The sequence below is a fragment of the Ursus americanus genome, chromosome 21, assembly GCF_024610735.1.
Source record: "Ursus americanus isolate L20-20 chromosome 21, mUrsAme1.1.p, whole genome shotgun sequence".
NCBI classification, from domain to species: Eukaryota; Metazoa; Chordata; class Mammalia; order Carnivora; family Ursidae; genus Ursus; species Ursus americanus.
Window position 1 is genome coordinate 26,833,864 of NC_142147.1, and position 1,088,942 is coordinate 27,922,805.

The 1,088,942-nt window shown below is 45.9% G+C and overlaps 20 protein-coding genes, 8 non-coding genes and 4 pseudogenes across 70 annotated transcripts; 14 read left to right on the forward strand and 18 right to left on the reverse strand.

The window, feature by feature from the left end:
• Positions 1 to 24,600: 24,600 nt before the first annotated feature.
• On the reverse strand, positions 24,601 to 26,744 carry CHST4 (carbohydrate sulfotransferase 4). Its single transcript, XM_045810236.2, has one exon. It carries the CDS (start codon positions 26,727 to 26,729, stop codon positions 25,578 to 25,580), a length of 1,152 nt encoding a protein of 383 aa, XP_045666192.1. The 5' UTR covers positions 26,730 to 26,744; the 3' UTR covers positions 24,601 to 25,577.
• A 20,616-nt stretch (positions 26,745 to 47,360) lies between these two features.
• LOC123800509 (ragulator complex protein LAMTOR5 pseudogene) lies at positions 47,361 to 47,647 on the reverse strand (annotated as a pseudogene).
• A 20,143-nt stretch (positions 47,648 to 67,790) lies between these two features.
• ZNF19 (zinc finger protein 19) lies at positions 67,791 to 100,857 on the forward strand. Of its 15 annotated transcripts, none has more exons than XM_087870583.1 (11): positions 67,791 to 67,860; positions 68,628 to 68,741; positions 70,897 to 71,057; positions 71,429 to 71,493; positions 75,350 to 75,463; positions 76,354 to 76,549; positions 86,790 to 86,960; positions 89,235 to 89,299; positions 92,585 to 92,711; positions 93,240 to 93,353; positions 96,803 to 100,856. In XM_087870583.1, exons 8-11 carry the CDS (start codon positions 89,267 to 89,269, stop codon positions 97,906 to 97,908), a joined length of 1,380 nt encoding a protein of 459 aa, XP_087726709.1. In that variant the 5' UTR covers positions 67,791 to 67,860; positions 68,628 to 68,741; positions 70,897 to 71,057; positions 71,429 to 71,493; positions 75,350 to 75,463; positions 76,354 to 76,549; positions 86,790 to 86,960; positions 89,235 to 89,266; the 3' UTR covers positions 97,909 to 100,856. The 15 variants fall into 15 exon arrangements, with proteins under 15 accessions (XP_087726709.1, XP_045666204.1, XP_045666207.1 ...); XM_087870585.1 differs by lacking the exon at positions 67,791 to 67,860 and adding an exon at positions 67,870 to 68,145; XM_045810248.2 differs by lacking the exon at positions 70,897 to 71,057.
• Positions 81,517 to 81,588, reverse strand: TRNAR-CCU (transfer RNA arginine (anticodon CCU)). Its single transcript has one exon. It is a non-coding gene; the product is annotated as a tRNA-Arg (tRNA).
• Positions 100,858 to 113,648: 12,791 nt separating the features above from the next.
• Positions 113,649 to 129,519, forward strand: ZNF23 (zinc finger protein 23). Of its 11 annotated transcripts, XM_087870576.1 has the most exons (7): positions 114,554 to 115,032; positions 119,094 to 119,161; positions 119,699 to 119,763; positions 120,319 to 120,405; positions 122,020 to 122,146; positions 122,736 to 122,849; positions 127,253 to 129,519. In XM_087870576.1, exons 3-7 carry the CDS (start codon positions 119,731 to 119,733, stop codon positions 129,040 to 129,042), a joined length of 2,151 nt encoding a protein of 716 aa, XP_087726702.1. In that variant the 5' UTR covers positions 114,554 to 115,032; positions 119,094 to 119,161; positions 119,699 to 119,730; the 3' UTR covers positions 129,043 to 129,519. The 11 variants fall into 11 exon arrangements, with proteins under 11 accessions (XP_087726703.1, XP_045666196.1, XP_045666197.1 ...); XM_087870577.1 differs by lacking the exons at positions 114,554 to 115,032; positions 119,094 to 119,161 and adding an exon at positions 113,649 to 114,526; XM_087870578.1 differs by lacking the exon at positions 119,094 to 119,161 and having other exon boundaries at positions 114,553 to 115,032; positions 122,736 to 122,783.
• A 9,842-nt stretch (positions 129,520 to 139,361) lies between these two features.
• On the forward strand, positions 139,362 to 143,055 carry TLE7 (TLE family member 7). Its single transcript, XM_087871063.1, has 9 exons — positions 139,362 to 139,754; positions 139,874 to 139,896; positions 140,072 to 140,130; positions 140,488 to 140,700; positions 140,808 to 141,049; positions 141,246 to 141,387; positions 141,518 to 141,671; positions 142,219 to 142,292; positions 142,610 to 143,055. The coding sequence occupies exons 1-9, from the start codon at positions 139,444 to 139,446 to the stop codon at positions 142,712 to 142,714; spliced, it is 1,323 nt and encodes a 440-aa protein (XP_087727189.1). The 5' UTR covers positions 139,362 to 139,443; the 3' UTR covers positions 142,715 to 143,055.
• A 3,842-nt stretch (positions 143,056 to 146,897) lies between these two features.
• TRNAM-CAU (transfer RNA methionine (anticodon CAU)) lies at positions 146,898 to 146,970 on the reverse strand. Its single transcript has one exon. It is a non-coding gene; the product is annotated as a tRNA-Met (tRNA).
• A 20,938-nt stretch (positions 146,971 to 167,908) lies between these two features.
• On the reverse strand, positions 167,909 to 194,508 carry CALB2 (calbindin 2). The gene is made up of 11 exons (XM_045810274.2): positions 194,356 to 194,508; positions 183,308 to 183,384; positions 180,717 to 180,806; positions 178,091 to 178,171; positions 174,554 to 174,610; positions 173,888 to 173,965; positions 173,351 to 173,406; positions 173,006 to 173,045; positions 172,600 to 172,653; positions 171,941 to 172,012; positions 167,909 to 168,153 (listed from the first exon to the last, which is right to left on the reverse strand). The coding sequence occupies exons 1-11, from the start codon at positions 194,447 to 194,449 to the stop codon at positions 168,037 to 168,039; spliced, it is 816 nt and encodes a 271-aa protein (XP_045666230.1). The 5' UTR covers positions 194,450 to 194,508; the 3' UTR covers positions 167,909 to 168,036.
• Positions 194,509 to 203,985: 9,477 nt separating this feature from the next.
• Positions 203,986 to 247,810, reverse strand: LOC148108238 (peptidyl-prolyl cis-trans isomerase A pseudogene; annotated as a pseudogene).
• Positions 245,057 to 252,642, forward strand: CMTR2 (cap methyltransferase 2). 2 transcript variants are annotated; one of them, XM_045810281.2, is made up of 2 exons: positions 245,057 to 245,188; positions 249,017 to 252,642. In XM_045810281.2, the coding sequence occupies exon 2, from the start codon at positions 249,036 to 249,038 to the stop codon at positions 251,349 to 251,351; it is 2,316 nt and encodes a 771-aa protein (XP_045666237.1). In that variant the 5' UTR covers positions 245,057 to 245,188; positions 249,017 to 249,035; the 3' UTR covers positions 251,352 to 252,642. The 2 variants fall into 2 exon arrangements, with proteins under 2 accessions (XP_045666237.1, XP_045666236.1); XM_045810280.2 differs by lacking the exon at positions 245,057 to 245,188 and adding an exon at positions 245,256 to 245,396 and having other exon boundaries at positions 249,017 to 252,641.
• Positions 245,284 to 621,773, forward strand: HYDIN (HYDIN axonemal central pair apparatus protein). Its single transcript, XM_087870593.1, has 87 exons — positions 245,284 to 245,396; positions 265,818 to 265,941; positions 327,483 to 327,640; positions 329,432 to 329,557; positions 333,477 to 333,596; positions 337,124 to 337,258; positions 346,399 to 346,598; positions 355,554 to 355,678; positions 368,379 to 368,580; positions 374,592 to 374,775; positions 388,379 to 388,478; positions 404,957 to 405,075; positions 409,689 to 409,912; positions 413,393 to 413,460; positions 419,090 to 419,325; positions 421,997 to 422,097; positions 424,270 to 424,405; positions 427,087 to 427,251; positions 428,943 to 429,095; positions 452,710 to 452,948; positions 455,922 to 456,195; positions 457,989 to 458,132; positions 464,319 to 464,462; positions 469,393 to 469,706; positions 485,154 to 485,291; positions 486,005 to 486,086; positions 488,836 to 488,964; positions 489,236 to 489,445; positions 491,620 to 491,757; positions 493,107 to 493,284; positions 494,998 to 495,122; positions 498,524 to 498,651; positions 499,079 to 499,215; positions 499,449 to 499,576; positions 499,727 to 499,918; positions 500,253 to 500,402; positions 503,497 to 503,736; positions 508,316 to 508,484; positions 511,168 to 511,347; positions 511,818 to 511,991; positions 514,582 to 514,755; positions 516,647 to 516,861; positions 521,570 to 521,707; positions 523,703 to 523,886; positions 526,345 to 526,486; positions 528,536 to 528,695; positions 530,357 to 530,986; positions 533,351 to 533,572; positions 535,381 to 535,589; positions 535,802 to 535,984; positions 537,247 to 537,366; positions 540,170 to 540,329; positions 540,432 to 540,604; positions 541,417 to 541,615; positions 545,017 to 545,116; positions 546,584 to 546,683; positions 548,371 to 548,539; positions 549,006 to 549,244; positions 551,109 to 551,226; positions 556,932 to 557,136; positions 557,839 to 558,074; positions 559,484 to 559,635; positions 559,731 to 559,920; positions 563,733 to 563,835; positions 564,069 to 564,347; positions 565,866 to 566,008; positions 568,441 to 568,659; positions 571,401 to 571,561; positions 573,878 to 573,975; positions 578,720 to 578,927; positions 580,093 to 580,305; positions 580,777 to 580,915; positions 581,989 to 582,154; positions 585,102 to 585,249; positions 585,687 to 585,894; positions 586,441 to 586,662; positions 590,306 to 590,475; positions 592,708 to 592,906; positions 594,680 to 594,838; positions 596,653 to 596,930; positions 600,260 to 600,479; positions 602,109 to 602,321; positions 603,269 to 603,432; positions 604,273 to 604,423; positions 611,808 to 612,038; positions 618,070 to 618,294; positions 620,168 to 621,773. The coding sequence occupies exons 3-87, from the start codon at positions 327,506 to 327,508 to the stop codon at positions 620,648 to 620,650; spliced, it is 15,360 nt and encodes a 5,119-aa protein (XP_087726719.1). The 5' UTR covers positions 245,284 to 245,396; positions 265,818 to 265,941; positions 327,483 to 327,505; the 3' UTR covers positions 620,651 to 621,773.
• Positions 535,995 to 536,094, forward strand: LOC123800556 (U6 spliceosomal RNA; annotated as a pseudogene).
• Positions 621,774 to 626,913: 5,140 nt separating the features above from the next.
• VAC14 (VAC14 component of PIKFYVE complex) lies at positions 626,914 to 728,244 on the forward strand. The gene is made up of 19 exons (XM_045810292.2): positions 626,914 to 627,309; positions 638,713 to 638,863; positions 639,160 to 639,327; positions 640,368 to 640,430; positions 641,183 to 641,290; positions 641,815 to 641,924; positions 642,212 to 642,318; positions 643,259 to 643,393; positions 643,893 to 644,045; positions 650,910 to 650,973; positions 658,061 to 658,205; positions 658,477 to 658,542; positions 676,402 to 676,558; positions 688,642 to 688,774; positions 717,982 to 718,156; positions 719,608 to 719,726; positions 720,953 to 721,032; positions 722,904 to 723,054; positions 727,637 to 728,244. Exons 1-19 carry the CDS (start codon positions 627,206 to 627,208, stop codon positions 727,797 to 727,799), a joined length of 2,352 nt encoding a protein of 783 aa, XP_045666248.1. The 5' UTR covers positions 626,914 to 627,205; the 3' UTR covers positions 727,800 to 728,244.
• TRNAG-GCC (transfer RNA glycine (anticodon GCC)) lies at positions 636,024 to 636,094 on the reverse strand. The gene has a single exon. It is a non-coding gene; the product is annotated as a tRNA-Gly (tRNA).
• TRNAG-GCC (transfer RNA glycine (anticodon GCC)) lies at positions 636,680 to 636,750 on the reverse strand. The gene has a single exon. It is a non-coding gene; the product is annotated as a tRNA-Gly (tRNA).
• TRNAG-GCC (transfer RNA glycine (anticodon GCC)) lies at positions 645,355 to 645,425 on the forward strand. Its single transcript has one exon. It is a non-coding gene; the product is annotated as a tRNA-Gly (tRNA).
• Positions 728,245 to 729,658: 1,414 nt separating the features above from the next.
• On the forward strand, positions 729,659 to 749,872 carry MTSS2 (MTSS I-BAR domain containing 2). 4 transcript variants are annotated; one of them, XM_045810228.2, is made up of 14 exons: positions 729,663 to 729,948; positions 734,823 to 734,884; positions 734,976 to 735,049; positions 735,858 to 735,942; positions 736,030 to 736,121; positions 736,208 to 736,282; positions 737,535 to 737,692; positions 738,123 to 738,230; positions 739,124 to 739,221; positions 740,738 to 740,960; positions 745,628 to 745,702; positions 746,035 to 746,211; positions 746,393 to 746,558; positions 746,636 to 749,872. In XM_045810228.2, exons 1-14 carry the CDS (start codon positions 729,880 to 729,882, stop codon positions 747,388 to 747,390), a joined length of 2,217 nt encoding a protein of 738 aa, XP_045666184.2. In that variant the 5' UTR covers positions 729,663 to 729,879; the 3' UTR covers positions 747,391 to 749,872. The 4 variants fall into 4 exon arrangements, with proteins under 4 accessions (XP_045666189.2, XP_045666184.2, XP_045666187.2 ...); XM_045810231.2 differs by having other exon boundaries at positions 729,664 to 729,948; positions 740,834 to 740,960; XM_045810233.2 differs by lacking the exon at positions 745,628 to 745,702 and having other exon boundaries at positions 729,659 to 729,948.
• A 436-nt stretch (positions 749,873 to 750,308) lies between these two features.
• Positions 750,309 to 760,179, reverse strand: IL34 (interleukin 34). 2 transcript variants are annotated; one of them, XM_045810235.2, is made up of 6 exons: positions 760,040 to 760,179; positions 754,668 to 754,801; positions 753,818 to 753,895; positions 753,373 to 753,531; positions 751,162 to 751,297; positions 750,309 to 750,931 (listed from the first exon to the last, which is right to left on the reverse strand). In XM_045810235.2, exons 1-6 carry the CDS (start codon positions 760,065 to 760,067, stop codon positions 750,759 to 750,761), a joined length of 708 nt encoding a protein of 235 aa, XP_045666191.2. In that variant the 5' UTR covers positions 760,068 to 760,179; the 3' UTR covers positions 750,309 to 750,758. The 2 variants fall into 2 exon arrangements, with proteins under 2 accessions (XP_045666191.2, XP_045666190.2); XM_045810234.2 differs by having other exon boundaries at positions 753,373 to 753,534.
• A 2,840-nt stretch (positions 760,180 to 763,019) lies between these two features.
• LOC123800513 (dnaJ homolog subfamily C member 7 pseudogene) lies at positions 763,020 to 764,483 on the reverse strand (annotated as a pseudogene).
• A 47,509-nt stretch (positions 764,484 to 811,992) lies between these two features.
• Positions 811,993 to 853,169, reverse strand: SF3B3 (splicing factor 3b subunit 3). The gene is made up of 26 exons (XM_045810288.2): positions 853,016 to 853,169; positions 849,606 to 849,742; positions 847,833 to 848,159; positions 846,935 to 847,107; positions 846,251 to 846,392; positions 843,645 to 843,757; positions 841,809 to 841,946; positions 840,936 to 841,039; positions 837,920 to 838,085; positions 835,196 to 835,291; positions 832,639 to 832,711; positions 827,290 to 827,441; positions 826,837 to 826,992; positions 825,912 to 826,067; positions 825,257 to 825,400; positions 822,379 to 822,501; positions 821,297 to 821,451; positions 818,924 to 819,098; positions 817,937 to 818,142; positions 817,684 to 817,840; positions 816,578 to 816,703; positions 815,951 to 816,163; positions 815,133 to 815,231; positions 814,281 to 814,424; positions 813,009 to 813,113; positions 811,993 to 812,615 (listed from the first exon to the last, which is right to left on the reverse strand). Exons 2-26 carry the CDS (start codon positions 849,673 to 849,675, stop codon positions 812,475 to 812,477), a joined length of 3,654 nt encoding a protein of 1,217 aa, XP_045666244.1. The 5' UTR covers positions 849,676 to 849,742; positions 853,016 to 853,169; the 3' UTR covers positions 811,993 to 812,474.
• On the reverse strand, positions 847,451 to 847,530 carry LOC123800554 (small nucleolar RNA SNORD111). Its single transcript, XR_006781944.1, has one exon. It is a non-coding gene; the product is annotated as a small nucleolar RNA SNORD111 (small nucleolar RNA).
• A 222-nt stretch (positions 853,170 to 853,391) lies between the features above and the next one.
• COG4 (component of oligomeric golgi complex 4) lies at positions 853,392 to 879,480 on the forward strand. Of its 2 annotated transcripts, XM_045810290.2 has the most exons (19): positions 853,392 to 853,577; positions 855,189 to 855,271; positions 855,969 to 856,083; positions 858,159 to 858,333; positions 859,135 to 859,328; positions 860,935 to 861,040; positions 861,571 to 861,728; positions 862,669 to 862,727; positions 865,537 to 865,670; positions 868,019 to 868,137; positions 868,667 to 868,833; positions 869,645 to 869,810; positions 873,678 to 873,740; positions 876,631 to 876,747; positions 877,331 to 877,423; positions 877,991 to 878,074; positions 878,262 to 878,363; positions 878,578 to 878,706; positions 878,911 to 879,480. In XM_045810290.2, exons 1-19 carry the CDS (start codon positions 853,410 to 853,412, stop codon positions 879,043 to 879,045), a joined length of 2,367 nt encoding a protein of 788 aa, XP_045666246.2. In that variant the 5' UTR covers positions 853,392 to 853,409; the 3' UTR covers positions 879,046 to 879,480. The 2 variants fall into 2 exon arrangements, with proteins under 2 accessions (XP_045666246.2, XP_045666247.2); XM_045810291.2 differs by lacking the exons at positions 868,667 to 868,833; positions 869,645 to 869,810.
• Positions 879,481 to 879,782: 302 nt separating this feature from the next.
• On the reverse strand, positions 879,783 to 899,588 carry FCSK (fucose kinase). Of its 2 annotated transcripts, XM_045810289.2 has the most exons (24): positions 899,405 to 899,585; positions 894,909 to 895,013; positions 894,222 to 894,373; positions 893,381 to 893,431; positions 891,189 to 891,314; positions 890,776 to 890,848; positions 890,275 to 890,372; positions 889,799 to 889,879; positions 889,049 to 889,168; positions 888,699 to 888,870; positions 888,194 to 888,306; positions 887,424 to 887,525; positions 887,138 to 887,308; positions 886,600 to 886,664; positions 885,851 to 886,221; positions 885,013 to 885,223; positions 884,687 to 884,853; positions 884,371 to 884,592; positions 883,874 to 884,017; positions 883,592 to 883,711; positions 881,693 to 881,880; positions 881,506 to 881,605; positions 880,748 to 880,971; positions 879,783 to 880,569 (listed from the first exon to the last, which is right to left on the reverse strand). In XM_045810289.2, the coding sequence occupies exons 2-24, from the start codon at positions 894,988 to 894,990 to the stop codon at positions 880,483 to 880,485; spliced, it is 3,240 nt and encodes a 1,079-aa protein (XP_045666245.2). In that variant the 5' UTR covers positions 894,991 to 895,013; positions 899,405 to 899,585; the 3' UTR covers positions 879,783 to 880,482. The 2 variants fall into 2 exon arrangements, with proteins under 2 accessions (XP_045666245.2, XP_087726720.1); XM_087870594.1 differs by lacking the exon at positions 884,371 to 884,592 and having other exon boundaries at positions 899,405 to 899,588.
• On the reverse strand, positions 894,562 to 894,668 carry LOC123800555 (U6 spliceosomal RNA). Its single transcript, XR_006781945.1, has one exon. It is a non-coding gene; the product is annotated as a U6 spliceosomal RNA (small nuclear RNA).
• Positions 899,589 to 910,909: 11,321 nt separating the features above from the next.
• ST3GAL2 (ST3 beta-galactoside alpha-2,3-sialyltransferase 2) lies at positions 910,910 to 962,955 on the forward strand. 7 transcript variants are annotated; one of them, XR_015728071.1, is made up of 9 exons: positions 910,910 to 911,129; positions 941,830 to 943,227; positions 946,091 to 946,284; positions 950,827 to 951,006; positions 953,414 to 953,459; positions 953,762 to 953,881; positions 954,686 to 955,249; positions 958,130 to 958,238; positions 958,973 to 962,955. XR_015728071.1 is itself a non-coding variant. In XM_087870602.1 (8 exons), the coding sequence occupies exons 3-8, from the start codon at positions 942,889 to 942,891 to the stop codon at positions 954,857 to 954,859; spliced, it is 1,053 nt and encodes a 350-aa protein (XP_087726728.1). In that variant the 5' UTR covers positions 910,910 to 911,166; positions 939,399 to 939,542; positions 941,830 to 942,888; the 3' UTR covers positions 954,860 to 957,199. The 7 variants fall into 7 exon arrangements, 4 of the variants coding, with proteins under 4 accessions (XP_087726728.1, XP_045666212.1, XP_045666210.1 ...); XR_015728070.1 differs by having other exon boundaries at positions 958,977 to 962,955; XR_015728069.1 differs by having other exon boundaries at positions 958,130 to 962,955.
• A 4,226-nt stretch (positions 962,956 to 967,181) lies between these two features.
• Positions 967,182 to 987,869, reverse strand: DDX19A (DEAD-box helicase 19A). 2 transcript variants are annotated; one of them, XM_045810222.2, is made up of 12 exons: positions 987,703 to 987,869; positions 982,866 to 982,914; positions 980,236 to 980,286; positions 979,080 to 979,215; positions 976,424 to 976,516; positions 974,762 to 974,864; positions 974,265 to 974,379; positions 970,770 to 970,947; positions 970,174 to 970,411; positions 969,456 to 969,618; positions 968,779 to 968,970; positions 967,182 to 968,356 (listed from the first exon to the last, which is right to left on the reverse strand). In XM_045810222.2, the coding sequence occupies exons 1-12, from the start codon at positions 987,757 to 987,759 to the stop codon at positions 968,295 to 968,297; spliced, it is 1,437 nt and encodes a 478-aa protein (XP_045666178.1). In that variant the 5' UTR covers positions 987,760 to 987,869; the 3' UTR covers positions 967,182 to 968,294. The 2 variants fall into 2 exon arrangements, with proteins under 2 accessions (XP_045666178.1, XP_087726727.1); XM_087870601.1 differs by lacking the exons at positions 980,236 to 980,286; positions 982,866 to 982,914; positions 987,703 to 987,869 and adding an exon at positions 978,713 to 978,773 and having other exon boundaries at positions 979,080 to 979,211.
• A 7,692-nt stretch (positions 987,870 to 995,561) lies between these two features.
• LOC123800506 (ATP-dependent RNA helicase DDX19B) lies at positions 995,562 to 1,017,549 on the reverse strand. 4 transcript variants are annotated; one of them, XM_087870598.1, is made up of 14 exons: positions 1,017,494 to 1,017,549; positions 1,017,208 to 1,017,292; positions 1,012,753 to 1,012,937; positions 1,006,500 to 1,006,548; positions 1,005,608 to 1,005,661; positions 1,004,708 to 1,004,843; positions 1,004,310 to 1,004,402; positions 1,001,423 to 1,001,525; positions 1,000,783 to 1,000,966; positions 998,284 to 998,461; positions 997,691 to 997,928; positions 996,973 to 997,135; positions 996,293 to 996,484; positions 995,562 to 995,869 (listed from the first exon to the last, which is right to left on the reverse strand). In XM_087870598.1, coding segments are annotated over exons 2-14 (1,638 nt in total). In that variant the 5' UTR covers positions 1,017,209 to 1,017,292; positions 1,017,494 to 1,017,549; the 3' UTR covers positions 995,562 to 995,807. The 4 variants fall into 4 exon arrangements, with proteins under 4 accessions (XP_087726724.1, XP_045666172.1, XP_087726725.1 ...); XM_045810216.2 differs by having other exon boundaries at positions 1,000,783 to 1,000,897; positions 1,017,494 to 1,017,546; XM_087870599.1 differs by lacking the exon at positions 1,012,753 to 1,012,937 and having other exon boundaries at positions 1,000,783 to 1,000,897; positions 1,017,494 to 1,017,539.
• Positions 1,017,550 to 1,017,662: 113 nt separating this feature from the next.
• AARS1 (alanyl-tRNA synthetase 1) lies at positions 1,017,663 to 1,040,597 on the forward strand. The gene is made up of 21 exons (XM_045810260.2): positions 1,017,663 to 1,017,730; positions 1,020,790 to 1,020,954; positions 1,024,418 to 1,024,606; positions 1,024,835 to 1,024,980; positions 1,026,433 to 1,026,624; positions 1,027,794 to 1,027,938; positions 1,028,295 to 1,028,440; positions 1,029,028 to 1,029,136; positions 1,029,291 to 1,029,441; positions 1,030,469 to 1,030,593; positions 1,031,001 to 1,031,145; positions 1,032,039 to 1,032,217; positions 1,033,860 to 1,033,973; positions 1,035,156 to 1,035,362; positions 1,035,871 to 1,036,055; positions 1,037,304 to 1,037,412; positions 1,038,102 to 1,038,215; positions 1,038,795 to 1,038,914; positions 1,039,031 to 1,039,117; positions 1,039,542 to 1,039,655; positions 1,040,051 to 1,040,597. The coding sequence occupies exons 2-21, from the start codon at positions 1,020,811 to 1,020,813 to the stop codon at positions 1,040,234 to 1,040,236; spliced, it is 2,907 nt and encodes a 968-aa protein (XP_045666216.1). The 5' UTR covers positions 1,017,663 to 1,017,730; positions 1,020,790 to 1,020,810; the 3' UTR covers positions 1,040,237 to 1,040,597.
• Positions 1,040,598 to 1,041,698: 1,101 nt separating this feature from the next.
• EXOSC6 (exosome component 6) lies at positions 1,041,699 to 1,043,187 on the forward strand. The gene has a single exon (XM_045810261.2). It carries the CDS (start codon positions 1,041,911 to 1,041,913, stop codon positions 1,042,727 to 1,042,729), a length of 819 nt encoding a protein of 272 aa, XP_045666217.2. The 5' UTR covers positions 1,041,699 to 1,041,910; the 3' UTR covers positions 1,042,730 to 1,043,187.
• Positions 1,043,188 to 1,044,156: 969 nt separating this feature from the next.
• LOC123800536 (RNA-binding Raly-like protein) lies at positions 1,044,157 to 1,050,119 on the reverse strand. The gene is made up of 6 exons (XM_087870596.1): positions 1,049,961 to 1,050,119; positions 1,046,820 to 1,046,873; positions 1,046,592 to 1,046,740; positions 1,046,297 to 1,046,449; positions 1,045,800 to 1,045,942; positions 1,044,157 to 1,044,800 (listed from the first exon to the last, which is right to left on the reverse strand). Exons 1-6 carry the CDS (start codon positions 1,050,029 to 1,050,031, stop codon positions 1,044,744 to 1,044,746), a joined length of 627 nt encoding a protein of 208 aa, XP_087726722.1. The 5' UTR covers positions 1,050,032 to 1,050,119; the 3' UTR covers positions 1,044,157 to 1,044,743.
• Positions 1,048,187 to 1,048,257, forward strand: TRNAG-GCC (transfer RNA glycine (anticodon GCC)). The gene has a single exon. It is a non-coding gene; the product is annotated as a tRNA-Gly (tRNA).
• A 7,643-nt stretch (positions 1,050,120 to 1,057,762) lies between the features above and the next one.
• LOC123800534 (C-type lectin domain family 18 member A) lies at positions 1,057,763 to 1,076,805 on the reverse strand. 2 transcript variants are annotated; one of them, XM_045810278.2, is made up of 12 exons: positions 1,076,389 to 1,076,804; positions 1,075,767 to 1,075,858; positions 1,073,573 to 1,073,812; positions 1,062,720 to 1,062,817; positions 1,062,193 to 1,062,314; positions 1,061,895 to 1,062,002; positions 1,061,235 to 1,061,327; positions 1,060,737 to 1,060,843; positions 1,060,005 to 1,060,134; positions 1,059,611 to 1,059,707; positions 1,058,643 to 1,058,734; positions 1,057,763 to 1,058,166 (listed from the first exon to the last, which is right to left on the reverse strand). In XM_045810278.2, the coding sequence occupies exons 1-12, from the start codon at positions 1,076,525 to 1,076,527 to the stop codon at positions 1,058,129 to 1,058,131; spliced, it is 1,356 nt and encodes a 451-aa protein (XP_045666234.1). In that variant the 5' UTR covers positions 1,076,528 to 1,076,804; the 3' UTR covers positions 1,057,763 to 1,058,128. The 2 variants fall into 2 exon arrangements, with proteins under 2 accessions (XP_045666234.1, XP_045666232.2); XM_045810276.2 differs by lacking the exon at positions 1,060,005 to 1,060,134 and having other exon boundaries at positions 1,076,389 to 1,076,805.
• Positions 1,076,806 to 1,088,942: the final 12,137 nt, after the last annotated feature.

Consider the following 1,088,942-nt stretch of genomic DNA (forward strand, 5'->3'; position numbering starts at 1 on the left):
TTACCTTTTAATTTTCTTTGGCAAATCCAAAGGGAACATACAACAATTGAAATGATAAAGATTTGTTTCCTGTATGCCACCAATGCCAATAATTTTCCAAAAGTGCCTGGTGCCTCTTTTCCTGTACCCCCCTGGCCCCAACCCCCAAAAGATCTCTGTCCAGAACTATACAGGAAGACTTGGTGGTTTACACAAGACGTTTTATCTTAACATGTGCATATAATTCTGTCCAGCTTACTGAATTCTACTCAGACTTCTTAAACTTCAGAATTTCGTGTCTACATTTTGATAAAGGAGTCAAAGAAATACTCAAACATTAAAAAAAATAATACATGCACACTGGGCAAATTTCAAAGGATGCAAACGAACAAAAACCAAAAACATTCTTCATGCCCATCCTTCAGCCCCTCAAGTCTCTTATCCCTTGAGGTAATCGGTTAGCAGTTGCAGGTCCATTCTTCGAGATTATTCTGTGCATATGTAAACGTGTATGTGTGTGTGTGTTTTCCTTTGTCCTTTCCTTTCTTCAAAGTAACTATTACTCAACTTTATAATTCAGCTTCCTATGGAAGACAAATAAGGGATATTTCTGAGGTGTCCATCACCTCCTGGGTGTTTCTAGATAAAAAGAACCCCTGGGCGGGGCTGCTTCCAAACAAGATTAAAATCCCCCCAGGGATAGCTTCCAGATGCTTCGCGGACCGCAGAGGCAGGAGAGAGGCTGGTGTCTGAGCGACTCAGAAAAAAACAATGCGTTAAATAAATCTGTGAATTCACTTTTCTTTCTAGGCCAGAGCACCGCCTATCGGATAACTAGCAAGGACCACACAGCTAAAGGCCACAAAGCATCCCATCCCAGTCCCTAAGAACCAACAACGCCCTGACGGCGGGGGGGCCGGGGGAGGGGGAGTGGAGTCGGTGAGGAGAAACTACGGCTGCGCAGGCGCTGATGCGAGTGCCGGGCGCCGTGCAGCTCAGGGAGCATGCGCCGTGACGGGCGCCGAAGCGCCACTCAGGGCGCAGGCGCAGAACTTGAGCAGTCCGTCGCTTCAACGGGTGCTGCCTCTTTCTCAGTTGAGGGCTTCGATTTTGTTTCCTCCTCCAGCTTCTCTCTCGGACCCGTGCCGTGTGGAGAGATTCTCTACCTCGTTTGCCTCCTGTCTGGGCCACATCCGACAGGAGGCTTCCGGAAGTTGACACATCCCTAGGTATTGTAAACACCTGTTACTTAAGTGAACTGTACATTTTTCTTTTCCTCACCCGGGGCCAGTCCGAGGAGTTGTGAAACAGAAGCAGAAATTCCCCGTAGCTGTTGTTAGCTGACAACAATTGTGTGGTCCCTGGGACTTTTCTCCAAAGAATTGTGTCCTTCATGGTCCCGAGTACCTAGCGTTTACGTTCGGATCTCTACTCAAGCAGAAAAAAAAAAAAAAAAGAATCCACTGCTGTGCTCCACTTTACTACCAGGAGGGGCTGTGTTTTAAGTACCCTAGAGGTTGAATTACTGAATCCGTAGAACTGAATCCCCGGTACATCTTATTCATACTCTTATTTATTTTAAACAGTTTGGGTATATTTACAAGCAAGTTTCATACGAGTTTCCTAGAACCTGTAAATCCGGATGATTTCTGTGGGTCAAGTTGTTACAGAGCACCTTCCAAAGAAGCAGTCACTTTGCGACATTACAATCGAGGTATTATTATGTAGGAGGCGATGATGCCATTTCTGCAAGGAAACAATGAGATGAACTAGCAAGTGTGTTTTCATTTTTGTCAATGTTTCAAGCATGGAAAAGAATTCTTGCTCTTTAAGACATTTACTCATTTGGTAATTGAAATGCAAAGTGCATTATGGAATTCAAAGTACGTTATGCCCCGTTTAAAAAATAAAGCCCCGGGAGTTCGTACTTTGGCAGCACATATACTAAAATTGGAACAATACAGAAAAGATAAGCATGGTACTAGTAGTCCAAATTGAACAGCACATTAAAAGGATTATACCCCATATCCAAGTGGGCTTTATTCCAGGAATCCAAGAGTGATTCAACATATGAAAACCAATCAATGTAATACACAACCACAACATCATGAAGGGTGAAACATGATCATCTCTATCGTTGCAGACAAAGCATTTGACAAGATTCTACACTCTGGCATGATAAAAACACTCAAGCCAGAAATAGAAGGAAATAACATCAGCATAATAAAGACCATCCATGGAAATCCCATAGCTAACATCATAATAATGAAAGGCTAAAAGCTTTTCCAAGGATGCCCGCTCTTGCCAGTTCTACAGTTCTATTCAACATTATGTTGAAAGTCCTAGTCAGAGCAAATAGGCAAGAAAAAGAAAGAAAAGGCATCCAAATTAGAAAGGAAGCAGTAATACTATCCCTATTATTAGATGACACGATCTATAGGTAGAAAACCCTAAATATTCCATAAGAAAACTACTAGAAAAAAAAGAAAACTATTAGAACATATCAACTATACTTCAATAAAAAATTAAAATTAAAAAAAGCAAAAATCAAAGAATACCTGTTAGAACTAACAACTGAATTCAGCAAAGTTGCAGGATATAAAATCAATGCACAAAAATCAGTTGTGTTTCTATACACTAATAACAATCTGAAAAGGACATTAAGAAACTAATTTCATTTACAATAGCATCAAAAAGAATAAAATACCTGGGAATAAACCTAACCAAGGAAATGAAAGGTGATTACTAATCAGAGAAATGCAAAACAAAACCACAATGAGATACCACCTCATGCCCATTAGGATGATTACAAAGAAAAAAGAAAGGGAGGGAGGATGGGAAGGAAGGAAGGAAAGGAGAAAGAAAGGAAAAGAAAAAAAAGAAGTGATGGAAAGGATGTGAAGAAATTGGAACCGTTGTTCACTGTTGTTGACAATGTAAAATGGTGCATCCACAATGAAAAACATGGCAGTTTCTCAAAAAATTAAAAATTGAACTACCATATGATCCAGCAGTACTACTTGTGGGAATATATCCAAAAGAACTGAAAGCAGGGTGTCAAAGAAATATTTGTAAATCTATGTTGATAGCAGCATCATCAAGAGTCGAGGAGTGGAAGCCATCTAGATGTTCACTGATGAATGAATGGATAAACAAAATGTGATATATACATACAGCAGAATACTATTCAGCCTTAAAAAGGAAGGAAATGCTATAACATGGATAATTCTTGAGAATACTGTGTTAAATGAAATAAGCCGGTCACAAAATGACAAATAATGTATGATTCCACTTCCATGAGGTATCTAAAGTAGTCAATTTCATAGAAATAAAGTAGAATAGTGGTTACCAAGCATTGGGGGAGGGGGAAAAGATTTCTTGTTTAGTGGGTATAGAGTTTCCTACTTGCATAGTGAAAAAGTTCTGGAGATTTGTTTTACAACAATGTGAATATACTGAACATTACTGAATTGTACACTTACACTTAGAAATGGTTAAGATGGTAAATTTTATGCCATGTGTCCTTTCTAACAACAAAAAAAGTAAATCTTAAGAGTTCTCATCACAAGGAAAAAAATTTTTTTTCTTTTTTGGTGTGTCTATATAAGATGATGGATGTTAACTAAACTTATTGTACAAATCATTTCACAATATAGGTAAGTCAAATTGTTATGATGTACTCCTTAAACTTATATAGTGATGTATGTCAGTCATATCTCAATGAAACTGGAACAAAATTGAAAGCCACAAAAATGTAAGCTTCACGAAGGCAAGGACTCTTTTGTCTTTTATTTTCTTGTATATGCTCAGTGTCCAGAACAGCCTCTGAAACGTTGTAGGTTCTCAAACGATATTGGATGAATGAATGAATGGGAAAATATGAAGACTAATATATTGCCGTTACTTTTTATCTTCTTGTTAAGTGAGCTACAGCAAGGAGATATTAAATTTAACTGAGGATATTACTAGTGTAGAAGGAAGACCCAGAGACAAAGATATTTAGAAAGTTTACTTTCAAAGAGGTGCAAGGAAATGGCCAATAAGCACTTGAAAAGTTGCTCAACATCATTAGCCATTAGGAAAATGCAAATCCAAATCACCGTGGGATATCACTTCACACTCACTATGAGGGCTATTTACTTTTTTTTTTTTTCCTTTTTTTTCCTTTTAAGTAATTTCTATGCCCAAGGTGGGGCTGAACTCATGACCATGAGATTAAGAGTTGCTTGCTCAACCAGTTGAGCCAGCCAGGCACCCCTGATGATGGCTATAATTAAGAAAACAGACAAGTGTGGATAAGGATGTGGAGAAATCAGAATGTTTATCCACTGCTGGTAGGAATAGAAAATGTTCAGCCACTTTGGGAAGCAGTTTGGTAGTTTCTCAAAAGGTTAAACATGTAGTTACCATATGACCCATCACTTCCACTCCTAGAACAAAGAACACAAGAGAAATGAAAATTATATCCACATAAAACTTCTATAGCAATGTCCATAACAGCATTATTCATAATAGCTAAAAGAGAGCAATAACACAAATAGCCATCAGCTGATGAATGGGCAAATGAAGTGTGATATATCTGTACTGTGGAATATTATTTGGCAGTAAAAAGGAATGAAATACTGATGCATGCTACAATGAACTTTGAAAATAATTGTGCTAAGTGAAAGAATCCAGTCAAAAAGACTACATATTTTGTGTGATTCCACATATGTCAAATGTCCAGAATAGCCAAATTCATAGAGACAGAAAACAAATTAATGATTGCCTGGTGTTGAGGGTGAGGGTGTATTTGAGGGGTGGAAGGTGAGGGGGACTGCTTACAGGTACAGGGTTTTTTGGGGGAGGTGATGAAAATATTTTCAAATTAATTGTGTTGATGGTTGCACAACTTTGAATATACTAAAAACCATTACATTTTACATGTAAGTGGGTGAATTTTATAGTACGTGAATTATATTTCAGTATGCTGTTTTTCTTTTTTAAAGGTGCAAAGGAGTCAGATTTCAGGAAGATCAATTCAAATATGTATTTGGCATTTAAAGGAATCTCAGGTTTTTTTTTTTTTTAAAGATTTTATTTATTTATTCGACAGAGATAGAGACAGCCAGCGAGAGAGGGAACACAAGCAGGGGGAGTGGGAGAGGAAGAAGCAGGCTCATAGCAGAGGAGCCTGACGTGGGGCTCGATCCCAGAACTCCGGGACCACGCCCTGAGCCGAAGGCAGACGCTTAACCGCTGTGCCACCCAGGCGCCCCAAGGAATCTCAGGTTTTTAAAAGAAAGGTAAGCCCCTGAAAATACCAGTTTTATTGATCTGTTCATGGTGGGAAAATTGTAACTTTATCTCATGTCAGCCATATTCATAAAGATTGTGATATTATTTTAGACATTAGTATTCTAAAAGGGATAACACCATTTTTTTATTAGGGAGTCCACACTAGAAATTACTTAGTTTAAAATTTTTTCTTGGGAACTAGAACTAGTGAGGTGACTTCATCATTGCTGGTTCATCTCAGGGTACAGACTGTTTTTCCTGATTCTGGCATTTTATAATAGAAGCAGGGCAAAGCATCAGTTGGGCTTCCACACTGGGAAGAATAAGAAATTTCCAGTGTAACTTACACGCTACACTAGTGCTCTTTAAGCATTTTTGTTCATGTGTTCTCTAATAATTTTGAATTCTGACCTAGAAAATTTTAAACATATATAAAGTAGAAACAAAGGTATAATTAACACCCGTATACCCATCATCCATTATCAAGACTGCTGTATTTTTTTCTTTCCTGCTTGTTTTCTTCGTTGCAGGATTATTAAGTAAATCCTAGGTATGTGTGGTTTTTCCTCATACACCCAGTATACATGTCTAAAAACCCGACTACTTAATCACAGTGCCACATTGCACCAGATAATCAGATCTCTTCAATTTTATTCAAAATGTCTTTTGTAGTTGGTTCATTCAAATTAGGATCCAAACAAGGTTCAAATATTACTTTTACTCTTATTTTTTATTTTTTAATTATTTTTTTTTTTTAGATTTTATTTATTTATTTGAGAGAGAGAGAGAGGAGAAAGCAGGAGCGGTGGGGGTGGGGGCAGAGGAATAAGGAGAAGCAGGCTCCCCGCTGAGGAGGGAGCCTGATGTGGAACTCCATCACAAGACCCCGGGATCATGACCTGAGCCAAAGGCAGATTTAACCAGCTGAGCCACCCAGGCGCTCCTTACTTTAAGTTTTAGGTCTCTTAAATCTCTCTTAATCTTTTCATGCCATTGGCTTGTTGCAGAAATAGTTGTCCTGTGAAATGTCCCACACTCTAAGTGTGTTTGTTTGCTTCCCTATGGTATCGTTTAACTGGTTCCTCTAAACGCCAAATCTCCATTAAATGGAATTTAGCTCTAAGACATGCATTTGCGACAGGGGTGATATTAGACATTTTACATTATTCCTTTTCTCTCTTGATCTTGTATTTTGAGTCTGTGTTTCCCCTAATTTTGTGTTAATGTAATCCTTTATTATCCTTGGAAGTGTTGTGTTGATCTTACTTCCCTTCAACAAAAAGATAGACTGAAGTGGCAGACTGCTAGGTATTCTAACACCCATTCTCTCCCTCTTTTCCACTATTAAGTGCCTGGACAGGAACCCCTTTACATGTCAATTTCTTAACTTGGGGTCCCAGACTATTCAGATAGAATACATTTGAACACCAAACCCATGTGAAAGAACACCCATGGTTACAGATTCTCAGGGGGAAAGTTAGGGTTTTGTTTTTTTTTTTTTCCTTCCAGAAGGCAGACCAAGCAAGATTTTTCTTTTAATCCATCTTTTTAGCATTTGGAGGGTCCTGACTTTGTGCAGAGTCTGAATTTTAACTCCCTGCTTTACATGGGCCTAAGGCCTCCCCTCCTAGTGTTAAAATCCAAAGCCATGGATTGCTGAGCTAGTACCAGCATGAGCATACTCTTATTGTCCTAGTTTTCAGTCCCTCTTTACTTGTGTTCCTTGGAAGATTCCCTTATTGTCTTGCAAGTTTAACTCTAAATCTGAAAAGGTTTGTTAGATTTGATCCAGCATATCTAGGTGTTTTGAAGGCCAAACATTTTCACGTTATCTAGTTTCTGATATGGCGATAGAAATTCCCATGCTTGTAGCTCCCTCCAATCTGATGCTTCCTCCTTCCATTCTTTCCCCCAGGAATCCTTGTTCCAATGGAGATAAAATTCCCTGTCATTCGCAAATTCTTTAGAATGTTCCTTTACCTCTTTGCCTTAACTGTAACTTGGCTGGTCCCTCCGAGATACTGCCATGCCTAGAGCCAGTTTGAACTCTCTCTGAGAGAGTCCTGTGATCACCATCCTTCTTTAAAATATAGGCTACATTACTTTATACCCTTTCTGTGCACTGTCCTTTGTTTACTTAGGACCTTGATATGTGGGACATTTCAACATTTCTGTGGATGACCTAACTAACCAGCACTCTAACCCCAAGGCTTCCTGCCTGTCCTAAACCGAGCTGCTATAAATCCTACCCACTTTTGGCCACCCACTCCCATAGCCGCACCTTTGTTTTTTCATCATGCTGAACTAGACCATTTTAGGAATCTTAAACCTTAATGCATTGTATACTCCTCTCAACCTGCTTGCCCTCCAACTCTCTCACAAGTTTATACCTTGGCTTTGTTCAGCCCTCTGCTCTCTCCATACCTTTCCCCTGGTCCCTTCACTCTCTTGCACTGTTACTCTTCTGTTTCTTTCCCTGTATACCTGTGGTGCAGCGGTCACCCACGTTCTTGCCAGCCACGTCAGCTTCTCCGCTGCCTTATCTTTCTATAGCGCTTACCACACAAAGTCTCTACCTGGGATTAATCTGTGAGCCTTCTCCATCTCTATACTTAAAATAAAAATAAGGTAAATTGGAGCCATTGGTGCGTGGTCTCCGGCCTCACTGGGCCCTCAGCACTGCATCAGCAACCCTTTTACAAATACTGGACCAGTGACTCCTTAGAAGCCTTGAGTTGAAGATGGCAGAGCACATGTAAAAGGAGCTTGAGTGTCTCCTTTGCTGCTTGAGAAAGCCATTTACTGAACATGTTGGACTTCATGAAGCTTCAGATGTGTTTGAGCCATCAAACATTTGGGGATTCATTTGTTATAGCAGCTACTGTTACCTTAATTAATGAAATAAGATACCATTTTGAAATTTTTTATTAAAGATTTTATTTATTTATTTGAGAGAGAGCAAGCGAGCACATGAGTAGGGGGAAGGGCAGAGGGAGAGAGACTCTCAAGCAGGCCCCATGCTCAGTGTGGAGCCTGACACGGGGCTCAATCTCCTTACCCCAAGATCACAACCTGAGCTGAAATCAAGTTTCTGATGCTTAACCAGCTGAGTCACCCAGGTGCCCTCCATTTTGATATTTTAATTTTCATTAGTAATAAGAGAAAATTCTATTCAGAAACAGTAATATAAAATTTAATCCCTTTGTTTTAAAATACATCATTAATGATACAATTAAAAATCATACACCCTTGGGGCTTCTGGCATGTGACTCTTGATCTTAGGGTTGTGAGTTTGAGCCCCACTTTGGGTGTAGGGATTACTTAAAAATAAAATCTTGAAAAAAAATCATAACACCCTTGAATAGACATTTCTCAAAAAAAAATATGCAGTGAATAACAAGCTTATAAAAAGATGTTTGACATCATCATTGGTCATTAAGGAAATACAAATCAAAACCACAGTGTAATATCACTTCTCATCCACTGAGGTGCCTCTAACAAAAACAAACAATAAAGTAAGTGTTGGCAAGGCCATGGAGAAATAGGAACTCTTGTATGTTGGTGGGAATGTAAAATGGTAGAGTTGCTGTGGAAAAGTTTGTTAATTCCTTGAAAAGATAAACATACAACTACTAGCAATTCTACTTCGAGGTTTGGACATATCCAAAATAATTGCAAAAAGGAATGTAAATAAAACCTTGTTCATAAGTATTCTTGGCAGCACTATTTACAATAGCCAAAAGGTTGACACAACTAAAATGTCCATCAACAGATGAATAGAGAAACAAATTGTAGTATATACATAGAATGAAATATTATTTGGTATAAAAAGGAATGAAGTACTGATACATGATACAACTTGGATGAGCCTTGAAAATATGCTAAATAAAAGAAGCCAGACACAAAAGGTCACATATTGTATGATTCCTTCTGTGTGGAATATCCAGGATAGGCAAATCCCTAGAGACAAAAAGCAGATTAGAGATTGTTGGAGGGTGGGGGGGATAGGGAATGATAACTTAATGGGTATGGGGTATTCTTCTGGGGCAACGAAACAGTTTGAAACTAAGGAGAGGTGGTTGCACAACATTGTAAATACAAAAAATGCCAGCGAATTGTACAGTTTTAAATGGTTAGTTGTATGCTATGTGAATTTCACCTCAAAAAAAAAAAAAGATAGAAAGAAAAGAAAAGAAAAGAACACAACTATAAAACTATAAAGGAAAAAATAAAAAGTTAAACCACCTATAATCCTCATGCCTAGAGATGATCACTATTCCTATTTGGCTGTGCTGGATTTCCTTCTAGACTTTTTTTAAACTGTGGAATTATACTAGATACATTGATTTGTAAAATATGTTATTTCATTTAATGAATCATGCATCTTCAGTATTTTTATATGGGTGGAAATTGTCTGTGTCTTGACTATATTAATGTTAATATCCTGGTTGTGATATTATATTACAGCTTTGCAAGATGTTACCATTGTAGGGGGACACCAGGTGAAAAGTATATTGGATCTTTCTGTATTATTTCTCTGAACCGCCTGTGAATCTACAATTATCTTAAAAAATTAATTGTAAAAATATCACACCAGCCAAAATCAATTTCATTAAAAAATATAGAATATGGAACTCCTGAAACTTATATTGGGAAATGGCCTTTTTCCAGGCTTTTAAATTTAATTTTTAAATAGGTGATATAGTCATAAGGGTCAGAAAATTTTAAGTATAAAGAGTCATGTAGTAAAAGTCCTCTTTTCATCCTTATTCCTCATCTCCAGTCCAACCTGCCTTATTCCCTATGGGGTCATTGTTTTTGGTGTCTCCTGTATCCTTCCATGGAATATAGGTATATATAAATAAATTTGAATACAGATTTATATATTCTCCCGTTAATATAAAAGATAGCATGAATCAGGGTCTTATAATTTGTCTTTTTTCTTTAAATATACAGATATGAGTATGTGTGTGTGTATATGTGTGTGTATGTATAATATATATAATTATGTGTATGTATATATAATATATATATATATATATGAATTGGGGAGCTTTCCATATATGCACACAGAGAAATTTCTCTCTCTCTCTCTTTCTCCTGCTACATAGTATTCCATAGTATGGTTATACCATAATTGTTGCCCATCAGTTTTGCCCATTGCTAAAGGATTAGTTAATAAATAAGTTAATTGCTTATTTGGAGGACACCAGGAGAGGAGCCCAGGGATAGAGCAACTTTCCCACTGAAGCAACATCAGCAGATGTGGAGGCTGCCAGCAGAGGCTTATCTGGAGGGTGAATGGGAGAGCCCACCAGGTGGAGAAGAACGTCAGCCATCCTCCAGCACTAGTGAAAATAATGCCATTGCTGGCAGAATGCAGCACTTCTAGAAGTTGTGAGAATGACACGAAGGCTCTTCCCCAGACCACCACTTCTCCCTCAGGCTCTTCACTCAGTCCTCCCCCCCTTCCACAGCTCCCTTCCAATATTTCTGCCTCAGCTGCCTTCTCTTTAAGAACCACCCAATCCCAGGGGGTTCCCATCAACTAACTTCTCCCTTTCTGAGGCCATCTTATCCATATTTCAGTAACCATAAGTTGGTGACTCCCAAATGTACATTTCTAGTCTAGACTTCTGAACTTCAGGCTTGCACGTCCAACTGCCTTCTCCCATCTAAAAAGTACCACCAATTCCTCATTTCCACTCATGTCTTCCCAAATCTGGCCTTCTTCCACTGTTCCCTCTCAAAAAATGGCATCTCCATCCAACTGCACAAGCTAGAAACCTAAGAGTCACCTTCAACACCTCCTTCACTTGCATTTCCACGTATACTCCCAAATATCCCTTAGATCTGGCCACTTCCATCTCTATGGACGGCTTACTGTAATCCAGATTACCCCTGGCTACTACAGTCTCTTAACTGGTCTAATAACATCTATTCTGCTCTGCCATCCTCTCAACATTGCAGCTGAAGTGTTGTTTTTAACTTGAAATCTGATTTTGTCACCTGCTTAAATAATAACTTTCCACTGCTTTTAAAATCAAACAGAGTCCCTAGCGTGTCCTTTGGGGTCCTGCGTTGTCTGGCTCTGCCTGCTTTCCTCCATTTTCACCTTGCACCAGGCACCTGCTTTGGGGCTTTCCTACTACAAAGTCCTTGCCATCATTTTTTGCTCATTCTTCCCTCTGTCTGTATCATTAACTTTGATTCATTTTTCAAAGCACAACTCGTAGAAGTCTTCCGTAAAGTCCCAGTTTTGGTCAGCTTTCTTTTCTTCATTGTTCTTACCTTCTTTTGTTATTTTATATTTCCTTGAGTGGTTCCAGCATTTGATTAACATTTGTCTCCTTCCTTAGGCTGTAAGCATCCTGAGTCTAGGGACTGGCCTGTTTTCGCTTATCATTATCACACAGCAATTAAATTCTGAATAAATGAATTACTGCCAGTGCCATGACAAGAGTGAGGGGCCTCTTTACCACCTTTAGCTGCTACCATACCCTGGGAGATAATGTAGATCACAGTCCTATCTCTTACTTCCTGGGGTGCTGCAGAGGAGGAAGTATCCACCAGCCAAGAGCTTATGCTCTGTAGCAGGGAGATCTGGGCCTTTTTGGGTGCTGCCATTTGCCAGCTGTGGATTCTTAGACAAGCCCCTGTATTTCTCTGAACCTATAGCTTCCCAGTCTCTAAAAGAGGGTTACCACCTACTTCAAAAGGTTATTATTTTTTTTTGTCACACTCACTACATTTAATATTTTTTCAAAAATATTATCTAATACATTGCCCATTTTGAAAGTTTTTTTATTATCCCCATAATGTCTTTTGTCAGCCTTTCTTTGTTGAATCTAAGATCCAATCAAAGTTCACCCATTGCATTTTGATGTCCTGTGTCTTTAGTCTTCTTTAAATTAATACACTTGTCTTAAAAAAAATGTTTGTCTTTTATGATATTGACAGTTTTGAAGTGTCTGGGCCCATTGTCTGGTAAGAATATCACTTGACTTCTGCCTCATGATTAGATTCAGGGTCAAACATTTTTTGGCAAAGAGGGCCACTTCAATGATGATTTGTACTTCCCCATACACTCCAGCAGGAGGCATGCGATACCAGTTTGTCCCGTGATAAGTGGTGCTAAATTCAGTCACACAGTTAAGGTGGCATTAATCTAACAGAGTTGTGATGGGGGATTAAAATGAAGGAATGTACCCAAAGGGTCTGGCCCACAAACCTTACTTCTTGCCCATTCCCGTTCAACTTTCACTTTGGGGCAAATACTCAATATTCCTGACTATACTTTCCCATCACAAGTGCCTTTGAGGGGGACTGGTAGTTATCACTAATTTGAGACTATTTTTAAAAGGATATTTTATTATGAAACTTTCAAACATACAGAAAAGTGGAGAGGGTAGTATAATGAATCTCTTATTCACCAACCAGTTCCCTGAATTGTCACCATTTTGCCAGTTTGTTTACCCCTTTTCTTTTCAGGTGCATTTTAATGCAAATCCAAGATACATAAATTCATCCATAAATGCTTTAGTATGGTACATCCTTAACAGAGACTCTGTATGTATGCATGTATTTATATTTATACATACATATATTTATGCATACGACACAACCACGATAACATTGTGACATCTAACAAAATTAAAACTAATCTCTTAATGTTATCTAAAAATGAAACCGTATTCAGAGCTTTGGAATTACTTTTGAGTTTTATTTTTTGAGCCTCTCTTTTTCTTAACACAGAGGTCCCCAAGTAGAAGCACTGCACAGACTGTTACATAGACTTCGATCTTACCTTTTTAACATACATTTGTTACTCTGGGCAAGACAGATGTGTCGTTAAAAGCACAGATGAACCAGTCTGTGGGGGTGCAGCCCCAAAATTCATAACTTTGATAAGCACTCAGGTGTTGGAGACTCAGCCCATAGCTGCCTTAGAAGTTAGTTATAGTACTGAGAAATGAGAGGCGTGGTTAGAAAGTCTCAAGCAGTTTGCTCGTGCTTTCATCCTGGATTTATCATGTTGATGTGGAATTTGTCCAGTCAGCCATCAGATATGTATTGAGCATCTGCTATGTGGACAAACAAGGTGGAAACATCCTGTCAGAGGGTGGACGATGGAAAATAAACATGCAAGTAACTAAGACGACTTTACGTGCTGAGAAGCATTATAAAGAATTATGAAAGAATTAAAACAAACCCTGGTTTGCCTTGTTTTAATCTTTACCTCCTTTCCTTCTTCTTTCCCTCTCTCTCCTCTCCTTCCCCCTGTTTTCCCCTTTCTACCTCCCCTTCCCTTGGACCTTAACTAGCATGACTTACAGGGCTTACAAAGATAGCTCTCAAAAGAACTGTTTCAACAGCTACCAAAGTAAGATTGCACCAACAATCATGAGAAAGAGGCATGAAAGCCCCAACATAACCCATCCAGTCCAGCTGCAAAGCTTTGCAGCAATTACAGGTAAAGAAAATTGCAACTGGGACAATATCCTAACCATCGGCCCTCTCTTCCCCCAGGCCCCTCTGTGCCCTATATATAAAAACTCCAATCCTGCTTTAGCTCAGGGAGTTAACGTCATTTTGAGGAACTGCCTGATACACATCAGCTAAATACCTGAGTCACTTTGACCTCTGAGTCACTTCAACTAATTTTTGTTCCTTGACAGAATAAAGAAGACATCATTTGAAGGGAGAGAGACTTGTGGGAACATGTCTCTGAGGAGGATTTGTTTGAATTGAGACTAAATAATGAGAAGGAGATAAGCTTGAGATATTTTGGGGTAGAATGTTCTAAGTAGAAACCACAGGTGCAAAGGCCAGAAAATTGGTAGAAAGAAGAGAGCATGGATAGAAGTGAGTGAATGAAGAGAGAAGGACTGTGTGGGCTGGGAAACCCCTGAAGGTTTCTCTTCTCTCTGTTTTAATGGCTTTCTTGAGATGTAATTCCTGTACAGTTCATCTCTTTAAAGTATACAATTCAGGAGCTCCTGGGTGGCCAGCCCGTTAAGCATCTGCCTGGCTCGGATCATGATCTCAGGATCCTAGGACTGGCCTGCTCAGCGGGGAGTATGTTTTTCCCTCTCCCTGACTCCCCCTGCCCCCACTCATGTGCACACTCTCTCTCTCTCCCAAATAAATAAAGTCCGTAAAAAATATATACAATTCAGTCATTTTTAGTATATTCACAGCATTGTGCAACCATTACCACCATCCATTTTAGAACACTCTTTTATCACCCCCAAAAGAAATCCCATACCCATTAATATTCACATTTTACCTCTATACCCCATTGTCAGCCCCAGTCCGAGGCAACCACTAATCTCTTTTCTGTCTGTATGAATTTTCCTATTCTGGACATTTCATGTAAATGAAATCATACAATATATGGTCTTTTACGGTGTTTTTTCATGTCTGTAGTATAATGTTTTCAAGGTTCATGTTGTAGCACATATCAGTACTTCATTCTCTTTAATGGTAGAATATTACACTATATAAATATACTACTTTTGTATCTCCATTCATTGGTTGATGACTATCTGGGTTGTTTCCACTTTTTGGACATTATCAATAATGTTGCTATAAAAATTCAGGTACAAATTTTTGTGGGGTATATGTTTTCATTTTTCTTGAGCATATTCCTACAAGTGGAACTGCTTGGTCATGTGATGACTGTATGTTTAACCTTTGAGGAACTGCAAAACATTTATTATAGGGGCGCCTGGGTGGCACAGCGGTTAAGCGTCTGCCTTCGGCTCAGGGCGTGATCCCGGCGTTGTGGGATCGAGCCCCACGTCAGGCTCCTCCGCTACGAGCCTGCTTCTTCCTCTCCTACTCCCCCTGCTTGTGTTCCCTCTCTCGCTGGCTGTCTTTATCTCTGTCAAATAAATAAATAAAATCTTTTAAAAAAAAAATTTATTGTTTGCCTTGTTGATGTCAGCCATCATAGTAGGTATCTAATTGTGGTTTTGGTTTGTGCTTCCCTAATGACTAATGATTTTGAGCATCTTTTCATGTGTGTATTGGCCATTTGTATATCTTCTTTGGAGAAATGTCCGTTCGCATCCTTTTTTTAATTGGATCAGTTTTCTTTTTATTGTTGAAGTATAACAGTTTTTTGTATATTCCAGATACAAGTTCCTTATCAGATGCATGATTTGCAAATATTTTCTCCCATTCTGTGGGTTATCTTTTCACTTTCTTGATGGTGTCCTTTGAGGCACAGAAGTTTTTAATTTTGATGAAGTCCAACTAATCTTTTTTTCCTTTAGTTGCTTGTGCTTTTGATATCATATCTAAGAAATCATTGCCTAACCAAAGATCATGAAGATTTACTTTTATGTTTTCTTCTAAGGGTTTTATAGTCTTAACACTTACACATAGGCCTGTGATTCATCTGAGTTAATTTTTGTATATGGTGTGAGGTAGGAGTCCAACTTCATTCTTTTACATATGGATATCTAATTGTCCCAGTGCCATTTGTTGAAAAGACTATTCTTTCCCCACTGGGTGTTCTTAGCACCCTTGTCAAAGATTATTTGACAATATATGCAAAAGTTCATTTTTGGACTCTCTGTTCTATTCCATTGATTTATTTGTCTATCTTTATATCAGTATTATATTATCTTTTTTAAAAGATTTTGTTATCTATCTATTTATTTATTTTTGAGAGAGAGTGAGAAAATGCACATGTGTGCGAGTGGGGTGGGGAGGGGGGCAGAGGTAGGGAAAGAGAGAGAGAGAGAGAGAATCTTAAGCAGGCTCCATGCCCAGTGCAGAGCCCGACACGGGACTTGATGACCCTGAGATCATGACTTGAGCCAAAATTGGGAGTTGGTTGCTTAACCAACTGAGCCACCAAGGCGTCCCTAAGATTTTATTTTAAATAATCTCTGCACCCAACGTAGGGCTCAAACTCACAACCCTGAGATCAAGAACATATGTTCTTTAGTTTCAGGTACCAAAATACATTCCTACCCAGTACAGTGTTCTGCAACTGCTGTCTTGAATAAGATTGAATAATGCAAGATTTGAATAATGGTGATCTTTGTCTCAATTTTTAAATAAAATAAATTTCAGTAAATAGAATTCTCTCCACTTTAAATATGTCTCCTGCAATGTTCTCATAAACCATTTGCCCTGATTCTTGTTTCTTTGCAGGGAGTATTAAAACAGAATAAAAGATAATAATTAGTAACAAATAAATTCTGAACAACTAAAAATAGTTCAGCATAGCCTGGACACTTTTTTATCTCCTTTAATAAACACATTGGGTCATAGAGAATTGCCATTTTTTAATATGTTCAAATGGTAAAATATCATTTCGTATACAATTTCATATGGTTCAATTTAATACATAGTAAAATTATAATAAGTTTTCTAGTTATTTCTAATTCATACACGGAATTACAGTGAACCATTAGTTAAGTTTAAGAATCACTGTTTTTATGTATATTAATTGACTCCTCAGTTTTCATTGAGATTTTGATAAATCGGCTTTATGAGAGCTTAGGTTTAAAAGTTTCGAGGTGTTTCCTTCTATACATAATTTTTTTTTGGAAAATTCACAAATTTCCGGGTTTTCTTAAGAAGCATATTTAAATGTAACAAGGTTTAAGTCTTGATATATTCTTATTCATTTCCACTTTCTTTAGATACATGTTCAGCTTGATTTTCTTAAATTTTTATTTGCACATCCCTTTCAGGAAAATCTTTGAAAGAACTTTTTTTTTTTCTTTTTCTAAGGAAATCCCCTAAATAAAGGATGTAAGACTTAAACACAAAAGGAACCATGACCACCTGTGGGACTCAATCGGGATTCAACTGCCATGCCTAGGGGTTAGCATGACTCTTAGGATTTTTTGCTTCTTATTCAAATAGATAGATATCAGAATGTCGATTTATTTGTTTCTGATGAAGAACTGAATTGCCACTGATTGGAAATAGTAATGCAAGTGTAATCTAGCATTTATTCTTTTTCAGAAGTCAAGCTGCACGAGAAATCAAACCACAATAGGTGGTAGATTTTAAGATACTGATTCAATTTCTTTCATAGTTACAAGTTACAAGCCCACTTATATTTTCTGTTTCTTCCATAGTCAGTTTAATAAATTACATCTTTCTTTAAAATATCCATTTTCTCAGAGCGACTGGGTGGCTGGCTCAGAAGTTTAAGCGTCCAACTCTTGATTTTGGCCCAGGTCATGATGCCAGGGTTGAGAGCCTGTGTGGGGCTCTCTCTGTGCTGGGCGTGGAGCCTGCTTAAGGTTCTTTCTCTCCTGTTCCCTCTGCCCCTCCCCACCTAAATAAACTAAGATGTCCATTTTCTCTAAATTTTCACATATCATAAAATTGTTTAGGATAGATACCTATTTTTCAAGTCTCTGATTTTCTATAATTGTGTCCCTTTTTCGTTTCTTTTTTTTTCATTCTGTCATAGTTTATTTTTTCGATTTTAGTAATTTTAGTCTTCTTTTTTTATTATTCCATCTAGCTTAATATTGGTAAATTTTTCTCTTGGAGATTTGGCTAAAAGCCAGTTAGAGGGCAGTCACTAAGCAAGTATTTACCATATGCTTCCAGGTGGCACTTGATTCATTCATATGCTACACCGTGTGAACACATGCTGCTCTTCAGAAACCAGCGTAATTTGCAGCTCCTCCTGCCACAGTAATATCACCATTAGAAATACATGTCAAGTTAATTTCTGAATCTCTGCTTTATCCCCTACCTCCCATCTGCCACCCCACTTGACCTAGCACTTCTGAGCTGTTGGCTTTGAGATTCAACTTCCCTTATTTCTTTCAAACAGGAAACTTTTAAATGTTGGTTTTTTCTTATCTGAATATATTTTTTTTAAGATTTAATGTATTTGACAGAGAGAGAGAGCGCACAAGTAGGCAGAGTGGCAGGCAGAGGGAGAAGGAGAAGCAGGTTCCCCACAGCAGAGAGCCCAGTATGGGGCTCAGTCCCAGGACCCTGGGATCGTGACCTAAGCTGATGGCAGACACTTAACCGACTGAGCCACCCAGGTGCCCCTTATCTGAATCTTTCAACATGTCACTGTGTTTCTCAAAATAGAAAGTTCTGTGATTAGTTGTTTTTTCTAAGTATTATATAAAGAATGAGCTCTTTACATATAATAAAGATCAAGGTTTCATTTATTAAACATTTAATGAGTGCCAGGAACTGTGCTAGGCATCGGTTATAACACAGTGAACAAGATAGTTTCTGCCTTCAAAGAGCTCAAAGACACATACATTGGATGGTTTTATTATATTGTAATAAATGCTGTGATAGTAGAAAGCCAGTACAATGACACTGGACAGAGGTCTAAAGGTCAAGCTGGGAAAAGCTCCCAGAGGAGATGTTTTAGTTGAGAAGGAATTTTAAAAATGAGCCAGAGAAGTTAGGGTTGGGCAGAATAGCATATTTTAGGTAGAAGAGATAGAATGATCTAAGATCCAAACATGTATGTGGTACATTGGTAGAACTACTAATTTGAGATGGTGGGAAAGTACAGCCTCAGAGGGAGTGACAAGGGAAGGAGCCAGACCATGAAGGGCTATCTAAACTGTATTAAGAAATTTGGAGTTTCTGTATTTTCAATACAATGTAGATTGTATTGAAGTGGTAAGCTTGGAGGCAGGAAGACCAGTCAGTGCTTCAGGAGAGAGATGGTGATGGCATGAACAAAACAGTGTGAGGATTTGGAGGCACAAGGAAAAGGGAAGAAAATGAACTTAAGAAATGTTGATGAGGTAGAATCGACAGTTGGTGGTGATTGATTGGTGGGAGAAGTCAAGAGCAAAGTCCAGTTTTGTGATTTTTTTTTTTTTTTGGCAACGTGTTGAAAAGGTGGGGAAGAGACCCAGAAGGGTTGAAGACGTTTGTCATGGTCTAGGGTGGAGGAGGGGAAAATCATGACTGTGATGTTTGGACATACTGAGTCTGAGGTATCTTTTGAGATGTTCAAGGGACATTGATCAGTGAGTGGATTTACAGATCTGGAGCTCAGAGAAAATATGTGTCAAAGATATATATTTATATATATGTGTGTGTGTGTCTATCATCTATACATAGGTGGTTTTTAAAAACTATGTGGGCATAAATGAGATAGTCTAGAGAGAAAGCATAGAGTGGGAAAAGAAGAGGATCTATGTTGTGCCTTAAAGTAACTCCAACATTTAATAGGTAGGTGGAAGATACTTTGGTTTCTCTTCAGATCGTATAAATCTTTCGCCTTTTACTAATAGGTAGGTAGAAGAGACTAATTCTACAAAAAATTGAGAAGTGCTAGAGAAATAGGAGGAAAACGAGGATACAGTGTCTCAAGAAGGAGGAAGTTCTTGATCAAATTTGTTGCTGAGAGTTCAGATGAAATGAGAAATGGGAAATGTCCATTGAGTGAATGAATAACATGGAATTTTGTTATCTAGAGCAGCTTAGAGAAGGGGGCAAAATCCAGATTGAAGTGAGTGGAAGAGGAAGTAGAAGGTGAGAAAATAAAAAGCTAATAACTATGGACAATTCTTAAGAGCAGTTTGGCTGTAAGGTGAGGAGAGGCTAGTAAAAATGGTCCCCGACTTCCAACGATTCAGCCTAACAATTTTTGACTTTATGATGGTGTGAAAACAATATGCATACAGTAGAAACCATATATCAAAGTTTGAATTTTTATCTTTTCCCACTCCAGTGATAGATACGTGGTCCAGTTCTGTCATGGGCCTGGACGGGGCGGCGAGCTGCAGCTCCCAGTCAGCCACACCATCATGAGGGTAAAGAGCTGATACACTGACAAGCATTCTGTACGCATACAGCTGTTTAGTTTTTCACTTTCAATACAGTATTCAATGAGTTACAGGAGATATTCAGGGTTTTTTTACAAAATGGGTTTTGTGGGAGATGATTTTGTCCAACTGTAGGCTAATGTAAATGTTCTGAGAATGTTTAAGGTAGGCGAGGCTAAGCTATGATGTTCAGTTAAAGGTATTACGTGCATTTTTGACTTATGATATTTTTGACCTAGGATGGGTTTAACCTCATCGTAAGTGGAAGATCTGTAGTTGGATAAGGATATGGGAACAAGAGAGAATTTTTTTCAGGATGGGAGTATATACTGAGTTAAAAAGCCAAAGAGAAGGATTCAGTTGAAGAGAAGTTGAGTCAAGAGGGAATGAATATTAAAAATATACAGTTCTTGAAAAGGTGAGGGGATAGAATCCAAAGCTCTGAAAGTGGGGAGGCTGGCCTTCAACAGGAGACAGAACAGTCTCTGTCTTTTAACACAGTATAAGGAGGAAGACAGAATGCTAGGGGAGCTTCGGACGTTTGCAGTGAGGAATGGAGAAGTCCAGTATCAGGTGGCTTTTCTTTTCTCTGGGAGGAGGGGAAGGTATGCGGCCGGAAGCTGACTAGGGAAAGCTCTTATGCTAAGGGAGAAAGAGTTGTAGGTGTTGAAGTAACCACAAATTGATGTGGGCGATCATAAAGCCCCTGTGAATTAACTGCCTGCGTACAATCTCCTCCATTCAGCATTTCTGGCCTGGGCTCAGGAGGAGGCAAAAAGAAACCAGAGTGTTGAGGTCATCAGGGTTAGGATTGCTGACGACCACTCAGCATCTCTCAGACTGGCCTTTCTCGAAACATTCTCTTGACAGATTTTATTTTTTTTTTATTTTTTATTTTTATTATTTTTTTAAGATTTTATTTATTTATTAGACAGAGATAGAAACAGCCAGCGAGAGAGGGAACACAAGCAGGGGGAGCGGGAGAGGAAGAAGCAGGCTCCTAGCGGAGGAGCCTGATGTGGGGCTCGATCCTGTAACACCGGGATCACGCCCTGAGCCGAAGGCAGATGCTTAACCGCTGTGCCACCCAGGCGCCCCTCTCTTGACAGATTTTAAGAGGTATATCGAGAGTAAAAAAAAAAAAACTTCCTTGGTCAGAGAAGTTTGGGAGAACCACTGTCTGCTCTTTTCCTTTCTTAATATGCACATGAACATATTCAAAGTTCTGAGGGTCTTGCATTTGAAAACCTGGTTAAATGTAGTTTTGTCAACTTTTTCAAGCTTATTTGCTTCCAGAATGCTGTGCTGTGTGTGTGTGTGTGTGTGTGTGTGTGTACACGTACTGCATCTGTTCAAGTCTCACCGTTAGGTTTATCTCATCATTTCATCACGTAATCAGGAGTTCACCTCACCCCTACCTAAAAGGCAGGATCCTTTATCCCTCTCCTCCACCATGTTTACATTATCTGTAAACCACTTAAATCCGTATTGATTTAGGTTGGAACAATAGCTTTCTTTTTTGAAACACACCTCATTCTTTATGAAGAGCAATGCTATGTGCCTGTTCCACTTGTTCTCAATTCTTGTCATAAACTTAAAAAACAAACAGTATGTTCTTCCAGGACCACAAGAAGCCATCTTGAAATGTGGCGAGGCAAGCAGGGCCAGCGGCCATCCCAAATAGTTAAGATTAGTGCTGGCAGGGAGGGTGGCAATGAGAGTTGCCTGTATTATTATTATTATTATTATCAACATTTTCGTAGGTCTTTACAGTGTACAAGTTGCTCTCATGTGTATTATTTTGCATAATCACATTTAATTATGGTTGAGCAATGTACAAGGAACATAGTCTGGGGGGCCAACAAAAGACATGTTGAGGAAAATAGGAGCTGGGGATGGAGCTAAGTGTTAGGGACAGTGGTCTAGATCATGCATTCTCAGTGGAACCGCTGTTGCCACCAATGGGGTGAAAAATGTTTTGTGGGTATTACAATGATTTATGGCCCTTTGGAGGGCCATTAAAACTGCATAAAAATATGCAGTATATTTGTGGTATTAACATTTCATAATAGAGGGCGATTAGAACAAAAATACCTACCATAGGCTTGCTGAAGGGGGGAGGTGATAACGGAAAAAAGATTGGGGAGCCATGGTTTATTTATTTATTTTTAAAGATTTTATTTATTTATTTGACAGAGAGAGAGGCAGCGAGAGAGGGAACACAAGCAGGGGGAGTGGGAGAGGGAGAAGCAGGTTTCCTGCTGAGCAGGGACCCCGATGCGGGGCTCGATCCCAGGACCCTGAGATGATGACCTGAGCTGAAGGCAGACACTTAACGACTGAGCCACCCAGGCGCCCCTAGGGAGCCATGGTTTAAATCCTGTCGTGCCTGTGGAATGTTTTGACATTCATGAGTGACTTTTGTTCCCAGACATGTTAGCTCGTTCGTCTAGCACAGTGTCTGCTTTTAGCTTCATTTGTCCCGTCCATCTTCCCCAAGGCCCTAAATGACTATGTTTTGCCCCTGTTAAGCTCTTCTGGCCACAGCTGACTGAATTAGGGTGGATGTAAGCCAAGACCAATTATGGCCAGTGCATGACTGGTCCCAGGAAGCCTGGCTTTGCTCACTTCCTCTCATCAGACCCCTGTGATGCTGCTCTGTATTTCTGTAATGTCTGCTGTACTACTTACTCCCTTCGAGATGACTTGAGTGGGTGCCAGAAGAGCCCTAGGACATTGTGACATCTCCCCAGTCAGGATGCTTGGCCAGGGGGTGTACTGTTTGAGTAAGACTGAATGCGACTGAATGAGGAGAGAAGAGAAATCTTTCGGAATCATCTGCTCTTCATCCTGCATGTATTCAGCATCTGATGAATGCAGAGTAGGGTTTCTTAACAGCTATGCTAGTGACATTTTGGACCAGAGAATTTTTGGTGGGGCTGGGGGGTGGGGGCTTTCCTGTACCTTGTCTGAGGTTTAGCAGCAATCCAGGCCGCTCCCCAGTGGGTGCCAGTAACACGCACTCCACTGGTGGTGACAACCAAAAATGTCTCTAGACATTGACCAATGTCCCCTGGGGAACAAAATCACCTTGGGTTAAGAACAACTGATGTAGATAAAATAGAATATCAGACAGCTATAAATCTGATTGTATCAGTTTGATCAGAAATGCCAGAAGGGCTTGTGATCTGCTGTTGAGCATCACCTTAATGAGGATGTTACCAGAAATGATGGAAGACGGTCCTTGAGAGCTAAAACCAGTCATGTTACCAACATAGTCACAGCTATCACTTAATGAGTGCTTGCTTACGTGCCAGATGCTTGCTACACATGTTCTATTTATTAACTCATCAGCCTTCCCAGTAACTCCAAGAAGTCAGTGCCACCATTAATCTACCCACCCTACAGTTGAGGGAATGGAGACATGGAGATGTTAAGGGACTTGCCGGAGGTCACCCAGCTGGTAATAGTAGTGTCACCCACGCAGCATGGTTCCAGAGCCCATGCGCTCATGAGCACATAACGACTCCTTTGGAGAAGGAGAAGCAAGCAGCTCTGTACTCCAGCATGCCGCAGAGATGGTTCCTAAGGAAGTTGCTAACATTAAGAAAACTCAGGGGGAGGCTGGAATTTCAAAGGGGAAATCAGAGCTGATTGAGTTTATCACTGTCTGTCCACCCACTGGTCTTCTTCACTCTCTTTGCACCATCACCTACTGCCCTGGCCTTATTTTCAATATTGGGGAAACTCTTCACAGTTTTGGAAGGTTTGTAGAGGCAAGAAGCATTTGCTCAGGAGATCCTAGCTAGGCTCTTGAGGTGTGTCTAGAGTGGCTTAGGTTTATATGTTAGAATAAATTCACTCCTTTAGAGCCACAAATAAATGAACTTTGCTGGAGCCAGCTGGCAAAGGTAGCTACTCATGAACCTCAGGTAGTACCAGAGACCAAGAGCTCCTTGGCAGACTCAAGCTTGAGAATTCCCATCTGCCATCGGGGTACTTTCTGAGGTGAGACCCTCATCCAAAGTGGGAGTTGGAACAAAAGGGAAAATGAAGTGATGGTATCTTTCAGGTTTGGACAAAGTGAAGTATTAAGCAAGTCAGGACTCAAAGGTCCCTGAAGTTCCAGACACATATAGACCTTCTTCCTATTCCTTCCAACCCAAGGACAGCACCAGTGTCAAGAGTCAGCAGCGTGGATACCTGGCATGTGCTGAAAAGGCAAAAGGTGCTGCTCCCTGGTGGAGGGTGTGGTATTGCCAGGCTGGCCAGGAAAGGATCACCAGGATTGCTTGATCAACATGCAGAATCCCAGCTCCCATGGTGGCAGATTCCAATTCCAGCAGATCTGAGGTGGGGCATGGCAAAATAAATTTCTAACAGTGGATTCTGATACTTCACTAGACCCAGGGAGTGCTGCAAAGACTGGAAGCAACAACCTCTATCATGTGGAGAGGCGACCCAGAAGAGCTGAACAGCGCCAGCTCTACTAGACCTGAGGTCCTCTGGCCGAGGATCACATTAAAAGAACCCTTTGCCCGGACCCTAGGGTGATATATACAATATTATCACAACTCACACCTCACACAAGAAAGAAAGGGCTTAGTTGTTAGTTGCCTACAGATTCTTAAGAGCACAATGTGATGGTCAGTATTGATCAGTGTAGACTCAGTTCATCATCTAACACCAAATATTGTCTTAGCAATTTTTTTTATGTGTGGGTAATAGATAATAGTAAAAGTATTAAAAAATCTTTAAAGATCCTTATGCCATCAGGTTAGGATCCTATAAGAATTAGCATCTACTACTAAGTAATTAGAAAGCATAACAGGGGAAACTCCTAACAGAATCCTATTTGGAATTTTAGTGTTAATGGATGGCAGCTTCACAAGTCAAAAATCTTCTGTGTGACAGGAAAATACTGAGGGGAAATGATGTCCGCATCAGGCCTAGCCGCCCCCATGAATTTAAGAGCTTGCTCTGTTGTGCAGAGATCTTATTTTGTTTTTGTGATAAGTAATAGCTGTGACGGCCAAGCTCACCATAAGCATCCAATCCTGTTCTCTGTTGCCTTTTTGAATCCACCAGGAGTTCCATGGGCTCAGAGTTCGTATCCCTGTGGAATGTGCTGGTGCGCTCTTTGGCGGAAGACCTATTTCCCTAGTTTTCCTGTTTCTTCCCTTTCCCACTGGGCAATGTGGACAGAGAAGTTTATGGATTTACTCCACTGATACTGTGTGGTGCCAAACAGGACCCCAGGCCACAATGTCTTTGAGGTATACACGGATAGGAAGGCCAAGAAGGAAGAAAGGCAGTACTCCTTTTTCAGTGGTGGAATATCCTGCTGAATCTCTTCTATGCATGAGTAGAGACATGAAATTTTCTCAGCCTGAGCATGTGTGGGCACAACTCATGCTCACATGTACACCAACAGAGATGTAATTAAGGCTCGGAAGCTTTCAGTTAATGTGGCCAAGGCTGGTGCCAACCGGGAACAGAGCTCCTTCCACCCTCTTGATGGACTTACTTGGAGGGAGTCCATGTAGACAGAAGATCCAGTGACAGGTTTTTCTGCTCTTGCTCAGATCTGACAAGGTGGTAGCCCAGCAAAGTCATGGTATCATTGCAGACTTTTTGAAGTCGAGAAACCTTTTCGTAAGGCAAGGTCCAGCGCCAGGCCTGGGAGACGTTGAGGGCATTCCTGGCATTAGTGTGGAAGGCGTGATTACCCATGCCCTTGCCTCGAGTGATGTTGTACACCCAGGTCTGGAGCTGGGGCAAGAATTTCAGTCCCACATATTTATACATTTGGGCAGTCTGAGCAATGGGGTCCCGGACCAGGTCCTCATAGCGTATGAGCATGTAGCGTTGCCTCAGGGCTTTGGGCAAGGACTGCACAGCCTTATAGATCTGCAGCTGGCTTTGGCAGATGACCTGCATCACATAGTAAGGCTGTTCCTCCTCCTTGAGTTTCTCCCCATGCTGCCCCATCACAATGCGGCTATCAATCATGAGATCCCCTGTGGTGCGTTCTCGGGAACGAAACACCGCCCGGGGGTCCCGCACCAGGTGCACAATGTGCAGATTGAGGGAAGGGTCTCTCAGCAGTGGGTAGAGCACCTGCAGGTTGAAGAAGCGCACCTCCTTGAGTACCACATGGCTGTAGGAGCGACAGGCCTTCTCTACCACCTCAAAGGGCTGTTGATAGCACAGAAGCTTGCAGTGAGCCTGCGGTATGATCATATCCCGGGAGAAGATGTTGCAGGCAGGTGGTGAACACAGGGCCCGGCTGTTCTCCCACTGGAAGAGGCTGGACTGTCTTCGAGGACCGGGTTTCATGTAGGCATCAAAGACACTCATGTCACACAGAAAAATGGCACGGATCAGGTCCCTCACTGCCATGTGCAGCCTCCAGGCAGTGCTCTGCGTGAAGGTCATCCAGATGTGCCAGGCGGGCTCCATCAGGTAGAAGACATCCGGGTGCTGCCCAAAAAGCTGTCCCACAAAAGAAGAGCCAGAGCGCCAGGAAGACAGGACCAGCACATGCATGGGCTTGGGCTCCTCCTTCGTGGGTAGGGAGTTGAAGTTGTGGCCATACAGATGGAAGAATAGAGCAAAGATGGCCATCTGGGAAACCAGAAACAGCAGTGGCCTCATTTTTTTGGGCAGTATCATCGTGCCAAAGTGGAAGTGGAAGACCTTTAAGGAACAAACAGAAGGGCTATGTTGGGGTTCTGTCTTGGTGTCTGCCTTCCATCCCCTTTCTTGCCAAAGCCATTTCTTCCCTGACCCCCAGCAAGAAGCAACGTATAGTTCTGGAAACTTCTGGCAACCAACTCCATAAATCCTTCTCTAAATCAATTCCCGTCCCTTGCAGTCAGTGTGTCAATAAGTTCTACTTATTTTAGGCTCTTTACTTCCTCCCTCCTGGTCTTTGTTGTCCAGTGAGCTGCAAAAATTCCTGAACGTAGGCATATTTCATTGACTAGGAGGAATAGCTCTACCCTGCCACCTTGGTGACATGCATGTCTCCACACAGGCCACTTAGGCAAAGCGTAGCCACAGTCTGACCAAATTTTGGTTGAATACTCTGTGATTCCTTCCTAAACTAAGGGAGATAAACTGACTTGGGAGGAACTACCTCAAGGCCATTGTTCACCCACCTCTCCTATCTTGAGGGAGATTGCCATCGGCCATTTCTCATTACCTTCCTTCATCTCAAGCAAGCACAGGCCTTTCAATCCCCTGAAGGATATGGTTGCAGGTTATAAAACTGTGTGGCTTGAGTTTGGAGTTGTCTCCTCAGTGACAGAACCAAGTGCCCATGGCACCTGTCATCTGGTCCCCTCTGATTTGGCGTCATCCTGTGGGACTAGGGACATGAGGAACTGACCCAATAGTGACCTTACATCTGTGTAGCTAAGAAACTGTCTGAATCTATTTGGCTTGAATTGTCTCCTTAACAGCTGACTCTATGGAAGTGTGGCGAGCCACGCTAAGAGCTGCAGTACTGATACTTGCGGCCTATTAGCTGCTGTGCTGCTGCTTGGGGGAATGCTTAACTGTTTGACATAACCCAATCAGGGCAGCTCAGTACAGATGGCCAGGTTGTGTACTGCACAACCCTAGGGAATGCCATCTCATCAAAATTTTAAGATATTTCTTATTAAAAAATGTTCTTGTAGGTGACAGTAAAGTATTTTGGTCCAACAGAGTAAGAACATTAGGATGATTTTCTAGTTGTTAGATGTTAAATATCTAGAGAGGGGCGCCTGGGTGGCTCAGTCAGTTAAGTAGCCAACTCTTGATTTTGGCTCAGGTCATGATCTCAGGGTCCTGGGATTGAGCCCCAGTTGGGCTCCATGCTCAGTGGGGAATCTTCTTGGGATTCTCTCTCTCCCTCTCCCTCTGCCCCTCCCCCCACTTATGCTCTCTAAATAAATAAATAAATGAATAAAATCTTTTAAAAAATATCTAGAGAAATGAATTCCACTTCGTAATTCACACTAAGGCTCATACAGACCGGTGGCAACCCTCAGCTTTCTCCCTTTATAATAAAGGCTCACTTTGTATGAAAAGACTATGGTTCCCAGTGCCATACTAAAATATTATTCTGAGGGTTTTTTTAAGGGTTTAAGGTTAAGGGTTCTTTAAGGGTTAGGATGAATCTGGATCACTTTGGGTGACTTCCTAACATAAACAACTATTGAGAGATAGAATAACTGTTTTACACATAGTGTAAAACATTAATAGTAGTAAGGTGACAATTTTTTTAAACATTTTATTTTTAAGTAATCTGTACACCCAACATGGGGCTTGAACTCACAATCCTGAGATCAAGAGTCCCATGCTCCACCGACTGAGCCAGCCAGGCACCCACAAGGTGCTAATTTGCATATCATTGTATACCCAAGATATTCTTCCTTCCAGCTTTAACAAAGAAAATATATTTCTAGGAGGTGCCTGGGTGGCTCAGTCGGTTAAGCATCTGCGTTGGGCTCAGGTCATAATCTCTGGGTCCTGGGATCAAGCCCCACATCAGGCTTCCTGCTCAGCAGAGAGCCTGCTTCTCCCTTTCCCTCTGCTGCTATCCCTACTTTGCTCTTTCTCTCTGTCACATAAATAAATAAAATATTTTTTTTTGAAGATTTTATTTATTTGAGAGAGAGAGAGCCAGAGTGTGGAGAGCATGAACAGGGGGAGGGGCAGAGGGAGAGGCAGACTCGCTGCTCAGCAGGAAGCCCAAAGTGGAGCTCATCACAGGACCCTGGGATCATGACCTGAGCCAAAGTCAGACACTTAACCAACTGAGTCACACAGGCGCCCCAAGAAATAAAATCTTAAAAAAAATTTTTTTAAGGATAAAAAGAAAATATATTTCTAGACAGTAATTGGAGCTGGATTTAAGGTTTGTTATTTTCCTGGTGACAGATCTTATCACTTATTTTTAAGAAGTTTTTAATGAGTAATAGTTACACGGTTCAAATTGTTTTAAAAAGTATCATTATCATGGACATTAAGTCCACAGACTTAGAATTTAAAAGAAGGCTTCCTCGGGTGCCTGGGTGGCTCAGTTGTTACGTGTTTGCCTTGGACTTGACTGCCGGTCATGATCACAAGATCCTGGAATTGAGCCCCGCATAGGCACATCGGGCTCCCTGCTCAGTGAGCCTGCTTCTCCCTCTCCCTCTGCCTGCCGCTCCCCCTGCTTGCTCTCTCTCTGTCAAATAAATAAATAAAATCTTTAAATAAATAAATAAATAAATAAATAAAAGAAGGCTTCCTACAATTCTGCATGCAGGGCATAAGGGAAGTGCTTACCAGCCTGAGTCTAGCCTGTCACACTGCAAGTCTTTAACAGGCAGGGGGAAATACAATGATAAGCAGTTATGTCTGTGGATGAAGACTATAGTCATAAGTTAGAAAACTTCTAGAGCTCTTTGTAAACAGGGTTAATGACATACCTTAGCGACAGGTCACAGTATTTTTCTGGGGGAAAGAACACCTAAGAATTTCACCAGCTGCTGAATCAGTTACTTCTTCTGTACTCACAGCTAGGATGAATCCGCCAGCTGGTATTTGGTCATTACTGTACAGCGAAAGTCTACTTCAGTACAGGTGCCCTATCTGCCCATTTCCCACCTTGCCCCCAGGTAGCAACTGGGTTCATTTTTTTATGTGTCTTTTCAGTTGCTTTCTGCACACCCAAGAAAATTCAAATGTATACGTAGTGTTAATTTTTCCACCTCTTTATAACAGAAAAAGTAGCAAGTTACACACACCTTGCTTTTTTAACTTTACAGTATGTCTTGGTGAGGTTTCCATGGTAGCACATAAAGCATTTCCTCACTCCATTTTACCACTGCATAGAATTCTATTATACAGATATACCACAATTTATTTAACTAGTTTCCTCATAGCTAGGCATTTGGCTTATTTCCAGCTCTTTTGCCATTTCAAAAACTTCAGTAATGACCTGATGTTTATATATCACTACACGTGTATGTAAGCTAAATCCTCAGAAGGGGAATTGCAGGGTCAAAAAATACGTGTGTGTGTGTGTGTGTGTGTGTGTGTGTGTGTGTGTGTAGCTTATCTATCACCCAGATGGCCTTCATACTGGTCATAAACCATTCACTATATCCAGAACTGCAGACATTCTAGGGAGTAGATTTTCGAGGAGGAACTGGGCAGCCACAGATGTGACTCTTGGAGTTTATAGCTTGCTTCCTGAAGAGGTAGAGCAGGCTTTGCCAGCTCATGGGCTTCCCTTGGAAGTCCCCTGAACCTTCTGGGAAGTGTGTACTGACCCAAGCCAAACCTTGTGCAGTGGCATAGAGACGCTTCTCTTCCATTCATTACAACAATGCATTTCCTCCTTATGTGCCGAAAGGATCCAGTGAGAATCATCTCTCCTTCGTGGCCAAGATTACTTTGGTATATGCTGGGGAAATGTCAGTGAGTGGTAATTCCTTTCTTTCCCCTGAACGTTAGAACAGGACCAGCTAAGATGTGCTCTTAGGTCTTTCAAACTCAAGCCCAAGAGGAAGTGATTAGAAACTAGGACATTATTAATAATAGCCCAGGATTGCCCTCCTCAACCCCCAGCTCCCAAAGACTGAGGAAATGACTTTAGCAAGAGACCCTCTCCCAAAGGTAATATAAGTATATGGAAAAATTTGGAACAAAGATAGGAAACAACAGAGCAAAAGACAGAGAAAAGTAAAGAAGGGAAGAACTTGACCTTTGCACATTTATAAGGAAACTGTGATAGAATTTTATATGCAGGGCCTGTAATCAACTCAAAAAGAAGCTAATATTTCTTAAGGATTAGGAATGTGGACCTTTCAAAGTTATACTGTCTCTCCCCAATCCTGGCTGTGGGCCAACTCAGTGTCCTGAGCAGGATCAATGGCTCCAAGTCCTTCTTGCCTACCAGTATCTCCTGGCCTCATGCCCATTATGTCTCAGAGCTGGAGTCAGGCCTTCCAACTCCGTCCCCAGTTGTCCTCAGGCTTCAGTTGTTCACGGTTCTCAGGAATTCCCATGGAAACCCTTCGATTTCTTTCTCTGCTTTTTCTTACCATGAGCACTCACCCTGCCCAGAAAGAAAATACGTTTTTGTAAAGTGAGTCCCATCTCTTGTCACTGGGATCTAGGTACTTCCTGGATCGAGGCAACCCTAGCCAGAACAGCCAGGGAATACCATAGGCAAAGCTCCTGTCTGCAGAGATTGTAATCAGCAGTAGAGATGGATACTCTTGAGGGGCTGGGAGAAGTGAGCAGATGTGGCTCCATGAAAAATGGGCAAGTCAGGTTTTCTATGGCAATCTCCTCTAATCTAACCACCACCTCTCCCCCTGTCCTGCACTAACCTCATCTGTAGTCGTTGGAGTCGGTAAGCATTTGTGAGAAGTGTGTGACACGACTCCATTTCAGAGTCCCAAGTCCACCTTCCCAAGTGTTCTTCCGTGGCTGTTCAGTTGTAAACTTGAATCCTGCCCTCCCTGTTGTCAGAATCCCCAGTCTGCTCATCTCTGGCCTGGCCTTTGATAGTAAGTAGCCTCTCTCTTCTGTCTCTCTTTTCTAAAGCACAAGTCAATCAGTCCCCTCCTTGAAATCCTTCAGTAACTTTCCAGCACATATAGGATTAAATCAAAATCCCCAAGTCTTGTACCCAGGGGTCTTCATGGTCTGATCTTTGATCCCCCTCCCAGTCCTGTGCTTTACTTTCAGTTCTTTCCTGTAATTTAGAAGCCCTTACTCCGAAGATTTAGTTGTTCTCTAAACTTTTCAGTAGCATCCATCTCTTACTCTATAGTAAATAGCTGTAGAAGAATGTTTCTACCACTGAGCTGCGGAAACTTAAGGGTAAATGCTATGTCTTATTTTGTTTACAGGTATATGAAACTTGTAAGTGATTAAGGCTCTTTAAACACACCCGTTGAATAAATCAGTAGTTGAATATGGGAAGAGGAATAATCACAGCTGGAAAGCAGATAACTGAATGAGATCCATCGAGAAACAGAAACTTGGCCTTTTCTGTGCACATGGGCGTCTCTGTAGTATCAGTTACTAAAATTTAGGTGATTCTGTTGAGTATTAAGCACAGAACCAAAACTATCTCAATACATGGAGCAAAATATTAATAAAGTTAGAGGCATAGGTTTGATGGTATGGCACAGTTAACCTTACTCCAAAAAAAAAAGAAAAAAAAGGAGTTTCTACACTGAGTATGTATTAATGAAAACTAGAAAGAAAAAAAAAACCATGACCGTTATTTTTTTTTTTTTTTAATTAATAAGAAATAAAAGCAGAACATCTAGGTGGCTCAGTTGGTTGAGCATCTGACTCTTGATTTCGGCTCAGGTCATGATCTTCGGGTTGTGAGATCAGCCCCGCTCAGCGGGGAGTCTGCTTCTCTCCTTTCTCTCCCTCTCCCTAAATAAATAAATAAATCTTAAAAAATAACTAAATCTTAAAAAAAAAAAAAAAAGAAGAAGAAAGAAAGAAAAGTTGTATTGCAGGGCACAAGACCACTCAGACTACTTCTCTTTTCTAACTAGCTCAGAAAAAGAAAAAACAGAGAAAACCCTCAGCACATCTTGTCATCACTGGTCCCCCAAATAATTTAAAAACAGGTTGCACCAATGAGGGGTGAGTGGTATTGTTCTTAAAAACATCACCATCATCAACATGACCTCATCCAGCAGCCTGATGACTGAGGGCTGAATTATGCATGACCCCCAAATGGGTACTGTGTAGCCTTTTAGAAACAAAATGAGCGGGGGCGCCTAGGTGGCTCAGTTAGTTAAGTGTCTGCTTTCAGCTCAGGTCATGATCCTGGAGTCCTGGGACTGAGCCCTGCCTTGAGTCGTGTCAGGCTCCCTGCTCCGTCCGGAGTCTGCCTCTCCCTCTGCCTGCCCTCCCCCTGCTTGTGCTCTCTCTTTCTCTGTCAAATAAATAAATAAAATCTTAAAAAAAAAAAAAAAAAGAAACAAAATGAGGAATTCTGAGGGAAAAAAATAACAGGCAGCAATTTAAGAGCCCTGGATTCCAGCCCCTGGCACATTCCTAATTTAGATTTCCCAGTGAGATTATGCTCCCGTAACCCAAAATTGGAGATGGAAGAAGATAGTTTCACAAACCAAGAGATCAGAGTTGGATTGGGGAAACTGAAATCCACACATATACCTCTAGACCCAGGAAGACAACAGGGAGAAGCACCTGGGCAAAGGTGACCGTATAGTAACAAACACTAACTGGACTGAAAGTGCCAGGAGGGTTGGACCTGGGTCCTCACCACTGCTCTATCTCCAGTGTGCCAGCAACACTGCCGGCAACATTTACCAAATGATGACCTGATGACATCATTTGTAGAGCAGTTTTCAGTGCTTGAGGTGCCCTCCTTGATGCAGGTAAGGAAGGTAGGACAAGATAGTCTTATTTTGCCCATATAAACGTATTTCAATTCCAACTAGAAGTTTTAGACAGAAGTCTCTTCTATTTAGGCTCATGTGCCGGCCTCCTAACTTAATCTTCTTTTACATCTGAATAGCATTCCACAGCTCTGAAGCCACAATCACGACAGCCGTCCAGTTAGATACACAGCACACTGATAATCCACACACCCGTTTTTCAGAATAAGTAAACTGAATTGTAACTAATTGACTCAATGGTGGAAAAGCCCTACCTGAATCAGAACCCAGGTCTGTTGAGTCTCAGGGCTGAGAGCATTCAGTAATCACAGGACACCTTGCCTGAGCTAGAGAAAACCTACAGCTCCCTCCACCTCCTATCTGCCACTCTCCAGCGTCTGAGCAGAGAAGCTACAAGATGTATAGAAACTTGAACTCAGAAGCCAGGATCTGAGTAAGTTAGATGCATCAGGGGACCACGCACAAAACATGTATCAGGACAGCCCCACTAGCATTCCAGGCTTTCTCAGATCCTTTTGGAGATGGAGAGGGGTGAGGATGAGGGAGGTGCTGCCAAGCAGCTTGTGCTTTTTCAGGGAGATTCTCCAGGTGATTCTCATTTAGCCCCCGCCACAACCCCCTCCTCTGCCATTGCCCTTAAAATCCTTAGCTTAGCTGCGAAAGGTTTTCTGATTCTCCGCCGCAGGAGCCCCGGGACAATGGCCCCACTGTGGAGGTGCAGACAGAGAAAACTCTCTTCTTACCTTGAGAATAGCTTAGGCTTCTCCACTGCTTTAGAGAGGCTCACTGCCAGCCAAGTCGTGTTTTCCTCTCTGACTCACCAACTCCTCTGTCGGCTTCCTCTTCCTCCTTGCATTTTGCATAACCATCCCTACTCAGAACAAATTCCACTGCCCTCTCCCTTCTGCCAGAATAGTGACCCACCTTCCAAGACGGTGTTGAGAAAGCGCTCACTCCCAAGTAGCCTTGGTATCAGCAGCTTTAACCCTGAGAGAGAGACTCAGGCTCTGGGAGAGTCTGCTCGAGGTAGACCGGGAGAACCAAAAGAGGAAGTATTCTCTCCCACGACTGGGAGTTAGAAAGTAGGAAAGTAGGCTCCTTGAAGGCAGCTGAAAAGGTTAACTCCCTTAGGACAGGGTAGAAAAAGAAAAAGGAGACCTGGGAGATGAGGTCGATAGGGAGATCAGCGAAAATACCCCCAAGATCTTAACTTGCTCTTACACCTTAATCTTATCTCTGTTGCAAAAAAAGAGGAGAAAACCTGAATGCTATTTCTGGATCGTACCTGCCTGCTCACTCCACTGGATTTAGGGAAGATAACATTTTTTTTGGCCTCTGTGTCATGTTCAACATCTAAAACCCTTCTTACAGGAGATTCTAATTAGATAATTACCTAGATGTAATAACTGAATGTATGGGAGGACTTAGATATATTGGCATTTAGTTGGGGTACAGGAAAAATATTACCCCCACAGGAAAAAAAGAAACAAGTTGTTAAAAATTATAGCTCCTTACTAGCTGTGTTCCTTGGGCAAGTCACACAACTGCTCTGAGCTACCTCACATGATTGTTGTGAGTGTAAACAATAGATGAGAATACTCAAGTAAATGTAAATTGTGGCCAAGTGTAAAAGCCGCTGTCTTTGCAGTCAGACATCTGGGTAAGTCCTTCCTACCACTCAGCCCTGCAATATCACTGTAAAATATATACCTACTTTATAGAATTCTTGTGAATGGTAGGGCAGGATTAATGCATATAACAGCCCTGATACAATATTATGACAATAATGAGTTAAAAAGAGGTGGTTAAGGGGTTCCCCGGGAGGAGCAGTTGGTTAGACATCCGGCTCTTGGTTTCAGCTCAGGTCTGATCTCAGGGTCAGATGAGTCCCAAGTCTGGCTCCCCGCTCAGTGGGCAGTCAGCCTGAGTTTCTCTCTCCTTCTTCCTCTGCTGCTCCTCCCTGCGCTCTCTCACTGAAATAAAAAAAATATTTTTTAAAAAGTAGTTAATCATAATACCTCTTTCTTCTTGCTCAGTTGCTGGCTCATTTTCTAGGCTTTGAAAGAGGGAGCAGACTGAGTTGTAGGAGTTCTAGGATAACCTAGGAAGTGTCTGCTGGTTTCCTTCAGCTGAGCCTCCCAAGGCCTTATCATTGGCACAAATGACCGGACCTGCGGTGGTGGGATTTCAATTCCCTCTTTCCCAATTTCTCCCCAGCAGGGAGAAGAGACATTTCTCTTCCTCAAAGTGACTTCATGCTGGGATGTACATTGAAGAGCCAGAACTGAGCAGTTGGTGGTTCTGCTTTTCTTATTATAAAAATGAATACTTGTTCATTACTAAAAAATTTGAAAACTACAAAATGTGTAAGAAAGACTATATAAATCCCTTTACATTTTGCTGCCCAGAGAAAACCACTCTTGATCTTTTTTCCCAGGCATGCAGAAATCTGTATAATTGAGATCACCCTGGAAAATATAGATTCGTACTTGTTTTCCCTTTCTCTTTATTTTAAAACATTTTAAATTACGGAATTAGAATAAGGTCAGGAAGGTACAATTCAACAAGTAACATAAAGGAACTACCACTTAAAAAAGAAACCAGGACATGGTCAAGGCTGTTTCACAGTATCCCTTTCCTCCCACAACCTCCTCCCGCCATTGTTACTCAGAGGTGATCACTATCATGGTAAGCGGTTCCTTACTTCTCCTTATACTTTGTCATCTTTTTTTTTTTTTTTAAGATTTTGTTTTTAAGTAATCTCTGCACCCACCGTGGTGTTTGATGGTGTTTGATATCCAAACTCACAACCCCTAGAGTTACACTCACCACCGACTGAGCCATCCAGGTGCCTCCTACAGTTTACCATCTTAAGCAAGACAATTAAATTTTCCCCAATTTGAGCTTTATGTAAATAGAATCATACCACATGCATTCTTTTGAGCTTTGCTTTTTTCATTTCATATTATCCTTGTAAAATTCATCACATTGTTGCGTGCAGTTATAGGCGTTTTTAAATTTGTTTTTGTTATCCTTGTAACATTCCATATGTGAATATACCACAATTTGTCCATGATCTTGTTAATCGACATCGGAAGTGTTTATAGTGTGGAGGTGTGGCTAAATATTCTTGACATGTCTCCGGGCACACATTTACACAAGTATCTCTGGGGGATGCTGGATCATGGGGGTGTTTGGCTCTGATTTTTTCACCTCACACTAAGTAATAAGCATTTATCCATGTAAACAAATATTTATGGAAAACATTACTTCACAGGACTTGTCATTTGCCAACATTCCAGTGTTCGGTTGTCAGACATTTTGATTGTTCTCAGTTTCCCTATGACATATAACACTGTTATAAATATGGTGACCTTAATGATTAATGAAACACTCAGCGTAATTCTCGGTACAAGTAGCTGCCCCACCTCTTTCCTTATAGGTAGTACCACAGATCTTGGACTCTTTAATTTGTGACTAATATATCAGTTAGGAATAATTTTCAGAAAGGTTGGGCTGGAAACGGCCATTAAGAAATAGATATTCACGGGGCGCCTGGGTGGCTCAGCGGTTAGGCGTCTGCCTTCGGCTCAGGGCGTGATCCCGGCGTTATGGGATCGAGCCCCACGTCAGGCTCCTCCACTATGAGCCTGCTTCTTCCTCTCCCACTCCCCCTGCTCGTGTTCCCTCTCTCGCTGGCTGTCTCTATCCTGTCGAATAAATAAATAAAAAAAATCTTAAAAAAAAAAAAAAAGAAATAGATATTCACAGTAATAAAAAACCCAGGGTATCCCAAACAGAGGGCATTCCCAGGAAGGAATTAGGAGGCATGAAGACTATGAAAGAAGAGAATGATATGATAGTTCCGGCTTGTTTGGAGCTGGAGACAAGCCAAGCACTGCACTACACGTTTATTGGGGTCATTGTATTGTCCTCTTTGAGATTGCCTTAGGAAGTAATTTCATATTTTCCGGATGATAGAATAGAGGCTGGGAGAAGCTAAACAATGTATCCACATTTATGTGGCTTATAGTGGAAATATGGACCCAATCTCCGGTCTGAGATCGAAGTCCAGCCTTACTCATTGGCAGTGCTACCTCTCTCTGTGATCATGGACAGGATGATTGAGTCTATTCCCTTTTGCTGTCCTCTTAAGAGTAGTTGATAGTTCATTCAGGGCAGAACTCTTTCTACAGTTATAGGAATAGAAATTTAACATTCATGAAGAAGAAAGAGCTGCCCCAGTTCCCTGTATCACCATGTAATCCTCAGTCCTTGCAGACCTCACGAGGGATTCTACTAGCCTCATGTAAAAAGAAAAAAAGAGAGAAACTAGGTCTTTGTCGGTCATTGACCGAACACCAATAATTTTAACCCAGCTCTTTCTGCTGTTCTTTTCATGCTTTTCCAAAGCCTTCCCAAATATAATGAGGTCACTCAAATGTACCAAAACCCCTAAATAATTCATATCACCTACCATCTTTTCCTTGATAGGAATTTGTGCTGGTAGAATGCCAAGCAGCTAAAGAAAAGCCTCCTTTGGTCACTAGCCTCTGGTGGTAGTCAGCACGTTCAGATATACGGCTTCTAAGAGTCTACAGTATTCCACAGCAGCAGGAAGAAATTTGAATCCTGGTGTTTGATATCCAAGCCTTCTTGTAGAACATTCACAGGGAAAACACCATTTCTTTAAGTCAGCACCATCCGTAGCACTTTCCTGTGATGAAGAAGTGTTATGCAGCTGCATTGTCTAATACAGCAGCCACCGCTACATGAGGCTACTGGACACTTGAAATGTGGCTAAGGTACCAGATTAGAAAGCTCAGTTAAGGCTGTACGGATCCAGTCTCTCCTTGAGTCTCAGAAAACCTGATGAAAGATAAAGACCGTCTCTCTACGAAAATGTGCATTTGATCATCATACAAACACAAAATCATATCCAATTGCAAGGGGTCCCTACTTAAGAATCCTGACAAAGGGCTGTATGTCCTTTGGTGCTTTTCAAAGCATGATTTCAAGAGAGTTGACTCCCAGGGACCACTGTTCAGCAGAGCTTTGTGCTCCATCCCACCCACTTGGACTTTTGCCATCTTTAGAGTCTGGAGACCCACCGACATGGTAGAGTCCGCCACTGAGCCAGAGTCTAATTTTCTTAGGGGGCAAGAAGAATCTTTTTGCTGGTTATACTACCCACTCCTGCCTTTACCCAGACCATTGCTCCCTGTGTACTAGGATTAGAGTTTCTTCACTGCTACACTTGGCCACGTGTCTTTCCTGTTCACTGACATTAAAAGAACAGTCAGGGGCACCTGGGTGGCTCAGTCGGTTAAGCGTTCCACTCTTGATTTTAGCTCAGGTCATGATCTCAGGGTCGTGAGATCAAGCCCCATGTCAGGCTCTGCACTGACCATGGAGTCTGCTTAAGTTCTCTTTCTCCCTCTCCCTCTCCCACTCCCTGCCCTCTAAAAAAAAAAAAAAGAAAAGAAAAAAATGTCAGGCTTTTCTTGAGTTCCTTTTCACATGGGGGCTCCAGCGTACTACACTTTAATCAGTGTGGAACAGCCTGCAATGTGAATGTCAAGACATGAAATCTGAGTGACATTACCCTCCCTACATTGGTCACCAGCCCTGTGTTACTTACCAAAGCCTGGTGTTAGGCTTGAGGAGGGTACAGGCTAGGTTTAGAGAATGGATTCTGGAGGACTAGAGCTTTCTACTTTGGTTAAGCATCTGCAGGCTGCAGAGAGGTTGGACCTCAGCATCCTAGAGAGCGAGCACCTTCTGAAGAAGTGAGCCAGGAAGGGAATTTTGGTTGCTATAAATGCTATTATCAAGCGGACAATTGCCTTCAGTAGAACCTGCTTCCTTGAGCTGGGCCCTGGGGGCGGACACCTGATTGGGGATCCCCTGGCTCTTATCTCTGGGTTAAAAGTATTTGTTTCAATAGTGGGAGAACAAGTTGGATTAGGGTAGGTCAGGATGAAGGGAAAGGTAAACATGGTATTAAGTTTCTTGTTCGTTACTTTCTTGAGGCCCCTTATAGGACAGAGAGGGGGAGAAAATGGGGAATAAAGAGACAGGAAGAGTTGAAGGATTGTTGGCAGAAATCCGAGGAGGAAAAATTGAGAGCCTGAGCAAAGACACTGTGAACAAAAAGAAAAGAACTCAAATTTGAGTTATATAGGGGTGACCAAAGTGATACATGGGGGTAGAGCCCACCAGAAGACACTTCTTTTACTCTCCCCAGATTTCACCCTCAGAAACTCCTTGACTAGGCCATCATGGATCACCTGTATCAATCTCTGGAGATCTTTAGAAAGCCTAGAGGCAGAATTCTCATCCCAGATCATATCTTGGCCCAATTCCAGGTAAGGCATCCGTTATCCAATAATGTCCAACTCCTGAACCACCAACGACATACAAGATTATTTATTGGTGTATGATTAGCACCTAGCACAGTGCCTGGCACATAGAAAGTGCTCAGTGGGGCGCCTGGGTGGCACAGAGGTTAAAGCGTCTGCCTTCGGCTCAGGGCGTGATCCCGGTGTTCTGGGATCGAGTCCCGCATCAGGCTCCTCTGCTATGAGCCTGTTTCTTCCTCTCCCACTCCTCCTGCTTGTGTTCCCTCTCTCGCTGGCTGTCTCTATATCTGTCAAATAAATAAATAAAATCTTAAAAAAAAAAAAAAAAAAAAGAAAGTGCTCAGTGAAACTTGTGAAAGGAATGAATGAGTGAACCTCTGTTCAAGCTTTAAAAAGGAACTTGCTGCACAACAGGTGCAAAATTCCCCCTAACTAAACAATGTGAACAAATGAACTCCCCACAGAAAACCTGACTCAACAAGGTACATGAAACTACAATAAAAAATAAGCTCTCATCCCAGATTCTACCTCAGGTACAGTGGTCATGCTTTAAACATACACTGGGTTTTGTAGTTTATTATGTTGTGTAGGCAGTTTAAAGATAATCCAAATCCCATAAATACACTTTGAGGAGTAGAGTGTAAGTGAATATGACTCAGTCTACATATCCTTCCTATTATCTTAAGTAGATAATAACAAATCATTGTAATTACTGACATTTCTTAATAATGTCAAGAAACTGGCACTCCTTTAAAAAGATAATACTATTTGGATTAACATTTAAAAAAAAAGAGAATTTCAACTAGGGGTCTGCAGAGGAAAATATACCTAGTAGCCTAGTCATGTATGGGGGTGGGAAGGTGAGAATATCATTCTTTTATTTTAATTCTGGTATTGTTAACATACAGTGTTACATCAGTTTCAAATGTGCAATATAGTAATTCAACAATTCTATACATTACTCAGTGCTCATCACGATAAACTCACTCTTAATCCCCTTCACCTATTTCACCCATCCCCCCCCACCTCCCCTCTGGTAACCATCGGTTTGTTCTCTGTAGTTTGTTAATAGCCCATTTTTTGTTTGTTTGTTTCTTTCTTTTTTCTTTGTTCATTTGTTTGTTTCTTAAATTCCACATATGAGTGAAATCATGGTGTTTGTCTTTTTCTGACTTATTTCACTTCACATTATACCCTCTAGATCCAACCCTGTTGTTGCAAGTGGCAAATTTCATTTTTTTTATGGATGAGTAATATTTGTGTGTGTGTGACCTCTTCTTTACCCATTCACCTATCAGTGGACACTGGGCTTGCTTCCATAATTTGGCTATTGTAAAAACGCTGCAATAAACAAGTTCGTGTCTTCATGTTCTTTGGATAAATAGGAAGTTTTTGAAATAAAATAAAATAGAATTGAAATTAAAGTTTATTCAGTAGAACTGAAATTTAAAAATTCAGGAGAACTGAAATTTAAAAACAGTAGAATTACTGGGTCATATGGTAGCTCTGTTTTTAATTTTTTGAGGAACCTCCGTACACTTTTGCACAGTGGCCGCGCCAGTTTGAATTTCCACCAACAGTCCTCGAGGGTTCCTTTTCCTCCATATCCTCACCCACACTTGTTTCTTGTATTTTTTATTGTAGCCAAAGAATATCGTTTTTGTGAAAGGTCTGCAATCGCCTGGTATGGCATGTTTTGGGGACTTAGAAAGTAATTTTACCAAAGAAGAAAGATTCTGCAGAGAAATAGTAAACAAGACTGGGAGTAACTAATATAATGTTAGATGTCAATTATGATGTACGTTTTTTATAAAAGGCTGGAAGTGGCAGGACAGAATGGATTCCAATTGTGGAAGTCCTTGAATATAAGGTTAGGAACATTTTAACATTATCCCTTACTCAGGAGAGGATAGTTAAGCAGCTCTTAAGCAAAGGAGCTACATAATGAAGGGTTGGGTCAATCTTAACTGCTAGATCCTAGCAGTATTGTGTGTGATGGTTTTCACAGGAACACATGTAATAGTCATATTAGATTTTTTATGATTTATGCTCGATGGAAATGACCAAGGAATTATTTTGAAATCATAAGATATGCTATTCTCTTCCTGATAGTCATTTAGCCTGTTGTCCGTTAGGACTCCATGAATTACTATTTTGCCCCCTCTGGCTATTGCGCTGTCTCATTTTCCTCTATCCTTCTTTTAATACACTCCCCTGTCTCTGCTTGTCCAGTTCTATAAAAAATTGTTACAGCCAGGGATAAACTTTTCTAAGCGCCTTTTCCAAGGACACATCTCACCTGAGTTTTAGTAGTATTTGCCTTTTGAGTGGGAGGGTGTCATTGTGTTCTTGAAAAATGTTTCCTAACCCACTAATTGTATTTGCTACATGGGTGTCACTATTTCTTTCTTTTTTTTTTTTTTTTAAGATTTATTTATTTATTTATTTGACAGAGAGAGAGACAGCCAGCGAGAGAGGGAACACAAGCAGGGGGAGTGGGAGAGGAAGAAGCAGGCTCATAGTGGAGGAGCCTGACGTGGGGCTCGATCCCATAACGCCAGGATCACGCCCTGAGCCGAAGGCAGACGCTTAACCGCTGTGCCACCCAGGTGCCCCGACACTATTTCTTTTTATCCAAGTGGAACTTAGGAAGGTAAATATCTTACCCAAAATCTTCTGTCATGTTAGTGATAGAAGCATGTCTTTTCAGACTCCATTCCTTTACACCTGTTTTGTTGGGTTTTTTTTAAGGATGTTCTCCTCTCCACCTTACTCCCAATTTCACCTTACAAACTCCCATTGAGTTTTCTAAACCCTGTTCAGAAATGCCTTATCTGTGCAACCTTTCCTTATCCCCATGCCCAGTTCTGTCTCCTCTCATCCCCCACCTTCCCCGACAGAAATGATCATTCTGTGGGTTGTACGAACGTCTCTCATTATGCATATTCCTTTATGTGTCTCTTCCCTGTTGGACTGTAGGAGCCTTGAGGTTTCTTCCTTTTGTGTCCCCAGCACCAGGCTGGGTACACAGTGGAGTTCCGTTAATGTTGAGAATCCAAAAGGAGAGAATCAAAAAGCAAAAAGGAAAATTCTAATCTCCTAATAATCTAAGCAGAAGATTAAAGGACAACACCAAAAACCATCTCCACTGAGATTCATGTTTTTCTTCTTTAAAATGTTTGGGAATGGAGGTTTCCCAGCCTTCCTATAGCCATCAAGGAAAGGTCAATGCTGCCCCTCGGGTTCCCCCGTGGACTCCTGCACTTGTGTGCTGAGCTCTTTCCATGACACCTTGACCCCTTCTAAGGTCCCCGCCAGGTGTGGTTACTTTTTCTGCCTCGCTGAGTCTTCAGTGTGGATGCTCACTCTGCCCACTTTGTGCTGGTTTTCTCACGTTTTCTCCACCAAGAACTTTGTTTTCTTCCTCTTGAGGAGATCCGTCCCCACCGCATCCTCCTCCACCCACTGGAGAGCAGGCAGGAGGAGGCATTGTCTGGGCCCCCTTGTGTGTTTTTTTACTTAATGTACATTCCTTCCAGTTTTAAAAATCTGTAATCAGATAGGCATGAAGTGTAATCAGTAGGCAGCGAGGACTGAATGAACATGAGCACAATTTATTTAGGGGGCAAGAAAGAAGCCTACATGGGCAGACCAGCTCTTCCAGCTTCTTCTAGCTTCCTACAGTTACAGCCACTGGTACCACTGGCTTAGGGTTGAATCTGGCACGTGGGTCTGGGGAAAGCCAAGTCACAAAGCTTCACACACAGCCCTGTTCTCAGGGTGCCAAAAGAACCAGGGAAGGAGCAAGCAAGTTTCAAGGGCTGGGTGGGGGACCAGTTAGGAGAGGTTGAGGGTGGACAGTGGGACAAAATTGTGCTGTTAACCCCTTTCAACTCCTCAAATGTATAACAAAGAACGGCCCAGGTGACCTCAAAAAAGACCTAGCTTTAGGGTCTTTATCCAAGTATTTTTCCCCAGTGACACTGTCAGGTCATTGCTCAACCATGCGCCCCCCCCCACCCCCAACCCCTGCATTTCATTGAGGGAAAAATTCAGGTTAGAGTCAACCCAGGCTAGAAATTGTTGGAAATAGAGAGTTTGGCCTATGAGAGGAGAATGGAGCAGGGTTGACCAGTCCCTTGTGGAGAGGAAGTAGCAAAGAGATAGGAAGCATGAATGGTGTTTTTTGCTTGTATTTTTCTCTAGCAAATCTCCACAAGTAGGAAATTTTAAGCTAGTATAGTGACAGTTTTCCTAAACACATAATATAATCACATAAAACAATTATAATATCATCTTCATGGTGTCTTGAAATTAACAAATATTTTTTTTTAATGCAAATATCTTAGACCTGAAATGTTGACAATGGTTGTAACAGTCAAGGCTGCCATAAGAGGCAGCAGGCAGTTTAGCAGGGAATTTCTTCTAAAGGGTCAACTTGTAGAAGTGTAAGCAGCATTAAGGGAATCAACAAGAAAATGTAAAGTACCCAGAGTCTGGCAAAAGCAGGAAGCCCTTAGTACCTACAGACCTGAAGGAGGAAAGGGAGCTCTGTGAAAGCTGAAGGTGTGGGAGAGGGGCCCCTGGACGGGAGCTGTTTCTGTGGCAGAAGCAGCCACTGCCTGAACTTAGGTGATGAGAAGGGAGGGAGTGGGAAAGAAACACCCATCCTCTGGTTTCCTGCAGGTGCTTCCCATTGGCGGAACCCAGCTGGAAGCCAGAAGGCAAAGAAGCCCATTGGTGCCACCCTCAGGGATCAGCCTTCCAGGGCCCAGAGAAAGGCAGAGGAAGGCAGAGAATGGATCTGGGGGAGAGGGGACATGCAGGGAATGACCAAGCCCAGTCAGTGCCAGATGACGGTAAGGAGAGGGAGACTGAGCAAGGCAAGTGCAGGGTGGGATCCTGCCTTTATTAAAATTTAGGTATTGTGTCATTCTGGATTTTTTGCAATAATTCTGTTTTTTAAAAACTATTACATTAAAAATATCATTTATCTTGATTACTGAATTTTTTAGCATTGCCCGCCCTCCACACTCCCTTAAATTTTGTACCATTGACCTCACTCTAATCCTGTCCCCTTCTCTGGATAGGGGAATTGTGGGTAGTTTTTATTTTCTCATTTTTGCTTACCTGTATGTTCTAATTTTTCAAGTGAGTGTGTATTCCTTATATAATAAGAACAAATGCAAAATTTTCTTCTTTGAAAGTAGGGATCCTGGGGCGCCTGGGTAGCTCAGTCGGTTAAGCGGTTAAGCTTCTGCCTTCAACTCAGGTCCTGATCCTGGGAGTCCGCTTGCCCCACTCCTTCTGCCCCTCCCCCCCCCCCAGCTCATGATCTCTCTCTCTCTGAAATAAATAAATAAAATCTTTAAAAAAAAAAAAACTTAAAGACAAAAGTAGGGACTCTTATTCGTGCAACATGGAGCAGACTCAACAAGAAAATCAAATGTTTGTTGAATGAGTGAATTAAAAAACGTGTGTATCAACTCTATTTCCAAATCCTACCTCTTCTCAGGTTCTAATTCAAATGCCACTTTCTCATGAAACATTTCCTTATATCCCCAATCACATTGGCCTACAAAGGCCTATGCAATGTGTGCACGGGCCACCCCTGTCTCTTTGTGGCCCCCCCTTCCCTCCTGCCAGCTGCCCTCTCCCTCACTTGGTTCCTCTACATCAGCCCCCTCCTGGCTATCGCTCCTGGCACATGGGGAGCAATTGATTAGTATTTGGTAAGTGAATGAACGAATGAATGAATGTAGCCTCTCCCTTTTTTTTGTATCATTCTTGACATAATCTGTTTTGTTCTATATAGGTGTGTATTTATCTTACCTCCACTATTCTTAAGCAACGCAGGCCATCATCCTACTCACTTTGATGTGATCCTTGGTGCCTGGCACATTGCTTGGAACGTAGTTAATGACAACTATTAACAACAATAGTAGGGAGAGTAATTTTTTGAGTGACTACTATGAGCCAAGCCCTGTGTTAAACATTTATAGGTGTCCTTCCCCTCACTTACATATCTAAATGTACTTTACAGCTAAGGAAGGTGAGGCGTAGAGAAGTTGAGTCACATTCCAGAGATCACATTGCTTAATAAGTGGCATGACAGGAAAGTGCAGTCCCAAATTATACCAGATCAGTAGTTCTTAACGTGTAGTCCAGGAAACACTGGGGTTCCCAAGGCCTTTCAATGGGTCCGTATGCTGAAAACCACTCTTATGTGCCTACAGTGATTTTCTCAAGGCTATATACCATGTGCTATCAAACACCTTAAATGCAGAAGTAGGGATAAGAATTCCACTGTCATCTGTTAAGCCAAACACTAAAGAGATTTTCAAAAATGTAAAAGAGTGCCGATTTTTTCACTTTATTTTTTTATGTTTTTTAAAATATGGTTGTTTTTCATAAAACATGTTACTTATGTTAACATGTCATGTGTTTATTATTGTTATTGTAAAATAAATTAACAAATATTTAAAAATTTTATTAGTGCTAATTTCTAATATGGTAAACCTCAATAGATATGGCCCACATTTTTTTTTTTTAAAGATTTTACCTATTCATTTGACAGAGAGAGAGGCAGCCAGTGAGAGAGGGAACACAAGCAGGGGGAGTGGGAGAGGAAGAAGCAGGCTCCCAGCAGAGGAGTCCGATGTGGGGCTCGATCCCAGGACTCTGGGATCACGCCCCGAGCCGAAGGCAGACGTTTAACGACTGAGCCACCCAGGCGCCCCTATATGGCCCACATTTAAACAAAAACTCTTTGGGATCCTCGATGTCTTCAAGAGTATTATGGAGCCCAGGGACCAAATCACTTGAGAATTAGATGTATTAGGTAATATTTAAGTTTCTTCTCAGCTCTAAAATTTTAGGGTTCTCCACTCATGAAGCAGCTTAGGTCAGACATAACTTTTGGAAGACAGGGGCAGGGGCAGGGGCTCCAGGTCATGAGGCAGTCTCCGGGGCAGCTCAGAGAAGAGGGGCCATCTTTGACTGGATTCTGTGTCTAGGTTCCACTTTGTTTCGCTGGTCTTGGGCACCTGGATTTATTCTGCTCTTAACTGCTCTGTGGACTCCTGGAAACTCCTGTTCCCATTTTGGACTCACCCATAACTCCAAGTTCTGATACAGTTTTCCCAGACTTACTATTTTACTCTTTATCCCTCATCTTCTTTTGTGCTTATATGATGTGTGTCAGTGTTTACCTTGACCCTTGACTAGACCCTGCTGCCAACTTTTATTTTATCCTCCAACCAGATTTATTGAACATACCAAAATTCTGTGTACAAAGTGACGTGGACCTGCTGCTTCAAAGCATGATCCTTTCTTACTAATAGTTTGATAAGTCAGTCCATCGAGTGTCCAAAAGGAGCTTACTCTAAAATTAATAGAAAAATGCCCAATGCACACTGAAAAAATGGCCTCACTATTGGAACTTCAATAGTTCTACAAGATCATTGAGCGCCTATGACAGGCTGCTGGAGAACTGATATGAGATGTCAAGAGGTCATTTTGTGCACTGTCCCTGTGATGCCATCATGTTCCTGGATCATGATGTTCCCATTATCTGATTCTAGACACACCACAGGAATATCAGGTCTGAGGTTAGCTTAGCTGCTTGCTGGGCTAGAACAGCTATCACCCCAGCATGCTCATCTGACAGCGTCCCACGGTAGCCCAGATTAAGTCCTTGTGAATCTGTGCCTAGGACTCCAACAATGGCTGGATTCTTCATTGTGTCCTCCAAGTGCCCTCCAAGGTCGTCTCCATCCTGCCTGCTGTCCATCTAGTCCCTGCCCTGCTGCCAACTTTCTATACTTAGTCTTCCATTAACGAAGGTCTTACAATGTCCAAACACTTCCTGGACGATGGATTAGCCCCAAATATCTTATTTCATGTTGCCGGAGGCACGTACAGGGTTACAACAGATTTCATGATTTAAATTCTTTCTCATTGATTACCTCTGGGGAGGTAAAGAGGTGGAAGGGAAATTTACTCTTTAGTAATATAGCCAAAAAATAAACTAAAACTTTGTTTCAAATGAAGCAAAAGAATAATAATCTATCCTGAAATAACTTCCTTGTTTGGCTGACATCATTTTACCCTGGGAAGGATCATTTTGCAGGGTGGTTACGGAAGTCAAAGTGCATCACAGATCACTGGACAGTGAAGAATGAATGTGCATTTTGGAATGGAAACTGCTTTGGGGAGCTTTATGTTTTTGGTTGTTTTTTTTTTTCTTTTCTTCAGTTAACTGAGTCACAGTTTGATGGAGCAGCCTAAGAATATTCATTGGCCTCTGTTACCTTATGAAAATGATATTTTAAAAAAATCCAGATGCACTATAAACTTAGATGTACTATATATTGTATATAGTGTACATTCTGGATATGCTTCATACTTTATGTTAATCTGCTGGTTTTGATGTAAATGGTGATTTTTTTCCTGCTTTGCTGATGTGGGAGAAAGAAGGTGCTCTTCCCAACCAAGCCATTTATTTGCTGTGAGATCTTTGGCCAAGTCTTGCCCTGGATCTCCATGACCCACATCTATCACATAAGGGGAAGACTTGCCTTTGAGGGACAGTTGGGAGGAAAACATAAGATCCAGACAACAAAGTCTTTTGGAAAGTTAAAAGTACTATTAGAAACCAAGTAGTAATAGTAACTATTTCTCATGCTTAATTCTCAGAACACTATGGAAGGAAACCGGAAACTAGACATTGGTTCAACCTGCCAAATTAGAACAAGAAGGCGAAAGAATGTTCCCTGAATTCCAAAGCAAGTCAGTGGTGGAGCCTGCCATATCTGCCTTTTCCCAGCCCAAGGAAATATCCTCAAAGCTGGAGGTCAGTGGTCAGTGGTCTTCAAAGTGTGAATAGCAACATCTATTTCCAGATCCTCAGCTTCGTGTGGAAGCAGGGCTGCTTGCACACTTGGGTTCTCCTTCCCAAAACCGTTTTCCTAATCTGCCCTTCTGCTTTATAAAAAGAATGCATACTCTTAACCTGCCCTGAACTGCCCTAGGGAGTTGAAACTTCTGGGGCACCAAACAAAGAGACACTTTGAAATACAGATTTCTGAAAAGGCTCCTTTAATAATTAATCAAAGGGAAAAAAAACCCGCCTAGCTTTTGTCTTCCATCGTCTTGTACGTTTTTTTACTGGGGGGGAATTGGCCTGCATTATGACAGTCTGAATTCAGATATTGTGTACTGGCATAGTGGGGTGCAGATGACTTCATCTCCTCCATCTCCAGTTTATTGTTGAAAAAAACTTTGCTCCTAGCAACAACCCCGTGAAATCAAAGCAAACATCAAATCCTCAAAACACCTGCACCCCCCACCCCCCATTTAAGATAAACCGTTCCATTCAGTACATTTCATTCAGTTCTCACCCCAGGACGTCTTTTGTAGAAAGAAAAGGTACCTCTAAAGGGGTACAAGTTAATAATGCTGATTCCTTTCAAGGAAACTTCATTTGGGACTATCAAATTATTCAAGATACACTCGATAAATTTGCCAACAAAAGTTCCATGTGATTTCTTTCAGATTTTCTGTGCATTAATTAATATGGTAGTTAATAAGGTAGTTTTATCAAAACATATCCTGAAATTTTCATTCCAATAGTGGTCAATCCTCATATTATTTTGCTTATAAAATGTTTAATGATGCAAGTGTTGGGCTAATTCTTGCAATATGCCTTTCTCTTTCATTGGAAAGTTCAATCATGATGTCAAGCAAAAGTAGTAAAGTTAATTCTGATTTTTTTTTAAAGATTTTATTTATTTATTTGACAGAGAGAGAGACAGCCAGCGAGAGAGGGAACACAAGCATGGGGAGTGGGAGAGGAAGAAGCAGGCTCCCAGCAGAGGAGCCTGATGTGGGGCTCAATCCCAGAACGCCGGGATCACGCCCTGAGCTGAAGGCAGACGCCCAACGACTGAGCCACCCAGGCGCCCCTAATTCTGATTTTTATACATCATTTTATTTTCAAAAGCTGGACACCTGATATTTATATATACACATGCACACATCAAAGAACTATATTTTCCTCATATTTCTTGCTTTGTAAATAACAATGTTAGTTGAATATTATATTGGAACATTATAATTAAGTGAGGGCAAATAGCATAATTATCTTATTTTTATAAATTATTCTAAATGTGAATAAATTAATTATACAAGAGCTGCATTATTTGAATCTTCTCTGCTTTTAGTCACGTGTTTTACAAGATGTGTTCCATAACTTATTCCTCAGTATTTGTTATAATATTCCTCAAAAATGCCTATTAACACATTTACTTGAATTTTAAAAGTCAGGCAGAAATTAACTCTTATTTAGTTTATTGGTTTGAAAATGAGGATCAGAGTTGACAATTCAGTAATATGGTGAATGTTTTTCATAATTGGAATGAGGCATATCTCCAAGACTTTTTTTAAAAAGTGTATTTGAAATGTGGGATGAGGAAATTATTTTTATTGAAAAAATATTGAATTGGCTATGGTGCATTAGAATTAATATTTTGTTTTTTCCAATATTTTCTGAGTATATAGATTAAACAAGGTGTCTCTTACATGAAAGAGTAACAAGCAGGGGCACCTGGGTGGCTTAGTCGGTTGAGCGTCCAACTCTTGGTTTCAGCTCAGGGCCTGATCTTGTGGGTCATGGGGTCGAGCCCACCTCAGGCTCTGCACTCAGTGGGGGAGTCTGTTTGAAGATTCTCTCCCTCCACCCATCCCCCAACCCCCACACACACCCTCTCTCTCTCTCTAATAAATAAATCTTGAAAAGAGTAACAGGTAAAACTATAATTATATAATTCTCAATATTAATAATTATGAAATCTGATAATTCTTGAAGTTATTTGAGTATACTACTTTTCAGAAATTAAGAAAGTTAATGACTCTAATTAGAGGACAATTTTTTTTCCGGTTTCCAATTATTTATTTTCATTAAAATTGGAGGAAGAACATGTAAAGAAATGATGGATGTAAGCAGTGATCATTAATGGCTGCTAAACCATCAGATGAAAAACTGTTGGGGACTTTGGAAATGGATGGATACAGCTAATAACACTGAACCTACTGATACAGCCTATCACACACACACACACACACACACACACACACACACACACACACACACAAGACACCGACTTTAGGTACCTCCAATGAAATAAAAAGTACACACACACCAGCTATGAAGAATTCTTGCCGAAGTATCAAATCTGAATCTAATCAGTTCTCGAGATCTAAACATCAATTTTCAGGAAATACAGAAGCTAAGGAGATGTAATCAGCAAAATCCAGAACATGGAAAACATAGCTACAGGACAAAGGACCCAATTTTTCAACAAATCAATTGCAAGGCGAAAGAAAAACAAGGAGAAAGAATCTATTGATTAAAAAAAAAAAAAAAAGACTTAAGGGCACCTTGGTGGCTTAGTCAGTTAAGCGTCTGCCTTCAGCTGGCGTCCTGGTCTCCGGGTCCTAGGATGAAGCCCCACGTTGGGCTCCCTGCTTAGTGAAGAGTCTACTTCTCCCTCTCCCTATGCCCCTCACCCTCACTTGTGCTCTCTATGTCTCTCTCAAATAAATAAAATGTTTTTAAAAATTAGGGGCGCCTGGGTGGCTCAGTCGTTAAGCGGCTGCCTTTGGCTCAGGGCTCAGAGTCCTGGGATCGAGCCCGGCTTCGGGCTCCTCCGCTGGGACCCTGCTTCTTCCTTTCCCACTCCCCCTGCTTGTGTTCCCTCTCTCGCTGGCTTTCTCTCTCTCTCTCTCTGTCAAATAAATAAATAAAATCTTTAAAAAAAATTAAAATAAAAAAAAGACTTAAGAGGGGCACCTGGGCCTCAGAGGGGAGGGGGGTGGGGGAATGGGATAGACTGGTGATGGGTAGTAAGGAGGGCACGTATTGCATGGTGCACTGGGTGTTATACGCAACTAATGAATCATCGAGCTTTACATCGGAAACCGGGGATGTACTGTATGGTGACTAACATAATATAATAAAAAATCATTAAAAAGAAAAAAAAGAGGGGCGTCTGGGTGGCTCAGTCGGCTAAGCAGCCGACTCTTGACTCTTGATCTCAGCTCAGGTCTTGATCTCAGGGTTGTGAGTTCAAGCCCCATGTTGGGCTCCATGCTGGGCGTGGAGCCTACTTAAAAAAAAAAAAAGACAAGAGAAATATCAGCCAAATGTAATTTGTGGGCATTGTTAGAATCTTGAGTTGAAAAACCAACACTAAAATCCAAACCAAATCAAAACAAAAGCATGTATGATATAATTCAGGGAAATTTAGACAATGGCTGGATATCGGATGATTTACATTTCTTAGGTGTACTGGTTTGTCTTAAAAGTTTCCTTATTTTTAAGAGATATTTATAGAGGTATTCTCTCTGTTCTCATCCTAAGAATCATCTTCAAAGTGATCCAACAGTAGTGAAGGGGTGGGAGTGGAGGACACACAGTGGGAAAGGATTCAAATGAAAGAAGATTGGCTATGGGTTGGTGAAATTATCAAAGCTGGATGGTGGTCACACGGAGATTCATTTTATTATTTTTCTACATTTGGACAATTTGAACTTTTCAATAATAAACATTAAAAGAGGGGCACCTGGGTGGCTCATTCATTAAGCTTCTGCCTTCGGCTTGGGTCATGATCCTGGGATCGAGCCCCCCGTCAAGCTCCTTGTTCAGCAGGAAGCCTGCTTCACCCTCTCCCACTCCCCCTGCTTGTGTTCCGTCTCTCTCTCTGTCACATAAATAAATAAAATCTTTTTTAAAAAAAGAACGATGTAACAGTTTTATTTTGAAATGTTATTTATGATATACTGGGGAGCCGCCCTCTGCACACCCAGCAGTGCATCAATATCATATGATGTACTGGAAATTACATCCTTTGCAATTCTTTATGCTTATGTCCAAAAATGTTAAATATTAACTAAAAATACACAAGGAGACTATTTGTTTTTTTTCTTTTATGGATTTTTTATTGAGTAAAATTCACGTAACATAAAATTAACCATTAACCTTAAAGCATACAATTCCGTAGCATGTGGTATATATAATAACTGCAACCGCCACCTCTATTTCGAGACATTTGCATCATCTCAAAAGGAAACCCTGTACTCATTAAGCAATAACTCCCATCCCTCCCTGCCTGTTTCCTGGCAACCACTAATCTGTTTTCTGTCTCTATGGATTTACCTATTCTGATGTTTTCAATAAATGGAGTCATGCAATATTTGACCTTTTGTGTCTGGTTTCTTTTACTTAGCATAATGTTTTTGAGGTGTATCCAAGTTGTAGCATGTACCAGCACTTCATTCCCTTTTATGGCTGAAAAATATTCCGTTGTCTGTATGTACCCCATTGTGCTTATTTGTTCATCAGCTGATGGACATTTGTCTCATTTCCACTTTTTGGCTAATATGAATTGCGTTGCTACAAACATGAGTGTACAAATATTTGTTTGAATATTTGTTTCCAATTCTTTTGGGTCTCTACCTAGGAGCAAAATTGCTGATAATTCTGTTTAACTTTTTGAGGAACTGCCAAACTTCCACAGCCACTGTGCAATGTATTTCCAGCAACCTTGGGTTCCAATTTCTCTGCCTCTCTGATAACTCTTATTATTTTCCATTTATTTATTTATTTATTTATTTATTTATTTATTTATTTATTTATTTATGATTTTATTTATTTGGCAGAGCACAAGTAGGCAGAGTGGCAGGCAGAGAGGGAGAGGCAGGCTCCCCGCAGAGCAGGAAGCCCGATGTGGGACTCAATCGGAGGACCCTGGAATCATGACCTGAGCCAAAGGCAGATGCTTAACCGACTGAGCCACCCAGGCAGCCTGTTATTTTCCATTTAAAGAACTGTGACTAACCTAGTAGGTATAGAGTGGTATCTTACTGTGGTTTTGATTTGCATTTCCCTAATGATGTTGAGCATCTATTCATGTTCTTGTTGGCCATTACTACCTAGTTTTTACAAAGTTATTTTAGGGGATGTGCAAACAAAAATGTTACGGTGCACAGCTGTAAACGACGTAAGCCACTGTGTTTCTGAAGATCTTGTCTAGTACCCTTCTGTTCCCCGGCAGCATCATGCTATCGCCTCAAGGCTTTGTGACAGTTTGTTTGAGTGACCCGTCTCCCATCTAGAGGTGCAGAACTAAAAACAAAAAAACAAAAAAACCAACCTTCCTTCTCAGTGGGATGGCTTGAGAGTCTGCAGACTGAAACCACAATTTATAATACCAAATCTTCTTTCTCTGCTACCTGCTAAACAAGCCCTCCTATGTTTTGAAGACATTCAATTTGAATGCCAAAGTTAGCTGGCCCCTTGCACATTGTGAGCTTTTTACATGCTTATTTGTTGGTTTGACATGAAGTCAGAAGGAACCTTTGGTTGTGCAAACTGAGAAGGAGTGCTCTGGGAAGGACATTTCTTTGTCAGGCTGGAGGAGAGTGAGGAAATGAGGGCACATCTGCACAAAGTTGTGCCTGGGTAGGGGGCTATGAAAGTAACAGGAGAGTCTTGGGACCTGCATGGCTGCCCCAGGACAGCAGGGAGTTTTATGACTGGCAGTCTCCTCTGGATACATTGCTAGTTCATTGAAGACAAGAACAGCATCTTATTCCTATATCTGTATATGTTCCTAACCCAGAACCTGGAGTACAGTAGGTACATACAGGATGTTTACTGGGTTGGGTTGTGCACTGGTGATACTCTGTCCCCCGATGACTGTCGAGCCCCCTTGCCTTCCTGATAAGAATTAGGAAGAAGACATCCTGGTTGCTGCTCCTGATTCTCACTCATTCTGGTCCATCTCAGATTGACATTCTCCAACAGCTCCCCATTACCTCCACATCTTAGGATTCCCAGTTTTAACATAAAATATCCCCTATATCCTTGATCATTATTTCTAGAGGATTCCCTCTGCTTCCATTTTATTTCAATTACATTCAAGCTACCCATAGGCATGGCCATGTTTGGGACCTTAGATTCACATCCAATCTTTTAGGGTAACGAAAAATTCAAGGGACTTCCAAATTTTTTGTTGATATACTCTGAGATGTCTGTTGATTGGGATTATTTATTGCTGATTGTCTCTAAAGAAGGCTATCCTAGGCTCCAGTGCAAAGTATATAAACCTGGTTGCCAGTGTTTGAGAGCCAGGTGGGAGAATGGGGCAGGGGGCAGTGTTGAGGCATTGTGGTGTTTCTCTGTTGAGTATGCAGACTTTATTCATTTCCTTGTTTTAAATCCACTGCTTTAATCTAACCCTTTGCTTCCCCCCCCCCCCCAGAGAATAAGCATATTGTTGTAGGGTTTGGGAGGAGTCTCTGGGCTGTGTACATGGAGGCAGAACCTGCAGGTCCAATTTTTCCTTGTACATCTGTCCAGTGGTTCATCTCCATCTTGCAAAGTATCTGACACCTGACACCTGATTCGTGAGCCTTTGCATGGGGGGAATCAGCTTGCCCCGTGGGATTACCCACGTGTCCTAGCCACCCTCCTCCCCACTCCGTTGCATACAAGCCTTCCAGTTTTCTCTGGTTACCACTTCTCTCTCCCTTTCCATCTTCCCAGACTGTGTTGGCATCTCTCATCTGTTTTCATCTCCTGTCTCATTCTCGTGTCCTTGTAGATTCCCATCCTTTTTGTACTTTTAGGGTCATGTTATGGGGTTCAGGAAATGCCTGTGTTCAGTCTGCCTGTGTCTATTCTTTATGGTCATCAGTTCCACGCAGTGTAATACTCTGCAGCTCTTAAATGGAATAATGTATCTATACGTCTGGACAGGTGGAATGGACAATATAGAAAGTTAAATGAAAAACAAGTTGCATGTTTGGTCTATATAATATGAAACTTGTTTCATTTAAAACATTTTTGTGTTATATATACACACCTACAAATATACACATATTCTGTGTATATATGTATGTGTGTATGTATATATGTATATATTATATATGTATATATATAATATAATACAATATATTCTCCTTAGCATTATCTGAGAAAATATAAATATCAGAATAAATACATGGAGCTAGTTGGATATTTTCATTTGACACAAATATTTAAAAGCGTCTGATTTAACGGTCTAGGCAATCTGGTGAGTGTAAAAGTTTCCTTTGGGGACCTTGGAGCCAGGGAGCACCATTCACTCTGTGTTCTATGTGTACAGCGCCTCCTGGAGTTGCACAACCGTGGTGGCACTTCTTGGATGCTCCCCGCAAGAAGCTGCTGTCATCCTCCAGAGAGCAGCAGCTCACAAAGCTTGCAAAGGAGTGACCTCTCCCATGTGTAACTCCTACTGGCCTGTTCCCAGGATGTGATTGTTTGGCCGTAGTTAATGATCCTCCTGAGCTATACCAGAGAGGCCAACTCCCAAGTGAGGTGAATAATAAGCAGCAAAATTTGCAATGTCCATTCCATCGTGTTGTGGGAAACCTGCAATTCCTCACAAAAGCAACTAACTCTTCCTCCTTCCATCCACCTTCAGCCCCCAACTCACAATCAAATGGGAAGATATGGAAACTTTCCAGTTAATATTCAGTGATAAAGAGTTGAAAGGAATTTAACCACATATTCAAATATTGTCTGGCAACAGGTCTCCAGACTTTTCCTGTCAAACTTTGATGCATATTAGAATCACCTGGGAAGATTTTAAAACTCCCATGCCCAGGCAGAACCTATTACCTAGACAGTTGAATCTTTAACAAGGTTTCTCAGCATTGGCCCTACTGACATTTGGAGCCGGGTAATTTTTTGCTTTGGGAGGCTTTCCTGTGCATTGTGGGATGTTTAACACCATCCCTGGGCTCTATGCACTAAAAGCCTACGGACCCTCCCCCATTGTAACAACAAAAAGACATTTGCAAATGACCCAGTTGAGCATCACTGCTGTAGGGGGTGGGACCCAAGCATCCTATTTTTTTTTTTAAGATTTTATTTCTTTATTTCAGAGAGAGAGCATGAGTCGGGGGAGAGGTAGAGAGAAGCAGACTTCCCACTGAGCAGGAAGCCCGACATGGGGCTCAATCCCAGGACCCCAGGATCATGACCTGAACCAAGGCAGTTGCCTAACTGACTGTGCCACCTGGTCACCCCCAGCATCCTATTTTTAAAAATCTTCCCAGGTGATTCCAGTGTACAGCCAAGTTTGAGAACCAGTGCTCTGATGGAGTTTCCTTTGGGAAGTGTACTCTGGTGGAAAGTCCTGGGGCTTTTGGAATAGGTTTTTATAAACTGTTATTTAATACCGATGAAATAAGAGTGGATATATTCCAAGCGAGATGAGCAGTTCCACTCCTCCTCTGTAGTAAGCACCTGTTTCTTTCTATCAAGAGAACTTTGGATAACAAAGAGTCTGTGAACATCTCAAGAGGCTCACAAAGCCAGCTGAACCCGTAACTTACAGAGAATCTCTACAGAGTGCTAATGAAAGGGACCTGACCTAATGAAAGGTCTAAGCAATACTCGAGGACCCACAGCGTGTACCTTCCTGGTGCCAAGATAATATCTACCATTGATTGGAGGTCCCCTATGGGCCATGGTCTTGTGCTAGGGGATCTATTTACATGTCATCAAATAAAAAGACATCTAGGTTACTGTAATAGTACTACTAATAAATAGGGCTGGCTTAAGGAATAGGCATGTCAAATACTTCCAAAACATGTTTTAAACCTGAGTGGTGTACATAATATTTGCACATTGTGAGTATGCTCCTCAGTCCCATGCGGCAAGAACTGTGGATTGGCTCATACAACATCCTTTCCATCCTCTTTCTACCATGGAAGCCAGAAAGCAAAAAAACTTCTAGATTCTCTGCTGTTTGGAGTAGCTATGTGATATAATTTTGGCCACTAAGAATGTAAGCTCAATGAGAACAGGGATTTTTGTCTATTTTGTTCTCTACTGGTCAAAACTCACCAAATTGTATACTCTAAAAATATCCAAAAAATAAAAAAATAAATATCCAGTTTGGGTGGGGGATTAGGAACATTGTGGGAGTGGGAGGACATGACTTACTAGAACTCAACATAGACCATGGCATGGCCACTGAAATGGGTTATTCATGCATTACATGGCCACCCAACTACCATGAGTCACACTGTGCTGAAATCAAGGACGAATAATGACCAGTCCTGGTGTTTGAAGAGGTCAGACTTCAAAACAAAACGGAACGTCTAAAGAAATTCTTTAAAGAGGATAAGATAAGATGTTGCTCATGGGTACAAACTTGCAACCAGTAGTAAATAAGTCCTAGAGACCTAATGTACAATATAGTGAATAGAAACAACAATATTGTATTATAGTCATCAAATTTCCTAAGAGACCAGAACTTCATTATTCTAACCCCTAAAAATAAATTATAATTATGTAACACGATAGAGGTGCTGGTTGTCACTATAATGGCAATCATATTACAATATGTAAATGTATAAAATTAACATGTTGTACACCTTAAATTTACACCATGTTGTATGTTAAATATATTTCAATTTAAAAAACATCCAGGGATGCCTGGGTGGCTCAGTCGGTTAAGCGTCCGACTCTTGATTTCAGCTCAGGTAATGATCTCAGGGCTGTGAGATCAATCCCCATCTCAGTGTGGAGACTACTTAACATTCTCTCTCTCTCTCTGTGCCCCTTCTCTGCTCCCATGCGCTCTCTTTCTCTCTCAAAAAAAAAAAAAAAAAAAGCCATCCAGTTTGTTGTATAATTTTATTTCACTAATGTGAAAAATAAGGGAGATTGTTAAGAAAATTAAAAGGCAAGTTAAAAACTGGGTTAAAAAAAAAACAATGACAAATTTCCTGGCCCTTCAGGAATCCTGAGAGAAAGGGAGGAACCAAGAAATCTATTTCTCTAATCTCAAGTAAATTGCAGAGCTAGCCGATATTTATCCAACCAACACTAGATGTCACCATCGTGCTGTGCAGATGTAGCTGGCCCTCAGGAGTGCTATTTAATAGGACAGGGTCAGGCTTTTCAAGTGTTTGAAGGTTGTTCATTTTTTCACCCCCGTTTGATGCCAGAATATGATTACTGTGGTTTTCCGGAAACTCCCTGAACCTTGATCTTCTCTTGTTTATGACTCATTCTACGTTTCTTGTGCTTGGTACTGCTTGGGGCCACCTTCTAAGGAACACACCAAAGTGGGGGTACCGGCCTCAGTGCTTCCTGGGAAGGACGGCCATGTGCAGGTATCCTGTGTGTCTCTGCCTCGGACCTGTGCTTGCTTCTCCCCGGAGGCCTCACAGGTGCAAACTCCACTACTAGAGCTGGAAAGAGAGTGACCCAGGGATGGGGAGCACGAGGGGAGTGTGTGCAGGTGGCACTGCCCAGGCGTGAGAAAGGGAGAGACAAGGACCCCACCTCCTCAGGGGCTAGACACACATTTAACATGGGGAGACTTCCTGGTCCTGGGAAACTGAACAGCCTCCTGGGTTCTGTCACCAAAGCTAGAGCTTTAACTAAGGCTGTTGTAGTACCCAGTTGTTTGGGAGCATCCAAAACTACCAGTTTGGTACAAGAAATCATATGTAACACACAGAACTTATTGTCCCCAGTCTTTAATGATTCCTGGACTTTGGCAAGAAAAAGCAAGAAAGAGTGTATTGTACATGAACTATAAGAGGGTGATTAGTGAGAAGAGAGCTCACTTATTTAATTTGTTGCATTAGTTGTTAGTAATTTAGGAATTTCTGTTTAGGATAGTGTACTTCATGGGCACATGGGATCTTGTCCTGAGTGAAAAGAGGAAGGGCTCTCCAGATATTAGAAACACAAGGTTTCCCATTTGTGAGGCTATCTAGGTAAAGGCAATCACCCTATTCACAGGCTTATTTACCTTCGTACTTACAGAAAATAACCCAGTCACCTAACCAGAGTATGTCTCATCCATTTGCTGTATTGATGCTTTTAAGAATATTTTAACCTATTTACATTCATTGGGATAAAATTTGGTCTGACGTCTGTCATCTTAAATGCTTTTAATTTTTGATGATTATTGCTGTCCTATTTAGTCCGTTTTGCTATGTGGACTTGCCTTTCTTTGCTCTTTTATCATCCTTTGCTGTTCTGGAAGATATTTCTCCTGTTTTATTCTACTAGTGGTACTGTTGAGATTTTAAAACATTCTTAGAAATGTTTTAGGTGTAAAAAAAAAAGAGTATAATAAACTTCTATGTACCTCCCCTTAGCTTTATCATATGTGAACATTTTGTTATGGCTGTTTCGCATGTTTCTAAGAACTAAAGCAGCACAGATGTAGTTGAAGTCCCCTGTATTAAATTGCATTTCCCTCTGTGGCTCCAGAGGCAGTTTACCATCTGAATATGGTGTTAGTTGTGCCCATCGATGCTTTTAAACTTGTTATATAAGGTTATTTCCATAAACAACATAACATTATTTTGCATATTTTGAATCACATAAATGGTATATCTTTCTGCAGCTTACTTTTTATTTTTTTTATTTATTTTTTATTTTTAAAGATTTTATTTATTTATTTGACAGAGAGAGACAGCCAGCGAGGGAGGGAACACAAGCAGGGGGAGTGGGAGAGAAAGAAGCAGGCTCCTGGTGGAGAAGCCTGATGTGGGGTTCGATCCCACAATGCTGGGATCACGTCTGGGATCCTGCCCTGAGCCGAAGGCAGCCGCTTAATGACTGTGCCACCCAGGCGCCCCCTGCAGCTTACTTTTTAAATTCAACATTGTGTGATTGAGATTTTTTTTAAAGATTTTATTTATTTATTTGATATATATATATAGAGAGAGAGAGAGCATAAGTAGGGGGAGGGGCACGGGGAGAGAGAGAATCTCAAGCAGGTTCTGTGCCCAGTGCAGAGCCTAACAAGGGGCCCGACGCAAGGCTGATCCCACAACCCTGATATCATGACTCGAACCGAAATCAAGAGTCAGACGCTCATGCAGCTGAGCCACCCAGGTGCCCCTCAGGAGCAATTCTTTTTTTTTTTTAATAATATTTTTTTATTATATTATGTTAGTCACCATACATACATCCCTGGTTTTTGATGTAAAGTTCCATGATTCATTAGTTGCGTAAAACACCCAGTGCACTATGCAATACGTGCCCTCCTTACTACCCATCACGAGCCTATCCCATTCCCCCACCCCCCTCCCCTCTGAAGCCCTCAGTTGGTTTCTCAGAGTCCATAGTCTCTCATGCTTCATTCCCCCTTCTGATTACCCCCCCTTTATTTATCCCTTTCTTCTACCGATCTTCCTAGTTCTTATGTTCCATAGATGAGAGAAACCATATGATAATTGTCTTTCTCTGCTTGACTTATTTCACTTAGCATTATCTCCTCCAGTGCCGTCCATGTTGCAGCAAATGTTGAGAACTCGTTCTTTCTGATAGCTGAGTAATATTCCATTGTATATATGGACCACATCTTCTTAACCCAGTCATCTGTTGAAGGGCATCTCGGCTCCTTCCACGATTTAGCTATTGTGGACAATGCTGCTATGAACATTGGGGTGCATATGGCCCTTCTCTTCACTACATCTGTATCTTTGGGGTAAATACCCAGTAGTGCAATTGCTGGATCATAGGGTAGCTCAATTTTTAACATTTTAAGGGACCTCCACTCTGTTTTCCAGAGTGGCTGTTCCAACTTGCATTCCCACCAACAATGTAGGAGGGATCCCCTTTCTCTACATCCTCTCCAACAATTGTTGTTTCTTGCCTTGTCAATTTTTGCCATTCTAACTGGCGTAAGGTGGTATCTCAGTGTGGTTTTGATTTGAATTTCCCTGATGGCTAATGATTTTGAACATTTTTTCATGTGTCTGTTAGCCATTTGTATGTCTACATTGGAAAAGTGTCTATTCATATCTTCTGCCCATTTTATGATTTGTTTGTTTCTTGTGTATTGAGTTTGAGAAGTTCTTTGTAGATCTTGGATACCAGTCTTTTATCTGTAGCATCATTTGCAAATATATTCTCCCATTCCGTGGGCTGCCTCTTAGTTTTTTTGACTGTTTCCTTGGCTGTGCAGAAGCTTTTTATCTTGGTGAAGTCCCACAAGTTCATTTTATCTTTTGTTTCACTTGCCTTTGGAGATGTGTCATGAAAAAGGTTGCTTTGGCCGATGTCGTAGAGGTTGCTGCCTATGTTCTCCTCTAGGATTTTGATGGATTCCTGTCTCACATCGAGGTCTTTCATCCATTTGGAGTTTATCTTTGTGTATGGTGTGAGAGAGTGGTCAAGTTTCATTCTTTTGCATGTGGCTGTCCAATTTTCCCAGCACCATTTATTGAAGAGACTGTCTTTTTTCCACCAGATGTTTTTTCCTGCTTTATCAAAGATTAGTTGCCCAAAGAGCCGAGGGTCCATTTCTGGGCTCTCTATTCTGTTCCATTGGTCTATGTGTCTGTTTTTGTGCCAGTAGCATGCTGTCTTTGTGATCACAGCTTTGTAGTACAGCTTGAAATCCGGCATTGTGATGCCCCCAGCTTTATTTTTCCTTTTCAACAATTCCTTGGCGATTCAGGGCCTTTTCTGGTTCCACACAAATTTAAGGGCTGTTTGTTCCAGTTCTTTGAAAAATGTCATTGGTATTTTGATCAGGATAGCATTGAAAGTGTAGATTGCTCTGGGTAGCATGGACATTTTAACTATGTTAATTCTTCCGATCCATGAGCATGGAATATTTTTCCATCTTTTTGTGTCTTCTTCAACGTCTTTCAAGAGTGATTTGTAGTTTCTAGAATATAGATCCTTTACGTCTCCCCTCAGGAGCAATTCTTAAGTGTAATATTGTTTTTCATTTCTAAATATAGATGATGTAACCAAGACTGCAAATGAATTCATAACAACAAAAGATAGAGCAAAGGAGGAGATTGTGCTCTCTAGTAAACTCCAGAGAAACCTTTTCCAAGGAACTACCTTTCTAGAAGACTATGAACTGAAGAGACAATAGGAAATATCCATGGTGGGGGAAGAGGAGGGGAATAGAAGTTTTTTTTCCAGCAGGAGTGGAGAGGATTAGAGTCTCCACTGGAGAGATTATTTTAATCAATGTACAGACAGTTTATCAGTTTCAAAGCATTCCCAATAGGAAGAGGTCCTGTGAAATGTCAGGTATGTGGGAAAGATATCAGCTTTAATTCAAAACTGATCCAGCACTGAAGAATCTACATGGGGATGAGACCCTTCAAATATATAGAATGTAAGAAAACCTTCAGGTGTAACTCCCAACTTAGCATTAGAAAAGTCCACAGAAGAGTTTTCAAACTATCTCAATGTAAGGAATGTGGGAAAACCTTCAATAGGAGTGCAAAACTAACTTGACATTAAGCCATACTGTGGAGAAACCCTTCAAATATATAGAACGTGGAAAAGATTTCAAGTATAGTTGTTACTATAGTAGACATCAAAGAATCGAACTGTAGAGAAGCCTTATGAATGTAATGAATGTGGGGAAAGCTTTCAATGTCAATGCAAATCCAATCAGACATCAAAGAAATCATAATGAGGATAAACCTTATTTGTGTATGCAATATGGGGATGGTTTCAGCCGCAATTCTATCTTCAACATCAAGAGAATCCACCTTGGGAAGAGACTATGAGTATAATGAGTGTGGGAGAGCCTTCAGATGTAGCTCCTAAAGTAGAAAGCATCAGCTTATTCATACTGGAGAGAAGCTCTTTCAATGTAAAGAGCGTGGAAAAGGCTTCAGCAGAAAACTAATTCAGCATCAAAAAATCCACAGCGGGGAGAAGCCATGGATATATTAGGTGTGAGAAAGCTCTTAAACGCATAACTTCAGACTTTGTTGGCATCAGAAAATCCACACTGGGGAGACACCTTATGAGTGAAGTGATTGCAGGAAAGCCTTCAGGTGTATCTCCCAAGTGAGTTAATATCAGAATACTTACTTTAGAGAAGAGCCCCCACATTGTTAATGCAAAATTAATTGGGCATTCAGGCCTGCCGTGGGAAGAAACTAAACAAATGCATGTTGTGTGAGAAGGGCTTTAACTGTGGTTCTGAAAGTACCTCCCAATTTGATATGCATCAGAGTATCTACACTGGAGAAAAACTCTAGCAGTGTAAGTACTATGGGAAAGTTTTTCATATTGTTAAAGCAAAATTAAGTGGGCATGATGATAGGAAGAAACTTTGTATGTATGAAGTGTGAGAAAGCTTTCAGCTATAGTTCTAATGGTATTATGTATTACAGAGTTGAGAAATCCAGGGACTGTAAAGCAGGAGTTACTCCCAATTTAGACAGCCTAGGGTCTACCCTGTGGAAACAAGTTCTAATAACACATCTGGAAGGCTTCAGTGTTAAAACAGAACTAATATATCACCTGACAGTCCATTCCAGGGTAAAAGTCTAATAATATAATGAATGTGATAAAAGCATAATTTTCTACTTTTAAATCTTTATTTTTAATGTGAAGTAACTGATATAGAAAAGTATAAAAGTAATCAATTCTCATGTACCCCCCATCTAGGTTAAGCAAATACTGGGATTTTGCCAACATTTCAAAAATATTTCACAGCTAAAGTCCTGCTTCCCCTATCCCTCCTCCTTGTATCTCCTTGCCTTCCTCCTCCTGCCAGTGTAAACACCTATGCTGGGGTTACTGTGTATCATTGAATTATGCATGTTTTTCTTTTTGGGCTTTTACTCTATGTGTAAGTTCTAGAAATTATCCATAAATATTATATATATTTATAATTTACATATATTTTAAACGTAAAAACATTTTGCATTGTGTCCTTTTGTCACAGGCATTTTTTAAAAAAACTCAGCATGATTTTTATGAGATTTACGTGTTGAAGCTTGTAGCTCTAGTTCGTTTTAACTAATAAATAGAATTCTCTACAGCCTATTTATCTACTCTTAATATTTCAAGGAGTGCCATAGTGAATATCCTCGTATGTATTAAAGAAACAAACTCAAAGAGGTCTATAGGGAGAAAGCCAAAGCAAAGGGGTCTTCATGTTTAATAGTTGGTAAGTTCATGCTACTTACATAGTAAGGGTTACAGAGTGAAGGTAATGACTCACAGATATTAAGAAATCAGTAGGGGTAATATGCTCATTACATATTAAGTGAATAAGCTCAATTTCCTACAACAAGCATATACTAAACAGTGTTTTTTTTTTCACCAAGTAGAGCATGCCAAAACAATTTCCCAAAATAAATATGTAAAAAAGTTTGCAGTAATCATAATCTTGCCATTTAGAGTACGTCCCCTAGGAGGCAAATATAAAACTTTTGTAGTCAGTGATAGTGTTTTCTCTTTTTTAATGGATGCATTAGACAGAAACTCAAATTCATTATTATAAGACACATTGTGTATTTGTCAGAGTTTAGTTTAAATAAACCAGATTTTATTACAAGGTTTTAGAAATTTATAAAATCGGGGCACCTGGGTGGCTCAGTTGGTTGAGCCTCTGCTTGCGGCTCAGGTCATGATCTCAGGTCATGATCTCAGATTGACCCCTGAGTTGGGCTCCCTGCTCAGCAGGGAGTCTGCTTCTCCCTACTCCTCTTCCCTTGCCCCTCCCCCCTGCTCAAGCTCACGCTCTGTGTCTCTGTCTCAAATAAATAAATAAATCTTTAATTTATAAAATCAATGGGAAGGTTGAAGATGCAGATTCTGGCTAAATTTCTGGGAATGACTCCCACAGCAACCCTGCAGGCCTGTACGATCAAAGGGATTCTAATTCACGCAATAGATTTGAAACTGCCTTCTAGATTACAGCTGGGGAGCTTCTGAACAATGCTGCCTCTTTGGTGAGCTGTGCCACTTGAATCACATAAGTTAGTCTTGCCATGAATATATCTATCCGTGGAGCCCACTCAGAAGCCCACCCACAGGGAATATGGGACATTTGGTGTTTAGCTTTCCATCTTGCAGTACAGAAAGGCACACCGGAAGAAGGCTGGAAAAGATGTTGAGTGAGCCACTCCACAGTATCTAGTACCTGGAGTATGCATTGATTGGACACAAGACTAGTCTGGTGTCCCATCTGGCTTATGCTCCTCTTTTTAATGACTTTAGGTAACTGGTATGTAATATTTTAAAATACTTCTTTAAAGGTATTGATTTCTTAAAAGCATGTATAAGAATATTCATCCCTTTCAAAAATACCATTGTTACTTGTGACTTATGGTATTAAAAAAGTTTTAGGGCTTATAATTTTTTTTATTTATACAAAATGACTCCCTGTGCATGTATGCAAGAGTTTTTTAGGTTCTAGGAATATAACCTATAGGGTCATAGTGCATATGGTTTTTCAATTTTATATTGCCCAGTTGCGCTCCAAAGCATCTGTATATTCACATTCTCAAGAACAAAATATGAGTACCCATTTCCCTGTATCTTTTTTTTTTAAGATTTTATTTATTTATGTGACAGAGAGACAGCCAGTGAGAGAGGGAACACAGCAGGGGGAGTGGGAGAGGAAGAAGCAGGCTCATAGCGGAGGAGCCCGATGTGGGACTCGATGTGGGACTCGATGTGGGACTCGATGTGGGACTCGATGTGGGACTCGATGTGGGACTCGATCCCGGTACGTCGGGATCACGCTCTGAGCCGAAGGCAGACGCTTTAATGACTGCGCTACCCAGGCGCCCCAACCCATTTCCCTATATCTTTATCACTTGTTCTCATACTTGCTATTCTCTTCCTTTGGATCTTTATTAGCTGTATAATAGATATTCTCATTTTATTCTTCATATTTTTTAACCTCTTTTGTATTTTCCACCTCCATCAAACTGTGCTATAGTGTCTGTATTGTTTCACTAAAAGTTTCATCAACTCCATCTCCTGAGCCTCTAAGAACATGAGTAGTTATCCCCAAATACTAGAATCCCCAAATACTAGAACATGAGCAGCCGAAGTGCCACAACCCCTGTCCAGCCAGAAGCACCGCCCCCTCCCCTCAAGAAGAGACTGTCTGGTTGTATCAGAACAATAGGCTAGGCAGAAGAATTCTGCCTAGAGTTGAAGTTCCCTTTGTATTATTCCTACCTAGGTGAATTTGAACTGAATTACAGTCCAACCTCATCAGGACCTGCTATTTATCTGTCTATGGAGATGTAGGACTGGAAGTGTTTGCAGATCCCCAAGTGATGATCAGGCCCTCAGTGAGTTGAGGCAATGAGAACAGAGATAAAAGCCAGGGTCATAATGCAAAGATGGCCAAGAAGCCTCCTACATACTGTGAGAGCTCTGATGTTTCATCTTTCTAGGATTCAGTTCCGTCAATGGAATAATAGATCTTGAGGTGAAGAAGGCGCATCTCCAACATTGTGCTGTCAAGCCAAAGGCACTGAAGACAGACTAAACGGTGATTTCGGAGCAGTTTGGATGCTGATTATGTATAATGGGTAAGTAAGAATACTTAAAGATTAATTTCTAGAGAGGTACCATCCGGAAGGCTGAATAAATGTGTACATATAAATATGCTTGTGTGTATCTATAGTTACAGCTGATTCCCGTTATAGAATAGCTTGTGAGAGATGCTAATGGTAAAGAGTTCTAAATAGTACTGCCACCATCCAGCTCTTAATTGTTGTGACGGGGACTTTTAATAGCCTTCTAACTGTTCTCTTGACTTAAATGCATTTTTCACACTGCAGTTACAACTCATAAATCTACAACGAAATCAGTCCAATGAACAGAACCAGCCTGAATACAGCCACGTAAGACAATCCCCAAATACTAGCGCTCATTCGGGATAGCCTTTGGCTTCCTCTGTCCCTTGCGAAGGTTTAAAGTCTGTGCCACCGCAAGCCCTTCGGAGAGAAGGTCGCCTCCTCCCCGCAGGGGCCGGCCCGCGCGGAGAAGCCCGGAAAAATCCGAGGAAGACCCAGCATCCTAAAGCCGAGGAAGCGCGAGTCTGGGAGACGCGCCGGCGGTTACGCACTTCCGGCGCGCCTCCTGCCGTCCACCGGCAGCCCACCGCCCGCCGCTCACGGCCGGAGGTGAGTGTGGTCTGAGAGGCTTCCGTCAGGGGTCCCAGCCTGGCGGTTCCGTGATTCCCGAGGCCTCTGGGAGGCTGACCCGGCAGGGAGTCGGGCGACGGCTTCGCTACCGAGGAGAGCTTCCCCCGCACTCCTTCACTCGTCGCAGCGGCCGCTTCGGGAAATGGGGGCTGAGGGTGTGGGCTGCCGGTGGAAGATGTGACTGACGCGCCGCAGTTCAGTCCGTTACCCTACTGAGCGCATGTTAAGTGCAGCGTAGTTCCGGTTCCGGCGATGCAGCAATGAGTAAGACAGCCATAGGGAACTTTCAGGCTAACGGAGAAGTGGATATAAATTCTGGTCATACCTCTGCCCCTGGTCATAATAACCCCATTGATTTTAGGGAGAAGAACCTTCTGAATGTTCACGGGCCCCGCTTGGCCTGGTGTCTCTCAGCTTCCTCCTCGTCTTGCAGCACACTCCCGTTGCCCCTGCTACAGGCTTCTTGGCCTTGTTAAAACATGCCCCCTTTGGCCTAGTTAAGTCCACTTCTCAAGTCTTCTAAGAGTAGGACAATACCCCTGCTTTCATTGGCACTGTTGACCTCATCATGGGTTTTCAGACCACCACATACCTAGCACATAACAAAGTTATAACCTCACACTTAAATTTTAGTGCAAGTTACACGAGAACAAGTTGTTGGAATCCCTAGTGCCAACCATATCGCGGTGCACAGAGTATACCTCAATAAATACTGACTAAAAGGGCAGATATATTTGTCGTTGCAGTGTAAGATGCTTGATATAAGAAAAGAATACATGCCCAGCAGATCTGGCTTAGTTTGGATCTTCGAGGATATAACTTTCAAATTGAGGCCTGAAGCTCTGAAAAGAAGTTAACAGGTGAAAAGGGGGGCAAATTGGGAAAGGCTATTAGAGGCCGGGGGAAATAGCAGTTGCTGGGACCGAGTTGGGATCCAGTCAAACATGTAATACTTGAGCTATGACATTTCCTTTAATTCGAAAAGTAGTCTATTTCTAGTAAGAAAATTGGGGAAATAATTGAAATGGCACAAAGAAAAAAAATAAGACTACCATTCAGGGATACTGTTTTAAAATTTATATCCATTGAGTGGTTTTGTAGATATTTGTAAGTACATACGATTTACACCATTGAAGGTTGAAATATGAAAATTTCTCATGGCATTTGAATATTTTCCCATGTTGTGAAATATCCTACAGCATGATGGCTGTAATGGCTACTCTTTTTTTTCTGATTTGTACCAAATTGTTGGATATTTAATTCTGCATATTTTTCATGTTAGAAATAACTGTGATGAATGTTTATGAGCAGACACATCTTTGGACACATCTCAGATAAATTCCTCAAATTGGAATTTTTAAAAATTGGTTTTAAAATTTAACTACCTAAGCAAATTTAAACAGTACTACATGCATGTGGTAAGAAAAAGTATTACTTAAGGTTGTATGGGGAAAAAAGAAATCTCCCTCGCAGGTCCATTTTCCAGAGGTAACCACTACTAACAATTTTCTAAATGTGAGCAAATCACACACAACTGAATTTGACATTTTATACTTAACAGTATAGATAGGAATACTTAACAGTATAGATACTTAACAGTATAGATAGGAATATTCTTAAGTAGGTATTTGTCTTGAGAAAAAGATGTAACAATTTACATTCCTACCAGCAGATACTGGTTTCCTGTATTTTCTCCAGTATAAAGCATTATCTTCTTTTTTTTTTTTTGAAGTTCCCAATTGGATAGATAGAAAAATTACATTTTATTGTTTTAATTTGCTGTCTTTATACAGTAGAGGGTAAACAGCTTTTTGCCTGTTTACTGGCCACTTATAGGTGAATTGCCTGTTCATGATATTTTCTAGGATGTTTGACTTTTGCTTATTGGTTTTGTAAGAACCTGCAGTATTAATATTTTTTGCATATGTCGTAGAGTTAGTTTCCTAGTTTGCTTTTGAGTTTTCCTTAGTCATTTAGCCAGAAGTTTTAAAGTAGTTTAATTTGTCATTTTAAGAGTTTTCTCTTTGTTTCTTTGTCATTTGGCTCGTGACCCTACCACTGTGCTGGAACTGCTCATGCTAGATATCTCTGCGCCCTGGGATATAGATTTACCTTTATTTTCTTTTACTGTTTCTTTGGTTTTGTTTTTCACACTCAAAATTTTAGTGTGTATGTAATTTAGTTCAGTGTATGGTAAAAGATAATTTAATTACACATTTTTTCTGAAGTAGTTAACCAATTTTCCCAGTGTTGTTCACTGAATAATCCATCCCTTTTCCCCCACTGATTTGGAATGCCATCTTTCTGATTTACTTTTATGCTTTAGTCTTTCCTGGGTCTTAGATTCCGTCTTATTGTTCCAGCAGTATGTTCTTGTACCAGCCTACCTTACTTGTTACACATTTAGCACCTGGTATTGCACGTTTTTTCTTTCCTATTTTCCCTTTTTATTTAAATTTTAGTGGCTATTTTGACTGTTCTGCATCAACCTTGGAATCACTTTATCAGATTTCTAAATAAATTCTGTTCATAATTTGCTTGAAAGTAATATTGGTTAGCTGCTTACAAGTATGGCTCTTGGAATCTGGCAAACTTGGCATGAAATCCAAGTTTGTCTTAAAATCCAGGTTTGACCATCTGTTCTTTGTGTGAACTTGGTGAAGTCTCTTAATCTCTTAGCTTCTGTTTATTCATCTGTTTGGGAGGGGGAACCCAAAACCTAAATCTTTTTTAAAGGAATGTTGTGAGGAGTAAATGAGAAGATGTGTATAAAGCATTTCAGCATGGTGCTGAGTGTGAACAAGCTCTTCATAAAAGGAAGTTATTACTAAATTTAGAGATTAGTTTGGAGAAAAGTCAGCATTTATAGTAAGTTTAATATTGATTGTTTCAATCCAGGAAAATGTTTGCTTTTTCATTTATGTTTGTCAATAATATTTTATGTAATTTTCTTTACATAAATTTGTTATGTTTCTTATTAAGCTTATTTCCGGGTTCCTTTTTTTTTTTTTTTAGACTTTTAAACAAGCTGTTATATTTAAAAATGTATTAAGGTACATGCTAAAAATTTGAACAGTTCAAAAGGCATGGAGTGAAAAGAAAGTCTGTCTTCTGTCCTGGATTCCAATTTCCCACTCTTCCTGCACCAAAAGCATCTTCTGTTACCGGTTTCTCATGTAGGTTCCCTGGGTTCTTTTTTTAATGTTTGGTTTGTTTTGCTTTTGTTTATTTATATTTTTGCCCTGCTGTATTGTTTTTACCTAGGAGAGATAGCACTACCTAGTGGTTATGAATATAGCTCTTGTGGCCTAAAATAATTACTTAAACTTTCTAAATCTCGTTTCCTTGTTTCGGTAAAATGAGGACAATAGTTTTACATATCTGCTAGTATTATAATGAATGTGGAGTGCTGAGTTCTGTAGCTGGCACATTGCAAGCCTAGAGTGAATGTCAGTTGTTATTAGCAGCTAATACAGGTATGCATGTTTAAAGGTAAGTCACTGACTGGGCCAGGCTCACTCTTGGTTCTCTTTGCTTCTTCCCTCAGCCCCTGCCCTTCACTGAGAGGGAGCCCAGGTGATGGCAGCCATGCCCCTGAACGCCTGGCACCAGGTGAGCTGTGACTCCCTCAGATCCTTCAAGAAATCTTATTTGAAGAAAATGGGAAATAAGAGCAGTGATTCAGGCAAAAGTGTTAGAGCCAAAGCAGCAGGAGGGCCCCACTTCATCCCCACAGTGGGACTGGATGATGGGAGAGAGCCGACGATGACACTGAGCAGCCAGAGACTCCAGGGCCCAGGAAGCAATGGCTGGAGACGGCTGGAGAGAGTGAGGAATCAGATGTATAGCCTCCTGCACCCTGAGGATCTCTGCTGAGCTGGAGAGCTCCCAGGTTCAGTAGGGACCCCCACAGAGGGATCCATGAGATAAGGGACTCATGCTGGTGGTGGAGGTATCCAGTGTTCGGTAGGAGTGTTCCAGATCAACAAGGTGACGAGACTCTTGGGAGGTGGGAACAGAGGGATGGTAGGAGGAAGAAGAGAAAAAGGGGGCCTTTACCATTTGTCCTCCAGAAAGAGCAAAGTTGGGGATTCAGGATCAGTGAGGAAAAAATTGGTTCAGGAACGGTGCATGAATGTCTGTCTTGAGAATCAGTACTTCTGGTTGAGGGAAGCAGCATGCTGCAATATGAAACATAGTAGATGACAGGAAATTTAATTTCACAGGAGATCCCCATCAGCCCTCAGGGGCATTGATGGGGCACCTCTTTGAGCTAGTCACCTAACCTCTTTGTGCTTCAGCTGACCTCATCTGTCAGATGGCAACAATGCTGCTCATTCCAGGTTAGGAGAAAGATTCTGCCAGGTGCCTTTCAGCTCTGCAGTGTGCTAGATTGTTGTGTGCTGCTCGATGGGCTCAGTCTTCTTCAGGCTTCATTATGTCGCATCTCATCATCCATGATCTTATCCCAAGTACCAGTCCCAGATCTTCCATTGTCTGGGTTCCTTTCCATTAGTATGGCCTTGCCTGGAAGCCTAATCTCGACACATCAGAGACACAGTTCATTGTACCCCTTGCACCTCCCACTCATCTTGCACTTCCTGCTAATTGCTAGTATCTCCATGCCACCATCCCTGGTCACTGTTTTCAGATTTTTAGTCATTATTGACTCTTCACTCTCCTTTGTCACCTTGTTTATTCAATCCAAGTTCTGTTGTTCTTGTCTCAGCAGCCATTTGTCCCTTCTTTATATGGCTTTCCTGGTTTTTTTCCCTAAATTTTATTTATTTATTTGAGCGAGAGAGAGAGAAAGTGTGAGTGGGGGGAGGGGCAGAAAGAGAGAGAGAGAGGAATAAACAGACTACCTGCTGAGTGGGGAGCCCAACGCAGGGGTCTGTCCCAGAACCCTGAGATCATGACCTGAGCTGAAGTCCAATGCTTAACTGATTGAACCACCCAGGATCCCCTAGCTTTCCTGATTTTATCATACCTTTCCTGGATATTGTTAGCAGAACCTCTCAACAATTTCCTTTGTCTCCAGTCTTGGGCCATCCTGTCATCTAACATTTATTGCCTATGGAACTCAGGCCCAGGTTCTTGAATTTGAGTTTGTTGTTGTATGGTGATCCATCTAAGTGCATTAGCTCTCAGAGTTGAGGTCAGATTGGCATTTTATAAGGATCTTTCTATGTGCTGGACAGAGGTGGACTTGGAGGATAAGCCTGAAATTAGGGACCGTTGCCATGGTCCAAAGGACAGTTGCTGAGGACTTGAGTTATATGGTGACTAATGATGTTGCATAAGAGTCAGATCCAAGAAATATTTAGGAGATAGAACTGGCAGGATTTGATTGCTGACTGCTTGCCAGAACTAAGCAGTGACTAGGGGGATAGTTGAGAATGATTCTCAGGTTCCCATCCAAGGAGACCAGGCTGAGAGTGGTGCTACTGGCTGAGACAGGGAATCAAAACAATGACCAGCATCTGATGTGAGCACTTAACCATTTGTTTCTCCTTGTACTGAGCAGGATTAGAAGCATTTAAGGGAGGGGCGCCTGGGTGGCACAGCGGTTAATCGTCTGCCTTCGGCTCAGGGCGTGATCCCGGTGTTACTGGATCGAGTCCCACATCAGGCTCTTCCGCTATGAGCCTGCTTCTTCCTCTCCCACTCCCCCTGCTTGTGTTCCCTCTCTCGCTGGCTGTCTCCCTCTGTCGAATAAATAAATAAAATCTTTAAAAAAAAAAAAAAAAAAGAAGCATTTAAGGGAGGGTGACGGGTTCAGAATTGGACATGTCAGAAACATAACTGGTGTGTGGGTCACTGGGCATCTGAGGCAGGCATGTGACTGACGCCAGGACCACATGAGGCCTTGGAGTGAGGATCATGTCCACACGGGGAAGTCACCAAGAAGACAAGAAGGACCACATCATTATGCTGTCTGGGAAGGAAGAGTTTGGGCAGGCAGGCGGTTTCTTGGCAGAGGACAGCTTATCTGAGAGGTATAAAGAGAGACAGCCAGAGAGCCACATAGCAGCAATTAGAATCAGGAAACACTTTATCCTAGGAAGACTGCCTGGAGTTGGAGTTGAGGCTCTTCCAACACAGAGTGCTTTCTGTTGGAGGGGCTCAAGCAGAGGCAGCATCGCCCCCTTTTGTTGAGGGTGGAGGGGTGGGTGGCACAGCAGGGTTCTGTGAGGGCTTCAGGGAATGGGGCCCGTTTGGACAAACCATGACTGTTCTCAGTAGGTGGCTGTGAGAATTGGGATAGGGCAGGCAGATGTGGACAGAGAACAGGGCTCAGTGTAAGTGCAGGGAGCAGGATGGATAGGCTGGACTCTGATCAGTAAAGTGGGGCAGGAGGGACATCCCTGGGATGTCACCTGTGAGATGTACAGTCGGAGGCCAATTGTCTGTTTATACAGTGTCTGAAAGACCAGAAGGGCATGTGTAAAAATGAAGAGGGTTTACTTCAGGGAGGCAGATTTGTGAAGATTTTCTCAGTTCCAGCTTTCTATAATGTGACATTGCCTCTTGTAGTAAGTCTCATGTGCAATTAGAAGCTGCTCTGACGGTAAAGGGAGCCTCAGAGCTGCTGGTTGTAGGTGTGGTCGTTCATTAGCACTCAGGGCCATGTCCTTTTACTCTTCATTTCCCATCCATCATGAGACTGTCCCTCAGAACCTCACACTGTCCCCTGTGTTCCACACTCTGGCTCTGAGCCAGAGGATTGGCTGTGGGGCAGCAGGAACCTCTTGTTTTAGGAGGTGGTGACCTTCGAGGATTTGGCTGTCTACTTCACCTGGACAGAATGGGCTGGCCTTTCTCCTTCACAGAGAGCCCTGTGCAGGGAGGTGATGCTGACAAATTACGGGAACTTGACTTCCCTGGGTAAAGCCACTTTGCCTTTGGGACTCAGATTCATAGGACAAGGGTAGGGTGGATTGTGGTGTGAATCTCATAACCTTTTACGTATTTACAGGGGCAAAAACTCAACCTAAACCCTCACTCAGCCCCAGAAGACGTCAGGCAGGGATGGAGGGAGAAGTCTGAGGTCAGTTTGGGTCTAATGTGGTTTTGACCATTCTCTGGTGAGAACATTTCCCACCATAGGAGTTCTGTGCAGGGCACTATGGGAAAGAAGTATCTTCTGTTGAAGGTAGTGCCTTCAGCTCTCCCAGTGGTCTAAGGAAGACTTCCTTCAGTGCTTTTCTGTGCTTGCATGTGTCTCACAGGATTTCACTGACAAACTCTAAGTGATTTTTTTACGAAGAGGTCACAGATGCTCAGTTTCCTCTTGATCAAAAATCTCCTTGGTCTTCCCCACTTTCCAGCCCACTTCTGTGGGCCTTATCCTTACTGAGCTGCTTTGGGGTTTCCTCATCTGACTGCAGACACAGGGTTATGTGGTACCTCAAGAACACTAACACGAGAGACTCCCCCGCAGTGCCATTTTCTGCCTCCTTTTCAGGGTACCCAGTTTGCAGACTTGCCCTGATCTCACTTCTGGAAGGAGGGGATTTGCCTTGAGGCCTGGTGCCACAGGCCAATCCACCTGCAGAGAGTACCAGTGATGTCTCTAAAGGTAGGTGAGGCAGGTTTGGAACCATCAACCAGAGTCCTTTGTTAGATGCATGTTTTGCCAGTGTTTGAGCGCTTGCTGTGTGCCAAAATGGCACTTCTTTGAGAAGTTCTGGAGGATACTAATTATGGAGACAGTTAGAGAGCTAAAAAAGAGAGAATGTGTTAAGTGCTGTTGGTATATTGTTAGTATATACGCAGCAGCCTGTGGGTCACAGCAGGAGGAATTACAGAAATTCAGGTGACACTCTGTCAGTGGCAGGTCACATGTTCTGCATTCAGCAGGTAAGAACGCATTGCAGATGGGGTTGGTGGGGGAAGATAATCTGGCTGGAGGAAAGGAATAATAAAAGATCTAATATAATTCCTGGCATAATATAATATCTGGAAAAGGACTAGTATCTGGAATATATAAACGACTCTTAAAACTCAGGAACAAAAACAAATAAACAACCCAGTTAGGAAATGTGTGAAAGGTGTGAACAGACATTTCACCAAAGGGAACACACAAATGAAAAAGATGCCTGACATCATTACCCGTTAGGGAAATGCAATTTAAAACCACAATGATATGTTACTATACCTTGATCATGTATGTCACCATATAATTGTGAAGAGCTTCATGGTTTGATGAACAGGAGAATTACCTGGGGAGTGTATTTTAAAATGGACATTTCTGGGGCCCACCTGTGAGCATTCATTGTTCTGTCTTTTTAAGTAAACATTCAGGAACATAGGCTTAGGACTGAAAGCCTAAGCAGGACTTCCTTTTGTCTACTTTTGTGCTGTTAATATGGTGGCCAGTAGCTGTGTGTGCTTATTAAACTCTTGCACTTGAAGGGGGGCTAATTCCTTTTTTTTTTTTTTAAGATTTTTTATTTATTCATTTGACAGAGAGAGAGACAGCCAGCGAGAGAGGAAACATAAGCAGGGGGAGTGGGAGAGGAAGAAGCAGGCTCCCAGCAGAAGAGCCTGATGTGGGGCTTGATCCCAGAACACTGGGATCACGCCCTGAGCCGAAGGCAGACACTTAACGACTGAGCCACCCAGGCACCCCATGAAGGGGGGCTAATTCAAATTGAAATGTCCTGTAAGTATAAAATACCAGATTTTGAAGACTTATTTAAAAAATAGTGTAAATGATCTCATTTGTAATTTTTATGTTGACTTCATGTTGAAATGATAATATTTTAGATTTGCTGGGTTAAGTAAAATATAAAAATTAATTTTACCATTTTTCTTTTTATTTTTTTTAATGTGGCTTCCATAAAAAAATTACATATGTAGCTTGTGTTTATGGCGTATATTATATTTTTTTTGAACAGCCCTGCTCTACTACAGAGCATATCCTTAAGCCCTCTTATTTAGCCAACCATGCATAAACATCGTTGGTGTGTATAGAAAACCTAGAACACAGAGATTAAGGCAGACCTGAAGATTTCTGTCCTAGGGAACTTACTGCATGGGAATAGGAAATGAAAAAGCTGGCAAAACAACATGGAGCAGGAGTGGGGACCCCTGCCACAGTGACCTTGCCACTAGCGGCATACAACATAAGCCCATGATTGCCATGTTTTAAAAATATTAACTGGACATCATATGTAATTTGATTGGACTGTGGGGGAAATTAGGGCGTAAAACCTTCCTACATTTTTACTATATTGCAGTCGATAACTTTGGAGGCCTGCACAAGGATAGGGACAAGGTTGTGCAGAGATAGAAAGGATTATAGAAGGGTAGCACTGATAAAGCTTAGCAGTAAATATAATGAGTCATGATATAAAAATAGCTTTTATGGTGACTTATCCCATGAAGTTTGAGTTTCTCTGGAACATACAGCTCCCTGGGTGTAGCAGGCTCTTGAGAATGCAACTCTGTGATGTTGACACAAGGTCAAGGCTGGGATTATACACGGTGTCAAAGTCTGGAAACCTAGGCAGGCATATGTAATGGTGTCAAAGACATCTTCAGTCTATTAAAAAATGTATGTGCTTCCAGACTTTATGATCACCCTCTATATGTGGGAGTCTGGCATGTCAGTGGTTCTCACCAGGGGCCAGCCACTTTTGTTCCCCCAGGGGACATTTGGTAATGTCTGGAGACATTTGTGTTTGTGCAGACTGGGGAAGGGGCTAAACATTCTCCACTGTACAGGACAACCCTGCACAACAGAATTATCTGGCTGCAAATGTCAGTAGTGCTGAGATTGAGACACCTTGCTCTGTATAAAGGACACCATGTAGCTGAAATGTCCCTAAATAAAGAAGGGGGTGGGGAGAATCTTAAAGATTTTTGGGGGTTGAAGAGAGAGGGAGGAGGAAGTAGAGATAAAGACTAGAAGGATCATGAAGAGAGAAGAGTGAAATTGAAGCTAAGGGTGGGAGGATTTCCAAGGAAGCTGGTGGGCAATGGAGTAGAAGCCCATGGAGAGGTAAGTGCCATGTGAACATGTTGAGGAAACACTTACCATCTTTCGTGAGGTTTTGGAATGAAAGGAAGACTGTAAATAGTAGCTTTAAGGCAATGTTTTGCATTTTTTTTACTGTGACCTACGGTAAGAAATACAACTTAAGTCACAACCCAGTATATACGCTTCTACAAATAACTGAAGCCAAAGTTTCTGATTCACAGCTTACCTTTCCTGTCTGCTCTGACACCTGGTATTCTCTATTAATTCTCTATTCAAATCTAGTCTGATGTCTTTCACGTCTTAAAAAGTTTCTGCCTGCAATTTGCTACATTTATTTCATGATCTACTAGTGGTTCTCAAACAGTTGGGAAAAAAAAAAAACTAGTCTAGGAAAGATGATTACCCTCAAGTGCACCTGAATAGCTAAAGTCAGAAAAGGTGAAAGGGGAACAGGGAGAGGATGTATATGATGAGCTTCGTTGAGGAGAGGGGGAGCTCTAAAGGGAAGGTGGGAGATGGGCGCCACCCTGTGGGGGTGGACAGTGAGGGGTTTGAGGAGCACCTTTGAGGCAGTCTTGGTTTTCCCACCAGGAAGAGGTGATACTGACGGGAGAGTTAAGTGAGGGGCCAGTTGGAGGTTTAGGGAAAGTGGTGATTGCTTGGAAGAACCACTGCCACTGTGGGGAAGCTGATCAGTCCAAATGGTAGGGTTCTAAGGTATCAGGGAAGGAGGGGGTTTCTCTGTCATCTGTTATTCTAGTCTGGATTGTGTGACACTTACTTTCTGTCAAACAGCAAGGGAAAAGACATATGAGATTGACTTCCAGGCTCCACATTATTCTGGTCACTGTTTTTCAGATTATTTCCCTGTTTGTTCAGAGTTTCAGCTGTTTCCTTGCTCCTGTTTCCCAGCACGTCCCTTCTGAAGAAGCCCCCTTCTCCAAATTCACATGCACATAGGCATGTGTTGAGAACTGGATAGATAACCCCCACTCCCTACTAAAATAGAACTTATCAGCCATTATGTTACAACATGGATCCAGTTATTTTCAAGCCATAATAATTTTATTATTGTAGTACATAGTTGTATGCCTTTTTTTTTTTTTGAGAGAGAGAGAATGGGCGAGTGGGGGTGGGAGTGGGGGAGGCACAGAGGGGCAGAGAGAGAGGGAGAGAGAGGATCTTAAGCAGGCTCTACGTCCAGTGTGGAGCCTGACTCAGGGCTCCATCTCACGACCCTGAGGTCATGACCTCAGCAAAAATCAAGAGTGGGATGCTTAACTGACTGAGCCACCCAGGCACCCCTGTTTGCCTATTTATACAGATAACAAATAATTAATCGTTTATTTTATCACATTTATTTAGTATCTACTTTGTGTCAAGAATTGCTCAAGACACCTAGGATACAGCAAGAAAGAAAACAAAGCCCTTGCTTTTGTGGAGCTTATGTTCTAGTGGTTTAAGATCGGGGGCAGCTAATTTGTTTTAAAAAAAAACCCAAAAGATAAACAGACATTCTGCACATAGTTTTATTTTGCAAATGGCATAAAAAATGCTAATATATGCTTTTAGCTACAAATGTTTAACAAGAATACAAATTGATAAAGATCAACACTTGAGTGTGAAATTTAACTCAAGGTTTTAGAAAAAATGGATTGAATTTCAACAAACTTAATGAAAATGTCCTCCGATCTTTGGAAATACAGATGCCACTAGACAGCCTGTTTCTGTTGTCTGTTTCTCACCTGAGGCTTTCCTGTTCCTCAGTATACAAAGGGGGGCACTGTGCAGTCTCCTGACCTCAAAGCAAAGTATGTTCTCCCCTTTATAAGTAGTTGAGAAGACACGTTTTGAGTCCCAAACAGCACATACTCAGCCATTTCTAACAGTTAGATGGCATACGCTCAACTCTTGTAGCCCACCAGGTGTTGCCTCTTGCTTTTAGATTCTGTCCTTCCTCCTCCATGAGCATTTTCAAGCATTTAAGTACTATGAAGTCACAAGTTATTGGGGACATACAGGTCCGGAGAAGCTTAGGAAGCAGTCTTTTGTGTTAGAAAGTGTAGTGACCTGGGTTCAAAATCTCATTTCCTATTCCACAGCTACTACCTTCTGCCTCTGTCATATTTGGCTCTTCTGGTTTAATAGGTTTATATTTCTGGCAGGCTACATGGAGGTTGGAATAGTAATTTTCACAGGCTCTATAATTTCAGTGCTCTGTTGTTTCCAGTATAATTCTCAGGTGGCATGTGTCTTCCATTTTTCATGTCAGATGCTGAGACCAACATTGACAGTGAGTCCACATCAACTCAGGAAATTTCTGAAGAGATGTGATGATATCACATGGGTTGCCACAGAATGTTTCTTAGGAAAGTGACTTTCCAGAAACATGTGAACTGGAGAACCACCAGGAAATCCCCACAGTGAAAAATACTAAAAGAAAGGATGACAGAATCCTCTGTGCAAGAAAACCCTTCAGATGTGAGGAGTGTGGGAGATGCTTCAGCTTTTTTCTTACTATGTTAGACACCAGAGAATCCACACTGGGAAGAAACCCTATCAGTGTGAGGAATGTGGGGGAGCCTTTAATAATAGTGCAAATCTGATCAGGCATCAGAGAATCCACGGTGGGGACAGGCCTTATGTCTACAAGGAGTGTGGAAATGGCTTCCCCAGTAGTTCTGAGTTGGTGATACACCAGAGAATCCACACTGGGGAGAAACCTTATGAGTGTAATGAGTGTGGAAAAGCTTTTGCTGTTAAGCCAACATTAAGTCGGCATCAGAGAATCCACAGTGGAGAGAAACTATGAGTGTTTTCAAATGTGGGAAAACCTTTAGGACTTCCTCCCAGCTACATCATCATGCTATGCTCACCCTAGAGAGAGGCCTGTCCTGGACCTTGGTTCCTTTGGCCTCCCAGCATTTTTTACCCCCTTTTCATGGCAATTACTGCCCTGCTTTTTTTGGAAAGCCACTCAGCCCTCAACAGTTGATGTGGTATATAGGTGGGACTCTCTTCCTCACGGCAAGGGTGGAACTTGGGGTCTAGTCTAGCCCATCTATACTGTTCCTTCCCCCTGCCACAGTGATGGGTTCAGGTGACCAGGTTCATCCAATCAGGTGCAGAACCTACCAGGAAGCAGCATATTATTCTGCTGGGCTCAGATGTTAGCCTTGATCTGTCAGGAAGGGTGAAAAGAGGCCAGCCCTGCAGATAAGAGAGAAATGGAGAGAACCAAATCTACCGCTGAGTTTTTCAGTGACATGAATCAATAAATTTCAGTGTTTGCATAAGTAGTTTTGAGTTGGGTTTTCTTTCCTTGCTGATACTGAGCCATCTCTATGTCTTACATATTTCAGAACCTTCGGAGTTAACATAAACTTGATTTGGCATCCCTGAGTCCATGATATGAATAAACCTTTCATATGTGTGATATGTTGGAAATGCTATAGGTGTGATTCTGATGGTTTGTGCAGAGGCAAACAAGTAATATGAATGTGGGAAAGCCATTAACCCTCAGTTAAGCCAGGTTAACATTCGGGTATCCCAAAGGGATGGAAGTTGCAGCAATTTAAGCGCTGTAATGAAAATTTCAAGTTACTATAGGTACTTTGCTTTGTTTGCTTTATTTTTAATAGGCTCCGTGCCTAACGTGGGACTCAAACTCACGACCTGAGATCAGGAGTCACATGTTCTACCAACTGAGCCAGCCAGGCGTTCCCTCAAGTTACTATAAAACTAAATCTCTGTCAACGAATATTCTGTAGGGAAGATGCATGTATTAAATGGAAAGCCTTGTTTACTTCCTGCTCAGTTTCTGACAGAAGTGGATGCTGAATTTTTAATCTTCTTTTAAATCTTAAAGGATGTTTCCTTTTGACCTATATATAGTTAATTATACTAATGTTTTCCTAATATTTAGTCATATTCTCATAATCTTAGTTGGATATGGTAGTACACATTTCTTTAGATCTTGGTGGGTAGTATTTGTTAATATATTTAGGATACTGTCATCTATATTCATATGTGTGTTTGTCCTGTAATTTTTTTCCATCTCTGTCAAGATTTGGGAATTAAGTTATATGAGATTGCTAAAAATATCTAGAAGGCTGTTCCTTTTCTGTACTTCAGAACAATTTCAAAAGCGTAGAAGCTATCTGTTCCTTGGAAATTTGGGGAAAAGTCCACTTATTAAAGCTGGCTGGGCCAGTTGCTTTTGTTGGGGGTAGTGAGGAGGAAAAGAGATCTTTGATTACTTTGTCAGTTCCTTCTATGGCATTGATCGAATTACACTATTTCTTCTTGAACCAATGTTGGTAATTTAAAATTTCTTACTGATATTTACAAATCATTAACCCAGACTATGTATCCTATTTAAAAAAATACTTTCAATATATGTTCCTTGGCATTCCTAAATTTGTTGGTCGACAAAATCTATATGAAGAGTTTCTATTACTCATATATTTGGATGCAAAGGCTTGACATTCATCCTTATAGTGCCTAAAATAGCATGGCTGCCATGACCTTTGATTTGGTTAGGGGACTCTTAATAACCAAGGAAATGGCCTTGGTTATCCATCTAAAGCAGGGTTTCTCAAACTTGACACTGTCCACATTTGGGAACTGATAATTTTTTGTTGGTGCTGTCCTCTGCATTATAGGATGTTTAGCTTACCCACTGACCTCTACCCTCTAGATACTATTTTTAACACTCTGCCTGACTCCAGTCATGAAAATCAAAATTGTCTCCACTGATCTAGAGAGATCCTAAAGGTGTGTTTTTTTAAAAAATAAGGAGCAAATCCTCCTCTTTGCATGCATGTCAGTCTGTGCCTTGTTATGTCCCATGCCTCCTTGTACTGTCATCTACTTCTCTCAATTCCTGTCTGAAATCTTGCCCTGAGAAGACAGCTTTACCATCTCCTTATTGGACAGCAACCTGCCCAGTAGGGAAGACACTGGAAGGTCATCTTTTAGTAATAGACTTAAAATTGTGCGGACATACCAAAGTGATTCAGGCAAAGAAATGATTGAAGTCACTCGAGTCAAGGTTGGTTTGTTTCAGTTGTTGCCTCCCCAACAGAATATTAGCCTTTTATTTGTGATAGCTGTTCTTAACACTAATAACCAGTAATGTTATGTGTGCTTTCCTATGCTAGGTAATCCCCCTTACCTGGATCCTCCCAGCAGCCTCTGAAGTAGATACTTTTATCTTGTTCCAGTTAGGAAATTGAAGAACAGAGAGGTTAAGTAGGTTTCCCAAAGATACAGCTAATAGGTGCAAGAGCAGAGACTCAAACCCCAGGTGGTCTGAGTTCAGAGCCCTTGCGCTAACCATTGCACAGTATTGCCCCCCTGTCTCCAGTGTTGTTGTTTTTTTTAGCTTTATTGTATGATTGACATACGATTGAATCATTTTGTTGACATCTACAAAAGGTCTTGCTGGGATTTTGATTGGATTGCTTTGAATGTATAACTCAGTTGGGGAAAATTGACAACAATATTTCAGTCAATGAACACCATCTCTCTCTGTTTATTAGGTATTCTTTCATTTGTCCTTATTTTGTAGTTTTCAGCATGCATATCTTGGAGGTATTTTGTTAGATTTATACCTAAATATTTTATAATTTTTTGTGCTATTATTAAATACTATTTTGAAAATTTATTAAAATTGTATTGTATCATAGGAAATTTTATTATCAGAAATTTCAGTTTCCAACAATTGATTTTTTTCTTTTTTGTACCATGACTTTAGTTCCATGACCTTGCTAAACTAACTTGTAGGTTCTAGGAGATTTTGTAGATTCTTTGGGATTTTCTTTTCTTTCTTTTTAAAAAAATTTTATTTATTTATTTGACAAAAAGAGAGAGAGAGAGAGCACAAGCAGGGGGAGCTGCAGGCAGAGGGAGAGGGAGAAGCAGGCTTCCTGCTGAGCAGGGAGCCCCACATGGGGCTCGATCCCAGGATGCTGGGATCATGACCTGAGCCAAAGGCAGACGCTTAACCGACTGAACCAACCAGGCGCCCTGGGATTTTCTATGTAGATAGTTATGTCCTCTTGCAAATAGTAACGGTTTTATTCTTCCTTTCCAATCTGTATGCTCTTTATTTCTTTTTCTGGCCTTCTTGTACTTGTTAGGACTCCCAGTACGGTGTTGAATAGTAGTGTAAGAACAGACATACCTGCCTTGTACCCAATATTGGAAGGAAGGCATTCTTTCTGTCACTATTCAGTATCTTTCCAGCTGCAAGGAAACAATCCACATCAAATCCTATGTCATTGTAGCCACTGCAGCAAAACATTGAGTTTAACTCTACCTTTTTGGGCAGGCAGGTTTTGTGCGTGAAACTCAAGTTCCACTATAACTTCAGTCCATTTGTGGCTAGGCTTTTCAGAGAGCTGGGAGAGAAGTTGATATTTTCCCCCACCACTTTAAAGTCAGGAATAACAGCAAATGGGCCATGATTATATGCTATCTTCTGGGTCCCCCGACTTAAAGTGCTCTTAGTCTAAATTAAAGATAGACAACATAGAAGTTAGAGGGAGAGCCGGGTATTCAGGCCGTGAGGCGACCAGGAGAGAAGGTGGCTCCCAGTGGAATCTGAGGAGTGGCGGAGGTTTTAAGATAATTATGTTTGATGGTAGATACCACAGTAGACCTGGGTATGAGTATACATTTTCTTGTAAGTAATACAATGGAACAGCACCAATTAGCTACTTATTAATCCGGAAGACTCACTGGAATATTGTGTGGACAACTGGGAGTGGAAATTACTCACCATTTAAGCAAAAAGGATTTCAGGATGGCTAGCTTTTCCCCATTCTAAAGGTCCTAAGGACATTGGATTAGAGTCTCGGTCAGGGAAACCCAGATAGCAGAATCCTACTGAATTTCTCTCTAAATATGAAGGGTAGTATGCACTCTGATTCATAAAATGTGACTATGCAGGAAATAAGTAACACTGTTTAACTTCTAATTCTTCCCTATGAGTCAGTTGTAACAGTAATTGTTCACCCACCATTCACCTGTGACAATAATCTTGCTATATTTGCTAAATGATTTGAAGGGAAAAAAAAGACTTTATAAAAATCAATAAAATATCATGGAGAAACAGGGCACCTAAAAGTTCAAGCCTTGGTAGGGGGCACTTGCTAATGCTCATGGCCGGGGTTGAAAGGTGGCACAGTATGTAGTTTGTCTAAAGCATTTCAAAATACAACTCAAATCACACTGCTTCTCTGCTGGGAGTGGTCATTTACCACCGATAGTTGAAACATTTCTCCTCATTGGGGTAGTCTTTATTTTTGTTGAGGGTTTGTGCAGGTTAAAAGTATAGCAACCCCCTTCCCCAAGCAAAAAATCAAGCTCTTCCCAAAGTCTTGGCCACTGAACAAACACATAAGTTTCCATTATTCTAAAGACAATAAAATTACCAAGAATAAGGACTTTTTGTTTCATGTCCAGATTTAATGGATATTATATGATGTAAATGCCCAGAATAGGCAAGTCTGTACAGTCAGAAAGTAGATCAGTAGTTGTCTGGGAATGAAGGAAAGCTTCACATGGAGGTTGTATTAATTTTCTGTTCCTGCTGTAACAAATCACCACAAACAGTGACTTAACACACATTTATTCTATTTATTTATTATCTTACAGTTCTAGAAGTCAGAAGTCCAGAATGGGTTTCACTGGGCTAAATTCAAAGTGTTGGCTAACGAGAGACTTTATTTTCTTGCCTTTTCCATTTTCTAGAGACCACTTTTCTTGATTCGTGGCTCTTTTCCTTCAGCTTCAAAGCCAGCAATGTTGGGACAAGTTTCGCTCAATCTGTCACCTCTGTGGTTCTCTCTTCCAGTGAACTCTTCCACTTTTAAGGACTCTTATGATTACATTGGTCCCATCTAGATAATCCAGGATAATCTTATTTTCAAATTAGCTGATAAGCAACTTAATTCCAGCTGCAACCTTAATGTTTCTTTGTTATGTAACCTAACATACAAGTTCCAGACATCTTTGAGGGAAACATTATTCTGCCTATCATGGGGAAGATGGAAAGTGAGTGGTAGTGCTGATAGTTAGGGGGTTTCTTCTTAGAAATGATGAAATGTTCTAAAATAGATTGTGGTGATGGTTGTGCAATTGTGTGAATATAGCAAAAACTACTAAGTTATGTACTTTAGATGGATGAATTGTATGGGATGTGAATTACATTTTAATAAAGTGTGTCCGTATTCAGTATTTCTAAAACCAAATTCTGTAATCTTCCTGCCTGAAACCAGCTCCTCTTCCTGAGTTTCTTAATTAACTGAATCTTAGTTAATGACACCTTCATCTATCAGGTCACCCAAACTTTATGGCTAGAATAGATTGCTCCCTCTCCTCATATCTGTTATTAAGTCTTTTAAAAAATCTCCACTGTTTTCACTTCCTACATAGTTCTAAAATAGTATCCCTTCACAATCCTGGTCTTTCTGAATGTGACTGGATCTTTACCCCTAAGGAGGACAGTTTTTTTTTTTTTTGTTTTTTGTTTTTTGCCTAACTAGCTTTTTGGCATTGTGATGACATCTGTGGACCACTCTGAAACTGGTTCTATTAGAGTTAAATGGTTTAAAAAATAGATCCGTGATACATTAATATTAGTGTGTCTTTACCACTGTGGTGAAATGAAATGACAAGATCTAACGGTGAGCCCTGATAACGATGATTATTTCAAATTAGGGATGAGAATAGCTTGTATTTTGAGATACCTGCATCAGCTGTGATGTGATATGAAAATGTGTTTTCTATTGGTGACAAAATCACAGGTACTGCTGATAGTACTGTGGCTTGTTGCCAACACATAATTGAAGGAAATGCTAAATTTCAGTTAGAGATCAGCGAAAACAGCAGTCAACTTTTTCTGCCATTCAAGGTCTCCGAGGACCTCAGGTTAAGAAGCCCCGCCCGCCCACCTGGGGCAAGAAGCCAGGGACCACCGAGCTGCGCGCTCTGACGTCCTAGAGAGGAAGCACGTGAGGCTTGGGCGACGCGGCCCGCGCGGTGACGCGCTTCCGGTCCCGCTGCTCATTGCTCCTTTTCTGAGGTGAGTGGTGGGCGTTGTGGCCGGGTTGTCTCCGCTAGAGGTGCACCCTTCGCCTGTGGAGGACGCCGCTCTCTGCGTCCCTGAAGCGGCGGTGGAGGGAGGCGGAGGCTGCCTGCCGGCCAGTCCCGTCCTCCCTCGGGTGCCTTCGCTCGTCCCAGCCCGCGGCGGCCGCTTTGGGGCAAGGAGGCTGTGGACGGAAAGGAGACGCCCTGTGTGCCCGACACAGCTGCAGAGCCCTGCCGGTTGGGCCAGCCACTACTTACGGCCGCTGAACGGCACCTGCTGCTCCAAGTTCCCGGGATGCGGCTGTGAAGGAGCCGAGAGTGGGCCCCGCCCTCAGGGAGCTTTCAGTTTACTGGGAAAGTCTCGTAGTAGTCAAACCTGGTGGGTTCACTCGACCTGTTTGTAACCCAGTAGCTGCGTCCTGTTGCATTGCGGCCGAAGACCGACTCCTTAGCGTGTGCACAGGTCCCTGCATGGCTTCATCTTCTGCAACTTCTGCATCCTAGTTTTGCAGCACACTCTCCTCGGCTCTGCTACAGCCTTCTTGGCTTTTCACCTCCTGAACGTGCGTTTTTAACCTAGTTCCCATCAAGGATGGATTCCTCCGGCACTAATCACAATTGTGATCTTGAAGTTATTTATGAGAATCTTTGATTACTCTATGTCTTTCCTTTAGTCTAGACAAAGCTCCATGACAGAAGGTCACACCCGTTTTTCCTCTTTCCACAGTATCTCACACTTGGCCTGGAATGAATGAAGTATATGATAAATGTTTGTTGAGTGAAAATAGCACAAATTAGTGCAAGTGTATAATCTCAAACTGGGAGACGTGGTATAAAGTGAACACAGTATAAGTGGAGTCTTTAACATGGGAAGCTGACCCGGTTTGTAGAGCAGGATCTAAAGGATGATTTAGTATTACTTAGGTGAGGAAGGGTCAGGCTGCTGGAGAGTGTTGTAGGCAGACAGTATCAGTTACAAAGGTCCTAAGGTTGAAGAAGAGTAGTTCATACAGCGGCAACAGCAGGTACAAAGGCCCTGAGGTAGCACAGGAGAGAGAATGGAAGGAAGGCCAGAGTGGCTAAACAAAGGAGGAGGGTGGCACAAGATGAAGCGAGCAGGAAATTACAGCATGCAGTGAGGTTAGGGAAGATGCTGGCTTTTGGGCAGAATATGACTGCTTAGCAATAATACAAAGTGTCTGTAGGGGATGATATAATTAAAGTAATAACCCAGCATTTTGGCATGTTGAGGTGGCATTTTAGGGTCCTTTCCTAATCAGTTTTGGTCATCACTGGGTGATGAATGGAGTGGTGAACAAAAAGATGCCTACCCCAAGATCTAAGAAAAGGAAGACTTTCTCTGAATTTTCTTGGTGACTGTATCGTATTAACCTCCAAATCACTTTATCAAGTTCTAAAATAGATCCTTTTGGGATTATGACTGGAAGTGATCTAGTGTAGTTAACTGGAAATGTGGCCTTTGGAATCTGGCACTTCTGGTTGGAATCCAAGTTAATCTCCCACCTTGTGACCTTGGTAAAGAAAATTATTCTCATAGCCTTGTTTTCTCATTTAGGAAAAAGAAAATTCGGAGGATTAAAGTGGAGACTGAATGAAGGGATATGTATTTTACATCCAAGAACCTTTTCCTCCTCCTCCTCCTCCTTTTTTTTTTTACTTTTTAAGTTTCTCAGTAAACGTTATTAAATTTAATTTAACTTACTTATGTTTTTGACAGAGCGCAAGAGTGCCAGCAGGGGGAGGAGCAGAGGGAGAGGGACAGACACACTCTGCACCGAGAGGGGAACCTAAAGTGGGACTGGATCCCACAACCTGAGCTGAAATCAAGTGCCATATGCTTAACCGATTGAGCCACCCAGGCACCCCAGAGTTTTTTGTTAAAAATAAAGGTCTGGTTTCTTCTTGTCAGGTTTTGCTTTTGTTTTGGTTTGGTTTTTGGTTTTTGCTTGTTTTACTTTGTGTACTCCTATTCCCCCTGTGCTTACGTCTTACCCAGGACAGGCAGCATGGCTTGATGGTGGTACAGGCTCTGGTGCCCAAGGGCAAGTTACTTACCCTTTCAAAATCTGTTTTCTCTGAATTCAAACTTCACTGTGTGGTGTGGGTTGAAAGAAGAAAGATATGCCACTTATCTAAGGGGCATTGGGTAAATGATGGCTATTTTTTTTCTGGTCACAGGTTTGTTGGTTTAAGGAGAGCCTTTGACTGGGCCAAGCTCACTCATGGTTCTCTTTGCTTCTTCCCTCAGCCCCTGCCCTTCGCTGAGAGGAAGCCCAGGTGATGGCAACCATGCCCCTGAACGCCTGGCACCAGGTGAGCTGTGACTCCCTCAGGTTAGCCTTCAGAGATATAATTTGAAGGAAATGGAGCATGAGAGGGATAATTCTGTCAAGACTCTTAGAACCAAAGCAGCAGGAAGGCATCTCTTGATTCTCTCCGGTAGGATTGGGTGTTGGGGAAAAAGCTGATGGTGAGCTACTAAGCAGCAGGAAGCCCTGCAAACATTGGCTGGAGAGAATGTCTGGGAACTCAGAAGTACAGTCTCCTGTTCTCCAAGGATCTCTGCTGAGCTAGAGAGCCCCCAGGTTCAGTAGGGACTCCCATGGAGGGATCTCTGAGAGTGAGAGACTCGGGTTGGTGGTAGAAGTATCCGGTGTTCAGTGGGAGTGATCGAGATCAGTGAGGTTGCAAGGTTCTTGGGAGGTGGGGCAGAGGGCCAGTAGGAGAAAGACAAGAAAAGGGGATCTCTAGCCTTTGTCCTCTTAAAAGAGTTTGGGCTTCATAATCAGGGAAAATATATCGTCCTTCAGGTCAGTGCTGCTGGCTAAGACGAGGCACCAACAGACTATACTGGAGAAAATCTGCACTAGGATAGGACACCTGAATTTAGGGATCCCATCAGGCCTCTGTGGTCTTGAGCCAATCACTTGAACTCTGTATTTTAATGGTCTTCATCTGTAAAGTGAACATACAGTACCTTACATTCGTGGGAGTGGGAAATTGAGTTCTTGAGTTGTAGCTCACTTTTTGACTGGGGAGTTGCTAGGTGTTGATTACCATTTCCTCTTCCTGGGACTTATTTACCCAATAACTTAGCATCCATGAACCGTATCCCAAGTCCCTGTCCTGGATTGCTGACATCTGGCAGGTCCTTCTCCCCGACTTTAATTGATGCAGTATCTTCCCTATAGCTTCCACCCTCTTCTGATCTTCTGTAAGTATAGTGAGTCACTGGTACCACCATATCGCAGTTCTGACCACTCAGTTTCCAGATTGCTGAGCAGTTGTTGACTCATTCTCCCTCGACAGCACTTCTAGAGAGGCACCAAGTCCAACTCCCACCTGCTATCTCTTCCATTTGTCCCATATTTGATATTGCCATCATTCAGGGGTTGTCATTCCTTCTCTGGGATTTTGTTGGCAGAGCACTCCAGCTAGTTTCTCCATGTACAGTCTCATGCCTCCCTCTCACTACTTACCACCTGAGGTAGCTCAGTTTCCTGAACTTTGATTTTATCCTCTAGTCCAGGGTTCTCAAACTTTAGTGTGCTCCAGAATCACCTGGAATGCTCATTAAAGCATAAATTGCTGGGGCGCCTGGGTGGCACAGCGGTTAAGCGCCTGCCTTCAGCTCAGGGCATGATCCCGGCGTTATGGGATCGAGCCCCACATCAGGTTCTTCAGCTATGAGCCTGCTTCTTCCTCTCCCGCTCCCCCTGCTTATGTTCCCTCTCTCGCTGGCTGTCTCTATGTCTGTCAAATAAATAAATAAAATCTTAAAAAAAAAAAAAGCATAAATTGCTCTCAGGTGGGGCCTACCAGGTTGCTTTCCAAAAAGTTCTCAGGTGATGTTGCTGCTGCTCCTGCTGCAGCTGCTGCTGCTCCTCCTGCTCCTCCTGCTTGTCCTCCTCTTCCTCTTCTTGCTCCTCTTGCTGCTGCTGCTTCTGCTCTTGGGACCACACTTTAAGAACCACTGTTGTAGTTAATGCTGAGTCATTAAGTCATTGAGTTTACTGGGTCACATTGTCATTTTAAATAGATCATGGTATGTGCTGGCACAGGATGGATTCGGTATAGGACAGCCTGGAATTGGGGCTGTTTAAGTGTCCCCAGCTGTTGAACTTGTATACTGATTGTATGATGGTGAGGAAGAGTCAGATTCCAGAAATACTGAGACAATGAAACTGGCAGGATCTGATTACCAACTGCACGTGAGAAATGAGCAGTGACTGGAGTGAGTTAGTCGAGGGTGAATTTCAAGTTCTAGTGTAAGAGTCCGGGCTGAAAATGGTACTATTAACTGAGAGGGAAACAAAATTGTCGCTCATTGTGCCAGTTAGTTTATATGAGTTAGAAAAGCCAGTTTTGGTTGGAAGATAAATTTGGTGTAGTTGGTGGGTGAGACATGTTAGGTCACCAGGGAGTCTGAGGCAGTGCTGGAACTAGTGGGAGATGGGATCTGCAGAATCATTTGAGGCATTAGAAGGTGGGAGGATATTCATTGCATGTTCAGGTAACCAGTTTGATACCAAAGTCTGAGGAGTAGATAGAGGGTCTAAACCAGGTACTAGCACTTTCTGGGAAGGTAGAACTGGGGCCATTGGAGAAGGGAAAGGAGGGACCGGTGAAAAATCTTGAGACTTGGTTGGTAGAAGCTGTTACAGATTGTCTCGGAGATATAAAGAAAAGCAGCTAAAAGAGCTACCCAGCAGCAATTGATTCCAAAAGCAAATTCTCCCTGGAAGACCCATCAGGAAGTCTGTCAGAATAGACTGCTCCAGGCGGCAATAAGCTCTCTCTGCTAGACGTTTTTAAGTATAGGCAGTATAGCTTTTCAAGCACAGATGGGGTTGGATGAGACAGGCTCATCAGAGCCAACCATGATGCTCTTCTTGTTAAGGTGGGCTTGAGGTTTGGGGCAGAGTGAGCACTTGTGCGGTACAGATGGATTACCTGGGCACTGAGGCAATGAAGGGGGAACAGGTAGGTCCTGACATGCTGCCTGTGAGTGGGAGTCTAGACCGGTTGAAGCTAATGTCCATTTGTAGGTGTAACAACAAAAGATTAAAAGTATTGACAAAACCAGGGGCGCCTGGGTGGCTCAGTCATTAAGCGTCTGCCTTCGGCTCAGGGCGTGATCCCAGAGTCCTGGGATCGAGCCCCACATCAGGCTTCTCCGCTGGGAGTCTGCTTCTTCCTCTCCCATTCCCCGTGCCTGTGTTCCCTCTCTCGCTGGCTGTCTCTCTCTGTCAAATAAATAAATAAATAAATAAATAAAATCTTTAAAAAAAAAAAAGTATTGACAAAACCAAAGAATTTGCTTTAGGAAGTTTAATTAATGGGAGATTTTCCAAGGTTTTTGAAATGTTACCATGTTTTAGAATAGTACATTTCATGTCCTAATGGAAGCTCTTCTGTTAGAGAAGTTTCAGATTTTTGATTGTAGAAATAGTCATTTAATGGTCTAACATCCAGTTCCTTCACTTTTTCTCATTAGCCATCCGTTAGGTCCCCTCCCTCATACTGTCTCCTGTGCACTGCATTCTTGGCCCTGAGTCAGTGAATTGGCTCTGGGACAGAAGGAACCTCTTCTTTTAGGATTTGGTGACCTTTAAGGACGTGGCTGTCTACTTCACCCAGACAGAATGGGCTGGTCTTTCTCCTGCACAGAAGGCCCTGTACAGAAGTGTGATGCTGGAGAATTATGGGAACTTGACATCCCTGGGTAAGGCTGCTTTCCTCCTGGGATTCAGATCTGTGCTTTCCACTTCCTTCCTTATTCTCTTCTAATAGGCTGGGTATGCAGTGTGGAGAGGGAGTGATTTTCTCTGGTATCCTCCACTCTGTGGCTCTAGGGCTGAAACCAAATGACCCACTTCAAAGGTCGGTGGGTAGGGAGAGATCTTGGGTCAGTTTGGTTGCAATGTATGGAATTGTGCCCTAGTAAGAGTGCATCCCGTCCTCCAAGGGACTCTGCACAGTAAGGAATACATAGTTTCCACTGCCAGAGCTAAGTTCTTAACTTGCCTATGGAAGGGTGTGACCCCTTCCCTGTGTTTGCATGTGTCTTGGAGGATCTCACTAACTTACATACTCTTAAGTAGGAAGGGATCACAGATGCTCAGTTTCTTTATCATATCTTGGCTTTCCCCAATCCTGAGCCTTCTTCTGTGGATCTTACTCTTACGGAGGCTCTTGGGGTTTTCCTTCTTTTGACACAGCTGAAAGATGCCATTTTTCTCCCCCTTTTCAGGATATCCAGTTCCCAAACCTGCCCTGATCTCACTTCTGGAGGGAGGGAATTTGCCTTGGGGCTTGGAGGCACAGGATAACCCATCTGCAGAGAGGACCAAAGACATCTGTAAAGGTAAGTGAGGAGGGTTTAGAACTGGCAGCTATGAAGCTTTATAGAGCCATGTATTTTAAAATGAACCATGCTGGGAAGGATTTAAATTAAATGGATGATTTCTCCTAGTAAGTAAAATATGAAATCTCTCCCGTTAATTTTAACTCTTACGAGATAACAAGTTCCCCTTAATAAATTTCATGTGGTTTTTTAATCCATTACCCCTTTCTGAGTTTTGGCATTTCCTGTCTCAGTGGTCCTCCTTCTTTGGACAGGATGGCTTTGTTCACAGGTGGTTTTCAGTACTTACCACGTGCCAAGCTTTGTTTAAGAAGCTCTGGAGGATACATGCTATGGAGACAAATGTAAAGAGCTTAAAAAAAAAAGTGTGTTAAGTGCTGTTGTTGGTATATAGGTAGTGGGCTGTGGGAGCACCCCAGAAGAAGTTGGAGAAATTACCATTTAGAAGCTTAAGTAAGCTGCTTCAGTGGCGGACTGTATGTTCCAAATTTGACTTATGACAATGGATCCCACGTGAGAAAAGAGAAGGTAGATCATCTGGCTTAAGAAAAGGAGTAGAGGGTCCAATAAATTGTTGGGAAGAATTTTGCAGTTTAATGTTCAGAGACAGTCACCTGGGCAGCATATTTTAAAATAAATGTTTCTGGAGCACCTGTAAGTATTTGTCTTTTCTAGTAAGCAGTGGAAGAGCATGAAGCTTAGGACTCAAAGCCTAAGTAAGACTTTCTAGAATCTGGGGCTGGTAGAGTCTACAGTATACCCTGACCTCCTTTACTCAGCCAGTGGTGTAGATGAATGAGTTGGTGTGTCTTACCCACCCAGCCTTGTATGGAAAATCTAGAATGCAGAGTTTGTGGTGGACATGAGGGCTCTATCCTAACGAACTTAGGGCATGGGAACAGGAAATGACAGAGTGGGTAAAAACAAACAAGGAGCAGGAGCATTGACCCCTGCCACAGTGACCTTGCCTCTAGTGACATAAGCCCATATTTGGTTGTATTTGTGAAATATTAACATAGTATGTGCTTTGGATTGGCCTGAAGGAAATCGAAGGCATAGAATCTTGTTAAACTGTTACTTTATGTCAGGTGTTAACTTTTGAGTGAGTGAATTGGATAGGAGATAGTGGCAGTGCAAACATGGAAGAGGAAAGAGCAGGTGGAGCTAACATTGACCAGATCTTATCAAAACTTGGCCATCAAAGAGTTGAGTCAGGTAACACTGGGAAGTTGTGACATAAAAGAAACTTTTAAATTCATGTGAATTCAGATCTGAGCACAGAGTCTGAGGTTCCTTTAGAATATGTATAAATGGATGGCCAGAGCAGGCCACAGAGAAGGCAGGTATAGAGTCTGAGATAAACACCAGGTCTACAGGAGTAGATGCCAGTGTAGTCTACCAGAGTTTTAATTGAAATGACAGCCAGAGAGCAAAAAGGGCTGAATCTTAAATATTAAGGGATATTTAATTTTATTGAGACAGGGAAGAGAAAGTAGGCAGAGGAGCATCCCCAAGAGGTAACATGGTACTGAAGCCAAGGGTAGGAGTTTCAGGGTAGATACTTTGTAGAGAAGGAGTAATCACATTTTGTATCACCACCCTGTATACTCATTATGTACTTTGAGACTGGAGTATTAAGAGACAAAATTTACCTTGGCATTGCAATATATGTGAATTCTGTTCTAGGTTAGGCTAGTGTATTTCATTTTAAAAAGTGTTTGATAGTTACATACTGTGTCAATTTCACAACTAATGGGTAGGCAGTTTGAAAAACACTACTGTAAGAAAGAGTTGGATGTGAATGGGGTGTTGGTTACGCCCAGGTGGATTTGAGGATCTGCAGAAGGAGGTTGGTGATGAAGAGGAGGGATGATACATCTGGTAGAGCAGTGTAGCAGGGGAAAGGAGGAGATGGCATCAGGGGTGATTGGGAAGCATGAGAATTAAGAGGGCAGTGGATGGCTTGGAATGAGTGGGTTTAGAAATGGAAGGCAAAGATGTTGAGGGCACTGCATCTGGGCAGCTTTGTTCTTTCAGCAGGAAGGTGGGGGTAATGGCTAGAGACCTAGGAAGGTGGTGGCTTGGAAGAACTGCTGTGGGGATCTAGATGATGGCAGATTATGGGGCAGCAGGAAAATAAAGAGTATTTTGGTCATTGATTTCCCAGTCCTGGTTTTATAACTGAGCACCCAAGTAGCAAGAAGGAGGCAGGGTGTGAGAGCAGACCACCAGGTCTCAGTTGTTGTGATCAATCTCTTCCATACTGCTCCTTAACCTGTTTACTTCACTCTCCAGTGTCTCTTCTCCCGTTGCCTTTCTCCAAGGGCTCTTACTCATTTAACTCGTGCTTGAAGGATGAACTTGATTAATGAGCAGATGAGTCCCAGATAACCTAGATTAACATTAAAACAAAATTAGTCCAACATTTTATGTAAAATAGATTGGAGCACCTGGGTGGCTCAGTTAAGCACCTGCCTTTGGCTTGGGTCATGATCCCAGGGTCCTGGGACTGAGCCCAGCATTGGGCTCCTTGCTCAGCAGGGAGCCTGCTTCTCCATCTGTCTGCCGCTCCCCCTGCTTGTGCGCGCACGCTCTCTCTCTCTCTGACACATAAATAAATAAAATCTTTTAAAAAAATAGATTGACTTTAACTGAGGTAAAATGGTATCCAGTCTTGGGGTACAAATGCCATTTTATAGGTGGCTGTTTGTCTTCTTTTTGCTAAAATGAGAAGAACCACTTTGCAGTCTTGGTGTATCTAAGTAAACTGTATTCTTCCCTTTCCAAATAGAGTCTCTGCGTGTTTGAGACTCAGACTTTTGTGAGAGTCTGATAACAAGACAGGAATTGCCAGCAATTTTAGGGAGTTCACTATCCTGTTTGGACTTGCAGTTAACAACCTTTGGGGAATGTCCTGCAGTTAAGAACCTCTGAGTGTGATTTTCTTCTCTCTCTGTCTTGCCACAGCCTAGTGTCTTTAATACTTAGTGTCTCTGGGCTTTGGGGGTATTTACAGGGTATGAATTTTTTAAAAGAAACTTTTTCCTTCATCACCTTCATGTTCTGGCTCTGTTCTGTTGTACTCCCTGAGTCTTGAGTCTTGCTAGCCCCAGTGTCACCACTTGCTCTTAGGGGCTGTGCCTCTGATATTTTGTAGGCCTATGAGTATGATATGGTTAGAAAATACTAGAATGTACCAGAGAGAAGTTATTCAAAAAATAAGAAGTCTGGAAAAGCTTAGTAAGCAGTCTGATGTGTGCTGTGTATACCAGTACCCTGTTTCTCCTCGACTGTTCTCTGTTTGATATTTGGCCCTTTCATTTTAGTAGCCTGGTCTCGCAGTCCAATGTGGAGGTTGTAGTAGTAATCTCTAAAGGCCCTATACTTTTTGATGCTGTTTTGTTTCTAGCATAATTCTCAGGTGGCATTTGTGTTTTCTGTTACATTAGATACTGAGACCAACGTTGGCAGTGAGTCCACATCAGCACAGGGAATTTCTGAAGAAAGAGATGCGATAGTGTCACATTGTTTGCAGAAGAGTGTTGTTCAGGGAGCCAACTTTCTAGAAACCTGTGAACTGGAAAAACACCGGGAAATCCCCACAGTGAAAAGTGTTAAAGGAAAGGTTCCAGGAATCCACTGTGCAAGAAAACCCTTCGGATGTGAGGAGTGTGGGAAATGCTTCACTTATTTTTCTTACTATGTTAGACACCAGAGAATCCACACCGGGGAGAAACCCTTTGAGTGTAATGAGTGTGGAAAAGCCTTTAATGGAAATTCTTCATTAATTCGGCACCAGAGAATCCACACTGGAGAGAAACCCTATCAATGTGAAGAGTGTGGGAGAGCCTTTAATGATAATGCAAATCTGATCAGGCATCAGAGAATCCACAGTGGGGACAGGCCCTATTTCTGTGGAGAGTGTGGAAATAGTTTTACCAGTAGTTCTGAGTTTGTTATACATCAGAGAATCCACACTGGGGAGAAACCTTATGAGTGTAATGAGTGTGGAAAAGCTTTTGTTGGTAATTCACCACTACTTCGACATCAGAAAATCCACACTGGAGAGAAACCCTATGAATGTAATGAGTGTGGCAAAAGCTTTGGAAGGACTTCCCATCTTAGCCAACATCAGCGTATTCACACAGGGGAAAAGCCTTATTCTTGTAAAATATGTGGGCAGGCCTTCAATTTTCATACAAAACTAACTCGGCACCAGAGAGTCCACAGCGAAGAGAAACCCTTTGACTGTGTAGATTGTGGAAAAGCCTTTAGTGCTCAGGAACAATTAAAAAGGCATCTAAGGATCCATATTCAGGAGTCTTCCTATTTATGTGATGCGTGTGGAAAAATCTTCACTAGCAAAAGAACTCTTCTTCAGCATCAAAGAAGCCATACTGCAGAGAAACGCCATGAGTGTGTCAAGTATGAAAAAACCTTTAGGACTTCTTCCAGGCTAGGTCATCATGAGCATATACACCCCGGAGAGAAACCTGTCGTCCTGGACATTTGTCATTTTGGCCTCCCAGATTTTTTCATCCCCTTTTACTGGTAATAGTACACTAAATTTCCCTTTGGATTTCATCTTCCACTCGGGAGCAGGATGTGTGACACAGGCCTGGCTCAGCTGCACATTCCTTCCCCTAAGCCATAGCTGTTGGTTCAGATATCACTAGTTTACCCATCATGGTCCAGTTATAGCCCCGGGACTTGGCAAGAGCTAATAGAAAGAAATACTCTTCTTTTCCCCCTTAGTCTTAAAGCTGAGAGGAACTCTTAGATCCTTGTGGAGGCTGAGGAGAAAGTTAAGACAGCAAAAGAGAAATCAGAATTGAAGAGCAATCACCCTTGAAGCTTCTGTTTGAACAACTACATTAAACCATATCTGAAGCCAGAAATACAGCTGGGTTTTTGAGTTCCAGTAGCCAACACGTTTAACTTTTTTTTGTTTTTTTGTCTTTTTGTTCAACCAAGTTTAGGGTAGGTTTTCTTTCCTTGCAAGAGAGCTTTATCACTGTAACAAAAATCTTCAGGGAAAACAAACCTGATGGAGAAATGTTTTTATGTGTATGATGTGTGGGAAAGTCTTTAGCTATAGTTCAGCAGGCCCTGTGATTGTAACAAGAATGGAAAACCCATTGTAATGCAGGAGCCTGGGCGACATCAGGGTACCAGTATATAGAAGTTCTAGCTATTTACGCTCTGTGACACGAGTTTCAGTTGTTGCTGCAAAACTGTCTGCATCAAGGAGTCCATTCTCAAGATAAGTCCTAACTATGAAACCAGTAGCTTCCGCTCTTTAAGCTTTCATTTTGTTTACTCAGTTTTTACTTGGAATGGATGCTATTCTAGGGATTAAACTGGTAAATGCCAGGTTGTTGTAGCATTTACAGCGTGCCACTTACCAGTTTGTCTAGAATAGCATGCCCACCTTGCCCTTTGATTTGGTCAGTGGGGCAAAGAAATGCTCCGGTTCTAAGAGGGAGTGCTGAGGTGTCTCAGTAGTAAGGCAAAGAGCTGGCCCTTTTCCTTCGATGATGAATGTAGTCTGCACCCTCCTTTTCTACTCTGCCCTTTTGCTGCCAACCATTGTGACAGTCACCCTGCCACATTCCAGATTTCACCTGCTCCCTGAAGTCTGGCACCTGGTGGCTTCACCACCTCTTCTTTATTTGCCAGCAGTTGAATGAGCAGTCGTGTCACATGCTTGGACTGACCAATGAGTGATAGGCTGGGGGAATCACTTAACTTAAAAATTGAAGTATAATACACGAAAATGCACAACCTGAAATATTACCAAGAACATAGACTTATAATCACTGAGATCAGGAAAAAGTACATACCAGTACCCGATGTCTCCTTGTGCCTGGTCCTAGTCATTACTTCTCTCTCACAGTAACCTCTGTTCTGACTTCCACCACACAAATGTTTACCTGAATGGAATCGTCAGTATAGATTCATTCTCATTGCCACATGGTATTCTGTTACATGAATATACCACAGTTATTGCCTGCTGTTGGTAGACATGTAGGTTGCTTCAGGGGGATCATTTATTTTTTTTTAAATCATTTTTTATTTTAATGTTTTTTTATTATGTTAGTCACCATACAGTACATCCCTGGTTTCTGATGTAAAGTTCGACGATTCATTAGTTGCGTATAAAACCCAGTGCACCATGCAATACGTGCCCTCCTTACTACCCATCACCAGTTTATCCCATTCCCCCAACCCCCTCCCCTCTGAAGCCCTCAGTTGGTTTCTCAGAGTCCATAGTCTCTCATGCTTCATTCCCCCTTCTAATTACCCCCCTTTCTTTATCCCTTTCTTCCCCTACCGATCTTCCTAGTTCTTATGTTCCATAGATGAGAGAAATCATATGATAATTGTCTTTCTCTGCTTGACTTATTTCACTTAGCATTACCTCCTCCAGTGCCGTCCATGTTGCAGCAAATGTTGAGAACTCATTCTTTCTGATAGCTGAGTAATATTCCATTGTATATATGGACCACAACTTCTTAATCCAGTCATCTGTTGAAGGGCATCTCGGTTCCTTCCATGATTTGGCTATTGTGGACAATGCTGCTATGAACATTGGGGTGCATATGGCCCTTCTCTTCACTACATCTGTATCTTTGGGGTAAATACCCAGTAGTGCAATTGCTGGATCATCGGGTAGCTCAATTTTTAACTTTTTAAGGGACCTCCACTCTGTTTTCCAGAGTGGCTGTACCAACTTGCATTCCCACCAACAATGTAGGAGAGATCCCCTTTCTCTGCATCCTCTCCAACAATTGCTGTTTCCTGCCTTGTTAATTTTTGCCATTCTAACTGGCGTAAGGTGGTATCTCAGTGTGGTTTTGATTTGAATTTCCCTGATGGCTAATGATTTTGAACATTTTTTCATGTGTCTGTTAGTCATTTGTATGTCATCATTGTAAAAGTGTATGTTCATATCTTCTGCCCATTTTATGATTTGTTTATTTGTTTCTCGTGTATTGAGTTTGAGAAGTTCTTTGTAGATCTTGGATACCAGCCTTTTATCTGTAGCATCATTTGAAAATGTATTCTCCCATTCCGTGGGCTGCCTCTTAGTTTTTTTGACTGTTTCCTTGGTTGTGCGGAAGCTTTTTATCTTGATGAAGTCCCATAAGTTCATTTTATCTTTTGTTTCTCTTGCCTTTGGAGATGTGTCATGAAAAAGGTTGCTTTGGCCGATGTCGTAGAGGTTGCTGCCTATGTTCTCCTCTAGGATTTTGATGGATTCCTGTCTCACATCGAGGTCTTTCATCCATTTGGAGTTTATCTTTGTGTATGGTGTGAGAGAGTGGTCAAGTTTCATTCTTTTGCATGTGGCTGTCCAATTTTCCCAGCACCATTTATTGAAGAGACTGTCTTTTTTCCACCAGATGTTTTTTGCTGCTTTATCAAAAATTAGTTGCCCAAAGAGCCGAGGATCCATTTCTGGGTTCTCTGTTCTGTTCCATTGGTCTATGTGTCTGTTTTTGTGCCAGTAGCATGCTGTCTTTGTGATCACTGCTTTGTAGTACAGCTCGAAATCCGGCATTGTGATGCCCCCAGCTTTGTTTTTCCTTTTTAACAGTTCCTTGGCGATTCAGGGCCTTTTCTGGTTCCATACAAATTTAAGGACTATTTGTTCCAGTTCTTCGAAAAATGTCATTGGTATTTTGATCGGGATAGCATTGAAAGTGTAGATTGCTCTGGGTAGCATGGACATTTTAACTATGTTAATTCTTCTGATCCATGAGCATGGAATATTTTTCCATCTTTTTGTGTCTTCCTCAATGTCTTTCAAGAGTGATTTATAGTTTCTAGAATATAGGTCCTTTACGACTCTGGTTAAGTTAATTCCAAGGTAACGTATGGTTTTTGGTGCTATTGTAAATGGGATGGATTCCCTAATTTCTCTTTCTTCAGTCTCATTATTCGTGTATAGAAATGCAACTGATTTCTGAGCATTGATTTTGTATCCCGCCACATTACTGAATTGCTCTATAACTTCTAATAGTTTGGGCGTGGATTCTTTTGGGTTTTCCATATAGAGTATCATGTCATCTGCAAAGAGAGACATTTTGACTTCTTCTTTGCTGATTTGGATACCTTTTATCCCTTTTTGTTGTCCAATTGCTGTTTCAAGGACTTCTAGTACTATGTTGAATAATAGTGGCGAGAGTGAGCATCCTTGTCGTGTTCCTGATCTTAAGGGAAAGGCTTCCAGCTTTTCCCCATTGAGAATGATATTTGCTGTAGGCTTTTCATAGATGGTTTTATGAGATTGAGGAATGTACCCTCTATCCCTACACTCTGAAGGGTTTTAATCAGGAAAGGATGCTGTATTTTGTCAAATGCTTTTTCTGCATCAACTGAGAGGATCATATGGTTCCTGAGTCTTTTCTTGTTGATACGATGTATCACGCTGATCGATCTGCGAATGTTGAACCACGCTTGCATCCCAGGGATGAATCCCACTGGGTCATGATGGATAATCCTTTTGATGTACTGTTGGATTCTATTAGCCAGGATCTTGTTGAGGATTTTGGCGTCCATATTCATTAGGGAAATTGGTCTGTAATTCTCCTTTTTGATGGGGTCTTTGCCTGGTTTGGGGATCAAGGTAATATTGGCCTCATAGAATGAGTTTGGTAGCTTTCCTTCTGTTTCCATTTTTTGAAATAGCTTTAGGAGAATAGGTATTATTTCTTCTTTGAATGTTTGGTAGAATTCCCCAGAAAAACCATCCGGGCCTGGAGTTTTGTTATTTGGAAGGTTGTTTATCACTGACTCAATCTCTTCATAATTAATTGGCCTGTTTAAAAAATCAGTTTCTTCCTGTTTCAGTCTTGGTAGTTTATAGGTTTCCAGGAAGGCCTCCATCTCTTCCGGATTGCTTAATTTATTGGCATATAGCTGTTGATAAAAGTTTCTAATAATCCTTCCAATTTCATAGGTGTTGGTTGTGACCTCTCCTTTTTCATTCATAATTTTATTAATTTGGGTCCTTTCTCTATTCTTTTGGATAAGTCTTGCCAGCGGTTTGTCAATTTTATTGATTCTCTCAAAGAACCAGCTTCTAGTCCTGTTGATCTGCTCTACTGTACTCCCGGTTTCTAATTCATTGATTTGTGCTCTAATCTCGGTCAACTGCTTCCTCGTGCGTGGATTAGGCCTGTCCCTCGTTGCTGTTCCAGCTTCTTGAGGTGAGAATATAAAAACTGCATTTTAGATTTTTCTATTTTGAGTGAGGCTTGGATGGCTATGTATTTCCCCCTTAGGACTGCCTTTGCAGTATCCCATAGGTTTTGGACCATTGTGTTTTCATTCTCGTTGGTCTCCATAAATTGTTTAAATTGATTTTTGATTTCCTGGTTTATCGAGTCATTCCTGAGCAGGATGGTTCTTAGTCTCCAAGTGTTTGAGTTTCTTCCAAATTTTTCCTTGTGGTTGACTTCCAATTTCAGAGCGTTGTGGTTTGAGAATATGCAGGGAATAATTTCAGTCTTTTGGTGTTGGTTGAGACCTGTTTCGTGACCCAGAACATGGTCTATTCTTGAGAATGTTCCATGGGCATTAGAATAGAATGAGTATTCTTTGGTTCTGGGGTGTAGTGTTCTATATATATCTATGAGGTCCAACTCGTCGAGTATGGCATTCAAAGCTCTTGTTTCTTTGCTGATTTCTTGCTTAGATGATGTGTCTATTGCTGATAGTGGAGTGTTGAGGTCTCCTACTATTAGTGTATTTTTATCTATATGTCTATTGTGGTTAAGAGTTGGCTTGTGTATCTTGCTGCTCCCCTGTTGGGGGCATATATATTTATAATTGTCATATCCACTTGTTGGATACATCCTTTAAGAATAATATAGTGCCCTTCTATGTCTCTAACTATAGTCTTTAGTTTAAAATGCAATCTGTCTGATATGAGAATTGCTACCCCAGCTTTCTTTTGAGGTCCATTGGCGTGAAAGATGGTATTCCATCCCTTTACTTTCAGTCTGACTGTATCTTTAGGTTCAAATGAGTCTCTTGTAGACAGCAAATGGATGGGTCATGTCTTTTTATCCAATCTGCAACCCTGTGGTATTTATGGGAGCATTTAGGCCATTTACATTGAGACTGATTATTGAGAGATATGATTTTAATGATGCCATTTTGCCAGTAAAGTCTTTGTTTCTATAGATTGTGACTTTCTGTTCTTTATCACTCTGGGGGCCTTTTTACTTTTCTAGAACCCCCCTTAATATCTCCTGTAGGGCTGGTTTCGTGGTTACAAGATTGGTCAGTGACTGGCGATTCTGGAAGGTCTTTATTTCTCCATCAATTCTGAATGACAGCCTTGCTGGATAAAGGATCCTTGGCTGCATGTTTTTCTCTGAAAGAGCTTTAAAAATGCCCCCACCCAACCATTTCTCTCATTCCAGGTCTGTGTAGACAGGTCTGGCGTAATTCTGATACCTTCGCCTTGGTATGTGAGAAATTTCTTTGCCCTGGCCGCTTTCAGTATTGTATCCTTGGATCTAATATTTGCGAATTGCACTATGACGTGATGTGGTGTAGGTTTGTCGTGGTTGAGCTTGGGAGGGGTCCTCTCTGCCTCTTGGACACAAATGTTTGTTTCCCATGCTAGATTAGGGAAGTTTTCAGCTATAATTTGTTCAAATATCTCTTCTAGACCTCTGTTTTTCTCCACCCCCTCGGGGATGCCGATGATTCTGACATTGGAACGTTTCATTGAGTCAGTAATCTCCTGTAACCTACATTCCTGAGCGTGGATCTTTTTGAGTCCAGATTCTATTTTAGCTTTTTCTTCTACTAACCCATCCTCCAATTCGCTGATACGTTCTTCTGCCTCATTCACCCTGGCCGTCAGAGCCTCTACTTTTGACTGCATTTGGCTCATAGAATTTTTAATTTCTGCCAGATTCGCTCTTATTTCCGCCCTTAGAGATTCTATATTCTCATTAACATTTCGTTAATACTTTTTCACATCTACACATCATCTTGACCGTTGTTACTCTGAATTCCATTTCTGATAATTTGGTTATATCCATATCCATTAGTTCTGTGGCAGAGGCCACAGACTCATTGTCTTTTCTTTGCTGGGGTGGGGGGATTTCTCCTTCTCCTCATTCTCATGAGGAGAGGTTGCAGGGTTGTCCAGAGCCCAAATTACTGACCGGGACCCAGGCCGTGTGCCCTTGTTTTATAGGGATCTTAGGGATATGGGCTTCTTGATTTTTCAGCCTGCCTTCTGGGGGAGGGGCCTGCCGTGCTGATACTCAGGCAACCCTGTTTGGGTAGAGTCTCCGTGTCCCCTGCAACGGGGGATGGGGATGGGCACACTGTGAGCCGGTATTTCCAGGCTTTTGTTCTCTGGTGGCTTTCCCTGGTGGTTTGCTGTGCCTCTTCTGAGAGTCAGAGCAGCAGTGGCCAAATCTCAGCCTCTGTCTCAGAACAGAGGGATCGCGGACCGTTCTCCACTGATGTTCTGGCCACTTTTTAACTCTGTTACTGTTGGTGCTGCTCAACCCTGCAGCGTCCCGGGATGTGTGCCCCACACCCGGAGTCCCAGCCCTCACTTCCAGGGCCGGCGCGTCTCTGTCCTTTGTGTTTCTAATACCGTCAGCCGCCCCTGTGCACTCCGAAGCTCCGGCCCTCAGTCTGGTCGCGCGCGTTCCCGGCTCACGGTCTCAGTCTGCTCTCTCGCGGGTGCCAGTCCTCGAGTCCGCCCACTCCCTGTGCAGGTGGCTACCGCTTCCTGGCACCTGAACATGGCAGCTCCCTCCCCCTTCCATTTATCTTCCGATATCTGTGCGAGGTTTCACAGCTCCCCGCTTCCTACCTCAATACTCAACGCTGGAGATGTTCATTTGTAGAGATCCAGATGTATCTTCCTGCGTCTCAGGCTGATTCCGTGGATGTTCAGGCTGGTCTGGTACCTATCCAGCTCGACTCAGGGGACCGGCTGAAAAAGGGGCCCCCTACTCCTCCGCCATCTTAACTCTTTTTTTCAGATCATTTCTTTTTTAAGATTTTATTTATTTGACACACAGCACAAGCAGGGTAAGCAGCAGGCAGAGGCAGAGAGAAGCAGACTCCCCACTGAGCAGGGAGCCCAACTCAGGGCTCAATCCCAAGACCCTGGGATCATGACCTGAGCTGAAGGCAGATGCTCAACCGACTAAGCCACCCAGGTGCCCCAGGGGGATCATTTTGAGGGCAGATCATCTGAAAGTCACTCAGAATAAAACTGGTGAGAGTAACAGGCTCCGGGACTTAGTTTCACATATTGCCACATCAGCCACAGCTGCCCTTCAATAAATGATGTTACAGCATTAGTATGCTTCTGATGCTCACCCTATGCTAGGCACTTTCCTAATCACTGCACACACTTAAACAATTGTATGAAGTAGTTGTAATTAACTCCATGTTACAGTTGAAGCAAAGATTAATTAGGCCACCCAAGGACACAGAAGTAGCAGAGCAGGGGTTCAAACACAGGCAGCCTGGTGTCAGAACCCACCAGTGTTCTGGCCATCCTAGTATTGCCCTGTTGAGATCAGAGGGGAGGTCAGTAACAGAAGAGAGGTTGTTGGAGGAGACAGTCTCCTTAGAGGTGGAGAATATCAGCAACAAGTCAAAACTGTACCTGACTTCAGATGGAGGTAGGTGAGGGTGTAGGCAACAGTGAGGGATAAGCATAGATTGAGCTAAAACACATGTCTCCTACAGATGGTGTCTTAATTTGGCATACCCATGAGGCAGAGGACTTGGGTCTTAGGTCCCTTCACCCTCAGAAACACCATTTGAAAATGGGTATTTTCTATCGTGTACCTGAACCGGAGAGCTGGCTCCTCCGAGGCATTTCAGCTTTGAGATGTGGTGATAGCCCGAGTGATGTTTAATTTTTTTCATCTTTGTGGACTTCTTCATTGAGTAATTAGCATCCATGGTCCCTGACCCCAGTGCCACTGTCAGGAACCCCTCCAACTGAGTAACCATCTTTGAATTAGTCATGTTTAGTATATTAGTATATTGTGGATCTGTGACAAATTACCACAAATTTAACGGCATAAAACAAAAGACATTTATTCTCTCAGTTCTGAAGGCCAGAAGTCAAATCCGTTTTCTTGGGCTGAAATCATGGTGTTGGGAGGGCTGCACTCCCTGGGGCGGTTCTAAGGTAGAATCTGTGCCTTTTCTCTTCCAACGTTTGGTGGCTGCCAGCATTCTTTATCTTGTAGCCACATCACTCCTCAGCCTCTGCTTTTGTCCACATCACCCCCTCTCTGTGTCTGATCTCCATTTGCTTCTCTCATTACACCAGCAAAAACTGCCATTCAAAGCAACATTTACCAGGTTGCAGAAATCAGGACCTGGTATCTTTGGTTGGGTGTTACTCAGATGCATAAATAACGTGGAAGAGGAATGAAGTTAACATGAATTGAGCAATGCCTGAATCCCAGGCCATACCTTATGCACTTTAAGTGAAACAACATACAGCATTTACAACAACTATGTGCTCTTACCCCATTTTTCAGAAAAATGAATGGAGTTTCAGAAAAATGAAGTGATTGCCCAATGTCTCATAGCTAGTCAGTGAAGGAGCCAGGACTGTTCTGTATGATTCCTACTAGGTCACACTGCCTCGAAAGCCGGCTGCTAAGGTTTTTGCACTTATTGACCTGACAAGTGTTAAGTTAGTGCACTTGATAACACATAACAAACTTACCTGTTCGTTTCTTTTTCATTTCCTGCCCACCATCTGTATTGCATTTTCACATGACCAGAAGATACAAAGAACATCGGGGTGTTAGCAGCTTGCTGTTATCTAATGTGGTTTGTAATAACGTGGTTAACTACCTTCAGGAACCAGAATTACTTGGTTTGGCTGTTGATGTAAGTCTCTGCTTTTTTATCATCATCATCATCATCATCATCATCATCATCAATGTGATATCTTGTTTTTTAATTGGAATATTTAATCACTTGTATTTGATAAACTTATTAGGTTTAAGTCTGTCAGCTTGCTATTTGTTTTCTGTTTGTCCCATAGTTTTCCCCCATCCCAACCCCATTTCCTCCCCTTTTTTGGATCAATTAAATTTTTGTGATTTCATTTTGTTTCCTTTTCTGGCTATTCAGCTATAACAGTTTTTGTTTTAGGATTTAGACTATATATCTTAAACTTAGCACACTCTACTTTTAAGTAATATTATACCGCTTCATGTAAGGCATAAAAACCTTTTAAGAATGTATTTCCATTTCTCCTCTCCTAACCTTTTAAGGCTGCTTACAGTTGTCCCACAGCTCATAAATGATCTATTCATGTATTATTTAATTAGACTTTTAATTTTGAGATGATTGTAGATTGGCATGCGTTGTAAGAAATAATATGGAGAGTTTCCATGTATCCTTTACGCAGGTCCTCCAAAGGTAACATCTTGCAAAACTAAAGTACAATACAATAATCAAGTCAACATACCACACACTTCCATATTCACAGGGATCCCTCAGGTTGCCCTTCTAGAGCCACAGACAACCCTTTCCTTCACTCCCGGAAGCCACTAACCTGTTCTCTATTTCCTTTTAAAAATCATTTTAAGAATATTATGTAAATAGTACCAGACAGTATATAACATTTTGGGATCGGCCTTTTCACTCAGTGTAATTCTCTGGAGATTGAATGAGATTGTATCAATAATCTGTTCCTTTTGATTTCTGAGTTTATTCTGTAGTATAGATAACCCACAGTTTGTTTAACTGCTTACCTATTGAAGGACATTGGAGTCATTTCTAGTTTTGGGCTGTTATGAATAGAGCTGCTGTAGGCGTTTGTGTACAGGTTTTTGTATGAAAGTTTTTGTTTGTCCTGAGTAAATGCCCAGAAGTGCTGGGTCATGTGATAATTGCATGTTTGGTTTCCTAAGAAACGGACAGACTGTTTTCCGATGTGACCGCACCATTTATTTTACATTTCCACCAGTAACATGTGATCCAGCTGCTGTGCATCCTCGACAGCAGTTGGTGTTGTCACTATTGTTTTGTTCGTCATTCTGATAGATATTTAGGTTAATGGTATTGTGGTTTAATTGCATTTTCCTAATGGCTAATGATGTTGAACATCTTTTGTCATCTATCTTCTTCAGTGAAGTGTTTCTTCATATATTTTACCCATTTTCTAATTGAATGTTTTTTGTTTGTTTTTTTTTTTTTCTGTTGGGTTTTGAGTGTTCTTTATATATTCCAGAAATACAGCAAGAAGTATGTGCTAGTACTTGTTGGATATGTGGTTGCATGTACTCCTACTCCATAGCTGGTCTTTTCATCCTCTTAACAGGATCTTTTGTAGAGAACATTTTTTTAATTTTGATGAAGTCTAATGTATCCATTTTTCCTCTTATGACTAATGCACTTTGTGTTAGGTCTAAGAACGCTTTGCCTAGCCCTAAGTCCTAAGGATTTTCTCTTTCATTTGTTTCTAAACATTTTACATTTACAGTTTTACATTTTGCATAATTTCATTTTACATTTATGTCTGTAATCAATTTTGGGTTTATAGGTTGTGATACCTAGGTTGAGATTCATTTTTTTTCCCTGTGGATGTCCAGTTGCTCCACCACTGTCTTTTGAAAAAGCCATCTTAACTCTGTTGAATTGCTTGTGTACTTTTGTAAAAGAGATAAGTTGAGCATATTTGTATGGGTCTATTTCTGGGTTCTTCATTCTGTTCCATTGATCTGTGTATATTCCTCTGCCAATAATACAGAGTCTTGATTGTTGTAACTACATGAGAAGACTTGAAATTGGGTAGACCTATTCCTTTCATGTTATTCTCCTTTTCCAAGCTGGTTTACTTATTCTAGATCCCTTGCCTTCTCATACAAATTTTAAAATAATCTTGTCTATATCTTCTGCTGCAATTTTAGTATGAATTGCATTAAACCTATATATCAATTTGGGAAGACCTGACATCTTTCTTATGCTGAATCTTCCTTTTTTTTTTAAGATTTTATTTATTTATTTATCAGAGAGAGGCAGCCAGCGAGAGAGGGAACACAAGCAGGGGGAGTGGGCGAAGAAGAAGCAGGCTCCTAGCGGAGGAGCCTGATGTGGGGCTCGATCCCAGAACGCCGGGATCACGCCCTGAGCCGAAGGCAGACACCCAACGACTGCGCCACCTAGGCGCCCCATTACGCTGAATCTTCCAATCCATGAATCTGGTGTTTATTCCCATTAGTTTAGATCTGATTTGATTTCTTTCATCAGCATTTTTTGGTTTTCAACATGCAAATCCTGTACACGTTTTGTTAGCGTTCATTTATTTTTAATTTTCTTTTCTCTGTGTAGTTTCTTTCTGGATAGTTTTTACTGCTGTGACTTCAAGTTCACTACATTTTTTAAAAAGGTATTTTTTTCAATATCTACTCTTAATTCTGTCCAATGTATTTTTAATTGTACATTACAGTTTTCATCTCTGAAAGTTTGATTTAGGTCATTTCTATATTTTCCATAGTTTTTGAATCCATGGGACGCAGTTATAATAACTTTTAAATGCCGTTGTCTTCAAATTCTGTAGTGACTATTTCATTAATTTGCTAGGATTCGTTTTTAATTTAATTTCTTAGATTATGAGTTACTAGTTCAAGTAGTTAGTATTAATTTTAAACTATGTACTCAGTAATACAGACTGTGATGATAATTTCTTAGGGGATGATTATAATTTCTTAGGGGACATCCCCACTATCACTCCAAAACCTAGGCAAGAACTATAACCTTCTTTGTTATCTCTCTTTGCTAGTGGGAAGATTTTTTTCTAATTTATCCTTTCATAGGTCCCGGCATTTGGTTGGGCGTATGTGTGTGTGAGAAGCCCCCGTTCCTACTTCTTGTTTCACGTGGCCTCCTGAATATTATAATATAGCCTCTGGAGATACAAAGATCTTAAAATCTCCACTATTTCCAGTCGTGTCAGCCAAATCAGTCAGGGCAGCTAACCTATGGTTTAGTTTCTTGTTCAGTTTTGGTACCTGGGTATGTTTTCCTGCGAGCTAAGTATAAAATGATGTTATAAATTATAGCTTATCCTAAATTTCTAGATACTAGTTTATATCATTCACAATATTTCCTTAAATGGAATCCTGCCTAGTGATATTTTTGTCTCAAAGTCATTGCTATATTAACATAGTTAATGCCATTATTCCTTTAGCTTAACACTTGTTTGGTATATCCATTCTTTAACTTTTAATCCTTTCACATTTTTATGTTTTAGTAGTACCTTATAAATATATAACATTGTTTCTCTAGATGAACCTTAGAATCATTTCATAGGTTCCAAAAGAAATCTTGTTGTGGTTTTATTTGGGTAGGGCAATTCCTCCCATCTTGTTCTTTTTTCCCCAAAAATTATTTGAAATTGGACTTGCAGATTAAATCAAGATGAATGCCCTGTCTTTGAAAAATTACCTATGCCTTTCCATATACAAGATTTTATTGTTGGTAATGCTGGTAGTGGTATTTACATTTTTCTTCATCTATGTCTTAAATATTTATTGTTAAATTTATTCTTTTTTTTGTTGTTGCTTTGTTGCTTTTGTGAATAAGACCTCTCCCTGCTCTATTTCTCCACATAATAGATTGAGTGATTTGTTAATTTAATTCACAATATCAGTAAGTAATAGAAATTTTTATACTTTTGAAACATTCTTGAATTCTTGGAATGAACCCCAAACAGATTTTTGTTGTTTTCCCATAATTTTCAAGAGGAAAAATAGGCAGAACAACCTTTACCATGTCATCTTAAAACTGGAAACACCAAAACCAGATATTTTAACAGGGGAAAGATCTGTCCGTTTCTGCTGGTGGGCAGGGAGGAGGGGTTTTTGGGAGGCTCTGGGACTGTAGGGACAGAGGGCACTTAGAGCTGAGCAGGAGGATACTGGCTGCAGGCCCAGCATAGAGATGGACCTACTGACCAGTGAAATATGAGAACCAGCCTATATTTTTAAGTATGTTTTTATTTTAAGTATGTGCATATGATTTTTCCATCATTCCTCATTCCTAGAGGTATTCTATAAGGCTATGGTAGTGGGTACTGATTTGAAGAACCCAAATCAGTGCGGTTAAGCATGATGAAAGCTTATTTCTCGCTCATATATCATCTGAATGAAAGCAGTCCAGGGCTGGTACTCTATGGTATCTCCTAGCATCTCTGTCATCCCCAGGGACCACATCCTCATTCACATGGTTTACCCACTTGTCAGATGCTTACCCCCTGGTCAGCATTCCACCTAACTGATGGGGATATTGGGCCAGGAAGGGCACGTTCCTTTTCTTTAAGGGCATGGCATCACTTTTTCTTACAGCATGTTTGCCAAAAATTAGTCACATAGTCACTTTAAAGAGGGCCAGATGTGTTAGCAGACATGGAAACAAAATTAGGGGCGCCTGCATGGCTCAGTTGGTTAAGTGTCTGCTTTTGGTGCAGGTCATGATCTTAGGGTCCTGGGATGGAGCCCTGAGTCAGGCTTTCTGCTCAGTGGAAGCCTGCTTCTCCCTCTCCTGCTTCTTTCTCTCAAATAAGTAAATAAAATCTTAAAAAGAAAATTTAAAGAGGGCCAGAAAGTGTGTTATTTTTTCTGGATGGTCTTTGGCTTGCTAGAGATTCTGTTAATATATAAGGGAAGAACAGAGATTAACAGACAAGTGGTCTCTCCTTCTGTAGGCCTTTTGTAACTTGGAATGTGCCTGTCCTAGTACTCTCTACTCTCAGGAGTAGGAGCCTCATATATACTTAGGAGGCCTTATTCTCTTATCTGTAAAATTAGTGACTGGTTTATGATCCAACATTTGGACCCAGCATTTCTGTGACACTGTGATCTCCTAATTCCTTCCTCTTTCTTTAGACAAGCCCTTAGTCCTAGCTAAAGTTCTGCTAAAAGAAAGAAAAAAAAAACTTATTGCCAGGAGCTATTAGTCTGCCAAATCCTGGGGCCATTTTCCTATCTGAACAAGAGAAGCTGTGTCAAGTGCTCATTTTAGGAAATAGTGGTGATCGGGGACAAGGCAAAACAGAGAAGGGCTCATGATGGTGGTCAGTGTCATGATTCCAGGCATAAGATATATTCTACCTCCAGGGGCGAAATAAAGAAGGGTCCTACTCTGGAGTTGGGGTTGGAGACTTTGGATAATGTCAACAGGAGATAGTTGTTAAATGCCTCCTTTGTGCCAGGCCTTGTGCTTTAGCTGAGGATAATGATGTTGAACAAGATAGATACAGTCCCTGCTTCCTGCAGTGAGCAAAGACAGACACTTAAATAAACTGAGAAATACAGAGTGCTGTGATGGCATGTAATTGGGGGCCTGCCTTATTCTGGGTGGTCAGAAAAGGCTTGCTTTCTTAGGGGAATGGATTTGAGCCTTGACTTCAAGTAATAGTAAAGATGGAGGGTGGGAATGAGAAAGGAAGGGCAGTCTAGGTTTAGAGAACAGTATGTTCAGCTAGTGGGGCTGAAGTTGAGAGAGGAGGAAGAATGAGAGTGCTAAGAAGCTGGAGAGACAGGTAGGGCTGGCTGCCAACCACATTCCAGTGCTGTAGCGTAACAGGGATCAGAGCCAGAAGAAAGTCCTGCATTATCAAGGTTGGGAGGTATTATCTAAGGATGGTCTAATTCTGTGGCTTTTAGTGCTGTTCCCCTTCCCCAGGGCTCATTTTGAAATTTTATGGGAGTATTTTTGTTGCAATGTTTGGTGGTATTAGATGGGAGCCAGGAGTGCCACAAATCCTGAAAGGCATAGAAGGGTTCCACCTGTTTGGAAAAGTTTTCACAGAATTTCAGGTCTTTCTGGACATTCATGTAGGTAGAAACTGTTTATAAGTGACCTGAATCTAGAACATGTTTTTCAGCTAAATGAATTTTTACACAGTTGTAACATATGTTGATTCTCCAGGAATATAACTACTGTAAAATCAAAAGGAGATTGTACTGTTTCACTTAAACCTTACCAAGAAGTGTTCACCATTTTGGATCACAGCTTGTGATTTTTGAAACATCAATAAAAGACAGCATTGTGGCTGTGGCGTTCAGTCACATTTCATGTGAAAAGGCAAATATCCGACCTTTAGGTCTATAGCAGTCATGACCAGACATTTACATATTGAAATGTGTATTTTTACAAATTATTTTCCTTTTATATCTCCTCTTTTAAAGCATAATATTAGGGTTTGGTGTTGTTTTGTTGTGGTGGTTTTTTTTTTTTTTTTTTGGTAGTTTCAAGTTTTTATTTAAATTCTAGTTAGTCAACATATAGTGTAATATTAGTTTCAGGAGTAGAATTTAGTGATTCATCACTTATGTACAACACCCAGTGCTCATCACAAGTGCCCTCCTTTACAACCATCACCCATCCAGCCCATCCCCTGCCCACCTCCCTCTAGTAACCCTCAATTTTTTCTCTGTCCTTAAGAGTTTATGGTTTACCCCTTCTCTCTTTATCCTCAAAGCTCATGTTTTGTTTTTTAAATTCCACATATGAGTGAGATCATATGGTATTTGTCTTTATCTGGCTGAATTATTTCACTTAGCATAATACCCTCTAGCTCAATCTACATCAGTTCAAATGGCCAAGATTTCATTCTTTTTGATAACAGTAATATTCCATTCATCTGTCTACCTGTCTCACCACTTCCTTATCCATTCATCAGTTTTTAAAATGTGGGTTGTTTATATTACCTATGATCTTCTAAGTCAGGATCTAGGAGTTTCATGACAGGTGAATAAATCGATCACTAGGAAATAGTTGTTACAGAAAGGTGGCCTGAGGTGTAACAGCCTGTGTTAGATCCACAGGCCCAGTCCGTTAACTCCCAAATTTGGTCGCACTTGCAGCTTTACGAAAATACAGATCCCCGGCGCCACCCCTGGGGGTGAACCAGCGCTGCCCTCTGGTGCTTTCCCATGCCACCTCGAGGAATAATGGCCCTGTGGCCGGGGCCCGCAAGAGCGGGGCGCGGGGGACAGAAGTCCCCATGACTGAGACTCGGGCTGCAGGGTGGGGGCCAGAGCACCACCAAGAGGGAGCAGCGCTGCTCCTAGAGAGGCTCGGCCGCGGCCTGGTGACGCACTTCCGTCTGCGCCGTGGTGCCGCCGGCGGCGGAGGTGAGTGTGGGGCTGCGGCCGGCGGGGGCGGTGCCCTGTTCGGTAGCTGCGGGTGTGGTGGGGATGAGCCTCCGGCTCCTGGAGGAGGGGGTAGGGCGGTGGCCTGCGGTCCTCCTACGCCCGTCCTAGGTTCCCGCTTTGGACCTGGTGACCGAATTGGAAGGCGAAGCGTGGATTACTGTCACAACCACGAAGCCCCTCACTCTGTTCAGGGAAGATGCCAGTGACCTTTCGGGAAGATGTGTCGGAGCAGCCAGGGGGTGGACTATTTGCAGGGGTGAAGTGGATTGTGATATTGCGAGTCTTTTGACATGTTGAAGTTGTACAGGGGCTCTCACCTATATGCATTTCAAGTATGGACTCAATGCCCCCTGACTCCTAACATAGGGTCGTGAATCAGGGTTCAGTGAGAGCACAGAAAAAGCAGAGCCCCTCCCAGTCACCCGGGAGTAGAAGCAGCCCAGCTTTTGGAGAGCACTGACTTCTGGAACTGGCAGTTTCAAAAGGTAACTTGGCCCTCGTCTCGGGCTGGTGGAATGACAATGACTTGGGGATGATTTCTACATTATAATCACTTATTTGTTCGATTCTAGAATACACATAAAATAGTTCCAGAATTGCTCATTCATACCGTCATGAAAATTATACGAAAATTATACTATACTAAAATTATAAAATAGTAATTAAAACTGAGATATTAAAAAAAAACCCTCTCTGGAATGTGGCTAATCGTGTATTCAGAGGAAAATTTACAGCCTTACAGATTTTAATTGCCAAATAGGAAAGAATGAAAAAATAAATCGTGCATCCTCAAGAAGCATTTGGGTAGAGGTCTTTTTAACCTTATAGTACCTAATTAAAACACCGCTTCCCAAAGTTATTTGGTTCTTTTCTTTCTCATCACTTCAGTGTGGTTATATTATTCAGTTGTAGTATAGTTAGGCTCATTTGATGTTTGTATTCCTTTTTGGGTTGTCACCCCCTTCTCATCCTGGTTGGTTGATTTAATTAATTAATTTACTTATTTATTTATTTATTTGGATATGTGAAACATTACTATGGTTATGAAAGAACAAAAAGGCAAACTCAGAATCATCACTACCCTCCTCATCTCTTCTACCCTGTTTCCTTTCATCCTCTTTTCCATCCCAGGCTTTCATTTCATACCCATATTTGAGGCAACCATTCTCCTAAGTTTCTGATTTATCCTCCTATTTCTTTTTTGTACAAATGACCAGATACACATATATTTTCTTATATTCCGGGTTTTTTGTTTGTTTGTTTGTTTTTTGGGGTTTTTTTGTACACAAGAGGTAGCACACTGCGTTTTGCACTTTGCTTGTTTCATATGACAGTATATTCTGGATGCCACTCCATATCATAGAGGTAAGTATGTTTTTTTAAATGTTATTCATGCATACTAAAGTCTGCATCTGTCATGGCATTTAAGAAACATAGTAGTAGGGACGCCTAGGTGGCACAGCGGTTAAGTGTCTGCCTTCGGCGTGATCCCTGTGATATGGGATCGAGCCCCACATCAGGCTCCTCCGCTATGAGCCTGCTTCTTCCTCTCCCACTCCCCCTGCTTGTGTTCCCTCTCTCGCTGGCTGTCTCTATCTCTGTCGAATAAATAAATAAAATCTTTTAAAAAAAAAAAAGAAGCATAGTAGTAAAATGAGTACCCATGAACACACCACCCCACTAAGGAGGAGAACATTTCCAGTACTGCTTCTCAACCCAGCTCCCAGCTTCCCACCTCTTTAGAGGTAACAGCTGTGTTGAATTTTGTGTTAATCATAGTCTTACCTATTTATAAAAATAATTTTATCTCATAAAATACGTCTGTAAACAATATATTTAATTTCATTTTTGAGGTTTATGCAAATGGCCTTGTAGTGTCTATAGTCATCTGGGACTTTTATGACTCAATATTATGTTCCTAAAGTCATTTGTGTTGTTGTGTGTAATTGTGAGCCATTCATTTTTGCTGCTGGATAATAGTCCTTTTTAAAAGTGATAGGACAATTTATTTATGTATCATCAGTGGATATGTGGGTTGTTTCCAGTTTTTTGGTATTCAAAAACTGATAATAATTTTGTATATATTTTCTACATATGACGGTTTCTCTAAGGCATAAATTTTAAAACGTAAGCATGAGTATTGAATTTTATCAAATGCCTTTGGCATCTGTAGGGAAGGAGAGTGTTTTTCTTTGATTTATTCATGTGGAAAAGTATGCTACTCTGTATTCTAATATTAAGCTTTACTTGCTTTCGTGGGATGATCCCTTTTAGTCATGGTATGTCACCTTAGTGAACTACTGAAGTCTATTCCTTTATATTGGGGGGTTTTCTGTCAACATTCATAAATGAGGCTGGTCTGTGGTTTTTGTATCAGTGTTGTGCTGGCATCATCAAAAGGACCAGAAACTTATTTTGCTCTTCTCTCCTACAGTTTCAGTAGTGTTAGAAATACTCATTTCTTAACGACTTGAAAGATTTGTCTGTGATACATACAGGCTCAGTGTTTTCTGAGAGTTTCCTCTTTACTGGCTATCTCAGTTTAATTAGGTAAAAGTAATCATGGATTCCAGAGGAATATCTACGTAATAAAATTAGTAGAATTGATTTATTAGATTCAAATAGAATTATATGTTCTTCTATCATAGAATAAGTTTTCTTTGTAAGTATTCACACTTAAGCCAACAACAAAAAAAAAAAACCCTCAGAATCTGTATAGCAGAAGTAAATAGATCAGGTTATTTAAACACCAAGCAATAAAGCCAGAAATTATGAACAGAGAAGAAATGAGCAACAAACTACCTTAAGCAATTCTGTGGTCAGAAACAAAACACAGTTGCTGACAGGCTATAAAATGTAATTAATATAATTAAAACATGAAATATTAAAAAAAAAACTCTGGCATGTGGCAAATAGGTATACAGAGGAAAAATTTATGGCCTTAAGATTTTAATTGCTAAATAAGAAAGAATGAAAATAAATGAGTAAATCATGCAACCTCAAGAAGGTAGAAAAAAGGGGTGCCTGGGTGGCTCAGTCGGTTAAGCGTCTGCCTTCATCTCGGGTCATGGTCCCGGAGTCCGGGATCGAGTTCCGTGTCGGGCTCCCTGTTTAGTGGGGAGCCTGCTTCTCCCTCTGCCTGCTGCTCTCCTTGCTTGTGCTCTTTCCCTCTTTCTCACTCTCGCTCTATCTCAAATAAATAAATAAAAAAGAAGGTAGAAAAAAGCCTTTTGTAGCCTAGTTTCCCCCAAAGTAGAACACAGGACAGAGGTTTGTGTGCAGGCAGTTTACTTGGGAATGTATTGCAAGGGCAGAGTGTAAGACAAGGGGAGTGAAACAGAAGGGAGAGCCAATACAAGGAAGCGTTTTCAGGCTGTCTTGTCTACAGGTGACTGGTGCTTAGTCTTGCAGGATCTTTGAGGAGCCTTGGAATCTCATGTAGGAGACGTAAGGGGAAAATATCCATCGACCTCTGTCCCCTGTTGGTCATTGGTGGCCTCGCAGGCATTAATTCCTCTCTGCCTTTCAGGACCTAGCAGGTGTCCATAGATATCTGCAGATGGCCCCCACAGGACACCAGAGAAGCCCCAGGGCAGGAATCAGCCATATGTGGTATAGATCCTTGAGGATGCATTGGTAGGTTATACCTGCGCAAAGCTGGTGAAAGTCTCTGGCCCTGGACTGAGACCAGAGGATTTGGAGGGGAACCGAAGGTGTACCTCTCACAGAGGTGTAGCTTTTACAGACCTAAAGAAACAAAGAAAGCAGAACTTAATGAACTAAAAGGAAATAGAAAAGAGTGGTGTTCTAAATAAATAGAAAAATTTGTTCTTTAAAAATAAAAGAAAACAACATTCAAATAGACAAATCATTGTTCAACTTAACTTTATTAGTCTGCTCAGGCCACCATAACAGAATACCATAGACTGCATGGCTCAAAGAACAGAAATTTATTTCTCACAGTTCTGGAGGTTGAAAGCCCAAGTTTAAGGTACCAGACAGTTTGTTCTTGGTGAGGGCTCTCTTTGGGTTGCAGATGGCTGTCTTCTCACTGTGTCTGCATGTGGTAGTCAAAGAACTCTGGTGTCTCTTCCTCCTTTTTGTGAGCGCGCCAGCCTTCTCAGAGTAGGGCCCCACCCACATTTATGGCTTTGTTTAACCTTATTACCTCCTCACAGGTCCTATATCCAAACATAGTCACATTGGGGGATAGGACTTCAACATATGAATCTTAGGGGGGACACGTTCCATCCATAACATTAACAAAGGGGAAAGGGTCTAGAAAGCACACATATTCAAAAGAGGGAAAAACAAAGTAGCTCCAGATATGGAGGAAATGGAAAGAATCATGAACCAGTGTTTTCCACAACTCTGCACTCAAGTTGAAATCCTAGAAGACATAGATGATATTTTAAAAACACATATTTTCAAGACTGACTTTGGGAGCAGTAAAAACCCGAAAATAAGCAGTCCATATATTTTGAATAGAGTGAACAATGGGTCTGGGTCACGGGACCCTAGATGATATAGTCATCCCCTCTCTCAGGGAGCTGAGGCTCTGACTTCACTATCAGAGGGCTGGAGAACATGAGGAGGCAGCCTGGGTCCTCAAAGGTAAGCCTGAGCCACGTGGGAGGCTGGCTTCCCAAGATCTCTAACAGAGATAGTGGGGCTCTTGAAGACACTCAACTGTGTGAGGGAGCAGGCAGGATGTAGGGGAACAGCTGTCTCCTCCAGCTCCCAGGGGCCTGACTCAGGCTTCTCTTGCAGTGTAATCGAGGGTAATGCTTGTTTAGAGAAAAATAAGTCCAAGATCTTCGTAGTATTCTGTTTCTTAAGCTGAGTTGTTGCTATGTGGGTCTTTGTTTTATTATGCTTTAGGCTCTGAGTACATTTTGTGTCTGCTCTTGTGTGTGTGATATGTGTCAGAATTGTGAAATCCTAGGGTTCCTGGCAATGAGCATCAGTGTCATGGCTGGGAGGGCTCCTGGGCACTGAGTCAGTGAACGGATCACCCCCTTCTTCCTGTGGCAGCTCCCGCTGCACTCCTATCTGGACGCTGGCTGTCTTCGTCTCACATCTGTGAGGGGCTGTGTTGTTCCTCCTGGGATGGGGCTCTCCTCACACTTGTCTCTCTCTGTTTTTCCTCAGCTCCAGCCCTTCTCTGAGAGGGAGAGCAGGTGATGGCAGCCATGCTCCTGACAGCCTGGCCCCAGGTGAGCTGTGGGTCCTTCAGCTCTTCCTCTGAACAGTTTCAAATTGAAGAAAACTGAGAAGGGAAGCTGGTGAGCTTTGTGGTGGAAGCTGGAAGGGCCCTCCTGGCTTCCGCCTGGAACTTGCGGGAAGAGCGGTGATGTGAAGGGATGGAAGCAGCAGGAGTGAAGGGTTCTGCACACTGAGGTTCTTTGCTCTTCTGGTGAATAGGGGACATGGCAGCTGCCCATGGAGGATGCTCCATGCATGGATGTGAATGGAGGAGGTAGCAGAAGATTAAGGGTGCCCAGGGACCGGGCTGTAGAGGAAGAGGAGTAGTAGGACCAGATCATCACAAAGGGTGGCTGTGCCTCTCATTTGGTGGGGGCGGGGAGACGAGAGGAGTGGGGTCTGGAGAGGGAGAAAGGAAGTCTGATGGGACAGGATGTCTCATTGTATTCTGGAGAGGCTTTCAGGGCTTGGGTGCAGGGGCTCCAACTTTAGGTCTCTGGTAAGAGCTGTGAACCCTCCCCCTCCCCCTCAGAAAAATAAGCATGCAAACCAAATTCTCCATGCAGTTTCAGGGACTTCATGGACCCCCTGAAGCACATCCATGGACCTCCATGGACGACAGGCTAGGAATAATCCCAGTGCCAGTAACTCCGGTAACATTGTTTGAGGCTTGCTGCGCTGCAGGCACCATACTAAGCACTAGCATGGATCACTCAGTCCTGACACCCACCCTCTGAGACAGGTGCTGTGTTGTGCTCATTCTGTCACAAAAGACATGAAGGAGAAGGGGAGTAGAGTGCTGGGCCCAAGGGCATATTGCCAGCGTCTGATTCTTAACTGCTTATGCCTGTGACGTGTGTGCAACCTGTGAGGTTAACGTGGTCAGAGTTGTGATGGCTTCATAGGAAATAATTTTTAGGGGTGATTGAAAATGAAGGTGACCACTTCAGACAGAATTCCATTGGTCCAGGTGTGATGTGGACTTCATCAAGGAGAGTAGTTGTTAAGGAAAAAGAATCCAATTCAAGTAATGCTTAACATAAAAATCTTAAGGATGTTGAGAGTCAAAGGACTGGGGTATTGTAAGGGAGAGGGAGGAGTCAGGAACAATCCCCAGGGTTCTGGCTGAGGTTTCCTGCACAGATAGGGATGTTTGAGTTCAGGAGGAGGCGCCAACTTACTAGGGTAGAGGGTGGTGGTGGCAGCAGTGAAGGCATTTCGTATTGTTCAGAGAAGTTCCTGCACCCATCCAATGTCACAGATGAGACCCACATGCAGACTCACCCAGAGGTTGGACTAGAATTGTTGATGGGTGGAGGTCAGTAGAAGGAAGTAAGACAGATCCTGGCAGAGAGAAATTGAGGGCATATCCCTGCCAGGGTGTCTCCAAGGTCATTACAGAAGACTGACGGAGGCAGAGAGAGAGAGAGAGAGAGAGTGACCGGAGGCTGCATCTGCCCAAAAGGGAGGCATTAGCCCTGACGCAGAGCCGGTGCTGAGCGCATGGTGTAGTGATGCAAACAGGAGCAGCTGGAAGGGTGGCCGAGTCTAGCTGGAAGGGTGGCCGAGTCTAGCTGGCCAGTAGCTCCCCTCTTTCCCAAACCTTCTTGGAGAAAACAGTGAGTTCTTGGGTAAAATTGGAAAGGATGAGAGTCATGAATGGGAGAGGGTAACAGAAAATGTTGGATTTTCAGCAAGACGCCTCTGGAAGCAGAATGGGCTCTCGCCCCCACCTTAGCCAGTCAGGGCAGTGCCAAGCTGCTGGAGGTGCTCAAGCAGCCACACAGCCCTTTGTAGCAGGGGCAGTGACGGGAGTCAGGCGACAGACGGGGCTGGATGAGATGGAGGCCATAGCTGTTCTCTGGGGTGGCTGGAGGTTTACAGGTGAGGGGAACAGGATGAAGAAGCCAAGATCTCAAGTGGGAATGCTGGGGGTTGGTCCTGAGCTGCACCTGCCACTGAGGACCGGGCCTAACTGAAACAGTGGAGTTGCTTTGGGGGAACTTGATTATGGGAATGTTTTTTCTGTCATCCCAACTTATATCTTTTATAAGCATAAAGTATGGCATGAGGTTCCCTGACATGAGAGAAGTCAGATAATTCTCCATTGTTTACTTTCCAGGTGCTATTTCTCAAACCTTTCCCCTTGTTACTAATTCTGTGCTCTTCACAAGCTCCCTCCCCAAGCCCTTATACTGCCCTCTGCCCCTCACTTAGGGCCTGAGCCATGGAATTGGCCCTAGGGCAGCAGGAACCTGTTGTTTCAGAAGTCGGTGACCTTCGAGGACGTGGCTGTGTACTTCACCCAGACGGAATGGGATGGCCTGTCCCCTGCACAGAGGGCCCTGTACAGGGATGTGATGCTGGAGAATTATGGGAATGTGGCCTCCCTGGGTAAGGCCTCTCTCTCCCTGGGTCCCGGACTCTGCCTGTTGGGGTTTCCTGGCTTATTGCCCCCTAACAGGTTGCAGGTGGGGTCTCTGGTAATCCTTTACTGAGTGGGAACCCCAGGGGCTGAGATTCCTAATCCCCCTTGAGTCAGGGGTTGCTGGGAAGGGTGAGCCTCAAGCCCTTTTTGGGCCAATACAGGACTTTGCCGGGACTGGTGTGCACTCGTTATCCACCCTCTAGAAGTTGTGGTTTGGACACAGTGTGGATAAAAGAAACTTACTATTTCACACAGCATTATCTGCAGGTTCACCTTCACCTGACCTGCAATCTTGAGGTCTTCTGGGCCCAAGTCTGGGTCAATCTCAACTCCTCCCACACCTTCTCAGGCACCCCCCAACACACATAATACCTTCCAAGCCCCCCATCTTTCTACTTGTCCCCCTACCCCCCACTTTCCCATAGTCTTTAGGCATGGGATCCCCTAGTGCTCTTATTTTGCCTTCCTTTTGCCAAGACAGTCTGAGGAGATGCTTAAGAACTCATCTGTGGGAGATTTTTCACCTGCCTCTCCTATTTCTTTTCCCCTAAACAGGGTTTTCGCTTCTCAAACCTGCTGTGATCTCACAACTGGAGGGAGCAGGTGAGCTGGAGGGCCCATCTCCACTGGTGGCTGGAACAGAAATAGGCCCCCAGGGCCTCTGGACTGGTAAGGGACACACAGGTTGCCTATTCTGAGAGAAAACTTAACTCTTTAAGAAGGAGGTCAACTTAAGCAGCATATAAGCATGCCACCTTTATGAGCCATCTGTACAGAGTAAAATTTAAATAAATGATGATTTATAGAGAAAGGTACAGTTGAGACCTATTTGCAGTTTGCTATTTCTTCCTGATTCCAAGAACAGATATTTTTTCAAATGCCTCATTCTAATTCTTTTCAGTCCTAATTTTAGAATTCTGACTTTCTCAGATGAAATTAATGGATGGTGTTTTGGGGTCCTTGCTACTTCCTAAGCATTGTACACTTAATGTGATGGATGGAGAATTAACAGTCTTTTTATGCAGAAAGACAGAATAGCCTGGTAGTTAAAAGTACAGTCTTTGGAGTAGACTTCCCTGAGGTCCCATCCCAATTGCTATTCCTAGTTATATGACTTCCTAGTTGTGCCTTTTTGTAAGTTATTTGAGTTCTCTAAGCTTCCGTGTGTTTGTCTCTGAAAACGGAATAATAAAGTGAGAGAATAGTGCTGGTCTTATGGGTTGAGGATTACATGAGATAACACATTAAGTACCTAACTTATAGTGTGTGCTCAGTGAAGTATTAGTTTTTATTAATTTTTTTTGGGGGGGGAGGAGACAGCTGTATATAGTAAGCTGTGGGAAATAAGGTGGAAGGGAGAAAGTGCTCTCAATTCAGTGCTTCTCAAATGATGTGCAAATGAATCATCTGGGTGTCTTGCAAATATGCATATTGTCGTTTAGTAAGTCTGGCATAGGGCCAAGATTTTGCATTTCTGTTAATTCTCAGGTTCTGCCAGTGTTTCTGGTTCCTAGACCATACTTGAAGTAGCAGGTTTCTCGTGGGCTTAAGCAGAGTAGTTGCCAGATGATTTCCCATTTCTTGTGATTTCCCATTTACTTACTGCATTTGTGGTCCATAGATTCTCTTGTATCCTTTCAGTGAATCCCCCTTTCTAAAAAGATAGTTTCAGGGCGCCTGGGTAGCTGGCTGCCTTCGGCTCAGGTCATAATCTCAGCGGGGTGCTTGCTTCTCCCTCTCCCTCTGCCTGCTGCTCCCCTTGCTTGTGCTATCTCTCTGTCAAATAAATAAATAAATAAATAAATAAATAAATAAATAAAATATTTTTTAAAAATTTTTTTAAAAAATAAAGTTTCAGTCGATTTTTATTCCTTATGGTCATTCAACCAGATGATCCCTGACCAAGGAAGACATGTTTTGCAAAAGAGTTTAAAGCGCATTGCATATAGAAGGGAAAAGCAATGATGTTGTGGAGCTCCTCAAAAGAGTCTGGATTTCATTCTGTAGTCAGACAATCCTGAAGTATTTGAAGTTTTCGAATAACCATCATGATCTAAGCTGAGAATGGAAACATTAATTAGGGTGTGTAGGTTAACTGGAACAAGGAATCAAATGGCTTTTAGGCAGACAGAAGGGGAAGATAGGTACAGGGCACAAGGTCCCCCATCAGCAGAGTTGACTGTCTTTTAAAAAACTTTCAGAAGGCCCATCCGGTGACTTCTGTTTAAATCTCATTTGCTGGAGCTGTCTTATGGGCCCCCCTACCGCAAGAGAGTGTGGAAAATACAGTTTTTAGCTGTAGTTTCTGTTGCTACCTCAAAAAAATTGGAGAACATGTTAGTAAGGAAGAAAGGGAGAATGGATATTGGTTAAGTAACCAGTAGCATCTGCCACACTGTAGGATTTGGTAAATAGAAGGTCACTAGTATAGAAAAATTGGCAAAGAATATAAGTGTTTGATTCACATAAGAAGTACAAATTTTAGTCAATGTGAAAAATCTTCAGCCTCGGTAGAAACCAATGAAATACAAATTAAAACAGACGTGTTTTCCTAACACACTTGACATAGGTAGGCTGGGTCCAAGGACCCAGGGAGGTCCTGCAGGACCAACCAAGAGGGTCTTTGGCTTTGAGCAGGATATAAATCAAATGTAGCCAGGAGGAAGTGAGAGCAGAGTTTATTGAATAGCATAAGTGATAGAGTATAGTAGATGGAGTGTCTGGGAGACTCAGAAAGGAAAAGAGAGTAGGTCTGTCCTTTGCTTGGGCCCTGGGGTTTTTATTGAGGGGTTTGGTGTACATGTTCTCTTCAGACACCCAGGAACTGGTCAGAACAAAGACAAGTGTCCAGGTGTCCTCCCTGAAACACTTATTGCCTGGAGCCAGGGGGTTTTGGCATCAAGAGGTTTAGAGTCAGTGGTCTAGAAAATGTGTATGACGGCCCTGCTTGGTCATTCCTTAGATGTTATCACCTGTGCTGGCTGACCAAAAAATCATTAACTCCTTGACCCTTATAAGAAGGACATACATTATTTGTACTATAAGGCATGTACAAGGTGGGGGTACAGGTCCTAGCAAGAATAGAAGCCGGAAAATAAGCAAAAAGCAGTTTTTCATGGAGTTCCTTCAGTTTCCCTAGCTCATATAGAGAACAATTATATTGATGAAGAGAATACACCAAACTGGAATAGACTTTTGGAGGTGAATGTGAATTAGTAGTCTTTCTAGAAAGTACTTTAGCAGTACATATCAGGAACCTTTTAAAAGTTTGTCCTTGATAGTTTGGCTATTCGCTCCTAGAATATTCTAATAAAGTAATCAGAGATACAGACAAAGATGTGCATGCACAAAAGTTCACCATAATTTTATATAATAAAATGTTGGAAATAACCAAAACGTTCAGTATAGAGAGAACTGGTTAAATTAAGATACCTCTGCAAGATGGAATGCTATTTAGCAATTTAAAAAATATTTTTACAGAATATCTAAAGATACTGGAAAATTGTCATTATTAGTGTTAAGGAAGGAAAATATTTTCAGTTTTGAATAAAAACATTTTTAGAAAATGATTGGAAGGAAGATCTTTGAGGGAGGAGATACATCAGAAGATTAGATGTAGTTGTTAGGTGGTTTCAAGTAACTTGAATTTTTTTTGCACATTTCTGATATTACGGATATATACTTTTTTTATAATTGGGAAAAGACCAACAGTGTTTTGAAAATGCTTGCTAGGGAAGTCCAGGTCACTTGGGTCTCTTGAGGGAGATTAGAATGAAGTACTGGGGCAGGAGGCTTATTACATGCGGTTGAGGAGAGATGGGAGATGAAAAATAGAGGCAGCATTTTGAGGTCAGTTTTGAGAAATTTGGGAACAAAGACAGATCCCTAGCTCTATTGGGACTGTAGGCATTCCAGAAAGAATATTAGGGACACGGGCTCCTGGGTGGCTCAGTCCCCCTGCCTTCCTTCAGCTCAGGTGATGATCTTGGGGTCCTGGGATTGAGGCTCATGTCAGGCTCCCTGCTCAGCAGGAAGCCTGCTTCTCCCTCTCCCTCTCCCCCTGCTTGTTTGCTTTCTCTCTGTGTCAAATGAATGGATAAAATATTAAAAAAAAAAAAAAGTAGAAGAAGAAGAAGATTAGGGACTGACCAATTTCAGGGTTGAGGGAAGAGGAAGAAGGAAAGGCAAGGAGAATTCAACAGTGTTCCGGAGGGAATGGGAAGAGATGGATCAAAGAGATCAAGTGGGCCTAAAGACTGCTTCTCTAAGCAGAGAAAAAAGAGGGTGAAGGAGGAATTTTGGAAGGCCATAAGTTTAAGTTCCAAGAAAAGAAACGAAGTTCTTTCCCTTTTGCCTCCTGGTGCTGCAGACTCTTGCCATCCTCAGTGTTGCTACATGTTGTTGGATCCTGTGCCTTTTCCTTCTTAAGTGGTTTCCATTTTTATCAACAACAGACTTAAGGACACAGGATAGCTGAGAAAAAACTGCAGAGTAAAGTGTGGTGTGATGGAAAGAATGCTTGTCTGGTGGATAAAACCTAGGATTTTGTTTCATTGCTATCACATTTAACTTTTATGTTGTTGGTTATTTGCGTAGAGGTTGGTGATCTTTTTAAATCGTTCATGCTCAAAACTGTACAGAAAGTGTATAAAGCATACTGGAGAACAAAGTCTCCCAAACTTCCTGGACCAGGTTGCTCAGTTTCTTGTATATTCTTCCAGGAGTTTTCTAGTCCTGCACATACAAATATATAAGTGTATATTGACCCATTTTATTTTTCTTTTATACAAATGGAATCTGCCTTACATCCATTTGCCAGCTTGTTTTTCCATTTAACAGTGTATCTTGGACATCTTTTCAAATCAGCATGTATGGATTTGTTTCATTTTATTATTTTTTTTACAGGCTACATATTATTCCACCTTATGAATGAACCTTAGATTCTTTGACCTAGTTTGGTGATTTTCAAGAGACCCTTGATTAACTATGATTCTTAATTCCTTTTACCACAGTTCTTTTCTTTTCTCTAACATGGTTCTTACATGATATTTTATGGGTTTTTTTTTTAATAGATACTGATATTCAGACTGACAATAATTTGACAAAGGAAATGTATGAAGAAAAACATAATACATCATTTGAACTTCAGAGGGACTTTTCCGAGGAAACAGACTTTTCAGAAGCCTGTATTCTAGAGAAACAACAGGAAGTCCATTTGGTAGGAAGCATGAAGAAAGAAAAAAGCAGCGTCATTGATAGAACAGTGAAAGACGACAGCAGCCCTGTGGAGGAGTGTTTCTTTAGTCAGAGTCCAAACTTGGGTCCATGTCACACCATCAGCACTGGAGAGAAGTCCCCTGAACGTATAGGATTGGAGAGAGCCTTCAGCTTTGACTCAAAACTTATTCAGCATGAAATAATTAATTCTGGGGAAAGACCTTTTAAATGTGAAGAATTAATGGAAACCTTCAGGTGTAACTCTCAGCATCAAGATGGCTACACTGGGGAGAAGGCTTATCAGTGTAAGGAGTGTGGCAAAGCCTTTAGCATTAATGCAAAACTAATTTGGCATCAGAGACTTCATAGTGGGGAGAAACCCTTCAAATGTGTGGAGTGCGGGAAAAGCTTCAGTTACAGTTCCCATTATATCACACATCAGACAATCCACAGTGGGGAGAAGCCCTACCAGTGTAAGGTGTGTGGGAAAGCCTTCAGCGTTAACGGGAGTCTAAGTCGGCATCAGAGAATCCATACAGGAGAGAAGCCCTATCAGTGCAAAGAGTGTGGAAATGGCTTCAGCTGCAGTTCTGCATACATCACACACCAGAGAGTCCACACTGGAGAGAAGCCTTACGAGTGCAATGACTGTGGGAAAGCTTTCAATGTTAATGCAAAATTAATTCAACATCAGAGAATCCACACTGGAGAGAAACCTTATGAGTGTCATGAGTGTGGGAAGGGCTTCAGGTGCAGCTCCCAGCTGCGGCAGCATCAGAGCATCCACACCGGGGAGAAGCCCTATCAGTGTAAGGAGTGTGGGAAGGCCTTCAGTAATAATGCAAAACTCATTCAGCATCAAAGAATCCACACAGGTGAGAAACCCTATGAGTGTACTGAATGTGGAAAGGCCTTTAGTGTCAAAGGGAAGTTAATCCAGCACCAGAGAATCCACACGGGTGAGAAGCCCTATGGGTGTAACGAATGTGGGAAAGCCTTCAGGTGTAACTCCCAGCTGCGGCAGCATCTGCGAATCCACACTGGCGAGAAGCCCTATGAGTGTAATGAGTGTGGAAAGGCCTTCAATGTTAATGCAAAACTAATGCAGCATCAGAGAATTCACACTGGGGAGAAACCCTTTGAATGTAGTGAGTGTGGGAAATGCTTTACTTCTAAAAGAAACCTACTTGATCATCTCCGAATCCATACTGGAGAAAAGCCTTATCAATGTAAGGAATGTGGGAAAGCCTTCAGTATCAATGCCAAACTAACCAGGCATCAGAGAATCCACACTGGAGAGAAACCTTTCAAATGTATGGAATGTGAGAAAGCATTTAGCTGTAGTTCTGACTATATTGTACATCAGAGGATCCATACTGGAGAGAAACCCTTTCAGTGTAAGGAGTGTGGAAAAGCCTTCCATGTTAATGCCCATTTAATTCGGCATCAGAGGAGCCACACTGGGGAGAAACCCTTTAGATGTGTGGAGTGTGGCAAAGGGTTCAGCTATAGTTCTGACTGCATTATACATCAGACTGTCCATACTTGGAAGAAACCCTACGTGTGTAATGTATGTGGGAAAGCCTTCAGGTTTAGCTTCCAACTTAGTCAGCATCAAAGTGTCCATAGTGAAGGAAAAGCCTAATGAGAAGGATGTAGAGAACTCTCAAAGTTAATGAAATGAATCAACAAGTATCCTCTGATTCACTGTGCTGGAAAACCTTGAGAGAAATGAATATGGCATCTTCCCATGGAAACACATCTTTTCCATCTTACTTTTAAAATCAGGAATGATGACTGGTTAAAAAGTAACATCCAAAAATAAATAGCTTGTCTTACACCAACAGCCAATTAGAAAATATGATGAAAGAAAAGATCCCATTCCCAACAGCATCAAGAAAAGTGGATCTCCTAGGAATAAACAGGATCTATATGGAGAAAGAAGTCTCCACTGAGGGCCACAAAAGGAAAAATAAATGGGGAGAGAGAGAAACCTTGTTCTTGGATAGGAAGACTCGAAGATATTCACTCTACCTAAATTTACTTCCCTTTCATTTTTGACACCAAGCATGCATCACTTTTGTAAAGAGGATAAACAATAAAGATTTCCTTAGAAAGAAAAGATGAGTAAATTTTTTATTTTCATGGAAGGGAGAACACCTTTCCTAAGCATCATATGAAAGCTAAAAGCCAACCCTAAGGGAAAATATCAATACACTTAACTTTTCAAAATTAAATATTTTTGTTTTTAATAATCCCAAATAAAGTTAAAAGATAAACCACAAAAAGCAGAAATACCTTTGTAAAATTTATGATATAAATGTTTATAAAGATAGGTTTTATAATCGAGAAAAGTAATCTAATAAAACCCAGAAAAATGACATTAGCAGGCAGTTTTTTAAAAAAATATCAAAATGACTAATAAAGAGAATGTTCAGTTGCAGTCCTCTAAGGGGTGAAAATGAAACATGCACACAGTCATACACAGGGAGCCCTCACACCCTCCCATAGCCACACATGGTCACACACAATGTAACCTATGTACATAGAGACTACACCCCCATAGGCCATGGACACCTGCTCCTGCATGTTCTGTAGCTCAAGCAACCAGTGTTGGCTAGGGATGCTAGCTTGAGTATTTCAAAGGAACCATTCCCGTTAGAAAGCAAATGATGTGGCACAGGACTTCAGCAGAGTGTCCAGGGGATGCCATTGTAAGGCCCACTGCTCTTCCCCCAGACTCCTGGAGCCCCCAGAACATAGGAAGGAGCATGGCCTTTCTTCCCCCTATCTGACCCTGCTCCTCTCGGCAGTTCCAGATGACACACTGAGACCCAAAAGTGCCCCAGGCCATGGTGTCCACGTCCTTCATTTACTTAGATATAGGCCCAAAGATGGATGGCACTACCCCTTACCCAGGCCAGAAGGCCACAGCACTCCCCAAATCATCCTGGTTCATGAGCAGCCACTAGTTGGGTCTCTACAGTCCTGGCTCCCAGCAGGGTCTGGCAGTTTCTCTGCTGTGGCAAGACCAAGGTTGGGATCCTGGGAGGGTCAAGAACCTTACTAAGGACAGAACCCACTGTCTGGGATCTGCTACCAGTGTCCTATGTGACCGTGGTCTCTCTTGGGGTCTCAGGCTCTTGTCAGTGCAGGGTGAAGGCTGGTCCCAGAACTCAAGGCCCTTCCCACCCAGATTGTCCCTGGGTGTTTTCGCCCTCTCTGTAGGTTTGTTACTGTCCAGGACAGATCCTCTGTTCAGATCCTAAGGACAAGAGTAGGAAGAAAGTTAGACATGTGCAGAGCCTCATGAAGTCAGGGCTCCATCACCTGGTAGTCCTGCCATCTTGTATCCTCAGTGTTCATGACTCCAGCCCAGAGCTGCTTGGGTCCAATGAAAGCCTTACTAGTAACAAAGGAACCATGGCACTGGAGACCTCTGTCCCCTCACAAAAGCTCTTCTTTCTTTCTGAACTGGAGCTGTGGGTGTGGAATGGCCAGGATTAAATAAAGCCTTTCTCCCTTAGTCCCAGTCAGTGTGTTCTGTTCCTACAGCACAGCCTTGCTGCTTGGCCTGTCACACTGGAAGGGCCCTCAGAGAACATCTGGTCCTTCCCTGTCCAGGTCAGGAGCGTAAATTGCTGTGTCCAGATCAGAGGAAAATGTGGCCACCCACGGGCACCCACCAGGTCAGGGGACAGCCTGGGGAGAAAGGCCAAATTAGGACAAGGTTCCAGTGTCATCTGGGGGACCAAGAGGCCCAGCACAGCTACTCCTGGGCTGGCATCCCTCTCCTGGCACTGGGGCTGGGGGTTGTGAGAAGAGGGTTCTGGACCTCTGCTTCTGAGGTCCCCACTCTCCCCCCCCACCACAACCCCATTCTGTGTGCTACCCTGTCTCTTGATAGGGAACTGAGGACACCCTTCCCCTTCCACAGGCCAAGGCTGACCAGTGCTGGGGAACCGGAGATGAGGCGAACCTCAGCCTTCTCCCCGAGTCTCCAGTCTACGGGCTGGGAGAGCTCCCTGCAGTCCCTTCCCCCAGCTCTCAGGCCCGGGTGCCGCACGGACCACGTGGTCCCCAGCAAATCCAACCCGTCCCAGGGCTCCCGGGGCTCTAGCCCTAGGTCTGAGACCGCTCTGCTGGGTCCTGGCTCGGCGGCCTGTGCTCGGACTAACGGCACCCAAGCCTCCCTTCTGTTCCAGCTCTCCCTGCCACTGCTTTGCCAGGCCCGGGTGGCTCCGGTGATCCTGCAGTGTGACCCCCACCCCCTGCCGGCCACCGAAATCCCACCCGAGCTCAGCCGAAGCCCAGCCTCCAGCAGAAGTCGCGTTGCTCGGCCGACTTCCTCCAGCCAGCCTCGGTAAGGAGCAGTTAGGCCACCCGTTCCGCGTGTCAGCCACCCGCCTTTGGCCTGCGAGTCCTTGGCCCACGTGCTCCCAGGGTGGGGACCCGAGGCTCTGGGTCCCAGCTGCCCTGGGCCACCGCGCGCGGCGTAGGGAGCCAGGTGGCGGCCTTCTGCGGCCGCTTCACTCCCCAGCCGGCTTGGGCGTGCGCCTTCCCGCCCTGGCACTGTTTTGGCCTCTGTGCGAGAAGGGGCAGGGGCGTCGGGCCTGCGCGCGTCCAGGGCCCTGCGACCTGCACTTGGGCGCGAGAAGCCATTGGTAGCCAGTGGCCGCCAGCCCTCGGCCCCCTGCTGCCCCCGGTGGCCGGTTCGCTCCCTGCAGGGCGCGAGACGCCCGGGGCGCTCTCCCTGAGCGGCGGGAAGCCCAGACCCGCCACTGTGAGGCTGCCCGGCCCCTTAGCTGCGGGACGGCTCCTCCCTGCCCTGATCCCGGGGGTGTCCCTGGAGCAGAGTCCTGAGGCAGCCGGGTCCGAGCTTTTGGTGAAAAACTGTCCTGGGGATCCGCCGAGGGTGGGGGTGGGGTGGACATGACCTTAGACGCCACGTAGGGCGGGGTCCGAAGTACCCTTAGAACGCTTAGGACAGCGCGTTGCAAACTCTTCCAGAAGTAAATCCCCCGACCCATCCCACCCCCTCCCCCCGCCCGGGAAATCTTAGAGGCGCATATTGTAAACTCCAAAGTAGAGCCGCTGTGGAAGACTGTGAGGCCCGAGAGTCAGGGACCGTCTTGGAAGGTAAGGGGGGGATCCAGGACGGAAATTGGAATGCGTTCCACAGGGTCCAAGCGTTCCACGCAGGGCCACGGCTGTGAGGTGGGTAGGAAGGACAAGAGATGAGGGAGTTGGGAGCCACAACCGGGCTCTGCTGGGAAGGGCACACAGTAAAGAATGGTGAGTTGCCCCCCGCCCACGGCAGTGGGGGAGGAGTTAGCGCAGGGACCAGGTAAACAGCGAGCAGGCGCTTAGCCATGCTTTGCCGTGTCCCTTCTGTCCAGAACGCTCTCCCTGCCCTCAGACTGAGCTGAGCCAAACACCACATCCCCCTTGGTGGCCTCCCTGGTCTCCTTAGCCAGCATTGGGTGCCCTGTGCTGTGTCCTCCACCAGCTCTCTGAGACCTCTACCTGAAGTGACTGTTTTACGACCTTACCCTGTGGACCACGAAGTCACTGGGGGTAGGGGATGGGAGTGGGGGCAGCTCGTTGGGCCAGGCAGGACCTTGCTAGTTGAATCGTTTCAGCTGAGCAGAAAAGGTTAGTGAGTCAGTAAGGGAAGGAGTGTTTCGCGCCTGTGTTTATATGGCTTATACATCTTCATCAACAACGTATGTCCAGGTGAATTTCCGGGGAGGCTCTAGTGCTGAAAGAGAAATAAATTCCCGGGGTTGGGGATCCATCCGATGAGCACAACCAGCAAGCGCACTGGCTTAGGAGGGCAAACGTCTTAGAATTGGGTTTCTCTCCAGTTGCCCACCAGAGGGCGCTCCACCGCCCAAATAAAGATCTGGAGGCTGAAGCTCTGATGGTGATTCAAGCTCGGGGCTCAGTGTTTGCCCACCGGGTGCTGCTGCGCACCCCGCCCCCAGCTGCCGTTTGACTATAGCTGGCCACGGTGTCTGGGGGCAGGGATACCTGCAACCGGCTGGCTCTAGTCCTCAGGGAGCAAAGGTTAAGAAAACCACCACTAAACTGCCTGGTGTTTGCTCCATGAAGGAGGAGGATAAATGCTGTGGGAAATTGCAAGGCCTTCAGCTCATGACACAATGACAGTTTTTATTTCTTTATTGTGGTAAAACGCACATAACATAAAATTTGCCATTTTAACTATTTCAAAGTGTCTAATTCAGTGGCGTTACGTGTGTTCACAGTGTTGTGTACTCATCAGCACTATCTCGTTTCAGATCTTTTTCATCACCCCAAAAGGAACCCCCTATTAAGAAATCACTCCCCCATCCCCGCCCCTGGCAAGCACTAGTCTGCTCTCCGTCTCTATGGGTTTGCCTGGATAGTTCATGTTACGGAATCAGACAATATGTGGCCTTTGTGTCTGGCTTCTTTCACTTCGTGTCATGTTTTCAAGGTTCATTCATGTTGTAGCATGAACCGGCACTTCATTCCCTGTTACTGTCTGGATATACCACATTTCGCTTATCCATCCATCTGTTGACGGACACTTGGGTTGTTTGCACCTTTTGGCTGTTGTGAATCGTGCTGCTGTGAACATTGGTGTAAAAAATATCCGTTTGAGCCTCTGTTTTCAATTCTCTCAGGTATATACCTAGGTGTGGAATTGCTAGGTTATATGGTAATTCTGCGTTTAACTTTTTGAGGAACTGCCAGACTGTTTTCCACAGGGGCTGGACACGTTCCCACCAACAGTGCCCAGGCATTTCAGTTTCTCCACATACTCACCAACATTTATTAGTGGCTGTAATTTTTGTTGTTGTTATATCCATCCTAGTGGGTGTGAAGTGGTATCTCGTCATGGATTTGATTTCTATTTCCCTGATGACTACTAATGTGGGGCAGCTTTTAACTGGTGTCCAGACTCCAGTCTTGCCCCCTTCTATCCAGTCAAGAGCAGGCCAAGTCCTTTCAAAACCCAAGTCTGATCCTGTCTTCCCCAGCTCAGAACCTCTCAGGGCTCCCTAGACTGGAACATACATCCCTACCCTCCCTACCCCCCCCAACACACTCTCCGTGCTCCAGCCCCTAGAAAATTCTCCCAGTTGTTAAAATACACTTCTCCAAACCTTTGCACCTGCTATTCTCTCTACCTAGAGTATTCTCCTGTGCTGTCCTCCATCCCACTTCCCCCACAAATGCCTCTCATTCTTCATGTCGCAGACCTCACTGACCCTTCATGACCTTTCGCATATGGTGTATCCCCCTTCTCTGTGCTCGCCTGTCACACCCTCCCTAACTCTATCATGTCACTTTCCACTCTGATTTGTAATTCACAATTCAACTGCCGGTTTCACCCCAAAGATTGAAATCCACAAGGGTCAAGGCCAGATTTGTAGGCTCAGCCCTGTGTCCTCAGAGCCCAGGGCAGCAGGGGTGCAATCAAACTGTGCTCACTGGCCACTTGGAGGGAAAAATGATGGGTGAGTGGGTGGGTGCACAGGTGCATTTGATTGAGGTTCTGGACCCAGTTTGTCTCCTCCACCTGGGAGCTCCAGCCCCACCTGTGGTTCACACATTTTTGGTCCCACCTGTGGGCCACCAACCCTGGGACAGCCTGGGCTCAAGATGGGTGCCTCCATCCAAGGGCTCTGCTGAGGGACAATAGGGCGAAACTGCCCTTTCCCCATCTAGGTTATAAATTCCTTTTGTGGTCATTTCCCCTTTCCATCTTTTTTTTTTTTTTTAAAGATTTTATTTATTTATTTGACAGAGATAGAGACAGCCAGTGAGAGAGGGAACACAAGCAGGGGGAGTGGGAGAGGAAGAAGCAGGCTCATAGTGGAGGAGCCTGATGTGGGGCTCGATCCCATAACGCTGGGATCACGCCCTGAGCCGAAGGCAGAGGCTCAACCGCTGTGCCACCCAAGCGCCCCTCCCCTTTCCATCTTAAACTAAACTTCTGTGCCCTTGACCTCAACCATTCCCAAGACCACAGGGGTCTTCCTTTGTCACTTCTGTCCCTCCCTCCCCAGCCTCTTGAATATCTCCCACCTGCTTCCCTCTACCCTCTCACAAACACTATGGTCCTGTTTCCCTTCTCTGCAAAACCCTCTCCTTGAGTGTTCTCCAACCTTAGCTCACGTTGTAATCCCAGGGGGAGCTCTGAACCGTCCTGACGCCCAGTCCGCAGCCCTGCTGCTAGGAATGGGGAGGGCAAAGATACCAGAGCGCAGGTAAGCACCCGGGGGACTTTAACTTGCCTTTGAGCTTGAGAACAGCTCTTCTTGACACCGTACCTCTCAGAGGCTGCCCCATTTCTTTTGTTCAAATGTCTCAGTTGAGTACTCTGTACCCCCACTTGTGTTCTTCTCAATGTCTGACAACTCAAATCTTAGCATTCCAGAGTCTGGCTGAAGAAAGCACAGAAGCCACCCCCTCCAGGCTGCTGAAGCCAACCGGCCCCCTGTTCCTGGCACCCACCTTCTCCCTGCAGCCCGCAAGAGCACCGTGTGGGGTTGTGTGAACCTGGTCTCAAACCCTAACTCTAGCCCTTCGTTGCTGTGTGATCTTGAGCAAGTTATTTAAGCTCTCTGAACCTCGTTTTCTTTAAACATAACTTCCCTCCTGGGGCAGCTGAAAATAGACAGCAATAACCTAGAAATGTGTGCCCAGTGCCCTGCAATACAGCTTATTAGGATCCAGACCCTGTGCCCCTTCTGGCAACTCTCTCCCCCATCGGCTGCCTCCCTGCACAGGGGTCCTTCCGCCAGGTCTCTCTCACCTCTTTTTCTTTCCTTTTCCTCAGACCCCTAAGAATTGCTCACCCTTCCTGGGCATTTACTTGAAACCTGGCCTCGTCAGAGCCCTATTAACCTCCAGGTCTGACCCCAGCTTTAGGAAGGATGTCATCTTGTCTGCTACATTTTACGGAGGAGAAAACTGAGGCACTGGCTGGCAACTTGTCAGAGCTCACGCTGCCTGGGAAGTGGCAGGCCTGGGCTTCAAATCAGGACAGTTTGATGGAAGGGTTGGACTCCTCACTGCTGGGCTGGCTGCCCCTGAGAGGCCCAGGCTTGTGTCCTGGACCATCTGTGTTCCTTGCAGCCCTTTCGAGACATTGCTAAGTTCCTAAACTTCACAGTCTGGGTCCCCGCCCCACGCCTACAGAATCAGGGTCTCCGGGGTGGGCCCTGCACTCCAGGGTATTCTGATGAGTGCTCAAATGTGAGAACAGCCCGATGAGACAGCCACTGAGAAGAAAGGCCTCCCTAGTCTTCCCTTTCAGAGACACCGGTGAAAGAGGAACGGTCACAGAGCCAGGCTCATTCTGGGCGATGAAGGTGGCCCCCCTCTCCTCCCATCATAGCCTATAGTGGCCTCAGCCCACACCAGCCTTCAGCCTAAGGGGACGCACCGAGAGAAGAGACTGTGCAGTGGCTTTTGGGGACAGCTCGGCCAGCTCCCCGCCTCTGCACAAACACTGGCTCTTGGGCAGCCTGAACCTGATCCAAAGGCTTACTCTCTAAAGCTTTCTCACTCCATCTTGCTCCTGCCGGTGACTTTCCCTGGCAGACCCCCATCCCCTCCCTATCCCAAAGCCACGGGGGCTAATTGGAAAAGGCAGGTGATGGCCACACCCGGGAAGACACCTGACCCAGGTTCTGACCCGGGGCTTGATTATCAATTAGGCTAAAGTTTAAAAATAGCAGCCCTGCAGGGGAGGGGGCAGTGCTTGGGTGTGGGAGGGAGGGTTCCTGCCCCGGTTAGGTCTCAGTTTTGCGGCTTTCTCTTCTCTGGGCTTTGACCTTCTGCCTTCAGGGGTGAGTTTGCTGCCGTGGGGGGGATTGGTGAGGGCCTGCCTTGCGGGCAGGATGGACCCCCCCCCCCAGCACTAGCATTTTGTATGGAAGCTTGCACAAGAATTGCCTGGTAAGGGGAGGGGTCTCTGCATTTCCATCTCTGGGGAGAGAGCAGAGGGGATTCATTGATACTGACTCTTCCTTCTGGCTCTCTCTAGAAGGCCTTGTTGTATTGTTAGGGTGAAGTCCTCTTCATCTGTGAGATCCTGGCTAAATGGCTTCACTGCTTTACCCGAGGGTAGCTTGCCCGTCCCTCCCTGCCCAACCTCATCATCCTGGGGTGTGTGTGTGTGTGTGTGTGTGTCTGTCTCTGGGCGTCCCCCCTCCCCTAACAGGGCTGGGCCAGCCCAGGTGGCCCATTTAAAGTAGCCTGATGCGTGTCAAGGTGAATTTGTTAAATTATCTAAGCAAATAACTAAGCATCATGAGGACCCCAAATTATCCTATGGGGGAAGATGAGAAAGAAGGATTTGGTCCAAAAAGACTCAGGGTTTAGCAATTTCAAATTAAGGTTCAAACAACCACACCTGTGCAGAAACTATCCCAAGGTCAGCGGGGCAGAACTTCCCTCCTCCTTGCAGGCGTGGCCATCTGCATTCCCAAAGGCAGCCACTCCTCTTAGGTTGTTAATGTGCATACAAACATATGCAAAGATGGTTCTAATTGCCATCCTCCTCTTACACCAAAGCTGCGTGTTCACTTTGTTCTGAACCTTGGATCCCACCCTTCCCTCGTTCACACACCTTGGAATTTTCCTGATCCTCCATGTGTCCTTGTTCTAACAGCTGCGTCCTATTCCAGGTGATGCGCCTCCTGTAACGTCTCCCCAGGCCCTTCCTGTGGCCTCGGGATTTGTCCAATCATCTGCTGTCACACATGGCACTTTGGCTGGAACATCATGTTGGCTGTATTTAAGTGTTAGGTCAGAGGGCAACCGAATTTGTACCCACAGTGGGTGTTGGGCTTCCTTCTCACGGGGAGGTTGGAAAGGAGACTGTTCAGAGCCAGACCTGAGCAGGGCGGGTGGGAAGGGGGGGAGATTTGAACCTTTCCCCTGTGCTTTCTAGTTATTTCCTCCCCTGAGCTTCGGTTTTTAAAATCTGTAAAATGGGGGTCAGAGTTGGGAGGGTGCAGTGGGATCAGCTAACCAAACCAAGTGTTTGGTTCAAGGCCAAATGTAGAGCGAGAGCTCAAGGTGTCGGAGTAGTGGGGTCTGGCCGTACAGCTGCCCTCGCATCGTCTCTGGAGCAGGTGGGGAGGGTGGGGGTCTTGGAGCCAAGGATTGAGCTTGGTCATCAAGGCATTGGTTCCATAGGGAAGATCCCCTCCCCAGCCCCACCCGTCGTTGTGTCCCTGAGCTTCTGTGCTCCATTGTGGAACGCTGGGTCTCCCCCAGGCCCTTTCTGGGGCTCCCTATTGGGCGGCCTGGAGGAAAAAGGCGCGTGGTCTGCCTTACATCCTCAAAGCTCTGGTCCCTCGCACAGTCCACAGATGGATGCACTCGCTGCCGTTAGAGGAGGGGTGCCACCAGCCTTCCATAATGCTGTGTATTCTACACGCCTGATTCCATTCAGTTCTCGGAATTACCCCGTAGGGTGGGAGAGACGAATATCCCCACCAGCCAACCTCTCCATCATGGCGGGAACTTGCTCCATCCAAACAGAACCTCATGTTTGCATGACACCTCCGGGTTTTTCCATGCTGCCTCCTCAAGGCAGGGAAAGAGCCTGTGATGTGAGTGGGGTTTCCTGTTGCCCCATGTTTACGCCGGGGATGAGCTCCCAGTGGAGAGGTATGCTGCCAGACTCAAGGGTGACTTTGATTTTGTAGGGACTGGAAATGCCATCTGTATGTCTGGAAGGAAAAACATAACACCTACTACTAACGTCTCAAAATGTCTGTGACACTTTCACCCTTAACACATCACTGTCAACATTTAGGATAAAACACTGGTCAGCAACGAATCTTCTGAATCCTCTTGCTAACAGGTGTTCTCAGAGCCTTGTAAATGGACCCCAGACAGTGCGCATCTGTGTATCTGCATGTGTTCTCTCTTGCTGCAGGGGCTCAGGACGAATTGGTCGCCCAGGCGCTGTTTGATGGGCTCCTTTCTCCAGCCCCAGAAGCGGGTGGCTCAGGGACTTCACTGATCTGAGAACATGAGTAGAGAGAATGAAGAGGCGTTGTTTAGTATACTCAGTATTTATGATGAAGCAGAGGAGAGGAGGAATGTGCCAGAAAGGTCTGGCATTTCCTCCCAGCATGAGCACCAAGCAGAATCCCACCTGGAGGGGGTGTATGGGATGCCCCAGCAGCCCCCCAGTTCCCTGACGCAGCATGGCCTGGTTTATCAGGAGATGACCACTGGGACCCCGCAGCACTGGGTCCCCCAGACTCCAGGCACATCTGAGCTCCAGGCCACTTGGCTCCCCCAGGCGGGGCCAGAAGCAGCAGCAGAGCTGGACCCCAGGTAGGTCTTGCTTGAACCAGACTGGGGGTGGGAGGGGGCAGTTGTCCCGGGGAGAGAGGGTCCTAGCACAGAGCTCTCCAGATCACACTGTGTCCCTCCGCCCCGTCCATGTGTCATAGCTTCCTGCCAGGACCTGAGTTTGGTAAGTCCCAGCTGGGATGCGTGGGCAGGGAAGGTGGCAGCCCGAGGCGGGCCTCTGATGGGGGTCCAGGTGCCAGGCCTGGTGTTGGGAAAGTAGCCGTCTCCTTGAATCCTGCGGTTCTCTCGCTGTGGGCCTCCCTCTCTGTGAGCGGGTGGGTGGTGATATTTCCCTGCAGGCCGGCCTTGCCCTTCGCCTCTGCCCAGTGAAGAAGTCTGGTCATTCCTCAGGGCATTTGTAAGTGTCTTATTTTTTCTACACTTGGGATCTTTGCCTTCCCTGCTACCCCAGACAGGACGCTAGTAAGGAAAGGGGAGGGCATGTGATGTGTCCTCGTTCTCTCTGCCATAGCTGGGGGGTGTCCTGCAGCTCCCCGCTTCCCTGGAACTCTGCTGCCCCGCTCTCACCAGCACTGTTTAGGGCCTTTAGGGCTCTGAGCCGGGCCCTGCTCTTACTGCCGGCGCACAGCATTGTGTCAGAACATTTGGTGAACAGGCAGGAGTTCAGTCAGAGGGCCGGGTAGGCGCTCGCCCATGGATGACGGTAGGCCCGGGCTGTGCCCTTGGATGGGCACCCGCTTTCTCCTCTCCCCAGCCTCCCGTTCCAGATGAAGCGGTGGTCAGGCAGAGGGTCCCCCGGAGGTGCTGGAAGGTTGGCAGGCTCCGCCACGGAAAGAAAGTCTACGCCGTTGCCATCAGCGGCTCGACTCACCATGTGTACACGTGTGGCCATGGCTACATTAAGGTCTGGGACGAGAGCGCCCTGCATGCCCGCAACAAGGCCCCGCAGGCCCAGCTGGACTTGGAGGTGAGGGGTGTTCGGGAAGGGCTGGGGGAACCCAGACTGACCACTGCCATGAGACTGGGAGCCTGGGTCTCGAGGAGGTGACGTGAGGGCGGGAACTGTCCCTGCAGGAGCATCAGAACTGTGTCCTCGCCTGCAAGCTATTCCCGGACGAGCAGCGCCTGATCACTGGGGGTCTGTCCCAGAACCTGACTCTGTGGGATCTGGCCCCCACACCCCGTGTCAGGGCCCAGCTGGCCTCCACGGGCCCCATGTGCTATTCCCTAGCGCTCTCCTCCAATGCCCAGCTCTGCTTGGCTTGTTTCAAAGGATTTGTCGAGATCTGGGATTTGCAGAACCAAATCTTGATCAGGTACGACCCAGGGGAGGGCTGGAGTGCAGTCTTGGGGAAGGCTTGTGTCCCTTTCTGGACGTCCCTTGCCCTTCTGTGCAGCAGGACTAGGTGAACCCGAGTGGGGAATAGATCGGGGGACTCCTGGGGGCTTCCTGGTCCTGACACGTCCCAGTGTTTAGCCAGTGCGTGAACCTCTGAGTTCTCTTCCCGCCAGGAAGCACGAGGTCCCTGAATACGGCTCCCGCTGTGTGGACATCGCAGGCAATAAGTTCTGGACGGGGGGTGAAGACACCAGACTCTATTCCTGGGACCTGAGGAGCTACCAGAGGTTGCAGCAGCACGATTTACGGCATGAGGTGTCTGGGCAGCCATCGGTGGGCTGAGGGCGGTCCCCGTGGCTGGGAGTCGGGGGCTGCGTTTCACGAGGGGGCGTGAATGTGGATGTGGGCAGCTTGAAGTGCAGACTCTGGCCCTGCCTCCAAACAGATCCTTAGCATTACCCACGACCCCAGCGAGGAGTGGGTGCTAGTAGGCCTGAGGACAAGCGATATCATAATTCTCCACACGCACCGGAGGGAGAAGTTTAAGGCAGTCCTTCATAAATATGTCAACCACCACAGCCTCAAGTTTGCCTCCTGTGGTGAGTGGAAGCCAGGCGACCCCTCTAGGGTCCTGTCCCACCCCAGGATGCTTGCTCCTCTGCAGAGTCTGGGCCCAGCCTTGTTTCAGGCTCTGTTCCTCCCTCTCTCACCCCCAAGCCCGGCCAAGTAGAGACCCAGGTGTCCGTTTCCCTGCCGCTCTCACCTCTGCACCCACATCCCCCTTCCCCACCGCTGCCTCTCCCTCGGTGGCCTGGTGCCCTGCCTGCCTTCTGTCCCCATCCCTCTTCTCTGTCGCTCTGTAACCGCGTCTTCCTACACAGAAGAGCAGCCTGGAGACACATGCAGGCAGAAGAGGCACGGGGCCGCATCTGATGGTCCTTCTGTGCAGTGGTACTGAGCACCACCCTGTGTGTGGCAGGAGGGTAGGGCCAGAGGAGGGAATGGTTTGGCTCTCATCTCCGGTCTTTATAGATGGCAAACTGAGCCAGAGAGAGAGCTGTTCTTTCCATAGTCACCTTGCGGATGGAGCTGGGACCGGAATGCAAGCTTGGTCTCTGGCCTCTCCACCTGCCTTTCCTTCACCAGGGAGCTATTTTGTGACCGCACTGGACGAGGCGATCCACTGCATAGCTGCACCTTCTCTACAAAGGTTGTTTCAGGTATTGGGAGGAGGGATGTGCAAACCCAAGCTCTCAGAGCTCACAGATCCAGATCCCAGGGGGGGTCAGGTCCCAAGGATAGTGCCGGAAAATACCTCTGGGGTGGTATCTGGCACCATTTACTAGATCCAGGGGAGTGAGGACTCAAGGTTCTGTGACCTCATGAGCTCCACCGTCAGCCCTGACACCTGCCCCGTTGTCTCCAGACCGAGCCTCGGGTCTGTCCTTGGCCTTGAAACAGCCCCAAGTGAGGCCTTCATCTGTGGCCCACGCCTGGCCCCTGCCTCTGGTCACTCTACTGGCCTCCTTCCCTGTAGGTAGAGGAGCCTACAGACGTCCTGTGTTGTGATGTGTCTTCCGACAACCAGTATCTGGTCACGGGCTCCAAGAACAGTGCCACGGTTTACCAGCTCTTGTACTGACATTTGTGTGCCGTGTTCCTGCTGGTGAAGACCCAAAGGAGGCCGGCAGGCTGAAGGGATGGCGGCCTCCATGCTCCCATAACTCCATCTGACCCTCGATGGTCAGGCCTCTGTCCATTCTCTCCCCCCAGGACACACCTTGCTGTGCTCACAGGTTTTTATGATGCGGCGTAGGGGTTTTTCCTTTGTTCTTATTCTTACCACTGATTTCTGGGTTTGGGTGGGGAAACCTGCCTTTATAATTAACCAAATAGAAAAGCAAAAACCAAAATGGCCTGATAATGTGGTCAGTGTTTTCAAAGAACCAGCTCCTTCTGATGGATTGCTTAGACCTCACTCAGCAACTTCCAGGGTGGGGAAAGAATTTTACACCTGACTTAGTTTTGTTTGTAACTTTTCTGGCGGGTCAGAGAATTCTTGGAACCTTCAGAAAGCTCAAGAAGAAAGGTATGTACCTGTACAAACCTTCAGACTGTATCAGGGAGTCGGTAGACAACACTCCACTCCTGACCCAGGTTAAGACTCCATGAGCTGGTCTAACCACAACCTAAGGAAGGGCTGGTGCTTGTACGCCCTCTCTCTCACTCACTCTCTGCTTTAGCTCCTGCTTGAGGATACCTAGCTTTATCTGAGTCTTCAGAAGGCCTAATTTTTCTTCTGCCATTCTGTAATATTTTGCCTGGCCTTCTCCAGGTAGAAAAAGCCCAGCTCCTGAAACCAAGCCATAGAGGCCTGCTTCCTTGTCCTTGTCCATTCTGCTACCTCTTTGCTTGCCTGGTGTAGGCACGGCTGAGACAGCTAAAGTTTGTAGCTTAAGGTTGTCACCGGGAGGAGGCGCAAAGCCAGGAGCCAAGCGTGCCAACCTTTGCACCGAGATACAGTCAGGTACCTCGTTCTTGCCAATGGATCATGAGTGAGGAATGAGTCTCGTTCCTGGACCAAGGCTAAAGGAGTAGGGGCATCCCCTCCAGGTTCTCAGTCCCCTTCTACCAGCACAAGGCGAGGATGTGGAGGCCCTCGGGGATTGCAGGGCCATGAGATGGAAGCATCCACTGGGCAAGACACAAATTTGTAACAAGTGTCCACCGATAGCTGAATGGACAAGCAAAATGTGGTATCTGTAATATGCAAGGGATGTATGATTCAGCCGTTGAAAGGGAGGAAATTCTGACACCTGCTACAATGTGGATGAGCCTTGAAGACCTTGTGGGAAGTGAAATGAGCCAGTCACAAAAGGACAAATAACTGGGATTTACTCCTATGGGGTCCTTCGATCATTCATAGAGACAGACAGCGGAAGGGTGGTGACGGGGCTGAGGGAGAGCGAGAAGTGGGAGGTTAGTGTTTAGGGACAGAGTTTTGCTTTTGCAAGGTGATGAGGATTCTGGAGATGGATGGTGGTGACGGAGGCACAGCAGTGTAGCTGTGCTCAATGCCACTGACCTGTAAGCCTCAGGGTGTGAAGATGGTATAAGTTCTGTTAGGTGTATTTCACACAATTAAACCAACAGCTAGGGAATTACAAAGATCAAGTTCAGAATAGTGGTAACCCCTGGGAAGGCAGGGAGAAAAAATGGGTCACAAAGTGACAAAAAGCTTCAGCTCCCTCTGCAGCGTCTATTTCTTCAAAAGTAATGTTTGTCAGAATAAATGAGTGCCTCAGGGAGACCATCAAGAAAGGGGACAGACAACCCACAAAAGGGGAGAGAATATTTACAAATCCTATTTCTGGTAAGGGACTTTATCCAAAATATATAAAGAATTCTTAATAACTCAACAATAAAAAGACAAACCTGTTGTCAAAAGGGCAAAGGATTTGAATAGACGTGTTTCCAGAGAAGGTATACAAGATGGCCAGTAAGTGCAGGAAAGGATGCTCACCGTTACTGGGAAAATGGAAATCAAACCCATAATGAAATACCACTTCACACCTGCTAGGATGGCTAGAACGAAACACACAACAAGTGTTGGTAAGGATGTGGAGAAATTGGAACCCCAACTGGTGCGCCTGCTTTGAAAAACAGTTTGGTAGCTCAGACTGCCCAACGTAGAGTCACCACGTGACCCACCAGTCCCACTCCTGATGCGGGGCTCCATCCTAGGACCCTGGGATCAAGACCTCAGCCAAAGGCAGACATTTAACCGACTGAGCCACCCAGGTGCCCCTTAACCAACTAGAATTTAAATAAAAACTTGAAACAAAAAAAGCGCAACAGAACAAAAAGGGAAACTTTATTAAAATGGTAGCTTTAAATCCAAACATATCAGTAATTATATTAAATGTAACCAGTAAATGTTCCTGTTAACCTGTAGAGGTTATACGACTGAGTTAAAAATATCTCAAATATATGTGTTTAAAAGAGACATATATATTTTTAAAGATTTTATTTATCAGAGAACACAGGCAGGAGGAGTGGCAGGCAGAGGGTGAGGGAGAACAGGGAGTCCAATGTGGGGCTTGATCCGAGAACCCTGGGATCATGACCTGAGCCAAAGGCAGATGCTTCATCAACTGAGCCATCCAGACATCCCTAAAGATGTATTAAAACAAGGATACATATAGTATGAAACTCACAGAAAAAGATGCTTCCTCACACTAAATCAAAGCAAACTGATACTATATTACTATTAGACCACATGTAGTCTAAAAAAGCATTATTTGCAATAAAGGTGAACGTGTAAGTGTTTGATTCAGGTTCAATTCACAAGATAATTCTGTACTTTATGCATTTATTAATGTAGCCTCAAAATATATACAAATTGACAAAACAGACAAATCTATCAATAACCAATAACTAGTTCAAACAGACAAAACAAAAAAAAACAATATAGAAGACGAAAATGAGTAGGAAACTCAATACAGTGCATACAACCAGTACAGAATACGTTTTCTTTTCCCACATACACTAAAAGCATTTACAAAACAGGATCGTGCACTGAGCTGTAAGTTTCAGAGGATTTAATTCTTATAGAATATATTCTATGACTGGGGTGTCTGGTTGGCTCAGTTGGTATGAGCACCTGATTCTGAATCTCAGGGTGGCGAGTTCAAGCCCCTCAGTGGGTGTACAGCTTCCTTTAAAAATTAAAAGTAAAAAGAATATATAAAATAATATGTAATATACAAATATTGATGTGAAGAACAAAGGCAGAATGTCGATAAAAATTAAATTTCCTTATAACTTGCAGCCCATTGACAAATACTTGAGGCACTGTCTCCCTGTTAACGCCTTGCTAGAGGGAAAAACCACCTTGGTTTGATAATCCCTAGGCCTTCAGGATCCTGTAAATCTTTAACATATGAAAATCCTTTTGGAAACTTCGTCTTTACCTCCCCCAATTCCAAAGCACATCCTCAATTGCTCCTCACAATCCCAGTGCAGGTTTTTCTGCCCAGGGGTCCTGCCCCGGGGCTATAATAAAACCACCTTTTTGCACCACAAACCTCTCAAGAATTTTTTCGTGACCGTTGTCTGGGGAACCCCACTTCAAACCACATCACTATGACCACAAGACAACCAATTAAGATAGAAATGAATAATAAAAACTAGAAATTTTCCCATTTTGGAAAATAAGAAATATACCTCCAGATAATTGATAGAGACGAAATCACAAAGTAATTGGAAGCTATTGTAAACCGAATAATCAAAACTTGCAGGGTTCAGCTGGAGCTGTGGGTAGAGCGTGGTCTGGCCTGGGCCGCCGGGGCAGCGCCGCACCTCGCTGTCCTGGGCCACGTGGGGGGCCCCGCGCTGACAGCCCAGGTTGCCCCCCACTCCTCGGCCGGCTCTTGAAAGCCGGGTCTGGGATGGAGCGAGGGTACAGTCTCTGGAGAACATGGAGACACCGTCTTGCTCCGAGTATAGTTGGGGCAAAGAGAAGTGTCTAGGAGACGCATTTTCCCAGATGCTGCAAAAGCGAGCGCACCACTCGGCACCGTTCGGTCCATTTGCGCGCAGTCGTGCCAAAACGGCGGCACGTTTTCTCACTTACGGCTTTTTCTTCTCAGGAGGGGGCCGTGGTCCTTCCTTCCGCCCGCGGCTGGTGTTCCTGCTGAGGGAGGCCCCCTACTGTTGGGGACACCCGTTCCTCAGCCGGGGGCGTCCCGCTCCTTGTAGGGCTTCTAAGCACCCTCGCTGCAATCTTTCAACGCACACCGCATTAGGGCCCAGCAAAATAGCCGTGCCCTCTCTGAGGCTCGAACTCAGGACCTTCAGATTATGAGACTGACGCGCTGCCCACTGCGCCAAGAGGGCCGCTGGAAAAGCGGTCTTCTTTACTACTGAAGGGAAGTGCCTACGGCCCCTTCTGTCGCCTGAGCCGCCTCCGCGCGTCCGTCTGTCCTTGCAGCGACCCGGGGGTCCCCACCCCGCAGCGGGCCCCACGCCGTTGGCATATGCGGACACGCAGGGACATTTGGGGACACGCGGGGAAGGAGGGTCGCTCTTGGGAGAGGAGCGGTCTCGGCGGAGAGAACACGCGCCGAGCCCCCCAGCCCCGGGCGGAGCCCCCCAGCCCCGCGCGGACTCGGCGCGGATCAGCGGCGCGCCCGGCAGGTGCACAGGCTCCGAGGGTGACCCCGCCGACGCGTTCGGGCACTCGGAGCGCGCGCGCCTGGCTTGGGCGCAGGGCAGGTGAGAGGGCCCCTCCGAGCCCCGGTGTCAGTCCTGATGGCGCGGGGGCGGGTGGTCGGACCTCAGGCTCGCGGTGCTGACCAGCTGGACAGAGGCTGGAGGGGGCGACACCGGCTGCGGGTGGGCGGCAGGGGGCGCCCCTGAGTAAGAGGGTGGGTAGGGCCCCTGTAGCCGCCCGGGGACTGAGCGGGATAACGGGGAAAGAGAGGGGCTGAGAGCTGTTTGGGGCGTGAGGTCTCCAGGCCTTGGTGCTGGGAGTGAGGTAGGGGAAGGGACAGAAGATTCCAGAAGACTCTTGGGATGTGAACTCAGTAGGAAACAGGGAAGAAACTATGGTTACTTTGGACTTGCCAGTTTATTAGAGTCTCTGTTTTTGTATTTCTTCCCCAATAATTTGATCCCTGGGGCATGTCACCTTGAAGGGCAGAAGACTGGCTCCATTCCTCCCAGCAGGGTTTTAAGTTTCATTGTAATAAGAGTGCAGGGTGGATAAATGGGTGGGTGGGCAGAACCATCCCTAGGAAGGCATTCCTTCCTTACTCCTTGTTTTTTTCCTCTCTTCCTTACTCCTGCAGGGAAATTTCTGTTGCGGATGCCCAGAGGGATGGCTCCCAAGGAATCGTTCGTTACCTGTCGCATTTACCCAGCGATTATTAAGGGTAAGAGGACTATGTTGCACTTGTCAGCTTATTCACTCCCCAGCTCTTGTGGAATTCTTGCTTTCGCCAGAGTAACAGTGTATTTTCGTATCTGGTAGGACTAGCCCCTTCCCCCTCCTTGCGCCTTTAGGGTTGTGGTGCTCCATTGGAAACGGGCTTCAGGTCATTTCTTGCACCACAGTTCACACTGAATCCCTCTTACTTCTCTGATTTCCTATCCTGTGCTTCCAGATTGTTCTCAGTTGTTCGCTATGTGTCAGTCCTGCCTCCTCTATTAACTGGGTGTTCTGTGATCCAGGGACAGGATCTGAGCCACCCCTAAGTACACCACATTCAGAAGGATGAGTTTTGGGGGCTCTGGGCCCCACCCCAAGCCACCCTCTGCTGCCATCTCCTGCCCAGAGTCAGAGCTGGTGGGAGAGCGTGCCCTGAGCAAGGAGCACTGCATGGAGAGTCAGCGGCTTGGGTTTGGTTTTCTCTCAGCTGCTTTGTGGCTTCCCCTCCCTTTCATCCTGGGGTGGCACAACTTCTGCCCCAAGAATAGAAAGCAGAACCTGACAGCAGGAGGGGTTCTCCAGCGCTGTCAGAGCTGTGAAGGCAGAGCTCCCGCTACCTCTCCCACCTTGAGAAACTGCAGAGGGGAGGACACGGTTTGTTCTTGGAATCTCTCTAAACAGACTTTGCAAGGTGTCCCTGCGCCCAACTTTGAGTCGTTTCTCACTGTCCTTTAGGGGAGATAGCCATCAGGGCCCTGCAGTGATAAGGTGGACCCTCAGCCTCCCAGCCAGATGAGACAGACTGCCCTGCAGAACCATCCGGGGCCTTCCTGCCTTCCTCCCATCTGCCTGCTCATCCTAATCTGATTCCTGGGCTCCTGCACAGCGGCCTGGAACTAACAGAGATGTTTCTCTCTCTCCGTCACTTCTTCGCAACCTTTGCTGTTCCCCCGAGATGATTTCTCTATCTTTGGGGCAGAAGTTGGTTTGGAATTTTCTGGACCCCTCGCAGCAGGTACATAAGAGCTAGTTTTAGCTTATTGATAAGCCTGAGAGGGGAGGGCCTGAGAAGAGAGGCAGGTGCAGCAGGGGTTGGGGACTTATTGTGAGGAGTCAATGTTGGAGACCACCCCCCCCCCCAGGACTTGGGTGGGCAGGGAGTGAGGAGCTGAGGGGAAAAGCAGTCATCAAGGAGTGTGAGGGGAGGCTCTGCCTTCTCTCTTTCCCTGGGACTTTCTTACTGGCTTCTTCATTACTGAAATCATTTCTTCTTTACACTTAGCTTGGGAATGTTGCCTGCCACGAGCCCCTCCCTCGATTCTTTGGTGGGTATTTGGTCATCCCCTCTGTTGCACTCCAGCTCTCTGGGCATGACAGATTGTGTTTGAGACACCCAACACGTTATCAGCTCTGAGGAGACTGAAAGGTTTATCTTCTCAGATTCTGTCTCCACTGCATCCATCGCAGTTCCTTTTCCGTGAGTGAAAAGCCATTCTCTCTAGGTTGTTCCTGGAGTCTGTGATTTCAGGGACTCAGTGAGGAAAAACTGCTTTGTGTGTACTGGGCCCCTGATAGGACTACATCGACAGGGTCCTGGGGGCTTGTGGGGGGGCACTAGCAAAGAAAGTAGAACTCCCCCCACCCAGGGAGGGTCAGGTCATGAAATCCACCAGCATGCAAAGTGAAGCCTTCAGGTTCCCAGGATGGGATGCCTGCAGTTTTCTGGCCCTTCCACCAGGGGGCAGCCTTGCATTGCCTCTAACACCCAAATGCTTTGCAGTGGATGCCAGGAGCCTTGCCTATGAGACCTGGGCTCTGGTCTCTGCTTTCACTGGCTGCATGATCTGAAGAAAGTCTCTTCACTTTCTAGGTTTGTTTCTCTTCTATAAGGAACAGGGTCAATCCCGTCTTGCTTATTCTATGATACCAGCATCCCATAAATTCCCTGGGCTGTGACCATGCATCTGGGGAGAGGGGACAAAGTCCTCTGCCTTCTACTTTTCTCATAATGCCCTTAGAAAACCAGGTCTTGGAGACAACTGTGCGTGGCTGCTGGAGTGAGGTGCCACTTTTCATCTCCAGGTCGGCCATGATTGGTTGTCTTAACCTCTCTGTTCCCATGAAGTGGTGATCACACCCGAATCTGCCTCGCTGGGCTGTGGCATCCGACCTAGCGTGGAGGGGCAGCTGTGGTGACTGTTGCTCATTACTGATCGCTGGAGCACTGTGAGCCCGAGGATCTTTCCTGGCTTTGCTGAGCTCCCCAACTCACTGCCTGGTGTGGAGGGTCCAGCTGTTCTCAAGGGCGCCTGCTAGGGAGCAGGAGTGGCCCCCAGAGCTGCCGCAGCCCAGTCCCCTCAGTTCTGTTCCCCTGGTTTCCAAACCTAGCTGCACATCAGAATAACTGGGAAATGCTTGCTATTCACCCACAAAAAAAGTACCGATTTACAGAGTTAAATTCATCATGAATTTCTAAGTTACTCCTACTAGCTGGTAGGAACTAAACTAAGAAGGTCATTCTGTAGGAGGAAAGCATTTAGGCAGTGGTCTTTGTAGTGGTCAGACAGTTTCTGAAAACCCCAAACCTCAGATTGTTGTCTGCATGCACCTTCTTGGGCAGAAAGACGTTCTTAACTTGGGGAAGGTGCAGATTTCATCTTCTCAGTAGGTCTCAGGGAACTGTGTGCAGAATCCTGGCCTGGGCGAGGGGGGCACAGGAGGTCCTCCTGGGCAGCGCTGTGGTGCAGCTCCCTGGTGGAGTGGGCCTCTTTGTTTTGGGGTGATCATGGAAATCGGAGAGATGACAGGTGGACTGTGACATCCACTCTTTAGAGAAGAAGGATTTCTCGTATCTATTGGTGGGACCCCAGCTGGGTGAGCGAGGAGGCCTGCCATGCATGTGACACCCCAGATGACTCCTAGGAACTGGTCTTGGGGCTTCCGGCCCACGTGAAGCACCGTCAGCAGGAAGAATAAGGCTCCACAAGTTCGCTTCTTGTTGGTGCTGGGAGCCAGATTTCATCTGTGTTGGTGGTTGGGCCAATTGAGGCCATTGAAGGTGTCTTTTAGGAAGTTTCTGGTGACTTCTTACTTCCTGGAGCTGTTTCGAAGGGCGTGGTTTGTTGATAGTAAGGTTCATATGAAAAATAAACCTGCTAGAATATCCAGGGAAACATTGAAATGTTGAAAATGGGGAGGGTCTTTTAGTGTTTGTTCAACAGACATTAAAATGAACCGTAAAGTCTCTGTAATTAAAACAGTGCAGCCGTGGCACATGAATAGACAGACCAGTGGAATAGACGGAAAGTGCAGAAATAAACCTAAGTACAAATGGAAATTTAGTGTATGATAAAGGTGGCATCTCGAATCTCAGAGGCAATGATAGACTTTTTAGTAAATGGTGCTGGGAAACTGGGCAGTCATTTCAAAAGAGAGAATTAAATTCGTAGCTCACATTGTATAGAGGAATACACTCAAATGGATCATGAATTTAGGTGTAAAAAATGAAACCATATAAGTACTAGTGGGGAAAAAAAAACGCATGGGAAAATTCCACTTAAGCTCCATGTAAGGAAAGGATTTCAAACCGTTGACTCTGAATCCAGAGGCAACTGAATGAATCATTGGTAAATTGGACGTGGCAAAAAACACCATACAGTCAAAAGACAATTAAAAAATTGGGAGAAAATACTCGCAATACCCAACACTAAGGGCTTCGCTACAAAGATGAAGAGCTTCAGATCCCTAAGACGTAGAGAACTCGTGAAAATTGAGGGACAGAGGATGAAATCTCCAAAAGAAAAACGGGAAAAGACTTGAACAGACAATTTGCACACACGCCCAAAGACAGCGGTCCTCAAACATTTGAAAACGTGTACAAGCACGTTTGTAGCCAGAGGTCTGTCAGGTCAAACAGCGGAGCGCCTGGTGGTGACCTGGATTGGCTCCCGGAACGTGGAAAGGACATTAATGAGCAATTGGCACAACGTGAGTGAAGTCTGTGGCTTAGTTTCTCCACATTCATTTCCTGGTTTTGATCCTGGCGTTAACTGTTACCTAAGTGTTAACATTTGGAGAAGCTGGGTGAAGGGTATGTGGGAGCTTGATTATTAGGTCTGAAAATTAAAAGGTTTAAAAATTAAAAACAAATGGATAAAAGTGAAAGTCCTCTGGCCTTCCTCCAGAGGTTCTGACTCTGTGACTCTTAGAAAGGGGGCTAGGTGTTGTTTTTAACCAACTTCCTGGGCACTTCTGGTAATTCAGGTGCAGATCCCTCGGACCAGGTGAGCTTCAACAGTGGTTTCTCATTGGCTCAAGAAATGTTTGAGGGACAAACAGAATAAATAGATCAAGAAAACACCGCAGGTGTGATGGCGCACGAGGAAGAGCATAGACCTGGCCTGTGGGTGTACCAGGCAATTGCATGTTTCTCTGTCAGAAAATACATATAATACTAAAAAAAAAAAAAAAAAAAGTTAATTAAAAAAAAAATCAAATGCTCCTCATGAATCAGACACTTTCTGCTTTAAATCCCCAAATTCATTTACTCAAGAGATATCAATGGTTTTGGGTGCCAGGCCGATCAGTTTCATGGGGATGAAAAATGGAGGAAGAGCCAGTTTCTGTCCCCAAGGAGTTTATGGTTCACTAATAGACACCAGAATGTGGTCAAGACTCAAGGGGGCTTGGAGTTGACCTGAACCTGCTGGGGCGCTGCAGGTGAGCGGTTGGTCAGTTGGAATGTGGGGAAAGGGAGCAATCTGAGAGGCAGTTGGGGGGGGGGGCGGTTCCAAGCAGAGAGGACCGTTGGGAAAATGAGAAGGCTGCTGGAGAGGGATGGGTCAAGGGGACAGCGTCGTCGGGGCTCGGAGGACTGGATGGAAGGTAGTGCTGTGAGCCAAAATAGGGGAGCTGGGAGGGCTCCCTGGTTGGAGATAGGTGAGTCCTCCATTTACTGTGCACAGGTCTGTGAGTGGCTCCGGAGGACACGTTGCTGCTCTCCAGGACCCCACATCAGGGGCAGGAGACCAGCACAGCCACGCTGAGCTAGCACGGGAGAGAGTGAACCCCGTGCTCTTGGGGAGGTGCCTGAGGCTGAGGCTGGAGAAAGGGTCAGGTGCTTGGACCTGATCGGGCTTCAGGGGAAGGGAGACATCTGTGTGCATATAATCCACTGGCCTTTGGAAATGTGGGTCCGTTGATCAAAGGAAAAGATGGGGGCTCAAAACCAAGTGACATTGGCCCCCACAGCTGCCAGGGGAGGGGTTATGGAAAGAGAAGGTGTGGCTCCAGGGTCCTGGATGGGGCCCTGTGCACACGGGCTTAGGAGAGGGGTGTTTGATCCAGTAACCCTTGTTCAGACCCCTATTGTGTGCATGTGGGAGCTCTGTCCTTGAGTTTTCTCACCTTTAAATCGGGAAGGAACAGAGCCTATCTTGAAAGTACTGTGGTAGGATCAAATGGCTCATATATGTAAAGTGATTTCAGGTATGTGCAGTACTCACAAATGCCACTGTTTAATTAGGGGGCAAGAGGAGACTGAAGGAGCAAGTCAAGGGGCTGCAGAGGCTTCCCAAGCCCTGGGAAGAGCGGGTTTTAAGAAGTAGAATGGAGTCGTCATGATTTCAAGCAGCCGCTAGATGCCAGGTAGGGAAGCTGTATTAGCACAGACAGTCCTCACTATAACCTTATGAGGGATTTTTAATCATCGTCTCCAGTCTATGTTGGAACAGGCTTAAGGTACAAGAGCATGACTTAAATTTTCTGTTCTGATCTGGACCTTGAGTATTAAATGGCCCTTGGGTTGAAGGCTGGCATCATATGGAGATGGTCGTTTGCAGGACGCCTTCAGGGGCTAAGGGTCTGCTAAACGCCGGTGACCTCAAGCTGTCCCCACCCTCCCCGGCTGGAGTGCAGGTTGATCATAGCCTCTGCAGAGAGACTGGCCCCCCTTTGTCCTGGGAATCTCTAGATGCACACTTTTAATTATGTTCCTTTTCTGCTTCTAACCTTCCAGACGCCTCCTGGGAAGTACTCCTTTCGACGTCCTATGGACTCATCCTGAGCCTTCCTGCTCCAAGTCTTTGCTACTAACTCTGCCTCTCCTTCTCCGTCCCACTCATGCAAATCCTGCCACCGTTGCCCATAGGGACCATATCCCTTCCTTCCCACTTCCTCTGGCCTTAGAACTTGATCCTTCCTCTGAGCTTGTAGAGAATCTTCCCTCAGCATGACTCCTTTATACCTTTCCTGCTTCCCTGGGATGATTTCTCTTTCTTGGGGGCAAAGGCTGGTTTAGACTTTGCTGAATCCCCTGTGTAAGAAATATCTCCCAGCTATTGAATTCTCAAGTGCCCAGATTGTGGACAGGTTTGTGCAGGATTCAGGAAACTCAAGTGTTCATCAGCAGGGCTGAGGTAACAGGGACGGATCTCACCAGACATGGACCTGGCCAGAGAGGCCAGCCGGGAGAGGTGGGTGGATTCTTGAGGTGGGCAGCCACTGTGACCCATGGTAAGTTAGGAGGGAGAGCAGGAGGGAGGAAGAGGAAGCAGTTGGGACAAGGGATGAGTGAGGAGGGGTGTTGGCTATGTCTTTTCCTGCCCCCATAAATGCCTTTCCATGTTCTGTCTCCCTCAGTTTTCCTCTTGAAAGCTCACCGTGTCTGCCACTAGAGGCTCTCTGGTCCTCCTGCTTGGTACTTGGTTCCCCCATCCCGCTGCACTCACCTCATCAAATCTTTGCTTCACTGTTTCCTTGGTTATCTGCCTCACTCCGGAAACTCCACGGGGGGTGGAACAGTGGATCGTCATTTCTGGTTCTTAACGTACCCGACCCCGTGGCTGGGCTGCAGAAAGCCAATATGTGCTGCCGACCGGACACACTGAGGGATGCAGCAAGGCAGGGGGAGTGGGGGAAGAAAATGATGGCGGGCATGAGTTTCCCATTAACAGGGATCCTGGCCATTCCTCCGGGGCTGTCTAGAGCGAAAGGAGAAACTACCTAGGAGGGGAAGGGCCCTGAACTGGACCCTCAGCTTTCCTGGGCAGGGACCCTAAGAAATCTGAGAGGCCGACCTGAGGTTTGGGTTGCTTAGCAGTTAGACAGAGGGGGCGCTCTGGCCCCACCTAGATCCCTGCCTCTGACGTCCCAGTCCTCTCCCTCTTGACCAGAAATGCTGACCCCAGGGGCAGGATGCCCACAAGTGACATTGCAGCAGCTCCGAGCTTACGGCACTTGGCTGGCTCCTCTTCGTTGGGCCGAGTGTGGAGGAAGGAGACCCTCGTCTTCACAGCCCATTCTCTGGGATGAAAAGTAGGAAGGTTCCGATGATGTCACCAGCTCACGAATACACTAAGGCCTGGGGCCCAGAGTGCAGGTCTGGTCCCTACCCTGACACTGACTGTGTGATCTTGACACAGTCACTTCCCTTCTCTGGGCCTCTTTCTTCTTCTCCATCAAATGGCAGGGTTCATATCTTCCAGCCTGTTCTAGGGTGCAGAGCATCCCCCACATTGTCCTGGGCTGTGGTGTTTGCACCATCCATGCTGTGTGGCCTCAGACATTGCCCTTAGGGGACTGGAGTCCAGAAAATCTGCCTCCTCTTGCTGTGGGGACTGGTCCAACGCTGGGCATTTCCCCTTCCCTTCCCAAAAGCCACCCAGGCGTAACTAGGGGGATGAGCTAGCCAGTCAAGGAAAGGCACTGGGGCCTCTTCAGAGAGGAGCCCCAGGCAGGGCCAGATGTGGGCAGTACTACACGTATGGCAGATGGGTAACTGTCAAATCGGGTTGGCTGTTGTTTTCTGAAACAAAAATTTTCTATTTGAATACGCGTATTTGCAAATTATCAGAAAAATGTGCCTGTGAAGACAGTTTGCTCGAATGCAGTCTCCTGCTTGTCACAGGCCTCCAGGGATGCGAAGGTGCCACGCTGGGTGGCTTTTCAACAGGAAGCTGCTTGTGAGACTGAGGAGTCATTGGCCGGAAATGAAGACAGAGGAGGAGTCCTGGGGCCTGGGTGTCTGAGCCCAGGGCATCGGTTTCAGCTGGAGGAGGAGAGTCTGCCAGGTTTTTGCACCACAGCTAGCCCACTGGCCACCTCTTGCCATGGAACAAAAGCACACAGACAGACTCAGGGGACCAAGGAGAGGTTTAATGGAGGAAGAATGAGGACTCCTCGGGGACTCGTCGTTACTCATCATTTTCCAGATGCTGGCTGCGGGGAGGCCTCTGAGGAGGTCAGGAGGGGCCTGGAGGAAGCCTAGGTGGGCAGCTTTGGTGACCACAGAGGCACAGGTGATGTGCCTGGGAGATGACTCGCTAGCTCCGTGAATCAGCCACCGGTGGGCAGGTGGCGTTCACAGGTGAGCACGGACGGAGATGAGAAGGCGCTGACCCAGACCTCGGCTCCCTCCCTGGCCCAAGCCCAGGGCGGGGACCCTGCCCAGTCCTGCCAAATGGGGGAGGCGGCGCAGGGTCCCTCTCCCCGCAGACCGGCTGCCTGGGGAGGGCACTGCCTCCACTCCAGGCCGGGTGTCCATGCTGGGAGCCTCGGGAGCCACTGGCCCCACAGAGGGCGGTGTCACATGGAAGGCCACAAGTCTTTGATGACTTATCTCCCAGCAAGGAGGGTGGCCAAGGAATGTGAACCCCATGGAAAGCCAAATTGGAGTTAGAGTGCCCTGTATTTCCTAGGATCGTGAACCTGGAGTGCCCGGGCCTCGCCTGTGGTTCTGCCACTCGCCGGTTGAGTCACCTTGGAAAAGTTCTCTAACCCTCTCTGTCCCACAGTGTCCTTCTCTGTCACATGGTGATCATAACAGTCCTGACCTGGTTATCTGGCTATGAGGTCTAAACGAGGTAATGTTCGATGACCACGGGTATTTTTTGAGCAGGATTTCTTTTACTTAGAAGGATTAAAAAAAAAAAATTGGAATACTCCCTAGGAAGAGTACCTGACCTTAATATCTTTGGGTGCCTGAAGGGGGAGTGTGGAAGGGCCACAGGGGTTGAATGGCTTCAGGGACTGGTGAACCACCCCCTCCAAGACCGCAAAGCCTTGTGTCTGTGTATATGTGTGTACGTCACTTCACCCCCACAAGCAGAGGGTCCAAATACTAAGATGCTGTGGGGAAGGGGTTGTGACTCCAGATTGGATGCCTCGGGGATTTCAAGTGTCTTTATTCGAGACCAGTGTTTCTCAGCCTCGGTGCTATTGACATTTGGGGCTGGATGACTCTTTGCCGTGGGGGGCCGTCCTGTGCATTGTAGGATGGTTAGCAGCGTCTGTAGCTCTTCGCCGCGAGATGTTAGTTGTGACAATCAAAAATATCTCCAGATGTTGCTAAGTGTCCTCAGGGAGGGGAGAGGGGGACAGACTGCCTCTGGTGGAGAGCTCCTGCTTTGTACAGTTTTCTATGCAGCGAGCCCTCCATAAGTGGCCATGTATCATTTACTTTTCTGAGCCTCCGTTTGTCTGCCTCCTCCTGTGCACGGTCTGGAGGGTGCAGTGAAATCCAGGCAAAGGGTTTTTCAAAGTTGGTGGACCATAGGCTTTCCAAACCCCAGCCCTGTTTGATATAAATGACTGGTTACTTAACCTGGCTGGGCAGCTGGATCAATTGGAACTAGGTTTTCATTGTATTTCTTTTTCCCTCAAACCTAAAGGGTTTTTAGAGCATTAAATGCAACACAAATCACTCAGTCTTTTACTATTAAAACCTGAACTACAATGAAAATTAAATAATTACTTCTGTGGAGAACAAGATCTTGAGGTAATCTTCTTTTGTGGTGAATACATTTTTTTTTTTTTTTAAACCACAGACCTCACGTTGGTAGTTCTTCATTCAGGGGAAAGGCCAGAGAAGGATTTTAAGGAGAAGACCCAGCAGGAAACAGATGTGGAAGAAGAATTGGAAGCATTGAAGGTCCCCACTGTTTAGGAGGTGGTCTAAGGGTTCCCGGCAGTGGGCGCCCTCGTGTGGGGCATCCTGCCTACGATGAGGGTCTTTGACTCCCCGCCTTTCAAGTGACTGATCCTCCTCCGGGGATGTGTAAGGTTCACTGTCCTCTTGCTTAACTCCTTGTGGGTCTGCTCTCTAACATGTCCCCAAGGGATTCCTGGGTCCCTGCCCAGGAGTGCAGTGTGTTCCTCCAGACTCTGGAAGCTGCTTTTTCTGAATGCCCGTGGAACTTGCTTTTGGGCAGTCCTTCAGTTGTGGGTTTGCCAGCACGACGGCCCCCAGTCGTTGGGACTGGGACGCCTGGGAGCAGGCAGCAGAAGCAGGCTTTGGAAATGCTGGGGTTGCAGCCAGGAGCACCTCTGGGTGACGGATTGCCTTAAACTAAGCAGCTGGTGTTTGCCTTGGGGATGCAGGGGTCTTGTCAGTCACGCCGGGCGTCCGAAGCAGTGTGGTGTCCACCTTGTGGAGGCGCGTGTCAGTTGCACTGAATGTGGTCATTTGAGTTCCCTTTGTGTTCGATGACCTGGACTGCCATCTGCATAGCTGGCCCCGTGGGCTCGATGATTTGGATTCCAGCTAGCACCTGTGACACCATGACTGATGTAACCTACACCGAGACGTCTGGGGTCCGGTAAGGTGTGTGCACCCCGGCCAGGATGCTGGCTGTTTGAAAGGCATCCAGCCGGAGCCGGCTCTCTGCAGAGCGAACGTGGCTGTTATCCCGGGGTTTCTCAAGAACATGCCTGGATGCAGCACTGTGTGGACCGAGTTGATGTTGTGGGTCATCCTAGACCTGAGCTATTGGAGATTCTGTTTCCCACATGGGCGTGGCAGCCACAGGGTGGGGAGATCAGGGTTGAAGCATTGTGGCGCACGTTGTCCTAACAGCGTGGAGTCCTCTCGCTTGCGGTATAACAGTAGAGCCGATGCTAGAGGGTGTCCAGTCTCACTGGTGGGGCCGCAGTGTCCTCACTCTCATTTAGAAGAGCCAGGGAGGATTGGACGGGGCGGTGAGGACTGGGTTGGCCCTGGATCGGCTGTCCTTGCGGGCACCGAGTTGGGTCTCTCTGTTGGACACTGTGACACGGTGGTTCTCCCGCACTTGACTGCCTGCTGAAGGGTTTCAGCAAAGCGCAGGTCCGAGGTCAGGAACTGAGACGTCAGACGTGGACAAGCTGTGGGGGCTCCCTCCGCAGGCACGGAGTCTGGTGGAGGCTAAGCTGCTCCACTGAACCATGAGGGGGATCTTACAGTTTGGCTCATTGTTGGCGCTGGGAGGAGAGCCTTTGAGCGATGGTCTTTACAGTGGTCAGACAGTTTTTTAAACCCCCAAACCTCAGATTGTTGTCTGCATGCACCCTCTTGGGCAAAAGGAAGTTCTTATTAGGGGAAGGTGCACATTGTGTTTTCTCAGTAGGTCTATGGAGAACCATAGGTGGAAGGACAAGAAGTCCTTCTGGGTGGGGCGGTGATCTCCCCAGCCGGCTGGGCATCTCCGTCTTGGCAATCGTGGAAATGATGGAAACGACAGGTGGCCTGTGACATCCAGCTCTTTAGAGGAGAAGGATTTCTTGCCTCTATTGGTGGGACCCCAGCTGGGCCACTGAGGAGGCCTGCCATGCACTCGGGGCCTCAGATGACCCCTAGGAATTGGTGTTGGGGCTCCCAGTCCAGGTCACACTCCTTCAGCAAGAAGAGAAAGACCCCACGGGATGGCGTATTACTGATGCCGGGAGCCAGATCCCACCTGTGATGGTGGCTCAGCCAGAGGTGCTCTCTGGTCGTTGAGGGCGCCTTCCAGGAAGTTTTCAGTGACTGCTTCTTGGAGCTGTTTTGAGGGACACTCTTTGTTGAAGCTCTCTTTCTATCTTGGTGTGTTTGTCCTAAAACATATCTCAGATTGGCAGGAGACCCCCCCCCCCCCATCTCTGTAGCAAGAGCTCTTCTAACATCCTGTGCTGTGAACGAGAGTTTGTGGCTTTCCTGTTTAAAATACAACTATAAATTTTATAGGACCTTTCTTGTTGGTTTTTTTTTTTTTTCTTTTTTTTAGTTCTTTCTCCAGGGCCTGGATTTCCTGCGGGTTCCTTTTTCCTTCCTCACGCAGCTTCTGCTCTTTTCCCTTCCTGCTTGGCTGTCTGTGCATGAACCTGATGTGTTGCCCATGGTCTTCTCAGGGCCTGCGTGGTGCTGCCTTCGTGCCCCAGGTGGGCATCAACCCAGGGCAGGGAGCACCCCCTCCTTCGTTGCTTCGCGCCCTCTTCCAGTTCTGCCCTGTGGGACGCACGCTCCTGCGCGGGACCGGAAGGCCGCATCTTTTTCAAACCACTCTCTTTCTTCCCGACTCTGTGTTGCAGAGCCACGACCTGCTGCCAGTGGCCTCCTGAAGGCTTGTGTGATGTTCTTCTCGATTTTTGGGTAGTGTTTGAGCCATACGCTTTCCTTGTTCTTCCTGCTACGGCCTAGTGATACGTTCTCCCCTCTCCTGGTGGAAGAGAAGGAGGCAGCTCCTTTCAAGCCCGTGTGGACAGTATTTTTGTCTTGGGATGATCATGATCTGACACGATCTTCAAATTTTGTATTTTCTCATCTTGGCGTTGCACTGCTTTCTGACTTGTGGCGCACTGGATGCTGGCGGTGGGGGTGAGCCGTGGTAAATGGCCCGAGGAAGTGGGTGTGTTTACACCAGCGGACTCCTGTCCAGTCTCCCTGGTGGAGGGATGTGGTGCAGGTCTCAACTCTCCAGAGCTTTTGGAGCCTCCTTACCTTTTGGGGCCAATTTCTTTTGCCTGTGGCTCTTCAGCTCCTTACCGTTTAATCCAGCTGTGGCTTCAGCTGCGTCGTCTTTGATGAAATATCCTGTCTTCTGAGGAGTGTCTCCTGACTTTAGTGATTTTTCACGAAACCAGAGGCCAAGAAAAAGTGACCCCCCCCCCCGAAAGGGAGTCCCGAGCAGCAGCCCCCCTTCTAGGGACAGAGGCCACCGTTAGAGTGGGGCAAAGACTCTGTCCTCGAGGCTGTGCACCCCTTCAGCCTCTCCTTTCTGTGCGCTGACAGTAACCCCTGGGGGGCCCCAAAGCCAGGGTGCAGCTGCTTGGGCTTTTGTGATTTAGAGTGTGGTTTTGTTGTGGGGAAGAGGAACTCTTCAAAACTTCACTTTGGTTTTTAAAATTACCATGGAAACCTTGCTTTTCCTTTAACCGTTTAGGTTCTGTTTGCAGTTTCTGCTCTAACAAGTTTTAGTGATCCCTTTGAAGGGGGAGTTGGTGAGATTCTGGGTCCTGTTTGGAGCGGTTAGTGGTGAGAGCCCATCCCCTGCTCATGGAAGGACAGGCTGACGGGTCACTGACCCACTGACCAGGCCTGGGCGTTGCAGGCCAGCCTGTCCTGTTGGGTCTTGGGCTGGTGGTTAGCAGCTCATTAGTCTCTCCATGTCCCAGAGAGGTGGGGGTAGGGTGGGATGGGGCTGGCTTCAGGAACTTGCAACCTCTGCTTGGTTTAATGCTCTGCTGTCATTGTCTTGAAATTCTTCTTAATTTCTGGGAGAAGGAGGCCATGTGTTTTCTTTTAGCACTGGGCCCCACAAATCACTGACCTGGTTAGTCCTGAAGAGGGGCAGTCACAGACTGGAGTGTGTCCCTGGAATATTGGTGAGGGCAGCGGGGAAGAAGGGACAGCTCACTGAGGGAGGTTTGGAGAGAGGCTGGGTTGAGGAGCGGGGTAGAGACTGGGTGCGGATGGGAAGGGAAGGAGCCATCTTAAAATCACTGGGATGGGGAGGATGAGATTAGGCATTTTGTATGGGACTCAAGGCAAGAACATCCTGTGATTATTGGCCATATCATCAGACTGGGAGCCCCGGGCAGGTGGGGATGGATGTGCTTGGCTTCTTCGCTCTGTGACCCCCAGCATGGGTGCAACACAACTCAGAGCCTGTAGTTAACCCTCCAAAGAATAGTTGTCAGACAATGACAGACTTCGTAACTCATTTTAATGACAGTGGAATGTGCTTCTTTGGTAAGTGGCAAGTTTCCTCCTGGTCAGGGCACTGTTTAAGCAGAAACCAGCTCCTCATCTGATGTTGATCATTGATGGTTTTCTTGTTGGTTTAACGTGATGGAGCATGCACGCACCCTTTGGTACATACCTCCCGGTGGCCCTGAACTTGTGGACCACTCTGTGCCTTTTGAGGAACTTTATTCTCTCAGCATCTGGCCCTCCAGTCAGGATTCTTTGTGTCTCTGCTGGGTTCCTTTTTCCTAACCCTCACTGCCTCCTCGGATGGCCACCATGGCACTCTAACTCATGCACCTTAAAAATGTCCACTTAATAGGATGACGGAGCCTTCCTGCACGTGTATCCCACCCAGCCAGCACTCCCGCCCTCATCCCTGCAACTGAACAAACCATTTGGTCACCAGTGAGGTGGTCTGAACATAAGAAAAGATGCTCACGTGGCCTCTGAGCTCTCTACCTACGCCGACCTGCCTTCCCTGTCCTGCAAGGAGCTCCCTCCCAGGCCATGGGTGCAGATGCTCCCCTGTTCCTTACTGTGCCTGGATTTGCTGGAAAAAATCCTCCGGTTGAGAGGTCTCCAGGAAGGAGATGATGCTGGGAGCCTATGAGAGGGTTTGTGTGTGGTCTCCGCTCTGTCCTGGGCAGCTGCAGCTGGGTGGGGGAGCCCACAGGTACTTTCTTTTGGGTGGGGGGAGGCTTGGGGACTTCCCTCCCCTGTGCAGAGGGTGAGTTTAAACACACTTCTCAGTTCCTGGCAGGTCATTATCAGTGATCTATGCGGGGTCCCTCTCTTGGTGTTGTAATCCCTTTGGATGAGATTTCCCATGGCCATTCCTCTCCCTCAGAGACAATCATTTGGGATGCTCAATGGGTGTCTTTTTTTTTTCTTTTTTTAATGCTCTAATGAAACACCATTGCTGTCTTGTGTATAAGCACTTTTAATTCACATAGATGGTGTTGTTATGCCAGTTCTTACTCTGTTTCCTTCCTCCTGCACTGTGTTTTTAGATGGGGTCTTCCCCTCTCCATTCTTAAAACCTATTGAGATCACCCAAAGAGCTTTTGTTTATGTGGGTTAAAACTATTGATTCTCGCCACATTAGAAATCAAAACAGACGTTTACAAATATGTATTGATTCATTTGCAAATAGAAATGGTGAACACATTGCAAGTTAAGATAAATAATATTTTAGCATTATTATGAAAATAGTTTTGACCCTGCAGACTCCCTGTCCTGGTGTCAGTTTGTTCCAGAATGCAAAAGGATACTGTGAAGGATAAAGTTTGGAAAGTGAATTTTATTTGTATTGCTTTATAAAACCTGCATCTGAGGAGAAACTGTGAAATATATTGTATTTTAGCAAAGTTTGCTCAGGTTTGATGGGCTTGCCTCCTTGGCTTACTGATCATTGCCTGCAGTATGGAAGGTTATTCTAGATAGCAGAGACTCTGTGTCTTACCAGAACACTTTTTGGTGCTTTATGTTGAATTTGTCCTATCCTAGAATAGGTGATTTTAAAACACAAAGAACAAATACTCATCACTTATGAACATGCCATATGTTTATATGTGTATGTATATAAACAGGCATTTCCTGTTTATTTTACTTATCTTATAATCCATACCTGCATAGGCTTTTTCTTTTTTTAAGAAAATGAAGATGATATGCACCTACAGGTCAGTGGTTTTTAGTATATTATTAGGTTGTGCAACCGTCCCCACTATCTAATTCTGCCTGATTCCAGATAGAATTAATTCCTAATTAAGGACTTCCTCATTGGTAAGGCCCTAATTAATCCCCCGTTCCTAATTTGAAAATGAAACCGGGCGCCCACTAGCGGTCGCTCCCCGTTACTGTACCCCAACCCCCGCCCCCCGCCCCCGCCCCTGGCAACCATTACTCTACTTCCGGTCTCAATGAATTTGTCTGTCGTGGCCATTCGGTAAACTTGGAGTCACCCAAGCTGTGGCCTTGTTTTGTCTGGCCTCTTTTACGTAGCGTCATGTTTTTGAGGTTCATCTATGTTGTAGCACGTGTCAGCACTTCATTGCAATTTGTGGGCGACTAATCCCATTGTAGGGATGTATTTTGTTAACCCATCGGTTGATGGACATTAGACTTGCTTCCACTCTTTGGCTATTATGAATAATGCTGCTGTGAACACTGTGTGCAAGTTTTTATGGGGACGAATGTCTTCTAAATACTCCCGGCTCCATTTACTTTTAACAGTTGGCACTTCACGCTCCGGGTTGTTTCTCAGGCACCTGTGATCATATGTTAATCAAGTGTCCAGATCTCTTCTGACGACTCTTTAGATGTTTGCCTTCCCAAATAATTTAATAAATGTAGGGGGGAAAACATGAAAGGGAACTTTTTAGGATATCTTTTACACCTATGGTGACCTTAGAGATGTCCCAGAGGAGCCCTGGAAAATCACCAAGATTTGGTTTTGCTCCTTATTAAAAGAGAGCCGTTAGAAATAATTAGGTTGGTGATGTGTTGCTGTTGTAAGATTTGCACAAGAGGACTTGTCAGATGAGAAGACATGTTCCGCTTTCCTGAAGTTAAGCTTATACGGATGAAATGTGAGTGTAAGTATTTTAGGAAAACCGTGTGTGGGTGTGTGTGTGTGAGTATGTGTGAGTAATGGGAAGTCCCTGGAGATTTGTCAGTGCCCTCACTGCCAACCTGTGTGTACCCTCAGGGGAAGCACCCACCTAAAGTTTTAGGAAATAGTTTTGTACTGTCCCCAGATAGAGACATGTCCTCTCCTCCATTCTGGCGATACTGGTGAGAGTAATGGACAAACCACAGCTACGCAGGCTTCATCATCCTACAGGTGTTTTGTGTCAAGCTTCCTTGGGAGGCTCTGCTGTAAGCCCCAGGCTGCAGTTTGTGTGTCTGTGACAAAGGACGGTCCTACAGCCTCATGAAGAATGACTGTACCAGGTACTTCCAACCATCCTGCCTTTAAAGAATAGACTCTTGGGTGTGGGCTTTGGAGCAGACGTCACTTGAGCACCTCTCAGTCTAGCCCTGTGGGCTGCGTCAGGATTTCCAGGACACTGTTCGTTCCAGAAGCAAGACAGCGTCATGAAAGCCAACTGCTGATCCACGATCCAGGGGAACAAGAAGGAATTACGGAGGACTGCATGAAATGATGTGGGAATTTTATTGTGGTCCTGTGTTTAAACTCCTGGTAATGTTTTATTGCTCTATTTTCTGGTTTTACGGGGAAGCCTTTTCTCTTCCTTGGGCTCCCTGTAATCCACACAGTTTAGTAGAATCTGCTTTTGGAAACAGAAATAAGGCATTTAAAAATGATACTTGGTTTCCACTGGTGTGTGAGGGTATCTCATTTCACTAATGGCTAATGACGTCAATCTTTTATGTGTGCGTTCAATGTTCATAAACGCTTTTCAGTGTCTTCCCTGCCTCTGCCAGGGGGTCAGTGTGGACTGCTCAGCTCCTCAGCCATGGCAGACAGAGTTGTCCCCTTGAGGTGTCTGCCCGGTTTGGAGGCCTCCCATCCCTGCATGAGGGGGCAGTGCACCAGGTGGGCACCTTCTCTGAGAGCTGAGTAGGTCTTTCCAAGTTTGGAACCAGCTGAGTCCCTGAGAGTCCCGGGGCAGCCACGGAACTCCCAGTTGGGAAGTTAGAGGAAGCCGCTGGCACTGTGGCCCTGGCAACCGTGGTAACTATGATCCCACCGCTGTCATTTGGTGACACTGTGGTGCCGGGCAGTGTGCTGAGTGTGTGCGGCTAGGATTATCCCCGGCCTCCCAGAAACACTCAGGAGGATAGGATCTTACCCACATTTTCTTTTTTTTTTTTTTAAAGATTTTTTTATTTTTATTTATTTGACAGAGATAGAGACAGCCAGCGAGAGAGAGGGAACACAAGCAGGGGGAGTGGAAGAGGAAGAAGCAGGCTCATAGCGGAGGAGCCTGATGTGGGGCTCGATCCCAGAACGCAGGGATCACGCCCTGAGCCGAAGGCAGACGCTTAACCGCTGTGCCACCCAGGCGCCCCTTACCCACATTTTCTTGTGTGAGTGGGTGGCCCGTGTCTCTGCCGGTGTATTCATCTGCTATTGCTGCTGTAACCAGGTATCACAGACTTGGTGCCTTAAAACAGCACACACCTACTATCTTACAGCTCTGGAGGCCAGAAGTCCAACATGGACTAACATCAAAGTATCAGGGGCTTCTGCAGGCTCTAAGGGAGAATGTTTTCATGCTTTGCCGAGTTTCTAGCTGCGTCCTGCTTCCACCTTCAAAGCCAGCGGTGGCTGGCCGAGCCTTTTTCATGGTGCATTACTTGGGGCACCGGGGTAATCTCCCTAAAGTCAGCTGATTAGCAACCTTAACTCCTTCTAGGACCTTAATTCCCCTTTGCCAGGTAAGAGAACGTGTTGACTATGTCCTGACATCTTTGGGGGCCCATAATGCTGGGGAGTGTTGGGGCACTGGGTAGGGAAGCTGGGAGGAATGGGGGGTGTGGGTGGAGCAGGCATGGGCAGGACCTGTGCAGGGGAGCTTGCCACCCTCGGGGACTCCCGCTCTGGCTGGGGGAGCGGCCAGAACCCAGGTCAGGTGCTCATGGTGCCACAGGTGAAAATGCTGCCAGGGAGGAGCTATGGGGTGATGGGGTGCAATGGGCTACAGTTTAATCAGGGTGGGCCTCACTGAGGAGGTTCTTCAGCTGAAAGTAGGATCCATCACATAGGATTGCTGCAGCAGGAAATGAGGTAATGTCAAAAACGCATCCTGTAGACAGTGAATGATCTCATTAAAAAAAAATTAGCTATCTATTCTAGGATCTCAGCTCTGGGGACCCATGGGCCAGGCTGGTCCTCTGCCACAGGGCATCTGATGAGTGGTGGGGTTAATTCGATTTTGAGGAGGAGAGGTTACATTTGTGGTGATGGTCTAGACCTCCTGGTTGGAGGGGCCCTCTGCTTGGAGGACATCAATTGGTCCCACTGTTGCCACACCCAGCTGGTGTCCCTACTAGAGCGAATGTCGATCCAGTCTGTAGGATCCATGCGCTGGTTTTGCCCCACACTGGCCCTGAGACGTGGGGCTCTCCCTTAACCTCTGCAATCTTGAGTTTCCTTGTCTGTGCAGTGGAGGCGGTCACAGCACCTCTCCGAGGAGTGAGGGATATCTCGGGTCAACTGTGTAGCGTAATACCTGGCACTCAGTCAGCCTCAGTGAAGGGATCGCTGCTGTCATTATCTCGTAGGCAGAGAAACACACGTGGAGCAAAGAAGGGACAGGCTGATGAAGAGACAGGCTGGGAATGGCGAGGGAAAGCCCAGAGTACTGGGGTCCTACGCCCCTGCTTTTTGTGGTTACTCCCCAGCCGGGTGGTCCCAACACCCCCCGCCCATTGAACAGGCTCTTTCCTTGTCAAGAAGAGCTAAGTGCAGAGAGAAGTCGACCACTTGACCAGAACTGGGTGAGCTTCCACGCAGAACGTTTCCACTTTATTGTCTGTAAACTCTTCTTTGGTAAACAAGGAGACAAGGAACCCACAGAGCAAAGGAGCACGCTGAGTCCAGAAGACAAAGGGCCAGCACCCTACACGAACAGGGGCTCTTGAGAAGACAGCTACGCCATTAGCAAGGTGGTGGGTGGAACTCAGGAGTTTGGGTGGGAGGTGGCATGGGAGAGAGGGGAGGCGAGTGGGAAGGAAGAGTCAGGCTTGGTGGGACAGAGAAGCCTAGATCATACAGCAGAGGAGCTCATGTAGCACAGCGAAGAGGGGCAGGGAAGCTCCGCCCATGCCCCGCCCACCGCCCACGCGGGTGGTGCCCTTCTGCGGGCAGAGCGGCGTGCCGGTCAGGTCAGGTCCGGGGAGCTGGGACCGGGCTCCCGGAGGCCCGTCAGCAACCCACCCTCCATCCCTTCTTTCCTGCTCTGCAGGCTGGTGTGTGCAGGTGGCAGGGGCGGAGGAGGGGCGCTCACGATCTCGGGGTCCGGGGAGAAGTGGCAGGGCAGCGGGGGCAGGGTTTGGGGGAGACGGAGAAACGGCCCCTGGCCCCCCTTTACATGGGGGGCTCGCTGCAGAGGACGATCTCCAGGTCTTTGCGGTAGAGCTTTCCCGCCTCAGCCAAGGACATGACGCTCTTTCTGTAGTTGGTGAGCTGTTGGATATTCATTTCCTAGGAGACACAGGGAGAGAGTTAGAGCCCCTCACTGGATGGCTCCCGCAGAGCGTCCCATCTGCTCATTGACAAACAGGTCCGCCAGAACCTTTCTCTTCTCCCACCCCAGCAAACATGGGCTTTGGAGTCAGAAAGCCCTGCGTGAAACCCTCTCTCTCTTACTGGCTGCATTGCTTTGGGGGAAATATTCAACCTTTCAGAGTCTCATCTCAGCTGCCTCATCTGTAAAATGGGTACACGAACAGGATCTTCCTCATTGAGGTGTTAGGAGGGTTAGCTGAGGGAATGAATGCGAACACGGCGTAGCACAGCCCCTGACACATAGCATGCACTCCAAAATCGGCTAGTCCCTATCTCTGCATGACTTGTATCAACTCCCCACCTCCCTGGGCCTCCGGTAGTCGGTGTGGGTCTTTGCAGGTGAGGAAGAGAATGTTTGGGAAGCTCCCTGGTCTTGTCTGTGGGCCCCAGGGACCATACTTCCCTAAACCTCACCCATTTAAACAAGGAATCCTAACTCCTGCCTCCTCCAGCGGCAAAGCTCACCTGCCTACTTCTTGTTCAGTGGCTTCTGTGGCCCTTCAGAGGCCACAAAGACAGGTGACCCACGGACATAGGGCCACCATCTCATGTAAAATGGAGGCCAACATTAAACAGAACTTCGATACCTAATATGCTTTGTGTTGAATACATGCTTTACAGTAATTGTTTTGGATACAAATAATAGGTCTGAAATACAGCGAAGCCATCGATCACTTGTACTATCTTTTTGTCTCCTTTCCTTCCTCTCTCCCTCCCTTGCACACTCCCTCCCCTGCCCCTTCCCTCTTGTCTTCTTGTCTTGAAAATGTTGGCAGATCTTTCTTTCTCCTTCCTTCCTCCCTTTTTCTTTTTTTCACCTCCCCTTTCAGGCTAATGGTCTTTATCTCCGTTCAGCTAATGAAAAAACTGAAGCAAAAACTATGGTATTTGCCAGAGGACTGGACCAACTCTGCAGCCACAAGTACCCTTAGTCTCCCGAGTCCTGAAGTCTGTCTAATTCTTTGCCTGGCTCACCTGTCCTTAGTCACCTCTTTTTTTGGTGCGCAAAGGTCAGTCCTTTTTTGTGTCTCAGGACATCCCCTCACGTTACTGATGCCTGGTTTTGTGCCAGCACCCACCCCGAGGGCACTCTGCAAGCATCACTAGCTTTGGGGAGCATCTTCCCTAAAGTTGTGAAGTCCCTGGAAATATCACCCAGTTCGTAATACCATTCTAATTAGGAGCCAAGGAAGGGACCCCATCGATCATCCTGGAGCTGGAGAACCACCGCGGCCCCCACCCTGATTCAATGTGGCATCAAGAATCTTAGCAGCATGAAGGGAGAGGGCTGCTCACTTTCTACGTCTCGAAGTTCTGCTCGAAGCTGAGGAACGCTTTAGTGAGCTGCAGTGCCCTCAGGAGTGGCGAGAAATACTGAGGTTTGATCTCCCCAGCCTGTCCCTCAGGAGCCTCTAACATGAATCTGCTCAGAATCCGTATCACAGAGCTCGCACCATCCAAATGGAATGCGCGTCTGCCATGTGCATCCGCTAAAAACAGCCGCTCCCTTCCCAGCACACGTGCTGCTGTTTCCAGTCCTTGGCTTGCTCTAGTGGTTCATGCTCTCCATCCCCAGGGGCCTCATCCTGAGCTCAGTACAGGTGGAAGACTCCCAGGTAAACGACTGTATTAATATCCTTGTTCTCCAGCCTTCGGAGTTGCTTCCTAGCCCCAACACCTGACTGTTTCTGTCTCCACATCTGAGGGAACCTGTGCGGCCATAGCAGTTGTATTTTGTGGTAACTAAGAAAGAACCTGGGGGCTCCTGGATGGCTCAGTCAGTTAAGCGTCTGCCTTCGACTCAGGTCATGATCCCGAGGCCCTGGGATGAAGCCCCGTGTCGGGCTCCCTGCTTGGCGAAGAGTCTGCTTCTCCCTCTCTTTCTCCCTCTGCTCGTCCCCCCACCCCTCTGCTTGTGCTCTCTCTCACAAATAAATTAATAAAATCTTAAAAAAAGAAAGAAAGAAAGAAAGAAAGAAAGAAAGAAAGAAAGAAAGAAAGAAAGAAAGCCTAGTTAGGTGATAAGCAGAAAATTCAGGTCACTCTCCAGATTTATGCTTGCCTTCAGGGTCGATCAGCCTCGGGTGCAGAGCAGGGCCATATGGAGAATAATGATGCCTCATTAATACAATTACAGTTAAAGATATTTTCCACTAGAATGCCCAACATTCCCTGGACACATAAGGGTGCATAGATAACTTTCTCCTAGTTTGGTGCCAGGAAAGAGCCTATCAAGTTCAAATACCTGGTGAAGACATCCTTCTTTCTAAGAAGTATGTGCTTACTTACAATTTATTTTCTGCCTCTTTCAAAAAGCACTTGTAGGTAACAAAAAAAAATGTGGGATGAAAGAAATGAAGAATGATATTCAGGACAAAGATGAAGTGGTCAGAAAGCAGCTGGAAGGGCAGACAGAGGCTGCAGTGAATTCTTTCCCCTGAAATTGAGCAGTAAATTTAGCTTTTGCCTGGCAGCCAAAGTGGTTAGGCAACTCGAGGAAGTATGGAGCATTCATCATCTAATTAAAGAAAACAGCAAAACCATTTGCTCAGAAAAAGGCATTTTCCAGGAGGTGAAGGAAGGCGGCTGCAAAGACAACTGCGGGCTCCTGGTCCTCCTGCGGGCCCCCCGCCCCGACCCCATGCACCCAGACGGACGAGCCTGCTGCCGCCCGAGGTCTATCTGGGAAGAAATGCCACCAGGCAAAGTAATAGTTCCGTTCACCACCTTTTGCCTTTTCTTTGAGGGAAACAAATGCTTCCGTGGCTCTTAGCCTCTTGCCCACCTCCAGACTCTGCATTTATTATTTTTTTTTTTAAGATTTTATCTATTCATTTGAGAGAGTGAGTGAGCGTGCATGCACAGGTGGGGGGAGAGGCAGAGGGAGAAATAGCTTCACCTCCCACCGGCCCCTTCTTTCCCAAAACTTTTTTTTTCCCAAAATTTAAATTCCGTTAATATATAATATTACTTGTTTCAGAGGTTCTCCCAAATCTCTCCTTGCCGGAGAAATCTTTTCTGATGGCAGTCAGGCTGCCAGTGCCTCGTCATCGCATCACTCCAGAGAGCCAAAATGTGGGAGCACCCCGAGTGGCTGTTGATGGATGAACAGATAAAAGGTGGTGGACACAAACACTGGAATATCACTCGGCCTTAAAAAGGAAGGACATCAGCATTGCTACAGCATGGACGAACCCAGAGGACGTTATGCTCAGTGAGGTAGGCCAGTCACAGAAAGACAAGTCCTGAAGGCCGCTGTTTCTAGGAGGTATCTAGAGAAGTCAAATTTGAGACAAAGTAGAATGGTGGGGACCAGGGGGCCGGGGGAGGGAGGAGTGGAGGGTGGTTGTTTACTGGGCACAGAGTTTCCGTTTTGCAAGAGGAAGAGAGTTCTGGACGTGGTGGTGGTGGTGGCTGCCCAGCAGTGTGGATGTATTCAGTACTGCTCAAGGTTCACTCAAAAATGGTGAAGATGCTCAACTTTGTATCGTGTGTATTTTACTACAATTAAAAGAAACCAACCAACCCACCAGTCATCCAGCCAGAAACAAAACAACAGCCCCCAAACTGCCATTGCCTAGTTCTGAGTGATCAGGGGAGAGCAAAATGCACCCCTCCATTCCTTTCCAGCTCCCCCCTCCCTCAGGAGCCTCTCTCCTGCCCTAGGGCCACCTGCCTAGGTCTGCGGGCTCAGTTAGCTTACCTTCTTGTTTTTCTCATACAGGTCCTTCAGAAGGGCGTCCAGCTCATTCTCATCAATGTAACCACTCCCGTCCTGGGGGGGGGGGGCAGAGGCAGCACAGAGCTCTAGCATCAGGCCCCACCACCCCTGACCTGGCCTCCTGAGTCCCCCAACTCTTCTCAGGGAGCCTGCAGGGGCTGACCTTCCCCCTCCTCTGTGCAGAAGGCGTTCATACCGTGCGTGTCAAAGTAACACCTCACTGCTGACTTCCCCAGCCAAGGCAGGAATGGTGCGCACGCACGTCAGGGCAAATTTGCATTCCGGGGTTTTTCATTTGCATTGAAACTATGAGGTTCCAGAAGCATTTAGCTAACTCCCTAAGATGTCAGGATGAACACAGGGGCTATGTAAAGCTTAGTCCCCACGCTTTGGTTATAAGGAAGACTATCGGAGTCACACAGGTGGGGGCAGCAAAGGAAGGGGTGATGGGCGGTAAGGAGGTCCTCTCCCTCCCAACTTCCTAGCAAAACAGTTGGCTCCAAAGCACATTTATGAGCTGGCAGCGAGGGAGCAGTCCTGAACCCCTCCTTACTCTGAAAGACAAAGCGAAGCCATGTGGCTGGGGGCACCCCTGCTGAGGGGGCCCCTGCCTTTCCCTCCCACGCTGTTCTCGCTCTTACCTTGTCATAAAATGTGAAGATCGCATTGAACTCCTCTGAAGTCAGCTTCATGCCCTGTAAGGCCCGAGGTATTAAAGAGAGAAGCAAAAGAGAGAAAGAGTGTGTGTGTGCGCGCGTGCAAGTGTGCGTAGCGAGTGAGTGCATGTGCTTGTGTGTGCATGAATGAGCGCATGTGTGTGTGCACGTGAGTGAGCGCATATGTGCGTGCATGTGTGAGTGTGTGCACATGTATGTGCGTGTGTGCATGCATGTACAGGCGAGTACATGTGGCTGCATGTGTGTGAGTGAGCGTGTGTGTCTGCGTGTGTGCACGTGTGTGCTGGAGGGTGGACGGGAGGGTGGCAGAGTGAAGTGCGTGGGGATGAGGGAAGGAAGGAATTGAAGAAAAGCAGAGTGGCTCTTTTACCTGAAATTTAAGCAGGAAGTTTTCCTGTACAGGCAAGAGTCTGGAAAGGAAGTGTTAGAGCAGAGCTTAGGAGACAGAGTAGAGGCAAGAACAACGGGGAAGTGGGGGGATGTGGAAGCCTGTAGTTCTGGAAACCGTCTCTGAGCACTGAGGAATTAGTGGCAAGTTCTACAAGGAGGGAGGCAGACACGGAGGTGCAGAGATTCTATCTAGCTTCGTCCTGAGCTTCGTGACACCTGACCTGTCACTTTCCCCACCGACTGGTCTTCAAGCCAGGGAGGGTGGCACGGAATGGTCTGCAGAGGTCCTGGGCAAAGTGACCCTGGGGTGGGCTCGGGCACTTACCGGGACATCTCCGAGAGGCCCAGTTTGCCATCCCCGTTCAAGTCGAACATCCGTAGCTGTTGGGGACAGACAGAGGTGCCTGGGTGATTGGCTTTGACCTCTCATGTGGGACCTTGACCCGCCATCCCCTTGGACTGGAGAGGAAGGGAGATGGGTGGGTGTGCTCTGCCCCCTCTGAGGTCACCTGGAGGCCAGAGACCAGCATGGTCTAAATTTGTCCCTGCCCCTCCCTCCCCTTCTCAGGGCCGGGGCCCCAGAAGCCTGGCAGGCCAACACCCGTCTCCAAGCCCATCCTCTCCCAGAGCTGGGGAGGTTGTCATGGAAACAGATGCTCCGTCTCTTCCTCACTCCATGAGGATCTCAGACAGAGGGTGTGTGGGGCCAGGGACCGGCAAGCCTTTTGCCAGTCGCCACTGGGAGTCACTTCACCGGGGCCTGAAGAATCAGCCAACAACAGACCCTGAACCCCGAATCCCTCTGGCTGGGGGCCCCAGTCCTGTGCCTCTGGAGGGGGGAGGGACCCTTCTGCCCACTCACAATGGTTTGGGTGTATTCTTGCAGCTTGGGTTCATCATAGGGCCGGTTCGCCTTCCTCAGCAGGTCAGACAGAAATCCCTAGAACACAAAAGGCCCCTTCAGAGCTCCTGACTCAGTCAGTCAGCCCCTCCCTCATTACTTGTTCCTTCAATCAGTCAACATTGTTTTCGGAGGCCTACCATTTGTATGGCTTACGTCCCTTATAATTCCCTAATCCCTGAGGCTTGTGGAATGACCATGAAGGCCTGGAGGTAGCACCTGGATGCAACAGGTAGAAACTGGCTCTGGGGCCTCAGAGAGCCCCCAGGACACAGGGCTACGCAGTGCCTGGGGATCGCTAGCTCCCGAGGAGTGATGGGGTAGATTGTACAAGCCAGGAGGCCCATCTGCTGCAGTTGCCTTGAAGGTGCCTATCCCGGGCACTGAGGTGCGAAGGGGTGCAGTCTGGTCAGTCTCCATGGCCCTGCGGCTCCTCGCTACTGATTCACATGGCCGTCCTGAACACGTCCACAGAGTCGGAGCCGGGCTTCAGTGTTCCTGAGCAGACCACAAACCCATGTCCCTCACCCAACATCTCCTCCCTTCCCAGGTTCCCTAAACCTACCACCACTCTGGCCTCAGTCCCATTCTCCGTGCCTTCTATACCCTTCCCAAGGCCCATCCTACCTTGAGCTCATTGGCTTCAATGTAGCCACTTCTGTCTGTGTCATACTTCCGCCAAGCCTGCAACGGGAACGCCAACCTATTTGCAAAGACCTGTCGACATCTATGAGCCTCCTTGCAATTCCCTTTAATGGACCAGGTTGGGTCTTGATGTTCAAGAGTATTACCGGGGGATGGGGACATGGAGATGGTCTAGCCCATTCCCTTCTGTGTCACAGATGAAGAAATGGGGGAAAGTGTCTTGGCCAAGGTCACACAGAAAAGGAATGTCTCCCTACTCTAACTGGCCTGGGTCTCTTTTTGAATCATTTTGTAACTAGGGTTATGGTTTTCTTTTGTTTTTTTGGACAGGGTTCTGGCTTTCTACGGTGCTAACCAACCTAGCACTAGGCTCTGGTGGATCTGATTTTTGCTGTGGGTATACAGCATGTTCCTCTACTGCTCTGGAAGCTTCTCATTCTCTGGGTGGGGCCTGGGGCAAGAGTAAGAACCTTCTGGAAGGGGCAGACTTAGGCTTTGGTTCATTGTCACTGTGCTCCCTCATCCATCCCTCCATCATGGGGCACGCAGCATCCACGTCTCGGGGGGATAATTGGTAGTGTCCTCAGCTTGTTTAGACTATCCCAAGGCTACTCCCCATCTGGTGGTAAAAAGCATTCCTTTCTCTGTTTTCTAAGGAAACCAGCCCTCTGTCTACTCAATCCAGAGGGCCCCATTTCCCCGAATCTTTGAGCTATGTTGGTCAGCCTGATCAAATTTCTTCTATTTTCTTTCAAGACTTCTTCCCTTGACTTTTTCTCTCCTCTCCCTTGGCTCCAAAATGCACAACGCACGCAGGTGTCACCTGGTTTACTAAGAATCAGCAAGCACTCATTGTTTTGCCAAATTTGGATCCCTGCGTCCCTTCCCTTCTCCATGTCATGTCTCCCTTTTATTGTCCGGAGGGTGAGTTTATAGATATCCGAGGATCTTTCTTCCATACCAGCAAGCAAGGCTGTGTAATTCTCATGAGATAGTGGTGGCTCAGGAAATTTGGTAGTTTTTTTTTTTTTTTTGGATCCTGATTTTATAAAAAAGTTATAAGACATGAGCAAATCCCAACAAAAGGGTAGACTTATACCACAGACAACTTGGATAGATGGTATTTGATCAGGGGAGTGTCTTTTCTCTGGGGGAAAAATGCTTTGGTTCCATCCAAATATTCCTTCCTGTGCCCAGAAAGCCTAACCCTGAGAAAGTACTAATACGTGCAGATTTACAAATATGACTTTACCAACCATCTGCATGTACTTAGTGCCTTAGAATTTAGTTCATCTGAGTCTTGACTGGGAAAAAAGGCAGATACTCCCTAAGTTGCCTAAAAGGGGGGTAACCTGGGGCGCCTGGGTGGCTCCATAGAGTGTCTGCCTTCGGCTCAAGTCATGATCCCAGGGTCCTGGGATCCATCCCCGCACTGGGCTCCTTGCTTAGCTGGAAGTCTGCTTCTCCCTCTGCCTGCTGTACCCCTGCTTGTGCTCTCTCTTTCTGACAAATAAATAAAATATATATTTTTTTTTAAAGGAGGGTAACCTGAAGGGACCCCAGTCCTCACTCAGAGCAAAGCATCACTTTGCTTTTTGCTTTTTTTGGGGGGCAGAGATCCTCCCAGCCGGTCTGACCTCCCGCCTTCCCTGGCCCCGCCCCCACCCCAGGCTCTCGTCGCTCACTTCTCTTCCCTCCAGCACTTTGTGCTCCTGCATCAGTGGGTCATTCTCTTCCCATTCAAGGAAAAGAGTTCAAGGGACCTGGGCTTTGTGAAATCTCAAAGAAATCCTGAGGCGTCACTAAAATTAGAAATTACAATGTTGTGCTTAGCAGTGGGATGGAGCTATCTGCCCGCACTAGCCTTCTAGGGCGGCAGAGGGACCAATTCATGTTTCCAGCTCATAAAAATGGAACAAATGGCCAACCCCAGGAGGGTGGTGCTGTGGGATGGTGGGGTCCCGGGAAACTCAGATGGGGGTGTTGGCCCAGCAGTTATACTGTGGATTAAAGGATAAAGACAGATAAGAATGTGGAATCATGCCAACAACGCAGAGAGAAACCACTAATGACTTGGAGAGAGGGGGACAGAGACAGAGAAAGGTATTTTTTGCTTCTCTTTAAGCATTTCCAGCTGCCTCACCCCCACAAACTATCGTCATCCCTATTTTCCAGATCAGAGGTGGAAGAGCGGCCAATCTTTGGCTGCCTCCGTCCCCATCACGGTGGGGACCATCAGGCATAACGCTCCCTTTTCTACAGACAGAAAAATCAAGGCTCACAAAAGCGGCAGTCTGACAAGGAGATGCAGACTTCCCCGAGACAGGCAAGAGAAGGAGTAAGAACAGAATCCAGAATGTCGATGACCAGCTTGTGGAATCTTGCCATCTGGGAAAAACTGGAGAAAATCCTTTAAAGCATCATAAAATTAAATCCATATCTGATGCTTAGGCAAGCTGCCACTTAAAAAATGACTTTTCTGCCCTGAGAATCGGTTTTCTAACCAACTTTCTACCCATGTGGGGAACTCCAAGCCGTGTGGGGTTCTGGGCTAACTCTCCATTCGTTTTAGGCAGTAAATCACGGGGAAGGGATTACCGGTGTCTCGACATGGATTTAACAGGAGGACAGGCAACTCGAGTCAAGTTGAAGGCCAGTCATTATCATAGCAGGCAGTGTGTGGCGGGTATGGGTTGAGTTTCACTCTGAGGGACACATAATATTGACCAGCTAGGGTGCAGAGTCCAGAAAAATACCAAGAAATAATTTAGTTTGCTGGGCATCAGGATTAGTAATGTATTTGGTTGAACCATATGGAATTTCCAACTTTTGTAAATCAAAAATTGTCAGATATCAATAATTTCACATGGTTTCATCTATCGGTTGAATATTACTCAAAAAAAGAAACGTGAGTTTGGATGGTCTCCTTCACTTGAAGATTTCAAAGAATTTCTGTTGCAAAGATCTATTTTAAAGGGGGGGCAACTGACATGTAGACCACAGTCAAGAATCTGCAAACTTGAAGTCCCCCCACCCACCCCAGGCTTTTCCAGTTTTGGGATGGCACATAAATCCACGCTCCCCACACATGCTCCTTGCAACCCTGACTTCAGGGGACACCAATGTTATTGAGAACAAAGTATGTGAGATCTGGAAGCCAAATGACATGAAACAGGTCTCTTCGCTGCAGGATTTCTCAGAGAACGTAAGATGTAATGCCCATGACCAATTCCCAAAGGGGAGATAAGCGTGTACTTGCCCATACTTACTTCTCACCGTATCCTGGACAATCTCACATGCACGTATCGTTTGGAGATCTTGCTGACGTGTAGATTGTGCGTCAGGGGGTCAGGGACTTTTTGTTTCTCACACGCACTCAGGGACCACACTGAGTAGTGGAGCTCTAAGGGGTTTAGCATCGCCCAGGGGACCACTCCCAGGCATTTGCGGGGGGTGGGGGGGGTGGGAGGGGATGGACCTGGCTCCGAATACGGGAGAAAGGCAGCGCCTTGGCCTCACCTCCATAAACTCGGTGCTGGAGCCCACATGCTGCCTAAAGCACAGAAGGAAGTTTTCCTCAGTCGGCAGGATCTGCGCCAGCTGTGGGGGCCAGAGAGTGACAGAGACGTTACAGACGGCCCACCTGGGAGCGGGGCAGACTTGCCTAGAGGGAGGGTGGTGAATGGCCAGCGGCAAGGCAGCGTGGGAGCTGCATTTTGCTTTTCTTCCTCGGAACAGCCCTTCAAAAGGGGAGAAGGATGTTCTGAGAAGGGCATCTGGGTCGCCCCACATCTTAGGTGTGAGCCGCTGGAGGGACAGACAGTGATGCCCCTTTAAAAATACAAGTACCCAGTCTTCAAAAGAATACTTAACAGGTGATTCCATTTATATAAAATTCTAAAAAATGCAAACTAATCTGAGATGAGTGGTTGCCGGGGATTCCTAACGGTGATAGAAATGCTGTATCTCGATCGTGGTGGTAATTACATGGCTGTGCACAACATCTAATCTCACAGAACTCTGCTCTTCCAATCAACGCGGCTTGCTGTATGTAAATTACACCTCAACAAATCTGATTTTTAGAAAATGCAAAAATACCCTTGTTCAGCAAACACTGCTGGCTGTCCCCCACTTCTTTTGCTCCCTCCCGCTTCCTTGGGTCACAGGCAAATCCTGATTGGTCTGAGTCAGCCAAATGTGCTAATTCCATTTCCCTTGCCCAGGACTGGCTTACGAGCACACATGTGATCGAGTTCTGGCTACTGAGATGTGAGGGGAGGTCTGCTCAAAGTACTCCAGGTTTCCTTGCTCCCAGGAGGGGCCAAATGCTGTGCATCCTTTCTGCATCAGGACATGGGTGTATCCAGATGTGATGGAGGGAACAGTAGACCAGCCCGAGGATGAAGCTGTTTTGGGGCGGCGGGGTGGGGTGGGGTGTGGGTGGGTAGAGAACTCCAGAGAAGCAGGGCTGGGGACCTGGCCTCCTTCATCTGGAACCATCCCTTCCCATGGCTTGTCTCATTAGGAGCCTCTCATGGATTAAGCCAGGAGTAGGTAAACAATGGCCCATGAGCCAAATCTGGCCCAGTGCCTGTTTCTATAAATGAACTTGTCTTGGAACATGGCCATGCCCATTCATTCACATACCGTTTGTGGCTGCTTTTGTGCCACCGTGGTAGAGTTGAAAGAATTGTGACAGAAACTATATGGCCTACAAATCCTAGAACATTTACCATAATCGGGATCTTTCCAGAAAAAAGTCTGGTGACCCCTGGTTTAAGCCCATTTGAGTCAGGATTTTCTGAGATTTGCAGCTTAGACATCTATGCTCTTGGTGCCCTTCCCAGATGCCCCTTAGCTAGGCTGGTGGGCCATCCCTGACGCTGTGAAGGATGTCTGCTAATGGCTCAGAGCTGCCCTCCAACAAACCCCCGCTGCCCCAGTCCCCCACCTCCACCTCCCCGACCTGGAGGGGGCAGCCTGTGTCCAATGACTGAACTGGGGGTACAAAGGACCACCCCATCCCTTGCCCCAAGGTGAGACCAACTGTGGCACAATTCACACCCCAGAGCTCCTGGTGAGATCAGGACAAGACCCGGCTCCAGCTGAGACCACATCCTTCCTTTAGCTCCTTCCTCTGCCTTTTCCTGCTGCGCTCTTCTCTTTCTCTGAGAGTTCTCTTTCAAGAGACCCCATCCACTTGAATCTCTGTCTCAGTCTCTGCTTCCGGGGCACTGACCTAAGGCAGCATCCCACCCTGGGAGGGGCTATGCCCTCATTCCTGGGCTGCTATTGTTATTTGTGAGCCCTGGACCACACACCACACACCGATGGCCAGAGGCATTTGGTTAGGCTGGCACACACGTGTATGTACTGTGTACGTATGAATGTATGTGTGTGTATGTGTATATACATAAGTTGTTTAATTAAACCAGGAAGCCATTAAACAGAGGTGGCCCTAATACCTTAGTAGCCTATGTGAACAAACCCAAGCTGAAGCGGTCAGAACAGCCAACGAGGCGTTCCCACATAACGCAACCGCTTGAACTATAGCCAATCAAATAATCTCCTTGCTCTGCTCCCGCCTCTTCTCTGTAAGAGTCTTTCCCCAGCTACTGTTGGCGGGGTGTTCCTAACTGCTTCTGGTTTGGCACTGCCCCATTTGAATCAATTTTTGCTCAGATACACTCTTTACATTTTTAATATGTCTCAATTTCTGTCTTAGCAATGTGTATTTATGCAAATATAAGTGTATGAGTATGTGTATATATATTTCATATAAATGATACATGCTATACATGTAAATTACACGTTTAAACATTAAGCAGGTAAGTAAAACTGTTGCCTTTGGAATGCCTTTCGGGGGGCATGAAAACTCTTGTTCTCCAGCCTCGCAGTAGCTGCTGGGACCCTGAGAGCACGTAAGGTCTCCATCCTTGTCTTAGGCCAGTGTTTGTCGCTTCTTTCCTTGTGGGACAAAGAGAAAGTCCCACCTGTTCCCGTCGGTCAGCCTCAGTGCTGGAGGTGGGGTGGGGCTTCCAGACCACCCCCCATTTAGAGGCCTAGAAGGACACTTGTGCTTGGTGGAGTAGACACGACAGATACCCCCCCCCCCCAAGAGCTCTTGGCCGGGACGGGGGCTCACCTCCGCCATCTCGATTTTGCCGTCCGAGTTCTCATCATACTTCTGCATGAACTCCTTCATCTTCTCCCCAAAGTTGTCACTCTTTGACATCTGGGGAAAGACAGAGGGGGGCTGACTGTGCTGCCGGGCCCCACGGGAGCCACAGATCCCTCACCCACTCGGTGCGCCAGTGGCTCGAATCATTCTGCACCCCAAATCTGCTGCCACAGAACCGGGCCGCCGACGCTTGGAGTGGTCAGGGCTGCTCTCTTCTCCTTCCCAAGATCCCTCCAAGTCCAAGCGATCTCTCCTTTGAGGCTCGGTCACATGAGGACATATCCCCCCTTCCCATGTAATTCATGCGTTTAAACTGCCCCTCTGCCTTTGAGATGGGATAAACCAGAGCTCTTATCAGAACGGCAAGGACTTATCCCCATCACTCAGATGCGAGAATTGAGGCCCCAACATTTTACCAAGGCAGCTTCTCATACAACCTGACTTATTCCAGGACCCCCCAGTAGGTTCTAGCACTGCCCCCGAGCAAGGTAAATCGCACATTTTCTTCTTTCAGGTCTAAAGGCAGTTCGTGACATTTTTCACTCTGATTTTATGCCGGGAGGAAGGTGAGGAGAAAGTGTTCGTATAGCTGAGGGTAATTTAAATGATCTGTTAGATTATTGTGACTACTCCAAAGGCAGAGAAGTTCAAGAGTTCCTTTAGCCCATCACTGCCTACCTTAAATCTAAGGCTCTCTGAAATTCTCCAATCTTGGCCTGTTTGGGGGGTTGCTAAATGACTCTGTGCATTAATGCGCTCTTCCTCATCCCTAAGCGACGGTCAGCCTGCTCGAGCCACTGATGCCTCTTCTTGCCTTCTCTGATGGCTTCTGGGTGGGCTGGACGCTTCCTCGGACTGGGCCCAGGGCAATTCTACCAAGTCTTCAGGTTAGGAGTCTTTTCTGTATACCTTCTATTGCTTTCTACCTGGGAACCGGTTTCAGTTTGCCAGGATTGATTCATCAGTATTTATTGCCTGACATTAACAAGTGCGCACGGAACGATCCTAGGCCCCTATCACCAATGGGGTCAGCCGATGTAGCTTTCACAACAGCCCCCGTGAGGTGTGTGGCCTGTCCATTCTACACACCAGTGCAGGCTGAGGTGAAGTGTCTTCTCCCGAGGTCACCCGCTGGTGTAGCTAGAACTGGAACTCGTGGCTCGGCTTCCAAGGCCAATATTCCTTCTGCCCTATAACAGCTGCTCTGAACACCCATCCTGGATGGTGTCAGTTGAGATTGTTGTTGACAGACTTGAGAATCACCCCTGATGCCGTCTGAGGAAGGGAGTGACTAAAATTTCAGACTAGAAGCACTTCATAAAAACACATTCCTCCGCCTACCCCCTGATCCCAGAATCAGTTTTGAAGCCTGTGTTTTCTGTGATGCAGGCTTCATTACCCTAGTAATGAGGGGTGATGGGGGCACAGTTGATAAACAAACCCATGAATCACCACCATCGCCTAAGCCCATGGTTGGACCTCCTGCTCGCTGGGGCGCTCTGCGGGGCTCTGGACCAGGAGCTCGCCAGTGGATTTGTGACTCATCTCCCAAACTGCCCCACGAGGACTTGCTAAGAAGCAGTGGATTGGCCAAGATACACACGGCAGGGGAGAGTGGGGAGACCCCCAGAGGACCAGCGGGAGCTGGAGGAAGATAATGGGTGACTGTCTGTATCTGAGAACCAGACGTGGGAATCCCAGTAAACTGGCTCCAATTACCTCAGCTTTTCAGTATTTCAGACAGTCCTCCCCAGGCTTTAGTGAACTTAATAGTGCCAGCTTGTGACTACAGGCCCCACAGGGACCCTGCCATCAAGGGGCTGGGACGTGATTTGGAGTTGCTTCAGGCAGGCTAAGAAAGGCAGTCTGACACCCCCATGAATGAGGCCAGTCCGTGCCATCTGGTTCAGATGTTGGTTTGGAGCAATCCTGTTTTCCTCTGGGTCCTCGCTAAGGATTCCAGACTCAGTTGGTCTAGAACAGTGGTTCTCTGATGGGGATTATTCTGTGCCCCCCCACAGGAGATGTTTGGTAATTTCTCGAGACATTTAGCCAGTGGTGTTGGTATGCATCCTATAACGTGCAGGACAGCCCCGCAGCAACAAAGAATTATCCAGCCCTGTCAAAAGTGCCAAGGCTGAGAAACTTTGGTCTAGGGTAAAGACACTTCAAACCCCTGAGGCATCCAATTGAGTCATGACCCCCTGAGAATCTTAGATAGGCTCTGGACTATTCCTTAGGGAAAAAAAAAAAAAGCTTTTATATGCATATACACAGACACAAAGCTTTGTAGTTTGGGGGGGTTCAGTCACCCCTGGTATCCATTCGTGAACTCCTCTCAATCCCAGACACCCAAAGATATTGCAGGAAGGTTCTCTTTTTAAGGGATTAGTCCAACTAAAAAAATCCTTACAAGTAAAAGAAAAACTTTGAAGGTCAAGACCAGAGATGTCAGGCTAGCTTAGGAGACGCACAGCTTGGGACAGACAATGTTGACGAAAGCCATGATCAGGATGATAGAAAAAGCAAACAATGGGACAGAGTACTGGGCTTACCATGCCAGAGCCTTTTCTTGCCTTCTCCAGCTCTTGGAAAAAGTTTTCTAGCTCTTTACCTTCAATATACCCATTTCCTGTGAAGAAAGCAAAGCAAAAAAAACAAAAAACAAAAAACCAATTGACCTCAGAGCTGAATAGTAAGACTGATTGGGGAGGAGGGGACGGGGAAGTCAGGGGCTTTATGGAGAACTTCTCCTCACTGGTCAACAAGCAGGTGTGTGGGTTGGCCTCAGACCGTGCAGCGTTAGGGATGTGGGTCCTGCTGTCAGGGTGTTTGCAACTGTATAGCTGCGAGATTAGTAACCGCATGTCTTTGGGGTATGCTTTCAGTAGTCAGAACACTGGGAGGGACCAGCATCTGGGCCAAGCTGGTAGAAGTGGGCAGAGCCGGAACTGTCCGCAACTGGCTGGGCAAGGAGCAGGAGCTGAAATGCAACAGGGGGCAACACGTCATCAGCATCCGGGCTTGCCAGCAGGTGGCAGGCCCTGATCACAGGAGCGAATGAGGCCCGAGACAGAATTTGGGTCTCTGGAGTGGGAGGGTATATTGAGTTAAGAGTGTCCCCCCGGCTCCCCTGTCCATGTCCACCTAGAACCTCAGGATGTGACCTCACTTGGAAATAGAGTAATTAGTTAAGATGAGGCCATATGAGATTAGGGAAGGCCCTAATCCAATGACTTGTGTCCTTGTAAGAAGGCCACGTGGAGACACAGAGAGACACATAGGGGAGAAGACGATGTAAAGAGAAAGATTGGAGTGATGTATCTCCAAGCTAAGGAATGCCATGCACTGCTGGCAACCGCTAGGAGCTAGCAGAGAGACCCGGAAGGACTGTCCCCGAGAGCCTCCGGAAGGAAGCAATGCTACCTTAGTTTTGGACTTCCAGCCTCCAGAACAGTAAGAGAAAAACCTCTGTTGTTCTAAGCTACCCGGTCTGTGGCACTTAGAGCAGCTCTGGGAAACTAACAGAAGGGAAGAGTGGGAAGATAAAGGCAGGGTGTCTGTCCTTCGGTCTGGGGGCACCTGCGAGTGTCGGTCACGGGATTATGAGGAAGGGAGGTGACCTGCTTCGTGGCCATGAACGGAGGAGGCTGCGAGGTCTGTGAATGCAGAGTAAAACCCTGTTCTGCTCACTCACCGCCTGTAGGACTTTGGGAAAGTCATTTAACCTGTGTCAGCTGCAAAATGAGTTATGACACTTAAATGGGACTTCGTATGTAAAGCTCACCACGTCGCGCCCATTATGAGTGGACCGTAAATCTGGCTGTTGTTTCCAGTTCATTGACCAGAACCTGTGTAGAAGATGGAATGAATCCGGATGAAAACTGCAATGATCAGGACCGGGCCCCAAGGCCAGTGCCTGACTTTGAAGATCACATAAGTGGTGAGAGGGCCTTTACGTTCTCAAGTCTTGAACCCAGAAGGCCTAGAGACTGGGTGAGCTGAGCCCATGGCCAAGGTCACTGGTCCCTGCTGTGATTGAGAGGAGGCATTTGTGGGTGGGAAATCAGACAGGCCGAAGGCAGTGCTCCCCCAAACTAGAATCTCCTGGGATCTTAAAAAAAAAAAAAAAAAAAAAGATGGATGTCTGGCTCCCACCCCCAGACACGCTGATGTAATTGGTTTGGGGTGTGAACTAAACGTCATGATTTTTTTTTTTTAATCTCCCCAGGTGATTTCCATGTGCAGCCTGTTTGGAAACCACTGGCCTAAAGTCAAGTTTCAAATCTGATTTAAAATGATTGAGCAAGGCTGCTGTAGAGACTAGTCAACTGGTAGCTTCCTTCAAGGGCAAATGGAATTACAAACGAAACAAAGAAAATAAAAAAGGCGCATTTATCGGGGCCTTTGAGGGTGGTATGGGGTGGGGGTTTTTCCCACCCTCTCCCCCAGCACCCCCTGAGAATTTAGATTCCCAATAAACAACCGCACAGGCGCCCCCTAGTGGAGAAGATGCGACAATAAACATTGCATGGCGAGCCGCCCGTGAGATAAATGATGTATTTTTGTCTGCAGGTAAAAGATGTGCTTATATTTAGGGGACGGGGAAAGGGGACTTGAGCTCCCCTTTTTCCCTGGCATAGGGTGGTCACCATTCTTGGGATCGTTGGAATTTCACGAGCGTGTGTCTAATGGCCTGTGAGGTCAGCTGGAGAGGGGGCGTGAGGGGAAGCGCCAAGGGCTTTCTAGGCAGAAGGCAGTCTAGTTGATGATGCCTCTGAGTTGAAGGAACAAGTGCTTTTTCTCTTCCTCGTCACTCCCTGCAGTGATCTGGGAGGATGGGTTCGAGGGAGCAGGCCAGCACTCAGCTCTGACCGTCCCCGCTCCCCACCCTCAGAGCCGGCCCTGCTCTGCCACTTCCCCACCAGCTCCGGCACCTGCTATGGAGGGGGGTGGGGGCGGGCTACCCACAGTTCTTGCAGAGGCACCCACACCCAGTTCCTCTCCTGCCTCTATTACTCACTGCTTCGCTCTGGGATGTCACCTCTCTGGAACTGTTTCCTCACCTATGAAACAGGGATAATGAGGGTGCCTTCCTCCTATGGTTGGCAGTGAAGACTCCATGGGGGTAAGAACACATGGACTGTGCTGGCCCACGGTGAGCCTCCAAAATGCCAGCGGTCATTACCACCATGGCTGGTGTTTCTGCCGGCTGCCCAGGCCGGGGAACACCTTGGCCTTGAGCTGCTTGCCTTAGGCCGGGAAGATGTGGGGTGCAGAAGGAGGCCAAAGCAGGTGAGGCCAGCACTGAGCCATGCCCCAGCAATATGAACAGGAAGAGGAAAAGGAGAAAAGTACAGACCTGTATGACCCAACTTTTCCTTGGGGTTTCTCTGAAACTTACAAAGAATAAACGTATTTATGTTTATTCTTGTTCTAGAAGGGTTTTAAGGTGGTTTAATAACCTCCCAAACCAGACAATCAGCCAGCGCCTTGCCCAGCAGGAGAGCATGGACACTTGTGAACATCAGTAGCGGCTCACAGATACAACACTTTCAATTTTTCAAAGCATATTTGCTTCTTTCTTTGTTTCAGGCGATAATTTGAAAGCTATGTGTCAGGCCCTGTGTAGGTTGCCACGGAGGGGGGATATGACAACGTACAAGATCGAGCTCCCGTCTTCCAAGTTGTCACAATCCTTCCAGACACACAGGATCACAACAGGGCAGAGGAGAATCCTCTTCTTGTGACAAAGAAACTTGAGGCACAGAGAAGGTAAGCAATGGATTCAGGAACACACAGCAAGGCAGGACCAGAATTGGAGTATCCTAATTCCTGATGTAGGTTTCATTCATTCATTCGTTTATTCACTCAACATTTCTTGAGCATCCACTTTGCTCTGTGCTATGCTAGGCACCAGGGGTGTAAAAGTGAGCTAGACAAGGTCTGCCAGGATGGGGCTTATGTTCTAATTGGGTGGGGATGGGGTGGGCAGGGAAGGCCTCTCTGAGAAGCCCCAGCTACTGGGCAGAGGAGCAGAAAGGGAGGAATGAATAGCAGGGGGGCGGGGGGAGGGGAGGAGCAAGGAGGGTGCCACGGTAGAAAGAGTTCCCCTCCCTGAACCCACCTGGCACAGCCTAGACAGTGGGAGCATCCCAGAGGCAGGCAAGCCCCTCGCACCCTGCTAGGAATCCCACCACCACTTCCTCTCCGTGCTCCCAACAAAGAGACAAAAGGTGGCTCAATTCAACAGACCTATACTGTTGGAAGTAAACAACAGTTCGACTCTGTGCCCGGTGCTCGGGGAGCGATAGACAAGTCCTAGATGTGGGCTTATTCCCCAGGAGCATTTCATGGTCTAGTGGGGCACAGCAGCCTAACAAGAATTACCGGGAGCTACCGGCTGAAGGCAGAGGGAGAGGGGCAGAGATCGGATAGGGAGCCAGGGGCTGTGGGGCCCAGAAAAGGCATTCTCCATCACTGGGGGGAAAGGCCGTTGCTACTTGGTCTCCCTCAGAGCCACCCCATCCATCCCCCAGGCAGTAGCTGCTATCCCTGTCTGGGGTGGAGGATGGGTTGACCTACATCCTTCCAGAGCGGACTTCAGCACTAGACAAATGGATTGCTTTTTCTCTGACCCTTGTATCAGGGCGTGGGGTGACTGGCCACCAAGCAAATCTCCTGTGGACGGGCACTGATAAGAATGTGGTTACCATAGCAACCACCACTCCTTACCTTCCTATCAAACCACATCCTGAGAACATTAGGAAGAGGGGGCTGGGTGGGAGTCAGGGACCCTGTGTCTTTCCTTATTGTACTCTTGCTACCATTCTTCACCACCACTGTGCCTCAGTTTCCCCCAGTTGAAACTGAGACAACACTTCTTGCGGGTGCCCAGGTGGCTCAGTTGGTTAAGTGTTTGATTTTGGCTCAGGTCAGGATCTTAGGGTCCTGGAATTGAGCCCTTTGTCTGTCTTCTTTGTGCAAGCTTAGCGGGAAGTCTGCTGATCACAGGCACCTGGAAAGCCTTGATCGAAGGATGCTCTGCCCCCCACCCCCACCCCCGCTGGAGACACTGAGATTCGTGTGTACAGATTTTCTGACAATTGAGCAGGTAAGAGAAACCTGAGTAAGAGGTATAATTCTGCTAGCAAGTCAATCTCTCTGAGCCTCTATTTCTTGACCTCTAAAATGGGAAAACCGTTTATGCCCTTTCTACTTTATGGAGCTGTTGTGAGAGCCACACGAGGTAATGTTGTAAGAACATTCTGGAAAATGTAGAACTCACATGAATGGAAAGCATCATTTTAACCTCTGTCCTCTGACCCAGTCCGTGGCTGTAAACTCTTCAGCTCAAAGAGTAGAGAGCACTGGTGTTCAGCCCAGCCTGTCTACGAGGGGCACCTGGAAGCTTTTAGAACACCATTGCCTGGGCCCCACCCTTAGAACTTCTGATTTAATTGATGGGGTGGGGACTTCTTGTGGGCCTGTTTTCAAAGCTCTCTAGGTGATTCTAACGTGCAGTCAGGGTTAAGGACCGTTTTATGGTGAGTCTCAAGTGTTAAGGTGTCCAAGAATTACCTGGGGATCTTATTAAAGTGGAGAGTCTAATTTAGTAGGTCTGGAGGATAAGGGCTTGCTGTTTCAAGCGTGGTCTGTGGAACAGCAGCATTGGAATTACCTGGGAGCTTGCTAGAAATGCAGAATCCCAGCCCTTACCCAAGAACTCCCGAGGCAGAAGCGCTGGGAGTGAGACCCTGAAGTCTGTGTTTTCAGAAGGCCTCCTACACGTTCAAGTTTGAGAACTATGGGCCTCGCCGCAGTAGCACACAGCAGTCCGTGTTTCCCCGCGATGCACAGGTTAGAGAAATCCAGGACAGGAGTTGCCAGGTTTCAGACTTCTCGTTAAGAAAGTGTTCCTGAGACCAAGCCACCTAGTTGTCTATCCGAGTTCAAATGTATGGAAAGGTGAATAGCCCTCTACCCCCCAAGGCTGAGCGCTGTTCTGGACAGTCAAACCCCACCCTCTGGGGCAAGAAATTGGCTTCCTCAGATTGCCGCCCTGATATTCATATTACTTTCCGGGGTACGCACCGTTTACAAGGAGCGTCCCCTCCCCACCCCATCTGGTCTCCAGTAAGCAGACCGGTGAGGATGCTGGAGAGGAGGAGTTTGAGGGGAAAAGAGATTAGGCACAGCCCACAGCCTGGTGTCCTGTTCATCCCATGGCTGACCTCTGCCCACACCTGCATTTGTCGTGGCTCTCTTTGTCAGTCATATGAACACACACACACACACACACGCTCCTGCACACTCTTCTCCCAGTGGCTTCCAGGGCTGAAAAAACACAGAATGTTCAAACCTGACTTTTAGTCTGTGTTTCTGGGCCATGCTGCTTCAGACACAGTGGTTGTGGCCCTGGGCCTGTGGACATCTGGCAGCCCAACGCTGGGCCGGTTCCCAGGCTTGGGGGAGGCCAGAAGGCTGGGGCAGATTGGACAGCAGAGAGCCCAGGAGGAGCGGGGGAGGGCCAAGCAAGGCCAGAGGCCCCAGATGGGCCCGGCTGGGCCAAGGCGGGCATGGGATGCCACGGGCCAGGAGAGCTGCCAGGAGAGGCACTATTTTTGAAGAGCCTCACGCCTGCTCTAGTAATCCGGGCTCCCCAGGTGTTGGAAGAGATTTCCCTGAGGGGTCTTCCTAGCCTTGGAAACCTCCCTCCGGAGTTCAGCCAGGACAGCCGCTCATGTCTGGAGGGGAACAAACAAGGTGAGAGGGGAGGGAGGTCGGCTCCCTGGGCTGGTGGCTGCCCTGGTGAGGCGGGCATACGCGTCTTGTTTGTGAAAACTGGTCCCAGGGCTGCCTCCCTGGGGAGCCCCAGCTCCTCACAGACACAGCGCCTCCCTGGCTGGTGCAATCCCCCCAGAGGCAGGCTGCGGGGCCCAGGGCGCACACGCAGGCTACCGGCGCAGGGCCACCCAGCACGCTGCAGACACACCACACCAAAGGGCACCATTAGCAAAGCATCTGGGGGTTTAGGGGTGAACACGGAGTGGAGGGACTGATTCCTAGGGCTCACCCTGGGTGGGGCAGGAGGCTTCTCCCCAAGAACCCCACATCCTGCCATCACGACCCCCAAGCCCATCCCTTGCTGTCCCAGATGAGACACACAGACCGCACAGAGACTCACTGACAACGTTAAAAGACAGCTCTGACCTCGACTACCCGCACCGGACCCCTCGGACTTTCTTGTGCCAAGAAGTGATTGTTTTTAGGAGTCCTATAATCATCTTAGGGACTAGCACAGTGATAGTGCATTGTGCATGTTGTAGTGTTTGTGTAAATACTTAATATACGCCAGGTATTCTGTGACCCTGTTTGGGCAAGTCTTTTTTCCTGTTCCAAGAGCCTTCACATAGGATCCCAGTGCAAGCTGCCCTGATGTCTCTCCACCTTGGAGAGGCCCTATGGCTTTGCTCTCCTCCCCTCTCCCTGCAGGCACACGGACTTAGCAGTGAGGCCCTGGCAGGCCTGCCTGGGTGCTCAGGTCTGGCAGGTGTTCATCGTGCGAGGGTTGGGGGGATGCTTCTGTTACTACCATCGGGTGTAGGAGGACAGACGAGGGAAGACAGGGCGGGGCCTTCTTCTCACTAACTTTCAAAGGTCTCGAGGCCCGCTATGGATAGGGAAAGAGGCTCACTCCCTGCAAGAGGCTTTGAGAACCCCCCACGTCACCAGGGCCATCTGGAGGCAGGTAAATGCCCAGAAGAGTCTGTGCAGATTCCCACACCTGGAGATATACATCTTTTCACATCTTTACTGTTTTGCAGATTCACCCAAGAAACATAAGCTCTTATAAAATTTTCAAACACTCCAGGAATTAACTTAGTCAAAGCAAATACCTTTTAATTTTTACCTCATCCCCTCTGTAGAGAGAACCACCATTGTCTATTCCCTATAACATGTGGTATTCTTTCAAATATCTTCCAGCGTACGCTCTTTGTGAATAATGAAAATGGGTTCGTACGGTAATAGTGTGCTGGTACCATTTAAAAAAATATCTTAATAGTACATCTTGGATATTTTCCCACATTAGTGGAAAAGCTCCACCTCACTCTGCTTGGTTGTGTAATATTCCCCTGGAGAGATTGGTACAATTCATTTTTCTCCTGCCTGGTGAAGCATGTTTCCCTTCAAATATTCAGTATTCCCAAGAACTCGGTAATAGACGCCCTTGTTCATCTAACTTTTTGTACACGTAAGGGCATACGTATGTCAGATAGATTCTGGGGGTGAGTGGCATTCCCTGTTTGGATCCAGAATGTCTGCTGGCCTCTGGGAGAGAACCCATCTTATACCTGTGATTTCAGTGGCTTCTAAAGGCTAAGGTGTTTTTTTCCCTTTTGAGCCACACCTTGGCTCTCCACGGAAATTCCTACTGGTCGTCAGTGGGACAGGAGCCTGGTGGCCCGTCTGATCAGAACCACACGGACAGGCCAGTGTGGGCTCTGAGCTGGGCATCCCTCAGCTGCTCAGGTCTTGCAGAGTGAGGACATTCCTGAGACAGAAGTGACCAGGCAACACTGGACAGCAGACTCAGACATGGAGAGCCATGCAAGGGTCACTCCGAGCATGGAGGTGGTACGTGGGTCATAGCATGGGCTTGGCTGCTGTCTTCCCTACCTCTGCCTTTGAGAGATGACATCTGAACCCTCCCAGATGTGTGACCTCCGCTCACTGCTGAGGGAGAGTCCAGGGATGGAACAGGGCACTAGGAGATAGGATTCCTGGGTGCCCCCCCTCCCATTTTGCTGTGTGATCTTGTCAAAAGAACTTTGCCTCTCTGAGTCGCAGTTTCTCTCTCTCCAAACCCCCACTTTTTCCTTTCTCCACAAGACTGATGAGGATTTTTGAAAAGAATCTAACTCTTAGGGCAAAGTCACCGGGATGACTCTTCCTCCTGGTTAGGAACAGGCTGAACGAGGATCAGAGCCCCCCACCCCCACCCCGGTCCCATCTTCACTCTCTTTGGCATCCAGCTTCTCCTAAGGTTGCCTTGTCTTTATTTCCTAGAGTGTCCAGGAGGAGTGGGGCAGTGGCTCCCTCCCCAGGGGGCTGTGCCTAACTGGGCTCCAGGGACCTGGAGGGCTGCAAAGGAGAGTCCTCCCAGAGCTCTTTAAATTTGTAGGCGGCAGGGGGCCTCTGTATCTGGAAGAAATCCCCCAGATGAACACAGAAGCCAGAGTTAGTAAGGGGGAGGCCCAGTAGGGCAGGGAGTGCCTCAGGGGAGAGGGGTGAGCTCCCCAGCAGCCTTTGGGTGTGTGGGAGGGGTTGGGTAAGGAACGTACAGAGCAAGACAGTCCACAGCCTAATTCCGGGTCCTTCAATCGAGTTCCAGTTTGTCTGTATCCTCATTTTCCTAAATCGCCTCTGTGCCATCTCTGGCATCGTTAAGCCCCTTTGTCTTCTTTCTCTGTTAGGTCTTAGGACCTTAGGACCTCCTTGAGGCATTGGCCAGAGAGGGCAACGGGGTATCTGGTAGACAAGGAACCAAGGAGCAAGCATTCAGCTCCTCTTTCACATGAGAGCAGGAGGGAGCCAGGGGCACAATGGCTTCAGGGGTGCTTTTTGGACTCTTGAGTCTAGTGCTAGCTTAGCTGTGCTCCAGCCAACACAAGGACCCCTTTCTGAGATTAAAGGAACGGCTCATCACCTCCGATGCTGGGGCTGGTAGAGGCTCTTCTGTGGGCAAGTGGGAAGGAAAATGGTACCAATCATCACGGAAAAACCCCTCTTCCAACCCAAACGTATGTCTCCAAACCAGGGAATAAACACTGGCCAGGAACCAGCTCCACTACTACCGTGCTCTGCAGCCTCAGAGAACTCGCCGCTTGGGCCTCTGTCCTCATCTGCGCAAGGAGCAGCTGGCCTGCCCAGCAGCCTCACAGGGACTCTAGAAGGTGTGATTGTGTTTGGAACAGCATGTGGTCTCAGATAAATGTAAGGATTTGCATGATTATTGAGAGTGCTCTTGGTTGTCCCCACGAGGACAGGGGGAAAGCAGAAACTATGGAGTCCTCTGTTTATTATAGCTGACTCATCTGGCAGGAGGCCGGTGGTATAACCTTGGCCACTTGGTAACTTTCCTTGAATCCTGCAAGTCTCTGGTGCAGATAAACGGGCAGAAGCATCCTTAGGGAATGTGCACGTCATCTGGAATGCTAAGAGGCTGCACCTTACGGCCCTTTTCACCAAGGCAGTTTCATGGCACAAGCTGGGGATCGGCAGTACAACCCCTCCTTAGCCCCATTTTACAGATTTAACAACCTACCCACCTCCTTCAGTAATTCACAGGCAGATCACTGTCCCAGCCCGGGGGTTACCTGCCCAGTCCTCTGCCTGGCTCCCAACCCAGCTTTCTCAGGTGGCTCCAAGGGAACAAAACTTGACTCATTAACTTTACTGGACATTAACCCTTGCCTCTCCAAGCACTCTGGGCAGAGGGCCTCTGTTTAGCCACTTGCATGCCCTGAGGAGGTGAGGAAAGGAGGAGAGAAGAATTAAGTGAGCCACCCCTGATGCTCCCTCTGGTTCCCATCCCCCTCACTGTCAATCCCAGGATAAACACCCGAAGCCATCACCCTGCCAGTGGTCTGAGATGCCCGAACATTTGAGATGCCCATCCCAGCCAGGACCTCAGAGAAGGGAATCAGAGCACTTTGTTTTTTTTGGAGGGGTGGGGAAAACGTCTCGAACGATATCAGAAGCTCCTAAAGGGGGGCCTCCCTTTATGCCTGATTCAGACCATCGTAGACTCTTGGAATGCCAGTATTGGGAGACACCTCCTAAGGTCACTCAGTCCGACCCTCGATTTTTGGGTGAGTCAGTGTCTCAGTAGGCATTTAAGATTGCGCCTCCCTCCACCCAGAGATGTCACCCAAAGCACCCAGGACTATCACTGTGAGGGAATATGTCAGGCTGGTCCCCCAACCCTGCCCCCACCACACCCACCGCTGCTGTGTATGGGACCCATTTACCTAGGAAGGATGGGAAATGGGCGAAGGAAGCCCAAGGGGTGTTCAGGGCCCCGGGGTCACACTCCACTCCCGCTCCCAGCCAATTCATCTGGGGAGGCCCAGGCTTTCCCTTCAGTATCCCCCAGCTTGCCCCAAACTCCAGGACAGTGGAGGGGGGGGGCTAAGCTGGTTTTAAACAAAAGGAGAACCCCAAGAAAGAAGACCTGTGGCTGCTGCAGCTGAAAGCAGGCCACTACCTTGAAGAGAAAGGTGGGGAAGGTAAGATGGCAGGGGGAATCATGGGGAGCCTTGCCCGCCCAGGCCTCCTCTCTGGGAAAGCTCCAACTTGCCCAGAATGAGGCTGCAAAAGCTGGCGGGCTTCTGCCGTCTATGTCAGAGAAGAAAAGTTGCTGACAGTTGTCACCTGAGCAGCCGGGTGTCTCCCAAACTCCAGACCCCGACCTCGCCAGGCTTTGTGACCCCAACACCCCCTGGGGCAAACGTACACCTGCCTATCAGCGCTGTCCCCTTCCCCTCCACCGCAGGTTCCCTAGGGGCGAACAGGCACAGAAGTTGAGAGATCTACTGACCGTCTGCGTCAAAGTGCTTCCAGATTTCCAGGAACTGGGACGCCGTCAGCTCGGCCAGGTGCAGGTAAGGGGGCTGCTGCTGTGAGCTAGCCATGGCGAGCGGCTCGAGGACCTCAGGCGCACAGCGTTGTCCCTGCGCCCAGCTCGGCTCCCGCACTCGGCCAGGTCCTGCGCGCCACGCTGCCTTTATATACGGTCCGGAGGCTGCGCCGGCGCCCAGCCGCCGGCAGGGGGCGCGCGCGCTCAGGGAATCAGCCCGGGTCTCGGCTGGGCGGCGGCGGCCGCGCGGGCTTTCGACCAGGGGGCGCCGGGGAGGGGGGGCACACATGGGCACGGAGACCGCTTGGCGCGTGGGCAGGGAAGCAGACGCCCCTGGGTGCGGAGATGGCGGGAGGCTGCTCTTGCCTCTCTCTGACCTTCGTGAGTGCAGCCACCCGGTATTGTTACTAGCAGGGGCAGTAGTAATAACACTAGTAACGGCAACGCCAGGAATAGTAGTAATAATACGAGCTTGATAGGTAGTTAGCACCTGTACTTCGTGGTTCACTAGGTCCCTCTCAGGCCTCCTCTCGTCTGAGCCTTCCACAGCAGGAAGAGCAGGGACCACTTTTCTGAGGAGGGGACTTGAGATTTCAAATGATGACTTGACTAGCCCAGCAAAGAGGGGCAGAGCTAGGATTTGAACCCAGCTCTTCCCCATGCTCTCATGGTCCCTCAGTGCAGCCCATACTTGGGGAGAAGCCAAGAGTTCTCCAGGCTTTGTTGGGGGGTGGGTGCGGCTGGTATCAGAGACACCCGGGGAGGGTCCAGATGGAGTGGAGGAGGGGCTTCCACGGTCCCCTTGGGTCTTGGTTGTTGCCCTCCCCTGACTATGTCCCTCTGTGGTCTCGTTACCTGCCTCCCCCTGGTTGGGCTCTGGGGGCTTTTAGACAGTTGTTCAAGGAGTGCCTGAACTACCTCCCCTACCCGGGCTTAACCGCACCCACTGAAGAACATCATGGGAATCTGTTTCCGCCAGTGGTCAGAGAACATCCACCGCTGACCTAGGAATGTTCGGTGGTGGTCTCAGAGAAAACAGAAGTAGCCACTGAGGGCACAGTCCTGAGGACAGCAGACTGCCCTCCCCAAGCTGGGCTCTGGGCTCCCTCCCCATTCTCTCCAGGAGCTCCAGGCCATGTGCACCCATTACCCCAGGAGCAGCCCTCCTTTCTCCCCTCCTTTCTCCCCTCCTTTCTCCCCTGCGGAGCGGCTGAGAAACGAATTGATGCTCATTAACACGTGCTAATGAGTGTTAGCTGAACTGCCTTCTGAAGGGAGAGCGAAAGGGAAGAAGGTAAGTGAGAATCAAAAGAAGGTCGCTGGGGCAGAAGAGCCGGCAGGAGACAGAGGGGGAAGGTTGTCCCTCAGAGGGAGGGACGAGCCTAGAGTGAGACTCAAAGGGGCAGTACAGAGCGAAGGCTCCAAAACCACTTGATTTTGCTTAGAGCAAATGTGTTTAGAGGTTCTGGCAGGAACACACTAGGGGAGAGAAGGAATCCTAAAAAGCCAGAAGCCCGAATTCATTCCCCTCCCCCTTGTGCCAGAGGAGAGCCCTGGGCTGGGAAATTCACCAGAGCTGGAGCTGCCGGGTTTCTCTTGCACTGCCTCTGGGGGAGCAGAATGCATTGCTCAGTGGTTAAGGGTGGACAGTCAAGAATCAGGTTTGAATCCCAGAATAAGCTGTGTGACCTTGGGCAGATTATATAACCTATCTGTGTCTCCAATGTTCTCTTCTGCAAAATGGGAACATGGGTATTTATCTCTTACGATTGTTCTGAGGTTTAAATGAATTGATGTTCCCACTGCCCTTCATGGAGCCAGAGATCAGCAGTGATTAGCTTGGCAAGTGATTCCTTGGCCAGCCTCCATCCCCCCGGGGTAGCGATGGCTCCCGAAGGGGCCCATCCCAGAGGGAGGCCAAAGGGAAGTCTAAACACAAGCTCTTCACCGAAGTGCTGCGGAGCCCCTCAGGGGCCAGGCTCAGCCCCTTCCAGCTCTGACACTGTCATCTGGGCTCCTCTGTCTCACCTCCTGCCCCTCCCCTGGCCCAGATCTGTGGGGCCACTGAGCTCATCCCTGGTTCTCCAAGGACCGAAGCCAGTACCTCCTTGCTGCTTTGGTTTTCCTAGTGAGGAAGAGAGAGTCAAGCTGCTGCTTCCTACTTTCCAGAGCTGCTGAGATGGGGGTTGGATGTGTGTGGGGGGAGATGTTGGCTTGCCTGGGGGAGGTCCTGGGTATGATTGCAGTGTGGCCACAGTGACCTCCAACTCTGCCTTCGGACAACCTTGCAGCGTTCGTTTTAGATGCGCGATTGGGGTCTTTCTGGGAGGCCCGACCCTGGGCCCGTCTCAGACACAGAGGGCCGCAGAGCCCGAGCACATCCCTTTGTCCTTTATCCCCAAGCCGAACGCTGCAGAAGCAGGCGTGTTCAGGAGTTACAAACTCTGCTCAGGGGTCGGAAAACTGCAGGTTCAAAACCCACGTAGTAGTTTTGAGGCCGTGAGCAGCCTCTTTAACCTCTTTGACCCGTAGGAAAAAATAGAGGTAATAGAAGTCATATTGGTCACACAAAGTCAGTGTAAGGACCAAACATAACGTAGTTCAGGAGTTAGCCAGCAAGAATCCTGGCAGTAGTATGTGCTTAATTAAAACGTAGTTTGTTGGTTTTTTTTTTTTTTTTAAGATTGTATTTATTTATTTGACAGAAAGGGCACAAGTAGGGGGAGCAGCAGGCAGAGGGAGAGGGAGAAGCAGGCTCTCCACTGAGCAAGGAGCCCGATGCGGGGCTTGATCTCAAGACCCTGGGATCATGACCCGAGCTGAAGGCAGCCGCTAATGACTGAGCCACTCAGCCGCCCCTAAAATGTCATTATTATACGAACATAAGATGTTAGGGGGAGTTTTTCTTGTTCTGCAAAGGGGCCAAGTACCTCACTTGTAAAGCTGCTCCACAGAAGCCGGGCACCTCCTGTCTGCGGGCTCACGAAGCCTGCCCTTCGCTTCCAACCAAGGCCATGGCTGGATAGAGAGAAGGCTGTGGGGTGGGGGTGGGGGTATATGGAGGGAGAGTTAGCCTTTGGGGAGTGCAGCTCCTCTGAAGCCAAATTTTGTTGAGGTGTCTCCAGAAGACCTTTGCAGGTCATGAGGGAATGCCTGCCGTGAGGGGACTCTGACCAGCCCAGCCAGTCCGGCAGCAGAATTCTGGAGTCTTGGCCCCATGTGAAGACAGAAGTGGTGCTGTTTTGGACTTAGAGTTGTCTGAAGGCCCACACTGTCCCACCCGGCGCCTAGAAAGGTATATGGAGTTTAAGGTGGGGAGCAGAAGCCAGAACTGCTGGTCAGCCTTTGCTGTTGAAGGAAGTCAGGGTGGGAGCTGAAAACTGCTCTAGGAAAAGCTTCACTCCGCTGTACTGGACCCCCTGACTCCCCACAGACCAGCTCTTCCAGCCCATGGCACCAGATAGGTGAGAGGAGCTCCTCCTCCCCTTCCTCTCCCGGGGAGGGGGTGTCTCAGAGCCAGCTCCCCACCTCCCCGTCACGCTTAGCCCAGGCAGGAGCTGAGGCCCTTGTCTGGCTGCAGTGGGGGGAATGGGAAGCATTGAATCAGAGAAAAGACTGGAGTTTTAGGCTGGACTGGACCAAGTTTAAATAACTAAACATGAGGAGAAACCCGTGGACTCAGTACAGGAAATCGCTAAGGGGTGGGAAAGAGATTTGAGGAGCGTATTTGAAAGCAGTGATGCTGCCTGTATCTCCACGCGTGGAGATTCTTGTCATTCATTCAGATGTCTGAGATTTTGCTACTCTCCCAGGACCTCCCTCTCACATTTTATAACACTAATAAGGATGATGACCCTGAGGATACCCATAAATGCTTTTACAGAAGGCTTTGATGTGTCTTGTTTCTTTTAGGCCTCACAACTAGCCTATCGGCTGAGCAATGCCCATTTTAAAGATAAGGCTACCAAAGCTCAGAGAGATTAACACCCAACCCAAGCAAAGACCCAGCAGGGGTGGGATACCAACAACACTCTGGCTCCCGTGGTTTCCAGTTCCCAGGGTATATGGAGTCCTTGGGGACCAGGTGCTAAGCCTCCCACCCCCCCAAGTGTGTGCAACGCAGGAGTGATGCCATGTCCACTGTTTCCAGGATGCCTATGAGTTCAAGCTGCTGGCTGGCTCCCCCCTTCCCCAGGAGGGGGAAATTGGGTGCCATTCTCCTTTTTGCTCCCCCAGCCCACCAGCTGCACCCCGAGTGCTGCAACCCGATGCCAAGGATCGGCAAGGAGGCTTGCCCGACTTGCCCTCTGCCTCGGAGCCCAGAGTCGCTTCCCGAAGGGAGGGGGGCCTGCTGCCGGTGAGGTGGTGAGAGGCTGGAGAGCAGATGACAACTTTGCAGCCAGCACCCACTGGGCCCGGATAATTGGCAGGGCTCCTCAGAGCACCTGGTGTTAGTTTGGAGCACATCAAAGAGAAAACCAGAAGCCCTATCCGGTTCCTCCCTCTGCCTGGAACTATTTCTTCCAGATATTGCTTCTTTAGTCTTTATAATGGTCAGGCCTGGCTACCCGGGTGCCAGAAAGCTGGCCTTACTTCCTGGGATGGAGGCTAAAAGGGATGCAGGAGCCCAGCAGTTTCCATGGAAACGGATCAGGTGGAGGAGAATAGAGTTGAGAGGAACCCAGAGGTGGGAGCAGGACTTTTGAGTAAACTCGGTCTGAAGCCTGAGAATCTATGGACAAAATAGTTGCCTCTGAGGAAGGGATTTGGGTCACCAGGATAGCAATGGGATGTGGAATGACAATAGCTGGGGCTGGTGAGTGATGCCCTCCCCCTACAGGGAGGGCAGGGGGCTGAGAGCTTAGGCTCCGGAATCCCATAGGTCCCTTTCAGCTTTTGCTTCTGCTGCTAATCAGCAGTTCTGCCAAGTGATGGCTGTGTGACCCTGGGCAAGGTGTCTACCCTCTCTGAGCTTTCATTTTCTCATTGGTAAAATGAGGATAATTCTAGTAACTTCCTTGTATGGCTTTTGTGAGGGTTAAACATGGTAACACATGTAAAGGGTGAGGTAGGTCCTGGAACATCATAAGCACTCAAATGTTATTATAGATGGGAAAACTGATGGCAGTTGATAAGTCTTATCCAATCCGTGTAGTCCATCCCCCTGGCCAACACGATGGGTTCAGGGATAGGTAATGAGAGATTGTATTTCAGAATGTGAAGGAGCTACAGAAAGGGCTCCTCTCCACTTGCAGATGTTCTAGAATGAAGCTGTGAGGTCTGGCATTGCTGCAGCCATCTTGACACCATGAGTGAAGACTCTAGAGTGGCCTAAGATGGGGAAGGGCACAGAGTAGACACTGAGGATGAAGCCCATATTGCAAAAGGTGGGGCAGAGAGACTGTAAGAAATTGGGTTGATGTGATATTGGGGTCCCGGAGCAATAGTCAAGAAAGAATTCTTAAGACATTTTTGGTACAAAAAAGGTGGTTTTATTATAGCACAGGGACAGGAGTCATGGACAAGAAGAGCTGTACTGGGATGTGAGGAGTGACTAATTATGTAATTTTTAGTTATTGGGGATTAGGGTAAGCGTAAGTCTCTAAGGAATTTGGAGCAAGGCTTCCAGGACCTTGAGGGGCTAGCCACTGTTAAATAAGATTCATGAGACCCTTCAGATGTATATCTGTGGGCCATGTGTTTGAAGGATGATTGCTAACATATATCTTGGGGGGGGTAGAGATAAGGGAAATTTCCAAAGGGATATTTATTTATTAATTAATTTATTTATTTTTATTTTATTTTATTTTTTTTTTTTTAAGGCTTTTTGGTTTTATTTTTTTTTTTTTTTTTTAATTAATAATGATTTTTTATTATATTATGTTAGTCACCATACAGTACATCCCCGGTTATTTATTTTTATTTTAAATTTTTTTTAGGGAGAAGGAGAGAGAGAATCTCAAGCAGACTCCCTGCTGAGTGTGGAGCCCAATACTGGGCTCGTTCTCAGACCCTGAGATCATGACCTGAGCCAAAATCAAGAGTCAGATGGCTAACCGACTGAGCCACCCAGGTGCCCCTCTAAAGGGATTTTCAAAGAAGACTTACAGGATCCTGGAGGTCAGGCTAATGTCAAGGTAAGGCTGCTTTTTGCATCTAGCAAAGTATTAATATTAAGGCAGTTGAGTTCCTTGAGGGAGGTCACTCTGCCTGTCGGAAGTACCTGTCAATGGGCTGCAAGTTGTAAGGAGATTTTAATTAATATTTTTAAATTTCTCTGGCCTTTGACATCATTTGAGCTGTTGGATCAAGCCAAGCCTGAAGTACCTTTGGACTTCTCTGTTATATGAATCAATATATACCCATTAGTGTTTAAGTCTGTTTATGTTGGATTTTGTTTCATTGGCAACCAAAATTCTAACTCCTAGCCCAAGAAGAGGGCAGTTGTTCTAATGGAAGCTGGACTTGGGAAACCTTTTGGAATCAAGGCTGCTCTCTTTCCTGTTTTCTTGGGGTAGCATGGCCCCTCTTTCATAGATTCTGTCTCCATCTGGATCCTTCATCCATTTTCTTCTCTTACACAGCAAGTGTCCTCAAACCCTGCCTTTTCCTCCCTACCCATAGCCACCCAGCGTCATTTTGTCCTCCAGAGTCATAGCTTCCATTTCTCCCCACAGCCTTGGCCTCTCTGTTCCCCTATTTCAAATTCCCAAGGGAAGAATGTGATTGGTGTAGATCATCTTTTTGTGTCGGGCCATTCGGATCCTAGGTTGCTGTCCTGCTGTGCGTGGCACCCACCCCATGATCCAGTCAGCTGTGGCTGGGGGCAGGGAGCCAGGACAGGGCAGGGAGGTCTCTGTCTCAACTACTCAACTCTGCCATTGTAGCACGAAAGCAGCTACAGACAATATGCAAACAAATGAACATCACTCTGTTTCAATAAAACTTTATTTACAGAAACATGTGGTGAGCTGGATTTGGCCAATGAGACATAGTTTACTGATGTCTGATCTAGTAGAAAGAGTTCTAGGCTCTCTCTAACCTCTCCAAGTCTCAGTTTCTTCTACGAACTAGGGACCGTAGTAGAACCTGTGTAGAAGGACCATTGTAACACATCAGTAAAATGACATATGGAAATTATTTAGCCCAGTGTTTGGCAGAGAGTGATAGATAGGGCTGCTTTCATTCTCTTTATCGTGGGCTGGGATTGCAGAATAACTGGATTGTAGATCCACCAGTTTGCTCTGTGAATCTAGAAGAGTCCCTTCTTATTCTCTGGGCCGAGCTAGGAGCTGGTCATCTCCTCTTTTCAGAAGGTGGAACGAGATTACTAAAGAAAGGGTGGGAGGAACTGGAGAAAGGCAAGACTCAGGCAAGGAGGGCAAGAGCAAGTATGGCTGCGATGAATCCAGATCTGTGTGGCCTCCATGAGAGGCTGGCTTGGCCTCTGCTCAGGAAACTGGCAGGGAGCCCTGGGCTCCATTTGCAAACAAACCTGCTCTGTTTCCTGCCAGCGTGGGACTTCCTGGTGGCCAGGGCTTTGGAACGTTTCACCAAGGCTGGGAAAAGGGTCCCTGAAGGAGCAGTGTCCCACTTCCAGGATTTCCCAGGATGCTGCAGAGATGTTGGAATGAAGTGTTCAAAGATAAGGGCTGCATTCCATTCATGAATGAGTTCATTTCAATTTAACTCATCCACACCGAGGTGGGACCCGTGGCCAGGGAAGGGGATGGGGGTGTCCAGCGATAGTTGCTGCCCCGCAGAGATGACCGGAAGCACCTGAGCGGTCCAGGTGGGAAGAGGCAAGGCCAGTCATCGTGGGCCAGTGGCCAGTGGGGGGGACCCAGTGTTTCTCCAGGTGACCTCCACCCCCCACTCCACCACTAGTTATCTGGTAGTCCCTGCCCTCCCTCACCCTCAGACACTGTCCTGGAGATAGAGGCAAGAAAAAGATGGAAGAGACAGCATTTATCCCAAAGAAACTAGCTCCTCCAAAAGTTTCCTTCTAAGCAAAATGGCATGGTGGTGCCAGAAATGGGCAGGTTTAAATTGTGTTCTGCCACTCCTGACCCTGCTTCCCAGCAGGGCGGGAGCAACTGGAGGGTGATTACATCAAGTGTGGGAAACAAAAAACCTGCATATTCCTTGTGCATCTGTCTGACTGATCTGGGACCCTGCTACACTCAGTTCTTTGTCACCCCCACTGAAATGGAAGTAGGGAGCCGTCTGTTTTGTTCCTATTTTCCCAGCTCTCATAGGCACTCAGTAAATAATTGTGGAATGAATGAATGAATGAATGAATGAATGAATGAATGAATGAGGGGCAGCAGAGTGGAAGAAACACAGAGTGTTTCTGTGTATAGAATCAGGACCCTCTGGAGGCTCTAGAAATGACCCCAGGCACTGACCTGGCCAGTTCCACTCCTGGCAATCAAGGGCCAGGGCAGCTGCTCGCCCTGCTGGGGGCTGCAGCACCGGCTGGTGGGGAGGAGCGGGCTGGCTCTCAGCCTCTCCCCTCATTCACTAATCCCCAGGCCTGGCTCAGGGCTCTTGCCCTGCCCTCCCTTCCTGATCACATCACTGGGAATCCCCTCAGAGGCAGGCCACAGGATGGGGCTTGTGGGGAGCAGGTCTAGGCTGGAAGAGACCACAGTGGGACACTTCCTGGAACCTTCAGCTCCGGCTGGGATTGCCAATGATCTGAGACAGGTGCCAGAAGCCCAGGCCAAGCCCAGCCCAGCTGGGGCTGGAGGGTGACAAAGGAAGAGGTCCAGAAGGAAGAGAGGAAGAGAGGGAGAAGGTTAGAGAAGGGTATGTGGTTTTCCAGAAGTTGCAGAGCCAGTTAGTGAGGTCTGGGCCTCCAGGGTCACCCGCTTATAGTAGATGCCAATGGCGCCCTGCCAAGGTCCTTCTAACAACGGGACAGCATTCTCCAGCAGCTGTGAGTGTTGACTGCTAGGGCATCGTCCTCTGGAGAATTGCCACCTCGTCCAGAGATGCTCCCCACAACCCCGCATGAGACGAGCCACAGCCCATGACTGATGGCATCATGGGCTGGCCCCTTGCCTCTAGGTGAGAGAACACTGAGGTACCATTCATGCTCCAGAACTCCCTGTGGGATCTGGCCAAGACCAGACCCGCTGAACCTGCACCATTGCCTGGCTTTTCCCCTTGTCCCGTCCTTCCTCCTTGCTCCTTCCAGGTTCCTCCTGGGCCCTGTCCCCCCTCCCTCAATAACTCACCTGCATAAGAATCCCAGTCTCGGGCTCTGCTCTCAGATCGAACCTAAGACATAGTCTCAGACTAAAATCTCTCTTCCATTTGCTGGGAAGCCCAGCTCCGCCGTCAGGACCCCAGTTTCTGACAGTGTCTAGAAATGTGCGTTTTCACGTGAGGGCAAGGTGGTTTCCAGAATCTCGGTGTGTCATTGGTTCTAACACAGAGCTCTAGCACCACCACTCATTAGCTGCTTGAACTTGGACCAAGACCTTATCTCCTCAGAGTGTGGCACGTGGGACCCTTGGGGCCTGATGCATGGGGTGTGGGCTGGGAAGGATAGGTGGATAGAACCCCTCCTGGCTGACTTCTCAGTCAGCCCACGAACCCCGAGGCCATGGTTCTGCATGCCAGCCCATTCATCACCCCGTCATCTCCTCCACACTTGAGAGCAAATTCCCGGGGATTGTGGGCCGAGCACGCAGAACAAGGAGCCACTTTCTTCTCTAGGTCTGGAGAAGGAGAAGCAAGGATGGCGAATAGCAAAGGGTGACCAAGGGCTTGTTCTTGCAGAGAGGACGGTTTGGTGGGAAAGGTGCTAGTTCTGCCTCTCACGAGGAGCGGGGGTCCGCGAAGGGTGGCTTTCAGGCGCATCCAGCCACCTCCTGTGTCTGCAAGGCCTGCAAGCCAACGGTGGCCTTTTTCATTCGTAAGGGCTTGGAAACAGTGCAAAGAAAAATAATATTTTTATGAAAATTATGTGAAGTTCCCATTTCATTGTCCATAGTAGCTTCACAGTAGTTTTCATCGCTGTCTGTGGCTGCTTACGTGCGGCGATGGTACAGTGCAGCGCTCCCACAGAGCCCCTGTGGCCTGCAAAGCCGAAAACGCTTGCTGTCGGGCCCTTCCCAGGACAAGCTGGCTGGGCCCTGACTTAGAGCACCAGGCTGATCCCGAAAGGTCAGAAAGTAAGAGAAGCGGAAAGTACGCTGCTTCTCCCCTGCTCACATTTGATTTTCCTTTGCTTCCTCTCTTCAGTAACCTTTCCCTTCCAATGCTCGTGCTTTCCTAACGCCTGGCTGATGCAGAGCGAAGGAACTGACTAACTCACACTAAGGTGTTGGTGACTTAATGCCTTGCACCCTTCCTTTCCCAGGAGATTGGACTAAAGGAATACATGTTGGTGTGGTGGAATTTTGGGAACTGTGGGCTGCGTGTGTGTGTGTGTGTGTGTGTGTGTGTGTGTGTGCGCGCGTGCGAGAGATAGAGAGGGAAAGAGAGATGTATAATCACAGAGGGTAGAAGCCGCTGAGTCCTGGCCCAAAGGAAATGGCCAAAGAGATTCTTTGGGAATGAACCTCCTGGGAACGAGCAGGAGGAGCTCACGTTAGCAGCTCCGGGACCCTCGGAGGCCAGGTTAGAGCAGGTGCGGCCTCTTCTGATGTGAGCTCTAAACCTGCCTAGTTCAAGGCTCCTTTGAAGGCCAGAGGAGCTGGGAGGACGTGGAATCTGAGAACAAGTTGGGACAATGGGGTTATCACCTATCCCCCCAGGCTTTGCCCAGGAATTCAACCCCCGATGGCTTGGCCAGGGGACAGGTGAGAGCTGGCTTTGTGCCTTTGTTGGCCTCCACACTTGCTCTGCAGGCCTTTGGTGTGCCTTTGTGCGGCACTTCTCTTCTCCTCGTGGCCTGGATCTGAAGGGCAGTCCCAGTGCGAGAGGGCGGGTCAGCTGGCCTACTGCTGCTCGGCCATCCCACCGACTGCGGCCTGAGCCTCCTGACTGCAGGCTCTCATTGGCTGGATGGCTGCAGTGGGGTTCTGCCTGGCCTGCCTCCCCTGCTGTGCATTCTCCAACTTGCCCTCCCTTACCAGAACCAGGGCGAGGTTTCTGAAATGCCAGCTGTTGTGGGCTGGATTGTGTCCCCCACAAGCTCATATGTTGAAGTCAGGTATGACTGTGTTTGGGGATAGGTCCTTTAAAGATGTCATTAAGTGACAATGAGGCTGTTGGGGTGAGCCCTAATCCAATCTGGTGTCCTGAGGAGTGGAAACCCCTAGAGAGATACCGGGGTGTACACATGGAGTGAGAGGGTCCCCACTTGCAAGCCTGAGAGAGGTGTCAGAGGGAAACCAACCCTGCTGACACCTTGATCTTGGACTTCCAGCCTCTGGATTGTGTGAAAGTAAATTTCTGTTGTTGAAGCAATATAGCTTATGGCAGCCCCAGAAGACAGACACCAGCTTACCTCTCCGTCTAAAATCCTTGACTCTCTATCATATGCTGTGCCTTGTGTTGGAAAGCTCTTTCCCCAACTGGGCAAATCCCTCCCTCCTTCAAGATTCCTTCCCGGTGCACCTCCTCTTCCGGCCTCCCCGAGGGGAATGCCAGGTGGGGCTCTGATGGATGTTCCAGGGCCGGATTCCCCAGCGGCCAGTCCAGGTGCTCCTGGAGGACAAAATCTGCTCCTCATGGATCTCAGTGGCCCTGGAACTCACACGCGGCCAGACCCGTGATATGCGTGGCTCCTCTTGGTGAGTGGGTTGTCGGAGCTCAGTGCTGGGCTGAGTCTTCATCTGCATGATCTCATTTACCTTCCAACTGTAAAGCGGGCATCCTGCACTTTCCAGCTTATAATTCTGCAGCGAGTAGTAAATATTATAATGTACCTGAAGTGCGGGCACAGTGATGTGGGCCTGGATCGAAGGGCAGTCCCAGTGGGAGAGGGGCGGTTCATCCCTTTCTACAGGCTTTGCTTCTCCCAGCTCACACCTGCTCCCTTCTTCAGGGTCCCCTGAGCTGCTACACCTGCAAGGGAACAGGAAGTGCTCATATAGGGTCAGGCAGAGGCCAAGACTTTACTTGATGTCACACCCTGGCTTGGCCTCCTTCCCCTCTGTCCTGCTCCCTCTGCCCCTTTCCTTGTTCCTCCTGTGGCAGCATTTCCTTGGTAAATCATGTGCCCCCAAATCCTTGTCTCAAGTTCTGCTTCTGGGAGAGTCTGATGTAAGACGGGGTTGGCAAACTTTTCCTGCAAAGGGCCAGATAATAAACATTTCATAAATATTTCAGGCTTCGTGGGCCAGATAGTCTCTGTCCTAAGTACTCAACTCTGCCATTGTAACAGGAAAGCAGCCATAGACAATATGTAAATGAATAGGCATGGCTGTGTTCCAATAAAACTTTATTGACAGCAAGAGGAGGGGGGCCAAATTTAGTCTGGGGACCATGGTTTGCTCAGCTCTGGCTAAAGACAACAGCCCTAGAAGCTTAGTCCTCTGTCTCATCCTTGCAGATGAGAAAATTGAGGTACAGAGAAGCTAAGTAGCCTGTCCAGTGTCGCGTGCGGGTCACACAGAGGCAGGGCCTATGGAGCTGGTCCCTGCAGCCGAGGTCTAGTAAGCGAACGGCTCCAGGAGTCTAACAGGGAGGTAAGAAAAAGGAGTGGCAGGGGAGAAAGTTCTCGTTGGCTTCACTCCCTTCCACCTCCCGAAGAAAGACTGGCAAATGTGTGCTTGGGGCGGGGTTGCAGGGACGCACCCCCCCCTAAAGTTCTGGCCGCTGAATTATCAGTCTGTGCATTTGCCTTCCTCAAGCACTGGTGCACTGAGAAGGACTCCTGGAATCCTTTGCGAAACCTACGTGTTGGAAAGATTTTAAAAATAGCACCAGGCCCTTTGACAGGATGAGCGTTAATTACCCCGATGCTCTGGCACCCCTGCGGCGTGCGGCGTGGCCGAGGCTTGGGGCCCTCCCCCCAGCCCCGAATCCCTGAGGTCTTTGTGGGGAAGTGAGGCGGAGGCTGTCAGTAGGCCCCGAATTTTCTGGCGCAGGCCAGGGAGCTGCTTCCTTTATAAGGGTCTCCAACCCGCACGTGATTCTAGCAGCCAGGAAGCCTTCTGGGCTTGTGTGTGTGTGTGTGTGTGTGTGTGTGTGTGTGTGTGTGTGTGTAAACTTTCTCTTCATAAAAATAATTTATATTCACTGTAGTAAATGTTGCTAAACAAAAAGAAGAAAACCCACCCACATTCCCCCCCCCCCGGGTTAGCGATTTATTAACATTTGGTTTAATTCCTCCCAGTCTTTTGTCTGTGCTTCTATCTATATATTATTTATTTATTACACAAATGGGATCCTTCTGTGCACATGGCTTAGTGTCAGTGGCATATTTTGACCATGGCATCGTATCCTCGTCTACAATGTCTTTTGAAATGGCCACTCATGATAATACTGTTTGCACGCATGGACCCTAACTTCTTTACTTACCAGTTCCCTGTTATTAGGGAAAAGACATCAATTCCAGTCATTTTACTGTTATTTATTTATTTTTTAAAGATTTTATTCATCCATCTGAGAGACAGAGAGGGAGAGAGAGAGAGAGAGAGAGAGAGAGAGAGAATGAGCAGGGGGAGGGGCAGAGGGAGAGAGAGAAGCAGCCTCCCCACTGAGCAGGGAGCTCCATGGGGGCTCCATCCCAGGAGCCTGGGACCCCGCGATCACGACATGAGCAGAAGACAGACACTTAGTTGACTGCTCCACCCAGGCGCCCTTAGTCATTTTATTGTTATAAACAAAGTAGCTAAGTCTTTGTTTGAGTCCTTGATGATCTCCTTACGTTTTTAGGTGTGGAATGGCTGAGGCTTGGGGTAACACTTGGGGAGGTCGAAATCTCATCGATCTTTGATAAATTATCTACAGCTTCTTGACAAGACACTCTAAGGGAGCAATTAAGGGCACATGTTCTAAAGCTCGAGCAGCTGGGTTTGAATCCCAGTTCTGTCTAAAAAGGGTTTGGGACCCTGGGCATATGACTTAACTTCAGTTTCTTTATCTGTAATGTTGGAACAATACTATCCAACTTTGTGCTACTGGAATAACGATCTGACTCTGCCATGCTCTGGCAGGGTCCTCTCCTGCTTTTGGCCTGGTTCTGCTCCCCTACCCTCACTGAGGAAACACATGAGTGGCAAGTTCACCACAGGGCCTTTGCACTTGCTGTCCTTTCAGTATGATACATTCTTCCTCCACATTTCTACATGGTTCACTTCCTCACTTCCCTCAGGTCTTAACTCAGATGATCCCTTTCTGACCATTCTCTTTCCATCATTCTTTGTCATTTCACTGGGTTCTTTTTTTCTTAGACCATCATAACCTCCTGATGTATAACATGTCTTTTTGCTTTTGTCCATTCCCCCCCACCCTGAGAATATAAGTTCCTTGAGGGCAGGGAGTTTTTTATCTGAATTATATTGCCCGTTGCATAGATGGTGCTCGAACGTAATTTTGGGCATGGCTGAAATTTTGCCTGTGAAGCACTGAGCATGGTGCCAAGCCCAGGCTGGTGCTCAATAAACTGTTATTCACCTACTAGAAGAGCTGAATGGAATGGTTGGAATGTTGAGATGGTGTTTTTCAGGTGGTCTGAGCAGCAGTGTCACTGAGGGGATAAGCGGTGGGAGGTGAGAGGGATGTCCTATTTGACTACTTGTCCAGCTCTTGGTTGAATGGGGTTTGGGGCTGGGGTGTTGAGCACTGGAGAGATGTGGCCACAGTGCCCCCTGCTCTTGCCTCTCTGCTCCCTTCTCAGGGCTGCTGCCCCTCCTCCCCCAAACACAGAGCCTCCTCTTAGTGAATCCCTCCTTGGGCTGTTTGATTTTGAAGGGGAGCCAGGCGGCTGGAAGCCCAGAAAAGAACCGAGGGCCCTTCCTCATTCTGAGCTCGCTCTCTTCTGGGGCTGCATTTCCCTTCTCACTTATGCTCATTCTCTGCTGCAGCGGCCTGGAATTGCTTGCTGCCCTGAGTGCTCTCCCTCACTCCAGGGCTTTTAATATGCTGTTCTCTCTGCAGGGAGGACCTTTCCATCCACCCCCCACCCCATGGCATCCCACTACCTCTTGCCCATCCTTTCAGGGCTCAGCTCAGGTCTCCCCTGAGAAGTGCCCCTAACCCCCTTCACCCCAGTCCGGTACCTCTGCAGCCCCCCCCCCCACTTCTGTCCATATTGCTTTCTTCACACTGTGTTTTCTTCCTGGCCTCCCCAACTCAGCTGTCCAGGTGAACACAGGGACTCTGTGACATTCACTGTGTGTCCTCAGAGCCTTGCCCGACACAGAGAAGATGCTCACATTGTTGGGTGAATGAATTAATAATGATGAAATAGGCACCGAAAGTGTTGAGGGCTGGGGGGCCGTCTTCTGGGCGGGACACCTGCTCGTGGTCGCGTAGTGACTTGGTGCCAGGGCCTGGAGTCTCGGGGTCTGTCCCAGGCTAGGCACTTCCGCAGTGTTTTGGAGAAAGCATCCTTATGTGTTTGGGGGAGTGACATGCTCTGCTTGGTGTCCCAGCCCTGTCGGACTCAAATGCTTCAGCCAGTTTCTATAAATGTGAACATTTCAATTGGGCAGCAGCTGCCATGGTAACGGGCTGAATTTTAGAACTTGGGGACTGGGAACAGACCGGAGACCAGGTAACTTTCAAGAGGCCCTTTTTGAATTGTGCTGGTGTGTGGAAGCTCACCCAGGAGAACTCACTTTGCCCAGGCCCTTCCCGATGCCCGCACTCAGTGCTTCCCTCTCTGGGAAGGGATCTCCAGGGGTTTCACGGGCCATATTTGTGCTATCTTCAGCTTATTCTCTTGGATCCCAGGTTGTTTGGGGCTCAGAGGAGGCAGGCTGAGATTTTTCTTGCTGTACTGAGGTGATAGGCCTGGGGAGGGGCATAGTAAAGCAGGGAGAGGTAAGTCACCTTCACCTTTAATATTCTGCTCAGGTCAAACTTGCAAGTAGCAATCCAGGCTCAGGGGCATGTCCTCTTCCTGGAGCTTTCTCAAACAGTAGGACAATGTTTTTGAAACATTAACTGATACTATTTTCTCCATGGCATTTTTTTCTTCCCATTCAGACTGTATTGCTTTGTGGTCATTATTTTGCAACACACACAGCTGTGCATATGCATACAGCTGTTCAGGTTGTGCACTGTGTAAGTCCATCCAGGCTGTGTGCATTATGCTCCCCAAATTGTGTAGTGTGCTAGCCCTGAGAAGGGAGGTAACAAAAGAAAAGGGAGGCACTTCAGGGGTTTTGCATTCAGTGCTTGGCCTTGGGGCATGAAATGAACTCTGAGTATAGATGAAAGGATGAGAGAATGGTGGATAACCAAGAATAAGGATTCTTCAGCCCCAGTCTAAATAAAGAATCCTTGAGGTATCAGAGGGAGAAGAGAGGTAGTGGCTCATTGAGAAGAGAACCCTGAACTCCGCAACATGGGCCAAGTCCGGGTCAGGCCAGGGGGTGTGTGGCAAAACCCCCATCAGTTTGCTGCATCCAGGAGTCTCAGAGACCTGTGCCCCATTTCCCAGATGGTGCTCCAGAGAAGAAAGTGTGCATGGTAGATCTAGGCCTCAAAAGGCGAGGGACGGTGGGATGATTTCAGTGCCACGGCATAGCATCCGAGCCTGCCGGGTTGCTGCTGAAAATGAACGATCCCGTGGCCAGGATGGGCCGTGACTGAGCAACCTTCTGTGTGGACCAGTGTTCAGGGAGGATGGGGTGGTGGCTGAATCAGGAGGCTCAGGTGGATTGGGATTGCAGGAATCGGACCTCCCTCCACCTCCACTCCTCAATGGGCCTGGACACCTCGGTGCAAGTGTGTGGGGACATGGGAACGGGGATCCTCAATTTGTCCTGGATTTAGTGTCTATTCTCGGGTGGGATGAGGAGTGAGAATAGAGGTTGAGTTGCATTAAAGACAAATAAGGTGATGTTTCTTCTAGTCAGTCCTGAGTCTTGGATGCAAGATTTATTCCTGCAGCACGTTGCTCTGCGATTCTCAAAAAGGAGGCTTGACTGGCTGTGGTTATCCAGCTGGGCTGCTGTTAGCCCTGGGGAGCTTGTGAAAACACACGCACATGCGCTTAGACTTAAGAATCAGAATATCTCGGGCGGGGCGGGCCTGTGGACTCCGCCGCTGGAACAGCACCTACACGGAAGCGGTGAGACGCTTTCTTTGCTGAATTCGCTGTGTGCCTTGGAGAAGTTTCTTCCTTTTTTTTCCTGTTTCTTTATTTATAAAAATGAGTAAATCCCCTTTCTGCGAGTGACTCCGAACCCTCAGAAATTCTCAGATGACAGATCTTAAAAGAAACATATAGCAATGCTGGTCATTAAAAAGCATTCCATGATTATTGTTTAAAAAGGGAGTCTTTGGGGCGCCTGGGTGGCTCCGTCCAACTCTTGATCTCAGCTCATGTCTTGATCTCAGGGTTGTGAGTTCAAACCCCTCCCTGAGTACTATGATAGGTGTGGAGTCTACTTAAAAATAAATATATAGATAATTAAATAAAATAAAAAAGGAGACTTTGTCACTTAGAAATTCATTCTTTAATATTAACAGATGAAATAATAATAATAATAATAATAATAATAATAATACCCTAGTTACCTATAGGAGGAGAGAGAACAGGTGGAGGGGACAAGGACCAAAACTGAATTTAGTAGAATGTAACCTTTTCTGTAGATTTGACTTTGAAACGGTGTAAATGTTTTCTGTGATTACAAAACAAAAGTAACTCAAAAGTGGAAATAGCAATCTTTGGGTTTGTTTTGTTTTGTTTTTTTAAAGATTTTTTATTTTTATTTATTTGAAGACATAGAGACAGCCAGCAAGAGAGGGAGCGCAAGCAGGGGGAGTGGGAGAGGAAGAAGCAGGCTCCTAGCGGAGGAGCCTGATGTGGGGCTCGATCCCGTAACGCCAGGATCACGCACTCCGCCGAAGGCAGCCGCTTAACGATTGCACCACCCAGGTGCCCCAAGGAAATAGCAATCTTTGAACAAGCAAAGAAACACAGATGATGTGAGCCTAATTGCATGTTAGGTTGGAGGCACACAAAAAGGAAATATGTTATCTGACTTGTAAAACACAGTATTTTAACTGTGTACACTTAGTGAAATATATCCCAAGGGCATAAGAACTGAAAAATAGATCTTAAAGTGTTTTCAGTAAAAGTATCATTAGAAATCACGTGGATATTATTGTTCAAAACTATTCCATACACACACATAGTAAAATAAAGCAAATAAGTAATGATGTCTTTAGAAAGTAAGATTTTTCAACATGAGAGAGGAGAGGGAAATATCAAATTAAGGGCTTTAGGAAAAATTCTGTAATTTAACATTTGAATTGAGAATATCAGTTTAAATGTGATGCACTTTCTTTTTTGAGATACACACACGTTTGTATTTCCTATATCTGTGAACCCCAGAAGCCTAGACCAATGACCACCCAACTCCACAGCAGTGAAAAGCCCAGGGCCCAGTTCATGGTCTCCCAAACCATTCCCCACCAGAAGGGGACTATTTCTTTTTCTTCCTTTCTTTCTTTCTTTCTTTCTTTCTTTCTTTCTTTCTTTCTTTCTTTCTTTCTTTCTTTCGATTTTATTTATTTATCTGACAGAGAGCACGCAAGCAGGGGGAATGGCAGGCAGAGGGAGAGGGTCAAGCAGGCTCCCCGCTGAACAACGAACCCCCATGCTGGACTCCATCCCAGGACCCTGGGAATCATGACCTGAGCCGAAGGCAGATGCTTAACTGATGGAGCCACCCAGGTGCCCTGGGGGACAGGGGTATTTCAACAAAACACATTATATAGAACCTGGTTAGATCCTGATTTGAACAGAATAACTGTAAAGAAGCATTTATGGGGGCGCCTGGGTGGCTCAGTCGTTAAGTGTCTGCCTTCAGCTCAGGTCATGATCCCAGCGTTCTGGGATCCAGCCTGCATGGGCTCCCTGCTCAGCGGGAAGCCTGCTTCTCCCTCTCCCATTCCCCCTGCTTGTGCTGCCTCCCTCTCTGTCAAATAAATAAATAAAATCTTAAAAAAAAGGAAGCATTTATGAAATGATCAGGAAGATGATTGGGAAATGTTTAATGGAATGAAAGAATTATGGTGATTGTATTTTGGTTGTGTTTTTAAAAAGATATATACTGAAGTATTCACAGATGACAACTCTTGGTTTTGCTTCAAAATAATCCAGTAGGAATGGGGGGGAAAGTGGGTGGAGACTAGAAGAAAAAAAGATGGGCAAATACCAGTCATCAGTGATATGGGGGTTGGTTGTACTTTTCTCTGTACTTCTGTGTGTGTTTGAAAATTTCCATAGAATTTTTTTTTCTTAAGTAGGAGGAAAAGAAGAAGCAGAAGGAGGAGGAGAATGAAGAGTAGGGGGTATTCTGTAGGTGTCCCAAGTTAAAGGAATCTTAGGTTGTCCTCAAAGAGAGAAGTCCTGGCCTCCAGGGAGTTTAGCCATTTCTCTCTGCCCCAAGGGTCACAGTGCCTACTGGGCAGAGAGACACATGACTGGTGACCTAGACAGAGGTTCAGAAATCACAGCAGTGAATTGGATAATCCATTTAGAGGCAGCTGGCTGAGCTGGCCTGGTGGAAGGGCAGCCGGGAGCCTGGCATAGGCAGAGAGACCTGGGGAACCAGGAGCTATGTGCCCCAGGCTCGGAAAGGGAACAAATTCCACTTTTTAAGGTGGCGTAGTCCTCCTTCGAAGGGATCACCGGGAAGGTATCAACTGAGGCTGTGAGGCCCTTGTCTGAATTTTTTTCAGATTATGAAAATAACAGTCTTAATGAGATGTTATTAAAGAACATGACGAAAAATCGTAATGTGTGAAAGGAGCTAATACAGAATACAAACTATAGTATTTCATTTAAATCAAACTTAAAAAGAACAGAATTAAACTATGTTGTTTAGAGATACAAGATTAGGTGGTGATTTTAGGGAAAACGAGAGATGTGAAGAGAATGGTTATCTCTATGGAGGGAAGGAGGGCACTAGGGTCAGAGAGGACACAGGTGGGGCTTCTGGGTCCGATACGGGTGGTGGTTACGTGGGTGTTTGCCCTCCAATTTATGAAGCTGCGAATTTATGTTTTATGCTCGGCCCTCTAAATGTGTCTTGTTTCACAGTATGAATCTAGAAACAATATACTTTGCCTGTAGAAAGTTAGGAAAATAGGAAAAAGTACAAAGTAGAAAAAGAAAAGTCACCTGTGATCACTCTGCCTAGAAGCTGGCATTTTGGCGTGAACCCTTTTGGAAGGAGTGGAGCTTGGTATTTAAGGAATACGCCTTGGAGTCCAACTGGCCCAGCAGGGTTCAGATCTTGGCCTTGCCCCGTACTAAATGTGAGACCTTGGACAAGTGATGGAAGTTCTCAACTGCCAAGTAAGGGATCCTGACAACACCTGTCTAGGAGGGTTGTCATGGGGACCGAATTAAATAGTGCACGAGGAACACCAAGAATGTAATAAACGTTCAATCAGTGTTAGCTATTTCTAGTTCATTCCACTCTTTTTTTAAAGCATGTGTATACGTATATTTAATTTGTATATCATATGCATATGTATGTAATCTATATGTTTTTTGAAATTATGATCACAGTTCTTAGTAGTTCTGACTTGAGACAATTAAAAAAAAAAAGCAGTGATCCCTTATGGAAGTCCTTAGGGGGACAATTTGATACAATAAAGCCTGAATACTCTGGTATGACATCCAAAGCTGTCTGTAACCTACACTACTCCGTCGTTCTCCAAAGACGGCGTACGGGCCCATGCCTTTCCTTACACCGCTCCCTTTGTCTGACACCCCTTCTCCTTTTCTGCTGGTTGAAATTGGACTCATTCTTTGGGACCCAGCGCAAGTGCTTTGCATGAAATTCTCGTTGATCCTATGAATTGGGGTGAAGACAGTAGTCCTCTACCTGGACACATCTTGTGCTACGGAGGGCGTGGGACGGAGAAGCCCACACTATCTCCTACCTCCAAGGAGCGGGTGGAGCCTACGTCAGTCAGTGTTTACCTACAGGGGTGATGAACAGGTCCCCAAATTGCTACCTGCCGATTTGAAAGTCACAGGAAAGAAGTCTCAGGTCAGGGTTCAGGATGGGAATAACCTACCCAGAGGCTAGGGCCTTGCACAGAATTTTAAACAGTTCAAGCTACTGTGACTCCTTCCCATCGTCTAAAAGCTGAAAAAGATTGCAGACTCAAACATAGAAGAGACTTTTTCTCATGTCGAAAAAAATCCAGAGGTGGGTGGCTGGGCCTCATCCTAGAGGTTGCACAGTGCCTTGAGGCCAGCTGTCCTCTCTCTGCTTTGCCATCTCCGGGGCACAGCCATCCTTAAGTCACCTCAGGGCCTAAAATGACTGCCAGTGCACCAGCCATTAGATATCCAGGCCAGGCCATAGGGCCAGAAGGTAAAGGGACATAAAAGGGGGCGTGTCTTCCTTTTAAAAGAGTCCTTCCAAAAGTCCCATCTGACCCTTCCATTTACGTCTCACTGGCCAGAACTTAGTCACAAGGGAGTCTGGGAAGTACTGCGGTCCAAACACTAGTGGCATCCTGTTATAAAGAAGGAAGGTGAGGACGGTTTGTCAGAAGAAACACCCAGCAGCGCCTGTGTCTGCTGGAGGCTCTCCCGACAGACAGGGTTAGCTACGTGGCTCTCGGATGTGAGGGGAGCTAGCACGGAACAGGTGTTTCTGGGGAGGACAGTGGGCTAAGGGGGGCACATTAGTGTCCCAATCACATCAAAAGGCCCTGCAGTCCTAGAAAGTCACCTGCCCTGCACGGCACTGGTTCCCTGGGGCCTTCTACAGCTTCTGGCCCTGCTGTGTCCTTCTTTTGACCCCTCCTTGAAGGACATCCTCCCAAACCCCAGCTCTGAGGTGTGCTGGCGTGATTTCCAGAAACTTCCAGAGTTGGTTGGTTGGTTTTTAGTATACTGTACTTGTCAAAGTCTTTCACACACATGGCTCTACTTTATTCTCACCAAAGCCTCGTTTGGTAGTAATAGGTGCTGTTTGTGGGTCTTGCCATGGACCACGGAAATGCCAAACACTTTATATGTTTCATTCTCAACGATGACCGAGGGGCCAGAGCTGCTGGAAGCCCATTTCTCAGATGAAGACATGGAGGCTCTGAGAGGTGAACTGGCTCGTCTGAGGTCACAGAGGATGTGGTTGGGTTTGAACCTGGTTCTGTCTGATTCTGAAATCCCTGCTCCTTAACATAAGGGTAGGTTAGCTCTTACTCTTGATAGTTAGGGAAAAGTGGCTTGTAAAAGCTTGTGAATGAAGCGGGTGGTGATGCCAACGCCAGGACCCAGGCTCCTAGCCCTCTTACCATGGAGCTGCATGGTCCCATTGCTCAGAACCACAGAGCACCGCCCAGGCCAAGCAGACTGATATGGCCCAGAATTATCCCTAGGATCCCTGCCCCTTCCTCACCATTTCCAACACAGGCAAGAATCCAGGCCAAAGGGGTATTTGTGAAGTGTCTGGGAGAGGCTGCAGACATAGCAGGAGGGAGCGATAAGCATCTTCTGAATTGTGAGCTGAACCTCTTTGATGTGAAAATCAATAGGAGTAAATTGGTTAGAACCACCAAAGCCTCTCCCTGCCATGCCCTGCGTGAGGTAGCCCCTGCACTTGCTGCGTCGCAGCGTTGTGACGCCCTCAGGACAGCCCCTGCAGCTGCCCCTGTGCAAAAGCAGGTATCCGATGGAGCTATCCTTCTGCTAGCACCAAACAGGAGGGGTTTTTTGTTGTTGTTTGTTTGTTTTGCTGGTTCCAGCCCATGCTGTGACTTTGACATGTCTTTCCCACTGTTTGGCAAGCACTGTCCTCAGAGTCTGTAAGACAGCCCAGATTTAAGAGACCTTTATAGAAAATGCCAGCTGGACCCTAGCACAGCATCCTGGAGATCCCACAGGGAACACCTTGGGGCTATTTCACGATTTCCCAGTATCGTGCAAGGGCTGAGCACTGTGGCTAGCCAGGCATTTGGGGTGCATGCACTGCTGGTTTGTCCTGTTAATCGCTCTGAGGTTTTCTTTGGCCCTCTGAACAGTTTCAGGAGCACCCAAGATCGGCGTACCCAAAGCTGGAAAGGAATGCCATGGTCATCTTGTCCACTCCTGGCTCTCCAGGCTGAACCAGACCTCCTGGGAATATTTGCCAGTTGAAAATAATTCAGCATAATAATTCCTGCCTTAGTGCCTGACACATCCTAGGTACTCGGTGAATAAATACTGAATGAATGAATATAGGAATAAATTGCCCCTGTAACTAATAACTTTTGAGCCGGGAAGTTCTGCTGGGAATGCTGAGAACTCTTGTTTACTCATTAGCTGTTCGGCAGTCAAGACAAGTGTGAGCTCAAGCAACTAGCATCTCGGTAAAAAGAGGGGACAATAACAATAATTATATATTAAGATCTTACTGTTTCCTAAATGCTTTACATGAATCATCTTTTTAAATATGCACAAAAACCCTACAAGCTAAATATTATCCTCCTTTTATTTTTATTTATTTTTTATTTTTTTTTAAGATTTTATTTATTCATTCGACAGAGAGAGAGACAGCCAGAGAGAGAGGGAACACAAGCAGGGGGAGTGGGAGAGGAAGAAGCAGGCTCCCAGCGGAAGAGCCTGACGTGGGGTTCGATCCCAGAACGCCGGGATCACGCCCTGAGCTGAAGGCAGACGCTTAACAACTGAGCCACCCAGGCCCCAATCCTCCTTTTAAATATTATGAAGCTGAGGGCCAGGGAGGTCAAGCAACTTAGCCAAGGTCAAACACCTAGTGAGTGGCAGATCCAAGATTCAGATCAGGATCTTCTGATACTAAAGTCCATGGTCTTAGCCAATGTACTTAAGAAAAAAAATCTTTGGGCTCTGAAACTAATAATAACCAAAATATTTGGGGAGTTCTCTCTTCTCTTTCCTTCATTTGCTTCTTTCCTCTTCAGAGAAAGTCTTTCAAGAAATAACTGGAGTGTGGGCTGATAACCCTTTCTCTGGTTGGACAATGCAGCCACCATATTTCTCCTGAACTACATTAACAAGGCAAAAGTCTCTGATGACTTTGAGGTGCTCCATTTATTTCTCTTCTCAAATGGGGCCTAAGATCTTTCCATCCATCCATCCATCCATCCATCCATCCATCCATCCATCCCAGAAATATACTGATGCTCTGAATACGTTCCATGCTAGGGATACAATAGAAAATAAAATGGACATAGTGAATGCCTACTCTCATGAAACTTACCATCTCCTCTCTGAGTACCTTTGGGCAGAGAAGGCCAATTCTATGATGGGCAGTGAGAGTGACCTGATACTATCCTCTGGTCTCAGTAGGTAATAAAAGGGAGGCAAAATAGTTGGGTATGGTACAGTAAGATAAGTGGCGGATTCTGGTTAACTAGAAAGTTCATGGCCCACCTAAAGGCGACAGCCAGTCCTGAGTTCCAGCCAAATGTAGTCCTGAGGCCCAGTGTGGTTAGATATTTGTATTTTGTCAAAAGAAGGTGGATATTTACATATTTACATATGTGAGAGCTCCCAATTTTAAGATGTGGTCAGTTCGTTCTAGTACATCTTCACCTGTCCCCCCACCCTCCTCCGTACATATTCTCTGCCCCACTCTCCCCAACAAGTCTGATCAATCCATGGGATGTTGGTTTGCAATTTTTGCTTTATAGACACCGAGTAGATTACATAAGAGTGGCAGTCCGCATTAAATAGATGCTATTTCCTCTTTGCTACTCTTTGATCTTTTTAAAAATTCAGGGTTGGCACTTTAGCTCTGCAACTATTACCTGTTAAGAATAACTTCTCTGAAATATGCCTTCTGGCTCGTAAGATTAGGGAGGTGTCCCTAGAGGAGGCGGCGTAAACATACGTTTCGCTGTGTGGGTATTACTGATGGGTAAAGCCACCTTATTTAAGGTGGTTGAAGGAAAACTCTTCGGTCTTTCAGAGCCCGCTTCGATACGAAGAGTAAGACCAGAGGGACAGGACAATTCAGCTGAGAACCTAGAACTGGGACACAGACAGTCTTTCATGTCTAGGTCACTGAATTGCATCCAGCCCGAGGCAAAACTGTCTAAAACGTGTAAGCGTCAACAGCTGCTTAGCGGAGCGTATGTGAGGGACTCAGGAGCTCAGTTTGCTATGACATTTGGGTTTTCTCTCCCATTTGGTGGCGGTGCTTAGGTGCCACCCTCCAGAACGGACACGTGCACACGGCCAGCACTGTCGTTCCCAGCTCAGTGGCTGTAGAGACCGAGGTGAGGGGGGATGGGCTGCTGTGTTTAGCGAGCCCAAGACGAAGCCACGCTTCCAGGGGCGATCTTGACTTTAGATTATTTGCCTGCTGCGTGCAATAGAGTGTTTCCTAAATGTCAGGCATTCTTACGTTGCCATGATGATTCTTACCAAATCTTTGTACGCCCTCTGCTCTTGTTGACACAGTTTAAAGCAGTTGACCCATATTTTTTGCTTAAATAATTTCTTCTATAAGAAAAATTTATCTCACCACCATTAGGCCAAAGCCATTATTGCTTGCCGTAAATAGAAGGTAATAATGAGGTCTGCTGCATTACTCCAGTTTTATGAAGGTTTATCTGCGTGTTATACATCTCGCATGCCGTTTGTGGAATGTGTTAGGTCTAAATCCTTCTGTGTGGAAAGGAGTGTTACGCCGAGCTGTGGGTTATTCATAGGTAACAGGCTCGGCCCACCATTCTCCTCTATCTCTTTCTGGGAAGCTGTTAGTTCATTAATTCATTCACTGGCTTGACGTTCCTTAGATCTCTGTTCCCATCCCCATGATCCGTCTTCAGTAAGATTATTTCTGGGGGTCATGACTGCCAGGGTGTTTTGTCCTGGGTTTTCGTTGGGCTTCTTTGGCTGCAAACTGGGCTGCTCGTTAGCCAGCACACACCAGAACAGTCATCCGCACTGTTTATGGCTGATGCCTGCTCCGACTGCTCAGTGCCTTGCCTTTGGTTCAGGTGGGTTGGTTGTGAAATATTTTGAATATCACTCTTAGTGGCAAGCGACAGAAACTGATTCAAAATCACCAAGGGGGCATTCATTGGAAGGAACTGAGTTATCAGAGAACTTGCTTGGAGGCTGAAGAACCAGGCTGGGGATGGGGCAGAACCAAGGTCAGTCTGGAGTGGTGTGATGCAGGAGACACCGCACGGTCAGGACCCAGTGCTGGTGAGGACGGACCCCACAGGGCTCAGTCTGTCTGGGTTTCTGATCATGACTAAGATCCAGAGACGGAGAGTCTGACTGCTGTAGGCTTTGCTTAACCAGACACAACTTGAGTGGCAAAGGGCAAGGCCCGGATTATTGTACCCCAAAGAGGTGAATTCTCAAAAGGAAACAGAGGTGCTGGGTGGTCAGAAGGCGACATGTGTGGGGCACCTGGGTGGCTTAGTGTGTTAGGCGTCTGAATCTTCATATCAGCTCGGGTCCTGATCTCAGGGTCATGAGTTCAGGCCCCATGTTGGGCTCCATGCTCAGCATGGATATATTATATTATATTATATTATATTATATTATATTATATTATATTATATATAAATAAATAGGCAACATGTATCCAATATATTGCTGGTCAGATCTGGGGGAGAAAAACTTAGGTCCCTTGCTCATTAGTGGAATAATTGTGGGATGGGAAGAAGATGAGTTTTGCTGTAAACAATAAGATTGGAAAATAATGACAATATTTACCCTCTAACCATTTATGGGAAAGAAGTGCCTTTTTTTCTTTCTCAGAGATTTTATATTTCCACACTACATGATTGTACTAACCAAACTTGTGTATTTAATGAGAAAAATCATTGTAGCTGGAGTGAAAGGGTCTTATTTTGCTTAATCTAGGTAAAACTCTGAGCTTAATATGTGTAAAACAACGACAATGAAACCCCACAGATGTGGGATTTAATGAGTATATGAATAGAGTGTTTGTCTTTGAGCCCCAGTTCCTTTCACTGAGTAATTTGTGAGAAGAGTTCTTTGGCAAAATGCTTTCTAGGAAACTTTTCTGTGGCCTGAGGCCAAGACAAACCTCCCAGTATCTCTCCTGGGTTGATACCCAGATTGGAATTCTGAGGCAGGTGCGGCAGTGGAGGCCTCCCTAATTCAGAAGCACTTTTGCTGGTGCCTCAAAATGAACCCTCTTGTGGGTGGTACACCCCAGTTTATCAACCTTGTGTGGGAGGAAGTAGTAGTTAACTATTGGCATCAAGTAGATCAAACCCCAAATGTCTGACTAAAGACTTTATGTATTTATTTGAGAGAGAGGGATAGCTAGCAAGAGAGAGCACGAGTGGGAGGGTCAGGGAGAGGGAGAAGCAGACTCCTCGTGCAGCAGGGAGCCCAACATGGGGCTCGATCCCAGGACCCTGAGATCATGACCTGAGCCGAAGGCAGACACTTAACTGACTAGGCCACCCCGGTGCCTCGTCAATATTTTGAGTCAATATTTTTGATATTTAGGGTGCTACCTTAAGTTCCCCGTGAGCGGGGTTGCTTTGCTGGGCCATTGGGACTGCTTTATTCAACGTGGCTATACCAGGAGAAATGGCATGCGTAACTTTACTCAAAGGGAGACGCCACCAGGCAGTCAAGCCAGAAATAGTTTGAGAGTAGATTTTTTTGGAGAAAAGTGATCTAATGGATCAGCGGTTTTCCAACTTCTGACACGTGCATGTGTATTTTTAAAATTTCCGTACGTACACCCACGGAGAAGCACAAAGTTTATGAAACAATACTTAGCCTGACTATGTCTAAGTCTACCGTGTACTGTTTATTTCATTCTTTTCTTTTCAAAACGCTGGTCACAACCCTCTAGTATGGATTTCGCACAGTTCCACAGTTTCAAAAACACTGATGTAGATGGTCCAAGTTCAAAGCCAACAACTTCTGCCCTACTTGTGGGACCGGCGGAGCTGTCCGCACGGTTGATTTCCGCCTACTGGATGGACTTGTCAGATAGGAAAAAGTACCCTAAAACCTCTTGAGTTAGCCAACCAAAGAGGCACTTTTATGCTCAGTTTGTCCTCTTTCCCACCCTGAAAAGATATTCTCTGGCCACAGGGCTGGATGTATCAATGCAGAACAGTGTGTAATGAAAACAGCCCTTGCTAGCAGTCGGCCACTGTTCTGAGCGCTTCGCACATGTCCTCTCTCTTAATCCTTGTAATAACCCCATTCGTAAGAAGTAGACCTAATTCTTATCACCCTTTTCAAATAAGTGGATTCTCAAGGAGATTTTATAAGTTGCTCAAGGGCACACAGTTATGGAGAGGTGGGGTGGAGATTTCAGTCCAGACCCCTCTGACTTCAAAGATTTTTCATAAAATTTCTCCTGGAGATGTGTAGGTAGGGGAGCTGAATAATTCAGATCAATGCCACAGCCTAGTATTTACTTTTTCACAGAAGGTCCGAATAACAGCGTTCACCCCGGGGCCCTGGGCTGTGGCGGATAGTCGCAGTGCACAACTATGCGTGATGCTTAGCGCGGGTGACTGGCCAACACGGATGACTAAGCGTCACCGACGGCCCAAACCGCATTCCTCCGAGCTCCAAGCAGCCTGCCATCTGGAGAAAGCCTTCTTTTATGAGGAACTGCTAAACCCAGGAGGCCCTCCTGCAACAAAACATACCTTCCACGTGCCTGGATGTTGGCTTCCCACAAGTCCAGCCAAGGGAACGCAGCCAACTCGAGAGGGCAGGGAGGGAGCGTACATTTTCAAAATACATCTATTTGCAATCCGCATAAATACACTCCCTAGCTCAAACCAGAGAGTTGAATATATCTAGGTAAATGGCCAATATTATACCAGTGCGAGCTTCCCCAAGGTCACCTGGGCGTTGCAATATTTTGCAGTCCAGACGTCTGACATGAACCAGATGGCTCCCTTCTTTTTTCATAATAACGTGTTTACTTCTGCTCATCCTCTGTCTGACATTTATGGAGTACCTGGTCAGAGGAGCAAAGAAAAATAAGACAAGGCTCATCGGCTAGTGAAGTGTTGCTGTCTCCTCCCTCCCACAACTGCCTGTTTCGGGGCATTGTACCTTGCCCGAGGCGTCATCTGTCTCTTTCAGTTCTTCTGTTCTGTTTTTGCAAACTCCTCCCTCCTTTCCCCAGAGATGAACACAAATTAATGTGTGCCCTGGAGACCAGCACATGGTGACATCAGGATTTTAAGAAAGCCAGTTTTCCCTGTTGCAGACGTAATAGGCTCTTTTCCCCATGGTTCCTTAACTTCTAATCAACTATGCTAATTTGAGCCCCATAAATGAGCAAAGACTCAGAAGAGGTGGCTTCAAAGAGGCCAAGTGCGGAAGGCTGTTCTGAACTCTGCTGATGTTGGGGCTAATATTTCCGATCCTTTGTTCTTCATCCATAAGTATTGTTCTGCTCTCAACCTGCATTCTCTCACGTACTGTAAGGATTCCTATGAATATTTTGCCATCATTTTTATCATTGTTAACAAGTAGTGCATACATAATTTTGGTGTTTGATCGATTGATACTCCATAAGAGTAGGTACAGGCATCTTTTCTGATCTCCTTTTGACTGCATATGGTAGGTCTGAGTACATGTTTGTTGAATTAATTAGAAAGTGATATGAACCAGTATCCATGTAATGATGGTCTTCGTGCCAAGAAGTTGCATAAAGCCCAGGTCCATCTAGAAATGGTTTTCATTGTTCCTGGTGGTATAATATGGAACATTCTCAAGAGAAAATACTTCTAAAGTGAAAACCCTGGGAGTCAACAAACATCTCTGGATTGGAGGCAAAGGCCGTAGCAGCCAACTTCAACCACCATCTTTTCTGATGGTGCCCTTTTGATTGTCATGTGATGTGACTACAGGCATATTGAAGATAAGAAAGCTAAACCTAGGAGTGGGCCATTAGGTATTGCCATGAGAGAAGTTTTGGGGACATTTGCACAAAATGGAAACATGATTAAAACCTATCCCCATAGCTGGGCAAACATCAGTTATCTATAACATCTCCTAGAATTCCACAATCCAGACAGACCTCTCTCTCTTCTCTATATTGGCTCAGGACCCCAAGATGCCCCGAAGGTTTTGGAATTTTAAGCCGGATATCATCAAATCCAAATGACTTTGTTCCATAACTGTCTCGGGCTAATTGAAGTCCTTCATTTACTCATTGATTCAACCTCCGTGTCTTGAAGGTCTACCAGATGCTAGCACTGAGCTCGTGTTACTACAGGGGCATAGTAGTAAAAAATCGGGAAAGTTCAAACTACACTCTTTGCTCTTGTATCATTTACGTTCCAATGACGCAGAGAGAAAAGCAGTTGAAGAAGTAAATGAGCAAGATGGTTTCAGATAGCAGTGAACCCCGGGAGGGAGATAAAGCAAGGTGACGAGACTGTGATTGGGAGAGGGGCTGGGTCAGAGAATGAGGGAACATGCCTCTACAATGAATATTTGAATTGGGATCTACATGACAAGAAGGAGTCAGCCTTGCAAAGTTCCATGTGAAGAATTTGCAGCTGCTTCCCTGGCAAATACCACAAGATGAGAATAAGTCGTGAGATTCAAGAACAGAAAGACCAGTGTGACGGGATCACAGTTGACGGAGGGGGAGGCGAGAGATGGGCGGCCGTCATCTCACACACGGCTTTGCAAGTCATGGCAAGTGGTTTGGATTTCAGTCTTGGTGCAGTGGGAAACCATGGCAAAGCTTTAAGCAGGGAAGCAAAGTGATTTGATACTGTTTTTTTAAAGGGCTACTCTAGCTGTTTAAGGAAAATAGTCCTTTGGAGCTGGAAACGGAGAAGCGTGATCCAAATACGTGATACCGCCTTAATCACACAGTGCCTTAATGGCAGAGCCAGGGGTAAAAATACTAGGTTTCTTTCAACAACAAATGGATTCAGTTCAGTTAAAAAAAATGTAAAAATAAAAGAGTAGTTACCATTTATTAAATGCTTAGTGTTGCTAAGCTCTGTGCTTTATATGCAACATTGTATCTAATAGTTGTCCTGTGGGTCTCATTCTTCTTCTGTTTTTATGAATGAAGAAACTGAAGCTTCAAGAATTTCAGTATAGTGCCAAGTTCGCACAGAGAGCAAATGACAGAGAGGCGGAGTGAGGATTAAAACCCAAGCTAACTACCATAGAGCCCGTATGCCACAAAGATCAGTCTCATTATTTGCAGCGAGGGGCACTTTAGCCTGGTGTTTAGGCAGGTGGGTGTTGGAACACCTGTTCTTGTTCACATTCTAGCTCTCTTGCCTCCTAACTCTGTGACCTCGGGCAAGTCACGTCATTGTTTGTAACGTGGTTGAAATTTTTGCTCTATTGCATCCCTCTCCCCACCACTTCCCATGGTGGTTAGTAATAAACTTCTGGAAAGAAATATGACCCTTGTGCTTTGTCTTTGCAAAGACTGGGGAAGCTGGGAAGACTAGGTCCCATGTTACAGCTACGGCTTACAGAGTGGATGGTACCGGTGCCTCAGGGAAAGGAACAGATGCCCATTCTCTGGATTCCCAAGAAAAAGGAAAAGTGGAGGATTCTGAATTAGTCCTAATAAGCAGTCTTGGAGCTGGAAAGGCAGAAAGGCCTCATGGGTTCCTTGGTACATGTGTGGGCTGGCGGTCTCTGAAACCCGAGTTCACGGTTGTCACGAACTGTTCGGAGTCTGTGCTCTTCCACGTGATGGTCAGCAGGGGGCAGTGTAGCCAATGTATTACTTGTGAGTGAGGGGTTGTCTGCTTTTAGCTCGGGGGTCTGGGGAGGAGTTTATGCAGCCTGAAACTGCACGTGTCTGGGCAGGTTCTGGGCAGAGAACGCCACCTTCTTTCTCCTCCAGGACCCTATTCTTCCCTCTTTCTTCTCGTCTCCTGTTCTAGTCTATATCCTGCGCTCTGCCTTACATCCTCACGTCTCACCTTTTATCTTTGTAAAGCATGCTCATACCCATTGCCTCCTGGCATCTTCCCAAATATTCTTTGAGAGAGGCAGGGCCAGGTTGGCTATTTATCCCTTACAGATGAAGAAGCAGAGGCCTAGGGAGGTGCCTGGTCCCTAGTCCCTGTTCTATCCAGTATACCTACAGGCCCTGAAAGCCAATGGTCAAGGCTTATCTTGTTTATCATTCTAGAGAAGGCAGTTCTATCACCAGTGCTCCACATTCACCTTGGAATTAGAGCAAAAGCTGCCAAAGCTATAAACCGAGAAGGGGCTCGCTCAGAGTTGTGGGCCGTGAGGAACTGTCCGTTTCATGAGGGCCTCCGCTGAAAGGATCACAAGCCGAAGGGCGAAACCCTTTGGATACACACTCAGGCCAAATGGGTATAGATCGTCTTTGTGCTTTTTAAGAAAGGAAGCTGCCGGAGTCCCTGGCTCAGGACCCAGCTGGTTGGACTGAGCCGCTGAAAGCTAAGACGATGTCCTTTGTGCAGAAACATTGGACTGTAAGCACATGTCTTCATCTCTTTAAACCACGTTTCTCCTCACAGAAGGGGCCATCGTAATGCGACAGTCATGACAGAGTCTACACACACTCTGCTTTCAACCAATATGACTGTTGGTGTCGAACAGGGGCTTTACTATTTTCATAGCCACTCATTGTGCAAGATTGATAACACTGATGGCTCTAATTACTGACTCCCTGTATCCATATCCTTTGCCATGATAATTTCTAGACCTGCCCTCTCTGGCTTCAAGCTGGCCTGTGTCTTGCTTTGGCCCGTAGGATGTGGCATCTGTTAGTTTCAAGCCCGGGCCTCCAGGAGCCTTGCCCTCTTCTGCAATCTCTTGCTTGCTGTTGAAACCCTGTCGTGACTCGATGAGGAGGCCCACCTAGCCTGCTGGAGGACGAGAACCACACAACACGGCTCAGTTGTCGTAGCAGGAGACATCAGACCGGGCTATAGCCCGTAGACCCCCAGTCACATGAGAGAGCCCAACCAAGATCAGCAGGACCGGCCGCTGCACTCACACTTGACCTCAGGTACGTGCTTAACTTTGGCTGGAACCCGGAGAACTGCTCACCTGACCTGTGTGTCAAGAGCAATAACAAGTATTTATCATTTAATGTTGCTTAATTTGGAGAGAATTTATTATGCAGCCATAGCTGACTGATACACTACAAATTTTACATAGGCTAACTGTAGGAGGGTAATGCTGAGGCGACACTATTTGGAAGGTTACAAACTATCTTACTGAACACTTAAAGCAGTGTGATATGTTAGAGTCTCAAGTTCAGAGATAGTGCATGGTGGTTCAGCGTAAACACTGGAATAAAACACACCTGGTTCCAAATCCCTGCTCTACCACTTGCTAAATGTGTACCTTTGGTCACATTTCTCTATGACTCAGTTTCCTCTTCTGTAACATGGGGATAATAATAGTTACTGGAAAGGTCGTGAGGATAAACTGGGATAATATATGTATTTAGTAGGGTGTGTGGCAGGTAGCCAGTGCTGAATAAACGGTAAGCATCCTTACTGGTGGTATATTTAACCTCCAAATGACATTGCTACACATAGTCACACAGTTGCTGCAGGTCCCACTGGTAACCCAGGACAGGATCTTGCAGTGAAGTCTTCCACAGCTTTGATAAAAGAAGAATTGCGATTGCATATATATTTTTCCTTCTTTCTTTAATTATAGAAGTAACCTATATTGTATACCTTAATCAAAATCTCTTCTAGGGCAAAGTTCCTGAGTCAAAGAAAATCTGTATTGTGAGCTATGACTTCTAATTGTGAATATTGAACCCTACTTCAGTGCATCATGGTAGACCTTATTTTCGTAGAAAGGAAATGTGCACACCATGCTCAATTGTGAGGCAGGGCATAAATCTCTCTTTGCTGCAAGTTGCAACAACCCACCTCCTATTTTGTTGAACAAGGAAACAGAGCAATTATCCACAATATTGAAGGTGGAAAAAAAAATCATCTGACTCTATAGCACTCATGTAAAGGCCTAACCTGACAGGAGATCTGAAAAGGAAATCAGATGTAGGTTTAATGTTCAGGGCAAAACTTCCTTTGGTGATCAATTCCTCTCCGGCTTTGAGATACACTAGTTGATGTCTACTCTTAGTGGAGAAGGACAGTTGTGAGGGAGATGGGGAGTCGGGGTGGAAATTCTTCCCAGAATAGAGAGGAAAGCTCTGTCAACTTTTTGGTCCTGAGCAGAATTATTAGGCTGGGTGAGCATTCACTGATTTTGTTGACTCTCGGTGGATTTAATTTTAAAAATAATTGAAAAAAAAAAAAAAACTTGACCTTTTCCCTGAACACTGGCTTTTAGCTTTGTTTTGTTTTGTTTTGTTTTGTTTTGTTTTGTCTTGGTCATGTCACTGGGGTATCTGATGTTAGCTGTATACCTATGAACACCCAACACTCTGGGTGTACAGTCAAGGGGCTCACAGTCCCTCAAGTTCATCAGGGAGCTCCATGGTTCTGTTTTAAAGGGAATGGCAAGTGCCCCAAGCCCCATTACCCAGTGATGGATCTTTCCAGCCCCTTCTCACACAGATCGGATGGAGGCATTTCATCCCTGTATGTTCTTCCAGGGATCACAGTGAACGCACTTGACATTATCACAAAAACTCATCTGTGAGTTGTCTGGCAGAGTCACTGACTCCCCAGTGGGCTGCAGAGGAAATCTGTGATCACACTGAGGTTTCTGTGCTGGGCTGCCACTGGACTCCCACTCAAATGATCCTGAGGTTCTTGGGTCAGACCTCCCCCCAGCTTAGCTCCCCGAGGGCGGCACAGTGGTCAAGGTGAGCAGGTGCGATATTTCAGCATGGCAGACAGCTGCTGGGCACCCAGCGCCCAGAAATGGGGCTGCACCAGATGTTTACAGTAAGTTCCCTTTGGAGTGTTTGATGCTTGGGCCTTATTGGTTATTGAATATTATGACTATCACGCCTGGATGCAAGTGACAGAAACCTACAGTTTTTATCGTACCTCTCCAAATCCAGGGGAGGAAGCATAGTGCCTTTCTCTCTTTCCTTATATCTGGCTCTCTCCTTATCTTTGAGCAGAGCAGAAGATAGCTGACCCATAGTTCCTAATTAATATCCTTTCATTTCAAGCCTCTAGCAGAAACTAATCAGAGTCTCTGGGTCACAGTTCAGAATTCTTGGGGGGAAGGAATCTAACTGGTCAGGTTTGGGTCAGGTGTCTGTCTCCAGTCAGCTGTGGCTAGGGGGTCACTGTCACGTGATACCATTTAGCCTGCCCATGTGAGTGGTGAGGAGAGGGGCAGTTACCTGAGAAGGGCACTGTGGTAGGCAGCTTCTGAAATGGCTCCCAAGGATTACTGCGTCTTGGGATTCATACCTCTGTGCAATTTCCTCCCCTTGAGTGTGGGCTGGACCTCGTGACCCTTGATTCGAATGAGTAGTAGACTACCCCAAAATTAGGTTACAGAAGACTGGGACTTGCATCTTGCTCAAGCTCTTTCTCTCTGGTTCTTCTTGTGTCCTTCCGCTGATAAAGCAAGCGGCCATATTGTGCCCTACAGAGAGGTCCATGGGGTAAGGAATGGAGGGCGGTGCTGGGCAAGCGCCAGAAAGGAACTAAATCCTGCCAACAATCATGGGAGTGAGTTTGGAAGTGGATCCTTCCCCAGCTGAGCCTTGAGATGACTGTGCCCTGGCTGACATTCTGAATGTGGCCTTGGAGACACCCAGAGCCAGAGGCACCCAGCTAAGCTGTGCCATGATTCCCACCCACAGAAACTCTGAGATAACACATGTTGTTTTCAGCCTTACTAAGGTTTGCTCTACCATTCCAGAAGTCCCACCCCTAAGCTACTAAATTTTGGGGTAGTTCGTTGTGTAACAACAGGTAATGAATCCAGGCACCTGGTGGGTGAAGAGGCTCTGAGGTCACGTGACCTGTGTCTTGTCCTAACTGCACCATGTACCAGCTGTATGGTCTTGTGTAAGTTATCCCACTGATTCAAGTCACATTCTCTTCCGTAAAAGAGGGATAATAGTCCTAATATGGTTGTTATGGGGACTGAATGAGTAAACCCAGTGCCTGCATGTAGTTTAGTTATGCTAATATTAATAATTAACTCATTAATTAATATTAGTGATATTAGTGAAGTTTTGCTGCTGTTACTGAGCTTTCACGGCTCTGGTAACCCTATACACTGGGGTTCCTGGTGCCTCAGTTTCTTCTTCAAAGAAGTCTAAAGAACTCTGTGCCCCTTACAGAAATGCTATAGAGAGGGACATAAAATATCCAAAAATCTCTTCGAAGCAAATGGCTACTTAACTACTAAATACGAAAAACAATTTCCATTCCACTCATTCTGGTTTTTATAATGAAGAACAATTTCAATATCACGGAGAAGTCGAATGACGGAATTCATGCTCTCAGATCCAAAATACCAAAAACTATCTGAGCTGACGGAATGGAATTTATTTGCACAGTTTTCCCCTGACACAAAGGCATCCGACAACTACCTGCCACCAATTGCTTGGTGTGTGGAAATGCCAGGGCGCGACGCAGGCGGCCGTGTGTCACAGAGACGAAACCGAAGAGGAAGAGCACAGGGGTAATCAGTGGTGGTTAAAAGGTTTCTGCCTTCTGAGGCCAAAGCCCACGCTGTCAAAGGTTTGATGGGATTTGCTCATTAATTCCAAGCTTGAATGCTTAGTGAGGCTGTTTTCATTTCTCCTCAGGGATGCTGTTTTTCTCCCACTGGGAGCTTGGGGGGCTTGGGGGGGGTGGCGGGAGGTGTTGGATTTGCAGATTTCCCACCTGAGTAGGGCGTGCCACCACCATGAGACTGGGGTCTGCTGGGGTGTGCTGGGGTCATCACATTTCATCTTTTTTTCCCCATCCCGCCCTGCCCCTGAGGATGGGAGGGTAAAAGTGCCAGTCTCCTCACAATGATAAAACAACAACACTTTTTGGCTTCCAGAATCACCATCCCCCGTCATTTAATGAAATAAACCAGGTAAAAATAATTGCTACCAACCACCAAACAATGAAAGAGGTTATCCTCATGCTATAAACTGAAAAGTGCCCGACAAGAAGAAAAACAGAAGGTTTTAGTGTGACTTCAGTGCAGCTCCTAAATCACCCTTTCCCCTAGAAGCGATACAAGGGAAGGAAATGACTTGTAAAACTTTGAGAATTCTGGCCAGTACCCCCTGATTTGGATAGAAGATGATGAAGTTGGGGTAGGGAGCTTAGAGAAAAGTCAAAGAAATCTCTTCCAAGAGCAGAGGTTCCCATGTATGATCTCAGTATCACAGCTGAGTCAGGAGAAGTCCCCGGGTGTCATCGTCTGCTAAGATTCCATACTGAGTCAGGGGATTGAGTTGGAGCCTAAGGATATCACCCCTGTGGGAAGAAGGGCTACCTCAATCTGGTCTTTGGTAGAAACTTAGAAGAGAAGGGAAGTCCAGTCCAATACCAAAGGCTGCAGGAAATTTGCGAAGTTCTTTCCACGTTCCTGCCCCCAGGCTTTAAGAAAGTGGGTGGGTTGCAATTCCCAGGCCTCAAAATGTTGCTGGAAGGGAAAAAGGTTCCGGATAAGGTTCAGAAGTTGTCAATGAGAATCCATCTATCAAAGCAAAAGGAAGAACTGGGGTGAACTCTCCATTTGAAGCCTAAGTAAGATGAAAAGAAGCAACATGGTAACTAAGCAAGCATTCTGCAGGCGAATAAAATGAAGGGAAGACGTAAATGAGCACAGCAAGCATAAAACAGATGAGAGACTGCAAGAGAAATAAAAAACAACAAAAAGTAAACAAAAAGCACCAAAGAACGTAGGAGAAGTCCCCTGCAATTGCTTTGAGCTACAGAGGAAATTAATAAGAACATGAATTCGATAAAACAAGAGTAAAAAAGAAAACAAAACAAAAACCTCATTTCAGGGATGAAATGTAACAAACCAAAAGATGAATGGAGAGGTCAAGAAAAGAAGGACCAATGCAATGCTCGTTGCAGTTGATCATGGAATAAATTCTGCAGACTTATCAGAGAAAGAAAGTGTAAATGTCCTCTGAGGATAAAGGCCATGTGAGACATTTTTAAACTTGCTCAAACTTGGCACTTAGAAGCCCTCTTGAAAAAAAGTTCTCAAAACCATGGTAAAAAATGACATAATTGGAGAAACAATGGTGAAAGGACTCCAGATGAATCAGCATAGATGTGATGGCACCAAGGAATGAGTTGCCATCTATTGACATGTGGGAAGCTGTGTCCAGAGAGGTCTTTGGGACTAAAACTTGGTTTCAGTTCAGTTTGGGAGGCCTGTGATGCATGAGATGTTGAGTAGGCAGTGGTATGTAAGAGACTAGAGGTTGAAAGAGAGGTCTGGGATGAAGAGATACAATTGGAAATCACAGATGTTAGAGATGACATATGAGGCTTGAGATTGGGTGAGAATGAATGTAGAGAAGGGGGCTGAGGAATGAGACTTGGCTTACCCCAATGTATAGAATCAGGGAGAAAGGAGAAACGAGCAAAGATGGAGCAGGAAGGTCAGTGAGGTAGGAGGGAAACCAGAAGAGGGTGGTATCTGGAAAGCCAAGGAAAGATGGGTGTCAATGAGAAGTAGGTGGCCAGCTGTGTCAAATGCTGCTTGTGGAAAGATCAAAGTAAAGTGGGACTTGAGAATTGTCACTTGCCTTTATCATGGGTGACTTTGACAAGAGCTGTTTCAGTGGAGTTGTATAGTTGAGAGCCTGATTAGAGGGGGTTTTAAAGACATTTCAGGAACTTTTGCTGCAAATGGGGCAAAGAAAAAGGGTAGTAGCTGGCTGGGATGATGGGTCATCCTGATTCCAGCAATTCCAAATATATATATATTCCAAATATATATATTCCAAATATATATATAATATATAATATATATTATATATATTATAATATATATTCCAAATATATATATATATATAATGGAACTGGATGTTGTGAATAAAGAAGAGTGATGATTTCTAATTCTATTAGGCAATTGACTGGCTGGCTCTAGCCTCAGTAGTGAGCTCTGGGTTGGAGAAGTAAATTTGGGAACCATCAACATATTTAAGATTGTCTGGAAATTAGCTGAGATAACCTAGGGAAGCATGTAGCCTGAGAAGAGTAGAGAGCCTAGCAGAGGACTCTGAGGACACCAATATTTAATAATTAGGCAGAGGTATGGGATTCTACAGATAAGACTAAGGATGAATGACCATAGGAGGAAGACCAGGAGATCATGTTGTCACCAAAGCCATGAGAAGAGACTGTTTCAAGAAGGAAAACCACAAGGTTAAATGGTGCCAGGAATTCGGTAAAGGTAAGGGCAAAAAATTATAGGTTGGAGGTAGCAACAAAGGACGTTATTTGAGGTCTTTTAATGAAAGACCTTCAGGGGTGTAATGCAGGAGAAACAAATTTTACATGAGTTGAAAACTTACCAGGAGACGATGAAGTGGAAACCATAAGGACACAACTCTCTTAAGAACTCTGGCTGCAGAGGAGGTAGGAGAGAGATAGGGTAATAATTGGAGGAAGAGACAGATTTCAGAAACATTTTCAAGATAGTAGAGACATGCATGTCTAAATGTTGTTGGAAAGTTTCTCAGGGTAGGGAGAATCTCCTCTGTGCCTTTGGGATGCAGTTGGGGGAGGTACAGAAGGGAGAGTGATAAATATAGGAGAAAGAGAGAGGGAATTGCTGGAATCAGGTTCCCTGAGAAGGTAGAAGGACCTGGAACACAGAGAACAGAAAGGATTAGTCTTAGACACCTATTCCATTATGAGAGGAAGGATAAGAGAATGGGTATAGATGCAGATAAATTAGTGGTGAGTGGCAGAATTCTGAATGAGTTCTCTTGTGAGGACTTCTATTTCCTTTCTGAAGGAGGAGGTGAGGTCATCTCCTGAAAAGGAATGAGAAGACGATAGGGTAGGAAATATGAGGAAGTGGAAGAATTTTAAAATAGTCTCTGGGAAAGAAAAGAGACTAGTCACTTGGAAACACAGAAAAGGGAGTGGAAAGAATGTAAGAGAGTTATTTGTTCCTCTTTCTCCTTTGTCCACTGCACCCAAGAAATGGACCTCTTTTCTTGTTAAAATGTTGAGTGTTCAAAATAGATGCTCAAGGAGGATGTGGGTAAGTTGGGCTTGAATTCCTCTAGGTATCTTTTTAAAATTTTATTTTATTGCGTGGCAGGGGGAGGGGCAGAGAGAGAGAGAGAGGGAGGGAGAGGGAGAGAGAGAATCTTAAGCAGGCTACACGTTCAGCACAGAGCCCAACACAGGGCTCAATCTCATGACCCTGAGATTGTGACCTGAGCCAAAGTCAAGAGTCGGACACTTAACCGACTGAGCCACCAGGTGTCCCTCCTCTAGGTCTTTTAAAGGTCATTGTCAACAAACTCTTTTCGTCCCTTCTGGTCTCAGCTTTGCAGCCAGTTCTTTAGTGAGCCTACCTCAGTTCCTTGGCTTGGAGATATGAGGGGATGTCGATCTAACTCCAGCAGGCACTGTGGAAACATTGGAATCGGACCCTAGAATTTGGGTTGAGGCAGAGAGGATGTTCAATGAAGGAACTAGACGTGTGGGAGTGTCTGTTTACCATCTTCTACAGCAAGGTCACAAGCTTTGGCCCATGGGCCATGGTGTAAAGTTCTATTGCAATGCAGCCGTGTCTCTGTTTGCTTTTCAGCTACAACTTCAGAGTGGAGTGGTTGTGACAGAGACCTTCTGGACCACAAAATGAAAATATTGACCCCCTGGTCCTTTTACAGAAAGTGTTTGTCAATCTCTGTTCTAGAGGAAAGATGGGAAGGTTTCAGAGGAGGTATAACCTTGAGAAAAATCCCAACTCTGCATCTATTTCCTTTTCTGCAAAATAAGGACACCATTCATTAAATCATTCTTTCATTTAACAAACATTTATTGATTGCTTACTATGTGCCAGAAGCTGGGAGTGCAGAGATCAATACGATCCAGTCTTGTCTTTTCAAAGCCCACAGCAGTGATAGATGGGTCAACAAATAGTTGGAATACCTAGAGATAAATGCTATGTGAGTGCCATAGGGATGAAGGGGAGGTGTCTCACCTGGCCCAGATGCGGCTGGGAAGGCTTCAGAGAAAAACAGAAAAGGAGGGACTCAACAGCCTGTAGAGTTGCTAAGGATGAGAATGAAACCAGCCAGAGATTAGTATAGTGTGAGTAAAGATATGGGGCGCCTGGGTGGCTCAGGGGGTTGAGCGCTGGCTCTCGATTTTGGCTCAGGTTATGATCTCAGGGTCCTGGGATCAAGCCCCACATGGGGCTCCATGCTCAGTGGGGAGTGTGCTTGAGGATTTCTCTCCCTCTCCCTCTCCCTCTCCCTCTGTCTCTCCCACTGCTCATGCTCTCTCACTCACTCTCTCTCTAAAATAAATAAATAAATCTTTAAAAAAAAGATAAAGGAGAGTTAGGGAGGGGGGATTCTAGAAGCACCAAGTTAGAAGGGGTAAGTGATGGGAGCTGGAGATGGAGCGGTGAGACATGGAAGGAGAGTCAGGAAAGTGTCAGGAACATTACTGGGACACATCAGGAACCATCCCTCACCCTGCTCTTGACACAGCTCCCTCCCTGATCAGGGCCCTTCCTGTGGAGCCCAGACATGCTTTTTTCAGCTGTCTCAGCAGAGCACTCTGGCCAGCCACCATCAGTCAGTTGAAGTTTGTCCCTGGCACGAAATCAGCAGGGGGTCTTGAGGTATACACAAGCAATTCGTTTATCACAAAACACCCCAAAACGTAATGTGGTGTGAAAGAAATTAAAATCTGGTAATATGGTAATATGCGTGGTTCAACCCAGATAGCAGAATTTGAAATATATTTTGGCAATGTAAACCTAACACAAAACAGAACCCGTTTTTAATAGATTGATTATACTTTTCTCTAATTGAATCTGAGAAGCATACTCATTCCTGAAAATCGTGCATACAAAGTGATTTAGCTGAACAGATGGATTTCTAAAGTGCATGGGAGTTGGAATGGATTTAGAAATGAGGCCAATGGTCTTCTTTTTCCATTTAGAATTTTTAGGAAATATTTCAAACATTCAGAAAAGAGAATAATAAAACACCCATGTGTCCACTACCTAGATTTTAAAAGTGCCAATATTTTTCCATAGCTTCGGAGCTTAGTCAAAAGAATAAAAACATGACAGATACAGTGGATGCCCCTTTTGGGTCTCTTCGCCATCTCCGCCGCCTTCCTGGAGGTCACTGCTCTCTGGAAGTGAGTGTGTCTTTAAAGTCTGTGTTTTTATATTTTCACTATGTTTGTATTGACAAACATTAAACAGAATCGTTTCACGTGTTTTCAAACATTACATGAATGACAGACAACGCAAGACTATTCTGCAACTTGACTTTTTCATTCCACATTACATTTTGAAATGCATCCATGTTGATTCATGTGTTCATTCATTTTATAGCCAGTCTTCTTTCTGCTCTTTGAAACCTGCCCAAATTGTTGAAAACAGAAGCAGATACGTCTGAGAGCTTCTCAGTGGCAGATAGGACTTAATTTGGTCTCAACTGCCTTCTCTTGCTTCCCTTTCTTCTCCTTTGTCTCCCTGCCTCTTTTGCTCTTTTGCTCTATTAAGGATTTTGAATATAAGAAGACACAGCAACAGGAGAACCTTGTAAGGAGGGTCTGAGTTGAGTACCCCATCTTCCAGAAAAGAACAGACATTTTTCAGGAGCGGCTGACATCTCTCAGATGCTGGCTAAGTGCAGGAACCCACGCTAAGCATTTTGCATTTGTTTGGTAATCCTCAGTGTGACCCTTGCAGGTCTTCCTTGCCCAAGGTCTGTAGCTAGCTAGTAGGTGCAGAGTTTAACCCCGCATTCAGAAGCCAGCGCCGTCAGCTGAGCCGTTCTGAAAGGGAAGCCTTATTGATCCCAAGGAGGGCCAGTACTAGGTGAGCTTTTAACAGTAAGGAGTCCCCCAAGGCTGGTGCTTTAACAACTTTTGGTATTGATTCCACTTCTAAATTAAGTATCATAATCATTGTTAATAATAAATAATAATAAAGCAGGTACTGAAAAATTCACAGGGTTGAATGTCACTTTAGTTTTCTTGCCTGAAGTTCAGCCACCTGTTGATTTCCAACTCCCTCCTGGATCTTTCTGCTTGACCATTCCATGATGCTCCCTAACTCTCTGTGAGCCAAACAGAGTCATTTCTTTCCCTCTTGACCATTGCCTGTTGCAGCAGATTCTGGAAGCTTGTCTGGCTTCCATGCTCCTCTATACTCTGGCTCTTCAGTTCCTGCTATGGACTGAATAGTGCCCACAAAATTCATATGTCGAGGTCCTAGTCCCCAGTGTGATGGTATTTGGAGATGCAGCCAGATTGGGAGGTAATTAGGTTTAGATGATCTCCTGAGGGGACGGTCCCCATGATAGGATGAGTGTCCTTATAAGAGGAGACCAGAGAGCTTGCTCTCTCTCTGCCACGAGGGAACACAGTAGAGAGGGGCCACGTGCAAGCCAGGAAGAGAGTCCTCGCCAGGAACCAAATCCGCCAGCACCTTAATCTTGGACTTCCAGCCTCCAGAGCTGTGAGAAATATGTCTTTCTTTCTTTCTTTCTTTCTTTCTTTCTTTCTTTCTTTCTTTCTTTCTTTCTTTCTTTCTTTTTCTTTCTTTCTTTCCCTCTCTCTTTCTTCCTTCCTTCCTTCCTTCCTTTCTTTCTTTCTTTCTTTCTTTCTTTCTTTCTTTCTTTCTTTCTTTCTTTCTTTCTTTTCTTTTCTTTTCTTTTCTTTTCTTTTCTTTCAAGATTTTATTTATTTGTCAGAGAGAGAGAATGCACAAACAGGGGGAGCAGCAGAGGCAGAGGGAGACACAGCCTCCCCACTGAGCAGGGAGCCCAATGCAGGACTTGATCCCAGGACCCTGGGATCGTGACCTGAGCCAAAGGCAGACGCTTACTGACTGAGCCACCCAGGCATCCTGAGAAATACATTTCTGTTCTTTAAGTCCCCCAGTCTATGGTATTTTCTTACAGCAGCCTGAACTGACTGAGACAACTACCTTCATAGCATTTCAGTCTTATTAAACTTCCATCCCTTTTCTGCAATTGCCCTTCTTCTTGCCTGTTTTTTCACCCATGTTATTTTCCTGAGCTAGGCTGGTACTCCCTCTCCCCAAATAACAGCAGCCGTTTAAGACAAAAATTGAAGCCTCTTTTCCCCATCTTTTTCCTACTAGTTCCCCCTTCCTTAGACTCCTGCAATACTCAATCTGTACCGTATAAGAAAGCACTTATTTGTATAATGTTATTTATTTTTAAACATCTTGCATCTACAGTAAAATGATTAATGCTTCAAGGGTGGGCCACGTCTTCTGTTCTATCCCATATGCCAGTGTTTCCCAACCTTTTTTTTTTTTTTTTTTTTTAACTGCGCCCATCTCACAATAATATATGTTGCTTCCTAAGCCCTTAAGAATTTTTGAAAAAGTCATTTTGGTCATTTTTACATGGAAGAGAATAAAGACATGATTTTAAGTAAATAAGTATTTTAGGTCAGCATAGTATTAATGACTGTATTATGAATCTTATTTTAAAGTTCGTCTAAAAAATAATCTTTAATGATATTTGTAACATAAAAACACATTTTTGGCTTTTCGCCATTTAGTGACTCGATCCATTAACTTTATGTAAGGAAATAAATGATTTGCTAAAATTTAAGTTTTGAGAAAGACATTTCATACTGCCTCTTAGTTCTCAATGTTTATTAAAATGCAGAATGAGCTTTAACTATGTGTTATAGCACCCAAACCAGACAGAAACTGCTTTCATAACCTGCCGTTTACATTTTTTTGTATTTATACCTAAAAATTAATTGATTTTGTTTTAATGATTTTTGTTTATTTCCTAAACAGTAAGAAAGAAGAGATTTCAGGCTGCTGTTTTCAAGCACTTTCCCACAAGTACTACCATTCAGATGCTCTACCTAACGGTTGGATAGACAAATTGGTTATAATTTTTACTCTGTGTTCTCTTTTTAACATTGTATTTTAACAGCATAGGGTGCTGTGTAAGAATTTTGATCAGAATGCCATTTAAAGATCTAGTGAGGATCACCATGAGGGAAATTGGAACAATACTAACAAGTGTATAACCTTTTCTGACTTCCGGAATTTCAGTGTCCACGTTCCCTTCCTTGGTTTGCTGTCTTTACACGATGGTCCATTCCATGTGGCAAGAAGAGAGGAAGTGGACCACTGGGCGACAAAGGATGGGAACAATTTAAGATTGTGTAATGGTCAAAACCAACGCTGAATGGTGCTCACCAAGTCAAATAAATGGATCGAATGACTGAGCCGTAAGAACACAGGCCTGGATTTGGCTCCAAATCCAACGCTGTTCACTTAAAGCTCATTCAGCGGCTCTGTTTCCTGTGTTGATGGGAATGCGAGATACTCATTGTATGTATGTATGTATGTATTTTTTTTTAATAGGAAGAAATGCCATTCCTGCCTCTTATGATGGGAATCTGTTTATTTCCCCCACTATTTTATTATGAAAAAATTTCAACAGAGAAAAGCTTAAAGAACGAGTGCACTGCCATAGAATCCACCACCTAGGGTCTATCATTGTGAACATCACACTACACTCACTTCTCCGTTAATCCACTCCTCTCGCCATTTATCAGTCCGTCTCATGTGTGGTACATTTCAAAGTAAGATGCCCATGGCAGTACATGTCTCTCCAACCTCTTCAGCACGCATACGGGTAACTTGAGTTCAATATTTGAATATTTGTTTACGGCTCTTTTTTTTTTTCACGGTAACATTTATGTTTATTGAAATGCTCAAATCTTAATTATACCATTTGATGAATTTAGACAGATACCTATACTTCTAAACTTAACCCCCCTATCAAGCTATAGGACATTTCCGTCATCCCAGACAACTCCCTCTGGGATTTTGGATCCATGATTTATACATGGTCGCTCCACAGAATCTGTCTGAAGATGTAGTTAGAGACTCAGCAAGTTGATTGGTGGTAAATGACCACAGAAGCAGTTTTGTTTCTGTTTGCTTTGACAGAGAAATATAATCAGAGCAGTGGCTGGAGAGCTGGTTGTTTTAATTCTTGTATGCTGCTTGTATTCTCGTTGTCATGACAGTTGAGTATAAAGAACACTCTGGAACTGGAAGAGAGTAATTAATTGTAGCTAGCTTCCACTCAGATACTTAATGTATGTTTGTTAAAGTACATATTTAAAAGTTGATACCAAATGCAGTCACATTAACTGTGCATTTTTATCCAACTTTGCAAATACATCAGTGTATTTTCCTTCAACTTTTTAAACTTTCAGATACCAATTTTATTCATTCATAACATTTCATCTATACCCCAAATTTTGTAAACCCTCCTGCTCTTAGGACAAAATAAATGAAACTCATCATTTTTAATAAAACTACTGGCCTCATAGGAGCATTTCTTGCCACGAATGTGGACTATAAAGTGGTTTTTAAATTACTAGAGGCAATTTCTAGGACTTCTCTGCAGAACAGATTGGCCTTAGAATGAGGCAGAACTAGGTTGAAACCCTGACTCCTACTTACTGACTCCATGACCTTTACTAAATCGCTTAATCATGTTGATTCTTGATTTCTCTGTTTATAAAAGGGGGAAATGCATGTATCTACTTCATGGAGTTGTTGAGAGGATTAAATGAATAAAAAAAGGGCAGTTTTCAATGTTTGGCACATATTATGTACTCAAAAATGTTAGTTAATGTTGTGATTATTTTAGTAAAGCCTGGCTCAGTATATGCTTTGTTGTTTGAAATACTCCTGATAATATTTATAAACCTCAGGGAACATAGTAATTGTATTTAGGGGATCATATAGCCCTCCTCTAGCATCTAGTTCCATAAAAGAACAATATACAAAGCTTTTCATTTTTAATTAATATTTATTAAGAATCAGAGGTAAAAAGCAACCAACTTCCACCAATAGCTAAAATGAAAGGTTTACGACACCAAAAGTTGGTGAGGATGTGAAGCAACCAGAATTCTTTGTTGCTGTTGTTTAGTTTTTATAATCCTAAACTTAACTCTGCAATCTAACTTGACTTGGAGGGGGATAAGGAAAATATGGAACCCATCGATCTGCCCCAGGGAACACAAAGATTATAGGATAGTTTCTGCAGATGGGGCGACGGGGTCCTCTCCTGAGCTACAGAAGGAAGAGTCTGGTGCTTAAGATTACGACACAAGCCAAATTTATAAGATTTGTCCACATCAGCGATGGTGATCTTCTTGCTGGTCTTGCCATCCCTGGATCCACGGTGTTCCGTGGCTGCTACAATATTCCTGGCCTCTCTCCCCTTGCCAGAGACCACATGCATGCCATCCAATCACTCAGTTTTGGCAGTGCAGATGAAAAACTGGGAACCATTTGTGTGGGGTCCAGCATTTGCCAAGGACAAGATGCCAGGACCCATATGCTCCAGGATGAAATTCTCATCAAATTTCTCCCCCTAGATGGACTTGCTGCCAGGGTCATTATGGTGTATGAAGTCACCACCCTGGCACATAAATCCTGAATACTGTCAAAGCAGGAAACTTTATAACCAAATCCTTTCTCCCCAGTGCTCAGAGTACACAAGTTTTCTGCTGTCTTTGGAACTTGGTCTGCAAACAGCTCAAAGGAGACGCGGTCCAAGGGCTCACCGTCCCTGGCAATGTCCAAGAACAAGGTGGGGTCGACCGTGGCTGGGCGGCATCTACAAGGGCCAGAATTCTTAGGTATTGTGGGTAGGGATGTAAAATTGTTCAAGTACTCTGGGAAAACTGTTTGGAGGTTTCTTCAAAGTGACATATAGATCTATTTACCCAAGAGTAAAGAAAACATATGCTTACAGAAATGTCTTGTACTAGAATGTTCATAGCAGTTTTATTCACAATTGCCTCAAACTGGAAACAGAACTCGGATGTGCATCAACAAAAGAACAGATAACTAAATTATGGTCCATCCATACAATGGCATACTAATTAGCAATAAAAAGGAACGAACCTCAAATGCATAAAATGACATGGGTGAATATTAACAGGGTGCAGAACATGCTGCCCCCAAATATGGTGACTGGCATATTAAATATTTTAAGCTAACAGAATTTGAGAAACGGCAGGTGCAGGAAGGACCCTCTGACCTTGCCCTGAAGCAGGTCACAAGATCCTCATGTGAGATATGCCCTCCCTATAACTGGAGGAAAGGAACATCCTTACTTCTGAAGATGGAGGGAATTCAAGAGGAATCTGGATGAACACACCTTGCTAAATTTCCCCCACTGTACTACTCTTAGCTCATACCCATTTGTCACAAGGAGGCTCCCATGTCACATAAAACATGTTAGTAAATTTACATGCTTTTCCGTTGTTAATCTATGTTTTGTTACGGAGCCCCAGCTGAGAATTTAGAAGGGTAGAAGGAAAAGATTTTTTTCTCCCCTACAATAAAAAAAAAAAAAAAAAAAGATTACTGAGTGGAAATGGACTGCAAACAAACTGATTGACTGAATTTATATAAAATTCTAAAACAGGTAAAACGAAACTATGATGATATAAAACAGATCAGTGGTTGCTTCGTGGGAGTGAGATTGCTTGGGAAAGGGGTTAAGGGAACTTTCTGGAATATTTAATAGGTTTTTGGCAAAAGTGGTTGAATAGTACATGTAGGATTTCAGCATTTGACTGTATATAATATAAAAAAATTTTTTTTAAAAAAAGGGCAACCAACCTGTGAATTTGGAAGATTCTGGGAGATCTTTTCCTTCCAAACAGCCTTCCATTGATTGATCTTCATGCTATCTAACACTTATATTTTGTCTTTTTTGTTTTAACCAGTATAATGTGTAATTGTAACTCATTAAGATGTTTGTTTACATTTCCCCAAAGACTAATGAAGTTGAGCATCTTTTCATATGTTTATTGGACTTTTGGATATCATCTTTTGTTCTGTTTTTTTTTTGCCCATTTTTTTCCACTAGGGCATCTTTTCTTATTTTATTTGTTGGAGTTATGTATTTTGGATACAAGGTCTTTGTCATACATATGTATTGTAAAGATCTTCTCCCACTCTGTAGGTTGTCTTTTCACTCTCAGTGGTGTCTTATGGTGAATAGACATTCTTAATTTTAATACGGTTCAATTTATATATTTTCCCTTTATGATTAGTGCTTTTCCTGCTTTGTTGTAAACTTTTTGCCTACTTCAGGTTCACAAAGATGTTTTCTGCTAAAAGAGTTGTTTGCCTTTTAAATATAGATTGGCAACCCAAATGAAATGTATTTTTATGATGGAGGTAAGAGTCCAAATATGGTTTTTTCCATATGAATATCCAAATGACCTAGCACCATTTTCTTGAAAAGACAGTTGTTTCCCCTCAATTGATGCACATCCTGGAGGACTTGTAAAATGTATTTTATGTACATATATAATATACATAAATGGTTCAAACTCTACACACAGCTCTATATATTCCTATTTTTATACGATACTGTTGACACATATAACCTATTAGTGGCTGAATAGTATCCCATTATATGGATGTACCATGAAGAATTTAATTAATTCCCTTAAAGTAGACATTTAGAGTTTCCAGTTTTTGTTATTGTTGTTATTAAGGTGCTGAAACGAACATTTTGTCCAAAGGAGTGCCAGTTTGTTTCCTAAGAATAGATTGCTAGGTGTGGGAATCGCCCGGCTAAGGTGCAAGGCCTTTTTAAAGTTTGCCTTCTGTAAGGATTATACCAATTTTTATGCCCACCCACAGCATATAAATCTATTTCTCCATATTCTCACCAACAGTGGTCATTATTGATCTTTTTAATCTTTGCTGAATTGGGTGAAAAGGAAATTTATTGTTTTCATTTCCAACTCTTTTTTTTTTAATAGGTTAAAAATTTTTGTATATATTTACTGGCTGTTTTACTTGTTTTGGATGACCTGTTCAAATTTTCGCCCAATTTTCCTTTGAGATTGTCTTTTCCTTCCTGGTTTATAAACATATATTTGTTATAATAACAGAGTGTTATCTCGCAGTTTGCCTAGTTTGGCTTTTAACCTCATATTGTCTTTCAAGCACCAGCATTAACTCCACCTGTTACAAACCAACTTCTGCCTAACAGCGTTAGAAAGCCTTCCCCGCCCGAAGGCCGGGTGGGCGGAGCCAGCGTGTCCTGGACAGGTTTGCCCCGCCCCATCCTGTAAAAACCAGGGATGTACTGTATGGTGACTAACATAATATAATAAAAATATTATTATAATAAAAAAATAAATTGGTAACAATTTAACTTCAAAAAAAAAAAAAAAGCAAGGGTTCCCCGCCCGAAGGCCGGGTGGGCGGAGCCAGCGTGTCCTGGACAGGTTTGCCCCGCCCCATCCTGCCCTCCCGACCTCCCCACCGAGGGGCGGGGCCAAAGGACGCCCCGCCTCCGCGAGAACCTTCCGTTGCCATAGAAGCCGTGGGCGCGGAGGCTGGCGCTTCCCAGCTCCAATACCCAGCGGAGAAACGAAACCTAGGGAGCGAGGGCTTCGGCGCTGTCCGTCGCCGGCGTGCGTAACGTTGACGCGTGACGCCAGCCCGGCCTTGAAGCGCGTGCGCAATGTGGCTTTCAGGGCCCTCGGGCCGCGGTCTGTCGACGTTCCGCGGCAGCGCGGCCTGGAGGTGGGTTCCCGCTTCTGGTGTTGCGAGGGCGGGCCAGGGCCTTTTTCCCGGCCTTTCGGCGCGCCACCTAGGCGCCTCAGACCTTTAGGAGCGACCGTTCCGGGAAGCAGCCCTGGGAGCGGAAGTGGAGGATGGTTCCCTCGAGTGAGGAGAGAGAGTGAAGCGCCGCCTCTCTAGACCCGGGGGGCCGAGGTGGGCGTGAGCGAAGGTAATCAGACCCGGCTTCTAAGGCCTGGTCCTCCTCGACTTTGCAAAGGGTGAGGCGGGGCTGGGACTAAGGTTCTTCCAGGTCAGGAGGGAATCGGACCGCTCGAATGGAGCTTGGGACACACTTCAGGTGAAACGAGGTCTTGGGTGCCCCTGGCCCAAAGTAAAGGGGTGGATAGACTCTAGCTATTATTTTCACCGTTGCTGGGACGAGGAGTTGCCAGAAACACTTCTAGGATGTCAGGGTGGGTTTCATAGAGAAATTACACGTGAGTAAATATTTGAAGGAGGTGAGGGAGTTAGCTGTGCAGGTAATCTGAAGGAAGAGAGTTCCAGGTAGAGGGATTGATAAAGACTTGCAGGTTGCAATGCACTTGGTGTTTAAGTGAACAACAATAAAACTCCTTTGTATTACAGCGTTAATTGGAGAGAGCGCTGTTGATGAGATATTGGGGGTTTTGTGCCCAGCCCACGACTTTTGCAGGTATTTCCTTTGGGGCTTTGGGCAGGGGGTTACATGACTTTTCCACTCGAATCTGCGAAACAAGAATGGTAATACCCTCCTAGCAGAATTGTGATGCCACAGAGCTCTATGAAGTGCTTAATGAAGGAGACAGAGGAACATACTGGAAACTTTTTTCTTCTGTAAACCACGTGTTTTGTTGTTTTTTAAATTTTTGGTCATGCATTGAAGTGCTGGAGTGAAGTGAAGAGCTTTAATATGACTCCTATTCAGAACCTAATCAGAGGAGTGCCGTTTGTGCTAAGTATGATATACATTCATTTATTCAATAAATGCTCACTGAGTGTTTACTATATACTAAGCACTGTTGTAACCTCGGGGTGATAATTGAGTCAACAGAACAAAGATCCTTGCCTTGTGGAGCTTAGATTCTAGTTTGGGGAAGACAATAATGAACATAATAAGCAAATCATATGTTAGAAGGAAAAGAGAGTCATGGAAAAAAAGTACAACTAGGTCCATACCTTTACCATTGGTGGTAGTGCAAGATGCGATTAGGATGTCAGGGTGGGTTTCATAGAGAAATTACACATGAGTAAATATTTGAAGGAGGTGAGGGAGTTAGCTGTGCAGGTAATCTGAAGGAAGAGAGTTCCAGGTAGAGGGATTGATAAAGACTTGCAGGTTGCAATGCACTTGGTGTTTAAGTGAACAACAATAAAACTTGTGTGGCTGGAGCAGAATGAATAAGGGGAATTATAGACAGGTTAGAGATAGGTTGGGGCTGGAGGGCAGAAATCTTCAAGGTCCTTGTGGGCTACTGTAAGGACTGTGGCATTTACTTTGAGTGAAATGGGGAGCCAAAGGAGGCAAAGATAGAAGAGACCAGTTCAGTTAGAAGGCTATGGCAGTAATCGAGCGGAGAATTGACCATGTCTATAATCAGGAGGCTGGTAGCTGGAGGTGGGTGGATTCTGGGAATCGATTGGAGGAAATAAAGGTTGGATTATAGACCTGAGCATTATTTTATTTATATATATATTTAACATCTATAATTTTTTTGTAAATATATAAGATATAATCTTGATTTGTGTACCACAGGTATAGCCAGGAAGAACAATGGAGTGTTTGAATCACTTTAGTTTTTCTCGTGTGAATGTAATTATCTATTAAGTTAGGTAAGATTTCAGAGGTCACCTACAGCCATTAAGTAGTCTGTGAAATTAGACTAAAATCAGACTTTTTCCAAAATAGAATATAGTTGCGATCTAAACATTGTAGTTTCCAGTAAGCCCAGTGGGAAGTAAGACAGAATAACTCGTAATAAACTTTCCTGTGCTTTTATTTAGTATTTTAATGAATGTGGCAATGCCTCATTTTTGCCTTCTTTCAGAAATCTGTCTGAGGGGCGCCTGCGTGGCTCAGTTAAGCATCTGCCTCCGGCTCAGGGCGTGATCCTGGCGTTCTGGGATCGAGCCCCACATCAGGCTCCTCCGCTGGGAGCCTGCTTCTTCCACTCCCACTCCCCCTGCTTGTGTTCCCTCTCTCGCTGGCTGTCTCTTTCTCTGTCAAATAAATAAATAAAATCTTAAAAAAAAAATCTGAGCATAGCTTCTAACAGTTAAAAAAAAAAAAAGATAAGAAAAAGGTATTGATGGGCAAGTGTGACTATTAAGTATACTCTATGTGTATTGTAAATATACTGTGGCAAACAAATGACTAAGAAGATACTTGTTACTTCAAGAAGCTTACAAACTAGTGGAGTATACAGGGTTGTAAATAATTTAAACAAAATATAAGCAGATGAAAAAAGTATGCCAAAAGAACAGTACAAAATAAGTGCTCATAGAATACAGTCTTTTGGATATTATTGTATTTATTGTGGCATTAGCTCACCTTTGTTTCCCATTTTTATCATCAAACACTGGCTTTTTGCAGGATGGTGGTTTCATTGTCAGTCTTTTGTGTTTGACAGATTTAGATTCTGTTTAAAAAACTGGTGTAGAATGCATTGAATATGCTAAGTAAATGCAGAGCTTATGAACCAAAGGACCTATTAATTAACATTGAGCCAACAAGTACTGTGTAATACTTACAGCTCTATCTGCTGGGATATATGACTTAGGCCGACACTAGGCCATTAAGCCATGCTTCTTTCCCTTAGAGCTCTTTCCCTCTCCAGTAGACGGATGTTTTTGATTTCTTAGGCGGCGTTAGAACACAGAATGTGGGGGGGACTGTTTATAATTTGTATATTCGGTGAGGATATTTCTTCAATTTAAAGATCCTCTATCAAAGTGTGTTATGCTTTAGTGCAAGAAGATACAGTATTTTATAGTGGAGGCACGGCGCTGTCTGAGCAGATGAGACAGGAATCTAGTTTAGAGACATGCCAGGTTGAACTCTAGTTCAGTTTCAGCATTGAGCTGAATAGAGGCTAAGCAGTCAGGTACACCACAGTTACCAAGCAGTATGGTGATAAGTGTTAGTTGGTGGCCTGTAAAGGTGATTTGGTACCCCCGAAGTGCATGTCTTAGCAAGAGTGTGAGATCTGGATGGAAGGTGTATTTGGCAGTCCTTGTGGGTGGATAAGTGTGTGGTGGCGGAGAGGCTTGGTAGCAACACCAGTAATGGGTTCAGGTGTAGGATCTTCTCCTGGAAGGAGGTGAGATTTGGAGGGAACTAAAAAAAGCTAAAAGTTACTTGTTAAAATTTGATCAAAGGTCAAGGGATGACTCTTACTAGTCTGAGAGTGTGTTTGGGGCCATGTGGGTGGTGTCTCAGCCATGGGTAGAGGAAAATTTTGGGAAGGAGCTAGATGGATTACTGTGTTACTACTATGAGTTGCCATCACTGATGAATATTCGTTTATATACTTTTTATGTGCTGGCGTGTTTTATCCTCATCTTTTAAATAAGAGACTCAAAGATGTAGTTTGCCCAAGGCCACTTTTTAGCTGTGGATTTGAGCTCAGGTCTGTTGGATGTAAAAGCCTTTACTCTTTCCTTATTCCAAATTGCCTCATTATGTAACAGAATATGCTGACATTAGCCGTCTCATTTTATGTGGTTTGTCATGAGTATGGTCTGATTTGCTGTGGATGAGATTTCACTCACTAATAAATTTGATTCATTTAATTATGTGTTTTCTTTTCCTAGATTTTAATTTAATTTGAAAATGAGTAAGTGCAGAAAGCCATCACTGGGTTCAAGTCCTGAGACATTCAGCCCAGAGACATTCAGCCCAGATGTTCTTGCTGACATTTTTGAACTCTTTGCCAAGAACTTTTCTTATGGCAAGCCACTTAATAATGAGTGGCAGTTACCAGATCCCAGTGAGATTTTCACTTGTGACCACACGGAATTTAATACATTGCTTGATTTGAAGAACTCCCTAAATGAAGTAAAAAACCTACTGAGTGATAAGAAATTGGATGAGTGGCATGAACACACTGCTTTCACTAATAAAGCTGGAAAAATAATTTCTCATGTGAAAAAATCTGTGAACGCTGAACTTTGTACTCAAGCATGGTGTAAGTTTCATGAAATTTTGTGCAGCTTTCCACTTATTCCACAGGAGGCTTTTCAGAATGGAAAACTGAATTCTCTCCACCTTTGTGAAGCTCCTGGAGCTTTTATAGCTAGTCTCAATCACTACTTAAAATCCCATCGATTCCCCTGTGATTGGAGTTGGGTAGCTAATACTTTAAATCCATACCATGAAGCAAATGACAATCTTATGATGATTATGGATGACCGACTTATTGCGAATACCTTGCAGTGGTGGTACTTTGGTCCAGATAACACTGGTGATATCATGACCTTGAAATACCTGACTGGACTTCAGAATTTCGTAAGCAACATGGCTACCATTCACTTGATCACTGCAGATGGGAGTTTTGATTGCCAAGGAAACCCAGGTGAACAAGAAGCTTTAGTCTCTTCTTTGCATTACTGTGAGGTTGTCACTGCTCTGACGACTCTTGGAAATGGTGGCTCTTTTGTTCTGAAGATGTTTACTTTGTTTGAACATTGTTCCATAAACCTGATGTACCTGCTAAACTGTTCCTTTGACCAAGTCCACGTTTTTAAACCTGCTACTAGCAAGGCAGGGAACTCAGAAGTCTATGTGGTTTGTCTCCACTATAAGGGAAGAGAGGCAATCCATCCTCTGTTATCTAAGATGGTGCTGAATTTTGGGACGGAAATGACCCAGAAAGCTCTCTTTCCCCATCATGTGATTCCCGAATCTTTTCTTAAAAGGCATGAAGAATGTTGTATGTTCTTTCATAAATACCAGCTAGAGACTATTTCTGAGAACATTCGTCTGTTTCAGTGTATGGGAAAAGGGGAACAAACAAAGCTGAATAATTTAAGGGACTGTGCTGTTCAATATTTCATGCAAAAGTTTCAGTTGAAGCCTCTTTCCAGAAATAATTGGCTAGTGAAAAAATCTAATATTGGTTGTAGTACAAATACAAAATGGTTTGGGCAGAGGAACAGATATTTTAAAACCTATAATGAAAGGAAAATGCTGGAAACCCTTTCGTGGAAAGATAAGGTGGCCAAAGGATACTTTAATAGTTGGGCGGAAGAACATGCTGTGTATCATTCTGGGCAAAGTTCTGTCTTAGAAGGGACAGCTTCCAATCTTGAGTGGCACTTATGGCATATCTTAGAGGGAAAGAAACTGCCAAAGGTAAAGTGTTCTCCTTTCTGTGATGGTGAAATTTTAAAGACTCTTAATGAAGCAATTGAAAAGTCATTAGGAGGACCCTTGAATTTGGATTCCAAGTTCTGGCCCAAAAAGCAGTATTACTGTTCTTGTCACATTTTTACTGAAGAACTGATATTTTCTGAGTTGTTCAGCCTTACCAAGTGCCTTCAGGATGAGCAGGTGGTAGAACCAAGCAACCAAATAAAGTGCCTGCTTGTGGGCCTTCCAACCCTCCGTGATACCAGAACGCATATACCACTGGACGTTCACCTCCTGGAATCAGCTGAACTCATGACTTTCAGCTGCTCGTTGCTTCATGATGGAGACCCGACTTACCAGCAGCTGTTTCTGGACTGCCTTCTACATTCGCTGCAGCAGCTTCATACAGGAGATGTTATGATTTTGCCTGTACTTTCTTGTTTTACCAGATTTATGGCTGGTTTGATCTTTGTACTCCACAGCTGTTTTAGATTCATCACATTTTCTTGTCCCACTGCTTCTGAGCCCCTGAAGACCTGTGCAGTCCTACTGTGTGTTGGTTATCAGGACCTTCCAAATCCCGTTTTCCAGTATCTGCAGAACGTGAATGAATTGTTGAGCTCTTTGCTGAAATCTGACGCACCCCAGCAGGTTTTACAGTTTGTGCCCATGGAGGTGCTCCTAAAGGGGGCACTACTTGACTTTCTGTGGGATTTGAATGCTGCCATTGCTAAAAGGCATTTGCATGTAATTATTCAAGGAGAGAGAGAAGAAATCATCGGCAGCCTTCAGCTGTGATGTTGAACTTGCCCTTTCTGAGATTTAACTTTATGGCTTCCTACAGTTTCCATTGTTATTTCAGCCCTTTGCTATTTAAAACCTTTCAATTGGGGGAAAGGCTAACTTTTGTATCATTGAAAGTCTCAGTATTTCGGGAAAACTACCAGCTAATTCTGATCTCATATATATGCCTCTAGGCATAGAGTTTTCCATGTGGTGCAATCTATACAGTGATCACATTCAACCTGAAACATGAGATGCACATATACAGTTGGGATGGACACACACATACTTATTTAAGCAGTTCACTTGATCTTATCCATCTGTTTCAAGATTTGCACCCATGTGCCTTCATCCGGATTAGATTTTTTTCCAACTAGTTTCCTCAGTGGCTAATGCTATTAATAAATTGAGAGAGGTCTTCGATGAAAGGAGGTGAACCACTCTCAGCAGCACTGGTTTTCTTTAATACCACATCAGTTGTGGATTCAGGGAACTCCTCTTTCAGGATGCTCTGAATGTGCCATTTCTTGCCTTTAGGCCATTGACCCAATTTACTCGCGCGGTTCAAATGAAGCTATGTGCTGTTTTATGAATATTTTAATGACCACAGCCATCCAGCCAGAAAGGATATCAGGACAGCTTCAAACCAAAGATCATGTTTAAAACAATTAAAAATCACTGTGTCTAGTACATACCTGTATCATGAAAAGCTTCATTTAGCAATGGTTTAGTAATCTTTAACTTCCAGGAAATAATCTGTGCGCTAACGGATTTTTTTAGATTGTAAAATAGTGTGTATGGACTCATATTGGGGACATATGAATGTAATGAACATAGAGAATCCTGAAGAAAAATTTTTACACTTCCAGAATGATGGTTCAGCATGTAAATTTTTTAAATCTTATTTCTTTGAAAGTAGCACTTTACCAAAAGATTAACCATGAGATGGTTATTTTATCAGTTGTGTCTGATTTCTTTTGAAATATATGTATTTGACAGTATAAATGAGCTTTTCTGGCAAACTGTATTAAGCAGATCTTCATTACTTTGAAATTCCACAAAGTGGAGAATGTTTATATTCTCACATGTGCATTTTAGACATTTTTGTTAGTGATATAAAAAATAGATGTATTCTCTGATATATTTGGTTGATAAATATTAATCTGAATTTTTTTCATGTTCTTTGCTATTTTTGAGTTCCATTATAGATTTATGAATAAAGTCATTAGCAGAGAGATTTTGTGTTCGTCTTTTTTAAAGAGACTCATGGGGGAAGTTAAAAATATAACTTGGAAACATTTTTTTTAAGGAAGGTTTGAATGGGAGTTAATGTTCCTTCATTTCCTCTGATTTGTATTCATTAAAATTTAGTCCTTAATATTGTAATATTTATGGAATTTCTACTTCAGGAAAGAAACTGAATACTTAAGGGAGGGAGGATAAGGGGGTAGATTGAGTTCTTGCCAGGGAGGGTGTGGAGGCCTGGAGGTAGATTTCCAGAAGAATTGTGATTTCTTACTGGTCACTGTGGAAGCAGTTCCAGTTGTATAATGACAGAAGTCTGACAGAAAATTGGTTACCAGGAGAGACTTAAAAACCACTCTTGGAAAAACGTTTTGCACCTAAGAGTCTTTATGCCTTGGTGGGTTTGGTCCAATACAATGATGCAGTTTAGTTTTGCTTATTTTAACTAGTTCATTCGAATGAAGTTGAGAGCCTAGGTCAGGGTTACTGGTATTAAAACTTTCTTTTAAGCACCTCAAATAACCATTGAATGCTTAGGGTTTTTTTTTTGTTTTGTTTTTTTAACACTAATCCATCTCTGTTGGAATATATGGCATACTGGTGTATATTAGAATATATTTTGGTATCTAACTTGTCTTTCGAATCAGTTGCTGTTCATCTGATTTTTTGGATTCATATTTGCTCTGTAGGTGAGATAGGACTTGAAGGTTCAGATTGAACTGGATGTGGAGGACAGGTACCAATGACTTATAGGAACTTCTCTGAGAAAAAGGGGAGGAAAAGTGCTGTCCAAAAAATGAATGACAAGAAGACTGTAAGGTGAGACGTGATTTGTATATCAAGATTGTTACTTTTATTTTAAAAAACTTTTTATTTGTAGATCTTGAGATTTTTTACTTAATCGTGGTGCTTTTTGAAAAGAAAATGTAAACTTCACAAATGTGTTTTCTAGAAAACTTAGATGAGAAATAGGTCTTATAAATTTAATTTCTTCGATGTTAATTTTTGTTCTCCCTAAGAAGAAGTTTTATATTTTAGTGGAGGCCTTTATATATTATCCTAATGTTACTTAAATATTTAAATTCATTGAAAATATCTTTTCTGGAATAAATTAAAGGTCGAATTTGTGGATTTACTCCATCTTTAAAATAGTTATTTTGTTTAAAAAGATTTGTATTAAATTTTTTTTCTACAGCAGAGATCTTGGAGTGGAATGAAAGAAGCATTTAAAAAATTAGGGAGAGTTGGGAAAAAAAGTTGGTTGATGCTTTTGTTATCTTACTTATTTTTTATGAGACTATATCTGGTCTTTAAAAATAGTAAACTTTATTTTTCACTTCCAGTTGAACTCATTATAGTTATACTACTGTGGCATGGGTAAATGAAATCAGTTAATTCCTTACATTCTCATATTTTTAGAAACGAAAATGTTGATTATCAACCCAACCAAAATCTTATTTTCCATGTTTAAATACTTTTCCATATTTAAATTGATTTGCAAATAAAAGGGCAACACTGAAATTTCATTTAGTGTATTTTTGCTTTCTAGATGAAAGTAAGAAATAGGACATTTTTAGTTTCACTTTTTTAATTGTTTTAAACATTAATGATTATCATTTTTATAAAAGTAGTATATGCTTACAAAGATTTTAAAGCATGAGGGTTTTTTGCTAATTTTTATGTTCTAAAAAATAAAAACATTAATTAAACTCATATAGTTAGGCCTTATTTAAATGTCCTTTGTTACCTGTTTAATACATTTTGAACAAAACTTAGATTTAATGTAAATGTTATCCTCTATTAAAATGATGAAAAATTACCATATGTAGATGGTACAGATACGCAAGGCCTGACTGAAAATTTACTCCATAGTTACTATTGAAAATAGAGACTGTATTATTTGATAATAGGCCTCCTCACCTTTTTATTTTATTTTATTTTTACTGGATTAAACTCATTTCAGGCTGATTTTAGGAGCAGAACTAATCATAAAACAAAAATTTTAGTATTCCCTAATGAATTTCTATTTGAATGGTAAACATATTTTAGAGCTGGCCTAATGGCCAAGTAGCAAGTAAACTAAGAGCATACAACACACAGTAACTCATAATATGTAGGTATGTTTTCGGGCATGTAATTAAAGCAATAATCCTCAAAATTTATAGTGAGTTCTTGATTGTTATTTTGTACTTCTAATCAGTGCATTCTTTAGTTTATATAAAGTAGCAATCTTCGAATAAGGAGGTCTGCCCCCCACCCCCACCAATCCGCTACTTTCGTTTTCTTAGTTTGAACCAATACAGAAGATCAACATAACTTATCTTTGGATAAGTACAAGTTTATACTAGAATGTTTCGGGAAGAGGTGAAGCTGCTTTATAACCACAGATGTGGTGAAGATACCCGCTGTTTTATATTAGTAAAAATATTTAGAAATTACCTGTCATTGAGCATAGGTTAGCATTTAATCTTATTCAAATGAAAATTTTATTTATAAGTCTTATGTGCTTGTGGTCACATACAGGTTGTATACTTATTGACAAGTTGTATCCAGAGTAATATTTTTTCTAATTTTCTTGGGACTTTATTCTTGCTGTCTTTCCAGAGTATCTTTATAGACCAGCTAGGTGGAATTCTGTGTTTATTGTGTGCCCAGTGTAGCAGCATCAGTGTAGCCTGTTACCAGACTTTTAGTATTATTTATTATTTAAAATCGCAGCCGCCTTGTTGATTTGTGGGTTAAATTTGTCATAATACAATTAAGGAAAACATTTGTAGAGGTTATTCTTTTTCTCTAAACTATTTGTGTACATTCTGCCGGAAAGTTATTTTTGCTAAAATGATTCTATAGACCTTTGTGGATAAACATATTTTATTTACATGTATATCTGCCTCTTTTTGCTATTTAAGCTTGTGCTTCAACACCAAATTATTTTACTGGGCAAGACAGATGTGCTTTTACTGTCTCGGCTTTTGAGAATTTCTGTTGTTTCCAGTGCATTTCAGGATTGAAAAATTAGTCTGCATACTAGACTGGTTGAGAAATTTCAAAAGAAGCACAAACATATCCTAGTGATTTTTTTTTTAGAGTAAACATCATTCCTGTAACTATTTGATAACTCCGGTAATACGAATCTTTTCCTGGAGCTGTTGCACTTACTGCTTCAGTCATTCAATCTGAGCATTACCTTAAATTAATCAATATTCCATTGTTCTATCTTTTTTCTCCATTCTTTCATTTTCTTTCCAGAATTATGAATTCAAGGGCAGGGTGCTATGGCATATACTTATATTTCATATGGTCAAATACAGGTGTCTTCAGAATACTATTTAATTTTTTTATTATAGAAAATTTACAAACATACACAAAATTAAAATCATGTTAACAACCCCTCATGTACCCTCGGCCAGGTTCCATTAACTACCGACATTTTGCTTAACTTGCTTTATCTTCCTACCCTCCCCCCTTTTTATGGAGTATTTTAAAACAAATTCATGAAATCTGTCTTAACAGATAAGGACTTTATCACATGTGACAAAATTAATATCACCCAATACTTAGTCTATGTTCAAATTTTCCAGGTTGTCTCAAAAGTGCCTTTTTATAGGTGGTTCAAATAAGGATCCGAATAAGGTTGGCCCATTGTATTTGCTTAATGTGCAATTAGAAGTCCCTCACCCCATTCTGTAGCCCAACATTTTCTTTTCTAAGCCATGTTAACTGTCCTGTACTTTTCCACATGCTGAATTTGGCTGATTGTCTTTTGATTTGTATCTCCATGCCACATATTTCCTATGAATTGGTACTTAGATACAGAGGATTGATTACCTTTGGAAGAAAACTTCATAAGTGATATTGTGTACTTTCTTTTTTGTCAGATCATGAAGCACAAAATGGCTAGTTGCCCCCTCTCAGTGACATTAAGGTCAGTCAGATTCAGATGTCAACCTTATTTATACACTACATTTTTCTATCGATCTTTCATTTAATCATTTTAGCATTTAATGGGTATTGATACTTAGCTCTATTAGAGTTTGCAAATTAATGATTAACCACATTTCTTCAGTATTAATTGGACTTTATAACACATATTAGAGTCACCCACTTATTTTTGGGGGGGAATAGTTTGTTCAGGAAAAACATGGGAGGAGTGCTTCATTTTTTAAAACACTTAAGTTTTCAGAAAAATAAGGTGATGTTTTAGCAACCCTCAAAGGTGACTAATGAAAATTTTTTTTTTTTTTTTTTTTTGACAGAGATAGAGACAGCCAGAGAGAGAGGGAACACAAGCAGGGGGAGTGGGAGAGGAAGAAATAGGCTCCCATTGGAAGAGCCTGATGTAGGGCTCGATCCCAGAACGCTGGGATCACGCCCTGAGCCAAAGGCTGACGCTTAACGACTGAGCCACCCAGGCGCCCCAATGAAATTTTTTGTGTGTGTTTTTTTAACTATCTTTAGGTGCTCATGGATTGTTATGTATTTGACGTATTTTAATCAGTTACAAATACTGTTCTCATTTGATGCTCAAATTACTCTATTTTGACTTGGGTGAGTGGGGGAAGGGCTCCTTCAAGTTGATACCCACGTCATTTTTTACATAATTCAAACAGTCTGTGATAGCTTGTATACTTTCTGGCACAACATATGCCCTTGTCATCTTGTATATTTCTGCCCATACCTGACATCTTCCTGACCTTAATGGGAATGTCTACAGTGCAGTTGTTCTCAAGCTTTTTGGTCTCAAGACTCAGTAAACTCTCTTAAAAATTACTGAAGATGGGGCGCCTGGGTGGCTCAGTCATTAAGCGTCTGCCTTCGGCTCAGGGCGTGATCCCGGCGTACCGGGATCGAGCCCCACATCAGGCTCCTCCACTATGAGCCTGCTTCTTCCTCTCCCACTCCCCCTGCTTGTGTTCCCTCTCTCGCTGGCTGTCTCTCTCTGTCAAAATAAATAAATAAAATCTTAAAAAAAAAAAAAATTACTGAAGAATCCGAAGAACTTTTGTTCACTGGAGTTATATCTGTTGAGATGTTCCGTGTCAGAAGCTAAACTGTTAAAAATTTTAAGTTTCATTAATTAATTGAGAAATAACTGATAAAACTATTGTGTTAACATAAATACATTTTACAAAAAATAACTTTCAAAACAAAAGTGAGAAGCATGGCAGTGTTTACATTTTTGCAGATCTTTTTTGTCTTCATAATGGAAGACAGATTCTCATATCTGTTTTATATTCAGTCTGTTGCGTTACATTGTTTTAGTTGAAGTAGTTAAGAAAATCTGGAAAAGGAAGGAGTATTTTAATAACCTTTTTGGGTAATTATGATGTTCTTTGATGCTGCTCCAAAACTTGACAGGTGATAGTTTCTTAAAAGTTGGTTGCAAAGAAGAATCTGAACATATTAATGAACTTTTTGTACTCTGTTAAAATGCATCGGTCTGTCTTGCACTTTGAAGGGATCGCTTACTCACACGTGGTTTGGTAACCCCACGAATTGGTCATTTGGAAAATGAGTTCATTGAGTTATGCAGATCTTGCAAATGTCTGACGCATTTGATTTATATGGTACCAAAAAAAATAGCATTTTTAAACATCACTGCTGATCTCATCAGAAAAAAATCTAAGTATTGAGAAGCTGTCAAACTCAGGGTGGTGGACAAAAATTTTCTAAAATTTTAATTTTTGCTTGAATGCTTGAATTCTCTCTTAGCGACAGATACTATCTGTTGTTTTCCTTGAAATGAGAGCTCCCCTTATTAATTATTGAGGAAGTATCTGGCAAATACCCAAGTCTATAACTATAAACTATAACTACCAACTATATAGTAGCTATGGTTTGTCTCCCAGTTGTTCTTCCAAGTAAATATGATGTTCCATGAAAAATACACAACTTCAGTTTGCAGCTCACTTGCACAAATGCTTTTCCTGGTGACAGCCATCCTACGAAGTGCTTTCTACGTACTTCCTATTTCTTCATCTGGGATATTAAAGGCATGGACTCAAGAGTTGAAACTTAATAAATTTAATTATTTTTACTACTTCATCCAGGACATTCTTAAGTAAAAAAATCGCTCTTTTTTCCACCACTATGAACATGTGTGTTGAAGAATACAGTGACTCCTGAGAGGAGTTTAGTGCCACTCTCTTGATTTGTGCTAAGTTACCAGCAGTTCTGCCCACCACGGCTTTTGCAGCATCAGTAAAACTATTGCCATAGCATAGAAATAAATAAGGTCTTGGTTTGGAGCCACAGACTGTGGTTGGAGAACTGTTGTCCTGGTCTGTTCCCATTATATCAGCTGCTGATTTTTTTAAGTTTATTTTCTTATTTTTATTTATATATATATTTTGAGGCTTTTAAAAAACATAAATGTTGTTTTTCCATTGCTAAAATCTGTGGAGATGAGTATATTTTTCTCTTTAGTTCTGTTAAAATGATTAATTAATAGATTTCCAAATACTGAACCCCTCTTACATTTCTGGAATAAATACTACTTGATCATGATGGATTTTTGGATTCTGTTTGCTAATATTTTATTTACAATTTTTGCATTAATATTAATAAATGAGATTGGTTTATAGTTGTCTTTTATTATGCAGTGTTTGGTTTTGGAATCGATGTTAAATTTGCATTATAAAAATAATTTGAATATTTTTTCTTTGAATGCTCTGAAATAATTTAAGTAGCATTAACATCATCTGATCTTTACAGGTTTGGTAGACTTTGTGAAATCAGCTGAGCCTAGCGTCTTTTTGGTAGCGGAGCTCTTTTATGACTTTCTACTTCTATATTTCTTTTTACATAATTCACTTGTTTAGGATGTTGTTTATTTCATATAGTTGTACAAAATAGTCTCATGATTTACAAAAATCCTGTTTTGACCTTGTTTCTTTTGTGTGCTTGTGCTTTCTCATCTTTTAAAAGTCAGCAGTTTCTGTGTTGTTGATTAGTTTTCAAAAAACCAGCTATTTTGGTTTACTTACTGTTTTTTCTAGCTCCTCGATTTCTGCTTTATTTTTATTTTTATTTTATTTTTATTTATTTTTTTTGTTTTTTAAAGATTTTATTTATTTATTCAACAGAGAGAGAGACAGCCAGAGAGAGAGGGAACACAAGCAGGGGGGGTGGGGGAGGAAGAAGCAGGCTCATAGCGGAGGAGCCTGATGTGGGGCTCGATCCCATAACGCCGGGATCACGCCCTGAGCCGAAGGCAGACGCTCAACCGCTGTGCCACCCAGGCGCCCCTCTGCTTTATTTTTAAAAATTGAGATATAATTGACATATAACATGACATTAGTTTCAGGTGTATAACATGATTCAATATATATATATGAAATTATCATAATAAGTTTAGTTAATATTCATCACTGTACAGTTATAATATTTTTCTTATGATGTGAAAGATCTGCTTTCTTAGCAACTTTCAATATAACACAGTGTTATTAACCATGTATATGTATATATATAAAACCCCCGCCACTGGGGCACCTGGGTGGCTCAGTCAGTTAAGTGTCTGCCTTCGGCTCAGATCATGATCCCAGGGTCCTGGGATGCAGCCCTGAGTCCAGCCACCTCTCCTCCCTGCTCCAGCTCTTTCTCGCTAGCTCTGTCTCTTTCTCTCAAATAAATAAAAAATCTTAAAAAAAAAAAAAGAAACAGACCAAAAAACCCTGCCGCTGGCAAACACCAATCTGTTCTCTGTATTCATGAGCTTGTTAAAAAAATTTTTTTTAATATTGTGCATATAAATGAGATCATATGGTATTTATCTTTTTCCATCTGACTTACTTCACTTAGCATAAAGCCCTTAAGGTCCATCATGTTGCAAATGGCAGGATGTCCCTATTTTTTAAAATGACTGAATAATATTTTATCTTCTTTATCCATTCATCCATCAGTGGACACTTAGGCTGTTTCCATGTTCTGGCTATTGTGACTAATGCTGCAAGGAACATGGGAGTGCAGGTATCTTTTTGAGTTAGTGTTTTCATTTCTTTCAGATTAAAAACTCAAGTGGAATTGCTGGATCATATGGTAGCTCTATTTTTAATGTTTTGAGGGACTTCCATACTGTTTCAGTGGAGTAAAACATAGAGGCTGCACCAATTTACATCCCCACCAGCAGTGCATGAGGGTTCCTTTAATCCACATCCTCACCAACACTTATTTCTTGTTTTTTTGATAATAGCCATTCTAACAGGTGTGAGGAAATATCTCATTGTGGTTTTGACTTGCATTTTCCCAATGATAGATAATGTTGAGCATCTTTTCATGTACCTGTTGGCCATCTGTAGGTTTTCTTTGGAAAAATGTCTATTCGGATCCTCTGCCCATTTTTTAATTGGGTTGTTGTTGTTGTTTTGCTATTGAGTTGTATGAGTTCTTTATGTATTTTGGATATTAACCCCTTACCAGATAAATCATTTGCAAATATTTTCTCCCAATCTGTGAACACGGAATATCTTTCCATTTGTTTGTGTCTTTAATTCTTTCATCATTGTTTTACAGTTTTCAGTGTATAGGTCTTTTACCTCTTTGGTTAAATTTATTGATAGGTATTTTATTTTATTTTTTGATGCAGTTGAAAATTGGATTGTTTTCTTAATTTTTCTTGTGATAGTTTTTTATTAGTGTATAGAAACATAATAGGTTTTTGTATATTCATTTGGTATCCCGCAACTTCATTGAATTTTTTTATTAACTCTTAACAGTTTTTTGGTAGAGTCTTCATATTTTCTGTATATAATATGTCATCTGCAAATAGTGACAGTTTTACTTCTTTCTTTCCAATTTGGATGACTTTATTTTTTATTATTTTTTTAATGTTTTTTTATTATGTTATGTTAGTCACCATACAGTACATCCCTGGCTATTGATGTAAAGTTCGATGATTCATTAGTTGTGTATACACCCAGTGCACCATGCAATATGTGCCCTCCTTACTACCCATCACCAGCCTATCCCATTCCCCCACCCCGCTCCCCTCTGAAGCCCTCAGTTTGTTTCTCAGAGTCCATAGTCTCTCATGCTTCATTCCCCCTTCTGATTACCCCCCTTTCTTTATCCCTTTCTTCCCCTACCGATCTTCCTAGTTCTTATGTTCCATAGATGAGAGAAATCATATGATAATTGTCTTTCTCTGCTTGACTTATTTCACTTAGCATTACCTCCTCCAGTGCCGTCCATGTTGCAGCAAATGTTGAGAAATCGTTCTTTTTGATAGCTGAGTAATATTCCATTGTATATGGATGACTTTAAAAAAACATTTTTATTAGAGGGAGAGAGAGAGTGTGTGTGCACGCGCGCGCGCACTCCCAAGCAGGGGAGGGGCAAAGGGAGAGGGAAAAGCAGACTCCCCACTGAGCAGGGGGAGCCCAACACTGCCACATCCCAGGACCCTGGGATCATGACCTGAGCAGAAGGCAGATACTTAACTGATTGAGCCACCCAGGCGCCCCATGGATGATTTTTATTTCTTTTTCTTGCCAAGTGCTCTGGCTAGGACTTATGTTGAATAAAAGTGGTGGGAATCGGCATCCTTGTCTTATTCCTGATCTTAGAGAAAAGATTTCAGTTTTTCACCATTGAATATGATGTTAGCTGTGGACTTGTCATTTATAGCCCTTATGTTGAGGTATGTTCTCTCTATACCCAACTTCTTGAGAGTTTTGATCATAAATCGATGTTGAATTTTGTGAAATGTTTTTTCTACATCTATTGAGATGATCATATGATTTTTTACCCTCATTTTGTTAATGTAGTGTAAAACATTAATTGATTTGCATATGTAGAACCATCCTTGCAGCTCTGTAATAAAGCCCGTTTGATCATAGTGTGTAATTTCTTTCGTATATTGTTGAATTTGGTATGCTAATATTTTATTGGGGATTTTTGCATCTATGTTCATGACAGATATTGGCCTGTAGTTTTCTTGTGTCATTCTTGTCTGGTTTTGTTATCAAGGTAATGCTGACCTTGTAAAATGAGTCTGGAAGTGTTCCTTCCTCTTCAGTTTTTTCGGAAGAGTTTGGGAAGACTTGGTATTAATTCTTCTTTAAGTATTTTGTAGAATTTACCAGTGAAGCTGTCTGGTCCTGGACTTTTGTTTGTTTGGTGGTTTTTATTACTAATTCAGTCTTCTTACTAGTAATCTGTTCAGATGTTCTCTTTTTATGATTAGGTCTAGGTAGGTTGTATGTTTCTGGGATTTATCCATTTCTTCTAGGTTGTCCAATTTGTTGGTATGTAATTATTCATAATAGTCTCTTATGATCTTTTATATTTCTCTGGTATCAGTTGTGATGTCTCCTCTTTCATTTCTGATTTTATTTGAGCCACCTCTCTTTTTTTCTCGGTGAATGTAGCTAAACTTTTGTCAATTTAGTTTATTTTTTAAGAAAAACAACTCTTAGTTTCACTGATCTTTTCTGTCATCCTTTTAGTCTACTTCATTTATTTCCACTCTGAGCTTTGTTTCTTCCTTCCTTCTACTAACTTTGGGCTTCATTTGTTCTGTTTCTAGTTCCTTGAGGCTTAAGATTAAGTGGTTTATTTGAGATTTTGAGATTTGTTTCTCGAGGTAGGCATTTATTGCTATGAACTTCCTCTTAGAACTGCTTTTGCTTTATTCCACATGTTTTGGTGTGTTGTATTTCCATTTTTCTTTGTCTCAAGGTATATTTTGATTTCTCTTTTGATTTCTTCTTTGATCCATTGGTTGTCTAATAGCATGTTGTTTAATTTCCACAATTTTGGAATTTTCCAGTTTTCTTTTTGTAATTGATTTCCAGTTTCATACCACTGTGGTTTGAAAAGATGCTTGATCTGATTTCAGTCTTCTTAAATTTATTTATTTATTTTATTGTTTTGTGGCCTAACATGATCTGTCCTGGAGAATGTTCCATGTGTGCTTGAGAAGAATGTGTATTTTGTTGCTTGTGGATGGAATGATCTGTATATATGTATTAAGTCCATGTCATTTAATGTGTTATTTAAAGCCAGTGTTTCCTTATTGATTTTCTGTGTGGATGATCTATCCATTGATGAAAATAGAGTATTAAAGTCCCCTGCTGCTATTGTATTGCTGTCTGTGTCTCCCTTTATGACTGTTAATATTTGCTTTATCTATTCAGGCGCTTCTATGTTGGGCCGCCTGTGGCAGTGTAGACAGTTACTGGAGTCAGGGCCATCTCTGAGTCTACAAGCAATTCTGGGGGCCTTAACTGTCCACATGTGCTTGTGTGGCTGCAGTAGCTGGATGTGGGTACATGCATAGCCTTGGGGAGTGGCTGTGGGGCCCTAGGCTGCCATCTTGCACGCACATAGCTGTTGAGGCTGAGGCTAGCAGTGTAGATCCTGGGTTTTGGTGGGGAGGGAGCATGGAGGGACTCAGGTAGCTGGTATCTGTGAGCATGAAAACCTGTGGGGTGAAAATCTCATGGCAAAATCTGCAGGAGGTCTGCAGTGGCCGTGCTAGCCGTTGGATTCCTCAGCAACAGAAAAGCTGCTGGGGTCCTCTGTGAAGCAGTCTGCTGCGGTCTGTAATGAGATTCTCATTGATGAAAGCCAGGGCCGGGGTCTGTAGCATCTGCAAGGGCTCTTGAGGTCTTTAGAACTGAAGATTTTTGTGGTCCTCTGCAGAGCAGGCCACTAGGAACCACGGTTGCTCACACTGCATGGTTGACACCGGTAGCCCCTGCCCTTGTTCTCTGTTCCTAGCCATTTCTAGAGGTCTTAGCTTTGCTGGTTTCTGGGTAGGGTGAAACTGAAGTGGTTTCTTTGTGCAGTGCTCTGAAGGGCTGGTGAAACTTGTTGCTCACCCTACTTTCCTTTTACCAGCATTAGGGCCTCTCTTGGGCTGGGGAGTTCCCTCTTGGCACAGAACAGTGCCAGCCTGGGGGATGGGATGATGCAGGCAAAATGAAACTTCTTCCTGCCCTTTTAGTATGGTTATTCTAGGACTTTTTTGCTCTATTGTGCTGCTAAAGCTGCTTCTTCATCATCTTTTTTAAAGATTTATTTGTTTATTTGATGGGTGGAGGGGTAGAGGGAGGAGAGAGAGAATCTCAAGCATACTCCCCGCTGAGCAGGGGCCTGATGCAGGGCTCGATCCCATAACCCTGTGATCATGACCTGAGCCAAAATCAAGAGTTGGATGCTTAACCAACTGCACCACACAGATACCTCTGTTGCTGAGGCTTCTTAGGTGGACTTCTGAACTCTCCCAGAGCTATTTTTTGTTCATGGATAAGTATCTAATTGTTTTTTTGTGGGGGAATGGAGGCTGGAAGCTCCTACTCCATCTTGATGACGCCACTCTCTCATTCAGTCCTCAAAAAATGTCACTCTAGTGTCTTCTAGCTTGCATGTTTCTAACATGATGGCTATTTTAATTCTTATGTTTATTTCTCTTTCATAATTTTGCCCTTCGCCTTCAAGATTTTCTCTTCGTTTTGTGTTTTCAGAAGTTGGATATGATATGTCTGTGTTTGGCTTGGATATTTATCTTGGTTGGTGGTTTCATCTGTAGTTTAATAGATGCCATTACTTTTGAAAATTCTTAGCCATTATCCCTTTAAATATTTATTCTACCCAATTCTCTTTTTTTCTTTCTGGAATTCTAATTGCGTATCTGTCAGATGGTTTGATATTGTCCTATATTTCCTAGATGCTAAATTCTCTTTTTATTTTTTACTCTTTTGTCTTTTACTCTTTTCAGTTTGGATATTTTCGAGTCACTAATTCTTCCCTAAGTTCTGTTAAGTCTACTGATGAACCCGCCAGTGACCATCTGGATCTCTAACACTGTGTTTTTTATTTCCAGCATCTTCATTTGATTTTTTCTTAGTTACCGTCTCTGCTGAAATTACTCATCTGACAATGAGGGTTGTTCACTTTTTCTATTAGAGTCTTTGACATATTTTCGTAGTTATTTTACTTTTTAAAAAAATTTTTATAAGATTTTATTTTTAAGTAATCTCTACACCCAATGTGGAGCTCGAACCCACAATCCTGAGATCGAGAGTTGCACGCTCCACTGACTGAGCCAGCCAGGCACCCCTGTAGTTATTTTAAATTAAATGTTGATAGCTCCAACATCTGTGTTATATATGGGTTTGGTTCTGTTGGTTGTTTTGACTCTTGGTATTATGAAGTTATTTCCCTTGAATTTTTTTTTTTATACCACATCACCAGTGATTTTTTTTGTTTGTGTTTGTGTTTTTGTTTTTATAGGGGAGATGGAGAAGAAGAATCTGGGCTGGGCTCCATGGCCATCCTGCAGCAGCTGCTCTTCCTCACCCTTAAGCCTGCAACATGCATGAGGGATGCCTTCTCAGGACTCTTGCCATCATTTTTTGTGAGTGCCCATTGGTATCTGCAGAGAGAGAAGCCTGCAAGTGGCGTTAACTCCGCTTATATCTGTAGCCTTTAGGGCTTCATGTTGTGCCAACAGCCAATACTTAGCCTCCACTATTTTGTTAATAATTCTAGGTGAATTCTTCTGCCCAGTGTTCACCTGCCCCAAGTAAACAAGTGCTTGCACTCAGTGTCTCTCTGTAGGCACTTGTCTCAACCCAGATTTGGGACTAGTTGGCATTTCCTCAACTTTAACCTTGATGGATCTAGGAAAAGTTACTTATTTGCATTTTGTTCAACTTTTTTTTCCCTCTCTTTAATTGTCAGTTTGGGAGGGACATTCTTCCTAGCTCTTTTCCAACTCTCTCTACCCAAGTAGAAACCAGAAACTGGATCTTCCCTTTCATTCCTGATATTGCTACTGGTACAGTGACTATTTGTCTTAGTTTACACCACTATCATTATTAATGGCATCCCCCTTTCACTCAAGAGTTTCTTCGTTTGAATGATAAATGATCACCCTGTCCCCAGAAACATTACATACATGAGGTTTCACCAGGAGCATATGTTAAGTTTGAATGGATTTGTTTATCCTGGGTAAAACTCAAATATTGATCATTTTGGTGATATTCAAAAGGACTTAGGGAGAAAGACACATGAACCAAACCCAGTATGTAGACTTTGGGCCTTGTTTCACTCCAAAAGGACTTTTGTTAGTCAATCAGAACATGGGCTAGATATTAGAAGTGTTAAAGACTTATTGTGAGTTTGTTAAGTATTAAAATGATATTATATATATGTTTTTAAAAAATCTTATTTGTCAGAGATAAATTCTGTTGCATTTCGAGGTGAAATGGTATGATAGTGGGAATTTATTTTAAAATACTCAAAAACAAAAACAGTGAAGAGGAGAGAAATGTGATAGATAAAGACAAGAATGACAGAATGATTATTTCTGAAGTTAGGTGATGTGTATGTGGGGGTTCATTATTTCATTATCTCATCTTTTTCTTATTTTTATCAATGTCATAATAAAAACTTTAGAAAGAGACAAGGATATTATCAGGAACCTAGTTCTTAGGAAAAAACAAACAAAACAAAAACAGTAATTATCCTACAGTTTAAACTGGTAAATGTGAATTTTTTCTTATGGCTAATCGGAGGCCAGGTAGGAATGTCTAAAGTTCTTTTGAAAACTTTCTGTGCTTCTGTGATTATTTAGTAAACCAGTAATTGGTGCTATGCTTGGTACAGGGAGAACAAAAAGAGGTGAAATACCATGGTTTCCATGCAGTTCAGTCCTGCAGGCCACATTGGACCAGAAGCGGGGGGTGTGATGTCTTAATGCTGATTCCATTTAATGTCTACTTTGTGCAAACTTATGTTAGAAGGGATGCACTCATTTTCCTGGTGCAAACTTCTGTTGGAAGTGATTTGTGCAAATTTACATTAGAAGGGGTGGAGGGTAACAAGGCTATGAACTCCATGAGGGCAAGGACTATTCACTGTTTTTAATAGTGAATGGTATACCTAGGATGTGAAATAAATATTGGATGAAAAAATGAATGAATAAAGTCACATCTGCTTCTTGCCACATAAAAGGAACCTAGTAAATATTGTATCTGTTGAATTGAATTGCAAGTGACAGAATTGAAAAGAGAGTTTTAGAGTTTATATATCCATTTAGTGCTGGACCTCTTCAAAGTCTCTGAAAGATGCTCAGATGAACAGTCAGCCAATGTGCCATCTGTGAACAGGCAAGGGAAGCCATAATGAAGCGCAATGTCATTGAAAACTGAAAGAACAATAATTACATACATGCCACCTTTCTTTCGAATATATTCATGGAAATGATTAGGAGAGGACTGTGATTCTCGTCTCGCCTCTAAAAGTCCTCGTGCTATATATTGCTCTGCGAGGAAATCAGGAGACTTTGTAATATCCTGTCCACAAAAAGCTGAAACGACAGGTATCCTTAAAGATATAGGTGTAATTAATCATGGTCTGCTTGTTTTGATGAGCACGCAAGAGTGACAAGTTAATAATAAATCTGCAGCTCATCCAGGGAAGGTGGCTAAGGAGGTGCTATGGTTTAATTTACATCTTTGGAAGCACCTAAGATTTAATAATCTCCCTGCCTCATACATCAAGCTAACACCCCCGAGGCAGAAAAGCAAAACATTTTTAACTGTTAATCTGAGAAGCAATAAAATCCTGTCTCGGGTCACAAATAAATTGAGTTTCTGGTGGTTTCAATGGACGCCTAATGTGCGTGATTTATTCAGATTCCAAAGCTATTCAGGACTCCTGGGAACCTTGGCTGCAAAACCAGCAAGCTGGGAATGCCGTGGGAATTGCCAGTCTAATCAGGTCTAGACCAAGGGCAGTGACTGATTTTACCTTAGGTCTACCCAATTTATGTCAACTACACGTAGATTATGGAATACAAGCATATGTGAATTTGAAATTCGGTTGTAAATGATTGCTTTTAGTTGGGATTGTAAACGTCTTTATGCTTATGTAGTGCTTGTTCTCAAAAGATCAAAAGCTGTTTGGAAGTTTTTGCTTTCAAAGTGTAGGATTTTAACGTGGCTAGAGAAACTGGGATGCGGGGTGGGGGGGTGTAACGCTTCATGGCATGGGAGCCATTTGCGAAATCTAAGCAATGTGCAGATTTCCAGCTCTTCATTTCTTAAGCAGCTAAGCTGTGAGGTATATTGAATTTATTAATTCGGAAAACTGTTTCCTTACTGATATCGTCTTCCTTGTTTAAAGAAAGGGCCGTGAGGATCTCAGAGAAAGAGGAAGGTAGAGTTTGTGCATTTGCAGTGTGCATGTGTGTTTTTGTTTCTCCAGTTTGTCATGAAATAATTTAAGGAATTAGATTATAAAATATGATCTCAGCTCATCTTTTTACTGATGCTGCTTATATAATTTCAATTGAATCATTTGTGATATTTAATGTACCATTATAGGACATGGAAAAAAGAGCCTAAATTGGTGGCCTAAAAATAGCTAATTCCCCTCCTCCTCTATGTCCCTCCAGCCCCCCCCTCCATGGCTCTAAATCACAGCTGTAAATTAGAGTTGCATTTTGTCTTGTATTCCAAGGGCACACTTACGGACATAGAATGAGCTTCAGATTATTACTAGCACCATCCATTCAATTTAGCAATTAGGAAAACATACCAGCCCAGATACACCAGGGCTGCTTCTGCCTCCTTCTTTCTGAGGAAGGCTAGATTCTTCCTGTTAGAAGTTCAGGTAGGGCCAGGTGGGAGACATCCTGGAGGAGAATCTCTTCCTCCTTCAGTAATTAGCAAATATCTATTGACCACCTTAGGTCCTGGGGATGTAAAGGCCATATGAGGACAGAGGCAAAGAGCATTGTGTCAGTTTCTCATTGCTGTCATTAACAAATGACCACAAATTTAGTGACTTAAAACAACACAGATTTCTTGTCTTCCTGTTCTGAAGTTCAGAAGTCTAAAATCAAGGTATTGGCAGGTCTGGGTTCCTTCTCGAGACTCTAGGGGAAAATCTGTTTCCTCAGCTTTTCCAGCTTCTAGAGGCTTCCTGCATTCCTTGGCCCATGGCCCCTTCCTTAAATCACATCAACTACTCCTTCTGTTGTCACATCGGCTGCTCTTCAGTATGATCTCCTGCCTCCCTCTTACAGGGATTCTTGTGATTACATTGAGCCCATCTGGAAAACCCAACATAATCACCCCACTTCAAAACCCTTAATTTAATCTCATCTGCAAAGTCCCATTTTCCATATATGGTAACATTCACAGGTTCCAGGAATTAGGATGTGAACATCTTTGTAGGGGCTTTTATTCAGCACAGAATTTGGCATTGGCCAGCTCTGCCACTCTCTAACTTAACATGGGCATTAAGTAAGTTTCTTAACCTTTCTGAATCTCAGTCTTTTTATCTGGGAAGTGGCATAAATAATACCCATCTCATAGGATTGTGTGAAGATTAAATGCCTAAAAACTGTGCCATGTCTGACACATATGATTCGTTGAGTAAATGAGAAGTGAATGAATTACTGTTCTTATAACTCAGTGATGCAAGGGCACAGTCTCACCTTATTCAGGACTTCTGAGTCTAGTGGAAAAGATAAACGGGTAAACAAATAATTGTAACAGTGTGAGGCAGTGTGACATAGGCTATATTTGTCTCAGGCTCCAAGAATCTTCCATGCATGACTTCAATCAGTCTTTTATAGATGGCCACCTAACCTTGAGTTTTGAGGTGAAAGAAGGCAAAATACAGAAAGTCATCTGAAGCTCTGGCTGATGTGAAATGTCAGGTCCTGGAAGGTTGTGTGGTTTTTTGTTTGTTTGTTTTTGTTTTTGTTTTTGTTTTTTTGAGATCATTTTTTTTCTAAGAAAAAGCTAGTGCCTGGTGTTAAGATATTATATTAACTCTCTTGGCCTTAGAGCTTATGCCTTTTAACAAGCTGGAGCCTTGGAGATCTTAAGACTGTAGTGTATGGTAGAAGGAAAGAAATTGTGCAGGTCTGTAAGGAAAGTTAAAGTCCTTCTGTTCTTTTCTCTTCTGCTCTCCTCTTCTTGCTACTGACCTTCACTCCTTCCATCTCCCAGGCAAAAGAGTGCTGATCTGATTGGAAACATTCCAGGATTCTCATTGGGCCAAGTTGGCTAGAGACTCTAGAATCCCTGTGTGTGAAAATATGGGTGCTCTGGTTGGGTACCATTCATGTGCCTCCCCCATCCAAGCTGCTTGAGTGGTGAAGACCAGGGTCCACTCTTTTCCTTCTGTGTATATCCTTTCTCTGTGTATCAGCTGCGTTGAACATGCATGCTTTCCCTATTCTGTTTTGTTTCCCAATTCTTTCCTCATCTTACTTGACCTTTCAGCAGCATGGGACACAGACTCTTCATTTGGCTTCTAGAACATTGCTTTCTTCTCTTTTTTCTTCCTATTCATGTCCACTCATTCTCAGTCATCTCTGCTGGGTCTTCCTCATTTTCCTGACTTAATATTTAAATTTGCCAAAGCTCAGTCCGGCTTCTTCTCTTTTCTGCCACCAATATCCCACCCTAGTGGATTTAAATACTATAGATATGTTGATGATGTTTGCATTAGTTTTCCATTGCTACTGTAACAAATGACCACAAATTTAGTGGCTTCAAGTAACACTGATTTATTATCTTATAGTTCTTTAGGTTAGAAGTTTGCCATGCAAAAATAGACAAGGCAAGAAACAACAATTGTTGGAGAGGATGTGGAGAAAGGGGATCCCTCCTACATTGTTGGTGGGAATGCAAGTTGGTACAGCCACTCTGGAAAACCGTGTGGAGGTCCCTTAAAAAGTTAAAAATTGAGCTACCCTATGATCCAGCCATTGCACTACTGGGTGTTTACCCCAAAGATACAGACGTAGTGAAGAGAAGGGCCATATGCACCCCAATGTTCATAGCAGCAATGTCCACAATAGCTAAATCGTGGAAGGAGCCGAGATGCCCTGCAACAGATGACTGGATTAAGAAGTTGTGGTCCATATATACAATGGAATATTACTCAGCAATCAGAAAGAATGAGTTCTCAACATTTGCTACAACATGGACGGCACTGGAGGAGATAATGCTAAGTGAAATAAGTCAAGCAGAGAAAGACAACTATCATATGATTTCTCTCATCTATGGAACATAAGAACTAGAATGATCAGTAGGGGAAGAAAGGGATAAAGAAAGGGGGGGTAATCAGAAGGGGGAATGAAACATGAGAGACTATGGACTATGAGAAACAAACTGAGGGCTACAGAGGGGAGGGGGGTGGGGGAATGGGATAGACCGGTGATGGGTAGTAAGGAGGGCACATATTGCATGGTGCACTGGGTGTTATACACAACTAATGAATCATCGAGCCTTACATCGAAAACCGGGGATATACTGTATGGTGACTAACATAATATAATAAAAAATCATTATTAATAAAAAAAAAAAAAAAAGTTTGCCATGGTCTCTCTGGGCTAAAATAACCTGTCACCAGGGCTGTATCCTTTCTGGACCCTCAAGTAGACAATGCATTTCTTTGCCTTTTGCAGCTTCTAGTGGCTTTCTACATGCCTTAGCTGGTGGTTTCCTTCCTGTGTCTTCAAAGCCATTGAAGTCTTATCTCTTGGATCCTCTTCTTTCATCAGCTCTCTCTCTTTCACCATAGCCAAGAAAGTTCTCTGCTTTTAAGGACCTCTCTGATTTGATTGGGCTCAGTCATTTAATCCAGGATAATCGCTCCATCTCAAAGTCCATACCCTTAATCACATCTGTGAAGTCTTGTTTTTCCCCCACCATGGAAGGTAATATATTCAAAGGTTCTGAGGATTAGGTCATGGACGTCTTTGGGGAAACTTTGTTCTGCCTACCACAATGCCCAAATATATGTCTTCAGCCTAGACCATTCTCCAAACTCCAGAACCACGTATTCACTTGATTTCTCCATTTGGATGTTTAATAGACACCTACTTTGTCCAAAACTGTGAGCTCCTGAGCAGCTTCCCGCAAACTGGCTTCTCTCATAGTCTCCATCATAGCAGTTGATGGAGCTACCCTTTTAGCTGCTTAGGTCGAAACCTAAGGATGATTTTTGACCTCTCTCTGTCTTCTCTCACCTATCTCTGGGCCTTTAGGCAAATCTTGGTGACTCTACTTTTAAAGCTATCCATAGTGTGGCCACTTTTGCCACCCTTCCTGCTATCACCCTTGTGTTAGCCACCATCATCTCCCCTCTAGGTCATTATAGTAGCTTCCTAACTGTTCTCTCTGGGTCTGCGCTTTCTCCCCCTCATTCTGTACTCAACACAGCAGCCAGAGCCATCTTGTTAAAATGCCAGTTGGATAAAGTCATTCCTCTTTCCAGAAAATCACTGATGACTTCCCACATGATTTAGGGTAAAAGCCCAAGTCTTTAAAATGGCCTGCAATGGTGCTCTGTCCCTTCTTTTTTATGGCTGAATAATACTCCATTGTATACATACACCACATCTTTATCCATTCATTGTGAATCAATCAATGTGATACACCAAATTAATAAAATAAAGGATAAGAACCATATGATCCTCTAAATAGATGCAGAAAAAGTATTTTTTAATTGTATAATTTTTTTCTTACTTTGAAATAATCTCAAATTTACTAAAAATGTCAAGGAGAGTATACAAACTACTTTTCCCCCCAAGCCATTTGAGAGGAAATTACCAACCTGATGTCCCATCACTCCTGAAAACAAAATACCTGAAATACTTTGCATTTCCCATAAATAAGGACACTCTCTTAGGGTGTCATCAAATTTAAGAAATTAACATTGAGGGGCGCCTGGGTGGCTCGGTCGTTAAGCATCTGCCTTTGGCTCAGGGCATGATCCCGGAGTTCTGGGATTGAGCCCCACATTGGGCTCCTCTGCTGGGAGCCTGCTTCTTCTTTTCCCACTCCCCCTGCTTGTGTTCCCTCTCTCGCTGGTTGTCTCTCTCTCTCTGTTGAATAAATAAAATCTTTAGGGGCGCCTGGGTGGCACAGCGGTTAAGCGTCTGCCTTCGGCTCAGGGCGTGATCCCGGCGTAATGGGATCGAGCCCCACATCAGGCTCTTCCGCTATGAGCCTGCTTCTTCCTCTCCCACTCTCTCTGCTTGTGTTCCCTCTCTCGCTGGCTGTCTCTATCTCTGTCGAATAAATAAATAAAATCTTTAAAAATAAAATAAAATAAAATAAAATCTTAAAAAAAAAAGAAATTAACATTGATGTCCAGTTGTACTAATAACATCCTTTGTAGCAGGAGTCCTTCCTTTTGTATCTTTATGTCAAGTGGTATCTGATTTTGATTTGTCCCATTACTAATAATGTTCATTTTGATTAGTTGATTATGGTGGAGTCTATCAGACTTCTTCACTGTGAAGTTAGCCTTTTCTCTTTGTAATTAAGAAGTATTTAATGAGGAGGTGCTTTAGAAATATTTAAATATCCTGTTCTTCATCAAACATTTATTTTATTCATTTATTTATATCAGCAAATTAATGGATTCTCATTTTATTTAACGGGTTATAATTTTTTACAGTCATTATTTATTTTGATGCTCAGATTTCTCAGATTAGAAATGCAGGAGCCCCACCAATCTGGCCTTTGTGTCTGTCCCGTCATACTTTGAGTACTTCCTCATTTACCAGCACAAGATGTCCCAAGTGCAAGTACTTTCCTTGCTCTAACTCTTGGGTTAGCAATTTCTCTGGTTCGTTTTAGCAGAGAATAGTTCTTAGAGACCAAGATCAGGTGTTACTGCTGTTGGGTGTCACTGTCCCCAGCCCCTCTCACCCTCCTAGCAGGTAGGGCTAGGGGAGTGTGTGTGTGCGTGCGTGCGTGTGTGTGTGTGTGTGTGTGTGTGTGTGTGTCAAGCAATGTGTGGACCTTGTTTGTATTTAGATTCAAATGAACTAATTGTAGAATAACATTTTCCTAAAATAAAGTTCATTTAAAAAAAAAATTCTTTATCTGAGAGAGGCAACTGACATACTTACAAGTGAACTCTGTCTTCCAAGTGGTTAAATGAGATAATAATATAGGTAGAAAGGACTATGTAAATAATTTATTTTTCCATATATCGTGTATGTATATACTCATGTATACATACACTGTATACCTATACATACATACATGTACAGACACACACGTATATAAAATAACTTGGTATATAGGTGTCTGGAATCTCGGCCCTCTATATCCGATGTCTAGAACTCATGTAATCCAAAAGCTCCCTGTTAAACTTAAGTCGTATCACAAGCCCTGTTTGTTTTATGAGACCTAGGAAGGTTTTGACTGTGTCTAGAGGAAAAGACTTGTTTCCTGACCCTGAGTTTGGTGTATTGTATACATCTTATTCCAAAGACAGAACTGATAATTGGAGGCATCATAATGTATTCTTGGCTTTGGTTCAGATTTTGCGACGTTAAACAGTTATTTTAGGACCAAATGCAAAACCTGTCTTTTGTCATCTTGTCTTTGAACTGTCGTGGGTATGACAGGAAGGATTGAGACAGACATAAGTTCTTCTGTCCTTCATTGGGTAGGGGAGCTGGCCTCTCCCCCCCACAGCTGTTCCCTGCAGGAATGGTCATAGCTCCTGGGTGCTCTCTGACCTCCTCAGCAGCTGTAACAGCAAGCAATTTAGTGCAAAAGAATCCATCAATTAATCTCTTTGTTATTGGACATTTCAGACACTGTAAATGAGGTGGGAAGTGGCATGACTCTTGATGGTCACAGGCATTTCCCATGATGGTTGTCTTGCTTACTCAACCAGTGACCCATGGGGGGCTCCAGAGCCCGGAGAAGAAGAGCGACAGTGTTAGGAGGTGGTGAGGCACAGTCTGTGGATTAGACACAACTTCCTCCCCACTGGAAGTGATGCTACCCTTTATCTCCCACTCCAGGAAGCATATCAACATGAATGAGAGGACTAACCTCAAGTCTTATTTAACTATGAAATTAAGTAAATTATTCAAAAACTTAAATCCTTGGAACATTGCTAACAAATAGTGTCAGGATATCATGGTCTCGAGCTGACTGCCCTAATGAAATAATTTTAGTTAAAAAAAAGGAAATAAGGGCACCTGGGTGGCTCAGTCAGGTAAGCATCTGCCTTCGGCTCAGGTCATGATCCCAGGGTCCTGCTGCTCCCTCCGCCCCTCCACCCACTCATGCTATCTCTCACTCTCTCTCTCTCTCTCAAATAAATAAATAAAATCTTTGAAAATAAAAAAAAGAAATGTAAAGCAATGTCTACACACTTAGGCAGAATTGCCCAGAGGCCTGACTCTTGCCAAAGCTGAAAAATCCCTTGGAAATCTTCAGCTTCGCACTTAATTACCACCTCCTTTGGCTGTTTCTCTTCTACTGCTTTTCTCTCCTCTTCCTGTGATTTTCCTTCTTGCTGCCAAACACACTTTGTCTTCCAGATATCATCTGTTTTCAGAATACATTTGCATTTCCTTTTTCCTTCCCAACGTGTCCCTACTTTGGGGCCTGTGTTTCCCCCTCAGTGGACTGCTTCTGTGTTACCACGTGGACTGGTGGGAGGGAAAGCCGTGGCTTGTAGAACTGAAATATACCCAGGAACCCAACAGAGACATTTTTTCTGGACTTGGATGTATGCTCTATGTTCCTGGTGCACCCACTCTCTTAAAGACCTTGGGGCATAGGGATTAGTTTGGAGTATGTCTTTAAAATATCTTTTGTTTGTTATAGAACTTCAAAGTCTTCAACGTGTAAAAAGGAGAAAGTGAAAGCCATTCTCTCCAACATCAGTCACGTTCCTCAGAGGGACATGAACTCCTCAGCCACACATAGTGACCGCTATCAACAGTTCTAGTCTTTATGCCATGTGTGTATCAAAATGTGAAATATGAATATATGAAATTTAAAACAAATTGGATCATACTCTATATGTTATTTGCAGTTTATTATTTTACGTAAATATCATGGGCATCTTTTCATATCAATGCACATAAAATTTCTCATTACATTTAACAACTGGCATTCCAAAGCATGAATGTACCCTGATTTGTTTACCTGATCTGTTACTGATACACATTTTTTTCAAATTTCTCATTATTACCAGTGTCCAACACGTTTATCTTTATGCTTGTGCAGCTCTCTTTTTAGGATAGTTGGAATTGCTTCATCAAAGGGTATGTACATTTTAAACACTGGCAGATACTGTCCTAAACTTTCTATGTAATCACTAACAGAAGCACAACATTTTCTCCCCTTGCTTATCAGAGATTGTAACGAGGTGAATGATAATGATTTGTAAAGGATAAGGTATTTTACAAGTTATTTTTATTCTACTTATTTTAACACTCACAGATACGGTAGAGGGAGGTGGTGATCTCCAATTTACAGATGAAGAAATGGGGGTTCATTGAGTTTAAGTGATTTGCCCAAGGTAATACACTTGGAAGTGGCCGAGCTGAGCCCAAGGCCCTCTTACCTACAAGCCTGAAATTTCTACACTTTGTCCTAAACCACTTTGGCTTCCCGTGGAGGAGCACAGAAACTTCCTCTGTGACGGATGGACTGAGTGTAGGTGGGGGAGAGGGAATGTGGTGGCCGGTCAACTTCATGCTAGTGTGGTACACCCGTGGACATACAGACATTCCTCTCCCTGCCATCACTCCTTTAGTAATCTCATCCTGTCACAGCTTTAAATACCATGTGTACTTCAGGGACTCCAAACTTCTATTTCAGTGTAGAACTCTCTCCTCAATGTACACTGTACCCAGCTCTGGCGCTTTCTCCCTCAGCCTGCTCTCCCTGCTGCCTGCACCAACTTGGTTGTAACTTCTGCCCCCTTTTCGTTTTTCGAGCCCAGATCCCTGATTCCTCCTTCACACCCTCATTCACAGGGACTGGGACCAAAGGCCTTAGTATGACTCCTGACCAGGTTTGGAATTAAAATCCAGGCATGTCTTGTTCTAAAACACACCTAGATTATACTGCTTTATTCTAAGCCTATTAGCCTGAAAGGCGATTCTGATCTGACTCTTGGAATTTGCACTCTAATTTAGGAGACCGTGAACCAAGTGAATGTTTGGAGATGAGATCATATTCTCAATAAATTTATTTCTACTGTTTTTAAGACTACAAGAATAGAAAGTCCAAGTTGAATTTATTGAAAACATAATTTAGTCTTAGCTGAGGAGCTCAGTGGGCCCAGACTTTGCAAGCGCACACGTCCTCCCTTGATCAATTCTTCCACATTGCGTGCACATCGGTGGGGAGGCCGAAAATGGGGGCGAGTGGAGTCCCAGAAGTGAGCCTTTTGCTCTGCTGCTTTTCCTCTCCCTTGCAAAAGTACAGGATCAGAATGAAAATCTTCGAGTGGAAAGGCAGCTAATTTCGAGGGCTTACACAGGAGCCGGGGCGAAGCTGTATATCTTCCTCAATGCACAAAGGAAGGCAAGCTCTTAAGTAAACTATGGTGAAGAACTTAAATTATTGATCAGGAGGGGGATCGAACTTGTCAGGAGGCATTTTTATTAGTTTTAGCATATCCTGTTGGTACTTGTGTGTCTGTGTCTGTGTTTGTGTGTTGGAAGTTGTCACACTCAGAAACGAAAGGTTGAATAGTTAGTGTATGTGCTCTTTTAATTATAATTCACTTGTCAACTGGGACCTCCCTAGCCTTAGGAAGTTTAGGGAAACTTGATTCAAATCCTGCCTTTTCCAGCCTGTCTAGAGTTGGCCTGGCCCAGAGGGCGTCCTTGGAATGCTCACATTGGAAAGGTTCTGCACAAACCGCTCCAAGTTGGTCATCCCAAGTTTGACGGAGTCAGGAGCCCTCTCCAGGTGTCAGGCTGTCTCCAGGCTGCTTGTTTCTTCTGCGCCCCCCGCACCCCTTGTGGCTTCTGTATTCAGGCTTTTCCAATCCCATCCCTGGTTGACCTGCACAAGGAGCTCAGTTCCTTGGTGGATTTCCACAAAAGATTCACCTCGCGCTGTGCATTTAATGGAGGAAGCAGCTTTCCTGAAGATGTAAGGGGTCACGCATGCCCCCGCCAAACAGCTGTAAACCATGTCTTTGGCTGCTTAGTGTCCCTCTTTCTTTCTTTTCCCTGCAACCTCTGTTGCAGTCAGCAACTTTGATTTCTTTGTCACATCCAGAGTATTTCTGCCTCTCAAGGTCCTTGGTGGCAGGGGTCCCACATTTTATTTCATGGGGGTATACCATGAAATTTCTTAACAAAGGTGGGTCACATCTAAGAGAAAGTCTTAATCCAGCTATGTAGAGAATAAAATTGTGTCTATTACATTACATAATATTTTATACAAACATGGATGAAAATTTTTTACCTGGTTTGGGAAGTATTAAGCCGTCTCTTTTCTTTCTCTCTCCCAAGATCTTGTAAGATATAAGTCCGCCGCCAAGTACCCATTTTTTGTTCTTTTCTCCTGGAGTTTATCAGGAATGGCTAAAATAAGGATAGATCTTAACTGTCTTCTTGTTTTAGGGACACATGGAATTTTACTCAGAGGTACGTGGCTTGATGCATTAGCAAACCCCTCAGGATACTGGCTTTGGAAGGGGAATTGTGTCTGCATCTTAAAAATCAAGTGATGCATTTTTCCTAATGGGAAGCATTAAAGATTCAAGTCTGATTTGGACCAGACACCATAATAATGAGAAAGTTGTCAAAGCCATTTATCAAGAAAGAGCTAGAGGGCGGTCAGGTCAGATGGATGAGACTCTGAATGACCTAGAGCCTCGAGTGAGGATCCTTTCTGTTCCTCTTGGATTGGGCACATATGCACAAGGGTGGGAGCCTGTTTGGGGTGGAGGTCAGAAGTCTCACCTGGCTTTCATTTCTTCTTACTCAACATATCTGGATGCAGGGAGAGTCAAGGAATGTTATTTATAGGGAAGTAGCCAGGAGAAGAGGGAGGCATGGGGAGATGGAAGGTAGACCAAGAGAGTGTAAAATGTTTAGAAGCGTCCAGAAATCTGTCTGTGCCCCCACTTGAAAAGTTGTGCTTTGGTCACCAGAGAAGAAGAATAATGATATTGGCTAATATCTATTGCATGCTTACTCTATACCAGACATGGCGTTTAATGTATACATGAAAAGGTGTTCAGCTTTATTAAGTCACCAGAGAAATACAGATTGAAGCTACAAGGTGATCATGCTACAAACCCATTAGAATAGTGAAAATGAAAACATCAAAAAATGCCAAGTGTTGGTGAGGGTGTGGAGCAACTGAACTCTCATACACCGCTAGCAAGAGTTTAAATTGGAACGACCACTTTGGAAAACTGGTTGGTGGTATCTGCTAAAGCTGATACTCTCTGACTGAGGAATTCTACTTGACCCAGAAACTGTCCGCATATTTTTACATATATTTGTGGCATACATATTTTCCATATATTTCTGTATGAGAAATTTCAGAGGAGGACTACTTGTCAAAGCCCCAAACTGGAAACAAGTGAAATCTCCATCAAGAGTAGAACGGATAAATAAAGCACAGGATATTCACCAGATGTACCGCTGTGTAGCAATTGGGGAGAATAAACCCCAGCTACGTGCAACACTGGGTGAATCTCATTTCCTCAGCAGTAGCTCCATGAGGTAGCTCTTCCTTTTACTCTCATTTCGCGGAGGAGGGAAGTGAGCGCAGAGAGGGTAGGTTACTGTGGGAGCCCACAAAACTAGGTAGTGAAGGAGTTGGGATTCAAATGCTGGCATTTGAATCCCATCCTTTCACCACCGTGTCCCGCTACCCCGAGCTTCTGGCCACACACACGGCAGGCATTTCGTTCGGTGTAACACACCCAGAGGCACAGGGTGGAGCTGGTACGGCTGGTCCTGCGAAAGGCATCTACCAGCTAAGTTTGATCACACCACCTGTATACAGGTGCTTCACCTAGAATATAATGTTTAATCCTCACACCAGCCCTTTGTAGCGGGTACCGTTGCACCTGTTTTTACAAGGGGAGAAACAGGGAGCGGTTAAGTAATTGACTCGGGTCTTATCACTAGTATGTGATGGAGCCAGGATTCAAAGCCAAGCCCGTGTGCTGCAGAGTCCGTGCCCTTTACCATCCCACACATGCCTCTCTGTACCAACCAGCGCAGCAAAGCCGCGGGGCCAGAGTCCAGCGGGAACTACTGCTCCTGGTCACAGAACTTGAATTCTTTGAGCTCTATCAGTTGACAAAAGCGATGAGAATTTGAGACCAAACCCCTGAGGGTTCATGAGGTCAGCTGGTTTCTGAGCAAAGTATCTGCTCTAGATTGTCTTCACCCACTTTCAAGGGAAGAAGAGGTCTGCATCTCCACAGACTTGACCACATGTTTCTGGAAACAAATAAGATAGTTGGTAATCTCTGCAGTGTTTGAAGCAATGCCAACGTGCTCCCAGGCAGGCTGTGAGCTTGGCCCCCTTCTAACAGCCAGAGTTGAGAGGGCTTGTACTAGGGAGAAGGAGAGTTTCTTAGCAGTTGGCGGAGCTGTGCATGGAATTCCTCAGTGAAGTCTGAAATGAGCACGGGCCTGTACCCCAGGGTTCTCCAATGAGAGGAGGCCTGGACACTGACACCCTCTAGCCACTGGCTGCTCAAGAAACAGATGAGAGGCCTTACTGCATTGCCAAGAGCAGAAGACTCTGGGGACTCAAGGTTCTTTTGTTTGACTGTATTGGAGGAATGAGAAGACAGGAGAGTTAAGGCATTTTAAAATACGTCCTCCTGACTGGGGAGTATTGTCATCTCCAGCCTGAATCATTACACTGGCCTCATACCTGGTGTCCCTAACTCCAGCCTTTCTCCTTCCTGGTTGACCCAAGTCCGTACCCAAAGCTCTGGCTGCCACTTCCCCAAGCACACCGTACTGTTGACTATTACCATGTCTTTGCAAATGCTGAATACTCCCTCTTCACCTGGCGGGAGACAACTGATCCTTGATGGCCCAATTAGAAGCTGTCTCCTTGGCCTTGCCCTCCCTGACCACCTATCCAAAGGGGAATTGTTTCCTCCTCAGCATGCCTGAAACCTTTTTTCCCTCTTTGATCTGCTCTAACAGATACTGTGATTATTTGCAGTCCTATCTCTAGAGTAGACTGTGAGCTTCCTGTGTGCTGGAGCTGTGGTGAATTCATCACATCCCTGCAGCTAACAGTACTCAGCTTGTCTGCGTGCTGAAGATACATTTGTTGGATGAAATCCAAAAGCACAGAGGTTTAAGGTATAAGATCATAATTTCTTTGTGACCCCAGTGTAGCACTGACCAAAAAAATGCTTTTCTTAGGCCAGCTTTCCTCTGTTGTCACATTGCTTTCTCATATGTGCCCCTTCTTGTCATTTCAACGTTAGTACCAGAAACTCTAGCTTTTAAGGTCAGGTAGTGAGTCGCTTTCCTCCACCCCAGCGTTCTCATTTGACTGGGTGGCAGGATGGTGATGGCCTTCCAGTCATGTGATGTAGCATGTAATGGAGTATTTGTGCGTGGGGAACAAGAACTTACTTGTTTTCTGTGCTCTGCCCTTCCCAGCTCCCATGGTGGGTTAGCAGGTATCAAAAGCTTTAATAAGCATTTTTTTTAAAAATTAGATTTTACTTTTCAGAACAGTTGAGTAAATTTATCCTTTATTCAGATTTCCTTAGCTTTTACCTAGTGTCCTTTTCTGTTCTGGGATCCTATCCAGGATAAGACATTGCATTTAGTTATCATATAAAATCGGGTTTCTCTCTGCTGTGACAGTTTCTCAGACTTTCCCTGTTTTGGATCACCTTGACAGTTTTGAGAAGTCCCGGTCATATATACTGTAAGATGCCCCTCTACTAGAATCTCTGTGATGTTTCCTCATGATTAGACTGGGGTTACAGTTTTGGGGGAGGAAGATCACAGGTAAGGTGTCATTTTCATCATGTCATATCAAGAGTATAAGCAAACTTTAAAAAATGTCAATGTATAATAACTCTTCCCTCTCCTCAAATTTGTGTTATCTCATCCGTATTTTGTATCTCAGTTAATGGCATCATCACACAGTCACGAAGGCTACAAACTGGATTTGCTCTTCCTTCTCCATCTTCCATCCAATTAGCCATATTTATCAATTATGAAGATACGAGTGCCCCGTTGCTTTGTATTTTTCCTGTCTCTCATTCACTCTGTCTCTGGTTAACTCTGTTATTTTTTCCATAAACCGTTACCCTAGCCCCCTACCTGGTCTCTCTGATTCCATTTCCTTCCTCTTCATGTCATTCCTCCTCCTTCTGTTGCTTAATTATGGTCTAATGTCAACTCTGCCTTCCTTAATCTCAGAATGGTTCCCCATCCCATACAGAATAGTAGTTAAATTTGTTAGTGTGGAACTCAGGCTCTTCTGCTGGCTCCAAATAACCTCATTTGCCATGGTTCATACTAGTTCCCTTACTCTTACGGTGGATGGTTTCTGGGAAATTATTTATCTCAAAAATAAATACATGTTTTCTAAAAGTAGATTTCCCCCCATTAGAGTAAATGAAATGGGGTGTGTGTGTGTGTGTGTGATGTGTGTGTGTGACGTGTGTACCACACTGGCGATGTGTACCTCTCCAGGCCAGTTTTCTCTGGGAAAAAGAGCTTAAGGTCTGGTATGAATAGGATGAGTCCACTTGCTGCATAGTTTATATCAAGTTAGAAAAGACGAGAGGGAAAAATAAGGCGTAAGGAAGAAATACAGTTGCCCGGAGGTGTGTGTGCGCGCGCGTGCGAGAGCTCAACAAAACCTCAGCTCGTTTTCCTTCCTCAGAGGCTAGAACTACAACCTCTGTTCTCCCACACGCTCTGTGGGTCAGGAGTCCTGGCCCAGCTTGGCTGACTCCTCTGGCTCCGGGTTTCCCACAGGGCCACACTTTCTAAAATTCACTGGCTAAAACTCACCTACTTCAAATTTCTGTAACTCAGAGAGCTTTTGTCACACTCCAGGAATGGTGTTTAAATGAACATTAAATTCCTTCATTGTGCTTGAGTGTATAATATGGCTGTCCAAAATTTTAATGAGCAAAAGAAATTGGCTTTCAAATTCCATCTGCCAATTATTCATGTAAGTCCACGATCTTCATTATTAAAGTTTAGAAGTGCACGAGGAATTTGTGAAAGTCTCTTAGGTGCATGCTGAGGAATGCATAAGCAGTCTAGACCAGGGATCATTTTTTATGCCCAGCACTAGACGAATAGAAAGGCTAACAGGGGTGGGAAGCAAGAGTGGAGAGAGCGGGAACCACGGGTCCAGGAGTGCTCACGGGCAAGATTTTGGATAAGTCATTGAATTAATTAATCAGGAAGATTAATGCTCTCTTTGCGTGCTTATAAATATTGATCTGTTAGCAGCGCAGTGAAGCTGTGTTATGGGAAAAGGCAGAAACCGGGCCGAAATAGTCCCACCAATTCAGAAGCTATTTTCATTTTCTGAGCTCCTAAATGATGAAACTATTTTCTGAGAGTGGAATAAGAGCTGTTACTCTGGGATGGGAAACGTCCACAGATCATCTGATAAAAGCAGCAACTGTAACCAAGCCACTGATGTTTTCACACTCTTTGGGAATCCCATTTATCCACAGTGTAGAATGCTTCCATCTTACATGACTCTGGGTAACTCTGTGTTGCCTGCAGCAGAAATAAAGACTGTTTATTAAGGGCTTAAGTAGCAAGGTACAGACATAGACAGACCAAGACATTTGGTCAGAAATAGGAAGAACACATGGACGGACCGTGTCATGTAATTCCACCATATCCCTGTGGACTTAGAATCATACACACTCACCATCCACCCATGTATATGTCAGCCGTGTTCCTCCACTAGGCTCCCAATTTTCCCTCATTAATGCTAACAGTATTTTGAAATGCCCACTTTGGGTGTATTATCCATGTTGTGTATACATTTATTAGTGCAGATAGGCAATACTTGATTTAATAAATGGTTGGCGATGTTGTTGCTACCCGATTTTAATTGTTATTTCTCCTCCCCTCCCCCATTCCTATAGGGGGGATTATTTTTCTTAAATCCTAACATAATTTTAGATTTTACCTTGTGCTTCATTGCCTACCAAAATTCATTGTCCTCAGATTTCAAAGTCATAACCATCTCTGTAGGGTCAGCAACTAGGACCAAATCAGATCAGGGTCATTCCTGGCTGTCATTAATTCCTCTGATATGTCCATCTGCTCTTCTAATGAGGCCAGGGGCCTTGAGGACTCTCCAGAGCCTCAGGGTTGGTCTAATGGGAAGATGAGGGCAACGGACAGCTTTTAAATTTGCTTTCTTACTTACTTCTAATGTTCAGTCTGGGCAGCTTATGAAAGACCACTAGCTCGGTGCCTGCCTCCTTCTGGCCCCTTCCCATGGCATTATTGTAGAGGCTCTACCTTTTATGGTTAGTGTGGCTAGAAAATAAACAACTGAAAAATTTCCTCCCTTTGTCCCTGGTATCTGACACAGCTGATACAGTCTTGGATATCTAGGTATCTGAGAAATACGTGTTTAAATGAGTGAATGGGTGAGTTCTTATATATTTGTCTCCTTTCCCGTAACATGATATGATCATCAGAGCAAAATTTTTATATGGGCTCAAATCAAACATTTTCTTTTGGGGAGGGGGTAAAGCAGGCAGAGGGAGAATCTTAAGCAGGCTCCACACCCAGTGTGGAGCCCGACCTGGGGCTCCATCCCACAACCCTGAGATCATGACCTGAGCTGAAATCAAGAGGTGGATGCTTAACCGACTGAGCCACCCAGGCACCCCCAGACTTTTCTTCTCTTCTAGGTCACCTAGGCATTTCACATGTCCTTCCTCATTTTGCTAGAAGGAGAATCTGAGACTTGTCTCACCTTCCCTCTAAAGTCCAAGCAACAGCTCACCCCCATTTTCTCCTCTGTGCAGTTCCTGGCTTTCTCACTCTCCAGTCTTTCATCCCCAAGAACCTAAGATTACATTTTATCTCAGAAATTGCCATCTTTACCATCGCTAAGCCCTGATGAGCTGTTGTATGCAGCCCCGCATCTGGAAGCCTCATCCCTGCTTTCCCTCTGCTCTCTAGGCCTGTTTGTTCCCAGGGACATCCCCAGTGCCTGGCATAGAGTAAGCCCTCATGAATAGCTGTTGGATATGTTAAAGTTTCAGTGCTCCCCCCCCCCCCCGCCTGCCCGGTGAGTGGCGTTATTTGCTCTAAAGCAAAGACTCTGTACACTATTTGAGGAATCCATCAAAGCACATTAATAAGTGAGTCAAAATTTTACTGGTCCTTCAATGGCCACTTCAAGTTCAACCTCATCAGAAGCTTTCTTGACAACTCCAGCCAACTGGTCTTTCCCTTCTTAACCACTCTTGTATTAGTGAATCTTTTTATAGATTATTACTGTGCTATTTATTTTGTGATGTCTTGCATATTAATTTTTGTGTTTATGTGCCCCACCTCCCCTTGACTGCAAGCTTCATCCAGGAGCTACTTTTTGTGGGGTTTGAAGCTTATACAATTTTGGAAGCCCTTTAGTACAAATACAAACTTGATACAAAAGTGAATTTTTTTTTTGGATGAGTTGTAACAAATTATAACTTTAAAAAACTGAAGAGTACCACACACATCACAAAATAAAAAAATAAGATTTTTATTCATTAGCTGCCTGCCACATTTTTATGATGATTTTCTTCTATACTCTTGTCTGCCTTATCTTTGATTGCTTCTTCACGTAACAATGATTTTGTAGTATCATTTTCTAGAGAAAATAGATAGTTCAGTCTTTTCTCTAGGATGGTTGGTATAAATTGGTGTTTTTAATTATTGCTAGTTTTATGTATATCGTTGTGTGTTACCTCGCACACAGACCTACTAAGTCTTTGTAGTTCTGCTACACCTGTGGGCCCTACAAGCACAGAAACTCTATTTTGTGAGATTTTCATCAAAAAGAGAAAGAAAACTTTAAGTGCATCTGTAATTGTATACACTGCGTTATCAAGTATTTTCCTAACAGGAGATGGTTTTGATTTTGAGTGCATATTAACAGGAACGAAAGCCTCTGCTTAAAACCATACATACCTGATGATTGGCAGAATTTTTTGCAGATGAGCTCTCGGTCCGTCCTGTTGAAACTCTAGGTCTTCTGTACCACATGCTTTTGGTTCCAAATGACACTTTCGTATCGTGAATCGCTCCCTGATCCCGAGTGTTCACATCCACTACCATTTAAATTATGACTCATAGCTGCCAGACACAACAAGTGTCTGGTGTCTCCTCATGACAAGTGTCTCTCTTGGGGTCTCCTCTTAACAGTTAATCACAGGCAGTGCAGTCCTGTTGGCAGTTCTCGGATTTGCATTTTTAGGAAGTCCAAAACAGAATCAAGTCTGCTTTTAAATTCTCTTTCCACTCAGACATAGTCTATATTGACTAAGCCTCAGGACTTGAAGCAAGATATATTTCCCCCCTCCAAGCAAGACAGTGGGTAATTAAACATGGTGCTGACAGTTCTTATTCCTAGGCCCTGTAAGAACATTATAATTAGTCTTCTAATTGTTGATCTGAGTCTGATGTCCTAGCTGGAGAAGTCCAGCTCCTCAAATTGAATAAATAGAAATCACTCTTAGCAGGCACAGAAGATGGAGTGTGTATAGGAATAGATGAGGAAACAGGGTGACATCATCTTGGTGAAGGCCTTAGACTCAGGCCAGACACGCCTAAGTCCTGCCACTTACTGCCCTGGTGATTTGGGGCAGGTCACTTGTGCTTTCGGAGCCTTAGTATCTCATCTGTGAAATGAAGAGAATAACCCCATGGGCTTGTGAGGATTCGTGTGTGTAAAGCACTCTGTATGGAAGCAAAGGGTAAGGACTTCAGAAAAGTTAGGTACCATTTCTTCTAGCATTTTTTTCTCTTCTAGGTCTTTCTAGATGTCTAGCTATCTGTTATCTTTGGTTATTTAAGCCTTTTTCCAGAACCTAGCCTCTTCAGCTTTTTTTCAAAAACAACTTTTTTTTTCACAACAGAATTCAGAGCTAAGTCATTTTCTGCCTGTAGTGCCTAAAAGCAGCGTTTTGTAAATAATAATCCCCCCATTCATTTAACAATGTACTGTTTGTCAAGTGTTTTTCTTTGCTGTATTACTCAGTTTTCAAAATGACCATCTCTCTAATGGTGGTGTCACCGAGCTCACCACGCTCCGCCCTTCTCTTGCCCCTCTCCAGGCTGGTGCTCAGCAAGGCCGCCACGCTAACGGCTCCTCCTTTGTGAATGCCTGGCTGCCCCGGGGGTCATTCAGATCTCACCCCTGGGGTCACCTTTTGCAGGGATCTCTGGCTCAGCCCCTCAGCCATTCTCCATCATAGCATCCTACCTTACTATTTCATAGCACTTTGCACATCTGATATTTTGTTTGTTTTTTATCCAAATTCTAATGCTAAAACATGGGCCTTGTGAAAGCAGAAATGTTTTCCTCTGTTTCCTTAGGGCGTGTGTTCTCAATAGGGGTGATATCATCCCCAAGGGGCAAAAACTGGTTCTTGAGGGGGCAAAAAAAAATCTCAAATCTCACTTTTTAATGTATAGAACACAGATTTATATATCGTGTATAGACCGATATACAGTATATATATGATATTAAAATTTGGGAGGCGTAATTAGAACACATGTATCTAAAAAGCCTCCTTATGGGAGCAGTAATGAAAAAAGAAGTTTAAGAACACTGCTTTACAGAATAGAACACTTCCGAGCACAGAGTAGGCTCATAAATAATATTTTTCGAATGTCAGAATCGTGCCTTTTAGTAGCTGCAGAAACTGAGGTTGGGAGAGGTGGAGTAGCTAGCCTCAGGACCAAAAGGTGACAGATGGTAGAACTGAGCCTCATGCCTAGGTTTACCGACTCTTGTGCTTTTTATTCCAAACCAACCAGTAAATGCCCAATATATGCTTTTTGAGTTGACTTGAACATACTAGACATTTTCACAAGAGGAAGCAAAACGAGTTTATATTTTCTAAGAGACACAATCAATGATCTCAGACATTCTATTCAGAAAAGTCACGCTAGTCGTCTTCTCTGGGGGTATTCGTGATGCGTTCTACATGGCTCATCTTTGAAATGGGACTCACTACCATCTCCTGCTCTTGGTAAAGTAAGAATAAAAAGGTGGACAGTATTTGTAGTGTCTTAGTAATTGTTTCACAGCATCTGTTTTGGGCCAAAAGAAATAGCTAACTATTCCATTTATCAAGTAATCAGGTTCCAGATAGCTTAATAAGTATGTAAACAATGCAGTGCCTGTCGATTGCGGCACACCTTTGCAAACCTTGGAAGCATGTCGCACACCACCATCCTCATTTCTGTGCCACATTAATTTTCAAGTGCTGCTTGTTTTCATCGTAGCAGTTATTGGAAACCTCGCTTTGACATGATTTGGTCCTTGGAAACAGTATAATAATCTAGTGTTGAAACTGTGGACTATCTCAGGCTACTAGTTTCCCACAGATATTGCTGTGATTCCTGTGAAAATTTAAAATATCCAGAGACACCCCTGTGAATTCACTGTGGTACCCTGAGGTGCCTCAGGACACACTTTGAGAACTGTGGCACTAGGACCACAGCAAGATATGAAGCCCGCTTGAGGTAGATTAGTGGCCAGAGAATTGGAAAGAAGTGGGAAAATTTGAATATATGTAGAAGTGAAAAATTGAACGCAGGGAAAACTGGTCAAAAAAAATGAAGGAACAGGGTGTGGGGATGGAGGAAAGAGGTTTGGAAAATGAAATTTGGGGCCTGGATGATTGGAGAACTCCCATGTAGTAGATGGTCATTTCTTGAGAATGACCCCAGGCCTCCATACAGGAGCGGCCCTGGCCGCCATACCATTCAGTGTGACTCACCTCTAGCAGATTATTGAACTGGAGGAGTATGTCGCCCTCGAGTCAGCCTAAACCAGTCGGATTTTCTCTTCCAAGAATTGCGAATTAAAACTTAGCGTGTTCATTTCCTATGACTGCAGCAACAAATTACCACTAACTTGGTGGCTTCAAACAACAGAGATTTATTCTTTCACAGTTCCAGAGGCCAGAAGTCTGAAATCAAGGCACAGGGAGGCCTGTACTCGACCGGGAGGTTTTGGGGAGAAGCCTTCCTTGGCTCTTCCGGTTTCTGGTGGCTGTTGGTGGTCCTTGGCTTCCTTGGCCGTACCACTCCAATCTCTGCCACTGTGGTCACATTCCTGCCTCCTCTTTGTGTGTCTGTGGCTTCTCCCATTCTGTCTCTTACAGAGTCAGTAGATTTAGGGTTCATCTGGATCATTTGGGATAATCTTATATCTCAAGACCATTAATTACATCTGCAAAGACCTTTTTTCCAAATAAGATAACATTCACAGGGTATGGGTATTAGGATGTGAACATACCTTTTTCAAAGCCACCATTTAATCCACTAAACTTGGAGACTCAGGGATGCTAGGGCACTGAGAGGATGGGTATGTGGAGTGCTTGGATGACTGTTTTGTAAGATTTGGTAGAGGATAGGGAGAGACCGGTCTAAGGTGAAGGGGAAAAAATGACACAGGTAGCGATAGAGAAGTAGGGGCAGTTTGGGCCCAGGGAAAGATAGGCAGACAGAAGGACCAGCCCTGCTTTGGTTCTGTTTAATTTTCCACTTCTTGGTTCCTGTCCCCCAGGAAGCCGAGCTGCCCTCAGGATCTATGATTTAGGTGAATTCTTCAGTTAATTAAGATTTAGGTCAGTTCTCCAATTGGCTTAAACTAATTGGAGTGGGTTTCTCTAATTTACAACCAAGAGCCTTGATGAAGGCAAAACAGCAGAAGGGTAGGGAGATGGGTCTCAATTTTGGCAAACCTTCAGTCTTCTTAAGGCTGTGATTTATGCTACCCAAGCATCAACAGGAAATTTTGGCAGTGGCTGCTCACAAAATGAGGCTGATTAGATTTTTTAAAAAATATAAAACAGGCAAAGGTAGTTCATTTACCTCACTGTCTTAAAATATGAGGAATTAAAATTTTTCCCCACAATAATCCCATTCTACATACTCCTCAGAGCACTTGAGAGAACTGTGTTTCATTCTGAGCTCTAGTAAAGGAGAGCACTCTGGGATTTGCCCAGCATGGTCAGGGTACAGAGGGACTGACTGGAACTCATGCCCTGTGAGAAACTGTTGGAGAGACTCAAGCAGTTTAATCTGAAAAATGGAGGACTTGGAAAGCCACGATGGATGGTTTTTAAACTGGAAAAATTGTCACATAAAAGAGATACAGGAGTCACATTCTGTGTTATTTCAGAAGTTTTCAAAAATTTTCACTGTTCAAAACTGGAGTATCATGCTGCTTGATCTTAGGTCTGGGAAAGGGTGAAAAGTAGGCATCCTAAACAAAAGACTGAGCCCCTTGAGAGCAGGGACAGCATCTTACTGGCTGCGTATACTCGGCCTAACATAAGCTCAGTGCTTAGTGGGTTCTCAGTCAAAGCTTGGGGAAGAATGAAGAGCAAGAGTTTAAACACAGGCTAGGTATCTTAGTTGGTTTGGGTTGCTATGACAAAAATACACTATACTGGGTGGGTTAAACAATCGACATTTATTCCTTACAGTGCTGGAAGCTGGGAAGTCTAAGATCAAGGTGTCAGCAGATTCAGGGTCTGCGGAGATCCCGCTTCCTGGTTCGTAGACGCTATTGTTTCACTGTAACCTTACATGGTGGACTGGCTCTAGGGAGCTCTCTGGGGTCTATTTTATAAGGGCACTAATCTCATTCGTGAGGGCTCCACCCTCCTGATTGAATCACCCAAAGGCCCCCACTTCTTTTTTTTTTTTTAAGATTTTACTTATTCAATAGAGATAGAGACAGCCAGGGAGACAGGGAACACAAGCAGGGGGAGTATGAGAGGAAGAAGCAGGCTCATAGCAGAGGAGCCCAATGCGGGGCTCGATCCAAGAACGCCGGGATCACACCCTGAGCCGAAGGCAGACGCTTAACCGCTGTGCCACCCAGGCGCCCCCAAAGGCCCCCACTTCTTAATACCATCACACTAGGGTGAGTGTATTTTGAATTTTGAATAATGACACAAACATTTAGTCTTTAGCACTGAGCAACTGTCTGGAGGTGATGTCGAAGAGATAGAAAACCGGGCTGAAGGATGGTGACAATATTAATAAGAATGAAAGCTTTCCTTTCTTTTTTTTTTTTTTAATTTAATGATTTTTTGTTATATTATGTTAGTCACCATACAGTACATCCCCGGTTGATAGCTTTCCTTTCTTAAGCTTGGTTTATGTTATTATCTTATGTCATCCTCACCGATCCTATGCTGTAGTTGCCCCTATTGTACAGATGTGGTAACTTAACCACAGAGAGGTTACCTAGCGAACTCCACACAGGGAGTAAGTTCAGAACTGGAGTCACGTCATAATAGTAAGAAAAATCACTGCTCACGTATTGTTCTCAAAGTTTTCTGGTTTTCTTTTTTTAAGATTTTATTTATTTATTTGACAGATACAGCCAGCGAGAGAGGGAACACAAGCAGGGGGAGTGGGAGAGGAAGAAGCAGGCTCCCAGCAGAGGAGCCTGATGTGGGGCTCGATCCCAGAACGCCGGGATCACGCCCTGAGCCGAAGGCAGACGCTTAACGACTGCACCACCCAGGCGCCCCTGTTCTCAAAGTTTTATACACATTGATCTCTACAGCTCTTTACAATGGTGAATCCATGATTTCTGGGTATTTGCCCTCTAAGTTCTTGACCATGGCCCTCCTTGCATGGGTCCCCTTTACCAGGATTGCTGAAGTAGCCTGGGTGGCTTGAGGCCCCAGGGTAACAGGCCTACTTAACCACTCTGAAGTCAAAGGAAGGCTCAGTCTTCACTGCCCATTGACCCAATTACCTGCTCACACCTTAGAAAGAACAGGCCCTCGCTTCATCTCTTATCCGACACAAGTGTGAGGTTCCGTAGGGGTCAAGCAGATCTAGGATAGAGACAGTCTTCATCCTTCCTGTTGAAGGCAAATAAATGTAAGTTAACAAAGATCCCCAAATTTGATCGACTTATGAATACCTTAGTTTTCAGTGGGATATCCACTTCTAGATGCATGGGTTTTTTTTTTGTTTTGTTTTTGCATTTGTTTTTCCCTGTGTTGCCTGCGCACCTGTCTATCTGGCACTGAGAACAAGGCAGGCTTTCATCACTGTGCAGCAGCTGCAGATGGATCCTGAGGGGCAGCAGCTCTCAGAAGCCCCAGCAAGGCCTCTGGGGGCTGGGGATTAAATGCTAGTCTTAGGTCTGGCTCCGAGGTGCTCTGTGTCTTTGGATAATCTGTTTTTCTCCCTGTAATAATACGCACTTTAATCCTTAACTTTATACATCTTCTACTGCTCTGTACACTTCAAGAATAACACATGTTCTTGCTTATATTTATAGCCCGTCTCATATTTCTTCTGTAACCCTTCACTCAGACAAGCATGACTTGTGGGCTGCAGTCATAAAACAACTTGATTTTTGTCTTCTAGTTTCTCTTTAAAATGTCTCCATGGAATGCGTTGTTTCCCTGCCCGTGGCTGAACTCAGGTGCCAAGACTTTTGTGGACCCTCTTGGGTGTCAAAAACCAATCTCAGTGCAGTTGTTAAAATGTTCTGTCCAAAGTGATAATCAAAACTTTGAAATTTGTGGCTTCCCTCCTTTTTGAGCTTGGGCTGCTGCAAGTAGGAGCCCTACAACTGGGGAATGAAAGCAGGGTCATCTTCTTCTTTCCTGTTGTCTTCTACTTGGGCTCGTTGTCAGCCTCCACACCTGTGTCCCAAGTTGGGCAACTGTTTTCTGGCCCCACTGGGATTAGAGCATGAAGAGGAAGGAAAGAAAAAGGCAGTAAGAAAATTGTTACTTGATACTGCCGTGATTAAGATGATACTTCCACTTGGGGGGCACTTTCTAGAGTCTTTCAGAAAACTTACCCTCATCACCAGGCATCTGTTTGCTGTGGTTCTCTTAATGGAGTCAAATGCATCTCTGGTTTGCTTGGTTCTTTGCTTTTCCTTGGCCCCTAGGAACCTTTGCTGAAGTCTCTTTGTCCCACCAGATTTTCCTCTTAGGAAGGACCCAAAATAACCCTACACATCTTTTTTGAATGGCCCGTATGTGCTCTATAGAAAAGCCTCATGCATTCTTTACCACAATACATCCTGGGGGAAGGTGACAGGTTGTCCCCAACCAACCAATTCTTGCGTTGCTCTGCTGCCTGCTGACTAGTTCGCCCATCTTTTGCCCTCTAGAACTTCCAGGTAGGATTCAGACGTAAGGCCCCTGTGCCCCCTGATAGGTTAAACTCACTGGTGGTCCCTGCAAATCCTCCTTTTTTTGACTGAAGGTTAGGAGATAGGGCTCACAGCTCAGTTCTCTTTGAAGAAATCCTCCCCAATCACCTACTCCTGACCCTTTTCTATACTCGTGTGTGGAAGGCTTAAGAGTTGTCTGACCTATTTTCTTTGTGAATTCTTTATCTAGTTCCTCTATTTGAAGTTTGCTATCTATCCTGCCTCAGTTGAAATGTCTATTTTATTTTTTAAAAAGTTATTTATTTATTTTAAGTGATCTCTACACCCAACATGGGGCTCAAATTCATGATCCAGAGTCACATGCTCTTTTAGCTGAGCCAGCTACACCCCCCTGAAATGTCCGTTTTAATATTTGTAATAAGATGTCACTTGTTTATTCAGCTAGCGTTAAGCTCCCACTAGACCAGTGCTGTCTAATATAAATAAAACGCAAGCCACATACATAATTTAACATTTTCTAGCAATTAGATTAAAAACAAGAAACAAGTGAAAATAATTTTTAATAATAATCTTGTTTAACCCAATATATCCACAATGTTATTTCATTATGAAATCAATATTAAAAATTATTAATGAGATATTTTATAGTCTTGTTTTGTACTAGGTCTTTGAAATCTGGAGTTTATACTTGCTTCACATTCCAGTTTGGAGCAGCCACAAACCGAGTTCTCAGTGGTCACATGTGTCTGGTGGCTACTGTAATAGACAGCTTGGCGGTAGACTGTGAGCTCTATAGGCAAGACTGGTGTTCTTCTTGGTCATGATTACATACCATAGGCTAAGCACTGGATATTTGTGAAATTGAACTGAGATATAATAGAATGAAGAAATTATCCAGGGAGTTGTTCCATGGCTTTCCACAGCACGTATAGTCTAAATCACTCAATTCTGCACACATTTAGTTAGCCCACGTGGTTTGTAATTCATTTATTCCGCAAGCATTTATGCTTCATAAAGGCAGAGATGTCTTTGTCTTGTCCTCACGATCCACTGTAGTTTCTAGTTTTGTGATATGGTGGTTCATGTGGTCAACAAATACTTAGTGTCCATGCCCAGCCAGCTATTTTAGGTGCTGGGGATCCTGTGTTGAGTAATGTCTGTCCTCAGGGAGCTCAATGACAATGCAAAGTCACAAGTGCTATGAAGAAAAGAAAGGGTGATGAGATAGGGTGTGACTGGGGATGGGTGGGTAAGGGAGGAGGGAGAAGTTGCCAGTCCTTTGAAGAGCTAGGAGAAGGGCAATCTGATGGTCTCTTCCCGTAGTCCCACAGGCTGTCTCCTTTTCAGCTGTTTTAGCCTTCCATTTTCCCTAATATTCGAATTCATTTCTTTTAACTTTCTGTTTCATTTGCCTGTGTTGCTGTCTTCCTTGCTCTTCTCTAGCTGGTGTCTTCTCACATCTTGGCTCAAATGCCGTCTCCTCAGTGTGAACCTCTCTGACCGCTGTGTGGGTAGGGCATGTTACCTTAGACACTTCCTGTCATATCACCACATTTTTATTTCATCTGTTGTTATTTCATCACCACATTTATTTATTCATCTGTTGTTTCCCACACCACAAGGAAAACTCTAAGAAATTAGGGACTTTGTCTTCACAATTGCTATACTCCAATGGCTAGAAAGGCGCTTCTCTGACAAATACATGACTCATAATTAGTGATCAATAGATATTTATTGAACGAGTGAATGAAAGTTACGAGTTAGTTAAAAAGTCTTTGGGAGATGTCTCAAGGGAGGATTTGAATGAGGCCACAGTCTAAATGAAGTCTGGGAAGAACCACACTTTTTAATCTGTGGTCTCTGAGAAGGAAGATGGGGTTAATGCATATAGAAATTATTCTTTTGGACTGTCTTGGGTTCCGGTTCTGGCTCCTTTGAGAATCTATAGTTATGGACCATCCTACTGGGTAAGTGGATGTAGACTTTTTTTTTTTTTTTTTAAGATTTTATTTATTTGACAGAGAGAGATACAGCCAGCGAGAGAGGGAACACAAGCAGGGGGAGTGGGAGAGGAAGAAGCAGGCTCCCAGCAGAGGAGCCTGATGTGGGGCTCGATCCCATAACGCTGGGATCACGCCCTGAGCCGAAGGCAGACGCTTAACCGCTGTGCCACCCAGGCGCCCCGTGGACGTAGACTTTTACATATAACGTAAGGGGGTTCGTGGACATTTTACCTGAAGAGGTAAAATCGGTTCCAAGTTAAAAATTTCTGTGGAAACGAGAACCCTCACAGTAACAAGGAGAGACAAATGTTTCATGAGATAATGCATGAAGCACCTTTCAAGAGCTAGGACGGGTGCCTGCTGGAGGGTGCCTTTAGGGAGAGAGGGTGTCCGAAGAATTCCTGAAAACCAAGTTCATTTCCACCAAATAGCTTGGCCCGGCAGTTGCTATGGATGCTTGCCTTCTCCAATCACGCTGTGGCTTGCTAGGTTGCGGGGTGCTCAGTGGTTGCTGGGGCAACGGATGGCAACAGCTCCGTCCCGGAAGCTGGTGGTGAGCGGGCGGGCGGCTTGGAGCCGGCTGCGGAGCTCCTTGGCTGCGGACGGAGCCTGTGAGTTGGACGCAGGGTCTCGGTGGGGAGCAGGGCACAGATCTGACAGGCAGTCACGGGTGTACCGGGGTCGGAGTGCGCAGGGCTTAGGGACTGGCCGGGGCATCTTCTCCTCGTGTTCCCACCCTTCATCTCAGGGGTTCCCCAAGCTTTCCAGACCCCGCTCTTCCTCAGCCTTCCCTGGCCCCTTCTTCTTATTCCTATTAAAATAGCAGAACCTCCAACCTTGGTGTTCACTTTACTCCTAACTTCTATTTAGCCGTGAGGTGTTGGGCCAATCATTTTCCGTATTTTCTCGCCTACTTGGGGTGCCACGCCCCCACCCCGTCAGTCCCTCCCCCTTTACTTCCCAGGAAGACTGTGAGGATCAATGGCTGACCGATACACCCCCAGATGTACTTCACCTCTGTGGTCACATTTCATAGTCACAGTCCTGTGAAGTGATCGTAATGATTAGTGGGCCTTTACTGTGGAGCAGTCTGAGCTCGGAGAGTGCGGCATGGTGAGGGCTAGTGAGTGGCCGTTGCCATGACTCTAGGTCACCACCTCTGCTGGATACCAGGTGTATTGTCTGTGTGTGGCTCACGTGTTTACCTTGGATTTGATTCTTGCTCCTTTCCTCCATTGGGTCTTGTCCTTTTCCTTTCAGAATATTTCAAATACTATGTATTTTTTTTTTAAGATTTTATTTATTTATTCGACAGAGATAGAGACAGCCAGCGAGAGAGGGAACACAAGCAGGGGGAGTGGGAGAGGATCTGTGTGCCCTTGATGAGGTTATATGGTGGAGTCACATTTTACTTTATTAGGTTCAGAAGTCAGTGCTAAGGTCAAAGTTGGATGCAGTTAAAAATATCCCTGGACAATCCCTTTAAATCACCTCCAGCAACCCAATTCAGAAATCATCAAAAAGCTTTCATTCTGAGAATATTTAAAATTCTAATTTATAGACTTTTCCTGTATGTCTCCATAAATTAGTGGAAGAATAAATTTATCAGTTCCATTATGTCTTTATTCTAAATGTTCCTGTGGCCCTCATTTCATACTTGAGTTTTTTTCCTGATAATGTTGAGGAGGCTGGCACCTTTTGAAGGGCTACCTGGACATCACTCCTTGCTTGTTGGGCTGGTAAATTTAGTATCATTCATGTGTACCTTCCGTGGTGTACCCAGTGTGCACTGGATTGACAGACTGTTCCGACAGTGATGACACCAACGCTAGCATTTTCAGGACTGTCTCACCTCATCCTATAACCCACTGACTGGAACAGCAAAGACAACCACCCAACTATTTATTTTATTTATTTATTTATTTTACCACCCAACTATTTTAAGGATTATTTTTCTGTCTTTTGATTTAGCTAAGTATGAATATAGTTGAAATTCCATCATCCCCATTGATGTAACTCTCTTGGGGTCTTATTGTAGAGATTGTATTTGCTCTGCATAGGTATCAACATTTGATATTTCCAGTGTTTGAAGAGTTTGCCTTTCTGATGGGAAAATAATGGTTATCACTTTGTTATAATTTACATTTGCCAGATTACTAGTGAAATCAAGTGGTTTATGTCTATTAAGTCTTGATCATTGGTCTTCTGGGGATTGCCTTGTCTTTATCTTTCCCCAATTTAATTTTGACTGTGCTTTTTGTATTGATTTATAGGATTACTGTACATACCCTGGATATTGATACTTTGTATGCTATGCTGAGATATAAATTAAATTAATATTTTCTCCTAGTATGTTCTTAGTTATTTTTTAAAGTCAGGTTGATCATGTGTAATTTATATACTATAAAATTCACCTCTTTTAGGTGTGCAATTCCATGTTTTTTGAAAAATATATAGTCATGTAACCACATTAATACATAGAATGTTTCATTAACTCAAAACATTCCCTTGTACCAACTACTGATAGTCAATTCCCTTTCCCTACCTCCAGCCCCTGGCAACCAATGGTCTGATTTCTGCTTCTGTGTTTTCCAGAATACCGTGTAAATGGAATCATAAGATACATAGCATTTTTTTGTCTGGCTTGTTTTATGTAACGCATTGATTTTGAGATTTATCCACGCTGTCGCATGTAACAGTAGTTCATTCCTTATTGCTGAGTACTATTCACCTGAATGTATGTACCACTGGTCGATGGACTTGGGCTTGCCTCCAGTATTTGGTAACTATGAATAAATAAAGCATCTGTAAACACATACAGGTCTTTGTATCAACATATGTTATTTTATTTTGGATAAATACCCAGTGTGGGACTGCTAGGTTCTGTGGTAAGTGTGTGTTTAATTTTGTAAGAAACTGCCAAACTGTTTTCCAAGTGACTGTCCCATTTTGCACTTCTGCCAGCATAGTGTGAGAGTTCTGCTTGCTCTACAACCTTGCCAGCAGGTGACAGTTCTGTTAATTTTAGTTATTCTTGTAAGTATATAGTGGTGTCTCATTCTGTTTTTGATTTGCATTTCCTTGATGGCTAATGGTGTTGAGCGACGTGTGCTTATTTGTTACTCTCTTTTGTCTTCGGTGAAGTTTCTGTTCATGTCATTTGTCCCTGTCCTATTTGGTTGTCTTTTTTTGAAGTCAAAAAAAAAAAAAAAAAAATATATATATATATATATATATATATATATATATATATATATATATATATATATTTTAATTTTGAGGAAGTCCAATTTATCACTGTTTTCTTCCATGAATTATGCTACCTAAAACTCTTTGCCTAACCCAAGGTAACGTCGATTTTCTTCTCAAAGTTTTATATATTTACGTTTTACATTTTATTTCATTTTCATTGTTTTAAAGTTGTTTCGTTTTAATATTTTTATTGTTTTGTTATTTCATTTTATTTTATTTGTATATGAGCAAACAGATTTATTTGGGGGAGGACACAATACCTCTGACTTGTGTGTGAGAATTATTATTTGTTATTAATTAGTGGCATAGTTTCACAAACTTCAAAATAGTTTTGAGAATGTACGTTAGCAGCAAAAACATGTAGAACCTGAAAACTCTGATCAAGTTTGAAAGAAACCCGCAGAGCTTGTGAGTACTGCAGTCAGGTTTTCACTGATACACTTTGGGATCCGTGTCAAGTAGAGATTCTTGACCCTGCTATGTGATCTTTAGATTTTATGTTCTTCTTTTGGGGGACAGTGTTCTGAGCTTTTATCTGATTCCTAGAGGGTCTGAGACCTCAAAGGTCAAAGATTACTGGTTTAGAATGAGCACATGTGAGAGCACAGGGGATAGGAATACACTCAATCATGGCTGCTCACATTGAAAGTGAAGAAACAACCGTTTCCTGCAGGCAGTCTCTTCTCAAATGGTTCCTTCCAAGATCTGTTCCCTCATTAACACTGCAGAGGCACTTAGCATTTGGCTGCTCTTCATATAAAATGTCCTGCAAGGGTAATGAGGGCTTGAAATAAGGCAAAAATGATTGTTGGATCATGGCTGGGAGGATTTCAGGTTGGGCAGAGAAGGATAAGTGAGAAGTTGACAAATCACCAGATGCCTGCACCGTGATTTAATTTGAAAAACTGTGCAGTCTTTTTATTTCTTTGAGGATTTAAAGTGCTTAAGTTCCGGGGTGCCTGGGTGGCACAGCGGTTGGGCGCCTGCCTTCGGCTCAGGGCATGATCCCAGCGTTATGGTATCGAGCCCCACGTCAGGCTCCTCTGCTGGGAGCCTGCTTCTTCCTCTCCCACTCCCCCTGCTTATGTTCCCTCTCTCGCTGGCTGTCTCTATCTCTGTCGAATAAATAAATTAAAAAAATTTTAAAATTAAAAAAAATTTTTTTTAATTTTTTAATTTTTTAATTATTAAAAAAAAAATAAAGTGCTTAAGTTCCGATCTTTTTTTTAAAGAGTTACCCCTTGTGGTGGTAGGGAAGAAGAGTGGTCCTTTAAAAAATGTTCTTGGCTTAAAAAAAATAATGTTCTTTGCTTGATTGCAAGGCTTGTCAGAAAGTATATGATCTTGTCGAAGTAGTGATCTTCATCTTGAAATGAATACCACAGAATCAACCTGGTTGACTTTAAAGAAAAATTTGTGTGAAATGACGAAGAAGAAATCTCTTGTAATTTCTTGGCAGTTCATAAATCTGCTGCATTTTATTTGGCATCTTCTTGCTGTAGTAGGCTATCCAAAATGTCCTGAATATAAGGTTGCTCTAATAACATTATGATCTGACTGTGTCTGTGTCTGTTTTTATTTCTTTAAACCACTATTGTAAGCCCAAGTTAAATAACTTTGCCTAATTCTATGTTCTGTACAACTATGTTGTTGATGCTTATTTTTATTATAAACAATCCACCCAAGTTTGCAGCCGTGGCTTTGAAAAATCCCTAATTAAAATAAATTTCAAGGTTAAGCTATTTTTATTCATGCCTGAAAACAATTACCAATACTTGTGGCTCTTAAAATAATAACAGTGTTATAAGCATATTTCAAAACCAGGAAGGCAGAAATGTGTGTTTATGAAAGCCAAAAAATTAGTCTTGTAATACTTTGGAATGTCCCTGGAAATTAATTATAGGTGATGTGTATTATATGGAACCTCAAAGATTTTAGCAGGAGGTGGAAAAAAGGGGGCCTGATATATTTCATTTCTGATATAATTCTTGTCACTCTCAGAGGGAATTAAAGTTTAATAAAAAGGAATAACAGAGGGATATAATCTAAGAATAGTAATTAATAACTTTAGCTTTACCAGAATGAGATTCCATAATAAATCGTAGGCTGTCGTTTGCTAAATCATGAAATATTGCAGAGGGAAAAGGCAACATACTCTTTCATGATATGGCTCATCATGTTAGAACTGTTAGTGGTAGGGGAGTTTTGTACTTGTTAAGCATTTGTGTTTTTACATCGCTGCTTGTAATTATAATTAAACAGATGGTTCCTGAAAAGATAGTGTGTTCTTAGCAATTAAAACCATGGCAAGCAGCTTTTCCTCTTCCCCAACATACAATTAAACTGAATGGAATCACACACCCTGTGGGTTCTTCAGAGGAAAGGTTCTGTGCAGATTCAAGTAGATTAGTATTCTGTTCCCCAGCCCTGTCATCTTGCCCCTGCAAACTGAGAGCTTTGCAGCTGCGGAGGACTTCCAAACATGGGTTTTAGGAAGTAGTTCCCCCTTCTCTGCTTTCTCCCCGAATCCTACTCTTGCTATAGGGAGATTATGTTTTTATTTTTAATTTTTTAAATTATTTTTTAAAAAGATTTATTTATTTATTTATTTATTTGAGAGAGAGAGAGGGAGAAAGCATGAGTGGGAGGGGCAGAGGGAGAGAGAATCTCAAGTAGACACCACACTAAGTGCGGAGCCAGATGCTGGGCTCAGTCCCAGGACCCTGAGATAGTGACCTGAGCCGAAACCAAGAGTCAGACGCTCACCTGACTCTGCCACCCAGGTGCCCCTGATAGATTATGTTTTTACATGGGATCTTTGGAACAGTCTCTAACAACCATGGGATGTGTTGTATCTTACATGGCTTTCTAAATTTTGGTCCCTCAGCTAGCCCATGAAATTCCTCAAGGGCACAGGAAAATTAGACTTTTTTTTTCTTCTTAAGACCATGAATGTCGACATGTTTGCTTGTGAAAAAATTCTTTCGTTTCAGGATTTTTATCTAAAGAATATAGAATTTACATTGGATTCTAGGCAAACTAAATTCTGTTTCATTTACGATTCCTATTAAAACAAGGAAACTTTAGGTGATTTTTTTCAACAAGGATTCAGCACCCTGTGAAATATTTCGCCATTTGAAATATAGCTTTGTGGCCAGTGGTCCCTCCCTTGAGCCAGCCCCCGGCGGTGTTAATGGGTCTCCCCCAGAGCAGTGCAGCGTGAGCGTGTGGAAGAAGTGTTTTGTTTGCACGAGCACAAATAGGCCCAAATATACTTTCAATGATTTTAGGTACAGGCTTTTGTGCCCACAAGTAAGCAGTTATTTGCTGGGGTAATTAACCATCTGCACCTTATTATGGGAGTGCAGCTGGCTAATTATGCCCAGTGCCATAGGGCAGGTTCAACTTCTCATCTGCATAAGAAGCGGATTTGCAGCAAAGGACACTGACCTTTACAAATGAGTCCCTAAATTTAACCAGTTCAGTTGGAGGTCACCACTCATGGATCTGTGTTTTGTTTTGTTTTGTTCAGAAGTGAAATTTATATACGGGGAATGATATTTCTGTTTGTAAAGCAGTTAATACAGAACCACAGGACGGCCATATTATTATGAGCCAGGGACAGTGAGATCCCTGCTGAGTTCAAATTGTTTTGGTTCCTCATTTTGAAAAAGTGGAACATCAGTGTGGATGTATGCATCTTCGTGAGCTTGTACGGAGACTTCAGATGAGGTAAATTGGCATATGAACCATTTCAGAATCATTTTCAGCAATGGTCATACATTATTCTTGTATCCATCCGATAGCTGTACATTACTGGATGGTTTGTTTGAGGAAACAGCAGAATGCTGGAGAGCAGAATCTTACACTCCACGGCAGTTTAAGTTCATGGGCAGAGCTAACTAAGTGTGAAGGAGGTCTGCTAGGGTGAACTTGCCATATTTGTCTGTCTGAAATTGTCCTTCATTTGCCCTTACTCTTGGAAGATATTTTTGCTGGTTATAGAATTAAAAAATGGCAGTTTTTTCTTCTAGCACATTTGAATTCATCATTCTGCCATCTTCTGGCTTCCACTGTATTGATAAATTAGCTCTCAATGTAACCACAGCTCCGTGGAAAATAATCTTTTTTATTGGCTCTTTTAATAATTTTTCTCTTTATTTTTGGTTTTCTTCACCCTCTAAAAGATGAGCCCAGGTATGGATTTTTTTTTTTCTCCATCTAGGTAGCTTGGGATTTGATGAGGTTTTTGAACTTGTATATTGGTCTTTTCCAACATTGCAGTAGATTTCCCAGCTATTAGTTTTCAGTTACTGCCTCTGACTCGCCTCCTGTCACTCAAGGCTCCCATGATATCAGGTCTCTGTCCTTCGTGTCTCTGACCTCCCTTGTGTGTTTTCTGTTCCTTTGTCACTCCATGTACTGACCCCGATCCATTTTCTAGTTTAGTCATGTTCTCTTCAGCTATTTAAAATATGCTTTTTACTTTTTCAAGAAATTTCTAAATTTAGTCACTGTATCTTTCATTGCTGGATGTTCTATTTGAATATTTTTTCAAATTGCCATACAACTTCCCCCGATAGCATTTTGTTTTTAAAAATTTCCAAGCCTAAAGAAAACTTGAAGTGATCATACTAAATACTCTTTACTTGGAGCCATCAGTTGTTGTTACCATTCTCACATTTGCTTTCGCTGTCTCTTTCTTTCTCTTTTGAACCATTTGAAAGCAATACACGACTTGGAGATGTCATGACACTGCTTCTTTATATAGTTAGCAGGTACTTGCTAAGATGAAGAACATTCTTTTATGTGACCTAATGCTGTTATCACAATCTATAAACTTAAAATTGATACAGTATTGTCTGATATACACTCCATGTTCCTATTTCCCCATTTTTGAAAAGATTTTACTTATTTATTTGAGAGAGAGAGAACACAAGCAGGGTGACGGGTAGAGGGAGAGGGAGCTCGATCCCAGGACCCTGAGATCAGGACCTGAGCCGAAGGCAGATGCTTAACCAACTGAGCCACCCAGGCGCCCCTCCCCAGTTTTTCAATAATGTTCTTTATAGTCGTTTTAAAAAATGAAATCCAGGATCCAGTCAAAGATTGTATGCTACATTGAGCTATGAAGCTTTTTAGATCCATTTAATGTAGAACAGTTCCTTTGACGTTTGGTGGTGGTGGGGTGTTAGTTGGGTTTTGTTTTTCAGGACATTGGCATTTTTGGAGTCCAGTTGTTTTACAGAATTGCTGTAATTAAAAAAAAAAATGGATTCATGTACCCTGAAGGTAACTTCAGGTTTATCTGTTAGTTCTTCATACAGTAAAAACACAGTTGTTTATGGTCTGTATCTAATAAGTTCTCTATAATGAAACTTTTGATGGTCTTTCTGACATTTTTAGTTTCTGCTAATTTTATTTATGGTGTGTAGTTTTCTTGTGTGTTTGCTTATTTCTGTTCCTTATTGTCCTTAAAATATTATTTGTAGGGATTTGTAGTTTTTGAGATCTGGTATTGATGGTGCCTTCCTTGATAGAAGAATGATATTTGCTTCTGCAGGCACCTCAGGATCTGTTAATCTGGAACTACCCTAGACCTAGCTCATGGCTTGAAGTTCTCTGGCTAATTTCATGGATGGACTTGGGCTGCAATTTTGAGTCCCAAGTGACCCCAACTTTTGGGATATTTTTTCCCTTTCTTTTTCTTCTCTTTCTCTGCTTAGCACCATGACAAGTTCTACTGTGGTTTTCTGGGGATGGTGATGGAGTGGCCAGTTTTAATTTTGGGTCCCAGCCTAGGGTGAAAAGATTTCTCATTATACTTCCCATCTTGAGCAGACTCTAATCATTGACTTCTGTCTCATTGCCCAGCAAGGCCACCAGTTTTCCAAGATTAGCAAATGCCCTAGGGCAGAAGCGGCTATGGAGTCGTAGTGCTTCACTTACTTCCCTGGTGTTTGATTGCATTTAGATTTTGGTCTGGTAATTGCTCACTATATTGATAGCCTTTTGATGCTTGCAGGGAGATTAACATTACTTTGCCTAAAGTTTTTAGTAGTGTTCACATAAATGGTTAGTTCAACTAGCTGTTATCTGCCATTACTAGAAATGGAAGTCTTCTTTAATTTTCAGAGAAAGATTTATTTTTGTCCTTATTAGAAATGTAGGCTGGATACAGGTGTTTTTCATACCTAATGGAAATCGATCTGGCCAAGCTCTGTGACACCAACACACTAAGAATTTCCCAGTCGGTATTTACCAATGTGATAATGAAAGAAGAAAAATGACCCTGTGATACGCCAGACAGCTCAGGTACAGTTTTATAGTATGCAGCCAATTTCTGTCATTGGTTTTCATTATTGAATTTGTTATGACAGCCATCCAGTATGAATTAAAAGAATTACATTTGACGTTTTAATAAAAGATAGTAGCTGCTGGTGAGGATGTATGAGCCAGTGATTAGTGTTGACAGCACTCAGTTTGAGCAGGGTCAAGCTAACTTGCTGTTCATTTGTTCCTGGGAGTTACGACGTCCCTAATGGCTGGCAGAGATTGATGAAAGCCCCGGTCCCTTTCTTCACTGATGTTAGTCGGAGCCCTGGAAGGGTCAATGAGTAAATCCAGGTTTGCTCTAATATATATGGCTGGCTTTCTTAAAGGGATTCTAAATATTTTCTGTGAAAGAAAATTTGATTCCCAGGCATTATTTTTATCAGAGGGATTTGGTTAACAAATAAGATCACTTTTATTTTTTTTATTTTTTATTTTTTTTTAAAGATTTTATTTATTTATTCGACAGGATAGAGACAGCCAGCGAGAGAGGGAACACAAGCAGGGGGAGTGGGAGAGGAAGAAGCAGGCTCATAGCGGAGGAGCCTGATGTGGGGCTCGATCCCATAACGCTGGGGTCACGCCCTGAGCCGAAGGCAGACGCTTAACCGCTGTGCCACCCAGGCGCCCCAGATCACTTTTAAATAATGTTTGCAAAGAACCCCACTTTGTTAGTACTTGGAGGAAATGCACATAAAATGTACCAGTTTTCTCTAAAGAATTTTCTCTGTAACACTCTATAGGGTTATATACTTCATTAAAGTATGAAAATAAAGTATTTCTAGTTATCTCTTCTGGACCCAGATGACCCAGAATTTTTAATCCATGTGAACTTCTGCAGACCTTGCTATATGCTAGTTTTATTCACATACGGACTTGGGAAGAGCAGAATTATTTGTGTATGGTATTACCTGTCCTGCGTTACCTAATCCAAATATCTAATGACTTTTCATGATTTCCAGAATTTTAGGCATCCTAGATTGTACGTCCTGTACGGTACCCTGATGGTTCAAATGAATTAGTCTATGCATTATATAGAAGTGCAAAACATATGAGCTTATTCTCTTCTATTCTAATAGAAGTGAGGCATTTTCAACTGGCTTTGGAAGTAGCAACTCACACCATCACATACTACTTATTTGCATGTCTTCCTAATAAACTCCATGAGTAAATTTTAAGTAACTATGATTCCTAAAAAATATCACAATTATCCTTAGAGAGTGCTAGGTTTCAAGTAATAGAAACTTAGTTCAATCTTCAATACAGCTTAATGAGAATAAGGAATATATTAGTCCATTTAGTCAAGACATTAGGTTGGCTGATAAGATCAAAAGATGAACCAATTGTATCAGGCCCTCAGCGTTTAGAACTGTCGTCGTCGTCTTCTTCTTCTTCTTCTTCTTCTTCTTTTAAAGATTTTATTTATTCATTTGTCAGAGAGAGAGAGAGCACAAGCAGGGCAAGTGGCAGGCAGAGGGAGAAGCAGGCTCCCCGCTGAGTAAGGAGCCCAATGCAGGACTTGATCCCAGGACCCTGGGATCATGACCTGAGCCAAAGGCAGATGCTTAACCAACTGAGCCACCCAGGCACACCTAGAACTGCCTTCAGTAGCAGTATAATTCACTCATATTCATCATTCTTTCCTCGTATCATCTATCCGTCCTGCTCAGATTTCTGCTTTTATCTCTTTGGCTTTTTTGCAAAAAAGCTTTTTCCTTGTGGTGGGGAAGATGGCTGCCAATAGCTTTAAATTCATTTTCACCCCAGCAAACCCAGAAAAAAAAAATTGTCTTTCCCAGTGTCCAGCTATCATTAAAGGGAAGGATTCTGATTGACATTATTAGATCCCATGCTCATACACAAGACCAATCAGAGCATAGGAGAATTGGATACTATGATTGGCCAGGTCTCTACTTTTTCTGAACAGGACCGTGGGTTCTTACAGGAAGAAGGAGAACTAGCGGGGTGGGGGAGAATTATACTAGACAGCCAAAAGAAATCCTTTATAAAAGCAGCTTGTTAAAAGGAGTTAAAAGCTGTTGAAGAGTCTTCCTAATTGAGTATGCATTTCTTGAATCCAAGTAAGATAAATAGATTTGAGAAAATGAATTACCCATTGTGGCATATGAGAAGATATTTTCTCATGTTAGAAAATTCCCCAATTAGAATAATTGATATGGCACAGTGGAGGAAAGCACAGTTGAATTAGGGATTGTTGTGTTAGGAAAAGAAATTAACATATCCAGTATTTTCCTTTGCTTATATTTCTTCCACAAAAGAGGGAGAAATGGTAGACTGCAGCTTTTTCAAAAAAATTATTTTTAATTTTTGCTAAACCAGCAGGAGGGGGCCATTACATCTGTTGTTGATATTAAAATATGAGTAAGCCCTCATTGATTTGATGGTTAAATCCAAAATGAGGAATTTTAGTTATCAATGAATGGTAATTTCAGTATCTCTTCTTCATTGCAACAATTCATAAACAAATACATATGTATTTATTTCATACAATGAAAATAATATGAATTTCCTAGCATTCATAAGAAGCTTATAAAATAGTTCAGCTTGAGTGATGTGTGTATGGTATGAATTGAAGCAAATTCTCCAAATGAACATTCGTCATGTGTAACAGCTGTAGAAGTCAGAGGCATTCTGTTATTATTTCTGCAAGCCAACTGGTCTCTAGAATCTGGTGGTAACAGAAAAGAAGGTATATAAAATAGAAGTTATTATATTTTAATAAAGCAAACATGGATTTAAAATAGCTTGCCTGTTATGTTTATATTAGCATATTTGACAAAATGAACAAGACCATCAAAAACCGCTTTTGCACATTTTGATCTAAATGGTTCCCAAGTTATTCCTGCTATGGTTACACATTACAAATAATAGATAGACTGCAATTATTTATAATGAATTCACTTTGTCAAGAGATTGTGGCCACAGAGTACAGCTCAGATGACACTCGTGTCAAAGACCATTAATTGACTAGATAGCTCCCAAGTTCCTGGCTGGATCTAAGGATTGAAATGATATCATCAGAATTCAAGCTCATGGCACTTCTTTCATGGGTGGCTTCATTCTTAACGGCCTCTCTCTTCGCATAGGGGCAAGAGGGCTGCCAGCAGCTTCAAGCTCATATCCCACTTTTTGGCAACCTCAATGGAGAGAAAGTGTGCCTCTTTTTCAGCAGTTCTAGTAAAGTCGGAATTAAGCCCTCACAGGCTCTGATTGGTTTGATTTTGGTCATTTGCGATGTCCAGAACCAATCACTATGGCCAGACAGATGGGATACTGGGATAAGCCACTCCTGGATTGGGGTAAGGAGTGGGGTGTTTCCCTGAGGAAGAATGATATTGATCCCTGAAGAAGCGTAAATAGATGCAGGGTAGTAAAAACTTATAAATATCTGACAAATGATTCCTTTTTAAAGTGAAGATATCTTTGAGGGGCACCTGGGTGGCTCAGTTGGTTAAGTGTTCAACTCCTGATTTTAGTTCAGGTTTTGATCGCAGGGTCGGGCTCAGTGTGCCGAGTATGGAGCCTGCTCTCTCCTCTCCCTCTCCTCTTCCTCACTTCCCTTGCGTGCGTGCTCTCTCTCTCTCAAAAAAAAATTTTTTTTTTTTTTAAATGAAGCTATCTTCGGGAAAGAAAGCATAGGTAGTGATTCAGTTACCCATTGGATCATTCAACAAATATTTATTGACTCCGTGCTAGGCATTATGTTAGGCAGTGTCGAGGATGACGGTCAAGGTCTCTGATCCATGGAACTTGCTCTCTGGTGAAGGTGGCAGACATAGAAATCTAGTTACATAAATTATTTATTCACTATGTGAAAAGTGAAATTGCTCTAAGACTTTCGGAAGGGCTTTCTAGAGGCAGTGGTGTTTCACCTGACACCTGTAGGGTGATTCTAAGTTAGCATGGGGAAGGGGGATGGAAGGAGAGAGTTCCAGAGATTTTACCTCTAAATAACCTTGTAGTTTGATCAGGGGAAATAGGGGGGCCTGACAACCTAGACTGAAGGGGACCAGAGTATACTGGTAGGGTTAATGGACTTGGAAGGAGAAGCTGGGCATTCCAGAGACAAGAGCTCTGCATTTTACCATGTCATCTGGGGGTGTCCTTAGTAGTGTCTCATAATTCAGATCCATACATGGATTAAGACACTTTCTGAAAGATCTAGCTAAAGCTCAGAGAGTCTCAATTTTAATATACATTTTCCAAAAAATGTATTGCCTTTTTTTGTTCTTCAAGTGAAAAGGGACTGGAAAATGTGTCCTTGGTTGCTTGGTGGAGAAATTTTAAATGTTTACTTCTGGCTCTTAAAGTTTTGCCAGTAGGTATTTGTTGTTAATACAACAAGTTGACACTAACTGTATCTCAAATTGATACCTAAAATGAATCATGATGTCAAGACATCAGCTCTATAAATCTTGGACTAGGTGGCATGAATAGATAATCCAGGTTAATTTCAGACATCTGAGCCGTGCTCTAACTTAACTTCTACCCATCCTGGGTAGAAATATTTGTATTGTGTTTCATTTTTGGGTTTTATCTTCAATTTTTTTTTTTAAGTTCTTTTTTGCATTGGGAAATTCTTTAGGCATGGATTAGCTTTCTCCCCTGATACCATCTACCCTTGGTAAATGAGGATTTCTGCTTCTAAGGGGGGTAGACTAGGTAGTACAGGTCTTTCCTCCTGCCGAGGACAACTGGAAAACCTGGACAGGTTATCAACAGAAGCCTGCTTCAAGGCATTAGAAGGCTAACAAGACGGTGAGGAATTATCAGGCCAGCTCTAAACGGAACAGGGACCCAGAGAAATGGGCTCCAAACTTAGAACCCCAGAGAGCACATGCAAATTCCTAGGAAGAAGCCAGGAGATGAAGAAGTGGGACAGTTTGTGGGCTAAGGCAGCAGGGTTTGGTGACCAGGGCTTACCAAGGATAGAGGGGGCCTGGTAAATTTCTCTTTGGGTTTGGACCTCAAAGGGCTGCTTCAGAGGAATAGGGATGAGCTGGACGTTGGCCCATGAAGCCACTTGAATCAAAAAAACAAGCCGTAGAGTGGGCAAAGACATTTGCAAAAACATGTAACTGACAAAGTGCATCCAGAATATTTGAAGGACTTCTACAAATCAATAAGGAAAAGACAACCCAACAGAAAAAGTCAAGAGATTTGAACACTGCACAAGACATTTCATAAAAGGGGACATCCAAAGGGTCAATCAACATATGCAAAGATACTCAATCTCATTAGTAATCAGGGAAACGCAAATTAATACCACAGTGAGCTATGATGATACACCTAGTGGACAGCTAAAATTTAGGTGGCTAATAGCAAGTGTTAGCAAGTTTGGGTGGCCCCCAGATCTGCCATACGCCGCTGGTGGGAGTCTAAAATAGGCACAATGACTTTGGAAAACTGTTTAGCATTATCTACCATAGTTTAGGATATGCTTACCCTATGATGCAGCAGTTCCATTCCTAGATTTATATACTCGGTTTGGCCTTGTGCACAGACAGACATTTATAAGACTGTTCATAGCTGTCTTACTCCTGATAGCCTCAAACTGGAAACAACCCAGATGTTAACCAATAGTAGAATGGATTAATAAATAGTAGTATATTTCAAACAGTGAACTCTTAAACTTAAATGAAGGGAAACAGATTACAGGTATATGCAATGAAATAGATACATAAAGTAGAACAAAAGAAGCCAGACACAGAAGATTGTATACTGTGTGATTCCATGGCTTCAAATACTAAAAACTGGGCAAAACTATAGTGTTCAGGGACGCATACTTAGGCAATAAAAGAAAGTCAAGGGAGTGATTTCTGCAAAAGTGAAGATGCTGATTGCCTTTTAGTGGGGAGAGATGGTTTAGCGATTGAGAAGGGATATGTGGGTCCTTCGGCTGCGTGGGGGGGGGGGGCGCGCGTGCTGACAGCGTTCTGTTCCTTACCGAGATGATCGTTACATAGATGTTCACTGTGTAAGAAATTCATTGAGCTGTACATTTTGGAGATAACTTTCTGTATGTATATAAAATTTCACAGTAAAATCTTTTAAAAGGCAATATCACTTTATCTTTTATCTACCTCATTGTAACTAAAAGCAGAATTTATCAAGTGCTCAACCGGGCAACAGTGCTTTTCACTTAGAGATGTGAGCATGCCCGAATGCGTGTGGATATGCAAAGTCAAAGTCAAAATCCAGTCGGATATCTGGGTGCTTGTTACTGTATGCTGGAGGCCGTATCACTAAGTTTCATCTTCACTCCTCAAAGCCAATATGATTTTATTTATAATTACTACAGTACTTTGCAGATAGTAGATACTCTATAAATTGAAAGATAATTGAATTCCCATGTGGGAAAAGGAATCTATTTTGGAACTGTAATACTTGTAGATCCTTGGTTTAAATCATGAAAATGATGTGAATCGGGGCTCACAAATAATAAATAAGAACTTTCTGCAGCTGTGGCTCTCTCTGTTCTTGTCGTTACTGTTAAAAAAAGGAAGCCACAGACCCCAAATGGTGTCATTTGTGCTAAGCCCATGTCAACAAACTCAGGCCTAATACCTAATCTGATTGCAGTTTCAGCCTCTCCTCGTGATGTAGTTTTAGAACATAGTTGAGGTTCAGTGGGGTGGAGTCCGGAGCCGACGACCAAGAAAGAATTCTTTGAGAAGTCTTTGGTGCAAAATGGTGGTTTATTAAAGCACGGGGACAGGACCTGTGGGCAGAAAGAGCGGCTGCCCCAGGGTTATGAGGGGTGGCTGATTATGTACCATGGGGTTGGGGGAGGTAAGGAAAAAGGGAGGTTGAGGAAGTACTTTCTTTCTTTTTCTTTTTTTTTTTTTAAAAGATTTTATTTATTTATTTGACAGAGATAGAGATAGCCAGCGAGAGAGGGAACATGAGCAAGGGGAGTGGGAGAGGAAGAAGCAGGCTCATAACAGAGGAGCCTGATCTGGGGCTCAATCCCATAACACCGGGATCACGCCCTGGGCCGAAGGCAGACACTTTAACCGCTGTGCCACCCAGGCGCTCCAGAGGAAGTACTTTCATATGTTAAAGAAGACTCACAGGATACCCTAGGCCTTGCCATTGTCAAGTTAAGGTTGTTTATCCCTCTAGCAAGGTAGTAGCGTTAAGATAGTTGGGAGATTCCTGGAAGAATGTCACACCTGTCCCCCCGCCCCCAGGAGTGGGGGGTGGGGGGAGGTTGCAGGGTGTCAGCTTATGCTTTGTCTTCAGCTTGCCTTCTGCTCCCTCATCACTAGGAATGTTGTCTTGAACCGGTCAATCTGGAATTACCTGGGCAGCACTAGTGAGGTAATCTACCTGACAGATCCCATCTGTCCCCTACAGGAAGGTGAGGTTGCCTGAAATAATCCATTATTTTCTTTTCCTACCCCCATCTGCCTATAAACCCTTCCTTTTTGTAGGGCTTATTGGAGCTCCTCTTTCTCTCTCTTTCTTTCTTTCTTTCTTTCTTTCTTTCTTTCTTTCTTTCTTTCTTTCTTTCTTTCTTTCTTTCTTTCCTCTCTTTCTTTCTCTCTTTCTTTCCTTCCTTTCTTTCCTCAACGGGATGCTGCCTGATTCATGAATAATTGAATAAAGTCAATTTGATCTTAAATTTACTCAGTTGAATTTTGTTTTTGTTGTTTTTTTAGAGAGAGAGAGAGCACCTGCATGAGAGATTGAGCAGGGAGGGGTGGAGGGAGAGGGAAAGAGAATCCCAGGCAGGCTCCAGGCTCATCGTGGAGCCCAACTCCAGGCTCCATCTCATGACCCTGAGACCACAACTTGAGCCAAAACCAGTAGGAGTTGGAGCCACCCAGGTGCCCCCGAATTTTGTTTTTTTAACATTGCCTTCTTCCTGTATGGCCCATAGCTGGCTGTTTGACTTTTCCCCTGCCTGTGTCTGGCCTGGTTCTGATGAGGTTGTGGAATATAGGTAAAGTTCAGTGGGGTGGAGTCTGGAGCTGATGACCAAGAAAGAATTCTTGTGATGCTTTTGTGGCAAAATTGGTGGTTTATTAAAGCACAGGGACAGGACCTGTGAGCAGAAGGAGCTGCTGCCCCGGTTGTGAGGGGTGGCTGATTATATACCATGGGGTTGGGGGAGCTAAGGGAAAAGGGACATTGAGAAAGTACTTCCATGTTAAAAAAGACTCGCAGGATAATGGATATCTGGTTATTGTCAAGCCAAGGCTGTCCCTCCCTCTAATGAGGCACTAACGTGAAGACAGTTGGGAGTCTCCTGGAGGAATGTTACATTCCTCCCATCACAAGTCCTTGTCAATGGGCTTCAGGTTTAAAAGAAATTTTATTTTATTTACATTTCCTTCTGCCTCAGCTTCCCTCAATTTTGTGGAGGGGATGGTAATGTTAGGACTTCAGGAAACTGAATTATGGGTCTCTGGAAGTTAGGCTATTGATAAGAAAGCTTCTTGTAAATCACTAGGACATGTGTAAACTGAGGGACTCAGGTCTTGCAGGATTGTGATCTCTGTTAACTATTTGTTTTTCCTTTCCTTAGCTTTAGGGCAGCCAGGGGTGCCTGAGGAATGTCATGTACATCCCATGGGGGGGGGTGTTGCAGGGTGTCAGTTTCTGCTTTGTCCTCAGCTTGCCTTCTGTTCCCTCATCAGCTCTACAGTTGGAACAGGTTTCTAGCACTTGACATTTTTCTATGCGAAGCAGTTCTTTTTGTAATTTGATGCCTAAGAAAATTAGTTTTCACCACGCATCTTGTGATATTTTGATTTATAATACAAAATATGTATTTAGTCTTCACTGTTTCTGGTACAGAGATCCTAAAATCCTTGAAATTTCCTAAGTGAGGAAAGCAATAAAGGGGTCTTTGTAATGGTGATGATGGCTTTTGGACTCCAGGGAAGGGTGAGGAGCTGGTTGCTAGGAGAACCAGCCCTGTGATTAGAGGGTTGTAAGTTTCAGGTCCCCCCCTCACCTCTGGGGAGGGGAGGCTTAAGGGGAGGCTGGAGGTTGAATCAGTTTTTAATGGCCAATGGTTTAATCAATCATGCCTATGTACTAAATCCTCCGTAAAAGTCCAAAAGGATAGGGTTTGGAGAGCTTCCAGATTGGAGAACATGTAGAGATTTGGGGAGAGTGGTACCCTTGGAGAGGGCATGGAAGTTCTGCACTCCTTCCCGCTATCTTGTCCTCTGCATCTCTTCTATCTGGCTGCTCCTGAGTTATATCCTTTTTATAATAAACCAGTGAACTAGTAAGTAAAATGTTTCTCTGAGTTCTGAGAGTCACTCTAGCAAAATTTTTTTTTTTAAAGATTTTATTTATTTATTCGACAGAGATAGAGACAGCCAGCGAGAGAGGGAACACAAGCGGGGAGTGGGAGAGGAAGAAGCAGGCTCATAGCGGAGGAGCCTGATGTGGGGCTCGATCCCATAACGCCGGGCCCATAACGCCGGGATCATGCCCTGAGCCGAAGGCAGACGCTTAACCACTGTGCCACCCAGGCGCCCCGTCACTGTAGCAAATTAATCTAATCTGAGAAGGGGATCTGATTTATCGCTAGTTGGTCAAAAGTATAGGTGACACTCTGGGCTTGTGACTAGCATCTGGTAGTAATGGGGGAGATAGTCTTGTTGGACTGAACCCTTAACCTGTGGAATCTGATGCTATCTCTGGGTAGATGTGTCAATATTGAGTCAAATTGTAGGATAGCCAGCTGGTATTCTGAGAGTTGCTTTTTGGTGTAGGGAATAGTCCCCCCTTTCCCCCCCCCACATTGAAATTGGTGACCAGAATAAAATACATCTTCAGTTTCCTTTTCTTCAACATGGGTCAAACAAGAGGATTCTTTTCTGAAATTTGTCTCTTTTATCTATATCAGATATAATAGGTCACACATTCTGCAGAGACAGATTATTTTCAGGAAATATTTCAAAGAGAAGAGAGCACAGGCCAGTGTGAAACCTATGAAATCTAAAGTAATCTAATTTAAAAGAGATCAAACAGATAGAAAACCAAGGAGCATAACAGCTTTAGAAACAGTAGAAAAACAAGATGAAGTAAGAGTGTAATGAGCGCTGGGTGTTACACGCAAATAATCAATCATGGAACACTACATCAAAAACTAATGATGAACTGTATGGTGACTGACAGAACATAATAAAAAATAGCTTAAAAATTGCTTTGGATTAAAGATATTTTAAATTAAAAAAACTAAAATTAGTCTTTTTATTCTGAGTTCCTGGAGAACCCCTCACTGACAACAAAAGTCATGTTGCATTTGAGCATTTTCCCTAATTTTTTCTTTGGTATTTTCCTGCTAAAATGGTATTTGGGGGTAAAGAAACATTTATTAACATTCCAGAGTATAATTGCCCTGTGCTCACTGTAGCAGTAGCAGAAACTGAAGACATGAACATTCATCGCTCTTTTTTTTTAACCAAACTTTCTGCTAATACTAAGAACAATTATATGCCAGATACTGTGCAAAGTTTGCACACATTATCTCATCTAATCCTCACAGTGAACACATGGGGTAAATGTGGTAGCTGGCTTCCATGATGGCTCCAACGATCCTCCCTTCTTGGTATTCACATCCTTGTGTGGCTTCTCCCACTCTGAATAGGGCTGATCAGTGGGATGGGTAGATGTTGCATAAATGATGGTGTGTGACTTCTGGGTCACAGAGGACATTGCAGCCTCTCCCATGGTCTGATGACTGCTTGCTGTGCGGGTAGCCAGTTGTCATGCCACAAGGACACTCAAGCAGTCCTATTGAAAGACCCATGAGGAGAAGAACAGGTCTCCCACCGAGAGTGGCGACTGATGAGGGAACGGAAGGCAAACTGAGGACAAAGCAGAAGCTGGCACCCTGTAATCCCCCCCCCCCCCCCCCGCCATGTATGCAATGTTTCTCAGGCACTCCTGGCTGCCCTGAAGGACAAAGAAAGTCCTTGCTACCTACAGCCCACTGACAAGTCCTTGAAACAGGCACAGTGACATTCCTCTGGGAATTCAGCTGCCTCAATGTTAATACTTTGCTAAGGGCAAAAGGCAGTCCTAGCCTGACCCCCTCCCCTCCACTAAGATCCTGTAAGTCTACTTTAGATCCTGTAAGTCTACTTTAACTATAAAAATTCCTTTGGAAACTTCCTTTATCTCTAACCCCCCAAGATACGTATTGGCAATCATCCCCCAAGCATATGGCCCACCGATATACATCTGAAGGGTCTCATGACTAAGGTTTTATTAGATGGTAATAAATGACCCTTTCCCAACAGTAGCTAGCCCCCTCAAGGTCCTGGAGACCTTGCTCCCAAAATTCCTTAGAGACTTCTGCTACCCCTAGCCCCCTCCCCACTTGAGGGTATAAAATAGGCCATTCCTCACAACCTCAGGGCAGTATCTCTTTCTGCCCACGGGTCCTGTCCCCGTGCTTTAATAAACCACCATTTTGCACCAAAAACGTCTCAAGAATTCTTTCTCGGTCGTCGGCTCCGGACCTCACCCCACTGAACCTCACTTGTACTTCATCAGGGACCACCTTCCAAGTCATGTGAGCCAGCCATCTTGGAAGTGGATTTTTCCAGCCTTAGTCAAGCCTTCAGATGGCGCACCCCTCACTGCCATCTTTGACTACAACCTGAGACCCTAAGCCAGAATCACCTAGACCAGCGTCTTTCAAATTCTTGAATCACAGAAACTGTGAGAAGTGAGAAATGTTTTGTGTTGTTTCTGACTACTAAGTTTTGGGGCAATTTGTTACCCAGTAATAGGTAGCTACTGTTATCTCCATTATACAGATGAGAAAACTAAGGCTTGGGAAGATTAAAACCCACGTCTGATGACTCCAAACCCTTTGGCCTTAATAAAAACAAAATACTTCCTTAAGTTTATTACTGCTGACAGTACCTTCTGAGAGGAAAAAATAGTTTTTTCAAAATTATGGGAGAGCATTTTTAGTCTGTCAACCTATATATTTAGTTAAATGTGTCAGAGGGACGTGGGCTCCTGAAATACACAGATAAGTATGAAATGTAGTGTTTGTGATGGAAGTTCTTTGAGATTTGTTTTCGTCTTACATGTTGCTCACTGGGTAGAAAAGATTTTAACTTGTTCTGAGATTTAACGTTGGAGCATATAGGCCAGTTTTTTGTTTGGCTCTGCAGCAAAGGAGGGACTTGGGGATGGAAGAAGAAGGCAGGAAATAAATGTGAGGAAATAAGTCTTTGAGATATTTCGGATGAAGGGAAAGCAGGAAGAGATGGATAGAGATGACGGATGGGGTGGAGTTCAAGTAATCATGATAGTTATTTATGTGACACGTACATGTCCCCACAGTGTCTGGGGGCGCTCACTAATTTAATAATATATGTCATGACATTCTGCCTTACCAGGCAGCAACCCATTCTGCATTTGATCACTTTTAGACTCAGCTCCCTTATGAGTTCCTAGAGGTGAACAAAACTCAACTTTGTGCAGAAAATGAATTTTGTGTTTAAGAATAGCTATCCTAAAACTTTTCTTTTTTTTTTTTTAAAGAATCCAGTGCTACAAATCAATAAGGCAGAGCTTTAATGCAAACCCCATCCTGCCCGGACTCCCTCCTAAGTGTTAGCTGAGAATACATTTTCTTGTCTTTTCTCTGAAAGAAGATATTGTGACTTAACCTAGACTCTTTTCCATAGAAACACAGAAGGAAGCCAAGGTTGACATTTAAATTAAGGGACACAAAACAAAAGAGAGAAATAGTTCTTCTGAGAAACATTTCAGTCCTGTGAAAATTCTCTTTTAATGAATGCAATTTAATATTAAATTAAATTCAAATATTAACTAAGCCTTTTTTTCTTTGAATTCACACATAATCCCTGCAGTCAAGCTCACATTCTGGAGGTAGAGACAGGCTTATAAGTAAATAATTGCAATACAGTGTATTACCTTCCATAATAGAGGCATATGCAAGGGCAGAATGATTGACACTCTTTGTTTGCATTAGGGAAAGCCTTATTTCTGGGGATCCTTGAGATGGGTTTGTGGGATGAGTACAAGTTTGCAAGGCAGATGGGGATAGGGAAGTGAGAAGAAAGGATGAGTTCATATAAGTATAGAGAGGTATGAAATAACCAGGTACATTTGGGGATTGTGGAAAGTCATTTGTATGGATTAATTAATTTAACACATTTATTAAATAAGCATATGTATGAGGCACTGCGCTGGGCAGTGAGAACACAGTGATGGAAAAGACAAAGTTTCTGTTCTCAAGGAACTTACAGTCCATTGGCAGAGGGAGATGAATAAATAACCATGACAGGGGTGAGCATGAGATCAAGAAGGAGCAGCCTTGGAGGGTCAGAGATGGCTTCCTGAAAGAGGTGACATCTGAGCCCAGAAAGACAAATGGGGGTTAGTGGTGGGGTGCAGAAGGAAAGGGGTTCTGGGTGGTATGTACAAGTCTGAAGGTGTGTGAGCATTTGAGAGATTGTGAACGGCAAGTTGAACATAAAGTACAAGAAGAGCAAGTTCCTGATATGTATTCCATGCTAAGGAGCTTACAGAATATTCTGGACTAAAGGATTTTAGGCAGGGAAATGACATGACTATGTTTTCCCTTTAGATAGGTCACTGTGACTTCAGTGCAGAGTGTGGCTAAGGAATGGGGGTGTTGTGAGGATGTGATGCTAGAGTCAGGGAGGTCAGTTAAGAGGGTTGTTCTGGTCAAGACATGAGGGTTACATTAACAAAGGAGGGCACAGGGATGAAAAGAAGGAGATGGATTTGTGAGATATTCAGAAGGTCGAGGCAGAATAATGTCATGATCAAACGTGTGGACTTTGGAGCCAGAGTGACTGGCTTTCCTCCCAGCTCTAGCCTTTACTAGTATGGAAACTGGGGCAGGTTACTTACCTTCTCTGTGCCTCTGGGGTTTTTAATCTGTGATTTGGGGAGAATAATAGTACCTACATCTAGTGCATAATGCTTGGAACACTGTCTGGTTCGTAGTAAGTGTTCAATAAAAATTTAGTTACTATATGACTGATTGGAGGAGAGACCAGTCATAGATGACATCTGAATTTGGGGTATGGGCAATTGTGTGAATGGTGATTCCATTCACAGAGGAATGCAGGAGAGAGCAGGGCATGCTGGGAGGAATGCAGGAGAGAGGGGGCATGCTGGGTTTGAGGTGGCTGTGGATATCCAAGTGGAGACATCTTGTATGCAGTGGGGTCAATGGAGTGAAGCTCACAAGGGATCTGGGGAGGCATAAATCCTCTAGAATTGCAGGAGGGCATGGAATAGAGGGGAGCCCTGGAATAGGCTGCCGAGGAGGGAGCTGACAAGGACAACAGGATAGCAGGTGTACAGGGGCCAGCGGAAGCCAGACACTCTGAATTTGCAGTGACATGGTCTGGGCTGTTGTGTGGGGGTAGGAGAGAAGAGCAGCTGGACCGACTCGGGGTTGGGGTTTTACTGGCTGAGACAGCAAGACCTGGAATCAGGATGTTGACAGTACTGCTCAGAGACTGGCCTGGGGTTAACTGAGAGATGTAGGCTGCAGAGGTGAGAGTGAAGACGTGAGAAGGGGCGAGGGAGCAGAAGGAGTTGAGCGTGATTCTTGCACCCCTGGCTTGACAAAGAGATCGTGGAAACCAAGATGATGAGAAATAGAGGAAGAGGAAGAACAAGGTGTGTGTGTGTGGGTGGGTGGGTGGGTGCGTGCGTGCCCACATGCGTGTGCATGCAAGCTGTACAGGGGAACAGAGGGTGGAAAGAGATATAATGGCTATTTAATTAACATAGAACTCTAGGAGTTTATGAAGTTAATTTTTAAAAACAAAAATTTATTCTTGGTGGAAACTGAAGGTTTGGCGATACACTTAGCTGGTTCATGGTAAATGCCCTAATAAAAGTGTTGTTACCCAGACCTCTTCAGTTAAAAAGTTATTTGGTTCAAAAAAAAAAAAAAAGTTCTTTTGTTCTTTGGTTCATAGCCCCTTTTACCATATTTTTGACCTGACGGCGGTCTTTAAAAGTAGGGTGTTAAGGTGACTGATGGATTACATGAGTCAAGGCATACCAGGGACATTAATGCATTTGGCCTATTTGCATGGATTCAGTTTTGTGTTAGATATTGGAACAGCGGGCTAGGTGATTGTCATTTTTAATAACACTCCTGAATATTGACTCTGTCTAATTTACTGGTCGACGGTTCATTAGAAATTCACAGGCATCCATTAAATACAAGGCACTATCCATTACAGTCTCTACCTCAAGGAGTCTATGGTCTATTAAGATCAGAGTAAGTATACACATAACTGTAAAGTAGAAAGTTTTAGGTGTCATAAAAGAGAAAAAGTAAGATACTGGAAGGTCAGAGATGTTGAACAGTCACTTCCAGCTGGTAAGATCAGAAAGAATTTGCTTCGATAAGAAACTGACATTTGAATCAGGAGGGGATCTGTGCAGAGGTAAAGAAAGGACATGACAGTCAGAAGGAGCAGTGTAAGCAGATTTTTAGGGAAAAATACCTTAACCCTTGTAGTTAAGGAGCTGGAAAAGCATGATCTAAGTACGTACGGCAGCCTGGAATTGTAGTAAGGTATTAGTGATCAAAACAGGAAAAAAACAAAACCGGAAAATGGTCAAGATTTTTAAAGTACTTAAGAAATCAGTTATAGAAAGACATCAGTTTTAGTAAAAAATACCTGAGTCATCAGATTTTACCTAGATAACTGCTTTGTTTTTTGGTTTGATAAAGAGAAAGTCACTGCATTTCTATTCTGTTGAAATAGAATGGTCAATTTAAGTTACAGCATAGCTTGTGAATACATCTTTTCTTTTCTTTAAAGATGTTATTTATTTACTTGAGAGAGAGAGCATAAGCAAGTGGGGAGCGGAGGGAGAGGGAGAAGCAGACGCCTTGCTGAGCAGGGAGCGATCCCAGGACCCTGAGATCATGACCTGGGCCAAAGGCAGGCACTTAACCAACTGAGCCAGCCAGGTGCCCCATAATTACATCTTTTCATACTTGGGGTACATCCACCAGCAAAAGATATTTATTCATCAAAGGATATGCACAGTTTCTAAAGATTGCCAAAATGAAGTCACAGATTTATATGCTCCCTGTAGCATGTGAATGCCCACCTTTATAACATCCTCATCAATAATGAGTTTTACTTGTCTTTCTCGCTTTTTCTTGAAGAACTTTTAAAATACATTTTATTTTGACATAACTGTAGATTCACAGGAAGTTGCAAAGAAAGTACAGAGAGATCTCATGTACCCTCGACCTCCTATTTCCCCCATGGTTACATCTTATAGAACTATAGCATAATATCAAAATAAGAAAATTGTCATTGGCACAATGTATATGTATAGTTCTATGTGAATTTATCACATGTGTGGGTTTATATAACTTCCACCACAATCAATATTATTAGGTTCAGTAATAGCCCTAGAAATTGAACTCAGGACAAGTGAAAAACTTGCTATTAGAAAATTTTCTCTTGTTTACCCCACCTCTATAAGCCTTAAGATTTTGCCTGTCATCTTATTTCTTCTCTGTGTCTATTTTATCACCACAAACATTCCCTCACCACCATCCCTAACCCCTGGCAACGACTCCTTTGTTCTTCATCTCTGTAATTTTGTTATTTGAGACTATTAGGTAAATGGAATCCCACAGTATGCAACCTTTTGGGATTATTGTCTTTTTCCACTTCTTTTTGTCCCTGAGATCCATCTGAGTTGTGTTATCAATAGTCTGTTCCTTTTTATTGCCGAGTGATATTCTGTGGTACCATGTACCACTGTTCGGTTCACCATTCCCCTGCTGAGGGACATTTGGGTTGTGAAAGCTGCTGCTATGAGTAATCATGCACAGGACTTTGTATGTATTGATATTTTTAATTATGAAAATATAAAAATATGGACAAAAGTGTAGAGAATAGTATAATCTTCAATGGTTGTCAATATTCTCCCATTCTTATTTCTTCTATCCTCCTCCCTCACACACCTGCATTCATATTCCCCACACACATTTTTTCCTGGAGTATTATACTTTCCCTTTACCTGTAAATGCTACATATCTCTAACAGGTAAGAACATTCTTTTAAAAAATCATACCTGCAGTACCATAATCCTTCCAAAGAACCAATAATTATTTTGTATCATCTATTATTCATTTATTTGAATCATGATCCAAACAACGTGCACCCTTGCATTTGGTTGGTTTAGAACTCTTTTAATTTATAACTGTCCCCCCCCAACTCTCTGATGCTATTTATTAATTGAATAAAGTAGGTCATTTTCCTATAACATTTCCCACATTCTTGATGACTTAATTGTATTCCTCCAGAATATGCTTGTTCCTCCTTTCCATGTGTCTCCTGCAGGCTGGCTGACAGGTCTGGAGGTGTAATTAGGGTTTTCTTCATCGCGTTCAGTAGCTGGTGCTGTGTACTGCATCATGTGCACGTGGTATGTCTGGTTTGCACACGTGTGACGTTAAGATTGGTTTAGAGGGCTCCGGTGTTGTTAGCCTGATTGAGCCATTATAGAATTCTTCAGCAACGTTTTTCCTAATGGTTTTAGCATTGATGATCTTTTGTTTCATTAGGGGCTGCATAATGGTCATTTTTTCTGTTGTTTCTTCTGAGCTTATTAGCTGGAATTCCTTTATGAAGAATCATTTTCCTTCCTTAACTATTTGGTTAACTTGCGATGCAATTTGTACCAAAAAAGTCCATGATAAATGATTGATTCTTCCCTTTTATTATTTCCAAAATAATTAGTTTGGTGCTGTCGCGACTTCCAAAGGGGACCAATGATTTTTTAGTATCATTTGAACTTAAATTTTTAGAGACTTATCTGTTGCAGAATTAAAAAAATATATATTCAAATTGTCCTGTCTTTGGTGAATGGGAACTCCTCCTGAGTCCTTAAGATACAACCCCAGTGGCCTTTGATAATGTCATTGTTTTATAGTAAAATAGAATGTTCCAAGTTCATCTTATACATTTCATGCCTCAGACCTCAAATTACCCATTTCTCCAAGGAGCTGTGGTTCCTTTTAGTGGGAAATGGCATTTAGAGGCCACAATATGTCCTTGACTGTTATTGCTTACTGGGCCTTCATAGGTTCTGGGCTCTTTCAGGAGGTAGGTTATTTAAAAGGTGAAAATAATCATGAGCTAACACTGGTTTTCAATTTAAATGTAAGATTATAGGGTTTCTTCATATAAGAACTTCTTTGGTTTTATTTTTTCTTAAGCTGAATTGCTTGGTTCCCAACAATATTGCTGTAACTGCTTGTTTTAAAAATATTATTACCAGGACGCCTCACTGGCTCAGTCAGTAGAACATGCAAACTCTTGATCTTGGGATAGTGAGTTCAAGCCTCATGTTGGGCCTAGAACAAAAAAATTATGTTATCACTAATATTATGACTAACAATAAGACTACTATTTAACAAAGACAGTCAAAATACTGTGTTTTAAGGTCATTTGGAGTAATTGTTTTCTCTTTGTGTTAATGACACCAGCCTGATATCCAGCAGGGTTCATTTCTTTCAGTTGGTTTTCAGTTTCTAAGAATTGATTTTTTAGGGGTGTCTGGATGGCTCAGTCGGTTGAGCAACTGACTTGGTTTTGGCTCAGGTCATGATCTCAGGGTTGTGAGATCGAGCTTCGTGTTGGACTCCTCACTCAGCATGGAGTCTGCTTGGGATTCTCTTTCTCCCTCTGCCGCTTCCACTTGTCTGTGCTCTCTCTCTCTCTCTCAAATAAATAAAATCTTAAAAAAAAAAAAGTTGATTTTTTAACTGTTTTTTTTTTTTTAAAGATTTTATTTATTTATTTGACAGAGAGAGACAGCCAGCAAGAGAGGGAACACAAGCAGGGGGAGTGGGAGAGGAAGAGGCAGGCTCATAGCAAAGGAGCCTGATGTGGGGCTCGATCCCACAACGCCGGGATCACGCCCTGAGCTGAAGGCAGACGCTTAACCGCTGTGCCACCCAGGCGCCCCTTAACTGTTTTAAAATGTATTTTTAGCAACTTGATTGAGATAAAACTCGCATACCATACAATTCACCCTTAAGGTATATATATAACTCAGTTTTTTGTGTATTTACAAATATGTGCAGTCATCACCACAGTGAATTTTAGAATATTTTCTTCTTAGTAAGATATCTCATACCTTTTAGCCATCACCCCGTGCCCCAAACCTTCGTTTCTTCCAGCCCTAGGCAACCACTAATTTATTCTTTCTCTCTAGAGATTTCCCCATTCTGGACACTTCATATGCATAGACTCCTACAACACGTGGTCTTTTGTAACTGGCTTATTTTACTGAGCATAATGTTTTTGAGGTTCTTCCATGTCTCTGTGATCCAGGGGGTTACTTCAGCCTCACCCCCTGGGTTCTGGGATTTTCACAAAGGTATCTTGTCTATGGATAGTTTCTAGTTGGTCTTTTTGTGAGAGAGACTGAAGGTGGCAATCACCTATCCCACCATATTGGTGACATCACTTCCCATATTACAATCGTATTGTAACAATTATATGCATTACAGTTGATTTATTATTTGCCTTTCTCTGTTTAGTATGTTTTCTTTGCTATTTCTAAAATTCCTTTTGGTATTTAAGAAGGTTTACTTTTAAGAAGGTTTTGGTGTATAAATGACTACATTAGTAATTTATTGCTGTATAATAGATGACCGAGAAATTAGTAGCTTAAAACAGTTTCTATATGTCAGGAATCTAGGTGTGGCTTATTAGTTGGGTGCCTCCTCCTCAGTGTCTGTTTTGCATCTCTAGGCAAGCTGTTGGCTGGGATTGTAGTCATCTAAAGGCTCAAATGGGGCTGGCAGATCTGCCTTTAAGCTCATTCACAGGGTTGTTGGCAGGCCTCAGAAGACCCACTTCCAAGATCACTCATATCATTGCTAGCAGGCTTGGTCCCTCACCATATGGGCCTCTCTCTAGGCTTTCTGAGTGTCCTTACAATGTGGCAGCTAATGATCTGAGAGAGAGCCACATAGTACCCCAAATGGAACCAAGGCTCTTTATAACTAATCTCAGAAGTGACATCCATCATTGGGCTACGTTATATTTGTTAGACTACCTAAGGACAGCCCACACTCAAGGGCAGAGTATTACACAAATACGTGGGTACTTGGAAACAGGTGTCATTTACTGCCATTGTAGGAGCTTTCTATCATAATGCCCATAAGCTCCTTTATTCCATCTGGTTAAATAGTTTGACTCCTACCTATTACTTACACAACTGCTAATGATCTTATTTTACTTTTGGGTGTATTTCTATTTTTTACTTTTCTTTTAAAATTTCATTCTTTCGACTTTGTCAGAAAATATGTTTAAATTCTATTTTCTCCACATGTCTTCAACTTCATTATTAAAATTAGCTCTACAATTAAATACATGAGATGTTCCTTGCCATTCCTTTTGTTTCCCCTAGTCACCTATTGGTTGGCTGATGCCCATCCTCTTGCACATTCCTTAGGGAGGGAACTTGTTTACAATTTTACCTGACGTTTTACGTGTTCAAAACTCCTTTTCTGTAGCTTCGGTAATTGAAGGAAAGCTTGACTGTATATAAAATCCTTGGCTCATACTTTTTAAAGTTTTTGGAAAATATTGCCCTCCATTTTCCCATTTCATAGGTTCCTTTTTCAAGGTTCAATGACATCTAATTCTCTTGCCCCTGTAAGTTATTTTACCTTTTTGCCTGGAGGCTCTGAGGGTTTTAAAAATTTCTCTAAGTGTCTTATAGTTGTTCTAAGATATGACTCAGAGTTGACCATCTGGGTCTGTTTTCATGGGCACCTACCAGTCCCTTTTCATTATGTTTTCTTTTATTTCTGGAAATTTTTTTTTATTGGATGATAGTTTTAAATATTAGTTCCACTCCAATACTTTATTTTTCTTCTTCATGGGCTTCAGTTAGAGTGTGTTGGATCTTCTTTTTGACTGTCTGCTATTTCAACCATTTGTTCTCTGATTTTTTTTCTGCCTTTTTTAACATTTCATATTCATTTCCTTGGGTGTTTTACTGCTTTACTGTGGTGTACCTTATTACATTTTCATTCAGGTCTATTTTTCTTTATGTACCTCTTTCCTCACTGTTTTGGTCTGGTAATGACTTATTGTCTTGTGAGCTTTTTGATGACTTTTATGTGGTTTTTTTTTTTTTTTTAATTTGACATTGTATCAAGCATTTTTAGTATTTGTTTGTTTGTGATTTTTGGACACAGGGTTGGATAAACTAGCTGGCTTTCACTGAAAACAGAAACCCCCACTTAGGGGTGCCTGGGTGGCTCAGTCATTAAGTGTCTGCCTTCGGCTCAGGGCGTGATCCCAGGGTCCTGGGATCGAGCTCTGCATCGGGCTCACTGCTTTGCTGGGAGCCTGCTTCTTCCTCTCCCACTCCCCCTGCTTGTGTTCCCTCTCGCTGGCTGTCTCTCTTTTTGTCAAATAAATAAATATAATCTTAAAAAAAAAAAAAAGAAATCCCTACTTAGTCATAAATAGGCCTCCACAGTTGGAAGTGTCCTACTAAAAGGCATAAGGAAGGGTATGTAGAGGGGAGATGTCCTATCTCTTTGATTTAGAGATATGGGGTGGCTGTTTAATGACTTATTTATGACTATAAACTTCAAAAATTCTCTAGAAACTTCCTCTTTCTTATCTCATGCTACTTTTTTAGTCTCTGCCCAGCTTGAAGGCCTGAAGCCTTTTGTTTTTTTCTGTTTGGAGGGTGTCACGAGAGAGAATCGTCTAATAAGTATAAAGTAGCAAACAATGAAGTGTATTTATTGAACAGTATTTATTTGTTTATCTGGGAGGATAAAAGTACCAAATGTAGGAACTACTTGTATTTCCAGGTCTTCCCTGAGCTCAGTCCAGAATCACTTGGTTTGTCTAAAAGGAATCCTAGACTTTGGGATAAGGCTAAATCTGGACTAATTACATGGAATAGACTCCTCTAGTTAAGGCATTTGTTACAAGCATTTGATGTATTTTTGAAGATTAGTCTTTTCTAAATCTCTTGTATTTGAGAAAGCTTTAAAAAAATTGTGACCTGTATTCAGGAATTAAGTGTATTTGTTCTAAAACCCTTTTTTTCACTTCTAGGTGAATGAAGGAAATAACTAAAAATGACCAGTAAAGGACTTGAGGAATCTATGGGGGCTGTTCAGATGGGGTTAGTCAGAATGCTGAAAGGATTCCAAAGCAAGGTTCTGCCACCCTTGAGTCCGAGGGTGGTTACAAAAGAAGAAGCAAATCGAATGGTAATGTACTTGAGACTTTCAAGTGTAAAATACTTAGTACAGACTCGTCAGGAGGATGGCAGCTGCTCCTTGGCATTCTCAGAAATCAAACAGAGAACTACTGACTGATAGTATCCATTTAGCTAACATGGCAGCTTGCTGGAGAGAGAGGCACCTCTTAAAAGCCCAAGAAGTTTTTGAAATTATGTACTTCAAAGTAAAGACTTGAATTGCTTAAGTTAATTAAAGTAAGACTATGCAATGAAATTATGATGGTTTTCTAAATGTGAGGTTGAACCCTATGAGACTGTCATTTGTGTGGTTAAAAAACAATGAGGTATCAGAATTTCATAGGGTTTGACCTCAACAGTGTATTTATTACCTGTTGACTGGCAAGAGTTACGTCTGTTCGCATATTTGTAGAACAGAGAGTATCAAAATGATAACCATACGGTATCAAGGAAAAATACATTTTTTCTCTGTCCTTTAAAATAAAACATTTTTATTTTTAATGAGTTACAATAACTTGGTGAGAACGGAATTATAAACCACATGCTATAGAAAATATCAGTAACAATTTACAGGGTTCAAGATAGTATTCACCAAATTTTAAAAACCCATCTCAAGTTATGTTCTGAGGAGAAAAATAAAACCTGTCATCACTCTCTTTTGTGGTGGTTATCATTTCATATTTAAAGTAACTCCTGACTTTCTGCTTTTAAGACTTCATTATTTTTATTTAAACTGTGACACAGCTGATACCTCTTAACATTTTAGTATTCTACTCTGGGTTCCAATCAAAAAGAACCTAAAAAACCAAGTAAGAAGTAGCATTAGAAATCTGCCTTCATTTATATGGATTCAATCACAGAAATTAATTTTGTGGGGATTTTGAAGAGCATTGATTTTAACCCAAGGTGAAACGAATCAGCTAAATTATATACCTCTGAATATTTTAAAAAGTCTTGGAACATACGTAAGCATTATGTTTCTGTGAATGATCATCATCCCCTTGCATATAAAGTAAGCCCTGGAACATTTTAGAACAACAATAAGTAAATAATAGTATTTGGTCCTGGGTAAATAAGTCTTGTTGGGTTATTTAAATGATTTTATTTAAATGATAGGTTACATTTTTTTCTCATAACACTAGAAAGTGTTAAAGCATTTTGTGTTCCTGTTTGGGTGTGTGAATATGAGTGGCTGCTGGATCTGATGGGGGGCTTAGGGCTCTTTTAAAACAAGGTCTAAATGCACTCCTGTAATTTCTCAAAAGTTCAAACTCATTCCTAAGCTGTGCAGTCACACTCCCTAGACCCTTTCCATTTCACAAGATTCCTCTTTAACCTGCTGTAGTAGGATAGCTAACCACCCAAACGCTCTGCTTGTTTGTTGTAACTTCAGTTGAGAAGTAGAAGCATTTCAAATTCCTCAGTTCTGAAGACTAGAAGTGATTTTGGAAGTAGAGTCGTATGCTCAGATGCTTCTTCAGAGCATAAATGTTAAGCTCTTTGGATATGTTCCTGTGCAATTTCTTGACTCCCCACCCCCAGTTTCTTTTGTGTGATTTCTTCAAAATCACAAGGAAATGGCAACCACATGTCATTTCAGATTAGTGTGCAAAGAGCTCAAAAGTGCACAGGTACTTCTCTTGTTTTATTCAGTTAATTTAAATATTTCATAAGGGAACTTAGTGTCATTCCAGAATTATCCTGAAAGCTGCAAACACAAATTATTCATTACTGGCACTTATGAAAACACTTTTTCATATAAACACTTATGAATCTTCAGCTGTTTTGTTTTAAATTCCAGCTGACACCCTCAGAGTTCCTGAAAGAAATGTCCCTCACCACAGAGCAGAGACTGGCTAATACACGTTTGATGTGCCGACCACAGATCATCGAACATTTGGATATGGAGGAAACGACGCATCAAAAGGTAGCTGCTTTCTGTCATACTTGCTTATGAGGCAGGCCCTGGAACAATGTGAACATTCTAGAACAACAGGAACTAAGTAATGGTTATGGCTTCTGGGCTAATTCCTTTTTGGGTTTGTGTTATATATTCTTTTTCTACTTCTGTTGATCTTGATATCTGTGATTTAATATGGAGAGAATTGTAATTAATAACTACAAATAATGTTTAACTAGTTGCATTTCTTAGCTACTTGTTTACAGATCAGGAGTAGTTCCAAGGATTATAGTGGCCAAATCCAATTAAGTCATCTTCTTAATACAACAAGAAATCCCTTCTACCCTGAGCTGTCATCCCTAGAAAGGAAGAAGGTGGAATTGTTTATTAAAGGAGGCATTTGTTGGCTGTGGCTCACTTCCAATAGCAAATGTATCCTTTTAGTCTCTAAAGAATAGTTATTTTAACCTGTTCCTATATTCTAATGTAAACCATGTATTCCAGGCGTTAGGAACATATGGTTATAAAACAGGGTCTTATTTCCCACTTTTAAATTAATTTCTTGCATTAGATGCTTTACTTTTTATGTACAAATTATGGTATGAACCTCCATCCATCAAACTGATGGAGATCTGCCTCCTCTCAAAAGCTTCCCTGGGCGATTCCCGAGAGATTTTCAGAGATCTTTCCCACGTGATGAATGAGTTCCTGAGGCTCTTTTGTACTTGCTGCAGCACCATTGCCTTCCCTGCGTAGGATCTGCACAAAATTTGCTCTTCCTCAGAGCACTGCTAGCTTTAGTTATTGTTTCTTTTCTCTGAGGGCAGGAGCGTGACTTCTCCCAATGCTAATTCATCCTGATCAAGGGCTCTTTGCTCCTTTCCCATAGCGTAACTGAGCCCAGGCTATATATATTTTCCTGCATGTACTGCTATGTGTGTTTTCATGTATTTTGACCCCTACTATGAAGGATGACAAAATTAGTATACTTTATTAGATCTCATCCTTTCTCCTCTCTCTTTCTCAACTCATTTCGTTATTTTTACTTTACTTTCTGGAGTTTCATTTGTTCTTAGTTGGGCGACAGTCATCTTCCACCAATATCTTCAAGAAGAGCTTATGGACACTATAATTCCTTTGTTTTGTGTGTTTGACAATATTTGGCTATTGCCTTTATGCCAAACTTCAGATTTGTTAGGTATAAAACTCTTGGGTCACACATTTTCCCCATAAGAGCTGTGCAGGCAATTTCCTCACTACTCTGGCTTTCATGGTAAGCAGAAATATGATGCATAATGGTATGCAGAGGTGTGATGAAGCCAGCTTGATTTACCCCACTATAGATAAGTGAATCTTTTAGCTCTTATGCCCAAACACTGTTTATTCTAATTTAATATCCAGCAATTTTATTAGGATGTGACTAAACTTTTCCTGAGATACTGTGTATCTTCAAGTTTTTCTTGAATCACCTGGTGTTTGTTCTTGCCATTTTTGGTTCTTTTCTTGAGGAATATCAATTATGAACATGTTGGACCTTCTTTGCCTGCCCTTCTACAGCTTATATTCCCACGCCATCCATTTTTAATTTTCTGTTCGTTTCCATTTCATTGTGACTATATCCATCAGGCTATCCTCAGTGTCCCTTACTTTGAGTTTTGTGTATGTGTGTTTCTCTTATAATTCATCCTTAAGCTTGACCAGTTCGGCACTTCTGGGTTGTCTCACACATTTGACTCGGTGTCTCTCTTTTTTGGTACCTTTTTGTTTACTTTTACTCAGATATCATATTCCTTGAATTTTCTTCCTACTTCACTGGTTGTTTTTTTCTTATTTTATTTTTTGGATCTTTCTCCTGTTCCTGATCACTAAATGTTGGGGCTCCCCGGGACTTGGTCCTTGAACTTGTCTCTCTTCTGAACTCATTCTTTAGGTGACCCCTTCTAGGAGCAGGCTTAAAATTCTATTTTTAAATTATTACTTTCACAACTTTTTCTCTTGCTATGGCCTATCCTCTGGACTCTGGATCACATATTCAGCCCAGTGAATGATTGGCAGCTTAGACTTAAATTTCATTTCCCAAATGTTCTTTGCTAGTACACAGAAATATAATTTATTTTTGTTTGTTGCCCTTGTATTCAGTGACCTTGATAAATAACTTATTAATGTTTATCTATAGGTTATTTTGAATTTTCTAAACAAGCAATTTTTTTCTTCTGAGGAAAATAACAGTTTTGTTTCTTTTTAATCAATTTCTAATATTAAAACAACTTTAAATTTCTGAGATAAACCCGGTTTGGTCATGATGTGTTATCCTTTTTATATATTGTGGTTTTCAGTTTGCTAATGTTTTGTTCCTTTTTTAAAAAATCTATTGTTTGTAAGATCAGCCTATAGTTTTCCTTTCTCCCACTGCCTTTCTTAGTTATATGAACGTTGTGCTAACATTATCGAGTTGGAAGACATTAATTTTTTTTCTTTCCTTCAGGAGAGTTTTATAATATTTGTCCTGTGTCTTTAAATGTTTGCTAGAATTTTCTTGTAAAGGTATTTGGGCTGGAGTTTTCTCTATCAAAAGTTTTTACTTACAGATTCAATTTAATAGTTATAGAACTATTCATATTTTCTATTTCTTCTTGTGCTAGTTTTGATAAATGGTATTTTCTTAGGATTTGTATATTTTAATAGAAATTTTCACATTTCCTGAAATAATATCCATTTATTATCTTTTCAGTTAGTTCAGTTTCTGTTGTCATGTTTCTTTTTTTTTTTTTTTTAAAGATTTTATTTATTTATTTAACAGAGATAGAGACAGCCAGCGAGAGAGGGAACACAAGCAGGGGGAGTGGGAGAGGAAGAAGCAGGCTCATAGCGGAGGAGCCTGATGTGGGGCTCGATCCCATAACGCTGGGATCACGCCCTGAGCCAAAGGCAGACGCCCAACCGCTGTGCCACCCAGGCGCCCCCTGTTGTCATGTTTCTATTTTCATTCTTTATATTGGCTCTTTGTGCCTTTTTCTTGATCATACTCACTAGGTATTTTATCAATTTTATTAGTCTTTAAAGACTCAACTTTTGGCTTTGTTGATTCTGTAGTATAGTTGCTTTCTATTTTATTAATTTTTGTTGTTTTTGTTATGTCGTTTTTTCATTTGTTTGGATTTTATTTTTATTTTTTTATGTTTGCTATTGCTTTCTTAAGTTATTGAGATGGATGCTTACATCTTTGTTTTGCAAACTATACTAAGGTGCCTCAGGGTGCAAGTGTGTCTCACAGGGCATCATGGAATATTCTAAAATTTTAAGGAAACATGGAAATACTCAAAACCTATTGGATTCTACCAAGCTAGTAGCTTGAGATAATTCATAGTTGTTGTTTTTTTTAAATATTTTTATTTATTTATTTGACAGAGGGAGAGAGCACAAGTAGGCAGAGCAGAAGGCAGAGGGAGAGGGAGCAGGGAGCCTGATGCGGGGCTCGATCCCAGGAGCCTGAGATCATGACTTGAACCAACGGCAGACGCTTAACCAACTGAGCCACCCAGGCACCCCTAATTCATAGTTTTGATATTAGATCATACTGTCTTGTTAATCTCTTCAGTGCTTCCACGTAGATATTTATTGATAGAGTTTTTCTTGTTATTTTCATAGGGAAATTGGTTCAAATGACCTTATTCAACTTTGCTATAAATGGAAGTTTTGGATTGGTGTTCTAATTAGCCTATATTTTTTAAACCGAGGACCAAATCTTCTACTTTCTTTTGCCTTAAACAAGCTGTTCACAATAACTTTGGTACTTATAACAATTATTGCTTATAGTAGTTACCCCTTTCTGAGTGTTTCCTATGCTTTTACTATTAACATCCATAGGTCTATGTAGTATTTTCATATCTTCCCCTGTCATTTCTGCCACGGTATGTCGATATAATGAATTACTCTTTCAATGTAGGTTTCAGGAATTGACCTGGATCAGGCATTATTCCAGCCCTTTCCATCAGAAATTGTGTTTCAGAACTATACTCCCTGTGAAGTCTATGAAGTTCCACTGGTTCTGAGGAATAATGACAAAGTGAGTATGTTTTCTGGATATGTTTCATGGATGTATAAGAAGGGATTAAATAAAATGAGGATCCCATAGGATCTTAGATAAATTCTTTAATTTGAGAGACCTAGAAAAAGAGATAAAAACATGCCCTTTGACTATAAGCTTAACGGAGACAAGAATGAAGTGCCCACCAAATGGTCAACTCGCAACACGTGCAGTAACATTTTGTTGAGTAAAAGATTAGCTAGGTAAATGTTGCAAAATTTTTAAAAAGATTTATTTATTTATTTTAGAGATAGAGAGTGAGCTGGGGGGGGGGTGGGCAGAGAGAGAGCCTTAAGCAGACTCTCCTCTGAGGGTGGAGCCCTACGTGGGGTTTGATCTCACGAGCCCAAGATCATGATGGGAGCTGAAGCCAAGAGTTGGCCACTTAACTGACTGAGCCACTCAGGTTCCCCAAATGTTATGAAATTCTTATGTGTGACCAGTTTAGCTAGGTTTTCATTCAAGACAGGGTGTAACATATATTCATGTTTTCTGCATTAGAGCCACTATTTCCCCAAATGAAGGTATAAATTCTACTCATATGAATTGCAGTTGTTGAGCCAAAGTATGTGTACTTTACAAATTGTATTTTTAAAAAAACTTCAAAAAAATGGATCTCCCTTTCCCCTTTTTCCGTCTCCTCCTTTCTACCTTAGATAGCCTTCAGATTTTTATCTACAGATCGTTTTGGACAGCTTCTCCCGCTGTGTATACCTTGTCATTTTGTGGTTGCAACCGAGAGTTTCTTCTCCATCTGTAAGCCTTTTTTTCCCTAGAGATAAATTATGGTTTACTTCAAGAAAATGTATTAAGTGCCTGAAGATTTCCTTGTCATGTAACAATAATGGAAGAAAGAATAATGTAGGAAGTCAGCATGAAGCACAGTTAAGTGTGAAAAGTAATCAGATGGGGAGGAAGGCATCTGAGAGATGCTGAACTTCAGATGTGAAAGCAAGTAGGAATACCTCAGGAGTTCAAGAATGTGGAGACAAAAATTCTAGGTATAAGAAAAAATAAAAAATAAATGAAGACTATGCAAGAATACTTTTAGTTATATGTGGTGCAGTAGCTCATTAAACGAATCAGGGATGCCTTTAAGAGATCAATGGGGTGATTCAGTGATAGCAAAGTCAGACTCTGGAGAAAATGGTATATTTAGTTCTTGGCTACAGGAGTGTTAGCAAGGGAAGCTCAAGAGACAGAAGTTAAAAGGATAGGCAGAGAGAAGAAAAAGAATCTGAGATGCACAGAATTATGCCCCTCGACCTCCAGAAGAGATGCATTACATAGACATCAGGACTCTCTTTTTTCATATAGGGCTGCCAACCAATTCCCTTTGTCACTTTCAGTTCTCTTTTTCCCTTTCTCCATGACTTTTTGACTCTTGTTCAGGTATTTTAAGGCTGTTAAAGACAGTGAGGAGCCAGCCCAAGGGACACTTTGACCACTGCTCCTTGGCCCTAAACAAGAAATGATTGCCAGTGGGTATATATGAGCAAGTAAAAGGTATAGGGCATGTGTAAGTTTTGTCTGCCAAGGGACACCTAGTTCTCATGGATAACCCAACACCTCTTGGTTTGATGCTGCTATAGTGTTGGACTTCATGAAAGGAGGATCCCCGTCCAGGGAAAGTCCAGCCACCAAAAAGTGGATCGATTTCTCTAGCCTAGGCAGGCTTGTTCTGGGGTGAGCTACTCTCAGGACCCTTGTACTGGATGGCTGATAGCCTGCTTCTCTAATTCCTTAGTTCATGGACTCATAAGGAACTGCTGTGATAGATATAGGGCACAGAGAAATGCTTTCTGTACTAGTCACCATTTATTTGCTTCTTCATTGGCACTGAATGCAAAAGACAGACCCTGTTTGGTCATTATTTCTCCATCTCTCACACAACACAAGGTGAGAGTAAGCTATGAACACTCTACAAGCCACAACTCAGTTCTACTTAGGATATAATTATTAACACCCAGACTGTAGAATCAGACTAATCTGGTAGATTCCAGCTGAGCTGCGTCACAGGTGCAGACGTTGGGTAAGTCACTTCACGTCTCTGAGCCATGGTGCTACTAATAGTATCCAAAAATAGGTTGTTTGGAATATTAAATGAGGTAATAAAGTATTCAGCTCAGGGCCTGTCACATAGGAAGCACTAAACCATTATTACTGTTAATATTAGTAGTAGTAGTGTTGCTGATGTTTTCCTTTTTAGTTTTTAATCCATAATTCTGCTCTTACCAGAAGTATTCCCAGCAAGCGTCCACAGTGTCGTTCTGTCCATCATAAATGACACCGCACCTTCCCCTTAGCAGCAAAGCCAGTTGGACTCCTGTCAGATTTGCACACAGCTCTTCCTTGCCTCCCCACTCGCTAGTCTTAAGATCTGTCTGCATTCTCTCTCTGCATTTCTTCTTGCCCATCTGGGTTTCAGTTTTGAGAGACTGTGCGGGTTCTTTTGCCCTCATTTTTTACCCAAGGCTTCTCAGTCACCCTTAACTATAGTTCACTTTCTTTTGCCCTCTTTGAGTCTTTAAAAAAAAATTTTTTTCCCCTTTCCTTGTGTCCCTGGAACCTCTCTCCTCACAATTGTATTTCTTTTATTGCTTGGACTGTCTTAGATAAACAGAGATATGTAGTCTGGGTGAGGCAAGCAGAGCAGAGGAGGACTTAAAGAGAAGGAAACTGTTCGAAGCTGCTCTGACACTGGCCCGGGGATCCCGTACTTGTTGCTCTTTGTTCTTGCTCACAGGGGTGTCTGCTGAGGACAGGGCCCCAGATGGAAGGTGGAGTTAGTCTGGGACTTGGTGAAGCTATGGCACTGCGGACAAGTGTCTTGTTCCCCGTCTCTAGAAGGGGGGTCATAATGAGGCTTAGAGGTTTTTGAGAGGATTAAGTGGTGCATCGTGTCCAGTGGATGGTCCATAGCGGGTGGGCAGGAACCGTGATTTCTTCCTGTGGGGAAATCCAGCTTACCTCCACTGTGTAGGTGGGGTTTTACCTGATCAAGCAGTTCCTCTTTGAAGATAGTCACATTTATTTAATTAATTATTTATTTATTTATTTATTTAGATTTTATTTGTTTACTCGACAGAGAGAGTGAGTGAGCGCACAAGCAGGGGGAACGGCAGGCAGAGGGAGAGGGAGAAGCAGGCTCCCCGCTGAGCAGCGCACCAGATATGGGGCTCAATCCCAGGACCCTAGGATCATGACCTGAGCCGAAGGCAGACACTTAACCGACTGAGCCACCCAGGTGCCCCAAAGATGGTCAAATTTAAATGATAAAATGAACAAAGTCTTGCAATAACAATAAAAATGAATAAAATTAAAGCTCAAATGCACTGAGTGAGTCATCTTCTCTCACAGTTGAGGAAATGGAAGCTGAGCCTTGACCAAGGTTGTGCATGGCTAGTAAGAAGCAGACGGAGATTTCCTGGCGGACGACAAAGCCTGTGCTTTTGCTTCTGCGTTTTCACAGGCAGAACGTCCACTGTGGTGTGTTTTTCTTGCAGATTCCAAGGATGGTGAAAGTTATTGAGGAAAGTTCACCTTACTTTAAAGTCATCAGCCCCAAAGATACTGGCCACAAAATAGCTCCAGGAGTGCCGTCCGTATTCCGCATCCTCTTCACTCCGGAGGAGAACAAGGTGAGAAACTGGTTGAATACTTGTCACTAGCGGTTTATGATTCTGGACATTCATGGAGGTGGTGCTGGTGTTGGCAGGGTTGTTGTCAGTGGTATTGGTTTGTGGTGCTGGTAGTTGTGTTGCTGGTGGTGTTGGTGGCAGTGGTGGTGTGGAGGGTGGTGGTATTGGTGTCGATGGCGTTAGTGGTGGTGGTGGTTAGAGCAGTGGTAAGGGTGACTGGGGGGGGGTAGTGCACCCCTGGGAATGAGGGAAGAATTGTCAAACAGGTGAGGGCTTCCATGAGCTGTAAGTAGCCAGGGTATAAAGAAGGGTAATCCTTCTGGATGCTCCCCCACAGCCCCATCTACCTCAGCATATTTATATTCGACTATGAGCCAGAGGGTCACCAAAAAGGAAAAAGTGTGCTCCAGGTGCAGTGAGTAGAGGCAAAGAATAAAGGTTATGGCTTCTTGGAAGTTTGGGGTCTTAGTTATGTCCTTCCTCCCTGGATTCTAACAAGTTTAGAAAAGAAACCAAATATTTAGAAAAGTTTAGAAAGTTTAGAAAAGATCCAATTTTGATCATGGCATCAGCCTCATAAATGGCAAAGAATGTGGCCAATACCTAGGCCCAGATAGGGCCTCCTCCTGCTCCCCAGTGATGGTGGATAACTGGCCCTGAAGGGCTGACATCCGGGTAGCTCCGCCGAAGCACAGGCAGAGCTCTTACAGCCAAGAGCGGAGAGCTGCCTGGTCCGCTCAGCCCTGTCCACACCTCGACAGGCCAGAAAGAGCCTGAGTTAAAAAACGGCCCATTTCCCCTCAGTACCACTCCAGCTGTGTTCCCAAACCAGTCCATTCTGAAGCCCTTCTTGGTTGTAGAAATTCCAGTTCCTCCTAGAAGGAAGGACCAGCTAAGGGGGGACTGAGGATGAAGGCTTCCTCCCTAGCCATCATCTAGGAGTGCAAAATTGTGGGTTGAGTTTTCTTCCTATGGGCAAAAGTGGGGACTTATGGGGAGGAGGAAAGGGGTTTTACCAGCATAATTGAAGGAGGGAGGACAAAAAACAAGGCTCAAATAAGCAGAACAAAATGTGACGTTATATATAATGTTAACGGTGTGTGCTCATCTGTATTGTGCCGGTAGCCTTGGAATCACAAAAGCACGTTAGACAGAAAGAACTAGCTTTGAATCTCTACTTCTTCATCACTAATATGTATCGGCCTTTGTTAATGCCATTGCCACTATTGCTACTTTCCTGGAGAGCAGGGGTAGAGAATGTGATGTGGTCAGCCAAGCATGTATCACTCTAGCGAGTGGGTAGAAATTCTATTGTAATAATGCTGCTGTTACTATTTTGCCCCTTTGTAGTGTTAGCGTCTATTTCTTGGATTGTGTTTATGGACCTGTAATTTTGCCTGGGGTCCTTTTGAAATAAATGAAAAGATAAATAGCTCCAGAAGTAGTGAGGGGTTTTTGATGTTGCTGTTTTTCTTTGTTATCAAAGTCCTTGTTTTTTTTTCTTGAGGCTCCATATCTGAATACTATCTATGAGTAGGTTGGTATCTGGATTTAGTTTGGCTGTCAAATTCCTACACTGTCATTTTGGTAGGAAGCCTTTGTGCAGCTTGAAATATAAAGCTTGCTGGCTCTGAGGAGTTGGAGTTCCTTACTTTTTTTCTGTGCTGGAGAGAATATGTCTTCTGTTGGATAAGTATTGTTCTACCTGTAGGTAGTCTGGCTGAGAAATGAACACACAGAAGTTTCTGAGGAGGTGGAATGTTCCATATTTGTGACAAGTGTGTGGGTTATATGGATGAATTCATTTGTCAAAATTGTACATTTAATATTTATGCTTTCTAATATATCTAAATTCTACCTTAAAAACTATAAAATATAATAATAACAATGGAAGGGGGAGTGGATGGAGACATGGATGGAGACCTAGATGAAGCCTAAATGGCAGGATATGAACACTTGTTGAAGCTGGCTGGAGGGTACATGGGGTTTGTTATACTCTTTTGTTTTCTTTGTGAATGTTTTCAACTTTCCCTAATGAAAAGCTAGAAGAGAAAGATTTTATTGCTGCCTATCTATACAGCAAATAAATAATCAAAATATATGTTAGATATTTTTGTATTTACTGTATAAATATGAAATGCTAACATTCCTGTCGAGGGTTATTACTTGGCTCTATTTTGTGGCTGCTTTTCCTACTCCTCGCTTTTGTATTCCCTCCTACCTTTCCATTTCACCAATACTGTCTATTGGCAAGCCCCTAATTAAAAAAAAAAAAATTAAGTTAAAGTTTGTTTTACTGTTTCTCCTAAGTATTTGAAAGTTATCAAAGGCTACATGCATGTAGGAGGAGACACAGAGTGAGAACAATGGCTGCCTATGAGAAATTTAAGTAGCCAGTTTTGGATAGAGTAAGATTTTTCTGTTGGATTTGGATTCCAAGCTATAATATAATTTACAGAATGCGTTTTTCTAAAACATAGTGATTTCTCCTCTTGCTGGCTTGTCTAAGACTGATGGGAATTCGGGGAAGCCCCTGCTGCTAGCTCCGGTCCCCCTTTTCTACAAAGATCCTGTTGCTCATGCACCATCAGCAGGCCCCCTCTCGGCAGTTTCTGCCGGTCGTCTGGGCACCTGCATTCACTCACTGTTGGAAAGCCAGCAGGGCCACGCACGCATGGAATGACCAGCTAGGATTCGTCTGCTGTCTGTAGTGCTGTTCCCGAATGTGGCAGAGGAGCCAGGTTTATTTTAGGGGAAATAGAAGTCAGTCTTTTCACCGTGTCACTTCTTCTTCAGTTGGCCAAATTGATAGCCAACGTACATATGTGTTTTTCTTCCTTATCCCCCGCTGATCTGAGCACACTCCATTCTCATTTACCCTCCTCACATCTGGAGGACGAGATACGTAAATTGCAGCATGCCACAGCTTAATAAGCCAGTCCCCTTTCAACTGGATTTTCAGCACCCATGTATATTAGCATGTCGAAGATGATAATGTAATTTACATTTTTGCCTGTCATCTTTTAATCTGGCTTCCCGGGGTTTTGACTTGTTAAGAATGCCAAGTGCCCAGATAACAGGTGCAGCAAATTCACTCTGGCTTTCCTTATCTCTTCTTGTCACACAGACTTAAAAAAAAAATGATTGGGTATGTTATTAATCTAATAATCTTAGTGTATGTCAATGTGCTAGATACGCAATAGTCAGTGTTCTCATAACACTGTAAAATTCTGGAGCCTTACATTTTCCTTGACCTCTTGAATTTGTATCTTTACTATTAAAAGGAGAATGAAAAATATTAGGCTTTTGTAGGAAAGCAAAACTGTGTGTTTCCTTAGACTTAAGAAAGCATCTGTTTACTACAGAATTGTCATAGGGACATGACCGTGGTGGTTTAAAGAGCAATTTCATTGCTCAGTTATTTTTAAAGAAAATATATAACTTTTTGTCAAATAGTTTTCCTACTATGAAATTTAAAAATTGTGGTCCAAGAAGGCTAGAAAAATGTTAACATATTTTATGCTATCTAGGTGTACGATGATAATGAATTATATTGCCAGCATTTTTAATTAAAGTGTAGATACCATAAAATTTTCCACAATCAACCATTTTTGTTGGAAGAAATTGTGATAGGGATTTTGTCTTCTTCCTGCCTGGAATTAGCTCTCTCTAAGTCTGTTCGGGTCACCCCTGTCACCCCAGTGCCTAGCGCAGTGCCTCACAGATAAGAAGCGTGTGGTAAATACTTGCTGAGTAACATAAGTAAGTAAAAGTTAATCTCAAGAAAATCTAAGGAAGTTTCTCTAGCTTGAGGATGGCCTACAGATGATAAAACCAAAAGCATATAAAAAGGGTTCAAATATCTTTTTGTGCTGTGAATGTGTTAGACGTTCACTTTTTCTTGTTTCTTTCCATTTTATGTCACATCTTCAGTGAGTCTCTGTCACTACTGTTTAGCATTCTGGACTTGATAAATATCATTTTATAATAAAGCTAATGAGGATGTTGGGAATTCTCTTTGTGAAGAACTCTTGTGAAGAAGATAATTTAGTACCCAAATAAAGGTATTAAAAATGAGTAATATTCTTTCATTCACTCTGGGCCAGGACCAGTTCTATGAGCCAGGACCCGTTGGAGAACAAAATAAGCTTTGGCCTTCATGGAGCTTATGTTCCTCAATGAATAACAAGCAAATATATAATTTAATGTCAGCTACTGACATGGTAGAGAATAGAGAGTGATGGGCTCCTGTTTCTTTTCTGTATGGGAGTGTCCCATTTTCCAGGGACACCAAATATTAAATTCACTGAGTCCTAACCAAATGTAGTTCAGTTTTACTCTGTGTTAGCCATTCTTCCATCAGGTTTAGGAGTGGAGGAAAGGCAGAGGGAGGATTGTGAGTGTCTAACCACACTGGTCTAACCATCTTGCCTTTGATGAATGCCTGGAGAGTCATTGGCTCTAGGAGAGAACACCATTTTCCTTTGCCTGAGACGGTGAAGGACAGAATTATTGCCATGTTTGCTGTCTATCACGGAGCTAATATAAAATCAAGATTCATTCTTTTCACTTCTCAGAAAGTCACATCTGCCATTTTCATATTCTGCTGCTCTATTTTTTAAAGTTTGGGGGCTAGGCGTGTTGGAAGGAAAGCTAATGGACAAAAAGTAGACTGGATGTTTTGTCTGGAGAGCATTGTTATAAAGGATAACATTTTAGGATAGAGAGTAATTCATGGCTAAGTCTCTCATAGTAGAGGGGAAAGAGCTCGGAATAAATATTTTGGCTCTGAACGGTGACCTGATTGCTCTGAATCTAAATACAGTGGAAAGGGAGTATATAAACTAAAGTAATTGCTTAGTTTGAAGGCTAACAGAGCCTCCCCAGGCATTACATCTGAATTAATTGTAAGCCAGTAGAGCAATATATAATTGTATATTACATAATCTAATATAGTCACATTAAATATAGAACTTCAGAGACTAGAATACATTTTTTATGGAGTTGTTTAAAGAATTTCTCCACATTCTTTTGTGAGTATGTGAATTGATTATGAAAAAAATATGTAATTCGGATCGAACTACGAGTCTTCCTCATATGGAAATATGAAAAGGTTTGAAAACATCTCTGAACGTTTCAATTAGTCTCCTAAGCTATTTTAAGCTGTCTTCAATTTCCTATAGAACAAAGTGAAAATATGTAAATGTTGAATAAAGTAAGACAAGTCACTTTGGGATCACCTCTCATTCTGGACTCAGCAGCAACTTCTGTTCTTTCTCTCAAAGCCTCTGTTAATATCAAGTTTCCGTAGGTGCCAGAAGCTTTCCAGTTCCTAATTCCCAACCAAACCTTTGCTTGCTGCGTTTGATCCACTAAGAAAAAATGAAAACAGTACTTATCTCTTTAGGATTCCGATGAATTCAGACTAGACTGTTTCGTTGGTGAATTCTGTGGGGTTTTCTAGGATCAAGTATGCTTACTGCAATTTGTACTCCCTTATGTGTGATCAGCATAATTTTTGAGCCTGGCATTACCTTCTAGAAACCAGAATCAGTTGAAGAGCTAAGAGTCCAACAACTCAATTTTAATAAATTTCATGAATACTGTCCATTAGTTTTTATTACTTATTTCTACCGTAAGACCTTTACATCTGCAATCCTCCTTGCCAGAAACACTCCATTCCTAGATCTCGCCTGACTGGCTACTTTTGCTGTTCAGGTTTCTGTCCAAAGGTCACCACCTCAGGAAAGCCTCTTTGGTTGTTCTAACCAAAAACAGCCCCTTCCAACATTATCACTTTACCATGTTTTATTTTCTTCAAAGCCTTTGTTGCTTTCTGAAATTATCTTGTATTATTATCAGGATTTTCATTATTATTATCCTAACAATAAGAATAAACACAAGTTGAGTTTTTCCCATCTACCTTACCCAAGTCATTTTTAATACAACATTTTAATAACAACAGCTAGTGTTTATGGAGTACTCAGGACTCAGGGAATGCTAGACGAAGCATTTACCACACTAGGCCAGGCCACTGGCCTCTCTGCCTGACTGCTGCAGGGGCTTCCTGACTGGCCTCCCTTTTCCCGTTTTACCTTCTTACAGTTTGCTGCCCATAGAGCGGCTGGTGATCTTCCTAAAACATAAATCAGCTCCGTCATGATCAGCTGTCAGCATCAGCAGTCTTTTGGCCATCTTCAGGTCCTAACTGGCTTACCAGGCCTGGTGGGATCTGGCCCCTATTAGCTCCCTGCCCTGTCTCTAGCCTCTCCTGACCTCCGACCACTGGCCCCAAATCACACTTCGCTCAGAGTGCCACCCAGCCACACATGGTTCAGGTCTCACTTTGCTCAGATCTCTGCTGAAATGTTCTGTGCACGGAGGCCTTTCCCAAGCGCGCCATGTAAACAAGCAAGTGATCACTCTCCATCCCCTTCTCGTGCTTCATTTCTCACCGCTCACCACTGCCCAACATTGCATTACTCATTGTCCTGCCCTCAACAAATCTTTTTTGAATGTTTACTATGTACTGGGCCCTGTTCTAGGCACTGGATATCCGAAGTCAGTATGATGGGCAGAGTCCCTGTTGATGTTGGAGATATTGGGGCAGGCATATAGCGGACTCAATACATAGGTAAAATACCGACTGTGTTGGACGCTTCAGGGTAACTAAAGCAGAAAGAAAGGCTGGGGAGTGTTGGGGGAGGGGTAAGTTTAAACTAGGGCTGTCAGGAGAGGCTTCGGAGAGCAGCGGGCCTCACCAAGTCCTGAAGGAGGTGAGGGAGTAAGCTCTGTGAGTGACTTCTGCACAGAAACAACATCGTGTTTGAAGGCTCTGGAGGAGGAGTGGTTCTTGCATGTTCGAGGAGCAGCAGGGACCCCCACAACGGAGCAGAGTGAGCAGTGGGGAGAGGAGCTGTGGCCAGAGAGGTGACAGGGGCACCGGGCTGTAGCATTCACAGGCCCTCCAGGTCTCAGCCTGGGAGACGAAACAGAGGAGCAGCCTGAGCGGACTTAGATTTTAACTGGATCCCTCGGGTCCTTGTGTGGGACATAGACTTTAAGGGAGCAAGGGTGGAAATAGAGTCCACTTAGCCCAGGAAAGACTGGAGCGGCTCGGGTCAGGGTGGCAGAGCAGAGATGGGGAGAAGTGATCGTGGTCTGAATATATTTTGAAGGTCGGTCCTACAGAATATCCCAAGAAACTGAGAAATAGAGTGATCAAGAATGCCTCGTTCCAGAGTTTTAAATCCAGGCCACTGGAGCAGTGGTGATGCTGGGACCAAGATGGGGAGGCAGTGAGGGAACAGATGACCCCAGATGGCCTTACAGAGCCTTTGTGGGCATCAGAAAAGGGCTCTCCCCACTCTGGGCTGATGCAGTTGGAGTCAGAAGAGGAGGCTGGATTTCGGCCCCTAGCCCTTCTCCATCTCCGCACAGCTATAGGCCGTCGCATTGATCAGCTTAGGTTTGGGACAGGCCTTCAGTGAGGTGCTGACTGGACAGGTGGGTATGAGTCTGGAGTTCAGGGAGACAGACCCCAGGTGTACAAGGTGCTGTCGTGTGAGCATTCCGGGCGAGTTTGTCTTTAGATATATGTTGCATTGTATATTAGATGTGCTTTCTTTACTTTTTCATTATCTATGTCATTATGTAGGCTTGAGGTGATCCATGTCTGTGTTTTCTGCTTCAGTGTATTTGGACACCCAGCTCAGTACCTGGTAGCCGAACACTTAACAAACGTGGTTGAATAAATAAACCGATCGGGGAGACCATTGCTTTATCCTGGTCCTATGGGTTGCATGGGATTGAGTGCATGGCTGGGTTTATATTTCAATTTATATGTCAAACATTCCCATTCCCACTCTATACCTAAAGCCCAAAGAGAGTTTTTCTAAAACCTCCACCTTTTAATACCATTTACTACACGATTACTGAAAAGAAATTTAAGTTCCAAGTGGACTTTACATTTACCTGTTGCCTTGCAGCTAAACAGGAACTTAAAACAAAACAAAAGCCTGGTTTAGATAACAAATTCCTTTCATAGCAACTTCTGAGCTTCTGGTCTATTCTTGAGGGGACTATTAATACTTTCCTTTTTATCTGGTTTTGTTTGTCAGTGGGAGTTCCATTTTTTCATTTTCTTTGGTATATTGCGGATGAGAGTTCTATTTTTCTATCATATGAAATGATACGAAGGGTTTCTTAATTCAGCATTTCGTTGCATTTAAACCTGAGACTGGGAAAGATACAGGTCTTGGACCTCAGCATTTTTATGTAGAACGGTCAGTGATGGCTTTGCACACGAGATGAGGTTTAAACTGGGCTACGTATCAGTTTGTTATTGTATATAGTAACAGATGACTGCCAAACCCATTGACTTCAAATAATAAACATTATTGCTCACAAGACTCTGGGTCAGCTGATCTTGACTGGGCCCATTCACGCGTTGGGTCAGCAATTCTGTTCATCTTGGTTGGGCTCTCTCACCTCATATATCTGGGGCTTTAGGCTGCTCTGGCATAATCCTGGCTGAGGCGTTTGGGCTCTCATCCTGCAGTAAGCTGGACAATACTTACTCATATGGCAGTGGCAGGGTTCCAAGAGCAAGACTGAAAATGCCCAAGGCTTCTTGAGGCCTTGAGCTTGAAACTAGCATAGCATAATTTCTACCACATTCCACTGGTCAAAGCACGAGATGGAGAAATAGACTCTACTTGTGACAGAGAAGCTGCAAAGTCATAATGCAAAGTGTATGGGCTTAGAGAGACCATAAATTGGAGCCATTAATCTAAAGGCTTGAGGATAAATAGGGTTTAGAAGGAGGGTGTGAAGGAACTAGTATGAACTTCCTCTGATCTAAAGGAAAATGTGCCTTGACTGGCCCATATCCCAACTCCCTAGTATCTGGAAAACACATGAAGCATAAGTTTCTGCACTGACTTGTGGATTTTAACAGGAACTGTTGTCTTTCTCTCAGAAAAGAACATCTCATCGAAAGCACATCCATAATTGTCTTGAGGTGCTTTCATAGGATACATTAAGTTGTTTTGCAAGACAGCTGACATATGGCCATTTGTTTTACACAGTTATCTTATGTTGGCGTCTCCACAAATAATGATTGTACCCTTCTCTTGTAGGATTATGCCCATATGTTGACCTGTATAACTGAAAGAGAAAAGTTTATTGTACCCATCAAAGCTAGAGGTGCACGAGCCATCCTAGATTTTCCTGACAAGCTGGATTTTTCCACTTGCCCTGTCAAATACAGCACTCAGAAGATTCTGCTGGTACGAAACATTGGCAACAAAGATGCTGTGTTTCACATCGAAACTCATAGGTATGCATTCCTTCAGCTCTTGTTTTTGATTGATTATAGCTAAATCTAGTCAGCACAAGTAATTTGCTAGAATAGCAGGCAGGATGGAACTGCTCGTTACAGTCTTCAGTTGCAAGGCTAAGAGACCTCACCAATGTAGGGCAGACTTCCTCTTCAGTCCAAGAGGAAACTAAAATTCATGGTTACCTTAGGGTCACCTTGGGTTTGGGTATGGGTGGTTTTCTGAAATGTTGATAAAAATCTTTTTATTTAGCATAGAGAATGGCCCACAGAAACCTGTTAATAAATATATGTTTTGACTGAGAATTTTATAACTGGCTATATCAGTTTTCTATTGCTAATGTAACAAATTATCGTAAACTTACTGGATTAGAGCAACAGATATTTATTATCTGATATTTCAGTAGACCAGAAACCTCTCACTGGGCCAAAATTAAAGTGTTGGTGGGGCTGTGTTCTTTTCTGGAGGCTTCAAGGAGAATCCATTTCTTTGCCCTTTCCAGCTTCCAGGGGCCACCCACATTCTTTGGCTCGTGTGTCATAATCCTTGGCTGAAAAAATGGGAAAAAGTGTAGTAATCAGTTCATTGAGTTGTTGTGAGGAATAAATGAATGAATAAATGTAGACTGCTGGCACGTAGGGGGCACCTGGCTGGCTCAGTCAGCAGACCATGTAACTCTTGATCTCAGGGTCCTGAGTGCAAGCCCCACGTTGGTTGTAGATTTTACTTCAAAAATAAGTAAATAAATAAACTGCTGGTACTATATAAAGTGCTATGTAACAAGTGGGTTTTTTTTTGTTGTTGTTGTTTGTTTCTTCAGATGAATTGCCAATATGGTAGGCAGAATGATGGCTCCCCAAGTATGTTGGTGTCCTAATCCCCAGAACCTGTGAATATGTACTATTACGTGGCAAAGGGGGATTTGGGCTGTAGATGTAATTGATGTTGCTAAACAGCAGACCTTAAAATGGGGAGATTATCCTGGATTATCTGGGTGGGCCCAGTGTAATTACAAGGGTCCTTTAAAATAGCAGAGGGAGTTGGGGCACCTGTGTGGCTTAGTGGATCAAGCATCTGCTCAGGGTGATTGGATGGAGCCCTGCTTCGGGCTCCCTGCTCAGCGGGGAGCCTGCTTCTCCCTTTGCCTCTGCCTGCCACTCCCCCTGCCTGTGCTCTCTCTCTCTCTGTCAAGTAAATAAATAAAATCTTTAAAAAGAAATATAAGAGGGAGGCGGAAGAGTTCAGAGTGATGAGAAATGAGTAGAACTCAGCCGGCATTGGCTGTGAAGATGAGAAGACTGAGTCAGAGAATTCGTGTAAGTCGCTCAAAAGCACAGAGTAGTAAGTGAAGGAGCAAGAAATTAATCTGGTTACTTCTGGAGTAGCTGCAGTGTGGCGGACACCAAAGATGATGAGACAGTCCTTGGTCTTGAGGAGCTTCCTCACTAGATGGGCAAGAACGATTGTCATGGGGCGTGTGAATGGTGGTTCATCAGTGGGGCCATAAAAAGAATGGCCAGCTTGGGAAGACAGGAAGCAGAGGTCAAGTCCTGTTCTGTGACTTTTTAAGAAGTAGTGTGTATATTGATCTGGATAGTGAACTCATTTTCCAGAAGGGTGTTATCTGTGGAATCCTTTGCAGGTTTAAGGACACATCTCTCCAGAAAGGATTAGCATTTGCTTCTGCTTGGTTCTAAAGGTTAGACCTTGTAGAGTTCTCTTCTGGTAATTTCTTGGCTTAGTCGTTCCTGGACTGATAATGTACATTCAGACCCCAGACCTGCATGAGACACACGTCCAAAGTTATGAATTCTCTAGAGAAACTTTGTTTCCCTCACTTAAAACCAACACAGACATTTTCCCTTGTGCTAATGGGAGAATGTCTCTGTAGTCCTTTAATTTTCCTGGGTGTATATGGGGATTTGCTTACCAGTCCCCTGATGTGACAATCCCAAGGTGTTGTCTCCTGCTCCGGCACAGCTGTGAAAACCCAGGCTTCAGGCTTATTGAGAATCCAGGGCAGGCCTAGCATTAGCTCAGTGGCTCAGTGCTGTGGTTCTTAGCTTTGTCTTTGCTTTTAAATCCTGTAGATTTGCCTTTTTTTTTTTTTCAATGCATGCTCAGCTGCACACTTAGGTAAGTAATATTTTATCCAGTGTTTCTAGGTATTTTCAGGTTATCTGTTCTGCCATATTATAGGTGATAGGGCTGCCGGTGATGTGGGTGGAGGGCACATCCCTTGCGGGGGCGGGGGGGGGGGATTTGTATTTAGTCTTTACAGGAATGTCCCAGGAGTATCACTATCTCTGAACAGTTTCATGTAGATCTAAGTTTATGTCTGGATTCCTATTTCTCCTGGCTGAAAAACTACTTTTAATATTTCTTGTAGCATAGGTCTATTAGAAATTCTCTCCATTTTGTGTATTTGAAACAAAGCATTTTGCCTTCACTTTTTGAAAAATATTTTCTGTACAGTTTAGAATTCTGGGTGGACAGTTCTGCATACATGTAATTATTTTCAGGAGTTTATAAAGGATGACATTTCATTGTCTTTTGGCTTACATTTTTCTTATGAGATTTCTGCCAAAACTCTTTGTTCCTCTACATGTAATTATGTCTTTTTCTTAGGCTGCCTTTAAGATTTGTCTTTATATTTGGTTTTTAGTAATTCGAATAAGCTATGTCTAGGCATGGGTTTTGTTTTCGTCTTTTTTGTTTGTTTGTTTTTTGTCTTAAGGATTTTGTTTTGCTTTTGTTTAGTTTTGGTTTTCATCCTGTATGAGGTTCCACGCTTCCTAGATCTTTTGTTATTTTTGGAAAATCTCAGCCATTATCTCTTCAAACATTTCTTCTGTTCCATTCTCTCTTGCTGTTTCTTCTGCCTGTAGGGAAGTTCTGTCTGCCACAGGTAAAGCACTGAGGGCAGGGACGTTGGCCATCTTTAGATTTCAGGCTATTTGTTTGCTCTGCAGTATCTCCTTTCTGATTGGCTCAAGAAAAGTTGTGATTTTGTATTTACCTGGCTTTTTTTCACTGTTAGGGTGGCCAACCTCTTTCTAGTTTTATGCATCCCAGGCAGAAGGAAGACCCCTTGAACTAATTTAGCTAAATCATCCAGCAAAGGCAAAGTTCTTTTGAAGGTCAGTGTCTTTTGACCTCGTCCATAAATGCTTATACAGCCTTTGTCGTTTCGTGGTAAGATTCACATAGTTTGATTGAAGGAGAAGGAAGCAGGTTAACTGGCTCACCATGACTTAAGAAAGAACGGATCTTTTTTGATTTAAAAGAGGCCTCCCACAACCACTTTCCATAATACACATTAAAAGCTTCCTGTTATACTCATATTTCTCCTATGAAAAAGAAAACCCACCTCAGGTGGGAAAACAAGGGCAGGCAGCATATCTTCCTGGACTGTGGCTGAATCTTAAAAGCTACATATAAACGGCAGTTTATTATATATTACATTCATACAAAAGTGAAGCAAAATCACTTCATAGATTTCATAGTGTGAAGTTGCAGGAAAAGATCTCAAACTTTTCTATCCATGTAACTATGAATGTGAATCATCTTCTCCTACTATAGAAATACTTCCAAGGTAAAATGGTGAGCCAACTCAAGAACTAGCCAGAAATCATAAAGACATTAGAAACTCTAGTCCAACATTCCCATTTTACCGATGAAGGAAATAAGGCCTGAGAAGGGAAATGACTTATCCAAGTTCCCTCAGTGAGTTAACAGCCAAACCTGGATTAGAACAAACGTGGGCCATTTCTGGCCTTCCTTACCCTCAGATCCACTCTTTGTGTTTCCCAGGCTCTATACCGTATGTCTGGGCGGTTAGTGTTGCTAGCTGCCTCAGCTGGCTGTATTCCAGCTGGATTGGACCACTGGGGAGCACTAGAAGGAGATTGCAGAGTAGCAAGGAGCCAGGGCATTTCTCCTTCTCGCTCTCTGACTTCAGCAGAGGTCCCAGCAGAGGCTGTGTCTCCTCTATGGTTCCAATTCCTGTCAGCCTAGCCGCCATGGTTCAGACTTCGGACAGGTTCCCAGGATCTGGTAACACTGCCTCCTCTTCTCGTCTCCAGCCCAGGGGTGAGAATCAGTAACTGCTGTTACTAATCCCTGAGCGATCTCATCATCTTGTATCGGGCTTCTCATCTCTCTCATTTTCTATGTAATCAATTTCTCAATTCAATTCCCTGTTTGCAAATATTTTTGCTTTCCTGTTTAGGTATAGTATCTATTCATGATAGTGTAGTTTTATGTTCTTTCCACAAAATGCATGCTTTCTAACCATACCATCAATTCTTTGAGCTACCCCAAATTCTTCCAATAAATCCCTTTGCTGTTGAAGTTAGCCAGAGTTGGTTTCTGTTGTTTGCAACTGAGAACCCTGCTGGCTACAATGAGAAAGGATGTAATTGAACTTGTGGTCACGTTGTATTGAATCAGAATCTTTGGGGAGATGCCCTGACAAGCGTCCATTCTAAAAAAAATACACAAGTGATTATGTTGCCCCCACAGGGGTGACAACCACTCTTTTGGTTAATATGATTGTCAGTAGACATGGTAGAGCAATGGATATACTGTGAGATTTTGGAGTAAAAAACCCAGGGTCTGCTCTTACTCTGATCACTGTAAGAGTCAATACACAGAAACAGTATCTCACAGGAAATTATTTTTAAAAACACATCATATTCTTTTCATTGAAATAATGATTGAATTAATTGGTTAGGTTTATAAGTGGTTAGGTTCATATAAATTATAAAAAATAAAATGTCCTTTATATGTCTTTTGACCCCATTAGAATGTGAGTTTCTCAAATGCAAGGGTTGTATCTATTTTCATTTCTATTTCCCCAGCATCAAATATAAGTGCCTAGAAGAAATAAGTGCTCAATAAATGTTTATAGGATGCCTCACCAACAGTATATCACAAGGCAAAGCTGCAACTATAAACCTGTACAATAATTTAAAATAAAAAAATGCTCCTAGTACTATAAAATAGGCATAGTGTTTTTATGCTAATAAAGGGAGTTGCAGTATGCTATAAAATATACAGAGAACATAAACCATTACTCTTCAAGTTTATTGCAAATTTGACCTGATACTCTAGTAGGTACCAGAATAATTCTGACTATTAAAGTAGGATTAATTTTGGAAGGTGAAATAGAAAAGATTAAGAAGCAATCTCAAAATCCAAAACCTCATGTCAGGAACCAGTTAATAAGATTGTCTGAAGAAAACACACTAATATTAAATTCCATATTTAATATAACAGAGCCAATATTTAGCCTTTTGCTAAAATATCAATTCGTAAGGATGGCAGAGTTTTAGTTCTCAAGAGCAGTTTATAGTGGGTTGAACAAAAACCCAAAATCTTTGTTGTGGCTCATGATTTTTCACAAACCCGAGTTCCTTCCCTAATCAAGCATTTGGTATTAATGAGAATATTATATCAAAACCAAACATTTTGGTAGACGGAGCCAGCCTTGTACCCTCGAGAAATAATGCCTTTTACCTCTTTGTTAAGAGTATTTTCTGAAACTCGATATTTTCTGGCCAGCTCAGCCCATCTGCCTGTGGTAAAATGAAGTACAAAATCAGTCTGTAGACAATGTTGAAGTGCCAGAACTGAACACCCTCCACCCCATTAACGTCTGATTTATTGAGAAAGCTTAGGCAGCTCGAAGTGGCCATGGTTGTCCCAGGTGGGGTTTTTTTGACTACTCAAGAAATTTATTGTAATATAAACCCAACAGTGAGCACGACAGAAAAGTATCTGTTACCTCTGGAGAGAATTTGGATTTCTCGAGGTCCTAGAGAAGGGTCTCTTTGTCCATAGAAAATTAGCTTAGGTTCTGCCGTACAATACTACCCAATTCATTTCAAAACTGTTCTTTTTGCTACCAAGAAATGTTTGAAAAGAAAATGAAAGCATCACGTAGGAAGAAAAATATTAGGACCTAGGGAGGCAAAGATAGAAGAAAATATTACAGCCTTGTTCCCAAAGTCAGGAAACTGGGCCCAGTTCTCAGTTCTTAAGATTCTTACTGATGCCGTCAGGGAGGAAGGGACTTTTAAGACTGTGAGACTTATTTTGGATCACTTACCTTGATCTCAGGAAGCAGAGATTCTTGAGATGCTAAAAGTGTGCTCCTTTTCTGTTCCACCAAGATGCTATAAAGATTACTTAATGATTACAGATATTTTTATTTCCCTCTGAACGTTGGTTGTAATTCGATCCACAACCTCTTCTGAGAGGCTTCTGTGAGTAGCACAAAGATGCATGTAATCAGGTGGCTCGCATGTTCAGGGGTGGTTTGGGTAGGCAGAAAGCACTGGAACCTGCAGGCAGGCTTCCAAACCCCCTCCACTGCTACCTAGTTGGGTAGCTTTGGGCCGGTTGCCTGCCCTTTTATTTTTATTTTTATTTATATATATATATATATATATATATATATATATATATATATATATATATATATATTTTTTTTTTTTACCTGCCCTTTTAGAGAATCTGTTTTCTCATATCTAAAGTGCAAATAACAATACCTCCTTTCTGCGGGTTTTTTCCAGGATTAAGAGGATTGGCATATGTAAGTGTATTATATACCCAGTGTAGTTAGTGCCCGGTTTGGAGTCCATGCCCATGGCGGCTTATTTGCTTTCCCTTTCCTGTCGTCTCAAGAGTCTGTAGCTATCGAAAGGAGCAGGCGTGAAAACGAACTCCATAGTACAAGGTGAGCTGAAGTGAGAAGTAGAAAGAAAGTTATAGCCTCTGAGGAAGGAGACTTTATTAACAAGACAGAATCCAGGAAGATTCTAGTTAAGAGGTGGCTTTGAGTCTGGGCAGTGATAAGTGACTTTGGAGGAAATATGACCTGTGGAAAGTGGTAAATATTCTTGTGTGACCCTAGCGGTTGGGAAATGTCTGTGTAGGGGCACAGTCAGGTTGGAAGGGAGAGGGGCTGCACTGCTGGGCGAGGCTATGGTGAAGGGAGCAGAGCCCTCCCTGCCTGTCCCTCCCCAGCCTGACCTGGAATGTGACAGATGATGTGGGACATTTAGACAGACGTATGTGTTTAATGAGAACACAAAATGTAGTTGGGAGCAGCTTGTGTGGAACCACAAATACCTGGGACTTTGAGCTTTATTACATAGATTATGAGGACCACTAAAGGTGTTTGAACTAGAGATGGATGTATTATGATCTAGGTATGTTTTTTTTATAGTATTCCTAGAGCAGTGTGAAGGATTGAGAGGAGAATAATAAAAACTTGAACTCATCTAAACACCCAAGATTATCTGCAGGCTCATCATCCATCTAGAGGCTTCCAGTGACGGAGATAACACAAGTAACAATAAACATTAGTTTAGCACTCCTACGGGCCAGGCCTTATTCTAAGCACTTCACCTGTATCTGCTCCTTTAGTCTCCCCCTGCAACCCGATGGAGTAGGTGCTGTCCTTACCCTCATCTTACAGACCAGGAGACTGAAGGGTCAATGACTTGTCCCAAGGTCATGGCAGAGCCGAGTTTTGAACTTTTACAGTTGGCTTCAGGCTGGTGACCACTACCCCCATAGAGCCTCTACAGCCATGCCTGGGGTTCACGGGAGGATTGTTGCTAGAGGTGTGGGAAAAGGACAAAGGAACGGGAAGATAAAGAAGTGAACATAGAGGGAGATCCAAACAGCCCCAGAGAAAAGAAAAGTTTCCCATGGTGGGAAGCACTGCAGAGAAGATCTCAGGTACCACCATGTGCTACCCTTGCCACAGTTCTGTACCCTCACAGGAGGAAGCTTAGGCTTTCGGACATTAAGTTCATTATCTAAGGGAAGATTTCAGGGATGAAACTAAAAAACAGTTATGATAGAAGTAAATAATCAGAAACAACTTAGCCTGCCAGATACATTGTACAATGCATTACTTTGAAAAACTAGCAATTTGGAGAAGTGAAATGGACCATGAAAATAATTAAATGGGCTGGGTTTTCTATTTAGAAGGAAGAACTCTCTAAGTTATTTAAGGTACCTCATGATCAGATCCAGCTTCTCTCTTACCACTTCCTTCCAGAGAAATTAAATGAAACGATTTCCTGTTCCCAAATCCACCCTATCACCCCATCACGTCTATGTGCCCAAATTCTATTTTTAAGGCACAGAACTTGTCCCCAGTTTGCTTTTCTGAATGCTTTCCACCTGTCTCCAGCTTGCTGTCAACCAGGAGGCTGACCTGTATGGCAAAGATGAACAGGCTCCCGTGCCTTTGGCTGCTGGTTGTGTCTAGCCAGGGGGAGTCCCAGCAGGAGATCAGACAGGAGGAAGTGAAGTCAGGGCGCTTTTCCCCCAGTGTCTTCCCTGTGAGGCCATCTGGGCTGACTGTCTCTCTTGACTAAAGCTGCTTGCTCCTCATACAGCAGCGTTCTCGTAGGGGGATTGTATATTTGTATTCCCACTGCCCCGCCTCTGTTAAGTAGACTCTTTGTTAAATTGCCCACAAGCTATCCTCTTGTGATTGTGTGATCTTTTGGGACTCAGGTGTATTTTTCCATTATGAAACCTTATCTTCACTGAACTGTCACAAAACTTGATTTTTATCCCTTTGAAGGTATTTTTCTTTTGCAAATCACAGGATTTGCATTCATGTTTTAAGGCCAACCACTGGAATCATTCCATGAATGTTAAAAGAATGGCTGAACGGCAAGGACACAAACAAGAGCATTACTGTATCATTTAAGTTTCTCTTACACTTGCTGATCTCGTACTGCTATTTTCATTCAATACCCAACCAAAGTTCCCTCACATCAGGGGGGAATGTGTACTTTACTTCCGAATCACTGAATTGCGGTGTCTGGTCTGAGCTGCCTGCCGCACCAGAACTCCCGTATCCTCTCCTCCTCTCACACTAGTCAGGAACGTGCTCTGATAGTCTGTCGCCTTGTGTGCTGCAGGCCTTTCTCCGTGGAGCCATCTGCGGGAACTCTTAACGTGGGGGAGTCCATGCAGCTGGAGGTCGAGTTTGAGCCACAGACTGTGGGCAGTCACAGCAAAAGACTTATTGTGCATTACGACACAGGTATGCATTATTCTTTGTTAAAAGTTCTACATGTTAAGAAAGGTCAGATGGAAAATGTGGTGAAGCGAAAAAGGAAATGGTTATTTTGGCTGCATTAGAGTAAGCTAAGATCCACAAGGTAAAGAACCAAAGAATGAATGTCTCCCACAGAAGTAATGTTGAGCCAGATACAAATCCCACCGGCCTGGTTTCTCCAGTGCTTAAAAGCCTGAGAAATACAGCTCTGGGGAAAGAAACAACACCCTGAAGTCACACTGGGCAGCTTAATGTTATTTATATGTAAATGAACTTGAAGGTAACTGAGTACCCCATGGATTTTCCATTTGATTTATTACTGCATTTGTCTAACGTTTAAAAAATGTAAACCTCAGTTCAGAATGTTCTCCTGTGTGCCAGCCAGTCTACGTAGGATCCAGTTGTCTTAATCCTCAGAATGTGCAATATCTTACTTAAATGTAGTTCTGTGTCTGTTGCCACCAGCATTTTCTTGAAGGCCACAGTCTGCGTAATCATGGAAATTATACATTGTTTTTGCTAATATTTAATTTATGGTCATGTAGGCTGCATGTACATTATGCAAGTCTCCAAAGTTGGTTGTTAATATTTTACCATTGCCATTTATTATTTCATGATTTTTCTCATTTCTTTCTCCCTTCTTTTTTACCCATTCGTGTTTATTGACCCAGATTGTCTGCGTCAGAAGGGCACTATAGACAGAAAACACAAGTGCACAGCCAGGGAAAGAGCAACAAACGATACCTAGGTCACAGTTCAGAGTTGTTAGCTTTGTGGATACATATCTGAACAGGACAGTTCAAGTCCTTGCGTAACGACCCGTGGGTTAAGTGGTCCAAGTTTCACGTTGCCCGTCTTAACGGCAATGCATATCCAGTGGTAACGACCTATGTATCTTATCTTTAGTGCAGGTCAGGGTTCACTGGCTGCTACAAAGGCAAACCTAACCTGAACTAGCTTAAGCAAAGGGGAAAGTTTTGACCCATATAATGCAACAGAGGAAGGTAAAAAGCAGAGCTTTTTAACACATCAGGAACGTGAATTTTTCCAGAGTAGTTATGCATTTTACACTCCCACCAACAAAGCGTGAAACTTCCGATTGCTTCACATCCTTGCCGACAAACGCAGTGTTTTCTTTTTTTTTCCCTGCCACCACATGGTGTTGTCTTGTTCGTTTTAGACATACTAGTAGTGTAAAGCTATGTCTTCTAGTGGTTTTAGTTTTCACCGAATGATTAATGATGTTGAGCACCTTTTCCTGTGCTTACTGGACATTCATATATCTTTTTTAATGAAGTGTCTGTTCAAGTCTTTTGCTCATTTTTTATTGAGTTGTTTTTTTCTTTATTAATTTGTAAGAGTACTTTATAACTTGATATTCTGAATACTAATCATTTGTCAGATATACGTATTGTTAATATGGTTTTCCAGTCTGTAGCTTGCCATTTCATTTCCTTCATATTTCTTGATCAGAAATTTTTAATTTTGATAATGTCGACATCAATGTTTTTCCATTAAGATTAATGTTTTTTGTCTTCTTGCTAGGACATCATTACCTTCTCAAGGATCACAAACATAGTGTATGTTTGCTTTTAGAAGGGTAATAATTGTAGCTGCTTTGTTTAGATTGGTAATTGATTTTGATTTCATATTTGTATGTGTGTGAAGTAGGGACTGAGTTTAATTTTTTCCCCCTATATGGATTCTTGGCTCTTTTCCCTTCTACTATCTTGTTCTGGAATTCCAATCAGTTAATTACTCTGTTATTCTGTTTCTTCATCTATTATTACTCTAATTTATTCCTTTTTTAAATAATAGGTTAACATTAAAAAAAAAAGATTTATTTATTTATTTGAAAGAGAGAGCATGAAAGTGGGGGAGGGGCAAGGGGAGAGGGAGAGAATCTCAAGCGGACTCTGTGCTAAGTGTGTAGCCCAATGTGGGCCTTGATCCTAGGACCCTGAGATCATGATCTGAGCTGAAACCAAGAGGCAGATGCTTAACCGACTAACCACCCAGGTGCCCCAATTATTTATTCCTTTTAACCTCTATTTTATTTTTTCCATTTCTTTGTCTTCATAAAACTTCTCTGAATACTTTTTTCTCCTCTATTCAGTAATTCCCTCTTCCGTGAATTCTCTGCTGAGTTTTAATTTTTCAATTATAAGTATTTTCATTTCTTGAAATTTTATTTGGTTCTTGATTCAGTCTGTTCTTAAATCTGATTGCTCTCCACTCTTTTATTTTTCAAGTTTCCCTTTTATTTCTTAAATATGTTAAACATTGTTATTTTCATTCTGTTTCTGAGCATTTAAATATATTAAATCTGCTTATCAGGTTAGTTTGCTGTTTATTATTTCTGATGGTTTTCATGCACGGTATCTGTAGGGGAGGAAGAATATCTTTTTCCTCCACTCTTCAAGGCTTTTGGCTGGGGCCCCTGTAGCAAAAGACAGATTAAGAAGAGAAACACATACAAATTTATTTGACATAAGTTTTCCTTTGATGCCCACAGGTCAAGTCCAGGGACTCAGAGGGGTTCTGTAGGATCAGCCAAGAGGGTCGTTGGCTTCATGTAGGATGAAAATCAAATGTGAGCCCGCAGGAAGTGAGAGCAGAGTTTATTGAAGATATGAAGAGGGGCGCCTGGGTGGCACAGCGGTTAAGCGTCTGCCTTCGGCTCAGGGCGTGATCCTGGCGTTATGGGATTGAGCCCCACATCAGGCTCCTCCGCCATGAGCCTGCTTCTTCCTCTCCCACTCCCCCTGCTTGTGTTCCCTCTCTCACTGGCTGTCTCTATCCTGTCGAATAAATAAATAAAATCTTAAAAAAAAAAAAAAAAAGAAGATATGAAGAAAGCAGATACAGATGGAGCTTCTGGGAGATTCAGAAAGGAAAAGAGGGAGTCTTGTCTTTGTCAGGGTCTGGCATACATGTCCCCTCAGGCATCCAGGAGCTGGTTAGAACAAAGACCAAGGCCCAGGTACTATTCCTTGGAGCCAGGGGGCCTTGGCATGGAGATGTCTAGAGCCCTCGTCTGGAATGCACATGTGATGGCTTCCTCAGGTCATTCTCACCGGTTCTTCCTTAGATGTTCTCTATTCTCGAGAAATCATTAACTCCTTGTCCCTTACAAGGAGGACATTCTGAGGCATGTGTAAAAGTGGGGTGGGGGTGCAGGTCCTGGCAAGAACAGAAGCAGCAAAAGGAGTAAGAGCAGATTTTTATGGAGTCCTTCCTTTTCCCTATCTCCTCTAGGCATGGGAGTTTTCGTAAGGAAATGCAGACCTGAAGGAGTGGTTAAATCTGAGTTGTTGTTGGTTTTTTTTTTTTCTTTTTCTTTTTTTTTTTTTAAAGATTTTATTTATGTGACAGAGAGACAGCCAGCGAGAGAGGGAACACAGCAGGGGAGTGGGAGAGGAAGAAGCAGGCTCCCAGCAGAGGAGCCCGATGTGGGACTCAATCCCCGAACGCCAGGATCACGCCCTGAGCCGAAGGCAGCCGCCTAACAACTGCGCTACCCAGGCGCCCCTGGTTTTTTTTTTTCTTTTTGCTAGGTTTGATGAAGAGTAGAGAGTTGTGGAAAAACGTGTTAGGACCAAAAAGGGTATGAGCTAAGTGTGGTAAACTTGGGAAAACAGCAAGGCCTGTTCATTCAGATTTCTCTCAGTGTCCCTCTGTCTTTGCAGACAAGGGCGCTCCTTTCATCCAAGTATAGGAAGGCACGTTCACATGAAGGTTTTGTAGCCAGTTTCGGGAGAAGGTCACAAAATCCTTCCTTACCGTTTCTCAGGTTCCTTCACTTGAAATATTCAGTATGTCAGGGTGTGCCATATTTTGGCATAGTGTGTCCTGAACCTCATCATATCTTATGCCCATTCTTGTTTTGCAAATTTTGGCCCTAGACTTTATCTCCTGTCATGTGCACGCCATTCAGTAGTTAAGGCAGGAGTTCAAGAGTTAACAAAAGCCATTAGGACAAAAGTCAGCCTTGGCGCTACACTACTTCCTGCAGTTCTTCACTGTGATGTTCTTATTTTCTAATAGGATTAGTGATGAATTTTAAAGTAGTTTAAAAAATATTTTATCAACTATTTTAGTTATTTCAATCGCCAGTTTAATTTGCTGCTTCAAACTGACTCTGTCTTTTTTCACATCATTCAGCATTATTTATAGACTAGTTCATCCTTTCCTACTATTTTATAATCCTCTCTAGGTAACAGTATAAACACGGTTTATCCCTCCATGTATTTAGTTTTTTTCTAGTTTCTCTCAGCATTAGTTTTCTGGGTGGAAGGCTTGAACATTGTAGTTAGATTTATTCCTTTATATTCGTTATTTTTATCTTAATTACATATTTATTATGTAATTTTTATTACATTTTTTATTGAGGTGTAATCTAGATACAATAAAGTATACAATTCTTCACTGTACAGTTTGATGAGTTTTGACAAGACCTGTGTAATGACCACTCCATTAAGGATAGAGAACATCCGTGGCTTCAGAGAGTCCCCTCATGCCCTTTCCAGTCAGTCCCTCCATCCCCATCCTAGACGTTCTGAGTCCTATCACCTTATATTAGTGTTGCTTATTCTTGGACTTCAAAGAAATGTGTTCATATAGTATATACTCTCTTGTGTCTGGTTTCTTTCACTCAACATAATGTTTTTGAGATGTATTTATGTTGCTGTGTGTATCAAATTCCCTTTTTTACTCCTGAGCAGTATTCCACTGTATGCTTACCTATGGTCCATTCATTCTCCTGTTAATGTAACTTCAGTTTGTTTGAAGTTTGGGGCTACTATGAATAAAGCTTGAATAACCATTCTTGTACAAGGTGTATGTGTGTGTGCGTATGTTTTTATTTCTCAGGTGAATGTTTAGGGATAGGGTTGCCAGGTATAGAGTAGGTATATGCTTAACTTTCTGAGAAACTTCCAAACAGTTTTCTAAAGTGATTGAAGCATTTTACATACGCCCCCCCCCCCCCCGATGATGCATAGGTCTTCTAGTTACTTACTCCACGTTCTCATCAACTCTGGGTCATTGTCCATCTTTCAATTTTAGTCATCCTGGCTGCAAAGTTATTATTAGCCAAATATCAACAAAAGCCTATATATTTTGTTTTTAATTGGCATTTCTCTAATGACTAATAATGTCGAGTATCTTTTCATGTGCTTAGACTGTTTTTATGTATTCTATTCTCAAGCATGTATTCAGATTTTTTGCCTGTTCTTTAGAGGGTTGTTTGTTCGTTTGTTATTGACTCATAGTTGTTTTTTTTTTTAAATATATTCTCAATATGAGGCTTTCAGAAATAATTATTTCAAATATCTCCTAACAGTGAATTATCTTTCTAATTTTCTTACTAGTGTCTTTTCATTAGCAAAAGAATTTAATTTTGGGGCGCCTGGGTGGCACAGCGGTTAAGCGTCTGCCTTCGGCTCAGGGCGTGATCCCGGCGTTCTGGGATCGAGCCCCACATCAGGCTCCTCCGCTATGAGCCTGCTTCTTCCTCTCCCACTCCCCCTGCTTGTGTTCCCTCTCTCGCTGGCTGTCTCTATCTCTGTCAAATAAATAAATAAAATCTTAAAAAAAAAAAAAGAATTTAATTTTGATGAAGTACAGTTTATCACTTACTTTATAAATAGAATGGTATTTTTCTTCTAATTTTATTTTCTAAATTTTGGGGGGGCATATCAAAATGGAGTTGAATTTTGTATATTGATACTTTATATCTTCGAACCTTGATAAATTAACTTACTGACTCCTAGTTTATCTGTAGATGATTTTGGATTTTGTATATATACAATCAGGTCATCTGCAAATAATGATAGTTTTATTCTTTTTCAATCCTTAAGCCTTTTATTTCTTATTCTTTCTTGCACAGCTAGGCCTTTATTAGCTTTCAGTGGAAATGATGATGGCAAACATCCTTCTCTTGTTCTCAGTCTCAGAGCAGAAGTTCTCACTGTTTCCTCATTTAGTATGATGTTTTTAATGGATACTCTTTATTAGATTAAAAATATTTCCTTCTATCTCTAGGTTTCTAAGATCTTTAATTTTGAATGGGTGGGACTTTCATCTATTACTACTTCTGCATTTGTTGAGATGATTGTATATTATTTCACCTTTTCATGTAATGGCTTTGTCTTTGGTCTGAAAAAACAAATTGGTCTCATAAAACAAGTTGGGAATTACTCTACTTTTTTATTCTCTAGAAGTGTTGTCATTTCTAATATTCATGTTATTTCTTCTTTAAGTGTTTGAAAAATTCACTTTTCAAACTATCTGGGCCTAGAGTCTTTTTGGGAGGTTTTTAGTTATTCATTTATTCAATTTATTTAGTACATTTAGATCTACTAAGGTATTTCTGTTTTTTTCTTGTGTAATTTTTGGTAAACTTTTTAAAGGAATTTCTGAATTTGATATAAAAATTTTAATTTGTTGGCATAAAATGTTCATAATAACTCTAAACTTTGTAATATCTGTAGGATCTATAGTGAATCTCCTCTTTCATTATTGATATTGGTAATTTGTATCTTTTCCCTTTCCTTCCTTCCTTTCTTTTTTCATTCTTGAATTTCAACAAAAGTCTTTGTGTTGTTAGTGTTGATAGTGGATGAAAGTGAGAAACATGAGTGTTAATAAATTCAGTCAATGATATATTTCTTCCATCTGTATCTCTGTATCTTTGTGAGGTATCATTTATGTCAACCCCTAAAATTAAGTATTGGAAAAAATGTGGCCTTAGAATTATGTTTGAATCACTTTATCACAAGGTGTTTTAAATCAGGAGTCTAAAAAAGAATAAAGCACAGTCAATCTTTTGTTGGTAAACGTAATTAATTGTTGATAAACATACCAAATTATCTTAAAATATCGTTCATCTTTAGCTCAGTCTTTTAAATATTTTGGGTCATATTTTTATACATTTGACATATGAATACTCTAGTATTAGTATATAGTATAATTTATAAACAAACAAATACATAGGGTGGTGGTATAATGTCAAAAAATTTTTATTTGGTTGGGTTTTGAGGCCAACAGCTTAGAGTGCTCATAGATCAATAGAATCAAAGCTTGAGAGAAGACTTAACTAATAATCAAATCTAGTCCTTGGATTTCTACAAACGAAAAACTGAAGCTTTAAGAAGTTAAGTGGCTTTCCCAAGGTCACATGCATAGCAGAAGCACAATTAGAACCCAGGCCCAGACTCTGACTTCTTGTGCAGTGCTTTTTCCACCAGAGTGGATCATCTCCCTAATCTCTCACATCACTACCTATGCATTTTTACTCCGTTACTCTATTGACTTTGAAATGCAGCTCCCAGTGGCCCTCAATCTGTATTTTAACTTTTGGGTAAATATTTGGATTGACACCCATATTTGTGTGTCCACATGACACTAAATATTTGTGTATTAAAATTTAATCACCATGGCAAAGTTGATTTCCACACTGTGAGGTTCTAGTGTCAACTTTGGTTCACAAAGTAATTTTCTAATGATGCAGATAGAGGTAAGCTATCTTGTAGCATTTTTCTTTACATGAAGTGAACTGCTGATAAGAATATGCTTTCATCTTTATTGTGGGTTATCAATGACCAGAACCTATAACCTTTCATTAGTGAAAAACAGTAATAACTATCTAAACACAGTTAATCATGGAGCTTTTCCAAGCAGCCATGATCATTGCCTTCCCATTTCACTAAATAAGCGTCTGATTGAACTTTCTGCAGCTGTTTGAAGTATGAATTGATTTGAGGGGGAAATTTGCATGGATTTTTTTCATACTTCCTCAAACAATGTTCCAGAAGGAGGAACATTGATAATCCTCAGTGGGAAGTACTCAATCACATTTCTAACAGTTGTGTTTATGCCCTTCAGTTGCTGGTCCTCCATTGGATAGAAATTCTTGGTTAAATGCCGCTAGGAGATTTTTCTTTGTCATCAACCAGAGTTTGAACCAGTGCTCTAGCAATTAAGGAGGATGAGTGTAAATTTCGCCAGTATCTAATATTTTACTCATCAATGTTTACCTCAACCAGAACCCTCCCCTGCTTTCTTCTGTATATGACTTTCTGTGGTGAAACCAAGTTTGTTTAGGGAATTGATTTCACCCAAGAAATGATTTAGTTACCTTTTTATAATAGTCTGAAAGAGAAGTACTGAAGTAACTTGATACCTTTTACAAACTGATTCTTCCAGAAGAGATTAAGAACACAATTACTCAAGACTACATTCTTAAAAACAAAATGAAACAAAATCGGAAACAAAACAGATGAGTAAACTAATTCTATCATTTCCAATAAAACTGAGATGTGAAAATACTATTTGACTATTAAAAGACAAACAAATGGTTAACTGCTTAAGTTTTGCACTTTTTAACTGGGTGTTGAGAAACTTTATGTAATCTAGGGGTTCAAGGAGATACTAGTATTTACAACAGGGCTTAAGAAAAAAGATGTCCTTATTAAACCTTTGGTTACTTGAATGAACCCTAGAAGTAGGAGCATAAAAGTGTTTTTTATTTAATGCCCGGTGAGGTTGCTGTCACCTTAGAGGTGACATTAACCACTGGCATAATCAGGAAATGGAGCTGATGCACTTACTCAGCTTTTTTTTTTTTAAGTATTATGTCTCTTACCGAAGAGGAGATATTTCAATTTAGGAGTCAAAGTTGGCAAATAGGCTTGTTTCCCCCAAAGGCATCATGATGTATTATTATTAAAGATATACATAATCATAATATTAGTACTTCACAGGACAGCTTTATAGTCATTTATATATTGTACTCTAATAAACCATAAAGAAGTTCTTTTTTTTCTTCTAAAGGCCAATAAAGGAATACCAAAATAGAACATAGTAAGTAGTTAAGTGCACTGTTATCTTACAGGTGAAGCTACTAAATATATCTGAATGTACCTGTGCAGACTTACCTGCATAAGCTTTGTTTCATGTGTGTGATTATTATGATTAATTATGAGTATGTGCTGTTATCATTAGAAAACCTAGCAAAACATAGTTATGGTGAAAGAGTAAATGTTTTAATGTGGCTTCAGAGGCAATGGAAACATTCCTTGACCCAAGTTTCCTTTTCTTCATTTCTTCTTCCATAGCTTAGGATAAGGCATAGCAGAAGTTCGGATGCACTGATGGTGAGGGATTGTTTAGGAGGTTGGAATGAGGTTTCTGTCAATTACATAGCAAGTGAAGACTTGAGTCGTTAGATGTTCGTATTTAAAGGGACATTAGAGGACGTCTCTTAACTCCATTATTTTATTTTATTAAAAAAACTTTGATGTATAGTTGACATACAATGTTATATTAGTTTCAAGTGTACAACATCATGATTGGGCATTTTATATACATTACAAAACGCTCAAGGGTAGTTGCCATCTGTCAGCATACAAAATTATTGCAATATCATTGACTATATTCCCTATGCTATACTTTTCATTCCTGTCACTTATAACTGGAAGTGTGTACCTCTTAGTACCCTTTACTTACTTCACTCCCCCCACCCTCTTGCAACCACCAGATTGTTCTCTGCATTTATGTAACTCCGTTTATTTTGGAGATAAGTAAACTGAGTCCCAGAAACATTAAATGACTATATACTTAAGTAAAGCTGGAACTTGAACCCAGGTCTTTGGCATCTCTGAAGCCAGCATACTTTCTGTAATCTACACTGCCTTCCATGTAGATGGAGAATACTGATTTTGACATTGCCATTGATGGGCTGGGTAAGCTCAATCAAGCAAGTCTCAGAAGTTGTTTCCTGAACCCTTCAAAGAAAGAGCTTTTCTGAAAAAGTTTGATTCAGCAATTTACTTGCATGGTGGATTTGACCCTGCTGTGACCAAGAGATGAGAAACACTCTTTCCATAAACTTGCTGGTTCCTGGAGAATCTATGGCTCCACTCATATATTTTATTTATTGCCCTCTGTTGTCTGAAAGTACTGAAACCACAGTATGAAATGTATTGTGTCTATAGCTAGCTTCATATTTTTTTTTGTTAATTTAGTTTTGTTCATATATATTTTTTTTGCTTGATTGATAGTAGCAAAACTAACAAGAGGTAAAGTCTCATTAGACTTTCACAAAACATATTTTTACTAGGACAGAATAAGTGACAGTGGCTAACCTCATCTATAGTGATCACAACATTCAACCCCAGAAACCAAATGGGAAGCCAAGTGGGAACAGGCGCTCCAAGGAGACACGAGAATACCAGTGCTGGGGAGCCCTACCTTGCTCATTCCGGCGGGCATAACATCCCTTCATCCTACCAGTTTTCTGAGTAGCTAGGGTTTGGGAGCCCTTTCTAAGGTTGTCTTCATGAGAGTGGGTGTACAAACCAAATCAGGTCCCTAAAGCTGTGGAGACAAGAGTTATTGCTTCCTTTACTCTGTGGATCTGATGATTTTTGGAAGATGGATTGAAAAAAAAATCAATATTAGATGGTTTTCAAAAAGAGTGTAGTGGCTTTTGCTATATTTCTGGAAGGAGCAGTTTTGCAGTGAGCAACTCAAATTGATGACTTTAGTCCCTCTGACCCTGAGATTTGTAGGAACTAAGTAATAGCCCTTGAGTCTTTTTCCTTGATTAGACTTTTAAACAATGAAATACACAGAAGCGCAGAAATAATATAATCAACAACCATTATATTTACTCCATCTCAATATTTTGCTATACACATTTCTTTCAGATGTTTTGTTTTATGGATAACTAAACTGATTACAGATTTGAAGTCATCTCATTACTCTATCCTGATCTAATTCCCATGGCTTGGTCCTCAAAGGAGCTGTATTGGGTTCATTTTTATGGTATTTTTGCATATTTATCTGTTCATAAATCATATATGTTATTGTCTCAAGTAGTTTTTTAAAAAGATTTTATTTATTTATTTGAGAAAGAGAGCACGAGAGAGGGCCTGGGGAGAGGAGCAGAGAGGGAGGGAGAGGGACAAGCAGACTCCACGCTGAGCATGGAGCCTTATGCGAGGCTCGATCTTATGACCCTGAATTCGTGACCTAAGCCGAAACCAAAAGCCGGCCACTTAACCGACTGAGTCACCTAGGCACCCCACTCGAATAGTGTTAAACTTCACATAAATGATATCATACTGTATATACTATTTCCCAACTTGACTTTTTCATTCAGCGTTACATTTTAAAGATCTAAACACATAGATCCATATAGTTCTGATTCATTTTAACTAATGTGAAACACTCCAGCTTGTGAACCTGCTGTAATCTGTTCTCCTATTGAGTATGCGGATGTTCCTGCTAGTTCTCTGCTGTTACAAAGAATACCTCAATGAGTATCTCTGTATATGGCTTGTGCAGCTGTTTGAGATTTTCCTTAAGAAGTGCAGTTGCAGAATTATAGGGCGAGTGTATATTGAGCCTAACCGGAAACTAAATTGGTTAGTCAAGTGGTTGTACCAATTTGTATTTTCATCAGCAATATATGGAAATTCTTGTTTTTCTACATCCTTACCATATAGTTCCAAAACAGCATTGCCAAACTGTTTGATTTTTGTTAATCTGATGGTTATGAAATGGTATTTTGTTTTATATTTCTCTCATTACTAGTGCTATCTGGCAGCTTTGCATGTTTCCTGAAGACCCTATAATTTATAATTTAAGCATAGCTTTGGTCTTTCTATTTTGTTTCCTGTCTATATAACTACTACCTAGATATACTGTGTGTCTATGTGTGTGTTTCTTTTTTGTTTTAATTCCTGTTTAAGGAAGTGATTCCTTTTAAATAGTTGTGTGTTTTTTATTTTTATTATTTTTTTTACATAATAAAGTTATTAATTCTTTCTTTCTGATCCCCTTTGATTGGACTTAGATCCTTGCATGCTGAGCAGCTCTTCCTCAATATACTTGGTACAGTTACTTTAAGAATCAGAATTTCAGCTCGTGGGGCGCCTGGGTGGCACAGCGGTTGGGCGTCTGCCTTCGGCTCAGGGCGTGATCCCGGCGTTGTGGGATCGAGCCCCACATCAGGCTCTTCCGCCATGAGCCTGCTTCTTCCTCTCCCACTCCCCCTGCTTGTGTTCCCTCTCTCGCTGGCTGTCTCTATCTCTGTCGAATAAATAAATAAAAATCTTAAAAAAAAAAAAAAGAATTTCAGCTCGTGCTTGGGATAAAGAGGAGGCATATGGTTATAATTCTAGAACTCAGGTACCCTCATGGTCAGACTGTAGGATTTAAAAATATTACAAAGAAGGGGTGCCTGGATGGCTCAGTCGGTTAAGTGTCTGACTCTTGGTTTCAGCTCAGGTCATGCTCTCAGGGTCCTGGGCTCTGCACTCAGTGCAGAATCCGCTTGTCCCTCTCCCTCTGCTCCTTGTGCTCGCTCGCTCTCTCTTGAATAAATAAATAAAATCTTTAAAAAAAATTACAAAGAAGAAAAGGTAATACCCACCATAACAATTCATATTTTATGTGGTTTTTACAGTGAACAAATAAGATTCTTTGATTCTCTATAACTACACCAAACATAATACTTAAGTTTTCTGATCGTGTCTGATCTCTGGATTGATGGCAGGGGAGGGGGAGAGAATGAAATGTCTAATGCTTCTATTATAACTTCACCTTGGGGAAAAAATATCCTAGTAGTCATTCTAGAGTAAATCTCAAAGTGTGTTTGTACTTTGTTAATTTCTAGGTGAAAAAGTCTTTCTATCTCTGTATGGAGCTGCCATAGACATGAATATAAGGCTGGACAGGAATTCCTTGATCGTTGAGAAAACCTACATATCTCTGGCCAATCAGCGAACTGTAACTATTCACAATCGCAGTAACATCATTGCCCATTTCCAGTGGAAGATATTTGCTACCCAGGAAGAGGAAGATGGAGAAAAGTATAGGTTTGTAAGAAAAATCACCAATATGCTGTAATTGTGGGGGGGGGGATCTCAAAGCTCAGTTATTATGAAAAATCTGTGACTTTTGTGGTAAGTTTTTAACCAACTCAAACGAGGTCAGATTTTTATAACTTGGTTCTGGTGTATGATGCTCCTTTTCTCATTTAAAGAACTTGAATTGAGCTATGTGGAACGTATGTTGTCCATCCCCAGTTCGTCTTAACCTGGTTATAGTTTATTAGTAGCTAAACTCCTGGATTTTAAAGACCAAATATATCATTTTTCACTAATCTCTCAAAACTAACCTACAGGACCGTTTTTTGTTTCCTAACCCTAGTCAGATTGGTCAGATTTCATAGTTTCTAAAAATAATCTCTTTTGGATTGGGATCAGTGTGGATTTTTTTTTTTCAGTGAGAAAATATTTCCAGAAAATATGAAGAATGAGGAAAAAGAAGGGCTTAGATACAGTGGCTTTTATATTCTTAGCTTTAGTAGCGTTGCTCAATCCCTGCTAACCATATAATTTAATAATGATTTCTTGTTGGTATCTTTAATCTTCTACATTTTAAAATACTTCAGGCAGTGGAGAAAATTAATAAAGTGGCAAACCAAACTCTTTTAACTAATCTCATCACTGTTAAATTTTGAATATTTTTTTTTTTACTGAATCTATCCCTGCCTCTTTTAAAGTCCATTTTCATTTTTATCTCCTTCCACCCTCCCTGAATTAGCACTTTCGCCGCTCATTGGAATTTATTTCAGCCTTTTTTATTTGCCTCTCCATTTTCATTAAAGATTAGCCCTGGGAAGCTTCAAAGCTTTGTTTAAAACCAAGTTAGTATGTGATAAAAATAAAAGTCTTAGGTCCACAGAAACCAGGCAGAAATCCCCCAGTGTTCTGTCCCTAATTGAATCAGAAGGAGCTGTGACAATGGCAGGACACAGTGGACCAGAAGCTTTATCATTCAGACAATGAGCTTTAATCACTGGATTACCACTGTGCCATCTTCAAAAAGTGAGAAAAGAAAAGCCTTTCCTGCCTAAAAACTTCAGTTTGCCTCATTGCAGAGAAATACCAGTAGTTCAGAAAGGCAAGAGGAAACTGCTTATGCACCGCTTCCTCTGTCCTGATTCCCTCGTTCAAGAGCGTACCAACAGTCAGAATGGTCCAAGCATGCTTACAGATAAAATGGGAGAGCAGGTACAAACAAACAAACTCCAGTAAACAGTGTTTCAATATCCTGCTTGTCCTGTGGGCATCATCTTTTGGGGGGAATGGTCTACACTGTCAGAAGGAAAGCCAGCTTTACCTTCAACTGTGTGCATTTGACTATAACACATGACTGATGCCACGCCGATGTCCGAAAAGTGTTGAAGGAAGTTAATTTCAACAGTGAAACTCAAGAAAAACTTAAACCACTTGTTATCAGATATGCCACAGATAGAGAATATAATTTCAACGACGCCTGGATGGACATTTCTTTCTTTTATTCTTCTACTTTACCTCCTCTGATACTCAAACCCCTTATCACTTTCATATTATCCTGAGGCTTATTCTTCCTTTTCTCTTGTGTTGCCTTTCTTTCGCTATCTTTCTTGCTCTATTAGTTCCTCTAGCAATTTTTTTTTGTAGCAAGAGAATAATACAGAATAGCAGTTTCTTTTTTTTTTTTTTTAAAGATTTTATTTATTTATTTGACAGAGAGACAGCCAGCCAGAGAGGGAACACAAGCAGGGGGAGTGGGAGAGGAAGAAGCAGGCTTCCAGCGGTGGAGCCTGATGTGGGGCTCGATCCCATAACGCCGGGATCGCACCCTGAGCCGAAGGCAGACGCTTAACGACGGTGCCACCCAGGCGCCCCAGAATAGCAGTTTCATAATCATGATTGGAAGCCTACTTTGATCATCTAGACCTTGTCCCTCCATTAAACAATGAACTTGAGAAGTGGCTTCAAATGACTGAATAAGAATACTTCCATTTTCACTTTGGGTGACACCTGGCAACACAACTCATGTTTCTCCCAACCGGATTGGTTGATCTAAGTGAAGAGGTTATTGAATATGCTGCTCTTTACCTTCTGCCTCCCCCTTTCCTAGGGCCAGATGTCCAGGGCAAGAGGGGAAATAGAGTTAGAGGGGAAATAGGCCGTTTATGCCCAATTCCTTATTTGGGTAGGTTGTCGTTTCTGTTTTATGCCTCTTTTGTTTCTTGTTATATCCCCAACCATGCCATAACTTTCATTTTTTAATGTATTTTTTAAATTGAAGTTCGTGTTATTAGTCATGAATTCTTGTCCTGGACCTAACTAGCCATGGAATGCCCATCCTCTCAAAAAGCTAGACAAATATAGAGAGGTTTGCCTTTTACTGAACATTTAGTTTGATCCTCAACTTGGAGCAGAGAGAATCTGTTCTAAATGGGCTCATGCATACTTTGAGAGAATAAAGTTTCCCTTTGTAGCTCCCTAAGGACCCAAGATTTAAAACTTCAGTGTAGATTTTTAGGTGAGACTCAAGAGTCTGCCCACCGCTGTCCAGTTGTAATACGGCTTAAAGCTCATTCTAAGGCATTCATCTTACAGGAGTTGAAAGTTGCTCATTGGTCACATTGAAAATGCTAATCACTTTAATACCCTCAGGACCCTATTCTAGTCATTGTGGTTTCTGTCCTCCAGCATCTTTTTTTTTAAAAAGATAGACTTATTTATTTATTTGAGAGATCGAGCGTGGGGGCAGGGCACAGGAAGAGGGAGAGTCTCGAGCAGACTCCTCACTGAGCTCAGAGCCCCTGATGTGGGGCTCAATCCAGGACCCCAAGATCATGACCTGAGCCAAAACCAAGAGTAACTGTCTGTGTCACCTAGGCACCCATGTCCTCCTGCATCTTGATGATGTGACCTGAGTCAAGACTTCGATATCTCTTCTCTCTGTGGTGAAATTCCAGCCTTAGTCAGGAGTAGGAAACCCTATTCCTCTCTGGCAGTTTATTATTTCCATTTCAATAAGGATGACTTACTCTTTACCTATCAAACCAAAACATGTTGGTACCAATCTTAGGACATATGTCCATGTTTGAGATCCTTGGGCTAATCCCAGGCTCTAGACCCTGACAATGAAGATGTCACTCCCCCTAGGAAGAAGTTCTGGGCTTTAAGTTTTGTTTTTGTTTTTTCATTTTTTTAAACCTTCAGAATGAGATATAGGGACCTTCAAAAATTATCTTTTGGGTCTTCCTCTTTGTTGACGTTTTTTTCTGGGACTTGCAGAGAAATTAATCTCCTCAGAAACAGAAGCTGCATTTATCTCTCCCTACTTCCTCCCCCTTGTCCTGAGGGATTATAAAACATCCTACCAGATTCTTTCATAATCATTCTTACCACAGTTTATTATATTCAGAGACTTGGCATTGGCTTTTGAGGATTTTTGCTTTCCATTTCTCCATGAAGGTCATAGCCATTGTTTTAATAGCATTTGGCTCTAATTCTAGGTTGTTCTATACAAGAACTCCTAGAATCCTCAGTGGAACCCCCACAAAGTTGTCAGCATGGATTTATTCCACAATATTCAGGTGCAGGAAGTGACATGTTTCTCTGGGTTGATCAGTTTTAATTGGGCTTTGAGCCTGCCATCTGGCCAATAATAAATTTAATCTTAGTTGTGTTTGGGAGTCCCTTCTCTTCCCCAGGGTGATACAAGAATCTGAGGACTTGGATGGTACTTGGTAAACAGGAAGGCAGACCTAGTCTTCAGTTAATAATAGTCATCACAGAGTTGCTCGGTGTCCAGGGTCATATGGTCCATTTGAAGATGGATGACTTCATCTTTTCCATGCCAAGTGTGGACATGAGAGTATTTCTCTCTTGAAGGCCAAAGCTCTTAGTTTTTAATCTCAGCATCCAGTTACACTCCTTGGGGGTGCTGCAAAGGAGCAGGGTCCCAGCACCTCAACATTAGGGAGCATTACTGGTTCAATGCTACTGTACCTGAGACACAAGTTTTTCCCATTCATTATAATCCATAGGCTAGACTGTACTTGATACCTGAAAGTGGCTACCAGACCATTTCTAAAATGGGTTAAATCCATGGTTTTATGAGAGAGAGGGCTAGTGTGTGCTCTGATGAAAGGTTTCCTCATCTGTAAAACAGAAGCACCTCTGAAGGTAGGAGACCATGAATAGCAGCAGGACAAGATGGCCCAAAAATAGACTGAGGTTTATAGGAGCCCTTGTTGGAGTCAGCTGAGATCAAGGTGTTTCGTGTTCCCTTCTTAAACTCTCAGCCATGGCTCCCGTTCTCTAATCAGAGGGCAAAGAGGAAGACATATAGTGCATCATGACCCCCTTTGCATTATGTGGCTGTGAGTGATTCATGAGTCCCAGCAGTGTGGGAGAAGAGCATTTGGGAATTTTTGTTTCATTCTCTTTTGTTTTCTGTTGTCAGGTTGGGGTTAATCATACTCATCAGTTCATGCAGCATTATCGTCCTTGGTCTATGTAAGATATTTTATTTCCGCACCGCACTTCCATTAACCCCCTAAAGAAATGGAATGTTTATGATTCCCATTGTTTGTTTAAGTAATCCTTCAGTCTCTCACATCAGATTTACCCACATCCGTTAGTATTATTGCAAGCACTTCGATGAACATCTTTCTGGCTGTGTCATTGTTTATATCCATGATTGTTTCTTCAGGATATATTCCCAAAGGTAGGTATCATAAATTCTGCTCACAGGAGTAAGTGGTTTCCTTTCTTCGGACTGACTTCTCTTTATTTGTCCTCTTCTGCCCAGCAGTGTAGAAGGACTGTGGCCCTGGTTACCTTGGACACTGATTTCCAGCTAGCAAAGAGAAGGAAGCACAAGGTGCTTTCTTCCTGGGACCAGAACACATGGAACCCATTTCTTTGACTTCTTTATCCTCTGTGACCAAAGGGCCCTGAATGCTAAGTCATTAAAAAGAGCTGTTTGGCATTGCTGAACATACAGGAAGTCTTTTAGAAAGTGGTTGGGGCTGGGACAATAAGAAGCGACCCGGGCTTCTTATTGAGCACTCACTTAGCTGAATAAATTGTCTCTAACCATTGGCAATATCAGCAAAATGCTGGGAAAATGGTCCTATGTCCTGGGAGGAGATAAAATCCAGTCTTCAAAGTGCAGATGAAGTAACAGTACTAGGAGTGATGTGAGCACAGCTTTGGTGAGGACAGTGAGGAGAGTGTTGGGGAAGGCTGTTTTTCTGACTTACCACGATGGATATTAAGAACTAGAAGGAGAGAAAGAAGGAAGTGTCTTTAGGTGCGGTTTGAGCATTTTATAAGCTTGAGAGCTTGGTAGGTGCCTGGGGTTGAACCGGGGAGAAAACAGTATTTATTGAGTATCTTCTCTGTCCCAGGAACTGTCAGATCCTTGATCACATTTTTATCTTCCACACATCTTTATGATGGAGGAGCTCCTATTATCTCTGTTGTATAGGTGAAGGCACTGAGGCTGGGATTAATTCAGGAAATTCCAAAGTCATAGAGCTAGTAAATGTTAGCAGAGCCAGTGTCCAAGCCGAGTCCTTGCTGGTTCCAGATTCTGTTCTCTAGGTAACTAACAGCTAAGTATTAAGAATTAAAGCTAAGTAAGTTTAAAAAGAAACAAAATTGTTTTTCAAGTGTTCGAGGCAGGGTAGATATTAAATATTTAAAAAGCAGCCTGGGAAACATAATTATCTGAAAGAAAATATTTATCTAAATATACATAAGGGCTCAGTAGTAAGCAAACGGGCATTGAGTAGAACGGGAAGCCCAGGAGGACTTGTTGAAGGAAGTGACTAAAGATCAGCAAACTGATGCTCTTGAGAGGTTGAAGTCCAAGGTCACTCAGCTCCTATGTTACAGACTTATGGCAAAGAGGGACCATCTCAAGGTGATGAGCGAGACCACTTCCAGGATGACGGACTGGAAGCGAGGGCTTTGTAATGTTCTTCATGGGAGTACCAAAATGAATCTCACATTTCCTATATTTTCTTTAGAGTCTGTGATGATCTGAGCAAAGAGGAAAAGAATGAGACCGATGAGTTTCTTGAAGAGTGCATTTATGATCCTTCACTCCGAGAACAACTTTCCATTCTCTCCCGCACCTTTGAGAATCACAGGAGGCTGGTTCAGGCAGACAGCATGCTCTTCTTGAGTAACGTTTTCACTGTCGAGCCCCTGGTGAGCACATAAATAAAATCTGACTATACAGTAAGCATAAGTGGGGGCACAGGGCTTATTTTGATAAAAGTACTCACGCTGGGATTGATAATGAGTTCTGAGAGCATAAAGATTTCAGCTGAAAGCCTCATTATGAGTCAGTGAATGAAGTCTAACGGCAAGAATGTTCACAGGTCACATTCATAGGTCATACTTTCTACCCACAAACTGCTGTGTTAAACATCTCATATGTGTTACTCAATTTATCTCATTTATATATATATGTTATCTTACAACAACCTTATAAGGTATCATCAGTTCTGCATTCTACTTAGAAAAATTCAGTAACTTGCTCCAAGACAAGCAGTGTCCGCATTTAGAAATGTATCCCTGACCAGTCTGACTCTAGGGCAGGTTTTCCTAACCTCTGCACTGCTGACCTCTGGAGCTAGATAATTCTTTGTCCTGTACATTGTAGGATGTTTAATAGCATCCCTGACCTTTACCCACCAGATGCTAATTGTGACAGCCAAACTGTCTCCAGCCATTGTCAGATGTTCCCCTGGTGGGCAGAATCACTTGGGTTGAGAACTGCTTTGCCCTTAATTCACTCAATAAAAACTGACCGACTGTATGCTCTGTATTAGGGACTATGTGTATACAAAGCACAAGTGAACAAAACAGACATAGTCCTTGACCTCACTGGTGAGGCCTGGGTCAGACTTAGAACATGGTTGGTCTGATTCCACAGACTCAACTCTTGACCACATTCTCTACTGCTTCGGAATGGAAGTAGCTAATACCTTCTATATTTACTATGTGCTAGGCACTGTGCACGACCTTACACCTAGCAAACGTAGAGTGATATGAGGGTAAAGATAGCAAAAGAAGTTGAAAAAGCCCTGGGGTGCTTGGGTGGCTCAGTTGGTTAAGCATCTAACTCTTGATTTTGGCTCAGGTCATGATCTCAGGATCGTGAGATCGGGCCCCATGTCCACCTCTGTGTTGGTCTCCATGCTGGGCATAGATCCTGCTTAAGATTCTCTCTCTCCCTCTCCCCCTCCGCTCATGTGCGTGCTTGCTCTCGCTCTCTCTCTCAAAGACAAAACAAAACAAAACAAAACACAAGAAGAAGAACAAGAAGAAGTTGAGAAAGCCCAAAGCTAATTGGAGCTGCTGGATTGTTACTATTCAAACCATTTGGAGAGAAGACATGAGCACAGGGACACATTCGAATACAAGATCACTGGTGGGAAATGCCACTGGCTTGTAAAAACCTGTTTTCCTTATGTCTGCACTTCCAAAGTGTTTTTAAAGGATAGAAGATAGAAAGGGGATTCCATAGCTAAATAAGTTTCACAAACAGGGGGTTCAGTATTGTTTGAAAGGTTTCTTTGCTGTAAAATGTCTAAGTTTTAATATGATAATGTGCATTATAATTTCCAAGAGAGAGCCTTCTCCTTGGAGACATGCTTTGGGACTATTGTTTTGCAGGACCTGCTGTGTGAATCTCTGGTGAAGACAGTCAGGTATACTAGTTCAGAGGTTGAGGTGATTGTCAGAGGCCAAATTAGAGAAGGTTTCTTGGGAGCAGAGCCTTGAATTAGGTCTTGCAGGACTGGGCTTTTGAAAAACAAAATGGGGGATGTGTATGGCATGGATAAGTCAAGGCTCCAGGAATGTATCAGTTTGCTTGAAGTAAAGGGTTGATGTGGGATAATAAGGTTGGAGATAGGACTTGAGGTTAAATCTTCTCTCATCTCAGGAGACTGTCCAGGGCTCAGTTGAGCAAAGGGATCTTCAGATACGATGGGCTAGACCAGCAAGAGGTTAAAACAAGATGAACATATAGTCTTGGGAGAACAGGACAGGTGCCTATGATAATAGGTCAAGCCAGAAGATGTTAAAGAGGTTAGGAAGGCATTATAAGTCCAAGCAGGCAAGGCCTGAGCTGGGCAGGGGCAGGGAGGAGCATCAGTTATGGTAATCTTAGACACACTGGCAAAGTCCAGAGTATAGACAGTCCAGGATTCTTCCCAGTTGGTATGGGAAATCTGGGCTGATGACTGCTGTCCTGTTTGTCATAGCCTTCTGGGAATGAATGGCTCTGGGATGGCAAATATCGGTTGTCAGGAGGAGGTAGGAGGCCCACAGGTGAGTTTTGTACATTTTCAGTTCAGGAAGTAGAAAGACTGGGATTACCTCAGATTTCCTTCTCTTTATGAGCTTTTCCATAACTTGAAGCTTCTTATGGAGATGGGGGAGACACATGTGTTTTAAAATGTGGCATTTTAATATGATTGCTTTTGAACTTTAGATAAGAACTGAATTGGGTGTTATCATCACAAGGCATCTTTTCACCATTAGGAAGAAATTTTTTTTTTAATAGGGATATACAAAAGTGGTATCTTTTAAATAAATGAGACTAATTTTGTTTATATTGTGTGGAAAAAAATCACTGGAAACAAGAAGGGGTAATATTCACTTAGAGTATAAGTGGTATTTATGGCATCTGTAATGATTTTATTTTTTTCTGTACACTGTTCACTTTTCTTCTCATAGTATTCATTAGCCGGTTCTTGACAATTTTTGCAAAATGAAAATGAAGGCATGAAACTTTCTTAAAGTTATTCTGGTCAAAATAGCTGAACTCAGTGTCAGTAATAGTAAATTACTTATTAATGTTAATCTCCCTTTTTTCCCCCTCCTTCAAGATCCTAATGGTTTTGTAGAAATGCAGTTCTTATGAATGTAATATACTCTTACCTTGTAAATTAATTTGAAGCTTTTTAATAGGGAAAATTTAGCCATTTTATGAGCTTTTTTATTTTTTATTTTTTTAATAACAATATTTTTTAATTATGTTAGTCACCATACAGTACATCCCTAGTTTTCGATGTAAAGTTCCATGATTCATTACTTGCATATAACACCCAGTGCACCATGCAATACGTGCCCTCCTTAATACCCATCACCAGCCTATTCCAATCCCCCACCCCCTCTCCTCTGAAGCCCTCAGTTTGTTTCCCAGAGTCCATAGTCTCTCATGGTTCATTCCCCCTTCTTTTTACCCCCCTTTCTTCTTCCCTTTCTTCTCCTACTTCTTATGTTCCATAAATGAGTGAAACCATATGATAATTGTCTTTCTCTGCTTGACTTATTTCACTTAGCATAATCTCCTCCAGTGCCGTCCATGTTGCCACAAATGTTGAGAAATCATTCTTTTTGATGGCTGAGTAATATTCCATTGTATATATGGACCACATCTTCTTAATCCAGTCATCTGTTGAAGGGCATCTTGGCTCCTTCCACGATTTAGCTATTGCGGACAATGCTGCTATGAACATTGGGGTGCATATGGCCCTTCTCTTCACTACGGCTGTATCTTTGGGGTAAATACCCAGTAGTGCAATTGCTGGATCATAGGGTAGCTCAATTTTTAACTGTTTAAGAGACCTCCACACTGTTTTCCAAAGTGGTTGTACCAACTTGCATTCCCACCAACAATGTAGGAGGGATCCCCTTTCTCCACATCCTCTCCAACATTTGTTGTTTCCTGCCTTGTCAATTTTGCCATTCTAACTGGTGTAAGGTGGTATCAAAGCTGGGGGCATCACATTGCCGGATTTCAAGCTGTACTACAGAGCTGTGATCAGAAAGACAGCATGGTATTGGTACAAAAACAGACACATAGACCAATGGAACAGAAGAGAGAACCCAGAAATGGACCCTCGGCTCTTTGGGCAACTAATCTGACAAAGCAGGAAAAAACATGCAGTGGAAAAAAAGACAGTCTCTTCAATAAATGGTGCTGGGAAAATTGGACAGCTACATCCAAAAGAATGAAACTTGACCACTCTCTCACACTATACACAAAGATAAACTCCAAATGGATGAAAGACCTTGATGTGAGACAGGAATCCATCAAAATCCTAGAGGAGAACATAGGCAGCAACCTCTTTGACATCGGCCACAGCAACTTTTTTCATGACACATCTCCAAAGGCAAGAGAAACAAAAGCTTCTTGATACAAACGTGAGCTATATATTTTTTGCTATTGAGATTTTGGTTTTCTGAAAGAAGTAAATAAATGCTACAGTAGTTTTGGATGAGAGAGTTGGCAAAGGACTTACAGAAGAGATGAATTTTGGAGGAAGGGTAAATTTTAAGTAAGTGGAAAGGAAGGAGAATATTTCCAGTTGGAGAAATTGTGAAAATAAAGTATTAAATAACAATGAGTGGGCCAGTTTTGCTGGGGCAGGCAGTCACGGAAGGATGGGAAGGTGAGTAGAGGAAGTCTGGGCTGCCTGGCCAACCTGTTGAACTGTAGACTGCAGCCTCCTGCTTCCCACAGTGCACTTCTGCAAATACTGGATCTGATGGGGGATAAATGTGTGTTCCTTGAAAAAAGGAAGTTCTGTGGTCAAATAAGTTTGAGAAATACTAGTTCAAGAGAAGATGATTCTCCAGGGAGTAGAGTGCAAGCAGTATTTCCCCATGACTACAGATCGCTTCTCCCACAGCATGCCGAGCGTATTGGAGACTCACCGTGGGGCTTGGAGCAGACGCGTGATGTGTACAGATGTTCAAGAAATATTACCTTGGTAGCCACGAGTGGATCAAGTTGGAGGAGGGTGGATTGGGGCTGAGAAGGTGGTGCAGGTCAGGCAAGAGAAGTGTGCTAGTGCAGGAAGTACCAGGGAGACTGAACATCTCTGCAGGTAAGTGCAGGGTGATGTGTGAAGGTCATGCTGACCTGGATGGTCAGCCTGCTGATGGTTGGAAACCAAAGGAAATGGTAGATGTGGGAGATATTCAAAAGAAAGGTATTAAAGTGCTTTGTGATTAGTTGTTGAGGGTGAGACATGGTGAGGAATCACATGTCTCCTCAGATCTGAACTAGAGTTGCTGGGAGAATTATGATGTCTTTGATGGAAATTAGCAAATCAGGAGTCTTGGGTTTATTCCTGGCTTTGCCAAAAGTATATGTGACCTTAAACAAGCCATTTGATCTCTCTTGGCTTTGGTTGCCTTGTACATAAAATAAGGATGTTGAGGTAGGCTGGTTAGATCCTTTTTGACTCATAAATTTTGATTCTCCAATTTGGGAACAGACTCTGAGCTCCTTCAAGTCAAGGAGCTCTTTATCCTTATCTGTGCCTCAGGCCTACCACAGTGCCAGTAAATGGAGGACGGGAGAAGGGAGAAAGGTAGGAAAAAAGGAAGGAATGTAAATCAGTTGATAATCACGAGTCTGGTTCTGAATATGTTAAATTTGAGATGACATTAGATGTCCAAAAAGTTTTGGAAATGCAGTATTAAATATGTAGGAGAGGAATCAGAAGTGGAAGCAAGATTTGTGAGCATCATATAGAAGTCTTCATTGAAGGCATGCAAAGAAGATGGAAATTCCAAGAGCAGAGCAAACTAGGAAAATTGCAGAGGGCCCAAGGCAGCTCCCAGATGCTCACCTTTGGGGACCTTGCAAAAAGAGGAGAAGCTGTAAATTCACAGAGAAGGATGGCTAAGAGGAGAAGCAGCCAGCTGGGAGCACAGCAGCATATCTCACACGTCTTTCTACCCTAGTCTAGCAGGTTCATCACCATTTTCTCCTGAAGTTCTTTTGAATCTTACTGATGTATTAGATCAGCTATGCCAAATGGCTACTATTTAATTTCTGACAAATGAGCTATGCATCAGTGATGAGTTTTTTATTAGGGTGTGATTCCTTTTAATTAGCTTCTTGATATGAGTTTAGTTCACAGTAGAAGCAGGGGAGATTAAAACCAAGCAGTGTTACCTACTGATCTAAAGATCAATCTCTAATGGATACCCTGTCCAAAAAAAAAAATGAAAATAAAAGGCACATGCAGGGGCTTAGAGACCACCTCGCTTTCTGAAGGGCTCTTCAGCCTCTGTGTCCACTGAGAAAGGACATTGTCTTCAAATGAGGTAAACTTAAAAAGGAAAAAAAAAACTGTTACCTTAGGGTCTGGAAAGAAATAATAAATGATATGCTTATTTTCTCAGGCCCACATCTAAATATCTTGGTTCTTCAGTGTATCGCCTGAAACCAAGTTTAGTTTAGCCCTTACTGATTTTTGTGCATATTGAATGTTTTCTGGGAATATTGCTCCTATTCTAGAGGCTCTTGTAATTTAAAGCAAGTAGATTTAGGATCCAGATCAGTCACTGTCCCTAAAATGCCCAGAGGTAGTGATGAGTTTGAATTTAATAAAATTTTATTAATTTGCTCATGTGAGAAGTAGTTTAACTCAATGCTGACCCAAACTCTAGGACTGCAGGTTCTTATTCTCTTCTACCACCTGTTCACCACTTGGCCACTGGGTAGTTCCATTGTCTTAGCTCACTTTCTTCTCATTGTGCTCATTGTATAACATTGCCATAGAATCTGTTGTTCAAAACTTGAGTTATTCTGGAACGTCTTGGATATGTACTGATATGGTCTCAGAATGCAGAGATGAGAGTTTGTCTTTTGAGAAACTCCAGAGGTGATCACTGGTAGAGAAAGGGGGTAGACAGGGACCCAAAGTGACCATCAGGGCAGATACAGGGCAGAGGTCTGGAAGGATTTTTTAAAAATCTTTATTAGGTAATTTATTGATATTCCAGTGGTAGGCCATGATTATTGTTCTAGTCATCAATATATACCACATGTATTGTACTATTATTTATATCAAGTTCCTCATGTCACTTCTTTTGATAATGTCTTGGAATATTAGCCTGAAATTTTCCACTTATGCCTTGCCAAGGGAAGGTACCGGGTTCTGTAGAATACTGATTATTTCTCAGGCTGTCTGCTTCTGTGTAGTTTTTTCCCCCACTTTGGAAAAAAAAATTGCAAAACTGAGTCTATTATGAATGTTTTGTGCCCTCCAGAAATCAAGTGGAATTGACTACTTTCAGAAATATTATATTCTATTTTACTAGATGGACTCTGGCTATACAGAATTTTGACAGTCTCATTATGTTATATCCTCTGCTTAGGTCTCTTGGGTACCCTGAGTGAGAGAGATTCAAAGACAAAAACCACAAATCTGAGAACTGCGAGGCAGAAGAGTATCACAGGGCAAAAAGAGAATTAAGCTTTCAATTTCCATGGGTGTTTGGGAGTCCTCTGAGAAATCGAAACACAGATGTGCTGGCCTTGTTTCTGGACTCTGCTACTCCTGGCTCAGGTCACTCTTCCAAGATGCAGCAATTTTCTGAATGTTTAACACTTGATATTTTCTCAAAAAGAAAGGCCTGGGAATGTAAAGATATTTGCCCAAAATGATCCTAACTGATGGCCTTACATCGGTGAGCAGGGAAAACATTTCTACTTCTGTTAGCAAATGTCTTTTCCATCAAAGAAAACTTCATCCAGTATCCCTAAGGAAGCCTTAGCTTAATTTAACTAAGCCTCAAAAAGGGAAGGAAACTTGATCATTTATTCATTACCATGTAAGTAATAGTAAACCATGCTTTGTCGTCACCTAAGCCTACAGAAAACATGCGGTTCAGCAATTCAGACTGAAAGGACAGCTCAGATTTAGTTTGCTTTATTTTCCCCAAATCGGCATAGCATGTAGGCTCAGCAGAACCAGGTTGGGTGGAAGCCCAGATAGCTTCCAAAGAGGAAAGATCTAGCTCTTTACTGCAAACCCCTTCCACTTCTTGTACCATTAGTCGTGAGTCATATTGCAAACATGTGGGAGCTGACTCCTTGGAAATGGACACCAGAAGGGAGAAAGGAGGACAGGAATCTGCTGAGAGCAAGCTGTCCTTGACAAGTCACAGCTCTCCTGTCAGTACGGTTTTCCATTCTTCAGCCTCCCTTTATTATTGTTTGTCCTCTGCAATCCTTGTGCTCAGGCAGACCTTTTCCAGTTGTGCTGGTACATCCGCTATTGTACTGGAGAGCCATTGTAGGTGGAGGGAGGCCTGGAAGAAGTCTTGGAAACAGCAGAGTTCCTCGTGGCTCATTAAATAAGGTAACAGCCTTCAGCGTTGAAAGAGATTCAAGTCTGTTCTCTCTAGAGAAGGGCATGAACATCACATACAGCTGCCTCCGCTCCTAGAAAACTGCAGTGGAAGTTTCATTGCATATGGGTTGAGGTATCTCACAGATGGCCAGATCTTAGACCCCTCTCATAGAAACGTTACTGGTCATTATTTTAAGAATCAAAATTTTGCTGTAATCACAGTGTCCTGGCCCAGGAATTACAGTGGAGTAGAAAAGTCTCCTTGCATCTCATGTGCCAACTCAGTCTTTTCTCTCAATGATAATTGGGGTAGTTACTTCACTACGTTAGCTTCCTTTTTTTTTTTTTTTCCTTATGTCTCTTTGAGACAACTTCTACTTGCACTAAGTGATGATAAAGGGAACCATGATTTCTCTCATTGATTTGGAAGATTCTAGAAGAGCAATTGTAGGTGGTGAAACAGATTATAATTTCTCGTCAGTGTTTCTCTTTTTAATTGATTGATAGAAATTTGATTAAGAGGATATTTTTATTTCCCCAGAGAAATTTTAAATTTTTTCCTTAAATATGATAACGCAGCTGAAAATACTTGTTTATGTAGTCAGGGATTTTTCCATTTTGGTGGAACTTGATGGAATTCATCACACATTATACAGCTGCTCTTGAAATCATATTTCACTGATCTTGTTCGGAACTGATTGCACCCTGACCCTACCAGGAGAGCATTATAAAGATCTTGCAATACATTTCTGAAGAGCCACAACATACTCAAGTTGACTGTGTCATCCAAAGGAACCTCCTGTGAGTCACCTTCCGAGGTCTCTGAACATATGAGCGTACCGTGCCTCCTGCTTTGTTCACCACATGGGAATACCGGGTCATGCTGGCCTCATCTAAGCCTGAGTATCAGTTGCAGTGTTTTTAGATCTCTTCCGGCCTTTTTTTTTGCCTTTTTTTCCCCTTTTCTTTAATGATATGAGATAGATGAGGCCTAACCTTTTGTTATAATTGCAGGGGTGTTCAGGAAGTTAAAGAAAAATATGTTATAAAATCCCAGTTCTTCCACTTATGGTTGGTGTGGTCTTAGGTGAGATACTTAGCTTCTCTTTGCTTTGGTCGTCTCATCTAAAATGGGGATAATACTGCACAAGGTTGTAAGGTTTGAGGTGGATATTGTACATCCGTACTTACCACCGTGCTGGGAACCCGAACTCTCGGTTAGTGGTTGCCAATATTATAATTTTGAGTTAGATGTGATTCGGTCTCATCAGATTAGGGAGTATGATTGGAAAGTATAATATTTAAGTGGCAAACATTTGGATCACTCTGCCAAATTTAAGTCGGGGGTTAAAATGCAACGATTTAGTGTGACAAATGTAGGCATTGAGTCATATTGTAAACTATTTTCCAGATAAACCAAGTGAATTAAATGTATATGTAACTCTGTTCTTGCAGTCGGGTTCTGATTTTGCAAAATTTGCAAAAGTAATCCTTCATTGGAAGGGAGAAAGTGAGGGATGACGGAAGGGAGAAGGGAGGGAGATGGGTGCTAGGTGGAAAGGAAGGTGATTTTAAAAATATTTTCTTTTTTATTTAAGGATTTTCAAAGGAGATTTTTAAAAGACCCCCTTTAGTCTTTGTCAATGTAAGTTTTTAAGAAGATAATTTTAAAAGGACACTTTTCTCATGAAGGTATCAATCACCTGTTATGAACTAGTGGCAGTGTGTTCATAGACATCTTACAGAAAGTCTCGGAACTGAATCCATCAGGTTGCTTGGTTGGTTGTTCTTATTCCAGAAGGAAACATGAAGTTCCGTTTCCAGAGATTTTTAATATTTGAGTAAAAACTGCAATGTAAGAGTTAGCTTTAGACCTGAAAAGTTGATTCAAATTCAGAGTTCACTATGAATTCAATTCGATTCAATGTTGATTCTTTCTAGAAGCCTACTTGATCAATAAGTGAAATGCAGCTATGGATCTGAAGGAAAAAAACAAAACATTAAGACCAAGAAGGAAAATAATTATAACATAACTGAAGGCTATTTTGGCAGTTATTTTCCACAAACAACATTAATCGTCACTTACAGATCATATCCTAGAGGCTCCGCCTCTCATTTGGACCAGGGGAATAGACAGTGAGGGGAGAGAAGTCATACATGGAAGGAATGCGGAACAGCAGGGGTTCTGTGTGATGAGGCTGCTTTTCAAGGACGGGGAAGAAAAGATATTGATGGCAGAGCAGCCAGGGAAAATTCTGAATGTTTTGGTTTTCGGAAAGAGACTTTAGAACTGAACAATAGTGAAGGGAACATTCTTTTCAGAGACTTAAATGACATGGAAGTTAATTTCAGGAGGGTTGGAGAAGTGATGTGAAATGTTTCAGAGCTATGTAAGTAAAAAGTGAGATCAGTTTAGGCTGATCACCTGTTTCCAAGGTTTATTTTCTCCAATTTGCTAGAAAGTGCTATGTTGAGTTTTTGCCCTAAAGAAACAGAAGTTATTTCACTTTTATTTTAATCCCAACTGAAAAATAACTATCCTTCTACATGTTCCTAACTCCTTCAAATGACCTAGTATCGAAAACATCCCTCTGTGAGAGGAAACTGAATGACCACCCTTCTGTTTTTATAGATACACATAGTCCTCTTACTGCACGTTACCTGCAACCAGCCCAGGAGAGGCTTTTATTTTTTTTTTTAAAGATTTTATTTATTTATTTGACAGAGACAGATAGCCAGTGAGAGAGAGAACACAAGCAGGGGGAGTAGGAGAGGAAGAAGCAGACTCCTAGCGGAAGAGCCTGATGTGGGGCTCGATCCCAGAACGTTGGGATTACGCCCTGAGCAGAAGGCAGATGCCTAACAACTGCGCCACCCAGGCGCCCCCAGGAGAGGCTTTTAGAATAGGATTTGTCCTTGAATTTCCTCCCAGGGCTCAGTAAAAGCTGCAAGTTACTAATGGATGTCTCAGGCACAGTAAAACCACTGCAGTCCAGGATAAGAAAGCACTGAGCCCACGGTCCCATTCGCTCAGACTGAACCCTGTGGACTCAGATTCCCTCACCAAGCAGAAGGGCCTCTCAGCCTCTGGGAGCCTCCATATCAGGCGATCTTATGGATCACATCCAAACACCAGCACTCCCTCCTCTAGGGAGCTTCTAGTCACCTATAAAGTGTGTCTTCCCACCATTTTCCAACACACCAGTTCTGACAATCATACTTCTGTGATGATGGGGGTGTCAAAGAATGCTTCTGGGATAGAACTTAAGTGTGTTACCTTCTTGTTTGCATAGGGACTTTGGATTCTCTTGCTGGGATAATGCTTTTGAAAGTGGTCTGGCTTACCCCAAGCCATAAGATGCTTGAGTTTTCTCACATGTACTGAGGTTCTCTGATTTCCAGTGTATCCTTCTAAGGGTCACTTCCTCCTATCCTGGTGAGACTTCTCTAGCATAGGTTTTCTCAGAATTCAAGGTAGCTCCTTTGGCCAATCAGTTTGGATAAAAACAGGTTAGCCGTGTCTATTCTATACCCCCAAATAAAGCAGTGTCTAAACCCACCAGGGGAATATATTTGTCTGTTGTTAGGAGGAAGCCCAGGTCTTCAGCTCTTCTGAGGTGGAATGCCCACTAATGCACCTGTGAATGGACGAGTCACCTTTTATACCTGGCCTCTTTGCCCATTCTAGTCATGGGTGTTCCTAACGCTCCATGTCATTGGAACCCCCACAAATCCTAAAGGGCCCAGTATTTTCCATTTGCCGCAGTGAAACACCTCAATAAGTGAAAATGCTTGGGGCTTCCTGCTTCCCCGCATGCTCTCCGAGGCCCCTTTCAGCTCTAAATTTGTATGACTTTTGTGGTTCCAGTTGAGGAGAAAATGGCAGAAATATGCTGCAAAGATGAATAGGCATCTGCTAATAAGTACACAGAGTGCAAACTGAGTGGCTATGACTGATCGGTTAAATACATTGAGAACTATGAGCCGCCCATGGTTTAGGGCCAGGAATGAAGCAGTCCCTGCCCTCATGGGGCCCTCATGGGGCCCTCATCCTTGTGGGCTGATCTGGGCTGTAAGAGCTCCCAGGGTCCCCAGGATGCTCATGGCCCTCGCTGCTGCTCCTTCTGTGCCCTTTGTCATTGTGAAGTCAGGGGATGCTGCCTGGGAAGTGCACTGATCAGTCTGTTACCTTCATAAACAAACCCAAGTGGGCTCTAGTTTGCTATCTCCACCCTCTTGTTTGATGTCTGCATTTTAAACCATTTTGTTCTCTGCTTGATTCTTTACTCCAGCACTATGTTCATTTCAGCCAGACTGGAGTGAATAGAACATGCATTGGGGATTGTCTGAAACCTGAGCCTAATTATTTACCAACTTATCTTTTCTTAGTTTTCTATTTAGCTGGTGGGATCATTTAAAGTTCTTTGAATGTGATTATCACTTATGCCCTACTTGATCTATTTACAAAATCCATTTAAAAATACATGCTTTTTCTCCCCCAGTTTTTTCAATACTATCTTATTCTTTGCAGGCGGCATAAAGATAACACCGATTATAGTAAACAGTTATTTATTGAACTCTTACTATGTACCAAGTGTGGGGCAAAGCATGTGACCTGCATGACCTTGTTAGACCTTGGGTGGGAAACCCCTTGAGGCAGGTACTACTAGCATCTCCCTTTATAGCCTGACAAGTTAATGAAGAGGCCTCAGGTTACATGGTTAATACAAAAATATTTTTCAAGAAATACCTCGAGGGGTTTTCCGTATGTGGCATGTTGTATTATAATTTCAAAACTAGGTTTCTTTATTATGACTTTTGAGTGGTTTGCATTAAAACAAGAAATATCACACTGGATTAGAATCAGCATTTGACCTGGTCATTGTTTTGCCTTGGGCCATTGTTATGTTTTCACAGAATTACAGTATTTCATTATGCTGTCACCTCAAGAGTAATAGCCCACCCGGACCCTGTATATATATAAGATGCAGCACCTTTCACAAATATTTTTAAATATTTGTATGCATATTTATCATCCCTCAAAGATGTGAGTTCCATGCAGTCTCAAACCACACCTTTCTTCATCTCTGCAGCCCAGTGCTGGCCGTCTGTTGGCATACAGTGAATGTCCGTTGAATGAACAAATATTGAAAATGCTCTAAACATCTTGGTTTCCTTTAGTAATTATATATTCATGAACTCACTGAAATTATCTTTGAAGTTCATTTCCAAATTGTACCACCTCTTTAACAAGTAGCAGAAATTTACTATCTGTTAGGTAAAATAGTGCTCTCTTTTTATTTGTTGTAAAAATACTTCCTTCAAGTTTCCTGAGGTTATAACATAATAGCAACATTTAAAAGCAGTCCCTTCTCTTCATCACATTGGTTTTCTTTTCTTTTGTTTTTAAAGATTTTATTTATTTATTTAGAGTGCAAGCGGTGGGGTGGGGCAGAGAGAGGGAGAAGGACAGAATCTCAAGCAGACTCTGTGCTGAGCATGGAGCCTGATGGGGGGTCAATCTCATGACCCTGAGATCATGACCTGAGCCAAAATCAAGAGTCAGATGCTTAACTGACTGAGCCACCTGGGCGCCTCTTCATCACATTATTTTTTAATGATTCTTTCATGGTTTTCAGGAAGGTGATGTCTGGCCTAACTCATCAGCTGAAATCACGGTGTACTTTAATCCTCTGGAAGCCAGGCTCTACCAGCAGACAGTTTACTGTGACATTTCAGGTAAAGACTTTCTCTATGTGGTAAACTCAGGTTACCAAGTGCCCAGAGTATCAAGGGGGTGCCTGTATGTGTGTGTGTGTGTGTGTGTGTGTGTGTGTGTTCAGACTATAGGAAGTGCATGGTATCAGTAGAGGAATAATAGAGTCGAGTTACGTACTTCTAATATTTTTTTTCCAGAACAGGTCAAACTTTGAAGTACAGTACAGTTGTGGTGTGGTTGGAGCAGGGGAGATGGGAAACTATGGATCTGAGTTCACTCTTGATTTTTAGAGCAGTAGGAATATTACTTGACACAAATTCTCAAGATTTTATTTTTTGTTCTTTTTATAGTATTTGGCTATTTAATTTTTTCCTTTTTGAGTTTTTTTTTTTTTTTTTTAAGATTTTATTTATTTAACAGAGACAGCCAGCGAGAGAAGGAACACAAGCAGGGGGAGTGGGAGAGGAAGAAGCAGGCTCATAGCGGAAGAGCCTGATGTGGGGCTCGATCCCAGAACGCCAGGATCACGCCCTGAGCTGAAGGCAGACGCTTAACCGCTGCGCCACCCAGGCGCCCCTCCTTTTTGAGTTTTTAATCAAAATAATGCATGCCAAGGAGAATGGGAAGGCAGCCTGGCAGTGGCCGGAATCAGCATGGGGGGGATGTACAAGTAGAGTGGCAACTTGGTAGCTTCAAAAGATTGGATGTAGAGAGAAGAATTAAACAAAAGAGTAATGAGGATAACAAGAGCCAGTATTATTTTTCACTCTTAGAGGAGGCCGATATATATATATATATATATGGAATATATATATATGGAAAAGAGAAAGGCTAGGATGAGTCTTTGGTATTGGAACAGAATGGGAGTTCTCACTATGGATTCATGGTTGTTGATATGCACAAATATAGAATATATGTGTAAATGTGTGTATATGTTTATGTGGATTTCCTACTGATGACTGTTGAGAGGTCCTGACAGCCTTGAGATCCTAGTAGCAGTGAGCACACCTCATACCCAAAGCTTGGTTTCTGAATCCTAGTCTCTTCTAAGAGGGACTGTTTCCAGGACTGAGGCAGGGAAGAACAAGATGAACCTGGAACATGCTTTCATGTCAGAAACTAAGGAAATGCTCAAAGAATGACAGGGATATGTCAAAATGATACAGAAGCCAGCAGAGGGACTCCCACTGACCAAATTTGGAATAAGTGAAGAGTCAAGAAAATAGTGATACTAATAGATTATAATTCATTAAATAAATAGGAATCTATGAACCCACTAAATAAAAATTTACTATTTGGCAATCATGGTAATAATCAGTTCATTCAGGTAAAAAGCATTCTTAAGATATAATGGGTCTCAAAATATCCTACCTCAAAATCCTTATTAATTATAAAGGGGAGAAATCTAACTTTACAAAGAAGAAATCTGGGAAATGTTATTTTAGTTAAGACCAGCAGGAATACGGCAAATCAGCCTCATGGACTACTCACTGGGACACCATCAGAACACAGCATCTCTTCAATGATATTAGGGCCAAAATACCTAACATGGGTCTAATTGTGGGGAAACATTACACTAACCCAAATTGAAGAACAAAACAAAATGACCAGCCTGTAATCCTCAAAGACATCAAGCTCACGAAAGTCAGGAAAAGACTGAAGACCTGTCATAGGTTGAGTGAGACTCAAGAGACATGACATCTGGGTGTAACACGTGAGCCTGGACTAGATCCTTTGCTATAAAGCAGATTATTGGGTATGGAAGTTCTTTGTACTATGCTGGAAGCTTGTCTGTTTTCAAAAAAATGTCTCAGAACTCTTTTAAATTGCTGGTACCAATAAATAAGTAAAAAAAGTAGATAGCAGATAGTAAGATTAAAAAGCTAGCTAGTAGTCTATTTCTCCAGTGTTTCTTTCAGGAAGCACTTTGAGCTGTTTATTATAGTGTTAATTTTCCTTGCTAATTCTATGCTTATATTGATTACTATTTGTTGATTTATCAACTTCACATACTACATTTGAGGCCCCACTATGAAAGATGAGGATTTAGTTCACATATGATCTCATTGTCCCCTTGTTGGCCTTATTGAGTTATAATTTACATGCAGTGAAATTCACCCTTTTTTGGTGTATAGTCCTGTGAACTTTGACAAACTTAAGCAGTCATGTAACTGGCACCAAAATAAAGATACAGAATATCTCCATCACACTATAAAGTTTCCTCATGCCACTTTGCATGCAGTCCCATTCCCCTACCTCAGCCCCTGGCAACCCAATTATTTTTATTGTGTTTTATTTTATGAGTTTTATTTATAGCCTTAAATAATATAGTTAACACTATATTCTTGTTCTATCAACTCTATAGTATCTCTTGACATGTAAGGATATTGGGACACCTAACCTGCCCATCATCATTCCACCCTGTTTCTCCCTCTTAACTTCTGTTGAGTTGTTCTACTTTCATTTTAAAATGGTTGGTAACCATATTTCAGTTCCTCTTTGTCTATGTGAATTTTATACACTGAAGGGCTAAATTTATTCTGGGATTATATTTTATCCTCTCTTGGTTGAATGTTTTGACCTCTGTTGGTGAATGTTAACCCCTCAAAGGATGCCCCTAAGGTCTATGTCAAGTAGTTTCTCTTTCTTCATTGTCCATCAGTCTCACCATTATGCCTCATTTTAGCTTACTCCATCATTGAATTAACTCTTTTGTGCAGGTTTTTGGTCCCCCCCACACCAACTGATGTTTCTAATTCTTCATTTCTTCACTCCTGTCTAATTGTAGAATGTATGCTCTTCTTTTCCTTGAAGACATTTTTCTCAGAGCCTACCAGCTTCTCATTCTAAGTCAGATCAGCCACCTCCTACACAGTTGTTACTCAAGGATTTTTAAAGTTTCCATGTGTGTTTCATGATATCTTTTTACTCTCACTTTGCTCAAGTAGCTTCCTCAGAAAGGGTCTGTAGAAGGAAACCTTTGATCCTTGAATGCCTGAAAATGTCTCATTCTGCCTCCATACTCACCTGATAGTTTAGTTGACATTTCTAGGTTCGAAGTAATCTCTCTTCAGAAGGTCGAAGACATTGTGCCAACTTTAGGGTAAAAGTCCAGAAGTCTGAAGTCACCTAAATTGCATTCCTTGATGGGTGGCCTGTTATTTCTTTCTCAATATTTTCTACAGTTTTCTTTTTGTACTTGAGGCCTGAAATGTCATGAAGCCATGTCCAAGAGTGAGTTTTCTAATTCAGCCTCCTCAGCTTTCTGTGGGCCAATAGAGTCTGCTTACTCATGTGTTATTTCAGCTCTGGGAAATTGTATTATTTTTTTTTACATACTTTCATTCATTATTTTTCATTTTATTCTTCCAGAAATCTTAACAGTCTGGTGTTAGACCTATAGGATTGATCATCTGTTCTCAAAGACCCAGATTTTAATCAAACATGACTAATAAATGACATTAAATGCCATTTAATGCTATTAAATAAGGGTGCCAAGAGAAATATTTATTTGTTAGAAAATTCCAAGGTAGTAAGTACGCAGTCACAGGGATCCTTCCAGTGCCTTCTGGTCCATGGTTGTCCTTTGTGTATAAGAATGAGAAAATGGGTTTAGTTTTAGAGTAGTTAGTGCTACTTACCCCACCTGTGTAATGTGTAGATCTCCCAGGATTTATACCTGTGGTGGCTTTTTAATAATAAAATATTAAATGGTGAGAGAGAGTAGTAAGAGTGCATGATCGCTAGTAGCGTCAAGTGCAGAAATCCCACTAGTCTGCTCTACCGAGCATGTTTTTAGTCCATATCTACATAGTCACTTTTCTCAGTGTATCAAGGGGTCAAGCAGTCTAAGAACAGTGCAGAAGGATGGGCTGCCTAAGTCAAGACTGTTCTGCTCTCCTCCTCCCCCAGGCACGTGTGTCCCTTCCTGACAATGTTTCCCTCACCTTCCCTGGAAGTTACCGCCACTTTGATTTTTATGATAGCCATTTTTGTTTTATGTTTTCATACATAAGTTCACTGCCTATGTGTTCATGTCTAAGCAAAATAGTATAGTTTTGCTGATTTAAAAAGCTTATATATTGAAATTATACTCTATGTCTGGGAAGCACCGGGTAGATAAAGCCACTCAATAAACATTGATTAAATGGATGAGCAAATATGTGAAAAGATGAATGGTTGAATAAATGAGTGAGTGAATGAATCCTAGTTTGATCTGGTCTCTCCCTTGCTCATGGATGTAGGATTCTCAACATGGCCCCAGAATGAATGCAGAATGGACTAGGAGTTTCAGGATTGAAAAGTCTGTTTCCACACTTCACACCATCATTTACCCCAGACTTCTTAACAGGTCTGGAGGAAATGTTGGTACAGCAGTGTTCAGACACAGGCTGGAAATGCTCCAGTGGCCCCCATGCCACAGGTGGTGGGACCTCCCTCCCATCTATGACTCCCCCGGGATGTCGTGCTTGGCCATGTTACAGGGGGTTGGCTGCTCTCCAGGAGGTTCCCAAACATTACATAACTAGTTGCATTCATCTATTGTTTTGTTTTCAGTTCTGAATTCTGCCACAGAATTCACATCCTGGATAAATTGAATAGTATAATTTTCCATCTGCATGACATTCTTTTTTATTTTGTTAGTGGTTTATTAAAAGACATGATTGCCAGAGAAGGGTTTTGTTTACATTGTAATTCCATATTATCTTCCTTGTAAATTCCATGTAATTCTGTGTCTTTTCAAGGGCTGGTGATGATTCCTTAGTATTATCTTCAAAGAGTTGGTAAAACCTCCTGGTTTTAGGTCACTAAGAAATACTACTTAGGCAGATGGAAAAAGCCCTTTCCCTTATTTTGCTTTGCTTTGCTTTTGTTTTTTGGTAGAATTTGAGCATACAGAAGCAAATACATATGGCTATGCTGCTGTGCTTCTGCTTCGTGCCTTCTTTACCTAAACGATAGCATACTTCACACAGTGATTCTGACACTGTTTTTTAAATACTTCTTGCAGATTATTCCATTAACACTAAAGAGAAAGAGTCATTCTTTTTTGTGGCCATGTAGGAATCCTTTGTATTTACATGCTGTAGTTTAATTTCTAGGCATTTGTCACTAAGAAACAGGACATAGATCCACAAACGTGCATAGAATACACTGTGGTGGGTTAACAGACTCCCAGAGATGCCCACGCCCTAATCCCCAGAACCTATGGATATGTTACCGTGGTTCTGTTACCTTACCTGACAAAGGGAAATTAGTGCAGAAAATGGAATTCAGGTTACTATTGAGCTGACCTTAACATAGGGAGATTAACCTGGATTATGTGAGTGGCTCAGTAGATAAACACAAGAATCCTTAAATGTCAAAGAGGGAGGCAATAGTATCAGTCTCAGTGTCACAATGATGTGATATGAGAAAGACTCACCCAGCCCTTTCTGGCTTTGAAGATAAAAGGCCAAGGGATGTGGTCAGCCTCTAGAAGCTGGAAAAGGCAAGAAAACGGATTTTGCCCCAGAGACTCCAGAAGGAAATGTAGCTCCCACAGCACCTTGATTTTAGTCCAGTGAGACCCATCTTAGATTTCTGGCCTCCATGATTTTTAAGAAAATAAACTTATACATTAGGCATTTAGTTCATGGTGATCTGTCTTAGCAGCAACGGGGAACCAACACACATACATATATATTGTCATTACAAGACAAGTATTATTCAAGTGCTACCAAGATCTGTAATAGAACATTTCCAGCCATGAGAAGCCCCCTGCGTGTCCCTTCCCGGTCACACTCCCCTCCCCCTAACCTCCCCCTGAGATAATCACCATTCTGTCCTTTATGGTCATTATTTCATTGCTTCCATTTATAGTTTCACCCCAGTGTACGTGCACATAAACAATGCAGTTTGGTACTGCCTGTTTTTGAAACGTACATGATTGGAATCAATCTGCATGTCTCATCCATGTTGTTGCTTGTAGCCCTGGTTGTATTTCACCTTCACTGTTATGTAGTGTTCCGTCCTGGGACTATACGTTCAGAGACAGGAAGTAGCAGGGAAAGCCAGTGTCATTGGTCTTGAAGGAGGCCTCTTGACACACATGAAATTTAACCCACATCTCCAACTGCAAGTTTTATTTCTTTTGAAAGCTTTTATATCTAGGCACCGTGAGTACAAAGATGTACAAAACCAGAATTCCTGTCCTCAGAAAGCTTAGCAATGAGTGGAGGAAAGTGACAAATAAACCAACAATTACATTGCAGTGCTCTACAGTGAATGAGTACGTAACAGAAGAAGGTACAGGGCACACAGCTCAGTCTGGGGTTTTCAGGGAAAAAGGGTCAGTGAAAGTGACCCTTTTGAAGTGTTCATTAGTCAAGTAAAAAAAGGATGTGGGGCTGGAAACACTTTGTGCAAGTACATAGCATGAACTGGCAAAGAATTGCAAATTCTTAGCACGTGGCTGCGGGAGAGACAGAGACAGAGAGACTGGGGGGGAGAGGTGGAGGCAGAAGACGAGCTGGAGGCTGGAGGAGTAGGTAACTCCGGGAGGGCCGTCCTTGACTGCTGCACTAAGAACCTTGGAACTCCTCCTGACTGCAGTGCGGAATCAGGGAAGGGCTCTAAGCAAGGGAGGGACCTGCTGATGTCTGAACACAGGAAATATAACATCACTAAAATCTTTTCGGTTCATCTGAAACTGAAATTTTTTCTTCATTGAAATTTTCAGATTTTCTTAGAAGTAGTTAAACAGTATGTTAGATATTTATGAAGACTTGCTGATGGTCTGCTCTGTGGCTCGAAACTGACTTTCTATCTATCCTGACTTTCCAATGTAATGTGGAAATTCCTAATCTAATCATGAAGATTACCTTTAAAAAAAAAAAACTCAACGGGAAACTGCACATATTTGGTTTGGATCACCATATGGGAACTTCAAAGGAAGCAACACTTTCTGATTTAAACTGTGAAATATATTGCTAGATAACATCGTTAGTGGGTGCTTCAGAGTCAAATGTGAAAAAGCAGCGTGGTGGAAAGGATGCCAGATGTACCTGCTTCCTTTCAGGACCCAATTAAATTGAAACTAGAGTCTCCATTTTCATTCTATCCATCAGAAGAAGCATCTGAATTGTTAGCACAATTTAGAGCTTTAGATCTTTATCCCAACTGAGCTTAAGAATGGATACTTAGGAGAGAGAAATGTTGAAAACATTTTCGAGTTTTCAGAGTAATAAGTGAGTAATGCTGTACATATTTGTAGGGTTTCTTCCTCAAAACTCATCAGACTGCCACCCCATAATAATATAAGGTTTCTTTGTCCTATGAATAAGAAATTATTTTCTTGATTAACTATACTATTTAAGTTATATGTTCAATTATCAAATATTTCAACCACAAAGAACACAGGGAATAATACCCAAGTATCTATGTATGCAAACCCAGATTTAGGAAAACTTGAACAAATCGAAAGGTCTATTGATGTTTTTGGTCAGGAAGATCAACATCATAAATAGGTCAGTTCTCCTTGTAAATGTAACGTGATCCCAATGGTAATAGCAAGGTTTTTCCTTTTTTTAAATTAGGTTGATTCCAAAGTTCTTATGGAGGAAATAAATGAACTAGAATTGCTTAGAAAATTCAGAAAAACAAGAATAATGTGGGAGGACTGGCCCTACCATATGTTAAAACTTATTTAAAAGCTATAATAAGTACAATTGGATGGTTCTGGAACATGAGAAAGTAGCTCTCGAATCATCCTTACTGACCATCAGCAGCAGTAACAGCAGCAGTAGCAGCATGCCCTAATCCCCTAAACCCTCCCCTCCCCCTAAACCCCATTTCCCAATGTCCTTGGTATGTGAGCAAAATAAAAGCCCTAATTTATTTAAGATACTTTGTTCATCTTTTGCTGTCTAACCACCCTAAATTTAGTGGCTTAACACAACCAGCAGCCATTTATTTCGCTTACAGATCTGTAGTTTGGTCAGGATTCCTCAAGGACAGCTCCTCTTTGCTCTACCTGGGACAGTTGGACAGGCCAGAAGGTGAAGGCTGGTATCATTTTATAGCTCACCCACCTACACGTCTAGCAGTTAATCCTGGCTGTTGGCAGGGACCTCACCAGGTTGTGCTTGCTGGAACCCCTATCCGTGGCCTCTCCATGAGGCTGCTTACTTCCTCGTAGCGTGGACAACGGGCCAGATTGTTGATGTGCGTCATCTACTGCAGTCTGATGATTTCTTTAAGTTACCTGTCTTCTGTATCAGACTGATATCCAGAATTACTTCATGCTTCGGGGTTCTACAGTTTCATTGTGATGGATTTGCCTTGTTTATCCTACTTAGGTACTTGATCTGTTTCTTCAGTCTAAGAATCTTTCATCACTCCTGGGATTTCTCAGCAATTATCTCTTCAATATTTTTTTCTCTCATAATCTCAGGTTTCTCCTTCTGAAAATTCTTTCAAATATATGTCTTTCCCATGGAATCACCGTGTCTTCTAACCTCTTCTTTACATTTTTTTTTATTTCTTTGTTTCTCTTTGATACATTGTGGGTATTTTTCTAAGATCTTTATCTCAATTGACTAATTCTTTAGCTTTTTCTACTTTTTGGTATTCATCTATTCAGTTTTTAATTTCATCAACTTGGTTTTTTAGTTTTAGAAGTTCTATATAATTTTAATACTTTCATTTTTTTCTCCTTCATTATGGTTTCTATTTCTTTATTTGCCTCTTGGAAGACTTTAAGAATGCAATGTTAGAGTTTCTTTAAGAGTTTTCTTTTTTTTTTTTTTAAAGATTTTATTTATTTATTCGACAGAGATAGAGACAGCCAGCGAGAGAGGGAACACAAGCAGGGGGAGTGGGAGAGGAAGAAGCAGGCTCATAGCGGAGGAGCCTGATGTGGGGCTCTATCCCACAACGCGGGGATCACGCCCTGAGCCTAAGGCAGACGCCCAACGACTGCACCACCCAGGCGCCCCTCTTTAAGAGTTTTCTATTATCTCAAACTCTTGTGGTACTAATTTGCATGTTTATGGTAAATACTTTCCTCATACTGGATTGTTTCTTCAGATGGCTTGAAATGTTTGCATTGTAAGCCCATCTTTAGCAAGTGTTGTGGACTGGATATTTGTGTTCTCCCAAAATTCATATGTTGAAACTTAATCCTCCATGTGATGTTTTTGGGAGGTGGGACCTTTGGAGGGTGAATAGGTAGTGAGGGCTCTGAATGGGATTAGTGTCGTTATAAAGGAGACCCCAGAGCACTCCCTCACTCCTTCCTGCATGTGAGGACATAGCGAGAAGATGGCTCTCACCAGACGCTCAGTCGGCTGCCACCTTGATCTTGGACCTTCTAGCTTCCAGAACTGTGAAAAATAAATGTTTGTTGTTTACGCCACCCAGTCTCTGGTATTTTTGTTAGAGAAGCCCAAACAGACTAAGATAGCATGGGTACTGGATCACGGAAGCATTCCTTTAGAGCAGTTTTTCAGGATCCTACAGCTATTATTTTCTCAGCTTCTGACTCTTTCACCTATCCTATAGGGTAAATTTGGATCCCATATCTGTACCTGGGACTTTGATTTCTCTTAGGAACCTCTTTCCCCTATTGAAAGATCTAGGTAGAGGACAATTTTTATAACTGCTTTCCTAGACCAATAGATAGAAATTTTCTTCTTGTCTCCTTTCCAGAAAAAGGTATCCTTTCCAAGGTCCTGGGTTTATGCAAGGATCTAAGTTCAGTTCCTTATTCCCAGAGAGGAGCAAAGGCAAATGTCCTGTTTTTGTGAGGGTGTTAAAACTGAAGCCATTAGAACATAAAACCTGTATGAACTTTACAAATCTCCAAATTCCCTTTTCATTTCTGTCACCTGATATTTTCCTTTCTTCCTTTTGAGCTTGGATAAGTATTAAAAATACATATTTGTCATATTTTTAATAAGCTTTTTTTTTTTTTTTGAAATGGAGGAAGGGACTGAGTCTACTTACTCTGCCGTGTTTCAGAGGTTAACATGGTTAACAGTGTTCATGTTTCTTGAGGTAACATCCTTAGAAAATCTGCATAGACTTACTCTGGCTGGTCATTAACAATGGAGATTTTTGGGTTTCATCTATGTTTTATTGAGTCAGAATCTGTGGAGATTGTGCTAGAGAATATCTGTTTTAAATGAAGGCTAAAAAGTGTGTGGCAAGGTTACAGGATACAAGATATATAGAGAGAGAATCAATTGTGTTTCTATAAATTGAATAATGGGAAATTGACATTTAAAAAAGCAATATCACTTACAATAGCATTAAGAAATCTGGGTGTTTAAAAAAACAAGGGGGCGCCTGGGTGGCACAGCAGTTAAGCGTCTGCCTTTGGCTCAGGGCATGATCCCGGCGTTATGGGATTGAGCCCCACATCAGGCTCCTCCGCTATGAGCCTGCTTCTTCCTCTCCCACTCCCCCTGCTTGTGTTCCCTCTCTCGCTGGCTGTCTCTATCTCTGTCAAATAAATAAATAAAATCTTTAAAAAAAAAAAAAAAGAAAGAAATCTGGGTGTTATACGCAACTAATGAATCATCAAACTTTACATCAAAAACCAGGGATGTACTGTATGGTGACTAACATAATATAATAAAAAAACATTAAGAAAAAAAAAAGAAATCCTAAATACTTAGAGATAAATTTGACAAGAGATGTGTAAGACCTGTACACTGAAAACCACAAAACATTGCTGAAATTAAAGACCTAAATAAACGGAGAACTATACCTTATTAGAAAGTGGGTAAATTCAAAATCATTAAGATATTATTTCTTCCTCGAGTTTATCTATAGATTCAATGCAATCCAAACAGAAATTCTAGCGGCTGTGTGTGTGTGTGTGTGTGTGTGTGTGTGTGTGGAGTTAACAGGCTTATTCTAAAATTCATATGGAAATGCAGAGAGTCTAGAAGAGCCAGAACAACTTTGGAAAAGAACAAAATTGGAAGGCTACTACTACCTGATTTTAAGACAATTTTTAAGCTATAGTAATGAAGATAATCTTGGATAATCTCCCCATCTCAAGAATTCTTAACTTAATCACATATTTTTCCATATAAGGTAATATTCACTCTTTTGCCATATAAGGTAGTATTTACAGGAATTAGGACACTGACCATCTTTGGGGGCCATTATTCAGTCTACCACAGATCCCATGAGGATGCCCAGTTGTTTAGGCTCTGTACAGTCTAGTCCATCTTCCTGTATTGACATTCAGCACCTGCTCTGTCATAAATTAAATTCACATATACGTGTACATTTATTCTGAGTTCTGTATTGTTTCCTTAGTCATTTTGCACCTTTTGCCCCAATACCAAATTATCTTAATTGTGGTAGCTTTATAATAGATCTTAATATATCAAAGGACAAGTCATTCTAATTTATTCTTCTTAAAGAATGCCTTGCTTATTATTGGCCCTTTGATTTTACATTTAAATTTTATAATCAACCTGTGAAATTCTACCAAATTCTGCCTCCTGGTATTTTGTTTTAACAGAGCATTGAAATTATAGATATAGATCAGTTGGAGAAAAATGGACAATTTTATGACATTGAGTCTTCCTTTTCAAGAACATATCCTAGGGGCGCCTGGGTGGCACAGCGGTTAAGCGCCTGCCTTCGGCTCAGGGCGTGATCCCGGCGTTACGGGATCGAGCCCCACATCAGGCTCCTCTGCTATGAGCCTGCTTCTTCCTCTCCCACTCCCCCTGCTTGTGTTCCCTCTCTCGCTGGCTGTTTCTATCTCTGTCAAATAAATAAATAAAATCTTTAAAAAAAAAAAAAAAAGAACATATCCTAGTTCTCCATTATTTAGATCTTGGTTAATATCTTTCAATAAAGTTTTATGATTTTCCCCTGGAAGATCTTAAATATATATTTGGTTAGATTTATTTCTAGGTACTTTATATTTTTGTTGCTATTATAAATAATGTCTTGAAAATTAATTTTTTCTGATTGTTGCAGTATGTAGAAATGCAGTTGACTTTTATATATTGATTTGGTAACCATCATTATAACTCTTATTAATTTAAAAAAATTATTTATAGATTCTTTAGGATTTTCCAGGTAGACAGTCCCAAAATATGTGAATAATGGCCGTTTGTTTTCCCTATTTATAATTTCCCCCCACTTCTTTCTTGTCTTACTGCACAGGAATGGAGCTCAAGTATAATATTGGATATCTAAGATAGCTGGCAAATTTTTGAAAGTCCCTAGTTATATTTCCTGGAATTTAATGCAATGGGAACTCTTGCATTCAGGGACTTCAGGGCTGGTAAAGGGAGTTCTGTAGTACATCTCTCTGCTGCTTGTATGAAACCAAGACACTGTAATCAGGGATGGGAAACTTCCTTATTTTAAAAAAACATTTTAATATTTTGCTCTTCTAGAAAGGACTCTGTCATTAGAGCTTACTAGTTCCTTCAGGTTTGTCCCTCTTGCTGGCTTTTGTCAAGACAAGAAAAATCCCTGCTTCATAAATCTTGCACAAAAGCAGCATTTGCAATGCAACCTTAAAATTTAGACTCTTACAAAAGCACGGTTGGTTATCACTTGTACTCCCATTCTATCCTGGATAGCTACAAATAAGACCATCTCCCTTGAAATAATTAATAATTCCCAAAGAAACATTGGCTCACTGCTTTATTACAACACATCTCCTTTTTTTATTATCATTATTATTAAGGAAGGCTGTCAGGGTGACAGATGGGGAAAGCTTTAAGCCTGACAGTTATAAATAGTCTTGCTGTTTATTCCACAATATATTTTCAGTTCTCTTTCTTTGCCGTTCTGAAAGTTGGATCCCTGTTAAAATACTTTTCTCTTGACCAAGGAATGCAGATCATTGCCAATAGATTAGAACTCTAAAATAATGGAATAAATTGATGATGTTCTTTGAAAATTTTACTTATATTTTAGAGGATTGTCAACCCAAACAGCTGATCTTCAAAGAGACCTCTTTTCCAGGGATCAGATGGATTGGGGGAACCCTTTGAATGAATCAGCTGTCCCAAATATTGCTAAGATTGCTCTTGTTTCTTATAATCAAAGTAATACTTGCCTAATGACCACTGTGTTGCCAAGCATAGAGGGGACACAGAGACAGTTACTCTTGTCTTTGAAAAGACAGGCATAGAGAGAAAGCATCAAAAATACAGAAGTTAAGTAGCAACAAAAGACTGGAACATAAAGTGCCACAAGGCATTATAATGATAATAATAGTAAGTTAGAAATATGATTTGGTTGTTCAAAGCACGTTTGCTATCACACTAAAGATTCCATCCAACAGAGCATCGAAGTTTTTTCAGTGTTCAAAATGTTACATACAGAGCACATATATTATTTTTGCTTAAAGAACTTTAAATGGTGTAAATTTAAGGATAACCTATCAAATTATCAAAAATGGCTATATCCCCACTGTCAGGGAGAGTGTGAAGAGAGAGAGAAACATTTATAATACTGTTGGTGTTTGTGTGCAAATTCCTACGACCATTCTGGAGGTCAGTATGGCCATAGCTATCAAAATGTCGGATGTGCATCTCTTTGTTCTGGCAATTCTAGTTCCAATAATGGTACGCTCACCAATTTGGATTCTCTCCCTCCCCACCATCTCCATCTAAAAACAACCAGAAGAGCAAGGCAAAATATTTTCAAAGCCTTTTTGAAGCAAAAGAGAACTACCGGAACAGTGGAGAAATACAGGGCCAAGGTCCAAGAGAAGAAGGAAACAAAGACAATCAGACTGTGGGGGCCCCTTCATCCTTAGCAATACCACCTTTTTGGTAGAAACTACAGAGAAGCTGAAAAGTTAAGTAGAGTCAGGGAAGAAACACAGGAGTTCATGGGATGCCCAAGGAGAAAGGGCTCTAGTAACCTTCCAAACTTTAGGATGGGACCCAGTGAAGCGAGGACTGGCAATGCACTGATCCGCACAAGGACTGAAGCTCAGCTTTGGCTTCTTTTTCAGTTATCAATGTGATTACAACAGTTCTTCTTCACTGGGGTTACAGGAGGTAATTTCTAATGTTCTAAGGCATCAATTGTGTATGAGGAATATTAGTATCTCCTTTATATCTAGGATAGTACGAGCTATATACCCTTCTCGGGAAAATTGAGAAGATAGTCAAATGACTTGGTACAGGGCTTAATTCTCTCACAGAATCTTAGCTGAGAGTGGTAAGATTAGGGAATCCTAATGCCCCCTAGTCACCAGCCAGAAGCTAGAGGAAAATAACATCTTCTCGAGGCTTGAAATGACCACTCCCGGTTTCATATACACTGCCCAGCGCTCCATCAAAAATAACCACGCATACGAGGAGACAACACAGTCTGATAGAACACCAGGATAAACAACAGAAACTCCGTAGAGAGCCAGAAAATAGAATTATTTGACAGATTTTTTTTTAATGTTAAAAAGATTTTCAATGTTCTTTAAAAAAAAAAAAGGAGATTGAGCAGAGGCCTGGAAACTCTAAAAAATCTCATGGGAAGTCTGGAACTGAAAAGTTCTGACAAAATTAAGAACTTAGTAGAATTGAATAGGTACAGGCTAGATAGGTATAGCCAGAGAGAAATTTTTAAAACTGGAAATTAAATAAATCTAAAGAAAAAACCCATACCGAAGCATACAGAGACAAAATATAGAAAAGAGCATCAGAGCCAAATAGGATGTAGCAAAAGTTAATCTATCTGGATGGAAAGAAGTGAGAAAATGGAGCATAGGAAATATTTGAAGACATAATGAATGACTGAACATTTTCCAAAAACCAATGAGTGACATTCACCTACAGATTCAAGAACCTCTACGAAGCCCAGGAAGGGTGCATGCAAACCATACCTGGGAACATCATGGTTAAACTTCTGAAAACCAAAAACAAAAAGAAAATCTTAATGCAGTCAGAGAAAAAGATATATTACCTCAAATGAGCAATAAGACAGTAAGCCGACTTCTCAATTTTGACAGTGGAAGACAAGAAACAATAGAGTATCTTCAAAGTGCTTAAAGAAAATGTAGGAAAATTGTTCATAAATGCATTCAAGGATATTAATTAGATTGTAATTTGTTGAATGAAATGTTGGAAGCCTTTCTCCCTCTGCACCTCCTCCCTGCTTGCTCATTCTCTCTTTCTCAAAGAAATAAAATCTTGAAAAGAAAAGGAAAGTTGGAAGCCATTTAAATATCCAACAAGAGGGACTGATTAAAAATACTTACCTCATCTTTGGGTCATGGTATGTAAAAATGTTGCAGGTACTGGAGGGGATTATGCTAAGTGAAGTAAGTCAAGCGGAGAAAGACAGTTATCATATGGTTTCTTTCATTTGTGGAACATAGGAAATAGCAGGGAGATTGGTAGGAGAAGGAAGGGAAGAATGAAGTGTGGGGGTAAACAGAAGGGGGAACGAACCACGAGAGACTATGGACTCTGGGAAACAAACTGAGGTTTCAGAGGGGGTTTGGGGGATGGGCTAGCCCAGTGATGGGTATTAAGGAGGGCACGTATTGCATGGAGCACTGGGTGTTATACGCAAACAATGAATCATGGAACACTACATCAACAACTAAGGATGTACTGTATGGTGACTGACATAATAAAAAATTTTTTAAAAATGTTGCAGTTATATTGTTAAGTGAAAAAAAAGCAGGTTACAAAATAATATATAACATAGGCTCTCATTTATATTAAACTTAATATAGTACTTACTATTTAAATATGATTTCATGTAGTATTTTAGTATTTAAATATGATTAAGTATGGAAGGATAGGCACCAAAATACTAACAGTGATCTTTGGGTAGTGGAATTATGTGAGGATTTTCCACTTTCTTTATAATATTTTTATAATGACCATGTATTATCAAATGAAGATATATCCATTTTTAGAAAGGAAACAAAACCAGTTGATACGTTAAAAGTTGTGTTCTATGTTCACCCTGGGCCCACTGTGGATGTGCGATCATGGATATTGTTTAGTGGATCCCATTACCTCTACTGAAAGAAAGTCTGCAAAGTAAGGGTCAGGTAAAACTCCTAGACTCAGATCCCTTAATACCCTGGTCTTCCTAAATCTAGGGAAAATCAGTGAGAACAATGTCCTTTGATCCCTGTGGTGACTCTTATTTTATAGAAAGCATCTATCAGTGGTCACCCTTCTCTAATTTAGAGAAACTACTTTTTTCAAAAGTAAGAAACTTAAGAATACCATTAAGACTGGGTTAAATTTTTTTAATTGTTTTTTTCTGCTAAAATATCAGCCTATATCAGAATATAACCTGCTCCCTAAAGATAAGAAACTACCAGTGTTCCTGTTTCCTAAAGATAAGCTAAATCCTCAGCAGTGGTTAAATTGCGGTTCCCTGGGTCCAGGGCAGAGAGTCAGTGCAGTACTGTTGATTGCTTACATTGGCAACACGTCGTGCATAATTTGGGGGTAATGAAGCATCCTTCAGGGTAATAAAGTCTGAATTGTCTTTATAGGCCGAGAGATCCGTCTGCCTCTCCGAATCAAAGGGGAAGGAATGGGACCAAAGATTCACTTCAACTTTGAACTGCTGGACATTGGAAAAGTTTTCATTGGATCTGTACATTGCTATGAGGTAAGCACTAGAATTGTTCATTGAGACTCAAATTGTACTTAGCTTTTTAGGTTATTTTGTATATGTGATTATTGATGGAAAATGTGTCTGCCATTACTCATACTCAGACTCTGGAATGATCTGGCTCTTCCTCCTCCTCCTAGCCCTGTTGAACGTTTTCCCTCTAAATGTCCTCAAGGCAACGAAGCCATACTTTTATTGGTTTTATCTTCATCATCGTGTGGATTGCAAAGGGGAAAATCATCATCTTCTCCCCATCTGTTTAATGCTTGTTCTCTGACAACATAAATCCTGCAGACCAGAGGAGAGAGAAGCTTCCATGTTTTCCAGAATGTCCTAATAAGGATAGCTGTTTTCACACTTCAGAGTCTTCTCTGAATGCACTTAGTCTCCAATCCATGATTAAAAACCAGTCATTGTACTTTCTGGAACTTTCTGTTTGAAACTTCCCTGCTTTGTCTTTCCAGTTAGATAGAAAATGATCCTTTTGCAAGATGTACTCATGGGTTCTTCAGGATCAAACTTACTTCAGTGTCACCTCACCACTGACTTTGTACCTAGGGTACTTTTTTTTACATTATATCAAATTGTAACCATTGAAACTTTATTTTTCAAAGATTCATAAACTTTAAGTGTTTGTGTTTCTCTAAAGGTAGTAATAAAAGCAGTTACTTAGTGAAAAATAGATGTCAGGTTCCATGCTTTCTTGTGTGTGCACATCTGTCTACGTGTGTTTAGTTTCTAGTCCTTACAAAACTGTGAAAGGCAGGTTTTCTTGTACCTGTTCTCCAAACGAGCAAGAAGAGCCAGAGAGTGGTTAATACCATCTACAACATCATCCTTCATGCATGTTGAGCACAATACCAGTACTTTTACATTCATTGGTTTGTTTGGTCCTCACTAAACCCTAGGGAGTAGGTACAATGACTATTTCCTGGTGCTTCAAGAAGTTTTACTAGTTAAAGTAATGCTAGATACCCTAACAAATACAAAGATCTCTACTCTCTCAGACATGACAAGTCTATTTCCTTGCTTACATAAAGTCTCAAGCGAGCTTACCTATCAGCTGACGGCTCTCCGCCAGCAAAGCGTTGGGCCCCTGGCTCCTTCCAGCTCATAGCTCTGCCACCCCCACCGTGTGGCCTGCAACATGGCAGCCTCACATGTGTCATGCGGGTGGAAAGGGAAGGAGCAGGGAGAGATGCACTTTTGTAGGAATTGGCCCTATAGGTGGCACACGCCCGTTCATTCACGTCCCATCAGCTGTATGTCGCTGCATCAGTAGCTGGGAAATGCAGTCTAGTTGTGAGCACGGGAGCAAGAGGAAGTGGGTTCAGTGAATAGCAAACCTGACTCTGCCACGTCTGTTAAGTAACTTGGCAAGGTTGTTCAGCTGGTAAATGTGAACGAGCACTGGATTATGAGGGCCCTGTATCCTGGGAAGACAAGGCTTTTTACTGCCCTTTCAACCCCGGGGCTCTCACCATGAGCAAGTCCAGCCTACAGCCAGCTCAGCTCTCCGCCCACCCTAACCTTGGCATGGGAGGCAAATGCCCGGTTGCTGCTGAGAGCTTGCTACTGTGTCCTCTATCCCCACATTCACTAAAGTAACTATGCCCTAAATGGGACGATGTGAAAGGTAAATAGAGATGTCAATGTCATAATGAGATGGAATGTACATAAGAGCATGATTTAAATGAAGAAATCGGTCACATGACTGTCATGAACTGAAAAATGGCACAGCTACTATGTTGCATTCAGTGTCTTTTGCATTTTGAAAAAAGGGTCGCTTTGGGAGGAAAACAATGTGCAGTGCTTCTTATGAAATTCACATTCTGTCTGTAATTTATCCAGTGTGAATTTCCCTTACATCTCACAGACTGTGTCTTGTGGATGCCACATCAGAAAAGGACCTTTAGTTCTGATGCAAAATGGATAAGTGTTCTCTGAGCGTAATAATAATTTCTTACACATATAACCGAAGTGTATTGAGGCCACCACTTCCCACCCTCCTAGATTTGACCAGGAAAGTAAACCACAGCCAGCTAAGCAGGTGTTAGATGAGGTGCTGCCTCAGACTGGACAGTTCGGAGAGCTGCACGTTGGCCGAGAAGGACATGGTAAGGTGCTTCTTACAGGAATATTTTGCACTCTCTGCGTATTTAGTGCTGGTGCCTCATTGCATCTCTCTTTCAATTTATTATGTTACCTACTTGAGACGAATTTGAATAACTAGCTATTGCCCTTAGTCATTGCTGAGCTGAGCAAACACGTAAAAAGTAAACCACAGCTCCAAGAGTGTACGCTGTTCCCCAGTGTAATTAAAAGGAAAACAAGGTGAGGCGCTAGTGTAGATTTCTCCTCCCCAAGGGATTGGACTGCAAGGGTCAGGCAATCAGAAGATCTCAGAATTTCGTCCCAAATAACTTGCTGGATTCTGCATACACATGAAGGGTCTTTTTCCCAGGGGGAGAGGAATCACATGCATGTTCTTGAACATGGAAGACCTGGTGCCTTATACAAAATCTGGGTAAAAATATTGCCGTTAACCAAAAAATAAAAAGGCAATCTGTGCATCTCTTTAGAGAGAAAAACAATTCCCTTTGAGTGGAATTCCCTTTGAATGACCACTAACACCTTTGAGTTGCCTTTAAGTTACCACTAACATGTGTCAGTCACTTCTTAAGCGCAGGCAAATTTCAAACCCGTTCGGTGTGGCACTGAGAATATAGATAGCCGTTGCTGTTGTTTATAAGCACTCTTTGTGAGGTACTCTATTCTAAGAGTTACATAAGTTAATTTCACCTTCACAGCAATCTGAGAAGTTAGTAGTAGTTACACTTTACAGATGGAGAAACTGGGGCACAGAGAAACAGAGCAAGTTTCCCAAGGTCATACAGCTAGGAAGTCAATGGTAAAGCTGGGATTTGAGCCTGGGCAATTTGGCTTCTGAGTCCCTGGCCATAATCACTTTCTACATGGTCTGTTTAAAAGGAATGAAGGGTGAAGCATGAATTCTATGACCAGGGAACCTAAAACTGAGTGAGGGAGATAGGAAATGAATGCAAAAAGATGAATAAAATATCAAGCAGCAATTAATTAGGTATCTCTTTTGGCACATCATCTGTCTTCTCTTAGGAGAGGTGGTGGTTTTCCTCTGCAAAGGCCCCTGACTCTATTCTACACGTGCTCTTGATTCCTTCTTCTTTGCTTCTCAGGAGGCAGCCTGAGCTGGTGGACGCCCCACGTCCACCCAGACCCCATTCCCTTGGTAACCCAGCCCCCTTCTCTTACTACAACAAATGCGTGTGCTAACTACTGAGTATGCATTATCCCGTTTAATGTAAATACCCTGGGTCTCCTCTGCCATACTTCCCACAGCTTTGTTGCCCCCACTCTCACTGCTCACCCCCAATCCTCTCAAAACAGCAATCTCAATCAGCTGCTATTTCGTCCGTACTCACTCACTCCCTAAACATTTGGACTCTGGATTCTGCAGTCACACTCCACTGGCGTTCCTTTCTTCTTCAAGGGCGGGGATGCCTTTTAATTAAAAATCAAAAATCTGTAACATTTTCTCAGAATTTATTCCCCTTCAGCTCTGTCCACATTCAACCCCTTCTGGAAATTCTCCTCCTTTGGCTTCTTCTAGGTTCCCGACATTGCCCCGCTTACCTTTCTGTACATTTCTTCCTGATCTCCTGTGCTCTTTCTCCTCGGTGCTTTGAGTGCGGGTTGAAGGCGGTATGTAAATAGAAGAACGTGCTGTCCACCTGTTCAGGTGTAAGCATTGGCAAGGAACAGAGACTGTCTTAGAAGCCCAGGAACAGAGCTGCATGGTTAAGGCACAGGCTCATCAGACAGGCACCACGGGGGGTGGGAGCAGGAGCGATGGACTGAGCCAGGTGTGGAGAACTCTGAATGCCAGGCAGGAGCTTTTTACATGTACTTACCTAGTGTGCAAGCAAATATGGGCCCATGGTATACAGATTTAAAACATTTCTATAGTAAAACAGTTGCTTACATAAGCATCCCCAAACAATAGTGTCGTATGCATGCAATAGAGTTTGAGGTGAAAGTATCCCCATAGAATGAAATCTAAGAGCACAACAAGGAGAATCTTTGTCCTCTGGAATCCACGGTGATGTCTCGTTCACATTCTCCAGGCTACACTATAAACATAGGCTTAGGTAGTTCTTGCTCCTCTATTCTGACTTCTTATTTTTCAGGATGTCACTTCTTCTCAACCTTCTCATGCATATAAGATAAATACCTGCCTTCCCTCAGTTACTCTATAGAGTATCAGAAAAAGGCATTTAAGGCTCCTTTTCTGTAGACGCAATTACAATCAGCATTTATAACATGACTATAGTACATGTGAAAACTCTGTTCCAAAGAGGATACTAAAAACACAAAATTACTTCTGCATTGGGTTTCTTATCTTCACACCTTCAAGGCAGAAAACTGTTCATTTCTCCCCTGGAGTTTTTCTCTGGCTTTAATTCCTGTAGCTCTCTATGTGTTGGTATTAAACAGTACAGCCACGTGCTTATATGAAAATAAGTCAGATGTCTATGCTCTATCTTTGCATTCTTGGCTTTTTATTGATACAGGCAATACTATCCAACAAAGGCAGCATTGATGCCCTCTTCAACGTGATCCCTCCGACTTCGGCTTTGGGGGCCTGCTTTATTTTCAGCCCCAGGGAAGGCATCATCGAACCAAACGGAGTCCAGGCAGTCCAGATCTCTTTCAGTTCTGCCATCTTGGGAAACTTTGAAGAAGAGTTCCTGGTCAGTGTGAATGGATCCCCTGAACCTGTGAAACTGACCATTAGGTAAGATATTATCTGTAACTAATGTGGAAGCTAACTGAAGCTTTTATCTGCTGCTTTCTTAAACTTCAAAACCAGATCCTGTCTTGGATGTCCATAACTATCTTTGCTGGTAGGAACACATCAAAATAATGGAGTGTTTTAAATTTTCACCAGCGTTTACATACTCAGCACGTGTAACTTATTATTGTAATGTGGATACAGATGCTGTTTGGGGATCTAGTTTTTCTACAAGCTATAGCTTTATAAAATAAGGACTTAAAACATTAAGCTAGTTCCTAGTTACACTCTCTGTTTTAGAATATTTAGGGAAAATAAATCATTACAGTAACACCTGGATAAAATCATCTTCTGGACTAGGCTTTCACTATTATCCCAGTTTCTCTAAACTTTCATCTTTCATTTTTATTTTAAGGAAAATTTTTAAATGCTCATACCGATGATACCTCCAGGTATTGTAAAAGAGTCTACTTACAGTGTCAGTCGTCCAAGGCTAGACATTTGCAGCTTTTGTGCTGCAAGTCCTTTGATGGCTTCTCCAGCTGTTTGTGATGATTGAAAGTCATTAATAGTAGAGTTTGTCCTCAGGTTTTAAAAAGAAGTTCTCTATGACCAACCCATTGGGCAGATATACAACTTTGGTTCCCGGTGCTTAGAAAGATCATGTCTTTAGAACACATCACAGATCCTATTTGGATTTTCATAGCAACAGGTTGTTAATTACCTTGGCAGCCTCTCTTACTACGGTTACTGTTAGCAGGACCTCCTTCCATCTACAGCTAAGGCCTCCCTGGGGCCTGGGGATAACATAGACATTGTGGCCTGAAGAATCCTAGGAAAATTTGTTGGTGTCATGATATCTACTGGAAATTCAGAATCTCAAGATAAGCCTAAAGGTTATTACTGCTTCTTTCAATTCTTCCACCTAAGTGTCCCTGTTATGGAGTGAATTGTGTCCTCCGAAGCTCATATATTGAAATTCTAATAACCAGTACTTAAGAATGGGACTGCACTTAGAGATAGGACATTTAAAGAAGTAATTAAGGTAACATGATGCCATGTGGGTAGGCCTTAATACAGTGTGACTGGTGTCCTTCTAAGAACAGGCACACAGATAGGAAAACTCCCTGTAAAGAGAAGATGGCCGTCTACAAGCTGAGGAGGGAGTCCCTCAGAGGAAACCAGTCCTGCTGACATATTGATTTTGGACTTGCAGCCCATAGAGCTATGAGGAAATAAATTTCTGTTGTTTCATCCACTCAGTCTGTGGTGCTCTGTTATGACAGCCCTAGCAAACGAACACAGCCTCTAACAAATAAGGAGAGTGAATGAATGTTTGTGTCTCAGGACTGCTGTGGCATAGCTGAGACAGACTGCCATAATCATAAACTTTTTTTTTTAAGTCTCAAGACCTACCTGAAACATTCAGAAGGTATTTATATTTTCTTCCATAATACATCAGTGTTTGTGATAATAGAAAAAAATCAGCGCTGCTGTCTAAATATTTGAATAACATTGACTCTTCAAGAAGACCCACCATGCTCATCCTGGCCCATGGTTGACATCCTTCAGTGATAAACAGAACATGAGGAGGACAGGAGTAATTTTTCACATTGTATGAACTCTAGTTCACCTCCCACCTCCATAACAATTAACATCTCGTGACAAGCAATGGAGGTGGTTATCTGCAGAAGCAGGAAGAGCAAACCTGCAAATGCATCCCCCCATCTCCCTTTCAGAGATTGTCTGATCCTTGAGGGTCCTCAGTAAGCTCCAGCAGATCAGCTCTTCAAAGCCCCATCTGACTTCCTGACTTCAAGAGGTATCGCTCAGAATCATGAGCGTCCTCCACAACATCCAGCATCATTGATGGGCCTCTGTCCAAAATGGGGAAGACAAAACCTTAAAGCTCTGCTCTTACAAATAGTCAAGATAAAAATAACAACCACTCTGGGGCGCCTGGGTGGCGCAGTCATTAAGCGTCTGCCTTTGGCTCAGGGCGTGATCCCGGAGTTCTGGGTTTGAGCCCCGCATCAGGCTCCTCGGCTGGGAGCCTGTTTCTTCCTCTCCCACTCCCCCTGCTTGTGTTCCCTCTCTCGCTGGCTGTCTCTCTCTCTGTCAAATAAATAAAATCTTAAAAATAAATAAATAAATAACAACCACTCTATCTAAGGGTAAGAGCGTATAGGGTATTAAAAGACTGTAAGTTTACTTTTCATGTGGGGAAAAGGAAAATACTGGACAAGACAGGCTAATTCCTGTCCTTCAGGTTGAATAAGAAAGCCCATCCCAATTTCATGTGGCCACTCCCTAATTAAGTGCAGCCTAATAATTAGTACTGCATTTATTGATACACATCCGTACACACTGCTACTCTATTAGGAATAAATGTGTATTTTGGATATCCACTGACACTTTTCTCGAGCACCTCCTACATGCAAGGTTGTATATTGGGTACAGTGACTGGGGAATTTGAGTTTGTTAGACATTCCTGTTGCATGAATCCTACTGTCTTAACCTTTGACTCTCTGAATTATTTTTCCAAGTTCAGGATGGATTGCCCATTCTCTCAAATATTCCCCGAGCTAACTAAAAAATACAGTAAAAAAGTGACAAGGTAATTAAAAGGCTACCCTAAGAAAATATCCGTTTAACACAAAAGAAGATAATGGAGAAAAAGAGGAATGAGAAGGCATTAAGACATATAAAAAACAAGGAGTAAAGTGTAAGACATGAATCCTACTTTATCAGTAATTATATTAAATGTAAATATAGTTAACATTTCAATTAAAGGCAGAGATTGGCAGAATGGATTTTTTAAAAACCCACAAAACACAATCCAACTATATGCTCTTTTAGATCCCAAAATATGAAGAGTTGAAATTAAAAAGAATGGGAAAAAATACACTAGGCAAACAGTAACCAAAAGAAAGCTGTACTAATATCAGACAAAATAGACTTTAAAATAAAAATTGTTACTTGAGACAAAGAGGGACATTTTGCAATAATAAAAGAGTTAAGCCATTAAGGAAATATAACAATTATAAGCATATACGCACCTAACCCCCAAATATGTGAAGGACAAACTAACAGAACCAAAGAGAGAAATGGGAATAGATTAGTGGTTGCTTAGGGCACAGGGTGGGGGCTAGAGCATTACAGAGCTGTGATATGTATCTTACCCACATTACTGTTCTGCGCCATTGGTTTAGTGATGTGTCTGCTCTGCCTCATTCATTATTAGGAATTTGGTGATAAGTTAACCACAGCATCATTTGCTAAAACCCAGGGGTTCGAGTCTTGAAAAAGAACTCTGAGAAGCACTGTGATAGACCATCATCTTGTGGTTTTTTTAAGTGCCAGATTCTGTACTTGACTTAATGCCAGTTTATGGTTTTTAGGGCTTGTTGTCTCCCTAGTTCCTGATTGTTATTCTGAATTCACTGCATTCTCTACTCCCCCAATTTGTATTCCTGCTTTCAGAGGCTGCGTCATTGGACCTACCTTCCATTTTAATGTTCCTGCTCTGCACTTTGGTGATGTTTCCTTTGGTGAGTATTTTTCCATTTGAAGTTAGAAATTGAGTGGAATTACTTTTCTCTCTACATGGAAGGGGGAAGGTTTTCAAAGAAGCTCTCACCATTTTTTTATGGGTAATAGCTAAAAGAGTCTGGAAATGTTCTCTCCTTCCTCTGCAGCAATGCATTTTGGTGTCATTTCCTAGTTTATATGTGGAAGTTATAACCATGACCTGGGCACTAAGAGCTGTTGGGTCGTGGTTGCCCCGGCTCTTCCAACACTGGAACAATGGAAAGCCTTAGACTTCACACTCCTATCTGAATGTTCTGAACACTCTGTCTGCCTACCTACCTATCTGTCTATAAGATTTATTTTTTTATTCTAGAGAGAGAGCACAAGTGGGAGGGGGAAAGGGAGAGAATCTCAAGCAGACTACACACTGAGCAGGGAGCCCAATGCCAGGCTTGATCTCACGACCCTGAGATCATAACCTAGCCGAAAGCAAGAGTCAGACACTTAACTGACTGTACCACCCAGGTGCCCCCCTGAACACTCTATTTATATGAAGATTCTGATTTGCCAGTCTGGTTACACAGCAACCTGTTCACAGAGATGCTCTCAAGTTTCAAGTGAATTCAGTGGTGGTTTGACTCAGGTGTTCTATCACTCCAAATGGAAGATGTCTATATTTTTGTGTTGTCTTCTTGCTCAGTTACTTCCCTGAGTCATTTCCTCCTGTCTCAGCATTTCCAATAATAAAAACGACTGCATTGGCAGTAGAAGTGTCCGTTTATTGGTTCTTTCTTGTATTCCAGACACCGCTAAGTGAATTACATGCACTACATTTAAACCTTTTAGCAGCTCTTTGAGGAGATGCTATTTAGGAGTCCCATTCTGGAGCTGGAAGAACTGAGCGTTCGAACAGTTAAATAACTTCCCATGGTCACACAGCAGTGGCAGAATGAGTATTTCAAATGAGATCTCTCTAAATCATGCACTGTGAACAGGGGTAATGTTCCCCCAAAGGAACAAAAACTGTTTGGCGTTGAAAAAAAAGAAAAAAAAGAAAGCATAGATCTAATCAATGTTTGTCATCCTCCAAAGTTCAGCCCCATGCAACACAATCTTATTCCTTAGTACTTAATTTTTCTCATTAGGGAGAAATTAGTCTAATTTAAATTATATATATATATATATATATATATATATATATATATATATATATATATATATTTTTTTTTTTTTTAAGATTTTATTTATTTATTTATTTGACAGAGAGAGAGAAACAGCCAGCGAGAGAGGGAACACAAGCAGGGGGAGTGGGAGAGGAAGAAGCAGGCTCCCAGCAGAGGAGCCTGATGTGGGGCTCGATACCAGGACTCTGGGATCACGCCCTGAGCTGAAGGCAGACGCTTAACGACTGAGCCACCCAGGCGCCCCTAATTTAATTTATATTTAATTAATTTATTTCATTGAAAATTAATTCATCACAAGGTTTCTTTTAGGAGGTGGTAATAATTTAGAAAAGGCTGAGAAACCCTAGTCTGAATCTGTAGTCCGCAATCCTTTCCATTTTTCTTTGTTTCCTCCATTTTGAATTTCAGTTCTTTTGCTTCAAGTAGGCCCATCTACTTGGGGAAAATTTTTTCTTTACAAAAATATCTTTTCTTTATAAAAAGCTGATTTATAATGCCTTTATCAGTTGCTCTAACATTTCACATTTCCTAACATATAGGGAGAGCTATATAAATGGAGTTGAATGTGTTTATTACCATAGAATATGAAAATGGCTGGAGAAATTTTAACAAATTTGTAGGGCATTTTAAGTGATAGAGTTTTTGAAGGAAAGTAAGAGCGACCTACAACTTGAAAATTGTCTGATGGCCAACTAAGACAGACATACTCTCTCAAGGGGTTATAACTGTGACTGATCCACAGTAAGAGGTGAATTACTTACCCAAAGATCTGTGCAGTTATCCTCCAAACAGCTCAGCTGAGGCCGCAGAGAGGTCTGGGTGACTGACGCATGCAGTGTACCCTTCCACAGGCATTGAAATACGAACTCCAACACAGAATAGTTGGGAAATGTGCCCTCTATCATATTGCCCTGGAGGCAGAAAGCAGAATCTAGATAAGCACCTCAGTCTCTCCAAGAAATCTCATACTGATTCATTGTCTAGAGTCTGCCCTATTGCTCACCCTTGAAAGGTTAATGTCAATATTATGCCAATGGCAAACCAATTTTTGAGCCCCAAGAATATGTGAATCCAAACATTAAAAGGCATCAAACCCCTAATAGTACATTTCAACAAAATATGGCAAACAGGAAGTGTATATTTATGCCCAAGAGGTCATTGATTTATTCAAATTGGCAAGCTCTGGGTAACACAGTGGGTAAAACCATTTATGCGTGCTCCAAAGCTAGGTAGGTTTTTTTCCCATTAATGTCTTCCATTTGGTCTGTTCTTATCCCTAAGTATACAGGAAAGGCCATTATTGGGTAATTAAATCATTGTTCCCTTGAGCTTTAAAGATAATAATCAACAGCTCTTTCTCATGTTTGGTCCAGCTGGAAGTTTTGGTAACTAGCTTAGGTGAAAATTAGAAACAGCTTATTTTGCTTTAGTTGTATAACATCTTATTGAACCGTTTGGTGATAAGGCAGCTAGACAAGAGGCAGAAAGACACTGCAGACCCATGACCCAAGATTCCCCAGGTCTGAGATGTGAAAACTTATCCCTCCTAAGTCCACCTTCAAAATTCAAGTTGCATTTTTTTGAGTCTGGATATCGATTCCTTAATCTTCTCTGTCGTGTGGCAGGAAATGTTAACAAAAACATACCTTTTTGCTTGCCAACAGGAAATCTAGGGCTATTTCATTTTCAAAACCAATTGGGTCAGTTAATTCAAGCTACTTTGCTGTGCTTCTGGATTCTGCACTGTAAAAGCCAAAGTCGGAGACAATTTTGTGATACATTTTCAAAAATTTTTTATGATAATTTCTTTAGTCCCAAAGTTGGAGCTAGAGTTCTCTCGTGACTCCTACCCAAAGTATCATTATTTCTCCAGCAAGATTGGCCTCCTGTCACAAAGGAACATCATCCATGGAAGAGTTTTTTTACTGGAAACTTCCTAATTACCATCTCACATATGCAATTAGGGCTTTGATGAGGCAGACGAAAGTAAACATGTTATTGGCTCAGGGATGAAAGACCAATAAGGGTGCATATAGTTCCAGATGCAAGAGAAATTATCTGTTACAGGAATAAGCCAGGGATTGGAGGAATTCTCTTATTTATTTTAGGATGACTGGCATATTGTATGGAGTTAAACAAGGTTTGCAAAGACTTGTAGTGTTGGGGAGTACATTGAGCTAACTAAAGTTGGTAATATTTTCCCCATATTGTCATTAAGGCCCATTCTTGAAGAAGTGTCTGTTTTAGTGTAGAGACATGGCTTTTATTTGCTTAGAGATGAAGATTCTAGATTTGGCATCAGGGCCTGTTGGGATTAATGGTGTTAGATTATTATAAATACACTAAAGTAGATGAGAGGTCATAGTACTGTTGGTTGGTATCTGAAATGTTTAAAGAATGGCTATAAATATTTTGATGGTAGAATTGGATGTTGGATGACATATCTAATAATTAATTAGGTTGACTGAAGCTATAGTAGCATGAGAGAGTCAGATTATAGAATTTGGGTGGTGATTGTCCCTGAAGGATTACTGAAGCTTTGATAAATCCTCAGATTCATCAGAGTACAATGGACCAAGTAACAACTGATATGCCAGGTGATAGACCCAAAGGGGCAAGGTCACTATTTTTCAGGAGCTGCAAGAATATGTTAAATGAGAATAAGGAGTTTAGAAGGCTCCAGGTACTCAGTGGACCTGACCATTGGGTAATTTGGTCAGAGAAGGTAAGGTTTGAGGGCAAAGTTGCTGGGATAAGTATAGGGATTAAAAAAAAACAGCAACATGGTAGTTATCTTCCATGGCCCAGGTATGAACTGGTCATGTTTCCCTCAAGAGGAAATATTTAAATTGACTTTAGGAGGGTGTAAAGTAAGGTGTAAATTAATTGTGGTTGTCCCTTAGGATCTTAATTGCAATGATTATAGAAAGATCTTACAAAGGTTAGCAGGAAAAAAATCATAGGAAGCATGAGGAAAGCCTAAACCCAATAATATTAGGATTTGGTGCAAGCAGAAGCCTAGGAGTAACACTTGTATTAGTAAGGACCCTTCAGTCTTTAATCAAATAATATCCCCTTCTTTAGGCTTCTTAACAAGTAACATGGGGTTTACAGGTAGTTGTGCAAGGAATTGTTCTAGCTAGGAGGTTGAAACTGGCTTTGTTCTCGGAAAAACTTCTAGCTTCGGGAAAATAGTCTGAGCAGTGGTTTGGAAGGACCCATCTGAATCCTTATATGAACTGCTTCCAGAGAACACCTTACGATGTAAGAACGCTTATCCCATAAATGGTCAGGTGAAATAAGGGTGAAGGATCTATAGTTTCAAGAGTCCTTGCTGGGAGAGTTCAGAAAAGTCGAATGCAGCAATACATGATTGTGAAACTGACTTTCGAGCAGTTTCCCTGGGATTTCCAAGAAAATCCTTCAGGTACACTTAATTAGGCAATTCTTTTTCCATAACCAATCTCTTCCAAGTAGATTGGCAGGTGGTATCGCCAAGGAGATACAAGCGCGTTTCCTCCAGCAGCCCTAATGTGTAGACAGAGGCTCAGTCATGGGGATCTTGAGAAGTAGATCAGGTCAAAATAGCCCCTGCAGTGATGTAGTAACTACTCCAGAGACCAATTGTGTTTTGTTGCAGTGGGGTTCAAGGTAGAAAGAGTAGTGTTGCCATCTAGTAGAAATATACATATTTGTTCTCCTCTTGCTCTGAAAGTGGTAGCAGATACAGTGGCCACATCAATAATCCAAAATCAGAGCTCAGTTTATTTCTTGCCAGGCAAGGAGGATCCATATCTCTTAGAAAAGCACCAGGAATCTCCCCGAACTGAACGTAAGAAGGCTAGATTTAACATGACAAAGTAGCTTTGTCTAATGGAGGTAAAAGCCGGTGTGTTAGTCTCTGGCTGGCTCAAAAGCAGATTGTAAAGTCTCTCTCGGGAGAGGCTATTATTTGATTTCGTGTCATCGACCCTGAGAGCACGAGCCTCACACAGGTCCAGGATGAGTTATATAATGTCTTGGCAAGGCTCTAGGTCACACAGCGGGGAAAACCACACAGGCTTCTCCTTTCACACGTTGGCAAATAAAAAGAGCAAATATGATTAATTTTCTTGAAAAATCTGTATTCTATGCAAAAATTAAATGCTAAATATACTTTTGGAGGACTATTCACCAAACAGATAATAGAGGCTGCTTCTTGAGAGGGTCCTGGATGGACATCAAGGGATGGTTTTATGTCTGTTGTTGCTAAATAGTAAGTGCATAAAAGTATTCGTTGAAGGAAAGAAAGGAAGAAAGAAAAAGAAAGAAATGCATTCATTGATTGTCCAACTGAAGACTGTATCAGGGAGAGGTGGTGTTAAGCAAGTAGTGATGAGTTGCATAGACAGTTCATTTGAGAGGTTTGACAATGCTAGCCAAGGTTGAAGTTCAAGAGGCTCTTACCTCACATTTTTTTTTCCAGGCTTCCCTCATACCTTGATATGTTCCCTCAATAATACCTCCTTGGTCCCCATGACCTTCAAACTGCGTGTTCCTGGGGATGGCGATGGCCATAAAAGCATTTCAAGTTGTGATCAGTATTCAGACTACAAAAGACCATCTGGAAACAAGGACGAAATACCCATAATGAAACCAAAAGAATTTACCATCACTCCCAGCAGTGGCACCATTCGCCCCCAAGGATTTGCTGCTATCAGGGTAAAGTGCACAGCCTTCTAGCACATATGGCCAAGGAGCCAAACTCTCAAATAGTTACTAGGACCACAGCTAAGGTATGCTTTAATTGCCCACCGTCAGTGGGAGGGAGTGCCTCTAATTGGAAAAGTGGGCCTGTAAGGCAATAAACTACTGGGGCCAAAGAAACCAGATGCAAAGATATTGGGCAAAAAGAACCGACACTGCTCTAGTGGATTTCCATCAATCTAGATGCATTGCCTTCACCAGAACAATGCAGTCTAGTGAACCGTAGTGCAACCACTGCTCTATATAGACAGTACACCCACTGGTACAAATATTAAAAGATTTAAGAACTCATTGATAATTATATCCTACTTTCCTTCAGAATCAAATCGTTCATACCAATAAAGGTCCAGATTTGTGCCACAGATGATACACAGTTTATTTAGATTTTTAATACAAATCTGGGCTTCATGGTGAATGTAGATGAGATATTCCTGACAGTGGTTTATATTTAGACCCACCGTGTGATGCTCTGGTTATGGCCACCAGCAGAATTATTTCACGGCTAACTGAGAAAGGTTTTACTGTCCTCCCTCACTTACTTTTGCTTCTCCAAATAGTTAGGTCTAGCATTACTGAAGGCTGATAAATTGAAATTATTTTATCTTTTCTGGGAAAGAAAAAATAAGACTTCCATAGCTAAGGTTGGTAATTTTCTCTTTAGTCATTATTCTTGGAATATTTAATTCAGCTATGGTCTTACCCCCACATTTGTTTTAAATGTTTTATAATATCTCACTGTGAATCCACTCATCCTCAATCTTTTCTGGGAGCTTTTGGCTCTTCCAAGAGCTTCTCCGTGGACCTAATGAAGTTTATAGCATATATCTTTATAACTTCTCAGGGTTGTGGTCTTTGTCTGCTTGGGCTGCTCTTTTTACAAATACTCAAGACTGGGTGGCTTATAAACAACAAGTTTATGTCTCACAGTTTGGAGGCTGGAAGTCTGAGGTCAGGGTAACAGAATGGTAGGGTTCTGGTGAGAGGCCTCTTCAGGTTGCAGACTGCTGACTTCCTGTGTCCTCGCATGGTGGGAGGAGCTGGGAGCTCTGTGGGATATTTTTTATAAGGGAACTAATTCTGTTCATGAGGGCTCTAATCATGACCTAATCACCTCCCACTGGCCCCACCTCCTAATTACCACCACACTGGGGGAGTAAGATTTCAACATATGCATTTTGTTGGCAGGGAGGGAGACACAACCATTCAGATCATGGCAGTTCCTAGCTGTGACTTTCCCAGGAAGAAGTGCTGTTGCAAAGAATTTATTTTGTACTTACTGCTCAGCCTACACGTTACCTACCTTTCCTTTTTGCCTCTCGCACATCGCACAAGAAGATTTTAGAAGCCACAGCATCCATCTAGCAGCCTTCTGCCAGAGCCACTTGTTCTTCTGCCTTCTAACCATAGCTGGGAGATAGAAAGAGGGCTTCCTCGCTGCAGGCATCTCTGCACGCTGGGGCAGCTACTTCTCTCCGAATCTGACAAGTTTGCTTTCCAAATCAATGGTTCCGTCATTTCCCCTTTATATTTGGAAAAGCTTTCTCCAAGCTTCAGTTTTCGCTCCTGAACTATATTTCAACCATGTCTGTGTAGACTCAAATTTGCATCCAATGATTCCCTTTGCAACCAAGAAAAAATTTTTAATTAGTCCTTCATCCATAATTTATAGATAGAAAAGCTTTCACCTATGCCAGAAGCTGTTCTCTACACTTTGAAGTATCTCTCCCACTACAAATCATCTTTAAGCAATGAAAAATTGTGACAAGACTTCAACAGCCTGAATGTAACATTTCACAATAAGAAATAAAAAACATAGGGTAAAATATATATACTGGACACATAATTGTCCTTGAGACCTTTATTTGGAGCTTCCTGTTTTCTGCTCCAGTAATGAATATGGAGGGTAAGGGAGGAGACAAGATTTTGATTTTGATTTTTTTTTGAAGATTTTATTTATTTGTCAGAAAGAGCGAGCACAAGCAGAGGGAGCTGCAGGCAGAGGGAGAAGCAGACTCCCCACTGAGCAATGAGTCCCAGTGAGGGACTTGATCCCACGCCCCTGGGATCATGACCTGAGCTGAAGGCAGACACTTAACGGACTGAGCCACCCAGGCGTCCCAGGATTTTGATATTTCTTAAAAAGAAGACTATGTAGTTGACTCCTTATGCCATTTTCTGGAACTGACATGGTTATGTTCATTTATTTTGCTGTAGGAGAAACAGCTATACTGTTTTATTGGTGTATTGAATTTTCATAATGGATACAGCCCAGAGGCATAGAGAACAATTTAAATTGAGTAATTAGAGTTTGTTTAATATGGCTCATCCTTCAGGGTCATTTTTCCCCTGATGCAGGTATATGACTTCTTTGATACAGTCTTCTCAGAAATGAGCAAACCTATTATGCTAAAAGCCACTTGGTTTCTAACCTGGCCTTTGAAAAAACTCAGCAGGCCCTGACCCCGAAATGTAACTTGTTCCACTAAAAATGTAAAATGCCATACATTCTATGATAAAGTACTTAGAAGCCATACTCATCGGTGCAGCCCTCCCCTGCTCCTTTCCCCGCTGCACAGAGGGAGAGCTGGCCTTGCAGAAGAGCCGCTTTTCACCTTTTTCTTTCCAGGTGACCTTATGCTCCAACACTGTGCAGAAATATGAGCTGGCCCTGGTGGTGGACGTGGAGGGCATCGGGGAAGAAGTGCTGGCACTCCTAATTACTGCGAGGTATCACCCTCACCTGCTTTCGCTTCCCCAGTCTCCCCTGAGCCGCCGGTAATGGGCTGCCTCTCCTAGAGGCAGCACGCCTGCAGTCAGTTCACCCTGCATTTGTTCTGCTTTCCTGGGAAGGGAAGCTGAATCCGATATTCAAATGACAAAGCTTTGAAACAGCCAACTGCACCTTTGGTGGAGATAAGAGAAGGGATGTGTGTGTGTTCTGCAGCTGTTAAGAATAATAGTTCTTTCTAATGGTCTGAGTTTCCAAGTATATAACTAAAAAGGTTTTAGCAGGAAGAGGCAACCAGTTGCTGGTTTTTATTTTTATCTTTAAATATAGTACTCCAGGGTTATGTCCAGAAAGAACAGGGCTCACAGCCCTGCAGTGGGAGATCCATTTAGTGAGACAGTCCTGCTTTGGGACACTGTTACTATGACTTAAATGACCCCAGATGCGGCCCTCTAACCACATCAGCTCCTCAGAACTATCCCCACCTTCTCTGTGTCTTAATAGAGGCAGCAATGGGCTCTGGGGCCAGGTGAAGATCCTGGCTCTGCCATTTGTCAATTGTGTCTCCTTGACCAAGTTACTGTCTTTCTGAGGGTGAAGCATGACACCGATGATGACAGTGATCTAAGTAAATAAATAAAATCATTGGCCACAGTTTTGCCAAAGCAAACAGGTGTCCAGGGCTGGGACTTCAGGGGGTATGTATGAAAATGCCATCATCTACATGAAATTACTTAGTAAAACCTTGATAACACATCCATCGCTAGAGTTTAGGTCTCATGAATTGTGGAAGATGTATCGTAAAGGACTTGAAGGTCAAGGCCTTGCCATGGTCTACTTACTGTTCCTTCCAAAGACCTAACTAATTATTTTGTTTGTTTAAAAACAGCCAAAACTTTCATCTGGTCCTTTCTATACCCAGGTTTCCATTTTTGCCTAGTCTTGCATTTCTTTTCTTTTCTGGGTGGGTTTAATCTGATATTTAACCCCTCTCAGCCCCCTGTCCCAGCAGGTATCAATAGGAAATCCTGAATTTAAAAAAAAGTGGGGAAAGGGTCTTAAGCAGCTATGAGTTTCATGCCACGTCTACTCTGTGACCCACGTCAAATACTGTAAGTCCTATCAGCCTCAGTATTTCAGGTAGTAAAGGAGTAGCTTTATGAAAGTCGTCAGGTCAACTGGCAACTCCATTCCAGCTAAAAATGAACACCCATCCCATGCTAAACCTCAAACTTTGGGTTAACAAGACACTCTTTCATGTCATGATTTTTGGTGTAATCTGTAGGAACTGCTTGAAGACCCTCAACAAAAGAATTGCTTTTAGAACTTGCAGAGAGCAGGCAGTGCCAGCTTGCTGTGCCCTCTACCACAGGTTAATCAGCTCTCACTGAGTGAGCTCTTGCTCGGTGCTGTGGGCACTGTGCTATGCTATCCGTTCACACTGCCTCCTATATTTCCCACAACACTCTAAGAAGAGTTCATTACGCTAATGTCAGTCCCCACAATTACCTCCGTTTTACCTCTGAGCAAAATGGGACTCTGGGAGGGAAAGCAACTTGCTCAAGCTGGTATTTGTTAGGGTCAGTATCTGAGCCTGGCGCCGAACCAGATGCTGGTGCTCCTCACCGTGGCACTGTATTGTCACCGCTGTCTGTGCCAGTTCCGGCTCGAGCAGCTGAGCCTACTGATCCAAGACAGCTGTTCTGCATGGGAATTAGAATTATTACCATAATTTAGATGGTACGAACTGTAGCTAGTCCCTGGGGGACTCTGACTGGTCCAAAGTGTCACAGCTAGTTAGGACCCCATGCTGGCGGCATTGGCCCTATTTGACTTGGAAACTGATCCACTACCCTAAGGATCTTGCACTGTGGGCGCGCCTTGGCAAAACAAGGCCAAATATGGAAAACAATGGGAATGTTAGTCATTACCCATGGAAGGCTGCTGTTTAAGGAGTCTTGCTTCTAGCCCTTTTTTGATTAAAAAGTGGTGAGTGGGGGCTAAGGGATAGGGATTACAGGAGAGAAGATTTGAAAATGATTAATGTAGTCGTTTAGAGAAAAACTTTGTGACAGTGACAAATGGTGTTTAACTTGGGACTCTGCCTTCTCCATATGTAAACAAGCTCTCTAGCCTTTTGAATTCTTTAATGGGCTCCTTTCTTTGAGCAGGTGTATTGTACCTTCCCTCCGCATGGCTAACCCCGAGGTAGACTTCGGGCGCTGCTTCCTGAAGTACCCCTATGAGAAAACGGTCCAGCTTGTCAACCATGATGACCTCCCAGGATGCTATGCAGTCTTGCCTCAGGTGACTTACGTTATCCTTTTCCAGTGTTGATTTCTCTTCAGTTGGATTTTCTTGGTGAGAAAGAGAAACCCTTCTAAAGAGCCATATTCCTGAACACGTGACCTTCTGTAATTCTGATTTTTAACCCTGGGGTAATCTGGGCATGGGGTCATAAAGCTGCAGCTGGATTGCTACCTGCGTGATTGAGTGGCTACAGGTGTAAACAGTTATTAATTTCCCAGGGACATTGCCTTTGATAAAGGAAGGAGAGGGTCAATTAAGGCAACATGCAGAAGTTCACCTGCAAATAATTGCCTATGAATTAATCATTCACGGGAAATGAGGCAGAGCTAGGAGTCTTCATTTATGGCCATGCCTGTGACTTGAACAGCATCACTAAGATACAGTAATGCAATATTTATAAATGGACTTGTTGAACTAGAAGGCTAGAGATACTACGAAAAGAAGAAAAAAGAAATTGTCTCCTAATGTTTTATGAAATGGATCTGTCCGCATGCCACTACCCCTAGCTAAGTGGGACACTAAGCAAGTAAACACATATGGATTGAAGATTCAAAAGGATCTGCACAGGTCAAAGTAATGGCAGGTTACTAATGGGATGCAATTTACCAAGCATGCATTTGGATTTAAAACGCTACTGCTCTGCAAGGACAGTAATCTAATAAAAATTCATGCAAAAAAAAAATAAAATAAAACCCAAATCAAATGGAGTTTTTATTTTACTCTAGGTTCAAAATGAGTTCAAAGACCAGTATGGAGGCCGTGGAACCGAGGCAGGTTAGGCTGTATCTGAGGAACACAGTGGTCAGCTAAAGGAAGGAGATAGCACTGGTCAAGGCAGTGCCGGATTTTGTCTTCGGATCTTGGCATCATATTTTTTTAGTGGAAACATGAAAAAAAAAATCGTGTGTGGAGTAACCAGAATGGCAATCGACATCATCTGGAAATCCAAGTTCAATGAGAAGCACAGTGTTTAATCAGGAACAGAGAAGACTTAGCTAGGATGAAATAGCCCCTACTCTTCACTTGTTGAAGGGCTATTATGTAAAAGAGGAAATTAGAATTATTCTATGGGCTTCTCTGAGACAAAAGCAGAAGCCAAGGCTTGGGTTGATGGGAGACAACTTTTCCAACTTTTAGGTGATCAACAATGGAACAGGCTTGTACTGTATGGTGACTAACATAATATAATAAAAAATCATTATTAATAAAAAAAAAAAAAAAAACAAAAAAAAACAATGGAACAGGCTAGCCTTGAGTAACATACCATCATCTCAAGAACTCAGAGCAGAGCCTGCCCCTACAGTGATGAGGGAGCGTTTTCTGCACAGCTGGGCTGGGAGAAGGGTGAGGTGCTTGCTTTAAGCATAGAATTAGGGGGGAGCAAAAAAAATCAGTCATCAGGATAAATCAGATTTTCATGTCACATTTTAAGAAATCAAAATTAATGCAAAATTAAAACAATCAGAATATTAGAGAAAGACAGAATCAGCATTGCTGATCTTCCCTTTGGCTTCAGGCTCCAATAAGTCTGGCAGAGCACTGGCGCATCAGCACACTGAGTTAGCTTAGGCCGTGTTAGGCCAGCCCAGATGCACAAAGACCATGGCGAGGGCGTCTCTGGACAGGTGAAATCTGTATGCTCTGTCTTTCCAGGACCTGAGGTTTCCCAGAAGTACCCAAACTTATTTAGTGATGGGATTTTTAAAGTTGTATTTGTTGCTGTTTTTCATAAAAGCTAGTGGGGCGCCTGGGTGGCTCAGTTGGTTGAGTGGCCAGCTCTTGATTTCAGCTCAGGTCATGATCTCAGGGTCCGTGTTGGGCTCCATGTTCAGCGGGAGTCTGCTTGGGATTCTCTGCCCCTTGCTCTGCTTGTGTTCTCTCTCTCTCAAATAAAATAAATCTTTTTTTTTTTTTAAATATAATTGTTACAGAGCGGAGTTTGGAAGAATGTACAGTGGTAAATGCTGTTTAATATTCATTCATTCATTCAACTACCTATTTTGCCATTTAAAAAAACACGTGCTGAGTATATGTTTTGGGCCAGGAAATGGGCATATATCAAGGAGAGGCCCTGGTCATGCCCTAGGAAGTTGACAGTCCATGGAACAGATGGACACATAGATAGTACACACTGTGGACCAGGACTGCAGGATGCCCCCTGGGGACAGAGGAAAAGCCCTGGGTCTAGAGCACAGAGTGGGGTGAGGTGGGGGGTGCACCTGCAGGTGTTCAGGATGGAGGTGCAGGTCAGTCAAAGGGAGGGGGCCTTCTAGGAAGAGTAAAGCAAGTGCAGAGGGCTGGAGGTAGGAAGCAGTATCGTGTGCTCAGGAAATACCGGGAGCCACTGTTGACAGAGCACAAAGGAACCAGGTGGTGGGGGATAAAGCGTGAACACGTGGAGGGCCATACTGGGGAATTTGGCCCAGGCACTAATTCGCACTGCGGATAATTTCAGCATCTTGCTGAGTTGTGCACTTTGGATTGGGGCTTTATGCACACCGTGCTTCCCTTTAGCAGAATTGAGGTGCTCATCCCCATTTATTTGCCTGAAAGGTGACACACTCTTAAAGAACCTCCATGGACTCAGGACGACACTCGTTTCAAAATAACCTAATATGCTATTTAATTCACACCCTGCCAGGGGCTTGCTTATCCATCCGGCTTGTCTCTCCCACCAGGTATGTGGAGACACGCCTGCCGTGTTACTCTCCAGTCCCGTGCCCTATGGAGTCATCCCTCCCCACGGCACCGTTCACATACCTCTGGCCTTGGAGACCCAGGTCACTGGGGAATATAGGTCCACAGTTTACATCTCGACCTTTGGGAGCCCGGACCCCCCTATGGTGAGAGCCAGTTTTCAGAATTACACTTAAAATGGCTGTTCTTCTTGCATACTCCATATTTGCGTATTTTCCGGTTTTACATTTTCACTCTGCAATAGTAAAATACTAGGGCTGTGTTACCTCAGGAAACTATCTTCAGATCCATCTAAAAGTAGTGTTGTTTTTATAGCATTTGTGCTTTTTAATTTTTTATTTTATGTTTTAATTTGTACATTTTTTACGGTTTTTTAATTTTGTTTTATTTTAAAATTTTTTATATTTTAATTCCAGGATAGTTAACATATAGTGTCATGTTAGTTCAGATGCACAATATGGTCATTCAACAAGTCTATATATTACTCAGTGCTCATCAAGATAAGTGTCCTCTTAATCCCCACCACCTATTTTCCCCATCCTGCCACCCCCCTCCCTTCTGGTAGCCATCAGTTTATTCTCTAGAATTAAGAGTCTGTTTTTCGGGTTGTCTCCTTTTTTCTCCCTTTGTTTATTTGTTATGTTTCTTGAATTGCACATTTGAGGGAGATCATATGGTATTTGTCTTTCTTTGACTGACTTATTTCACTTAGCATTATACTCTCTAGATCCATCCATGTCACAAATGGCAAATTGCATTTTTTGTGGCTAATATTTCATTGTGTGTGTGTGTGTGTGTGTACCACATCTTCTTTATCAATAGTATTTGTTTTTAAACTCCTATCAGGAGTTTCTCACACACACACAGGCAGAGGGGTCTGGCCCTCCTCAGAAACTCTGAGGAGAGAGTACATCTGTAATGTCCTCCTCAGTTGTTTTGGTACAAAGCTGAGTATCACCCACTTGCTGCATATGGGCTCTGAGAGTGATTTTGGTCTCTGCTCACTAGATCTTTTCCTATATTTTGACTGGACTCAGCCCAAATTTACCTACTAAAGCTGTGAGGAGAAGTAGCCTGTCTCCCAGTGTGGGAAGAGGGAGATATGGAAAGCGATCTGCTGCTTGAGTTAAATCAAAGGATGAATCTTGGAGGAAGTTGCCCAACAGGCTATGAATCCCTAGGCATTTGGTTTACTTGGGAGCTGAGTGATGTGGATGTATATTTGTCTGAAGTGATTCTGAATGCTTAGAGAGTAGACTAAACTAGGGTTTTGCTTGTATCTCTTCTGTGTAAGATGCCATAGATAAGTCGCCTGACTTAGAAAGCAGCATCACAAAGGCAGGCCAACTCAAAAGGTGCCACCGGTCCAGGCACCCACCCTGCACAGAACAGCCCATGAGAAGGTCACTTGGTGAGCAGGCAACATGTCATGAAAGAAGAAGGCCCCCTTCCTCAGGCAGACACAATGCCTAGATGAAGGCACAGGGCTAGGATGGGCACAACAAGGTGGATTTCAGTCCCCAACCTGCACAGCTGTGTTGTTGTCCCCAACAGGACAGCCCTGTTGTTTCCTTTCAGTGTATGGCTCGGGCTGACCAGGCAAACCAATCATCCTTTTCAAGGAGGAATTCCATGCTGAATTTGTGGGTCTGACCAGCATAGCCATCTGTGTCCCTCTGACCACAGAGTACAGAGAGAAGGAATGACAGTTCTCATAAGCACCCTTTAATGCCCCTGCTCTTTATAAACGGGGTGGCCAGAAGCTTCTGTTTCAAGCGATCTCCAAGGCCAGCCATTTTCAGCTATTCTCCTGTTCTTCCTCTTGCGTGGAACACAGGTATGTCGCATAAAGAGCATTGGAGAAGGCCCAGTTATCTATGTACATCCCACTCAAGTTGACTTTGGCAATATCTACGTCCTAAAGGACTCCTTGAGGATTCTCAACCTATCTAACCAGTCCTTCATCCCTGCATTATTTCGGGCACGCATGGTGAGTAGATGGCGGGACCATTATGGGATGAAAGTACAGCTTTGCCTATACCTTATGGACAGTGGTCCTGTTTTTACAAAATGCCTTTGAAAATGATCACCAGAAGTAGAGGTTTGACCTCATTAAACTCTGCATTCTCACCCCCAGTTCCTCTTTGTTATAATCCTTTTGTTGACTAAGAAACACAATAAGCATATAGTTTGGTAAACAAGCAGATATATTTAGTATAATTTCAGGAGGATGCTTCAAAGATCTTCTTTACTGAACTATATCTAAGCACCCCCCCACCCACCTCCAGAAAACACCTTTTAAATGTCTCTGTAACTGAAAATGCCTCTTTATGTTTAATTTGAACCCTTTTGGCCACAAATATGTTAGTATGTTTATTTTAATCCTCTCTTCCTTTTAGCAATATTTTAATGTAGTTTATAAGGATGTATGAAATACAGCAAGATAATATTCGCCAAAAGTCAAAATTAAAGAAAACAGCAAAACAAGGATTAATACAAAAACAGATATGTAATAGTTTTATTAATGAGTCTGTCTTATGTCTATGTATTTTATAATGATATTTAGATCTGCTAGTCTTCTATAAGCTGATCTTTTAAGAGATAATACAAAAATTCTTGCAGAATTCAGAAATTTCTCATCCAGCAACCAAAAATATTTTTGATTCTAGAAAAAGTTTTCTAAATTTAAACATAAAATTTTAAATAGTGTAGCCCTCCACCTATTCCCAAATTATTGATATTTGAATGAACGCTAACATTTGGTTTCAGTATTTGTCAGATATTTCTGAAAAATCAATTATTAATATTCTAAAAGTCACCGTTAGAAAGAACAGGATCATAGTTCTCTGCTGACTTGTGGTGGCTCCTCAGAGTCATTGGTCCCTATTATCATTTCATTTATCACTACTATTATTCCTTTTTATTATCATTTGTCATTAGTCCTTACAAAGGCAGCTGTTTTCTGTACGGTCACTGCTCTTTGTAGCATGAGGTTTGGATACAACCCCACCCTTGTCCGGGTGCCTTGTGGATCTTGTGTGGGGAATAATGTCTAATAATGTTTAAAGAAAAATCCTACAGAACAGATGCCTTGGCTAGTCTTTATCCAATGAGTTAGTTGATGTGTTTGGTGGAAAGCAAGGGGTTTTGCCTAGGAAGTGCTGCTTACGGTCCAGCTGTGCGTGTGCAGAGTTCACAGTGGGGGAAGCGGAGAGGTAGCCGAGTTGTCAAGGACGCTGAGAGGTGGCCCGGGAGGTCCGAACAGATTACAGAGGAGCAGATGGGCGGAAACCACCAGAACGCTTGTACCAGTGTAGCACCTGCCACCTGGTTAAATTCTCAGGGAGCTCCAGGTTTCACTTTTTGATACATGTTAAAAACCAAAAACACACCAAGGATCTAATCGGTTTTTACTAAGATAGTTTATATTTTGAATGACCCAGCTGGGTGTTAAAATGGGACTTTTTCTTTTCCACAGTGTTTTCATGATTCCATCTTTTGATTCTTTAGTATCCTCTCAAATAAGCAAGCTCTGACTCCAAGCAGCCGAACGTGTGATGTAAGCGATCTGTCATAGACTGTGTTTTTCCCTCACATCCTCTCTTGGAAAACTTGTCCTCCCAGCATAAAAGTAGTTTCAACTGTAATTCTCTTTTCATATTTCAGCTGATTTTTGATGGATATCCTAGTAAAGAAATACTAATGTGTTAATATTATAGGAATTGAATGACACTAATTGGGAAATTAACCACAGTGGGAAGAAATAGAAATACCATTTACTAAATTTTGAAATTGATGTACAGCAGTGAACCTGCACATTCATTCTCACAGAAATTACCAGGCACTAGGAAAAAGTTTCAAATAATAGTTGTTTTTTCCCCTAACTAAGCCTGGAGCTCAGTACCCAGGTTAGCAGTGGTCAAATATTTGGTGCATTTCATTTCTCACTCAGAGATAAGCAGGGCAAGGGCACACTCTTCGCTTCTTCTATGATGACTAAGGATTCAGGTCTGCAAGTTCTCTCTTCCTGCTGGATGCCCTGACAGGCGGGCTCATCCTCTTTCCTCTTTTAGCTGTCGGGAAATGTCAGCCCTCCCCCAATGCTGCTCCCACTGTCAGCCGCTAGCCACGCTCAGCCTCATGCGTGGTCCGTGCATCACAGCAACCACTGCGATTAGATTCTCCCTTGCTTGGCAAGAGACGTGTTTGTCATCAGCTGGAAGGGCAGGAGATAGGAAGCTGGAAGCCCACCTTCACCATGCTGTTGGGAAAATAAATTACACTCGGAGCGATTTTGAATTTCTCAGAAATAAATGCTGTATTAAAAAAATGATTGAAAACCCTGAAACTTCTTAGTATGATATGGAGTGAAGAAACAGTGAAGATTATATTTTTTCTGTTTTAGTAAATCTTAACTTGTCCTGAGTGCTTTATTGATTAGTAAAAGCAGAGTGTTCTGTGACCTGGAGCAGTAGGTTCTCCTTTGCTTTGGAATGTCTGAAATACCAGCCTCAGCTAAGGGTTCCCTGTGGCTGGTTTATTTGGATTTAAGATGAAGGACTCAAAGCAACAGAGTAAGTCACTTCCGGTTTGGAGGGTTAAAAATATCAGAATGCGAGAGCAGAGCAGAGAAGGGCCGTTTTGGCAAGAGTGTGTGGGCTCTGCCTTACACACAGCGCTCCTAACTTCTCATTGGGTGACAGCGGAAATGAGGCAAGAATACGGTAGTCCTCTGGACCCTAGGACCTCAGCATTGGGCTGGGAGATACATACCTTCTTTGCATGGGTGCCCCTCGCTAGGCAGAGAAAGTGCATTGCCCAGCATTTGTTTAGAAACATCTGGAGTCTATTCAACCTAGGGGAACCATTAGCCCAAGAACTTGCATCCAGATGTCTGTGACATCTTGGGATTTGGCTGGCACTGAAGCATCTTGCAGGGGCCTTCTGCCTCTGCGATCTGTGGGGGAGGCCGTTATAGTTAGACCTTTAGGATCCAGGATCCAGGAATTGAGAATTCTGATGCCTCATTGAAGCTTGGCTCCTTTTAAACATATATTTTCTTGGTCACTTGCCAGAGCCATACACAGTGATAACAGCATCCAGGGAATCATTGTGCTTTCACATCTTCAGGCCCTAAGCCACTGGGTCCTTGTTTAAGTAGGAGCACCCTTTCTATATTTACTTGTTTGTCGGCTTGTCTCCTTCAGATGATGAGTGTCTCTGATTCGAATTCCCAGCACCTAGCAACAGGATTGGAATTATGATGACAATATGATGGCATTAATTAGTTCTATTCACCACTCTATGTGCAGTATTTCACTTACCGTAACCTGTGAGAGAAATACTGTTATAATGCTGATTTGAATGAGGTAGAAACAGAGGTACAGACAGGTTTGATAAAGTGCCATAACCTCTGAGTGGCAAAGCCTGGTTCCCAGCCCTGGTGGTCTGACTTCAGACCCTTGCTCTTTTCCACTGTACTGCCTAACTTTGCCTAATCAGCAGTTATCCAGATGAACATGAAAATGGGGAAGGGATTCTGGTTTTATGTTTACAAAAGACCCTTACAGGTAGACACACCTAGAAGAGCAGATTTTTCTAAAAAGTTGGGGGAAGAAATCAGGGAGTGTTTCTGAAGTAGACAAAAGGCCCAGATAGATAACTCGGCTTTGTTCAGAGATGTGTTAAAATGTATATATGCAAATCGTCTCCATTAGGTCATTTTCAACCAACCATAATCCCTTCAGTTGTATATCTGAAATAAAGACACAGAATCTATTTCCCCATTTAACTAATTGATCTTCTATAATGGAGTATGACAAAACATTCAGTTCACATATGTAAATGTGTGTAGAAATTCTTCACTGCTAGTGCTCTTAAAAGAGGTTTAAATACAAAGTTATGACCTATTTTGACAAAGTAAATAGACAAGCCCACAAGGAGATTAGAAGGTATTTCACATCCAGTGAAACTGTTGTTGCTAGACCCTCTGTGTTTTAGGAGATGACGAAATTGTAGCCATTCTGGAGATCTCAGTTTTTTTTTTTAGGAGAGAGTGAGTTTGTGCACAGGCATGCATGTGTGTATGTGCATGTGAGAGGGTGGGGGCAGCAGGAAAGGGAGAGAGAATCTTAAGTAGGCTCCACACCCAGTGCAGAGCCTGCCACGGGTAGGTCTCACAACCCTGATATTATGACCTGAGCCGAAGTCAAGAGTCGGAAGCTTAACCAACTGAGCCACCCAGGTGCCCCTAGAGATCTCATTTTTAATTTGTAGTAACAACTGGTTTGTTGAGATCTGTAGCTATACCTTATACACTACACCATCCTTGCATAACTGAAGCTCCCACTAGATCTAGAACTTCGTTTTCTCTTTGGGGTACTTCCTGTATCAGGGAATTGGCACTAGAGAGATTTCTAATGGACAAACTAATCTCCAAGGCCTTTTGATAGATGGTTCTTAAGATATCACACCCCGTGATGTGTGTGTGAAGAGAAGATAGAATGAGCTGTTTCTCAGTTTTCAGTGGGTAAATTAGCTCTGCTATGGGAATGAACCACTGCATCTATGGAAGGAAACAAGTAAGAAAAAAGGTATATGGAAAAAGGAAAAGAAATGGGCATGAATTCAAGACCAAATGCAGTTGTTATACCTCTCTCTATATAGTTTTTTGTTTCTTACAGATTTTGCACAATAGCAGCTTCATTTACTAAGGCATACATTTACAATATAGTACTTGGGTTTTAGCTCCAAGCTCAACCCTTCTGTTGACTATGATTTATGCCATAGCTTTCTGTGTCCTCAAACATACCCCCTCCCTTAAGGTTTGCAGTGTCCCCATTGAGCAGATCAGATAACTGAGGTTCTCTTGGTTGAGAGAACTGCCCACAGTTACACGTGAAAGAGTGGCAGCCACTCTGCTATAACTCAGATTTTCTGAATTTTAGTCTAATCCTTTTTTGTTTTACCACAGAAATATTTGATTCTAGAGGTCAGGAACTGTGTATATCTAACATTTTTTATTTTTTATTTTTTAATAATAATATTTTTTATTATGTTAGTCACCATACAGTACATCCCCAGTTTTTGATATAAAGTTCCATGATTCATTACTTGCGTATAACACCCAGTGCACCATGCAATACATGCCCTCCTTAATACCCATCACCAGCCTATCCCATTCCCCCCGCCGAAGCCTTCAGTTTGTTTCCCAGAGTCCATAGTCTCTCATGGTTCATTCCCCCTTCTGATTACCCCCCCTTCTTCTTCCCTTTCTTCTCCTGCCGATCTTCCTACTTCTTATGTTCCATAAATGAGTGAAACCGTATGATAGTTGTCTTTCTCTGCTTGACTTATTTCACTTAGCATTATCTCCTCCAGTCCCGTCCATGTTGCAGCAAATGTTGTGAAATCATTCTTTTTGATGGCTGAGTAATATTCCATTGTATATATGGACCACATCTTCTTAATCCAGTCATCTGTTGAAGGGCATCTCGACTCCTTCCACGATTTAGCTATTGTGGACAATGCTGCTATGAACATTGGGGTGCATATAGCCCTTCTCTTCACTACGGCTGTATCTCTGGGGTAAATACCCAGTAGTGCAATTGCCACATCATAGGGTAGCTCAATTTTTAACTTTTTAAAGGACCTCCACACTGTTTTCCAAAGTGGCTGTACCAACTTGCATTCCCACCAACAATGTAGGAGGGATCCCCTTTCTCCACGTCCTCTCCAACATTTGTTGTTTCCTGCCTTGTCCATTTTTGCCGTTCTAACTGCCGAAAGGTGTTATCTCAGTGTGGTTTTGATTTGAATTTCCCTGATGGCTAATGATTTTGAACATTTTTTTCCTGTGTCTGTTAGCCATTTGTATGTCTTCATTGGAAAAGTGTCTGTTCATATCTTCTGCCCGTTTTTTGATTTGTTTATTTGTTTCTTGTGTATTGAGTTTGAGAAGTTCTTTATAGATCTTGGTTACCAGTCTTTTATCTGTAGTGTCGTTTGCGAATATCTTCTCCCATTCCGTGGGCAGCCTCTTAGTTTTTTTGACTGTTTCCTTGGCTGGATAAAAAGCAGAAGCTTTTTATCTTGATGAAGTCCCACAAGTTCAACATTTTTTAATACAGAAAAATTTAAGAGTGATGCTTAACACTAGAAGCTAACACATGTTAACCTTTCCCACATTTACCTCAGATCCTCTGCTTTAAAGAAATCATGTAGTAATGTTAAAGTTGGAGTCCCATTGATTTTCCTTGTCAGTGTCATTTTATTCTTTTTTTCAGAAGCAACTGTATCATGATTTTGATGTGTATACAAGCCGTGCTTTTTATATTACAGGTATATATGTATTTGTAAATACTATATAGTGCCGTTTGGTTGCTTTTTAAATGTATATAAATTATATCACTGCATGTAACATCTTGTGACTCATTTTTTTAGACTCAAGATTATGTTTTCAATATCTATTCTTATTAATACTATAAATTTATTTAATTCATTTTAGCTGCTGTTTGTATTCCATTTACCAATAATGTGTTTATCTCTTTGCCCATTAGTTGACAGTTGAGTTATTATAATAATACTTTAGTGAACAGATACAGGTCTCCTTGTGTGCATATGCAAGATACATATACTTTTTGGGTATTGTATAGAAAGGTATATGCCTAGCAGTGGAATTGTTGGGTCTTAGGAGAAGTGTATTTTCAAGTTCATTAGATATTGCCAAATTACTCTGTAAGGTGATTATGTCAATGTGCCCTTTCAAGATGGTCCGAGACATCTATTTCTTCAACAGGCTAAAATTTATTATGGTCAAGTTCTTGGTAGTCTGAAAGTAGAATACAATTTAATTTGTATTTCCCTTATTACTGTTGAGATTGACAATTTTTTCATTTGGTCTCCTCTTCTGTCAATTATCCATTGTCAGTGACCTACTTGTAGATGTTCTTTATACATTGTGGATACTAACACTTTGTTTATAATGGGGTTTTGGATTTTCTAAAGATGTTTTTAATTTAATGTCAACTTTATGAATATTTCCTTCCTTGTGTCTGTTTTTTATTTGTACTTTAAGAAATATATCCCTGCTTTTCCGTTTAAATAGCTTTATATAGCTATCATATTATTTAGATTTTTGCATCTGTTTGTTTGTGATTTTTTGCATTGCATTTTTCTGGTTTTGGTATCAAGAATATCATATTCTTGTAATATGAGTTAGCTTTTCCTCTTTTGAATTTTTGAAAAGATGTTTATATAATCTACATAAAGTAGGATCCATTCCTTGATGATAAAGCCATTTAGTCATAGGAACTTCATGTGTTTATTGAGGGTGGAAGGTATACAAGAAGTAATGAAATTTTAACTAATGATTCATTTTCTATAATGATTATTTAAATTTTTCTAGAAATTTTTCATTTCATCTAAATGCAAATGTATTGGCATAAAATTATTCCAAATAGTTTCATATGATTTTAAAATGTTTATACACTAATTTCTGCTCTTAGTTTTACCACCTCTTCCAATGTTCTTTATAGTTATTTTGTTCTTTTTCAAGAAACCTTAATTGGAATGTTCACCAATATTTTAACTCTTAGTTTAATCATGACTTTAAAGCTTGTAAATATTCTCTTTATGCAGCATTCCAACTCCATAACAATAATTTTTATTTGTAATACTTTTTTATTATAAATATTTGGTAAACTTTACTGTGATTTTCTTTTTAATATGTGAGTTATATACGGGCATATATTTTTAATTCTTTACATCTCCCCTTTTTGTAGAATTTTAATAGGTAACTTTTAACTATGATGAAGTTGGAACACATGGTTTGCATGACACATAATTTTTGAATTTGTGTTTTGGGAGACATAGTTATGGTTGGTTTTTATAAATATTTCACATGACCTTAAAAAAGAGTATAGACTCTCTAATGATTGAGTATGAAAGACTACTATCTGTCTGTCTGTCTCTGCATTTGTATTAGATCAAGCTTACTGATGATATTGTTTAAATCTTTTACAGCCTTACTGATTATTTGTATGATATAATAGTTTCTGATAGAATTTTTTCAAAATCTTCCACTTTTTCATTTCTCTTTGTAATTATGTCAATTTTTCCCCATATATTTCAAAGCTATGTTAATAGATGCATAGAAGTTTATGATTTTTATTTCTCCTTGGTATGTTATTCCTTTTTTATAAGATACTCTGCATTTTAATCCCTAAATATGCTTTCTGACTTAAATTCTGTTTTGCCTGATAGTAATATTGCTACATCAGCTTTCTTTTAATTAGCATTTGCCTGGTATATCTTTTCATTCCTTTATTTTCAGATTTGTGTGTGTGTTTGTTTTGTGAGTCAACTTAAAATCACTTTTAAATAGCCTATGACTGGATTTTTAAAAATCTAATTATAGACTCTGTCTTTTCTTTTTTTAAGATTATTTATTTATTTATTTGTCAGAGAGAGAGCACAAGCAGGGGGAGTGGCAGGCAGAGCAGGCAGAGGGAGAAGCAGGGAGCAAGGAGCTGAGCAAGGAGCCCAATGAGGACTTGATCCCAGGACCCTGGGATCATGACCTGAGCCGAAGGCAGACGCTTAACTGACTGAGCCACCAGGCGTCGTGATAGACTCTGTCTTTTAATTGACAAGTATATTAGTTTCCTATTGCTGCTGTAACAAATTTCTTATCTTATAGTTCTGGAGGACATTAGTCTAAAATGTGTCTATAAGGCTATGTACTCTTTGAGACTCTGGAGAAGAATCTAATTCCTTGCCTTTTATAGTTTCTGGAGGCCACCTGCATTCCTTGGCTAGTGGCCCCTTCCTCCATCTTCAAAGCCATACCATCTTCTCTACTCCCTGACTTTTGCTTCCATCCTTATATCTCTGACTTTGACCCTCTTGCCTCTTTCATATACCTCTAAGTTCTGTGCTATATAGAGGTCTCATAATTTGTGTATATTTGACTATATTTTGATTTCACCTTCACTCTTGTATGATAATTAGCTAAGTATGAAATTCTATATAACAGGAATTTTTCCTTTGAAGATTGATCTCTGGCATCAATCATTGCTGATAAAATTCCATTGTTAGTCATATTATTACTCCTTTATAGATCATTTCTTTTTCTCACAAGGTGCTTTTAAGACTGTATTTTTATTCTTGATTTTCATAGGTTTCTGTTTAAATGCATCAGCAGGTTTGACCCTTCTAATACTGGAAAATTTTGCTGTTATCTCCTCAAATGTTTCTTCTTTGCCAGTCCCTCTGTTTCCTACTTTGAGCAAAATACACACACACGCGCGCACGCACACACACACACACTCTCTCTCTCCAGTACAATTCTACATGTCTATTTTTATTTCTCATCCACGTCTTTCATCTCTTCATCTCTCTGTGCTGCCTCCTCAGTGGTATGCTCTAGTTTACAGATTCTGCCTTTGATTTTGGCAAATTTAAAGTTTCTCATCTATTTAATTTTTGGCTATGTATTTCAATTCTAAGATTTATAATTGATTACTAATAGCCACTATTCTTGATTCATATCTGTTTTTGTTTCGTAATTTTTGTTTTATATATATTATACTACCCTGCATCTCTTTGAAGATCTCAGAAACATTTTCTAATCATTTTCATTTAGTTCTATAGATTGCTTGAGAATGAATTCATTAGCTGATTGTTTGCAACTGTCCTTCTCCACATTTGGAATTTTAAATGATTGATTAATCTGGCATGAGATATATTTTTTTCTCATTCTCAGTAGTCTTGTCTCCCTAACATTTTCTTCATTTGCTTTCACCCTCAACAACTATCACAAGCCCAGAATCAAATGTTGAGCCTTTTTTCCCCCATGGGGATATTGGAAAAGTCACAGATTCATTCATCACACTTGACAGTGGCTTGACATAGGGCCTGTCTACATGACAGTCTGTACTTCACATCCTCCACTGGCACAAGTGTGTGTGTAGACTATTACCTTGGCAACATCACAGCTTTGTTCGGCCTTCTTTCAAATTCAGGGAAGCTCTCTTGGCTGGGAACCCTGGCCCTTAACCCTTACTTCCTGCAAAATTTTTTGGTTTTCATTTTGTCCCTCAAGCTTCCTTTACTGATTTAGGACCTAGAGCCCAGGAGGTCTGTGGCTTCAGGACTCTCTTAGTGTTTCCGTTCCACTTCCAGTCCATACAGTGTTAATCTTGTTTTTGAGTATAACTATGCCTGGTTCAAAATCCTTGTTTCAAAATTGTATCTCTTTTTTCTATGTGTTAGAGTGAAGGGTGTGTTTTAAAGCTTGATTTATAGTCAGTCCTCTTAACTAATTTTTATAGTGCTTTATATATTATCAGTGAGTACTTGAAAAAGGGTGGTGAATTGTGTCTTCATTTGGCATAGGGGAGCAGAACTCTTATATCTTTGCCTTAGGTATGAGAAATCTATAAAATAAATTCACAAGAATAGGTAAATAAGAGAATAACATCCTAAATTATCATGGTGGGCATCTTTTCTTTAACACATAAATGTCATAGCCGTTCCGAAATGGATTGTGCTTTTCCTGAGAGCCATTCCAAGGAACTTCTTCAGTGACAACAGGATACCAATGATAATAATATCAAGAGACTTACAGAAGCAAAGGATTGTGCTTGACAGAGAGCTGTGAGCCTCTTACTCTGACTCTCACTTGAGACTTCTTTTACTTTGGCAAAGCTAAATGTGAAACCCAGAAGACAGATTCCAGCAGGTCATATTGATTATAAACCACACTAGAAAAAGGAAAGCTATCGATTGAATGTTAGGTAACATGATGGGTCAGCACCTTCCCTGAATTTAGAATGACAGCTCTACTGATTGAATATGATTAGTTTGAATGTAAGCTAAAGCAAAGTGAAAGGAGGAGGTTTTGTTCCTTTGTCATTAAAGGGCAGTCTAGAAAATAAAAGAAAAAATATATGCGTTTCTTGCATGCTTTGCAAGACTTTCCATCTTCATTCTGCCTGTCCCAGCTCTTAATTGGCTTTAGCAAATTGTTTTTTCTAATTAATTGTTATTCAGGTTTATAGTTAACACTTGGCACCACAGAGGGAGATTAAGGTAAACTTCCTTTATATTGATCAGATGTGTTTTTTTCCCCAAATCCCACCTTCCCTCCTCCATAAAAATTTATAACTTCTTCTCCATTACCAGCATCATCATCTATTCATCTGTTATGGACTAGACGTTTGTGTCCCTCCAGAATTCATATATTGAAATCATTACCCCCAATATAATGATAGAAGTAGGTGAGGGGTTTGGGAGGTAATTTAGAGTTCTCATGAATGGGATTGGCACTCCCATGAAAGAGACCTGAGAGAGCTCTCACCCTTTCCATCACACGAGGATACAGTAAGAATGATGGCTGTCTGCAACCTGGAGGAGGACTTTCCCCAGAGTCTGACCATGTTGACCTTCTGATCTCAGACTTCCACCCTTCAGAAATAGGAGAAATCAATTTCTATTGTTTATAAACCACCCAGTATATGTTAGAGCAGCCTTAACTAAGATACCAACTTATGTCACTTTTAAGGGATGGCTATCATTGTCATTATCAACTAAAGAATTTATTCTGTGCACTGAGAGCAGTCATATTCAGCAATAAGTCAGTATAAAATGAAATAAATGCTTTTATATAATGAACAAAGACAAGAAGAGATGTGATAAGTGGTACGGTGTAAAGATTTATTAATGGTATGAAATCCCCAACACACATATGTCAAGATTATATGATGTTTTTCAGGGAGAAAATCATACTCTTTCTTAGTCCCATTTCCTCTTCCCTGTCGCAAATGAAAAGACAGAGACTGGAGGGACATATATGACATGGTAGAACTCTTCCTAGGATGGCACTTGCGGTTTTCTTTTTAGTGTCATTTGTGATGAAATTGTTGTATGCAGCATTAAGTTTCATACTTTGGAAGAAAAAATCCTCCTCTGGGATGTTAGGACATTACATTAGAATGTGTCTGAGAGGGAAGGGCAACATTATCTGAGGGCAGCATGGTCATGTGTCATACACAGTTGTCTAACATGTGGTAATCACTCAACAAAGAGCTGTTTAGTATATGAGTGTTGAAGTAGTATTTCATACTATCAAGAGTAAGGATGTTATAGTCAGGCAGATCTGGAATGGAGTCCTAACAACTCTACATGCTCTAACTCTGGGGAGGTTATTTAACCTTTCTAAGACTGGCTCCTTTCCTTCCCTTTAAATGGAACTAATAATGGCATCTAGAAGATTAAACATGATAATATATCTAGATAGTGCCTGGTGAAAAATAAGCATTTGGCATTCAATAAATGCTAGCTTTGATTATTAATGTTGGCAGACAAAAAGATCTAGGTGAAATGACTTGTGGAAAGACTTAAATCTTTATGACACCATATCTTAAGATCCTTTATATTATTTTCTTAGATAAGAGAAACAAATAAGGCACAGAGAGGCCCTAAGGTTTCAAACTAACTGATCCATATAGTACAGAGCTCTATGAAATGGGAGCTCTAATGCTGCCTTTTTTCTCACTTTTTATTTGTCACTCTAAATTTTCGGCAGTAAGGCCTTCTTGTAAATAGAAAATATTTGTGTTAATGAATGCATATATGTTCTTCCACATCAAAGAAAAGAGGTTTATTAGAAAATAGGTTAATATTTAGAAACTTCAATAGTTTTCTGATCTCTATCTCCTTGGAGCTTATTTATTCATTTATTTGTACAGATGCTCCCTGGAACTATCTTCATGCTTTTTGTTTGATCTGACACCTTTCATTGAGTTTTGAGAAGGCAGTGACTTTCAGAAAGAACATTACAGTCATTGTTTACAGATATATCCTAGTAGCCTGAATAGATTGTTGGTACATATTACTTAAGAGTGATGTAAATTACATATACCTGCCTCCCTCTTGCAACCAAACTCAGCTGGCCTTGAAATTCTTACAAACTTTTTCCCCCACAAATGGAGAAATCAAGAGGTAGGACAATTACTTGACCACTAAGAACTTTCAGCAGATCAGTGACCAAGCCCTTCCTATTCAGTCTATTATGCCAAACTACTTCCCTCTAAGAACAAGGAGAAAATCTGGGCAACATATGAAAAATTGTGAGTTTAAGAGTACCAAAGCCAGTGACAATCAAAGCATTTGTGACTGTTTTTCCTACGGAATTCCTGCAGGGGTTGAAAAACTGTAGAGAGCATTCAGAAAACTCACTGGTCTCTGAGGATAAAAATTGAAACCTGGACTGGCTAGAGAGATAAAAATTGGAGAAGATTGGACTTGGTAAAACTCTGAGACTCTGAGTTAGGACTCTGATAAAGCTACACCCTGGGAACAAAAGTAAATTAGCACAGACCCTCATTTCAAATCCTTTTAATCTCTCCCTGGATAAAGAACATCTAGAATTGCTAGGTCTCCCCACATCTTTCCCAGAAGCAAATACATATTACTCTCACCAAAGGAAGAAAACATTATTCTAAGCTTTAAAATATTTTGTATATCTACAGTTTTTATATACAAAGTCTAACAGGTAATTTTAAAAAACCAGGCATACAAGGAGATAAGACGGGATGCTGAACAGAAAACTACGATATGCTTAATATGCTCAAGGAACTACAAGGCAAGATTTAAAATTTTGGTAGAGCTATGGAAAGTATAGAAGAGAACAAATGGAACTGAACACCTAAAAGATACAATTGAAATTAGGGACTCAGTAGATGGGTGTAACTGCTTGTTAGATACAGATGAGGAGAGAATTGTGGAAGTGGAAGATGGGTCAGAAGAAACTACCCAAAATGAAAAGGGAGAGAGAATAAAAGGATGAAAAATGTAGAAAAGTTGGTCAAACAAACAAATAAACACAGAGGGTATGTTTATTGGAGTACCAGAAGGAGAGAAGAGGATGGAGCAGAAGGGATCATGGCTGAGACGTCAAGCCAGCTTCAAAAAGCATTATAAACATAAAGCAAGATAAATATAAGAAAACCACATCTAGGCACATTATAGTAAAACTGCTCAAGACCAGAGAGTAAATATTAAAGGCAGCCAAAGACACAAAAACAGTTTACCTTAAAAGGAATAATAGTAAACTGGCTGCTTACTGCTCAGGCACTGCTGAGAGCAGGATACCATTATGAAAATAAGAGGACTACCAGAAAGTCTTCATCCTGAAAGGCCCCCTTCTACCTCAATCCTCAGCATATGGGCAGCAGATTGGAATATTCTCTGGGCAGTTTCACCAGCCACAAGGAAAGGCAGAAATAAACTGATAGTTGGGCATCTAAAGTATCTGGTTGCCCTTGCCTGAGCATGTAATGGTTTTAGTGCTTCACGAGTACTTAACTAAGCTGCATCAAGAAAGTCTGTAATGCAGAAACAAGAAACCAGAAAACAGAAAGTTGAGAACTTGGAGGAAACAAAGGCAATACAGTGAGAAGAAACTTAAAACAACATGACAATTAGTAATCTCAGGAAAATAAAAGATGACTTTGCATCCATGAATGAGAACAAGGTGATTTTTTTTTTTTTAAAAAAAGGAGCAATGAAAACGTGGTCATAGAAGTTAAAAGTACAATCACAGAAGGTAAAATTTTGATAGAAGAATTGGAAAATAAAATTGAGAAGCTATCAGATTAGAAAATTAGATTATTTTTTCAGCATTTCAAAGATCCAAATAAGTGGTTCCAGAAAGAACAAATTTGAAAATGGAGGTGAGGAGATTATGCAAGAAATAATCCAAGGAATGTATCCAGAACTAACAGAGAGGAATTTTTGGAAAAGGCTCATCAAATATTATTAAAATTAAAATAGGCCCATGTGAAAACACATCATTAAATTCCAGATGGAAAAATATTAGTGCTAAAAAAAAAAATCAGGAACCAGAATGACCTCAAACTTCTAGACAGCAACACTGGGGTGGAAAAAAGACTTTTTGAAGGAAAATAAATCTTAGTCTTGAATTCATCATTCATCCACAAGATTAATTGAGTATGGGTGTAGAATAAAGACATTTCACGCATGCAAGAAATCAAAACATTTGCCCTCCATGAATCCTTTCTTGGGAAGGTAGTGAAGAATGTTCTCCACCAAAGTGAGGAAAACATGAGATATGGGATACAGGGGCTCAGACACAGGAAAGAAGCTCAAGGAATACACAGGATGTGCTGTGTGGCATTCTTAGGATGTCAGTTGTATGGCAGGCCCAGGGAGCAGCCAGTCCAAACAGGAGGTGCAGAACAGATGACTCCAAGAGAGATTTGTCTCTAAGAAAATGGAGCTGATAGAAAATCGGATATTTCTGAAAGTATTGAGAGGACATTTACCCCCTTTGAGAGTTTGGGGATGCATCCATGGTAGATACATTAAACAACAAGTAAAGACAAGACAATAATTCCTGGGAAAATAAAAGTTGTACACAAATGGAAATGTAATCACAGTATGCTTTTCATAGCTCAGCTGTGAATAGTATTTACATGCTCACAATGGAGTAGATTCTCACCAGAAAATAAGTTTTAACTATACTGGGGGGATGGAGGGAAGAAAGTGATGAAGAGAGAGAGAGAAGAGCTGTCATTGTCTTCGGTAGAGAGAAGTAAATTGATAATGCTCAAACTGGAAAGTTAAGAAGTAGCAGTAGATTCTTTAAAGGAAGGCAAACGCCAAAAGAAAATGCAAAAAAAATTGACAGCGGTTGCCTCCATTAATGGACAAGGATGGGAATAACAGGGAAGTGTGGGAGAGTGGGCTTGAGGGACTACTCTTTTCATAGTTTTTTTCTTAGAACCATTTGACTTTGCAAATTATTTGTATGTGTACATTTCATAAAAATTTGAAAACTTAAATCTTGCTGCAGGAAAGTATTATAGTATGCCATTACCATTTATGTAAGAAAAAGTAGTATATATGCAAATGGGCTTTTTTTTTTTTTAATCATAAAGAATATCTGGAAAGATATGCAGAAAACTGCCAACAGTGGCTGCCTCTTGGGATGGCAGCTAGTGGCCATCAACAGATAGAAGAGAGAGAGACTCTACCCATATACTCATTTGGGTTTAACACTGTGTACCTGTATTTTTTATTTACAAAGAAAATCTTCTAAGAAAGAAAGAAACTGGGAATGAAATGGAAGCAAGAGAGCAAACAAAGTTAAAATTACATGGGCTCTAAAGAGAGTGTCCACATCCTTTTAGGACGAGTTCTTTCTTCAATAAATATAAGTACATGTCTTCTTATTATGCAATTGACATTATCCTTGTAGAACTAAAGGAGGAAGAAAAAAACCACTCACAATGCCACCGAGCATATAACCACTCTTAAATTTTCAGTGAATATCTTCTGAAACATCACTGTGTTTCCCCTCCCATGGGATAGTACTGCTTCATTACCAGCTATTTTCACTCAACAATGAAGTGTAGTCACTTTCAATATGAATCATTAAGGACTATTCCTGTTCAGATCATTTCAGTGACTGATTCTGTTGCATCACTTGGCTCCACCAGAGTTGCTTTAATTAATCCCCTACTGATAGATTGTTTCCAGTTTTTTACCACCGTAAACCGGGCTCATGTCAGAATTGCTGATCACATTCCTCACTCTTCCCTTTGACTAGACTTCTAGAAATGCATTTGCTGGGTCATATGGCATGAACATAACTAAAAGGCTTGCTATATCTTATGACATTATCTCCCAGAAAATCTATACCAATTTACATCCTACCCCCAGCAGTGTTGAAGAATGTCACCCTCTCCCAGACCCTTGCCAAATCTGGCAGATGAAAAAAAAAAAAAAAGGTGTATTGTTAGTATTTCTTTGGCTTACTAGTAAGGCTGAACATTTTCATTTATTTATTGACAAAAAAAATATTTTTTGAACCCCTTCCCCATGCCCGGTACTGTGCTAACTGAAGTGAGAGACGTAAAAGCATACAGAATGGTTTCTTTCTTTGAAGTGTTTACAATCTCGGAAAAAGAAATAAATACACAACTGATACAGTATTACAGTGCACCGTGTTATGATACGTAACCACAGGGGAGGAAGTGATTAATACTTCTATAAAACTTAAAATGTTCATACATAAAACATTTGAGTGGAGACTTGGAGGATAAGGAGGAGGCGGACAGGGAAATGGGGTGCACGATCCCAGAGAGTAGCATAGTTAAGTGCACGGACGATGTACGGTACACTTGGGAAGGGCGAGAGAGCCGGGAGGGCCAAAGTCAAGGGAGCATGTTGGAAATTGACAGGGCCTAGGAAGGAAGCGTGGAAAAGCACATTGGGACCCTCTTATGAAGAATCTGAAATAGATTCTCCAGACCAAAAGCTTCTATCTGGTATACCAGTCTTGATTACAGGCTGCCATGTTTCAGACAGAAAAACTGACAAACATTCACCATGAACCTTGGAAATTATATGTAAAGTCTGGTGTGTGTGTGTGTGTGTGTGTGTGTGTGTGTGTGTGTACATTTTCTGTGGTGGGGTTGCATAGCATTCTCAAAGGGATAAAGGATTCAACACCAGTGGTCCAGACCTTGGAGAGCCCTCCAGTATCTTCATCAGAATAGGAGCAGGATGAGGCCTGTGAAAAAGAACCCTGTCACTAATGTAGCCTGGGGAGGGCACAAGCAGGAAGGGGAACTGGACGTGAAGTTTTGATAGGTAACATTAATAATACCCACCCTTTACTGAGCATTTACTCTATGGTAGACAAAGTGCTAGATGCTTGGCACCTGTTTTATTTCATCTTCACGCAGCACATTTAGCAGATGAGGAAACGGAAATAGATTTTCAAATTAATTCTGGATCACCTGGCTACAAATGGCAGAGTCTACAGTTGACCACCAAGTCATGTGACTTCAAAGCCCACAGTTTAAACAGTACCCTCTGCTTCCTGTCTTGTAAAGCTCTGGCACCATTTCTTTTTTACTTCATCTCCTAATTCTCAGTTAATTATTTTAAGTAGCAAAGTGACTCACTTCAGGGAAGAGAATCAAATGAGTCGAGATACCATTTAGCAGACGAAAAGGAGAAAGGCCTCAGTGACTGTTCATTGTTCTTATTCCACAAAGAAGTGATCATCTGCTGAGATAATAGTATTAATCCAAAGAAATCCCTAGCTCTGCACATTGGTTCCTGTTGTTATTTGTGTCTTCTCATTCCATGGAAGGAAATTCTTGCAGATTTCAACTGGCAAACAAGTCATTTTGAAGAAAGTGCACAGCTTTTTCTTCCAGCTCCGTGCTCATTAGCACTATGGAAGAGGAGGTCGGCCTGAGTATATTCACTCTCATTTATTGTTGAAATACATGTGCAAACAATAGCATTCATGTTTGTCTTCCATGGCAAATATTAACTACACCCTAAGGAAACTTATAAAAGTTCTGACTGTATTACCTTGAGAGCTGAGCAGTGCCTAAGAGGTGCACTGGTGCACTATTATCAAATAAAAAGCAGATGTCATCTTCAGACGTGTGAAACCTCAGGGTGTCACACTCATCACCAGTGGGCATGAAATTCTGAATTGCAGAAGATCACCATCTTTCCGTCTTTTACTGTCTTGTGTACATGCATGTATCAGCCTTCTGTACGTGTTGTTCACGGACTGCTCTAAGGACTCGTCCTTTCTACCCCCGATTTACAGAAAAAAACAGAGGCAGGTGTTGCTGAAGTTTGGATAGAAGGCTTAGGAAAGCTCATTTTTACCATTTGGGAACAAATATGTGAAACCTTAAGGGCTCATCTGATCTACTAAGGATAATCTCCCCATTTCTGGGTTTTTTTGTTTGTTTGTTTGTTTCACAGGTAACTTAGTGATTCATCAGTTGCATACAACACCCAGTGCTCATTACATCAAGTGCCCTCCTTAATGCCCATCACCCAGTTACCCTATTCCTCTACCCCCTTCCCCTCCAGCAACCTCGGTTTGTTTCCTATAGTTAAGAGTCTCTTATGGTTTGTCTCCTACTCTGTTTTCGTCTTATTTTTCCTTCCTTTCCTCTATGTTCATCTGTTTTGTTTCTTAAATTCCACATATGAATGAAATCATATGGTATTTGTCATCCTCTGACTGATTTATTTTACTTGGCCTAATATCCTCTAGTTCCATCCATGTCGTCGCAAATGGGCAAGGTTTTATTCTTTTTTTTTTTTAAGCTTTTATTTATTTGAGAGACAGAGAGGCACAAGAGTGGGGAGGGTCAGAGACAGAAGCAGACTCCCTGCTGAGCAGGAAGCCCAATGCCGGACTCCATCCTGGGACTCCAGGATCATGACCTGAGCTGAGGGCAGTCACTTAACCAACTGAGCCACCCAGGTGCCCAGTTTTATTCTTTTTGATGGCTGAATAGTATTCGTGTGTGTGTGTGTGTGTGTGTGTGTGTGTGTGTGTGTGTACACACCACATCTTTATCTGTTCATCTGTTGATGGACATCTAGGCTTTTTCCATATTTTGGCTATTGTGAACATGGTTGCTATAAACATTGGGGTGCATGTGCCCCTTCAAGTCACTATGCTTGTATCCCTTGGATAAATACCTAATAGTGCAATTGCTGGGTTGTAGGGTAGTTCTATTTTTAACTTTTTGAGGAACCTCCATAGTGTCTTCCAGAGTGAGCCCAATCCCTTCTAAGGGCTCATCTGACCCACTAAGGATAATCTTCCCACCTTAAAAATCAATGGACTTAGGACCTTAATTCCATCTGCGAAATCCCTTCACAGTAGCACGTAGATTCATGTTTGACTAGGTAACTGCGAGAAGATACCTTTACATCAGGAGATAGACATCTTGGGGGCCACCTTATAATTCTTCCTACCACAAACCCTTACAAGCTGCTTCTTTTCTGGCCAGAGGAGTATCTGTTGTATGCTTTCTTAGCGTCCATCTTTGTTTCTCTGTTTTGTAATCTATTATTTTTAGCAAATACTATTGAGCCCACAATTATGTGTCATGTGGGGCATTTCATATTTTGATGAAATGATGACAATGGCTGTCATTTGTGAGGACTTACGATGTGTCGGATTCTCCTCTGAGTTTCACATGCATTACCTCACTGAAGCACCACCACGATCTGCACAGAGGGTGCAGCTGATTTCAAAAGCTCCAGATGAGAACACTGAGCCTGGGCATGGTTAAGTAACACACCCAAGATCCAGCAGTTGGAAAGCAGTGGAGCTGGGACTGAAACCCACATCCCTTTTCCTTCCAAACCCTCCTTCCTCACCTATTTCCATCAGTTGTTATCTTACTCTGTTGTAGTTTTGAAAGGTTGTGGGATGTCCTCCATAGCTATGATGATTATCATTCATCCATTCCTTCTTCCATCAGATCTGCCATCTGATAACAGAAAATGTCACATATGCCAAGTCCTTCCTAGTAGCAAAGGACATCCCTAAAAGTCAAACAGCAAGGAGACATAAGGGTTTTAGAGCAATTTAAAGCTTGACTTTGGGGGAGGATAGTCTAGTACCTTAGCAGCTGGCGTTTTAATGTGCCTTGTTCGTGGATTCTATGATATACTTTGCTGCCTGGTTTTATGCCAAACATTGATTAATAAGCTTCATCAAAAAGAAGCCTCACCAATTTGGCCCTGGAGAGCAGCTTCATATCTTCTTTCCAGGGCAGCCAACCTATGTCAGCAGGAATCAGAATAGAAATGGTACCCATGCATTGAAAAATAATGTCCCTTGACTTGAAATAGCACACCCTATCTTCGTTGTGAACAGAGGATTGACCTATGCTACTGGCTAGAGGAGGAAAATAAATGGTTATAACAGGAGAGATGACATTGACAGAACTTTCTTCTGAAAGGCATTTGTTTTTTGATAAAAGACGGACAAAAATGGCATTGATTCATGTTTTAATTGTAAGCAGAGTCCCATAAATGAGTAAAACTATGTAGAATGTTTCAAGGCCACTAATTTGGGAAGAAGGGCCAACAGCTGAGATGGTTTGGCCTAGAACTTTCTTATTTTCTCTTGTAGCTACCTCTCCATTTGTCCTAACACCAGATAGGTATGAACACCACTCAATTCACAGAGGAGTTGAAATGCCAAGTTATGCACCCATTTCTGTGTTCTGATGGAGTAAATTCTTCACCTTCCAAAATCTGAGATCCAGGTCAGTTGGGAGAAGACCCTAAGAATCTGGCAGTAGCCTTAACCATCAGGATGACTTTAGCAGCAGGCGGCTAGTGATTCGCCACACCCACTCCCTTTTACTCTTGGCCTCAGAGCCAGATGACATTTCTCAGCCCTTTTTGTAGTTGAGCATGGCTGCATGACTGAGTTCTGGACAGTGGAAGTGGCAGAAGTGATGTGTAACACTTCCAGGGTTGGTACAGAAAGTTGCAGCATGTGATCCTCCATCCTCTTTCTTCTCTTCTTGGCCAGCTGGTTGTCAGTGTCTAGAGTGCTGAGATCCTGCAAGTTAATCACGTCACAGTCAAAGGATTTCAATATCCTCTGCTCTGGAGAAGCATCTCGTTCTTTAGGTTTCCCTGGAGCACTTCACCCCAGCCCCTTCTGACTCACATTTTTGTTGTTTACGTGTAAAAGCAAGAACATAATAGGTGTATTTAAAAGTGACTTGCACACAGCTGAAGAAAGAATTAGTGAACTGGAAGATAGCTCAGAACAAATCCAAACTGAAGCACCAAGAGCAAAAGAATGGAAAGTGCGGATGGGTGTCTAAGAGACGGAGGACACAAGAGAAAAGCCATACACACACAAGGATAGGGAAGAGAATGAGGCAGAAAAAATATTTAAACAGATAATGGCTGAAAATTTTTCAAAAATAAGAGATATCAAACCACAGATTCTAGAAGAGAAGCAAATTCCAAGCAGGGTATGCAAATAAACTCATTAGACAACTTATAGTGAAACTGCCCTGCAAACAATTAAATATAAAACAGATGAACATAGGGGAAGCGAAGGAAAAATGAAACAAGATAAAAACAGGGAGGCAAACCATAAGAGACTCTTAACTTTAGGAAACAGACTGAGGGTTGCTGGAGGGAAGGGAGTGGGGCGAAGGGGTAACTGGGTAGCAGGCATTAGGGAGGGCACTTCAATGTGATGAGCCCTGGGTGTTGGATGCAACTGATGACTCATTAAATTCTGCCCCTGAAACTAATAGTACACTATATGGTAACTGAATTGAATTTAAATTAAATACATATATACATACATACATACAACGGGAAAATCTTAAAAGGAGCCTGAAAAAATAGATAGATTACCATCAAGGAAGCAGAATTTATATTTTTAGAGTAAATAAGATGCTTACAACATTTTTATAACTTGACACCTTAACCAAATTTTTAACTTATTTTGGGGCCTGATTATGCTATATGAGATTTTCTTCTAAAGATAGGATGCAGGATTTAAAGGGCTGTTAAGCAAAAGAGGGAGCTTCAATTTATCCTATTTATCTCCAAGGGAGTGGACCAAATTCCAATGTTATGGAAGGTACAAAAAAAAAGCCTCTTTGCTTAACATAAGGAAGAAACATCTTCTAACATAGTGTATAATTAACTTCTTTACATGCTTATTTGTCTCCTTGCACTAGGATATAAGCTCTCCATAGAAGGGATGTTTATGTTTTTTGTTCTTGTTGGTGTTCATGGATATATGTCCCCAGCACTTATAATTGGTACATAGCAGGTCCTTAATAAATATTATATATATAATAAATATTTATATATGAGTATATATAAATATTTATATATTTATTTCTATATTATTATATGTAATATATATTATTTAATAAATTATATTATTTAATAAATAAATATTATATATAAATATATAAATAATATATAATAATTATACACTATGTTAGAAGATGGTAAGTGCTACGGGGAAAAAAAAACAGAACAGGGCAAAGGGGATCCGGATTCCTGGGGGAAGGTTTGCAATTTAAAATGTGCTGGGCAGAGTAGGCTTCGTTAAGAGGTATCATTTGGCCAAAGACCTTAGGGAGGAAAGAGTGAGCTATGAGAGTCTAAGTGGTTAAAGGAGACAGATTGGTGGGCATCACTTCCAACTGTATAATTTAGTCTTGTCATATATTTCAAAATAAGTTTGAAATTTTAGCAAACGAAATTCCATTGATTATCATGGAATAATATGTATCAAAACTTCCTGTATTGTGTTCGTTAATGAAAGCTGTTCATCCTCACTATAACATCATAGAAATTTGCCCTTGAAAAACATTTGTTTTTTAAAAATTACAGATTCCAGGAAGGATGTTGTACCTTCTGTCGGGATCTCAGAATTGGAGATTAGAGCAGATAATTAGTATAAGCTTGTTAGAGAACTGGACTGTCATCTTGAGAAAGAGATATAAAGAATCTTCACAGAGCATTCAAAAGTGGAATTGTAGGTTTGCTCTTCAGAATCAGATTGCTTTTTTGAAAAAAAAGAAAAGCCAACAAACACCCAGCTGCTTTGATTCAAAAAAATAATGTTTGTCTCTGATGTGGAGTTCTGCAGTGCCAGCCATTTGAAGTCTAGAGGGCTTTGACATGAGCAGAATGAAAAGCCAAGAATATCTTCACTGTTAACTTGCAGTCTTGTGTTGCAGGCACACAAAAAGTCCCTGTGGACGATTGAACCCAGTGAAGGCATGGTGCCCCCGGAAACCGATGTTCAGCTGACACTGACGGCCAACCTGAACGACATCCTGACATTCAAAGACACGGTCATTTTGGACGTAGAAAATAGCAACACTTACCGGATTCCCGTCCAGGCTTCCGGAGTTGGTTCCACCATTGTCTCAGATAAGCCCTTTGCTCCAGAACTCAATTTGGGAGCACATTTTAGGTAGGGAGACATCCTGGACCGATTCTTATAGAGACTCCAGATGTTGCATTAGCTGAACATCAGCTCTACTTTGAAGAATTATTTTAAGTCAATAGAACTAGCATCTTCAGGCGCCACCGCCCCCCACCCTTTTTCCTGTCTTCACTCTCCCTCCAGATGGTACATTAGCCACAAGAAGACATTTCCTAGGCACGGCGTAGTGGAGTTCTCCAAGCCATGTCCCTCCACACTAGAGCAGAGACTTACAGAAGTGCATTTTTCTCTCAAATATACAGTGGCTTCTTTGTGACAGATTTAGAATCTCAACCATGACATCTCCTCTTTAATTTCAATGCACTGCTAATTCCTCTTCATGAATGTAGAAAATACAGATGCAACTTGGTGGTGACCTAAGTAGAGTAGAATTTGGAAGGTTAAACATTTATTGTATATTATCAGGTATTGCAAGGCCAGTAATTTTTCTGGTGTTATGTTCTCTGCTTGTCTCCCCTCCCAAGCACCAACAATTGAGATGGTTGCAATTAGCTCCACCTGAAAAGCTAGAGAATCTCCGTATTTAAATAAAAGGGGGTAGAGGATAGACATCTTTGAGCAGAATAGTCTAAATGCGGCTCTGAAAATGTATGAGGTTTGAATGCTAACAGTGGAGGATATATAGGGGGGTTTATTCATGGTTCCTCAGAGGAGTCACATGGCTGCAACTGGTCGACTCTTGGGGGCCAGTTGAATTTGGCCTGTGTGTTGCAATACTGTGAACAGATCTTAGAGGGGTGCTCCTGCCCTCTGGTGTAACAGGCCTTGAAACCAAGATGGACACACTATACTTAGAGAAGATGTGCTTGACAAAAATCAGTTAAGGTCCTCCCCAAAACCCCATCCACACCTCCTTTCCTCTGCTCCATCTACAACACATGACACTTGATCGAAAATACATTAACCAACAGGCATGAAGTAACAGGGGAGTCTTGAATAGCATATGTTTTCAGAGAAGCATCCAATTACAGTTTTTGCATTCACTAGGTATAAAAATGCTCCTCTCCACCCATGTATTGACCATAAGCTAGGGCATTTTGTCATTGCGTACCAGACTCCTATTTCCAAATTTCTTGTTAAATGCACTCAAATATAATTATAGAAAACAATATACTGCATGCCAGACTTAATTACATGTTCTCCTTAGTCTACAAATAGTGTCAAATAGCCCCAAAGGATTTTCTGACACTTGCCTAGAAACGGAGCATTAGCTGGTAGTTGTCTATGAATGTAGAAGCAAACTGCAGCTTTTAGCTGCCAATTTCTCCTCTGGACAAACCCTGTGGTTATTCTTTTCACCATAAAATCAGGATGCCAGCAATCTCCAGGAGAAACGTCAAAAGCAGGGGTGGGCAAACTGCAGCCCACTGCCTCTTTCTATAAATGAAGTCTTATTGGCACACAGCCGGGCCCGTCCTATAGAGTTCTGTGGCTCCTTTCACACTACAATGGAGAGTTGAGTAGTCGTGACAGACCACGTGGCCCAAGAAGTCTGAAGTATTTATTATTTATCCCTTCGCAGAAACAGTTGGCCAACTTTTTGAACGTAAGGGTCTGAAGAAATACCCATATGCCACCTCTTCTGGTTGCATATTTTGGGGCCGCTCCCTTAAATTTTCAGAGCTTCTATTCCTTTATCTATAAATTAGGAGAAAAGATATTATTAGGGGGTTGCTGTGAGGATTGAAATATATACCTACCATGTATACGTGACAGCACTGCCTACTTCATAAACAGTTGAATTCTTTATTATTTCCCTACAGCCTGGACTTAGCCATGAAGTCAGACTCCTCCAGGAAGCATGCTCTGTGGATGCGTACTTAGATAGAAGTGGTTACACCTGACAGTTGGCAAATACTCCTTATTATTTATCTGATGCTTCAACTTACTTATTATATATGATGCTATTTCTAAGGAGGAACAGAGGGGATGAAATCTCAAAGCCTGATAAAATTTTAAAAATAAAAAACAGTCCTGAGATGAGTTTTATCCCTGGAAAAAAAATTTTTTAAATAAGCTTATAAATCAGTTTTTTTTTTTTAATCCCAAAGAAAATCATGTTTGAGCCACCTCCAGGGTCTTAGAGATCACAGTGTCTCTCAAAGAGCCAGACAATCAAGAGGTTCTTAATGAGTATTCATGGAATAGATGAATGAATGAACAAGTGAATTAATGAATGAAATAGCAGCATTTCTAAAGCACTAGTCTAAGAAAAATGACCAATCCAGCTGATGTTCTAGTCCATCGTACAGTGCCCTTGAGCTTCGCTTGGGCTTGGTGGATATGTGTGGTTTCTCTTTGAAGTATCCTTCAAGTTGAGCTCCTCACAAGATATTTTAATCAGTCACAAGTTGAAATGTATTTTTCCTCCAGTAGGTATTTTGCTTTCCTTTCACTCCTCAGAATCATTTCTCATTAATAAGAGTGGTTTTCGCACGTGCTGTGTCTGTGTTCCGTGCTCCTTCCCTGGTGTTGGCAACTCAGGAACCAAACTCAGGTGCCAGACTCAAGTCTGTGGACTCCACAAGTAGATTCCACCTTGTCCCATTACTGTGGTGGGGACAGTAGCCTCATGATTTAGCCTTCCTAAAATTATAAAACTAATGTCTATTTCATCACTCACTTTTTTTTTAAGATTTTATTTATTTATTTATTTGACAGAGAGAGAGAGAGAGCCAGTGAGAGAGGGAACACAAGCAGGGGGAGTGGGAGAGGAAGAAGCAGGCTTCCAGCGGAGCATGGAGCCCGATGCGGGGCTCGATCCCAGGGACCTGGGATCACGCCCTGAGCTGAAGGCAGACGCTTAACAACTGAGCCACCCAGGCGCCCCTTCATCACTCACTTTTTAAAATACTTTCAGAAGAGTAAATCCCAAGAGTGTAGAGCTGAACAGAACACTCCAGAGCAGAGTCCTCTCAATCCCTGCCTCTTCTTTTCCAGCCTGGACACCTATTATTACCGCTTCAAGTTGACCAACAAGGGACGTCGGGTCCAACAATTGTTCTGGATGAATGAAGATTTCTATCCACAGGACAAGCTGAGCAAGAAGGGCCTGGCTAAGAAGGGTCTTGCTAAGAGCCAGCCCCAACCCCAGTGCTCCCAGGAGTCCAGGGCTCCCCCAGGCCCCGTGTTTCAGCTCCACCCCGTCAGAATGGAGCTGTACCCAGATCAGACGATCGATGTGATACTCGAAGGCTATTCTGCTACTCCCAGGGTAAGAGGACAGCACATTTAGGAGCTATTTTTCTCCTAAATAAATCTTTGCTCTATCTATTTCTTAGGAGAATCCCTTGACATTTATCTGAAGAAAGGATGTGGTTTCTCACGGTTTTCACACAGCACGGAGTTACCATGGCAGCACCCATTGCTTTCAGGGTTCAGCTCTACTCAATTTTCTGTTTGTTTCTACAGCTACCATGAACCCAACCTTAAAATACCATTTCAAGGAGGTTCTCATCCCCAGGGTCAGTGGGGACCATCCAGCAAGTTTCTGGCAGGGGGACATCCAGCGTTCAGCCAAAGCTAAACCTCCTCTTAACACTTAGCAATATTAATTTCGTATTTATTCAAAAAGGATGTTTTTAGAGACACTCTCAGCCACCTCTCCTATCCAGGGATTGGGACATCCTTGGTCCCTTCCCTCTCAACCTGACACAACAGCTTCCTATTTATAACCATCATCTTTTTACGTGTCAATTAAAAAGCTGAGTTATTGTCAGCAGCTCCGATGTCCTGCTCATATTTATATCATCACTATTCTGCTTTAAACATTTAGGCAGTTCCAAATCATTGTCTGTTTATTCCTATTCCCTTGTGGAAATTGGAAAGCATCAAAAAAATAAAAGAAACTTCCTAAATCACTCCTGAGCCTCTTCTACCTCACAGATGCAGGCTTTGTGGTTGGGAAATGATCATGCTTGAGCTCCTGCTGGAGTCACTGAAGTAGGAGGGGATACCGAACTTTTTCCTCATGAAATAGGAAACGATACAAATTTGTCTCCCAGCAGACACGATGGGAAAGCCTGTCCTGGGCCTTAGCTCCTTTAGGGTCACAGACTATTTCCTTTACCTTGTTTCTTTGCAGAGCATTTTCAGGCAAAATACATCTTTAGTGCAAAAACAAAAACAAAAAGATTATTTCCCATCATGGAGTAAATAATGTACTCTTTCTTTCTGTTATCCAGGGATTCAGCCAACTTTTACTAAGTATGTATCCATGACAAACACCATGCTAGGCACTGAGGATGCAGAGATGAATAGAACGCAGCCCCTCATCGCAAGACACTGGCAGCCTGTTGCAGGAGCACATTTACAATGTTATCAAGAGCCGATCATATTTTTAAAGGCATTAAATCAGAGCAGCTGGGATTCTAAATTCAGTTTAAGATTTACTAAAAGCTTCCCAGAATGTTCTTCCCTGTTGTAGTACATAATTGAGAAGAGACTTGAATTCATTAACATCCAAAACCTGAGTACTCTTCAATATAAGCTAATCGTGATATCACTTCACTGTAGGCCCTTTGTACTTTATAAAAATCTGGTCCTCTTGGATCCAAAGAAATACTGGTTTCTATAGCATGATTTTTAAATATTCAAGAATGAAAGGCAAAATTTTTCTAGCCATAGCTCCTGACTAGCTCAATAAGAAATCATGTATCTACCATTGAACTATAAGCCCAGGAAGGGTTTTACCTGACTTGTCTGCCACTGTTCTGTACGTCTAGCTCCTAACAGTCCTGATACATAATACATGTTGAACTGAATGTAGATCGATCGTGTCCTCAGAAGCAGTCGGAAACCAACACAGGATCCATCCAGGACGTATTCGACCAATCAGACTCGAATAATAGTGTGACAGAGAGCAATCCCTGAAATGCATTGCTCAGAAAAACGTGCTTTTTCCCTGGTGTCTCCAGGCAGGTAGTTGAGAATTAGCTTGCTGATTGTTAAGAAATGAGTTTTCTGAGCTATGGATGTTCCAGAAGTGCCGGTATATCTCCTCTACAGATCGTCAAAGAAAAGCTGGTGTGCCATGCTATGATCGGGGCGCAAAAGGGGAAGAGCTTGGTGATGACTGTGGATATCCTCTGTGAGTTCATAGCGCCGCTTATCCAGCTCTCCACCAAACAGCTCATATACCGACTGGAGAAGGTCAGTGCGGCTTGCTGCCCGGGGTGGGTGCAGTAGGGGTCAGCGTGTTCACATTTTCAACTTGGAAGCTAAATTAATGGGAAGCCTGTTAACACCTACACCCAGCCAATGTTTTTTTAAGCTTTCAAGGCCAATACACATTCAACTAAAACTTCTGAATCTAAACCTACCTTCTTCTGAAATGTAAATTGCTTTGGAAATTCTACTTCCATCATTCCTGATTTAGAAGACCAAAGTAAGTGAAGGGGTATTCCAGGGAACTGAAAATGCATTTTAGTTGATCCTTTTACTCTAACTAGATTAAATAAACATTGCAGTATAGAAAGGGTTGGAGTAGAATTATTGATAATTATAATAATCAGTAAGAATAGCTGCCACTAGCAACCTCTTTGACTTCAGCCATAGCAACTTCTTACTAGACATGTCGCCGGGGGCAAGGGAAATAAAAGCAAAAATAAACTATTGGGACTTCATCAAGATACAAAGCTTCTGCATAGCAAAGGAAATGATCAACAAAACTAAAAGGCAGCCTACAGAATGGGAGATGATATTTGCAAATGACATATCTGACAAAGGGTTAGTATCCAAAATCCACAAAGAACTTATCAAACTCAACACCCAAAAAATGAATAATCCAGTTAAGAAATGGGCAGAAGGCATGAATAGACACTTGTCCAGAAAAGGCATCCAGATAGCTAACAGACACATGAAAAGATGCTCAACATCACCTGGCATCAGGGAAATACAAATCAAAACCACAATGAGATACCACCTCCCGCGAGTCAGAATGGCTAAAATTAACACCAGAAACAACACATGTTGGTGAGGATGCAGAGAAAGGGGAACCCTCTTGCACTGTTGGTGGGAATCCAAACTGGTGCAGCTACTCTGGAGAACAGTATGGAGGTTCCTCAGAAAGTTGAAAATAGAGCTACCCTACGACCCAGCAATTGCACTACTAGGTATTTACCCAAGGGATACAAAAATACAGATTTGAAGGGGTACATGCACCCCAATGTTTATGGCAGCATCATCAACAATAGCCAGACTATGGAAAGATGCCAAATGTCCATCAGCTGATGAATGGATAAAGAAGGTATGATATATAGATATATATAAATCACACACATATATAAATCACAATATAAATATATATATCACATATGTATAAATCACACACATATATAGTGATATATATTTAAAATTGAATATTACTCAGCCATCAAAAGGAACGAAATCTTGCCATTTGCAATGACATGGATGGAGCCAGAGAGTATAATGCTAAGTGAAATAAGTCAGTCAGAGAAAGACAAATACCGTAAGATTTCACTCATATGTGGAATTTAAGAAACAAAACAGATGAATATATGGGAGGGGGAAAAGAAGGAGAGAGGGAAACAAATCAGAAGAGACTCTTAATGACGGAGAACAAACTAAGGGTTGATGGAGGGAGGTGGGGGGGTAATGGACTAGATGGGTGATGGGCATTAAGGAGGGCTCTTGCGATGAACACTGGGTGTTGTACATAAGTGATGAACCATCGAATTCTTCTCCAGAAATCAACATTGCACTGTACGTTAACTAACTAGAATTTAAATAAAAATTTGAAAAAAGAAAAAAGAGTAGCCACCACTTAACTGATTGATATGCACTGGCGTCAAGCTGTGCTCCCTACATACACTTTCCCAGTTGTTTTCTCACAACAATCTATGCTGTAGCTTCTGTTGTCATTCCCATCACACTTGTGTGAGGAAATGGAGATGCATGTTAAGCTGTTATGCAGATCACCTAACACTGCCTGAGAATGATCAACTTAAACTGTTTGATTCACACTCTTTAATTTATGTGGCTATAAATGCCCATGACTTTATATGGCCATTAGAGACAAGCAATGAATGGAGGAGGCCAAGGACGGGAAAGCTAGGAATGGCTGCTGCTTGGGGCAGGGAGTCAGGATGGTGAGGAGGTGGGGGCCACATCCTGCTGACTTCCATCCTAGAATTATGTGTGATCCCAAACAGATATGTAGGCAATGTCTCTTCCAAGTTGAAGACTGGATTGGTGCTGGAAATCTGGTAAACCAGCCCGACATAGTCAAAGCTAAGAGACTGGTTGAGGTTATAGACCGTAAACAAATTATTAAAATTTAGTTGTTTAAGATTCAGTTTTAAACAGTGCTAAGGAGAAGAGATAAAAGGTGTTGTGAGGGGCGCCTGGGTGGCACAGCGGTTAAGCGACTGCCTTCGGCTCAGGGCATGATCCTGGCGTTGTGGGATTGAGCCCCACATCAGGCTCCTCCACTATGAGCCTGCTTCTTCCTCTCCCGCTCCCTCTGCTTGTGTTCCCTCTCTCGCTGGCTATCTCTATCTCTGTCGAGTAAATAAATAAAAAAATCTTAAAAAAAAAAAAGGTGTTGTGAGAACATGCCTCAGAGACGTGGCCATATATGTACATGTGGTCATAGACAGCTTTCTTCAGCAAGGGCCTTGAGTTGAGACTTGAAGGAGAAGTAAAAGTTAGTCTGGTGATGAGGGAAGGACAAGGAATCATAGGCAGAGGGAACAACACATGCGAAGGGCCTGAGTTAGGAAAGAGCTTGGTGAGTATACAGAACTGAACGGCCACCTTAGAGAATGTGCCTGGATTAACACAAGGTCCATCTAGAGAAAGTGGGCAGAGGCCAGATGAGTTTGGCATGACTGGGAGGCATGTTCTTGACTTTGGGTTTTGTTCTGGTTGGCCATTGGAGGGCCGTAGGGAGGGAGAGGAGTGACATGGTCAGATTTATTCATTGGAACAGTCATACTAGCTGCCGAATGGAGTATTTATCAAGGCCTACCGGGTACCAGGCACTGTGTTGAGAGCTAGGGATATAACAGTGAGAATAGTCCCTCCCAGATGAACTTCACAGCGAACTGGGAACACTAAGTATTAAGGAAGCTGTTGTTCCATAGTGTGGGACATACAGAATCAAAGCTAAGTCCTAACACAGTGCCATACAGGTGGACTAAGTTTGGCAGTGCTTAACTCATTATGGGGCAATCAACAAGGAACCCTTTTGTTACCTGGAGGCTTGCAGGAGAATGTTCAAGACCATTGATTCTGGTAGTGGATTCCATTATATTTTGTTCATATTAAATATCTATTGAGTATCCACCAGGGATAAAGTGCTCAGCTAGGAGGTGAATAAGGGAAGTTATGGTCAAGTAGAGGAGGTGAGGGGCGCCTGGGTGGCACAGCGGTTAAGCGTCTGCCTTCGGCTCAGGGCGTGATCCCGGGCGTTATGGGATCAAGCCCCACATCAGGCTCCTCCGCTAGGAGTCTGCTTCTTCCTCTCCCACTCCCCCTGCTTGTGTTCCTTCTCTCACTGGCTGTCTCTATCTCTGTCAAATAAATAAATAAATCTTTAAAAAAAAAAAAAGTAGAGGAGGTGAGATGTACAAGTTCACTTCAAGCCAGCAGAGAATTTCTGAGCACTTACATCATATGGCAGCAAAGACACAGCAGAACCCTGGCTTAATGGGCTGGTGGGGAAAATAGACACTGAAGAAGTAGAATGCGGGTTTCAGTGACAGGATGGGCAACGAACTGTGACAAGCTCCATGAGACATATAAAAATTAATGTGACACGAATTCCTGCTACAGTTATTACGTTTTCATTGCTATATCTTAAAATCTTCCTTTTAAAGTAATCAGGAAAGATATTTATTAGTAACAGCTGCACCAAATTTGGTGGCATCGTATTTCCTCTCAATTTGGTTATTCAGAAAAAAATCAGTGAGTATTTATTGAATATTTTATGCAAGGCATTACAGTGTATGTTAAATATGCAGCCTGGTTTCTTATTAGATTTTTTTTCCTAAGCCCATAAACACTCATAAAAATGTGTGCGTGGAGTTCCTTTTCTTCTTTTTATATCCTTAAGCCTTGGGTTTTTTTTTTAATTCTTGTTTAAATCTCTGTTTGAGTTTATCACTAGAATAAAAGAGCAAATATTTGAATATGGCAGCAACATATTGAATTAAAAAACAAATTATCACAACTCTGTGTTCGTTTGTTTTTGCCCTTCTTTTCTTCCCCCCAAATATCATAATGGTGAATTATGTCCAACTACTGTATTTTTCATTGTTTATTTCCCACTCACATGTAAGCCACATCAGGGACGATGAAGAAATGCAACTTTATTACCCAGCATGCACAAGAGGGCTGTTGGTGTTGGTGTTCAGATTTAATTACGTAACACCCAGTTATCTGTCCTGTCTCATTTGGGGCTTGAGGCAGCGGATCTGATTTAGGCCATTAGACTATAATGATACCAACCCTGCCTGTGGGAAGAATTTTTCTATAACCGCTTCCTCAGATATGATCTACTTTATAGCTATGGTACCATTCACAAGCCACACAGATGAAGCCACATCTCTGCGGAATTGAAAAGGTCAACTGAAAGTAGCAGCCAGCTTGCTTCATGAAGTCCAGCAGCAAATCCTGTCTCCTGATATTTGGGGAGACAAACAACCCAGAGAGAAGGGGTCATTTTAAAATAGAATGGCTCTGTGTGCATTGACTCCTTCTCATCGCTGACCTCTAAATGGCCTCTTGCCAAAACCAACCAAGTATGGCTTCTTTGCATCAAAGCTTCCTGCAGTGACACAGCAGCCTGAAGGAAGGTCACTGGGTGGACAGCCTTTGTGTGGCCCAGAAGTGCTGCTTCATCCCTCCCCCAGACTGTAGTATATCATCTGCAAACACAAGGTGAATTCAGTACCTGTATTACCATGTCAGAGGGAGGGAGACCATGCCTGGCATCTCATGGGAAGTGCCAGACTGAACCCCTGAAGGAACTCCGGGCCTGCACAGGGGACCAGTGGAGCACAGCTGAGGCAGGAGCTTGAGCCAACTGTTAAGGACTGAGCATTTGTGTGTGTTCCCCCCCCCCCCCCAAATTCATATGTTGAACTCCCAATCCCCAATGTGATGATGTTGGAGGTGGAGCCTTTGGGAGGTGATTAAGTCATGAAGACAGAGCCCTCAGGAATGGCATTAGTGCCCTGAAGAGTAGAAACAGAGACAAGAGACACGGCCCTCTCAGCCATGTGAGGACACAGAAGACAGCCATCTAAAGCCAAACACGGGATCTGCTGGCACCTGGGTCTTGGCCCTTCCAGCCTCCGGAACTCTGAGACCTAATGTCTGTTGTTTAAACCGGCCAGTCTATGGCGTTTGTTACAGCAGCCCAGACTGACAGACACACCGTGGGCGCCGGTTCCCCAAGCTCCTCAGAGCCCGAGCCGGGGGGCCAGGAGCCACAGCAGAAGGAAGACTGTGTTGAACAAAGAAGCAGAGACAGAGTTTGACCAAAATATAGAATCAGAAGGATTTAACTGAAATTGGAACAAGGAGAAAAAGCGAATCAAAACAATGAGGCCTGGTGAAAACAGGCTAGAGTTGCGGGAATGATTGGAAGGAGGCTGTCTTTGGAAGCCGAGATTGAGGCGTCTGGTTGCCTCCTGCTGATATTAAAGGACCCCCTTTCCAAAGCACACAAGAAATAACACGGACTCCGACATCAGAATGAGAAAAATGTTCAGCTAAAGATCCATTTCTGATACTTTCTCCAGTTGAAAAATTAAATTTGATGCATCTAAGAAAGTGAAAATATGCTTCTAAATCAACTATCCCAGTGTTATCAGGAAAAATGCACAGGAAATAGTTATTAGCGTTTGTCACTATAACAATATATTGCAAATGTATAAATTTTTACAAATTGAAAATTTTAAGCATAGAAAAAATGTTGTATAAGGAAAATATTTTGTTCAATATAATGAGGCACAGCTTCTTCTACAAGATTTCACTAATTTATTAGACTTTGTTTTATGATACTGGAAACTTACTATAGTAACAGTACTATCCAGAGGCTTGGCTCTATAGGTGTTTTTACCCTGGCAACAAGAGAGTAAGAAATCTAATCTGTGTTTTCTGGCTTATGTAGGATCACTTTTCAGTAGTCCACTATAAATTCCAAACGATTTATCTAAATCTGTTCAAGGGTAGGGGGAAGACAGAGAAAGAGACAGCAAGGAGGGGCAGGGAAGGCTAATTCTGCTGTTAACAGTGAATATGAGACTTTGGTTGCTAAAGCTTACTATGTTTACCAGAACTCACTTTCCTCTTTTTCCTCTTTTGCAGAAACCTAACACTATCCTGGAACCTGATTACCAGCCCTTGGTCATGAAGAATATTTCCACCCTGCCCGTGAATGTGTTACTTTCAACAAACAGACCCTTCTTTATCTGTGAGACTGATAAATCTCCCCTGCCATTAACTCCTGAGGTAAGTTGACAGAAGGCTGTCCTAACAAGCTCCTAGGAGAGTTGTGTGTATGACAAAGGAAGAGAATAATGTCAGTGTACTACCTAATTTCGGTCCAGACAAAGAGAAAGAATTCAAGAAACAAAGAGGAAAGAATACAGAAACTTTTAAATCTCATAAACTCCAATGTCAATCAACTATTATTAATGATGTAAGAACTTTGGCTCGTTATGATGACCCTTCATTCCTGCCCATTGCAATCTTTAGAAAACAGCGACTTCCCACTAATGATAATAGAGATCTTTTAATTCTGCTTTCTCAAATCTACCAAAGCTCCATACTTTCGGCCACAGGAAATAGCCAAAACCCAGTCCCTAGACCAGGGAGCCCATCTCCAGATACTAAGAAATCTGAACCAGCCTGAAGGAGGAGGCTGTGAGCTTATTGAGCCACCAGCCTGACTGAGGGTGCAGTATTCTCTAAACATCCCCACAAGATCAGCCCTGTGATCCTTTACTGGATGCCAGGGGAAATGGCCGGGCAATGGGGTAGATGGCACTGCAGAGCTGTAGGGAAGGGGTGAAGGAGAAACCAGATCCACACACCGTTGTGTTCGGCCTCCCAGTCTAGAGAGACAGCTCATGAAGAAGTGGTATAAAGGAGGAAGGGAGGGCGGGCAGTGATAGTGAGATCTCAGAAGAGGGAGCCTGTGACTGAAGATTTGCTGCGAGCCTCACTCAGGGAGATGGATCTTGCAGGGAGAGAGGGGACAGAGCTGCAGAGGGTTGTAGACAGCGCCCAACTGGTGGCTGTAAACTGCACCACCACAACCCCCCCCCGCCCCAGTTCTTTAGTGGGTTTCGTTTAAGTCTGAGCTGGGGGGAAAAAAACAAAAACAAAAAAACAGCTAGATCTTTGTATAGAGAAATAAAAGGCAGAAGAGGCAGAAGAAAAAACTGCTGCCAGGGAACCTACCCAAGGAAGAAGACTGAAAGTATAAATGTTGTTCTCTACAGTTTCAAAGAAGTGATAGGTGATATGACCTGTCTTTTAAAAAAGCTTGAAGATGAGCTACGGGTGTTCTAAGTGGAGACAAAGGCTAAACTCACAGAGGAGAGGAGAACAAATGGATGACAAAATGGAAATTCAGACATGAACAGCTTTCTCAGTCTGGGTGGTAGATCAGACCCACTCTCTTGTCCCTCCTGAAACCTTAAGTTTAAAGTAGAAATGTTGAGAAGGAAAGAAGCCCAGAACAATAAAATAAAGGGGGGAAGAGGATGGGTATAACCAAATAATGAGAGATTTAAACAAATTCTAGAAGATAGAATGAGGATGGAATGGGTTGACAAAAAGACACAAAAACCTGCATTCTAGAAAATTCTCCAGTGACCCCGCAAAGATGGGGGAATCATTCAGCCTAAGTAGCCCAGGCTCAGAGGCAACAAGTGTGAGGAAAGCACTGGTACTAGAGGGATTCCATGTACATTAGACAGCAGTCCCACCTGACCCCACACAAAAAATATGGGCAGCTGGCTCTTATCCCAAGACCTAAAGATAAGTGCCCCTCCCCAGAGAAATTGATCAAAATGTCAGGGGAAATTTAATGTTTCTAGTGTGAGTTTCAGCACTTCAGCATAATGCCTGGTGTCTGGGGTATGATCATCCCCTCTTTGCCTAAGGAAGCTGTTCTGTGGACCAGCCCTATGATACAAATTGAGACATGGCAGCCTCGGCATTATTAGGATGCCAGGTTGGGTCAGGAACTACTGCTTCTGGTAGTAACTCTTGTAGCACAGTCTGACCTTTCATATTATTTGCATGTGTAACTTTAATGAAAGCATACATATAGTTTAAAAAAATAAAGAGCTCCTACAAATCAGCAGGAAAAATACCTACAGCCCAATAGGAAAATAGGCAAAGGAAATGAACAGAGTTCACAGAAGGAAAAATAAAACAGTTCTTAAACATATGAAAATGTGCTCCACCTTCATCACATTAGAAGAAATGCAAATTAAAATTACCATGAAACACATTTTTTTCCTATCAGATTGGCAAAGAGCAAAAATTGGTTAGTGCTGTGTGTTGGGAGGGTATGTGGAAACAGGCAGTCCCACAATGTTGGGGAAGGTATACATCAGAACACAATATGGCTGCAGCCATCAAAATTTTAAATGCCCATACCCTTTGACCTACTTATTCTACTGCTAAGAATTTACCCTTTAGCTGAATTTACCCTTCAGCAAGGATGTTCAGTGCAACATTGATTGTAAGAGCAAAAGGTTGGGAGCCAATATCCATCAGCAGGAGATTGGCTAAATCAATATAGGCAGAATTTTATGATAGAATAAAATGCAGCTACAGGGCAATGCCATACGCACTGATGGGTGATCTCCCAGTGACAAAAGCAAATTGCAGAATAAGAGTGCATAGTATGCTAGCATATGTATAAAACTTTTAAAAATACATATATGAAAATGATTTTATATCCATACAATATCTCCAACAAGGATATGCAAGACACTTGGTTACTTCAGGGGAGGGGAACTAGTTGGCTTGGTTAAGGGGTTTAGATTTTTTAAAGTAAGGTCATACCTTGTCCTGGGACAGAACGTTATGGAATATTCAACAGAGAGACATATCTTAGTGAAGTTCCTGGTCTTACTGAGAACTAAAGAATTCTTGGCCTCTAAGCAGAAGGAAGGAACCCATCAAGGGAAGAGTTTAGACTCACCACAGACTTCTCCACGATAATACTTAATGCCAGATGACAATGGAGCAATGGCTGCAGTTTTGAGAGAAAGAGCAGCCCAGCTACTGTCCTTTGAGTGTAAAGACAACAGACAGACACTCTCAGAATGCGAGGAATCAATGAGCACAGCATTAAGACAACTTTGTTGAAAAACCCATTTGCCAATGAAATACAGCCATTCAGGAGAAGAACCAAATAAGGCTGTCAGCACTGAAAAACCCTGTAAGGGAAAGACCGGTAGGAAGCACTGAGCCCGTTCAGCTGTAGAACTGAGACTACACGACTTTGGTGGTAACAGCTTGGGAACAGAATGTTTGAAAGCTCTACTTTTAAAAAGTAACACTGCACAGCCAATAAAAACTGGGAGGTGCGGGGACCATAAGTGTATTGATATTCCACCCTTTTTACAGGTGGGCATCAGTAAGCTATTGTCTAAATTTGAAACTGCTTAATACTTCATTTTTTCTTGATCACAAAGGGATAATAAGAGTAATTGGCATTTATATACCATACATACCCATGTGCTAGGCACTGCTCTGAACACATCACATAAACATTAACTCATTTCATCCCCTTAAAAAGAGGTAGGGACTGTTATTACCCCTCTTTCACAGACGGAGAAGCTGAGGTTTAGGAAGGCTAAGCCACTTTGCTCAAATTCATAGACCTGGTAACTGGCAGAGGCCAGATTTGGACCCAGGCAGTCTGGCTCCAAAGTCAATGATTTTAGGATTAATATCTCTTGTGTAAGAATATTTGTTTCAAGTGGTTTTTTTGAGAAAAAGCTCAAACATTTTAAAAAATAAATTCGTCTAATTTCATTTTTGTAAAATCATATTCATCCATCCATTCTGTCTGGACTAATGTTCAAAAAATGTTAACTCTGAGAAATAATATGTGGTGACATTGTGGATGAGTTTCTCCTTTCTCCTCTTCGTGCTTTTACATATATTGCAAACTTCTGCAATTGTGTATCATTTCTACAAAACAACAAAGGGGGGAAAGCATCTCAGACAATCTTCGAAGATACTGAAAGAGCAGGCGTTGCAATTCCAAGTGCTGGACATGGCGCCATCTGCAAGAACGCTTCTAAATTATGCCCCGGCCACCTGCACAAGTGGCCGGCCATGCTCTCAGATGGGATTAGCTGACTGAAGAGTCACTACCCTCTCTCTAATTCTCGAGTCAGGTGACGGGCTTTATCCACGGTAGCCATCTCATCATGTCACACTGAGGTGCACAGGGAAATACCTGAACCCGAAAACTCCGTGGAGAGGCAAGAGCTCTGTAAAACACTCCTTCCTGCCCACTCACCTCCTGACTGGCCCGGGGCACTTTCTGCAAAAGCAGGAGGCGCCTTTCCTGCAGATTAACTGTGGGAATTGAGCAATTCCCGAAAAAGCCAACTGGTAGCTAGGCTTTGTATGTAAGGTATTCCAGTGGCCTTGGTGTCAAGGAACACATGGGGATTTGAATCTAAGAGAGAAAAGGATAAACACAATCTACTGAACAAACTCTGTCAAGCTTCCGAGTGTCATTTTAAGTTGAATAGAAAACAGCAGAAAGTAGCTAACACTGCACTAAAGAGTTAGGATTGCAGACATGAGAAAAGAAATTAAATTGCCTAATCCATCCCTTTCTGGGTCACCCGCTCCAGAGCCCCTCCCCTAGGGCTTTAGAACACCTTTTAAAAATTTCTTAAGCAACGGATTTTTCCCATTTGTCTAGGAAGAGCATTTTACAATCTAATTCATTTTCAGTTAAGAGTATTTTATAATAGTTATTCATTGCAGATTTTCCCTTTTGCAACTCCTCAATCCTTGTAACTTCACGACTATTACAAAATCCCTTCCTTCAAATGAGTCCTGTCCAGATTTTCCTTGCTTTCATTTTCAACTAATAAAATACATGTGTGTGTGCCTTTGTGTATATAAAATACCTATAGTTGTTGATATGGTATAGAACCTATATAGATTTAGATATACTAGCTATTTAATTATGCATGTGTGAATATATAATTATGGACCAAAGAAGTGTGGATATGTATGTATTTCATGCTAATCTGTGTGCATCTATGTGTGCATCTGCATGTGTGTATGTCCATAAATACATACAAATCACTTTGGTTGTCCTGTTTCATGGAACAGGTTGGAAATGCATAGAACAAAGGTTAGTGATTCGCCATTGTCTTGTTTGTAGCCTATTAAACTGGAGATTGATGGAGAAAAAAACTTGCTGGTCAAATTTGACCCTTCCTACAGAAATGATTTGAACAACTGGGTGGCAGAAGAAATTCTAGCGATCAAGTACATGGAGCACCCTCAGGTAGACAGCCTACACCTGCGTGGAGAAGTGAACTACCCCAACCTCAGCTTTGAGACCATGGAGCTGGATTTTGGCTGTATCCTGAATGATACCGAGGTGATCCGATACGTAACAATCACCAACTGCAGCCCCTTGGTGGTGAAGTTCCGCTGGTTCTTCCTGGTGGACAACGAGGAAAATCAGATAAGGTACCCCTGCCTAGCAGCCCCGCAGAGCTCTTCTGGTCGTGTTCCTCTCCTTTGGGCTTCGCACTGGGTTTCCTGAATTCTGTGCACTGGTCTTCCACGTTTCAGTTCTGACAGCTAATTATTGACAGAAAGAACAAAGGGCCTCAAATCATGGTTCATCCTAGCTTTTCAAACAGGAAAAGCAGATAAAGCATCTTTGAAAGCCCCAATTACTCCCAGATTAGCAGCACAAGATCCATAAGCCTGCTTTAATTTTGAATCGAGTGGTTGGATCATTAGAAATTTGTCACTAATAAAACCAAAGCACAAGTTGAGGATTACAATACATTGAGTATGTGCTGCACTGAGCTCCATGCTCTGCAAATTTCAGGGGGTTTCAGTCTACCCCATACAGACACACACACACACACACACACACACACACACACACGTGCATGCAGACATATATATATGCACAAAGTAGTGGGAGGTGGTGAGTACCGAAAGAGGAAAGCTGTCTTCACAATATTTGGCTTTAGAAGTATCTCTGTTCAATTAAAAGCTAAAGCCAACGTAAGCAGCCCGTTTCGGGCCTTAGGAACATTTTCTTGGGAGTCCAAAGCCTCACTGGCAACCGGGACAAATGGGCTTCTGTGTATCTCCTTCCTGGGTGTTTGGCCAGCTCTGTGTTCATGCAGCACCTGAATGTCCGGTAACCACTCTGACCAGGGAAGGCTCATGTTTCCTCGGCTCGTCGGTACTTCCCGAATGCAACCCTCATCTTGTAGATGACAGCCAGCTTTTCCCTTCCCTTGCTTGTTACCACGGTAACCACGGCTTGCTCTGGATGTCTTCCGAAGACATCTAATGATGACCCAGCCTAGCACTGAAGCCGGGCCGGGGCCTGAACGGCAGAGCCTGCTCATTAGGTGCCAAGGACTGTTTAGGTTTGGGATGAAATCAGCCAGCCTGACCAAATGAGCTTTGAATACCAGATTCTGTGAAGTTATTTTGATGTAACATAGCTACACGAGTGTATTCTATCCGGGAGCAAGGGACATGCTTAGTTTATTTTTCATTTTTGAGAGGCCATTTCCATAATTAAAATAATGACATTTTGAAAATGTACTTGGACAATACTGAAAATGATGCACTTAATTTGTCATCGATTTAAGCATTTATTTAACTATTTCCCCCCCTCTCTTCACGATCTTCCTATAGCTCGGTATCTAACTTCTGCTTATAATTCATTTGTTCACTCATTCACTCATTCATTCAGAGTCATTCAGAAAACATTCGATGAGTGACTCTTATACATCAGACAATGTGTGAGGCGTCAGGGATATAAAAGTGAGTAAGACATGGCCCGAGGCTCCTGGGGAAGCAAAGGGAACATGTGATAACACCAGGCTCTGAGGAAGGACAGAGCAGGCATGACAGCCCAGAAGAATCCAAGAAGGCTGCCCTGAACAGCACAGTTCAATGTCTCCGGCGGAGCAATGAGGAAACACTCTACCTAACAGGAATAGCATGTTTATATTAGTTAGGATTCATGGATTCCATTCTGTCACAAGTGACAGGAAACCTGACCCCAAACAAAAACGGAAAGGAAAGGACATTCACTGGCTCCTACACCTCAAAAGTCCAGATTCAGTCTGGCTTCCGGCCCAGCTCAAAGCGAGGCTCAAACAGTGTCACCAGAGCCGGGGGCCCCATCTCTCAGCTCTGCTCTCTCTTGTGTGTCAGCCAAGTTTTCAGGTCAGCTTTTCTCCCATGGTTCCCACATGGCTGCCAGCACTCCTGGGGCTGTATCCTTGCAGATCTGAGTTCCCAGAAAGGAACATTAGCCTTTGTACCAGAACTCTCTGGAGATTCACTCTTATCAGACCAACTCAGTCACATTTCCTGTCCGCTCTGCAAATCAGTGGCTCAGTGGAGGGTGAAGCACTGATCAGCGTTGGCCAGGCCACCTGCCCCACACCAAGGGCTGCCGTGGTGACCTCAGAACCCCATGGACTGAATGGGGTGGGAGTGGGGCAGATCTCCAGACAAGAGCTGACCTATGGGAGAATGAATGTTGTAAGGGCAAGGACGCCTCTACCAGTGTCGCAGAGGGCCCGTCAGCAAGGCTGCAGTGGCCGGGGGGAAGCCAGGGAGAGGTCTGGGGTGTAGATTGCAGTGATGTGTGAGAGGCCTGGTGCCTGGGATAGGAGTTTAGACTCTTGAAAACAGTAGGGGAGATTTGTAATCAAGAGACAACAAAGTCCACTTTTTTTCTTTTTTTTCTTCAAAAAGATAACTCAGCCTCATTCAACATGGCTACCCAACCCCTCCTTCCGAAACACCTGCCTTTCTTGCTTTGAATAACACTGCACTCTCCTGCTTTCCTGCTTATCCCCTTGACCTTCCACTCCTTCTCAGCCCTGGGCCAGGAACAGGTGCGCTGTGTGTGGGATACAGGGCTTCCTCCTCCTAGGCCTGTGCTCGTCTTGCAGTGGTAGTTAGAGCCTGCTGCTGCGGCTTCCGACTATCTCCACTTAGACCCTCTGCTGAGTCCCAAGGGCATCTCCTCCTTGACATCTCCTCTTGGATGTTTCTCAGGTGACTCATGTCCAACATGGCCCATGCCAAACTCAGGCTGTTCCCCAGCCCCCTCCCTGCCTCTCCGCCAGGGCCCCCTGTCCCCAAGAATGACAGCATTGTCCTGAGAGGCATCCAGATTCCTTCCTGTCCCTGACCTCACACAGCAAATCCATCACCACATGCTACCTCTTCTGCCTTCTAAAACCCCTCATTCCCATTTCCATGGTGATTATCTTAGTTCCAGTCACCATCCTCTTTTGCCTGGACCGTTTTGAATGCCCCCAGCTGGGCTCCATCATCCACCCAGGTACCCAAGTGATGAACAGGTCACTGCCCTGGTTTTCAGCCTTCAACGAGCACCCATGCTTCTCAGAATAAAGTACAAAATACCTACTGTGCTCAGTAAGGCTCAGCGTGGGCTGTTCCTGTGTTCCTCCCCAGTTTCGTCTCACTTCACTCTGCCCTCACCACGCCGGCCCCTCTCCCGTCCAGTGCCGTTCCTGTCTAAGCCCGCGCTCTCGGCTGGAAGCTCTTCCCGCGCCCCACCTCACCAGCCCCTGCTCCCTTATCAAGTGTCAGCCCCAGTGTACCCCCAACGGGAAGCCATCTGGAGACCCTTCCCTACCTGACTCCCCTGTCATAGGCCCTGGTAGCCCATCTCCTTCGGGACACATCGCACTTGTAATTATGGCTTAGTGTCCAACCTCCCTTGAGGCCAGGGAGCTCATCTGTCCTGTCACCTCTGGATCCCAGAGCCCAGCACAGAGTAGGAGCACAGAGTAGGTCCTTAAAGGGTATTTTCTAATTCGTAACTCCTCCCCACGCCCTGGGTATCTGTGGCGAGGGAGAATCATTTCATCACCGATTAAAGATTCTTTTCTGTCGGCTTCTTGGCACCTGTCAAATGGAAAGGTTCAAGGTATAAATGTCATCTTGATTAGAAACAAAGATGCCACTTGCCTTTCACACAGGCTTTCATCTGCAGTCAGTCAGAAAAACATGGGTGCTCATTGGCTAAAGGTCACTTTTATCAGGTATACCAACACTAACCTTTCTTTTCCAATCACAGTTCTCCTAAGCCTTACCGTTAGGAAGAGAAACAGATGCATGAAAGAGGCTTTTCTTTTTCTTTAATAGGGCAGGATATGAGGACGCCCAGACACTCACCATCTCTACATGTCACACACACATCTGCCATGTGTGCACGCACGTGTGTACACACGCATGTGTGCGTGGGTGTGACTTTGCAGGCAATTCTGACGGGGCCATTGAAACCATCTGTCTTGTGTGAGCATTTTTTCCTCCAAGTTGGCCCTCATGTCACATAAAAGAACAAAGAAAGAAGCAAAATGGACGAGCATGCTAAGAAAGCACTCCCTACGAGGAAAGCCGGCCATCGTCTTAGACACCTGCTCGTCCACGTGAGCCCCCAGTGCATGACTGGGCTCTGGACTGACTTTGGGAGCTGACAGGCCAGGCTGTGCGTACATACACATGTCATGAGGAAGCCGGGATGGGAAATAAGGTGCAGGTGTGTCTGCCGGTGGAGCCAGCGCTGCAGGGACAAGCCCCTCCTTGGGTCGGTCTCTTCAGTGTGACCTCACAGCTGGTCGAGAACATGATGCTTCACGGCATCTGCGAGAAAGAGACACACAGGGCAGCCTGCGCACGAGCAGCCTTGACCCATAGGAGGCCACAGACAGCCCCACGGACACTAGCTCAACGGGCCTCTCTGCTCCGGCTCAGGGCCACAAAGCTGAGCTGATGCTGGAACTTAGAGCACGTGGCCAAGTAGTCTCCATGGACAGCATGGCCTTTTTAAAAAAAAAATTATTATTTTTTTAATATAAATTCAATTAGTTAACATATAGTATATTATTAGTTTCAGAGGTGCAGGTCTGTGATTCATCATCTTATATCCAGTGCCCTCCTTAACGTCCATCACCCATTACCCCATCCTCCCACACTCCTCCCCTCCAGCTACCCTCAGTTGGTTTCCTATAGTTAAGAACCTCTTATGGTTTGTCTCCCTCTCTGATTTTGTCTTGTTTTATTTTTCCCTCCCTTTGCCCATGGTCCTCTGTTTTGTTTCTTAAATTCCACAAATTAGTGAGATCATACAGCAATTGTCTTTCTCTGATTGACTTATTTCGCTTAGCATAATACCCTCTAGTTCTGTCCATATCGTTGAAAATGGCAAGATTTCTTTCTCTTTGATGGCTGAGTAATATTCCATTGTATATACACCACACACACCACATCTTCTTTATCTGTTCATCTGTCTATGCACATCCTGGCTCTTTCCACAGTTTGGCTATTGTGGACATCGCTGCTATAAACATGGGGGTGCAGGTGCCCCTTTGGGTCTCTACATCTGTATCCTTGGGGTCAATGCCTAGTAGTGCAATTGCTGGGTCATAGGGTAGCTCTATTTTCAACTTTATGAGGAACCTCCGTACTGTTTTCCAGAGTGGCTGTACCAGCTTGCATTCCCACCAACAGTGTAAGAGGGTTCCCTTTTCTCCAGCATGGCCTTTTTGTTTTCAAACCAGATTATAGATAAATGAAGCACAGGGGCCTAAGGGCACCCAGCCCTGCAGTGAAGGAACATGTGGTGTTCTCATGTTGATTTTTCTGTGATGAGCATCAGTTGTCCAACATAATGATTGGAAGAGGAGGCTGGAAGGACTAGGGGGAAGGTAGGGGAAGCCTCCTTTCCAGGTGCTTCCATCTGTCTCTGCATCATTCCTCAATTTCTTTTGCCCCCAAAATGGAGCTTCTCTGAGACATGATAAATTAGCGGTCATTAAGGTCCTGGGCTGGGGAGTTGTACATGAATGGTTAGAATCTGGGCTCTGGCCTCCTGGCCATATGACCCTGTGCTCTGGTTTACTTCCCTGTAGAGTGCGGATAATGTAGACACCTACAAGAGTTGTCGTGGGGATTGAATGAGATGTGTCTAGAAAGTGCACGTGTCTCTGAGATAAGAAAGAAAATCTGAAACTGGTGGCTGTCGTTCGGTTCTCAAAGGGTCCCTTCCTCTCCTTCAGTCCTTTACCCCAAGCACTGCTGAGTGAAGAACTCCCCAGGACCCTAAAGTTTTGGAGCTACAGGGTCCTTAGACACCAAGATGACGAACCCAGACCCCTTTCTTTCTGACAAAGGGTAGAAAATCCTTTTCCTATGCCAGGTTGAAGCCAGGCAGCCTGGTGTACCTCCCTGTCCTCCCCACAACACCTCCCCACAGCCAGGTCTTTTAGGGCTTTTTTTTTAAAACAGAAACAGCTTTATTGGTTGCATGGAGGCAGCCCCGGGGTATCCTTGCGTCCAGCTGTCCCACACTTCTCAGTGTGCTGGCCAGGAGCCTGGACTCTGCGGACCCTCCCACTCAGCTGCCTGCCCCCTGTGACCTTGGACTGCCCGACCTGCAGCGCTCTTGGAGCTGTGCCTCTCGTGTGATACATGCTCAGTCAACGCCAGCCCTGACAGACACTCCTTTACTGGGAGGCTAAAGTTAATTAATGTTCATTAATAAATGTTAATACCAGACCATGTTTGAGAAGCAGGACCCCAGGGGCGGCTTTGAGACATTTTCTCCTGAAATCAGTCTGAAGCCTGAGGGCTGCAAGTGCCTCTTGCTGGCCTAAGCTTTGGTCCCTTCCATAAATATCCCTCTCTGTCCCCCGCCTTCCCCCGGCCCTGCAAGCCCCAGAATGCTTGAAGCTCCTGCACTCACATTTTTTCTCTTCCACCTTCCAGAAAAGTTTGGATAAGCGATAAAAGCAAGCACAGAGCCTGGCATAAGAGAAAACACAGCCCTGATGAAGGAGCAGAAGGGGCCAAAGTGGGGACAGAAGCGGTGGCCACAACTGGCCTTGGGCGCAATGCCAAGTCAAGCTCAAAGCCCCTCCAGGCCCCTTTCTTCCTTAACTCTCCCCAGCGTGTGTCTGAGCCAGGATGACAATTTCACAGCCCAAGGAATGAAGCCAGTGGGATGGGGGCTATCCCCAGCAGTATTAGTTTCTTATTACTCATCAAATCACCACAAACTGAGTGGCTTAAAACAAAGTAAAGTTATTCTCTTCCTATTCAGAGGGTCAAGAGTCTGAATCCGTTTCACTAGGCGTAAGCCAAGCATGGACACGGCCATGCTCCCTCTACTCCCTCCAGAGGCTCTAAGGAAAGTCTAGGAAAATCCTCTTTCCTGCCTTTTCCAGCTTCTAGAGCCGCATTCCTGGCATTCCTTGGTTCCTGGCCCCTTCCTCCATCCTCAAAGCCCACAGCATAGCGTCTTCTCATCATTCTCTCTCTGCTGAGATCGCCACATTCCCTTCTCTATTCTCTGCAGTAGAATCTCGCTCTGCCTCCCTCTTGTAAGGACACCTTGATTATATCATTGGCCTCACCCAGATCCATCTCCCCATCTCAAGACCTTAACTTAATCCCATCTGCAGAGTCCCTCTTTTGCCATGGAAGGAAACATTCACAGGTTATGGGGATTCCAACAGGGACATGTGGAGGATGCCCATTATTCAACCTACCAGACACCCCAACTCTGCCAGCACCAAGTGCCCATGCTCCCTTCACTCTCTGCCAGTCCAAACTGGCTTCAAAAAATGGATTTTCAATACTGATGACTTTATAATGCCATAAGGAACTTTTTCGTTCTAATTTATAGCAAACGGGACTCAAACTAACTTAAAAAAAATGCATTGGCTCATGTAACGGAAAGTGTCTAGGTGTAGCCTTCAGGCACAGCTTGGGCCAAGGTCAGGCAATGTCACCTGTACCTCCTACCTCCCCCACCATCTCTTTGCTCTGCCCTCTGCTGTGTCAGCTCCACTCTCGGGCAGGCCCTGCACGCACAGTTGCAAGATGACTCAGAAGCTCCAGCAGCTCCCGCTCCCATATGCCAGGTTCACGTCCAGGGAGAAGAGGTAGAGGCTCTTTCTCTGAAATAAGCGATGGCACATGTTTTGCTGCAACTCACTGGCTCTGGTTGGTTCCTGCGCCCATTCCTCAGCTAAGGCCTGGGGAGCCCAGTGCTGGCCCAGAGCTAGGCTGCAAATGAGAGACAGGCTGATTGCCAGAGGGGGACATAAGGCACCTGAGCCGAGAAAGGGAGGCTGGATCCCAGGTAGTGAAGAGCAAAGATGCCCACCACAGTGCCAGTCAGACCACTTGTGTTTCGCTAGTGAGTCCCAAACCGAAGAAATGAGCATCTGATTATGAAATTTGGCACCAGCTCCTCGGAAGGCTGTCTGAGGGACCTTACCAGTGCCCCGGGGACACAGTCAGCAGCTAGGCCCCTCAGACACAGAAAGGCATCTCATGTCAATGCCTCTGCACCGACGTCCCAGCACCGCTGTCCTGTCACCGTGGAGCGCAGAGCTCCAGCCTCATAGGCATCTTCACCCTCTCTGCTTCTGCAGCTTTGACCTTTCATATGAACCATAACATCCCCCGTCTTTGAACCCTTAGGATCAGATCACCGATCCGGTGAACAAATTCGTATCTTCACTCTGAGAAAAACCTCGTTCAGCAGCCTTCCAGAGCAAAATATGTCTCCCTCAGCAGTTACTTCCCGCAGACAATTGTGTAAGGCCAGATCTTAAGAGCATGAGAGGAAGGTTTTGTAATTCTGACCACAAAAGTAACTATAATTGTGTGCTTATTGTGTGCCAGCCCCAATTCTAACCCCATTACGTATCTTAGTTCATGTCACACAGCAGTCCTGGGAAGTATTAATATTCTCCCCTTGATATTGAGCCCATACAGTGGACCCGGACTCCAGGTGTGCACTGAGTGCAAACCCCCTGCCCTAACCACTGTCCTGCTGACATATCAAAGAGCATTTTCCTATATATTCTATTACTGTATGTCCATCTTTCATTTAAATGAACCTTTAGTGTATACTCTATCTGAACGTTGTGTGAGGTGCTGTGGAGATTGCAAAGATAAATGAGACCCCTCCCTGTCTATTTGAACTGATAAACCATTGGTGGTGGTAGTGGTGGTGGTGGTTTTAGTATTAGTCTGATTCATTCTTGCATTCACCATCAAAGGCTCTGGAAGGACATGTGTGTGAAAACATGCACGCTGAGAAGTGGAGAGGCAGCTTGGGGGTCCCAGCCACTTCAAAAGCCAGGACCCCCAACTCAGCTGGCTCTTCCTTCTTGTACTTCACAGTATGTAACCAGAGAACCGCTGTTTTGATTTTTTTAAATGTTTGAAGGACACAATGTTGGCCTCTGAGAATCAGGTTGGCCTGAGCAAGAAGTAACAGCAGAGCTTGACAGCAATCAAGTTGGAGTAGCTGTTGAGTTGGCTTCAGGAGAAAGAATGGAAAGAGAAACTGACAAGTGAGAGCCCCAAAATGAGTTAAATGTATAAGCTGTGGTACCAAGGACCTCGGTAACGTGGGTACTGTCGTGGTCTGTAGCCAGGTGGGAGGTATTTTACAGGAGGCCTGAATAGGACTTGATGAGGGCCTGGATATGAGGGGGAAGGAAAGGGTATACCAAGGTTGGTACCTGGATTTGCAGTTCAAGGAACGAGGTCGGTGGGTGATAGTGCTGTTGGGTGAGCAGAGGAACAGTCCAGATTTGGTGGTAGAAGGAGAAAGAGGGTCTGGGACTGGATGAGATGACAATGAAGCTCCGTGAATCTGTACCCACCTCCACCATAGAGCAAGAATCAGTGTAGAAATTGAGCTCCCGCAGCACAACCTGGTGGGTAGCCGGGTGCTGCTGACACCAAGTGAACAATAGAAATAGTTTCCAGTGAACAGGACTTCACGGATGCATTTTAAAAAAAAGTAACAGATTTGTAAATCTCTGTCATAGACACTTAGCTCCACACAACGCATTTACAGATGGCCCTTAGCCCCATCTGTTCATCTAAGAACTTCTGGCAGGAACAGGGGATGGCAAAGATGAGGGTGGAAATCTGAGTTCTTCTCGGCCCAGGGACAACATGCAAGGAGTTTGCGGAAGGCGCAGTTTTGTCTTCTTCGGTCTTTCTTCTTTTCACTCTGCAGGTGAGGTGCTGGAGATACCAGGGTAACGTGCTTTCTCCTGTTAGCATTCTGTGATTCGAGGAGGCCCAAGAAGGGGACTCTGATTGGAAGAGTAGGTGAAATTAGAGGACTCGGCAAAGAAGGCTGAGAAAGAACAAAGTGGCCACATAAACCAAGAAAAGGGAATTTGATTTTAAATGGCAGGGAAACAGTTCCATTTCTAGTAATATGGTGAGTTAAAATGCCATTTTAAATATATATGTATTTTTAATTTCGAGATATGGATAAGCTAACCAGAATTCCCACAGAGAAAGTTCCAGGGAACATTGAGTGTTTATGTTAGTGTGCTATTTTACATTAGTTTGCTAGTTTACCTTAGACTGAAAGGCTAAAACAACAGAAATGTATTTTCTCACAGTTCTGGAAGCTAGAAACCTGAGATCAAAGTGTTGGCAGGGTTGGTTCCTTCTGTGGCCATGAGGGAAGGATCCATTCTAGGCCCTCTTCTTGGCTTGGAGATGACTATCTTCCCCTTATGCCTTTCCTCTGTGCATGTCTGTGGCCAAATTTCCAAGTTTTATAATAATAAAGCAAATGTTGCATCACCCCCATTATAAATGTGACATTCTTAGTAAATCTGAAGCCCCTTGTGAAAGAGAACAGAGCGAGGTACGTCTCCAGCTGACCTGATTATACTCCATGGTGATGCCCCCAGAAGATTCCCAGGCCTCCCTCTTCAGGCCTCCCACAGCCCATCCACCTAGAATCTCCTCTCCTGCTATGATGGGCCAGCAAATTTATCTGATGGGGGGTCAGATTAGCCTCTGGGACTGATGGGAAGACTGTAGCCATCTCTCAAGTCTGAGCTTCCAGAAACAAGTTCCCTTGTAGCGGGTCTGCAAGAGATCAAGGCCAAGACTTTGAAGGAGATCTTTGAAGAGGATGGGCCTTTTCTCATTTCATATTGAACTTAAAGGTGATCACTGGAGGGGATCATACTGTCTACTTCTGTTTGCAGTTGGTTCATCCAATTTCCTGAGATACCTCATCTGTTACCCCATCGAGAAATGAACTGAGCTGTTTTTCATTTCAGTTTTGAGTGTTATGAAAGTTTTCGTCCTGCTTTAATGTTGTTACAGAATAACTCTAGTTACCTTATTACAGATTCATTCTTTTTAAGGCACTTCCCAGTGCCTCCAGCACTGGCTGAGGGTATCGGCCTCGTAGATATTCAGTGAGAGAGAAGCTGGCTTCTAAAGAAATCAGTGGAAAGCATCAGTGCATATTTGAACCTGAGTTAGGGTTATGTCTTCTTGGTTCATTTCGTGATCTGATTCTTAAAGAGTCTATTTGATTTTTCTGCGTGTTCATATTAATTAAAATCCCCCAAAGCTAGCTACATCTACTGAAGACCAGACATCAAAAGAAATCAACTTGAAAAAACCATCCTGTTTTGAAAGTATTCCTAAAGGTCTTTGAAACTGATTACAAGGGAGATTTCACAGCCTACCTACCTGTTCAGTCTTTCGAAGAGTATGTAGCAGTGGGGACACCTTCTGGAGCTTTTATAGAAGTGGCCATTTCTCACAGAAATCCCTCTGGAGAGCCTCAAGGAGATTCTGGGTACATTCCTCCACTATTCACCTTGCAGCAAAACTCTCTGTGGGAAGTCACTTCAAGGCAAGGTCAACTGCGGCTTGCTTTTCCTTACCTAGATTACAATCAGAATGGGGCCCTCATCATCCAAAAAAAAGGGTTCTAGACAGTACATTGTTCTTTATGTTGTGGCTTCCAATTACCCCAAAAACGAAAAAGCCCGCGAGTCACTGCCATGGGCCTGGCGTGGCAGAAGTAACCAAGGACAAGCCCTTACCCATTAAGGAGGTAGATCGTCCAGCAAAGCGGTTAAGAGTGTGAGCTTTGGAGCTGGGCTAACTTATCTCAGCCACTTACCAGCTCTCTGAGCTTAGTTTTGTCATCTGAAGACCAAGGACCAACACAGTGCCTACCTCACTGAGCTGTTGCGAAGATTTAATTAGGCAGTCCTTACTGAGTGTTTAATATTGAGTGATGAGGAATGTTGGCTGCAGGTACTTAACTAGGGCCTGTTTCAGTCTGTTTGGACTGCTCTGACAAAATGGCAGAGACTGGGTGGCTTTCAAGTAACACACATCCATCTCTCACAGTTTTGGAGCCTGAGAAGCCCACATGACGGCACAGATAGACTTCGTGTCTGGTGAGAACTGCTTCCTGGTTCACAGATGGTGTCTTTTTGCTATATGCCCACAGGTGGAAGGGCCGAGCTGGCTCTTTGGGCCCTCCTGGATAAGGGCACGAATCCCAATCATGAAGGCTCCGCCCTCATGACCTGATACCTCTCAGAGGTCTTACCTCCTAATACCATCACCTTACAGGTTAGGATCCCAACATATGAATCTGGGGGGGACGCAAATATTCAGACCATAGCAGGGCTCTTGTTTGACCACCAATTTTTTGTGACCTTCTTACCACCATCTTCTTTGTCCATGGTTCTTAGCCTTGAGTGCACAGTATAATCATGTTGGAAGCTTTTAAATATCCTGACTCCGAGTAAGTCAGAATCTCTGCAAGCTGGGACTCAGGGCTCAGTTGATCCTGCAGTTCAACCGTGATTCCAATGGACAGCAGCAGGGAGAACCACTGTTCTAGAAGCTCCAATTGCAACTCCTTTTGAGAACCTTTAAAACTATGTTTCACCTCTGAAGGTGTGGGTAACTTGAATTTCAGCTACTCGGTGGTGTTCCACCAACTTCCCCTTTAGCATAGGTGACCCTTTGGGAGCATTCTGGGACATAATCAAGTCAAAGGGCTAAGGCAGGCTGCTTTCATAATGGGCATATATCTGCAGTTTGCTTCCCTTTCTCATGTGGCAGAGTTGGGACGAGCTGGTAGGGAAGGCACTGAGCCAGCCCCATCTGTCATTTGCTTCCCAATGTGGGAGTTTCAGCAACTATAAGACCACAAAGTCAGGCAATAAATAAGGAAATGTGGTTGGGACTTTGTGCCTAGAGGGGCTCAGGAATTTGCCTACTTTTAACATGACTGAAAGCAATGATTATAGTCTCCACTTAGAGGTAGAAAACAGGGGCCAATCTCATCTGGAGCAGGTTTGTGGTGAGTGGAGTTAGAGGAAGGGAGGGAGACAGGGAGAGAATTCATCTGAATTCCAACAATGAAGGTGTTCCCCAGTTAGCCCCAGCACAGGAGCAGCTCAGGGCATTGGACTTTTACCCCGACTCAGGCACCCTGCTGAGTGTTCCGTGTATTAAGCCTCAAACAATCAGGTGAGGAGGGCTCTATCACTAACACAGTACCTGGGTCACATAGTGTGTGAACGTGGAAGCTAGGTTCAAACCCAGGCTGACACCCCCCTCCCCCAGCCTTGAACTGAACCACTGTGGTTTTGGGGATCAGATTTAATCTGATCCCCAAAACCACCAACACTGTGCACTCTGCACGTCTTGCCATCAGAGCACTTGTATTCTGAATGATACCCCTTCCTCTGTCTCTGATTCTGACGCACTGGCCTCTGAGTCCCTTGAGGCAAGTTGGCTTTCTTATCTTTGGAATCATACAGTGCAGCGGTGGTCTCCCTAGAAACAGAGCCCGAGATGGTGATTCTTGGGCAGGTGTTTTATCGAGGGCGGCTCTCCGGAGAAACTGTAAGAGAGTAAGAAAAACAAGATAGGGCGAGGGGAGAACTAGGGGGTTTGCCTGACCCCATGGGGAGCTCTGGAGTGTAAATTGCCTCTGAGTTTGTCCCATTCAGAGCCCTCACCCTCATCTAGCTATCCTGGCCTTCAGTTCACACCCTAAGGGGAGGGAGGGCATAACGTTCCAGGCAGCTCGTGGTCCCGGGAGGCAATGCCCACCGAGCCAGAGAACGCAGCAGACCACCCCAGAGCACCCAGTGAATGGGCGCATCATCCTTGTGAAAGAGATCTAAACAGTATGCCAACTGCAGCCGCCACAGCTGTTGATTTAAATATATGGGCATATGAGCCAACAGAACACCTTTTCTCCAGGCAGTGGTGGTTTTCACCCTTCATACGGACAGTCCCGGAATCCAGGCTCAGTGAATCATTGAATTAGAAGTCATTGTGTCTACTGCAAGGCTGCTCCCCACGCCACACACACCCTCCTACCAAGACCGCGGCTGTCTGCTCAGACACCAGCACATAACCCACGCACACGTGTTGGTCTCCGCGTATCATCTGAACCACGGCACAACACCTTAACTGAAACACAAGCATGTTCGGGGGCCTTATTAGGATGCGGCCCTACTTCCAGTAGAGGGAGAAGAGCAAATAAGACGAACTTTTTAAATTGGCAGCAGAAAAGAGTGTATTGATCCTAACTTACCGAAGAATTGAAAATAAAATAGGAGGGGAGCTGCTGGGCCCAAACCATTGTGGCTGATGAACAGTGTGTCCGACGTTCGTGTGATCTGTCACAGCTAAAGGAGGGTTTCTTTCCCAGCTCCTCCGGAGACGCTGATATGGGTAGCTCTGGAATTGGAGCAATATTGATTTTCCTTGTTTGCTATGTACTCTCTTTTAAAAATAACTGAACCTGATCCTGTTGGGGTCAGCATAACAGGAAAGTAATCATCTCTTGCTGAGAGTAAAATGAAATCTGATCCCCAAAACCACCAGCATTCTATTTCAATTTTTTGGAGCAGGTTTTTTATTTTAATGATAAATTAAAGCCTTCATCGTGACAAAGATTTCACTGTCTCCTGTGGCTCCGTCTGTTAGCAGTGGAGCTGCTCTCCCAGTCTCCTTTGTTTCCAGAGACCTCTCACTTCCAATTGTTCAGGTATCATGATCAACAGAGCTGTTGTTTTTCCTCAGGTCTGCAGACACACTACAGCTTTGAATTTTTCCTTTACAGATATTCCCATGTGCTTTTTTTTCCTGTTCAGCACAACATCCCAGGAGTGTGCAAAGGTTGGATGAGCAAGTGCTGTTACGTGGGGCAGCTCAGCAGAGTCTCCCCAGGCATCTCTGCTGACCTGGGGTGATTTAATGAGTGCTCCGAATCATCCCCTGTTGATCTGCACCGTCCCTAGCCGGGAAGGCTGAGTGATAGCCTCCTATTAATTATCAGCTCCGGTCCTTAGCCATCTTGTTGCCGTTCCTACCCACTGTGGGTCCTAAATCTGGCTGCATATTAGAATCACCTGGGAAGGCTGTTCAAAATATAATTCCTGGGCCCTGTCTGACACCTGCCAAATCAGAATTTACCCAAGAACAGGGTTCAGGAATCTTTATTTTAATGAGCTTCCCAGCACCCAGCCCAACATGGGCCCTCAGCCGAAAATGGTGTGGTTTCAGCCTAAGACAATGTCAACTCGAGACATCTGGCCTGGAATAAACCAAAATGGAAGCTCATGGAAGAAGTTGAAAGGAGCGTTTGCACTCTTCTCCAAGGTCTTAGGGGATGGCGGGGACAAGGAGCGGTGGAATGGGATGGGTGGGGTTGGGGTGGACGTGCAGGGTAACTAACGGAAGCCCTGACTGGTGGTGGAGGCTGGTTCTTTCTTTGCAACGCCACGTGCCTGACTTAAGCTTTGATTGCCCATGCATCCATTTGAAAGAGGCGCCGCCTCAGAGGCCACGATCTCTGATAACCGCATTGTCATCCATACAGCTGGACTAGGAGCCAGGCCCCTCCCCGCACCGACGCTCCTTCGACTTTGAAAGCTTGGTAGATTTTTATAACCGATCATTTGCGCTACCTGTCTCTGCTCTTCCTCGCACGATAAATTCCCACCACGCACTGGTTGGCGAACGCTGACGCGTGCCTGCGTCCCCCTGCCTTTGTAGGTTCATGTCGTGGCCAAGGAAGCCCTACAGCGCCCCCCTGTCCCAGGTGGAGTCCATCCTGGTAACCTCAGCCTCCGCCAGCTCGCCAGCAGTGCCAGCAATAGAGTCCCCGGAGATGGAGCTAAATGATTTCGTTAAGTAAGTGCAAATGCAAAGCCAGAATGGAGTTTTTTAAAATAGCAAATTTTTTTCTCCAGACTGACTTCCATTCTCAAACTCATCCCTTACTTATTCATCCAGCCCCTCGCTCGTCAACAGTTTAGTGAGTGCTTTCTGTGCATGACGCCCTGGACTGTGCCTCTGGGATAGAGTGGAAAATCATTTCTGCTCTCAGGAAGTCATGGCCTCCCGAGCCCTGGAGGACTAAGCCCTTCCCATCACGTTGCCCTCTCCATCTGTCCAGGGTCTGCAGCCAGGGTCAGGCCAAGGGTAGCAAGCAGAAAAGGATATGGCAATTGGCCAAACAGTATATCCTCACAATAAAATGCTCCAGTAAATAATGAAACTTAACATTGAGCACCGGGGACACAGCAAATTGTCTGAAGAATTGCTAGAGCTTCCCAAAATTTTTCGTAATTTGGATATGGGCTCCGTAGGCCAGGAAAGAAGAGTTGAAGGCTATGGAAAATTGGCCAGCCTGATGCCCCAGACTCCATGTTTGGGCACAGGGAATAACAGAGCACTGCCCAGCTGACTGCTTGAGAAAAGCATCCTTTGAGTGAGAACCCCACTTATCCTTTGGGGTGCAGTATGGGAGACAGGAAGAGGAAGGTGGGGCTATGACGTGGCTGAAGACTGTGTTGTGTTGGTTGCTGAATGAGTGATTCAACATATTTCATTTCCCTCTCCAGGAATGTCCTTACGGATGAAGATGTCGGGTGTGAAGAAAGAGAATATAAGAAAGTAGAAGTGCCCACTGTGGTCATCTCACAAGTACGGTTTCCTCTCCACAGCATGGCTTGGCAAGTCGAGGGTCCTTCCTCTAAAACAAAAACAGAGACAGGAGCATCGGCAAGTATCACACTGGGGTCTGGGTGCGATGAGGCTGGGGAACATCATCCAGGTCACTTCCCAACCAAACGCCCCCAGAGCCAACACCCCGCTGAGAGCCACACACCTCAGCACATAGATTTTTCTCTATAATGAAAAAGCTGATTACCTCTAAACCATGGCATTCTTCCCAGCCCCTAGATAGAGCTACAAAAGGAGAAAGATTTTCCTCAATCATTCCGTAGTAAAAACAAAGGGGAGATCAAGGGACTTTAAAAATTCATACCCTTAAATTCTCCTTCTAGAAGGATGGCCTAAGGAAATCATTGGAGATATAAAGATTTAGGTACAAAGATGTTTGGCATTAAACTTTAGAAATAGCGAACAATTGGAAAAATAAATTACTGTATATCCATGGACAATATACAGTCTTTTAAAATAGGGTTTGTCTCAGCGACAAGAGTGGGAGTAAGCAAGCATTTTCATACTTTGTAGGTAATTATGAATTGGCATAGCCTCCATGACATAGAATGTGGAGAGTGTATCAAAATTTAAACTCACAGTTCCTCTGCTAGGGCACTCTTCTCCAGATATACCTTCCTGTTCTCACAGACATGTAACTCTCCTTGTACACAGCAGCTTTGGTGGTAAAAGCAAGAAAAATTGGAAACAACTGTACTCCACCAATAGGAGACTGGCTGAATAAACCAAATTGTATCCGCACAAGGCAATACTATAAAATGTTTTTTTTAAAAAAATGAGGAAGTTCTCTAATACTGATTTAGAGCAGTCTCTGATGTATTAAGTAAAAAATACATGTTCTATATTTATTTTTTATTTTAATTCCAGTATAGTTAACATACAGTGTTATATTAGTTTCAGGTGTGCAACACAGTGATTTTAAAAAGTCTATATATTATGCAATGCTCATCGTGTGAACTGTGCTCTTAGTCCCCACCCCCTGTTTCACCCATCCTCCCACCCATCTCCCCTCTGGTAACCACCTGTTTGTTCTCTGTGGTTAAAAGTCTGTTTCTTGGTTTGTCTCTTCTTTTTCTTTGTTCATTTGCTTTGTTTCTTAAATTCCACGTGCGAGTGAAATCATATGGTATTGCCTTTCTGTAACTGACTTATCTCACTTAGCATTATACTTTCTAGGTCATTCCATGTTGTTGCAAATGGCAAAATGTGATTCTTTTTTATGGCTGAGTAATATTCCATTGGTAGTGGGTCAGTGTGTGTGTGTTTATACACCACCTCTTCTTTATCCATTCATCTATCATTGGACACTCAGGCTGCTTCCAAAATTTGGCTATTGTGAATAATGTTGCAGTAAACATATGGGTGCATATATCCTTTTGAATTAGTGTTTTCATATTCTTTGGGTAAATACCCAGTAGTGGAATTACTGGATTACGTGGTGATTCTTTTTTTAATTTTTTGAGGAACCTCCACACTGTTTTCCACAATGTCTGCACCAGTTTGCGTTCCCACCAACAGTGCAGGAGGATTCCTTTTTCTCCACATCCTCACCAACACTTGCTGTTGCTTGTATTTTTGAGTTTAGCCATTCTGCGTGATGTGAGGTAATAGCTTATTGTGGTTGTGATTTGCATTTCCCTGACAGTGGGGGTGGTGTTGATCATCTTCTCATTTACCTGTTGGCTACATGTTCTGGTTTTAAAAAGCATTTCCGGGGGCGCCTGGGTGGCACAGCGGTTGAGCGTCTGCCTTCGGCTCAGGGCGTGATCCCGGCATTGTGGGATCGAGCCCCACATCAGGCTTCTCTGCCAAGAGCCTGCTTCTTTCTCGCCCACTCCCCCTGCCTGTGTTCCCTCTCTTGCTGGCTGTCTCTCTCTCTCTGTCAAATAAATAAATAAAATCTTTAAAAATAAATAAATAAAAAATAAAAAACATTTCCAATGATGCTTGTGAAGAATATTTAGTCACATGGAAAGGCAACACTCATGTCAACTGACAAGTCAAAATACAAATATATATTCTTATATAAACACATTATACACTCACACATATACATGTATCTACAGTATAACAGCAATTGATTTCTATTTCTCTCTTTGAAGCTTTCTGTATTTTTAGAATACACGTACGTGTGTAAAACACATCTTTTAAATGTTAATTCTTTCCTTTTTTCCTATGTTCAAAGAGGTTTGTGCTAGAAAACTCAAGAATGAAAGCAATTATCCTCAAAACACCACTGTTTATGGAAAAGTGCTACTGAAATTTTAGCAGACAACCTCCCAGCTAACTCTGTTTGCATATACAAATCTCTGAATGAATTTGCACACACTTATACCTTCAGGTTTGATACACGGGCATGTGTGGAGCTGCTTTTTTCACTCAATAATATGTTGTGCATATGATTCCCCATCCGTAAATATACAGTGACCATCCTCTATGGATGGAGACACCACACACTCTCCATTTAAAGTGATCCCCTGTTGATAGGCATTTAGTTTGCTTCCACAGTTTTGCTGTTGTAAGTAGTGCTGCGGTAAACATCCTCGTACATATATTTTGGGCACTTGTTCAATTATCTCCATAGGAAAAAAATGTACTATTTTTAAGATATAAATAATATACTTCAGTTTTCTGTCACTGCGTGGGGAGGAGCACATTGATGACCCGTTAAGAATGCTCACTAGCTTTTCTGCACACCTCTGATTTCTAGGGATTAAAACTTAACTCTGCTGAAACAGAAAAAACAGAAAAAGCAGACCCAAACCTGAGCCAGGTGGAGTTTCAGGAACCCCCGTGGAGCTTTGAGCGGGAAGAAATGCTTTCCATCGGCATAGAAGAAGTAAGTAACACCTCACGGGCCCTGAGGTCATGTGATACTGACTCTTCTTACTGAGCACCTGCCCCAAGTCGGAAAATTGAGTCTTGCCAGGCCCCAGTTCCCCCTATTATCATCATTTATGTGCAGGGTGCTGGGCTAGTCACCTTTCACGGAGTCAAACAAGTTAAAGTCAGGAATTAACCTGTAAATTGGCTAAAGCTTAACCTGCCCTTTGCAGGGCCTTCATCCCAATTGATGCTACGGAGTGACTTACAGGTGTTTGACATTACAGGTGTTTGATATTCTGCCCCTCTATGGAGTGCTGCGGCCGCATAGTAGCCACCAGATATCCTTCACCTTCTACGGACACTGTGACATCATGGCACAGGCCAAAGCCCTGTGTGAAGTGGAAGGAGGGCCCACCTATGAGATAATGCTGAGGGGAGAGGCCTCCCTGGTCAACTATTCCTTTGACACCAAGGATATTAACTACGGATTGCAGGTATTGCCAACTGCAGGGCGGGGAGTTCCCAGTTTAACCATAAACATTGCACCCAGTTCTGTGTTCCAACCTCTCCTGGAACCCTGGGTCATCACAGTCTCACCACCACCCCTCACCTTGATCTCTAACCCTGATCATCCCACCGCCAACTGTTGGCCGGGCGGTTCACTTGTTTCTCTGTCTCCTGAAATTCAGCATGTTAGACGCCTTCCCTCTCAGTCCAGAAGCCCATACCGACCTCTCCCCTTCTTTCACTACCACCTTATCAGTCCCCTAAGTTTACAACCTCCGAGGCATTTGCCACCGCACTCTCTCTCACCGCCCCATCCTTACCAGCATCCAGGCATGCTGATTCATCAAGCAGGATCCCTCTACATCGGTTTGCCATTCCCATGGCCACCGAGGTTCTCGCGGCACAGGGGCTTCTCAAACCATGCCTGAGATAGGACAGCAGTTCTTCTCAAACTCTAATGTGCATACAAGTCACTGGGAATCTGGTTCCAGTGAGGAATCTGATTCAGTAGGTCTAAGATGCAGCCTCAGATTCTATCAAGCATTTCTCTCGAGCCCCCAGGTGATGCCGAGGACCCCATGCAAGAAGGGATAACATCACATTCATAGCTTCTGCCTGTAACCCATCTAGACAGCACTGCCACATAGACTTTCCCAAAACTGCATTTTCATCCTATCAGTCCCAGAACAATTAACCCCAGCAGCATTTGGGAAGGCAACACAGTATTGAGAAAAGAGCATGGTTCTGTAGTCAGAAGAACTGGGATGTCACCCCAGTTTGACTTCCTCCTGACTATGTAACCTTGAGCATATCACCTGAGCTCTCCAAGCCAGAGTACCCCTCATTTATAAAATAGGAATGGGGTAGCAGGGACTATCTCCCCAGGTAGTTGTGGTCAATTAAACTGTACTGTTAGTACCGTGCATGGGCCAGGGAAGCCTCCAATCCTGAGTCCCTTTCTCTGTCACCCATTAGATCAGAGTCAAGTTCCTTCACCTGGGTGAGGGTCTCTATTAACTAATGTTCCTTACACATTAAATTTCATTTCTTACAGTTTCCCCTGAGAGCCCATTCATCCATTTGTGGCCAAACTGGTTTACCCATGGACACTGCTACTACCCAGCCCTTCCTGCCTCAATACTTCCTCTTACATTATCCCTCTTCTCTACTATGCCGACCCCAAATCTACACATACCGTAAGACTCAGCTCAGCTGCATCCTCCAGTTTTTTTTCTCTTACTTGGCATTCTCTTGGCATTTAAATATATTCTTTGCTGTAAAATAATGTACATTCTAATTTTTGTTTTGGAATAATTGTTAATTCTATGTCTGTACATCTTCTTCTCCCAATTAGATTTGTGTTATGTACTCACAAACCAGATCTCCTACCAAATTATAATGGAAATTAATCCCCCCCAATTATATAGCTGCTGCATATATAATTACTGAATTCTGGGGGTACCTGTGTGTTTATAGGTGAAAGATTGTGCCTAAAAGCAAATTCACCCGACACCTATTTAGACTTTGTCCATTAAGTTGACCAAATAGAATTCTCTTTCATTCCTTATCTCCAGGGTCTTCTGAGCAATTAATTCTGCCTCAGCCCAGAGTGTATTCTGAGCAGCCAGGCCTTGCCCTAGCTTATCCTGAGAACCCCTGAAGTGGCCTCAGTTTGTGGTTATTGGACCTGCTGATTAGCTGCCGAACTGTGTTAGTAAAATCTCAGGAAAAAGAGCATGTCTTGCCTATTTGTCCCGTATCTCTCCATATAAATAGAGAAATCCTAATTCTGAACGCAGATCTCATCCAAAAAATAAACAGATATTAGTATAGGAAAACTTACTTTTAAGACCCTCCATTATGAGTTCTTTGTGGTGAAGCAGCTGAGGTGCAGAGGGTTAGACACCCCCACACACGGCCCCGCTAACTGAGTTAGTCGTCAGAAGAGCTAACGCGGAGCCAGGTTTCCAGGATCTGGTGTGCCTCCCGCTCTAGTGGCCACCTTTTGGTGACAGTGAAATGTGGATTGGCCAGTGCCTAGATCGTGAAAAATGAAATCCGTGTCTGTGAGGCTTATTTGTCTACCCCCCGCCCCTTTGCCAGGAAGATAGCAGCTTCCCGAAAGGTGGCTGACAGCAGTCTCTCTTCTTCCCCTCTTAAGCTGTTCGACCACGTCACAGAGAATGAGATCACACTGAGGAACACTGGGAAAGTTGGCTTTGAGTTCAAGGTTCTGACTGACCACCTGTCTTCACCAGACAACCTGCTGCCCGGAGTGCCCCTAATCCTGCCCCTCTCGGTAAGTAGCCTCCTCGCCCACGGTGGCCATAGGGCAAGGGTAGGAAGGACCCAAGTTCAAACCTACACGCCACAGCCCCGTGGCATGTGAGATTATGCTACACATTACTGCCAGGATGATGGTGTGATTTTTTTTTTAACTAAAAATAAAGAGTTCTCAGAAGCAATAAATAAATACATAAACCCAAGCACTTGACTCATATATAAAGCAAGTATTTATTGAGTCCTACATGAGCCAGCCACCATGTAGGTGCCAGGGGTTCCACTGTGAACAAGACAGTATAGCCCCATGGGGTTATTTTCATGATTATAAGAATGGTTTGTTTCCACTTACGTCCTCACACTTCCCTTGTAATTCCTTGAAGCCAAGGGCCTGCATCCCACTTGGGTTTATCCTTTCCTTTTCAAAGTACAGTTTTATTACACATGGATGCATCCTGAAACTGCCTTAGTTTATGAATTTTTCAAAACTTTTAGGCACCTGCTATGACCAGGCGTTTCCCTGGCACTGGGGATGGCATAGCACGGTAAATGAAATGGACAAATATACTTGATCCCAAAACTTGGAAATTTTGTTTTATCAGATTTTGCTGTATCTTGAGTTTTATGAAGATGGCACCAGCAATGTAATCTTGGGCCTTTTGCTTTTCTTCCATCCAATCTTGTGTCTCCAAGACGAGTGCACGTTGTTGCACGTAGCTGCAGTTCATTTCTTTTCACCATTAAATAATATCCCTTCTATAACTATATTGAACGCAGTTTTTCTTTTTCCTGTCAAAGCACATTTGGGATTTTTTTCCCCTAAAATTTTGCTGTTAAAAACAATCCTGCTACAATATTCTCATCCTGTCTCCCGGTCTACAGATGGAAGCATTGTCTTAGGGAATTCTCCTAGGAGTGAAATTTCTGGGTCATGGGGTTAGCATATGTTCAGTTTGATAAGACGGCAGTAAAACATTTTGCACAGTACTTTTTTTTCCCATTGGTATTCTCACCAAACATATAAAAGTTTCTTTTGATACATATTCTCACCAAAATGTGGTCGTTTTTGGCAATGTGTGGTTTTTAAAAAAAGTTCATCACGATCCTCGTTTCATTTCCCTGATTGCTTATGAGGATGGACATCTTTTACTGCATTTATTTGCCATTCATATCTCCTCTTTTATGAAATACCCGCTCACGTATACTACCTTCCGTTCTATTACTTATTTGTCATTTTCGCATAGCTTCATATGAATGAATGGAGAATAACCAGCACAGTAGGCCTGTGGGACTGCCCTGTCCGTTAAGTCTCCAGAAGCAGGGTCCATTGTAAATATTAACCTTCTCTCCGGTCTTTCTGCTACATAGGGTTTTATCAGTTCATATCAAGAGCAGGTGTTGAAGGTTTACTACTTACCTGGAGTACCTGAGGTCTTTCAAAGGAGTTTCCAGATACAGATTGCCCACCTGGACCCAGAAAACATCACACTACGTGGAGAGGGAATCTTTCCCCGAATCTGCCTCGATCTCCCCCGGAAACTCCAAGGTATTACTACCCACTGTAGTATTTCCCCACTGGGGGACAAAAGATGCATTCCGCTTTGTTTATTTGAAGGTTGATTGGCACTCACATTATTTGCTTGGCAGTCCTCACCAGTTTCTTTGTGTGTGATTCTTCAACTGCAAAAAAAAACAAAAACAAAAAAACAAAAAACAAAAAAATTGAATTGAAATTGACCTGGTGACCTGAGTTTAATGAGACAGGATATGATCCATGGCAGTCCCAAAATTAAGACCCCTGGCCAGTTGTGCCATCAGTGAATTGCATATAGAGGGATCAGGAAGTTGCGTCCCTTCAGCCACAGCCTCTCCCTGAATTGTCCTTACTGTAGCACACTCACATGGCCATTGAGAGGTGGAGGCTGATTTTACTCCAAGGAGTAGAAATCATAAAATATAAACTGTACAGAAAGGCAACCAAGGTTCTAGCCCCCTTCCGTGTTTTAGCATTATACAGTTTAGAGGCTAATTTAGACTCTGATTACTTGTCTGCCCACATGCTTCGCCAAGCTTTCTCTGGTAACATCTAACCCCCGGAGCCATCCCTCTGGGCCAGAAGACTTCCATCTTGGCAAATCCCAAAGCTCAGCTGAGCAGCTGTCTCAGCCGTGGGCTCTTGGGCTCTTTCTTCCTGACATGGAGTACAGGGCAAAGGGTTAAGACAAAGTTCTCATTCTTCTTTGTGACTCCTTCAAGCTCCTTGAAATCTTCGTTCCCCAGACAGCTTCAGACTAAGCCCTCCTACTTGGGCTTCCCCCTCCCCTGTGCCCCAAAGTCACTGGCTCCCCTGTTGACGATCACCCATTACATCCTGACTGTCTGCTCCCTGAAAATACAAATATTACTACCTTTAAGACTGTGCTGCCCTCTAGCATCTAGAGTTCCGCCAGCCACAGGTCAGTCCAGCTCCATACAGACGTGTCAGGAGGGAAAGCCTTTGCCACTTGGTTGAAAACCCAGTGCCCAGCCGGCCTCCTTAGGGCAGTATCCATGTTTGGCCAGCAGAGGGCTTTCAGAGAGTGTACGTCTGAATACTGTTAGTTCTGAGTCCTAGTTGGGTCTCCTGTGCTCCATTGCGTTACAAGTCCAGAGCTTCCTGATATTCCAGAGTAGGCACTTTAATTTCTCTGCCTTCCTCGCCCCTCAAGGATTTGAATTTGCACTGGCTTACTGGTGAACCTGGGTGTCTGACATCTCTCCACCGATTGCCTACATCCCTGATTCGGGGGATTGACACCTGTCTAGTTGCAGTTATAGCTGCAAATATAGTGCTTTTGTTTACTGAGATTTAATAAACATGCAAAGTGACTTAAAGGATGACTGGCCATCTGAGTGTGTCTAGCATGGAGGGAGCTCCCAGGTCACATGGCATTTGGCGCTAGACCCAGGAAAGCACCAAGGAAGCTGGGATCTGCTTGATCACCCTATGAGTGAGATAGGATGTTACTACCATCAAGTTCTTGAGAACCAGCGAGGAGCTCACTACAGCACAATCTCATTAAACTCCGTGGGGTCTCTGATACCAACTGAACTCACTCACAAACGACGTCACCCTCTGAGGCAAAGAAAACATGGCAGATGAGCACCAGAAATTTCACCTCCCTTCTCATGCTATGGACCCTGAGCTGACAGTCTGTGTTTTAGGCATAATTCATATATTTCTAATCATCCTGATTTCCTTCTCCTTCCAATTCCACAGGAAATGAAAAGTATGAAGTCTTTTTGAATCAGGCCAGAAAAAACCTAGAGAAAGAGCACAACCAATATGAAACGCTCATTCACGTAGAGACAACTGAGGAAATGCCTGAGGATGAATCTTCTGAGGTAAGGTTAGCTTCATCCGGCACAGAATGAATGTGGCAGAAGAACAGTAGGTGCAAAGGCCCAGGGGCAAGAAGGACATGCAATCTCTGAGGAACAGAAAGGAGAAAAAGATGTATCTAGAGTGAAGAAGGGGCAGAGGTCAAGGGCTCCCTAGGGAACCTATTAAGGGTTTCGAACTTTATTCTGAGGGCAACAGCAAGTCAGTGAAGTATTTCAAGTGGAGCCTTGGATAATCAGATTTGCATCTTTAAAAAATCTCTCTGGCTGCCTTGTGGAGCTCTGAGAAGCTTTCAGGGGCTTGCGAGGGTTAGAATAGATGTGCTGAGATGTGCTCAGTTTTTTAAAAGCTGATGGGGTAACTCTAGATGAGAGGTCATGTCATGTAAACAAGGGTGATGACACAGGAGGTAGGAAGAATCAGGTAGGTTCAAAAAATACTCAGGAGGTGGAATGGTCAATGATTAGAGATTGGTTGGATGTGGGGGTGAAGCAGAGGTGACCCCCAGTGTCTTGCTTAGGTGACAAAATAAGGAGGGGGCACTGAGATGGGAAACTCAGGAGGAGAAGCAAGTTTAGGGGGAAGGGAGAAAGGGAAATGAGTTCTGATGGTTCGTCATTGTACACGAGATTTCGGAGCATCACCCAACTGAGGCTCCAACAGGGCGCTGGACCCACTGCTATGGACCTGAGGAGAGAGAGAGGCTGGAGAAAGTGCTTTGAGTCACCACATGGTCATTGTGATCACAGGAAATGGTGAGATTCCCTGGGAAGTGTACTGAGTGAGCAGGGGACAGGGTCGATTCGGAGTAGAGCCCTTTGGACTCCACCAGTCGAGTGGGGGTGGAGGCAGCCAAAGAGGTTCAGCCTGGTGCCTCCCAAGCGGGAGCCACGCCAAGAGTTGGTCTTTCAAGGGAGAGAGTGACCCAGCTTGTAAATAAAGGCTGCCCTTTATTTGAATCTATAATTGGTGGGAAGTGACAGCAAAATCCCAAAATGTTCTCCCTCACCATGCCCTGAAATTCTTCTCTTACCAGTCCATTCCTGGCCCTGAAGGCTGCTTACTCCCTGTGCTCATCTTTTAAAATGCATGTGCATGAGAATGTGGTCCCGAGGAAGAATTACTTATGTAGCTAGAGAGCCCTCGGGCTGGTGAAGAGCAGTGTCACTGGGGAGACTCAGAGCCCCAAAGGCCACCAGCAGTGACTTGTTTTGCAGAAGCTGAAAGTGCACCTTCGCTCCAAGGATGACCGTAATTAATAACATGAGCTGCCATCGACTGAACTGTTGCCCAGGGCTGCATCATGCCACGGACCTGCATTAGTATTTCATTAACCCCGCCCCCAACGGTGCCACTCTTGTCTTAATTTCACAGTTTGCTGGGATCTGTGGGAGTGAAGCGCAGGTCCCCAGGCCGGCAGCCGAGCTAGGATCTGAATCCAGGTCTGTGTTCTTAGCCTCTGTCCTCTCTGCTTGGACCCCAGCGTCAATACAGGGCAGCAGTGTGTCTCCACTCTGCTCCCCGCGTCCCCAGGTGGCTCCTCAGCGGAGCCTTAGCACAGCTGTCTCTGGCGGCCGCTCCAGACCTGGGGTGGGGCTTCTGAGAACGTGCTGAAGGCAGAGGCAGAGCGAGCTCGTCGTCCTCTGGCACAGGGCGCCAGGCGACCTCTCCGGGCTCAGGAGCAGGCATAGGGTGGGCTTCACTTGCATCAGCATGACTGGATACACCTGGCGGTGAGGCAGGCTGCTCTCCCACTTTGTCACCACTTCTCGTGGTCTCCTTACGGGCCATTCCACACATTAACCTGCCTTGCTTGGCCCCGGACCTAAGGTTTGAGTCTTGGGAACAGTATTTCTCAGCCTTTTTTCACTTGACACTTCCCAAGACATTTTTTTCCTAATACCCCATGAAATATTCTTACTATATATTAAAAAAAATAATTTCTTTGACTAGTTTGATGTTAAAATTTTTTAACTTTCTCTTTTGAAATAATTATAGATTCACAGGATGTGGCCAAAAAAAAAAAAAATTGTTTTCCCCAATGGTAACATCTTACATAACTTGTAAGATGTGGTACAACAGTCTCAACACTAGGAAATTGTCGTTGGTACAAACCACAGGGCTTATTCAGATTTCAGTTTTATACGTGCTCATGTGTGTGTGTGGTTCCATGTGATTTTTTTGCCTGTGTAGGTTTGTGTAACCCCCACTACAATTAAGGTACAGAACTGTTCCATCACCACAAAGATCCCTTGTGCTTGAGGAAATAGAATTAAAAACAAAATCTCCTTCCAACCCAGAAAATCTCTCCACAGCGGGAGAAGAGAAAGAAAACAATTTTATTGTTGAATAAGCATTAAACCAGAATCTGATCCGCATTACAGGCAGTTCACCAAGAGATTGCAAAGACAGAAAGAAAACTCAGCCTTTTATATAACCAAACATACAACCCATTCCATACATGTTCTCGAGGTAAACACTAACTAATCCTTAAGTAAGAACTATAACTAACTATAACTAGTCTGCAAGTAAGAGAACTTGACAGCACCATCCATCACACATCGTTCCTCCTGAACTCGCATGGTCATCGGGGTGACCATCTGTGTTGGACAGTTGGCTTTATCCAGAGGGAAACCTCTCATGTTTGTAGGACAGGGCCCTCTGAAGTCAGGCTCCTAGCCTCTCACAGAAACTGGGAGATGGGATCTCTATCTTACTTGATGATTGCACTTTGAAGAGAAGGTTCCCGGGGCCTTGAGGAAGACACTTGTGGGTGATAAAGCTGACCAGAGGCTTATGTTTGCTTTAAAAAGATTTACATGCATTTCAGAAACACGGAGAAAGAACTTACAAGTTTTGTAAAGTAATTGTTCTAAGGAAAGGGAGTGGGGAGAAGTCTCTCCCCTTATTTTCATTAAGGAGAATTCAACCTCTTATTTTTTCATTTGTATTTGGCCTTATAAGCTACTTCCTCACAGCCACCCCCAGTCTCTCATCCCTTACTCCTGGCAACCACTACAGTTCTCTATCTCTATGCTTCCGTTATTTCAAGAATATTATGTAAACAGAATCATACAGTATGTAACCTTTTTCTTTGAGTGTAATGCCCTTGAGATCCGTCACTATCAATAGTTCTTTCTTTTTCATCGTTGAGCATTATTCCATGGTGTGGATATGCCAGTTTCTTTACCCCACCCACCACCCCCATGAAAATTTTAATACCACAAATATACTGTATATCTGTTTATGTACCGTGGCCCTTTGGAAGGCCACAGATCACTGTAATATCTAAAATTTTTTCATTTCCCCCTCCATGAAGCAATTCTTTCCCTCACAGAGGTGATTTGCCCCCATTGAGAATGCGTGTTCTAGAAGAATCACTTGCTGTTCTCTCTTACTACAGTTAAGTCCTCAGCTCCAGATGGAAGTAGAGCGACTTATAGTCCAAGGCTATGCCATCGAACATCAGAAAACAATTATCCCCGATTCCACAGATGACTTTAGCTATCGGAGTCGTCGCAAACTAGCCAAGTGAGTGTCATTCTGTGTTGGGCTTGTTTCAGAGGGCAGCTGAGCGAATGTTGTCGCCCACCAGAGTGCAGCCTAAATTAATGGTTGATCATCTAGAAATGAAGTCTACTTGTCTCCTATATCTGCCATCCTCTAGCATCCAGGCAACCAGGAAGGTCTCTGCCTCTGAAAGTCAGAAACCTCTGGCTTTGCCTAATGGAGAGGCTGGGTTTGAGGTTCCTGAGGGCCCATGCTGATGTGTTTTGAGATAATGACTGAAACAGCAGTGTGGTGGGGCGGGGGTCATAGTATCTTATTCCTAGTCTCCTGTCTGGAGGGTGGTTCTTCTCCTCTCCCGAGGACAGAATTACGACAGGAGATAGATGAGAACAGCACAATCGCTCTTTTGGGAAAGTGACTGGTAAAGAGAGCTTGTTAACTGTTTCAGAGTCCAACTGCCAGAATATATCCTGGACTTCGGCTACATCATCCTTGGTGACATCCGAACACACATCATCAAGATCACCAACACCAGTCACTTCCCAGTGTCCTTCCACGCGGAAAAGCGCGTCCTCCATGACACAGGTAACCAGGCGAGGGAGACCCTTTCCTCTTGCACTTGTCAGTTCTAGCAAGGTGCCCAGCTGTACTGTTCTTCTGGAGTCATATTCATGCTTCTTCTGGGATCAGCTGAAAGAATTCTTGGGCCATTAACTGAGACTTGGAATGGTTATCCTGCCCCAGAAGGGCTCTACCTACAGCAGCTCTTATTTGCCATTTCCCTTTCCCACAAAGAAATTTTGTTTGTCTTGGTCCAGGCTTCAGTACTGAGTTAGATCGAGTAAAGAATCTGCCTTACTGTGAAACGGAAACATTTGAAGTGAAATTTGACCCACAAGGGGCCAGTCTTCCTGTTGGAAACAAAGAGGTCGTTTTGCCCATCAAGGTAAGATGCAATGCTGGGCCCAGCTCATCGTCCCCAACTACCAGCTCTGCTTGCTTTTTACCCCTAGGATGATCCAGTTACCATTTCAGAGCCACGAGTCTTCCCCCAACCCCATGCCACATGGTAACAGGAACTTTACGCCCATTCTAGGTGGTTGGAGGGCCAACAATTCACATCTGTCTCCAAGCCAAGGTGACCATTCCCACTATGACACTGTCTTGTGGAAAAGTCGAGTTCGCCACAATTCAGTGTGGACAGTGCCTCGTGGAAACTGTTCAGTTTTCTAATCCTCTCCAAGTCCCTTGTGAATGGTTCGTCCACAGCCATAAGCCAGTCAACAAGGTAAATGAGTTGTGGCCCATCGGTCCCCATTTTCCATCTCCATTTCGGCCAGAGTTGTCTTTTATGTCTTCGCTTTTTCATTATTTCCATCTTCTCTCAAGACCTGCTGTGACAACTGTTGCTTCCTAAATATAGTCTAGACCCTTAGCCCTGCATTCAAGGACTTACCAGGCCCCGCTCTCTGGTGGATGTCTTACTCCTCTCTGTAGCCCTGGTATCTACACGTTCCCTGATACCTGGGAGGGACTCAGTAAATGGAGGCTGAGTGAGTGGAGGGTGGAATAAATCCGTTTTCCATAGTAGATTATCTAATCGTCTAATACCTAATAACCAGCTGGAGAAACACATGCCGAAATACCTAAGACGGAAACTACATACTGAATTAAAGCCAAAGACACGCATCTTTGAGATCCAGCCCACATCTGGGGTCTTGGATCCTGGGGAGAGGTCCAACGTGCAAGTGAAATTCATGCCTAAAGAAGAGGTAAGCTTTAAAAAATGTGGTTCCATTCAGATGCTCTGGGTCTCTTTGAGCTTTCCTCAAAGGCCATACTTGATGAGGCAGGTGTCCAGGGAATTTCTGAGTGACCTTGGCCTCACTATTGTGATAAGGACATCAAGTGCTTGTTTCATGTGGGAGCTGTGTGACCTGGTGGTTAAGAGCACCAGCTCCAGAATCAGATCTATCTAGCACATGGACTTTTATCGGCAGACCTGGGTAAGTGGCCTTCTTCTTCTGTACTTAGAGGCTGCATGGCTTTGAGTAAATTACTTAGCCTCTAAACCTCAGTCTGCTCATCGATAAAATGAAAAAAAATATCACATGTCAAAAATCCCCTACTGCAATTCTAAAATCCAATAAGCTCCAGAAACCGGGGAAAAAATTTCGTTAAGTTTCAGACCCAAATTCATTTGGTAGAAAAACCTCATCTGAATTGACATGAGACTACTTAACCTTTATTTATTCTACTTAGTTTGCAGAGTCAAACATTGAAACTGCAGAAATATTCGTGTTTGATTTTAGGGGACCTGCCCCAGCCCCCGCTGAGGATATTATGCAACAGAGGGTCTGTGCACTACATTTACCTTTTTAAAAATCTGAATTTGAAAGCATCTGGCTCTTAGGGTTTCAGCTAAGACAGTATCAACCGGCCATACCTACTTCTTAGGGTTATTTTGAAGATGAAATGAATTAATATGAATAAAATGCATAGCAAACTGCTCTGTATGTAGCGAGTATCTAAATGACTATTTACTGTTATCATCAGTAGTTGGGATAATAGTAAGTACTTCCTGGTAGATGTACTCCCCGGGCCTCACAGGCGCTCCTTTTTTGAATGGCATTAGCAAAGAACACAGTAAAAATAAAATCCTACAGCCAGAGAGGATCTCAAGAGGTTAGCTGGAAAGACTTGCGCTCAAAGCCTAAGGCATTAGGGAGATGTCTTTCTCTCCTTTATTCTTTTAAAAGAAAAAAAAATCAATGTGGGTTTTGTAGACTACCTACAGATAACGCCCATTTTCCTGGTAATGGAAATGCTCTGAAGAAATGCTGAAGAGTCTGCAGTGAGAAAGAAGGAAAGAGAATAACTTCGTATCTGATTCTAAAATAAAGCCCCTGTTTCTTTCATGATCAAAATCAACCTTTCTTTGAAAAGAAAAGAGAGTTAATATGTTTGTCTTTCTTAGAGTCTTAAGACTGTTAGATGGTTTATCATCAGGATTGCCTAGCTTTTTGTTATTTTACTAAATGAAGGACATATGAGTAGATAAATTTAAAAAAAGGTTTATTCAGGTGTTTCCATAAACGTTGAGTTGGAACTGTTTAAGTTAATTAACTTAAGTTAATAACTTAAGTTCCACCAACTGGGAGATCAATTTATTGGCTACTGTTAGATGGTTTATCATCAGGATTGCCTAGCTTTTTGTTATTTTACTAAATGAAGGACATATGAGTAGATAAATTTAAAAAAAGGTTTATTCAGGTGTTTCCATAAACGTTGAGTTGGAACTGTTTAAGTTAATTAACTTAAGTTAATAACTTAAGTTCCACCAACTGGGAGATCAATTTATTGGCTATATACAAGGAATTGATTAGCCTTGCAACCCACACAGTCCACATCTCTATCTCCTTCAGCATTAGCAGCACAGGAGAAATCACTGATGTTGTAACAGATGTTCAGAATACTCTGTTAGAAAACAGGAAACGAATAAAATGTCTTAGAAATAGTTCCATAAAAAGCAATTAAAATATAGAAGTTTGGATCAGAAAGTACTAAGTCCATAACCATATAGAAAACCCTTTTAGCCAATAATTCATTCCCTTACTGTCTCCAGCAATATTTTCTGGGTGTGTATGTATGTCCATCCACATTCTATCCATCTGATTTTCCTTCTTGAGCTAAGATACTTAGGAGCTCTTCAAATCACGAAGCCAATCATGGCCTCCAAATCCAAGCCATGAGCTTAACTTTCTCAGAATGACCTGGACATATGGTTAAAAATGTAGATTTCCGGGGCACCTGGGTGGCTCAGTCGTTAAGCTTCTGCCTTCGGCTCAGGTAATGATCCCAGGGTCCTGGGATCGAGCCCCACATCAGGCTCCCTGCTCAGGGGGAAGCCTGCTTCTCCCTCTCCCACTCCCCCTGCTAGTGTTCCCTCTCTCACTGTGTCTCTCTCTGTCCAATAAATAAATAAAATCTTTAAAAAAATGCAGATTTCCAAGCCTTACCCTGTCCATATCAAGTCAGGATCTCTATGGATGGGGCCTGTGAATCCATGTTTTTAATAGGTTCCCCAGTAAAACCAGATTAGGATAGCTGGTATCCCTATCAATTAGTGTTCAGACTGTAATTATATCTGATAAACTGAATGCCCCAGCTGACCATCCCTGACCTGCTGCTTAACTATATCTTCAAATAATAGAAATATGTTAATTCACGTTCTTCAAGAAACAGACTTGGAGACGAGGATTCAAGTGCAAGCAGATTAATTGGGAAGTGTAGGGAACACTGATGGAGTGGCATAAAGTGGTTGGGGAAAGGAAGGCAGCTAATAGGGTATGCAAGTGAGCCAGCTGCCTTGGAGACTGGAACATAATCCTACTGGGAAACTGTGAGGAAATAGACAAAATGCACATTTCAGATTATCCCTTCCCAAGAGGAAGGGACCTGGGGTATTTATGTGGTAGTTCCTGAGTCATTGGTTGAGGATTGCTCCCAGATGTTAATCCCAACACTTCTGCCCTGCCCTGCCCTGCCCACAGGCAGCAAGGCCCATGAAATAAGAGCTCAGAGGTGCAGATAGGGGCCCATTTGAGCACAGTGGAGGGTCTGAAGGATATGAATGTGGCATCCAATGGCCTTCTACAAGTGATGAAGCATTTGGTACAGTGGCTGGCATGCTGGATACCCAGTATTAATACAGTCATATAAATTGTTCTCATGCAATTTTACGTAAAAAGTTTTCTCTCTTAATCTAAGGAGCATCAGTTTTGTCCCCACAATGGTTTTCAGGTTTACATTGCACAAGACAAAAAAACAAAGTTAAGATGCTTGTTTTGTTTTTATGTCTTCCAGAAATTCTACAGCCAAACCCTGGTGTTCCAGATTGCCCAGAGTGCCCAGAAGCTTACACTGCTGGCACAGGGGCAAGGTCTAGAGCCACGCTTGGAGTTTAATCCTTTGGTTCTGGAGCTGGGGCCACTGCTGCCTTATGCACCTGGAGATGAGGCTGAGGTGGTGGTGAAGAATCCCTGCAACTTTCCCATTGAATTTTACTCCTTAGAATTTGACCAGCAGTATCTCATAGAAGAGAAGGTGAGCAGAGGCCAAAACCAAATTTCATTTTCCTCCCTCTGCTGGGCCCTGCTCTTCCCTCAGTGTGGACAACTTCCTCCCCACCTTTGCCCCTCTTCCCCTTAAACCCTTCCTTGTCAATTTAAAGATCACTTTGTAGCCTTTCCTGACCTACTTCCCTTGCTCTGAGCAGAATTCGTTGCTTCTTGGCAATCTCATTACCCATTTTAAACAACTAATTGAAAAACTCATACATGCTCATGGTTAAAATTCAAACAGCAAAGAACATATGCAGCAGTCATTATATTTGAAGTGAATTTCTTGTCGACAGCATGTAATTGGGTCTTTAAAAAAAACACTCTGGCATCTCTGTCTTTAATTGATGTATTTAGGTCATTTACATTTAATAAAATTATGTTAGGGCTTAAATCTGCCACTTTTTTTTTCTTTTTGTTCTGGGCTACATATTTTCCAGTTGTTCCTCCATGTAATTTTTTTGACTTTTTTTTTTTTTAGAGCAGTTTTAGGTTCACAGCAAAATTAAGGGGAAGTTACAGAGATTTCCCATATGAACCTGCCCCCCAGAAACACATACCTTCTTCTATTATCAACATCCCCTACTAGCATGGTACATTTGTTACAATTGGTGAACCTACATTGATACATCATAATCACCTCAAATCCACAGTTTACATTAGAGTTCACTCTTGATGTTGTACATTCTGTGGGTTTGGACAAATGTATAATGACATGTATCCACCATTACAATATCATACAGAGTATTTTTACTGCCCTAAAAATCCTCTGTGTTCTCCTATTCATCCCTCCCTCTTCCCAACCTCTGGCAACCATTGATCTTTTTACTATCTGCACAGTTTGGCCTTTTCTAGAATGTCATATAATTGCAGTCATACAGTTACCTTTTCAGATTGGCTTCTTTCATTTAGTGATATACACTTAAGTTTCCTCCATGGCTTGACAACTCATTTCTTTTTAATACTAAATAATATTCCATTGTCTGGACATAGCAGTTTATTTATCTACTTACCTACTGCAGGACGTCTTGGTTGTTTGTAAGTTTTGGCAATTATAAATAAAACTACCATAAGCATCCATGTGCAGATTTTTGTGTGGCCATAAATTTTTATCTCCTTTGGACAAGTACAAACTAGTACAATTGCTGGATCATGTGGTAAGAGTATGTTTAGTTTTATAAAAAACTGCCAGACTATCTTCCAAAGTGGTTGACCATTTTGCATTCCCACCTGCAATGAGTGAAAGTTCCTGTTGCTCCTCATTCTCTTCAGTATTAGAAGTTGTCAGTGTTTTGAATTTGGGCCATTCTCATAGGTATGTAGTCATATCTTGTTTTGATTTGCATTTCCCTGATGACTTGTGATGTGGAGCATCTTTTCATATGCTTATTTGTCATGTGTACATCTTCTTTGGTGAGGTGTCTGTTAAGGTCTTTAGCCCATTTCTTAATCGGGTAGTTTGTTTTCTCATTGTTGAGTTTTAAGAGTTCTTTATGTATTTTGAATAACAGAAGTTAATCAGATGTATCTTTTGCAAATATTTTCTCCCATTCTGTAACTTGTCTTTTCATTCTTTTGACATGGTCTTTTGCAGAGTAGAGGTTTTTAATTTTAATGACATCCAGCTCATCAATTATTATTTTCATGGACTGTGCCTCTGGCATGTATCTAAAAAGTCATCAACACACCCAAGGTCATCTGGATTTTCCCTTATGGCACCTTCTAGGGTTTTATAGCTGTACGTTTTTCATTTAGGCCTATGATCCATTTTAAGCTTTGTGAAAGGTGTCAGATCCATCTAGGTTTCTTGCATCTGGATGTCCAGGTCTGCAATTGTTTCTTGGAAAAACTGTCTTTGCTCACTGTATTGCATTTGCTGCTTTGTCAAAGGTCAGTTGACTTATTCATTTGGATCTGTTTGTGGGATCTCTGTTCTGTTCCACTGATGCATCCGAGCCTGTTTTTACTATCTCTACCCTGCTCTGCCACCTTGAGGCTGAGCTGTAAAAACTACCCCTTTACCTAATACCCTTAGTATTCAACTTTTTGTTTTTATTTTTTTATTAAATTTATTTATTTATTTTATAATAATTTTTTATTATGTTATGTTAGTCACCATACAGTATATCCTTAGTTTTTGATGTAATCAACTTTTTAGAGACTGCCTTTTAGTTCCCTACTGTGAGCAATTATGAAATTAGCTACTAGTCTCTTTTTCTCTCTCCTCACCACCCTCTAATTTAAAGGGATATTCTTTTCAATTAATGCTTACTGGGTAATCATCTCAGGTGCACTCCCTCCATGTTTTGCTCCTTGTATTGTGTCTGTCATGTCAGAGCTTGCAACATGAAGATGTTAGAACCTAATTTCTGTCCCTTAGTTTTGGTTCTATATTTACATGTATTCAATGTTCAACACTAGTCCTGTGGTGAAGCTTCTCCAGTCACCACTGTGTGGTCAGTAGTAGATTCCTCAGGAAGGAGTCACGAGAACACTATTCCCTGAGTACACACATGTTGGTAACTGTCTGTGGCTTTTATGCTTAAAGTTAGGTCTGGTTGGATACAAGACATTTCACTCACATTTGCACTTGAATATCTTAAATGCATTGCTCCACCGTTTTCTCCTATGCTGTCCATGAAGTCTGAGGCTTAGTTTTTTTATTGTATATTAATTAGTTATCTATGGCTGCAAAACAGATTGCTCCCAAGCTTAGCAACTTAAAACAATAAACACTTGTTATCTCATGTAGTGTGTGGGTCAGGAATTTAGGAATGGCTTAGCTAAGGTTGTTCTACTTCCTCCAGACCCTCCCCCAACTCAGCCTTTGAGACTTCTGTCTTCTTTACATCTAGTGTTTATGCTCTGCCCAATTTAGATTCTGCCTCTAGAAGTTTTTCTCAGAATGGGAATTCATCCCCCTGGAAGGGAGTCTTTTCATTAGGTATTCATGAAATGCTCAATGGCTTAAGTTGGCACCGCATCCTCTGCTGTGGACCAGGTTCAATGGAAAGCAGAATCTAAGACTCTGAGATGGGCATGCAGGTTTCATAGGGAACACTCTCGGGAGAAACACCAGGAAAGAATAAGGCAAGTAGACCTAGGCAGAGAGATGAGCTGTGATGGGATTATAGCGGAGCCCTCAGCAGACCCCACAGAAAGCTGGGCTGGCTCTTCAGAATTGTCACAGTTGAAGCAATTTGGCCAGACCTTTGTGTGTCTGCACCACCCAGTCTTCGGAATATTCCTTCCTTTCCCCACTGTCCTGTCATGCCAGCTGTGTCCTGTATCAATAGTCCATAAACGAATGGGTCTATTCTAAGCTCTCATTTTCAAATCATCTCACTGGTCAGTTAGTCTCTCCCAATATCAATCCCATGCTGTCTGTTATTCCAGCTTTAAAAGTCCTAATATCTAGTAGGGCAATCCTCTCACTTTATTCTTCTTCATTAGTGTTCTAACACTCTTTTCTTTAAAAATTTACTTACTTATTTGAGAGAGAGAGCACAAGCAGAGGGAGGGGCAGAGAGAGAGGGAGAAGCAGACTCCCTGCCAAGCAGGGAGCCCAGTGTTGGGCTCGATCCTAGGATCCTGAGATCATGACCTGAGCTGAAGGCAGAAGCTTAACCACCTGAGCCACCCAGGTGTCCCAACTCTTTTTTTTTTTTTAACCACTTTTTTACATTCAAGCATAATTAACATACATGGTGTTTCAACTATTCTTAGCTCTTTGTTCTTCCATATAAATTTTAGAATGAGCTTCTTAACAGTGGTTTTTCACACAACTAAAAATAGTGATCCTGGAGAAAGAAAGGTTACTCAACAAAACAGATTTTTCACATAAATTAGGCCGTATAGGAAGCAATTGCTTTCTAGAACTTTATTGTACTGTGTCTTATAAATATACATACACACTAGGGTTACCAGATTTAGAAGAAAGAAGAACAAGTTACACAGTTAAATTTGAATTTCAGATAAAAAAACATAGGACATATTTTATATGGACATTTTTATACTGAAAAAATTATTTGTTGTTTATCTGAAATTCAGATTAAACTGCACATCCCATATTTCATCTGACAACCCTAAAACACATTCCCTCCCTAACCCCCACCCCTCCCCCACACATTCATGCACACACACACTTAATACTATTTTACCAGTTTTTCCCTGGATCCTCTATTTATGAGACAGCCACCTTCCTTGTATAACATTGCTCATCACAGGATTTTTCAAGAACGTGTCACTCAAAGTGGATAATGGCGTTTGGTACTTTGTCAATGAAAAAAAAAAAAAAGAAAAACAGTATATGTTATTTGCAAAGCAAGAGGAAAATTCTCTTCCACATGTGAAATGCCCAAGCTCAAATGGGGCAAAAATCAAGATCCGATATCCCCAGGTTCAGGGCCAGCCTTATTTTTTAGACCTCTCCAAAGGCCCATGGTAGACACCCCAGCCTCAGGCAGGAGCCAAGGTCTTACAAGGTGGGTCGGCAGACCCTCTGAGGGCTGTCAGGAGGAAGCTTCCAGGTTCTTCCAACAGCAGTTGTCATCCTCCTCTTGCAGATCTTGCGAACGCTGAAGGGCTATGATTCCTACAACACCCTGCTGCTGCCCCCCCGCGTCCCCGGGGAGAAGCTGCCCCAAGAGCTGTACGAGTACTTTAAGGAGATGAAGCGGTTAAAAGAGGAGCAGATGAAGGCCAAGTATCTGGAGAGTCTGGTCCAGGAAAATGGTGAGAGCTCAGTGCCGAGAGCCCGGCTTCCGGCTCTGCCCTGGTGCCCTGGATGTATCCCAGCTGGGAGGCCAGCCGGTTCCTGAGCACCTGCCAGGTGCCAGGCACATGCTAGGCACCTCACATACTTTGTTTCTAACCCTTAATCCCCGCCGTATGAATGCGGAGACAGGGATACATTCTCCTCTCACAAGAGTCTAGTGGGGAGTTAAGCCTTAAAAACAATGGGTGATGGGCATTAAGCAGGGCACTTGAAGTAATGAGCACTGGGTGTTGTATGCAACTGATGAATCACTGAATTCTGCCTCTGAAATGAATAATACAGAATATGTTAATTAAATTGAATTTAAATAAATTTTTTTAAAAACCCATCTGAACGTAGTATAGAAAAATACTTGCTAGATACCAAGCCCTGTGTTGAGGGCTTTACACATATAGATGAGAAACTAAAGCACTGAGAGGCCAGGTCCACAGTTTGAAGGGGTAGAATCAGGATCCAAGCCCAGATCTCTCTGACTCTGGAGTCTGGTGGTAACCACTATGTTCCACAGCTTCTGTGTATGCCCAGGTGTTGCAGTAACACCTCACACAGGCTATAACTTGCTGCCCTAAAAGAGAGAGTAGGGGCTCACACAAGGAAGAGGTTGGCTGTCCATGGTCCTCAAAGCCAAACCCCAATCATAAAGCTGGACTGTACTCTTATAACTTGCCCCTTCTGGCCCAGTGCCCCTGAGTTACCCCATCATCCACCCATGGGCTCCCTTGGGTTCACTTGAGCATCACAGCTCCTGCTGGATGACTTGTGGCATGATGCTCGCTTCTCCTTCCTGCTTACCATGCCCTCATCCTGGAAATGTGCCCTCCCTGATGAGACTTGCTCTCTTTTTCTGTGTAACAGCCATCACTTGTGTAATTGTTTTCTTCATACCTGTCTGCCCCCCAAATGAGAAGTCCCCATAAACGCAGTGATCATACATTCCCCACTTGTAAACCCAAAGTGTGGAACAGCACCTGATACATCATGGTGCCCAATAAATACGTGCTGTGAGAGTGAATGAATGAATTGCATGGAGTCCATTTTCTCCCACTCTTGGGCTTGTCTTGCCTCTCAGGGAAACTAGTCAGAGAATACTAGTTTGTCCTAAAAGGAGAAGATGAGAGAAGACTACCTCTCCCCGCCATCTCCTGGTCAGCATCATTGAGCACCATTAGTGCTCAGATGCTAGAACTGCCATCACAGAGACCACAGACGAGGTGGCTTAACCAATAGTTTATTTTCTCACAATTCAGGAGGCCCAATGTCTAAGACCAAGGTGTTAGCAGGGTTTTCTTCTGATCCTCCTTCCTTGGCTTGTAGATGGCCGTCTTCCCCCAGTGTTGACATGGTCTTCCCTCTGGGTGTCCAAATCTCTTCTCAAAGAACACCAGTCATACTGGAGTGTAGATGGAGTAGGACAACCGTATGACCTCATTTTAACTTTATTGCCTCTTTAAAGGCTTTATCTTCAAATATGGTCACATTCTGAGGTACTGGGGAGTTAGGATTTCAACCTACAAATTTTAGAGGAACCAATTAAGCCTGTAACAAGCACCCACAATGTATGTTCCAAGAATGGAGCTTAAGTTTGGTAAACAGATCAGTGAAACAAGGCCCTGTCTTTGAGAGCCCTAGGGTCAGGAAGGAGGTGGAGGAGAGACACTGAAACTCAAACCTGCTGCCTGATGGCCTGGGGCAGACAGCTGCAGGGGCTGCCAGGTACTAAGGGCATCATGACCTCAGAGAGGGGCCCTGGCGCTTTTATCCCCATCCTTACAACAGTACAGTTATAGGTTCATCTTTTCATTTGGCCCATTAGAAGATAGTGGAAAACAAGGACCCAGAGGTCCCGAAGGGGCCAGGGAGGTGCATACTCTACTTTTCCCCAGGGCTTCTCTGAGCCTCTGCTCCTTCTGCTCTCATGTGCAGACTGTCCTCCCTATTTCCCACACCATGGCCAGCGAGGCCAGTCACAGGAGAGCTCCAACCTCTCCACCTCAGATGTCAATGCCCCATGACTCCCAGGATCAATGTCTTGGGCCCCTGGGGTAAATGGGGTCATTTCGTGCAATCACAGCCCAGTGCCCCCATTGGAATTGTGGGACAGTAGCAGTGGGGAGGGTGCTAGGCAGACAAAATGGTAGATGTGCTTAGCAATGCCACAATGTGGACAAATGTTCATGACAAGTTAAGGGGGAAAACAGGCTACAAATTGGAATATACACTATGATCCCAAGTTAAACTTTGAAAAATGAGAAAGGAACAACCTGAGAAGTTGGAGCTCTCCTGTACTGGTATCATAAAATGCAGCTGCAATTTCTCCGTCACCATTTCTTTGTCTTTCTGTCTCTTTTGCAGATGAATTTTATAATTCTTGCTCTTCCGAGTTTTCTAAATTTCCTGGAGCAACTGTATAATTTTTAGTGTTTTTTTTTTTTATGTTAAAATGTAGAAATACTCTGGGCAGAGAAACTTCTTAATAGCCAACTGACTGCCATTCTTATTTCTTGGGGTTGGCATGTCCAGGGTGATGGTGAGCAGGTCAATGATTCTCCACTTTGTCTCTCTTTCATTTTCTGTCCCCATCTCCCTTGCCCCCGTCCCAACTCTTCCCCATGTGTGTTTTCGTCCTTGGGTCTCTGGCAGAAGAGGAAGATGGGCACTCATCAGATCTGGGAACCTCAGCCGGTACAAAGAGGACCTCACTGAGCCGAGGGATCTCGGTCACATCCAATCTGGAAGAGCGGCACCTTCCTACGGTCGAGTCCAAGACCTACCCAGATGAAGAAGAAGATGAGGAAAGCCTGGAAAAAATAATGTTTCAAAGTAAACAAGCATTTTAATGTTTTGGTACTGGTTCTCTCTATGCAGAGGTGGGAAGACTGTCCAGAGCCTTTTCACTTTTCTCCCTGAAAGGCACCCTCAAGCCTTCTAGCACTACTGGGTGTTAATTCTGCAGTATGAATACGCCATCACTTATTCAGCCATTTCCTGTCATGTTGCAGATTCAGCTAGTGTCTAGTATTGTTTTTTCAGCAGGGCAGAATCCCCCAAAATAGAATTAACAGTCAGACAGTATCTGTATTTTCAATTCTAGTAGCTGTGGACAAATTATTAGCCAAAAAAGGCACTCCCATATGCCGCATGGGGGAGTGAGAACATTTGCAGCAGATGATTTTTCGTTATAAAACAACAGTGTCAAAAAAAGGAAAAGTTGTTCCCCTTTCCATCAGACCATGTGAATTCTGGGTGTGTCCACGTGCACTCACTTGCACACATATATTTTTACTTTGCAGCTGACAAGTTACAGAGCATTGACAGCCACTCCACAGAAGAAGTTGGAGAAGTAGAGAACAACCCAGTAAGCAAGGCAATCGCTCGCTACCTGGGCATTGATATTTCTGCAGAAGGCCACATGGCCAAGAACAGGAAAGGCATCGCCATCATCGTCCATGGGACACCCTTGTCTGGTAGGCACAGCCCTGAAGGGTTGCGCCTTTGGGGTTTAGGTGAAGTTTGCACGTGTAATTTTTGAGACAATAGAAGATTCTTTTGTTTGAACTTTATAATACCACAGGACTGTCCCCAAACTATTCAGTTGCCAACGTCAGAGATACAGGATTAGAGAAAGAGCAGGAACCCCTTATTTTTAATTAATGCATCTCTGAATTGTTTGAGCTTAAATTCTTTCAGTAATTTAAAAATACTAAAATATTAGAGAAAAATCCAAGACATTAAATCATTTAAAAAGAGAGGGGGAAATATGTGCAAACCCTTTGAACTGGCAATATTACTTCTATAAATTTATAGAAATAGGAAAATATTTAACGGTGTGGACAAAGATTAACTGCATGAATGTTCACTGCAGCATTGCTTTCCATAATAAAAAATGGGGAGCAATTGAAGCATTCAGTATGGAAGACCGGCTAATTAAGCCTTAGTACATTCATAACGTAAGTGATTTTGCCACTAAAAACAGTGTTTCTTGCACCCATGTTCATAGCAGCATTGCTCGCAATAGGCAAAAGCTAGAAACAGACCAACCGTCCATTGACAGACGAATGGAAAGACAAAATGTGGTCCGATGGGCTATTATTCAGCCTCAAAAAGGAGGGAGATCCTGACACCTGCTACAACATGGATGAATACTGAAGACATTACACTAAGTGAAGTCATCACCAAAGGACAATGGCTGTATGAGTCCACTTAAATGCAGTACTTAGAGTAGTCAGACTCATAGGAAGCAGAGTGGTGGTTTCCAGGGACTGGGGAAAGGGAAGGGTGGGAGCTTATTGTGTAATGGGTACAGAGTTTCCATGTGGGAAGATGAGAAAGTGCCGGAGCTTGATGGTGGTGATGCTCACACCACAATGTGAATATACTAATGCAACTCAACTGTATGCTTAAATATGGTTAAAATGGTAAATTTTGTATGTATATCACCACAATTTTTTCCAAGTGCCATAGAAGTGTATTGAATGAATAGAAAGATGTTCCCGAGACATCATTTTAAGTGAGAAAAAATATCATACCTAGGATTTACAGTCTGTATTAATTTCCTGTTGCTACTGTAATAGATAGCCCCACACATAGTAAGTTGGTATAATGCAAATTTACTTTCTTTCTGAAGATCAGAAATCTCACATGTGTCTGTAGGGCTGCATTCCTTCTGGAGGCACACAGCACAGAATCCATTTCCTTTCCTTTTTGTAGATTCTAGAAATGTCACCTGCATTCCTTGGCTTGGGACCCCGTCCTCTGCCTTCAAAACCGGCATCACAGGAGCACCTGGGTAGCTCAGTCGGTTAAGCATCTCACTCTTGATTTCAGCTCAGGTCAGGATCTCAGGGTCATGAGATCAAGCCCGACGCTGGGCTCCGTGCTCGGCAAGGTGTCTGCTTGAGATTCTCTCCCTCTCCCTCCACTCCTCCCCCTGCTCACTCACATGCTGTCTCTCTCTCTCTTTCTCACTCTCTTGCTCTCAAATAAATAAGTAAATAAATCTTAAAAAAAAAAAAAAACCAAAACCCGGCATCATAGCATCTTCCAGTCTCTCCTCCTTTGCTTCATCATCACATCACCTGTCCTCTCCTGTTTGTCTCTTGTAAGGGCCCTTGGAATTACATCGGGCCCACCCGGACAATCGAGGATAACTTCCCATATCAGGATCCTTAACTTAATTGCAACTGCAAAGCAGCTTTGCCACGTAAGGTGACATAATCATGGACTGCAGGCATTTGGATGTGGAGGTCTTTGGGAGGGGTCCTTCTTCAGCCTACCACAGAGCCTGTTTCTTTTTCCCAAGAAATATAAATTAATTAGTTATATGTACATACTTAGCAGCCATATGCTAACTGTAAGGTCTCTGGATGAGCAAATTATGGATCTTTTCTTTTTCTTTTCTCTTGTCATTTGAATTTTCTGCTGTCTTTTTAATGAGCAGATATTTTGAAATGGGGGGGGGAGATCAACGTAAGTTATTCTTTAAACCAAAAAAGTCTTCCTATTAGAATCAGAGAGTGGAGCTGCAAAAATTTTTTTTGATGATTTTATTTATTTATTTATCTATTTATTTATTTATTTATTTATTTATTTGGGGGAGAGAGACAAAGAGAAAGAGAAAGCACCTGAGAGTGGGGGATGGGTAGAGGGAGAGGGAGAAGCAGACTCCCCGCTGAGCAGGGAGACCGACCTCGATCCCAGGACCTGGAGATCATGACCTGAGCCGAAGGTAGACACTTAACTGACTGAGCCACTCAGGCACCCTGTAGAGCTACAAAATTTTTAAAGATCATCTGATAGAATCACCTTTCAACTGAGGAGAACGTTCAGAGAGGGTGTGTGTTGCCATCACACCCACACAGGTGGTGGAATGAGAACCAGAATCCACGTGGTTCAGGTTTTCCTACTCTTTTCTGCTGCCACCTCTGGCCACAGGAGAGACTTAGAGGCAAAGCACTTTGATCACTTTACAGGGGTCTCTCTTCTAGAAACTTCTTCTGTCTGAGACACTGAGCCCTTGAGAGCCGGGAAATTCAACCTCCTGACCCTTTTTTGCAGGGAAGTCGGCGACTGCAGTCAGCATGGCCAAATACTACAACGCAGCCTGCTTGAACATTGACTCCATCGTGCTTGAAGCCATCTCTGATGGCAAAAACATCCCGGGGATCCGGGCCCGGGAGCTCTGCATCAGGGCTGCCATAGAACAGTCCATGAAGGAAGGAGAAGAGTCTGGTAAGATCCATTTCCCCTGACTTTCTGTGGTCAAGTGCCCGGCACCCCTCCTGCTAATACGTATCTTCTCTGTGTCCCCCACTGGGCTTTTCTCCCCATGCCCAGTTGACGGCTGACTTACAACATGCTGCCAGTTATAGCCCAAGGAATATCAGCTGGAAGCAGGGATGTGGTTACTTCTCGTCACTGAGGTATTCCCAGCACCTAGAATGGTGCCTAGCACAGAGTAGACATGGAGTAAAGACTTCCCAAAATGTATCAGATCAGTCAGCAAATGTAGTCAGAGACCGCTCAAAGTACAGATAGAATGAGCCCTGCGAGAAGGCTACTGTGGCTCATAGTTCAGAGGTCACTGGGCACTTTGGAGAAAGCCCGTTCAACGGAGGGGTTAACCCCAAACCTGTACTTGCTGTTCGCTGTGGACAATCCTGCCTGCCCCACACCACACCCACTGGCCACTTGAAATGTGGCCAGTCCAAACTGAAATGTGCTGCTAAGGGTTTTTGTGGGTTGTGTTTTTTTGTTTTGTCTTGTTTTGAGGATGTAGTATGAGTAAAAGGCTATAAAATAACGGAGTAACAATTTTTATGTATTGTTTACATGTTGAAACAATCACATTTTGGATATATAGGGTTAAAGAAAATATACCATTAAAATCCATGTGTACTTTTTTAATACAACTACTAGAAAATTTTAAATTACACACGTATTACATGTCTTTTGGACAGATGTGGTCCACACAACTGGTTTAGAAGTCGGGCAGTGAGGGAAAGAGAAGAGGTGAAATGATGGTGTCTTGACAGAAATGAAAGGCAAAACGAAAACTCTTATATATTATATATTATATATTATATATTATGTATTATTACATATTATATCGGGAAGAGCTGGCTTTTTTTTTTATTAATAATGATTTTTTATTATATTATGTTAGTCACCATACAGTACATCCCCGGTTTTCGATGTAAGGCTCGATGATTCATTAGTTGTGTATAACACCCAGTGCACCATGCAATATGTGCCCTCCTTACTACCCATCACCAGCCTATCCCATTCCCCCACCCCCCTCCCCTCTGTAGGGAAGAGCTGGCTTTTTAAGATATGGCAGAATGATGGTGAGGACAGGGAAAGCTGAGAGGCCTAAGGACGGCACAGAAGAGACTGAACAGCCATCAGTGAAGAGGGCCATGGCCGGGGCGGGCACAGGACTCAGGGCAACGTGAGCGGGCGGCGGGCGACGGGGGGCTGGAGGGACTGGGGGTGATGGGGCCTGGATGAACGCAGGACCGGCCTGCAGAACACGGGTACCACTGCTCCACTGGTGGCTTCAGGCTCTTTGCCCCCTGCCACCTCCCCACCTCCAGGGGCACTATGGAGTCCTTGTACCTATAATCAGCTCCCGGGGGAGGGACAGAGAAAGATGCATGAAAAGATAAGCAGAGTAGGCATAGTGATGACTCTCCAGGGAGTTCTGAGGGCCTATTTGCTGAAATGGTCAACAAGGAATAATGAGCCTAACCAAGTCTGCCCATGCACTGGAGGAACGTTGCAGCTGCCTAGCACACAGCCTCATCAGGTCCCAGGGCAGGGCCGTCGTGTACCAGCAGTTGCAGAAGTGCTTGCTCTTGGGGATGGAAGAGAATGTGGGGCTGACTAACATGGGGTTCCCTGGGAAGATGGGCCACGGAGGAACCTGGACTCCAGGCCCATTGTCATCACACCTTGGGGCCTGGAGCCTCTTCTCCCAGCCACTCTGGGCAGCTGCAGATGGAGGCGGTTTTGTGTTCCTCAAGAGAATCACACCGGTCATACTAGGTGTCGTGCCATCCCCACCATCATCTCCTTAGTATCCTCAGGTGACTTTTAATATAAATCCACTCTCTCTGTATAGCCCAGGATGCTGCTTCGGCCCAAACTGCTATGGGACAAACACGTCTGAGCAGTGAGACCCTGGGCAAATTGACCTCAGAATCCACCCTGGTGACCCCTGAGTTTAAACCTGCAAAGACGGTGCGTGGGAGCGTGATGATCTCCAAGAGCAAGGCGGAGAGCCACGGCTCCGGCTCTCAGAAGCAGCATCACCAGCACGCATCTGAAACGCCGCAGGTACAAATAGGGCTCCCCAGACGGAGGGTTGGGGCCCTCCTTCCCCCTGCCCTTCGTCCTTAGGGTCTTGCGGCCGGGCCAGCACGACTTCATTGCTGGGGTGCCCTTTCCGGGCTCATGGTGCCGGTCCTGAAAGGAGTGTTCATCCGGCAGGCGTTCGCAATAACTTTAATGTGAGGCACCGGGTTGAGTGCCAGCAAAGTGAAGATAAATGAGGCAAAAATCCCTGTGCTCAAGCTGCACCAAGAGCCTTTTGAAGGAGATAACCACACATTCAAATATTTGCAATAAAATGAGATCGGTGAAAAAAGACGTTTGTAAAAAGAATTGGGTTGACAACAGCAGTTTCATGTGGCTCAGCCTAATTCTGAAGGAATGCTCAGGATGAAACCATTCACGTAAATTGAGGGCGCTGCTGCACAGGACCCTTAGAAAGTCATAAAGAAGTCAGGGAGTCTGAGCCTCGGCCAAGGTACTTTGAGAAACCATCTTGGCAGGATAGCAGGTGCTGTAGCAAGAGACCGTGGATGGCACCGTGAAAGACAGGCGGGTGATGTGTTGTCGGTGGGAAAGTGGAGTCAAGTGAGTGTGGGCTTCCAAGATGTTTAAAAGAAAAGGAAAAAAAGACTAGTTGTTAGAGGAGCAAACCTAGGATCAGGAGAGTTCTTTCTCGAAAGGAGGTGGAGGCACAAGCAGTCTCTAAGGAAAGGAGCTCCTCGGGGGGTAGAATGTGACGACCCACCCAAGAGGGAACGAGATTCCCGGAGAAGACGGGGAGTGCAGGATGGAGCACAGGCAAAGGACACAAGGGCCAGCTTCTTCCAGCGTCAGTGAAGGTGAAAACAGATCCAGCTGTAAGTGAGGGAGGCAGTGGAGAGTGGAGGTTGGAGAAGGTCTCTAGCACGTGTGCGGGATGCCAAGTCTTTGTAGGAGGCATCAGGGAGGTCGGTGCTGCACAGCGCACTTGAGGAGAGTGGCAAAGCACTGATGTGTCCCCCGGGAGGAATAAAACCAGAAATGCGTGGCAGACAAAAGAAAAGATAGTTGGCAATGCTGATGTCCCAGCTGGGACAGGAAGCCATAACTTCACAGTTGTAAGATTTCCCTAAGTGGCAAGTGGCAGCCTTTATTCAGAGGGAGAGCACAAAGTCCTCATCGCAGGGGCAGGAGTGTGCTCAGAACAAGGGGCAGGGTAGGTGAGAGTGGCATCAGTACACGGAAAGCCCAGCCTGCAGAGAGAAGGAATGAAGAGGAGGGCAGCAGAGGGGGAGAGACAGGAAGAGAGGAAGAGTCTGTGGGTCTTGTTACCGTCCAAGAGCGTAGTAAGAGGAGTGGGAGAGGTGGGCATTTCGGAGGAGGTCTCTGAGGTCGACGGAGAGGAGTGAAGGCCCTTCCAGGAGAGGAGGCCCACATGTTGGATAGATCAGGCAGGTTGAAGTTTGGATGGGGCAAGTAAGCAGAGTGGAAACCAAGGTCTTTGAGGGAGAGGAGGTATGCAGATAGGATGGGACCCCCCTCGGGGCTGAATTTGTGCCAGATGACGTCTCTGATCTTCACTTCAGTCGAGCCTTCTTGACTGAATGATCATTGAAGCCATTGATCACTTCCTTTTGCAGCAACATTTAACCCCCTTTCTCAAGATCTAATATGGTGTTTTTACCTAGATGTTTATGGATGATTTAGAACTCATATTTGTATTAAACAGGGTGTCATGGGGTACCATTTTCTTCGATGGGCTCCTTCCATCTGGACAGTGAAGTAAGGCTTTTGAGAGTATATCAAAGGCAGCAGAAAATCCTAATTCTGACCCCAATCCCTTTTCAATAAATAGGGAACTTAAAACCTATTCAAGATTGCCCTGTCCCCTGTGCGGCTGCCACAGTGTGACAGGACTCATGCTTTGAACAACAGTCACCCTGTCAGCGTGCTTCACACAGAGTTGGCTGTTTGGTTTTCTAAAGCTCTCCTAAAGCGTGAACTCTCCAATGACAGAAAGTTTAGTCATGTTGCAAGTGGGAAGAAATTTGTAATATGTCGTATAATGAAGATATGACCTGTAATATAAGGTCATTTATTTATAAGTCACCATGTTCTAGGAGAGCACCCGCTGGAAAGCCTGGTCTTTTGAATGACATTTAATCCAACACTCACACTTCTCAATTCCACAGCCTCGTCAGGTACTCACTGCTATGCTCATGTTCTAGAGCTCGTTCATCATTACCCATAAACTTCAAGACCTCTGCATTACACATCCTATTTCCTGACCACGTCTTCTAACTTTCCAGATGACTTACTCCAGGAAGTAATTGGTCGCGTGCAAACCTCCAGTCCACTTCTTCACTCCCTACCACCCCTTTGCTTCTTTTCTTAGCCCGTTTGGAAACTGTGTCTATCACTGTAGGCGCTCCCTTGCTCCTTCCCCTTCTTCATACTCTCCAAGCAAAACTTCAGCCCTGGTAAACCCGATTCTCCGCCTCCTCCATGCAGGGTGGCTGAACACAGCTAGAGACAGTCCTCCTCTCTCCTGAACGGTCTTCATCTAAATTTAAGACCACAAATCTCAAATAGACCCTTTGGTCTGCCATAGTAAATTTGCCCTCCTTCTCTTCAAGATAACTATTTTATGGAGGTCATCACTCTCCAAACCTCTCAGGCCCTTTCCTGTTCCCCATTCCCAGCTAATGATCTCTCTCCTGACTGCATGGAGGGAGCAGTAACACTGGAAGACGACCACCTGATTCTCCCACCACCAGCTCTACGAGCCAGGATGTACCCCAGCCCAGCGCCGCGCCTTTCCTGCCGGAGTCACTGCCCCAGCTCTCATCTAAGGCCCTGCCCCTGGGCACTGCCCCCCCGCCCCACTTCTCACTCAACAGCTGAATTCCTGCAGTCATCCCCTCTCTCCTGTTTGCTTTTTGCCCTGTCTCGTGGCTCCTTCCCATCAGCATCTATGCATGCTATATTGCCTCCCATCTTTAAAAAATACTGCCCCAAGACCCCAGATCCCTCTCCAGCTACTACCTCCTCCCGTCAACTCCTCTTCACAGCTGTTCCTCTGAAGAATTGCCACAGGCCTCCCTCCTTATCCTCACCACCATTCTCTCTTTGACCTCTTCCAGGGAGGCCATTGTCCTTACCACCCCCCTAGGACCACTCCTTTCAAGGTCACTGGCATTCATCTTGCCAGATCCCGTGGCCAGTGTTCTGTCCTCATCTCCTGTGACCTCATAGCAGCTGATAACTACTCCTCTTGGAAGTGCTTCCCGGCCATCAGAACACCACACTCTTCCACTTTCCCTCTGCCCCGTTAAAGACTCCCTCCTCTCCTCCAGCTTCTCCACCTCCTCCAGATCCTTAGGATTTTGGACTAGACTAGAACGGAGTCATCTACTCTTTTCTTTTTGTTAGCTACCTTTTCTCCATAGGTGATCTCATCCAGATCATAGCTTAAGTTCTTAAATATTTTCAGTATGCGTGTGACCCTCAAATTTCTTTCTCCAACCCCAATTTCTTCCCCAGCTCAGGTTCATACATCCAAACTCACATTCAGTATCTCTGTTGAATGACTTAGAGACCTCTCAAAATTTGTGTGTCTGAGAAGTAATTCTGGCCCACTCCCAACACAGAACAAGACAAAAAAATTGCTCTTCCCTCAGTTTTTCCTTTCTTAATAAATGAATTTCCCATTTTCCAACTTGATCAGGCCAACACTCAAGCAGTCATTCTTGGGGCCCCTCTTTCTTTCACATCCCCTCCCAAGTCCTGGTAGGATAGGATGCAAAGGAAAGTGTCAGCCACTTCTCCCCACCTCCACCATGACCATCCTCATCCCTGCCGCCATCATCTCCTTCCTGGAGTGCAGTAACTTCTAATTAACTAACTAGGTAACTGACTAGCCTTCCTGCTTCCACTCTTGTCATCCCAAACAGCAAGCACCATGGTCTTTCAAAAATAAAACTCAGATCACATGTCTGCCTGAAACATGCCAACAACTTCCCAAAATACTTGGAATAAAATCCAAATTCCTCACTGTGGTCTACAAGCCCTGCATATTCACCCCTGACTATGTCTTAGACTTCAGTGAAGCCCGGCCCTCTTCCCCATCGCTCACTCAGTCCAGTTATGCTGGGCTCCCATGTGCTCCCCAGATTCCAGCAAGCACGCTTGTGTGGAGGGAGCTGGCGGTTCCCTCACAGAAAGACTCTTCTCTCAGGACCTTTCTCGTTCTTTATTGTCCAACTCTGTCCCCGCTGTCTGTCCCTTTACCTCATGCTTTTCTTCCTGGCACTTGTCACTCCCTGAGACTGTTGTTGATTTGTATATTCACATGGTCCTTTTCTGTCTGCCCCGTTTGCAAGAAGGATCACATGGGCAGCAACATTGCCGGCCTTGTTTGTTGTTGTATCCCTAGTTCTAGAGGGGTCCCTTGTGCAGAGGAGGTGCTCAATTAATATTTCTTGAATGAACAAATTCATGCTGTTCAGTACATATACAAAACACCTTCCACAGTGTCCCTGCTTAAAGCTTACAGCAATTCTTTAAGGAAGATAGGCATTTTCCATTTTACACTGCAATCCCCATTTTACAGATGAGGAAATGAGGCACAGAGAGACCTAATGATTTCCACGAGGTCATATGGCTTGTAAGTGTGAGAGCTGCTGAGACGCCAAGCTGGCTTCTAACTCCTTATCCTTCTCCCGCTCGACAGGTTTCCTCCAGCCCCCTCCCTACGGGGCCGACGCAGCGCCGGCTCAGCGTCAGCCCTAGTATCGGAGGTGAGACTGGGCTCATGAGCTGTGTGCTTCCCGAGGACCTACTCACCCAGATCGTGGCTGAGCGCCTCCAGGTGCGTCTCTGCCCACCCGCACAGAGCTGCAGGGCGCAGACTCCCTCCCTGCGCTGGGTGCTGGGGTTCTGATCTGTAGCCCCGCGCTGCGGCAGCTCAGCACCCAGGGGCCCTGGAGAGGAAAGATGGGTTTCTTCATCCCCCACAGTCATTTACTTGTCCTTTTGACAGCCCTGCTCAGTCCCTGGCCCTGGCGCAGTCTGCAGCCTGAAGCCATGCACCTCAAAGGATCAGTGAGCAGGTTACATATTTTTTAAAAAATCAGTTATGATACAGCCCTACGGTAGCGTATTAAAAATCATAATGTGGAACCATGGAAAGTTAGAATTTAGAGCTATATTAATTCCTGTAAAAATTTGTCTTCGATATATTATTCAATGAGAAAAGCAGATTATAAAATAGTGTATAAAGCACAAGTACATTTCTATAAAAGTTTTTCTAAATATGTATCTTACACACGTAGTACAAACTCCTAAGGCCCAGGTAACTGTGGTTATCTTTGGTTAGCAGGGTAATGGATTTTTAGTTCTCTCCATACATTCCTGAATTATTTCACAATGGCAGCTTGCTTTTAAAGTCAAGAAACACAATAACTGTTTCCATTTTTTAAAAAAATTATTTATAAGTGTTGTACAGTTAAAGAAAAGAAAACAAGATCAGCAGGGGTGGGGAGGGTACCACTTAAGCCTGTTTGCTGCTTAAGGTTTACAGAGAGCTAAATTGCTTACCAGGTCTTGGAGTTGTCCATTTGCCTTGGATTTTTGGAACTAGTCCACAGTATTAGTTGCACATCTAAATATAACAAAACGGGGCCTGAGCTTCTGAGGGGAAGAGGAATGTCATCACGGGAAATGGCTTGTGTTCGGGTGTGACTGCCGGTGTGTTCAAGTGCTGTCCCTCTCAGCGGACGTGAGCAGGGCGGGCTGGTACGTGCTCAGCTATGCCACGGACCCAGGTTAATCACAGGGCCAGCCCACAGGGGTCCAGGAGAGCTGAGCGACTCGGAGCACTGACCCTGGATGAAACATGGACCTTGCACTGCTTCCTTCATCAGGACAGTCTTGCTATAAAGAAAACGAAAAAACAGCAGCTGAAGTAAATGGTGTCTTTAGTGATGTAGTTGATTTACATTCTGACACATGATTCTTGTCTCATCAAAAACTGGTAGTGATGGGGCGCCTGGGGGGCTCAGTAGGCTAAGCGTCTGCCTTCGGCTCGGGTCATGATCCTAGGGTCCTGGGATCGAGCCCCGCATCAGGCTCCCTGCTCAGCGGAGAGTCTGCTTCTCCCTCTGTGTGCTGCTCCCCCTGCTCGTGCTCTCTCTCTCTCTCCCTCTCTCTCTCAAATAAATAAATAAAATCTTAAAAAAAAAAAAGAAGGAAGGGAGGGAGGGAGGGAGGAAGGAAGGAAGGAAGGAAGGAAGGAAGGAAGGAAGGAAGGAAGGAAGGAACCGACCTGGTAGTGAGCAGCGCCTGGCCCAGGGTGGCCCGTCTGTGTACTACCCTTTGAGTAACACTGCGGTACAGCAGAGGGTGCCCTTCAGTGATTAATGTGATCAGGATCCTGACACACCAAGGCATTAATAACACTGAGAAAGGCCCACCTGCTCCTGCTGCCCTTGCTGTCTGTTATTCGATGCATGGGAATATCCTGCCTTTCCATCTTCTGTCCCCGCACCTCATGGACCTTTCCAGACCCTGACTTTCACATTCTGTTCGCTTTCCTTATTTCCACAGCGACAGAATCAATCTTTCACTCCACAAATACATATGATAAGGATCTATCATGACTGATAAAATATTTGGATGTTTCTCTTGTATTTTCTAATAGCACGTTGAACATAGCAGGTGGAAGGGTAGTTTCACGGGTTTTGCAGTATTTTCACTGGGGCCCAGTAGGTCTGCAGAACCAGTTGCAGCCCCAGGGAAAGCATAAGAAGAACGGGCAGTGTTCTCCATAGAGAACCTAGTAACTGTCTGCTCACTGTGGTTTCAGCTGAGTGACTGCTTCCAAGGAGTGGTGTTTGATAGCCTCGAGACCCTCTTCGCTCGGAACATAGCTGTGGCTCTCCTCTGCCTGCTGAAGGCCATTGGCAACCGGGACCACATCTATGTTGTCAACATGGCCCAGGATTACACAGCCATGAAGGCCCAGGAGAAGGCCAAAAAGGAGCAAGAAGGTAGGGCCCCATGCCCTCCTGGGCTGTCCCTTTGGCAAAGCTGTGGGCTTTGTGAAATGCTTCCCCACCAGGATGACCCCTTGGGCAGAGGACATTGTTCCCTTTGCCATGTTGTTAGGGCTCACCTCTGCCCTGTAAGGTGCCTGGCTGACCCAGGTGACCTGTTGAGAGACGACAGGATGAGGGATGAACCCAGCTGGCTCTTTTCATAATAGACACATTCCCCTTTCCCCGGATATCACACTGCGTCCTTTCGTCTTCTCTGTAATCACAGCCAAGCCGAGGGGAATGCATTGCCGGTCCCATCCTGACTCGGGTGACCTGTTAGCTGCTTGCTTTTGTTCAAGACGACTGTGCATTTCCTGCCAAACTGGAGGTGCCAATCAACTGTACAAACCAGTTTCCGCATCTTAGCCTGCTGTGTCCAGGCACTGCGGCAAATGTTCTGTACCTTTGAAATGTCTTTAAATGGTGCTTGGGGTTATTTAATCCTCTCAGTAACTTTCTGAAGATCATTGTCCCCCTTTTACAGATGAGGAAAATGAGGCTCAGAGATATGAAAAGTCTTGTGTAAGATCACACAGCAAAGAGGCACCTGAGTGGCTCAGTCTCTTAAGCATCTGACTCTTGGTTTCGTCTCAGGTTATGATCTCAGGGTCATGGGATCAAGCCCCATGTCAGGCTCTGTGCTCAGCGGGAGTCTGCTTAAAAGATTCTCTTTCTTCCTCTCCCTCTGCTCTTTACCCCCCCCACACACTCAGCTCTCTCTTGCTCTCTCTCTCTCTCTCAAATAAATAAATAAATAAATAAATCTTTTTAAAAAAATTCACACAGCAAATTAGTAAGGTCTGTGTAACTCCGAAACCTTTGCATTTTCTGTCACTACAACAGTGGCCTGAAAAAAATTTCAGTGACTGAAAAGTAGATACACGCACAGAGTAATGTTAGCTTGAGTTCCCACTTTAGTCAGAAGCAGATGTAGCAAATCTTGGTCCCCAAGGAAGGCCACGCTGTCCCTGGAAGGCAGAGTCCTGCTCTAGCCTCAGCTCTGGTCACATCACTGCCCTTCCTTACTTGGCCTTCCCTCTCTCTTCTGGAAAAATTCACACAAATCATAATGCTTTTCCATTTAAGGAAATAATTACAAACATGAGCTCTCTTAGTTCTTAAATTCAAAGACTGCTTCCTTACATTCTCATCCAGAGAAAAATTAAGAAGAATGGCCAGGCATCCCCAGCAGGGTTCCAGCCTCCAGCTTCCTGATTTTCCAGAAAGCTCATTTCCCCATATCATCAACTTAAAAGAAAATATCTCTTTTCATTTTCTCAATTACCTGCGGATTGAAGTTTTTCACAGTTGCATTATGGGCTCCTCTCCCCAAAATCATCTGCATTTGAAAAAATCCTGAGGCAGCATCCTAGTAACAATATTATTATATTAAAATCTAATTTTTACTGAAAATTTATGAATTTGCCAGGCACTAGCCTAGATGCTTTACAGGATTTCCTATTTGATCCCCACCACAGCCGATGAAGGTGGAATCATTGTTCTTATCTGCTTCTACCCCTTCGTGTCAGAGAAAGATCTCCAGATACATCTCTCTGAACCCAAAGCTCAAACCCCCAAGAATGGAAGGTGGGAAGTTGTGCCCATGAAGCATGAAAAAGAAGCCAAGAGCCTTTGTGCTGGGTGTGGGCCTGGAATCTGTAGGGTGTGGAGGACAGTGCGCCTTTTTCTGCAAATGGCTCCGTCACCCTGAGGACTCTGGTGGCATATGTTCATCATGGATAAAGTCAGCGGGTGGCCTATTACTTCCTTGTTGCTGCGGTAGCAAATTACTTGATGACTTTGAACAACACAGATTTACTATCTTACAGTTCTCGGAGTTAGAAGTCCTAAAAATGGGGTGTCAGCAGGGCCACGTTCCTTTAAAGACTCCGGGGAGAGAATCCTTTCCCTTGTCTTCTAGAGCTTCTAGAGGCCACCTGCCTTCCTCAGCTCGTGGTCCCTACTTCACAGCCTTCTGACCTCTGCTTCCATCATCTTCTCTCCTTCTCTGACTCTGACCCTCCTGCCTCCCTCCTACAAGGACCTTTGTGGTTATACTGGGCCCACTCAGACAATCCGGGACCATCTCCCCAGTTCAAGGTCCTTAGCATAATCACATCTGCAAAATCCTCTCCACCATGCCAGGTCACATATTCACCCTTCAGGGATTAGGACGTGGACATCTTTGGAACTACTGTTCCAGATGGAGACCAGGTTTGGAACTGTGTGAGTGATGGAAGGCCCACCAGAGATCAGGAATGCCGCCAACGGCACAAGCCCCCTCCCCCTGGCACAGACCCTCTGCCGCCCTGCAGCCTGCATGGGCTGGGAGCTAAGCCACCAGGGGACCCCCGCAGCCAAGGCTGGAGAGTTACCTTCCCTCACCTTCCTATCTCTGTTCCCTCCACAGAACACAAACGCAGGGAGGCAGTTGAGAAAGAGAAGGAGCGTCTCCAATACATGGATGAGGAAGAATACGATGCCATGACAGAGGAGGAGAAGATCATGTTCAATCGCGAGGTTCAACAGGCCCTCCGCGAGAGGAAAAAGAGGTCAGAATCAAGGGCTAGTGGGAGTGGAAGTGGTTCTCCTGGGAGTAACACACAGCCCATCCTGGTGACTAGGGTCACCTTCCAGGAGGATGACCTGCCGAGATCCGAAAAACACGTTGCCCGCTGAGGGTGTTGGTTGCTGCAGCCTTTCTGGGTTTCTCCCATTATCCTCTCCTTCCTTCTCTCTGGAGGGCATCTGAGACTAGGGGAAGGTGATATGATGTAATGGGGTTGGGCTTCTGGCCCCTGTGCTGTCCTGGGGCTCTCCCCAGCGTCTCCTGACAACTGCCCCCTAGGTGTGACTCATCAGCCTCTGTGCTCAGGTGTCCGCAGCTGGTGACCGAGGGGCCACTCTCTTGACATGAGCTTAATGGTTGTTCCCCAGAACTCGGCCATTTCTTCTTTCCTGGCCAACGTCTTGGCCTTTGGTGGTGTTCTCTGTGCCCTGAATTCTGGCTGCCTCTCCCACTTGATCCTCGGCCTGGGCAGTTCACCAGAGACCCTGGGCAGGCTCTCAGCCGCTCTCTGTGCCCATCAGTGGGGACCACACAGGAATGGCTGGATCCCCTCCATACCACCTGGGGCCCAGGAGACTCAGGCTATCTCAGCTGCAGGTAGGCAGAAGGATATATGACCTTTCTGCCCCAAACCTTCAAACATGCCAGGGGAGGAGGGCATATAGCTTACTCCCCACTGAATTTCAAACATTAGAAGGGGCAGAGCCAAGATACTTGCCCTTCTATTTAACCTCCTTCTCTGCTCTCCCTCTACCTCCAGATTACTCCCACTGACCCCAAAAGAGCTTTTATGTCCTCTCTGTCCCCATAGTATGCCCTCATTTCTTCATCTGCATGGTCCATTGTAAAAATGCCTAGTCCTCCACAGGTATATAAAGCTTGGCTTTGGGATTCCAAAGGGATCTCTTTTCTTTCTCATCCAGATCATTGCTTTCAGGAATTCATTTCATGGTGGACTTAGAAAATGTAAATCTGATCCTCAAAGCTCAACGATAATTTGTTTGTGTCACACACACACACACACACACACACACACACACACACGAAGTAATGAAGAGTTGACTTCAGTGGGTAGAGAGTCACAGCAACCAGGAGCAACCAGGGATTCCTAGAGATGAAAACAGGGGTTTTGTATTTTCAGAAATGCTGTCCTCTCCCTGCTTGTTTGTACTTGGTGCCCTCTCTGCCCTTGGCAGCAGGACGGGTACAGCTGAGTCCATAGCAGGGAGGGAGGTGGGGGGGGGAGGAGAATTCGGCTTTCAGATCCAGCACCATGGCCCTAAGCTAGCCATTACGGATGCTATTTAAAACATGATTTCTTATTGTCTGAACATCAGACGTGACAGTGTAAGAAGCTGGGCCTCATCTGAACTGATATTTATTCATTTTAAAGAGAGAGAGAAAGAGAGTGCACATGAGCAAGGGACAAGGGCAGAGGGAGAGAAAATCTCCAGCAGGCTCCCCACTGTGCGTGGAGCCTGACACCGGGCTCCACATGGGGCTCGACTCAGGGCTCGATCCATGACCCTGAGATCCTGACCTGAGCCAAAATCAAGAGTCGGACACTTAACTGACTGTGTCACCCAGGCGCCACTGAAAGTTACTTTTTAAAAGCTATTAACATCAAGCTTATTTTCAGCCCTTGCCTGCTCTCCTGTGAAAGAAGATTAGAATAGAAATACAGGTTGAGAATTCCTCTTAGTTGAGTTTGAGTTCATCAGTTTTCCTGAATGACCAAAGACCCTCCTTTCTTTCCTTCTTTCCTTCCCTTCCTTCCCTCCCTCCATCCCTCCTTCCTAACTCCCTTCCTCCCTTCTTAACTTCTTCCTTCCTCCCTCCCTCCCTTCCTCCCTTCCTTCCTTCCTTCCTACCTACCTACCTACCTTCCTATTTACCCAGATTTCTTTGGTTCACTCTTTCTTTTTATGCCCAGGAAAGCTCTTCCTATGTCCCTCCATCAGACACGCCCAGGCGGTGGGGCTTGGGGCAGGAGGGGCTCTGAACTCTGTTTTCTCTGCCTGGTTTGATGAAGGGAACTGGAGAGGCTGGCAAGGGAGATGCATGAAAAGAAGCTACAGCAGGAACTTGAGCGGCAAAGGGAAGAAGACGAGCTAAAACGGAGGGTCAGAAAGCCAAAGCAAGGACCAGTAAAGGAGGAACCTGTCCCGAAGAAATCTCAAACAAACCGGCAGGTAGCAACCCTCACTTGCTCCTTAGCAAGAGGCAGAACAGAGGGAGTGGTCCTTCTCACCACCCATCAAGCCAGTACATTTCCCTTCCACAAAATTGACCTGATACTGTTTGGATCTTGTGGTGGAGCAGAAGGTAGGAGGGAAGAGGCTGACATTTGTTGAAAGCTGAGTATGTGCCCAGAGCTCTGCCTGTACTTTGTTTTGTCTCCCCTCCCACCCTGCGGGGTTCAGAGACATGAGGCCCATCTGGGGCCGAGAGAGTTCAAGGACCCCACCCAGTTATGTCTGACCATAGTCCTTGTGCTTTCCACTGTCCCCCCAGGGCCCCTGGATGCTGGTGAATAGGCTGGTATTAACAGCCGGCCTCCAGCAAGCCACAAAGTTAAGGGTCCCCCTTGAGCTTATCTTGACAACAGTCAAGGTAGACACTCTAACATCAGCTTGTCCTTGCAGACATGTAGCAATAGTTTATCAGCCTGCCAAGCTTAAAAGTCATGTCTCTGCTGCCATGACCCGGGAAAGGCAGAACAGCCAGGGTGGCACTCACAGCCCAGCAGGGTAGCTAGCTAGCGGGTGTGCACAGGGGCTGTCCCAGCACCAGACCTTCAGAGGGTGAAGCGAAAGCATGCCTCCCAGACAAGGTGCAGACTGGTCCCAGTGGATGAGCAACAGACAGTGACCACATCTGGGTAGAGGTGAGAGCAGAGGAATTCATGCCCAGGGTTCACAGTCCCGTAGAACTCAGGAAGGAGCGGGGTCTGCGTGTACAGAAATGGCCCAGGCTTGGGAGCAAGAACAGCACGAGAGGCAAGCAGGCCTGGAGTCTAGACTGTCACTGGCCTTGGGCTGCTCTGTGCTGGGCTCCCGAAATCTTCCAAGTGCAAGCCCTCCCTGCCCCTCTGCGGCCCCTCCCTCCACACAAAGTCCTCTGCCTGAAATCTCATGTCCGAACAGAATTCTCCATGTCTTGGCAGTGACTCTACTGATGACAGAGAAAGAGACGGTAGTGGCCAAGCCCCTCCCCGCCCTCCTCAGTGAGCGACCCCTCCACGAGACTGCTTGGCCAGCAGCAACCTGTCCACACTCTCCAGGCTGTGTTAGAGATGCAGACAGATGTGAAGGAGGAGTGGTACGGTGAGGCCAGGGGAAAGCCAGTGCTGGCCAGGCCTGCCTCCAAGCCTGACCTTAGGGAGGAGGAGTGCTGTCACCAGAAACAGGGGTTCTGGGCTGTCTGGCCGGCCGTCATCATTAGACTCGACTGGACTTTATGTCACCAAAGAATGGCCAAAAACCTATGGAGCCTCCCCAAGGATTTCATCCAGGGGAGAAGAAAATCAGAGCCCACAAAGCAAGTTTAAAAAGAGAAAAAGAATCAAGTTGGTTTCTCTATGCCAAGTTACTTAAGTAAACACATATTTTTTTGTAAAAGCCTGGGGTACAGCCAAATTCTGAACTCCTATTTGTTGCCAACAAAGGGCCATGGAAAGAATATTTTAACAAAGACCCCCAAGGTGATTCTTTGACAGCCCTGGTGTGGGCAAGAGGCACCTGGAATCCTGTGAGGCCTCTTCCAGCACACACTGTCATCTTGCTCTTCCTTATGCGGTCTGTTCTCCCTTAAAGAACTGTGTTGATCATGTTTTATGTGTTTTGCTTTCTAGATTCTTACTTTTTCCAAACTAGAGGTCAAGATGGATGCACTAGAAAGGAAAGGATCTGTTAGGGAACATTTAAATGAGAAGGATGATCTAAGCAAGAAGAAAAAGAACCAACTAGGAGATATCCATCTGCTTGGGATTCCCCTCGTCCAGGAACAAGAGGACAGCGAAGGGGACCTCCTGAAGGATGCTGACAAGCACTTGGTCCAGAAGTTTAAGACCTATGAGTTGACTCTGAAGGATGTTCAGAGCATCCTCATGAACTGGGACCGGAAGCAAGGCATTCTGCTGCATCACACCGGCGGCGAGGACACGCCCCATGAGCCTGATGACCAGCGCCAGGCTCCTTCGGGTGGGCGCCGAGGCCGCAAGGACCGAGAGAGGGAGCGTGCAGAGAAGGAGAGAGCCGAGAAGGAGCGCCAGGAGCGGGAGAAGGCCGAGAGGGAGCGTCTGGAGAAGCTCAGGGCACTGGAGGATCGAAGCGACAGAGGGGAGGTGGAAGGAGGGGAGGAGGACCACCATGAGGGGAAGAAGGATCTGGGTGTGCCATTCATAACCATCCAGACACCCGACTTCGAAGGCTTGAGCTGGAAGCAGGCCATGGAGAATGACATGCTTCCCAAAGGGGATCAGGTACAGACTCTTCTCCAGGCTGGAGACGTGATGAATCAGGTAGTGGGTACGGTGCTAATGGCCATTAAAGTGTTCCTTTCTGCACCCCCTATTTCCATTAATCTCCGAGGCCCCCTTGGATATGAGACAACAGTGGCTAAAAGGACCTTTTTCTGGTTGGTGAAAATCCATAGAAACTTCCACAGATCTAAATGACGCCAGCTAACCTCATAAAAAACAGCTTGTAGAGTTGATTTTTTTTTTTTAGTTTCTATTTAAATTCTAGTTAGTTAACATGTAGTGTAATATTGGTTTCAAGAGTAGAATGTAGTGATTCATCACTTACTTATGATGCCCAGTGCTCATCACAGGTGCCCTCCTTATTAGTAGCCATCACCCATCTAGCCCACCTGCCACCCAACCCCCCTCCAGCAATCCTCAATTTGTCCTCTATCATTAAGAGTCTCTTATGGTTTGCTTCCCTCTTTTTTTTTCCTTCCCCTATATTCATCTGTTTTGTTTCTTGAATTCCACATATGAGTGAAATCGTATTGGTATTTGTCTTTCTCTGACTGACTTTTTTAAGTATGCTTCACATCCAACGTGGGGTTCAAACTCATGAGATCAAGAGTCACATGCTCTACCAACTGAGCCAGCCAGGTGCCCCTCTCTGATCAACTTATTTCACTTAGGATAATACTTTCTAGCTCTATCCACATAGTTGAAAATGGCAAGATTTCATTCTTTTTGATGGCTGACTAATATTCCATTGTATATATACCACCTCTTCTTTATCCATTCATCAGTTGATGGACATTTGGGCTCTTTCCATAGTCTGGCTATTGTTGATGATGCTGCCATAAACATTGGGGTGCATGTACCCCTTCAAATCTGTATTTTTGTATCCTTTGGGTAAATACCTAGTAGTGCAATTGCTGGATCATAGGGTAGCTCTATTTTCAACTTTCTGAGGAACCTCCAAACTGTTCTCCAGAGTAGCTGCACCAGCTTGCATTCCCACCAGCAGTGCACGAGTGTTCCCCTTTCTCCACATCCTCACCAATGCCTGTTGTCTCTTGTGTTGTTGATCTTAGCCATGCTGACAGGTGTGAGGTGGTATCTTGTGGTTTTGATTTGCATTTCCCTGATGATGAGTGAGGAGCATCTTCTCATGCGTCTTAGCCATTTGGATGTCTTCTTTGGAGAAATGTCTATTCATGTCTTCTGCCTGTTTCTTAACTGGATAATTTGCTTTTTTGGGTGTTGAATTTAATAAGTTCTGCATAGATTTTTAGGGTTGATTTTAAATATTGATAATACTGATGTTACAGGCTGACAAGGTAGGTATACTGTGGAGTGAAGCAAGAGTCGCAACTACTTGAAAATCTTGTTCCCACAAGCTTCCTATAGTGACAGAAATCATACTATTACATAGCTTTTTGTTCCTACAAAATATCGCATAACCAGCAGCCCCACAGGTGGTGGTTTGAAGGAGACAGTTATTAAAACGTTTTGTCCAGAGATGAGCTTTTTCTGCAAAACACCAGAAAGCAAATATTTTAGGCTGCAGGTCCTACAGCCTGTCGCAACCATGAACAACATGTGAATCAATGGACAAGACTCTGTCCCAGTACAACTTTATTTACAAAAACAGGTAGCAGGCCAGACCAAGGGGCCACAGTTCACTGATTGCTAGTTTAGTTGATCAGAAACTAGACACAACCTTAACAAGGAGGGAACAGCCCAGGGGGAAAGTTGGGCAGGTAAGAGTTGATGGGAAAACACAGGTAATTCCTCAAGGGGAACAGACTGGGGTGTGATGTGGTCTCACGATGAGAGTCTCAGAACCTTGGCTCGTTTTCTTTGCCATACTTAACCTGCTCCAACCCTAACTTACTTTCAGCATCAGAAAGAAAGAACGTTTAAAGGTAAATGAAACGTTAACATGGGATCTGAAAACTGGTGGAACAACTCTGTAGACATCAGAATTTTAAGAGCTGGTGTCTAAAACATATTTTTTTAGTGCCTGCTATGTCCTAGCCCCTGTGCTATATCACCCTGGTCCCTGTCCCAGTGGAGTATACCATCCAATTGCAGAGGCAGACACAATAAGGTGACTAAAGTCATCATGAGAGAAGGATAGGGAGCACGCAGCCCACAGCAAGAGCCCCAGCCTGGTCTGGGGGCACGGGGCTCTAGAAGGACCTGCACAGCTGTGTCACAGACCTTTCACACTCCTTCCCCAACACATGTCCATGGCAGTGGCATCTCCTAAGAATGTTAGGGAAAGGCAAGAGGGTCCAAACCACCCTGTGCTCACTCAGGGAGACAGCTGGGGACACCCTGCCCTCTGCATCTGAAATTAACCACGGGCTTTTCCTTTAGATCCTGGACATCTTGGGTCTGGGCTCCTCTGGACCACCCATCCCACCTCCCACCTTATTCTCAATCATCTCCTACCCCATGAAGCGGCTGCCTTTGGCCACAACAGAAATCCTGAAGCATTTCGTGTTTGTGATCCCCCCATCTGAAGAGCTCTCCCTGCTGGATGAGAAGAGAGAAGGGGAAGCAGATGCAGAGCTTTCAGGCACCCTGGGTTCCGGGAAGGTAAGGAGCAAGCCAGCCACTTGTTCTCCTGACCTTGGCAGGACTTCAGTTGGGCAGACAGGAAAGGTCACCCTCCGCATGGTCAAAAACAGAGTATGGTGTTGGGTGTCGCACTCACTGATGTGCTTGCCCTTGACTCATTGTGAATCCCGCCGGGGAACCCCTCGTGAGCCCCTCTCAGAATGGCTCATTCTCATCTCCACCCTTTCCAGGCCCCGTGGGATGGTCTAGGGAACTCGTTGAATTGCTCTGAAGCTCATTTGGGAGAAATAATAAGCAAAAGCAGCTCTCTTAAAAAAATGTATTAGCCTGTATTGGGAAGCCAAGGTAGCTCACACAGCACATGAGAGTCCAGGAGCAGCAGACACGAGTCGAGGGAACACACAGCACTCGGAAAAGGACGGCTTATCAAAGAGTTTATGAGTGGGAGATTGGATAGTTTGGTAAACGCACTTTTTATCTCTTTGCCTGACACAAGACAGTAAAATTAATTCCAGCTGGATTAAAACTATGAGCAATCCAAATGAAATCACTTGTAAGTAGAAGAAAATACATATGCAATTAATACAGTAAATCACGAAGGAAAATAGATTTGACCAATAATATGCAGAAGGTATGTCTATTAAAAACCAGAGAGGGGTTACTTATTCCCAGAGAAGTATGGTAGCCCCACATTTGAATCTCTCCGCACAGCCTCCTACAAACCAAGCACAACAGCAAAGAATAATAAAATCAGCAGGAAGTAGGCCCTGCCTCAGGCTCAATTAGGTGAAGAGACTGCCTCAGACTTCTTTTTACAAATAAGTAGGGAATTCTCATCTGAGGTCAGCAGCATGAGTGGGCAGGCCTCACTAGAACAGAGTCCAAATAAAAAAGATAAAGAAAAATGCCAAATTCAGAGGTGACTGTGACACCCACCTCTTTCCTTAAAATTAGCCATTAACAGAAAAGGGTTTGAGCATACTTTAACTTAACCGTTTTAGGAGGAACTCTAATTCATCCCCAGTTGACAGAGGAAAGCTCTTCATTCTAGAAGAATGGCAGCTAAAACTCTAGAAAGAATAGTAAAATTAGAAAAATGCTATTCTGTTATCCCCAGCGAAGTAATTAATGAAGGAGCACCAACTGATACAAAAAGCAGTACTTTGTTGGGGAACAAGACATTGACTGCAATCCACAGCGTCGTCCCACAGGTGACTGGCCAGCCGCAAAGGGAAACGCCCACTTTACGGAGGCCAGGTCTGCCGGGCGCCACTCCTGCCATGTGAACACAGTGCATCCGTAATCATGGGTTGAGGTGGCATTTTTTGTCCCTCATTGTGATGGAGTGTGACATATACAGCATCTTCTATGAATCTAGTCAAGCTTTACGCTTAATTTTCAGTTTACAGAAAATACAGGGAATGAAGGAATAATTGAAATGATGCCTGAAGAATAGTCAGAAAATTTCAGAGTATGGAATATTCTATAAGAACACAGATCTGGTCTGCTCAAAAGTCAGTGTGATTGGGAGGGGCAAGGGGTCTAGAGTAAAAGGTACTAAAAATACTCCACAATAAAATGCAGTATAGGAACGCAGTCCCTGCAGCTCGAAGCTTTCTCTGGGCTTCGGCCTCCTCCTCAGGGAATGGGGTGCCCAGGAAAGCACTAGACTTCTCTCTCCTCCTCTTCTCCACTAGTGCAGTAGGCTGGGCCCTCTGCACTGCAGCGCGGTGACCCTAGACTGCACACGTGTTCTAGGCATCTCTGTCTTCTGTTCAGGTGTATGTCAATGAATATTTAAGACTCTGTGCTTGTGTTTAATTAAGACCCAGGAGGAGCAGACCACGTCCTCTAAGGGAAGTAAACAGAAACCAAAGGAAAAAGCAGATCAGGCCCGAGACACTCAGAAGGACAAACGTCGCATGGCCTTCAACAGGAAGGGCCTTCCTGGGGGACCACCCGGAGCCATTGCCCCCCTGTCAGACATGGACCAGAACAACTTCTCTGGGCAGTTCTGCCAGGAGAAATTCATCAGGTGGGCCTCTGAACCACCCAGGGAAGGGAATGGTGGAGCCCCGAATAGAGGGTGTGGCTGTTGAGCGCCAGACAGAGCAGGGCTGCCAGCAGGGCCCTCTGGATGGCCGTGCCTGACCCCTGGCAGGCCAGGACTTCTCCCAGGCAGAAGTCCTGTCTGCCCTTGGCCCAAAGAAATCCTTCTCTCTTTAAAAGTCCTGCGGTCATTTGCAGGCTGAATCACTTCCGGTGGATTGTGCCAGCCAACGGTGAGGTGACAATCCGAATACACTTCTCTTCCAATGACCTTGGCAACTTTGACCAAACGTTTAACTTTGAGATCCTTGGAACTCACCGCCAGTACCAGCTCTATTGCCGAGGTGTCTGCAGTTACCCTTACATTTGCCAAGACCCAAAGTAAGTGTATTTTACCTTAAAAGAGAAAGTTAATCCAACTGGAACGATACAGAGAAGCATGGCCCTTACACAAAGATGACACGCAAATTCATGAAGCGTTCCGTATTTTTGCACACCAAGACCACAGGCCAAACTGTGGGTATATCCAAGAAGAAATAAATCTGTAGGTCTTGTCTGTTAGTAAATAGTATATACACCCAAGAGAGAGAGTTGAAAAATATTGAGTAAATAAATGAGTGAGTTGACAAACATTTTTGTTTGGCCCCATGGCACTTTGAGCACGGTAGCTCTTACTGCTAATGTGGAACGGGGGTCAGCACCCCAGTCCCCTGGTCATATTGGGCTTCAGTGTCTGGCCATTGACGAAGCCACAGGAATGGCCTATACTGTCAAAGTGAGTTACAGAGAAGGTTAATAAGTGGGAAGGCAGGGGAAGCGTCGTCCTCCGGCAAGTTCGTTTGCCTGCTTAACTATGAAGCAAATTTAAGCAGGTTTTATATGTATTGTTGGACTCTCCACGGGAAGACATTTTTCTGAGCTACCAAGCACCACCGCACCCCTTATCCACAACATAAATTCACCTGCCTGAGCAAGCTAGTGGGACAAGCCCTCTAGGGGAAGAGGCCTTTTTTTTTTTTTAAGATTTTATTTATTTATTTATTTGACAGAGAGACAGCCAGCGAGAGAGGGAACACAAGCAGCGGGAGTGGGAGAGGAAGAAGCAGGCTCCCAGCGAAGCAGGGAGCCCAATGCGGGGCTCGATCCCAGGTCCCTGGGATCACACCCTGAGCCGAAGGCAGACGCTTAACGACTGAGCCACACAGGCGCCCCATGGGAAGAGGACTTTTATAGCTTATCCACTAAGAGGAGCTTTTTTACAGTTCTCACAAGGGGCCCACATTGGACAAGGAACTCAGAAGCTGGTTAATATCCACCAGAACCACTTTTCCAGAGATTGTCAGGAGTTTTTCTAGCTGGACACACTAGCGTGGGAAATCTAACTCCACTCTACCATCAACCCCTCATTATGAAATACACCTGGGAAACTTTTTCTCAAGTTCAAAGCGAACTCTCATCTCTGGGGGTGGTGGAAGGGAGGGAGCAGGAATAAGGGCTCAACTAAGGTCCTCAAATTAAGAATCATTCTGTCTCCAGATACCTGACCCTTTGCTGAACAGGGAGTGTTGGTTTCGGGTCAAAGTCAAATGGAGACATTGAACTTGCACTCAGCCTTTCCTCTTCTCTTCCTCCCCTGTGTTCAGAGTGGTATTTCCTCAGCGGAAGGCGGACATGAAGCAAAATGAGATCATCTTTAAGAAGTATATTATGAGCATGGAGAAGTTTTACTTCGGGCCACTGCTTTGTGGAAAATCAAGAGATAAGTAAGTGTTCCATTATTTCAAGGCAGATTTCAGACTCCCAGTTGGACTCATGAATAATACAGGCAGGGAGGGTTTTACTACTGCTGCCTCAGTTAGCCCTGAACCACAGGAGAACTGGGTTCTTGCACCCCGAGTTTCTGCTAAGCCACCCAGATGAATGTGGGTACCATCTTCCCAGATGGAAAAACCTGGAGGAGGACCAGGTTTTGGGGGGGAAAGAGTAGTATCAAGCGTTCACTTTGGGATATGTCGTTTGCATGCTTAGGTGGTATAGCTAGTAGCTACACAAAGCAAGGACTAAGCTCTGTGGTTTGGGTTCTCAGACGACATCCATGGGGTTGAACAACATGGAGCCTTAGCTAAGAGCCTTAGCAAAAGTCCTTTTGGGGGATTTCTGAGGATGAAGCCCAAGCAAAGTGAGTTCAGGAGTCAGTGGGAAGTGAAAGAATAGAGATGGGGTGTAAAGGTAGTTCTTTGGAAAACTTGGCAGTGAAGAGAAATGGAGGCAGTCAAGGATGGGAGGAGACATGGAGTCCAGGGAGCACTACTCACACACTGTTGTTCTTATGCTATGTTCTTAAGCTATGTTTGGATGCCAAGGGAAGACAGGGAGGAAGAGGTTGGAGTTTTAAGAGGAGGTGAGGGTCATCAGTGGTACAGCTCCCTGAGACAACACAATGGGAGACAGGGATGCTGTTCGTGCCAGGAAGAGGGACCACCACCGCCCACTAGGAGGAAGGAAGGCGGATGGCTTCAGGTGCAGATGAGATTGGACCCGTGAGAAGGTCCTCATGAGGCATGTTTTGAGGTCGTCCCTAACAGGGAGGGAAGGGGAGGGAAGATAAAAATGTTGAGAAAATAGAGAGCAGATGAAACAGTTTTTGTGGAAAGTTGGAGAGAGAGAATATTAGAGAAACAGATGAAGGTTGTCGGGCGGAATTAGGGGCCCTGGGTAAGGTTGACAGTCACACATTTTTAGTGATACCGGTTTTTTCAGTTATATACAGACTTCTCACTGTGTAGGCAGTGAGGTGAGTCCAAAACTGGACCCAGCTCTAAGCACGTCTTAATTCAGTCTAGCGTTCATTACGATAAGTAGAGTGTTTGTGTTCACGCTGACTTGGTAGAACTAACGAAACTTCTTTGTTCTCCAGTCCGTTAATAACTGGAGTTTATTTCCTGAGAGGCTGGACTAGAAAGCCAAGAAGAAGATTGTTGGCTGATGCTGGAGTGGATCTTCCACTAGAAGGGGCCCAGTAGAAGGGCTTCGGAGAGAGAAGGAGGGGGGTCAGGTTGATGGAACTGAAGGACACAGCAGCCCAGGGTCAGGAGTCAGGGAGATCATGGCCATTTAGAGAGACGTGTGTCCTGACAGCACTGCAACCTACCAGAACTTGGGGCTAGACATCTCTCTCCTAGAAATTACAGTGGCCCAAAAACAAGGCCCAGTACAACCGGGTATTATTTCTTTATTTTCTCAAAACTTGCTGAGCCTCAGTGTTCTCATCTGCAAAATGGGAAAACAATAGCACCCACCCACAGATTTGTGAAACTGAACTGGACAATGAGTTCTTAGCACGTGAGACTTAGAACAGTACTGGCTGGTGGTGATGACCAGTTTGATATGGAGGCCACCACCCCTTTAGTAGTGACACAGAGAGCACTCTGTCTTTCTGACCCTGATTTGATCTCTGCCATTTACTCTCCTTCCTTCCTCCATCACTGCCTATCCAAAAAAGCTTTTCAGACTGTTCCTGGGCACCAGTGGGTGCTGTGGTGCCTTTGCTCTGATCTCTGATGATGTGTGTCTTCATTGGCATTCCTTGTACCTTCTGTGGTTCCTTTCATGTCCATTACCATTAACTGAGCAGCTTCTAGTGCCCACAGTGCTCAACTCTGTGGCTCTTTCCCCAAGTCACGAAGGAACGGAAACAGCCTTATAACAGTGAACCACGCCAAATGAATCCGTGTCAGAACAATAACGTCTTAAACAGGTCTAGGAATGATCACCTCTAAGGCAGATGTGAAATAACGTTACTCTCAAAGGATTCTATCTCCTGGGAATATAAGCCCTGGGAAGGATAGAGCCTCATGTTTCCCAGTTAGAATTCTTTGTAATAATGAGGGGCGCCTGGGTGGTGCAGCGGTTGGGCGTCTGCCTTCGGCTCAGGGCGTGATCCCGGCGTTCTGGGATCGAGCCCCACATCAGGCTCCTCTGCTATGAGCCTGCTTCTTCCTCTCCCACTCCCCCTGCTTGTGTTCCCTCTCTCGCTGGCTGTCTCTATCTCTGTTAAATAAATAAATAAAATCTTTAAAAAAAAAAAAAAAGAATTCTTTGTAATAATGGGGCACCTGGCTGGCTCAGTCGGTAGAGCATGCGACTCTTGATCTCAGGGTCGTGAGTTCAAGCCCCACGTTGGCTATAGAGATTACTTAAATAAATAAATAAACAAACTTAAAAAAAAAACACAATTCTTTGCAATAATAGGTAGCATTTTGGGCATTCGGTATCTGTAGCTGTCCTGAAGAGCACTGGGTGCACCACTGCATTTAATACTCGTAGAAATCCTAAGGAGTATTAGCATCCCATCATAGTAATAAGGAGACCAAGGCTTATGGGGAGCGGATATAAAGTCCAGCTGCACGTCTTCACAACTGCAAAGCTTGTGTTCTTAGCTGCCATGCCACTGCCTCAGTGTCCCACACTGCCCTCCAGCATTGCCACACACCCCACGGTCTCCTTTGCCACCTGAACTTCCAGTCAATCCTTACATCCACATCCCTAATCTTTGTTCACTTCCAGGTACAAGTCCTCCTTGTTCCCGGGCAACACGGAGACACTGACCATCGTGAATAATTCCCCCATGGTCGTGGAGGCGTTCTTCTGTTTTCAGAATGATGTCAGAGCAACCACCTATTTCCTGGAGCCCACCAACATGATTCTGAAACCCAATGAGAAGCAGGTACAGTCGCATGGAAACAAGTCTACCAAGGCAAGTCTTTCTTGGGAAATTTGAGGTCTTGGCATTCTTGGCATAAATGTACTGTTTCGATGCTTCCTTTAGATGCTGAACATATGGGCCTACCCTACTGCGGTTGGTGTCTTTGATGACTGCATTGTCTGCTGCATCAAGGAGAACCCAGAGCCAGCTGTCTTCAAGTTAACCTGCCAAGGGGTCCGCCCAGAACTAGAGCTGGACTCCAGACAATTGCATTTTGACCGGCTCTTGTTGCACAGGTCAGAGTTCTGGATGATACCTGGACTGCGATGGGATTTAAAGAACATTTAGTTCTAGGGTGGCCAGCTCATCCCGATTTTCTCAGGCCTCTCCTCATTTTAGCACTGAAAGTCCTGCATCCGGGGAAACTTCTGGCCCTGTGCAAACTAAGATGGTTAGTAACCCTATGAAGTTCACATGCGGGGTCCAGGACATAACCCCCAAAATCAGCTGCCAAAGTATGTGCATATTTGCATTTTGCTCAGAAGGACTCCCTTTTTCCAAATTCTCTAAGTAGTCCGTTACCTTCAAAGGTAAAGAATCTTTGGTTTAGGAATTAAAGCACAGGGGCCCCTGGGTGGCACAATGGTTAAGCGTCTGCCTTCGGCTCAGGGCGTGATCCCGGCGTTACGGGATCGAGCCCCACATCAGGCTCCTCCACTATGAGCCTGCTTCTTCCTCTCCCACTCCCCCTGCTGTGTTCCATCTCTCGCTGGCTGTCTCTATCTCTGTTAAATAAATAAATAAAATCTTTAAAAAAAAAAAAAAGAAATTAAAGCGCAGAGAATGCTAGACCAAAACTGGAACTTAACCGTTTCATTCACTGGTATTATATTATTCTAAATAGAGAATGTTTATCTCTGGGGCTACTGGGAGAGAATATTATGGTATGTATCCTGCATTCCTTGATCATTACCCCCAGGCCCTGTTCCCTGAAGAACTCTGGTTAGTGAGCTAAGCAATGATTAAAATAACCAGAAGTGCTTTTTTGGACCTGCCATAATAAATCAGAATCATTTGAAACTGACAAAATTTCTTTTGGTCTCCACAGAAAAGAATCCAAGGTAGTTCTTCTCCGCAACGTCACACCCCTGCCCGTGGCCTGGCGGATCACCAGCCTGGAGCACCTGGGCGAAGACTTCACCGTGTCCACCATGCAGGGGACCATCCCCCCCAAGGCTGAGTACAGCCTGCAATTGCACTTCCAGCCCTCCAAACCTGTCAACATCAAGAAGGTGATCCGGTTGGAGGTGAGGCTTCACACATCTCCAGACTTGGCCATCAAAATGTTTATATGTTGGGTTCTCTCTCTCTCTCTCTCTCTCTCTCTCTCTCTCTCACACACACACACACACACACACACGCAGAGCTACGTCTCCGTGTTACACACTCCTAACTGATCCCTGTTTGACAACCACTGGCCCAGAGTATCTTGCTCTGCGCCCAATTGTGAGCTCCGTAAAGGCAGTCTTGTTCGTGGCTGATTGCCCGGTGCTGTAAACACAGCGCTCACTCGGTGCAGAGGGAGGGAGGGAGGGAGTGAATGATGTCACTATCCCGAAGTAAGCCTGAGACTCCTGGTTCCATGCTCCCAAACCCAGTCACGGCTCAGATGACTAACTGGGTAACATCACCTTTTGCCCAGGTGCTCCCAGCAGACACCTAGGAACCATCTCAGATTCCCTCCTTCCCCTGACAGCCTGCCCTCCGGCCCCCACTCCTCCGACTGTCTCCCAGCATATCTCCCGCCCACCCGCTCCTCTGCCCACACTGCTGCCGCCTCCATCTCCCAGGCTGCCTGGGGCTTCTCTCGCCTGGACTTCAGTGGAGGCCCAGTTCCGGCTCCGGGTCAGTCAGGTCAGGCCCCTCTCCTCCCTGCAGCAATCCGCTGGCTCCAGCTGTGGTGAGGATCGAGCCCAGGGTCCCCACAGCTTCTCAGGCCCTTCTTGCCTCAGTATCTACCCTAGCTCTCAGGCATCAGCCCTGTCACATGGTCTCTTGGCTTCTTCCTGCCCCAGGCCCTTGACCTTGCAGCAACCCTGCCAAGAATGTTGCCCCTAGGCTCTGTGGGGTCCACTAAACAGCACTGCTCCAACTGGGTTCCCCTGATCACTGCAGAGAAGAAATCCCATTACGTGCAATCACTCACCCTGCCTTCTCTATCCTTCAGAGCGCCTCCCCCTGGCACATAGCCTGTTTCTTTCTTTACTTTCTCAAGTGAACTCCATCAGGACAAGGTCTTGCCTGACTTGCTCATCATCTGTATTCATTTCCGAGAGCTGATGTAACAAATGTCCACAAACTAAGTGGCTTAAAACAACACACATTTATCCTCCTACAATTCTGGAAGACAAGTCTGAAATTAACGTGTCTGCAGGGTCACACTCTCTCTGAAGCCTCTAGGGAAGAAGACTTCCTTTCTTCTTCTAGCTTCTGGTGGCTCCAGTTCCTGGGCTTGTGGCTGCATCACTCCAGTCTCTGCCTCTGTCTTCACTTGGCCTTCTTCGCCTGCGTCTTTTCCTCTTCTGTCTCTTGCAAGGACATTTGTCACTGGGTTTAGGGCCCACCCAGATAATCCAGGATGATCTCCTCTCGAGATCTTTAACTTAATTACATCTGCAAAGACTTTTTCCAAATAAAGTCACATTCACGGGTTTCAGGGGTTAAGACATGGCCACCTGTAAATGTAAAATGAATCTGTAAAATGAACAGTGAATGAATGAATGTCATTGACTTTTGATGCTTGCATCAGTTCTGCAACAATCAAAGGATTACCCAAGCTTCTCTTTGAATACTTATAGGGATAGAAAACTTACCCACACTCAAAGCAGCCTGATCTTCCTTTGAACAGGTCTGACTATTAATTCTTCCTTGGGTTGGGTTCAGATTTCCAACTGTAACTCACATGAATTAATCCTGTGTCTACTTTTGGGTCCATTCAATGGATCCAGTGTCTCTTATCACCTATGTATGACAGTCCTTAATGTAGCTGAACACAGATACTGATAGATTCATTTAATCAACGATTTTTTTGAATATCAGAGGGTGATAGTCAACGTTTTAAACACCATTCTCTACACAGACACAGACCTCTGCACAAGGAACCCAGGCCACGTGGCTGGTGTAGGGTCCCAGCTGTGTCAGCTTCCTCCTTCTGTTGCTGGATCCCGGGGCCTCCAGGGGTTCCCATGGTGGGAGTGGTGGGGAAGGCAGGCAAGAGGGGTTACTTGGAGAGGTCATGTGACAGCTGTTTACCAACTGGTATGGAAATATTTCTTTATTTTAGGGATGATATGGCATCCCTGTGTGTTCCAGTCAAAGCAGACACAGTGGGTTTCCCCTCAGGCGCCTCAAAGTGGTCTAAGGCTTCTCTTCCCCAGATTATATTCTTTCAACCTCCACGTGAGGAAATGCCTTGCTTTCTGGTCCCTTTGGAAAATGCTGTGGTGAACTCATTTTATTTTATTTGTGTACCTTTTGAATTGTTCATCCTATTTCCCCCAATTACAAAATTTAATCTCCACCCCCCACTCCAATAAGAAAGCAAAGGAAATAGAATGTTCTGGGTGCAAGGCGTCTATCAGGAGAAAGATACTGTGTAAATCCTGGGGCTGATAATCCAAATTCTTTGTCCTGTTTTTCCTCCTGCTGCCAGTCCTCTTTGTCGTCTCTGTCAGAGGCTGAGCAGCAAAAGAAGGTAAAACTGAAGTCGGTCCAATTTGCTCTGTGAAACATTGGCAAAATTCCTGATGAAAGAAAAGTTGGAAGCTCTGAATTGAAACTTGAGTTTGGTGACGGCTACAAATTTCCCGCTTGGCACCAAACCACAGGTCATGGGGAGCTGGTGACTTCATTTCTCAACTTGAGGCTTCAACAGAGAGGCAGGGCCGTCCAGGAGAGCTACCCCTCCCCCCAACAGCTCTTCCCCTTGATGAATGGACACTTTATCACCCCTTGTTTGTCTCAAGAGTTAAGAGTTGGGTCCAGCTGACACCTGACACAAGTTCAGGTGCTCCTGAGGACCGTAAGGGAGGGAGGGCACAGTGGGCAACTGGGAGGGGCAGGCTTGCTTTTTTTTACACATTTCCAACTTGAATAGTAAAGGTGTTCACTTAAATAAAACACTTGGAATTTCCTGAGGAGAAACATTAAACACTTATTTTCTATGAAAATCTAGCACTTTTTCTACAGGTTGAACCAGAAGCAAAGAACAGAACTCAGATTTATAAAATTAGTAAAGCAAGGATGATTTACAAAGTGCAACTTTTCCATTTCAACTGTCAGAAAAATGCTCTTCAGGTTTATTTTATTGAAAAGTTCCAAACAACACTTTTCTGCAATGTATACTCACAGACCCAACTTCAATAAGGCAGTGAAAATCACGCAAATAACTTAAACCTCATAAGTGGACAGGATGAAAAATGCAGTCGCTTTTCCCCATTCTTATATCGATTGTCTACACTGGCATTTCCCAAAGGATGTTATGAGAACACTAATCATACCAAGTGCTCAGTGAAGACAAAAGCTAAATACATTTTTAAAATATTCTCTACCATATCTCCTTCATCGTTCCCAGTGCATGGTACGCAGTTCAAGCTCCAAGCCCCCTGTGGATCTTGCTTTTACTGAAGAATCCCTTTTACCCTAACAGGTTTTAGATGCAGACAATCTTGTTGGTGTCGTCCAGATTGAAAACATCTTGATCTTTGCAGAGTCTTATGACGTCGCCTTGGACATCACCTTCCCCAAAGGTCTGTTGACCCCTTCAAGGAAGGGGTGTTTAGAAGTGACATCTTTTAATGCAATGTATTTTTTACGTAGAGGAAGAGTAGCGGTTGTTGGGGAGGGCATGGAATTTCAGCAAATAGTAATGCAAGTCCCAGAGTCATGTCACCAACATGACTACAAATCTTAGGTTTCTCCAACTGGAGATGACAAGGGGTGGCCATGATTATAAAGTTGGCAGAACTCTTTTCTGAACAGCTATCCAGGAGTAGGTACCTATCTTCCTACCTGCATTAGTCTTCTATCACTGCTGTTACAAATTACCACAGACTGTGTGGCTCAAAACAATACAGATTCATTATCTTACAGTTCTGGAGGTCAGAAGTCCAAAACTGATCTAACTGGGCTAACATCAGAGTGTCAGCAGAGCCACATTCCTTTCTGGAAGCTCTGGGGGAGAATCCATTTCCTTGCCTTTTCCAGCTTCTAGAAGCTACCTGCATCCTTGGCCCATAGTCCTTTTTCCTCCATCTTCAAAGCCAGCAACACTGGGTCAGGTTCTTCTCACTCCACCATCTCTCTGGTTCTCCTGCTTCTGTCTTGCTCTTCTGCTTTTGTTGTGATTACATTGGGCCCACCCAGAGAATCCAGGATAATCTTTCTTTTTTAAAGTCAGGTGATAAATAGATAGATAGAGTCAGCTGATTAACAACCTTTACCATGTGACCTAGCATATTCACAGGTTCCAGGGATTAGGACGGGAACACCTTCTGGGGACAGAAGGCATTATTCTGCCCACCACACTGCCCTCACACCCAGGTTAGATCCCTCCATTTTAGCATGCAGTTCTCCATTATTCTTTCTTCTTCTAATTGCTCTCCTCTTCAGCAAGATTCACAAAACATGAGAGCTGCATATTTGCCTAGATGTCATGAATCTATGTACAAGGATATTTATTGCAGCATTATTTGTAATAATGGAGGATTGGAAAGAACCTAAAAATCTGTCAAGAATATTGGTAATATCTGTATTACCATAGAAATAATATTGTAAATTATGGAACAGCATATCATGGTGTATTATATAAACATTAAGATCACATTTATAAGGAGTTTTTAATTATGTGGGGAAATGCTTATGACACAGTGCTAAGTAAAACAATACAAATTTATATGTAATATTCTAACTACTTTTATTATACACTTGATACAAAAAAATTTTATGGAAGTTTGAGCTAACGGAAGGCGTGAAAGGAAGGACGGTGGTCCTAAGCTGGAAGCCAGAGGGAGCTTCCCAAGTTGAGCTGGTACAGGAGCAGAGTCTGTTGTTGTTTGCCGAGACTCAGTTACAGGAGGTTTTGTCAGCCACGGTGTTTTCAGAAAACAATTTCTCTGAACTTGTCATCATAGATTTTCCACATGAACTTCAGTAGGAAGTTCCCCTGCTTCTCACTCCCACACCGTCCACTCCCCCACCCACCCTGGCCTCTGCAGGAGCTGAGGGAGGCCTCGATTTTGGGATCGTGAAGGTCATGGAAGAGGCAAAGCAGCCCTTGCAACTGAAGAACCGTGGCAAATACGAGATCATGTTCAGGTAACCTGAAAACCATCAGGCGTATGGTCGTCCACCTCCACGCATGGGGAGAATAGTGTTACCTGGGAGATAAAAAACAGAAACTTCATTGAGGAAACCGTAAGAACCATCTCTGCTTGTAGCCTCTCTCGGGCTTCAAATGAATGGAATTCCAACTGCTAAGAGCAGAGATTTTCACACTACTCTCAACTCTGGCCTTACAGGGACCCTTAAAGTCCCTCTCAAAGTACCCAGAGCCACAGGGGTCTGGGGGTGGGAGAGACACTCGGAAGGAAATGTTGGGAGGAAGACGTACTAGGTGAGGGGAGGTCCTGGGGGTGGAGGGAGAAACTGGAGACAGGGACCTGGCCTTCAACTCTCCTGACCTCCTTTTGGCTTCTATCTGTTTCATAAGTTGGCATTCCGTGTAAGATTTCTTGTGAAAAAACAGGCTTTTTCCAATCTTCTTTTTTTAATGTTAAGAACCCCTGTGTTACAAAACCCAAATGGTGGCCTCGTGGAATGGAACTCCAGCTTATGCTCACCTCTTGTGATGAAAGATGAAGCACTAAATAAGAGATTTCTCAGACAGGAAAGGGTGGCGCTGGGTTGGGGGAGGGAGGCGGTCACTCAGGCAGGGCCACACAACCCTTGGGGGCAGGACCAGCACCTATGGCCAATCTATTCTGTGAAAGATGATCCTTCCGTAGAATTTGCAGTTGATAAAAGGACTTCCCCCCTTACAGACTTAGAAGAAATTCCATGCATTCGTGATAGCTTCGTTTCTGCTAAAAGAAGGCTGAAATGAGAGAGGTCCTAGCTCAGGGCTACCATTACTAGACCCATAAATTGAAAAATATAAATATAAATAGAAGCTTAACAAACTTAGGAGAAAGCCACTGTCACCTTAGAATTAGCGCTGAGTGGAATCTTGCCGGCTTATGAGTTTTGTGGTAGGTTATCACGGAGCATTAGTTCTGCTCTTCTAGGTTATGGGGACCAGTCACCCTCAGCATGGAGCAGGTGATCAAAATTCATTGAAGGGACTTGCAGAGAGGTGAGGAAGCTCAGGCACCCACCATGCAGCAATGGAGTGGCCAGGTCTCCTGGAGTGTGGCGATGACATCTAGGTCCCCACAGCAGCTCCAGGTGTCCCACCCCTGCTTCAGTTCCTTGCTCTTGCTCCAATCCCTCTGCCATTCTCATGAGTCCGCGGCTCTCTGTGGATTCCATCTCAATCCCATTGGGCCATGGCCTCCCTTTCCAAGTACCTCTGTTAAATGGCTTCTGCCCCCCCACTTTCTCTCCTTCTTTAGAACCCCTGGCTTCTGCATCACTGCTCCCTGTGTGTGTGTGCTGTATTCAGTCTCAGAGAGGGGAGGAAGGGAAACAGAGAGACAGAAAGATGAATTCATTTAGTTGGTCCTTATCCAGCATCATGTGTCCCTGTTGGACAGAGATCTCCTGCAAAGGCACCCCTTGACCTCAGGCTAGAGATGGCTGTCTTTGCCTCTAGCATCACTTCCTGGCCTAGTCAATCCTGGCTGCAGAGGGGTGCTTACAGAGTACAAAGCACAGTGGGCACTTCTAGACACAGTGCTTAAGCAGGACCAGAGACATGGCAGACACTCAATAGTCTGGAGTTTCCCCTCTGGTATCTTGGGTTCCCCATAATGACTTCCACTGACCTTTCATTCCTATCTTTCAGCTTTTCTGTGGACTCCTTAGGGATTTTGTCAACCAATGTAAATTCTATGATCTCAGTCCAACCCAAGAAGGGCTCATTAACCTCAACGGAAAAGCCCACAAATGTCCAGGTGTTATTTCGTGCAAAAAAGGAAGTGAAGATTGAGCACCAGCCAGTTCTGCGCTGTCAGGTAAAACAGCTCGAAGGGAGGATTCACTCAGTGGCAGGACTGTGGGACTCATGTCGAAAAGAAGACTACATGGTCTAGCCCATGCTCCAGGGTTGGTCCCCAGCTAGCACGCAGGAGTAGGTCAGGTGGGGGTTGTGCAGAGTCATCAGGAATCGAGAGTGCCAGACAAGCAATAGAGCCCCTGATCTTTGGGGAGCACCAGAGGAGCTGAGTTCAGTCATCAAATGCTAGAGAAGAGTGGGGAAGTGAAAGAGGAGGTCAAGTCAGTCCACATTGATCCATGGCTGGTACATAGTAAGTTTGGTGTCAGTATTTGCTAATAGTGTTGATGCAATAATATAAAGAAAATGAAAGGAAGAATGAAATTGACTTCATGTCAGTGATGAAAACAAAGAATGAAATAGACAGTCCTGGAAATTCTGGAGCATAGGGGCTGACATCTTCCCAATCCTTCCTCCCTTTCTAGATTATTGAGCCCAATATCACAGAAGGAGGTGAAATCATTGCCAGCATCCCAATTAAGTTTTCCGTGAATGCAGTGTACTCCAAATACAACATCAGCCCCTCCTCTGTCATCAACTTTGGGGCTTTGATCTGTGGCACTCGGAAAAGCACCACCTTCACCATAGAAAATCAAGGTGTTACTGACTTCAAGTTCGCCCTCTATAGGCTGACGGGGGAGAGCCCCATTCATCAAAAGAAAGCGTAAGCCAAGTCTTTACTTTTTTTTTAATATAATAATTTTTTTTTATTTTATTATGTTAGTCACCATACAGTACATCCCTGGTTTTGATGTAAAGTTCGATGATTCATTAGTTGCGTATAACAAGTCTTTACTTAACTCATGCCATTCCCTGGTTAATTAGTGCATTGTATTTTACAAAGAACTTTCATATATTTTATCTAAATGCACCCAATCACTTTTACGGGGTGAGGTCACTAAGGTGTAGAAATGGCTCGTCTAAGATTAGGCAAGAAGTCACCAGTAGATTTCAGTTCTGAACCCACATCTCTGCCCTCGGATATCATATGCTTTCTTACTGCTGTCAGACGTGGGTTAGATTTAAATGAACAAATGTAGTCTTCCGTGTGGGGTTGTGTCTCTTGTCCTGGTGCTTCCAGCATGTTACAGGACTCACAGTAAGTCACTGTCCTATTTATTGTCCTGTAGGATGTTGGGGGACTAGTATAACCACAAGCAAAGTCAAAAGAAATCAGAGCTGTGCTTCATGTGGGGGGTGGCAGAAGGTACCCCACAAATGTAGATGAGAGAAGCGGGCTGCCGCCTTCCGTAGTGGGCCTGCTTTGACCTTCTCTGCATGAAGACAATGTGTCACAACAGCTTGCTTAGTTGTCCCAACGGCAAAACTCTGTATTCTTCACAAGGCAACTCTTAATCAATTCACTAAAACAATTTACCTTTTTGAGTGCTTTTGGCTTTTGAGGGTCATATTCTTTTTTAACAAAATAAGGATGGTTTTACGAATTCCCAAGGCTCTTTGTCCTGACTGACTCCCTAATTAATTATTTAATTAATTTAAAATGACTTTCCAGTTAATTGTTTTAAATCAGACATAACTTGTTTGTAATTGTTTTGCATTTTTGTAGATATCCTCTTGCATTGTGGCTAAGTTTGAACCTATTAAGAAAATTTGGGTTAAGCTAACCAAAGTCTCTTTCGAAAGAGAAAAAAAAAAAAACCCTACCCTTTATTCCCAGTGGCTTTTATAATAAAGGTTGGTGAATGATTCTTGCTTAGTAATACTAATATTTGCTTCACACACACACACACAAAGATAGTCTCTTCTTTCCAAATTTAATTTCAACTTAATTTTTAAGCATTTATTTTATAATAATGTAATACTGTTTATAGATATTATGATGTATTTGTATTTGCTTATATTGTTTTTAATTTTAATTTGTTTTTCATCTTAGTGTGTACAAATTCATGCAAAATACCCAAAGGGGGTTGAACTTTAGTTGTTCTGGTCATTAAGCAAATGAATGCTCAACTGTAAAAAACTCTCAAAGTTTAAGATTGCACCTCAAATGCATTTGACATTGTGGGTTAACTGGTCTCTAGACAAACTAATTATTGGGTAAACTAGCTTCAAGTGAAGTAAACAGCTACCAGAACCTATGTTTGAACTACTGTTTAAACTCGGTTTAAAAACGCCATGACTATAAATGTGAAGAAAAGGGACAGAACTTAAGTTTATTTAACATTTCATTTTTAAAAGTAAGATCGGGTTAAAGATTTTTCTACAAGTGATTTTCTGTAAATAATTTTCATACACTGCTTTCCAGAGAACTGAAGTAAACACTTAAATAGTATTGTTTTCTTGCAGTAATTTTCAGTGTCCTTACGAATCATATTTAATAAGTCCAGTGACTACATAGTTTTCTTACAATTGTTAAATGGGGTTGGCTAATGGTAAATAAGCTGACTTTCCCAGATGCCCCCCTGGCTATCTCCCCCATTCCTGGGAGAAGAGACCATACAATTAGCAGACAGGTGGTATTTAATGTCACCCCCAACCTGAGGGTGTGCTCTTGCTTCTTTAATCAGAGTCAGCCATGTTAGGCATGCAAGATCCCGGGAAAGCGAGAGCTTCTACAAGGCTAGCACTTCCAAAGGAACCAAGTTCTCTGACGCTGTACAGAAAGAAGTAAACGTCACAAACCAGGTGAGCAGCCTTTTCCTTGTCAAAGGAACCCTGTAAGGCCACCTCCCTACGAGTTCCCTCCTGCCTAGTTCTTGCAACATATACCTCCCTAGGCTAGCAGGACTTGAACCTACTGTGGCAGGAATACTAATTCTGTTGAAATACCACTTTCATTTTCAGGCAAGGCATTGACTTTTAATTTGGATATCCTCTTTTGTTTTAAAACCTTCATTGGTTCTCATTGCCTTAAAATTAAGTTTCACCTCTTCATATATATTTTAATCAAGAATCATCTGTTTATAAGAAACAAAGCCCATTTGGACTGGGTTAAATAAAAGCAGATTTTAAGACTTCTGCTCTAGTAAGATGAAGTAGATATACCTTTCTTTATTCTGCCCAACTAAGGACAACTAAAAACCCTGCACATTGTGTGCAAAACAAAATTAGAAGACTAAAAGATAGAAAAAGATCAGACCAGCTAGGGTCCTTGGGACCCAATCAACATCATATTGGTGAGTTCTCTGAGTTTTCTTTTTGCTTCATATATCTAAAACTGGGTGCTAAAGGGGCCAGCAACACAGAAATATCAAGACACAGACCCAAAAAAGTCCCAACAAAAGCGTGCTCCCACTAGCCAAAGGACCTGGAAAAGAGCAGCCTAGCAAGTTAAAAAAAACTTTCAGATAAGGGGCGCCTGGGTGGCACAGCGGTTAAGCGTCTGCCTTCGGCTCAGGGCGTGATCCCAGTGTTGTGGGATCAAGCCCCATATCAGGCTCCTCCGCTATGAGCCTGCTTCTTCCTCTCCCACTCCCCCTGCTTGTGTTCCCTCTCTCGCTGGCTGTCTCTATCTCTGTCAAATAAATAAATAAAATCTTTAAAAAAAAAAACTTTCAGATAAGAACTATTCTATAATAGTTAAACACAACGAGAAAATCTGCAGCCCTTCCCAATCGCTGCTAGCAAAGACCATTGGGGAGTCTAGATTTATACCCTATCCATGCTGTCCTGAGGTGCCCCAACCTCCTGTTGTGTTCAGGAATGCCCAGTAGGGAGGTAGGGCTTTCATTATCCCCTACCACCTCCATCATTGTTGGTGAAGCTACCACATGGGAAGCCTTGACTTCCACCCCAACCCAATGGTAATGAGATGTCCCTCCCTCCTCCACAATAGACCTCCCTACCCTAAGGCATCAGCAGAAGAAGCAACAATGCACTCTACCCCTCCCGACCAGGGTGGTATCTGTCTAGGACTAGTGGGGACCAGGAACTGCCACCCCTGTCTAGCAGTTGTGAGAAGTCCAAGTGGGGAATCAGGACCACCACCCCACCTGGTGGTAATGAGGCGGTGCTCCCATGTCCGTTGCCAGAGTGGTGTCAGAGAAAGCCCACTCAAACAGAAGATTTAAATAAGATCCAGAGTCTCATAACAGACAAAATTCCCAGGTTTCAAATCAAAATCATGCATCATACCAAAAACCAGGAAGATCTCAGACTGGAAATAGACAGGCAATAGGTGCCAGCATTGATATAACTGTTAGAATTATCTGACAAAGTTCATAAAGCAGCCAACATAAAAATGCTTCAAAGAGCAATCCCAAACATGCTTGGAACAAACGAAAACATAGTTCTCAGCAAAGCAAGAGAAGATATAAAGAACCAAATGGAAATTTTAGAAGTGAAAAGATAACCAAAAGTTAACTCATTTGGTGAGTTCAACAAGAGAATGGAGGGGACAGAGGAAAGAATCCATGAACTTGAAGACAGAACAATAGAAATTCCTATCTCTCTTTCTTATTGTTCTCATAACAAATTACTTGAACGTAGTGGCTTAGGGCAATACAAATTTTTTAGCTTTCACTTCTGTAGGTTAGAAGCTTGACATAGGTCTCACTGGGCTAACATCAAGGTATTGGCAAAGCTGTATTCTTTTCTGGAGACTTTGAGAGAGAATCCATTTCCTTACCTTTTCCAGCTTCTAAAGAACATGTGTCTTTCTTGGTTCATGGTTTCCTTCCTCCATCCTCAAAACCAGCCACGATGGATCAATTTCTTCTCACATCACATAACTCCAGCCTCTTCCATAGTCACATCCCCCTCTAACTCTCTTAGGTCTGCTTCTTCCATATATAAGGATTCTTGTGATCATACTGGTCCCAGGATAATATAGGATAGTCTCCCCATCTCAAGGTTCTTAATCTAGTCATACCAACAAAGGTTTTTTTTTTCCATGTAAGGTAACATATTCACAGGTTCCAGGGATTAGGATGTGGACATCTTTGGGAAGCCATTATTCTATCCAATCGAAACAAGAGAGAAAATATACTCTGTTTTGAGTTCTATTGAAAAATCTGTTTGAGTCTAATTAATAGAAAAAATGAACAGACCTTGAAGGACCTGTGGAAAAAAATCTAATATCCCTATCATCAGAGTTCCAGAAAGAGATAAGAAATAAGATTGGGCTGGGGCACCTGGCTGGCTCAGTTGGTAGAGAGTGTTCTCATGTGACTCTTGATCTCCGGGTCATGAGTTTGAGCCCCATATTGGAGGTAGAGATTATAAAGAAAAGAAATAGGGTTGGGCTGAAAAGGTACTTAAAGTAATGATGACTGAAAGCTTCCCAAATTTAGTAAACCTGTAGATTCAAGAATTGGGGCAAATCCCAAATAGGACAAACCTAAATAAATCCACACGCACACACATCATAGTCAGACTTCTAAACACTAAAGACAGAAAATCTTAAAACCAGTGAAAGAAGAAAGACACCTTACATATAGGAAAGAAACTATTTGAATGACAGCAGATTTCTTTTCAAAAACCATAGGGGCCAGAAGAAAGTGGCTCAACATTTTGCAAGCACAGGAAGTAGATAACTGTGAAGCTTGAATCTTACATAGAGCAAAACTATGCCTCAGAAATAAATAGAAAATTAAAACATTCTCAAATGAAGGAAAATTAATTTGTTACTAGCAAGTCTTTCCTAAAAGACTGGCTAAAGGAAGTTCTCTGAACAGAAAGTAAATAATAAAAGAAGGAATTGTGGGGGCAGCTGGCTGGCTCAGTCGGTAGAGCATGTGTGACTCTTGATCTCAGGGTCATGAGTTCAAGCTCCACATTGGGGGTAGAGATTTCTTGAAAAAAATTCTTGGGTGCTCAGTCGGTTAAGCATCCAACTCTTGATTTTGTTTCAGGTATGATCCCAGGGTTGTGAGATGGAGCCCCATGTTGGGCTCCGCACTCAGTGGGGAGTCTGCTTGAGATTCTGGATTCTGCCTCTCCTTCTCTTTCTGCCCCTTCCCCTCACCCCTTCAGATAAATAAATAAATCTTTTTTTAAATCTTAAAAAGAAAAAAAGAAGGGAATTAGGAAACATCAAGAAGGAAGTAAAAACATGACAGGCAATTATGTGCGTAAATTCAATAGACTTCCCTCTCCTCTTGAGTTTTCTAAATAATGTTTATCAATTAAAGCAAACATTTTAACACTGTCTGATATGGTTCTGAATGGATATAGAGGAAATATTTTAGACACTCATTAAAGGCAGAGGGTGAATAAGCAATTGATCAACAACGTGGTAAACACTATAATTGAGGTGTGTGTGGAGGGAGAAGCTCCAGAAAGATGAAGGAATGAAGTTCTGCTGTTCCTGGTAACTGTTAAAAGTCATTGAAGGCTTCATAGAGGAGGAAGACTTGCTTATGTATTAGGATTATATTTAGCTACAAGTAACAGAAAATCCAACATTAGTGTTCTAAACTATTGGATATGGGGTTTTTTCTTTCTTTCTTGTTTTATTAATTTAGTGATTCATCAGTTGTATATAACACCCAGTGCTCATGATATCAAATGCCCTCCTTAATGTCCATCACCCAGTTATCCGCCCCCCAACCCACCTCCCCTCCAGCAACCCTCAGTTTGTTTTCTAGAGTTAAGTGTCTTTTATGGTTTGCCTAGGATATGTTTAAATAAGGTAGGCAGTTGCTTGTGTTAGCTTCGAAGCTCCTTGAACTCTGTGAGTCTCTTGAATTTTCCTCATGGTTCCAAGATGGCTGCTGCAGCTCCAACCACCACACATGCATTGAAGGCAAAAATAAGAGAAAGTAGGTGCTCTGCACTCTCTGGACATCAATAATTATTGATTGCATTTGGATTGAATTTTCTACATGTTGGTTTTTATGTCTTCTTAAGTATTTTCCTCTTCAACAGAAGCCTTCTATTTAATTAACATACAAAGTTTTCTACATGTTTCTCATTCCTTCTAATATACGTATGTTTGGGGTTGGGGGTTTTTTATTCACTTTTGCTTGTTTGTTTTGCCTTCTTCACCTACTGTATCTTCTTTGCTCTCAGTAAGGCAGCCTCTTTCTAGGACCCTACCTTTCAGTTCCAATGACCTTGTCTGCTCTCCCACCTTGGCAATTCACTCTCAAGGTCACACCCTGGATCTCACATCAAAGGAAACTGAGGTGCTTCTGAACTCTTGATTTCTAAGATTCCTTTTTCTGACCACCATTCCTTTCTCCCCACTTTTTGAGTCCACCCTTTCCAGCTGTTCTTTGCCTTCACTGTGACCTTGCTCCTTTGAGACAACATTCAACCATTTTCTTATCCAAACCCTCCCCTTCTCACCAATTTATATTCCCACCAACAGTGCACAATAATAATTTTGACATTAGCCATTCAAACAGGTGTGAGTTGGTATCTTGTTGTGATTTTGATTTGCATCTCCCTGATGATAGGCGATCAACATTGTTGATATGATTACATCAAGAACTTTGAGATGGGGAGATATTATCCTGGATTATCCTCAGCCCAATGTGATCAGAAGGATCTGGGAGTGGGAGGGGGAACAGGGAGATGTTGCTCAAAGGTTATAAATTTCCAGTTATAAGATGAATAAGTTCTGGGTATCTAATGTTTGCATGGTGACTCTAGTGAACAATACTGTATTATATACTTGAAAGTTGCTGAAAGAGTAGATTGTAAATGTTCTCATCACAAAAAAAAAATGGTGACTGTTTGAGCTGATGGATATTAACTAACCTTATTGTGGTAATCATTTTGTGGTATATACCAGTATCAAATCAGCACATTGTAGCCTTAAACTTATACAATGTCATATGTCAATTATATGTCAATGAAGCTGGGTGTGGGGGGGGAGAAGAAGAGGAAGGAAGCAGGAACCAGAGGAGTGCATGATAATATCCCATTTTTTGAGCACTAATTCTGTGCCTGATGCTATGTGAAGTACTTCACACACATTTTTTCCTTTGAAGCCTCCAGTGATTCAACGTAGGGGCTTTAGCCCCATTTCATGGATAAACTGAGACTCAGAGAAGTCACTTGTCCAAGGTCAAACAGTTAAAATACAGCAGGGGTGGGATTCAAACTCATGAGTATCTGACTCAGAAATCTACAGTGTTAACCAGAGCTCCGTCTGTGCCCCCTCTGCCAGCAGATTCCCGTATGGGTAAGAGTTGCGCAATGTGGAATATGTCTGTTTCCTTCAGCTCCCACTCAGTCGCAGTTGGTCAGAGGGAATGTGCATAGAAAGAAGCATTGAGGGAGCCCATCCCTGAAGACTCTCCAGGCCTTCCCTGTCTCCGGGAGAAAGCTGGGATTCAGAGAGAGCCTGTGGGGAGAGGCCCCAGGGGTCCCTCTCAACACCATCTCTCAACTCTGTCACCCCCTCTGCCTCCACCCCGCCCGCCCCTCTACCTTTCTTGTAGGCTCGCTTCACGCACGGCATTTTCACTGTGTACCCTGGGTTTGGCTCCATCCCTTCCGGAGGAATGCAGGTCATCACTGTCGACTGCGTGGCTGACCCCATGGGGAGGTGTGAGGAATTCATAGCAATCGATATATCTGACCGAGACCCAAGAGACCAGCCCGCTGGCATTCCTTACAGCTTACTGGCCGAAGCTTGTCTACCAGGTATTGGGCACTCAGATTGGACAGCACCCCCCTTAAAAGACCCTCCCCCTCCCATGGTGCAAATGTTTAGCAAATATGGCCACGTGCTTCCTTTGGGTCATTAGAACTTCCTCTAGTGTCTTCAGCCATATTTTTCCTTAAAGACTTACAAGGCATGTACACCTGAAAGATGTGCCGCTTTAAACTCCTAGTCTTCCTGAGTTTGGTAGAGGATTCTCAGACAAATAGTATTATCTGGGAATCGTGGTGTAATGGGATATGGCCAGGACCCAGGAACACTGAATCCGGCCATTCCCTATGGGCACCATATGCACAGAGAACAATGGTCAGTGACTGTGCGTGCTATAACTTTAAGCAAGATTCAGGTAAAGTGCAGAGAGAACTCCTCTTGCTTTTACTATAGGCACCCCACAGCATCGCACCAACATGGGCCAAATGCCCCCATCCTTCCTAAGCCCACCCCAGATCCCTGATCTAACCTTTCCTTACCACTGGGAGGAACATATGGCTGGGGTCTGACAACCAGCAAGAACAGTACAGAAAAGAAAGAGATGATAGAATCTGTGCCATCGCTCCTACCCCCTCATGTGAATTCCCCTACATCTCCTCTATGACTGTCCTCCGTCAGAATCCAAATCTTCACATTAGCAATTACAGAGAGCAGGAACTGGGCTATGAGGCCTCGTCTCTCATTCTCCCCAGCCTTTGTGACTGACAACAATGCCCTGATATTTGAGGAGCACCAGATTTGTAGCAGCGCCACTCTGCTCAACATCCTACAGACCATAGAGAGTGGGGGGCTCTTTGTGGAGGATGAGAACAAGTTCATCTTCTGCAACGTCCTGGTGGGCCATCAGGCCAAGGCTCGGTTCAAGATCAGCAATGCGGGAAAGATTGCCTGTGATGTGAACATCGTAGTTAAGCCCATCTCCAACAAGGTAAGCAGCCCTAAATGGCCCTAGCCCACTGTAGTTGGCATGCAGCCTTGGAAGGAGCTCTTGGAAACCCTGCTCTAGAGCTGCTAGACCTGAGTGGAGATTATCTGGTACTCAGGCCCTGCTGGAAGTCCCATGACGTCACTGGGCATTTTCCCAGTGGGTGCCTCCTCCACTGGGACATTTGTCCCGGTGGGTGCCTCCTCTGGGTTTTAAAGTGGTACACACCAATGAGCAACTCACTCATCCATCAAACACTCAGCTAAGCATATAATGAAGCACTGTGGGGCAAGCCAAAGATGAGTGCCATCTCAGGCAGGCTGCCTCATGTTGCCCATTTGTCTGGTAAGGAGGGTTTGGGGGATGTCAGATTATAAGGGCAAGGAGAAAGGATGAGCATTTATTGACCCCTGCTACATGCTAGGCACTGTGTTAAATTATTTACATGTATTGCCTCAGTTCATCCTCCCAGAAAGTTTGTATTATCAGACTCTGTATAATCTCCTCATGTTACAGTTAGGGAAATGAAGCCTCGGGATACAGGCTATGTTTAAAGCCAAGCTTCATCCACGTGCAGGTAAATAATAAGTGCCCATTTCAGGGCCTGTAGATTCAGAGCTCCCTTTCTCTCCAAGTCAGACCATAGTGAGGTCTTTTTTCCTCACAGTGGAACAGAAAATTCAGGATATCAAGAGAGAGGGCTCAGTCAATAGCCAATCAGATGCACTGCAAATACTGCCTAATCTCACCTCAGCTGCTTTCGTCCTCTGCCCAAAGGTGGAATTTTAGCCCAGGGGTCTTTGGGCACCAGAGCTGGCAATGTTCACATGGCTGATGGTGGCAAGGAGATCACTGGAGGGTGGCCTAGTCTAGAGCCTCGGGGAGAGAGAGAAAGAGAGAGAGAGAGAGAGAGAGAGAGAGAGTGTGTGTGTGTGTGTGTGTGTGTGTGTGTGTGTGTGTGTGTGTATTCCCAGGGGACTGGCACCACAGAAGGGTAGGGTTTCAAAGACTATCTCATCCCTTTTGTGACTTCTCTAGGGCCCTGGTGACATCCAGTCATTTCTCTCTGACCTTTTTCTGGACATGAAGGCTTTCTTCCTGTTCTGCACTAAAAACATGAAAAGATAACAAGCCTGATTTCTCAAAGATAGGTTTTTGCCAGGGGATTTGCAGACGTATATTTTCTTCCTCCCTAATTTGCAGACTGTCACTTGAAAAGAGCAAAGAAACCTTAATGCCCTCAACTTAAAAATAAAAGGGGATAGTCAGTCTTGAATCCCATGTGCCACCCTTAAAAATGAAAAAATCCTTTTGAGGCCTTGCTGGGGTCCCTACAGTCTTCCCAAAACACTGCCACAAGATGGGGACAGATAAAGTGCTATCATACGCTAATCCCTGCTCTCCCTCCCCAGCTTATTGCCCGAATCACCGACATTTTTGAAGTGGAACCTACTAAGATGTGTGTTGCCAGCCGCTCACATGCCTTTGTCACGGTGACCTTCACCCCGCAGACCATGCAGACCTACCAGTGCATCTTTGAGGCCACCTTGGATGGCTTGCCCAGGTACCAGCTCCCCAGCATGCCCCCTGCAGGATGAGGATGGAATGTCATTCCTGGCATGCCGGGCTGACAGGCCTCCATCTTCCTGTTCCCTGCAGCAACCTGACCAGGAACCGAAGCCTCGTGTTTGATATCGTCGGGGAAGGGAACCTCCCTCGGGTGACCATAGTGCGGCCGGTTCTCTGCAACCAATATGGAAACCCCTTGCTCCTCTTTAAGAGGCTTCTGCTCGGCCAGTCAGAGAAGCTGCCCCTCATCCTCAAGAACAGTGGCACCATCCCTGCCCAGGTACCGCGGGAGGTGAAGTACGGGATGGAAAGGGAGAAGAATGACTCAGAAGTAAGACTTCTGACCTTGAGGTCTCTGCCATCCCTGACCTATGGGGGCTTCTTTGACGTTCCTCATGCATTAACCTGTGTAAGCCACGGAACACGCAGAGCCGAGTCAGCCACAGTGTCTGCCCTTAAGGAGTGTAAGAAAGCAGATTACGGGGCGCCTGGGTGGCACAGCGGTTAAGCATCTGTCTTCGGCTCAGGGCGTGATCCCGGCGTTATGGGATCGAGCCCCACATCAGGCTCCTCCGCTATGAGCCTGCTTCTTCCTCTCCCACTTCCCCCTCTTGTGTTCCCTCTCTCGCTGGCTGTCTCTCTCTCTCTGTCAAATAAATAAATAAAATATAAAAAAAAGAAAAAAGAAAAAAAAGAAAGCAGATTACACGGCTCACCAATGGTTACTCTGTGAATCAGTGTGCAGGGATATTCCCTGCGCTGAGTGGGGAGGACTGTGGGTATTCTTGGCATCTTCTTTGTCCTTCCCTTTTTTCTGTAATGAACATTGCATTTTTAATAAGGAAGAAATAAAAGAAACCTCAGTAGGGGTGAGAGATGCCACATCTCAAGGGACTCTTGGTTCAGCAATTAAATTGTGTTTTTATTTTTTTTTTTCTGTTCACATCCTTATTTTACCAAAAAAAAAAAAGTGATAAATTGTGTAAGGGTTCTACAAAGAACTGTAGGACTTTTTAAAATGATCTACTCCCATCTAGGGGAATCAAGGAAAAGTTCACTCTAAAATGACATGGAAGCTGGGCATTGCAGGACAGCTGGGTTTCAGGAAGGGGGCATGGCAGTCAGTGCATCCCAGCTGGACAAAGAAAACTATTCAGACAAAGGCACAGAAGCAAAAAAAATGTGTCCAGTACAAAACAGGAAAGAGTAAGCACCCAGCTCTATGAGAGCACAGGGGATAGAAGAGCAGTGGGAGATAAAAATAGAAGGGTAGAGTAAGGACAACTCATGGGAGGCTTTGAATTCTTTCTATATTTTAAACCCTACAAGATGTTCTTACTATCTTGTTGGGGTGGGTTTTTTTATATAGATTTTTTTATTTATTTATAAATAAAGAGAGAAAGAGAGAAAGTGAGAGACAGAGCAGGAGCAGGGAGGGAAGGGCAGAGGCAGAGGGAGAAGCAGACTCCCTACTGACCAGGGAGCCTGATGTGGGGCTCGATCCCAAGACCCCGGGATCATGACCTGAACAGAAGGCAGACCCTTCACCGACTGAGCCACTCAGGTGCCCTTGTTGTTGGATTTTGTTTTTCATACAGTTAAAGCTCATTTCGATTTACCCATGTATTTATCATTTTTATTGCTCTTCACTCCTATTTATCCATCTTCCCATCTGAGATCCTTTGCCTACCCGCTGAAGACTATCCTGTACTATTTCCTCAACGCAGGTCTGCTGGCGGTGAATTCTCTCAGCTTGTATTTGAAAATTTCCACTTCTCCTTCATTTTTAATGTAATTTTTACTGGCTCTAGAACTCTCACTCACCAGCTTTTTTCTCACAGCAAACGAGAGCCTTCATTCCAGTGTGTTCCGGTTTCCACTGTTGCCCACTGTGTCTAAAATGTTTTGCTAAGGTCATCTTTTTCCTCTGGCTTTGTTTAACACTTTGTGTTCGTCTTCTGCGGTTTCGCTAAGATGTACCTGGGTATGGATTTCTTTTCATTTATCCGTCTTGGAATTCACTAGGCTTCTTGATTCTGCAACTGATGTCTTAAATCAGTTGTGGAAAATTCCAAACATGTCTTGAAATATTGCTCCTATTTCATTCTGTCTCATCTCTCCTTCTGGGAGGCCAGTTCAGTATCTGGAAGACCTTCCCCCTGTTCCCTGTATAGTCTCACCACCTCACTGCATTTTCCATCCGTTTTTCTCTGGGCTCCATTCTGCATAATTTCTTGGGACCTGTCTTCAGCTCATTAACTTTCTCTTTAGCCGTATCTAATTTGTTATTAAACCTTCCATTGAGTTCTTAAGTTACTGTATTTTTCAGTTCTAGACATTCTATTAGGCTGCTTTTCAAATACACATAATAAGTTTTGAAGATTTCTGGTTTTGTGCTGAAATTGTCAGACTTGGCTTTATTTCTTGAACATAGTAATCACAACCATTTTGCCATCTATACCTGGTCATTCCAAAATCTGGAGTCCTTTCTCCTCATGTGCCTAGTCATCTTTGATCCTGTGTTGAGTATTATATTTGAAAAATTATTTAGAAATAACAAGACTAAGGATGATATTCTTTTTCTTCAGAGACAATTTTCATTTGCTTCTGCCAAGTACGTTGGGACATTAAAAAGTCAAGATCACCTAAATCTAGTTTTAGGGCTTGGTATTTCCTAAATATGACTCAGAACAGGATTGCTCCCCTTGGGGGAGCTGGGTTATATCCAGCCTGTCTTTGGTCCTATCAGCAGGTCCTTTGGGGTCTCAGTGTACAGGAAAGAAAACACCCACCTTTCACAAGACTTTTGCCCTCTTAGCACCAAGAGGCCATCAAAAATATAACTGAGCCTCCCACCTATCTCTTCTAGACTGGCAAACACTTGAAGTCAAAAACAGCCCAGAAATGTAGGCTAGACTCTCTGGATTCCCATGCTCACTCTTCACTATCTACTTAGCTCTGTGATGCTTTAAAAAATGTGTTGCTCTTATTGTCGTTGTCCTATTTTTCTGTTTGTTTTGAGTCTACATTACCTAGTTTGTTTCCATTGTTACCTGTATTGCTTCCATTACTATAGCTTTATAAAATGTTCTAGCATCTAGTTTAGTAAATTCCTGCTTACCCATTCCCCACTTTTCTAATTTTTTTTAACATTGTTTACAAATCTATTCTCTTGGATGAACTTTAGACATAATTTTATAATGTTCCTCAAAGAAAAAAAATCCAGTTGGGAATCCTGTGAATTATTTGGGAAGAATTTCTACTTTTAGAGTATTTAGGCTCTCAGGAGCAACATTTAGAATTTCCATCCATTTACCCAGATCTTTTTTTATGTCAATTTTTTCATATAACTCCTCCATATAGTTTCTTACTAAGATTGTTTCTAAACATATAATTATTTTTATCTCAGAAGCTTCCTATGTAGTATCACTATTTCTTTCTTCTTTTTGCCTCATTTCTTATCTTGTTCAATCGTATTTATGATGGTGCCAGCACGACTAACTTCTAAAACCGTCTGCTGATTTCTCATACCCAAAATCAGATATATTGGCTTTAGATTTTCAATCAGCTGTGGTGGTCCAGAAAACATCCCTTTTCTCCACCTAAGGCAGAAGCCCAATCTGGTTTTCTTTTTAACTCGGCAGGCTGCTCAGTATGACACTATCAGGCAGCTGATGCATTAGTACCTAGGAGATACTTGTTTTTAGGAACTCATACTTATGTAAGCCTTTACAGAATGACGAGTATTCATTTCCATTATTAGTCTAGAGTATATTTTATAGCTGCCTCTGTCAATAGCAGAGACCTTAGCAAGCCCATTTTGACACTGCGTAGCTGGGTGATCTGGAAAGTCACCTCTACTCTCTGGACCTCCGGTTCCTTACTTGGATAATAAGGACTGAACTAAACTTTCACTTTCCTCTCCAGGTCTAATATTTATTTTATTTCCCTTTTAGTAAGAAATTCAAAAAAGTGAGCACTGGGCACGATAACTTTTTGGGTACTTCCCAAACAGCACCATATCTCAATCCAGACTCAAAACCCATGAGCTGCCTGTAAGCTTAACACTCGATCTTGCTTTCCTTCTGCCAGCTGCATGTTGATCTGAGGGACCAGCTAGGCGTCTTCTCACTGAAAGGGACCCCCACCACCTCCTACATCTACATCACAGAGGAGAACAAACCACATGCAAAAGGTAGGTAGGGGGAGTATAGCTTCTAGAGGGCGTTGGGTCCCAGGAGCTGTTTTATTAGGGAACTAATAAGGACCCGGCCAGAGTGGGATGCCCAGTCTCATCACCAGTGCCTCTGTAGGTAAGGCTCATTCCCACACTAAGGTTGCCCTCCCTTGAGCCAGGATCTTCTTGGTTACATCTTCCTTTTAAACTCGTTCAGATTTCATCTCTCTCTCTTTTTCTTCTCTTTGCAGCAAAGAAAGCTCACACGGCCTCCCTGGTTGTTCCTCCTGGGAACACAGCTGGATTCGATGTCGTTTTCCAATCCCAGAAGGTTGGGAGAATGACAGGCACCATCCACTTGTCAGTGATCGATAACCAGTATGAGGAGACAATCATCCACATGGTGGGAGAGAGTTACGAGGATGACATCACCTTGGGCAACATCCATGGGCTGGTGGTTTCCAGCAGCCCTGAGGCCCCAGAGATCTCTGAGATCTTCGAGGAAAATACTATGGAGGACTTGGTAGCAGGTGAGAGAAACGGAAGTGAGGTATTGACAACTCTTAGCTTGGGTCATTTTAAATAAGAGTGAAATTTAAGTAACAGCTCAGCCAGCTTCCTGGGAATTTGGGAAAGCGTCTGCTCCTCGTTACTGTATGCCCCGCCATTCATGGCTCAGACAATGCCCTCAATCACGCGTTCCCTCGAGGAACACTTCTTGATCATCGGCATGCCTGTACCAGGCACTATGCTGAGCCCTGGAGCTGCAAAGAGTAAGAGGAGTGTCTCTGCCTTGGGGAGCTTATAGGTTTAGCTAATTCCAGTTTAGCTAACAAGTGAAACTCAAAATTCAAATTCCAGATGAGCTAAGGGAGCACATGTCTCTCTAGTTTTGCCCATTTCTTTCAGCCGGCTTGTATCGGCATTGTCTGTCTCATGGGAGCCGTGTATCCTAGACGTCCCAAGAGAAACCATGGGCTTCTTTCATTAAAGAAGGCGTAGGTTTGTGCCACCTCTAGAACATCATTCTCTGTAGCCTCCCCACTCGGTGCAGTGTCTGAGGACCGACAGCGTCAGCAGCACCTGGGAGCTTGTCAGAAATGGGAATGGCGGAGCCCACCCCGGCGCCTCAGGCCTCCTGAAGCCGAGGGTGCATTGTAGCAAGATCCTGAGTGACTCGTGTGTATATTAAAGCTTAAGACGTGCTCCTCTGTGGTCCATCATGCACTGCAGCTTCCTTTGGGTGACTATATTCTTTGTGGTAGAAGAAAGTTTATTTCATCATTATCATCAGAAAGTACTTGTTAAGCACCCTAACTGTGTAGCTAATTGGTATGACATGAGTTATAAACACATTCTCATCATTTTTCTAGGAGCCTTATTATATATGCTAGAATGTAGCATCGGACAGTCTACACAGCTTAAAATCAACACTCCTCATATATACGGTGTTTCACCCCTCGTTGTGGCTACCGGGTGACATCTTTCTTGTCAGGGGTCAAGCAGGAGCCAGCAGTGAACCCTAGTCCAGAAATCAGATTTCATACTTATAATAGGGTTACCAGGTTTAGAAAATCAAAATACAGGAGTCCCTGTTAAATTTGAATTTCAGATAAAAAACGAAGAGTTTTTTTTTATTATTTGTGTGTCCCAAAGTATTGTATGGGACATACTGATACTAAAAATTTCTCATCATCTATCTATGGTTCAGGTTTAAAAAGGACTTTTGTATTTTATCTTATTTTAACCCTTAATAGTATTGTTTCAGCAAACAAATGGAGTTGGGGACCTATATTTTCCCTTGGAGGTGAGGGCCAAGGTGGACCATGGATGGATGGGTGGTTGGACAGACGGACAAATGAACAGATAGATTTCCCAAGGAGGGAAAGCTTAAGCTAAGGGACTCTAAATTTTTCCGAAAGAATCATCGGGGGAGGGAGGGATGCATGAGGGTAGGGCTGCATGTCTTTCAGGTGCTGCCTCCTCAGGGAAGTGAGCCCTAGGAGGAGGCCAGAGAGGACTCACAGGCCTTCTGCTTCTGTCCATAGCTGCGCTGGTGGACCACATCCAGTTCGGGGACTGCCACATTGGAAACAGCTATAGTGTGAGCTTCACAATCACTAATCACAGCCAAGTGAACGTGATACGGTTTGAATGGCCCCTTTTAGCTACAGTTTCCTTTTCCCCACAGGTAAGTGAAAGCCATTCACTGTTTTCTGGACTTCCTTAGGTATAAGCCAACCCCAATTTGATTGTCTGTCTGTTCCCATGAATACATGGGATGGGATGGATGGCTCTTAAGCTGGGAAACAGCCCAGGAACCATCCCTCACTCAGACCAGGCACCAGAGGACACAGTTCACGTCTCCTCTGGTCTAAGAACACAGAGTGAGGTCTGCCGAGATGGTTGCTAGGCTGATGTTGAGGAATTCCATGGAAGCCTGTGTGGGTGAAAACAGGTCCAAGTCTTCCCATCCCAGAGTGTAGACCTATGTCCCCCAAAGTGTATGTTCTTTAGAGCATTAGTCCTGCAAAAGTGGTTCACTAAAAGCTAAAATGGGCGTAGTGGGTTCTGTGGACAACTGAGATTTAGCAAGTTCGCAAATTACATCTTTCTCTTAAAGGTGCCCAGTGCCATTCAGCATACTAAATCCAAGTTTACTTTGTTTTACCTGGAATTTTCTGGCCCCTTCTTTTAGCATCTCACAGCACACATTTTATGAATTGCTGACCAAAGCTCGATGTCGCACAAGGCCTAAGACAATGCAGTAGCAGATCTAGCCTGTGGCTAGTTGTTGTTTTTCATAGACAGTTCTCTGTCGAGTTCCCAGGACAATGGATATACCCAGATGTATCCACTGCCTCCTGGTCTGTTTCAGTCACCAAGTCTGTTCAAGCATAGAATTCTAGAAGGAGAGTTGGGGACCCTACTTTGTCACCTTTATTTTTTTGTTTTTTTAAGTAAGCTCCATGCCCAGCATGGAGCCCAACATGGGGCTTGAACTCACGACCCTGAGATCAAGACCTGAGCTGAGGTCAAGAGTTGGACATTTAACTGACTGAGCCATGTAGGCGCCCCCTTTGTCACTTTTAAATCTCCGAGTGCTCACAGGAAGTTTTGCTTCCTGGGGGGTATATAAAGTGTCAGTCAAAGCGGCCGAGAAAAGCTTCGGATAGTCCATTTAGTGCACCCACGTGCACACACACTCATGCATTATTACCCCCCACCCCACCACACACACATATTTGTGGCCTTGGGAAATACTAAGCTTTCTTCTCCCTTCAGTTTCCAGCAGAGGGAGAGTTTTTATTTCTGTCAGAAACATGATAGGACTGGGGCACCTGGGTGGCTCAGTCAGTAAAGCGTTTGCCTTTTGGCTCAGGTCATGATCCCAGAGTCCTGGAATCGAGTCCTCCATCAGGCTCCCTGCTTCTCCCTCTCCCTCTGCTACTCCCCCTGCTTGTGCGCTCTGTCTCTCTCAAATAAATAAATAAAATCTTTAAAAAAAAAAAAAAGAAACATGAGAGGACTAATATATATATATGTGTGTGTGTGTGTGTGTGTGTGTGTGTTTATATGCTAAACCATAAGTGATTTTATGCTATAGACCAAATTAGATTACCCATTTATCTGATATATTTCAGTAAATCTCAGCCTTTCTGACCTCAGAACTCCTTTACCCTATTAAACATTATTGAGGAACCCCAAAAAGCTTTTGTTTATGTGAGTTATGTCTATTGAAAATTACCATATTGGAAATTAAAACTGAGAATATCTGAAAACATGTATTTATTCATTTTTAAATAACAAACCCATTAATGTTAGTATAAATACTACATTTTTATGAAAATGGCTGTGTTTTCCAAAATAAAAAAAATTTAGTAAGAAGAGTGGCATTATTTCACAGTTTTACAAATCTCTTTAATATCTGGCTCAATAGAAGTAGCTAGATTCTCCTATTTGCTTCTCCATTTGATCTGCTGCAATATCGTATGTCATGTAACCTCTAGAAAGTTCCATTGTATACTCATGAGAAAATGAGAGTGAGAAAGTCAACTAACATCTTAATATTCTGATGAAAGTAGTTTTGACTTCGTGAACTCTTGAAAAGGTCTTAGGGGTCCCAAGGGTCACCTGATCACACTCTGAGAACTGCTAATGTACTGTGTGCATCTGTCCCTGATTCATAAAGGTCATATTGATGAAGAAGAAGATAGGTAAGAGTGTGGTACCTGGAGCCATACTGTCTGGGGCTGAATCTAGCTCTTCCAGTATTCATGGGAGGACCATGAACAAGTTACAAGTTTCTTTGCCTATAAAATAGGGATAATGGCTGCACATCTCATTGGGTTGTTGTGGGGATTAGCAGAATTGTGTAAAGGTTTAGAATAGTGCCCTAGGCAAGTAACAGTTTGATAAATATTAGCTGCTTTTGTTTTTAGGCTTGTATTTCTATCCAAGAACCTCTTGTGCATATTTAAGACAGTCTACATAGGCAGGTTTGAATGATATATTTTTTGCCAAGAATTTTGGCTCTACCTCTTCTCTAGAATGCCACCATCAGGTAGCAAAAGTCCTCAAGCTCGGATTCCCAAAAAACACTAATACCAAGCTCTTCCCCAGATTGGCCACCTCCACCCCGGGTGTGCCAAGGACGTAGTGGTGGCCATGAAGTCGGACGTGCCCATCAATCTGAAGAAGATGGGAGTCAAGTGCAAGCTGTCCAGGATCACGTTTCAGCTCCCTGCAGACCAGGTGCCTGACTGGGATGACCGCATGCGCACAGTCAAGTGGGTGGATGTGCTCAGAAACCCACCCGGGACTTTGACTACAAAACGAAAGGTGAGTGAGGACATCAGGCGTGGATCTGACCAGGCCTGCCATGGCTGGGGGGCTGCTGCTCTCCACTTCAGTGTCTCATCATTGCCTTCCTTCACCAACCAAAAAAAAAAAAAAAAAGTTTCCCATTCTACTTGACCTTGATTTCAGAAGTGACAAACTGAACTTGCAAGCATGCCAACCTACACATCTTGATCTGTCCGGCTTTAGTTTCAGTCTGGATGCCTCATGCAGCAAGGTCTCCCACCTCCTTCAACGGCACCGTGGCTAGCCTTTCAGTTAGTTCCTCTCTCCCTTGGGTGTCCAGAATTAGATTAATTAGAATCTTGGGTTCATGACAGAATCTCACTTGTGGTCCAAGCATGCCCCTCTTTTAATTAGTCCTTGGTTGGTTTCTTTTAAATAGTAGAATAAACAGAGAGGAACCTACACCAACCTAGGAAGTAGAACATAGATTACCTGTGTGCTTCCCAGCCACTCCATCCCCCTGCCTCTCTTCTTAGACGTAATCACCATCCTGAATCTCATTTACTTATTCCCTTGATTTTTGGTTTTTTCTTTCTTTTTCAACCTATGCATCCTAAAAGGAATACCGTTTAGTTGTAGTTTTTAACTTTAGTTTTGAAAAAAGGTTAGATTGCCTGTGATCCATATTGTTGTATATGGCTGTAGTACACCCATCTCACCGCTATATAAAATTCCATTATTATTTATCATTCAGTCTTCTTTTGAAAATTATTTGTGGTTTTGCTATCATGCACAGTGTTTCCGTCAATAGTATTGTTCGTGTCAAATGGTGTTCACTTGCAAAATCTTATATTCCTAGAAGTGGAATTGCCAAGTCATAGGATATGTGAATTTCAGCTTTCCAAGGTAATGCCCAAATGTTTTCCAAAATGGCTGTACCAATATACACTCCTACTGCAAAGGGATCTTACTGATCCACATTTTCTCCACAACTTGGCATTGCCAGACCTCTTGATTTTTATCATTTAAGTGAACGGGAAATTGTCTCATTTTGGGGCTACTTTGCATTTCCTTAACCACTGATAAAGTTTAATATGTCTTCGTGTGATTTTTGGCCATGCCATGTAGTTATCTCTTACATAAATGCCTTTTGCCTATTTTCAATTTTGATGTTTGTCTTTTGTATGAGTTATTTTATTTTTGGTAAACTGTGCTATTCCTTCCTGTTATTTGTCTGCAAATGTCTTCACCAAACTTAAAGATTATCTTTTCACTTTCTTTGATGTATCTTTTGATGAACAAAAAATATTCTTAATTTTAGTATAGTCATATTTATTAATTTCATCTTCTAGATTTATTATTTTTTGTGTCTTATTTTTAAAACCCTTCCCTACCAGGAAAGGAAAAATATCCTTTTTTTTTTTTCTTTAAAGTTTAAGAACTTTGCTGTTTAGGGTCACTTGGGTGGCTCAGTCGGTTAAGCAGCTGCCTTCGGCTCAGGTCATGATCCCAGAGTCCAGAGATCAAGCCCCACATCAGGCTCCCTGCCCAGTGAGGAGTCTGCTTCTCCCTCTGCCCCTTCTCCCATCTTGTGCTCTCTCTTTCTCTCTCTCTCAAATAAATAAATGAAATTTTTTTAAAAAATAGAACTTCGCTGTTTATATTTAAGCCCTTGGCCCACCTGGATTTTATGTATGGTGTGAGGCAAGGATCCAATTTCATAATTTTCCATCTAGATAACTAACCTGGCCAAATCCCTTTTTTGTTTAGCCCTCGGTTTCCTAGTGATCTGCCATGACTCCCTGGTCATCTAAACTTCATATGTACCTGGATATTTCTTGTCTCAGTATTCTACTTCATTGTCAATTTGTCCATCCCTATGCCATTTTTACCCTGTCTTAATTTCTATAGCTTCATAATCAACCTTGATATCTGGAAGGGAAATCCCTTTTCCATACTGTTTTTTTCTTAAGTGTTTTAGTTATTCTTGGTCCTTTATTTTTCCATCTGATTTTGGAAGCCACTAACCAAGTACTGTGGAAACCCTAATGGAAACTTGATTGGAATTGGATTCCATCCATAAGTCAGTTTAGGAAGAATTAACAATGTTATAATATTAATTTGTCCTTCCTATTAACAAATTGTATCTCTTTATTTAGGTCTTAAGATTTTTTTTACCGCTGTTCAGGTTCTTTAATAGTATTAAGACTCTTCAGGCTTTTGATTTGTTCTTGAGTCAATTTTATTAAATTATTTTTCTAGGAATTTGCCCTTTGACTAAGTTTTCATATGTATTTTCATAAAACTATTTATAACATTTTCTTATAATCTGTTTAAATCTGTAGGCTTGGTGGTGATGTCCACCTTTTCGTTTTTGATATCGGTTATTTGTTTTTACTCATTTTTTTCTTGATCAATCTCCTCGAAGACTTTTTAAGTCATTCCAAATAAAAAACTTTTGGCTTCACTGGTCTTCTCTGTTTTTTATTTATTTTAGATTTCATTATTATCTGTCCCTATTTTTATGATTTCCTTTCTTCTGCCTTCTTCTGAGTCCATCTAACCAAAAAACTCATGTCTCTGCAATCCTACTGCTGTCAGTAATTTGTTTCCTGCCCCATTTAGGAGTCGTTTTAGGTTTGCCTGAATCATTTATTCTGGAGCTTGAGCTTGTGCATTGGTGCTAATTTGCACGGGTAGAATATAGTACTGTGCTCCCCGTCCCCCCCCCCCAGCCCTTTATTCCTGTGAATCAACTGGCTCCACCTTTGTTACAGGTGATAGAGACAGACCCTGAGCCCGCCCACTCTGTAGTAGAAGAGAACTATCGAGAACTGCATCTTCAGATCAGTGCCAATGTGAATTTCGCTTCGTATAGATGCCAAACAAGCAACGTGCACTTTAAAGAAACGCTGGTTTACCAGACCCGAGTGTTTGAGTGAGTCTTCAAGAGCCCCCCATCCTCACAGAGAAGCTCTTGCAGTTCAGCATTTGCCCACCCCACCACACATTTATTCAGTGTCTACGACAGCACATCCCAGGCATCCGAGCCGCGTGGCACACACCAGAGTAACTCTGCAGGTGCAGTGAAACCTTCAGACCCACAAAGCTGTTGATGTTCACACTTGAAATCAAGATATAGGCCAGGAAACAGTCCACTAGCAGGGGTTGGGGGGGCATCCAGCTGTCAGCTTCAGTGGGGACCGTCCTGGCAGCAGCAGTCCACACCACCACCCAGGAACAGTTCTTTTCTCCCTGAGCCCACGTCACAGCTCAGACAATATCCACACTGATGGCAATGTCTCCATAGCAGCTTAGAAGCCCCACAACCTACAGAAGGCAACACTCCTTATAACCATTCCATAGGTACAGCTTCTAGGATCCCTATAGGGGACATGCCCAGTTACAAGAGTCACTACACTCAGAGAACCCCAAAGCTATGGCTTCCCTCCGGGAATCATAAATCCCCCCAGACCAGATGCAATTTACCAATCAGGGGTCATTTTTACTATAAACAACGTTGCCTCATAATACAACTGATACTTCTCCTTTATCAGGTTTCCAGGGAAACAGAGCTAGAAAGTGCATTCAAAGTCAAGATTGTCCTTAGAAGGAAAAAGAGTCATGTGAACTCAGGGGAATACAGGATGTTGTGGGTCCCCCTCTTAAGAAGCTCATGGTGGGTGGTGGGGGGATGGGTGAAAATAGGTGAATTGGTGGTTGCAGTGGGGTGGCCTGTGTGTGCTGTGAAATACCTGATGCAGACCAAGATGTGGGCAGAATCAGGAAGCAGACAGCGTATCTGGAAGACATCCCAGACGAGGAGGTGCCCCCGCTGAATTGTGGAGAATGAATAAGAGGTAGCCAGGTGAAGTGAGTGAGAAAAAAAGGGCCTTCTAAGCAGAGAGAGCAGCATATCCAAAGACAGAGAAAGACTATTCTTTGAGAATTACAGGCACAAAAATGTAAACCACTGACATTTCACCATGGTAAGAATTAGTAATTAACTTGTTCAACTCATTTTGCATTTGTTACACTTTACATGTTCTCTCAAATTATTATAGAACCAAAAGAGATAAAGCAGGAAGTGGGACCTTCTGCTGATGCCTATTTCATCGAAAGCAGGGGGTTGGCAAACTGTGGCCAACGGACCAAATCCAGCCTATTGTTATAAATTAAGTTTCTTTTGGCCACAGCCATGCCCATCTGTTTATGTGTTGTCTGTGGCTGCTTTTGCACTGCAACAGTGGAGTGAGTAGTTGCTACAAAGACCTATGGTACACAGAGCCAAAAAAAGTGCTGTCTTGCCCTTTGTGAAAAAAAGTTGCCAATCCCAAACTAAACCAAGAACTTTTTTTTATCAAAAGTATTCTGTACCACCAAGATTTTTCCACTTTTTAAAAATTTTCTTTAGGATAATGACCAGCACTCATACTTTCACACAATAAACACAAGCCCCTGAGGTCAAAGCACTTGACTTTGAGCGTACCTGCATGGTCTACCTGGACTGGATAATGAAAACCTAATCCTTACACCCTACCACACCCCACCCCCAAACTCTCAACTCCTACCTCTTCCCTAAAATAGGAATAGCACTTGTGCTTCTTTTTCTAACACAATAATTTTCTTGTGTCAAGGCCTCATCCTTCTGCTGTGACTGTGATCAAGTTTAAAAGTGATTCCAGAAAAAGCTTCTATCTCCTATGCTTGTCTTAGATGCAGGGAAACTTGAGGCAAGAAAAGGCTTCACTAATTCAGAATTTGAGACAAGTCTTAGCCAGTAAAGCAATCTCAGGCAGGGGTCAAACAGCCTCTGATCACAGGGACATTATTTCTGGGGGGAGATAATTCAGGAAGGGAGGGACCGTGAAATTTGCACCTCAAGAAGGTACTGTCACAGGAAACACATTTGATTCCTCTCTCATGGAAATGTTTCAGGATTACAGCGATGCATGCTGAGACCTCATTGCATAGGGTACTGGTGGTGTGCCAGATGATTTTCAGTGCTAAACATTTGGATATTTTTACATTTAATAGCTATGTGTATATTTTACGTGTTTTAGAAGAAAATATAACTAGCGGAGCAAATGCATGGTGTCTGATAAATGCTTAAAACTTGCCTTTTGAAAAAGTGTTTAAGAAACACAGTGATGACTTAAAGAAAAAGTGAAATAAAAGTATAGATGATGTACAGACAGGGAAAAAAAATCAGTGACATCACATTTCTCAAATCCATTCTCTGATCTCTCTGCAGGTTTGAACTGATTAATTCAGGAAATGTGCAGCTGGAATTCAACTGGGTCTCAGAAGAGACTGCAAAAGCTGTCAGTTTTGCAATGCCAGATAACCAAGGTAAACACAATGACAGGCAAAACCCAGGCTTGAACTGAATCCCCAATTAGGAGAGCACTGCTCCAGTGCCCCCCTCAGTAGCCAAGGAGAAGCAGAACAAATGCCTCATGGTGTCTGCAGAGCCAAATGGGCCTGAGAAACTCAAGAGCTGACCTCTGTCCTGCTGGAGCCTGGACCCTGGCCGTCCACTAGAACAGGACCCTGGCCGTCCACTAGAACAGCACCCTGGCCACAGAGCCCTAGGAATCTTTTTCAGGTCTTAGCCTCTGGAGAGATTACACCCTTGCAGAAACTAGGAACAGTTTCCCCAAGAAAATATACTCGCATACCCAATCAGATACATACAAAGCAGTTGGAAAAGGGCTCAACACTTGGTGGACAAACGCTCATTACTGTTGTTGCAGTTTTGGAAATTCACAGACCTTTTGAGTGGGCCCTTATCCATGGGCCCCCAGATTGTGAACCCCTATTTTAAAACAATGATTTCTCCAAAAATTATGCTCACAGCCCATTATTCTTTTTTTTAAATAATTTTTATTTTGTTATATTTTTCACCATACAGTACATCCCAAGTTTTTGATGCAATGTTCCATGATTCATTACTTGCGTATAACACCCAGTGCACCATGTAATACGTGCCCTCCTTAATACCCATCACCGGCCTATCCCATTCCCCCCATCCCCCTCCCCTCTGAAGCCCTCAGTTTGTTTCCCAGAGTCCACAGTCGCTCATGATTCATTCCCCTTTCTGTTTACCCCCCTTCATTCTTCCCTTCCTTCTCCTACCGATCTTCCTATTTCTTATATTCCATAAATGAGTGAAACCATATGATAATTGTCTTTCTTTGCTTGACTTATTTCACTTAGCATAATCTCCTCCAGTCCTGTCCATGTTGCTGCAAATGTTGTGTAATCGTTCTTTCTGATGGCTGAGTAATATTCCATTGTATATATGGACCACATCTTCTTAATCCAGTCAACTGCTGAAGGGCATCTCAGGTCCTTCCACAATTTAGCTATTGTGAACAATGCTGCTATGAACATTGGGGTGCATATGGCCCTTCTCTTCACTATGTTTGTATCTTTGGGGTAAATACCCAGTAGTGCAATTGCTGGATCATAGGGTAGCTCAATTTTTAACTTCTTAAGGGACCTCCACACTGTTTTCCAGAGTGGCTGTACCAACTTGCATTCCCACCAACTTGCATACACCAACAGCGTAAGAGGGATCCTCTTTCTCCACATCCTCTCCAACATTTGTTGTTTCTTGCCTTGTCCATTTTGCCATTCTAACTGGTGTAAGGTGGTATCTCGAGGTGGTTTTGATTTGAATTTCCCCGATGGCTAATGATTTTGAACATTTTTTCATGTGTCTGTTAGCCATTTGTATGTCTTCATTGGAAAAGTGTCTGTTCATATCTTCTGCCCATTTTTTGATTTGATTATTTGTTTCACATGTATTGAGTTTGAGAAGTTCTTTGTAGATCTTGGATACTAGTCTTTTATCTGTAGTGTCATTTGCAAATATCTTCTCCCATTCCGTGGGCTGCCTCTTAGTTTTTTTGACTGTTTCCTTGGCTGTGCAAAAGCTTTTTATCTTGATGTAGTCCCACAAGTTCATTTTTTCTTTTGTTTCTCTTGCCTTTGGAGATGTGTCATAAAAAAAGTTGCTGTGGCCGATGTCAAACAGGTTGCAGCCTATGTTCTTCTCTAGGATTTTGATGGATTCCTGTCTCACATCAAGGTCTTTCATCCATTTGGAGTTTATCTTTGTGTATGGTGTGAGAGATTGGTCAAGTTTCATTCTTTTGCATGTAGCTGTCCAATTTTCCCAGCACCATTTATTGAAGAGACTGTCTTTTTTCCACTGGTTGTTTTTTCCTGCTTTGTCAAAGATTAGTTGCCCAAAAAGCCGAGGGCCATTTCTGGGTTCTCTATTCTGTTCCATTGGTCTATGTGCCTGTTTTTGTGCCAGTACCATGCTGTCTTTGTGATCACAGCTTTATAGTATAGCTTGACATCCGGCAACGTGATGCCCCCAGCTTTGTTTTTCCTTTTCAACAGTTCCTTGGCGATTCGGGGCCTTTTCTGGTTCCACACAAATTTAAGGGCTGTTTGTTCCAGTTCTTTGAAAAATGTCATTGGTATTTTGATCGGGATGGCATTGAAAGTGTAGATTGCTCTGGGTAGCATGGACATTTTAACTATGTTAATTCTTCCGATCCATGAGCATGGAATATCTTTCCATCTTTTTGTGTCTTCCTCAATGTCTTTCAAGAGTGATTTATAGTTTCTAGAATATAGATTCTTTACATCTGGTTAAGTTAATTCTGAGATAACGTATGATTTTTGGTGCTATTGTAAATGGAATGGATTCCCTAATTTCTATTTCTTCAGTCTCATTGTTTGTGTATAGAAATGCAACTGATTTCTGAGCATTGATTTTGTATCCCGCCACATTACTGAATTGCTCTATAAGTTCTTGTAGTTTGGGGGTGGAGTCTTTTGGGTTTTCTGTATAAAGTATCATGTCATCTGCGAAGAGAGACAGTTTGACTTCTTCTTTGCCAGTTTGGATACCTTTTACCCCTTTTTGTTGTCTGATTGATGTTGCAAGGACTTCTAGTACTATGTTGAATAATAATGGCGAGAGTGGGCATCCTTGTCGTGTTCCTGATCTTAAGGGAAAGGCTTTCAGCTTTTCTCTGTTGAGAATGATATTCGTTGTAGGCTTTTCATAGATGGTTTTTATGAAATTGAGGAATATATCCTCTATCCCTACACTCTGAAGGGTTTTAATCAGGAAAGGATGCTGTATTTTGTCAAATGCTTTTTCTGCATCAATTGAGAGGACATATGGTTCTTGACTCTTTTCTTGTTGATATGATCTATCACACTGATCGATTTGGGAATGTTGAACCACCCTTGCATCCCAGGAATGAATCCCACTTGGTCTTGTTGGGTAATCCTTTTAATATACTGTTGGATCCTATTAGCTAGAATCTTGTTGAGAATTTTGGCGTCCATATTCATCAGGGAAATCGGTCTGCAATTCTCCTTTTTGATGGGGTCTTTGCCTGGTTTGGAGATCAAGGTAATACTGGCCTCATAGAATGAGTTTGCTAGTTTTCCTTCTGTTTTTATTTTTTGAAACAGCTTCAGGAGAATAGGTATTATTTCTTCTTTGAATGTTTGGTAGAATTCCCCAGGGAATCCGTCAGGCCCTGGACTATTGTTTTGGGGGAGGTTTTTGATCACTGCTTCAATCTCTTCATACTTAATAGGTCTGTTTAAATAATCAATTTATTCCTGTTTCAGTCTTGGTCATTTATAGGTTTCCAGGAAGGCATCCATTTCTTTCAGGTTGTTTAATTTATTGGCATAAAGCTGTATAAAAGTTTCTAATGATCCTTCCTATTTCATTGGTGTTGGTCCTGATCTCGCCCCTTTCGTTCATAATTTTATTAATTTGGGTCCTTTCTCTATTCTTTTGAATAAGTCTGGCCAGTGGCTTATCGATCTTATTTATTCTTTCAAAGAACCAGCTTCTAGTTCTGTTGATCTGCTCTACTGTGCTCCTGGTTTCTAATTCATTGATCTCTGCTCTAATCTTGGTCAGCTGCCTTCTCGTGCATGGGTTAAGCCTGTTCTTCTGTTCCAGCTCCAGCTTCTTGAGGTGAGAATATAAAAACTGCATTTTAGATTTTTCTATTCTTTTGAGTGAGGCTTGGATGGCTATGTATTTTCCCCTTAGGACTGCCTTTGCAGTGTCCCATAGGTTTTGGACCGATGTGTTTTCATTCTCATTGGCCTCCAAAAATTGTTTAAACTGATTTTTAATTTCCTGGTTTACCCAATCATTCTTGAGCAGGATGGTTCTTAGTTTCCAAGTGTTTGAGTTTCTTCCAAATTTTTCCTTGTGATTGAGTTCCAGTTTCAAAGCATTGTGGTCTGAGAATATGCGGGGAATAATCTCAGTCTTTTGGTATCAGTTGAGACCTGTTTTGTGACCCAGTATATGGTCTATTCTGGAGAAAGTTCCATGTGCATTCAAAAAGAATGAATATTCTGTTGTTCTGAGGTGTAGTGTTCTGTATATATCTATGAGGTCCATCTGGTCCAGTATGTCATTCAAAGCTCTTGTTTCTTTGTTGTTTTTCTGCTTAGGTGATCTGTCTATTGCTGAGAGTGGAGTGTTGAGGTCCCCTACTATTAATGTATTATTATCTATATGTCTCTTTATTCTGGTTAAGAGTTGGCTTGTGTATCTAGCTGCTCCCCTGTTGGGGGCATAGATATTTATAATTGTCATATCCACTTGTTGGATACATCCTTTAAGAATAATATAGTGTCCTTCTGTATCTCTAACAACAGTCTTTAGTTTAACATCTAATCTGTCTGATATGAGAATTGCTACCCCAGCTTTCTTTTGAGGTCCATTGCACAGCCCATTATTCTTGAGGCAGAAGACCCAGAGACAACTCCTTGACCCACCCCCTTGAGCCAAAAAGAAACAACTTTGAAAACTTGAGAGAATTAACAGAAGTATTTTCATGAGTCTCCTAGGAGAGATATGAACCAATTCCTTACCCCTTAGTGCCCAAAATTGAGTATACCTGCTAGAAGAGGTGAGCCCACAGACCCCACGGAGGGTCCCTGAGGACGTGTGAGTGGGCTGCCTTCCACCTGCCCTCCCACTGCAAATGCAGAAGGAATATCACTGGCTGTCTCTGTTTGCCCGCAGGTTCCTCTCAAAAAGACCAACTTAGCCAGGGCACGCTGCACACAGTCAGCACCCTGGACAGTGCCATCGACCACTGGAATGACGTTTCCCTGCCACCCTTCTCCGTGGAGCCCTCCTCAGGCACTGTGCCTGTGGGGAAGACTCAGAAGCTCAAAGTGAAATTCTCCCCGCTGGAGGTTGGAGACTTTGAGGGCAATCTTTTCTGCCAGTAAGGAGATGTGCTCCCCGGAACAAAGCTCCACATCTCCTATCCTGTTTTCTGTCCCACCACTACCAACATTCTTTCCAGCTTTGGAAAATTGTTACATTTCCCTTTGGAAAGAGTCAACGGGGCCAGGATTTGGAAGATACGGAGAATCTGGTCTTTTGTATTACTCACCAACACTCTCTAGACTCTTCCTCCCGCCCCCTTCCCCCTTCCCAGCCACATAGAGGATTCCACTGAGCAACAGGATGGCTGACAGACAGATGGGTTCCAGTCCTTGGGCACGTAGGAACTTAGGAAAACTTTCTTGTACCTTTTCTGAGACTTGGTTTCCTCATGTAGAAAGCAAATAACAATACCCACCTTGTGCAGTTGCCATGAACATTAAATGAGTCGATTCAAGTGCAGACTTCACACAGAACCTGGCACACAGTGAGCACAATCCACGTACATGGTGCTAGTGGAGGTGGTAGACGTGATGCCTTGGTGAGGAACAGCGGGGGCCCAGACCCAATTCGAGAAAAGCCAATCCAGTAACTTCTAGCAATGAAAGCCCCTGATGTGCTAGCCAGTCCCAGGAAAGCTCCAAGTACAATACCTACCTTACAGAGGAACTGTGTGAACCCTGGCATGGGGCAGCGAGACCTACATGAGCCATAAGAGCTTTGTGGAGCCCCTGCAATCTACCGCAGGGACCCCTCCCACATCTGGGCCCCTAAATGTGGTGCTGGGGCCAAGTCTGCTCACATCCAGTTCACCTTCACCGAGGAGCTCAGGCTGCTCTTTTAGGATTTCTCTGTCAATGTTCATACCCCGGTAGATGCCTATGGAGGACCCAGAGCAGGACTCTGCTCAATTTACAGCAGGGAGATTTTGTCACCACTGCTGGAGGGATAACTTGGGGCCACACTTAGATACAGAAAAAGAGCCAGAATTCAGCCGCCACTGCTTCAGCCCATTCATGCATTCATCTACTCAACAGTTACGGAACGAACACTTACCATGTATCATGCACTGTTCAGGGACTGAGATTATGTTGTTGACCAGGACAGACCTGGTCTCTGCTTTCATGGAGCTCACATTCTGGTGGATATAATAATTCATTTCCAACCAACTCAGAAAGCAATGATTGATTTAAAAATAAGTAAGAGTAACCTTTTCGTCTCAGGATTCCCAACCTGCCACCTGGAGAGCAAGGTCCAGTCCTATCAACAAAAGGGCGGAGCCTCTTGCCCTTCTGCCACTTTGACCTGAAACACTCCGACTACATCAGTGGTCATCGGCGCAACCCAGATCTCCGAGGGCCTAGTGGTGCGGCTCTGGACTCAAACACGCGGGTGATTGAGTTCACCAGTGTGGGCATAGGAGGGAAGAGTCTCCGGTGAGTTGCCTAGGTTTGCATTTGTTGAGTTCCTATCAGTCAGTCCTTCTAAAGAATGGAGAGGAAGGATTCAGGGAAGTTGGTGAGGCTAATTCCTAGAAGCAGGCTTGAACTACTGGGGTTGGACTTTGGAGAACTTCTCCAGTAAGGAAGCTGGATTTTGTCTCCTTAGTATCAACATTGGGGAAAATCTGGAAGACAGAAACATAGAATCCCTGACCACCACCTTAACCACAGAGGATCATTGGAACAGAAGCACCCTGGACACCATTATTACTCCAAAGTCCTGAACTCTAGCCATAGTCTGGAGCCCCATTTGAGATGCAGTTTTCATTTCTATGATAATGAAATGCCCAGACAAGATCTACTTCCCACATAGGGGGACTGTGCTAGGGAAGGTCATAAGAAAGTTTCTCTTATTCCTCAACCCCCCGTTTCACTCTCTGCTATCAATTCTTCCCCATTGGCCAGGACTTTTACAATTCTGAACCCCACTAATAGCACCTACACCTTCTGCTGGATCTCTGAAGAATCTGAGAGTCTCCAGAACCCTCCAGCCTTCACATGCCTTACAGAGAAGGGCCTCGTCCACCCGGAAAAGAAAGCTGAGGTGTGTGTGTGAATGAAGACCACCCGACCCAGGACTTTAATCATTCTCTCGCTCTCTCGCTCTCTCTCTCGCTTTCTCTCTCTCTGCATAGCAAGTGTGCTGTAGACCATAGTTAGAGTGAGGGAGGACAGCCCAAGGGTGCATCAATCAATATTCCTTGAGTGGCATAGACATCAGGCAGTCCACATGAACAGGACAGACCTGAGTTCTCTTGGTTGACCATGGAGATATGGAGAGCTCTAGCATTTGCAGTTTTAAAACCTGAAACTATTAAAGCAGGGAAGGGAAGCTGGACACTAATGCCCAGGGACTCCAGGACTCATAAAATAACAGGAAGACTTATTTTTTTTTCCTAAGGAGCTGACAGCAGGAAAAGGATACAGATGTGTTTTTACTTGGTCAAGCCAAAGGGCAAAACAGAAAAGTGGGTCCTGTCCCACAGCTCAGTCCTCATATTTACGCAGTGGTATGAGGTCTAGGGTCAGACTTAAAGAAACATGAATTCATGCCAAAACAGATCTATGGGCCCTGTATCTGTAAGTTCTGCAGAGAACCTCAGACGCAGAAATAAATCCATGAAATAGAAATTATGAATTCGTATGCCTTTGGAAAGTTCCCACAGATAAATGGAGAAGGCCCAGGGGACAATGACAGGGAATGCTGAGCCCAGCTCTGGCTGGCTGAGTGCTTCCCTGTCAGATGACCACACACAGACAAGTAGGCCCAGGGTTGCCAGTTTTCCCAAACTTTTTGAGAAAAGCCAAAATTCCATATTTCTCTCAGATTCTCTCTATTTTTACATGCCAAAGAAAGACATGGTGTGGAATATGGCAGCCCAGCCATCAGAGGCTGTGGGTGGGGTAGACCCTCTCAGGAGGACCTGTTGGCAGGGCAAACAGACATTGATATTGCTGGAACAGCCACACTTACGTGCCTTCACAGAGACATTAGAAAGGTAGGGGTGACCTGGCAATGTCAGCCATCATAACCCCAGCACCAGGAAGCCTCCAAGGGCATGTGGAACAAGCAAACAGAAACGCCTTTTACCCCTCTGTTCCGAACTGTCTTCTTAGATTGTCTTCCAGTTCACACCTTTCCATCTGGACATCACAGAAGCATTCTGGACTTTCTTAATCCCCGAACACAACATCACCGTCCCTTTCCTACTGGTAGGCAAAGCCACCGATCCTCTCATCAATCTGAACAAGTCACACCTCAACTTCAGTTGTCTCCTCATTGGTAAGGCTACCCTGTTGGTTTATGTTTGAGCTGGTGTGACTTGCGAGGGAGGGGAGTAGGGCTGACCCAGCGATGAGCTCCAGGAGCAGACTTGGGTGGGACACTTTTCCTGGTGCCTGTCAGAAGTACTCTATCACTGTTCACAAAGCCATGAAACATTTATCTCTCAATCTGATTTCCATCAGGTATCTTCTAAACCCACACACTAATAACCTAAGAGCATTTAGAAGCCTTGCTACAGATCCTACTTGTTAGATTCCTTGAAGGTCTGGACTGACTGTGTTCATTTCCAGAGCCTCACGTTATCCCCGTCTTACTTGAATGGGCCTCCGGAGGATGGGCTGTATTCGTTTGCCTCTCAGTCTGTGCCACAGTGAGCAGACTGCTCTGCCGTCCTCTCATATACTTATGCAGCTCAGCAAATATTCCTGAGCCCCCTGTATGACTCAGGCACTCTTCTGTGAGCTGAGAAAGCTGTAGATAAAGCCAAAGGCCCCACCCTCACAGTGGTTACATTCTAGTAATAGAAAGCAGACTACCAAAAAAGAAAAAAATATATATATATATATATAGCATGTCAGATGTTAGTAAGTATTCTAGTGAAGAATAAAGCAGGATAGGGAGAATAAAGGATGCCAGTAGGCAGTGGGAAAGTGACATTTGATCAGAGACCTGAAGGAAATAAAGGAAGTGATTGCCAGGTTCCTTATCACATGGATGGGGGCTGTGCGTGTGTGTTGTAAAACACAACTAAAGCCAGAGGATGTTTTAGTAACTCATTAGATTTTATATTTAGAAAAGTAACACTCTTTATAATAAGACAATCTGTTATACAAGGAAAATTTTAATATCTCTCCACCCATCCTTTCCATCAAAGGAAACCCATGTTAACAGGTTATTATGTAATATTTCCATACATTTCTTATACCGATACATATAAATAGGTGGGAGGAGGTTTCAGAAGGTTTTGAACAAATAAATGGACAGTATAGCATAAGAATAATAACAGCACTCTTAACTATAGAGAACAAGCAGATGGTTACCAGAGCGGGGTGGGTAGGGGGATGGTGATGAAATAGGTGATGGGGACTAAGGAATGGACTTGTCGTGGTGAGCGCCAGGTGATATATGAAAGTGTTGAATCACTCTGTTGTACACCTGAAACTAATATAACACTGTGTGTTAACTAACTAGAATTAGAATAAAATTAAATAAATAAAAACAGCAACAGCAAGACAAACAGAATTTAATCTGGGAATGCAAGGGTGGTGCATTTCAATATAATGATTATTTCAACAGATAAAAGAACAACCATGTGATCATATGAATATATACTAAAAAGCCTTTGCTAAAATTCAGCAGAAATCCTCAACAGAAATTCTAATAGTAAGATAGGAATAGAGGGAAAACCTTAAATAGAGAAGACTATCCAGGGGCACCTTGGTAGTTCAATCAGTTAAGCATCCAACTCTTGATTTCGGCTCAGGTCGTGATCTCAGGGTTATGAGATGGAGCCCCTTGTCGGGCTTTGTGCTGAGTGTGGAGGCTGCTTGGGATTCTCTCTCTCCCTCTGCCCCTCTCCCCTGCTCACACATACGTTCACACTGGCTCTCTCTCTCTCCCTCTCCCTCAAAAAAAAGAAGACTAACCAAAATCAAAAGACAAATATTATCCTGTAACAAACCACTGAAACCACTTCAGTTAAAATCAGGAATTAGGCAAGGATGCTCATTATCATCATTATTATTGAATGCTTTCTTGGTGATTTTAGCAAATACAATAAAATAAGAAAATTCAATAATTGGCATAAACATTAGGGGAAAAGAGACAAAACTATCTCATTTGCTGTTGCTGGTGACTTCATACATAGAAAACCTCAAGAGCCTCTAGAGAAAAGCAAAACAAACCACTAGAATCAACAAGATAATTTAGTAAGTGGCTGGATGTAAGACAATTATGTAAAAATCAATAGTTTTTCTTTCTTTTAGCAATAAGCACCTAGAAACAGAAACAAAAAATCCATTCAATATTGACAAAACCTATGTAATATCTAGGATAAATGTAACAAGAAAAGCACAGGACCTATATGAAGAAAACTACAAAATCTTATTAAAATGCCCCCAAACAAGATGTGAACATATACCAGTTCTCTCAAGATTAAATGCAAATTTAATCAAGTTCCAATTAAAATCGCAGCTGGTATTGCCAGATAAAACACAGGATGCATAGTCAAATTTGAATTTCAGATAACAATGAGTAATTTTTTAGTATTAGCGTGTCAGTAGAAGTATGTTTCATGCAATATTTGGGACATACTTATACTAAAAATATATATATATTTCCTAAATCTGGTAACTTTAATCCCAAAAGGATGGGGGGTGGGGGGACAATTGGATAAAATGATTCTAAAGTATATGTAAAAAAAAAACAAATGCTCTACAGTAATCAAGGGAAGTAAGAAAAAGCAAAATAATGACAGATGTATTCGGACCCCATCGGGACTCTGATGACATACCTGAGCTCTGACTCAAAAGAGTTTAATGCAGGGACTATTTACAAAGATATGGGCAGAGTTAGGGTGCCTATCAGGGAGGGTGAAGCCCTCATTAACAAAAAGCATTAGTTGCAAAGGAACAAGGAGAGAAAATAATGTCATCAGAATCACCTAAGGCATGTGTGACCAAGGCAGAGGAGCCACCTAGCCAGAGCATGCAATTGATGGAATAAAATTCTAGAAGGAAGACAGGAATCTCTCCAGGGGAAGAAGGTCACTTATAGAGCAGCCGGAAGGAAGAGGTAGTCAAAGACTGAAGAGCTTGGGAAGAGAGAGAAAAGAAGTTGCAGAGTTTTTTTAAGAAGCTTTCCTCTTGCCTGAGGAATAGTATCTGCTGAGATACTTGAGAAGCAGGCATGAGGCCTTCACTGAGAGCCAGTGTTTCTGTCTTAGGCAGAGAAGCCAGGGAGACCGTGCAGATCATCAACAAGGAGGAGCAGGGGTTCCATTTTGCCTTCCAGGACAACTCGCGATATTCTGAAGGTTTCGGCAACAGCCTGGTGATATGTCCCATGGAAGGCTGGATCCCACCATTGTCCAGGTAAAGAAAGAGTCCCCCACGACTGCACCTTCCCAGTAGAGCAGGGCTTCTAGATCTGCTAGCTAGGAGAATCCGTTTCCCTCAGAGTGTGCTGTATCAAGTGTCTTCCAACTCTAAAATTTATATCAACAATCCCATCCCTACCCTACTTATTTCCCATTGTCCATTTTCCTGATAAATTGTAGAGCACTGAGAACTTTAGACCTTCTTCTCAATATTTCCTCTGATATTTATATTCTTTTCCCTGCTATCAATTGTATTTGTGAATTCATAAAGCAGTATCTCACCATGTCTGGCAAATCTTCAAAACACACCATAATTTGGAATGACAATCTTTTTCCTCAGAATGCGTGTGATGAACCATCAGGCTCATATTCTTTAGCAGATTATAGCAGGTTGGCCTTGTCGGCTAATTGGCTGTCTTCTTCCCCATCCAGGTTCCCAGTTGATATTTTCTTCACACCAAAGCAGGAAGGAGATGTGAACTTTAATTTGATCTGCAATGTGAAAAAGAAAGCCCACCCTCTGACCTTAAATGTCAAGGCTGAGGGATACACTATGAATGCAGAGGTCAAATGCAAGGACAGGACCGGCTTGATCACTCTCCTGACTCCCAAAGAGACTAACAATATCAACTTCTATGAGGTAGGAGTGTGAGAGAGCCTTGATTCATTCTCTCTCTAGTCTCTCTCTTTCTCTCTCTCTCTCTCTCTCTCCCACCCTCCCTCCCTCCCTCTCCACATTAGCTGGGAAAGGCAGTATGAGTGAATGTTACCTGAATCTCTCTGTTTCAAATGCCAGGGAAACTGGGAGAACAGAAACATGCCAGAAGCATCTGCATCCTCAGAATGCATATAGTTTTAATGTGAAAACTTACTTTATTTTTCAGGGGGTGGCAAGATGGTAGGGAAGGGAAGAATACTTGTATTAAACATACAGGAAGGATGTTTGTCTACCAAGGGAGGTCTAAAAATTAAATTGCCATCTTACTCACATATGAGGGTCCCCTAACACTTAGTAGCTCTTGCAGGAATATCTGACTACATTTAGCCCATGATAGTCAACTCACTAACATCATCTGTCATCCCTATTTCCCAAAGGATATTTTTCCCCATCATGTTACATATCCTAACCCCAGAGAAGGGAACCATGATTTGCATTCCATCAACATACTACTCTCTGTTCTCTCAGGTAGAGTTGAACGAATGTGTTCAGTGTGAACTCAGCTTTATCAACACGGGGAAGTTCAACTTCAGCTTCCAGGCAGAGCTATCTGGCCCCAAAGCCCTGCTGTCATACTTGGAATTTTCACCCATTAATGGCAGTGTGGATGTGGGGCAGAGTGCACATGCCATCTTGTCTTTCCAACCATTTAAGAAGTGTGTCTTGAAGGGCGTGGAACTCAGAATCAAGGTGAGACCATTTAACATTGTCTGGCCATGAAAGCACTAACAGCACTCTGTCTTGAGAGGTTAATTCTCCTGTATGTTCCTTGTCTTCTCCACCCTGCCAGAAGCTCCTAGAGAGTGGTCGTGTTGGAGACAGTCTCACAGTCTCTAGTATAAAGGCCTCATCTACAGTTGAGGTGCCCAGTGGATAAGTGTCCATTGAAAAGCAGTTGACCATCCATGCACTGGAATCCTATGCAGCTATTAAAATAAATAAGGGAGATGGATGGCAGGTGGAGAGGAAGCAAGAGAGGCAAAATATGTATAACATTTTCCAAGATAAGTTATTGAATGAAAAACCAAGGAATTATTATGTCCGCAGGAATGGCAGAGAAGGACCTTAGAAGAGCTGCTCTTCCATAGTGATGAGAACACTGGCAAAAACTAGCAAAAGCAGCTTTTTCAGAACTCTTGAAATTAACCAAAGGCTAGCAACAATCCTAGGATCATTTACTCAAGACAAATGGCTGAATTGTGTGTATATGCCTCATTACCTTTATTTATCTGTCAATGAACATTTAGGTTGTTTTCACATCTTGACTACCGTGAATAGTGCTACACTGAATGTGAGAGTTTAATATCTCTTCAAGATCCTGATTTCAATTCTTTTGGATACCAAAGCCAAACAAAAACACCACAAGAAAAGAAAACTACAGGCAATATCCCTGATAAATATAGGTACAAAAATCCTCAACAAAATGCCAGTAAATCAAATCCAACAATACATTGAAAGGATCATACACTACAATCAAGTGGGTCTTTTCTCTCGGAGGCCAGGATGGTTCAATTTACAAAAATCAATTAATGAGATATCTGACATTAACAGAACAAAGGATAAAAATCACATGATCATCTCAATAGAAGTGGCAAAAGGCATTTGACAAAATTTGTGACAAAAGCTCTCAACAAAGTAGGATTAGAAGGAAAGTACCCCAACATAATAAAGGTCATATATGAAAAGCTCACAGCTAACATCATACTCATCAGTGAAAAGCTAAGAGCTTTTCCTTTAAGATCAGGAACAAGGCAAGGATGCCCACTCTCACCACTTCTGGAAGTCCTAGGCAGAGCAGTTAGACAAGAAAAAGAGAAAAGGTATCCAAATTGGAAAGGAAAAAGTAAAATTGTCCCTGTGTGCAGACAGCATGATCTTATATAGAGAAAATCCAAAAGATTCCATTAAAAAATCTGTTAGAATTGGGGTGCCTGGGTGGCTCAGTCACTTAAGCCTTCATCTCAGGTCATGATCTCAAGGTCCTGGGATTGAGCCCTGCATCAGGCTTCCTGCTCAGTGGGGAGCCTGCTTCTCCCTTTCCCTCTCCCTCTGCCTCCTGCTCCCCCTACTCATGCTCTATCAAATAAATAAATAAAATCTTTAAATTTAAAAAAATCTGTTAGAAGTAATAAAATAATTCAGTAAAGTTGCAGAACACAATGTCAACAAACCAAAAATCGGTTGCTTGTCTACACACTAACAAGAAACTATCTGAAAAGAAAATTAGGCAAATAATCTCATTTACAATATCACTTAGAAAAGGATTCAATTCTCAGAAATAAACTTAACTAAGGTGGTGAAAGACATATATTGAAAACTACAAAACTCTGATGAAAGAAATTAAAGACACAAACAGATGGAAAGACATCCTGCGTTCGTGGATGGAAAGCCTTAAGACTGTTGAAATTTCCATACTACCCACAGCCATCTATAGATTCACTGCTATCCCTATCAAAATCCCAAAGGAATTTTTTTTTACAAATACAGAAAAACAGTTCTATGATTCATACAAAACCACGAAAGACCGCAAATAGCCGAATCAATCCTGAGAAAGAACAAGGCTAGAGACATCACACATCCTGATTTCAAAGTATATTACAAAGCTACCATCATCAAAATCGTATAGTACCAGCATCAAGACAGACACATAGACCAATGGAACAGAATACGGAGCCAGAAATAAATGCACACATTTATGGCCAACTGATTTTTGACAAGGGTTCCAAGTATACACAATGGGTAAGGAGAGTCTCTTCAACGAATGGTGCTGGGAAAACTGGATATCCATATGCAAAAGAATGAAATTGAGCCTTTCACACCATGTCACCCAAAAGTCAGCTGCAAATGGATTAAAGACTTAAACGTAATACCTGAAACTATAAAGTTCCTAGAAGACAACACTGGGGGAAAGTTCCATGACCTTGGTTTGGCAGTGACCTCATGGATATGAAACTAAATGCACAGGCAACAAAAACAAAAGTAAAGAAGCAGGACCATGTCAAACTCAGAAGCTTCTGCACAGCAAAAGCAACAATCAACAGAGTGAAGAGACATGGTCTTTATTCATATCCTTGCGGAGAAGGCCACTGACAGAGAACCAGGGGGTACAACAATTGGAACCCAAGGTCAGTTGCTGGCCAGCCCATGATTTAGATGGACATGAAGTCATAGTACAGTCTAAAAAAAAATTTTTTTTTCAATCAGAAGAAACAAAACTATAAAACTCCTAGCCTGGAACTCCAGGGCAATGTTGCAGCCATCTTCCCTGCGAAGTGCCAGGCATGCCGCCTCAGAAGGAGCCCATCCCTTTTGAGAACCATCCTTTTCAGAACTTTTGTGTCTTACGGCAAAAAGAAACATCACACACATCATAGTACCTTCCTGCTCTAATTGGCAGAAGAGTGGAAGATGGCAATTTTAATCCTTCCCAGGGAATCAGTCACAAAATATAAAGACTCTATAGTAAGCCTTAAGTAAGAAACTGTTTTTCAATTTATAAAGTTGTTTATGAAGACATACCAATTGTTGTTATAATGTTTATTTTAATGTATTTAGGATGAATAGTGGATATTTTATTTTAAATCAATTACCAACTTACAAAATTTCATATTATAAAAAGTCTCTGAAGAGCAAATTAAACTCATGTCCCAACAGGCACATGTGTCATCTTGCTGAGAATCCAGGTATGACCCATACTGTTTATATCTTTCCACTCTTTCACCCTTGACATAGAGGCCTTTGACCTCATTCTTATCCTTTCCTGGTCACAAGGCAACCATCTGCCCTGCAGCCCTAGGTCTGCATTCAAAGTGGGAATAAGAGGAAAGAGGCTGAAGGCAAAACAAACAAAAAACCAACAACCAACCAACCAAACGTTCCCAGCAAGACTGCCTCTGTATTCAAAACAGGACACCCTCTTGTCCTCTTCTGTTTATATCCTGATGACCAGAACTATGTCTGAGTGTCAAGGAAGGATAGGAACTCAAGCGTTTTCACCCAGGCACACTGGCAACTAAGCAGAGTCCTGCTAATAGGGAACCCCTGGGAAGCAGCCAGCGGGGGGGGGGGGGGCAATGTCTGCCATGCCTTTGCCTTCTCCCCAAATCATCACCGTGGGAGCCAATGTAAGGTCCGATTGCAGAGTATCCCACTTTGCTTTCCTCAAGTAAACGAACTTCCTGTGAATCAGACCCTCTGCCCATGGAGTCCTGGCACCTGTATTTTTGTCTTTTTTTTTGAAAAGCGCCAACTGCTTTCCTCCTTCACCTGAGGACTTGAGGAGCCCTTTGCTCACACTTCTAATCAGGCTCTGCCTGCCATTCCCTCCCCACAGATCAGCCACGGCCCGACATTTCTGTGCAGCATCTCTGGCATTGCTGTGAGCCCAGCCGTTCATTTCTCCTTCACCAGCTACAACTTTGGGACCTGCTTCATCTACCAAGCTGGGATGCCCCCATACAAGCAAACCCTGCTTGTCACCAACAAGGAAGAAACGTCTATGAGGTAAGCAGACTTCCCACTTCCAGACGAGTCTCTAGCTCCTTGTGGGTCCTCCAGGTGAGGTCCTGCCAAAACAGAAGAAGAAAGATTATGGGAAAGAGTCAAACACAGCCAGGCACGAATCCGGAGACTCCTTTCCCCACCACTAATACTTGGGTAGCCGTGAGCTACTCTTCTGAAAATCTTAAAATGAGGAGGGCAGTGCCAGATGATCTGATAAGAGCTTCGGTGGCTTCCATTTATTTTCTCCACATAACAGATGTGGAAACCAAGGTCTGAAGAGTTAAAGAGTGTATTTCTCAGGCCATTACTTTGTAGTAAATAACAGATCTATACCGAGCTTAAGTCTTCCGATTAATCCAGCCTCTCTGCACCATCCCTGTGTAGAATGTTTCAGTACAGGTTTCTGGGCCTTATTCCAGACCTATTGAAACAGGATTTCCAGAGACTAGCCCAGAGACCTGTGTTTCCTCAAAGCTCTCTAGGTTAGTACTATGTAATAGAACTTTCCGGGATGGTGGAACCATTACCTATCTGTGCTGTCCAATATGGCAGCCTATAACTACTATTGCTGCAGAACACATAACTTGTGCCTGGTGCAACTGAGGGACTGAACTCTTAATTTTTTTAATTTTAATTCATTTGAATTTGAATTTGGATAGCCACATGGGTCTAGTGGCTACCGTACTGGATAGCACAGGCCTAAGTTCGAAGCCCAGCTCTTCCCTAGCTGTGCGACCTTGGACACGTGTTCTCAACTCTCCTCGCCTGGAGATGGCGGATAATAATAGCACCTCCCCTACAGCGCTAGTAGGAGGATTAAATTAGTTCCCCAGAGAGAGTCCTGAGAACAGTGCCTGGAATGTAGGAAATGCTCAGTTATGGTTATCTGCTGCTGCCGCTGGGATCATGATGGCTATCATCCTGACGGGCAAGTTACCAGAGTGTCATGTGATGCTTGAAATGCTAATTAAAAATCATACCTACCTGCGCTCTTACCTGCATGATTTAATTCAATCGGAGTCCTACGCAAAGGCGTTAAGTTCTCCTTCTCTAAATACCTGGAAGACAGACAAGGAAGTGTTGTAGTAGAGAGGTCTCATGCCTTCCCACCCACAGGTGGAATAGAGTAGATGTGGTCTTCGAAGATGCCGTGTAGTTGGGCGATTAGGGATAACGAGAACAGCTCACCTTTGTGGAATGTTTCCTCTGTGCCCCGCTTAGTGACCAACTCAGTTGCTCTATTCCATTTAATGCTCACAACAGCCTTATGAGGTAGCTATCACTATCCCAGCTTTACAGATAAGGCAACAGAGGCCCAAAGGGGCCAAGTAACTTTTCTCAGGTCTCCTGGCTGATTAGCGATTAGAGCCCAGATCCAAACTCCTGTCTGTCTGACTCAGAGCACATACTCCTCTCCTCTGCGCTTTGCCACCCAGTTACTTAGGAAGCACTTCCCCTTCCTCCTCCTCTTCCTCCTCCTCCTCCTTCTCCTTAGAGAGAGAGAGAGAGAGAGAGAGAGAGAGGGCCTGCAGGGCGGGTGTGGGAGGCTCAGAGGGAAAGGGAGAGAGAATCTTTTTTTGAGAGAGAGAGAGAGAGATGAGAGAGCACACACAGAGGTAGAAGCAGGCTCCCCAGTGAGCAGGGAGCCCGATGCAGGACTCGATCCCAGGGCCTTGGGATCATGATCTGAGCTGAAGGCAGATGCTTAACGACTGAGCCACCCAGGCACCCCAGGAAGAGAGAATCTTAAGCAGGCCCTATGCCCATCACAGAGCCCAATGCAGGGTTCCATTTCACAACCCTGAGATTATGACCCAAGCTGAAATCAAGAGGCAGATAGTTGACTACTTAGCCACCCAGGTGCCCCAGGAAGTATTTCCTTCTTATGAGAGGGTACAAAGCCATGAGCTGCATTTTCCAGAAAGAGAGGACAAATAGGATGCAAAGAGCATCGAGCAAAGGGCCATGGCACTTTTGAGTTTGAGGCCCATTTCTGCCAGGATCTCAGGGTGTGATTTGGGGTAAGTACCTTGATTATTTCAGGGGGGTGTGTGGGCTGGACCACTGCTGAGGTCCCTTCCATCCTGTGACTCCAGCGCAGCAGGGCAGGAAAGCCATCAGTACCCAGCTCAGAGAGACAAGGGGACAGAATCGGTCTTTCTGGGTGACTTAAACGTGTTCACTGACCTCCAGGAGCTCTAACATCCACACCTTCCTCCTGATTTCCTATAGCTTAGACTGTCTGTACACCAATACCACGTACCTCGAGGTGAACTTCCGTGTCGATGTGATAAAGCCGGGAAAGACACTGGAGATTCCAATCACCTTTTATCCTCGAGAAAGTATCCAATACAGAGAGCTCATTCCCTTTGAAATCAATGGGCTCTCACAACAAGTAATTGAAATCAAAGGGAAAGGCACCGAAATGAAGGTAAGAAAAAAGCCACTGGAGAGATCCTCAGGCTTGGCACCCTCCTTTTGGCCCTCCCAGCCACCTGTGCCCCCCTGAGCCCACTCTTCCTTTCCTCTCCACCTGTCCAGCCCCCAAGCTCCTCTGTCAGAGGCTAGCCAGTCCCACCGAAGGATGAACTGTCAAATCTGACTCTTATTCGGTACCAAACTTTAGTGCATCATAGGCTACAAGGAGAAACATTCTTTTTCTTGGAGAAGTTTGAGACCATCAGATGCATGATCCCGAGCACATCCTTCTCCTCTTAGGTCAGAGTGTGTTTTGTTTTCAGGTTTAATGGGCCAGATTTGGTTTGGATAGCAGTTTGTTTTGGCTATGTATGCAGACACACGTTTCAATTGTGGACCATCTTTCCTTAACGCCACATTGATCAATATTCTCTGCCAGGCACAGATCCCAGGATTATGTTTGATTGAGGGCATCTCTTCTTAGTAGGTGCCCCTAATGAAAGTGCTGCTGCTAATCCCTTTGTCCCCAGTGTCTGGTAAACATTTAAGGCGTCTGTTTGGTGAGCATGTTTGCATTTTAATAGGACGTTTTGGAAGATGGAAGGCTTTCCCAGATGCTTAGGAATGCAGGGGACATTTCAGCCACAGAGAGAGAGAAGATACGGGAGGGATGGGAGGGAGGTATCCCTGGCAGCCTTTCCATCAAGCTAGAGTAACCAGAGGACATGGCCACCTGGGGTGTCTGTACCCAAGCTGGAGAGGGGGTCTCTTCCAATCTCACTTGTTCATTCTGTCACTCAGTCACTCTGCACTCGCTGTGTGCCAGGTACATCAGGGAAAATCTGGAGGGGACTTCCAGTGGCACAGGCTGCTGCTAGGGACTCTCAGCTTTGGAGACAGAATGGAAACATGTGGGCTGGATATGAAGAAGGCTGAGGGGCAGAGGGTGCGCAGTTTAGGGACTGACTGAATGGCAGTGACCTGTGGGTGCTGCTAAGACCTGCGGGCCAGGCCCAGCCTGACCTTGATCCATCCTGGCCAACACTGGGATCGGTGCCCTATGAGAACTTGGAAGCATGTCCACTGTTCCACCCTGGCTGCCACCATTCTAGCCTGAATAGTCGGCACCTATCACTCCTCCAAGCGTTCTGTCCCACCATTTTCTAGCCCGTCTCCACAGAGACACAAGCCAGAGCACTCACAAAATACGTGCTTGATGGGGTCACTGCATGCAGCCCTGGCTTCCCACTTCTCTCAGCACAAGCCCTGACTACCTTCAAGCCTGTCTTCTCAGTGTGCCCCTCGTTCCTAAACACGGGCCTTGACTGAGCCACTCCTCCGAGTCAGGGCCTCGCCACTCCTCCGAGTCAGGGCCTCGCCACAGGGTGTCCCCTTTCCCCGGGGTGCCCTCCAACCTCACACCCACCCTGACTCAAACGTACTAATCCTACCCTTCCTTTAGCTCCCAGTGCCGTGTAGACATGCCTTCTCAGGCAGGCCTCCCCAGAACCGCCAGCCAGTTCAGCCTCTGTAATGCGCTCTCAAGGTATCCTGAGCTTTTCCTTCACGACCCTTGACCCTGTTGTAATTGTGTAATGAGCTGCCTAGGGGGTAGTTGATGCCCATGAATGTTTACTGGGTGAGTGAACGCCCCTCCCGTATGAAGAAGGCAGGACACTGAGAGAGAGGAGCCACCCTGGCCTCACCAGAGTGGATGTATCATGATGGTTATTTTTCTTGGTAACTGATGAAACCCTCCCTCCCTGCTCTCTTTCTTGTTCTGTAGATTTCAGTCCTAGATCCAGCCAACAGGATTGTGAAGTTAGGAGCTGTCCTGCCAGGACAGGTTGTGAAAAAAACGGTTTCCATCATGAACAGCAGCCACACCCAGCTCACATTCAGCCAGTCGATCCTGTTCTCAACTCCAGAACTCCAGGAACCCACGGTTGGTGCTCAGGGCTCCCGGTGGGCTCTTCACACTTCCTGATGATACGGGTGACTTTGCTAGCAACACTGACCGCTCACGCTTCTCGTGTACCTACAACGTGCCAGACCATTCTAAGAGCTTCCCATGTGCTTCCTCTGAGCGTCTTTACAGAAACAGTATAGGGCTAGTGCTTTCATTATTCTCATTTTACATGGAAGGACACCAGTGCTTAGAGACACTGTGTACTTTGAAAGGGCAGCAGAGTGAAAGAGGAAGGGGTGGGATTCAGTAGATCTGGATTCTCATGAATATATATCCTGTAGAAAGTTTGAAAAATACAGAAAGTCATAAAGAAAACCATTTTCCCCATAATCTCACACCCAGAAAGAATCACTTACAAACAACCACCTTCTTGCCGTCTGCCCACCCGGCAGAGAGACAGTGAGATCAAGCTGCCTAGCGTCTCTTCTTACAAGGGCTCTAGTCTTGTCATGAGGAACCCACTCTCATGACCTCATCTAAACTTAATTACCCCCTAAAGGCTGAACGCCACTCACATATGAATTTGGGGACACAATTCAGGCCACAGCAAGGTGGATGTGATATAGACGGATCTGGTGGAGTTTCCAGTCTTCAAGGGTCACTGACCCAGAAATAACACCCGAACAGCCTAGAAGCTGCAGAGGCAGGGTGTGACTTGGGAAGGGGCAGCTCAGAGGACAGCTGGGGGCTGTTGGGAGGCCCCGCAGTGGAGGGAGGCCTGTACCGAGTTTAGGGTGAAGAGGTGTCTTGCAGGCAGACAGGCTGGGGAGAGGTGTGCTTGCAGGCGCAGGAACCTGTGTCCCAGAGGGCCTGTGCTTGTGGACATCCAGGTGTGAGGTGGTGCAGCAGGAGCGCTGCGAACCATCTGGGGATCGCCGGATACAGGGAAATGGGCCGAGAGAGCTAGCCAGAGCCAGAGAGCGGGGGCAGCTCATCCCAGGGCCCATGCTGCCACCCAGAGACAGGGCAGACTTGTTGGTTTCATTTCCTCATTCATCCAAGGCGACATCCTCAGTGCCGCTGGGGACCCCCGACTGTTGGGCCAAGCTACTTTTGCCTCTTTCGGCAATGAGTGACCTGTACTGGCACAGTGGCCCCGGGCTTGGCCTCCAACATCATGGTGTTTGGAGAAATCCCTGAGATCACGGTCCCAGTGCAGTTTTTGGCCCATCTCACCCCTGCCACCACAGTCCACTGCTCTGCACCCCAGGGAGCACAAGCAAGGAAGGAGCCTCAGCTTCCTTAGAGCAGATTTTGATTATTTCTGCCAGGACAAAAGGGGAAGGGGAGAACATACAAATTTAACCAGCAGTTCTCAGACTCTAGGACATGTGGGTCAGGGCACTTTTGAAGATGCGAGCTCTAAGCTCTCCCAAAATTCAGATGGCCTGGGGAGGGACTTGGGAATCTGCATTTGAAACAGCGTGGTGCAGGGAGCTCAGGGAGCCCTCCCTGGAAAGATCCCAGAGCACTGAGTGTTTTCTGTTTCCTCTTATCGTACTATTTCCTCCACCAGAGAGTAGGGGTCATTTGCTGCAAGGGGTTGGAGAGAGAATGAACATTCATGGAATGCCTATTATGTGCCATGCGTTTATACAAATGATCTGAATCTTCACCATAGAGTAAGTCACAGAAAGTTTAAGTAACTTGCCAAAGATGACCCACCAGTAGGAGGGAGCAGAATGGGATCTGACCCCTGAGCTGTTGCAGCCCTAACAGCAAGACCCAGAAATGGATGCCTCCGACGCCCCGTGTCCTCAGCGACTGAGTCTCCTTGTGGTTTTGTCCAGGTCATTGCCCTGATACCGTTCCACAACATCACTCTGAAGCCCAAAGAGGTCTGTAAGCTGGAAGTCATCTTTTCCCCGAAGAAGCGCATCCCTCCCTTCTCCGAGGAGGTGTTCATGGAATGTATGGGGCTCCTGCGTCCCCTCTTCCTCCTCAGCGGCTGCTGCCAGGCCCTGGAGGTCTCCCTGGACCAGGAGCATCTCCCATTTGGGCCAGTCGTGCACCAGACACAAGCCACGCGTCGCATCCTTATGTTGAACACGGGCGATGTGGGTGCCAGGTAGGAGAGCAGCGTGCCCACCCTGAGGCTGAGCATAGCCTACACTGGCTTTGCCCTGAATCTGGACAGGACATCTATTTTACAAGTCTGGCCACTCGTTATTTCTTTCCCCTCCCTTTCACATCCCCTCCCTTCTCTCAAGATGTGACAGCGGTGGTCCCGCTAGGGTGACTGCTGCTGCCAGGATGAGTAAAATTAATATCATCAAGAACATTTGCTTGTTGCCTGTTATATGCCCTTTACATGGCTCCTCTCTGCTAATCCCAAGTGGTTCTATGGCTGATGCATTTTACAGATGAGACAACTGAGATTACTTTACCAAAATCATGCATTTAGCAAGAACTTACACTGTGCAGGTGCAATGCTGAGCATTCTTGCATATAAGCTCCCATTTAATTATCCCTGGCCCCTGTAAGCTCCTTTCTTGTCCCCCTTTCACAGATGAAGGTGAGGCTTACAGAGGTCAGGTGATTGACCTGAGGTCACATAGGCAAGAAGTGAAAAAGACAGGATTGGAGCCCAAGTATATCTATAACCATTCTCCTCTCCAGGTTCTTCCCTCTAGCTAGCAGGTGCCCACCCCAGTCCCTACTCAGCCATGCCGCCATAGCCGCAGGCGGGCACCGCATACCTGCAGGGGGCACCCTCGCCCAGACCTCAGTGAGAACAGTGCCCTGAGGGTGCAGTGTAGTGGCCCCAGGTGCTGGAAGCACAGGTCTGCACCGCCCACCCTCTGTCTCCTGTCGGCCCACAGAGGGATGACTACACAGGGCCCTCAGGTCCCAGTGCTGCGAGGAGCAGGTGCAACTCTCCCAGGAAGGCGTCACCTCTGCCCTCCTGGATCGGACCTGAGAGGCAGCGCAGGGAGTGCTGAGAGCCACGGTCTCGGGAGGGTTCCAGGCCTGGCCCGATCACTTCCTAGCCGTGTGATCTTGGGTATACATGTGTTAGTGTGTTCATGAACATGTTTCCCACGAGTCACTTGTGGACAGTAGGATAAGATACAGCCCCTTCCCACCCTGCTCCGCTCTGAGAGGCAGCTGAGCTGTCTTTTTTTTTTTTTTAATGATTTTTTATTATATTATGTTAGTCACCATACAGTACATCCCCGGTTTCCGATGTAAAGTTCGATGATTCATTAGTTGTGTATAATACCCAGTGCCCCATGCAATACATGCCCTCCTTACTACCCATCACTGGTCTATCCCATTCCCCCACCCCCCTCCCCTCTGAGGCCCTCAGTTTGTTTCTCATAGTCCATAGTCTCTCATGTTTCATTCCCCCTTCTGATTACCCCCCCTTTCTTTATCCCTTTCTTCCCTTACCGATCATCCTAGTTCTTATGTTCCATAGATGAGAGAAATCATATGATAATTGTCTTTCTCTGCTTGACTTATTTCACTTAGCATTATCTCCTCCAGTGCTGTCCATGTTGCAGCAAATGTTGAGAATTCGTTCTTTCTGATAGCTGAGTAATATTCCATTGTATATATGGACCACAACTTCTTAATCCAGTTATCTGTTGAAGGGCATCTTGGCTCCTTCCACGATTTAGCTATTGTGGACATTACTGCTATGAACATTGGGGTGCATATGGCCCTTCTCTTCACTACGTCTGTATCTTTGGGGTAAGCACCCAGTAGTGTAATGGCTGGATCATAGGGTAGCTCAATTTTTAACTTTTTAAGGGACCTCCACACTGTTTTCCAGAGTGGCTGTACCAACTTGCATTCCCACCAACAATGTAGGAGGGATCCCCTTTCTCCACATCCTTTCCAACAATTGTTGTTACTTGCCTTGTCTATTTTTGCCATTCTAACTGGCGTAAGATGGTATCTCAGTGTGGTTTTGATTTGAATTTCCCTGATGGCTAATGATTTTGAACATTTTTTCATGTGTCTGTTAGCCATTTGTATATCTTCATTGGAAAAGTGTCTGTTCATATCTTCTGCCCATTTTTTTATTTGTTTATTTGTTTCTCGTGTATTGAGTTTGAGAAGTTCTTTGTAGATCTTGGATACCAGTCTTTTATCTGTAGTGTCATTTGCAAATATCTTCTCCCATTCCGTGGGCTGCCTCTTAGTTTTTTTGACTGTTTCCTTGGCTGTGCAGAAGCTTTTTATCTTGATGAAGTCCCATAAGTTCATTTTATCTTTTGTTTCTCTTGCCTTTGGAGATGTGTCATGAAAAAGGTTGCTTTGGCCGATGTCGTAGAGGTTGCTGCCTATGTTCTCCTTTAGGATTTTGATGGATTCCTGTCTCACATCAAGGTCTTTCATCCATTTGGAGTTTATATTTGTGTATGGTGTGAGAGATTGGTCAAGTTTCATTCTTTTGCATGTAGCTGTCCAGTTTTCCCAGCACCATTTATTGAAGAGACTGTCTTTTTTCCACTGGATGTTTTTTCCTGCTTTATCAAAGATTAGTTGCCCAAAGAGCCGAGGGTCCATTTCTGGGTTCTCTATTCTGTTCCATTGGTCTATGTGTCTGTTTTTGTGCCAGTACCATGCTGTCTTTGTGATCACAGCTTTGTAGTACAGCTCGAAATCCGGCATTGTGATGCCCCCAGCTTTGTTTTTCCTTTTCAACAGTTCCTTGGAGATTCGGGGCCTTTTCTGGTTCCATACAAATTTAAGGACTATTTGTTCCAGTTCTTTGAAAAATGTCCTCGGTATTTTGATCGGGATAGCATTGAAAGTGTAGATTGCTCTGGGTAGCATGGACATTTTAACTATGTTAATTCTTCCGATCCATGAGCATGGAATATTTTTCCATCTTTTTGTGTCTTCCTCAATGTCTTTCAAGAGTGATTTATAGTTTCTAGAATATAGGTCCTTTACGTCTCTGGTTAAGTTAATTCCAAGGTAACGTATGGTTTTTGGTGCTATTGTAAATGGGATGGATTCCCTAATTTCTCTTTCTTCAGTCTCATTATTCGTGTATAGAAATGCAACTGATTTCTGAGCATTGATTTTGTATCCCGCCACATTACTGAATTGCTCTATAACTTCTAATAGTTTGGGAGTGGATTCTTTTGGGTTTTCCATAAAGAGTATCATGTCATCTGCGAAGAGAGACATTTTGACTTCTTCTTTGCCGATTTGGATAAGGCAGCTGAGCTGTCTTACCCAGGAGTGACCTGGCTCTTGTCCCCACCTGCCTCTGCTGCACCCAGTGATGATCTTCCTCCCAAGTCCCAGGGAGTATTTGTGGGGGGGGGGGGTGAACCTCCCAGCTAAAAGCCCAGGCAAATTCTCTTGATCTCAGCAGCATGGAGGACACCCTAAGGATACCAGTAAACTTTCTTGTCTCCTTTTGTCTTGGAAAAGGTTTAAATGGGATGTCAAAAAGTTTGCGCCTCATTTCTCCATCAGCCCAGAAGAAGGCTATATCACGGCGGGCATGGACGTTTCTTTCGAAGTGACATACCATCCCACTGAAGTGGGCAAGGAGAGTCTCTATAAAAACTTGCTCTGCTTCATCCAGGGAGGCAATCCCCTGAGCCTGACCCTATCTGGAGTCTGCGTGGGACCACCTGCAGTAAAAGAGGTTAGTAGATGCTGCCCACAGATGGGCCAGCAGCCAGAGTGGGCCCAGCAAGCTCCACGAGTGAATTCAGCTAGGCCTTCTAGAAACAAGTGAGTCTGTTCAAACAGTCCTCGGTGCCAACATCAAACATTCAGACCTGCTCCCCAACCCCTGCCACAGGGCTTTTGCATATTCTATTCCCACTGCTGCAATATTCATTTTCCCCTCTTCATTTAGTTAATTCCTATTCATTCTTCAGCTCTCAACTCAAGCATCACATTCTCAAAGAAGCTTGCACTGGTCTCTCTGGCTAGATCAAATTCTGTTACAAGCTCTGTAAGTAAAGGGCAAACACCTTTCTCTCCTTCTCTCTCCTTAAAAAAAGGGGGGGAGGGGGCCTTGGGTTAACCTTCTGCTAGCCATGTCCATAGAAACCTGGAAACTCTGTTCCACTTATGGTAAAAACCACTTATGGTAAAAATGACACCCAGTCTTCATCTCTGTAATCCTATTATTTCCAGAGTGTTATATAAATGGAATCATGAACATGTCTGTACGAGTCTTAGAGAGAACATCTGCTTTCATTTTCTTGGGTAAATATCTAGGAGTGGAATGGCTGGGTCATAAGCAGGCATATATTTACTTTTTTAAGAACCTACTAAACCGTCTTCCAACGTGGCTGTGTCATTTTACATTTCTACCAGCATTGTCTGACATTTCCACTATGTCACATCTTGCCAGCACTTGATATGGTTGGTTGTTTTCATTTTAGTCATTCTAATAGATATGTAGTGGTGTCACCTTGTGTTTTTTAATTTGTAGTTCCCTAATGACTTACGATGTTGAGCATCTTTTCTGGTATATATTTGCCGCCCATATATCATCTTTGTTGAAGTATCTGTTCAAACTTTCTATCTTTAACTGGGTTGTTTATTTTCTTATTATTGAGTTTTGAGAATTCTTCATATATTCAGGACACAAATTTTATATTTAGGTCATCAATCTGTTTAGAGTTAATTTTTGCATATAGTGCAAGATATGGATTAAAATTTATTTCATTGTGGTTTTTTTTTGTATACCAATATCCAATTATTTCAGCACCATTTGTTGAAAAGATTATCCTTTCTCCACTGAAATACCTCTGCACCTGGGTCAGAAACCATTTGACCATGTAGGTACGGGTCTATTGCTGAATTCTGTTCTTGTCTACTAATCTATTTGACTCTCCTTACCGCCACTGCCACACTGTCCCCATTGCTACATTCGGTGGTCAGTTCTCAACTGTTGACCTGTTGATAGCATTTGATACCTTGAACAAGTCCCTTGAAGGAAGCATCTTTCCAACACTTTCACAGAGCTCCTACGATACCACCCTTCGCTGGGTTTCCTCCTACCTTATTAGATGCTACCTCTCATCTCCTCTTCTGATTTTTCTTAACATTGGAGTGTGCCAGTCAGGTATTAAATTTCTTAAATTTCTTCTTTTTTTCTAAAAACAATTAACTTCTTGACGATCTCATCCAATTTCTTGGCCTTAAAAAATAATTGCCATACCCTCAACTCCCAAATATGTATCTCCAGCCTGAACCTGTCCTCGAACTACTCGTGTGTAAATTCCACCACCTGCCTGAGGTGCATGCTTTCTTCCAGGTGGTGAACTTCACCTGCCAGGTGCGCTCCAAGCACACGCAGACCATCATGCTTTCAAACCGCACCAACCAGACCTGGAACCTGCACCCCATCTTTGAGGGCGAGCACTGGGAGGGTCCTGAGTTCATCACCCTGGAGCCCCATCAGCAAAACAAGCCCTATGAGATCACCTACAGACCCCGCACCATGAACTTGGAGAACCGAAAACATCAGGTAGACTGAGGCTCCCCCCACCCACGTCAGTTTCCCAGTATGGTTGGCGGGGAAGAGTGGTGCAAAAGAGGTGGGGAGATAGAATTTGGGAGCTCAGAGAATGTTCTAACAAGAGGGGACCCCACCAACCATGTTGGAACAATAGGGAATCCTGCAGATCATCGAGTCCAAAGCCTCCCTCGGTGCCCACATGTTTTCCTGTATAAGGGATTCTCTTGGAACAAGGGGCGCAGTTCTGAACAGAGTCCTGGACTAAGCATCAAGCAATTAATATTTAGCTTAATTGCACAAATAACATCATTGTGGCTGTAATAAAAATAAGAAAGGAAAGAGGCCACGCATTCTTCCACCCTAAAAAAGGAGAACAGTTTTCTTCTGTCTTCACTCCCAACCCTCATTCAGATACAGCCATAGCTGCCATCATAGCATACCAGATGTTGCCTTCTGTTCATTTTCACTTTACATTATATCATGAGCATTTTCCTGTTTAACTGGATAGTGTTTGTAATCATAATGTTTAATGATTGTCTAATATTTCTTGAATGAGAGTTCCATAATTTATTTAACATTCCCCAGTTGTTGAATATGAAAGTTGTTACCAAATTTCCATCAATACTATAAATGATTTCAGTGTGTGTGTGTGTGTGTGTGTGTGTGTGTGTGTGTGTGCGTGCGCGCATACACACAGCTTTTTCCTCTGAAGGGATTTTTAAGTTCCCTGGGATGAGGCCACCGGCTAGCTCAATTGGTAGAGCATGGGACTCTTAAGTTCCTTGGGGTGAGGTTCCTGGTTCAAATGCATATGAACATTTTTATGACCCTTAAAACATACTACCAAGCTACTTTCTAAGAGTAACACTTACGTGAGGGCTTCTGTTAACCCTGGGACATTATCATAGCTAATAAGGGGCCTTCTGTGCCATTCTGACCACACTCCTTCTCCTTAGGGTACCCTCTTCTTCCCCCTCCCCGATGGGACTGGCTGGCTGTATACGCTGCATGGGGTCTCTGAGCTCCCCAAACCTGTGGCCAATATCTTCCGTGAAGTACCATGTAAGACGCCCTACGTTGAACTCCTGCCAGTCAGCAACTGGCTTAACAAGCCCCAGAGGTGAGAGAGTGGGGCAAGGGGTCAGGGTGGAGGTGATGGAGGGAGAACATCCTGTCTAGCCTGGCCCTTCCCCTGGTCAGGGCCTCTAGGGGACATTGAGGGGCTGAAAGAATCAGAGACAAAGTTCCCTGATGTGGCCAGGCACTTCCTGACCTCTAAGCTCCCAGACACCCACTGCTGTCTGTGAATAGCTGATTATCTAAGTCTGCTAGACCAGGGCCTGGCACAAAATAAGTGCTCGGTAAATGTTAGCTGTTATTATTATTATCAAAATGGGAATTATGGTGGTTATCAAATGCTCTACCTTATCACCTCAGCCACCGGCCAGAGAAGGACGCACCTTGGCTCTTTAGTTGCAGGGGGAGTAGAGTAGAATACGAGGGCTAGGGAAGATTGAGGACCAGCAGCCTGGTCCCCTTCTTTTATAGAGAAGGAGCCAAAGTCTGGGAGAAGAGGCTTACTTACTGAAGGCTGCCAGGTAGCATAGTGGATGAAGGCCCAGACCTAACTTTGAATCCTGGTTCTACCAATAACTAATTGTGTTATCTGAGCATGTTTCCTCTTGGCCTCTGTTTCCTCATTAGTAAGATGAGGTGATAGTCATATGTACCTCCATGTGTTACTAGTAACACATGTGGAGCACAGACTCAGCACCTGGCACATAACAGGTGGCAATAAATGGTAGTTATTGGTATTGTTAGAGACAAAGTAAAGACCAGAATCCTGGACCCACATGCTTTTCATAAAGTCAAGAGTAGCAATAGCACCTTTCCTTCTTTCCTTTGGGCAGATGTTCTCATTTTCTCTGTCCTCTCTTCATGTGCTGCTGTGTCCCCCCAGATTCCGGGTCATTGTGGAAATGATAAAACCAGAGAGGCCAGACCTAAGTGTTACCTTAAAAGGCCTTGATTACATTGATGTACTGTCTGGCTCCAAGAAAGACTACAAGCTGAACTTCTTTTCCCACAAGGAGGGACTATACAGTGCAAAGGTATCTACATGTTAAAAGCATTTCCCTGGAACTCTGGAGTTTCGCCCCTGAGGCTGATGAGCCTGGTGTTAGGGAGTGAAGATGTCCTCCCACCACCAGCCTATCCTTATCCTGTTGGGCTAACCATTTAGTGACCTGGCAAAGGCTTTCAGGATTCCCAGCCTCTTTTAGATGCAGCTAGACTGCAGGGCCATCCATCTATCGTGTAGACCCACGCCAAACATTCAAGGCAGGAGAATCATGAAAATCCTTAAGCAGTAAATAACACTGGGCCAGCAAACACCAGACCACAATAATAAGAAAAGAGCCCTTTTTCTGAGCACTTACAGTGGCTAGCACCGTACTAACATTCAGTACATACAGCTAGTAAGGTCAGAGCCAGGATTCAACTCAGAGCCACCTGCTCCAAGATACCACAGGGTCTTTCATGCATGAACTGTTTCTCCTAATTCATCATTAGTTCAGCAAGTACCTGCGACTATATCTGCCGCACACTATACTAAGTGCTGGCAACACAGCAACGATCAAAAAAAGGCACAGTCTCTGTTTTCATGGAATGCACAGTCCAGTGAAAGGAGAAGGGCCTTAACCAAATAATGGTACTATGAGCGTATAATTACAAAATGAGATATGTGCTTTGAAGAAGAGGAGCGCTTATGGATCAGTACCGGAGAGGTTAGGGCTGAAGATAATATATATGGAATTACTCATTTATAGATAATATGTAGAAATTACTCATTTATAGATAGTATTAGAAGCTGTGATGAAAGATGGAATAAGCTAGGGAAAGATTTTAAAGTTTTGAAAAAAGAAAAAACCTCCTTCTTCCAGAAGAGATACTGGCAAAACCCACGCAGTCGGATGTCATCCTCACCTACAATCACTGAGGTAGACTGCTCTACTCAGGTCACATTCACAGGCTAACAGAGAACCTTGAAATCATGGTCTCATGAAACATCTGAAGAAAATAAAAAGCCACTCTAAATAGAAATACCAGCTCAACAAAGAGAAACCCCTAAGATAAAAGATGTATTAAAGCAAACAGAAGATTTTTAGGGAATATTATTAATATCCTCAAAGGAATAAAAGAAGATAATCTTACCCATAATAGAAGAACAGACTATTGTGGAAAACAATCAGAGACCTGGAAAATAAAGAAACTGAATGTTTGTCATAGAAAACCATACAGGAAGGCTGAATAGTGTAATGAACTCTAGGGAAGAGATTACTAATAAGTTAGATAGAGCTGAGTAATAGCACAGACTTTAGCACATGCGCAGAAAGAAATAGCAAGAATGGAAGGAAGTAATAAGTGCTGGAGAGGGTGTGGAGAGGTCGGATCCCTCATGCATTGTTGGCAGCAGTGTAAAATGGTGCAGCTGCTGCGGAAAACCGTCTGGCCTTCCTTAAATGATTAGACTTAGAGTTACCATGTGACTCAGCAATTTCACTGCTAGATGTATACCCAGGATAAATGAAAACCTATGTCCGCACGAGAACCTGTACATAAATGTTCATAGCAGCATTATTCATAAGAACCACAAAATGGAAACAAACCAAATGTCCATCAACCCACATGAATAAATACAGTGCAATATTATTTGGCAATAGAAAGAAATGGAAATGAAGTGCAAATACGTGCAATACAAGGGTGAGCCTTGAAAACATTATGCTAGCTGAGCAGAGCCAGTCACAAATGGCCACATAGTGTATGATTTAATTTATACGAAATGTCCAGAATAGGCAGATCCATAGAAAGAGAAAGTAAATTAGCGGTGCCTAGGGCTAGAGTGGATGGGTTGAGGAAACGGGGAGTGATTGGTAATGGACATAGAGTTTCTTTTCAGGTTGATGAAAATGACCTAAAATTGATTGTGGTGATACTTGCATCACTTTGTGAGTATACTAAAAACCACTAAATTGTACACTTTTTTTTTTTTCAGTTTCAGGGCTCTTTATTCCATTCTGGTACTTTGTCTATTCCTACATCAGTATCACACTGTCTTAATTACTATAGTACTTTTTTTAATAGTAATTTTTATTATGTTATGTTAGTCACCATACAGTACATCCCAAGTTTTTGATGTAAAGTTCCATGATTCATTACTTGCGTATAACACCCAGTGCACCATGCAATACATGCCCTCCTTAATACCCATCACTGGCCTATCCCAATCCCCCACCTCCCCTCCCCCCTAAAGCCCTCAATTTGTTTCCCAGAGTCCATAGTCTCTCATGGTTCATTCCCCCTTCTGTTTACCCCCCTTCCTTCTTCCCTTTCTTCTCCTACCGATCTTCCTACTTCTTATGTTCCATAAATGAGTGAAACCATATGATATTTGTCTCTCTCTGCTTGACTTATTTCCTTTAGCATTGTACACTTTAAATGGGTGAATTATATGGTATGTGAATCGCATCTCAATAAAGCTGTTTCAAAAAAAAATGAAAGGAAATATGAGACATAAATTATAAATCAAAGAGTTCTAATGTCACCTAATAAGAAATTCAACACCCAAAAAATAAATAATCCAGTTAAGAAATAGGCAGAAGACAAGAAGAAAAGACTTATTTTCCAAAGAAGACATCCAAATGGCTTACAGACACATGAAAAGGTACTCAACATCACTTATCATCAGGGAAATACAAAGCAAAACTATGAAGAGCTAACACCTCACACCTCGTCAGAATGGCTAAAATTAACAACACAAGAAACAACGGGATGCTGAGAAAGGGGCACCCTCTTGCACTGTTGGTGGGAATGCAAACTGGTGCAGCCACTCAGGAGAACAGTGGCTCCTCAAAAAGTTAACAAAAGAACGGGGCACCTGGGTGGCTCAGTCATTAAGTGTCTGCCTTCGGCTCAGGTCATGATCCCAGTGTTCTGGGATCAAGCCCCGCATCAGGCTCCCTGCTCAGCGGGAAGCCTGCTTCTCCCTCTCCCACTCCCCCTGCTTGTGTTCCCTCTCTCTGTCAAATAAATAAATAAATAAAATCTTCAAAAAAAAAAAAAAGGTTAACAAAAGAACTAGCCTATGACCCAGCAATTGCACTACTAGGTATTTACCCAAAGGATACAAAAATACAGATCCAAAAGGGTACATCCACCCCAATGTTTATAGCAGCAGCATCAACAGTATCCAAACTACGGAGAGAGCGCAAATGTCCATTGACTAATGAATGGATAAAGAAGATGGGGTATATATATACAATGGAATATTACTCAGCCATCAAAAAGAATGAAATCTTGTCACTTGCAATGACATGGATGAAGTTAGAGAGTATTACACTAAGTGAAATAAGTCAGAGAAATATAAATACCATATGGTTTCACTCATATGCGGAATTTAAGAAAGAAAACAGATGAACATATGGGAAGAGGGAAAAGAAAAAAAGGATAGAGGGAAATAAGCCATAAGAGATTCTTAATGATAGAGAAAAAACTAAGGATTGATGGAAGGAGGTGGGTAGGGAATGCGCTAGAAGGGTGATAGGTATTAAAGAGGGCAGTTGTTGTGATGAGCCCTGGGTGTTATATGTAAATGATGAATCACTGAATTCTACTCCAGAAACTGATATTGCACCATATGTTAACTAAAATTTAAATTAAAAAAAAGAGCTCCTGAAACAGAAAAACTAGATAATAAAAGGAAAAAAAATATCTTCAAAATAATTGAAGAAAAATTTCCAGGACTATTTGAAAAAGGCTGAGTCTTGTAACTAAAGGGACCCAACAACTTGCCAAATAGGATGAATGGAAAAAAAAACTCACATCTAAATACATGAGAACAAAATTGTAGAAAACTGGGATAAAAAAGAAATTCCTAAATTATTCTAGATAAAGTCAAAGGAAATAATCACAATAACATCAGATTTTTCATGGTAACACTGAATACAAGAAACAGTGGAGGGGCACCTGGTTGGCTCAGTAGGTTAAGTGTTTGACTCTTGATTTTGGCTCAAGTCATGATCTCAGGGTCATGGGCTTGAGCCCCCGTGTTGGTCTCCACACTGGGCATGGAGCCTGTGAGCCTGCTTAAGATTTTCCCTCTTCCTCTCCCTCTGCCCCAGCCCACCCCCATCACAAATGCATACGTGCATGCTTACTCTCTTTCTCTCAAGAAAAGGTGGGGGGTGCAGTGGAATAAGCTATTCATATAACTTAGAGCGATGTTCAATCTAGAACTTTTTCCAAACAAAACTATTATGAGGGCAAATAAAGATTTTTTTTGAATTAACAATATTTGTTTTATTTTTTTAATAATATTTTTTATTATATTATGTTAGTCACCATACAGTACATCCCTGGTTTTTGATGTAAAGTTCGATGATTCATTGGTTGCATATAACACCCAGTGCACCATGCAATACGTGCCAAAATAAAGATATTTTTAAACATGCAAGGACTCAAAGTAACCTACCCATATATAAAATCCCTGTTTGAAAGAAGTACTATTAAATTAAAAGTTTTTGAATTAGGAAAATTTTAAAAACAAGTAAGTGAAATCAAGAGGAAAACATAAGGATACAAAGAACAAAGAATCAAAATTCAATTGATAGGTAATTTAAAATAATTGTTGAAAAGCAATCTGAAATGAGTATTTCATATGACCTCAATATAGGAAATAGCAAGGGGAGGAATAAAATAAGGCAATGAAAAATTTTGTCTCATTCAGTGGGAAGCAAATGGGGAAATGAAAGATGTTCTTTCATTCATCAGAAGGGTAGGGAAAGAATAAAGATGGTCATAAACTATAGACGTGAACAAAAAAATATAAGTAAATATATGTTTTAAAGTGTTAAGTAAAAATGATGGTGAACGTAGATCACAGAATCTCTTTACAATAATATGTATTAAAATTAACAACACAAAAGTTCTTTAAAAATCCGAAAGCACTTCTTCTGATTATGATGGAGTAATGACTCTTCCCACCATAAATGATCATAAAACCCAGACAGAATATCTGAGGCAAGTCTTCTCAGGCATTGACAACAGGCAGCACAATACTGCAATCCATTAAAGAGAAGAAAAGCTAATGAGATGATTCTCCATAATTGTCCTGGCTCTCTGCCAGGGGACAGTTTCCTGACTGCACTGCAGTGAGCTAGAGTCTAAGCAAAGCACAGCTGCCCCAGTGAACTGACAATGCAGAAATCAGAGTTTGGTGCAGTTGAAATAGCTGGTCTCTACAGGGTGGTAGAGAAGTGGAGGGAGCAATGCATGGCGTGGCAGGGTGCTGGGGGGAAGGGAGACAGAAGTCTGTGTGGGAGTTCCCCTCAAAGTCTTTGGTTGAGAGTCATTCTGCACATGCCCAAGATGAGACTATTTGAGATTTATCAGAGAACAACTTCCAAAAGAGGTTGATAAAGGAACAAAGATACATTAATCAGTGCTGGGGGACATTGGAGGTTTGGCTCAGCCAGAGTGGAGACTGCATTAGCATCTCACCAACATCCTAAGAATCCAGTTGAAATACCAGAATGGCCAGAAGAAAGGACCATGCCCTTAGGATAAGTCCTTTTAGGCCCTTAAAAAGCCTAAAACTAAGCACCTACAAGATCTTCAGGAAGGACAAAATTTGAAGATTGAATCCTACCAAGTTGCAAGGTCTTGAGAAACACCTTGAGCTTTCCACAGATCTGCTCTAACAAAGCATGAAACCAAACCTACTCAACTTTAAAGTGATAAGTCAAAAAGTCAATGATTGAACTGCTTCCTAGAATGAAATCAACACTCTTACAAGGAAGATAACAGAATCCAGAATCTCTACAATGATCATCAGCAATGTCCAGTGTACCAGCAGAAATTACTAGACTTGTGACAAAGCAGGGAAATGTGACCCATAGTCACAAAAAAGGCAGTCAATAAAAATGGACTCCAAGATGGGCCAGATATTGGATTAAGCAGACAAAGACCTGAAAACAGCTATTATAAACATGTTTAAAACTAAAAGAAAATATTTCAAATAATTAAATATGGACAGATAAGGAATCTCAGCAGAGAAATGGAAACTATAAAAAAAGAACCAAATGGATAGTCTAGAATTGAAAACTAAAATAAACTGAAATGAAAGTTTCACTGGATGTGCTTAATAGCAGATTGAACAAAAAGAAAAAAAGATTGACTGAAATGAACCAGAGCCTCAGAACTGTGAGAAAATGTAAAATTTTCTAACACATGAGTAATAGGAGTCCAAGAAGAGAATAAAGGGAGAACAGGCAGAAAACTATTTGAAAAAATTATGAAACTTCCCTGATATGAATTTAAAAATACATATATTTACAGATCCAAGAAACTTGGCAAACCTCAAGCAGGAAAAATATAAAGAAAACCATGTCTGTGCATATCATAGTAAAACTGAGAATCAAAGAGAAAAGCTTGAAACAAGCAGATATTTAAAAATCTGTTACATACAGGAGACAACAATAAAAATGACCACTGACTTCTTCAAATACAATGGAAGCCATCTGCAAAATGCTGAATTCTATCAACTGAGAATTCTTCATTCACTGAAAATATTCTTTAAAATGGAGTTATTTTCAGATAAAAGAACATGAGAGAATTCTTTGTCAGCAGACTTGCATCACTGGACAACATGCTAATTCTTCAGTCTGAGGGAAAATGATACCAGACAGATATCTGGGTCTACTGGAAGCAGAAGTTTATCATGTCAGTCGCAGGGCTGAGGGGACAATGTACTGCAATCACAAGGGTGGGCTCTGGAGTCAGTTCAACCTTGTTCAAATCCTGGTTCAGACACTTCTCTCTGCACGTGACCTTGGCAAGGTATTTAACTTTGCTGAACTTCAGTTTCCTTGGGAAACAAACAACAACAATAACAAAACAAAACAACGAAGCAAAAAACAAAACAAAACAAAAACAAACGAAAGAAAGGAAACGGGAATAATGTTGCCTACAAGTTGTATACATTAAACAAGTATTTCTAGTGCCTGGCACACAGTAATCATTCATTAAATGTTAGATACTGTCATTACTATTATTAGAATTATTGTCGATTCCAGCAGCAACTGGCATAGGAGTGAAACCCACTACAGCATGAACCTCTCGGGGTCTTGCTTGTTCTCTGGGGCCAGCTAGTGGTCCCCCAGGGACATGTTCACCTTCAGCTCTAGACAGTGCTGCTCTGGCCTCTTCTGAGCAAACCCAGGCTGTCCGATCAGCTCTCACCTGGGAGGAGCCAGCACAGAACCCCGCAGGAGAAAGGCTGGCTGGTGGGGGTTCAGACAGGGTGGGAGTGCCGGTGGGCACTGTGCTTCATATCCGCAGGCAATGCTAGCAGAGAGAAGGAGCTCCTTGAGACAGTAGAAGCCCCTCCGCTAACCCCTCTCCTCTGCCCTGCTTCATCCCCCTCTCCCCACGAACCAGGTGATCTTCCGAAACGAAGTGACCAGTGAGTTCTTACACTACATGGTGAGTTTCAGGGTCATCCCTTCAGGCGTCATCAAAACCATTGAGATGATGAGCCCCGTCCGGCAGAGCACATCAGCCTCCATCAAGGTCGAGAACCCCTTGCCCTATTTGGTGACCTTCTCCACGGAATGCAGGGTGCCTGACATCAGTCTGCCCTCCCAGTTTGTGGTGCCTGCCAACTCCGAGGTATGGCCCTGGAGACCAGGGACCCCCCAATATCTGTGACAGAGGCTCTGCCCCTGGATCATGGCCTTCTTCCTTGAGGTTGGGCCAGCCCTGACAGTGGTCGGGAAGGCAGGGGACGGTCCCTCAGTCACACTCCTGATGTCCCCCTTCCCCTTCCGCCCAAGTCCTCCCACGAACACGGGCACAGGAGCACTGTGGTTCAGACATGTAAAAGGGACTTACTAGTTATGAACCCTTGCCTCTGTCATATGCTTGTTTGCCTTGTTCAATTTGACATAATTTTTGTTTTTTACTGATTATAAAGGTAACATAGAATAGATGTGGTGCAAAGGAAAGTAAGGGACATAGCATATCGAGTGACCAGCATGTGCACTGTCCCATTTGCTTATGCACAGACCTTTTCAGGAAGGATGTGCAAGAAACCTGTGTCTGGATGGGAAGATAGGACCTGGAATTCTGAGCTGATGTGGCGATGAACTTTCTTTAGATTCTTTTCAGTTTAAGGCTCCAAACTCTCACTGTCCAGATTCCAACAAAATCCCTTCTGTTTCTCCAACTTGAGCCTGCCTGCTTATTCTCTGCACCCAGTCGAGCTCTTCCTTCCCCTTCAGAATGCAAAATCTGTCTTATTCTTCAGACAGTCTCCATGCCCTTCATTTTGTCCCTATATTTTTCATCATGAGTTCTAAAAATCTATGCAGAAATGTATAACAAATATATATACCTATAATGAATATATTAAAACATGTTTAAACAACTAAGAAAGAAATATCTGTATAACCAATACCCAGGGCAGGACATAAAAAATTGCCACCACCCCAGAAACTGCTATCTCCATGCACAGTACTGTCCCTCACCCTAAAAGTTACCACTGTCTTTATTTTGTAATAATCTCTTGCTTTTCAGCCATATGGTTTAGATTTGCCTGGTTTTGAACTCTATGCAAAAGAAAGCGTACTAAATGACATGGACAGCACAGGAGGAGATAATACTAAGTGAAATAAGTCAAGCAGAGAAAGACAATTATCATATGATTTCTCTCATCTATGGAACATAAGAACTAGGATGATCGGTAGGGGAAGAAAGGGATAAAGAAGGGGGGGGCATTCTTTAACGTTTTAATGTCTTTTGCTCAACGTCGTGTGTGGTGGCAGTTGTCACGTTGATGCATGCTGCTGAGGTTGGTTCATCTCCGTCGCTGTAGAATATTCCATCATACGGCTGTCCCACAATTTAGATATCCATTCTACAGGGGCCAGACGTCCGTGTTGGTTTCAGCGTTTGGCTATCGTGAAAAAATGCTGTGGTGGACCTCACCGCACGAGTGCCTTCCTGCTGCACACGCGTGTGTTCCTCCACAGTGTACCCCAAGGAGGAGAATCTCTGGGTCATAGGGTGTGCATGCCTGTAACTGCCAATCAGGAGATGACCTCCAGTCAGTAATGAGAGATCACCAACTTTTGGCATTGTCACATTTTTAAAGGTTTGCCAATCTGATAAAACACGGGATCAACTGATAGCTCCTCGTGATCTTAATTCACCTTTTTACAAACGGATTGACTTCAGTTGGGTAATAGTCTGAGCGAGAGATCTGCCTCCATGCTCATGATATCCTCTTATACCTCTTCTATGTGATGTTCTCTTCTCATTGCTAATACTGGTTTTGTGCCTTCTATTGCTTGATCTGTTTTGTTAGAGGTTTCTCAGTACTATATCTTTTATTCAAAAAGGCATCTTTTGGTTTTGTTGGTACTCTTTATTGTATGTTTTTTTCTTATGATAGTCACCATACAGTACATCATTAGCTTTTGATGTGGTGTTCCATGATTTATTATATGTTCATTTTCTAGTTGCTTGATTTCTGCTTTTAATTATTTCCTTCTTTCTGCTTCCTGTGGGTTACTGGTGCTTTATCTAAATTCTAAGATGAGTGTTTAGTGCATTTACTTCTAGTCTTCTTTATTTTCCCATACACACATTTAAGATTTATAAGTCCCCCTCTTAAGTGCTGCTTTAGCTGCAATGTACGAATTTTTAAATGCATCATTTTTTGTCATAAGGTTCAAAACTATTCTAACTTTCATCATTATGAATACTTCTTTTTTGACTCATGGGTTATTACAAGTGTTTCTTAATTTCCAAACGTGTGGATTTTTCTATACGTTTGTTTTTTAAGTTATTTTGTGGTCAGGGAATATATTCCATATTATTTCAGTCCTCTAGAATTTGTTTAGATTTGCCTTTTGGCCCAATATATGATCTTTTTTTTTTTTTAATCCTCCGTTTGTTTTTAAAAAGCATGTGTTTGCCATTTTGATGTTAATTCTCTGGTATTTTGGTCTACTTGTTTGGTCAGATTTAAGAGAATATGTTAAAGTCACCACTGTGATAGGGGATTTGTCTGTCCTTGTAGTTCTGTCATGTTTTTGCTTTATATACTTTGAAGCTATATTATTAGTTAAATTAAAATCATAATATCCTTCTGCTGATGTTATATTAAGACTTGATAATCTCTTATATTCCTGTTCTTCAAGAGTATCTTGGCCATTCTTGGCCCTTTGCATTTCCATATAAATCAACTTGTCATGTTCCTCCAAAAAATTAAATAACCTGTTAGGATTTTGATTGGATTATTTTAAGAATGTATTAGCTACCTGTTGGTCCATAACAAAGTACCTAAGTTGCTAAAAATTAGCAACTTAAAACCCCAAGCACTTACTGTCTACACAATTTCCGAGGTTCAGGAATCCAAGAGCAGCAGCTTAGCTGGGTGGTTTGGGCTGAGGATCTTTCAGAAGGGTGTAGTCAGTTGTCAGCCAGAACTCTGGTCACCTCAAAGGCTTGACTGGGGCTGCATAACCTGCTTCTAAACTCAGTCATGTGGTTGTTGGAAAGGCCTTCCTTCCTTGCTGTCGGCTGGAGGCTTCGGTTCCTCACCATGTACACTTCTCCCTAGAGCTGCTTTCAACATGAGAGCTTACTTCCCCTAGAGCAAGTGATCTAAGAGAAACTGAGGCAGCAAAGAAGCGCATGCACAAGACAGAAACCACAGGCTTTTCCTCTTAATCTCAGAAGTGACATGCCATATACTAGGGCTCATCTCTCTGCCATATACTAGAGGTCACACAGACCAGCCCTGGTACAACATGGGAGCCGGTGACACAAGAGTGTGAATGGCGGGAGATGGGGATCGCTGGGGACCATCTTGGAGCATATCTGTCACAGAAAGAATTCCAGTCTTTACGCTATTGAGATTTCGAATCCACAAGCAGATCTTCATTTCTTTAAGTCTTCTTATTTAATTTCTCTCAGTAATATTATTTTAGTTTTCTATGTAGAGGCCTTATTCATCTTTTGTTAGATTTATTTCTAGGCTTTATATATTTTGATACTATTGTAAATGGTATCTTTTCAAAATTTCATTTTCTATTTGTTGCAAGTATGTAACAATATTAATGATTTTTGTATGTTGACTTTGCCTTAATTTTTTGGCTTTTTAAGTTTTTATTTTAATTTCAGTTAGTTAATGTACAGTGTTGCAGGTATACAATATAGTGATTCCACACTTTCATACATCACTTGCTACTCACCACCACAAGTTCCCTCTTTAATCCCCACCATCTATTTCACCCATCACCCTACCCACCACCCCTCTGGTAACCTTCAGTTCTCTATAATTAAGAATCTGTTTCTTGATTTGTCTCTCTTTTTTTCCTTTGCTCATTTGTTTTGTTTCTTAAATTCCACATATACATGAAATCATATGGCATTTGTCTCTCTTTCATGGACTTATTTTGCTTAGCATTATACTCTCTAGATCCATTCAAGCCATTGGAAATGGCAAGATTTCATTCTTTTTGATGGCTGAGTAGTATTCCATTGTATATCTACACCACCTCTTCTTTATCCATTCATCTATCAGTGGACACTTGGGCTGCTTCCATATCTTGGCTATTGTAAATCATGTTGCAATAAACATGAGGGTACATGTATCCCTTTGAATTAGTGTTTTTGTATTCTTTGGGTATAAACCCTATAGTACAATTGCTGGATCGTAGGGTAGTTCTGTTTTTAACTTTTTGTATATTGACTTTGTAACCAACACCTTAAATAATTCACTTATCAATAATAATTTCAATTATAGATTTTTAAGTTTTCTACATGTACAATCATATCATCTGTACATAAATACAATTTTATATCTTCCATTATAAGCTTCTTCCTTTGAGTTCCTTTTCATGCCTTATAGGGCTATCTGGGACCTGCAGAATGATGTTGACTAGAAAGGCAATAAACAGCATCCTTGTCTTGGTCCTAATCTTAAAAGGAAAGCTTTCAAAGTGTCACCATTTATTATGTTTATTTTGGGTTTCTTATAGATACCCTTTATCAAATTAAGGATGTCACCTTCTATTCCTAGTTTGCTAAGACCTTTTTTTTAAAACTCCATGAATGGATGTAGAGTTTTGTCAAATGCCTTTACTGCATCTATTGAGATGTTCAAATCATTGTTCTTTTAATCTGTCAACGTGGCAACTGATTGGTTTTTCTAATGTTAAACCAACTTTTCATTCATGGAATAAACCCATCTTTGTCATGGAACATTTTCTTCTTTATATATTGCCGGATTCAGTTGGATAACATTCTTATTGGGCACTTTGTATGTATGTTTGCGGGGGGACTGGCATTCAGTTTTCTTTTCTCCTATTAGCCTTGTTGGATTTTGGTATCAAAATCATGCTCCCCGCTTTTTTTCTTCTCTGGGAGAATTTGTGAAATACTTAGATTGTCTAATAGAACTTACAAGTAAGTCTTTTTCTCTTCTCTGGGAGAATTTGTGAAATACTTAGATTGTCTAATAGAACTTACAAGTTTTTCTCTTCTCTGGGAGAATTTGTGAAATACTTAGATTGTCTAATAGAACTTACAAGTAAGTCTTCATGATCCTGGAATTTTGTTAAGGGAAAACTTTTTTACTATTGCTTAAATCTCTTTAATGGTTACAGAACTACCTAGGTTTTCTTTATCTACTTGATTCTGGTTTTGTAAGTTGTAGCTTTTATACATTTGTCCATTCCCATCTAAATTTTTTAATTGTGGTAAAATTGTCTAAATTTGTATACTATATTCTGCTAAGCATCTACAACAACTTTAATGATATCCTCCTTTTATTCTATTTTTCAATGAGAAGAACTAGTTCTTTTAAAAAAGAAACAATACCTACTCATGATAAAAACAATATTTTAACTATTCAAAAGTATATGGAAGAGAAAATGAAAGTCCTCCAATCCCATTTCCTTCAACCTAAGATAACTACTGGTAACAATCTGATATACAACCTTGCTGTCTCTTTTCTATACCTGCATAGACATATTCTTTTCCACAAAAATGGCCATATGCTTTATATACATTTATGGAACGTCCTTCCTTTGACTACAATATCATCAACACCTTTCGTGGCAGTGCTCATAGCTCTGCCCCTTCCTTTCTAATGGCTACATACTATTCCACCAAAGTGGCTAAACTATGATTTATTTAGCCGAGTTCTTACTGCTAACTCTCTTGAATTGTTTCCCTTATTTTGTTATTATAAGCCATACTCTGGTTCTTGTTTTGTTTTGCCGTGGGTGATAATAGAAGAAGGAGAAAATATTTCCCAAATGAAGGTAGAACCCAGGAAGCTGTTCTGAGATTGGCTATGAGCAAAGAAGGAGCTGCTGACCTTCAGCCCTCCTGCTGGCAACACTCGCTGCCATCATCATCATAAGTGTGCTTCTCAAGAGAAGATCTCATACCTCTTAGATTCAAAGAGATTCCAGATATATAAATACCCCTAGGGTATTTCTAGGGAAAGCTAGAAGGGATACAGAGGAGAAAAAGGGCTATTTGGACAGAGATTTCCTGGGCCCAAGATCATTGTGAGCATTTGCTGTGAAGCACCATTTCTGCCACCAACCGACTCTGAAGTCACTGGGTAGCAAGGGATGGGTTGGAGTCTCGGCATCACACGAGCCTCTGTCTTCTCTTGCAGGGCACATTCTCATTTGAATTCCAGCCCCTGAGAGCTGGAGAAACCTTTGGGAGACTCACACTGCACAACAGTGATTTGGGTTACTACCTGTATGAGCTCAACTTGAAGGCCACGCCAGCACTGCCTGAAAAGCCCATCCACTTCCAGGCCATTCTCGGCAGCGGTCAGAGCATCTTTGCCAAGTTCACCAATTACACCCGGCAGAAGACAGAATACTACTGCAGGGTGAGCAGCCAGGGTCCCACCCCCTGCCCTTCCCTTGCCAGAAGGCTGAGCTTAAAAATGATAGAAGGAGGATATAGGGGTGCAGAATTATGAAACTCAGAGGGAGTCAGGTGCTTCATCTAGCCTGGAAACTCCCAGCTAGAAATAAATAGTGTCAGGCCTGGGTTCTTCCTTACAGGCTCTATCTTCACAAGCTGGGGCGGGGTGGGGCTGGGGAGTTTTGCTTCCCACAGCACGCACAGTGGTCACTAGAAGAGACAGGAGTGCTTAGTGGTCATGAGTATAGGCTGTGAAATCCAACAGACTTGGATTTGAACCTTGGCTTCACCACTTACTCTTTGTATGAATAATTTACTAAAGCTCTGTAACCTTTCCTGGAAATGGTAATAATACCCCAACCTCACAGGATTGCTCTGAGGCCTTTAAAAAATGCACATAAAACTGTTTTCATAGAGTCTGGCTCATAGTAAATGCTTCATGTATGTTACCTATGATATGAATTGGAATCCAGGTTTAACTACTGAAAGAGAAACCCAAAATAACAACAAAGTAAAAGTTACTCTTCTCTCAGATAACAACGTGAGCATAAGCAGTTTGGGCTAAAATGGTAGCTCCGGGCACCCAGACCACTTCTGTCCTGAGGCTCTTCCCTCTGGAGAGAGTTGCTTGGGTCCGCAGGGCCCAAGACGGCTTACCCTCACGTCTGCATTCCAGCCAGCTCCAGGGGGCAAGGCGGGGAGCTCTATATATCCCTCCCACTCACGTTCCCTTGAACAAAACGAGACCACACCGAGCAACAAGGGGAGCTAGGAGGCGCAGCCTCCACACTGGGTGGCCATCAGTGGTTCCAAGGTATAGTCAAGAGGCACGGGCTCTTTTTTTTTCTTTTTTTTCTATTTTTTTCTGTTGATTTTTTGGGTAATTTTTACCAGACATATTTTGGGATTTCTTATTCTGTCCTTTATGTTTCTTATCCTCTGTTTTCTTTTCTTTTTAAGATTTAATTTATTTATTTGTCAGAGAGAGAGAGCCGAGAGCACACAAGCAGGGGGAGCAGCAGGCAGAGGGAGAAGCAGGCTCCCGGCTGAGCAAGGAGCCCAATGTGGGACTCGATCCCAGGACCTTGGGATCATGACCTAAGTTGAAAGCACACACTTAACCGACTGAGCCACCCAGGCTTCCCAAGAGGCACGGGCTCTTGATCAATCATGCCAGTCAGGAGAAGCTAGGTTATGCTATAGTAACGAACAGCCCCAATATCTTGGTGGCTTAAAACAAAAAAGGTTTGTCCCTCCCTTGTGCTGTCTATCCAATGAGGGTCAGCAGGGGACTCTGCTCATCACAGCCATTCAGGGATCCAGGCTGAAGGGCAACCGCCAGCTCAGCTGTCTCCGGTTATAGTGTCAGAGGCATGAAGAAATCCTAAGGGGACTTGCACTGGCAGTCGAATGCCCTAGTGTGGAAGTGACCCCTTTCACTTCTGCTCAAAACTGTCAAGAACTAGCCCCCTCCCCATCCATGAGGAGCCAGACTGTTCAGCCTTTCAGAGGCGCGGGAGAAAAGAAGAGCCAGACTCGGGGGGGGGAGGGGTGTAGCACCACTGAAGGCCACACTGACATAATCCAGCTTGGTATCTTGGGGCAAGTCATTTAATATCTCTTAGCTTTGGTTTCTTTGTAGTAAAATGGCTATAATAATTAGTATTACCTACTCTTCAAGGGACTTATAAGGGCACAACTTTAAGTGACCTGCCCAGCCTCACGCAAAGGTAGGTTACTTGATGTCCGAGAGTGGGTGGGCAGGGGATGGGCCCGAGCTGCCCGTGTGCTCTTTGGGATCCTGTGTGAACCAGGTGCATTTGTTCCTCTTTCAGACTGACTGTCAAGACTTCCACACGGAAAAGGTCATTACCGCAGCCCCAGGGGCTCAAGGAGGCACGGAAGTCAGTGTGGAAGTCTATTTTGAGCCCAGCCACCTGGGCGAGACCAAGGGCATCCTGATGCTGTCATCGATTACAGGTGGGGAGTATATCATCCCCCTCTTTGGCGTGGCTCTGCCCCCGAAGCCCCAAGGTCCCTTCCTGATCCGGGCGGGATACAACATAGTTATCCCTTTCAAGAACATTTTCTATCATCCGGTCACCTTCTCCTTCATTGTGGAGAACCCAGCCTTCTCTGTTCGTGCTGTAGACTCCGTGCGGCCCAAGAAGATCAACAATATCACCGTCTCCTTTGAAGGAAACCCATCAGGCAGCAAAACGCCCATCACCAGCAAGCTGATTGTGTCTTGTCCTCCCAGTGAAGGCAACGAAACAGGTGTTAAATGGGTTTATTACCTGAAGGGGATCACCCCTTAGTGGTAACTGAGGTCAACTGCATCAATGGAAAGCCATCTCCTCAACCGTCAAATCTATGTATTACTCTACCCTGGCGAAGAACAGAGAAAATTGTCAGAATTCTACAGCTACTGTTTTATCTCCTCCTTCAATTACAGGGGCACTTATTTCCATATTATATGCATTCTAAATATATATATATTTTTTTCCACATTACACATGGTAACTACAAAAAAAAAAATCCCAGCTATATTATACTTTGCAAGGGCAAGTCCCTGAATTCAGTTTCTAATCATATCCCCAAAGGTCAAGGAATAATCCCCATTTTTAATAAGATGACACAGATATCACATGCATGACCCCTATCAGATAGCACTTAGCAGCACATGACTCTGGGCCACCACAGTGCCTTTTAAAAACCCATAATGGCTTAAAGATCTTTTAGACATGACTCTCTTTTGATAGGATATTTTATTCTGCTTTCACGTAAAAGCCAAATAAGATACTATTTTCAAAATGATAACAGATGACACCTTCACCATTATTGCAAGGCAAGGGGCCAGGGATGCTCCCTCCATCTCTGAATCCTGTATCTGTTCCTCATAGAAAGTTCTCGCTGAAGGTCCTGGAGAAATGCAGAGCCCCCAGTCAGCCTGTAGCGTGGTGATTCCCTCTCCACCTGTACACCTGAATCCGCCAATTCTGTTCCAGACCCTTCCACCCCAAATTCTGATTGAATTGGTCTGGGGACGGTTGTGGGCATCCTTTTCTTTTCCAAACTTAGCAGCGTTGAGAACCAGTGCTACAGATCCTACGGCCACCTGGCCATTAATGCTGCAACGGAGTCTGGAATCTACTTACAAGGGAGGACCACACCCCAATCTGATATGGTTAAACTGTGGACGTTTTGTATGTACAGAAAGGGTGAGGTCTAAGTCAGTGCCTTTCTTAAGAGGGAAAGCACTAGGGAAGCTCCACCCCCAAGGAGGAGTGGGACGTCTGCTTAGCCCAGGCTCTGGCCCTGGGCCCTGCAACATGTATTAATAGGACCAGTTAAAAATAATAATAATAGGACCACTTACCTGTTGGCACCACCTGATGAAATAAAGATGATTGCAGACTGGCCCTGGAGTGGATTGGCTTCTGCATGCACACCTGAGGGTCCCCTGCCTCCACCTCGTCCCCCCAATGCATCCCCTACAGCCTACCTGCAAGAGAGGGAGAGAACATGAAGGGAGATGACGAGTGCTCCCAACAAGTGGTTCTGAAAAATGGTCCCTGGCCCGGCAGCAGCAGCATTCCCTAGGAATGTATTAAAAATGCGCATTCTCAGGGCACACCCAGACCTGCAGAGTCCAAAACTCCAGGGGTGTGGCCCAGCAACCTGTGTTTTAAGAAGCCCTTACTGCTTTTAGAGGTGTGGGTTTTTTCTTTTTTTTCTTTTTTTTTTTTTCTTCTTAAATTTATTTGACAGAGATAGAGACAGCCAGCGAGAGAGGGAACACAAACAGGGGGAGTGGGAGAGGAAGAAGCAGGCTCCCAGCAGAGGAGCCCGATGTGGGGCTCGATCCCAGAACGCCGGGATCACGCCCTGAGCTGAAGGCAGACGCCTAACGACTGAGCCACCCAGGCGCCCCATGTGGGTTTTTTCTTAATGGAGGAGATTCTTCTAATCCTTTCATACCTTCCCCCCAAACCCCCAGCCCAGTATACCCTGCACTCAGCTAAAGTGTTTGCAGACCTACACTTAATAGTTGATCTGTGGACCACTGAAGATGCTGCTAATGGGCATAAAGACAAAGACTAGATGACAGATTTTCCAGATGGTTAAATGAGCAAAGAACGTACCGCGAGGCCACCTGAGAGGATGCGGACACCAATGAGCCCACGCTACCACTAGCAAACACCCAGAGTCTGCTGAAACCAAGGCGTTTCAAATTTTATTATCTATCGAAATCACCCAGAGGGCTTGCTACCCTACAGGCTGTCAGGCCCCATCCTCAGAGGGTCTGATTTAGTAGCTTTAGTTTGCGTTTTGGCCAGGTTCCCCGTGAGGCCGTTGCTATGGGTCCAAGAACACACTGCCCAGCATGGCTGGGACACTGCCCAGCACGGCTGGGACGCCGCAGCCTCCTTGCACCAACACCGCCTGCGAGAGAGGCGGAAAGCATGAAAGGAGATGACGAGTGCTCCCAACAAATGGTTCTGAAAAATGGAACGCGCTGGGGATGCAGGCTCTCGGGCTGCCCCAGACCTCCTGGATCATCATCTGCATTTTAAGGCATCTCTAGGGGATGATGTGCACCCTGCAGCTGAGAGCAGCTGCCTTAAAGGCAACTGTGGAAGTTGAGCCTTTGTGGAATCCACAGCCCTGGTGTGGAGACTGGAAATGAGTCTCATCGACTCTGCTTATGACCTGGCCATGAAGCCGGCTTTTCCCAAAATAGCCCTCCTCCCTCCCACTCACCAGAGGCATAGCTGGGGGTAGGGGAACAATTGGCCCACCACCACCTTCTTCAAAAGGGGCACCTTCTCCACTGTTTGCAACCTAGTATGATAGATGGTTTTAGATGGAAGGAAAGATACAGGAAGCTGTGTGAAAGTCTGCCAGACTCAAGCGCTCAGAGCCCTGTGAGACTCGCTCAGGAACTCCGGCACCTGTGAGGGTCAGCACCTTAACGTGTTCCTTGGGGACGGAGGGCTCCGAGCCACCTCCCTGGACACTCACTGCTACAGACACTGGCCACTTCCCAAGTGTCACCACCAGCCAAGTGGTGCCGTGTGGCCAGGGGCAATCCCCTACCCCAGCCCTACGCCAGCTCTCCCCAATCCACTGAGTCTAGAACCCAAAGCCTTCTGGCCTGGAGGGAGGAGGCCGGCCTTCTCCCTGGGACCAAAGCTCAGCTCAGACCCTGTCCCAGCAGGAACAGCTTTCCAGGACTTGAGATGTGATACATCTCTTCCCTCTAAGTCTTTCTCCTACTTCCTCCACCTCAAAAAGACAATAACAAAATTGTTTCATTTTGGCAAACCTGGAATGGCAAATTACCTCAACAGAGAACTGGGGGAGAAGCTTGGTGAAAATGAACACTCTGATACAAGCTAGTGGAAATTACCTTGGAAAGGATACAGTCTCAGCAAAGCAGACCAGGAGACATCTCACTGGGGCGGCAGCGGGGGGTGGGGGGGGGTCCAGAGACGTCAGGGCTGCAGCGCTCTCAATTCCAGGGAGCAGATGCATGGAATATGACGTGAAAGGGGCCCCTGACGTCATTCCACTCAGAGGCCCTGGTGGGTGTGGCGTCCTGTCTAACCACTTCTTTGGGGAAGATCGGCCTCAGGTTGTGGGTGATGATATTGTGATGTCATGAGGGGCCGCCAGATACCAAGTGTGGGATTCACCCTTACCATGTTACCCTGAAACTCCAGCAAAAGCACATTGCTGTTGTAGAAACTGCTTTGGACAGTTCCAAGATTTGGGTATAATTTCTCACAGTGGTCCCCAGCATCCACTTGCCACCATGTCCATAGCTTACGTAATAACAACCAGGCGTTGCATGGCTGCAGATGAGTTACAGCTGTGGACTGTGATGGCACGTGTGCAACCAGGCATATCAATTACCCGCTAGCCTGGAAGTGTCAGAGTGTGGCTGGCCTGGGAAGGGCTGGCCACCAGGGTCAGAGGAGTGACCACGTGGAGAAGGCCATGGTAGCCTTGGGCTTTCTTCTTAATGCCACAGCCAGTCCAGGAATGCATAAATAACCTTAACTGGTTGGCATTTTCCAAGATATCAGAGAAAAGAAACCACTTTTTTTTTTTCCCCAGGAATTTCTGAACTAAAGGTAGGACAAAGCATTGGTTTGGGCCTTGAGTAAAAAACTGGTTTCTTAGCAACATAGTCCAGAATGTGATTTCAGAAGAAAAGAGTTCGTTCTGGTCAAAACATTAACTGTTTCAATGATTAAAAACCGTATCTCACTATGACCCGTGGGAAATTCATTTCACCTTTAAGAAAAAGCCAAGCCAGGGGCACCTGGGTGGCGCAGTCGTTAAGCCTTCGGCTCAGGGCCTGATCCCGGCATTCTGGGATCGAGCCCCACATCAGGCTCCTCTGCTAGGGGCCTGCTTCTTCCTCTCCCACTCTCCCTGCTTGTGTTCCCTCTCTCACTGGCTGTCTCTGTCAAATAAATAAATAAAATCTTTAAAAAAAAAAGCCAAACCAAACAGCAAAAGAAAAGGTGAAATATTACATGAGATACAGGTCCATTGGAAATGAAAACACGCTGGAGAAATAGATCCAAATCATTCCCATTGATTTAATTTTTGTCATTGTTTTGCATCAAACATCATCAAAATCCTAAAGACATAAAATTTGCAAAGACATTTGGAAATGTCCTTATCGGCGCCACCTGGTATCAAGGTAAGAGGAGGAAACTATTAAGCAAACATTTTCTCTGGAGACAAATCTAAATTTGGAGCAGTTTCAGATTGGTGGTCCACCCACCTTCATTCATTGGATTATGCTGGCAAAGGTTTTAAAAGCTGTGAAAACCCTACCAGTAAAGGAACACACGTTTTTCACAGATTCTTCTAGACATGATTCCTCCGTGGATTACTGAATTTTGGGTTCGCTTTTGTACTTGTTTTCTATGGCTGCATGACAAATTCCCACAAATCCAGCAGCTTAAAACATCACAGATTTCTTATCTCACAGTGTCCGTGGGTCAGAAGTCCAGAATGGACTGAACTGGGCTCTTGGCTCAGGATCTCAAAGGCTAAAATCAAGATGCCAGTCAGCTGCATCTTCATCTGAAAGCTCAACTAGGAAAAGATCCACTTCCAAGTTCCCTTGGTGTGTTGACAAAATTCATTTCCTCCTATGACTGAAGTCCCCATTTTCGTGACAACTGACAACCCTCAGGAGACCACTTTTGGTGACTAGAGGCCATTCTAAGGTCTTTACCATGTGGCCCATCATAGATGGTTCACTTTTGTTACTGTTTACTCTTCAAGGCCAGCAGAAGAATCTCTCTCCTGCTTCAAATGCCTCCTGGCTACTTTTAAGGCCTCATCTGATTAGGTTGGATCCACCCAAAATAATCTCCCTTTTGATTAACTGAAGTCAACTGTGTTAGCGTGACAGTCCACTATATTTACAAGTCTTGTTCACACTCAAGGGGAGGGGATTATACAGGGTATGTACCCAAAGGGGTGGGAATCTTGGGGGCCATATTGGAATTCTGCCTACCACACCCCTCACTTGTGTCCCATAGATTCTGATCTATGGACTGAGGATAAGACTCTATTTTCAACTTTGTTATCAGATTCACATGCACACTTTTCACTCATTAGAAAAAGTACTGTCATTTATTATGCTCATATTTAATACTTTTTGGGCTCCACTGTCCTAAAATCCCTGTCCACTATGGAAGCTTACAATAAGGAAGTCTGTCTGATGCATTTCCCTATTAGCCACAATATATCCATAAAGTGCTTTTTTAAATTTTGCCACATAAAAAAATTTTTGTTGCCACATAGCTTCAATTTCTGTTCCACCATTTAGTGTGACACTCAAAGCACTTGGAAGGGCTGCTTTATGTTGGATCCATCTGGAGACCTTCACTGAGCAGATCTGGGGCTTTTGCTGCCTATAACCCAGTCCTCTAAGGTATCCAACCACAATAAACACACCCTCCTGAGTCCCAAATGGTGGGGTGACAGCTACTGTTGGTACCTGAAATTTTAGGTAGTAGACAGGTAGTACTGTTTTTAATTGAGAATTTATTTTAATGTTTTAAAAACATACGTTAACTATTCACAATCATGATTTTAGCACATAAGACTAAAGAATTTAAGATTTTTGAAAGTAAGTTGGTTTGAGAAAAATATTTTTTTAATAATAGTACAAGTGGCTAGCATATGGCGAAACTCACGATGGTATTACTCCAATTTGGGAAACATTGCCACATGCGAAACTGATGACTAAACAGTAAATGAACTACTGGATTCAGTATTGAGTAAGTTGTGCTAAGTGAGTCAGGCTCCATGAGCCCCTTCGTGCTCCCAAAAGTACACAGAAGCCCATCACGCGCCTTGCCAACCACCTGCGGCACTTGAGTGCACCGGACACGCGCCCCACAAACCCCATCTCGAACCACACGCGTGCGTGAGGGGAGGAGGTGGAGCCTTGTGGGGGCGGGGACAACACACCTGCAGCCGGCGTGCGGGGGCGTGGCTGGCGAGGGGCGGGTCCTCGCGGCGGAAGGCGGAAGCGGCTGCAGAGTCACATGATCCGAGTAACATGGCCGCTGCCCCTTGAGCACTGTCGGTGCCGGGCGGGAGCGGGTTGCGTGAGCCGTTGGGTGGCCGGGAACAGGTGTGCGGGGGCGGGGTCCAGGCCCGGGTTCCGAGACGGCGCGCGGCGGCGGAGCGAGGCAGGCAGGCTCAAGGCGGCGTGGTCCATGAGCCGGCGCCCGAGGCAGCGCAGAACAGCAGACTCCCCCGGCCCCGGCGCCGCCCGGGCAGCCGCGGGCTGAGGAGTCGCGGGGCTCCGGGGAGCGCCCGGAGCTGCCACCATGAACCCCGAGAAAGACTTCGCGCCGCTCACGCCCAACATCGTGCGCGCCCTCAATGACAAGCTCTACGAAAAGCGGAAGGTGGCAGCGCTGGAGATCGAGAAGTAAGAGCGGCCGGCACCCAGGTTTGGGTATGGGGAGCAGAGTCAGGACCCCGCCCTGGCTATGCAGGGCTCCTGCTCCTCGGGGGGACTCCTCACGCCTTTCCAGCCAGTTTTAGGCCCTTAGCGCAGTGCAGGAGATTAGGAGTCCTAGCTTTGTTTCTGACGGGCTGTATGACTTGGGCCAAGTTCTCTAACCGCCTGATGCCCCAGAGGACTGCCATGCGTTAGAGCCCCAAACCTATGTGTAGCACAGTGCCTGGCACACGGCACGTCTTCCGTGTGGACTCCATCAAAACCTGCAAATCAGAGGGGGGCTTCTGTGATGGGAGGGAAGTGGGAAGCATGAGAATTTGCCAATGATGTTGACCTGCCTCATTTCTTACCCAGGTTCTGAGAAGTGAAAGGGACTGTTAGGTGACCAAGTGCTGAAATCAGGTCCGAAATCTCAAGACTCAGAGGGCTGTTTATTTTATCTATGCCATATCACTCTTCCTTGCAGGTGGAAGGAATAATTTGACCTTTCTTATTTTACAGTCTTATTACATGTATGTGTAACCAAGACCTGACATTTTGCTTTATTTCCCAATGTACAAAACAAGGTGTTCAACTAGGAATGTTTCATTAAGATTTTCTGCTATTATTTTACATTTGTATTTTTTTTTCCAGTCAAGTCTTTGTGATAAAGTCAGGGGGGTGGATGATTTCAGAAGAGCAGAAAGAATCAGACTCTGAAACTTGGAAGAATGCCAGACTGGGAGTCAGGACACATGGATTGTAGTCTTGCCCTCTCCAGTAGGATAGCCACTGGCCCTGCATGGCTATTTACACATAAATTATTAAAATAAAATAAAAATTTTAAATTCAGTTCCTCAGTTCCAAATGTTCAGTAGCCGCATGTGGCTGTTGGCTACTGTAACGGGCAGTACAGGTCTTAGAACATTTCGATTGCTGCAGAATGTTGGACAGCTCCAACCTAGTCCATGGTGTGATACTCATTCTTTGACCTTGGGCAGATTGCTTCATGCAGGGTTTCTTAGCCTCAGCACGATTGACATTTTGGGACAGATAAGCCTTGGTTGTGGCGGGCTGTCCTGTGCATCGTAGGATTTTTAGCAACATCCCTGATCTCTACTCAGTAGATACCAATAGCACTCCGTCAGTTGTAACAACCAAAAATGTCTTCAGACAATGGGAGTGCAAAAATCACCCCAGGTGAGAACCACTGCCTTAACTGCTTTGGGGTTTCCTTTCCTCCTTACCTAAAGGCTTTGGACTGTGTTAAGAGGATCCTCTTTCAGCACTAATATTCAGTATGTCCAGAACCACCTAGTGGCTTCTGTCAGCAAGCACCACTTTCTTGACTGCTTTGTTTCCGTACTTCTGCTTGTTTATGCCCTGGCTCTTACTAATGTTAGCAAGTCTTAAAGATGAGCATCACTGTGCTGAGTAGGAGACTCGGAGCTAATGTATCGACGTGGCTCCGTGTCCATGGGTTTTATTGGCTTTGAAGCTACATTGACACCCGATTTTGGTCATCACCCAGTCTGTTCTCAGGAATGTCTGATTTTCCTCATAGCTTGAATCATCTGTTGGGTCCTTGAATAGAGGTATTCATTTCAGCATTACTGTTGCCTCCAGCACAGCGTATGTAAGCGCTCTCACTCTGCAGGCTGTGCCGTAAGGGTTTTGTCTTTAAGCGGGTTCTGTTTGTATTCGACATCTCCCTTGATTTGTGAAATTCAGAGAAACCTAGGGACTTAACTGGACTTTGGACTCCTTAAGAGCGTAGACCCTGTTTTATTCATCTTCAGCACTTGGCACAGCACTTGACGGTTGGTTTAATGAGTGAGCGAATGACCATACACATTTGGTGGGGAAGTAACATTGCAGTCTAAGGACTTTGCTACCCAAACGTGTAGCCCACAGACCAGCAGCGTCAGGATCCCTGGGGAGCTTGTAAGAAAGAGATTCTCCAGCCTCATCCCAGACCTCTGGATCAGAATCTGCATTTTAATAAGATCCCTGGGTGATTTGTGTATACCTTAAAGGCTGAGAAGCAGTGGTGTAGAAGGCCCTAATCTATTTCTAGCCTTCTTCAGCCATATTTGGAATGAGGAGTGCCCAGTTGGATATTTTCCTCAATATATGTATCACAAATTGCTTAGGGGTGGATATTGACTTACTTATCTGTGCTTCATCAAAGAGCTTTCTGGTATCTCTGCTTATGAGGACACTAATCCTGTTGGGTCAGGACCACCGCCTTATGACCTCATTTAACCTTAATTACTTCCTTGTAGACCCTGTCTCCAAACACAGTCACAGTGGGGTTTAGGGTTCAACATACAAATTGGGGGGACACAATTCAATTCGTAACAGTAATCATTAAAAAAAAAAAGTGATCATGTATAAAGCGCTATCTGCTGGATTTGGGGAGAGGAGGGTAAAGAAGCCTCCCTTCATTTGGTCATTGCACACCCCTCATCTCTTTATTTTACACGGCTTCAAAATACGAGCTAGGTAGTGGCATTTCACAGACAAGGAAATGAAGCTCCTGAAGTACTTTTCCCAAGGTTTCACATCTAGAACCTGAATGAAAAAACCCAGGTTCATTTGTCTCAACAAGCTTCCTCACTACTGTGAATGGTCTTCCCTACCAGGAAGAACATATATATTTAGTAATGGAAGTTTCATACTCGAGCATTTCCATGGTTGTTTTAACTGCCACTTTTGGTTTTCCAGAATCACCTGCTCAGTTGGACAGAGCCAGTGCTGCATATGGTTTTCCAATGAGGGATTAAAATTTGTAGTAAGAGGAGGGTGTTTTTTTCTTGATGACAGGCCTCTCAGACACTAAAAATGCAGAGACATAAATGCGTGGCTCAATAGAACCTTGAACTCTAGAATCTCCAGAGCGGGCTGTGTTAAGTGACCTAAGATCTGATCGCTAAGTGTGTGAGCCTGCTGTGCACAGTCCTGTAGAGCTTTTCCCTCCACAGCCTCCTGCCAACATGCCCACATAGTTTGCTAAAGGATAAGGCACTTAGGCTAAGATTTTAGAATAGCTGTTTCAGGTTTGGTGGGCTCTCGGTTTCAGGGGGTATAGTCATTGGTAAGTCCTGATGAAGAGGTTGGTAAGACCCCAGGCTCTGCTTTCCAGGAGAGTGTGGTGTGGGGAAGAGATGCCAGGAGGCACTCAGGTAACTGCAGCAGATGCTCGCTGTGCCGGAGTGACGTGCCCCACACTCTGGTGACAGTGCCCTCTCATTGCAGGCTCAGAGAGAGGGTGCTCTTCATGGTAACTAGGGATGGGCTCAGCGCCAAGTCTCTAATATTCCTGAACTTTGAGTTCCAAAAGCCCAGGCCTTGCCCCTGAGAACACCAAAGCCTGGGTTGGGGGTGAGAGGGGTTGTGAGATAATGTGCCCTTTGCCTGCCAGGGAGGGGTCAGGGATCCTTTTCACTCTGTGATGAGATAAAGGTTAAATGTTGAGTTTGACCTGGCTCAGGAGCCTCCCACCCCCCACTGGCCGCTGCCAGGAGACCTTGTTTACCACCATTGCCTTAAGGCAAGCATGGGTCAGAATTCCATCCAGCCCTGCTGGATGGAATTAACAGTGGAAACTTCCACAGACTGCTTGATCCGGGGTTATAGACCCGTAGGTAGGGGCTGTGTTCTGCTGGTAGACCTGTTTAGGTTGGTCTGAATTGCAAGGTATTTTAAATTGAGAAATTTCACAGTGAAGCTCAGGTTTCTGGCTTCTCCTAAGGAATGGGAAATGTGTCTCTGTGGGATGGATCGTCCCACATAGCAGATAAGGAGGACCTAAGAACCTCCCTTCCGGCTAGGACATGGGCACCCCAGTCTGCTTCCTGTATTGGCACGTTCACCACAGCCTTTCCTCCCTTGTCCTCCCTTGTGTCTTCTGCTTGGCCCCTGTCAGCATGTGAGTCTGTGACCTCGGTTTCATTCCTCTGTGCCTCAGTTTCCTCGTCTTACACACAAATGCTCCTTGAAAACATTAGGCTAAGTGGAAGGAGCCAGTCACGAAGGGCCCTCTGTTTCATTTATATGAAAATTTTACTTCTATGAATTACCTAGAATAGTCAAATTCAGAGAGAGAAAGTAGATGAGTGGTTGCCTAGGGCTTAGGGGAGGGGATTTGGGGAATATGGGGAGTGACTGCTAACAGGTACACCAAAAAACCACTGAACCGCACGCACTAAAAGAGTGAATTTATGGTACGTGAATTACAGCAATTTAAAAAAATAAGAGTAGTGTTTTATTGCAGTGTGAGGGAAGCACTCATTAAATGGTCTCAGTTATTGTCACCTGAGATTCAAACAGCTGCTGTCTTGGACTCGTTTCTCCTTTATGGTCTTTCCACTGATTCCAGCCAGTGGAAGCTCGGTGTATTTTGTCAGTTAACTCTGAGGCCTTTTCAGAAGGTCTTTGGTCTTTGCTCAGAGGCAAACATTCCACTTTCCCTGTTCACTTAGTGGAGACTAGTGAACAAGTGGAAACCTAATTACGTAAATACTCACCAGAACAGATGGAGATGTTTACCCAGTTTGTCTCTGGGAAGTTGCTGCCCGGATGTGCAGTCTGAACACAGCTCGTGATGTAGAGAACTGCGAGGGATAAGTGGACTCGCCAGGACAAGAAGAGGCAGCAGCCCCAAGGCTACGCTGAAAACTTTACAACACGAGAATAAACACAACTCTGGATTTCTTTTCCTTTCCTTTTTTCGGGCCAGGAGCATGGCAGGTTCTCAGTCAACATTTAGTGAATGAACGTGATCTTGAGTGGGGTATGTGAGATCACAGTTTGTCTCTCTGATTCTGACATTGCACTAATACTGCTCTGTGAGCCTGTGCCACACAGAGCACGTTAAATGCCTGCTCTTACTCTCTAGAAACAGTGTAAGGTCATTGAAATGAGTGGCCCCACCTTACAGCCAAGGACGTCTCCTCTGAAGACATAGGAACCTGAGTGCGGGGACATTTGGACATCATCAGATGAAAAGGGGTTGGGATTCAGTGAAGTGAGAAACGTAAAGTGCCTGGCAGCCAGTAGGCATCTGACAAGGGGCAGCTGGAATATTTGAGGAAGGAGATAGTGCAACATACTGAGAAAGACTTTAGACCTTGGAGTCAGAAAAACCTAGGTTTGATTGCTTCACCTGTCATCTATAAGTTGTGTGACTTTGTGAGTTTCTTAACGTCTTTGAGCCTCAGTTTCTCCCATCTGTAGAATGGGGTATAGTACTTAACCCAGTGGTTTGTTTTAAATTTTAAATTAGATAATGTATTGAAAGCATGCAGCATTTATCACCTATCAGCAAATGGTTACTTATTTCCTGCCTCACAGTGGAAGTCCAGCTGTAGAGCATTCCAGAATATCTCCAGTGTGCGTGTCATCTGTACTCCCTGTGTATGGTGGAGGGATGCTTCAGGGATGTCTGAACACTGAACGGGATGGGAACACGTGTGGAGAAAGCTGCGTTCGCTTGGGGCCTCAGTTCTCGACAAGGCGACTTCGCTCTGTCGCTGGGTGTGTTCACTGTGCAGCTGATGCCATTTAAGAAGACGGAAGAGAGGAGCTGGTGTACAGTTGAAAGGGCTTGGGTTTGAGGTGTGTCACGGGTTCAGATCCTCTGCGAGCCTGGGAAGGGGACTTGGTTTCCCTGAGGCTGTCTCACCTGGGGCGGATGAGGTAGTAATCAGTGCAGAAGGAAGTGGTTCCAGGGAGGAACAGAAACCCTCAGTGTCGTGTGGGTGCCCGGGAAGGCGTCCACCACCAGTCATCGTGTGGCCTGTGACTGTCACGGCTGTGTTGCAGAGGCCAAGGGAGTCCAGCAAGGGTCTGTGGTTGTGTTGCTGAGACAGTGGCCCCGGGTTTCTCCTGATGACAGTTCCGAATATGTCCTCCCTTGTCTGGGGTTCCTTCTTTCGAGGAGGGGGGAGTCGGTGTGGCGCTACGTCACGAGGCAGCGTCACGAGCTTGGAGTTGCCACATTGGGTTTGTGCCTTGTGGGGCATGAGTGTTCCTGCCATCTGGCGACACCTCTGACCACAAGAATGGAGGCTCTGAGCAGCCTCTGAGGACGCCTCATCAGCCTGGGTTTTCAGCACTTTTTAGAAGAAACCAGAGAGGAGACCCTCTTCTCTGGCACATAGAACAGTAACGCCTGTGACCTGTGCATCAGTGAGGGTCGCAGGGATTTGTGATCGTGAGAGTTTCTGGGCTAGATATTCACTTCAAAACTAGTGCAGCTTCAGATCCCGCCTGTGGCTTGCAGCCTGTGGATGAAAGAGGAAACAATGTGGTCTTTTGAAGAGAGACTCCGCTGCAGGCCAGGAGCGCCCGGAGTTTCAGCTCCACTTACTCTGCCTCCCTTTGTAGTGCGTTTTTCTCTCTGCACACTCCTGTGAAGTGGAGAGGCAAGTCTCGTCGCTGGGCCTCTTTTGGAGCCCCTAGAGAGGGCTTACAGCACCCCTTCATCCCTTGGCAGGTGGCCTTCAGAGCACACCGTGGCTTCTGCGTCTTTCCCCAGCCACGGTTCTGGTGACCTGGGCCCTTCACAGTGTGCCTTTGGGGAGCCCGGTAGTGGTGCCCTTTGCTCTTCTTAAGTTGAATCCTAATGCTCGGGGTTGAGGACCCCCGAGATACGATGGTGGTTAAGCCGGCTGGTTAGGTTTAGAGGAGTAGGCTGCCCCATGTCACCCGGACGGCAGCGTGGGGCTCTGGCCGTGTTTGCCCCACAGCTCGGGCTGTCCTTCAGCGTTGCCAGCCTCTCGGCGCAGTCCCCAGGCCATGCTGGCTGATCAATCCCACACGTGCTGTGCACACAGCACTAGACCCCAAGAGGGCTGGCCTGAGAGACGCAGACAGGGCCCCAGTCTGTCCTCAAGGACTTCAGTCAAGGAACTGTGGAGACCGAAATGTACACCTGGAAGTGATAGTGACATTTGCCAGTGCATTGCTGGGAAGAGAATGAGAGGGTCACTGAGTCTTTCATAATTCAGAGGAGGAGTGACCCCTTCCTGGGTTGGTCAGGAGAAGCAGGGGGGTGAATTTGAGCCATGCTTTGGAGTCTTGATAGGATGTGGAGCAGGAGCTTTGCCAGAGAGTGGGGTACTAGGGGCAGAGTGTGCAGGGCCCAGGTTTACAGGATGAAGGCGGGTCTGGCTGGAGTGGACGGTTACACAGGGCAATGGGCAGTAAGACTAGAGAGGTCAGCCCGGTCCTGTTGTGGTTGCCCTGAGTGCCAGGTGGAGTATGGTCTTGATTTGTGAGACAGCTTTTCCCACTGGAGCCCCAGGGTTTGACCCACAGAGCCAGCCCCAATGCTCTGCAAGCTGATGGCATTGGTGAGAGCATGTTCTTGTGCCTTCCTCATCTAGGGGAACCGTTGTCTTGTTTTCCTGGAGATATCCCCAAGTGTGCGGGGTTTGAGGGCCTCTGGACTTAAACGAGTCACTGTTTTTGCAGTGGCCTGGGATGCCCTGTGTAAGCCCTGGAAGGATTCGGGGTGGGGAGGCCGATGGTGCTGGTGTTGAGCAAATGAGAAAGGTGCTCCTGGGCTTCAGAGTCAGGGGGGGAGTGCTAAATACAAACATCCTGCTTGCCCATCTCCTGTCTTTGGGGGTCCCTGGTGCTCCTGCAGGCCACCCCAACATTAGAGCCCCATTCTTTACAATCTCTCACCGTGCAGTCTCTGTAAGCCTTTGGATTTTTCAGAGCTCCCTAACGCCATTCAGACCCTTACCACCCACCACTGCACATCACTCTTCCCTTCCATGGCTCCTTACTGCCACCAGGAGTAAATGCCAGTTCCTTTGCCACACACAGCCTGGGAGCAGCTTCACCAGCCCTGTCCCCACGTCTCCTCTACCTGTGTCCTTCATTCTGCCAAACCAAATGGGTCTCTCCTTCCTCTGAGCCAGTGCTCACACTCTTCCCTCTGTCTGGGCTTCCTGGTCCTGAACAGTTCCAGAACGAACACCGCTCATCCTTCAGAGCCCCTCTCAAATGCTGACCCTTGCGAAACCATGCCTAATCCCTCCCCACCAGATGGCAGGCCTGCTCCCTCTTGCCTGCCCTTCTCACCTCACAGGCTTCTCACCAGATCGTTTTGTCTCTGCTTTGCATGCAAGTCCCGTGTGCCATCTAGTTTCCTCCCCAACTTCCACCCCAGCAGAGAGCCCCTCGTGACAGGGAACGCATCCATATGCTGGCTCCAGAAGAAGAAAGTGCCCTTTCCAGGTGCTCAGGAACAATTTGTGACCTGAAACAAGCAGGCCGGCGAGGCCATGGTTCTGGGATGGCCTGTGCCACCGGCACGTCTACGTCTCCCGCAGATGTCCTGCTGAGGCATCGTGGATGTGCCCGGTCCTGCTCTGGGTGCTGCTCTAACTTGTCCTGAGCAGAAACACGGCCTGGCTTCCTCAGGAGTGGTCTCGGCAGCCAGAGTCGGAGGCCCAACTGCTTTCAGTGGCTTTGGTGATCCCCATATCCTGGACTCCTCAAGAACAGGGAGACACAGGTTCTAGATGTTTTTGTGGAATTCAAGACACTGAGTATTTTTCGTCAGAGATATTTAAAACTCAAGCTAGAAACAAGTCATTTTCAGTTCTCAGATTGTATTCATATATTCCTTAGACAGTGTGAAATCTCATATCCAGTCTTCTGGGATTAAAAAAAAATTTGCTGTTTGCATTGGCCGGGAATCGAACCCGGGCCTCCCGCGTGGCAGGCGAGAATTCTACCACTGAACCACCAATGCTCCAGTTGTGAGCAGCTGTGTGAGCACCTCCCTTTAACCCCTGTCCTGAGCCTCCTTGTCACTGTGCTGATTCACAGAATATAAGGCCAGGCTCTGATGCTGCCACATCAGCACAGCTGCAAGAACAGAATGCTTAGGCTCCAGGCAGAGGGTGTGTGTGTGAGAGAGAGAAGTTGCTTTGCCTTCAGATGGCAGGACAGAAACTAGAGCTCAAGTCTCTCCTCCGGGGCGAAAAGCACATGGAGACTTGGATGACTTTCTGCCCCTCGGATGTGTGGATCCCCCGGTTCCAAGCTCACTGTGTGCTGAGCTGTTTACAGTTCTCAGGTTTCACCCCAGCTTCCCGCCAGAAACTGGCCAGGCTGAATCCCTCACTGGTGGAGGGCGTGAAGGCCTTGGTCCCCACAGCCAGAGTGCCTCTCTGGAGAGCCCAGCTGGTGTTCCTTGGCTCACTGAGCAGGGGAGTGAGGTCATATTCACAGCGCCCTGGGCTGCTGTAGGCTGGCATGGTTGAGGGGATTGGCTCCTCCAGCAGGATCTCTGTGTGAGGGGAAGCCTGCCAGGAAAAGGCAAAAGGAGCAGCCCTGCATTGGCCGGGAATCGAACCCGGGCCTCCCGCGTGGCAGGCGAGAATTCTACCACTGAACCACCAATGCTCCAGCTGCTTTCTGCACTATCTGCAGGGCTTTTCTCAAGGGGCTGTGGCAGGTCACCGTGCCTTGCCTGGCTAGTTTGTCCAGTTTGGGAAGCCAGGAGGGTTTACAGAGAACCATCTTTACTGGGCCTTATTAGGCTGTTGGGGGGGGGGAGGCGGCTGACCTATGGAACTGGCATTGAGCTTGCACCTGGAGGCCCTTTGTCCATCCATAGCCCTCAACCCCCTGGGGTAGGCTTGGTGGAATTTCACCAGTGTAAAGATCAAACAAAGAGGCACGTCACAGTCCATTTGTACACCACCTTCCTGAAATACCCATCCCTGCTCCCATAGCCACCATCTTGGGAGCCAGGCCTATTTTGTTCACAACTGTGCTCCCAGTGCTTAGCACAGAATAGGTGCCTACGACTTGCTGTATTAAATCTTCATCAAACCATGTCAACTTCTCATTGAAGAGCTTTTTTGTAAGAGTGGTCATTGCCTCATAGGGCAGCATGTTTGTTTTTAAACAGCTCTAATCACTGGCAGGTTCCTGACATAGAGCCGGAACCATGTAGACTAATTCATACCTTTTGGACTTAACCATTCTTAAAATTTTTCGAGCCAACTTGAGACCCCATTTATGCAGCAGGTGAGCAGTGGTCCCTCCATGATGGGCACAAAGCAATTAGTGATTCCAGGCAGCTGCTTTGAAAAGTCTGTATTTTGTAGATGGCCCCTTGGCTGCTACACTGGTAGTAGTCTCCCTCGCGCTTGGATGATGAGATGGGCTCCATCCATCTCACAACTCAAGACACTCTTTTCTTGTGCTCTTCAGAAACTTAAGAAGCTTCCCTGTTACCCACGCTGCAAGATCCCTTCTCCCTAATCTGAGATGGCCAGAGTGGCCATAGCCAGCCTGTCCTGGTAGAGCTCCCGCTGCTGCTCTATTCTCTGGGGCCCCAGACAGGCTTGACTAGATCCCCCTCCTCGCCTTGGCTCTTATATTTCCTCCTGTGCGGAAACCCCTGTTTCCTTCTCTCTCCCTGCCTCCTTCAAGGTTGAGCTGAAATCCCACTTCTGGGAAGATGTCCCTGACACCCAGTCCATAGCGCCCCATCAGTTATCTGGGAGCTGGTGATCAGTTCTCTGAGACTGGTCCCTGATGGAACTGGGCCTCCCTCTGCAGCCCAGCCTCTCCAGGTATCCAGAGATACCTAAGTAAAACATAGATCTGAGCATGTCATCCCATTGCTGGAAATCTGTCACTGGATTGCTTTCTTTGAACTGCCTGGCCACTCCATCCACAGGCCAAACTCCTGTCCTTCTCTGAATACACTGTGTCTTTTCAGGGCTCTTTGCCTTTGGTCAGTCTCTCCCCTGTGCCTTGCCCTTTACCTGAAAAGTGCCACCGGGTGTTTTTCAGATCTGACACAACAGCACCTCCAGTCCAGCCCAAGGAGATGAGTGCGTGGCATTTTTCTGGCTCCCGTGGTGTCACTTGCACCACACTGCAACAATTACTTGTTTGTATGTGGATCTTGCCCACGGGACTGGGACCTGATTCAGCGCCATCTTTGGAAATGATGACACAGACACACACAACCTCTCGGCTACAGGATAGGAGGGTCGAGCTAGTGTCGAATAAAGATGGTTGACCGGCTGCTCACATTGCAGTGTTTGGTCCCCAACAAGACATTCCCTTGCATTGTCTCGGATTCCCAGAAGTGAGGTAGCTCTGCTTCCGCATTCTGTTGTACACAGGGGAGACTGTGACCCAGAATAGGGGAACGAACCATGACGCGGCCGGTACCTTCCAGTCGGCAGCAGAACTGGGAAAGGCCCACCCTGAGATGCAGGACTTCTGATTCCTCTTTCTAAACAGGTCATCTCCCTGCCACATCCCCGGCCCTGGAACCAGCAGCCGGGCGGGGTGGGGAGCCTGACCTGACTGCCCTGCAGCCCCTCTCTCCTGTCTCTCCAGGCTGGTCCGGGAGTTCGTGGCCCAGAACAACACCGTGCAAATCAAGCATGTGATCCAGACCCTGTCTCAGGAGTTTGCCCTGTCTCAGCACCCCCACAGCCGGAAGGGGGGCCTCATCGGCCTGGCCGCCTGCTCCATTGCACTGGGCAAGGTGGGCCTTTCTCCTGAAGCAGTGGCCCTCACTTTCACTGCCCAGCCCCAGCAGGCCGCTGCAGACTTGTGCTTTACTGCCGTTCTCACCACAGCTGAGACCAGCACAGCTGGCTTTGCAGCCCTGCGGCCTTGTCCCGAGGCGTGGGCCCTGGCCCGGGGGCCGACTTGCTTTAGGCCGGCCCTCACACAAAGGCCTGAGCCTCTCCAGGGGAGCCGGGATGTCCGCTGGGACGGGTGGCTGGGGGCCCACGGCCTGGCCCGCCTTGAGTGGTCTCTCCTCCTGCCCCGCTGCAGGACTCGGGGCTGTACCTGAAGGAGCTCATCGAGCCGGTGCTGACCTGCTTCAATGATGCGGACAGCCGGCTGCGCTACTACGCGTGCGAGGCGCTGTACAACATCGTCAAGGTGGCCCGCGGCGCCGTGCTGCCCCACTTCAACGTGCTCTTCGACGGGCTCAGCAAGGTGACTGCCCCTCCTGCGGCCAGCCTGAGCCTGCCCGGTCCACGCGCGGGAGCCCTGGGGCCCCTGCTCTCAGTGCAGGCAGAGCAGATAGACACAGGCCTGCTGGGGCCACTGGTCTGTTCAGTCTCATCATCATTTTCTCCGATGGCCTTATATGGACATTTGATTTTTTTTTCCATTTCTCTATTAATTGATTTTTTTTTAAAGATTTTTTTAATTTATTTAACAGAGATAGAGACAGCCAGTGAGAGAGGGAACACAAGCAGGGGGAGTGGGAGAGGAAGAAGCAGGCTCATAGCAGAGGAGCCTGACGTGGGGCTCGATCCCATAACGCCGGGATCACGCCCTGAGCCGAAGGCAGACGATTAACCGCTGTGCCACCCAGGCGCCCCTCTATTAATTGATTTTTATCGCAGTTTGTGAAAGTGTCAATCTACCACAGAGCGCAGGGGAAACACATAGTTTGAAAAGCCCTAACCTCCCTTGTAGAAAGTGAAGTGAATCCATAGTACAGACTGTATTTCTCCTCTGAGGGGAGCACTAGCCCGTAAGCTCTAGAAAAAGCTCTACTTACAAAGGCCGAGGAACCCCTAACACACCATTGTTGTCAGCGCACTCAGCCTCATGGGGCGCACCTCCAGGCACAGAATGGCCTCGAAGCTCTGCAGCCCTGCTGACCAGCACAGTCGTTTCCGGGGCGCCAGCTTCACAGCTGCCTCGGTCCCCACCTCCCAGAGCGGAGAAAGGACCCAACATGTTAGAACAGGAAACCCTTGAGGAAGGCTGATAGGAACCCCCCACCTGGCCTGATGGCAGCACGTGCCAGGGTCCCTGCACAGAACAGGAAGTCCAAGCATTTCCGTTCCCCAGCCACATTCCATTTTGCCCTCCCCTACCTCACCTTCCTTCAGTTTAGTCCTTAAAGAAGGTGCCTGTTCAATAGTCCAAGCTGTGCCAGGGCCTGGCTCTATGGGGTTTCAGTAGATGCCTGGTCCCATATATTAACTATAACCGTCTCTCTGTTTCTGGACCTCTCATAGTTGGCTGCAGACCCAGACCCCAATGTGAAAAGTGGATCTGAGCTCCTAGACCGCCTTTTAAAGGTAGTACTTGGTCTCTGCTTTTATTTTGGAATCTGTCTCTTTCATCTGTCTATACAGCTTATAAATTCTATCCCTGGGGGCACTTTTCCTAGTGTTTAAAATTTTTTTCATTTACATACAGTAAAAATGACTCTGGTTTACAGTTCTTTTTTATTTATATATTTTTTGATGGCACAAGCAGGGGGAGGGGCAGAGGGAGAGGGAGAAGCAGACTCCCTGCTGAGCAGGGAGCCCGATGTGGGACTCGATCCCAGGACCCTGGGATCATGACGTGAGCCAAAGGCAGCCGCTTAACTGACTGAGCCCCCCAGGTGCCCCAGGTGTACGGTTCTATGACAAGTGTACAGATTTATGTCACCAGCAGAATCAAAATACAGAAACATTTTGTCACCCCAGACATCCCCTCGTGCTAGCTCCACCTAGGCCAAAGGAGAGTGCCCATCACCTCCCATTCCCACCCTGCTCCCAGGGACAGGCGGCTGCTGATGCTAAGCCCACCAGGGCATTTGATCCAGATGGAGGGTTTTGCCGTATGAGTCCTCGGCTCTGATTCCTGCTTTTACTCCAGCATTTTTGCTTGTCCTTTGGCCTGTGAGAGAGTGGTTGCTCCGAGACCTCTCCTACATAATACGAGCCCTCATTTCCTTCTCTGGCTACCTGACCCCTGGGGCTAGCCCTGAGCCGATAATTCCGTCAGGTCAGGCTGCCCTTGGCTTCTGGCTTTCGGCAGCTCACATGCCTTTGATCCACAGGACATCGTGACGGAGAGCAACAAGTTTGACCTGGTGGGCTTCATCCCTTTGTTGCGGGAGAGGATTTACTCCAATAACCAGTACGCCCGGCAGTTCATCATCTCCTGGGTAAGGGCCAGCCCCACGACAGTTTCTCCAGCCATAAGGAGCCTCTAGTTTAGTAAAATCTGCCCTCTATCACACCCTGGGTGGTTCCTGTGGCTGAGAGGAGCCTCATTGTTATCCCTCTAACAGCCAGTGACATCAGGTAATCTGAAACACGTGTATTCCATTCTGCCGCAAAGCACATCATCTTTGCCCCCAATGATACAGTTCTTTCCTTGTCCCGGGAAACACCCCAATGTCTCTTTGAAGCCAGGGGTGCTACTCTCAGCAGCCCTACCTCTTCGAGCCTTGTCTGTCCTACCCCGTGCTTCCCTTCTCCCTGTGACATCAAAGTCTCCTTGGAGCCAAGTCACCATTCTCCCGCACATTTAACAAAAGCCCCACCTGCCGGGGGCGCCTGTAGCACCATGAAACGCTACGTCAGCAGGGCCGCCTTCTCCCTGCCCAGTCCCAGGGTACTGGTGAGGAGGAGACGAAGGTTCCCAGGCTGGTGTAACTTTCCCTCCTGGTCTCTTTCCCTGGGTCAGATTCTGGTTCTGGAGTCCGTGCCAGACATCAACCTGCTGGATTATTTGCCGGAGATCCTGGATGGGCTCTTCCAGATCCTGGGCGACAACGGCAAAGAGATTCGGAAAATGTGAGTGGAGGGAGGGGGCGGGCAGCTGCTCAGTGCGCACACGCACCCCACACCCAGCAGACGGCGGCCGCAGGAGAGTAAGTTCACTCTCTTCGTCCTGGCTCCTGTGCTTCATGCCTTGAGGAGCAAAGAGCTCATCAGCCCCCAGTCTCTGGAAAATAGCCATCAAGCAACTGCCAAGTGTAGTCCCCTCTCGGTGGCCCACCCGGAGCAGAAGCGGGGGCGGCAGAGGCTCCTCCAGCCCTGGCTCATATGTGCTGTTTTCCTTCTTCTTCTCTCGTTGGTAGGTGTGAGGTGGTCCTTGGAGAGTTCTTGAAAGAAATTAAGAAGAATCCCTCCAGTGTGAAGTTTGCGGAGATGGCCAACATCCTGGTGATCCACTGCCAGACCACAGGTGCGTATGACGGCCCCGCGGCCACCGCCACCTCCGCAGAAGCAGCAAGAGCCCTGGTCGGAGCACAAACCCGCAGCCGCTGGCCCCGGGCCGGTGCAGTGGTGTGTCCTTGCGGGAGAGAGATTCAGCTCCTCCATCACTGTCTAGGCCCTTGTGCTTGGTCTGACCCTGCAGTAAGGTCTGGAGACCCTCTTGCTGGGAAGCTTGGCATTTCACTATGAATTGAAGTGCAGGTTGGGACTGTGTACCCAGGAGCTTCTGTTCATATCCAACCACCACAAAACATGACTGCCTCACATAGCTGCTTTTTGTCGGTCAGGAGTCTGTAGGTCACGAGGTGGCTCTGTTCACCTTGGCCAGGCTTGGCTGCACTTGATGATGCACCTGCAGTCAGCCGAAGGGTCATCTAAGGCTGCTGAGTGGCCTTCCTCATGTCTGCCACTTAACCGGCTGTCACCTGGGAAGTAGGGACCGTTGGTGCATGTGTCTCATCATCCAGCCTGCTAACCCAGATGCATTCATACGGCATCAGTGAGGTCCCAAGACATGTGGTAGAGGGGAGCAAGGCCCCTGGAGGCCTGGGCTTGAACCAGCCACACCTTCACTTCTTACACCTTCTGTGGCCACAGTAGGAAGACCAGCCCAGATTCAAGCAGTGGGGAAGTGAATTCACCCTTTGATGAGAGGAGCAGTGGAGCCCCTTTCTGGGTGCAGAGGGTAGAGAATCATGGCCACTCTTCTTATATCTGCTACAAGATTGTCGTTCCTTCCCAACCTGGCACCTGTGTGTATCTTTGGAAGGTGAGAGCGTATCAGTGAGGCTAGAAGCAATGCAGGCCCTCGGGTCCCCTCCAATCCCTTCCTCTGGGCATGGTCAGCGGGAGGAAGCATTCTGGCTGCTCGTGCTGACCCTCCTGGAACCCACCAATTCCTCTTCCAGATGACCTGATCCAGCTGACGGCCATGTGCTGGATGCGGGAGTTCATCCAGCTGGCTGGTCGGGTGATGTTGCCCTACTCTTCTGGAATCCTGACTGCTGTCTTGCCCTGCCTGGCCTACGATGACCGCAAGAAAAGTATCCTTCGCTGTGAAGAGGGGAAACCAGAGCAGCCCCAAAGGAGGCTGTGAAGTTGCGGGACCCCGGTGTGGGGCAGTGGGGGTTCCCTTAGGATCCTTCACAGCTCCAGATAGCCCCTAGCACCTGGGGAGCAAGTAGCGGAGCAGGACACAGCACTAGGGTGGCACCAGGGACATGGCGCTAACACCATTGTCCCCAGACCTTGCCTGGTTACTTACAGATCTGGAGCAGCTGTCCCAGGTCCCACGGTTCCAAGCCGCTGAGCTCACACTGCCCTGTCTCGGGTGGGGAATCCTTTTGGTAGGAAGCCCACCAGGAAGGGTCCTACGAGAAGACAGGAGCATTTCACAGGAACTCAGTGCAGACTGCCCGCTAATCCACCTCAGCGGGGGTGGGGGGTGGGGGGGGTGGGGACCAAGGCCCTGACCAATGCCAGTGACATCAGGTTTAGGTAACACCCCCTGGGTGGGGCTACTCCTTACATCAGTGGACTCAGGCATCAAGGAGGTGGCCAACGTGTGTAACCAAAGCCTGATGAAGCTGGTCACCCCTGAGGATGACGAGCCTGACGAGCTGAAGCCCGTGGCGCAGAGGCAGGTGGAGCCCAACCCCGATGACTCCCTGGCCAAGCAGGAAGGGACAGCCAGTGGTGAGTAGGCTCTGCCTCCCGCCCCTCACCTCCCGGGGTGACTTGACATGGGGCCTCACTTAACCAGCCAAGGCTACTTCCCAAATGTTACTTCATTTAATTCTGGTAACTACCCAATGAGGTGGGAGTTGCTCTTCTCCCATTCTACAGATGGTCACAGGGAAGACTGGTGACACAGCCGGGATCTGGCAGAACTGGGATGTGAACTCTGGCAGTCTGCTTCCAGAAACCCTGCTCTTAACCCTAACTGCCTCAAAGAGCATTAAGCCTTTTTAAAATCATTTTCTGTGTCCGGCTACAGAAAAGAGTTGTTTTCAATGTGGGAAGCCTGGCAGAGGAGTACAGCTTGCCGGGCTCACGTGAATCTTGGCTGTAGACGTCTGGCTGCCCGGAAGCCGGCCGCCTCGACTGTGCCAGGTGCTCAGGGGAGAAGGCTAAGAAAGCTGCAGATGCAGCTTATTCAGTCGTGGGGGGCTCTACCGCCCCAGTCAGTGTCTTTGCAAAATGAGATGGCCCTGCCGTCCTTTCAGACTCTTTCAGCAGTATTGTCTTATTTCTCCATAACATGAAGTAAACCACTCTTATGTCAATTAGAGTCTGGACTTTGACTCTCTAGATGTTGGGTAGAACTCTTCTTTTTTTTTTAATGTTTTTTTATTATATTATGTTAATCACCATACAGTACATCCCTGGTTTCTGATGCAAAGTTTGATGATTCATTAGTTGCATATAACACCCAGTGCACTATGCAATACGTGCCCTCCTTACTACCCATCACCAGTCTATCCCATTCCCCCACCCCCCTCCCTTCTGAAGCCCTCAGTTTGTTTCCCAGATCGGTAGGGGAAGAAAGGGATAAAGAAAGGGGGGGGGGGGTAATCACAAGGGGGAATGAAGCATGAGAGACTATGGACTCTGGGAACTCTTTTTTTTTATTAAGGGGCCTCTATTCTCAGTAGGAGGGCTCTGATCAGCTTCGGGGTGGTATTTACCTTTGCAGAGTCAGCCAGAGCGTAAATTGATGCAGAACTTACCCACATTTTTAAGGCTGACAGACTCAGGTCTGGACCTGAGTTCCAGGAGCCAAAAGAATTCCTAAGCATTTTCTCCCGTTGCCATTCTCCGACTTCTCTTGAACATCTGAGCCCTGTGTCAGGCACATGAGCCCCACAGGCGTCCTGTCCTGGCTTTGGCTGCCAGAAGCAGCAGCATTCCCTGTGGAGCAGCTCAGGTGTCGGGTTACAGCTGTGCGTAGCTTTGGTGAGCAAGAGCCCCAAAACAGCTGGAGGCACAGCAGCCCTCAAGTGGAGCATTGGTGGTTCAGTGGTAGAATTCTCGCCTGCCACGCGGGAGGCCCGGGTTCGATTCCCGGCCAATGCAGCGGCTGAAACCTTTTTGGCAGCTCCTTGAAAAAGAAAACTTGGGGACATAAAGTTAGTGTGGGCCTCTCAAGGCTGGAGCTTTCTTACTAGGAGAAACTAGAAGAATCTCAGGGATAGACCTGTTTTGTGAACTTTCACTGACGTATAAGTATTTTATTATCTTTTCATTTTTTTATTCTCATTTTAGAAAATTTGGAAAGTAGTCCCCACCACAGGCAATTAGTGTAATCTCGGCATATTTTTTCTGTTGTGTACACGTAACATATAACATACGTTTTCCGTATCCGTATCGATATTTCCATGTATAAGAGATCATACGGTTTATATAATCCCACATCCTGCTGTTTTTTGTTTGTGGGATGGCTTCTTTTGGTTTTTGTTTTGTTTTGCTTAGTTTTGTTTTTGGCTTGACAAGTTGCAGCATGCAGAAGTTTTGAATATTTTATGCTGACTTTAAAAGTTAGTGCCTCTTTTTTTTTTTTTTTTTTTAAGATTTTATTCATTTATTTGACAGAGATAGAGACAGCCAGCGAGAGAGGGAACACAAGCAGGGGGAGTGGGAGAGGAAGAAGCAGGCTCATAGCGGAGGAGCCTGATGTGGGGCTCGATCCTGTAACGCCGGGATCACGCCCTGAGCCGAAGGCAGACGCTTAACCGCTGTGCCACCCAGGCGCCCCCCTAAAAGTTAGTGCCTCTTAATCCTTTGAGTCAGAAAGTAGAATAATGGTTGCTGAGCTGGAGGGAAAGAGGGAATTGGATACCTGGTTTCTTTGGGGGGTGATGGAGATGTTCTAGAATTAAGTAGTGGTGATGCTTACATAACTTTGTGGATTTACAAAAAAATCACCCAGTTGTATGCTTTAAAATAGTGAGTTTTATGTTACCTGAAATATGTCTGAATTTTTTAAATAGAGTTCTTGCCCCTTCCCCCAGAGTGGAACCCAGCAGCACCTACCTCACCCTTTCTGCTTATGTGGCAACAAGTTAGGCCCTGTGGGAAGGAACCACTGTATTCTGCAGGTCGTGGCAGCTGCTAAAAACCCCAGCTGGAGCACTGGGGGTTCAGCAGTAGTGTCCTGGCCTGCCAGAAACCGGGGTACCATTGCCAGCCAATGCAGCTTCTTTTACTTTTTTAGATCATTTTCCTAAGCGCTCTTGAAACAGCTCCCTGCTTCGGAGACTCCCATGCGAGCCCGGGATACGCTCAGGCAGCTTGGCTCTGGCTTTTACTGCCTCGTAAACGGCATTTCAGCAGATGCGAAGCTTGGTTTATAGTAGTTCCTGGAGATGATGACAGCTAATCTGGGGGCTCCACCTCTACTGGAGACATGCTCAGCTTGTAACCACTGCTCTACCAAAGGGCCAGGAAGGCCTCAGCAAGCCAGCAGACGGCAGTGATTCAGCTGGTCAAGTCCACAGGTTCTTCCCAGCCTCGGGTGCTTTTTCTTATTCCTGTTTCGTTCCGCTGTTCCAGCCTTGGTCACCTGGCCAAAGGCAGGAACCTCCTGCCTCATCTCCCTCTGGGGAGGCAAGACCCCTGACGAGGCTTGTCAGCCAGGCCTTCTGTGTGTGAGCGTACATGTGCACGCGTGCGCTTCGCCCTCACCTCTGAGCGCGGGGCCTCTTCTGTGCCACACTGTTCCTAGCCCCTCCCCACTTGTTCTGGCTTCCCCTTGGCCCTGCCACTTCAGGGGTCCATAATGCAGTATCCTTGCTCCAAGTTCCTGCGGCTCTTGATGTGTGCTCCCTCTTCCCCTCCACGATGCTACCTGACTGTCTCAAGTGTCCTGGCCTAGATTCTGGGATCAGAGCGGCCTGCTGGTGAGTCCTGGCTTTGTTAACTTGCTTTATGTTGCCCTTGGACAAGGCACTGAGCCTTTTTAAGCCTCAGATTCCTTATTTGTTAAATAAGGATAACAATAATAACATCAAACCTATAGAGTGATGGTGAGTTTTAGACGAGATTTTTGCTTATAAAGCTTTTAGCACATGGCTAAGTCCAGACACTCTCAGGAACAGGTGCTTTCGTGTCAAATTGTTTTGATATATGCATATCACATATGCATCTACTTAGCAAGATTCTCAGGGAAGGGCTTTTGAGTCCTTATTTTTTTATCACAAGCCTTTCCTAGATGGTAATGGGCCCCTGGTAGGTCCTAAATGAGGGACCATAGAGGATCAGGGATAGAAATTCATGTGGCAGGTGAAGGGCAAAGCTGTAGATAGGGCTTCCAGGAGAGGGCTGACAATCACTGGTGATGGACGTGCAATGGAATCCATCCATTTGCTAGGCTTTGATAGGTCTGGGTGTATCAGCAGCTTCTATGGACCCTGCAGATGCAGGTGAATCAGACCCAGGTCCTGCCTTCATGAGCTCAGGGGCAGACCCACAGTGGATGAATCCCGTGGCCCTGCATGTGGTCACAGAGGACTGGGGGCTCCAAGCCAGGTCCATGGCAGTCATTTGAACTGAATCTTCTCCTTCTCCTTAGCTTCCATTCAGCCCCTACCCTACCCCAATATTTTACTCTGATTATAAAGGAAATACATGTCCCCTGTAGAGATTTGGGGGGGAAGAAGCCTTCCTAGTGCGGGAGGCAGAGAGTAAACAAGTGAAATACATTGTCTGGTAGATACATTCGGCAGTATGTGTCAGAAGCCATAAACGTTTAAGAATTTGTCCTTAGGAAATAAATAGAAACATAGGGAAGGCCTTTACTTTGAACACCTAACAGATGTGAGCTCACATACTGTCCTAACAAACCTGTGTGGGAAGCACCAGCTACCCCATCATACAGGTGAGGGACAGGAAGCGAAGTCAGGCAAGCTGCCCAAGGTCACACAGCCAGTAAGTAGGGGAGTCCGGGCTCAGACTTCGGCCCGAGGGCTCGGAGTCTGTGCCGCTAGTGCTGTGTGCACCCTGGTTCTCTGAGGAGGGAGTAATACGAAAAGGGAAGCCACAGATGCACAGCTAGGCTGGGAATGGGGGCATTGCAGAGTAAAACAACGTACCATTTCTACTCATCAACTTGGCAAAAATGTAAAAGATTACTAATATCCCTGTGTGAGGCTTCCCCGGGATCGACTGCCCCTCTGTTCCTGAAGTGCATTTGCTATTGGTAGAACCTTCCTAAAGAGCAGCTTATCAGTATGGATTAAAATATGAAACACCTGACCCTTCCCCCAGCAGGACTCCCACATGGGATCCTGGAAAAATGCGCTCACACAGAAAGGTGCATGGGGGAGGCAGAAGAGTGAAAGTTAGGAAACAGTTTAAATTGATTTGAAGCCTATTTCTGACATTGGGTCATTTCATCTACAGACGTGCGTGTTTCTGGAAGGTCCTCCTCCCCTTTGGGCCCAGATGTGTTCCATCAGGCCCAGCCCACACCTGTCCCTACCAAGTTGTGCCCCATCCCTTATAGGGCCTCTGGGACTAGAGGAGACAGGCAACAGCTCAGAGCCTTTCTGTTCAACATGGAAATCAAGGCCCTCTTTACCTTGGGATTGGGGGGTGTCCCGTGGTCCAAAGGAATAACACTGCTTTAAGACATAGTATAAAGTTAAAAAAAAATTGCAGAAAATATCTGTGATTCCATTTATGTTACAGAACAAAAAGAAGGAAAGCAAAAGTTGGAGAGGGATACTCGCCTAACCACTAAAGTAGTTACCTGCACACAGAGCAAAGTAAGATTGAAGTTTAGGTAGAGATGGGCCATACTTTCTTTGCTTATAATTTTTAGAATGAGAATATATTTTACTTGTATAATTTAAAACTTCTAAGAGGTCAAGGCTGGTACCATTTGAACCACAATATATAAATAACGATAGTGTTAATTTGTAATCCACAGAATAAAATATATGTACATGGGCCCATAATTATATGGATGGACAGATGGATGGGAAGGGACAGCTTTTCCCTGTAGAAGAATTCCAGTTAATAAATGTGGAAGGACAGAGGAAAACAGAAAATCACCATTAGGGAAACTCCATAGTAATAATTATTACAGATCCACCAATGGATGCCAAGATCAGCAGGGGAATGTTTGAGGAAGAAACTGGATATTTTTCTAGTCTTATGTCTTAAGATATTTCCTGATTACAAAAAGGAGACGAGTAACTCACAGGAGGGAAACCCAGCAGACCCTACCACAATCAGATAGTAAGGTTAGCAACAAGACAGACATCATGTACCCCTGACGTGATGTGCTGAGAAGGCGTATCACTTTGGTGGCATTCTTCCAGAAACGTGTAACCTCAACCTAATCATGAGAAAACACGCGACCAATCCAAGTGGCAGCACATTCTGTAGAGTAACCGACCAAGGCTTCAATGATACCGAGTTCATGAAATAAGGAAAGCCTGCGGAATGGTCCTGGAACAAAAGGCATGAATGGAAAAACCGGTGACATTCTAATTAGGTCTCTAGTTTTGTTAGTAGTCTTGTATCAGTGCTACTTTCATGGTTTAGTAACGTATGATGTTAACGGTAGGAGCAGCAGGGTGAAGGGTAAACAGAATTCTGTGCTATTTTTGCAACTTTTCATAAATCTAAAATTATTTCAGAATAAAAAGGTTTTTGTTTTTGCTTTGCTTTTTTTAATTTAAGAAAATGGGTATCACAGCCTCTTACCTCTAGCTCTGGGCAACCTCTCTTCTACCTTCTGCCGCTACAGATCTGCCCATTCTGGACATTTCATACGAATGGAACTCTACAATATGTGGGCTTTTGCGGCCAGCTTCTTTCCTTTGGCGTATTTTCAGTGTTCATCCGTATCTTAACACACACCAGTACTTCACGCCGTGTGATTGCGGAATAATAGTCCATTGTACGGCGCTAACACATTTTATTGATCCATTCATCAGCTGGTAGACAGCTGGATTGTTCTGAATGTGGCGTGCGGTTCCGGTGTGGACAGAAGCGTCCTTTTCTCTGGGCTCTGTCTCTAGGAGTGGCGCTGCCGGGTCATAGGGTAACTGCTTGAGGCCTTAGGGAACTGCCAGGCTGTTTGCCAGAGCATCCGCACCTTTTACAGCCCCACCCGCAGGGCCCGGGGTCTCTCCACAGCCTCACAGCACTTACTGTGTCTTTGTTTTAGCCCCCCTAGTGGGTGTGAAATGGTGCCTCCTGGCAGCTTTGATTCCATTTCCCTGGTGGCTAATGATGTGGACTGTCCCAGGAGTGGTTTGTAACATCCGCTGCCCTCGGGCCAGCGGTCACTTCTGAGATTTCCCAGATGTGTGAGCATGGGTGTCGTCCTCCTCTTGAGATCGCTGTGCCTAGAAACTTACAAGCATGGGTGCTCTCCAGAAGGTTTTGGGGAATGAGTGGCATTGTGTCCTCGGGGCTCCCGAGCCACAGTCCTTTTCAAGAGCCAGAATCAAGGTGTGGGAAACTATAGCGTCTGTGTCCCCACCGCGGGGATCCCATTCACTCCAAAGACCCTTTGGCATGACGCCGTGTTCCTCTCACTGTCCCCAGGAGGCCCCGATGGTTCTCGTGATGCCAGCTTCAGTAGCAGCAGCAGTGTCTTCGTGCCAGCCGGGTAAGTGGTTTGTGCCGGCCACAGGTGTTGATAGAAAGCAAGTGGCCTAGATCTTCCCTGGGTGCAGGAAACTGCAGGGAAGACCCAGGGTAAGGTCTCCAGATGGGGCACGGGAGGTGCCTGGTGAGGGAATCTGAAGGACTCTCAGCAAACCCAGTCCCCCCAGTTCTGACGGACGAGCAGCCATGGGGAGGGATTAGAAGCTGCTGGAGGGGGGCTCCTGGGTGGCACGGCGGTTAAGCGTCTGCCTTCGGCTCAGGGCGTGATCCAGGCGTTATGGGATCGAGCCCCACGTCAGGCTCCTCTGCTATGAGCCTGCTTCTTCCTCTCCCACTCCCCCTGCTTGTGTTCCCTCTCTCGCTGGCTGTCTCTATCTCTGTCGAATGAATAAATAAAATCTTTAAAAAAAAAAAAAAAGAAGCTGCTGGAGGTCAGTCAGTACAAGTCGTAAAAGTATAACCAGCGCGTGGTGGCTACAGGCAGACACAGACGCCTTTGCCCAGGACTTTTGCTTGTCAGGAGAACGTGGGGCTGACAGGACTGACAAGGAGAAGGCCGTCCGGGAGTCCAAGAGTCGGAGCGTCGGATGGTAGGCAGCAAGAGCGCTCCTCTCCCGGGCGCCAGGTCAGCTGTCATAGCGCAGCCTTCCACGTGGGGGCAGTGCAGGCCAAGCAGCGAGAGCGTTCCCTTCCTCGCAGTGCCCTACATACTGTGTGCAGGGTGATGGCATTCCCCTGGAGAGGGAGTTCTCGCCATTCTGTCCCTGTCCCAAGTCCCCTGGACTCGCCCTGTGTCAGTTTTTCTGTGGGGCTGCAATGGATGGCGTTCTTCTGCAGCGGGTTTCTTCCCTCTGAACTCAACACTGAACCTGGGCGCCAGGGAACGGGACACTCATGAAGAGAAGATCTGCACTCAACCCCCGAGAGGCTCTCTTCTCCCCAGACCTTTAAGATCTTTCCTCCTCTTGTATCATTTGTTCATTTATTCTTCTCCCTAAGGACCCTGTGGGGGTTTTCAAAGTATGTGAGTACGGACTAGAAATGTGGATTGCTCCAAAACCTCTCTTAATTGTCTGCGCAAGGCAGGAGACGGTATTCATGTATTCGTCTGGTTAGTTGTCACATATCGCAGAGTCCCTGCCTGTGTTAGCCCTGCAGGTTCCAAGGTAAAGCTGTGACTCCTGACTGTGGTCCCCAACCTTGAGGTTCTCTCATGGGGAGCCAGATACAGGGCAGTGGTTTCTGTGGCGGGGGACTCGAGGTGTTGGGGGCGAGCCATGGCGCCAGAGCTGAAGCTCGCCAGCATCGTGGCTGACAAGGATGATCACTCGTGAGTGCTTCCTAGGCCCGCTGTGTCAAATACTTTGTGTCACGTCATTGGATTTTGCTGATGCTTAAATCCCATGGGGTCATTAGTAGTAGTATTTCCATTTTCGGGCTGAGGAGAGACAGGCGATCTGGGGGCTGCTGTGTAGAGAGGGGATTTAGGAAGGGTCTGGTAAGTGCGGACCAGCTGGGAGGCACTGCTGCCACCCGTAAGAAGGGAAAGAGGCTCGGCCTGAAGAGGGGCAGAACATGGAGAAAGTTGGAGAGATGTTTTTCTCTGTTCTGAAGGATGGATTGACAGGATTTGCAGATGCCTGTGGTGGAGTGAGAGTAGAGACATGAGGGAAAGAATAACTTCTAGATTTGGGCCTTGAGCCAACTCAGGATATCCTGGCATTTCCTAAGCCAGGGTGGAAGGAGGAACAGGTGTGTGAGTGGGCCAGTCAAGGGCTCTGTGCCACCCCCGGGGGGTGGTTAAGGAGGCAGGTTTGGATCTCCGATTCTGGAGCTGGGGGAGAGCTCTGGATGGAGGTGCGGGGAGATGGCGCCCTGAAGAGGGGTCAGCTTTTGTTCTCGAGGCCAGGGGAGCTTGCCTGATAAGTGGTGGTGCCCGGTGCAGACGTGTGACGTGGAAGGTCCTCTGGCAGCCCCAGGGAGGGCGCGTGACGGAGAGGCAACAGGGGGAGCACAGACGCCTGTTGCAGACTTGGTGCTGTGGTGTAGGCCACAGGGGACTGTCCTGCTCCAGGGGGTGGCAGTGCGAGGTGAAGGGAGGTCTAGGAGGAGCAGAGATCAGACATCACTGATGGGACGCAGGGGTGCCATTTGCTGGGGCGGGTCTAGAAGCTGAGGTAGGAACTGCCTCACTGGAACCAGGCTTTGGTTTATACCTGTCATTTGGGAGCCCATGCCAAATCCTACCCCTTTAAAATTAAAAACCAAGAGCAAATCATCTCATGGTTTCTGTCTCCCACGAATGGCCATTTCCTCGTGGCAGCTGCCAATCTGAGTCAGTAGCTGTGCCAGAGAGGGGGGCGGCCTTCAGAGTCATGAAACCTGAGCCACGGTGCCTGCCCCCCACCCCCACTCCCTGGAGACAGCAGCTGAGGACAGTAGGATGGGCGCATGCTCCCTCCAGTAGGTGCTGCCAGAGGGGGACTGAGCTTGGGCAAGAAGGCACCTTCCAGCATCACCAAGAAACAAAACCTGTCCTGCGACTGTCCAGACCCACTGCCGCCCTCAGCTCTCATGAGTCCCCTGCACAGTGAAGTCTAACCGCCTGGACATAATCCTGACTCTGTGGCCCTTCTCCCTGCCTCAGTTTCCTCATCTGTAAACTGGGTGCAGTGATAGTACCTACCTCCTAGAGGTGTGGAGCTCATATGAGTTGAATATGTAAAGAGAGTAGAATGGTGCCCAGCCCACAGAAAGCACTTTACACGTTTTAGTGACAATTACTACTATGAGAACCTCATTATTATCCCCATTTTACAAATGAGGGAACAGGCCCAGAGACGTTAACTTCTTGCCCAAAGTCACTCAGCTTCTTAGTAGCCAAGTTGGAATTCATGCTAGGCCGCTGAGCCCCAGGCCCGCTGGTGTGACCTTTATTGGTTGCACTGGGAGTTACAAAAGCTTTGCTTGTCAGCCTCCCTCGCTCGGCTGATGCGGGAGCCTGGGCCCGGGAGCTGCCATGCGCTCAGGCGTCCACTCCGACGGCCTGGCCCTCGCCAAGCGCCATTCAGTATAGGTCTCCTGGTATAGCTGGCTGCAGAAAGGCAAGCAGAAAGATCTGGAATTCAGTGCTTCCCAACTCTTAGCGTCTGCTGACTGAAAAGAAGTTGTAAAGTTACTTTATAAAAAAAAAAGTTGAATTCAGAAACAGTTCTTTTTTTTTTTTTACTTATTTACCTGTATTCTAATTTGATTAGAGATGTAACACACGAGCACTGTACACAGTTAGACATTACGGGAATGAAGTGCCACCTCCCAGAGAGAACCACTGGAATCTATCATTATTTATCGGTAGTATCAGAAGTATTATTTAATAAGTCGGTATTTTAATAGCCACAGTAGTGCCATGCATTTGGAAAATGTAGTGCGTGTATGTGTAAGACATTAGTTATGAGATGCTTTATGAGAAAATGCTCAGTGGAAATGGAGTTTTGCAGACACCTTGAAATAACTCAGAAGCCCCCAGGAATGACTAGTCTAGACTTTTTGGAACCGATGCAGAAATGTATTTTAAACTGGGAGTGAGCTCCCTTCTGCTCCCTGGGCAGGGTAAGCCAGGGCGGAGGCTCCCCCATCTCAGCCCCAGGCCAGCAGCAGCTCAGTGGCTGAGCACACCATGCGGCCTGCCCTCTGGAAGAAGAGCCCGGGTTCTCAGAGTTCCGGCTTCCCACAGAGCATGTAGGGAGCCCAGCACACAGCAGCCAGCCCCACCCAGCCGAGCAGCTGGTGGATCTTTCCTGGGCACGAAGATCCGTCTCCCTGGTGCCCTGGGGTGTGCCTGCCTCCCTTGAGCCTCAGCTCCAGCCAGCCAGGGGAAGTGAGACCCTGGGGCGAGTGTCTCCAGCTAAGGAAATAAGTTTTCAGGGCATGGCCGCATGACTTTGGGCAAGTCCCGTACTATCTCATCTGTGCATTGAAGGATCGAGTAACTTGAACCTGAGGTCCCTTTCAGCTATAATGTTCTTGGTTAGTTGAAGCTGACACCTGCCTAACCAGTGACCTGAAGGTGCCCGTGTCTGGGGAGTTTTGCTGTGGGGAAAGTCAGAGAATGTTAGCACACAAAATGCTGCCAGTCCTCACACACCAGCTCCATGAAATTGTTGTTTGGCCTTGACACAGTGCCACTTGAGGTAGATGCCACCATGGGCTGGCCCTTGCTTTGTCTCTCAGTAGAGACACTGAGCTGGCTAGAAACGAAGCAAGGGACCGCAGTGAAGCAAGTAGTCCAGCTGCCCCAGGGACCATCTAGCATCTTAGAGCCCTACTTGGGCCGCTCAGATTTGGAGTGCCCCCCCCCCGCCCCAGATCGGCACCAGGCTTTCCCAGTATCCTCTCTCGCCCCACATAGAGACTTTGTCTGCTGTACTGACAAGAAAATATATTGAAAGGTGTATGCGACGACCTCTTTCTACCTCCAGTACGTGGGGCTGCCAGGTCTGACCTGGCCAGCGAGTGGCCAGTCTGCAGAGGGGCTGCCATCTTGCTGCCTCTGCCAGGGGCCAGTTGGAAATGGACTCTCCTGAGTCTGGCCCATTAGGAGGTAGTGCCGTATGGTGGGCAAGGCCACTCTAGACTCCGACTGCTCACATTCAAATTGCTGGTGCTACCACTTCCTGACTGGGTAGCCTCTGGGCCTGATCTGCAGAGTGGAGTTGGGGGAGCTGGACTTGGCACTGCCTTCCTCCCCACTAATAGCTTAGGACACAGCCGTTGCTTGGCCGGTACAGTTCTGACTCACCCAGGGGAGGGAAAACAAGGCCTGGCTCCCAAGGGGGCCATTTCAGCTAAGAAAGTGGTGGTGGCCTGCCAGGGACGGGGTCCTCCTTGCACCCTGGTCCCCATGTGGCAGCTGGAATGTCCTGCAGCTCCTGCTGGGGAAAGGGATACACTGTGGACCAGGGGCTCACCAGGTTAGAAAAGAAGAGGCAGGGACGGGGCGGCTTCTGCTCCTTCCTCACAGCCTCCTAAGCTCCTCCTTTGTTAAGGCCTTGGGCTGTGGGTAGGCTTCTGGAACTTCTCCAGCTTCTCAAGGAGAGGAACTATAATAGCATGCCAGAAAGAGCCAGGTAGGAGGCCAGCAGGATGGGGAAAAAGAAGGACTTAGAGATGAGACAGTAAGTCCTGGTCATCAGCAGGAGCAGAGCGAGTGTCTAGGAAGTTGTCAGAGAAGAAAGGAGATGCTCTGGAAGCCATAGGGTAGCTCATTAGCCGGACACTGCCGCGCTCTGTTGCCTGGGGCGGTGGCCGCTGTCATGGAGCTGCTGGGCACGTGCCGCGTGGCTGGTCTGAATGGAGATGCGCTGTTGGGGTGAGATACTTGCTGGACTTCGAAGACCTAGGAAACACTAAAGAATATGAAGTACTCTATGAGTGACGTGTATATTGATTTTTATATTGATCATATGTTGAAATGCTACTGTTTGGGCATGTTAGATTCATTGAAGGATATATCATTAAAATTCTTCCTGTTTCTTGTTACTTGTTAATACAAACCTTGAAAATGTGAAATTCCACAAGTGGCTCACATTATATTTCTGTTAATTTATTAATAATCTATTATTAAACAGTGAGCGTGAAAGAGGAATTGATGAGGAGATTGGCTGGGAGCTTGTGTTTGCCACCCTGGACTTGTCTGTCTGTGCCTTAGTTTCCCCATCTGTCTTAGGCTCCCAAAGAATCTAGATGTTTGGATATTCTCAGAAGACCCCAGAACTTCCGGCCACATGACTCCTGGGGAAATCTCAGGGGTGGCTCCGGCCAGAGGCTCAGGGCTGCTGGGCCCTGTCACTCGCGTGCCCAGCCCCTCCGGCTTCCAGAGGACAGGAGTGCCCACTGTCACCCCTGAAATGAGCACCGTAGGGGAATCATCAAACCCTAGTCAATAGCAGTTCCGCTGAGCAGTTACAGAGCTGAGAATGGGGCCCTGTAGGAACTCACATCAAATGAGCTTCAGAGAGGCTGCGGGCGAATTAGGGAAGCACAGGCATCGAGTTCCTGCTGCAAATGAAGAATGGAGCAGCCTAGAAATACCACGCGAGACCATTTCGTAGCGGCGGACAGCTGCGCTGCCTGGCTGGCTTCCTTGGGAAAGGCAGCCCCTGGGCTATACGTGTCATGATACCTTTGGGCAAAATACGGGATGACTTAACCGTGGGAAGAGAGCCCCTCCCGAACACCCGTAGGTTCTCTGCCTGTGCTGTCTCTGTCCCTGAAAACTCCAGCCTCTCCACGGGAACCGTGCTTTGGGCAGAGGGCTGTGTCAGTCAGGGTCCCCGCGGCACCCACCCTTCCCAGGGCCGCTCGGCAGGACTTCCATCTGCCCGGACACCAGCGAGGCTCTGGGCCAGGGAGCCCATGCGTCGCGGGAGCAAAGCACAGTCTGAACAGGCTGCTTCTCAGAGGCAGAGGCTGCGGTGCCTCTTGCCCGACTCAGACAAGAGTGTTACAGCTTCACAGGCTTCTCAACCAAGCCAGACCCTCTGCCACATGGCCTGGAGTATGGCAAGATCTAAAGCCATGACCCCTGTCCTTACTCGAGAAAAGTTCTTCGTTTACCTGGTGAAAACCTATTGGCTCTTCAGGGCTGTTCTCAGGGCTTTGCCCTGGGCTCCTTGGAGGTGGTGTTGTGTTTTAGCAACAGAGGGTCTGGACTCAACGCCCTGAAGATGCTAAACAGCCTTTCAGCCCCACGGTCTTCTGGGGCCCAGCCCGGTGACATCAGAGAGGCTTTCTCCTGGCCAGGCCAGGCTAGTGCTGGGCAAGTGGGAGGGCACGCCGCAGACTGACCCTCTTCCCCCACATGTGCTTCTCACGGCTCCGGCCTTAGAAAGGAAGGAGGAAGGTTGAGGGGGTGAAACCAGCCCTCTGGGAGCCACACAAGGATGGGTGCCACCTGCCCGCTCCCAACCACTGTGCCCAGGAGACGGGGGTGGAATGTGGTTCTGAGTGCGGGCCAGGGTGGCTCTGCGGCCTGGGGGGAGGGGCTCCAGTGGCTTCAACGTGTGTCTCCTCCCTGATCTTGCCCACAGCACCGAAAGGGCCCCAGTCACCCTCCACCTCGATGGGATTGTGCAGGTCCTGAACTGCCACCTCAGTGACATGGCGATCGGCATGATGACCAGGATCGCCGTCCTGAAGTGGCTCTACCACCTCTATATCAAGACTCCCCGGAAGGTGAGTCCCTGGGCCCGTCAGTCCTAGAGGCCCTTCCAAACTGGGGGCTGCTTCGGGGCCCACCTTGGTTTTTAGGGGCCACCTCATGCCTGGTAGGATTGTGGTCAGTGCAGTTCTAGAAAGCCCCTGGCAGGCAGAGGAGTGACAGATGCTGGAGGGGCCCTGGGAGGGCATGGGGATGGTCTGTGCGGTGCGGTAAGACCCTGTCCACACCGAATCGAGCGGTGGGGTGGGGGAAGCTCACGGGTGCCCCGGCTTCTCTGCTCTGCAGATGTTCCGGCACACTGACAGCCTCTTCCCCATCCTGCTGCAGACGCTATCGGATGAATCCGACGAGGTAGGTCACGTGTGCCCCCTTTCTTCTCTGCATGGCTGCCCAGCCTCCCCTTTTGAGTGGCTGATGGGAACTGGTAGATGAGACGTGCTCATTTTGTTCTCTTAAATCAACATCCAAAAAATTGCTGTTTTCCTACCTGGTAAGGTGCATCGCTTCCAGGGAAAGCTGTGTTTAATGCTCTTGGCTTTGGGAACAAAGACTTTCTGAGCTGGCCCTTCTCAAGAGTTCTGGGTCAATGCATCGGTGAGAACACCAGCCTCGGGGGGGATCTGGCTCTTCCATGGAAGGCAGGGGATGTGGTGGTGGGCAGCTCGGCTGTGGTAAGGTCTGGCCCCACTTAGCTGCCTGACCATGAGTAAGTTGCTTCACGACCCTGCACTTCCGGTTCCTTCTTTGCCCAGTGAGGCAGTAGCAGCACAGGCTGTGAGGGTGAACTGACCCTTGGAAAATGCTGAGTACCGGGCCGCACAGTGCTGGCCCCTCTGGAGCTCTCATTCTGTTCATTTCACCCAGATTCCCTTCTGATCTCTGGTCTGAAATTGTTCCTTTAAGCTTTGCTCTGTTGGGGTCATCAAGAGGAGAAGGGAGAGGCTAGCCCAGAGAAGGGGAAGGAGACCTGGGCCCTGCGTCCTTCCCCCACTGGGGGAGGCCCCACCTGTCCCCACCTGTTCTCGGCAATGTCCGTTCTGTGCAGTTAGGCTAAGGTAGTTCTTTTTCAGGACTCCCCAGCCTGCCAGCCAAGGGGCAGGATTTGCGGCTGCGTGTTGCCATCAGCCAGGGTAGCATCCCTTCTCTCCACCCATCCCAGCTCCAGGCTGCCTGGCAGATGATGGCGGGCTTTGCCTCGACTGGCCCCTCTCCTTTCCTCTTCTGGACTCTGGGCAGTTGTGGGCTCCAGGCAGAGCTGTGTGTGCCCTATGAGGCAGTGGGCATGTGAATCCACAGATCCCCCACACTGCCCATTGGGAACATGGGAGTGGACAAGAGCTGGGGGGACAGGGGAGAGGGACACTGCTCACAACTTCCAGTGCGTGAGGCACCTGAGGCTGGTACCAGGCTATGTGGGACCCAGGGTAGTTTTCCTACAGCCTGAGTTTGCCTTCTTGAACCTGAGCTGAAAAGAGATGCAGACAGGCAGATGTCCACCTCTCTGTCCTCTGAGGTACTCTGCATTTCCAGAAAAATCAAAAACAGATGGTCTGGGCATCTGCCCTTGACCCCTCCTGCCTACCCCACTCACGTGCACACACACACACACACACACACACACGCCTCTCTTTCCCTTCTGCTCAGCACCCCACTGCAGTATGGGGCCCAGGAGGACACAGCCCAGTTCTGCCTGAGTTAGGGGTGACTCACTGCAGTCACAGCCCTCATTTCAGTACAGAAAGGAAAAGCAGAACTTTGCTGATTGGTTCCTTCCTTAGGACTTCACTGGAAGCAGCTGAGTTTTCAATCCTTTAAATTGAGTTGTTTAATCCCATCCAGCTCTCTTTGCTCGTGACGGGTTTCTGTGTGTGCGCGTGTTTACAGGGAGCAGGAGGAGATGCAGTCCATTAAACAGCTCTGTTCGGGTTGCGGCTGTGGAAGCTCGATTTGCTGAAATGCCAAATATTGTGGGAGCTTTGGGCATATCTTGTGGGCCCCTGCTGGGAAATGATTGCAGCTGCTCTTGGGGACAGTTGCGGGGCTGGAGGGGGGCTGTTGCCATACCAGGAGTGGAGAGTCCCTGCTTTCCATCTCTCCAGGGGAGGGAGTTGGGGACCATGATAATCAGTGGTGAGTCCTGCTTCTGCCCCATCCTGATTCTTTACCAGATCACATTCCTAAGTGTCCCCTGCCCAGTCTCTTTGGCAACCTTGAGGGCATACTGTGTACTTGACAATGGAAATACAGCCATGAACAACACAAAGTCCCCCTTCTCCTGGAGCTTCCTTTTTGGGATATCTAGAAATCATTCTCTGGGGGGGTTTCCCAGTATTTCCAAACACAGCCCTGATCTCAGATCAGGGCTCCCTGAGGGTTAAAGATCCTGAAAGCCCATTCAGTCAAATCAGACCACAGCCAGACTGGTGGGGAGAATTTAGCTACAATGTTACATCCAGCCGAGGGGCCTCAGAGCGCAGGTTATCCCATTGTTTTGGGTGATTCTTAACAACAGCTTGTATGAAGTCATTCCTGTGCCAAGAACTGTGCTAGACCCTTGATTCTTGGTATCTGGGGAGCCCCTGACAATTCTGTGAGGAAGTACTGTTACTTTTTCCATTTTACAGTTCAGAAAACTCAGACTGAGGGAGGTAAAGTACCTCACAACAGCTAGGAAGTGGTGAGGCCAAACTCAAAACCAGATCTGTTTGACTCCAAAGCCCATCTTCTTATTCACTCAGCCGTCGTGCGTGTGTCCCGCCAAGTGTGGCTCCCAGCTACCCCCAGCAGAACCAGATGGGAGGTGGGGAGCTTGTGTTCAGTTGTATCATCATCCCCGTTTCTGGCCGCCTTCTGCTGCTCCACAAGTTCTTAAGAACAGTTCTCCATGTGGTGTGGAGAGCTGTGTATGTCCTGCAGAAGCTTCAGCCCCAGCCTTTGTCCGTTTTCTTATTGATTTGTAGAAGCTCTTTGTATACTGGGGGCGTTCCGTTACAAATATTTTTCTCTCCCAGTATTATTGTGATAAGCTCATGTGCTCCTCACCCTTGGTGAGAGCCACTGGCCTCAGGGACCAGAGTGTGCTCAGGTGTTTGTTGATGACGCAAGAGGTGGGCACAGGGAGGGGCAGAGCCTCAGGGACACCACCATGTTCCATAGCCCCATTGGCACTCGGCCTTGCTGGGGTGTCTTGCCGCCATTGTCGCTGAGTTCTACTCCAGTGATACTTGGTAGTCCACGCCCTTCTGGCATCCTCAGTTGGTTCTGCTTTTCCGTCATTCAGAGTAAGTGGCTGTTTCCTCAGTATCGCCTGCTCCTTGCACACTTTATATGAAAATCCCTTTTGTCAGAAAGAATTTGCAGGTGTCAAATTAAAATTCTTGACACCAGAGAAGAAATCCTCCCATTAGCTAGAGATCCAATTACATGTTTTTAAGTGAAAATGCAACCCTGATTTCAACAGCATGGAATGTAGAGTGCATGCTCAGAGCTTCCTGCTGGACCCTGGTAGGGAGGTGGACCTGCTGCTTCCCCTGCCCAGGAGATGCCAGTTGTCGGCTCCCTCTTAAGCCTGCAGCTGCCTGAGTGAGCTCTGCCCGTGAGTACCAGAGGATGGCTCCTCTTGATGTCCCTGAAGGTGTGGCTGGTCCAGGAGGGGCCTTGGGACCACCCTGATTCCCCACCCCCAAGCACCACTGCCTCCCAGTCTGCATTCAGAATCCTCGGGGTGTAAAGCCGGGTATGTGTTTTTATACATCTGTCCACACCCGTAGAACATACAGCACCAGGAGCGAGCCCTAAAGTAAACTGTGGACTTTGGGTGACAGTGATGTGACGGTACAGGTTCACTGATCGTAACAAACGTACCACTGTGGCTAGGACTGTCGTTACAGGAGAGCACGTTATAGGTGTCTCTGTACCTTCTTCTCAATATTACTGTAGACCTAAAGCTTCTCTAAAAAATAAAGTCTAAAACAAAAATGCAGAACTTTAAAAAAGAAATCTCAGTCTTCGAAGAGAGCTAGAAGAATGTCTGGGGCCCCTGAGAGGAGGTAGCACCCCTGACCCCCACCAGACCTGAGCTTGCCTTCCAGCTCTCGCCCTCTTCACCGGGGACCTTGGGCAAGGAGTCTGACCTCTCTGGCCTGTGAAATGCGGCTCGCGATGTCCACACTTGCCTCATAGGCCGTTGTTAAAGGAGACCGCGTAGAGCTCCTGGCCAGATCCTGGCCCATCGTACCTAGTACCTGCCTGTCTGTCATGACGAGTGCTGCCGGGGAAACTGGCATTTCGCTGCCTTGAACTCTAGTCATTTTGTAAAGCTTTCAGGCCTTTGTTTGTAGGTCTTACTCACTATGAAGTTTATTTTCAGTCTTGTAAATTTTGTTGTGATGTTAAGTAGCACCCCTTTCCGGTAATATTTTCTCCCAGGTGACAGTGCAGCTTGATGGTTTAAGAACACGGGCTTTGGGGTCAGGCAGTCCACAAGTCTGGTCCTGGCTCATCACTCAATGGCTGGTTAACCTTGATCTTGAGCAAAAGAGCTGGTCTCTCTGAGCCCCAGTTTGGTTATCTGAGAACCGAGAATAATAGGAGAAACACCCTCCCAGGTCTGGATTCCCAGGTGAGGATTAAATGAGGTCACGGGTGTAGAATACACGACACGTGTGAACACGAGGTAAATTCTAGCTCCTCTGATGCTACTATTCGTTTCTGTCAAAATGGCAAGGATACACGTGGAAATCAGGAAGACAGGCTCTGTTTTTTCCCCACATCCTGCCCCAGCTTTAGCAGCAAAAGCCAGAACAGAAGCTGGTCTCTGTCCTCTGTTTCCCTGCCTGTCTTAGGACCACACAGGCCCCCTGTAGATGGCCAGGTGGGAGGGCTTCTTTGGGGGCTCATTGGCCATCTCCAGCCATAGAAAAACCAAGGGGAAGGCAGTGAGCAGCAGGACCAGCACCCCTTTCTATACCTTCTCCCCTCCCCACCTGCCTCGTCAGCACCCCCAGCTCCAAGTCAGTGGGCTGTGTTTGCAGCATCACAGGTGGAAGGGAGGAGCTGGGTGCCCCAGCTCCAGGGGAGAGAAGAGAAAGGGTGGGCATCAGCAGGGGGCCTGCCTCGGGGCCTCTGGCTGCCACAGCCACTTGCTCAGAAGCAAGCCTCAGAGTCCATGGAGATCCAAAAGGGCTCAGCCTGCTGGGGCCTCCCGAGGCACCTGGCCCAGGCAGGGTCTTCTCACCTCTCGGAGCCAAGGTGCCCTTAACACTTTAGAGCAGAGGTTCTCAATCTGGGAGAAATGCCCCCTTCCCCTCCTCTAGGCTCAGAGGAACCATGAGGAAAGATTGCTGAGGGGAGTTTATGGCTCACGTGGCTGACATACAAGCAGGAAAAAAAGAATGAGCAGCACCTTTGTCAATGACAAGGCGCGGAGGGTAGGCGTGTGAGGGTGTGGCAGGTGGCAGGGGCAGTTTCCAGGTCAGGAGCCAGGGTGCTGAGTGAGGAGCGTGGCCGGCAGTCCCAGGCGGTGTGGTGGGCTGGCCGTAGGCAGTGCTCGAGGGTATCTCACAAAGGTCCTTCTAGCACCCTGCAAGAGCTGTAACGTACCCCGGTCCAAGGCAATCCTCAACCCCATTGCACACCTCAGGGCCATCCAGACCCATGGGGCAGGGAGCCCAGGGGCTGCTCTCACCTTGCTGCGTCCCGAGGGAAAGGGGGCCATCAGCTGTCTGTGGGTCAGTGGACCAGCTGTCCGGGCGCTCAGCTCCACACCAGCAACGTGCGCGCCGGGGATCAGACAGAGCTGTCTTTGAGGGAGGCGGGAGAGGATTTCATGTGTTTTCATGGTCCAGGTCCCAGGAGAAATGTGGTGGTCCTCCAGTCTCTCAAAGAGGGGAGCTTACCCAGGGCGAGCTGCATTGCCTGACAGGGAGACAGGTCAAGACATCCGTGAGAGTTGAGCGGGGTGGTTGTTGGCGCTGCCGTTCCTGACTGGCAGCCTAAGCCCCAGCCCCGGAGCAGAGTGGGGTGAGGCCGCCCTTGGCTTCCTCTGTCCTGGGAGCAGCAGCCCTGTTGTCCTGTTCTCCCCCTCTGCATCCCTCGTCCCACACTGTCCACATAAGTGCTCCCTCTGCCTTGCTTTTCCCAGGGACTCTTGTCACTTTGGTCTGGTGGGTCGACCACTTTAAAGGTATTTAGTTAGTGACAACAGGGCCTTCGGCGTGGGGATCTCACCCAAGGGGAGGCCCCAGACTGAGAGCATCCCCATGGGTTCCTCTTCTTACTCGCGGTCCAAGGTGACTAGGGATGCGCTCTCCTATCCCCAGGGGCGGGGGGGGGGTGCAGCTAGTGAAATCGGCCATCTCTCAGTGCCCCAGAAATGAGGGCTTCCATTTCATTAGAGCCCCTTCGTTTGAGGGCAGCTCAGAGAGCTGATGGTCTATCCAGCACCCCTGCCGCTGGCTGCCTTTGGAATCCACAGCGGGTGCTGGGCTCAGACCCCCGCATCTGTGGAAGGAGACTGGAAGCAGGACAGGGCAGAAGGCAAAGTTCATGGAGCAGATGCCCTATTCGGAGCACATTGTTTCTATTGTGACCACTCGGCCTGACACTCTTGGACTGGTTTTCATTATCCCCAGTTTGACTTAAAAGGACATCCAAGCGTGGGGAGGATAACTTGCCTGAGCTCATACCACCAGGAGCCAAAAGTTGGGCCTGTCTGGTTCTAGAACATCTAAAAGTACACAAGAACTGACCTCAGTGCAGAGCAGGGATCCAGGCAGGGTGGAGGCACAGCTTCATTCAGGCCGGCCCCCTCTCCCCTCTTCAGTTCTGAGCCTTGAACCTTGACCTGCCCTGTTGGGCTCCTCGCCCTCTCAGGGCCCATGCAGAAGGAGTGGTACTGGCAGCTGGGCCGGCGAGGGGCAGTGTGGGAAGTGGCCTGGAGAGGAACAGGAGGTCAGGCCTCTGCCCCGCGCTGCCCCGCTCTCCATGGGACCCGGCAAATCGCCGGCACCTCCTTGTCTCCATCAAGTGCAGTTGGCCTGGTCTGTGTTCCTCCCATCCAGCTCTGACTTTGTGTGGTCCTGACCCCACTCCCTGGAATACTAATGGGGCCTGCTCAGAGTGGACCATCTCCCATAAGAATGGGGAATGGGGTTTGCTCCTCCTCCTGAGATCCCTGCCTCAGGTTTTCTTTCACTCCAGTTTTCATTCCATCCACTCTCCAAAACAAACAAAAACAACTCCTCCGCCCCCCTCCTGAGTCCCCAAGATTCCTTTACAGTCAGGTCACGCCATCAGGTCAGATACCAGCCAGAAAACCGAGGGGCAAGATGTTGGGGGCCAAGAACATGGTTGCTCTTGCTGAGTCCCCCCAACCTGAGGAGGTGAGCTGGGTCCCGGCAGGGACAGCCCAAACAGGAAAGGTGTGGGCCCTTGCCTGCCGTAGACTCCCCACGCCACCACCCTGCCCCCCCGCCGGGGCCATGCTGAGGACACAGGGCACTCATCCACACAGCTCTCCCTGTGGCTGATGCCGCAGCTTCCTTTGGGGGCTTCTGAGAGAGAGTGGGAGGAGGGAGGAATGGGCAGGGAGAAGGGCAGCAGGGGAAAATGCGGGGTTTTGCACTCACAGTCCCCAGGGACTGCCAGCCCGGACCCACAGCCCAGCAGAGGCACCAGCAGTCACCGCTAGGGGTCCTGGAAGGATTTGACCTTCTGAAAGGAGTCCTGGCAGGAGATCCTTGCTGGGGAGGAGAGAGGACCGCCTTGGTGATGGTTCCAGAATTGTGCCTGGTGAGAAGGCCACAAGTGAAGGGGGGCCCAAGTAACCACAGCTGGCCTGGCAGCGTTCCGCTCTGGGGAGGGCAGGTGTGTGTGCCCAGAGGGTCTTTAGCGTTTCTCCGTGTGTGGACTCCTTCCCCTGATGTGCAGGTGAGAACCCAAAGCTGGCACAGTAACTGGTGAACATGGGGGGCAGGGAGCCCCCAGGCTTCCGAGGAAGGAAGAGGTTGGGCTGGGAAGGGTAGAAAAAGTGAGAAAGCTGGTTTCCCTAATGGAGGGCCCAGGAGCGCAGGAAGATTCCACAAAGGGAAGCCAGTTGGGGACCACATTCCCCTGGGACAGGGCTGGTGGCTCTAGCAAAGCCAAGATGCAGGGCTGAGTGGTCTGCAGGGGTGAGCACACTACCTGGCCCTGGGCCTGACTGCCTGCCCACCTCCCCTTGAATTCAGGAAGTGATCGGTAATCTTATCTAGAAAGGCCAAGTCCAGTAACCCAGACATCAGCCCCCAGTGGAGCCATCCACACGAGAGCTGCTGTCAGAATCCTCTGGAGCTTTTTAAAACCCACACTGCTTAGGCGTCAACCCAGACCTCCTGAATTGTTCTCTGAGGTCAGGCCTTGTTGCCTGGGTTCTGGTATTTTCCATTCACTTGCTGCCTGCCAGACTCTGTGCTGGACATCATCGAGTGCACATGACCTTAGCACATCTCCACAGCAACCCTCCCGGGTGGCTCCTATTGTGTCCCCCACTTCACCGAAGCAGAAACCGAGACTCAGAGAAGTGAAGTAACTTGGTCAAGACCTCAGCTTAGATGCCCCGTGAAGCCTTGTCTGTCACACACTGCCCCTGCTGCACATCAGAGAGGTCCCCATCTGTGCATCACAGCATCCTGTGCCCTCAGACCCTCCCAGAGCCCTTGTCACACTTTGTGGGGACAGAGGCTGTGTCTGGCACATAGTATGTGCTCAGAAACATTTTAGGAGACAGCGAGCGATAGAAGGGGCAGTGGATGGTGAGCTGAACACCCCCCCTCAGCCAGCCCCACCCCGCTGGGCCCCAGCCCTGCCAGAGCAGACCTGCCTCCTCAGGGCAGGGTGTGCGTAGCTGGCACGTACACGGGCGTTAGGCAGAGACCTGGAGGAGGGCAGGAGCTGCTCTCCCGGTTGCCATGGACCGATGCCCAGAGACAGCTGGCCCCTCGGCTCATCACCTGGTAACCGAGCACTCGCGGTGTGTGTGAGCTGCTCCCTGCTGCCTGGAGCACAGCAGGCCCTTCCCTCACTCTCAGGCAGAATGTATAACACTGAGATGCACCCCACACCCCCGGACAGGGGCTTGGCGTGATGCAAGTGAGCGATGGCTGGCATCACCCGGAGGGAAACCCAGGGGTGAGGGGGCGCACTGGGGGGACTTGGGAACTGGCCTCCACATTGTCTTACCCGGGCTGGCCTTTCTCTTCTCTACCCTTCGAGGGATGGCGGCTAGAATGGTTTAAGCAGCCAGGACCCACACTGTGCTGTCACTGTTAGTGGGACTTAACAATAAGCACCAAGTGCTGGCCTTTTGCATATATAGCACAGAACTCGGCACTCAGGGAAGGATTTCAAAGTTTATTAAAAATGAAAGGAAGGGGGGAGGGGAGAAAAAGAGAGAAAGAAAAGAGGAGAAGAAAAGAAAGTTGTCTTGATCTCTATGAGCATGTGTTCAAAGTTAGGCCGAAACGAGATATAATCTTTTTTTAAGTTGAGACCTAAAAGGTTTTTAATCAGAAGGGTTTTCTCAATGGGAAATAAAATAGGTCCAAGTGTAAGCAATCCTCTCCTGCCCCCAAATCTAAATTTTTGGCAGTGCTTTCCTTGCCTTTGCTAAAGGCAGGGCTGAGGGCCCCGCCCCCAGGAGATGCTGAGCTTGGCCTGCTCTGACCCCATTGTAGCCAAAAGCTTTTCTGGGAATGCCACCCCTTTCCCAGCCCTGGCCAAGGCCCGATTGCTGCCTTCTGCGGCTCAGGTTTACTCTTTGTCCCGGATGGGAACCTCCAGCCCTGGTGCTGGCTGCTGCTGGGTACCTCCCTCCATAGCTCCATTGGTTGACTGCAGTGGGGCCCGAGGGAGATCCCATGGCCTTCCTCGGTACCCCCAAGAGGATGCTTCCCAGGGTCAGTTCCCTGGCTGACTTCACAAGCCACAGGAGCCATTCTGTATGTGGTCAGGGACTCGAGAGGACTGATCCGCCAGGCCTGTACCCCTTGTGAAGGAAATGGACAGACTTCTGTGTGGCAGGAAGCAGAGGGCCCCAAGGCTCCATGGATGCTCAGCCTCAGTGCCTCCACACTTAATTTCAGCTCCACTTCCCAAGAACAAGGAGCTGCCTGACCTGACCCAGATCTCAGGCACAGCCCTGTGGCCCCACTGCTCTGGGCAGAGGCCTCAGACAGCCTTGGCAGTGGCCCACATCAGCCAGACCCTAGCTCCCAGGGCCTTCAGCCTGAATTCACCTTTCCTGCCAGTACCTGGCTGTGTCCCTTGGAAACACCCTTGCAGCTTCCTCCTGACTGGGACTGGAGAGGGCTCAGCTTGAGGATTTCCTTCCCTCCTCTCGGGGCTGGAAGGCTGAGCGAGTTGACATCTGGGGCCTAATCAGCTGACCAGGGGCCGAGCCAAACTTGTGACAAAAGTTTCTTAGAGATAAGTGGGTAGAGTGAAGTGGGAGGCCTCTCCATCCATCCCTTTGGCAGAAGCTATTCAGATCCATCCACATCTTCCATTTCCTGCCCGGTGCTGCCGGTCAGCAAGTATTCTTTCAGCATCTGCTCAGTGCTTCCCCCGGGACTTCAGAGTTGGGAGCTTTAGTAGGAGGCCAGAGCGGACCCCCAGCCTAGGGAGTTGGCCTCGTTCAGCCTTGGGTCTCCAGCAGTTCCCAGGGTGGGGAAAGAGCAGCCAGGAATAGGAACAGCCAGGGAGAGTGAAAGAAGGGGGCCCTCCCACAACAAGGGGTTTTCCAGGGCTGCTCTGTGGACAAGGTGTTGGGACGGGGAGGGCCTGGCTGGACTAATAAAAAGAAGGAAACCAGCGCCATCCTAGAGATCCGGTCCTCGGCCTGCTGGAGTACAGTGGGGTGACAGCCTACGGGTGCCCCATCCGGATTGCAACTTCCCTCCCATGCTGAAATATGCCCTTTGTTGGTGTCAAGTCACCTAGAAGCAAGGGCTTGCTCAGGAACCCTTTGGCCTCCTTGACCTTGCTCCCCAAGCCACAGAGGGTAGGCCAGCCCCTCCCTCCACCCTCCCCCCAGACCTTCCTCTCAGAGTTGCTTTGTCAGATGTTTTCCGCTCCCAGTTGTCACCTACCCTTTCACTCCACCGATGGCCAGCTCACAACTCACCCCACTCCAGGACCGGGGACCAGCTGATGTGCCTTCCCCACCACCACTCTCCCCCCCAGCCTGTTGCCATGACAACTGCAGGCACTCCTGCCCCTGCAGAATATTGCTTTCTTGTAACCTTCCTCCTCCCTCTCCCCCCACCCTCTTTCTCTCACACAAAAAGAAAGCACAAGTGTTTTATATTCATTTTGCAAAAAGCTGTGTAGCGCATACTAATCGATGCGGCTTCCTCCTGCTTTCTTTGAGCCTTGCCTCGTTCTCAGAGCCAGGACTACAGGCCAGTGTAGGCTTGGGCCCAGCCAGCCTGCTCCTTGGAAGGGAACTAACTGTTTCTAGAGGCCGAGGAGCGGACCTTTCATCCAGGCCTTGAGCCGGTGCCCTGCAAGCAAGGCTGCTGAGGTCGCTGTGTCCTTGTCCCAGACCTTCTTGTCCATAGACCAAGGGGTCTCCAGGAGGGATGGAGCACCAAAACCCTGGCCTGGCACAGAGAGTCAAAGCCAGGTTCAGCCGGAGGGCAGAGCACGGCTCCCCCTTGGTCCCTGTTGCTTCGTCCCAACACTCACCCCCACCTTAACACCACCTCCCTGGACCACTCCTCACTTCCTGGGCAGAGGCAGAGTCCTGGCTGAGGCCTGTCAGGGTTGTTGCTCCAGAGCCTCAAGTCCAGCCCCTGGGCCGAATGGGATTTACTGTCAGCTAGGAGAGAGCCAGCATCTGGACTGGATGGGCAGAGGAGCCCTGGAGTGGCTCCCCACACATTCCCCACTCTCTTTTCAAGCCATTCCTTGCCCTCCATTTTGGCAGCCCCTTCCTCTCCTTGCATCGAGGAGGCTGAAGGAGATGGTGCTGCTCTTCTCAGACTCCCACTTGAAAGAACCGGGAGGGTGCTCTGTGTGTGTGTGTGTGTGTGTGTGTGTGTGTTTGTGCGCGCGCGCGCTCTTGTGCACATGCAGGCCTACGAGTACACGTGGTATTGCCCCAGGCAGGGCTGTCTGTCAGACTTTGCCAGTCCCCGGGGACCAGAGACAAATCTTTTGATATGTAAGCACTAGAGGAGTGTCTGGGATTATTGAAGGAACCTGTAGACAACATTTCCGGCTTTAATTGTGCAGTTGAAGTATAATTTGCATTCATTTGCCATTTGGTGTTAAACTTCCGAAAATAAGAGAATTCACAATGTAAAATATGCAGTTTTGCTGGCTGCTGCTCTCCAGCGGGGCGGGAGGAGGTGGTACGAAGATGTCCGTGCAGATTCTTTCTGGTAGAGAAATGGCACCTGGAGCCCCGCACGTCTGCGTTGGCGTTCCTGCCCAGTCCCTGAGTCAGGACCACTGACCAGGCTCGGCTGTGGTACCAGAAATCTCGTAGCAGAAGGGGAGCTTGGAGTGTCTCCTCTAATGATGACAACCTCCCAAGGGCGAAGCTCTGTTGGCACATATGAGCAAACAGATTCCCTGTCACCTGCAAAACCAGGGTCAGACCCCTTTGTCTGGGTCCTAGCTTTTGGTGACCTGCCCCGGCCTGTGACTTCTGCCTGATTTCTCGCCATGCCCCCCTGTTCAATAACAAAACTTCAAGCGAGGAAATTTAAAGCTCAGAGTGCCTTTATTCCACAATTCATGAAACACGCAGCAGCATCCCCATCTACAATAGAAAGAAGTGGTAGGAAAGGAGAGGTTTTTAAAGGCAGAAAGGGGGCGGAGAAAGAAAATTATTTGCAAAGAAAGCGTTGTTTCAGGCAAGGTCACCTTTCTGAGAGGCCCAGAGGGGTCTGCCAGGAGGATTATCTCACTAGTGCTGACCAGGTAATTTCGTGTTGACTGGCTAAAGGCTGAAACTGCAGTTAGGTTAGGTATTAAGTCTTGGTATGTGGTCGTGGGATTTAGCCCAGGTGACTCCATTCGGGGCCTGCGGTCTCCTATGTAACACCCCCCCCCCCGCCCCAGCCCCACGGCCCACTCCAGCGCTAGATCAAAACTTCGGTTCCGGGGAATGTGCCACGTGACTCGGGCTCTGTGACCATGAGGGCTTATGCTAGTTGAGAGGCTGCTTCGCGTGCCTCCCTCTACCCCTGGTTCCCTGGCGGACTGCTGCGCGGGTCCTTCTGAAGCCTCTTGCTCCCCACAAGCCAAGTTGCACATGCACTGCATTCTAAGTGTTTGTTCACCGCCTGTCTCCCTCCCCAAGGCCACTGTTCAGCATCACATCTCCGGTCAACATGGGCCCTGGCCCATAATGGGTGCTCAGTGGCTGCTGGGGGTGGGGTTAGAGGGGTGAGGTTAACTGATCCAAAGTCAGGACTGTCTGATTACAAAGCCCAGTGTAGTTATCGGCTTCCGGTTTGGGGGCCAGAGCTGTGTTTGAAGAGGACTCCCCGATCCCTTGAGCAGGTCAGTCTCTGCAACAGGAGACTAAAAGCAAATGAGGGCATTAATTCTAGCTGGAAGTGAGGAGAGCTTCCTCCCCTGGTCTCAAGGTTCCTTGCAGCCTGGCCCCGGGGCCGCTCTGGTGGTGGAGGTCTCTCACAGGCCAGCCTCAGGTGCTGGTGGAACTTCCCAAGCATCTTTTCTGTTAGGGGATTAAGTAACCCGCCAGAAGCCTGCTGTGGGCCACTGTGGCCCTCGTGGGGTTGGGATGTAGCTGAGTGCTAGCCTGGCCCCAGCTGCCCTGCACTTCCGTCACCTGCCGCATTTGCCTGCCAGGATGGGCTGCCGAGAGGACGCGTGCCTCGGCCTCACCCACACAGCCAGCCCTGCGGGGAGCAGCCTGCAGCTCGGGGCTGCAGCAGGGCTGGCAGATGCCAGGAGATGGAGGGATACAGGTGGCCTCTCTGAGCGCTTTCGGCCCTCCTGTCAGTCAGAACCAAGCGTGAGATCGTGGGGAGTCAGGGAGGCCGTGGGCACAGCAAGAGCGAACTGCTCTATATGCACCACCGGACTGGGATTTAGGGTGTCAGTTTGGGGTTTTGACTTGATTCTCTTCTCTTTTTAGATTACAATTCACCAGCCATAAAATTCACCCTTTTAAAGTACGCAATTTAGGGGTACCTGGCTGGCTCAATGCGTGGAGCATGCATCTCTTGATCTTGGGGTCATGGGTTTGAGCCCCACGTTGGGTGTAGAGATGACTTAAAAAAATGAAACCTTTAAAAAAAGTAAAGTGTACAACTTAGTGGGTTTTAGTATTTTGACAAGGTTGTGCAAACATCACTATCTAATCCAGGAACATTTTTACCACCCCAAAGAGAAACCCTGTACCAATTAACAGTCACTCCCCATGTCTCCCTCCCCCAGCCCCTGGCAGCCACAAGCTACGCTCTGTCTCTATGGATTTGTCTGGTCTGAACATTTCACATAAATGGAATCATCCTACAGTATGTGGCCTTTTGCATCTGGCTTCTCTTACTTAGCAAACGTTTTCAAGGTTCATCTGTTTTATAGCATGTATCAGAACCTCATTCCTGTTATTGCCAAATAATAGTCCCTGGCATGGATATGCCATGTTCTATTCATCCGTTTATCAGTTGATATACATTTGGGTTTGTGATATCACGATATAGAGTGAACAATACATATTTGGTCTTCATCCCTCGTTCTGGCACAGAGCTCCTAAAACCCTTGGAATTTCCTGAGTGGTGAAAATAATAAAGGTGACTTTTGTTAGGTTAGTGAGGTGACTTGGCTGCCCAGAAGGATGGGGGGCTGGTTGCCAGGAGAACTGACCAAGTGATGAGAGCGTTTAACTTTCAACCCAGTCTTTGAGGAAGAGAGAGGGGCTGGAGGTTGAATCAAGTGGCAACAGCCAGGGTTTCATCACCTATTCCTATGTAATGAAGCCTCCATACAAACCCAAAAGTTTGGGGTTTGGAGAGCTTCTGCACTGGGGACTATGTGGAGTTTGGGGAAAGTGACGCCGCAGAGAGCACGAACGCTCTGTGCCCCTTCGCACATACCGTGCCCTCCACGTCTCTTTTATCTGGCCGTTCCTGAGTTACATCTTTTTATAATAAGCCAGGGATCTAGTCAGTAAAATGTTTCTCTGAGCACCACAAGCCGCTCTAGCAAAAGAATCGAACCCAGGGAGGGTGTCGTGGGAATCTCTGCTCTATAGCTGGTCATATACGGGTGACAGCCTGTACTTGGGATTGGCATCTGATCCTGTCATGTAGGACTGAGCCCTCGCCCTGTGGGATCTGCCCCTGCCTCCAGGTAGGTGTTCCGAATTGAGTTGAATTGTAGGACACCACAATTGGTATCAGAAAAAAAACACCTCAGAATTGGTGTCAGGACCTTAGGGTTGTCTCCCTTTTCTAGCCATGACGAACACTGATGCTGTGAACATTTCTGTGTTAAGTCCTGTGTGGACACGATTTCGGCCCTCTGGGGTAAACACTAGGGGTGGAAGTGCTCCTGTGGACACCGTTTAACTTTTCAAGGCACAGTTGACTGGCTTCTTGCCTCACTGTCTAATTTGAGTGAGTCATTCCCCCACCCGAGTCCCAGGTCTCCCTTCACCTCCCTGCCCTTCAGACTGACTTGCTTGGACAGTTGAACATCTTGAGTGCATGGCCCATGCTCGGGCCACTCTCGCCGAGCACTACGCTGTCGCCCCCTGGGCTATTTCCCCATCGCACCCCTCCCTCTGTGTCCACTTCTGCCACCGTTGAAGTAGAGAGCTTCCTGGGGAGCAGATGGCCTGGGCCTCTCCACTTCTGGGCCTAGACCTACCAGGCCCCCAGCTCTTGGCCTGGGCGCAGGGGCAGCGCTCGTTCCTGCCATCTGTCTAGCCTGCTTAGCAGCCACGATCTTCAGCCAGCATGGATCCATCCCCTGCAGGCCCAGCGGTCAGAATGTTCCAAAATTACACGTACCTGTGCATGCAAGGGCAGGTGAATGTGGGTCTCCCTGCCAGGCCGTAGGCAGAGGCATGTCGTGTAGGCACTACCCTGCAGCCCCAGCACCCAGCACAGTGGCTGGCACCGTGGGGGCTCAGGCGGTGCTGAGAATGGGGAGCAGCAAAGGAAAGGACGCAGTTAAACAGGTGGGAGGTGACGTGTGTGTGTGCTGCGTCCAGCCTGGAGGAGGCCGGAGCGTGGCAGGATGGGGAGCAAAACCACCAGCTTGTGGGACAATTGGTGCTGAGCACGCTGTGCTGCTGGGAGAAGGCCCAGGGGCCAGGGCTGGCAGAGAGGATAGCAGAAGTGACGACTGGGCCCGGGCAGGAGGACACACTGGCATGTTACTTGCATTGAGACAGGAACAACTCTGAAGCTTTGAGGAGAGGGTAGTAGCTTAGTCTTTTTTTTTTTTTTTTTTTTTAGACAAAATTTGCCATTTTAAAATATACAGTTCAGGGGCACCTGGGTGACGCAGTCGTTAAGCGTCTGCCTTTGGCTCAGGGCGTGATCCCGGCGTTCTGGGATCGAGCCCCACATCAGGCTCCTCCACTAGGAGCCTGCTTCTCCGCTGGGAGCCTGCTTCTTCCTCTCCCACTCCCCCTGCTTGTGTTCCTCTCTCACTGGCTGTCTCTGTCAAATAAATAAATAAGTAAAAAACTTTTAAAAAATAAAAATAAAATATACAGTTCAGGGCGCCTGGGTGGCTCAGTTGGTTAAGCGTCTGCCTTCAGCTCAGGTCATGATCCCAGGGTCCTGGGATCAAGCCTCCTCTCCGGCTCCCTGCTCAGTGGGAGTCTGTTTCTCCCCCTTCCTCTGTCCCTCCCCACTGCTCATGCTTTCCCTCGCTATCTTTCTGTCTCACTGTCTCTCAAATAAAATCTTTAAAAATATATATATATACACACACACACACACACAGTTTAGTTTTTAGTATATTTATAAGGTTGTGTGACCATCCATCACTACTATCTAACTCCAGAACATTTTCACCATCCCACAAAAAGCCCTGCGATAGCCTTATGTTGACTATTATCACCATATTCCAGCCAGCTGGTCTGTCATGGTGCACACAGCCCACACACACCCCTCCCCACTTTGGCCCCAGCCACAGGTGCTCTGTGTCGCTGCCACAGGTCCAGGACCAAAGCGTATGGTTGCCATGGTAATTCAGCTGTCCACGGTCACCGTCCATGCCCAGCAGGCATCTGCTGAGCACCGCAGACAGTCCTGGGGGCACACCTGTGCTGGGTGTGTGAAGACGTTAGTCTTCAGAGCAGAGATGAGTGGAGGCGGGGAAGGGGCAGGCAGCCCTACCTGCAGTGTGGTCAGGGCCCTGCTGGGGCAGAAGCCTGCTGGCTGTTGACGGCAGATGAAGAGCAAGAGGAGATGGGTGCTGTGCAGGGCAGGCAGCTTCGAAGGGCATGGGGGCTTTGGGTTGTGAGACAGCCCTGGGGACCCTTCTGACACACGGCATTGATTAGAGCTCATACTCATCTGTTCTCCGTGCTCAACTCTGTGTCTTCCCTGGAAGAACTCGGCAGGCAGCGTTCAGGCCTATGTATGACCATCAAAGAGGCAGCTGAGAATTGAACAACAAGTCTAGAAGTTAGGAAGTCCCCCATCTTGGAGCCCAGAGCCCTGTTCCGCATGTAGAGGGTAGCCTAGTGTCACCTCTGTAGAAGAATCTGCTCTGTAGCCTGATAGTTGGCCGAGCTGTGGCCAGCACACCAGCAGTGTGGCCCAGCGGGCCCCGTTGGTCCCTCACACAGGTTAACCTTGGGGCATGGCCAGCCCAGGAGTCCTGGGACGCACACCACACGGACTGCACGCTGATGCCTGAGTCCCACGTCTTCTGAGGACCTCTTAGGTCCCACTTAGGGGACTAGAGAGGAGCGGTCATGGGAAAGTTTACTCCCAGGCTTCAGACTCCAGCTTCTTTCCTCCACTTGCCGCCGTGTTCTGTCTGTCTGTGTTCTCTTCAATCCATATCTTTTGCAGAACTTCCTGAGCACTGTTACAGCCATAGTCTTGGTGGCTATTACCAGCCTGTCACCCTCCGCAGACTCCTCCCCACCCCCTGGAGGCAGCTGTCTGTCTCCAACCACAGCTCTCCAGAGGCCCTTGTCTTTCATGCTTTGCTTTTTTCCCCCAGGTTATCCTGAAGGATCTAGAGGTGTTGGCAGAAATTGCTTCCTCTCCTGCAGGCCAGACAGACGATCCAGGCCCCCTTGATGGCCCTGACCTCCGGGTCAGCCACTCAGAGCTTCAGGTGCCCACCCCTGGCAGAGCCAACCTGCTGAACACTCCTGGTAAGTGATCCCCTTCTGGTTACGGCCTCGAGGGCCCTGGGAATGCTAGTGCTCAGTCTCGTCCTAGCCCAGGTGCTCCTTTCAGCCAACCCACTTGAGCCCCAGAGCTCTGCTAGGGTGTGAGCAGTCAGAAGTTTCCTCTGCTCTCTGAGAGGCAGGCAGACCTCGCCCTCCTGCTGCTCCCCCACCCCCCATAAGAGGCCCTCACATCCCCTTTTCCTCATCTTCCTGCACCGTTCATACTTTTGAGCCATCAGCTAAATATAAAACCATCTGAGTCAGCCGATTGTCTCTTTCGCTGGGGCAGCGTCTCCCCAGTCAGGAATCAGGGGGCTTTGGAGCCTTGGGTCTCACAGGTGGAAGACTAGGCAGCCATTTCCTTCCTCATTGAGGAGCTAAAAATAGCAAACAACATGGCAGGCAGCCCAGGCAAGAGAGGGGATAATTCAAACAGGATGTTTCCGGGCAGTGCTTGGACATGAAGGTGGCCGTGGTGTTCTGGGGCTCGCCCCTGGGGGTCCTTCCAAACAGCAGGTGGCTCTCCTCCCTGGACCAGTGCAACTCCCAGCTCCTCTGTCCCAGGCAGACGCCAGTTCCCTCCAGTGACGTGATCCTGGGAAATGCTAAGAATGCAAGTTGATAGGAAGGTCCCCAGGAAATCTTGGGTGTTTGCCTGAGGTGTCTCTTTGTCTCCCAAATGGTTCTTGACATCCAGTTACAAGGTCCTAGATGGCTCTTCCTTTGATGCAGAAGCCAAATGTCAAAAAGATTGAAGACCTTGCAGCAGCAGCTTCCCTCCTCCCACTCTAGCAGGCTGTGCCCCCGAAGGCTATCTGGTACCCCACCCCGAGAACACCTCCCGGCTGTATCCCACGGCTGCCAGGCCAAGTCACAGAAGGCCCATGCACTGAAGCCGTCTCGCTGGTGACGTGTGAAGTCAAGGGCTCCCCCAGCTCCTGCAGTGGGGTGTCACATAGGTCCCCAGGCTTCAGGCCACTGCTGCTACATGTGCTCTGCCTACAACTGATCCCAAGTGTCCAGCTGTTTCTGCCTAAAGCAAGGAAAGAGTAAGGGGCTGTGGTGGCAGCCCAGTTTCCTTCTCTTGTTTTCCCCAGGATGCAGTGGCTTCCTTGCCCAGGAGCCGTTTCCTCCCGGCAGTCAGAGGCCATGGTTGGGAGGCTCCCACATCCTGACCCTGCGACCCTCGGGGAGGTCCCCACCCTCTGTCCCGCAGCCCAGCAGTCCGTTCTCCATCCTATGTCCCACATCAGCGCTCGGGGGTCAACCTGAAATCCCTGGGACAGATGGCAAGAATGCCAGAGGTTGAGCGTGGGCGCCAAGCCATGGTGTGGGCGTGGGGTCTCACTACGAGGGGAGAGGAGCCAGCAGTGAGTGGGTGAGGGTGAGAAGTGACTGCAAGAGGGGCAGAGCCAGGAGAAGGCATCCTGTAGGGCAGAGCCAGTCCTCAGATCTCCCTCCCTAGGAAGCAGTTGTCAGGAATCTTCTCTCTTCCTGGTGGGAGAAGCCAAACCTGAGGCAGCACAGCCTCGGGCAGGGGAAGGACACCTCTGTCTCTGGGATTCTGTCCCTCTACCCCTAAGGTGTTTTTTCTCTTTCTCTGGGCATCAAGAAGTTGATGACTGAAGTGCTTACTCATTAGGAGAGGGCTGGGCTGGAAAATGGCCTGGAGCCCAGGTCTGCTAGAGAGGGTGGGGTGTGCCCTGGGGAGGCCCAGACAGGGAGCTCCAGGAGGGGCCCTCTCCGCTGCTGGGGAGCAGGAGCTGAGGGCAGTCTCAGGTGGCTAGGTGCTCTGAACCCTGGCTCCTGGCCCCGCCAAGGTGGGTGAGCTGCTAAGGAGGCTGAGGTGGTGAGGATTTGCCCCAGCTCACCAGGGCTGTCAGACTGGCTCCCATCAGCCGGGGACTCACCCTGAATTCATAGAACAACACCCAAGTGTGCCAGACTGTAAAGAACACTAGGGAAGTGCCTACAGTCAGTATCACTTCTTGCCTCAAGGATCCACAGCACCGTGGGCCACATGCGCTTAGCCTGAGACTCACATGTTCGCTGCAAAGAGTGTGGGAACCACACGTGCATGCGTGTCCACAGCTGGCACCAGATTTTTGAGATCGGTGCATGATTTTATTTTTTTTTAAACCCTATTTATTTATTAGAGAGAGAGGAAGAGAGCGTGCACATGCAGGAATGGGGAGGAGAGGGAGAAGCAGGCTGCCCGCTGAGCAAGGAGCCCGATATGGAGCTCCATCCCAGGACCCTGGGATTATGACCTGAGCCGAAGTCAGATGCTCAACCAACTGGGCCGCCCAGGCGCCCCAAATGGGTGCATGATTTTGAAAGGTCAAGTTCAAACCAGTAAAGAGAAAAGCACAGGAAACCAGAGCTGGGCCCCATCCCCTCTGCTGCTTCAGCTGCCTTGGGGAGGGCACTGGCCAGGCACCAAGGATGTTGGGGGTGGCTGTTTAGGTCAGAAAGCACGCAGGAAGTGTACACTCATTCATCTGTGGGCTGCTCTTTCTCCCAGTGCTTCTCAGGCATGCAAGAGGGTCATTCTTTCTGTTTCCATCCGGCCATGCACGTGGACAGAGGCTCCAAGGCCAGACCCTCTTCCTGTTTGGATTTTGCTTTCCTCTGGCTCTCTAGGGCACAGCTCTGAGAACTTGCAGAGTGCTGTGCTGTGTCCCTGTAGTATAGAGCACCACCACCCCCGCAGTAAAGCGTTTTTCTGGAAACCCAAGGAGGCAGGGAGCCGAGCAAAGATGAAATCAGCACATTTGTAGGGAACCAGATGGCCCTGGCTGCTCGCTGGGTCTGTAAACTCACATGGCGCAGGTTTAGTGCGAGGGTTGGGGCAGCATCACCCGCCTGGGAAGCTGCCACGGGGCCTAAATGCACCATCGCTGTAGTCTCCGGGGCCCACAGGCAGGGTTGCCCACGCAGGACGTTCCTCCCACCGGGCCTCACGCAGACATCTCTCCCTCCGTGGTCTTGCTTCTCCCACTGCTGCTTTGCTGCTGACCTTCGCAGAGCCCCGGGCTGGGAAGAGGCTTACGTCAGGGGCGTGCAGGAGGGGGCTGTCTGGATGGGAGGCCCTGAGTGGGAGGCCCTGAGGGCAGCCCGTGGAGGGGTCCCGCACGCTACTGTCTCTGAGATGTGATTTAGTGAAATGAAACGCAAACAACCACTTGGGTCTCGTCTGAGTGGGCAGCTTTTGTGCATTTGGGATGCTGGCTGAGGCCCTCTAGGCTCTGGGGCGAGGAGGTGATGAGCCCCCTTCCAGCAGACCTGAGGGGCCTGAGCCTGAGCTGAAGGCTCAGCAAAAGCAGGAGGCCTCCAGGATCGGTCCCTCATTTGAGACGTGCCTGGCCCTCCTGGGGCCTGGATGTTCCTGCTGCAGGAGAGGGAGCAGCCTTGGTCAGGTGCAGCAGCAGTGTGGCCATCTGAGGTTAAAGGTCACCCCAGAACTGATGTTTGCCCCCAAAACCCAGTCTTCTCTTTCTTTGCCTTCCAGCCAAGCGGGCGCCCTCTTGATGGGATCACTGCTCAAGGCAGTATGTCCTGCAGGGTTCTCTGGTCCAAGGTGGAGTTTGACCCCAGCTCTGAAAACGGGCAGAAATGGCATGTTCTTGATTCCATTTCGTTCCTTCTCGCCCAGGCTGGTGTGGCCAATTCACAAACAAGTTCTAGAAGAAACCCAGGAAGCCATACCTGGGTCTTTTTCCTAGTAGTAACAGTGACTGTAATACATTGAGTTTGTGAGGACTGGACGCTGCTCTGAGCACTTCCTATGTGTCAGCTCACTGAATCTCACTATGGGTTAGCCCCTCAACTCCTCACGACAACTGTGAGAGAAAGCACTGTTGTCATTCTTACCTGGGGGTGGGGGAGCAAGGGGGTGGTTTGCAGGAGGCGTTGGTGCTGACCCAGGAGCCCAGCCTGAGAGTCTGCTCTCTTTACCCCTACATTTAGAGGACAAAGCACTTGCCCAGCACTGGAAGCTTCCACCATCCAAAGAGGGGAGCAGAGCAGTGGAGGCCAGGCCAACAGTCCAGACTTCTGTGGGGCGGTGGGCCACGGCCCCAACCTGGCATATCCCTTGACGGTATCCCTTCTCTGCACAGTGACTTCAGGGACCCTATTCTGGCCGCAGGCACCTCAGCAACTCATGCCTTCTGCTGCCTCCATTTCCTCCAACCACACCAGACCATATCCCAGCCCCAAAAGCCTTCTCTGTTGCTCTTAGAGCCTTAAAAGGCCTTCTTTCTACATGCTCTTTCAGACAGCATGGGTATCAGTGTCAGAAGGATCTAGGTTGTACTCATCTCTGAATGCCTAGAATCTGGCACCCAGGAAGGGTCAGTACCTGTCTTTCAGAGTCATTATCATGATAGAAGGAGGGGGCATCCAGGGCCGGCCGCCCCATCACCAGTGCCATATTGAACGTTCCCCCAGCACCACTGCCCTGGTCTTCACTTGTCGCCGGGTGAAGAGCCTAGCCCTCTGCATCCCAGGCACGGTCTCAGCGATAACCTTGAGGCCCCTTCCTCCCGTGTCCCTCCAGCGCCGCCCTTGGCCCGCCCCCCTTCAGCCGCAGTCTTTCCTGGCGCAGACCCTCTCTACTGCCCTGCCAGCTGGAAGTTCCTCCTGGGCCCTGCCGTGGCCCATCAGCTTATCTCTTTCTCTGAAGCAGGCAGCTGGAAAACCTCCTGGATTTGGGTCACTGCCCAGGGCGGAGGGCTTCCCGGCCTCAGCCGGGCCGGCTCACAGCAAAGAAAGTGACTGCCTCTTGGATCGAGTCCCAAGGGTACCGTTGCTACAGTGTCTTCACCAGCCTTTTATCCGTGCGTCCGTGGGGTCTGGGCCCTCCAATTCAGCAGCCTCCATGACTCCTGAGACCCTGCTGCACCAGAGTCCTTGGCCTCCCTTTCTTCCAGCCCCTTGATCCCGTAGGGGAAGCTTCCCCTTCCCCACCTGTGTCCCCGGGTTCCATACCAGCCTCCCAGCCATGCAGCCCCCTTCCCCAGAGCAATCACTGTGCCAGGCTCTTTATCCCTGTGAGGTTCGCAGACAGGAGTCAGACCCAGCGAAGGTGTCCACTTCCTCAAGCCTGCCCTGCCAGTCAGCCACAGGCCCTGGATCTGCCCCCGTCTCCCGGCCTTTCCTCCACACTCTCTGGGCAGCGGGGTCCAGATGCCCCACGTGAGGGGCTGGCTGGGCACCTGGGCCCCACACCACGGGGGAGGGAGACAGGGGCGAGAGGGCAGGGAGCTGAGCAGGTACCCCACCAGTCTGGACTGGGCCACGAAGGCTTACGCATCTGGTTTTGTTGAACTGTAACTTGTTTTGCCTATTGAGGCCAGAGCTATTTTTATCCTGACATGTGAGGCTCCTTCGCGTCATAGCCACAAAACTCAATCTAAAACATCCCAGGGAAGGTTGTTTGTGAGACGTTGTGCAGATTCTCATGTCGCCACATCAGGTTTCACTTAGCAGCATCTGCACGGCTGGCTCCCTGGCCGCCCACCCCATCAGCCCAGTGTTGTATACAGAGCGCTCCCGACAGCATCTGTCTGCCCCTCGGCTAGCCAGCAGTCACGTGAACTTCCTGCCAGAGCCCGCTTCTCCAAACTTCTCCAAAACAGAAATGCAAGGCAGGCAGCATTCAGCTCAGAGGCTGGTCCTCGGCAGAATCAGGGAATGGAAACCCCATTCTCCCTGGTCCCTTGAAGAGTGTGACTCTCCTGAGACCCAAGGCCAGGTTGTTACCAGCCACCCCCCTTCCTGGGCCCCAGCCAGAACAGCTGGCACCCCGTCTTTGGTGGGCCTGCAAGACTTTTGTCAGCAATGCCACTTGGGCAAAAGTCTCCCGGCCCTGGCGTCCCCAGCACCTCCTCAGAGCCCAGAGTTGGAGAGCCTGCCCAGAACTGGGGGCTGGGCTCTTGTCCAGGCTCTGCTCCTTCCTAAAGGACCAGCAGCACCTAGCCCAGGGCCCCACCCCATAGGGAGAGCCCAGCAGAGGTGGCTTTTATCAGAGCTCTTGAGAAAAGAGGCTGATTCCCTGCCCGGCTGTTGAGGGTGAGATGAGCGAGAGGGGGGCAGAAGCGGCCGGTGAGGCGCTGTGCACGCTCCACGGGGAGGAGCTGGCTGCAGTTGGGCAGAAATTTGTTTAGTTGAGAGAGGCCCATCATCCGTGTAGTAACTCTTGCTGGCATGAGTCTGCTGTCCCTCCACCCCACCTCCTCCTCCCGTGCCTGCAGCCCTGCCCGAGAACATCTCTCAGGTTCTGTCTCAGGCCAGCTGGGCCTGAGGGGCTGATTTATCAGAAAAGTGGCTGACGGGCCAGTGGGAAATGGAGGTTGGGAGAGACCAAGTAGGCCCTCACCCTGTCCGTGGTGAACCCCAAGCAGGCCCTGTCCATGACCAGCCCACCCAGGAAGGGTTGCCTCTCCTGCCCAGACCTGCCATCTCTACACAGTCGGGCTGGGATTGCAGTTAGCCTTCCAAGCTGCCCGCCCAGTCCTGCAGAGGCTCCTCCTCAAGAGAGCCCGTTCTGGTGGGCGGGAGCCTGAGAGCCAAAGGTCCCTGCCCAACAGCTGCAGGCCCCGGCAAGCCAGGCCCCAGCAGCTCCCTGACACTCCCATCAGCCGGGTCTGGCTCTCAGGCAGGCGCCCGGCCCCCACTCAGTTTGCACCCAGCCTCCTGCTCTTTGTAGTTTTTAAACAGGAGCGCTGGGAGGGCTGAGCTGTGAAAGCTTTCCCAGCAACCATTGCACTGTGAGAATGTGAGTCATTTGCCATGGCTTCTCCCAGATGTCACTCTGCCCTTCTCCCTCCCACTAGGAGCCTTGGCTCCAGGGGCTGCCATGCGGGCCTGGACATTGAGCCTTAATTGTGTGGCCCAGAGTGGGCTACGACTAAGAAGACCAGGATGTGTTCAGAGCAGCCCCAAACGTTCTCTTCTCCCACCTCAGGCCAGCTGTCAGCTGAGAGGTGGACAGATCTCCCCCTCCAAATATGGGGCCGGGGCTGGAGGGAGTCACAGGTGATCCCTCCCTGCCTCCCAGCAGAACACTGGGAAATTGTCCCAGATCTGAAGTCTCCACTCAGAGACTTTCCAGACTGCCCCACAGCCCTCGGTCATCTATTCCAAGCGAGAGAGATGGGAACAGTCTGCCCCTTGCAGTGCTCTAGGTTCTGACACGTTTGCTAATACCAGCAGCCCCCGTTCACTGAGCACGGACTGAGTGGCCGGCCCCAGGCCCAGTGCATTAAATGTTTTGTCTCATATAAAGGGATTGTTATTGGGGGTGCCTGGCTGGCTCATCAGTCTCTTGATCTCCTGAATTCGAGCCCCACCTTGGGCATAATGATTACTTATTAAAAATAAAGAATCTTTATTCATTTATTTATTTATTTTTAAAGATTTTATTTATTTTACAGAGAGACAGCCAGCGAGAGAGGGAACACAAGCAGGGGGAGTGGGAGAGGAAGAAGCAGGCTCGGAAGCAGGCCTCTCCTCCAGCAGAGGAGCCTGATGTGGGGCTCGATCCCAGACCGCTGGGATCATGCCCTGAGCCGAAGGCAGATGCTTAACGGCTGAGCCACCCAGGCGCCCCCTAAAAATAAAGATAAAGCGAAAGAATAGGAGCTCTTATTGGCCTCACCTTACAGATGGAGAAACTGAGGCTGAGGGTGAGAGACTTGCCCACAGTTGCACAGCCAGTAAGAGGTAGACATCTGATCTGAACCAGGTCTCATGGACTCCCAGGCCTTGCTCTAAAACACCATGCTCGATGTTTCTGTGTGCCTGAGATACTCGGCCCCTTGGGAATGGAGACTGTGGCCCCTTGTCATGCAAGATTTCTTTATGGTCACTCCCTGTTTGGGTCCCTTTGTCGTTTGGAATACTTTGGAACCTAAATGGCCCTAAGCCTGGAAATGATGTAGGTTGGGGGCGCACATACAGAAGCAGGAAGGGGACAGGGACACAGGAGCCATCACAGATGAGCACCCAGGAGAAGACTCCAGTCCACACACACGGCCAGCGTTGGGGTACGCAGCCAGGCCACCGCGGGGGCAGTGTGGGGACAGGGAGGAGGGGCTCCCGCAGCTGTATCTGCAGCCACCTCTTCAGAGATCAGCCCCAGCTGGGCCCAGGGTAACTCGATCTGTAAGAATGTGACACTTGATTCTGCAAACAGCCCCTCTGGGCCAGGGAGCAGAGACTGTTTGCCATTCCAGAGTCACTCAGGACCTCCCAGGCCAGGCTTTTCTGGGCAGGGACCCAGAACGATGCACTGCAGACATGAAGAAGGTCAGTGAGGCCTGCCCTTGAACAGGGCTTCTTACTCAAGGCTTGCCCTTTGCACACAGTTCACAGGGGCTGGCTAGGAGGTTCTCAGGAGAAAGGACAGTAGTTTGAAGGTATGGCTCCTAGTAAGGAATCCCCACAGAGTAACTCACAGCTGGGAAACACAAAACAGAAAAGCACCTCTTCTCGTTCCCAGCCACACCCCCATAAGGACCGTGCAGGGACATCAGGGAAGTCTGAGTTGAGCAAAAAGACAGCCCCTGAAAGGAGGGTTTTCCTGCTTCTGGCCACCGGCATCTCATGAAGTCAGCCCATGGGGTGCCTCTGTAGGCCTTGTTTCTAGGACTGTGGATGGCTCATTTGTGTTGTGTGCTTGGGCCTGATGCTTCTAGGAGCTGATAGTCCCTCACAGTCAAGCTTGGTTCCCTGTTTTACAGAGGTGTGTGACCACCCACCCTCTCCCTGGTCTAGGAAGAAAGTCGGGACTTGAGGGCCAGAGAGATCTCGGCCAACCTGGAAAGAGATGGCCCCACAGGTCTCTCTGGGCCACTGTGCTTTCCCCAGTGTCCTCCCTGAGTTCCCCGAGGGCTGCGGCCAGGTGCTTTCTCCACAGCTTCTGCCAGTGTCACTGTCTCTGTGTCCTCAGTCTTGGCAGGGCCTTCATTTCAGTCTTCTGCCTCTTGTTCGGGAACATATCGCCTACTAACCTGCTATCCCCCAACCGCCCCGAGCGCCAGCGCCCGAGTAGTGGGCAGCACGGCGGAGCTGCTGAGGCCACCACTCATCAGTTCTGTGACTTCAGATAGACCGCAGCCTGACTCACAGCTTCTCTGCCTATATAATGAGACCAGTAAGAGCACAGATCTTCAAGGATTATTTTGAGGATTAAGTTAGATGCCATGTGTGAAGGCTTTAGACATGCATAGCACCTAGTAAGTCCCTGGTAAATGGTAGCTCTTGGTTGCCTATTAAGATACCATGGTGGGGAGATACTGGTCAAGGGGTACAAACTTCCAGTTAGAGTTTCATAAGTTCTGGGCATCTAACGTATCCAACGGTGATTATAGTTAATACTACCGCAGTATATACTCGAAAGTTGCTAAGAGAGTAGACTGTAAATGTTCTCACCACGAAAAAACAAGTGGTAACTATATGAGGTGAGGAAGGTATTGGCTGACTCCACAGCACTGTGGTAATCATTCTGCAATGTGTCCACGTATGAAATCAACACATTGTACTCCTTAAACTTACATAATGTTATACGTCAATGTTAACTCAATAAATCTAGAAAACATACAATATAAAAAATAAAACATTGGGGCACCTGGCTGGCTCAGTTGGTAGAGCATGTGACTTTTGATCTCAGGGTCATGAGTTTGAGCCCCACGCTGTGGATAGAGATTACTTAAGTAAATAAACTTAAAAAAAAAAAAAAACCAGCTTGTAAAAAGAAAGCAGATATTAGTTATACTAGGACAATTAGATCTCCATCCACCTGCAAAACAATTTGGACTCTTTCCTCACACCATATACAAAAAATTAAAATAGATCAGAGACCTAAATATAAGAGCTATATTTAAAAAAAAAACATACACATAACTCTTAGAAGGAAGCATATCAGCAAATCTTTATGACCTTGGAATAGGTAATAGTTTCTCAGATATAGCACCAAAAGCACAAGCAACCAACAGTAGCAACAAAAAGATAAACTGTACTTTATCAGAATTTAAAATTCTGTGCTTCAAAGGAGTATACCATGGAGAAAAAAAAAAAAAAAAACCCTAAGAATGACAGAAAGTATCTGCAAATCATATATTTGATAAGAGACTTGTATCCAGAACTCTTAGAACTCTGCAATAAAAAGGCAAATAACCCAATTTTTAAATGGGCAAAGAACTTGTATAGACATTTCTTCAAAGATCTACAAGTAGCCAGTAAGCCCATAAAAAGATGCTTAGTGTTGTTAGTCATCAGGAAAATAGAAATCAAACCCACAATGAGATACTACTTCCCATCCACAAGGCTCTAATCAAGACAGGTAATAACAAGTGTTGGCAAGAATGTGGGAAAATTGGAATCTCACACACGGCTGGTGGGAGTGTAAAATGGCACAGCCATCATGGAAAACAGTCTGGCAGTTCCTCAAAAGTTACACATAGAGTAACCATATGATTCAGAAATTCCACTGCTGGGTATATAACCAAAAGAAATGAAAATGTGTTCACACAAAAACTTACACGTGAATGTTCACAGCAGCATTATTCCTTTTTTTTTTTTAAGTAAGTTTTACACCCAGTGTGGGGTTGGAACTCATGACCCCAAGATCAAGAGTCACATGCTCTACCAACTGAGCCAGCCAGGCATCCCACGGCATTATGCTTAACAGCCAAAAAGTGGAAACAACTAAATGTTCAGCAACTGATGAATGGATAAAATATGGTATATCCATACAACGGAGTATTATTCAACCACGAAAATGAATACAAAATGGATACATACTACAGTAGGGATGAACCTTGAAAATACGCTAAGTGAAAGAAGCCACATACTGTATGATTGCATTAATACAAAATTTCCAGAATAGGCAAGTCCACAGAGACAGAAAGTAGATTAATGATTGCCAGGAGCTAGTGGAGGGGAGAATGGGGAGCGGCCGCTAATGGCTACAAGGTTTCTTTTTGGGTGATGTTTCGGAATTAGTTGTGATCGATGCGCAATTTTATGAATACACTGGAAACCACTGAATTGCACACTTTACAAGGGTGAGCTTTATGATATGTGAATTATATCTCAAGCTGTCGTGTGTGCGTCTTGTGCCCTTTTAGTGCCTTGGGCACAGGGAGTGAGGATTCCTGCCATCCCTAACTCCTCTTTCCAACAGTGCTGTTGAGGTCAGCATGTGTGATGAAGAAAAAACAGAGATCGTATGGGCTGTACGAATATACGACGTGGGGAATGACCAGGCATTGTGTCAGCCCTGCTGTTGTGCCCTCCGTGCCCGATACCTTGTGGAGGGGAGCATGTGCTGGGGTGAGGCTGGGAGGGGACTGTGTCTGGCCCTCAGTGTATTTTCAGCTGGGATGCCTATCAGAGGGGTACTGCAGATATGCTTCTGGTTCTAAAGCCAGCTCTGGCCTTTGAAAGTCTTTAGAGTACTAGTCTAAAAGAGCATCTTCGCCTGAAGAATACCTGATTTTAAAACACTGAATGAAGATTACAGCCCTTGGTAACGTTTGTCAGCGTGCGCAGTTTGTAACCCAGCAGGGCTGTGCAGTTTCCGTGTCTTGAGCACCGTCGAGAAAGGCGTGTGGCTTTTGTTGGCTGCCGAGGTTGTATGCCTCTTTACCCCTTTCTTCTCTTTGACTTCTCATCTGTCCTTAACCAGCCGGAATGAAGCCCAAGTGTATTTTACTTATTGGGATGATAGGTACAGGTTAGTTTTATAGAAAATCCCTAGCACATAGCAGCGGGTCTCACAGATGGGAGGTGTCACTAAGTAATTGGGGGCTGGCCTGAGAGGTGGACAGGTGGGTGGGTATTTGTGCAGTAAGCAGTTGTATTTGTTTGTACACACTTGTATAGTCCTTGCTTTCCTGCCCTTGACCCTCGCGAGGCCCTGGATTGATTTTCCGTCGTCTTGCTCCGCACAGACCCCACCACCACCTTTCTGGCGTTTACGATTGCATATGTTCTGTGGGGGCCCCACCACCCTGTGGACCATCGAGTAAATCTCGACTCTGTCCCTTTCTCTGCAGGTACCAAAGGCTTAGAATGTTCCCCTTCCACCCCCACCATGAACTCCTACTTTTATAAGTTCATGATCAACCTTCTCAAGAGGTTCAGCAGTGAACGCAAGCTCCTGGAGGCCCGAGGCGCTTTCATCATCAGGTCAGGCTCCGCGCGCCTTCTCTCCCTCACACAGCCACGCTGTTTCACTTCACACCGTGCAGGGGCTCCAAGCAACCACTTTCTCTTCCACTTCTCTCCCCTCCTTTTCCTCTGCATTTATTCTATAACAAAGGAGACCCCCCTTCACACTGGGTTGCTGGTGCTGCCAACATGAGACAGGTCAGTGTCGCCGTTTCTCGAATGAATGAATTACTTTTTCACTTGTTGAGACACCGTTTTCCCTTGAGGTGAAATGTCCTCTCAGTGTGCCCTTGTTAGAGTCTTTGGGGAAGAAAGTAGGTGAGCCAGATGGCACACGAAACGGGGCTGTGCTCAGGTACCCAGCAGCCAGCACGGGCTTTGGCCACGGTTGGTGGCAGCAGTCGCTCCGGCAGAGCTGGGATCTTGAGTCATGTGAGCCTGGGCTTGGACAGTCCCAGGGCCCTGGCCCCTCTCAGCCTCTAGAACTCCTGTCACCAACAGCATGGCCAGGTCTGGCCCTTTACCTCCTCCTCAGCAACAAGGAGCCAGAGTCACCAGAAGAGTGACCTTCAAGTCACTAGATGGGCACAGATTTCTCCAGGCTCTCCCACAAAGCCAGGCAGAGGGGGTTTCTGGAAGAGTCTGAGTGGCCTCTGATGCTCTATGGCCGTAGTTCTCAGCCCTGGCTTCCTATTAGTCACTGACCCATGAAATAAGCATCTCTGGGGTGACTAGACTAAAGCTGCCCAGGGTGCTCGGGGAGCTGACTAGACCGTTGTGGTCTATGGAGTCGGGAAGGCTCCGAGGCTGTGTGGCCTCTGGGGGTCGAAGGGGGATTGCTGACAGAGGGTCCAGCCTATACAGAGTCTTCAAGTCAGCAAAGAGCGTGGAGTGTTCATTTTACTGTGATGCAGAGGGCAAGGGGGAGAGGTGCCCAGCCTTGCTGGCCACACCAAGGTTGGAAGCCTCACCCAGAGGCCAGGGGGAGCCACCAGAGGGGCTTGTGTGGGGGGACAGTGTGACCAGATTTGTGTTTTTAAAGATTCCTATGCTGCTGAGGAGAAGGGGTGGGTGGAGAGAGCAAGGTGTATATGTGGGAGACCAATTGGGAGGCTGTCGTCCAAGTGGGAGATGGTGGCTGCTTGGTAGAGGGATGGGAAGAAGCGGCGGCATTCCGTAATTTGTAAGACGTATCATTGATTAGTGACTGATTACATGAGGGCCTGAGGGGAGAGGCTGTCGGGAATGACACGCAGGACCTTGGATGGTGGTGGCAGTCCCTGCAATGGGAGCTCTGGAGGAAGAGCAGGGAGGAAGGAGGGTCCCGTGTTTGAGTTTAAATTGCTTTGGAACATCAAAGGAGAGATGTTGAAGCAGGTTGCTACCCCTGACTCTCAAAAGAGGGACCTATGCCCAAGATAGAGTGTGGGAATGGATATCATAGTCCTTCATTCACTCACTCATTCATTCAGCAGATGGTATTACTAAGTACTGACTCCGCCCAGCGCTGCTCTTCTAGATGGTTCTGTCTTCATAGAGCTTTCATTCTTAGGGAATAAGAATGGTCATTGGTAAGAGGGGCAGAGGGTGTAGGGAAGGGGCCTGAGGCTGAGTCCCAGGGAGTTCCACTGTGTAATGGTTGGAGAAAGAAGGAGAAGCTAGGAAAGGAGGCTGAGAAGAAGGACCTGAGAGGTAGGAAGAAGCAAAAGGGGGTGGCAAGAGGCAGTGAGGGGAGTTGAGGCCCACAAGGGTCTGCCGGGAGCCATGCCAGGAGCCTACCCAGCCACAAGGCGAGCTGAGGGAGGGAAATGGAGGGAGCAGGCCCCAGCCACTTCATCCAGAGCTGCCTGTCACGGCCCTCGCTTGAAGGCTGAGTTTAGGGCATGGGTCAAAGGACTGAGTTGCAAGAGGGGAACAGGCCTGCCTGGCCAGAGGGACAAATAGCAGGACCACGAAGTTTCTGCCCATCACAAGGAACAGGCTTCTGACAGTCCAGACCATCAAAAGCTGTCCCCGTGGCGGTGGGAGGCTGTCATCGGCCCTCTTGCTCTTCTGAGGTCGTGGAGAGCAGGATTTCTCAGGCTCGGCACTGTCGGCGCTGGGGCTGGGTAGTCCTTGGTGGTCAGGCCCGTCCTGTGTGCTGTAGCACGTGGAGCAGCACCCCCACCCTCCCAGCTGGGACTATCAGAAATGTTTCCAGACAGGGCCAACTGCCCCTGGGAGCAAAATCCCCCTAGGTGAGAGCACCACAGTTACGCGGGGACAGAAATGGATTCTTATCCTGCTCTGCCAGAAGGGGAAAGACTTCCCGTTTTACGTCACATCAGGTTGGACAGTCAGTGGGATTGAAGTGGAGATCAGAAGTGGTACAGGAGACCCCCCAGCAGGAGAGGGAGGGTCTGTCCCCACATGAGTGACAGTTTACATGGTTTTCCACATGGCAGACATGTCACTTCTCTTGATGAGCACCCCTTGCCTGGAAGCCTTTCAGGAACCAGTGGAGAGAGAGGCCTTTGAAGAAGGCATTTGTAACTAGTTCCCCTCTCGAGAGCCGGACTGTAATGGGCTTTTCCACTCTCTAGCAACTTCCCATGCCCCATTAGGGGCTTGAGGAGAGGGAGCTCAGAGCAGTCAGCAGCATCTCCAAACTGCACCAAGCAGAAGTGTGGGCAGCAAGGGCAGGCGTGGGTGTCCTCCCCACCCACTTGGGGGCCTGGGGCTCCATGAAGCTGGGGCCCAGCGGCCACTGCCAGGTTCCCATTTACAGCCTCCAGGGTAGTGAGGCTTTACTTGCTTTGTCTAGTGTTCCTAGCATCCTGGGCTAACAGGAATCCTCATTTTGTTGAAGGGAAATGAGAAGAAGCCCCATGCCTGCCAGGCTTGGTGGGAGCTGAGCCACAGACCCTTGCCCTCTACTCATTCCACACCCGCCACTTTACCCCTTCTGTGGGAGAGTGCATAGGCCAGGCTCCTTGAGGGGCCCTGCACAGCCTGTGTGTGGCCCGGGATGCCCTGAGGCCCAGCTCCTCAGAGGGTCCTCTGGGCCTGTGGGGTCTCTCTCTTCATCCTTCTGGGGGCTCAGTATATCCAGCCTCATGATCGCTTTCTGTTCGGGGGCTCACATCCCTCACGGACCACACTGGGACTTCAGCAGGCAGTGAACCTGACCTCCAGGCCATGCCTCACTGCTACACCCCACAGCCGGCAGGCTCCTAGCCCTTGGTACTAGCATAGGAACCCAGTGGGCTGGAATGGAAGGAACCTTGGGGCTCCGCCCCTCACACTTGTCCCTCCTGGTCCTTGGCGTCATTTGTCCAGCCTGCCGCCCGCCCCCCCCCCCCCAAGAAGCAGCACCAACACCTGCTTCCTCCAGGCAGCACGGGCTACGTGGACCCCCCCGCCTGCTGAGCCTGTGTGCCAGTCCGCCGCCGAGCAGCCCGGGTCCCAGTCCCAGCCAGCCAGCCTAGGCTCTCAGGGTGCACAGAGCCCAGCGTCAGACGTGGAGGAGGCCTTAAAGACATTTGCTCTTCCCCTCCTCCCTGTGATCAGACAGGGATGTGAGGCCCTTAAGCAAAGTTTGCGGGGAGCAGCCGTTGGGAGCGTCAGCCTGCCTGTCTGCTTCCCATTTCATTTCCTTATTTTTTGCTGACGGCTTTAAAGTGAAGCATAATAATGGTCCATGCAGACTGCTGAGATGAAGCCGCAGGCCTGATAAGAAACAGAGTGATTTAACCCTTTCGTTCAGGTGTTAAACGAACAAGTGAAAAGGCGTCGTTTCTACAGTAGTGCGTTTACCTCGGGGAGCAGGAGTGGCTGCCCGTCTAGAGGACGGAAGCAGCCGGAGTTGTCAAAGACAAACATCTGGTGGGTGTCTTGGCGTTGAGGAAGATGCATGATTTCCCTCAGGACCCTGGAGTGTTTCCTCTCCCTCGCACAGCTTTCCCAGGCTGCACCTCCATGGGGGGCTGGGAATGGGGCCCCCAAACTTGCCCTACGCCTCTGGGCAGGTCAGACCTCCTCTGCGTCCATGTGGCCTTGTTATCTGGTGGACGTAACAGTTTAGCTGTGTGGTGAACTTGGGGGAGTCAGTGGCTCCAAAGCCTCATCTCAGCCAGACTCACTGAGATGTTCTCTGGGCCCAGATCCTTCTCTCAGCTGCAGGAGTTGAAGCTGAGCCCATATGGGGAGGGAGGGGACGTGGGGTAGGGGTGCCAGAGGGAGCTGGGCATCCCGCAGCCCTGCCCACACTTCTCCCCCTTCCTTGGACTCCATAGAAATGGGGCAGATGGGCCCCCACAGGTCCTTGGGATCCAGATTAAGATTGGAACTGGTGGAGTCAAAGAGACTTGGGTTCAAATCCCAGTTCCTCCAGGTTTTGGCCACGTAGTAGTGCCTGCCTTGTCGTTTTGCCGACAGGGTTACATGAGACCGTGCGCACCGTGGCTCTCAGCACAGCTTGATAAAGGGGAGCTCTTTTTCTGCCTCGTGACGCGGCCTCAGCCTCCCATGGTGGTCTGTGAAGACGGGAAAGCAGACCCCAGAGAGGGTGAAATAATTCAGCCTTCTGTGCCGAGAGCAGGCCCTGGTGCGCCAGGCCTGCAGCCCCAGCACCTCAGGCACCCACCAGTGGCCCGGCCCCGGCCCCATTAAAACAACTCGGCCCCAAGTAGGTGTTGGTGTACATTTCCCTCCTCCGGCCTCTTCCCACCCTCCATGCCAGTGCCGCAGAACAAGCACAGGGCTGTTTGCCCGTGAACCAGGCCGCTTATACTCAGTAGAAAGGGAGAGGAGGGAGAAAACGCAGCCTCTTTGATAAACTGATATGAACTGCAGCGTAATCCAACAGCTGTGATCCTTACAAGGCCTGCTTCTGTGCTGGGAAGTGAGCGAGTCTCGGGACGCTCCACTCCGCCCGCCAAGATGGCCCTCTGGCCAGCCGTCCTTTGGCTTAACCAACTGTGCTTCCCCCCCCCCCTTCCTCCCTGCTGCCTTGCAGAGAGGACTTGCCAGAGAATGCTTTCTTTTTAACGAGTGCCTGCTGTGAACTCAAAGGCTCCAACCCCAACCAGCCCAGCCGATGGTGGGTGGGGTCCTGAGCACCCTTCCCGGGAACATGGGTGCCCCTAAGATGAGGGCATTTGAAGAGGATGGGCTGGGGGCCCAAGTGGGAGAGCAGGAGGCAGTCTGCATCTTCTTCCATGAGACCTGAACCCGGAGAAGCCCTGAGATAAGGCTTCTGGTTCATTCTGGTCCTCCTCTCACCTCTGATACACACAGGCCTGGCAGCCTCTCCAATTCAGCAAATGCTCACAGTCCCTATGATATACCCCTGCCAATCCTGCCCTTGCCCTCCCCCAGCCCACTCCACAGACCACCCCCCACCCACGGGTTTGCATAAGAGCCCTATGCTTGGTGGGTGGTGGGGCAGGAGAGCCAGGGCCTAGGAAGCCACTGGAAACCGGACTTGTTTTTAATTGCATCACGGGGAGGGCCTCAAGAGACACTGCACTCTTTCATGCTGTCGCTGGTAAATTCCACTTTGCTGTCCTCGTATGGTCTGCCTGTGAGACAGCCATCATCTGGGGCCATATCACCACTGTGGTCAGGGCAGCCTACAGCGGCTGACCTCCCCACCCCGCTCCCCTTCTCACTCTCTGTGCCCTTCGAGACCTTCCCAGCCTCCGGAGCTCATCAGCATTGGGTACCCCCCTTACCATCTTCATACAGGCCACTTGATGTGCCAGGGGGCATTGGCCGGGCCCCCCAAAGCCCATTGTGCTGATGCTAAGACAAGGTGAATCCGAGTAAAGTGGCAAGACCCGGATGCCTGGTCCGAATGGCATTTTAGAATAGGACAGTTTGCCTCTGGACCCCAGCGGTGGGGGAGAGCTTCTAAGAGGCTCTCCTCGCTTTCTTTCACTGTCCCCTTTAATGGGATGCGTTCATTTGCTCCAAATAAAAATAAATTCCCTTGACAAACATGGACCAACTGAAGTCTCTGCTAGAAGGGACCCAGAATGCAGGTGGGCTTTGATCTTTGTTTGAAGCCATACTGATTGGGTCCCCAGCTGAGGGGAAGGAGACAGGACATTGAACAGGGTTGGAGGAATTCTTCCAAGGAATTTCTCACTTCCCTCTCAGAAGATTCTCTTCTTGCTGCCCAACTCCTGTGTGAATCACCTGGAGGTTTCCACAGTCATTCTTTCCCCAGAGACCAGGGGGCTGGGGGGCTTTTGCTGAGATGTATGACAGCAAAGGGAGTGTGTGGCAGAAGCTGTTTTGCACACCCAGCTCTTGGCTTTGATCTAACTGGAAACAACGCTGAGAGAACGTGACTGGCAGGGAGGCACGATCTGACACGCCAAAGAAGACTGAGAGAAGAGTCTGCCCTCGAAGGTAAAATAAAAAGATGTCCTTGGGAAGGGCAGAATTCAGGCAGCCCAGAGAGCCCAGCCTGGTCTGTTCCCACTGTCTCCTAACCCATGGAAAGGTGCCACATCCCAGCACCTCATAGAACCATCTGTGACCAGGGAGTGCCTCCAGGTAGTCTCCTGTAGGGCCCACTGTCACACGCTGGCACTCCCTCTAAGAAGGGCGTATTTTCTTCTGGAAAATGGGAACCACATGGGGCCTTGTTAGGCAAGGCTGGGATTAATTAGGTCCTACTGGGTGGGAAGGGGGAGGAGAGGAAGTGCTGGCCAGAGGGAGCCCTGCTCAGTGTGTGCTGAGGTCTTGAGGAGCTTCAGAGGAAAGTGTCTCCGTGTTTCAAGGGTATTGGTGGATCCCTGTGACAGGGGACTGGAAGAAGGCCAAGTGTCCGCTCGCTTTAGCAGAGCTTATGGGAGGTTAGAGGTCAGAGATGAACTTGGTGTGGGGAGGCCATGTGACCCAGCAGCCGTCCTCCCACGGAGCCAGCCATTCACCTTGCACCTAGAAGCCCCGTGGACGGGGTGAGGACTCAAGAATGGACTGGAGGGAAGTCATTCTGTGCCCACCGCACGGCATGCCTTGGACTCCCCGTCATGCAGGTGCTGCCGCCGGCTCCGTTCTTCCCCGCCTCAGATTAAAAGCACTTTCTTGTAGTCTCCACACATAAGAAGCATCAGCTCCCCAGCTCGTGGCTCAGGCAGCCTGCAGGACTGGGGGTGACTGTCAAGAACCGTTGTCAGTGGCTGAGAACTTGATAATGAATTTCCTTCTGAAGCTCGAGAGGTTTTCCGGATGGAATGGGCAGTACTATCTGGATGTGTTTATGCTTTACCTGAGCATGCCAGGAAACTAACAAAGTTTTGACCTTGGTAAGTCAGACAACTTAGTTAATTAGCAAGTAGCTGACAGCTGTCATCATGTAGCATCTTAACAAAATCGTGGCAGGAATTGTCCCCTAGAAGTCGTTTCCCATCCTCCTGCCTCCTTGGGGTAGGGCTGCATCTGAGCCAGGACAGACAAAACGGTGTGCTTGGGTGTTTTTTATTTTTATTTCTATTTTTTATTATGTTCAGATAGCCACTGTATATTAGTGCATAATTAGTTTTTGATGTAGTGTTCAGTGATTCATTAGTTACGTATAACATACCCAGTGCTCGTCACAACACGTGCCCTCCTTAATACCCATCACCCTGTTACCCCCTCCCCTCTGAAACCCTCAGTTTGTTTCCTGGAGTCCAGAGTCTCTCATGGTTCATCTCCCTCTCTGATTTCTCCCACTACAGGTGTCCTTGGTTTTAAAGGTGCTTCTGAACTCCTTCTGGAACAGCAGTTCTAGAGCATGTCTTGTGTACCCATCATAGAATGTTTCTTAGGAAGCTCTTTCTATTATCCTGGTATCATTTCAGCTCACGTTTTCTCAGGGGCCTCTGTGGGTTCTCACCTCTCTCCCCACAAGTGGTTTCTTTAGCAGGTAGCCATGAAGAACACACACACACACACACACCCTGGTAGCCATGAAGAACGAACACAAACACACACACACACACACCTGCCCCTGTCTTCTGAAATACATGGAGAAGGTCTCTATTGGGTGCAGTTTGTCGAAGGCCGCCCAGACCAGCTGCTCCTTCCACATAGAAGGAAGATTCCTGTCTCAGCCTGTATGATGGTCCGCCTGAGGACCCTCACCTGGGAGAAATTGGGTGCTGAATTGAGCCTCAGAAGGCGAGCACAAGCCCATGTGAAGTACATACGGTCCACGGGGAAGGGTGCTCTGTAACCCAGTCTGTGACGGCCCACCAAGGTGGCTCTCGTGATCCGAAGTGGAGAGTGGAACTTCCTTTAAAAGTTGGCAGGCTTCACCTCCCAGGAGCGCCCTCACCCCAACTCCTGGGTCATGCTCTGTGCTCCATGGGGCTGCTGTGTAGCCATCCAGAGACCCCAGAACAGAGTGTCTTGGTTGTCTTCCAGATTGGATGGTGGAGGCTATTTGGGAAAACTGCCCAGTTTCCAGTCTCGACTCTGCTTTTCCTCAGCCCTCATGGGAATGAAGCTATGCTCTCTCGTGGTGTCTCCCTTCCACTCAGGCATGTTAACCCTCCGAAAATCCCCACCAAGACCCATCCTGATGTGGCAGCCACCACCCCCTCTGCCAGGGCTCTCATCCTGCTACCCACCGCTGCCTCCCATGCCAAAGTGAAACGCTGAGTAAATCTGCATGTCCTTTCCTGCCTTCCTTCTGGGCCCCGGCCTCCAGCCTCCAGCCTCCTGCCCGTCCATGATCCTGGCCTACTTCCGGTCTATATTTAGATGACATAATCTCATTGGAACTGCCTGGCACTTGGACAGTGAGTGTCCTTCTTGGTCTAAATCTCCTTTTCGACTTGCTCAAGGGGATGTGTCTCACCCCCTCCTTCTCCCAGATGATTTGTTGTGCCTTCCAGTTCATCGCAGTTGCTTGCACCATCACAGCGGCCTCTCTCTCCAGAGTCTTCACTTATTTCTCTCCAGTCCCCTGCCGAGTTTTTGAGCCTTGCCTCTCTTTCCTCTCGGAGGCTGCTTTCCCATGTGCTCAGTGTTCTGTCTTTCTCTGTTTCTCGCGCCACACAGCCCAGCTCCAGCTCTCATGCAGGATGCGTTTCCAGAACGTGAGGACATCTGAGCCTCCTTGTTGTGCCCTCCCAGAGAGCTACTGCGTTAGCCTGTAATGGCGCTCCTGTTTCCAGTTCACCCTCAGCCTTGTCATCAGCAAACTCATGCCGCAGAGGGGCCCGTGTGCCCAGACTGGCGCCTGCATATCCAGTCCCTCCCCGTGAAGGAAGAACAGCCCTTCGTGTAGCTTCAGAGGAGGACGTGTCTCAGAAACTGCTCCGACCCCAGGAGTTCCGACTTGTTTTCTGCTCTTTCTGCTTGTTCTGCCATCTCTCTGGCAAAACCCTCTTCCTTTCTTAACCATATACCACTTGGCTTCAGTGCCCCAGATCTGTCTCTTTCCTTCTCCGGATCAGGGCAGTGTGGCAGCCTTAACTCCCTCCAGGCCTGGATCCCTGTGTGATGCCTTTGTCAGTGTCAGTTTTTCATTGAAGAACAACAGACTATCGCAAGGCACACAAATCGGACGTGTACTACCACTCAGTTCATTCTCACAAATTGTCTACACCCATGTAACCAGCACTCAGATCAAAAGTACAGCACTTCCGGCGCCCAGAGGTCTGTTTCATGTCTCCTCGCTGTTAGGACCCCTCTCCTCCTCCCCAGAGCAGCTATTGCCCTGCCTTCTAACACGTAGGTTTGTTTTACCTGGTTTTGAACTCAATACTGTTGCACCCCGCAGTTTGTACTCCTGTAAAGGCTGGCTTCTTTCGATCCATTTTACGTTGGTGAGATTCATCCATGTTAGGCACGCAGTGTTCACATTTCTGGAGAGTACTCCACTGTGTGACGACACCGTGATTCATTTACGCGTTCTGCTCCTGATGGGTGCTGGGGTTATTTTCAGTCTGGCACTGTTATGTGAACATATGGGTACATTTCTCTCAGCTACATACCTAAGAATGGCCGGATCAGAGCCCATACATAGTTTATCTTTAGCAGACATTTCTGAGGTGGCTGCCTCAGTGTCCACTCCCTCAGCGGTGTCTGAGAGCTCCGGCGGCTCACAGCCTCACCAACGCCTGGGATCGTCAGTCTGTGCTTTTAGCCGTTCCTGCTTTTAGCCGTTCCGGTAGGCGTGTGGTGGTATCACCTTGTGGTTTTAATTTGTGTTTCCCTGAAGACTAATGGAGAACTTCTCATCACTTTTTGGCCTTTGGGATATCCTCTTCAGTGATGAGCCTGTTCAAGTTATTTCCTCATTTGGGTTTTTGGTGCTTATTGATTTGTAAAAGTTCTTTAATATTCTGGGTTCAGGTCTTTCTCAGGTGTATACCCTACAGTTATCTTCCCCTACTCTGTGGCATGCCTTATCATTCTCTTAATGTCTCTTGATAAGTAGAAGTTACTAATTTTTTTATAGTTCAGCTGATCGGCTTTTCTTCACAGTTAGCATTTTTTATGTTTTGCGGTGCTTTTTCAGGGGATTAGGAGCTCATGAGAACTAACCATGAAGCTGCCCATTTCCGGTCGATGTTTGTTAAGCGTTCTCAGTGAGCTGGAATAAAATCCACCTCGTGCCCAGGGTGTTATTCCTTAGCTCTAGACAGGCTCTCGGGGGCCAGCGAGTCTGGCCTGCTCTGCTTTGTCAAAGCAGAGGGTCCTAGTCACGCTCCATCCTCCTGCCCAGCTGATCCCAGGGGCTTCTGCTGCAGCCAGGCCAGCAGTGGTCTGCAGCCTGGCATCGGGAACCGCGAATCTCACCGTATCGGTTGGCACTCTGAGTGGCAGGAGGCAGGAACCCAGATCCCAGGTACCAAAATGAGCAAAGGGGCTTGACTAGCCTGTGTGGCCGGACAGAGGCGGAGAGCAGCAAGATCCAGGAACTCAGTGTTTCCCTGTGGTGCTGTCTCTCTTCTTGGCCCTTGTTTGGGGTCAGCCTTGTTGTCTTGGTCTCTTCAAGTGGTGGAGATATGGCCCCCACGTCCCCGCAGGTTGTGCTTAGGGCAAGAAGCTCTCGTTGGCTCACGCAGGGCGATGCACCCACCCCGTGGGGCAGCGGCGGCCCGACCAGAATCCGCACGGAGTGGGGAGCAACAGCTCTCCAGAGGAAAGGGGCCACTCTGCCCACAGAAAAGAGAAGGACTTGCCGAGCAGCAGCAGCCCCAGGGGCCCACCACATGTCTGCTTTCTGAGGTTTCTTATAGATCATCGTTATCTCCTGGGACTCCTCAGGAGGATTTAATGACGTAACGAGAAAATGTTTAGAAGAGTGTCTGGCACCTGGTAACTGTGCAGTGACTGTGACAGTGATTGTGATGAGCGGCATCTGCCCTCTCTCTGTGCCGTCCAGAGCTTGGACACCCAGGGCGTGCACGGGTGGGTCGCTGGCCGCTGGGCCTGGCCTGGCACCAGATCGCCCCGTTTCCGGCCCCTCGCTCACTCTGATACAGTGCACCGCCGCTGCCTCCGTGCTCTGGGCTGACCGTCACAGCCTCTTGCTTTCTAAGGAAGAGTAAGGGTGAAAGCCATTGAACAAACCAACCCATGACTCCAGGCGTCCTCCCGTCCTCTGCCCCTGACCTAGACCGTGCCCTTTTCAGGACTTCTAACTGCACGTGACAGAAAACCAGCTCTTGCTCTGTGCTGAAAAACAGAAAGGGAATGTGCAGTCAGGGACGAGGATTGGCTTATGTGTGATGAGAGCCCTCCTCGTGTTCTCAGAGCTTGGTTTTACCGTCTCACCTCCGTAGCTGGCTCTTCTGCCTCCTCTGTCAGGCCATCCTGGGCAGGCTATCCACCCTGTGGCAGGATGGCCACCCGCAGCTCCCAGCTTACTCCTGTCCCTCAGCGCCCAGCCTTCAGCTGCAGTGCTAGGCTTGGGGCTCATGGACCTGTCACTGTGGCCAGAGAGTGCCTGTGCCCTGATCGTGCAGGACAGGATTGCGGGCCCACCTGCAGATGCAGGAGGAAGAGCAGTTGTTCATGCGAACCAGAACCCCAGGCTGCGGGTGGGGGAGGCAGACGCAACCGATATCCACCCTATGGTTGAGTTCTGTATGTGGACCGAAGGGGGGGGGCGTGAAGCGGGGCCCACTGGAGGGCAGCTGAAGGAGTGACACATCCTCTCCACTCTCCTGGCAGCCAAATCCTCCATCCGTCCAGGAAGGGGTCGGGGAGAGCTGTGTAGTGACCAGTGACCTGAGACCTTCCCAGAGACCACCACGAGGGCAGGCAGGGAATGGAATCCAGCTTCCAGCTGATCTCTTCTCTGTGGCTTCCTACCTTTTGAACACCGCACCCCACCAGAGACTATAGAGCGTGTGCTGTGTGGCTGGCTGTGGACTTGGTTAGACACAGGCCCACTTGGTATGTGCACCCAGAATGATGACTCCAGGCCAGGATCAAAGAGAGACCAGGAGAGTCTCTGTCTGGGTTTTAGGCTCAGTTCAGAGTGACCAGAATAGACCTTAAGGGTCAACTGAATTCTTTCGCACACAAGGAGACGGAGGCTCTGATTTTTCCAGTAACTGTTTCCACGTGCTGCCTTCATGCCACAGCCTGGGCTAGGCAGATCCAAGCCCAGCCAGCATACTGTGTGGACAAGGACTTGGGTGGGTCTGGGCACTGTTAGAGGGAAGAGCTCAGGCTAGCCCCACCGGGGGTAAAGGTCAAAGATTCACTCTCCACAACGTCCTTTCCAGAACTGTTCCTGGAGTGTGTGCGGTCTGCCAGGCCCCACGCCAGCCCTGTGCACACATGAGACAGAGAGCCCATCCCTTCCTTCACTGATGGGGCAGTCTAGTGACATAGTCAGACAGGTGACAAGTGACCAAGAAATGTGTGCCCTGGTGTTATGATTCAAGCTCTGGAGGAAACAGTAGGGGTTGGGGGGGGGGGTCCTCAGGTTTGGGCTTGTGTTAAGGGGGGTACCCATAGCTTCAGCGGAGCCAGGAAGCTGTGACCTGGATCCGATACTTTCTTGGAGCATAAAAGTGCCCTAGTTTTCCCTCTCCTCAGGCTCAGCTGAAGCTATGCCAAGAACTGGCTTTTAAAGGCTGCCTGAAATGTGGTCTCCAGCCAAAAATCTATAGAGCCAGTGCATTTGTGACCTTGTTGAAAATGCTTACTGAGGAAAATCAAGGGGGTAGGATTTGGGAATTTTTTTTTTCATTTTTAAAATTAAAAAAAAAAATCAATTCAGCACTCCTTACCCCATCTCTTTCCCTCTTGGCACATTCCCTCCCCGGAATGCCTGAGTCCTCCAGCCCCACTGAGCTCATCTCTTCCATTTGTCCACACCTCCCCCATTCACCAGTCCCTCTCCACTGCCCCCCCCCACCTTGCTTCAGGAATGAAAAATACCAAGTGGGTTAAAATAAGGAGCCTGGGTATAGCCCTGGAAATTAGGCCACAGCTGTCAGGCCAGGCAAGAGTCCTCTCTCTCTCTCAGAATGGAAATGCCTAGAGCAAGCGCGCGGCCCCTCCCCTGTGAGGACAGATAAGAGTCTCTTCCCTAGCGCTGCCCCCACCTCCCCAGGGGGTGGCCAGGAAATGCCATTTGTCATTGAGCATACTTGTCTTAGTGCCCACTGGTGGGGTAGTGCAGTGGGCAGAGCTGGTTCCTGCCCTCGCAGGGACAGTCACAAACACCAGCAGCGATGGTGGTCTGTGGGAGCACAAGGGGTGGGGCTAATGCCCTGCCCTGATGGAGGGGTCCGCTTCTGGAAAGAGTTGCTGTGTGAGCCTTGAAAGATAAGTAGGGACTGGGTGGGGGTGGGGAGGAGAAGGTATTTCTCAGGGAGCCAGCAGTCTGCTCAGAAGCCCAGGGGCAGTGCCCTGGCACCCCAGGGAGCTGGGAGTGTGGCTGTGACCAGGCCCCTGGCTGTCTCATGAGCAGCCCTGAGGCACCCAGTGAACCACAGAAGGGCCTGAGCGGGTCCAGAAAACTCTCTCCACCTGCTGTGAGTGTGCACAAGACCCTGAGAGGAGAAACCACTGATAGGTCTTCGCGATGACACTGAGTAGGCATCCGTCTCCCCCAGCCAAAGAAGGACTGCAAGTCTGCATGAGGCCACACTGAGGTGGCTGGCCCCCCATAGCCCAGGGCCCTGCCATGCTTCCAGAACATCCAGTGAATGGAAGGGAAATGGGGCCCAGGGCTCACAGGCTGTAGGGGGATACTTGCGTATATGTTACCTTGGGACCTTACGGTCTCTCCCCCGCCATTAGCCTCCCAAAACACCAAAGACTAGTTAAGGAGTGGCTCAGGAAGCTTGCTTGACAAGGGACTGGGCTGCTACATCTTTCTAGAAGATTCACTGCTGCTGTGAGCGGCAGTTTGAGCAGATAATCTGGACTAAATGTAAAAACTTTCTCGGCACCCCAGACATCCCTGCCCCAACTTGTTTGATTCTTCAGGGGACACTGCCTTCAGCCAGTTAATTCCAGGTGCCTGTGAATTCAGCCAATTTGCCTTGTCCCGTCATTTCTCCCGAGAAGAGTCAGCTTTTTTCTTCCTCCCCCATGAGCTGAGCCCCTCCTTTGAGCCCCTTCCTGAAGGAGCCCCCCACTGCCCACCTATGTCAGTAGCCCCTGGCCCAGACAGTTGGCCAGTTTCTAGAGTGATCTCACTTCCTTCCTGCCCTTGAAGCCTGAGCAGCCGCCCCCGGTCCAGTCCCTTCTGCTTCTCCCAGCCCCCCAGTAGCGTGATAATTGGTTTCTTAGATCTTCAGCTGCACACCCTGTCTGGGAGTATTTCCCGGTCCCCTGACCCTCCACAGGAAGACCTGTGATCTTACTGCCGTGGGGACCCTGAGGGGAGGGCGCTGTGCACACCCAGCTGCTCCGTTAGCTCCCTCGCCCCTGTAGTCCCTCTGCCCTCTCTCGGGCCAGTAGTGCCCAAAATAGCAGCCGCGCAGCCACTTGCTGCCCCCAGTCCCCCGCTGCAGCCCAAGGTCACAGTCTCCCCAGGATGGCGTTCTGGGACTGTTGTGATCAAGCGGCTGCCAGCGATATCTGCCCCCAGCTCGGCTCCCGGGATGAGTGTCTGTCATCATGGTACTGGGAAGGTCACAGCTTTCATTGCATTTCTGTGGTGTGGGGAGAAAATGTCAAGCCTCTCTCCACACGTTCAGTCTTTCCAAGCCAGCACAATGGCAGGGCAGGAGGGGTGGGGAGGGGGAAGCCTGGAGAAAGGAAGGCAGGATGGACAGACCCCAACAGGCTTGAGCACCTGAGGGGCATGAGGTGGGGGGGGCGCGGGGGCCACAACGCAGTCTCATCCGCAGCTGTGCCCTTTCTCAAGGGCCCAGAGCCCTGGCACCGCCTCCAGGGAGGACACCTCCCTGAGGTTTCACCATCTGAGTCCTCCTGCTCCGACTGTCCCCCCCACAATCCCCCAGTGGTCCACCCTCTCCCTCAGCCTTGACTCGGCTCTGCCCTACCACTCAGAAGGGGCATCTGGAAAGACAGCCCTTAGACGGTCTGTACTGCTACTAGAAGAAGGTGATTGCGTGGGCCCTCGTGACACTATCAGCAGCCCGGGGGGTGGCCTTGCCACGTGCAGCTGCGGACACATGTCTCACGCTGTGCGCTGCTCGCACCCGCCATCCTGAGCCTACCGGGGCCGGCGGTGTGGGGCAGCTCTGCTGTGAGCGAAGGCAGGGGCTTCATCTCCATTGAGGCTTTCTCCTCGTGATTCTATTTCAGGAGAAAGCCTCGCCTATAGTAGGCACTCCTGCCTCTCCTGCTCGTATTATGCTAATCACTCCTTGCAAACAGGCAGACTTTGTAGGAGGTTTGCCTGGTTTTAGATGAAACCTACGCCTTTGAAGCAAAGAGCCACAGTCGCTAAAAATACCATCTCCCGGCTGTTGATCCTCTCATTTGTAAAATGCATGTTTCCATTGTTAAATCTGCAAATTGGCAGTAGCCCCCACCAGGGAGAGAGAGGCTCTGCCATCTTGGCAGAGCGGAAGCAGGAGCGGGACACTGTCTGAGGAGGCACCACCTTCCCGGCACCCTGGTCCCCGCTCCTCCTCTGAGAATCTCCATGACGGAGTCCAGAAGATCCCAAAAGAACTGCCTTCTTATCTATTGTTGAAAAAAATGTAAACCACGTAAGATAAAAGTCAAAACAGTGTAAAAGATCTAGCCTAAGATCTGTAATCACCCCCGCCTCCTCCCCCAGGAGCAGCCCGGTTTTGGTACCGTCTGTTTCCTTCCAAAACTCGCTCTTGTGCTCACGGGGACACAGCGTGGCCGAGTTTGGTTTTAGTTGTGGTGGATCTCCAGCAGCGGATCCAGGGCTCGTTTGCACTCGGCATTCGGCATCCGGCATCGCGTTGGGCGTCGGCGGAGGTCGCCTCCCTCAGGATCCTGAGTGCACTTGGTCACTGCGCTCTCAGCTCCAAGCAGAGTGACTCAGGGTCACCCTCCCTTATCAAGGCCACCACCACACCATGTTCAGCTCCATCGCTTCTCTCGGGGCGAGGTGGCCTGGTCTCTGCTCCGTGGCAGTGGCAGGTGCAGGGGGAGGGCAGGATGGCCGTTCCCCAGCAGGCCCACAGCCTGGTCTGTAATTGAGACCTGGGCCTCCAGATGCCTGCACACGCTTTCCCCAGAGGGACTGCCATGCACACCTTCCACCTGGGGCCCTTTCTCACTCTGTTCATTTAATCCGGTGCGGATTTCCCGGGCTGGAAAGGAACATTCGGAGGAAAAGCCCATTTCATGCATCTTTAAAGTCCCTGAAAATGACTGATCACAAGAGGAATTTTCACAGCATCCTGGCAGGGGGTGGAGGAGGGTGCAGACAAGAGAAACCCCCTTCATTTGGCCACAAAGGACCCAGGGATCCCATCCTTGCTGTCTTTGTCCCGCCGCTTCTGCTGTGGCCCTTCCTTCCTCCCAGCCCTTTCTCTCTGATCATCTCACCATTCTCTAAGAGACTCAGCAGCGAGGCTGCTGGGATGCTTGCTCCCCAGCAGTGGGCTACTACCGTCTCACTTCCCGTTCTGTTTCTGACGCTCATCTTCGTGCCTGTAAGTGGGCCCTTGTAAAGAGCTACGGGCAGCAACCTCAGTTCATAAAATTTCATAAAAACCCCAAGACTAAAGATTTGAAGGCCAGAAAGGCAGGCGTGACATGTGCCTGGCGCAGCGGCTCAGCGCTCCGCCCCCCTGCCCCGCCCCCGGCATCCATGGCACCCAGCGGAACCAAAGCTGGAGGGTCTGCCCTGAGCGCTGCCTTCCTTTTCCTTCCGTTTGAACAGGGCAAGTCGGGGCTGCGCACAGCGGGCTTGGGACCCCCGACGTGGAGATTGGCAGGGAAATAGCAAAACACCAGGCGGAAACTTGAAGACCGGGCCCGGGCTCTGGGGAGGTGAGGGTCCGTCATGAGGACAGCAGCCCGGGCCTTACCCAAAGCTCCAAGGCTGCGCATCCTTTGGCACTGCTAGTAAAGTCTCCCCATTTCTGCCAGAGAGGCGTCACTGAGCTTGTGGCCGTAGCTCTGGGGAGGCAGTTTGGGGGCAGTGGTTCTCAGGCGCAGCTGTGAAGGCCATGAAGAATACAGATCCCCACAGCCTGGTGTCCCATCTGGTCTTCAGGTGACTCCAGCATAGAGCCAGGTTCAGGGGTCTCATGGTAAGGCGCTGTTCCTGGCGTGGAGGGCCTTCCTGGTTCGGAATGGTAATTGCATGACCTTGTGGGTGGGCTAGGACACTGAAGGGGTGGTGGCTCCCCGCTGAGAGGTGGGGGAGGGCAGGACCGAGACCTGAGGCTGCCATCAGCAAGCAAAATGGCAGCCCCTGAAGCCATTCAGGGCGCGTTAAATCCCTTAGAGGAAAGTCACCAAGGGAACGTGAGGTAGAGGTGCGTTGCTGTGCTTAACCAGGACCCACGACCACAAGGACAGACAGCCCATTTGGATGAAGAGTTTGAGGGGGTGAGGCATTCTGGCGTCACTGCAGTGACTATGTGAACAGCAGGCTGCTGGGCTCAGGTCAGGGGCATGGCTTTGAGGTGAGAGGGGCAGAGTTGCAGGGAGACCTCAGTGTCTGGGCTCAGTGCCAAGCATGGCAGAAGGGAGATGCTCACCGTCTGGAAAAGTTTATGGTCGTAACAGCAGCAGTGGGGAGTAATCCCTTGGCCTGGAACAAACGACTGGTTTGGGAATAATGGGATGAAGCAGTAGAAGATCTGAACAGAGCGTCTTGGTAACGGAAAGACATTTGGGACAACGGGTGTCCCCAGGCCATTCCCAGTACAATGCAGCAGCCCTGGGTGGGCTCCTCTGGCTCCTGGCACTTGTGTTACTTGCTTGCCTTGTTTCTCAGGTCACCCCTGTAGTTTGAAGCGGAAATGGCAGAGATGAGGGGGTGCGCATTCCCTTACCCATCCTAAGGCTGGCTACGTCTCTACCTGTCTACTTCTGCCCATGGATGTGTCACAAGCCATGGGGTGAATGGGTGGCCCTGCGCTGGACATTTGAGTCCTCTAAGGATTTGTAGCTGTCAGGTGTAAAAAAGGGCTTCCCCAGGGAAGAGAGGTCTGTTCTGCAGGTGACAGCACCTCAGGGGACTGTCTGGCAGAATGGGACAGGAACTCTGGGTCAGGGACTCTGCTCCACAGTGGGCCTGGCAGTGTGGCCTTGGACCAGTGCTTGGCTTCAGTTTGGTCCTCTGTCCCTTGAGCCCAGGATCCCTGAGGACCTCCATGCACCTGGCTAGAAGTTGGCAGGGGCATGGATGGGCAGGCACATCTGGGGCCTGAAAACAGTTTGCCAGGCTGTGTGTGTTGGCATTAGGGCAGTGTGTGGCCGCTTCGCGGGCAGGGCAGCTACGCACGTGCTTGGGAGGAAATCCTGCTTGGACGGGTGAGAGCTCAGAGGGCTTCAAAAGGAGAGAAAGTCTCCATCCGTGATTCTTTACTGGTTAACCCAGGGACTCCCAGACATGAGAGGCTCAGAGCTGCTGGTTCCCTGGCAGTGTGGGCCTGCATTCAGAGCCCCAGCGGTCATTGTATTGAAGTCCCTTCTCCCCCCTCAGACCTCAGGCACCAGCTGGCCTGGGACCTGCACTCAGGAGCCAGGGCTCCTAGCAAGGGTTTCTGGGAAGCTGCTGATGGAGTAACCTGCAGAGTCATCTCCCCCACACCCCTGTCCCAACCAGATCTGAGTTAAAGGTTCTGGCTGTAGCAGAGCTGTGGGTACAGTGCCTGGACTCTGCCTCCCACCAGACCACTAGGAGAAAAAGCCATCAGAACTAAGCATCAGCAGCGGTCAGCACTGTCCTGGCCAGGTGTGGCCAGTGTGGTCATTGCCTGCCACCCACAGAGGCAGCCCCCGAGTGAGGCTCAGGTAGAAGGAGCTGGTTTGCAGATGAACTTCCCCAGAGCCACAGGAAGGTTCTGGAGAAACTTGGGCTTCGGTCCATCAGAGAGCCCAGTGATATCTGCAGCCAAGGTATCCCCAAACCATCTGCCTTCCAGAAAGACCACCTCTGAGCCCCTGTGCCAGCTGGGCTGTGAAACCCACAGGCTGGGTGTGTGGCCTGGCAGCAGCTCAGAGCATGGGGGCTGGGATGGGCCACCAGACAGAGCCTTGGAAGGCTGTCGTGTGTGCTTCGCTTTCATTCTCTGCTAAGAGGGGCGGCTGAAATAACACCTGTCCCACGTTAAAGGGATTCAAGGTACGCGACATGCCTCAGGTAGAGAAAGCGCTCACAGACGTGCTGTGTGTGGTGGTTACAGGGCAGGAACTTCCGTGACAGGGACCCGGCTGTTCTTGAGGGCTTGCCGTGTGTCAGCGGCTCTTGGAACCATTGTCCTGGAGACAGCAGGGTTTCCTTCAGTGAGCCTTCCCTTTGTTTTCATTTGCTCTGAGTGTTGAAAAGATGAAATGCTTAGGAGCTTTGGGCTTCCCTACCGAGGATTCAAGGCCTGGAGGGGTGGCCTCCAGCTCATACCACCTCCCAATAGCGCCTTTTCCTCCAGCGCCGGCACAACTCAGCCCGGCCCCCAGGGTCTTCCCTGCACGTCTTCTGGTGTTCCAGGCACTGCCAGCACGGGGATCCCGCCCCTGCCATCTGACCTGCATCCAGCCATATTCTGGGGTGTCTCTACCATGTGAGTTAGAAGGTGGAGTCTTTTCTGGGACACAAACCTGGACCTTGTTTGTAAGTCAGACACCTGCTGAGTCCCCTCAGAGGCCTTTCCTGGCATAGTCTGAAAGTGCTTCAGCCAGAACTAGACTCTTCACAAAAACCGCCCATGCAGTGTTCAATCGCCCGAGTCCCTTGCAGTTCCTCACGCAAGCCAGGCTCCACAGCTGAAGTAATCCAGGCCACCTTGCCCCTCCTGGCAGTTCATCTTCTCTTCCATAAGTATCCATCCGGGCCAGGCTAGTGGGGTTTCAGACACATTCTGCCTTGGGAAGCATAGCTTCAGAAAGGAGACACCCCCCAAGTGAATGTTGGGAGGTGAAGCTCGGGAGGTGGGGGACCACGCAGAGCTTGAGGAAGGAGATTGTGCGGAACTAGCAAGGGTGAGGCAGGAGAGGGGTCGAAGGCCCTCCCAGGGGTCCTGGATGGGGACAGCTTGAACAGAGGCCTGAAGGGGGCTGCAGAGGTCCCTACAGATGGACAGTGGGAAACGGTCTTGGCCAGATTGATAAGAGCACAAGGAAAATGGGGCCGAGTCTATTAGCTGGGCCCAGTGCAGGAGACAGCTTCTGTCCTGAGGAGCAGGTGGTGCCCCCCCTTACATGGCAGAGAGAGCCACCTGACCACCTGGCAGTGTATGAAGTGGGGAGTCACCTCTCCTGGCTGTGCCGCTCTCATCTTGGTCCCTAGAGACAGCCCCAAACCTGGAGAGGGGTTGGCTCACCCCAAGGCAGCTGAGACCATTTGGTTTTCTTAGCCACTCCCATCCAGATGAGGCCTTCGCTGGAGGTCTCCAGATGAGCCCTGCCCAGGTGTCTGTGGCCCCCGGAGCCTGGCCGTGCTGCTCTTTAATAGAGGAACAGAGAGCCAAGTAGATAAAGGATCCTTTTCTTCCTCTTCCCCATCATGCTGTGCCCCTCCCTCCATCCTTTTCCACCGTCTTCCGGCAAGACCCAGAAAAACAAGTCCTCGTGCCTCTTCCCGCCCCCTCCACTCCCCCCAAAGAAACTTTTAAACGTATCAGACACATCGACTGCATTGAACACGATGAATTTTTAAGGCATGAGTTGGCAGGGTTACCATGGCTGCCTCTGCCCTGAGGGGCACACTGCTGAGGATTGATTGAAATAAATAAAACAGATTTACAGTTTTCATACTTCGGAAGCAGGGAGCTGGAAGGGAAGAGGAGTGTGGGGCGGGGTGGGACGGGGAGAAGTGGGGGCAGTGAAGCTCTGGAGCTTTCTGAACTTCACATGGGAGGCCTCTCCTCCCTCCCCGTTCTAATGTTACCCTGACCTGAAGGCTGCCTTCTCTTTAAATTCCTAAAGGATCCCAGCTGTTGGACAGGGGCAGGGCCAAGGCCAAGGCTGGAGGGCCCTTTCCAGTGGGAATGGTGGCAGTGGCTGTGGGCCCCTGTGTTTTCTATACTTGACGTCAGGCTGCACTTGGGAGTTACAGTTGTGAGACTCCAGGCATCTGCCAGGACAGCCCATGTCCCCTTGGCCTTAGACCACTGAGGGGATATGGACTCCAGCCAGTGGCCAAGTAGAGAAGTGAGGGCCTATACCTCTGTGCGTGGTGTTGGCCGGTCAGTACGCAGGCACTAGGGATGGAGATGAAGGAAGGGGGCCCAGCCAGAGGGAGAGGGGAGGGCTCTGAGCAGAAATGACTTGGCCCTGCCACCAAGGACACCTGCATCAGAGGTGCCTGAAACTTGTTCCTTGCCCCCGTGGGCCTGGCCCTGAAGCCACCTTACAGAGGGCCGTGGGGCCCACCCCACCTGGAGCTTTCCTCAAGGGCAGCATCCAGTTCTAGCCTCAGCAAGAGAGCTAGAACCAAGCCTGCCTGCCCCGGCGCCCTGCAGACCCCAGCTGAATGGTATTCTCCACCCCAGAGCTGGCCATCCCCTCCCCAGGCCACCCACCAGAGAGCCGAGCCGCAAGCCAGGTCGAACACAGCCCACACCTGCCTGGGCAGGACCCGGGGCTGCCAGGGGGCCCTGACGCCCGAGCGTGGAAGTGGAGGTGGGGCAGGGCAGCACGGGCGGGCGGTTTGGGAGCCGCAGGCAGACCTTCCTATGTGTCTCTGGAAAGCCGTTTACTGGGCTCGGCCCGCAGGAGGTGCCGGATGGGATCAACCATGTGGCCCATCTCCCGTGTGACGCTCACGGCTCGGTTCCTCTGGGTCTGGACAGCCCTGGAGGCCTTGTCCCCTTGGTGGCATGGGAGATGGGGGGCGTTAAAGAGCCGGGGTGCACTCCCTTAAGGCTAATTGTGACCTCTCTGTTCATCGCGGGGCGGTTGGCCCCGAGAGGCAAGAGCGTGGAAGCAGGACGGGAGCAGGGATAGCGACTGGGGGAGGCCGGCAGTGAGAGGTGGGTTCTCCAGCTTGTCTCTCAACACTGGCGTCTCCCTCCACTCAAGTATGCCGTTGTACAGAGTCTCTCCGCACCGGGCCGGCTGTCCTGTGTCCTGTGCTGGTGGCCTTCCTGTCAGCTTGGCACAGTTAAGAATGAGAAAGGCCTCCATCGCTCTTAAACTTTCCTTGAATCTGTCTGGGGCCCTTACCACATCCCTGTCCAGTAGCCTTGGGCCGAGTCGCCAGCAGGGCAGGCTCTGCCCCCCAGGGCCTAAAAGCCAACGCTGCTGGGCCACCTCATGAGGGAGGTGCTTCTGGGCCCTCCAGGCTGAGCACTCACCCCAGACACCCCTCCAAGGGTCAGACACACCATCTGCTTCTGCCTTTCGTCTCTCTTTAAAAAGCCAGGCTTGTGGAAGGGGAGAGGGTAGGGAAGTGGAGGGCGGCACCCCACCCCCCACCCCCCAGCGAGTGTAGATTAGCTCACTTCCCTCCTTCCCCCGCCAGCCCTCAGCTCTGGGCTCCTTGTCAGAACAGTCGGGGCGGGGGTAGTGGGGGCATCAGCATGCCCTTACTTGGGGATGGGAGCTGGAGCAGAGCCCCAGGAGGGAACCAGCATGAGCGTCTTCAAATGGCCCAGGGACCTGGGAAGGATCGGCTGACAGTGAAGGGGCCGGTGGGGGCGAGAGGGGCAGTTTCTGACCTTGGCAGCTTCGCTGGTCTTGTTTTCAGAGGACACAGGGAAGTGGGGTCATGGGAAGAAGTGTTACATCTTCCCCAAAGCCACATGGCAGCGTCCGGATTCCCCAGAGCACAGCATGGCAGGGAGCCAGAGTGCTTCCTCCCCGAGAAAGGTATGTGTCCATGCTGGGGATTCTGCCCTCCAGGGCCCATGCCCTGGTATGGGGCCCCTGCTCCTGCAAACAGGCCTGGCCCTGGGAAGGAGCCCAGTGTCCAGCTGCCCCCCTCCTCTGGGCCAGCCATGACCTTCCCCTAGGCCCTGGGGTTCATGTGTCCTGAAAGGAACTGCTCACCCTCCTCTTTTTACCACTCCCACTACCAAAATAGGCTTCCTCAATGCTGAACCCTATCCTTCATGCCCTGCCCAGGCTCTTGGTGGGGAATGGGACTGGCCAGTTGAAGAGAGGCATCCAGAAGCAGAAGCGGCCCCCACCTCACACGCTCGGCAGTGATGGCCTCTTCTTTCCTGCTTTGCACGTGGCCCTCATGGGGGAAGGGGCATAAAGCCGCTGGGCAGGTCTTACCCTCCAAACCAAGTCTTGACCTGGCCTGAGCTGGTGACTTGTCCAGGTCCCTAGAGGAAGAGCAGCATGTGGCCCCTTTCCCACTGCCAGGATAGGGTGAAGGACAGTGCCAGGCTCCCTGTTGGACTAGTGGGGGCCGGCCTGTGCCCGTGCCCATGTCCCCTGCAGCAGGCAGCAACTGCAGGATTCTCCCGTCCAGCCTTGGCCATGTGGCCCCAGGGCATGCCTGGCCCTTCTCGAGCCACCTGCAAGGCTGCTTGATACCTTCCTCCTCCTGCCTGCTCTGGCCCACATGTCACCTGAAGCAGGGACTGTGGGTAGATGCCAGACAGGGACTCAGGAGAGCATCTTCCACTGTGGGCCACCACTGAGGCCAGTGGCCATTCAGGGTTGGAGTCTGGTGTATGAGGATGCTTAGCCAGTGTGAGTGGTTGAAGGGACAGTGACACAAAGCTCACACCAGCCTGGCAAGTGTGATATGGCCATTTCCAGGTGGGCCCTGCTCCAGGGTGCCTTCCCCTGGCCCTACTGTAGACCTTGGCCTTTTGAAGTTACCCCCAAAGAAGGCACCTCTGTGGTGAGGCAATGTCCTCTCAGTTCATTAGGGAAAGTGGGGGTCCCTCTCTTGGGTCAGGCTGGAGGCAGGGTGCTCCCCTGAGAGGGACCAAAGAGAACTGCTCCCTCCCCAGCATGAACCCAGACCCCGAAGCAGGGACCAGCTGTGCAGGGAAGCAGCAGGAGGCTGGAGGAGGGGGTGGCAGAGCACATCCACGGGGTGCTCTGGCCTGTGATGGTGAGTGGCTGCATCCCAGAGGCCACCTCAGGGCACATGCATCAGGACCCCTGCCCTCCAGCCGTGAGGTGCGCCTGTAGGCTGTGCCCTCCCAGACCCCCTGTAGGTTTCCTCCTGCCTCACCTTTCTGCCTTGTCCCCAAGCATTCTCCAAGCCATTGTCTCGTGATGAATAGTACTTTAATGTGGTTATTAAAAACTACGGGCAAATGTTTGATGCTTGCAAGCTGTGTTCATTACTGATGCTATGCCTGAGAGCCAGGCAGGCAGCCCAGGCAGGGCTGGGGCTCAGCAGAAGTGATGACGCAGCAGCCCTGCGACGCAGCCATCTGCCAGGCCCCTGCTGGGCGCCGACGGGCACGGGGGAGGCAGAGTGGGAGCAGGAACTCAGGTTCTGGAAATGGGCTCTTCTGGGTCTGGGTCCTCCCTCCCCAGATCAGCTGTGTGCCTGGCAGCGTGCTCGTCTCCGTGTGGAATGACAGCCATACCCCCTGCCCCGAATGGTGTGAGGACTCAGCAGAATGCCCCGGGAAGACCCTGGGGCTGGGCCTCTGGAGGCTCGGAGACCACCTGTGCGGGCCGTTTCACAGGCCCACGGTTAAAGTGAAAAGTGGGTGCCTCCCTCTCCCTCCACCGCCCACCTTCTTACTCAGGAAGAAGAATCAGTCTCCTGGTCAGGTACTCAGAGCCCTCCAGGCTACGGCCCGGCTGACCTACCCAGATTCACCTTCCCCTTCCCTCTGAAATGCCCAGGACCCAGCGAGCCCACAGAGACGTGAGCTGCTGTTCTTTCTGTCACCCCTTGCCCATCCCGCGGAGGCCCGTGTAACCCCCTCAGCACAGTGCCTGGCGTCTCGTAAGAGCTCCCAGTGAGCTAGCTAATACTTCATTGTTCCTGCCTTCTGGAGGCTTCATGACCCCTCAGTCTGGGAATTGTTTTCCTTCTCCCCAAACCTCAGCTGACCTTGGGACGGGATGGGGGAGGCTGGGTAAGGGCAGATGAGGTACAGCCCCTGCCCCCGAGGGTGACCCGGCCGCAGGAGGGGGGCCCAGAACAGCCCCTCCAGGCTCTGCCTGGCAGCCTCCTGGGGCAGGGGAGACCGCCCTGCTGAAGCAAACATCCAGTGCACAGTGGGACTTGAGGTTAGCTGGAGAGTGTGCCCCCTACCGACACTCCTCTCTGGGGGGCCCTTCTGGCTTCTCTCCCTTCCCCTTTTTTCTGGTGGTTTAGTTAGTGGAGCTTGGGGGTGGCTCCTCGGTGCATCGTGTCGTTGCTGTGTCCTGACAGCACGCGTTCAGGGGTCTCCTGAGCTGAGCCAGCCTCCCTGCGTCCCCTGGACAGGTCAGCCAGGCCCTGGGTGACGCGGGTGGAAACGTAACATCTGGGAAGCCGCTGTCTGTGGACAGCCTTGCCCAGCAGGCTGGGGCCTTTCCAGGATGAACAAAAGGGGTGTGCCGGAGCGGGGCGCAGGCCTATCTCTGCGCCTCTGCCCAGGTCCTCCACGTGGTGACGTTCAGCACTGGCTACTGAGCAGCTGCTCCGTGCCAGGCCCTCCTCACAAGCGTCACAGGCAGGGCCCTGCAGCTCCCGTTCTGGAGGGAGTTCGCCGGGAGCCAATAGACAAGTCTGTCACCCAGGTGATCAGGTAGTGAGAAATGCTCAGAAAGACACAGGACTTTAGAAAGGGCTGCATGGGACAGAGGCCTCCCCAGGCCTGTGGTTGGAGCTCACATCTCCATGGCCAGAGGGGGCCAGCTACGTGCAGGTCCCTCAGCAGAGCTTTCCAGGCCAGGGCAGAGGTCAGGAACAGAAAAAAAGCCCCAGGGGCCAGCATGTGGTGAGTGAAGGAGGAATCCTAAGAGCTGAGGTTGGAGAGAAGTGGCCAGAAGATGCGAGATCCTAAAGGCATGGTGAGGAGCTGGGGTTTGTTGGGATCCTGTGGGAAACCACTGGGGAGTGGCATGCTCTGATTAGCACTTTTCAGGGCTTGCCCCGGTGGGCAGATTGTAGGGGTGAGAGAAGCAGCAGGGAGACCAGTGAGGAGATGGCTTGGCATTGACCAGAAGAGATGGCCAGCACTTGCCGGGCTGGTGGGTGCACTGAAGCCAGGGGTTCGAGGACAACTCCTTCCTTGGTTTGGGCAGAGCAGCTGGGTGGCCACGGCGGTGACACTGCTTCCTGAGATGGGAAGGCAGGGAGCCGGAGTGTTGTGCCCTGGCCCAGCCAAATTTGAAATGCCTGTTGAGCGGACACCAATCTAGAGATGGCCTTGAAAACATGGGACCAGCGCGACCGCCAAGAGATGCAGACGAGAGAGAGCGCACGCGCGCACTCGTGTGCAGGGCCACCGCCAGGAGAGGAGGAGCAGTCACTGAGGGAGGGGAAAGCCAGGACGGGGTGCTGTCACTAGTGGCGAGAGAGGAGCATTTCTGGGAAACTCCACCATCCCTGACCTTCTGTAGTTCCCAGGTTCTGAGGGACACCAGGAGGCCTTGGCACCCGCCTGTCCTCACCACCACCCCCTTTGCTTACTCCTCCACACTGCCCCAGCTGTCCTCACATGAGAGTTCCACCCCCACCCTCTGGCTGCCACAGGTCCCTGTGCCCCATGGTCCCTGGAGAGCACTGCCTGGCAGAGCCTCAGCTGTTGGCCTCTGTCATGGAGACGGCAGCAGCTGCAGGCGACGGGCATTTGTGACCATTTGTCAGAATGCTCCCCTTCCTCCCTGGCCTGCCCTTCTGGAACATATCTATCCCACGGCCCTGGAGACAGGGCTCATCCAGGGATGGGAGGCCCAAGAGGGGACAGAAAGTACTGTCTGTGCTCTACAGCCAAGCTTCCTCCTATGAGCCGGCTGTCACCCCCACCCATGGTACCTGCGGGGTACTCCAGTAGGGTCCCATTAGCCATATACTGTGCGCCCTCACATGAGTTGTTCCTAGTCGTGGCAGTTCTCCTCTGAGTAGCCCCATCGTGCAGGGAAGTATTGCCCCCAATTAGGAGGTGAAGAAATTGTGGCACAGAGACACTGCGGTCACACAGCTGGTCAGAAGTACCAGGCTCTGGGTGCACACATGAGCAGGGGCACCACCAAGCCAGTGGCAGAGCCCATCCCACACCACCGTCCAGCTCCCCCCCCCCCCGCCCCGCCCCAACAGCCTCGTTTCCACCTCTCTCTGCATTCTTGCCCAAGGCTGCTGGTTCCAGCTGGGCCTGGGCTGGAGACGGCCTGCCCACTGTTTGCACTTCGTGGTTTGGCCTCTCTATTACCAAATGCTCTGGGATTTTTCTGGAGCCGGGGGTGGGGAAGAATCTTCTGCTGTCTGGCCCCAAGACATGGCTGGTATTCAGAGGGAAGCAGGAAACCAGACCCTGATAAATGCAGAGTTTAGTTTGAGTTCAGTGACCTGGGATGGCTATGTGTCCCGCATCTTGGCTCCAAATGTGGTTCATGTTGTCCGGCACACTAGACCTTGAGGCCACAGACCTTTGTCCCCAGAAGCCCAAGTCCGAGTCTGTATACTCCCCAGGAGCAGAGACGAGGAGTCAGGCAGACAGACCCGCACCCCAGGTGGGAGACAGGGCAGTGGCAGAGCTGGATGCCACAGTCAGCAGCTCGGTGGCCACAGCCCCGGCCTCCAGGCCCCACCTGCCCGCTCCTTGAATGGCCCCCTCAGTTTGCAGGCGCCTTGGGATCCCTGTACTCCCAACAGGAAGGCCCACTTGTCCCCTCAAGGCCAGGCCTCCGTGGGCACCATGGCAAAGGAGGGAGGTCAACAGGCTTTCTCTGAGCCTGTCCCTGAGACCTGCCTCTCACTGTTGATGTCATCTTGGCCCAGGGACCCTGGAAAATCTGCTTTTCTCCATTCTCTGAATTTCCTGTTTTGCTTTTTATAGAATGGAGACTCCTTTCCACAAAACCAAAGCCTTATCGCTGTAGGACGCTTAGAGGGGAGATGATGGGAAGAAGTGTCCCTAACTCATCCTAGGACCTTGGTCAAGTCACTTTGCCTCCCTGCACCAGAGTTTCATTATGTGAACAGCAAGGATAAAGTTCAGGGTTGTCATAGGGGCCGTCCATCCCACAAGAACCCTGCACTCCAGGGAGGTCACAGGTGGGAACAACACAGACAGGCTCCTGAGCCCAGGGAAGTGGGCAGGGGGCAGTACATCGATGACCAGTGCGTGTGTTATTTGTCACATGAAGATCATCTCTATCCAAAAAAGTAAAGGCGGGAAGGGGTAGGGAGTACCTCAGCACGTGGGAAGCGTCGCTGTGGCACTTGGGAGGTCAGGAAGATAAACTCGGGGCTTTTGTGGCCACAGTGGTAGGCAGAGGCCCACTGTTTCTCTCAGAATTCCCTTTGGGGGCCTGGGGCAGGGGAGGGAGGTCAGTCCAGCCTGTGGGGCTCCAGAGGTGCTGGGCCAGAGTGAGCAGTGCTGGGAGGCATGGAGCCAGGCCCACTGTGCACAGCACTGCACCATCCCCCTCAGGCCTGAGAGCCGGGGTCCCAGGCCAAACCCAGGAAAGAGCAGGTTTCATCAGGGTGCTGCAAGACCACAGAGAGGCTTCCTACGTTAAGCCCAGAGGTTTTTGTAACCTCCCCTCGGCCTGTTTTCCAGGCAGCTCTGCCTCCTGCTGAACGCAGAGAACATCTTTCACTCGATGGCAGACATCCTGCTCCGAGAGGAGGACCTCAAGTTCGCCTCAACCATGGTCCACACCCTCAACACCATCCTGCTCACCTCCACAGAGCTCTTCCAGCTGAGGAACCAGCTCAAGGACCTGAAGACTCTGGTACTCGGGGTCCACGGGCTCGGGCCCCAGGTTTGGTCCCACGTGCACATGGGCGCACAGCCGCTCTAGGCCGCTCCTCGCCCCAGGAGGCTCCCGGGGCAGATGGGATGAAATCTGAGATCTCCAGGTCCGGTGTAAACTGCAGATTCCCCTGGCTTGCTGCTCAGTGCCACCCATGGCAATAAGTCAGAGCCAGGTCCTCGGAGCCGCCCGCTGCAGAGATCTCTGCCCACGGAAGGCTTTGGACTCTCCTCCAGGGTCCACATGCCCTCCCTGACCCGCTAACACCGTGTATTTTTCGCTTGTTGACACCACACCCCCTACCCCACATGGATTGGCTTCTGGGACCCAGTGGCTCACGCCTGCTGGGCCGTGCCGCCCTGTGTGAGTCAGGTTTCTGGATTATAACGTTGCCAGACATCAGGGATTGTTGCTGTCCCTACCCTCCTCCTCAGCCCTGGCCCTTCTCTCAAACAGTTGAACACCTCTGTCTCACAAGGCCCCCTAATCTAAGCCAGGGTGTCACAGTGCTGCCCTGGCCCAGGCTTTGGCTTAGGACCCAGCAGGGCTGGTCAGAGAGAGCAGGGAGGTGCTCACCGTTCTGCCATCTTGGTCTGGGGGACACCGGTCACGGGCCTTGCTTGGCCCAGGGGCAGGGGCCGAGCTTCCGAGGGCCTCTGGAGGTGGCTGCCACTCTGGGTTTGCTGGTGGCTCCAGCGGTTTCATTCCCCAATGTGGGCTGTTGTTGTCACCCCCCACGCTCCTCCCCAGCTCAGACCCTGCCTCTGCTCCCTCTCATGGAGTCTCAAGGACATCCAAGCCTACTTTAGGGCATCTGGGGCCAGGCAGCTCAGAATGATCCAGGCCACACCTCTGCCTTCTTCCTGTGGTTCTTTGCAGACATTCTCAGAGGACTTGAGAATTTTCCTGAGGGCAGGGGCTCCCTGGGCGTGGGTTCAGCTCCTGGGCGGGTTCCTGAGTACCAGGTGGGCTACAGAGGAGGGAGGAGATGTGGCATCTGAGGATGAGACGGGATGCTGCCAGGAAGAGCCCAAGCCCTGAGGAAGCCTCCTCCCTGCCCAGAGCCGCGCCCTCACATCACAACCCTCCCAGCCCCACGGGCTCCAGGACCACAGAGTTCTGGAGAGGCCAATTAGTGTTCTTTGCCGAGGGCAGAAATGCCAGCACAGAGGACAGGCTCACGCCTGACCAGGCCCTCACAGCCACCACCACGTGGCTCTGTGGGACCGGGAGTAATGACAGGGTCTGAGGAGGAGCCGTCAGCGTTTCCTTTGTGACAGCTTGTTCCCAGCTGCGCTGCCAAACACAGCCCTGGGCGCTGAGCTGGCTCCCCCGCCCTGCGCAAGGGCCCCTGGATCTCAGGCCCTGCGTGGACCCCGGGTGGGAAGGAGTGGGGGCTCTGTCAGCGGCTCACGCCTCTTCCCCCGCAGGAGAGCCAGAACCTCTTCTGCTGCCTGTACCGCTCCTGGTGCCACAACCCGGTCACGACAGTCTCCCTGTGCTTCCTCACGCAGAACTACCGGCACGCCTACGACCTCATCCAGAAGTTGTATCCTTCGCTCTCGCTGCCCTTTCCGTCCAGCCGCTGAGGGATGGGCGGGGGCCAGGTGCTCCCTTTCTGCCCAGGTGGCGGGACCAACTGCCACGGTCCTGCCCCGTCCCATGCTCTGCCTCCAGGCCTCGTGCCATCAGGACCTTGGAGGGTGCCAAGAGGGGTGTTTTGGAGAGCTTGCTGTTGGCAGCAGACAGGGTCATCTAGGCCTTGTGGCGTGGAGCTGCCCTTGGTGGAACCTTGTAAGCCATGGATCGAGGCTCAGGGGTGCTGATGGGGCCATCTAGGTGAGGGCGCCTGGGGGGGGGAGGGTGGCAGGGAGAGGCCCGGGAATCGGGAAGACCTAGGGACTGCAGTGGGTGGACCTAGATGAGGCCTGCAGGCTTGAGCTCTGGTGTCTGCAGCGTTGCTGGTGAGCCCAGGGAGCCTCTGGGGCCACAGAGCCAGAGGGAGCCCAGGTTGGCAATGACACGGAAGGGAGAAGGGAGAAGCAGGCCGGGTGAGCGGCCTCAGCCAGAGAGAAGACCTGCAGCGCACCTAAAGGCCTGTGAAAGGCATCCGTGGGCAGATTGGTCCCAGTTCTTAAAACACCGAAGCAAACCAGCTTCCTCTGTGAATGCCTAGCATGTGGCCCTGGATCAAAGAGCTACTTAGGACAAAAAGTGGGCCTCCTTCCCTAATGTGACCTAAGGAGAGAAGGGCCCTAAGGTTCCTCTACTGAGGGTCGGTGTGGCCTTGCCTTACTCCCTGAGGGTGCCTGCTCTCCTTCCTCACCCAAGATTTGCTTTTCTCGGCCGTTGGGGTGGCCCAGAGACTGCGGGCCACACGCTTGCCGCAGCCCTGACCTTGGCCCTGCTGACAGGCATCCACCCGGGCGGGAACCGGGACCTTCCCTGCTCAGCGGCTCCTTGCCCCCTTCCAGCCTGGAGGTCACAGAGGAGAGAGCTCCGGAGCAGAACCAGAGTGCCCAGGCAGGGGGACAGCTGCACCATTGTTCATTTAGAGGGACAGAGCGGTGAAGTGGCAGAGACTGATGTCCTTTGTGTACCTTCGTGCTTAGGATGGAGCGGCTTCTGCTTTTGAAACCAGGGCCCAGGTGCGAAGAGCATGTGTTCCCAGCCCCTGGGCCCCAGCTCCCCAGTTGCCCCCATCCCAACAGAGGCCCCTCACAGAGATGGGCTGTCCCGGCCCAGGGGTCAGACTTTCCTTGACCAGCCACCCAGCGGCGACCTGGAGGTCACAGTGGATTTCCTCACGGAGGTAGACAAGCTGGTGCAGCTGATTGAGTGCCCCATCTTCACATGTAAGAGCCCTGCTTCCGCGGCCGCCTCAGCCCCTCTGCCTGGGTGGGGGGTGGGCAGAGCACTCCCCCAGGGGTGTTTCCAAAACAGCAAGAACGGAAGACTGGGGATGACAGGGCCGAGGAGTCCAGTCCAGCAGGACCGGAACGGGTGGTATGAGGGCGAGCGCCCGAAAGTGGGTCTCGTGGACCCAGGCCAATGGGTGGCAAAACCCACCCGAAGGCTCATAACATCCCTGCCAGGGGCAGGGGGACCAGAGCGGCACTGTCGGGGGGCTGGTGGGGCAGCCGGCCCAGAGCTGTTCCCAGCCACCCCTGCAAGCACACTGCGCTCTGCCCAGGCTCTCAGAAGCTGCGGGGCCCCTTGGGCCCACCTGCAAGGGCTTCTCTGTGCCGGCGGCCACACCCTGCTGTCTCTGCAAAGCAGAGTTGGCGCTTGCCGGGAGCGGCTGGGCAGGAGCTGCCTGATCTAACATCCGGGCTGAATGTGCAGAACTGGCCGCCGGCTGGGGCGCCTCAGCACCTCCAGCACTTGCCCTCCAGGGCAGGCAGCTCTCTGAATAAAACTCCCACGCTTACAGTAAGGTAGGGAAGCAGGGAGGCAGCCTGCGGGTGGCCTTCCTGCCCCGCTGGTCGCCCCGGCTTCCTGCTGTCTGGTAGCGCCTCTGACCCACCTGAGCTGCTCCACGCAGCCAGGCACCAGGTGGCAGAGGCCCAGGAGGGAGACCCTGTTCCCAGCAGAGCGCATCAAAGCCTGTCCCAAGTGGTCCCCTGGCCTGACATCTCACTTCCCCATGGGCCTCCTGGGGCAGCCAGGCACACAGTCTGCTGAGGTCAGGTCCAGCCTGACCCTGGAGAAGCCACAAGCGCCTGCTCCGCAGGCCCAGGGCTTTGTGGGGGTGAGCAGATTCACCCTCGTCCTGCTCAGCGCCCAACCCACTCCTGGCTTGCCTGGCCCCCTTGGGAACAGGCTTGGCCCCACAGTCCCAGCTTTATCAGGGCTCCGAGTGGGGACTGGACTGGAACAGGCCCACATTCCTGCTGGAGTGGCCAGGCCCAGGGATGAGAATTTAGGTCTCCACTGGTGGCCCTGCTCCCTGGGGCAAGAAGAGGGCTTGGGGGGCAGGGGGCAGCAAGGCCTGACTGCTCTGGCTCCAGCAGCAGCCCAGACCTCCGCACAGCTGCTGCTGCTGGGGTCACATGGCCTTTCCGGACATTTGTGGCACATTCTCCACAAAGGATGCCCGGGACTGGGCCTTAGACACAAGTAGGCAGGAGCCAGTTATTCTCCCGGAGGGGCTCGGAGGAGGGAAGCGTGGGACTGTTGAATTGGGACAGGTACTGGGCAGGACCAGGGGTGCCTCTGCCATGCAGTAGGGTTCTGACAGGGATGGTATCTGAGGTGGCTTTCCAAAAGCACCTGCCAGACACGCCGAGCTTGGTGTGTGTCTAGCCATACACACAAGCGGTTTTCCATCCCACCCGCCCTTAAAGCTACCCTAATCCGGTCTTTCTCTCCCGCTCACCCTATTTATAGCTCTGTTGTGCTGGCACGTGCAGAGCAGACCGGGGAATCTGTTACACTCCAGGCCCCTAGCCCCTTGTTACCAGGCTGCGGGGAGTGTAGGTTCTCAGGACCGAGGCCCAGCAGCCCCTTGGGGGTCGTCAGGCCGAGGGCACTCTCGGGACCTATGGGCAGGTGGGCGGGCAGGAAGAAAGAGGGATGACACTCCAGGGATGGCTGAGGCGCTACCAGAGGAGGGGGCAGGCGTGTCTGGCTGTGGAGGCGGCCCTGCCACCTGGCTGGCCTCTCCCGAGCAGGCCGGGGGGCAGCCCAGAGCAGTGCCTGACCGCTGCCCTCTGCCCTGCCACAGATCTGCGCCTGCAGCTCCTGGACGTGAAGAACAACCCCTACCTGATCAAGGCCCTCTACGGCCTGCTCATGCTGCTGCCCCAGAGCAGTGCCTTCCAGCTCCTGTCACACCGGCTGCAGTGCGTGCCCAACCCCGAGCTGCTCCAGACCGAGTGAGTACCGGGCTGGGGACCGCTGCCCCCCACCTCCACGGGAGGCCACCGGGAGAGATCAGGCCCAGAGAGACTTGGCGACAGAGGGGTGCCTCGCCTCAGAATCCCATCCCACTGGCAGTGTGGACTCCAGCCACCCCACCGCCACTGGCCTCAGGCCTCTCAGAGCACCAGGTTGGGGGGTTCTGGGAGTGTTTACAAGGTGGCAGAGGCTAGCGATCCCTTTTCCAAGCGGTCGGGGTTGCGTTCATCAAACAGTAAGAGGGCATGCCAGAGTCGCCCAGGTGGATGCTCCTGGAGAGAAACCGCAGGAGGAGCTGGAGGAGTTCATGTCCTAGGTCAGAGACGGCGCCCAGTCCCACGCAGACAGGCATGAGAGCCAGGCCTCAGGTGGCCCTCCCCTTCGTCCGTGGCAGAGGCTCCCACCTGGGCCTCCAAGAGACCCCAGCCTCCCTGGGACCGTCCCGAGCCCATCCTGGGTGGGGCAAGAGGCAGGGTGCATCCGTGGCTACCATGCTTGAGTCCTGCCCATGGGAAGAGCAGGTCCCGGGCACACCTCCATCACGAGTCCCAGCATGGCAGCCTCCAGGAAGGAGGGCTGTGGCCCTGGGGGGGGGGGGTCCAGCCAGGCTCCTACCCCAAACCCACTGCTGGCCCGGCCCCCAGAGCCTGTTGGGCTGTGTCTATATTTGGTAACCCTTGGAGGCTTTGCCTCATCCACAGGCATTTGGCATCCGAGATGGAAAATTTCACTTGTCAGGTCGCCATGGAAACAAGCAGAGCCACTGAGAAGATTTACGCTGAATGGAGCACACCCAGCTTGCATCAGATGCCCTGTGTGTCTAGAATTCCCTCCCAGGCTGTTAGAGCCACTTGGCAGGCCTGGCACCTCACTCCCGCGAAGGGCCTCGGGCTTGGGCCTGTGGGATTGATGCAGGCAGCCTTGAAATGGGCCTGCCTGATGCTCAGGGCCCCAGACCCAAGCCCCTGTGCCCTCCATAGCACTGGGTTTAGGCTCCCACCACCCCCCCACCTGGCTTGGCCTCTGCAGAGGCGGGGTGTGGGCCACCTGACAGGCTGTCTACCCTAGCTAGGCCAGCTGGAGGGGCTTGAGCCCCCAGCAGATGTAGCCCCCCAGGCCAATGCCCAGCTCCTGCCTACTCCACCCTTTTTCCCAGACAGCAGTGCTCTGGGGTGGCAGAGCTAGGCAGTGCCCCAGCTGCTCGTAGTGATGCCCAGGTAATCCCCAGGGGAGCAGGGAGCTGGGTTCACCCTTGGATTCCCTTGCCCGGAACACCTCCAGCTCCTGGGACTCAGAGGCCCTGAAGCCACACCAAAGCCTCACTGGCCTACCCTCTGCACCAGCCTTTCCAATGTGCAGATGGTGTTAGGGTCACTGTGGCAGGCACTTAGGAGAAAAGGTGCAGCTGGAGAGGAGGAGAGAAGGAGGCGAGAAGGGCTGCTTCCCTGTGACCTTTGGTTCTGGTCCCCACCCCCAACCCCATCCAGGCTGCCTTCCTGAAGGAGTCCTCTGGGCCAGGCCACAGACTCTGCCCTGCTAAGGGCCATCCCCCTGTCACAGCTCTGCCCGCAATGTCTCCTTGTTGGGGGTGGGGGTGTAAAGCTCACGGTAGTAGGAGCCCTCCCTGCATGCTCCAGGCCCTGGTACAAGTTCGTAGAGGGAAGCTGGGGAAAAAGGATTCTCCCTGAGCCTCCCACGGCCAGAGTCAGGGGAGTCTTGGGCCAAGGGGTTGAGACCTCTGGGTTCTCAGGTCAGTGGGCAGGTCCCAGGCCTGGACTAGGATCTGGTGCAAGCTCTGCTAAGGATTTGGTCTGTGACCTCAGATCCCTCTCTTGGCTCTCCATTTCTTCATTAGTAAATGAGCGGTTGGGCTAAATGGATGCTTGAGGCTCTGCCCAGCCTTCAAGGCCCTGGGTGCCTAGCCTTTCTTTGCAGGGACCGAGGAAGAGCCATCACAGATACGGGTAGGGAGACGTTGGGTGGGGAGGGGGCCCCAGGAACAGCTGGGGGAGGGGTCAGATTGCAGGGTTGGGCACAGAGGGACAGCTCACACCCTGGAGAGGGAGACAGGGACAGTCTCAGCCCTGGGAGGGGCAGGCAGCTGGAAGACAGCTTTGGGTTGCCTGACAGGCCTGCAAGCCAGGAACAGCTGGGGGGTTTCTGCACCCCTCACCCATCCCTCATTCTGTGTACTCGAGGCGCCAGCAGGCCTCGGAGACCCTGGCCCCACTCATGCCTCCAGGCCACTCCCCAGAGACCATCTGAGTGAGGCAGGAGGGAACCTCTGAAGCAAAAGCTGGTGACAGGTGCATGGGCGGGGCAGCAGGAGAGAGGCTGGCTTTGGGTTCTGGAATCCCATCTCCGCTGCTGGTGGGGTGTCCCCCAGCCATTGACTGCCTGCGGGGTGTCGTAAACAGAACATGAAGGGCTTGAGCAGCAGCCAGGCCACTGTGACAGGCAGGGAGAGGAGCCCCAGTCTGCATGCTCAGAGGAGACCTACCCTCCCTGCATGGGACACGCACCTCCCTGCTCGCAAGACCTCAGGCCAGGAGGGGTCCAGGGAGGCCGAGTCACTGAGCACCCTGAGAGTGCAAGGCATGGCCCGCTCCTCCCTGCCCCCACATGCTCCCTGGGCCACATCTGTGCAGATCACCCAGGTTTGCTGCCACGGCTGGCATCTCCATGGAAACCCCTAATCTCAGTCCTACCTCTGGACCTAACACCTGGTCTCCCCATCAGTGTCGAAGAGAGCGGCATACAGACCCAGGATGCCCAGCATCCAGCAACACACTGCGGTGTCCTGTCTGGGCCCACAGGTCTCTCCCGCGTCTCGGCCTGCTGGGCTGGGGCAGCACCTGGCCACTTCCTGGCTAGAGCTCTGAGCTGCACGGTGTCCCTCAGCCTCCTCAGAAGCCCGGGTTACTCTCTCGGGACGGTGACAGCTGGACCACAGAGCTACCGTGACAGGGAGGCCCCTTCCTGTTCGCGGGGAGCTGAATACAGCAGCCGGAGCTGGTACCCCCCGGCTCCTCTCGCTCTGTGCTGAGCCCATGTTGCCCGAGGCCCAGGAAAGCGACGGCCGAGCCGCCGTCCCCGCTGCCGTCAGGTGGTGCATCTTCAGCAGGACATAGCGGTGCAGGGGGCCATGTCCGAGCTCCAGCTCCATCCTGACCACGGGAAGGGCTCCCACTGCCCCTGGTCCTGCGCCGGCAGCCAGGTGAATGGTCAGAGCTGCCTGTCAGGGCCAGGCTCATTGGTGAGGGTTGCCTTTGGGTGATGTGCCATCATTTCCCCCGAAGTGGGCTGAGCCACGACGTGCAGGCTCGAGCTGCTGGGCCCTGGCCAGCCTCCCCTCAGAGGGGCAGGGTTGTAGCCACAGTGGCTGCCCATCAGGCTGGGGCTGGGCCCCAGGCTAAGCTCTTGCGTGTTGAATCTGAAGGAATCCTCACAACCACCCCATGGCGGTTCCTGTGGCCGTCGCCCTTTATAGATGAGGAAACTGAGCCACGGGTCCAAGGTCAGATGGCTAGGAAGTAGCCGTGTTACAGTTGGATCCAGACTTACCTGGCTCCTGTGCTCAGCTGTTGTGCCCCAATATTGGGTCCCTCCATGAACTCAGGGGGTGCAAGGATTCTGATGAACAGCCCATAGCCTTCATGAGACCCACTTACCAGGGCCACCAGACCTTAGGGGCTAGAAGCAAATACTTTTCCAGCCCACACAGATCTGTTTCCTAAGCCAATGAGGCTCAGATGAGAGGAACAGACTTTCAGGAGATTCTCTGGAAGGGTGGTTAGAAGCAGGGTGGGGTCCCAGGGGATCTAGTCCCTGGGGCAAGCTGAACAGGGCTACTACCCTGCACGACTCTGGAAAGCATCGGGCACATGGTAGCAGCACTCTGCACAACTTGTGCAGCCGTACAGAGCAGCTAGGGAGGGTGGTAACAACAGGAGTTGTAGGAACCGTCAGCATGCCTGGTGGCAAAACCAGCTGTCCTTGCCCAGGGGCGGAATGACCACAGGCCTCTGGACCCCAACACTCAAACATCAATGTCCTGCCAAGCTGAAGGCCCAGTAGAGAGTTTTTAGCAATAGACAATCCCTGTTGTCTGCAGGCCTAGTCCTGCCACAGAGAAAGGGCCAGGCTGCCTCCTCCCCCTTCTCCCTGGACCCTGTTCCAGGCCCCAGCTGGCTTCCTGGCTGGCTGCTAGCCCTGGCTTTCACCCCAAAGGGAGCCAGTCGTAAACAGGAAATGCTTCCCGATGAGATGCCTGCTCTGGGCCCCATCACCAGCCCACAGACCGAAGACCATATCCAAGCAGAAGTATTGACTGGTCCCAGCAACTGAGGGGGAGGGGATGTTCACGGGGCTCCCCTACTTTGGGGCTGACCGTTGGGCAAGGGGTGCAGGCCTGAGGCAGACACACTCCCCAAGGTTGAGCTCCGTGAGCCTGTGGCCAGGCCCAACCCTGACCCCTGCCCTCCTATGCCTGGTGCCGCCTGCTCCCCAGCTCCCTCCCGTGTGTGCCAAGACTGATGCTGAGCCCTTCTCCTTTCCCAGAGACAGCCCACAGGCAGCCCCCAAGTCGCAGAAAGCAGATTCCCCGAGCATCGACTACGCAGAGCTGCTGCAGCACTTTGAGAAGGTCCAGAAGAAGCACCTGGAAGTGAGGCACCAGCGGAGCGGGCGCGGGGATCACCTGGACCGGAGGGTTGTCCTTTGACAGGCCCGGCATGGAGAAGGGCCCAAGGAGTGGCCCCATGGAGCATTCAGGGTCTTCAGGCCCCCTCCCTGAGGAGCTCACAGACCTGCCTGGAGGGGAGGGCTGGGCCTGGCCACCAGCGCGGGGTGGGGGCACCGAGGCTGTGCACCCCCCCTCGTAGCCCCGCCCCCTGGGCCTGTGGGCTGCACCCTGGCGCTCAGACAGAGCTGGCGTCCCACCGGTGTGGGGCCGAAGCCTCAGACACCACCCCTTCTCTGGAACAGGTCTCTTTCTGATACCCTCTTGTAAAAGAGCTTGAGCTCTCCAGCCCACCAGAGTTCTGGTCTTGTGCTGGTGTGTGTGTACACAGAAGTATGCAGACCTGTCTGCAAAGAGGGACCAGCACAGAAGTCCGAATCAATGATACAGCCCCTGCCCCAATAAAGAAATGATGGAAAACCCTCAACCGCACCTGCTTGCTCCTTCCCACGGGCACCTGTTCTCTGCCTGCCTGATGCCCACAGCTGCTCCAGGATCATGTTGCTGGTCCTGGAGTGCTGGCTGCACCTAGAGAGGCTGGTCCCCCGCACAGTGCCCTGATGGGTGTGTTCTGGGTCCCAGTTCTCACCTCTCGGAACCACCCCTTCCTGAAGACCACCAGGCACTGGCCTGAAACCCTGAACCCTACCTTCCCAGGCACCTAATCGGACTTTTCCACCCAGATTCCCCCAGGGTAATGGGCCATGTCCCCATTGAACAGATGAACCACACCTTGAGTTTCTGAATGAAAGGGCACTCACTGCAGGCTGCACATCACTGGAAATGGAAGGGAAGGCCCAGACCAGCGCGGGGACAGAGGAGGCGTCCTAGGTGCCCACCTTGGTTTGGCGAAATAAGGCTCATTAACACACCTGTAGGCCAGAGTCCACCTGATTCCAGGCTTTGGGAAGGCTCTGACTAGCGTAATGAGCTCCCAGGTGGTTCTCATGATGGCCCGGGGAGAGGGCGAGAATGAGTGCGTGTGCGTTGTTCCCCAGGCTCCCGCGTAGCGCAGGGAGGGTGGGTTTCCCTGCCCGGAGTCTCCAGGACGACAGGCTGTACTCGCTGGTCGTCCACGTGAACACGCGTGCGTCCCCACACACGTGTATCCAGGCGACGGGGACTGGAGACGGCAGCCCACCTCTGCTCAGCTGCTCTGACACCGGCCCCCACTGCCGAGTAAGCAGGTTGCCCGACCTGGTCACGACACCCCAAAAGCTCAGCCTGCCCCGCCCCCAATGCTAGTGGCTTCGGCACCGTTTGGAAAAGCAACCAAAGAGCTTCTGGAGGACCGTCCGGACTCGTCATTGCCCGGAATGGAACGTCCCAAGGTGGGCGACACCCCACGCGCCCCCGTGAGTCGTATATCGTGTCCGCGGGACGCTCCCGGAGGAGCCCAGCCCGCCGCCCCTCCGCTAAAAGCGCGGGAAGACCCGGGCCGGAGACCACAGGCTGTAGGGGGTGCCGAGCCCCTTCCCCGGCGGCAGACACCCAACCACCGGTCCCCACCCGCCAGGCAGCCCGGTGGGCCCCGCCCTAGCACCGCCCCAGCACCGCCCCCGGCCCGCGGCGGCGCCCGAACCCGCCGGCCCCGCTCGCCCGGCCCGTCTGGCTGCGCCCGGGCTCGGATTTCAAAGCCGGGCTCCGGCGCTGAATGGGCCTGCGCCCGGGCGGCCTTTCCCACAGCCCCCGCCCCCCACCCCCGCCGCGGTCCTCCCTCCGCCGCACCCACGTGACGCCCGAGCCGCGGCGGCTCGGATTACCGCCGCCGCTCCAGTCCCCGCGCCGAGGCCGCGCAGCCAGCTGCCCGCGCCGCGCCCCCCGCGCCGCCCGTCCGCCCCGCCGCGCCATGGCCCGCGCCGCCCAGCCGCGGCCCGCCACCCTGGAGCGCCGCGCGGCCGGCCGCTGAGCGCCGCCCGGAGGCGGAGGCCCGGCCCGGCCCCGGAGCGAGCGCCCGCCGCGCCCGGCTCCCTCGGCTGCCGGCTGCCGGCGCCCCACGCCCCTGCCCGCGCCCGCCGCCGCCGCCGCCGCCCGGCCCGGCCCGACCCGAGCCGAGCCGAGCATGGAGACGGCGGAGAAGGAGTGCGGCGCCCTGGGAGGGCTCTTCCAGGCCATCGTCAACGACATGAAGGTAACGGGGTGCGGCGGGGCGGGCTGCCTGGCGGGCGCGCGGGTGCGGGTCCCCTCTGGGGACGAGTGGCGGCGGGCATTCGGGCCCCGCTGTGTGCGCGCGCTGCGCCGTCTGTATGCCCTTGTCTGAACGCGTCCGGCCTGCGTCTGCTGTGTGCCTGGGTCTTGGGGTGCCTGTTTGAGGGGGTGTGGGTGTTCGTGGGCTGGGTGTCCGTCCTGCGCCCGGGGTCTTTGCCCGGGGTCGCCGGGTCGTAGTGCCCCCATGGGGTCCCTCCCGGAGCCTGCTCACACGCGGGCTCCCTGCGCCCCCGACCCCCCAAATCATGAATGGGGTTTGGCTCCCGTGTCGACCCTACGGCCCTAAATTTGATGGGTCCCGGGTCTCGCCGGCCTCCGCCCCCTACCACCACCGTGCACCCTCCCCCCCCCCCATGGCCCTGGAGCCCAGACAATGCTGTCACCGCCAAAGCAGGGGAAAATAATAAAGCAGAGAACCATTAACTCCTTCCCTGCCGGCCTCTGCCTCTGTGCTAGACCCTGCGACTCCTGCACCCCCACCCCCACCCCTGCCCAGGTCCCCAGAAACAGGCCCTAGGAAGCTGCAGGATTCCAAGGTCTCCAGGCTGACCGTCCCTGCATCCCAAGGCCTCTGTCTTCACCTTGGAGGGAGGAAGGGAGAGGGTTGGGGTTTCTGGAGCAGCCCCAAGGGAGAACCTACCACCCCAGGCTTTCAGCACCAACCCCCAGCACCCCTCCATGACTGGCCAAGGCCAGACAGGAGCAAGCCACCAACTCTTGGCTCACCACTGGCTCAATAGGTGGGGAAACTGAGGCCTGGGAATGGCTCAAGGTCATTAAGGAGACTGTCCAACTCTGTCCCTGACCTCACCCCTCTCTGTTGATCTGGGGAGCAAGGAAGATCCTCTTCCCAGAGAGGCCAGGGTTTGGAGGGCTGGCCCAGGCTGACTAGGCAGAGGGGAGTTCCAGCTCCAGTGACAGGATGGGGGCCGGGAACAATGCTCCTACCTTTCTCCTCTGCGGCAGGATTGTGGGGCAGGGGAAAGAACGGGGCTCTCCACATGAACTCCTGAGAGTCCCTACCCTATCACACACTCCCCAAGTATACAACACAGACTCCCACAGTGACATCACAGGCCCAGGAGGAGACACCACACACCAGTGCAGCTAGCCCCACAGCGGCCAGGCAGGCCCTTCTGGAGGCTCCCAGTGCTGCCGGGGGCGGGGGGGGGGGGGGGGACAGGCCTAGGGGCAGCTGCCGGATCTCTGCCCCAGGAAAAGGCCTGAGGCCATCCCCACCTAGGACTACAGGGTTAGCAGCCTATAGATGTCCCCCACCCCCCACATAGGGTGCTCCCCTGAGACCTCCATCCCCTGCAGCTCTACCTCTGGGCCCCTCTGGCAGCCCTCAGAAGTCCTGGCCTCCCCTGCCCTCAGCAGGCCCTCTGTCCTGTGGACATCAAAGCCCTGGCACTGGGATCCCTTCCTGGGACCAGGCAGCCCAGACCACCCTCCCCTAGCTACCCCCGGGGCTGGCAGAGAATGGGACCTTCCCGCACCCTCCTCCTCTGCTAACACTGCAGAGAGCAGCATCGTCTCTGCTCAGAGACGAGGGACAACACTGTCCCTCCCTCCCCAGGCAATTTGCAAGGAACTTGGAGATCAGACAGAAGGAAAAGGGAGATAGACCAAGAGTTTCAGGCCAGATTTTCTGACATGTGTAGGTTTCACCTGGGGTGATGCCAGGTACTTGGGACATATGCATGTGTTCAGGTCAGGGACAGAGAAGGGACTCGGCCACCTGAAGGTTGATCACCTGGATTTGGGGGGGGCAGCTTCTGGCTGTTTCCCTTGGTGATCTGAGCCACAGAAGGAGCGGGGCTTCCACAGAGGAAGGGGGTCAAACTGAAGAGACTGAGCTTGCCCCACGAGGCCTGTCCACAGCGTGTCCACAGGCCCCACAACAGCCGCAGAGCAGGATCGAGGCCGCCCCGAGCTGCACCTGGAGGCTGGAGGATCAGGAGGAGGGCACCAGCTCAGAGTTGGGGTGGGGAGCTCAGGAGCTTTCCCTGCCTCTGTGCCTCACTTAACTCAGCTTAGATGCCCCCTGGGTGGGTGCCAGACCGCCCACTGAAGCTCAGAGAGGGGCAGAGGGTTGCCCAAGATGGCAGGACGGGGCGAAGCTCCTTCAGCAGAGTGAAGTGGGCCTCCATTCAGTACTGGCCAATCCAGAAAATGGGCCCATAAACTTCGCCTGTCCTCCCAAAAGTGGGGAGTGTGGCCCAGACATAGGCCCTGCTGGGTGGAAGGGGCTTCCAGCCAGAGGCAGGGACCCTGTGCCCCCTCATTTTTTAACCAGCATTAACTGAGCGCTTACTGCGTACTGGGCAAGGTGCTAAGTGCTTCCCCTGCAGTGCCTCCTCGAGTCTTCACACAGACCCAGTACTGTAGGTGTAGTTCCCAGCCTGATTTGCCAGGTGAGGAAACTGAGGTCCAGAGGGGAGCCCTGGTCCAGGGTCATCCAGAAAGCCGTCTCTCTAGGATCACAGCCAGGACGACAGTCCCTGCCAGGTAAGAGACAGAGTCTCCGAGGGCCAGGAGTCCCAGCGGCCTCCGCATCAGACTCGCGCCATCCACCTGAGCGCCTCTGGTGACAAGCACTGGGGACGGAGTGGGGGTTTCCCCCATCCCTGCAGTTCCTGTCCCCTCCCCTCTTGCTGCCCAGATGCTGAGCTCTCTGTACCCCTGGAAGTACGGGTAGTGATCAGTCAGACATGGAATCAGATCTTGCCTCTGCCGTCTGGAGGCCTTGAGCGAGTCAGTTAATCTTTCTGAGCCTCAGTTTCCTGACCTGTGGAATGGGGGTGATAGTTGTATTTATTTCACAGGGCTGTGCTAAGGATCTGACACATTCCCAGTGCAATGGGCTTCGTTCACACAGTGCCCGGCATGGCCAGGAGCGGTCACTGCCACTAGTGGTAACCCAGAGTCTTAGAGCCTGACAGCCAGGGCATGGCCAGGGTGGGGGCATGGGCCCAGGTGAGCACTGAAGACACTACCCTGGACACTGGCTGCTCCAGCTACCCCCCACACACACACACACACCTCTTCATCTCCAGGGTCCTTTATGAATTACATACCGGTGGGGATGGAGCCCCGGTCCTTAGAGACCAAGGTGCTCGGGTCCCTCTGCTGAGGAGGAACTAGGCCAGGCCTCCCCCATGCCCTGTCTTGTCCCCTCCCCACTGGTAAAGCTGAGGGGGTAAGGGTCTGAGATGGAGTGAGCCGGGCTGGCTGGAGGCCGGGGAGATGGGCCTCAGCCTAAGGACTGTCTGGGGTAGGAACCTGTCTGTCCCCAGCTTCACCTAATCCCTTGTGCTCCGAGACTGCCCAGAGGCTGCTGAGGGGCCGAGAAGGTGTCCTGGGGGCCAGGACAACTGCCCTTGGACCCCTGCCTCTTCAGCATTGTCTCTTCTCCCTGGAGGTCTTAGCAAGGCTTCAGGGCTGGGATGTTGAGGTGATGTGAGCATGCCACCTTTCAGAAGACTCTTGGGGGTGCCAAGGTGAGGGTCAGCTCATTGGGATTGCCAGGGACAACCTACCAGGCTACTTTACCCTGAACTGTGCACACATGGAGACAGCCCACCCACAGCCTCCCCCGTCCCGCTCCAGCTTGTGTGAACTTCTCAAATATTTGCTTTCCCTGGGCACTGGCTGTGCTGGGTTGGGAGGGGAGGGAGCTTCTAAGGCTGTCAGAAGTTGTCCTGTCTCCTTTCCGTCCCTGCAGGCTGTCCTCAGCTGGAGAGGCCATCTAGAACCTGCCCCTGGGTTCCAGTCTGGCAGAGCCTCCTTCTGAAGCCTTGAGGGCAGGGGTCTCTGCCTTCTCTGTTTCCCCAGCACTGAGCACCCCAGCCTACATGGAAGGGAGGGTTAGAAGCCCTTTGGGGCTGGGGCTTTGCTGGCCTTGGGCTCCCCTGCAAGCATCCAGGCCTCCACAGGGCCCTTAGGCCAGGGCTGAGGTTTCTTCAGGACCCAGGCGCCATGGGAGGGCGCATTAGCCAGAAAAGCCCCTTGATCAGACTGGACAACTTGGTCGCCAACAGCCCAGCCTCCCCACTGGGAAACCCCCTCCCAACTCAGAGCTTTGGGCCAGGCTGGGATAAAGGCCACACTGTGTCCCCAGGAGGGGAGGGGAACTGGGGGTGGAGAAAGGTGGCTCTGTTGGCCGCACAAGGCCCCATTCAGCCTGGGGCCTGGCTGTCCTGGGCAGGCTGGCTGGGCCCTGCAGCAGTCACAGGCTCCGCAGGCCCCGGGCCTGGGATGGATGGGTGTCCCGGCTGGTAGCAGCTTCCGGGGCCCAGGGTGGGCGCCCCCAGAGGCCCCAGTTAGAGACCCGGCATGGCGAAGCCCTGCTGGTGCACACTGGGCCTCTGCTCCCCTTGCTGTGTGGCCTATCCTGCTTGTGTCCACAGGGACACGGTTCCCCTCACACAGCTCAGCCCAGAACCCCTGCCAGAACCTAGGAGAACCCCGAGGAGACAGAACCTGCCATTTTCTGTTTCCATCTCCCCTGAGGGAGGATGTGGGCCAAAACAGTGGCCTCTGTAGACAGTAGGCCAGACTTACTGTCAAGGAGGGAGGGATGAGCAAAAAAAGGCACGTGTTCCCGGGGCTAGGCCTTCCTCAATCCCTGTGGCTCTGTCCTTGGTCCTCTGTCATCCCAGAAGGCCTAGGAGCCTCCCTCTCCACGGGGGCAGGGCCACTCTCTCAGAAACTGCCCAGAATCTGGACCGAGGCATGTGGGGAGCCCAGCCTTACAGCCTCCATAATCTCATTATGTCTCCGTCTCCTCGGCAGAGCTCCTACCCCATCTGGGAGGACTTCAACTCCAAGGCCACGAAGCTGCATTCCCAGCTGAGGTGAGGCTGCCGAGGGTGCCCCAGCTGGGGAGGGGATGGGCAGAGGATAGGACACCTCACCCACAGACCATCCCACTGTCCATCTCCCCAGGACCACTGTGCTGGCTGCTGTGGCCTTCTTGGATGCCTTCCAGAAAGTGGCAGACATGGCCACCAACACCCGAGGTGGGGAGGGGGCGTGGCTGGAGGTTGGGTACGCCCCAGGTTGGGCTTGGAGGCTGGAAAGGCTGAGTGGAGTGTAAGCCAGGGAGACGACATGGGCCCAGAGGTGGGACCCTGAATTCTGTTCCCTAATGGAATAGGCTGGTCGTTGAGAGAGCGAGCCTCTTAGCACTAGTGGCATGCAGGCAGGAGTGGGTGAACGGTGACAGGGATGTTACGGCGGGGGTTCCGTTCTTGCCGTGGGCGGCCAGCTCCGACCCTCACCACAGTTGTTCAGCCTTCTGTACAGTGCGTCTGACCATGGCATCCTCTCACCCCCTCGCATCTGCCCGTCTGAGAGCACGCAGGGGCAGACAGTCCCCTGTTGGCCTTGGCGTCTCCTCTGCCTTCTAGTCCAAGTAGCAAGGATCTGGGCCCCTGAGAACCAAGGTAGCGGGCGCTTGCTCGCACTCTCATGCCTGCCTCTGGGCACCTGGAGGGGGTTCCCACCAGGGCTGGAGGGGATTTGGGCTAGCCCTTTGGACGGTCTCTAGCACTGGCCTGCCCACCAGAACACCTGCAGCTGCAGCAGGCGGGCACGGCGGGCATGGGCAGGGCCTTGGTCCGGCACAGAGAAGAGTCTCGGCAAATACTGAGAACCGACCAAATCCCCCGCACCGACGGCGGGATCGCCTCTCGGGATCGCGCAGTGCTGGGGGCGGGGCGCGGGCTGCGAGCAAGGCCTGAGTGGTCGGCGCGCCCCCTCGTGGCCGAGGCTGGGACTGCAGATGCCCCGGCGGCCCCTTCCCACGCTGCGCGCTTGCCTCGCCAGGGGCCACAAGGGACATTGGCTCGGCGCTCACGCGCATGTGCATGCGCCACCGCAGCATCGAGACCAAGCTGCGGCAGTTCACCAAGTGAGTGGGTGCCGCGGTCGGGCTGGCGGGCGCGGGTGACGAAGGGAGACCTCGCTGGTGACCCTGACCCTCCTGCCCCGCCCACAGCGCGCTGCTGGAGAGCCTCATCAACCCGCTGCAGGAGCGCATCGAGGACTGGAAGAAGTCGGCCAACCAGCTGGACAAGGACCACGCAAAAGGTAGGCCCCGGGCTCGGGCCGGGGCTTCCTGTCCCCATTGTGCAGAGCCCCCCCATCAGAGCACTCCTCTCTCACCCTGTGCACAGAGTATAAACGAGCCCGACATGAGATCAAGAAAAAGTCTTCAGACACGTTGAAGCTGCAGAAGAAAGCACGCAAAGGTAGAGCCCACAGTGGCCCATGGAAGCATAGCCCCATGGAGCCCCACTCTGTATCCCCCACACCCTGGAGGGTGCCCCAAGACATCATCCTGGCTAGAGGGGCCCTATCCTGGATACAGGACCCTCCAACCTGCTGGGTGGGACAGAGGGAGCCTCCCTGCACCCCAGACCTGGCCCAAGCCCTCCCCTCTCAAGGAGGCAGCAGGAGGCCCAACAGGCCCAGGCCCCCACACCCCTGCCCCAGGAGTGGCTCTTTCCATCCGGCTGTCTTTCACACATTCTTTCTTTCTCTGTCTCTCCTCCTCTCCTCCTCCCACATCCTTCCTGTAGAGCTACTTGGTAAGTCAAATGTCTGTCCCTCCAGCTGCTCCTCCCGTCCTTGTCCCATTTGTCTGTCTCCCCCAGCTCAGGGCCATTGGAAGGAGCCTCTCCAGGCCAAGGAGGAGCGAGGAAGGCGGTCGGTCCAGCGAGGGAGGGGCCCGGGGCACGGTCCTCCTGGGGCCCTGGGGGCCCCTGGCCAGGGATGAGTCTCAGGCCACTGCTGGGTCAGTCTGCCAGGCTAAGAGGGGTTGGAGCGGGCGGGGTGGGGGGCACAGGCCCTGGCTGCCCTACTCCCACCAGGCCCGCCCAGTTACCTGTCGCCTTCTCACTTCCTGTCTCATCATCTCTACATCATCCTCTTGCCTCTCTCTGTCTCTCTCACTGCTGCTTTGTGTCGCTGTTGCTGTCCTTGTGCATTACTCCCTGAGCTGAGTGGGAGCCCAACCCCTTCCCCCGGGGTCCACCCCCTAGCTCTCCTGACCCCCCGCACCTCTCAGTGGCCTGGCCTGCAGCTAAGCCCCCAGGCTCTACTTTGTCCGCTCCCGCCCTCTCGCTGTGCCCTGTGCGGTGAGGGGCTGCTCGCCCTTGGGCAGTGAGGGTATCCTGGGGATGCAAGTCCCAGCTCTGGAGGCCTCTGCTGGGCTTGCCTGAGCACGCCTGCTCCCAGGGTGGCTCCCGGTGGCTCCGGCCACTCCAGGTCCCGGCTGGCTTTGCAGCTTTGGTGTCTTTCCGGTGTGTGCGTCTGTCCTCTCTGCCTGCTCTGGGACCAGCCCCAGCACAAGCGCCAGAGTCCTGGCTGCCCTCCCCGGTCCCCAGACCCCCATGGTAGGGCCCAGCCCCACGGCCAGGGACTGCACCTCGGGGCCTGAGCCATGCACACAGCGAGCCGGGCCGGCGTCCCCAGCGCGGCCTCTCCTCCCAACCCCTCCAGGGAAAGGAGACCTGCAGCCACAGCTGGACAGCGCCCTGCAGGACGTCAACGACATGTACCTGCTGCTGGAGGAGACCGAGAAGCAGGCAGTGCGCCGGGCCCTGATCGAGGAGCGTGGGCGCTTCTGCACCTTCATCACGTTCCTGCAGCCTGTGGTGGTGGGTCCCTCGAGTCAGAGGGGTGTTCTCAGCATCCCCGCCATTGGGCTAGTTGAAGGGTCTCCCCAAATCAGGAAATTCCAAGAGTCAGGCTTCGGGAGCTGCTGGTGGGGGTTCTTCTGGGTGACTCAGAGGCCCCAGCAGGTTGGACCAGGGCCCAGGGTTGACCCCTCGGCCACTTCTCAGTGATACCTGGCTGGGTCCCTTCAGAGCCGCGTGCTCACAGCCCAAGGACAGGTCTCCTAGCTCATGATGTGCTAATTTGGTCTGGACAGATGGTCACACTGGCCCCAGGGTGTCCAGTTCCAGCCTCCGTCAGACCCGAGCAGTGTTGGGTGAGAGGAGAGAAGCCAGGGGAGGCCCATTCCTCCAGGGTGCGGGGGGGTGGGGCAGGGGCAGGGCCGGTGGGTCTGACCCGCTGCTTCCCCAGAATGGCGAGCTGACCATGCTGGGAGAGATCACCCACCTGCAGGGCATCATCGACGACCTGGTGGTGCTGACAGCGGAACCCCACAAGCTGCCCCCCGCCAGTGAGCAGGTGCGGCCAGTCCTGGAGCTAGGGGACAGGGGAGGGGATGACGTGCTGTTGGTTGGGGATAGTAGAGGAAAAAAGAGGACAGAGGACCAGACATGTCCCAATACATGCTGTAGGACATCCAGGAGCACCTGCCCAGGGGCGGGGTGGTGTGCCCAGGACCCAGTGGGGGCCTCAGTCTGAGAGCAAATCGGGGAGGTCCCGTGTCTGCCCGGGGCTCACCCTGAACAAGCCAGACCTGGTGACGCCTGTCATCCACATGCAGAACCTGTCCCCTCCCCTAGACCCAGGCACACAAGTAGACACAGCTGCCCACACTTGCCACCCGCTCGGCTCACCACCGTGCTCCCACTGCACGAGGGTCAGTCCTACTTGACAGGCCCGTGGTGTTACTCTCACTCGGTGCCTACTGTGTGCCAGCACTGTGCCGAGCACTTTCCACGGCTATCCCACTGAAACCCCCAATGGCCCTGCAAGACAGGAACCATGGGCTGCTCTTCACGGGAGAAAACGGGGCCGGTGAGGTTCCAGAGACTTGCCCAATGGACAAAGGAGAGCCAGGATTTGAACCCCATGGTTTCCATCATGGTCACTCTCTTGGCTCCTCTGCCAGTGACACCTGGTTCTTCCATGTCCCCTGCCTGGCCCAAGAGGGGGCCGCATCCCTGAAAAGCAGGGAGGGCAGAGTCTCCCTTGATGTTCCCCTGCCCCCCCTCCTCTGGCAGCCCTGCTTCCAGACTCCCCTGGAGGGTCTGCTGTGGGGCTTGGCTCTCAATCAGGAAGGGGCGGGGGGCGCGTCTGGCCCTACCAGCCCTCCATGGGGACTCCCGGAAAACCAGAAGGCTCTCTGCAGAGGAGGGCTGCCTCTGGTGACCCCCATGCCTGTCCCTGTCCAGGTGATCAAAGACCTGAAGGGCTCAGACTATAGCTGGTCCTACCAGACCCCCCCATCGTCGCCCAGTGGCTCCGGCTCACGGAAGTCCAGCATGTGCAGGTCAGTGCGGGGTTGACGGGGGGCGGGGAGGGGCAGGGGCCCCCGAGGAGGGGATGCGTAGGCTCCCAGCAGAGCTGCATCAGGATCTGCTGTCGGGCCCCAGAATCACACAACGGCGTCACAGAGGAGTTTGCATGCAGGCGTAGAGGACAGACGTACCCCCATCTCAAGGCTGCTGCCAGCGCAGGCGTGTGGTAGCGGGAAGCGGGGGCAAGAGTGGCTTTGTTTATGGAGCAGTCGCTGGGTGCCAGGGGCCATGCCAAGTGCTTTATGCATTTTCTTCACTGAATCCTAACACTGCCATATCAGGTATGGTGTTGTCTCCAGTTCAGAGAAGGGGAAACTGAGGCACGGTGTCCTGGCATTTCACGACGGGGCTCTGCCCAGCCCAGCAGAGTTGGTGGGGGTGGAGGGATAGCAAGAATCTGAGATCAGGAAGGGACACAGACGCTTCTGGGAAGGTTGCTGAGGCCACAAGGTAAGGGACATTCCAACCGGGCTGGCTCCTGAGTGCTGGTTCCCGGACGATGCCTCCAGCCTGCACCCCGGCCCTGCTGGCCCCCGAAGTCTCATTCCATCACCGTGCAGGCTCAGGTCGGAGATGCCTCCAGGGCTGGCACTAGGACAGCATTTGGAGGAGACATTTAAGATTCAAGGTTCCTCAGGTGGGGGGCAGTGAGCACAGAGTGAGTTACTCGTGGGGGAGGCCCCTCTGTCCCAGGCTCCCCTTCCCCAGAACCACCTCTGGCTGGGCGCCTGGGCACAGGAGGTAAGCCAGGCATGGCCATCAGCAGCTCCTGTCAAGGGAGGATGGCCTGGGTCTGTTGGACTCCAGGTAGGTGTCTGTCACAGCAGGGAGGGTTGATGGCAGAGGACACCCATGACCCGGGGGGGGGGGGGCTGAGTGGCTTCAGGATCACATTCAGAAAGAAGGCAACTTCATTGCCCAGAGTGACATGGTTGCCTAGAGGATGTGAGCTACGGAGGGCTGGACACACGCAAGGGGGTTGAGGGGATGAGAACAATGATGGGTGCAGGACCCACACAGACCATCACCACACTCTAGGTATCCAGTTAGGATTTGATGGCAAAGATCAGACTTCGTGGAGGCAGTCCAGAAAGAGTCAGATTTGTGTCAGGTTCTAGCCCAAATGGGACAAGGTTTGATGCTTAGTGACTCAGTTTCCCCATCACCAATCTAAGGTTTACTGTTCTTAATGGCAAAGTAGAAAGCAAAGTGACTGCTTGGCCCTGAGCATGCCCTGGAACACTGGGGTTCTCCAGGGGCAGGTACTGGGCCAGCTCTTGGGTGCTGTCCCCTGCCCGGGCCCCCTTTGCCCCCTCCCAGAACCCAACTGTTCTGTGGCACCCAGGTCTCAGGACTTGTAGTCTGACATTGTCTTTTCCTTCCTTTGCCCCTCACCTCTCTCCTTCACCCTCGTCCTGTCATCCTTCCCTCCACGTGCACCCTGTGTCTCCCTGTCTGGCTGCTGTCCCCCTTCCCTCACTCCCTCAGTGCCCCCAGCAGCAGTAGCAGTGCCAAGGGTGGCGGAGCCCCGTGGCCTGGGGGTGCCCAAACATACTCACCCAGTTCCACCTGTCGCTACCGCAGCCTGGCACAGCCAGCCACCGCCGCCGCCCGCCTCTCCAGCGTCTCCTCCCACGACTCTGGCTTCGTCTCCCAGGACGCCACGTACTCCAAGCCCCCCTCACCCATGCCTTCAGACATCACCAGCCAGGTGAGGAGGTCTCTGCAGGGCCTGCAGCTGTTGAGACTTGCCTGGAGGTCCCCAGGACCACCTCACTGGGGACCAACCTGGCTAAGGAGAGGTGGACGAGTTTTTAGAGCAGCCGGCATCTGCCACAGCAGTGTGAGCAGGGGCTCTTATGGCCCCACTTCCTCCCCACTTCCTGATTCCTTACCTACTGCCGTCTTTTAGCCATGGGAGCCCCGAGGGGGCTGCTTAGCAGCTCTGATCCCTTGTGACCCTCCCCATGCATAGGCTTGCTGTGATGGGATGGCTGGCCCTAAAAGGCATCCCCAGGAGCCCCAGGACATCCTCCTGCTTCTACACACTTGGGCCAGTTCACTCTGAACCCAGAGACTGGCCGACGGATCTCCTCGGATGCAGGCTCAGATCCTGCAGCCTCAGTGAGATGGGCAAACGGAGGGACCACAGTAGAAGACAAAAGGAGGTCAGGCCACCTGCCCCGGGGAGCTATCCTCAGAGTGTCAGCAGTGACTGCATTTGGATCCAGTCTGCTCTTCCTCCCCGTCTAGGCTAGTGCCTCCATTTGGGCTCAGTATTTTATGTTCTGTTTTTTTTTTTTGCTCAAGGATGTCCCCATTACACTTCCAGTCTCTCTCCCTGTGCTGGCTCATTCCCATCAGTATACAGACAAGCTCTAGGATCATGCGTCTTAAAAGCCCTCCCTTCCCCCGGTGTTATCCTTCAGCCACCTAGTATTCTTCACAACAGAACTTCTCAAGAGTTGTTTGCCCTGACCGTCTCTACCTCATTTCTCCCGTTCACTTCTGTCTGCTTCACTTACATATAATTGAAAAATTTTATATTTAATTTTTCCTATATAGTTCTATGCATGTTTGCTATATATATTTTGAGAGTCTTTTATTAAATGCATACAAGTTGAAAATGTCATCTCTTCATAGTGAATTGAATCTTCTAACATGATGTAGTTGATCTTCTGTTCCTTATAATGCTTTCTTAGTCTCTTTTGTTTGATATCATGACAGCTATCTCAGCTGTATTCTGTTCAAGATTAATATTCTCATTTCCCATCTCTTTGCTTTTAAACTCACTATATCTTTATGTTTTAGATGAGTCTCTTATAAACAGCAGATGCCTAGATGTTCTTTTATACGGTCTGACGATCTCTATTTTTTAATCGGTATTTTTAGTCCACTTATATTTATTGTGATTAGTGACGTATTTGGACTTCTGTCTTCTTTTTATTCATCCTGCTTTTTTCTGTGCCTCTTTTGTCTCTTCCCTTGCCATTTGTTTTTTTCCCATTTGTTCCCCCCTACTAGATTGTCAGTTATAGTCAATTTTTTTCTTTTACAGGGTACCTTGAAATTTTAGCATACATCATTACAAAGGCTCTCACCTCCTGAATAATTTAAGGATCTTAATAAATATTTTAACTTAGTCACCCATTTTCTCCCAACTTATAAGCTATTGTATGTTATTCTCTACTTTTTTATAACACTCACAAATGACATTTTTCTTCTCAATTTCACTATCATTTTGTACATATAGTATTTGTCGAGATTTCTCCATATGTTTATACATTTCTTTGTTCATTTTTTCTTGCACCTAAAGTCTTCCTTCTTTATAAAGTACAGCATATCTTTTAGAAGTTCTTTTAGAATAGATCTATAGTAGTAAATTTTCGATTTTTGTTTATCTGTAAACATGCTTCATTTTGTTGTCTTTCTTAAAAGTTTTGCCAGGGACACAATTCTGAGGTGACAGTTATTCTCTCCCCACACTTTGAAGGTATTTTCCTACTGTGTTGAGGTTGAACACCTTTTCATACTTCTGAAGGCCACTTGGCTGTCCTCTTTTATGAAGGACCTATTCACATTTTTGCCCATTTTTCTATTAGGTCGTTTTTTTTTTTTTTTTTTTTCTTATTGATTCCTAGAATTTCTTATATGTTATGGATACAACTCCTTCATCTGAGATCTTCTCTGATTCTATGGGTTCCCTTTTTACTCTCATAATGGAGTCTTTTAATGACCTAAAATTCTTAATTTTAATGGCTGTCCAGTTTGTTCAATTTATTCATTTTTCTAAGTGTGCTTTTTGCATCCTGAGATATGTTTGTGTACTCCAAGGTCACAAAGATATTTTTCTCGAAAACGCTCTTTCTTTTACCTTTTTCATTTTGATCTGCAGCTCATCAGGAATTGTGTGTGTGTGTGTGTGTGTGTGTGTGTGTGCACGCACGCACGTGCCGCGTGTGCACGCACGTGTGATATGAGGTAGGGGTCATTTTTCCATACAGATATCTAACTGGCAGTTTATTGGAAAGGCCGTCTTTTCCCCCACTGCACTATAGTGTTGCCTTTGTCATAAATCAGGTATTCTCTATGTACCTGTAGCTGTTTGTAGGGAGTTTGTATTCTGTACTGCTGGTTGGTTTGTGCTCTCATACCAAGACCATACTGCCTTAACTATTGTAACTTTATACGAAACTTTGTGGTAACAAGTCTTCCAGCTTTGTTATTCTTCAGTATCACCTTGTCTATTTTTGGCCCTTCGCAGTTCCTTGTATTCCTTAATGTCAGCTTCTAAGTTTCCATCAAAAAAACAATAACAGCAACTCCTGAGGTTTTGCCTGGGGAGTGATCATGTCTCTCCATTTATTTTGGCTTTTCATTCTCTCGGTGATGTTTTGTAGTTTGCCTGCAAAGATCTTGCACATTGATCATTGGAATTTTTTTCCTTTGTTTATTTGATGTTTATTGGTGCTATTTTGTTTGTTTTAAAATTTTTATTTATTTGAGAAAGTGCATGAGCGGGTGGGGAGAGGAGCAGAGGTAGAGGGACAAGCAGACTCCACTCTGAGTGTGGAGACTGACGTGGGGCTCAACCTCATGACCCTGAGATTATGACCTGAGCCAAAATCAAGAGTCAGGTGTTCAACCAGCTGAGCCAGCCAGACGCCCCTGCTGATGCTATTTTAAATTATATTGGCTTTTTAGGGATTTGTTTGTTGGCTGCTGATATTTAGAAATTTGATTTTTTTCTTTGGTATATTGATCTTACATTCAATAATTTTATTAAAAACACTCATCAGTTCTGATAACTATAGACGCTTTTGAGTATCCTGCCTGTACAACAGTCATGCCTTCTATGAGTAATGACTGCTGTTTTTCTTCCTTTCCAGTCCTTTTGCTTTCTACTTTTTCTTGCCTTACTGCCCTGCTAGGACTTCAGTACTGAGCAGAGATGGTAATGGTGGGCATCCTTATCTTTTTCCCACCCTCCAAGGGAAATATGCTGATATCTGTGTAGATACTCTTTACTATCAGATGAAGGAAGTTCTCTTCTATCCCCAATTTAAGTATTTGTTTGTTCATGAATTAACATTGAATTTTTCCACTGAGTGTTCCAAATGCTTTTTCCATTGGTTTTTGTTTGCTCTAACAATTATATTGGTAAGAATCCAAATTGGTTTTTGTTTCGTCTGAATCCTCACCTGTGGTTCTTTGTTTCCTTTTATTTCGGTGATCTTGGTTCATCATAAACTGCAAAAAAAAAAAAAAAGAAAAAAAAATCTGGGGGTCTAAATTAAGGAGAATTTGGAGAGTTTGACCGGGCAGGCGTGGTACTAATAATGGACCCTTTGCAGGAACCCTGCCTTAATTCAGGCCATCACAGGGCGAGCCCCTCACCTTGGCCCTTGCCCAGTCTCCCAACCTCTGTGCTGCACTCCGCGTGTGCCTCAGGGAGCCCTCGTGGTCCTGTGTCACTCTGGCTGCTTTTGTCTTCATTCTTGTGTCTTCTTTTGAGTTGGGGGCTTCCCAGGCCACTTAGTCCCCACGACTGCCCAGGGCAGGAGTCTCCACTGCACGCTTGGTCCACTCAAAAGCAGACTTCCACCCCCACCTTTCTGTGACCTAGTTCTCGAGATCTCCAGGGATGTCTCCGTGCGCTCATCGGATGGACCCCCAGCAGCATCAGCTCTGCTGACCATCCCTCTTCCACAGGGCAGGGCCTTCTGACTTCCATGACACCATCTGCTTATGGTTTTTTTCCCACTTCTCTGGCAGCTCCTTGTTCCTCTCCTTTGCTGGACCTTCCTCTTCTTCCCAGCCACGGAGCATGGGTGTGCCTGAGGTCCTTGAACCTTCTCTCTAACTGCCCTTGCCTCCGACGTGACCTTACTCTGTCTCATGGCTGTGGATTGGTGGCTCCACCCTTGTCCTCTCCCTGAACTCCAGCCCCGTAAATGCGGTTGCCCACGTCGCATCTGTGCGTAGATAGCTAACAGGCAGCTCAGCTCTGCACATGCAGGACAAACTGTGGACTCCTTCCTTCCTGCAGGCCGGCCCTTCTGAGATGACAGGGACCGTCAGCCCCGCTGCCCTCCCTAGTGTCTCTCTTTCCCTGGCCCACCCCGTCCGGACCGTCAGCAGCGAGTCCTCTTGTTACTTCTCACAACCTCTGGCTCTTGGGCTGGGCCGCGGGGTCGATCGGTGCCCTTAGTGTGTGCTCAGGGTGCTGAGATCTGCTGCAGACGCTCGCAGGGGTGGCGGGGTGGGGCACCGAGCCGGAATGCCCCGCTGCATGCCGGCGCTATGACCAGGTCTGTTTTCTCCTCTCCTCTTGGCCTCCCTGCCCCGTCCGCCCGCCTGCTCGCCTCTGCATGGCAGAAGTCCTCCAGCTCTGCGTCCTCAGAGGCCTCGGAAACCTGCCAGTCCGTTAGCGAGTGCAGCTCCCCCACCTCGGTCAGTGCCCCCCACCTGCAGTGGGAAGCAGGGAGGGTCCAGGGTCAATCAGAGGGGGGTGCACACAGTGCCTGCTCCCCACAGGAGAAGCCGCCTGGGCACACCTGCAGCCACTCCCAACACATCTTTCCCTCCTGGGACATGCCATCCTACCCCTGGGCCCAGAGGGACTGAGGGGTCATGGCACCCTCCGTGCCCTGCCCTTGGCCATGATCATGAGCCTGAGGCCCCCATATGGGCCTGAAAACCCTGAACCTCAACTATAGTGAGGGGGCTCTTCGCCGTGGACGGCAGGGCCAAGGGCCCCCTGACCCATCTGCCACGCCCTGCAGGACTGGGCCAAGGTGGGCCCCCACGAACAGCCCTCAGGCACCAGCCTGCAGCGGAGGAAGGACCGAGCAGAGCACCCCCGAGACACGGAGCCAGGCCTGGCCAGCGGGGGCACCCTGGGTCCCAGCGGAGAGGAGGCTCCACGACCCCGCATGTCCCCTGCCACCATCGCAGCCAAGGTAGGCGCCAGCTCCCCTGGCAGCCCAGCCCCGGGCCCCAGCTTCCCTCCCAGGTCAGTGCCAGGAGGCCCAGCAAGTGGTCTAGGGGCCAGCCCCCTCCCCCTGGCGGGAGCCACCTGCAATCAGGGCTGAGGGGGGCAGCAGGGAGCCAGGCTTCAGCCTGCAGTCTTACCACCCCCAGCACGGTGAGGAGGTGTCCCCGGCGGCCAGTGACCTGGCCATGGTGCTGACGCGCGGCCTGAGCCTGGAGCACCAGAAGAGCAGCCGGGACTCCTTGCAGTACTCCAGCGGCTACAGCACGCAGACCACCACGCCCTCGTGCTCCGAGGACACCATCCCCTCCCAAGGTAGGCGGTGGGGCCGGGGCTGGGTCACAGGGGCCTTCACAGCCCTGGCCCCGGCCCACTGCATCCCGTGCCCCCAGGCTCCGACTACGACTGCTACTCTGTGAACGGGGACGCGGAGGCCGAGGGCCCCGCCGAGTTCGACAAGTCATCCACCATCCCCCGCAACAGCAACATCGCCCAGAACTACCGCCGCCTGATCCAGACCAAGCGCCCCGCCTCCACCGCGGGGCTGCCCAGCGCTTCGGGCGCGCCCCCCGGCGTGGCCACCATCCGCCGCACGCCGTCCACCAAGCCCACCGTGCGCCGCGCGCTCTCCAGCGCCGGCCCCATCCCCATCCGGCCGCCCATCGTGCCCGTGAAGACGCCCACGGTGCCCGACTCCCCCGGCTACGCGGGGCCCACGCGGGCGGGCAGCGAGGAGTGCGTCTTCTACAGCGACGAGGCCGCCTCGCCCCTGGCCCCGGACCTGGCCAAGGCCTCCCCGAAGAGGCTGAGCCTGCCCAACACGGCCTGGGCCAGCCCGGCCCCCGAGGCGGCCAGCTACGCCGGGCTGGCGGCGGACGACGACGACGAGCAGCAGCAGCTGGCCGCCAACCGGCACAGCCTGGTGGAGAAGCTCGGGGAGCTGGTGGCGGGCGCCCACGCCCTGGGCGAGGGCCAGTTCCCCTTCCCCACCGCCCTGGCCGCAGCCGCCCCCGCCGAGGAGACGCCCAGCCCGCCCCCTGCCGCCTCGGGCGACCCCCCGGCCGAAGACATGCTGGTGGCCATCCGCCGTGGGGTGCGGCTCCGCAGGACCGTCACCAACGACAGGTCGGCGCCCCGCATCTTGTGATGGCGCCACCCTCCCGCCCTCTGGGCCCGCGACAGGCAGGCGGCCTGGCAGGTGAAGCGCAGCCGTTCAGCGCGCAGGCACAGCGAGGAGACAGCAGAGCCAGGCAAGCTTTTGGGTTTTGTTTTTTTTTTTAATCACACGTGATGGAAAGACACTCATCTTGGATTTCAGCCTTTAAAGAGGGACTGACTTCTTTAGCAAAGCTGGCCAGCTCTGAGCCCGCAGGTCTCGAACTGGATTTGGAGCCTGTTTTCTACCTTTCTTGCCTGCTCTGCCCCTCCTCTTCCTCTCCCACACGCCCTGCCTTCTCCCCCGTCTCTGGGAGCCCTGGTCTGGGCCCTCCGAGCGGTAGCGTAGGCGACCTGGCCCAGCTTCTCCCGGCCCGCCGGGCCTGGGGCTTCTCCGAATGCCGGCCCCCTCCGCTGCTGCCCGGGCCCCTGTCCTTCCTTCTCCCTTCTCTCCCCTCTGCTGGGTTCCTCTCAGTCAGGGAGGCAGGCTGTCTGGGGCGGGGCCAGGTGCCCCATCAGCTAAGTTGTCAGGTTTGACTGAAAAGCTACAGAGTGGCAGTGAAGGGGGGGGACAGGTTGAGGTTGGGAAGCCCGGCCTGCTGTGGAGGAGAGGCCCCGGGCCGTGGACCCCAAGGGGAGTTGTGGGGGCCTGTTTGGAGGAGGCTGTGGAGGCTGAGATGGCTTCAGGGCCTAGTTTCCCCTCCTCGGGGGAGGTGTGGCTGGGGTTGAGGGTCAGGGCAGCCGGGCAGGAATGCAGAGGCCTGGAGGTCATCTGGCCAGCCCCCCAGGACTGCTTTCAGAGGTGTGGTCCTCACCTGGGCACGTTGAGAATTTAACTGTGGTGGCACTTTGGTCACAGTTTCGGCCACCGCTGGTGATAGGGGCTGGAGCTGTAGAGGGTGTGGGGGGTTATTTTATGAATAATAAAATAGAGCTGACTGGACAAGGACTGTGTGTGGGGACAGGGTGGACGGTACAGGGTGTCCGAGAGTGCCTGAGGGACAGGGGTCCTCACAGTAGCCTGGTGGGCCCAGGCAGGAGGAGGAGGGCCAAACTGTCTTCCCCAAAGCCAGGGGGCAGCTGTTTTTTCCTCCAGTTTCTGGAGCAAAGCCAAAATAAGGTTGGAGAGGCCAGAGCGGGGGGGCCCCTGGCACATCTGCTTGGATGGGGGTGAGGTGCGGTCCAGGGAGATTGGCTTTGACTCTCTGTTGCCAGAGGAGATGCCATCCTGGGGCACTCCCCCCAGAGTCCAGTCTTGTGCTGGTGGTGGGTGCAGGGTGGGGGTGCCCTCCCCTCCCCGTACTGAGTCCCGCCATCTCGAAGCAGGTAGAAGCAGGTGCATCTAGGGCAAGTGGAGGGCTTCCTGTTGTCCCGCAAGCCAGCAGAGAGGGAGGCCAAGCTCGGGGGGGCAGCGGGACCACAGGGCAGGGGGTGGGGCGGGGGGCCTCCTGGGGTCAGGAGAGCAGGCTTTTCCTGGTCTGGATGGGATGGGGTTGGGTCAGAGTCTCAGTGCCAGGCTGGAGCTCCTGGTAGTTCTTCTGCAGGGAACCGGGATCCAAGCAAGGTGGCCAAGCGGGTCTGGGGAACCAAGGCGGCCCCTGGGTGGATGGAGCCACCCCAGGCTCCCGAGGGCAGACGGAGAGTGGGATCTGTAAGTTGCTAGGTCTGAGAACAGCCTTGCTGAACGCTCAGGCCAACCTGAGAGCCCAGGTTAGGGCACCTGGAGCGAGGGCCCAGGCGAGGGAGGGCCTGAAGAGGACGGGGGAGCAGATGGCCCATTTGGGAAGGCCCGGGGTGGGAGTTGGTCGGCCCCCTCCCCACAGAGCTGTGCTGGCATTTACCTAGGTGGGTGAGGGAGGAAGATGCAGGATGTGTGAGGTGAGCAGGGTAAGGAGCAGTGGGGTGCGGGGTGGCTTGGGAGGCCCAAGGAGGGGGTGGGATGGCAGAGCCCCCCCCCCCCCGGCTCAGGCCCCCTCCCTTCCAAGCCACCCCCAGGGCTGTACATAACTCCTCCATCCCCTTGACCACCTGTCTCCCGTCTAGTGACCACCTCTTAGGCCCACCCCTGTGGGATCCGAGCCACCCATCCCGCGTCACAAACGTTGGTTTTGGGGGGACTTCATTACGTTCGTTTTGGGGTTTTTTTGTTTTTTTTTCATTTTGTACAGAGAAATATTCTTTTCAAAAGCGTCTCTTGACTGAAGTAACTTTTCTGGTGCTGTTGTTAACTTGTTCCTTTTTTTAATTTATTTCCCTACCCGGGTCTCCCCTCCTGGTTCCTGCTCACCCTTTCTTCCCTCCCCCCCCATCCCATCTGCCCCATTTTCTTTCTTTTCTTTCTGTCCGTTTTTGGATAAATAATCCTCTCCTCCCTGCCCCTTCCACCCCACCCTCCCCTTGATTTAAATAGTCACTGCTACAAATAACAAAATGCACTGTGAAGAGTCCAGTATTAATAAAGTCGTACTGTAACAGCCCTGCCTCCGCCTGGCTTCTGGCCGGTCCTGTCCCCAGTCCAGCCTGGGGCAGGGGCGCCCCGGGAGCCCGGGGTTCGTGTTGCAGGGGCAGGAGTGGCCAGGTCTTGGGCCAGGACCTAAGCCTCTGAACACTTCCGCTCTGTCCCAGCCCGATGGAGCCAGGGAGGGCATCGGGGGCACTGAGGAGGACCAGCCTCTCGGTCTCGCTGAGGCCTCAGAGGCTAGGGCAGGTCTGGAAGACACTCAGGCCCTCCCTTACCATTTCCGGGCCACCTGGCAAAGGCTGCATCCAAATCCAAATCTTGAGACCCAGGCCCGGACCAGCCCGCCCCTTTCCTGCATCCTGCCTGCCCTTAGCCAGCTGGGACCTCCACAGGGAGGCAGCGGAGGGGCTCGCAGCCCTCTGGGGTTCACCTTCGCAGATGCAAACCAAACCAAACCAAGCAAGTGTTTAATAGAAAATAGGAGCTGGAAGAGCATCCACTGTGGCAAGACGTGGGGTGTGGGGCTCTGCCCTCGCCCCATGCTTCCCCAGCCCCCCAGCCGGCACAGTTCTCGCCTTGCAGGCCACGGGAGACGCTCAGCACCGCCTCCAGGCAAGGGAGGCAGCCCGGGTGGTGCAGGAAAGGGAAGAGAACACGGTCTACCTTCAGGTGCCCCCAGACCCCCACTGCTCCAGGTGAGACCAGGTGAGGTACAGAATGTGGGAAGCTGAGCCCTTCTCAGGCCAGAATCCCCTCAAAGGAAAAACTCTCTCCTGGCTGTTCCTCTCCCAAGAAGGAGGGGCGGGGGCACCACCACCCAGACAAGTCTCGGGCTCCACCGAATTGCAGGAGTACCTCCCGCTGCCCCACACAGGCCGCTGCCTGCGCCCTCGGCAGCTTCAAGGAGCCAGGGGTCTGGTCTCGAATCCTGGAGAGCGGGGCAGGGAGATAGGGGGCTTCTGGGACCGAGGGTAGAGCTGGGCAGCCAGGCACTGTGATGAGGGCTCTGCGCTGTGGGGCTGAGGGCTCGGCACCTCACAGTCCTGCCAATTTAGGACGGAACTTTGTTTACCTGCAGGGAACAGGGAGGAAAAAAAACTGCAGGAGTGGTCAACAGCCCCCCCTCGTTCCCAGACCAAGCCACATTGTTCTCGTCCCTGTACCCGGGGCCCATCTTGGCTTCAGAAATGCCCTATAGCCCTGGGGAGTGGAAGGCAGGCCCAGGAGGGTCGTGGGTCTGCTCAGTGACCTGATCTCTGAAGCCCGGGGTCCTGCCCCCAGCCCCATCCACTTGTTACTTACAGCAAGAACAGTACAGCAGTTCCATGACCCGGAAGCAGTTGTCCAGAAGGGCTTTGGGTCGCACCAGCTTCAGGCTTAGCCTCGGGGCACTCAGGAGTGACACTATCGCGTCCACCTTAGGGCCGACCTCCACATCCTAGAAGGGAGGAGACCGTCAGGACCACGGGTACCAGCCCCCCAACCCCAGTGAAGAGCAGGGTTGCAGCCCAAGAGAACCCTGGAGACTGCCCTGCTTGGAGCTGCACAAACCCTGAAAGAAGGGGACTGACTGTGACCAGGAGGCCTATGGGTAATTTCTCTCCCCCTTCCTGCAGCTACCAGGGTACCTGGGAGGGTCCCCCGCGAAGCCCCTCACCCAAGCCCAACACAGAGGCTCCTCTTTTTCCATCTTTGGAAAAATTATTGCAGGTAGCAGGCCGGAATAGGGGGAAGTAGGGGGCAACCTTGCTGTTCTAGCCCAGGCCCAGCCACCAGCACACAAGGAGTCCAGACCCAGAAGGCTGTCCTTCAGGAGTCAAAGACCCACACTGTCTGCAGGGAGCAAGACAGAGGACCCTCATGATGGTCATGAGGACACCTGGATGCCCGGCACACGGGGCCGGGCCAGTGTCCAGCCCCAAGCTCAGGGTGCTTCTCTCCGCAGTACTTAACGACGGGGGACACGGTGTGGGGAGCAGGGGGCCAGAGGGGGTAGAGACATGGCATAGAAAGGAAATGTGGGGCCTGAGCCAGGAAAAGACCTACCGAAAGGTACTGTACTGGGTTGAATTGCGTCCCCGCCAAATCCCCCATCTAAAAAAACTGTGTCTAACGCTGGGACCTATGAACATGACCCTATTTGGAAACAGGATATTTGCAGGTGTAATTAAGGATCTCCAGATGAGATCAATTTGAATGTAGTGTGGGCCCTAAATCCAAGGACTAGCGTCCTTCTCAGAGGGGGTGCTAGAGGGAAAGGCCATGTGAGGGCAGAGGGTTGGAGTGACGTGGCCACAAGCCAACAACAGTAGGGGCAGGAAGTGGGGAAGAGGCAGGAAGGGTCCCTCCCCCCTAGAACCTTGGTAGAGAGTGTGGCCTTGCTGATACCCCGAGTGCAGGGTTTCTGGCTCCAGGCCTATGGCACAAGGATTTCTGTATTACGCCACCAGTTAGCGGTCCTGTGTCACGGCAACCCAAAAAAGCCAGTCCACAGAGGCTTGGAAAGCGAAGCAAGAGTGGCAGGAGGGAGAAGGGGCCTGCCCCCATGGCCAACTCCCTGGTGGGGAGAACCCACTGCCCACCAGACGCTGGGCATAATTGGAGCGGGGCACAGACCATCAACTCCATGAGAAAGAAGAGAGACTTAGAGCTAGTTAAATCTGAACAAGCTGGGGGGTGGGGAGGCAGGGAGGCAGGCCTCAGCCCACCCATGACCTTCTCCGCAGCTCCCAAGAGCTCAGAGTCGGGCGCGCTCAAGGAAAACTAAGGATGCAAAACTGTCGCTTCAGGTCAGCTCCAACTCACACTCCCCACCGGCACAAAAGAACCACCAAGGAGACCATGGGGCCTCTGAGCCTCCGCCCAAACCAGAGCCTCCCCAGAACTCCCAGCAGCCACGGGCTCCTAAACCCTGGTGTCCCCCGCAGCTCCCAGCTCCAGCTGGGCAGCAGGTGGGGCTCCCCGGGCAGGCTCCTGACGATGGCTAGAATCGGGGAGTAGGGCAAAATGGGGGTGTGGGGAGAGGTCCCGCAGCACCCCCGTGGCCTGCATGAGCTCACACTGAGCCTGTGACCTTACGCTGCAGGCTTTCTAGAGGACGCATCCCTGAGGCCTCGGATCAACCCTGCCGGGCAGGCAGTTATCAGGAACCTTATTATTACTTGAAGTCCATAGTTGACTTTGTGCTGTACATGCTACGGACTTGGACAAACGCGGGGTGTCACGTATCCACCATTCCGTCTCCTACAGAAGCGCTTCACTACCCTAAAAACTTCCTGTGTTCATCCCTCCACCTATTCATGCTTCCTCCGCTCTCCTCCAAAAGGAACCTCCAGAAACAAGGCCAGAGAGATCATAGACTTGCCCGGGATCCCAGAGCCAGAGAGACAGAGCCCGGGGCATCTCCTGCCCCCAGCACGGCACTGGCCATGCCTGTCTCTCATCCCCCCTCAACCGTCCTTGGCCACCACACGCATGCGCACACGCTGCCTCCCGCACCTCGGCACAGCTCACCCTGAGGCTCTGCTGCACGTCCAGCAGCAGCGTGTGGACCTCCTTCAGGTACTTCCAGGACGGGTGGCCCTCGAGCAGCACTTCCTGCACGGACTCTGTAGCGCTGAGGCTCACCCAGACCCACAGATACCGCAGCTCCTGCTGGCTGACGCGGGCCCTCTGCTGTGGGGACAGGAGAGATCCTGGAAGCCGGCAGACACGGGCCTCGGGCCCTTCCCGCCACGGCTCTGACCACCCCCCACCCAACGTGTCCCCACAACGAGAGCAGAGCACGGGCATCCACGGTGGACAGGGAGCAACCTTGGGCCTAACCCGAGCGCAGACTTGCTCATGGAGCTGAGAAAGGCCCCCGGCAGCAGGACTTGCCAAGACCAATGTGCCTCTCAGGCTGGGCCCACGGGGTGTCCCAGGAGGCAGGGTCTCCCACCCAGGAGGGGATTCTCACCAGCCTGGTGATGTTGGCCATTCTGAGCACCCCCTCATAAGGCACGCTGACCCTGTAGTTGATGGGGAAGTAGTGTTTCTGGGGAAGTACAAGAACAAACCATGAGGTGAGAGTCAGAAATGGCTCAGACAGGTTCTCCCAGCTCCCAGACAATCTGGTGTAGGAGGAGAGGGCCTTGGATGGCAGAGGTGGCCTTCCAGAGAGAATATGCACTCGGCTCCCCACCAGGATAATGGCAGCCCTCTTTCCTCTGGGACACAGGGAAGGCTGAAACAAAACACGGAGTTTCTATGATGGCAGAAATTTCAGGCCAAGAAGTGGTTGAGGAGCCTACTACCCCCAAGAGTAGTACATTCTTTGGAGGTGAGGCAAACGACCTTAAGTGAGATTACTCTCATCACGGTGCTGCTTGCACAGGTGAATACTAGACCATGTGAATCACATCTCAGTAAAGCTGTCAAAACACCACACAAGACTTCCGGAGTCACAGTGGTCCGTGGCTTCTCTACCCTCCACAAAGAGGTATGCATTCCAGTTTCTAGGTCCTTATCTGCCCTGCTAGCAATAAGGGCCTGGGGCTCCCCTGAGGCCTCCTGGAACCCCTCATGAGTCACAGGGTGAGCGCCATGGGGAGGAAGGATCAAGCAGCAGGGGTGGAGGGCCCGGGGATGGCTGGCCAGAGAGGGGACCGTGTGGACCACGTGCCTTGGCGTGTGCGGTGCAGAAAGGGGGAGAGAGGGGCCATGGGCGGCTCGGGGCTGACGTGGACCCAAGGCAGGGGCCCGAAGGTCCTACACCCTGGGAGCCCGGCAGCTTGGGCAGGGGCCTCAGCCAGTGCCGACACACTTGCCATGTACTGAAGGCGGTTCCTGTACTGCAGCTTGTCCCGCAGAAAGCCGGTGACGGCGCACTCCTCAGCCTGGGTCAAGGGCCACATCTCCAAACCCTCGTTCCCCAAGGCCATGCCAAGGAGGATCCCAAGATCTGTGGACCGCACCCAACAGAAACACATGAGCACCCCACATCACTTCCACGCTACCTGGGGGTGCCAAGCAGTGCACGTGTGGCCCCCTTTTCCCACCATGGGGGGGGCGCAGAGCCCCAAGGAAGCCTTACCCCCACCAAGAATGTTTGCCCCCGGGGTCCAGGCTCAGACAGCAAGGCCAGGCAAGCACCAGCAGTCCAGCCAGTGCACCCCTGCCCCCAGTCTGCAGAGCCCCCAGCAGTCACACCCTGATGCTGGTATCCGGTCTCCTCCCCACTCCTGTCCCATGGGGCAGATACAACCTCCTTTCCAGGGCAACCTCAGCCCCCACCCCCTTTAGGGCTGGAGTGTCCTCATAGCCTGGGTCTGCATTTCCATCTGGGGATTCGGGAGATATGGATGCTCGTTCCAACTCTACAAATGACTCTTGGGTGACCGGAGCCACGTTCCTCCCTGCCGTAACTGATCTTGGCACCCCTCTCGGCCCCACACAACACGGCTGCCCTTCCAATGCGCTCATCCTGGGGAAGCCAGCCAATCGCAGGCTGTTCTCTCCTCCCTGCCAGCAAAAGAGCAGCGGCCTTCCGAACATGACCAGCCTTCACCACTGGGGGTCACTGTGACCTCAAAAACAGCTTTTCTGAGTTTCCCGTAACTGAACACACAAAAAATATCTGAGAATTTGCAAAAAAAAATATGAACAAGTGTCAAACTCATCAGAGCAGAAAGAAAACATAGATGGGCCAAAGATGTATCCAAAAAAATCAAATTCACCAATAAAGGTAAAGAGATATATATAGATACACACACAATCAGATGCCAAGTTTCACTTATCAAAATGGAAAGTGGTGGTTTTTTTTTTCATAATACTTTTTTTTTTTTAAGATTTATTTATTTATTTATTTATTTGACAGAGAGACAGCCAGCGAGAGAGGGAACACAAGCAGGAGGAGTGGGAGAGGAAGAAGCAGGCTCCCAGCGGAGGAGCCTGATGTGGGGCTCGATCCCGTAACGCCGGGATCACGCCCTGAGCCGAAGGCAGACGCTTAACGACTGCGCTACCCAGGTGCCTCTGTTTTTCATAATACTTGGTGCTGGCAAAGTAGTGAGGCAGGTGCTCTTACCCTGGAAAGCAATTTGGCAATTTTTATCATTAGTGGACTTAATAATGTCCACACCCTTTGACTCATTAAGCCTTAAAAATGTTCACATCCTTTGACCTATCAGAGCTCCTGGGTGACTCAGGCGGTTAAGCGTCTGACTCTTGGTTTCAGCTCAGGTCCTGATCTCAGGGTTGTGAGATCGAGCCCCACATCAGGCTCCATGCTCACTGGGGAGTCTGCTTGGGACTCCCTCTCTCTATGCCCCTCCCCACCTCTCGCTCACAATTTTTTAAAAAAATTTTTTCACATCCTTTGACCCATTCGACTCATTTCTAGGGATAAGCCTGAAGGAAAATAAGAACGAGAGCCATCACCAAAAGATTTGTGGACAGAGAGTCCGTTGTGGTATTTTCTCCTAAGAGTAGCAATCTGTCAAGGGCTCCCATGTTCATTAACGAACGTCTCCAATCAAAACCACGTTGTCAAAGAATGTTTATGGTATGCTTACATGGTAAGAAAAATACTCATGATATGCTTAGTGAAGTCGTAAAAAGCATGACTCAACACCCCTCCTCTGGGCACACAGCACGCCGCGAATTCCCCACATCTGCGTGTGCGTGGGAAACGCGGTGTGCGTGCTGGAAGGAAAGGCTCCAAATCTCTGTGGGAGACTTTTATGTTCTTTATATTGTAGGACATAGTTTGTACTTTACAATCAATATAATCAACATCTATATTATCGTCATAGTCAAAAGCAATAATTTGTTTTCTTTTCTTTCCTTTTCTTTTCAAAATAACCCAGCAAGCCATCATCTCCTTGCCCTGCCCCTGGTCAGGAGTAGGAATTACTGACCTGACTTTCTCCACTCACTGCCCTGGAACGTAGAGAAACTTTTGTTCTTACCCCTTCACTGGCCTGGGCCTGCTCCTGGCCACCTCTCTAACTTCCCAGCCCTGCCGCCGGGCCTTTGCTCTGGCTGGACCCTCACCAGGAACACCCTAAGTGGCCTCAAGCCCTGTGCCCAGGAAGCGCTGTAGCCCCCAGCCCTTCCCCTCGCAGCAGGCCACCCGCCATATTTCTCAAGGTTGCAAATTTGCAACCCATCTTGCGTTTCCTCTCTTGTCTTTTCCCAAGTGCTTGCCCCGGTATTTGGACAAAAGACCAGATAAACACAAACCAAACCAGTGTTTCTGCCTGCTTCCTATCTTGTCTCTAAATCAGTGAGCCCCTCAGCTTGGCACCCCTGCAGATCTCGATCATTCCTGGTTTGCAGTTTTTGCTCATACTTTGCCTCTACCCTGGGTATCCCCTTGCATGGCAGACCTCTTTCAAGGTCTCACCAAGACTCCTTCCCCAACCCCCACCAGGCCCTCCCCTGCCTGAACCAGCCCCCACAGTCTCTGTCTCTAGCACCATCTGTCCACCTCACTCATTATCTTGACCGGACAACTGGGCCCCTGGTATGTGAGTCCATAATGCAGTGAGCCACAACATGGTCTGTTTACTGAGCACTTTGGGGGGTTCATCTGGAACAAGGAATTAGGAGCATGCCTCTCAATCTTCTTTAAAGCTGGTTAAAGCCCAGAGTATCTGATTCAGGAAGTCTGGGGTGGGCGCAGAGAATTTGATTTCTAGCAAGTTCCCGCATCAGGCTTCCTGCCCAGTGGAGAGTGTGCTTCTCCCTCTACCTCTGCCCACCCCTCCCCCATTCATGCTCTCGTGCGCTCGCTCTCAAAAAAAATAAAAAATTTTTTAAAAAATCTGAATTTGCATCATGTCTTTAAAAATCAGCATCTCTGTCCACACTTGGCCTTCCTTCCCATGGAGCAGTCACCCCTGGCTGCCCACTTAACCCCTGAAGCCCTACCCTCGCTGCCCTCACCCCTGTCCTGACAACTGTGGGCTCCTGGCAGGGAACGAGTCATAGAAAGCCACCACGTGCCGGCCTGACATGCATGGGCTTTGCCAGAAACCTTGTCCGTGAATAACCTGCCTTCGCCCAGACCCAGACTTCCTTTAGATCTGCAGACTGACCACCATCTCCAAACTTAAGCTCCTTTTCTGCTGCCTCTACCCCAAGAAAGTGGCCAGCAAACCAGTGACTCCGCAGGGCCGGCACGGCCGTAGCCTCACAGCAGCTCTGCACCTCAGAGAGCCCCACGGCCAGTGCACCCCCGACCCTGGAAGGGGGCTGCTCTTGCCCCCTCGCCCTCTGGAAGGAAGACACCCCCCAAGACAGAAGAGGCTGAAGAAAGAACAAGGAAGGAAGGAGCTCCTTTCCCGGGTCCCCAGCTGGGAGGGGGAAAGGCTGTGCCTCTCCTGGGGACAGCCCCTTCTGCCGGGACAAATGGGGCTTGTCCACCACCCCCAACCGCAGTGACCAAATCTGAACCTCTGTGGAGGGTTGAACAGCACCCCCCTGAAAATCCTTGTTCACCCAGATCTTCAGATGTGACCTTCTTTGGAAATGGGGTCTTTGCAGATAACATGAAGGCCCACCCTTAATCCAGTGACCAGGTGTCCTCCTAAGAAGAAGAGAGGACACGGAGACACACAGAGAGTGTCAGGCGGAGACAGACACAGACCGGGGCGATGCCACCACAAACCACGGACTGCCAGGCGCCAGCAGAAGCAGCAAGAGGCAGAAAGGAGCCGCCCCTGGAGCTTCGGAGGAGGCGAGGCCCTGCCTACACCTTACTTTTAGACTTCTGGCCTCCAGACCTGGGACCGAATAAATGTCTGCTGTTTTAAGTCACCGAGTTTATGGTGATTTGTTACGGCAGCCCATCCTTCTCCAGCACCCAGCAGCCCCGCTTCGAGCCCCTGACCTGCAGCCCTCCCTGCCTCCCCCCCACAGCCCATCCACGTCAAAGCCGGCAGTCAGCCTCCACCATGCCTTCCATTCCCATGTCCATCTCCGGAACAGACCCTCCTCACTTCCTGCCCAGGAGGTTGCGACAGCAGGGCCAGCAGGTACTACAGACTGATCTTCCGAAAGCAGGGTAACTCCCAGTCACAACCCCACCCCCGGATCTTGACCCTTCCAGGGCTCCCTGCTGTCTCACGAACTGGCTTTCAAGGCCGCCACCATCTGAGCCCAAACTGGCTTTCCAGCCTGGCCTCTCATGGTCCCACTGCTGAACCTTTGCTCATGCTGTTCCCTCTACCTGGGACACTGTCCTCACCTTCCCACATCTCCCTGTGTCAACACTGTCCACCTTCGAAACCATTTCAAGTGGCTCCTCACCCCTGCTCCTCCTCTTGCTTCTCCTGAACTGGAAGCTTCCAGAACACTGGGTCTGCATCCTTCTGTCTGTTCTGAATGCCCTGACCCTTTGCAGTGTCCCTCCACAAGGGCCAGGCCCGATCCCTTGCAGGATCAAACCCCAAACCTCATCCGTGAGGCACACAGTTCCTAGTGCCTAACTCCGTGCCAGGCATTGGAGAGGGGCGCCAGCTAGCCCAGGCCTTGTTGCCATGGCACTAACTCTCCAGTGGGCATGTGGGAGGCACTAGAAAAATGTGTTGAATCTGAGTCAATTCAATTGAATCTTGGAGTCTGAAGGGATCTTGGTCTGGCCTCCCACCAGCAGGCTTGAGAGGCTTCTAGACGCATTCTGTCCTCATTTCAACTTATTTTTCTTTTTACCAACAACACTGTTCTCTTTCTGCGTCTTAATTTTGTTCTATCATGGAGGGAGGGAACAGGGTGCCTTCTCCGGCACCTAGCGGCACTTCTTCCACATGTCTTGGGGCCCAGACACTTTCCCAAGCTCCCACCCCCCACTGGCCATACCCAGGGAAGCCAGAAATCCTCTCTGTCGCCTCTGCCCACCGCCCCGTGCACCCAGCACCTGTGAGCCTGAGAAGGTGGTGCTGCCCCTTGCCCCAACCCCTTGACCGCCCACTGACCATGCCCACCCAGCCTAGGACTTGCACCCACCATGCGGGTCTGAGCTGGGGTTGGCTAGAGGCAGGGCAGAGGGCAGCTATGGGAGTCCCCAGGCTTTTAGGCTGGGAAGCATCTCAACTTCTCACCAGCAGGAATGGCCCCGGTTGCCATGGTTACAGCAGAGCCCAGCTCTGGGCCAAGGCTTCCCGGGGCAGTCTCCACGGACCCCCCCAGTACTCACAGTGCAGCCAGGCGATTCCCCGGGGCATGGTGGTGCGCTGTGTCCCCAGAGAGCAGAGGCGGTGTCCCCGGCCGTGTGTCTATCCACAAAGGCCCAGGTAGGGCCTACATGGCCTCGGGTCAGCAAAGGTGGCCCAAAGCTGGGGAAGGGCTGGCCACAGAGGAGCAGCCCGGCAGGGGGCAGCAGGTGCTCCTGGGGCAGTGCCTGCCCTTATCTGCCTGGCCGCGGGGAGGGCAGCCGGGGGACAGCAGCTGCGAGTCCCATGGCAGCCAGGACCTGGCCTGAGACTCCGGCCTCGGGGTCTTCCCTCTCGAGCAGGAGAGTCCCCAGCAGGCCCCTCGGAATCTGGGGCTGGGTTGTGCTTTCTCTGATTTCTCCGTCTGCAGCTGCTCAATGTGAAATCTGGCTCTGGAGGGAGAAAGGAGGAGAGAAACGGATTATGTAAGAGCAGTGCTGCCACTCAGCCATCAGCCACAGGCACCGAGAGTCTGTGTGCACTGCACCCACTGCCTGGCAGGGGACCCCGGGGAAAGACCGGAGGCCGGCTCCTCAGCTGCACCCGAGAAATGACTACAGAACATCCCAAGGGCAGCACTGGCCCGGACTGAGTTACGGGGACACCAGGTGACAGCCCTGGGCCTGAACCAAGGCAGGACTGGGGAATAAATGAATGGCTGACGGGGTTCAATCAAGAGAGCTTCCTGCAGGAGGTGACGCTGCATGCAGTTAAAGTACCTGAATGACTCAGGCTGCCAGGAGGATAAAGCAGCAGCTGTCTTGGCAGCCTCCCCGTGCATAAGTCTCCTGGAAAGGCCCTCAGTACTGAACCCCATCACACATCCCAGACCCCCAGACCCTGACGGAGAAGCCAAAAGAGTAAGAAACAGGGTCACGGTCACCTTCACACCACACTGTAGAGTCCTGGGCCTGGGCACCTTCTGTGTGGTTCTAGCCCTTGAGTCCCTCCAGAATGGAGGGAATGTGTGAAAGCTGAAAAGGACAGCCCGCGGGAGTCACCTGAAGACACAGGGGCTAGAGCCTCTGGGGGCCACGGAGGAAACTGGGCTGCTCCCAGAGGCCTGGAAACGGGGCCCCTCCCCGGCAAATGAGGCCGGACCAGTGGCCTGACAGCCGGCTGCCTCAGACAGTGGCCCTCCCCACACCAGAGAGGACACCCCTCTCTTGCACGCGCTCGCTCGCTCTCTCTCTCTCTCTCTCCCCCACCCATCTCTCATGGGGGAGGGTGAGGAGCTTGAGAATGTCCTCTCCCATGCCACCCCCAGTCTACCCCATGGCTGACAGCAGGTGTGAGGGAGCTTACACAGGGAACAGGTGTGCCAGAAAGTAGACACTGGAATGTTCCACACAGTTCAGTCGTGAATACTCAATTTTTAAAAAATATAATCATGTTACTATTATTGTACATTCCCAAATCAAAAATTCCTTGTATCATCTAATACAGAATCCATGTCCCATTTCTCCTGGTAGTTTTTAAAAGGTTTTGTTTTTTTTTTTTTTTTAGGTTGCTTTGTTTGACTCAAGAGCCTAACAAGGTCCATTGATTGATGTGTCTTTTTTTTTTTATATTAAGATACAATTCACATGCCATAAAATTTGCCATTTTAAAGTGTATAATTCAGAGGGATTCTTTTTTTTTTTTAGTAGATCCACAAAGTTGTGCAACCATCACCCACCATCTAATTCCAGAACATTTTCATCACCTCCAAAATAAACTGTATTCGTTTGTCGTGTCTATTTCCTCCCCCTACCCAGCCCCCCGCAAGCAACCACGAATTTGCTTCCCATCTCTATGGATGTGTTTCTTCTGGACGTTTCATATCAATGGGCCTCTTTCACTTAGCGTAATGTTTTCGGGGTTCATGCATCTCAGACCAGGTGACAAACTGAATGTAACCCCCTAAATTCATATATTGAAGCCCTAGCCCCCAGTGTGATGGGAGATAGGATTTTTGGGCGGTAATTAGGATTAGAGGAGGTCACAACAGTGAGGCCCTCATGATGGGATTCGTACTTTAGAAGAAGAGCCACCAGAGGGAGAGCTTCCTCGCTCTCTCTGCATGCCCCCCAGAGAAGAGGTCGTGTGAGCACCCAACAAGAAGGCGACTACCTGTAGCATTTTATTATGGCAGCCCACACTGGCTAAGACATGGCATCTATCAGTATTTCATTCCTTTTTCTTCCTAATTTTTGAAAAAATTTTTAAAGATTTCATTTTTAAGTAATCTCTACACCTCATATGGGGCTTGAACTCATGACCCTGAGATCAGGAGTCACGTGCTCCTCGGACTGAGCCAGCCAGATGCCCCTCACTTTTTTTTTAAGGGTCAAATGTTTCATTCTCTTCATTTTTTGCACCTGGATGACTCAATTGGTTAAGCATCAACTCTGGATTTTGGCTCAGGTCATGATCTCAGGGTCGTGGGATCAAGCCCTGCATGGGGCTCCACACTCAGCGAGCAGTCTGCTTGTCCCTCTCCCTCTGCTCCTCCCCCTGGTCTCTCTCTCCCTCTCAAATAAGTAAATAAATATTTTTTTAAAAAGAGGATTTTATTATTATTTTTTAAGTAGGTTCCAAACCCAATGTGGGGCTTGAACTCATCACCCTGAGATCAAGAGTCATACACTCTACCGACTGAGCCAGCCAGGCGCTACCCCCCATTTTTTTGCCTTTTTAAATAAAGTTAAACTGTAAAAAATTCACAAGGGTCTTCCCTGTCCGTTCCCCTCTCTCCCTCCCACACCCTCAGTCTTGGCGCCAGCCCCGTTTCCTTCACCCACTCACACAGACCCAGGGGATCCAACTGAGAAAGGCAAACTGCTCCGAGTACACGGAGGTGCAGAGAAGAGAGGAGGTGAGCTGTGTCCACATTCAAGGTCACACTGAGCAAGTCCGCACTCTCTGGGTTCTGGATGGTTTCCTCTCATCACCCAAATTGCAAAAGGAAATTCCCCGGACCATCTATGCTTCAAAGTCAAAGACCCAGCACCGCGGAAGAATGCTGTAGACAATGTGGTTTACCCCAAAGTCACCCGCACCCGTGCCCTCCTCCTCCAGGTCCTGACCAGTGTCAGAGTGAGCCTTCTTCTCGGGATCAGGGAGGAGAGCAAAGGCTTCTCTGACTTGAACTTTTTCTCCTCCTCCTTCTAAACTTCAGCACCGGCTCCCCTGTGCCCGCCTGGGTGGTGCTTTGAGGCTCGTTTCTGATCGGTTCTCTTGATCTCGATCTCACAGGCATTCGTGTCCGCTCCCAGATTTTTGTAAACTTGCCCTGCTTTCCTTCAGCTCCAGCTGCGCGGTGTTTGAGGAGCTGTGTTCTTAGGTTTTCTCCAGCTCATACACTTTTCCACAGTCCTGTACTGCTTCTTCCAATTGTCCCGTGTCCGAGGCACACTGAGCTTTTCCAAAGGAGGCTTTTAATTAAGGGGCATCAAGCTTCACTACATTTGTGTAACCCGCTGTTGCACCAGCGAGTCTCCTGGGCTTGGAATGATCTAAACCCCAATTACAGTAGAGTTCAGCATTTGTTTTTATATGGGGGGGGGTCTGTCCGCAGGGCTTCTGCATATAGCTCATATGTCGGCTTGTCATTTCCTTCTTTAAAAGCTTTATTCTCATCTTCTTTCTCGGCTTTAAGCGCTTGCGCGTCGCTGCACGCAAGGCAGGCGTGTTTGTGCGCAGGCGCCATCTTTGAGAGCCTGTACAAAAGCTCCCCCCCTTTCTCGATCCGGTCTTCCTGGTAACGGCGGAGACCTACGTACAGAGCACGGCGATGGGCAGAACGGCGCTGGCCGCACAGTGTGCCTCTGGGTAATGACTAAATATCGCGCTAAATATTCTGCTTTGGTGATTTTGAAGCAATGGCAGGTGGGGCAAACTCTAGGGCACAGTCCATGCAGAAAACCGCTTTCTGAAAATCCTGCTTCACAAAATCGGCTTCTGTCCTTTTCTCATGTTCATGTATATCCTGCTGTGCCTGAACATTTTTGTGATCCAGTTCGAGGGCTCTCTGGAAACTGTGACATGCCGCCATGACATTCCCTCGAGATAGGCGGCTTTTGCCTTCCCACCCATGTCCCCAGGCAAAACTGTCATTCAGCCTCACTGCCATGCACCTCCGAGAGCTTCCTGAAACCTTGCGAGCATCATCAAAGTGGCTGCTCGAGTCTCACTAGAGCTAGCATTTTCAGGACCCCTATCTAGGTCTTTTGTATAATAGTTATAAGCTTCATTGTAATCTTTCTTGGCATAGTTTGCATTTCCTTTTTCCTTCAAAGACTCTGCTTCCCTCTTCACTTCACCGTGGAGCAGCTCTAGCTCTGTCGACGCCATTACCGTACAGTGCTCCGCAGCAACCACCATCTTACCACTGAGACTACTACTTCGTTCTTTATTGTCAAATAATATTCCACTGTGTGGACACATCCATTTTCCCTAACCATTCATCAGTTGATGGACATTTGGGTTGTTTTCACTGGGGGGCTGTTATGAATAATACTGCTATGAACACTCATATACACTCTTTGTGTGGACATAGACTTGGGCATGTTCCCAGAAATGGGGTTTCTGGGTCATATGGTTAATCTATGTTTAACTTTCTGAGGGACCATCAATCTGTTTTCCAAAGCAGCTACACCATTTTATATTTATATATCCCATCAGCAGTGAATGAGGGTTCCCATTTCTCCACATTCTTGTCAACATTTATATTTTATTATTATACCCATCAGTGGGTGTGAAATGGTATCGCATGTGGTTTCTACTTGCATCTTGCTGATGACTAGAGATACTGAGCATCTTTTCAAGTGCTTATTGCCCATGTGTATATCTTCTTTGGAAAAATGTCTATTCAAGTCCTTTAGTCATCTTTAAATTAGTTTATCTTATTTTTTCAATATTTTATTTTTAAGCAATCTCCACAAACAACGTGGGGCTTGAACTGATGACCCTGAGATCAAGAGTTGCATGCTCCAGCAACTGAGCCAGCCAGGCACCCCTATCTTTTTATTTTTAACAGTTTTTTTTAAAGTATTTTATTTATTTACTTGAGAGAGAGAGGGAGAGAGCACAGAAAGAAAGGGAGAAGCAGACCCCCACTGAGCAAGGAGCCCAATGCAGGGCTTGATCCTAGGACCCTGGGATCATGACCCAACCCAAAGGCAGACGCCTAACCAACTGAGCCACCCAGGTGCCCCGAGTTTTAACAGTTCTTTATACATTCTGGGTACTACACTCTTCTTAGATATAGAATTCGTAGAAAAAAGACAGTCTCTTCAACAAATGGCGTTGGGAAAATTGGCCAGCCACATGCAGAAGAATGAAACTGGACCATTTCCTTACACCACACACAAAAATAGACTCAAAATGGATGAAAGACCTAAGTGTGAGAAAGGAATCCATCAAAATCCTCGAGGGGAACACAGGCAGCAACCTCTTCGACCTCGGCTGCAGCAACTTCTTGCTAAGCATGTCTCCAAAGGCAAGGGAAACAAGGCAAAAATGAACTAGTGGGACTTCATCAAGATAAAAGTCTTTTGCACAGCAAAGGAAACAGTCAACAAAACCAAAAAAACAACTGACAGATGGGAGAAGATATTGCAAATGACATGCCAGATAAAGGGCTAGTATCCAAAATCTATAAAGAACTTACCAAACTCAACACCCAAAGAACAAATAATCCAATCAAAAAATGGGCAGAAGACATGAACAGACATTTCTGCAAAGACGACATCCAAATGGCCAACAGACACATGAAAAAGTGCTCAATATCACTCGGCATCAGGGAAATACAAATCAAAAACCACAATGAGATACCATCTCACCAGTCAGATTGGCTAAAATTAACAAGTCAGGAAACGACAGATGTTGGCAAGGATGCAGAGAAAGGGGAAACTTCCTACACCGTTGGTGGGAATGCAAGCTGGTGCAGCCACTCTGGAAAACAGTATGGAGGTTCCTCAAAAAGTTGATAATAGAACTACCCTACAACCCAGCAATTGCACTACTGGGTTCCATCCCCAAAGATACAAAGGTAGTGATCCGAAAGGGCACGTGCACCCCATGTTTATAGCAGCAATATCCACAATAGCCAAACTATGGAAAGAGCCCAGATGTCCATCAACAGATGAATGGATAAAGAAGATGTGTGTGTGTGTGTGTGTGTGTGTGTGTGTGTATGTGTGTACAGCCATCAAAAAATGAAACCTTGCCATTTGCAACAACATGGATGAAACTAGAGGGTGTTATGCTAAGCGAAATAAGTCAATCAGAGAAAGACAATCATCATATGATCTCACTGATACACAGAATTTAAGAAACAAGGCAGAGGATCATAGGGGAAGAGAGGAAAAAATGAAACAAGACAAAACCAGAGAGGGAGACAAACCGTAAGAGACTCTTAATCTCAGGAAAAAATGAGAGTTGCTGGCTGGGAGGGGGTGGAGGGATGGGGTGGCTGGGTGATGGACACTGGGGAGGGTATGTGTTGTGGTGAGCGCTGAGTGTTGTGCAAGACTGAAGAATCACAGACCTGTACCCCTGAAACAAATAATATATTATAATAAAAAATTTTAAAAAGATATATGATTTCTAAGTATTTTCTCCCACTTTGTGGGATGTCTTTTCACTTTCTTGATAGTGTCCCAGGATATACAAAAGTTTTTAAGTCTGATGAAGTCCAATTTATCTTTTTTTTTTTTTCTTTTCTGGTGGTTTGTGCTTTTGGTGTCCTAAGAAACTGCTGCCTAATCCAAGGTCACAAAGATTTACATGTGTTTTATTCTATGAGTTTCTATAGTTTTAGCTCTTAAATTTAAGTCTGTGATGCATTTGGGGTTAATTTTTTTTTAAAGATTTTATTTATTTATTTGACAGAGAGAGGGAGACAGCCAGCGAGAGAGGGAACACAAGCAGGGGGAGTGGGAGAGGAAGAAGCAGGCTCCCAGCGGAAGAGCCTGACATGGGGCTCGATCCCGGAACGCTGGGATCACGCCCTGAGCCAAAGGCAGACGCTTAACGACTGCGCCACCCAGGCGCCCCTGGGGTTAATTTTTTTATACAGTGTGAGGTCAGAGCTCAACTTCATTCTTTTGTGTGGGGCTATCCAATTGTCCCAGCACCTTTTTTTGAAAAGACTATTTTCCTCCATTGGATGGTATTGGCACCCTCACCAAAGCTCAGTCGACCACAGACTCATAGACAGATGTGGATTTACTTCTGGACTCTCAATCCTATTCCACTGATCTGTACGTTTCCCTCTATGCCAGTACCACACTACCTTAATTTCCGTAGATCTGTGGTAAGTTTTGAACTCTTAAGACTTTTTCATCTATAAAAGTTTACTTTCCTTTTTTGTTATTGTAGGAGAAACTGGGCCATATGTCCTATACACATAGCACATTCTGGATCTGGTTGACTGCATCCTTGGAATGCCACTCAACATACGTATCACTGCATTTCTTAATATTAAAATCAAAAAGCTTCATTGGGTTTGGGTATAGTTCTGAGGTATTGTCTGACAACAGGAGGCACAAAATGTCTTTTCATCCCCTTTTAGTGAGCTAACGTCATGTTCTTTCTCCATGATTCATCTATTATCAAGTTCTCCATCAGCCTTTCATCTTTCATCAAACACTGATGATTGTAGCCCTCATCCAGTTTTCCATTAGTCAATCCAGGTGGTGAATTTTTGCTTCTACCTGTCCTTCTACGTTTATTACTGTGATCCTCTTAGAATGGAGAACTTTCCCTCCTCACCGGTTTTCTTACCTCAAAGTTTGTTCTGTATAGAAAAAGCGGGATACTAGTTTCCTTCCCTTGACACATGTACCAGTTCTTAGAATGAGTTCTTCCCTAGAATCCTCTGAAGGTAATGATGATTCTTCAGTATCATTTTGAGTTCATTAATCTTTTAACATATATTTGAATCCATTAAAATTATGTTTAAGGCAGGTTTGAGGTAAAACTGAAGTTCACCCTCTTTAAGTGTATTCTTTGATGAGTTTTAATAGATATACACAAACATATTATTCCAAGATCGGGAACATTTCTATCACCCCAAAAACTTCTCCTGTATCCCTTTGCAGCCGATCCCTTTCCCGACCCTATACCTTTGATGAACATTTATCTAATTGCTGTTCCTAATAGGGTTTTCCCCCTAAGATAAAATAAAATATTATATAAACAGAATCACATAGTGTATTGCCATTTCTGTTGTGTTTTCTTTCACTAGGCAAATGTGTTGGGGATTCATCATGTTGCTGAGTTATTAGTGGTCTGTTCCTTTTATCACTGACTACCACCCCTTATACCACAATTTGTTTATCCATTTATCAGTTGACAGACATTTGCGTTGCTTCCAGGGTTTTGCAAGTATGAATAAAGCCACATTCGCAAACAAATGGTCTCTCTGTGGAAATATTTTTCTTAGGGAAATACCTAGGAGTGAGTCACTGGGCCGTACAATAGCTGGAGATTTAACAATAAGAAACTGCGAAGCTGTTTGTTATTCTTCTTGGTACTCAAATTATTTCCTCATTAGGATAGTGGGAGTTCCTTCCAGTAGGGTTCTGTCCTACTGACATGACTCCAGTCGTCTTCAATAGCTTCCATGCTTTCAAGCCTGAGTGGAGGTTCCAGGCTCATCTTGGACATTTCCTGCCTCAGACTAGCCAATCAGCTACTTTTCCACAGAGCTCTTTTGGTGGGGAATGAGACTTAGAAACCACAGCCTGGGCACTAGGGATGCTTATTACTACTTGGTTGTCAGTGACCATAGATTCTTCAGGTGGACAGACCTAGGAAATGAGTTTTTTTTTTTTTGAGAAAGAGACACAGCAAGCACACAAGCAAGTGGGGCAGAGGGAGAGAAAGAATCTTCAACAGGCTCCACACTCAGCACGGAGCCCAGTGCGGGGCTTGATCTCACGACCCAGAGATCATACCTGCGCTGAAATTAAGACTCAGACACTTAACCAACTGAGATACCCAGGTGCCCCAGAAATGAATAGGTTTAAATAGAAAAAATAAATCTTTAATTTGTAGATAAATCATTAGAATTATTTTAAAATTTCTTTAGATTATTTGCATCTCTTTTGTGCTGAAAAACTTTTTTCTTAAGGACACTTAGGAGGATTTGTTTTATCCGTCTATATAGATAGTTTCAAAATGATAACACTGATATCACTTAACAAGATAAGTCCATGCAGTTTAAGATTTCTTTGTGGTTCTATGTTCAGTTATCTCCCTACTGGAAATATACAGTCAAAAAACCATACATTTCCATCTGTTTTTTAGGGATTTAAAAAATATTTAATTATATAGGGGCGTCTGGGTGGCACAGCGGTTAAGCGTCTGCCTTCAGCTCAGGGCGTGATCCCAGCGTTCTGGGATTGAGCCCCACATCAGGCTCCTCTGCTATGAGCCTGCTTCTTCCTCTCCCACTCCCCCTGCTTGTGTTCCCTCTCGCTGGCTGTCTCTATCTCTGTCAAATAAATAAATAAAATCTTTTAAAAAAATAAAATAAAATAGGGGCGCCTGGGTGGCACAGCGGTTGAGCGTCTGCCTTCGGCTCAGGGCGTGATCCCGGCGTTATGGGATCGAGTCCCACATCAGGCTCCTCTGCTAGGAGCCTGCTTCTTCCTCTCCCACTCCCCCTGCTTGTGTTCCCTCTCTCGCTGGCTGTCTCTATCTCTGTCGAATAAATAAATAAAAAAAAAATCTTAAAAAAATAAAAAAAATAAAAAAATAAAATAAAATATTTAATTATATAAAACACATAATTCCAAAGTAAAAACTATAAAAAGTATGTTCAGAAAGTTCTAGCTTCCAGTTCCTATCTTTCTCCCCCATGATTTTTCCCTCTCCCTGAAGATAAACATTTTATATTTTTTGGTTTATCCTTGAATTGTTTATATTTCAAAATAGAAGCAGGGGCACCTGGGTGGCTCATGTGGTTAAGCGTCCAACTCTTGATTTCAACTCAGGTAATGATCTCAGGGTGTGGGATCTGGCCTCAGTCAGGCTCCATACTCAGCCAGAATCTGCTTGGGATTCTCTCTCTCTCTCTCCCTCTCCCTCTGCCCCTCCCCCATATCATGATCTCTCTCTAAAATAAATAAAATCTTTTTTAAAAATGGAAAATCATGCTTTTCATAGTTTGTATTTTTTTGCCTGCAAAAGGTAGCATATTATTTTTTAAAGCATATTGCTTTTTATTTTTTAAATTTTTAAAAAAGATTTTATTTGAGAGAGGTAGAATGAACACAAGCTGGGGAAGGGACAGAGGGAGAAGCAGACAACCCACTGAGCAAGGAGCCCAATGACAAGTTTAATCCTAGCACCCCGAGATCATGACCTAAGCCGAAGGCAGATGCTTAACTGACTGAGCCTTCCAGGCGCCCCTAAAAACTTTTCATTTTAAAATAAAACACAGATAAGGGCACCTGGCTGGCTCAGTCCGTAGAGCATATGACCTGATCTTAGGGTTATGAGTTTGAGCCCCATGTTGGGTGTAGAGAATACTTAAATAATAATATAAAATAAAATATTTAAAATAAAACACAGAGATAACCTAAGACAAATGTACAGTTAAATGAATTATTGTAAGACGATCATGGCTTGGAACTATCACCAAATCAAGAAATTGAAAAGTTGGCCAGGCGCCCCAGAAGCCCCTCCACGAGACCTGTCCCACCACGGTTCCGCTCTAAGAGGAATCCCCATCCTAGGACAGCATTCACCTTGTTGGTTTCTTTCTGGCTTTATCCAGCACAGGATCGAGTGTGCATCCCTCAAGATGATAATTTTTAAGCTCTGTCCTTTTTTTTTTTAATTTCATGTCTCTTTGAAGACTCTTTTAATCTAAGGGATTTCCCTTCCATCCCATTCTTTTCCTTACAATTCATCTGTTGAAGAACCCAGGATATTATTTGCTCTGTCGAGCGTCTCCAGTCCAGACCTCGTTGATGGCACATTCATGGTACAATTCAGTATGTTCCTCTGTCTTCTGTTTCTGCACGTTGCCAGTTGGATCAGACTCAGTGTAAGTGGAATTGGGTTATTTCAACAGAAGGTATGTCATGTCTGATAATCATTCCTCTCTGACGTTGACGGCCAGTGATGCTTCGTGCCTGGATCCATTACTTCATCAAGGGTTGCTAAGTGTGATATTCTCACTTACTTTGGTATCTGATCAAGGCTTTTCCCACGAGGCAAGCGGAGGCAGCAGGAGATCAGCAGTTGTGCCAAGATGTCTGATATGAATGAAATATTGTGCTTTCCTCCCACACCTGACCTCTCTATGAAATCAGAAAGGCTCCAGGCCTGTGTGATCTGTTTTCGAATGCCTGTTTCCCAGACAGAACTGGATGGGATCCAGACATGCACTGACTTTACGCTTGTGATCCAAAGTCACCTGGCAAATGTTATCAAGTAAGACCCACTCCCAGTCCACACACCAAATGCTTGCAGCAAGCATTACACTTGGGGCAGGTGCGGCATGGATGGAACGATTATAGCAGCATCTGGGGGGCCTGGCACCCATACCAGGTCCCGTGGGCACCTTGCAAGTGGGCATATTGTCTTTGGTGAAACAGAACACGAACACCTGCCCAGTTGTACCGCTGACGGAAGCGCCGAGACAGGAGGATGCGCTCCTCAGCTTCTCCTTGCAGTCGGGTGCCTAGCACAACACTATTTGGGCCATATTTACATATATTGAGACCTATTTCTCTATAGTCACTCACCTTTATATTTAAATTAACTTGTAGAGAAAACTTGGTAACACTTTCATTAGAAGAAAAACAGTTGTCACTTGCCAAAGTGAAAAGGTAACATCAAGGACAGAAAAAAATAATAATAATTAAATTCTAGTGAGAAAGCTTTGCCTGCTGAAGGCTGTGAGCTACGGATCTGCTCTTTCTGGGAAAGGGAAACTAGCAAGGGTTAGAGAACTATAAGGAACAAACTGAGGGCTGCTGTAAGAGAGGGGGTGGGGGGATGGGGCAACTGGGCTATGGGCATTAAGGAGGGCATGTGGTGTGATGAGCACTGGGTGTTACAGGCAACTCATGAATCATGAAATTCTACCCCTGAAACTAATAATACACCATATGGTAGCTAACTGGAATTTAAATAAAATCTTACAAAAAAAAAAAAAAAGAAAATATTTTAGCACAGACGGAATCTTTTCCCCAGAGCAGTAGTTCTCAACCAGGATCTGGATTCTGTCCCCCAGGTGACACGTGGCAATGTCGAGAGGTATTTTTGGTTGTCACACCTGGGGGTGGGGGTGCTAGTCCAGCTACCTAGTACACGCAGGCCAGAGACGCTGTAAGGCTGAGAAACCCTTCCCAGACAAGTCAGAAGAGCTGAAAAAGAACAGAAGAGTAATTTCCTCTCTCTGGGACCCGACGTTATCTAACGAGGGAGCCAGGTACCCTGTAACACCATCTACCATGAACCATCTAACCGCAAGCCCTCACTTAGAGGAAGCTGGAAATGGTGAGATGGATGGAAGCAGGGGTCACACCAGCCACTGGTGCTCCAAGAATGCTGTTCTCAGAAGGCTCCCTCCCCTCAGAGGCGTCCACGCACCCAGCGGCAGTGCTGGGCGCCTTTCTCACAGTCATGGCAGCACTAAGCATCCACTCTGTGAGGCCACCCTGCTGGGAACCGTGAAGTGCTGATTCCGGTAAGAGACACACAGGGCGGTGAGGGAGGCGAGAGAGAAATGAACGGGTACAAAACAGCATCATAGAAAAGTGTGTGCGGCCAAAAGGAAGATGAGGACCCACCAACCAGGGGACCACGGGTGAGTGGGGTCAGGGAGGCAGGAAAGAGTTCCCAGGGAAGGTGATGATTCCAATTCTTAACCCTCCCAAGAATCTCCGTCTGGCTGGAAGCAGGGCTAATTGGAAAGCAATGCACGGCTCCCAGCAGAGCGCAAGGATCCAAACGCTTTTAACACTGATTTGTAGTATGGATAAAGATGCGTAAATATGCCCTAAAATAATGTTAAAGAAAAAGGCAAGCTGTATGCCTGGAATATCCACTGCATTGCTATTTACATTCGAAGAAAGAAAACTGGAAACTTAGTGCCAAACTACAGGAAAGCAGTTAGCGTAATCCGAGAACTAATTGCTATTTATTGAGTGCTGACCGTGTGCCAATGGGTGTAGCAAAATGATTATACCTTTCTCTCCCTATGGCAAGTCTGCAAATTAACCCTCCCATTTACTGAGAAAAGCCAGACTCAGAGAAAACAGAAGGGAGTCTTTTCAACCAATACTGCAGAAACTACTGGACATCCTTAGAGGGAAAAAAAAATTAAGCAAAACCCTTACCCCACGCCATGCATAAAAATAACCTGAAATGGATCATGGGCTTAATTGTAAAACCTGAAACTGTAAATATTCTAAGCCAAAAACTGAAGAGAAAATCTTTGTGGCTTTGAGGTGGTCAAAATTTTCTTGAATATGGAACCAGAAGCACCAACCATGAAAAGAAATGGGGGTGAGGGAGGAGCAACAGGAGCAGGCTAGAATTCTCTCATCAGAGCATTCATTTTTGTGGTTATCTATTTATAGCAGGCGATGGGGGTCTCCCATGTAAATAAATGTGGCGAGGTTTCTCAAACGTGAATGACGCTAAGGAAACAACGTGCAGGTAATACAGACTCTGAAGCTAGAAACACCTGAGCTCAAATTCTGACTCCACCTTGCAGTGGGAGAGGTGAGCATTCTCTTCTCGCCTCAGGCTCCTCATCTGTAAAATGGGCTTGCTATGAACTTCCAACCTCAAAGGGGTTTGTGAGGATTTACCAAGTTTCTACACATGGAAAGCTCAGAACATGAGCTGGTGGAGCGTTCCGAGCAGCTCGGTCTTTATCATTGTTATGACTCACTATTATAAATAGCAGCAATAATGAGTTTTGGAAAAGTTATGCCACCTCTTTTATTTTTGAATGATCCCCTTTATTGCTGTTGCTTTTGCACCATCAATAGAGATCTGTGAGGAAAACACTTACTTGATTGTGAAAGAAGAAAGAAACCCAGTGTGGAACTAGTCACGTGGGACCCCTGAACGCTCTAAACAGCCCCTACTTTAAGAAAGCTGCTGCTGTCCCTCTGAAGGACTCTGACCTCTGACCTCCAACCGTTAACCTCCAACCTCTGACCTCTGACAAGCAAGGAGACTCAAGAGCCGAAGAACGGAGGGTGCAGCTTCCACACTAGCTGTTCTCAGAAGACAGGGATCGTGGACCAAGGGACCCCAGCTGACCTCGGTGCCTGAAAACTTCTTGGAGCAGCAGGATAAAAAAGAAAACAAATCAAAGCCTAAGGGAGTGACGTAGAAGTCCGTAGCTGGAGGGTCTTCGGCCTGACAGCACGGTGGGTGGAGACCTCTGCAGAGGCTTATCCTCTCTGTGCGTCAGGAAAACTAGCACCAAGGAAGCAGCTGAGCTCACGAGGACGCGGAGCAGCTGGAACTCTCACCCGTCGCCCTTGGGAGCGGACACCAGCACAGTCCTTTTGGAAGACTGGCACTTCTAATGACATTGAACACCTCCCTGCCCTGTGACGTAGCAATTCCACTCCCCGTACTCAACCCAGAGAAATCAAAACAGATGTCCCCAGGAAAATGAACAAGCATATACCTTGTCACCGCATTCATATTTTGAAACATACAGAGTTCCACAACCTGAAAACCATCCAAATATCCACCCGGAGAGGAATGGATGTAAAAACTGTGGTACAGGGGCGCCTGGGTGGCACAGCGGTTAAGCGTCTGCCTTCGGCTCAGGGCGTGATCCCGGCGTTGTGGGATCGAGCCCCACATCGGGCTCCTCCGCTGGGAGCCTGCTTCTTCCTCTCCCACTCCCCCTGCTTGTGTTCCCTCTCTCGCTGGCTGTCTCTGCCAAATAAATAAATAAAATCTTAAAAAAAAAATGTTTAAAAAAAAACAAACTGTGGTACAATCACACAACGGAACACTACTCAACAAGAAAAAGGAACCACCTACTGGTCCGCGGAATAACATGGCCGAATCTTAAAAACACTGTGAGCCAAAGAGGCCGGACACAAAAGAGCACAGGCTGTAGAGTTCCATTTACGTGAACGCAAGAACAGCCAAGAAACTGATGTGCGGTGACAGAAATCAGAACAGCGGTTGTCTGGGGTGGTGGCGGTGGTAGGAATTCACTGGAAGGGGGCATGATGGAAACGTTCCAGTTCTTGATGGGGGTGGTGGTCGCATGGGAATATACAGAACTGCCAAAACACATGCATGCTGAATGGTGTCCCCTCCAAAACTCATATCCACCCGGAAACTCAGAATGTGACCTTACTTGGAAAGAGGTCCAAATAACCTTGCAGATGTAATTGGTTAAATTAGAGTAAGGTCACACCAGGTTAGGGTAGATTCTAATCCAATGACCCCTGTTCCTATAAGAAGAGTGGCAGAAAACCACGTGATGATGAAGACAGACATCGAAATGATACGTCCCCAAGCCAAGGAATGCCAGCGACCGCATGCGACGCCCCGGAAGCCAGGCAGAGACAATGGAAAGTCCTCCTCTGGGGCCTTCGAAGAGATCGTGACCCTGCTGACACCTTGATTTTGGATTTCTAGGCTCCAGACCTATGAGAGAACACATTTCTGTTCCTTTAAGCCACCAGGGTTGTGGTCGTTTGCTTGTAGCCCTAGGAAACTACAATATCATCAGAGGGAACATTCAAGGCCTGAGCATTTTAAGTAAATCACACTCCAATGTAAAACATTTTCAATAGCTAATTGGAAAGAGCAAGCTAGTGTTGAAGGCTCCAACCTGGCTCCGGCTTCACTAACTTAGACAGGACACCTGAAGGAGAGCCGGCCCAGCGTTGCTCGGTGGGAGAACCCGGATGCTGCCCAGCCGGACCCCTCTCCCTGTACACTCATCCATCATGCGAAGCTGCCCTCTGCCCACAGCAAAATGCCCCCTACACCCTCTCCAAAACCGATACTCCAGGTGTGTATGGGCAGCACTACCCAAGAGAGCCACCTTGCAGGTGCCGCGTTCAAGAGCAAACCGGTCCACTCTCGAGGGAGCTCCCAGCCTTGGAATTAAAGACTGTAGAAAAACCTGGTCAGGGGCCAAGAGCGTTGGGCCAGCTCTCTTCCTTAGCTCACAAAGGTATTATCTGAAATGTCAAACTTAAGGAATATTTCATTCCTTTGCCTTCTGTAGCCCAGACAATGGTAAAAGGAGATCTTTTTTCTTCCTATTTTGCTTCATCTTAGAAGCCCCTGACCTTGAGAACTTGCTGGTCACTTGTCGAAGCACACCCTGCAGATATCTGCAGAAGGTCAGTGAAGGTCAGGAAGGTCACTGAATGCAGGGACCACACGGTCCCATCCCCACGGGATGCTTTAGTCCCCACTCAGGCTCCCTCACATTTACTGCAACAAGTTCACTATCTATTGAACTCACTGACTCTTCATAAGGAAGCTAGAAGTAGGAACAGTTCTCATCCTCACTTTTGGATAAGGAAACCGAGGACCAGAGGGGTGAAATAACTTGTCTGAGATCACACAAGTAGTAAACCGAAGAGCAAGGACTTAAGCCCCGACAAACTGGCCTAGAAGCTACTGTCTTAATCACTGGGCTGCAAGGCCAAGTGGATGCCTCTTCTCTGGATTGGACACTGCAACCCTCCAGTGACCAAGAACCCAAAGGTTTTTCTTTGTTATATACCCAGACTCTTTTAACTTTTCCCCCCCTTCATGAGAAAAATTAAGGCAGTGAGTCCCAAGTTTATATTTATAATAGCCCAGCAGCTCTAAAAACCTATTGCAACATCCTCTAAACTATTTCATAACATTTTCAATACATTTTTTGGGGGGTTTTGATATGTTTTGTTTTGCAATTAATCAAAACAACAACGGAGCTAAACTGGAAAAGGCTAAGATCAGAATCATGCAGTTTTTCCTAAACTGGTGGAAAACCCCAGTTTGTTTTTTTTTTTTTAAAGCAAGCTCTACGCCCCATGTGGGGCTTGAACTCATGACCCCAAGATCAAAAGCTTCATGCTTTACCAACTGAGCCAGCCAGGCGCCCCGACCCCAGTTTCTATTGCCATTACACCAGGAAAGAGTTTGGAGCTGGGTTTCCTGGATTAGAAACAAACTAAGGGTTCCTTACTTCAGGAAAGACCACTTCAGCCCACATGTACTGAGTCTAATGTCCACAGGACCCTCTCCAGGGGAGTTCGCAGTGGCAACTGGCTCAGCCAACAAAGCTCCACCGGCGCAGCACAGCATATTAAAAGACCGCAGGGAATTTATTCCAGCAGTGCAAGGACGGTTCAATACCAGGAAACTTTTGAATACAACATAATAATAGATCCTAGGAGATCCATAAATGTAATAAACATTTGACAAAAAATTCAACACCATTTCCTGATTTTAAAAAAAATCCTCATTAAAGTAGGATGCGATGGATAATTCCTTAACATGATACAACATAAAATTCAGATAAAAGCCAGCATTTTGCTTCACTGGAAGACCCCAGAAGCATTCCCACACAAGTCAGGGCACATGCACGTGTACCCACTATTGCTATAGGAAGGTACTAGTCAGTGGGATTCAGTAGCCTAAAGACATTAGAGACCTAAGAATTGGATAGGAGGTAAAATCGTTTCCATTTATATATGGTATGAATTCCATCCAAGAGAACTAAGAAACTACTACAAACAACAGACAGAAAAGACTTCACCAAAAAAAAGATAAAATGTCTAGGAATAAACTTATCAGGAAATATGCAAACTATTTACTAAAAAACCGTAAACAATACTGAAAGACACAGAAAAAAAAATTTTATGGAAAGACATACCATGTTCTTGGATAGAAAGATTCAACATTTTATATATGTCCATTCTATGAAGTTAATGTGCAAATTTAAAGCAGTCTCAATACATTTCACAAAAGAGGATATTTAAATAACCAACACATATACTTTTAAAAGTGCTCAAACTCACTGGTCATTAGACAAGTGAAAATTAAAACCATAATTAACTACCACAACACACACCAGAATGGATAAAATTTGAAAGACCAACAAAACCAGGTTTCACAAGGATGTGGAATAACTGGAATTCTCAGGCACCACTGGAAGGAGGGTTACACATCTATTTGAAAAACAGTTTGGCAATATTTTCTGAAGTTGAACACATGCATAACCCATGGCCCAGACATTCCTCTTGTAAGTAAAAATCCAACAGAAATGTATATACGTGGACACCAAAAGCCCTGTGATACACCAAGAGCTGTTCATGGCAGCCTTATTCATGACAGCCAAAAGCTGGAAACAGGGGCGCCTGGGTGGCTCAGCCGGTTAAGTGGCTGACTCTTGATTTCGGCTCAGGTCATGATCTCAAGGTCCTGGGATGGAGCCCCAAGTTGGGCTCCGTGCTCAGAAGGGAGTCTGAGTTTCTCTCTCTCTCCCTCTGACCCTCCCCCACTCACACACACGCGTGCTCGCTCTCTCTCAAATAAATAAATAAATCTTAAAAAAAAAAAAAAAAACCTGGAAACAATTTAAATGTCCAACTGGAGAACAGATAAATCTCACAGATAAAATGTTATCATGTTGAGCAAAGAAGCCATAGATAAGAGAGTACATGTATACAAAAAAAATTTTTAAGCAACAAATCCAATCTATGACATAAGAGGATGATGATGATTTTTTGGAAGAGGCTGGGATCCAGGGGGCTTCTGCACACTCGTTCCGCTCTAGCTCCAGGCCTGGTTAACAGTTTACTGTGTGTGTGTGATAACTCATCGTGCTGTGTACTTACAATTTATTCACTCTCCTGTAGGCGTGTTATACTTCACTTTTCACTACAGCAATTCCAATAAAAACACCAACACGTGTGTGTGTAATTAGATACTAGATTTCAAAGTTCAAAGAGAAAAACAGATATGCAAGAATAGCCCGAAAAAGAACTAAAAATAAGGGGAGCAGCCTTTCCATATACTAAAAGGTTATTTTTAAATATTATAAACCTTAGCAAGCAAAACAGTGGGAGCATGAATTGACAGAAACCAATGGAAAAGACTAGCCAATTCTGAAAGAGACTCGCATACCATGAGAAAAGAGCTTATGATAAAGTAACTTCTCATTTTAGCAGGAAAAAGATAGGCAACGGGGGAGGGATTTGGATTTATACCTCACAGCCTGCATCGGGGTAAATTCCAAACGGATCAACATTTGAATGTCAAAATACTAGAAGAAAACAAAGGACGTGTCCTGTTATCTTGAAGTGGGGAAGACTTTTGCACCCATAAGCCAACATTCAGAAGCCATAAAAGACTGATAAATGTGACTGCATGAAAATAGAAATTCATGCACACCAAACAAGTAGACAAACCATCCACAAAATAAAAGAAATGCTAAACTGGACACAACTTGTAGCAAAGGCAAAAGGCTAATCTCCCTAATAGATAATCACCTCCTAGAAAAAAGAAAAAGGCAACGATCCAATTTTAAAAATAAGCGAAGACTGAACAAAGGACAAAAGAGACAAAGCAGACTCTAAACTGTAGAGAACTGGTGATTACCAGAGGGGAGGGGGGTGACAGGCGAAGGAGAGGAAGACTACACTAACGTGAGGAGCACTGAGCAACAGAACGGCTGATTCACTATTGTACACCTGAGACGAGTCTAACACTGCACGGTAACTACACTGGAATTAATCTTTTTAAAACAAATGAAAAATAAATTTATTATTGTAATCATCTCACAACATATGTAATCAAACCATTATGCTATCCACCTTAAATGTGTACAGTGTGTGCCCATTACAGCTCAAAACAAATAGTTTAATTCTTAAAACAAAAAAAGAAAACCAAAGAATATGAGTAAGTCAACTATTGAAAAAGAAATAAAAATGGTCCTTAAACATATCATGAGTTTAAAACTTTTCTTAACAGGTACCTGGGTGGCTCGGTGGAGCGTCTGACTTCGACTCAGGTCATGACCTCAGGGTCCTGGGACTGAGACCCCCGTCACGCTCTGCATTCAGCAGGGAGGCTGCTTCTCTCTGCCCCACCCTGGCTCACTCTCTCTCTCTCTCTCTCTCTCAAATAAATAAATAAATACAATCTTTAAAAAAAAACTTTTCATAACAAATTTAAATTAAGACTCTGTTGAGTCACTTTCTCACCTATCAGATTGGTAAAAATCCAGTAATGTGACAATTTAATGCGCTGGCGAAGATGTGGGAAAACAGTAACTTCTCATCCGAAGCCGGTGGAGTTGCACGTGGGTACTAACCTTATCAAGGGCAACTTGGCCATAGCTCCTGAAATTACCAATGCAGATACCTAGAATCCCATTTCTGGGAATCTATCCTGCGTATATAATATGGACCTGCAAATTACCACATGTACAAGCAGTGTCTATGAGAGCAGACGGGATACAACCGGAGAGCTCACCGCACAAGACAACAGCGTGATACATCAGTGAGACAAGCAAGGCACAGAAGTGTGTATTCTAGTTTGTAAATTGTGTTCAGCAGAGGTGGCAAAGCATTATACACACATACACACACACACACATGTATATAAAAGTTTCTTCATGCAATATGCAAATACAAGCATATACGAGTGTATATATATATATATACACACACACTGTATATAAATATATACACTCGTATATGCTTGCATTTGCTTGTATTTGCATGAAGAAACTCTGTATTAGAATAATTCACACTGAAGTACGAATGATTGGCAGCTCAGAACCTCCCAGAAATAGTCCATCCTTTAAAGAAGCTGCTTGTTAATAAATAAATATATCTGTAATTTGATGGATTTTTTGTCAGAGTGATAAAGTGAATTGGAAAAATGCACATACAGCAAGTCCAGAGATTTGGGGAGTCATGAGGGCAGCCATGTATCAGGAGATTCCTTAGCTCTCCCAAGGATCAGCCTTAATTAGATTAGACCCAATAAACTAAAAACAGTTGCCTGAGAGACGAGGCTACTGGGTGGTTATGGAAAAGAAAAACTTTCACTAATAGTCCTTTTTAACAAGCTGTTTAAACTATGTGAATGTATCATCAAATCAAAACACTGAACAAAGAGAAGAGGGTCTTGTTCAGGACCCCCAAGACCTACCCCAGCACCTGTTCCAAGAGCCTCTGTCATTTATAATCAGGTAATGTTAAATATTTACGAGGAGTTTTATTACCCTGTAACAGCTCGCTGACTTTCCCAGAAACGTCAATATTGCAAGACACGGTGTGACAGGAAGATCTTGAGTACCTCGTTTCACCTACCTTAAACTTTCCTTTAAGTTTTCTCCTTAAGACAGCAAAGGTAAGGCAAAGACAACATCCCGGAATCGCTGTGAGCCGCTGGCGTGTGAAGTGGGTCCAGCAGGACCGCCGCGCTGACGGGGCTCTGCACACAGCAGCTGCTCCACGGCCGAGCCTCAGCCCTTCTCAAAGGTCAGTGTGCTTAATAAGAATCACCGGAGACGTTGTGAAAACACCGGCTCTCGGTCCCCACCCTCAGAGCTGCCGTTCACTAGGTCTGGGGCCCACGAACTTGTATCGCTAACGAGCTTCTACTCCAGGGTGATGCGAACGCGGCTAGTTCAAGGACACATTTCAGTAATCCGGTCCAGAGCAAGGCACCTCGACCTGTGCTGTGCATACAAATCACCTGGGAATCTTGTTAAAATACAGACCGGGGATTCAGACAGGTCTGGAGTGGGGCCTGGGACTCTCCGTTTCTAGGTAAGCTCCCAGGTGTTGCTGGTGATCCTGGTCCGCAGACCACACACCGGTTCGTGGAATAGCCAACGCCATTCATTCTGCAGAGTAAAAACTGTGTCTGGGAAAAAGTAAAGGATTTGCCCCCAGGTTCCCCGGACGGTCAGGGCAGAGACCAGATGAGGCCCAGTCCACGGTGGCCACACTCCTCAGGAGCACCTCCCTGAGCCATCCCCAGACCCACCCTACAAAGCTGCGTGAACCAACAGGGATGCCCACACTCTAGGAGATGGTGTAGAAATTTACTAAAGCAGGGTCCCCTGGGTGGCTCAGCCGGTGAGGCATCTGACTCTTGATTTCGGCGTGGGTCATGACTTCAGGGCCATGGGATCGAGCCCCACATCGAGCCCCACTTCAGGCTCCCTGCTCAGTGGGGAGTCTGCTGGAGATTCTGTCTGCCCCTCCCCTCTAAAAGAAATAAATAAATCTTAAAAAAAATTTTTAAAGCATAGAAAGTCCTCCACTGCTCTAAGAAATAAGCCACCTACCAGACAGCTTACTTAGCTCAAATCACCAGTCTGTTCTTTTTTTAAATGCTCTTCTGGCAAAATTATTTCCTCGGCTTTAGCACCTTCCCCCCCAGTGACTCACACCTTTGACAGCCCTGCTATGGGAACCTGAGGAAGACACTGAGCATTTCTCAACATGTGTGGTCTGATTCTGGGGAGGGGAGAAGCAGACCCCGGGGAAAGCTAAGGAATCTCCTCATATATGGCTCCTGAATGACCTCAAAACCTATAGCCTTGTGCTGTTTGCATTTTTCCAACTCGATCACCCTGAAAAAAGTCCATCAAATTACAGATTTACTTGGATTAACAAGCATCGTCTTTTCAGGACCGTTGTCTCTGAGCTGCCAATCTCTCTCGCTTCAGAGGGAAAGGGCTAGAATTCAGGACGCGAAGGCCTCTGGACTAATGAAGGCAGAGGGAACCTTACCTGAGATGGAGCTTGATCTGGGAGCCCAGCTGCTGGTGAAACCACAGCCGCTGCTTGGCCTCTGTACCACATTCCCCCGCAGGCCCCACCCTCCCCGGGTGCCTCATGGCTCTGAATGCTTTGTGGGAGGGCTCTGCCACTAACTTGCTCTGTGACTGAGTCAATCGCCCAGTCGGAGAGACTTTCAGAGCTGCAAGGAACAACCCGTAGGGGTCTCCTGGTCCTCTGATCCCAGAACCCCCATTTCTAAACCAAAAAAAAATGCATGACCCCTAATGGCCTGTCTGACGTTGGCTTCCCCAGAAGCAGAGCCCGCGAAAGGGGCTCAGTGTCACGTGAGTTGTTGAGGGCGTGCTCTCAGGAGAAACCGTGAGGGAAGTAATGGGAGCAGGAGAGGGCAGGGCAGTCTCGTAGGCTCTGAAGCATGCTTAGGTGGCACCACACAGTCCTCCCAACTGGGGAGGCAAGGAGGCTGGGCCCGGACTCAGTGGTCCCCCTAGGTGGGGGAGGGGGGTAACCGCCCATGTATCTCTGGCAAAGCAGCTTGGAGGAGGACTTAGGTCTGCTGCTGTTACAGCCCTTCCCACCCCACGGCTGCTGGGAAGTTTGCACAACAGTGGGTGAAGGGGATCTGGTGGATGCCAACCCTTGCCTCCTTAGGATAAACCCTAACTGCTCCCCTGACTTCCCGGCAGGCGACAGGGTGGCCCCTCCCCCAGCTCCACCCACTGTCCCCGGAGGCGCTGACTGCCCAGCCACGCGTCAGACTGACTCCTCCCTGAGGACTTCGCCTGTTCCCGCTGCCTAAATGTTCCAGCCCAGATTTTTTGCACAGCTGGCTCCTTCCTGTCAACTCAAATGTCACCTGCATAGAAAGGCCTTCTCTGACCATCCCAGGTCATTCCCTGTCCCACATCCCTGTGGCACCTCTGTGTAGCACTGGCCACTCTGATATCTTAACTGTGTTCAGTTGTGTGTTATCTGTCTTTCCTTGAAGAGGAGCCTTGTTCTGGTCTCACCACTATGTCCCCAGAGCACGTAACTTTGCACATAGGAGACCATAACATCTGATACTTAACATCTGAATGAATGAATTGGACATTTGGGCCAGATGCTGAAATGCCAACAGAGAAGGTTAGTGAAACACTTGGCACCCCAAGAAGTCGGACGAAAACCAGGCAGGATGGGGAAGGAGAGAATCCACCAAGAGTTTCCTTGGCTACCCGATTCCTTTCTCCTCCCCCAGCTCCCTCTCTCAGCTCCTACCCAGCAGTTTGGAGCCAGAGTTAACATCAGCCCCGGGAAGATCCTTCCCCTTTCAGACCTTTCGAAATGACCAGGGGCATCTGGGTTCCAATTCTAGCTCTAGCTCTGAGCCCCCCATTCCCCACGGGTAGCCAAGTGGGGCCCAAGGATCATGCCAGTCTGGAGGGGTCCCTGGGAGTGCCAGCCATGGAGGCACACGGCTACAAACTTAAGCCAGTGCAAGGTAATTTCCCGTCCCTTTGCAAGGCCCCATTCCCTCCGCGGCTCCTCAAGCTCCAAGACGGTCTCCACTGCAGCCACAACGGCTCTCATCACTTAGATTATGCGACATTTTCCATGTGCCAGGCATCCCACCAGCGGCTGGATGCACACTAGCTCCTCATCCGCATGACACTGAGTTATCGTGGGTCCCCCACATCTGCAGTATCATTACCTCTGCTTTACAAATGAGGAAACTGACACAGAGTGATTCAGCCACTGGCCGAAGGACACACAGCTAGTGAGTGGGGGCATCGGGATTCAAATCCCAGCCTTGGATGCTTTAGTCTCATTTAAGTGGTTTGGGCTCATTGAATACAGCAGCCCAGAAAACAAAGATCATGACCTTCATTTCACAGACAAGAGAACTGCCCACAAGCCCCTGGCCTGGTGGGCCACTGCCCACTACACCAGGGGACCCCTCAGGAGGTGTGCAAACTGGCCAAAACCTACGGCCGGCTACCACCATCTTGCTTGGGCAGCAGATAAAGGGCCTGGGGCTCCAGGAAGCTCAAGGGCAGCACACTCTGCCTGGGGCAACCTGGTATCTTCCCAGGCAAGACAGAGGAAGAGCAGAGACACCCACACAGACTGTGGGCAGCAGCCTCCTACACCCCAGTTAGCCGGAGGCTCCCCTGGGGCTGCTCACCGGAGGCTGCTCACTGGGCAAGCCAGGACTGCTGCGTCTGGCAGCGCACTCTCTCCCCGACCTTTGTCCATTGCCCTCTCCCTCCCACTGCGGGGATGACTAGCCCAAAGCTGGGTCTCACTGGGGGACAAGAGCTAGGATCCCCACCAGTCTCACACAGTACCAGGAATGAAGAGTTGATTTAACATTTGAAAACCAGTCATTGTAAATTCCCCCTGTTAGCAAGATAAGAAAGAAAAACCAGATGACCATCCCCAGTAGATGGTAGATTTTGGCCCCTTTGAAAAGCCGACATCCACTCCCAATAGAAATTCTCAGCAAATTGTGAATGAACAGAAGGCCATCTCCTCGGGTGCCTGGGTGTCTCCGTCATTAAATGGCTGCATTTGGCTCAGGGCGTGATCACAGGGTCCTGGGATCCAGCCCCACATCGGGCTCCCTGCTCCACTGGGAGCCTGCTTCTTCCTCTCCCACTCCCCCCACTTGTGTTCCCTCTCTCACTGGCTGTCTCTCTCTCTGTCAAATAAATAAATAAAATGGAGGAGGAGGAGGAGGAGGAGGAGGAGGAGGAGGAGGAGGAGGAGGAGGAGGAGGAGAGAAGAAGAAGAAGAAGACCATCTCCTCGACATGAAAGGGGGCATTTATGAGAAACTTCCAGCTAACTGGTGAAAACTCAATGTTTTCCCCCTATAATTGGAACAAGATGACCAAGAAACAAATTCAGCAAGGTCAGGACAAAAGATCAACATACAAAAACCAACTGTATTTCTATTTACAAACACCGAAAGCTGGAAACAACCTAAATATACACCAGCAGGTGAATGGATTTAAAAAACGTGATAGACCAATACAACGGAAAGAATGAACTGACGCACACAACATAGGTGAAGTTACGGGGAGTGAAAGGAACGAGACATCCCCCAAAGAAAGATTACTACTGTGTAATTGCATTTATTTAAAACTCTAGAAAACCCAAAGTAATCTATAGGGAACAAAAGCAAACTAGTGGCTGTGTGGGGAGGGTGGGCGGGGAGAGAGGAATTTCAAAGGGTGAAAAGAAACTCCTGGCAGTGATTGATACAGTCATTATCTGGGTTCCGGTATAAATACTCAAAATTAGCAAATTGTGCACTTTTGTGTAGTTTATAACACGTTAATTTTACCTCAATATGCTATTCTTTAAACACTGCATATAGATCGAGTAACAGGCACACTCATAGAGACAGAAAGTAGAATGGTATTGCCAGGGGCTGGGGAGAGTTACTGTTTGATGGGTGTAGAGTTTCTGTTTGGGATGATGAAAAAGTTCTGGAAATAGATAGTGGTGATGGTTATACAACATTGTGAATGTACTTAAATGTTACTGAGTCGTATTCTTTTTAAAAATGCTTACATTGGTCATTTTTATGTTGTGTATACTTTCCCACAATTTTTTAAAAAGTAAAAAAAAATAAAACCTCAAAAATACTGCATATAAGTAGACACTTGTATTTGAGGGAAAAGACGAGGACTCTCTGCTGCTCTCAACCTATTAAGGGGTGTCTGTCCTCAAAGAGCTTTCGAACAAACCTCCTGCTACAGGACAGCCTTTCCCTCTCACAGAACAAGACCCTCATGATGCTTTGCTCCATGGACCCAGGATCCCCAGGAGACGGTCAAGCCCCCAACTCCGCACCGGTACCCCTCCATGACGTCTGACTGGCCTCAATCCCTTTGGACTTGCTGTTCCCAGAGCAGAAAGCCTGTTCCTCTTCACATGCCAGCCCTCCCACCTTCTCCCCACTCCATGCCCACACCTCCACTCGGATTCTGACACGCTACCTTTGACCCACAAAAGGCTGCCAGCCTTCTGCTTGTTCCAGAGGTCTCCCTCTCCAAGAGGGCTGTCCCTCTGTGCCCCCAGACCCCTGGTGCCCCTTGTCCTTTGGGGCATCTGGTCTGTCTCATCTCTGAGCTGGGAGCTCCTTAAAGTCTGGGACTTTGTCTAACTTCCTCTGTCTCCAACTTTCAGATTCCAGTTTGGACCCTGCACAGAGCATCAACTGCCAGGATGTAGGCTGAACCAGTCCCTTTTTCACGAATTCAGGAATGTCCCTAGTGGAGAACAATGTGGGAAAATGGAATTCTTGGTGAACAGAGCGGCTTTGTTTCTAAGTTTTTGGCTCACGGAGGGTGAACTCTGGGGACTTGGGCAGACCCATGCAGAATGCCAGGAAACCTAGCCTCGGCTTCTCCTTACTGACTTCCCTTCCTGATTTGGGACCCAGAGAGCAAATCATTTCCTTTCTCTAGGCCTCACTTTCCTCATCTGAAAATGGAGCTTGGGGAACTCGTCCTCAAGCTGGGTGTGGAAGGAGGAGTGGTAGAGGGGACACGGGAATGTTTGCAGAGGTCCCCACATGGGGAGCATCTTGGTCACTCAAGGCCCATTTTCCTGCAGAGCTTCGGCCTCAGACTTGTTGGCTTTGGGTTCAAGCCTCGCTCTTCCAAGGGCGCCGGTGGGGGTGTCCCTGCCCTTCACAGGCCCTGGCGCACAGATGGCCCATTCTGGCTCATGGTCAGATTTGTTCTGTTACACCTTCCACAAGCAATGTGGCCCTATGCTTGCAACAACGAGTGCACCTGGGATTAAACAAGCATTCCCTGCAGCTTCCCGTCTCCCTCCCCTGCGGCAACACAAGCCCCCTGAGTTCCCAGCTCTACCTACCATGAGGAGACACAGGGAGGTGTGCAGCAAAGGGCTGGGGTATCTTTTCTGCTGCCATGATCACTGTCACAGCTAAGGAAGAATGAGGCATGCAGCCCCTGTCCCTGAGTCGCCTGGAAAGGGAAGATCTGGGGCCAGGGGAGAGTTGCCAGCCACCTCCTAGACCACATCCCTTCCTCCCTACTCACACGTGCACAGTCTGACTCAGCACTGGTCTGGTTCCACCACAAGCCCCACTCATAGCCATACTTCCTTGTCTAAGAACATGAAACTTTTTACACAGGTCGTGAAGTCTCCACAGCAGGGTTAAATTCTGTTCGACATGCAGCATTTGTAATGGAGCCTCTCCCGCGTGCCCAGGGCTTCGCACACAAAGATGAAAAGCTTCGAGCCCCAGCGTGGAGCAGCGGACACTGAGAGGGAGGCCTGGCCAAGAGCAGGCTGCTGAGAGCGGGGAGGGAGGTGCTTCAGCAAGCAGCACAGAAAGGACAGGAGCCTAAGAAGGGGCTGGCAGGCTTCTTGGAGCAGGAACCTGAAGGGGCCTTCATGGTGATGGGCCTTCTAACAAATGAGGACAACCAGCTCCATGTACCTCAAGAGGGGACCCAACCTAGGCAAGGAGGGTTGTTCCAGAACTTTCAGAAATACTTGTTACCAGAGTCAGGGGCCAAAGGCTGGCAGTCGAGCCCATCTATCCTCAACAGAGAGGTACAGGGGGTGAACAACTTTAAACAACTCCCTATTTCCCCCCTTCCCTCATCCCCTGGCAACCACCACTCTACTTTCTGTCTCTATGTATTTTCCAGCCAGGAATAGCTTTTACGTTCATTTTCCGGCCTAGACACTCTAGGATCACATGAGCTGTGTAAATTGGATCCCATATTCAGAAGAGGGCGGCAGTGTAGTAATAAATTTCTCAGAAGACGCCTTCCCCAACCAGTCCAGGTTAGAAGAGCTTCCTTCTCCTCTGCCTTTGAAGGTGAGTGTATTTTTTCTGGCCTGTCACTGGAAGTTTAAACCCCGGACGGTCCCAGCTCTATGTGGGACTCACAGTTCTACTCTCTGCTTCAGGTAGGAAAACATTGTCCCTGTCCCTGTGGCTATTTAAGCCCAAGTCCCCTCATCGTCCAGACCAGCAAAGGCAAAGCAGCCTCACTTCCCCCCCAGAAAGGCTCTCAACTTCTTTTATGCCTCTTGCCCAAGGACTATCCTATTTCCATGCCACTCACCGATGCATAAAAAGTGTGCTGTCTTCTATCCTAAGTTTCTGGATGTTTTATAGTTTTCCCCACAAACTACCAAATCTTCCAACTTGCTGGAAAGGAATCTTCCTTTTACTTCTTTTTCGTTGTGTAAGTTATTTTGGCCTTCACTTTGCATGGCTCCTGCCTTACTTCTCCAGTGGAACTAGAGGTCTGGCATTCACCAGGCACAGTCCCCAGTGGACAACCAGGGAATGCTGAGGGAAAACCAGCAGAATGAAGGGAAAAGAGCCAGAACACTCTATCAAGGATGGGGGATGGACACGGAGACGGTGCTGCCTCTGCTTCAGGGATGTTTGGGGCCCATAAAACTTGTGTGTGTAACATTGTCAGGGGTGCATAGGATGGAGCCAGGACTACCTTCGATGGAATGAAGGGCTAACGGGACAATGATGATAATAATAGTGGCTAATGTTAGTCACTTTGTCACTTAATCCCTACACACACACACCCACACACACCCAGAGTCAGAAATTTTCACCCTATTAAAGATCAGGAAACCAAACTGGGGGTTGGGAGAGGAGGTGGGTGGAGGGATGGGGGAAGCAGGTGAAGAGGATTAAGAACACACCTTTGTGATGAGCACTGAGTAACGTATGGCATTGTTGAATCACTGTATTGTACACCTGAAACTGATATAACGCTACGTTAACTATACTAGATTAAAAACAAAAGAACTCACATGTGGGGGGAAAAGGACAATCTTTCGTATGTAAATTCCCTTTGCTATTATTAAAACCACCACCTAATAACCCAAAAGAAGAAGAAAAAGAAAGATGAGGAAAACGAAGCTCAGAAAGTTTGACAGCTTGCCCAAGGTCACCCAGTAGCAAGTGCGAGAGCAAGTATTAAATCTAAGTATGTTTGGCACCAAAGCCCTTGCTCATAACTGTGTTAGAGGACAGCCTGCAGGCAAAAGGAAAAGACCACATTCCCCCACTTTGCAGCTCTCTGCAGCCAGAGGAACCTGCCTGTGCGGCCAAGAGAGGCCTGGCTCAGGGGATGGACCCCACGAGGATCTAGCACTGGAGGGGTGACCCGGACACCCTGCAACTTCAGAGTCATAACCAGGAGGCTGCATGCATGACCTCAGCTGGTCAGGGCAGGACACCCTGGTCAGAGCTCAGGGCCGCTGGGCCTAGAGAGGAGCCATTCCTCCTCACCACGGATGGGTTGGTTTTCTATGCTTCCTGAGAAGCTAGACAGTCTGTGGCCCTTCCCCTTGGGTCTTCCCAGGTCCCTCCCTGTCTGGGCTTACGCTGGGCTGGGAGCTTAGCTTTCTCGTCTTCCCAGCTGGGCAGCTGGCTAGTCAGAGGCATCCATGAATCCAAGGCCATGAGAAGGCTCCTCATAGATGAGGGAAGACAGTCTCTGAGCCCACTGTTGCCACCCACAGGGGCTGGTGATGTTGAGATTCCAATTAACTAGGAATCAGCCTCTGAAGCAACAAATACACAGGGGGGACAGGAGAATGGAGGGGAGTAAGAGCTGAATCGATTCAGAGCGATTCAGGAAGCTTCTGGGCCCAATAGGGGACCCTCCCCTTCCTTCTCAGCACCCCCCACTTCTCCCTGCATCCCTCAGCTCTCCCAGAACCCCTCAATTCTCCCAGCATCCCTCATCTCTCCCAGAATCCCCCACCTCTCCCAGCATCACTCATCTCTCCCAGAATCCCCCACCTCTCCCAGCATCCCTCATCTCTCCCAGAATCCCCCACTTCTCCCAGCATCCCTCATCTCTCCCAGCATCCCTCATCTCTCCCAGAATCCCCCACTTCTCCCAGCATCCCTCATCTCTCCCAGCATCCCTCATCTCTCCCAGAATCCCCCACTTCTCCCAGCATGCCCTCATCTCTCAGATCTTGCCCAACATCGCCTTACTGCTCCCAAATGCATTCTCTGAAGGTCCAATCCAGAAACAGCTATCATCAGATTGTCATGTCAACCAGTAACAGCATTTCCATCAAGTAATGTTCTTTCCATCAAGTCTAATGCACAAATGACTGTAAAATGCACCAATATTTTATATTCCACTAAGTAACAGGGAGGGGGAGCTGAGCAGTCAATTAAATTAGGATATGCTATTGATCTTGATTTCAGAGCTGTTAAAATGTGGGGGAGTGGGGGAAAGGTGTATGTTAACAATCTGTGGAATATGGGAACACCGAGAGCCCTGGTGTGCATTCGTTGTCTTGCTTGAGGGTTACAGAGTATTTCCATGTGCACTGCCTCACTGTTAATGGCTAACATGCAGACACTATATGCCCAGAACCATCCTAGATCTGGCCTCAGACTGGGCTAGCAGCCTCCTTAAGTTGCCTCCTCACTTCCTACTCATTGTTACCTATTTGCCTGGGCCAGAAGCCCTCCTTCCAGAACCTGCTTCCCCTGGCCTTGAACAGCATCAGCTCTGCTCCTAGCTCTTGGCAGGACCAGCCTCTCTGCTTAAACTCTTGGACAATTCAGTTGGACCCCAAGAGTCCTCCTTTGGCCCTCAGCCCTCCCACAGGGTAATAATACCTACCAGGGAGAGTCTTTGTGAGGACTGGAGATATAGTTCGTGGCCCCAACTACAATAAATGTCAGCTCCGTGAGAGGACTCCCTCTTGTTCTCTGCCTCATCGCTTGTGCCTGAGCCACAGCGAATGCTCATGAATGTTTTCTGAATAATAAATATAAATAGGAGCTTGAATATATACATACAATCTCTGGAACGACCCACAAGAACCTAGCATCAGTGAAAGTCTTTGGATAGAGGCCCAAAGAATAGGATATAGAGGAAGCTACTTTTCAGTGTAAACCAGTCTGTAGTTCTTGAATTTTTTTTTTTTTTTTTTTGCTGTGCACATATATTACCTACTTGAAATTAAAAACACAATACTATTTATGTTAGGACCAAAACAATGAAACACTTTGGTATAAATCTATCAAAATACACAGAAGATCTATATACAGAAAACTATAAAACTCTGATGAAAACCAAGGAACACCTAAATAAATGATGAGAAATTCCATGTCAGGGACAGAAAGACACGATATTTTTTAGATGTTCTCCCCACCTTGAGCGACAGATTCGATGCCATCTCAATCAAAATCCCACCCGGTTGTTTTTGTGGATAGCTACACACGGGGTACATTTTAAAGTTCACGTGGAGAGGCAAAAGACCCAACACTGAAGAACGAGCCTGGAGGCCTGGCGCTACCCAATTTCAAGACTTAGTACAAAGGTGTGCTCATCAAGACAGTGAGGTGCTGGAGAAAGAAGAGACGAATAGATCAATGGAACAGAATACGGAGCCCGGGAATAGACCTAGGCAAATATAAGCAACCGATGTTGACAAAGAAGCAGTTCAATGGAGAAAGGACGGTCGTTCAACAAACGGTGCTGGAACAACTGGACAGCCCCGTGCAAAAAAATATATATATATATAAACACAGACCTTATACCTTTCACAAAAATTAATTCAACACAGATCTTAGACGTAAATGTAAAATACAAAACAACAGAACTTCTAGAATAGGACATAGGAGAAAATCTTGGTGACCCTCGGTTTGATGATGAGTTTTTGGGTACAACAAAAGCACAATATAGGAAAGTAAAGATTCGTAAGTTACAACTCAAGAAAGCTTTAAAAGTATAAAATAAAAATGACTCAGCCTATGTTATGCACTTCGCAGGCCCACAGTTTAAGTCCCAGATCCTGAACCAGCCTCATTTCCTCCTCTGGGGTTAAGAGTCGTGCTTTACAGGGTTGGGTTAAGGGTTCCAGAACTCTTGTCACTGCAGTAGGACAGTCAAAAAGTATGTTGCCTATGTGATTTCCAGGGAAAAGGAGGGGAGTGGCCTCAGGGCCAGGAGGGGCACCAGGGCAGAGAGGACCAAGAGACACCCTCAGCAAAGGTGTCACTCAAGGAAGGTTTCCCAATTCTGGACAGACACTGGAAAATACCTGGCCCCTGACCAGCCTCCACTGGGCCAGCTAGTCTGCCGGCCTCTGTGAATCACAGTTTCACTGGGGCCTGGGACGGCTCCTCCAAGCAGGCAAGCAGGAGGATACACAGACCACAGGCCAGTGCGGTGGAGGTCGGGAAGGTACCTGCAGAGCTAGGGGGGCCAAAAGGACCACCACCCTGCCCTGGGGTGTCCCTTCCCCTGTAGGGCCCTGGGAAGCCCCTCATCACCTTCTTCGTCCAGAAAATAGCACACGCGAGGCCCACTCCCAGGGTGGCAGTGGGAGAGAAAGCTTAAACGTAGTTATCCTGCCAAGCAGTAGGTGGAATGAATACTGCTTACAGTCCAGCAACTGACACAGGGCCTCAAGGGCAGCAGCAGAGACGGGGCAAAATTGGGGCTTCTGAACACATGGTTTAACTTCTCCAATCCTCGGTCTCCCCCTCTCTACTGTGGGAATAACTCCTTTATCTCCCAGCTTCTGCATGAATTCAGTGAGACACTACCTGCACAGGGCTTAGCAAAATGCCTGGCACAGAGGTGTCCCTAAGTGAGAGCTTGCTGTGCCTTTATACGTCATGAATGCCACTTCAGCCAACTGGGTCATTCCAGATAAATCACCATCCCTGCCAGGGCCTCCTCAGCCTGAGAAGCTCATCCTGAGGAGCTCATCCTGCTCAGCTCTGAGGACAAAGGAAGCCACCGCATTGCCACCCTTCGGGATAGAGTTTATTGCCTCGCAGGTACTAGACTGGGAACTTGGACAAACTAAATCATGTGGACGAGGTCTTGGCACCCAGAGGGCTCGGCTGGAAAAAAACACTGTTGCAAAAAAGCAAAATGTACTCCGCTATGGGAAAGACTTTAAGCCCTGGAAGAGAGTTTTTAAGGAGGGTCCTGTTTAATGGAAGAAGGGGGGCATCGAGCAACAGAGAGCCTGGCTCCCAATCAAAGCCAATGTTGCCTGCAGTTTAATCCTTGACCCTGGGGACCCAAGCAGGCTGGGCCTGGCTCCACAAAGAAGCCGGTCAGAGGGAGAGGGACAGCACTGATTCACCTGCCACGGGGACGTGGCAGCAGCTGAATCCGTACGTGTGAGAGCGTCAGAGCCCAGGAACTGTTGGCCAGGCTGTCACCCAAGCAGCCAACCTGGGCAGGTGGACTTTGGAGATTGCCACGCACTAGAGAGGGCTGGAGCCAGCCTGTCTATGTTCAAGTCGCAGCTCTACCTGCTCAAGGTGGCTTAAACCCTGGGCCTCGGTTCCCATCTGTAAAATGGGGATAGAGGAGCACCAGCTGCACAGCGTTGTAGTAAGGACTGGAGGTCAGCCCTATACGGCATCGCCCAGACTGCTTGCCCAGACTGAACGGCAGCAGCTCTTATTACTACCATTTAGGGGAGGGCTAGAAGCAAGCTTCCCCACCTGCCTGCCCCCTCCCTCCCTCCGACTCGGGTCCCACCTTCACATGCGCCTGTTACATATAACTGGATAGGATCGCATCAGCGAGACGCAGAGCCTAGGAGAGCCCTGCCCTGATCCGGGCAGGACTCTCCCACCCAGCTCGCCATGTCTCTCCCTCGGTGCCTCCAGAATGCGGAGGGCTGCACGTGTGCAGGGCTCTGGCCACAAGTCCTCTAGGTGGAGCTGCAAACTGCCCTTCAGTGGAAGGGATTTTTCTGCCAGGGACTTTCCAGTGTCTGGAATCCACCCATCCCACAAACACGAGGATCACCCTGAGCAGGGCCCCAGGCAGTCCTGCAGGAAGTCTCCCCGAACCCCACACGCAGCACCTCATGCAGAATGGCACTCCCACAAGGACAGACACCCCCTAACCCCTGGACTCACGAGGCAGAAAGTCTGGGATGTCCCCAGACCTGACACTAGTAATAGTTCACACGCACTGCCTCACGAAACCCCTGTGAGGCACGTACTATTTTTTCCCCAATTTAAAAAATTGTGGCAAATTACACAGAACATGAAACCTTACCCACTTCTAAGTGTGCAGTGCTGCGGTATTAAGCACATTCACATTGTTGAGCAGACAGCACTAACCCCCATCTCCAGAACTCTTTTCATCTTGCAAAACTGAAACTCTATACGCATGAAATAATAACCCCTCCAGTTCCCAGCAACCGCCACTCTATTTTCTGTTTCCATAATCTTGACAACACTAAGTAACTCACAGAAGCGGAATCATACAGTATTTGGCTCATTTCACTGAGCATAACATGCGCCAAGCTCATCCATGCTGGAGCCTGTGTCAGAATGTCCTTCCATGTTAAGGCTGAGTCATATTCCATTGCATGTGTGTACTGTAGTTATCTCATCCGTTCATCTGCTGATGGACACTGGAGTTGCTTCTACCTTTTGGCTATTATAAACAAGGCTGCTTTATTATAAACATGGGTGTACAATCTTTTCAAGACCCCGCTTTTAATTATTTCCGGTATATACCCAGGAGTGGGAGTGCTGGATCATAGGATAGTTTCATTTTTAATTCTTTGAGGAACTGCCAAACTGTTTTCCGTAGCATCTGTACCATCTAACAATCCCACCAACAGCACAGGGGTTCCAATTTTTCTGCATCCCTGCCCACACTTGTTATTTTTGTTTTTCTTTTCTAATAGTAGCCATCCTAAAGCATATGCAACCTACAGGGAGAGCCTACTTTTTATCCCTACTTCCCAGCAGAGCAAAGTGGGACTGGGGAGGCACTGTGACTTGCCCAAGGTCCCACAGGCAGCACATTTCAGAGCTGGGATTCAAACTCAGGGCTGTCTGCAATTGTCTGGTGCTCTCAACAGCCCCCATCCTGGCAAATGCTTGCTGTCCCACCGGTCAGTGACCACCCTGGGGCCTCCAGTGTCCTCGGAGCTTCCCTTCAGGGCCTGGCTAGGGAGGAGGCAGTGATCTGGAAGACCTCCCCACCCCCACAGCCCCAGTCCCCGGGATCTCCCAGACCCAGGTGACCCTGAAATTAACATCCAACAAAGGCCTGACCCTGCACAGCCCACAGAGCCTTTGGCCTGGAGGCCTCTTCAGGGGCCCTCCCTCTCCAGCTGGTCTGGCTACAACAAAGAGTGGGGTTCCGGGCTGGCTCCGCAGCATCTAAAGGACAGTGCAGGAGGGGAGAGGGTGGGCGTCTGGAGAGGCACCCATGCACCTCTCGGATTCTGGTTTCTCCAGTGCAGTGGGGCCCCGGACCAGAGTGCCTGGAGGGAGGGGTAGGGCTGCGGGCAAGGGCTACTCAAGCAACTAGCATTCAGACACAGAGACGGCGCATGCGTGACACCACCGCGTCCCACCTGCACGACTGTGGGCAAGCTAGGATTCCCTACCTCTCAGTTTCTTCATCTGTAAAATCGGGAAGACAGTCAAAGCTTGCAGGGAGCTGCGGGTACTAAGTGACCACTAGATCCACAACGCCAGGCTGACGACCGAGGGCCGACTGAGTTAGCGCCACGACCTCCTCCCATGCCTTTGCCTGTCCCGCCCTTATCCCACAGTGCTCTGCTCTCCACCAATGGGGGCTCCAGCCTCCCAGGTGACTTCTTTCAGGAGTAACACATCTGAATGTATTAGTTCTGGTCGGCTTCTTAGAAAAACAGATAAATAGGGGGCACCTGGCTGGCTCAGTCCAAAGAGCCTGCGACTCTTGCTTTCACGTGGTTGTGAGTTTAAACTCCAAGTTGGGTGTAGAGATTACTTAAATAAATACATACATACATACAAACATACATACATAAAATGTAAAAAAACAAAGTAACAATAGTATTTCCAGATAAACAAAGACATGGCTGCAAAGATGTTTGCTACTGCGTTATTTATAACAATGATAATTTAGTAGTGCCCTGAATTTCATCCATCGGCACTGGTTGAACTAGAATCCTACCATGAAATGGGGCAGTATGTGATCACTATAAGGAAAATGGGGCTCTGCATTTATTGGCATTTATTGGCATTTCCATGGCAATAAATGTTGAGTGGAGGAAAACACAGGTTATAAGTAGGTCATGTATAGATGATCCCATAGGACATAGATCTGCACGTGTGTGTATACATACCACAGATGCTCCAAGTATGGTTTTCTGATCATTGCAATAGCATCACCTAAGAGATCGTAAGAAACAGAGACTCTTGGGCTCCATGCTGGGCATGGAGCCTACTTGAAAAAAAAAAAGGAGAGGAGAAGAGAAGAGAGGCGGGGGGAGGAAAGGAAAGGAAAAGGGAGAGGGGAGGGAGGGAGGAAGGAAGAACTACAGAATCTTGGGCCTAACTCATGCCTTTGGAATCAGAATTTAACAAAATCCTCAGGTGATTCATGTGTAGGTTACAGATTGAGAAGCAATAAAGGAAGGCATTGTCTGGAGAGTTGACCAGTAAAATATTATCAGAGGATGGTTACTTCTGGGGGAGTGGGATTAGGATTTTCTTGTCTTCCTCTGCTTTTCTGAATTGTTAGTATTTTTTCTAATAAACACATGTCATAAAAACAATAAAGCCATTAAAATGCTTGCAAAGACATAAGATGTGGGCACCTGGGTGGCTCCATTGGTTAAACATCCAACTCTTGGTTTCCACTCAGGCCACGATCTCACAGTCATGGGATCGAGACCCACGTCGTGCTCTGTATTCAGTGCAGAGTCTGCTTCAGATTCACTCTCCCTCTCCCTCCTGCTCACTCTCTCTCTCTAATAAGTTAAAAAAAAAAAAAAAACTAAAAAAAAAATTAGATCCCAAACAACAAAACTCATATAGGAGAAAACACAGGTAAAAACTTTGTAACATTGGACTTAGCAATTATTTCTTTTTATTTTTTTATTTTTTTTTAAAGATTTTATTTATTTATTTGACAGAGAGAGAGACAACCAGCGAGAGAGGGAACACAGGCAGGGGGAGTGCGGGAGGACGAAGCAGGCTCATAGCGGAGGAGCCTGATGTAGGGCTCGATCCCAGAACGCTGTGATTACGCCCTGAGCCGAAGGCAGACGCTTAACGACTGCGCCACCCAGGCACCCCTTAGCAATTATTTCTTAGATAGGACACCAAAAGCCCAGGCAACAAAAGCAAAAATAGATAAATAGGACAACAAAACTGAAAAACTTTGTGCATCAAAGGACACAATCCACAGAGTGAAAAGGCGACCTATGGAATGGAAGAAGATATCCACAAATATAAAGGGTTAATATCCAGGATATATAAAAACTCCTACAATTCAACAACAAAAAAAAACACAAATAACCTGACTGAAAAAAAAAATGCACAAAGGACATAAATAGATCTTTCTCCAAAGAAGACATACAAATGGTCAACAGGTATACAAAAAGACCTCAGCACTCCTTGTACTAGGGAAATGCAACACAAAACCACAATGAACTATCACCCCACACCCATTAAGATGGTTACCATCAAAAAGGCAGACAATAACAAGTGTTGGTAAGGATGCCATGGAAAACTTGCAAGTTCTCCAGGCATGGCCACTGGCCCTTCCTGGCTGGGATGCACAGACAGAACTCTCCTGCAGCCCCTGGGAAGCTCGGGAGGTAGGTTCCCAGGCTAAATGTAACTCAGATCTCAGGGGACACCACCCCCTACTAGTGGGACATGGCCCTCATATGTAAGTGTGTAAGACAGCCAGAAACCAAAATTCCGCTGGGGTTGCTGCAGGCCTGGACGCCACAGTTCTCAGACCTCCATGGAGTCTCCTGGGGTTAAAGGGCCAGATTGACCATTTCAGACAAAATGTCTCTACCAAGACTGAATCAGGGACTATGACCAGACAGTATTGCCTGGGGGGTGGGGGTGAGGGGAACTTCAGCTTCCAAAGACATTCTGCAGACCCCCAGAAGGAAAGAGCTATAGGAAGCCTAACTGCCCTGAACCTTCAACTGAGGCAGAAGAGGAGACCCACCCACTCTGGTGGTGGAGCTGGGATCAGAAACCCAGAACCCGGGGCGCCTGGGTGGCACAGCGGTTAAAAGCGTCTGCCTTCGGCTCAGGGCGTGATCCTGGAGTTCCGGGATCGAGCCCCACATCAGGCTCCTCAGCTATGAGCCTGCTTCTTCCTCTCCCACTCCCCCTGCTTGTGTTCCCTCTCTCACTGGCTGTCTCTATCTCTGTCAAATAAATAAATAAAATCTTTAAAAAAAAAAAAAAAAAAAAGAAACCCAGAACCCAGTACCCCAACTTCCAGGCCAGTCTCCCCCACACTGAGCCTATCCTGAGAATTCCACTCTGGGCATTTCTTTCTTTGGGGTACCATTAAAGCTCCTGAGGCGGAAGGCTGGGTGCATCTCAGGCCTCCAACACCATCCCCCAAAGTTGCCAGAACAGGCAATCCCAATCCCGCTTAAATCTCCACATCCTTAAGATGAAGACCAAATTCTCACTTGACTTATCAGGTTTCTTCAAAATTTGGTCCCCACTGACTGCGTCCTCTCACCTCACACCCCACTCTTCCAGCCCCGCAGCCTCCTGAACTTCCCACCCTGCCCCAAACTCCGCTTTCTCCCACTTCTGAATAGCCTGTTCCTCCTTCGCAAGCAGGGAGCTGTGCCGGAGCCCCCAGGCTGCTCCGTCACCGTCTCCTCCACTCCCATCAGATGGGCTGTGTGCCTCTATCAAGAGCTTGGAATCTGTCTTACATGTCTTGCCAGTTTCCAGCACCATGGCCAGTCAGCCCAGTAAATGATTGTTGACCAAGAAAATGAGCATGTGAGTTTTCTGCCTGTCTTTTATGGCTAACTCTGGTATCTTCCCAAAGGCTCTGGAGCACGGCCTTGACCTTCTCCAGTAATGGGCACCTATGTGCGAAATGTTTTACCCATGTTATCGCTCGTAATTATATGGCACAGGCATTAACTTCCATTTTACAGATGAAGAAATCGATACTCAGAGACGTCTAATGACTGCCCACAGCTGGCATTGGAACCCAGCCTGCCCAGCCGGTGCTTATTCCGCTGTGCCTCGTAGATGGCCTCTCAGGAGCCTACTAGTGTGTGTTAACAGGTGTGGCCCTAGACTTCTGGGGAATTCTCCACTCTGTCCGGGGATCCCGTAAACCTGTGCTTTGACACAGGAGGCTGAGAGATGGAAGGGTGACATCTAGATCAGATGGCAGAAGGCCAAGAGTCTGGGGAATCTTCAGAAAGAAAGAGGTTGACAGGACTTGCTGTCCTCCAACACCCAGCTCTCCAGCTGTAGTACAGATAGGGGCCTAAGTCAAAAAAATCCTCTATCAGGGGAGAAGCCTTTCACTCCAGTTATAATGGGGCTGGGTAAGAAGAGTCAGGGAGTCAAGAAGATGCCATTGAGAGGACCTTCTCAAATCTGTGCAACTGGTAAAATGGCCCAGGAAAAGCCGCAGGCTTGAAGAGCCTTCCAGGGGTGCTTAAAGTGCCAGACATTGTGCCAAGTGCTTTACAAACCCTCTATCACTAATAAGTTTTATAATCTCTGTTCTGCATGTGAACTAATTGAGGCACAGTTATCAGGTGAGAGTTCAAGGTCAGGCAGTTATGGATACAAACTCAGGCTCGCCTGCCTTCAAAGGTCAAGCCTTAACCACTGTGCAAACTGCCTCCTTCCTGAAAAATCCTCAGAGAAAACAAGTTCCTTACCCACCCCCTCATACCATCACGGTCCTGGAAATTAGGAATTAGTCATGTAACTGAGCGAGCTCACCCCATGTGTAACATGAACTGAGCTACAAAAATGTTCTTGTCCCTTGCCCCAAGGGTTCATTCATTCTGGATGGAGAATAAACTCTAAAGAGAGGGGGAAAAAATCTTAAAAAACTTTGAAAAAGCTATTTTCACAGTGTTGTCCATAAAAGCCAAATTACTAACTGCAAAACACCTGGAAGCAACCCAGCTTCCCAAATGAGGGACAAAGCCTGCATGTGCTGGGATGGACTTGTTAACGTGGTGGACGGTACATAAACCTTGAGTATGACCTATAGTAGTTGGGTTTGTGCGTTTAAAATAAATGCAAAGTGTAAAAGTAGAACTCATTTTAATTTCAGAATACCGCCTGAATGAGGAAGTCTCCCCTATGCCATTTCTTTTTCCCCTTTTAAAGAACTTTAAATCAATTAATTTTTGATAAGGTAATTCATGCATGTGATAATTCACACAGAGTACTTAAAGATCTAAAGATCAAAAGCAGCTGCCAGTAACCCACAACAGTCATTTAAAAATGTGGATTTGTTGATTTACAAAACTCAGAAGAGAACACGGGAAAGCAGCTTGCTTTATGGTTATTTGAATCTGCTTTTTCCCTGCAAGGCTGAAGAAACACGCAGAGAATTCACACTATTTCTGAGACATAGTACAGAGCTGCTTGGCGGGGGGGCTGTCTTTTTCAAGTCTTGCTCAAATCCCTCTTGCTGTGATCTGCGAAAGTAGCAGCTAAGTTGAGGTGAAGTTAGGAAAGGGAAACCATGTGAGAAAAAAATGCCTTCTTACCTATTCGCCCATGAGGACGTGGTCTTCTCGGGCTTTGCTGAGGATCCGAACAGGCTCCAGGACTGGAGCAGGTGCCCAGGAGCTGGGGGCAGTGGGAGCCAGGTGGGAGCGGCTGTGGCTTCCCCTAGCCCGCAATCCGGGCTTCCCGACTGATGAGCAGGGCGGGGAAAGCAGGCCACTGCAGCTCCCGATTCAGAAACTGAAGCCAGCAAGGGCGGGGCAGGGCCACGTGTCCGCAGCCTGCGTTGGGAGCGCTGGTAGGAGGGGGCCACAAACCCAGATGATCAGCCAGGAACTGTTTCCTGACTCAGAGTGCCTGGCAAGTTAATGGCAGGAGTCCCCAGAATCAAATTTTGGCTCCCAGGCAGCTTGGGCCATTTTAAGCGGCTAGCCTAGCTCCTCTCCAGAACACATTTACTCTTGCAAAAAACTCTCCTTACAAAACTTAATGAAACCGGATGACGTGGTAATGACTGCAGGGCACGTGTGCACAGAGGGACAGATGGAGAAAAGGCCTTTGATAAATATCACCCCTGTTGAGGACCGATCAATTAGCCGGTGTGCAGATAGAGACAGGAGCCCAGAGAGATGCAGTATCTAACCTGAGATCACACAGCCAGGGCTTCCTGACAAGACTTCTGGTGTAACTGGTGGGAGGACACACAGCACAGGGACTTCCTGACGACATAGAAGTGAGGCCCTTTGCTCAGCCTCATCTCCGAGAATAAGGACACTTTCACTTTGCCTGGATCAGATCGAATGCTGAGAATGGCTCTGCCCAGTAGAGTTCCGTGGGCACCACGGGGTAGCTTCATCTCCACCTAGTTTGCACAGTGAGTGTCTGGAGTTGTTAGGGGTGGGCGAACCCTCCAAACCATCCTTCGGCTCTTCCACCAGTGGACATTACCAACAGGGATCAGGGGACACGGGAAGGGCTGTGTTCAAAGCATCGAACTATTCAAGACAGTAATTTGCAGTGTTTTTCTGAATGGGAACACAGAATTATTATTAAGAGGCCCCTTATTAACATCTAGGATTTCATAGTACCTAGTTTGAAAAATGCTAGCCTAGGTGTTAGCATGTCTTACTCTGAATGTCAACCCCTGGCACAAGTGGTTGTTCAAGAAATGATCTCGCAGTTGAGTTGACAAAACTGGATTCCTGGTTTGGCCCTGAACTTCCAGCAGGACAAGGCCCACACTGGAATGCACTTAGCTAATTCTCCACCCTCACCCCCAAGGCTGTGGCTACCCTGGCCACACCCTCCTCCTCTACAAGGCCTTGGCAGACAGTCAGGGGGCTGCTGGGAGGGCAGGACAGAGTGAAGATGATGGGGGCACAGCCACCGGATCTCATGGGAGCCTCATGGAAGCCCGAGTAAACTCCACTGTGCCCTCTCTGGGGCCCCTCGCTTGGAACGTCCCTTCCTTTCAGAGCCTTGCACATAGGACTGCAGTTCAAGATGGAGACGGCCCTAGACATCCCAGGGTTGCAGACCCAAGTTCAGTGGCCGTGCCTCCTCATCCCTGGAGGCTCAGCAAAAGCACTTTTCTGTTACCATGACCCCTGAAGGTTGGTTTCATTCTACTTTACAGACAGGAAACTGAGACCATGCTTAGAGACTGGTGAACCCAGGTCATCGGACTGTGTTCAAGGCTCTTTCCACGGCCTTCACTCCTACTTGGCATTTGGCAGACAGGATTTTGACTGTTTTCCATAGTAAAGTGGCCTTTCTCCAGCTGCGGCATCAGCTCGGCCAAGGCAAGAGGTTCCCCAGCCTGCCTTGTTAACAACACTAGTCCCTAATAACCCATGGTAAATGTTGATACTTCTCACAACCATCGTGTCACTAGCCTATGCACATCTATTCATGGCCCCAAATTATTAAACATGTGAAAAACCTCCCCAAATGAAGTAATTCAGGGCAACTGTCATTCCCTGAGATTTTGTTTGCTGTCAGAGAAGCCAAGTTCTGCTGGGTAGGCCTGTGAATGAAAATGTGAGGGCTCTAGAAGGCAGAGGTGGGGAGCCGAGATGGGTTCGCCTCTGGGATTACAACAAAACCCACTGGGTACTGGCTTCTAGATTTGGGGGGTGAAGGTGGGGTTGGGTGGTGCTGACGGGCCTTGAGCTACTTCCGGTTGAGTCTCCCAGCTTTCTTTCTTTTTTTTTTAAAGATTTTATTTATTATTTATTTGACAGAGATAGAGACAGCCAGGGAGAGAGAGAACACAAGCAGGGGGAGTGGGAGAGGAAGAAGCAGGCTCATAGCGGAGGAGCCTGATGTGGGGCTCGATCCCACAACGCCGGATCACGCCCTGAGCCGAAGGCAGATGCTCAACCGCTGTGCCACCCAGGCGCCCCTGAGTCTCCCAGCTTTCTGCCCCCAAACTGGAATTTACAACCTTGGTCTATTTATTTATTTGGCTTCATTTTGAATGAGAAACCCTCTTCCCTCATTCCCCACCCGACCTAATGATTTCTAAGTCTGATGACCACCAGATTGTGAAACATACATATGCCCAGACACCAGCAGAGATTAAGAGTAATCTGAGGACAAAATCCAGCAATCTATTCTGACAAACAGATGATCCTAATGTCCACCTGGAGTTAAAAACCACTGCACACTACAACAGGTTTCCTTCTGTTTCTGGACTGAAAACCTTGGCTGCCCACCCTCCACCTCCTCATTTTTCAGATTTGGGATCTTCTGACTTTTTCCAAAAGTCACAAGGCTGTGCCTACTTTATCTGAGACCAGAACCATGAGACTTAGGCTCTTCAGAAACTTGTTGCCAGGCTCTCCGGCAGACTCACTGAAACTGCTAGGTTATAAAAACTCTCCTTCAACTTCTGGGTGCAGAGCAGACCTGCAAGGAGCTGGCACGTAGCAGGTGCTGAGTAAATACTGGTGGACTCAATGAATTTGTCAGCATCTTCCAGTGGCTTGGTTGTGTCTTCTGATGTTGGCTTTCAAGCTTCTATAGAAACAGCTGGCTATGCTGGTGCAGACTGGTGAAGGGGACTCTTCCGACTGCTGTGTAGTGTGTATCTGCTGATTCCAGTCCACTCAACTTCACACAAGCCCCGCACACTGGGCTAACAGATCCCCAAATGTAGTACATCAGCCCCTGACCACAGATGTTCACTGACTCCCTACCACATACCCAAGAGTAAGCCATCTGGGCCCCACACTGTTATTTTTCTGGACAAGGTTTGACCTCAGAGATGGCTCTTCTGAGGTCTTGACACAGCCCTTGAATGTGTTTTAAAGGTACAATAAACAAATATTCACATATAGTATTTCCATATGCAAGTGAGCAAGTAGATGACTCAGGCAAACACATGTCCTTTCTTTTTTGAACAGAAACAGAATTCAGGAATTTTTTTTTTTTTTTTTAATCAGAAGCCAGGTTGATCTGATCTGAAGAATGTTCCCAACATTTCTGGCTTCCCACTAATGAGAAACTCAAGAACGGCAGCATCACAGAAGCAGCACACATTCTGAAGATCAGGGCTCTCCCCCTGAGAGGAGTGAACTCCAAGAGCTTTTCCCAGCCACAGCAATCTTGCTAGCAATACATTAAAAAACACCAAGAAAAGCAACATTCCATCCATAGTCCAACTTGAGCCCCCCACCCCCAGGAATGCTATTCTTGGCAAGAGATCTTCCAAAGGAAACGACATCTGCAGAACCTCTAACTGTGAGGTCAGGGAAAGATGAGGCAGCAGCTGAAAACTTTTCAGTCCTTTCTTAGACCCAAGTTACAGGGACCCAACAGAGCAGCAAGGTCTTGACATCATCCCTTCTGAGTTCCAGGGCAGACTCTGCTGTGTTTTATAAGGCCACACAGAGTTCCCCATTTACCTGGCTGCTCAGTTAAATCAGAGGAGTTGATTAGTCCCCCTTAACACCTACAGAGATAGGATTTGTAACTTCGCCTCATCCTATCGTCAAGTTTTATTAAATACATTTTGTAGCTTCTGGGGCAACAGCTATGAGCTAGACAAAATTCTTGAGCTCAACATATGCAAGCCTAATTCCCTGTGCCTATGCTCCAGAAATTCTACTTGCAGACCACAAGCACATTTATGGACAGGTAGGTGAAGAAAGCTCAATGGCGACAACTCCTGGCTATGACACCTAAAGCATAAGCAACAAAATAAAAAATAAACAAGTGGGGCTGCATCAAACTAAGAAGCTTCTGTACAAAATGAATAATCAACACAGTGAGAAGACAACCAATGGAATGGGAAAAATTATTCACAAACCAAGTATCTAGATAAGGGGGTTAACATCCAAAATATATAAAGAACTCATACAACTCAATAACAAACAAACCCATAAAAAAGTGGGCAAAGGGAAACAGTAATTCAAAAAAATACATGCACTCCTATTTACTGTAGCATTATTTACACTAACCAGGATACAGAAGCAGCCCAAATGTCCATCAATAGATGGATGGATGAAGATGCAGTATATATATATACTATGGAATATTACTCAGCCATAAACAAGAATGAAATCTTGCCATATGTAATGACATGGATAGAGCTAGAGAGTATAATGCTCAGTGAAGTAAGTCAGTCAAAGACAAATACCATATGATTTCATTCATATGTAGAATTTAAGAAACAAATGAACAAAGGAAAAAAGAGACAAACAAAAAACAGACTTAAATACAAAGAACAAACTGGTGGTTGCCAGAAGGGAGGGATTGTGAGGAGGGGCGAAATAAAGAGAATCAAGAGTACACTTATCTTTTTTTTAAGATTTTATTTATTCATTTGAGAGAAAGAGAGTGCATGCACTCGGGCAGATGGGGAGGGAGAGGGAAATAATCTCAAGCACCTGGGGACTGATCTCACAATAGAGATCACGACCTGAGCCAAAAGCAAGAGTCAGACGCCTAATCGCCTAATCGACTGAGCCACCCAGGTGCCCCTAGAGTACACTTACCTTGATGAGCACTGAGAAAAGTGTAGAATTTCTGAATCATTATGCTGCACATCTGACACTCTTAACACTGTTAATTGTACTTCAGTTAAAAAAAAATGGGCAAAGGAATGTAATAGACATTTTTCCAATGTAGATACATTATAGATAGATGGCCAACAGGCACATGAAAACATGCTCAACATCATAGTCATTAAGAAATGCACGTCAAAACCACAATGAAATATCACCTCGAGCCTGTTAGAATGGCTATCATCAAAAAGACAAGAAATCCTGGAGAGGACATGGGGAAAGGGGAACCCTAGTGCACTGTTGGTGGGAATGTAAGCTGGTGCAGCCACAATGGAATACAATATGCAGAATCCTCAAAAAATTAAAAATAGATCTGCCCTATGATCTAGTAATTCCACTTCTGGGAATATATCCAAAGGAAATGAAAACAATAAGTCAAAAAGGTATCTGCACCCACAAGTTCACAGCAGAGTTATTTACAATAGCCAAGACATGGAAACAACAATCACTGATAAATGAATAAAGAAACCATGGTATCTCAACAAATGGTGCTGGGAAAACTGGACAGCTACATGCGAAAGAATGAAACTAGACTGATTTTTTGCACCATACACAAAAATAAACTAAAAATGGATGAAAGACCTAAATGTGAGACCTGAAATCATAAAAATCCTGAGAGCATACGCCGTAATATCTGACATCAGCCATGCCAACATTTTTCTAGATAGGTCTCCTGAGGCAAGGGAAATAAAAGCAGAAGTAAACTACTGGGACTACATCAAAATAAAGAGCTTTTGCACAACAAGGGAAACAATCAACATAACAACTAAAAGGCAACCTACTGAATGGGAGAAGACACTTAGCAAATGACATATTTGATAAAAGATCAGTATCCAAAATATATAAAGAACTGATTCAACTCAATACCTCCAAAAACCAAATAATCCAATTAAAGAATGGGCAGAAGACAGGAACAGACATTTCTCCAAAGATGGCCAAAAGACACAGGAAAAGATGCTCAACATCACTAATCAGCAGGGAAAATGCAAATCAAAACCACAATGAGGTATCACCTCACGCCTGTCAGAATGGCTAAAATCAAAAATAAGTGTTAACAAGTGCAGAAAAAGGAACCCTCATGCACTGTTGCTGGGGATGCAAACTGGTGCAGCCACTGTGGGATCAGTATGATGGTTCCTGAAAAAGTTAAAAATAGAATTACCCTACTATCCAGTAATTGCACTACCAGGTTTTCACTCAAAAAATACAAGAACACTAATCAAAGGGATACATGCACCCCTATGTTTATAGCAACATTATTTACAATAGCCAAACTATGGAAGCAGCCCGTGTCCATCAGTAGATGAGTAGATAAAGACGTGGTATGTGTAAACATACACACACACACATTCAGCCATAAAAGAACGAACGCAACCTTGCCATTTGCGACATTGATGCAGCCAGAAAGTATAAATCTGGGGCGCCTGGGTGGCACAGCGGTTAAGCGTCTGCCTTCGGCTCAGGGCGTGATCCCGGCATTATGGGATCGAGCCCCACATCAGGCTCCTCTGATATAAGCCTGCTTCTTCCTCTCCCACTCCCCTGCTTGTGTTCCCTCTCTCGCTGGCTGTCCCTATCTCTGTCAAATAAATAAAATCTTAAAAAAAAAAGAAAGTATAATGCTAAGCGAAATTAAGTCAGTGAGAGAAAAATACCGTATTATCTCACTCACATGTGGAATTTAAGAAACAAATGAGGAAAAGGGAAAAAAAGAGACCAACGAAGAAACAATCTCTTAACTATAGAGAACAAACGGATGGTTACCAGAGGGGAAGTGGGTGGGGGGAAGGGGGAAATAGGTATGGGGATAAAAAGTATCCTTACCATGATGACCACTGAGTAGCATAGAATTGTGGAATTACTACATTATTGTACACCTGAAACACAAAACACTCTATACACTGAAATAACAGAACACTGTATGTTAACTATACTGGAAAATAAAAAACTTAATAGAAGTTGTGGTATATATATGCAATGGAGTATTACTCAGTCATTTTAAAAAAAACTACAAGGAAATCTTGCCGTTTGTTACATGGGTGGACTTTAACTTAAGGGCATTATGTTAAGTGAAATAAATCAGACAGAAGAACACTGTATGATATCACTTAATCTGTGGAATCTAAAAAAACATCAAACTCCTAAAAGGAGATGAGATCTGCACTTGGGAATGGAGGGGTGGCAGCCGTGCTAGAGCAAGGTGGTCAAAAGTTATCAACTTCTAGTCATAAGTAAGTACTAGAAATGTAATGTATAACATGACTATACTTAACACTGCTATGTGATATATATGAAAGCTGTTAAGAGAGTAGATCCTAAGTGCTCATCACAAGGAGAAAAAAAGTATTTTTGCTGCTGCTTTTTATTCTATCTCTGAGATGGTGACTGTAATATATATTATATGTCAAACCATTATGTTGTACACTTTAAACTTATACAGTGATGTATGTCAATTATACCTCAAAGCTGGGAGGATAAAAAAGACAAAAGAAAACCTTTCCAGCCGTTAGAATCCTGGTAGAGCACTCAAGTCCAGAGAAAGCCCCTCAGTTATGGAGCTGAAATGTTATCTGTACATCCCTCAACACTCTTATCCAGCACCCATCTGGGTACATCAACAGCGATTGTAAGAAAGTCAACAGACACATCAAAAGTAAAGCAGTGTAGGGGGAAAAGAAAACATCATAACGTGTGTACCGGGTGGGCAGGGAAGGAGACTCAGTCTATGGTTCTTTGGTGACTTCTCAAGGAAAATGGAAGACTCCACTGTCTTCCTGACTTAAGTCTCAAATACATTAAGAGCTCAGGCTTGGTTCAATAAGCACCCACCATGTGCTGAGCTGGGTGCTGGGTACTTTGGATAAATGCTCTCATTGTATTCTCACACCAACCCTGTTTATTTCCATGCTACGGATAAGACTGAACGTTAATGCCTGACCAATGTCATAGATCTAATCAGAGAAGCAAAGACTGGATTGAATTCAGGCCTGTGAGTTCATGTCTAGACTTATTACATGTTCCCATTCCAGACTTAGTGTTTCAGAATCTTTAGGAGAAAGTGACCAAGAATTTATATTGAGTAACTTAAGGGATGATTTTCATGATTATGGAATTTTAAGAATAAAATAAATAAAACAAACAAAATTTGTACTTCTTAAAAGTCACTTTGATTTTTCTGATAAATGTTGGGACTCTCAGGAACCAAGATGCTGTCTCAACTAAGGTTGAGCAACACATTAACGGACTTGCATGTAGCTTATTTGACATCTCTCCCTTCGCCTTCTACAGATGGGGAACCAAGGCTCATAAATTTTACATAGCTTGTGCAATTTCACTCAGGTGTTACCTGGTCAAGCCAGATCAGACAGGTTGCCTAATTCTAGCTCTTTCTATTATAAACACATTTTGACTGATTGTTTCACACGTCCAAGCCTTTTCTTCCTACTAGGCTATTAAGTTCACCTGAGCAGGCCCTGTGAATTTCTTACTGTGCTTATTATTAGTACAATGCTCAGAACATTATTAGTTCATAATTTGCTGTTATCTACCAGTTAACCTTTTGCAATATGCACCCACATTTCTGTGACAATCCCACTGAGTTTGTTTTCATTTTCCCTGGGCTGTGGGTTATAGAGGAATGGGAAAGGAGAGAATCTTGTAGTACGAAACCTTTGCCTGGCCTACCCGTAGCTCTCCAGTGGGGCAAATGACCACACATTCCCAGCTGTGGTAAAAGATCTAAAATTAAGATTCAATATTATATGCTGTAAAATCAAAAAGGCATCAAATGGCCTAACAGCAAGTTTCCCTCCCAACTCTGCTCTTAAGGATAAGGTTCCCTAACCTAAACCTAAAGCCTCCTTATCAAAGGCCTATACCATTCCTGCTCATTTCTGGGCAGCAAGTTTCAGTACATGCCAGTCTATGGATTTATTCGAACAATCACATCTTCCCACAGGAAGGAGGCACCCCACCTTCTTGATATTATAAAACCTGCCTCCCTCCCAAAGCCCCCAGTTGTTTACTTGGTTGTTAAGTGCAACCCCCATGTGGCCTTGCGTGGCATGCGGTGTTCTCTTCCCCTTGGCTGTGATTTTTTAACTAATAAACTGCTGTCTGTGCCATCCAAAAAAAAAAAAAAAAAAAAGACAATTCCTAATTCTATACAGAGATCAAGTTTTCCTTTCTTACATAAACCCCCTATGACTACAGGAAGAAGTACTTCAGGAGAAAACTGGGAACAAGGGGCCACTACTCAAACATCTATACAGTTTCCCAACCTGACAGACTAAATGGAATGGGTTTAGGTAGGGCCACAGAAAAAATGAGCCCTGGAATTAGGCCATGAAGATCTAATTCAAAAGTGTCATCTGCTATGTCAGTGAGATAACTTAGAAAGTGCTATCTAGGGATTTAATTCCTGGCAAAACCTGTATCTCTCCTGACTGCTCTAAAACCTAGTCATGATTAGAGATATGCAGCTTCAGGGGACAGCATGAGGAGCCCTCTCTACACTGGACTGTGGGCTGCTCAGGACCAAAGGCTGTGTCTAATCACCTCCATTCCTGATTCTAACCCAGTGCTAGCCACAGAGAATCTGCTCATGGAAGTGGCTGAGCCTATACACATGAAAGAATGTTTTACTTTGTGAAAAACCGAGAACAGCAGTGAGCTCAGGTCTCTCAGGTTCAGTGAACCTGGGGAACTGCCTGGAAGATTAAGGCTGCCTTTTCAGGTGTGGGCTGGAACATCTGACACCAGGACACTTGTAGCTGACAGGCTACCAGTGCTGCCTCCTCATACTCCAAAGGCCCTACAGAGTTTGCCCAAGATGTCTACTGCAGACAGGACTCCCCCCACCCAACGGTTACCCATGACCCTTTATTTTTTTATTTTTTATTTTTTTAAAGATTTTATTTATTTATTCGACAGAGATAGAGACAGCCAGCGAGAGAGGGAACACAAGCAGGGGGAGTGGGAGAGGAAGAAGCAGGCTCATAGCAGAGGAGCCTGACGTGGGGCTCGATCCCACAACGCCGGGATCACGCCCTGAGCCGAAGGCAGACGCTTAACCGCTGTGCCACCCAGGCGCCCCTACCCATGACCCTTTAAATAGGGATCACATATACTGACTTTGTTCCCAAGGGCAGGTTAGTATCTGGGTTCTTCTGTACTTACTGATCCTTCCTAGGAGTCATATGGCAAACGACCATTTCAGGAGCTGTAGACGTAAAGGGAGTATCTATTAAGAGACCACCCAACTGGAATGCATGCCAAATCCTTCACTCTAAGACCTCAGAGTAGAAGGAAGCTAAAACAGAGAAAAGAAATCAGCCACCATTTCTCAATGTCCAATGGGAAGGTGCATGGCTGACCACGTTAGGTTATTACTGAGCCCAAGTTTCATCTGCATAGCAAAAAGAACCAGAGGAAGCCAAAATCACCATGGAGCTGGGAGCATGAGGCCACAGGGTGCCAGAAGCACAAGCAGGTAGCTGGAAGGAAAGAGGATACTCCATTCTCCCTGCTCTAACTCAGGTTCAAAACTCCCACCTAAATTCTCACCCCCAGAAAAGACACATGGACACGAGCCACCGTAAAAATTAGATCTGTATTTCTGGTTAGATTCCAGAGTGGCAGAACTCAGGAGTCATACTATATTCAACCTGGTTCCCACCTCAGCTTGCCTGCCTCCCTCCCTCCCACAAAGATAACATTGTACAAAACTATATTTACAGGGAAACCAGTTAAAAACTAAGGGTGTATACAAAAGTAGACAAGAGAGCCAGAAGTATCAATGCATGGAGAGCTTTGGGGAAGAGGAAGTATCTTATTACACACCAGAACTTGGGAGCAATGTATTACGTACTAGGCAGAAAGAAGCAAATTTCAGTGCCAATTTTAGGGGGAACCAGTCACTCCAGGGAAAGAGTGGATAGGAAAGATCTACTAGCTTTAATATTACAAAGTCTTAATTATCCAGCCACCCTTCTTCTGCCATATGGGTTCAGAGCCACGTGGTGGGGGAGACATAATAGAGTCTCTGACACAAGTCCCACAGGAAAAGGAAGGGCTCAGAAGGCGTAGCGGGTCCGGATGTCTTCAAGCTTCTTGGACACCTCAGGTGGGGTTCGGTCCAGTTCTTCAGAGACGTTCTTCTGTTTGTTGGGTTCCATAGAGTTGAACTGCTCACAGAGATCTCCATCTATCACATTCTAAGACACAGACAAGCGAGGAAGAAATAGGTCAGATGCTTAAAGAAAGTGGCACATGCTAAAACAGCTGCAAGGAAAGCTTTTATTCTCTCTTAGATATCTGAACCATTTACAGAGCCAGGAACACTACTCTAAGGTCATCCTTAGTATCCCGTGTTCAGAGCCGCAAAACTGGGTGAAGCCTCTCTTCTGGTTGTGGTCTGCCCTGGGGGAAGAGGTCCCTGAAGATCACTAGCCATTCCTCACCCCCATTACTGCCTCCATCGATCCACTCCTTTGATGCTCCTTTGTTCAGGACTGTTCTGATTTTTAAGGGGGAAGTCCACAGAAAAGACAAGTTACCTGGGCCAAGGACCGCCCCCTTTACAACGCAGATTTCCAACAAAGACCTACCTTAACGGGGAAGTAATAGGAACGAAAGCTGAGGTGGTCTCGCCCACAGAGAGGGGGATGCTCAGACCGCAGGTGCATTTCTACATGTTGGAAGAAGTCATGGTCCTGGTGGAAGAAACAAAGAAATCTGTCACTAAAAGAAAAAAGTGATTTCGGGGCGCCTGGGTGGCACAGCGGTTAAGCGTCTGCCTTCGGCTCAGGGCGTGATCCCGGCGTTATGGGATCGAGCCCCACATCAGGCTCCTCCCCTATGAGCCTGTTTCTTCCTCTCCCACTCCCCCTGCTTGTGTTCCCTCTCTCGCTAGCTGTCTCTCTCTCTCTCTAATAAATAAATAAAATCTTTAAAAAAAAAAAAAGAAAAAAGTGATTTCAATTACTAGTATATGGTTTCCAGAAGCACAATGAACAGACAAGCCATTTTTTCTTTTTTAACCATCCAAACAGATATTAACTGTCAAACTGCTCCTCTGACAACCACAGATTTGCCTGCTACAAGATACCTAAAACCTGAAAGAAACCCCACCTGTACTTGCAGAACACAAGAGAACACCAGATATAAAGGCTGATTTGTGAAGTCAGATTCCTGATCCCAGCTTCCTTAGCTGTAATGACATAAATCCAATTTAGCCAATCCTAGAGTTGACTCGAGGAGGCAGTAAGTACACAATCTACATCACTGTAGTGATCATCATTCCTAGTCTGTGGGGTTTGCTTCTGAGGGTTTGGCCTCTGACTAACCCTATACCCACACCAGAACTGAACCAAACGTAGGGTGCCTGGGTGGCTCAGTTGCTTAAGTGTCAGACTCTTTTTTTTTTTTTTTAAGATTTTATTTATTTGAGAGAGAGAGAGAGAGGGAGACAGCCGGCGAGAGAGGTAACACAAGCAGGGGGAGTGGGACAGAAAGAAGCAGGATCCCAGCAGAACAGGGAGCCCCATGTTGGGCTCAGTGGAGAGTCTGCTTAAGGATTCTCTTTCCCTCTCCCTCTGCCCCTTCCCCTACTCTCTTGCTCCCTCTCTCTAGAAGAAATAAATAAATCTTTAAAAAAGAACTAAACCAAACCCTGGTACAGTATAAAAACAAATGGCTTGGGGAGGGGGTTGGGAGAGAGTGTCAGGATTCCTATCTTCCCAGGCACTTCTGTCACCTTATAAAATTTCCATAACATGTCTAGCTGCAGGTAGGGACAAAAGATTTGCCCTCTTAGGCTGATTTAGCACCAAGAAACAACCTTGTGAAGGCAAAAGCCAGAAGAGTGTGGGAGATTTCACCTCATGGGATGTGAATGGGACAAGGATTCCAATTCCTCCTGACAAGGTGGTATAGACGAGCGATTCTGAGCCCCCAGGGATCAGTGTGGTCTTCTGTAACGACAGCACTGTCTCGCCCACATGATAGTTCATGATCACCTCTGCCTGTAAGTTGAAAACAGACTAGTATGTTGTGTGTGCCCTCTGGACCTGTTCTAGATTCCCAAGAGCAAGCAGTGCCTCCAAAGGGCAGATTTCACCTTCTTTTAAATCCAAACATTACTAACATTTAAAAATACTTAAGAATGTTCTAAACATTTAATTGAGATTAATGTCCTCACAATACTAGAGTTAGATCATTTCTGATAAAAAATTACAATGGAAAAATATTTTGTTAAATTACCAATTTTGCAATAAAAAAAACCCCACAGATAATTATTAAAAAGCAGCAATCATTAGACTTGCTCTCCAAAACAGATCTATTTTAAAAGTCCAGAGATGCTCTACTACAGAAGAGCAGGAAAAAAGGAAAGAGCCCAGAACAACCCCTCAGAGAAGAGCTAGTTAATATCAGCAATGACCCTGTGCAACAATTTTTTCCAAGGAACACACTATGCTCTAGTCACTGCTAAAATGTCTTGGAAAAATTGTATTTCTGCAGTGATAAAAATGGAATGGTGGCTTGGTCATTGTACATCAAGCCCAGCATTTATCCATCACAAGCTATGAAAGGATTTCCACGCCTAGGAGAGTACTCAGCATAACCATGTGCACTGCAGATAGCTGACTAAAGAATGTTCCCTCAGTGTGGATCATGGAGAATGTACCCTGAAGGATGGAACCTTTCCTTCAGGGTCCCTTCTGCAATCTTACCTTCTGAGAGGCCCCATTGAGCAAACCCCGGTCCCACAGGGCTTTGTTTCCTGTGGGATCCTCATCCACTTCGTCATTGGTGTTAGGTGGGAGCCTCACCTAAAAGGAAGTGACACAAGTCACAAGGCTGGGTCCTGCACCCACTCACCTGGATCACCAAGCAACATGTTTGCCCCAGATCCTTGAAAGCAAGCCTGGGACACACCTTTGGCAGAGGCCTAAGCCTGTCTCCTGCAACCTGGTGTCTGAGTGACAAACTCAAGAGATTCAACCCATGAACAAGAACAAAACAAAGGCTACAGAACATAAACAAGAGAGGTCAAACCAGGCTTAAAAAGAGAAGGCAAAATTCTCACAAAACTTAAAATAAATATTACTCATTAGCTCAAGTGAAACTTATCACTATTAAACCATATTCCTTGAAAAGGAGGGAGACGGACAGGTAGGTGGTGGAAGGATGGGGGACAGGGGATTCTAAAAGACTGGTAAGAATGGGGCACCTGGCTGGCTCAGTCAGTAAAGTATGCGACCCTTGATCTCAGGGCTGTGAGTTCAAGCCCCATGTTGGGTGTAGAGATTATTAATTAAAAAAAAAAAAGTCATAAAATAAAATCTTTAAAAAATAATAATAAATAAAAGACAGATAAGGCAGCTTAAAGAACACAAAATTTCCTTTTTAGAGCTGGCCTTAGTAGGATTGAATTTTATATCTATTTTTAATTTCCGTATTAGAGATCACAGTCCTGGGTCCTTGGCTTTATCACTGAAAAGAGCTGGCTTTCCTACACGTAAGTGTAACCCAGTAAACATCAACTCACCACACAAATGTTGCCAAACTTGTCTGCCCCAGCCACAGTGTCATAGTCCAGGAGGCTAGCTGTAGTGACCCATCGTGGGTAAGTATCATCGGCGAAAATGATAAGCTGGTTCTCATTACGCTTGTATCGAACCCAGATGAAACTTTCTTGGACATCAGACACAATTACCCTGTGTCCAATAGTCTGGATCCCAGAGATGTAATTGGCAATATGCTGGGGGAAAAAAGGACAGCAATGGGTATAACCTTGAGATTCAGAACCCAGAAGTCCAGCCTCCCCTGACTGCAATGTATATATAGGGCCTATAGAATGGCAGTCAGCTATAAATTCCTGAAAGATGGAAAAAGAACTAACTGGTTTTAATACACTGGAAATGTATGCTTAATTCTCACAGCTAAATACTCTGTAGTAGCAAACAGGACAGAAATCTGGTTCTTAATATGAAGAAGTCAAGAAACCCACCTAACTTCTGTCCTTCTCAAGCCTCAAAGGCCTAATTCTAAGGCTGGAATTGAGGAACTACAAGGTCCTAAAAGACATACAATTTTAAGTTACTGTCCACCATCACCGCCAATGTTTCCTCCTTCATCACAAGCTAGTTCCAAGGCCCTGTACCAGTGTATTTACCTTGTTCTCACACTTTCGGAGTAACTTTTTCTTCCCCAGGTCATAAACTCGCAGAAGCTTCCCCACACCAATCAACACCCTCCCCTGGAATGGGGCAATGGCAGCAGGGACCTCTTCTACTGGAGTCTGTGAGAAGAAAAGCAGGCAATGCAACTATTAGAACACCAGCCATATGCTAGCCCCACCTTCCTGACCCAAAATGTCTTTACAAGACAGATAGTGAGGGATCATCTTTGGCCTGTTAGAAAAATAAACCACACATACAACAGTCTCTATGAACAGGTCCCACACACTGCACGTCACTCAGCAAATGGATCAGTGCCACAAGTAAAAAGGAAGCCCTGACGCCTGATGAATGTGATCTCAAAGCCTGTGCTAATTCAAGTGGTGCCACGAACAGTGAAGCCTTAATATCAGAGAAATGATTGCTGGTTGTGGAGGGATGGGAAAGCAGTGCTAGTGACAAGTGACATATTAGTTGTAAGGGAGACACAGTGAGTTAGCACAAAGAAAAGCACATGAGTAAGTGAGGACACTGCCCTTAGGAAGGGCTGGAGGAGCTATATGCATGTGCTGTCCATGCAGAAGAACAGGAATTTTTTCCCTTAATTTATAAACTGTAATAAAATACACGTAAAATTTACCATTTTAAGCATTTTTAAGTATACAATTCAGTGGCATCAAACATTTTCACAGTGTTGTGCAACCATCACCACCATCCATCCTCAGAACTTTTTCATTTTTCCAAAGGAAGAGTGTATCCATTAAATGCTAATTCTCCAGAGAATATTACTTCTTTAGAACTGTTGAATTTTGGTCACAAATTGCTGCCTGCTTAGTAAAAGCAGTAAACAAGGGGCCAATTCTGTGTGCATCTATGTCACCGTTGTGGCTGGTGAGCACACAGGCTTCCTGTGGGACTCAAAGGCAGTGGAGCTTGACTGCAGCATGAAAGCCCCAACATTTTCTGTGTGCCACCAACAGATGGAACATAATCAATGAGCAGGCTCCCAAAATGGTCACCAGAAGACCTGACCCACAACTTAAGCAAAAGTGGGGAATCCAGTAGGACCTAAGATTCAGAAGAACCAATGGCTAGTTCCTACCTTGTGTAAAAACTCCAGTTTTTCCCCATTGTTCACGAGCTTGTAGGTATAGACAAAGCCCCCTGCCACAGACCTGGGGTTGAGGATCAGGTCTTTGGCCACGCCCACCAACACATACCAATCATCACCAGTGTTGGAGAACCTGCACACAGCCACGCTGCAAAGAGAGAAAGAAACAGGAGTCAGGCATCAGTTACAGCGCAGAGAATTCCCATTCCAGCCCTCAAAACCTTGGCTGTCCTGAGCTCCTTACCTAAAAGCGGCCTCATTCTGTTCTAGCTGGACAAGATCCAGAGTGTTCCCTTGAATAGGATTCATCACTCGGATCACAGAGGCCCACTGCCCATTGCCAGCCTTAGGAGCTCCGAAAATGGACTCAGGAAGGTTTTCATTGAGGAACGCTGCTGCCATCTCTGCAGCGAGCTCCCGCTCATCCTCCCCTGCTGCTTCTACCATTTCCTAAATAAAAAAACAAAATCAGACACACAAAAACGGAAGAGTTGGTATACTCAGAGGTGGGTGGTGGGTGACAAGTGGACAGGTAGCGCAACACCTCCAGGGGGAGTTCATATCATATAAGTTGCAAAGTCTGCAGGCCAAAACCAGACTTCCCGAAATGAAGATTAAAGGGAGAGGTGTACAGACAAGGGAAGGAGGGAAAAAGACTAAAGGAGAAACCAGGTACTTCATTTTTTAATGCCAAAAAAATCTAACCTCAACCGTGGCAAATACTTGGCAAATGGTCTGAGATACATAAAATGAAAACACCACTTTTCTACCTACCTTCTCTGATTTCCCTTGCTACGACTCCTTGTCTCATCTCTTTCAAGCCAAACACAATTTTACATGGTTGGAGCTATTTGGTTTTTTGCTGGGAAATGATTTCTGGGAAGAACTAGTGTTGCGGAGAACTGAAAGCTGTCTCCTTTGGGCCCGAATCCAGGAAACACATACACAGACTGTTTAGGAAGTGTAAGGACTGAAGAACTCTGTTCCAGAAGGAAAGCTGAATACTGAATAAACCCAGGTCACTGTATTAGTCCTGAGTCACAAGAAAACCTCTAAAACCAAGGATTGAGGCCAAGCGCCTGCTTAAAGGACCTGACAAGAACCTGGGTCTTTTTTAATGTAACTTTTTAATGTAACAAAGAATATAATCAGCAATTACAGGAGTTTAAACTTTTCAACAGAATTTCACATGAATGCCTTTTAACTAAACCCTGAAGGTCAGTCTCATTACCTCTGCCATCTGCTGCTTCCTCTGAGCTTTTGTTGCCTCAGTGTAGGCATTGTGGTCCGTCTCAATGATGATAAGATTGTTACTCTCAGGGTGAATGACAAATTTCCTCGGTGTGTACTGCAGTGGAAAGGCTACTTGATTAAAGACAGCACCTAGCTTCTCCAACGCTAAAATCCTATGAAGAAAAAGGCAGGGAATTAACAGATCACTCACTCAGGATCTAGAAACTCATAACAAAATGATCCATGACCAGTCACACAAATGCATCAATCCCTAAAAACTCTAATCTTGGGCATTATTCCTCTATTTGGAGAGAAACATTAAATCAAGTAAACATTTGAGTGATGAAGTTAAGTGTCTAAGCATCAAAAGTTATCACTCTGCAAGAAAAAAAGTAAGTATCACATTAAGAAAAACCAAAACCAAAACCACTGATCCTTCAGTTTTGAGTCTTCTGGTCTAACCCACATACTGATCTGTTTTATAAAGGCACCCTACCATGCCAACAGGTAGATTCTAAGCAGAGAGAACACCCGCTCTCAGGGAGACACACAACACAGGAGGAAGCACAGATATTCCCATGTTGTATTTCTCCTGAGAAAGTAAGAGGTTAGTCAGCATCTGCCTAAGTAGAACTTATACCACTGGTGATACCCAACAGCACTTTAGGCACTTTTCAGATGGACTTTAAAAAAATACAATTCTTTAAAAAATAATTAGCTTTTGTATGCCAAAGGACATCATCAAGAAAGTGAAAAGACAATCTAAAGAATGGGAAAAAATTAGAAGAAAATATGTGCAAATCTTATCTGATAAGGGAGTTACACCTAGAACATATAAAAGAACTCTTACAATTTCGTAACAAAAAAGAAGCAGCAGCAGCAGCAGCAGCAGCAGCAGCTGCCCAGTTAAAAAATGGGCAAAGGACCTCAACAGACAGTACTCCAAAGAAAAACATGCTCACCATTAAGCATCAAAAAAAAAAAAAAAAAAAAAAAAGCCTATCTAAACCACAATGAGATACCACTTCACACTTACTAGAATGACTGGAATAAAAAAATCCAATAAATGCATGTGGGTGAGGATGTGAAGAAACCGACACTCTCATACCTTGCTGGTGGAAAAGCAAAACAGTGTATCCTCTTTGGAAAGAAGTCTGGCAACTCGTCAAAAGGTTAAATAAAGAGGTACCACATAACCCCACCATTCCACTCTTTCAGATCTATACTAAAGAAAATTGAAAATATATGTCCCCATAAAAACTTGTGCACATGAATATCCACAGCACATTATTCATCAACAGTCAAAAGTGTAAGTGACTAGTTCTGACAATAAGTACTCTAAACACTGGTGTTTCCAAGAATTCTGCTATAAACTATTCCACAGTGGCCTTTCCTGAAAGATTCTGTTCTGGGGAGGAAATGCCCTACTGCTACAAAAATGAAAAAAATCTGTGGGTGTGTCCAAATTTACAGGAGTTCAGAAGAGAGGGAACACCGATAAATAATGAGAATGTCCATGAATGAGGCTAGGTCTTGACTGGTAGAGATGTGTGTGGGAAGCATGCCAGGGTACAGAGGAAAAAAACCAGGAGGGGAGAGCAATTCTGCTGGAATAGAAGATACATAAAGGTGTGAAGGTTAGAAAGAGAGAGAACAATGACTGAAAAGATGCTGAAAGGTGCTGCACAAAGAAATCTGGGCGTTCACTTGCTAAGTTATCCATATATCAAGAGGCTATAATTCCTCTTGATAGGGTTCCTCTTATGAACAGCCAACAGTTACAACTAGGACATGAACAGAGGTGGCATTAGAAAATGAAAAAAGAAAAAGAATGAAACCCAAAACTTGAGAAAGTCAAACTGAATAGCTTATTTTTCAAACTGAACAGCCATCTTGCAATGTAACAGTGCTCACTCCAACATAACTAGCATAAATAAGTTTGTCAACTTGCAAAAGGCCTAAATAATTTATACTGAGATTAAAATTGGAAGATGTAACACTGCAAATGACAGGACCAAATGAGAAAAAGTTATCAGTGATCCAATGCCTGCCTACTCTAAAACTAATCCAATGGTACGGCCCTGGAAAACAAGATGCTGTAATCTCAAGGAAACTGAACTGTACTGCTTAGTATATTAAAACTTGGCCCTGAAAATCTAAACAGAAGCTAAAACTCCAAACACCGAAACTTGGCTACCAGGTACTTAAAATCCTGAGCCAAATGAAGGTTTCAGTTGCAACACTCCAGAGCCATGCTGAAGAGCTGGCTCTCTGCCATTGCTTCGTAACTTCTTCCAACACTATGGCAAAACCACAATCCCAGTCGTTGGCAGAAAGGATTCCCACTGGGCTTGAACAGTGGGACTCTCACCTCAGGGTATTCGTGGAGATGGCCACAATGCCCTCAGGACACTGTTCAGAGGCGAAGCCAGACGCAAACTCCAGGGTCTCATAAGACAAGGGGGTGAGATGGAAACGAGACTGGTAGGAATAGCTCAACCATGATCGACTTGACATGGCCAACACCTGAGGAAAAACACTCCAATGAGCTTGGGAAAAAGACAAACATGGAATGCTAACCAAACACCCTATCTGCAAATTTCAATCTGCAGAATATCCCAAGGAATTTTAGAAACCTAAAAGGCTACCTTAAGAAAAAAGAGGAGCAGGGCCCCTGGGTGGCTCGGCTGGTTAAGTGTCTGACCATTGATTTCACTTCAGGTCACAATCGCAGGGTCGTGAGATCGAGCCCCATATCAGGCTATGCACTGAGTGTGGAGCCTGCTTGAGATTCCCTCTCCCTCCCCCTCTGTCCCTCCCCCCCTCATGAATGCATGCATGCTCTCTCCCCTTTCTAAAAAGAGAGAGAGGAAAGAGGACTGGAGAAGAGGCAGTATGGCTTAGTATTTCCTAAAAGCATGGGCTACTAGCTGTATGACCTAATCACTCAATCTCTCTAATCCTCAATTTCCACATGTGTAAAATGGGAATACTATAGCAAGGATGGATAGTTTCAAGAATTACATGCAGTAACAAGTAAAGAACTAGCACTGCACCCAGCGATAGTAACATTCTTAGCTACAAAAGACACCATGTTTCCCATCCTCTTTCACATTACATACTAAACCCTGGTATTGATATAAGGTTGCTCATGGGTAGTGGTACACTAGATAGGAGGTTCTAGCTACCCTCAGTCGGTTCCATTTGCGCAGCCTAGAGCTGAAAAGACTGATATCCTATTCCACTCATAACCAAAACATAGCTCAGTGCCATGGAAAGCTCTGGATTAAGGGACCCAAGACTTCCCACAGGAAAGAAGCTAATTAAGAGAGAACCAATATCAAACTAACTATAAATGGGTGAATTAATTAAAGCAAAGCTTATGCCAAAGAAACTTTTCTCAGTTGATGCCACTAATGTCCAAACATGCAGCCTCCCCCTTTCATTACTTACTGCCTCCTGGCCTTGCATCCGGACACGGAAGAGTTTCACAGGACGGGACCCCAGGTACCTAGTGCGGGTGTCAGACAGATCACCAGTGACAGGGTCCAGGACAGTTCTCAGCAGTACACCATTCTAATAAAAAGGAAAGGAGTGCGTGAAGCCTACCCCTAATAGAAGCTCCCTTGGCTACTTCACAATATGTAAGTTCAGAACAGGTGGAAGGAAATGACTTGGTAGTTTAACGAATATCCTAATAACCAGCCAGCCACTCATTCACTCTCACTAAATCACTCACTAAGTAGTTATTCAGCATTTACTAAGTGAAAAGCACTTATTTTTCACTATATATGCATTAAAATTCTTTCTATCATATATGTTAAACTCTTTTTTATAATTTTAAATTTTAAGATACGTGCACAGTTAAGGGATGCCTGGGTGGCTCAGTGAGTTGAACATCTGTCCGACTCTTAGTTTTGGCTCAGGTCATGATCTCACGGGTCGTGGGATGGAGCCCCGCATCAAACTCCGTGCTCAGTGGGGAGCCTGCTTGTAGATTCTTTCCCTCTGCCCCTCCCCCAACTCATGCATGCACTCTAAAATAAATAAATAAATCTTAAAAAAAGAAGATACATGCACAGTTAAAATAAACAAGGCCTGTTGTGGTCTCTAAATACCATTTCTCCTAAAAAGATTCAGACTCTTAAGAGAAACAGCTAATTCAGGTCTGGGGCAAGAATATTCCGGGTGTACACAGGGGCACTCTGTTGTAACAGAAAGAAGTACCCAAAGACAACAGGGCCATGTTAAAAGGACATAGGAGCTAACTTCAAAAGGGAACTCTCACTCATCTAAAATGAGGCAATTTAGCAACCAAAAATGAAAAGACCATAACAGTTTAAAGCACAAATACATAAAAATCTTCAAGTTCATAATGTTATTAAAAAAATTACTTTCTCAGTTCCCACTTGAGACTGCTGTGGCACCAACTCCTTACTGTGAAAACAGATGAACAAAGAAAAAAAACAAAGTATTTATCCTTTTCCTGTATGAACTGTATTTTGGGGCAAGCAAATTTTGTCTTTAGAGAAAAGTTCCAGCTAATGAAATTAAGAGTGAAATAGAGAATTGTCATTTCTCAATTCCTAACGACATAATGAATCTGGGCAATGGGCATTGATTGCTGCCACTAGATAAAAGGTTGACAGGCAGCAGGTATTTAAAATAGATACAAACATTCTAACACTACTAAAAGTAGGATAACCAAATATTACATGCCTCCTGATGTGATGTAACAGAAAAGTAAAGAGCACCACTTATAAAACACTGTCCCCCACAAAAATATTAAATCTGAATCAATCACTTCATCTGTGCTATCCAATTCTATAACCATCAAACCACACGTGGCTAGCCAGAATTGTGATGTGCCATTAAATATAAAATACAAAATGTAAGATTTTAAAGACTTTGTTTGAAAATAGAGAACATAAAGTATCTTAATTTTTATACTGATTACAAACTGAAATGACATTTAAAATATTCTGGGTTAAAGAAAACATTAAAGTTAACTTCATGTGTTCCCTTTTTGTGGCTGGTATATTTAAGTTACACATGAGGCTTGCATTATATTTTTAATGGACAGCATGGTCTAGATCCACCCACTAGTTTACAGGAAATACACAGGATAGACAAACACTAAACACACAAGGAAAGACTGCCAAAATTAGAAGGTGGAAATTCTTCAAGACATATGATCTGGTTTTTTAAAAAAAATTTAATGGGGTAGGAATTATTAAAAGAAACATAAAGGGACAAGGTCATGCAGAGGATGCAAGCTGCAGACAGCTTTATGCAGATTCTAAGTAGAACCAAAGGTAAAACATTTTTGGAAAAACAAAAACAGAACCAAGAAAAACCAGAACATGAACAAGATATCAGATATTAAAGAATTGTTGTGTTGGGCATGGTAATAAAATAGAGGCCTAAAAAGAAAACAACCCATATATCTGTTAGAGCTACATTCTCAAGTACTTATAGATGAAATGATAAACCCTTTTGGATTTGCTTTAACAAACTCCAGAAGAAAGAAAAAAGGGGAATAGATAAAACAAGGACAGTAGAATGTTGGTAACTATTAAAACTGGTGATGGGGGGGCGCCTGGGTGGCTCAGTCGTTAAGCGTCTGCCTTCGGCTCAGGGCATGATCCCAGAGTCCTGGGATCGAGCCCCACATCAGGCTCATCCGCTGGGAGCCTGCTTCTTCCTCTCCCACTCCCCCTGCGCCTCTGTTCCCTCTCTCGCTGGCTGTCAAATAAATTAAAAAAATCTTAAAAAAAAAAAAAAAAAAACTGGTGATGGGTACATGGAGGTTTGTTACATTAGTCTAACTCCTGTGCAGTTTGAAAAATTTCTAAATCAGGAAGTAAAACTAAAAAGCAAAAAGTACCAGGAGGTTGAGCAAATAATCATTAAGGAAAATGAAAAGTATATGGTCAAAAACGCTGACACTCTGCTATCCTTAGGTTCCTGCTTTTCATGCCACGAAGAGCCAAAGAGCCCCGAGCCCCGCTGCTTTGACAATAGGGAACACGCAGGGGTCCTTTATTACTAAAGGAGCCCATTATAAACCAAGAGGTATTAGTTTCCAAAAGCTGCATATTGTGAGAGCTGCAAAAGCCTCTTCAGGACCTCTCTAGTTCTGACCAAGAGCAGTGATCACAACACATTTGTATCAAAGACTCTATGAAAACTTAGTCCTGACTTGTGCAGCACCATTCACTTTTCATAAGGTGGTAAACTCAACAGGCACAGCAAATGCCCGTACTGAACAAGGACTGCACAAAAGCTAAAGAAGGCCTGACACCAACAACGTGAGCTTTGGATCTCTTACCTGTAACCCAATATTCAGGTACAGGAAGCCAATAGAGCCCCTCTCACCCAGCTCATCTTGCTTCTCGGTCCCACCCATTTCCACAATACACAAGGACTCAGGCTGGGCTGGGAGAGCCTGCATGCTCAGAGGCTGCAAACAGTCCTAAGGAGTAAATAGAACAAGAATTAAAACATGGGAAAGGACCAATTCTGGAAAAATCTACCCAGAGAAATCTAATTCGAGGAGTGGAGAAACAAACTTCTTGTACACAGTGGAATCCTGTAGTTTAAGTTCTAAATGGGTTACTACTAGTTAAACCAAATCTTAGAATAAACTCTAGAGAACCATGCTTTCCTTTCCGTAAAAGTGGATAATGATAGAAGTAAGTAAGCAAACGGCACCTATTCTTAAAAGTCACCTAAGGCCCAGAGCCAGTCCAAGTCCTTTTCTGCAAACAATCTTGGGTTGTTTTTTGTTTTTAACTGTAAAAGGGAGCCAAGGCTTAAGGCAAGAAAACATTTAGTAGTCTGGGATCAGGATCTATAAAGTACTGCACAGAACTCCTGAGGCGTGCTGCTACAGTAATCAGGAGAAGCAGCAGGTGCTGATTTCAGGGGCCAGCCCAGCTCAGCTTCCAGTGGGAAGGATCCTTGAAGTCAAGGGTAATACTCACTGAGGGATCCAGAGAGATGATTCTGACAGTATTGTCCACCAGCCCCACAGCCAGGAAGCGAGACCGCTGCTCTCCAGGAGGCACATTGGCCAGACTCATGCACACCACATCCGCCGACATCTCCTTCCGCTCTGTGTACTCGTTCAGCTGTCCTGACTACAGAAGTGAGACAGAGGTGATAAACCACTCCAACTTGCCCCTAAACACTGGGACTGGGAAAGGGAGAGGGACTGTTAAATTCTTTTACTTCCTCTACTTTTACTAAAATCAATGACCAAGAATTTCTCTACTTAAGGTCCCAAGACTGAACTCTACAGGCTAAAAGCAAGCAAAATTACTGACAAGACAATCAAGAGACAACAAACACATTGTCTTTGACTTTGACAAATACAACATGCTACAAATTTTCTAAAGCAAACCTAGCTCTCAGGAAATAGAAATACGTAAACTGTTTCTCTGTTCATGAGAATACTTTGGGTGAAAGAAAATTCAAATACGGAACTTAAAGAAATCTCAACCAGAGGTACAGTTAAGACTATCACGTTGGTCACATCCAAAAACTTCCCGAAAGCATAATTAAGTATATCCAACATCCTTCCATACAGAAAACCAAAAGAAAATTTCTGAAATGGCTTCAGATTATAAAAATTACAACTTATGGCCAATATTTAAGTGGCAGAAAGGTAGACTGTGAAGGGCAAGAGAAGCCAAGTATTTTACTGCTAAGATTGGATTTCATAACTCCAGTTAGAATTAAGACATGAACTTACCCTTCCCACCTCACCCCCACCAGGCCAGACTGGCTTATGTACACTTTCCCTCCTGAATTCTCTTTGTGAATATCATCTAAATACTGGACTACAACTCTCATCTTTACGTCTGGACCCTAACACTAAGTCCCACAATGAATGATAAAATAACATACAGGATCCATCTCAAAATAGACCAGCTCTCCTCCTGTCAGGGCGATCACCACCTGTCGCTGGTTCACTGCACATTTCACAATCGTTTTCTTTCCAGGGGTCTTCCACTCATTAACTCGCTTGTCTGCTCGTATGTGCCGAATGCCATCAGGATACACCTAGAGTCAGTGATGAGAAGGAAACTGGACTTTAGCAATGTGACTCATTGCTCAACATGACCCAAACACCTAACAGATCAGTCACTCTTGTCAGAACTAGAGCCATTACATTTGAATCATATTGACCACTGGATCAAAGACAAAAAGGAGTTACTAGGCCGCGGACAGGTCAACTTAAAACAAGCTCATGTTTGCAACTTCAAAAGAGTTCAAAACTCATTAACGTGAGCACAGCAGCCTACACCACAATGAAAGGACAAAGTTAAGGCGAGTAAGTAACTCTCTGGGAACCCTCACCTGCACCAAAGCATCATCCCCTAACAACGAGCAGGACAAGGTTGGGGTGGTACCCAGGAACCCAGAGTCAGTCACTTCTTCCACAGTCTCTCCAATGGACAACACGAGTGTGGCATTCACGAAAGACACAATGATGTAGGCATCAAACTCATCTGCAAAAGGGAAGAGAAGAGGAGGTGGTTAGCTAAGAACCCACAAAGCTAAGTGAAACATACTAAGTTTTCTTTTTAGAAACTTCCAAGGCACTTCTTCTACGTGTAGCCATCACACACACACACTCATGTGGTAAAGGGCACAGGATGATCCAAAAGATAATTGAAGATAATAACAGCCTACAGATATACTTTGCTTCCTTAAATGCCTAAATACATTGAGTAGATATACCCACCCCAATACCTCCGAAAGCTAATTTTTCTTGAGACATTGGCTGGAAAAATGCAAGAGGACAAAGCAGGGTAACCAGGCAGGAAGAAACTCTGACTACTACAATATTTATATGTATTGAAGCTAGAGCTTGTTTATTTGCACCAGATGCAAATCACAACTCATTCTTAAAGATAATCCTTATAACCAGGAAAAGTCCCCAGCCTCTTCCAAAAGCAGCTTATGTGGAAACACAAGACCTAATGAATAAAACAGAGATTACTTAAACCTTAATAAGACTATCTTTCTCAGGTTCATAACTGAGAATCCCAGGATGTCCCAACAGGAATGAGATAAGAGCATTAACCAGGAAGTGGGGGGGGGGGTGTTTATATTGTCAGCCCTTGACCTCTCTACTCTCATTATTTAAAAATGCAACTATTCAGTGGTCATGAGCAAACCTATTAGGACTTACTTTTCATTTAACAAAACATAGTTATGGATAAATAAACACTAATGAGTTTCTCAGAGTCAGAGGATCTGAATACAGGCAATCCCAGAAGTTTCTCATACAGATCCCATAGTTAAAGGCCACCTATTTCCCATATATTCCATCTTACACATAAAACAGCTTCTGTGTCTCTCCCACATCCAGCACAATGTTTGGCACACAGCTTGATAAATGCTGAATAAAGAAAGGTGTATTTATTTTTCAGGAAGGATTGAGATTTCCCTATTTTACATCTGAATTTTCTGTAACAATTGCCCTTTCCTCATAAGAAATCAGGTGAACAAGTGACAGAATGACAAGCAGACAAGGCACTAAATTAAGTTTGTATTTTCTTTTTGGAGAAGGTACTAAATTGAAGTGGCTACCTCAGTGGTAGCAGAAGTAGCTATAGGACCCTGTGTGCCTGAGCCCTTATCAGAGCTGATCCACCCCACTCACATCAAGGACACAGTGCGGGTTCTGATAGCTCCAAAGGTGTTCAGCTGAACCAAGATTACTCAATCAGTTCAGCAGAATCAGTGTTCTTCACAGAGAAAGAGGCCAACTGAAGATGTATCACTAGTGTAGCCTAGAGCAGTATTCTGCCCTATGAGCAGGACACAGTCAACTTGATGGACTGTAATCAGTATTTTTAAATAGATATGTATAGAAATAAATATAATTTATGAAACTGCTTTACACATGAAATTACTCACCCAGTAAGAGTGAGTAGTGTCTTCCAAATTTTTGCTTAATACATGTGTATACTGACTGGGTGGCTGAAAGGCAAAGATCAAAGATCTTCCTCAATGCGTATAATCCAACGGCTATACCAGGAATCCAGAATAAGGGTTTAAGTTCCAAATCATAAGGAGTAACACTGGAGAAGCAGACAGCTAGTTTTAGATTATTTTCACAACTGTTAAGATGTATCAAATGCTTTGGGGACACCTTATAAAATGGCTTCGTAAGACAGCACTGTTCACCATCATGTCAGTAAGGACATGGTTGTCACTGAAATGTATGTCTTAATAATTTACAACAAAACCAAAATGAATCTCCACACAACACCAAACTTGGAAGCTTTACTCCAGCTGTTTTTGAACTGGAAATTTGTAGTGTATAAAAATAACAGGAATTGCTTAATTTTAACTATATGAATATTATGTCCTTTCCTACACTCTCTTACTGAAACCTAATATCCTAAAAGCTGTGCCAGAGCAAATTAAAGCCAAATAACAAAGGGCTGTTAAATGGTTAGGACTTCTGGTCTCTTCCTTCAGACAAGGAGAAAGGGAGAAACTTCCAGCAAAGAGACCATGCATATTTTAACTAACATGCAAGAATATGAGGAGAGGAAGGAAGGTGGGCTGTCTGGGTCTTTATCTTCCCTTTGACCTGTCTGGGTCTTTATCTTCCCTTTGACCCAAGGCCCCAGACTGCTCAAATTAAAAATAAAGAAATGCTCAGTGGACTTAAATAGGGTCTTACACTCACTGAGCAATTCAACAAGCACTAGAGCTGCTTTACATCACAGATTTCCTCATAACATCCATTACCCTGTGAATACTAAGCACATTGTAACTTTTCCCCTCTCCATTCTCCAGTCAGGAGGACCGATAGCAGGCTAGTTTCTCATGTTCTAGGGAAGCTATAGGTTAAAAGTTGAAATTAAAAAAAAAATGAAGGTAAATAACCGTAAACATCCACTTTGCCTTTTTCCAGTAGTTACAAGTTTCATATGAAAGAACATTAGTTCAGGGGCGCATGGATGGCTCCAGTCAGTTAAGCCTCTGCTTCAGCTCAGGTCATGATCCCAGGGTCTTGGGATGGAGCCCTGCGTCAGGCTGCCTGCTCAACCGGGAACCTGCTTCTCCCTCTCCTCCCCACTTGTGCTCTCTCTCACTATCTCTGTCTCTCTCTCTCAAATATCTTCAAAAAAAATCATATATATATATATATATATATATATTAGTTCATACCTCAGTGAAAAATCTAACTAGGGTATGAAAATGCATCTTTGTCTCACTTAAATAGGACTTCTATCCGAGCACTGCTGAAGCAGCCCACAGGGAAGGGAATGCTTTATTCTTCTTTCCTCTGCCTTAGTATCTGAAATTCAACAAACAGCTCACTCTAAAAGGTAAAGTGAGTGACCATACAGATGACTTAAGCTTCCAGTGTCTCATTCTCACTTCATACTCAGACTACTCGGTGCCTGTCTTGCCTCAGCAGTCCTGATTATACTCCCCAAAAAGGCGGCTTTCTCCAGGACTTGAGTCAGTACCCCTGGAACATACAGAACTCCAAAGAAGAGTACGGAGTTAAGGTTTTCCTAGCTACAGTTTCTTCAGCTTAGTGAAAGACAAATTAGTCATATTTTCCACTAAGGAAAAAGTAAGGGAAGCTGATTCCTGCCTCAGGCCATGTAATATGCAGGCAGATGGGCGTGCATCTCTATACTGCACAACAGCCAACTGCAAAGTTACCCTCTGAGAGATGCCATCAGGGCAGTCATTACTTTGTGCAGATCCCTCTCCCTGGGTAAACTATAAGACCCCATGGTAGACCCTAGCAGTACGTACACACCTGTGGTGATCAGCACCTTCACCAGCCACCTGTGGAAGAGAAAAAAAGGCTTGGTATTGGTAGTGTGCATCACCACGTACCAGCCAAGGTTAGTAGTTGCCTGAAGACTACAGCATGTGTGGATATGTGGGCTATTCACTCAACAGTAATGTGGAGTATCTGGAAAGCGAACGGACAGAGAGAACCTGACCTGTTTTTGTGGGTGACCACCCAAATTATAGTTTCTAAAGAGTAAAATTTATCAGGATGAGTCTTTTCCTAGATTTTGTATTTAGAGAAGAAAAAACTTCAGCTACAAGTTCCATTATGCAGCATACTGCTTATTCCTGACTTACCAAGCACTGTCCAAAAAGCCTTTTCTGATTCTGCAACATAAGCCCACTCCCTGTCCTCCAACCCGCCCTGGAAACATGCCTGTGCCTTTCATTACATCAGAACACACAGCAGTTTTGTATACTTGTCTTCTTTTTTAGATGGCAAGTGCCCTGAAAGTAAGGATCCTATCCTAATTAATCTGAGTACAAGGTGGACACTTGAAAGCAGGATGACAGTACAGAAATTATCCTTAAAAACCAGCAAGACCCACAGACTCCCACTGCAGGATTAGTCAAATGGATTGCAAGTGCAGAGACAGTGCTTTCTATTACCTCAATGCGCTATCTTGGAACAGTCTACCTGTGTGATTTTTCTGCCTTCATCATAAAAATGAGGGGTAACTTTCCTATAAATCTAAACCTATGTTAAAGTTTAAGAAGTAGAAAATGAAACAAAAACAAGAAGGGGGAATACTAAGTTTTATCTCAAAGGCTCAAAAAATTCAAAGAGTAGGTAATGTTTTCATCAAGAGCAGTAATATCAACCAGCCACAAAGCTAAAGGTGAGCATCAATACTGACCAGTTTCTTTATGAAGACATTACAAAAAATGAGGAAATCTTTCAAAATCAATCATCTAAGAATTATCTTCTCAGCAAAAACGAACCTACTAATTTCCTGTTTGCTTTTTCTTTTTCTTTCTACTCAACTCAGACTTGGTTCAAATATCCACATGAAAACAAAATCCACCACAATGTGCATTCTAATAGGAAGAGGTTTCCCTCCTACACATTTCCCAGCTCCCATAAAATCAAACATTAGAACATCAAAATATCAGGACATCAAAATATCAGGAAGATTTCCAGCTGTTTTCTTGAAAAAGCTTTGTATGCTGGCCAGGGTGATCTTACTCAGCAGGCCCACATTCCTAAGGGAACAAGAGGAAGATGAAGTCTAGGAATAGAAATGACCTACACCCCCAAAGAATCCAAGGGAAAATGAGAATTAAGTTTCATTTCTCAAATTCAATGGACTCAAGACTTTGCTGCTGTTGCACTATTATGCATTTTCACATAAATCTCAAAATTTTAGGATGAAGTGACCATTTTTATCCAGGAGCACAGACTCCTGTTTCCTCCATCCCATCTTTTCCATCCACTCTAAAATTCTGATTTCATTCAATTTCAATCTAAACTTTCCTGAAGCACAACTACACCCACTGAGCAGGACTAATGAATAAGCTTAATAAAATCTCTTAATACCTGGAATAACACCTTCAACTTCACTGTGGTTTCAGCACAATAGGAAAAAACACTGAGAAAAATGAAGAAGCAAAAACTTTCCTTCACACCACACTTCTTACACAGATGGAACCAGTACTTTAAAGATGAATATAGTCCCCTTACTAGTGCATACAAAAAGGTGAAGACATCCTGATTCAAAGAGTCTGAGAAACATGGAGTCAGGCCAGAAAATGTTTCTAGTATATTGCTAAACAAAGCGATACAGAAATATTATGAATGCAGCCTCCTAAGCCTTCTATTGTCAATGTCACCCAGACCCACATTTTGATTATTGGGAAAGGGCTGCTTACCTTCAATGTGCCGACGCACTGTCCAGACAGCATTGGGGTTACCAGGTAACTCAGAGACAGCCATTTCTGATACCTGACAAGAGTGGAGACAAACCACGAATCCAGTGAGCATAGAACTTAGCTCCTTGCTTACAACTACACTAGATAATAGGATTCCGAAAAGGCAGTGCTCACACCGCATGTTGGATTAAAAGAATGGAACCAGGGCACCCGGGTGGCTCAGCGGGTAGAGCATGTGACTCTTGATCTCAGGGGTTTAAGTTCGAGCCCCTTGTTGGGTTATAGAGATTACTTAAAAATAAAAAAAAGATTTAAGAATCTTTAAAAGAATGGAATCATTTTTATTTAAAGAAAGAAAGAAAAAAGAAAGAAAGGAAGAAAAAGAAAGAAAGAAAGAAAGAAAGAAAGAAAGAAAAAGAAAGAAAAAAGAAAAGAAAAGGAAAAAAAAGAAAAAAGAAAAGAAAAGAAAGAAAAAATGTTAAGCAAAAAGGCTTGGAAATACTGGCAATTCCCATAACAAACTTAAGCAAAAAGCGATAGAATATTTAGGAGGATAGTTGTTCCAGCAAAAACCACATGCTTTGTTCCGGTATGACATGCCTGCATCCTCCTCAAAAAGAGAGCACATGGAATGAAACAGGCCATCTAAGTTAGCATCCCATTTCTTCCCCAGCTCCCAAATTCCATCTCTCTTCAAGGACCAATTCAAAATGACACATCCTTTAGGAAAAATCTTCCCTTATCCTTTTGCGAGGCAGTCCCTCTCTCCCTCCTCTAAGCGCTCACAGAAATCATCACCTCCTAGGGCATTTATCTAAAAAGTGATTTCAGGAATTATTCTGTCCTTCCTACTAGATTTTATGCTCCTTAAGGTTAGAGTCAAGAATCCTCTGAATATCCTATAGGTTCTCAAACATGAGAGAAAATGAAATATCTGAGATGAACTAACAATGGTCTAGAGGGGAAAACTAGGTGTAGGTTACACATGAACCCACTATACTATCCCTGTAATTTTTCTGTAAATATAAAACCATTTCAAAATAAAAACATTATTTTTAAATGACCCAGAAATAATTTGCTTAATATACTGTACCGTGTAGCCACATTTTACAGAGAGAACTCACATATATCCATTAAAGGCATTACACACCCCCTTTTTTTAATTTAACTTGATAAAATAATAGGAATACCTGATCATGGAACAAGAGAACTATAGAAAACCTCATCACCAATAAAGTATTAGGAGTGCTATACTCTATACCAAATCTAACATGTGACAGTGACCCTGCTCAAATGAGACCATAACCTAGCTAAACAAGGTTTAACAAATAGATATACAGGACCAAAGTAATATTTAACAATTTCAAAATATTTTTCTGTATAACAGAGATCTCTTCGAACTGGAAAAAAGTGGGAGGGGGTGGAAGACTCAAAAACAATTCTTAATTGGATCGTTTATCTCTTACACTGTACATAAAATTTTCTGTTAATGCACGTATGCACTTTTGGTGGAGAATGTTCGCTTTCGTCACAAGCTGAATGGTATCTAGTAAGTAATCAAAAACAGTCTAAATTGGGTTCAAGTCACTAAAAATTTACTAGCCTGATGAGTGTATTGGTGGAGCCAAAAATTTTTCAAATTCCCTGAAACAGCAGTATTAACAGCTAGCATATATCGAACAGACAGGGTATGCCATACCTTGAGCTAAGTGCTTCTTCAAATGCATTATCTCATTTAATTCACACAACAATCTTTAAAGCAGAGCTCATTTTATAGAAGAGGAAAAACAAAAGCTTAGCAACAGCTATTAAGTGGTACAGCCAGCATTCAAAACCAAGGTCAGTCATCTCGGCTATGTTCCAATGAAAACTTACAAAAACAGGGAGTGGGTCACTGAGAGCTTATAGTCTGCCAACCCCCAACTCTACAACAAAGTGCCATAGAAAGCTTTATTTTGCTCTTAACAAAATCAACCCCAGGGAACTTGCTAAAAAAAGCAGCAACCCTAGAACCTCTTGAGAAGAGGATATGGGATTTGAGTGTCCACGTCACCTAAAAGATCCAGCAATAAAGAATTTATTAAATAAATTCTGATCCATCCACTATAGCGGATATTGCAAAAACATTAAAAATAATACAACTTAAGAACATATAAGAAATAAACTTGGTAAGATACAAAAATATATAACATTAATAGAGTTAAAAACATATAAATACCTAAAAACTCTGAACACACACACACCAAAACTAGAAGAAAATGGAATAAAATGCTCCCTGCAGATTTCCCCCATGTTATAGCTGGTGAGCCTGGAGCCAGTAGAGGTTATTTTCCCCCTTTTAACCCCATTTTGCCAATTTTTTAAAATGTGTCTATAGTGCAAACATGTTAAAGAATAGGACACTTAAACTTTGTTATGGAAATACAAGAGAAAGAAAACATTTTTTCTTTCATAGAAATGTTAAATATATCATTGATCTCATCAGAATAAAGCCATGAACTGCTTTTTCAATGCTTCTCTCCAAACCCTACAGATTATCTAAAAATGCCCAGCTTACCTCAAGTCCATGCCTTAGGACTCTGAGAGATGATCGGGGTCCCCTACCACAGGCCACATAGAGCTGTGGTGTGTCTTCATTGGCCAGATCAGCTATCTGCATAGAGAAAAGGCAAAAAAAGGTCTACTTGTACGAAGTTTTCACACCTAAACCTGATTTTCTTGGAGAACAAGGTACTTTTTAGTTTACTAAGCTTATATATTGGCTACAAGCCCAGGCAGCATCAAGGGGAAGAGCCCTCATGTTCCAAACACCAAACCAGACCAAACCAGTTTGAAGCAACAAGTTTTACTAACAAAAAAAGGCTTGTATCAGTTCTTCAGTTAACAAAGTATAGTATTATATAACCTCAAACTGAAATTTAGTTATTTCAACTAACAACATAAACTATAATATTATCAGTATCTGTGACTGTCACCAATAAAATTCATTTATTCATAACGTTAAAATTTATATACCTCCAATTACTCCTCTCATCAGTATTTCAAAATTACATTCGTTAGATTTCCTAGACTACACATTATCAAAGTTCCCTTATCTACAGATACTCCTATGACATAACTAACTAACTACTGGGTAACTATACCTGATTGTTCAGCCACCAGATGGGGAAGCCACGTGTTATGTTGGTATCCCAGACATCTAGCTGCTTTCCAGTACGTTTGTTGGTCAATATATAATGAGGCCAATCATTTGTACTGTAATTTTGTTGTTTTTTTTAAGACTTTATTTATTAATTTGACAGAGAGAGACAGCCAGCGAGAGAGGGAACACAAGCAGGGGGAGTGGGAGAGGAAGAAGCAGGCTCCCAGCAGAGGAGCCTGATGTGGGGCTCGATCCCAGAATGCTGGGATCACGCCCTGAGCCGAGGCAGACACCCAACGACTGTGCCACCCAGGCGCCCCTGTACTGTAATTTTGTTAAACAGGTCAGTTTAAGTGAAAATTCTTGACTGTCTATAAGGCAATACAGCTTACTGTAACATGGACAAATGTGTGTTGAGTGCATACAGCCTTCACACTGATCTCTTCTTTAAAAAAATTAACTCACCTATTTCAAATACACCATCTTGTTATTTAAAGCCTTGATAAAGAAGCACATATATCACTTTTTTACAACTTAACAATACCTTGCTATCTTATGTTTATTACTACATGCATTTAAAAACATTATTCAGAGAATATAAAAATCTTAAAAAAAAAAAAAAAAGGCGGGTGGGGGGGCGCCTGGGTGACTCAGCCAGTTAAGCGTCCCGACTCCTGATTTTGGCTCAGGTCATCATCTCAGGGTTACAGAGACTGAGACCGCATCAGGCTCCAAACCAAGCAGAGTCCACCTGAGATTCTCTCTCCCTCCCCGGCCCTCCCCCTGCTCACAAGTGCTCGAGAGCACGCTCACATGTGCTTTCTCTCTAAATAAATAAAAACTTTAAAAAACAAATATAAAAACATTATTCAGAGAAGAAATCCAGTTGCCTCACCAGGCTAGTAAAGACATCATGGCACAAAAAAATGCTTACCCCTACTAGAGATACCTGAACTTTCTGCTAATTTTATTCTTTGCTACAAACTATTCACACGATCATTTCCTCAAATTCAAATGGAAGGGGGAAAAAATCACTAATCATCTATTCAGGAATTACTTAGGATTTTCTATTGCCTCTGGGCTTTCTCGAAAAGAAAAGAACAAAAGCAGTTAATTTCAAGAATGGTTAATTTTACCAGGAATAGTGCCTTAATGCTGACTTGTTTCCCCAGCACATAGTAAATAAACCTCTCTCCGTTAATTAAAAGTGTGATCAACTAGACAGGGTAGGCTGGTGTCTAATGGTCACTCAAACCCCAGCAATCCAGGATACAAAGGCACGGCTAAATTCCTGCTAGCAGGAATTGTTGAGTGCTAGCAGCCGGGACACAGTCCCCATCCTGGGCCACCTTGGGTTCCTCCCTGAGGATGTATTTTAAAAAGTTTCTGTTACTGACTGATCCCAGTGTCTCTGGATTATTTTAAGAAATGGAGTTTTTAAAATCAGACACAGGTGTTCATCAACTACAAATATTCATAGACTATTAAGTGCCAAAAGGACAATTTCAGAACACTACGAAGTACATGAGCTTATTTACATTAAAAAGAAAGGAGTGGGGCACCTGGCTGGCTCAGTGGGTTAAGGGTCAGACTCTTGATTTCTGCTTAGGTCATATCTCCCCATAATGAAATCAAGCCCTGCATCAGGGCTCTGTGCTAGGCCTGGAGCCTGCTTGAATATGCTTTCTCCCTCTCCCCCCGCCTCCTCCCTGTACACACTCTCTCTCCAAAAAATAATAAAAAGAAAAAAAATACATAACACACACAAACACGCACGTGCATGGACAGATGCAGGGAATGCCTGGAAGCAATCACAAGAAGTTGTTAATAGCAGCATCCTCAGTGGATAGAAGCTGAAAACAAGATTGGAGGCAGGAATTCCACCATTCACCTTTTGCATGGTTTAGAATTTTTATACTGAACACGAGTTATAAAATTAAAAAAAAAAAGTCTAAGGATTTATGTAATGGTTTTTAGCTCCCCACCTTCCACCATGCTGGTGATTTCCACAGATACGCTGATGAACCTCACTCTTAGACTATACCTTAATTTAACTGCAGTTAAAACTTTAAACTCATTCAGATTCAAAAACATTTGGCTGGCACTGTTCATCACAGAAGTGACTGGAAAGACCCACACCTGGCAAAACAAAATGGGAGAGAGGCTGTCCAATTCATCAACCAGCACAAGGTTTTTGAGTGGTCTTGGTTGGAAGAAGAACGTGTCTCCTTCTTCCAGAGGCATGGCAGATGAAAACTCAGGTTCTTCATCATCATCTCCAAGATGTGCAATTTGATATAAGTAACTAGGGAGAAGCAAAGAAGAATTTTTTTTAAAAGATTTTATTTATTTATTTAACAGAGATAGAGACAGCCAGCGAGAGAGGGAACACAAGCAGGGGGAGTGGGAGAGGAAGAAGCAGGCTCATAGCGGAGGAGCCTGATGTGGGGCTCGATCCCATAACGCTGGGATCACGCCCTGAGCCGAAGGCAGACGCTTAACCGCTATGCCACCCAGGCGCCCCGAAGCAAAGAAGAATTTAATTAAACACCTCTGTCTAAAGATAATGGTTACTATAAACATAATGCTCATAAAGTACTTTACAAAGATCTAATCAAAATTCTAACATGCATTAATGAGTCAGCATCTAATGTTCAAAACCTCTGTCAAAGTGGGGTCTTCTTTCTTAGAATAGAATGGGATGAAGAACCTAATTTACTGAACTCAGGGGGCACCTGACTGGCTGGGCCGATAGAGGATATAACTCCTGATCTCGGGGTTCTGAGTTCAAGCCCCACCTCGGGCACAGAATTACTTTAAAAAAAAAAAAGGACTATTGAATTCAGATTGGTACAATGAAGGACCTTATTAGCACCACAGTGGTTAAAAGCACCTGGCTTCTGCTAAAGTGCCCAGGTCTGAATCCCAGCCCTACCCCTTAACTACCTGCATATTAATTATCTCTCTGTGCCTCACTTGTATCAATTTATAAAAACAAATTCCCACAGAGTTCAGTGAGTACATAGAACTGGGCATGGAACCTAGTAAGAACAGTGTCTGTCAAATAAAATGAAATAAAGGAAATTCAATGAAAATCCCATTTACACTTTAGGGAACTGGGTCATCATAGAGAATTTGTGAAATTTGTAAATTTGTGAAAGAAATTTGATCAGACACCTAAGTCCCTAAAATAAATGACATAAAAGAAATGAAATCAGACACCTAAGTCCCTAAAATAAAATGAGATAAACGAAAGCCAAAGAAAATCTACAACCATTTCCTATTTTAACCAAAACCAGGCCAAGTGTAACAGAAAACAAGAACTGGTGGTCACTTTGCAATAGCATGCAGATATTACAGTATCATTGCCCAAAACAAAACATAAACATATCAGAGGTAATAAGCAACAAAATGATCTTGTCCTTCTCCTGTCTGTCCTCTGGCTAATAATACTTAATGAAATGATTCAAAGGTAAGTCACCAAAAAAAAAAAAAAAAAAAAAAAAAAAGAGGTAAAAGCAACTTTAAGAGTAGATAATCTAGAACAATATACCATTGTAAGCGGAATATGCACTGAGCTCTTGGGAAGAAGCTCAATTTAAAAAAGAAACACCAAATCACTGGTCACGTTTACCCTTTAAGTAACAGATCAGGACCTTTAATACACAACACTTTAAATAACATTAAGTGTAGCTTTTTAGAGGAAGGATAAAATGATAAAATCAGCATCTGAAATACATAAGCTATTCAAGAAACATTTGCCAAATAAACCTCAGCATTTAACACTTTTGATAAACACATCAGATTCTACGCTATATTACAAAAAAAGCAAACAGGACTATTATTCTTGAACAATGTACACAAGCACTGAGAATGTAAGGTACACATATAAAAGGTTAATTAGTTTACATTTCTTACTCAGGCAAGAGGTGTATACACAGATGATGAAGACCACCTGTCAAAGATACCTTCAGTGTCTACTAACTGCCAATCATAAGGATGCTAGGCTCACCAACTCCATCAAAGGGAAGATTGGCCAAATCTTGGTAAAACAGTGTCTGTGACTATGGTGTTGTGCTTCAGAGCAGGAACTCTGGAACCAGATGGTCTGGCACTTAGGTGTCTGACCAAATTTCTTTCACAAATTTCACAAATTCTGTGACCCAGTTCCCTTAAGTGTAAATGGGATAAGGGCACCGTCTCACTGGGAATGTTATGCATTAATATGACGTTATCTGCAGTGCTAAGAACAGTGCTTGGAACAGAGTGAATATTAAATGCTAAGTGTCTGATAAATAGGTTGCTTTACAATTGATTTAATACCCACAGCACATGTTTCTGAGGCCCCAAATCAGCACTTTTTAAGTGTCCCAGACTTCAGATTCAGCAGCAACAGATAATTTCGCACAAGCTCAAACCCATCTCAGTCTGACAAGTACCCACCTGTATACTACAGTCTTTCTACTCTCTGCCCCAAGAGGTGATTTTCAAAACAGAAAGTTTTAGAAAATGAGTAAAAGAGGAAAAATAAAAAATCACATATAATCCTAGGAGTATCCCACAATACTCAAATTAATATTTCCTTGCATCTACTTCCAGTATTTTTACTTTCTAGTTTTTGTATGTAATTTTATTTTAGAGAACTGCATCATTCTTTAAAAAATTACTGTTTTTTTCAAATAAGCTCTGTATCTTAAAATTTTTTTCATATCAGTATCTTTTGCTTAAAATTTTTATTATGGAAATTTTTAAATAGGTACACAAGAGAGAAGAGTGTAATTAATGATCCCATATGTGCCCATCACTCAGCTTCAAAAAAGGTCAACCCATGGCCAGTCTTGTTTTATTTATATCCCACTTGCCCAAAATAGTATTAATTTCTTGATATAATCAAATAGCTAGTTAGCATTCAAATTTCTCCACTGTCTCAATATTTTTATTATTACTTTTTAAAGATTTATTTATTTGAGAGAAAGAATATGCACACACACATGGGAGCGGGCAGAGGGAGTGGGAGAGAGAGTCTTTTTTTTTTTTTTTAAAGATTTTATTTGAGACAGAGAGAGAGAAAAGAGCCCAATGCGGGAGCCACATCTCCCTCCTGTCAACTTTTATAGTAACCAGGGTGAACTAGGGTAATAAGAGGATTACTCACTGGTTTCCAAATTCTGATGCTACAAAAAGGAAGCCTGTTTTAAGCACACACATGGCAGCAGCAACAGGTACAGTATCAAAATACTTGAGCCGGATCTCAGTAACCTGGAAGGGGGGAAAAAGATTGTACCACATAGGCAAGTGAAGCTAGGCCACAGAAGGTAGCCCAGTATTGTAAGATAGCACAAGCAGAATAGCAAATACAACGTTGTCCTTAAGTATCTAAACCCGGGGTTAGCAAACTAAGGCCCAACACCAGCCATCCCTATTTGTTTACATACTTCCCATGCTGCTTCTGTGCCACAACGGCAGAGTTGTATAGTTGAGACAGATTATATGGCCCATAAAAGCTTACAATATTTACTACCGGGCCTTTACAAAAAAATCTGCCCACTCCTGAGCTAAACAGGTATCTAAAAAATTGCTCAGATGTTCACAGAGCTCCTACCTAAGATGAAAACAGTAACAGATCATGTGTATTACCAGTTTTCAGTAGACATCAAGAGCTTTTTCTTGTTACTCGGTCTCATACATGAGACTACCAGACCAGAAATCTGTTAACCAGAGAAAACCTACATTCATATACCAGTTGCAAATTTTAAAAGCTTTAACACCTTAGACAACCACTTTTTAAGGCATTATTTCCATTTTATTAACTTGTAAAGTATCAATTGTCCTATCTCAGAGTAGTTTTAATGAAGACGGTTTATAAAACCACTCTGTAAACCTTAAATGTACACATAAATATCAGTTTTTGAAATAAGGTTATTTAAATATATCAAAATTAGAATACCACAGGACGTTTTATCAAACCAGACTAAACCTAACCAAAGTGTTTTTTCATTTTTTCCCTCTCCATCCATGGTCTGCTTACCATATCTTCATCTGTCTCCAAAGTGATCTTGAAGATATCTCCCTGCTCAGTTTGGGCCAAAAAGAAGAACATTGATTTGGTCTTATGGGTGGCAGAGCAGACAAAAATCATTCCTCTTTCAGGGTCATCCAGGTCATTCTAGCAAAGTCAAATACAGAACCAACAACTTAGAAATGAGTACTTCTTATTTAGGAAATATAGCACCTTACCAAAAGGGATCATACAGGTCACCCCCCCCCCAAGGCCTTGAGGTACCCATAGTCTCTGCATATAAGCTCTGATCCAAAGCAGCCTATTAGCCAAAAATTCTTGTCTACTATAAATATGTCACAAAGCCCGTGTATAAAAAACAGCCACGGGTTGCCTGGGTAGCTCAATCCGTTAGAAAGACATAAAACCAGGGGTGAAAGGAGAGACTAAGGAAGCAGAGATGAAACAAGATTAGCTGAAGCTGGATATACAGTTCATTATATTCTACTTTGCATATGCTTAATAATTTCCACAGTAACTCTTAAGATTAAAATTGATAAAACACCATTTTCAACCACCAAAGTAGTAACTGAACTGAGGGGAAAAGCACTGTGTGAAAAGATGCTAGGGAAAAGAATATCTACCACCACAAAATTCATCATCTGCTTCCACACCAATTACAGAAAGGAAAAGGTACCTTCACAATTAAGAAGCACAGGCAGACACTACCTTAACAAAGTGATCAATTTAACATCACCAACGAGTCAAACGAACATTCTGTGCCCCTAATGTGATAGTGGGAAATATGTCACACCTTATGTAATGACTCTATCAAAAATATTAACATGGATATAGTCATATGGAAAAATATGATGGGACAAACTCCAAGAAAATTAGCCTGAAATCTTAAAAAAATGTCAACAGAAGACCAAAAGCAAACAAAGGTGAGATAAAATATTCTGAAGGACAGTAAAAGTAGATAAAAGGGAACTTTTGGGGACAATGAGAGAAACTGGTATATGAACTATACATAAGATAATTACATTACACAAAACAGTAAATTTCTTGGGCATGATACTGGTAGTGTGGTTATGTAGGAGGAAATTTTCTTTCTTTTCAGGAGCTACATATTAGGAGATTCTTAGAGTGTCATGATGACTGCAACTTATTTTCAAAAGGTTTGTCTAAAAAAGCATATAGATATATCACAAGAAAGAAAACCCAAGGGACACCTGGGTGGCTCAGTCAGTTAAGCGCCTGCCTTCAGCTCAGGTCACGATCCCAGGGTCCTCTGATCAAGTCCCACACTGGGCTCCTTACTCAGCAGGGACCCTGCTTGTCCCTCTGCCTGCCGCTCCCCTTGCTTGTGTGCCCACGTGCTGTCTCTCTCTCTCTCTCCCCCTCTCCCTCTGACAAATAAAGTCTTAAAAAAAAGAAAAAAAAAAAAAAGGAAAGAAAACCCAAATGCAGAAAACATTAAATTGGTGGATCTTCTTTCTGTATGTAAAAGGCAAACAGGAATTCACTGTTCTATTCTTTAAAATTTGTATGTTGGAATGGGGGGAAAAAGACAACGGAAAACAATCTATTGCCAATAAATATGTCTGGCTTCTTCAAACTAGAAACTTGCAAGAATTTCAAAGTCATCGTCCAGTTTCTTCTGAAATGGAAACGGTGTTTTTAATTCCCTTTCTCAAACAATTTGTTTTGCTTTTACTAAAATACTTTACCAGCTTTATTAAACACAAGATTTACAAAGAAACTAAAACCTCACAACACATAAACTAAGAGACTATATACTGTAACCACAAAAAATAAATTAACTTCAGGAACACCAGTAGCTTTTCTTATGGCAAAGATTTTTACCCGTCTCCTGGGAATTGGACATCGGATATCCGGTTGGTCACCAAAGTTCTTGTAGGTGATATAGTTTTCAGAGCAGATTAACACTCCACTTGGACCATCTGACCCTCCGGGAACTATCAGAAAAAAACAGAACTCGGCAATGATTTAACATAACCATGAATTACGATTTAGCTTTCAATTTCTTCTCTCCTTCAGCACAACTTGGATGATGGTGTAAGTGCCTGAAAAGTGTTTCTTTTCCTTGACACTAGCATAAGACAAGGATGGTGAGCAGTCTGGGTAGCCTTAGCCTGTCCAGATATCTGATAATGCATCTAAAATTTTTAGCTCCGAGCCCAAAACTCAGTTCTCATCTTTATCCCTATAACCCAACTGCATTCTAGACGCTCTTACTGGAAATTCCACAAGCAACTTAAAAATACATCGTATTCATAAACACACTCAAGTTCCTTCCCAAATCTGTTCCACCTCCTGAGTCCTCCATCTCAGAGAGCACTACTATCAACCAGAAGACCAAACCAGAAATCTGGGTGTCACTCTTCAATTCTCTCCCCTCACAGCTCTATTGATTCTACCTTCTTAGCAGTGCTCATGCTGCCAATCTCTCGGGTAAGTGAAACAACTTCCTCACCTGGTTTATAGTTTTATTCTCCGATCAATTAGCCAAAACGTAAGCAAGTAATGTTCCTAAAATGTTCATCTTTAACAGATTATTCCCCTGCTTAAAATCCTACAGTACCAACAATAGAAAATAAATAAAATCCTTCAGTAGCTACCTCCCCACCACAGTCCTTTAGCTCTACCCCAGTCCTTTTAGTTCTATTAATCCAATCACAATGAGCTTCCAGTTCTTTGAATGAATCATGTTCTTTCTTCACACACGGGCCGCCTTTGTGCATCTTGCTCTCCTTGTCCACAACAGAAACTCCTTCCTCCACCACTCCCCCCATACCTAACTAACTAGTCCTCAGGTCTCAGCATACAGAGCTCTTCTCCAGAAAGATTTCTCTAACATATTCCTTTTCTTTCCCTGGGTTAAGACCTCTTCTCTACCCTGTCATGGCATTTGGCACACACTCTGACAATTTTTTTGTTACTTGGACATATTCATCACTGGACTCAATCTTGCATAAAAGGAGACACCACACATAATTTTTCACCACTGCAGTCCCAGGTCCCAGGAGACTGACCCTGCACATACTGATTATACTCAACAAAAATTGCTGAACAAATGAAGCCCTTGTCAGCAAAACATATGATAATGTTACAGCAAATAATGAGACGTGTGATTTATTTTCCAAGGTTCTTCTGTTTAATATACGGCCTCTTCCTAAGATTCAATGCTCAAAGACAAGTGCTATATTATTCTCCAAAATCCTCCCTCAAGACATATTGCACATGAGACATCAATCCAAGTGCAGATAACTCAAAACAGAAAGGAATGGATCACTGTCTTCCCAAAGCCTGCTGAACTTTAAAGGACCACAAATACGGTCGTCTCCTTTAGTTTCTTAATATACTGAATTAAACAGATATTGATTTTCTTTTTAAGATTTCATTTTTAAGTTATCTCTACACCCAATGTGGGACTAGAATTTACATCCCCGAGAACAAGATTCACATGCTCCACTGACTGAGCCAACCAGGTGCCATGGATACTGATTTTCTAGTTGTGAACATCTCTGAATACCTACAAAAATCTTACTTAGCTATGATACATTTAAAGCAGACTTCAATTTCCTAACATTTAGGTTTTGGTATTTATAATCATAACCAACATACAGATTTTTGTTACTAACCTTCCCCAGTTTTGATACGTAAGTTATATTAAGCTCATAAAGTGGTATGAGCTTATTTTTTATTTTTTTTCCTCTCTCTGAAGAAATTTAAGGTCCCTGAAAATTCTGGACCTTAAATCTTTTGGGGAATAGTTTTGACTACTGCTCCAATTTCTTTAATGGGTGCTGGTCTATTCAGATTCTTAATTTTTTATAGGGTCAATTTCGGGAACTGCTTTCAAAAATATTTCTATTTCACCTAAGTTTTCAAATTCATGGACATACATACCGCTTTATCTGGTTGATCTATCCATTTCACTTGTCTTTTCAAAGAACTAGGTTTTAATTTTCTTAATGACAGCGAAAGACTGTTTACAGTCAGAGCACCCAACAGTAGTCAATATTCCAAGCTGAGTGCTCTCTGCATCCTTTCTTCCCTTCCCCCCTTAGAAGGTAAGAGTCAACCACTCCAGGATCTTCTAACTTCACCAAAACATAGAAAAGGTACTTAGATTTACTATAAATGGATTATAGCTTCCAAACCCTATTAAGTAAACTCTCCTAGGTTTGCATATAACATGGGCCAAGCAAAAAGGTACCTGTAAGGGGCACCTGGGTGATCAGTCGGTTAAGCCTCTGCCTTTGGCTGAGGTCATGATCCTGGAGGTCATGATCCTGGGGTCCTGGGATCGAGCTTCACGTTGGGCTCCCTGCTCAGCAGGGAGTCTGCTTCTCCCTCTCCTTCTGTCTTTCTCCCAACCCCCTCCCCCGCTCTTGCTCTCTCCCTCTCAACTGGATAAATAAAATCTTAAAAAAAAAAAAAAGTACCTGTAATAAGAAAATTGCCATGTTCCTCCAAAGGTTCACTGTATTTTCGAACCACATGATTTAAACCAAGGTCTAACTCATAGAAGGTAAGAGTCTGCTGGGTATTAGCCGCTGCTTCCCCTGTTGGATCATTGTCTGCTTCCTACAAAGAAGGACATTAGCACAAACACGGCATCAGGATTCCTCCATCCTACAAATGGGGAGGCAAAGGTCCGCAAAGTTTACCAAAGCTCACACTACTAGGTAATGGCAGAGCTGGAACAAGAACCTGGGTCTCCTATTTTTAGGACCAAGGTTCCCTCTACTGAAGGCTACTGCCTTCCATTCAAGGCAAAGAATGGTATGCTCCACCCTTCACTACCTCACTGCAAAAAAAATCCCACATACAGTTTCACCTCCTTTTTCAAACAGCTCTTCCTAAAAAATACTGTTTTTATACGGAGATCGTTCAAATCAGGATAAGGTGCTATTATATAGTTAAACTGTGAAACATTCCAAAGAGTCTTAGTAAGACATTTGGAAAACAGAGAAGATTTGTTAGCAGGAGAACTGTAAGAAATACACAATGAAGAAAGTAATCAGGAAAGCACTGAGGTGAATGAAAGACACCATCATGTGGGGGGATGGGGAGAAGGAGGATGGGAAAGGAAGAGAGAGAGAAGGGAGTCAGTGAGTCCCCATTACCTCATAATCCATTTCTAGACAAGCAAACATTGGATTTTCAAAGCCCACATCTACTCCAACCACATGATATACTAAAGTATTCGCTTTATGGGCCTCCAGGGGAGATGAAATGGTAAGCCGGGCTGCAGCATCTCTGTTCAAGATATATACCAATTTCTGTTTTTCAATGGCACCTATAGATAAAGGAGACAAAACAAATAAAATTTCCAGAAAATGAAAAGGGCTTATGGAACAGCCAGATTCACATCACAATTGTTCCTTTAAAATCATTACTAGCCAGCATTAACTCTACAAGTGTATTAACTTAGAATTTTGCTATTAGTAAAATAGACAACAGAATTTTACTCCCCTCCTTCCTAATAGGGATATTAATATCCCACTAACTCTTCACATTTTAGCATGCCCTAGATTTAATGATATTAGGAAACAAAATGATAATTCATAAAATTACCAGCTTTATTCTTTGAATTAAATCCAATGTTTTTGTGACTTATCAGAAAAAGAGTTGCCTTCTGGAGGCCTGATCAGATACACGGAATTTTCTTCAAGAGATTTATCAGAGAAGAGACATGAATGTGAATCATCACTTCAGGCTGATGAAAGCAACCATATTCACTGCCTAATTATGTACAATCATTTCACTGTAGGCTTTTTGCTACACATATAGAAATGGAAAAAACACCTAATCCAACCAAATAGGAAATAGAAAAGGTGTGTTAGGACTATTCCCATTATTTTAAAAGGAAAAACAACTTTAAACCATGGCATTAATCCAAATATGACCCAGACTTTACCCAGGTAAGGAACTTACTGGCACACTGCCAAGAGCACAGCACTGCTACCCTAAGCTGAGAATCTATAAGTCTCGGAGGTACACTTAATATAGCAAGTCACTCACTAATCATAACAGCTCGCCCTTTGGGATCCACAGCTAAGAACTGGCCAGGAACGATGCGGCGGCAACCACTCTTCCCAAAGGTTTCTTGGTGAATTTTCTCAAACATATTCTTAGATGGCTGGTATTCCAAGATAACAATCCGACCCGAGTCACTGCCAACCACAATGTAGTCTTTGGTGCCACCCGTCAGCCTAAAGGCCATGAGTGACCGGATAACACCAAATACTTCCACAGTTAGTAGAGTGTGTACTTTGCCAGTGTTGGGGTCAGGGCGAAGCAGCTCCAGTATCTTCCCACGGGAAACAACAATTTCCTGCTGTTTGGTTCCTAGATCACCAAAACAATAAAGATCACAATCAGAACTAGTCCAAAAAGTAACCTGGATGGATCAAAATGCCACTCAAGATAAATAAAATTAAGTCAAGGGCTCAGTATTTTAAGTTTTTTTAATTCTATTTCATTCCTAGAATTGATATGATTTAACGAAAGTGGTATCAAAGAAAAACTTTTAAAAAATGGTCACATAGGGGCACCTGGGTGGCTCAGTCGTTAAGCATCTGCCTTCGGCTCAGGTCACGCTCCCAGCGTTCTGGGATCGAGCCCTGCATCTGGCTCCCTGGTTGGCGGGAGCCTGCTTCTCCCTCTCCAGCTCCCCAGTGCTTGCATTCCCTCTCTCACTATCTCTGTCAAATAAATAAATAAAATCTTTAAAAAAAAAAAAAAGGTCACATAGTGGTGCCTGGGTGGGCTTAGTCTCTTAAGCATCTGCCTTCAGCTCAGGTCATGATCCCAGGGTCCTGGGATCAAGCCTCAGGTCAGGATCCCTGCTCAGCCAGGAGTCTGCTTCTCCCTCTCTCTGCCCCTCCTTCCGCTCATGCACATACGCTCTCTCAAATAAGTAAAATCTTTTAAAAAAAAACGCTCACATAGCTACATTTTAAAAACCATTTTTCTAAAATTTGCCATCAATCTGCATAATTGGGAGGTGTCTACAAATGATTATTAACATGTAATGTTCAGCTTCATAAAGTTAAGTATTTCCAAAGGCTCTTTCTAGCTCATCTTTAAGGCTATTATATTAGAAAATCGTATTAACTTTTTGTGCAGTCTGACGGATTATCTCAAACAACTTTTAAAGCTGCTATCTAATATATACCATTTATTTCTAAACTCAGTCCTGGAAAAGTTCACTTGCTTTCATAACCATTACTGACATTTTCAAATGCATAACAGCCAGTTTGCCCCCATCACTCCCTGCCTGCTACATGATTCCACTTGGATGTGCTGTCGTCAACTTTTAAATGAATGTTTAAAATAACTAAATTGCTTTTTCCCAAATTGCCTTTCTAGTCCCAACTAACCTGCTATCAATGTTAGTGTCATTTTCTCTACCACCCAGGCTGGAAACTCATATTCTTCTCTATCTGTCCCCACTTTCCTAGTACAAGTCTTCAATATCTAATGCCTAAACACCTTCCTTGCCTATCAGATATTCCACTCCTATCCACCCCAATCCATTCTCATTTGTTCAAGGCCGCTATTTATGAGGCGACCTTACTTCCCAAAAGTCCCCTCGGGATCAGATAAGATCAAGTACTTCAAATGGCTTTGAAGACCGTAAAGCATTATATAAATGATGTTGCCTAATGATTTAAGAAAAACTTTTCCTGTTATTTCAGTAAAAAAGTTTAAATTTGATAAACGAACTTGAAGCATGAAACAAGTTAATCTCAAAAATGTTAAATTCAGAAAGACAGTAACTAGAAATCTTACCAGAAAAGTTGCCATGAATGGCAAAGCTGATGCCTGTGGCTCGCTGCAAGGTCAAGTTGTATAGGAACATGATGGCAGCAACAGTGAGATACTCACAACTCCACAATCAGGCCTCAGTTGTAACAAGTCAAAACAAGCTAAGAGCACATAAAACAGAAAAATATCAGCTGGGAAACTTACTTTAACAGACATTTCTATATAGGAACTTCTGGCTGAAGGCAGAAGCCATACAGGAAGGCTTACTGACAAACAACATATTTAAAACTAGAGAGCATTCTATATGCCATGCACTGTGCTGTGTACTTTGCCTCTAATCCCTCAAGAAACCTATAAATAACTCATTATCATACTAATTATATAGAGGAAAAAACTGAGGTTAAGAAATTAAATCACCTGCCTGAGGTCAGTAACAAGTGGTAAAAATTTTGGGATCTTGACCATTAATACACTATTTGCCCTTACTGTCACAGAAACTAAGCAGCTCAATATGTACTTGTATCTGCATAGGCTATACACACACAGTTCAGAATTCTTTAAAAGGACAGCAAAAAGCTTCCATCCATCCATTCCCTAGCCATCCATTTCTCTTCCCTGGGGGGAATCAGTTTTACTACATTGTATTATGTCCTTCCAGATACTTTCTGCACATACAAGCAAAAATACGTTAATAGTAGATCTTCTCCCTTTTAACTAATGGTTGGGTACTATGTATTGTACACTTACTCACATTATTCTGCAACTTACTTTTCATTACTTTACCTTGAAGATAGCAATTAACAAAGGGCTTTCTCATTTTCATTTTCCAGCCACCGAGTATTCCATTGAATTGTGTATATAAGGATTCATTTAGCCAATACCCTTTGGATCAACATTTAAGTTCCCAATCTCCTGCTATTATGAATACTGCTGCAAAAAAAAAAAAAAAAAAAAAAAAAACCCTCCTACTGGGGCACCTGGATGGCTCAGTTGGAAGAGTGTGTAACTCTTGATCTTCAGGTCCCGAGTTCAAGTCCCACATAGAATGTAAAGATTACTTAAATAAAGTTAAAAAAAAAAAAAACTTTCATTTTTTTTTTAAAGTGGGCTCCACACCCAGCTTCATGCCCATGGGGCTTGAGCTCAGAACCCTGAGATCAAGAATCAGATACTTAACCGACTGAGCCACCCTGGTGTCCCCAAAAAAACTTTAATTAAAAAAAAATATGAGAGAAAAGAAAACCCCTCCTATATAGGCCATTTATACATGTAAGACTGTATCTTTAAGAGTCATCCCGAAAAGGACCCTGGGTGACTCAGTGGGTTAAAAATCTACCTTCCAATCAGGTCATGATCCCAGGGTCCTGGGATTGAGTCCTGCATCGGGCACCTTGCTCAGCAGGGAGCCTGCTTCTCCCTCTGCCTGTGCTCACTTGCTTGCTCTGACAAATAAATAAAATCTTAAAAAAAAAAAAATTAATCCCTAGAAGTGAAATTGCTGGATTGAGAGGTTCATACATTTGAAATTTTGACAGATACTGCCAAATTACCTTTCAAAGAAACTCTACCAATCTATATCCCCAGAAATGCATGAGTCCCTATTTCCCCACAACCAGAACTTTGCTAATCTAACAGATAAAACTGGTAACTTAAGGGTAGTTTCCATTTGCCTCTCTTATCTATCTCAATATTTGACAATTAGAATTTAAAATGTAAATCCACTCATAAAAAACTAAAACAAAACTCAATTCCTACCACTTCAGGAGGCCTCTCTAAAGAAATATACAGTCACATAATAGGATTCTTTTCATTAGATAGGACTGAAGACTGCAAACTGATGTACCTTTATCAAAAATTACCCAAAACTACAACTATACAATTACTGCCAGAAAACTTTTTCAATTATTTAAAGATCTTGAAAAATCTAAAGTAACCACTCTGTAATTAACACAAAAATGTGATTTTGTTAAATGAGAGAACAGAATTATGAGTAAATGTCCTCAAAAATAGTAGTCACCCAGCTTTTGCCCAGCCCAGAAATGGTTAAAAGACGAAAAGATTGAACCCTCCACCCTGGAAACGGGTCCCGAGATATAAATTTTCCTTCTTGAAACTAAGGAACATCTTTAACTTTCTTCTAAGATGGTAGGGAAGAAAGAAAAGCTATGTGGTGAAAAAAGAAGGGAGTGGGGAAATGACCTACAAAAGAAGAGAAAATGCGCTGACAGAAACACACACACACATCCCCAGAAGGGCTTATACATTGCGATGGTTCCAGGGAAAGCTGCTCTCAGCTTAAAGTCTGAGGAAAAAGAGGCAAAGAATATGCCGTAATTGCTCTCAACTGAAAAGTAGTAATGTGATCAACTATACTTCAATTTAAAAAAAAAAAAGAAAGAAGAAAGAAGAGTGAATGTGATTCTCAAACAAAAGTAAATTTATCCTATCACATCCTGCTGTGGTTATAAAACTTCAAACATAATTTCATAACTGCAGTTATCAACAACATAATTTATAATGAAACCCTATCATGTCAACATGATCCATGTTGCAGGACTGACTATACTAAAATCAAGGAATTGCTATTAAAAAAAAAAAAAAAAAAGGAAACCACGGGCCACTTCTGAAGCCCTGAAAAGTTCCCCAGCCTACTCTTCATTCTTTATAACTCCTTGAGAACTCCATCTACTTTCCAGTACCTTTATAACTGATGGCATCCATTACAGCCTGCAGAATTCAAACCTACTTGGGCTCACGTTCCCCAGCTGTTCCTTTTTATTAGATAATGGAAGAAGTTGCATTTTGGAGGAAGATCAGTCCAAAACTACAGAACTATATACCAGAAACCACTAACGGCCAAAACTTGGTAAATTTTGCGATTTCCCCTACTCCTACCTCCTGTCTGTGACCACTACAAATTGAGGTAATTGCTGCCAAAGTAACATCATTGCATTCAAACTTCGCAAAGTCTTCAAAATAGATAGTACTGTTCCCCACTTTACAAATGATAAAACTGAAAATCAGTGAAGGAAATAGTTGTCCAAGTACCAAAACACAAATTCAAACGAGGGTCCTGGCACCAAAAACTGTTTCCGTTATTTAAGCTTTCAACACGCTGGGTCTTCCCAGCTTACAGTTGGTCTGTCGTTTACGTCCATCCCGCCCCTCTCTCACCTACCCCTGGGCCTAAAAGCTGGGAAATTTCTAGAAGTTTTATTTTGATCCAGGCTTCCTTCCCACCTTGGAAACGGAAGTCGGTGACGACTCCTGGAATCCGTTTTTGTACCCAAGCGCTCCCCTCCACCTCCTGCCTTGGCCGGGACCTTACGGGCCTAAGCGGCTTCAAAGACCCCGGCCAAAGGCTCGGCCAACTCTCCTACATGACCGCTCTCTGCTTCCCCAAGCCCGGGGAAGTTGGGAGGCTGCTTCTTTACCCTGTAGCAGGAAGGATGGCGTAGATATCCGACAGATGCTGAGCTCCTTCAAGGCCTAAGCCACCGCCAGCGTCAACCCGCCGGCGTCCGCCATTAGCTCTTGAGGCAGGGACCTTCCGGCGGGCGCGCGACGTATAAAAGGTCCCCAACCGGCGCCTGAAGAATATATATGTAATTTTTTAAAAATATTTCTGCCTTTCTTCAACTACACATTGAAAATTAGTTAAACATACCTTATGGCCGTCACTTTTCCCAGGATAATAGAAAACAAATAGATATTTTAAAGCGTACTTAAGAAAAAAACTACCCATATGTCCATCGGGCATTTTCTTGGGCAGCCGCAAAGACCTGGCGCGCAAACGAGGCGGGGGCCTCGCGGGGCCGGAAGCGAGAAATGGGGACTAAGATGGCGGATCTCGGTTCTCCTCAGAAGCTGTCAGGGGTTCCTCCGCCTGAGGGGATGGGAGGCGGCCGCTGCTCGGAAATCTCTACCGAGCTTATTCGCTCCCTGACCGAGCTGCAGGAGCTAGAGGCTGTATACGAACGGCTCTGCGGCGAGGAGGTGGGGGGCTAAGCCAGGGGCAGTGGGTTTAGGAGACGTCAGTCTTGGAAAATCCGGGCTGTGGGAAGTTCTCTCTCTGCCTCTGCCGAGGAAAACAAAAAAGCACTTATTGAAGAAGAAGGAGTGTAGTTGAGTGTATTGGGGGGGGGGAGGGACGTGACATCTCTGTTCACTTGATATGGTGTCCCTAAACTTGTTTTCCCTGCTATCTCGGCGATCTGCTTCGCTCCCCTTGATTTCCTTGGCCCCTAATTTAAGTTTCTCGGTCAGAGCAGTTTGAGCAGTACGTCAACTCGCTTGCTTCTCAAAATAAGCATAAAGGCTCTCTTGCATTGAATTAGCCATTTAAAAATTATGAAACGCTTTCACCATGTTATCTCGTTTAACCAGGAAGTCATTGCAAATAAACTTAAAGCGTTTTAAGACTTATGTGGGGAATGACTTTGGGGTGTGATTTTAGTGTTTCGGTAAGTGCACAGCTTTGTAGAAGCTTGAGGTTTTAAGACAGGCATAACCGTCTAATCTTGGACTAGTAACTTTTCATCTCTTGGACCCCTGCATTGTGTCAGGGGCATGGACTATATTCTTTTAAGGATTCCTTGCAGCCTCCTTCATTTTACGTGGCAACCTGATGCTGTCGATATATTTTTAAGTATTATTTGGGTTCCTTACTACTCAGAAGAAAGATCCAAGCTTTAATCTAAAAGTTCAGTAGCTGTTCCCTAAACCAAACTTTCAATTAAGGTTGAGTACAAAAGGCAGTTTCAGTGGGAGGGAGGGGGATTATTGATATCTACGAATATTTTCAAATATTAATTTGTGCCAACTCAAGCAGTTTATGGTAACATTTTTCAGCAAGATATGCTTTATAAAATTTAGTACTCTAACAGTCCTAAGTGTGCATTCATTGAGTCAGTCAATTTTTACAGTGAAATTAAGTCCATCTTACAGACAGAACAGTATTAGTTCTGTATTTGTATTTGATGACTGTCAAGGGGAAGTTCCCCTCTGGATCCTCTGAACTATTTTAATAGAAATGTATAGTTGATATTGAGGGCTGTTAATAAACAATATTTCACATACTATGTTAAGCACTATATGTTATTTTTGTTTGGCTCTTGCAACAGCCCAATGGGATATGTATTACATGTTACAGATGAAGAAACTCAAGCATTTAAGAAGGTTTACATCAGTTGCAGTAATGTAGTAAATAACTTCGCCGAGAGAATTACGTATTTATCCCTACTGGGTACTAACTGTACACTATGAAGAGACTTTTTTTAACTGCCACTTTTTTAAGTTTCATTTGTTTAGCCATTGTATTTTAAATGCCTTCCTGCATTAGATACTATACTAATTGTATTGAATAAAGTTTACTTCCTTCCTTTGTGGTATTCATCTGCTAGATGGAATAAAATATACAGAAGGTAACAATCGTCATGCAATGTGATATATGCAAAAATGAAGTATTGTTTGTTAAAGTCCTAGGAGAACTCTGTGAAAGGAAAGTCATTTGAAATGGGATTCAGCCTTCAGCTAAGTGGTTGGGTTAGATAACTCTTAAGGTTCCTTCTGACCATTCTGATGACAAAATGCTTGTCTGTGTTTCAGAAAGTGGTAGAGAGAGAATTGGATGCTCTTTTGGAACAGCAAAACACCATTGAAAGTAAAATGGTCACTCTCCACCGAATGGGGTGAGTCTTCCAACTCCGCAAGAGCTATTGTAATTCCGACAAGGTCCACTGGATAAATTACTGTTTTTCCTAACTCTGTTATAAAATGCCACTTGACTTTGAAATGTAGAGGAGGATTATTTCAAGGTTAAGAGAACACTTAAGGGTACAGTCAAGTGGTTCTCAAAGTGTCCTTGGAAGTATCAAATTCTTTGGGAAACTTGTAAATGCAAATTATGAGGCCCCACTCAAAACCTACTGAACCAGAAACTCTGGAGGTAGAGCCTAGAAATCTGACAAGCTTTTAACAAGCGTACCAAATGATCCTGATTATGGTTCAAGTTTGAGAACCACTGTTTTTACAAACTTTGTGTATTTGCTAGTCATAAAAATTGCTCTTTGATCTCATCACCCTCTTTGATTGTTGGTTAGTGCATTTTATCCTCAGCGGTGGGGAGCATCTGTTCTCTGGTTCATTAGCAGTGCCTATTTAGATGTCTGTTTAGTAGTTATAAAAAGTAATTTTTTATTTAGTATAGACATGAGTTTTCAGTAAAATACTCTTTAGGAAAAGCTGTGAGTAGAGTGAACTGAGCTAAAAGTTGTGGGGAAGTACAAAGACAGTAGAAGACATAGTCTCCATTTACAAAAAAAATTTCCATCTCTTATTCCTACCTTCTGCCCCTACGGATGTGTGTGTGCTGACATGTGCCTCCAGCCCCAACCTGCAGTTGATTGAAGGGGACGCAAAGCAACTAGCTGGAATGATCACCTTTACCTGCAACCTAGCTGAGAATGTATCCAGCAAAGTCCGTCAGCTTGACTTGGCCAAGGTAATCCCATTGAACTTCTTATGTTTGAGTTAGTAGAGGGCAGTAGAGAAGCCACCACATTAGAAATTAGAGCAGCACCATTTAGTAGAAATCTAACACAAGATAGTAAAACCCGACAGAGATGGCACAAGAAAACTTCAGACCAATACCTCTTATGAATAAAGACATAAAAATCCTCAACAACACCAGCAAACCAAATCTAGCAACACATAAAAAGGATTATACTATGAGCAAGTAGGATTTATCCCAGGAATGCAGGGTTGCTTTAACATCTGAAAATCAATTAATATATCCACCATATCAATAGAATAAAGGACAAAAACCAAATGATCATCTCATAAACTCAAAAAACTTGTAATAAAAGGTAACTTCCTCAACCTCAACCTGATAAAGGCCATCTACAAAAAACCCACAGCTAACTTCATACTTACCAGTGAAAGGCTGGGTGCATTCCCCCTAAGATAGGAATAAAACTAGAATATCAGCTCTTGCTTGTTTTCTTCAACATTGTACTGGAGTTTCTAGTCAGACATTCAGGCAAGAAAATGAAATAAAAATCATCCAAATTGGAAAAGAATATGAGCCAGGGGTGCCTGGGTGGTGCAGTCATTAAGCGTCTGCCTTTGGCTCAGGGTGTGATCCCGGCGTTCTGGGATCGAGCCCCACATTAGGCTCCTCCGCTAGGAGCCTGCTTCTTCCTCTCCCACTCCCCCTGCTTGTGCTCCCTCTCTTGCTGGCTGTCTCTCTCTCTCTCTCAAATAAATAAATAAAATCTTAAAAAAAAAAAAAAAGAAAATATGAGCCATACATTTAACTTTATAGATTTTTCTAGTATCCATTTTTATTTTTCTTTCTCTCTTGCTCTTTCTTAAAGTAGGCTCTGCACCCAACATGGGTCTTGAACTCATGACCCTGAGATCAAGAGTTGCATGCTCTACTGACTGAGCCAGTCAGGTACCCCACTAGTAGCCATTATTTTAAAAAGTAAAACAAAGGAGGGCCTGAGTAGCTCAGTTGGTTAGGCATCTGATTTTGGCTCAGGTCATGATCCCAGGGTCCTGGGATCAAGCCCCACATTGGGTTCCCTGCTCAGTGGGGAACCTGCTTCTCCCTCTCCCTCTGCCATTTCCCCTGCTTGTGCTCTCTTGCTCTCTCTGTCAAATCAATAAATAAAATCTTTTAAAAATAAAATAAAACAGAAATAGGTGAAAATAATCTTAGTAATGTATTTTATTTAACCCATTATATCCAAAATACCATTTAATATGTGATTACTATAAAATGGTATTAATGAGATATTTTGCCTTCTTTATTTCTGTACTAAGTCTTTGAAATCCAGTGTGTGTTTTACACATCTTAATTTGGACTAGACACATTTCAAGTGCTCAATGGCCACAGATCGTTAATGACTACTATAGTGAATAGCACAGGACCTGGGCTCTTGAATAAGTCAGTCCCAGCCTTTACCCCTGTGAAATAGCATAACTCTTCCCAATCTATTTGTTGAGATTCTGCAAAATAACTTACCACAAAACACTATAGTCACACAGCCACCAAGTCACTTTACTAAGGTGTCTTTAAAAACATTCTTGCTTATTCTAGGGGCGCCTGACTGGCTCAGTGGGAGGAGCGTGCAACTCTTGATCTCAGGGTTGTGAGTTCTAGCCCCACAATGGATGTAGAGATTACTTAAATAAATAAAACTTAAAAAGTCTTGCTTATTCTAAAAGAAAAATAGTTTCCACATGTTTCACTTATTTTATTACTTAGTTTATAAGGTCTTCTTCCCAAGGGTTAAATACACTCTGATTCCATTATTAATTTAACAGCATCAGTCAAATACAAAAATGGCTTTTCCCTGTTGCTGCTTCCATTAAAATGAATGATCTAGTCCCATAAATAAAATTGTATGATACCTGTCAGTGTCATCGATCATCATCAACAGATTTGCGAGTGGTAGTGGTTTTGGTTCAGGGCCTCTGGTTAACCGGATTCTGGCCCTAAATCTCCCTACCTTCTGAAGAGATGTTTTGAAAGAATAGGACATTGTTTCTAAGCACCAAGTCTTTTTGCAGAACCGCCTCTATCAAGCCATTCAGAGAGCTGATGATATTTTGGACCTGAAGTTCTGCATGGATGGAGTTCAGTCTGCTTTGAGGAATGAAGATTATGAACAGGCTGCGGCCCACATACATCGCTACTTGTGCCTGGACAAGTCAGTCATTGAGCTCAGCCGACAGGGCAAAGAAGGTGACATCCATCCCAAACTGTTGATTTCTACGGTTGTTACAAGCATCTGTAATCTGGTTTAAGCACTTATAGTTTCTGGTTTAGTTACAAGCATCTGTAATCCAAACAAGGCAAACTCAGCCAAGAAAAGGGCATCTGTTAGGCAATTTCCTTGTCTGGTACTCAACCCTACATAGGTCGTAGACCACCCTAGGACAAATGTTATTCTCATTTTATGGAAAAGGAAACAATCCAGATCTGCTGTTCCTCTGGCCAGTGGGTTCTTTTCACTTGACCATATCACCTCCTTACAAAATTAAATTCTTAGCCTGGCTTTCTAGGCCTTCTGTGATTTCAACCCACCCTGTCTTTCTCATCTCGTTTCATGCTATTCACTCATGCATCCATTCATTGTGCACATATATAGAGTTCTCCATATGCCAGAGTATATATTACTTGCAATACTCTACAAATGTTTTCTTCATCTTTTTATTTCTATTCCTTTGCTCATTTCATTCCCTTTGCCTGGAATGTATGTTCTTCCTATTCGGGTATCAAAACCCTGCCCATCTTTAAAAGATGGGATATCATTTCTGGGAAGACTTTTCTAATTACTTCAACTAGAAATGTGACTTGTGGATACTTGTCTTATTACACTTATCGTACACTTCTTTTGTTACAATTATCTGTGCACAGATCTTAATTCTTTTGCTTGATTATAATTTCTGTGTATATTTTGAATGAATAATGGTGCACAAAGTGTCATAGACCTGACAGAGAACCGTGTTTTACATTAATTCTCATTTTCCTCCCATTGTGCAGGCAGCATGATTGATGCCAACCTGAAGTTGTTGCAGGAAGCTGAGCAGCGTCTCAAAACCATTGTAACAGAGAAGTTTGCCATTGCTACTAAGGAAGGTGATCTGCCCCAGGTGGAGCGCTTCTTCAAGATCTTCCCACTGCTGGGTCTGCATGAGGAGGGATTAAGCAAGTTCTCAGAATACCTTTGCAAGCAGGTATGGCCCCTGATTGCTTGGTAGGATAGTGGCATGGTTCTCTGCCTGCAGATTGGGGCGCTGTGTGGGTCCAGTTTCTGTGGATACTTTCTCACTTCTGGATTTAACTCCCCTTTCCTGCTCTCACTGTAGCCTAGCAGGACTGGATGCATACATTCATTTAGCACTTCTCTAGGAATGAACTGGACATCTACTGATGTACATTCATTTCTGACAGATCAAGTGAAAACATAGGAAAATTAAAATGCAAATTCTCTGACAAGTTGAATCACCCTTTCTAAGCTGTCAACCAGAAACTGGCTTCTTTTAAGAGCATTCAGAGTTAGTCGTTTTAAGACTTCATAACCAGGCTTGAGTCTCAAAATAAGCCACATTGAGATGAAGGAGGTGAGGTCACTTAAGATTAAATTCTGAAAAAGAACTAATATAACAAAATTATTTAAAAATAAATAAATAAATAAAATAAATCCTGAAAAATAAACAGATTTCAGTTAAAGTCTCAGCCCCTTTCCCTTGCCCTTAGATGGAAAGAAGGAAATCGCAGCAGGCATGTGTGCAGAGGGTTATTGTTTGTAACTACATCTCAGAGTGCATCCTGCCACTTCCTTCCCAAATTCTCTATGATGGAACACTAGTCTGCATTAAGAAAAATGAGATAGTGCCGTATATGCTGACATGTTTCACTCTCTGACATATGGTTAAGTTAAACAATTGTATGCAACATTTCTGCTTCAAATGACAGAAGAGGCAATAAAAATATATGTTTGTATAAGCATAGAGTGTTTTTCAAAGGGTTAACAACAGTTATCTCTGGAGAAGAGACTTAGGAGACTGAGAGACATAGGTAAGAGGAAGAACTGCTTTTCACTGAATACTCCTTTATTCCTTTTGAATATTTAAGTGTGTGTGTCTTAACCATTCTAAAAAATTGATTAAAAATAAAATATAAAGGGCGCCTGGGTGGCTCAGTTGTTAAGCGTCTGCCTTTGGCTCAGGGTGTGATCCTGGGGTCCTGGGATCAAGCCCCACAGCAGACTCCTCTGCTGGGAGCCTGCTTCTTCCTCTCCCACTCCTCCTGCCTGTGTTCTCTCTCTCGCTGGCTGTCTCTCTCTGTGTCAAATAAATAAAATCTTTAAATAAACAAACAAACAAACTATAAGGGGGAGATGCGGGTCTGGCAGTTTTTTTTTTTTTTTTTCAGTACTTCGCCACCTGGGACCTAGAAGTGGCTTCTACTTTAAATCCCTTCTGCAGTACCCAGATTCCTTGTTCTGCTCAATGAAGCACCATCAGTGATAACTTGAGTTATCCTTTGAGGTGTTTATTGGAAATAGGGACTCTCTCCTTTGGCTAATGGCAATACATATCTTCAAAGAAAAGGAAAGCATTATTTATATCTCTGAGTTGAAGAACAGTTACCACTGTGCTCGAGTTCTTTGTCTTGTTTGAGGCCCAGACAACTCAGAGCCACCAAGGGAGGTTCCTCTGTGCTGTCTAAGCTTTCAAGCATCAAAGCAAACATGGAAGAAAGGAAGTCAGTGGGAGGTCTTTTTGGAAAACTGAGACTAGCCTTTGAGAACTGTCGTGGATTTTCCACTTTTTTCAGGTGGCTAGTAAAGCTGAGGAGAATCTGCTGTTGGTGCTGGGGACGGACATGAGTGATCGGAGAGCTGCAGTCATCTTTGCAGATACACTCACTCTTCTTTTTGAAGGTAAGTGTCTTTCTCCACTCGAGAGAGACTGGAGTTGTTTCTACCTAACACCCACATCCTAGCTTTTCTTCTCTACCTGCCAGCCTGATGCCTTCAGTTTAATCCTGTAGCTTGCTGTGTATTGATTGATACATTGGAGAATTAACTTTCTAATTCAGTATCTAATTAGCAAAAATTAGAGTCTCTCAAGTGTTTTGATCCTCCCTAGCCCTCAAGACCCAAATGCTAACAGTAAGTTTAACCCTAGAGTAAATTATTGGGAAGAGAGTGATGGTGACTTCCAAAGATGCTCCTATTAAACTATCAACATAAAGTAAATGCCTTCTGATTTACCAAGCACTGTACATATTAAACAGACAAATCTACTTAGTGCCTCCCAGCACTGGCAGGCACCATTTGTATTCATTTTGGGAGGTGAAATAGCCTTAAAGGATTGAGTTAGACCCCAGGTCAGTCCTGGGTAGAAGAACGCAGTTTATTCTGTGGGAAGAATATTTAGAATCCAGCCCTCTCATTTTTCTCCATTCTAGGTATTGCCCGCATTGTGGAGACCCACCAACCAATAGTGGAGACCTATTATGGGCCAGGGAGACTTTATACCCTGATAAAATACCTGCAGGTGGAATGTGACAGACAAGTGGAGAAAGTGGTCGACAAGTTCATCAAGCAGAGGGACTACCACCAGCAGGTGAGCAGGGGAAGCTGCAAGTGGGTTTGGACACAGTGTGAGCCAGCAATACTGAATATAATAAATTGAGGGTGGGGTAGGGAAAGGATGAAAAGAGAAGTAGATGGAAAAATAAGTGCCAAATGCAGACTGCCTGCATCTTGCCCGTCACCAGCTTACTTTGGATTTGAGGTGTTCTGATGATATAGTACAAGATCGAGAAAGAAGTAGAAAGGGCGGGGCACCTGGGTGGCGCAGTCGTTAAGCGTCTGCCTTCGGCTCAGGGCGTGATCCCAGCGTTCTGGGATCGAGCCCCACATCGGGCTCCTCCGCTAGGAGCCTGCTTCTTCCTCTCCCCCTCCCCCTGCTTGTGTTCCCTCTCTTGCTGCCTGTCTATCTCTGTCAAATAAATAAATAAAATCTTTAAAAAAAAAAAAAAAGTAGAAAGGGCTTCCTTAAAGAAACACAAAACAGAAACATTAGAGCACCTCTCTATCACAGAATGTGCAACAGTGCCTTCTAGTGATATAAGAATTTTACTTCTTAAGGTCCTGTTAAGTATCAAGTCATTTGTCTCAGATTTCTCCTTAGTTCCTCAAGTGCTCACAGTAACACTTGCTTTTTCATGGACCTGATTTCTCCTTTCCTTTGAGTGGAGGAAGTAAGAGTAGGATTTAGAAATAGGAGTACCCCATGCAACTTTATTTCTAGAACTGTAGGAGATTAGGTTGTAGTTCATTGGAACACCATTAACATCACTTTTAAGTGCAGTAATAGAGGAGAGCATTAGCATCTAAATCAAAAGTAAATCTTTAGTTCATCATCCTGATAGCTTACTTTTGGCTTGCCTGTTAAGCAAACAAAACTTAAACATTCTTTTATGCCAGAAGTTTGGAGGGACCAGCAAGAGGAAGAGAAGGAGGGTGGGGAAGAACATTCTCATTTCTTTGGTATATTGCAGTTCCGGCACGTCCAGAACAGCTTGATGAGAAATTCTACAACAGAAAAAATAGAACCAAGGTAATAATCCTCTTTTCTTTAGCCCATAGAAGTTTGAATTGGTAATCGTGTATCATTCAGAGACTGCTCTATTACAATGTGGTCTGTGTTTTAGAAATATTTTATCTATGACTCAAGTCATAGTTTAGTGTTTTCTAATAAAAATATGCTTGTTAAAAGAAAATTCAAACATTATTAGGGGCGCCTGGGTGGCTCAGTTGTTAAGCGTGTGCCTTCGGCTCAGGGCGTGATCCGGCGTTCTGGGATCGAGCCCCACATCAGGCTCCTCTGCTTGGAGCCTGCTTCTTCCTCTCCCACTCCCCCTGCATGTGTTCCCTCTCTCACTGGCTGTTTCTCTCTCAAATAAATAAATAAATAAAATCTTTAAAAAAAAAAAGAAAAGAAAATTCAAACATTATAAAAATGTATTCATTCAATCAGTAAATTTTTACTGAGTACACTTTGGGTCAAACACTGGTCTTCGGTGCTGGGGATGTGGCAGCAAGCAAAGTAAGCAAACCTGACATAATTCTTTCCCTGTGGCATCTGTAGTCTATAAAGTAGATAACAATAATAGCTAACATATACAGTGTTTACTGTGTGTCATACGTTGTTTTAAGCACTTAACAAATATTTAATCATTTATTCAGGAATTTCTCAGCCTCTGTACTATTGTCATTTTGGCTCGATAATTCTTTGTTAGGGAGGACTGTGCTGTGCATTGTAAGATGTTTAGTAGTAGCATTCTTGGCCTCCACCCACTAGATGCTGGTAGCATGATGTCACCAGACACTGCCAAGTGTCTTGGGGGTGGAAGGTGGGGTGTAAAATCACCTTCAGTTGAGGGTCACTGATTTAATACAGAAACATTTTTTTACAGAGGAGGAGACTGAAGCGGTTAAGTGACTGGCTGGAGGTCATAGAGCTAGAAGACCACAGAGCCAGGAATAGAATCCAAGCAGTCAGATTCTAGAGTTCATATTATTAATCATTATGATATACTAAGTGTAGGGTGCAGGAGAGCATGTAATAAAGGGATGTAATCTAGGGGCGCCTGGGTGGCTCAGTTGTTAAGCGTCTGCCTTTGGCTCAGGGCGTGATCCCGGCGTTCTGGGATCGAGCCCCACGTCAGGCTCTTCCTCTATGAGCCTGCTTCTTCCTCTCCCACTCCCCCTGCTTGTGTTCCCCCTCTCACTGGCTGTCTCTCTGTCAAATAAATAAATAAAATCTTTTTTTTTTTTTTTTTTTTAAAGATTTTATTTATTTATTTGACAGAGAGAGACAGCCAGAGAGAGAGGGAACACAGCAGGGGGAGTGGGAGAGGAAGAAGCAGGCTCACAGCGGAAGAGCCTGATGTGGGACTCGATCCCGGATGGCCAGGATCACGCCCTGAGCCGAAGGCAGACGCTTTAACGACTGCGCCACCCAGGCGCCCCATAAATAAAATCTTTTAAAAAATAAATAAAATAAAGGGATGTAATCTAAGCTGATAAAGTTCAAGGAAAAATCTCTGAGGAAATGACCTTAGATATGAGACCTTAAGAGTAACTAGAAATGGGGCACCTGGGTGGCTCAGTCAGTTAAGCCTGCCTTTGGCTCAGGTCATGATCTCAGGGTCTCGGGATAAAGCCCTGCAACGGGCTCCCAGCTGAGCGGAGAGTCTGCTTCTCCCCCTGCCTCTGCCTCTCCCTTCTTGTGTTCACTTGCATGTGCTCTCTCTCTGTGTCAAATAAAATCTTAAAAAAAAAAAAAAAGAAAAGAGTAACTAGAAATAAGAGGTGAAGAGTTTTCCAGGTAGAGCAGGGAAAATATGTGCAAAGTCGCTGTGTATTTGAAAAACTGAAAGAAAAGCAGTATAGTTGAGTACACAGTTGGGGAGAGCCTGGTAAGAGGTGAATCCAGAGAGGTCGTTAGAGTCAGGCCACTCAGTGTCCTATATCGTAAGTGGTATGGAAATCATGTGATTACAGTATGACCAGATCTATGTTTTGAAAAGATCTCCTGGAGTTCAGTGTGGAAAATGAGCTAATTTGTGTGTATACAACTAATGAATCATCGAGCCTTACATCGAAAACCGGGGATGTACTGTATGGTGACTAACATAATATAATAAAAAATCATTATTAAAAAATAAAAAAAAAATAACTTGTGTGTATAATGTGAGGGAGGGGTTCAACTTCATTCTTTTTATGTGGATATCAGTCATCATCCCAGCACAGTTTGATGAAAAGACTATTCTTATTGAATTGTCTGAACACTCTTGTTAGAGATCAGTTGATCATAAATGTGAAGATTTCTGGACTCTAAACTAATCTATATGCCTGTCCTTATGCCAGTACCACACTGTCTTCGTTGCTGTAGCCTTATAGTAAGTTTTCAAATTGGGAAGTGTGAGTCCTTCAGCTTTGTTTATTTTTCAAGATTGTTTTGGCTCTTCATCTGGGTAGATGAATGGGTGTGGGACACGGTTTAATGGTATATCCTAAAATCCCACCACAGCTAAATAAGAGGTTGGAGAGGTGTGGTTCCTTTCATGTGAGGCACAGATAATTTTTACTCAAACCACTAACAAAAATGCACCTCCCAGTCTCTTATTTAGCCCTGACATATTTTAGCAGGTGAATGGTTCAGGTGAAACAGGTAAGTGGAATATATGGTTGACACCTGTCTCTGAGTATAATCGGGCCAGCAGAGCCAGGATGACCATCTGGCAGAGCTGACCCTTCTGGGCCCAGTGGGAGAGGGAATTTGGGATTCTGTTTGCCCTGTAGCTCGTATGTCTGGGAATCCAGCATCCTCCTGCTTATTCCTTCTGCTCCATGTATCTCAGGGAACTGGACCCTATTCTGACTGAGGTCACCCTCATGAATGCCCGCAGTGAGCTGTACTTACGGTTCCTCAGGAAGAGGATCAGCTCTGATTTTGAGGTGGGGGACTCCATGGCCTCAGAAGAAGTAAAGCAAGGTAAAAGGCATTTCCCATATTTTCTGGGAGGACTAGGACAGAGTTGGCACTGTTTTCAATAGTTAAGCCACAGATCTCTTAACAAGGAAGTAACTAGGGCTTCTTAGCCTCTGTGGTCTGTGGGCAAGCTGACTCCCAAAAGGAAAGATAGACTTACTGAATATTAGAATTGGACCGTATCTTTGAGTCCATTTAACCATTTTACAGGTGAGAAAAGCAAATGCCCAGAATGGTTAAATTATTTTCGTTTCATCTTTTATCCACACCGTGTTTCCTCACCAGCTCTGATTTAGGAATTAGCGTTTAATTTAAATAGGTGATATGGGGCACCTGGCTGGCTTAGTTGGTGGAGCATATGACTCTTGATCTTGGGATTGTGAGTTTGAGCTCTACATCGGGTGTAGAGATTACTTAAAAATAAAATCTTAAAAAATAATAATAATAAATGAATGAATGAATGAATTAAATGGGTGATTTGCACACATGAAGTATAGATAGATAGAGCAAAAAGATATACTTAATTCCATAAGGGAACTTTTGGGAGATAGGAATATTCTAAAACTGGATTATGGCTATTGTTATAAAACTCTATGAAGTTACTTAAAAAAAACAAACAAATATTGAAATGTCCACATACAAGGTGTGAATTCTATGTTATCTAACACTTCAGGGGCACCTGGGTGGCTCAGTTAGGCATCTGCCTTCAGCTTAGGTCATGATCCCAGAGTCCTGGGATCGAGCTGTGCACGCTTGCTCTCTTTCTCTCTCTCTCAAATAAATAAAATATTTTTTTTAAAAAATCACTTCAATACAGTATTGAGCCATAACATTGAGAGAAGAGTATATAGTATAAAGAGTATATGAAAAGAGTACCTAGTGTAAAGAAAGCCTTTCACTCCCTCCCTCAGTCTCCCAGTACCCCCAGTCACAAGTTTTGAAGAGATAAATACATTAGAAAAAAAATGTGTACCACATTCCAGTTTCATTTACAGATTGGTTTTCTGGATTTTTAAGAAGACCATTTAATTCCTGCTGGTTAAGTATATGCAGGATTCTTTAACTAGAGATTTGAAACTAACCCAGCATCTGTGGCATTGTACGTGACTTGTGTCAATAATACATGGCAAGGGAATTATTTCTATCACCCAGAATGGTATTGCTTTGATTTGGTGTTTAAGGGTGTTTGCTCATTTGGAGTTTGATGCTCATTGCTATTCATAATGACTCACTGTTCAGAGCTGTGTGTCCAATACAGTAGCCACCAGCCCCATAGGACTGTCTAAATTCAGATTTAACTAAAATTAACTAAAATTAAGAATTCAGTTTTTCAGTTAACATTAGCCACATTTCCAGTGCTCAATAGTGGCTACCATATAAGACAACAGAGATATAGAACATTTTAATCATCATGGAAAATTCTTTTGGACAACACTGGTTTAGTGTACCTGATATATTTCAGTCTTTGCCCTGGAAACTTAAGTATTTTAAGGCTTACTAATTAATTCTAATGGGAAAGAAGTAAAAAGTTCTTTGTACAAAAACATTTACTACAGGGGCACCTAGCTGGCTCAGTCAGTGAGTATGCGACTCTTGATCTCAGGGTTGTGAGTTCAAGCCCCGTGTTGAGTACAGAGATTACTTAAAGATAAAATCTTTTAAAAATTACCATTATTTCCAATTACTGTAGTTTCCAGTTATCTCTAATAAGGACAAAACATTTAGAAATAACCCAGGTGTCTAAGGATAGAGTTATGGACTATCTACCTGATAAAATATCACACAGCCATTAAAAATAAGTAAGCTAAGAAAAAAGAAGTTGTGTAGAAATGTTGAAAATATTTATGATATAATCTTTTTCTGTTCTTTTTTTTTTTAATTTTATATTTGAGTATAGTTGATCTACAATGTTACGTTAGTTTTCGGCATATATGATATACTTTTTAAAAATAGTTCTTTATTTTAAAGAGAGAGGGAAGGAGAGAGAGCGCGTGTGCATGCAAGTGCACGAGCAGGAGGGGCAGAGGGAGAGGGAGAGAGAATCCTCTAGCCGACTCCCCACAGCCTGAGCACGGAGCCCTGTGTAGGACTCGATCTCACGACCCTGAGATCATAACCTGAGCCAAAATGAAGAGTCAAAGGCTTAACCTACTGAGCTACCCAGGTGCCCCAAGGCTTTATAGGATATAAAAAAAAGCAGAATACAAAATTGTGTCTGTGCTATGATTATAACCATGTAAATGATGTACAGATTGGGAACAAAGACTAGAAAGGAACTTGGGAAAATGAAAACAGTTGAATTTTTTTCCCTTGGAGAGAAAGTGAGTATCCCTTTCCTGGCTGCCCTCTAGAGCACCAGAAGTGCCTGGACAAGCTCCTCAATAACTGCCTGTTGAGCTGCACCATGCAGGAACTAATTGGCTTCTACATCACCATGGAGGAATACTTCATGAGGGAGACTGTCAACAAGGTAGGACAGAGGACACACCCTTGAAAAGAAGCCAGGCTGAAGGAGATGGCCAAGGCATGTCACATTTCTTGGCCTGCTTTGAGAATGTCCTTGCATGCAGACTGAGCGGTACCCTTTGTATGATTAAAGGGCATTTTTGGAGTTGTCATGCTCTCCAAAGACCCAGCTAGGATGTCTTTCCCAAGAATCACAAAAGAACACCTCAGCTTCTCAGGAACCCTACTTGTGCCCTGCCTCCCTGGAGGTATGTTGGTGAGGAACCTCAGGAAGAAGGGCCTCTCCTAATGTCTTAGGTCCTGGGTAACAGATGTCCCCAGGTCAAAGACCCTAAATACTTAATGTCCTAACATAGTCATCAGTAAGGAAATGAGCTGTTTTGGCAAGGAGAATCCACACCACGCTGTGACCAAAGCCATGTTGGGAGAAACAAGGACAAGCTCAAAGGGGAGCAGAACCAGAGCCTAGAATCATCCAGAACATTGGCATGCAGAACTAGGAGCCCTCACTGGCTGCTTTGCCTTTTGGTTAGGCTGTGGCTCTGGACACCTATGAGAAAGGCCAGTTGACGTCCAGCATGGTGGATGATGTCTTCTACATTGTTAAGAAGTGCATTGGGCGGGCTCTATCTAGCTCCAGCATCGACTGTCTCTGTGCCATGATCAACCTTGCTACCACAGAGCTGGAGTCTGACTTCAGGTAGGGTTGACTCTCTTTCTACTTTATAGGAAGCAAAAGGTCCTAGTTGTGATTGATTCCTGAGGCCCCTGTTGCTTCCTTTTTTCCCATATGATTCTAGTTCAGTGCTATATAGGATATAAGTTCCTATCCATGGTACAACATCCTTGGGTCCAGGCAGCTGTACAGCAGCCAGATATCTTATAGGCCAAATCTGTGTTCCCTGGACTGGATTGGAGGGGTTACTGGCTCTCAGGGCTAGGAAAGAGAATAGGCAGCTCAGTTGAAGGCAGTAGTTGTAATACAGCGATCATAGTTACCATTGCTACAGACCAGCACTATACTAATTTCCTGCTCTCTTCCAGTCCTGATAACAACCCTATGATGGAGGAACCATTAGCTGTCTTAGAGATGAGGAAACTAGGGCTCAGGGAAATCATATACCTCATAAATGGTGGAATATGGAGTAGAACCCAGAACTGACTCCCAAAACCTATTCTCTCGCCACTTACATGGTACGGCCTTTCATTAAGCTGTATGCCTCCTCTTGAGTTTGTTGGAGCTCATTGGCGAAAACTGAAATCCTCATAGGGAGTAAAGAACTGGCCAATCTTCTCTATATGTTCTTGTCATATCAGTGCCCTTGAAGGGGTGTTGGTTTTTCTCATAACCTGGATGCTCCAATTCTCTGACAATGGTCTCAAGGATTGGTTATTCCCCCAAAAGAGCAGCCCATGCTGCTGGGTTAGGGTTGTGGGCCCTCTGGTCCTGCTGTCCCAGAAGCCAGGTTGAGTGCTGTCAATCTCCATATGCCATTCTGCCCCTCCCCCAGGGATGTTCTGTGTAACAAGCTGCGGATGGGCTTCCCGGCCACCACGTTACAGGACATCCAGCGTGGGGTGACGAGTGCCGTGAACATAATGCACAGCAGCCTCCAGCAAGGCAAATTTGACACAAAAGGCATTGAGAGCACTGACGAGGCGAAGCTGTCCTTCCTGGTAGGTAGCCCCGTAGGTTGGGAGCTGGTCCATTTATTTCAAGAGGTTAAATTATGACCTCGAAGCCACAGTATAATTAGCTTTCAACTAGAGACTTTTCATCCAGTGTCTCTATAGAAGGAAAACGCCTCCTTTAAGAAAAGCTCCTCCTAGAAGGTTCTGAAACCAGTTCTTATCCAGGGACCTATTTCTGACCAACCCAATCCAGCACATCAGTGTTCCCTGCCTGGAAGCCTGGGCACCTCCGCTCTCCTGAGTGCTAATTCCCAAGAGCACGATGAAGCTGTTTGGGGGCTCCACTGAGTATCAAGCTTGGCTTGCATCTGCCACAGAACCGACTAATATCTGTGCCAGGCCTCTAGACCACTTCTCTGAGGGCAGTCCCATAACTTGGGGGGTACTGATCCTTTAGGCCTAGCAGGGCTGTTTTCCTAGCACATTTCTTAGGCTTTCAACTTCCTCAGAAAGATGACCTTTTTAAAGTCCTTGCCAGAATGACAGACAAGATGAAGCAGTGAGTCGTACCAGTTGTATGACAGCTGGGAAGGGAGAAGCATGGAAGGATGAAAGGATTTATACAAGGTTAACAGCCAGTTTGTGATGAGCAAGAAGAATACAGATGAGTCCTGAGCCTGTGATCAGCCCTTTCTGGCATGTGCTGTGTTGGCATGAGTGGTAACAGGGCTGTCAGAGGTCGTTCTGCTCCCCCCCCCACACACGCACACAGTGGCCAGGCTCTGAATCTTCTTGGTTCCTGGGGTTCAGAGCCTGAAGGAAACATTAAATAGCAGAACTCTTCATCTGTAGCCTACAAATGGGAGCCTCTGAAAACCTGGGATTAGATGCCAAATCTGTACTTTTTTTTTTTTCTGGAAACAGGGTCCTTGGATTTTATCAACTTCTTAAAGGTATCTATTATAACCCCCAAAAGAGTTAAGAGCTCTTGTTTTCAGAGACAAACATAAACATACTAATATCTACCCACCTGTGTTAGTTAACCCACAGTAACTCGTCCTCAGACAGATTCAGTATGCAGGCTTTTTAGGCAGCCGCACTCTCTTCCTGTCACTGAAAATATTTTCCCTGAGCATGAGTTCTAGTGATTTGGGACGTCCTGATTGTTTTTAAGAAAGAGGATCAACTCCAAGAAGTTTCTGCAATCCTACACCTTTGGAGAACTTTGCCAAAATGTCTGGCAGCCAGTTTCATATGATCATGAACTAACTTAAATTTTTCATTTTGTTTGCATTCTGTTATTTCATTTTCTATAGAACTTACTTTTATCCTTTCATTTCTCTGCTCAGTAACGACTCCAACCAGCTCAAAGCTCTACATCTCTGCTTGGTGGTTTGTTGACAGCCTTTGGAGTTTCACCCATCCTGCCACTCTAGTGCTATTTTCCTCCCCTTGGCCCCACAAGTCCCCATTACACTGGCTGCCACACAGACAGCTTCATTGTTTGAGGGCCCAGAAGATAAGGCCAACAAGAAAGGTGATGCTAAATGCTTGGTGACAGGTTTCTAGTTTTCCCGACGCCAAGTACTTAAAATGTCATCACTCCCACCGCAACACCTATTTCTTATGTCACCTTGATTCATTTGGCTGTCAAGATGAATTCCCCAACGGTGCTGACATACCAGTCGCCATGAGCCGGGAATAAGCCCAGTGAATCCATGCTTACAAGGACTGTCAGTGAAAGGAAACTCTGAAATCAATACCTTTTGAACTCAAATCCATTTTCCCCTTATGATAGATTTTTCTTATGCCCTTAAATGCCTTGGAAACATTTAAGTTGTGAGCTTCATCCTTGAGCTGTCATGACAGTGCACTTGTTTCTCTGCAAGCCGGTGATGTTAGCAGCCTTGTGTGTGGCATGCTAACGAAAGCTTTAAGTCTTACCCATCCCCCATGAAAGCGGCCTTAGCAGCACGGTCAGCAGCTTGATCTTTCAGTATTGGCTGTAGGACAGTGATGAGGGAAGCACTCTTGGGGACACAAGGGGGTCATCCTAATCTCAATCCCTGGTGTTCTAGGATCCTTTTACCCCCAAATCCTGAAGCTCCTAACTCATCTCTTGAAAATTGGCTCCTCTCTACCTCACCCCTGCCTTTATGATTATGCCACCAGTTCAGAGCACACCAGCACACCAGTTCAGAGACAGAATGATCCTCTCAAACTCTTATTTTCATCTCCGCACAGCCTCTATATTAGATTCCCAAACCACAGCTGTGCTCATGCAGCATTCACCTGGTAGGTAGTAATCCTCAGTGCCATCCCCATTGTCCAGAGGAGATTGGCTCCCAAGTTCTAGTCTGACTTCACTCACCTCTGCAGCTTTACCTCTTACCATCTCCTGCACATATCCATGCACTGACTCTGCTGATCCCCAAATACCTTTTGGGGTTTCCTGCCACTCTGCAACTGTTTATGCTATCCCTTCTGCAGAATACACTCATTGACTCATTCATTCAACAAATGCTTATTGAGACACTTCTGTGTATCAGGCACTGTTCTAGGCTCTGGAACTGCACTGCCTGATGTAGTAGCCAATAGATAGGCAGAGGTAGCTATTTAAATTTAAACCAAAATCCAGTTCCTGAGTTGTACTAGCCACATTTCAAATGTTCATTAGCCTCATGTACAGATGTACTAGACAGTTAAGATTTAGAATATTTCTATCAAGAAAGTTCTGTTGGGCAGTGTTCTACTAGAAATATAGCTCTGAAGAAAACAGAATAGCTCCCTGCCTTAATGGAGCTCTCGTTCTGGGTGAGAGGTCTCAGGTCTGCCACTGTTTGGATTTTCTTAATGGTATTTAGGATTACCCAGTATTATTTTGTTTGCTTCTTGTTTGCGAGGCAAACAAAATAATACTGGGTAATCCTAAATACCATTAAGAAAATATCGAAGGGGACAGACAGTGCACTAGAGAAAGGCTGATATGGGTAGAGAAATGCACTCACCCTCATCTGTCAGAATTACTGCAGCCTTTCTGACCTGAATTAAGTTTATCTCAGTTACCAACTCTGCCTTGGAGCTTTCCTGAATGCCTTAGGCCAAATTGTTTCTTTCTTCTAAACGGCCATAGCAGTTGGTGCCTTATTCATCACTTTTGCTACATGCTGCTTTTTATGATTGGTATTTCTGCATCGAGCTTATAAGGCAATAAAGTTATGAAAGAAGGAGCTCTTGGCCAAGAGTAGGGAGACCTGATTTCTATTCCTGGCTCTAGCCCTGTGGCCTGTCACTAACTTTCTGTCCTCTCACCCTGCTTTATTCTGCATTGTGTTCATCATTACGTGATATTTCTTATCTGACTTGCCTTCTGGAATGTGAACTCTATGAGAGGGTAGATTTCAGGAAGCATTTCTTTTTTTTTTCATTTTTCTTTTTTTTTTTTGCGGGGGAGGGGCTTAGGGAGAAGCAGATTCCCCACAGCCAGGAGCCAGACACGGGGCTCGATCCCAGGACCCTAGGATCATGACCTGAGCCAAAGGCAGACGCTTAACCAGCTGAGCCACCCAGGTGCCCCAGATAGCATTTCTTAAAATGAATGTCAGCCTTTGCCTTACTGACTTCTCCCAGACCTGTATGCCTAAACATGGAACAAAAAGACCTGAAACCTTGGGTCACTACCGCTGAGGTCAGATGGCTTTGCTGCCTTAGTGTCAGGCACAGGAGAAAGGCCAAGACTGGTTCACCATTCTGCCCCATCTGAGACCTGAGCAGCCTTCTGCATGACATTGCTGTGTGTGTTCCTTAGCCCTCCTCTGAACCTCAGGAGTACAGGTGTCAGCCAGTCTGGCGCTGGAGTGGGTACAGACACCAGTGAGCAGGAAGTCACATTCTTCTGTCCTCATCTCCCAGGTGACCCTGAACAACGTGGAAGTGTGCAGTGAGAACATCTCCACGCTGAAGAAGACGCTGGAGGTATGGAGAAAATGGCCTATCAGTTTTCAGCAGCTGCAGCCTCTCTGGGCTTGCCGGTAGGGGGGAGTCCTGTGCATTGGTTCTGGTGGGGACTGTGCATTCCCTGTCGAGCTAGTCTTCCTTGAGGGGATTCACTTGAGATCAACCCACAAGTTGGAAGATCAGAATTATAATTAGCGCTTCCAGCACATACTTGGTCTGTGACCTCAGGCAAGTCCCTTAACTCCCTGAGCCTCAGCACTCTCATCTACAAAACAGATCTCCTTCCTGGCCTCATTTAGGTTTATTGGGGGGCCTAATTAAAAAGGGGTTGAAATGGAAAAAAAAGGAAAGAAAGAAAAATAAAAAGGGGCTGAAAGCACTTTAAAAAATGATAAAGTCCTCTAAAAATGTTAGGAAATTAAGATGAAATAGGGTTTACCAAACCCTGTACAAAGCTATTGCTATTACCATTTCTTTAAAGGAAGGCTGCACAGTGTGGTAGAAATCGCTTGGGCTTGAAAGTCAGATCCCCCTGAGCTCATATCTCCGCTTGACCACTGACCAGTTGTGTGGTATGAAGCAAATTCTCTAATCTCCTGGAGCCTCAGTGTCCTCATGTATAAATAGGGAGAATGATCTCTGCCTTGCAGAGTTAATGAAAATTAAATGTGATAATATAAAATACCCGGTATGTGAGAGGCATGCAGGGGTAGTTAATAATTGTACTAATAGTTAGTATAACTAATAGTTATGTAACAGCACGAAGCAATCATTTTGCTAAGTATTAGAAAATGAAGGGCCCAACTCTTCCCCACTCTGAAAGTCTGCCTCTGGGAGAGGAGGGAAGCCAGAGCCCTGCCACCCCAGCGGACACTTACTCCGAGGAGGATATGTTACTGCAGAGACAAAGGGCTCAGCTCACAGGCTGACGATAAGTGTTGGCTTTAGCACGAGGCAGACTGGGGTAGGCCAGGAGCCGGCATGGGGGGGGTGGGGGAGCCGAGGTCCTTGTAACTGATGCGATTCCTGAAGGAGGCTCAGGAAGAGCAGCCAGGTGGGAGATTCAGATTAGGAATTTACCCCAAAAAGGCCTTAAAATAGAATAAAGTAAGAGTGATATTTACAAAGTACCAAAAGCATAGTGTGTCACACAGTATGTGTTCAACAAGGTACCTGTCATCATTATTGAGTCACAGCACCATAGATTGTATTTCTGACTTTGTCCTTAACATTAGAATATTGAGGGGTGCCTGGGTGGCTCAGTCAGTTAAGCGGCTGCCTTTGGCTCAGGTCAGGATCCCAGGGTCCTGGGATAGGGCCCCAAGCTGGGCTCCTTGCTCAGCAGAGAGCCCACTACTCCCTCTCCCTCTGCCTGCCACTCTGCCTACTTGTGCTATCTCTGTGTCAAATAAATAAATAAAATCTTAAAAAAAATAGAATATTGGGGCGCCTGGGTGGCACAGCGGTTGAGCGTCTGCCTTCGGCTCAGGGTGTGATCCTGGCGTTCTGTGATCGAGCCCCACATCAGGCTCCTCCGCTATGAGCCTGCTTCTTCCTCTCCCACTCCCCCTGCTTGTGTTCCCTCTCTCGCTGGCTGTCTCTATCTCTGTCAAATAAATAAATAAAATCTTTAAAAAAAATAGAATATTGAATTTGGAAGGAATATTTTGGAAAATGTTAGAAATTCAGAACTGAGCCAGTAGAATTAGCCAAGTGAAAGAAAAGGATAGCAAAGAGCTGAAAAAACCATTCCCATAAATCTCACCCACCTTAGATTTGCATTTCACGTGTATTCTTTCTGAATCGCACCAGCAAACCTTTGAGATCGGTCAGGTGGTGTGATGAGGTTAAAAGGATAGGTAAAGATCGTGCGTATTGGAGCTGCTATGGAACTGAGGGCTTCTGCCTGCTGGATCAGTCCCCTTGCAGCTCTTCCATACTGCTGCTTCTGCGGTAGCCAAAACAGCACAGGCTTCTAAGCAGCTCCTGGCAAACCAAAACATGGTGGGTTTCAAACAGCTCCACTTGTGATGTTCTCTATACCTCCGCTATAGTGTGGAGGTTAGGAACGGGCACTCTGGAGCCAGAATCCCAGCTCTACAACTTAACTTCTGGGTGGTGTTAGACAAATTATTAACTTCTCTGTGCCTTAGTTTCCTTATCTGTACAAAGGGATAATAACAGTACTTACTTCATAAGATAGATATTTTAATTAATAAAAGTTAAATGCTTTAAACAGGGCCTGGCATACAGTAAGCACTTAAAACTTAGCTGTGATCATGATGATCTCCCTTGGGCAGCCAAACCAAATTGTTTTATTATTTTTTTTATAAAGATTTATTTATCAGGGCGCCTTGGTGTCAAGAGTCAGACGCTCAAATGACTGAGTCACCCACGCGCCCCAGGACCAATTTAGAAAACAGAAAGTATAACAATAAAAGCTAGTGTCTACTACTTGCCAGGAACTGCACTAGGCACTTTGTGCATCATCTCCTCCAACTCTCCCAACTACCATGGGAACAGGAATTTGTGTTGCCATTTTATAAACAGGGTAACTGAAACTCAGAAACTTTAAGTCACTTGACCAAGTTCACTCAGCCAATATGTAACTAACCCAGGATCTGAAGCTAGGAATTTCTGACTCTTTATGTTTCTTATTCACACCCCCTGATACCAATGCTCTCATCTTACAAAGGGAGAAATGGGAGCCAAGTGGCTAGCCGCTGGGATAGTTTCCAAGTTTTCTGAAACCTATCAAGGACTCTTCCCTAGGATGGACTATAGCTGTTCCCAGAGAAAGCTGGAGTTGGAGAAATGGCTGGTTGCACATGGGCATCCTCTCTACCCTCCCCGCACCCGCACAGCCCAGCCATGCTTGGAAGCCTGATAATTGGGTACTCTCCCCTAGAGTGACTGCACCAAGTTGTTCAGCCAGGGCATTGGAGGGGAGCAGGCCCAGGCCAAGTTTGACAGCTGCCTTTCTGACTTGGCTGCCGTGTCCAACAAATTCCGAGACCTCTTGCAGGTAAGCCCCAGGATCAGTTGCTGACTGAATCCTGTGCCTGTGTGTTGCTCTGAGAATACTGTTACTGGTTTATTACGGGATCAATATACATAAAGAAACAAGGAGAAATGAGGGACTAGCATGCAGGACACTGAACTCATGTGAGTCCCTTGAAGATTAAAGGTTTTTCAGCAGTTACCATGCTGACAAGCCAGGATTTTGGTCCTTTTGAGGCTCCACTTGGCCCCCAGTGCCAAGAGCCCAGAAAGATGCTCAGAGGAAATGGAACCACATGGTTACTCAGACCTGCTGCTTGGCCTCAGCCAAAGGTGCTGCCTGCTATCAGGCACTCAGCAATCTCTTCTTTTGAGTTTGCCAAACCAACCCCATAGCCTGGACCTGAACTGGCAAAGATCTGGAAAGGAATGGGTTGTTTCTGACCTCTTCGATTAGCATTTTCTGGTAGACTTTGGACAGGCCCACAGGAAAGCCTGAGAACTGGAAGAGTGCCCTGGCAGTCACGGGATGGATGGAGCAGAAGAAAGGAAGGGCGAGGTACACGCGTCTTTTGTGTCTGATGTGTCTCTGCCTTGTCCTTCCGCAGGAAGGGCTGACAGAGCTGAACAGCACTGCCATCAAGCCGCAGGTGCAGCCTTGGATCAACACCTTCTTATCTGTCTCCCATAACATCGAGGAGGTCAGCCTGACCATAGGCAGCCATCAGGCCCAGGATTACTCCTCATTCTCCCAACCCCCCAGCTGGAGGGCAGTGGAGCTGTCTGAACAGACCAGCTTCTCTGGCCCACTTCTCTCACCCTGGAAAACTAGGTTCTTCACAGGAAACAGGCTGTTCCTTCAGACAGAAGGCTCTGAAAGACACCTGTAGGGGGTTTGCCATGACCTGACACATCCTCTTTTATTGAGGCTTTTTGCCCCACCTCTCAGACTTAGGAGCTTTTTTTTCTAGCCTAATGATTTCATTTCTGCAGAACACGAGATGCAAAAGGAAATAAAATGCCAGGAGCTTTACCATATTGTGTGAGCCACTGCTGCAGCCCAGGGCCATTTCCTGATCGGAAGTGTGATATAAAAGCAGCAGTAGCATATGCCAGCTTGGATGTCCAAGCTGCGTTTAAGCTGGATGAGTCAGAAGCTAGAGAGGAAAGGCCTCTTCCTCTGTTTTCTTAGAGGGATGAAAATGGGGTAGGGTGAATGGTACTTTCTGGAGAGATCCCCAGTGACCCAGCTTGTTTCCTAACAATAGGAAGAATTCAACGACTATGAGGCCAATGACCCTTGGGTACAACAGTTCATCCTTAACCTGGAGCAACAAATGGCGGAGTTCAAGGTGAGCAGGGGCTTAGAGACCAGGTTATGGAATTACCCACCTACTGGGAACCCCAAAAACTTCAGGCCCTAGCCTGTAGACATACTCCCCAGTGGCCTCCTATAACTGTGCCTAACTCCCGAAGATTCCTGTTGGAGGCAGAGGGGCTTAGGTAGGACTCCCACTAATGTCTAGCCTCTTTGTGCAGGCCAGCCTGTCCCCAGTCATCTATGATAGCCTGACCGGCCTCATGACCAGCCTTGTTGCAGTCGAGTTGGAGAGAGTGGTGCTGAAATCCACCTTTAACCGGGTAAGGCCCAGGGAGTACAGGTCCACAGCTCTGTTGTTTTTCCTCTGAGGAAGACAAGTCCTGCCATCCTAGGATTTGCATCCCCTCAGTCTGCTACCCACAGGCCGTGCATATCTAGCCCCAGTCGTGCCCTGGCACCTGAGGCCTCGGAGCTGACTGAGGCACCACACGAGGGCCAGGCCCTGAACACTGACTGAGCTTGTGCTCCTTGCAGCTGGGCGGTCTGCAGTTTGATAAGGAGCTGAGGTCACTCATCGCCTACCTTACCACGGTGACCACCTGGACCATCCGAGACAAGTTTGCCCGGCTCTCCCAGATGGCCACAATCCTCAATCTGGAGCGGGTATGTGTGGCTCCCTTGACCTGGCGAGGGAAAGGTGACTGGGAAGAGAGGCAGAAATAACATTTGGATCCCTGCTTCTCCCTCAAAACCAAGTGTCCACCAGCAGCCCAGCCCTACAGAGCACCTTCTTCCTGGGCACCACCCCTGCTCCATCTCTCTCATGATAGCCTCTCGTTGCTGACTTGCCAGTGTTCTTCCCCACAGGTCACGGAGATCCTAGATTACTGGGGCGCCAACTCTGGCCCACTGACGTGGCGCCTCACCCCTGCCGAAGTACGCCAGGTGCTGGCTCTGCGCATGGACTTCCGCAGCGAGGACATCAAGAGGCTGCGCCTGTAGCTGCCAAGGGGAGCCCACCTGGCCCGTCATTCTTCAGGCCCTGTTCCCTGAGTGGCCACAGCCAAGTAGCTGAGCAAGGCTGTCGGGCTTGGGGAGCTCTGACAGCTCTGACTGTTCCACTGCAGACAGCAGGAAATAAGGCTCAACTAACTCTGCTGTCTGCATTCAGACCTGTCTGGGTGGTGCTTTGCAGGCAGCCTCTCCCCACCAAGAGAGGTGAGTCCCCCTGGGCTCCTAATTACATGGGAAAGCCAAGGCAGGCCAGCTTTCTGCATGAGTGGTCATTCTCTCCTCCTTAGACACTACAGCAAACAGGCTGCCTCCCTGCCAGCCCGAAAGGACTTGGGTATATCTGGGACCTGGGGAATTAGGGTTACTCTGAGGAGAGGCTGTGATGTTCATGATCACCCTGAATAAAGACACTCCTTGGAGAGATGCCGGCGTGCTGTTTGCAGAGAGGGCTGGATGCTATAGGTCAAGTGAGGTCCAGCAGTTGCACTAAAGTGTGAAGGCGAAAGCCTGAAGCCTCAGCCTCTTCCTGCACCCAGAGGGGCGCACAGCCACCGTCAGGACCACATGAAAGCATGCACCTCAACCTTGTCTAATCCTGGATTCTCATCCCCCTCTTGGGCCCTTAGCACCAAAAGCTGGGTCATCCCAGGGGGCATTTCCCACAATGCCAAGGCAAGTGGGAATTACTCCTGGCAGGAACAAAAAAGAGCTTTATGAAAACAACCTGGAAGGGCAGAGCAAATTTATTCCAAGAAGGTTGCAGTCCTGAGAACCAATTGCCCATAAGCACTGGGTCATGTGGCATAGTCTGTAGTGTTAATGGTTAAGGCCTCTATTAGCAGTGACTGGCTGTGAGACCGCATTGGCTCATGGCCACAAACAAGAATATGGACCCACACCCCTATTCCCACTCCCCCCATCAAGTCAGCCTAGGAATGAGTGTTGAACAGGAAGTCTCTTAGGCAAAAGCCTGACTGACCTCTAAGGAAGGCCACAGGAAGTACCTCAAAGAGCCTCTTCACGGTTGGCCTTATCAAGGGACCCCAGCCATCTGCTAAAGCTGGTCATCCTTTTTCCAGGCCCTCATGGAGAGTGAGGAGGCCAAGGCCCAATGTGGACTATAGATTTGTAAAGGCCACATGGGACACTGAGCTTAGGACTTTCGTATGTCCAAATGGAGCAGAGGCCAAGCCTAGGCCACGGTCAACCAGGAGATCACAGTCCTATTCCCAGATACCATGTGTTTCACCAAGCTCCAGAAAGGGCTGGGTCCAAGCTTACGTTTGCTGGCTTCCGTTGGGAGCAGGTTCACAAAGAGGTATAGAGAGTAGAAGGCTGACACTCCCATGGGGGAAGGAAAGGCGGGGCCGCTGTAGCTCCAGGTTTTCTCCTCTTACAGATGGATAAGCCTTCTGGGAAGGAGCATCAGGTTGAGGTCTCAACCCCTAGTAGCTGCAGGCTCAGGCCCTGAGTGTCCACTTCTACCACGTGGATGCTGTAGTTCCCGAGGCCCTGGGAGCAAAGGACAGGAGGTGTGTAGAGGACAGAGGCTCTGGGCAAGTCTCAGGCCACAAATCTCATGCTGCAAGGTGGTCAGGGGGACTTGCAGCTGTAGCCCCTGGTTAGTGGTGGGCCACGGTTAGGGCTCCTATCCCCCACCAATTACCACACCCCCAACACCATCAGGTACCTCAGTCTTGGCCAGAATAGCCTCCAGAGCCTCCTTTTGCCGCGGCTCCTTGGTCAACAGATAGAGAAAACCCCCGCCACCTGCCCCTGCCAGGCTCTGGCCATGCACGTGGGGGGCCAGGACATCCATCATACGCCGCACAGCCAGGGGCTCACAGCCTGGAGCCATGAGCTTCTTCTGCTCCCAGTATGAGGTCAGGCACTGGCCCAGCAGAGGCAGGCTCCCTGGAGAGGGGACAGAGGGGAGTGGCCTGCCTGAGCCAGGATATTCCTTCAACACCCCTTTGTAGACCAAATGAGGTACCAAGAGGCACTACTTAACCAGTGTCATGGTTAAAAAGCTAGGTCCAGTGCTGGCTGGAAACAGGAGTGATGAAGCCCACCACAGAGGGTTGTTTCAGGACTAAAGTGCATAGAGCAGCTGGCATGGGGCCCAATCCAGTATTTGGTAAACGGTAGTCACACACATGGAACCCTGATCTACTGACCCTGGAATTCAACAATGGGGCTGAGCCTCCTCCCCAGTGTGCTGCCTGCTTGGTGGGGCTGGAGGCCTTCCTCATGATGCAAGTGTTATCCTAAGATATGGCTCCCACCTAAGTGTGAGACCCTGTAGAGGACAGAAGACAGTAGGCTTCTATCTCCAGGGGCCTCATACGTGGGGCCTGAGCCGAGCCTGCAAAGGCTCCTGGCGTCAGACCCCCAGGCAAAAAGGTACTCACTCCTGCTGCCCTGAGACACAGGCAAGAAGCACCTCACCTTGGCGGAAGGCTTCAGCACATTCCTCAGTGTGCCGCACCAGGCTGTGGGCGTTCTGCACGACGGCAGGCAGCCGGGCATACCAGCTCCTCAGCACATCCTGCAGACGGGGCAGGAGGGAGGCAGTAAGGATCTGGGCCCAGCTGAGCCGTCTGCCTCTGTCCTTGCTCCTGGGGCCAGGGCTCACCTGCAGCAGATTCCGTGCCAGCCGGGTCTTGCCAGTGTACACCAGGAGCAGGTGGTCATTGAGCTTCTGGACAAAGCCCTCAGGCACAGTGATCTCTTCCACCTCCACCTTCAGTGGCAGCTGAGCCCGGGAGCGCCCCACCTTGATGCCAGGCATTAGGCCACCCACTTGGTCTTGCCAGCCACCTCCTGTAAGCCCATGGTCCCATCACTTTTGGAGCCTATCTGGCTCAACTTCTGTTTCCCAGCCCCGGCTCCCAGCCCTGCACCCCTGGCAGGGACCAGTGTGGGAAGACAGCTTCCCCCAGCTCAGGCTGGGCCAGGTGAGCTGTGCAACTTCTGCCCCCAGATCTAGGAACAGGACAAGCCCAGCCAGGGGAAAGGGTTTCACTCCAGAGCCAAGCTTGGAACTCACAAGGCCCGAGTTCTGTTGCAGACCTAACTGTAAATGGAATTGGGGTAAACCACATCAAAGGGGAAGCCCTAACAGTAAACTTCTCCCCCCCAGGAGAGATGACATAGGACTTTCCCTGCGGCCTAACAGGCCCCTGCACCCTGTCTTTTCTGATAAAGGGTGTTGATGTTAGAAATTAGCTTTTCAGCATCTCTCACTGAACTTGAAAGAGCTTGTTCACATCTTGAGTTAGCAATGAACGGTATGGATTTCTTCCTCTTGCAGCTATATAAAAGTGGTACTATTTGAGATAATTCTGAGATAGGCCTTTCTTTCTTTCTTTCTTTTTTTTTTTTAATAATGATTTTTTATTATATTATGTTAGTCACCATACAGTACATCCCTGAGATAGGCCTTTCATATCTGGGGAAGGGCCTGCAAGGATTTAAAGTATAAAATGCCAATGGCAGGAAGCATCTGGAACTTTACAGCCAAGACATGGCAATTGGTGTCAGGCCTCAAATGTCAAGGATTCTTTACCGGCACACCTCTCTTTCAGAGCACTCAGCAGAGCTTGTAATTATATGTTCGTTTGAGTGGTTATTGATTAAGGTCTGTCTCCAGTAGACCACAGGACTTCTGAGGGCAAGGACCCTGTTTTTGCTCATTTTATCCCCAATGCCCAACACAGAGTGGATACTTAATAAATCGCTGTCAATTCACCAAATGAAGGATTTGAATGGTACACCTTAGAAGGAAAGTGAAAAGCCCCCCCCCCCTTGCTAATGACTACCCATTCTGGGGTGTGAATCACGGCAACGAAAGGAGGAGGCTGGGCTACAGAGTGGCCGGAGGAGATGCCACAGTCAGGCATCTATTCATCTTTCCAGTAGCCTCCTTCCAGCATCATGAAGGTGAGGCCCTGCGTCCTGACTTGACCAGAGTGCCATAGGATCTGGAGTCCGATAAACCTCCAGCCGCTCTCCCTTGTGCATGGATTCCAAGGGGCCAAGGTGGTGTGGAAGAGGAGGGTGCTAGTAACATTCCATTATGACCACAGCCACGTGTGGGCCCTCTGCACACCCTCCAAACAGTAGTGGGGGGCACAAATAACCATAGCCCACGGGAGGGGCAAGGGGCCAGAAGGCATGCTAAAAGTTCTGTCCCCTATTGCAAAACCACCTCTACCCAGCCCCACCCTGAGGGACAGCCCTAGGTGGGGACAGAATCACGAGGAATAGCACCTAGTATAACAGGTACCTAATAAGATACATGCAAGCTGCAGCACAGAATCTGGCACTTAATGGGTGCTCCTAAAGCATCAGGCCCTTGGAGGTTGAAACATTTCACGATGAAAACCAACCAGAAAGGGTCAGAGTGTAAGACGGACATTGTAACCACTTTAAGGAGTAGTACAGTTATGTGGCTATCTGCAAGGCCAGGGAGCCCCTGAGGGCCTTGGGAAAATGCCCATGACCTCCCTCCTGCCCCGGGGCAGTCCCATACCTGTGGTGAGCACCTGTTCCAGGTGCAGCACTGCATGGATCAGGGCCTCGGTGCCTACCACCCGGCCCGCGGCCCTCTGCAAGGCAGCCAGGGCTGCGCCTGCCAGGATGCTGCTTGTGCCTGCAGGGTGCAGAGGAAGACACCAAGCATGAAACAGCTCTGCCCCGCCCAGTCCTGCCCCACCCACTCCCCCTGCTGGGCAGAGGCCGGGGAGGGGATTGGACGTGAGGCAGGAGGTTGCGAATGCAACTGATAGGCAGCAGGGAGACAGAGCCTGCTCACCAAGACCAGAGCCATGGGGCAGCTCAGACCAGGTGTGCAGCTCGAAGCCACCCCCGAAGGTGTGCAACAGCTGCTCTCTCAGCGAAACCTTGGAGCCGACATGCACGATCCCCGCACAGATGAAGGTTGCCTTCAGCAGAGACCCTGCGGAGGAACCAGCAAGGAATTTGATCTCCAAGGGCAGAAGCAGATACCCCAACCCACCTCCACTACTGCCCAGCCCAGCATGGGGCTCACTGGGGGACAAAAGCCTAACAGTACTGTAGGCTCCATCTCTAAGCCATAAAAGGGCCTCTGGTCTCCCAGCAGAGGCAAATGTGCCAGCCCTACCTCCTGTGCCTATGTGCACCCAGGCAGGATGACTCGGGGCTCCTCCACCAGACTGCGTCAGCCTCAGGCCAGGCCTCTGTGGCCTGCAGAGTCTCCAAGGTTCTGCCCCCATCCCTTAGCTGGCCAGGAGTGCCATCCCCACCTGTAGATGTCACAAGTGCCCTGACCTGGGGCATGGGGCTGGCAGTAATCCTGCAGGTCATCTAGGCTCCAGCACACTATCTTCATGGCCATCTTGTCCTGCCGAGGCCCCACTGCCAGCCACAGCTCGGGCTCTGGGATGCGGCGTGCCCTGGCCCCAATGGGCCGGCGGCCATCCACTCGCACGGCCAAACCCAGCACTGCGCCACCAAGCTCGTAGGCAAGGGGTGGTGTGTCGCTCCAGCCACCTTCGGCAATTGGACAAGACCAAGTGGGTCACAAGGGCTGCCAGCCCAGCTCTGGGGTGGCTACCCTCACCCCCAGCCCCCACAAGGGACTCACCAGAGAAATCCACACGAGCCGGGCACTCGGCCACCACCCACTGCCCAGGGGCTGGCAGCTCTGCTGGCTCCGTGGAGACAAAGTGCTGGGCTGACATCACAGCCTGGCGGATCAGAATCTGCCCAGCTCCCTCGTAGTGGCGGGCAGCTCGCACTAGCAAGGCTGGCCTGCCAAGAGGGAAGGGAGAGATGGTGGCATGCAGCCCCAAGCTGGGGACCTGACTGCCCTGGGTAACCCTGGGGAGGAGGACGCCCTACCTCTCTGGGTCTCCACCTCCAAGGACGGCCAGGGACCTCTCCAAAGGTTTTGACATCATTAGCACCCACCTGCTCAGCCACTTGTCCCGCTCCTGGGCCAGCGCCTGCACACCCCCCGCCAGATCTCCACACTCCAGGTACGAGAAGGGCCGCATCCACCCAGGGTTGGCCGCTGGCCCACTCCGTAAGCCTCCTTGGCCCCCTGCCATGCAGCCCAGGACATCAGCCACACAGGCCAGAGCCCGGGCTGCCACACCAGGGTCTCCCGCACCAGCTGCAACTGTGAGACCAGGAGTCAGTGTGGTAGGGGAGGGGGCCTGCCCCCAATGCCCTCTGCCCCAGAAGACTACTTGGCAATCCCCAAACACTCCAGGTCCCTCACACCTCTTCACTTTTGCCCAAGACGTGTCCTTGCCTATGAATGTTCCCTGCTTCTCTGCCCAGAAAGGTTCTTCTCATCAGCCCCATCCCAGATGTGCCTCTTCATGCCTCACCTGGGATGTCCATGTGGTTAGGAGCTCAGGCTCCAGAGTCACACCACCTGCGTTGAGTCTCAGCCCCACCACAAACCAGCTGAAATAGGCACAATGAGGTGCTGCCCGTGAGGCTGAGCCCGTGTGCCTGGCTGGCCCTAGCCAGTGTGCCTGGGCCTCCTCATGGAGCCAACCACATTCCAACCCACTGCAGAACAGGCAGAGTTTGCTGATGACCCCGAGGCTCAGCCCCAGGCCTCAGCCTCTCACCAACTCCCCACTGACACAGATGAAACTTCCCACAAAGTTAGAGGTACACTCCACTGCACCTCTCCCCTGCTTTAAAGTCTCCTGGCTCCCTACTACCCTCAGATTGATGACCCAGAGGGCAGGTAGGGCAGGTGATGGTGGGACAGGCTTTCCAGCACACTCACCCTGGTCCAGCGTGGCCAGCAGGGGCCCAGGACAGCCCTCTCGGACAGCGGCCTGGATCAGCGGGCGCAGGCTGAGGTCCTGCCGGGCCTCCAGCACATGCCTCGCCTTACACAGGGCCTGGCGGAAGAACAGGTCCCGGCGGGAGGCCAGCGTGGCAGCCCGGTCCAGGCACGGTTGCAGCTGCTCCCAGGACAGACGCCAACAGGCCCGCCAGGCCCGTAGGGCCTTGCCCCCATCCTCCTGGGGGTCCAGCATCCACAGCATGTCCTGGGGCCCCAAGGCCCTCGAGGGGTGGAGCACAGGAAAGAGGCGGGCACTAAGAAGGCAACGCTCTGCAGGAGGAGTGTCTGGATCCCACAGATCCCAGTCTCTGATGTGGGGAAAAGGCACATTAGCAGGGGGAAGTAAGGGCTCCTGCCTGGTCACCAAGCCCTGACTGCCTGTCAGCCGGGAGCTGGCTCATTCGTGGGGACAGGACCAACTCCTCCAGAGGCAGCCCAAAGGGACAGTTCAGAGAGGGAGGCCCAGATGCCTTGCCTCCTTTCCCAGACCACTGAACAAAATCCCAAAGCCTGAGCAGAGCCAGGAATTTGGAGTTGCCCAGGACGATGCTGGGGCAAATCAGGCTACCCTAAACTACCCCAGGGATGGTTGCGGGGCCGGATGCTACTCTGGGGCAGGAGCAAGGGCAGGCATGAGCCCCTGGCTGCCTCGGCCCCTGGAGGTCCATCGGGGCCATCCACCTTACCGAATGCCTGTCTTCTGGAAGAATTCACTCCAGGACATGTTGAGATACGTTCTTGTCCCCTGTCTCTGAGGGAAGAGGAGGAGGCAGTCAGGGCTTCCGGGGCCACAGGAAGGGATGAGGGACACTAAGGCCAGAGGGAACAGGAAAAGAGACAGGCACATACACAGGAAGTCCTGCAACGCTGTGTCAAGCTCTGGGCCCTCAATGTTCCTGCCCAGGTGCAGAACTCGGAGCGGAATCCTGCCTCTAGGCCCATCCCACCAGAACTGGCTCTACAGTCCAAGGTGGGTCACCACCCTCTCTGAACCTCAGTGTCTGGCCTGTAACATGGGCATAAAAATCCCCACCCAGCCCACCACACAGAGCAGACAAGGATGGAGGGAAGGGCCTGCTGAGGCTACTGGCCACACCCTCCTTACCCCCTATCCCTCAGGCTAGTGCTCAGAGAGACTTGCAGTGGCGTGGGAGCTGGGCTGGGACCCTCAGGGCTCCCCAAAGCCTTAAGATGGACGGTGAGGGAGGTGGGGTGGACACCTACCTCCCAGCTGTCCAAACGGCCAACGACGGTGAAGACACGGCCGGGGGCGCCATGCAGCCGCACGTGGTGTCCCTGCAGGACGAGGTCACGCAGCTCCAAGCCATGCAGGGCCTCGCACTGGGCCGTGTCCAGGCCACTCACCAGGCAGCCGGGGCCGATGTGAACGGGGCCCTGGAAGAAGAAAAGGAAGGCATCCTACCTAGTACCTCCCTTAGCGCCCCCCAGCACACACAGGACCCTGGTCCCTGCCGCGCTGCCCTCCCTCTGCCCCGCTCTCTGGCCTCACCTGCAGGTGGCAGTGCTGCAGGACACTCCCAGCACCCAGATGGACTGGGCCTTCCAGCAGGCAGCTGACCACAGAGCTCCCCGTGCCCAGGAGCTGCGGCTCCTGTGAAGCCAGGGAGGAGGTTGCGAGGGCCCCGGGCCCAGGGCTGCCCAATCCCCCCTGCATCCAAGGCCCCAGCCAGAACTGCTGCTCCCCGAGCCTGACGGCCAGCCAGATCCACCTGCCCTGGCCCCGAGCTCAGGCCAGCTCCCATCCCGCCCTGTTCATGCCACTCCCCCAGCGGCGTGCTCTGCCTGAATCCTCTTCCAGAGCAAATCTGCACTTAGTAACCGAGGTTCCGCCCCACCCCACAGATGACAGCTCTCCCAGGAGCCCTCTCCCACCTATCCGGCTACCCCCACCCCTGCCACCCTGAGGGCCACCTATGAACTCTCCCTGCCCTCTTCCTCAGCTCAGGACACTGACCCAGGCCCATCACGTCCAATGGGACTGGCTCCCCAAGCAGACCCGGCAGAAAGCGTGGAGGGAGTCTCCTCTAGTTTCTCGGTCAGGCAGACCTGGCCACCTATTGGCTCTGTGGCTTGAAGCAAGTACTTAACCTCTCTGAGCCTCCAGTGCCTCATGTGAATAATGAGAATAATTACGCCTACACTTGTAGGTGATCTGTTCCAAGCACGGGCTATCCCTTCCCTTTCCTGAAGCCCCACCCCACCTGTCCGCAGGCACCCCAGCAGGCACTTCCGCTGGTCCTCCCTCCAGGCAGGTCTTACCTCCGCCTGGGAGTGCACCACCCGGGCCCTGGGAGCCCCTGGGCACGTGAGGCTGCACAGGAACTCACTGGCCGAGCTGGTCATGTAGCTGTAGCTGCCGTCAGGGACATAAGCTGTAAAGATACAAGGACTGACCCCAGCCCCGTGCCTGCTGCAGCTCTGAAGCCAGACCAGGCCTCCCACCGGAAGACACATCTTAGGCCCTGGGAAGGCAGGCACACCAATGAGCCTATTGTGTCCATGGGGAAGCTGAGATCCAGAGAGGCTCAGCCACCTGTTCAAGTCACACAGCTAGAAAGTAGAGACACTGGGACTGGAGCCCAGGAAGGAGACAAAGGAAGAAGGGAAGAGGGTTATGGGTTCTGGCTTAGGAGAAGGTAACTGTCTGGAATGCACTAGGCCTGCCTGGTCCAGAAGCCTGGGGGCCAGGCAGGCAGCAGCCTCACCCTAGGGGTCCTCACTCCCGTGGTCTTCCCACCCCAGAGCGCTGAGAGGCAGTACCCACCCATGGTGAGGGGCTGATCGTGAAGTTCCCTCCACAGCTCAGTCCGGGCAGCCTGCAGATAACCCGCGATGTCCGAGTCACCTTGCCCCATCTCCGGGGGCTGCCCCACCAGGAAGTCCTCCCTGCTCACGTTCCGGGCCATGCAGAGCAGGATGTCGAAAAAGAGAGACAGCTAGGAGAGGGGTAGGAAGCATAGCTATTGGGAAGGTTCCTAGGCTGAGCTCGGGCAGTCCCATGCCCAGAGACACTGACCCAGAGAGTGAAAGGGACAGGCCCAAGGCCATGCAACCAGGCTGCCAGTGTCAGGGCCTCTATCCAAGGCCAGGGCACCCCAGCCCACACCCCGTCACCTGGACAGGCCGGGCTCCAGAGTCCAGGCCCATGTAGGTGCAGGCATCCAAGGGTGGGCTCACATGGGTGGCCAGGAGGTGCTCAGCAGTCTCCACAGAGAAGAAGGCGACCCCAGAGACCTGGAGAAGTCAGGGTCAGGTTGGGGGGGGGTGGACACTGGGGCCAGGCTTGGGCCTGAGGCGGGAAGAGCACATGCAGATGGGCCAGGCAAGGTTGGCTGCCATACCAGGCAGGGTCCTTTGTCTCTGGGCCACTCCAGCACCCGGGCTCCAGGCTTTTTGGGAATGACTCCCACTCAGGGACCCCTCAACAGGCACATTCTGACACCCCCCCCCTCAATTTTCAGGCCTTCCTGAACTAGAGACAGAGAATGAGAACTAGTTCCCTATCATCCTCAAGGTCCAGTCCCAAACCCTACCCCAACAGTCCTATCCTCGTCTTTCATTCTAGAAGGATCCCCCAAGTCAGATTCTAGACTTCCTCCCAACTGCACTCCCGAAATTACCCACACTCTGGTTCTAGCCTTTCTGGTTCGGGACAAGACCCTGAATTCCAAGGCCACACCTTCCTCAGATTCTAGCTCTACTGGCTCCCCTGAATGCCAGTTCTAGACCTTACTCAGATTCTAGTTCTAGCCTGCCCCAGAATCTTCTGGAAGGAGTGAAGCTCTGCCCTGAGCAGGAAGCCAAACCTTCCCTTCCTTATCCTATAAGGTCTCCAAAGCCTCCAGTGTGGTCTGGCAACCGTACCAGCGGCACCCGCCCATCCGGCCTGGCACACCGTTGTATCTCTGCCTCGGTGCCCCGGTAGTAAATGTCCAAAACGAAGCCCTACGTGGGGGGAGAAAACAGAGTTAGGGAATGGAGCAAGAGAGGATCAACAAGGAGGGCATGGTTAGGTGTTCTCCAAATGAAAACCTAGGACGAAGTCTGGCAGGTCCCAGTGGGCTCCCAGGGACCACAGCGCCAGAGACTCCCACCCCCCAAAGGTAGAGGGCAGGCTTTGAATGTCTTCGCAGCCCCGAGCAGGAGCACAGAACCTAGCACGCAGCCAGTGCACGATTCGTGTTTGGCAAGACTACGTAAACACAAGGGCTGTTGGCAGGGGAACTGCTGCAAATCCAGACCATGCCAGAAAGCCAAGGATGAGAGGCTTCCCCAAGCATTGGACCAGGAGGCCAATCCAGATGGTTCAGCTGTACACACCACTGTCCCAGGGGCACTACCTGGGAGTCAGTGAAGTAAACACCATGGTTCCGGGCATAGGCCATGCTCCCTGGAAAGGCAATCACTCTGGCTCCCTGGAAGTTGTCCCAGCTGATCCCTGTGAGTGAGGCAGTTAGGAGGTTCCCTGGGGGCCCCAACCCAAGGCAGGGGGCCCCAGCCAGAAGGAGGCAAGAGCTCAGGGCAGGGGCATCCAGACACCTCTAAAGGGAATATGGTTTCCAAAGACAAATGGACATTCCTCTGGGAGAATGACACCACCTCCCCTCCCAAAATTCTTCCACAGAGCCCTGCAGGGCTGAAGGGGCAGGGTGGGGTGTCTCCATTCTCTAGCCAGGCAGAGGGAAGCCTGGTGGGGGGAGGGAAGCTCTGCCTCTGGCTCTGGGCTTCATGCTCCCCACAGCTTCCCTTCTGAACAGAACAGCAGGCCGGCCCAGAGACCAAATGAAGAAGGGTGTCTGGCTAGGGCTAGGGTAGGCAGTCTCGAGGCTTCTCAGGCTCACCTGGGTTCAGAGGAACAGACAGCAGCATGTCGGTGCTGCAAACCCACACACCTGGTGGGGAGCCCGGGCCCAGCTGCAGGGGAGAGAGAGCCTGTATCCAGTGGCCTGGCCCAGCCCTCCCTCTGCTCCCACACAACCCGGATGTGGCCTGTCCAGGAGGACTCTGGCTGCTGAGGTAACGGGGCCTCCCCTGACCAGCGGTGCCGAGGCCGCTCCTTCCCTCTACTCTGAGGGCCACACCTCCCCACCAGCATGGCCAAGACTAACTTCCTGAAGCTCTAAGTCCGGACACCCCCAAAGCCGTTCTTCCTGGCGTCTCCTGTCTACACCAGCACAGACTGCATAGCCAGTGGGGCAGTGGGAGAGGTGTGGCTCTCTCTGGGATGAGGGCCCGTGGTCGCCGCCAGCCTTACCCGATGGCTCATGATGTCCAGCAAGCAGTCCAGGTTGCAGACCACGGCCTCCACCGGAGCCTGGAGGTTCTCCACAGGGAGGCAGGTGAAGGCCCGGCCACAGTCGTCAAAAGGGAAATCTCGGCCCTAGGGAGGGAGCAGGGACAGGAGAAAGAACCCTTAGGGCAGAGAGCCTGGGGACACCCTATCAGCTGGGCAAGGCAGGAAGCCACTAAGCTAGAAGACTTTTAAAATGTGTTTTCTCGGGTGCCTGGCTGGCTCAGTCGGTGGCACGTGTGACTCTCGGTCTCAGGATTGTGAACTCAAGCCCCATGTTGGGTGTAGAGATACTTAAAATCTTAAAGTAAAATGCGTTTTCTCGTTTTTTTTTTAATTGATTTATTTGAGAGAAAGAGAACACAATCAGGGGCAGAGGCAGAGGGAGAGGGAGAAGCAGACTCCCCGCTGAGCAGGGAGCCCAACGTAGGACTCGATCCCAGGACCCTGAGATCACGACCTGAGCTGAAGGCAGACACTTAACCGACTGAGCCACCCAGGCGTCCTCTCAGAATTTTTGCTTATAATGTTTTCGATTACATGATTATGGTGAAAAATTAGAAAGTGCAGCTCTGCAAAAAGAAAACAATTCCTCAGGGATAATAGCCGTTGCCCTCATTTGAGCTATATCCTTTCAAATTTTTCTTTAATTTTTTAATGAGATTATGAGAAGGTGGAGACAAGAGAACTTACACACACACAACTACAAGTAAAACTAGGGGGAAAGATTGGGAATTATATCAGTGTCAATATTCTAGCTGTGGTTGTACTACAGTTCTCAAAAATATTAGCCCTGGGGAATGTGGGCGAAGTTTGCAAAGGCTTCTCTATTATTTCTTGCGTGTATCTATACTCATCTTAATCAAAATTCCAATTAAAAGGGCACCTGGCTGGCTCAGGCGGTAGGGCATACAACTCTTGATCTCGGGGTTGTAAGTTAGAGCCTCACACTGGGTGACGAGATTACTTTAAAAAAATCTAAACAGGGGCGCCTGGGTAGCGCAGTCGTTAAGCGTCTGCCGTCGGCTCAGGGCATGATCCCGGCGTTATGGGATCAAGCCCCACATCAGGCTCCTCCGCTATGAGCCTGCTTCTTCCTCTCCCGCTCCCCCTGCTTGTGTTCCCTCTCTCGCTGGCTGTCTCTCTGTCACATAAATAAATAAAATTAAAAAAAAAAATCTAAACAAGGGGCGCCTGGGTGGCTCAAGCGACTGACTCTTGATATTGGCTCAGGTCCTGATCTCAGGGTTGTGAGATCAAGCCCTGCATGGCATGGGCTCCATGCAAGCAGGGAAAGATTCTCTCTCTCCCTGCGCCCCTCCCCTCACCCGTGTGTACATGCATGTTCTCTCTCTTTCTCTCTCTAATAAATAAATAAATCTCTTTAAAAAACTAAACAAAAAAAAAAAAGAAAGAAAGAAAGAAAGAAAAGAAAAGAATAAGAATGGCTGAAGAAAGTTTAACAAAAAATTTCTAATTAAAAAGCTGAGATCGGGGTGCCTGGGTGGCTTAGTGGGTTAAGCGTCTGCCTTTGGCTCAGGTCATGATCCCAGGGTCCTGGGATCGAGTCCCATGTCGGGCTCCCTGTTCAGCGGGGAGTCTGCTTCTCCCTCTGCCTTTGCCTGCCTCTCCCCCAACTTGTGCTTTCTCTCTCCCTCTCAAATAAATAAAGTCTTTTTTAAAAAAGTTGAGCTAATTTTATATAAACTTGCGTGGCTGGCTCTTCCCAGTAAACAATGAAAGCACGTTGCCTGAATGCTGCGAGTGAGCCAGGCCAGGCCCTGTTTTAGCATTTAGGTGGATCACCTCAGCACTTCCAAAGGAAGTAGAAACTGTTATCATCCCCATTTTACAGATGAGGACTCTAAGGCCTAGAAAGAAAGGGTCAAGTGACTTGTCCAAAGTCACAGAGCTGTTAAGTCTCTTCCCAGGCCAATGCATAGGGTTAGCTGGACTTTTAAATCACTGTCTAACATCCCACCAGGAGGATGTGCTGCTTATATTCAGTCTGTTCCCTACCTCTGAACAGTCAGATCAATTCTGATCCTGATTCTTCTGGATTTGCACAATGAGCACCTTGCACAAACACAAAGATAAAACACCTATCTAACCCCAAGGATCAATGGTTTCAGCCTTCGGCATGGCCCTCTACGTACCATGTGCAGGATGAGGATCCGGGCCGAGTGTAGGACGTCAGCTGTCACCACCTGTTGAAAGTGGAAGAGCCCTGTGGACAGAAGCCTGGGCAGACGGCACCCAAGGATACTGTCCTCTTGTCCAGGGAGACACCCCAACACAAACCCACTTCGATACCAAAGGACAAAAAGACAAGGTCAGGACCAATGGCCACAGGCAGGCAGGGGGCAGCCCTGGCCCCTCCTGGATAAGGGAGCCTACTGGCCCTCCACCTGGGCCCTCCCTCTGCCCCCATGTTTTAGGGGAAGCTATAGGCAAGAACATGGGGCTTGCTGGGTGACTCACGGTAAGTCAGGTCCACGGCAACCACACAGTGGTGGCCTCCCCTGCCACTGCCACCTCCGTCCCTGTGACCAGCCTCACTCCCTATGCCAGGGAGCCAGGAGAGCAAGGTGGCCAAGCAAAGGGGCTGGGGGGGCGGCATGGGCCCAGTGGGGACACTGACCCCTGTGCCTTGCACAAAGGGGGCAGCTCGATCCCAGTTCCAGCATACAGTTGCTATGGGGGAAGGAAAGGCCAGGAGAGCAAGATGGAAGTTTTCAAGAGAAGCCAGAAAGCCTAATTTTGAGATCCTGGCTCTGATGTACCAAAACTACTGGAAAGTCGGGCCCTGCCTTCTGCCCCCCCAACCCCGATGAGTCTGCCCAATCTATAGGTACAGAAATCGATACCAGATGCTGAACTGGCCGGACCATGGAGCCCAAAGAGCGGGTGGGTGACCTTGGAGACAATCTGTCTGAAGCCGCCATCACGGTTCTGAGCGGGACGTGTGCCGGACGAGGGCGCGCCGCGAGCACTCACCGTGAAGCCTGCCCGGGCACTCAGGTGCTCGGCAGCCACCAGCAGGGCGTTGAGGGTGGCCCCTCCGCTGCCCACGCGCGTCTCAGGGTCCTCCACCGCCAGTAACAGCGTCCCGGGCGGGATCTGCTCCCGCTTCTGGCGCACCTCCAGCTCTGCGGTCAGAACACAAGCTGGGCCGGGCCCCCAGCCTCCCCACCCTGGTCCGACGCATCTAGAGCAAATCTACTGAGAGTCACTATCTTCTCTTCTTTGACTCAGGAGCTTCTTTTTCATTGAGGTGTAAGTGACATATAACATTCTACTCGTTTCAGCTGTACAACGTCATGATTCAATATTCGTAAAAAATATGGACTGCTTCACAGATCTGCGTGTCATCCCTGCAGAGAAGCCATGCTAACCTTCTCTGTGCGGTTCCAATTTTCACATACGTGCTGCCAAAGCAAACACTTAGTAGCCTTTCATGGAGTCGCTCTTTAGATCTTCACCCAACTCTCTGAGGTAAGTACAACCAGTCCCATTTAACAGATGAAAGAACTGAGTCTCAATGAAATGACACGATGTGTCTTGAGGTCACATGGCTAGAAAGCAGAATCTGGGCTTGAACCCAGGTCTTCCTGGCTCATGGGGCTGTAAGGGTATGATGGGGATTCTACATCAGAGGCCAAGTGGGAAGGGAGGGTCCCCTACCTCTCTGGAAGACGTGGACACTATCCTTGTACTGGCATGTCAGGATGATGACCGTCCAATCGACCCCCGTGGGCTGCTCCATTCTGGCCAAAGTCAAGGGGCTCCCTGAGGCAGAGATAAAGGTGTGTGTGAACTTTTGAAAAAAATTATCTTACCCTAAAATTGATTGCTTCTGGCACACAGTTCTATTAATTTTAACACATGTATCAGGGCACTTGGGTGGCTCAATCAGTTAAGCGTCCAACTCTTGATTTCAGCTCAGGTCATGATCTCAGGGTTGTGAGATCAAGCCCCTGCTTAAGATTCTCTCTCCTTCTCACTCTGCTCCTCCCCTCCCTCTCTAAAAAACCCAAAAGACAAAAAAATAAAAATAAAAAATGAAAAATGGCCCCATACTGTATAGATTCTTGTGGCCACAACTACTTTTCACACCCAAAAAAACTCTTGCATGTTATTCCTTTGGGCGTACTCCCCTCCATCGCCTCACCCCTGACAACCACACTTCTCCATAGCTACGGTTGGGCTGTAATCTTTTTTTTTTTTTTTTTTTAAGTAGGCTCCATACCCAGCACAGAGCCCAATGTGGGGCTTGAACTCATGACTCTGAGATCTAGACCTGAGCTGAGATCAAGAGTCAGCTGCTTAATTGACTGAGCCACCCAGGTGCTCCAGGGCTGTAATCTTTGCAGTTGGCTTCTTTCACTCAACATGATGCCTTTGGGATTCATCCAAGTTGACTGCACATATCAGTAGTTCTCTCTATTCGCCAAGCAGTATCCCATTGCATGGACTGGCGTCCATGGTCTGTTTCTCCATCCACCCATCGAAAGACATCTGGGCTGTTTCTAAGTTTGGGGAATCATGAATAGAGAGCTGCTACAAGCATTTGTGTGCACGTTTAGAGTGAACATAAGACATCATCTCTGCCAGTGCATACCCAGGGATGGGATTGCTGGGTTATGTGTGAGTGTATCTTTGACTTTCTCAATCCAGATGCATGTGATTTCCTCAGGAGAGGAAGCGAGGGGAGCAAGGTGGGGTTGACAGTGGGTCCCATCTTAAAGCAAAGCGCTGCCCCTCCTCATTCAGTTGTCGGCTGTGAGGTGTGCTAACCGCCCAGGCTCCTGAAGCCAACGGCAACTCCTTGGATAAGAGAGCAGCTGTGGGAGGGGTGCACCAGCATGTTCAAAAGGATAAGGCAGGGTGCCAACAGAGCCCACTACAGGGACCTCAGAGGGAACCTCCCCTCCCAGAAGCTCCAAGCCAGAAGGGGCCTGCCACCCACCTGATAGCCGTCTTCCTCTAGGGCACTCTGAGCAAGTGAGGAGAAAGTGGGCCAAAGCTATGGCTTTGCCCTCTCCTATCCCCTTCAACATTCCTCTCCTACCAGATGGGAAATCGATCTGACTCCAGAGCCCCCCAAACCATCTGTAGACAAGTCCTCAAAAGTACCCTGGCATCCACCTCTGGCAGGGGTCCGGCTGCTGTCCCACAAAGCAGCCCACCCCACCTCTTCTTCCCTCCGACTTCCAGAGCTCAGCATGGGGAGGTGCCCAGAGTGTGTCCTGTAGGCAGCTGACGCTCCAACTAAGAGCCAACAGAACAGCAGCTCTCACACCATACTCTGCTGCCATCAAGCCTATGGTTGGGGCTGACAGACACGACCACTTAGCAACACCCACACTCCCACCAGCTTTCAGGGAGAGCCTCCACTACTAACAAAATTGCTCTGTTCCCTGCTAAGCCCAGGAGGGAAGTCCAGAGGGGAAATCTGAGCTAGAGATCTTGGCCAGCCACCTGAGGAAAAAGGCATTCCCCAGGATGTCCATCTGGCCTTTCCAGTAAAGGAGCCTCGTGGGATTTCAGCTTGACCGCAAACTCACTGTGTGATCTCCAGCACCCCCAACACTCTCAGGCCTCCTGAGGCAGAGAGGATAACTGACAAATGCCCCCAGCTTGTTCACATGGAGGCCACACTTCCCACCTACTGTTTCCAACCAATCAATGACTCTGTGCAGCAGGGACGTGAACACAGACCCATTTCTGCAAGATGGGGATCCTGTGACAGGCAACCTTGGCTCCTGGAGTCCCCATCAACCCAATAGAAACTGTCTCAGAACTGCAAGACAGTCAGAGATCCTTCCCACCCTTCCTTCCTTCCTTCCTTCCTTCCTTCCTTCCTTCCTTCCTTCCTTCCTTCCCTCCCTCCCTCCCTCCCTCCCTCTGGTGCTCCTTCACAGGCAGCAGCCTGACAGCTCGTCCTGTCTCCTCTAGCTCCCTTCCCTTTTTCCCTCTTCCCCAATAAATCTCTTGCACGTCTAGTTCCATCTTAGTCTCTGCTTCTCTAAGGACCTGAACCAAAATGGGGAGTATATTATCATTCCTCTCTTGGCACCTTCAAAGGAAAAAAATCACTGTAAGAACCTCTAACTTCATGTCAGGAAAGTACTATCTTTATCCTCAAAGATTAAGAAACTGAGGCACAGAGAGATTAAGTAACTTGCACAGTGGGCAAGGAGCACAGCCAAATTGAACCAGACACTTTTCTTCAGAGTCCATTCTCTTAACCACTACACTGAACCTACTTTATGGGAGCAAGGCAAGAAAGAACGGAGTAAAGAGATGGAAAGTGCTCAGTGTATTAGCCATTATGATAAAGCCTAAACAATTACAAGGTGATAATGAAATGAGGACGATGTTAATGATAACAGCCACTGGGACTGAGCTCACCACTGTGGCCCAGAGTTAAGACATTATGATTTTTCAACCTCATAACACCCCTGCAGGATGAGTATTATTAACTCCACTTTACAGAGGCTAACGGATGCTGCAGCCATGCCTCGTACTTGGGTCACTCCATTTCTTATTCAGGTGATGGTGGTAATGATATTTGGTCCCAAGGAAAGGTGCTGAAAGGGAGTAAGGAAGAAATATCCCAAGGAGGGTCCAATAACCCAGAAAATCTGAACCCAGTCGGTCTCAGCAGTGACTGGGAGACATGGACAGGTGATAGACAGATCAGGGCCAGAGGGAGGAGGGCAGGCCTATCTGGACTGCACCCTACTAGAGACTTAGGGCAAAAGAGCAGTCCCAGGCTGAGAATCAGCCCTCTGGGCTCTGTTCCCATCTCTGCCTCCTCCTGTGTGATTTTGAACAGGTTACCTAACCTCTGCAAGCCAAAGATACCAACCTCCTAGGACTGTTGCCAGTATTAAATAAAATGGAAACAATGTGGCATACAGCAGGGGCTCAGTGAGTGGTAGTTCTCTCCAGCAGGGAAAGGGAACAGGAGAGTTTAACTTGACCCCGAAGCCAGTGGGAGTGAAGCCTCTGAAATATTCTCCAGGTCAAAGATGCACCCAAAGATGAAAAAAATTAGGGAAGGTTTAGGGAAATCAAGCGAGGCAAAGGAGCATGGCTCGCCAGATCAGCCAAAAGGGTATTTTATGATAACACAAAAGGTGGAATGATACTGGTGGCTAAAGCTCAGGGAGTGCTTTTTTCAGGGACCAACACCAATGGCACACCAGAATCAGCTCATGTGACTCAGTAGCCCTTTGAATTGGATCTTATCACACACATGACATAGATAAGGAAACTAGCTCTAAGAGAGGAAGGAGTCTGCTCAAAGTCATACACAGCCGGTACACGCAGGCCAGGTGTGTCCAACACCAACATTCTTGTTCTTCACCACCCTGTAGGAACAAGACATCTCTCCTGCAGCCTATGTCCTGTCATACCTGACGTTTACAGAAAACTTAGAAAAGAATACGGAGCTCATTGCAATATTCTGTCCACTTTCAATAACACTTCATCTATTGAGGCCAAGTTTGATGTCCTCAGCCAATCTTCCCCCTCCCCAAAATTGGAAGGGAAGGGGAGCCAGGGACAGAATAAAATAATAAAACCTCTTCATAGATGCTTTTGGAAGAGTGCTGGGGTAGGGATTTTACATTTTAGAGCTTTAAAGGTAAAAAAGAAAAAAAAAACAGGCTCATGAAGGGATCTGATTTGCCTTCTGGAAAATAAAAAGGCAGACAGAAGTTGACTGGGAGTAAAATCACTTTGTAAATTATACAAATGTCCTGTAACCAAGATTTGTGCGTAATAGTGAGCCCAGATGGGGTAAACTAAGGCAGGAGACACGGCCTCAAGGCCAAGTCAGCAGCGCTGGCATCCAGCGCCCCACCTGCTCAGGGGTAAGGGACCTCTGGGGCCCGTATCCCTCCCTGTCCCAGGCGTCCTCAAGTGCCACGGAACTGGCCAGGTCCCGGAGCTCCCACTGAAAAGACCCAGACCAAGCGGTAGCCCGACCTGCAGACGCCCCCTACAGCCACGGGACGCCCAGGGGCGCCAGCAGAGTTCTCGCACACGCTTCCCTATCGAGAACCTGGAGGTCACTGGCCCAGCTCGGTCCTGCGGGCCCGAGAGCGTGAGCCGAAAAACAACGGGGGAAAGGGGGTGCGCGAAGCGGGGACCCGCAGGGACCGACGTACCTGCCTCTGCTGGGCGTTCGGCGCCGCGGGCTCTTTAACGCGTGGCTGCTTGTCCCTTCGCGGCGCACCCTGGGAAATGTAGTTTCACCCCTCCGCCTGTCTTGGCTTCTACTCCCCCCAAAACTAACTCCGAGCTATTTATTACAAGGGTACGCAGATCTGGTGAGAGCAGCGCTTTCCTAAAGGGCATGTGAGTTCAGTTCGAGAAAGGAGGTGAGGGGAGAAGGTGGCTCTGTTTCCCAGTAAAACTACAACTCCCAGAGGAACGAATGCGTCTTAAAGACACAGCCTCGTTTTCTGGGACTCGAAGTTCCTGGTTTGGGGTCTGTTTCGCCCCCCTTACCAGGACCTGGGGCAGCTGCTTTTCCATTGAGAGGGGAAAAAATAATGACAGCTGTTGCCCGAGCATAAGCGGTTACTGTTGGATTGGCAGTTGGCTAGCGCTTTCGCGGGTTTCATTACATGGGTCCTTCCGGAAGAAACTTTTAACTCTGCAGTAGGAAGAGGATCTGAGGAGCTTTTGGAAAAGTTGTGAATGGCAGCATTGTTTGTAATAGCGAAGAATTGGAAACACCTTTTCTCTAGGCTACATCCATGCCGTGGAATAAATACTATGCAGCAGTTAGAAAGAAGGAAGTAGAACTGTGTGTACAATAGAGAACAGTGCTCAAAATACTTTAAGATAGAAAAAAGCAAGTCGTAGAACCGTATATACAGGAAACCATTCATGTCAAAAATAATGTATGTGGACACATATCATTGTAACAGGATGGAGACCGCTATGGATGGGGATGGGCAAGGCGAACTTCAGTTTCATCCATGTCGTTTGAAGTTTTCTTACAAGAATGTACTTTCCAAACCTACTGTCATCGGTAGGGAGCTGAGAGGTCTTGGCATCAATCTCAGAGAAGATGAGGGACCCCGCTCAAACTCAATGTAACCTTAGCCAGTCACTTGGCTACTCTGTCTCTCCTTGTCACCAGCTATAAAACAGATTAGTAATAGTATCAAATGCCTGAGATTGTTGTGAGGATAAGATAACTTCTTGACTCCATAGTAAATGCTCAAAAAACATTAACCATTAATAGGATTATTTTTACTGTTGTTCTCCTGTTGCCTCATTAAAGCAGGGTCTTTGGTTTGTCCATGATTGTATTCTCAGTCCCCAAAACAGTGCCTAGGACATTGTAGGTGGTTAAAACAATTTGTCAAATGAATGAATAACCAACGATTCCCTAGTCAGCCCCCACTACCACACCTCCTCCCCCAAATCTCTGTCCTTCCCTTGGTCTTCTCCCCCTAGAGTCATTTCCCCCTCTTCATTTGGCCCAGGTCTGATCCCCCAGCCCCACTGCAGTGCCTGCTCTTTCTTCTGTGAACCTAGGAAGGCTCCAGGGAAGTGATGAGCTGTCTCCCACTGCTGCTGTTCTCAGCAATGCAGAGCCCCACTCTGCAGTGGAGTGGAAGGCAGGGAGGCCTACCGCTGTGGCTCTGGCAGGGGCTCAAGGAAAACTGTGTGCCCCAGAGGCAAAGGGGTTCACCCCACTTCCTAGGGCAGGCACACTAGGGGGGAGCTCCAAAATCACTCTAGAATTCCTTGGTCTGAGTAGAAAAGATACTCAAACAACATTTTTTTAAAAGATTTTATTTATTTATTTGACAGGATAGAGACAGCCAGCAAGAGAGGGAACACAAGCAGGGGGAGCGGGAGAGGAAGAAGCAGGCTCATAGCAGAGGAGCCTGATGTGCAGCTCGATCCCATAACGCCGGGATCACGCCCTGAGCCGAAGGCAGACGCTTAACCGCTGTGCCACCCAGGCGCCCCTCAAAGAACATTTTTAATAACATGAAGCCCTCAGCGCAATCCATCAGCAATAGACAACAACATGTAGCTCACTGCTCAGTACATAGTCCCACTGTCTGGGGTACATAGACCCATAAAAATAAAAGTTCTGATGCTGTAATCTAGGATAGAGTATAGTGGTTAAATACAGTGGTGTGAAATCAGACAAATACTCCTTAATTTCTATTAGTTTCTTACTGTGTGAGCAAGACACTCAACCTCCCTGAGCCTTATCTTCTTCATCTGTAAGAATACAAGAGTATTTGCCTAATCAGTTTGTTGGGAGGATTATGTGCTAATGCACACAAAAGGATTAGCACAGTGCTTGGCCAGAGTAGGCATGCAATTTCCTTATTAAGTGCTGTCAGAGTATGAGGGCCCAAGTCCAGGAGGCCTTCTTGGAGGAGGTGCAATCTGCAGGGCCCTAGATGAGATGTATGCCTGCTGCTGGTAGCAGGAAATACCTCTGAGAGTCAGGATGACCCATGGAGATAGCTTAGGTTGGGTTCCCTAGATGGAGAGCCTGAGACAGGGATTCTTGTGCAAATTATTTATTAGGGTAGTGAAAGAAGCACGATAGGGCAGAGGAAGAAGTCAAGCAAAGATGTCTAGCCTCAGTCTGATCCTATAGTGAGCTCTGAGGCATAAAATGCAGCACAAGGTTTCTGTCTCTCAGAAGAAAAGGACCTGGACTTTGCACCGCACACCAGTCATTCACAGGCTGTGGGCCACTGGGAGGTGGGAAAAGGAGGAGCATAATTCCCCAGGTGCATCTGGATGAAGCCGCTCCTGTGGACTGAGGACAATTCTCTGGAGAAGGGTGAAACCATGAGTCATTAGCTGCCAAGGCAACAGCTGAGAAACGTGGAGAATGGGTGCACCATTGCTGTAAAGGGGTGCGACCCACAGCATTTACTACAAGAAGAGTAGAGAAGACATGGGAACTAGTTGAGGAAAACGAAGAGAGGATATTCAACTCTTCTGCTGGGTCTTCCAAGGAGAAAACAAAACAGCTGGTATGTTTTATAAAAATTATTTTTTTTAGGGGCGCCTGGGTGGCTTGGTCAGTTGAATGTCTGCCTTTGGCTCAGGTCATGATCTCTGGGTCCTGGGATTGAGCCCCTTATCAGGCTCCCTGCTCAGTGGGGAGTCTGCTTCTCCCTCTCCCTCTGCCCCTCCTCCCTCCTCGTGCTCACGCTCTCTCTTTCTCAAATAAATAAAAATTATTTTTGAAAGATTTATTTATTGGGGCACCTGGGTGGCTCAGTCATTAAGCATCTGCCTTTAGCTCAGGGCATGATCCCAGAGTCCTGGGATTGAGCCCCGCATCAGGCTCCTCCACTGGGATCCTGCTTCTTCCTCGCCCACTCCCCCTGCTTGTGTTCCCTCTCTCGCTGGCTGTCTCTCTCTCTCTGTCAAATAAATAAATAAAATCTTTAAAAAAAAGATTTATTTATTTATTTGAGAGAGAGCAAGAATCCACACACGAGTAGGGGGAGGGGCAGTGGGAGAGAGAGAATCTCAAGCAGACTCCCCACTGAGCCTGAGCCCAGTGGACGGGCTCAGTCTCACAACCTGGAGATCATGACCTGAACCAAAATCAAGAGTCCAACACTTAACCGACTGAGCCACCCAGGCACCCCGAGTGTTTTAATTTTTAAAACGTCCAACTCTTGATCTCAGCTCAGGTCTCCATCTCACGGTCTTGAGTTCAAACTCTGCATTAGGCTCCATGCTGGGTGTGGAGCCTACTTTAAAAGGGGGGGGGGATAAATAAAAATAAAAATCCAGACTTGATAAAATAAACAACGAACACTTTCTGGAGAGCATTTAAGTGTACTTCATATTTAAATGAGGACCCTCTTCCCCAAAGCCTGACTGTTGCCATGCACAAGTATCTTGTGCGGTATTTTCCAGAGCGCTTCTGTGAGATGGTAACAAGTGTTGCAGGTGGGGTGTCGAACCATGAAACAAAGGCAGACAGGCTTATTTTCTTCTCACAACTTTAAGAAACCAATATACTGGATAAACAAAGTGTAGTGTATCTATGCAATGGAGTGGTTTTCAGTCATAAAAGAATGATGTACGGACATAGGCCGTAAATGGGGGAGCCTTGAAAACATTATGCCAAGTGAAAGAAGTCAGACATGAAGGAGCATATTTAGTGTGATTCCATTTATATGAAATATTTAGAATAGTGAAACCAGAGAGACAGAACATAGTGGTTGCCAGGGGCTAAGGGGAGGGAGCATGAGTATAGCATTTTCTTTTGGGATCATGAAAATAGGATTGCTTACAAAGCATTATGGATGTACTAAATACACTGAATTGTATGCTATAGAGTGGTTAGTTTCTGGGTGCCCCCTCCAAAAAATAAAATAAAGTAACACAACGGTTAATTTTGTGTTATGTGATTTTCACCTCAATTTAAAAAGAACAACAAGCTTAGTTGCTAATGGGGTGTCACTGCTCCCAGGCCTTCTCGGTGGACAAAGGTAGGGAAAAAATACCTATATGCACGGAGAACTTTCCACTAATGTGTAAAGCATTTCACACACAGGTTAGGGAATCCTTTCATAGAGGAGCATCTCACAGGACCTGCGCACCTTTTAGAAGGCTGATCCAGCACGTGGAACATTAATGGGAAACGGTTCCCTTGAAATGAGTCCCCTAAGGCACTAAGGATGGGGCACAAATGAGAGGATGACTTCTATTTTAGCATCTTTCTTCTGCTTTTTCTTATGGCTTTTGAGAAATTGCTCCGATCTGTGCCTTAATTTACCCACCAGAACAATGGTCTCTATCGATATAGTTCAAAGGACCATTAAAAAAAAGCTTGATATTTTGGGGGTGCCTGGCTGGTTCATTGGTAAAGTGTGTGACTCTTGGTCTCGGGGTTGTGAGTTTGAGCCCCACGTTGGGTGTGGAGATTAAAATAAAGTCTTAAAAAAAAAAGCCTTGATATTTTTAATGGTGTTTGCCAGAGTGCTTTGCTAGATCTCAATATCTTAGAAGGTAGGACCCAATTTTTCAATCTCACAGTGCCCTCCACTGTGCTTTGCACATAAGGAACAGGTAGTACATATTATGTGAATGACCTTGGATGAGCGACTTAACCTCCTTGAGCTGCCTGCCAACCCAATTCTGCCAGAAACTAAGAAATAATTTCATTAATTTAATCAATATTTCTTGAAGTTCTGTTTGGACATACAAAAGCCAGTGCCCTGCTCTCCAATAGTTTGTTATCCACTGAGCTAATGAGAACAAAAGACACCATCAGTTGAAATGTCCTCAATCTATTCATTTAATCTTTAATTCGGATCACCAACATGTATTTGTTTGTGAGAGAGTGTGAGTGGGGGGGGGCAGAGGGAGAGGGAGAGAGAATCTCAAGCCTACTCCCCACTAAGGATGGAGTCCAACTCGGGGGATTGATGTCACGACCCTGAGATCATGACCTGAGCTACAACCAAGAGAGTCAGATGTTTAACAGACTTGAGTCACAGCATACAGATGCCATAACATCTAGATCGCTTTAAATCTTTGCTCTTATGATGTTGTAACAAATAGCCATCTCTGGATATAACTAAGAGAATGTGTAAATAGGATACTTTCTTACAGATTGCTCGGTCAAATGGTGTGTGCAAGTGTAATTTGAAGATATTACCAAGTTACTCTTCTTAGAGGCTGTACCAATTTTTACTCATACTCACAGCATATATGAATCTTGTTCCCCGCACTCTTGCCAAGATAGTTATCAAGCTTTTTGGTCTTTACCAATCTGATAGGTGAAAAATGATATTTCAGCGTGGTTTTTATTTGCATTTATTTTACTAAAAGTGAAGCTCAGAGGAGCGCCTGGGTGGCTTAGTCAGTAAAGTGTCTGCCTTAGGTGGGATTGGGTCCCACATCAGGCTCCTTGCTCTGTGGGGAGCCTGCTTCTCCCTCTCTCTCTGCCTGCCACTCCCCCTGCTTGTGCTCTTGCTCTCTCTCTCTCTCTTCTGCTCTCAGTCTCTGACAAATAAATAAATAAAATCTTAAAAAAAAAAAAAAAAGTGAAGCTCGGAAAATAATGGTTGGTGAGGATGTGGGGAAATGGAAACCCTTGTCACTGTTGTGGGAATGTAAAATGGAACAGCCATTATGGAAAATATTATGATGGTTCCTTGAAAAATTAAAAACAGAATTGTCATATGATACAGCAACTCCACTGCTGGATTATACCTAAAAGAATTAAAGGCAGGGACTTAAAGAGAGATTTGTATACCCATGGTCATAGTGGCTTTATTTGCAACAGCCAAAGGATGGAAGCAACCCAAGCGTCAATTGACAAATAAATGGATAAAACGTGGAATATACATACAATAGAATATTATTCTGCCTGAAAAAGGAAGGAAGTCCTGACACATGCTACAATGTGGATGAACATTGAGGACATTATGCTAAGTGAAACAAGCCAGACACAAAAAGACAAATAGTGTCCTCATGCTGATATGACTTCATAGTCGAATTTATAGAGACGGAAAGTAGAATGGTGGCTGTCAGGAACTGGGGGGGAGGGGAAAATGTGAGGAGTCATTGTTTAATGGGCACAGAACTTTTCAGTTTTGCAAGATGAAAAGAGCTCTGTGGATGGATGGTGGTGATGGTTGCACAACACTGCGAATGTACTTAATGACACTGAACCGTACACTTAAAAATGGCTAAGGTGGTAAAGCTCATGTTCTGTGTATTTTACCAGAATTTTTCAAAAACGGAAGCTCTGCATCTTTTCGTATCAGAGCCACTGTGTTTCCTTTTTTTGTGAACTGTTTATATAATTTTTACATTTCCTGTTGGTTTCTTGGTCTTCTTACTGATTTGCAAAAGCGCTTTATATTAGCTCCTTACCTTTTAATTTAAATTGCAAAAGTGTCTCCATTTTCTATTAACTTGGATGTGGAAAAAATGTTACAATGAATCCCAAGTAACCATCATCCCCCCACTCCAACAGTGGTCAGTTCAGTCAATCTTGTTGTATCTATACCTCCACCCAACCCTGGATTATTTTGAAGCAAACCCCAGACATCCTATCATTCCATAAATACGATTTCAGGATATATTATTAAATGAGGTCTCTTAAACAAAAAACTAGCCATAACACTATTAGCACACTTAAAATTAATAACAACTGCTTAATATCCAATGGTCAATGTTCAAATTTCCCCTATTCTAAAACAACTTTTTTTTTTCAGTGTATTTGAATAAAGTCCATACATTGCAAATGGTTGATAGGGCTTTTAAAATTTATAAATTCTCTTCTTTTTTTTTTCAATTTTCAAGGTATTCATTGAAGAAACTTGGTCATTTGTTGATTAGATCTTCTGTGGTTTCAAATACCCTGTTCCTCTAATACCAGCATATTCTGTACATTGGGTGTTGTCAGCTTTGGGGTGGTTTCTCTCTTCAACACTACTTTCAGAGTATCATACTTTCATTGTCTTCAAATGAAGACGGTTGTCTTTGGTTTTCATGACACTGAGAGCCACTGGTGATCTTTACCTCGATCCACTAATTTATTCAGTGTTGGCTTAATTTTTTAATGAATGGTTCCCCAATTTTCCCTGCATCGTTATAGAGTAATTCACCCTTTCTCCCACTTATTTGAGAATGTATTTTTACTATACGGCAATTTTCCTTTAATACTTAAGCTTATTTTTATGAGTATTTGAGTTTACTTCTAGACTGGCAGATCTGTGTCTTTGACCTATCATACTATTTTAAGAGTAGACTTTAAAATATGTTTGCGATCTGAGAGGGCTAACACCCTTTACTACTGTTAGTTTAAAAAAAAAAATTTCCTGACTAGCTTTGTTTGTTATTTTTCCAAATAATTTTAAAAAGTTAATTTATCTACTTCTCTCTCACATCTCCAAAAAATGAACAAACAAACAAAACCCCCAAAAAACCTGCTGGCATTTGTACTGGAATCACATTAAATTTATAGATTAACTTAATTTATTTTTGATAGTATTCCTATCTAAAATCATAGTATTTCTTTCAATCTTTACAGCAACTCTAAGAAGTGAGGTCTTTTGTTATTATTATTCCCATTCTACAAATGGAAGAATTGTGTAACTTGCTCTGGATCACACACAGCATTAGGGGTGGGAGCTGCCAGATTGGTCTGACTTTAAGCTTCTGTCCCCCAAACAGAAACCCAGAGAGTGAGGGAGCCAGTTCCTCTCCTCTTTGCACCTTGCTACTTAGTAGCTGTCTGCCTCCAAAGCCCTGTGCTCTCATGTGCCATGTTCCAACTCCCAAATTCCTTTTCCACTTTCTCTCTTGCACTGGACAGTTCACCAGCAAAACTAGGCTTTACAAAGAACGATTCAAATCCAAATGCTACACTGAAGCAGTTGGGGAGAACCTTCTGGAGGAAGGAAAATTCAGGGTAGACTTCGGACAGTCAGGGAGAATTTGGATTGGTGGAGGGGATGGGAAAGTAGAACCAGCAAGGGGAAATGGGTGAACCAATTTGACATCTAATTGGGAGGTGGTAAGGGTGATGATGAGGGTTTCTGTTGGAGCTGAGGTAGAGAGAGGGTCTCTTTGTCCTGCCCATGAAAGGGCATCTTTCTTCTCCCTGAATCATATGCAAACAGAGATCTGGGAGATAGATGTAAACTCAAAAAATTTCATGTACCTTCTGCATGTGAGAAAATGTTGTCATTGCACGTGACTCAGGTGCAGAGAGGCCAAACCCTTGTAGGAAGGGCCTGGCAGCTGGTTTTATGGGCGTAGCGTGAGGTTGCATGTGGATTACTTAGCCTCCACTGGCCTGTGATGGTGACACAAATCTAAAAGAAACAGAAAAACATTCCAGGGTTAACTTTAGTCAAGGTCCAATGCCTTGATTATATGGTGGCCACTTGGTTACTTGCCCAAAGACCTAGGAATAACTCACCCTTTTGGCCCTGAGTGGATGGGCGGAAGACTGGAATCTGGGCCCTGACAACTCAGTGTACCCACCCACTTTGTCAAAGATAAACAAAACCAGTGGCCACTGGTTACTTGCCCGAAGACCTAGGAATAACTCACCCTTTTGGCCCTCAGTGGATGGGCGGAAGATTAGAATCTGGGCCCTGACGACTCAGTGTACCCACCCATTTTGTCAAAGATAAACAAAACCAGACACTAAAGTGGTTAGGCCAGATTTTAACCAGGAATATACTACTGCGAAAGAGTCCAATATGAACTGAATTCCATTTCAATTTGTAGAGGTGACTGGGCATTTTAAAGCGAGAATGAGGGAGTATGGAGGGAGGTGAGCAGGGGCTCACTAGTCAGGGAAGTAAAAAAACGAGAAAGGATTGGTGGGTGTAAATGCTTAGGCCAGTGGTGTCTGTTAGCGGGCAATTACCGAAGTTAGGATTCTATCCTCCCACAGAGATTGGGACACAGAGGCCCTATCCTTCCCGATGATTACATTTCAAAGGAATGGCTTTCAGGTCCTTGGGAAAGGCATACCAGGGCTGTAGGAGATACATACACATCTCAAAGGGACAGAGGAAGGAATCACAGTTGCAAGCCCTTTGTAGTAAATGCAGAGTCACCTATCTTCAGGTGTTGGCTTAAACCATAAATCGTTTTGGCAGCCTTGAGCTTTATCTGGCAGACACTTTAGAAGAGACAGTGTCATCCTAGGGGATGTGGCTTTGGGCTGTTAGAAACTATGTTACTGTGTTTAAGTCTTTAACGTACAGGAAGGAGGATGAATGAAACCATTTGTGTTGAGTGTAGTTTTTATAGGCCGAGGTTGAGGCCTATTGGAGAAGAGAGCTCAGAGGAGCCTGGCTTAAGTTTGGTCAAGCAGTGAATCTTTGTCACCTTACAGCTGGAAAAGCCTAGGATTGTGCCTGAGGGTGATGGTCACCAAGTGTTATTTGTCTTCAGGGACTTGTAGTTAGTTCCCAGAACAAATGGCAGGACAGCAGGTGGTAAGAAGAGTCTACCTGAGAGGTCAGGAAGCCACCTTCCCACCTCTCACTACCCCAGCCTGTTTTATTTACTTAATTTACTTTTTAAAGATTTAATTTATTTGAGAGAGAGAAAAAAATGAGCAGGGGGAGATGGACAAGGTGACTCCCCACTGAGCAGGGAAATCAGCGTGGGGCTCAATCCCAGGACCCTGAGATCATGACCTGAGCTTAACCAACTGAGCCACCCAGGTGCCTCCCCAGCCTGTTTTAGGTCATAGCCCACCCAGAGGCAGTGGATTCTACTGAGCCCATTGTACTTCCGGTTTGAGATCACACCCCTTGGCTTACATCCATGGGGGACGGGGTTGGGGGAGCAGTTAGCACCAGGTGTACCTCAGCTGCCGCCCTTGGCAACAGAAAACCTTCCCAGCTTTAGAGAAAACACCAAGGGCTAAGATCTGGAACATCTTTCAGTCAGATGGCCCACACCGTATTTTTCTTTACAGGATGAACTGATTTGTTTGTTTATTACAATTAAAAAGAGCACTCCTGTGCTAAACTACGCTAGGACCCTGGCTTACATGCCCTGGCTTTTCAGAGGCTAATATTCCACACCAGGCCCATCCTTGAAGGACAAAGCCAGAATTCTAGCAAACACCAACAGTAGCAGTTCTCAAAGTGGTTTCCCAGACCCGCAGCCATCAGTCTCACCTGGATGTTGTTAGAAATGCAAATTCCCAGGCACACCCTAGAGTTAATGAAACAAGAGACTGCGAGTTGGGAGTCTGCTGTATTTGGGCAAGCTGTCCAAGAGAATCTGATACACGCCAAAGTTTGAGAACCACTGACCTACGGGCTTCCGCTCTGCTAGAAGAGATGAAGCTTTGAGGGAGAAAGTGCGGTCGACCTGGAGGTTCTTGAAGAGTTTGAGTTAGGTTTGGAAGTTGGGGAAGGTCCCTGATAAGAGAAGACATGAAAAAAATATTTAAAACGTGTGCGCCTCACCCTAAACAGTAGGGAGGGAGCTAAGAACATCTGACAAAAGAGAGTGCGACTGGAAGGAGGTGCTCCGGGAAACCCACAGTCACTCTGCTCCCTTTTCCCGGATGGGGAAAACCCCACGCCCACGTAGCTAGCTCCTGGAGCCCCTTCTCCTCTCGCCTGAGCGCAGAGGCCCCACCACAGCTCTACCGGCTTGCAGAGCCCAGGCACGAAGCCAAGCTGGTCTCAGGTCATGGCTCTTTGGGAGCGCTAGTGGGAACTGTACCCGAAGCGCTGTTCGGGGGCCCAGAGGCTTCCCCTTGAGCCGAGCTCGGTCGCAGCTGGCCACAGCCGCGTCTGAGAGGCATCCTGGTCTACAGTTTGCACCTCCCTGGGGATCCAGGTATTCAACCCGAGGCCGGGCCACCGCAGACCCCACATCCCTCTGTTTCAAACACCGGGAGCCCAGCCTTCTGGGCATGGAGATTTCCCATCCCCCCTCCTCCCCGACCCCACCTCCTGCGCGGTAGACTCCCCCCGGGCCCCGGACGAACTACAAAGCCCACAATCCCTAGGGCGTGCGCGCTGTCTATCGGGAGCTGTAGTCCTGGATGTGGGACACCCCTAGCAGCCCAGCGCCGGCTGAACTCCATATCCCAGCATGCCTGCGCGCGTGCGGGTGGAGGAGGGTGGGGAGAGACGGAGAGGATGTGAATGGGGAGGGGGCAGTCGCCCCCTTCCCCCACCCTTCCCTTCAAGCCGGGCTGGGGTGGGGGGAGGGGCCGGACTGAGGCGGCGGCGGCGGCTCGCTCCGGGAGGGCAGAGCCGGCAAGGGCGGGACTGGCCCGCTGCTGGAGGACGAGGGAGCCGCGGAGCTAACGGGTCCGGACGCCACCAGCGGCGGCGGCTTTCTGCACGGGCGGAGGCGGCGGCAGGAGCGGTGAGCATGGCCCGCGCGGCGCCGGGCACTGACTGAGGTGCGCGGGCGGGATGAGGACGGGCGGGATGCGGGGCCCCCCGGGCCCCTTGCTCCCCGAACCCCTTCCGCGCGGGCCGCTGGCTCGGCCCAGCGGCCCAGACCGGCCCGGTCCACCCCGGGAACTTCCCCGGGGTCGGAGCTATGGGTTCCCCCATGGGGGCGGGGGTCCGCTTGTCTTGGCCTCAGTCCCCATCCCCGCCTTCTGTTTCTGCACCTCAAGCCGCTCCCAGCGCTTGAGGCGCGACTGTTCCACTCCTTGGTGGCAGCCCCCATCCCCAGCTCTGAGAAGCGCTCCCTGCCCCAGTCCCGACTTACTGTCCACTGGCTAGTTCGTACCCCCAACCCCTGCACGCTCTTGGCCTCTGAGCTACCTGGAGACCCCTGCTCCGCTCCTCTTGGCCACAGGCTGTCTTTGCATCATGAGCACCCCTCTCCTCTTTCCCCTACTTGGCACTGCCCCCTAGCCACCCCCAATGGCCCAGTTCTCTCTGATAAGACCTAACAGCTTGACCTCCTTCCCACTTTGGAGAAACTGAGGCATGACATAAACCAGAAACTTGGCCAAGGCCATGCCCCAGTCCTTTGGGGGCTGGCCTGAGCCCATGCCTTGGAATGGCAGTCATTTTTTCCTCCAGCCATTCCACTGTAACTGGACCAAACTTCCCAAGCCCCCTGCTGCATCTCTGGGCTGAGCTCACTATAGGTTCCCCTTTAGCTTTCTACCACTTCTGTTAACACCCCCCCCCTTTCCCATAGCCCACTTCTGGCCCTCTCTGCCTGTAAAGAGTCACCCACCCATTGCTTCTTTGCTCAAGTTAGTCTTTCAATTTCTATTTCTTGCCAACTGCATCCATCTCCCATCTTGTCTCTTGCTTTACAGTTGCTTAAAGCACTGAAGAACGAGTCTAAGATATTGGGGGAAGAGAAGTGCTGGTGGCAGAAAGGGAGTGGCAGCCTCTTCCAGTCAAAGCCTCTGAGGGGGTTTCAGGGCATTCTGGGGCCTCTGGGAAACAGTCATTCCTAGCCAATAACTCACACTCCCATCTTGTCCTTGCAACAATTGTCTAGACGCCAGTTGGTCATTCCTTCCTCTTATTACTCCCGGTGCGCTCTGAAGTCCTTCTGAGATGGAGGGAACCTCCTGCCTTAGTAGAGATGGTAGCATAAGAGGAGTCTGGGAGACCACACCCCTAAAACTTATTTCTGCTGTTAACTTTGGAGGGGGGTGCTAGTTCAAGGAAGGATACCTGCTAGGTGCCCTGAGCACTTTGTGGAGGAAGGCACAGTGTCTGTAGGCGGTAATCTCGAGTTTAGTCGTAGTGTTCAGGATCTGAAGGGAAGAGGGAACCAGGGCTCACAGAGGTGGCACAGACTTGCCTAATTCAGGTTTTTGTTTTCTAATCTTCCTTTGGCAAATTTGCCTTTAGGTCACCCCTTTCCAGCCCAATCCTGTTTCCCGGTGGGAATTTGGGGAAGGGAGGAAATCTATGACCCATCAGGAAGGCTCAAGAGGCTCTAGAAGTTTGCTGGGGTCCTGAATGAGCAATCTTGATCTGAACCAGATGGCTCACTGCTTCAGCACCCCCTTTGATCCCTCCCCCTTGGCTGTGAATAGGACGCCTTTAACCTTGTAACTTGAGATTAGAGGAAGGGAGGCCAGGGGGCCAACTGTCTGTGTGTTTATATCTGCATCTGCACACTCGTGTGCAAGCTTGCCAAGGACCTGTGGGAGTGACCCTGCCCAGGAATGCATTGTTGTGGTGTGCTATGGCATGTTCGTGGCCCTCTGAGAACTTTCTGAGCCCAAACCCCCGATAGGGCCAATTTCCAAGTCCCTAAGAACCACTGGGTGTGGCCTCTTGGGAGCATATCCCCACATGTCAAGCTTCTGGACCTGAGACCTGCCTCTGGCTAAGGATCACTCCTCTTGAGAAAGCTACCTGTGTTTGAGGAGTCCAGAATAGCAGCACAGGGAGGGGGGAGGTTCCGGAACTCATGTTCTCTTTTCCCCAGTCATGGCAAGAGAAGGTCTGAGGGTTAGGAGTCTGGGGAAAAGGGTGGAAAGTGATTCCTTTGACTTCTTCTATGCCACATCCTGCCTAGTGTATTTGTGTACTTGATTTGGGCCCCCATTAGACTGTGGAAGTTCTTCAAATGTGTCCTCATTTCTGGAATACCATCACCCAGCTTGGTGCTTGGTGTAGGGTGTTCACCAAATGTTTGAGTTAAAGCAGAGGGTCATACCATTAAAGGTTTAGGGCAAGGTTCCTCATGCTTGAGCAGGCATCAGAATCCCCTCAAGAGCTGTTTAAGGCACAGATTGCTGGGCCTCACTCCCAGAGTTTTTTGATTCAGTCAGTCTGGGTGGGGCCTAGAATTTGCATTTCTGCTCAGCTCCTCAGAGAGAACACTTTGCAAACCACTGGTTTGGGCTGTAACAGTTGCTTGGGAGATTAATCCAGGCAGATGTAAGTCTTATGAGGGACTTCTACCTTGCTCCCTCCCCAGGCTTGTTCTGGCAGCTGCCCTGGATTGGCCTTTGCCTTTCATTCTCATGCTGCCCAGTGCTGACTAGGTTAATGGTAGGGGTGACTTGCGGTGCCTGAGCTCCCAGTCCCACTGTAACCACATAGCAGACACTACCCCATGGTTATTTGAAGGAAGGCCCCACGAAAGCAGGACATTTAGGAACTAAGGCTTTGGAAAAGGAATGGCTGTGCGGACGAGGGGAAACAGACGCTGAACCACACCGTCATTTGCCCTGACTCTGTCTCTCAGACTGAGCAGGTTAGAGTATTTGCAAGGTGAAGTCCTGTCATGGCCATGCACTGGACAGGACACCTGGGAATCTCTGAAGGTTAGAAAAGTGGAAGGAATCACTTTCATTGTGCTTTTACTTTGTGAAGCACTTTCTATGTGTTTTTTTTCAGTGGGTTTATAAGGCACGTACAGATCCAGGTAGGGTTACACAGCAAGCCCTAAGACTCCTGATTCCAGCCCTCTGACAGAGCATCTGTTAAAGCCGCTTAACACCGCTGGAATAATAGCTGGTGTTAACTGTGTGCTTACTGCTAGCCAGGCACCGTGCTAGATGCCCTCACATTGCAAGTTTGGCATTATTGTCACTACCTCGTAGATGAAGTACTGAGACTTACAGAACTTACAAGACTTGCCCAAACTCAGACAGCTAGTAAGTGGAAAATCTGGACTTCAGACTCCGGTCTTTCTGATGGCACACTCCACATTCTTTGTTGCTCGCTGTCTGTTTTGCCCAGTAAGCCTGTAATTGTCCTTTGGGTTGTCTGCCCCCAGAGTCTGGTGAATTTTACTGAACCTGAAACTGTGCTGGGTTGCTGGGTGTTGTGGAGGGGATAATGAACCAAGTCACTGTCCCCTAGGAGGGGGCTAAGGCAGGTGTCCCAATGTCTACAGTGGAAGAAGGCAGAAGGGACAACTAGTGGCTTGTTGGTTTAAAGGAAGCAGAAGCCATCCCCATCGAGGGTTCGGAAGAGACCTTTGGGCTCTGAAGGGGCAGGTAGAGCTTCAGCAGTACCTGTGGGCTGGAGAGGTGTGCAGGCCAACGGGTGCTGAGGGAGGCCATCGTGGCACTTATAGGGAGTTTTCCCTTTTGGCTGGAACATAGGAAATGTATGTTAAAAAGTACTAAGAAAATCCTCTTTGGTTACAAGCAACAGCTTGGCTGACTTTGGCAGGAAAGGACTTCCTTAGAAGGTTGTGGGGACTCCCAGAATTAGAGAGATGACTCAACACTCACGTCCCCTCCAGGGTCTTGGAGTTGGTACGGCAGGAACCATAGGCCAGCCGACTTCCAGGTACCACTGTCGCCAGGATAAATCTGCTGCAGCTGTGCTCAGTAATTTTGTCACCACAGCTTGGGATGCACATCCCAGGGAGATGTCTGGTTGGCCCAGCCTAGCAGGGAGGGCTGGGGGCATGGTAGGCAGTACCCCCCAGACTGTATCAAAAAGTTAAAGTCCCCAGAAGAAGAGGAAATGGACACTGCAAGAGATCAGTCCAGAAAGCCACTAGACAAGGACTTTAATTGGCAGGTGGCAAATGGAGCACTTAGTTCTGACAAGTTCCTGAGCCAGCAAGGGGCAGACTGGCGGCAGGAGATATATATAGCTGCTCATAAGGGGACAAGAAAAGAAGGGAGGGAGGAAACAGAAAACTAGGTAGATAGGGTCCAGGTGAGACGTAGTGAAAGCTGGAATTTGGCAGCAGAAATGGAAAAGAAGAGACTGATTCTAGAGAGATTGCAAAAGTAGCTATCATCTTGCGGAACAGACACTTGATTGGTTGGGGTTTGACATTTCAGCGCCCGGGTGATGAGGTTGGTCTCTTTAGCTGACATGGGGAAGTCAGGAGGAGGAAGAGGTTGCAGGAGAAGGTGATGCGCCCTTGCTTTGGAGAAGCTGTGCACAGGATGCTGACGGCACATCCGGAGCCTTGGTGAGGTCATTACTCTTGACTCCACTCTGCCTGAGGTTTGGGGCCTCAGCCCTGAGGAGATGGGGCCCTAAAGCCACAGGAGCCCTGCACATCCTGAAAGCAGCTGGGGCTTTGTGGCCGTGGCTGAGCACGCCTGCATCTCTTCTCTCTCCACCCATGAGCCTGGGGTGGGCTTCTTCCTTCCCTCTCCCTACTCTCCGTTCCCATGCCCCAGCTTCCCTACCCTGTGTTCTGCAAACCTGAGCCCTTATCAACAGACGGGCCTGGCTCACCTCTCTGGGGACCTGGACAAGGAAAACCTCCTTGTCTGCCCAGAATGCTTGTTAGCAATAAGTCCTTGCTAACTATTAGGGCAGACATCTATCTCCAAGTGACATTTCGGGAGGAGAGGGTCTGAACTTGCTATCTGGGGAGAGCAGGCTTTTCCTCCAGTTATGCTGTGCTCACCAGGGATGCCTGCATGTGTCCCTAACCAGCCATTCTAGAGTACTTCTTGGTGCTGATTTATAAGTCATTATTGTAATTACAACATATTGTCAGTGGAGACTTCATGTTGCCATTACAGATCTCCTCTAAGGCTCCAGGGCATAGGCTGGGCCTTGGGCCACCCCAACTTGCTAGCTGAGAACTGGGGAAATTTTTTCTTACAGGAATGGGAGGGAGGGATCAGGGTCCTCTGGGGCTGGAGCGGGAGGAGCTGTGCCAGAGGGTACTTTATGCCCACAGATTCTCAGAAAGAAGGTCATCTTCCTAGAGTGAAGAGACTGTTTCCCTCAGTCCCAGCTATTGGCATTCAAATATATGTGATCTTTTGCCATCTGTAAATGCAGCTCGTAGTACTATGTATAATAAAGTGAACCAAGGGCAAGGGAGATTTAGAGAAAAATGTAATTTTAATTTTGATATCAGTGCTGAATTTTTATTTGTGTATAGTAATATTAAAACAAAAAAATAGTTTTGATATTGAATGATAAAAACAGCCTCCACCCAGCTTCTTCCTTCAGGGGGATGTGACTCTGCAAGTGAGGAAGCCCGGGGAGGGTAAGCAATTTATTGGCTGCTGAGATGGGAAGGGAGCCAGGGCTAGTGAGTCTGTGGCCCTGAGGGGCTTTGTTCTGTGTCCCATAGTCCTCTGTTTTTCATCTCTTCCTGGGTTATCATCTTTGCCCTTTAGGGTCTCTTTTTTCTCCTTCTCTTCCTCCGTGGGATCAGGGTAGGAAACCTACCAGAGGGACACTGAAAGTAGCTCCACTCCCTTGTGGTTAGGGGGCGAGGCCCTTCCTACTCCCAAAAGAGCAGCATTGCAGGGCTTGAGAGAGAGCAGGGGACCCTGAGCTGTTGTGTCATGACCTAGAGACCCTAGAGAGCAGTCCTGGTCCTGCTCTGCCCTTTCTGGAATCTGTCAGCTGTAAAGTCCTAGCACCACCAATAGGCAACAACCTCCCAGCCTCAGATCAGCAGCCTTCTGAGGAAGAAAATCAGCAATAAATGCCAGTAGCTAATTGGGCTAGGGGGAGCTGCTCTGGTGAGGAAAAATCAACAAGTTGTTTATCTGTGTGGCTAAAGGGAATCTGGAGGGGTAGTGAAGAGGGGAAGATGAGAGGTGGTTGTAGGAAGAGGTCCAGGTGAGGGGACAGGAAGATGGGGTGGAGATGCCCCCTTCTCACTCCTTTCATCCCCACAGCTCCACCCCCACTCCTTCTTTCTTCTTTGCAGGCTTTCTTTGGGTTGAAAGGGACATTAGTAGAACTTTGAATCTCCCCTGACCTGTAAGTGAAGTTCCCTCCAACCCTCATTCCCACTGAAGTTCAGTTAAAGACAAAATATCAATCCTTTGATGCTGCTGGTGAAGTAGAACCAGAGTCAGGAGGACATATGAACGTCCCGTGGGCCTGTGCTCAGTCCTTAGGCTGTGCCAGTAAAACAGCAGCCGGATGGAATGAGGCTGTGTGGGCAAGGCGGGGGAAGGGAGAGAGCCCCTGAGCCCCTCCTGGTTCCTCTCTTTCTCGGGTTCTCTAGAAAGCCATGCGAGTCTGGGGTTGCCAGCCTGAGAGGGAGTTTCCAGGGGTTGGCCTTCTCTCTGTTCTTTCCTGTCCCAGAGGGCTTGGTGTTTCCCTGGACCCACACCTGCCTTTTCAGCCTCTGGCTTCCTGGGGCCTCTGGCCTTGCTTAGGAAGAGACCCTAGGTACCACAGAAGAGAATGAAGGGGGTGAGGAGAGGGATGGGGCCCTGTTCAGGCTCTTCAAGTGGAGTGGAGGCCACGTCTTCCTTAGACAGGAAGACGCTGTGAAATGGGGACTAGGGTAAACAGTTTACTTCAAGAAGGTTCAGCCAAAGGCCAAAGTGGCAGCTGTTTGATGAAAGAATTTCCTCAGTGCCTGAGGAGTAATTCACGCTTGACCCTAAAGCAGCAGTGGGCAAACTTGTAGGATGAATGGGAGTTTTAATCTCTCAAGTGGTATTTCCTGTGCATAGCAAGAAAAGCTACCTCACGTCCCTTCAGACCTGGGTAAGGTATTTTGAAGGGTGTCTTCTTCCACCTGAGCTGCCTATCCTAGTAATTCCCACCCATCTGGGATCTGTGGGCCTACCCTGCTCTTTATGCTATGCAAAACAGGTTGCAGCCAGCAGCCCCTCTGTTAGCAGCCCGTGAGGCCAGGGTGGAAGCTGGGACTGGCTGAGGACCACAGGGCCTCAGGGCAAGGCTATTTAGCTTTTCTAAAGAGGAAGCAGTTTGTTTAGTGAGGGAGCCCCCCTCAATGATTTTCTGATACAGGGCCATTGCTGCCTTAGCTACCCACAGGGGTTTGATGCTATGTGACCCAGGGCGAGTCCCTGCCTCCCTCTAGCCCGGCTCAGAATCCTCCTCCAGGTATGCAGAGTTTGAAGGCCTTCTCAGGGACTTGCTCTTAAGCCATCTGGTAGACCCAACAGAGGAACGCCATATCCTGAATGAGGCAGTGGTGCTGGGGGTCCAGGTTGCCACTTTGTGGTCTGGATACTTATGGGAATCAGTTTGACCTTTCTTCTAACCTGCTTAGAAGCATTAAACAGCAGCCAGCCTGCTCTGGCATCTCTGGAGAATTTGGGCTCTTGTAGCCAGGAGATCTGTCCCCGGCCTCCCATTGTCCTCATCCTTGCCTCCTCCTAATCTTTGCTCTGATTCTGTCCTGAGTTCAGGCAGAAAAACCCATCTGGTCTCTCATCACATTCCTCCCTTCCTACAGTGGCCACAGGCTAGGCCCCAGGGTGACTGTTTATAGGGTTCCTGTTTCTTTCTGTTCCCAATTCCCTCCACCTGCTTATGCCCTGGGCTCTGCTCTAGCCAGGTTTTTTTCTTGCAAAGCCAGGGTAGGAGATGAGCTCACAGGCTGATCATGAGAGGAGGCACATCAGTGGCACGGGTCCAGGGCAAGTCTGCCAGGAGTTGAGAACACACCTGGAAGGGGATGAGGGGAGGACTTCATAGTAGAGGAGAGAAGGAGGATGGTGAGGAAAAGGCCACACTCCCCAGGATGAAAGGCCTGATCTGAAAGGGCAGGGCATGACTAGGGACCTTGAGGAGACTGGTTTGGATGGAGCATAAGGTGTGTTGGATAATTGCCAAAGAAGGAGGGGCAAGATGGAGAGGTCTGTCTGAGAAATGGGCCCCAAGACCCACTCTGGGGCAGGAAGGCACAGGCTTTTCTGCGGGACTGCGCTGATCACAGAAGGCTTGTGCATGCTGGAAGTGTGGGAGGGGTTGTTAATGACTGTTTGTTCTCCACTGGCTGTGAGGCTGCCAAGGGTCAGTCTGATAAGAGGGAAGAGATAGACTTCTTGAGTTTTATACTCCCGACAGCTGCCTTCTCTCAGCCGGCCCCACAGATACTGACAGTCTATTGTGGCACCGCTCTTGGTCTATCTCCTCTCCTTCCTGAAATACACAGTCCCTGGCTGCAGTCCAGCTGGGTTTCCCCTGCCTGGCCGCCAGTTCCTGTTCCCATCTGTGGTCAGATGAGGCCTGCAGTGGGGGGAGGGGTCAGTCCTGGCAAGACCATGCCAGTTCTGAGCCTGACCCCGGGGTGGGAAGCCACCTCAGGTTGGGGTCAGGGCTCTGGGTTAAATGGTGACTCCCAGACCTGCCTGGTCCATTTTGGTCTCAGGATTACCTTGCCACCCACTCACCCAGGTCTGGGGCCAGAAGGCATTTGGGGAGTCCTTCCTTTGCCCCAGAGCTTTGGGAGGTTTGGCCATTTTGCTGGGAGGATTCAGAGATGGGGGTCTGATGGGATCTGATGGGATTCCCATTTGCAAAGATCACTTTGGCCTCCCTGTGGAGAATGCATTGGAAAGGTCTCTAGTAGGTTTGGGGCTTTAGCAGTCAAGGGGCTACTGTAGGTGAAGGATGACAGATCCTTGGATAGTGTGATGGTGATAGACATAGAGAAAAGTAGAAAGATGAGAGATCTAGGTGGTAAAAATTAGGTGGACTTGGTACTAGGTTGGCTGAGGGAGGTTGGAGGAAGGAGGGGGTCACAGATGGCCTTCAAGTGTCAGGGTTGGATGAATGATGTCCCTTTCCCAGAAAATAGGAATACGGAAAGAGGACCAGGTTTGGGGGCTTAGAGCATGCATGAGTTTGGTTTGGGGCAGGTTGAGTTGTGAGGTATTTTTGGGTCCTCTAAGTTATGTCATCAAGGGGTAGCATCCAGAAATGAATGGAATAGAAATATCTGGAATTCAGGGGGATGTCTGGCATCATTTGAAACACCAGATGTGACTCTTAACAGGTTGAGAAATAGGTTTAGAAGGGGATTCCCCGAAAATCTATTGCCAGACAAGGAATGCAATTCGAGTCCTGACTTCGCATTGTATCCCATGGTCAGGGTCATATTCTCTTTCCCTGACTGATTCAGTTGGTTCAGGGCCTAGCCAGGCAGCAAAAGGCACAATGCCCTCCCCTGCCGAGTCTTCCCTGTGGTTGAGGGACTCTGGTAGTGGACAGTGCTGACCCCAGACCATCCAGGAAGACTATGCATGTCAGAGCCTCCCTAACTGTCTGCATATCTGGGCAGTGTCCCTGGCTGGAGAAGGACCTGGGTCCTGGCCAGAACTGAGCCACTGCTGGGAATCCCAGGACCACTTCTGTTTGTGTGGCCTCTGATCTGGGTTGACCTGTCAAGGATGGGATTTTAGGGGCAGGTTCAGGGCAGTCATTCTGTCAGATGGCAAGTTATACAGTAAGTGGCTTTAAACTTTTTTTTTTAAGATTTTATTTTTTTATTTGACACAGAGAGAGAGACAGCCAGTGAGAGAGGGAACACAAGCAGGGGGAGTAGGAGAGGAAGAAGCAGGCTCCCAGCGGAGCAGGGAGCCCAATGCGGAGCTCAATCCCAGGACCCTGGAATCACGCCGAGGCGAAGGCAGACGCCAATGACTGAGCCACCCAGGCGCCCCTTAAAAATTTTTTTTTAATTTAAATTCAATTTAGTTAACATATTGTATTATTAGTTTCAGGGGTAGAATTCAGTCATTCAACAGTTGCATAGAACGCCCAATGCTCATTGCATCAAGTACCCTCCTTGATGCCCATTCCCCAGTTACCCCATTCCCCTCCACCTCAGCAACCTTCAGTTAGTTTTGGCTTTTAAAAAATTCCTTTAAGTGAAATGGAAGCTGGCTATACATGTGTGCAAGGTTGTATCCGTTGGACTTATTCAATTACATAGGCTAAAAATCCAACTTGAAGTGCCCGTTGGTAAAAGGGACTCTGTTGACTCATACCTGAGTGTATGGCTGACTGCAGGCCGGGAAGACAGGGGACTCAAACCACATCCATCTCACTCTGCCCTTCTCTGTGGTGAGGCCACTCTCAGTTCCCACATGGTAGTCCCCAGTGGCCTACTGGCAGGACCCAACCCTGACCCAGTACTGTGACTGAATACATTCGATGCTCTGGTTGGCCAGGCCTGGGTGACATGGCACAGAAATGAAAATTTGAAGAGAGGTGGCTCCCCAAAGGAAAACAGGCACCAGGCAGCGCAAGGTGTGCACTGGGACTCAGGAGATATTGCGGTCGTTCTGTGGCCTGACTTACATATCAGAAACAACACTGTAGACAAACTGAGAAGGATTAATTGCCATTTATTAATTTACCTTGTTATAAACTGCTGAAATGTGGAATGGAACATAGAATCACTGAGTCATTCCATTTACAGATCAGGAAGTAGAAGTTGAGAAATTTGCCCACTGTCCTCAAATCAGAAGGTAGAAGCACAGAGAAGAGAACCCAGGTCATCCGATGTGGGCAGGGTTCACACTTCCAGTGTGAAGTGGGGGTTTTTATTTTTTATTTCTTTAGGTGTTTTCTAGCCCCTTTAGCTGCCCATCCACAAGGAGTGATTCATCCCTTGGACTGCAGGTCAAAGAGCTGACACAGGCAGGTTATGGCAAAGGGTCCCTTCTTCCTGGTGGCCCAGGGCCATCTGCATGGTGGATAGTGTTATGCCGGAGTCTGTCTGAGATGGGGGAGAAGTCATACTCACTGTGACTTCAAACTGGTCCCAGTAAACAGAAGCATTGGCCCAACTGGCAGGCTTCTGCCCTGGTGCTGCCTTCGTTTGTCCTCTTGGCTTCCCCAGTGCTCACCCTCCTCTGTATTGTTTCCCAGTGGATCCTGGATAAGGATGTAGCTCTAAGGCTGTTGTGCTTTCTGGATTATGTTGGGTTATTTCCTGTTGGGAAGAGTTGTGCGCCTCTGTCTTCTCCCTTGAAAGAGGATACCCAGGACAGCAGTGCCAGATTCAGGTACAGGTGACAAATAGCACAATTTTGACTTTTTTTTCCCATTGCCTCCAATTTGTGAGGGAACAGAAATTAGACCCAGCTTGGCAGAGCCAGGAATGAGGTGTTGTAGAAAGAGGTCTGGGCTTCGAGCTTCTGACTTAGAAAGGGGAGGCTTCGAGTTCAACTGACACAGCCTTCTTGCCTTGCATGGCCTCTGATCCAAAAAGGGAAGGCTGTCCCCATGAGGGGCTTTGAGGGTATTGGAAAGCATGAATGATTAACAAAATGTTGGGGGTCCTCAGAGCCTGAGGGCAATTCTTACCAAGCCCTCAGTGCTAAGAGAGTGAGGTGGGGCTCTTTTGAGTTTGGCACAGAATTCCTCTTTCATTCTGACCATCTTCTCATACATCTTTCCTCCTGCCCTTCAGATATTTGCTGACAGCCGGTTAGTCCTTCTCTCCCAAACTGTCTGCCAGCCCACACTGGCTGGTGTGCTCCGTCTGCCCCTCGTGTACCTCTCCCGGAGGCCCCCTGCTCTGCCTGTTTCCGTCTGGGGCCGTGTTCTAAGTGCTCACCCAGCCTGGCTCAGACCTCCGTGTTCCCTTGGCTTAGCCACAGTGTCTCCTCCTGCTGCTGCCTCTCTGCCCTCTGTGAGACTGAAACTCCATGCTGCCTCAGGTCCATAGTGCCACGTACAGTCCTCGCGTAGTTCGTCTTGGCAGGGACTGTGTGAGGCAAGCGGGGCAGGCATTAGCACGCTCATTTTATAGATGAAGGACCTAGGGCCCAGAGAGGTATGATCCACCCAAAGGCACAACTATCCAACAGTAAAGCCCATTCTGGAATTGAGGTACTCCGGGTTTAGTCCAGAGTTCACTATAAAATGTTAACTCATAGGCACATGTTGGGGTGGCAATCTCCCAGTCTCACCAGGGAAGACAAAGGGCTTGAAAGCAGGCCCTGGGCCCCTATTTTCATAGCCCCCAGATCACCCCTGTACGGCCCCAATCCCAAACAAGCGCATCCCTGTGTGACACAAAAGACATAATAAGCCAGACAACAGAGACTGCTCCCTGGGGACCATTGTAATGGACCCTGGTCTGTGTATTCATTCCTTCCACATCCCCCCAGAGCTGATAACAGTAATGCGTGTCATGATGGATACCATCTTAGCCAGGTCCAGGGGGATGAGTCACTTCTTGAGAATAGGACTGTGGAGGGCTTCTTGCTCCCACACCCCTGCCTCCCCACACCTGGGAGGGAGGGTCAGAGGCAGTGCAAGGGGAAGGCTGCCTTTTGCAGCTGACTATCGCCACTTTGCAGGGGTGGTGAAGTGCATTACCTAGCAACCTTGAGGCCGGTCTTTATCTCAGGGGCCCTGCCTGAGTCAGTCACAGCATATTACCAGCTCCTCAATAAAGAGGAAGATGGCCCCTCCAGAGCAAGGAAGAAATGAAAGCACGTGTTGGGGATGACCCAGCCCAGAGCTGGGCTCTCCAGTTTACTAGCCACTTGCTCTCTGCTGCCTGGAGTAACAGGGGAAAAGGGGGATGGGGGAGGACTGGCAGGGTAGGGGTGCTTCCCAAAGCCGCCTGCGGGGTTGGTGCTGGAAGTTACTGAAGGCACCAGGGTGAGCATGGACTCAGGACCTCTAACTGGAACTTCCAAGGTCTCCATTGGAAAGACAACATCCAGAGGACACAGCGACCAGTCAAGGAGCCTGACTCTGGGCTCCCTCCATCCTTTTACTCCACTTTGCCTACTTCCACTCCCAGGGGAGAGTGAGAATATCATTTCCTTTTATTCTCTTGTCCAAGCATGGCTGCAAACACCTTCTTTGGGTTTCCATTAGCATAGCTGCCATAGGCTGACCTTTCCAAACGACATTACTAAATATAAAGGAAGAACAAAACAAAGCTAAAGATAGAGAATAAAAGCAGCCTGGCTCATGAAGTGCAGTCGACGGGCTTGTTTTCAGGGTTTTCAGAGTACTCCACTGCTGGAGATGTCTACCTCCAGGCCGGCATACCTCTGCATGCCCTTCTGCCGAGTCTCTGGCCTCCTAGCACTGACCTGTCTCCCTGCCTAAGGCAACCCCTAGAACCCACACTACCATGAATCCTCTCCAGGAAAGCTGGACTACCTCCTGATCAAGTGCCTGGCCTACCCTCCTCTCTACCCAGGGCTCACTGGCTCTCTCCCTGCCGTCCTAGGAGACCAGGGGATTGGCACTTACAGGACTAAGCCTTACAGGAGTTCTGTCTCAATTCTAAGTAAGCCTTGTAATGGGACCCATCTCTTGACACACAGTGCTTGTGCCCCAGCTTAGTCCACAGCTGCCATTGAAGGGCCGGTGGTTCTTGTCAGGAACTGTACAAGTCTCCCCACCTAGTTCCTTCCTCCCACTGGGCTACAAGAATAGAAGCTGATAAGAAGTGGGCCTGTTCGATGGGAGTTTTTTGGGTGGATTGGGGAAAAGATTGTCTGTATTTAAAAACAAACAAACAAACAAACAAACACACAAAACCCTGAAGTCATCTAGTCTTGATAAAGGAAGTAGATAAGAGCCTGGCACAAAGCTGAGTTTCCAGCCCGCAGCACTGCCCCTGTGTCCTGCCTGGCACATGAGCGGGGCCCAGGAGCCAGGTCTGCACACTGCTGCCTGCCAGCACGCACGATGCTCCCATTTCATACCAAATGTTCAGATGAAGACACAAAAAATCAAAAGAACCACCACCTCACAAGGAAATGTGGGGGCAGGATGGATAGAAAAAGGGAGGTTGTCATCAGTTACAGCCTGCTGTCCCCACCCCGCTATCGTTGGAGCCCTTTAGAGAAATTTGCCCTGTGCAGAGTGGGCCTCCATGCCTGCAGCTCAGACTGTTACCTTCATGATATTGCCTGGTCCCAGAGGCCCTGGCAGACATCCTGCAAGACATCTTCCACAGGTCGTACCAGCCCAGTGGAAGAGGTGTGGCACATTACTGGGGCTGATGACAGCCTTGCTCTCACCTGTACCTTCATGCATAGTACTAGCCCTTGCTGAGTGAGTTTGCTGCTTCAGGGGCCGGAAGAGAGGAGAATTCTGGAACCAGAGCTGGTGCACTCTGAGAGAGCGTCACTTATGGACCCACACGTCCCAGAAGTTCTGTCAGCATTCTTAAGGTCATAGCTGGTCCTCTGCAATGGAGCTTTAGGCTAAGCCCATCCCATCATGCCACCCAGAAAGAACTGGTGTCTTCCATCTGGTTTGCCAAGGGCCTGGAATCCTACTGGGTCGTGCATATGCAATGACTGCACAGACCCGTCCTACAGCCTTTCTTGCCGGTGAAGCAGTCGGTCACCCTGCTTCCTGGACCTCTTTCTTGCAGGTTCACAGTGCTGGCAGTTGGGTTATGACCTCTTCCCTAGCATTCTCTCCTCTATTCTCTTACAGAGGATGTGGGGATAGATGCTAGAGTTTTAAGTAAAGTCCTTTAACTTGGCCCGGGCCAAGGCCTAGCTGGAGTTTTGAGCCACAGCCACTGTGGCCTGGAAGTTTCTAGAAGGATAGCTTCTCCCTTCCCTAGGTATGCATTGGCAAGACTTGTATGTGCCCTGGCTCATCCCTTTCCATCATCCCCTGCTGGGGTCTAGTTAGGCCTCAGCCTTCTTACAGGTGGCCAGCCTTTGTGTGCATACAGGTAGAGGGGAGGGGATCTAGTAGAGGGAGTGTGTTGAGGCTAAGATTGTAGGTAGCAAGGCCCGGAAAAGCCTCAGAGAAGGTGACTTTTGAGTAGAGGCTGAGAACCCCATCCAGAGCCCCTTGCTATGGTCCAGGCTTGGAAAGGGGCAAGAAAGAGCAAAGGCAGAAAGCAGAAACACCAGTCCTGTTCCTTTCCCCAAAGTGAGGGCAGAAGTGGCCAGCAAGTTGTCAGGAATTCTGGTTTTGCTCTCCAGGGGCTGAGAGAAAGAGTGCTGGTTGGAATTTAGGGAGGGAATGCCCTGCTCCTCGCCACCATTTTGTATGAATCATACTCCTTTAGGAGAGCATTTGCCCTTTGCCTGCAGCTCCTGGAGCTTCCTTCTCAGTCTGCTGGTTCTTGCCTAGAATTGTTCCAGAAAGCTGTCTGGGTATGGTAGGTCATGTTTTCCTGGGCTGATTTTCTGCCACGTGGGTGCAGGGGTTGGGGAGAAGGTTGAAAGTTACCTGGAGAAACCACTTACTTCTCTTCCCTTTCATTCCCCTTGGTGAGGAGGATGGAGGGCAAGAAGACTCATCTAAACCTTCTCTTGGACCCACTCCCCTCACTGCAGGGTAGCAGGAGTATGTGTGTTTGTAGGGAGCCATTGTTGAGGAGGATTGGATTAATCCATGTTTCTGAGAAGAGCAAGGAGGGCTCTCTTTGGTAAGAGTGAGTGTGATGCAGAGCGTGGTCCTTTTTCCTAAGGTGGGCTGTAAGGTGAGGCTTGACTCATATCCTGCTTCTTGGAGCCCTCAGCTCTGTCCTCCACCAGTGCTCTGGCTGGCAGGTATTGCTCTGCTCTGCCCCTCCAAAGGCCTCTGGGATAGGCTGTGGAAACACATCATTAGATTCCACCTCTTTAGAGGGCAAGGCCTACAGTTGGGACTTGGAATGCCAGTCTCTGAGGTTATCTGCCCCATGATATACCCTTGGTAGGGCAGCCTTCCTAGGGGAAGCCTGGATGGCAGAACGAAGGGGCCCTAGGTGGCAGGAAGGCTGGAGGGGCTGGGGGAGTCCTCAAAACAGATGAACTCCGTTCTCTGCTCTTTGACAGAGCAAGAGCCACAGGGCTATAGAAGGAAGGGTTTTGCTAAGGGGCAGTGCTGTAGCTATCCAAGGAGGAAGAGGACTGGGGTCCTTTCCATGGGGTCTGCCACTTCTCGGTGGTGATACATATTTGTTGAACAAATACACCCTCTGCTTTTCTCTTGAGATTCAAAGCATACCCCAGGCATTCAGACAAGTGCAGAAGGAGAAGGAAGCCCCAGCAGCTTTTCCGCGACTCTTTGGTTATACATCTGTGGTATGACTGAGATCTGAACCATTAACAGTGACGAATAGCCAAGCCACCTGGCACTTTGAACATTATCTCTAAAGAAAATCAGAGCGGACCATAGGGACCTTAGTCCCCTGTCCCTGAGAGGTAGTACAATCAAGTTTAATTGTCCCAGGGAGGCAGAGTTGAGCAGTATGATCTAAGCTCCCAGCTTTCCAGACTCCTTTGGCTTGCCCTGGGCCACCATTCCTTCACCCCACTCCTGCTTCCTCCAGAAGTCCCCAGAGAAACTTAGATTTACTTTCTAATCTCCTGCCTTCAGGGTCTTCCACCTGTCTCCTGCCTCTCTTACTGTCTGAGGTTTTCAGCCCTATGGAGAAACTCCTTATTAACTTTATCTTTTCTAGAATCTTGCTGCCGACTGTGGCTAGAGAGCCCATAGACAGCTATGGTTGAGCCTCGGAGAGCTGTTTAGAACCAGCTCAGGGCAGGCCTGTGTTCTGTATGCTCTAATGAAGCGGCAGTCAGGGAAGACAGGCCCTGTGACCCACAAGCTCTGCCACAGGACAGACACAACACTCCTTGCTGTGAAGTCTGGGGTAAGGGTCAGCCAGGGCAGAGCTGACTATGAGACCTCAGGTCTACATGTCCACCCCGCCTCCCTGGAAGCTGCTCCCTGCCAAGGTGGGGAGAAGGGGCAGTGCCTGTGGTTAGCCAGGAAAGGAAGCTCTTGAGCAAGACTCTGGTGGTGCTGGCCCAGGAGCAGGGGGAGGGGGCTGCTGAGGAATCTGAACCAGGGCTATGCAGTGGGGGCTGTCCTCATGATGCCTATCCAAGGACGTGGGGCACCACCCCCAAAGAGTTGCCCAAACTGGGGCTGACAGAACTATTACCCTAAACCTACCCAACCCAGGCATTGATCTAGAAGCTTTATGCCTTTCATCCTCATAGAAACCCTTACAGAGATGGATGATACTCCCATTTTACAGATAAGGACACAGATTGGAGAGGTTAAATGGTGAATAGCTGACAAGTGGTGATGCCAGAATGTGAGTCCAAGTTTTTCCTGGTGCTTTCTTCTTCTGGGATGCTTGACGGGAAAGGGGCTTTGAGCTGGGGTGAATAGATGGGAGATCTCCCAAGCCCTGGCTAGGAAGAACTACAGCCAGTTGCCCGCAGTGCCTGGGGAATGACTGGAGAGAGTTCCATTTTAGCAGCCCTGGTGTGTCTCTGCTGACAGAAATTTAAGAGTGGGTCACTTTGACCATTTACACACACACCTTTCCCATTGCCTCTGACTTGTTAAATCTCGTTTGTACCTGAGGCCACATGTTTCTTGGTAGTCCACAAGAAATTGGAGAAAGCTTTTATTTCTAGAACATCAGGACTGTAAGAGTGGAGGCAGAATATAATTATCACTTCCATCTGCATCCTTATATAATGATTTATAAAATGATTTCAAAGTATTTCTTCATTACCATGACTTCCTCTGATTCTTATAATCCTGAGGTTATATGTGGAGATGATACTCAGCTGGACAAGTATTTTTTGATGCCTGTTATATGTAGGCCAGGGCTAGGTCCCACAGTGATACAGAAATGATGAATTAAATAATATGGTCTCTGCACAATCAGAGTTTATATTTTGAGTGAAGGAGGTGGACATGTACGTGTCTTTTTTAGGCTCTGTATAAGATCTTAATAAATATGGCCCAGATTTGGCCTGTGGTCCAAACTAGTTCATAACCCCTAGAGGATAGGGTATAGTGAGAGATGAAACTTAGGAGGTGGCCTGGTTTGGGGGTCTCTGAATGCTATGCTAAAGAGCCTGGCCTTGGCCCTTATGGGCACCCCATCTCATATGCTTTCAGATGCAGGAGGATGATGAGTTTGTTAAGTCTGAAGTGCCATACAGGCATGCTAAAGAGGCTGTTGAGAATGTAGGTCCAAAACTCAGAGTATGGGCACCTGGATGGTTCAGTTGGTTAAGCATCTGCCTTCGGCTCAGGTCATGATCCCAGGGTTCTGGGATTGAATCCCACATTGGGCTCCGTGCTCAGCAGGGAGCCTGCTTCTCCCTTTGCCTGCTGCTCCCCCTGCTTGCGCACGCTCTCTCTCTCTGACAAATAAATAAATAAAATCTTAAAAAATATATAAAACAAAACCCAGAGTAGAAGGGTAGCAACGAATTTGGAAGGGGATGGGGCAAAGAAGCAGAAAAGGGCTGAAGGCAGAACCTTTGGGATGCATTACAAGCCGAAAGAAATAAGGAAGTATCTAAGTCAAGAAAGTACATTGCAGTGACTTAGAAGTCAAAGTGGTGGTCAGCAGGAAAAACAGGAGATAGTCAGTGAAGAAGAGGGTGAAGGTAGGATTGCTTTCTCCTGATTGTTCAAGAATCTTGGCCTCAAAAGAAAAAGTGGCTGGGGTGCCTGGGTGGCTCGGTCGGTTGGGTGTCTGCCTTCAGCTGGGGTCGTGATCCCAGCTCCCTCTCTCTCTGCCCCTCCTCCCTGCTTGTGTTTTCTCTCTCTCTCCCCCCCCCCAATAAATTAATTAAATCTTTAAAAAAAAGAAAAAAGAAAAAGTGCCTGGTGACAGCCTAGGCTAGAATTTGGCTCCTGAATCCACTACACTCCTGAGTCCTCCATTTGTTTACTTGTTCGTTTGTTTATTTATTTATTTACATAAGACCTACACTCAACGTGGGGCTTGAACTCATGACCCCGAGATCAAGAGTTGCCTGCTCTTCCAGCTGAGCCAGCCAGGCGCCCCAATCCACTGATCTTCTGATGTAATTGAAACTGAAGGCTGGGCCTGCTGCAGGCAGGCTGGGAACTCAGAGTCAGATGGGCCTTTCATCAAGGGTGTCCTTACAACCAATATGCATTTTTCCCTGGCCAGAAAAAAGACTGCAACGTGGTCAAGTGGTATAGAAGAGAAGCTGACAGCTTGGGTGGCCTTCCCCTGTGAAGGCCTGGTCAGACCACATCTGAAAGATCCTATTTGCATGTCTACCCACACATCCCTACCCCCAAGGTAGACTGTAATGAAAATGGGGTGGGGATGGGAGAACAGTTTTAATTGGGACTCTTGATCAGTTTACTCCCGGCTATCTCAGTCTGCTTCCTTTGGAGTGCTGGCTGGAGTTCTGTGAATCTCGTTAGAGATGGTTTGATATGCCTTCCCAGGAGACTGGTATTGGCAGGGATCCCCAGTTCCTTGGTACAGATGGTTTAATCCAACTCATCCAGTCAAGATGGCACTGTAAATTTATATCTAAACACATAGCAGTAATACACAAAAAGATAAATTCTAAAAACATAGTCATACACTCCCCCTCCTTCCCCACACATGAAACGACAAACATCCCTGTAATGAGAAATGGAGCAGGAACACAAAGAGGAGAGCAGGGCTGAAGCTGCAGGCCTGCTGGTCTCTGAGTCTGGAAGCAGGAAGAAGCAGCTGGAAATCTGGAGTAACAGAGCTGTAAAGTTCTCCACATGAAGCATAGAGTTAAGAGTTTGTACACTGCTTGAACCCAGGGGCTGGGAAAGTAGGCTGAAAAAAGTTGCTTCCAACCCTGCCCTGGAGCTACAATTTATTATAAAGATGCTTATCTAGGGAGAAAGAGCCTCACATCCTGGACCTAAGCTGAGTGACTGCTGTAAGACATGATTCTAGCCTGGGAGAGCCAGAGGACCTGGGGAGACCCCTAAATGGGGAGGCAAAGTAAAATATAAGAGAGAAGATGAATTTATACACCAGAGTTTTGAAACGTGAGGAAAACTAATGAGAAAAAAGAACCAATAAAAATCAAAGAAAAATTTACCCCAGAAGAAATGAAAATAACAGAGTAATTAGAAAATGTCTTTAATATAAATAGGTTAAGGACCCTCAGAGAGATAAAGAAACATGAAATCCTTTAAAGAAAAGAAAGTGAAGTTATGAGTACCTGGCTGGCTCAGTCAGCAGAACATGTGACTCTTGTGACTCTTGATCTTGGGGTCGTGAGTTCAAGTCCCATGTTGGGTGTGGAGCCTACTTTAAAAAAAGAAAGAAAGAGGGGCGCCTGGGTGGCGCAGTCGTTAAGCGTCTGCCTTCGGCTCAGGGCGTGATCCCGGCATTCTGGGATCGAGCCCCACATCAGGCTTCTCCGCTGGGAGCCTGCTTCTTCCTCTCCCACTCCCCCTGCTTGTGTTCCCTCTCTCGCTGGCTGTCTCTCTCTGTCGAATAAATAAAATCTTAAAAAAAAAAGAAAGAAAGAAAGTGAAGTTATGAAAGGAAAAAGAAACAGGAAAATGTCAGCATGAAAAGTACTAAAAATTCTAGCTCTGAGAAATAGTGTCGTTTGAATTTTAAACAATAGATAGAGCTCTGTCCTGGACACAGAGGATCCATGAATTGGAAGCCGACATTGAGGACTCCATCCAGAAGGCAGCACAGACATGGAGGATAGATTGAGAGGCTTTAGCATACATCTAATAGGATTTCCAGATATGAGTCAAGAAAATGGTCAAGAATTAGTATTTGAAGAGAGAATGGCTGAGAATTCTAGAACTGAAGAAATAACATGAATACCAAACAATAAATAGATATCTGGGCATAATATAGTGAAACAGCAGGCAAGAATAAAGAGGAAATATTAAAAACTACCAGAGAAAACAAGAATTCAGAGGAGTGACAATCAGCTGACGTACATCTCATCAATGTTAGACACCAGAAGGTGATAGAGGGGTATTTTAGGGAAGCTAGAACTCTCCACCCACTATCATTCAAGAATGAGGTGAAATAAAGGTATTTCTGGACATACTAAAGCAGTTTTATCACCTACAGACCTTTGCTAAAAGATCTACCGAAGGTATGGTTCATTAAGAAGAAAAGTAAACCCAGGGAAAGGAGCTCATCATCATGAGCACAGAAATTGACACATAATGTTGATAAATTTAATTAACTATAGGACAATATATCAGGATGCTTTCTGCTATAAGTAACAGAATAACCCACAGTGACTTAAACTGTAGGAAAGAAAAAACTTAATTCGTTTATAATGAGAAATATGGAGGTAAGGAATTCCAGAGTTGAGGCAGTGGTCCAGTACTGACAAGAAGGACCCTGGATCATTCCGTCTTCCTTCTCTCCCATCCTCAGGGTGTAAGATCTCTCTCCTCATGGTTTTGAGATGACTGGTGCAACTCCAGGCATATTATTTCCCCGTAACATCCCAAGCCGGAAGGCAAGGAGATGCTAGCCGAAAGGAAGCTTTTGAATGTGCCTCTTTTTCAGGGAGACTCCCAAGAAAGCCCCTGCAGACATCTCTTTATGTCTCATTGGCCTGAGCTGGTCCATCCTTAGACCAATTCCCAACGATAGGGAACAGGCTTACTGTGGTTGGCTTTGACCAGGTTCGCCTCATCTCCTGGGACTGGCTCCTTTGTTGCCTGAGCAAAATCGGGATTCTGTTGGCAAGAAAAAAAGGGGATTAGCTGCTGATAGGCAATCAACAGTGCCTGCCACAGATGGCAAAACACACAAAAATCCAGTGTCTGGTTTGTTTTTTAATTAATGAAAAAAAGGAAAACAAATTGTTGGCCATACGGTCAGGGAAGAATAAGGTTAGAATGAAGTAGGGAATTTTATTGTTAAATCACACCAGTTGCTGCCTTGTTCAAGGGAATAGCGCTGCTGAAAACTTTTGGACTTCATTAAAAAAAAAAGTATACTAACAATGTAAGATAACCACTAAAAAAAGAGAAGTATAATTCCCAAGCCAAGAGGGAAAAGAATGGTGGGATCAGGGGTAGCATAGTGTGTCAGTCCAACAGAAGTCAGGGAAGGCAAAAAGAACTAAAGAAACAGTAAAGAGAGCACACTAAGGTAATAACAGAAGTCCAAATGCATAAATGCAATGGATCACATTCATGTTTTAAGAATAAACGTATGGGCACCTGGGTGGGTCAGTCGGTTAAGTGTCTGCCTTTGGCCCAGGTCGTTATCCCAGGGTTCTGGGATCGAGTCCTGCAAGGAGCCCGCTTCTCCCTCTCCCTCTGCCTGCCGCTCCCCTTGCTTGTGTACATTCTCTCGCTCTCTGTCAAATAAATAAAATCGTTTTTAAAAACCCTATCATATTGTATAAAAAGCAAATAAGTGGCCTGAAGCATGGAGAGACCTGTCAGTGAGACTCAGGGACTTACTAGGAATGGCTCTGGCTGTTGTCACTGCCAAGTTCTGTTCTTTAAATGACTTTCTCTTCCTTGCCTCATCTTTCCTCCTCTCTCCCCAACTGTTTCTGTCTGGCCTTGTCTGCCTCACTCTTCATATAACGTTTTTCTTTTTTTTTTTTTAAATATTTTATTTATTTATTCATTCGACAGAGAGAGACAGCCAGCGAGAGAGGGAACACAAGCAGGGGGAGTGGGAGAGGAAGAAGCAGGCTCACAGCGGAAGAGCCTGATGTGGGGCTCGATCCCATAACGCCAGGATCACGCCCTGAGCCGAAGGCAGACGCTTAACCGCTGTGCCACCCAGGCGCCCCCATATAACGTTTTTCTAGACTTTGCTTCCTGCCCTAGTATGGATGTGTATAGCGAATTCCTGGGCTTTTCTCCTACAGGAACGAACGCCACTGGGACCCCTTGAGTGTGGAGCAGAGCTCGGCCAGAGCGGAGCCGGAAGTTGCTCGGAAGGAGCCCCGCATCCCAGGGCTCCCCTGCCCCACCCTCTCCCATCCCCCAGAGCCTGGCATTCCTCCCCCAGAGCCTACCTCTTAAGGTGCAACATTGATCCTCTCATAGTGAAGACTGATGGGTTACTTTTCTAGGACCTGTTTGGAAGTTAGCCAGAGTGATGACCATGGGCTTGAGGAAATCTGTTCGCTCCCTTGCTCTCTGGTTTCCTGACTGGTAACCCTGAGCAGCAGCAGCAGAAATACAGAGCTGAGGGCTCAGAGTGGATGTGCAGTCAAGGAAGGGAGGCACTCGAGAGGCAGAGGCTGCCTGAGGGTGTATAACTGGGGCGCCAGGAGGGCCTGAGTCACTAGGAGAACTATGATGGGTCTCTGCCAGGGGCTGGTGCCAGGATGTTGCAATGAGATGACTTCACTTAGCCGAACATGCAGAGGGGAAGCGACCAGTTCTCAGGCACATCAAGGGCATGCCTCCCTGGGTTTGAGATGTGTGTCAGGTCTCTTCCTCAAGATAATGACTGCCCCCCCCCCCAGGCACCTTCTGCCAGGGTAGGCTGTTGCCACACCCAGGAGGCGGGGAGTTTGCTGGGTTGCTAGGCTGGCAGGGATCTGGGGGCATAGAGAACCCTTCAATTGTTGTACCCCAGTTAGTGGGAAGAACCTCTGTGGTAGCCAGTGGGTGCTTGTGACAGGAGCACTGGCCTTGGAGCCATCAGACCTGGAGTGGCATTAAAGCTCTGTCACTTACCGCCTGGCTGACCTCGTTCAGTTAGTCTTGGGATTTCTGTGAATACTGAGAGGCTATGCCCCCAAATGCTCAGAAACCCATATAACATCATGCGATGTGAGTAATCTGTGGTTTGATGCCTTTACGTTGAGGCTCTGGGACACATCCTCAGGCTGTGTGTCAGTGGGTGGAAAGAGGGTACTTTGTCAGCATCTTGCTGTGTTTTTTTCCCTTCTCCCCACCCCTTCCAGATTCAGGCCTCCCCTTCCCCCCATCCTCTGAGCCTTATTTTGACATTTCTTTTCTCTGCCTGCCAAGAAGATTGTGTTCAGCTGCGCTGGTCTGAGGCTGTGCTATCCTGTGCTTCATTAGGTTAATTCGATGGCTTGTCTCCTGGGAACTGACCAGAGAAAGGCTCTAAAGCTGCCCTACCCTCCAAAAGCCAGTCTCCCCCGCCCCGTTCTTTTGGGGCAGACTTTGCTGCTTGATCCCATATGCCTGCTTTTCCTCTGCTCTATCTTCGAGTTAAAGACCCCCTTTAGCTTCCATTGGTTGCTCAAGCGTGCATCCCTTGGTTGGTAGAAGACTCTAGGGGAGGGAAACCATCCATTATTCAAGGTCCTTGCTGCCCCTGACCTTCTGGATTATGGTCGCCAGTTCCTCTGTTCAGCCTCAGTATCTCAAGCTCGGCCAGCCATTCAGGGGACATGTATTGTTGAATGGTCTCACCAGATTTGCTAAATTTGTGGCCACAAACCAGTCAGAAGACCCAGCACTGCTCTGCGACCTACTAAATTTCCCGTGTATCCTAGAGGACTGTTTCACATCTGGTCTCTGTCAGTCTCCAACCCCATCAATAAAGAGACCCTCCTCAGTTTCCTACTACCGAATCACTCCCTGTGTCTGCGCCCCACACTCTGCTTTGCCTCCTGTTTCTCAGGTAGACCTTCCCCTTGTAGGCACTGGCTCCCATCCCTTCTTACTACTCAAGGATTTTGCTTCTTGGCTGTCCTCTCTTTTCCCTGCAGCATTAACTTTTCCCTGTACCAGCATACAAACATTCTGCAGTATCTCCCAACTTAGCTCCCCCATTCTACTTTATCCCATTCCCCCCCTTTTTTTTTTTCAGTAACAACTTTATTGAGTTATAATTTGCATATCATACAGTTCACCCATTTCAAGTGTACAATCCAGTGGATTTTAGCCTATTCACATGGTTATACAACCATCACCACAAACAATTTTAGAACATTTCATCACCTAGAAGGCAATGCCTAACCCATTAGCCATCGCTCCCTATCTCTCCCCAACTCCCCACCCTAGGCAACGACTATCTGCTTTATGGATTTGCCTAGTCTGGAAATTTTATATCATATATATATATATATTCTTTAAAGAATGAAAATTTAAAATGCTATTTCCACCACCTAGATTAAGGAGTAATGCATTACACAGTACTTCTGAAGGCTCTGTAGGCCCCTCCTTGATCTTATCTATCTTCCTGTCCCTCCAGAGGAATTTCCTGCATTTCCATGATTTCTTTTATTTTCTGTATTGTTTTATCTCCTGTATAGAGAGGCATACACTTAGCTTTGCCTACTTTCTAATTTTTAATGAACTCCTACTATTGACATTCATCCATGACTTACTCTTCTTGCTCAACATGAATAGTTTTTTGGTCACATTCATCCCTACTGATGTCTGAAACTAGGGTTCATTCATTTTTTTTTCTGTTTGCAGTTTTCAGCTTTTGCCCAGTGGTGTCTTGAACATCCTTGTATGTCTCTTGGTGCACATGTCCGTATGTACCTGGTAGTAGAAATAGTAGAGTGGATTACAAACCCATCAGAAAGGTCTTAAATTTTAAAAACAGAAAATTTCAAGGACATGGAACAAATTGAATTCTTGTACATTACTGGTGGAAATGTAAAATGCTACAATGACTTTGGAAAACTATTTGATAATTTCTAGTAAAAGTTTAGCATACACCTACCTACCCAACAATTCCACTCCTAGGTATTTACCCAAGAGAAATAAGAGTAGGTGTCCACAAAAAGACTTATACAAGAAGTTCAGGGCGGTTTTATGCATAACAACTCCAAATTGGAAGCAACTCAAATGTCTAAATGTGGGAAAGAACAGATTACAGACATGTACAGTATGGATGAGTCCCCAAAACATTGCACTGAGCGAAAGAAGCCAGATACACAAGAGTAGATAATAATGTGTTTATATGAATTTCAAGAGCAAATAAGTGTAATATATGGTGAGAGAACTGGGTATTGACTAGAAAGGAACACAAGGGAATTAACTCTTTGAGGTAATCGAAATGCTCCATGTTTTCTAATGGATACATTGTACCATGTACACAGGTAAAAATTCGTCAAGCTTTACATTGAAAGACCTCTGCGTTTTATTACATATGAATTAAACCCCAGTGGAAAAAAAAACATTATCACAAGTGGGGGTGAGATTTGGGGTGAAAATGAAACCCTATACTTAACCTGTTGTCAGGGTTCACCTTAAGCTTTAAATCTGCTTAAAATTACAAGCAGGCAGAACTCACTGGATTTGTTATGATTCTAAATATTCAGCCTTTCAGTGAGAAAAACCATTCATTCTCACGCAAACCTGAGGAAGATTAATCTCTGAAGATGTCCACACAAAGGAAGTCGTAAAATAAATTAACCCAGGACAGCTGGGGGAACTTTCTAGTCTCACATTCTGTTCCCACACCATGTTTTCTGGAGAAAGATGGTTTTTCATTTCTCTTTTAAAAAACATAAAACACCACTGGGATATACTTATGTCTGTCTTTATTAAGTAATGCCAAATTATCTTCCAAAGAATTGTACCAATTTATTGTCCCAACAGTGGTGTGTTAGTGTTCTTTTTTTCAATTCTTTTTTTTTTTTAATTTATCTGAGAGAGAGAGCACAGTGGAGGGGAGTGGCAGAGGCAGGGAGAGGCAGACTCCCCAGTGAGCAGGGAGCCAGATGCAGGGCTCGATCCCAGGACTCTGGGATCATGACCTGAGCTAAAGGCAGATGCTTACCTGACTGAACCACCCAGGTGCCCTGTGTGAGTGTTCTTAATACTCTATATCCTCTCCCAGATCTTGGTACTGTTTTTTTTTTTTAATTTTCCCATAAAAATCCTAGAAGAGATCTCAGGCAGTAATGTCTATGACATTGGCCATAGCAACATTTTTCTAGATATGTCTCCTGAGGCAAGGGAAATAAAAGCAAAAATAAACTACTGGGATTACATCAAAATAAAAAGCTTCTGCACAATGAAGTTAACAATCAACAAAACTAAAAGGCAGCCTGCAGAATAGTAGAAGATATTTGCAAATAACATATCCAATAAAGGTTTAGTATCCAAAATATACAAAGAACTGATACAATTCAAAATCCCAAAAATAAATAATAGGCAGAAGACATGAACAGATATTTCTCCAAAGAAGACATCCAGATGGCCAATAGACACATGAAAAGATGCTCGACATCACTCATCATCAGGGAAATGCAAATCAGAACCACAATGAGATACCACCTCACACTTGTCAGAATGGCTACAACCAAAAACACAAGAAACAACAAGTGTTGGTGAGAATGTGGAGAAAAAGGAAACTTCGTGCACTGATGGTGGGAATGCAAGCTGGTGCAGCCACTGTGGAAAACAGTATGAAGATTCCTCAAAAAGTTAAAAATAGAACTACCCTATGATCCAGCAATCACACTACTAGGTATTTACCCAAAGAATATAAAAACACTAATTCAAAGGGATACAAGCACCCGTATGTTTATCGCAGCATTATTTACAATAGCCAAATTACGGAAGCAGCCCAAATGTCCACTGATAGATGAATGGATAAAAAAGATGTGGTGTGTATGTACAATGGAATATTATTCACCCATAGAAAAGAATGCAGTCTCTCCATTTGCAATGACATTGGTGCAGCTGGAGAGTATAATGCTAAGCGAAGTCAGTCAGTCAGAGAAACAAATACCATATGATCTCAGTCATATGTGGAATTTAAAAAACAAAACAAACTAGCAAAGGAAAAAAGAGAGAGAGAGAAACCAAGAAACAGACTCTTAGCTACAGAGAACAAACAGATGGTTACCAGAAGGGAGGTGGGTGCTGGGATGGGTGAAACAGGTGATGGGGATTAAGGAGTGCACTTGTCCTGATGAGCACAGGGTGATGTACAGAATTGCTGAATCACTATTTTGTACACCTGAAACTAATATAACACTCTATGTTAACTATACTGGAATTAAAATTTTTAAAAATTCCTCCAAGAGCCCATGTTAAAATGTAAATCAGGTTATGACACAGCCTTCTTCAAAACCCTGCCATCAGATTTGTAATAAATCCTAATCCCTTCAAAGAGGTCTGTGACCTGCCCTCAGCCCTCTGCGCCTTCCTCTCCGCCGCCCTTGCCACCCTCGCCGGCTTCTTGGGCCTTGTTGTTCTCTGTTTTAACAGGTCAGGCTTGTTTCCTTCTCATTCTCTTTGCACTCTTTGTTTTCTCTCATACCTCCCTGTAATTTCCCTTTGTATTTGCACCTAGACGAGAAGCTCCGTGAGGACAGGATGGGTGTGTCTTGTCCCACACTGTCCCCGTGGCCCAGCGCTGGCCCATTAAGTATCAGTGGAATGAACAAACAAGTCCCCAACAGCCAGGTGGCCCCAGAAGACTGGCCTGCTTCCCTTTGTGGGTACCAGAGTGTGTGTGCTCCCTCCAACTTTTTTATATTGGTGTGTGTATGCATGAGCTTAATGTGAATGATCACGGCAGCTGCGAGGGGAGAAATCAGAGTTAGGCCGTGGGCAATTGGAAAGCATGAGATTCCACTGGAGGAAACAGTGTGCATGAAAGCACTTCACAAGGATTAACGCTGGGTGACTTCTGGGATTTGGGGTGCCAAATGTCTAGGGGCCTCTGATGTTTCTTAGTCTCAGCAGCAGTTCCTCCCTGTGTCTCTGCCCTCAGCACATGTTGATCTGCTCAAACTCCTGGGAACAGCTTGGCCGTGGGGTTCACAAAGCAAGGGCTTTTCCTGGGGACTCCACTTCTTTGCTCTTCCCAAACACGCTGACAAAACTAGGGCCTTTCCTCTCCCCCACAAAGCAGCTGGTTACCTCAGGTGCCCCCTTCATTGAGTTAGAATCCCAAGGAGTTACTGACTTCCCCAATGGGGGAGACATTTCCTTTGGAGCTTCCTGGGCCTGCTTCTGCCCAGCCCCCACCTTCAGTGGCCACAGTGGGCTGCTCACCAGAAACCAGGTCTCCGTGGAGAGGCCCCTCAGAAAGTCACTGCTTCCCTGGGCCACATGCCTTGTGGTTGGCTCTCCCCAGGTCACAGGACCTGTAAAACCAAGTTCTTTTCCTTAGATGTTGGGTGTGGAAAGGGGTAAAGGGAGAATAGGAAGAGACAGTGACCTGGCTTCCTATTTACAGATGATCAGCCAAAGGCCATGCATAGAATCTGGCTTTCCAAGTGGGTGCAGTAAAACATCCAAAGTAAAGCGTCTTGGAGCTGGCGCTGCTGGAGCCCCTGGGAATGACAGCCAGGTACCCTGGGTGAGACATGAGAGGAAACCTTCACTCTTGACCTTGGGAACCAGCTCCCGAGTCTCCTTGTCACTTGTCTCAGAGCCCTTTGGTCGTTGAAAGAACTCACAGGCCCCTTTCTGTGCTCTGGCGTGTCACAGGCTTTGGAACCTGATAGACCTGGACATAGATCTCCTCTCTACTCACCTCTACTCACAAGATTGTGACCTTAGACAAGTCTTTACTTCTGCTAGTGTTGTTTCCCCACCCAGAAAATGTTCTCCTTATTGGAACGTGCTAGTTCCATTCCCTGATGGCTTTGTGGTTTGGCTTGGCTCCAGAAATCTGAGCTGCCGCGTGGAGAGGGCAGCTAAGGTTCTTGAACACAGAGTCTGAGAGGCCTTTTCTGAAGCTGCCGGCAGCAGCCAGAGGACCCTGGAAGAGCTGGCTGGAGCTGGGGCTTTCAGCAAGGAGCTGTGAGGCTCCGGGGCCAGGTCAGAACTGGGGCTAGCTGGATTTCGAGAAGATCTGGTGGGGACAGGCAGGCAGCCAGATTTAAGTGATTCCCGTGGCGTGGAGCCAGCGCACAGGGCCTCACTCTAAGCCTTGTTCCTGAATCTTGCCCGGACTCCCTTGCACATGGCATGGATTCAGACTCCTTTTCTCAGGGCCCATCCCCAAACTGCCAGCCTTTTCTCCCTGCTCTTGTCCGCCAGGACAGCACAAGGCCTCAGACTGTCCGTGCCCCCAGGGACCCTGGCTTTCATTTCATCCATAAGATACAGATGAAGGCAACTGCCCAGATGGCTGTATGGTGGGGGTGCTGAGCCCCGCACCTCTGCCTCCTGACACAATCAGGTTCTCTCCCTGATACCACAGTGGGAAGGATTGTTCATGGTTCACTGAGCTAACCCAGAAATGCCTCAGCTAGAGCCCATACCCAGGAGAGGAGGGGGCGAATCCCAGGGCAGAGGCCCAGCCCTCCCCCACCGACCTGTCTCTTGCTCAGAGGAGCTTGTCACAGGTACTCAGAGGGTAGAGAGCATCGGGTGAGGAGTCCTATCTATAGTCTCCTGTAATCTTTCCTCTGGGCCATTTTCTCTTCAGTTTCACCTGAAATTAACCTCACATAGCTGGACTCGGAACTTTCTAAGCCTGGTTCTTCCATTGAATCGCCATGGACTCCAGGGAAATAACTTTATGTCCTTGTTTACCTTCTGGCTAATAAGTGAGAGAGCGAGCTAATCTCTTGCTCTGCAGCCCCTGAGAGCTAGCTGTGGGTGGGTAGAGGGGAGAGCCCTTTCGTCCACCCTTTGGTTAAGTGGGTGTCTCCTCTACTGCTAGCTTTGTCTCCTCTGGGACTCGGGGGCGGGGCTGGGGGAGAGCATGTGTGTGTGTGTGCGCACGCAATTTATCTGCACATTACTTTTCCTCTCTGCAATTTCAGGGTCATGCTGCGGCAGCCTGGCGCCTGACGAGTGAGGGGGAACCTGCCAGGGGATTACTGCTAGCACGAGCTAACAGCAGGACAGCAGGCCTCAGGGGAGTGGGGATGGGCAGAGAAGCCTGCCTGCGAGGCTGGGCCGGTGGCACCAAGGAGGACTGGGCCCTGGCAGGGAGCTTGGCACACGCTCAGCTGACCCAGACGGCATTTGAAGCAGGTCCCTGCTGAGCAGCAGCTGTTCCCAGGCCCCAGAGGACCTCACAGCAGGAGCAGGAGCTCTGCGAACCCCTCTGCAACCACATTTGGGGCTGTGACCATCAGGAGACGAGACCAGCACCTCGAATGGGAAGCGGAAGGGCAGAACCTAGTGCACGGAGGATCTTGGTCTCTGCGGCAGTTTTCGGACGCCCACAGAGCTTCTTGGGTTTCTTCTCTCAGGACTGGGGCTTTGTTCCCTCCTCTGGCAGAGGGGTTGGGCCAGGAGGGCCAGCTTCGGTGGGGACAACTCTCGAATGGAATCCAGGCCACTTGAAGCCCATGTGCTGTCTGCTGTGATTGGGGTTCGAGGGCTTCCCCACTGCAGGGGACGAGGGGCCGCCTCCGTGTCTGCTCATGAACCACAAGGACCCCGAATGCTCCAGACTGGACCATTTCGAGCCACCAAAGAGGGGGGCCCCCAGAGCTGGCAGCCAGCAACCCCAAGGGACTAGAGGGCTGGGATGGACTGACCTCCCCCTCGCCAGGGCAGCGGGACAGTCAGAGCCTCTGTGGCCCAGCTAGTGACAGAGAGACCCGATGAAGCCATAAGCTGGCACTTGAGTGGCTCAGGGACAGGGGAGCCACTCCTGCCTACTGTGCTTTCTCCTTACATTGAGGGAGGGTGTGGTAAGGGACCCCTGCCTTTGTCCCCTCCTTAGCACGTGTCCCTATGCCCTTTGCACGTGGTGCCAGAAGACGCAGGCTTCGCTGTGGCTGGCCTGTCAGTGGGCTGGGAAAGGAGTGGCCACGGTGACACCCACCCGCCCACCAGGCTGGTGGTCTAGCCCCCCGGGGCGCCAAACCATGAAGTGCTCCCTGCGGGTGTGGTTCCTCTCCGTGGCCTTCCTGCTGGTGTTCATCATGTCACTCCTCTTCACCTACTCCCACCACAGCATGGCCACCTTGCCCTACCTGGACTCAGGAGCCCTGGGCGGGACCCATCGGGTGAAGCTGGTGCCTGGCTATGCCGGACTGCAGCGCCTCAGCAAGGAGGGGCTCACCGGCAAGAGCTGTGCCTGCCGCCGCTGCATGGGTGACACTGGCGCCTCTGACTGGTTTGATAGCCACTTCAACAGCAACATTTCCCCCGTGTGGACCCGAGAGAACATGGATCTGCCTCCAGATGTCCAGAGATGGTGGATGGTGAGAGCTGCGGCCCCTCCTGCCTCCCCTTTGCTGTCCCCTCTCCAGGGGTCTGTCCCCCTGTTTGGGAGTCACTCTTCAAGTCCCCCTGCCCCAGCCCTGGGATTTTGGCTGCCTGTCTTCTGGCCCCCAGAGATGTGACAAAGTATTAGGTCCATTTGACCAGAGCCATCTACTAGGGTCACAGATTCTGAAAGGCAGAGCAAGCTTTGACCTGGAAGGAGAGAGAACTATTTTCTAGTGCCTGTAGGGGCCAAGCAGAGACCAGAAATGCCTAGTACGCCCTGGAGGTCACATAGGAGAAACAGACCCCAAGGAGGAACATGGTGAGAGGTCAGGACCGTGTCGGGGAGAGGGTCTGCCCTTTATGAAGGAGGCAGCCACTCTCAGCTGCAGCAACTGCTGCTCTTGCAGGGATGTGACCCAGCACTGCTGCATCTTCTGACCCTTTAAGAGAACCTGGAAATCCACAGTTTTTTGCTAACTATCTTAATTTGTAAATATTGGCTCACAATAATTTTAAACACCATAAGGGCCACTCACTTGGTTTTTTACGATTGCTGGAAAAGACTTTCTCCTGGGCCAGGAGAGGAAAACATTGTCAGTTCCTCTGGGTGATAAGGGAGATGAAGGGGAGGGGATGAGGGGACAGGTGTGTCCATGCTTCCCTGCTCTTCTGGATCCTGTCACCTTTCTGCTGCTTTTAATTCCCTTTCATCCCTATCATCTCTGGAGTGCCACTCCCCAGGCTCTACCAGGGCCATCTGGTTGCCACACATGTCAGGTGGAACAGTGTCAGCACTTAGCCCAGGGGCCCAGAGGCTGCCTGCGTTGCCCACTGGGGGACTTGGGAGGCAGCTCATGGCTTCTGGTTTCCCCAGCTGGCAAGGGGGGAGGATGATGACTCCCCCTTTTGCTCACATTCCGAGAAGCAGCAAGGATGAGCTCACGCAATCAGGCTTACCAGAACAACTTACAGATCCCACTTCCTGACCCAGACTGTCTGAGTCCCTAAGAATGGGGAGGTCTACAGAGAAAGGGTGACCAGGAGCCCCACAGGCCAGTCCTGTAGCAGCCTGGAGCCCTTGGAGGGTTCTGCCTGTTAATCATAGCCACAGCCTTCGTTGTGTGGGGAAAATCAAGGTTCAGATAGTGCACAGGGTTTGCCCAAGGTCATAGGTCTCTGTGGTGGCTATCTGGAGCCAGAGCAGGACTCTAGGCAGAGGCAGACCCATGGATAGGCCAAGTCTCCTTCTTCCCTTAGGAATGGAACTCAGGGCCGTGTAAGCACCAAGCATGTCCCTCAGCCAAGATGCAGCAGAAGCCACTTCTCTCCTGCTCCCCACATTCACCCCCTTTTGCTGTGAACTTAGAAATTCTTGTCTCAGAGCGAAGCTTCCCTTTCGACTGAGTTTGTGTTCTTTTTCTTAGGAGCCCTTCCTGTGCTCAAAAGAAGAGGCAGAGAAGCAGGCCTACCCCGTCTCCTTCATTTATTCTGCCCCCTAAGCAGCTCCTGCTCCGTCATAACCCCTGTTATGGCTCAGACCACAGAGCATTTTCTTTGAAGAGAGGGAGTGGGGAGGGGCAGAGGGAGAGAGAGAATCTTAAGGAGGCTCCACGCCCAGCGCAGAGCCCGATGTGGGGCTCCATCTCACAACCCTGAGATCATGATATGAGCCGAAACCAAGAGCCAGATGCTTCACTGACTGAGCCTCCCAGGCAACCCCCACAGAACATATTAAAGCCCTAGTTTCTACCTTACTGCTTTGTGGCCTGTGGGCCAAGTCCAGTCTGTTCAATTTTTTTTTAATTGTTTAAGGATTTTATTTATTTATTTATTTATTTATTTATTTATTTATTTATTTATTTGACAGAGAGTGTGTGAGAGAGCAGAAGGAGGGGCAGAGGGAGAAGAAGAGAGAGAATCTGGAGTAGACTCTGTGTCTAGCACAGAACCCAACATGGGGCTGGATCCCAGGACCCAGAGGTCATGACCTGAGCTGAAATCAAGCCAGCCGCTCAACCAACTCGGCCACCCAGGCGCCCTTTTTTCTGCTCAGTATTTTAAAAATATTTGCATTCGTTACCAACACTTAGGAATGGGAATATTTCACATGAAATCTATATTTTCAGCTTCTCAAAAAAGGGGAAAATTTGGTCCTTTTACGCTCACAAAACCACATGGCATCAGTTGGCTGATGTCACTTGTTTTTGCCGGGGCCTCCTGTTTCCCATTGGCCCCATCTGCCACTTCACTCCTGAGCTTTGCTTGCCTGGCGTAGGCATTTGAGGGCTGCCCCAGCTTTGCCTCATGGTCTTTCAAGGTCACTGGTGGTGGGAAGTGCCGGGAACCAGTTTCATCCAGCCATTCTGACTTTGAAAGAATTGCTATACTTCACTGCCTTCCCTCCTCCTTCCCGCCCAGGGAATATGCCGTGGATACCACCTCAGATGCAGCTTTTGTGATCCTGAGCCCTCCGGCTAAGTCCCAGGGGCGCCCTCTGTAGGCTGGTTAGGAATGAGCCCCTGAACCTCACAGGGTTTTCCACATTAACCGCACCTCAAAGTGACTCTTCATGTGACTCATAGCTTCCCTGAGAGGACAGCAAAGCAGGGGCTCTCTGCTTTCTGCTTTGCAGTACCCGTTGGCCCCCGAGCCCCCTCCAGTGCAGTAGAGCGCTCCTGATGCGCAGGGCACCAGTCTCAGAAGGGGATATTGCTGTTGTCGGAGAAGGGGAACGTCGTCACTGCCGAGAGAATTTCTCTCCCTGACTGAGACTGGTGGGTGAGGGCAGCCAGGCAGGCAGGAATCCCTCCCTGCTCGCGTAATCCCCCCTCCTTCCTTCTCCCCTCGTGTCCACAGATGCTGCAGCCCCAGTTCAAGTCACACAACACCAACGAGGTGCTGGAGAAGCTGTTCCAGATAGTACCGGGGGAGAACCCATACCGTTTCCGGGACCCCCGCCAGTGCCGGCGCTGCGCAGTGGTGGGGAACTCAGGCAACCTGCGGGGCTCTGGCTACGGTCCGGATGTGGATGGGCACAACTTCATCATGAGGTGAGCCCGGGAGCCCAGGGGTGCACCCAGGACAGGCCTCCAGAAGGAGGGACTGGCCTCCTTAGCCTTGTGTGGCAGTGGAGGAGTTGCCCGGCGCTATGAGTCTCTGATACCAGAACCTTCTGTAAAGGCTCAGGTCTCTCTCTTTTTTGTTGGGTAGATGGGGAGGCAGAATTCCCATTCTATACTCTGCTTGAGGCCAGCACTCAGTTTCTAACTCTGAACTCCTCCTCAAATTGCTGAGAGTGGAGTCCTGGCTCTTTTCTGGTGAAAACTCCCACCAGAGGTCCTTCCACCTGCCCAGTCCCCTCAGTGCTGGGCCAAGAAAGAGGGCCCTACACTGTGTCTTGATTAATAGCCTCAGATGATTCCTTCTGGCAGACTCACAGAAGACAGAGGTCCTGGGCAAGAAGAGGAATTGCTCAGTGCTTGCTCTGGGCTACTGTCCCTTGATTTCATAAGGTTCAGATTATATGGGGGCAAATTCATTTAACAGACATCTGTGGCCAGCCTTGATGAAAGGAGAGAGGTTGGGAGGGCATTCATTTCAAAGACACAGAGCTATGAGCCTGGAAGTGAGCAGGGACTAGATGGTGGACTTGTGTTTTGTTTTGTTTTGTTTTGTTTTGTTTTGTTTTGTTTTGTTTTGTTTTGTTTTGAGTAGGCTCCATACCTAGGGCGGAGCCCAGCACAGGGCTGAGATTAAGACCTGAGCTGCGATAAGAGTCGCATGCTTAACTGACTGAACCACCCAGGTGCCCCTAGGTGGTAGACTTGTAACTTGAACATGGGCTGCTCATTCTGCTCCTGAACCTGTGTTTTCTGATTTCCTCCCTGACTTGGGGATGGGAAATGCCACGATGGGGATCCTTCCATCCCTCTCCCTGGTGGAAGGAGAGCCTTAAGAGTGAAGATGCTGAAAATGCCCAGTTTTCACTAAGCATCTCTTAGGATGAGCATTGCAGAAAGACCGGGTTCCCCAGGAGGCAGAAGGAAGGGCTTTGTCTTAGAAACTGTTGCTGTTTCCATGGCAACACCAAGGCAGCAGTATGTCTCTGAGGCTTTCACCGTTCCTTGCGAAACCTTTCTCATGTTGAGAATAGTGGGGGGTGGGGGAGAGGAGGGATGCTAGGCCTCATCCAGGAACCCAGAGCCACCTGAGATTCTCCCCATCCTCCAATCGCTGGCACTCCAAATGTGAGAGAAGCAAGCTGGTTGCTGGAGAGGGAGCCCTCTCCACCCAGACACAGTGGCACGAGGGGGAATGAGACGTCCATCACTTCTGTGCAGCCCTGGGACGCTCGGGAAGCCCAGGGAAATGCTCTTGTGTGCCTGAGGCTCCTGCCATCCCTGCCCTGCCACCTGTACCAAGTGGGTGCTTTTATTATGCATGTCGCTGATGGTTGGGAGGCTCCAGGGTGGATGCAGACAAAAAGGCTTGGCTGCTGTGACACCTGGGTGGTACCTGACCAGGCTGCAGAGAGGAATGTACAGAGCTTCCCTCACCCGGAGCAGGTTAGGAGATGTGCGTTTTGGAGTGGACCCCAGAATTACTTTGTGGCCGGGCTGACCCGGAGTGAATTGGCTCTTTGCTGATCTGTACGAAGAGCTAGATGGTAGTGGAGGTGACTCTTCACTTACAGGTATGTCTTGGTTTGGAGCCAGTGGGGGGGCCTCCCTGCTCCCTGGAAGCAGGACCAACATAAGACCCCACCGAGCTGGGTTACAGTGAGATGATGGCTCTACCCACATTTCCCTACACTTCTCCCCAGCTGCCTCCTCCTCCTGTATGTCTTCTGAGCTCTGCTGGCAACTCCAAATGGAGTTGAGCTGGTCCTGCCGCGGCCAGCCCGCAGATAGGTCCACAACTCCTAAAACAAGCACCTGTCAGATTGTAGGCTCACCATAAATACGTGAATGAATGAAAGAGACTAGGTGACCAGATGTGAAACCCTAAGCATGAATCCACATCCACCCTTCCCGTGCCTCTGCCCTCACGTGCTGCTTTGGCGGGTGGAGGCAACCAGGAACAGATAGAATCCTAGAATGCTTTTCCCCAGAGTCATGGAGATGTAGTTCATCCTCCGTCCTGTTCTGGCCCCTTTCCAGGGCTTGGCTTCTCAGGAATGAATCACAGCCTCCTCAAAAGCACACCCTGTGCCTACCCTCTACCTTGGAGGCTCTGAAACGTCTTTTTGGACCTCTTTCTCCATTCATTCCCAGACTTTTGAAAGCTGATGCCTGCCCAGCAAGTGGGAGGAACCCCAGGGAGGTGGAGGCAGTGATACTGCCTGACATGTCTAAGAAGTCAAAACCGTGGCTACAGATGCAGTGGAAAAGGCAGATGGGGGGGTAAGTGGGTATCTTTAGAGGCCAACCTGGGGCACTTGCAGCCCTTTGATCTGTGGGACTAGTTTCGCTTCTCCATGTCAGGTGAGATGAGGTTTGTTTCTTAGGTAGTCACCAGAATGAACCTTGACCCCAGCTCCTACCCAGTCCAAGCACAGCCAACTGGAGTGTCACCCAAGTCTTCTGCCTCCTGCTACCCCCTTACATACCCCTGGCTGCTGAGAAACACCATCCCTGTTAAGGCTTTCTCTCCAAACTGCTCTGTTCCTCACAGACCCCAGGGCTGATGTGGCAGGAGACAGATCCAGACTGTAGCTATGGTGACCACAGGACACACTAGTGCTGTGTGCAGAGCTGTAGGAGCCCAGCCAATGGTTATTAATACATGAGAGAAGATACTTCAGGCTCTTCTAAGAGACAACATCTCTGAACTCTAAAGACCAGGAGAACAGAGGGGCACCCAGACAGGAGGCAGAGAAGCAGTTAACCTAAAGAAATGGAGGCCAGAGCAGTTGGTCCTACAGGGAAGATTCTAGGCTTCTGCTTGAATGAGGCTAAAACAGAAGTGGCCAAGAACAAAGATTCACTCTCTAGTTCCAAATCAGGCCACTCTCAGGCTTTATGGCTTCCCAGCCCCAAATGCTCTTCGGTCCCTGAAGGGAAGGACAGCAGGGAGGTAGGAGGTACAGCAGTACCAGCAGCCATGGTGGGGCACCCTGGACACTCTCTCACTGCATCGTGCCATCAATGGGGCATGGGCAGGAGGAAGGCATTGTGGGAGCCCCAGTGGCCCAGGAGGTCTTCACCCAGCCCAGCTAGTGGTGCCAGCCACTGTAAGAACACGTAACGTTCATACTGGTTTTACAGAATAGGCATAAAAAGCAGGGAAAACACACAGAGACTTTGCTCCCTCTCTCCCAGGTCCCTTTGTCCCCATCGGAAGGCAAGATTGTAGTCACCTCCCTGAGTAGTCATGATTCCGCAAGGTGGTCCACGCAAGACAGGAATGTTCTCATAAACGGTCACAGCAGAAAAGCCCAACACGTTTGTATTCAAAGCTGGATCACCTGTTTTGAGATACTCACCGAAAGAGGGAGCTTTGATTTTATTGATCCTATGTTTTGCAACGGATGAAAGGAAGTAGAAGCCTTCTCGGCTTGTTATGCCCAGGAGGGTGGCAAGCCCGCTCTGGGTTTCTGGGTTCTTCCATGGCAGCATGGGACAGACAGAGCCACATTGCACATCACCAGGAGACAGCCGAGGTGGGTGCTGTCAGAACTTGGAGCATCCCTCTTGGCCTTGGAGCAGAAAGGCAGATGAGAAGCTGAAGTACAGGGACAGAGGGGCTGGGGCTGGCGGCATAGAGGCTGCCGTCCGGCCCAGGGGCTGAGAGAACGCTCAGCTTCTTGCTGTGCTTCCACCGTCTTCTAGGAAAGAGGACAGAACAGCCAGGTAAGGTTGAAGCTGTAGAAGGCTGCTCTTTTCTTTAAGAAAAAAAAAAAGTATGAGAATAATATGTTCTTGTTATTGGGGGGGGTAACCCAGAAATGTATACACTGAAAGATGAATTATTCCTCCCCATCCCATTTCCCAAGCGTAAGCTTTGTTACCAATTTTCGTACTCTTCCAGATTTTGTTACATTCATATACAAAAGTATGTTTTCCTTTCTTCCTTCTTCCTTTCTCTCTGCCTCCTTTTTCTGTCTGTTTTTACAAAAAAATGGTATCACACTATCCAGTTTTACGTTTTCCTTTTGTGTGTTGTTAATTCCCTCCTGCAGCACATAGTAGTATTCAACAGTATACATTAAAAGGAAAGAAGTGGGACAGATACCTCACACCACTTGTTTTTTTTTCACAACTTATTTTTTACCAGCACATGTAAATCTGCTTCATTCATTCTCATGGCTCTGTGGCGTTCCATATATGAGTGTGCCAAAATGTACTGACCAGTTCTTTATTGTTACGTTGATTCTCCTTTTCATGACTGTAAAAAATAATGCAGTGACTGTCTCTGTACACATGTCTTTGCGGTTGTAGGCAACCATTTCTGTAGGATATCTAGAAATGGAGTGGCTGGGTCAAAGTGTACACCCATTTACATTTTTGATGGCTAGCACCAAATTGTCCTCTCAAAATCTTCTACCGGTTTCCATGGCGGCTGCTTCTCATGTCACCCTCTTGTCTCTGCAGGATGAATCAGGCGCCAACCGTGGGCTTTGAGCAGGATGTTGGCAGCCGAACCACCCACCATTTCATGTACCCCGAGAGCGCCAAGAACCTGCCCGCCAACGTCAGCTTTGTGTTGGTGCCCTTCAAAGCTCTGGACCTACTCTGGATTGCCAGCGCTTTGTCCACGGGCCAGATCCGATTGTAAGTCACTCTGCTGACTGGGAGTGGAATCTGGGGGACAGGAGCATTTTGATAGGGCTCTTAGAATTCTTGTAACTGAATATTTTCACCAAGAGGGGCTGGTGAGGAGGGAGGCCATCATAGGGAGGGCCCAAAATGGTGGGTTAGCTGAGGCCACAGCCCATTCGGTGTCACTTCCTGCATAGTGACAGCCAACATACTGGTGGTAGAAAGGGGTCTCCTTTCCAGGAGGTGGTTCCTGACTGTGGGAACTCTGCCTTCTGAGAGTTTTCTTTAGAGGCAGTTGCTGGAACCTCGGGAAATTCCATTCGCCAAATATTTTTCTTTTTCTTTTTCTTTTAATTGAAGTATAGTTGACACACATGTTACGTTAGTTTCATCACCAAGTATTTTTCTAACAGCTTTATTGAGGTATAATTCACATGCCATACAACTCACACATTTAAAGTATAAAAGTCAGTGGCTTTTATTAAATACAGTGTTGTGTAACCATCAGAATTTATTTTAGAACACCTTCATCTTCTTAAAGATGAAGATTAGGGGTGCCTAGGCGGCTCAGTTGGTTAAGCATCTGCCTTTGGCTCAGGTCATGATGCCAGGGTCCTGGGATCGAGCCCCACATCAGGTTCCTTGCACAACGGGGAATGTGCTTCTCCTTCTACCCCTGTTTGTGCTCTTTCTTTCTCTCAAATAAATAAATAAAATCTTAAAAAAAAAAAAGATGAAGATTTAAGATCTAAAGATACTTCTGTATCCCTTAGCCATCACCCTCGCTCCCTCCATCCCTACCTTCCAGCCCTAGGCAACAACCACTAACCTGCTATCTCACCATGTTTGTGTGTGTGTGTGTGTGCGCGCGCGTGTGTGCATGCGTGAAAATATATATAACATATAGGGCACTTGGCTGCCTCAGTTGGTGGAGCATGTGACTCTTGATCTCAGAGTTGTGAGTTCAAGCCCCATGTTGGGTGTAGAGTTTACTTAAAAAGCAAAAATAAGTAAAAATTAACTTCCTCAGGGCACTGCCCACATTCTCCACCAAAAATATAAATAAGCCAAAAAACTGTATATAACATAAAATGTATTTTAACCACATAGTTCAGTAGCATTAAGTACATTTACTTCGTTGTACAGAATCACCCTATCCATCTTCAGAACTTCTTCACAATTTCAGATGGAAATTGTATCCATTAAACAATAATTCCCCATTTCCCCCACTCCCTAGGCCCCTGATAACCACTAGTCTTTCTGTCTCTATGATTTCACTGTTGTCAGTACTTCATGTAAGTCGAATCAGAGTGTCCTTTTGTGTCTGATTTCACTTAGCATAATGTTTTCAAGGTTTATCCATGTTGTAGCATGTACAGGATTTCATTCCTTTTTAAAGCTGGATAGTATTTCATATTTTATTTATCCATTCACCCATCAGTAGACAGGCTGTTTCCACCTTTTGCCTGCTGTCACCACATTTTTTTTAAATCTTTTTTTAAAAAAGATGTTATTTATTTGTTAGAGCACAAGTGGGAGGGGAAGAGGGAGAGGGAGAGAGAAACTCAAGCAGACTCTGAGCTGAATGAGAACCTGACACAGGGCTCGAGCTCACGACCCTGAGATCACAACCTGAGCTGAAACCAAGAGTCAGACATGTAACCAGCTGAGCCACCCAGGCACTCCTGCCACCACTTTTTTTTTTTTTAAGATTTTATTTATTTGAGAGAGAGAGAGCATGAGCAGTGGCAGAGTTGGCAAGGGGAGGAGGGACAAGCAAACTCCCTGCTGAGCACAAAGCCTGATGCAGGACTGGATCCCAGGATCCTAAAATCATGACCGGAGCCAAAGTCAGACACTCAACCAACTGTGCCACCCAGGTGCCCCACCACATATTTTTTAAACACAGAAATATAAATTATAGTTTCTTAGACATTATCTTGTGTTTGGGAGACATAAGGGCTAAAATAAGTGCCATTGAATTTAAGTCCCGTAATACTTAGAAAAGGAGTGTAGATTATAGGTGCCATGACTGGCTAACAGGAAGGAGGGATTTGTGCCAAATGTGAGGATAGTAATGAGAGGGTCATCTTGGGCAGAAGACACATAGTGGCTGTGAAATAATTGGCTAAATCAAGTAGGGAGTTCACAGCTAAGTGTTGTGGAAAGAAAAGTTGGGGCTGGGTAATGGAATGCCCCAGTGTTTGTCTAAAACATCCTCATTTTCTCCTGAAGGACATGGGCAGCCCCTGAAGGTTTCTGAGCAAGGTACTGCAGTGATGTGCTATGGGAAGCAGTCTGGAGGCAGGGGATCTGTTGTAAGGTTATCATCACTCAGGCCTGTGAGGGAAGAAAGGCATTTCTGAGCCTTTCTAGATCCCCAGGGCCATCTAAATGTTATTTTTCTCTCTGCTTGAAGCACCTATGCGCCAGTGAAGTCCTTCCTTCGAGTGGACAAAGAAAAGGTAAGCTCTCTTCTCCTCCGCCTTCTTCATCCCCATCTCATTGGAAACAGTACAGATTTGACTCACGGTGTGCCTGGTCTGGTGGCTCAGGTGTCCCCCAGTGCCCTTCCAGAACATTCAGAATATCCCCACCCCCCATGTGCTGGTATGCCTGACCCCCTCAGAGGCCATAGGAACCAAGGAACATGGACCAACAGGGCCACTGGCAAGCATGGAGGAACTGGCAGAAGCTGCTCAGAGCCTGACCTGAGTCTCCAGGCCCCCAAAGCTCCTCATGTATCTGTTCCCTTTTCTCCTCCCAGGTTCAGATCTACAACCCAGCCTTCTTCAAGTACATCCACGACCGCTGGACAGAGCATCACGGGCGGTACCCATCCACAGGGATGCTGGTGCTCTTCTTTGCCCTGCATGTGTGTGATGAGGTGGGTAGCCCAGTGTGAGGGGTATAATAGGGATACCCATGGAGCAGAGGGAGCCTTCTTACTGCTTAGCAGAGCAAGAGGAATGCGTTTTTGTAGGCAGAAACCAAGTGGCTCTGATTTCCCCCATTTCTAGGCTGTAAAGTATACATCTTCATTTCCCAAAGTCATTATGTTCATGATTTTACCAAATCTGAAATCACTTCAGTGAAGTTAAATTTATTTTTAAAATAGACTCCTACCACCATAATTGGTTATTACTAGACATAAAGAAAAAAAAATCAAAAATATAAAAAGAAACGATGTAGTTAAGTTCCAGCGGATGGTCTTCTCCCACAGCTGTGGGCCCCAGGCCTGCTGTGTGTGTTAGACCTGGAGGCCAGTCGTTCAAGGGGCCGCTTCTCACTAGCAACGGGGCTGCTGGGCCATGCTCAGCAGCGCTCACGCCCAGCACACCCACTTCCACCAGTAAATTCAATTTGTGGAATACTGAAAAGTGTTCATTACAAAACGGCAACAGCCACAAAACCAAAACCAGAAGGGGCGTTAGGAAGGTTGGAAAGCTGTCCCAGCCCTAGACTGAGGCGCCCTGCTGCAGGGAGACGGGTGTCGGAACCGAAAGGGAGCAGCAGTGTCCCCCGGGCAGTGTCCTGACTTCAGGCCTGGGCGTCCCGTCTTCCCGGTGCCTCCCGTGCTCTGCGAACCGTCTGCCGTCGGGTCGCCACGGCCCCTTTGTCCTAGCCCACCACCGACCCGAGGCTCTCCCGGTCCCCGACGCGGGGTGACGTGCGCCGCCCTCCCCTGCAGGTGAACGTGTACGGGTTCGGGGCCGACAGCCGGGGCAACTGGCACCACTACTGGGAGAATAACCGGTACGCGGGCGAGTTCCGGAAGACGGGAGTGCACGACGCCGACTTCGAGGCCCACATCATCGACATGCTGGCCAAGGCCAGCAAGATCGAGGTCTACCGAGGCAACTGAACCCGGCCTTGCCGCGACCCTTCCGGCCCAGCCGCAAGGCGGCGGCGCGCGCTCCTAGCCGGGACTCCGAGCCAGCCGGAGGGCGGTGGCCTCGGTGAGGGCGCGGCGCCCCGTTGGGCGTCTCCAGGCCTTGGGAGCAACGCCAGGCCGCAGTCTGGACCAATCATGCTGCAAGTACAGCAAGCGCCGGCTGTTCCCCACCAATCAGGTGACTCTGGGGGCTGGCCCGGGCCTGGCACCCAATCAGCGCTGCAGTCGGAGCGGAGGCTCTTTCTCCCAACCAATCATGCGACTCAAGGAGAACTTCCGGCGCTCGGTCCCGTCTCCTCCAATCAATGGCCTTCGGAGGCGGGCCGGCGGCCGCTGAATCCCCACTCCCCTATGCTTTGGGTAGGATTTTATTTCATGCTTTTTAAGGAGTAGTGTGGTTGGTTCCGGCGTCAGTGAAGTACTTTCCTCAGGCTCTGCAGGAGGAGTGTCAGTTGCCTGTCGGCCTTATTTGGCCGGGGGCACCGAAGAAGAAACGGTGGGGAAGGTGCGGGGCGGCGGCGGCTGGGCTTCCCTTTGCTGGGGGGGTCCCTCGTGACCTCGGAGTGGGCGGAAGGGAGTTGGCCGTTCCTTTCTGGTGGTCTAGGGGAGATCAGGTGGTTTCCAGGGAGCGCGCTTTCATCCCAGGGGAAAAGCTAGAGCCCTCTCAAACCTCTTCAGGCCTCAGAGAATTTTGGACCCCATATTTCCTTTATCTGTCAGGCTTAGATGGGTGAGTGTAAACCCACCAAAGAAATGCAGTGATGTGTGGGTCCCCTCATCCTCCCTTCTCCCTATCCCCACCTTTGGCCACCCTATGGAATGGCCTTTCTGACCAGGGCATTGAGCATCTCACCAGAAAATGAGAACTGTGTTCACCCCTTTGCTGGGGGGGAGGGGGCGGGGGTGGAATTCGCCTAGAGCCTAACTGTGGAACACAGGTGTAAGGAACAGGGCAGGGGACAAGGAAGCCCCGTCACTTCAGATGTAAGGTGCTTCTCACTCTCGTGTACTCTCGGCCCCTTACTGTTTACCCACAACATTTTTAGTGTCTCTCCTTTGGCCCTGGGCCTTCTCACCAGCCTACTTGTCCTGGGGGGGAAAAAAATCAAAACTTACCCTGAGACTGGGGGGGGGGGCACTGCTGCTTCTCCACCTCCTACCCCCTCTCGCGCGTCTTTGGCCGGCTCTAGGGAGAGGAAGCAACACGGGAAAGAAGGCTGGAGATGGGGAGGCCAGCTGCCTGGTGCATGCACCTTTTTCCTTCACCCATCACCCCAAAGAGGAGTAGGAAACCTCTTGCTTGGGGGTGAAATTTGCTTTGGTCTCCTAATTTAATTAACTTGAGGTTACCAGGGATGGCTGACCAACAAAGATTCTTTTAAAATTCTAAGCTGGCCATGCAAATAGCTGGGATCCTAGCTGGGGAGGAGTAGACTTGCCTGCCTGCATGCCTCCTCTCCTGCCCATGCATCCCCTTCCCCGTGCTCACTTCCTGCCTCCTCTCTCTAACCCATTTTCATTTCCAGCTCTAGAAGAGCAGGGATGCTAACAAGCAGGGGTTACAACTGGAAGTTACTTGCATGACTGAACCCAGCTTAAGTCCCTAGAGGAAGCTGCTGATGGTATTCTCACCCTTCGAGGTTGGGGAAGTTTTGGAGGGGGGAAAGGGCTTCTGTGAAGCTTCCAAACCACTATTCAGATCCCGCTTCCCAACAGTGAGGAACACAAATACCACGCTTTATCTTAGTGAGTTGATACCATCAAGCAGCCTCCTGGCCATTGGTGTAGTTCCTGCAGCTGGCTGGGGGAACAGTAACACAGGGGAGTATATTAGAGGATTGGGGCAGGGCAGTGGGCACCCCTAAAGTTAATATATTGAGAACTTAGCTTGAGTCTGTTTCTTCCCAATTCCAAAAGTAGGATGAGTAAAGAGGGTGGATTTGGGGGTCCTATAGTGGAATGCCTGTCTCAGCACCTCCCCCACCATTTTAGAGAGTCAAGGCACCAGCCCTTCTTGCCAGTCTCATCTCAGTGCTTCCTGAAGAGGCTGTTCAGAGTGTTTAGAAGATGAAAAAACAATGCAATTATGCCAAACAGTATTGAGCAGAATAATTTATTTCCTTTTCGTTCCTTTCTCTTCTTTTTGTTTTGTTTTGTTTAAAACATTAATAAATCCCCTTTCTGGAAGAGGTAGGTCCCAGCATCCAGCCCAGATCTCCTTTTCTGCAATAGTTATTTAAACAAATGTTTTTTTTTTTAATTTTTCTTCCCTTTCTCTCTCTTTCTGAATTAAAAAGAACAAAAAAATTATATAGTCATTTGTCTATTCTGAAATGGGTCCGATCATGGAAAGAAGGCATATCTGTCACTTGGGAGCTGTGACTGAGTAATGACTAAGAACATCGGGTGGAATGTATGAAGGAGGAAGAGAATGATTCCCAGACACCCGCCCCTTCTACATGAAGCCTCCCAACCCTGGACTGCCAGAGATGCCCTCTGAAATGGTGGTTCTTCACCACTGTCTTTTGGGGCATCTGAGTGGATCAGCAGGGCAGGGGCCCCATAGCATGCACACCCAGCAGGCATCAGGATGGGGCTTTCCCCCCTACATTTCCAGGTTCTGCAGATGCTGTAGGTGTGGGTTGGCAGGAAATGAACAGAACGGTAGGAGCAGGAGCCACAGGCTTCTGAGGCACCTCCTCATACCATTTCCTTGGACTCTCTGCATCCCTTCAGCCTACTTCCATCATGCAATGGAATGCCTCTGAACATCCAATTTTACAGTTGCAGTGGATCATATAATATGGATCTAACAACGGATAGCTTAGAGTCTAAAATCACTTGGTGTCCTGCAGTTCGGTTTGTGCCAATGCCCAAGAGCAAGCCAGGAGTTGCTTTTCAGATGGAGAATACTTTTTGGTGGAGGGAGGTATTGGTCTTTTTCTAAAACCCTAGAACTTGGGGCTGTAATTCTCTTATTTGGAGTTTTCAGAGACTTCACACATCTCTGTCTACCACAGATGCTCAAGTAACATTTGATTGGCTGAGCCCCAAGGCCTGGTGACAGGACAGTGCATGCATAGCCTGGACTGCTGAGAACCATTTCTTGTCTGGGTCCCACTCAGCTGCCTTATAGGTCACTATAATTGGTTGGAACAGCACTCCCAAATACCGTACCCGTTGTGTCCAGAATCAAGAGTCCCACCAAATTGTGTATCCTTTTTTTCCATGTTGGCCAAGAACTGTGTTGCTCTGATCCCACAAAGATACCACATCTGGAAGCACAGGTTACCAGTACCATTCGATTGCATTTGCAATAAGCTACTATCAATTTCTAAGGCTCAAGATGGTGAGTAATGGGATGAGGAAGAAATCACCCACCCCTGTATAGCTTCAGTTTGACGGCAGCACCAGTCTACAGACCCTGCCAGAGTGTGGGTTTTGTTTTTTTGTTTTTTTTTTTTTACTTTTGACTTACTATCTTGGAGATAGTTCCGGGACTTTTGTTTGGCCCATCCTTCATAATCATCCTCATTCCATGGGTCAGGTTATCAATATGGGGATTTTGCTGGCTAGTAATGTCTCGCTTTCCTTTTGGGACTGAGGAAATTACAGGCATGACTAATATTTTTGCACTTTGCAGATAGCATTTTTGTTTTGTTTTGTTTTTACAAATTGAAGTTTTGTGGTACCCCTGTGGCGAGCAAGTCTTGTCTGTGCCATTTTTCCAACAGTGTTTGCTCACTTTGTGTCTCTATCACATTTTGGCAATTCTCACAGTATTTCAAATTTTTTCATTATATTTGGCATAGTAATCAGTGATCAATGATTACAGCTTGCTGAAACCTCAGAAGATGGTTAGCATTTTTTAGCAATAAAGTATTTTTAATTAAGGCATATAACAGTTTTATACATAATACTACTGCACACTTAATAAACTGTAGTATAGTGTAAGTATAACATATGTACTAGGAAACCAGACAATTCTTTAGACTTGCTTTATTGTGCTATTCACTTTATTGCTGTGGTCTGGAAGGTAACCTGCAATATCTCAGAAGTATGTCTGTACCCTTTTTTTTTAAGGTAGGCTCCACACCCAGTGTGGAGCCCAACGTGAGGCTTGAAATCATGACCAGGAGATCAAGACCTGAGCTGAGATCAAGGGTCAGATGCTTAACCAACTGAGCCACCCAGGCACCCCAAGTATGCTTGTACCTTAAAATGGGTCTGTGGTCTCCTTGGACCCGCCATTAAATGGACTTGGATCAGAGCTTCATCGGTCCTTTGCTGTAATAAGCCCCGACTCTTATGGGTGGACAACTTTGGTGTTCAGATGTCAGAACTAGTATCTGATAATTCCTGAAGCTCTGGGTATTTCCCTTTCCCTAGTGCACTGTCACTTCAGAAAATGGGTCCCTCTGGAGAGGCTTGGGGAAGATTCAAGCTATACACCTGAGCTATGTCAGAGAGTCACTTCTCAAAGGACCCTGGGATTCCGTTGAAAAAGTGGTTCCATGTGTGCCCTGATTTCGGTCTGGGAACTGGGTGAGAAGCTGTGAATCCCCATCACTGTGACTCAGTTTTCTCAGTGCTCCTCAAATTTGTCCTCCCATGCGCAATAAGCAGAAGCTTAGGAGGCTGCCTAGCATCTATGCCATTTCTAGAGACCCTAATGGTCCATTAACTTATCCAAATCCTTGTAGGTCAAAACTCCAGTTACCATACTGTGGATTGTTGTGGTGAATGTACCTACCATCTCAAGCAGTTAGGCACTAGTTAGACACGTCTTTTTGGCCTTTATCATGTTGGGATCACATTATTCTCTGACTTACACATGACAGCCACCACAGAGTTCCTCAAAGATGTTGGTGTACCAATCACTACTGAGTTTTTTAAATTAAGTTTTTAAACTATTTTTATCATGGGATATAAAACTTCTATGCAGAAAAGAGCATAAAGATAAATGTACAAAAATAGATCATGAGTTATTTTTTAAAAGCTCCGTAATGGAAATTTATTTGGCAAAGCAAAGATAGGATAATATTATCTAGAATAAATATATTTATAGATATATAGATAGATTTCTGTGGTAAAGGAAAAGCAATTCCCACTGCCATTCGGTTATTGAAATGGACTAAAGAAAAGGAGAAAAGAGGTGGTCGAGCACGTTATATGGAAGAATTAGAAAAAATAGAATGTTTATTTTTCCAGGTTCATTGAGATATAATGGACATATAACATTGTGTAAGTATATAAGGTATATAACATAGTGCTTTTATATGTGTATAGATTACAAAATGATTACCACAATAAGGTTAGTTCACCATCTTGTATCGCTAAAATTTTGTGTGTGTGTGGTAAGAACTTTTAAAATCTACTCTTAGCAAGTTTCAAACATACAATATTGTCAACTACAGTCACCATGCTGTACGTTATATCCCCACAACTTATGTTATAACTAGAAGTTTATAGCTTTTGACCATTTTCACCCCCTATCCCCATTCCCAGCAACCACCAATCTGCTGTTTCTATGAGTTTGTTTTTTCAAGATTCCACCTATTAAAAAAAAAGAAAAGAAAAAAGATCTCACCCAAAGTGAGATCATATAATATTTCTGTCTTACTTCACTTAGCATAATGCCCTCAGGGTCCATCCATGTCATTACAAGTGGCATGATTTCCTTTTTTATGACTAACTCATACTCTATTGTATACACCCACACCTATACCCACACACCACACCACATTTTCTTTCTTTATCCATTGATGGGCACTTGGGTTGTTTCCATGTCTTGGCTGTTGTAGGTAGTGCTGCTTTGAACATGAAGTAGAGATAGCTCTTTAAGACCATGATTTCATTTCCTTCAGATAAATACCCTGAAGTGGAATTACTGGGTTACAGAATAGTTTTTTTTTTAAGATTTTATTTATTTATTTGAGAGAGAGAGAGAGAATGAGAGATAGCACGAAATGGGGGAGGGTCAGAGGGAGCAGCAGACTCCCTGCTGAGCGAGGAGCCAGATGCTGACTCAATCCTGGGTCTCCTGGATCATGATCTGAGCCCAAGGCAGTCGCTTAACCAACTGAGCCACCCAGACACCCCTATAGAATAGTTCTTTATTCACAGGCAAAAGAATGAAACTCGATTGATCCCTGTCTTCTATCACTCATGAAAATTAACTCCAGATAGATTAAGGACTTAAATGTAAGATCTGAAGCCATAAAACTCCTAGAAGAAAACATAGGGGAAAAGCTCCTTGACGTTGATCTTGCCAGTGATTTTATGGATATGATGTTGAAGGCACAAGCAACAAAAGCAAAACAAGTGTGACTACATCAAACTACAAAGCTTCTGCACGGCAAAAACAACAACAACAAAAATCAGCAAGATGATAAAGCAACCTCCAGAATGGAAGAAAATATTGGCAAACCACACACCTGATAAGGGGCTAATATCCAAAATATGTAAGGAACGTCTACAACTCGATACCAGAGAGAGAGAGAGAGAGAGAGAGAGATAGAGATAGATATTCTGTTTAAAAAGTGGGCAGAGGATCTGAACAGACAATTTTCCAAAGAAGATATTCAGATGGCTAACAGGTACATAAAAAGCTGCTCAACACCACTAATCCTCAGGGAAATGCAAATCAAAATGAGTTATCACCTCACACCTGTTAGGGCGGCTGTTGTAGAAAAGATGAGAGAGGAGAGCCTGAGTGGCTCAGTCGATGAAGTGGCCAGTTAAGCGCCCAACTCTCGGTTTCAGCTCAGGTCATGATCTCCTGGGTCTTGAGATTGAGCCCCGCATCAGTCCGTCAGGCTCCCCCGCTCAGCGGGGAGTCTGCTTGAAGATTCCTTCCCTTTGCCCCTCCCCCCAAATAAAGAGATAAATCTTAAAAAAAAAAAAAAAGAAGTGCTGGTGAGGATGAGGGGAAAAGGGAGGCCTCGTGGTGGGAAGGTAAATGGGTGCAGCTTTGTAGCTGGTTTTTGGATTGGGATTTTTTTCATGCTCTGTATAGTACCCTGTATTGCTAAATATGGGAGCTTTTTCATCCTGTTTGTGTATGTTCCAAACATTGTTAAATTCCTTTTCTACTGATATAATTGCCCCCATTTCATTTGTCCATGGGAGTTGATCCCTTTTTCATTCCTTCCTTGTAGGTCAGAGGGGTTGTGGGACGGAAAGTTCAGTATGCTTGATGTTTGCTCATGTACTTAGTAGACACCTTTTGCCTCCTTGGTTTCCCTCTGTCTCCACAGAGTAGGTTTTTTTTTGTGGTTGCTTATTGAACCCCTCTCTGTCATGATGGAGGCTTTTTAAATGGGAATTGAACATTGTTTTCTCTTCTGAAATAGTGGATCAAGAAACTGCTTGGGAACTTTGTGTATATGGATGGGGCTTACCTGCTATTCGGGTTGGCATTAGGGTGGCTGGACAGGGAACCAGCCATTCCATGGCGAGGAGGGGTAAGGATGAGCTAGTTTATGTTACAGTAACAAACACCCCTGAAACTCCCAGTGGCTCAAAACAGCAATGTTTATTTCTCACTCAAGCCACATTTCCATCCTGGGGCTCTCTGCTTCTCATGGTCACTCGAGGACCCAGACTGGTAGGGGTATACCATCTGTGATGGATCTGGGGTCTCAGGGGCAGGGAAAAGAGAATCTGGTGAACCACATACTGGCTCTCAAGATGTACACATTTCCTTGATGCTGAAGAAGTCCCAAGGCCATGCCTGAGTTTAGCAGAGATGTGTAACCCTTCTCTGGGTGAAGCCCCATGTTTGGATGAGCAGTAATACCGTCTATGACACAGAGGGCTCTTTGGAGAGAAGTGCCTGGATTGATGGCCTCGTCAGGGGTGGATGGATGCCAGGGAAGGGAAGGAAGGGGTTAAGGATTTTCCCCCATCACACAAACAGCTGGAGGCTGCCTTCAGCAGGCATGGGGCTGCTTCCGGTGACACCTTTGGCAAGGTTAGGAAACCTCTCTCCCTGCTAGGTGAGGGAAAAGATGAGATCCTAAACCTGTATTTTTAAAAATTAAAATATTCTTTTCTGAGTGTGATTTTAGAATCAGTGCCCCTTCTCACTACCCTTCCAGAAAAATCACAGCTTCCGCAGCAAATCTATGCCTGGATGACAGCTAACCCATGAAACTGCAAGAAGATGCCCCCTCTCCCCATTCTTGCTGAACCATGGGTATTAGGACCAGACTGTTCCTCTGAAAATATAGAATCAACACCTTTCATCTAACCACTCTTTCCGTTCTGGAGAATAATACAGGCTCTTTCTGGCAGCATGGCTTCTCTCCAGGGAGAAGGCTTGGTGAGGTAGAGCGAACATATGGTGTCTGCATTCAGAGGAAGCTGAGTTTAATCCTCTCTTTGCTATACTCTAACTTTCTCTCTTTCTTACGTTAAAAAAATAACATTCGTCACAAAAATAATTCAAGCAGTTCATAAACATATAAAGTAAAACATGGAAAGCCTTCCTGCAATATTTCATTTATAACTGTCATAAAATGGGGAAAGGGAATCAGAAGGAACTCTGCCCCCTTCTGACCACTTACCTTGTCTCCCAGGCTTTGTCTCCACAGCTCTTCCTGTGAAACCTGTTTCCATGAACCGCCACACTAAAGACCATTCAAGGGAAGGGTCTGGAATCTCAGCTTTCTTTGCTATGAAGGATAACTAAACTTTAAGATTTGAGCATACTTAAAAACGTTTTTTGAAATATCAGAGTCACCTTAACCAAGTCATCAAAATTAACATCACCAGTCTATACTACATACATGATTAAATAATTTAATAAATGGGAAAGAGACAACTCTCTCACGTAGAAGAATTCCAAATAATTTATGTAACTACTCTGCCCCCCAAGGAGTGGGGAGTATGGCTCCCCACACCTCAGATGTGTACGGTGACTTCCTTTCAAAGAGGAAGGTATGGAAGGGAGAAGAATGTAATTTTACAGTGGAAAAACCTGACAAAGAGTACCTCTACCAGGTCATGACTGATGTCATGATTATATGTGCATTTGGTATGATGTGATGAAAATGAAAATTTACCTCTGTGGTCCTCCTTTATTTATTTATTTGAAAGAGTAGGGAGGCAGAGAGAGAGAGAGAGGGATATCCTCAGACTCCCCGCAGAGCCTGGAGCCCAATGAGATGCGGGGTTAGACGAAGGGCTCCATCCCAGGACCCTGAGATCATGACCCAACTCAAAACCAAGAGTTGGATACCCAACTGACTGAGCTACCCAGGTGCCCCAATTTATTTTTTTTAAAGGTTGTATTTTTAAGTAATTTCTACACCCAACACGGGGCTCAAACTCACAGTCTTGAGTCAAGAGTCGTTTTCTCCACTGACTGAGCCAGCCAGGCACCCTCAAGAGTATAATTAGGATTTTATTATTTTATTTTTTTAAAAGATTATATTTCAGAGAGCACAAGCGGGGGGGGGGGGCAGAAGAGGGAGAAGCAGACTCCCCACTGAGCAGGGACCCCCCCCCCCCAGGATCATAACCTGAGCTGAAAGCAGATGCTTAACCAACTAAGCCACCCAGGCGCCCCTAATTAGGATTTTAATCTAGGATTCCCATTTATTGACTTAATCTCAATGACTACCTTCCTCTTTTCTAAAATTTCTAATATTATTTATTGTTTTATTTCTATTTTATGCTGATGAATTGTCTAAAAACAAAACCCTGATTTGTAGTTTGCGAATTTCAGTGGTAAACACTCCCAGCACCGCCAGTTTCCAGTTTCCAGTCACTAACAGGCAGCTTGTGTTGAGTTTCAGGACGCCACTGTTTTTGTCTAAATTTATTTAATAATTTCGTGCTCTTTTTTAGTGAAATGCATTTTTTTCTTTAAGCATTCAAACACACTTAAAGTCTTTTATTAGGCCATTCCATAAAAGTAGTTTTATCTGGGGTGAATTTGATTTTTGTTTGCACTCTTTCTTAGCATAGATTTCTTCCTGCTGACAATCCACAGGTGGGTTTAGCAGTTCTCCATTCAGCTCCTGCCCTTTTGGCTTTTTTTTTTTTTTTAAGATTTTATTTATTTATTTGACAGAGATAGACAGCCAGCGAGAGAGGGAACACAAGCAGGGGGAGTGGGAGAGGAAGAAGCAGGCTCATAGCGGAGGAGCCTGACATGGGGCTCGATCCCAGAACGCCGGGATCACGCCCTGAGCCGAAGGCAGACTCTTAACCGCTGTGCCACCCAGGCGCCCCCCTTTTGGCTTTTATTCTAGAACTAGGTCTGCTGACATTCAGTAATCTGGGAATATCACAGAGCAGGCAGAGTCAACAGGATTGTGTCAACTGCCTGTTTTAAAAAGGGGTGGGTGGTCCAAGTCCTCCCACCGCCTTCATGGGTCTGGCTGGGTCTTAATAAAAGTCTCACATCCAGCCAGTGTGCAGGTCAAGTTCCAGGCCGGCTCCCTCCCAGCAGCGAGCCTGGCTTTGGTTCCAGTCTTGTATGTGATGCTTCCACTGCCCTCTACTCCACAGGACCTAAGAGCCGGTAGCTACTCTGGTTCTGAACTGGAGCCCAGCAAGCTTTGGGCTTCAGCCCTGCCTCACCACTTTGCATTTTTACTCCAATGCTGGTCCAAAGAAATATTCAACTTGCTTTTGGGTCAAGCAGGGTGTTTTCTGGTTTTTACCTTTTCTTTTCTTTTTTTTTTTAATTTTTTTTAAAGATTTTATTTATTTATTCGACAGAGAGAGAGACAGCCAGTGAGAGAGGGAACACAAGCAGGGGGAGTGGGAGAGGAAGAAGCAGGCTCATAGCGGAGGAGCCTGATGTGGGGCTCGATCCCATAACGCCGGGATCACGCCCTGAGCCGAAGGCAGACGCCCAACCGCTGTGCCACCCAGGCGCCCCTTTACCTTTTCTGTATCACTGTTGTTTTGGGGTCAAAGTGGGTATCACTTAACCGGAATGCTGGTACCCCACCTGACCTCCTCCCCTCTTCTTCCCTTGCCCCATCTCCCTTGAGTACTCTTCCCCCCTCCTTTTGTCCCGTCTCTCCGCAATCTGGCTCCCCTCCTTGCTGACCTTTCTTCTCTAAACCCCTCTCCAACCTCCAGCTTGCACCCACCCCTCACACACTTGCAGGCACTCGCTTGCACCTGGCGACACCTGCAGGGACACCCAGCCTTTCATTCACTCACATCCGTTCCCAGTAGACCCTTTGTATTCTCACTCCCTAAGGGGCATGGACTCCAGCCCACACCCACAGCTCTGCCACCCACTCACTCTCGACAACCACCTGCAGCAAATAAGCAGGGAGAAACATTTAAAGATCTACAAGAATTTAGAAAATTTACTCCCCAAGAATTGCCACTGTAGGAAACGTGAATAGATAATTTGTAATACTGGGATGAGTACAGGATAAATTGGGGTTTATGATACTGGGATGAAGAAAACTTTTCTAGCTATGACATAAATCCAGATTTCTTAAAAATGAAATCTGAGTAACATTAAAATTAAACTTTCAGGTAATATTATGAAAAATGAGTTTGTAAAGACAAACTAGGAAAACACCCACCACTCAAGATAAAGTCTAATTTCCTCAAAATAGCGGTGGCTTAAAACCATTAAGGACTCACAATCCAATAGTAAAATGATGAGGCAAGAATGGGCAGCACCCCAAAAGACAAAATACAAATATCCAATAAACTGAAAACTTGCCAAAGCTCACTCAATACAAAACAAAATGCAATGATGCCATTTATTTTTGCTGTTCAAACTGGCAAATTTGTCAAAATTGATGAGAGAGGATTGGCAAGCAGGAAAGAAAATAGGTATTTTTCTATCACTACAATAATATAAATTGGTAAAACCTTTTTGGCAGGGTAAATTGGGACCGGATTAAAATAGTCAAGGTCTCCACTCTCTGACCCAGCACCTGTACTTCCAGGAACAGTTCCTACAGCAACTTTCACGGGACAGAGGTGAGTGAGGCTGCGCGCCTGCCGTGGCACCGCGGCCCCCTCCCGTGCCTGTCACCGGAGAGGCCATGAACTAAATGCTGCGGCAGCTAATGCTAGAGCGATGCCATTGTCAAGAGTGAGGGGCGCCTGTGTGCTGGGCATGTCACATGTGCAAGATAGGCTGCGAGTGAAGAGCCTGAATAGAATGTTCACATTTTTGTAAAAAAGTGGGTATGTAAACAGAAGGAAATATATCGAATGCTCACCAAAATGCTAGCAGTGGTGATTCCGGAGAGGCAGGGATAGAACGCGCTTGCACCTTATATATGTACACACACACACACACACACACACCTTTTTTAATGAGTATATATTAGTCTAATTAGCAGAAAAATACAAATAAAAACAAATCATGATTAGTAAAGCCTTTCATAATCACTTTAAAATTTCTGAACATAATGAATGATGGGTATAGCTCGAATTTATCTGTCCTTATTCATATAGATAACCTATGAATTAAAGTAACCAACAGGTCCACTATTACAGATAAAGAGCACTATCAGAGTTTTCCCTTGGTCATAACTTCCTTTCCAAACTCTGCTGCTCGCATCCGGGCACAGTGTGACACCCCATGGCTAAGAACCAACTCACGAGGCCAGGTGTGTGTCAGAAACTCACCTGGTGTCTCCTGGCTGCCATGCCTACCAGAGCCTAAGCAGACACAGCAACTGCAGGAACAGGAAGGCCCAGATTCTCAGAGGATTCATCTACCCTTGCCAGACCAATCCCTCTGAAGATTCACGGACTTCCGTGTTTCTCTCCAAATCGGAAGTTTACAAAAGTAGCCAAGTTGCTCACCCAGAGGGAAACAGGGATATCCTCTGGCACAGGAACAGAGGTAAAAGGGATCAGCTGGAACATCTCTGAATTTAGAAGGAAGATGGCCCCAAGGGTCAGAGACATTGGTGGCAGGTCTCCGGTCAGGGACCAAGAAGGGGGAGAGCTCACAGGTCTCTGTGCTGCTGCTCCCCACATGTCATCCGTCCAGTGGGGCTCACAAGCCTGTCTGTGGAGCCTCTCCAGCTCTCTACATCTACCATTTCTGCAGGGGCTGGAGATCGCTCCTAACAGCCCAGCAAGAAAACAAGCAGGGGATCCTAGGCTCAGCGATTACCCATAGTGACCAGATAATTATAAAGATGGGGAAAAACCATGGCTTAAAAGGGGGGGGGGCAGGGGGAGGACTAAATTCTCCAAAATGCAAAATTTTCCTTCTACCTTCCCCCATCATTTGCACAATTTTTGTCTAGTCCAAACGTAATTTAAAATGAGGTAGGTAGTTTCTCTCTCCTCTGCCTTTGTCTTTGTGGTGACTGTCGAGGCCTGTGCCGTGGAAGCACTGGTCTCCTGTGCAGGCGGAGTGCCAGAGGTGGGCACTGGTGACTGGTGGAGTGTCTCAGTTGGCTATTTTCTCAATCTCGTCCAAATCATCCGTGTCCAGTCTTTCTATTTTCTTATCTGGGGAGAAAGATGAGAATTCAGAGAGAAATCAATGTGGGGCTACCATGGAGACACACACCTAGGGAAGGGTCAGCACGTCAGGGAGAGAGGAAACACACAGGGTTCTGCCTGGCCTTGGAACGGGGCCATGCCTCTGGCCACAGCGATCTTTCACTTGACCCCAAGACTCCCAGTGCCTGAGCAAGGGACACAGCCCTAGGCCCCTCAGCCTGGCCAGGGTGGCGGCACTGTCATTTGAGTCCCTGGCCCTGAAAACTCGCCAGGTGTGCTCTTTGAGAACTTCCATTCTGTAGGAAAGGAGGGGACTGTGCAGGGACAAAGGCCTCTCTCGGGGCCACGGGAGAACCTACCCTTCCCCCCTCCCTTGGACTCCCCGTAGAAGGAAAGGGCCCTGGCGGGAGCCAGTCCCAGGCACTCACTAAAATGCTCCTGGATTCTGTTGAGGATGTTCATGCTGTGCTTGCTGTCAACCATGTTCACTGCCAGGCCCCTCTTGCCAAAGCGGCCCGTGCGCCCGATCCGGTGCAGGTAGGTCTCATTGTCTGGGTTCCCGTCCTTGTCCACGGGAAGGTCAAAGTTGATGACGACAGAAACCTGTTCGACATCAATACCTGTGTGAAAGAGAGGTGGAGAGGAGTCAGGACGGGAGACGAAAATCACTGCCAAGCAAGCGAGGCTGACACACACCAGCTTCAGGTGGAAAAAGAGTCTGTGCAGGCCGGCTCTGGGATTCAGGGACAGGGGCACGCAGCAGAACCCGGAGGGAAAAACAGAACCTGGGCAGGTGCTAACAAAATTACGACATCAGTAAGAGAGCCTCTGCTAGACACCAGGGGCTGCAGATGCAGCCAAAACCTCAGTGGGGACCCCAAAGACAACAGGCACCATCCTGAACCAGCGAGATGCTCGTCCATGTCCTTCCACCTCATGGGAGCCCCTGGCTTCTGTGACAGTTCTTATCTGCTGGGGGAATCCAGTCTCTCCCTGAAAAGAATGTCTGCACCAACCCCACATGGACTCCCCCAAACCAGCGGAGCCCTGTACAGGACTTCCCTGGCTACCCGCAGCCTGGTGGACAGACGCATTCTCTGCTCACCACGGGCACACACGTTGGTGGTCACCAGCACCTTCTCTTTGCCCTCTCGGAAGCGCTCGATGACCGCAGCCCTCTGCTCCACCATCATTTCTCCACTCAGCAGGGCCACCTGGTGGCCTTCTTTCGAGAGCTCTGCTGCCAGCCAGCTAGCTGTTTTGCGGGTCTGGAGTGAACAGAATTGTTTTAAATGAAGATAACCTGTTAAAAAAAAAAAACAAAAAACCAAAAAAACAAAAACCTGCAAAAAGTGGCTTGTTGCGTTAAAGTACGTGAAGACCTGCTGAGTCAGTCAGCAGGATAGGCTTACCAATTCCACAAATAATTTTAGCCATGTCATTTTTTGGATGAATTACTTAAATCATCTTAGCATTCAGCTAGGAAGAGTGTGGTGTGAGCCAAAGGTCTTCATTCCCAAATAGTCTATATTCTTAATGTTTTATAATTATTTCATTGGATGTTATTTGGAGTGCTTCCCAAGTTATCTCTAAGAAGTGGGACCAAAGAAGGTTCAATTCTTCACAGTCTTTCCCTCATAACTCATTATAATCTGAGGAGAATACTCCCTGAGGCAGGTGGACGTGAATCATCATTTCCTTTCCGGCCACACAGGGCACCTGCTCCTGCTCAGCACTGCGGTGGAGCTGGCTGAGAGGGGGAGGGACGCACCCTCCAGTGCAGCTCCTCCCCCGGCAGGCCTGCTGCTGCCACTGCTACTCACATGGCAGAAGATCATGGCCTGAGCAATGGTGATGGCCCCGTAGAGGTTACACAAGGCCTGGAACTTCTCATCTCTGTTATTGCACAGGACGTAATACTGCTTGATGGTGTCCAGTGTCTCCTCCTCGCGCTTCAGTTTGATAATGTTTGGGTCTGGGACCACTTTCTGGGCAAATTTCCATACAGAGTCTTCGAAGGTGGCAGAGAAAAGCAGCATCTGGCAGTTCCTGGGCAGCATCCTGCAAGGGAAGACCCAGGTATGTGGCATGATCCCGAGTCTTTCCCTGGAAGCAACAGAAGGCAGCTGCCCCGCGCTTGCCTGGTCTACGTGCCCAGGAAGGTGGCAAAAGGGGGAAGAGAACAGCGGGGAGGAGGTGAGAGCAGCCGTGGGGCAGGAATGGGGCTGGTGTTAGATCCCCTAAGTCTCCTTCCTCAACCCATGGTCAGTGCCGATGAGGAAATGGCCCATCGAACGAATGCTGCTGGAAGTACTAGAATAAAGAACCTGACAGGAGCAAGAAGAGGTGTTTGAAGTAAAAGGAGAAGATGCTGCAGATCAGAAGGCTGAGAAGTTCCTCTTGGCTCAAGAGTTCCTACCTCTGGATGCGGATGCTCTGATCTTGGTGGCCCTGAGTAGCTATCATCACGTCAGCCTCATCCAGAACAAACACCTTGATCTTCTTGGGGTCAATGAACTTGAGCTTGGCACACCAGTCCAGAACAGTCCCAGGGGTGCCAATGACAATGTGCTCACTGATCTTCTGACCTCTTTCCACTGTGGAGACAAGATGTTTTCTGTGAGTATTTTCACGGCAAAACCAGCTTTGGAAATCAAAGCCTTGCCCATCCTTCCAGAGTTAGTAAAACAAGTTAATTCCAGATGTCAAAACACACACACAGGAGTGTTATCCAAAAGTCCTGGGTTTTTCTATTGTAAATCAGGTACCATGGCACCCATCTCGCTGCACCATGGTCAGGATTCCATCCTCTGCAGTGAGCCCTCAATAAGCACCATGTCTCCTTCCTGCTTCCTCCTGTGATTCAACATCATCCCACTCATTCTCCTCAGCATCACTCTCAGTCACTTCACATCATACATTCACTCACAGTTCAGATATTCAATTGGTAGTTTTGAGTCCCCGGAACCTGGCTCAATGAGTTTTTACTTTGCTAGACATTCTAATGTGCAGACAGTTTTCCTACGTACAAATTCTCTGGTTTAAAAAACACATTACTCTCGAATTATAGCTGGTGGAAGCTGAAACTGGTACAACCATCTATCAAAATTACTAATGCACATAGCCTGTGAGCAATACTCCACGATGAGGAATTAACTCTGTATGTATATTAACATGTGTGAAATAACATATATTCAAGGATATGCAAGCATGAAAAGTAACTAATGAAGAAAATATAAACCCAAAGGATGATGCCAGTTAAAGTAAAAAACTGCTGAGGAACTGATATGGAACAATCTCCAAAATACACTATTAAATGTGAAAAAAGGTTGCAGTGCAGTCTGCACACCAAAAGAGGCAAAAAAGAATACAAGTAACACATGTACGTGTGTGTGGGTGTACAAGTGTGTGCCTGTAGCCACACAGAGTTCTTCGGTGTGCGCATGAGAACTGGTGAGTACTAAGTGCCCGTACGAAGGGGAACTAGGTGGTTGGATGTATGGGAGGAAGAAGTTTCCACCAAATATTCTTTCAACTGAAACATGCGAATGTGTTACCTATTTTAAAAACAAAATTTAAAATTTGAGAAGGGCCTTTTGTTAGAAATTCATCAATTATCTACTGGAAGACTTTTGCATTAATGCTAACACATTGTAGTTCTCAACGTCCCCTGCCTGTAAGTCCAAATTGAACCTTTAAAGAATAACACGTTAAGTGTAGTTAATATATTAATCCTTCACACACAGTGAAGTCCCGTGTTACTACAAAACAATCCAGAGAAAATATATGTTGTTACAAGATTCTGGTAATTTCACTTAGATGTACCCACCAGTGTGAGATATCAAATAAATACACAAATTACATAACCAACCTAATAACTTTTGGATAAAGTAGTTTTGCTGCAAGCCAAAGCAAGACGGTTTTCTTCAGGAAAAGCTCTTCTGTGATCGTGTGGTGAACTGAACTAGCCATTTCTCTGTTGACTGACAAACTAGAAAATGAAGTGGGGAATTTGATACCCACTTTCTTGAAAATGAACACACTGTGTCTTCAATGAAAACAATACACTGTATTTGCTGCCACAATAACATTTAAGCTTTCAAGAGAAAAGTAGCGTTTTGGAAGACTTGTATGTACCACTAAGTTTGAGTTTCTTTCTTTCTTTCTTTTTTTTTTAAAGATTTTATTTATTTATTTGATAGAGATAGAGACAGCCAGCAAGAGAGGGAACACAAGCAGGGGAGTGGGAGAGGAAGAAGCAGGCTCCCAGCAGAGGAGCCTGATGAGGGGCTCGAACGCAGAACGTGGGGATCACGCCCTGAGCCGAAGGCAGACGCTTAACGACTGAGCCACCCAGGCGCCCCTAAGTTTCAGTTTCTTGATGTACATAAGCACCTCTGATGAGTTTGGTGGTAAGTATTAGGGCAAACAATTTAAAAAGTTTGTACAAAGAGATGTTTCAACATTTGGAAGATCAGCGTAACTCAGACGTATCTTCCAAGAGACCAAGGTATTTTAATGTAACGGTATGAAAAATTCAGTAACAGGATTTCAGACTCCATGTTGGAACTAATCTTAAGTAATTACCACTTGTTAAGTTTTGGTGTAGCATCCAAAAAGAACATCTAAAATTTCCTGAAAGGCCAGACTGTCTTCATATTTTTCAAAAGTAAGTTCTTTAAAAATTTCTCAATTTTAGCTAGAATGGCAAATATCAATAGATACAACCTGTATAAACAAAAATGTTCTGGGGTCCTCAGTAATTTTTTAAGATTTTATTTATTTATTTGACAGAGAGACAGCCAGTGAGAGGGAACACAAGCCGGGGGAGTGGGAGAGGAAGAATCAGGCCCCCAGCAGAGCAGGGAGCCCAACGCAGGGCTCAATCCGAGGTCCCTGGGATTATGACCTGAGCCGAAGGCAGACGCTTAACGACTGAGCCACCCAGGCGGCCCCTCAGTAATGTTTAAGAGTATAAGAAACCAAAAAGTTTGAGAATCACTGCTCCAGGCAATTATAAACTGCTGGGTCAAAGGGAGGTCTATCTGCAGTTTTTCTAAGCAATGCCCAACTGATTCCAGAAATAACTGTACCGGCGTATACTCCCCACCAGGAGTGTATGGGCATTCCAGTTCTTGGATGTCTCCAACAATACTTAGTATTTTCAGACTTCTATTTCTGCCCATCTGAGAGGCATACAGTGGTTTTAACTTACATTCCCTGATGACAAATGAGGCTTCTTTATCATCTCTTCCCATTTACCGGACACCTAAGTCCCTTCTTCTGTGAAGTGTCTGTTCAACTGGGCCTCTTTTCCTATTAGACTCTTTTCCTATTTAGACTGCTTACCTTTTCCTTACTGACTTGCAGTTTTATATACTCTGATAACTTTCTAATGAACCGTTTTCTACCTGCCCCTCCTCTCCACTTTAGTCCACGTTCTCTACATTACATTCTGTAGAACACGTGGGAGAAAAAATTGGTGGAACTATTTCTGGTTTTGATAAGACCAAGTTATCCGTTTGTGCTTCTAGTTTACTCTTACTATAGCTGTGCTTGTTTTTAAACAAAGGGATAGACCCCAACCTACCATCCTCACACCTACTAAACCCTTGTTAGTAATAAGCAGCTTCCAGAACTCTGCATGCTGAATTCAAAACCCTGTTTTCTCAGTGAAGAATGCCAGACTTTAAGAACTCCATGACCATACAAAGATTTTTACAACTCAAAATCTTCTTTTAAGAGTAGAAGCGACTGTTAAATAGCAAACTTAAAACAGATTTGCTCAAAGTAATGCAGTGGGCCCTAAGGTCAATTGAACCAGAAAGTTTAATATCATCATCACATCTTCAAAATTCAAACACCCAACCACAATACTGTGCTCACTGCTTAGGTCTCACCCCTTTATACTTACATTTATTGCCTCGGACAGCGTAAGCAAGCTTTAGTTCTGGATGAAATTTGCCCATCTGCTCAATCACTTTTCCCGTTTGAAGAGCCAACTCATATGTTGGGGAGAGGCACAAACACTAAGAGGGGGATCATAAAGGTTGAGTTTAGGAGAGCCTTTTAGTAATAGACAACAGGTTCTAAAGCAACAATATGCTGATCTTATCACCACTCAAAAGTGCAGGAACCACATCCTCTCACACCAGGCCCACTTTTCAGCTGTAGACCCAAGCCTTCAGCAGAGAGCCCTGGCTGGGTGGATGCCTTTGGAAGCCACTGTTCAAGACTGCTGCTTCTGACGGAATTCTACCCAGGTTGTGGCCTAGTGCGTGACCTGGCTCTGCCTGAGCTACAGGCAACATTCAGACCCCTTTAGGGGCACCCCTATTAGGCCCCCCACCAGATGGCACTGCCTTTCCCAGGGCAGGGAAGCCAGGGCCCTCAGGATCCCTTGGCCCTCACCTGGGGGTATCTCTCTGCTGGTTCCACTCGGCTGAGCATGGCCAGGACGAAGGCAGCTGTTTTACCGGTACCCGACTGAGATTGGGCAATCAGGTTCTGTGGGCTGGATCAAGCAAGAATAGAAATGAAAAGAATATTGGTTAAATACAATACAGTGTCAAAAAGTTCTTTCTGGGTGGTAGGCATACAGAGCTTTCTCCCTTTAATCCAGGTTTTCTGCATTAAGCACAGTGATAATTTTTTTATATGTTGTGAAAAAAACTGCTTAAATATTAAGGGACATAATGGTTCAGATAGGTTCACACCAAGAAATCTTCACTCTAGACTCCAGCACAGCTCGAGTGCCCTCGTTTTGTATCCTAGGTGCCCCATGGAAATGAACACTGCAGAGTAATATCTGTGCCAAGGCAAATCCCCGAAGACCTTTCCTGTCAAGCTATAATGTGCCTCCAGGACTTGGGTCTCTGTGTGTTCCCTTTCCCTCCTTCATGAAGACGCAAGACACCAAGTCAAACAGACGCTTTAGAGGGAACTTTCACATTTTATTTCACGTAACCCAGTCAGGGAAATAGGTAGAATTTTTGTCCTTAAATAAGAAAAATAATAGAGTTGAATGGAAAAGGTTACTACATAAAGCAGGATGCCAATTACCTACAGTTGAGGAGTCTGCTGAAGTTTCTCTCCTCCTCTGCCCCTCCCTGCACTCACTCATGCATGTGCGCACTCTCTCAAATAAAGAAATAAAATCTTAAAAAAAAAAAACAAAAACAAAACCCTATTTTTCAAATTGCACAGAATAACAACATTAGCTTTCTCTATCAGTTTTGTTTGTTTTTAAAGATTTTTTTTAGGGGCACCTGGGTGGCTCAGTCAGTTAAGCGTCTGCCTTTGGCTCAGGTCATGATCCCAGGGTCCTGGGATCGAGCCCCTGCATCAGGCTCCCTGCTGAGTGGGGAGTCTGCTTCTCCCTCTCCCTCTGCCTGCCACTCCCCCTGCTTGTACTCTCTCTCGTTATCTCTCTCTCACTCTCTGTCAAATAAATAACATCTTAAAAAAAGGATTTTTAAAGAAGATTTTATTTATTTGAGAGAGAGCACATGCCTGCGCGCACATGAGCAAGGGGAGAGGGAGAAGCAGATTCCCCACTCAGCAGGGAGGCTGATGCAGGGCTCTACCGACTGAGCCAGGGAAGTGCCCCCTTCTCTCAGGTTTTTAAATTTTTAAAAAAATTTTAAAAGATTTTATTTATTTATTTTAGAGAGACAGAGAAAAAGAGCGTGCGTGCTCGAGTGAGGAGTGGAGCAGAGGCGGAGGGACAGGGAAAGGGAGAGAATCTCAAGGAGACTCCATACTAAGCGTAGAGCCCTACGTGGAGCTCAATCTCACAACCCTGAGATCATAACCTGAGATCATAATCTGAGCTGAAACCAAGAGTCAGGTGCTCAATGCTCACCCAGGTGTCCCATCAGTTTTTATTGTTAAGTGAGAAAGGCAGAAGCTGTACCAAATTCCAACTGAATCTCTCTGCATTTGCTCAAGTGGTTTCCCTGAAGAAACATGCTGTCCCAGACATCTCATCTTGTTCTCAAGAACAATAACAGTTATTGGTATAAGACATTAAACCAAATCCTGAAGAAGTACACTTGAGGTCTGCATACTCACGGCTCAGCAAGCATCATGGGTAATGCATTCTCTTGTATCTTGGATGGTCGATTGAAGCCCATGGCATAGACTCCCTGGAGAAGCTGTGGTTTCCTAGGAGGCCAGGAAGAGAAAGGATGGATTCCTAGTTGTTCAAACTGTTTTAAAAGCCTAGAATTTGATCTTTCCCTAAATCTAGCAAAGAATAACTCTTCCTATCTTTGTTAGACATATTTTTCTAATGCCTTAAAAAATATCTAAAATGAAACCAAGACACCATCTTTTCCTACTAAATCTTAATCTGCACCTTTTTTTTTTAAGATTTTTTTTATTTCTTTGACAGAGAGCACAAGCAGGGGGAGCAGCAGGCAGAGGGAGAGGGAGAAGCAGGCTCCCCGCTAAGCAGAGAGCCTGACGGGGGGTCCTGGATCATGACCCAAGCAGATGGCAGATGCTTAACCAACTGAGTCATCCAGGTGCCCTTTAATCTGCAACTCTTGTGCAATTCCGAAAATACAGACTAGTTTCCGCTCTTGGAGAAATTAATGCTTTCAGCAGACCCACAAATATGACTGGCCTTGGAGGACAAATGTTCCCTGGATATCACAAGAGTGATATGTATTAATTCATATAAATTGTATAATTTGCATAAAATGAACTATAAAAGGCATATCTAAAAATATACTGCTTACTACACCACTAAGCTATGGAAGTCTCTTTAAGGAACGAGATTCAGTTTTAATTTCTTGGGGCAGATGTTAAATTGAACCACAGTCATTTTGTATTCCATGGTCCCAAAGCCAGCTGTGCAAGTACTCAGGACAATCAAGAAGTAAGAAAATTGATTCAACCAGTTTCTAGTACCTGATCAACAGTGAATAGGTAGGCGTGTTCAATGACCATACTCAACTTTCCAAATGCTCATATGTAGTTATTATGTCTAGTAAAAATCAAGACTAGGAAAGCACCAGCTTATGTAAGTAGCTGCACAACAAATACCAACTAAAGTTGTTCCTCCATCGCATTTACAATAAGCTCTCTGCTACCTCCACACTGACAAGATGTTCAACAAAACTCCCACCAGACTGTAAAGAAGAGTCAAACCAAGTCAAGACTTCTGTTCTCTGAGCCTTCCTGGGAGTTAACAGACTCTCTAAATGGCAAATTATTCTGGCGTATGTTGGTTCTCAGATACAAAGACCTCTGAAAGCACAACTTTGGTGTCTTCTGTTTGGAAGAAAAGGCTATGAAGCTCAGCAGATTTTGATCTGGTTGCTAAGGAAACAAAGTCACAAAGGAATGAAGATCCAAATGATCCAAGAGCTTCCGGTGGTTCATTATTTTTCTCTTATTTTGCAGATTAATTCAAAAATTTTAAGTACAAAACAAACCAAGGCAACTTAGGTTTCATTCTTTGTTCCCTCTAGCCAACAACTACTAAATCAGAGAGAACTTGACTTTCCAGAGAGGACAGTTCCTCACTGTTGGACTGAGGGCTCAAGTTCTTTAAATGAAAGAGCGTTTAAAAACCATCAATACTTGGAAAAGCAAACTGTCACTTCAGGAAACAAAAGAGAACATCTCACTGCCCTGATATAGTTTATAAACAGAAGCAGAGATGATAGATTTGCTGAATGAAGCCCCTGATGGGGGAAATACACATAAAAAATATAATTTCCTGAAAACATTAAAAAAAAAAAGCCACGCTTTAAAAAACTTATTCTTAGCTATCACTTCATTAATGACTTGATTTGGTTTTAGTTAGCTCTCGTATTTTAAATGTCTCTTACCCTAAAGCAGTGGTACTAAGTTGGCAAGAATGTGGCCCCTATTTGCCCACAGTGGGCATACTATACATTTTTCTGATAAAGGCAAAGAATCTATTAATTCCACCACTTTCTTATTCACCAGCTATTTTCTGTCTGATTCTGGTCCCGGCAGGCAGCAAGAACGGTAGTTATGTCTCGTGTTACTCATGACACCCAGCACAGTAGCATGTACATAAACCAAGGATTCATAAACACTCTTTACTAATATGCTGATGGAAACAAAAAACTTGGGATGACCTTCCCTAATTCTGCCTTTAAAATAAAGAGATGTTAGAAGTCATTCTTAGCACAGTGCCGTAAACGTGCTCCCTTGTGGCTTAATTCTGGGGGTTTTGTTTTGTTTTTTTAAATTCCGGAATACTGAAAGCTGCTTTCTGTTGTAGGTACTGGGAATCCTGCACAGGCTCTTTTGATCAATTATGTAAAAGCAGATAAAGTGTTTTCAAGACCGTAAACCCTGTAGGCTAACAAAAGGGCTTACCTAATAAGAAATGTTCCTGACATCCAGAAATCACCTGTCAGCCAATATTTTATTGAAAGTTCTAAGAGCATAAAAGAAAAAAGACTTTCAGCTATGATGAATAAATTTGTGGCATTTAAAAATCCCTCCCAAGAGGAGGAGAAGTGGGTAGCCAAAAGACAAGGGTGGGAGGGAAACCATCACCGTAAACTTTTTCATACTTTCTCAGTTTCAAATCATGTGAATTATTAACTAGTCAAAGAAGCAAATACATTAAGATTCTTAAAAATAAAGGTAAAAAGCAAAATTCCCAAAAGATCTCTGAGATGCTAAATTTTAGAAAGGTGGGACCAGCAAGGAACAGCTGTTCCAGAGAACAGACACTCACAGCCGAAGCTCCTCAAAGGACTTCACTGAGTAGAGCGGGGAGTTTGGGTCCCGCTGCAGGACTTCCACCTGGTTTGTGTTATCCACAAGGTTGCTTCTGATCAGCTTGTTGAGTAAGGACTGGGCAGCTCTGTCCTCTGTCGGGAAGATACCAGCAGGTTGTCTTCACATTCATTTGGCAAACCCACCCTCGTGAAATCTCTCTTACTCCCCTGTCTCTGCACCAGCACCCGGGCAGCCGAGCATGGCTGGAGAAAAACAATCACACCTACAGGTCTCACTTTAGATTCTTGACCACTAGACTCAAATGGGCTGCCCTACCCTAAGTCTTCATGTTTCTATTCTTCACTCATTCATTCTTCTCAGATCTCCACCTCCACCTCTCTTCTCATCCCTCCACATTCTCACTCATCTGATGAACTTGTGTCTTCCTACACAGAGTTCAAGTGCTAGGAAGCACCTCCACACACTGCAGTAACACACCTACACACCCACCTGCATTTGTGTACACCCTCTCTACGTTCCCTCTGGTAACCTGGGATGAACAGCCTGCACTCAAGGCTAACCCCTACAGGTCCCAGCCCCTCTTGCCTATAAGGATATTTCTCCCGAAACTAACTCCCATCTTGCATTATCAGATCCCCCCCTCCATGTGCCCACATTTTAACATCTCATTATAAACCTGCTTCCTCCTTTACCCCTCATCCCCATCCAGTTGCTGCCCCATTTCTCTACTCCCCTTTACAGGACATTCCCTGAAAAGGCTGTCTAAACTCACTGTTCCCACTTCATGTCCTCCCCTCCTGCTGAATGTACACTGAATAAGCTTTTGTATTTAGCCTCTGCACTTGACCTCAGAGGCCCCTGTTGAGCACACCAATGGCTTCTACACTGCTAAATCAAGTGAAAAGTCCATTTTTATATCTTCTGAATCAATTTATTACCTATATTTGACTACCTACTTTTGTAACACTTCCTTCTTCTGGTTTCTGGATACTCCTCTCTTTTCTCTTTTGGTTCTCCTTCTATCTCACTGACTGCTTCTCAATCTCCTTTTTGATGCCTCCTCCTCTCTTCAATCTGATGCCTCTGGCTCCAGAAAGGCAAATCTTGGGTCATATGCTGTTTCTTGCTATAGAGTTTAAAAAAGTAATTACCTTTCTCTTCTTCTTCTGTTTTCTCTGCAGTGGCATTGGTTTTAATAACACCTACACAAGGAAACAGGTGTCATCACAAGAAAGGCAAATTTCAAACCCACCCAAAGGTGTGACAACATAAATACTAAATCTTACGTAAGTAATCAAAATGTAAATATTTGGCATTTCTTTATGTTTAATGGGTTTTTATTCCTAGAAAGCACATAAGAAAACTAAAACTTTCTAGATATGTTGGCTGACTTCATAGTGATCAGACTATGTCACCTCTGACTTGTTTATCCTATTTTAAAATATACTATTATTTTAGCAAATAGAATCAGACATGAAAAAGAAAATAAAGATATTAAAAATTAAAAGGAAGAGGTAAAATCACTTTTTGTGGATTGTATTTGCAGGATTGTAAGCCTGCAGGACTAAGTATTAACTTAAAAATGACTACAAAATAACATATCTCACTCAGCAAAAGATAAAAAGCTAGGTACAAAATAAATAAATAGAAATCAGTAGCTTTCATAAATACAGAAATATAACTGAAAAGATCCTATTTGTAACAGCAACTAAAAAGATGAAATCCTGCACCCAGAAACAAAATAAAAAATATGCAAGACTTATATGAAGAAATCTTTAAAACATTGATAAAATAATGCAAAGAGTATAGCTAAAATGCCATAGATAAATTAAAGCAGAATTCTAAGATACTCAATTGACCCAAAAGGTCAGGAAAAGAGAAGTAGAGAAACTATGAGAGACAAACAAGTCAAATAGCAAAACTGCTTAACTAAACCCACCATATCAATTTTATTTTATTTTATTTTATTTATTTTATTTTTATTTTTTAAAGATTTTATTTATTTATTCGACAGAGAGAGAGAGAGACAGCCAGCGAGAAAGGGAACACAAGCAGGGGGAGTGGGAGAGGAAGAAGCAGGCTCACAGCGGAGGAGCCTGATGTGGGGCTCGATCCCATAACGCGGGGATCACGCCCTGAGCGAAGGCAGACGCTTAACCGCTGTGCCACCCAGGTGCCCCCCACCATATCAATTTTAACCCACCATTTATATTCAGTGTAAATGGATACAGGAAATAAAAGTCACCCAAATTGGAAAAGAAGAAGTAAAACTCAGTATTTCCAGATGACATATATAAAAAGCCTAAAGATGCCATCAAAATACTGTTAGAACCAATAAATGGATTTATTAGTAAAGTTGCAGGATACGGAAATCGTATCCTGGTGCACTTCTATACACTAATAATGAACTATCAGAAAGAGAAATTAAGAAAACAATCCCGGGGCGCCTGGGTGGTACAGCGGTTAAGCGTCTGCCTTTGGCTCAGGGCGTGATCCCGGCGTTCTGGGATTGAGCCCCACATCAGACTCCTCTGCTATGAGCCTGCTTCTTCTCTCCCACATCCCCTGCTTGTGTTCCCTCTCTCGCTGGCTGTCTCTATCTCTGTTGAATAAATAAATAAAATCTTAAAAAAAAAAAAAAAAGAAAAGAAAACAATCCCATTTCAATTGCATTAAAAATAATTAAATACCTATAAGTAAATTTAATCAAGGAGGTGAAAGACCTGTATACTAAACACTGTAAGACATTAATGAAAGAAATTGAAGACACAAATAAATAGGAAGGTTTTCCTTACTCATGGATTGGAAGAATACTGTTAAAATGTCTATATACCAAAAGCAATGCAAAGAATCAATGCGAGCCCTATCAAAATTCCAGTGGCATTCTTCACAGAAATAGAACAATTTAAAAATTTATATGGAACCACAAAAATCCTGAACAGCCAAAGCTATCTCTTTTTCTCCCCCAAAGCAATCTTGAGAAAGAAAAACAAAACTGGAGCATCCCGCTCGCTGATTTCAAACTATATTACAAAGCTATATAATTAAAACAGTATGGTACTTGCATAACAACAGACACACTGACCAAGGAAATAGAGCAGAGAACCCAGAAATAAACCCACACATATACGGTCAACTCATTTATGATAAGGGAGCCAAGAATACACAACAGGGAAAGGACAGTCTCTTCAGTAAATGGTGTTGGGGAAAAATGGACAGCTACACGTAAAAGAACTGGACCACTATCTTAACCACAAACAAACATTAACTCAAAATGGGTTAAAGACTTGAACGTAAGTTCTGAAACCTTCAGAAGGAACCAACCCTACCTACTGACACCTTGATCTCAGACTTCTGGCCTCAAGAACTATGAAACAATAAATTTTGACTGTTTAAATCACTCAGTTCGTGACCTGGCATGGCAGTCCTAGCAAACTAATAGAGAGTAAGAACTGGTTAAATGACAGTCTGGGACAAAAAGGAAGCCTTTCACCTGTTTATACTTTGAGTTTTGAACCCAGATTAACTTTTCAAAAAATTAAATAAAAAATTTAAGGAAACACTATCAAATGAACAGTGGCAGGAGTCAGAGACTAGATAAAATCTGGAAAACTAATGTGTCCTCTTCGATAATGCAACCAAATCTACTGGCTCTCAAATACAGCGCTGTCATTTGGCAAACATTATGCTAAATGAAAGTGCCTTTTCACACCGCAGCTACTACTGCAAAATGGAAGAGCACGCGTACAGCTCGTATCCAGAGTAGTTACCAGTGACTCACCATTGGTATCTGGTTTGACTTTTTCTTCCTTGATTTGCAAATTACTCATCTGAATGGGAATAAAAGGAAACAGAGTTAAGCAGATGACCCAATCAAAGGAAGTCCCTTCAGCAAAGAGAAAGTCTAGCCGCACCTTTTTCAGGGAGTTGTTCTGCTCAAGCAGAATTCCTACAAATTTGGGTGAAGACATCAGTTCACATCTTTAAGAACCTCAAAGCGGGGGGCAGGGATGGACTAAACAGAGCAGATCGGAAAAAAGTTTGACAGCAGTCTCAAACCTCTACTTTTCTTCCAGCTTATGCTCTTTCTAGAACATTTACCTTCATTAAATACCTGTGATAGCCTTTCAATGGCAAACACATAGTTCCCTTCTAGATACAGTAAAGAACAATACTATCTCAGCTTTCTTTTTAGTCCTAAAACCCACAGTGTATCAATGCAACACTTAGCAAATAAAGTCTCCTCCACTATGAGTTAGGTAAAAAAGTTACTTACTATGATGAAAGAATCGACAAATTCCTATTCCTGATTTAGAATATTTCAGAAACTTGAACAAAATGTTTTAATTTATTTTGGCCACTAGTCCTGGTCAATGCAAACCTGTTACTAAGCTGCAAATCAAAGTGCAAGCAGAGCAATAATTTATACATTTGTAATGAAGTCTCCAATCGCATGAGAACTATTTTTCCATGTTCAAGGTATTGTTAAGAGTAAGCGTGTGATACAGAGATGGTATTATAAAGGTATGTTGTCAGGTTCTGAGGAGCACCGCAAATCAAGCGCTAGACCCCAAGCCCTGCCCCCAAAATGATCCCTCAATTGATACAGTCATTCATTATCCTTATGATAACCACCATTATTTCCTGAGGGCATTGAGAAATATTTCCACCTCCATTCCCCCTCCTCTCAACTGACCCTGCTCTTGGTCTTTGGGAGAAGGAAGTTCACCTTCACACAGTGGGGATATTCATCTGATCTCTTTAAAAGCAGGTCTTCCAGAGAAAAATCAGATCCACACACTGCTGGAGATGGACACCTGTTCCCTGAAGGCCAATGGGAAGGTTGGCACATAACAGAGAAGGTATTTTAAACCAGAACTATCCAATGATTATCCTCATTTTTAGGCTAATACACAGGGATCTGCAGAAGCCCACTAATCTTGGGATGGGCTGAAAATGCAAATGAGACAGTCTGGAGTCCCCAATCCAACCAAGTTGATTAGTCTCAAAGTCTGACTGATGAAAAAGAAAACCATAACCAAATTTACTGTATTATAATTTGACAAATACATGTGCTAACAAAAGATGACATGCTTAGAAGCTAGACAGATCTAAGAATTTGTCACCATTTGTTCAGCTGCATTCAAGGGAAAAACTACTGGCAGACAAGTATTCCTGTCTTGAGAGATGTAACTCCACCATGGGAAAGAGGCAGGCCAATCAACTCTCATTCTCCTTCATTCTGTATTCACCTTCAGCGAGGAACCTCTGATTATTAATCATGCCTCTTACAGAAAGCAATGTCCTTGACACTGGACACAGATTTTCGTTGTGATAAAAGCATCCTTCGCCCATCCAAATGAACAGAGTAGCTCCTGAAGGGTGGCTAAGGTTCCATCAGTCCCAGAGTCCCTGATCCATGAAGGGGTGAACTCTTAGGCACTCACACTTCAACAAGGCTTCGAGATCTACCTCTATGCCAACTCTAATTGCAAAAGGGTCAGATTATGTCTCTAAAAGATCCTTAGGGTTGTCTTTGGGTTTTTGTTTTTGGCTGATCAGGGAAAGGGAAGGAATTAAACTGGTGATATGGCCAGAAAGAGGCAGAAAAGGAGGCCATTTGTGTTGGAAGAGATGACAGTGACAAGTGAAATGGCATCAGGTCCTTTCTACTAATTCAAACTCTCAGAGTCTTTTATCAGGGTTCCTAAAACTGCATCCAAACAAAACTCCCCGACATACCTCTCCTTCCCCTCCAAACCCGTTTTTGCGAAGGATGTGAAGGTACATCCTTGTCCACATAAGCTTAAACCAAAAAAAAATCCTCACTGTGTGTAAATACAAGATTTTTATCACTGTGCTTTCTCTGTCCTCTTCTCTGTCATTTTCATTCACTACCTGTACACTTGAGAGCACAGCTGCATGATAACCCAACACCATGGATTATTTTTAAGCTAAGATACACAACTCTACATGGTAAAATAAGAAGGGGGGGTGGTCTTCCCCAACTATTAGGAAGCAATGTTTTGTTTTGTTTTAAAGATTTTCTTATTTGAGAGAGAGAGTGCTCGTGTGCATGAGCTTGCTCGAGCAGGGGGGAGGGGCAGAGGGGGAGGGAAAGGGAGGGAATCTCAAGCTGACTCGCCCCGCATGCGGAGCCCGACTCGAGGTTAGAGCCCACAACCGGGAGATCATGACCTGAGCCAAAACTAAGAGTCGCACGCCCAACCACCTGAGCCACCCACATGCCCTAGGAAGCAGTGTCTTCACAGATATATTTATATCAGCCTCCTGAGAAGCAGAGTGATTAAAACCAGATTCCAAGTACATTTAGACCTATATTTACAATATTCATATTCATAATATCACAGCTAGATTAGAGTCATAGGCTTAAAAAGATTTGAAACCAGTTCTCAGTAACTACCTTTTAGGAAAGATATGGTGCGAAAAAGTGGATTTTAAACCCTACTGTGCCAGAACCTTTGTAACACTCTTTGTCTTCTTTGTGGGTAACAGCCAGTTTTATTACTTGCCCTGATTCTTCTCCTGAACTCCAATGCCACATTTCCAAATACAACATAGGTGCTGTGCAAACAACAGTTAACACAGCTAACAGTTTCCTATCCTTGCCAGCTTGCAAGGTTGGCCCCCTGTCCTGCAACTGGGGACTTGGACCTCAGAAGGGTTCCCATCATTCCTAGAACTGCTGAGGGGTTTGCTATGCCTAAACGGTTTGTAAAAACATGTCATTTATGTTAAACACCTACTTTCCTTCTGCCTGGAATTTTGGTATACGCTAGGCAGAGGATGACTTTGTGACAGTCCCCTCCGCCCCCACCCCCATAAGAACCCTGGGAACTGAGTCTCTAATACTTGACAATACTTCACCTGTGCTGTTACAGTTAGCTGCTGCAGGACTTAACTGAGTATGTAAGTCCACTAAGCAAGGACTCTTGGAGGCTGGTGCCTGGCTTCCTCTGGACTCTGCCAGATGCGCCTCTTCCTTTTGCTAATTTTGCTTTGTATCTTTTCATTGTAATAAATGATAGCTGTGAGTAAGTACAATTATATGCTAGGTCCTGTGAGTTCTCCCAGGAAATCACTGAACCTGGACTATTCTTGGGGATTCCCAACATAAGTACTTACCAAGATGTCCTCCTTACCTCAAATTCAGAAGAGCCAAACCTGAACTCACCATCCTCCATATCAAATCTGCCCATCCTCCCACTTCCCTAGTCCTGTTATTAGCATTTTAATAATACCACCTGTGGGATCCTGACTGCAAACAGCAACCTTTGCCTTTTTCCTAAATCCTGCTCTTTATACTGCCACAATTCTCTTGAATCCGTCTCTTCACTGTCACTTCCACCACCCAACAACAAACATATGCCCTCTCTGGGCTAGAAGAACTGACACACTGATTACCTTTCCTTTGGACATCACTTCTTCTAATATTCTCTGTAGTTTGATAAATCTTGCCAGTTCTCAGATCTAATACTGTCCAATATCCTCCTGAAAAATCCCCAAATCGACCAAGTTAAGTTTCTCCTAAGTTTTCAGTTAACGTTGCAAAGTACACTCTATACGGTATTTTCTATAAAGCTACCATTACAACCCATAACATTAGGCTGCAGCAAATATGAGTTGATTCTTGCTCTCTAAACAAGTCCAGTCCCTCTGCGCATTTTCTCTCAAAATGCCATTCACCTCTACCTTAAATGACTCATTCTCTAACATTGATTTGAAATGTAAACTTCTTCACAAGGAATTTCCCTGTTTCCTACTCATAAACGTCCTCTCCCCACTCAGAGAACACTTATCACATTATTCTTACCATTTTCACAGCACTTTCCACATTCTCACCTTCCCATCTAGACTGTAAAGATTCTTCCTATACTCCACTGGATTTAGCCCAGAACATTTGCTGACAAACTTACAATCCTCCCAATGTAATCAAGGATGACTGGAAAAGAAATCTAACTTAGCCATTAAAAAGTTCTATAAGACTTCAGACTACCAAACAAACACAAACTATTAAAATCAATAGTGCATTATCACTAAAGAAACCTAAACTAAGATGTAAGAACAGAAAGCCAGTTTACACTCTAACTACCTTCCAGTTGAATGGATCTTGATTAACCAAAGAACCAGTAAATGAAATTAAACGTCACTTCAAACATCAACGGAAAAATGTAGGGCCTCCCACCGACATCTGCAGTAGACTGAAACACTAAATCTAAACCTGAATCTGTTATTTCTCAAAGAGCTACAAACTGCCAATCATGTTTAGCACAGAATCACTCGAAAACAGACAAGAGAATCATCATCTAAATTTCCCTACAACCCTCCCGAGAAGGAGGTGCAACAGAAAAAAACATACAAAGAGGGAACAAATTTGCTACAGGGCAAAAAAGTCTTTAATTGGCCCAGATGAACAGAACAAGGCTGACGTTGGTCTCTTTCGCCCCAGGCGCAAATCGGGGCTACGTGATTCCCGGCGGCAAACTCTAGGGAGATGTGGGCCACAAGCCTGCCCAACCCGAGTAGCTCCCCAGACTCGTATCAGGGTCCGTTCAGGCCCCTGCTACGTTCGCCCCGCGGGAGCTCAAGCCACTGACCGACTTGACAGCCGCTTCCTGCTCGTCCACTGCCAGGGCCCACGAGTCGGTGGCCATGATCCAGCGGGAAGGGAGGCCGACTTGCGAAAAAATTCACCGCACGCGCGCCAACACCTGCCCTGAGTCCGCTGCCTCCCCGAGAACCTCCCCCACCCGGACAGGAAGCGGAGGTGCCAACAGTGACGTCAGTTCCCGCCCGGCGCAAGGCGTCACTATTCCGCGCCGCGCCGAGCATGCGCGGCGGCGTCGCATCTTTTGGTCGTGCGCCGAAGCGCTTCTATTTCGGACTTACCCCGGATCCTCTTACCACGGATCTTCTTCGTCGCGCGTTGATCTCCCCAAGCTCTGCAAAGTCAAACTCTTAGTCCTCACTTTATTGCCTGACTTCACGCTGAAGTAACCCATGTTTTATTTTAAGCCTGTCACGTGTCTCTGTGAGTTCTAAAGACTTACGAAAAGGTAAGTCCCATGAGAATGCTATAGATGGCCGGTTTCTGCTGTTAAGAACGCGGTAGCACGTGTGACAACAAAAATCGAAACGAAGAGCCCTTAGACCCCCGTAATTCTCCTACTCCGAAGAATACAAACAACAACGTTTTATTTTTCTTTTGGGTCCTTCCAGTCTTCGTCCATATGCATCAAAGCACGGGTGTTTTACATAGACCTAAACAACGTACACATACAATTTTAAATTTGACCTTTTTATTATATGCCTAAGTACTTTTTCATGTTATAATGATCGATTTCATGGCATTATAATAGTCCATCAAACTCATATCACATAAATTACCTAACTCCCCTACCTCTTTCAACCTTGGGGATATGGGTTGTTTCCAATGTTTTATCATTAGTGCTTAGTATCTCTAGACCAGCAAAAATCATCATGTTTGCTTTCGGTTCGCTTTCTGTCTCGCCTCCCACCCCAGAATATGAACTCTTCAAGCAAGAGCAAAAATTTTATCTGCTTTAGTCACAGCTAATTTGTGAACCTAGAAAAATTCATGACACATAGTAGTCTCTCGATAAGTATTTTTTAATGCGTGGATGAATAGATTAATAGAGATTTTTGTTTTGGCTTCAAAGTGGGCTGGGGGAGGAAATATGGTTTTGAGAAACTGGGGAGGGAAATGCACAAGACCGCCAACTTCTGAGACATAGCCCACCACGAGGGCAAATTTCAGTGATAGTGGAGCAGAGAGTAAGTAGGAAGGAGAAAGTAAAGCAAGTGAGACACCTGATCTGGAGAGCCTAGTTAGTACATACCGTGTTACGCAGTTTGAGCTTATCTTTTTTTTTTTTAAGATTTTTTTTTTAAATTTATTAGAGAGTGAGCATGAGTGGGGTAGGAGCAGAGGGAGAGGGAGAAGTAGACTCCCCACCAAGCAGGTAGTCTGATGCAGGGCTCTATCCCGGGACCCTGGGATCATGACCTTAGCCAAAGGCAGACACTAAATGGACAGAGCCACCGAGGTGCCTGGGCTTATCTTAAGAAAAATGGAAAGTGTGTATGGGGGCATGGGATGGTTTTAAGCTGGAGGGTGGGATCATCACTCAAATGTTAGAAAGATCACACTGGCTGCTGTGTGACAAATGAACTGGAGGAGGCAGGAGCAACCACTAGGAAGCTAATGCAGACCAATGACAATGGTGATCTAGACCAGGGTGAATTTAAGAAACATCAGATTGAACCATATGAAAGTGCCACTTTTGTAGGTCAGCAGCTATCAAACAGTCCCATTTCCATTGGTTCAACCCGATAGAAGGTAGTGGATTAAAAACAGCCACAGATACTTCAAGCTCTTCCCATGAGAACATATTTATTTCCCCACCATCTCTGCACTGGCCTTGTCATTTGCTTTGCTTAAAAGAATGTGACAAAAGTGCACTGCAGAGGGGTGCCTGGGTGGCTCAGTTGGTTAAGCGTCTGCCATTGGCTCAGGTCATCCCAGGGTCCTGGGATCAAGTCCTGCATTGGGCTCTCTGCTCAGCAGGGAGCCTGCTTCTCCCTCTCCCTCTCCCTGCTGCTCCCCCTGCTTGTGTGCTCTCTGTCAAATAAAGTATTAAAAAAAAAAAAGTGCACTGGGGAATTCTGAGGCAAAGCTTCAAGAGAACTTAGAACTTCTGCTCTCCCCCCTTGAAACCCAGAGACCATCTACCATGTTATGAAGATGAAAGACGATGTGGAGGGGCCAGACTGTCTCAGCTGATCCCAGACACCAGCCAGGGAGAGAGTCAGCCTGGGAGAGACCAGCAGAGCCACCCAGACTAAGTTGTTTTGAGCATTGTTTTGGGATGATGTGTTACACAGCAACAGATAAAAAATACAAAAAGACTTGGCGATTATTGGTTAGGGGCAGGAAGTTCCTGATGAATCCAGATTTCTGGCTTGAGCAACAGACAATTGTACTGCCATTTTGTGAGATAAAGTTAAAGCCAAGAGCAGAGCATGAGTTTTTGGAGTGGTGGTGTTTGGTTGGTAGTACAAGATGATGGGTTCAGTTTTGGATACGTTGAGTACAGGATTCCTTGAAGATATCGCAAGTGCACGTATCACGTGGGCAGTTTTCTACAACCCTGGAGCTCAGAAACTGGGTCTTCGTATAGATTTTGGAGTTGCCAGCAGAAAGCAAGCCAGAGGAATGAACAAGATTGCCCACAGTAGAGAAAGAGGAAGAAATGCCCCAAAACAGAGGTATGAGGAGCACTCACATTGAAGAGGTAAATATAAAAGCCTACCAATGGGACAGAGAAGTGGCCAGAACAAAGGAAGACCAGTGAGTGTGGTGTGTCAGTCATGAGAAGAGTGATTAGAGGAATAGACTGTTACAGTAATAAATGCTGTTGAGGAGTCAAATATAATAAAAAGTGTTTTTTAGGGGCGCCTGGGTGGCGCATTTGGTTGAGCGTCCAACTCTTGGTTTCAGTTCAGGTCGTGATCTCAGGGTTGTGGATCAAGCCCTGCGTTGGGCTCTGCACTTAGTGGGAAGTCTGCTTCTTTCTCTCTCCCTCTCCTCCTTGGGTATAGTTTTAGTTTTGCAAAATCCAAAAGAATTATGGAAATGGATGGTGGTGATGGTGGTTGTAAGTTATGTTTTTAATACACTGTACACCTGAAAATGGTTAAGATGGTAAATTTTATTATGTGTATTTTACCACTACTACACACACATGGAAAAATTGAACCAGCTACTGAGGTGGCAGAGGTTGAAAATATGAGAGGAAGTAGATGGAGCGAGTCTAAACAGCCACAGGACAGGGAATTTGATGCACTGGTAGAGAAATTTAGACAATATGGACTTCTCCCATTAACAAGAGGGAGAGGGAAGGATAAGTGTGCTTGGAAAGGTCCGGTGGCAGAAAGCTGAGGGGTTTCCTTGTGTTGATTGTTTACTCCGAGTATGGAGATAATGGAGTTGGAAGTTTGAGGTAAATGAAAGTCTTAAAATGGTCACTGGACAAAGTGGAAGAGTTAACCTGAAAGGACTAATGAGGGGCATCTGGGTGGCTTAGTTGGTTAAGCGTCTAACTCTTGGCTGTCAGCTCAGGTTTTGATCTCAGGGCTGGGAGTTCAAGCCCTCTGTTTGTGCAGTTGTCCCCTCCATGGGCATTAAATACGAAATCAGATGAATGGAACAATATTTGTCCCTCTAGCATAACCTTGTTTTAGAAATTAAAGCAGTGCCAAAACACTCGGACCTATTCTGTTGTTAAACCTGGATTCAATTGGCATTGGTTTATCAGGACATTTCTTGTGTAAATTTAGCAGCTCTTGGTCTCAGAGGAACACAGACCAGAGGACAATACACCTAGCACACTTGACCACACGCTTGAGCAGGACTGACTTGTGTTATTTCACATCTAAGCATAGGGATGTGTGCTCTCAGGGATAAGCTAACCTGAGACTACTTGGCTTTTCTCCAATTGGAGAATTCCAAGGATGGTGGAAGCAGATGGATAAAGATAGAACAGTATAGTTGTTAAGACTCAAGTAGTGTGTACTGGTACTTCCAGGAGAGTTCCATTTAAACACTGCCCCTCCCCCCCACCTTCTTAAGGGAGCTGACTGTAGCCCTGGGCTGTAGATCTGCATGAACAAAAGATCTGCCTTCATGCCTGAGAGAGAGATGGCTAAAATGGAAACGAGAATGATCTCACCTGAGCCACTGACACCCAAACAGTCACTGATCTCGGACCACATCTAATATTTTCCTCCACCTACTCCTGTCCCTAGTCTTACAATTGGAACTACTATGGAGCCCCGTGCTCAGATGAATACTCACACCAGATTGGTTTCTAAGCCAAGGCAGAAGCATCTAGCAACGGGCTGGAGAACGAAAGGGCATAAGATGAGTGTGACAAATACCCTCCAAGTCTCCACTTGGCTTGACTTCCGACAAGGTGTTTGAAGCTATTCTGGGAAAGCCTCACCTCCATTGTGTCATTTTTAGAAGATGTTGCAATGTGATTCAATCAACAGAATAAAGAACAATTATTCTCAAGCAGAAAAGGCCAAGTCAGGTAAAACTGCAGAGTTCCTAAGAACCTAACATCTGTGTCTAGGACCAGAGAAACCTGAAGACCCCTGAAATCTACAAGATGTTGAAGAGGGGCCAAGTCCCCGCTTGCAGAGGTGACAGGCCTGAAATCATACATGCTGTGTATGAGACTCAACCCTGATGTATATGTTCTTTCCAAACCTTCCCTTTGGGTTTCTCCCCAGAATTATTTTGTACAATCGATCTTTTAGAGCCACAAATCCTTTTTGGAATAACAAGTAGGTGTAAAAGCCCATCATTTTTCCTGTGTTATTCCTCCAGTCCACTTCTTTTGTGCTTTCAGCACAACCAGTGACACCTTGGCATTTGCTGTGTGATGGGACTGATGCGATCATCTTCAAACTTTTCTCAGATGCCTGCCTTTTCCAGCTACAGTATATCCTACATAGGATATACTGCTAGGCCACCCCCCACCTCCCCAAAAAAACCAATTTGATCAGTTCCTTTCTGTGATTTAACAGTCTGTGTCCATTCACTAATAAATCCAAACACTCTTCAATCAAATTTTTGTTCTGTACCTAACAAGACTTTTCTCTGTCCACATGGCGAAGCTGCTGTCCTCACTGCCCTTCCAGTTTGCCAGGTTTATTCTGGGGAAGCTATTTTAGTTTTAATATTACTTTCCACTGCCTAGAGCACTCTTGTTGTCACTTTTCTCCCAGAAGCAAACACCACTCCTTTATGAAATCTCAAGCCTCAGAAATCCTCACCTTCTGAATACCAGTGACACTGAATGAAACTGCCTTCATGTTAAATAATAAACAAGGTTAAACAAAGGGAGAAGACCTGCTTCCAAGGCCTATTTGTATTTCTTTCCTAGGACTAGAAAAGTAGAATGTAAGGACTTTGTCTTTACTGGCATCTACCTTCTTTCTAATTAGGGTAGCTAGTGTTCTCTGGTTTACCAGCAGGAAAGAAGGAATGTAAGGAGCCCTCTTCTGGCAATTGAGTAGGGCCGTTGGCCTATAGAGACATCGCAACTGTTCATGCTGGAGCAGTGTCAGCTCTGAAATGGAACAGCAGTATCAAGTGATGACTAGCCTCCGGAATCATCAGTGTCTCCACTTAGGTATAATCACTAATATCAGCAACCCAAAACATGCTGTTTTTTTATACTCACTAATGGTGTCCTAGTAACATACACACTTCATAATTAAATTCAGTTAACATCAATAACAAATACATCAACAATTGACTAGTTCTTGAGCACACAGCCATTCAATGACACTCCAAAAAACCCCAATAAAATCAAATGTTTATGGATAGTGAACATATCCAGAATCTTCCAGTGGACCAAAAATCTCCTTTACCAAGTGAGTCTCTCTCTGTTCTAGGACAGTTTATTATTCCATACATGGGAACTTACTAAAAAGAGTAAAACTCTGGGGACTGAAGCTAACCAAGGGCTCAATACATTTTCAATACATCACTGATGTCTAGAGACAGCACACAGTCACAGAGGTAGCTGTGGACCACTGAGCCCTGGGAGCCAAGCTCTGGCAGGAATGAATATGGATTGTGAAGAAATATGGACTGTAGTGATACTGGGGTGACATTAGAGAGCCATCCCTAACAGTGGGTCTTACCTTTTTAAAAGACACTCCTAACTTTAGGAGTCTTTCCCCAGGAAAATGCATTTAAACTCAAAATACGGTATACACTTCACAGACTCCATGAAACCCATCTAAGTGAATTCTTAGAGGAATCCAAGCCCCCAGATTCAGAACTGCTGATCTAGATTTCTACCAGATACCTATTTACTCCTACTATTGAAAAGTCTGAAGCCTGTCCCTTCCCATATCCCTGCTTAGATTTAGGGCTACACATTAGACAGGTTATACATGTTGTGAGAAGGGGGGAATGCAGCTTGCAGCCTTGTGAGGAGTCAGTACTCCTTTAATTATTGCCTTTGTTTTAGTTATTTTAGGGTTGGTCCACAGCACTGCAGGGGGTGGGAGACAAAAATTTCTTCTCTTCTTACAAGACTCCCAAGGTGGGTAAGAGTTGGCCAGAAGCAGAGAAGACTCTACAGTCAAATGCCCATTGGGCAAATGTGGCAGGATTGGCGGTCTGTTGGTCTCTGCGGTATCTATAATGTCAGATTGAGGAAACCACCTGGAGGCTGGCATTGGCTCCTTCCCTTCCCAGGAAACAGATCTGGCCCTAAAACACGGAAACACTTAAAAGGATAGTCTGGGATTGAAACAGTGCCCATCACAGAAAATCCCTCTTCCAGGCCTGGGCCTACCCATTCTGTATCAAGGTCAAAGAGCTGGAGACGACTCCTTGTGGCTAGGATTTCGGTTTCATCTCATCCTTTCTCTGTAACTCTGGATACCATCAGCCTTGGCCAGGTATGAGGAAGCGTCCATTACTAATATTTCCTCTGACTATTCTGCACAAAGATGCCCAGTAAGGAGGGAGTCAAGTACGTGGCAGTTACTCCTGCCCTGCACAGGTGAACGGCCATAGACCTTCTACTCCCTTATTGCACTCTTTGTATTCCAAGAACTGTGAACACAGATGTTCGGAATCACTTTACAACCAAGACACCAAATATCTGAAATCATACCCCAGCTCTGATAAATCTTGCCTTCTGGGATCTGGAGATAAAGGAAGTATTAGTGACTACTGCTGATCACTTCTGGAGCTGCCTTGAGGGTGGCCATGAGTGACCTGAAGCCACATGTCACTGAAGATCCAAACCTTAGATCACTTTTTATTTGCTCAGGGCACCTAAGGAGTCAAGGTGATATTAGGGATTATAAAAAAGATGCTGCAAAAGCCTGTGAGCCCAGGTTGTGCGGCAAGCTAGGGCCACCACTAACTCTCCACGATGACTTGTCCATAGGCCTTGCTCAAGCACAGGCGAGGGACCCACTGGTAATGAGATATGCACCATACACAGACTGTACCTGCTGATGAGAACCAGCAGGTTGTAGTCCTGCAACACAAACCTGCGTACACCAGAAGTCCCAGGGTGGCATTTTGGTTCATGCTTAGCAAATCCCTTCCTGCTGTGGGCATCAGGACAGGGAGCTGACAACACTCAGACGAGCTGTCCCACCACAAATCCAAAGCACCAGTTCACAGGCCTCATGCCATACTCCAAACATGATGGCTGGCTTACACACCTGTCCTACTAGGGCCTCTCTCTGTGTCCCTCTTCACCTCTATTCTGTCTGGAGGCTGATCTGAACACTCCTGGCCAGAAAATAAGCAGGGGCTGCCACAAGGATCTCGAGCAAGTGATTAGCCACACCATCTAGATGGGGAAAGAGCTGGCCAAAAAAAAGACGGAACTTCCAAAAGGTAAATTTCTGTGTATTCACGCCTAATCTTCAGAAGTTGTGTAAACAATTTTTTTCTACCTTCCCCCATCATTTGCACAATTTTTGTCTAGTCCAAACGTAATTTAAAATGAGGTAGGTAGTTTCTCTCTCCTCTGCCTTTGTCTTTGTGGTGACTGTCGAGGCCTGTGCCGTGGAAGCACTGGTCTCCTGTGCAGGCGGAGTGCCAGAGGTGGGCACTGGTGACTGGTGGAGTGTCTCAGTTGGCTATTTTCTCAATCTCGTCCAAATCATCCGTGTCCAGTCTTTCTATTTTCTTATCTGGGGAGAAAGATGAGAATTCAGAGAGAAATCAATGTGGGGCTACCATGGAGACACACACCTAGGGAAGGGACAGCACGTCAGGGAGAGAGGAAACACACAGGGTTCTGCCTGGCCTAGGAACGGGGCCGTGCCTCTGGCCACAGCGATCTTTCACTTGACCCCAAAGACTCCCAGTGCCTGAGCAAGGGACACAGCCCTAGGCCCCTCAGCCTGGCCAGGGCGGCGGCACTGTCATTTGAGTCCCTGGCCCTGAAAACTTGCCAGGTGTGCTCTTTGAGAACTTCCATTCTGTAGGAAAGGAGGGGACTGTGCAGGGACAAAGGCCTCTCTCGGGGCCACGGGAGAACCTACCCTTCCCCCCTCCCTTGGACTCCCCGTAGAAGGAAAGGGCCCTGGCGGGAGCCAGTCCCAGGCACTCACTAAAATGCTCCTGGATTCTGTTGAGGATGTTCATGCTGTGCTTGCTGTCAACCATGTTCACTGCCAGGCCCCTCTTGCCAAAGCGGCCCGTGCGCCCGATCCGGTGCAGGTAGGTCTCATTGTCTGGGTTCCCGTCCTTGTCCACGGGAAGGTCAAAGTTGATGACGACAGAAACCTGTTCGACATCAATACCTGTGTGAAAGAGAGGTGGAGAGGAGTCAGGACGGGAGACGAAAATCACTGCCAAGCAAGTGAGGCTGACACACACCAGCTTCAGGTGGAAAAAGAGTCTGTGCAGGCCGGCTCTGGGATTCAGGGACAGGGGCACGCAGCAGAACCCGGAGGGAAAAACAGAACTTGGGCAGGTGCTAACAAAATTACGACATCAGTAAGAGAGCCTCTGCTAGACACCAGGGGCTGCAGATGCAGCCAAAACCTCAGTGGGGACCCCAAAGACAACAGGCACCATCCTGAACCAGCGAGATGCTCGTCCATGTCCTTCCACCTCATGGGAGCCCCTGGCTTCTGTGACAGTTCTTATCTGCCGGGGGAATCCAGTCTCTCCCTGAAAAGAATGTCTGCACCAACCCCACATGGACTCCCCCAAACCAGCAGAGCCCTGTACAGGAGGACTTCCCTGGCTACCCGCGGCCTGGCGGACAGACGCATTCTCTGCTCACCGCGGGCACACACGTTGGTGGTCACCAGCACCTTCTCTTTGCCCTCTCGGAAGCGCTCGATGACCGCAGCCCTCTGCTCCACCATCATTTCTCCACTCAGCAGGGCCACCTGGTGGCCTTCTTTCGAGAGCTCTGCTGCCAGCCAGCTAGCTGTTTTGCGGGTCTGGAGTGAACAGAATTGTTTTAAATGAAGATACCTGTTAAAAAAAAAAAAAACAAAAAAAACCAAAAAAACAAAAACCTGCAAAAAGTGGCTTGTTGCGTTAAAGTACGTGAAGACCTGCTGAGTCAGTCAGCAGGATAGGCTTACCAATTCCACAAATAATTTTAGCCATGTCATTTTTTGGATGAATTACTTAAATCATCTTAGCATTCAGCTAGGAAGAGTGTGGTGTGAGCCAAAGGTCTTCATTCCCAAGTAGTCTGTATTCTTAATGTTTTATAATTATTTCATTGGATGTTATTTGGAGTGCTTCCCAAGTTATCTCTAAGAAGTGGGACCAAAGAAGGTTCAATTCTTCACAGTCTTTCCCTCATAACTCATTATAATCTGAGAATACTCCCTGAGGCAGGTGGACGTGAATCATCATTTCCTTTCCAGCCACACAGGGCACCTGCTCCTGCTCAGCACTGCGGTGGAGCTGGCTGAGAGGGGGAGGGACGCACCCTCCAGTGCAGCTCCTCCCCCGGCAGGCCTGCTGCTGCCACTGCTACTCACATGGCAGAAGATCATGGCCTGAGCAATGGTGATGGCCCCGTAGAGGTTACACAAGGCCTGGAACTTCTCATCTCTGTTATTGCACAGGACGTAATACTGCTTGATGGTGTCCAGTGTCTCCTCCTCGCGCTTCAGTTTGATAATGTTTGGGTCTGGGACCACTTTCTGGGCAAATTTCCATACAGAGTCTTCGAAGGTGGCAGAGAAAAGCAGCATCTGGCAGTTCCTGGGCAGCATCCTGCAAGGGAAGACCCAGGTATGTGGCATGATCCCGAGTCTTTCCCTGGAAGCAACAGAAGGCAGCTGCCCCGCGCTTGCCTGGTCTACGTGCCCAGGAAGGTGGCAAAAGGGGGAAGAGAACAGCGGGGAGGAGGTGAGAGCAGCCGTGGGGCAGGAATGGGGCTGGTGTTAGATCCCCTAAGTCTCCTTCCTCAACCCATGGTCAGTGCCGATGAGGAAATGGCCCATCGAACGAATGCTGCTGGAAGTACTAGAATAAAGAACCTGACAGGAGCAAGAAGAGGTGTTTGAAGTAAAAGAAGATGCTGCAGATCAGGAGGCTGAGAAGTTCCTCTTGGTTCAAGAGTTCCTACCTCTGGATGCGGATGCTCTGATCTTGGTGGCCCTGAGTAGCTATCATCACGTCAGCCTCATCCAGAACAAACACCTTGATCTTCTTGGGGTCAATGAACTTGAGCTTGGAGCACCAGTCCAGAACAGTCCCAGGGGTGCCAATGACAATGTGCTCACTGATCTTCTGACCTCTTTCCACTGTGGAGACAAGATGTTTTCTATGGGTATTTCCATGGTAAAGCCAGCCTTCCTCTCAGAAAACCTAAAGCTATGATGTATTTAATGCAACTGTTTTGATGTTTGCATTAGTATCTTAAGGAAAGGTTATGATATCACTATAGTATTTAATAATGCTGAAAAGACATAGTAAGGCTAGAAATAGTGACAAGATGAAAGCCTCTTCAGTAGTGTTCTTGTCCATTCTTTGTAGTCATCCAGTTCTCTTTCAAGGAGGATCTGTTGTTGTCTTTATTTCTTCTCTGTCAGCATCATTCCCCCAGCCCAGGGTTGCACTTCCTCACAAGCAGACTTTCAGCGCTGTCTCCAGTGCACTCTGCCCCTCAGCTGCCCTGGCATCTACATCAAACAAGTTGGTTACCTTTATGCACCCCTTGCCCAGGTCAGAAAATAGGATACGTCATGAATGGCTTTGGTTTCTCAAAGAAACACAAACTGCCTCTTTTAGACAAAGTGCTTCCCCAGACAAGACCTGGCAGACTGTGGCACGTTCTTGACAGTGTGGGGTTTGAAACTGAGATTTGGCTCTTCATTTGAATAGATGGCACTTACAGATTGAATTTAACTCTTTAATTACAACCTTGACCTGACATACAGAAGCTCCCTCTAATCACTGCCAAAATTTTGCCCAAATGTGAATGTTGAGTCAATTCTTACTTCTGTTAAACAATTACTGCCTCCCACAAAAGTTATTCAGACTGTGGCATCCTAACTTCAACCCAAATTACAAAATTTTAAATGTCGAATGATCATCTTCCACTAAGTTTTATAATCTTAGTACTTTTTAGAAGCAACTTCAAGTTGGTATTAGGACACTGTACACTCAGTGGATTTCTGTGACTCATAGTTACAGCTGTTAAAAATTCATAGCCAAACTTTCAAAAACACATTTATAAGTTACTTAAATATTGTTAATTTGTTGCAAAACAAACAAAAGCAGGAAAGAAGAATAAAGAAAGAATTAAAAAAAAAGCTCCAAACAAAAAACAGACTCTTAAATACAGAGAACAAACGTGTTTGCCAGAGGGGAGGTAGGTGGTGGTTGGGTTAAATAGATAAAGGGGATTATCCTTTATGTTTATTACACTTAATTTGATGAGAACTGAGAAAAATACAGAATTGCTGTATCATTACGTAGCTGAAACTAATAAAACACTCTGTTAATTATAATTCAATTAAAAAGTAAATGCCAGAGTTAATTGTCATAAATATTCTAGAACATTTTTGTTCTTCTACTGACATTAAAAAGAAATTAGGCAATTAAAGAAGTCCAGAATGTGCAGTATTTTATAAGCAATTGGTCTGGTCTGTTTAAAAAGTCAAATGTACTGGGGGGAGGAGAAGGTGGAGGGACTACTCTAGATTTAAAGAAATGTAAGAGATAAAACATCAAACGCAGTGCATACACACCAATTTGATCTTGGTTCAAAAACAAAACAGCCATAAAGACTATGGGACTTTGGGACTACTGAGGAAAAATTAAAATGGACTAGATACTAGTCATTAGAGAATCTGCTAATTTTCTTGGTTGTGATAAGGGTTTTGTGGATATGCTGAAGAATGTCCTTATTATGAGATGCATAGGCTTAAGTATTAATTTAAAAAAAAATTTTTTTTTTAAGGGACACCTGGGTGGCTCAGTCGGTTAAGCATTTGCCCTTGGCTCAGGTCATCATCCCCGGGTCCTGGGATTGAGTCTCGCATCAGGTTCCTTGCTCAGTCAGGAGTCTGCTTCTCCCTCTGCCTGCCACTCCCCCTGCTTGTGCTCAGTCTCTCTCCTGACAAATGAATGACTGGAATCTTAATTTAAAAAAAAAGATTTTTTTAATTGTTTAAGTAGACTCCACTCCCATTGTGGAGCCCAGTGTGGGGTTTGAACGCACGGCCCGGAGATCATGACTCAAGCTGAAATCAAGAATCAGATGCTTAACCGACTGGAAGCCATCCAGGTGCCCGAAGATTTTATTTCTAAGTAGTCTCTACACCCAGTGTGGGGCTCAAACTCCCAACCCTGGAATCAAGAGTCAGTTGCATGCTCTCAGTCAGGTGCCTCCATGCTAAGGTATTTAGAAGTAAAGATCCACAACGTCTGCAGTTTACTTTCAAATGGTTCCCCCCAAAACATAACACACACATATACAGATAAAACAAATTTGGCAAAATGTTAAGTTTTCGAATCTAGGTGAAATGTTCATTTTTATTATTTCAACTACTATGTATATTGTGAAATTTTTAAAATAGAAGTTGTCAGCTTAATGAATTAGGATCACATTCATACTCACATTTATTGCCTCGGACAGCATAAGCTAGCTTCAGTTCAGGGTAAAATTTGCCCATCTGCTCAATCACTTTTCCCGTTTGAAGGGCGAGCTCATAAGTTGGGGAGAGGCACAGACACTGGCAGGGAGAGAGTGCAGAGTGAGCTCTCAAGGGCAGTGGGGAATCACCATCCTCCTCCAGCTGAGGCTGAAGAAGAGCATGTAAATTAAAGTGCACGCCATTTGATTCTTTATGCTGCGAAGTCATAAGTTAGAATTTTTAAGAGTTAGAACTCTGGCTGGGTAAATGCCTTGAAAAGAGCTATTGGCTACAGGAATACAAAAACCCACATGTGAGCAAGGGTCTGAAATTCCAGGTGGAATTTACTCAGAAAGTTCTTGGAACTTTCCAAAGGATGATAGTTGTAGATGGAAGAAGTTTTTCCTGAAAGTAAAGTGCCAAGCCTGTCAGCAGTATCTCGGAACTGGCAAACCATGGAAAGGAAACAGGATGCATGTTGCTACTGGAAGATCAACCATATTGTTTGTGTTCGACAAGGGGTTCTGGTTTATGTAAAAAGTAATATGCGTCTTGGCTTTCAATCCATCAAATGTAATTTCTAGCTACACATTAGCAGAAAATGCAAATTCACCAAGCCCTTACCTGGGGGTATCTGTGTGCAGGTTCTACTTGGCTGAGCATGGCCAACACAAAGGCAGCTGTTTTACCAGTGCCAGACTGAGACTGGGCAATTAAGTTCTGTGGGCTGCACAAGAAAACAAACTGTTTAGGGGCTTAAATCACAAGTATCCTTTTAGTTAATACCAGTGAAGAATAAATTAGTTTATGGAAGGAGGCTTTGATTTCTGCAGTAGTTACACATGCTAGCCCCACAAACACAAAGCACCACAGAGAGAAGACTGGTGGGATTTAAAGCACTCCGTATCTTTTATTCTCAACATGGCAGCCAGTGATTTCTTTTAAAATGTCAGCTCATGTCACTGCTCTGCTCAAAAGCCTTCCAGTCATTTCCCATTTCATTCAGAGTAAAAGTGAAAATCCTTCTGTGTTACAAGGTCCTACCTGATCTGGCTTCCTAGTACTCTGTTCTCAGCTCCTGCTACCTGCTCCCCTACCCACCCTACCACAAAGGCCTTGGTGCTGCCCTAAAAGCATGCCAGCCATGACCCTGTCCCAGGGTTTCTGTACTGGCTGTACTCTCCTGGGATAACTGTCACCAAATGACATGTCAACTCTCTCCTCTCCATGGCTGTGCTCACACATCACCTACTTGATGAGATCCTACCCTAAGCACTTGATTAAAATTGCAGCCTACTTTGAAATGCCTTAAAAAATGATGTATTAGTGAATAGATATGTGATAAAATACTGTAAAATGCTAGTGATAGCATTTAGATGGTGGGCATATGGGTGTTAACTACAAAATCCTTTCAACTTTGGGGCACCCAGATGGCTCAGTTAAGTGTCCAGCTCTTAATTTCGGCTCAGGTCATGACGTCAGGGTCGTGAGATCTAGCCCTGTGTGGGGCTCTGTGCTGGATATGGAGCCTGCTTAAGATTCTCTCTCTCCCTCTGCCCCTCCCCACCACTCTGTCTCTCTCTCAAAAAAAAAAAAAAAAAAAAAATCGGTTTTCTGACAATTTTCATAATATAATGCTGGGGGAAAACTGCAGTCTGTTTCCTTGGTATTCCTGGTCTCTCTTATTCTCTATTTTTCTCATTAGTATTTATCACTTTTTTTTTTTAAGATTTTATTTATTCATTTCACACACAGAGAGAGAGAGCACAAGCAGGGAGTCAGCAGGCAGAGGGAAAGGGAGCAGAAGACTCCCCCGCTGAGCAGGAAGCCCAGTGCGGGGCTCGATCCCAGGACCCCGGGATGATGACCCATGCCAAAGGCAGATGTTTAACCCACTGGGACACCCAGGCGCCCCAGTACTTACCACCTTTTTTAAAAACAGCTTTTAAGTGTACAATTCAGTGGCATTGATTACATTTACAACTTATTATCTAACACACTGTGTACTATATATTTTATTTATTTTTAATAAAAATAAATGATCTATACTCCAGACTAAGCTCCTTATAGGCAGGAATTTTGGTCTGCTTTGTTTACTAATGTTAACCAAGTGCCTAGAATAGTATCTGTTATATACCTGCACTAATACATATTTGTTAATGAAGAAAGGTACTAGATAATCTCTCAGGTCTCTTTTAACATTGGTGATTTAAAAATTGAACATACTTAGAGGTGCATAAATGGAATATTCATTTGTTTCCCATTGGTCATTCGTATTTATAGATCTTAATGCTTTCATAGATGCTCAAAGTGTCAAGCTAAAAAGAGACATTATTCATCATGAAAAAAGTCACTATTATGACACAGAACAAAGAAAACTTCAAGAAAATACAGACCTAAAATATCTATTTTTAGACTGTATCAAAGGAGTTTCAGGATTTAGGATTATATATAGTACAACTTTACATAATATATAATGTAGGGATCAATTTTTATAAAAAGTTCCACATGCTCTTGAATCTTGCTCAAAATGTGGTCTGAAACTAGCAGCATCAGCATCACTTAGAAGCTTCTTAGAAATGGTGAACCTCAGTTGGACTGAAATGAGATTCTGTGTTTTAATAAATTCCTAGGAGACTTGCGCCTGTGAAAGTATGAAAAGCACTGCAGTACAAAACAACCTTAGTAATTACCCTCTTCTGGTCTCCCAGAACCCTGTTTGATTTTCGCGGACTATATTTGACACAATAAATTTTATATATCCATCTAACGAAAGCATGGTATATATGAATGATAAATGTTTATCAACATAGAAAGATGATTATCTAATTTAATTTTTAAAAAGCATTTAAGATTTTATATGTTTCCATTTTTCTTAAAAAGGTATAAAGGGGCGCCTGGGTGGCTCAGTCAGTTAAGCCTCTGCCTTCAGCTGAGATCATGGTCCCAGGTTCCTGGGATTGGATCCCACAGCGGGCTCCTTGCTCGGCAGGGAGCCTGCTTCTCCCTCTGCCTATTGCTTCCCCTGCTCGTGCTCTCACTCTCTCCCTCTGACAAATAAATAAATAAAATCTTAAAAAAAAAAGGTATAAGTATGTGACTTTATGAAAAAAAAAGTCTAGTAGAAGTCTCTAAATATTAGTATAGTGGGTGGGGGAAGATTACAATTTTTCTTTTTTTGTTCTCTAACTTTTCTTTTCTTTTTTTTTTTTTAAAGATTTTATTTATTTGACAGACAGAGACAGCCAGCGAGAGAGAGAACACAAGCAGGGGGAGTGGGAGAGGAAGAAGCAGGCTCCCAGCGGAGGAGCCTGATGTGGGGCTCGATCCCATAACGCTGGGATCACGCCCTGAGCCGAAGGCAGACGCTTAACGACTGCGCCACCCAGGCGCCCCAAGTTCTCTAACTTTTCTAAAATAAGCATGTATTGCTAGTATAGTTTTTTAAAATAATAGGAGTTTTAAAAAATGGAAAATTAAAAATGGGATAGAGTTGTATCAGGACACATACGGCTCAGCAAGCATCAAAGGTAGTGCATTCTCTTGTATCTTGGATGGACGGTTGAAGCCCATGGCATAGACTCCCTGGAGAAGCTGTGGTTTCCTAGAAAAACAGTTAAAGATGAAAGTCACAGTCTCTTGTTGAGAAAAGAAGCCAAATATCTGAGGAACTTTTTTTCTCTTTCTTACTGTTGTTACATACAGTTTATTTACAACTAAAAATGCATGAATTGTGTACTTAGCACAATTCACATTACCTGGAAATTTTATTAATAGCCCAAAGCAGCTAAATTTTTTTATTAAACTTGTGTTAGCTAAAAAATGTTCTGCTGTGATTATATATATGTATTTATAGGCCTAGGGTCTCTATCTAACACAAAGGGGAGAGTCAGAAAGTAAAACACTCACAGCCGAAGCTCCTCAAAGGACTTCACTGAGTAGAGCGGGGAGTTTGGGTCCCGCTGCAGGACTTCCACCTGGTTTGTGTTATCCACAAGGTTGCTTCTGATCAGCTTGTTGAGTAAGGACTGGGCAGCTCTGTCCTCTGTCAGGAAAGAGAGCATAGAATTTTATTTAAAAAAATTTTTTTTGAGAGCAAAGAATTTTAATATACCATGAAATCCACCACGACCTCTGAATTCACTTGTCATTGGCATTTTAAGCACTAACATGTATTTATGCTAGGACTTCTAATTCAAGATATACCATAGTTTTGATTTATAAATAGAATTAAAATTGCTTTATTAAAGAGAAAGGTTTTGATACTGATATCATGCATTTGGGCCTCATACTCCTCTCCAGGACTCTATTCCAAACCCTCCTTTCCAGAGGTTATCTATTCTTCCTTTGTAAACCTAAGTATTTACTCCCCAATTTGTGCTCAATAGAAAACTGAAAATTATTAGTTTGGCTAACACATCACAACAATGGGAAAAAACCCCAGAAATTAGCAAAGTTTGTATCTTGATATCAAAAAGCTGTTTGTATGTTGTTATCCATGTTTAATATGTCCAAATAGCATTAACTTTAGTAGACAATGGGGATGCAACTTAAAATTTCTTTTATAATGCCATGTAAAAGATCATTCAGGGCACATTTCCTGCTGCTGCTGAAGTCCATCAGTTGTTCAAAGTAAAATTTCTCTAAAATGTAAACAGTGAGAATTCCTTCACCAACAACTATGTTCAGTGTTTATTAGCACTATGACTCCCATTAAAGTCAAGCCAAGTTGGGTATAAAAATGAAGTCTTGTAACAATCTATTCTCTTAGGACTGTAGAACCTCATGGATATAGCTCTAGGCTGTTACCTTTCTCTTCTTCATCTGCCTTCTCTGCATTAGCATTGGTCTTGACAACAGCACCTTTATCAGACACAAAATGGCTGTCATTCAATATCACATCCCATACCCAACAGCTGAGACAATTCAAATTCTATGAGACACTAGAAATGTAAAGGCCTGGGGAGCAGAAAAATAAATGAGGAAACCAAGCCACAGATAAAAGCATTTTATTGTTCTTAAACAAAGGTATGAAACAATTTTGCTTATATTTCAGTTCTTTCCTATTCCGCATCCTCTCATGGTACATCAAATACTAACGGGACTTTCCCTCATAGCATCAATATTTCTGAAATGTTGTAGGAAGATGATCATAGCAGGCAATGACCACAAACCACCTTGATGCTCATACATACTTCATCAGTATATGAACACTATAATGCCATTAAGATTCTATGTATGTAAATTGTTGTTTAATAGAGATGTATATTCAAACAACATTGTAGGTATGAAAAAATTACAGAAAAAGACTGTAAATGAATTTGGGATGAGGTAAATGTTACTATCCCCCCCATAATATTATGTACATCAACAAAAATTTAATGGAAATCTTGGATTTTGAATAGATAGGATTTCAGAATGACAGTAGGTTAATTCTCAGGTTGCTCATACTTTGGCTATTGTATATTCTCATGGTCAGCAATAAATTTGATAATATGTAAGTCAATTAGACATCCTCATGCTTATTTGAAGCACAATACAAAACAAAACAATCCAGTTTAGTTCCCAAATCAAATCACTGCCAGTATCTGCCAGTCCCCTGCTTGGTACATATATAATTTTTTTTTTCCCAGACAGTTACTATGTCAAAGTAGAAATACTAAAGGAAATCACATTTGTTTTCAAACTAGCTTTTACTCACCATTGGCATCTGGTTTGATTTTCTCTTCCTTAAGATGCAAGTTGCTCAACTAAATGGAGAATATGGGGGGAGGAGGGAAAGTGTCAGGAAAATCACTTAAAAGATTTTGAATCAACAGAGTCTCCCCAGTGAAGCTGGGGAGAAATGAGCCATTCTCAAGACCTATTCATTAAGTTCTGCGGGGCTCCTTTTGTCGACTAAATGTTTGAGTGAGAATAAACAAAATTTCCCATAAACATAGCAGTAGAAAAAAACTGGTTACACAAATGACTCAAAATCCACACTTCCTAATTACAGTCCCTAGAGAAAATTGTAATCTATGAGTTTGCTTAATGCCTGATTACAAAGACGCTCTCAGTAGAATACCATTTGTCATTCTCTCATATTTCAAACAAGAGGAAATTTAAAAGATACTGGAAAATACAGTCACACTTCAGCCAGAGACATCGAGGTGTGTGGGGGGTTGGGGTGGGGGGGAGGGCTGCAGCACAAAGCCTGTAAAGCATCTGGGGCTAGGAATCCGTTACGTTGCATGCTATGTTTGAGCTACAGGACCACAACATGCTGACATGCACCCGCATTTCAGGTTGCCTTGTTTTTTGCCTTGTGATGGAAGTCTAGGATTTTAAACTGAGAACAGCCTGGGGCATCGTGGCACACTGTGTAATCAAAATACCTAGCGTTCTGGGGGCGCCTGGGTGGCACAGCGGTTAAAGCGTCTGCCTTCGGCTCAGGGCGTGATCCCGGCGTTCCGGGTTCGAGCCCCACGTCAGGCTCCTCCTCTATGAGCCTGCTTCTTCCTCTCCCACTCCCCCTGCTTGTGTTCCCTCTCTCACTGGCTGTCTCTATCTCTGTCAAATAAATAAATAAATAAATCTTTAAAAAAAAAAAATACCTAGCGTTCTGAAGTCGGAATACAAAGGAAGGGACAGAGCAAAGAGACATTTCCAAGAAAGAATTATTAAGACTTTGATTTGTGAACAGTGAATTAGGCATATCCTGGCGGGACTTACCTCCTCTATTAGAATGAAAATACCCTTTTATTTGTCAGTTATACCTCAAAAGCTAGGGGAAAAAGAAAATACCTTAAAGACAAGAATATTTTTATTTTTAATTGATCTTTGGATCTAGCACAAAGCAGGTAATATCAGGGGCTCAGGACTCCATCTACAGAAGGGTAAGAATGAAAATGGCTACTTCTTAAAGCACCACCTACACTGGTTCTTTATGTTTTTGAGGTTCATTCTGTCTTTCCTCTAAGTCCAGGAAAGGAGAAAGGCAAGAGAGGAATGAAACAAATGTTTGTTTTAATGGGTGGTTAGTTGGGATGGAGGAACCGCACTTCTGTGTACTGACAAAGGAGTTTCTGGTGTCTCTGCTTTGGTGTTAGGGGAGGAAGAAGTAGGGGGAACACACTGGAGAGACTGGCAAGAAAGGAAACTGGCAAAAAAAGGAAATCCTCATAAAGCAGTAAAAATCCTTCATTAATTCCACATGGTAGCAAACACACTAACAGACAATGAATATGAAGCAACCAGCGCAGTGCATGATATCCAGCAGGGGTTCAATATATTTTAGTCTTCTCTAAAACTTCTCCACATCCTACCAACAAATCCTGTTTAAGTGTAGTTTAGGTCTATTGAGAGGGAGAGGGAGAGACATTGTGGGGCTGGGGGCAGAGAGACAGACAAACATACAGACAGACTCCCTGACCTTCTGGCAATATTTAAACAGTAAAGTTAAGAGTACTCCTAGGGTGATAAATGCTAGCTAAAACAAACGACAGGATGGAGGTATAAATGAGTTAATGAAGTATAAATGAGTTACAAACATCTATTACTGTAAAACATTTTAATACTCAGTGATAAAAAGGGCAAACCATTCTGTTCAAACTGAAGTTAACAGGGTAAATAAAGTAACAGTCAAAGTAACTAATATGCAATATGTAGTAAAGTTGGTAGCAACAATGTAAGTGAAACCAAGAGATGTTTTGATTACAATGTATCAGGATTCTGAAGCGTTTCCAGCGGAATCTAAAAACAAACTCAGCCCTCACTTGGCTGTAAGGACCTCAAAGCCTGTAAAGCAGAGACAGTGAAGTCTGTATTACCCAGTGCAGTGTCAGTGAACTGAACGCTGAAACTTATCTTGAAAGTAAACTTATATTGAAAGTACAGTTAGATACCTTCTTTTGCTCTATTTACTTAGACCAAAAAGGAGAAACAAGTTTCTCTTGCAACTTCATCAGAAACCATTTTGAAATTAACCAAAAGGCACAAAAGCAAAAACATCCACTTTGTAATACCCACATTTTCAAGGCCTTTAATATTTTAGTTTTTAAGATATGTTAAAATAATTGCAAACTCTACAGTTAAACACTGAATTTTATTCAAAAGCTACTTAAGAAAGGATTCTTGAGACAAAAGATTTAGTGGTAAGTGAACTATACAGAATAGGGATTATCTTTGGCAAAATGGTGAAATAGAGGGCATAGAGTAGAGTCATACTCCTCAGTTTTCTTATCTGTTTGCCCTCCTCTAAAAAGAAATCTCCCAACAGAACAGGGGGGAACAAAGAGAGGAGCCACTGGGGGATGAGAAAATAAATATAAATAGAATCTAGTATTTTCTTATCTAAAATAAATAAGGAATGAAGCTTAATGAATATTTAAAATACAGTAACCTTGCACTACACACAACACTGTCACCTATGTCACACAATGTCCTCAGTGGGAGTTCCATAAGGCAGAGGGTAACAGAGGCATCTTTACTCATCTGCTCAGTTTTGGAATATTGTGATCTAATTTACCTGTGCATGGTTAAGTAGATTCACAAAACTTATCCAGGTTCCACTATCTAATCCATACAATATGGACAAGTAATTTAAAAGATTCCTACAGGGGTCCCTGAGTGGCTCAGTTGGTTAAGCATCTGCCCTCCGCTCAGGTCATGATCCCAGGATCCTGGGTCTGAGTCCCTGCTCAGCGGGAGCCCTGCTTCTCCCTCTCCCCCCCCTCGCTCGCTCTCTCTCCAAAATAAATAAGAGCTTTTTAAAAAGTTTTAAAAAAATAAAAGATTCCTGCAAAGGAACTGTGATTTATAGATAATAACAACAATTGCTATTACTTACATAGCACTTAAAACAGGCATGTCCATAACTCAATGAGGTAGGTATTATGATTATCTCCATTTTACAGATGTGGAAGCCGAGGCACAGAAAGATTAAGCAATTTGCCCAAAGTCATATAACTAGGAAATGATGGACTTAGAATACAAATCCTAGACTGTCTGGCTATAAAGGCTAAGGTTTTAACCTCTGCACAATGGTGCCTGTCATAGATAATACCAATCTCATAGAAAATAATCATTTTAAGGATGATACAATGGTGCATCCACTTTGGAAAAGTCTGACAGTTCCTCAAAAGTTAAACATAGAGTTATTATATAATCTAACAATGCCACTTCTAGGTGTGTATACACAAGAGATTTGAAAATGTCCACACAGAAACTTGTACATGAATAATCCTAGCAACACTATTCATAATAACCAAAAAGTAGAAACAATCCAAATGCTCATCAATGGACACTGATGAATGGATAAACGTGATCTATCTAGACAATGGAATATTATTTGGATAGAAAGGAATGACACTTACTGCAACATGGACAAACTTTGAAAACATGCTACGTGAAAGCAGCCAGACACAACAGACCACATATTGTATGATTCAACTTATATGAAATATCCAGAATAGGCAAATCTAAAGAAACAGAAAACAAATCAGCAGTTGCCAGAGAAGGGTGGGAAGAAGGGAGTGACAGCAAAAGTTGGAGGGAACTTTTGGAGGTGGTGGAAATGTTCCGTATCTTGATTGTGGTGGTGGCTACACAATTGAATGCCTTTGTCAAAATTCACAGAACAAGGGTGAGTTTTACTATATGTAAATTATACCTCAATAAACTTGAATTAAAAACGGCCAGTCTAAGAGATCCAACAGTCAACTAGTAAGAATTCTTGAAAGAGGGCAAAGAAAAAACAAAGGGGGAAATATCAACAACGAAATTTTTCAGGAAAATTTCTCATAACTTAAGGACGAGAATTTTCCAGATTGAAAGGACCCACCCAGGGGCACCTGGCTGGCTCAGTCAGAAGAGCATGCAAATCTTGATCTTGGGGTCGTGAGTTCGAGCCCCACACTGGGTGTAGAGTTTACTTAAAAATAAAATCTTAAGAGAAAGAAAGAAAGAAAGAAAGAAAGAAAGAAAGAAAGAAAGAGAGAGAAAGAAAGAACCCACCCAGTGCCCAGCAAAATGGATAGAAACAGACCCATACCAAGACTCATTATCATGAATTTTCTGTACACTGGAAACAAACAGAAGATTCTTCAGGCTTACAAAGGGAAAAACAGGTCACATCAGGAATCAGAATGGTTTCAGACATCTCAATAACCAATAAAGAAGTCTAAAAGGCAATGAAACAATGCCTTTAAAATTTGGTAGGAAATTAATTTCCAACCTACAGCTCTACACCCAGCCATAATACTATCCAAATGATTGGGCAAAATAAGGTATTTCCAGGAATGCAATAGTATCTTAAAAACAAACAAAAAACTTCTGATACACCTTCAGAAAGTTGATGGGTAGTTTCACCAAATCAATAAAGATGAAGAGAGGGGATCCAGAAAGGAGGGGATCCCCAGAATGAAGGTGAGGGGAATCTGCCCTGTTCCCCTCCAGTTCCTGAAATGAGTTCTGCTCTAAGCAAAGGGAGAACTAGTCCAATATGAAGCAGACTAAAAGATGTGGGGGAAATATAATACTTTTTTTAACTGAAGATTTTATTTACTTAGCGCAGGGGGAGAGGCAGGGGGGAAAGATAGAATCTTAAGCAGACTACACACTAAGTGCACATCCTCATGTGGAGATCGATCTCACCGTCCCAAGATCATGACCTGAGCTGAAATCAAGAGTCAGACGTTTAAATGACTGAGCCACCCAGGTGCTCCAAATTAATACTTAATGTGTCTGAACATCCTGAGATAAACTAAACAATTAGCAAAGAGTTTGAGGTTGAGTTGGTGGTAAGTAAAAAAAACATGAAACAAAAATGCAAGGCAATTATAAATTCCAAGGAAAAACAAAGTTTTATAGGAAAGTAAAAGTATTCATAAGTTACAAATAATAAAACATGAAATACTGATCTAACTAAAATTACAATATAATGAAAAGGTAGGGAATGGGAAAGTGTGCATGTGTGGTGGAGAAAGGATGGAGGAAAGAATCAAAATCGGTAAATACCTAAAATTGAAAATCCAAAAACTAGCAAAGCAAACATGCTATTTAGAGAACGAGGAGGTCAATGATGTAAATTAGCTTTAAGAGAAGTATTAGTTGTCTCTGAGGAGGAAAAAATTGATGGGTGGTGGAACCAGTTTTTAAAACTATTTGACTCATCAAATTATGTGCATATAATTTATTATCAGTTATATAAAAAATTAGACAAAGTCCTTGTTCTCAAAAAATTCACAGAAATAAGCACCAGCAGAAGTAGGTTCAAAGCATTATCGGAACTTGAGTGTTTAGGTGGAAGGAATTAATTCTACATAGTCATTTTTTTTTTTAAGATTTTATATATTTATTTGACAGAGACAGCCAGTGAGAGAGAGGGAACACAAGCAGGCTCCTAGCGAGAAGCCTGATGAGGGGCTTGATCTCAGAACCCTGGGATCACGCCCTGAGCCGAAGGCAGACGCTTAACGACTGTGCCACCGAGGCGCCCCTACATAGTCATCTTTAAGTCATATCTTGGTTACTGTGTGTGAGGCCCAGAACAAAGTAAGGTGATCAGAAGAGGATTTACTTACTGACTACTCGGCCTACAGAGTCGATCATTCATCATCAGTAAGCAAGCAAGGAAGTACACAAAGATGAGTAAGCCACGGTCCCAGAGCCCAGGAAGCTCAGAATCCAGAGGTGGGAAATGACACAAAGGTGATTATAATCCAAGTGGAGAGAGTGCATTCTACAATCAGTCTTGATTCCAGGAAGACAGGCGTCTGGGCTCTTTATCCATAGGAGCACTCACCTGTTCTTATGTGACCCAGGAGGCGGATGGATAAAGCCAGCTCAGGGTCCAAGCTCCATCCTCACACGCCACCCATACCGGTCCTGACCAAAGTAGCGAGTGTCCTATCCAGGGATGATCCCCGGCAAAAACTGACCCCCTGACCCTTTTACGGCTGAAGCCAACTCACCGACTCGGCCGCCGCCTCCTGTTCGTCCACCGCCAGGGCCCACGAGTCGGTGGCCATGGTCCCAGGCGCCGGTGAGACGCTGGTGCTGGCAGACTCGCTGGCTGGGGCGGCGCGATCGTGGGCTCCGTGGGGTCGCAGCAAGCCCAGCTCCAGCCCCACCGAGGGAGAAGTCATTCGCTCAGGCACTGGGGACCGGAAGCGGCGCGCCGCAGTGACGTCAGACTCTGCGCCCGCCCGGCCGCCCCTTGCCCACTTCGAGCTCTAGCTTCATCGTTTCAGACCCCCTGTCCTGACCCCTTCTTAGCTCACGCTTTCTTATCAGAAACACTGACTGCCAACTGCCTCTCCAAGCCACAAGCAAAACCACATTCCCACCCAGTACGCCGGCATAGAAGCTCATACAGATTGAATATATCAAAACACACAACCATTACAGATACAGTATAGTCACCAAAATGCGTATTGGAACAAGATCTTTTTCTCTTCAGGTTGGTCATTTTCAGTGCCCAGGGGTTGGCAGTCAGCCATATCAAACACCACTTGGTTAAAAATTTGTCCCGCAAACTATGTGGCAACAGCACTTACAGGAATTTCACCTTCAAAAATACTCAAGGAAGGTGCTAGGGAAATATGTTCCAGGTGGAGGATCGGCGACAAGAGAAAGCATGGAGGACACAGTTACTGTGGGGATTGACAAGAGCCAGGGATGAAGAGATTGGTAGGAGATAGAGGCAAAAAGGGCCATCAAAGCAGCTTAAGGAGCAAATGAGTTCATTCCAGGGAATTCTTCCCCATCTGGCATGACTTATGGAGTTATCTCTGGATAACTCCAGTGGAATCCCAGTGCTCCCATGTAAGAGTTGCGTGATTGGGAGAATTTTTTTAAGATTTTATTTATTTCTTTGACAGAGAGACAGCCAGTGAGAGAGGGAACACAAGCAGGGGGAGTGGGAGAGGAAGAAGCAGGCTCCCAGTGGAGGAGCCTGATGCGGGGCTCCATACCGTAACGCCAGGATCACACCCTGAACGGAAGGCAGACGCTTAATGACTGAGCCACTCAGGCGCCCCGGGAGGATTCTTTAAAAGGAAAAACATCTTGGGCTTTTCGAAGAGGTAAAATAAGGATTAAATGTGACACCCGCTCTCCCTTAACTGGAAACAAGGTTCTCTCCCCTTGTTACTTCACTAGAAAGAAGCTGGGCATTTTCCTGCAAGCTGAGAAAAATGAATCCCTGCTTCTCTCTCTTTGCCACTATTCTACCTCAGTAAATTAAGTTCAAGCAGTAGTGGGTTCTATGTGGACTTTTACCCGTAGAGTATGAGTGAGAATGTTCAGGAAAGGGTAAAGCAGTTCCAGGCAATATTCTATTTGCCATGATTCTTTTTCTTTTGTACCCCTGAGGGGGTTAATTTGGTGATGATTTTTTTGAAACCTACAGGGGAGGATGTGCAAAACGAAAAAGGCAAACACACAGCCAGGGAAGCCATGACCTACATCTCATCATATCAGAAGCAATTCTAGGAAATATTTTGCCAGCAAAATTATATTGATCACAGGGCTAATGGAGGTTAAGGATTTTTTTTAAGTTTAATGAGGTTAAAAAAGAAATCATCCAAGGTGCAGGACTGTATATAATAGGATCCACTTGTGAAAAAGAAAACCCCCATGTGCTTGTAGATACTACAGAAAATGTATGAGATACACACAAATCTGCTAACAGTAACTGCTTCTAGCGAGGGGCTCTAGAAATCTGGGGTGGGAGAAGACTTCCCTTTCGTTGTGTACACTTCATCCTCTGAAATTCATTTTCCATGTCATGTTTTTCCTTTTAAAATTGTATTTCAGACAAGAAAGGGAATAATACGATAACCATCTAGGTTCCCACCTTAGGGCTTAAGAAAGAAAACAATTAAAATTTGATTGAAGGCCCCTGTATAACCATCCTAAGAGACAGCAGCTCTCCTGAATTTGGTGCTTATCCTTCCCATAAATGCTTTTTTACCATGTGTTGCTTTCTCTGTTTAAAAAACAAAACAACCCAAAACTTAATAAGCATCAGGATGCTAGGGTCTCTTGTCTCCACCCCCAGATACCAGCACAACGTGAGACACCTGCTAAGAAGCAATCTGGTTTCCAAAGCGGAGCGTGGAGAGAGTAATCAAGATTGTAAGAGCAGCTGTATTGGAATGCAGCTTCCTGGATTTACTCCCACATGACCTTGGCTGCCTCCATATTCTCTGAAGTCATGGTTAAGTACCCACTGCACCATTCAATGATTCACCAGTCACAAGGTTTTGTGATATAGCGACTGGCCTATGGCGAAGGCTTGATAAATATTAGCTATTATTACTATTCCTGGCTCTCCACTCCAGGGGTGGGGGTGAGGAAGACGCCTCCATGTGGAAAGAAGGGTCTTGTTTTTAACCTCAGAGATACTCACATCGCCCACGGGCAAAGCTAGCGGAAAGCGCCCCAGGGCGCGGCCTCGGATGCGTCCCCCAGCCCCGGCCATCGCCCTTCAGCATGGCGGTTACCTCCGCCAACGGCCGCTCACTGTCCCAGCCTCATTGGCTGAGGCCTGGAAGCCTGTCCGACCAATCAGCGGAGGGGACGGCACACCCTCGGGCAAGCGTGCCCAGGTACCTATGGGGGACAGGCTGAGTCTTAAGCCGCAGCAAGGGGTCCTTTGTGTATTGAACTTTGTCATTTCTTGCTGAATATCCAGCTCCTTCGCTAGACTGGGAACTTCATGAGGGTAGGGTTGTGTCTGCATTCCTTAATGCTGACCTTTAGGGACTAATGCATAATAGACACCCATTTGGTGAATGACTAGATGAGGAATACACATCCCCCAAATCGGTCACTTTTAAATCTTTATCTCTGAAAAAATAGGTGAAGAAGCTCATTCCTAGTTTATGCCCTTGCTACTCCAAGTGTGATCCTCCTCCTCCCTCAGCAGCAACATAGATATCGGTACCTATGGAAGCCTATTAGAACGCAGAATCTCAGGCCTCACTTCTAGACCTACTAATTCAGGATCTGCATTTTAAGATACCAGGTGATTTCTTAACTTATGGTCTGAAAACTATTCAGCCACTCCCATTTGACCTGATAGCAAATAAATGAACGATCTAAGTCCATTTTATAGATGATAATCATATTAGAATTAGAATCTAGGACTATGTATTTCCGAAATTAAATATTTAAGTTGTACTATCTTGAGCTTTGTTAGCTTCCTCATGTCCCAAGAGGTTCAACCGATGTTCTGCTTCAGAGTAAGCCACGTGTATAGCACTTACTTTCACCTGCAAGCCTCTTTGCTTAACCCAGAATAAGAATTTTCCTAAAATACACAATTTGCATGTTGCATTAAAATAGCTTTCCTTCCATTATATAGTCGACATTATCTACAAGAGAAACATATAGAGAACTGGGTAATCATCCAAATAATTCAAGTAGAATGCTTAGAAGAATGTGCCATTTGGGCCTCAACAGTTTCTCTTCATGTGTATTCACCCAGTCATTGGGTGAATGAAAAAAAATTTTTGTAAATATGTCTCTAATTCTTTCATTAGCGAAGGTGCTATCTTAATAGTGACAACTCCAGCAACATAATAAAGTTATTGAGACTACAATCAATATTACTTTATTTTGAAAATATAATTTGTACAATTTTGGCCTTCCATTTTAATTGTGGTGGCACAGAAGTCTGACCCATTTCTCAGATTGTTTAGGCTAAATATGCTATTTTGGGCTAATTTGGATCAGAACAAACACTTGTCTTTCTTGTTTTTGCCCTTCTCTGTCTTCACCTCTGGGTGCCTCAGTTTCCTTAGCTGTTAAAAGCAGGTAATATTAATAACTCATTATAAGGTTGTTGTGAAGATAAGATCAAAAGCTTAGATCAGTGCTGGCTGCATACTACGTGTTCAAAAAACGTTAGGTGGGATGAAATGGGAAGTTAATTCAAGTGTTTTTTTTAACTGGCTTTTGAGCTTGACCCTCCTTATGTATAGAATGCACTTTTACATATTAAAGTAAAATATTTCCACAATATTTTAACCCAGTTAAGACTAGCAGCACAATTTTATACCCACGTGTTTGGATATATGTGTTGATGCAGGTAATAGTGTAGAGGTTTAGGTTTAAGAGTATGGGCTTTAGGGGGACCTGGCTGGCTCAGTGGGTAGAGCATGTGACTCTTAATCTCAGGGTAGCTGGGTTCAAGCCCCATATTAGGTGTAGACCTTATTAAAAAAAAAAAAGTATGGGCTTTGGAGTTAAACAGGAGTGGGTTTGGATCATAGCTCTTCAACTTACTCTTCCGTGTGAACTTGGGTAAGGCAGTTACTTCATCTACAAAAAGAGATACCAGCTGACCTGCCTCATACGCAGTTTAAAAATTAAATGAAATAATCTATGCGAAATTCAATGCCTCGCTTATAAATACTTACTATTATTTTTCAAAGGCAAATCGAGGACCAGATGCCAACTCAATTTTCCCTCTTCAAGTCATTTCTTCCACACCAAATCCAAGGTCTGACAAAGACAAGTGTAACCGTGGACACAACAAATCAGAATCCCTTTAGTCTGCAAACCATTTTGCAACTAAAATGAGCAGAACTGTGTACCAAGAGTGTGACCTCTACCAAACACACGTCGCCGGTTACCCTTATTAATCAGGTCAACTATTAGGAATTTGCAAACCAAAATGCCGACCTCCACAAGCCCGCATCCTACCCGGTCACGTGACGTATCCCCGCCATTGCATCAGCCGACTTAGAGCCGCCTTCCCGGACACCAACTAGTGAGCTGATTCGTGCTCTGGTTGATTGGCATGTTGATCAGCCAATAAATGTCTCGAAAGGTAAGGCTAGGCGGGGCACTTTCCATCGGGGCGCTCTGATTGGGCAGGGCTGTGCGGGTTGCGATCTGTAGTGGCTCTGGGCCGGTGCCGTTTGGTGTCTGCGGGAACAGGTGAGCTCTGGCCCTGGGTGGTGGGCTCTGAGGGAGGGGTTAGGGACGGAGACCCTCGGGAGAAGCAGAAGCAAACTCAGAGAGTTTTGCGGCACTTCTAGAGCTGTTGGGTCCGGGTTCTGAAAGCGCAGCCGCCCCAGCGGATCCCTAGGGCCAGGCTCCACGAGGCCTCTGGAACCGGGGCCTGTGTTGGACTCGGGGCCGGGGCCGCCGCCTGGGTACAGCGTAGCGGGAGAGAGGCATCTTGCAGACCCGTAGGGCCCTGGGGGTGGAGTGGCTTCGGGTGGGCTTGCCGAGGACCAAGACCTTGGGAGGATCACGGTTGCCATTGACTATCCACTCAAAGCTGAGGTTTTATCTCCTCCGGTTTTAATCCCCTGCGGGCGGGCGAGGAGGTGGGGGGGGGCGAGGTGGTCTAGATGGGTGGCATTCCGCTGTGAGCCGTTTCCTAAATTCTTAAAACTAGTTGGTACTGGTTCAGGTTTTATAACCCATCATGTTCTGCTATTACTTTTAAAGAGAGTCTTCATTTCCCGGTGTGCTTTAAGTTCGTTAACAGTTTGCTATTAAAGGACCATACCTAATCCTGAAATACTTATTGAGCAGTCGTTGTACTAGATGTTGGGTCTTTCCCCCTATGGTGAGCAAAAATCAGTCATGATTCTCACGGGAGTGGACTTACAGCCTGATGGGGAAGATGGGGATTGAACAAGCAGTCCAATGGGTGTGGAAGTTACAAAGGAAGACACCTGGAGCTACCAGAAAAAAAAGTGGGGGCGGAGAATCTGGTCAAGAAGGAGAAGACTTCCTTAAATAAGTGTCTTCGGAATTGATATATCAAAATTGAGGAGTTAACTAGGAGATGGGAAAGAGTGGGTTGGGATAGACAGCTTACTTGGCAAATAAGAGCACATTGAAAGGTCCTAGGGCCTTAAACCCAAAGGCCATGTGATTTAAGGTTCTCAAGACCTTTACAGCCTCTGCTGGGAAGTAGATTCTGAGGACCATCCTTTCTCCCACCTTCCAGTCAACATTATACAGCCTTCCAGTATATATTGAATAAATGAATTTGTGATGGTGACTTTGCTTTTAAGAGTCCCCGCCTCTATAGGGCTTATTGTGACTGTATTGGATCCTTACATCATTTTGCAGTTCTTCCTGTATGACTGTCTCCCCGTTGAGGGCATAGACTCATTCATCTTGGTTCCCGGCACAGTTTTATCTATGTTGAGTGACTAAGCAAAATGGGAAGTTTATGAGTCTTTTGGAATACAGCTGATTTACCTTAGCCTGTTCAGAGGAGGAGCTGTGAACATTTTGAAACTGCTCTGATGTTGCTCAGTCAGAATTGGCACTGTACATTCATTTTTGCCACCGTTAAGATTCTTTGAGAGCCACAATGAGAAGGGGTGTGGTGTGGCAAAGTTTCTAAAAACCCTAGCCTTGACTCCTTAGCATGGACATAAAAGTCCTTATCTGTGGGAATTTTAGTCCACATGTTTGAGTAATGAGTTGATTGAATTGTGAATTAACCATTTGAGATCGTGTTTAACCATAAATCACTGTGTACATCTTTATTTCCTTAGAAGAAGGGGAAAAAAAACTTTGCACTAAGTGACTTGAAGTAATAGCATCCATGTTCCTTTAGGGCTTTCCAGTTTACAATTTGCTTCCAAAAGCGGATGGGTTTTGAGTCTCACAACAGCCGATTGGAATGGGCAGAGTAGTTACTACTTTTTTTTTTTTTTTTTTTTACAAAAAAAAGGAAACAGGGTGCCTGGGTGGCTCAGTTGGTTAAGCGTCTGCCTTCGGCTCAGGTCATGATCTCCGGGTCCTGGGATCCCTGGGATGGAGTCCCACATTGTGCTCCCTGCTCAGTGGGGAGTCTGCTTCTCCCTTTAACCCCTCCCCCCTGACTCGTGGGCGCCTATGCAAAAAATAAATAAAATCTTTAAAAGCAAAACAAAACCCCCCAAAACAAAAATGAAACGAATTTGGGACAAAGTTACTTATGGTTGGAGTTGGGTCTAGAATTCTAGAGACTGTCAGCCAGATGGTTCCAATTTGTCTAGACACCCAGTGCTGATGACACTATAGCACCATGCCAGTGATGGGTGCCTTCCTACCAAGGGCTGTCACTTTTCCCCAACCTGCCTCTCAGGAAAATTATAATAGATGTGAAAGAGCTTTGAAATTGTCAAGTTGTTTCATTTCCTAATTTCTCTCTCTTCTGATTCCCTTTCACTTTTACTGGCTCTGAGCTGGACCTTCTCACTGTGGTGGCTGCAACGTCCTCACCCCCTAGTAACCAATAGCTGGGAAAGAAGCAGTCTGCCTGCCAGTCGTTCTGGGGTGCTCAGGCTAGGTGGAGGCAGGTATACTCCTACTTGCAGGCAGTCCCTTGTATAACTAGGTCCACCCCCAGGTCCACTGCTGTTGACAGCAGCCTCCCCAAGATGGTCAGGCCAAACCTGGAGACCCTGCCTTTGGGGATAATGGGACTTTGCAGGATTCTAGGCATGTAGATGAACACAGAGCTGGAAGGGGTCTTAGAGTTCATCTCATTTGGATCCCTTCATTTGTTGGTGAAGTGAAGTAACTCCATTAAGGATTTACAGCTAGGACCAGAAACCAGGTCTCCTGAGCATCCCTCCATCCCCAGTCGGCTTCTCTGGTGGACTGTAAACATTGGGGGTTTTATTCCCATTGCCTAATCCCTGGCCTAGGCCATGGCACAGAGGATGCAGTACACATCTTCATATTTTGGAATACATGAACACGTGAAGAAAGCACTCCTGTTCTACTTGATGTGTTGGTATATTGCACCTATTGAGGGGGGCATGGGAAGGAAGAACACGTGGGACTGTTGTCTGCTGGTGCAGCAAGTTTTGCTTTGGTAATGATTTTAGCCTTGGACATTACAACATAGAGGTTTTAGGATCAAACGGCTTACTGGTGTCCTCCCTTGACTTGGCCTGAGAAGCCAAGAGTCTTACATAATGCCTACTTACCTCTTAGTTTCAGGTCCCCTAATTTTCCATCATTTTTTCTCTGGTTAGTTCTGTAGGGTTATTTTCAAGATGGATACGACCCTAACAGCAAGTGAAATCCGGCAGCGATTTATAGATTTCTTCAGGAGAAATGAGCACACCTATGTTCACTCATCTGCCACCATCCCATTGGATGATCCCACTTTGCTCTTTGCCAATGCGGGCATGAACCAGGTAAGGGTTTTTTCCTTTTTCTTCCTTTCTTTTTAACATTTTTTAAAATTTATTTATTTTAAGTAAGCTCTGTGTCCAACATGGGGCTTGAAGTCACGATCCCAGGATCAAGAGTCGCATGTCCTACCCACTGAGCCAGCCAGGTGCCCCAGTCTGTATAAAGTTTTGCCTTTATTTTCTTCTGAGGAAAAAGCTGTGTTTTATTAGAGTTATTGGTTAGATTAATCTTGCTGAGCCCTGAAGAGACCTGTTAACCCAGCTATTGTGATTCTTCTTCAATTCGTCATTATCCTTGTTTTTTTCTTTTTCTTTCCCTCCCTCCCTCTTTTTTCCTCTTTCCCTTTCTTTCTTTCTTTCTTTCTTTCTTTCTTTCTTTCTTTCTTTCTTTCTTTTTCCTTCCTTCCTTCCTTCCTTCCTTCCTTCCTTCCTTCCTTCCCTCCCTCCTTCCTCCCTCCCTTCCTTCCTTCCTTCCTTCCTTCCTTCCTTCCTTCCTTCCTTCCTTCCTTCCAGATTTTGTTTACTTATTTGAGAGAGAGAGTACACAAGCAGGTGGAGGAGGAGAGGGAGAGGGAGAAACAGGCTCCCCACTGAGCAGGGAGCCCCGACGCGGGGCTCGATCCTAGGATTCTGGTATCATGACCTTAGCCGAAGGCAGACAGTTAGTGCGCTGAGCCACCCAGGTGCCCCCTTGTTTTTTTCTTTATAAAATAAGTAAATTCTTCAGGATTCTTTCAAAGCTTTGCTTTCATTTCCATTCTGAGCTGTGCAACTTTTTTTATTTTTTTTAACTTTTCTATTTTTATTTTTTTATTTTTTAAAGATTTATTTATTTAGAGAGTGCATGTGTGGGGGGCGGTGGGAAGGGTAGCTGGAGAGGAAGGGAGAATCTCAAGCAGACTCTCCGCCAAGCTTGGAGCCCCACGTGGGGCTTGATCCCAGGACCCCGAGACCATGACCTGAGCCAAAATCAAGAGTCAGATGCCTGACAGACTGAGCCACCCAGGCGCCCCCTATTGATTTTTTTTTTTTAACTTTTTTGAAGCTACCACCACCAATGCCAGTTTGGATCCATTGCTGATGAAACTTTATTAGTAGGATTTATGTTTGGGGCAGTTGAGCTATAAAAGATAATTTGACAGTTTTGTTGTGATACTGAACACTGTTTGTCAGGCTAATTGTGGACTAGGAAGTGGATTCAGGTTACATAGTGCCCTTAGGGCTTTCCTTCGGTGTTTTTCTTGGAACCCTGTTTAGCCCAGGGGATTGACTGGCCCTTAGAATGTGTCTCACTCTGCACTAAGTGATAAGCTGACATTGTCTTTTCTTTCCTGGCATAGAAAATTAGAGGCAGTGGGAACATTTTCTTTTTTTCTTTCTTTTTTTTTTTTTTTTAAGATAATTAATTTATTCATTAAAGAGGGAGAGAAAAAACCAATGAGAGCTCGAGCCGGGAGGAAGGGCAGAGGGAGGGGGAGAAGCAGACTCCCCACTGAGCAGGGAGCCCAACTCAGGGCTTGATCCCAGCACCCTGGGGTCGTGACCTGAGCTGAAGGCAGACGCTAAACCGACTGAGCCATCCAGGCACCGCAGTGGGAATGTTTTCCATCCTGTATAACATTAACTGTAAAATTGTACACATGTTTTCAATTATATGTGTAAGTTCTTTGTCTACACCTGGAATAGGGGGCACTAATTTTATGTGGACTTGCAAGGTGATGGGTTTTCTGGAACACTGGAAAGGTTCTATTATACTCTGGCATTCCTAGGCATGGGTTTTATCTTCTTCCACATGTGCTGACTATACTTGGTAGAAGAACCACGGGAGTCCAGTGTTCTAACGTTCTCTGAATAACAGTAATTATTAGACTGTTGTATGTCAGACTTACTCTCTGCCAGGCACTGTTCTACGACTTTTACTTAAGCTGACTTATTGAATCCTCACTCTGTTCTGATGTACTGACAGCTCAAGTAAATTGCCCAAGCTGACATAGCTGGTGAATGCTGGAGTGTGGATTTGAACCCCAGGTAGTTGTTTGCTTAACTTTTGTGTTATACTGCCTCTTAATCAGAAATACCTTGATGGGTTTTTGCTCCCTTCTTTTTTTTTTTTAATATTTAAATATAGTATTTATTAGGCATCTGCCCTTTTTCAGATACGATGCTAGGTGCTGGATATACAAAGATAAGTAGTATAGTTTTTGCTTTAAAGGTAGTTCATGGTCTAGTTCAGAACTGTCAGATAGAACTTCCGCAGTAATGGTAATGTTCCGTAGCTGGCCTGCCCAATATGGCAGCCACCAGTGATGCATGATGATTTTTTTTTTTTTTAGATTTTTAAATCATTTATTTATTTGTTTATTTAAGTGATCTCTACACCCGGCATGGGATTCTAACTTACAACTCCGAGATCAGAAGTTGCATTCTCCACCAACTGAGCCAGCCAGGCCCCCCCTGCATGATTATTGAGCTAATGTGACAGGAACAGAATTTTTTGTTTCTAAAAATTTTTACCTAATTACCAATAATTTCATTTTAATTAATTTAATTGTACAAATAATAGGTGACTAATGGTTACCAAATTGGACAGGTCTTGGCGCGCCTGGGTGGCTCAGCTGTTAAGCGTCTGCCTTGGGCTCAGGTCATGATCCCAGGGTCCTGGGATCGAGCCCTGCATTGGGCTCTCTGCTTGGCGGGAAGCCTGTTTCTCCCTCTCAAACTCCCCTTACTTGTGTTCCCTCTCTCGCTGTCTCTCTCTGTCAAATAAATACATAAAATCTTAAAAAAAAAAATTGGACAGGTCTAGTGGGAAAATAAAGTTACATAACAATGATACATCAAAGTATAACTTGATAAATTCTCAGAGCAAAGTAATACTTTCTCTCTATACATCGGTCATTCATCAGGTTGTGCTGATTTTACTCCCTTAATAGGTCTCGGTTTCTTTTCTTCCTTATCACCTTTACCATTAAGCCCGCACATCACTTTTTAAAAATTTATTTATTTATTTTCTTTTTTAAGTTAAGTTCTGTGCCTGGGCTTGAACTCATGACCCTGAGATCAAGAGTTGCCTGCCCTACCGACTGAGCCAGCCAGGTGCCCCCAACACATCACTTTTAGAGTAAGTTCTTCCAGAAAGGTGTTGTAAGCTCCGACCACCAGAGACTCCCGAGGAAGCATGGGTTTCACCACATCAACCTCTGGCTGTTATCACAGCTGCCGCAGGTGTTTCCCTGGTGCAGGTGGTGTTGCAGGCAGTGGTGGGGACCGTTTGAGAACTAGGACCAGGGAGAAGCTGCTCCAAGATAGGCTGCCTCTGCTGCGGCCCCGTCAGGCCACGTGCCTCACGAGTTTCCGTATTCCAGGCTAATTAATCACAAACTGAACAGTTTCTGTGTGGTCTTTCCATGACCACCTGATAGATCTGCAACTCCTTCAAAGCTGAAATGTTCCCTTTCTTTTTTAGTTCAAACCCATCTTTCTGAACACTATTGACCCATCTCACCCTATGGCTAAGCTGAGCAGAGCTGCCAATACCCAGAAATGCATCCGGGCTGGGGGCAAACACAATGATCTGGATGACGTGGGCAAGGATGTCTATCACCACACCTTCTTTGAGATGTTGGGCTCCTGGTCTTTTGGAGATTACTTCAAGGTAAGCTCAAAGAGGAGATCTACTAAGACTTCCTGGAAGCAGTGCCTAGCATTTGATGGTTTCACTTATGTTTTGCATCTCTTGTATAAACTGATCCTGAATTTGGTTGGGTTAATAGTGAAGATGTGGTTTTGTATTTGTGTTCCTAGATTCTGGACTTTTTCTACTCAGACTAAGTAGATTTTGGTTTGGCCACATTCCACATCATTCTTTTTTTTTTCTTTGTAGGAATTGGCATGTAAGATGGCTCTGGAGCTGCTCACCCAAGAGTTTGGCATTCCACTTGAGAGACTGTACGTGACTTACTTTGGTGGGGATGAGGCGGCTGGCTTAGAGCCAGACCTGGAGTGCAAACAGATCTGGCAGAACTTGGGGTAAGAATGCATCTCACGTGTTGAGTGTGGAGGAGTGAAGTGATTTCTGACTTGGTGCCACAGTGGGGTGTTAGGGCTTGGAGTGCATTGCCCTTTCCTCTTTTGAGCTATGCATTTTCAGATGGAGATGGGAGTGACTGGGAGCAATTATCCTTTGGTGCATTCGCTGCCTTTTTTCTTTTTTTTAAGATTTATTTATTTGAGAGGGAGAGCGACAGCATGAATAGTGAAGGGCAGAGGGAGGGGGGGAGAGAGAATCTCAAGCAGGGTCCATGATGAGCAGGGAGTCAGACACAGGGCTCAGTCGAAGGACTCTGAGATCATGACCTGACCCAAAACCAAGAGTCAGATGCTGAACCGACTGAGGCACCCAGGCTCCATGTTCATTTTCATATTTTTTTACTTTAACTCTTAAGAAAGGTGTAACTTTTTACCACACTTAGCACAGTTTCTCTGTTTCATTCATTCATTTATTAATTACTTTTACTCCAGTAATACTATTCTAATCCATCCTTCCCTGGTACTTGGTCTGAAACCCCTCCTTGGTTAGATTCTGTGGTCTACATGTACTTGGACACATTTTAGACAGTAATACACATGAACCTTAAATACTACTCTTTTTTCTTTTTTTAAGATTTTATTTATTTATTTGACAGAGAGAGACAGCCAGCGAGAGAGGGAACACAAGCAGGGGGAGTGGGAGAGGAAGAAGCAGGCTCCCAGTGGAGCAGGGAGCCTGATGCGGGGCTCTATCCCAGGACCTTGGGATCACGCCCTGAGCTGAAGGCAGACGCTTAATGACTGAGCCACCCACGTGGCCCCCTTAAATACTACTCTTGATTGAGAATCCTGTTTCACTTAGCTTGTGTATATCTGGACTCTATTTATTCAGTGAGCACAATCTTTTCTGAGTGCTGTGTTACCTAGCAGCTCTCAGCAGAGTTCACTATTTTGGAAATAATTTCAATCTTATTAAATTCCTTTGGTGGTATCATTTTAAGGTAAAAAAACTTGACTAAATTGGGGCATAGAAAAGTGACTTGAAATACTCAGCAGGTGTTTTAATGCTTCTAGTGTTTCCTTTTTTTTTTTTTTTTTTTTAATGCAGGTACATTTGCAAAGAAAGTATTTGCTTAAATTCTGGTCATATTGAGCATAGATGTTTTCATTTTTATGTTCCTTTCTAGGCTCTATCTCTGTCTTTGCCCATTTTTATTTAGTTATGAACGTAGCCTTATATATATTTTGTATTCTGTTGTAGTCGCTCCTGAGAGGAGTCCTATCCTGCTTCTTTAGCCCCTGCTATGCAGCCTCAGTCATCGTCACGAGGGCGCCTTTTTTTTTTTTTTTTTTTAATAGAAATGCATAAGGATCTCCTTTTGTAGTGGATGCGAATCGGGCAGAATCCTTGACAGTGGCTGTGACTGGGCTTATCTTCCCTACTTTCCGCAGGCTGGATGACACCAAAATCCTCCCTGGCAATATGAAGGATAACTTCTGGGAGATGGGTGACACGGGCCCATGTGGTCCCTGCAGTGAGATCCACTATGACCGGATTGGTGGCCGGGATGCTGCACACCTCGTCAACCAGGATGACCCCAATGTGCTGGAGATTTGGAACCTCGTGTTCATCCAGTATAACAGGTGGCCTTAGGGTCCTGAACTGTACCTACTAATAGCAACACCTTTCCCCAAGCCACTGGAGAAAGAGGAACTCAGCACAAGGCCGTCTTCTCATCCTTGTCTTTGGGGACAGTGGGGCAGAGCTAAAGCAGGCACTAAAGGCATCAGGGGACTTTGTGGACATTATTTCAATTTCATTTCTCAGGTTTTCCCTCAGATATCTTAGACACAGCTGGACCTAATCTTTTGTAAATTAGTTTTATTCTACATAGTACCTGCTTCAGGTCTATTCCTGTAATGTCATTTTTGCTGTAATTTGGACTGCAATTTAATTTGATTTGAATTTTTTAAGATTTTTATTTTTTTTATTTGACCAGAGAGAGAGAGACAGAGTGGGGGAAAGAAGGAGAGAGAATCTGAAGCAGACTCCGCACTGAGTGCAGAGCTTGATGGGGCTTGATCCCACCACTGTGAGATCGTGACCTGAGCTGAAACCAGGAGTCGGATGCTTAACTGACTGAGCCACCCAAGCGCCCCTATGGACTGTGATTTTAAAGCTCATTTCCGTGAGGCTTGCTTTACTCTTTTGTGTTTTTAAGATTTATTTGAGTGAGGGGCGCCTGGATGGCTCAGTTGTTAAGCGTCTGCCTTCAGCTCAGGGCGTGATCCCAGGGTCCTGGGATTGACCCCGCATCAGGCTCCTCCACTGGGAGCCTGCTTCTTCCTCTCCCACTCCCCCTGCTTGTGTTCCCTCTCTCCCTGGCTGTCTCTCTCTCTCTCTGTCAAATAAATAAATAAAATCTTAAAAAAAAAAAAAATAAAAAGATATATTTGAGTGAGCGAGCGAAAGAGAGAGAAAAGCACAAGTCGGGGGGGAGGGGCAGTGGGAGAGGGAGAAGCAGACTCCCCACTAAGCAGGGAGCCCAATGTGGGGCTCAATCCCAGGATCCTGGGATCATGACACTTAACCGACTGAGCCACCCAGGCGCCTTGTCTCACTCTTCCATAGGCCCCAGAGTACTTCTTCCCTTTTTCCCTTCACTCTCCTCCTCTCACCAAACCAGGTAGAGGCAGATGGCAAATAGGCACAGCTTGTAATCTGTGCTACATAGCCAAGTTTTAACCAGCAGCCAGGGAGAGGTGGCACCTAGAGTCCTTGTTTCAGCTTCCTCTTTCTCTGGATCATGCAGGGAAAGCGATGGCATTTTGAAACCTCTTCCTAAGAAAAGCATCGACACAGGGATGGGCCTGGAGCGACTGGTGTCTGTACTGCAGAATAAGATGTCCAACTATGACACTGACCTTTTTGTTCCTTATTTCGAAGCCATTCAGAAGGTACTGGTCCTATTGTAAACATTGCAGACATCTGTGGAGGTTTCTAGGTTGGGCACTTAGCCATACTGTCAAAGATAAAATAATCCTATCTTTGCCAGCTAAGGGTACCTGTGACCGTCTGTCAATTTAATTGTTAATAACCTAAGAGGCTCTAAGCACAAGACACTGTGGTTTGTTGAGTGCAGGGGCCTGGCTAGAAGCTCTTTACTCTTGCTGTTCCCTTTCTTGGTGTTAAAAGATCTGACAGGAGGGTCATCCTTTCCCCTATGCCCCTTCAGTCCTCTTGGAATCTTCTAGGGGAAGGCAGTGCCAGAAGGGTGCTTCCTAATGAGCTGCCTCCTGGTTTTTATCTGTAGGGCACAGGTGCCCGGCCATACTCTGGGAAAGTTGGTGCTGATGATGCCGATGGGATCGATATGGCCTATCGGGTGCTGGCTGACCATGCCCGGACCATCACGGTGGCGCTGGCTGATGGTGGCCGACCTGACAACACAGGGCGGGGGTAAGTCTGTTACACACGGGGCTGGGTTAGGACTGCCACCGTGAGTTTGGTGACTCTCTATGGAACTTAAAGCCATTCTTGATTCTTGTTTTCTTTGTCTTTTAGGTAGTTGGAGGGAACCCTATATTTTTTATAGGATTAAGAGAGTTTCAGCTTGTGTTACAGAGTTGCCATTATATTAAATCTTTGCTGTCAAGTGCAAGATATGTTAGACATTGTATTTAAGGTTGTCCGGCAGGGTGGGATGGGGTAGCTATTGATTAGCCCCAGGCAGTTTTATTACGTACAAAATTTGGGTCATCAGCCACCTGGGCTGAACTTACCTCCATCTCCAGGTCAGCAGAATGTGGTAGAAAAACAAACCAGGGTTACCTTTGATATTTGTGGGTATATTCCTGAGTTTTCTGCTGGAATTAATGTTAATGACCTCAGGGGCTCGCAAAAAGAAGCAGTCTTAGTATAAAAGAAAGTCTCTGAAAGAGAAAGACAAGCTGGTCATGTTGCTTTGGGTAGAATTCCAGAAGCCCCATTACAAAATGGTTAGCTGGGAAGGTTGTCTGGAGGAGGTGGTCTTCTGCCTGTTTCAGGTATGTGTTGAGACGGATTCTCCGCCGGGCTGTTCGATATTCCCATGAGAAACTCAATGCCAGCAGGGGGTTCTTTGCCACGTTAGTAGATGTTGTGGTCCAGTCCTTGGTAGGTGTATCTCCCTGCTTGCTTCTGTTCTGCTCATGCACATGGCTTAGAGGGATGGGGTGGGAGTTAGCATAATGTTAATGGGGGTTTTTAGGGGGGTCATGGAATGGTCCCTGTCTTCATTGAGCCCATGTCTCTGTTTCCCCTTTGCCAGGGAGATGCATTTCCTGAGCTGAAAAAGGACCCAGATATGGTGAAGGATATCATTAATGAAGAAGAAGTGCAGTTTCTCAAGACCCTCAGCAGAGGGCGCCGCATCTTGGACAGGAAAATTCAGAGCCTGGGAGACTGTAAAACCATACCTGGTAAGGACCAGTTTGTTCCTTTCTTCATCCAGGCTGGTTCATCTTTCCAGAAGAGGCAAGCCCTTTTTCCGAAATGACAGTAGAGTCCCTTGTCTCCAAGGCTAAGGATAGCTTGGTTATACTGCTTTTGGGATAAAATGGGGTTTATAGTAAAATTGTAGAAGTGTGGGCCGCCTGGGTGGCTCAGTCGTTAAGCGTCTGCCTTCAGCTCAGGGCGTGATCCCAGCGTTCTGGGATTGAGCCCCACATCAGGCTCCTCCGCTGGGAGCCTGCTTCTTCCTCTCCCACTCCCCTGCTGTGTTCCCTCTCTCGCTGGCTATCTCTCTGTCAAAATAAATTTTTAAAAAATCTTAAAAAAAAAAACCAAAAAAAAAACGTTTTGCCTTTTTAAAAAAAAATTGTAAAAGTGATATGTTATTGTGGCAAAGTATTTAAATAACACAAAAGTAAAAAATGAAGATTCTCTTTCCTAAATTCATTTCTCAGAGGTAATAATAATTTTTTTTTTAAGATTTTTAAAAAAATTTATTTGTCAAAGTTAGAGGTAACAGTTTTTAAGAGTTTGTTATATAACTACTTAGAGCTTTTTTTAAATTTGCATACACACGTTAAGTAGGGGCATGCGTGTGTATGTTTTCCAGCAAAAATGGGAACGTATGGTATATACTGTTCAGCAACTTGGCTTTCTTTTATATATATATATTTTTTTTTACTAAGCTGGAAAATTAAAAAAAAATTTTATTGACTTTTTATTGCGCTGTAATGTACAAGGGGAAAGCCTGATGGATTTCCACAAACTGAACACACTTGTGTTCAGATTAAGAAAGAACTTTACCAGGAGACCTCTTGTACTTCCTCCAGCCAATTCTGAAAGATTTGATGGATTTTCTGACGCGTGCACAGAATCAGTACTAACTTCCCTTGTTTCCAGACTTTCTCTCAGTGCCAACTTCCTTTGGGAAGGGTTTGGGATGGCAAAGGAGGGGACTATTCATGTCATTCTTACCCATTCCTTTGTGCTGTGCAGGGGACACTGCTTGGCTCCTCTATGACACCTATGGGTTTCCAGTGGATCTCACTGGACTGATTGCTGAAGAGAAGGGCCTGGTGGTGGACATGGGTGGATTTGAAGAGGAGAGGAAACTGGCCCAGGTAAAGAATTTGGAGAGTGAGCAGGAAACCTGACACCAAACAAAGCAGGACTTGGCTGCAAAGGACAAGAGTTTCCTTCCATTAAAGTCTTTGGAATTCTATTTTTCCCAAGAGCAGTGAGTGTCAGGCAGGGGCAGTTTGGCCCCAGGGGATATTTGGCAGTAAGGTGTAAAGACATTTTTGGTTTTCACAGCTGAGGGTGGGATGCTACCAGCAGCAAGTGGGTAGAGGTCAAGGATGCCGCTCCACGTCCTGCAGTGGAAGACAGACCGGCCCCGAATGTTGCTAATGCTGAGACTGAAAAACTGTTCTAGAGCTTTGTATTGGGCTTAGTTTAGCAATTTGGAGTCCTTCAGAATTCTTTTTCCCACATTAGGGTAACTTCTGTTTATTTTTCTTACTGGCAGTTGAAATCACAGGGCAAGGGAGCTGGTGGGGACGACCTCATTATGCTGGACATCTATGCTATTGAAGAGCTCCGGGAGAAGGGTCTGGAAGCAACAGATGATTCCCCAAAGTATAATTACCATTCGGACTCCAGTGGGAGCTATGGTATGTTCCTGTGTTACTGCGCGTACCTTGGCTAAGTCTCAAGATTAGGAACCTGGGGTATTTAGCAGAGCCTCTCTGTAGTGCTGCGGAGACTCTTTTATACTCTTAGAGACCTGTGGCAGTTAATTTTCTAACTCCTTATTTTGGAATAAGTATAGATTCATAAGCAGTTGTGAAAAAATTTACAGGAACTGTCCTCGTACTCTTTACCCAGTTTCCCCTAATTGTAACACCTTACAGGAAACCAGGAAGTTGGCATTGATAGAATCTTCAATGGCTGTTGAATTTTGCATCAGGATAGCGGCATCCTGGGGGCGCCTGGCTGGCTCAGTTGGTAGATCATGTGACTCTTGATCTTGGGGTCATGGGTTTAAGTCCCACACTGGGTACAGAGATTACTTAAAATAAATGAATGAATGAATGAACAGTATAGAATAGAATAGTGGCATTCTAAAGTTAAGAATCAAAAGAAAAAAAACAGGCAATACTTGTTTTTGCTTTTATGCTCCAGCAGAGATCCCTAAATCTATCTAAGCAAGCCCACAAAATGAATACATTCTTTGTGAATTGACCTTGGGAGTAGGGAATTTATTACTGCTCTTAAGTACTTCTCAGATTCACTAGGTTCCTGTTCAATAGCTCAGAGATAGAGTGATCAGAAAGTCTCCCCTGGGAAACCCCTTGGTCCCAAGCGGTCACCAGCCCCTTGGTGGTCACTCTGCTGAGTGTTACATTCCCTGGTGTTAAGCCCTTTTGTGGAGTCTAATGGTCTTGCTTGTGAAATAAAATTAGACAGTTAAGGTCTAAGGAGAGTCTGAGAAGTAGAATCCAGCAAAAGACAACCAATAATGTGTGAATGAGGTCATTGACCCTGCTTTCCCCCTTCTCTACAGCATTCGAGAGCGCAGTGGCTACAGTGATGGCGCTGCGCAGGGATAAGATGTTTGTGGAAGAAGTGTGCACGGGCCAGGAGTGTGGAGTGGTGCTGGATAAGACCTGCTTCTATGCCGAGCAAGGCGGGCAGATCTATGATGAAGGCTACCTGGTGAAGGTCGAGGACAACAGCGAAGATGTGAGCCAACAGTTCATCCTTGCTAGCCAGGGATGGGGCGTCCAGCAGAGGGCCGGTTCGGGGATGGAGTGTCTGGCAGGGGGCAGGGTCAGGGATGGGGGTGTCTGGCAGGGGGCCGGGCCAGGGGTGAGGCACCCTGCAGAGGGCCGGGCAGGGATGGGGGTGTCTGGCAGGGGGCCGGGCCAGGGGTGAGGCACCCTGCAGAGGGCCGGGCAGGGATGGGGGTGTCTGGCAGGGGGCCGGGCCAGGGGTGGGGCACCCTGCAGAGGGCCGGGCCAGGGATGGGGGTGTCTGGCAGGGGGCCGGGCCAGGGGTGGGGGCGCCCGGCAGAGGGTGGGGCCTGGACTGGTGTAGCTTTTCTGGCTCCTCACACTCCTGCCCTTGGGGAGCAGACGTAACCGATCTTTGGGTGTGGTCCATTGTCCATGTTTCTGAGGGGAAGGGAGCTGCGTCCTGTACCACTGATCCCACTGCCATTTGGTCCCTCTTAGCAGGATGCCTATAGTCGGGCTGCATGGGTTGATCCTGGATTCCTCCAGGCTTTCCTCATGAGTAGGAAGAGGTAGCTGTCTGGAGGGCAGGCTTCCTTGCAGAAGCCTCATCCTCTAGCGCTGCCACTGCTGACTCTGTGATCTTGGACGAGTTACATAGTCTCATGGGCTTCAGGTTCCTTATGATGGCTTTAAATACTCCAAGATGCTCCTTAAGGGGACGTCTGTGTTTCTGTGTATATATACACATATATTTGTCCACGTGTGAAGTGGTTTGTATATTTAATGGTAAATATAGGTATGGTTGAATTGTAAAAATGAAACCATTATTTTACCAGGAAAGGTGAGTTTATTGGAAGTGGCAGAGAATTGTAATTTGGGACACGCAAGCTATGGCAAAACCACAGGCAAATCCAGCAAAGGAGGGAGAGGAACTGACATTTTATGGAGAAGGAGGAGGAGGAAGTTGGGAGGGGTTGTTTTAAAGGAAAGTCCGTCAGAGAAAAACCACAGGTTTGGGGTGATGATGTTCTTGTTGGCTGAGTTGCAAGGGTAGTTGATTCTCCTAGGAGATGCAGGGTGTATCTTCCTCGTCAGGGCCTGTACTTGATGGTCCTTTCCTGTTGAGGATTCCGCTTGGTTCTGTAATCGACAACTCTTTCTGAGTTTTGTTTTTTTTTTTTAAGATTTTATTTATTTATTTGACAGAGGGAGAGCCAGCGAGAGAGGGAACACAAGCAGGGGGAGTGGGAAGAGGAATAAGCAGGCTCCCAGTGGAGCAGGGAGCCTGATGCGGGGCTCGATCCCAGGATCCTGGGATCACGCCCTGAGCCGAAGGCAGGTGCTTAATGACTAAGCCACCCAGGCGCCCCAGTTCTTTCTGAATGAAACTGACTACTGCTCCTGTTCTAGCTTCCTTTTCTAGGCACTGGGCTCCACTTTGGAGTGGTTCCTTTTTATAAATTTTCAGTGGGTAATAGTGCCATACAATAATGGTACTACTGGTATAATGTGTGTATAACGGTATTTACACACACTAGTAAGGAGGGGCTTAGAGAATGTGTAATATGTATCCATAAAGAGAGGATAGCATATATATATATATTTGGGTTTATTTACGTAAATAAATTGTTCTTCTGGACTCCTCTTAGAAAACAGAGTTCACAGTGAAGAGCGCTCAGGTGCGAGGAGGGTATGTGCTGCACATAGGGACCGTCTACGGCAGCCTGAGAGTCGGGGACCAGGTCCGGCTGTTTATTGACGAGGTGAGTACGTTATGCTGCTCGGCATTGGACCTGGTTAGTAATCCTCTCTCTCTCTCTCTTTTTTTTAATTTAAATATCAGCTTTATCGAGGTATAGTTGACATAAAATTCTAACATATTTCAAGTGTAGGTCATGGTGACTCGATATACATTATGAAAAGAATTCATCTCCTTTGGCTTTAAATTGGTCATGGTTGTCATTCCTAAGTGAAATTGTGAGTAGATTATTCTAAGTCTGATGCAGGAGAACATTTTATGAGGGGTGCAGCTGTGAGTTACTAAACGGATATGTTCTCAAGTCAGATGACTGTGACTTTATTTTATTCTATTTTATTTTAATATATGTGAGTAATCTACACCCAGTGTGGGGCTCAAACTCCTAACCCCCAGATGAAGATTCACTGGCTTCTCCAGCTGAGCCAGCCCGGTGCCCCAGATGACAGTGACTTTAGTTGAGATTTATAGGCTTGTTTTCATGGATTGCCTTTCTCCAGATTAACCGCAAATACTTCTCCAGGAGCCCGGGATCCTGTATTAATTAAGAAATAGGTTTTGTTCGTGTGACGGAGCTCAAAGTCCAAGCTGATACAGAGGCTCCGCCCCACGAAGTCATAGGGCCCAGCTTTTCCTTGTTTGCTTTTCTATCCTCGTTCCTGGGGTGTTGCCCTTGATTTCATAGTCCAAGAAGGTAGCCACCGGATCCATTTCTAGGCCAGGAGTTGGCAAACTTTTTTTGTTGTTGTAAAGCTGCAGGTAGTAAATATTTTTGGTTTTGTGAGCCATACCATCTCAGTCACAACTACACACCTCTGTTACGGTAGATGATATATAAACACGTGGGTGTGGCTGTGTTCCAAGAAACCTGTTTATAAAAATGGACAGAAGGCTGGATTTTGGCCCACAGGCCATAATTTGCCAACTCTTATTTCTTACTCTAGTCAGTGGGAAAGAGGAAGGGGAGGGCATGTTCCTTCCCTTTAAGGGTGTGCATCACGTCTGCTCACAACACACTGACCAGAACGTAGTCCTCTGGCTACAGTTAGCTGCAAGGGAAGCTGGGAAACGTAGCCCTTATTCCGGGCAGCCATGTGTCCAACTAAAAATGCTAGCAGTCGGGAAGGAGAGAGCAGGTATTGAGGGGTGACTGGCAGACCTCTCCGCCAGCTGCCCCTGCCCTTCACAGCCCCGACGGAGGCCCATCATGAGCAACCACACGGCCACACACATCCTGAACTTCGCCCTGCGCTCCGTGCTCGGGGAAGCTGACCAGAGAGGTTCCCTGGTTGCTCCTGACCGCCTTCGCTTCGACTTTACCGCCAAGGGAGCCATGTCCACCCAGCAGATCAAGAAGGCCGAAGAGATCGCCAACGGGATGATTGAGGCAGCCAAGGTAGGTTGGCCCGTGCGTCAGCTCTTGGTCGTCAGCCCTGCTCTTTCCTGCACTGGTGCTTCTCTCCGTGGAGCCTTCTCCACCGTCCTGCTGCTCTTCCTCCTTGGACCACATACTGCTGAGCACAGAGTTTGGTTTGAAGCAGTGATTCCCAACTGCACTGAGTGTGGGCGCAGCGGTGGTGTCCTATGGAGGGGCCTTAGGGCCTCGGGGGAGGGAGCGGAGGGAGGTCTTGGCTCCACCCCCTCCAGAGCTCTTCTGGTTCTGTTTCTCATAAAACACATCCATACAAGATTTGGTTCACAGTTCAGCAAAATGCGTGGAAATCCCTATTTTGATCTCCTTGACTTGACACGTGGTGCCTTATTTCAGGTGGCTCAGGGCACGTGATGAGAGCCAGGATTGGAAACCAGAGTCCTGCCTGTAGGGCTGTGCTTCCCCTGCCGCTTCCTACGCACCTTCAGGGAAGATCTTTTCCCAGCTTTTTTCTGTCTTCTTTCCATGGCAGCCCGTGTACACCCAGGATTGTCCCCTGGCAGCAGCTAAAGCCATCCAGGGCCTACGGGCTGTGTTCGATGAAACCTATCCTGACCCTGTGCGAGTCGTCTCCATTGGGGTCCCAGTGTCCGAGCTGTTGGATGACCCCTCTGGCCCTGCTGGCTCACTCACTTCTGTTGAGTTCTGTGGGGGAACGTGAGTACATCAGGGGGAGCAGTGGATGGACTCGCTTTTTGTTAATTGGGTGCTATCCTTGGAGGATGTGAGTAATAGGCTAGTCCCACTTTTATTTTTCTAAGGTTAAAATGAAGTTCTCAGGAATATACTTGCGAGACAGCATTCCCAAGAACCTTAGGGTCCTGTGCTCTCGTCAGACCCCTTGGCATCTGACGTTGACATTTGCTAGGTTTGTGATGAAATATTCTTCCTAGGATGGGGAAAGGCGTTAACACTTAGTTCAGAGTTGCTTGCTCTTGTGTCCTGGGCTGATCTGCATTCTTGGGGATTAACCCCATTGTCTCAGGGCCCCTGCATCAGGCCCCACAGCACACCTAGCTCAGGTTGGCTTGCAAGAGCCACTTGTTTCTTCCAACTTGGAGTCGCCTGTAGTGCTTGGGGTCATTTTGGGATGGTGTGGTGGCCTGGGAATTTCCTGCTTGCGAGGGAATCTTGTTGAGAAGAACATTCTTAAGGCCATGGTAGAGCCCATCTGGGGCCTCCTGTGAGCCGCAGGCCGGCAGGGAAAAGGTGCATGTGTGGTGGATGGCATAGGGGTCTGGGGCACTGCATTCCTGGCCTCCCCCTGCCCAGCTGAATTGGGCCTTCACCTGAGTCCCACTCTGCCTTAATACCTCTCAGGAAGCTGCTTGCAAACCCCATATACCACTCTCGCAGTGACTAAAGGTTAATGAGCATTTGAGGTTCTCTGAGCACCTGGGGAATAAAACCTGTTCACAGGATCGTGCTGAGATTTTAAAGGTAATTCTTGGATATTCGCAGCCAGCGGCAGGGACAGAAGAATATAGGTTCCGTTCCAAAGAGGACCAGAAGTAGGAATGAACATAGAGCCTGCCTGCAGGAACATTGTGTTGGGCATTAAGGATTATAAGCACTTTTGTTTGCTCTCATCTGAGTTTCACAGTAGTCCTGTGTGGGAGAATTGTCTGCATCTTATACATGAGAACACTGAAGCTCAGAAAGGTGGTGTCTTGCTCAGTGTCAGTGTGTTCTCGGCCCCAGCTAGACTTTCTCTAACTTGCCTGGGCTTCCTGGCCCGACTCCTCCCCTGAAATCTACACGAAGGGCCTCTTTCCACTGTCCCCTTGAGAGAGCTTCTCCGGAACCTCAAAGACCTCATGCCGTCACCACGGGCTCTGGGTTATGGTAAGGACCAGAGTGCGTGGGCTCTTCTCGTCACCATGGATTTTGTGCTCTGCTGTTCAGACACCTGCAGAATTCAAGTCACGCGGGAGCTTTTGTGATTGTGAGTGAAGAAGCTATTGCCAAGGGCATCCGGAGGATCGTTGCCGTCACCGGCGCTGAAGCCCAGAAGGTGAGCGCGGCAGGCTGGTTTGTGGCTTTTTTGAATGAGGCAGAAGCAGCGCAGTCTGTGAATCTGGAGTGTAGACGGTTCTGTAGCTGCTGCGCTCAGCATTGGAAGTCCAGTGCTTCCCCTGAACTGTCCCCCACTGACCCTCACCTGGCAGAAGAGAGCCACCACCACAGAACTGCTTAGCTGTACCATGTTTAATCTTTAAAAATATGTAAATTCTGCCATTTACTGTGTCATCTCTCTGTCTCTAGGAGGGTAAGCCATAATTTTGCTGTAGTTTCCAGTGCCCCAGCACTCACTCACATCTCCCTAGGGGTACGTGCCTAGTTTGAGATGCATAGTGTATGGGGATAGTTGCCCCGGGGGTGGGGACTGTGGCTGGGGCCAGAGGTGTGCTGAAGCTTGAGGATTGATTATATTGTTGGGGTGAGAAGGGCTCCTGACTTGGGAGTTCTTGGTTATCCCCTGAGCCTGAGGTAGTATAGCCTTTCTGCTGGGCAGGTGTGTGAGGAGGATGCCCGTTCCTGGGGCATGAGACTGCCGACACTTGCTCCTTGAAGGAAGAGAAACTTCTGGTGTCTTGAGGGTGTATTGTTCCATAGCCTGCCGTCAGTGCTTGCCACCGTTTACAGATAGCAGTGAAGCTGAAAGTTCCCTGACCGGGAGTTCACAACTCTGTTCCTCTCCAGGCCCTCAGGAAAGCAGAGAGCTTGAAGAACTCTCTTTCTGTCATGGAGGCCAAAGTGAAGGCCCAGACTGTGCCAAATAAGGACGTGCAGAGGGAGATTGCTGACCTTGGTGAGGTAGGGGTGGCCTCCCTCCTCAGGCCCTGCTCAGGGCTGGGTGCATCACAGACTCCCCGAAGAAGACTCAGGTCCTGGTTCTCAGTGCAGTGGCCTTTTGAACTGACAACAGGTCTGGCAGCCTTGCAAAGGGGGCTCTGTGGATCCTGGCCTGCAGACCCCTGGAATCTGCTTGCTGCCGCCACTGCCGATGGCAGGGCCTGTTGCAAGCACGAGTGGACACCAATGTTGAGGGAGTTGGGGGAAGGGATGGCCACTGTTTCCAGGCCTTCTCCTGTTTGTTAATATGTGGAGGCTACCTGTGAGCCTATTTCGGGCTGTGTTCACTGCCTGGTAGGGACCAGCTCTCTCTGCCTGCCCTTTTCTCTCTTGCCCTACTTGGTACGGCTGCCGTAGTTGCTCATAGAGTGACTGGTCTCTGGGCTACTGAATACCTTTTTGTTTTTGTTTTCTGTTTCCTTCTGGATGCTAGTCAGGGAGGACTTTGGTGTTCAAAGCCAGAAGGGTGGGGTGGGCTTGGCCTCAAATCCTAGCTCCTTGTGGTCTGGAGTCCCTTGGTTTTTCTGTTTCTGGTTCCAGGCCCTGGCCACTGCAGTCATCCCCCAGTGGCAGAAGGATGAATTCCGGGAGAATCTCAAATCCCTGAAGAAGATCATGGATGACCTAGACCGGGCTAGCAAAGCTGATGTCCAGAAGCGAGTGAGTCCTGCCGTGCTGATGGCTGGAAGGGAGCCCCACGTACTTACCCAGTGGAGGCTGTGTGGACAGCTGTCTGGGCCTTTAACCTAAGGCCTCTCTTCTGGATTTCCTTTTAGGTGTTGGAGAAGACAAAGCAGCTCATTGACAGCAATCCCAATCAGCCCCTTGTCATCTTGGAGATGGAGAGCGGCGCCTCGGCCAAGGCAACCAGGGGAGGGGGGGGAAGGGGTGGTGCTGGGACTCCACGTGCTGCAATGTGCCCGTCAACTACTTGTCTCCTGTTGGGGTCTCAGTCCTCTGGTGGCTGAAGTGTGAGCTTTGTGGCTCTGAGTGGAGTGGTGACCTGAGGGCCTGCTTTCTGGAATTGAGGTTAGGCGGAGCCATGGGGAGATCTGGTGGCCAGAGAGCTACAGCCCTTGGGGGTGGAAGGCAAACCTCAGAGTCGGAGTGTGGGCAGGGTCTTGTGCTTGGGTCCTTCTCCCCATACGGTCTCCTGGGACCAGCACTTGCTTTTAGAAGGGGGTGGGCTGCAGGGGTGCTTGGAGAATCCGGCTCTGCAGACTCGGTGCATGGTGGAGAGTGTCGCTCCCTTCCCCAGGCCTGGCCTGACAGCACCTTTCCCCACAGGCCCTGAACGAAGCCTTGAAGCTCTTCAAGACGCATTCCCCTCAGACCTCTGCCATGCTCTTCACAGTGGACAATGAAGCTGGCAAGATCACGTGCCTGTGTCAAGTCCCCCAGGTCAGAACACCCTGCAGTCCTGTGTGAGTGGGGAGTGGTGTTGGAAGCGTGGTTCTTCTTAGAGTTGTTTGCCAAGACCCTTGTGTGCGTGTGCAACCGGTTAGAAACAGCCATCCTCCTGGCCCCCTGTTGGTCACTGCCTCCAGGACCCCTACCCTCAGGCCCTCTCCTTGAGGGACGTGTCTCACTGTGCTGATACCTGGCTTGGCAACTCTGTGTGCCTCACCCAGCCTGCGGCACCAGCTATAGGATCCATCTCAGCCTTGGCAGCAGCACCCAGGAGACCAGGAGTGGGGCTCTGTGGCTCCCCTGTCCTTTTCCATTTCCTCCCCTCTCCATGTCTTCCTCAGTCTCATCTTCTGTCCTGACTCACACTTCTCCTTTCTGTCTCCCAGAATGCGGCCAACCGGGGCCTGAAAGCCAGTGAGTGGGTGCAGCAGGTGTCAGGCTTGATGGACGGCAAAGGTGGTGGCAAGGATGTTTCTGCTCAGGCCACAGGCAAGAATGTGGGCTGCCTGCAGGAGGCACTGCAGCTGGCCGCTTCCTTTGCCCAGCTCCACCTGGGAGACATGAAGAACTGAGGGGTAGGGGCAGCTTCCACTGCGAAGCATCCTTCCTTCACCTGATACATCCGTCCAGCCAGCTCTCCATCTGCCACGAGGACATTGGGATCTTGGGACCTTTAAATATCCCCGTCTGTCCTAACCCAGCAGTAACTGGAACTCACTCACCTGGGAGCTGCCCTGTTGACTCATGGCCCACATTACATTTCTGCCCTGAGCCCTACACACCAGCGCCATCCATCTAAAACCACTGCCCCAGGATTGCTATTTATCATTGTCCTGCTTGTGTTTGTAGATAATGTTCTTTGCGGGCCTGAAGGTCTGGGTCTGCAGGGAGGGATCCTTTTTGCTGCAGAGAATAAAAGGACTATGTGCAATACCTGGGGGTGCCATGTGATCTCTTAACCACCTACCTCCCATCAGAACCCCCTGTGGAACAGCCTCTGGCTGCCTGGGTTTCTGCAGAATAAATGCTGTGGCTCCAGTTGGCTTCTGGTTGTGGTCCTCACCGAGTTTGGCTCCAGACTTCTGAACTCTGGAAATGACCACTGGGATTACCTGAAGACATTCGTGGAGGTGGCCCATAGAATGGGGAGTTGGTGGGGTGAGATGGAGAGGGGCATTCATCACTGAATAGAAGATGGGCCATGGGGTTACTGGAAGCAGTTCATAGGAGAAGCTCTCCATTTCCCAGGCCTGTGTCCCTCTTCCTCTCCCTTTTGATGTCGAGTCATTGGGTGTGAGATCAGAGGTGTTCTCTGGTACAGGAGGTACTTTGGTGCGTTAGTTGCCTACCCCCACCCCTTTGACCCATCATTCCTGGTTCCCTGACTCAAAGATGGACAGTGAGGATTGGGACCTGCTTGGTCCTGAATCCTTCACTCAGGTCTGAAGACAGCTGGGTTTGGAAACCGGGTGCGGGGGAGGTTAAAGGTACTGCTTGCTTGTGCTGGCTCTGGCTGATTCCTATTCCCTGGGTACAACAGGTGGCCAGGGGCCCAGGTTCACTCAGTCCTGCTGACACAGAAGGAGGAGGATAGCGGGTCTATGCTGGGAGAAGCCGCAGAGGCTAGCTGTCACCAGCCTGGGGGGGAGGGGCTGTCCACACTTGGAGTGAGAGAAGCACGTAAGGGGAGGGTGCTGAGGACCCGGCTGCAACAAGCACATGCCAGGTGAGGACTCCTAGGGGTACAAAGAGTACACAATCCAGTGCAGGAGAGGGGCGGTTCCATCCATCATTATGCCAGCCAGGGCACTGACGATGGCAGGAATGAACGAGACAAAAGGCCATTGCCGCCTTGGGGAAGACCGAGGAAAACATGTATGAGAAAGTCACACAAGTAAGTGCAAAATTGAAATAATTACAACCTTCACAAGTGAAAGGACGAAGACGTACGCCCTGGGATTGCCCTGGCCCGAGAGGCTAGAGGTCAGCCAGGCCGGCCTGGATCCCGCTTCTGCAGGTCTGTCCGGCTGTCCATCCATTCATTCATCGAGATCCCGGGGTCCTTGAGAGGGCCCCGGAGCTCGGCTGCGCTCGCTGTTCTCCCTCCAGGACGGCAGGGGGCAGAGCGGCGCCGTCCGCCGCTATCCCGACAGCCCTCGCGCGGGCGCGCGGCTTTAAGCGGGCGGAAGAACCCGCGCGCGAAACTAGGTCGGCGGGCGGAAGCGGCTCGCACGCCAGGCGCCGCCATGCCAGGGGACCACCGCCGCATCCGCGGGCCCGAGGAGTCGCAGCCGCCGCAGCTGTACGCGGCCGACGAGGATGAAGCGCCTGCCGCCCGCGACCCCACGCGGCTGCGGCCCGTGTACGCACGCGCCGGGCTGCTGAGCCAGGCCAAGGGCTCGGCCTACTTGGAGGCGGGAGGCACCAAGGTGCTGTGCGCCGTGTCCGGCCCGCGCCAGGCCGAGGGCAGCGAGCGCGGCAGCGGCCCGGCCGGAGCGGGCGGCGAGGCCCCGGCCGCGCTGCGCGGCCGCCTGCTCTGCGACTTCCGCCGCGCGCCCTTCGCCGGCCGCCGGCGCCGTGCGCCCCCGGGCGGCGGGGAGGAGCGCGAGCTGGCGCTGGCCCTGCAGGAAGCGCTCGAGCCGGCGGTGCGCCTGGGCCGCTACCCGCGCGCGCAGCTCGAGGTGTCGGCGTTGCTGCTGGAGGACGGCGGCTCGGCGCTGGCCGCAGCGCTCACAGCCGCCGCGCTCGCCCTGGCCGACGCCGGCGTGGAGATGTACGACTTGGTGGTGGGCTGCGGCCTGAGCCGCACGCCAGAGCCGGCGCCCACCTGGCTGCTGGACCCCACGCGACTCGAGGAGGAGCACGCCGCCGCCGGCCTCACTGTGGCGCTCATGCCCGTGCTCAACCAGGTGGCCGGGCTGCTGGGCAGCGGAGAGGGCGGCCCGACCGAGAGCTGGGCCGAGGCAGTGCGTCTGGGCCTGGAGGGCTGCCAGCGCCTCTACCCCGTCCTGCAGCAGTGCTTGGTGCGGGCTGCCCGCCGGAGGGGCGCCGCCGCGCCGTCCTGAACCGGAAACCTGAGCAACGACGGATGCCTAGGACCGAGCCGCCGCCGTCCCCTAAAGGACCCGTGCGGTCAGCTTCCAGACTGCGCGGAGCTGAGAATTCAAAGGGCGGGAGAGGATCTGAGGAGGCGTGCACAGAACTAACGCATCGGGACAGCTGTGTTGGAACGACTTTTTAGAGACTTCCGTTAAAGAAACTTTTCTGCTCGAGCTGGTGCTTCCCAGCTACGACCCAGTGGAAGAAACTTGCGAATGCGGCCTGGCTCCCAAGTTGGAAAGGACTTTTCAGCCGGACTCGCCTGAAAAACGGGACTTGGAGTTTTTTTCTTGTAAGGGATGGACCCTATGCAGGCCAGCTAGTGACTCCCTTCTATAGAATTGGTCTGCTCTTGAGAGAATGGACAAGGGGGCTGTGCCTTCTTTATATCGGAGCTAAAACAAACTCCTTTATATCTGGGAAAGTCTTCTGTTGTGGTTCTTCTTGGTAGTGAATTTAAAGGAGCAAGGCTCTTTGCACCAAGTAGTGGACCCCTGGTGTCAGGGCTTGGGACAGCATTGTCTTGAATGTATGTCCTATTCCTTAGACCAACATAAGCAGAAGAAACCGGCTGAAACTGACCGAGGTGCAGGGGCCGGTGTGGGGAAATGTGCCTTGAAGGAGGAGAAGCTGCCCCTTGGGTACCAGAGTGGGCCCTTGGTGAGGTGTGACAAGAGTAGGGAGGGTTGTGTGGGCCCAGGAGCACTCTGGGTGCACTCCCTAGCCTCTGGTTTGGTGTTGGGCAAGACCACAGCTCAGGGTTTGGTAGCTGGAAGGGGTTTGGCTCTGGGTAGAAGCTAGAGGCCGCCTCCACTGCTGGTAAGAAGTGGGGGTCCAGGCTGGCTTTTTTTTTTTTTTAAAGATTTATTTGTGTGGAGGGTGGGGATGGGGAGGAAGAGAGAGAATCCCACACAGACTCCATGCTGCGTGGAGCCTGATGCAGGGCTTGATTTCATACCCTAAGATTAGGACCTGAGCCAAAATCAAGAGTTGGATGCCTAATGGACTGAGCCACCCAGGCGCCCCACCAGGCTGACTTCATTATTTGGCGCCCCTTGTCCAGTCTTGGCTCCTGGGAGAGGGCAGACGAACTTGCAGGAGTAAGAGCTGCATGCTGGGAAACCAGATGCAGCTTGGCCTTATTCTGTATGGCAGAGCCAGCCTGAGTGACCACAAGAGCGGATTCTTCCTTGTGTAGCTGCTGAGCCCTGTGGGTTTGTGCTCAGGTCTGAATTGGAGAAAGGCAGGCAGCCTGGTGCCCTGGCTTAGTAGGAGCTTCTGGCCTCGTGTGACTCAGGGGCCGGCCCAGCTTCTCCAGGAAGGCCTGCCCTGAGGCAGCTGAAGGACCAGAATGAGGATTGGAGACCACACTAAGAATCCCTGACCAGGGAAAAGAAACACAAATTTTATTTTTCCCCTTTTGACATAATAGTATTTCCAGAGCAGATCTGAAATACATAGTATCACACCAGCAAGAGACCAGGTAGAAACAGGACATAAAAATGATAGTCCTGTTCTGAAGGATGGTTTTATGGGGTGGATGGGTAGTCTGGAACCAAAAGGGGGTTATGTGGGGGCTTACCGAGGAGCTTAAAGCTGTTTCAGACTGGAAGGGGGACTGTAGGCACGTGAGTGTTTCCTGGGCAGCACTGTGGCTAGAGAAAGCCGGGCTGGCCGCTGCAGGATGCTCCACACTCGAACCGGCGGGGCCTGTGGAGGGGGTTGGGGGGGGGGGCAGGGACGAGCAGCCAGAGCAGTACCTGCAATCATTGGGGGATGACATGCGCCCAAGGGCGGCCTGGGCAGCCACCCCTTGCAACATGGCCTCAGCTTCATGAGGATGGTGAGGTTGTGCCAGGCAGCTGCAGGCCTCCTTCTCAGCCCCTATCATCTGCAAACACGACCTCCGAAGAAAAAGCCACCGTTATGGGGAGGCCTCCTGGCTGGTCTGGCTGAGCCTTGCCTCCACTTTCACCGCACTCATTCCAGAATGGGTGCCTCTGGTTGCACAGTCACTTCCGGGAGGCCTTCAGAAACCTACACGAGGCAAGGAAGGGAGCCACCTGGGAAGGAGCCTGGAGGGGTTCCACCCTTCTACTGGCTGCCCTCCGGATCCGATGCATGATTCTAACCCTTTAGGAAAAACAGAAGCAGGACTCTGGCCAAGAGGGCTGAGAAGCATGAAATGACTAGGAAACGGAGGCCTGCCTGCTAACGTTTTTCCTCAACCCCACGTCCGTCTCTTGGCAGCTTTGCCAGCTCAGTGCTACTCTTGATTCTTCCTGAGGCCTGGGAACCCAGAACCACCAAAGCATTCCCTTCATCTAGCCTGGTCTTTTCCCAGATGTGACTCAGGCCTGGGCAGCAGTAAGGGCCCTCCAGAGGCCAGCAGTCCAGGGGGCAGAGCCGGACAGGTGGAGGAAGGGAAGCTCGTTACTGCCAGCCCCTCAGCAACCCGGACCTTGCAGAGATGGCCCAAACAAACGTGGGGCTTAGTCCACCTCAGGGGCCACCAATACAGGAGGAGGATACGGTAAAACAGGAATATTTGAGCCCTTTAACGCTGCCCAAAGGGCTATTATCAGTTCCAGGTTTGGACAGTTATCCATCCAGGAAGGTCCATGTGCCACAGCTTCCCCAGGGAGCATGGTACATGACAAGATGTGGGGGCGGGGCAGGAAAAAGGCAGAAATAAGTTTTAACCGGTTCTGGGGCCTCAGGCAAGGGGTCTGGGGCCATGAGGCATACCTGTGACATTCTGCAGTGCTCAAAGCCCACCTCCCAGCTTTCAGGAGGAGATGGTATTTCAGGTCAGAACTAGCCCCTAGTCCCCTGAGCTCATCCAACCGGAGTTAAGCGGGGATAAAAAGCAGTGGAGGGCCCATCTTCTGGGGATTGCATGGGGGAGACGTCACATGTCTCCCCTCAACCACCACTGTGGGCTCCTCCACGGACCTGAGTCCCATGTGCACAGGGAGGCCACAAGGAGCCAAATGCAAGGAGGGTGCGGATGAGGGGAGGTACCAGGCCACTCACTGTCTCCTCTGGGTCTGTGCTGTCCTCAGAGCTGTCTGCTTCGGGATGGGCCCTCTGTCCCCTGGGCTCCTGCTGGAGTTCAGTGATTCTGCATGAGGAACCCTTACTGCCTGGACCCCTGGTTTCTTCACTGTCCTCCGACCCTGTGCAGGTAGAGTCAACAGTTAATGGCCACGTTTGGAGGCCCCAGCTGGTCTCAGGGAGGCCACTTGGTGCCCAGCACTGATCAAGGGTGCCTAGGGCTTGAGAGGACAAGATGGGGAGGGGCTGGGACACTACTCTGCCTCCAGATAGTTGCCGAGTGGGTGGGCAGGTGGGGGGGGGGCTCATAGAACAACCTAGAAGCCACAGGGTCTTGAAGCCAATGAAACAACCAGAGGGAGTGGGGAAAGGAGGGAAGGAAGGGGAGGGCAGGAATGAGCCCTGCAGAGGGAAAGCCCAGGACAGGATCCCAGGTGCCCCTGGCACCTTCAGCAGTGGGAAAAGCTGGAGCTCACTGGGAATGTGGCCTGGGCCCCCAGTTGGAGGTGTTCCACCTGGAAGCTGGTCCCTCTGCTGGTCCATGTGCTCCAGATTCTCCAGGAGACGGTCTACCTGGGCTTTGATCTGGCTTAGCTCCCCCCTGATGGAGTGCAGCTCCTCCGTCTGGACTGTTTGGAGAGGGGCCAAAGCTGGGGTCCCACCAGGCCCGGAGGGCAGAGGGCTCTGCTGCCAGGGCTCCCCAGCCTGCCTGCTGAGGTCTGCCCAGCTCTTCCCCAGCTCCATAGGTAAGGGCTGTGCCCCCGTACTCACACTTTATTTGCTCTCTGGGCAGGTGGCTCTTCCTGGCGCCCTTGTGGGGACTGAAGCTGCTCTTGACCCCCAAGCCCACCCGGGTCCTCCGGATCTTGACAGGCACGTGACTGATGAGTGGAGGGATCCTTTGGTATTCATACGCCCCACTGGGACAGGACAGAGAGGGAGTCAGGCCAACCAGCTCCACCTGTTTACCCAGAGAACCGAGGGGTAAGACCTACCGACCTGTAGGGGACATCTTCCCTGTACAGCTTGTAGTCCAGGTCATAGTTACTCCTGCTGCAACAGAGACAAATGGAGAAGAGGTGACTCTCCGTGGCCAGAGTCCTTGCCTAGACCCCAGTTTAACTGGAAGAAACTGAGGTATGCAACTATTCCTTAGAATCCCAGGACTCTCCATCACAAGGTCACTCTGGGAGACCACAGGTTCCCCATGTCTGGCCTCTGATAAGGGGCACCTTCCAGGTGACTCCAGGTGACAGGAGGGGGACAATTGCCTGCAGCCTCTGGCCAGCCAGATAGGGGCCCTCCAAAGATTCCTCTGTCTGACCCAGGAACAGCTGACGTTCTGGATTTTAGTCTGGCAAAGGATGAAAGGGAAGAGTTAAGTCAGGGCCCAAAGCCACCGTGGGGGTGTGAGAGCCTTTAATCCTTGTGTTGGGATCGCCAGGATGTGCCCCAGCACTGGCAGGGCCAGCCAGGCAGGGTGAGGGCTGTGGCCAGGCCACCTTCCTCTGCTCCAGGCCTGGGCAGAGAAGTGGAGTTTGGAAGGTCCCAGACTCTCAGTGCCCCGCCTCTGCCCCTTCTCTCCTGTGCCCTGCATTTCCAGGGAGGGAACTGGTGCCCAGGAGGGATGGGGAGATGGGTGCAAAGGGACAGCTGGGTCCCAGCCTGGGCAGGGAGGCTCTGTGGGGGACACGCCTGCGCCTGGGGCTGGAGGGGTGATGAGGGGTAGCGGAGGGGATGCGTGCGGGGGCAGCACAGTTTATAAAACAACTTTCTGGGGCCGTGCGCCCACGCCCCCAGCTCAGGCCCAACCCACGAGGGGCGAGGCTTATAGGGCCACCGGGTAGGAATGGAGGACGTTCGGGGGACCCCTTCCGCTTCATCCTGGCTCCCCCTCCCCCAGGCCCGCGGGTGCGAGTTCCGGGCACCCCCGTCCCCGCTCTCTGGCTTCAGAAGGTCTGGAGGGGCGGCCTGGAAGCAGCAGGGATGCTGATTCCGGTGGTGGGAGGCCCGTCCTTGGAGAAAGGAAAGCGTGACAGCGGAGCGCGGGGAGGGGCGTACCCAGCCCCCGGGGGTCGCGGTAGGAGTGGGGGGGGGGGTCCCCGGCGCGGTGCCGGAAACTGGCAGCCTCCTGGGGGGCAGGAACTAGCGGGCGGGGACTTCGGGGCTAGGACAGACCTGAAGCCGACGCGTCTCCGCTGGGCGCTACTGCTCGGAGAAAATTCTCAGTTGTCTGGATTCCCTTAGATCGCCGGTGCTTCCCCCAACCCGTCCCCAGACAGGCCCGAAACTTTGACAGAGAGCATAGGCGGAGCCGGCGGCGGCCAGACCACCTGAGTCTCTGTGGCAAGCCCTGTTCCTGTGAAGCATTGGTGGTTCAGTGGTAGAATTCTCGCCTGCCACGCGGGAGGCCCGGGTTCGATTCCCGGCCAATGCAGAGATCTGTCTTTTCTTCTTTCTACCCCCTCCCTTGCCTTTTCCCCTAAAATGTTTTTTTTAAGCAGCCGGGAATGAATGATACAGGAATGATACTTCACTGACCGCTTAGCACAGACTCGAGAGCTGCCCGAGTTGAGACAGGGCAGGATGGGTTTGGGAGTTAGGTGTCAGGCCTCATGCACCCTACAGCGGTGCCTGCTGCCAGCAAAGGGTCCCTCTGGGCCTGAAGAAGGGGGGCCCCCCTGCTTCCCACCCTCACTCTACCCCACCCCACCCCTCAGTCATCAGCCAGGGCTGAAGCCTGTGCCCTGAACCTGGGGTCTTGCCATAGCCACAGCTGCCCACCCACTGCTGCCCCAGACCCAGGCAGGTCCAGCGACCCCCCCCCCCGCCCCCCCACAAGAGGCTTCATCCTCCCTACTGGAGTCCCCTGGGGATGTGTGGCTTCAGAGGGCCTCTCCTGCCCCAGGCCTTGAATGCTGGGTCCCCTTTGAATGGAGTCTGAGCCCCTGTGGGGTTAATCCCTGCGGATTATCGCCCAGCGCCTGGGGGTGGGGGGCAGAGCCTGCCGGGAAGGTGGTGGGAGGATATGAAATCTGAAGGTGACTGGAAGTAAAGAGTTGACGAAGGGGTTAATGGAGCCTCAAAAGTGGCCATGGTCAAAAAAAGCACATGAGAGAACTATGGGAGAGAACCCCTTACTTCCCCCTATTGGACAGATAATTACAAAAACCTGGAGTCTCACACAAGAGACACAAGGCAAAGCAACCTGCCCGAGCGTGCAGCTCTGCGTCCCTGAAGAAACGCAAAGCTAACCGTGCGTTACCCAGGAGCGGACACCTGCTCGTCAGCCCAAAACACAAGCCGTGGCGAAGCCACCCACACTGTCCCACTCACAGGGTGACACACACCCTCAGGCGGGTGCTGGCAGGGAGGAATCGGGCCTCATCTGTGTCAAGGTCAAGCCGGAGGGGCAGAGACTTCTGGGAGCAGCCCCCAGCCCAGCCCTGCCGTCTCCCTTCCGGGAAGACGAGGCAAGGGGAAACCCAAAGCAACCAGAACCTTCAGCACCGGGCGTTTACACAGCGTGGTTCCTAAGAGCGAACACCCGCCCCACTGCCTCTCCACCGCAAGGCAGGAAGCACCCGAATGCCCCCAGGACGACCAGGAGCTGAGTGAGGCCACCACAGATGCCCGGCTCAGGGGACACCTCTCCTATGCCTGTGAAAATGGCACGTTGGTTGCAGAATTTGGTGAGCTCCTTTCTGAAAATGTTTCAAGAGTTCCTCCCATTTTCTTTAAGCTTCCCAAGTGAGGGGCAGGATTTCGTCCAGGCAAGCTCCCATTTGCTACTTGCCAAACTTCTCTAGCTGGAAGAAGCCCCCAGGAGCCAGGCAGGTGGGGCTCCCCGCGAAGGACCCATGCGCCCTGGCTCCCGGTGGGAGGAGGGGCACCCTGCCTGTCAGCAGGATGGTGCTGGCGACATCCGTGACGAGGGTCCTGGGAATGAATGGGGTCCTCTCCCTCAGTTTACGGACAAAACCTGAGGCCAAGGGAGAAGAGATTTCTGGGTGCCACAGTGAGTAGCCTGAACTGGCCTCCTGGGGACCTTGTTCCATCTCAGGGGAACCCAGAGCCTCAGACAAGCCAGCCACCAGCCTCCCTCCCCTGCAGGCTGCGGGTAAGCCTGGACAGACTCACCAGGAGATGGCTGGGCCCTGATGCCTCTTCTGACCCGGCTGGCCAGGGCCTGGCCTGGGTTCTCCAGCCATGTCGACGTCTGAAGAGAGAACAAGAGAGCAGGGCAGAGCCTGAGAGGAGGGAGGGAGGGGTGCAGAGGACGGCCCCAAGTGCACACGGGCCCCATCGCTTCCAGGCTGGCCCATCCCTGCTCCTCTGCTCCGAGGCAGTGGGTGTTGGTCCGTAAGAGGCAGTGGGCAGAGCACCACCCCGGTCAGTGGGCAGCCCCAAACCCACGATGGGAATCAACCCCATTGCCCGTGGCCTGGAACTGGGGGTGGTACCGTCAGAAGGCAGAAGGGAAAATATCCGTGATCTCTGCGTCCTGTGAGAAGACTCCTAGCCTGGCCAGAGACAATTCTCGAATGTCCTCCTACTGCCCGTCTGCCTGCCCACTTGCCTGCCTGCTGCTGGCCCACGCGCCCCAGCTGCCTGCAGGCTAAGCCCTGGGGGGCTGGCTGTGGCGGAGCTGGCCAGGGCAGCTCGAAGGGAGAAGCAGAGCCAGCAGCTGACCCCGGGCTGGGAATGGACACCCCACTGCCCTCTCTCGGTGGGGGGGAGGCAAGAGTCTGCCGAACCCGAACCCACGCAGGGGAGGGCTGAGACATCCAGCGAGGCGGCGGCTGTGCACCTGTCACAGCAGATCTGCTCATTTCTGGTCTCCTCTCCTTTGGTGTTCAGCACTCGAGAGGCAGTGCTGCACCTGTGGCAGAGAGAGGGGGTCCTGCTCACCGTGTACCCCCACCCGGTGCTCAGGGTCTGGCACTCAGCAGGTGCCCGATGATGTCTGCGGAATGAATACATGGATGGAAATCCATGAAATCAATTCTGTTTTCTGTTTGGGGTTTGGATCAGACCCCACAAGTGAAACTTGTGACTTCGGGGCCCCTCCCTGACCCCAACCCCTTTCTTCCTCAATCTGTGAGCATCTTCCGGGGTCCACTGTGGCTGCCAAGACGGTAAGGCCTGTGAGCCTTCTCCTTTTCCCGTTCTCAAGACTTCATACAGCACGGCGCCAAGAGCACTCACTCAGCACCTGCTTGCTTGCAGGGAGGAACAGGAGACCGGTGAGAGCGCCCCCCCGAGGCACTGACGATCCAGACTGAGTGTTTAATTGGGAGGAAGTTGGCAATTCATCACCTTGGCCTCTCTCTCCCATTCGTGGTCCCGATTCACCCCCTCAAGGACACATCACACAAATGCCCGTGAGCCAAGGTAAACGCCACACTTCTGTCTTGTCTGGATTTCTGCCTCTTTTCCTTGGGTGTATCTTTATACCTGTGGTCACTTTCACATTTGCAATACCCAGAGGAGACAGAAAATCACACCCATGTCTACCACACAGGGCATGGCACTTAGAAATGCCTGCTGTGCCCAAGATAGAGCGCAGAGCATTAAAATAAGCTTGCATTCTCTTCGGGTTGAACATCGTCTCCTAAAAATGGGAATACAGAGTGAGGTGTGATTGCCCAGAAAGGAGAGAATGCAGAAACCTGCATCATCCTCCTGGGGCCTCCATCACAGGACCCAGCTTTGGGTCAAGCGGGAAAAACCATTCGATCGCCCCCAGATTGCCAGTCGAGGGCTAATTAAATGCCAAGGGGGCTGGTGGAGTATCTGGGAAGTTCACCATCAATGGCAAACCTCGTCCACATGTGTAATGGGCATCTTCCTGGGCATCTGCCACCTGCAGCCCAGAGCAGACAAGCCTGGGGTCATGGCTGGGCCCCACCCCAACGCAGGGGCTATATTAATCAAGATTCTCCAGAGAAACAGAACCAATAGGAGCTATATACAGAAAGAGATTTATTGTAAGGAATTGGCTCACACGATTATGGAGGCTGACACATCTCAAGATCTGCAGTCAGCGAACTAGAGACCCCCGAGAGCCAGCGGCATAGCTTCAGTCCAAAGACCAGCAGGTCTGAGACCTAGGAAGAGCCAAAGTTTCAATTCAAGTCTGAAGGCAGGGAAAAAAACCAAAAACAGATGTCCCAGCTCAATGGAAGTGAGGCAGAAAGAGTTTCCTCTTACTCTTGGGAAGGTAAACCTTTTTGTTCCATGCAAGCCTTCAACTGATTGGATGAGGCCCACCCACATTGGGGAGGCAGTCTGCTTTACTTAGCCCCTTCAAATGTTGATCTCATCCAAAAACACTCTCACAGACTCACCCAAAATAGTGTTTGGCCAAATCTCTTGCCACCTTGTGGCCCAAATTGAAACATAAAATTAACTATCACAGGGAGGCCAAGCACTGGGAAACAGGTGGAGGTCTTTGCTTGATATTCATCTCTCTCCAAGGGACACACCCTCTTGCATTCACCCAGGCTGTGAATGTCTGATTCATGGAACACAGGTGGAATAGTGCATGAACAGGAGTCATAATGAATGACAGCAGATGACACAAGGACAGGGGAACGTCAGCAGTCAGGTGGGAAGAAAGCAGAAGACAGAAACAGACCAAGTGGATGGAAGGACTAGAATAAGGACAAAGGAGGGAAGCAGAAGAGGGTGGACATATTGGACAGCTGGTCTCCAGAGCTCCCTGAGCTCACTCCCAGATGTGTCCATCCTGAATTCTCAGATGGGTGCAAAGTAGTTCACTGATTTTCATAGAGCTCCTGGGAAGAAAGGAAAGGGTGGCTGTATCATCCCCAGTACTACAATATTGGAACCAGCAGCCAGAAATGATTGAATTCCAACCATCTGCCGGACGTCATGCTACAGACTTCACATCCATCATCCCAACCCTCACGGCGGCCTTGCAAGGCAGACACTCTCGGTGCCCCCGCCTGACAGAAAGGCAGCTGTGTCTGGGGTCCGGTGGAGTGCAAGCTGAGAGGAGCAGTGGGTTCTCAGTTCCCTGCCTTGCACCCACCACAGTGTTCCAAGAGGTCAGAGGACTTACTTGAAGGTACCCAGTGGGATCAGCTGGAAGCAATCTGCTTCTGGGAGCACCTTCAGGCTGTCCTGTCTTGGCACTGGACTGCTCCATGACCCGCTCCACCCAAGGGGATGAGGACCCTGGTGAGGGCTTGGGCTGACAAGGGCCACCCCGCAGGCCGGGGTCCTGGATGTACCAGGTGGCTTGTTGCAGTGGGCTCGAGTCATTCTTTTGGCCCCTACACAGCTGAGCCCCCTTCCTGTGTTACAGGGACCCCCTGTCTTGGAGACAGGAACTACCTCCCAGGAAAGAAGCCGAAAACCCCCCTTTCCACCTCCCTTTCCCGGCCTTCCTTGCCCCTAGGGCCTGGGCACATAACGCGGCCCCTCCCGACAGACCCATGCCCCTGACTTTGACTTCCAGCTGTCAGTGTGAAGAAGCCCATCTCAGCAGCTGATGGTGGCAGCGGATCCAGCTCCGTCCCACATTGGTGACACTGACTGTGACGTCTGCGCCTGACAGGGGCGGGGAGGTGTCTTCCAGACCTGATCCTCCAACCTTTCCAAGAGCTCCTGGGAACTAACCAGAACCTTCGGCAAATTCCTTTCCTGCTCAGAGTCACCAGCATCAGTTTCTGTTGCTTAAAACAAGAACCTTGATTGATGCAAAATAGGACTTGGCGTGGAAGGAGCCAGAAATCCAGGGGGAAACGGGGGTGATCTAAGGCTGGGAAGTGGCCAGAGGACAGTGAAAATCCAGCTAGTATTAAGGGACAGGATACTGGCAGCTCATGGCGTGCCATGGTGAGACACTTAATCCTTGTCCCTCAGAACAAAGTGCCCCTTCAAGGCAAGGCTTTGGGGATCTGGCGGCTTCTGACATAGAAGAGTATAAAGATTACCCCGAAGTCAAGGGCTGTAGGTCATAGGGTTTTGCTAATAGCACCACACGGCTCAAAGGAAAGAAAGACCAGCTCAGAGCCCAAATTCTCTGCTCAAAGCATGCTTAGAAAACCAGGAAAATTTTCTTCTTGCAGCTATAAGGACGTGAGAGTAAGAAAACCAATCTTACAGCTTGATCAATGGCTAGAAGGTGACACCATCAGGTGGCCCCACACCCTTGCATGGTCTCTAACTGGGAAAGAATGGAGACTGGGGGGCAGAGGTCATCAGAATGGGGCTCTTTGGGAAGGTGGGAGACTTAGGGTAGCCATACCCCCCCACACACACACCACCTGACGGAGCCTCCCTTGCCAGCAGCAGCTACCTCTTGGTCGTTCTGAACATCCTGGAAGCAGAAACTTGCTGGCTACTTGCCAAACCCATTCCCCTTCCCTGGACTCATGTCTAGGCGGAGTTTCTTTCTTTTCTTCCTTCCTTCCTTCCTTCCTTCCTTCCTTCCTTCCTTCCTTCCTTCCTTCCTTTCTTTTTAAAGATTTTATTTATTTATTTGACAGAGAGACAGCCAGCAAGAGAGGGAACACAAGCAGGGGGAGTGGGAGAGGAAGAAGCAGGCTCCCAGTGGAGGAGCCTGATGCAGGGCTCCATCCCAGAACGCCGAGATCACGCCCTGAGCCAACGGCAGACGCTTAATGACTGCGCCACCCAGGCACCCCACTGGCGGAGTTTCTTGCCATCGCTCATGGTTAGTGTGCTACGGGGCTGAGGGGAGGGCTGAGGGGCGGCCAGCAGCCAGTGTGTCCTTGAACAGTACACCCCCTAATGACCTTGTGGTGAAGGAGTCCCCTTGTGTGACCTATCCCATCGCCCCTTGTTTTCTCCCACCGAAATAACAAGTCAGGCCCCAGGAGGCCGATGACTTCAAATCCAGAAGGAGGATATTGAATCACCATAAGACCCGAGAGATTGTGCTAATCTGTGTGGGCAAAAACCTAGCAGAGTGATCAGGGGACGGCTTCGGAGGCTGGAGGACTGGGGAAGGAAGAATTCGAAATGGGGTTGAATGTATCGATGCTTAGGATTGCGTGGGGCCCGAGTAGCTGGGATGGTTCTGATTGTTTGCTGGGATGATTGTTTGAAACCTGGGCTTAATTGTAGCCACATAACCTTAGTTAATAGCGAAGAAGAAGAAGAAAAATGAGCCTAAGATTTACTGAGCATTTACTAGCCACCAGGCGCAGTTTTAAACACTTCATACTTATTTCCCAAATTTACTTAATTAGCAAGTGAGGTTTAGATGGTGTTCTCTGGATGAAGGAATCGAACAAATTAGGGCATGAGCTCAGCTGAGCTGGCGTTCATCCGTGTTTACCGGTCTCAGGCTCTGGTCCAGACACTTTAGCGTACCAACTCAGTTTATTATTCTCATTTTCTTAATTAAAAAATTTTTATTTATTTATTTGAATGAGAGAAAGAGAGCAGGAGCGGAACAGAGGGAGAAGCAGGCTCCCCACTGAGCAGGGAGCCCAACGTAGGGCTCGATCCCAGGACCCCGAGATCATGAGAAGGTAGACACTTAACCCCGTGAACCACCCAGGTGCCCCTATTGTCATTTTACAGGAGAGCTTGAGGCAGAGAGCTGTATGAGGGCGACCTGGGGCTGAGGGGTTTCCCAGCATGTGGGGCATGGAGTACGAAGACCCAGATAGTTCCAGGCAGACTGAGGTGACTGGTCTCCTGATTAAGTAACTTGCCCAAAGGAACACCGGAAATGGCAGAGCCTGTCCTGAAGCTCAGGTGGTCTGACTTTAGGCTCAAACTCTTCCTCTCTGCCCGTGGTTCTCGCACCAGAGCCTGCGTCTGAAGTAGCTGGAGATCTTGTTAAAAAACAACAAAACCAGGGGCTCCTTGGTGGCACAGCGGTTAAGTGTCTGCCTTCGGCTCAGGCCGTAATCCCGGCGTTCCGGGATCGAGCCCCACATCAGGCTCTTCCGCTATGAGCCTGCTTCTTCCTCTCCCACTCCCCCTGCTTGTGTTCCCTCTCTCGCTGGCTGTCTCTCTCTGTCGAATAAATAAATACAATCTTTAAAAAAAAAAAACAAAACAAAACGGAAAAAAAAAAAACCCAAGCCCTGGCCTCGCCCTCCCCATTCAGTCAGTTGGGAGCAGCTGAGCATTTGCTCTTCTACCAAGTTCACAGGTGACGCCAGTGCTGCTGGGGCTGCGGACTGCCTTGGAGAACGTCTGCGTTCGGCTCCCTGGCCCCCGGACAAGAAGGCGGGACGGACTTTTCAGGTAGGACCTGGCCACTGCCCCCTGCTCTCACAAACCCTACGATGTCACGTGGGGGCGCGGGGGGAAGGCCTCTGAGCCAGGAAGGCTGACGGGGGTGGCTGGTGTCCGGGTTCAGGAGGGCACAGGATTGCCGGCAGTAGTTGTCAAAGCCGAGGTGGGGTTGTCACGGGGGTGGCTCCAGGGTCGCCGCCAGAGTATGCCTGACAGCAGTGGCTCGAGTATGTGCCTGGCCTGACTGTGCAGCAGAATTTGGGGCCTGGCTCTCTGACTCTCCCCAGGACCCTGTGACCAGGCCTTCCCCCCCCACCCCCGCGTGACATGAAGGTAACCCATTTGGTGGCATTGAGTACGTTCACCGTGTTGTGAGACCTCCACTGCTACGTTCCAAAACATTTTTGTTCCAAGATAAAACCCAGACCCATTGAGCTCTTAGTCCCCATGCTCCCGCGACCCCTGGCGACCCCCAGGGTGTGTTTTGTTTCTGTGGATTTACTTATTCTGAGTATTTGATCTGAATGGAATCGTACCACGTGTGACCTTTTGTGACTGGCTTCTTTCACTTAAAATAACGTTCTTAAGGTTCATCCAGCTCGTAGACTGTATCCGTTCTTTGTTCCTTTTAATGGCTGGATAATATTCTATGGCACGTCCACTCATCCACTGGTGGGCGTTTGGGTGGTTTCCACCTTTTTGCTGTTGGGAATGATGCTGCTGTGAACTTTGTGCGTAAGGACTTGAGTACTTGTTCTCAATTCTCGGGTACAGGCCTAGGAGCAGAATTGCTGGGTCAAATGGTAGCTGTGCTGAACTTTTTGGGGACCCACCCAACTGTTTTCCAGAGCGGCTGTGCCATTTCACGTTCCCACCTGCAGCTGGTGAGGGTTCCAGCTGGTCCAAGTCCTCGTCAACATTGTTACTGTGTGTTTCTTTGATGACAGCTGTCCTACCGGGCGTGGAGTGATGTCTCGGTGTGGTTTTGATGTGGATTTCCTAACGGCTAGTGATGTGATTGTTGGCCATTTGTGTAGCTTCTGTGGAGAGCTATCTATGCTCATTTTTAGGTCATTGTCTTTTTGATAAATTCCTGTTCTGCCATGATTAGAGCTGTTTCTACGTTTCTACCAGTTGCAACCACAATAAAAATTGTGGCTGTTACGTTTGTCCTGGTTCCGGGGTCCTGGGCCACACTCCCACCTCCAACCAGCAAAACAACTCCACACATCACAGTGTGCCAATGGGCCGGGGTGCTTTCCAGACCCTGATGAGGGCACCTCCTGGCCTCACCTGCGCACACGGGCCCCTCTCACCACTGTAGGGAGTGGAGGGAGCCGGGGCCACGACACATCCCCCGCACAGATAATCACAAAGAAAGTGGGAGGAACACACAGGAGCAGGCATAAGGAACACAGGCGGAGGGTGTGAGCAGAAGCATGGAGCGGACAGAGCCAGGAGGGGGGAGAGGAGCTGGAGCGGGAAGTTAGGCATGCAAAGAGTTTCTGAATCTGTGCATCCCTCAGGGGCTAAGACCGGAGAACTTCCAGAAGGTGGTCTGGGTCACGTGGGTGAGCAGGGAAGGGCCTGGGTCAAGGGCAGCTGGCAGTGAAGCCCGTCAGGCTCCCTTTGGTCTTCCTGGGATCACCCTGGGTCGGCGGACCCCCTTCAAGACAAGCAGTCGCAAGTCCGGCTGATTCATAACTTAGTTTAATCCTTTGTGGGATGCACCCTGGGCAGTGAGGAACCTCCATCTGCCCCAGAGGCTCCGGCGACCACGGAGGAGAGTGGTCTCTTCGGACGGCTGGCCCTGCCTCCGGTTCGGGCGCCTGACACCCATCTTCTCCACAGCAGGCTGAGGGGCCCCAGCTCCCCTCCCCCTATAGCAGACTCCCTCTGGGCCGGACTTGTACCCCCTGCCTCCCTCCTGCAGGGTCTCTCTGAGACCTCTGTGGATGTTGGCTGGTGGTCCTGGCCTGGCCCTTGTTCCAGACAGGGGGGCAGCTGGGCGAGCGTGGCTGCGCATCCGGGTGCTGGCAGGGGAGAGGCACGGCCGAGTCTCAGGGCCCCAGGTCCCACCGGGAAATGTGCTCCTCAGCTGGAAAGGAAGCCAGACAGAGCGAGGGTCAGTGGCAGCCCAGGCGGTCCTAGGATGGGGACCTTTCTGCGGTTGGTCCTGAAATGCCTACGTTCCCACGTGGAGCTCCAGACCTTTCCAGCAGGGGCTGCTGGGGGCCGGTTCTGGGCCAGGTTTCACCTCTGCTCCCCGCCATAGTTCTCTGGGCTCTAGGGAATCAGGGAACACTGGTGACCCCAACAAATCCCTAACTTGCAGCTTTGGTGACAGGAGGAAAGGGACGTTGGAGAAATCCCAGGCCAGGCTGGCATCCCAGTTCCGCGGCCATGTGGACGTGCTGTGAGATGCTGGGCTTCTCTCTCCTCCCTGGGCCTCGGGGGCCGCAGGAGCCACAGACCCCGCGTGCTCAGACGCTCCCCGGGCCTGTGACCTGGATCTCCGCGCACCTGCAACGGGCCAGCAGGGACCGGCAGAGGGAAGCTGTGAGGGGCCCTCACCAAACTGGCAGATGTAGCGGTTTCGGGTTTTACAGCGCTGGTCGTTCCAGTTGAAGGCGGCTGAGGCCTGCAGCTCCACGCAGTTGCCGAACCTGCCAGGCCAACAAGTTGGGGGCTGAGCGTGGGGGAGTGAAAGTAGGAGCCCAGGAGGGGCTTAGCTTACGCTGCAGCAGGCCCCCTGTGCCGAAGAGCCCCGTCCCACCCCCGAGCTCCCACGCCTGCTCCTTGGGCCTCTGCAGCTCTTCTCAGCAAAGGGGAGGCTCTCAGCACAGCCCCTGCCTGGGCAGCAGCTCCCCCTGCTCAGTGCCAGCACTAAGCCCCAGCCCACCGGTGGGGGACGGGGGGCTGTACCTGGAATACACAGGCCCACGTCTTCCCTGCCAGCAGGGAGAAGGTGTGCCTGGGAGCCCAACCAGGCCCACGTCCTCTAGGTGACAGGGCGGGGGTATGGGCCTGGCTGCCATCAACCAGCTTGAGGGAGTGCGGGGCAGACTTTTGGAGCCCCTGGTGGTCCACACAGTCTGACTTCCTCCACCCCTGCCCCTCCTGCACTGGGCATTCCTGGGCTTTGAAGACCAGGACAAAAGACCACATAACCAGAAGGCCCTCAGTAGAGGCTGGCGGGAGAGGGGATTGCTCAAGACCACCAGAATCAGTGTGCGGATACAGGCAGAGGAGTGTAGTGGGGGGCGGGGTGGATGGCTAACAGAGGACAATGGACGACGCCTTCTGGAGTCCCCTGTCCTGTAGGTGAGCCCTGGAGGCCGGCCTGTGCGTCAGCTCAGCACTGTGCTGCACCAGCTGTGCCCGCACTGCCTGGGCTCCTGGGCACCAGGGGAGGCCCTGGCCCTCAGGGGGCTCAGCCAGGCAGCAGGCTGGGCGGAGTTTCTTCAGTGGCTTCTGAAGGCTCAGCAACAGGGCTCAGGTGAGAGAGCGAGCCCAGGGGATGGAGGGCACCCCAGACTCACCCCTGGTTGTCAGGCTGTCCAAAGGCGAAACTGGTGAAGGACTGATGCTCCCCCGTGGTCCAGCGGAAGGAGTCCTTGGTGGTCTTGTAGGTGAGCCCTGGGCCACGGCAGCTGAGGTTAGTCCACAGCCCTGGGGCCCCACGCAGAGCCCTGGGCTCCCTGAGAGGAGCGCCCCGAGCTCGGAGCCTGCTGCCTCATGCCCTTTCTGCTGCCAGGCCTTAACCCCTTCCTAGCTCTTCCAGCCCCCAGTGGCTCCCCCTCTCCCTCCCTTCCCTGCTCTCCCCAGAGAAGAAGGTTGCCAGCCCTATTCTGGGCCCCCAGCCCTCACCACAACCTTACTGTCTGCTGGTGGGTTTTCACAGATTCCTGCACTCCCAACCAGCCAGGCACTCACCAATCCAGAAGTTTCTGGTCTCAAAGTCGTTGTCGGTCACCTCGTTGGTGGTCTCCAGACGGCCCAAGTAGAAGGCGAGGATGTCCTGCACTTTCTGGCTCTCAATCTGGGCTAGCACCCCACCTTTTCCCTGTAACCCCCACTCCAGGTCACACTGGCAGGGCCCCAGAGCTCAGGCCATCCCTTCCTGCCCATTGTGCCACCTCGCCACGGCCAGGGACGTCATCTCCCCCACCCCACAGTCTCCTGCTTCTTAGAGTAGGGGTCCCACTTCCTCTCCCCAGCCCGCATCTCCTCTCTCTGGGCACGGGGGCCCAGACTGGCAGGGCCCTGCCCTTGGGAGGCTTTGTTTCATCTGTTCAGTGTCCTGAATACATTCGAATTGGTCACCAACATTAATACATTGAGAGATGCCAATGAAAATCTGAATTTCTGATTCTCTTGAAAAATCCCAAGTTCTGGCCTCCCTGAACTCCGCTACCTGCCTGGCAGCCAGCAGCTAGAGCTGAATTAGGACGGCTCCTTAGAGGGAGGTTGGGCGGGGCCTCCCCCCTGGGTCCCTCAGCTCATTCAATGACCTCCTGGCTTCCATGGGCCTCTGAGTTTGTGACCCCTGCTTTATACTAATGACCAGAGTCAGGTCAGGAGAAATTGAAGGAACCATCTCTTAGTCCAATAAGACCTTCACTCGAGACCCTGGGGGTCCCTGGGAAGGCAGGGGTCCACCGTCACCTGGCATTTCATCTTGGCTCCATAGTACGTGTCTGCCTCCGAAGACACCAGGAAGCAGTCTCCGTCAATCCGCAGGTCACAAGTGTGGAAGGGAAAGTGCACCTTGGCTGCAGACAGGGGAGTCTGACTGCGTGTGGGGACCTCAGACACATGATGCTTTCCACCCTACCGGGGAGCTAAGCTCAGGGAGCCCTTTCCTCTGGCCACTGTCTCCAAGCTGGAGAGTGGATGGGAGTCAGAGGCCGGCTGGGGAATGGGTAACATCCAGTTGGCTCTCTTAAAAAAACAAAAAGGGTTTGTAGCATTTGCCAGATTCTATGGTGTGAATACCGCCGCCGTGGTTGGTTTCAAGCTACCAACGCAATGTGACTGAGCAGGGAGTCGGGAAGAAATGCGCCCAGTGGGCTCCTGTGAACTGGTCTGAGCCGGATCCAGCACCCCGCTTGGGACTCCCAGGGGGTGGCCTGGCTCATCGGGGGACATCGGGGCAGGACTCACTGGCACACTGGGGTCCCCCATAGCCGACATCGCAGACACAGGAACACTCCTCTTCCCGGAACCGGCCATGCACACACTGCACGCTGCACCGCACTGTGGGGGGGGGGCGGAGCTCAGCCCGCAGCCCCTGGACCCTGTGCTGCCCCTCACAGGCCTCGGAGTGTGGGGGAATGGCCAACCGTGATGAGCAAGACCCTCAAGGATGGAACCCCATCAGGGATTGGTGTCTGGTTTGATCTCCATGAGAAGCAAATTGGGGCTTGGGGGGTGACGTGCCTGTGGTCAAGAGCTGGGAGGGGGACAGTGGGACCAGAGTCTACTTCTAGATCTTGATAATGTCCTCCTCCCATCATCCCAGGACCTAAGGGCCAAATCTGATGCCACTTTGAATCCCCTACACGGCTCAGGGCCCGGCAGGTCCTCAGGCTGTTGGTTGAATGACTGTATGCGGTGTTCAGATCAGCACGTACCTGGTCGGTACCCACACGCTCCCTCAGGACCCTCTCCAAACACTCCCAGTGAGCGCTGCAAGGCCCTGGGACACCCCGCGCAGGAACGTGTGTCCCCCCTCACCCCCTGCGCCGCCTTCGGGGCCCTGGCCCAGACTTCACTTACTGGGCCCCTGGGCAGTTGGGACCTGGAGCTCCAGGCGCCCCTCACCTTGGCAGTATCTGCCTGTGTAGCCGGGGGGACAATGGCAGTGGCAGGTGCTGACGTTCAGATGTCCGTGGTTCCGGCAGCTCATGCGACATGGGTTCCTGGGGACCTCTGGTCAGATAAGGATGAACTCTGAGAGGGGGTCTCCTTCAGGCAGGTCAGCTGGGTGCCTCCCTGGGTGCCAAGGGCCAGGGCTTTGAGGACAGTCCCACCGGATGCTGCCCCCCTCCACAAGGGTCACCACATTGAGCTCTCTTGTACCCGCTGCTCCAGCAGGAGGCAGGCAGGGTGGGGCACTTACCACAGAGCCCCCCTGCGTGGTCCCAGGCTTTGAAGCAGCCAGAGACCCTGGCCGTGCAGAGGGAACACCAGGAGCCCTTCTTATAGGGGGCGATTGTCTTCCCGTTTACCTCCCAGTTGCCTCTGTGAGAGCAAGCACCAGAGGGCTGCAAGGGCCCGGCCTCGGGCAAGACAGGGGTGGCCTTGCTGCCTGCCCCACCGGCCCCTTCAGCTCCTACTGGCCCGCTCAGGGCGTCAGGGAGCTGGGGAGACAGGGAGATGTCCTCGGAAAGGAAAGATGGCCTCCAAATGAATACCAGTGCTCCATTCTCCCACCGGGCAAAGCCGAATGGTGCTGCCACGGAGCGGTGTCTGAAAAGCCACATTCTGCTCGGCTGCAGTCTCGGGGGCTGCGCACTGCCGCACCCTCTCCCTTTCTTCCTTCCCTCTCCCCGTGAGGGGCAGACCCAGGGGTAAAGGCCTTCGAGTGGGTGGTTGAGCGTTCTACCCCCGGTGGATGGCAGGGTAGCTGCAGGGGTGGCGGCTTACCCGGGAGAGTAGGCGCAGACGAAGGCTTCCAGCTCGGCCTGGGCCCCAGAGCACCGGTGCCACCCGCAGCCCAGCTGGCTCGAGGTGGCCCACACGAGCTGCAGGAGACACGGTGGCTCAGAGACCCTATCATGGGCCACCGCACTCCCAGTGTGGGGCCCAACAACACGGATGATGCTTGCCTGGTGAGGGGGGACACAGCCTCTGCCCCAAATGAGGCAGGCAGACCTCCCTCGGGGCCTCGGGAGCCGCAGCAGTGCTGGGCAGAGCTACGAGGATAGGTGGGAATAGCCTGGGAAGGCTTTCTGGGTGGGGAGAGGGGAGAGGTTTGGATCAGCAGATACCAGAAGAAAGGAGAGAGTCATGGGTGGGTGGCGAGCGGCAAAAGAAAGTCTCAGACCTCGAAGGTCTTGCGACAGATTGCACTCATGGCTACAACCCTTCCCTCCTCCCTACAGCCCGCTCTTAAACGTGCCTTTGCAGTTCTTTGCAACAAGAGCAGGACTCTCTTTTCCAGCCTTGAATCCGGCTGACCCCGTAGCTTGCACTGGCCAACAGAGTGCAGCACAAGTGATATGGAGCCAGGAGGGCCTGGGTGGCTCCGTCGCTTAACCGTCCCACTCCTGGTTTTGGCTCAGGTCGTGATCTCAGGGTTGTGAGATTCAGCCCCGCGTCGGGCTCCTGGCTCAGCGAGGAGGGTTCTTGGGATTCTCTGCCCCACCCCACTCGGTGCGTGTGTGTGTGTGTGTGTGTGTGTGTGTGTGCGCGCGCGCGCGCACACGCAAGTGCAGGAGTACTCTCTCTCTAAAATAAATAAAATAAAGTCTTAAAAAAAATGATAGTGAGCTGGTTTTGAACCTCAGCCTCAGGAGACCCCACAGGCAGAGGCGAGCCTGCTCCCAGCCCACACAGCGGCTGATCACACTTGCACGTGGGCCCTGCAAAGACCAGAAGAACCTCCCCACTGGGCCCAGCCCAAATTGCCAACCTACAGAATCACAGGATGCTAAACTTCGCGGTAGTGTGTCATGCAACAAAAGCTAACAGGTGTTGATCTCTGATGGTATTCAACACTTAGATTCAAATCTTAAAATCAGTGACAGCTTGGAAACAGCACAGTCAATACAAGGGAATAGTTAAGCAAACTCCTGTAACGCTCCATATGACAGCTATAAAGTAGGGCGACACGGACAGATGTATCCAATAATTAGAGAACATACATTGTTTTTAGGAATGCATGAAACTTTTGCAAATATTGACCCCTCGCTTAACCACAAAGCAAGATTCAACAAAAACCAAAGGAACAGTATCTCGTGGGCTGCATTCTATAAATTCAATGCAATAAAATGTCAAGTAAATAACTTAGAAGTAAGGAAAGTTTGGGGCACCTGGGTGGCTCAGTCGGTTAAACATCTGACTTAATTTCAGCTCAGGTCATGATCTCATGGTCCTGGGATCAAGCCCCATGTCAGGCTCTGCGCTCAGCAGGGAGTCTGCTGGAGATTTTCTCTCTGTCTCTCCGCCCTGCTCGCTCACTCTCTCTCTCAAATAATAAATAAATCTTAAAAACAAACAAACAAAAAGAAGTAAAGGGACATCTGGATGGCTCAGTCGGTTAAGTGTCTGCCTTCAGCTCAGGTCATGATCCCAGAGTCCTGGGATTAAATATAAAAAAAAATAATAGAGTAAACTGAATAAAGTAAAAGAAAGTAAATAATGGGGGTGCCCCATTAAAATACATAAACTTAAAAAGTAAATAATAAAAATAAGAGCAGAATTTTTTTTTAAAAAAGAGGATAAAAACAAGTAAAAACTGATTTGTTAAAATAGACACACCTCTGGAAAGACTGGTAAAGAATGAAAGAGAGACGGCACAAATAAACAAAGCTGCAAAGTTTAAAAGGACCTAGCTATAGACACAGAAAATATTTTTTTTAATGATTTTTTATTATATTATGTTAGTCACCATACAGTACATCCCCGGTTTCCGATGTAAGGCTCGATGATTCATTAGTTGTGTATAACACCCAGTGCACCATGCAATACGTGCCCTCTTTACTACCCATCACCGGTCTATCCCATTCCCCCACCCCCTCCCCTCTGAAGTCCTCAGTTTGTTTCTCATAGTCCATAGTCTCTCATGTTTCATTCCCCCTTCTGATTACCCCCCCCTTTCTTTATCCCTTTCTTCCCCTACCGATCATCCTAGTTCTTATGTTCCATAGATGAGAGAAATCATATGATAGTTGTCTTTCTCTGCTTGACTTACTTCATTTAGCATTATCTCCTCCAGTGCCGTCCATGTTGTAGCAAATGTTGAGAATTCGTTCTTTCTGATAGCTGAGTAATATTCCATCGTATATATGGACCACAACTTCTTAATCCAGTTATCTATTGAAGGGCATCTCGGCTCCTTCCACGATTTAGCTATTGTGGACATTGCTGCTATGAACATTGGGGTGCATGTGGCCCTTCTCTTCACTACGTCTGTATCTTTGGGGTAGATACCCAGTAGTGCAATGGCTGGATCATAGGGTAGCTCAATTTTTAACTTTTTAAGGGACCTCCACACTGTTTTCCAGAGTGGCTGTACCAACTTGCATTCCCACCAACAATGTAGGAGGGATCCCCTTTCTCCACATCCTCTCCAACAATTGTTGTTTCTTGCCTTGTCTATTTTTGCCATTCTAACTGGCGTAAGGTGGTATCTCAGTGTGGTTTTGATTTGAATTTCCTTGATGGCTAATGATTTTGAACATTTTTTCATGTGTCTGTTAGCCATTTGTATGTCTTCATTGGAAAAGTGTCTATTCATATCTTCTGCCCATTTTATGATTTGTTTGTTTCTTGTGTATTGAGTTTGAGAAGTTCTTTGTAGATCTTGGATACCAGTCCTTTATCTGTAGTGTCATTTGCAAATATATTCTCCCATTCCGTGGGCTGCTTCTTAGTTTTTCTGACTGTTTCCTTGGATGTGCAGAAACTTTTAATCTTGATGAAGTCCCATAAATTCATTTTATCTTTTGTTTCTCTTGCCTTTGGAGATGTGTCATGAAAAAGGTTGCTTTGGCTGATGTCGTAGAGGTTGTTGCCTATGTTCTCCTCTAGAATTTTGATGGATTCCTGTCTCACATCGAGGTCTTTCATCCATTTGGAGTTTATTTTTGTGTATGGTGTGAGATAGTGGTCAAGTTTCATTCTCTTGCATGTAGCTGTCCAATTTTCCCAGCACCATTTATTGAAGAGACTGTCTTTTTCCCACCGGATGTTTTTTCCTGCTTTATCAAATATTAGTTGCCCAAAGAGCCGAGGGTCCATTTCTGGGCTCTCTTTTCTGTTCCATTGGTCTATGTGTCTGTTTTTGTGCCAGTACCATGCTGTCTTTGTGATCACAGCTTTGTAGTACAGCTCGAAATCCGGCATTGTGATGCCCCCAGCTTTGTTTTTCCTTTTCAACAGTTCCTTGGAGATTCGGGGCCTTTTCTGTTTCCATACAAATTTAAGGACTGTTTGTTCCAGTTCTTTGAAAAATGTCCTTGGTATTTTGATCGGGATAGCATTGAAAGTGTAGATTGCTCTGGGTAGCATGGACATTTTAACTATGTTAATTCTTCCGATCCATGAGCATGGAATATCTTTCCATCTTTTTATGTCTTCCTCAATGTCTTTCAAGAGTGATTTATAGTTTCTAGAATATAGGTCCTTTACGTCTCTGGTTAAGTTAATTCCAAGGTAACGTATGGTTTTTGGTGCTATTGTAAATGGGATGGATTCCCTAATTTCTCTTTCTTCGGTCTCGTTATTCATGTATAGAAATGCAACTGATTTCTGAGCATTTATTTTGTATCCTGCCACGTTACTGAATTGCTCTATAACTTCTAATAGTTTGGGAGTGGCTTCTTTTGGGTTTTCCATATGGAGTATCATGTCATCTGCAAAGAGAGACATTTTGACTTCTTCTTTGCTAATTTGAATACCTTTGATCCCTTTTTGTCGTCTGATTGCTCTTGCAAGGACTTCTAGTACTATGTTGAATAATAGTGGCGAGAGTGGGCATCCTTGTCGAGTTCCTGATCTTAAGGGAAAGGCTTCCAGCTTTTCCCCATTGAGAATAATATTTGCAGTAGGCTTTTCATAGATGGCTTTTATGAGATTGAGAAATGTACCTTCTATTCCTACACTCTGAAGGGTTTTAATCAGGAAAGGATGCTGTATTTTGTCAAATGCTTTTTCAGCATCGATTGAGAGGATCATATGGTTCCTGAGTCTTTTCTTGTTGATATGATGTATCACGCTGATTGATTTGCGAATATTGAACCACGCTTGCATCCCAGGTATGAATCCCACTTGATCGTGATGGATAATCCTTTTAATGTACTGTTGGATTCTATTAGCAAGTATCTTGTTGAGGATTTTGGCGTCCATATTCATTAGGGAAATCGGTCTGTAATTCTCCTTTTTGATGGGGTCTTTGCCTGGTTTGGGGATCAAGGTAATATTGGCCTCATAGAATGAGTTTGGTAGCTTTCCTTCTGTTTCTATTTTTTGAAATAGCTTTAGGAGAATAGGTATTATTTCTTCTTTGAATGTTTGGTAGAATTCCCCAGGAAAACCGTCCGGGCCTGGAGTTTTGTTATTTGGAAGGTTGTTTATCACTGACTCAATTTCTTCATAATTAATTGGCCTGTTTAAGGAATCAATTTCTTCCGGTTTCAATCTTGGTAGTTTATAGGTTTCCAGGAAGGATTCCATCTCTTCCAGATTGCTTAGTTTATTCGCATATAGCTGTTGATAAAAATTTCTAATAATCCTTCCAATTTCAATGGTGCTTGTCGTGACCTCTCCTTTTTCATTCATAATTTTAATAATCTGGGTCCTTTCTCTTTTCTTTTGGATAAGTCTTGCCAGTGGTCTGTCAATTTTATTGATTCTCTCAAAGAACCAGCTTCTAGTCCTGTTGATCTGCTCTACTGTACTTCTGGTTTCTGCTTGATTGATTTCAGCTCTAATTTTGGTCAACTGCTTCCTCGTGCGTGGATTAGGCCTGTCCCTCTGTTGCTGTTCCAGCTTCTTGAGGTGAAAATATAAAAACTGCATTTTAGATTTTTCTATTCTTTTGAGTGAGGCTTGGATGGCTATGTATTTCCCCCTTAGGACTGCCTTTGCAGTATCCCATAGGTTTTGGACTGTTGTATTTTCATTCTCATTGGTCTCCATAAATTGTTTAATTTGATTTTTGATTTCCTGGTTTATCGAGTCATTCCTGAGCAGGATGGTTCTTAGTCTCCAAGTGTTTGAGTTTCTTCCAAATTTTTCCTTGTGGTTGAGTTCCAATTTCAGAGCGTTGTGGTCTGAGAATATGCAGGGGATAATTTCAATCTTTTGGTATCGGTTGAGACCTGTTTTGTGTCCCAGAACATAGTCTATTCTTGAGAATGTTCCATGGGCATTAGAATAGAATGAGTATTCTTTGGTTCTGGGGTGTAGTGTTCTATATATATCTATGAGGTCCAACTCGTCGAGTATGGCATTCAAAGCCTTTGATTCTTTGCTTAGTTTTTGCCAGGGTGTTCTGTCTATTTCTGATAGTGGAGTGTTGAGGTCCCCTACTATTAATGTATTTTTATTTATATGTCTCTTTATTCTGGTTAAGAGTTGGCTTGTGTATCTTGCTGCTCCCCTGTTGGGGGCATATATATTTATAACTGTCATATCCACTTGTTGAATACTTCCTTAAGAATAATATAGTGCCCTTCTGCGTCTCTAACTATAGTCTGTAGTTTAAAATCCAATTTATCTGATATGAGAATTGCTACCCCAGCTTTCTTTTGAGGTCCATTTGCGTAGACACAGAAGATATTTTTTAAATCCCTGTTTAAGCCTAGATTTTTTCAAAGATTTTATTTATTTATTTATTTATTTATTTATTTATTTATTTATTTGAGAGACAGGGAGAGCAAGCGAGCAGGGGGAAGGGCAGAGGGAGAGAAGAATCTGGAGCAGATCCTGTGCTGAGCCCAGAGCTCAACGCGGGGCTCGAGCTCACAACCCCGAGATCATGACCTAAGCCGAAACCAAGAATCAGACGCTTAACTGACGTTCTGCTCTTATTTTTTTATTTACTTTCTTTTTATTTTTAGGTTTTTTTTTTAAAGATTTTATTTATTTATTCGACAGAGACAGAGACAGCCAGCGAGAGAGGGAACACAAGCAGGGGGAGTGGGAGAGGAAGAAGCAGGCTCATAGCAGAAGAGCCTGATGTGGGGCTCGATCCCAGATCGCCGGGATCACGCCCTGAGCCGAAGGCAGTTGCCTAACCGCTGTGCCACCCAGGCGCCCCTATTTTTAGGTTTTATATATTTTTCTTAGTAATCTCTATACTGAACGTAGGGCTTGAACTCATGACCATGAGATCAAGAGTCACATGCTCCACTGACTAAGTGAACGAGGCACCCCCATTATTTACTTTCTCCTACTTTATTCAGTTTATTCTATTATTTTTTATATATTCTTGATACGGGTTCTTAGCTCATTCATTTTTAAGTCTTTTTCCATTTTTGCTGTATTCATTTAAAGCTATTTCCCTCTAAACTTCATTAGCTGCATTCTGTGAGTTTTGCTCTTCAGTGATTTTATTGTCATTCAGGCTTACGTGTTTCCTCTTTTCCATCACGAGGTCTTTGATTTTAAAGCATATATTTAAATTTCCTATGTTTTCTCCTTTCCTTCTTTTTTTTTTTTAAGATTTATTTATTATCTGAGAGAGAGAGAGAGCAGGGGGAGGGGCAGAGGGAGAGAGAAAATCTCCAGCAGACTCCCTGCTGAGCGTAGAGCCTGACATGGGGCTCCATCCCAAGACCGTGAGATCATGACCTGAGCCGAAATTAAATCAGATGCTTAACCGACTGAGCCACCCAGGTGCCCTCCTGTTTGATGCTAGCTTTAAATCTCTCTTCAATACTGAACAATCCTGACCAATACATTGGAAAACATAAAATGGACAATTCCTTAGAAAATAGACCTTGGCAAAATGGTCTCAAGAAGAAGTAGAACATGTGAAGTGATCTCTGACCATTTCTAAAAGTCGAGCCAGCAGTTCAAAATCCACACATACGTATGCATGTACCCACAAAACAAACAACCCCCAAAGAGAGCAAGGCCCAAAGAGTTTTACAGGAGAGTTATAGCAAATATTATAGAAACTCTTCCAGGAAATAGAAAATGAGGCAAAACTTCCAACTCATTTTATGAGGTCGGTGCAGCATTGCTCTCACCCAGGTAAGGGCAGCATGAGGAAGGAAATCAGAGCTCAATTTCACTATCAAATAATAATTAGCAAACCAGGTCTAGCAATGGATTAAAAACAATGGCAGCACACACCCTGCATCACATTATTTCACATCACGTGACATGCCAGCTTGGCAGATACTCAAAACACTTAACCAGCAGGCATGGGGACTTGCCAGTCAGAACAGATGCTGGGCTGGAGCGGGATCCTAGAGACCCGCTACTGTGCCGGGCATTCCCTCTCTGGTTCTAGATCATGGGACAGATCCTAGGTATCCCAGGGAAGACACTAGGCCAGGTGCATTCTGGGAACTTGGGGTAGCAACTGTTTACTAATATGTAAGTATTTTAGCATTTGAATAACTGTTATAGCCCATGGTGTATAGATGAATCACAGCCCTGTAAGTAGGAAGGCAAGGAAGAGTTAAAATTTAAAAATATATATTAATTATGATATTGAGATTATGTTTTCTAAAAAGAGCCAATTTTAGAGATATATACTAATTTATGGATAAAATTATGTGATGTCTGAAATTTGCTTAAGAATAATAGGAGAGGGGCGCCTGGGTGGCACAGCGGTTAAGCATCTGCCTTCGGCTCAGGGCGTGATCCCGGTGTTACGGGATTGAGCCCCACATCACGCTCCTCTGCTATGAGCCTGCTTCTTCCTCTCCCACTCCCCCTGCTTGTGTTCCCTCTCTCGCTGGCTGTCTCTATCTCTGTTGAATAAATAAATAAATAAATAAAATCTTTAAAAAAAAAAAAAAAGAATAATAGGAGAGGAGGGGCACTTTTTGGGGCAGGTTGTGATCTTAGGGTCATGGGATTGGGCCCCGTGTCAGGCTCTAAGCTCAGCAGTGAGTCTGCTTGGGATTCTCTCCCTCTGCCTCCTGCCTCCCCCCAGCTCACGCACACGCTCTTGTGATTTCTCTATCTAGGATAAATACTTTTTTTTTTTAAGAAAAGAATAATAGGAGAGGAGAGGAAAAGGATATAGATGAAACAGGATGAGCCATGAGACCATGAGTTAATAGTTGTTGGAGCTGGGTGATGGGTGATACTACTCTGACTGCTTTGTATGTGTTTGAAATGTTCTATAATAGAACGTTTAAAATATCTAACCAGGAAGATCTAGTATCGTGTAGCACCTTTGTACGTACATCCCAAAATTATTAATGTATTGCATCACTTTAATAGTTAAGGAAAAATCATACGATTATTTCAATAGATGTAGAAAAAGCATTTGATAAAACACAAGACCTATTCATGGTGTAAAAAAATCCCAAACAGGGGCACCTGGCTGGCTCAGTGGGTAGAGTGTGAGACTCTTGCTCTCAGGAGTCATGGGTTTGAGCCCCTTTGAGCCCCAAGTTGGGTATAGAGATGACTTAGAAACAAAATCTTTAAAAATCAATCAATCAATCAATCAATCTTAACAAACTTAGACTAGAAAGAAATGTCTGTAACCTGATAAAGGCTGTTTATTAAAAAGTTCATATGAGAGAATCGGGAGCCAAGCATAGACAACACATTTTTGAACAATAATAATGATAATATGGGGAATTTTCATTTCAAAACTTTCTATAAAGCCATAGTAATTAAAACATGTGTGCACGGATAAACAAAAAAAGCAATAGAACAGAATCAAGAACTCAGCAATAGACCTATGGGCAGATGTGAGATTGGTTATGACTAAGGTGGCATTGTGAGTCAGCGGGGGAAGGATTCAATACTCAATGGAAGGTGCCCATTTGTGGGTTTTGTTTTTTTTTTAAGATTTTATTTATTTATTTGAGAGAGAGCACAAGCAGGAGGAAAGGCAGAGGAAGAGGGAGAAGCAGGCTCTCTGCTAAGCAGGAAGCCCAGTGTGGGGCTCGATCCCAGGACCCTGGGATTATGGCCTGAGCCAAAGGCAGATGCTTAACTGACTGAGCCACCCAGGTGCCCCAGAAGGTGACCATTTGGAAAGAGATCAAATTAAATCCTATGTCACACCCTGCATGAAATTTCCAGGTGGCTTAATGATGTCAAGACGAAAAAGAAAAACATTTAAACTTTGGAAGAAAATATATTTCTGATGTCAGAGTAGAAATGGATTTCATTCTTTGGTGGGGGAGGGGCAGAGAGAGGGAGAGAGAGAATCCTAAGCAGGCCTGGGGCTTGATTTCACAACCCTGAGATCATGACCTGAACTGAAATCAAGAGTCAGACACTTAACTGACTGCGCTACCCAGGCACCCCTAGAAAATGATGTCTTAAACATGATACTACAAATGAATCGATTATACATTTTAAAAATTGAGAAAATGGATTAATTAATATTAAAACCTTCTAAAAGATTTATTTTATAAAATATAACATAAACAATGAAAAATTACGAACCATATACTAGGAAAAACTTTTATCAACATGACCAACAAAGAGTAGAAAGAATATAGAAAGGATGCTTAAAAATTAATAAGAAAAAGATGTACCATGTTATAAAAATGGGCAAGGGGTATGAACAGGTAATTAACAGATCAGGAAATATGCTCCATTTCAAATTAAGTGTAAATTAAGGAGGCATTTCATGGTATTGAGTAGACCAAAATCCAGGAGCCTGGCAATACTGGGGAAGTGAGGACTGACTCGTGGGCAGTCGGAACAGTCGCTTTAGCAATAGTTCCTAAGGTCGTAGTTGCATGCTGTGACCCAGCCATTCGCCTTCCAAGTGCATCCTAGAGAAACGCTGGACACGTGTGCATGAGAGGACCTGCACTAGGATTTGTGCATTGTGAAATGACTTTAAATAGTAAAAATGTAGAAATCAGATGCCTGTAAATTGTAATTTCTTCATAGTGAATCACCCATATATATCTGGATCCATGGAAGTAAATCTTAGAAAAATGGTCAGGGATGGTACCCGAGACGCACGGAGCAATCACAGAGGATTTAATAACAAACAACCCACTTACAAAAACGGGAAAGGTATCGAAACGCTTAGATGTGTAGTAAAGGTAGTCGAACCTACTTCGGCTCTGCCTGTGTTTTTCAGGGCTGTACCCTAGCAGCTAAACAGCACGAGGTGTGGAGAACAAAACAGAGGAAACGTGCTTGGGAGTGATGCACATGGACTTCAGAAAAGTCACCTCTGGGGAGGGACAGAGGAAAGGGCAGGAGTAGGGCTTCAGTTTTGATTAGTTGTTTGTTTTAAATATTTATTTATTTATTTGAGAGAGAGAGTGCGAGAGAGAGGGAGCACTGAGGCAGAGCGAGGAGCTTGATGCGGGACTCGATCCCAGGACCCTGGGATCATGACCTGAGCCAAAGGCAGACGCTTAACCGACTGAGCCACCCAGGTGCCCCCAGTTGTTGGTTTTTTCTTAAGAGATGAGAACAAATATAGTTAAACATTTTCTAAATGTAGATAGTGGATAAAAGGGCGTCCATTACTAGATTTATGTTTGAAATAGTTCATACTTAGAAAAAAGGAAAACTATACAAATCGGAGGAAAAGCAGCCACCAATCTGAAGACGAATGGTAGCCCTTCTGAGCTGAGCCCTGGGGCCCGGCGCCCCAGCCTCACCTGAGTGTAGTGGGTGCAGGTGGCGTTGCGGGCGCACTCGGCTGCCGCATGGCTGTACCAGCGCCCCTCTGCGAACCACAGGCCCACCACGCCGACGAAAGACGCTGAACCCGCGGGCAGCAGCTGCACATTCCAGCCTACTTGCTGGGTGGCCCAAGGTGCTGACGCGGGGCTCTGGGCTGGGGCACCGCAGAGGGCCGCCCTGGCCTGAGCCCATCGGGCCAGGCTCTCGCTCCAGTCCTGGGGGCAGCACAAACAGAGGTGTCAGCAGGGACCTTTGGGCCAGGCCTTAGTGGTCCCATGTCTCCCCCGGGTGCAGGGTCATGCTGAGAGCACTGGACGGGGAGTCTTGTTTCACCCACTTCCGCCCGGGGCCGGGGAAGATCAGACGGGGCCTGCAAGGAGCTCTCGGAGATGCGTTGGTAAAAGCACCAGCGAGGTCTGGGCACCTGACCCGGGACTGAGAGCTCCCATCCTCCTGACTCCTGCGTGGGTGCCCTTTGGTCCTGCCTTAGGCACCACCCCAGAGGGGGATGGGTGTTCCTGAGGGAGCAGTGCCAGCCCTGACGATGGGACGGGCTTCTATGGTCGATTTTTCTGTCTGGTAATGTGAGCCCGGGGCAGGGCCCAAGCCATTCAAACTGGTTTTGTGTTTGCCGTTAGGTACAGCTGGCCGTAGCCATTGTCAGGAAGGCTTGGTTGCTCCCATTTGGCTTTTCTTTGATGCAAAAGGCCTCAGCAGTCAGGCCGCTTTGTCCTGTCCCTGCTTCCCACCCTGGCCTTGTGTAGGAATGCCAACGGGGAAGCAGGACCAGAGAGGCTCCTGGCCTCAGGGCTTCGGCCTCAGCCAGCACCATTCTGTGGGGTGGCCCTAATCTTCTCTCCCCACCCACACACCAACAGACCTCCCCTCATACCGCACGGCCACCCAGTCGTCTCCCTTCCTCTTAAATGAGGGGCTCAGCAATCAAGACAACTTGGGTCACGCCATCACCACACCCTGGGCCAGCCCAGCCACCTCGTCCCAGCTCTGTGCCCTCTAGCAGTCCCCTAATCTCCATGAGACTCAACAACCGCATCTGTGAAATGGGGACAGTAAGGTACCTGCAGGGTAAGATTGTCGTGGGGATTCAAAGGGCACAGGAGACAAAGTGCTGTGCTCAGGGTCTCACCCACCGTGGGCAGGGTGGCCGTTGCAATTTTGCCTCTGATGAGGATGGGAGCCAGAGCAGTGGGACTATCTGGGGGGCCCCTTGGCAGCCCTGCACCCCCCTAAGAGCCTTAGCCTCCACTAGGTAAAAGCCCGAGAGGCCCGCAGAGGTGAAGGCGGCTGAGTGGTGGGGCTGATTTCTAAGAGTTTGGCCAGAGGCATGTGAAAAGCGTAGACACCGATGACCGATGACCGGCTGAGCGGGAGCACTCCTCCGCTCTAGGCACTTGAGCTGGGAGCTGGGAATGTGGGCAGTGGGAGCCAGGACCTGGGCCTGAGGAGGGGCACAGCTGCTGCAGAGCGGGGAAAGGGGGAGAAACAACCCCCTCCCGCTGGCCTGCCCCACCCCCACCTCCTGGGAAACTGACCCGGGAGCTCTCAAGGTCACCACCACGGAGCCAGCCTGGAGGAGTTTAGGGGAGGCAGCCATGGGGAACCTTGCCCACCCCCACACCGTCCCGCCCTCACCCCCGGGCCTGCTAGCATGTGCTGGGGCAGCATTTCTGGGCCCCAGGATGATGGGGCCAAACTTGCACGTCCTACATCAGCCCCCAGAATAGGAGCGGAGGCCTTGGAGGGGCCCCTCCTCGTCTCCCAGATAAACCAGGAAGAAGCCCTGGGTCCTGGTCACACTCAAGCCGCCTCCCTCAAGCAGGATGCTTCTCCCTCCCAGCCTTCTGCCCCTCTGATCCTGCTGGGACTCCTTTGTGGAGCTCCTCTTTCCTGCAGGGCTCCTTCCATGTCTTCTGGTCTCCAGGGCAACGGGATGGGATGTGAGGAAAGGCCAAAGGACGGCCCTTCTGGGCAGCAGGCCACTGTGGAGCCCTAGCAACGAGGCACGGTCCCCCCCCCCCCGTGGGCAGGGTGACTGGCTGCCCCCTTGCCCTGCCCAGGTGGAAGGGCGCCTGGCACCCGCATGGCCTCCTGAGCCCTGTTCCGGGGTGCGCCTCCAGCCACCCCCTCGGCGAGCCCCTGGGGACTCACCATCCTGTGCATGTTGGCCGCAGGGGGGTGCACGCGGCTGCGCAGACGGTTGTGCAGGGAGAGAAGCAGGAACGTCTCTTTACTGCTCAGGGCTGGGGCAGGAGACAAGGTCAGGCCCCCTGCACAGTGGGACCTGGGCTCTCCCCGGGTGACCCTGGCTGATGGGGGGTCGCCATGGCAAGCTTAGAGGGCAGCCCTGACCTTAGGGGACAAGAGCTGACGGGGCACGGGAAGATGGCAGGCCTGCGGGAGACAGAGAGCTCGGGGGTGGGAGAGAGGCAGGTGTACAGGGGCCCTTGAGCTGGGGGTTGGGCTCACAGGAGCAAAGTGGGGCCATGGGCTGGATGTGTGAAGAGGTCAGCCCTGGGGACCCCAGCTGCAGACTCTGGGCTGGTATTCCTCCTCGACCCCCAAGCCTGGGCCCACTCCCCTTCTTTCCTTCCGCTCCCCCGTCCCAGCCTCCCCCATCCATCTTGGGTCCCTGGACTACCTGAAGGGAGCTCTTCCAACCACATTAGCCTGCCTGAGCTCAGGCATGGGCACTGGCTTCCAGAAGCCCCCTGGTACCCCTCTGTAGCACCCATAGCTTCTCCACCTCGTTCCTCACCCAGGGGCCCCTTACCTCCAGGCGTCAGGGCCCGCTCCTCCTGCCGTGGGAGTAGCTGCCCCTCTGTCCAGGCCATGCCAAGGAGAGCCAGGAGCATGGGCAGGAGGCCGGGCCGGTGGCCCCCCAGCCTGGCGGACGGCTCTGGCCACGGCATGGGCCTGGTGGGCGCTCTGGAGTGGCCTGGCTCAGCTGTCCAGCTTGCTTCACAGGCTGGATGGAGCTACTCACAATCTCAAGGAGTCAGGCTGGACTGGCGGACAAAAGGGGGAGGCTGGTGAGTAATCGGTGTATCCAAAAAGCCTCCCGTCAACACTGGCATGAAGAGACAGCCAGCTCCAATCCTAGGGCTCCCTCCCTCCTCCAGCCGAGGGCCTGGCCAGCAGCCCTGCCCACGACAACCAGCCGAGCAGTGTGCACTGACCCTGTGGCCCCTGCTAATCATTGCAGGATGATTAGAGCCCTCGGGGAGCCCTGGGAGACCCCGCTGATTGGCCCGCAGACATTCCAGGGCTGTGGATTAGCAAATGATGGCCGTGTTCTGACTGGGACAGTGTCCTTCGGGCCCTCCAGCAGCTTCTAGTCCCAGGCCCAGGCCCGGGGCAGGCAGGCAGGAACTGGGCAAGACCCCAGGGGAGTTCTTCCCTTTCTTGGGAAGCTCGTCCCAACCCCCAGCCATGAATTAAACATAGGCAGATGGTAACCACATACGAGGCAGGTGCCACGGGTGGGTGGGGGCCCTGGGGGGTTAGGTGTGTAGGGGAAGGGCCTGGGCTGCACCTGCAGGAGGAAAAGAGGGCCTTAGGACTCTGGGCAGTCTGTGTGGGCAGTATGGGGGGCTGGGCCCTAGCTCCGGAGGCCCCCTCATCCCCCACATGTCTGCAGGCCAGGAGAGGGCAAGGCGAGTGGAGGAGAGCACGTGATGTCCCTGGCTGACTGGAGTCCTGCTGGGAGCAGTCAGGCTCTAGACAATCAGGCGGTGTAGCAGGAGGGCAGCAAATTGCCATGATGTTTTGGGGCCTGGCTGAGGCCTACAAGATCCCACCAGAATGCAATGAAGCAGATGTGCCCCGAGGCCCATGACTCAGAAAAGACAAGGCTGTCCTGCAGGCCATTGCCAAATGCCCACAACCCACCTCAGGGCAGATCAAATGTTATTCACCCACCACAAAGGACAGCATTGGAAGGCAACTACTTCCTCCCTCCGGAGTTTGTGTGACCCCTGACCTCTAGGCTGGCATCCTGTCAGAGCCAGGTGTCACCTACCTGGGAAACTCTGTTGAGAGGCAAGTGGGCTTGGCTTTCTGGGGAGAAACACTGATGGGAAGTGGATATTGTCACAGGTATGGGGGGAGGGGACAGGGGCAGGGCCAGGCACAAGGACCCCTAAGCTGGCCTGGGGTTGTGCGTCCCCTCCCCGCCAAGTTCCCTGGGGCCTTAGGAGTTTCTTCTCCCTCCCACGGATGGCCAGACAACTTCAGATTCATCGTGCCTGGGTCCTAGCAATGCTTAATAACGTGACCTTTCTCACAAAGCCAAAGACACCTGTGGCTTCCCCGAATGGTCACAACAATACTGGGCATGGCAGGTGCCGTGCCCATTTCGTAGAGAGGAAGCGGGGCTCGCTGTGTCTAAGGGACTTGCCTCAGGGCACCTGGTGAATGCAGGGTGTGTCCCAGCTGATCCAGGCTTTCTGTCTTCACCTTCCTGGACACCGGTGCAAATCTGCTTTTGTTTACTTCGCAGCCCTCTGAGTTCAATTCCCGCAGCCCTGCTCGATGCCAGGGAACAAAGCCCGATTCTTGCTCCCAGGCTTTGAAGATAAATGTGGCTCTTCTCCCGTGTAGCACAGTCCAGGTACTTGGGACAAGTAGTATATTTTGAGGCCTGGGGTGGGGTGACTTTTGAGGGCTCTGGCTCCCTGCACATGGAGGCCAGTGTGAGGCCCAGCTTCAGGAGCCAGCAGACGAGGAGCTGAGGGGCTAAAACGCCAGACCACCGAAGACCTGGGTTCTAACGCGGATGCTCTGTGTGACCCTGGGATTGTCACTTCCACCCCCGGGCCTCAGGGTCCCCTGGTGTTGAGCAGGACTCCCTAAGCAAGCGTCGTTCCTTGCTTTACAGGGCACCTCGCCCTGGGCCCAGGCTTTTTACAGGAGTCTGCTGGGAGTTTGGGGCGGGTGTCAGGAATGGGCACCTCCTTTCTTGCATGGCGGATCTCCCCCGTGAGCAACTTCTGTTCCGATTTCTATCACCATAGATTAGTTTTATTGTTCTGAATTTCCTATAAACCGACTCCCAGTGTACGCACACTTTAAGGCCTCGATTCCTTTGCTCTCCATGTCTGCGAGAGTCATCTGTTGTGGTCTGTTTCAGCAGGTTGTTTTTGTTTGTTTGGTTTTGGGTTTTTTAATGAAGATTTTATTTATTTATTTGAGAAAGAGAGAGAGAGAGAGCATGAGTGGGGGGCAGAGGGAGAGGGAGAAGCAGGCTCCCCACTGAGCAGGGAACCCTATGTGGGACTCAATCCCAGGGCCTTGATTCCAGGACGGGAGCTGAAGACAGATGCTTAACCGAGCCCCCCAGGCGCCCCATGTTTTTGGTTTTTTTAAAGATTTATTTATTTATTTATTAGAGAAAGAGTGTACAAGGCAGGGAGGGGCAGAGAAAGAGAGAGAGAAACTCCGAGAGACACTGTGTCCACTTCGGAGCCCACGCGGAGCTCGATCTCACGGCCCTGAGATCACGACCTGAGCTGAAACCAAGAGTCGAATTCTTCCCCGACTGTCACCCAGGTGCCCCTGTTTGTTTGTTTGTAATTGCTAGTGTTAGTTATATTTTCATTCTCCTATTGAGAGACTTTTGGGTTGTTTTAAGCTGTTATTTATTATGAATAAAGCTGCTATCAACATGATTGTACAATTTAAAATGTTCTTGTAATAAACACCTACAACACAAAGAAAAGACAAAATTACCGAAATCAGGAGGGCGACATCAAAACAACTGGTACTAGAGAAATTTAAAAAGTTGTAAGGGGATATTAAGAACAACTTTATGGCGATAAAATCGATAATATAAGTACAATGAACAAATTCCTAAAAAGACAAATTACCAAAACTGACTCAAGAAGAAATAGGAAATCTTAATTAACATTCACATAATATCCATTTTAAATTGAGAAACCAAATGGAAGAGAATTTCTCAATATAATCAACATTTCAAAATATGCTTTTTATTTATACCTGAATAGTGGCAAGATTTAAAAATGTCTAAATTGTTTATAGTAAAATCCACTTTTAAAATGCAACTCTTTACATCGTACTATCGTATTGAGATATTTTAAGGAGGATCAAAGAAAATAAACAAAGATTAAAAGTTTACACAAAAATAAATACAAAGGTTATCAGGTGGGTGATTCAGAAATACATATGCACATACGTATTTCAGAAGCCATGACATTCTAATGTCATGGTTTATTTTCATTATTCATTAGAGCCTCCTACTATAAGAATAATTCACACTATAATAATATATTATACTGTAGTTATAATGAGTTACAATATAATAACTCAGACTATAAGAATGTCGTTATTTGTAATTATTGTACTATTTCATATGTAAATATAATACTGTATTGCAATTGACTTCCCATTTATACTTACAGACAATATAATAAGTATCATAATTAAAGTGAAACGAAAAAGAATAGGAAATCTGAATATCACAGATATATCACAGATATCACAATAAAAGCAATTGAATGAGTAATTAAAAATCTTCCCACAAAGAGAAGTTTAGGTGCAAATAGCTTCATAGTCGAATCCAACCAAATATTTAAGGAAGGAAAAAAACCAATCACACGTAAACTTTTCTTTTCTTTTTTTTTTTTTTTTAAAGATTCTATCTATTTATTCGACAGAGACAGAGACAGCCAGCGAGAGAGGGAACACAAGCAGGGGGAGTGGGAGAGGAAGAAGCAGGCTCACAGCAGAGGAGCCTGACGTGGGGCTCGACCCCACAACGCCGGGACCACGCCCCGAGCCAAAGGCAGACGCCCAACCGCTGTGCCACCCAGGCGCCCCAACACGTAAACTTTTCTGACAGCCTTCCCAACTCATTCTATAAGGTTGGTATTATCCTGATAGCAAAGTCAGACAAAGACATCACAAGAAAATACAGCTATAAATCAACAGCCCTAATGAATATAGACACAAAAATCCTTTACAAAATATTACAAAACCTAACAACATATAAAAAGGATTCAACACCATGACCAGGTGGGATTTATTCCGGGAATACAAGGTTGGTTGAACATTAGAAAGTCAGTTAATGTCATGCAGTATATTAATAGAACGAAAAACAAAACCCACATGATCATCTCGAAGACACAGGAAAAGTGGTAAAATCCCAAACCTGGGGGCGCCTGGGTGGCTCAGTCAGTTAGTGTCTGCCTTCAGCTCAGGTCATGATCCCAGTGTCCTGGGGTCAAGTCCCATGGGCTCCCTGCTCAGCGGGGAGTCTGCTTCTCCTTCTGTCTGGCACTCCCCCTGCTTGTGCGCGCTCTCTCTCTCCCTCCTCCCTCTCTCTCTGACAAATAAATAAATAAAAATAAAATCTTAAAAAAACCATGAACTGACAGTTATTTCACACCACTCACAAAATGAATTTCAAATGAATCCTAGACCTACGTATAAAAGCAAGAACCATAAAAGATCTAGGGGAAAAAAAGAACATAGGAGAAAATCTTAGTGATCTTGGGTCAGGCATCATCGATTTCTTTTTATTTTTTTAAAAGATTTTATTTATTTATTTGACAGAGAGAGACAGCCAGAGAGAGAGGGAACACAAGCAGGGAGAGTGGAAGAGGAAGAAGCAGGCTCCCAGCGGAGGAGCCCGATGTGGGGCTCGATCCCGGGGATCCAGGATCACGCCCTGAGCCAAAGGCAGACGCCCAACGACTGCGCCACCCAGGCGCCCCCAGGCATCGATTTCTTAGATATGACACCAAAAAGACAACTCATAAAACAAAAAATAAAGTAGATTTCATAAAAATTAAAACTTTTGGTTTTCAAAAGACACCATAATGAAGATGAAAAGAGAGGCCTCACACTGAGAGAACGTATTTTTAAATCCTCTGTCTGGTGAAGGGCTTACATGTGGTACAGAAAGAACTCTTACAACGAAATAAGACAAACGACCATTCAAAAAAATGGGCAAAAGAATTTAATAGATACTTCACGCAAAAAGAAGTATGAGTGGAAAAAGGCACGTGAAAAGATGCTAAACATCAGTCACTAAGAAAATGAAAATTAAAACCACAATGAGATACCATTACGTATCCAAGAGGAGGCTAGTCTGAGAGACAGGAGCTCCCAAGTGTTAGTGAGATTGGAAGCTGCGTATATTGCTGATGGCAACGCAAAATTGTGTGCTTCGGAAAAGAGTTTGGCAGTCTCTTAAATAGTTAAATATAAGGGCGTCTGGGTGGCTCAGTGGGTTGAACGGCTACCTTAGGCTCAGGTCATGATCCCCGAGTTCCGGAATCGAGTCCCGCCTCCGGCCGTCCCTGCTCAGTGGGGAGTGGGCCTCTCCCTCTGACCCTCCCTGTTTCCTGATCTCTCCCTCATTCTCTCTCTCAAATAAATAAATAAAATCCTTAAAAAATAAAGTTAAATCTATACTTGCCATGAAGCCCAGAAATTTTATTCCTGATTATCTGCCCAGGAGACACGGACACATATGTCCGTACAAAGACTGGCCACAAGTGAGCGCCGTACCACGCATACCAGCCCGAAGCTGGAGACAACCCCCACGTCCCTTGGCATGTTGAACGGATAAACTGTGTGGGGCCATAAAATAGGATAGCATTCAGCATTAAAAGGGACCAAGCTTTGAAATGTACCAAACCTGAGACAGATGAATGAATGGACGAAGGGACAGACGAATAAAGATGTGACCGGGGATGTTTAGTAAAGTGATAGGATCTAGCCCTGGGTACCTGGGTGTTCGCTGCAAACTTCTTTCCACTTTGCAGTACCTTTGAAATCATAATAACATGACACGGCTCAGCTGCGACTGTTTTTTATGAAGTCAAACAATGGAAATAATATTGATTTCATCCAAAAGGGAAAAGAAAAACAGAGTTGAAAAACTAGGTGGCAGGGCGCCTGGGTGACCCAGTCTGTTGGGCATCCGACTCTTGATTTCGGCTCAGGTCATGGTCTCGGGGTCAAGAGATCGAGTCCTGCGTTGGGCTCCTTGCTCAGCAGGGAGTCTGCTGGAGATTCTTTCTCTCCCACTGTCCCTCCCCTCCTCCCACTCCCCCCAAAACTAATAAATAAATCTTTAAGAAAAGCTAGGGGGCAAACGGAGGGAACGAGTATGTGTGCGATGTGAGAGCTCCCTCGCTGTCCGAGTCAGTGGCGACTCGCCGAACTTCCAGTCTGAGAAACAGCAGTTAAGGTCGGTTTAAGAGACTGACTGACCCGCAGAAGAAAGAACGACAAGAGTTCTCTGAGAATCGGAAGGCTGGGCTGGTCAGGGAACTGCTGTTTCCCATTACCAGCCTCGTGGTGTTGCTCGACTTAAAACTAGTGTCTGCATTACTTTGATAAAAATAAACATGAGATTAAAAAAACTAGTCACCAAAAGCGCACACTTAAGCTCTTAGGAAAATAGTAAGACCCAAGGCCTTTGCGTGGTTGAGGTGGACAGTGAGGCCGGAGACCAAAGTTGCCCAAGGCTGGCTCCCTTAGGTCAGGGCTGCTTCTCTGGAGGGCGGGGGGCTCCTGGGTGCTGGAGGGGCCCCCTCACCCTGCAGAGTCCCCTGCTCCTGCCTCTGCCTCGGCCGTTGCCATGGGAGTCGGCGTCTGCAGGAGCCTAGAGGCTGAATGCCCATCTTGTGCTCCTCTCGGCTCCTGGCTGGCTGAGCAGCCTCAGACCGACACCGGAATCCTGCCTGGAGGAGGAAAGCAGGGCCCAGCGAGGCAAGGAGAATGTGGGATGAGATGTGGCACCGGGTCATACGGAGAGTCTGGGCCTAACCCGTACTGAGAAGAGTATAGGGACCACACGTTTACGGAGCATTTTGAGAAGAAAAGGTGGAGCCTACAACAGGCACGTGTGTCGTCAGGCCCAGACCTCTGCACTGAGTGGATTTGGAAAGGAGAATGGGACCTTGCTTTTTCACGCACAGCACCCCAGACTTATTGCCACTGGGATTTCTCCCTCCTGTGGTTCTGCCAAACTTCCATTTGAGAAGCTACAGGAGAAGGAGAGCCGGTCACAAGTGGGGGATCTCTGCTGGGAGGAGACTTGGGCCAGGAGCCCCCGTGTCCGCACTCCCCTCCTTGGCCAGGGGTCCCAGCTGCCTTTGCTCCTCAAGGCTGGCGGGAATGGGTCCCTTGTAGTCATGGGCTGCAGAGACTGGACGCAGAGCTTCCCTGGGAGCCTGCTGTTATGTACAGGCTGGAGCCTAGGGGAGCAGAGGCTGTGCCGAGCCTCACGGGTCGCCCAGTGGAGGAGATCTAGAGCTCAGCCAGCAGAGTGGGGCCAGCGGGTCCAAGGAGGGATGGAGCGCAGACATCCAGCTGCAGGCGCAGCCCTGAAGAAGCTGGAGAGCACAGGGGCCAAGTCAGCCGAGACCACCGGACGCCCGGGGTGGCACTGCTCACATACCGTCTACATAGTTGCACAGCCTGGGCACGAAAAGATAGGGGCCTCTGGGTGGCACAGTCGGTTGGGCGGACGACCCTTGGTTTCAGCTCAGGTCGTGACCACGGGGTCCTGAGATTGAGATTCTCTCTCCCTCTCTCTCTGCGCCTCGCCCTCATGCTCTCTCTCTCTCTCTCTCTCTAAAATAAGAAATAAATAAATCTTAAAAAAAAAAAAAAAAAAAAGCTCACTGAGCTCAGACAATTTTGCTGAGCTCCCAGGCACATCCTGGAATAAATTTACATCAAGCCCAGGTCGTTAGTAAACAGGTCATGATAAGCTCAGTTCAAAGGGAGTCCCAGCATAAGCATCTGCCTAACAGGTCCTTTGCTCCTTGAACTTCATGACTCTCATTCCCTTTGGATCACTCAGCGTTGCTAATCCCCCAGGGTCTCCAACCCCCTAAGGTGCCAGGCCATGCAGCTCCCCTTGCAACGTAATAAAAGCAGCTGTTGTGCTCTGAAATTTGTGCTCTGAACCAAGTATTTTATCCACATGTTTGAGTCTTGAAAGAAAGAAAGAAAGAAAGAAAGAAAGAAAGAAAGAAAGAAAGAAAGAAAAGGGAAAAAACAGAAGAATAAAAGACAAGAGAAGAAAAGAAAAAGAAAAAAAAGGAAAGGTGTCATCACCAATTTTACAAGCGAGTAGATAGAGGCTATGATGATTAATTTTATGTGTCAACTTGGGTAGGCCAGGGTGCCCAGATGTTTCGTCAAGCACTATTCTGGATATTCTTGTGAAAGTATTTTCTAGCTGTGATTAACACTGAAACCAGTAGACTGACTAAAGCAGATCACCCGCTATACTGTGGGTGGGCCTCATGCATTCACTTCAAGGCATTAAGAAAAGGACTAAGGTCTCCAGAGGAAAAGGGAATTCTGCCCCCAGAGTCCCCTTGAACTCGAGACCTCGACATCAACGATTCCTGGGGTCTCCACCCTGCCAACCTGCCCTGCAATCTCAGACTTGCCAGCCGCCACAGTCCGGTGAGCCAAGTCCTTAAGATAAGTCTCTCTCTATACACACATCCTATATGCCTCCCCCCTTCTCTATAGTCTCTGTTAGTGACGACTACAGAGGGGGCTCGGGAAAGGTAATGTCCCAGGGTCATACACCAAGGGAGAGGCAATGCGGGCACTGGGACCCAGGCCAGGTCAGCTCCAAAGTCATGTTCTTAACCAAACAGGACAACAGCCCTTTCACCCTGGACTCTGGGGACTGAGTCAGACGATGCCCCAGATCCAAGTGTCTGAGGTCCCTAAGTCCACAGAACCCCTTCAGGCAAGGTCAGCAGGAGGGAAAGGGGAGGTCCCTCTTTTCAAGGCTGCACAAAGGAGCCTCTCCTCAGGCTCTCCTGAGTCCTGGGGGCCACATGGGGTATCACTGCTCAGGGGGAGATTTGATTAGTCTGATTTGGGTTTCTAGTTCAAGATCTGCACTCCAGATGCAGGGGTGGGAGGCCCCAGGAAACTTCAATTCGTATGTCACAGCGCCACCTACTGGTCCGTTAGAGGGCCAGCTGCAGTAACCCAAAGTCCTCTGCTCTCTGAGGCCAGGACATTATCCCATTTTGCAGATTGGCAAACAAGAGCTTTTGCTGTCCACTTTCCCCCATTCGTTCAATCATGTGTTAGATGCCGGGCACGATCTAGATGCTGGGGGTTCAGAGAAGCCAGTCCTCCGCAAAGGGATTGACAGAACGAGTAGGGGAGAAAAACCAGGAAAGACGGAGGTGGAAAGAGTAGGGGGGGCACACCAAAGGGAGGCCAGTTGTCGTGGGAAGGAAAGGCTTCCCCGAGGAGCTGCTGGTGATGGTGGGCTGAGGTCTTGAAATTTTGGAGGGGTCTGCCGGGCTGATGGGAGGGGCCCTTGGGGGATCATTTGATTCTCAATTCAGGACTCTTCCCCCAGCACAGAAGGACGGTGCCTGGACGGGCATCTTTGGGAGCAGAAGATGGGTTTGGCCGAGTGTGACGTGAGAGCAGGGTGTGAGATAGGATCTGTCGCACACAGTTGGCCCCAGAGCCACCGGGGATACCTCTGCCGGTCCCACTGTGGAGACCGTGCTCTGCCAGGCTAAGGAGTCTGAACACGTCTCCCCAGCATCGGGGAGTCCCGAGGAGCCCTGAAGTTAAGCCAGTGAGTAGAATGATCTGACGGCTTGGGAGAGACAACCCTGCAGAGTGAGGACGGGGTGACGCCAGAAGCAGGGACATCTTTTTAGGGATGATCTTCGAAGCAAAGGATGCCAACTCTCTGACCTCCGGCGGCGGGGGTGGGGAACGAGAGGCCAGAAGAGAGGAGACTTCCGGGGACACAGACTAGGTCGAGCTGGGTGATGAACTAGGGGTACAGGGAGAAACCAGCAAATGGGGATCTGGAGGACTCCCCGGTTTGGGGCTCAGTTGCCCATTCGTGGACCTGAAATAGAAGGAGATTTGGAAGACAGGATGAGGAGGTTGTTCCCGACGTGTTAGCCTGTGGGATTCCCGCATGTAGCTGCCGGAACATTGGTGAGATAGCAGAATAAAGACCCGTGACTCCACGTGGGCAGCCAGTGGAGAATTCCGCAAGGGGACGAGACCCTGATGGCATCATCCCTACACGGCTACACTGTCAGAGACGCCGAGCTTGGGCTGCACAAGGCGGCGTACAAACCGGCCCCAGACCTGGTGCCTTCCACAAGCCCTTCCTCTCGTGCTTATGGGCCTGCGGGTGGCTGCGGTTTGGCCGGGCCGCTGGTTTCGGCTGTGGGTCAGTGGGCTTGGCCTCAGGTCGAGGTCGCATCTGTTTCCCGTGTCTCCCATCCTGCGTGATCCTCCGAGATACGGTGGCTGCTCAGGGCTCCGTCTTAGGGCGATCGGCGGCCGCCAGGAGGCGCTGGTGACCGCGCACAGTTGGCCTGAAGGCCTGGCTCCCCCTGCGCACCGGGGCGGCGGCCTCGCTTTTATAGCAAGGTCCAACCAACATGGCAGGACGAGGACCACGCGGCAAGCCGGTCCTGCGCCGCAAGCTCACGTGCCAGAGGAACGAGGAACTGAAAATGTCCAGTGTACCCCAGCCAGGGGAGCACCTCCCGGTTACCCTGTGAGCTCTTTTCTCTCTCTCTGTCCCCAGCCTCAGATCGCCTCCTGGCCACCTGCCCTGTGCTACAGTGCACGGACCTTTGGGTTCATTTCCAGATCTTCTCCCAAGCTGTGTGCTCTTGGAAACGTCATGTTACTTCTGAGTCTACATCATCTGCTAAAACCTCACCTCCTGAGATTGTCCTAAAGATGACATGGGATGCTGTATAAGAAAAACCCCGTCCTGCTCAGGGACCAGCGAAAGTCCTCCCTAAGCCACAGATCTTTCAACAACCACCATGTGTCCTGCAGTCTAGTTCAAACTAGACGCAAGAGGAATTCCTGGAAGTCTCTCGAGAAGTCCTGATCAGAATTGTTGATTCCAGTTCACTCGGAGGGGATTGCTTTCGGTGTCGCCAGATGATTCCAAGGTCCCGCCACTGGCGTCTAGCACACGCTTAGCACTTGCTTGACCACTTCACTGTTTCGTGTGTTCAAGACTTGGGTGTGAGTCCTCCTAACCTTCAGAAGGAGGAAGGGAGGCTTTCCGTCTGCAGCCACGCCACCGTGTGGAGGGTGGTGTAATGCCTGTGTCTGCTGAACCTCGGTGTCCAGATTCTGTCTCACACTCTGGTGACACAGATACAAACGGTTTCATGTACCATGTTTATCCTGTGTGATGGCAAATACACACATCCAATCACTAGATATGAAGACCATTTCACAAGTAGACACAGCCAGGGTAATGAACACAGCTGTTTATTCATTTACAAACCTAGTAGCGTGAAAAGAACGTGTTGATCAAAATCCGGCTTGATAGAAATACAGAGCACGATGTTACTACCGCCTTTGCGGAATCAGAAACGCTGGTCACTCTGGGTGCCTAAGGCCACCAGGGCTCCTGAGAAAGATCCCATGCCCTAGAGTGCCTCAAACGTCCTCAGGACCTCATGCTGTCGCTACCCAGGGACAGAAAGGGGCTGAGCGAACTGCACACTTACAAAGGTAAATAAGGAGTTACAGCCCTGTACAATAATTACGATGGCATTTCCCGCATCCCAAGAGTAGACCCGAGAGTGAAGTGTGAACTGTGCTGCTAGAAACCCCTTGACTGAAACAAGCTGCAGAAAGGCATTTGATCTGGGGACGGGAGGCTCTTGGGGGGAGGATGGGAACCCTCAGGATGAGTAGAGTTGCTTTGTTTTTCTCCTTCCTCTCTACACCCACCATGGGACCTTCTGGGGTAAGGCACGAGAACCCGGCTTGGAGAAGACAGGTGCTCCCAGCTCCAGTTGCTGGCGTGCAAAGGAAATCCTGACACAGATCTTTTGAAACAGATGGTAAAAATACCCTCCCCACCCCTTGTAATTTCTGTCCTTGACAGACAGAAAACCAACTATCAAATCCAAATATCATGAGAATAAAGTCCTACGAGGACATGTGTAATTGTGCACGGGATGCTCTGCCCTGTGAAGTATCGTACAAGAAATCACTTCCACCTTTCACGGACAAGGAGAAGCCAAAAAAGATAAAAATATTCAGTCCTCTTGAAGAATAGTGCAGTTGGTGGGTATGAGAGCCTACAAAGTACAAGAATCAACGTGGACAATAAAAGGAGGCTTAGGACTCTGCGGAGACAAACAGCAGTGATGGTTGAGGGAAGCAGGGATTAATCTGTATAGCTTGTTCACCACTCGCTGCATGTCCACAGAATGGAACCAACACCTTAACTATCACTTGACTTGACCCACCGTTTCCTACAGGCAGCTAGGTTTCTCCCAAATTCATAAGCCT

Excerpts from the sequence above, each read along its gene's own strand:
- CHST4 (XM_045810236.2), bottom strand. The coding sequence starts at position 26,729 with ATGATACTGCCCAAAAAAATGAGGCCACTGCTGTTTCTGGTTTCCCAG.
- ZNF19 (XM_087870583.1), top strand. The coding sequence starts at position 89,267 with ATGGCAACCATGCCCCTGAACGCCTGGCACCAG. Across the intron at positions 89,300-92,584 it reads CCCTGAACGCCTGGCACCAG|GATTTGGTGACCTTTAAGGA; the intron begins GTGAGCTGTGAC and ends CTCTTCTTTTAG. Across the intron at positions 93,354-96,802 it reads GACCAAAGACATCTGTAAAG|ATACTGAGACCAACGTTGGC; the intron begins GTAAGTGAGGAG and ends CTGTTACATTAG.
- ZNF23 (XM_087870577.1), top strand. The coding sequence starts at position 119,731 with ATGGCAGCCATGCTCCTGACAGCCTGGCCCCAG. Across the intron at positions 120,406-122,019 it reads TCCCAGTGCCAGTAACTCCG|AAGTCGGTGACCTTCGAGGA; the intron begins GTAACATTGTTT and ends CTGTTGTTTCAG. Across the intron at positions 122,147-122,735 it reads TGGGAATGTGGCCTCCCTGG|GGTTTTCGCTTCTCAAACCT; the intron begins GTAAGGCCTCTC and ends TCCCCTAAACAG.
- TLE7 (XM_087871063.1), top strand. The coding sequence starts at position 139,444 with ATGAGTAGAGAGAATGAAGAGGCGTTGTTTAGTATACTCAGTATTTAT. Across the intron at positions 140,131-140,487 it reads GGTCATTCCTCAGGGCATTT|CCTCCCGTTCCAGATGAAGC; the intron begins GTAAGTGTCTTA and ends TCCTCTCCCCAG. Across the intron at positions 141,388-141,517 it reads AGCACGATTTACGGCATGAG|ATCCTTAGCATTACCCACGA; the intron begins GTGTCTGGGCAG and ends GCCTCCAAACAG.
- CALB2 (XM_045810274.2), bottom strand. The coding sequence starts at position 194,449 with ATGGCTAGCTCACAGCAGCAGCCCCCTTACCTGCACCTGGCCGAGCTG. Across the intron at positions 173,407-173,887 it reads AAGAATACACCCAAACCATT|CTACGGATGTTCGACTTGAA; the intron begins GTGAGTGGGCAG and ends TGTCCCCAACAG. Across the intron at positions 173,046-173,350 it reads GGCCTCTCGGAGATGTCCCG|ACTCTTGCCTGTACAGGAAA; the intron begins GTAAGTGCCCGA and ends CTTCCTTTCCAG.
- CMTR2 (XM_045810281.2), top strand. The coding sequence starts at position 249,036 with ATGAGTAAGTGCAGAAAGCCATCACTGGGTTCAAGTCCTGAGACATTC.
- HYDIN (XM_087870593.1), top strand. The coding sequence starts at position 327,506 with ATGACCAGTAAAGGACTTGAGGAATCTATGGGGGCTGTTCAGATGGGG. Across the intron at positions 409,913-413,392 it reads CCTGTGAAACTGACCATTAG|AGGCTGCGTCATTGGACCTA; the intron begins GTAAGATATTAT and ends TCCTGCTTTCAG. Across the intron at positions 564,348-565,865 it reads TATGGAGGACTTGGTAGCAG|CTGCGCTGGTGGACCACATC; the intron begins GTGAGAGAAACG and ends TTCTGTCCATAG.
- VAC14 (XM_045810292.2), top strand. The coding sequence starts at position 627,206 with ATGAACCCCGAGAAAGACTTCGCGCCGCTCACGCCCAACATCGTGCGC. Across the intron at positions 642,319-643,258 it reads GATCCACTGCCAGACCACAG|ATGACCTGATCCAGCTGACG; the intron begins GTGCGTATGACG and ends TTCCTCTTCCAG. Across the intron at positions 719,727-720,952 it reads TACGACCTCATCCAGAAGTT|CGGCGACCTGGAGGTCACAG; the intron begins GTATCCTTCGCT and ends CCAGCCACCCAG.
- MTSS2 (XM_045810228.2), top strand. The coding sequence starts at position 729,880 with ATGGAGACGGCGGAGAAGGAGTGCGGCGCCCTGGGAGGGCTCTTCCAG. Across the intron at positions 739,222-740,737 it reads CGGAAGTCCAGCATGTGCAG|TGCCCCCAGCAGCAGTAGCA; the intron begins GTCAGTGCGGGG and ends TCACTCCCTCAG. Across the intron at positions 745,703-746,034 it reads AGTGCAGCTCCCCCACCTCG|GACTGGGCCAAGGTGGGCCC; the intron begins GTCAGTGCCCCC and ends CACGCCCTGCAG.
- IL34 (XM_045810234.2), bottom strand. The coding sequence starts at position 760,067 with ATGCCCCGGGGAATCGCCTGGCTGCACT. Across the intron at positions 753,896-754,667 it reads GGAACCGCCTTCAGTACATG|AAACACTACTTCCCCATCAA; the intron begins GCAAGTGTGTCG and ends GTACTTCCCCAG. Across the intron at positions 751,298-753,372 it reads ACGTGCAGCAGAGCCTCAGG|GATGTGGAGGTCGGCCCTAA; the intron begins GTGAGCTGTGCC and ends CCTCCCTTCTAG.
- SF3B3 (XM_045810288.2), bottom strand. The coding sequence starts at position 849,675 with ATGTTCCTATACAACTTGACCTTGCAGCGAGCCACAGGCATCAGCTTT. Across the intron at positions 832,712-835,195 it reads TCCTAAGGCATGGACTTGAG|GTATCAGAAATGGCTGTCTC; the intron begins GTAAGCTGGGCA and ends CACTCTTGTCAG. Across the intron at positions 826,068-826,836 it reads TCTATTTTGAGATGGATCCT|TCAGGACAGCTGAACGAGTA; the intron begins GTATGTTATTTT and ends TCACTTCTGTAG.
- COG4 (XM_045810290.2), top strand. The coding sequence starts at position 853,410 with ATGGGGACTAAGATGGCGGATCTCGGTTCTCCTCAGAAGCTGTCAGGG. Across the intron at positions 865,671-868,018 it reads CTCAGAAGAAGTAAAGCAAG|AGCACCAGAAGTGCCTGGAC; the intron begins GTAAAAGGCATT and ends GCTGCCCTCTAG. Across the intron at positions 876,748-877,330 it reads AATTCCGAGACCTCTTGCAG|GAAGGGCTGACAGAGCTGAA; the intron begins GTAAGCCCCAGG and ends GTCCTTCCGCAG.
- FCSK (XM_045810289.2), bottom strand. The coding sequence starts at position 894,990 with ATGGAGCAGCCCACGGGGGTCGATTGGACGGTCATCATCCTGACATGC. Across the intron at positions 888,307-888,698 it reads CGATCAGCCCCTCACCATGG|CTTATGTCCCTGACGGCAGC; the intron begins GTGGGTACTGCC and ends GTATCTTTACAG. Across the intron at positions 880,570-880,747 it reads CTATTCTGGCCAAGACTGAG|GGCCTCGGGAACTACAGCAT; the intron begins GTACCTGATGGT and ends CTTTGCTCCCAG.
- ST3GAL2 (XM_087870602.1), top strand. The coding sequence starts at position 942,889 with ATGAAGTGCTCCCTGCGGGTGTGGTTCCTCTCCGTGGCCTTCCTGCTG. Across the intron at positions 946,285-950,826 it reads GGGCACAACTTCATCATGAG|GATGAATCAGGCGCCAACCG; the intron begins GTGAGCCCGGGA and ends TTGTCTCTGCAG. Across the intron at positions 953,882-954,685 it reads CCCTGCATGTGTGTGATGAG|GTGAACGTGTACGGGTTCGG; the intron begins GTGGGTAGCCCA and ends CCTCCCCTGCAG.
- DDX19A (XM_045810222.2), bottom strand. The coding sequence starts at position 987,759 with ATGGCCACCGACTCGTGGGCCCTGGCAGTGGACGAGCAGGAAGCGGCT. Across the intron at positions 970,948-974,264 it reads CGCTGTCCGAGGCAATAAAT|TGGAAAGAGGTCAGAAGATC; the intron begins GTAAGTATAAAG and ends TTGTCTCCACAG. Across the intron at positions 970,412-970,769 it reads CAGAGCATCCGCATCCAGAG|GATGCTGCCCAGGAACTGCC; the intron begins GTAGGAACTCTT and ends CTTCCCTTGCAG.
- LOC123800506 (XM_087870598.1), bottom strand. Across the intron at positions 1,004,844-1,005,607 it reads GGCAGATGAAGAAGAGAAAG|AGGACAGAGCTGCCCAGTCC; the intron begins GTAACAGCCTAG and ends CTTTCCTGACAG. Across the intron at positions 997,136-997,690 it reads AGGCCATGATCTTCTGCCAT|ACCCGCAAAACAGCTAGCTG; the intron begins GTGAGTAGCAGT and ends TGTTCACTCCAG.
- AARS1 (XM_045810260.2), top strand. The coding sequence starts at position 1,020,811 with ATGGATACGACCCTAACAGCAAGTGAAATCCGGCAGCGATTTATAGAT. Across the intron at positions 1,027,939-1,028,294 it reads ATTTCGAAGCCATTCAGAAG|GGCACAGGTGCCCGGCCATA; the intron begins GTACTGGTCCTA and ends TTTTATCTGTAG. Across the intron at positions 1,039,118-1,039,541 it reads AGAGCGGCGCCTCGGCCAAG|GCCCTGAACGAAGCCTTGAA; the intron begins GCAACCAGGGGA and ends CTTTCCCCACAG.
- EXOSC6 (XM_045810261.2), top strand. The coding sequence starts at position 1,041,911 with ATGCCAGGGGACCACCGCCGCATCCGCGGGCCCGAGGAGTCGCAGCCG.
- LOC123800536 (XM_087870596.1), bottom strand. The coding sequence starts at position 1,050,031 with ATGGCTGGAGAACCCAGGCCAGGCCCTGGCCAGCCGGGTCAGAAGAGG. Across the intron at positions 1,046,450-1,046,591 it reads GCCCAGAGAGCAAATAAAGT|TCCAGACGGAGGAGCTGCAC; the intron begins GTGAGTACGGGG and ends CTCTCCAAACAG. Across the intron at positions 1,044,801-1,045,799 it reads GCACAGACCCAGAGGAGACA|GTTTCTGAAGGCCTCCCGGA; the intron begins GTGAGTGGCCTG and ends TGCCTCGTGTAG.
- LOC123800534 (XM_045810276.2), bottom strand. The coding sequence starts at position 1,076,527 with ATGCCGTGGCCAGAGCCGTCCGCCAGGCTGGGGGGCCACCGGCCCGGC. Across the intron at positions 1,073,813-1,075,766 it reads CGGCCAACATGCACAGGATG|GACTGGAGCGAGAGCCTGGC; the intron begins GTGAGTCCCCAG and ends TGCTGCCCCCAG. Across the intron at positions 1,061,328-1,061,894 it reads CACAGGCAGATACTGCCAAG|TGCGGTGCAGCGTGCAGTGT; the intron begins GTGAGGGGCGCC and ends CCCCCCCCACAG.